General features: G+C 41.1%; 27 protein-coding genes and 9 pseudogenes across 78 annotated transcripts; 19 read left to right on the top strand and 17 right to left on the bottom strand.

Moving 5' to 3' along the window:
• Window positions 1–40,894: 40,894 nt before the first annotated feature.
• Window positions 40,895–180,257, top strand: Clpb (ClpB family mitochondrial disaggregase). The gene is made up of 16 exons (XM_046441863.2): window positions 40,895–41,366; window positions 44,435–44,486; window positions 68,342–68,428; window positions 95,109–95,212; window positions 116,321–116,449; window positions 146,477–146,574; window positions 157,346–157,460; window positions 167,463–167,540; window positions 168,707–168,762; window positions 173,146–173,190; window positions 173,469–173,630; window positions 177,882–178,038; window positions 178,889–178,962; window positions 179,125–179,244; window positions 179,453–179,557; window positions 179,948–180,257. The coding sequence occupies exons 1-16, from the start codon at window positions 40,961–40,963 to the stop codon at window positions 180,194–180,196; spliced, it is 2,037 nt and encodes a 678-aa protein (XP_046297819.1). The 5' UTR covers window positions 40,895–40,960; the 3' UTR covers window positions 180,197–180,257.
• A 45,857-nt stretch (window positions 180,258–226,114) lies between these two features.
• On the top strand, window positions 226,115–230,019 carry Phox2a (paired like homeobox 2A). The gene is made up of 3 exons (XM_046441767.1): window positions 226,115–226,331; window positions 228,462–228,649; window positions 229,570–230,019. Exons 1-3 carry the CDS (start codon window positions 226,115–226,117, stop codon window positions 230,017–230,019), a joined length of 855 nt encoding a protein of 284 aa, XP_046297723.1.
• A 612-nt stretch (window positions 230,020–230,631) lies between these two features.
• Inppl1 (inositol polyphosphate phosphatase like 1) lies at window positions 230,632–246,420 on the bottom strand. 5 transcript variants are annotated; one of them, XM_058578516.1, is made up of 29 exons: window positions 246,396–246,420; window positions 244,955–245,363; window positions 242,080–242,143; window positions 241,835–241,985; window positions 241,487–241,607; window positions 241,124–241,264; window positions 240,855–240,948; window positions 240,661–240,753; window positions 240,388–240,486; window positions 240,130–240,280; window positions 239,932–240,038; window positions 239,486–239,588; window positions 239,194–239,390; window positions 238,781–238,898; window positions 238,080–238,176; window positions 237,635–237,773; window positions 237,427–237,526; window positions 237,240–237,328; window positions 236,884–236,965; window positions 236,663–236,752; window positions 236,005–236,118; window positions 235,782–235,870; window positions 235,262–235,349; window positions 235,016–235,171; window positions 234,748–234,826; window positions 234,527–234,667; window positions 231,918–232,590; window positions 231,540–231,673; window positions 230,632–231,431 (listed from the first exon to the last, which is right to left on the bottom strand). In XM_058578516.1, the coding sequence occupies exons 2-29, from the start codon at window positions 245,149–245,151 to the stop codon at window positions 231,341–231,343; spliced, it is 3,798 nt and encodes a 1,265-aa protein (XP_058434499.1). In that variant the 5' UTR covers window positions 245,152–245,363; window positions 246,396–246,420; the 3' UTR covers window positions 230,632–231,340. The 5 variants fall into 5 exon arrangements, with proteins under 5 accessions (XP_058434499.1, XP_046297816.1, XP_058434498.1 ...); XM_046441860.2 differs by lacking the exon at window positions 246,396–246,420 and adding an exon at window positions 246,180–246,279; XM_058578515.1 differs by lacking the exon at window positions 246,396–246,420 and adding an exon at window positions 245,881–245,895.
• A 1,784-nt stretch (window positions 246,421–248,204) lies between these two features.
• Folr2 (folate receptor beta) lies at window positions 248,205–253,700 on the bottom strand. 2 transcript variants are annotated; one of them, XM_046442157.1, is made up of 6 exons: window positions 253,544–253,690; window positions 252,557–252,673; window positions 252,032–252,190; window positions 249,081–249,269; window positions 248,832–248,967; window positions 248,205–248,685 (listed from the first exon to the last, which is right to left on the bottom strand). In XM_046442157.1, exons 3-6 carry the CDS (start codon window positions 252,176–252,178, stop codon window positions 248,399–248,401), a joined length of 759 nt encoding a protein of 252 aa, XP_046298113.1. In that variant the 5' UTR covers window positions 252,179–252,190; window positions 252,557–252,673; window positions 253,544–253,690; the 3' UTR covers window positions 248,205–248,398. The 2 variants fall into 2 exon arrangements, with proteins under 2 accessions (XP_046298113.1, XP_046298112.1); XM_046442156.2 differs by lacking the exon at window positions 252,557–252,673 and having other exon boundaries at window positions 253,544–253,700.
• Window positions 253,701–271,425: 17,725 nt separating this feature from the next.
• LOC124091192 (folate receptor alpha) lies at window positions 271,426–278,514 on the bottom strand. 3 transcript variants are annotated; one of them, XM_058578513.1, is made up of 8 exons: window positions 278,427–278,513; window positions 277,530–277,608; window positions 276,987–277,085; window positions 275,454–275,573; window positions 273,986–274,155; window positions 272,248–272,436; window positions 271,964–272,099; window positions 271,426–271,814 (listed from the first exon to the last, which is right to left on the bottom strand). In XM_058578513.1, exons 5-8 carry the CDS (start codon window positions 274,145–274,147, stop codon window positions 271,534–271,536), a joined length of 768 nt encoding a protein of 255 aa, XP_058434496.1. In that variant the 5' UTR covers window positions 274,148–274,155; window positions 275,454–275,573; window positions 276,987–277,085; window positions 277,530–277,608; window positions 278,427–278,513; the 3' UTR covers window positions 271,426–271,533. The 3 variants fall into 3 exon arrangements, with proteins under 3 accessions (XP_058434496.1, XP_058434497.1, XP_046298109.1); XM_058578514.1 differs by lacking the exon at window positions 275,454–275,573 and having other exon boundaries at window positions 278,427–278,514; XM_046442153.2 differs by lacking the exons at window positions 277,530–277,608; window positions 278,427–278,513 and having other exon boundaries at window positions 276,987–277,107.
• A 2,842-nt stretch (window positions 278,515–281,356) lies between these two features.
• On the bottom strand, window positions 281,357–281,446 carry LOC124091274 (U6 spliceosomal RNA; annotated as a pseudogene).
• Window positions 281,447–300,582: 19,136 nt separating this feature from the next.
• Window positions 300,583–303,753, top strand: Anapc15 (anaphase promoting complex subunit 15). Of its 12 annotated transcripts, none has more exons than XM_046441846.2 (7): window positions 300,610–300,724; window positions 301,511–301,576; window positions 301,857–301,939; window positions 302,069–302,198; window positions 302,757–302,816; window positions 303,116–303,253; window positions 303,394–303,753. In XM_046441846.2, exons 4-7 carry the CDS (start codon window positions 302,079–302,081, stop codon window positions 303,451–303,453), a joined length of 378 nt encoding a protein of 125 aa, XP_046297802.1. In that variant the 5' UTR covers window positions 300,610–300,724; window positions 301,511–301,576; window positions 301,857–301,939; window positions 302,069–302,078; the 3' UTR covers window positions 303,454–303,753. The 12 variants fall into 12 exon arrangements, with proteins under 12 accessions (XP_046297807.1, XP_046297806.1, XP_046297801.1 ...); XM_046441849.2 differs by lacking the exon at window positions 300,610–300,724 and adding an exon at window positions 301,250–301,416 and having other exon boundaries at window positions 302,074–302,198; XM_046441843.2 differs by lacking the exon at window positions 300,610–300,724 and adding an exon at window positions 301,250–301,416.
• Window positions 303,754–304,378: 625 nt separating this feature from the next.
• Window positions 304,379–330,745, bottom strand: LOC124090998 (uncharacterized). Its single transcript, XM_046441859.2, is given in 8 exon segments — window positions 304,379–304,714; window positions 305,182–305,326; window positions 305,328–305,378; window positions 317,481–317,629; window positions 318,553–318,758; window positions 321,457–321,591; window positions 322,211–322,273; window positions 330,598–330,745. Coding segments are annotated over 6 exon segments (954 nt in total). The 5' UTR covers window positions 321,539–321,591; window positions 322,211–322,273; window positions 330,598–330,745; the 3' UTR covers window positions 304,379–304,393.
• Window positions 309,366–315,804, top strand: Lamtor1 (late endosomal/lysosomal adaptor, MAPK and MTOR activator 1). The gene is made up of 5 exons (XM_046441842.2): window positions 309,366–309,543; window positions 313,720–313,865; window positions 314,081–314,158; window positions 314,504–314,630; window positions 315,181–315,804. The coding sequence occupies exons 1-5, from the start codon at window positions 309,502–309,504 to the stop codon at window positions 315,271–315,273; spliced, it is 486 nt and encodes a 161-aa protein (XP_046297798.1). The 5' UTR covers window positions 309,366–309,501; the 3' UTR covers window positions 315,274–315,804.
• Window positions 330,746–330,951: 206 nt separating the features above from the next.
• On the top strand, window positions 330,952–411,074 carry Numa1 (nuclear mitotic apparatus protein 1). 7 transcript variants are annotated; one of them, XM_046441832.2, is made up of 26 exons: window positions 330,952–331,026; window positions 376,847–376,919; window positions 384,222–384,307; window positions 389,011–389,090; window positions 390,580–390,662; window positions 391,248–391,328; window positions 392,166–392,253; window positions 393,855–393,978; window positions 394,479–394,636; window positions 394,906–395,023; window positions 395,110–395,227; window positions 395,707–395,847; window positions 397,203–397,325; window positions 397,453–400,851; window positions 401,275–401,316; window positions 402,771–402,839; window positions 404,830–404,949; window positions 405,035–405,253; window positions 405,360–405,517; window positions 406,866–407,112; window positions 407,958–408,186; window positions 408,799–408,935; window positions 409,278–409,454; window positions 409,667–409,780; window positions 409,898–410,110; window positions 410,382–411,074. In XM_046441832.2, the coding sequence occupies exons 2-26, from the start codon at window positions 376,878–376,880 to the stop codon at window positions 410,391–410,393; spliced, it is 6,378 nt and encodes a 2,125-aa protein (XP_046297788.1). In that variant the 5' UTR covers window positions 330,952–331,026; window positions 376,847–376,877; the 3' UTR covers window positions 410,394–411,074. The 7 variants fall into 7 exon arrangements, with proteins under 7 accessions (XP_046297788.1, XP_046297789.1, XP_046297786.1 ...); XM_046441833.2 differs by lacking the exon at window positions 330,952–331,026 and adding an exon at window positions 331,051–331,164; XM_046441830.2 differs by lacking the exon at window positions 330,952–331,026 and adding an exon at window positions 348,273–348,505.
• LOC131424101 (proteasome subunit alpha type-6-like) lies at window positions 376,933–384,307 on the top strand (annotated as a pseudogene).
• A 258-nt stretch (window positions 411,075–411,332) lies between the features above and the next one.
• Il18bp (interleukin 18 binding protein) lies at window positions 411,333–416,018 on the bottom strand. 5 transcript variants are annotated; one of them, XM_046441838.2, is made up of 7 exons: window positions 414,953–416,018; window positions 414,290–414,409; window positions 413,870–413,953; window positions 413,235–413,441; window positions 412,488–412,611; window positions 412,144–412,408; window positions 411,333–412,019 (listed from the first exon to the last, which is right to left on the bottom strand). In XM_046441838.2, exons 3-7 carry the CDS (start codon window positions 413,904–413,906, stop codon window positions 411,894–411,896), a joined length of 759 nt encoding a protein of 252 aa, XP_046297794.1. In that variant the 5' UTR covers window positions 413,907–413,953; window positions 414,290–414,409; window positions 414,953–416,018; the 3' UTR covers window positions 411,333–411,893. The 5 variants fall into 5 exon arrangements, with proteins under 5 accessions (XP_046297794.1, XP_046297796.1, XP_046297795.1 ...); XM_046441840.2 differs by having other exon boundaries at window positions 412,261–412,408; XM_046441839.2 differs by having other exon boundaries at window positions 414,290–414,335.
• Window positions 416,019–417,139: 1,121 nt separating this feature from the next.
• Window positions 417,140–482,348, bottom strand: Rnf121 (ring finger protein 121). Of its 2 annotated transcripts, XM_046441837.2 has the most exons (9): window positions 482,269–482,348; window positions 455,039–455,076; window positions 451,646–451,787; window positions 435,891–436,045; window positions 433,438–433,545; window positions 430,317–430,437; window positions 419,429–419,562; window positions 418,741–418,842; window positions 417,140–417,499 (listed from the first exon to the last, which is right to left on the bottom strand). In XM_046441837.2, exons 1-9 carry the CDS (start codon window positions 482,329–482,331, stop codon window positions 417,379–417,381), a joined length of 984 nt encoding a protein of 327 aa, XP_046297793.1. In that variant the 5' UTR covers window positions 482,332–482,348; the 3' UTR covers window positions 417,140–417,378. The 2 variants fall into 2 exon arrangements, with proteins under 2 accessions (XP_046297793.1, XP_058434493.1); XM_058578510.1 differs by lacking the exon at window positions 433,438–433,545.
• Window positions 421,427–422,901, top strand: LOC124090991 (G2/mitotic-specific cyclin-B2). The gene has a single exon (XM_046441835.2). The coding sequence runs from the start codon at window positions 421,549–421,551 to the stop codon at window positions 422,743–422,745; it is 1,197 nt and encodes a 398-aa protein (XP_046297791.1). The 5' UTR covers window positions 421,427–421,548; the 3' UTR covers window positions 422,746–422,901.
• A 155-nt stretch (window positions 482,349–482,503) lies between the features above and the next one.
• Xndc1n (XRCC1 N-terminal domain containing 1, N-terminal like) lies at window positions 482,504–527,189 on the top strand. Of its 2 annotated transcripts, XM_046441827.2 has the most exons (23): window positions 482,504–483,013; window positions 489,467–489,642; window positions 492,939–493,080; window positions 493,835–493,990; window positions 495,076–495,254; window positions 498,461–498,546; window positions 498,789–498,961; window positions 501,139–501,211; window positions 504,678–504,802; window positions 506,373–506,478; window positions 507,473–507,518; window positions 508,466–509,185; window positions 511,138–511,350; window positions 512,215–512,379; window positions 513,668–513,842; window positions 516,915–517,115; window positions 517,199–517,361; window positions 518,413–518,505; window positions 523,912–524,104; window positions 524,641–524,768; window positions 525,001–525,079; window positions 525,783–525,918; window positions 526,722–527,189. In XM_046441827.2, exons 2-23 carry the CDS (start codon window positions 489,598–489,600, stop codon window positions 527,111–527,113), a joined length of 3,789 nt encoding a protein of 1,262 aa, XP_046297783.1. In that variant the 5' UTR covers window positions 482,504–483,013; window positions 489,467–489,597; the 3' UTR covers window positions 527,114–527,189. The 2 variants fall into 2 exon arrangements, with proteins under 2 accessions (XP_046297783.1, XP_046297782.1); XM_046441826.2 differs by lacking the exons at window positions 508,466–509,185; window positions 511,138–511,350; window positions 512,215–512,379; ... (7 more) ...; window positions 525,783–525,918; window positions 526,722–527,189 and having other exon boundaries at window positions 482,544–482,984; window positions 506,373–508,341.
• A 551-nt stretch (window positions 527,190–527,740) lies between these two features.
• Window positions 527,741–530,699, bottom strand: Art5 (ADP-ribosyltransferase 5). Its single transcript, XM_046441828.2, has 4 exons — window positions 530,506–530,699; window positions 528,863–529,592; window positions 528,179–528,211; window positions 527,741–528,096 (listed from the first exon to the last, which is right to left on the bottom strand). Exons 1-4 carry the CDS (start codon window positions 530,566–530,568, stop codon window positions 527,951–527,953), a joined length of 972 nt encoding a protein of 323 aa, XP_046297784.1. The 5' UTR covers window positions 530,569–530,699; the 3' UTR covers window positions 527,741–527,950.
• Window positions 530,700–537,854: 7,155 nt separating this feature from the next.
• Art1 (ADP-ribosyltransferase 1) lies at window positions 537,855–541,857 on the top strand. The gene is made up of 4 exons (XM_046442190.1): window positions 537,855–537,917; window positions 538,226–539,006; window positions 540,242–540,283; window positions 541,760–541,857. The coding sequence occupies exons 1-4, from the start codon at window positions 537,855–537,857 to the stop codon at window positions 541,855–541,857; spliced, it is 984 nt and encodes a 327-aa protein (XP_046298146.1).
• A 293-nt stretch (window positions 541,858–542,150) lies between these two features.
• Window positions 542,151–548,064, bottom strand: Chrna10 (cholinergic receptor nicotinic alpha 10 subunit). Its single transcript, XM_046442189.2, has 5 exons — window positions 548,004–548,064; window positions 546,269–546,414; window positions 545,749–545,903; window positions 544,522–545,054; window positions 542,151–543,857 (listed from the first exon to the last, which is right to left on the bottom strand). Exons 1-5 carry the CDS (start codon window positions 548,062–548,064, stop codon window positions 543,409–543,411), a joined length of 1,344 nt encoding a protein of 447 aa, XP_046298145.1. The 3' UTR covers window positions 542,151–543,408.
• A 5,210-nt stretch (window positions 548,065–553,274) lies between these two features.
• Window positions 553,275–667,303, bottom strand: Nup98 (nucleoporin 98 and 96 precursor). 6 transcript variants are annotated; one of them, XM_046441819.2, is made up of 33 exons: window positions 667,162–667,303; window positions 651,390–651,493; window positions 649,400–649,501; window positions 649,117–649,293; window positions 647,214–647,353; window positions 645,470–645,577; window positions 644,192–644,372; window positions 641,580–641,743; window positions 639,665–639,802; window positions 637,500–637,638; window positions 632,625–632,717; window positions 624,530–624,670; window positions 617,155–617,288; window positions 615,649–615,836; window positions 607,979–608,095; window positions 605,826–606,124; window positions 603,309–603,422; window positions 602,120–602,258; window positions 596,981–597,158; window positions 595,927–596,091; window positions 588,337–588,519; window positions 587,304–587,457; window positions 585,127–585,556; window positions 583,220–583,449; window positions 581,522–581,788; window positions 569,126–569,283; window positions 568,116–568,259; window positions 566,446–566,588; window positions 561,860–562,081; window positions 558,241–558,482; window positions 557,617–557,771; window positions 554,765–554,876; window positions 553,275–554,633 (listed from the first exon to the last, which is right to left on the bottom strand). In XM_046441819.2, the coding sequence occupies exons 2-33, from the start codon at window positions 651,463–651,465 to the stop codon at window positions 554,416–554,418; spliced, it is 5,451 nt and encodes a 1,816-aa protein (XP_046297775.1). In that variant the 5' UTR covers window positions 651,466–651,493; window positions 667,162–667,303; the 3' UTR covers window positions 553,275–554,415. The 6 variants fall into 6 exon arrangements, with proteins under 6 accessions (XP_046297775.1, XP_046297776.1, XP_046297777.1 ...); XM_046441820.2 differs by having other exon boundaries at window positions 637,551–637,638; XM_046441821.2 differs by having other exon boundaries at window positions 637,575–637,638.
• Window positions 576,005–581,000, top strand: LOC124091104 (V-type proton ATPase 16 kDa proteolipid subunit c-like; annotated as a pseudogene).
• On the top strand, window positions 655,424–656,201 carry LOC124091169 (cell division control protein 42 homolog; annotated as a pseudogene).
• Window positions 667,304–677,029: 9,726 nt separating the features above from the next.
• Pgap2 (post-GPI attachment to proteins 2) lies at window positions 677,030–691,190 on the top strand. 8 transcript variants are annotated; one of them, XM_058578506.1, is made up of 8 exons: window positions 679,410–682,790; window positions 683,116–683,415; window positions 684,176–684,199; window positions 684,529–684,697; window positions 688,803–689,055; window positions 689,196–689,371; window positions 689,899–690,007; window positions 690,187–691,190. In XM_058578506.1, exons 4-8 carry the CDS (start codon window positions 684,530–684,532, stop codon window positions 690,315–690,317), a joined length of 837 nt encoding a protein of 278 aa, XP_058434489.1. In that variant the 5' UTR covers window positions 679,410–682,790; window positions 683,116–683,415; window positions 684,176–684,199; window position 684,529; the 3' UTR covers window positions 690,318–691,190. The 8 variants fall into 8 exon arrangements, with proteins under 8 accessions (XP_046297765.1, XP_046297763.1, XP_046297772.1 ...); XM_046441809.2 differs by lacking the exons at window positions 679,410–682,790; window positions 683,116–683,415; window positions 684,176–684,199 and adding exons at window positions 677,030–677,144; window positions 679,214–679,388 and having other exon boundaries at window positions 689,196–689,302; XM_046441807.2 differs by lacking the exons at window positions 679,410–682,790; window positions 683,116–683,415; window positions 684,176–684,199 and adding exons at window positions 677,030–677,144; window positions 679,214–679,388.
• Stim1 (stromal interaction molecule 1) lies at window positions 677,031–935,613 on the top strand. Of its 7 annotated transcripts, none has more exons than XM_046441805.2 (13): window positions 677,031–677,144; window positions 840,592–840,722; window positions 869,429–869,543; window positions 889,604–889,715; window positions 893,408–893,523; window positions 906,331–906,508; window positions 910,045–910,222; window positions 924,618–924,785; window positions 925,290–925,390; window positions 925,656–925,891; window positions 927,213–927,305; window positions 929,449–929,515; window positions 933,728–935,613. In XM_046441805.2, the coding sequence occupies exons 2-13, from the start codon at window positions 840,675–840,677 to the stop codon at window positions 934,242–934,244; spliced, it is 1,929 nt and encodes a 642-aa protein (XP_046297761.1). In that variant the 5' UTR covers window positions 677,031–677,144; window positions 840,592–840,674; the 3' UTR covers window positions 934,245–935,613. The 7 variants fall into 7 exon arrangements, with proteins under 7 accessions (XP_046297761.1, XP_046297757.1, XP_058434487.1 ...); XM_046441801.2 differs by lacking the exon at window positions 677,031–677,144 and adding an exon at window positions 715,390–716,146; XM_058578504.1 differs by lacking the exons at window positions 677,031–677,144; window positions 927,213–927,305 and adding exons at window positions 715,390–716,146; window positions 931,441–931,477 and having other exon boundaries at window positions 933,728–933,905.
• Rhog (ras homolog family member G) lies at window positions 691,527–702,518 on the bottom strand. The gene is made up of 2 exons (XM_046441818.1): window positions 702,420–702,518; window positions 691,527–692,736 (listed from the first exon to the last, which is right to left on the bottom strand). The coding sequence occupies exon 2, from the start codon at window positions 692,666–692,668 to the stop codon at window positions 692,093–692,095; it is 576 nt and encodes a 191-aa protein (XP_046297774.1). The 5' UTR covers window positions 692,669–692,736; window positions 702,420–702,518; the 3' UTR covers window positions 691,527–692,092.
• On the bottom strand, window positions 749,102–750,108 carry LOC124091203 (methionine adenosyltransferase 2 subunit beta-like; annotated as a pseudogene).
• Window positions 758,614–758,713, top strand: LOC124091275 (U6 spliceosomal RNA; annotated as a pseudogene).
• Window positions 935,614–936,702: 1,089 nt separating the features above from the next.
• On the top strand, window positions 936,703–969,755 carry Rrm1 (ribonucleotide reductase catalytic subunit M1). Its single transcript, XM_046441800.2, has 19 exons — window positions 936,703–936,943; window positions 940,201–940,289; window positions 941,985–942,162; window positions 943,154–943,254; window positions 945,545–945,604; window positions 946,431–946,470; window positions 946,724–946,886; window positions 950,479–950,620; window positions 952,426–952,509; window positions 953,125–953,286; window positions 953,911–953,990; window positions 954,713–954,914; window positions 958,858–959,007; window positions 959,191–959,412; window positions 961,655–961,731; window positions 964,665–964,800; window positions 966,267–966,362; window positions 967,386–967,574; window positions 969,133–969,755. Exons 1-19 carry the CDS (start codon window positions 936,925–936,927, stop codon window positions 969,319–969,321), a joined length of 2,379 nt encoding a protein of 792 aa, XP_046297756.1. The 5' UTR covers window positions 936,703–936,924; the 3' UTR covers window positions 969,322–969,755.
• Window positions 969,756–977,238: 7,483 nt separating this feature from the next.
• On the bottom strand, window positions 977,239–978,258 carry LOC124091178 (olfactory receptor 52Z1P-like). Its single transcript, XM_046442139.1, has one exon. The coding sequence runs from the start codon at window positions 978,256–978,258 to the stop codon at window positions 977,239–977,241; it is 1,020 nt and encodes a 339-aa protein (XP_046298095.1).
• A 19,271-nt stretch (window positions 978,259–997,529) lies between these two features.
• On the bottom strand, window positions 997,530–998,534 carry LOC124091179 (olfactory receptor 52K1-like). Its single transcript, XM_046442141.1, has one exon. It carries the CDS (start codon window positions 998,532–998,534, stop codon window positions 997,530–997,532), a length of 1,005 nt encoding a protein of 334 aa, XP_046298097.1.
• A 39,592-nt stretch (window positions 998,535–1,038,126) lies between these two features.
• Window positions 1,038,127–1,038,685, top strand: LOC124091183 (RNA polymerase II subunit A C-terminal domain phosphatase SSU72 like protein 3-like; annotated as a pseudogene).
• A 6,780-nt stretch (window positions 1,038,686–1,045,465) lies between these two features.
• Window positions 1,045,466–1,046,613, bottom strand: LOC124091168 (small ribosomal subunit protein uS7m-like; annotated as a pseudogene).
• Window positions 1,046,614–1,056,599: 9,986 nt separating this feature from the next.
• On the top strand, window positions 1,056,600–1,057,541 carry LOC124091252 (olfactory receptor 52B4). Its single transcript, XM_046442220.1, has one exon. The coding sequence runs from the start codon at window positions 1,056,600–1,056,602 to the stop codon at window positions 1,057,539–1,057,541; it is 942 nt and encodes a 313-aa protein (XP_046298176.1).
• Window positions 1,057,542–1,063,311: 5,770 nt separating this feature from the next.
• Window positions 1,063,312–1,064,256, top strand: LOC124090979 (olfactory receptor 52B4-like). Its single transcript, XM_046441799.1, has one exon. It carries the CDS (start codon window positions 1,063,312–1,063,314, stop codon window positions 1,064,254–1,064,256), a length of 945 nt encoding a protein of 314 aa, XP_046297755.1.
• A 10,526-nt stretch (window positions 1,064,257–1,074,782) lies between these two features.
• On the top strand, window positions 1,074,783–1,075,727 carry LOC124090978 (olfactory receptor 52B4-like). Its single transcript, XM_046441798.1, has one exon. The coding sequence runs from the start codon at window positions 1,074,783–1,074,785 to the stop codon at window positions 1,075,725–1,075,727; it is 945 nt and encodes a 314-aa protein (XP_046297754.1).
• Window positions 1,075,728–1,077,437: 1,710 nt separating this feature from the next.
• Window positions 1,077,438–1,085,586, bottom strand: Trim21 (tripartite motif containing 21). Of its 4 annotated transcripts, none has more exons than XM_046441796.2 (7): window positions 1,085,485–1,085,586; window positions 1,083,822–1,084,273; window positions 1,083,226–1,083,321; window positions 1,081,967–1,082,197; window positions 1,080,550–1,080,572; window positions 1,079,814–1,079,914; window positions 1,077,438–1,079,535 (listed from the first exon to the last, which is right to left on the bottom strand). In XM_046441796.2, exons 2-7 carry the CDS (start codon window positions 1,084,227–1,084,229, stop codon window positions 1,078,958–1,078,960), a joined length of 1,437 nt encoding a protein of 478 aa, XP_046297752.1. In that variant the 5' UTR covers window positions 1,084,230–1,084,273; window positions 1,085,485–1,085,586; the 3' UTR covers window positions 1,077,438–1,078,957. The 4 variants fall into 4 exon arrangements, with proteins under 4 accessions (XP_046297752.1, XP_046297753.1, XP_046297751.1 ...); XM_046441797.2 differs by lacking the exon at window positions 1,085,485–1,085,586 and adding an exon at window positions 1,085,239–1,085,472; XM_046441795.2 differs by lacking the exon at window positions 1,085,485–1,085,586 and having other exon boundaries at window positions 1,077,438–1,079,191; window positions 1,079,360–1,079,535; window positions 1,083,822–1,085,210.
• A 2,267-nt stretch (window positions 1,085,587–1,087,853) lies between these two features.
• Window positions 1,087,854–1,088,875, bottom strand: LOC124090976 (prothymosin alpha-like; annotated as a pseudogene).
• Between the last annotated feature and the right edge of the window lie 7,964 nt (window positions 1,088,876–1,096,839).

Below are 1,096,839 nucleotides of genomic sequence, written 5' to 3'. Positions count from 1 at the left end.
CCCAGGACCCTCTCCTCTGGGCTCCCAGCTGGAATCCCCTCCACCCACCTACAGACTTTCAGAGACACCTAAATGATCCCAAGGACATTGTCCTTCAGTGCCTTCCCTCCCTATTAAAAATTCCAGCCCAAGAAAGACACACATTGTTGCAGCTGTCAAGCCTGATGGGCCACTAAGTCTCTCACCTCCAGGTGTTTGTGTTTGAGGCTGTCAGCCTTCAGTTCTGAGTGACATTGCACTTGGTGCTTCTCTGTGTAGAGAAGCCTTTCCTGTCTGGGCCTAGGGCTCCTCTGGCTTGTTTTTCTCCACCCCTGAAGGCATTTCTGATCCTAAAGACCAATTAATTCTTCTTCTGTCCAACATTACTTTGCAGAACATGAGTTTTACTCACATGCTAATTGGAGTTCCTCCTCTTGATGAAATCTAGCTTCTTCATCGATATTTGATAATAATCATTTGATCTGATTGGTCAGCAGCATCTTTCCTCTGCTGGTCTGTTGACCTGACCATCTTTTTCCTGTTAGGTCTACTGTGGCTTTTGAAAGCTTGCAAAGCAGCTTGGGAATGCGCCAAGCTCCCCTGGAAAAATTCTTTAGGTTTTTCATTTCCTGTGTCTTAGAGTGCTATTATTTTTTTTTCCCAGAGAAATTTTGGAATAAATGTCCAAGGAAATATCCTAGAATCTCATCAGAACTTGAAATTACCCCACCTTTGAAATCTCAAGGTCCCCCCATCCTGTATTCTGACCACACCCCTCAGTGTGTCCACCTCTCACTGTCTTCCCCCCAGGAAGAAACAGCTTATAGACAGACCTAGAACCCAGGCCCCTCCAGCACCACAGCCACTCACTCAGTTCAGGCACCTTCATCTCTTGCCTGGGTTCTGCAGCAGCCACGCCCTTCTGTCTGGAACCAGCAGGCCTCCCAACTCCTCTGATGCTTTGATATGGCTGGCCCCTGACACACCTGTACATTCCCTGGCTCATTCCACCTGGTGTCTCACAAGTCTTTCTGCACAGCAGGGGGGAACTGGAATTTGGCGGAACTAGAAATGGCCCCCTGTCTCTGAGCCTGAGCTCTGTTCTCCACTCCAAAACAGTAGTCCTGTCCTTTTAGGAACTTGAGACTCTTCAGCAGTGGTCTCTGGTCGCCCATTGTTCTCTACTGTGGGGGTTTCTGCAGGGGAGCACCCTCTTCTATTTCATAATGACCCCACCAACTCCGTCTCCAACACAGACACAGACTCACATGAACCACTTGGGGAAATAGTGGAAATTATGACATTTTTTTTTTGATTTTCAAAATTAATATTGTTGTATTTTTCCTAGCCTTTTAAAATACGGTGACATTTTGCAAACACTTTATAGCCTGACATCAGCACTTTGTCTTTGTGTGGACCCAAAGTATATCCTTTAATAGAAACTCCTAAGAAGACTCTGATGACAAAGCCTGAGCCTTTCCACTAAATTATGGTGGATGAGTAGCTATTTGTTGAGAAAAAAGATGTGAGGTAAATTGCTCAAAATGTACAATTCCTCTCCCACTGTAACTTGGTGTGAGAGCCTCTATAAACTGTGCAGCACTTTCCTGTAGTGTGGAACTGAAAAGCTCCTGTCAAGTAATAATGGAAGGCTTTGAATTGAAAGCCTTGCGGATTTTGATGGAATTCTCTCACAGATTTGCTAATTCTGTTGCAGTCTGCCCAGGCCAGGCCACTGAAGCTATTCCAAGGAATTCATTGAATTGCTTATTCTGGTTTTGTTTGTTTCTTCCATTTTCCTCTGCCCTTTTGTATTCAGTTTTAAATTTGTCATTTGCTTCCAGCTTCTCTTTTGACAGCTAAGGTTCATGTCCCCCATTTCTTCAATACAGCCCACATACTGACTGAAATGTCACCAGCCATGCCTAGGTCTGTCTGGCAGGTCACCTCTGAAGAAGGAGCTGTGTCCCTTGACCTGTACACTGAGAAACCAGCATGTGTGGGAGGTTGCTCATAGCATGGGCTTCTTGTTCAGCATAAATTTCACATTTTCCTGTCAGAGCTCACGTATGAGACATACTGATTGTCCTGTGAATAATTAAGTGTTGTGGCTGTTATTTAGCTTTATCATTTTAAAAAAAATCTTGTTATTTAGGATCCACAGTCTCTAACAGACCTTAGTCATCTCTCTACCCCAGGGCTCTTCTTTTCTCATGAGATATGGAGAAAGAGTAGCTCTCAGTAGAATGAGGGTCCAGGGGTAGGGAGCATTACCTGTACCATTAGCCATCAAGTTGGGAGCCAAAGGTGTCTTATGGCTAAAACTGCTGTCTCACAGAAGACGGTGAGTCTTGAGCATCAGGTTCATTGCTAGTGAGTCCTTTCTGTTCTAGGGACTGTCAACTACTATTTTCAGGTCCAAACCCAGATTTGCATTTACACCTGCATCCTGGACACCTTCGACTTTATGTAAGTCCCAGCAAGAAGTTCATCAATGGCAGATCCTTTGTTTTGTCCAATGTGTCTCAAATATTGTATTCAGACAAGTTGCTTTACCTTGGAGCTTCTTTTTTTGGAAAATATAAACCACATACCTCCCAAGGCAAGTCCGGGGACTGCTTCCCTCTGGTGAGTGTTTTCCATTTCTTCTTGCGTAAAGCTTTTATTAAATGATAGACTCAGCTGGGAGCTGTGGCGCACGCCTATAATCTCAGTGAACTGGGAGGCTGACGCAGGAGGATCACAGTTCAAAGTCAGCCTCGACAATTTAGCAAGACTCTGTCTCAACATAAAAAATAAAATAAAATAAAAAAGGTTAGGGATGTGGCTCAGTGGTAAAGCCCCTCTGGGTTCAATCCGCAGTATCAAAAAGAAATACATAAGGCTATGTATGTAGTTCAGAACATCCCTGGGTTCAATCCATGGTACCTCAAAAAAAAAAAAAAAAGGCTTGGACTGCCATCTTTAATTCTGTGGTCTTGTTTCCCAACACAATATGGCGCAATTTCATCAGAATCTGAAGCACTACAGAACCTGAGAATGGTAGAGAAGGCCAGCAGGATGAGGCTGAGAATTTGTGGTAAGTTTCTTCACTGTCTGAGCTCTCCCTGCTCTGACTTCATTTCTGAACTGCAGTTGTTCTAGAAGTCTTTATTATTGCAGGTAGAAATCATAAACTGAACCTCTCTACTTGTATCTTTCCAGTGTGACCTATAAAAAGATCAAGTTTTCTCTTTTTATCCCTAGACTAGATTGACTTTTTATGGGTCTTTCCCAGACCAACCAAGGTGATTTCCACTTCTGAACATTTCGTGTTAGGCCACATGTACCTGGATTGTGAAGTCAACTTAAAATAAAATAACTGGTATAAAAAAATAGAGTTTCTCCTTAGTACTTCTTTGGACCACGTTGTCGTAAAACACCCAACACTCCATTTTCTCCTTATTAATCAGGATTAGTTATCCCACCCACAGTGTAACCCACATCTCTGCCTGTTGGCTCAGTGACATAAGGAGATCAAAATGGTGGCCAAGCAGTCTCAACTTTCAACTTAATGAGACCACAACTGTGTTTCCTGTTGGAAACACTTTCTCCTTTAGAAACTAAGACTTTTAAATTTGCCAGGGCCAACACTGTGGGAACAAGAAGCCAATATTCTAATTGGATTACTGATGTATTTGTGGAGGTGCCACTCCCACCCTCTTTCTTCCTATATTTATGTGTATTAGCTATAGAAAAAAACATCACATGTTCGTTGCTGGTTAAAGTATGTATTGCTTCCGAAATTGTTAGGGTGCTTTCATCCTGCTGGCAACATAACTGGTCATTCCATAGTTAAGCCAGCTGTTTCTGAGTGATAACATATATTTTAAAACCTATAAACTCCACGTATAAACGTATTACCACTTTTTGAGGAGAGTGGGCATTAGGGATTGAACTCAGGGGCACTTGACCACTGAACCACATCCCCAGCCCTGTTTTGTATTTTATTTAGAGACAGGGTCTGACTGAGTTGCTTAGCACTTCACTTTTGCTGAGGCTGACTTTGAACTCGTGATCCTCCTGCCTCAGTGTCCCAAGCCATTGGGATTACAGTTGTGTACCACCACACCTAACTGCCACTTTTCTTTTACTATAAAGCTTCTTACTATTTAACTTCTTACCCTAGGTACATGTATGACTGCACATATGGTGTGACACTATATCATGTTCAACCAGAGAAATGATAAGTTGTGTTGCAATTGTGTGCAATGAATCAAACTGCATTCTGCTGTCATATATATATATATATATATATATATATATATATATATATATAATTTAAATAAATTAATTAATTTTAAAATTTGCTTCTTGGTTAAAAGTAATAATTGTATGGGGGGATCATAGTGGATGATGTCTTTATAAATCTTTGAATGAAAATTCTGACTGAAACATTGGGATCAAGGAAGAAAATTCTGGAAAAACATTTATTCCTATGGGGATAATTTCTATCTTCATTGAAGAAAGAGTTCCTATGAAATTGGTCTACCACCAGATACCTAGCTATTCCTGCCAGGGAATGGTACCATATTGGGTGTTATCTTCTGATGTTGGCAATTGGGCAAACATCAGAGCTTAAAGCCTGGTGGTGAGGGAATTACATGTGGTTAAGTTTGAGCATACTACCATCTATTCCATATACCACTTTATATCTGACCTGTTGAACAGTCCCTGAGGTGGATAGGAAAAGGAGCCATCTTACATGACCAGTTATCTTGCCCACCTGTTTATTGAGTGACCCAATTGTAACGAATGACTCTGTTGGGCATTTTTATGGGACACAACTGTCTTTGTCCATTCCAACAGACCCATCTACACATCTCTTCTGCAGGCCATCCTTGTCATGAGCCCATATAGACCCTATGGATGGTTAAAGTAAAGCCAATAAACAATGGGACCAGTGGGGGAATTCAGCCATCTATTAAGTATGTCTAATTTAAATATAAGGAATTAGGAAAATAATTGCACCTGTTGAATCCACTGTGGAGATGGACTGAGGTCAAGTCTCCATTTATCACAGGATTTCCATAAGACCTCACTCTGACCAACAAACCCAGTTGGCATTTTGTACCCCCAGCAAATGGCAACACAGAACCAGTAATGATTCCCAAAAAGTATAGGTATTTTCTCTACCAATGTAGCCACTGTAGCAAGAGGCTGCAGGCCTTCTGGAGGAGGCTTGAAGAAAAGTTCGCCATATTTACCTGTGGCCATAACACAGGGCCCTTCCTTAATGGGACCTGGTCTTCCTCTCACTCAAGAGGTTGCAGGCCTATGAGCTGGCCTGGTTTGATAATTAGGTATGAAGCAGTAAATCCACTCTATTGACGGGCTGTCTTCTAATTATATAGGTAAAGCCACACCTTAGTAGACAGCCCATTTGTTCGTTCCTAAGAATCTCATGATCAATTAGTTGATACCACAGATTTCTTATAGTCAAAGCACTCCAATAACCCTTCTTTCCCTGAAACCTTTCATGGTAATTCACCTTCCTGGACTCCAAAGTTAGGAGACACTGCCTGGCCTCTGCTAATCCAGGATCCTGTTATTCCCACTGGAATCAGGAAGCCCAGTTCTCAGGTGGGTCTCCCACACCGCCTTTAGTATTGCTTTCCAGGGGTGCCCATCACCTACTCATAGCTTAATGCCATGGCAAATGGAGGCCCTCTGAGCCTTCTCAAGATGGTGGATGGGCGTGGGTGAAGAAATTGCATATTTACATCCACTTTGATTTTCCTGTCTACAGGAAAATCAAACCTTATTTGCTGTAGAACATTTCTAGGTCCAGGCTTCAGTAAACTCACCAAGTAAGCTGGCAGAGACACTTTTGGGCACTCAAGGCAAATACTATAACACAAGTCTCTGTAAACATACTCCTGTTGATATTTTATTTTTTATTTTTGGTACTGGGGATTGATCCAGGGGTTCTTTGCCACTGAGTTACATCCCCAGCCCTTTTTAAAAAGTATTTTATTTTGAGACAGGGTCTCACTAAATTGCTTAGGGCTCACTAAGTTGCTGAATCTGGCCTCAAACTTGTAATCCTCCTGCCTTGGCTCCCTGAATTGCTGGGTATACACACATGCACCCACCATGCCCAAACTGTTGATATTTTCATACCTATCAAATTTACATCCCATCTTCTTTTTTTGGTAGCACTTAGAATTCATTCCACACACACTTTACAGCTTTTAGCAGTAATGCAATAGTCCCTACTCATTCTGACCCTTGAACTGGCTAACTACTACAAGAATTCAAGCTTAAAACTTTCAAAATAACAGAGGCTGAATTTTTTTTTCCAGTACTGAAGATTCAACCCAGGGGCTCTCTACCACTGAGCTATATCTGCTTTTTCATTTTAAGACAGTGTCTTGCTAAGCTTCCCAGGCTGGCCTCAAACTTGCATCCTCGTGCCTATCTTCTGAGTAGCTTAGATTACAAGCAGCACCAGAGGGTAAATTTTTTAAAGTGCATCTAAGCTTCTGATGGGCAGGACACTTCTCTTTGGGCTCATACTGATTACTCCACATAGAATAATCCTTCAATTTCTGACTATCAAATCTTTCATGATTATTAGGAAGAACTCCCACTTTCCTCTCATCCTGCAAAAATGGAAATAGGAATGCTCTAGAGGAGTTAATGCTTTAAAACAGAACAGCAAGTCAGAGCAGGAAAGCAGAAAAGTCATCCTAATGGGAAGCAGGGAATCACACCAGTGGGACTGGCATGACTTTATTTACATCAGTGGCTCTTCAGCCAGTTTGGATAACCAGTAACATTATGAGTCTCATAAAATCTATGAGTCCTCTCCAAAGAAAATATACAGGCACAAAATTTGCATTCAATTTTCGAGTGCTCAAGAATCTTAAGATATCCAGTTCATAAAACCCATAATTAAGAACCCATTCCTTTGTGCTGATTCAATGTATTAAATATATATCTAAAGAAATAATGTGTCCATGAGAAGGGGTTTTATTGGTACTACATAAATATAGAAAAGAGTCACAATGTCATTCAGTGAAGAGAGAGAACTCTGAACCAAGAAATCCATCAGATGTTCTGATCCTGGGAATAGGATTGGAGTGTTACCAGATCTCCTTTGTTTTAATTCATGCACACCAGACAAACTTCTGGTTATAATTTGGCTCCTTGGTTAGCACAGGGCAAAAGTGCTCTGATCAAAGAACATGAGCACTTAGAGGATCCTGCAGGAACGAGTTCCATTGTGAACTAACAAATTGGCATGTTGTTGGTGTGTTTAAATATAGCAAAAGTTGGCTAACAAGAGTTCACATGTTAAAGATGATTCTAGGTTTCTGAACTTCCATAACAAAAGGAAATGCCTCTATTGACCATGGATCTGGATTTCTGAGCCTATAAGGCAGAGAGACTATGCTACATTGGCCAAGTTTCTAATTTAAATTGCTCGAATATGTTGTCTTAGGACAAAGAGTCTGCCAGAGTCACTGACTTTCTTAGTTTTATTTTGGTCTAAATGAGAAGAATCATATATAGAATCCTCAGAGTCTTCTGCAGAACAAAAGGATGTAAGTTATTTATATACATTTGGGAGTTGCAGGCACCAGGTACAGCCATACAGTTTCCCATGACAACCAATTATGCAATGCTTTGGGAGGTGAAGTTTCCCACCATAGGAAAAAATGTTAAATTTTTGAATACCTCGTGTTTTTAAGGAGACTTTTCTGATCACCTTAAAAAATCACCTTTTTTTAGGATACATAATATTGAACAGAATGGCTACAAATAATAATCCTCTTCCGGCAGCTTGAGTCTTGTGACTGTTCTTACCTTCATCTTTCTCCAACGAGGCCTTGGGAATGGTTTCATAGCTCTGAATTTTATCTCTCTTGCTCCTTAATAACAGTTCTCTCCCTAGAATGTCATTTTTTTCTAGCCACTGAAAGATAAGAAGTTTGCAGTATTTATCTTCAGGCAAGATTTTATTAGCCAGAACTCAACAGATAATGCAAGGTTTGTAGAAACCTAGGAATTAATAAATTGGACATGAAAATAATACACTGTAAGAAAAATATATCACTCATCTATCACCCAGCATTTGAACTATCTCCTAAATCAAGTCTAAACTTTCAGTCTGATTTCTCAGTCCTTCCAGAAATTTCCCCTGACCCACTTTGCTCTCATTCCCAACTTAGGCACACCATTGTCTTCATGGGAGGTCTCCAGAAGCTGACTGCAAGGTCAAGTTCAAGGAGTTTATTCTGGAGGTGCAGGGCCACTATGGCAGAGATAGGCAAGTGACCCAGAGGAGAGAAGACAGCCAATAAAGGGTGTGTTAGTGAGCCATCTGCCACAGGGAGCAGCTAGAGCTTCATCTCAGGGAAATTCTGCTAGAAGGTATAAAACATACACTTTACAGGGGGCTGTGGTAATTTTTCCAACAACTCCCACCAGTCATTGGTTGAGGACATCCCAGGGAATGTTAATTCCCCAGTGCATCCAGCCTGTAGAATTTGGGTGGGCAAGACAGTGTGTGCCTTGAGGAAATGCAAGAAGCCTCTTCTATTTGAACTAGTTAGATAAACATGCCCTCCTATGAGCAGACAAAGCCCTTGGGCATCACAACCTGGTAAGACCACCTCTTTGAAGGAGAAAATGGAGCTCCCTGTGAAGGAGCTACCCATTGTACCCCTACCCATGGGCACACCTTAGGGAGTGAATTAGAGACTGAGTTTTTTTTTTTATTGTTGGTTGTTCAAAACATTACATAGTTCTTGATATATCATATTTCACACTTTGATTCAAGTGGGTTATGAACTCCCATTTTTACCCCGTATACAGATTGTAGAATCACATCAATTACACATCCACTGATTTACATATTGCCATACTAGTGTCTGTTGTATTCTGCTGCCTTTCCTATCCTCTACTATCAGAGACTGAGTTTTAGCCCTTTTGCATTTCCCTAGAGCAGGCATTTTTAGGCAGTGTACAGACTGAGCAACAGTACCAAGGCAACCCTGCCTGCTTTGATCATTCCTTTCCTCGTAGCTATTCAGAACTTAAACATAGAAGAGCTTTCCAACAGAGCTCGATCAGATCAGATATTAAGTATTGGAACTCCTCAGGCATATATTTGTATTAATTAATGTGTTTTGAGACTAAAGAAAAGGAAAAAAAAGTAGGTGTTCCAGAACCAATTGGGGGAAGAGACAAACAAAACAGAAAATCAAAAGTGACATATTTACCCATTCTCCACCTGTTCCTAGATACTTGTCCCTATGGTGCTATAGAACATTCTCCTCCTATCTTCCAAGATGATGGAACAGGATCCCTGTCTAACTTGATAGGCCCAGCATCCATTTTATTTCATCTTCAAAATGATATAGGAAAAACTGGTGGGGCACTCCTGAAATCACAGCTACTTGGAAAGCTAAGGCAGGAGAATTGTGAGTTTAAGGCCACCCTGAACAACTTAGCAAAACACTGTCTCAAGAAATAAAAAGGGCTGGGGATGTAGCTGAGTAGTAGAGTGTTCCTGGGTTCAACCCCCAGTATCCATCGCCCCCCCACCACAAAAAAAATGATAAAGGAGAGGGAGGTGAAAAATTGAGATGAAATGTTCTACCCATTGGTCAGAGCCAGTGGTGGAACCTAGAAGCAGTCTGAATGTAGACTCCCATGTGCCCTTTTCAAGGTAATTTATGTTCGCTGACTATATACACTGTGAAAGTTCAGTGAATTATTTTTTCTTTAAACATTTAAAGTTACATTTATACTATTTTTCAAATTGATTATAATTTCACCTAAAATCACTTCACTCTATCTCCAGAACTATTTTAATATCCGTGTGTTTCTTTTGGATTATCTTTATTCATTAATATGCACATTGCAATTTTTGTGGAGTCATTATTTTGATATTTCCATAATGGTCCAGGACCTATGATTTAAACCTGTTTTGGGTTTTTACTTTTGCTAGGAATGTTCTATAAACCCCTTATTTTTAGGTATTTCTCATAACCAATTAGAAAGTTACTAATCCTTGGCCATCTTCCATATTCCAAGCCTAGAAACTTCCTGGTTTTTAGCTTTTGTACCCCATTTCCCCACAGTCAACTTCACCTCACTTGCATTTTTAGCCCTACTCCAGGCTGTGGGTGGATTCCTACCCTTAGACATGAGATAACACTCATTGGCACTGCAGTCATTGCTTTGTTTGGTACTTTCTGTGCGTTAGATGCCAAGGCAGGCTCAGAGACCTACAGTGAATGAGACAGGTTCCTGTTCTTCAGTATTTTCTCATCTTGAAGTTTCTGAGTGCTCTATTTCATACCCACACCCTTCATGCTGAACTCAAACTTAACCTTTAGAAGTTTCATCAGAGTCTAAATGGACATGGAGAATTTAAGAACCATGGCCTTGCTCTGAGAATTACCCCTTACAAAGGGCATCTATTTTAATGACTTGATTGCATAGGCTTCATTTCCAATAAAAATCTGACTAAAGGAAAGAGCAGGTGATTGACAGAGGGGAACTTGAATAGGAGCTTCAAGAAGAGTAGGGAAATAGAATATTCCTGCTAATCAATTGTCCTGAGGGACCGGATTTCACCATTTTAACAAGACACTATGTTCAGGCAGCCAGCAGAGGTGCCCCAGGGTTCAGGGGATAATTACATGATATGATTGCATTTTAGAATTTCTAAAGGGATGTTATATCACCATTTGGAATATTTCTGGCCAAGTATAGAATTTGATTCTTCACTCCCACACCACTTCCCCAGACATCAACTTTTCCCTCATCTTCCCCTAAATTCTCATTTTCAGAAGACAACTTAGGTAACTTAGGCTCCAGTTTCTTATTCATAGATCCCACATATTCTACAGTTAAGAGCTGCCAGGTGTCCTGATTCTTTCAGAGCTGTGGCTCTCCTTATCTTGGAAAAAATATACTTCTACTTTCAAAATGAACCATGACCTTGCTCTGAGCATTAACCCCTTACAAATGGGCATTTATTTTAATGACTTGACATAAATCAAAATGAATTTGATGATCATTTTGGGGTACCCTCAATTACCTGAATTTTATTTGTTGCTGACTCTCCTTAATCTCCAAACCCTCTTAATTTAAATTAGTAGTGTTATTAAGTATGCTAATTTTGACATATTTCAGGGACCTGTTATCTGTTCCTTTATCCAGTCAGGAAATTTGAATCCAATTCCCATCACGTTTCCTGCCTCTCCCCTCTATCTGCACCTAATAAATCTTATCAGGTCCATCCTTGAGCTCTGTGAATATTCACGTGGTCAGATACACCTTCTCAACATGCAAGGCTTCTCTGCCTTCCTTTCTGCCATATGTGTTTCTTTTTATAAAGCAGGTCTTCTAAGGGTTCCTTGAATCCCAGTGGTAGTCAGGGGATATTCAACTCTTTCACTGTTTAGATCAGAAGGTTGAGCCCACTACATACCTTCAGTTCACACTCAAATCCTCTCCTTTTTTTTTGTACCAGGGACTGAACCCAGGGCACTTAACCACTGAGCCACATCCCCACCTTTCATTTTTTTATTTTGAGACAGAGCTCATTAAGTTGCTTAGGGCCTTGCTAAATTGCTGAGGCTAGCCTTGAACTAGTGATCCTCCTGCCTCAGGCTTCCAAGCTGCTGAGGTTACAGGTGTGTACCACTGCACCCCACTTCCTTTCTTTAATTTACTTATTTATTTTCTTTGATTCTAATTCCTCACTCCCCAAAGTAGGCAACCCCGTTAATATATTTGATGCATAACTTTCTATTTGTATATATCTTGAAAAATGTATTGTGTTAGGTACATGCATTTTGATTTATATGAATGGCCTTGTGCCAGAGCTCATTATTTCTTTTTTTTTACTCACCGCTATGTTTCTAGGATCTAACCACAGTGCTGGACATATACCTAGCTTACTGCGTCTAACTGATATGTAATGTTCCAGTCAATACGTCTCAAAAATTTTACCTTTTTTATCTCCCAGTGATGGGTAAGCAAATTACCTCTAACTTACTATTTCTTCAAAAACAAAAACCTTGCCATAAGCACCCTCATAAATCTCCCATTTTGACATGTGTGAGAATCTCCCTTGGAGGCCCAACAGAGAAATAATTGGATAAGAAGATGCATGAGATGTTTATTTTAATGAGTCCTGCCAGGTTTCTGTCGAGAATGGCTGTTCCAGTCTGCTCTGCCGCTGACAGCCTATGAGTGTTCCTCTGTTACTGCACCCCTACCAACACTTAGCATTAATTAGCTTTCTAATTTTTGCCAATTTAAAGGGTAAAAATGATCTAATGCCTGATTTTAATGATACAATAACACATGGCCATGCTGCAGATGGAGCCTTGGGTTCTCATTGCCTCAACGGTCCCTCACGTCTCACACCTACTCAGCAGTTAAGTCCTCTCCATTGATTGCTGCACATCTCCCAGGGTCATTCCCTCTTTTCTTTCCCTTTGCCATGATCCAGGAAAAAAAATCCCTCACTACTGCAAGCAGTCATTTATTTAAAAAATAATTAGTATTTATTTTTTTAGTGTTCAGATTCTAAGCCATCAATATGTTCTCTATGTGCTACCAAACCCATATTCCAGAAGCGCAGCCCTTTGAAACAGGAATGAGGAAGTTAAGAAAGAAAAATGGTGGAAATTCTTAACCTAAAACTCTGGATCAGGGGCTAGGTTTTCTTTCTAGCAGGGATCTTTTAATCTAGTGAAATGTTAATTGATTAAAACTATCATTCTTAAGTAAATCTCCATAGAGGAATTTCTAAAAGGTGATTATCACACTCTGAGAAAAAGAAAACTGGAAATCATGAAAGAGTTGTGAATATATCAGCTTGGAATCCATTCCTTTGATTCAGGGAAGTCAACAAAACCTTCTAATCATTAGCAGATGCCTCCCTTTCTTGTGTTTCTAAACTTTGCACCACCAGCATTCTTAGGATTCTTAAATTAGATGTTATGAAAATCAATACAAGCTAATTAGGCCAGAAAAGAATCAGGGAATTGAAAGGAATGGTAATTTATTATAAAAATACAAAGGTGTCACAGAACCCAATGAGGAAGTGCAGCGGGTCCTCAGGAGGAGAATGTAGTAGTTTTCAGTGGAAATTGCAAGATTCTCCATTCAACAGCTTTCCCTGTTTCTCAGCCTTCATGACACAGTCCTGAAGATCCCAAGTGTAAATGCTAAGATGTCACAACCCTCTTGGCTTCAAGATTATCTCACTTGGCCAAACTCCGTGTATTTCTGTCACTTAAGAGATCTGACTAATACAGAAATTGACTGCAGAAATGAAGTGGTGCCAGTGACAGACTAACTTTTTGTTTTTTAACTGCTCAGTGGAGGTGGAAACCTTCATTACTTAGTCCATGAACTGTCAGACCCTGAGAGCTTAATATGCACACCGGATACAGACTGTAGCCAGGGATCCTGGGCTTGGAGCTGGCTGCAAAATCACTCGTAGCCGGGAATGGTGGCGCAGCCCTGTAATTCCAGTGACTGGGGAGACTGAGACAGGAGGACTTCAAGTCTGAGGCCAGGCTCAACCATTTAGCAAGAACCTGTCTCAAAAATAAAAAATAAAAAGAACTGAGGATGCACACCCCCTGAGTTCAATCCCTGATTAAAAGAAAAAAAAGTTATATGTGACTGGACTGTCACTCACTAATGAGTTTGAGTGGTGTATGGATTATGTTCCCGGGCATCTGGAATTGTATAGATGAAAAGATGGGGTGTGTGCTGAGCAGCAGAGGGGTGGGTTGCATGAACATGATTATTTCTGTTTCACCAGCATTCCTTGTGTGAGAAGAGACTAGAACTCAGTCCTATGGCCATACCCTCCCACAGAGGAGGCTGGGAAAAAGACCCCAGATGTGAGCCCAGGAAGAAGATAGAAGTTTGGTGACTATCTGGTCTCTCTCTGCTACTCAGGGCTTCTACTTCCCTCAAATGGCTTCAAAACTCTTTAGATTCTGGAAAACCTGGTCTGTTCTCCACATCCTTTCCTCTTTTCTGAGTAGCAGAGCATCCCAGCAGAGCCTGGGCATAAGAGCCTAAAACTCCCTTGTACTCGTCCATGTACATGAATTCATTCTATTTGATAGAGTCAGGGGATCCTTTATTATTGAACAAAGGGGGAAGTGTCCTGCCTGGGAGAAAGAAAAATCAAGAAATAAAGATCCACATGGTGTTTAGTCCCCAACTAGATCAATGAATCGTGCAGCCTACTGAAGAATTAGATTTCTAGGCTCAAAAATGGAAAAGAATCTTCCCTATCTAAACTTGGGGCAATAAATGCTTATTTTATCTCAGTCTCAAAATGATGGGATGGGGAGGAGATGGTGAGAGCAGGAGAAATGCCATTGTAATCACAATTCAGAGCACCCAACCAGAGCTCATGCACAGCTCCAGAGGCCTACTCGTGCATTCCCATCTGCTGTTTTGGGGTTGATGTATGCAGACTGTTTATCTGTCAGCCAAAAACTATAAATATGATGGGGAGAGGTAAAGGAGAAAAGTAAGCACTTATAATTAAACAACTTTAGAATATGATTTTAAAAATGTAAATGTACAATTTCAACCATAATTTTATCACCCTAACACAATATTTTTATTTACTTATATTTATTTTTAGTATTTATTCCTAAATATTAATATGTTCACTTCTTTTACATATTCATTGTTTGAAAGACTACATTATGCAGGGGGCATTGGCGCATGCCTATAATCCCTGTGGCTTGGGAGGTTGAGGCAGGAGGATCACAAGTTTCAAGCCAGCCTCAGCAAAAGCAAGGCACTAAGTAACTCAGTAAGACTCTGTCTCTAAATTAAATACAGAATAGGACTGGGGATGCAGCACAATGGTTGAGTGCCCCCGAGTTCAATCCCTGGTACAAAAAAGAAAAAAGAAAAAAAAAACCTTACACTATAACTACTGTCAGAAAGAGACTAAAGAAACATGACAACTAAATATAATGTGTGTGTCATCCTGGATGGGAATCTGGAACAGACAGTTCAGCTTAACAGTAAAGAAATTTGAATAAAGTATGGACTTCAGTTAATAATAAGGTATTAATATTGGTCCATTAAGAGTAAAAAATGTACCACACTAATATGAGATGTCAATCAGGGAAAACTGGGTCCAGGGCATATGGGAACACTTTGCACTATCTTCTCCATTTTTCTGTAATTCTAAAACTGTTCTAAAAAAAAAGTCTATTTTTAAAAAGATTACATTATTATTCCCTCCAGTAACTGTTTTTCTAGCATTAGGCATTCATGCTGCTTTCGGTTTTCCACTGTTAAAAATAATGTTCTCTGAACATCCTGTACAGTGACCTTTTAAATGAATTCAGAACCAGAGTCAGCTTCAGATAGAACTAAAAATTAGGTAAACTACAATGATCACTCTTTAAACTCTTCCAAGCCACCAACAACAGGTTTCCCCTCTTTTCAGCTTCTTAGGCTCATCTCCCTACACCTTACAGTAGTTAATGCCACCTGCATAATGAGTAGTTATTCTAGTTTCTGTCTCTATTCTGGGCTCTAGAATGAATCCTGACCTGAACAAAAGATATTTCAACAAGCCAGTGAACATGTATGAAGCATCCACAGTAACAAGTAACAGAGTTCTCTCTGTAAATACCCACTTTATTTAGGGTAAAAATATTTCAAAAAGTTCTGTTTATGGCTACCAATAAACTTGAAGGTTTGCATTTTAAAAGGTGAACTCAGTTTCTTTTATGGTCAGTTGCTTCAGAAAACACTCTAAGTCCGAATTCAAATCAAAGAGAGCTTTATTTACCTGGCCAGGGACTGTCACCAACCCATAGAGATTCAAGCTCTGTGGAAAGACAGCCATTTCCTGGCCTGTATCCTGGGAACTTAAAGATGAAAACCACAACTCAGGGGCTTTCCTTAGTGTATGCAAGTAAGCCAATCACAGAAATTAAAACAACAGTAAGCAGCACCTGTGAGCCCTAAGCAGAACTGGAATTTGCCAGTTAGCAAGCAGTCAAGTTCAGAAGCTAGAAAAGAGGCAATCAGCTTTGCAATTCAGTGAATTACATTCCCAGGTGCTAGACAACTGTGTCCTGAGTTTGAGCAGGAGTCAGTGGGGGCAAGAATCTATTTCAAAGTCATGTAGACCCACAAGTGCACTCAAACCCAGTGTGCAGCTCACCATGACCACCGTTTAATCCTGAGTAGGGTATTTGTGGGGTACAAAGTAGAGAAAAACAATTTTTATAAGAAAACGGATTTCATTTCAGTTTCTCAGAAACAGCTCTTGTAACAGATTTTTTTTATAGAAGGCAGCAAAATGGAGTCTTACTCCTGTCTAAAACAGTTCTTGCTTTATAATTATATCATTTACCAAAATTTTATATCTATAATCTATATTTTTAGTAGTCTATAACCTATAACTTATACTCTCATTGATTGTATTTAACAGTTCACAGCACAATATTTCATCCTATGCATGGGGCTCTTTTCTTCAAATAGTATTCCTTAGTATAGAGACAATGTCCAGAATCTAAATAATGAGCATGCCTTGGCTCAGCATGTATCAAGAATGAAAAGTTGTTATGTACAAATCATCATGATACAGTCAGAAGAACATTCTAATTCATTAAGCTGGTGTCCCTAAACAAAGTTAAATCTTTGTGCCAAATAAGTATCAGATCATGACTAAGTCCTAAGAGAAATAAGCCAATTGATGATAAATTCCCCTCTTCTGATGGAAAAAGCTTTGGGAAAGAGAGCCCAGTTGAATGTCAGGAGTGGTGGGAATGGAATGGATGGAAAGGATTAGAGAGGATCCTTTAAAATGTCTGAGTCCCGGTCACAAATCAAGTCAATGTGGTCTATATTACATCCATCCCATTGGTATTATCCCTTCATCTCAGCCCTTCTCCTAAGGGTTTCTCCATGACAGAGAGAACAGGAGACCTACAGAGCTGAGCCATGACCCAGGAACAGCCTTTAACAGCAAACTCATTGTAAGTCACATCCATCTTCCAATGAAGCATGCACAGGGTTTCTTCTAAGATGCAAGATGGTACTATATTGTTGGACTCCTTTTCTATTGCTTTTCTTTGAGTCAACTCTGCTTCTTTCAACTCTGGCTCAAGATAGAACACATGTTTGTATCTTTTCCCATCTTAGAACCCCTTATGTGACAGAAAATAAAATAAAGATTATATGCCCACTGCAAAGAGAAAACAATTGGTGGTGGGGGGGTAATCAATGTAAGAGAACTTTAACACATTTCTAAGAGAAAGGAGGTGGATGGAGAAGTAGTCAAGGTGAAGCAGATGCCAGAAGCTGCTGCCTAGAATGTGCAAGGGAGTAGGGGAGAAAGTTGAGAACCCTAAGACTCGGAAACACCAGGCACAGTCACAGGAAGAAAGAAGATACACACATGAAAACTAGGACACAAATGGAAGTTTAGCAGATTGAACACTAGTACCACTTTTGTACCCTCTCCTGCCCCACCTGCACTGGTCAGTGGTTACTAAATCTGCCTAGAAATAAACCCCTCTTCTGAACAAACCCAATATGGGCTCATAGAGTCCCAGTAAGGTGTTTATGGCTTACTCCTCAAATAAACAACAAAATATTGCCAGATATCTGAAAGCCTGCAAGAAATAGTGACAGAACCAAAAGCTGATGATAAAAAATAAATAAATAAATAAATAAATAAATAAATAAATAAATAATAACAAGCTTTTAGGAACTAAACATCTAATTGATAAAATAAATAACTCAGTAGAATGTAGAAAACATGAAAAATCATTTTCAATCCTCCTCATTTGTTTATATGATTTACTATTTAAAGTCTAATAACATTGCTGTGAATATGTAATGCTGCACACAATAGAAATTTTGTACATGTGAAATAACCTCAGATATGCTACTAGTTGGCCATTTTTTATTCAAAATAAATAACTGAATTATTTGTTAAAAGAAAAGATGAGGAAAAAAAGACTAGCAACATTAGTGTAATAGAAATTACAAGTGAATAAAATCAGGGTGAGAGATTATCCAAAATGATAATAGAGGAAAATTTACCAGAGATAAAGTATACAAATCACAAAATAAAAAGATCCATCAGGGCTGGGGATGTAGCTCCGTGGTAGAGCACATGCCAGCATGCACAAAGCCCTGGATTCCACTGCAGTACCCAGGGGTGGGGGCTGGTCTCTCGAGTTCCACTCATGTGAATAAAAAGAACCTACATCTTGATAAATTGTTGTGCAGTTTCAGAACCATGGGCAAAGAGAAGACTAAGAGAGTTCATAGATGAAAGACTAAAAGGTTATTTCCAAATTAGACTTGAAACTTGGACTCGCATGGACCTGTGAAACTGTAGTCTTAGGTGCTAGAGATGATGAAATAATGCCTTTGGAGTCTGAGGGAAAAGGTTTCAATATTTAATTTTATATCCCACTAAATTTTTCTGTCAAATGTGAAGGTAGACTAAATTTATTTAAAGACGAACAAAGAACCAGAATTTTTGCCTCCAACATATCCTTTAGAAGGAAGTTACTTGAGGATACACTCAAACAAAACAAGTGAGTAAGCCAACAAAGGTGAAGACTTGGGACAGAAGCCAGCAGGATAATGAAGGGATGAAGTCTCATGGACAGCAGCCCTGATCGGAGTGGAAAGACGGAGGAATCAAGCAGAGACTGAGCTGGGGAAAATATGGATTCAAGAAATTTAATATCTGTGGGAATTTAGGAAATTTGAAGAGGTGATAAAAGCCAAGTTCCTTTCTAGAAAACCATTGTCCTCCCTATCTAAGAAAATGTCTTTAAAATCCCTCCTTACAATTCTTTGCTTTTCACTGTTTCTATTCTAATATTCTCAGGAATTGGCTATCCTCGCTCAGCCTATCCACAAATCGGGCCACAAGGCCTGAAGCTCCCTCCTTGTCTCCTATTTACAAGAATTGATTCCTGATAGAGATTAACTAACTGGGTGACAACTGTAGGCAGATGGTGTGTGGCTGGAGGAGGTAGGTCCCTCAAGATGTCCCTAAGGGGTATATATTTTGTCCAGGTTGAGCAGAGCTCTCTCTTTCTCTTGGCTTCTGGGTGCCATGTCCCAGGCTACTTTTCTTTGCCACACCCTTCTGCCATGATGTTCTGTTTCACTGAAGCCCCAAGGAATGGAGCCAGCCTTCTATGGACTGACACCTCTGAAACTATGAGCGCCCAAATAAATTTTTCCTCCTGTAATTTATCTTGTCAGATCTTTTGGTCACATCGATGAAAAAAAAACTAACACATTGGTCAAATGCCAAAATACAAACTTTAGGAACAAGCTTGGGGAGGAAAAAAATCTTAGATAATATCAAACTAGAAAATATTTATAAAAATAAGAGCATACTTGTAGAAAGGGGGGATATTTATAGAATTTCAGGGTGGTTTTGTAGATAAGGATAATGCTATAGAAGATGGAAATATGTAAGTTCAAGGTTGAGAAATATTAAAGGGGCCACATTGAGCTGAGAAGAAATCTACTGTATTGGAAAAAGAGAAGGTACCAAGCTTAATTAATGGAAATAAAATGGGCAAAATCAATAAATCTACTTTTTGTGTACTGGTCATCAAGTCGTTTCAAAGAGTGGATCACAGGGAGGAGAGGACTGCATGTTACTTGGAAAAAGTGAGAAACAGTCTGAGCCAGCTGTAAGTGCAAACAAGTGCAAAGTCAGTTAAGGTAAAAGAGGGAGAGACAGTGCATCAGAAAAAGAAAACAGTAGGTTATAAGAGAAATGTCAAGCAATTAAAAATAGACTCTTCTACATAAGAAGAAAAAGAATCAAAGAGTTATGTAAAATAGGTGAGGGAACGAAAAGAAAAAAATAAAAGGATATGAAAGTTTATGTAAGTTCAATGGTGCCTTAGAAAATAAGAGACATGCATCAGGTGCAAGCAAAGAAAAACAGCCCTCTGTCAGAATCCGGTCTGCCAATCTCTATCCTTTGGTTCCACCTGGCCGCATGCGCAGTGCGAGGGGCTGGAGCCCACCGAGGCCACACCCTTCTCCCACCTGGGGTGGTACAGTCCTGCCCGCAGGTTTGGCAGCTGTGCCAGATGAAGCCTCCACGATTATGGTGAGTGAGGACTCTGGGGTTTATGACATGGATGGCATGCAAGAACCTCAGGACATGATCACCCCCGAGCAGCTGACAGGGTCTGATACTCAAGCACTAAACTGTGATTGAGATGAAGATCAGGTCCTAAAGCTGTCCTCACCTTCGATTATGGATCTACAGAGTTGGGAGAGAAATGCCACGGAATGCAAGAGATAAGCAAAAAGATAACAGGTTATTATCGTGAAAATAGTAAGCTCTGTAAGCAGAGACTTTTGGATTTTGCTAATGCTGTGCCTGGTACCTGTAACTATAGGTGAACAAGACTTTGGAAGTGCTGGGGAAAAAATAATAATCAAAGGATAGCAGGAAAAACAGACAGCCCAGCCTAACACCAACAAACCACCATCTCACCAGGAAGAGAACACCGAGTGATTATGGGATGGTGATGGGCGGGGCTAGTGTACCTGCTCAGCTAGAGTAAGAGGATACTTGCTTTGTCCTGGAGGTTCCTCTGTCCACAGAAGTTAAGGGCGAGGAGTTTGTGCTCTCCTAGCAGAATCCATCTCCCACACCTGTGGGACGCCCTGCTCTGTTAGCAGGGCAGAGACGGACCCCAGAACATAGATACTCTGGGAAGAGCTCAGCCACCCCTCCTGTGAACACTAGCAGCTGCTCCATCACTCTATTCCTTGGGGCCATCAGGACAAATCTCACTAGGCCCTTGACCTTTGCATGTAGCCACCTCTGTTATCATCCCTCATTCCATAGCTCCAATCACCATTCAGCTTGTATGCCACCTTTCCTGACCCCATCTTCCATAACTGCTCATCTCTTGAAACCTTCCACTATGTAGCCCCCAAATTCAAAGTCATTCTTCAATGGAATGTTCTGCATCCTCACCCTCTTTCTCAAATGTTTTCTTCGTTCTCTTGTTCTGCAATTCTCCTTCTTTGCAATTCTCTCAAGAGATAGTTGCTTGCTCTCTTACAGCCTTGTACCACTGGGCCGAGATGTGAGTCCCCTTGTTCCTCATTGCTAATACCAAACACCCCCCCTCCTCCCTAATATGAAGAGACAATGCTGTCCATGATCCCTCTGTATGCAGGATCTCTCCCACTTCCCCCAGACTTTGAAGATTTTAGCTACTGGATCACTCTCTTCAACACTCCAACATCATTCCAATTCTACCACAATTTCAAGTTTCAAGTATCCTATTCTCTGTCCATATCACTTTCCTTACCCAGGTTCCCTAGGACATGGGGTCAGTCACAGAAAAGCAAATGTGCTGATGTTTTACTGGGAAAGAAAAAAGAAAGAGGGCAAAGGGGCAGTTGGGCAGGGAGGTCCGGATGGCAAAACTACACAGTGTGCTTTACTGAATGGGCAGCATCTTCATGGGATTATCCAACTGGGTTGCTCGTGGGACCCCTCCAGAGAGGTCAGATGGAAACCCTGCATCTATAAACAATCCAGCAGGAGGCCATTTATTTCCTTCCCTTCTCATTCTTTCTCATGTGCTTTCTTCCATTGGTCAAAATCATCCTGATGGAGAATTAATTATGCAGTTTGTATACTTGACCACTTTGGGAAGTCACTGGGGAAGCCAGAGCCTTCATGGTTCTAGGTCAGACCTGGTGTTAGGGCTGCTATGGCTCCTAAGGCAGTGGCAGTGCTAAATCCCGGTCCTCAACCCTGAGGGCAGGCTGAAGAGACTAGACACTGGGATGAAATGAGCCATCTCAGGGGCAAATTCAGCCATAATAGGGGGTAAATAGCTCAATCCCTGAGAAGAAGAAGTGGGCTGGTCAGTCTGAACACATCTGGGTACAAATGAACTTGATCTTGCACATCTGTCCTTTGCACCATGTGGATCTGTTAGTTACCATTTATATCTGTGTCTTGTTTAAGAAAAAACATCCATCAAGATTTTGCATTTGTTGCTTTCACTTTTTCCCAAATAAATGAAGTTTAATTCTTCAAGCTGATGGCCAGGTGCAAAATTTTTTAAAGCCAGTTAAATCCCTTTATTACAGCTTGTTGTAATTGATATCCATGTCCATAATTGAGAGCTACCAATCATTGTAGGTTTAGGACCTGGGGTTTAGTCACCACTTTGGCTGGTCTGGGTTACTGGCCTGGTGGTATGATCCAGACCTTCAGCCCTCTTGTCCTGTTCTCATCAGGCCACACCCACTGCAATTACCGTTTCTCAGTTCTTATTGGTGAGAGAAGCAGAAAATTCTTTGAATTTCAGATGTACTCTTTCTTTCTCTATTATAAAATGGCAGCCTTTGCTGTTCACATGAGTCAGGATTGACTACCCCTGCTAGTACAGAAATTGCTTGCTTTGTCTGCTGATTCGCTGGCATGAGGAGCCCAGAGTCACCAAACCATGGTCACAGCTTCAGTTCCAACACACACACACACACACACACACACACACACACACACAGGAATAGGAACATGTTTGGGCAGGTTACTGGAAATGTGAATTTCACAGTGGGTTCTTTCTTTTTTGTTTTTTTTAAGAGAGAGAATTTTTAAATGTTTATTTTTTAGTTTTTGGTGGACACAACATCTTTATTTTATCTTTATGTGGTGCTGAGGATCGAACCCAGCGCCCGGCGCATGCCAGGCGAGCGTGCTACTGCTTGAGCCACATCCCCAGCCCCCACAGTGGGTTCTTGAGAGACATTGTGGTCAGGGGCATACTTATAGTTGCCCACACTATGTATTCTAGCTATTTGGAGAAAGAGAAAAAAACCCACCCAATACCACAATAACAATGTGCTCATGAGGAGATTACCAAAGAACTTGAAAGATGTGTGTTATTTGACCACACTCTTGTTTAATTTGTCCTTTTGGAGGATGCAAAATCTTGATGGATCTTGAAGAATGACTATGGATTATTGTAAACATAATCAGGTAGTGAAATCAATTGTAGGTGTAATATAGATGTGATGCCTTTATTGAGGCTAATTCATATAGCCCCTGGCATCTGGAAAATGTTTTCTTTTCAACTCAAGAGCAAACTGCCCTTGTGTGGCATAACAGCTATACTCCTTTGCTAATTAACTCAGGACTGTGTTAACTACCTGCTTTCTGACATAATATAGAAAGGGCCTCAGTTATCTTTATAGCCCAAAGAATGTCATGCTGGTTCATTACATTAATGACATTATGCTAACTGGATCTGATATTCAGAAATATCAAACGTCTCAGATATTTTAGTAGAATGTATGCATTCCAGAGAATGGGTGATAAATTCTGTAAAAATTCAGGAATCTGACACATAGGTGGGTAAGTTTCTAGGGGCCAAAGGCTTGGAGTATGTTGAAATATGGCTTTTTAAATGAAAGGTTGCTTTAGCTTGCATTGTCCACCATGAACAAAGAGGCACAAAGTTCGGTAGACCCAATTGGATTTTGGAGGCAAAATATACTATGTTTGAACATGTTGTGCCAACACATTTACTAAGAAATCCACAAGACTTACAGGGTGGAGCTTAGAGAAAGAAAGTCTCTACATCAGGTCTAAGTTTGCAAGCTACCCTTGGGTCATGAGACCCTGCAAACTCCATGGTATGGGGAGTTTCTGTCACAGAGAAGTCCTATGGGGAGCCCCTGCCATCCCTATAAAGAGACTCAGCACAGAACCTTAGAAGTTCAAAATAAAACCATGCCCTTTCCTGCTGTCTGTTTTCCATTTGAAAAGCAAATCTTAATTGCCACTGGGGTCGAGTAGAGTTTAAATATCAAAAAATGAAACATTTAAGTGATGATACAAGTAGACTTCAGCTTGTGGTGGGATGCTGTCAGCATAAGATGACTTTGCAGTCACAGAGAACTGTAACTACAGTAATGGCTAAAATGAGAGGGAAGCTAAGGAGATGTGACACAGGGCACCATAGACTCTGGTGTAGTTACTTATTGCACCATTGGCATCCCCTTTGTAGCTTTTATCCGTACTGTTAAATCCACCCTGTTCAAGATGGCAGCCGGCTGCCACGGCTGTAAGAGACGTAATGTACAGGAATCACCCTATATTAAACTATTCCCCAGTGGTAATTGATATTATTCTTTCTCCTTTACTGTGCACACCTCCATTCCAGCACTCCATCTCATCTAGCCTGCCTTCCTGGTGTGATTCAAACCTTCATCTCTCAGGAGATTGAGCTCTTTGTTGCTTTGTCCTTGTCAGGAGGTGGTTGCTGCCATTGCTTATCTAAAGTTATTATGAGGCATGGAAATACTATGGAATCCCAGCATTATAGACATTCTCCCCACTGTCCTTATTATGTGGCAGCTACCTTCACTCATTAGAATAATTCAGATCAATCACCCCATCGAGCATAGTTTTTAGTGCCAGCTGGTCTACAGGCATAAGGAACTCAAAGTTCATGGTCATAGATTCAGATTGAGTGGAGTTATTATTGTGCCCCCACTTTGTGTTGAAAACCCAAAACTCAGCAGTCTAAGGCTAAGGGGATGAATGAACACTTGGGGTTGGTTACAGGAGCAATGGTGAGAGGGTGGATCTTTATCTTATTCCATTTTTATGTACTAGCTATTAGTTTAGTGAATGCACTTCATCCTGGAGGACTGTGCCTCGCCCACACAGTACTGTCCTCAACTTGCACCTTAGCTGAGCCTTTAATAAACCATTTCCCCATTGTGTTCTACCAGCTGCTTTCGGGTATACATGGTTGGACCAGCGGACATTGTGATAATTGTATACACCTCCTTTGCAATGAAATGGGTCCTTTGGTATGAGGCAAGATTATTCAGGATCCCATGTCAGTTGATCAGGCATCTTCTAAGTTCAAGCTGATATTATAGATAGTGGTGCTGGAAAGGCACTCAGGACAAGAGTGGCAAATATTGAAGAATAGGTGTCAATTTCAATAAAAGGAAATCACTTCCCCCTCTATCAACGGAGACCCCTAGTAATAATCTTGCCATAAGAGGCTGGCTGCTGACCTAAAGGAATGACACCATCTCAAATGTTCAGTATTAGTCACTCCTGCAGACACAGCAAGCATTTATCATTAGTAATAGCCGAGCAACCTGGTTCAGACCCTGTGCTGCTGGACTCAAGCATAGCGTCCATCCCTGCCACCGTGGCTATTCATTCCTGGGCCTATTATAACATAAGACAGACCTGGCAGACTTTTATCAGATGAGTCATTCTAAACACCTGGTTGAGGAGTGTTTTCTCTGTGGTGGATGCTACTCTGTAGTAGACACTGCCACAGTATTAACACAAGCCACATAGATCATTCACTTTTATCCACTTTCATAGATCCACCCATAGGATTCTTCTCCTAGGCCACTCTATCTGCAATTTTCTCACTCTGATCTTTCCAGGCCCCTGACCAACTGGCTAAACTATTCTCCATTGCCTGGGAGTTCATGTATATTCTTACCTCAAGATATTTTTCTCCAGTCAAAGCAACAATCAAAGGGCTGGGAATATAGCTCAATGGTAGAGCACTTGCCTAGCATGCATGAGGCCCTGAGTTTAATCCCCAGCACCACTAAGGAAAAGAAAATGACAATAAAGTATATAACTCATTGCTCCTTCTTTCAGGGCCATCTTAGTGAAGTATCAATATGGCAATTGTCTAGTTTTGGCTGGAAAAACAAGTCCACCCAACCATAAACTGGATCAAGTTTGTTTTCCTCTGTCAACTGGTTTTTTAAAAAAATCCCATGAGGCTGCATGTGTGAATTAAGGTAAAGGCTTCAATGCCATAGAGGTGGGGGGTAAAAACCAGCCACTCCTTCATATAACTTACTCATACCTTAGAATCTTCTCTGGACTGTTCCCAAATGTACCATTTCTCTGCTAAGTGGCCAAGGAGCTTCTGCTCTAACTTCTTCATAGTGTGGTGGCTTCACTCCACATGCAAATATTTCCAGAGATAGGAAATTTCCCTAGGGCTGCACTTAAAACTAGCATCCTTCTGAGTCACTTGATAAATGAATCAGCAGTTTTCCTAAGTATGATGTATGCTTTCATCAAATCCAAAGAGGACCACAGAAACACTGCCTCTTTCTTGGTGGTATGGGATTACTTGGTGTAGTATATTGTATTTTATTTTGGAAGAATGTTTTAGTGTTCCTTAGACTATTGGACTTTTAAGAATTTTGTAAATGTAGTATACCCCTGGGTCTTTGTAGGGTTTATTTTTTGCCCCCACCCATGGCATCCATGTATCTTTTTTAGGAACATCTGGAATACTTGACACTTTCTCTTACCCAGGACTAGTCAGCATGATGCCATTAGTATAGGGGACCAATGTTATGCTGGTCCCCTATACTAATGGCATATAGCTTTGGGACAAGGCAGTGAATGCGTATTGATGTCTTTGCCCTGCTGATGCAAACTGCTTCCAGTGATAGTGATTGAAAAGAACACATCTAACAGATCAGAAGCCACATACCAAGTGTCAGAGACCAAAGTAAATTGTTTCAACAAAGACAGTATCTGGCACAGCAGCTGTCATTGGGCCCTTATTTGGTATTGTCCGAGTTTTTGGGGGGTGGGCGTGTAGTTGTAACATGTTTTAATTTGCAATTCTGTAATAACTCATAAAATACATCACTTTCTGTATGCTTATGACCATTTGGATTTCTTATTTTGTGAGCACTTGCTCAAGTCTTTTGCCTACTGAAAACATTGATTTGTCAGATTTATTTTTTATAGTCTAGATTGTTAAGGACTGAATTGTAAACTTGTGAGTTCTGCGTTGAAGCTCTAACCTGCGATTATGGTAGGACCTGTAGGAAATAATAAAGGCTATGTAAAGTCATAGGCTCTGGCTTAGTGTCCCCATAAAATGAAGAAGAGATACCGGAGCTCTCCCTTTCTCTGGAAAGGTCATAAAAAATATGATAAGAAGGTGATCATCTACAAGCCAGGAAGAGAGTCCTCCTTAGGAAATTAATTTGCTGGCAACTTGATCACAGAGTTGTAACCTCCAAAAGTCTGAGAAAATAGATGTGTACTTTAAGTCATCCAGTTTGTGGTATTTGATTATGGCAGCCTGAACAGACTAAAACACACTGCAAGCCTTTTGTTAGTTTTATCTATTGCAAATATTTTCTCACATCTCCTCATTTTCCTGCCAATTGTAGAGCTGTGTGTTTATCTATTGCTGTACAACAAACAACAGATAGTCACCAACAGATAGTCTTACCCCCAAACTTAATGACTTATAACAACAATAATTATTCTGCTCATGAATCTGCATGTTGGGCAGTGTTTAATGGAAATGGCTCATACAACATTAGCTGGGTGGGCTGAAGAATCCACTTCCAAGATGGACTGCCCACCTGGCCCTGCAAGTTGGGGCTGGCTGTCATCTAGGAGCTCAGCTAGAGCTGGAGGCCGAGGACCTTGGTTGCTCTTTACATGAACTTCTCTTTGGGTCTGCTCTAACTTCCTCATAGTGTGGTGGCTTCACTCCACATGCAAGTGTTTCCAGAGACAGGAAGTGGAAGCAACCAGTCTCTTAAGAGCTGAGTCTGGGCACTAGCATAGGGCCACTTCTGCCTTATTCTACTCAAGCAGTCACAGCACCTTCCCATACAGGGGATATTTGCAAACACCACAGCACCAAAACATTTTCTGTATTCCCAGCCCTTTCCTATATAAGTCACAACAGCAAAAGAAAGATTCTGCTACAAATTAATCACTTTTTTGCTTCTATATTCAACTTCCAGGAGATTTTCAGGTCCTCTCTCCACTTATCCCAGCTCCTCAAGGACATTTCCTCACCCTCAGATCTGGCCTGTTTTTCTGATCTCCAGGGCTAAACATCCTCCTGTTACCCACTTTATACCATCACAATAACCAGTCACCTATATCAGCTCTGCCATAGGTACATTTTAAATTCCTTGACATTGCTTATGAGGGCCTTACACTCTAATTCCTGCCTGCCTTTGAGCCCCACCTACCTCCAATCCATACATTCTTCCCTATGCGACCTGAGTTCTTCATAGCCCAGAACAGTAGATTCTCTATAGAATCTACTATATAATAATAATAATAATAATAATAATAATAACAATAATAACAACAACAATAATAATAACAACAACAACATAAATGTCATAACTTAGTGTTCTTTCTTTCTTTCTTTCTACCTATCTATCTATCTATCTATCTATACCTGCTCACCTTGATGGAAATGCCAATCTTTTGACCCAACACAGTTTTCAAAGATTTCACTCAGGACCCATTTGCACCCTAAAAAAGGTTAAATTTTAATGTCATTAATAATTTTTACAACATCACTAAAACTACATTAAAGAACAACTGGCCTTTATTTTCTTACTGCTAGCATGTGGCAGGGAAGCTTATGGTGATTCCTAGGATGGTTGGGGCTGCTGCTTGATTCATGCTGATTTCCCAGGAGCTTTCCCCACATCTCCTTTTGTACCACCAGGGAACTGTCAACCCAGTGAATAGGGCCAAATTATATCAATACTATTAGGAAGTTAGTTTTGACCTTGTAGATTCTCTTCAAAGCTTTGGGGGCCCCCTACCCTTTATAGACCACATTTTGAAAACCACTGACTTTTCAATTCCTATTCTCAATTCCTATTCTCTAATACCTTCTTAAATGTTTCCTCCCCTGGGAAGCTTGCTTCTAGGTCTCCTGGGGAGCTTCTTTCTCCTCTGGGCAACTATAGCACCTTGATATTGTATCCATTCAAACATTTATCACCAAGAATTACAAACTTGTCTCTTTACTTGACTTATTTCCTTTGTTAAACACAAAGCCTCTGCAGGACAGGAAGTGTTTGCTCATCTGAAAGTGAATGAAGCTGAAATGTTAAATGCAATCTTGCTAGAGGCCAGAGGATAGCTCATTTTTTAAAATGCTGCTTGTTCTCTAAGGCTCAAAGACCCCCCCTCTTACCTCCCTTCCTTGCTCCAAACTCCCTTTATCTCTGACCTCTTAGACTTCTGGCCTCTTTAAGTACAGCTGAGTAATATTCAAGAGAAAGAGACGACTTCCTCCCTCCACCCCTCAGCACCTTCCAACTCAAGGAGACAACAGAACCCAGCACAACATTCAGAGACCAAGATGCATGCAACCTCACTGCAGATGGAGATGGAGGGAAGGATTCCCAGAGAACAGTTTCAATTGAATGGAAGGGAAGGACACAGATCGCACTGGGGCAGGGAGAAAATGAGAACTGAGTAGAATGTGAGCTACTTTTTAAAAAAAATTTATATATTGATTTTAATTAGGTATATATGACAGCAGAATGCATTTTGATTCATTGTACACAATTGCAGCACAACTTTGCATTTGTTGGTTGTACATGATGTAGCATCACACCATATGTGCAGTCATACATGTACCCAGGGTAATGATGTCCATCTCATTCCACTATCTTTTCTGACTCCATGCACCCTCCCTTCTCCTCCCTCCCCTTTGCCCAATCAAAGTTCCTCCATTTTTTCCCATGCTGCCCCCCCGAATTATGGATCAGTATCCACTTATCAGAGAGAACATCCAGCCTTTGGTTTTTTGGGATTGGCTTACTTTGCTTAGCATGATATTCTCCAACTCCATCCATTTACCTGCAAATGCCATAATTTTATTCTCTCTTAATGCTGAATAATATTCCATTGTGTATATATATATATCACAGTTTCTTTATCCATTCATCTATTGAAGGGCATCTAGGTTGCTTCCACAGTTTAGCTATTGTGAATTTAGCTGCTATGAACATTGATGTGACTGAATTACTATAGGACACTGATTTTAAGTCCTTTGGGTAGAGACCAAGGAGTGGGGTAGCTGGGTCAAATGGCGGTTCCATTTTAAGTTTTCTAAGGAATTTCCATACTGCTTTCCAGATTGGTTGCACCAATTTGCAGTCCCACTAGCAATGTATGAGTGCATCCTTACCAACATTTATTGTTGTCTATATTCTTGATAACTGCCATTCTGACTGAAGTGAGATGAAATCTTAGAGTAGTTTTGAAAGGGAACAACTATTTTGAAAAGTCCAACTTAGAGGAACCCGGAGTATAGACTCCCCAGCTAGAGCCCCGAGCCTGTTCTTGGCACTCACTGCCCTCTGCACGCACAGCCCTGCACCATAGTTATGTGATTCCTCTGCTAGAGGACAGGATCTCTCTCCACTTCAGTACTGTATCTATCCATTCCTGTCTGCCAACACCCAACACAGTAGCTAGCACATAGCATATTAAATAATCAATCAATGAATGAACAATGCTAAGCATTTTGGTAGTCATGGGAATATAGTGCTCAGCTCTCAGATCTCCCTTCAAGGAAGGACTTGCTGCCCAAACACAGAGATCATAGTTGTCAGCCCTTTCAGGGTCTGTACAAGCAGATATTAGTAGTTATTGAGCTAGGAAAGTTCAGGAGGACATAGACAGCGGGGACAAAGACTTCATTATTTCGGTGTGACCTAGCACCATGCTGACAATCAATACTCCAGAGTGACTCTGGGTTGGCCAACACTGGCCAGGTCTGTATCACAGTTCATTTTCTTCCCCTACCTAATCCTGCTTCTCTCCTGCTTCTCTTCACAGGCGTTGATCCCAATAATCATCTTGCACCTCCAAATCCATATCAGCTTCTGCCTCCAGGGAACCCATCCTGTGACAAGAGGCTAAATAGATTACTCCATCATCTGGGCCAGACAGAGATGGGAGGTCAGGGAATAAGTGCTCCCTTACTATCAAGAATTTGTGCCTTGGAATTTTAACTGCCCCTTTGCTTTTTAAGATTTTGTTCTTCAGTCATCTTTCTAGTGAAGTTATATTTGAAGGTTGTCAAATACCTCTGATGAACAAAGGAAAATGGGATTTGCCTCATGCCTGTCCATCAGAGAGATCAGAGCCCTTTCAAGCTAGGAGAAGGGGTGGGATGGTCATCCCAAGGGCTCTTAAGTAAGAGCCAGCTATGAAGTGGAGCATCTGGAAACCCTTCTGGCCTGGAGTTTCCCTCCCCTCTTTTCATTTGTTTGTGGTTTTGATTCAGTTATGTGGGAGCGCACCCTTGTGCCCCAATTTGCAATGTATTACACTGCCTCTTCAGTTTTGATGATGCTTGTGGTTCTCTTCCTCTGTACCTCAGGCAAACTTCAAAGAAATGTCTGTTACATATAAAACTTTGGTTTCTTTCCACAAGCTGGGATTTTGTAGTGTTAAAAGTCTGGGATTGGGGCTAGGGCTGTAGCTCAGTGGCAAAGCGCTTGCTCTAGCATGTGTGAGGCACTGGGTTCGATCCTCAGCACCACATAAAAATTAACAAATAAAATAAAGGCATTATGTCCATCTATAACTATAAAAAAAATTTTAAAAAAGAAGTCTGGGTTTTGGGCTAGGTGCAGTGTTGCATACCTGTAATCCCAGCAGCTCAGGAGGCTGAGGTGGGAGGATCGAGAGTCCAAAGCCAGCCTCAGCAAGAGAGGCGCTAAGCAACTCAGTGAGACCCTGTCTCTAAATCAAATACAAAATAGGGCTGGGGATGTGGCTCAGTGGTTGAGTGTCCCTGAGTTCAATCCCCCACACCTCACAAAAAAAGTCTGGGCTTTGGATTCAGACTACTAGAGCTCTCATTTTGTCATTTACAAGCTGGGTGACACTAGCCAAATTACTTGGTCTTTCCACATTTGGGTTTTCTTACCTGTCAGGTGAAGATAATACCTTCCCTATAAGATTGTTGTTGGAAAAAAAAAAAGATTGTTGTTGGAATGCAAGGAACATGGCATGATCAGCAAAAAGAGAGTCTTGCTCTTAGTAAGCACTCAGTAAGCACACACACATTCATTGGCACATGGGCAGACAGAGGGCTGCCACTGAGCAGTACAGTTTTTAATGCCAGGGTTCACCTGCCATACCTACCCCAAACTCCACACGGCCACACTAAACTGAAGAGGTAGAGAGACACTCTGCTGCAAGAGTCGTTGTCATCTATCACCTTTGTACATCAACATGACAAATGTGAGCCAAAAATCAGGGGGACTGTTTCTTATCACCTTGTGACCCAGAGAGCCTTCCTTCTCTCCTCCTTAGTACCAAGGTTTCAGAAAACAAGCAATAAAGAAGGAAGAGAGGAAGAAGGACGGAAGGGAGGGAGAGAGGGAGGGAAGGGAAGGGGAGGGAAGGGAAAGAAGGAAGGAAAGAGGGAAGGGGAAAAGAAGGTGAAAGGGCAGAAGAGAGGGATGGAGGGCAGAGGGCTCAGCTTCAAGCCCAACCAGGAGGCAGAGAATAGTAGATGTGGACCCAGGAAAGACCCAAAACAAAATCTTCACGGTGAGAATAAGAGGAAGCAGTCACTTAGTCCTGGGTTCTAATTCTTATGCACCACAAACTTTCTGAGAGAACGTTGTAAGTTGCTTAATCTGTCTGACTAAGCCTGTTTCTCAGCTTTAAGCCCCTTTCTCTTTATACCCCTCAGCCACACAGAACACTCTGTTCCTCAAACACACATGGAGGAGGGAGCATTGCACTCTTACCTCTGCAAATTTGCACATGTCCTCCCTTTACCCAGTGTGACCCCATTCTCCACGTGCTAAACCCTACACCAGCAAGTACATCCTCTTTTATCTGGTCAATTCTGGCTCTTCTTGCAGAGCTCAGCTCAGAATCTCATCCCTCTGGAAGTCTTCCCTGACTCTGAATCTTATCATGGACTCCCAGGGAACAATCTAGATGGTAGTGCATTGATATTGCCTGTTGGCTATACACGTCTCCAGAGCTCCATGGCTTGTTCACAACTGCGGTTTTAGTACTGAGTGCCCCGGGGTCCTCAATAAATGAGGCTGAATATTATTGAAAGCTTGTAAGCTTTAAAGTTGAACAGAAGCCCAGGATGGGTATTGATTGATTATTTGTTGACAGGAATGAAGTGGAGTAGAATGAGATGATGAAAATGCCGATTTCAATGATATTTGGCTGCATTATTTTAAAAGTCCACAAGATGTCAGTGTTCTACTCAAGAAAAAAAAAATAATAATAATATGCCAGTCTGCATTAGATTAAAAGTGCTTCCTCTCTTTGATGCCAGAAGTTAGTGAATATTAATATAGAACAATAGAGATTATGAATATTAAAATAGAGATTGATTGATTGTTTGATTGAATTGAATAGGTAATTATGTGTGTGTGGTATAAATTTCAAGTATACAGTGGAAAGCAAACTCTCCTTTTTTCCTATTTCTCTCCCTTATACTCTAACCCATTTTTTTATCCACCCAAGGGAAATTATTTTAATTATATATCACATCACAACATTCTTCATTTTACACATATGCAGGTAGAGCTATTTTTTAAATTCCAGAATTTTGATATGATCAGTTGCCTCCCATTGAGGTTGTATCTATTTATACTCCCACCAACAATACAAGTGTCTTTTTCTTCACAAACTTGTCACAGAATAATTTTATGCACATAAAATATTTACATACACAAACATATAAATATCACATATACAGTATGATTCCCAATGTGAGAGGTAAGATATATCACATAGTTTTTAAAAGTTTCATTGAAATATTATTAATTTCATCCAATAAATTTCACATGTTTAAAGTATAAATTTGATACTCTAATATATGTACCCCCAAGAGCATTTACATAGACAGCTGATGCACGTAGGTTATTTAGCACAGTAACCAGAACACAGCAAATACTTAATAAAACTTGCTGCTATTATTATTAATAAATCAGTTCATCTCAGTTATTCCACAAAAGACTGAACGTGGCCATCCACAGCAGGATCAGTAGGAATGTCTTCAGTTCCATGCCTTCAGAGCCAATCCACTAGCCCCTCGCCACAAAGTTAAATTTTAAAAAGATCTTTAAGGACTGTAGCTCAGTGGTAGAGCCCTTGCCTTACATGTGAGGCCCTGGTTTTGATGCCCAGCACTGCAAAAAGAAAACAACAAGACAAAATCTTTAACTCACGAAGACTACCAGAATGGAATATTTATCTGTCATTTAAAAAATTTTATTTACTTGTTTATCCTAATTTGTTATATAGGATAGCAGAATGCATTTCAATTCATAGTACACATATAGAGCACAATTTTCCATGTCTGGTTAATCACAAAGTATATCTGTCATTTTGGATATTTGAAGGAATATTATATTTTTAACTATATCTTTTTGTTGCTGTTAACTGACTGAAAATTTTTCTAGAAAAAGCATCCTCAAGGACTTCCACTGGAATGTCCTGAGGGAGTTTGGGGCTCTAGCCAACACCAGCCCTACAAGTATGAGATTTCTTTGAGAACTTAAGTGTTTTACCTGTTTTTTTAAAAGTAAATTTCATATTTGAATTAATACCATAGAATGACCTTTGAACCTAAGGATGTCCACCCATAATGTGGAGCAGAGGCTTTGGAACAGGCAAGGATTGGCAGCTGGGAACTGTCACTCACTAGCTGCATGACATAGACAAATCACTTAAACGCTCGGATTTCAGCTTCTCTGTCTATAAAAATAGGGTGGAGGGATTTCCACCTCGTGATTATTGTCAGGATTAAATAAGAATACTAATGCCTTCTCTGGCCAGACACTGTGCAAGGTGCTTAGGATAATAAGACATGGGCCATACCTTCAAGGAGTTGGTTCCAGAAAACCACATAATGTGCTACCTCATATGTGTATGGTAAATGTTCAACAAATATTCTATTGAATGAATCAACAAATAAATTGAATAGTAGATCCTAGTACATGTCAGTTTTTCCTCCATTTTTCCTATATCCCTCATTGTATTAGTCCACTCATTGCTGTGACTAAAACACCTGACAATAATTTAGAGGAGGAAAAGTTGGAGAAAGAAAATTTCTGTTGTTGTGATTATTATTATTATTATTATTTAAGCCAATCCCCCCAAAAAAGTTGAGAAACAGGCTTAATCAGACAGATTAAACAACTTACAACGTTCTCTCAGTTCCCAAGGGGCTCAGTGGAAGAATGCACGCCTGGGCTGTGTGAGGCACTGGGTTCAATCCTTGGCACCACAAATATATAAAAATAAAGATATTGTGTCCACCTAAAACTAGAGAATATTTTTTTAGAAAGAATCCTATGATCATCTCAATAGATGCAGAAAAAGCATTTGACAAAATACAGCACCCCTTCATGTTCAAAACACTAGAAAAACTAAGGTAAGAGGAACATATCTCAACATCGTAAAAGCTATATGCTAAGCCTCAGGCCAACATCATTCTAAATGGAGAAGAATTGAAGGCATTCCCTCTAAAAACTGGAACGCGACAGGGATGCCCTCTTTCACCACTTCTGTTTAACATAGTTCATGTAACACTGGCCAGAGCAATTACACAGACAAAAGAAATTAAAGGGATATGAATAGAAAAAGAAGAACTAAGTTAGCACTATTTGCTGATGAAGTGATTCTATACTTAGAAGACCCAAAAAATTCTACCATAAAACTTCTAGAACTAGTAAATGAATTCAGCAAAGTAGCAAGATATAAAATCAATACCCATAAATCAGAGGCATTTCTGTACACCAGTGACAAATCCTCTGAAAAGGAAACAAGGAAAACTACCCCATTTACCATAGCTTAAAAAAAAAATAGAATACTTGGGAATCAACTTAGCAAAAGAGGTGAAAGACCTCTATAATGAAAACTACAGAATGCTAAAGAAAGAAATTAAAGAAGGCCTTAGAAGATGGAAAGATCTACTTTGTTCTTGGATAGGCAGAAATAATATTGTCAAAATGACCATACTACCAAAAGCACTGTACAGATTTAATGCAATTCCAATCAAAATCCCAATGACATTCCTTATAGAAATAGAAAAAGCAACCATGAAATAAGAGAAAAATAAGAGACCCAGAATAGCTAAAGCAATTCTTAGCAAGAAGAGTGCAGCAGGTGGTATCACTATACTAGACCTTAAACCATACTACAGAGCAATAGTAACAAAAACAGCATGGTATTGGCACCAAAATAGACTTGTAGACCAACCGTACAGAATAGAAGACACAGAGACAAACCCACATAACTACAGTTATCTTATATTAGACAAAGGCTCCAAAAACACACATTTAGTTTTTATATCTGCTTAATCTCTAGTCTGTAACAGCCCCTTAGTTTCTGTGTCTTTCATGAATTTGACACTTTTGAAGCATATGGTGGTAGGGAGAGTTCTGAAATTGCTCCTAACACTTCCACTTCTGGGTCTATATACTATGTATACACCCTGAGTGCCAGCAGAACCTATGAATATGATGTATCTCACTCCTTTGATTACATCACCTATTAATTTGACTTTGACTTATCATATGGGAGATTATTTGAGTGGGCCTGATCTAATCAGGTGAACCCTTAAAAATGACTTGGCCCTCCTAAAGTCAGACAGCTTGCTTACAAGTGTGACTTTATCTACAAGAGGTGGTCCCATGGCAGAGATCTGAGAATAGCTTCTAGGAGCTGAGAGAGGTCCCCAGTAGCCTATACCTATCAACAGAATGGGGACCTCAATTGTACAGCTGCTAGGAAACAATATCTACCAACAACCCAAGGGAGTTTAAAAAAGTACTTTTCTCTAGATGAGCCTTCAGGTGTGAATACAGCTGGCTGACACCTTGATTTTAGCCTTGTGAGGCCTTGAAGAGGGGACTTGGTTAAAATATGTTGGACTCTAGACCCATGGGAATTATGACATATTAAATTGTTAAGTAATAAATTCATGATGACTCGTTATGTAGCAATAGAAAATTAATACAAATATTACATCAGTTATTTGTAAATGTCCTTCAATATGGATTTGTCTTAATGGATGTGTAACTGATATGATTCTGCAATCTGTATACGGGGTAAAAATGGGAGTTCATAACCCACTTGAATCAAAGTGTGAAATATGATATATCAAGAACTATGTAATGTTTTGAACAACCAACAATAAAAAATTAAAAATAAATAAATAAAAAATAAAAACACCTTATCAGAAAAAAAATAATATGGATTTGTGTTGATCATATGGTTAATTTTACATCTGCAGTTTTCTCCACTGTAAAGTTTTTGTAGTTGATAAATATCTCACAGGAGATATTTTAAGACTATACAAACCCTGCCTCTCCTGAAACTAATTATAGCCTCACCTGCAAATCTTGTCTGGAAATATTTGTTACTGTGGTATCTGCCTAATGGTAATTCTTTATTTCCCTACCCCTCCAACATTTATCAGTTGAACTTCTACTGTAAGGAAGAGCTCTCTCTTCTCCTATTCCTTCCTCATTTATCTATTTATCTATTCGATTGTTTATATCACTATGACTTCATGGATATTGTTTTACTCTGTAGATAAAATCCTTATACTGTCATTGTTTTTCAGACAGTGGCTCCCAGTTAATATCATTAGCAACTCCTCAACGTTGACTCCTGTGGTTTTCCATGAAGCTGCATCTATTTTTTAAAATTCTTAATTGTTCTTTTTAGTTGTACATGACAGTAGAATGTATGACATATCATACATACATGAAATATAACTTCCCATTCTTGAGGTTGTACATGATGTGGAGTTACACTGGTTGTGTATTTATATATGAACACAGGAACATTATGACCAATTCATTTTACTGTCTTTCCTATTCCCATCTCCCCTCCATTCCCTTCATTCCCCTTTGTCTAATCCAGTGAACTTCTATTCTCCCCTCCCCATCCCCTGCCCTCCTTATTGTGAATTAGCATCTGCATATCAGAGAGACTATTTGGTCTTTGTTTTTTTTTTTTTGGTGGGGTGGGGGGATTGGCTTATTTAACTTAGCATGATAGTCTTCAGTTCCATCCATTTACTGTTGGCTGAGTAATATTCCATTTTGTATATGTATCACATTTTCTTTATCCATTTATCTGTTCAAGGGCACCTAGGCTGGTTCCAGAGCCTGGCTATTGTGGACTGAGCTGCTATAAACATTGACAACTGTGTCACTACAGTTGCATCTAGTTTTGAGCCTCCCTTTAGTTTCTGACACATAAGATGCTCCTGGCTCATTTCATATTTTCCTTGCTTCAGGCCTGAAAATAACCATTTTTGCAGGGGTACTTGGTTCCTGAACGATGTTTAGATATGGTGTAGGTGTGTTTGGTTTCTAGGGTGTTGTTGCTTTTAGATCCTCTCAGAGGACAAAGCTAGGTAATATATTATAACCCATACATATTTACATATCTATATTTCTATATTGATCTATCTGTATACTTTAAAACCATGAGTTTTATATGGATACCTCTGATTCCAATTCAATATTGCAAGGTTAATCCTAGCTTTTTCTATTCCCTTATTTATAACTTCCTTCTCCACAGTGAAAAACCCAGCAACAGTCTATTCACTCCTTTGTGTTAAACTGTGTGTGTGTGTGTGTGTGTCTGTGTGTGTGTGTGGTTTTATGTTTCAGGAAAAGTTGTTTCCATAGAATGGGTGGGACAGAGTGATCTTCCACCCCACTTGAGAGGTAAGTCCCTGCATTGATTCTCCACTTTCTGCCTCCTCCTGAATCCCACCCCAATCACCTAACTACAAACTAAATGAAACTTGAGTTCTCTGCCTTCCAATTCAAGAGCTGGGTGCTCAGGCCTGAAGTAGAGTAACTGGAACCTAACATAAACCTCTGCTTTCTGCTCAGACCAAAAGGAAGTCATCTTGGAGTGAATGTCTTTTACAATACTAGCACGAGTTGTCACCTCCAATGTTGTTTGAAGTTTAAAATAAAATGATATGGCGCCTTTTAATTTTTTTATTTAAATGCTAACACCATAACTTAAGGGTTTTTGAATTGATTTTTTTATACATTTATTTATTTATTTTCATGTGGTGCTGATTGAACCCAGTGCCTCACATCTGCTAGGCAAGTGCTCTACCACTGAGCTATAACCCCAGCCCCTTGAATTGGTTATTGACCATCCAGAAGTCACTGAGTCCCAGCTGATTCTAATGCATGTTTCCATACTTGCTGAATGCATCTTACACAGACATTGATAGTTAACCTCTGTATTCTTACAAAGACTGAGTACCCCTCATGAACATTTTCTGTGAAACTCAAATGAGGGAATCCATAGGTAAGTGCTTAAAAACTATGCCACACTAAGTAAGCTGAAGAGCGCTGGGTTGTGTCTGCAGCAAGACAGTTTGAACTCTGCGCACTCTGAGGTGCACTTCAGAAGGCAGAAGTAGTCCAAAACAGGGATGGTGACACTGCTATTGTGAATGGGTGGCTAACAAGAAGGATATCATGGAATCTATTAAAATACGAAGAGTCTTTAAAAGTATTCATTCATTCATTAAACAGCTATTTTCCACCTGTCTTACTAACCCACCTGGAAGTAAGCAGTACCACCTGAGGAGGTTTAGAATAGGAGTATGATGCCGGACCAGAGCAAAGAATACAATAAAAGCAGCCATTTCTTCAAGACCGTCTGTGAGCAAGGTACTGTGTTAGGAGTTTACTACATAGTATCTTATTTAATAAAACAATCATCTGGACTATCAGAAAGTTAAAGGATATTGTCTAAGGTCAAATAGCTAGTAAATGCAAGAGTCAAAACTAGAATCCAGGTCTGCCTGAAAGCCAACGCTCATGCTCATTTCCCCTAAAGTGAAAGCAATCCATTCTCTGAAGAAATATTTATTGAGTGCCTCTTTTGTTCCAGATATTATTCTGGGTGCTACTGATATAAAAGTGAAGGGGAAAAAAATCCCTGTAGCATGGTGTTCATGTTGTCCTGGGAAAATAAATAAATGAAAAAATAAATATTTAGTATGTCAGGTGGTGATTAAATAGGATAGGAAAGATGGGGCCAGGTTGGGTTGCTGTCTTTACTGGAATGATCAGGGACGTCTCTGACAATGTGAAGTATGTGCAGATCTAAAAAACACGTAGAAGAAATAGAACTGGCACAAAGACAACTTTCCTTCTTTGCCTACTGTGGGTTCAGTTTGGAAAAAAGGAAGAGATAAGATACAGGCGTTTGTGGAAGCATGGACCTGGAGTCAGAAGACTTTGTCCTTTTATTTTATTTTATTTTTTTATTTAAATGTTAACACCATAACTTAAGTGAGTTTTAGTCTAGGTGATTTATTGGCAAATCATTTCACTTTTGAGCCTAAATTCTCTTAGTTGTAGACGGGAACGACAGTCCTTGCCCAACTCCCCACACGCAGCCACTACAAGGATCAGATGAGACAGCCCATGTGAAAACTCTCTAAAAATGATACAAGTTGGAAATCAGGGTCAGAGGTCAACGCTTCAGGCGAAAGGCAGTGTGAGTGGGTAAGTAAATTAAAGGTGTCCTTATTTTAGGATGCCGGTTTCCCCAGGCATCTTTTAGAAAAGTCGCCCAAATGAGAAATGAAATAAAAGAACTAATAATAAGTTTCATAACAGGTATCTGCTGAAGACCCCTATTTAATTTAATACTGGTCAAAAATTGCATCATGTGTTTCAACTAAACTAAGAAAGAAGTTCTGAGATTGGAATCTTGTAACTCTAATTGCCACGCCCCATCGTAGCCTTTTTCTTTTCGCCGCGCCCCTCCATCTGAACTCCATTTCCCCACATGCCCCGGGCTCCTCTCAATCAGCCGACTTTGTGACGCAATTCCGCTGCCTTCTGGGAAATGTAGTTTATTCGATCTCCGCCTGCGGAAAGATCTTAGGGCTTGCAGACTACCACTCCCGTGAGGTTGTGCGCAGCCCCACCCCGTTCGCGGCGTCTTCGAACGTGCCGCGGCAGCCATGTTGGTCGTGGCCAGCACAGGGGCCGGCACCAGGGGGTTATTGAAGCAGCTGTCATGATGCTGGGGTTCCTGGTGTTGAGGAGAACGGCGCCGGCGCCGCAGCTCCTCCTCCGGCTGCTCAGGTCCGCAACGCTTCAGAGCCACGGAGGTGTCTCCGGCCGGAGCGTAACCACCAGGAGACGCGGGGAGCCGCAGTGGCTGAGAGCGGCCGCCGGGGGGCGCCCCGGAACATCTTCGGCATTACCACTTGGTCGAGGGGCAGCCACCTGGGGGCGCCGGGGAGGATGCACCGAGAACCAGCTCCTGTCTGCTGCCCCCTGTGGACGCCTACCTATCCCCGAAGAAACCCTCCCGGGACAGGACAGCTGGAAGGGTGTCTCTAACAGGCCCGGGCTGGGCATGTGGGCCCTCGCCACAGCACTGGTGGTTCACTGCTACAGCAAGAGTTCGTCCAACAAAGGTGATTATGGGGCCAGGTTCAAGGAAGGGAGATGCGGGAGGAGTGTCCTGATCCGCATCTTTGGAGGGTGGAGGTGCTTATCGATTTAGACCTGCATATCTTCAGTCTTGGAAGGACCCAGACCAGACATCATCTGATTTCAGGGGCAGGGTGTTGCATTGGAGAGCTCACCAACTCGGAATTCTATAATCTCCCATCATAGGTCAGTCTCCTCTCTTTGGGCATCACTTTGTCTATCTGTACAATGGGGGCATTGGACTAAACATCTGATTACAGCATGGTCCTTTTGTGGGCTGATATTCTGTCTTTCAAAACGTCTCCAGAAAGCCACAAGCAGTTTTAAGGGCAAGAACTAACTGCTGTAAAGAAGTTGTCTGCCTACAATGGCCCGAGAAAGGAAGAGACTTGATTCCAGTGCCAGTTTGATCCCTTGCTCCTTTCTGGCCTCACTGACTACACCTATAGTGAAGGATGATTTTTCAGTACTTACAGTACTGTTATTTTGACTCCTGTAGTGCAGTGGCATTAGTCTTTTAGGGTTTTGCTGTACCTGTTCTCAGACTTGAGTCAATCTTGCCGTGTGGGACAGTTGGCAGAAGAAGGAAGTTGGATCCCTGGAGACCAAGAGCAGGGGGGTTGTCAATGTGGTTGACCCAGATTGGCCTCTCAGCTGGGTTCATGGAGCTAAGCAGGGGCCGGGAGAGTGGGTGGGGAGCCAGACTTCTCGCCTGCCTGAGCCCAACCACTCTAGTTCTCAGTTGTCCTTAAGAAAGGTACTGAGGCACGTTGTCCATAGATTCATTCCAAACTCTGAGACCTTGGAGCAAAATTGAGGACTGCCTGGACTTACATTTGTTTATTCAGTAGGATGTGACAACTGTAAAGGAAGTGTTTTGAATAGAAGGGAGGACACTAGGGATCTTGTTTTGGGTCTAATTCTTCCCCTCATGAATATGAACTCTTGCTCCTTCTCATTGGACCTCTCTACAAAATAAGGGCATTAAAATAGACTCTAAGGGCTCTTCTAGCTTAGGCAGCTACGATTCTGTAATTTGTCACAATTTTGGATGATACCTTCTTGTGCCTAGTTTTGAGAGAGGTATATGGTAAGTTCTAATTTAACATGAAAGTCAGTTAAGGGGATGGTGCAGGTAGTTCAGTGTACAGAGCTATTGAGTGGTGTTATGTGTTGTTGGAGGAGCAGAGGGCTAGCAGGGCCAGGAAAGCTTGCAGGATGAGGCGGGGGATGAAAGAAAAAGAGAGTGACATGGTAAGCCCCTTGAGAGCAGGGAATGCATTTTACCTTCTTTTTCAAGTTGATACTATCAAGTTTTTCTAACACCTATGTGTTATTTGCCCACCAGTGTCTGGAACTTAGTGGCTACTTAGTAAATATGTCTTGAGTTGGGTTGTATTCCATGCAAAGGCTTTCGCCAGTAGTTGGTGTGTGCAGTAGCTAGCAGTGGCCATTGGGTGGAGGATGAGGTTTTTGGAATGAGGTGAGAGCAGATGGAGGGATGTGTATTGGTTTGGGATTCTTCTGTATGCTATGGAGAGCCATGGAAGTTTCCTAAGCAGGGAATGTCCAGAGGCCAGTGTGTTTAGATGAACTGGAGGAAAGTAACTAGAGACTTGCCTAAGAAGTTCTTGTGAACTTCCCCAAGAAAACTCAATAATAACCCAAACCATGAACAATTCCAACCCTTCTGACTTGCCAGCTACCCTGTCCCCTGACTCAGGGTTTTGAGCTAAATCCCTCAGCGCTGTGTAGTAGAACTGGACCCTTCAAAAGCCAGGAGGCCCTGGTTTTAATTGGCACATTTCTTACTCACTGGGACTTTGGAGAAGCTATTTTTATCTGCAGAGTGAAGGGAGAATGGGTAGAGCCATTTTTGAGAAAGGGATATTTTCCTTCTAGCTGGAGACTGTCTGAGCATAATTTGGTGTGTGTTTGAAGAACAGTCATATAAGGTAAGCAGGAAAGACCTGGCCCTGAGATGTAGGCCAGGAGGTAGGTGAAGGCACCAGTGTCTGGAATGGTTTTCATATGTATGATAAGGTGGGTATCTTATCTCTTATGCAGATAAGGAAACTGAGGCTCAGGAGTTGGCTAAAACAATAATTGTTGGAACTGGAACTACAGCCCGGATCTTGTTTCTCCCACATCTCACTAGCTGACTTGTGGCTGGACGGAGAGCTCCTGAAGTAGGGCTGGGTAGGAGTCAGTCCACTATCTCAGAACTAGGCTGGGCACAGAGGGCTCCATGGGGCATTTAGTATTGGACTGTTTGAAAGAGTTGTGCCTTTACTGTTGACTTTTGAAATTTTCCAAGTCTGGCAGTTCTTCCTTGTGGCCACAAGGTGATGCCAACAGCCTGCCAGCTGCACATTGCTGTTCTGCTAGGCCTGGTGAGTCTAAGGGTTCTGACCCCTCTGCTTTGAGCTTTCCTTCTCTGAGCTTGGCCCCAAAGAGTTTGCAGACTTTTTAACCATCATTTTGTCTCAGCATCTTTGTGAGACTGGCATGGTAAAGATTATTGTCTCTGCTTTGTAGTCTGGGAACCTGTGGTTTTGAGAGAAAGGGGCCCATGGTAAGTAGATGGTGAATAGGTTGGGGCCAGGTCTCAATGATTCCTAGTTGAGGCTTTCTCCATTTGTAGAGTGGCCTACACCCTTGCCTGCCGCTGTCCATTCTCTTCCCTCTGTTTGGTTTGTGACCTGTGACATCAAGATTCAGAACTGGGCTAAGAAGTAGGGAAAGAGTGAGACAAGGTCAGGGAATGATTAATAATAACAACCATAGTAATAGAAAATACACTTTCACAGAGTTTTAGAGCTATGAAGAGCAGGGATATTTTTATTCTAAGTATTTACCCAGGTGAGGTGTGGAGCTAGCAGTTTACCTACATCCCCTGTGTGGTGAGAGCAATGGAGAGTTTGGGCTCCCTTAGAGAAAGGTATGGAAGTCAGATTGCTAGCAGTGGAGCCCAGGTGGGGAGGGGATGATGAAACAGCCCTGAGGAGAAGGTCCTGGCCAGCCATCTGATCAGCGCCCCCTCTCTCTTCAGATGCAGCCCTGATGGAAGCTGCCCGTGCCAACAATGTTCAGGAGGTCAGCAGGTGAGTGTTGGCCCCCAGGCCTTGCTCTCCCCCAAAGAGGGGCTGAGCAGGTGAGCCCCTTCCTCATGTGATGACTTTGCCTTGGAAGAAGTCCTCACTCTTAAGCTGTGAACTGTCCCCTGTGATTTCCCTGTAGCATCAGAGTCACCTGAACTCCCTTGGCCCAGGGTCAGCCTTTACATACTTTAGATAGGGAGGAAACTCCCAGATATCCCTGAGTCTTCTGCGGGGATTATTTGGACTTCCCTCCACATCCTGTTGGTCCTCCTCTGGATCATCTGGTTTGTTTTGTTCCTCTGTGGAAGAGGCACATGTTACTGCTTGTTGCCTAGGTGGGGTGCAGGTGGGCACCCATAGAGAGAGGCTTGTGGATTTCAAAGGAAGCTGGAAGAGACCTTTGTGCCAGAGGCCCTGGGGCTAGAAAGGCCTGTCTTCACGGCTGGGGTGCCCATGTTGGGTCCTGCCAGGGGAAGACTGCTGTTCTCCAGCCTCACTGACTCAGCTAGTCCTTTGGGGCCATGAAGTTTTGTATTTGAGGCTTGTCTTGTTTTTAAGCACAGGGACAGGACTCAACTCAAAGCTCATTCTGGTGCCAGGGACAGGGCAGAATCTGTCCTGGATAATGCTGAGACTGGGGACAGCATAGAGTGTGTCAGCTAAGGGCCACTGGTTGAAGAAACTACTGACCCCTTCTGTCCCTCATCTTGACCTCTTTTGGCCCTTTGAGTAGATTTGGGTGGCCATAGGACACCTCCTTTTCTCTACCATCACATCCAAATCTTAGGAAGTTAGATGTTTGGGGCAACTATCCCTGTACCCCAGTACCACTGACACTCGGTGCTCTTCCCGCTTCAGCAGCTCAAATATATAAGAGAGTGCTGAAAGGCAGCCACGGCCCCACCAAGACGTACTGCTTTGATTCCCTTTCATTTTATCTGCAGCATTATTATTGATTCTCAGGGGTGCTTTTGAGTATTAATGTTCAAAGCTTAGTTTTTAATAAACCACTTTTGAAAGTATGGGCTGGGAGTTGTTTTGTAGCCAAATAAATATGATGGAGCAATAGTTTAATAAACATGCGATGATGCATCTTAAAAAACCAAGCACAGATGTCATCTTGTTATTATAAGAGCCATTCATAACTGCAGGCTGTGTGTGGCATCTCCATTCCCCCAGAAACTAATGAGCCCTGCTTCATTCTGCCGCATTAGAAGGGAAACAAGGGGGTGGAAACTGGCCCTTGCTGACCCTGGAATCACCTGTTGGTAGCTGCAAGGTGCCTGCTTCCCCCTGGCTAGCCCAGAGAACTCTTCTGGACATTCATTCCTGCTGGTGTGGACAGTGTCTCTTGGGCCCTTTCATGGAGGTCCCCGGTCTCTAGCTTGCTTTCCTCCCTCTTCTTCCCCAACTCCCTTGGTCAGGCTGACTCCGTCAGAATCTCCCTTCACTGCACGTGAGGAAGTCAGAGATGAGTGAGACACTGACCCTCCCTGCAGCCCCTATCTCGCACAGCACCACAGAGCAGGGGCAGACTGAGCAGAGGCAGGCGAGCCTGGCTGCCTGCTGGGCCAGGGGACTCTGTGGAGCTGGTGCAGGGTGTGGGGAAAGAGGGAAGGTGACTTGAGAGAGGCTGGAATGTGCACACCCTGCCCTGTCCAGGTTGAGGGTTTTCAGACCCTCAGTGGGGAGACATGGGAGTTTTTGAGCAGGGGACTGACCCTGCTTGGTTAGGACTGTTTCTGAGAGCTAAAGGATGAACTGAATGGGGAAAAGCTGAAGACAGCTCTGTGGAGAGACAGTTTTAATAAGACAGATTCAAGGTGATAAAGGCCTGAGAGCACATTGTTCCTGCCTCACCAAAGCAGTTCTTGCTTCTGAAAGAATGAGTTGACCTCTGCTGGGCCCTATAGGTGTGTGGGGTGAGGGTGGTAATCTGGCTGTGGTCTCAAACAGATAAGTAACCCACCAATTACCGTTCTTCCTGCTAACAGGGCAGGTGTTGGAAGAGGTAATTATAGGGATGGCCTGACCATCCTCACTAGAAGGAAACCTTAAGTTTTACGCAGCCTATCTGTGCCCTAGACTCTGCACAGTTGCTTCATGCAGCTACTTATTTGTTCCTCTGTGCCTTGACCCTTAGCTCTGCCCATTAGGTTGGCCTATAGCGGAATAGAATTTTTTTTTAATTTACACATGATTGAGACACCATATATTTGATTGGTATGGTCATTGATTCAGTATTTGGAATAAAAGAAGGATCTAGTGAATAATATTCTACTCTTTCCATGCTGTCTTGGGATTCTTGCTGTGTATGTCTCTACTCTGACCTCCATCATCTCCTTTCTCCAGTCCAGAGCCTCAGGAGAGCTCTGGATAGGTACTGTTCAGGAGGAAGTGCTTCATCCTCCTCTTTAGAACACTCAAGAGTCTATAGTCCCTGGGTCCTGGACGTGGGACCTCCACATAGCATATCTGTGCTCAGTGCTCATCTGCCTGAGTTCTGGCAGCCTTCAAGGCTCAGTTCAGGTGCTGCCTCCCTGTGAAACCTTCCTGGATTCCTCTCAGCTGGGTGTTATATTTTCCTTCCCCTACTCTACCATTCCCTCTGCTCTGGAAGACTATGAGGGTTGGATAAAAAGGGCCATGCCAGTATGTAGCAGGAGGGCAATCTAGAAAAGAAGTTGGAGGTCAGGGTGGAGGGGCAGGGCTGAACATCAGGTTTGAGGGGTAGATAGTCCACACAGGAAAACCATTGAAGTCCACATGCTGACCTAATCAGGAACTGATCCCAGATCCTCACAGAGTGTGTGACCATCAAGCCAATCTTCTGACAGTGGCACTGATATGTGAGCACCATTGACTTGCTTTATGTGAATCTGGCTAATGATGTGTGGGGTTGGCAGAACCTACCACTCACCACACTTTGTTAAGAGTTTCATGGGCTGCATTTTACTTTAAACCACAGGATTGTGTTTCTCACCATGGCAGGAACAAAGTCTGGTGCCCTAAAAGTCTCTTTTACCATATGTGCTAGCACAGGAGAACTCAAATGCTTTACTCATTTCAGTGTAACTGAAGCGAGAGGTCCTTACTCCCACTGGTTGCCTCCCCATTGGTTGCATGAAAGGGAGGCTGGGGCTCTTTGCCCTTTCTCCTTCCCTCCCTCCCTCCCTCCCTCCTCCCTGAGGCACTTAAACTTTGTAAGTTCATCCGGTCCTGGCACTTCAGAAGTGGAAGCCTGGCCCCTATCCTACCTGTTGACAGTGAGCAGGTGGCCCTGCTCCTGGGCTCAGCCCAAACCTGAACCTGGTTTCTGAACTGAAGAGCCACTCACCCGAAACAGAGGGCACATCTGTCTGGGCTCAGGCTGAGACATTTGAGGACTCCTCTTCTCCAGTGGAGATCACATTTCCTTCTGATCAAACCAGTGAAAAACAACATTCCTGCCTATTTTCTTCTACTAGCAGTGGAGAAGCTGGGCTTCTGCTAAGTAGCTAACTCAGTTGTTTATCAGCTCAGCCTCTGATGAAAGAGACTTGGTGGTATCAGTCTTGGACCTCTACCCTCTGCCCTTTCTCTCCATTTGTTCATCTGATAAACATTTGCTGAGCATTTACCATATGTTGGGTCCTCTCCTTGGCACAGGGGATACCCAAGCAGGAATGATTCCTGACCTCAGTGACAGATCTTTTGGCAAAAGTGTGATCTGTACTAGAGACAGGAAAGTGCAGGGACTGCTGCAGTGCAGAAGTGTCCCTAATCAGCCTGGGGGGTTAAGAAAAGCTTCCTTGAGCAAATGGCACATGATCTTAAAATATCAACAGTGTTCAGCAAGTAGAGGGGGAAAGCATTCCGAGCAAAAGGGACAGCACCAGTGGTAGCACCAGGGCAAGGAACAACCAAGGGGTGTGTGGGAAGGGGAAATTGTGCATTGTTTGCCACAAGATCACAGTCTGAGGCTGAAGGGACTGGAGATAGGTAGGGATCTGGTCATGAAGGGCATCCATTGACTGGACCTCAGTTGCCCTCATGTCTAGCATGTTCTCTGTGCCTACCCCTGGGGTGAATTGGGTGGGGTAGGGAGCGGAGCAACAGCAGTGAAGAAGGAGAACCGGTTCCGCCTTTGAGAAGCTTAAATCTCTCTTGGTAAGAAAAGAGGACATGAGTAAAAAATTGTGAACAAGCAAAGCAAAGCCCAAAATGCCTGACTTGTATGAGTCTAAGTCATGTGGAGATGATAATAGCTAGAACCTGTGAATTGTAGAGTTATTATTACTAGTAATTATTAATTTATGCAACCAATGTTAATGAGTGCTTGTTAGGAACTAGGTGTTGGCTGAGTGCTGAAGACACAGTAGTGAACACGACCAGTACAATCCTTGTCCTATTGGTACTTACAGTCCAGTTGGGAGCCAGAGGACTCTAAGTATGTACTTCAAAAGTGAAATAAAGTTTATCTTTTCAGTAAATGGTACAGGGACAACTGAGTAGGCATATGCAAAAGACTCTTCTCAGGTGGAGATCACATTTCCTTCTGACCAAACCAGTGAAAAACAATACTTAGATAAGCTTAAATCTCCCTTGGTAAGAAAAGAGGACCCTAATACCATACGTAGAAATGAACTAAAAACAATCATGCAACCAGAGACATGAAAAATTGTGTTCCAAATGTGTACTATGAATTGAAATGCATTCTGCTGTCATGTATAAAAAATTAGAATAAATAAATAAATTTAAAATGTAAAAAAAAGATTCATGGAGCTAAATGTAAATGCTAATGCAGTAAAACTCTTAAAAGAAAACATAGAATTAAATCTTTGTCACTTTGGATTAGGCAAACCTGCCTTAGATATGGTATCAAAAGTACAAGCAACCAAAGTGGGGAAAAAAAGTGGACTGCATCAAAATTTAAAACTTATGTGCTTCAAAGGCTAACATCAAAAATGTAAAAAGAAGGCTGGAGCTGTAGCTCAGTGGTAGAGCACTAGCCTTGTACCTGTGAGGCACTGGATTCAATCCTCAGCACCACATGAAAATAAGCAAATAAAATAAAGGCATGCTATGCATTTACAACTACAAAATTTTTTTTAATGTGAAAAGAACAAATAATAATAATAATAAAAGAATGTGAAAAGATCCTAGTTGGGCATGATGACACATGCCTGAAATCCTAGCTACTCAGGAGGCTGAGGCAGGAAGATTGCAAGTTTAAGACTCTGAGAGAGAGAGACCCTGTCCCAAAATATAAAGGGCTGGGGATGTTGATCAGTGGCAGAGTGCCTGTGGGTTCAGTGCCCAGTACTGCAAACAAAACAAAACAGAAAATAATCTACCTAAACATGGACAAAGGATCTGAATAGACGTTTCTTCAAGGTATATATACAAATAACCAACAAGCATATGAAAAGATGCTCAGCATCATTAGTCAGGGACATGCAAATAAAAACCACAGTGAGATACCACTTTGTACTCTTTAGAATGGTTATAATAAAAAAGATTGTCAAAAGCAAATGCTGTCAAGGATATAGAGAAATTGGAATATTCATACATGCTATAGAGGGGGTGTAAAGATGGTATAGCCACTTTGGAAAACAGCTTGGCAGTTCCTCAAAATGTTAAACCTATTAGAGTTACTTTATGACCCAGCAAGTCTGCTCTAGGTATATATATCCCAAAGAAATGAAAACATGGACATTAATGTATTTGTACGTAAATGTTCACAGCAGCATTTTTCATAACATCCCCAAAATGGAAACAACCTCAAAGTCAGTCTGTTAACTGATGAGTAGATAAATAAAAATATGATAAAACCATATATCATAATGTTATTTGTCAATTTCAAGAAAGAAAGTACTGTTATACTGCAAAATGGATGAACCTTGAAAGCATTATGCTAAGTGAAGGAAGCCAGTCACAAAAGTCTACTGTCTTGAAGTCTTGGATTACAGTAACAAAATGTTATAGATTGGGTGGCTTATAAACAATAGAAATGTATTTCTCACAGTTCTGGAGGTTGGAAAGCTCTGGTAGATATTTTTTTTAGTGCCCACTTCCTGCTTGACAGATGGCCGTTATGCTGTGTTGTCACGTGGCAGAAAGCATAAGGGAACTTTCTGAGATCTCTCTTTTATTTTTTAGGGGGGCTGGGATTGTGGCTCTGTGGTAGAATACTTGCCTAGCATGCTTGAGGCACTGAGTTCAATCCTCAGCACCACATAAATGTAAAAGAAAGATGTTGTGTCCACTTAAAAATATTTATAAAATATTTTAAAAATATTTACTTTTTAGTTGTAGTTGGACACAATACCTTTATTTTACTTATTTTTATGTGGTGTTAAGGATTGAACCCAGGGCCTCACACATGTGAGGTGAGCACCCTACTGCTGAGCCACAACCCCAGCCCCCACCCCATCTCTTTTATAAGGTTACTAATCCCATCTAGTAGGGTTCCACCCTCATGACCTACTTAACCTTTACAGGGCCTCACCTTCAAATATTATCACATTGGAGAGTAGGTTGTTGCCTGAATTGGGTGGGGGGGGGGTCATAAACATTCTGGCTGTAGCAGCCATGTCTTTTATGATCTTATTTATATAAAATGTTCAGAAAAATTCATGGAAATAAAGTAATGGCTGAGCCGGGTAGGAGATCAGAAAAAGGGACTGAGGAATTACTGCCAGTGGGTTCAGAGTTCTTTTTGGTGTGGTGAAAATGTTCTAGAGTGCAATTGTAGTTGTGATTGAACAATTCTAAATATACTAAAAACAATCCAATTGCACATTTCTAAATGGGTGGAATTTATGGTATGTAAATTATATCCCATTTTTTTTTTCTTCTTAAAGTTTTTTTAAAAAGTGAAGTACAAGACACTATGGGGTCTAACCTTGAATACAGGAGGCTTCTTGGAGGCATAGTGTGTATCAGTAAGGGAAAGCTTTTGAGTAAATGAGATTGAGGTTAACTCTGAAGAATAAAGAAAAAGAAAGGTGGAAGGAAGTTTAGTTAGAAGGAAGAGCAGGTACAAGGCCCTGAATTAAGAAAAGATGTGGAGAAATTAAATCAAGAGAAGGCCAATATGTTGGACTCCAGAGAACAAGGGGGAGAAGTGGTATGAAATTAAGTTGTAAAGTTAAGCAAGGATCATACCACACAGGGTCTCTAGACCATGTTAACAGTTTTTATTTTTGTTCTAAGTGGGCTACCTCTGAGGAATTTTAAGCCATATGTGCATGTGTGAGAGAGACTAACAGATAGGTACACATGATGTAAATTGTAATTTTTAAAGATCATCTGGTTGCTTGGTGAAGACCAGATTGGTGGAAAGCCATGGTGAAGACGATAAGACTGGTTGAAAAGAAACTGGAATGGTCAAGACAGATGATGTAACTTGGACTACGATGTTAGTAGCAAAAATGGAAGAAGTTATCTGGACAGAACTTGGTGATGGTTAGCTTAGAGTCTGTGCCTAGTACAGTAAGTATTGTATGGATGAATAGGATTGATATGATTGACTAGGGAGGAAAAAGTGTTAATGAATTTCAGTCTTCAGGCTTGATCATCTGTGTAGATGCCATTGCCATTCACTGAGATGAGGATCCTGGAGGAAGACTGGGTTGGGAATAAGGGAAGGATAATGAGTTCAATTTTAAACAGGTGGAATTTAACATGTTGGTGAGATAGTCAAATAGAAATGTCACCTAGGCAGTTGAATTATGGGTCTTTTGACTCTGCCCATGATACTTACCATGCTGCCTTTCAAAATCGTAATTATCATTTAAGAGATTCTTTTGATGTCCTATTTTGGTTTCTGGCTTGATGGTTTTCAAAAATAAAGGACTTCATAACAGCATAAACTGGTTTACTAGATGGCTTTGGGGGGAAAAAATTCTGATTGGATTTACACTTAGGAAAAAAAGAAAGCGCCTGTGTTGAGGGATAAACACATTTATTCCAGCTCTGCATCCATGGCTTGGGTTGGTTCTTGTCCCCAAATGCTCCAGCTTGAGGCACTTGCTGTCCATGTACAGGATTGAGGTGTCCAGAATGTGTTTAGCTACAGCATAGGTAAACGTTCTACACATTGATCCGAGGATTTTATCTAATTAACAAAAGCCCTGGCTGGTAAATGCATTTGGCTGTCTCTGGGCCTCTGAGAGGCTGACTGTTTATCGATTGTTGTATCGTTTTGGCTGGATGGGAAGATATTAATGACGGCATCAGAGCAACCAAAACATCCTGCTCTCTTAATCAGTAAATATGTAAATGTCCTTGAGCCTTGAAGTAGATTGAAACCTTTGTTTTAGGCTAGACCAGAGGTCAAGGCCTTAAGGACATCATTTCCTATAATTCGATGTCTATAGTTACAGCGTCTTAAGATTATTACATAATTTTTTAAAGGAAGGGTGTAACTCACAGGGGGCTTTTTTTGTGTTGGGGGCCGGGTGCTGAGGATCAAACCCATGGCGTTGTGCATGCTAGGCAAGTGCTCCGCTATTGAGCTATACCCCCAGCCCTCATGCATGTTATTTGAATATCAGCTGCCCTAAAGCCCAGCAGCCCAAAGTTGTGTATTTGGTAGAGCGTAGGAACAGAGAACAGCCAGAGCAAGTTGTGATGGGCTTGGCAGTAGCAGAATGTCACTCAAGGGGGAGCCTAACCCTGCCCTTGAACCTCCAGTGTTGGCCCTACTGCTTCTGGACTGTGTGACCTTGGGCTAAATTTTTAACTTCCTCAGAGGCCTCCACTATAAACTATCTTTAATGCTACCTGTCTGACCGTCCTCCTGGCTCTCTTGAGAGTCCCAGGCAGGTAAACAATTTTGGATTCAGAATTATTCATACCTCCAGGTGTCATGTGTATGCCTGTAATCTCACTCAAGAGGCTGAGGCAGGAAGATCCCAGTTCAAGGCCAGCCTTGGCAACCTGGGTTAAATCCCCAGTATGACAACAAAAAAAAAAAAAGGAAAGAAAGAAAAAAAAAATCATTCATGCTTTGGGTCATCAGTGTCACATTCAAATTCCTGTGTGTTCCTATAGCTCCTTATACTTCCTCTGTGAATACTTAATAACCTTCTGTTGAGATAGGTGGTTTGTTTTCTTGTTTCTCTCAGTACTGTTGCTGTGTTGTTCAGCACTGTGTGTGTAAATAATTAGGAATGACATGTTGAATATTGTTGAAAATGTTTTGTAAATGGAAGAGCATATACTTTAGTAGTTATCACAATTGTAATAAACTGTAAACAGCCAGGGAGAGTTGCACACCCCTGTAATCCCAGCTACTCAGGAGGCTGAGGCAAGAGGATACAAGTTTGAGGCCAGCCTGGGCAACTTGGTGAGACCCTGTCTACAATAAAAATTAAAAGGGCTGGGATGTAGCTCAGTGGTAAGAGTACTCCTGGCTTCAATTACCAGTACCTCTGATTAAGTAAACAAACCTGTAAATAAACAGAGAACTAACCTCCCTTGGAAATAAGCAAAATGTAACAATGAAGTGGTTTAATCATTAATTAATTAAACAAATAACACCTACTATGTATGGTACTCTGCTAGGTGGATCAGTTAGGGGTCAGCCAAAAATATGTACAGGCTTTGCTTCATAGAGCTTAAAGCCTAGTCAGACATTTATCCTACAAATGTGAAGTTGCTACTGTGACAAACGACCAAGATTTCCCCTCCCCAGAGGGATTTTGCGCTCTGAAGTGAAGGATAAGGAAGAGTTTCCTAGGTGAAGAAGATGGGAATTGCTTTCCCGACAGAAGAAACCTTTGTTTACTAAAACCCTGTGGGAGGAGGAAGCATGGCAATTGCAAAGGACTAAAAAAGGCCTATGGGACTGCAGCTAGAGGAAGGTGCCTGGAGCCAGGTGGGATAGGACATGACACCACACGGAGGAGCTTCGTCCTTATTCTGTCAGCAGTGGAGCTGAGTTAGAGCTGGGGGAGTGAGATGGTCGGCAACCCTTCCAGTCACTGAGAAACATCAGGAACCAGTGTGAGTACCTGCCTCCCAGAGGCGCCTGCATCGACTTGGGCACGGTTTTGCCCTTCAAGGCAGTGTAGGCTATAAAGCTGCAATCCCCCAAGGCCCAGCAGAGGGGTGGTTGCCAGGCTCTGTCTCCTTACCGCCATTGCTGTGGCCCAAGAGCTGCTCTTTTATAAAGTCTCAGCTCCATCATGGCTATAATGCAGATCCTGTCAGCAAGGTTGAAACCAGTTGGATTTTTTCACCAAGGAATTTTCCTGGAAGTTGGGGCAGTTAGAAGTCCAAGATGACTGAAAACAGTCAAGCTTTCTTCACTCTTCACCCTTCTGAGCACTGGTCCTAGGAGCAGAGTTCCTCTTCTAAGGCAATACATGGTACTTCCTTGAGGTTCTGCCCAAGTGGCTTTTGGCAGAAATCAGCAGTTAAGTTCCTTGGAGTCTGACAAAACAAGATTTTAATCCCAGCTATGCTACTGGAGTTATGCTCCGTGACCTTGGAAAAATTACCTGATCTTTTGTAATCTTAGATTCTTCATTTGCATGGTGGGGATGATGATTGACCTACTCCACACCATTGCTGTGAGGAGTTAATGAGAAAATGCATATAATTTCTACTTAGTACCATGCCTAGCACAGAGCAGGTGTTCAGTATATAGTAGGTGTTGTTATTTAGTGTTTTTAATCACACAATGTTTTCTCCGTAATTAATAAAATTAAGATAATGGGCAGAATTTTCGGTTTTGTAAATTTTCTGTATATTCAGCTTTTACTCACTACATTTTTTAGCTTTTAGTGTAAGCCTTCAGAAACACCTCCCCAAACTGATGACTGTTAGTGAATATTAAGATGGGCAAAAAAACTCACGCATAGCTGAGCTTGCTTAGTTTTACCACGGCTTTTACCATATATATTTAGAATTTTAATTAGTGTTTATAATATATCTAATAACAATTTCTTGGATATATTATTACTTTTATTTATTTATATGTAATAACACAAAACAGTTTTTAACAATTGTGAAATATTTTAATAACATTGTTAATATTATGAACAGTGGCTACTATTTTTGAATGACTTCTTTGTGTCAAGCACTAGGTAAGGCTTTTATCACTAAAGCCTCACAACATCCCTACATATAACAGCCCACTTCACAGATGATGAAACCAAAGTTGCAAAAGAAAAGAAAAGAAATCCAAATTAAAAAAAAAAAAACAAAGTTGCCCACTTAGGAAGTAATCCGTCCCTTCATTTTAAGAGTGGCCTACCCAGGATCCAGTTTCCTGTTAGGAATTTTTTAGGTATTTTCTAGCTAAAGGGAAAACCATTTCTGCCTGGCTTATTGGGAATCCACTAGGTTCCTGAAGAAAAACTGTCAAATCCCGACTCCTTGTCTGTCTTCCCCTCAATACAGATTTTCCTCAAATTGTCCCTAACCTTCACCAGCCACACTTGGCCTTCTCACCCTCCCAAGAGGAGCCCCCCATTCTGGCTTCCCACTGAGCCAAATGTAGACTGCGGTGGTGAACTTTTGCATCTTCCAGTCCACCCCATCCTGCTGTGTATCTCAGTCCTATCGGTGCTACATTGCCCACCTCAAGCCCTTCCTCTTTCAGAAACCTTACGCTAGTAATAATAGTTGTTCGACTTGAGGCTGACTGCTAGATACCTTTGTTCCTTGCCACAGTGTTGTGGAACAGATTGTGTTTTGTCTATTTTTTAAATGAGAAAATTTAATGCATGGGCAGATTAGATTCAGTGCCTGCCTATGGCCTCACAGCTAGTCGTGATTTAAACATGTAAGTACTTTTCTCACTACAGTTCACTGTGTGTTGATCTTTTTGTATCAGAATTCCCATGGACCTTAGAGACTGAACTGTACAGTATCGTGTTTAGTGAGTTGCCTTTTTGCCTATCTCTAGTTGCTTCACCTAGGCTGTGAGCCCTGTCATAGCAAGGTGGATGGCACCCTAGCACCTGCTTCACCATAGCATGTTACACTTGGCTGGCTGGGCCTCAGAAGGCACATGATACAGATAGTCTGACCCTACCCCGTTGATTGATCGGTTGATTGAAACGTGTTTATTCTCCAAAAGCTGCCCAGCAGGAGAGCACAGCTCTAGGCAACAGCTGGGCAGACTGACTGGTCGCCAAGAGCCTCCATTCATGTGGATGGGAGGCCCAGGAAGGTTGCATAAGAATCCTCTTTGAGGCTGGGCTGAGCCTTCCATCTCAATGCTCTTTTGTTTGGGAGGATAGCACCCAGGCCTCCTGGGAAGTCTGTGTGTTTGACCATCCTTTGCAGATGGACAGTGAGCAGTAATAGGAAGTGAAGCACAAACAATTGAGGGAAGCCCCTGGACTTCCCAGGAGCTCAGAATCCAGCCTGCAGGGCAGGATCCTTTCCCAGTTCAGACCCCATGGTTCAGTCATATCCACTACCTGGGTTAGACAGGATCCCAACACTTTGTCTCCAGCATTACTTCCTCTGCTTATTCATATCCACTGGTAGCTTCTCTGATGATCAGCATCTAGTCCTCTTGGGCACCTCTAGGTCTGAGGGGTTCTCTGCCTTCTAAGATAAGTAGATTCTGGTTGAACATGCATTCATTCGTTCTTTTTCTCATTTGAAATATAACATACCAGAAAATTTGACACTAGAGTATACAGTTCAATGAATTTTAATACAAGATTGTGCAACCATACCATAGACTTATTTCAGAAAGTTTTATCACTCTTAAAACAAACAAACAAAAATCCAGTGTCATTAGGAGTCATATCTCATTCTCCTGGTCCCCCAACCTCTGGCAATCACTGATCTACTTTGTCTCTATCAATTTGCCTAGTCTGGACATTTCACACGAGTGGAATTATCAATATATAGCTTTTGTGTCTTATTTCTTTCACTTAGCATAACATTTTCAAGATTCATCCATGTTGTAGCATGTGGTCAGGTCTTCATTCCTTTTTATGGCTGAGTAATATTCCATGTATGTCTGTCACATTTGATTTGTCCATTTTTCAGTTGCAAATATTAAGTTGTAAATTTTTAGCCATTTTGAATAAGGCTGCTGTGAACATTTGCATACAGGTTTTCTATGTGAATCTGTGGTTTCATGTCTTTGGGGTATATACATAGATGTGGAGTTGCTGGGTAATTTAGGAACTCCTTGTTTATGTTATAAGAACCCCCAAATTGATTTTCCAAAGTGACTGCAACATTTTACATTCTCAAGACTAGTGTAAGAGGGTTCCAGTTTCCCAAATCTTCTCTAACACTAGTTCTATCTATATTTTTTATTGTGGCCATTCTAATTTGTTTGAAGTGATATCTCATTATGGTTTTTATTTGCATTTCACTGATGGTGTATTGTGGAGCATTTTAATATGCTTATCGATTATTTGTGTATCTTCTTTGGCATTTATTCGTTGCTAGTGACCTGTCATGAACAATATGCCTCACTAAGCTTTGGGGAGGATACGAAATATATCACGACGATCTCTGCCTTTCAAGGAAGAGAATTATATTTAGTACATATAAGAAGGTAGGGCTTTGTCAACAAGGTGACCTTTAGTCTGTGCCTAGAGATAGAGAGCATTTGGACATAAGCAGCAGCTTTGTGGAAAGGTTTTTCTGGGAAGTACTGGTAATGTAAGTAAAGGCACTTTTACTTAACAGAAAATGGCTTTATCTTGTGATGAATTCTGAAGTAACGGTGTGTGAAAGCAGCTGGCGTGGAACTTACATGGAGGGCTATCATCCCTTGTGTGGTCCTAGCACTGTGCTCTAGGACTACTTGGCTCTGTTCTCCTATTCCTGACCTTTAAATACTAGGAGCTAGTGCTCCAAACTACATGAGCCTGATTCCCTAAAATGTTTTGGTGCCCTCTCTGAATTCCAGGAGGTGTGGCTGTTGTTGCGAGGACAGGGCAGTCATCCCTTTGCTGGAGATCTTACGCTTCTATGAAAATGGCCTGAGCTTCCATTTGCTGCTTTTGGCAGCTGCACTACATTCCTAGGTTCTGTTAAGCTTCCTGAGGACCTAGGTAGCTTGTATTCCATGAATCGGATTTGTTTGCCAAGCTTGCTTTAAGCCAAAGGCAAGGCCAATTTGAGGTATGGTTTTGCCACATGAATATGAACGTGTTGGTGGTAGTATGGAGACTGCCAAGAAGAAAGGTAGGCTGGGCCTTTTTCATCCTGATACTAGAAGAAATCTCTTCCAGGGGAGAAGTTTTTAGGAAATAGAACTAATTAGTTTCTCCGTCTGCAAATAACTACCTTCTCACTTAAGGCTTTTCCTTCTTTATTATTTTCTGTCAACTGAAGTCCCATCAGATAACTGTGGTGCACTGTCCCATGCTAAATGTGAGAAGAAAGGAGTGACATGGGCTGTGTGCCTTGGAAGGCAGTGTGGTTCCTTAAAGAGTATGGGCTGCTGTCCCAAGCTGCCACTTACTAGTCATGGAATCTGAAGTCACCTACCCTCTGTGAGATGTAAGCTTCTTGTCTAATTCACAGGATCAAATGAGATCATAAATGTCAAGTGCCTGAGGCATAGCAGGCAGCTCAAGAAACATAAACTCTTGAACCCCATCATTTGAGAGCTTTGCTAGACATTAAGAGTCAAGCGTGCTGCTGTTCTTGCTGATCCTATGCAAATATCTCTCAAACATTCTTGACACTTACTACATTATTTGGGTTTTTTTTTTTTTTTGCCATTTTCTCTCCCCCAGCTTTGCCTCAAAGCTCTGTGTAAGCAAGGTTCATGTCTGGTCTGTTGAGGTGCCCTTCGTGGGCTGGCTTCAAGGAGATGTTACTTGAGTTTTGTTGAATGAGTGGAAACCAACCTTTGCCATCCCCTCAGGGGCCAGAAATTATAATTGACTTTTCACAGTCTATTTACTGAAAAATCTTGTGGGGTTCTGGAACATGACGGTGGCTCAGGTGGCTCAGATGCCTACCTAGTTTGAAAAGTTTGAACCACTATTGTGTCTCACTGCCCTTTGCTCCAGCCCTGAACCCACTGTGGGGCCAGTAGGTGGCGCCTATAGCCCTTTGCCATACCTCAGTTGTCTGGTTAGACCTTTCATTTTCACCAAGTTACCAAGGTAACTTCTGAGTCTCTGGGACATGCAAATAGTCCTGCGCAGAAGTACCCAGGTGAGGGTGTCCTGAGTTACCACCTGAGTTATGGCTTTGGATAGTTGGATTTTCATGTTTTATTCAATCCCAGTCACTGCACATCTGACTAGGAATGCAGAGATGTTTGCCCTAGAAAGGATCCCAAGAGATCATTAGAGGAATCTGTGTTCTGCCATCCTTTCTGGAATAGCTCTGCCTCCAGGAAGTTATCCCTGTGGCTTTGTTGCTTTGGCCTGTGCTCACACATGGACCTTGCTTATATTTTAGCTGTTTGCTGAGTGTGTAACTGTCCAGTAAATGCCTCCAAAGCAAGGGTATGCAGAATCCATCAAAGTACCCTTGGCACCCTGCTCAGAGCCCTGAAACAGACAGTCCTCAGGAAAAGCTTGTGGAATGAATACACGAATCATAGGAAGAGGTACCTCAAGAAATTGATATCCACATTGAAGGGGATTCTACAAACAAACTTGCCTTTGTAAGGGGGGGGAAAGTCATTATCATGAAAATCTCAGAAAGGCTGAGGAACTATTCTAGATGAAACTGAAGACAGGAATGCAGAGATGTTTGATCCCAATATTGATCCTGGCTTGCATCTGGATCACAGGGGAGAAATTGCTATACAGGAATATCAGCATAATTGAAGATATCTGAATATAGGGAGTATATTAGATAAAAAATAATGCAGTCATCCTTTGGTATCCATGGGGAATTGGTTCCAGGATCCCCCATGGATACCCAAATACACGGATGCTCAAGTCTTTTGTATAAAGTGGCCTAGTATTTACATATGACCTACACATATCCTTCCTTATACTTTAAAGTCATCTCTAGATTACTTATAATACCTAATACAGTATAAATGCTGTGTAAATGGCTGTTATATTTTTAGGGAATAATGATGACAAAAAGTCTTTATATGTTCAGTATAAATGCAGTTTGTCCCTCCAAATATTTTCTATGTGTAGTTGATTGAATCCCTGAGGGCAGAACCTGGGATACAGAAAACCAACTATATATCAGTATTAAATGTTTTGAATTTGATCTTCATTGGTTTAGTGGTTCTGTAAGAGAATGTTCTTGTACTCAGAAATACATACTAAAGTATTTTGGGGTAAAGAGTCATAATGTTGCTGGGCATGGCGGTGCACGCCTGTAATTCCAGCTCCTTGGGAGGCTGAGACAGGGGGATCGTGAGTTCAAAGCCAGCCTCAGCAACTCAATGAGATCCTGTTTCTAAATAAAATTGAAAAAAGGACTAGGGATGTGGCTCAGTGGTTGAGTGCCCCTGTGTCCAATCCCCGGTACCAAAAAAAGAAAAAAAGAGAGAGAGAGAGAGAGAGAGAGAGAGAGAAGAGACATAATGTCTGAAATTCACTCTCACATGGGCTAGGGAAAAGAGGAAAAAAGGAGTGAGTAGGAAAACAAATGAAGCAAATGTAAAGAAGAGATGAGTGACGGATATATGAAGGGTTTTTTGGTGTTATTTTTGTAACTGCTCATTAAGTTTGAAAAAAATTAAGTTTAAAAAAGAATCATCTGTGCTTTCTAATGAGTACCAAGTTTCTGGAAGAGAGATGGGTCAAAGAATGGTCATCTGGTGTTGGTCTTTATTCAGTTAACCCAGCAAGTGTTCATTGGGGTTGTGACTAAGCTCCTCCGCTGTGTGACTTTGAACAAGTAGAACAATTGTTATCACAGCAGGTAACATTTTGAAAATATAAGTGGTTTCATGTATATTACTTACTTTGGTCATCTCAGCACCCTTGTTTTTGGGTCTGGCAGGCTGATAAGGTGAGATGAATGAGGTTCAGAAAGGTTAGATGACCTGTTCACAGTCACACAGTCTGCCAGAGACAAATGCAGACTTCCTATCTGGGTCAGTCTTTTCAAGGGGGAGACCTTTTGAACCTATTTGTATGTACAAAGAAAAAAGTAGACTGATTCTGCAGGTTATTCTTCAAGTTCAGAAACTTCTGTGATAGGAAATAACCTATTATGAAGTGTGTGAGTACATTGCACCTACATTTGTTATAGATGCTGTGTACATACAAGACTCTTTCCTCTCACTGCTTACCCACTTCCCTGGATGTAGCACAGTGTGACAGAGTGCTGGGCAGCAGTCTCACTGGGAATAAGAGCATCTAGAGAGCTTCCTAGAAGACAGGTCCTGAGCTGGGCCTCAGAAGAAGGTATTCAGTTCAAGTAGCCAATGTGAAAGAGGCCAGAGAGGCTTTGTGTTTATGTAGTCAGATCACCAGGCCCCCTGCCTAAAGTCCCCTGGCCCAGGCTGGTGTTCTCTGAGAAGCAGCCTTTCTAGTTCCCCACCCCCAGTCTTGCCTAGCTGGGAGATAAGGCACAGATGGAGGCTGCCTGGGGATTCTAGCCCCTGGGCACCTTGCCTCTGCTCAGACAGTGGGCCTGGTGCTGTTATTACTGTAAACAGGGCCTTCTGCAAGGCTCCAGCCAGGGTCCTGCTGCCCAGATAGTGATCATGATTGAGTCTGCATGGCTCAGTGCTTCCAGGCTTCTGATGCAGGTGGGACAGGGCTCCCCATGCTTCAGCCCCTCCCCAGCTGCAGCTGAGGGCCGGTTCATGCCAAGGATTCGGAAATCAGTTGGAACAATGCATGATTGAAGTTCACTGGCCGCTTTGTATTGATTGGTCATATAAAAAAAGAAAAGAAAGAAATAAAAGTCAAGTGGTACCTCCCTCCCTGAGTGGAAAAGCTAGTTAGCCAGAATTACTTAAAACTGCTCCTATCTTCCTGTCTGGGACTCTTTCCCTCCCTCCCTCAAATAACAAGCCTGAGGATTGGCCTTTCTTTGAAAGTCTTGTTGAGTGGCATGTATACCAGGAATCCATTTCTCAGTTTTCATTTTCATGCTACATATATTTAGAATTTAGATTTTAGAACTCTTAGGATTTCAGAAATTATTTCATTCAATTCTCTTGTTTGACTGCAGAGAAAAATAAGGTCCACAGAGACAGTTTTATCCTAGGCCACACAGCTAGTTACTTATAGAACCATGACTGGAATCCATGACCTCCAGCCCTCAGACCTGTGTCCACAGGTGTCCTCAATCCTGAGACTGAGGAGCCTCCTACATCTGCAGAGGAGCCTAAGTTCTTTGGACAAGGTAGACATACCGTTATGAGACAGGTGATTTCCAACACAGGCCCAGAAGTAGTGGTGCAAGATTGATGTAGGCAACTGCTGTGGACATATGTTCATTCACACCCCAAGCCCTCCTGTGTACCGGTTGCCACCGCAGGCCCAGGAATTAGGTTGTCATTTCTAAAGGGACATGCTTGCTCCTGGGGAGTGATCTAAGTGAACAGTATGATGACTGTATTGATACAGGTTAGCACAGGGGATTGTGGCAGCAACATGGCCATCTTAGACATGACTTCTTAGAAAGTATAGGATTTTTTTTTTCCCTCAAAGTTATTTTTTTTTTAAAGTAAAAGAAAGGTCATTGATATAAAAACAACTGAACTCCACACAATACAGAAGCTTTTACAGCAGAAAGTGAAAGTTTGACTCATCTCTCCTTTTCAGGATCAGAGGTGATAATTTACCTCTTGGTCTCTGGCCTGCTGGCTCATCTGGATCCCTGCTGGCTGGAAGCAGCCTTCATGGTTTTTCCTGGGATTTGTTCCTCTCCTGTGTAATCTTCAACCCTTGGGCTAGGGAACCCTTCCTTGTTCTGCCACTGCTCTTGCTTGGGGGATTTTAGATGGTTCTCCATCCACAGATAAGTTCCAGCTTGCACTGTATTCCAAGTTCTTTTGTATATTATTCAGTTTACCCTATCTCCTCTTCTTCTTTTTTTTTTTTTCAACTTTATTTATTTTTATGTGGTACTGAGGATCCAACCCAGGGTCTTGCACGTGCAAGGTGAGCAGTCTACTGCTGAGCCATAACCCCAGCCCCCCCGTCTCTTCTTTAAGATGGTGTAAACCCCAACTGGAAAATGGTAATGGTATGGGCTCTTCTATTTGTACAGTGCTTTATTGCATACCACGTGTTTTCAAACATTTTGTCTCATCCACTCTTCATGGCACCCTAATATGACATGTAGTAAGACTAGTGGGATCATCTCCATTTTTTAATAGATGTGGAAACAGGCTCAGGGATCAGTAGCTATCAGTTACACAAGGGAACAGAGTGCAGTTCAGATTGGGTAGGTCACTCATTTGTCCCATGGCTTCTCATGTAGTAAGTGGCAGAGTCTCAATTTGCTCTTTCAAAGATCTTCCCTATGTTACTGCCTGAGAGGTAAGCAAAAGCTGGGATCCACCTCTGGATTTCTTCTGTGGTTTCCTGTGCTCTCTTGAAGCCACCTCCAGTGAGTTTCACCCTCCACTGCCCTGCCAAGCAGGAGAGCTAGTTCATTAGGGAAGGGCCTTCCACAAGTGTGGAGTCAGCCCAGAAAGGCCTGCTGTGTCCACCCCCACTCCCAGCCCAGCCCAGGCTGTTCTGCCCTGAGTGGCAGCCTGCATTAAGCATTCTACTCATCATCTCAGGGATGATGGAATCCTAACCTTTTCGGAGACACCGTGCTCTGTCACAAGCATTGCTCTTTTTAAAAGAGATTAATTCACTTGCCGCATTTTGTCCATTGGTGAAAATCACAGGGGAGAGCAAGGGTGGCTTTCTTAGGCCTCAGAGGCCTTTCAGCCATGCTCAGCAGGCAGCCAGCCCCCAGCTGCCTGGGACTTTGAAATGACTGCCCGCTGGGCATTCACTTGCAAAGCAACCAGTGAAATGGGGGAGACCTGGATTGTGAAATTCTAACTTTTTGGGCTGCTCTACACAGAGGGGAAAGAGGGGAAGGGCCTACCCTGCTCTGTAAGAGGAAAAGTTGCTGTGATGGTGGTAACGTTAGCTCTGGTCTTCCCTCAGTTTGTCAGGTGCACCACTCCTTACAGAGTTCTACCATGTGGTATCTCTGTGGTGTCTCTCAATCCTGACAAACATCTTACACAAGTCTCCTATTTCATAGCTAGTAAGTGACAGAGCCAGAATCTGGACTCCAGCCCTTGAACTCCAGGGTTGTTGATTTTTTCCATCAAATCTCAAGCCCAAAATGTTGCAAAGAATGATGCTCAGCCAGGAACCTGGGCAGGGTTTGGAAGCCGGAGTCTTACTGAAGAAGACCATGGTTTGCCTTCTGTGAATGACCTCACAAGTTTATAGAGCTCTTTTCTGAGTTTTTCAGTGCTGTTTCCCAAAACTCATGTGGATTTGACAGGGATTGTGATCCTCAGTGCATCTATGAAGAGACTGAAGCTTGGCAAGATGATACACCTGATTAGGCTATTAGAATGATAGGTGGCAGAGCTGAAACTAGAACCTAAGCCTCCTGACTCTCCCCTGTGTTCTTTCATTGAAATGCTAGCAATTTGAGGGAAGCTGCCTCTGCCAGCTATCCCTTTTTTTAAAAAAAAAGAAAAAGAAAACCCTGCAATGTACAGAAAAGAAAGCCTCTAAACACAAATATTCATATCAGTAGCACAAAATTCCTGGTGATCATCACAAATTAAAACAATAATGTAATACCTTTTGTACACATTAAGACTGGGATTGGCTACTGCTAAGTATTGGCAGGGAGAGTGTGTACAGGAATACCCCTTCCTGATAGTGGGAGGGCAGATGCAGCAGCTATCCTGTAGAGGACTCTAGCACTATTTAGCCACATTAAGTACTCACACAGCCTATGACCTAGGGATCCCACTCCCAGTACATGTCCTAAGGAAATACACAGTTCCAAAGGGGACATGTAAGAGAATGTGCTTTGAGCATTGTTTTTGGTGGCTGGGAGATGGTGGCTACCTGAGTGGGTATCCTTGGGACAGCAGCAAGGAAATATTTGGTGAATTATACTCGTCCCCTTTTCCTCATTTTCTATTCATCCCCTTTCATTTTTTTTTTTTTTTAATTTTTGTGCTATTGGGGATGGAACCCAGGGACTCTCTACCTACTGGAATACATCCCCAGACCTTTGTATTTTTTTTATTTTGAGATCTAGCTAAGTTGCTGAGACTGGCCTTGAACTTGGCAATTCTCCTGCTTCAGCGTCCAAATTTGCTGAGATCACAGGATAACCGGAGTGTGTTACCACACCTGGCTATTCACTCCCTTTCAAATGCAGCCTGCTTAAGTTATTAGGTTAATTTTGTTATTAATTTTGCCCAAAAATCTTGAATGACAGCCTCATTGTCTTTAGTAAAAGGCTAAAGAATGACAAATGGGTTTCTTCTTTATTGCCAGCTTCAGTTGAGCAGTGGTAACTGGGACCTGTGTTGAGGAAGATTCTGAAGCTCTTTCAGTGACTCCACAAGAAATGGCTGCTAGGGGAGATTTGTGATTTCCTGTCTTAGATTCAGGATGTTGGACAGCAGTATGCTTGCCAGGCATTTATCAATGCTTTAGACTGCATTTTTATCTTAGGCCCCAATATTGACTTCATGGGGGCTTGTACCCCTGGATGTTATGTGTAAAATAATAATATTTGAATGTGTGTGTGCTCCTATGCACCTATTTTGTAGAGAAATTTGATCATATTCTCAAAAGAGTTCACAACTCAAAAAGGTTTATGTTGGCTGCCCAACCTAGACCAGTGTTTGAGGACCTGTGACTGCTCTGCTTGCCTCAGCAGCTGTCTGCTTCTCTGCTGTGACCTGTCATCCAGATGGATCTGTCTGCTGGTCATTGAATGTCCGTCCATTCCCTGCTTCTCTATCACATCCTGTTCCTTTTGCCTTGACTGGTATTACTTGCCTCCCTCTTCCCTACACTCTCCCATTCTTTTCAGCAGAGTTCTAGTCTTTCAGCTCAGAAACCTCTTTTTTTCTTCAGCCTGCCCTGATTTTCTGACCCTTTCTGGACCAGAGAAGTGAGGCCTTCTACAACATTATAATTAGGATCAGAACTCTGCCCAGACTCTGAAGCTTCAGAACCACACACTTCCATGGTACCATGTGGTCTGCTGACCTAGGAAGAGGGAGTTTTAGATTTTGTCTCACAGAAAATTCATCCCCAGGATTCTTAGCCTAATTAACATCTACTGCTACTGGAAATTGTTTCCTCATAAAAGAAGTTTAACAGTATGTGGTATAAGGCTCCAGGTCTTCATCTAAAGAAATCCCCAAACCAGAGGTGAGAGGTGAGGGTTTCTCCACCTCCTGTAACTATTCCCTCACAGTTTGGGTTCCAGGTGTACCACATCTCTTGTAGGACCTCATATACCCCTGGCCTTGCTCTCTGAGTGAACAGGCTGCACCTCTGCCTGGAACACCTAATCCTGTTTTATGTGGCTAATTCCCCTTTATCATCACCTCCCCTGAGAGGTCTTCTGGTCACCAGGGCTGGGTGGGTTCCCTTGTTGTGCTCCTACAACTTCTAGACCCCATTCGTAGCACTCTTGACATGCGTAGTCTGTGCTTGGTGGGCTGTCTCCCTCTCAGGCCGTAACAATACCTGTCTCAGTCACTGCATCAGGACACATGGCCCTCAGAGCTGAATGAGTGGACAGATACATAGTGTTTCTTACCATCCTTCCAAGCCTTGTTTGCTTGATTACTTTAGCTGCATAGACATTTTATTTGGCTTGGTCCAGAGGAGCATTTACTACAGACTGTGGAATAAGAATGGTGCTAGGACTCAGACCAAAGCCTCTGGGCTCTGCCAAGTGCCCATTTGGCTAGACCCACTGCAGTGTAGACAGCCTCTCAGCTCCCTTAACCCTCTTTTACTAGTCCCTCATAAGGACATCCTGCCTGATGGGTGAATCATAGTCTCAATTTTCAGTCTCTTCCTCTGCTGGTGCTAGTCCTTGATTTCCTGCTATCCTGAGTCCTCCCTTCACTAGCTTGTATGCTTCCCTAGAGCATACCCCATGTCTTCACCTCACTTGGATCCAGAATTCAGCACAGGAGCAAAGCACATGCCATTGGTTTGTTGAAAGCAATTTAGGCTTTGCCATTCTTGTTTCTTGGAGCCAACATGTCTTTGGAGAAAGGGTGGTAAGGGATTTGTTCAGAAGGAGTCCACTTATAAAGTCATTACCAACCTGGATTTCAGTCACTGACTTGCCCCTAAACTAGCTGTGCGACCTTGAGTGATTTTTTTCCCTCACTGAGTGTTTCTTTATCCATGAAAAATAATACTATTTTACCCTCCTTAAGCTTATGTGGAGAGCAAGGAACTCATAAGTATAGAGTGCCTGGGGCAGTTCCTGCTCCTGCTGGGTGCTGAGTAATCAATGGTTCTGTATATTCCCCATCTCTACCCCATACCACAGGGCCTCCTGTTTTGGGGACCCAGAATTCAGATTTTTAGTGGTATACTTTAAAACCCTGGGTTTGTTAATTTACTTGACAATTAGTGAGCTCCTCCTATATGCCAGGTGCTGATGCATAGATTAAAATAAGATCTCTGTGGGCTTTCCTAGGAACCTGATCTAGCATTTCTAATGTTCTTCCCATCTTTCCTCAGGCTGAAAGATTTGCAGTTTCCAAACAGCCACAATACAGATAAACTTGAGAAATGTGATCCATTTGTAAACTGGGAATCACCTAAATAAGACACATGGGTAGGCATTCTAAGTTAGGCAAAGTGAAATTAAGGGGAAGGAGGCAGAGCTGTAGCCCAGGTGAGTCAAAGAAAGCTTCCCAAGAAAGAGTCCACAGGCCATGTTTGTGAAAAATTTTCTCTGCCTCTTTTCAGGCTATTAGCAGAAGGTGCAGATGTCAACACGAGGCACAAACTTGGCTGGACAGCACTCATGGTGGCAGCCATCAACCGAAATGACAGGTAAGAATCTCCCTCCACACAGCCTCCCTAGCTCTTTGCAAGCTATGTTCCTGACCACTCTCTCACCCTTGCCTTCCCCTTGCTGTGTTCTCCAGAGGCAGGGACATGATTGAGTCTCAGGTTCCATACTTTACCTGGTGCATTGGATTGGATAGTGGATGTGGAAAGGGAAGGTGTGACTTTGGATCTTGATTCCATTATTAATTGGCTTTGTGACCTTAGGCAAGGTCATTTGCATTGTCCTGGCATCCAGATGTTTAAAAGCCTGTTGTAAATGGTTAAGTGTATATGTGTTGGTTATCATCATGTTCTTACTGTCTATAGACTATCCATGTTAAGAAGCTGGCAGACACTTTCTCTAGCAATGGCTCCACTAGGTGCTTTTTCTTTAGAGGTTCTGTTGGAAACTAGGAAATGTGGGGGCCTTCCTTCCCTCCTATTTAAGGTTGTGCTACTTTCCACCTATGCCCATTCCTTTAGGGTTGTAGGTATTGTGTAAAAATCAAAAGTGGTGCATCTTGCATCAGGAGTTATCTCTAATTTTCACAGCTACCCCACAGAATATGTATTGTTATACTCATCTCCAAACTGAGAAAACTGAGCCCAAAGAGAAAAAGTGATTTGTTGGAAGTCATACAGACAGGTCTTAGAACCTGGCCCCATGGCTTGCAAGATAGGTGTTGTGTACTTTATCTCACTGCTGTTTCTTCATGCCACAGCACAGACTATTGCTGGACACTGCCTTTCCATCCCAATTTGTTCTGATTTTTGCCCCAGGGTTGATATAATTCTGATGGCATGAAGTCTACATTCACTGTAGCTATGATTGTGCAAAGGAATTAAGTACAAAAAGTGCTGGGCACAGTGGTGCACACCTGTAGTCCCAGCTACTTGGGAAGCTGGGGGCCAGAGAATTCCAAGTTCTAGGGCAGCCTGGGCAACTTAGACCCTATCTCAAAACAAAAATTATTTTTAAATGTTCAAAAAGGGATGCTTTCAAAGGAAACAGACTGAGCACTTTAGTAGCAGCCACTGAAATTCATAATTGGGGGTACCAATTTTAATTCTCCCTTCAAGGTTTTTCAGGCCTTTTTCTGCCAATATCAGCCACCTTTGAAAGGGTCCTAAATAGGGAGGAAAGCTGCAAAACTTGAATTTAAGAGTATAGGGGTGAACTGTCTCAGATTATCCAAGAAACTTAGCTGTTCTTGAAATAGATTTATTTCACTATTTCTTTATCATGAACTTGTTCTCAGTCACTCCGTTTCCTTATTTGCTGTCTTTAGCTCCAAGCACTCACTTTTTCTTTAAAAGATAATTGGTATATGCTGGAGGTATAGCTCAGTGGTAGAGCACATGCCTCACATGCTCAAGGCCCTGGGATCAATCCCCAGCACCCCCCACACACACACACACTCACACTCAAAAAGTGGAAAAAAGATAATTGATACAAAAAGGCTCTGTGGTTGAGAGACCTGAAATCCAGTCTTGATCTGATCCTCAGTTGAATTTCAGAACTACATGGATACCTGTTTGCCCACAATACATTAATTCTACAAACATTTAGTAAATGTCTGTCTGAGTCAGGCCTTGTGCTAGGTCTTTGGATAATCAGAGACCTTGGAGAGCTCACAGTCTAAAGTGGAAAAAGAAATGGAAGTAAAGCGACTTTCTTTGTCAGCAGAGTAGAATCTCACTGTGTTCTTTTAAGAATTACATTAGATGGGCTGGGGATATAGCTTGTTGGTAGAATGCTTGCCTTGCATGTACAAAGCCCTAGGTTCGATCCCTGGTACCACAAAAAAAAAAAAAAAAAAAAAAAAAAGAATTACATTAGGTAATTTGTGTGCTACAGATTATAAACGGTGCAGTGTTATTGCTATGTTAGACTTGTCTACACAAGTCTATTCTCCATCACTCATTCTCCACCCTAGTCACCAGTCCTCTTCCCTAGCTTTCAGATGTCTCCATCTACAAGGAGTAGCTGGTGATAAAGGAGGAGATATGTTCCCTTCTGGGTATAGTATTTTCAGAGTTGAGACTGAATAGGAAATAACAATACACTTAAGAGTACTGTCAATTAGTGATCAGATAACTAGTAGATGTGCTTTTGGGGACACTTCTCTCTGAATCTAATGAGTTGTTGGTTTAACTGATTGCTCTGTCTTTATCCAGGAGCATTAGCAAATCAGTGATGCTTGTTGAGCAAAGTGAGAGCGTTGGCTTATATTTATTTGCTTTGGTTCCTAGAACAAATAACTAATTTTTAAAGCACTTTGTGCCCTCCTTTTCTTCCAGTATTCAAGGAGAGCAAAGTTTTATTGAACTGAGCATATTCTTGGGTTGAATTTTTAAATTTTTTTTGTAGTTATAGATAGATACAATGCCTTTATTTTATTTATTTGTCCTTATGTGGTGCTGAGGATCCAACCCAGAGCCTCAAACATGCTGGGCAAGAGCTCTACCACTGAACTACCTCATCTGCTCTTGGGTTGAATCTATTTATTCATATCACAAAACTTTTGGGGGCCCCTACTATTAAGTACTGTTGTAGGTACTTGAAATAACATCAGTGATAAACAGACAAAATCCTTGCCAACACAGAGCTCATTTGTCTGTTGGTTGTGGTTCTTGGGTGGAGTGAGGCATGAGCAGACAATAAACAATAGGTATAATACAGAATTAAACTGTTTAAGACATGAAACTGTTAAGAAGTACTATGGAAAAAGGGAAATGTAGAACTTGTGAAAAGGGGAGTATCAGGAGTACATTGTTCAGGGTGTGTAGGCCCATACTATTGTTTTTCCTTGTTAGAATTGTACTGATTCTCCCCAGTAAATCCCCAAATCATTCTGGAATCACATTGGCCAGACCTGAAATGCCACCGGCTTTTGAATTGGGTTTGGATGAAGGGAAGACAGAAGGGTAGCACCCCTTGATTTGAGGCTGAAAGCAGAAAACCTTTACCTCATTTAGAATGTTGTCAGTCCCTGAGTTCAAAGAGAGACTCCAAGAGTAGCCCAGTCACCTCACCCTCATGTTCCTGCTTAATGTTTTAAGTCCTTAAGGATATAAAATACAATATCCTCAGATCTTTAAGATTAACTTTTTACAAACTTTATTTCTTTATGTATTTGTTATTTTATTTAGTTTTGAATAGTCAATTTTTAAAAACGCAGAAACAACTTACAATATATTCCCTTTTATTTCTAAAGAGAGTTTGAAGTGACTTAAATAGAAATAGAAATATACACAAGAGAGTTAAAACTGGATGAAGATCAGAAATTGTATTGGTAAAAGGAAAGATAATTGTATCAGGATTGAACAAGAGGTTTTCTTTTCCAAAAATATGTTCATTGTTTTTGTAAAAACGGTATAGAGAAGAAAGTGATAGTCACCTGAATTCAGTCTTTCTAGACATTGATAATGCATATTATGGATATGCATTATAATTTCATGTAAATGGTACTATGCTGTACTCACTATAAATTAGATAGAGAAACTGAATATTAATCTACATTGAAGTTTCCTGACAAGACAAAAAAGGCTTACAGAGTTTTGGTCAGAACTTTGTTCTGACATCTTTTATATTATCTTATGCATCCAGCAAACATTTTTTAGAACTATCCTGTGTCAGATGCTGATGTGCTTGGCCATGGGGCTTTCAGAGAATAAGCAACCATAGCCTTTGCCCTAAGAAGCTTACTTCGACTACTGACATCAAGGACTGGAGTAATGTGGCCATTGTCCTCAGTAACCATTCTGCCAAAGATTTTCCAACAATCTACTAGGACAGCCCTTTTGCCAGCCCCAGGAACAGCTTGGGTGTAATATTGACTCAAGCAGCAGTCATTGAGGCCTGGCCCCTTTCTCCACAGTGAGCCCTCCATAAGCCTCATGCCACAAGGCACTTGTTTAGCCTGAGTCTGGGTGCCTCATTCTGTGTTGCACTTTGACCTACCCTAGCTAAAGGCTAAGCCATAGGGTCCCAGGATGATCACTGTGACTTAGCATAGCCTTCACTGGCTAGTGCAAATATACCCAGCCTTCAGCTAAATTCAATTAGTCTTTTTTTAAGAAGAGAAAGAAATCCAATTTTACTAAACATGGACAGACGGTGGAAGGCACTTTGATGTTACAACCTCTCAGTGATGCTTTACTTAGTCACAAGTTCATAAGCAAGAAGGCTTAATTACTTGGGAAAACACAGGATTAAAACTGAACACAATGACTGAGTATCCGCTCTCGGGCGACTTGATTCGAACCCAGGCACCCAGTTCGTGTGTGGTGCAAACTTTGATGTATGCTATGACAAGCTGAAAGTCATGATCCCCTTGGGGAAGCTCCTTCAGATGGCATTTGCAGGATGTGTAGGCGGAGAAGCAGGGTCTGCCAGGCCTGTTTGCTCAACTTTGATGTCCAAGCAGCCACAGGCCCCACTATTTGCTCTTTTACTGAGGGATGGATTGGGAGCCTCCTACCTTTCCCAATGGACAATGGCCAGCAATGGAGTGTGACGACTGTTGACCATTCCAGGAATCTGGTGGACCAGAACAGGGCTTTGGGAGGTGCAGAGCCTGGGGGGCCAAAAGCTGTTTGTAGGACAGTCATTTCTCCAGATGTAGCTTTCCTCAAAGCCCTAGTGATGGTTGGGTGCTTGGAGTGGAGATAAAAATAGTCTTATGAGTTTTTTTAGCAAATACCAAATACTGCTGTCCAGTAGCCCTAGGGTATTTATAAATTGGAAGTTTAAGTCTTTCCTATTCCCTTCATCAGATAATATGTGCAGGGAATAGTGGTGTAGAAGAAAAGTAGTATGATTCAGGTCCTTCTCATTTCTAGTACTTCAAAAAAGAAGCTTTCAAAACACACTATCTGATTAAGGGATAGTATCTAGAATATATTTTTAAAATGAACAAATCAACAATAAAAAGACAATCCAATTTTTAAAAAAAGACTGAGCAAAAGATTTGAGCAGACATTTCTCCAAAGAAGTAGTAGATGGCAAGTATGCACATGAGATGACATTCAGCATGAGTAGTCATTAGTGAAATGCAAATTAAAATTGCAATGAGATACCACAACATACTTAGTTCAGTAGCTAAAATTTAGAAAAGCTAACCACATCAAGTCCTGACAAGGATTCAAAACAATTCTCATCCATTGTTGATAGGAACGTGTAATGGTATAGCCACATTAAAAAACACTTTGGCAGTTTCTTACATAGATTAAAGCATATATTCACCATGTAGTCCAGCAGTACCAACTCTTAGATATTTGCTCAAAAGAAAAAAGACCTGTATGCAAATATTTATTGCAAGTGTCCATCAGCTAGCAAATGGACAAATTATGGTACATCCATACAATAGAATAATACTCAGCACTAAGAAAAAGCAGCTATTCATACATACAACAACATGGATGAATCTAAAAAGTCTTATACTAAGTTAAAACCAACACAAAAAGCTATCTACTATAAAATCCCATTTATTTGACATTTTCTGGAAAAGGCAGTACTCTAGAGAAAGAAATCAGACTAGTGATTGGGTTTTGGAGTAGAAGGAAAGAATGTAAAGGAACTTTGGGGTAATGGAAATATTCCAATCAACCCATGCAACACATTTCTTGTGTGGTACAAACTTGGATGTGCTCTGATAAGCTCAAAGTCTTGATAACGGTGGTGGTTTATGATTTTGTATAATTATTAAAATTCATTAAGTTACATATCTTAAAAATGATGAATTTTACTGTGTATAAGTGATATTTCAATTACCTGAATTTGAAAACAATTTTTTAAAGCTGCCATACCTCTCCCAACTTTCATTATTATTACAACCAGTGGCATACTGAGAATCAAAATTAGTTCATATTATTAACAATCACCCGGAATGTTTTCAATTCTTATTGTTGATGGTATCTCACATTAGTGTACTATGTATTCACGAACAGAATGAAGATTTGTGAATTCACACTATCAGTGACATCATGAAGTGTATCATAACTGATGAATGGTGATAAAGTTTATCTTACAAATTATGTACAGTGTGCATACATAAATTCACAAAGTTTATGATTCTTCATTCCAGCAAGGAGAAAGTCTGGGGTGCAGGACTGCAAATGTGCCTTTCTCACATCGTTCTTGGGCTCCTTACCTTTAGGCTGCCAGCAGGAAAACCCCTATTTTATGATCCATGTGTTTCAAGAACCAAGATCCATAAGAGAATGGTGATGTGGGGACATTCGGGTTTGAGGCTACCTGGGCTTGCTGGTTCCTTTCTCAGGCTCCTGCCTTGGAGAAGGTAGGAACTGCAGGCAAAGCATGAAGCACCAGAACTATTTGAAATTCCCCATGAGAGTCTCCCTCCCTCCTCCTGCTTCTGCTCCCGGAGTACATTTCATCAGCATCGCATCGGAAGGACTGGTTCCCGGCATTGCCTTCCCTACTTGGCCCGGGTCCCCAAGGAACTGAGCTAATGAGTGGATAACACGCATTTGCCAAGGCCTTCCTGGATGTGGTACCTGGGCTTTGTTAATTTTAAAATGCTGCCATCCTTGGCTGAAGACCATTTAATTCTCTCTCATAGCAGTCCATTTATTTTTAGCATTTGCTGTTTTCCCTCCACTTTACCAAGAGGAGAGGAGCATTAAGCCCTATCTTTAAGAAACCAGTAACCCAAGCCAGATTGCTGTCGTGCAGGAGAGGTTCTCTGGACCTTTCTTTCTGGGACACAACAGCTCCACAAGTGATCATAAAACCAGAGCTGATGCTGTCCTTGCAGCTAGACCTCTGTTAGCTTCCCTGGGAAGCTCTCCCTTATTGTTGGCTGGCCAGAGGCAAAGCAGGTAGGGCACTCCTGCACCTGTGCTTGAATGTGGATTCTTAGGGATCTTAACAACATGGAGGTCCTACCTTAGGGGTGTAGAGTCCACAGCCTATGCAGCAGAGTGGTGCTTCCTTCTATCCAAGGAGACAGCACTTTATGCTTTCTGATCTCCAGACCATATTCTGATGGTAGCTATCATGATTGGTGCCTTGTGATTGTGTCAGGGCCATGTGAGTTCTTCCTGTGGTGGCTATAATCCTGAGGGCAATCCTGAAAGGGGGAGGTATTATCATCCCTGTCTTATAGATAGGGGAAATGAAGCTCAGAGATGCCCAGAGTTGTCCAGTAAGTGAAAAGGGGGACCCAGGATTTGACTGAACCCTAAACCTTTATTCTCACCACTGGACTACACTATCTCTACAAAGGTTGGGAGGAAGCCCATGGATGGGCCAAAGGATGCTGAGACCAGGAGTCAAATCAGCTCATTCAGGGTTTCTTGATGACCCACTATGTACTGGATGATTTTGAGAAGTCTAAAAACAAACCACGCTTGTTCTCAAAAAGCTAATAGAAAGAGATAAAACAAGTCCTACTTGGATCACAGAATGTGGTAGAATATGGTCAGTGCCACAAAGAAAACCACAGAGTGCTGTGGGGAGGTCATGCTATATAGAGGTGACACAAAAGGAGTCCCTTTCTAAAGAGTTGGACCTTGAAAGATGGACAGAATTTTATTGATAAAGGTAGAGAGTAGAGGGAATTTCTAGAAGAAGGATGAGTGTAAACACAGGCTCACAAGGGTGAGAAAGCAGGTAGAGCTAGTAGGAGGACCTGCAGGGTTTGGGGACCAGAGAATGCAAAGGAAAGACTATAACTAACCTTGGCCACAGCCCTGTCTGGCTGTGACAGTCTAGCATATGGAACAGTTGTGGGCTCTAGAGCCAGACTTCCTGGGTTCAAATATAAGCTCTACTACATACTAGTTAGGTACTTTGGAAAGCTCTTTCACTTTTCTCTGGTGGTTTCCTCAGCCGTAAAATGGGGATAAATAAGCAGATCTACCTCAAAAGACTATTTTGAGGGTTAAATGTGTAGATACATGTAAAGCATTTAGAGTGGTGCCTGCCATACAGTAAATACTCTTTGAGAGTGTACCACTTTAGTTAATAGTAGCATAGTACTATAGTAGTAGAGCCTTAATTATTATTACTGATACTGCTGCCTAGTGTAGGTCATCCCAGAAAGAGTAAATAGCCTGCAGGTAAGCCTACCTTTGTTTAAGTGAGAATGTTACCTGTCTCTCATCAATAACTCGCAGGTGACTCAGAATCAGTAGGGCTTTGTTTCTTCTTCTTTTTCCAATCCTTTTTTTTTTTTCTTTTTTTAAATCTAAGAAGCTGGGCCTAGAACATGGGACCCCTAAGCAGGGTGTCTTGATGTGGGACTGGCTTTTGTCCCAGGTGGCCATCTGCCTGAAGCAAGACTGTGCCCAGTATTTCCCAGCAAGGAAGGGTGGGTGAGGGTGCTGGCCACATGCCCAGAATGCCAACATCATACCCCCAGAAAAGTGTACTGGGTTTGACGTTTCTCCCACCACGGCTGCTATGGCCGATTATCTCTGAGTAACAAAGAATCATTTCTAATCCCATTTGGGATCGTTGTTCATGATAATCCTGTTTTGTAGTAATGATATTCCAATTCCAGCATGCACCCGTTTCTAGTTTGGCAGATGCATGCCTTGACCTCCAGCAACCCAAGATACTGCTCCCTGGAAAGCAGTGCCAGCTCATTTGCCTAAAGTGACAATCTCAGGGTACCCTTTCCCCCACTCCAGTGCCTTATCTTGTTCTGGGGTTCTGTGTTTAGTGTTTTCTTCATAGAAAGTGTCAGTTGGGGACAGGAAAGCATCCAGTTCTCATCTGGTTCAGCTGTTGGGGGAAGGCTGTTCATTTCTAGGGACTGTGATGCACTCCAGACACGTACGTCTTCTTTTTTGCTTTCTTTCATGTTACTGGGGATAGAACCCAGGGCCTCACACATGCTAGGCAGGTGCTGTACCACTGAGCTGCATCCCCAGCCCTCTTTCTATCTGTTGCCTCTCTTTTCTCTTTGCTAATGGTCATTTCTTTTTAGAGTGAGTTGTTCTTGTTGTTTTGTGGTACTTGGGATCGAGCCCTGCAGTGTTCTACCACTGAGCTATCCCCCACCCCTTTTTAAGTTTTATTTTGAGACAGGGTCTCATTTAGTTGCTTGGCTGGCCTGTAAATTCTGATCCTCTTGCCTCAAGCCTCCCAAGTTGCTGGGATTATAGGTATACACCACTGTGCCTGCTCTGTACCTTTTTTTTTTTTAAATACTGAGAATGTAACTAAGGGTGGTTTACCACTGAACAATATCCCCAGTCCTTTTTATTTTTTATTTTGAGACAGGATCTCACTAACTTGCTGAGGGCTGACCTTAAATTTGCAGTCCTCCTGCCTCAGCCTCCCAAGTTGCTGGGATTACAGGCATGAACCACTGCACCCAGCTCTGTACCTCTTCTTTAAAAGACATTTTCTTTAAAAGCAGTGGTGCCATAAGCTGCTTGTTTCAATAGAGCTGCCAGGCTGGTGGGACAGAGGTCTGCAGTAGATATGGTGGATGTGCCTGGGTTTCAGCAAAGTATTTGGCTGTCTTTTGCGACATATACATGAATAAAATATGATGTGGGGAATAGAATAGTCAGATTAATAAATGGTGAATGACCTGGTTCATTGTTTATATATGAATGGACAGCAGACTGGAGAGCAGACTCAAGTGGTGAGCCATGGGATTCTGTTCTATTAAGTAGTTATATCACTGATTTCATTGAGGTCATTGATAAGTACCAAGCAAATTGGCAGATTAAATGAAACTTGTAGACATACTGATATGTTAGATGAAAGAATTGGGGATATAAAAAAATTATCTCAATGGGCTAGAGCAATGGTTAAATCTGTGTTGATAAAAATTAACAGGGGGCTAGTGGGATAGCTCCGTGAGGAGCACTTGCCTAGCATGTGCAAGGCACTAGGTTCAATCCCTAGCATCACCAAAAACAAATAAACAAACAAACAAAAAAGGGAGTAGTCAATAATTAGAACCAAAAACCAACTGTAAAATCCAAGGTGCAATACTTAGCCGTACTAAGAAATTTAAAGCCTAGGAACTAATTTAAAGTTTCGTGAGTCAACAGTACATCATCTAGGTCCCAGAAGAGAATTGATTCAGTAAATACTATTGTCCTATAAAGACACTGTGCGTGAGGAAATCAAGACACAGCCCATGTTTTGGGGAGCACACAGTCTAGTTGATGTAACATGGTAATGAAGAACAGGGGCTCTGGAATGAAACGATACTTGGATATAAACCTCACTCTATCTGAGAGGGTACTTTTATCTTCCTTGTTTTCATTTGAGGTTTTGATCTCTGGGTAAAGAGGTCGTTTATCTTTGTAAACTCAAAACATTTTGCTTTCTTCTGTTTTTTGTGAATGGCGAAAGAATGGAAGCAAATAAAATTTTGCTGATTTTTTTTGAGGGGGGAAAAAAACCTCACTTTATCTTTTACTAGTTCTCAGTTTCCTAATCTGTAAAAGGGGAATAATAATAACAGCTACACTGCAAAGCTTAAAATGCACATAAAACTAGCTAGTGCATTTAACTTTCTGCATATAGGAAGTACATAATCGGTATCTGCAGCTATTATTAATATTCTTTTTGTTGTTGTTAATTTCACCCAGTCTAAGAGATATATCAGCCCCATCATACTTTGATGGGTTGTTTGCCTAGAGCAATCCTAATCTAGGCCTATGTTGTAGTAAGAAGTCCTAACAACTAGGTTCTGACCACATTGGCCCACAGATTTTCTGGCCACACATTATAAAAGATTGGAAAATATGGAAGTATATTTAGAGCAAGGTTGAGTGTACAAAATTGGGACTGTCCTGGAAAGCCTGTGATGATGGTGATCTTGATTGCTTGGCTCTTTATTTAATATATGATACTTTCCTTGAACCTTGCCCCTAATTATATCACCTTTGTCTGGGTCCACCACTGATTTTAACCCTTGTTCATCTCAGTCATACTCCCTTTTATCCCAGCTAGCTGTGACCTGCTTTGCTTTAACTATCATCTGAAATTTCCACATTGCCTGGTACATAGTTGGGGCTCAGTAACATTGGGGTAGTCAAACAAACTATTGGATGGTCATATAGGGGAGCACCCATATGGCTTAGGGAATTGTGCATCAGGTTTGGACCCAGGCTGTTCTGGATTTAAATCTTGGTTCCTGTACTTACTTAATGTGAACACTGGGTAATTCATGTTATCTTTCTGAACCTCAATTTACTCATTTGTAAAATGGAACTAATATCTCATTGCAAGTTGTTACAAAGTTCTGAAGAAGTCATTGTACATCTAACATATTGTGGCTGCTTTATGGTTATGAATGATTATTGATTTTGAGGTAAGTAAATAAAGATTTTTATCCTCATTTGAGGAAATTGAATCACATTTTGACACAGGGTACCCTACCTGCTACCTAATCCTTAATTCATTTCCTAAGGAAACTGTTCTCCCTGCCCTCTCTTTCCCCAGCTCCTGCTCCCATGCCACCAGGCTTCTAGAGTTAACACATGCCAATGCTTTTAGTCAGGCCACCCAGCTTTCCTGACCAGCCAATAGACCAGGTTACTGAATGAGATACAGCTCATTTGACTTTCTAGCAAAGCTCCTGAACTGTGACCTCTTGGCTTCTTCCCCTCATTGAGGTGTGCACTGGGTTGAGAATAGGTCACTCTTTGTCTTCAGGCCTGTGACACTCATCATAGTGACACTGTGCTTTAGATGTGGGGGTGGGTAAGGGGAGGAGGAGAAGAAGCATCTTCTGAAGCTCAACATTGTGTGGGGGACGACCTGGAGCTGGGATCACTGCCCTCCTTGCTTCACCAACTCCAGCTGCTGGCCAGCCATCTTTGACACGTGCCTGGCCCATCACCCACCTCAGCTCACACCACAGACTTCCTTGCCTTAACGTGGATCAATGTAACTGCCTTCCAGTGCATTGGAACCCCCGCTTGTCCTGAAAGGAAGAGCTCATTGAGGTCAGTGCCAGCCAGCTTTCCAACATGTGCTTCCACTCTAAACTAGTTACAGCCCGATCAACGCATTAATTGGCTGTGGCTCCAAATGGAGTTCCTTGATTCTCAGGAGCTGCCACTTAAGGACCACCCTCCTGTTCCTTTTCTCAGTTTTGTCTGGGAACTTCCTGTAGCCCAGGAGAGGAAGTTGGAGGTTTTACAGCTATCTGCCAGCCTAGCTTGAACCTTCAGATGGGAGAAGACTGCGCACCTTCCTTACCCCTCCTCTCATTTTCTATCCAAAAAAAAAATAGTGATTTCTTTCACTTATTTTTCATTCATGCACTCATTCAGAAAACATCTATTGAGTGCTTACTATGATCCAGGTGCTAGGAAGGAACTGAGAAATAAGTTTGAGTCACAGCTTTTGCCCCATAGACTGGTAGGGGAAAACTAATACTAGTAAACAGGCAATCATGATACAATACTATGGAGGTGAGTACTGGGTGTCGGGCAGAGAGGAAGGAGAGGAACCAGGCTGGGAGTCAGAAGGCTTAGTTGCATTGATGATGTCAGTAAGGCGCTCTGAAGGTAAATGAGCACCAACCAGTCGAAGCAGGGGAGTGACATTTTCAATGGGCTTTGGTGTATACTTCAAGGAGTTCATTGTTTTTATTGGGTCCTTAATTCTTCAGCCCCCAACGCCAGATGGGAAGTTTTATAATTGAGAGATTTCCTAGAAAGAATAACCTTCTGGAACAAATGGTCAAGTTCAATTAAGGTATAAATGGAAGGGCATTGGGAATCCTTTATTTATTGATTCACTGATGGATTGATTCACTGATTTTAAGATGTGGTCTTACTGTGTTGCCCAGGCTGGCTTCAAGCTCCTGCCTCAGCTTCCTGAAAATCTGGGACTATAAGTATGCACCACTGTACCCTGCCATACTGTTTGTGTGGTCCTGGGGATTGAGCCCAGGTCTTTGCTTGTGCTAAGCAAGCCCCCTCCAACTGAGCTACATTTCCAGACTTTAAAAAAAAAAAAAAATCATCTAAGCCTGTTGCTGCACATATATCCAGCCTGTTGCTTCTTACTGCCGCATTGTTTCATAGTGTGTTGCTTCCACATTTAATTTATCCATTCCCCCAGTGATAGACACTTGATTGCCTGCAACTCCCCACTGCTGCAAAGGCTGTGATGAAGTCTCTGTGTTACCTTTTATGGACCTGCATAAGAATTTCTCTGGGAAATAAATACTCAGGAGCAGAAGTGCTGTGTCACAGGGTAAGGTGCTTTAGTTGGTGAAGTGCTCCACGATTGGCTTTCAGAATGGCTGTACCAGTCTATATGCCCTGATACTGCATGAAGAGTTTCAGATCCCTACTTGGCACTTTTCAGCTTTCTAACTTTTGTCAATATGTTGAATTTAAAGTAATGTCTTGTTGTTTTGATTTACATTTCTCTAATAACAAATAAGTTTGAGTATCTCATCACGGGCTTATAATCCATTTTTGGATTCATGTCCTTGTCTCCCTTTTTGATTGGGTTTCCCAATCTTAGCATTTCTGTTAAAATGTGAGTTGAAGCAAAGTGCTACTGTCTGTTAGTTACCTGAGAACTGATAGAGAAGTGAGGGGCAATATAGCACACCTCTTGAGCTATGGATACTCTCTGCTTCCCCAAATTACTAAGGGAAATAGGGCAAGTGGGGATTAGCCTTTGAAGTTGGTAGTGGCATTTTTTAGGCATATCTTCACTGGAGGCCACATCCTGAGCTGGCTCAAGAGAACTGCCAATCTTCCTAAGCCTTTGCACAGTGAGTACCTGTGGAGTAGTTCTGAGTGGAGATGTTTTCTGTTATGGAAAAACATAATTGAGTGGAATAGTGTACTCTGCCTCCTTTAATCCAGCTGTTAAGAACCACAAAAACCTAGTTCTATACCACAGCCCATTTGGTACTAGCTACTCGAATTTAAGGCAGTAAACCTAAATCTAATTCCGCAATGTGGCAGCCAGTGTGCTATCACCAGAACAAAGGAGAGTTTCATTTGTCCTTTAGTGAATCACTCTGATAGCAGTGCCTGCCTACCTTTGTGCCTTGGCTTCTATTCTTATTGTTGATCCTGTGCTCCACATGTCAGCCAGGTGGGTTCTCTCACCACCTCCCCATGTCCATCACTTTTCCCATATACGTTTCTTTCTGCTTTAGCAGAAAGCAAAAGAAGCAGAAACTACTTCAATTCTAATGTCTCCTTACTGTTCATTATTGCTTCTCATACCAAGTGTATTCCTTGATTTCTGGCTGTTTCTTTAGTTTATAATCTACTGTTTTACCCCACTGATCTGGTTTTTTACTCTGTCTTACAGACACCTCTGCTGGCCGGTGCCTGGCTCCTGGTTCTGTTTGACTGAATTTCTTGGTAACTCCTAGTCCAGGCCTACTGCTAACCCTGTTTTTAGCCATCTTCCTGTATTTTCTCTAACCTTGCTAGCTTCTTACTATTTTTCTGTCCTGAGGTAGCCCCTAGTTCTGGTGAGCATCTTTCAGTCATCAAAGATAGTTGTGAACCACACTCATGTAGTGCTCTAGGGTCTCCAAGAAGGCCATGATCGCTTTGGATTTGATGCTTTGTATGTGATGGCTGTTGGAGAAAAAAACCTTTAAGTCATCTGACAAGGTGTTTAGTGTTATGGTTGGCAATGGAGTAGCCATGATTCCTTTAGTCCTATCTGTATCCCATGATGGGCTGCTGCCTTTTGAGTTTTATTAAAAGTGAAAGGAATCTTCTCTAAGGTTACAGAATGAGTCACTATCTGGGATTGCTAACCCTCTTTAGCCTCCAAGTTTGTGAAGTGAATTGCCCATTTCCTTTGATTGGGTTAGCAGCCCCAGGGCCGATCCTAGTCACTCTCCTCTCCCCATCCTGCCAGACCACTGTCTGCCCTCCAGGGCCGAGGGCAGCATACGTGGTTGCTTGGACACATCTTGCAGCCTGCAAATTGGACAGATGGAATCAATACTCACGAACCTGGAGAAGCACAGGTAGCACAGTTAGTGACACTGTCTGCCTGGAGGGACAGCCTGCCATGGAAAAGGGGTGTGATTGAATAGTGATTGGACACAGCAGCTGAGGATTAACCAAATTATGTCCCTTTGAGTTTAGATCGACAAACTCTTCTCACTTGGATTTTAAAACATATCAACTTGTGCAGAATATAGAAGAGCTATCCTATTTAACAAGGGCTGTGCCAACATACATCCTGGAAATAGCCAGGTGTAGAGATCTGATCCCACCCATGGCACAGATTTGTATTGTTGTTGCTGTGATTATATAGACAAAGGATGTGTGTGTGTGTGTGTGTGTGTGTGTGTACATATAAGGGGGGAGAGAACAATTTTTTTTTTAAATGTAATAGGCATGATGAGTTTTACATAATTCTTTCACAACCTGCTAGGGTAGCATCATTATCTCTATTTCTCTGGTAAAGAAACTGAGGCTCAGAGGTCTAGTAATTTGTCCAAGATCATGTCATCAGTGAATAATAGAGGTTTGATTTGATTCCATGTCTCTCTGTGCTTGTTATAAAATGTCTTTCCAATTTAAGTGTCTTAGTTCATACTTCCTTTGGCTTCCTGAAGCCCAGCCATAGGGTCAAGTACATAGTGATAATAATTAAAGTTTGTTGAGAACAGCGATTATATGTCAGGCACTGTTCTAAGCACTCTTTAGGCATTAATATAGCCATATGATAATTCATGTCTTATTCCTGATTATTACTATGAGGTTGTAAAATGATGATTATCTGATTTCATCGTTCTTCTACAATAATTAGTTGTCATTCTGTGGTAAGGAAGAGATTTCCCTTTTCCCCATTTATTTAATAATTTATTTTCAGTGTAGATTTATAGAAAGTTATTTTACTTGATGTGTTTTAATTATAATTATGTAAATTAAACATGTACAATCGTAATGGGCTACAATCCATTACTGTCACTCATTTTAATGTTCAAATTGTCCCAGATTTTACAGCTAGTATTTTTAACCTCTGAGCCACACATGGCTTTTAACCTTCTAGGAAACAGAAGATTAATGCCAGTCATACTCCAAACTGTATATAAACTAAGAGTAAAGGGCGCCAAGTGAAAACTTGGCATTGTACTTTAAACATAGATTTTAACTGTTTAGAGACCCTTCTCACTTTTTATTGAGCTCTTAATCCATATTCTTGATAAATTATCTATGAAAGTAATTTTTAAATCCTTTCAGGTAATGTAATAAACACAAGAGACTTACCTAAGTTTGTTAGATCAGATGCAGAATAACCACAGTAATTTAGTAACATTTAGCAGAACTCTTAAATATGCTTACACTTTTAACCTAGAACTTTTATCTCATAGTAATTTATCCAAAGGAAATAATCCAAGATATTGTGTCATTGGAATATTAAAAACAATGTTTTACAATAGGGGATTGGTTAAATAAAGGATGATCTTATAGTGGAATACTATATAGCCATGCAAAACAGTGTTGTTGACTTTAATACATGGAGGGTTGTATTCAGAGAGAAAGTTTATACATGATCCCATTTTTGTAAATAAATATTCATTTGAAAAATTAGAAGGATGTTATGTAGTCTAAAACACTTTCTTTGGGTTATCAGTATTTTATGGTTTATTATAGTGTACATGAACTCTTTTTTTATTTGAGAGGGGAGGAAAAAGAAAGTATTAGCAGGAACATTACATAGTAGAAGAAAAAAGAAGGGAAGCTACATACATGGAACACTTCTTAGGCCAAGTGCTATAACCCTGTGGAGTCTCTGCCTTTGGTTTTACTTCTTACAGTCCATTCTCAGAAAGCCACTGGAGTGATTTTTTTTTTTTTCTAATTGCAAAGGTTTGGGAAGAAATCCACCAAACTATAAATAGTAGTTACTCTTGGAATTTAGATTAAGGAGATGGATAAAAGGGGAGACCTTCAATTTTTAATTTTGATCTTTTAATATGGTCTGAATTTTTAAAAATATATACTTTTTTTTGTAATGAGGAAGAAAACATATGATCTTGTCACTTCTGCCTTCATCTCCCACTGTTATCCTCTCAACTCGAGTTCCTTCCTTCTTCAGTAAAGCATTGTGATCTTTTGCCTCCAGGATGTATTGTGTCCTTCCACTTTACTCCCTTCCTATTCTGGCTAGCTGCTTCAAGTCTTAAAGATCTCTTCCTCTGAGAGGCTTTCCTTCCATTTGTTTCTTTCTTTATTTTTATTTTATTTTATTTTTTGCTAGGGGGTGGCAGATGTAGTGAGGGAATAAAAAGGTCTCATAATGTAGTCCAGGCTACCCTGGAAGTCTTGGGCTCTGGGCTCAAGTGATCCTCCAGCCTCAGCCTCCTGAATATCTGGGACTGAAGGCACCTGGCTACTCATTTTTTTTTTTTAATTGACCAAAATTATTTATTATGCACAACATGTTCTAAAATATGTTTATATTGTAGAATGGTTAAATTGAGCTAATTAATGTGTATTAATGTACCTACTTGCCATTTTTTTTTGTGTGTGTGTGTGGTGGGAACATTAATGATTTACTCAGCAGTTTTCAAGGGTTAATACATTGTTATTATCTCACTATTTTGTATATGTTTTACATCATAAGACCTCTTGAACTTATTTCAACTATCTGAATGAAATTTTGTATCCTTTGACCAACATCTCTCAAACCTCCCTCCCCTAGCCCCAGCTTCTGGGAACCACCATTCTGTACTGCTTCTATAGGTTTGTTTTAGATTTCATGCATAGGATCACGTGGTGCTTTTCCCCTGTGCCTGGCTTGTTTTCACTTGACATTAAGTCCTCCAGATTCACCCAGTCACAAATGACAGGATTTTCGTATTAAAGGCGGAATGGCAATACATATACACCACATTTTCTTTATCCATTCATTTGCTGATGGTCTCTTAGGTTGATTCTATATCTTGGCTCTTGTGAATATAGGAGTACAGGTATCTTCTCAAATACTGATTTCATTTCCCTTGGGTATATACCCAGTAATAGGACTGCTAACTCGTTGTTGTTCTGTTTCTAGTTTTTGAGGAATCTCCATGTTTTCCATAATTGACTATTCATTTACATTCCCACTAGCAGGGTTCACAGGTTCCCTTTATCAATATCCTTGCCAACATTTTTCTTTTATCTTTTTGATAATAGTCATTATAACATGGGTGAAGTAATATCTCAGTAAATTTTAATTTGCTTTTTCTTGAAGATTAGTAGTGTTGAACATTTCTTTCATATGCCTGTTGATCATTTGTTTGTTTTCTTTGGAGAAAAATCTATTCTGGTCTTTTGCCCATTTTTAATTGGGTTATATCTTGCTATTGAGTTGAGTTCTGTATATGTTTTAGATATTAGATTTTTTTTTTTTAATCAGATGTATGGTTTAAAAATGTTTTCACCCATTCTATAGGTTGTCCATTTACTCTGTCAGTTGTTTTCTTTGCTGTGCAGTAGCTTTTTAGTTTGATGTAATTCAATTTTTCTATTTTTGGTTTTGTTGCTTGTGTTTCTAAGGTCATATAAAAAAATCATTTCCCAGACCAATGTCACGGAGCTTGTCCTCTGTGTTTTCCTTTGGTAGTTTCAAGTCTTATCAAATTATTAGGTTTTGCTTAATCCATTTTTTTAAAAAATATTTTTTAGTTGTAAATGGATCTTTTATTTTATTTATTTATAAGCAGTGCTGAGGATTGAACCCAGGGCCTCACACATGCTAGGCAAGTGCTCTACCACTGAGCCACAACTCCAGTCCCTTGCTTAAACCATTTTAAGTTGATGTTTTTATATGTTTTCGGACAAGAATATCTTTTCATTCTGTTTGTGGATACTCTGTTTTTCCAACAGTATTCATTGAAGAGATTGTCCTTTCCCCATTGTGTGTTCTTGGCACCTTTGTTGAAAGTCAATTGTCCATAAATGTGTGGATTTATTTCTAGGCTCTTTATCTACTCCATTAGTCTCTGTGCCTGTTTTTGGGCCAGTACCATTCTGTTTTTTTCACTATAGCTTTGTAATCTATTTTGAGGTCAGATAATGTGATACCTCCAGCTTTGTTTTTTTTTTTTTTCTCAAGATTGATTTGACTATTCAGGGTATTTTGTGGTTCTACACAAATTTTAGGACTATTTTTTTCTATCTCTGTGAAAAATGTCATTGAAATTTTGATAGGGATTACATTGAATCTGTAGTTCACTGAATAGTATGGACATTTTAAACATATTAATTTTTCCAATCCGTGAGTACCATGTATCTTTCCTTTTATTTGTGTCTTCCATTTCTTCCATCAGTGTTTTATAGGTTTCAATATATAAGTCTTTCACTTCCTTAAATTTATTCCTAAGTATTTTATTTTTTATACCTATTGTAAATGGGATCATTTTCGTGATTTCTTTTTCATATGGGTGTTAGTGTATAGAAATTTTACTGATTATATATTGATTTTATATCTTGCAACTTTACTGAATTTATTTATTAGTTCTAACAATTTTTTTCCCTGAGGAATGTTTAGGGTTTTCCGAGTATACAATCATGTAATCTTCAAACAGACAATTTAAATTCTTTCCAATTTGAGTGCCTTTTATTTCTTTCTCTTTCCTGATTGGTGTAGCTAGGGCTTTCCATACTGTGTTGAATGGAATGGTGAGAATAAGCATCCTTGTCTTGTTGCTGATCTTAAAGGAAAAACTTTCTCAGTGTTTGACTATGATGCTAGCTGTGGGTTTGTCATACCTGGCTTTTATTGTGTTTAGGTACATTCCTTCTGTTCCTATTTTGTTAGAGCTTTTATCATGAAAGAATGTTGAATTTTTCAAATGCCTTTTGTTTACCTGTTTAGATGAGTATATAGGTATTGTCTTTCATTCTGTCAGTGTGATATATTACCTATATAGATTTGTACATGTTGAGCGCTCCTTGTATTCCTGGGATAAATCCCACTTGGTCATATAAACAATCCTTTTAATGTACTGTTGAATTTAATTGTTACTTTATGAAGAATTTTTATTTCTATGTTCATCAGGGATATTGGCCTATAATTTTCTTATGTAAGTAACCTTCTCTGGCTTTGGTGTCAGAGTAATGTAGGTCACATAAAATGAGTTTGGAAATATTCCTTCTTGTTCAGATCTTGGAAGAGTTTAGAAAGTATTGGTATTAATTCTTCTTCAAATATTTGGTAGAATTTGGTAGTGAAGCTATCAAGTTCTGGGCTTTTCTTCAATGGGAGACTTCGTATTACTGATTCAGTGATCTTGTTTTTAGTCAGTTCCAATTTTCTATTTCTTTATGATTAAGTCTTCATAGGTAGAATATGCCTAAGATTTATCTGTTTCTCTTAGGCTATCCAGTTTGTTGGTGTATAATTATCCGTAGTCATCTCTTAGGATCCTTTGTGTTTCTGTGGCATCAGTTATAATGTCTCCTCTTTTATTTCTGGTTTTATTTATATGAGTGTTCTCCCTTTTTTCTTAGATTATCTATTTTACTTGTCTTTTCCAATTTGTTTTAGTCAGCTTTTTTTGCTGTTGTGACTAAAAGATTTGACCAGAACAACCATAGAGGAGGAAGTTTATTTGAGGGCTCACAGTTTCAAGGTATTGCTCTATAGAAGGCTGGCTTCATTCCTCAGGGCTGGAGATGAGGCTGAACATCATGGAGGAAGAGGGTAGCAAAGGGAAGCAGCTCACACCATGATGATCAAGAAGGAGAGACTCCATCCCTGGATACAAATATATACACCAAAGCAACGCCCTAATTCCCACCTGCTCCAGCCATACCCTACCACTTCAGTTACCACTCAGTTAATCCCTATCAGGGGATTAAATCACTGATTGGCTAAAACTCTTAGAACCCAGTCATTTCTCCTCTGAACATTCTTGCATTGTCTCACACATGAGCTTCTGGGAGACATCTCACATCCAAACCATAACACAACTCTTCATTTCATTGACCTTTTCTGTCATTTTTCCAGTCTCTATTTCATTTACTCCCCCTCTTCCCAGTCTTTATTATTTCCTTTCTTCTAACTTTGAGCTTAATTTGTTGTTTTTGTAGATCCTTGAGGTATGATGTTAGTTTGTTTATTTGAAATCTTTCTCTTCTTTCAATCAGCACATTTATTAGTTATTAGCTTCACTCTTGGAACTGCTTTGGCTGCATCTCATTTATTCTCATTTGTCTCAAGATAGTTTCTAATTTCCCTTTTAATTTTTTTATTGAACCATTGGTTATTCAGGAGCATATTGTTTGATTCATCTTGTATTCATGAATTTTCTGAAATTTTCTCCTGTTACTGATTTCTAGGCTTATACCATTATGGTCCAAAAAGATACTTTTTTTTTCTGTTGAATTTTATAGATTTTTTTAAAATTAATTTTTAAAAATTTATATATGACATTATATATATAAATTTATATATAATGGAAGGCATTATATTCATATTATACATATAGAGCACAATTTTTTATTTCATACGTTGTATGCAAAGTATGTTCACACCAAGTCATGTCTTCATACCTGTACATTGGATAATGATGATCATCATATTCCACCATCATTAATAACCCATGCCCCCTTCCTCTGCCCTATATGGAGTTCATCTATTCTTCACATGCTCCCTCTCCCTATCCCACTATGAATCAGCCTCCTTATATCAAAGAAAACCTTCAGCATTTGGTTTTTTGGGATTGCTAACTTCACTTAACATTATCTTCTCTAACTCCATCCATTTACCTGCAGATGCTATTATTTTATTCTCTTTTATTGCTGAGTAATATTCCATTGTGTATATATGCCACATTTTTTTTTATCCATTCATCTATTAAAGGGCATCTAGGTTGGTTCCACAATTTAGCTATTGTGAATTGTGCTGTTATACACATTGATGTGGCTGTGTCCCTGTAGTATGCTGTTTAAAAAGTATGCCCTAATCTCCATCATGTTGGATTAGGCCCCAACTTCCTTAATAAGACTCCTATAGTGCAAGAATTAAAATCAATAATCAATAAATTGGATAGATTTAAACTAAAAAGTTTCTTTTCAGCAAAAAAAAAAAACATCTCTGAGGTAAATAGAGAGCCTACATCTTGGGAGCAAATTTTTACCCCTCACACATCAGATAGAGCACTCATCTCTAGGGTATGTAAAGAACTCAAAAAGCTAAACACCAAAAAAACAAATAACCCAACCAATAAATGGGCCATGGACCTGAACAGACACTTCTCAGAAGATGATATGTAATCAATCAACAAATATATGAAAAAATGTTCACTATCACTAGCACTTAGAGAAATGCAAATCAAAACTACTTTAAGATTTCATCTCACTCTAGTCAGAACGGCCGCTATAAGAATACAGACAACAATAAGTATTGGCGAGGATGTGGGGAAAAAGGTAGACTCATACACTGCTGGTAGGACTGCAAATTGATGCAGCCAATATGGAAAGCAGTATGGAGATTCCTTCGAAGATTGGGAATGGAACCACCATTTGGCCCAACTATCCTTCTCCTTGGTCTGTATCCACAAAGATACTTGGTTTGATTTAAGCCTAGAGAATGTTCTGTGTGCACTTTTAGAACAGTGTGTATCCTGTTACTATTAGATGGAATGTTCGGTGTACTTTGTTAGGTCTATTTGGTATAAAGTGTCGTTTAAATTCAGTGTTTTTATATTGATTATCTCAATGATGATCTATCAGTGGCTAAAAGTGAGGTATTTTAAGTCCCCTCCTATTATTATATTATAGTTTATCTCTCCCTTTAGATCTGTTAATAGTTGTTTTATTACACAGGTCTTTGATGTTGGGTGCATATGTATTTATAATGGTTAAATCTTTTGATTAACTGACCCCTTTATCATTATATAATAACTTTCTTTGCCTCTTTTTACAGATTTCAGCTTAAAATGCATTTTATCTGTTATAAACAGCTGTTCCTGCTATCTTCTGATTTCTATTTGCATGAACTATCTTTTTACATCCCTCACACCTTCACTCTGTGTTTTCCTCAGGTGAAGTAAGTCTCTTGTAGACATCATATGCTTAGGTTTTGTTTTTTAATCTATTTAGTCACTCTTTGTCTTTCGATTGGAGAATTTGATCTATCTACATTGAAGATAATTCATGATAGGTAAAGACTTACCTGCTACTTGGTTTTCTTTTCTTTTTTTTCTTTTTCCTGGTTGTTTTGTAGATCTTTGTGCCTTTCTTCGTCTCTTGCTGTATTTTTTGTGATTGTGTGATTTTCTTTAATATTTTCTATCTTTTTTGTATCTACTATAGGTTTTTGCTCTGTGGTTACCATTAGGCTTTTCGTAACAGGCTGTTTATAGCTGATTACAACTTAACTTTGATCATATACAAAAACCCTGAGCTTTTATCCCACACATCCCCGCATACATTTTGGTTTTGATGTTGCAATTGACATCTTTTTATATTGTGTATCCCTTAAATTTATAATTGTTTTTTTAATAGTTTGTCTTTTAACTTTCATACTAAAAATATTAATAATTTAAACATCACCATTGCAGTATTACTTTGAATTTGTATACTTATTTTTACCAATGAGTTTTATACCTTATATGTTTTTGTGTTACTTATTAGCATTTTTCTTTTTCAATTTGAATTCAATTCAATTTGAATAAGAATTTAGCATTTCTTATAAGACAGGTCAGGTGATGACATACTAAATCAGCTTTTGTTTGTCTGAAAAAATCTTTAACTCACCTTCATATCTTAAGGACAGCTTTGCTGAGTATGGTATTTTTCATTGACAGTTTTTTCTTTGAAGGAAGTTTCATGGCCTTCATGGGTTTTTTTGTTTGTTTGTTTGTTTGTTTTCTTTTACTTTTACTTCACCACTGTTCTTGTGACCTGCAAGGATTTGGCCAAAAACTCTGCTGTTAGCCTTATTGTATACTGCCTCTTCTCTTACTGCTTTCAAGATCCTGTCTTTGCCTTTTTTAATTCTTAATTTCAGTGTTAGGATTGACCCAGGGCTTCGCACTTGGTAGGCAAGTGCTCTTCCACTGAGCTACATCCCTAGTCCTGTTATTTCTTTAAATGGGCTTTCTACCCACTTTGTCTATTTTTTCTCCTTCTTGAACTATTATAATTTGGCTCTTTTGATGCCTTCCCATAAATTCTGTAAACTTTCTTCATCCTTTCTTTTTTCTCTTTTTTAAGCTAATAGATTCTTTCTTGTGCTTGATCCATTTTGTTGCTGGTGCCCTGTGTTGCATTTTCCATTTCATTCTATTCATTGTATTTTTCAGCTCCAGATTTGGCTATTTAGAATTTCAATGTGAGTGACATTTTTTATTTTGATCATTTTCTATTTCACTGGTTTGCTTCTCTGAACAGAATTAACAAGTTTAGAAGAGAAAATACATTCTACCTTCTTGATTTTTGTTGAGGTTCCTAAAATATTTATTTTAAATTCTTTGCCAGGCAGATCATGAATCTCTACTCCTGTAGGATTACTTACTGTTCCTTTATTTTGTTGTTTGGTGATGGTCACATTTTCCTGATTGTTCCTGATCCTTATGGCCATGAATTGGTGGCTGCACATTTTTTAAAATACCTTTGCTTTATTTATTTATTTATTTTTATGTGGTGCTGAGGATCTAACCCAGTGCCTCACACATGCAAAGCAAGCACTATATCACTGAGTTTGCAGCCTCAACCTGCTGGCTGTACATTTGAAAGATGTAAGGAGTAATTTCAATCTTAAAGACTGGCTTTTTCTGTAAAAGCCCTTCTCCGGTCAACTCTTCCAGAGATTCTGGGCAGGCCATCCTGTGCAGTCTATGGTGGGCTTGTTGTTGGAGCCCTCAGGCAGGGTGACATGGGGCCTGAGTAAGTGTGTAGGCCTGACACCAAGGTCAGCTGGTTGGGCCTGGAGCCTCTATCTACATGGCCTAGCCTGAAAACCTGGGTCCACAAGGACTGACCTTGTACTGGGGTGGATCTGGAGCCTAAATCTGCAAGGGCTGGCCTGCCACTGGAATGAACCTGGCACCTGGATCCACAGGGTCTGAGTCCATGGGATTCAGCCTGGTTCCTGGAATCTAAAGGGTTTGTCCTAGAGCAGGCCTAGACTTGGATCCACTGGAGTCTAGGTCCATGGGGAACAGCTTATAATCTAGGATTGGTATGGTGCTGGAAAAGTATAGAGTCTGGGTCTACTGAGTCTGTTTTAAAGCCTGGAATCATGGATGTTGTTCTGGAGCCTGGGTGTGCAGGTGCTACCCTAGAGGCTAGGTCTGTGAAGACTGATCTAGGTCCTGGGACTTTAGGGGAACCTAGGTCCAGGAACCTAGGTCCACAAGGGTAGTCCTAGAACCTGGATCTGTTGGGGCTAGGCTAGTGCTAGGTCTGCATTCTGGATCTGCTGGAGTGTGGGGCTTCAGAGACCAGCCTGGAGTGTGGGGCTGTAGGGACCAGACTGAGATTGGGAAAGCTTGGTACTTATGTTTACTGGTACTGAGATAGGCCTGAAGCTTTTGGCTGTATGAACCAGCCTGGCTCTGGGCTAGGCTGGAGCCTGGAGCTGCAGAGGCTATCCTTGTACTAAGAAAGCATGGAGTGTGGGTCTCACGCTGCCCACCTGATGACTAAGGCTCTAAGGGTGCTAGAGCAGGCCAGAAGTCCAAGTTCTTGGGGTCCAGCTCAATCCTGGATAATGAATCTGCAAGGTGGGCCTAGTGCTTGAGTCTGTGGGAGCTGTCCTGGTGCTGGGGCTGCTCTGAAGCCTGGGGCTGCTAAGGTTGGCTTGGCCATACATAGGTCAAACCCTGTCTGTAGCAGGACGGACTTAGAGCCTGGGACTGTGTTACTTGGCTTGGCATCGGGGCGTGAAGACTTTTCCTAAGGTATTGGCCTTGGAGTCTGGAGCCATGGGGACTGTATGGTACTGAATTTCACAGTAGAGGGAGTGGTTTCAGGGTTCAAGGTAATGACGAGTTCTCAGTTTCCTTTCCTTCCCACACATGAAAGATATATCTCCATTCTGTGCTGCCTCAATTTGGGAGTGGGTGACAGGAATAAAGTAAAACTGATCTTCCTACCTTCAGTGTGTTTCTTATTTTTCTGCTATACTTAGGTGCTGTAATATTTCACCTGTTTTTTTTCATCTTCTGTGAAATCTATTTTCACAGATGGATAATAGTTTAGTTCAAATTGATGGGGGGGGGGGGCATGCAGCAAGCGCTGGAAATCCCTGTTCTGCTCTCTTGGTGACATTCTGCTTGGAGGCCTTCCTTGATTCCCCCCCCCCTTTCCCCCTTTTCTGCACATAGTATTTCTCCCATCACAATCTTTATCACACTTAACTTTAATTTTATGCTTTGCAATTTTCTTCCCAGCAGACTGTCAGCCTCATATGAGCATGGACCCCAGCATCTAGGATAGTGACTAAGACATAGTAGGCATTTGATAAGTATTTATTGAATGAATAAGTTCGTAACCCATACTTATGGAAATTGGGCCTTAGGAAGGTGTTGAGTAATTTGTCCTAAACCTCTTACCGATAAGTTTCAAAACCTATTTTCCTGCATTGTCTTTTATACTCCCAGAGTTGTGTTCTTTCCTCTGTACCACTCACATGAGCAGAGACAGACTTAGTCCCCAAACATGCTTCCAGATCTGAGTCTGCCTCGTGAGCCTTTACTGCTTTTGATACTTCTGTCTTTCTGGTTTCTTCCAGTGTGGTGCAGGTCCTGCTTGCTGCTGGGGCTGACCCAAATCTTGGAGATGATTTCAGCAGTGTTTACAAGACTGCCAAGGACCAAGGAATCCATTCTTTGGAAGGTAAGCATGGGCTACCTTGTTGCTCTGGGAGCTCTCTCCCATGGCTTCCACCAATCTTGCTTTGTGCCAGCACTACCAGCAACTCTGCAAGTCCCTTATCTCTGGGAACCCATGGATATCTCAAAGGACTTGGAATACATGCCCTTCACAGTTCCTCTGGCTCTGGAATTTAATCACCTCAAAAGATTGGAAAAGGAAACAGAAGCCTGAGTTCATCACCTAATTGTGGCACATTTCACCTGTTGTTCTTCTGAAAGTGCCTCAACTGGGCAGCCTGAGAAGAGTGGACAGTAGAGCAGATTTAAATAACTTCATGAACTATATATTTGCTCATCTTTTACTTCCTGCAGACTTATCCTGCCCAAGAACTAGAAAACAGGCTTATTGGTTTCCTCAACCTCAGAAGTCCCTAAATACTGAACTGAATAATTCTTTTTCGATATGTACAATCCCGGTTCTGGGATTGGCCCCTTGCTTTACTGTGTAATCTAGGAAAAATAGTGAACCTTCTTTGTGCCTTAATGTCTGTGCTTATAAAATGGGGTCATTGTGAGTGCCTCTTCTGGGATGTTGTGTGGGTGATAGTTGGAACAGAAGAGGTGATGTGCCAGGACTTGGTCACCTATATGTTGGAAGGCACCTAGGCATGTCAGTCCACATTGCACAAAATGGAGTTGAGAAGATAGGTTGCTTTGGCTGCAGACAAAAATGAGTGTTTTACATTTGAGTTTTTGGTTGTGCAGACTGTCCCCGCTTCCTGCCAATTGTTCTGGCTCTTTCAGAGAGACTGAGATTCCTTTGAAACTTCCAGGAGTAGAGCAGCGCAGCAGGGGCTGCTTTAGATTTGGCAGTGATATCAGGAGAACAGACATCCTTGCTGGCTGACTGAGGGTCAACCTGAACCCTGGGGGAGAGTTAGACAAGGAGAGCAATGCATTCAGACCCCAGAGCTGTCAGTGAGACCATCAGACTGACATGGGTATGTGTGGCCCACAGCAGGAAAGTTACTACTGCTCCTGAAAGTTTCTCAAGTCAGTGGCATGGAGTGTCCAAGAACATCAGGGCACTGCTGCCCATGTGAAATGTGAATTCATCCTTCCCCATCTCTCTCCCTGTCTATTTCTCTAAACCTGGTCTTTCTGTCAAGGTTTCAGTGCAGAAGTGACATCTTCCACAAGACTTCCCTGTTATAGTCAATAATCACAGCCTGCCCTCAGCTGCTTTTTTGAATGTTCCCTAAATCTTGGCCTGTTCTATGGTTACTTTACTGCTCTCTCCTCTCCATCTGACAGTTCCATGTGCAGGCCGTGACTTGTGCCTCCTTGGATTTTCCACTGAGCTGGAGGAATTATATTCATTTTATGTTTCAAACAGGAGAATTTTGGGAGTACCAAACTAGCCCTATATTTGTTGCCTAATATGTGGAGACTCAACTTATGGGCTGAACTTTTCCTCACTCAAACCTAGCACTCCCCCAACCTCTTCACCTGCAAGATCTGTCTTTTTTCTGTTCAGGTGCTCGCACCAAAAATCAATGAGGAACATTTGTGAGAAGGCAGAACCAGGAAGGAGGGAGGGGATTCTTTGAGTACCTTCTTATTTGCTCTTAGGATTCTAGCAGTGTTCAGGAATTTTTGCTGCTGCTGCTGCTGTTGTTGTTGTTGTTGTACCAGGGATCGAACCCATAGCCTTGTGGATGCAAGGCAAGCACTCTACCACTGAGCTACATCCCCAGCTCATTTAATTTTTTATTTTGAGACAGGATGGCTTTGAACTTGCAATCCTCCCTCCTCAGCCTCCTGAGCTGCAGGAATGTACCATCATGCCGGGCCAGGAAATTTTTTATTTCACAGAATCTTAGGGCTATGAGTCTATCAGTCCAACTTCTGCTGTCACATTGGTTTCCACAACCTGCAGATTTTGTAGCTTTGTATTCTAATATTTCTCTCCAAAGTTATGCTCATATTCAACATATTATTTCTGGAAAGAGTCAAATAGTAAACATTTTAAGCTTTGTTGACCAGTTGGTCTTGGTTGTGACTTCTCAGCTCAGCCATTTAAGACAGGAGAAAACATGCACAGTGTACAAACTAAAGGGCATTGTGTGTGTTTCAATAAATCTTTATTTACAAAAATAGGCAGCAGGCAGGATTTGGCCCATAAGCAATAGTTTCCAACCCTGTTCTAGATCTGATCTTTTCTTTGCTTTTCTTATAACATTTTCTTTTCTTTGTATGTATTTTTCCCTTTAGTCTAACTCTGCATTCTTTTTAGCTCTTATTCCAGCCAGCCTATATAAGGTAGGTAGACAGTCAACAAAAATATTAGCAAAGGCTATCATTTTCCTCATGAAATACAGACGAAAATATTAACTCAAATTTTGTAGCTCTGCAAATTTAGTGAATAGGCTCTCTGTGGATTTTTTTATTCAAAACCATTTATTGATCGTATGTCTGTGTACTGGCACTGTTTTAGATGTTGACAAGTTAAACAAGATCTCTGCCATTATGTACTTTTTCAGATTAAAATGTTTATGAAGGCTATTAACTACTAGAGTCCTAGAACACACATTCACGACAATTTTGATGTGTTATTCTACATTCACAGCTGTAATTCTTTTCCATTCTCTGTCCCTCCATTTTGTCATGAAATTATAAGAGATTTTCTCAGATTTCTTGCTAAAATAAAAATATGTCTAGCATTTGTCTTATTTTTTTACCCAAATAAGCGTTTCTTTTTTTAAAAAATTATTTATTCTAATTCGTTATACGTGATAGCAGAATGCATTTCAATTCATAGTATACATATAGAGCACAGTTTTTCATGTCTCTACACAAAGTAGAGTCACAGTCATACCATTAGTGTCTTCATACATGTACTTAGGGTAATGATGTCCATCTCATTCCACCATCTATTCTATCCCCATCCCCCCTCCCTTTCCCTTTACCCTATCTAAAGTTCCTCTATTCCTCCCATGCTCTGCTCTCCATCCCCGTTATGGATCAACATCCACATATCAGAGAAAACATTTGGCATTTGTTTTTTGGGGGGATGTTACTGGACTTGTGGGGATGTGTGAGGAGAGGGTAAAGTAGAACAAGAGGCACATTTCCCTTATCTCTGTCTAAGCATCACAAGAAAATCACAGGTCATGATGGCTGGTCAGTCCTTCTCTTTTGGAGCATAATATTCTCCACCTAAATGCCATGATTTTATTCTCTTTTAATGCTGAATAATATTCCATTGTGTATATATACCACATTTTCTTTATCCACTCATCTACTAAAGGGCATCTAGGTTGGTTTCACAATTTAGCTACTATGAATTGTGCTGCTGTAAACATTGATGTGGCTCCAAAGGAAATTAGGTTATTCTGGCATGTAATGTCTTGTTCTTAGAGAACCTATCCTGATGCCAGTAATCACCTAAGTGTTAAAAACTGCTAATAAAAGATACATTCTAATCTCAAACAGGGAATATAATATATAACTAAGTAAAGTTTCAAGATCATAAAAAAAAATACATTCCAGAATTTTGTCAAGAATCATTGATAAACTCACCTGTCTATAGCTTGCAAGATCTACCCTTCTCTCTCTCTCTCTCTCCCTTCTTTACTTCCTTCTTTTCTTTTCTTTCTTTCCTTTTAATAAAATTCCAGACTACCTCTGTCTGCCACAGTTTGGCAGTTCCTCTTATTTTCTGTGATATCAGTTTGGATTTGCACTGGTCTCCAACTTCATGTGCTCTGCTTTCTAGCTCTGGGATCTGGATAATGGCAGTCTTCAAGAATTGTGTCAGGGCTCTTCTCTCATTCCTTTTCAACCTAAATCTTTAGTTCTTTTTAACCCTTTTTCTATAAAGATACCTCATTTCTTTCTTCCCTTCAGCTGTTCATTGCCTGCCTGCTGTGAGCAAGGCACCATGCCCAGCTCTGGGTCATTCTCATTGATGAAATAGACAGAAATATTAGAATCCTGGGGTTCTCTTTTCTTTGGATTGGATTGACTTTTTTGTGGGAAGTTACTGGACTTGTGGGGATGTGTGAGGAGAGGGTAACAAGAGGCACATTTCCCTTATCTCTGTCTAAGCATCACAAGAAAATCACAGGTCATGATGGCTGGTCAGTCCTTCTCTTTTGGAGCATAGAGTCATTGTCAAAGTCCATTGAGTTCACTAAATTTCTGATAAATATTTCATTGAACCTCCTCAACCCTCAGGAAGACATTCCTGTCTACCTTTTCAGTACTGTTGTGAAGATCAAGAGAAAAATATAAGATGTATGAATTATAAAGAGCTGTACAGTTGTAAATGCTTATTAATTCCATGTACTTATAATTCAGCATGCATTTACTGAGTGTCAGGCACTGGGCCAGATGCTGGGAATGTATAAATGAACATACATGGTTTAGCCCCTGAGCGGTACTCCTAGTCAAGTAAGAAGATGGACCTATGAACAAGGAATCACAGAACCGAGTGGTAAGTGCAAAGATAGCTGCACAGAGGATGTAGGCAGCGCTGATAGAGGTAGTGGTGAGCTGTTTCTGAGAGCAGGCTGCTGTCTGGGATGTGTCACAGGGTAAGTGACTTTGAATTGAGTCTTATGGATGAGTTGAAGATTGATAGGCCAGCTAAGAAGGATGGACCTTCTGGGCAAAGGGAACAACACATGTGGAGACATGGGGTGGGATGAGGGGGTGAAAGCATGTAGCATCATCTACCACAGTTTTTAGGAAAACAAGAAGTAAGAGATGGGTATTATACATAGGAAAGACCTTATACGGCAGCTGGAGGGAGTTCACACTGGCCTCTGAAGGTCATTAAAAGATTTTAAGCAAAGAAAAATTGAATTCATATTTACATTTTAGATGGACTATATTGACAGGGTAGAGGAGGACTTGGAGGACAGAGATTAGTAGTGGTTCTTGACCTTTTGGGGATGATGAACCCCTCTGACAATCTGATGAGATGCCTGCCATGCCCCACCCTCCAAATGCACTTAAAAATTCTGGTGGCTCCTATAGGTGATCTTTGGGAGTGGAGAAAATAGTTGTTAGGAAGATATGAGGAAGAGGTTGGGTGCTCACTGGATTTCGAGAATTGATGGAAAAGGAGGCACCTGTGGTAGCATCTCAGTTTCTGATTTGAGTGAACAGTTGGGTGTGTGGGTCTAGAGCTCTATAGAGTAATCTAGCAGGAGATAGAGATTTAGAAGGCACCAGCATTTGCTTGGAAGTTAATGTAATAGATGTAACTGAATTGCCCAAGGAAAAGATTTAAAATGAGGGAGTAGGAAAACAAGTTCCTCATTCAGAGGAGAAAAGAGCATCCAGGTCAGGAAACTAAAAGGTATCAGAAATACTTTGTATCTGTCCTGCTTGCTCAGAACAATCACAGCCTAAGAAGAAAGGTCTTTGCCCTCCTTTCAGAGGCATGCCTAGGGAAACCTTCCTCCTGTCACATGAGAACTGCTCCTTAGAATGAAGCCTGCTCTACATAGTACCTGATGGGCTCTTTCACTTTTGTCAAGGTTGGTTTTTATGGATAGAGGTCAGTCTTCCTGCTTGGTATAGAAATCTCCTTGACCTGATTGTGCTTTCCATTCTCTTCAGCCCTCAGAGTGGTTCTTCAGGGGTACTGTGGCGACCTGGATAAAGGTTAGGCTTTACCACCAGTCAGTCGTGTTTCATCTAAGCTCTGTCACTGACTGGCAGTGTAATTTTGAGCAAAAGACTTATTAAGTCCTTGATTTTCAATCTTCCCATTTTATAGGGTTGTTACAACAATTAGGGATAATCACATGTATTTAACACACAGTGATAGTTAATGAAGCATTTCTCTTTGGGAGAGGATTTTGGATCAGTATAAGGCAAGAAGCCTGCTTAGGAGTTAGTGAGCAACTAACTCCTCAAGGAGTAACAGGTCCATTGTCTGTCTATCAGGGATTCTTGCCCTGGGTCACTGTATTATGATCTCTAAGGTTCTTGCCAGCACTGTGATTTCTAAGGTTCTAAAAGCTCTCTGTACCACATCAGAGCAAGTAATGGACTTATAAGAAGTGGGATTTTGAGTTGGATTTTGGGGTTGAAGAAGAGAGGGAAAAAAGGAGAAAGGTATTTAAAGCAGAGGATATTGCTTGAGCAGAGGCATGTAGATGGGACAGATGTGAAAGGAACATGGAGATCACCTGACAGCTTGTTCCCTAATTTTGGAAAAATTCCCTGCAATGCCTTGAACCCCACCCATGCCCACTCTAAGAGAGTTCCACTTGTGGCTGGTGTGGGTGATGAGCTCCAATCCTCAGGTGGAGGTAGCAATAAATTAGTGATAACAGTAAACAAGTCGCCCAGCCGGGGATGCCGCTGGCTGCTTGTAAGTAACTGTTATAAACATCTAGTGTCTGGGGCTGTCAGAAATGCAAGCGAGTACTCTGAGTTCCTCTCATATGTACAATTAAAACAATAAAACACAGCAGAAACGTGGCCAGAGCAGGCCATAAATCAGCTTCTCCTCTCAGCTCCAAGTGACAGCTGAATAAAGAGGAGTTGTGCAGAACTGGGTTGGCACAGGCCCTTCTGAGTGTAGAGTGTGTGGCTTGCCAGGTTGGACCTACCAAGGCCAAACCCACCCATCCAAGAGCCCCCTTCCCACAGCTCCAGAGGCTGCAGGTCCTGGCCTGCTCCAGCTGACCTCCCCATCTCTTGTCTTCAGATGGGGGACAGGACGGTGCAAGCTGGCGCATCACAAAACAGTGGACAAGTGCCCAGGAATTCAGGAGGTGGCTAGGAGTCCCCACTGGCGGTAATGGAACTGCACTCTGTACTGTAATATTTCTCTCCCTCCCTGGGACATGTTTAGGAGTGGTCTCACCTGACTAACTCATCTACTCAGTTTAAGTTAGCCACCCAGTATATAAGTTAACCACTGTATATCCAGCTTTACCCCGGGCACAGCGGAGAGAAGGATGTCTCTGGAGAGCACAAATTGAGATGGGAATCCTGAGGCTCCCAAGGAAATAGGAATCTCTTAGAGAGCTTATTTAAAAAATAAAATAAAATAAAAACAAAAACACAGATTCCTGCCCTTCCCACTACCAGAGAGATTCTGATTCAGTGAGTCTGGGGTAGACCAGAGATTTCGCATTTCTGCCAGGCTCCTACTCTTTGGAGTAGCACTATCTAGATTGCAGGTACTAGTTGCTGTCTTGTACAATTGTTTTAAAAAACTCATCTGATCACTTCTCTAGAAGAGTCCTTATTTGTCACTTTAAGCTTCCCTCTTAGGGAGGCTATGTGCTTAAGTCATGGCATTGTGGGTGTGTAGTACACTAAATAGACCAGCACAGTGGGTCATGCCTGTCATCCCAGCTACTCAGGAGGCTGAGGCAGGAGGATCACAAGTTTGACACCAGCCTTGGCAACTTAGCGAGACCCTGTCTCAAAATAAAAAGGACTGAGGATCTATCTCAGTGGCAAAACTCCCCTGAGTTTAATTCTCAGTACAAAAAAAGAAAGAAAGAACAACAACACTTAATAGGTATGACACCTGGAACAGTATTCTATAGTTCTCAGAAGTTTTGTTTTTATTGAGATAGAACATAGAAGGAATTCCATTAATATAAGCCCCTGTTTTTGCATTCTCATCATCTTCTGCTTAGCTTTTTTTTTTTTTTTTTGTGTGTGTGTGTGTGTATGTGTGTGGTACTGGGGGTTGAACCCCAAGGCCATGTGCATGCTAGGCAAGTGCTGTGTTACTGAGCCATATCCCCAGTCCACTCTTTGGAATTTCATTCAGCATCTTTGGCAGAGCCATTCAAATACTTTTTCATTCTAGCAAACAATTCTTCTCAAAGAGCCAACTGTTAATTAGAGTCCAAGAAGTGGCTTAGCCATTACCTAATTGTGTGACCTTGGGCAATTCTTTCTCTGGGCTTGTTTTCTCATCTATAGAGAATATTTTCTTCATCATAGGCTTGTTATAAGAATCAACATACTTAAGAAAGCACTTGAGAAAATACAAGGCATCATCACATGTAAAATGCTAGAAAGAATAGCAATTTATAATAAAGACTGAAGACATGACCAAAACAATATTTCACAGGGATTCATTCAGAGGTGCAGATAAAAGTACTGTCATAACTTCAGAGAAAAGAAACTCTGGCTGATACACTAGGAAATAAAATAATACTTGAGCCTCAAAATCAACAAAAGTTTTTAGGTAACTGCATGGGGGGCTGCTAGATAGCTGTGGATGAATCTAAGTGGACAATGGGAATGCTATGTCCAAAACTCTCAGAAGTGGAAATAAAAAAGTTATAATGTTTCTAGCTGGTAGTTGCATGTGTTAGGGTGTAGCATCTATACAGCAAAAGTTCTGTTTTAGACAGTGATGAGCCATAAAGATGCAGCATTAGTAGATGAGCCAGATCAATGATGCTTGGATTTTGCCCTTTAGACAGAGATGAGCCTCAAAGATCCTACAGGATAGGATGCTGTAGGACCAACTCCTTCCAGGATAGAGAAGCAGGGGAGGTGGTCATGAGGCCACTGGCCACAGCAGCAGCAAGTGACAGTTGTTGATCCTGTATGTTCATGGCAACCCTAAAGTGTGGGCACTGAAGGAAACTGAAGCAGAGCAGTGATGTCAAATGCAACAGTATTATCCCCTGTTCTTGAATAGAACCCCACAACCATGTGAGCCTGCATATGTCCCTCACTGACTCTGCCAAGAACCTCTGGCTTGTCCACAGGCTTTGTAATCTCAGGCCAAAAGCTGTTTGTACAAGTTATTTTTAATAGGGTCCCTACTTCTTCTACACCCTTATCCAGGCCCACTCAGAGCCTTGTTGCACAGCCAGGGCCAGTGGTTCTACATGTCATCTGTCAGCAGTGCCAGCCACCACAGAGTCACCACGACAATGAACAATGTACTGTCACTCCATCAGCATTTTGGTCAACTTCAGTATTAAATGTATCAGCAAGTTAGGTTAATTGTTTCCATCTTTTAGCTCTTAAAAAATATATATATACACACACATCTCCTAGGAGAGGGAGATAGACCCATTGACATGTTTTATTAAAAAGAATAAATTTGATGCATTTATAAAAATAAGAAAATGTGTGATGGGGTGGCTAAGAACTAGTCTTGTGATTTTTAACTGATTTACATATTTTGTGTATAAATATTTTTTCATCAAAAGTTCCAAATCAGGGATGGGTCCCACACACCACACAAAATATATTAGAGACATTTATATGGATAGCAGGAAGGGAGACAGAGGGCTGAAATTTTCCAGGCACCCAGTGATTGATGGGGGCTGAGGCTCCCCCTGACGCTTTATTGAGTTTCCGATGATTATCTCTCGCTGAGACATTTTTTACAGATGACGGTCGAGCTGTCACAATGGACCATGGGGGAAAAAAACCAACAATAATAACACTTTAATCTTTTTACTGCACTGCTCCCTAGTATCTCAGATTCATCTTCCCTGACGCACGCAGTTCATTATTCTGCCCCTCCCTAGATGGGAAATAAAGGAAAATAAATATATATGTAGACACACTTACCCACATACATACACACACACACACAGAGTATATAAAAGAGACCACCTCAGAACCAGAGAGGGGGAGAATTTATTGTTCTTTTTGCAAGTGTTGAGGTTTATTAGTAGAGATGCTGGGTTGGCTTGGAATTGGCTATTAATTACAGCATTTTGTATTTGTTTTTTATTGCAAGTTTTTAACATCTTGAAGAGAAGGCAGAAGAGAGACAAGCAGGTGCAGAGATGGGTAGTATTGAGGGACGAGTTGGATCAACCAGGTAGCAGCCACGAGGCAGAGAGGGCAGGCTCCTTCCGCTTGCTGTTGGCCTGTCCCAGAGGGTCTCTGGAGCCAAAAGAATACCCCAGTGGTTAGGATGACGCACAGTATGGGGAGAGGAGTAGTTCAGGATAATTGTAGGACAAATCAGAAGGGCCCAGAAATCTCTGAGCATGTTATTACTTAGAGTTGGGAGAGGTGGGAAGTAGAGGAAGTTCAAGCAGAATTATGGATCTATAGATAACAGAATAACAAATTCTTAGGAGTTTGCCTCACCTTTGTGAAAGTGAAACCTGGTCCCTGGAAAGCCACACCTGGCTCTGTGGTCAAAAGAAGGGTCCTGGTCCAAAGAGGATGCCACACTGACTGTCTAGGGCCACGCATGAGGTCAACAACCTATCTTCTTCAATTTCCTTGACAAACTTTCCAGTTTCTCCTTCCTTTTCATGGAGTGAGATAAGATGGGCTTAGGTCCCTTCACGTGTCTCCAGTGCTGACCCATCTTCCCTCTAATTCATCAAACCTTTTCTGAGCTTCTACTGTGTGCCAGCCCTGGGTTGAACTGGATGCAGTGATGATGGAGTGAGCAGGCTCCTCTTCCTAAGGAGAATGCTTCCAGTCCATGGAAAGAACCATTTTCAAGTAGGGGCTGGTCCTCCCGCCACAGGCCAGCATCAGTGACCATGAGTGCCTTCCCTGTATGAAGGCTAAGGAGATCTAGGAGGTACAGTGTCTATCCTTCAAGAAGCTATTTTCTTCCTGGGGAGATGGGCTTAACATCCATTTGCTAAAGCAGTATTTATTGAGCACCTGCTGAATTCAAGAGTATGCACATGAAAAAAATCTGAGAAGACACAAGACTATGTGAGAGGAAGTATCAGCTAACTTGATATATAAACCAGACATTACTAGAAAACAAGGAGGAAAAGGGAAATCAGGCTGTGTGAGTCATAAACTATGTGTGCAAAATGTAAGTAAATAAAAGAAAGACATAATAAAGCCATGTAATCACATAGAAAAAAGAATAAACACCTTGCAATTGAAGAAACTCACTCAGTCATTGACTGTCACTGTGACTTGTTAAAGTTACATAACCTAAGTCTTGATTTCTTCATTTATTAAATAGCAATAATAATATGATAGCCTAATATGGTTCTTGTGAGAAAAATAGTTGTAAAGTACGGGGCACACAATAAATGTTCAATAAATGTAAACCATTATTTTCTGACTAACAGGTAGATATTTAGTTATCTGAATATTAGAGGAAGACTTTTAATCTTGGGATTTTTAGCCTTTAGGACCCTCTACTGAGTATGAAAAGGGTCCTCTGCCCTTCTACAGTATTGGTGTTTGATGTGATTCTAGCCAAAGTTAGGATGGCATCCAGAAAGGAAGTGACACACAATAAATTTAACATTTATTGAGTCCTCATTGCATGCTGGTCAGTAGGCTTAGCTCCTTACAAATATTTTTAAAATACAACAGTTTATTCAGATTTAATTTATGTACTATATAATTCACCATGAAAAGTAAATGATTCACTGATCTCTAGTGTGTTCACAAGAGTTGTGCAGCCATCACCCAAACAATTTTAGAACATTTTCATTGCCTCATAATGAAACCCTACATATATTATCAGTCATTCTCCATTTCCCCTCCACTACCCCCAATTTCTGGCAACCACTAATCTACTTTCTATCTCTATAGGTTTATATCTATTAGATATTTCCATATAAATGAAATCATATAACATATTGTCACTTATGAATGACTTCTTCTTTCACTTAGCATAGTGTTTCATCTGTGTTGTAGCATGTATCATTACTTCATTCCTTTTCATGGTTAAATAATATTCTGTTGTATGGTTAGAGCATATTTTGTTTATCTATTCATTAGCTTAGAAGCATTTGGGTGGTTTCTGCTTTTTGTTGTTACAAATAATACTTCTAAAATATTTGTGTATGTTTTTGCATGGACATATGTTTTGAGTATAACTAGAAGTAGAATTCTGTGTTTTCAGTCTTTTTTGAGGATATGTCAGATTGTTTTCCAAAGCAGCAGTACCATTTAACATTCCCACCCTCTATGTGTGAGGGTTCTGGTTTCTCTGTGTCCTCATTAATACCTATTATTGCCTGTCCTTTTCAGAATAGCCATCTCAGTGGGTGTGAAGTGGCATCTCACTGTGGTTTTGATTTGTATTTCCCTGATGGCCAGTGATGTTGAGCATTTTTTTTCATGGGCTTTTTGGCCACTTATATATCTTATTTGGATAAATGTCTATTCATATTCTTTATCCATTTTTAAATTGGGTTTGCTATGGAATCTTATGAGGTAGAAGATATCTCAGTTTTACGAATGAAGAACTGGAATCTCAAAGATGTTAAGTATTCTGACCAAGTCACATAATGAGTTTTGCTTCTCAGACAAATTTCAGCCCCCAAGTTTCTTTCTTTCTTTCATACACATACATACACACACACACACACACACACACTTTTTTTTTAGTTGTAGTTGGATAGAATATCTTTATTTTATTTATTTTTATCTTTATGTGGTGCTGAGGATCAAATCCAGCACCTTGCATGTGCTAGGCAAGCACTGTACCACTGAGCCACAATCCCAGCATCCCCACCCAAGTTCCTTTCTAATATGTGATGTTGCCCACTGAGGATTCATGGTAGGATCACCAGGATCCTCTTATGAGGGTTTTGACCAGCAGGAAGGGAGCATGAAACAGAGGAGTAGAAAATCTACTTGGATAAATCCACCAGGGATGGGTAGGAGAGGACTGTGAAAGTCAGCAGAGGAATATGGATATGTTGCAGGTTCCAGGATAGGGGAATACATGTTAATTAAAAATTATCATTTTCTAGGTACCAGTTTAATCCTATTCTTACTAAACAACATCATCTCAAATTTTCGCAGCAACCCAACCCAATTAGTGTACACTATTTTACCAATGAGAAGCTTGTGGCCTAGGAAGATGAAGTAATTTTCTAGAGGAAGAAATTAGGATTAGGATCGAAGTCTCTCAGGCTCACGATGATGAATTCTTTGCTTTTAGAGATACTCCATAAAAGACAGAATCTTTTTATATTATTTAAGCTCTTGAGGGGAGAACCCATTCTCTATCCCATGGCCCAGCCCATGGAAAGTACTTAAAGTGTGGATGAACAAAGAAACAGACTGCAGTATGTTGTGTAGAATTTAATTCCAACTGGGATTTTTGAGAGGGGTGGTATTAGGAGGTATTCTAAACACGGGGTTTGAGGAGAACATTCTGTTGCCCAGAGGACCTTGGCTTCCTTGGAGCAGGACCTCACAGGGTGGGTTTGTCTAGGCTTGTGTGTTTCTGAGACCATCGAGGCAATTGGTTCTCGGAGTGATCTCAGGAGCTCCTGTATATTCCCAGGTCCTGCCTTTGACTCCAGATGGCTGGAACAGGGACCTAATAATTGATATATTTGCATCAGTTACCCAGGTGACTCTGTCCCCACTAAAGCCTGAGAACTACCTTAAAGAAACACTTTTCTATTTTAAAAACAAGAAGCTTTGGGGCACAGAGGGATTGAGCCACATATTAAGTTAATGTAGAGAAAGGGCCAATCTTGAACTCAGTTCTCTTATCTCTTGGTCTGTTGCACTTGCTGATCTTGAACTGTTTAATTTGTTAACAAAAACCATGCCTATAGCTTTTATTATCTAAGTCCAAACCCCTGTCAGGATCAGGGCTCTACCTGCCTGGACAACCTCATCTCTACCCATGGCTTCATCTACCTTAACTTGGTATTCCAGGCTCGCTGAGGGGCTCCCAGGTTCTTGAATAAATAAGTGATACAGTTTTTACTCTCTGGCCTTTGCAAATGCCACTTCCTCTCCCCAAATGCCTGTTTCCACTTTTTATATGGCAAGCTTCCCCTCATTCTCAGGATGATTCTTCTGAGTGACTCCTCTCCTGGCCACATTACATTGTGCCCATCTTTGCTCCCATGAGACATGTGGTCCATATCATAGCATTAACTAAACTGAAGGAGCTCAGTATTGGTGTGCTCATGGTAGTTGGATAGGTGAAGACTCATGTGAGTTCATTGCCGAAGCTGCATGAAATACTGAAGTGATGCTGTATATAGTACAGAAAATATTGTGAACTAGTTACTGTCACCCCTGAGGAGCCTAAGATATAATTGTGGAAAGTCAGAACAAAAGGGAAAAATCTAACATAAGAAAGTATTATAAGCAGAGTTGTAAGACAATAAATAATTAACTTCTAAATGGTGACCTACAGTCAGTCCACAATATAGTCATTCAAAGCAGAGCTGGGAGGATGGCAACTTCCTGGGAGAGGAAAACTTGAATTGAGTTGGGATTTATTTGTTTGTTTGTTTATTTTTCCTACTCCTCTGCCAGGGGATTAATATCCAGAATATATAAAGAGCTCAAAAAGTTTAACCAAAATAAAAACAAACAACCCAGTTAATAAATGGGCAAAAAGAACTAAACAGTCATTTCTCAAAAGGCAAAACACAAATGGCCAACAAAAATATGAAAAAATTTTCAACATCTCTAGCAATTAGGGAAATCTCACGCGAGTCAGAATGGCAGCTATCAAGAATACTATTAATAATAAATTCTGGCCAGGATGTTGGCAAAAAAGCACACTCATACGTTGTTGAATTGGGTTTTAAAGAGCAGGCAAGATTTGGAGAAGGGAGAAGGGCCTTCTAGGCTGTAGAAGGAAGAGAAGAGTATTAGCTTCTCCAGGGACAGTCTCCTGTTGACCCAGCACAGAAAACCTCCCTCACCCCCAGTGTGAGAGGCAGAACTGATGGCTCTCACTGAGGTTGAGGGGCAGCCTGCTGACCCGGCAGCAGGATGACTGTCACTCAGGTTGCAGTGGGGATTTAGTGAGACAATTCATTAAAAACACTTGCCATGAGAAGGCTCTGTTTCTCTCATAGTATGAATTCCCAAAGGAAAATTAATGGATATATTTACTTTATGCTGAAGCTCAGCACACTTCCTGGTTTGAATGGTGGTGAGAAGCATGAAAATGATGAGACAACACGCTCATTCAAATTGGAATCCCAGGCCCCTCTACTTTCAGACAACACCACAACTCTCCCTCCACACACACTGCAGCTGGACTCCCGAGCGGTGGGGGCAATGCTCTGATTCTGTGTGTAGTGCTAACGACAGACACCTCAGCTACATCCTTCTATGCCTAGAGGCTTGGGTCCTCAGGTGGGAGGAAGCTGAGATTCCAAAGGCATCCTCCTGGAGACTTGATCATTTCACCTAGACCCTGAGCTGGCCCTGAGTTATGCAAGGCTTGAGCCCGTGGGCATTGGCAGATAAGCTGTGCGGTGTGGAAGACGGAGCAGAGCCCAGGCAGGCTTGTGTCTAGTCCGAATTCATCACTGCTAACAGTGTAAGTCAGGCCCTTTAAGCCTCAGTTTCCCCATCTGTTTAATAAAGATAGTAATATTTGACCTCTGTGCCCTTCCTGGGTTGTCATGAAGGTGAGGAAATGAGCACCTTTAAGTGTTTTATAAGCTGTAAAATGCTGTACAAATGTAAGGGTTAGTCTTGTCTTACTACTCAGAGAGGTTCCCTTTTATGGAGACGTGGTCCTATCTCTGAAGGCAAGGGCACTCTGGACACTCCATAACATTGGAGGCTGAGCCTGAGGGAGAGAGGGACTTATAGTGCAGTTTTGCCTTGCACTTATACAAGTGAGCAGTAAACAAAGATTTTGTTATCTGGAGACCACTCATCTCACCTCTTTCACCTTTTTTCAAAATCTCCCCTGATATATTTAGCAATGTGATGTTACAGGCACTATGGCTGGTTCATACCTGTGTCCCTAGCACCTAATCCAAGGGAAAAAGCAGTATTAATAAATGTTTAAACTTGTTATCAGATTTCCCATGATGTTTATTCAGTATTTCTAAAATTATTGCTTATCATGTCCATTTTACAGATAGAAGAATTTAGTAAACGGCAGAGGTAAGATTCAGAATGTAGGGCCACTTTACCTTATAAAAACTATTTCTCATCATGGGAAGTACTGTTTTTTGTTTGTTTGTTTTGTTGTTGTTGTTTTGTGGTTTGAAGATGTTGGGGAGTGTTCATGGTTTTATGAAAGGTGTCAGAGACTCCTCTCCACCTCTACTGACTCCTTGGCCCTGTGAGGGCAGGAGAATACCTCAACATAGACCTGCCATTAGCTCCCAAGAATGACCCGGCCATGGCACCTAGACATAGACTTCTGAACATCAAAGGTAGAGGTGGGGCAGAAGAAAGCAGAGTGATACCTATCACTCCTCCTGTGGTCAGAGGGGTGTAGGACCCCTACAGGGATAGGAATGGCAGGCTGGGAGGGAAGGCAGGAGTCTGAGCCTTCCTCCCCCCTGTGCTGGAGACAGGCTGGTAGATGTCTTTGTTGGGAAGGGGGCGGTTCACTGGCTTCAGAACACTACCTTGGTGGCCAGCTGCTGGGACAGGCTTGGATGAATCCCTTGAGCTTCTGTGTGTTTGCTTAATCTTCCTCAGTGAGGGTGGGGTAAGTGTGTGCATTTGAGGGATGCTACTCCTCTCCATCACCTATTTCCTACCTAAAACCACCTTTTGTACCTTGAGAAAAGTACAAGATCTAAAAGGAGTGGCTTCAGTTAGTTAGGATCTAGGACAGGGCTCCTAACACTGGATGATGTATGGAGGAGCTTAATGCTAAGAGCACAAAATGGGCCTCTATCATTCTGCCATCCTTCTGAATTCCTGTATAAAATGGGAGCATAAACTTAACACTTCACACAGTTTTTCTGAAATAAAAAAGGAAACTAAACTGCTTTGCAGATTATAATGCACTATTCAGTACCAAAGAGTATTCTGTAGAACACCAGTACTGCAGAATTCTAACAAGGATTTGGTGAAAAGCCAGCAAACAAGAAACTGCTGACGAACACCAAATGAAACATGTGGTTATGACTTCAGACCTACATTCTCATGCTTCCTGTGCCTTTCCCAGAGGAAGAATATATTCAGGATTTCCCAAATGAAATATTTTCCCCCCCAAGGAAAAAATATACTTTTGGAAGCCCAGACTAGATAGAATTATAGCTAACATTCATTGAGAAGTACTTTAGGTCAGATACCATCTCAGATTCCTTCATTCAGTGTCTAGTAATCCTTAAAATGCCCAGTGAATATGTTATTAGTACTCCTCCATTTATAAATAAAGGAACTTGGCCCAGAGAAGTTAGGTAAATTGTGAAAGATGACACAGTCAGGAAATTTGGAACTGGGATTTAGACATAAGCGGTCTGGCTCTAGAGCTTAACTTATTTAACAGCCAGCAAATACTTGTGGGCTGGTATTATTATTTTTTCCAAAACCAAAACTAATGTACATATTGCCTATATATGTTATATAGATTGAATATCCCTTATCCAAAATGTTTAGAACCAGAATGTTTCAGATTTTAGAGTTTTTTGGATTTTGGAACATTTGCCTAGATTTTACTGGTTGAGCATCTTTAATCCAAACACCTGAAATCTGAATGCTCTACAATCAGATATTTTTTGAGCATCATATTGGCACACAAAAAAGTCTTAGATTTTAGAGCATTTAGATTTCTGGTTTCCAAATTATGGACACTCAACTTGTGTTTATTTGTTGGTCCAGCAAGTATTTGTCAAGCACATATTTATGGCCAGACACTATGCTGGGCTCTGGGGCACAACTGTGGAAAAAATAGGTCACACTGCCTGTCCTCGTTGGGCTTTTGGTGTAGCAGAGAAACAGTCATATAAGCAAGTGGTTGCAGCAGAGTGTAATAAATGCTGTCATTGGGAGAGGCCTGTAGCACTGGAGGAGCTCTTAGGAGCAGTAGCTACCTCACACTTAAGAGGAGTCACTGGGGGAGTGACTTCTGATTAGAAATCTGAAAATGAATTAGAGTCAACAACTGAATGTCTGGGGATGGGATGGTGTTCCAGGTGGTAGAATAGTGTTTTTAAAAATGCAGAGGCAAGCCGGGCACAGTGGCACATGGCTGTAATCCTAGCGGCTTGTGAGGCTGAAGGCAGGAGGATGGTGAATTCAAAGCCAGCCTCAGCAACTTAGCGAGGCCCTAAGCAACTTAGCGAGACCCCATGTCTAAGGGCTGGTAACATGGCTCAGTGGTTAAGCACCCCTGGATTCAATCCCCAGTGTCAAAAAAAAAAAAAAAAAAAAAAACTCAGAATCAAGACAGAGCATTAGGAAGGAGATGGTGAAAAATGAGATCACAGAAGTGAGCAAGAGTCCTTTTCATGGACATTGCTTATTAGCTGGGCTATGACATTGTTAATAAGCTGACATTTGAACCAAAGCAGCCCTAGCATATTACTTGAAGTCGTTTAGCTTTTATGGTAAGCATCCTGTGTATATCTCTATCATTGTACTTGGGAGATGTGTTATAAGTCTGTTCAGTGGTCTGATTCTTGCATTAGGCAGTTAACTTCCCAAAGTCAAGACTATGTGTTGTTATTTTTTGTATCTCCAGAAGCTACCACCTTGCACTGGTGCTCATTAAACGTTGTTTGTTGAATGAATGATGGGTTTTCTTTTTTAAATGGATGATACCCTTCTTGCTTTCTTGAGCCAACTATCACTTTTCCTCAGGTTCATCATTATATCTAGCAGTTAATGTCCTATGTGGCAGTTCAGTGATGCCCTTAAGGCCTTTAGAGGTGCTGTGCTCTGAATTCCTTTTGCAGCTTTTCATTGTCCTGTTCTTTTCCCTCCCTGCCTGGCCAGTGCTTGATTGTAATCAATCTGCTTGATTCTAAAGCATCTTCCCCAGCCTTCTTATTTCCTTCTGATCTGCAGTAGGCTAGAAACAAGATCACCTAGCATGATTTGATAAGATTATTCGTGAGTAGGAGTTAGTAATCTCTGATTGAGATCCTAAAGGGCTCTTAAGGGGTAAGTGTATATGCCATTGCACATGGGACTTGTATGTTAGCTGCTCAGAGAATTTCTTACTTCCTGTTCTTCCTGTTCCGGAAAGGTCATCTAACACCCAGGGGTAGAAGTGAGAGGTTAGCAATCTGGAGAGTCCCTGTCTGGACTGGAAAAACTGGTTGACCATTGATTCTGTAGACCACAGAGAGAATGGTCTGGTTGCCAGCTCAGGCTCCCCCAACTTTATTCTGGCCAGACATTCAAAGTACTTCCACCCAGGCTAGCTTCTTGGGATATTGGCTACAACCCCCAGGCCATTTCTTGGTAAGGGCAGGTCTGCAGAGAGAATGTTTGCATCTTTGCTGGAGTGGAAAAGAAAAGGGAGTAAGAATCAAGGCTGGAACTAGAACATCCAGGATCTGCTGCTTTTTTGTGGGCTCTGGACTCCCTCATTTTCCAGATGAGGGTGACAGCATGATATGATGGGAAGAAAAAGTAAGGACTCAGACTTTGGTTCTGATCCTCACTCTCCCACTGCCATTTTCTCTATGGGGTGTGTGTGTGTGTGTGTGTGTGTGTTGCCCAGACTGTCCTCAAACTCCCACCTCATCTTCCCAAGTAGCTGGAATGCGGGTATGTACAACCTCTCAGCTTCAATTTTCTCATCTATAAAATGGGAATAAGAATACCTACTATGTTAGGTAGCTGTGAGAATTAGATAGGTTTGTGTGACGTAACCAGGCCTGGCACAGAGTAGAAGGTGGTCAATAAATGAAATCAATTAGTGTTAGAAAGGTCTTTGGAACTTTAAATAGGAAGTCCAGTATTGGAGGAGAGAAAATGCATAGACTTCATTCCAAGAGCACTCTGAGAAGAATGTTTTAAGAATTACCTGGTGCTTTTGACTACCTAGGCAAGGTCACCTCCTGCCAGAATATACCCCTTTATCACAAGAGAAGTGAAAGGAGCCTCCTATTGCAGGCCATATGCCATGAAGAAGTGGTATGGGAGGCAGACCCAGATTCCACCCTCAACAAACCCAACTCCGAAGGGAGCATAAGACAGTACCCAGAGAGTTTTACATTAGGCAGACAGAAGCACCATCACCCAAGCAGAACAAGTAGAGCTCTGTGGGACCTCATTTCCCAAGGGAGGGCCTCAGAGATGGGGTGACCTTTTAATCCACTGTCTAGACAAGGGCTCTGTGTAGGTACCCAATGCAAGAGTCCTATAAATTGATGAAACTGATTTTAGATATAAAACTAGTTTTATATCAAATGAGAGAGGCTCAGGAATTTAGCTAGAGTGAGCCTAGGAGCTTTTGATCTTTGATCACACAAAATGCTTATTCTTTCTATCTTGAAAAAATGTTTACAGTCACCACACATGGTAGCACTTGTGTAATCTCAGGTACTTGGGAAACTGAGGCAGGAGAATTACAGGTTCGAAGCCAGCCTAGGCAACTTAATGAGACCCTGTCTCAAAATAAAATAAAAAGGGCTGCAGATGTAGTTTACCTAGAGCACTTACCTAGCATGTGCTAGGACCTGTGTTCAACCCCTCTGTGTGTGTGTGTGTGTGTGTGTCTCACACACAATAAGTTTACAATATTTATTAAAGGTAAAAATCGGATTATAAATTGCATATACACTAAATTTCAATTTTGACGGGGATATGCACATACATATAGTATGAAATTTGGAAGGACATATACAAAATATTAAATGTACTTTCTCAAGTTGCTGAAATATTGATCCTTTTTCTACTTTGTACTTTTCCATGGTTTCAGATTTTTGCTTGCTTTTGTAAATTTTTAATTAAAATTTCTTACTAGATTATAGACAGAACAGAGAGGTGTGTTGCTCTTCTGCTAAGAACAGCCCCTGTTCCCTATCTCAGTCTACTTTTTTCTCATGGATAGCTCCTCCTCATTCTTCCAGACTCCATCTTCTGGGATCCTCTCTTCATGCCCAGGCTGAGCTCCCCCTGGCTTTCTATATCATCCCATTATACCTCTAATGTAGCATTTATCTCAAATAGTACTCTAAACTTCTGTTCATTGCCTGCCTCCCTCCCTCATCAGATTAGGTCAGAGACTATAGTTGATTCATTTCATGTCCCCAAGATTTATCCTAACACATATTAGATGTCAGTGAACATTTGTGGAACTAACCAGGCTCTGTTTTATCTCCTCTTGCCCAGCACAGATGGCCAGGCACATGGTGCATGTGCCATTTAATGTTTAGTAGGTAGGTAGAGGGAGTAAGTGACTAAACAGAAGATAAAGTGGTGGCTCAAGCATATGTTGCTAATGGAAGGGTTTATGTTGCTGTCCCCACAGTTCTGGTCACACGAGAAGATGACTTCAACAACCGGCTGAACAACCGTGCCAGCTTCAAGGGCTGCACAGCCCTGCACTACGCTGTCCTTGCTGATGACTACCGCACTGTCAAGGAACTGCTTGATGGAGGTGAGAGCATGGTGGAGGAGGGGCGGGCAGGGGAGAGAGTCCTTGGCAGGTCCTCCACACCAGAAACACCTCATTTCCCCAGCACCCTTGTGACTCTCCCTGACCTAGAAATGCCTCAAGGGTCATGGCACTTCCCTAGAGTGACAAAGCACATGTGTGATGTGCTCTCTTGTAGCTGGTGTGTGTTCTTTGCCCATGTGTGTGTGTGATGCTCTGTACCACCCTGTCTGCATAAACTGTGAGAGTTTTCTTGTTAATTTTTTTATTTGTTTTAATTAGTTATACATGACGGTAGAATGCACTTTGATACATCATGTATAATGGAGTATAATTTCTCATTCTTCTGGTTGTATATGATGTAGAATCACTCCAGTCGTATATACATACGTACGTACATAGGGTAATAATGTCTGATTCATTCTACTATCCTTCCTACCCTCAGGCCCTCTCCCCTCCCTTCATTCCCCTCTACCTAAAGTAACTCTGTTCTTCCAGAGTCCCCCCCAAATTATGAATTAGCATCCACATATCAGAGAAAACTTTTGGCTTTTGTTTTTTTGGGGATTGGCTTATTTCACTGAGCATGACATTCTCCAGCTCCATCCATTTACTGGCAAATACCATAATTTCATTCTTCTTTAAGACTGAGTAAAATTTCATTGTGTGTGTGTGTGTGTGTGTGTGTGTGTGTGAGAGAGAGAGAGAGAGAGAGATTTTAAAAAAACATTTTTTTTTATCCATTCATCTGTTGAAGGGCGCCTAGGTTGGTTCCATAGTTTAGCTCTTGTGAATTGAGCTGCAATAAACATTGATGTGGCTGCATCACTGTAATAGGCTGATTTTAAGTTCTTTGGGTATAAACTGAGAAGAAGTAGGCCCTGGGTGTAAACTGAGAAGTAGGCCCAAATCTTCACCATATCAGCTTAGGATCTGACCTCCGTAACAAGACTCCTAAAGTGCAAGAAGTAAAATCAAGAATCAATAAATGGGACAGATTCAAACTAAAGAGTCTTCTCAGCAAAGGAAACAATAACATGAAGAGAGAGTCTACAGAATGGGAGAGAATCTTTACCATATGCACCTCAGATAAAGCATTAATCTCCAGGATGTATAAAGAACTCAAAAAACTTAACACCAAAAAAACAAATAACCCAATCAATAAATGGGCTGAGGAACTGAACAGACACTTCACAGAAGAAGAAATACAAATGATCAACAAATATATGAAAAAATGTTCAACATCTTTAGCAATTAAGGAAATGCAAATCAAAACTAAGATTTTATCTCACACCAGTCAGGATGTGAGTGGCACACTCATATGTTGCTGGTGGGAATGCAAATTTATGCAACTATTATGGAAAGCGGTATGAGTTTTCTTCATTATGGCTCTCCCCGGAAGTGTTCTCTCTTCCCTATGACCTCCAGAGCAGGGCCAGGGAAACAAGGGAAGGTCCCTTCAAATCTCTGCTAACCTAGTCACACAGATGTCTCCCTTGATCCTATCCCACCCTGGTCTCAATTGGGCCCTTCCATTACTCTTAGTCATGTTATCCTATTCTTTTCCATCACTGCACTCATCATAATCTGAGATTGTTTTCATTTTTTCAGTAGCCCTCTCCCTAGCTTGACTCTGTGCTCCCTGAAGGCAGGAACCATGCTGATTTATTTAAGTGCCCCCAGTACTTAGCACAGTACTTGTACATAGTAAGTACTCAGTAAATATTTGCTGAATGGTGAATATCCTCCTTCTTGAGGACATTACTTTAGTTGAAGGAGTAATATTGTCATCCCTAGACTCATGCTGGGCTGCCTGTCAAAGTCTGGTAGAGTTACCTGCCAGATATCTCTCAAGAAGTTACTTTCTGTCCTGCTTCCTCTTATCCCAGACCAGCACATATGAGGTGCAGGCCCCTTGAGTGAGTACTTGGCATGGAGCACCTGTTCACACCTCTTGCCACTTCTTGAGGGCCAGGGATGCTTTTTGGGGGGTACCGTGGATTGAACTCTGGGGCACTCAACAACTGAGTCACATCCACAGCCCTATTTTGTATTTTATTTGGATACAAGGTCTCACTGATTTGCTTAGTGCCTTGCAGTTGCTGAGGCTGAACCCACAATCCTCCTGTCTTAGTCTCCTGAGGCTGTTGGGATTACAAGTGTGTGCCACTGCGCCTGGCTAGGGACATATTCATGAGGCTGCAGCCTAGGGTCCAACTTGTCAGAGGTCATTCTGCTTGGAATCTGAGAGTTGGGAGGGTTCTTTGAGGTCCTCTAGGCCACTCTGGTTTCCCCTCCTTCATCCCAGCAGAAACCCCTCCAACAGCTGAATGGCTGGCATTCCTTTGGATTTTATGAGGGACTGTGAGATCCTGCTTCTTTCCCAGGCAGTCCATTCCATTTTACTTTACCTCTGACTGGTTGAAACATCTTTCTAATGAGATATTCTTTGTAACTTCTGACAACTGTTGCCTGCCACCTGATCGCTTTTTCAAAAATCAGCATTCATCCATGGTTCTTTCACCTTTGCCTGCCAGGCCCGGTATCCACAGATCATTATCTAGCCCTTGCAATGTTCTTGTACTTGGAGGACTTACCAGGAATCCCCAGTCTTGCCACCTCCCATCAGCCAAAGCCGTACTGGCTTCACATCCATGCCTGGCCCCTTACCCTGACCTCCAAGGTACCTACCCCAGTCTGAGGCATGGGAAGGGCTGAGATGTTCGTGGATGTGGTGACAGTGCCTGGGATGTCTGATAATTTCAGGGCAAGGACTCATTGCTCTCAGAAGCAGAGGTTTAGAAAATGTTCCCAAGCAGGATGCTTTTCACTTTGTCCTTTGGAAAGCTCTCTGGTAAGACATTTGTAGCTAAGAATTGGAGCATGCACCATGGGGTTTCTCTCTACTGTGCCTTAACATCAATCAATACTCCCAGCCATTGTCTTTTGGTTTATATCCCCACTTCCTCCCACCCCAGACAGAGAGTTCACTCTATAAGAAGCCCCTCACACTTGCCTTCCAGATCGAATACCTTTGAAATGAGGAGGCGAGGGCCTTTTATGAAACTCTCTCCAACCTCATCACCCACCCCCCAGGCCAAGACTAGCCCTTTGAGCTGTTCCAGGGGCATGGTTCATGCCTGGTGACTTGGAACAGATGCCCTGAGCCCCCACCTTTACATCTCTCCCACCTGCCTTGTAACCAGCATCCATTTACACCCCCTTCCTAGCCTCCCAGCCTCAAGGGCCAAAACCATTAACCCACTTATTTCTGCCTCCCAGACCTAAATAAGCCCTGGTTGCTCAGGGCCTGCAGCCTTGCCAACTTCTAGCCTCCCTCCCCTTGTTGAACTCCTTTGGTCTGCCTGTGTGTGTGAGCAGCCAACCGAGAGGTAGGATCCTGCTGTCTTTCCTAGGGGCTATTGCCAGTAAGATTTCCAAAGTCTTTTGACCTCGGCTGACCTTCTGCAAAGGCTCTGTCTTCCTGCCCATCAGCTTTCTTGGCCTGCTTTGCTGCAGCAACTTGCAGGGAGTTCTCTGTAACATAGATCCAAGGCAGGCCTAAACAAGGAGCCAGATGTGCTCATGAGGTCCACAAAAACCCCTTCTGCAAATTGCTTAGTCCACAGGGATTTGGGTTACCCAGATCATAGAGGGTTAGAACTAGAAGGAGTAGCTGCTCTTTCTGTCTGACCAGAAGTCCCCTTTTGACATGGAAAGAGGCTCAGGCAGCAGGATCTACCTGATAATGTAGACGCCCTTCAGCCCATTAGGAGGCAGCATGGAGTAATTGAAAGGGTATCTCAGGCTTCAAAGTCAGGTCAACCTGGGTTTAAATCCAGCTCCCCACCTCCTAGATGGGTTCCCTAGGACACGTTGCCTTAACTCTCTAAGCCTAGGTTTTCTTATATGTAAAATGATGTCTATTCAGAGTGATAATGTGAAAATTAATAACACCTGTAAAAGCCTCTGGCCAGCAAGGGAGGTGCTCCATGATAGGTAGTAATCATTATGACTTAGATATAGAAATCACATACATCCTGGCAGCTATAATTCCGTTCCTCTTAATTCTATCTCAGTGTACAACATTCCCACCCTGCCTAAAGTATGTCATGTTCCCTCTTCTCATCTGAATCCTCAGGCTGCAGGGCCTTCTCAGGAAGCCTTTTCTAGTGGTCTGGCCTACTCTGCTACTTCCCCCTCTGAACTCATACTAGCAAATTGTTCAGGTCACTTCCTCATCTTCGGGCAAGGCAGGAGCCTTGTAACATAGTGAAAAGGTCACAGACTTTGAAATCAAACAGACTGGGCTTTAAATTGAAGTCCTGTTATGTGACTCTGAACAAGCCACTTGCCATTTCTGAGATCCTGGGCCTCAGGACATCCCAAGATGGATCAAGCAAACTGTCATTGACTCTGAGACACTGTCAAACTGTCAGAGTAGACAGATGTAGAAATAGGCCATGATTGGGGGTGGGGTAGGTAGTCTGGCAGGAAGCTGGAAAGGGGGCTATGGAGACATAGAAGAGGAAATGCCTTCTTCGGCCTGGTAAGTAGGGAGGTGGAGTCAGTTACAAAGAGTTTCCCAGAGGAGATGGTACTTAAACCTTATCAGGAAGGGTAATGGGAGTTCGCCAGAGTTCTCTGGAAGGATTTTGATTAACCAGTGCCACTCTTCTCCCTCCACCCTCCACAGAAAAATAAGTATACAGGCTTCTGTGTTTTCATCTGTGAAGTCACTGCTTCTGCCTGTGTTGATGGCTTATGAGCAGGAAGGCTCTGCTTCATCACTTGAGTGCAAATACAGGAAGAGTGGGAGAGGGAGAGGGAAGGACAGACACACGATGCCTGGAAGGAGGAGTAATCAGAGGTGGCTGAAGCTTCCTACCCAAGTCCCTGGAGGTGACTCTGCCCAGTATTTGCAAAGCTGTTAGGGTGCATCAGTAACCATTTCATCTCAGGGATGTGATCCCACTGGCAGATCGTCTCTAATCATGACAGCCTTCCTTGACCAGGCTTCCTTCAAATAATTGAGTCCCAATGCTCTTAGGCATCAGTAGTATACAAGGAATTAACTTCTCTCCCAGGCATCTAAAATGGAACTAGGTATTTACCACTTAGGAGAATTCAGACAATCATTTCTCATAATTTTCCAAATGTGGTTCAAAACAGAAACCCCAGATGAGAAGAACTACAAGGAAAGAGTGTAATAATCTTTGGCGTCATGATCTGAGTATCAACTCTGCCACTTAGTAGCTGTGACCTGGGCAAAGTACTGACCACTCTGAAATTCTTTTTCCTCATTTGGAAATAGGAGTGATGCCTTCTGGGGTTTTGTGGAGATTAGGACATGTGTACATTCTACAGGGTAGGCACTGCACACGTAGTATTTGTTGTTAACTTAAAAACCCTCAGTGCTCACCTGTTTAACAAAGAATCTGAACCATCCTTTTTAAACTGGTGTTAAAGCTGCTCTAGTCTGGCCTCACCTAATTTTTTCCCCATTGCTATCCTCACCTTCTGCTACCCTGCAGTGTCCATTCAGTGTTCTCGCCTCAGTGGCTTCACAAACAGTTCTTTCTATTGCTTGTGTCCCTTTAAGACTTTGTTTCTCAGGCTGTGATTTTTTTTTTTCTACCAGTCCATCCTCAGCTCTCATGCCACCTGCCTTCTGGTATTATTTTCTGTCCCCTGGACTTTACCCAGCACTACTTTATTACACTGAGAGAGATTGAAGACAAAAACTGTGTCTCTTTTGTCTCTCTTTGCTACAGTGTCCTGTACATTATTTAGTACATTTTTGGATGTACTGATAAATGTCCAAAAGCACTATAGGGAGATGTGATATCTTTGCTTCCTGGCTCCCCCACTCACAATGTCCTATGTATCTGGACTTATAGAGCCTCCTGTATGAGCTGCCTCTTTCTAGTTATCTTTCTTCTGGTAATCCACTTCCTTTTCACCCACCAGTGCCCCTCACCCTAGAAACTCAGGCTTTATGAGGCTTAATACTACTTTCTCAGGGCTTCCCTCAGCATTTTTTCCTACCTACTCCTTTCTTTCTTTCTTTCTTTTTTAATATTTTTTTAGTTGTGGATGGACCTTTATGTTATTCACGTATTTTTATATGCAGTGCTGAGAATCAAACTCTTATCACTGAGCCACAACCCCAGCCCATACTCCTTTCTTTTTTAAAATTTTTATATTGGTCAATAATAATTACATAGAATAGTAGATTTCATTGTGGCATAGTTATACTTATAATAACTTAATTTGATCAGTTTTATTCCCAGCCCCTCCCCCACCTCCTCCTTCTATCCTGCCTGTCTCCCTTCTATTTTCATGAGATTCCTTTTATTCCTCTTTTCTCTCTAGTTTCCACATGGCTCCTCCTGACCCCTCTCTCTGAGTGCATGGCTCAGTTGTCAGTGTTAAGTAGCCAGCAACAACCAAGCCCTTCAGTTTCCCACCAGCCTGCCTCCGACAGAGCCTTTCCAGCCTGACACCCTCCCTTTAGCAGCCTGTTAACTTGTTGTCAGGACCCAAAACTTAGAGTCCTGTTTCTTGTTCCACTTCACTGTCTATCCATCTGTCTACATGGACAGATGTTGAGCTGTCAACTTTCTTTGCCTCAGGCTGGGCTCTGTTGAAACTTCATACTCTGATTCTCGCCAGCAATGCAGAGAATGGGTATGAACACTGGACTGAGGATTACAAGTTCTGACTCTGCCACCAACAAATCTTTCTCCTTTAGGAAACCCTTTCTCCTCTATAAAATTGAGAAGTTTGGTAGCTGATCTCAAGGACCCCTTCTAGCCCCAGTGTCCCGTATAACCCCTAGGCAGGTCTTTTCCTTCATTTACCAAACACTTGCTGGGCATCTCTTCTATCACAGGCCCCACCTTAGGCACCAGGGAAATAAACATGATCCAGACACGGCCTTTGCCCTTTGCCCTTAAGGAACTCATAGTTCAGTGAGAAATCAGACATTTTAACGAAGAATTGTTATCTGGTACATTAATGGAGATCTATAGAAGGTGCTGTGAGATCACAAAGAAAAGACTTTTTATATCTCTGGAAAGGCAGAGAAAGTTTGATGTAGGAGATCAGTCTTGAGGGATGGATACAAGATTTCCCGGTGGCTGAGGGAGAAGGGCAGAGTGGATGACATGTTCAAAAGCATGCAGTATGAGTCTGACTTCAGTACAAGTGCAGGCATTTCAGAAGAGCTGGATCTAGAAGGTTGTTGGAAGGGTCAGAAGACAAGAATGGAAAGCAGAAACTGGTAAGGAAGGAAGGTCCATGATGCAAGCTGTGTTAAGGAAATTGGACTTTATCCTCTAATGGGAACCATTACAATTTAGAGGAGGAACGGGATGGACCTTATGTTTATTGTGAAAGATGTTTAGAAGTTTCCAAAATGTTTATTAAGTTGCTGAATGGATAAATAAATTATGGAATGTTCACACAATGGAATAATACACAGTGATGGAATGAATGAACTCTTTATTGTTTTATATAGCAACATGGATGTATCTCACAAGCCATCAATTCTGGTTCCAAGCCAGACATAGGGGAGTATTTAGCTGTATGTCTGCATTTACTATTCAAAATGGAAAGAAAATTCAAAATAGACAAAACTTGTCAGTGGTGTAAAAAGTCAGGATAGTGGTTAACCTCGAAGAGGAGAGGGCATGGGGTGCTTCTGAAGTGCTGAAATGATATTTCTTTATCTGGTTATATGGTGTGCTTTTTGGTCTTATCTGTATGTCATACTTTCTACCTCCTTGTCTCCCACCCTCCTTGTTTAGGATTTCATGGTCCAGTGTTATAGCTATTCCTCCTTGCTTCTTTTGCTCTTCTTTGTACTCTCCTGATAGATGGGAACTTTAGTTAAGCCAATTTTAATTTATGTCTATATCTAAGGAACTGAATATTGCTGGAGAAAAAAATCACACAGCCATACTAACTGTACTCAAGTCATTCGTGTTTTTAACCATAAGTCTCAAATACAATGTTGCCAACCATGCCACTGTGCTTCATGAGCAAAATCACTTTCTTATTCTGGATGAAAACAATTTTTCTGTGCCTTTTCCTAAAATTTCCAATGCCTCCTCCTTTCCCGTCCTGACCATCTCACTCATATTTCCTGAAGAAAATAGGTTGCAGTCAGAAAGGAACTGCCTCATCTTCCCATCATCATGATTACTAGTCTACTGCATTTATATGCCGCCTCAGAGAGTGGAAGACCTCCAAATCCTGCTCCGAGCCTCTGCCTCCTCTTTTACTTTCTCAAGGACTTTGCTCACCACTTAATTGCCTGCCACTCTAGCATATCTCTTTTCCTTTCCTACTGGCATCATCATAAAAATATGCCTTAATCTCATCCATCTTGAAAAACAAAGCAAACAAAAAATCCCCTTCACCCCGTATCTACCTCCAGCTCTGCATCTCCTAATAGCTAAAATTCTCAAATGATTGGTATTCACTCACTCCCCCAGTTCTTATCCTCTCATGGCCTAAATGATACCATCATCTACCTAGTTTTTCAGGCCCAGAATCTTCAAGTCATCCTTAAGTTCTTTCTTTCTTTCTTTTTTTCCCCCTTAATTTCAAGTCTTTTAGTAAGTCTTGTCAGTTGTCCCTCTTTAAGTACATCTTGAACCCTGTTTTTGCCATTTCCATTGCTTTAACTCTAGTTCAGGCTACCATCATCTCTCAACTATTACCACAGTTTCCCAACCATTCTCGCATATTTCCACTCTTGTTCCTCTCAACCTATCTCCAAATAATAGCCAAAGTAATCTTTATGAAACATAAATCGTGTCATTCTCCTACTTAAAACCTCCTTTGGCTTGCCATTGAAACCACAATTAAATCCAACCTCCTTACCAGAATCAGAAAACCCTAGACCTCTATACCCTCTTCTCTGTTCTTCTCCCACCTAATCACTCTCCTCCAGGAACAATGGCACTCCATTGTCCCTCAGACATGCCAAGCTCCTTCCTATCTCTGGGCTTTTGCACCTGCCTCCCCCAGGGATTGGAACACTCTCCCTCTTGAGATGTCCACCTCACTTCATCGTCCAGGTCTCAACTCAAGGGTTCCTTCCTCAAAGAGACCTTCCCTGACTACCTGGTAAAAGTAACTCCCCTTGCCACTCCCTATCATAGGACCCCCTTTTGCCTTCCTCATGGCACTTATATGTCTCTAATAAATAGTGGTCGATTGACCACCGAATCTTGGGATACTCTTGTCAAGATGAGTAGCCAGCAATTAGACAAATGGGTCTGAAGCTGAGGAGAGAAAGGACTGAATTGAACATGTAGATTTGAGTGTTGTCAGTATCTTGGGGATGACTGAACTGAGTCTCAGAGTTATCCATGGAAGGTTATAGAACTAAAGAGACCTGGAGGCATGACTGAGAGAACCTTCCTTTCAAATGTGAGTGGAAGAAAAGAAGCCATGCAGGATTCCAGGACACCAAGAGGAAGGAGAAGCAGCAGAGAGGAGGGATGGGTTGCTCTAACGCGGTGCTTCTTGCAGTATCTATGAGACATCTTTTTGTTTTTATTGATGCTGGTGGTGGTCATGTTGGAATTTGCAGTCTGTCATGAGCCAATACTTGTTGAAAATAAATCATCAGAAAAAAAATGCTATTTTTAATGGAATGGGGGGAGGATGTGAGGAATGGAGGAACTTTGGAAAGGGCAAAGGGGAGGGAAGGGAAGGGTTGGGGGTATGGGGGTAGGAAAGATGGTGGAATGAAATGGGCATTGTTACCCTAGATCCACTTATGAAGACACTAGTGGTGTTGACTCTATTTTGTGTACAACCAGAGAAATGAAAAATTGTGCTCTATTTGTGTACTATGAATCAAAATACATTCTGCTGTCATATGTAACAAGTTGGAACAAATAAATAAAGTAATTTATTTTAAAAAGAGAAAGAAAAATGCAATTTTTAAAAGGCGTACAAGATACAGACCCAAATTTATACTTAGATTCCACAGACATAAAATTACTCTGACAAGTTTCTATGAAAGTTTCCAGATACTCTCAGTTTCTGTATTTATCTCATCAAGGACTGGTAGCAGAGTTCACAGAATGACAGTAGGTCACAGAACCCTAGATCACATTAAGCATCACTGCTGTTTTGGTACTGCTGGGCAGAGAGTGGAGAGAAATGAGCAGAATATAGCCTCTGCCCTCGAGGAACTTAAAGTTCCGTGGGTTAGATAGTCCAGGGCACACACAGTTATACTGCATGGCAGAGAAGTCAAAGGCTGTAGCCTCAGGGACTGTGGTCAGTCCCAGCTCTGCCATCTCGCCCCTGTGGATCTTGACCCCTCTTTGGCTTCACTCTTTCATCTTTAAAATGAGAGATCATGTCAGATGATTGAATGCTAAAGTTTTCTTCTTATTGTTTAGACATAGATGTTACTAAAATCCATGATGCTAGCAGTTGTCTGGGGGAAAGGATTGGGGAGGGATTGTCACCAGTGGACACAAAGTTTCTTTTGGAGATGATGAAAATAAACAGTGGATTTTGATGATGGTGCTGGGTGCATTGGCTGAGATTAGAGGAGGATCTCAGGAGGCTGAGGCAGGAGGATGGAAAGTTCAAGGCCAACCTGAGCAATTTAGCAAGACCTTGTCTCAAAATAAAAAGGACTGGGGATGTATCTTAGTGATAAAGCCCCCCTGGGTTCAATTTCTAGTACAAAAATAAAGAAAGAAAAGATTGTAGTTACGGCTTCATGTACTGCATGTATGCTAAAAAAAATCATTAAATTGTGTATTTCAAATGGCCAAACCTTACAATATGTAAATTATATCAGTAAAGTTGTTGAAAAATAAAAGATAATCCTCCATTCTACTCAAAACCATAAAATATTGACTTGGATGGGTGATGCCTCCTAAGAGCAGGCCAGAAAGCCAGGAGGACCTGATTGGCCCCCCAGCTAGTGTGGTAGATAAGATTAGCCCCCTGCCAGATGTGTAAGTGGCCTTTTATAGGATACTATTAAAAACTTACCTGTATCATTATCCTAGGTACATGTATGACTGCACATATGGTGCATGGCTACATCGTGTACAACCATAGAAATGTAAAGTTGTGCTGCAGTTGTATACAATGAATCAAAATGCATTCTGCTGTCATATATAGCTAATTAGAATAAATTTTTAAAAACTTACCTGTAAACTCTTTCTTGCCCTGACTGATCTTTAAATTGATTTTCTGTTATTATTTTAACAAATACGTATCGCACTCTACCCTTGCTAAGCTTAAAATCTGGCAGAATAGAGACATTAAGCAAATAATGACAATTATTGGCTAAATTATTACTAGCTAATAATGTAAGTACTACTAAGAAAGAGTAGAGGGCACTGCAAGAATATCACAGGGCCTGTAATCCCAATGGCTCAGGAGGCTGAGGCAGGAGGATCATGAGTTCAAAGCCAGCCTTTGCAAAAGCTAAGTGCTAAGCAACTCAGAGAGACCCTGTCTCTAAATAGTATGCAAAATACGGCTGTGGATGTGGCTCAGTGGCCGTGTGCCACTGAGTTCAATCCCTGGTACAACAACAAAAAAAGAAAAAGAAGAACAGAACAGGAACCTAACCTAGTCTGAAGGGGGTGAGGAATGCCTTCCCTGAACAGGTGGTATTTATATTGAGACTGGAAATGTAGATGTTAGGCCATCTCTTAGCTTGAGATGATCTTGTAAAAAGGGATGGCCATCAGTCATCCAAATGTATCCAGCAGTCCATCGGCCGGGGGGCATTTTGGGGAACAGAGATGTTCTGTAGTATTATAATTGTAGTCCATGTGGCAGATTGAACCAAACGTGGGCTCTCAGTGTCTATGAGTTCTACCCTCAACCCTTTACCCTGTGCAAAATGAGCAGCTATCCTTGCTCACCCCACAGGGAAAGGTATTTCTGTTTCCCAGCTCTTGTGGACATAAAGGCGTCACTGTACGGTTGAGCTGGAGATGAGAGCCTGGTCATCAGAGCCCATGCTCTCCAGAGCCACCTGCCATCTGGGCACCCGCATTTCATCAAGGCTTTAATCGGCTCCAAGCAGTCTTCAGATGAGCCTGGCTGGTATCCGGCATGAGCTCATCACCGCCAATGGTGGCAGCTGGAAGCCAAGGATCCCCTGGGTGAAGGAGAGGTCAGCATCGGCTGGGCCAGGTCTGTTCTGTATCCTGCATTCTCCTTCACCTGCACTGCCCCTGGAAACAGCTGCGTGTGACTCAGATTTCCCAAGACAGGGCCAACTGCCCTTTGCCTTCCTGCTGTGCCCTCTCCATTGCACATGCTCTTGGGCAGAATGGACAGGGAAAGGGCAGCACTGTGCTTTAAGAAAGGGGAATATCAAATTGAAGGCCAGCACCTGTAAAACGCCAGCAAAAGGCCCCATCCCAAGGTCAGACTGAGATGGGCCAGAACAAAAGTGCTCTTCCCAAAAGGAGTTGTGCCCAACATTCTTGTGCTCCCTTCCCTTAGACATAAGCCTAGTAGTGTTCTATGTAGGATTGGACCGTGAACTCTTCCAGAATAGCATTTTGGAAATGAATTCTTTTAAACATAGCAGAAGGAAGCAAGAAACCCTTCAGGGACTCCCTTTGAAGTAATGGAGCCCTGTGTGATAGGAAATGCTGACTGGATATCAGGGTCAGGCACATCATTCTGGCACTACTGTGCAACCTTGAGTAAATTCTTCCCACTCACTGAGTCTCAGTTTCCCCGTTTATAAAATAAGAAAGTTGGACTGCAGTCTCAAAACTCCCATTTGTATACTTTGTGATTCTGAGTTGATTTTTGCCCTCTAATTTATCTAATTGCCAATCTAAAAACTCATATTTATTTATCAGTTATAATTTTTCTTTATCTGGCCACCATCATCCCTATTCTAGTTTCCACTAATATCTGCTCTCAAAACATCCCGTATGAATTCTTTTCAACCTTACCATAGCATGTAGTTCTATAGTTATTTGATTTATGTATCTCTATTTCACGATGTAGTGAGTTCTCAAGAGGCAGAGTATGGATCTGTAATGCTTATATTCCTAGCACCTTGTACTGTCCATTGCATGTGATAGGAGCTCAGTACATATTTGTTGAATAAATTAATTCATAAATGGCACTAGGCATTATAGTGAATAGAAAAGAAAAAGGTAACAGGCTCTTCCTTTAGACCACACCCTTGAGTGATAGTTTGGTCAAAGTGCCCTTACACAAGGCACACTGAGGACAGCACAAGACAGAAGATAACAGGACCCTAAACTAAACAAAGAGTAAGAGCCAGGAAAAAAAAAAAAAGTGTAATGGGTAATGAGGAAGGGAAAGATCAGTGTTGGCATTGTAGAAGGCTTCGTGGAATGGGTGGGACTGCAGTCAGACCCGGATGGACAGGTAGAATTCAAACTAGCAAAAGGAAAGAGGGAAACTTTTCAGTGAAGCAGCAACAGAAATGAACCTTACCCTTGCGTGTTATTTAGAGATGTGAAGAAAACTGGCCACCTGCTGGGTTATGGGGCGAGGAGACTTGGGTATAAGACAGATGACTTAATCTTGTAATCAGTAGAGAGTTCCTAAAGTGGTTATCTATTGTTTGTGTGTTTGTTTAAGGACCATGGTAAATTTTCCTTTTAAAAATACACAAGATAAGCTGGGCTCAGTGGTGCACGCCTGTAATCCCAGCGGCTCAGAAGGCTAAAACAGGAGGATCACGAATTTGAAGCCAGCCTCAGCAATGATGAGGCACTAAGCAACTCAGTGAGACCCTGTCTCTAAAATAAAATTCAAAAAAGGGCTGGGGATGTGGCTCAGTGGTTGAGTGCCCCTGAGCTCAATCTCTGATACCCTGCCCCCCCAAAAAAATACACAGATAATAATTTCAAGGAATGCCAGAGGATATTTAGTGGAAAGGAAGTCCCCCTTCCATGTCCCTGGTCGTCCTCCTCAGAGGCAAGTACTGTAACTTTTCTTATGTATCCTGACTTGATGATAATATAACTTGTTGCTAAAACAAGTTATCACCAGCAGCTTAAAATAACATAAATTTATTATCACACAATTCAGAAATAAGAAGTCTGAAATGAGTCTCACTGGTTAAAATCAAGGTGTTGAGGGACGGGGGTTGTGGCTTAGTGGTAGAGCACTTGCCTGTCATGTGTGAGGCACTGGGTTTGATCCTCAGCACCACATTAAAAAAATAAATAAACAAAATAAAGATATTGTGTTCATCTACAGCCAAAAAAAAAAAAAAAAGGTGTTGACAGAGCTGCCTTCATTTTTGGAGACTCTAGGAGACAGTTTTCTTGCCTTGTTAGACTTCTAAAGCCTGCCTGCATTCCATGTAGCCCATTTACCTTTGAAGCCATCAGTGGTCAGTCAAGTATTTATTCATTTCATCACTCTAACAGACTCTTCCACCTTTCTCTTTCACTTCGAAGGACCTCATGGTTACATTGGATAACCTAGGGTACCCTTCCCATTTCAAAGTCAGCTGATTAGGCTGGGTGTGGTGGTGCACGCCTGTAATCCCAGCAGCTCTCGAGCCTGAGGCAGGAAGATCACAAGTTCAAGGCTAGCCTCAGCAACTTAGTGAGAATAAAAAGACAAAATAAAAGGGGTGGAGATGTAGCTCAATGATAGAACACTTGCTTAGAGACTGATATACAAGGCCCTGGATTCAAGCCCCAGCCCTGAAAAAAAAAAAAAAAAAGTGTTATTGTTTTCTGGTTTATCCTTCTTTTGTTCTATCATATAAAATATCTGTATGTTTTCTTATTTGATCTTCCTACAGAAAAAAAAAATAACATAATATTATGAATTGTGTTCTTCTATAGTCAATTTTTTAACTGATCAATACTTCCTGGAAATCATTTCATATTGGTTCACAGAGCTCTTCTTCCTCCTCTTTTTTTCCCTCCTCCTTTTTATAGCTGCCTAGTACTTCATTCCTGACCTTTGTTTGAGCATTGAGGTTTTTAATATTCTACAATTACAAATAATGCTACAATGAATAACTTCTTTGCATGAACATTTTTGGATTTTTGGAGGTAGGTCTTTATAGTGAAGTCTTAGAAGTGGTATTACTGGATGAGAGGATAAATGCACATGTTCTTTGGTTATCTATAGCAAATTTCTCCTTCTTAGAAGTTGTACCATTTTTCTTAACAACAAAAAAACAAATAACCCAATCAATAAATTGGTGAAGGAACTGAACAGATACTTCTCAAAAGAGGATATACAATCAGTCAATAAATATATGAAAAAAAGTTCAACATCTCTAGCAATTAGAGAAATGCAAATCAAAACTAAGATTTCATCTCACTCCAGTCAGAATGGCAGCTATTAAGAATACAAACAACAATAAGTGTTGGTGAGGATGTGGGGAAAAAGCACACTCATACATTGCTGGTGAGACTGCAAATTGGTGCAGCCAGTATGGAAAGCATATAGAAAGTCCTTGGAAAACTGGGAATGGAACCACCATTTGACCCAGCTATCCCTCTCCTCGGTCTATACCCAAAGGACTTAAAAGCAGCATACTACAGGAACATAGTCATATCAATGTTTATAGCAGCAAAATTCACAATAGCTAAACTGTGGAACCAACCTAGATGCCCTTCAGTAGATGAATGGATAAAGAAAATGTGATACATATACACTATGGAATATTACTCAGCATTAAAAGAGAATAAAATCATGGCATTTGCAGGTAAATGAATGAAGTTGGAGAATATTATGTTAAGTGAAGTAAACCAATCCCAAAAAGCCAAATGCCAGATGTTTTCTCTGATATGTAGATGCTGATCCATAATGGGGATGGGTGGGGAGCATGGGAGGAATGGAGGAACTTTAGATAACAGCAAAGGAGAGAGAAGGAAAGGGAGGGGAAACCAGGGTAAAAGAGATGGTGGAATGAGATGAACATCATTACCCTAAGTTCATGTATGAAGCCACGAATGGTATGACTCTACCAGAAACATGAAAAATTGTGCTCTATATATGTACTATGAATTGAAATATATTCTGCTGTCATGTAAAACAAATTAGAATAAATAAATAAATAAAAGAAGTTGTACCATTTTACATTAGCACTGCCTGAGGGTACGTACCCTCTGTCTCTTCACAGTCTCTCCAACAGTATATGGTGAAGCTTTTGAATTGCTGCCATTCTAGTGAATGAGAAATAGTATCCCGTTTGTAGTTTTAGTTTTATTCTTTTATAACAAGTAAAGCTGAATATCATTTTATATGTTTAGGGACCATTTTATATCTCCTTCTATGAGCCATTTATTCATGTCTTGCAATTTTATTTTTTTTTGGGGGGGGGGTACCAACGGATTGAATCCAGGGGTGTGCTTAACCACTGAGCTATGTCCCCAGCCCTTTTTATTTTGAGACAGAGTCTCACTGAGTAGATTAGGGCCTCCCTTATTTGTTGAGGCTAGCCACTGGGATTACAGGCATGTGTCACTGCACCTGGCATCTTGCTCATTTTTCTGCAGGACTTTTGGTCTTTGTTTTTCTCTTGATTTCTAAAATTCTTTGTATATAAAGGATATTAACCCTTTTTTTAAGAGAAAGGAGGGTTGTAGCTTTATTTACATTCAGCAGTCAAGATGAAAATGAAGAGTGACAGCTTACCCTGTATACACACATCTTTTTCCTAGCTTACAGGTACTCCCATAAACCACTGGGAAGTAACATCTTCTATAACATGGGCAGTGCAGTCTGTGAATGTTAGGCAGTGAAGGAACTTTTGGAACTCCTGTTAAATAAGTGCCTCACTGTGTTCAACTCCATCCCTCGGTAACCAAGCTGTATAATACTCTTCCCTCATCTCTCCCAGTTCATAACCTTGGCAGAAAAAAATCCCATGATATTAACCCTTTATCTGTGGTGTTCATTGCAAATATTTTCTCCTACTTTGACTTGATATAATTTTGCCACTTCCCATATAATTATAACATATAGCTAGGATTGATAATTACTGAGATGATTTAAACCGTGTATATTGGAACTGTTATTTAAAGGAGAATGTATAATGAGAGAAGAAGATAGGGCCCTGGACTGGGCCTTGGATGACACCCATAATTGAGACAAAAGAATGAATAGAAAAATTCAAAGGAAACAGTCCTGCAAGTTGTGTTTTATGGAAATTAAGGTGAAAAAAAAATAAGAAAGAGGCAAGATTGGCCATTGGCATTGATTGCTGCACCTGAGGAGGATGGAAGAGGTTGTTGGATGTGGTAATAAGGCCCATAAGCCTGCCTCCCACCACAACTCCATCCGTGTTCACACAGGCAGAGAGAAGACTCTGTCTCTGCAGTGATATTGTGCAGCAGCATTGCCAGCAACTTCAGGAGGCCACTCCCAGCACATAGAAGTGAAGAACACAGCCTTGGTATGTTGTAACTGGGGCACAATTATTCAGTCAGCAAATATTTATCAAACTCCTACTGAGTTCCCGGCACTCTCCTAGGCACAGGGTATAACAACAAAGACACACACACACACACACACAAACACTTTTTTTGTGTGTGTACCAGGGACTGGACCTAACCCTTTTTTTATTTTTTATTTTGAGACAGGCTGTCACTAAGTTGCTGAGGCTGGCTTTGAACTTGCAGTCCTCCTGATTCTGCCTCCCTAGCCTCTGGGGTCACAGGCATATGCTGCCATGCCCAAGAAGATCCCGTTTTTAATTTGTGGTTCTTTCACACCACTTGCTGAAATGTTGGAAGTTTCCTTTACCCAAATCTATTCTTCAGGTTTGTCAGTTGGTTTGTCTCCAACTCTGGGACAAAAGCTGGTAAAAAATCTTTAGAATTAATTAAGGAAAAGCACTCTTGAGATAAATTGGATCCCTAGTACCAGCAAGGAATCGTGGGTCAAAATGGTCCCCTCTGTGTTTGTGGTCTCTTCGTCATCCTCTCCTTGCTCATTTCCCTACCACCCTTCCACTTTTTATTTTTTGGTGATGGTTGCCTGGTGATTGGTAACTGTGGTTGAGCATTAAGAAAGGAGCATAAACTGAAAGAGTTCTTGTTGACAGAGCTTCTGTTTTTAAAACAAGCATTGCTTGAGATGAGTAATTCCTTCAGCCTTAATGGAGGGCTGAAAGTAGACATCAGCAGGTAAACACTTCCTGTGCCCAGAACCATAGTCTGTAATATATGATGACATTTCAAAGATGTTCCCTCCACACTTTTGATTCTCTCCATATGGGAAGTGCAGTTAGCAAAAATATCTCACTGGGTTCTGTTTCTCCACGTGTTCTCAAAGCCAACTCTAAACAAGGTTTCTCATCTTCTTGAAGTTCAGAGTGGAAGTCTGTGTGTTCTCGTGAGCCTGGCTCAGCCACTGTCTTGGTGTGCTGCCACTCCTCCAAGCAGCAGGCTGGACTTAGCTTTGTGAACAGACGTGAGCAGAAGCATAAGCCATCTCCTGTTACCCCCTCTTCCCTACTATGGGTATTATGCTGGGATTGGTCAGCAGACACTTAAACATCTGGTCAACTCAGTCCTTTGGGGTGGCTGGTGTTTTATAGACAACCCATCAAGATTGATTGGCCTTATAACTGAATTAGCCAGATGTGTGGGCATTGTGTGCCCTTTCCTCAGCCTCCCTTCAATGTTGTTAGATGGAAGCAGACATACGATTAGCATGTTTGAAGATGATGTGTTTTTAGTGCATGGACAAAAGCTGCTTCCTTCTGCAGAGACTCTGTCTTTGCCCCAGACATCAGCAGTATAATTATGACTGCTAAATTCAGCCCAGACCCCAGGCTCGGCTGCCTTGGTCTCAGCTGTCACTTGCAGGAGGGGGAAGGGAGGCTGCAGGGACCTAGGCTCTTATAGTCCACTTTAAACTCTGCTTTATCCAGAGCCTTTCCTTCCCACTGACAGTTGCCCCCCAGCTGCTTCTTGGTCACAGGGCACTCTGCCACCTTGGAGGTAGTCTGTGCTGGATTGTGGACAGAAGGAGAAATGGGCTGCTCTCCTGAAAGCCCATGACTTCCAGGAAACTTGCCAGAAAGAAAAATGAGCTGAGGATTCTTGCTCTTAATATACTTGTGTCACACACTATATTGAGGATTATCTGCCATTTGGAAAACCCCACCATAGGTGTGTATTGAGCAGAAGTCCTGGGCAGGAGATTTTGCTGTTGCCCTTTTCCTTGCCCAACTCTGTATGGTGACCTATGCTTGAACATTCATCCCATGGCTTTTATACCATGTCTTTTCTAACCACAATGGCCTATGTATTCTCCTTATAACAAACATTATAACAAAGCATTTTCAAATCTTTAATGATGTTTAATATTCTGTGAACATTTTTTTTTTGGAGGGAAGGGGTACTGGGGATTGAACCCAGAGATACTTTACCACTAAGCTACATCCCCAGCCCTTTATTTTTAATGTTGAGATGGGATCTCACTACATTGCTTAAGTCCTCGCTAAATTGCTTAGGTTGACCTCAAATTTTCAATGCTCCTGCCTCAGCCTTCCACGTTGCTGAGTCTGTAAACATCTTGTATCTAGTGTATCTAACACAGCCCTCCGTACACTTGCCTCTGTGTTCCCATATGTTTAGTGAACGGCATCTACCAGTCTTGTTGTTGTTGTTGTTGTTGTTGTTGTTGTTCTACCAGTCTTACGAATGTATTACCAGTAAATCTGAAGACTTCTTGCTCACTTTCTACCAAGCCCTAAGAATTGCCTCTCAAGTACATGCCCTCCTCTGTCCCCACTACCTTGGTTCAGGCTTCATTGCTCACCTGGACTAATCTCCAGCCTTCTTGCTGATCTTCCCACCTCCCAGATTCCCCAAGATAGGGACCCTTATTACCTACATTTTCCATATGCATAACATGGTCACCAGGCTGTTAAGTAACTTGCACAGGGTCCACTCCTAGTAAGTGGACGAGCCATTGCACTATATTTATGATTGTGATCTCATGAACAGAATTCCAGTCTATGTCTCCAGAGCCTCCACAGGATCTGGCATAATGTAGGTGCTTTGGAATGTTGGTTGGTTGGTTGGTTGATTGGTTGAGTGAATGAATAAGTGTTATTCCCATTGAACTTGCCTTCAGACTCAAGACGGCCTGGCTGAGCATCTGTAGCTTATGCCAAGAAGTATGGATTTTGTCTCATCTCCTAATGCCCAGCTGTACACAGACATGTTCCCTCCCACTCAGTAACAAACTGCCTGGAACTCTTTCCTGGCTCATATTTACAAGAGAATGTGATAAATTCCGTATTGATCTCTCCTGTTCCACTGTAAATTTTGCAAAAGATGATTAAATAGAGCAATAGAGTCTGCAGGCATTGTGGCTCAATATGTTGTGGACTGGTGTATCGACCTCCTCCATCCAAAGGCAGCCAGCGCCTATCCCTGCTGCCCCAGACCAGTAATTAAAATCCTGTGAGACTGGGATTTAAAATCCAATCATATCCCTGAATCAAGCCTTCTAGCCTCCCCATGTGACGAGTGCAATAAGGTAACGGCAGGAGCATGTTTATATCTGTGCTGAAGCAGTCCCCATAGGGTGGGTAAGAAATGGAGAGTTGGGTAGCCCTGCTGGCTAAATCACTTCACCCTGACACCACAGCCACTTGTAAGACAATCTGTAGGTACATAAACAAGTCCCAGCTGAAGACCAAAAGACAGGCTGTAAGAACAAAATATCATGTGCAAAAATTCTCAAATTCTGTTTCATTGTGCATTTCTATTCTCACAGCCAGTATAGTTTGTTTAAGTGACTTGACCTTGATTGATCTATTTTTGGCCTTTAGGAACCAAATACATGTGTGTGTGAATTTTCACAGGAACCCTTGGACTTAATCTAAACTGCAGGCATCTTCCTGGTGCTGAGGCCTACACTCAGGGCACATTGTACTGTTGAAATAAACATGTCCATCTCCCCACTAGGGGACCAGGCACTCCCTAAGAGCAGAAACAGTGTCTTTGTAGCCCCTTTGTATCTTTAGTGTCTAGTGTGATGCCAAATATGTAGATGAGACTCTCAAAATGTAACTTTGAATTGAATGGGTAAGTAAATAGATACTAACAGTTAATCTTGAAAAAAAAAAATAGCTACACAAAGTGTAACAAGTAAACTTACTGAGGGGCCATCCATTTGGTGCTTGAACACTTCAGTGATGGGGAACCCACTTGTTCCTGGAGCTGCCCATATTCTATCTTTGGATGTTCTGATGTTTAGAAAGTCAGCTGCAATCTGCTTCTAAGTCTTATTATTAACCTTGGGTTCATAGAGAATGAGTCTAATGCCAATTCTACATGATGGCCTTTCAAACCTGAAAATGGCAGGCACGTTCCCCAGAGCAGTTTTTTCTACAGCCTAAACCACTAGTTCCTTAAACCATTTTTCTCACATGGCTTCTAAACCCTTTCCTATCTTAATTACATTTCCCAGAACAATTTCCAGTTTGTCTCTCTTCCAAAATACATGACTTCCCATTTATCTCCGTTAATTTTCATATCATTTGTTTTGGCTCTTAGTGTCAGGTGTGTTTGGTGCCCTGCTCATCCTAATTACATCTGCAGGTTTGATGCATGGACCATCCATGTCAGAAATAAACATGCTGAATAGGACCACAGCCATTTGCTGCCACTAGAAACTTCCCGCCAAGTCACCTATGATCCATCAGTGCCCCACCCAGTTAGTACATCAATCACTTAATGACATTCCACATACTACTAGCATCAAACCCACATTTCTTCATTTCGACCCTGGGATTGTTCTGAGACATCCCTTCAAAAGTCTGCCAAAGTCCACTTTTGCCCTAACTAAACAGGTAATCCTGATAAAGAAAAAAATGGTGGTTAGTCTGGCATGGTTTCTGTGGACCCATCCTGATGCCTAGCTTTCATCACCCCAAATCCCTTCCTAGGCTTTTACAAAGCATCTTAATATATCTGATTCTGGAGACAAGACAATCTGCATGAAAAGAGGAGGAGGGGACCCCTAGGCTAGAGTGTTCTGGAAAAGTTGAGGCTAAACTCACAGAATGTAAGGTCGGAGTAGTAAGTAAAAAGGGTTTTGGTCCCACTGAAGAGGACAGTGGCAGCCCCATGTAGTTGGTCCTTCTAGTCAGTGCTGGGGGAGTGGACTGAAGGGTGAGGGGAGCTTGGGGGGGGGGCAGCTGGGAATGCCTGGAAGGCCTGGTTCTAGCTTTCACTCTCCCATTCCCAGTTTTCGTGCTCTTGGACTTCAACCTTCCCTTCCCCAGGTTTTTCCACTTTTCCAGTCTTTTTTTTTTCCCCCCAAGTGCTTAGTATATATACATGATCTGGTCTTCCCAGCTGGTGCTTCCCATCTCCCCACTGACAGTGTATGGCTCACCTGTCTTGTGGAGGGAAGCGATCATCTCTACCTCCTCGTCCCCTGACACTTACCAGACGATATTGTATTGTTTCTGTCCTGTCTGGATTCTGACAGAGGACAAGACTAGTCTGCTTCCACTGAGTCCCTGGCCCCTGACCCCTGACCTATAGTAACTGTGCAGAGGGTTTTTAGTGAAATGGCTGAATGTAGCCCTGGCGCAGTAGCTCTCTCTTCCCTAAGCTTTATTCATCTGCCTTCGTGGAGGCAAGGGATCCTATCTGACCATGTCCATGGGAGTTAGCACTTCTAGACAACCTCCTAGGAGATTAATTAATGTGGGTCACCATTCACCATGGGGAAGCTTGAGTGGGAAGAAGAGGAGCCCCGTTCTGTGCCCTTTCTACAAAGCTTTCTATGCCCAGCCTACCTCAAGAAACTCCTCTCTGTTGACCTGAGAGCACCTGAACACACTGGAAGGAGGAAAGGTTTTTCTCTCTCTTTGAGTCATTAAGCCTTTGATATTGCACTTTATAGTGGAAAGGCAGATTTGGTTTCTTTTTTAAAAAAAAATCTTTATTATATAAAATTTCAAAAGAGAGGATAATATAAGTTCCTGCTTTAAATCCTATCTTTCCTTATTTATCCATTGTATGACCATGAGCAAACTCTTTCAGGTCTCTGAGCCTCTGTTTTCTCAAAATCTTTGTATGATTAATTATTCAGACACTGTACATAAAGGTCTTATACCCAACAGATGTTAGTCTGTCTCCTTTCTCTTACTTTTCTTTAAGTCATCTTGAAAATAGAAAGAAAAAAAAAAAAACATCTCTCCTGCTTTCTTCATTGTATTGTTAGGAATTAAATCCATGGATGTATTTAGAGACTATGGCATATAATAAGTGCCCAGTGAAGCATTATGTGGGGAGGTGTATCTGCAGGTGCATATGTCTGCATGTGTAAGTTGAGTAGTGCTCTGTAGTGTGGTTTTGGGGAAGAGCTCAAGATAAGTTATGAGGGGACTTCTGCTTGTTGCCTGTGATATGCTGAGCAAGTCTCTTCTCTCACCTTCGGCCTTCAGGAGCTACAGAGAGTAGCTATGTAGATTAAACTGAAACCTGACAGGCCAGGACCCTAGGCCAAGGGCCAGGAAAGGGAGTAAAGTGAGCAGGAACAACAGCAGGAGCCCAGAAAGGGGAGCACTGGTCACCAAGCTTTGAACAATGAGTAGGATCTAGGTAATCAGGGAGACAAAGGTTGGGACTTCAAATGTGAGGAGTGACCCGGACAGTCTGGGGATAAGGGTGGAGACAACATGTCTCTGAATACTTCTTTGGTGGGGAGCTCACCAGCAAAAAGAATAAATTGATCTTCATTGACACCTCTGGTCATGGAAATGATTTCTCTAATAGTCTGTATTTTCCAATACTGGGGATTAAACCCAGGGACACTCTACCAGTGAGCTATATCCCTAGCTTCCCACCCATGCCCTCCACCTTCTTTTTATTTTGAGAGAGAGTCTCACTAAGTTCCTGAGGCTGGCCTCAAACTTGGAATCCTCCTGCCTCAGACTTCCACATAGGTAGAATTACAGGTATGTGCTGATTTCTCTAATATTTAGCAAAAATTTCTAATTGGAGAGAGTGAACCAACTGCTAAAATAATGAAAATCCGAATACAGGTGGTAAAGGAGCTGGAAGTAAAAGTGGAAAAGAGAGTGGTGTGAGCACTCCTACAGAGAACACTGCACCCTGTTCAATCATGTATTTAATTATTTTCAAACTTTTTATCTTACTCTGTCCTCACAGAACCCCTAGAGGTAAGCAGAACAGCATTCATTGCCACCAGAAAAGTAAAGCAAGTGCCTTGGATCACACAGCCAGTGGGTGTTATCCCTCATCCTGATGGCTCCCCAGCCCAGTGCTCTGTCAGAGGGAAGGGGCAAGTTATGGAAATGGCAGTTGTGTTAGAATGGATCGCTAGCACGGCAGTATGGCTCACAGAACTGGTGGGGAGGGGCAAGTATGCCAATATTATTGATAATAATGGCCTAACACATTTGTATAGCACATATGCTGTTGATTTTTAAATCCTCTTAATTACCTTCTCTGACATTCACAGAGGTTACATGGGCTAAACAGGATAGTGTCAAGGAAGGGGAGTGAGTGACAAGCCATCTCCTACCTCATCCAGCTTGTAAGCTTGTCCCAGCAGCACAGAGATCTGAAGCCACCCCCACCCCAATTTTAACACCCTCACAGGAAGAGCAAGTCGGCCTCTCTCTCCAAATCGTCCTTCCCCACTTCCCACTATAGTGCACAGAGGGTATTAGGCCTGAGCTGACCTATTGTCCACCCAGGCAGGGAGGCATCTGGGACCAACAAAGAGGCTAGAGGCTTCACCTTCAGAAATAAGGGCTGTGGTCATGCACTTACTCTCAGAAAGGCTCTTCTAGGGCAGCGAGAACACCATGTTCAGTATGGCCTAAGAAGATAGCACCTAGAGAGAGCATAGTTCATTTATCTGGCACATATTTCTGAGCATTTGAGCTGCGTAGCAGGAGGGTGGCAGTGTATCAGGCATAGTCCCTGACTTCTACAGGTGCTCAGTCTTGAGTGTGACAGATTTTAATGCAGAGGGATTGATGCAGTAAGACAGAAGCAGGAGCACCTCTAGCAGCATAAGAGGTAGACCCCACCTGGGGTGAGGTGGGGTGCAGCACAGAGGCTTCCCAGAGAAGTCCAACTGAGTCTCAAAAGATGATCAAGGGTTTGCAAAAGACAAAGGTAGGAGAGGGGTGACAGATAGCTCACATAATAAGGATCTGCACTCTTTAAATTGAGAAACCCCTTGGAGGGCCATGAGCTTAGAGCTGGGTACTGGGGACATTCAGGGGAGCCAGGTGACCTGTTTCAGATGTAGCAGAAGGGAGTATCTTCCTAGGGAGTTGAGAGCTCACCATTAAGGACTTTTTCCACATAGAGCATCTCTAATTTTGTCAAATCAAAGGCAGGCCTGCACCAGAGAAGAACAGTGGGCTCCCTAGGCCCCAGTGGGCCAGGCCTTCTCTCCCAACAACACTATTTCCACTGTCTTACTTACCCTGAGTGATGAGGCCCCCACCAGCTACATGGCACCAACCAGCACCAGCCCCGTGACCATCCACCCCCCCACATCCTACTTTTCCTGACCCAAGTCCTATTGACAGATCTCCCAGAATCTGAAGGAATTCAAGACAAATGGTTAAGAGGATGGAGTTAATAAAATTTGAAAAATTGAGGCCTGTCACTCCACTAAACTTTTTTCAATACCACTGACAGAAACATATTTCCCCAATGAGTGACCTTCCACAGCTGTAGCAGGCAGGCGCAGCCGCAGCAGTGCTGCCAGAAAGCCAGTCTGCTATTTATCAGATATTATAAGCTGGGACTCACTAATCTGGAGCAGGAGAGGAGGGGAGGGTCCTGCACCACACTGCCTGGGGTGCTCCAGGTGTTTGCCCCAGCCTCAGACAGCCAGTGGGAGGTGACGGATGGCCTGCGATTAGCACTCCCCACCTCCGTCCAGCCCTCTCACTTGCTCCCAGAGGCCTGGCCCTCTAGACCAGCTGCTTGGCCCGAAGGGGCCCTGGGTGGGAGGCAACGGGAGGTCAGGCCAGGGCACGGGCCATCCTGATGCCCCCGGAGAGGGCAAGCGGGTGAGACCCAACATGGTTATTTATTGTAATGTAATGGTTTGTGGCCGGTGGTCGTGGGGGTGAAATCGATCAGTGGTAGAAGTCAGGTTCTATCAATTATTACAGCAATTAGTCAAGTCAGCAAGGGCGTGGGGATGGGGGAGTAATATTAGGTGGACATTATCCATGGTGCCCCTGCTGCAGCCTTCCTAAAGTGGGGAAGACCTGCTGCCCTCAGGCTCCAGAACCTTGGGGAGCCTGGCTGGCATCCCCCAATGAGTGGCCTGACCTGAGAGCCTCCTGGGCAAGGGACAGTCCCAACACTGCTTTAAAAGGAGCCCCTGTGCTGGCTGGCCCAGGTGCAGAGATGTCCTACCTGTCCCCTTCCCATCCTTTATGAGAAGTGACACGACTCCTACTAGAAATTACTCAGTGGCCAATGTTTATGGCACACATTTTTCATTCTGTAAGCAAATATAGATCACTGACAGCACTTGTTTGGAGCAGCTAATCTCACCCTCTGTTCTTTCTCTCACTGTTGTCTTCTCTCACCTTCTCTCCTCTCTCCCTCCCCTTCCCTCTCCCATTTCTTCCTCTCCTTTTTTTCCCCTGTCTTCCTGCATGTTTTTCTTCCCTTCTCTATTTTCTTTCTCCCTTCTCTAATTTCTTTTTCTTCTAGAGGTCTCTCCCTGATCCCCCTCCACATAGCCCATATCTAGTTGACAGAGCTTTTCTTGAGGCTGCCAAAGAAAGAAGAGGCCTTTTCATCACTTAATTGGGGCTCCCTCTGCCCCACCTGTGCTGCAGGAGCTTTGTGGGGAGGGGAAGATGCTGCCTCACACTAGCCCTCTTCCCTTGGTGCCCAAGGTATAGAGATGGACTGGGAAAGCCATGCCAGGCAAGCAAGTCCCTGAGCACTGTGTTCCTCCCTGAGCCCTGACGGTGCTGTCTGTCCCTGTCTGTCCCTGTCTGTCCCTCCTTTAGCACACCATCAACCCTTGGCCTGTGTTACTGTTGTGTGCTAATCTGAGCTGAAGTTGTGCTGGGCTCAAACTTGAGGTAGACATAGTTCTAAAGACAGGAAGAAAAGCCTTCAAAAGAGGCAAGAGGCCTGGCCACAGGTGTGCGGAGAAGACCTGAAAAGTGGTTTTATAGACCTCAAAGGTCTATTAAAGATATCAGTTGCTACAGAGCAGTGGAGATATATAGACTGTTGTTTGTCCCTGCTAGTCCTACGTCATCCCACATACAGAGCCTCGCAGATAGTGCTGGCAAATCTGAAAGAAAGCATGAAGTCTCAATGGAGCTTGTGAAGAATTATTCATTGGTTAGTAAGACCACTCCTCTCTGAGGAGACTGTGCTTCATCCCATAGGCAGTCAAAGACCGTTGAAGGATTTTTCAGCAGGGGTGTGTCACAGCCTCCCTGGTGAAAGCATGTAGTTAGGAAAATCTGAAGATGGGTTGGACTCCTGCTTCAAACAAATAAAGCTAGCTTTGTGTCCTTGGGCTAGTCATTTCACTTCTCTGGATCACTAGTGTCAATGTCTGTAGGTTAGGTCTCTCAAGGTGGCTGTGAGGATGAAATGATAAAATGTAAATAAAGTGCAGAGTACAGTGCCTGGCACATTGGCACATAGTGAGTACTTGGTAAATACCAGTGCGGCTGTTATCACCACTCCTAGGTATCTACTTAGGAGACATGAAAACTTATATCCAGAGGCAGGAGTGGTGGTACACACCTGTAGTCCCAGCTACTCAGGAGGGTAAGGTGGTAGAATTGCTTGAGCCCTGGAGTTCTAGGCCAATCTGGACAACACAGTAAGACACCCCCCATCTCAAAAAAAACCACAAAGACTTGTATTCTATATAAACTTCATAACAGACAAAAAGGAAAAGTAGTAGTCCAAATGTCCTTCAGCCAGTAGATAAATAAAGTATAATTTATTAATAAAATGGAATATTGTTCAGCCATACTATAACATGAAGAATTTGAAAAACACGCTAAGAGAAAGAAGCCAGACACACACAAACAAACACATATTAAGAACTCCCATTTGTGTAAAATATGGCAAATCTATAGAGAAAGTAAACCATCAATTGTCAGAGCTAGAGGGAATGGGGTGTGTCTGGTCATGAGTATGGGGTTTCTTTTTAGGATCATGAAAATGTTCTGGAATTAGATAGTGATGATCATTGTGCAACCTTGTGAGTATTTAACACCACTGAGTTGTGTTGTTTTTTTGTTTGGTTTTTGATGTTGTTTGGGGCCTTTGGGCAGTACTGGGTACCACCTTCTCTTTATTTTGAGACAGGGTCTCACTAAGTTGCTGGCCTCAAACTTGCAATCCTCCCACCTCAGCCTTCCATGTTGCTGGGATTACAGGCTTGCACCACCATGACTGGCTCTCAATTGTGTATTTTTAAAGGTTAAGTTTATGGCATGTGAATTACATCAACACAAGTAATATTTTGTATTATATTCCTGATAGAAAATAGGATCATGTATGAAAATACTATTTTTTCTTATTGATAATAAAAGTTTCCTTTGCCTAGATTGTACCTCCTGCTCTGTCTCTTCCCCTGTCTCCTCCCACACCTGTGTAGAGGTGGGCCTTCTCTTCTGCAGCCCAGGCAGACAGCCACATGCAAATGCTTAATAAACATTTACTGTTGTTGTCAAGTTTATAGGGTCTTTTAGAAAGCAGAGACTTTCGGTAGGAAGAGGTTCATATCATGATATAAATGTTTCCACAGACTGGGATTTAGAAAGGCTGATTTTCACTGTCCAACAACAGTGGTCGGAAACCCACCCTGAGCCAAGCCCTGTGCTTGAACACATCCCAGACAACCCATTCTATCCTTAAGGCAGAGATTGGGTCTTAACCCTTCATTATTTCTAGACACTTTTCTAGCAAGAAATAAGTTCAAGGAATATTTATTGGAAATCTGTTATGTACAAAGCTCAGCTTGCTTAGGCTCCCATCTTCCTGCCTTGAGAGAAGGGTTTTGGGGGCAAGGACCGATCTGATTCTTCTGGGTTCCCTTGTGGTTTGCCAAATGGAATGGAACGGAATGGGTGGAGTTTGAAGAGGGGAGTGAGGTGCTCAGACCTGGGCTTCAGGAAGGAGACTATGACACTGCCTAAGGTCAAAGGAGCTCTTCCTCCCTAATTGCCAAGCCTTGCTCACAGTAGACCTTTAAACCATCTTAAGTGCTGCTGGCACTTAGAGAGAATGTAGATACAAGGCCCCCAGCTAACTTCTTCTTTTTGTCATGCTCAGAGTTCTTTGTCTCCATATCATAGGATCTAATGGTTGGGGAAGTGCCTGCCAGCACACACACATTCACCAGCTTTTAGAGTGGCAGAGCCAGGTTGCTGGTGATGCCCACAACCTTCCAAAGTGCTCAGGTGACCCTGGTGGCAAGAAATGCCCAGAGAAAAGAGTGTTAAAGGAGAAAGAGGAGCAGAGAGCAAGCAGAAGGGAGGGCCTTTTAGTTGCTACTAGGAATCTTCTCTGTTCTAGAAAGAAGTCCTTTCATACAGCATTGTGAATGAGTGTTCATTGGTGTAAGGATGTGTTGGAAAATGTAGACATTTTAGTGAATATATATGAATTTATATGTATCTGTGTTGGGTATGTGAATCTGTATTTGGTTGGTATATTTTGCTAGCATTTTCAGCTAGGTGTATTTGTATACGTACAACACATCTGCAAGTGAGTAGAACCTCTCTGTATAGGAAGTGTGTTTCTAAAGGCATGTGTATGCACATGTAGAAGCCTTGATACCCTGACCTCTGACAGAGAGGACTGAGAGTTCTCCGAGAACAGCTTGACATGTTTTTGCCATTATTCTACAATCTCAAAGGTTTCTACGGGCATTCCTCATGCTGAAATCAGGACCACAAATACCTATAAGCAAAGGCTAAGGTCCCACTGATCACTTACAGAGCCCCTGACTCTCTTCTTCTCCTGCCAGGAGCCAACCCCCTACAGAGGAATGAAATGGGACACACACCCTTGGATTATGCTCGAGAAGGGGAGGTGATGAAACTTCTGAGGACTTCTGAAACCAAGGTAAGTCTCAGAGAAAGGAGGTGGCCTGCTCGTGAGCACTACATGCATCATTCAGTCTTTCACTAAGTAGACTAGGTCAGGCTCCACACCAAAGGCCACTTTTCTTTAGGTGATTATTATGTTTAAATGCAAATCCAGCCCCTCTTCATATCAAGAGTAAGGAGCTGCCCTGGGAGGTCCTTGACCAGGGAGAGGGAGAGGCCTGGTCCACTTCTGGCTTCTGAGAACTAACTACTTTCAAATTAAATTTTGAGGTGATGTTCTTCCAGCTTCGTTTCAGAGGGGAGGACTAACCAGAAAAAGTCTTGCGCTTGAGGAGTGTTCTCCAGACCTCAAATACTCACAGCCTCATTTTACATATCTTTCCCATCATCTCACTTTCCAGTACCTCACCCTTCCCATCCACATACACACCAGAGCCTGGTACAGAATCTGAGCCAAAAAAATTCTCTATCTTAATTCAATCTTCTCACCCAAATTTTTGAACTCCCTGAGAATATGACTGTCTTCTCTTTCTCCCAGCCTCAAAGCTGTAGCTCAGGAATGACTAGACTAAATCCAAGAACTAGAATCACAGATCTCAGAACTGCCATGGTCCTGAGAAGTCATCAGGTCCAGTGATGGGAAATCTTAAAGAGCATAAGTATAAACATAGAAATCAGAGGGAAATTGAGCGTTCTGGTTGAAGGAGCCATGGCCCAGTGCTGCGCATGCAGCAGGCCCCTCCCTCCCGGGGAAGCCTCTGACAGGGCTCTACAGTGAGTGTGAGTTTTAAATCTCTGAAATTAAAATCAACTGACTTGTTTTACGCCTGGGGAAAGTGGAGCCCAGGATGTGATGTGGCTTGCCTTTGATCCCAGAGTGAGTTAGCATCAAAACTGAAACTAGTAGACTTGACCACAGGTCAGGTAGTAGGTTCAGTGACAGAGAGGGCTTGGAAGACCTGGTTTCTAGCTCTTTGTCTTGTGCTTTTCCCAGATCATAGGACCTCTTCTCTACACATTGACATAAGTGTCTTGCCATAATTCAGTGTGGCAGATAGACTGTCTTGAGTCAGAACACTCAGCTCACTAGACTGAGACAGAAGAGACTTGGTTTCTGACCCCAGCTCTACCACTCACTGTCTGCATGGCCTTGGGCTAACATTTTTTTATTATTATTATTTTGAGAAGAGTATCACTAATTGCTCAGGGCCTTGCTAAGTTGCTGGGGCTGGCTTTGAACTCCTCTCCATCCTCCTACCTCAGCCTCCCAAATCTCTGGGATTACAGACATGCACCACCCAGCTGAACAAAGATATAGTTTTACTTTATGCTGCATGTCCATTCTTATTGGGGGAAGATGGTGAGCTCTTCTCGTCATAGGCATCCAGGGATCCCAAATGGCAAAGCAGCCACCCCTGGAATGTTGCTGTTTGCTTCTAGAGGGAAAGGATACTTTAAAGTATCTTAAATGTGTAGTTAAATGCTCGGCCTGGATGTAGAACCCTTTACTTGTCCTCACAGCTCATTGGCCAGAATTAATTCCATGATCGTACCCAATCACAAGGGGCTTAGAAGAGTAATCATGCCATGAGCCTAGAAGGGGAAAGCTGGAAATTCTTGGTGAACAACATCAACCATATAGTTTGCCTTCCTGGTGTCCTTAGCAACTATTTTGTAATAATTTCCACCAGAAAAAGGAAGAAGTTTGGAAGAATGACTAGCTTTTCATAACCCACCCAAGGAGGTCCTTGGGACCAGAAAGAGCTGTAAAATTCCAGAGAGTAAGTGCATTCCTCCCTTGGTTTAGATTTTCCACTCTTAGGAGCAGCCTTGACAGCCAGGTCAGTTCCCCAAGTGCCTTCAGGAAATCCCTGACACCTTTATTTTATTTTATTTTATTTTTAAAGAATACAAGTTTATTTGGCTCACTATTCTGTAAGCTGGAAAGTTCAAGAATATGCCACTGGAATCCAGTCAGCATCTGGTGAGGGCTTTCTTGTTGCATCATAGCATGGTGGAAGGCAACACATGGTGAAACACAGGAAGCGTGCTGTAGCTCATGTTTATAACAAAGCCACTACAATGATAACCCATTAATTCATTAATCCAAGAATAGAATAATCCAGATCCTTCATTACCTGATATATGTAGGCCAAACATCCTGGTTCTCAATGCTGCTTCAATGGGAATTGAGTTTTAACATAGGTTTTAGAAGGAACAAACCTCATCCAAATCATAGCAACAATTTTCTTATACAAACACAGATCAACTGTTTATCTCAAAAATGATTATGTTTATCTGGCAGTTTCCTTTATTTTAATTGCCTTCTACTGGACATTGGGAAATACATGATCAGTAGATTATCCTCTTACAGGTAAGAGTCCCTGACACCTTTAGCTGTGGAGACTGCTCCCCTCCTCATCTCTCCGACTAAACCCAATGGCTGCCTGCCAGAGACAAGCACCGGACTTGGCCAAGAGTACCCACAGTTTGTCAGGTCGTATGAGTTAGGGCAGCTACTAATCTGGCCATATGAAGCAAGAGAACTGGCCTCTTGGTGCCATCACAGGTGAAGGGAACCAGGTTACTGAAAGACGCTTAAATTTTGACTGTTTAAAGGAAGTGGCTTGTTGTTGACCACATTATTACAAGGCTAATGTCCGGAGTGAATACATGATAGTTGTAGTCCCCCGTGTGAGTCAGACCTTTCTGGAGCAGCAAGGGCAATTATAGACAGCACGTTCTAGTAGATGCTAGAGGAGCTGTGCCGCGAAAAAAAGCTGAAGGCAACAGGGATATCTGGCCTGGGGGGTGGTGGGCCAGCATTTAGGCACAGGAATGGCTCAGGGTAAAGAGAATAGGTTGCACTCAGTGGTAAAGCTAGCCCAGAGTCAGGCTGATTAGGATGCCTCTGCTGGGAGGAGTTCCCTAGGAAGCTGACCCAAAGTGGAGGGGGCTGCTTGGAGGCTGGAAGAGCATGTAGAGCCAGCCAGGGATTCCAAGACCTCTCAGCTGGAAGCCCATTTCATCTGTTGTTACCTATATGTTCTTGATCCCTTCAGGCATTTGAGACTTTCTTCTTGCTGAATGTCCAGGTGTCCCCTGTGCATCTCCTTCTGGTTGTTCTGCTGTCCTCACTAGGTTTCTGTCCCTGTGAACTACCCCACCCCCCAGCTCGGTGTGTCAGCAGTGTTTTTCTTTCTCCCAGTTGCTCAGCATCTACTTGGTCTCCCATTTTTTCTGCTCAGATTTTTCCACCAAGCTGCAAAAACTTCCTCTTTAAGGCAGGCTGTTGTGGGAGGAACACTGTTTCAGACCTGGGTTCTATCTCCCTCTGCCAGTTAGTAAGAAGCAGCTGGCCCTCTGTAAGTTCAGGCCCTGCTTCTATAACATAGTGACTCAGCTTGAAGGCACTGAGGCCTCCTCTCCTGGCTTTGTCTAAACATGAGTTACTGCCGCTCTGATCTTATCAACTCCCCTTCTATCCTTCCTGCACCTCCCTGTTACCCAGCTCAGCCGCCTCCACATTCGCTTACCACTCTCTAGTCAAATTATGTTCATTGTAGAAAATTTGTGAGTATTTACGTCATGTCTCATTATAGAAGTTTTAGAAATAGAGAAAAGACAAGGAGAATTAAATAATGTAGTACGAATTTATGAATGACATCCATGTGCCAAGTTCTGGGCTAGATGAGAAGAAAACGGATAAGTAAACAACTACCAGAGTCCATAGTCTGTCGGGAGTCAAGCAAGTGAACTGTGACACCACTGATCATTAGTGATGTAACTGATCAAGGGAGGTTTCCTGGAAAAGATGGCAGTTGAGCCTAATCTCTAGTAAAAGCATTCTAGCCCTATGACCTACACATAACCACTATCAGTATTTTTATTTATAATAATAGTAGATTTATTAAGCATATGTAAGCACTGTGTCAGATGTTCTAATATACTCTTTCTAATTTTATAACAAATCCACAGAGTAGCTTTTATTACCCCTATATCACAGGTGGGAAAACTAACGCAGCAAGAAAGAAAGCAGATGACTTACAGAAAATCAAGATGTTACAAAAGTACATATTAGGATCTCACACAGAGATCTCATGTACTGTATTTTCTCTTTCTGGCCATATCCACATACCTGTAGGTAGATGGCCTTTTTGTTTAAACCTGCTGGTAGCCTGCTGTATATCAGAGGTCTCAAGCTGGCAAACATACCTTATTTTGCCAACCTAGAGTTTTCCAAAATTGTGAATTTAAAACCCTGAGAGTTGGGGGTGTGGACTCCGCGGCCACATTCCCTACCATGTTGTGCCATTGCTTGCCAGGCATTTGTGTTTTCTGCTTGGCCTTGAAAGCCTCTGAGTTACAATCCTATTCTATATTTGAAATTTGCCTCTTTTTTTTTAACTTAATAGTATCAGTGATTTTCCCATTTTAAAATTATCCTTAAGCCTCATTTTTAAAAATTCATTCTACTTCTTAAAATGTGTGTCACTTACACAAGAATCTCTGCACCTTACGTGCCCTGAATGGTTTTCCCCTCACTGCAGGTTTCCTCAGTTCTCTCAGCAGTCCCTGAGCGTAAGCCTCCCTAGTCCCCCTGAGAAGACCCACAGGTGTGAGAAGCCACCAGTGCTTTCAACTCTGATACCCACAGACTGATTGATGCTTAGGAAGGGTCCCCCCAGAGTGGGGTTCCAGGAAAGCGTGGCTCACCCGCCTCCTTGCAGAATGAGCAGGCCAAGCTTTGTAGGGGAGGTAGCCTGGTTCTCACATTGAATGATTTCAATAGATAGTTTACTACTTGGTGCCCCGACCATTTTCATGTCTTAACTAAGAGATGGAAGAGAGGTAGAAATATATCTCTGTGCAGATGATGGCAGATAAAACAAAAATATAGGAAGCTATCCCATGATGAATATTCAGCTAAGGGGGACGCACGCATGCCAGCCGCATCTTCTCTCCTGATCCTCACTCCACCGAGACTCACGAGGAATTTATTGCTCATTTTAATCACACCCAGAGAATGAATTGGCAGGAATATTAGGCAGATAGGCCTATCCTATATATTTTATTTGCATATCCCAGTGACAGAATCACAAGCACATTTCCTGTCTCTATATTTTTTCATTTGCTTCAGGGGTAGCTGGGGATGTGATGCTCCCCTGGGCCCATATTCCAGGCTGAGAACCTGGGTGCTCCCATCAGAGCTGAGCTAAGTCCTATAGAGGAGGAGGAGGGGTGGGGCACACAGGAGAAAATGGGGGGGAGGTCATGTCCCTGCCTCACTCAGCCTGTCACCTGTGTTTCCTGCCACGCATCTCAGTACAGGGCCCTGTGCTCTACCCTATGGCTTACTATGGGCCAGACACAGTGCTAAGTGGCTTTTATTTTCTCTTTTGTTCTTGTTTTTAACTTTTTAAATACTTTTTTTGGGGGGAAACATTTGTATAAAGTTCACGTCATAAATATATGCTTAACTCACAAACCACACACCTGAGCAAGAAATAGACTATTATAAGCACTCAGAAACTCTCTCATACTGTCAGTCACTAGGCATCCTCCAAGGGGAAGCATTATCCTGATATTTTTTATTTTATTTTTGCATAATTTCAGGAGTAGACAATAGTTACTGTAAACTCTTCACCCAGATCCCCAACTATTAAACATTTTTATCACACTTGCTTTATTATTCACATATACATAAATAATATTCATAAATATATTTTTTTCTGAATCATTTAAACAGAAGTTACACACATCATGCTCTTTACCACTAAATACTTGTATATATTTCCTAAAAAACAAGGAACACAGACAATTTTCTTTTTTTGCAGTGCTAGAGATTAAACTCACATACTAGGCATGTGTTCTGCCACTGAACTACATTCCCACCCCACATTTTCTTGCATAACCTCAGTAGGATCATCAAAATTAGGACTCTAATATTAATATTAAAATAATATACAGATGTTATTCAGATGTCACCAGTATTTCAATAATTCTGCTTAAAAGAAAAGAAAATTCCGGATCCCAAATTGTATTCAGTAATCAGGTCTCTCTGGTCTTCTTTAATCTGGAATACTTCCTCAGTCTTTCCTTGTCTTTCATGACCTTGACATTTTAACAGGTACAGGCTGGTTATTTTGTAGAATGTCCCTGAATTTGAGTTTATGTAACGTTTCCTTATGATTCAACTCAGGTTATGTATTTCTGGCAAGAACACCCTCTGGTGTTTATTTTCAATAAATTCATTAGGTAGCCCTGACTAGAAGTAGGAAAAGGAAATTTGTGTTTTAAATCTCATCTCCCTAAATAGACTCTGAGCTACCTGCATGTGGGGAACAGGTCTTTTCTCATCCTCAGATGTAAAGTGCAGGCTCCAGAATCAGCCTGCAAAAGTTAGTGTTCTTTTTTCTCTTACATGCTGCCAGTGGAACCTTGCTTGAATTTACTTAATATCCACAGTGGGGATGATGACACTATCAACTTTACCATAGAGTTGTAAGGATCAAAATACTGATCTGGTAAGACCCACCAGTAGATGCTAGAGCTAGTGCATGGAAGTTTGAGAAGTGGCAGGATATTTACATAGTGTCCATCTCTCCCTATAAAATACTTATTAACTGCAAATAGGAAAAATGGTAGTAAAAGAGCTGGGGCTGTGGCTCAGTGGTAGAGCGCTTGCCTAGCATGTGTGAGGCACTGGGTTTGATTCTCTCAGCACCACATAAAATAAAAGTTTGTTGACAATTTAAAAAAAATATTGAAAAGAAAAAAAAAAAGGTAGTGGAAAACCCTGGCAGACACCACCTTAGCCAAGTGATCAAGGTTAACATCTACAGTTATGGGATGAATCAGTATCACATGCCCTTGATATGATGCTCTGAGAACGTATTTTCATTTTCTCACTTTAGCTACTCCATGCCCCTCTCAATCTCTACCAGTCTTATCTCAGGATCAACAGAGCTATTTGCAGAGGTGTGACACAGTGGCATTGACATGTTAAAAATATTGCTCTAGCAACAAAAGAAGGAGAGGAAAATGGAATCCAAGATGCTGACCTGGTGGTCACCACATATGTTGGGGCTGACACATGCATTGTGTCTAGCCTTCCTCTAAAGGCATGCATACTTTGTGGGCTCGTTCAGTAGACTTTTAGGAGTCACTCGGGCACCTCTCTGATCCTCCAGTCTCATGTTCCCATCTACTCTGCCACCCCTAGACTTCTTTGTTGAACCCCCCACACCCCTTGGTCCTCATATGTTACCCCTTGATCCTTTTTGTTGTCCTCTCTGTCATTCCATTTGAAGGCATAGTAGACACCCTGACAGTGACATGAGTTAGGGTCTGAACCAGGAAGTCAAGAGTATGGGGCATATCTGGCTCTGTCTGTAAGTTGGGCTCTGTAGGCCTAATCTTTTCATCAGAGGCAAACTGCACTTGGCTTTTCTTCTCTTCTCCATCTCTTTCTATCCCATTCTTGCCTGGAGTCTTATTCTGCCTACTCACCACCCCCACCCAAGCTGCCCTCTCACTGCCAGTTTGATTGCCAGACCTGCCTCCTTAGGGATGCCCACCTATCAGGATGCCTATCATACCTCTTCTCCCCAAGCCCTCCCCCACAGCCCAGCCACCCACCTCTGAGCCAAGCAAGCCCAACTAGGCTTCGCCTCGGCCTCCCAGCCCTTTCCTGTAAATGCACTCACAGCCAGGAGGGGGGCCATATTAAATCAAGACTGATGGAAACCAGTGGCTGCGATTATCCAGCCAAGATGCAGCATGGGAAACTGGCTGCTGCCAGCTCCAGGTGAGAGCTTCTGAAGTTAATTGTACATGGCTTTTATTAAGAGGATGATCACTCCCCACTCCGGCTCTCCTGCGTCCCATTCACAGTGCCTCAGTCCACTGCCTTCTGCTTCAGCAGGCTGGGTTACCTGCCTGACTTCTCTATATACCTGGAACCCCACTAAAGCAGAGCCTTGAGCTCAGTCCTGTAGGCTTCCTCCCATCTCTCCAAGCGCCAAGGATGACGGTAGCCTACAGTTGTGGAGTCCTTACCAATCTCATCTCATCCTTCTTTTTTCCCTCTCCCAAATGAATATGCACAAGCCAAGCCTTTTCCTTCTCTAGTTTCTTCTACTGATAAGTTTTCCACAAGGCCATTCATTCACTTGTTCATTCGTTCATTCATTTAATCACTATTTAGTACAAACTTTGCCAAACATTAAGAGAAAAACATGCAGCAATACCCTTTGACCTGGTATAATCCCAGTGTTTTATCAAGAAGACTGATTTTCAGAGGTTTTTCTGACTAGGCATAGGTATTTGAGATTCCAGGCTTAAGGAAATCAGGATATACTGAGATATAGGCCATAGTTTGAACCTTTCCCAAGACCATCTAGAAAACGCCTGAGAAACTCAGTTCATGGTGTAACCATTCCCCAATGCTCACCCCAATAGAAAGCAAGGACTTTTTCCTCTTGCCCAAGAAGATATGATACCAAGAAAACCTAAAATCAGGATACTGAAGAAGAGTTATAGGAAGTAGAACTATTTCCCTGGAGAAGGCATAGGGAGGACCCAGTGGTCATACCCAAGTCAACAAAACAGCCTTTGCCTGGGGCAAAGGGAAAAGGCGTGTTCTCTGAGGCCCCAGAGACAAGTGGATGGAAAGTACCTAGAGGCAGAATTCTCAGCCCCAGAGAGAGAACTGTCAGCCAGAGATAAGCTGCCTTGGGCTGTAGTGAAGTCTGTAGAACCTGGTAAGTATTGCTGCCATAGCTGCACTGCAAGTTCCTTTAGAAGGGAGCCTCCAGAGCCATTTGTGGGGCAGTGGGGCACACAGAGGACTTTGCTCCTGGCTTCTGCTTAAGCCAGAGCAATGCTTCTTTTTATTCATGGACCTCCAAAAATGATTGGATTAGTCAAAAGAAATCTGGTACCCCAAAAAAAGTACCAAGTTAGACAATCAGTTATCAAAATTCGGTGAAGAAGAAGGGAAATAAATAACATTTATCAAAAGCTTCATGAAGTCCAGGTACTGTGGTAGCTGTTTGAGTCGGACTACCATTTATTTAGTTTTTGATTTGTTTTTGTTTTTTTTTTTAATGTGGTGCTGGGGATCAAACCTACTGCCTCATGCATGCTAGGCAAGTACTCTACCACTGAGCCACAACCCCAGCCCAGACTACCACTTATACCTATAGACTTGACAAAGTATTTTGTCCATTATCTCATTTACTCCTCATCAGCATCCCACAAGGCTCCTGCAAGGTGAGTATATCCCAAGTTACAGGAAGAAAACTAAGATTCAGGGAGGTTGAACCCACTTCCCAAGGTCAGCTAGTAGATAAGGTAGAGTTTGAACTCGGGTCTGTCTAGAGTGAAGCTTGTTCTTTCTGCCACATAGCTTGGCTCATTGTGCTCCAGAGAGGAGTCAAATTTCAGATGGGGGACAACAATAAGAATTAAATGAGACCATGTGTATAAAGTGCTGAGTACAGTGCCTGGCCCATAGCCACCTCTTCCAGAAGTGACTAAAGTACCCCAGAAACATGGGCAAGCCAGCTTCCCCTCCAGACTCCGCAGTGCAGGCCAGCACTGTCCCAGCCAGAATGTGTGCATCTCCCCATCAGCTTTCCAGCGCACAGACCCAAGTGCTGAGCAGGCTGCTGGGCAGGGAGGAGGAAGAGGCAGATATATGGCTGGAGTCGGCAGAGCCAGGTGATGTATGTGGTGCCTGAGGGAGCTGCACAGTGACACTCTGGATTCCAGCCGGCAAGCGTCGCTCCACTGGGATTGGCACCGAATTATTGCTCCATATGAAACCCCAGGACTGATGGGAGCTTTCAGTTACAGACTGATAGCAACAGCCAAAATTGGATTGTTTGCTATTTATTTTTTTTAACTTCTGTCAAGGTCACTACCGTATCAGGAAAACACTGCCCAAGCAGCAGGTATTTTTCATCCACTCTGCCCGCAAGAACAATCTGCAGCCACAACTTTCGTGACAGGGCCTTACCTTGACAGTTCTCTTCCTAGAAAGATATCAGTGTCACATGGGCTCCAGGGAAAGGAACCTCCTGTAGACCCAGTCTTTCCTTGCCAGTTCAAGATCTGCTTCCTTCCTCCTCAGCTCCTAACCTCCTAAAATGCTTTCCTGTCAGGCCCATACTCTCAGCTCTTCCTGCCTGGTCAGCAGATGGTCCTCCAGGTTCTTCAAGCCTTCCATCTCCCAGAAATCCCCCCAAATATTCCATATTTGTGTATTTTTCCCTTCTCTGTGCCTCTGCACCACCCGCATAGCTGCTTCCTCTTTGTATCTGTCATCAAATTTAGTTTTGCAAATACTCACAAGATGTCTCCGCTGGGCCAGGACCTGTGCTGGAAATAGCAATGAGTGAAAGATAGTGGCTGCCCTCAGGGAGCTCAGAAGAGAGTCAGTGGAGAGACTTACAAGCTGTCTGGTGTGGTACTGTCCTAGAGATAAGCATTTATGCTCTGAAACCATGAGGAAAGTGGTTCTGTCTGAGAAGCATTTGTCTATAGACCCTGCCTTGCCTGCTCTTGACTTGGGGCTCCCTGAAGGCAAGGTATGGCTTTTTTTCTCAGGCAAGACAGACAGGGGGAGGATGGGAAGAACTAAGTTATCCTCTCATGTTCATGAACCAGACCTGTGCCACAGGACCCCTGTAGTCCCACGACTGTGTTTTTCTCCTAAGTTGGGGGGATAGAATGAAACTAGGTTCTGACACCCCTGAGCCATTTGCCCTCTCTCCCTGCAGTACCAGGAAAAGCAGCGGAAGCGTGAAGCTGAGGAGCGGCGCCGCTTCCCCTTGGAACAGCGTCTGAAGGAGCACATCATTGGCCAGGAGAGTGCCATTGCCACTGTGGGTGCTGGTGAGTACCAAGACCATAGCCAGTGCAGGAAAACGCAGAGTAGTTTATGCTCTGCTGCCAGGAGGTGGACTTCCTGCTGCCACCAAACTGGAGAGATGCAGTTAACATTAAAAGTCAACATTTGTTGAGTACTATCTATATGCCAGGCATTATTATAAACTCTTTGCATATCCTGAAAGGACTAAAATAGTCCTCTCAGCAGCACCATGAGTTTGGTACTACCAAATTCGCATTTTACAGGTGAGCAAGATAAGACACTAAACTTGGCTGGAGTTTAAACTCACTGCCTGAGAGGTCTTGACCAGTCCCACTGACACATTGCTTATTCAATAATTATTCAATAATTTGCCCAAGGATGCTTTCCAGTGCTTAGAATTTTAACTCTCACCTTCATCTGTTCCTCTACCTACTGCCCCATTCTCAAGGTGGGATACCTGAGACCCAGAGGTAGGTGATAGCCTGTCCATCACTAGTGGTGTGGCGGGTACAACTAAGGTATGTTTCTCTGTGCCAGCCCAGGACTTTCTCATCCCTTCAGAATAGCAACTGGTCCTATTTTAGGAAAAACATCCCAAACAATTATAGAATGCCTTCTTCCCCACCTGTAAGCCCTTATTCCTATACTTTGGCTCCTGGACACCAGATTGTAACCCTTATCTGTGGCCTTCCTTCCCATGTGAAGCCCACTGGACAGTTATACATAGCTATAACAGCAACTGCCCTGAGTATGAGCTGGGAAAGAGGAATCCTATGCCAGGCAAAGCAAAAGAGTCTCCCCTAAGAGGAGTTCTCTAATCATGGTCCCTGGCCTAGCAGCATCACTCTCCCCTGGAACTTAAGAATTCAGACTTCAGGCCTCACCCACACCTATGGAATCAGATGCTGGGATCTGTGTTTTAATAGGCTCTTCGGGTGATCTGATGCTTGGCTGGAGTTTAAACTCACTGCCCTGAGAGGTCTTGACCAGTCCCACTGACACATTGCTTATTATTTTCTCCAAGAATCTAACCCCATGTGAATCCCTCATCAGGGATCTGACCAAATCAGCAGAGGAAAGGAGACCATAGACTGAAACTGCTTCCCCAGCTAGAGGTCAGAAAGTGTCATGTTGGCACACACAGGATCTGGGGAGAATTTTTATGAATGCATAGGGCCCCACTACGCAGGCCAGATCACACCAGACTGTCCCCTTGGGGTCTGGAGGCAGACATCTCTTCCCAGCTGCTACCCCAACTCCTTTTCCAAAGCTATTTCAAAGGTGAAGGGAGCAGAGATTCTGAGAGCCCTCATGGGTTGAGGAAAAGCATAGCCCACTCAAGACACTGGTTACCTGGGTGGAGATCTAATAAAGCACCTCCTTCTAGAATCTCTCATCTACTTGAACCAGGACTGCAGCTGCCCTTACAGTGTTTTTTGTTTTTTAATATATTTATTTTTATGTGGTGCTGAAGATTGAACCCAGCACCTCATATGTGAGAGGCAGGCGCTCTACCGCTCAGCTTCTTACACACTTCTGCAGCAGGCCACCTGCTGTCCTTTGACCTCCTACTTCTCACCAGCTCCTCAAGTTCACAAGCCATGACGCTCCCCAGAAACAGGGAGCTACTGAGCTAATTTGACCAGTCTGTTCTGTCACTCACCTGCCATGCAGCTCAGCCTCCTCAGCTTTTCTAAACATCAGTTTTCTCACCTGTGTAGTAGGGTACCAAGTCCAGGACCATGGAACTCTAAGCATGTATTCTTTCCTGTCTGCCATACAGCCTAGTCCCTATCCTTAAGATGTTTAGCCTTGGGAGCTAGGGATGTAGCTGAGTGATAGAGCACTTGTCTAATGTGTCAGGCCCTGGGCTCAATCCCCAACACTGGGAGAAGGAAAAAAAAAAATGTTCAGCCTTAAGGCTGTTTTTGTTTATTTATAGTTTTATTACACTACTGGATGCTCATGGGCATTCTACCACTGACCTATATCCCCAACCCTTTTTATTTTTTAATTTGAGACAGGGTCTCACTAAGTTATTCAGACTAGTGTCAAACTTGGGATCCTCTTGCCTCAGCCTCCGACATTGCTGGAATTACAGCAATTCATGCCACACCTGGCATGAATCCTCTGCTCCTAAAGTCAAGCTCAGATCAGTTTTCTTCCACTAGACTGAATCCCAGCCCCATCTCACCACTTTCTTGGTTATACGCTAACTTCTGATGGGTCACCCATCTTGCCTGTCTTTACTGTTGGCCCAGAGCAAGAGTAGATGGCTCAATTCCTCACCTCCAAGATTTGTCAGAATGTGTACCCTGAGTGCCTCCTCCCACTTAAAACCTCCATTCTGTTACCTGAACTCTGCCTCTGGTCAGTGGAAAGGCCCTGTTCCATGTGCCATCATATGTAGACCAACCCTGCTATGTCTACAAAAACCCTAGAAAAGACAGAGTGGCCCCTGGGGCCCAGGTTGAGCAGGGCTGATGCTCAACCTCCATTTATAAGGCAGTAATTGTGCACCTATCTTGCTGAGAATCCCTATAACTGGGGTCTCATGATACTGTTCCAAGCCATGTTCATTTCCTGTGACCAGCTCCCAGAGGCTCCTAGACCCCAGCCTGGTGATTGCAGGTACAGGACCAGGCAAAGGATGAGGCACTGTGGGTTAGAACTGTGATGGCACACAGCACCCAGTACCTCAAAACCAAAGCAGGTACAGGGGAGTAAGGTGCATCTAGAAGCTAGGCCAGGCCTCCGTGATCCTCTAGCATAGCATCACATATGTACTAAGCCCTGGCTGATGGAGCCTGGCACCCCATGGGTACCATGAGGGTGGGTAGCCAGAGAAGTGCCGCAGAATGAATTGATTTGATAAATGGCCATTTATTACCCTCACGAATTGGCTGAAACCAATTTCGGTCACATCAACCCCTGGTAAGTGCTGGGATATTGATTTGTGCAAAGTAATACAGTGAATTTATCAGTGTGATCCCCAGCTGCAGGGCCTGTAGCAAGGCTGGCTCACAGTTACCACCTTACAAATAGAGGAGATAAAGCACCAGCCCCACAACCCAGGCCCCATGACCTCTCTGGTCTCATAGGGTCATCAGAGCCAAAGCAGGGCCAGCCTGCATATGATAAACCAGAGCCTTGGCACAGAAAATGAGGCTCTTCTTCTAGAATCCAGAGCTGTGAATTATGGGGAAGGGAAGATGCCCACATTGTCAGGCAGACCTCCTGGGAACCCAACACCTCTAAGCCCCTCATCATCCTCAGAAAAGCAGCCAGCTGTCTTTTCACATTCACTGATCTCCTAAATAGGAATTTAGACATTTAAAGACAGTTTCTTTATCCATTCATCTGTGGCTCCTCCCACCCCCTCACCCCTTACAGCCCAAATATCAAGTTCTATCATTCTACCCCTTAAAGGTTATCAAGACTGGCCTCGCCCCTCTGTTCCTGATACCATTGCCCTGGCTCAGACACAAGCAGCCTGAACCATGGCAGTGGTCTTCTTGCTTCCTTTCCTTTCCCTAGAATCAGTTCTCCTCGCTGGCTGATCTTTGGAAAACACACATCTAACAATGCCCCTCCCATATTGGAAACCTTGAGTGGCCTTGCTGCCCTGACATGGCACAGAAGGCCAGCCATAGCACCTGCCTCTGCGTCCCTGCACATGCCGCCAAGCTGATCTCTGCTGTCATTGCTGCCATAGGCTTGTGGTTCCTTCTCTTCTGGCCCTTTTATTGCCATCCCACCCCAGCCCATCCCCCACACTGACTGCTTTCTCCTTGGGCCAGCCCTGTTTAGGACCAGTGCACTGTGGGCTCCTGGTTATTTTCCCAATTCCAAGCATGGCATCTGGTCAAAGTAGATGCTGAGTAGTTTGTGAAATTAATTTACTGCTGTGGCTCCTTGTCAGGCTCTGTAATGTGCTATGACAAGGAACCACACTCTAGTGAGATTGTTAATTACAGCCATATTGCTTGACTTTTGACCCCTCGGGTGGCAAGCCTTTCCCCAGACCTTCTCTAAGAAGCCTCTTTGGGGCAGCAGGTCAACCTGCATGTACCTGACAGCCACCTTGGAACTTCTTCTGACCAGGGGCCTATGCCTAGTACCATTCCACCCAATCCCAGTTAACTCTATGAATCCCCTGTGCCTCCTCAAGCAAACTTTTCCACCTCAACTGCCCTGCTAGAAGTGTCAGTGTCTGGCCCATGTACAGAATCTCAGAATCAGCCATGTGTCACACCAGGAGCACTGACCTCTCATGCTCCAGTTCCCTCATCAACTAATCTAAAAGGGCAGTCTTCCCAAGCCCTGTACCTTTCTGGGCCCTACCTTTGAAAACTGCTATCTTTTTTTTTTATTATTCTTTTTAATTATACATGACAGTAGAATGTATTTTGAGATATCATCATATGTTCATGAAGTATAACTTTCCATTTTTGTGGTTGTATATGATATGGTTGTATATGATATACTGTCATGTATTCATATATGAATATAGGAAAGTTTTATCTGATTTGTTCTACTGTCTTTTCTATTCCCATCTCCCCCAACCTCCACTGCTCCCACTATCCCCTCCCATTGTGAGTCAACATCCACATATCAGAGAGAAAATTCAGCTTTTGTTTTGGGGGATTAGATTATTTAGCTTAGCATAATATTTTCCAGTTCCGTCCATTTACCAGCCAATGCCATAATTTCATTCTTCTTTATGGCTGAGTAATATTCCATTGTGTATATATGCCACAGTTTCTTTATCCATTCATCTGTTGAAGGGCACCTAGGTTGGTTCCATAACTTAACTATTGTGAATTGAACTGCTGTAAACATTGATGTAGCTGCATTACTATAGTATGCTGATTTTATGTCCTTTGGGTATATGCCAAGGAGTGGGATATTGGGGTCAACTGGAAGTTCCATTCCAAGTTTTCTGAGGAATCTCCATACTGCTTTCCATGGTGGTTGCACCAATTTGCAGTCTTATCAGCAATGTATGAGTGTGCCTTTTTCCCCACATCCTTGCCAACATTTATTGTCACTTGTATTCTTGATAATTGCCATTCTGACTGGAGTGAGATGAAATCTCAGTGTAGTTGTAATTTGCATTTCTCCAGTTGCTAGTGATGTTGAAACATTTCTTCATATATTTGTTGACCATTCATATTTCCTCTGTGAAATATCTGTTCAGTTCCTTTGCCCATTTATTGATTGGGTTTTTTGTTTGTTTGAAAACTGGTACCTGATGTGAGAAATGTATCTAGGTCATCCCTGAATTATAGAACTGCTTGCAGCTCTAAACCCTCACCATGTCGCTTTAGGGTCCCTGCCTGTGCTCTGCTGTTCTGGTTCCGTAGGCTGCCCTGCCCTTCCACTTCTTCTTTACCTGCTGACACATTCAAGACCTACACCTTCTCCCAGATGCCCCTACTTCAGTGCTTCCTTGAATTCAGGCCATTTTCTGAGCTTCCATTGCTCTTACCACGTGGGTCTGCTGTGTTTGAGGGGCCTTTCTCTCTCTCTCCATGGTCAGGTACTACTTCCATCAGCTGTTTATAAGGTTGGGCATCCAAATATATAAAGGTTGTTGAACTTCAATGAATAAAGTCTGAGCCCCTTTTGACACTGCTGGTAGCTAGACCCTAGGAGAACTTAACCATGAGTGTCAGTCCAAAGGGCTGGTTCCCTGGGAGATGCCTCAGCATGGAACAGTCATGTCCCCAGCTTATGCTTAGGGGGAAAAGAAAAAAAAAAACCTCCATGCTAGATCATTAGAACTTATCAAGGAGCACAAGTCAGCCCCCCTAGTCTGCCCCACTGCCTTGAGCTGAGTGGAGGCAAAGATCTGGGGTGGGAGGAAGAGGAAACTCTTTACTCCAGTTTTCCACATGCTGGGGCCTTCTTGGAATATCATATCATCCCCCAACTGTCTGGCAGTCTCCCCTCACCCTTCAGGCACAAATGGCTTTCCCACACTGGTTTTGGTCCACCCACCCCATTTGGAACCCACAGTTTTCATAGCAGCGTTTTTCTAAAAGGCACAAACCTTGTTTAAGGCCTCTCTGTGGGTTTTCCTGCTCCTGGCAAGAGCTGAACAGTGCATAGGGCTCTCGAGAGAGGGTTTAGATGGGAGCGAAAGCCTTCTTCACCCAAGGGGAGTAGAAACCAGCTGGAGCACTAGCAGACAGGTCCCGGCTGCATTCTTCCCCTCTGTAAAATGAGAGTTGAAGAAACTCCTCTTTCCCTCTTATGATTCCAGAAAGACCAAGAATCATTTCATTTAGTCAGCAAACATTAAAACCGTGTTGGGCTAGTCTCAGGGGTCCCTCAGGAATCCACTTAGAATTATCATAAGGAGGAAAGAGATGTATAAAATACCAAAGCTAGTGACTGCTGCCATTGCTACAACTATGACTTCATTATTTTTACTCTTACTGTTACTTCATTCTTCACAGCTTATAAAATGCTTTCATAACCATTAACTCATTTCATCTTCATATTGGGGTGGCACAGAGACATACCTGTTTCCATTTTATAGATGAAGAAACTGAGGCTTTAAAAGAATGAGTGTTTTATTCAGCCATTCAACTAGTAAATGACAGAGACAGGACTTTGAGCTAATTCCTGTAACTCCTGCCCCCTCCACCATACCAGTCTATAAATGAGCATGTACCAGAGAGTGCAGACCCAGGAATTAGTGGGGTAGATGTGCTGTTGTGAAATGAATTGTAAAGAGTTGTTGCAGGTGAGTTTTCAGATGATCCAGTAGTGACAGATGTGGCCAGGAGAAGGCACCTGGAAAGGGACAGGACACCAGCAAAGCTGGCACCAGCCCAGCATATGGGAGGCAGAGGATCCTGGTTGGGGCTGGTCAGGGAAGGGGGCTGGGCTGCCCATGCGGAGGCCCTGATACCATCTGAAGTCTAAGAACAGTGGTGAGGCCAAGGACAGGGGCTCCTGAGGCCATGTGTCAAATGGCTGAGTGAAGCAGACAGGAAGATTACAGAGGGAGCTTCTTCCAGGTGAGACAAGGATGTGAGGAGAGCAGCAGAGAGCCAGGGATAGCTGCCCGCCTTCCCTGCGCTCCTGAAGCACCAGTTTAGGCTCGAGAGTCAACCAGGGGCAGCCTAGAGTCTGCACTTATTTACCTGCGTAACCTCAAGCAGGTTTCCTAACTTCTTTGTCCATATTTTCTCATCTATAAAACAGGAATCCAGTTTCCTGCCCTATTTGCCTTATATTCTCATAATGGGACTGATATGAAATTACTTCTACAGAGGATCTTTACAGACTGTAAAGTGATGGCGGAGTTAGTTGCACATTGCTGGTCCATCATGAGTCCAGCAGCACTTAACAGCCACAGGCACATGGGCCCATCCAGATCTTTGGTCTATTCCAGCCTCTGCTCAGGCCTGATGGGACCCTCTGGGCTCCCCAGCTTTGGTCCCCAGCCACCCTGCCCACCGTACACCCTGGAGCTCACCTTCCCCAGTCCTTCCTAGCTGCTTCCATTTTTCATTCTGTCGGACTCCATCTGCTTGGCCGTTTTTCTCTTCAGATATTATTAGAAATATCCAGAGTTGTAATTGTTTAATGGTTGGCATTTCACCTGTTTCATGGGGGGCCCAGATCAAGCCCACCCCAGACTCATGCCCTGGGTCTGGCAGAATTGACCAGGGACAGCTGTGCAGTGGAGTCTGTATGGCATTATAAAGAGCTCTCTCCCAGGTGCATTATTAGAAAAGAAGGGGAAAAAGATGGCCCCAGGCATAATTCAATTCCACATTCTCCATGGTGTGTGTTATACTGCACAGCTCAGCAGTGTGCAGCTCTGGATGGGCTGGGGGTGGGGGGGAGCCAAGATCAGAACCTCATGTATGATAAACTGGGGAACCCCATCCCCCCCAGGTCACCTGTTTGAGCCATGCCTGCCTCACTTGATGCCCCATCAAGCCTGAACCGAGTTCATACTCAGCCTCTTCCCAACCTAGATTCTCAATTTAGCCAAATTTTCACCTCCTTTCAGGTGAAACCTCTCACTCCTGCCCCAACACATATGCACACATGTTCACACATAGTATTCATGAAAGTCTAGGTTTTGCCATTTTAATACCTCTACTACCTCCAGATACCCTCACCCCCAGCTCCCTGTTTCTGCCGGGACACCAGGGACTCCCCTTCAACCAGACTTGAACTTCCCTGCTTCATCCCTAGTGTTCAGGTACCTGCGAGGTCTGTGAGTTCTACTTAGAGAAGATCTGGATCCTAGCCTCAAGAGAGGTGGACTGAGTGTTCTAAGTTCTTTCAGGGTTCTCAGAGAGCATCTCCAGGGCAGGCAAAATTGACTTGTCCAACATCTATGAAGTTGCAGTTTTCACTTGTTTCTACTGAGACCAGAGTGAAGAGAGAGTGTGCTTTAGGTGGCAACATTAAAGACAGAGGTGAGTGCTGGGAATGTGGCTCAGTGGTAGTGCACTTGCCTGGCATGCATGAAGCTCTGTATTTGATTCCCAGCACCACAGGGGGAAAAAAAAATGAGGAAGACCACAGCGTGGGGTAAACTCCTAAGACAGGTAGTCCAGACCCTCATAACCTGATTCCCCGCACTGCTCCTCATGTTCATTCCCATCTCTCCACCTCTGTCATACTGGCCACTTATCCAAACCCTGCCAGGCCTCCATAGTCCCACTTCTTCCAAAGAGGCCTCCCTGACATCTGCAGTTGCTTCTTTGAAAGCCGCACAGTATAACTGGTAGGAGCTTGGCTCCTCAAGACTGGCAGAAGAATCCCTAAGACTGCCAACTCTTTCTTGATTGACTGAGTTTCCAGGCTTTGCCCTCTAACATTTATCCCTTTGCTAATCACCTCCCCTCCCCTCAACACCCTGGAGACCAGACCAGACATGATGTTTCATCTGCAGACAGACCTTGACATTACACAGGGCTCTTCCTGCTCCTGACTGCCATGTTTCCATTAATGCAACCCAAGTTGATATTCACTTTTTAAAGAAACCTTATGTGATTTTTGTTTTGAAAAGATGACAGGTTTAGAGAAAGAAGTACCTCTATGTACTATGTATCTATTGCCTCAGTTTCCTGCTCAGTGTAATGGAGTTAAAAAAATACTTACCCTTCAGGGCATTGGTGTGTGGGTCTTGAGTAAATACATTGGTGGTGAATTTTCCAATTGTGCTTAGCACGCAGCATGTTCAATAAGTGATTCTTGTTATGGTTCTGCCTCGCAGCACTCCCTGCTTACCCTTGAGCAGTGCTTCTGGGCCTGATTCTCCCATTTTGTAGTTGAGCACTTCATTTCCTCACCTTGAATCCATAGCCCTTGATTACATTCTTCTTGCTGAAGAAAAGAGGTCGGGGCTTGCTGTAGCAGAGTTAAACCCCAAGGGAACTTAGTACAGATCTTTCTCACCGGATGCCATGGTTAGTAGGGATGCTGACCAAGTGGCTTACTCCGTCTGCACTCTAAGCTCCACACTACCCTCAATTAGTTCCTGAAAATGCATATGGCTGTTTCCACTTCCTAATCCAGACAGCATACCAAACCTTGGTTTCCCCAAATGGGAAAGAGCCCAGAGCTCACACCCCAAATGGCTAAAACCTGCCGTGGTCTTCTGCCTCTCATGTTTGCATAGGTAAGAAGAGGGGTAGCCAGCGAAAGCTAAAGTTCCTCTCAAATTCTCTTTCACCAATCCCCCACCCCCTTCACCTCCATTCACCATCCACCCGCCTTTCAGTTTCCCTGGCAACGCTGAGTGCTCATCCTGGAAAACTTTATCCGAAATCTGCTCTGGGCAGCTTTCCAAATCCATGCTAACCTGATTAGGTGTCTCTAGGGGCCTTGCCAGCTAATCAGATTAGGCAGCACTAATGGTAGTGAGGACTTTGAGTGGGCGCAGAGCAGTAAAACATATTGTATACTTAGTGATAATTATCCTGCCTTTTGTGTCATTGATTTATCTGCCTCCCTCCCCGTCCCCCGTCTTATGTGTTTGGCCATAGCGATCCGGAGGAAGGAGAATGGCTGGTACGATGAAGAACACCCTCTGGTCTTCCTCTTCTTGGGATCATCTGGAATAGGTAATCAGGAACAAATCAGACATTGGGGAAGGGGAACGGGCGGGGTGGTGGGGAGGGGCTTGGCCCACGCTCGACAGCCCCAGCTGCTGTGGGCCAGGGGTCATGACACCCATCTTGAGTTCAAATCCCAGCTCCAGAAGCAATTGCCTCCAAATTATAGAGCCACCAAAAAGAGGACTCTGAGTTTTTAATCATCTGCCATGTTGTGAACAGCTAGAATCATGACCCCCCCCTGGAAGCTGTGGTATAAGGACTAATTCACCTAGAGGACCAGGCCTCAGGCCTGTTAGCCCTGGCCCAGGTACTTGCATCCCCATAGGCTTCCCTCTGGGAACAGTTGAACCACCTCCACTGCTCAGCACCCAGCTGCATTCAGGACAGCCTAGTTTTAGGGAGCTAAAGAAAGCCCCAGTGAGCAGCACAGTGCTGAGGTCACAGCAGGACTGGTTGCAGTAACATGGGTTAGGTATTTTTCTAGCCAGTTGAGCTGCCTTGTCTGAGGCATTCTTAGCTCCTCACTCTCCACCCTCACAGACCTCCACTCCCACCTCCCACCATTGCCTTGACAGGGCTTTCATGACTTAGTTGTCTCATCTTCACCTCAGACACCTTTATAGACCTTGCTCTCCTCAGATGTAGGAACCCAAAAGGTACCACCCTTCAACCATGATGGTGTGGACCTTTTGTACCACACAATGATTTCCAGTGGCCATTCCCAATGGCCCTTCAGAGCTACCAATTTGGTATTATCATACCTTCCTTTTATCACAAAGAAGGTTGGTGAAGCCAATAAGACGTACTCTTCATCCCCTCCCAGTGGCTTCTTAGCATGTGATTCTGGGGTCTGACTGAACGACAGAACCATAGGAGTTAAGAGAAATGTGGGGCAGAGAGCAAGAAAGCCAGTGCACTCCCAGGAGGGATGAAGTTTGTGCGGGCTTCAGAGGGCAAGTTGGCTCTAGACTAGTCATCCTCCCACTCTTAGGATGCAGCTACAGAGAAATGGCCTCGACACCATCCGCAGAAAAGTCAAAATGCAATTTCATAAGTGACCTGAGGAGAATCTCTGAGCCTCAGTATTCTCATCTATAAAAGACATGCTGTCTAGTCCATGCATTTCCAGTCATTTGGTCCTAACCCAACTCCTCTCGCTTCTTTCTTCCTAGGAAAAACAGAGCTAGCCAAGCAGACAGCCAAATATATGCACAAAGATGCCAAAAAGGTAAGGGCTGGGACTGAGGTATCTTCTACAGACCATAGAGACCTATCAAAAACCTGAGGCTCAGTGGCAGAGCACTTGCCTTGCACATGTGAGGCACTGGGTTTGATCCTCAGCACCACATAAAAATAAACAAACAAAAGAAAGATATTGTACCCATGTATAACTAAAAAATATTTTTTTAAAAATCTGAGGCTCTCTGAATCTAGTAGTAGAATCAAAAAGATGTACCTACCCCCACCCCCCGCAAGAAACAAGCCTCAGCTCTGGCCACCGGTTGTTCCAGGAATTTGGGGAAGTTATCTAACCTCTTTGTGTCTCAGTTTCTTCATCTTTGAAATAAGAATAATAATCCTCGGTCTACCTGACTCTTGGGAAAACCAGGTCTGATTCATCCATCCAACATCGTCAAGTTCCCACATCATGCCAGGTGTTGTGCTGAATGCCCGTAATGCAGTGTTTATTAAGGCACTCTCTCCCCAGGCACTCTGGCTGGGGAGGTGTCCACACAGTCAAGGCTGTGCCACAGGAAGTCTTGGCAGCTGTCCGAGAAAATGGGAATGAGATGATTCCTGTTGCTTCTTTTCATCCTGCATGACCTTTGAAACCTGGTTTCTCTCTCTTTTTTTTTTTATTTTATTTTATTTATTTATTATTTTTATGTGGTGCTGAGGATCCAACCCAGAGCCTCACATGTGCTAGGCAAGCGCTCTACCGCTGAGCCACAACCCCAGTCCCTGAAACCTGGTTTCTTAATGCCTTATGTGTTGGCTGCTTCTAATGTTCCTTCACAAGGCTCAGAGCCATAGATTTTCCACAGGAAAGGGCCATCTTCATCCCCTGTGTGTTTGTACTCAGCTTTCCAAAGCCTACTCAGTTTGACTCTTGTCCATGCTGACAGGAAACACTCTGGAGAAAGCAATCCTTAGAGAGAATGCAAAACAGCTAATGAAAGGTAAACTTCCTACCAGCCTTCCTAGCATGAGGCTGAGGGAGGTCGATCTCCCACACTGGAGGTTGCCTAAGACATGCCTCACCCCATGCACTCCCCACCAAGATGATGAGGACTTGCCTAGATCTTGCCAGCCAAGTGGCTCCCAGAAGCAGAGTCCTGGATTCCTATTCCACTTGTAACCTCCTGAATTCTTGCCACCCTCCAGAGAACCTGGCAGCCACAGAAACAAGGTCGCTCTGGCTATGTCCTCCTGAGCCCCCTTCTTCCTAAGAACTGGCAGAAGGCTTTTCACTGGCCGAGCAGCTATGCTCTGCCTCAGCGAAACCCAGAGCAGACCCACTTGACATGCAGGCAGGCAAGAAGCAGCACATGGCATGCTAATATGCTCAACCGAAATAGCATTTTTAAGACAATTTATCAGGTTGGCAGCGATTGAAACAATTAGCACTCTGGAAAGGGCCATAAACTAGCAAGACTATTAGGGAAGATGCAGTTACGGGCAGGAACCACCTGATTAGGGATGAAGAATTCTGAGTGGTTTAATTTTAATACTGTCAGAAAGGTTAATATTTAATTACAAATTATAATCTCCTTATCCAAGCTGTCTTAATATGTCTTCATACACAGTGGAAGTAGAAGGAAAGTATCTGCTGACTTGCTGGTGTAGAAAGGAGAAGGGACTTTTTTAAAAATTGATGATGCACATAATTTTTTAGTTGGCACATCAAAATGGGAGACAGATCAGTCCCAGTGCAGGGTGTCCTACAGGTGGGCTGATGGTGTCCTTCTGTACATGTCTCATCCAGAAAGAGAAATAACATCATCATCCGCCCATACTCACCGCAGGAGGCAGCAGGACATGGTAGGCAAACCTCTAGAGCCAGCCATTCTTTGGCTCAAGTTCCAGATCTCAGTCTCGTGCCCTCCATGATGTTTCAGCTCTCTTGCTTCAGGGTCAGGCTGTCCAGTCCTGTGTCTGAAGCAGTTGTGATCATCAAGGGAGATGATACAAATCATAGCTAGCTCAGCGCTGGCTGCTCCCTTGACTTGTATGTGTGCCTCACTCCCTTCTCACATAGTACTCGGCTACCACTGTCTTATTTGATCCTGTGAGGGACCTAGCACAGACACCAACTTAGACCTGCTTTTCAGATAAGAAAGCAGACCCTATAGCATCAAGAGACTTGTCTAAGGTCACTTGTCAGGGGAATCTAGTCTTTAACTCTTCTCTCAACACCATTGTTCTCAGCTGCTCTGGGAGGCTAGTTTGTAAGCTTATCAATTTGTCGCCATTTCACATAGGGAGATGAGAGGCATGAGAAGCCCAATAAAATCATCCATTTTATTTTTAACTCATAGGTGATGAATTACACTCCTACTCCATGCATTTCCAGTCATTTAGTCCTAACCCAACTCCTCTCGCTTCTTTCTTCCTAGGAAAAACAGAGCTAACCAAGCCCTGTGACCAACTCATTGCAGAATATGTTCAACAGAAATTTTCTGGCCATGTGATAGGCATGTTTGAAGCCTACCCACAAAATCCAAGCGAGTCCTAGGCTATAAGCTACCTTCTAACTAGTATACCTGAGGTTTCATGTGGAGCAATATACACAAAGTCTCAGATTCATGGCAGACATGGTGGCACATACCTGTAATCCCAGAGGCCAGCCTGAGCAATTTAGCAAGACCTTGTCCCAAAATTAAAAAATAAAAAGGACTGGAGGGTGTTAACTCAGTGGTAGAACACTTGCCTAGCCCTGGGTTCAATCCTCAGTATCACAGGAAAAAAAAAAAAAAGGAAAAACAGAATCCAGTTCAGAGCCTATTTGTAAACAGGGTCTCACCAAGATGACTCATGAAATAAAATAGGCACTGGCCTGGGAGGCTAGTGGCTTAGATCCCAGTTGTGGCTCTCTGATCCTTAGTTTCTTCATTTGTGAAGGGACACTAATACCTCTGGATCCTGCTACCTAACAAGATGGTTTTTGCATTTACACTTTTTTTTTTTAAGCTTATGTACTCACAGGTACCCACACAAAGCAGGAAGCAGTGTTGTGTCTATCTATCTATTTATTTATTTATTTATTTATGGTGTTAAGGATCAAACCCAGGGCTTCGTGCATGCCAGGCAGACACACTACTACTGAGCCACATCCCCAGCCATATACAATTTTTTTAATCAGATCTATTTATGAGCCTTTTTTCTCAGCCTCTAGTGTTCCTTTCACATAGAGCAGCTTTGTTGACTTTAATTACTAGAGTTCATAATCCTTGAGAAGGACCCTAATGGTGTTCTATGATATCATCATGAGGTAGGATGACAGAGCCCAACAATTGCAGTTACTTGGCAGTCTGATGAAAGGCATAGGAGCAAGCATTTGAGTCTAACCACCTGGGTTTGAATCCCAGCTCTACCCTATGATGTATATATCAGTTTTCTCATTTGTAAAATTAGTTCAATGATGGTGTCCATCCCATTGGATTATAATGAAGGTTAAATGAGATGCTGAAGTAAAATGTTAGACACCATTCTTAACACATAATAAGCAATTGATGTATGTTGGATGCTGCTTTAATTGCTCTTGCCTTGCTTTGTAGGTAATACCAAGCTAAGATCTTAGGAAACTAAAGTGATTCCAGCCAAGAAAACTAACCCCAAAGACTTGTTCAAAGTTGCTTAACAAATCATTAGAAAGAGGGGCTGGGGTTGTGGCTCAACGGTAAAGCGCTCACCTCGCATATGTGAGGTCCTGGGTTTGATCTTCAGCACCACATAAAAATAAATAAATAAATAAAGGTATTGTGTCCAACTACAACTAAAAAAAAAATCATTAGAAAGAACTAGGGTGGAAAGCCAGGTTACTTGACGTTAAGTGAGCACTAGAGTCTATACTCCCTGTAGCCTAGGACATTGATGTCTGAGCACAAAGCTCAAAATCCTTCAAGAGCCCAGCTGGTTGGCAGCGGGGATGATACGAGACAGTAGAGCATAATGGTTTAGAGCACAGAGATGGAGCTGGGTGGCCAAGCTTGTGTGACCTTGGGCAAGTTAATCTAATCTGTAATTTCGTTTCTCATCTGTAAAGTGGGGATGATGAGAGCACTTAACCTCACAGACTCATACACATTCTAAGCCCTTCATAGCTTGCTTAGGACATTGCCAGGCACAGGTAAGCACCAGTGAAAGCCAGCTATTACATGTCAGAGACAACTTCGTGACTTCCAGCCATTGCTCCCCCTGGGCAGCACGCCCAGCTTTCCTGTGACCATCCTCCATCCCTCCCAAAGCCTGCGTGTCGCAGCAGGCAGGGCTACCAGGGGCCCTCTGGAAATGCTTGCTGGCTCATGTCCTGTGCACTGATAGCAGTGCCTACCCCACATGACCTTAACCTCTCTACACCCTTCCCGCCTCTTGACTTATTTCCACCCAGGGCTTCATCAGGTTGGACATGTCTGAGTTCCAGGAGCGACATGAGGTGAGTCTCTTCAGAAATGATAGTCTATGATGTGGGGGTCCTGTTGACATGACTGTTCTGGTGTTTTTATGTGACTTGTCATTTGGGTCTTTGGGCCTGACATAATTCCAGCAGCCCTGGGAATTGGGAGAGGGGTGTACAAATGGGGGGAAAAATAGCCCACCAACCTTTTGAGACAGGCATTTGCTCGTTCATAAAGCCAACTTTCCATGCTGGCCCCATATTGCAGACAAAAGGCACAGAAAGGCCTTCCTAACATATGTTCCTCCTTCTACCAGGTGGCCAAGTTTATTGGGTCCCCACCAGGTTATATTGGCCATGAGGAGGGCGGCCAGTTGACCAAGAAGTTAAAGCAGTGCCCCAATGCTGTGGTGCTCTTTGATGAGGTGGACAAGGCCCATCCAGATGTGCTCACCATCATGCTGCAGCTGTTTGATGAGGTGAAAGTCAGCCTGGGCAGGATGGAGTTGTGGGGACATCTGGAGGTATCGGGGGCTGTGAACAGCAGGAATCCAGGACCCAGAGGCTGTCTGATCCTTATTCAATGCTCCTCCTTGGATATATTTAGTCACTTGGCAGATGAGGCTCTCTGGACAGGACTCAAAGCAGGCCACTCAGGGAAGACCAGCACTGACCCATAGTTGACAATTTCATGGCTGCCCAGCCTGTCCTCTAGAGGGACAGTAGGACAGAGGTTCCATTGGGGGAGCACTGAACTTTTGTTTCCCCTCTGCTCCTGACTGACTTTGCAGCTTTGGCAGTTCACTGCCCATCTCTAGTCATCAGGGACTTCATGTGACAAGCAAGGAGGCTGAATCAATAAACTCCCGAGAACCATCGTGGCTCTAGCAGCTCTATGCCTCTGTGTACAGTATTTCGTCTGCACCAGTGCTTTAAATCACTCAACATTGTTACTGCTGATGAGATGTTAATACTATGGCTTTTAGAATCCTTCAGGGGAGCTCCAGGCCCCTGACAAAACTGCAGTACCCCACTAGGTGGGGTGAACTCTGAATGGGAAAAGAACATGCTTTTATGCAGTATGTTTTATGTGCTAGATTTCTGCTTACGTCTTAGCAGACATTAGTGCTAATCATAACAATAGCCAGGGCAAGGCAGAAATTATCTGATTTTTTTTTAATTCAGAGGAAGAAACTGAGGTTCCAAAAGGTTATAAATGATGTATACAAGGACACAGAGCAAGTGTATGAGGATTCAAGTTTGGACTGCAGATATATCTGGCCCCAGAGCCCTAGTCCTTTGTACCTTCTTACCAGTGAGCCAAGGGAAGGGTCGGTCTTGGTCTTGGGAGAGAATGGCCTTCACCTTCTCCAAGGGGCCTTGCCCTGCCAGGAGGACATGAGGAGCCAAGGGCTGAACTGGGGCTGAGCTTTCATCTCCACACAGGGGCAATATTAGCCAGCACCAGGTGCCCTAGGAAATGTTTTGCTTCTCATGTCACATAGGTGTAGGGAAGAACTTCCCCAAACAATACATAAGGTACACCAAGCCAGGAGGACTAAATCTGTCCCCAGCTGCCACTGCCTTCTCCACCTGGCCCAGCATCCTTCCCCTGCCCCATATTTGCTTCCATCTTCCCAACTACTCAGCTGATCTCCTGCTGTGAAAGAGTCCACCAGTTCTCAGAGAATAGAGGGACAGTGAGGCCTCCCACTCTGTTCCAGCCTCTTGGTGAGATTCAGGTCACAGCTGTGGCCCACACCCAGCCTTACCCTCTGGAGGAGTCTGCCTAGGAGATGTGGTGATATTCCGCATCCTTGCCCTTTACATGCCATGCACCCTTGTAAGAAATACACTGTAGCAACTCATCTAACCCTCCAAACCACCCTCTGAAAGAAGGCAGCTACTGCTGCCTCCATTTAATAGACATGAGCACTAAATTTAAGCTAGAGTAAGTAATTTATCTGTAGTTACATAGCTGGAAGGGGGAATTAAGGATTGGAACCCAGGTGGTCCCATTCTAGAATAGCTTAAGTAATTGACGTGCAGCTACGGCAAAGGGGGGTATTCTGCAGGGAAGCACACAAAGGAGGGAAGACCCCCACTCAGGAAGGTGAGCATGGCAGGGGACACAGACAAAATACCCTGCCTTGTGTTATGAATGAGTGGGGCAGACAGGCAGCCAGAGGGCAGTTCAGTCTGCTGGGGCAGGCATCATACTAGGGTCTAATAGCAAGTTGTAAAGATAGTAAATCCAGCCTGGAATTGTGAGGGAAGTCCCCAGTCCTCACTTAGCTCAGTTCTTCTAAACCTGGGACCAGAAAAGCAAGAATCTTACTGCTGTCATCAAAATACCACACAGGACTAATGCTGGGTCACTTCTAGGTTACCTCAGAACCTATAGCCCAGGGCAGAACTCCCAGGAAGATACCAGTCCCCAGGGAACCCATCTCCTCCTCCTCCCTTTAAGGATTCATGAGACAGTAGAAAAGCAGCTCCATAACCCTGCGGGGACCATTTGAGCCTCACCCAGAATATGCACATTCTGGTTGCTGGTGGGATGAGGACAGCTCCCGCTTTAGGACACATCGTTATTGCCAAGGAAACAGGAGAGAGATGAGCACTGAAAGTCACCCTTTGGGTCAGTTGTGCACTGCACCTGCTCCCCTTGCCCACCTGGGACCCATCCTCAGGCCCAGTTATGAGCACAGCTTTGATCTCTTAGAATGAAATTGCTGCTAGGTTATTGCTCTGGCCAGGACTGAGTGTGAACTCAGTCCTCAGGGATGAGCTCTGCGAGGTAAGTGTGGAACACACAGTGCCTTATACACATGCTTAGGCACATCACACCCTAACCCAGATTTGCCCCAATCCGGAATTAACCCCAGCAGCAATTAGAACCCATGAGCAGGAGTCAGATTGAAGAGCTAGTGGCAAAATCTCAAGACATCCCCTTCCACCAGAGTGACTAGCTCCAGGACCTGCAGCACCATGCCTCTTCTAAATAGATCCCTTTGGAACTTTGAGGCCTAGACCAGTAAAGCAAGTCTGGAAAGCACACCCAGCACTCATACGTCACTCAGCTAATGCACCGTGTCTCCTCTTGTCTCTAAGGAGGGCTAGGCTTGCCAGGCATGGGCTTTAGACTTGCCAGGCTGGCCATGCATCAGGCCCACCCTGACAAGGAAGGGGAAAGCATGATGAGGGTGGTGACTGGCTGGAGCTGGGGCAGGGCCCAGCATCCCTGGCTCAGGCAGGAGCCACCAGTCGGAGCTCAGTGATCTATTCCCTGAGGCTTGTTTCCCAGGTACTCCCAGGCAGGTGTCCTCTCCTTGCACCTATCCCAGTGCTCTCAGTGAGGACCAAAGGATGCAAACTGAATTTGGTCTAATTTTGAAAAAATTGTGTTGAGGAAAAGAAAATGACACAAGGCTTCATTTATCCAGCACTATTGTAATGCACTCTGTAGCCTGGTGCAAAGGGAAGGGCATAGCTCTGGAGTCACACAGTTCAAGACTCCCCTGTACTGTATTCTGGCTTTGAGACCTACCTGTGAGAAAAAATTACTTAACCTCTCTGAGCTTCAGTTTCTTTTCAGAGGTCATAACTCACCTTCCTCCAAGGATGGTTATGAGGATTTAGGGATTCAACAGGCAGGTGTTGAACAGCTACCCTGTGCCCAGCAATGTCCTGGGACACAGAGGTGTTCCCAGCCTCTGCCCTGAAGGAGCAAATTTCTAATAGATGATAAAATAGTGCACTGAAAGCACCAAGAAGAGCACCTGTGACAACAGAAGTGCCCTGTTGGTGCTCACCCTTGGCACTCAATTGCTTTCCCTCAGCCAGTTCCTGATCATCACTGTCAGCACTGTCCAGAGCTATTGTACAGTGATGCCCTTGAGCTTTGCTGAATGGGCAGGGCTCTGTCACCTTGACCTGATTGGTTACAGAACCATGTTCTTGGATAGTTCTTCTAGTTCTTCATCTTCTCTCTGCCATTTGCTCTCTTTTCTTGGTGCATCTGTCTCAGTACAGATGCCGTCTTCTCTGTCACTTCTTGAAAGTGCTAAAATTCCAAAGGAATGTCCCAAGGTGGTTAAAGTAGAAACCTAATTTGCTTTCCCTCTGTTGGGATGGAGGATGGCTCCAAAGACATAGCAATTAATTTATTATACATCATCTGCTCTGGCCACATGCACAGCATGGTGTACTGAGGTGCTTTCACCAACATGACCACATCTAGTCCTCACAGTCACCCTCTTAAGATTCCCACCCCTGAACTCCTGCAGTGACCTGGGCTTTCCTTCTTGTTATGATTGTTCATTTCATGGGTCTCGGCTTCTCTAGACAGGGAGCTTGCTAAAGTCGCAGTGAGTCCCCAGTACCCAACAGAGCCTGCCCAGAGTGGGATTCTGATAATGAGATGGGTGGGGAATCAGACTGACTTCTGGATGCCAAGGCTAGTTGGGCACCCTGAGATGTCTATAAGCAGGTGCTATCTTGCCTAGAGGTGCTCTCAGAGGAGCAGATGCTGCCCGAGGCAGTGAGCACTGTTACCAGGCTGTGAGTCCAGTGCCCAGAGAACCCGGAGTGGGGAGCAGCTGACCTTCAGGGTGGGAGGCAGCAACACAGGGTTCTGGGGGAGTGTCCTGGAGAACAAGAGTACTGAGGGCACTAAAGCCTGTCCGGGCTTGCAGCTCCCTCACCATACCATCCCCATTCCTTCCCAGGGCCGACTGACAGATGGGAAGGGGAAGACCATTGACTGCAAGGATGCCATCTTCATCATGACCTCCAATGTGGCCAGTGACGAGATCGCACAGCACGCATTGCAGCTGAGGCAGGAAGCTTTGGAGATGAGCCGGAACCGCATCGCTGAAAACCTTGGTATGGTGTATAACCTGAGCTGTATGGGCAAGTAACCTGAGCACCGGCACTTCTGGGACAAGGGTAGGATTGAGGTCCTAGTAGGCAGCAGACACAAGGCACCATGTCAGAGAGTAGAGGGGGACAGACAAAGAGTGCCCCACTCAGGAAAGCCCCAAATCTTGCCAGATGTGGTAGCACACACAACCTAGCTACTTGGAAGGCTGAGGCAGGAGGAGCACAAGTTTGAGACCAGCTTTAGCAGCTGAGTGAGATCCTGTCTCAAAAAATAAAAAGAGCTGGGGATATGGCTCAGTGGTAGAGTACTTCTGGGTTCAGTCTCCAGTACCAAAAGAAAAAAGGAAGAAAGAAAGCCCCAAATCTCCTGGGTGATAGGAAGGCTCCAGGCAGAGGATTGGACAGAGGCAGCCAGGGTGAGGGACAGAAGGGAGCCAGAGTCTCAAACTCACCAGTTAAGACCCTTAGGAACAGTAAGTCAGAAGCCACACAGAAGTGGGCACAGCCTTTTCAGCCAGTACAGCTCCCCGCATTAGAGGGTCGTAGAGCCCTCAGCAAGCAAGAGGCTCTGCCTCTCACCTTTCCATTCAGGATAAGTCCTGTTGCCACTTTCTTCAGAGTCAGAACTCAAGCCTTGACCCTGATTTCTGTCCTTCCCCATCACCTGCAACTCCCACTTGAGAACCCTGGAGCTTTATAACACTCAAGAGCTAGAAGGGCCTCAGAAAGTACCTCGGGAGGTGAGGAGACCATACCAAGGGCCAGCGAGCCTTAGTGACCAAGATCTCATAGGTATAGCCCCCAAAGTTCCTTGAGTGTGGGAAGTAAGCAGTTTATGATTCTGTGTCTGCAGGAGACGTCCAGATGAGTGACAAGATCACCATCTCAAAGAACTTTAAGGAGAATGTGATTCGCCCCATCCTGAAAGTAAGAGTGTTTCTTGGAGCTGGAGCCTGGGGCTGGGGGAGCAGGGCCTTAACCATAACAAATAGACGGAAGCCACTATGTTTCCCAGTGGGGTCCAGAAATTTTCCTGTGCCTGCCTTCCCAGGCCACTGAGTTCATACTGCCCCTACCCTGGCCCTACAGGCTCACTTCCGGAGAGATGAGTTTCTTGGACGGATCAATGAGATCGTGTACTTCCTTCCCTTCTGCCACTCAGAGCTTATCCAGCTAGTCAACAAGGAACTGAACTTCTGGGCCAAGAGAGTAAGAGGGGACTGCCCATGGGTGGGGAAGGGACATCTGTCCACTGGAACTCTGGAGGAAACAATCCCTCCCCCTGAAGGTGGAACACTTGGTGTGGGGCCAGTAGCCCTGGGGCATACTGTCTTTCACAGTCCTGGGCCTCAGGCCAGTGTAGTGAGAGATGGAAAGCAAGGGCCACACGCAGACAGGCCTCTCTGATCCATTGCAGGCCAAACAAAGGCACAACATCACACTGCTGTGGGACCGTGAGGTGGCAGACGTGTTGGTTGATGGCTACAACGTGCACTATGGTGCCCGCTCCATCAAACATGAGGTGAGCACAGGAGCCTGAGAGAAGGGAGGCACCTCCACCTCTTCGTCCCCAGTACCCTCCAGACCCAATGCCTGGGCCCCCTGCTGCTGGAGTGGGTGATACCCAGAGCTGATGCCCCTTCAGAACCAAAAATACTGAAACTCCTATCTGGAGGATGGCCAAGCATGAACCCTGCCTGAAGCAGGGGACTGGGAGCCTCAGTAACTGACAGCAGTGTACCTTTAGCACAATCCTGTAGGGTAGATGTTGATACCCCACTTTGCAGATGAGAAAATTGAGGCTCAGAGAAGGTCTCTGACTTGCCCAAGCAAATGGTAGATACCGGCTGCAGGCCACAGACTGGGCACAGTCTGAGACAGTGACAACCACTTCACCTGCCACCACCTGCAGGTAGAGCGCCGTGTGGTGAACCAGCTGGCGGCAGCCTATGAGCAGGACCTGCTGCCCGGGGGCTGTACTCTGCGCATCACTGTGGAGGACTCAGACAAGCAGCTCCTCAAGAGTCCTGATCTGCCCTCACCCCAGACAGAGAAGCGTCCACCCAAGCTGCGACTGGAGATCATCGATAAGGACAGCAAGACCCACAAACTGGACATCCGGGCACCACTCCACCCTGAGAAGGTGTGCTATACAATCTAGCATCCACCTGTACGTGCCCTGAACATCCAATAAAGACCCCTTGCTGTGGCATGGCAACTGACCTAGCCTCCCCTCATGCCTCTCCCTCTCTCTGCCAAGCCTAAGGGCTGTTTACCTCCTTTACAGACCTGGAAGACCCATCCTTTGTCCCAGTCCTGAAGTAGGAATCCTGCCTACCTGCCCTCTGTGGGCCCAAAATCTGCTAAAATGTCTTGAGAAGATACCTCTCTAACCCCTTCAAGGCAAGATGCAAGGGAGGTCCCTCTTTGTCCTTCAGCATGATCCCCATTCCCTGTAGTCACTGGAACTGTATCAGTGTTCCCAAAAGCTCAGAAGTATGGCAGCAAAAAACAGATCTGGCTGGAAGAAGACAAGGACCAGAGCCCCTTGATTCAGAGTTTTCTGATTTCCAACAGTTTCTGTCTTAGGGAGCCATTTTGCACTGTGGCCTGCCATCCTCTGCTGGTACTTGTGCAGCTCAATCCCCAGAATGTCTCCACTGGGAGTGAGAAAAAGTGCAGAGGCCCAGGCACAGATGGTTGCAATTTAGTCTATAGCTCCCTCTTTCCCATGCTTTGAAATTCTAAGGCAGAGACCCATAAAACTTACCCCTTTCCACTGCCATATCACACCCACCGTTCCTCCCTACCCCATGTCCTGGATCAAGCCACACTGCTTTTTTTATCCTTGGGACTAGGCCAGTGGAAGGCACCACTAGGCGACCTGACTCGTTCATTATCCTGCTCTACTCTGGGACTGGACAGGAGTATCCGATGACCATGTAAGTTCCTAGAGCTCTCCTCCAGGAAACCAACAACCTAGACTCTGGGAAGCTGCAGGGGGAGAGAGTCATAAAACCATTCTTAATTACCAAAACCAGGAAATTAATCTTGCTACAGTACTTCTAATTGATCTACAGACATTTGAATTTTGCCAGTTTTCCATGCAGGTGCCCACAGATTCTGCATCACTTAGAGCTGTTGTCCCAGCTAAGTGAGCCTGGAATAAACCTGCAGTTAATTCAGTCTACTGTTAGTCACTGAGCAGATAGACAGTCTGGACACCTTACCCCTCATGGAGGGCATTCTACAGATCTGCCATGTTTCAACCCAGTTTGGCAGAATGCAGCAAGGCCTGATGCATCCCTGGGCACCCCCTGCAGTAGCCACCACTGGTAACCATTCCATTCACCCTCCCCTGCTGCCTGGGGGCTGTACTCTGCACATTACTGTGGAGGACTCAAGACAAGCTGCTCCTCAAGAGCCCTGAACTGCCGGCTTGTAGTGTTAGCTAGTTTCTTTCAGGAAGCAAAAAATGGAGGCAAAAATCAAAGTGCCTTGGGTGATGGGAAAATGACATAGCATGGTCTGAAGCTGTCAGAAACGAGGGCCCAGGCCCCAGCACATGCTCTGGCAGTCACCAGCTAACCCCTTGGAGCCACATCTGCTGCTCCCTACCTCAATGACTGCTATTCTTTTGTTGTTTTTTACTTTTTGTTTTGAAATAATTTTAAACTTAGAGAAAGCTGCAAAAATAGTAGAGTTCTCATGCCTTTTACCATTTCTTCTAATATAAACATCTCATACTACAGTTATCAAAACCAGGAGATTAACATTGCTACAGTATTGCTGATAGGCAGACATTTGAATTTTGAGAATTTTCTCTCAGTGTCCTTTTTCTGTTCCAGGATCCAATCCAGGACATCCCACATGGCATTTTATTGTCATGTTTCCTTCATTTTCACCAACTGTGACAGTTCCTCCATCCTCCTTAGTCTTTGACCTTGACAATTTTGAAGAGTCCTGGCCAGTTCTTTTGTAGAACGTCCTTTGATTTGGGTTTGCCTAATAATTTCACTTGATTTCATTAAGGATCTACATTTTTGGCAAGATGCTCACAGAAACAAGGTTGTACCCACCTAGCAGCAGGTCATATTACCTTTAATTGTAAGGCTAAAGTGGTGTGTGAATTTGCAGGCTGGAGCTATAGCTCAATAGTAGAGCTGCTTGCCCAGCATGCATGAGGGCTTGGGTTAAATTCCCAGCACCACAAAAAAAAAAAAAAAAAAAATTATCATATATAATACACACATATGTGTAATTATAGAGAAAATTATAATTATATAGAAAATTATATACAAGGGGGATATGAATTTCCCCCTTTAAATTAATAAAAATCTTTTGTCCTATTTATCCTTGGAGTTTTGTCTACAGATTTTAACATCCTTCTCAATGGTTCTTGCTTATCACAAATATAAATGTTGTTTTTGCCTAATGATCAATTTTTCTTCATCATCTATATTTATTAATCAGTGTTCTTTTGTAAGGAAGAACCCAATAATTTATGTCAGTATGAGCTAGTAGACACTAGTTTTATTCTGTGGATTATAGTACTAACAGAGCATATGTTGTTGGTCCAGTTGGCCATTTGGCCATTAAGAACTCCTTCAAGTTGTTTCAACATTGCTTCCACATTTTTTGAGCACTTCCTTTCTTTCTGGTACAAAATGTTCCAGGCTCACTCACATTTTCCCTTTCCCAGCCCTGACATTAACCACTTCTCCAAGAAGCTCCCAGTTTCCTTTATTCTTGAATAAACCAGATGGTTACTTAGTACTTACATACCAAGTTCTGGCCGGGCACAGTGGTGCACGCCTATAATTCCAGCGCTCTGGAGACTGAGGCAGGAGGATCACGAGTTCAAAGCCAGCCTCAGCAATTTAGTGAAGCCCTAAGCAATTCAGCAAGACCCTGTCTCTAAACAAAATAATTTAAAAAGGGCTAGGGATATGGCTCAGTGGTTGAGCGCCCCTAGGTTCAATTCCTGGTACCAAAAAAAAAAAAAAAAAGAAATCAAGGTCTGAACAGGGGGTATACATATTACTAGTTGAGTGTCATTGTGTCTATGCCCTCTCAGCAGACACAGCTCAGAAATCTATGTATGTTACCATATGCATACACACATACATCTGAATTTATTTTATCTGTACATCTGTATGTTATTAAAAACCATGAGTTCAAATTGATACCTTCAGTCCAATCCATACTGTAGATTTATGACTGCCATTCTTAAAACTTGCCTATTCTTTTTCCGCTTCTTCCTCTCCTGAGCTGTGTCTTCTTTCTCTCTCTGTGTGTGATGGTGAGACTTCCTTTAGGGGCTCTGTCAGTGACCTTATGCAACATTCCTATTAGATAATCAACTGTAACCAAGAACAGCAAACTTATAATTCAGATTAGATTTAGATAAGTTTTATACCAGAAGAACCCTGAAAGTAGGTGAAGAACTTTTAATTCTCTTCTTCCAGAGAATTTTTGCCAGACCTCCAAGGTCATGTTCCACCCAGATCTTACACTCCATATTACCCTGGGCACTGCTCAGTTCACTTACACCACTTGTTCTGTGTCTTCATCACTAGAATGTGAGCTCCAAAAAGGACAAATAACTGAACTGTCCAGCTTACTAGCCACAGACTCTGGCACAGAGCTAGCACATGACAGAGGCTCCAAGAATATTATGGGTGGCCCTGCAGCAAGAGTAGATCTTCACTGTGTTCCCTAGGATGGAACAGTGTCATTTGTTTGCTCAGCCTCCCAGCAGCTCTGGAAGCCAAGGCAGGAAGATCACAAGTTCAAAGACAACCTCAGCAACTTATCAAGGTCCTAAGCAACTTAGTAAGACCCTGTCTCAAAATAAAATATTAAAAGGGCTGGAGATGTAGCTCAGTAGTTAAGAACCCCTGGGTTGAATCCCTATCCCCCACCCCAAAAAAATGTATAGATACATGCATTGTTCAAAGAGAAAAACTCAAAAGCATGTAGTGATTACTTTAGAAATTTAAGGGAAAAAACATTAAATCTTTTTATTTGTAGATCGACACAATACCTTTATTTTATTTATTTTTATATTGTGCTGAGGATCAAACCCAGTGCCTCACATGTGCTAGGCAAGTGGTCTACCACTGAGCCACAACACCAGCCCCCAAAACATTAAATCTTAAGAGAATAGACAACGAACCAATAAAAACTGAAGTAGAGCCAGACGCAGTGACACCTGCCTGTAATAACAGCAGCTCAGGAGGCTGAGACAGGAGGATTGTGAGTTCAAAGTCAGCCTCAGCAACAGCAAGGCAGTGAGTTGCTAAATAGAGTCTCTAAATAAAACACAAAATAGAGCTGGGGATGTGGCTCAGTGGCCAAGTGCCCCCTGAGTTCATCCCTGTTATAAAAAAAAATGAAGTAGGAAAAAAGAACAAGAAAAGGGATAAATTAACAATTATTTGAAGGCATTGATAAAACCTGAGCCTGCTAAAGAGGAAACAGCCAAAACTGAAAAGACAGGATCAAGAATGATAAATTAGACATAGCTGTATAGCAAGAGAAGAATTAAAAATTTTAAAAGAGCTTTATGGCAATAAATTTGAAATCACAGAGCAGATGGATAATATCCTAGCAAACACCCAAGACATAGTTGGAAGAGACCAATTGATTAGCAAAGAAGTAATTGAGAAGGTGACTAATATTTTATCCTTTGATTGGGTTCTAGACTGGGAATGTAGCTCAGTGATAAAATGCTTGCCTAGCACATGCAAGGCCCTGGGTTTAATAACAGCATTGCCAAAAAAAAAAAAAAAGGGTTAATTAAAATTTTAAATTGAAATGCACATATAGGATAGTGCACAAATTGTGAGAATACAGGTTAATGAGCTTTTGCATAGTAAGTGGGGCTATAATCATCACTCTACCCCAAATACAGATAAATTCTAACTTTTAACTCTATATAACTGCTTTAGACCATGGGAAAAGTTGGAAAAATACTCAACAGTTGATTTTTTAAATCCACACAATTGCAAATTTTATAAAATACCAAAAGAGGCCTAATTTCACCTGTGGCTATAGAACGCAAAAATTCCAAATAAAATCAAGTTAAATGTACACTGTGATCGCATAAAGATTATTTCAGCAATAGGAGGCTCAGTGTCAGGAAATTTACTAATATAAATAATAAGTACATCAAGAACAAATATTTAAATGTCTATAATAAATTAATCTTAGTGTATTATTTTGGTAATTATGCTGTGACTACTGAAGTGTTCCTTATTTTTAGAAAATATATTTAGAAGTTAAAGGTAATTTGCAAATATTTCAGGAAACTAAATTTTATATACACATATACATATACGCATATATATGTATACACACACAGAATGATAAACTAAAAGTAAACATTGGGAAATCTGAAGGAAGAGTATATAGAAATTTGTTTTTGCAGCTTTTCTATAAGTCAGATTATTTCAAAGTTTTTTAAAAGAAAGAAGATATACCAGTGTGTGCTGTAAAAAGCATTTGAGAGCTGGGGATGTGGCTCAAGCGGTAGCGCACTCGCCTGGCATGCGTGCAGCCGGGGTTCGATCCTCAGCACCACATACAAACAAAGATGTTGTGTCCGCCAATAACTAAAAAATAAATATTAAAATTCTCTGTCTCTCTGTCTCTCTCTTTAAAAAATAAAAATAAATTAAAAAAGCATTTGATAAGACTTTGCAGCATTAAATATGATTTGATAAAATTAAAGCACCCATTTAAAATTACTTTAATATGATAGATCATCAGAAGCCAATAACAGACATTTTAAATTGTAAATACATAAGCTATTTCTTAAGTCTAAAATAAGACAGAATTCAACCTGGCTTTGAAGATTCAAGTGCAAATAGTTAGGGAAAAATAATAATATGAATAATGGAAAATAAATTATCTTGTGTTACAGATATATGATGGTATATTTAGAAAATTCAAAAGGCAATAATAAAAATCTGTTAGCATTAATAAGGACACTTGGTAAGTGGCTGAATGAAAGATAAATGTACAAAAATCAGTTGCTTTTCTCTGTTCTACCAGTAATCTAATGAAAGACAATAACAAAAGAAAAACATTACATGCACAGTTGCAAAAAACAGGCATATATATTTGCTCATATATTCATAAACTACCTCAGGAAGGGAGGGGAATTGGGTGATTGAGAGAGAGCAATGGAAGGGGAAACTTAACTATATTATTTTTTAAAGTTTTGAATTATGTTAGTGTGCTACCTATTCAAAATTCAAAATACTTATAATAAATTTAACGAGAAGAAAAGCATATTGAAAGACATAAAACAATTTATGACAAATGTAAAAACAACAGATTTTTGAAAAGGATTCTTAAAGTATTATTAAAATGTCAATTCTTTTTTTTTAATGTTCTTTTTTAAATGATATATTTATTTATTTATTTTGCATAAAATGTCAATTCTTAATATATAATTTACCACAAGCCTAATTAGACTCAACATTTTTAACTGAATAAAGTTAAAGTCATTACACAACTGTGTCCTCAGGTGGTGCCACATGAACCTACTGTTGTCTGGGTATGGGCTCTCAGAAGATGCACATTAGTACTCCTGTCACAATCCCCATCTTGATAGTGTGCAAACTATGGAATCAGCAGATTTAGAAACCATCAGTACACATCCTAAAATACCGTTATGTCAGAAAGGAAAGAAAAGAGGTACTGTGACTCCAGGGTCAAGGCTGTACGTGGAAGTGGAGGAGAGGAGAAAGTGGTGGGGAATGAAGCTGCAGAGGCAAGTTTCCCAATTTAAAAGTGCCTTGAATGTCATGCTGAGGGAATGAAATGACCAGATTTTTGTTTTCAGAGGCCCCAATTGCACTGTGAGAATGTTGGGATGACTGACACCTAGCCAGTACACAACAAGTGGAGTACTTCCAAGCAAATTTCCTTCCCGCAAAAAGTTTTAACATAATTTATATTTGAAACTAAGAGTGGGAAATGCCTAGGTACCAGGAATGAATGGGAACCTAAAATTCAGAGGGTAAGTGAAGGAGAGGTCAAGAAGTTCAGAGACTTGGGACAGAAAGGCCTCATGGCTATGTGTTAGGGCTTCCAAAAAAAAAAAAAAATCACCTTGTGAAATGAAGACTAGGAGAACACTGCTCATTGACCTGGGAAATACAATGAAGTCCGCCATCACTAAGAGATAGAAGTAGAAAGAATCAGCTAAGAAGAAACTCCTACTGTCACTCTTTGTAACAGTATGGTCCAAATTCACAGTATACAGATGTTGCTGGTGTCAAACTGAAAAACTAACAAAGGAGATCCTGGAACAATGAAACCTATAGGATCTCAAAGAAGAAAACACAAAACCATTTGTAAAATGATTCCCATAATCCAGTTTTCACCAAGAAACCTGTGGGAGAAACAACCCCTAGTTAAAGTGAGTTTACAGGGAAAACTTACCCCTCAAAAGGGATAAAAAACTACTATGAAGGAAAGTCAGCAGATAACAAATGGGAGCTTGGGTGTTCCAAGGATTATAGGTGATGTAAGAATAAAATAAGTATATTTTTAAAGGTTCAAAAAAAGATTAGAAATCAAAAGGCAAGAAAGGGCATTATGAATAAAAGAATTGGTGGATTTGAAGAAAAGCCTTTTTCCTGGGTGGTTTACTCAGATTCATTTCCATTTTTTTTATATTTTGACTTTTTTTTCTAGTGTTATAGTCCTAAATGATTTAAATATTAGATAGCAGAATTTCCAAGAACTTTAAAGATTTGGGTTACCCATTAGTCAACCCTAATAAACTGAGGTGCTGACAAGGGGAATATAGAATTGGTAGCAGAGGAAGAAGTCATCATGAGCATGGTCAAGTGCAGAAGTAAATGTAGCTACAACTACAATCCTGGAACCATTTGCCCACCATCTTCTTACAAGTTGTTCACCATGCCTCACAGATCTATTGTGGTAATCCCAAGGGGTCAGAAACTCAGTGGTCACCACCACCCCCACCACCTCACGTCCTGCTCCCAATCCCAATCATTCACCCCCTTCTCCAGAACTTCCTTTCTATACTCTGTAAATTCTTCTACATAAGTGCCTTACCTTCTGTTGGAATATTGGCTTAGCTTCTTCACTCTGTCACCTAGACACTGTTTTTTCTATCTGTCCCCTAACATGAGCCCCCACTGCTTCTCATCCTCCTAATAGAAAGAAGCCCCACATATCATTTTCTCAACCCAGCATATGTCATCATTTTTAGTGGCTTCTACTTCCCATAAATCATCTATCCACACCCTACTCTCCACACATTTAGTGATCTTTTTCTACATCTGCCTACCTCCATCACTGACATCATGGTCACATCCTAACTTTATTGCCAATAATTTTCACTTCCTCCAAAGCCCCTATCCCTCTCTGCCCAGTACCTTCCATTTTCCAGTTCACATGTTCTAGGACAGCCTGCATGTAATTCTTTGACCCTGTTGGTACTTCTGATCTATTAATTCCCCCATTTATCTTTGCCCATCTGCTCCATATTTCTTTACTTCAAAGTCCACTTCAGTTTCATGATCTATAATTGCAAATATTCTCAGAATCTGGGCTACTGACATCGATATAAATGTACAGATGGTGTGCACCTGTAGCCCCAGCTCCTTGGGAGGCTGATAGGAGGATCATGGGAACCCAAGAGGTCAAAGTCAGACTGGAAGACCTTAAAAGTTCCACCAGAAAACTTCTAGAACTAGTAAATGAATTCAGCAAAGTAGTAGGATATAAAATCAACACTCATAAATCAAAGGCATTTCTGTATATCAGTGACAAATCCTCAAAAAGGGAAATGAGGAAAACTACCCCATTCTCAATAGCCTCAAATAAAATAAAATACTTGGGAATCAACTAAAGAGGTGAAAGATCTATATAATGAAAATTGCAGAATCCTAAAGAAAGAAAGAACTCAGAAGATGGAAAGATCTACCTTGCTCTTGGATAGGCAGAATTAATATCAAAATGACCATACTTCCAAAAGTACTGTACAGATTTAATGCAATTCTGATCAAAATTCCAATGACATTCCTCATAGAAATAGAAAAAGCAGTTATGAAATTCATCTGGAAAAAATAAGAGACCCAGAATAGCTAAAGCAATCCTTAGCAGGAAGAGTGAAGCAGGTGGCATCACTATACCAGACCTTAAACTATACTACAAAGCAATAGTAACAAAAACAGCATGGTATTGGCACCAAAACAGACTGGTAGACCAATGATACAGAATAGAGGACACAGAGACTAACCCACAAAACTACAATTATCATATTTTAGACAAAGATGCTAAGAAATGCATTGGAGAAATGATAGTCTCTTCAACAAATGGTGCTGGGAAAACAGGAAATCCATATGCAACAAAATTAAATTAAACCCCTATCTTTCACCATTCACAAAACTCAACTCAAAATGAATCAAGGACTTAGGAATACAACCAGAGACCCTGCGTCTAATAGAAGAAAAAGTAGGCCCTAATCTCTATCATGTGGGATTAGGCTCTAACTTCCTTAATAAGACTCCTGTGGCACAAGAATTAAAATCAAGAATCAATAAATGGGATGTATTCAAACTAAAAGTTTCTTCTCAGCAAAAGAAACAATCTGTGAGGTGAATAGACAGCCTACATCTTGGGAGCAAATCTTTACCCCTCACATGTCAGATAGAGCACTAATCACTAGGGTATATAAAGAACTCAAAAAGCTAAACACCAAAAAAACAAATAATCCAATAAATAAATGGGCCAAGGACCTGAAGAGACACTTCTCAGATGATGATATACAATCAATCAACAAACACATGAAAAAATGTTTATCATCACTAGCAATTAGAGAAATGCAAATCAAAACCACTCTAAGATTTCATTTCACTCCAGTCAGAACAGCAGGTATTATGAAGACAAACAATAATAAGTGTTGGCAAGGATGTGGGGAAAAAGTTACACGCATACATTTCTGGTGGGACTGCAAATTGGTGCAGCCAATGTGGAAAGCAGTATGGATTTTCCTTGGAAAATTGGGAATGGAACCACCATTTGACCCAGCTATCCCTCTCCTCGGACTATACCCAAAGGACTTAAAAACAGCATACTACAGGGACACAGCCACATCAATGTTTATAGCAGCACAATTCACAATAGCTAAATTGTGGAACCAACCTAGATGCTCTTCAGTAGATGAATGGATAAAAAAAATGCAACATATATACACAGTGGAATATTACTCAACAATAAAAGAGAATAAAATCATGGCATTTGCAGGTAAATTGATGGAGTTGGAGAGTATCATGCTAAGTGAAGTTAGCCAATCCCAAAAGATCAAATGCCGAATGTTTTCTCTGATATAAGGAGGCTGATTCATAGTGGGGTAGGGAGCGGGAGCATTGGAGGAATAGACAAACTCTACATAGGGCAGAGGAGTGGGAAGGGAAGGGAGGGGCCATAGGGTAATTAATGATGGTTGAATGTGATGATCATTACTATCCAAAGTACATGTATGAAGACACAAATTGGTGTGAATATGCTATGTATACAACCAGAGATATGAAAAATTGTGCTGTATATATGTAGTAAGAATTGTGATGCATTCCACTGTTATATATAAATTTTTAAAAAAAGAAGAAAAAAGAAAGAAAAATAATCAGACTGGGCAACATAGCAAGACCCTGTCTCAAAAAAAAACACAAAGAAATCTTCCCAAACCTAAACTTTTTTTTTTTTTTTAGTAATGCTGAGAGTTTTTTTTTTTTTTTAGTAGTGCAGGCTAGGCAAGCACTCTAACCACTAAGACATATCCTCAGCCCCCAGACCTACACTTTATAGAGAAAAACATCACACTACATAGTACCACCTATCCTGTGCACCAAACAACTTACTCTCACAAAGGTAGACATAATGAAGTCCCCTCAGTTGCTGTAAGTTGTTCCATACTTAAGATCTGTTTGTGATGAACATTCCTCCTCTGGTTCTATCATAGCCCCCATTTAGATATCATTTAAGTTGTATGCAAAATTTAAAAGTTAGCTGCCAGGTACAGTGGCACACACCTGTAATCCCAGCGGCTCGGGAGGCTGAGACAGGAGGATCGCAAGTTCAAAGCCAGCCCCAGCAACAGTGAGGTGCTAAGCAACTCAGTGAGACCCTGTCTCTAAATAAAATACAAAATAGGGCTGGGGATGTGGCTCAGTGGTCGAGTGCCCCTGAGTTCAATTCCTGGTACCCCTCCCCCCCAAGAAAAGTTAACACAACCTACATGAAGTAAAGAGAAAAGGAAAAATGGGGATTAAGCACAGTATATATGTTCCCCATCTTAAACATCACACACACACACACACACACATACACACACAGTAAAGAAAAAAAATGAGGTGAATACCCATAGGATTCTGGGAAGACAGCAGATAGGAAGCACCAGGAATTTCTCCCCACCTAGGCAACAATTAACAATGGCAAAATCTGTTTGATGTAACTATTTTGGAACTCTGGAGTCTAATGAAAGCCTTCAACTTCCAAGGGAAATCTTGGATGGTAAATTGAATGGTGAAAAGGCTTGGATGCTATACACGCCCCACTCCTCAGCCCCATGACAGGCATCTGTGCACATATTCCTGAAGCAGCAGAATGCAGCTTTCTGGAGCCAGAGTAGCAAAATGACGCTTTCCTTCAAATATCTGTGCTCTAATTGCTACTTCTGATCACAGAGGTGGAAACAAAAAGAGGTCATGGAGGCTGGGTTTGTGGCTCAGTGGTAGAGCACTATCATGTGTGAAGCACTGGACTCGATTCTCAGCACCACATACAAACAAATAAATAAAGGTCCATCAATAGTTAATAAAAATATTAAAAAAAAAAAAAAGAGGCCATGATTACACCTCTCTCTGTTGTTACAAGCACTGTCCCCTCTGGCTAAAGTGACTTCTAGGGGATTTGAAAGACCAGTATTTTTACCCCCACCCTTTCATTTTTCTTTTTTTTCCCCCTGTTGGGAACCAGACACTCAAGACTAGGGTATCCAAAACCAATTGAATATACAGTTGTCCCTCTGTATCCATGAGATATTGGTTACAGAACCCCCACTCCACAGATATCAAAATCTATGGATGCTCAAGTTGCTTATATTAAATGGAATAATATTTGTGTATAACCTATGCACATTCTCCCATATACTTTGTCATGTATAGATTATTTATTATGCCTAATACAATGTAATACCAATATAAACAGTTGTCATACTATATTGTTTAGAGAATAAGGACAAGAAAAAAGTTTGTACATGTTTAATACAGATGTGTGTGTGTTTATTTTTAGTTGCAGATGGACATGATACCTTTATTTTATTTATTTATATTATGTGGTGCTGAGGATCAAACCCAGTGCCTTGCATGTGTTAGGCAAGGGCTCTACCACTGAACTACAACCCCAGCCCCAAGTATGTGTGTTTTTATTTATTTATATCCACAATTGATTGAGTCCACAGATGTAGTAGATGTGGGGGGCATAAATTAAAAAGTGACTAAGCATGCCCAGGAAAAAGAGCAGGCTCAAAAAGACCTAGAAAACCTTAAGTTTACATCTCAAACTGACCCTAGGCACAGAAGTAGCCTACAGCAGTCAAAATAACAAACAAAATGGAAAACTCTGTTGAAGAAGGAGAATCTGATTTCCACAGCATTATTCAATTCAAATGTAAAGTTTTCAATTAAAAAAAAAAAAGTCAGCTAAGGTTGTGGCTCAGTGGTAGAGTGCACGCCTAGCACATGCAGGGCCGTGGGTTCAATCCTCAGCACCACATAAAAATAATAAATAAAGTAAAGATATTGTGTTCAACTACAACTAAAAACTAAATATAAATAAAAACTGTCCCTGAAAAAATCTGATGATAGATCTACTAGACAAATTCTTTAAAACAACTGTTTTAAAGATATTTAAAAAGCCAAAGTAAGACAGAAAGTAAAGAAAATGATGTGTGAACAAAATGTAAATACCAATAAGGAGTAGGAAACCTAAAAGAAAATCAAGAGACATCTGGTACTGAAAATACAACTTAATGAAAAACTCACTGGAGAGACTGAGGTGAACAGGGCCCAAGGGACCTATGAGACAACATCAAGCAGAGAAAAGAAAGAAGCAGAAGGAATACTTTAAGTAATAATAACTGAAATAATGGCTGAAAGCATCTCAAATTTGATGAAAGACATGAATATAAATATCCAAAAAGCTCAATGAACTTCAAGGAAGATAAACTCAAAAATGCCCTTACCAAGACAGGTTATAATCAAATTTTTAAAAGACAAAGAAAATCTTGAAGGCAGCATGAGAAAAGCAACTCATCACATACAGGGGATCTTCAGCAAGACTGCCAGATTTTTCATCAGAAACTTTGGAACCTAGAAGGCAGTTGGCTGATGTACTCAAAGTACAAAGAGAAAAAAACTTGTCAATCAAAAATCCAATATGCAGAAAAACTTTCCTTCAAAGTTGAGGAAGAAATTAAGAAATCCCCATATACACACACAAAATCTTGGGGAGTTCATCACCATTACACCTGCACTGCAAGAAATGCTCAAAGAAATCCCACAGGGTGAGTTGAACAGACACTAGACAGTAACTTGAAGCCATATGAAGAAATAAATCTAAATAAAGGTAAATAATGAGCAATTGTAAAAGCTAGTATTATTGTAACAATGATTTGTAACTGTACTTTTTTGTGTTTTATACATGATTTAAGAAATGCATTTTTGGGGGCTAGGATGTGGCTCAAGCGGTAGCGCACTCGCTTGGCATGCGTGCGGCCCGGGTTCGATCCTCAGCACCACATACAAAGATGTTGTGTCCACCGATAACTAAAAAATAAATATTAAAATTCTCTCTCTCTCTCTCTCTCTCTCTGTCTCTCTCTCCCTCTCACTCTCTCTTTAAAAAAAAAAAGAAATGCATTTTTTAAAAGAATATTAATTTAATGGGTAATTCCATATTATTTTCTATATTATTTAAGAAACTTTGCATTTCAAGGAAATATTAGCTTGTTTGGGGGTACACATGTATAAAAATGTGATTTTATTATACCAACAATCCAAAGGGGTAAGAATATAAGAACAGGTTATTAAAGTAGCAGAATTTTTAATTTTTTTTTTTTTTTTTTGTACTGGGGATTGAACGCAGGGGTGCTTAATCACTGGGGCACATCTCCAGCCCTGTTTTGTATTTTATTTAGAGAGAGAGAATTTTTAGAGACAGGGTCTCACTGAGTTGCTTAGCTCCTTGTTGTTGCTGAAGCTGGCTTTGAACTCATGATCCTTCTGCCTTAGCCTCCTGAGCTAGGATTACAGGCACACACCACCAGGTCCAGCTTAAAGTAGCAGAATTTTTGTGTACTATAAAGCTAAGCTGATATAACTTCAGCTAACTGGAGTGTTACTGAGAGGGTTAAGGTGTTATAACTTTAGGATGTTGAATGTAATGTCCATGATAACCATAAATAAAATAGCTATAGGATATATACAAAAAGTAAATAAGTCATTAAATGCTTCACTATGAAAAAAAATAAACTAAACACAAAAGACAGTAGTATATAGTAAAAAGTAGTAAAATGACAGAAGTAAGCCCCTTCTTATCAGTAACTACTTTAAATGTAAATGGATTAAATTCTCCACTCAAAAGACAAAGTTTGGCAGAATGTATTAAAAAACATGATCCATTTGTTGATTGGGTAAGGAGAGTAACTAAGAACAGAGTAGGGACGAAGAGCATGAGAAGAAGATTAACATTAAACAGGGATGAGAGGTGAGAGGGAAAGGGAGAGAGAAGGGAAATTGCATGGAAATGGAAGGAGACCCTCAGGGTTATTGAGGGTTATTAAATTACATACAAGAGGAAGTGAGGGGAAAGGGAAAAATAATACAAGGGGGAGAAATGAATGACAGTAGAGGGGGTAGAGAGAGAAGAGGGGAGGGGAGGGGAGGGGAGGGGGGATAGTAGAGGATAGGAAAGGCAGCAGAATACAACAGACACTAGTATGGCAATATGTAAATCAATGGATGTGTAACTGATGTGATTCTGCAATCTGTATACGGGGTAAAAATGGGAGTTCATAACCCACTTGAATCAAAGTGTGAAATATGATATATCAAGAACTATGTAATGTTTTGAACAACCAACAATAAAAATTAAAAAAAAAAAAAAAAACATGATCCAGGGCTGGGATTGTGGCTCAAGCGGTAGCGCGCTCGCCTGGCATGCATGCGGCCCGGGTTCGATCCTCAGCACCACATACAAACAAAGATGCTGTGTCTGCCAAAAACTAAAAAATAAATAAATAAATATTTAAAAAATTCTCTCTCTCTCTCTCTCTCTTAAAAAACAAACAAACAAAAAAAAAAAAACATGATCCAACTACATGGTATCTACTACAGACTCCTTTTAGATCCAAAGATACAAATACATTAAAAATTAAAGGATAGAAAAAAAGATATTCAATGCAAACTGAAAGAGAACAGGGATGACTACACTAAGATTGGATAATATACAGTTCATATAAAAAAGTCATAAGAAGGACATTATATGTTAATATAAAGTTCAATACAGCAAGAAGATGTAGCAATCACTAACATTTATGCATCTAATGACATATGATCAAAATATATGGAACAAAAGAACTGAAGGGAGAAGTAGAGAAATGCTATGAAATACATTTGGAGACTTTAATACCCTACTCCAAATGATGGATAAAATAGCCAATTAGAAAATAATGAAATAGAGGTGTCAAACAACACAGTAAACCAATTAGATCTAACACAGGTACAGAACAGTCCACTCAACAACAGCATACACAAGGGACATTTATTTCTAGTATAGAATATGTTAGCCTGCAAATTCAGTCTTAATAGATTTTAAAAGACAGATATCATACAAAATAACTTCTCTAACCCCACAACAAGGTGACATTAGAAATAAATAACAGAAGTAAATCTGGAAATTCATTAAAGTATGGAAATTAAACAACACACACTTAAACAACCAGTGGATCAGAGAAGAAATCACAAGATAAATTAGAAAATACAGATGAATAAAATGAAAATGCAACATGCCAAAACTTCTTAGATGCAGTGAAAGCTTTGCTAAGAAGGAGATTTATAGCTGTAAGTGCTTACATTAAAAAACAAGAAAGATCTCAATATCAACAACTCTAACTTGCAATTGAAGGAAATAGAAAAAGAAAACTAAACCCAAAGCTAACAGGAGAAATGAAATAATAAAGATTAGAACAGAAATAAGTGATCTGAAATAGAAAAATAAAACAAAAATTAATGAAACAAAAAATCAGATCTTTGAAAAGGTCAACAAAATTGGTAAACCTTTAGCTAAAGGACTAACAAATAAAAAGACTCGAATTACTAAAATTAGAAAAGAAATGAAAGTAGAGAAATTGCTACTAATTCTATGGCAGGGAAGGATTATAAAAGGGCACTATGAACAACTGTATGCCAACAAATGGGATAACCTGAATGAAATGAATCAATTTCTAGAAATATAAAGTCTAGCAAGATTAAATCACAAAAATAGAATATATGAATAGACTTATAATTAGTGGATTAGTCAGCTTTGCATTACTATCACAAAATACCATGGGCAATTAATTTGTAAAGATAAAAGGTTTATTTAGCTTACAGTTTTGGAGGTTCAAAGGCATGGCACCTGCACCAACAGTTCTGGTGAGGGCAGCAGATGGTGGCACATCATGGCAGGAGCTCATGGTGGAGGGAGTACTCACATCTCAAACTAAGAAGCAAAGAGAAAAAGAGAGACCAAGATTCTACAATCCCCTTTGAGTGAATACCCATAATTACCTAAAGAAATCCCACTAGGCCCAACTCCTTAAAAGTCCATAGCACCTCCCAATACCACCACTCTGGAGACCAAGCCTTTAACATGTAGACCTTTGGACTTCCCATATTTGAATCATAGTAACTGGTGAGGAAATTGAATCAGAATTTAAAAAAATCTGAAAATGCCCTCATTCAATGTCTCCACTAATTAATTCTACCAAGCATTTGAAGAAGAATTAACACCAATCCTTCTCAAATTCTCCCACCCCAATTGAAAAGGAGGGAACACTCCTAACTCATTCTAAGTGACCAGCATTACCTTGATACCACAGTCAGGACAAAAACACTACAGGAAAACCACTAATCAATATTCCTTATGAGCCAGGTGTGGTGGCACACACCTGTAACCCCAACAGATTGGGAGGCTGAGGCAAGAGGATTGTGAATTCAAAGCCAGCCTCTGCAACGCAGTGAGGCCCTAAGCAACTTAGTGAGATTCTGTCTCTAAATAAAATATTAAAAAGGGCTGGGGATGTAGCCCAGTGGTTAAGTGTCCCTGGGTTCAATCTCTGGTACAAAAAAAAAAAAATTATGTGTATATATATACACACACACACACACACTTATGAATATTAATGCAAAATAACTCAAAATACTAGCAAACCAAGTGTTGCAGCATATTCAAAGGATTATACATTGTGACCAAGTGGGATTTATTCCTGGAAACAAGGATAATTCAACATATGAAAATGTATCAATGAAGTATACCACATTAACAAAATGAAGATGGAAAAACCACACATGATCACTTCAGTTGACACACAAAAAAGACAAGATTCAATGTCTTTTTATGATTTTAAAAATCAATGAACTAGAAATAGGAAGAAGTCCACATAATAAAAACCTAGAGTAAACATCATACCCAGTGATATGATGAGACTTAAAGACTGCAAGATTTTTCCTCTAAGATCAGGAACAACGTAAGGATACCTGATTTCACCACTTCTATTTAATTCTAACCAAAACAATTAGGTAAGAAATAGAAATTAAATTCATCTGAAGTGTAAATAAAGAAATAAAATTATGTTTGTAGATGATATGCTTATATTTAGAAAATCCTAAAGACTACACACACCAAAAAAAAACCTGTTAGAACTAATAAATTCAACAAAGTAGCACACTAAAAAGTTGAATTTCAAAATACTAACAATGAAAAATTTGAAAATAAAGTTATAAAAACATTTACACAATTATATTTGCACAGTGTACGAATCTACAAAACATTATTGAAAATTAAAGGTGTAAATGCAAAACACATCCCATGTACATGGATTGGAAGACATTATTGGAGAAATTTTAATACTACCCCAAACAATCTACAGATTCACTGTTATCTCTTTCAAAATCCCAATGATGGTTTGTTGGTTTTTTATTCAGAAATTTTTTTTAAATCCTAAATTTCATATGGAACTTCAAGAGACTTTGAATAACAAAAACAACCCTAAAAAAAAAAAAAGAATAAGATTAAACCACTTACACTTTCTGATTTCAAAACTAACTACAAGCTGTAATAATCAGAGAGGTACTAGCATAAAGATGGCTGTATAGACTAATGGAATAGAATGACGAGTACAGAAATAAGCCTCGCATATGTGGTAAAATAATTATTGACAGAAGTGTCAGGATAAATCAACTGGAAAACAACAAGTCTTTCTGCAATGTCTGGATAGATATCTGCATAGGAAAAAATGAAGTTGGACCCTTACCTAACACTGCATACAAAAATTAACTTAAAATGAGTCAAAGACCTAAATGTAATACTGCAAAGTATAAAATTCTAGAACATAGGATAAAGCTTCATAAGAATGGATTTGGCAGTGGATATTACACCAAAGACACAGGCAGCAAAAGAAGAGACAAATTGAACTTAAACAACATTTTTAAAATTTGCACAATAAAAGATACTATTAACATAGTAAAAAAAAAAAAAAACACAGAATGGGAGACAATATCTGCAAATCATATATATGATAAGGGATTAGTATCCAGCGTATACAGAGAACTCCTAAAACTCAGCAACAAAAACAAACTACGTGATATAAAAATGGACAACAAACATGAATAGGCATTTTTCCAAAGATATACAAATAGCAATGATCACATAAAAACATGCTCAAGATTCTTTGAATCTGTTTCTAGGCTTCTAGTCCTAGATCAGGAGCCCCAGGTTACTATCTACCCAGGAGCGGAAAAAACAAGGGAAAACACTAAGCACCTGAAAGCCAGGAAGTGGAACCATTTGACATTCAGGGATGTGGCCATTGATTTCTCTGAAGAGGAACAGAAATGCCTGGACCCTGCTCAACAGACTTTATATGCAGATGTGATGTTAGAGATCTATAGAAAACTGGTCTTTCTTGGTATGTCTTCTCATCAAAACCTAGAATTTTCAGGAGAGCAGGAAATACAATATTTTTTGCAAAATTTGATAAAAAAGAAGGTATGGAAACTAAGATAATGAATATTTAGTTTTAAACAAGAAATGGAAAATTGGGAGAGAGGGGAGTTCAGAATGTTAGTCTTAATGAACAAAATAAGTACATGACAATTATTTATAATGAAAATTACACTGTCCTCAAATTATGTTATTACATAACATCTCAGAAGGCTGACTACTCAACTTATGCTAGTCACTTTTTGTTCCGTTAAATCTTTTAATTACATTATTGTAATTGGACATATTTCTCTCGTTTTACATATTTGTGTAAAACCAGTTACAATACACAAGACTTTCAAATGCAACAACACGTATCAAAGTACATATAAGTGCAATGTTTATAGGCCATTATGATGCTGTATCTTAAAAATACCTTAAGGAAAATAAAGATTTAACCAGTTTTCTCAGCTTTAAAAATATGATTAGAATAGAAATATATATTTTAATAAAAGAAATGAAAACAGTGATGAAAAAAACATGCTCAATATCAGTAGTCATTAGGGAAATACAAATCAAAACTCCTTAGGATGGCTACTATTTTTTTTAAGGGAAATAAAATAACAAGAGTTGACAAGAGTGTGGAGAAATTGGAACTCTTGGGTATTGTTGATAGGAATATAAAATGGTAAAGCCACTATGGAAAATAGTATGATGGTGCCTCAAAAAATTCAAAATACAATTACCATATAATCCAGCAATTCCATTTCTGGATATATGCACAAAATAATTAATAGTAGCCCTATTAACAATGCCTAAAATGTGGAAGCATGTTTTATACCACATTTAGACAAAACGTGGTATATATAGTAGAGTGTGTGTGTGTGTGTGTGTCTATATATATATATATCTCCAACCTTTTAAGGAAGGAAATTCTGACATATGCTACAATATGAATGAATTTGAGGGCATTGTGCTAGGTGAACTAAACCAGTTGGAAAAAGACAAACATTCTATGAGTCCACTTATATCAGGTGCTTTAAATAGTTAAAATCATAGAGACAGAAAGTAGAATGGTGGTTTCCAGGGGCTGGGGATAGTGAAGAATAGGGAGCTATTGTTTAATAGATAGAGTTTCATAAAATGGAAAGAGTTATAGAACTGGATGATGCAAACCTTCCTTGCATGGGGCTAAGTAAAGGAAAAATGGGAGGTAGCCAACCATTTAATGAGACTCAGTTTTTCTTTGGGGTGATGACAATTTTCTGGGGATGGTTGTAGAACATTAATATAATTGTATCTAATATCATTGAACTGTACATATAAAATTATTAAGATGATACAATTTATATGTATTTTACTATCAATTTTTAAAATAGGGGAAAAAAGTAAATACCCATGAGGACAAAAAGAACAGAAAAAAAGAAGCTGGGTATTGTGGCACATGCCTGTAATCCCAGTGACTTGAGAGGCTGAGGCAGGAGGATTTCAGTTTGAGGCCAATCTCAGAAACTTAGCAAGGCCCTTAGAAATTTAGTGAGATGCCATCTCAAAATAAAAAATAAGACAAAAAGGACTGGGGATGTGACTCAGTTATAAAGTGTCTCTGGGTTAAATACTCAGTACCAAAAAAAGAAGGAAAAAAAAAACAGAAAGAATAAATAACAGATAAAGAAAGTCAATAAATTTTGAAAGATAAGGGCTGGAGTTGTGGCTCAGCAGTAGAGCGCTTGCCTAGCATGAGTGAGGCCCTGGGTTTGATCCTCAGCACCACATATAAATGAATGAAATAAAGGTATTGTATCCACCTACAACTAAATAAATATATATATAATCAACCCCATAAATCAAAGGCATTTCTGTATATAAGTGACAAATCCTCAAAAAGGGAAATGAGGAAAACTACCCCATTTACAATAGCCTCAAAAAATAAAATAAAATACTTGAGAATCAACTTAACAAAAGAGGTGAAAGATCTATACAATGAAAATTACAGAACCCTAAAGAAAGAAATCAAAGAAGACCTTAGAAGATGGAAAGATCTACCTTGCTCTTGGATAGGCAGAATTAATATGATCAAAATAACCATACTTCCAAAAGCACTGTTCAGATTTAATGCAGTTCCGATCAAAATCCCAATGGCATTGCTCATAGAAATAGAAAAAGCAAGGATCAAGGACCAAGGAATTAAACCAGAGACTATGCTTCTAATATAAAAAAAAAGTAGGCCCTAATCTTCATCATGTGGGATTAGGCCCCAACTTCCTTAATAAGACTCCTATAGTGAAAGAATTAAAACCAAGAATCAATAAATGGGATGGAATAAAACTAAAAAGTTTTTTCTCAGCAAAAGAAACAATCTATGAGGTGAACAGAGAGCCTACATTCTGGGAGCAAATCTTTACACATCAGATAGAGCTCTAATCTCTAGGATATATAAAGAACTCAAAAAGCTAAGCACTGAAAAAAAATAACCCAATCAACCAATGGGCCAAGGACCTGAACAAACACTTCTCAGAGATGATATACGATCAATCAACAAATATACGAAAAAAAAAATGCATCTCTAGCAATCACAGAAATACGAGTCAAAACTACTCTAAGATATCATCTCACTCCAATCAGATTGGCAGCTATTATAAAGACAAACAATAATAACTGTTGGCGGGGATGTGGGGAAAAAGGTACACTCATACATTGCTGATGGGACTGCAAATTGGTGCCGCCAATATGGAAAGCAGTATGGAGATTCCTTGGAAATCTGGGAATAGAACCACCATTTGACCCAGCTATCCCTCTCTGCAGTCTATACCCAAAGGACTTAAAAACAGCATACTACAGGGACACAGTCACATCAATGTTTATAGCAGCACAATTCACAATAGCTAAACTGTGGAACCAACCTAGATGCCCTTCAGGAGATGAATGGATAAAAAAAAATGCAGCATATATACACAATGGAATATTACTCAGTAATAAAAGAGAATAAAATCATGGCATTTGCAGGTAAATGAATGTAGTTGGAGAAGATAATGCTAAGAGAAGTTAGCCAATCCCCCCAAAAAAACAAATGCCAAATGTTTTCTCTGATATAAGGAGGCTGATTCATAGTGGAGTAGGGAGGGGGAGCATGGGAGGAATAGACAAACTCTAGATAGGGCAGAGGGGTGGGAGGGGAAGGAAAGGGGTGCAGGGTTAGAAATGATGGTGGAATGAGATGGACATCTTTATTTAAAGTACATGTGTGGGGCTGGGGATGTGGCTCAAGCGGTAGCGCGCTCGCCTGGCATGCATGTGGCCCGGGTTCGATCCTCAGCACCACATACAAACAAAGATGTTGTGTCTGCCGAAAACTGAAAAATTGAAATTCTCTCTCTCTCTCTCTCTCTCTCTCTCTCTCAAAAAAAAAGGGAGGGGGGAGGTTGGCGATGATGTGGAAAAGTTGGAATGCTCATGCATTTCTGCTGGGAATATAAAATGATGCAACCACTTTGGAAAAGAATATAGCAGTCACTCTAAAGTTAGACAGTTTCCATATGACCCAGCAATTCCACTCTTAGGTATATACCCAAAATGACAAGAAAACACACAGCCACACAAAAACTGGCACATAAATGTTTATAGCAATATTATTTACAATGGACAAGCGTAGAAACAAATGTCCATCAAACTAATGAAAGGATAAATAAAATGTGATATATTCATACGATAAAATATTATTCAATCATAAAAAGCATAAAGTCCTGATTCATGCTATACCATGCATGAGCCTTGAAATATGCTAAATGAGTCAGTTACAAAAGACCACATAGTATATGATTCTGTTTATATGAAAATAACTAGATAGGCAACCCCACAGAGATAGATAGGAATTAGATTAGTGGCTGCCACGTGCTGGGGAAGAGAGGAATGAGAATGACTTCTAATGGGTATAGAGGTTTTGGAGTTGGGGAGGGATGCCAATGTTCTGGAATTACTTAGTGGTGATGTTTGCACAACTTTTTGAAGTCACTGAAATGTACACTTTGAAGGGTGAATTTTATGGCATGCATATTATGTCTCAATTTTTATATCTCAAAAAATTACACTTCAATTTAGAAAAAAAGAAAAATCTTTTTGAAAGTGTCTCTGATATTTTTAATGTGTCAAAATTAGATGCCAAGAGAATAAGAAGTCAGAAACAGAGGGGCTGAGGTTGTGGCTCAGTGGCAGAGCATTTGCCTAGCATGTGTGAAGCACTGAGTTTGATCCTCAGTGCCACAAAAAATAAATAAATAAAATAAAGGTATTGTATCCATCTATAACTAAAAAAAAATTTTTTTAAAGTCAGAAACAGAAAGTATTTGCAAAAGACAGATCCGATAAAGAAATGGCATCCAAAATATACAAAGATCCTTTAAAACTCAACAGTAAGAAAATGAACCAGATTAAACAAAGGGTAAAAGATCTGAACAGATATCACCAAAGAAGATGTATAAATGGCAAATACACATAAGAAAAGGTGTTCCACACAAGACAGGGATGCCCTCTCTCACCACTTCTATTCAACATAGTTCTTGAAACACTAGCCAGAGCAATTAGACAGATGAAAGAAATTAAAGGCATAAATATAGGAAAAGAAGAACTTAAATTAGCACTATTTGCCAATGACATGATCCTATACCTAGCAGACCCAAAAAATTCAACCAAGAAACTTCTAGAACTAGTAAATGAATTCAGCAAAGTGGCAGGATATAAAATCAATACCAATAAATCAAAGGCATTCCTGTATATCAGTGACAAATTCTCTGAAAAGGAAATGAGGACAACTACTCCATTCACAATATCCTCAAAATAAAATAAAATAAAATAAAATACCTGGGAATCAACTTAACAAAAGAGGTGAAAGAGCCATACAATGAAAACTACAGATCCCTGAAGAAGTAGAAGAAGACCTTAGAAGATGAAAGGATTTACCTTGCTCATGGATTGGTAGAATTAATATTATTAAGATGGCCATACTACCAAAAGCACTTTACAGATTCAATGCAATTCCCATCAAAATCCCAATGACATTCCTTGCAGAAATAGAAAAAGCAATCATGAAATTCATCTGGAAAAACAAGAGACCCAGAATAGCTAAAGTAATTCTAAGCAGGAAGAGTGAAATTGGTGGTATCGCAATTCCAGATTTTAAACTATACTATAGAACAATAGTAACAAAAACAGCATGGTACTGGCACCAAAACAGGCTGGTAGACCAATGGTACAAAATAGAGGCCACAGAGACAAATCCACAAAATTACAACTACCTTGTATTAGACAAAAGTGCTAAAACCATGCAATGGAGAAAGGATAGCATCTTCAACAAATGGTGCTGGGAGAACTGGAGATCCATATACAACAAAATGAAATTGAATCCCTTTCTCTCACCATGCACAAAAGTCAACTCAAAATGGATCAAGGAGCTAGGAATCAGACCAGAGACTCTGCGTCTAATAGAAGATAAAGTTGGCCCTAATCTTCCACATGGGGGCAGGCCCCAAATTTCTTAATAAGCACCTATAGCCCAAGAGTTAAAACCAAGAATCAACAAATGGGACGAATTCAAACTAAAAAGTTTTTTCTCAGCAAGAGAAATAATATGTGAGGTGAATAGGGAGCCTGCATCCTGGGAACAAATTTTTACCCCTCAAACATCAGATAGAGCTCTAATCTCTAGAGTATACAAAGAACTCAAAAAGTTAAACAACAAAAAAGCAAATAACCCAATCAACAAATGGGCCAAGGACTTGAACAGAAACTTCTGAGAAGAGGTTATACAATCAATCAACAAATACATGAAAAAATGCTCACCATCTCTAGCAATCAGAGAAATGCAAATTAAAACTACTCTAAGATACCATCTCACTCCAATAAGAATGGCAGCCATTATGAAGTCAAACAACAATAAGTGCTGGCGAGGATGGGGGGGGAGGTACACTCATACATTGCTGGAGGGACTGCAAATTGGTGCAGCCAATTTGGAAAGCAGTATGGAGATTCCTTGGAAAACTGGGAATGGAACCACCATTTGACCCAGCTATTCCCTTTCTCGGACTATACCCAAAAGACCTAAAAAGAGCATAGTACAGGGACACAGCCACATCGATGTTTATAGCAGCACAATTCACAATAGCTAGAATGTGGAACCAACCTAGATGCCCTGCAATAGATGAATGGATTTTAAAAATGTGGCATTTATACACAATGGAATATTACTCAGCACTAAAAATTAACAAGATCATGGCATTAGAGCAGATTATGCTAAGTGAAGTTAGCCAATCCCTAAAAAACAAATGCCGAATGTCTTTGATATAAGGGGGGTGACTCAAAATGGGGTAGGGAGGAAGAGCATGAGAAGAAGACTACCACTAAATAGGGAAGAGAGGTGGGAGGGAAAAAGAGGGAGAAGGGGAGTTGCACGGAAGATGGAAGGAGAACCTCATTGTTATACAGAATACATATATGATGTTGTGATGAGAAAAAGAAAAGAAAGTGTGTCACATTAGATTGGATAGAGAGAAAGGATGGGAGAGGAGAGGAGGAGTAGGGAGGATAGGAAGGGCAGCAGAATAGAATAGACAATATGATTGATGTATGTACATTCCATGTATGTATTCTATGTCAAAATACATTCTGCTGCATGTATGACTAAAAAAATTAAAACTAAAAAAAAGAAAAGGTGTTCCACATCATTTATCGTTAGAGAATTGCAAATTAAAACAGTAAGATAGCTGAGCGAGCAGGCCCATAATCCCAGCTACACGTAAATTTGAGGCAGAAAGATCATAGATTCCAGGCCAGTCTCCTCAACTTAGGCAGACCCTGTCTCAAAATTTAAAAAATAAGTAAATAAATAGAAAAGCACTGGTCATGTGGCTCACGGGTAGAGCACTCTTGGATTCAAACACTAGTACCAAAAACAACAACAACGAAAGAAAGAAAGCTGGAAGCTAGAAGGCAACGGAGAAATGCCCTGAAAATTCAGATAGAAATTAGCCCAGCATGGTGGTGCACGCCTGTAATCTCAGTGACTTGGGAGGCTGAGGCAGGAGGATCATGAGTTCAAGGACAGCCTTGGCAACTTAGTGAAACCCTATGTCAACATTAAAAAAAAAAAAGGCTGGGAATGTTTCTCAGTGGTAGAACACCCCTGGATCCAATTCCTAGTACCACCAAAAATAAATAAATAAATAATAATCAGATAGAAAAGAAAATTACTCTGGACCTAGAAATCCATACCTAAACTGATGTGAATCTGCAATCTGTGTATGGGGTGAAGGTGGGAGTTCATAACCCACTAGAATCAAAGTGTGGAATATGATATGTCAAGAAATTTGTAATGTTTTGAACAACCCACAATAAAAAATTAAAAAAAAAAAAAAAAAAAAAAAAAGAAATCCATACCTAGACAAATTATTAATAAGAAGGAACAATAAACACATGTTCACAAATTTGGGGTCTCAAAAAATATTCCTACCATGCACCCCTTCCAGAAAGCTGCTAAGAATGTGCCTCATTAAAACAAGGAAATAAACCCAGAAAAATGAGGGTATAGAATTCAGTACTGAAGGTGCTGATCCAAGAGATAAGCAAGGAGTATGCCAGATCACTGCAGGAAGACAGAAGGCATGTTAGTCAGTTATTCTTCTACATAATCAGAGAAAACCTCAAAATCTCAGTGGCTTATAACAACAAATATTTTTCATGTTCTTGGGTCTGCATACTGGCTAGGCTGGGCTCAGCTGGGCTAGGCTCTAGACTGAGATTTGGGTTGAAGTCTTCTCCCCGTGTTTTCTCAATCTCCTTGAACCAATAGTTATCCAAGCCAGGTTCTGTCATGGGGGATTGCAAAGCTCAAGAGGCAAGCCAAAATATACAAGCACATTTAAATCCTCTGTTCCCTTCATGTCTATTAACATCCTTGAGACAAAGCAAGTCAAAAGGCCAAGCTCAACATCAACGGGGCAGAGAAATAGACTGGTGGAAGGTACTGCACAGGCTCATGACAAAAAGCATGGAGGCATAATTCTGTTGCAGGAAGTGAAGAAATGCCAATGATTCAACCTAATATAGAAAGGTCCAGAAGAGACTCTCATGGAAAAAAAATAATGGGACTGATATAAGACCTGATATGTCTGACTGTATAGAAAAGAGTTATCTCTAGGGGTTTTACAATTCCTTAGGAAGGCAATATGATAGAGATTCAGAAAGTAATCAGATATTTCAAAAGGCAATAATTCTAGAAAAAGCAAAAATTGATACAAGGAAGTTAATCAAAGGATGTACAGGATATGATTATATAGGTGACTCAAAGTAGAACTAAATGTTGATATAACTAAAATTTGTATACAACTACCTTTTCTCATGGATCCAAGACACATGTGTTACCAAAGTGAAATTTGAAAACATAAAGTTGAGGTCCATCGTAACAGATACCATTGCCATGGGCAAACATGACTGTGTTCCTGGTGGCATGACTGGAGAGCTGCCACTCCTGGGCATTTCAGTACAGAAGTGACTTAGGGACCATTTGAGGAAAGAATATGAGTGCTGGATGTGTCTAAAAACTTTTCATGTATAAAATCAAGGATTGCCAATATAAAAATTTGCTGAATGCGAATCAGCAATCTGATTTGGCAGAGAACTCTATTGGTGTGAATCCCCCTTTTTAAAAATGCTGTACCAAGCCAGGTGTAGTGGTACACACTTCTAATCCCAGGTACTTGGGTGGGAGAATGAGGCCAGAGAATTGCAAGTGTATATATACACACACACACACACACACATATATATATTATGTATATATTTTATAGTATATATTACATATTTGTACCATATATATGTAATATATACACACACATATATATGTACATGTATATATATTTGTATTTATATATATATATGTAATATACACACATGCATATTATATATATATATGGATTATAGATCTAACTCTAAAAAATGAAACTATAAAACTCCTAGAAGATAACATAGGAGAAAATATATGTGGCCTTGAGTTTGGCGATAACTTCTTTGAAAATTACCAAAAACATGATCTATGAAAGAAAAAAAACAAATTGGACTTTATTAACATTATACACTTCTGTTTGGCAGAAGAAAGAAGAGTGAAGACAAGATACAGACTGGGAGAAAATCTTTACAAAACACTTATCCAATAAAGGACAAGTATCCAAAATGTGAAAAGAACCTTTAAAATTTTTTAAATATTTATTTTTTAGTTATAGGTGGACACAATATCTTTATTTTATTTTTATGTGGTGCTAAGGATTGAACCCAGTGCCTCACACATGCTAGGTGAGTGCTCTACCTCTTGAGCAACAACCCCAGCCACAAAGAACCTTTAAATTTTAAGAGTAAGAAAAAAAACACCCTGATTTAAAAACTGTCAAAAGGTCTGAACAAACATCTCACCAGAGAGGATGGTACAGATAGAAAAGAAGCACATGAAAAGGTGTTCTACAAAGGTGCTCACCGTAGGTCATCAGGGAAGTACAAATTAAAACAATAGTGAGTGAGTACTACCTGCCTGCTAGAATGGCTAAAGTCCAAAACCCAGATGCCACCAACTTACTAAGGCATCCAGGGTACTTGTCTTACTCTGTTGCCTTAACAAAATACCTGATCTAAATAAAAGAAGCCTAAGTTGGCTCACAGTTCTGGAGGTCCAAAACCATGATCTTTGCATGAAGCTCAGCTTCTTGCAAAGGCTTCATGGTGTAAAATGGAAGGGAAACAGGCTGGGGCAGAAGGCATGTGTGGAAGAGAGGTCACATGGTGACAGAGACCAAGGAGAGGTGCCAAGCTCACTTTATAACAACCTGCTGGAGAACTAAGCCATTCCCGTGAGGGCGAGACCGCACCCCCTTAATCAGGCCCTTAAGAGGCCTAATGATCTCTCCTGAAGGCCCACTTCCTGACACCGCTGTTGGCCACCAGGTTTCAATGTGAGTTGTGGTGGAGAGAGACCATATCTAAACCATAGCAGTACCTGACATTCCCTACCTGTTAGGTTTTATCAGTATTTTATCATAATCATAGTGAACTAGTGTGGAATCTTATGGTATGCTAAGATGATCAAAGTCCCCAGGAACTAAACTGTAGCACAAAGGCAGAGTCCACATGGTCCTGAAGCAAAAGGTGTCCCTACTGCCCCTCCCTGAATAAACAAAACCTCTGGTCTTCTTTGGTTGTTGGAATAGAGAAAGAAGAAGAAGGAGAAGAAGGGGGCAGGGGAGAAAACCTGCAAGTTAACACCTTTAAAACAGGTAGCAGAAGCTCTATTGATTTGCTCTAGTAAAATTCCACACCTGGAAACAAAGTACAATTGGAATCCTCACCTGTCTTAACTTTTCAGTAATCCACTGTCAATCACCAAGACCCTTCTGAACTGAGCAGGTGAATTAAATGGGTAATAGGAATTTCCACCTGTAGAGTTTAAGATCTTTGATAGTTGCACTCATTTCCCCTTTGACTCAGCAATTCATTGTTGCTCTGTTTATAATTTTGATAGGAGAAAGCCCTAGGGTTCTCATGTGGCTCTTTCAACTATATTTGCCATATTCCATGAATTGGAGTGACACATGGGATTTCTGCCATTTGCTGACTATGCATATTCTCACGCTACATTCAGGAACTCCAGAAATCATGGGAAGATGAGTTTAAGGATTGGACTGACAGTGAGGTAGGATAGAACCAAAAGTCATTCTCTTGATTCAATATCTTCCACTCTGAGTGGCAGACACTTTGCCAACTATAACTCCAAAGATCAGCATGACAGCAGTGTCCAGTCCCCAAGGGCATGCTATAATAGTTTCCTAGGGCTACCATGACAAAGTGCCATAACCCAGGTATATTAAAGCAACATAATATGTCCTCCGTCCTCATACAGTGTTCTCCTTTTGTATCTCTGTGTCAAATTTCCGCTCTTTTTATTAATCATTGGATAAGGGACCATGCTAACCCAGCATAACCTCATCTTAACTTGATTACATCTGCAAAGAACCTATTTCCAAATAAGGTCACAGATACCAGGGGCAAGGACTTTAATATATCTATTTGGGGGACACAATTCAACCCACAACAGTTACCCCAGGTTTTCTTCAGATCTCACACGGAAGCCTACAGGAGTAGACAGCAGGTTTTTAACACTGTTGCTGAAGCATACCTGCTTTCACTTCACTCAAAGTGAAAGTGAACTAACAAGGCTGGGAAATTGAGCAAGAACACAATGCCATCTCATTGTCTTGAGTCAGCTCTCCTTCCAACAGTTCCAGAGATTTCCAGTTTCATAAATCACTTGGGATTACATGAACTGCTCATATTCTTTAGTCCTAAGGACCCAAGGATCTCAATCATCAACTATAAAAGAGCCCTGCAAATCACTGGAATTACAGGCTTGTGCCACCACACCTGGCTAAGGTTTTTTCTTTGAGATTAATACTCTGAGGTGCAGGTGGCAATGGTTTTCTCCCATTCTGTAGGCTCTTTCTTCACATTCTTAATCGTTGCCATTTTAGCTCATAATTCTTTTAAAAATATTTTTGTAGTTGTAAATGGATACAATTTATCTATTTATTTATTTGTTTGTTTTTATGTGGTATTGAGAATGGAACCCAGTGCCTCACACCTGGGAGGCAAGTGCTCCACCACTGAGCTAAGCCCCAGCCCCTAGTTCATAATTCTTAAATCAGAAATCTGACATGGTATGGCTTGTTTCTCTCCTATTTAGGATCCTATCAGCAGAGCCATGTTCCTTTCTGGGAAATCCAAGGAAGAATTGCTCCCAAGTTTATTGAGGTTCTTGGCTGAATTCAGTTCCTCAAAGTTGCAAGATTGATGAGGTCCCATTTCTTACCTGTTGTCAGCCAGGGGTCACTCTCAGCTCCTAGAGGTCAGCCACATTCTTTATGACATGTCACATCCATCCAGCTATGAAGAATCTTCCTCATATGGAATCTTCTCATGTTTTGGCTCTCTGTGACTTCATTGTTTCATACCTCTAGACCACAAAGTAAAGGGCTTATGTTATTAGGTCAGGTATACCCTAACAAGCTGTGCTATATGACATAAGCTAATCAGGAATGATGATATGCTATTGGGTGCACAGTGCTGGGGGTTATCCAAGCATGAACTGTGGGAGGCAGGAATCCAGGCATTTAGAATTCTGCCTACAGATAGAAGGAACTTACCTCAACATTATAAAGGTGACCTATGACAGGCCCAAATCCAACATCAGACTGAATGGAGAAAAACTGAAAGCACTTCCTTGTATCAAGAACAAGACAAGGATGTCCAATCTCACTCTAGTCACAGCAATCAAGCAAGAAAAGGAAATTAAAAGGATACAAACAGGAAACAAAGAAGTCAAAATACATGTGTTTGCTGAATACAGGATCCAATATCCAGAAGACCCAAAACTCCCCCCAAAGACTTCTAGAACTGATAAATGATTTCAACAAAGTAGCAGAATACAAAATCAACATTCATAAATCATTCATAAATGAAAGAAACTTTCCTATGCTCCAACAGTTACTCTGCAGAGAAAAAGATCAGGAAAACTACCCCATTCATAATAACCTCAAAAATAATTGGGAATTTATTTAACTAAGAAAGTGAAAGGTCTCTACAATGAAGATCATAGAACACTGAAGAAAGAAATTGAAGACCTTAGAAGATGGAAAGACCTCCATCTTGAACAGGCAGAATTAATAGTGTCAAAATGGACATATTTCCAAAAGTAATATACAGATTTGACATAATCCCCCATCAAAACACCCATGACAGGTCTGGGGATGTGGCTCAAGCAGTAGCATGCTCTCCTGGCATGTGTGCGACCTGGGTTCGATCCTCAGCACCACATACAAACAAAGATGTTGTGTCCACCAAAAACTAAAAAATAAATATTAAAAAATTTTTCTCTCTAAAAAAAAACAAACCCACCTATGACTTTCTTCACAGAATTAGAAAAAAACAATCCTTAAATTCATTTGGAAGAATAAAAGATCCTGAATAGCCAAAGCAATCCTGAGCAAGAGCAAAGCAGGAGGCATCATAATATCTGATCTGAAATTATGCTACAGAGCTATGGTAACAAAAACAGCATGGTATTGGCATCAAAATAGACATGAAGACCAATGGAACAGAACAGTAGGCACAGAGGAAAAAAAAACACATAGCTACAATCATGTGACACTTTAGAAAGGTACCAAAAATGTATGTTGGAGGAAAATAGAAAACTAGAAATGCTAGAAAAACTGGATATCCATTTGTAGAAGAATAAAAACTAGATCACTGCCTCCTACCCTGCACAAAAGTCAACTCAAAGTGGATCAAAGACTTAGGAATTAGATCAGAAACTTTACAACTGCTAGAAGAAAATATAGGGTCTCTATTTACCTCACAGGTTGTTTCTTTTGCTAAGAAGAAACTTTTCAGCTTGAATCCATCCCATTTATTGATTCTTGATTTTATTTCTTGAGCTATAGAAGTCTTATTAAGGAAGTTGGGGCCTAATCCCACATGATGGAGATTAGGGCCTACTTTTTAAACAATCTGTGAGGTAAATAGAGAGCCTACATCTTGGGAGCAAATTTTTATCCCTCGCACATCAGATTGAGCACAATCTCTAGGGTATATAAAGAACTCAAAAAGCTAAACACACACACACAAAAAAAATGAATAAATGGGCCAAGGACCTGAACAGACACTTCTCAGAAGATGATATACAATTAATCAACAAATATGTGAAAAAATGTTCAACATCATTAGCAACTAGAGAAATGCAAATCAAAACTATTCTAAGATTTCATCTTACTCCAGTCAGAATGACAGCTACTATAAATACAAACAACAATAAGTGTTGGCAAGGATGTGGCGGGGAAAGGTACACTCATATACTGTTGGTGGGACTGCAAATTGGTGAAGCCAATATGGAAAGCAGTATGGAGATTCCTTGGAAAATTGGGAATGGAACCACCATTTGACCCAGCTATCCCTCTCCTCAGTCTATACCCAAAGGACTCAAAAACAGCATACTATAGGGACACAGTCACATCAATGTTTATAGCAGCACAATTCACAATAGCTAAACTGTGGAACCAACCTAGATGCCCTTCAATAGATGAATGGATAAAAAAAAGTGGCATATATACACAATGGAATATTGCTCAGCAATAAAAGAGAGTCAAATCATGGCATTTGCAGGTAAATGGATGGAGTTAGAGAAGATGATGCTAAGTGAAGTTAGCCAATCCCAAAAAAATAAATGCCAAATGTTTTCTCTGATATAAGGAGGCTGATTCATAGTGGGGTAGGGAAGGGGAGCATGGAGGAATAGACAAACTCTAGATAGGGCAGAGGGGTGGAAGGGGAAGGGAGTGGGCAGGGGGTTAGTAATGATGGTGGAATGTGATAAATACCATTATTCAAAGTACATGTATGAAGACATAAATTTGTGTGAATATATATTGTATACAACCTGAAATATGAAAAATTTTCTGCTCTATATGTGTAATATGAATTGTAATGCATTCCTCTGTCATATATAAATTTTAAAAAACAATAAAAAAAGAAAACATAGGGTCAACACTCCATCATACAGGTACTGACTTCATTAACAAGACTCCTAAAGATCAAGAAATAAAACCAAGAATAAATAAGTGGGATGGTATCAATTAAAAAGCTTCTTCACAGCAAAGGAAATGATAAGAAGCATGAAGAGCCTATGGAATGGGAGAAAAATCTTTGCCAGCTACTCATCTGACCAGGGATTCATATGTAGAAAATGAAAATAACTCAAAAAGTTTAACACCAAGAAAACAACTAAATCAATCAATAAATGGGCAAAGGAACTAAACAGACACTTCTCAAAAGAAGAAACACAAAAAGCCAACAAATACATGAAAAAAATGTTCAACGTCCCAAGCAATCAAAACTACACTGAGGTTTCATCTCACTCCAATCAGAATGACAATTGTTAAGACTACAAATAATAGTAAATGCCAATGAGAATGTGAAGGAAAAGTTACACTTATACATTGTTGGTGGGACTGAAAATTAGTACAACCGCTCTGGAAAGCAGTCTGGAGATTTCCTCAAACAACTAGGAATGGAACCACCATTTGACCCAGCTATCTCACTCCTCAGCATTTATCCCAAAGCAGCATACTGTAGTGATACAGCCACGTCAATGTTTATAGCAGCACAACTGACTATAGCCAAGATATAAAAACAGCCCAGGTGCCTGTCAATAGATGAATGGATTAAGAAAATTCGGAATATACACACAATGGAGTTTTACTCAGCCATAAAGAAGAATGAAATTATGGCATTTGCCAGTAAATGGAGGGAACTGGAGAACATCATGCTGAGTGAAATAAGTCAGACTCAGAAAATCAAGGGTTGAATGTTTTCTCTTATATGCAGAAGCTAGGGCACAGTAAAGGGAAAAAGAGTGGGGGCCAGAAATCATAAAGACACAGGGAAGTACAAAGTCGTAGAAGGAGGAGATTGAGAAGGAGAGGGGGGATGGGAAAGGGGAGGAAATGCAGAATGAATTTGAGAAAATTATGCTATGTGCATATATAAATACATCACAGTGAGTCCACCCTTATGTATATCCATAAAGCATCAATTAAAAATAAATAAATAAATGAGAGAAAGGAAGGAGAATGGGAGAAGGAGAATGGGGGAAGGAGAAGGGGAAGGGGAGGCCAGGCACCAAGGATTAAAATGGAGTAAATTAAACTCCATGAATGTATCATTATGTCAAAATGAACCCAACTATTATGTATAACTATAATGCACCAATACAGGCAAAAAAATTAAAAAAAAGAATTTTGCCTACACAGATACATTCATTCCATGATATATTAATTCACAATAAAAAAGTAATGAACTAGGGGCTGGGATTGTGGCTCAGTGGTAGAGCATTCGCCTAGCACGGATGAGACCAGGGTTCGATCCTCAGCACCACCTAAAAATAAAGGCATTGTGTTGTGTCCATCTACACCTAAAAAATATTTTTTTAAAAAAGTAATGAACTATGATACATACCACCTGGATGAATCTCAAAAATATAAAGCTGAGTAGAAGGTTTCTATAAAGAGTACACCAAAAGAATTTAAAAACTGGTGACACTAACCTGTAGTAAGTAGAATCAGAAAAATGGTTACTGCTGAGAAAATGGGGCTGAGAAGTGACCCAGAAGAAGCTGGAGAGATCTTTTTGGAAGGATAGTAAGGTGAATTTATGTGTGAAACTCATTGAACAGGACACTTAAGACATGCATTTCAAGGTGGGTGTAGTAGCAATGCCTGTAGTCCCACCTATTTGGGAAGTTGAGGAAAGAGGATTGAGCCTAGGAATTTGGGGCCAGCCCAAAATTCCATCTCCTTAAAAAGAGAAAGAAATTTACGTATTTCAATGTATGAAATTTGGGGGTGGGGTACTAGGGTTTGAACCTAAGGACACTTAAACACTGAGCCCTTTTTATTTATTTTTTTTGAGAAAGGGTCTCACTAAGTTGGTTCAGCCTTGCTAAGTTGCTGAGGCTGGTTTTGAACTCTTGATCCTTTTTACCTGAAAAATAACAAATGGTATTTCTCTATGTAGTGATATATACTCTGAAGTATCTAGGGGCCAAGTGCAGGAAACTTTGAAATGCATCAAAAAATATGGTGGATTGATAGAAGAATAAATAGATGGATGCACATGTGATAAAGTAAATGTAGTAAAATGCTATTGGAGACTCTGGGCAAAAAAAAAAAACTCATCTAAAAAGAAGGCAATTAAAACTGATACATGGAATCCAGACTCTCTGGTTAGTGTACTTGTATTGATAAATTCAGCTAACTTTACATTATGTTCCTCCTCCCATGGTCCAGGACCCTCAGAATCCATTCTCACATGTACTGGCCAGATTGTATTGATATTGATTGAAAGATCTTTTAGTTCTATTAGTGGGAAGGCCTTCCTGTGAATCTGACTTCCTATTTGACCCTGAAGCATGTTGGGGTCTGGTTCTAATTTGAAGTGTGGAAACAGTGAGAGCTGGGGGCTGGAGTATGGGGAGACTTGGTTTCTTGCCAGATAATCCCTGTGGGGAAGTGGTGTTCATCTTCAAACAAGAAAAGAGCACCACATTTGGAAAACACTGTTGTATTTTCAGGGGGAGGTGTAGACTGTGACAAATTGCTGGTTACCTGCTGTGTAGATAGTTCTGCTGGCTCTAGTGATCCCTGACTCCTGGGGCTTGTGTTCTGGCATAATGCCCTCTCCTTGAGTATGCACAGAATCATTTCTGAGATTAGGTTATAAAAGACTGACTTCTATCTTTCTAGCAATCTCTCTAGCTGTTATGTGCCTGTCCCAATAGAGAGGCCCATGTAGCAAGAAGCTGAGGGTGACCCTGGTCAATATGCAATAAGGATTTGAGCCCTTCCCGTCCAACAGCCTCAGGGCACTGAGTCTTGACAAGAACCACGTGAGTGAACTTGGAAGTAGATCCTTCATTTCAGACTGCAGGGTTGTCTGACACCTTCATTGGGGCCTTGTGAGAAACCCTGAAACAGAACTCAGAGAAACGGTGCCAGATTCCTGACCCACAGAAACTCCATTCTCTCCTTATTCCTCAGTAACAAAGGCTCTGTTTTATTTCGGATAAGAATATACCCGTGGGGGCTGGGGTTATGGCTCGGTAGTACAGTGCTCATCTCGTATGTGTGAGGCACTGGGTTTGATCCTCAGCGCCACATAAAAATAAATAAATAAGTAAATAGAGGTATTGTGTTCATCTACAACTAAAAATATATTTTAAAAAAAAAGAATGTACCCACTTAAAAATCTTACCTTTGTCTAGTCTCTTTTTCAGTCTGATATGACTATATGGCTAAATTGAGGAAATGAAAAGAAAACAAGATTTGCATGGAACTTCTAGGAAGGGTCCTCATAGGAAGATGTCTTTCTTCATCTTACTTGCTGCTTAGAATGTAGATGTGAGGATTGGACTCCAGCAGCCATCTTAGAACATTAAGTAAGTGTGAGGATGGAATTACACTCTAGTAAGGTAAAACAGGAAGAAGGAAAAAGCATGAGCCCCTAATGCCATGGAGCAGCCACACCAGCACTGGACTCCCTACTTCCAGAGTCATTTTAAGTGAAGAAGAAATAATCTATTAGTTTGTTTATATCATTGTTATCTTGGACTTTCCCTTATGTGTATCCAACTTAACCCTAACTTGCAGAGGGTTCACAAGTTCTCAGCATCCTCTCATATACAACCATCCCTGCATGTTTCTCTTCTCAACATTGCTCCAACTCTCTTATATGAGCAACATTTAAGTCTAATTTTTCACTTTTTCATTCATTCATGCTGATTTTCTTACTGAAGCCTTCATTCTAGATGGCCACTGGTGATGAAAGGTCTTGCCCCTCAATGCCACTTCAACTCTGGATTGTACTAACTTTTTAGTCCCAACCAGGCCACAAAACTGATTCCAGACATTTCTCTGAGAGTTCAGTGTCCTCAGCCAGTCTGGTACCAATTTCTATATTAGAGTCATTAATTACAAGCAACAGAAACCATCTCCATCTATTTAAGCAAAAAAAATCTGTATTAAATTTATAAAAGATACATCTCAGAATTACTGGAAGGACTGGAGAGCCAAATACAGAGTCTTGCATGAAACCAGAGCAACTAAATGAAGCTGCAGTATTGTCTCCCCAAGGAGAGTGTTGCCACCTCTGCCCCCTGCACAGCTGACCTGGCTGCCTTGATGTTGCCAGGAATCAGCCTAGCAGGGCCCCTGCTTAACACCATTGTCCTCAGAGAGAGTTTTTACAGTCCCTGAGTCCTCTTCCCTCAGCTTCATCTGTAATCTTGTGCGTGATCCACCAAGTGCACCTGGTTGTAAGGAAAATTCAGAAAGCAATATCTGCCTTCCATTAGGTGGGAAATTTCCCTAACTTAGAAGTGGTTTCAATCCCAGAATCAGTGTCAGAAATGCAATAGCCCCCTGGGCACGGTGGTGCCTGCCTGTAATCCCAGTGGTTCAGGAGGCTGAGGCAGGAGGATCGAGAATGGAAAGAAAGCCTCAGCAATTTAGCAGAGGCCTTGAGCAACTTAGCAAGACCCTATCTCAAAATAAACAATAAAAAAGGGCTAGGGATGTGGCTCAGTGGGTTCAATCCCTGGTACAAAAAAAAATGCATTCAGATGCTAAAAAAAGAATTACTGTCAAGCCAGGAACTGGGACAGTCACACTTCCCTAATTCTTCTAGATATTCCCAGTTATCCCCATTTCTCTTGGTAAATATCACCATTTCCTAGTCAATGCAATCACTCTAGGGTGTGGCAGGGAATTTGTAGCCAGTCTGCATAGCACATGATTAACCTCCTGTTGCAACCTAAGATTGCAAACCTGGGTGGAGGCTTCCTTACCATAGTTACAGTTTGTCCTGCTACGCCTCATTTGCTTGTCCCTCTACTGAAGCACTCTCTTGAAGCTGCCAAATGAAGATAATGCACTCCAAACTGGGCACAGTGATGCACGCCTGTAATCCCAGTGGCTGGGGAGGCCGAGGCAAGAGGATCGCAAGTTCAAAGCCAGTCTCAGCAACTTAGTGAGACCCTAAGCAACTCAGCAAGAACCTGTCTCAAAATAAAATATAAAAAGGGCAGGGGATGTGACTCAGTGGTGAAGTGCCCCTGAATTCAATCCCCAGTTCAAAAACAAAATAAAAAGATAATGCACTCCAATATTTTACAATTTTCCACCTTAATTCCTCAAAAGCTATAATCACAGGACAGGAGGGGAGCAGGAAGTGGACATCAAGTTCTAAAGAACAACATGCAGTCATTTTCCTAGGGGCTTCATTATCAGCCCACGGAGGGATTGTCACTACATCCCATCCTCGACATCAACAGGGCCAGTTCCATATTTTAGGTTCTGCCATTTTCATCACTATATACCTGTACAATTTTTTTATTTGGATTCCTTTGTCTGGAAGTGACAGAAATCCAACTTGAACTAGATTAAACATAAAGAAGAATGTGTTGAGTAATAATATCCAATAAAAGGGCTGAACAACTAATTTGAAAAAAGAGTAAAGATATCTCAAGAGTAACTGGAACTAGGACTTAAATTCTAACATGATTCTCTTTTTTCTTTTCCTTCAAATTCTTTCTTCTTCTTTCTTCACTGGAGACCACCTTCCTTCTCTTCATGATGTAATCTTTGTTGCAAACAGTTTCTGAGCTTTACAGGTATAGATTTTACCATTGGGTGGTGGTAGGGAGACTTTTTAAAATCAAATAACAAAAAAAAAATGGCAAGAAAGGGTTCTGTTGACCCATCTTTGGACAGGACCCACACCTGGGCCAATTATAAATGAGGGCAGGATTATGTAAGAGCAATGGTCCCCTGGGTAGCCATATGGATAAAGGGGACAGTTCCCAAAAAGAAAGTTGTGTTGAGATGCCCACATAATATATGTCCACTATGGCCGCCCTTAGGTAGGTCTCTTCGCCAATAACCTGAATAGCTTGCCAATGTATGGCATGCTCAGATCAAACCTCTCCTCCCCACCTTTTTAAAGGAGTCCAACAACCTCCTGTGTGACATTCTTTTACATAATTAAAAAATTCTAAGGCAAAATCCTGCCTTCTATAGATAAGGACCCATGTGTGTGCCCACAGTCCAGACTGGGAGATCCTTAAAGAAAAGCATACCAGATTAATTTCTCCCCATGTGTCTAGTGCCCCATGTGGGTTCATTGTGGGTCAGACACTTAAAATATTTGTAGAGTAGGATTAGGATTTTTTTCTCATTCTTCAGGGATCCCTGAGGGCTGGCTATTTGGGGCCCTAGAAAGACCTAATGCTTAGAAGCTAAAAACAAAACTAGAAATAAGTGGATGGTTGAGTGGCCTTAGTTACTGGTGGGAGAAGAGAATGGTAGACAAGAGATGTCCTCATGACAGAGGAACAAATAGGGAACTGAGGCCGGGAAAGTGTTCATTAAATGTGTTTGCCTCCAACCCTCCTTGGACCAGGCAGTTGCAGAAGGAAAACAAGGATTTGGAAGAAGCTTGCCTATGGAGTTGGTAGATAATGAGAAGAAAGGAATTCTAGTCCATCATAAGACCAGACCATGCATGAACTTTTCACTGATTGATAAGCTCCATAACTCACTAGAGTCTAGACTGGGATGTCTGATCAAGTTTGGCTTCTAATAATAATTGTACAATTATGATGCTTCTGAGGGGAGAAGATACATTTTGATGGTGGGGAAGAGCCATTGCTCCATGCTCTCCCTACCCTCCCAGGACAGAAGGATGGACAAGGAATAAACTGGAGCACTCCGGGGTCAGAAGATCTCTGCTTGTGAAAGTAGGACTAAGGTGGTGGTTCCTGGGAATCCCTGGGCTACTACTCTCTGAATGATCACAGCCTGAAAGAGTTCTCCAGGGCACAGAGCCTTCCTCATCCTCTGCCCAGGCTCATGGAGTAGGTTAGTCAGAGCTGGGAACAGAGCAGAAGATGAGGGCAGTCCCCACTGTGCACACAGCAGACTCCTTTATGTAGGCTGGGCGCTCTGGGAGACTCCTCCCACCGTCCTCACTTGTACTTTTCCTATAGGACTCCTCTGTGGGCCTCAGAGTCTTCATCTGCAAAAATGAAAGGGTTTCCCGAATAATTCTGTAGGAGTCCGATAGCTTCTGAAATCTTTGCTGTGGTACAAATATAGGGGTCTGTGTATGGAGGACATCTCCAAGTGTAACAGTCTGCCCAGAATCTGGTCTGGGCTGTCAGTGACTTGGTGCTCAGTCATTTGGTAAGAGGGAGGAGGGGTGGAGGTGGGGAGGGGTGGTGTTAGAAATTAATTTTTTTTGAGAGAAAGAGAAATTTTAATATATATATATATATTATTATTATTTTTTTTTTTTTTTTTTTTAGTTTTCGGCAGACACAACATCTTTGTTTGTATGTGGTGCTGAAGATCGAACCCGGGCCGCACGCATGCCAGGTGAGCACACTACTGCTTGAGCCACATCCCCAGCCAAACACTTCATATGTTTTAATCATTAAAACAAACCATTCTATAGATGAGAAATCTGAGGGACAAAGAAGTTGAATAATTTGCCCTAAATCACCCAGCTCATCAGTACAGACCTGGAGCTGGACCCAGCAGTCAGATCATTCATCACCACTCATGGAAGGCAGGACACTGGTCAGCAAGGAGATTTCTATGTAAGATTGCTGTGACTACATTCTACATTTCATTCCAGGACTACACATATATATGTGGAGAGGAGTCTCAGGCAGGATGAACTCCCCCACATTAAACTCTCAACCACCAGCCTCTCTGGGTAAAGTCCTTGAAGAAGCCATCCACTTTGCCTATCTCCTTTTATAGTGAATTCTCACAAAGCCACCCTGCTTGCCCCAATATCTCTCTCTCTCTCTCTCTCTCTCTCTCTCTCTCTCTCTCTCTCTCTCTCTCTCTCATGCACACACACACACACACACATACATGCAGTTTGATCCCCCCACTTCCACCATCTAAAAGCCCTTCTGCATAGGTCTGAACCCAAGGTTCTTTCTTGGAAGGCTCTTCAGCTCTATGCCAACCAGCTGATGCAAATGGCTGCCTGCAGAGAAAGAAACTCCCAATCCCTAGTCCTGAGGCATAAGAAGGCCTGTTCCTGCCCAGAAGACTATATAACAGGCATTTTTCAGTGAAACTTCTTATCATTCAGTACGATTTGTTTGATTACTTCTAAAGATGCCAAGCCTTTGGGGATTGGACTGCTCAAAACTCTTGGTTGCAAGTGTTAGAAGCCCAAGTAAAAGCAATTTAGACAAAAGGGAATTTATTGGCTCAAGAACAAAACTGTAAAATGACAGGGCTGGATGGTAGTCTCTGAGACAGCTAGAACCAAGAGCTTAAGCAGCACTGGACCTCTTTGCCTCCCCTCATATCTTTGCTTAGCCTGCAACCTTCAGTTGCTCTTACTGGGGGAAGCAAGGTGGGGCAAATTCCTCCAGTGAGGGAGGACTTTCTTCCAGACAGAGGTTGACCAAGGAGGGAAGAGGTTCCTGTTCCTAGGAAATGGAAGAATTAAGAGAGGAGGATAATCCCTCTTTAGAGAGTGTGGGAGTGAGGACTCCTTCTGGAGAAGCAAGGGCAGGACTCTTCCACACAAAGATTTCAGGTTAGTCTAATTGACACATAACAAACAGATACGGAAAGATCCAGGATGTGCTAGGCATCCTGGGCTGGAGAGAACATGACAACAAAAGGACCCAGTTCTGCTCTAAGAACTTGCACTTTATTGCAAACAATTCAACAAGGAAACTTGAGTAGCCAAAGGAGATGGAGGGGCTGAGGTCAGTGGTAAAGTGCTTGCCTAGCATGTAGAGGCACTGGGTTCTATCCTCAGCACCACATAAAAATAAATAAATAAAACAAAGATATTAAAGTCGGGGGGGAGGCACTGTGGAACCTAGAAGGGATACTCAGCCTAGGCTAGGAACATCAGGAAAGGCCCCCAAACAACAGTGATGTTCAAGTGAAAACAATGGATAAATAATTTGGGTACTTTTGGGGGGATGCAGAGAGTGGGGTAAACTTTCTACCCAGAGAAAATATCTGTGAACAACCACAAAAGATTAATTATGAATGCTGCGAAGAAAGCCAAGGTGAGGGGAGGAGACAGGCTGGAGTGCTGGCATTGAGGATATTGTGAGTCAGAGTGAGAGCTTGGATTTGATCATGAGGTCAATAGAGAGCCATGGGAGGGTCTAGGAGAGTAGTGGCTGTATTCAAAATTTCCAAACTCTGAGATCCCTTGGGCTTCCTGGAAATATGTCCAAAGGGAGGGAAACACCTCACACACTAGTGGGGAGGACTCACTGAAGCAGTTGAGCTGTCAAGGCTCAACTACTACAAGTTTAGACCTGAAAAGTAATTGGAGAAATACAGAAAATAACAAGCACTGGCAGGGATGTGGAAAAAATGCAACCCTCATGCACTGTAAAATGGGAATGTACCATGCTATGCTGTGCAATACAGTACAGCATTTCCTCAAAAAAATAAAAATAAAAATACTGCAGAATTACCATATGATCCAGCAACTCTTCTTCCAGGTATATATCCAAAAGAACTGAAAGCAAAGTCCTCAAAAGATACTGTGCACCCAGGTTCATAGCACACCCCGAACCCAGTATTCACAGTAGTTGAACTATGGAAGCAACTAAAAGTGCCCATCAATGGATAAATGGATAAGGAAAAGGAGATATACACATACAGTAGAATATTCAACCTTAAAAAGGAAGGAAATTCTGACATATGCTACAACATGGATGAATTCCAAAGATACTCAGTGAAATAAGGTACACATAAAAAGACAACTACTGTGTGATGCCTCTTTATAGGAGATACTTAGAGTAGTCAAAATTATAGGGACAAAAGGTAGAATGGTAACTGCCAAGAAATGAGGGAAGGAAACCAGAGAGTTATTGTTTAATTAGCATAGAGTTTGGATTTAAAAAGATGTAAAGAGTTATGGGGACAAATAGTGGTGATTATAGCACAACTTGATAGATATATTCGACAACATTGAACTATATAATGAAAAGCGTTAAGATGGGAGGTTGAGGCAGGATGATAGTAAGTTTGAATCAGCCTGGGCAACCTGGCAAAATCCTGAATCAAAAAAAAATAAAATAAAATAAAAACAGCTGGCAATGTAGCTCATCAGTAGAGCTCTTGCCAACATGAGCAAAGCCCTGGTCAATTCCCAGTACAGCAGAAAAGAAAAAAGAAAGAAAGTTAAGGTAGAGAAAACCCCTCAAAGAAATCCCTCTGACATGGAGTACTTACAGGAACTGGGGATAGGGTGGTCCTTGTGTGAAGCAAAGAATGGGTAGCCAGGAAAAGAATGACCTGAAGAGAGATGTCCTCCCCACTGTGCTGGTCAAATTAGGGGAAAGAAATTTCAGGACTCCTTCTCCCAATCCCCAAGGGCTTTGGCTATAACGAGAACATGCCCCTCTTTTGTCTTCTCCTTGGGTTTCAGACCTGCCATCTGCAGCACCTACGAAGGTTCAGGCGTAAAAAGCTGGGGGCTGAGCAGGGAAATAGCTCAGTTCATCCCTCAGGTGGGCCGTAGAGGCAGCAGTTCATTTTCCTGGTAAAGATTCTGTGTAGGTTATCCCATAGCACCGGGAGCTGGTGACAATCCATGGAAGGATGCAGTGGCCAGGGACAGAAAGAGTCTACTAGGTCTTGCTGGAGAAGAAAAGGGCCTCTGGAAGAGAGGGGTGAGAGACTGAAGGAGAGGAAAGGGGTCACTGGGTCACTCCCTCAGCCAGACATCCATCATACACACACCCCGAACCCAGAGGTCACACCAGGCGGTGCAGCGCGGGGAGGGGGACCGATCTGAAGAAACCGGGAGGGAGAGGCAGGCTGGGCCCTGATGGTGCAGGTTCGTGCAGCCTTCGGGTGGGGAAAAAGTCTGGCAGAGAACTCGGCCCAAGACCTTCCCCCTCCTCAGCCCCGCGAAGGGCAGCCCGGCAGCGCCTCCATCAAAATGCCTCGGCCTCCTCGGCGCTCCAGCTCGGAGGTCTCAGCTCTCTGGAGGCTTTTTCTCTCCGCCTCTCAGTCTCTGTTACTCCGCCAGTCTGTCCCTGGCCTTGTAGCTCTGAGACCATCCCTCTGTTTGCGTCTCTGTCTCACTAGGACTGTCCCTGTTTTGTCTCATCTCTCTCCCGCTCTCCATCGCAATCCGGTCGCCTCGCCGTCTAGGTCTTATCCCTAACCATTCTCTATCTCTGTGCTTGTCTCACTCTCTTTCCCGTCTCCTCTCCCTCCCGCCCCCCATTCTAGTCTCGGTCTCTGTCTCTGCCTGTCCCCATCTCCAGCCCTACCTTTCTCTTGTATGTTTCAATCTTATCTCCATCTGTTTACCTCTATCTGTCTCTCTTGTCCCCTGTCTCTGTCATGGTTTCTGCCCCTTTCTCTCCCGGTCTGCGTCTCTGCCTCCTCTCTTTACCCTCATCCCTCCCGGTCCGCGTCCCAGGCTCCATCTCTTTTCCATCCTTGCCTCCATCCCCCCTTCAGGGCAGCCTCCGCAGTTCCAGCCGGGATGGGACCGCGCTGGGGGCGGGACTGAGGGGCCGGCCAGATCTGACTAACTCGGTTATTGAGGCGAATTGAATTAACTTCTTCACACCGAGGCCGCGGGGCCTGCCTCCCCTCGCTTCTGCAGGGCCGCAGGTGGGGAGGCCCAGGAAAGAGGTAGGTACCCCCTGACTTGGCACGATGTGTAGAGACCGAAGGTCTGGGCCGGATTGGGACAGGATGGGGACTCTGGTGATGGGGTCCCATGCAGCCCCACCCTGCACCTCTGGAGTCCTAAGAGGCTGCAGAGACTCTTTGGGGTGGGGGTCGGGGTAAATAGGGGCGGGGTCTGGGATGCCCAGGCCCCGCCCCGCGGAGCTCGCCCCGCCCTGCCCCCTCCGCGGGGTCCTGCGCGTTAAAAGGCGCGCGGACCCGCCAGCTGCACTTGCGTTGCACCCGGGCACAGTGCGGCCGCGACGGGGCGGGCGGGCTTTGAGTTCCCAGAGCCGGCCTCCAGTCCTTGGCGTCTGGCGCTCGAACCTCCATCCCGACCTCCACCTGGCCCGGGACCCCGACCCCGACCCGGCCCGGCCCCCGCCCCCGCCCCCTCCGGGTCCATGGACTACTCCTACCTCAATTCGTACGACTCGTGCGTGGCGGCCATGGAGGCGTCCGCCTACGGCGACTTCGGCGCCTGCAGCCAGCCCAGCGGCTTCCAGTACAGCCCCTTGCGGCCTGCCTTCCCCACAGCGGGGCCACCTTGCCCCGCGCTCGGCTCCTCCAACTGCGCGCTTGGCGCCCTACGCGACCACCAGCCCGCGCCCTATTCGGCAGGTGAGCTCAGCCCGACCCAACCCTTTCTCCAAATCCTGAGGAACCCGCAGTCCATGACCTACTCGTCAAGCAAATGCGACTGCCTCCCACAGACTCCCCCTTCCCTGACCTGGACAGACCCTCCAAAGCCCCGTGAGACCCTCAGTAATACCAGGTTCCTCTCGGCAGGGATGAACCCCACCCTAACGCCCCTCTCGGTCCTCTTCCTCGCTGCCAAATCTCTTCGGATCAAAGAAATAGCTCCGTGCCCCTTTCCAGGCCCTCCCCTCCCCACCTGCAAAAGCTGACCACCAAACGTCTCCATCCACTGTATCCCTGTAAGAGGATCCCACCCAGTTCAGTCCGCTCAGATCCCCATCCTTATCACCCCTGCCCCACGGTGTTGCGCGACCCCCAACGAGGACTCCTGAGGCAGCTAGCTGTCCAGATAGGAATCTTCCTAGAGCCATAGCACCATCAGATTCTTCCTGCCTTCTCTTAGACCCATCCTGCTCTGGCCCAGACATTCTGCATCACCAAAATCTATTTCCCTAGCCACAAACGGGGGGGGGGGTCATTAAGCCACTTTTATTTCCCCTCTCCCCCACCCCAGATTCTCCCAGCTAAAGTCCTACAGAACCCCAGGAGCCCCTCCTGCACTCCCAAGCCCTTTGATCCAAGTCTCTCTCTGAACCCTGAACCTCACTGAGCTTTTCAGACATTCCTATTTTTTCAGTTAGAGTCCCAGCCTGCCCCACCCAGTCTTATTTTCTTGCCTCCTGGGAAGACCACCAGGAACCCAAATAGAAGACTGGAGCCTGAGGGGGGGGGGTGAATAAGTACCAGGATTGGGGAAAATAAGAACCAAGGAGATGCCACCAGAGACTAGAACGAGGATGGGGAGATAGGTACAGTGGGCCAGATGAGGATGATCGGGATGATGAGGACAGGAAATGGGCAGATGGGCTCCAGAAAGATGAAGATCTGAGACTGGGACAATGGGGATTAGGCATAGAGAGATGAGAACATAAATGGGGAGATTGGGGATGACTGGAGATGGAGATAAGAACCAGGGGATGGTATCAGGAATTATGGGAGACAGACCAGAAGGGATAGGAAACAGAGATGACGAAGATGGGGATAGGAAACAGAGATGACGAAGATGGGGATAGGAATGGGGTGTTGGAGATAAGGATTAGGGAAAATGGGGACCGGGAGAAATGGAACAAAAATGGAGATAGGGGACCCCCAGGAATATATAGAGAACTAAGCCAGAGTTAGAGTCAGGGATGCAGAGATACTGTCTATGAGGCAGTAGAGACTGGGATGGAGTATAGAAAGAGTGAGGGAGAATGGTGGGACAGGATTTAGGGAATATGGGACACAGAGACTGTGAGGAAGAACAGCAAAGAAGATAGAGGAACTTGGGTGGAAAAAATAATCACCCTTCTTAATGGGTACAGAAGAGTGTCACAAAAGGGGAAAGTTGAGGGTTTCCCATGGAGGAGGATGAAGATGAGGAAGAGGAGAGGGGGATACCTGGAGAAGAATGGAGACCAAAGATGTGAGTGAGGCAGGGCTAAGGAAATGAACCCTGGATGGGGAGAAATGGGTTTGAGGGATAGAAGGAACCAAATCTGTACACAGAAGAGCTCTAGTATCAGAGTGAAGTAGACCTGGCAGGAGAGTCTCAGTGACAGAGTCAAGGCCCAGGACTGGCTAGTGGGGAGTCCTAGAAAGCAGAAAGCTGCCAGACATCCAGGGCCAGTGTGGACAGAGCAGAACTTGAAGTCAGAGAAGCGGACCAGCTGAGAAACAGATACACTGATACACTGATGAAAGGGTCAGAGAGGAGTGAAATGGTGTCCAGGGCTAACTGACAGGTCGATGGGCCTTGACTGGAGGAAGGAATTCTGGTTTGGTTCCAAGCAGCTCTTGAACCCCAGGTGTCCTTGATCTGAGTTCCTCTTCACCCACCACCCCACCTCCATCGACCAATAGGGACCCTTGACCTGAGATTACAAGGATGAAACCGAGGGGACAGACTGGGGTGGTGGTGGTGGCAGGATTCCTTCTAGGGCAGGACTGAGCTTGGCCTCTCACCGCCGCCCTACACCCTCGTTGCCCCTGCCCTCCTGCACACACCCGCAGTGCCCTACAAGTTCTTCCCGGAGCCGTCCGGCCTGCACGAGAAGCGCAAACAGCGGCGCATCCGCACCACGTTCACTAGCGCGCAGCTCAAGGAGTTGGAGCGCGTCTTCGCCGAGACCCACTACCCCGACATTTACACGCGCGAGGAGCTGGCGCTCAAGATCGATCTTACTGAGGCTCGTGTGCAGGTGCGTATATGCACGTGTGTGTGCGCGCGTGTTCTTGTGGAGGGAGTGCGGGAAATTAGTATTGGACACTTAGGGGCCAAGGATAACCGCAGCCTGGAAGCAAGGATCTAGGACCAGTGACCAGGGCACAGCCTGGGTGTGGTTGGGTATCCAGGGAGGGCAGAGGGGCCAGGACTTGGAGGCTCTTGAGAAACAGGAGCTGTTTAACCCCATGTTGCTTTGCCTTCGTTTTCCCCTCAGTCTCAGCCCTATCTATGGCTGAAGGTTCAGAATTTTTAGAAGCCAGGATGCATGCTGCGAGGGGGTAGAAGGAGATTCATCCCATGGAGGAGCCGGGGCAGACCAGTCAGCAGTTCCAGGTGTCCTCCCCAGTGTGAAATACTGAGCTAGGGGCTGGTGCAGGGCAGAAGAGAGCCGGGCCAGGGCTTACAAATCCTGTGCGCAGATGTTCCTCTGGCCGGTTTTGACTGAAGGGTCTGAACAAAAGGTTTCCCTGGCGTCCCAACCCGCTTTTCACGGCCCTAGGACGCTCCAGACGGAATGTCCACCTTCCTAAGAGGGAATTGGGAGGCAGGGCTCAGGGTGAGGAGAGTGAAGGCAGAGCCCGGTCCAGGAGACCAAGAATACTGGGAGGCAGCGGAGTCCGCGGGTGAGCATATCCGAAGGGCAAAAACCCAAGGATCTAGAGGATGGGGCAAGTGGAGAAGAGAGTGGAGAAAACGACGGGTCGATGGGTGGAGGGTCGAGAGGCCAACGCTAGGAAGGCTGTGGATCTCCCCAACTTGGTAAATAATGCTGCGGCCAGACCTTTCTCGGCGGAGGTCTCTCTCTCTCCACCAATGTCTCTCCTGCGTTTTGCGGTCGGGGGCTGACCTGGTGTGCTCTACGACGTCCAGACTAACTGGCCCCTGTGCCTACAGGTCTGGTTCCAGAACCGCCGGGCCAAGTTCCGAAAACAGGAGCGAGCGGCCAGCGCCAAGGGCGCTGCAGGCGCAACGGGCGCCAAAAAGGGCGAGGCGCGCTGCTCGTCGGAGGACGACGACTCCAAGGAGTCCACGTGCAGCCCCACGCCCGACAGCACCGCGTCGCTGCCACCACCGCCGGCGCCCAGCTTGGCCAGCCCACGCCTGAGCCCCAGCCCCCTGCCCACTGCCTTGGGCTCCGGGCCGGGGCCGGGGCCCGGACCCCAGCCGCTTAAAGGAGCGTTGTGGGCGGGCGTGGCGGGCGGTGGGGGTGGCGGGCCTGGCGCGGGAGCGGCTGAGCTACTCAAAGCCTGGCAGCCGGCCGAGCCCGGGCCCGGGCCCTTCTCGGGAGTTCTGTCCTCTTTTCACCGGAAACCCGGTCCCGCCCTGAAGACCAATCTCTTCTAGCCGCGGGTCTTTGGAGGCTCCGAGCCTGCCCCCAGCTGCAACCCTTGCCCCTCCGGGACCCAACGGAGACCCTCCCTATCCTGTCCCCACTCCCCTACAGTGTCTGACCCCTAGGTGTGCCCTCCCCAGCTTTAGAAACCAAGTCCGGGCCACTCTCGTTCTCGCCCACTCGCACCAGGCAGACCAGAGTATTTTTCACTGGGAACCCTTAGAGGAGAGCAGAGGACCCCTTCTAAGCTTGGCTTTCTCTGGAGATCAAATAACGCCTCCTCCTAACAAGAGTCCCTACGGACAAACGCTGCCCACTCTTTGGAACTGGCCGGGTCACTCCTAACCTTGGTGACCATGAGTGCCTGCTGCCCCATCCTTAGACCCACCTGCACTGACCCCACCGGTGCAAAGTCTGGTTTAGCTGGGATAATCAGCCCCCTGAAGGGTCCCACCACCAATTCGCTCCTTAAGCGTCCCCTCTCATCCCTGGCGGGTCCCTGGCGGAGGGTGGACCTATTGGGGGCGGGGGAGGGACGGGGCTATCTGGGAAAAGGGACTAAGGGGTTTCCTTTTTCCTAATTTTGTGAAAAACTTGTAATTTATTGAGGTGATTTTGCTCAATCCAAATAAAACTTAATTTATTGAAGACATCAACGCTGGCAACCCTTCTGAGGGCGCAGAGTAAGACTAGGCTGCTTGCAAGAACCCTGACCCCGTTGCGGTTGAAGCCAGCAAGGGGCCCTCTCTCCCTTCACGGCCACCACGCATTCCTAGCGCAGGGTGTTACAGACCAGGAGAATTGAGAACTAAGCAAACTAGCACTTTATGGTCGAGGTCCTGCCCCCCGCCACCACCCATAATAATAAAGTGCCCTCCCTCCCCAAACCCACACATAAAAGTTTAAATAAACCCCAGCCCGATCCTCGGGCTCTTCCTTCATTTCCGGACGGATGCCCCTGCAGAAATTAGGGGGAGGTCCCACCTGTGGGTCAGGCTCGGGGGAGGGCAGCAGAAAACAGTGATGAAAGTTGGGGCCCAGATGTACAACTATACCCCATTTGCACCCCTGGGGCTGAGAAGAGGGGTCTAGAAAAACAGGACTGCACACTGCAGGCTACAGACCTCTGCAGCCCTGGGCCTAAAAGGGAGGGGCAGGATGTCCTAATTAGGACATTCCAAATGACTGGGCAGTGGGGAAGGCGGATTCCCCAATAAATAGGCAGAAAGGTATTGCCCCACCCCCTCAGAATTTTCTAGCCAGGGGCTAGCTACTCCAGCCTTCGTAGCAGGGGAGAGGCGCCGAGTTCGCTGCTTTGCCGAGCCTCCGCTGTCACTTGCTGAGCTGCAATGTGTCCAGAAGGAGGCGCTTGTGAGCAGGATCCTGCACCCCAGCCTCCTCCAGGTCTTCCTCTGTGATGTCACTGTGGGGGCAAGAAAGGCTAGGATCTGGGATAGAGGGTCCTAAAGGGCCCACAGCTCTACCCCCGGGGACAGACACCCACCCTATCCGGCTCTAGCCCCGCCCCCACCTGAGAAACTCCAGGTCGTCCCAGCCATTGTGCACCAGGCCCTCCTCATAGCGCTCTAAGCCGATGGCCCGCAGCCAGGCACCCATACCTGCCTCACTCAGGCCGCCGGCCCGCCCGACCTGCGGGCACGGTGCCTGATGAAATAGGGCAAGTTAAGGGGAGTACTAAGAGTGCACCCCCAGAAAAACCTTCAAGACAGCCACATTCTACCCGGGAAAGGGAGGCAAAATCTGGGACTGATTTACGTGTCCCCCAACCCTCCAGTACTCAGCTCAGGGCAGAGGGGAAACCAGTGAGTGCTGTATAGTGGAGGGAAGACACCATAGTGATGGGCAGGCACACTCTTCAGGTACAGACAACCAGCCCTGGTCCACACACCTCCTCCGCTAGGTCCTCTTGGATGCTCTCCCGGATGCGGGGTGGAGGGAAGCTGAGGGGCCGGCCATAGTCGGAGGGCAGTCCACGGGGTGGCTGCAACTCCAAGGGGCTTGGGAGAAGCGCTGAGCGTCCAGGCCCAGCAGGAGCATAATCCACCTCACTTAGAGTCTTGGCCATCTGCAGTACTGAGCAGGACCGGTCATCCCCACTTGCTACCTCCCCTAGGAAAGTGCTGGCAGATGAGGGGCCTGGGGGTAGTGGGGGCCTTGGATGGGCTTTAGGAGGTGGTGGGCCTCGGCCCTCACCTCCACTGCGTCCCCGGACCCCTGGTACTGACAAAGGATCCAGTTTGGGGGTCAGGAAAATGGCTGAGTCTGGCAGTGGTGGAGGTGGAAAATCTGGAGGGGGCAGAGTACCCCCAGAGTCTTCATCTGATGAACTCCCCTCTCCCACCCGAGGGGGCCGGTGGCGTCCAAGCTGTGGAGCAGGCACTGTGATGGCAACTTTGTTCTTTGTGGTAGGTGGGACAGGAACCCTGGCAGGTGAGGGTGGCTCCAGGGGCAGCAGCTGGTGTGGGACCCCTTCAAGGACGTAGTAGGCAGGATTATTGAAGCTGTTCTTGGGTGCGGGGGCCACCACCCCTTCCAGCTCAGGAGCCCCCTCTGGCTTCAACCTGGGTTTAGGAGCAGGATAACTTAGTCAGGACCCAGAAACCCAATGGTGCCATGGGGGAACTGGCAAAAGAAGATGACATTGAGCAAATCACTTATCCTCTACTGCCCTGGGTTTCATCATCTCTAAATTTGGAAGTAAATGAGGTGTTGAAGGCATAACCCTAAACTGCCTTGCTCACTTGTTCAGATTCTTAGATCTTTTATGACTTTGTAACTGTGGAAACTGAACTCAAATGATAACAACAGAGATGTCAGAAGACAAGGCAGTAAAAGGCCTCTGATGAGAATGACCAATGAAACTTTGAAAGAGCTGCTGAAGCCTCTGTAGTTGACCTACTGTGGAATCTCACTCAGGTATTCAGGCTGGTTTTACTCAAGCTGGAGAATAAAACCAAGGTGACTGAAAATAACTGGAGATGACAGAAAAAGAACCAAACTGAACCTAGGAGTTTTATGTACCTTCAAGCAATGAGTAGGTACCATTAAAAAGCAAGTCTATGTTGTCATGTATAACAAATTAGAACAAATAATAAAAAAAAGTTTAAAAGCAAGGCTGGCTGGCTACTGGGGAACAAAACTGACCAAATTATATTGTTATATTGTGTGCATGTATAAATACATAGCAATGAATTCCACTACTATGCATAATTATAATATACCAATTAAAAAATAAGAAAAAGGGACTGGAGTTGTGGCTCAGTGGTAGAGTGCTCGCCTAGCTGGGTTCTATACTCAGCACCACATAAAAACAAATAAATAAAATAAAGGTATGTGTCCAACGACAACATATATATATATATATATATATATATATATATATAAAATATATATTTTTTTTAATAGGAAAAAAAGGGCTAAGGTTATAATTCATGGTAAAGTACTTGCCTAGTATGTGCAAGGTCCTAGGTTCAAACCTTCACATTGCAAAAACAGAAAAGAGGCCCTAAGCAACTTAGTGAGACCCTATCTCAAAATAAAAAATAAGGGCTGGGGGTATGCCTGGGGATGTGGTTGAGTGGTCAAATGCCCCTGGGTTCAATCCCTAGTACCACGGGGGAAAAAAAAAGGCAAGAAAGAAAGCTAGCCTGGTTTTCCCTAAGTATGACCCATAGTCTACTAGTTACCCAGGCGTTAGAAGTTATTATGTGGGGTTTGTTTTTTGTTTGTTTGTTTGTGCTGGTATAGGACTTTGTGCATGCAAGGCAAGCACTCTACCAACTGAGCTATATCCCCTAGTAGTTGTTATGTGGAAAAGAAGTATCCCCACCCATTAAGTTTAGGAAACTATATTAAAAAGAATTGGAAAGAGTTTTCCTTCCTGTCCACGTACTTGTAGCATTTACTAATACTAATGTGCACTGGAAATATCTAAGAAAAAAAATCTACCAAAAAGTATTTCCAAATTCACTTGACCACACACCTTTCTCCAGTGAAGCCTTGTGTAGGATAGGGCCCCATAACATGCACCCTGAGAAATCCCTTGCTGAACCCTGTTCCCTCTCCAAACTGAAGGCTTGAACTGTGTCTGATTACACAAACAGAACTATTCTAAAAACAGTTTATTTTCTTTTTTTTTTAATATTTTCTTTAGTTGTAGATGAACACAATATCTTATTTTACTTATTTTTATGGGGTGCTGAGGATCGAACCCAGAGCCTCACACATGCTAGGCAAGTGCTCTACCACTAAGCTACAGCCCCAGCCCCTCTAAAAACAATTTCTATGTCACTTTTAAGGGAAAACTGAGAGGACAGGCTGCCTATGCTCCCTTTGACTCACAGCCATACCTTCAGGATGCCATACCCTCAGAAGCCGTACTTCTGCCCATGGAATGGCAGAGCAACCAAACAGAAGGGAATCCCCAGATTAGCCCTGAGAGCCAATCATAGTAATGGATAGAGTGGGAGGGGAGAGATAACAGATTCCTCCTCTTACCTGGGGTTCAAGGGCTCCTCCCTGGGAGCTGCTCGGGGCGGGGCTGGGGGCCTCCCAGTTGGCGGTGGTTTCTCTGGCTCTTCAAATAACTTGGACAATGGGCTGGAGCCTTCTGTGGAGGCTGGCTTGCGGCTCCCTGACCTGCCAGGGAGAGATGAGTGGGGCCCTCCAGCAGCCCCCAGATACCCCCTCAGGTGACACCCAACATAGCCCTAGCTCACCTGGATTCCTGGCTGCCTCGGGACACAGACGGGCCTTTGCTCTTTGCTCCAGCCTCATCCTTATCAATGCTGATCCACTCTGAGGGTATAGGGAAGGGAGGCTCAGAGGGGATCTGGGATCCTAGATCCCAGAAAAACCATCTAGGTCTGCCAGCCCCTTCCAGCAGGATCACTCCAATGACTGTAGAACCTCAAGCATCCCAGGATCCACCCACCCTGGGTCCTCCCCTCCTATACCTGCCCATACCCTTCCCAATGGAACCCCCACCGTAGAGCCGCTCACGGGTGCCCAGGCGTTCCGTGGGCACCCGCACCTTCATGGAGCCACGGATATTGCCTGTCTCCTCGCCGCGATGGGACAGGAAGGTCAAAAACTGCTGGGCTGTGCTGCCAATCATGGATTTGAGTGCAACCACACATTCCCCTGAAGAGCAGATGGGACAGACCACAGATTATCAAAACTTTCTAGGGCCTGCCTGATTTCTTATACCCCTCAGCTACCCTGACTCCTTACCATAGGATTCATAGCCATCCATGGACTTGACTGTGAGCAGAAGGTGCTGGTCTTGCAGGTACTCAATGTCAGCCAGAATGGGCTTGAGCTGGGCAACAGAAAGGCTGGATGTGGAACAAAGTCTCAACCACCCTTGGACCCCTCCCACATGCTGGCCCTGATACAACTCACCCCTGCCCTCAGGCTTATTCATGCTCACTCATACCTAGCTCTTAAGGAAAGCTCTCAGATCTGTAATGGGCCTTTCATCACTTAACATCACTGTATTAATTAATTTTCTGCATCCTCAACGGCCTGACATTTAGCAGAGTCTCAAGAACAGTTTATGGAACAAATGAATGAACAATCTACAACTTGGTTCTATAACCCTAGATAAAGCAAATGCTCTTATTCTCTCTTGCCCAGCCCCCCCATGCACACTGCCAGCCCCAGCCTCCCTCCCAGGCAGCCTCCCCCAGGGTTCTGCCTCACTCTTCTCTGTGCCCTCGTCCACTGGCCTAGGCCCTGCCTGCAGCCTCACCGTGGGCAGCTGGCGTGAAGACCACTGCACTTTGAGGAAGTTGATGTTGTCACTGCTTTGGGCATCATTCTCAAAACTCTTCTTGTACTCTGGGGTGGGAGTAGGGAAAACCAACTGAGAACCACCTTCCAGTTTCCCTTCCCCCCAAGCTGAAGGCAGGTCTGGGCAGCTCTGGCCTCCCATCCCTCTTGGCCTACACCCAGCCCTGGGCCCTGTCTCTGACCCTCGAGGCAAGTGGAATAGAACTCAATGAAGAACTTGGTGCGGCTGGCTGTCTTCACAATGGCCTCGATGCTCTCAAACTCAATGTAGGCCTGGTCTGAAGTCTTCGAGAGCCCTAAGGGACAAGGAAGGAATTGCAGACAGAAGGGCGAAGAGGGTATAAGAGGATCACAGAAAGAATGAGACAGAAAGGCTGAGCCCCGGAACAGGGAATTAGGGGCCTTGGCAGAGCAAGAGGCAAGGCCAATAGGTGCCTTTCAATCCTAACCTACCAACAGATAGACCCCAAAACCCAGACCCTGGACCAAGGCAAAAAGAACCAAAGGATGAAAAACTCCTGTCAAAGGGAGCTAGAGACAAGAATGCCTATGGGCTGGTTTGCCAACAAAATGCCACACCTCCAAGCACATTTGCAGGCTCACATGTGACCTGCAGATACAGACAAATATGTATAACTGACCACTCAGGGCTGGCAACTCTCATGAGGACCCAGGCACCCAGACACCCTCACATATCACCCATTCAGAAACACTCCTCCACTCACATTTACACACAAACACACACATAGGCTTGTGTACAATCCATCTGCACACATCCCCAAGTCACTACCTACACCCACCCAACATTGCCACATCTACAACCACATTCAAAACAGTCACCTTTCTTGGAGATGAACTGAGAGGTAACTCCAACCTCAAATGTCCCAAACACAGGGGAATGGTCGCTGGTGACAATGTCATCAGTGCAACCTGGGTGGGAGAATAGGAATGGGGACTCAAGGGAAACATCTCTACTCTCTGTTCCTACCTCCTGAAACCAGGGCTGAGTCAGGACAGTGACCACCCAAGACCTCCCATCACCCTGTCTGGGAGGCTCTGACCATAGGAATTGCAGATGATGTGGGTTTCAGGGTAGGACTTCCATAGAATCCGGTCACACCATGAGGGCACGTTGGTCCGGACCTGGGGCAGGGGACAGTAGTGTGGTCAAAGATGACAGCTGGGAGTTTCTCAGCATGGGCTCCACCCAGAGTTGATGAGACCCCCCTATTTCTGTTACACTGGGTCCCACCTTCCTCGGTGGATTCCCACAATACCCAGAAACACCCCCAAAGGCCTCAGGAAGGCCAGGTAAGCTACAATGGTAACTACAGAGGCCCAAGACCCTTTATCTCCCACGTGCTCCTGTTTCACTGCAATCTTGGAGGGTCCTCGTGCCATTTTTTTTTCCACTCACTCCAGTTGGCTTTTGCTTGTGCCAGGCATATGTGTCCCGGGAACCCCGCTCATAGCGGTAAGTGGGTGGAAAAGAGATCTCCTCCTCACCTAAGGAAGCAGGGCACAGATGGGACTCAGGGCCCTGAAAACCCAGGAATGTCCCAAGCCCCCAGGTCCCCAGGCCCACCTACTGGATCCCTACTCACTGAACCGAAGGAAAACCTTGTGCTTTTCCCGCTCCAAGTTGAGCTGGTCTACCCGGAGCAGAGGCTCAAACTCTTTCCTGCTGATGTAGTTCAGTATCTCCTGGGGTGGGGGACAGAGAGGCTGAAGGTGTGCCTCTTGAGCAGAGCTGGTGACAGCTCTCGAGGCCCCTAGCCTCCCTACAGCCATAGGCAGGGCCCCTGCTGGAACCTGGATATCCATGTCCAGGCGATAGTTGAGGTCCCCAAACCAGAAGAGGTGAGTGAAACGCAGAGAGATGTCAAATGCACTGAGCTGCCGGTCACCCAGCGAGAGCAGCCTCAGGATGTCCAGATAGTTCTGGTTCCGCCTATAGTAAGAAGCCAGGAACAGGTCCCCAGGGTCAGGAATGAGAGATGGGCATAAAGGCAGGAAGACTCTGGGGTCAGGGATACCATAGGGATCAATTCCCTGGGGCCAGAGGGAGAAGCTAAGTATAAGGTCAGTTTTAGTAGACCAAGAAGTCTTCAGCTGGGAAACGGGAGAAGGGGGTCTCTGGGGATAGGATGTGGGAGAAGAAAAGAGTTTCATGTGACTAAAGGATGTAGGCAAGACTATGGGGAAGCTGTTACATGGGAGCCCACCTCCCTCAAGAGTATGGGGAAGGTGCCCTCACCGGGCAGTCTTCTCATTTCCTGAGGTGAGATGGCAATTCACAAAGCCAAATGAGGTGCCATTGAACATGAAGGAGACACCCACGGCTCCCTTGTTCCCTGTGAGGGAAACGGAAGAGGAAGGCCTGATCACCCACAGAGGACTACCAACTCTCCCCTCTATCCCTCAAAGCAGCAATGAGAGGATGCTTCCTATCCCAATCCTCAGGTGCTGTGAAGCAGACAGCCCCTGAACACACACCCACACCTTCCCTGGGGATCCTTCTCGGGGACCTGCAGTCTGTCTGGATGGCCTTACTCTGTCTATGTGAGCAGAGCCCCTGGAATCACAAGAGATCCCGAGGGTGCAACAGAAAGGTCCTGTAGGTTCTCAGAAGAATCTATCTTGCAAGAGCCCTGGACTGCTAATCAGAAGACCTGAGCACTATGCCTAGCTCCCCTACTTATTTGCTGAGTGACCTTGGAATTCAACCACTCTGGGTTTGAATTTTATCATCTATGAAATGGGGATAATTATCCTGGCCTTGCCTTCCTGGTGGGGCTGGAAGAGATTTTAAATATGAATATGCTTTACAAAGTTCAAAGCACCCTATATATGAGAAAGCTGAGACTGCCAAAAAGGGGGAGACTCTGGGCTGGAGAGGAGGCAGAAAGCATGAACACAGGGACCCCACCACTTCAGGAACCTGCCTGCCCTGCTCACCCAGGGTGTTGGCGATGCCAGTTTTCACACTGGATGTACTGACATGGCTGATGCGGTTCTCATGCTCTGGCTTGACGAGCACAGCCACCTTGATGTTCCACAGCGACTGCATGGCAATCTAGGTAGAGGGTGTGGAGTCACCCTTATCCTGGGCTGGGACCCTGTCCACATTCCCCCTGCCCTGGCATCTTGTCAGTCATGGGAAAGGAAGACCTCCTACCCCTTTTCCTGAAGGACCAAAGAGAAATGGGCCTCCCGTGACATGAAGGACTCATATGAGACCTCCCAAAGGATATGCCCAAGGCCAGAGGAAAAAATCAGAGAGCTGCATTCCCCAGGGTACCCATGATGTCAAGCAGGAAAAGTCTGGGGTGGTTTATGAAGACAGGGGACTAACAAGATAACCCCCTCACCGGGCGGTAATCCAAATCTGTAAGCTCCTTGAGGCCCCCACGCAGCAGGTCCAGCCACTCTCGGTCGCCCACTGAGTTCTCCTGGGTCCCAAAGACATAGATGTCATGGGGTATGGTCACTGTGACCTCATCTAGGGTCTTCCCCAGACCCTTTGATGTGAACCAAGATGTCACATTTTTTGGAGGTGGCACACTTCCTGAAGATGGAGGGGATGAGGCAGTGGGTGGGAGGGTCAGGCCCCTGCCCTGGGGCCATTCCCCTCTCCCATCCCAGTCCCAGCCTGGGCCTGACCCATGTTCCAGGTGCCTATGAAGACAGAGATCATATCAGGCTCGTCTTGCTTGGAGTGCTTATTCTTCATGAGCTGCAGCAGCTGGCAGAAGGCTTCCCGCTTCTGGGGGAACAGCAGTCAGTCAAGGGCAAATAGGCAGCCAGGAACCCCCTTCCCACAAGGATACTCCACTAGATGGTAAATACCATGAGAGAAGGTCATTGTCTGGTTGCCCACTGTACATCCACTGCTCAAGAATGTAACAGGTGCTAAGTAAATGTTCACTGAATATTTGAATCATCCCTCAGGCCACCTATTCTTAATAACCTCTCTACCCTGTCAGGCCCATCCCTGCCAGGAGTGATGACATGCCCACACCATGTGTTCCCTCTCTTCCTACCCAATGGGAGACACCCATCTGGAGACCCCAGCATCCCCCAGTGTACTGGCCCAGCCTGCCACTCACCCGGGCACTGACGAAAATGAAGTCCTTGCGCTGGGTCCGGTCCTTCTCCTTTTCAAACACAACACCCAGCTTGTTCTGGACACGCTGGGACTTAATGAGCTGGCGGACTAGGAGACAGAAGACAGGTCACACAAGCCTGTGCCCTCCAGGCCAAGGGCCTCACCCTACCCATCTCTCGCAGGTCTTGCCCTGGCTCACTTCGGTCATGTGTGAAGGTCGTCCAGTCCTCCTGGGAGTCCCGCTGTCTCCGAAGCAGCACTAGCCGCCCACCTTCCACATCCACGCTCAGCGTAAACTTCTGTGACTTTCCAATCTTGGTCAGGTCACCCAAGGTAACATCCAGCTTCACCTGCAAGACAGGAAATAGAGAGGCTGCTGATAAGACCTTGAGGAAGGCAGCGTCTCCTTCACCTTCAACTGCCCCTTGACCCATGAGACCCCCCACCTGCCATGTACCTCAAAGGCCTGCACAGGTATGGTCTTGGCCTTACGTGTAGATGGCTGCAGCGAAACTGGAGGTGCTGTGGAACTCATGTCCTGTAGTGCCTTCAGGGCCTGGAGGGGCCAAGGGCAAGGTGAGGTTGGGGGCATACTCAGGGCTAAGGCAGAGAGGGGTATGGCTGCTGTTTGGGTCAGGGCTAAGTTATAGCTTCAAAGTTGAGATCGAGGCTCAGCCAAGGAGAGTGGTCAGCAACTCAAAGGTCAGGGAGTAGAGGGGAATCAGCCTACCTTCTTCTGGATGCCTGACAGGAAGTCCTTTAGCACTGACAACTTCAGTACCAGGTTCTCTAGTTCCTGTTCCCCAGTCTGTGATGAGTTCTGCTGGGAGAAAGAATAAGGCTTGTAGATGAAGCCCTTTAGGCTGAAGCCCCCAATCAACTCCAGAACTGAGCCCAGCTCCCAGGGCCTCCCTACAATCTCACCTGCTGCTGTAAAAGGCGAGTCACCATGGGCGAGCTCTGCTGGTCAAACACCTTGGACAGGATCTCCAGACCCGACAGGACCTTGTCCACCTCACTAGGGGAAACACCATTTTAGAATTCCCCACCCCAAGCTAAAGCTCAGGGCAGCTGAGGGTGGTGCCTTCTCCTTCAGTTTGAGGACACAAGGGGACAGGTGAGGAAATCAGGAGACAGTGGCTGGTTCACTGTTAAGGGTAAGAGTGTGGTGCAGAGGATCAGATGTGCAGTACCTGTGCAGTCTCCGGCAGGAGGTGGCAAGAGTGCGGGTGAGGTGGGGCAGGTTGCTGGCTCCGCCCCGCACAGCCTCCAGGTCCAGCCCGTAGCTGCCCTTCAGATACTCATGGGAAATGGTGCTCAGCCCATTGGGAGCGCTTCAGGGAGAGGTTAAAAGTTGGTAGAGGTCCTGCTGACACTGTTCCAGCTACCCCACACCTTGTCCCTACAGAAGGTGGTACTAGTGGCAGAATAGAACAGGTCAGGGTTGAGATGAGATGGGTGCCCCAGGGAGCTCAGGTGGTCTTCTCACCTCTCATGAAAGAGAAAGAACTTCCTGCTCAGCAGAGAGGTTGTGTGTGGGGGGTGGGGCATCTCACCTCTCAGCAGCTGGAGTTGTGGGAGTCTCAGGGGCTGGCAGGGGGCTGCTAGGTCCCGTGGGGGCAGAAATGCTGGTAGAGCCAGAGCGCGGGGGCAGTGGGGGCTTTTCATCCTCCCCATCTGTGGGACAGAGGTCAATGGAGGAGCACTTTGGGCCTCTGTCCCTCAGTGGTATATGGCAGAGAGGAAGCCATAGCTGTCAGAGACTTCCATGAAAAGGGAGTAAAGGGAAGTGCAACACAATTACGAGAAAGGAAAGAGAGGGTTGCAAAGCGGAGAGGGAAAGAACCAGGTAGAGTCAGGGAGAAGACAAGGAAGGGATGTGCACACTGCACATGAGGCTGTACCTGAGACATCACGGTCATCCGGTGGGTCTGGCTCTCTCTCCCCCTCTACAGGCAGCAGTAGGGCACACACCAGGCCCTGATTGGGCTGGGCGTACAAGCCAATGAGCTCGCCCAGGGTCTGGAAGCGGCGCACAGGCACACCCTGTGAAGTCTACAGGCCAAAAAGGATGAGAGAAAGGGTCAGCCAGCAGGTCTCCAAGCCACAGGAAGGATCAAGGTCAGGAGTCAGGGGTCCGAGCTCCTACCTGCACAGCCAGGAAGTCTTCTCCATCAGGCAGGATGCGGTATGTGTGTACATGCTTCTGATACCTGATGGCAAGGCAAAAATCAGAACCTGAAATCCCCCAGTTGGAGCCTAATCCCAAAGCATCCCTTACTAGTCCCCCTGCTCCCTAAACGTGGTTTCCTCTAAAACCACTTGCTCAGGCTGCATAGGGTTAATGATGGGGCCAATCTACTTCCACCCTCCTAGTGCTGCCAACAATAACTGAAATGACCAAGTCCCCCTTCCCCCACAAGACCTACATACTCCACACCCACCACAGGGCCTGGGAAGCAACAGGCAACTCTCTTGTGGACTCCACAGGTGTCTAAATAGCCCCTCTGGACTGTAGTACCAGTCTGGGCCCCTGCCAGAGTAAGAGTCCTCAGAAGCCTAGTTAGCCTATGTGTGCAGGGCAATGTGCTAACACACGTGTGAGCCTCTGTCTGTGTTTATGTTGGTGTCTGGCTCTACTGGAGTCTGTGTGTCTAGGACAGTTTCTCTGGAGAAGTATTGGAGCACCACCCTAGAGCTTTTCCGTGTTCCTCAGACAACAGGTAACTGGGATAACCCAAGGGGGCCCCCTATGGGAGACCCAGCCTCTAGGAACCCCAGGGCAAGGAGGGGCAAGAGGGGTGCTGACAGATGGTAGCAGCAGCAGCTGAGCAGGTGACAGCTGAACCAGGCACATACTCACTGGGGGATGGAAAGCTGCCTTCTTCCTCCACACCTCAGAAGGCAACCAGGCCTATGCATGTGCGGGCAGGAAAGGGCTGTTGGCCCCAGAGAGAACCAAATGCCATAGAGCCACCCCTTTCCCCTAAATCAGCACCTGTCAGGGGTTCTCCTGGCTGCTTGTGCTGTGTGTTAGTTTGTAGACTGTGGATCCATATTTATAACAATAATGGCAGGTATTATTATTAGCTACACTGTACAGATGAGAAAACTAAGGCTCAAAAAGGAAAAGTAATTTGCCTAAGCAAGTAAAAGGCAGAACTGGGATTTAAAATGAGAACAGAAGGAAAGGCCCATTTCCTGGCCTGCAGGTCAGACTGCCTGTAGCCTTCAGAGTAGGAGTGTGTCTCGAGTGTTATTTGTGTACACGTGGTATGTATATAGGTAAGCAAGTACGCATTTGTTTGGGAAGTCTAAGAAACCACCCATTTCTGATCCCTACCCAGTCTCCTGAGATTCAAGGAGCAATCAGTCAGTTGGAAAAGCCAAAGCCCCCACACATAGACAGACCCCCACCCCACCCATTCTTTCCCCTGACAATGGAGCCAGAATTTTCCCCTTACTGGGACAATAATGTTCCTCACCCAAACACAAGCTCCAGCTGTCCTCTCCCACCCAACAGCTGACCCAGCACCTGCCTCCTTCCCTTCCCTAACAAGGGATATGCCTCAGAGGGGGCTGGGAGGCAGGACTGAGGGTATTCATGGGTCTAAGCTGTCCTTTAGTCTCCCTGTACTGAGCCTCAGACTTGAGGCAAAGCAGAGACTATAGGACCCCTCATCGATCAAGTGCCTAAGTCAGAGTTTCTCAACCTCTGCACTACTGACATTTTGGACCACATAATCCTTAGGAGGCTGTTTTGGACACTGTCACATGTTTAGCAGCACCTCTGGCTACTACACACTAGGTGACTATAGCACCAAGCCTATTGTAACAAACAAACAAAAATGTCTCCCTTGGGGCTGGGGATGTGGCTCAAGCGGTAGCGCGCTTGCTTGGCATGCACTCGGTGCTGGGTTCAATCCTCAGCACCACATACAATTAAAGATGTTGTGTCCACCGAAAACTAAAACAAACAAATAAATAAATATTTTTTAAAAATTCTCTCTCTCTCTCTCTCTCTTTAAAAAAAAAAAAAAAAAATGTCTTCCCTGGTCTAAGTCAATTTGTCCTCCCCTGTCCCCACAAAGATGTCATAAGAACAAAAAGGAAAAGAAGGGACAAAGGGACAAGGGTAGGGGGCTCATAGGACCAAGGAAGAACATAACTAGATCTAAACTAAACAGTCCTCACAGTTTCCCAGTCATTACTTCTCACTCCAGAGGCCCACAGAAGTCCACTTAGTGTCATACTGTGGGTCAAGGAAAAAACTGCAAAACTGAAAGTACAGACTCACCCCACCCTACTATTCACAGAGCTGACAGGTACAGCACAGGACCAGGCCTACTCAGAGAACTGCCAAGTCTAGTTCCACACCCAGCACTCATGGCTTAGGGCTAGAGCTGCCAGATAACTGGGGCTCAAGCCCAGAACCAGGCACACTTACTCATTGATTCATGAAATAATGGCACAGTCTCATAAAGCCTCATCCAGCTGCCTCACTAAGTCTTCTCAACACCAACCACATCATCACCCGCAGCCATACACAGCCCTCCAGAACCCAAGCTGTGCCTCTCTTGGGAGCATTGAAAGGACCCCTAAGGACGTTGCTAGACATCCTCACACATACCCTCATCAGTCCCTCTGTCCCTAATCTGCTGCTTCTGCCTAAACTCAATCCCTACACAAACAGATCTGCCCACAACATGGACCCAAATCCTCACCTCTTCTTGGGCATGCCTGCAGGGGTCTGCCAAGGACTGTCTGCATTTTTCCCCATCACAATCACCCTGGCCTGCAGAACCCCACATACTCTGACCTCAAAACCCTAGAAAGTTCCCTCACACACAGCAGGAAGGAAATGCCCCCTGTATCCTTCCTCAGCCCCAAGAGCCCTAGAATAAAGCCAAGGCCCCCCACTCTGGGGGTGGAGGCGGGGCTGGTGTCCCACCACTCAATCACTGCCCCCCTCCCCACTCAGGTCACACCGTCCGTGTCCCAGATCCCCTCCCTGCCCCACTCACAGGACGCAGAGTGCGAAGGCCCCCGCCACGCTCTCGCTGTCTCGGACCAGGAAGCTGCCATCGCGGCCCGCCCGGGCCAGCAGCTCCTCCGCTGCAGCGCGGCTCAGGTCGCGGTGGTACCAGGCAGGAGCCGGGCTGCCCAGCGCGCCCCCGGACCCCGCGCTCCCCGGGCTGGGTGCCCCACACGCCGAAGCCATAGCCCGCGGAGGGCTCAGCGCCGCCCGCGTCTGCCACCCCGCGCCATCCGCCCCGGGAAGTTCAGGGCCGACGCTGGGGCCGCGCCCGGGTCCCGGGCCTGAGGATCCGCGGGCCGGACAGAGCCAGGGATCAGGACTCCGGACTCCGCACTCCGCCGCTCAGGCCGCCTGATTCGCCGCGCAGCCGCCGCCGCCTGCAGCGCCGGCCTCAACTTGAAGAGAAAGAAAAGTTTGTTCAGAGACGGCGGGGGAGGGGCAGGAGCGGAGCAGGGAGTCCGGCAGCCAGCCCCCCTCCCCCTCCGCTCGGCCCACTGCCCGGGCCGACCCTGCCCCCAATCTCTTCTCGAAGGGACGGTGCCTCCACAATCCCGCAGAACCTGCACCTCCCAAACCCCACAACGATCCTGCTCTTCCATCCCGAGAATATTCAGTCCCCAAGTACCCACCGAAGTCCAAGTCTCCCCCATTCTGCTCCCGGACACTAAGGAGTCCGGCACCCCCCTGAAGAATTCAGCCCTCTCAATCCTCTCAGGGAGATGACCCTTAACCCCCATAAAAGTGATTTCACCCCAAATCCTTTTCATTGGGCGCCTTGAATCGGGGAGTATCGAGGTTCTCAAAGGAAGGATCCAGGACGAGCCTACCACCCCATCATCCAAGTGAACAAGACACCCAGTTCCCGTTAAAACCAGCCCTCCCTTATATCTGAACCCCCAAAGTCCACTGTACCTGTCCGTCTACAAATCCCAAGGAGGAAGTCCCTTTCATAGAGATCCGATCCCCACAAACCCCCGGACGAACACCAGCGTCTTCGAGCCCCCCATGCGCGGCCCTCCTAGCCCGGCAAAGCCCTTCCCCCCTCTCGGCCAAGTTCCCTGGCACCACTCCCGGCACCCGCAGGCCGGCGTCTTGAGAGGACCCGCAGACCGAGCCTAGGGGGATCCCCTTTCCATCTAGGACAAAGTTCCCTCAATCCACCGGCTTCCGGCCTCTCCCCAGAGGCCTCTCCGCCGCATGCAGACCCCCACCTTCGGGGCTGCTTGGGTGCCTCCTTGCCCCGGGAAGCAGCCCTGGACTCTAGGCGGCCACTTAAGATGGCCATCCGCCGCCGCGGCCGCCGCACACCCCCCCCCCCGCGCCTTCAGCCCCGCCCGCCGCTCCGCCCCCGCGGCTCTCCAGGGAGCCAGCGGTAGCACCCGCGCCCCGCCTCGCTGGGCCCGCGTCCGGGTCCCGGAGCCGCTCACCCGCCGAGTGACCTCCGGCGAGCTTCTGCGCCTTTCGGAGGCTCTGCTTCCCGCTCTGCAAAGTGGGGCTAATGTTATGAGGGCAGACTCGATGGGACTCTGCTTGTAAAGCACTCGGCACAGGGCCTGGCACCCAGCGGGTGCTCCCGGACTATTTTTATTATTAATTAAGGAGGAACGAAGGTGACAGCTGTGTAAACTGCAAAGCGCGCCGCAGAACGAATGGGTATTATTAGCACCGCCCCGGCCCCAGCTACTCCTCCAAGTCAACAAACTTGTGCCTCTGAGGGCGACACGCCGAGCCCAGGGCTCCGCAGACCGGGAACCCTCGATCCTCCCACCCGCCCCCGCACCCCCCGCGCCCCCCATACCCCCTTGCCCCGTCACCCCGGGGCGGAAGGGAGACCCAGCCGACGGAAAGCGGGTGGAGCCCATACTAGGGTCTGGCCCGCCCCTTCCCAAAAAAAGACCTAGCCGGTGGCGGCGTCTCCCGGGAGTCCTCTTCCTGCCCCGCCCCTCCGTCCCCCCGCCCCCCACCCCCCTGCTCCTTAAAGGCGCAGGCCTCCAGCCCGGCGTCCTGTGCCGCCAAGTCCTGAACAGCTGTCAGAGCTTTACTTTAACCTGGGAGAGAACTTTCACTTTGCTAAATTGAACCTGTTGGCAGATCCCGGGTCAGTCCTAAGGCACTTTCTCTAAATCAAATATGCATTGGCTTAACCCCACTAGGACAAAGCCTGGGAAGAAGGACAGGGGTAGCTCTATGGGGACTTTAAGACTAATACAATAACTAAGTGATCCGCGCCACCTACCCACCCCATGTTCAGATCCTACCAGAACTCCAATAACTCATCTTCCGATTTATGCCCAAGTTCCCCATCAGGCATACACTTTTTCATATGAGGGAAGGTGAGTCTGATACGAGGGGGAGAGAGACCTAGACTAGAATTTTGCACACCTGGTTGCTAATCCCAACTGGGACACCCACCTCCCTGCAAGCTGTTCTCAGACAGCTACCTGGGGCCTCTTTGGAGACAAATGTGCTAGGTGTAGATAAAGACTTTCTCAAGGAGAACTGGAAAGCGAGAAACCCAGAAATAGGCTCAGGCCCAGCTCCTGAGTGCTGTGCAAAGACAGAACAACCCTCCAAGACCAGCATATCTACCGATCCTGGGAGGGACAAAGTACCAGAGAAGAGGCCTGGCTCTTGCCTCTGGGAAGATCCTCAGAGTTTCTAATCCTCTGCTAGACACACCACCAGGACACGGCACAGAGCCAGTTCCAGTCTTTTGAGTATTTCCTCTTCAGAAATCTCCCAGATTGTCTTTCCCAATCACCACTTCCTCCTCTGAGGGTCCCAAACTCCAGCTTTGCTCTTAGTCCACATGTTAGGCAGTGTGAACTTTTCCCCCTGGATTCCCACTTTCAGCTTTCCCATTGCAGAGCTGAGCAAAGTCAGGCAGACAAGCACTGGGGAGGGGGAATGTTTGGGAACCAATATAATTAAGAAGACCTGGACCTGACTCTCATTTAGGGCCATAGGAGCAATAGAATCCCTGAGGACTACTGATTGCACTCACTGGGAACACATGCTTTCTAGGCAACAACTCCTTTACATTTCACAAGCCCAAGGGAAGGAATATTATCTCCATTTTATTGAGGAAACTAAGGTTTTCAAGCATTTGAATTTTACATAGTGAATGGCAGAGCCGGGATTAAAATACAAGTCTAGTTGTATTAAAATACAAAAGCTATGGAATCTGTCCCTCACCCACTACTCACCAACTCACAGCTAAAATAATACATCACACATAAATATGTCACTAATTTATTAGAACTGACTGTTGGAAGAACCCAAAGCCCTATCATGGAGGAGGAACTGGGTAGCAGAAGAGTGGGTAATAGATGGAAGCAGGTTTAGGGATCTCTTTTGTGGAAGCTGAGAGGAGCCCAGCCTGGTCATCCAAGCTGGGAGCAGACAGAGGGTGGTATGGGGAAGACTGGACTCAGACGAGGAGCCAGAGTGGCAGTATCAGGGCCAGGCTGAGCAGGTGAAGACCCATTCCATGGGGCATGGCCTCAGCATTCATGGCTGCAGCATAGAACCTAGCCACCTCCTCATTAGGGTTGCCTTGGTCTGGGTCAAACCACATCTGGATGCAGCGGCCACTCCCTCGGCTATAGTTGCTGACCTTGTATGAGTGACTCCAGAGACCTTCACAAAGGGCAGCTGGTGTGGGAAAGTAGCTCTCAAATGTTCGGCAGACAGCCCCAACTGGACACTTATTAACTCCTGCAGTCATAGACATGGTGAACACAGTCAGCCAGCTCTGGACCCAAATCTCATTTCTGTCATCCCAGAAATCCTTACCCAACCCCCATTCCTCAACGTCCCCCTTTCCAAACCCTACCTCCATCTCCCCACCCACAGGCCCTCACCTGAGGTCCAGTTCCAGCCCTTGTGCCAGTTACTCTTGCAGGTGAAGGATGTGCGACAGTCCTCCCACCAGTTCTGACAGTCCTCTTTGCATAAAGGCACATTCAGGAACCTCTCTTTGCGCCAGCTCTGGTCCACCTGAGTGGGAAGGAGGGCTCGTCTTAGCCAGGAATGATGATAGCCACAGACTTGAAGGAACTGAGCCAGAGGGCAGGAAGCCTACTGGAGTAGGGTAAGGGAGAAAACTGTACCTGCTGGATCCAGGGCCCCAGGTTGGGTGAGCACTCATATAGACAGTTGTCCTGGATGAAGTGTCTCTTGCAGGCAGGCTCCATCTTACCACAGTGATCCCAGTTAAAGTTATACAGGTGGGAGGTGTCCTTGTGCAGCTCCTGGCTCGTGTAAACAGAGCAGCAGGCATTCCTCCTCCAGGGAGTGCACTGGGTAGGGAAGACACTGGACTGAGTCCCTCTACCCCACACCTATCCTGCCACCTCCAGTCTCATCCCATTTGGTTCTTGTCCCCTGCCCCAGGCAGGTTCTCCAGGAACACTCACTGCAAAGACCTCTCTGTCCTTGACTTTCAGGAACCCCCATCTCAAGGGGGAAAGAATTACAATAGCATAATCAAGGTTCTGTGGAAACCCAGGGTAACCTTGTCTTGGGGATAATAATTATCATTTATATAAAGTCTTTGTTTTTAGTTGTCAGTAGGCCTATATTTTATTTATTTATATGTGGTGCTGAGAATTGAACCCGGTGCCTTACACATGCTAGGCAAGCGCTCTACCACTGAGCTACAACCCAGCCCTATGTAAAATCTTTGCATTTGTTTTTTGATTTGTTTTTGTTGTTGTTGTTGTTGTTGTTTGTTTTGTTTTTTGGTACTGAGGATTGAATACAGGGGTGCTTTACCACTGAGCTACATTCCCAGCCCTTTTTTATTTTTTATTTTGAGATAGGGTCTCTCTGAGTTGCTAAGTGCCTCACTAAATTGTTGAGGCTGGCCTTAAATTTTCAGCGTACAAAGTCATTGGGATTACAGGGATGTGCCACTGCACCCAGCTCATTTGTTTATTTTTAAAATTAAGTATTGAGCACCCAGAGTGAGCCAGTCATAGTTGTATTGCTGGGAATACATCAGTAAACAATACAGACAGAAACATATGTTCATGGACCTTATATTTTAGTAGGGGAGACAGACAATAAGTAAGAAATGAAAAGAGAAAAAATGAGATAAAATCAGGATATGATAAATGATATGGGGAAAAATTAGAGCAGGGAATGAGAATGTGGAATATGTGATGATTGTTAAAATTTTAAATAGCATGGTGGGGAAAAGCCTCATTGGAAGGTGACATTTTGAGCAAAGAGGCAAAGTCATGCAGTAATGTAGTTAAACTAAATTAATTCTTCTTGATAAGTATTAAGATCTGTCTCCAAAGGCTAAGCCAGTGCCAGACACATAATAAGCTCATAAACATATTTGCTGAAAAAAGTGAAAGATCCATTATTATTTCCAAATCTAAACCTGACTTCATCTTACACATGGATACATCATATTTCCACAAGCTTCTAATATAGACTGGGTTTTCCAGGATTGAAAATGCCTTAAAATAGAAAGTAATCCCAACTGTTTTTTCATACTTGAGTAGCTCCAGTGCTCTTAATGATTTAGAAATTATGTCATTGATAGAAACCCTGTTTAGAGCATCTTATAGCATTTATGTAACCAATGGAATACAAATATATCAATCTTCATATATAGTTGCCCTATTCATAGTGATTTTGTAAATGAAAGCAAGCACATACTATTTCCTGATGTCTTCTAATGTACCAGAGAACAGATGTGAACAGAGTTAGAAAATATTTTATTTTTACAGGTGGTTGTCAGCTTACAATGGTTTGACTTTGGATTTTTTTTTTTAACTTTTAACTGAATAGTGTGAAAGTGATATGAATCCAGTAGAAAGTGTACTTTGAGGGTTGGGAATATAGCTCAGTGGTACAGTGCATGCCTAGCATTTGTGAGGCCCTGGGTTCCATCTTGTTTACAGAAAGTAAATAAGAAAGGAAAGAAACTTGAATTTTTTAATTTCATGGGGTAGCGATATATAGTACAATGTGGGGGCAGTAAGTCACAGCTGCTAGTCATGTGATCACAAGGGGCAATAGTCCATTCTCAGCAGTGTACTGGGTTGCTAAGCTGTGATGTTCAGTAGGTTAGGCATATTAACTTGTGATGGGCTTATTAGGACATAACCCCATGGTAAGTCAAGTAGCACCTCTACTTTCTGCTTGCAATTCCTTTGTATTACAGATAGAGCATTATGTTGATATTTTTAAAACTGAATATACTTGTAAATTCTATTAGCCTGAGTTTTACTCCAGAAAAGAAAGAAGATCTAAAAATATTTGTCATAAAAAGTAGACATTGAGGGCTGGGGATGTGGCTCAAGCCGTAGCGCACTTGCCTGGCATGCGCAGGGCGCTGGGTTCAATTCTCAGCACCACATAAAAATAAAATAAAGATGTTGTGTCCACCAAGAATTAAAAAATAAATATTAAAAAAAATTCTCTCTTTCTCTCTCTCTCTCTCTCTCTAAAAAAAAAAAAAAAAGTAGACATTGAGTCTAATATGGTTGCAAACTTCTGGCATAAATTTTTATAAACTATGTGAATGTACAAGCACTATGCCCTGCATCCCTGTCACAAGGGGCCTTCCTTTATTCTACCTTTGCCACTCCATGGAATTAGCATGTCGTGAGGTTAAGAAGAACCATGTTTCCCATGGTCTCCCACCCTCCAAATACCCGTCCTACCTCTTCCCCATCACAAAGGCTGATCATACCCAACTCCTGTGTGGACCCAAGTGCTTCTGTGGACCTTCATTTCCCTTATTCCTGTGATATGGAGAACATCACCTACCTGTGTCAAAGAACCACTGGGAATAGAAAATCATATACAGAAGCACATGATACCTAATAGGATTATTCAGACACTTCCTACATGGTACCTGTCCTGAGGAGGGCTTCCAAAAATTCACCTCCAAATTCACTCTCCTTACTCTACTTTCATCTTCTCTTGCAGCAATGACTTGGGCATGGGGGTATGACCTCTCAAGCTATCCCCCCACCACCCTGACTTCCTCCTCCCTGTTAGAACCAGCCCCTTCCCCAACGGAACCACATTCCAGACAGACCTGATTATGCAGCTTGTCCTCAGGACCTGGCTTTGCCTTGTGGTGTTTGGCATCCATACAGACATTGAGCAGGTCAGTCCTGTCCCGGGCACTGCATGTGGTGGCTATCCAGGCCAATAGCAGAAGTGGTATCAATTTCCAGGTCATGTCTTTCTGTCCCTGCAGAGGGAGCTATGGTTAGGGAGACCAAGGCCTGTGGGGAAAGAGGTCCATCCAGGGTGCCCCCTCCAACCCCTGCCTCAGTCTCCCTGTCCTTGTAATACAATGAAAAATGAGGTTGGACCATGTTCCTTCAGTGCTGAGTCCTGAGGCTAGAGCAGAGAAGGTTGGCAAGGGGGCTCCCTCACCGAAGGCTTAGAGGGCTCAGAAGGGGAGCTGGGGCTAGTGGGAGGGCACTCATTGGAAGAAATGCCTTGTGCCCTCACCTTCTCTCTAGATTTATATTTATGACAAGTAATTAAATAGTATGACAAGTAATTAAATAGTTCAAGTCCATTCCTTGAAAAGGGCCAAGTACACACTCACCTAGTGTCAGCAAGTGCTCTGTGTTAGACTGTGAGTCAGCTGGTTTTCCATGCCAGTCTAGAAACACTGTTAGCTCTGAGGATGTGGCAACCCAGTCTGCCTGCTGAGCTCTCCAGACTGGCACGAGGATCAAGTGACTTAACTCACAGGGTGGTTTTTGGTTAAATAACACAAAAATGGAAATACTAGTGGTTACATAAAACATTGCTTCCTGAGGCTTTTCCTTCCCTAATTTCTGAAAGCCATTTCTGGCTCCACCTATTCTGACCCTGGCCTCAACTAACAGACCCCCACCCAACATACACACACCTGTCAAAATACAAATGCAAAGACACTCAGACTGAAGGAACAACATACAAGTCCCTCATGTTGGAGCAGGCTTCCAAATAAGCACTTGGAGTCATGGAAGGCACCTAGCAAAAGTGACAGTACACATCTCTGTTCATTCCTACCCTCAACCCACCCCCACCCACTACAGGTTGTTCCTCTGGGCTCTGTCACTGAAGTACATAAGAACCAATAATGAAGACCCCTTCTTCTCCCTCATTATTTCCACAAGCAATTGATCATCAAACCCGGCAAGTGTCTCTCCAAATCCTTTCTGAAACTCACTTGCCATGACTGTTTGGGGCCAGGTCTTCCCTTCAATTTTATCCCCTTTCTGTAGCCTTCCCCACATAAACCAGTCAGATCTAATAATAGATAAGTCCCTTTTCATTCACACAAACCTGCCAAGTACCCCCTTTGCTCTTTTTTTTTTTTTAATAGTACCAGGAATTGAACTTAGGGGCAGTTGACCACTGAGCCACATCCCCAGCCCTATTTAGTATATCAATGAGTTGCTTAGCACCTCACTTTTGCTGAGGCTGGCTTTGAACTTGCAATGCTCCTGCCTCAGCCTCCTGAGCCATTGGGATTACAGTCATGCGCCACCATGCCCAGCCCCCCTTTTGTTCTTTTCACCCTCTTCTCCTTGGAACACCTTACCTGAACCTCTTTTGCTGTTGGGAGTACACAAAGGTGTGTCAGAGTTGGCCTCTCCCTAAGCTGGAAACAGACCCAGGCCCTGGGCTGTCCTCAGCAACTCTGTCCACAGCACAGGGTAGAAGAGCTCTGGTGAGCACAGAGTGAGATGTCCTCACTCGGCAGTTTTGTTCTTCCTTCTCTTTCAGACTCCACCCCTCTCCAGGGCTACAGAAGTTTGTCCATTTAGTCATTCCTATTTTAATTTATCTCTTCACTTGTTAATTTGCCCATTTCAGGATCCACACAGTCAATATTCACTAATTCTTAAACAATTGCTCATCTCTAAGGAAGATCTGAAGTTTTTAGGAGCCCCAAGTGGTTCTCAGGATAAAACTAGCTGCATGAAGATAAGGCTTGGTAAATAAGAACCCAGACTTTAAGGTCATGCCAATGGGACCCAGTGAGAGAACCATTGCTTTCATGGCCTTGAGGAAAGTCACTGGACCTTGCTGAGCTTTAATGTGTTCAGAACACTTGTGAGAATTACATATGGAAAAGCCTGACACACCACACTGAGTAGGATTAAATGATATATATCAGGTTAATTTGTGAGCATCCAGATAGACACAGGTAGAAGCTGAGGTACAAAAGTCAAGGGATTTACTCCAGGATGCAGAAAAATAAAAATTGTCACAAATCTGATGAATGACAATATCTCATCATCTAGCATATTGAAAACATAATAAATAATTTTTATAGCTTTTAAAAAGATGTGATAAGAATACATATTTCATAAAATTTATCATCTTCAGCCATTCCTGGCTGTACAGTTCAGTAATTTTAAATATATTCACACTATTGCACCAAACTTCAGAGCTTTTCATGGTAAAACTGAGTCTCTAAGTCCATTAAACAATTCCCAATTTCCCCTTTCCCTATCCTCTGACAACTAGCATTCCTCTTCACTATTTTCTAAGGAATTTGATTTCTCTGGTATCTCAGATAAGTGGAATTACGTAGTATTTGTCTTATTGTGACTGACCAATTTCACTTAGCATAATGTCCTCAAGATTCATTCTCGTTGTTCAATGTGTCAGAATTCCCTTCCCTTTTGAGGCAAAATAATGTTGTCTTGTATATATACACCACACTTTGATTATCATATTCTTCTGTGAAGAGAATTTCTCCACATCCTCATCAACACTTTTTGTTGTTGTTGTTGTTGTTCATTTTTTAAATTTTCATAGTACCCATCATAATGAGTATGAGGTATTGTGGCATGTATTTGCATTTCCCCAATGAATACTAATGTTGAGCATCTTTTCCTATCCCGGTTGCCACCTATGTATCTTTGGAGAGATGTCTGTCCTCATTGCTTCCATGTGTTGACTGTTGTGAAGAATACTGCCATGAACATCTGTGTGGAAATATTTTGAGACTTCAGTTTCAATTATTTTGTATATATACCCAGAGTGGAACTGCTGAATTATATGGTAACTCTATATTTATTTCTGTGTTTTTGTGGTGCTGGTCAGAGTACCCAGGACCTCGCACATGCTAGCAAATGTCTACCACTGAGCTACATCCCCAGCCCTCTATATTTAACTTTTGAGAAACTGCCACATTGTTTTCCATAGTGGCTGCACTGTTTCCCATTATTTTTTTTTCCTTGTGTTTGTTCTGGGGGTTGAAACCCAAGCCTCACACATTAGTACTATACCACTGAAATGCACCTTCAGCCCTTTCATTTCTTTTTATTTTGAGAAAGGGTTTCACTAAGTTGCTGAAGCTGGCCTCTGACGGCAATCCTTCTGCCTCACCTCTCAAGTAGCTGGGGTGTCAGGCCTGCACCACCCTGCAGAGCAATTTTCACTGTTGAATGTGATGTTATATGGGTTTTTCATAGATGTCCTTTATCAGGTTTGGGGTGGAGGAATTTCTCTTCTATTCCCAATTTGTTTGATATTTTGTTTGTTTAATCTTGAAAGAACCAACTTTTGATTTCATTGATTGTCATTGTTTTTCTTGCTGTAATCATTATTTCTGCTAACTTTTAGGTGTATTTTGCTCTTCTTTCTAGGTTTTTTTTTTTAAGGTTGTAATTGAAGAGGTTTCTTCTTTCTCTCTTTCTTTCTTTCTCTTTCCTTCTTTCTCTCTTTTTCTCCTCCCTCCATCCCTCCCTCCCTCCTCCCTCCTTCCTCCTTTCCTTCCTCCTTCTCTCTCTCTCTCTCTCTCTCTCTCTCTCTCTCTCTCTCTCTCTCTCTTTCTTTCTTTCTTAACCAGGGATTGAATTCAGGGGGCCTTAACCATTTACCTTATGATTTATTCTTTAATTCATTGGATATTTAGGAGTGTATTTAATTTCCATGTATTTGTAAATTTCCTCCTTTAAATTTTTTTTTTTTTTAGTTTTAGATGGACACAATATCTTTATTTTATTTGTATATTTGTATGTGGTGCCAGGGATCGAAACCAGTGCTTACACATGGTAGACAAGCGCTCTACCACTGAGCCACAAATCCAGTCCAATTTCCTCCTTTTATTGATATCTAATTTCATTAACTGTGGTTGAAGAACATACATAGTATTATTTCAATTATTACAAATACATTAATGCAATTTATGGCTTAATATATGGTGTTCCATATGCCTTGAGAAAAATGTATGTTTTGCAGTTGTTTGTTGGAGTGCTCTGAGATGTCTGATAAGAATAGTTAGTATACACTGTTGTTCAAGTCCTTTATTTCCCTATTGATTTTCTGCCTAGTTATTCTATATACTCCTGGTATAGTAGGATATTGGAATCTCCAACTGTTACTGTTAATTGTGTATTTCTTCAATTTGATCAGTTTTTAGGGACTCTGTTGTTAGGTGCATTTGTGCTTATAATTGTTATATCATGCTAATAATTTGACTCTTTTGTCATTTACAAAATATCTTTCTTTACCTCTTAACAATTTTGGTCTTAAATTCTATCAACCTAATATTGGTGTAACCACTCCATATCTCATTTGTTTATTATTCATATGATCTTTCTCCATCCTTTTAATTTCAACCTTTGTGTGACTGTGAATGTAAAGTGTGGTTCATTATAGACTATATGTAGTTGGATAATTTTTTAAATCTTTCAATCCCTGCATTGTTATTGGAATATTTAACGCAATTTTATTTAATGTAATTATTAATGAATATATATATATATATATATATATATATATATTTAGGAATTACATCTGGAATTTTATTTGTTTTATGTAAATCTTTCATGTTTTCTATTGCTCTCTTTCTCTCTTACTGTCATCATTATCTCCTCCTCCTCCTCCTCCTCCTCCTCCTCCTCCTCTCAGTATGGGGATAAAACCCAAGGGTTTTACTACTGCCTACCATCCTTTCATTCCAGCCTGAAGGATAACTGTTTTGTTTTGTTTTGTTTCTCATGGGGCCAGTCTGCTGGTGACAAATTCAGTTTTGTTTTGTTTTGTCTTTTTAACGAGTGAATGACTTAACTTCTTCATTTCTGAAGGATGGTTTTACTGACTATAAAATTCCTGGCTAATAGTCTTTTTCTTGCAGCATTTTGAATATGTCCACCTGCTGCCTTTGGGCCTTCATAGTTTCTGATGCAACTATTGATCTCATTGACAATCCCTTATGAACAATGAGTCATTTTTCTATAGTTGCTTTTCAAGATTTGTTCTTTGTCTCTCAGTAGTTTGATGTGTTTAGGAATGGATTTCTTATCTTACTTGGAGTTCATTGACTTTTTTGGTGTGAAGATTAATGAGTTTTATAAAGTTGGCTCGTTTTAGCCATTATTATTTAAGCCTTTGGTTCTCTCCATCTCTTATGGTACTCACAATCATGTGTATTATGGTGTACTTGATTGTATTCCCTTAGGTCTCTCAGATTTTCTTCATTCCTTTTATTTAGTCTTTATTTTATTTATCTATTTTGGTACTGGGGATTGAACCCACGGAGCTACTCCCCAGTCTGTTATTTGTTTATTTTAATTTTGAGACAGAGTCTCACTAAGTTTCTTAGGATCTTGTTAAGTTGCTGAGGCTGGCCTCAAACTTGCAGTTCTTCTGTCTCAGCCTCTCAAGTTGCTGTGATTACAGGCACGTGCCACTGTACCCAGTATCTCTTTTTATTCTTTAGAATAGATTCTTTCTTTCTTACTTTTTCTTTCCTTTCCTTTCCTTTTCCTTCCTTCCTTCCTTTCTTTCTGACTAGATATTGTACCCAGGGGTGCTTTACCACTAAGCTACATCCTCAGTTCTTTTTATTTTTATTTTGAGATGGACCTCTTGCCAGATTTCTGAGGTTAGCCTTGAACTCATGATCCTCCCCCCTCAGCTTCTCAGGTTGCTGGGATTACAGGCATATGCCCCTACAGGGGGCTTCAAGAATAAATAGTTTCTATTTTCTATCAAATTATCAGGTTCTTCAAGTCTGCTACAGAGCCCTTCTAGTTTATTATTGTTATTGTTATTAATTTTGCAGTGCTGGAGATAGGACCCTCCCTCATGCTAGGCAAGTACTCATTGGACTATATCCCAGTTCCCCTAGTTAATTTTTTTTTCCATTTTTAAAATTGGTGCATTATAGTTTTACACAGTGGGATTTGTTGTTATGTCTTTGAACATGCACACAATATAACAATTTAATTTGGCCAATATCATTCCCCAGTATCATTTCTCCTTTTTATTCTCTCCTCCCTTCTTCTGATCCCTTTTCTTTGTTTTTTTTTTAATATTTATTTTTTTAGCTTTAGGTGGACACAATATCTTTATTTTATTTTTATGTGGTGCTGAGGATCAAACCCAGTGCCTCATGCATGCCAGGCAAGCGCGCTACTACTTAAGCCATATCCCCAACCCCTTCTTTGATTTTCATGAGGCCCTTCCCCTTCCTTTCTGCTCTCTAGCTTCCACATATGAGAGAAATATATGATCTTTGACCTTCAGCTTTGTCTTATTTCACTTAACGTAATGTTCTCAAGTTCCATCTATTTTCCTGCAAATGACATAATTTCATGTTTCTTTCTGGCTGGATAAAACTCCATTGTGCATATATGCCACATTTTCTTTATTCAATCATCCACTGATGGACACCTAGATTGGTTCCATAATTTGGTTATTGTGGATTCTGCTGCTATAAACATGAGTACACTTGTATCACTATAATATGTTGACTTTAATTCTTCAGGATAAATACTGAGCCGTGGTATAACTGAGTCATGTGGAGGTTTTATTCCTAGTCTTCTAAGGAAACCCCATACTGATTTCCACAGTGGTTTTACTAATTTAAACCAACAGTGTAAAACTGCTCCTTCTTCTCTACATCCTCTCCAGTGTAGCATCTTATTTGTTTGTTTGGTTGGTTTTGTTTTGGGTAGCAGGAATTGAACCCAGGGGCACTTAATGACTGAGCCAAAACCCCCCCCCCCGGTCTTTTTATGTTTTATTTTGGGATAGTTTTCACTAAACTGCTTAGGGCCTCACTAAATTGCTGAGGCTGGCCTGGAACTTGGGATCCCTTTGCCTCAGCCTCCTGAGCCACTGGGATTACAGGTCTGTGCCACACAGGTGGCCTCAGGGTAATTTTGACTTGCATTTCCCTAATTGTTAAAGATGTCAAACATTTTTTTCATATATTTTTTGGCCATTTGTATTGCTTCTTTTTTATTATTTTTTAGTTGTAGATGGACACAATGCCTTTATTTTATTTATTTATTTTTATGTGGTGCTAAGAATCGAATCCAGCACCTCACACATGCTAGGCAAGTGCTCTACCACTGAGCTACAGTCCCAGCCCAGTATTGCTTCTTTTGAGAAGGGTCTGTTTAGTTCATTTGCCCACTTATCAATTAGGTTGTGTGTGTGTGTGTGTGTGTGTGTGAGAGAGAGAGAGAGAGAGAGAATTGTGTGTGTGTTCAGTTTTTTGATTTCTTATATATTCTGGATATTAATTCTCCATCAAAAAAGCAGGTAGCCAATATTTTTTCTCATTATGTAGGTCCTTTCTTCACATTCTTAATTGTTTCCTTTGCTGTACAGTTTTTTAAATTTGATGCCATCCCATTTAATCAATCTAGGTATTATTTCTTGAGTTTTAGGGGTCCTATTGAGGAAGTCATTGCCTGATACACATTAGAGTGTTGACTTGTTTTCTTATTAGAGTTGCATGGTTTCTGGTCTAATTCCCAGGTTTTTGATCCATTTTTAATTAACTTTTTTTCAGAATGAGAGATAAAGATATAGTCTCATTTTTTATTTGAGTTATTATACTGTTTCACTGCAGAATTTAAATTTGGTGTTTTTGAAAACAATTTCTTTCTCTTTATTAAAATCCTCTGTTTGATGAGACATTATTTGCATATTTTCCTTTAATCCTTCAAGCATGATTTTTCTTAGTTCTTATTATAACAGATGATTTGAAGATTTTGTCTAATAAGTGCAACATTTGAGCATCCTCAGGGGATAGTTTCTATTGACAGCTTTTTTTACCATTTCTTTGCATGTCTCATGTTTTTCTGTTGAAAACTGGATATTTAAAATAATATAATGTAGCAACTCTGTAAATTAGACACCCCCACCTATCACTGTTGTTTTGTTTTGTTTGGGTGACTGATTTGTGATTTTCATAGACTAATTCTGTAAAGTCTTTTTTTTTTTTTTCATGTGTGGTCACTGAAGTTTCTGCCTGGTACATAGTGGTCAGTTAATGATTGGATTGAGATTTCCTTCCATTCCTTGAACTCACTCTTGGCTGGACATGTTGGCGTACATCTAAAATCCAGTGACTCAGGGGGCAGGAGCAGGAGGATTACAAATTCAAATCCAGCCTGGGTAACTTAGAGAGACCCTGTCTCAAAATAAAAAATAAAAAGGACTTGAGATGTGTCTCAGTGATAAAGTGCCTCTGGTTCAATTCCCAATACCAAAAATAAAAAATAAAAGTGAAAATAAAAAGTCTCTCACCCTTCACTAAGGGGCTCTGTATGTTAGTTCGTGCATGTCCTCAATCCTCCAACAATTTCCTCTGCCCTCATAGGCACCAGAGTTGAGAGTGGAGACTTCTCATGTCTTTCCTGGATATGTGTACAGTTCAGCAAATGTGGGTGATTTTTAGATTCCCAGGAGTACGTCAAAGCTTTTCCAAGACCCCTATCGATATCTCATTCTCTGATTGTCATTTTACATTTTTCTGGTCAGCCTCTTGTTTGCCTCAGCTGATATTCCTACCTCCAGCAGCTGGAATGTCAAACAATTTGCTGCTGATGGTTTAGACAAACATGTTATAGATCATTTTTCACTGAATGAGCTCTGAGACAGGCAAAAAAAAAAAAACAACTAGCTCAGATAATGGGTCTTTTTTTTTTCTTTTTCTTTTTTATTGAGACAAAGTCTCATTATGTTGTTCAGGCTGACCTGAACTCCTGGGCTCAAGTGTTCCTCCTGCCTCAGCCTCCTAAATAGGTGAGACTACAGGCTCATGTCACAGTGCCCAGAATGAGACTCTTAAAGGGAGCTGCCATATAGATCTAATAGTGGCAATTCTCCAGGGATGGGCTTTGGGGACAGGGCAAACCCATTCTGCCCCCTCTAGTGGCTGCTGGGCTGCTGATTTTCATAGTTCCTGTGGTTGTGGCACTTGATTTCAAAGGTTACTAAGGAACTGGGGAGAAATCAATGAAAAAAAAAAAATGCCACCAAACTTACTAGCTTCTGCTGAGATTCACTTATTTTTCTTGAATTCCTTAGATTCTTGAAAGCTTCCGTTAATTTCAAGATCTCTGGGAAAGTTGATTTTGATCATTTTTGCCAGTGTTCTTATTGCTTTTATGGAGGCATGGATTTTCAGATATCCTTACTCTGTCCTTCTAAAAGTGCTGCTTCAGATTACTTCTATTTTAAGAAGTATAAATCTTTAAATAATATTGGTCACTCATAGTATAAAGTCTATTCTCTCTCTCTCTCTCTCTCTCTCTCTCTCTCTCTTTTTTTTTTTTTGCAGTACCCGGTATTGAACACAGAGTTTCTCTACCACTAAGCCATGCCCCCAACCCCCTTTTAAATTTTATTTTGAGAAAGGGTCTTGCTAAATATCTAGGCTGACTTCAAACTTGTGGTCCTCTTGCCTCAGCCACCCGAGTCACTGGAATTACAGGCATGCAACACCATGCCCAACTCTAAAGTCTATTCTTAACATGAAAAAATAAAAGTTATATTTTGTTTCCTGTGTGTTTTCCCCTGACAGCAGAGTTCCTTACCCAGCCTGAAAATGAACTTTCACTTCTCAAAAAGCATGTTATTTTTTTACTTCTCTCTCTCTCTCTCTCTCTCTCTCTTTTCTTTAATGCTGACTCAAACTCTTGGGTCATGATTATTTAACATAAAATGATAGGAGTCCAGTCCAGATGGGGTGTAGTTCAGTGGTAAAATGCTTGCCTAGCATACACAAGCCCCTGGGTCTGATCTCTAGCACTGGAAAAAAATTGGGGCTAGGGATATAGCTAAGGGCTAGAGCATGCTTAGCATACTTGAGATTTATCTCCAGTACATACACACACACACACACACACACACACACACACACAACCCAACCCACAAAAATAGGATTCCTCACTTTAGAGAAATTGTAACTATTAATACAAGTGTTTTAGTCAGCTTTTTTGCCACAGTGATCAAAGACCTAACAAGAACAATTTAGAGAAGGAAAAGTTTGTTTGGGTCTCACAGTTTCTGAGGTCTCAGTCTATAGAGGACCAATTTTATTGCTCTTGGCCTGAGAGGAGGCAGAACATCAAGGAAGAATGTTGTGCCGGAGGAAAGCAGCTCAGGACACGACAATCAGGAAGCAGAGATTGAGCTGGGGTTACCAGGGACAAAGTATATGGCCTAAAGGCACACCTCTAGCTACCTACCTCCTCTAGCCATATTCTATCTGCCTACAGTTACCACCCAGTTAATCCATTCAAGTGGATTAATGCACTTATTAGGTTAAGGCTCTCAAAACTGATCATTTCACTTCTAGCACTTATTAGGTTAAGGCTCTCATAACCTGATCATTTCACTTCTAAACTTTTTTGTGTGTGTGTGCTGGGGATTGAACCCAGGGCTTTGTGCATGCAAGGCAAGCACTCTACCAACTGAGCTTTATCCCCAGCCCCACCTCTAAACTTTTTTGCATTGTCTCTCACATGAGTCTTTGGGGGACACCTCATATCTAAACCAAACAAAAGGTTGTTGTAAAATATGCTTTTCTTATTAATAACACAGCCAAGACTGAGGCCATTATCTTACAGAACTTTTTTCTGTTATCCTCCAAAATAAAATTCTAAAGTCAGAATAATAAAACCAGGCTGGATTGTGGTAGTGCATGACCAAAGTCAGCTACTTGGGAGGCTGAAGTGAGAGGATAACTTGAGCCGAGGAATTTGAGATCAGCTTGCCCAACAAGGGAAACCCTGTCTCAAAACTAAATAAAAAACAAATAAAATGATCAAGACCTCTCCCCCCCCCCATACTGGGGACTGAGCCCAGGGCACCTAACCACTGAGCCACATCCCCATCCTTTTTTAAAAAATATTTTATTTTGAGACAGGGTCTCACTAAGTTGCTTAGGGCCTTGCTAAATTGCTGAGGTTGGCTTTGAATTTACAATCTTCCTTTCTCAGCCTTCCAAGCTACTGGGATTACAAGCCTGCACCAATGTACCCAGCTTCAAGGTCTCTTTTATACTAAAATCATATTTTATTTCCCAGATTGCTGTTCGATTACATGAAAAATTTGCTCCCACACAGCATGGCACTCAGAAGTAAAGAAAGATGGAATTAGGATAAAGATGGGATAAAGAAAGACACAAAAAATAATTAGTTACAATTGGCATGATCCACGTTTTAAACATTAGTTTATCAGTATCATAAGAATTGCCCTATCCAAGCCAGGCACAGTGGCTCATACCTGTAACTGAAGTGGCTCAGGAGGCTGAGGCAGGAGGATCATGAGTTTATAACCAACCTCAGCAACCTTAGTGAGGCACTAAGCATTACAGTGAGACCCTGACTCTACTAAAATATAATAAAAGGGCTGAGGATGTGGCTCAGTAGTTAAGCACCTCTGGGTTTGATCCCCAGTACCAACCCTCCCCAAAAGAATTGCCCTATCCATTATGTCCACAAGTTAGAGATTCCTGCCAATGCAAAGAGAGGGGCCCATCCCATCCCTTTTAGATGATTTTTTTTTTAATGCAAGATAAAGGGTTTTGATTGTGATTGTGGTCCTTCCTGAATGGATAAAAGCATATTCATGTTTGTATTGCAAGGTCAGTTTTATTTCTAAGGTAATTTTTTTTAAAGAAAGAGAGAGAGAGAATTTTTTAATATTTATTTTTTAGTTTTCGGTGGACACAACATCTTTATTTTATTTTTATGTGGTGCTGAGGATTGAATCCAGCGCCCCGCACATGCCAGGCAAGCACGCTGCCGCTTAAGCCACATCCCCAGCCCCTCCAAGGTAATTTTTTAAATAATTTTTTAGTTGTCAATGGACCTTTATTTTATTTATTTATATGAGGTACTGAGAATTGAACCCAGTGTCTCACACATGCTAGGCAAGTGCTCTGCCACTGAGCCACAACCCCAGGCCCTCCAAGGTGATTTTAATCCTAGTTTAGCCTTTTATTATTGGCAATAATTGTGATGCACATCTTACAAAATAGAGCCTATGCCCTTCAAGATTCGTAAATACATTCACCATCTATCATTCATACAGCTCAGGCACATAAAGGGGACAAATAGAATTATTAAAAATAACTTGGTTAAAGCCAAAACCAACATTATAGTGAGTGGGGAAAAACTAAAAGCATTTCCTTTAAAAATCTAAAACAAGACAAGGATGTTGACTCTCACCACTCCCAGTCAATATACTACTACTGGCCAGAGCAATTAGGCAAGAGAAGGAAATAAAAGAGATAAAAATAAGAAAGGAAGAAGTCAAATTATCCTTGTTTGCAGATGACCTTTCTAAGTATAAAATATCCAAAAAACTCCACCTAGACCTAATAAATAAATTCAGCAAAGTAGCAGGTTTCAAAATCAACATACAAAAATCAATAAATAGCTTTCCTATATACCAACAATGAAGAAATCAGAAAAACAATTCCATTCACAATTTCTCAAAAAAAAAAAAAAATCCTAGGAATGAATATAACCAAGGAGGTGAAAGACCTCTACAGTGAAAACAATAGAACATTGAAGCAAGAAATTGAAAAAGACTCGGGCTGGGGCTGGGGCTCAGTGATAGCGTGCCTGCCTAGCACAGGCAGGGCCCTGGATTCAATCCTCAGCAACACATAAAAATGAATAAAAAATAAAGGTATTGTGTCCAACCACAACTAAAAATTAAAAAAAAAAAAGAAAGAAATTGAAAAGACTCAAGAAGATGAAAAGTCCTTCCATGTTCATGGATAGGAAGAACTAATATTGTTAAAAATGGCCATATTAATAAAAGCAATATACAAGTTTAATGCAATCCTCATAAAAATGCCAATGACATTCTTCATAGAACTAAGGGAAAAAAACACTCCTAAGATTAGTTTGGAAGAACAAAAGACCCAGACTAGACAAAGCAATTCTAAACCAAAAAAGCAATGCTGGAACATCACAATACCTGACTTCAGATAATATTATAGATTTATAGTAATAAAAACTGCATGGTACTGGCATAAAAAACAGCCACATTGATCAATGGTACAGAATAGAAGAGATAGAGACAAACCCACATGTACGTTTATCTGATCCTTGACAAAAACATTTACCAAAAACATTTTCATAAAATATAGCCTTTTTAAGAAATGGTGCTAGAAAAATTCATTATCCATATGTAGAAGAATGAGACTAGATCCTTATCTCTCATCCTGAGCAAAAGTCAACTCAAAATGGATCAATGACCTAGGAATCACACCAGAAATTATGAAACTCCTAGAAGAAATTATGAAGTCAGCACTCCAACTTACAGGTCCAAGCAATGACTTTATTGATAGGATACCTAAGTTCAGGAAATAATACCAAAAGTTAACAAATGGAATGCCATTAAATTATAAAGCTTCTGCACAGCAAAGGAAACAATTAAGAATGTGAAGAAAGAACATTCAGAATGGAAGAAAATCTTTGCTACTCTTCTGACAGGATTAATATCCAGAACACATAAAGAACTCAACAAGTTTACACCAAAAAAAAAAAAATCCAATTAATAAATGCACAAATGAATTAAACAGACACTTCTCAAAAGAAGAAATACAAATAGCCAACAAATATATGAAAAAATGTTCAACATCTTTAGCAATTAGGGAAATGCAAATCAAAACTACATTGAGATTTCACCTCACTCCAGAATGAGTCAGAATGTCAGCATAAAAAATACAAATAATAATAAATGTTAGAGAGGATATGGAGAGAAAGGAGCAGTTTTACACTGTTGCTGGGATTGTAAATTAGTACAACCACCATGGAAATCAGTATGGAGTTTCCTCAAAAGACTAGGAATGGAACCTCACATGACTTAGCTATACCACTCCTCGGTATTTATCCTGAAGAATTAAAGTCAACATACAATAGTGATACAAGTGTACTCAGGTTTATAGCAGCACAATCCACAATAACCAAACTATGGAACCAATCTAGGTGTACATCAGTGGATTACTAAATAAAGAAAATGTGGCATATATGCATATAATGGAGTTTTATTCAGCCAGAAAGAAGCATGAAATTATGTCATTTGCAGGAACATAGATGGAACTTGAGAACATTACATTAAGTGAAATAAGACAAAGCTGAAGGTCAAAGATCATATATTTCTCTCATATGTGGAAGCTAAGAGAGCAAAAAGGAAGGGGAAGAGCCTCAGGAAAATTGAATGAAAGGGATAGGGGGAAGGGAGAAGGAGAAATATTGAGAAATTACATTGGTCAAACTATATTGTTATATTGTGGACACGTACAAATAAATATGTACAGTGAACCCCACCATTATATATAATTATAATGCACCAATAAGATTTACAGAAAAAATCAGTTGGTTAAATTGACTGAGAAAACTAATTCTCCCTGTCTCCCTCCTCCAGGTTCTAATAATATGTTTTCCTCAAAGTAGCCATCAAGAAATATAGCTGCCCTCAGGTTTGGGCTGTTCCACTGAAAATTCTTTCATTCTGATATTGGATACTAATAGATTGGCAAGACCATATGGTACTGTCAACAGGTAATTTCTATTCTCCTTTTTTACTTGCTTGAGGATCCCTTCCATAGTTTATAACAGGAAATAGACTCATGTATTTGACATCACAACCATAAACCGACACTTGGATGAGTCACCTGGGAGAGCCTTGAGACCTGGATTTCTAAAAAAAAAATTTCATCCCCCAGGCAGAGGACTTCTATGGAAGAAGATACTCATCCAGTAAAATGTAGCAAGAAATAATGTTAAAGGAATGAGTCAAGCTAATGAAGGAGATATGATTGTGGTTACTGTCTTTGTATTTTGGGTAGCATACTTCATGGTCTTTTTTGGATTAGTCATAATATGTAGACTTTTTTCTTTCCCCTGGCTCTGGTCTCTAACCCTTAATTTAGCAGACTATACTTGTGCCAACTGGAATAAACACTGTCTTTAAAAAATCCAAGATAAGCCAGGCGTGGTGACACATGGCTGTAATCCTAGCATCTTGGGAGACTAAGGCAGGAGGATCACAAGTTCAAAACCAGCCTTAGCAATTTAGCAAGGCCATAGTAATTTAGCAAGACCCTGTCTCAAAATGAAAAATAAAAAAGGGCTGGGGATGTGAATCAGTGGATTAAGCACCCCTGGGTACAATCCACAGTACCAAAAATCAAACAAACAAAAAAAATCTAAGAGGCCAATTGTGGTGGCACATGCCATAATCCCAGTGAATAGAGAGGCTGAGACAGGAGGACCACAAGTTGGAGGTCTGTTTGGACCTCAATTTAGCAACACCCTTAGCAACTTAGCCAGACTGTGTCTCAAAGTAAAAAAATAAAAATTACTAGGGATGTAGCTCAGGAGTAATGCACCTCTGGGTTAAATCCCCAGTACCAAAATAATAATAATAATAATAATAATAATAATAATAAATAAATTTTAAAAATAAAAATCCAAGATGGGTGTAGTGGTGCACATTTATAATCTCAGCATTTGGGTAGGTGGGTGGTAGTGCTGATCCAGGAGGATTCAAGTTTAAGCCAGGAGCCAAATGCTAAATTCTTTAGAATACTTTTCTTCATCAGCACACATTACAAAATGCAGAATCATATAAAATTCCCTATATGCTATAGGAGAGTATCTTATAGGCAATTATTTATTTATAATTACCATAAAGGTTACCTTTTTCAAGTTTACAATGAGTGGTGCAAACTAATTATACATGAATTTTATAACATTTTCATTTCCTCCATAATTTTCATCCTTCCTCATTCCCATTTACAGTTTATCTCAATTTCCATCCCCAGTCCCAGGCAACTACCAATATCTGTCTCTATAAATTTTCCTCTCCTGGATACTTCATATAAATGGAATCCTACATTTTGAGATCTCTTGTTTCTTACCACCCTCACTTACATAATTTCCCTTCCTGGGTCCCATTACATAAGTTTTTTATATTAATTTTTTTAGTTGTATATGGACACAATACTTTTATTTTATTTATTTATTTTTATGTGGTGCTGAGGATCAAACCCAGGGCCTCGCACATACGAGGTGAGTACTCTAAGGCTGAGTCACAATCTCAGTCCCCATTACATAATTTTTTATACCTTTATTTTATATTTATTTCTAAGTGGTGCTGAGGATCAAACCCAGTGCCTCACACGTTCTAGGCAAGTGCTGTACCACTGAGCTACAACCCCAGCCCCTTACATAATGTTTTTGATGACCATGATATAGCATGTGTCAGTATAGTAGTTCATTACTTCTCATTGCTGGATAGTATTTTCTTGTATGGATAGATCAAATGTGGTCATTCATTGGTTGATGGAAACTGAGGTTATTTCCAGCTAACTATGAAAATTCCATGTGCAAGTTTTGCTGTAATGGACATTTTCATTTTTCTTGAGTTGATACTTAGAGTGAGATTGCTGGGTTGTATGGCAGTTTTGCATTTAGCTTTTTTGAGAAACTGCCATGCTTTTTTTTCGCAGGTCTATACCATTTTGCATCCCTAACCCTAATACAAGGGTCTGGAAGATGTTCTTCTGTTTTCTTCTAAAAGTGTTAGTGCTTCAAGCTGAGTATGTTGGAGCATATCTCTAATGCCAACTACTGGGGAGGCTGAAGCAGGAAGATTATAAGTTGAAGGCAAGTCTTAGCAACTTAGCACACACACACACACAAAAAAAAAATTAAAGGACTATAGGCTGTAGCTCAGTGGCAGAGTGCTTGCCTAGCATGTGTGAGGCACTGGGTTCGATCATTAGCACTCCATAAAAATAAATAAAATCAAGGCATGCTGTCCATACACAACTACAAAAAAAAAAAAAAAAAATTCAAAGGACTGTAGATTAGCTCAGTGGTAAAGTGTCCTGGGATTCAATTACAAGTGTCGAAAAAAAAAAGTTATTGTTTTGTTTATTACCTTTAAGTCTATAGTTCATTTTTAGTTCATTTTTAATATAGGGTGTGAGATGAAGGTCTAAGTTCATCTTTTTACATGTACAATAGTCCCACCTCCTATTATTGAACAGACTATCCTATTCCCAATGCATTATCTTAGCAACTTTGTCCAAAATCAATTAACTATTTGGGCTGAGGATGTTGCTCGGTGGAGGAATGCTTTCCTAGCATGCATAAGGCTCTGTGTTCAATCCCCAGCACTGCCAAAAAAAAATAATAATAATAATAATAATTAACTATAAATGTAAGGATTTATTCCCAAATTCTCAGTTCTGTTCCTTTGATCTATATGTCTATCTGTATGTTGTTACTATATTCTAGGCAATTTTTATGTGAAGAATTAATACATTCTGCAAGCCAATGGCCCTCAGAATTTGAAGATGGCAAATTCAGTAAGTTGGATTCAGACAAGTATTTTATTTTTTTTATTTAATTTTATTTTTTAAAATTTTTAGTTGTAGATGGACAAAATACCTTTATTTTATTTATTTCTTATGTGGTGCTGGGGATCGAACCCAGGGCCTTGCATGTGTTAAGCGAGAGCTCTACCGCTGAGGCACAACCCCAGCCCAGACAAGTATTTTATTTTTATAAATGATTCAGAAATAGCATGACAGGACACTTATGAGTATATTGGATAGATATAGTATTAATCTTAAATTTCACTAGTTCTAATATTGTAAACAAGTCACTTTTGTGAGTGGAGACACTGGTTCTACAGAAAATATAATAATCCATTGGCCTTGTCACAAGACCAGGGTGGCAGTTGGCAATTGCTCCACTTTTCAGGTTGATATAGTCATTTGCATAGGTTTTAGGAGCTGATCTTCCTTCTTACTAGGATCTCTTTGGAAAATTAAATTTGTAACTGTGACCATGCCAGAAATATAAACTAACCATAAGATAACAAGGTTTTTGTAGTAGTCATAGTTTGGACCACGAACCTTGTGATTTGCCTCTCCTTTCAGGCACATGATAGGATTATGTTTTCCTGGACTCCTTGAATTTAGACATGGTCATGACCTGATTTAGCCAACAAAATAAGTGATGGGTGGAAGTTCAAGGGCCTGTATGAATTTACCAAGTTCTCTTTTCTGATCTCATGGAAGGAAATAGTTGACAAGACAGAGCTTCCATCAATCTGGGTCCTTGAATGAGAAGTGAAATCCCTCCTACAACCCACATTAAGCATTGTAGCTTGAAGCTGGACATAGTGGTGAACACCTGTAATCCCAGGTATTCAGGAGGCTGAGGCAGGATTATAAATTTGGAGCCAATGCAGACAACTCAGTAAGACCCTGGCTCAAAACAAAAGAAAAAGTGCCGGGGGTATAGCTCAGTGGTACAAGGCCCTGGATTCAATTTCCAGTACAAAAAAAAAAAAATGTATCTTATACAAGAAATAAACATCAGTTATATTAAACCGCTGGATAATAGGAATATTGCTATAATATAAACTGGCTTGTTAAAACTGTTACACACTATACTTAATGTGGGAAAACTGCCTACAATCTTTTCAGATGATTGGTTTGGGACCTGCTCTAGAAGTCTGGCTTCCAGTCGTAGATCTGCCAGACTAGCTCAAGCCCAGCTCCTCTAGTTAGATATGACCCATTATCCCTTCAAGAAACATATTTACTCACTCCACTAGGAAAAAGAGCTTGTTCTCCAAAGGCAGATAGCTTGGACAGAACCCCAGGTCTTAGGCAAGGGTGATTTTATCCATATACCTTAATTTTTGTGACTGTTTCCACATATGTAAAATGCCAACAATAGTATTTACACTTTATTAGAATAAATACAAAATATAGGATAGAGTCTGGCAGACAGTACTGGGTGGGCATTAGCTGTCTGTGGTATGGCTCTTGCTGGCTCCCTTACCCTCTTCCAAGCCATCCACACAGAGCATGCAAGGCTCTTCTTTCCTCACCTCTTCTATTGTATTGCTGAGCACAGTACAGAGTGGTCGGCCCTGGGAGGCTGGGATCCAAATTAAAATGGTAAAATACTAGTTTTATCTCTAAATTAGAACTGTGATGAAAAATGAAATTGAGAGCTATGAATGTGTTCTAGGTTAGAAGAGTTGTTAAGTACCTGACTAGTTCACAGCAAGTATCAGAGCTGGGTTTTGACCAAGGCTAACTGAACTCAATCAGTAAGAATCAGGAAGCAAAACAATCATATCCCATTCATACTCAGATAATTCACAAACACATGTGGAGTATCTGTTTTATTTAAACAGGCTCTCAGGGGCCCCACCTTGGAGCAGGAACTGAAGAGCTAGGAGCTGTGGGGCCCCCAGGTATTAAAAGATAAAAGAAGCTCAGCTGAGCAGCCTGAGCAGCATTGGGACCAAGCTGAGCAGGAGAGGCCAGGCTCTGGGGACCTCAGCCCCACTCATGGCCTCTGCATAAAACCTTGCCACCTCCTCATTGGGGTTGCCCTGGGCGGGGTCAAACCACATCTGGATGCAGCGGCCACTTCCTCGACTGTAGTTACTAACTTTGTAGGAGTGACTCCAGATTTCCTCACACAGAGCTGCAGGTGTAGGGAAGTAGAAGTGGAAGGGGTGGCAGGCAGTTCCCACGGGGCACTGGTTATACCCTATAGGAAAGACAGAAGACTTTTAGCTACTGTGCCTAGAACTACCTCTAGTTCAACCAAACCCACCACCCAAAATTTTCACCTACCAGCTCCACACCCCCACAACTTTACCTCTGAATCCCTTCTCCCTGTCCCACCCCAGCCCTCACCTAAGGTCCAGTTCCAGCCTTTGTGCCAGTTGCTTTTACACGTGAAGGAGGTCTGACAATCCTCCCACCAACGCTGACAGTCCTCTTTGCACAGGGGCACATTCAGGATCCGCTCTTTACGCCAGCTTTGGTCCACCTAGGAGATTTTGATGGACAAGGGTTCAGGCTTAAGAACCTGCGCAACTCAGCCCTGAATAGAACCAGAGTTGGAGGCACAGCCTGCAGAGGTGGCTGGAAAGCTCAGCTCCTCTGCTAATTTGGGGATGCTGGGAGGACACCCGTACCTGCTGGATCCAGGGCCCCAAGTTAGGGGAGCACTCATAGAGGCAGGTGTCCTGGATGAAATGTCGTTTACAGGCAGGTGCCATCTTTCCACAGTGGTCCCAGTTGAATCCGTATAGGTAGGAAATATCCTTATGGGCTTCCTGGCTGGTGTTGAAGGAGCAGCAGGAGTTCTTCTTCCAGGGACTGCACTTCACAGGGGGAAACATGGAACTGAGTCCACAGTCAGAATATTGCATATGCAGCCTCCCTACTTTTAGTCCTTGATTTCCCAATAAAATTTCAAAGTCATTCAAAAAAATAAATATTTGTTGAAGGGGTCCCCATTGAGGGAAGGGCTTCACAGAGGCTATAGGAACCCAGGAGTTGCAGTCCTTACAAAATTCATTAATTGAAATCTTTACACAGCTCCTGCATACCCTAACCCAGGGACTTGTCTAGGAACTAGGGATACAATAATGAACACTGGGACTGGGGATGTAACTGAGAAGTAGAGCACTTGCCTAGGCAAGGCCCTGGGTTCAATCCCCCATAACACACACACTACAAACAAGTGATGAACGCTTATCACATAATAATTACTTTGGGGGGAAAAAAAAGGCAAGAGAAATGGATGGTGACTTCAAGTGCCCCACAGTGGCTTAATTAAGCCTCATTGAGGAGGTGACAAAGACCTGAAGGTGAAGAAAGAAGCTAAATTGTAACTCTAGAAACAATTACATAAACACTTAATACATACTTATTGAATGAATGAAAATCCTTGACCCAGAACTTAATAAAATATTAAAACATACACTTTTAAAAGAACAAGTAAAAAAATTAAAAAATAATAATAATAAATAAATGAAGGCTGAATAAGTTAAAGTCAAGGCTGCCCAAGGTAGCCAAGATTTGGCAGTCTGCATTTGGCAGTGGTAGGTCAGTGATTCAAAACAAGAGTAAAAAGGACTGTGGTCATTATCTGCTAATGGAACTAAAATGAACATTTACATATTGAAATACATATTACGATTACTTTCCTTTTTCTTTTCCTATTTATTTATTTATTGAGATAGGATCCCACTCTTTTCCACATTGGCCTCAAACTCCTGGGCTCAAGAGATCCTCCTGCTTGAGCCTCTCAAGTAGCTGGCCTTTTGCTTTTTCTTTGTAATTATGCTGTCATATTGATTGTCTTCACTGCTTAGCTAAATCCAGGATATGAAAGGGGTTGTGGCAAAATAATTGTTGTCAAAGGGAGACCTGAGATCCAGTGGGTTCAAGAGCCATAGCACAAATGTTTGCCAGATGCCTGAAGCCAAACACTTGGCAGCTAGCTTCCTGGCTGCAAGAGGCCCACCTTTCCTGAGCTGTGTAGGGCTGGCAGAAAGGAGCCACTCTGTATAGTAGACAGCTTCTCCTCTTTGGTCCGTGGAGGAGTCCTTCCCAATTAAAACCCAGAAATCCAAATCCAATCCCCAGAATGAGTCTCTTCAACTCCATTTCCCAGACTCTCCTCTGGGTCTACTTCCTTATTCCTGGGTGCAATGCGGAAACTCAACAACTAAGAAGGTGAGCTGTTAGCACTTTACTGACATTTGGCACACAACCTGTGTAAGCGGCCACCCCCATTTGTGCAAATTGAAGGTCTCTTCAGGCAGGTCTATCTGTGTCCACCACAGAGGGGAGCTTGACACCTCATCTTCTGACCTCCTCCTCCTAAGCCAGCCCTGTATCACCCTGGTTTACCCCTTGGCCTACCTGCTCATGCAACTTGTCCTCCGGGCTTGGCTTTTCCTTGTGGTGTTTGGCGTCCATGCAGACATTGAGAAGTTCAGTCCTGGCCCGAATAGTCCTGGGCTGGGCACCCCAAGCAGCCACCCACACAAGAAGCAGCAGCTGTGTTGTCATCAGCCGGGCCATGTCAATCCCTTTAGAAAGAACTGTGGTCAGTAGCACCAAGTAATGTGGAGGTGGAGCCTCAAGTTCTGGCCTCAATGCCAGTGGGGTGGAGCCTCTACTGGTGGATCACCAACCCCTGTCTTCCTAGACCCAGTGAGAAGTGGATCAGACACCACCCACTGGGAACATTCCTGGCAGGAGCCTCTCTGACTTCTCCAGTAGGTAATGAGGATCAAATGAAGCGACCAAGGAGCAAGACTTTGGCAATGTGCAGAAACAGTTTAGAGTTTGCTATACATCCACAATCCTTTATTCAAAATCCTTAGAGGTAAATGTTGTAATTTTTTTTTTTTTAGGATTTAATTTTTTTTTTTTGTAGTTGTAGATGGACTGTTATGCCAGATTCGTTGGACCCCAATAGACCTCCAGGACCTGAATCTGATGCAATCACACAAGAGTCTTTATTGCAAAATCGAGCCTGGACTCACAACATTTCCGACACAGGGGTCCCAGGGAGTAAGTCCTGGTCCTTTGTTCAGTGAGGATTTATAGGTTTCTGGGAATACTCTATGCGTCACAACATCACACAGCAAATCATTCCATACCGCGGGAAAATCAAACAACTCTTAACATTGATTAGCACATTCATTGGCAGGAACAAGTTAGATAAGGGTGATTGGTTAGTTCAAGAGGTGGATACATTTGAACTGATTGGTTTAGGCCGTGAGGGGTTGCAAGAGTGTATATGAAAAACTGCAGGGTTTCCAAATCATGTTATCAATCATCGAAACTACTGGGAGGGTCACCTGGCATTTCAGGTATTTTCCCTGTCTCACGCTGGTTGCTAGCGTTGCTACAGGTCCTCACCTAGCGGAACTGAGTAAGGGACACCTGGCTATGTGCCTAGGAATGCTCTGTGGGTTTTTCCAAGGAAAAGGGTCACGCCCCCTACCTCTGGATAGGCTTTGCTCTGAGGTAGAGGGTGGGTTTTTTTTTTTTTTTTTCAAAAATGGAGTCACATCAGTTTCTCAGGACAGAATGCCTTTATTTTATTTGTTTACTTTTGTGTGGTACTGAGGATCGAACCCAGTGCCTCACGCATGCTAGGCAAGTACTCTGTCATCAAGCTATAGCCCCAGCCCCCCTTTTTTAAAAATTTTATAAATAGTAATATAAACTAATAGGATTTATGCATACCTGACAACCAAGCATATATTTTGTGATGAAATAGTTATACTGGTGGGATTAAAAAAATTATATATGATCTCACATTAATTTTAGGTCAGATTTTGATACCAAATCACTGTGTATAAAAGGTTACAAATACCTTAGTTTCAGAGCTGCAAATAAGCTGCAGATCTAGGGCTTTTGTTGACTTGTGGTCTTGTTGAGTTGCCCAGATTGGCCTTAGGCTCCTGAATTCAAATGATCCTCCTGCCTCAGCATCCTGAATAGCCAGGATGATAGGTATAAGTCACCATGCCCAGCTTTTTCTTTTGTTAAAGCCTTCCAGCCCTTTCCAATTGTATCCTTGGGCTAATCCAATATATCTTTCCTAGACACCCTGGGACTCCTGGGGAGATTCCTGAGCCTCCTGCCACAAAGCTGACCTTCCCTCAACCATCATAGCCATCATTTGACTTCAGATATCAAATTTTGGGAGGTGACTTCCCCTCATTCCACTAGTCACCAGCTTCCTGGGCCCTCCTAAAATGCTCCTTTCCCACAAATCTTCTCCATCTTTCTTCCTACAACCCACTTTCCACATACCAGATTGCTAAATGGGTGTGCCTTCCCCACTCACAAGCTCAGCTTGCCCTTGAGTTGCCCCATCTCACAGGGTATCCAGGTTGACTGCCCGGGAGAGCTCTTATCAGCCTGGAGCTGAATTCCCACCCAGCTTTCCTCCCTGCTCAATTCCTTATGCTGTTCTTCTGTTTATTCCAGTGTTCATGCATTCTCTTCATTCATTCCAGGGTCCAATCGTGCCTCTGTGGATCTACTCATTTACTAAACTCAAAGGCCAGGTGGGGAAATCTGTACTGTTGGGAGGTGAATCTTTGATCTGGCTCCTGAGGGGAAACAAAGCCCGGCTGCTGAAAGCACAGGTTAGAAATGGTTCAGCCTGGCTGGTCTGGCCCTCCCTCCACTCCTTTCTGTCCAAAGGAAACAAACACAAACTATCTTACGACTGTTTCCTGATCTGGGGATTAAAGGTGGGGGGAGGGGTTAAACAATACCAAATGATAGCCACTTTAATCTATGTAGAATCTGTTGGACCCAGATTGAGAGTCATGCCCCAAGTCACATAGCAGGGACTACCAAGGTCTGACTCCCCATCTTGAAGTCCAGACCAGAGCTCCTTCAGCTTTTGGCCCTGGCACCTGTCCCATGTTGAGGCTCTCCTGAGGACACCAACACAATGCTGAGCATGGGGGCAGAGACAGCCCTGTTCTTGGACTCATTGGATTATACTCTCACTGTAGCTGCTTTCTGAAGCCACTTCTCTCTCCCTCTCTTGTGACCTACATCCCTCTGCATACCCTCTCCCCACCTTCCTCATCTCACCTGGTCCAGCTGTGATACCCACCACTACTGCCATCACCCCCACCCCTCTGGGGGCCCTAGAAAGAGCTGAAAACCCAGTGCTGGGTTGAAGGGCAAGAGCCCTTGGGTTCTAGTTCAAGGATGTAGTTTAACCTTGGGCAGGCTGCCCTCTGATCTGGGGCTCAATCTCCACCTCTGGATTCTCTGAGCTATCTGCAAACAGAGGGCCCTCCAAGCTCAGCCAATACATTATCACATGCTAGGAGTACCAGAGGGTGTGTGGCCTCTGATGAAGGGGTGGCAAGTGGCATACCTGGGAGAAGAGGCCGCTGCGTTCTCCGACTTGCTCAGGCTTCTGCTCTGCTTCACGCTCCTCTTGACTTATTCCAGGGGACAGCTGAGGTTTAGTGGCCTAGGAGACAAGCAGTGGGAAGGGAGCCCAGGAGTGAAGTCTGGGATCGGGCGAAGGCCACTCAGCAGTTAATTATTGCACGTGAGCACCAGAGAGGCCTCCTCGAGGGTGGAAGTGGTGGATTAGCAGTTGTAGGGCTGGGCTGGGGGTTTAGCTTGGTGATATAGTGCTTTGCTTAACCTGAGTGAGGCCCCAAATTCAATTGCCAGCATGGGGACATGCAGGCCTATAGGCCATTCCCCAAGCTCTACTTAACTCTTTTTCTCCCAAAAACTCAGGTCTGATCAAATCTTGCAACCTGAGCTATCAAGATCTCTTGAAATGCTCTCCTTCATTTCTACCATCCCTGTCCTGTTGCTCTCCTTCATTTCTACCATCCCTGACCTGTTGAGATAAAAATGAGACCCAGAAAACTAGGGCAGAGCCAGGAGTTGTGGCACATACCTGGGAGACTGAGGCAGGAAGATCGCAAGTGCAAGTCCAGCTTCAGCAATTTTGTAAAACTCTATCTCAAAACTAAAACCTAAAAAATAAAAAGTGCTGGGGGTGTAGCTCAGTCATAAAGCACTTACCTAGCATGTTCAAGGCCCTGGGTTTAATTCTTTATACCACAAAAGGAAGAAAAGACAGAAGGAAAGAAGAAAGAAAACTAAGGCAGAGTCAATGTCAGGGTGAATATTAGAATATAGCTTCCACCCTCCAAGCTGGCTACAGAAAACAAGGAGCTCCCATGTCCCCAACTTTCAGAACCTCCAAGCTTACCAGCTCAGGTATCACCCACATCCAGCCACAAAGTCACACATACTCTGAATCTTTTGATCAAAGCTTCAGTTGTTCAAGAGCCCAAGCTTCCCTCCACTCCTCCACTCACTCACACCGACTCAGGTATCATTTGAAAAATTCTGAGAGCCTGAACTAATTTAGGCTCCTTCTACATCCTCATTCCAACTGAGAACAGAGCCTTTCCGTTTTTAACCCTCTGAGCCCAAGTTGGTACCCCTGGTGGGAAACAGGGGGAACAGATTTGGGCAGCAGGAAACATGGAGCTCTTTTGTCAGGTGCCTGTGTGTGGCCCCAGGGGAAGTCCTAGGCTGGACACAGATGTGGGAGCCACCAATCTGTGGACAGCAGGAAGTAATTTAGAGAAAATAGAGGCCCAAGTTATGTGAATGCCACAAGTCTGGACCTAAGGAAGAGGAGGAGGAGGATCCAGAAGAGGCAGTTGGATGAAAATCAGCCAAGGAAGAAGGAAGGCTCTGAAGGGCCTGCAAAAAGACCAGCTCTCAAGAGACCTCTGTTCCTGTCCTGTTGCACACTCCCCGGCTCATGAGTAAGCCATACCTGAATTCCGTGACACCCTGGGAAGAAGTATGTTCACTGAAGACCTCAGCAGGTAGAGGGCCTGTCCAGCACCTTTCTCCCATTTATAAGCCCTCTCAGCCAGCTGACTGGAGAAGGGGAGGCCAGATGTTGAGTAATGCCTAAAGATAGAAGCCTTTAAGAAAGGACCAGACCCTGCCCTGGGGGCTGATCATTAACTGGACTTTCTGGCTCCTCCACTGCAGGAGGGAGGTTTGCCCCACCACCAGGCCCCTGAGCCTTGAGACCTTAAGAAGAGTAAGTAACTAGCAAATTGAGGTTTGAGTTGGAGGTCGAGTTCAGTTCCTAGATAAGCTCTTGCTTCTTTTTTATTTTTGGTGCCAGGGATTGAACTCAGGGGTACTTGACCACTGAGCCACATCCCCAGCCCTGTATATTTTTTAATATCTTTTTAAAATTTATTTTTTAATATTATGCTGAGGATTGAACCCAGCCCCTCTCATGTGCTAGGTGAGCACTGTACCACTGAGCCACAACCCCCGCCCCCTATTTTGTATTTTATTTAGAGACAGGGTCTCACTGAGTTGCTTAGTGCCTCACAGTTGCTGAGGCTAGCTTTGAACTTGTGATTCTCCTATCTCAGCCTCCCAAGTTGCTGGAATTACAGGCGTGTGCCACTGCACTTAGCTGCCCTTGCTTCTTGTTAAGCCTCAAAGCCCTACTCTGAATGACAAACCTGGGTGCTAGGGCCATTTGGTCAGCAGAGAGGGACAGAGTCAGGCAACCTCCTTGAAGCCAGTCTGGAGAGTATCAGTCTGGGCTGGAAGCTTAAAACCAGCAAGGGATGGCCATTGGTACACCTTCAGCCTGGAATGAACCTGCCCTGTGACTAGATGGTGATAACAGGAAGGTGTTTGACCCATGAGGGCAATTGGGGGTCGGGGGGACTCTGGGCTTCAGGGATCAGCAGGTAGCCTCAGAGTGGGGGAGGAAAGAACTCTGAGCTTTCCCTGAGCACCAGCCTGTGCACATGCCATGTCATATCACATGTCCTCCCAGCCCTAGAAACTATAGAGCACTCTAATACCAAATTTGACTTCCTTCAGCTGCAGCAGAGAAACTTGTCAGGCACCCCCAGGGCAGCATCCTAAGGATTACAGATCCAGTGCTGCTTTTTTGGACACTTTTATCTCAGCCATCTAGGAATTATGCTAGCACTTCTCTTATAACCAAGGCTCACCTTATTCTTCTAAGAGTTACTGGTTCTCAGGTCCCCACCATACCTTGCAAGGGTCTCCAGTTCTTCCCTCTTGGCTGTGACCAGCATTTGAGCTGGTATACATGAGTGCTGGATCCCTTCCCTTCTGGAGCATCTCCTCTGGACCAGGACCTGACTTAGGCCCTGGGGATCTGGCACAAAAATGATATTTACGCAGTCCCTGCTTCAGGTATGCATGTTTGGAAGAAAAATCCAGACTATAAACACAGTAGACAGATGTCTGTACTCTGTACTCGGGGATTGGAGTAACTTGATAAGAAAGTAGCTTGATGGCTTCTTTAGATTGGGTTAGTCAGAAGTCATTTTAGGGGAAAACTATAGGCTGAGATCTGAGTAGCCACAAAGGGCCAGCCTGCAAGGGATGAATGAACATTCTAGGGACATCAGAGGGAACTGCGGGAGAGAATTCCCACAATGAGATGAGTAAGTAAAGTTCATTGATGGAGGTTGAGAAGGGGAATGATTTGACATGAGAACTAAAAAGAGGGGCAGAAGCACTAAGCCATTGAAGAAGCTTGTTTATTACAACAAATCCACAGGAATGCAATTATGGGACTGTCATTTTTAGGTTTGTGTTTTGTTTTTGCTTTTTCTTCTTTTTTTTGCAGTGCTAGGAGTAGAACTGAGGACCTCACATATGCTAGGCAAGTGCTTTACCACTGAGCCACACTCCAGCCCTACTATTTGATTTTCCTTTTTGAAAAATGTCCATTAGGGCCTGGGAATGTGGCTCAGTAGGAGAGCACTTGCCCTGCATGCATAAAACCCTAGCATTGAAAAAGGAAAAACAAACAAAAACCAACAACAACAACCAAAACCATCCATCAGGCCAGGCTCCTTGGCCACACCTATAATCCCAGGGACTCAACAGACTGAAGCAGAAGGATCATAAATTCAGGGCTAGCCTCAGCAACCTAGTAAGAATTTTGTCTCAAAATTTAAAAAATGTTGGGGCTGGGGTTGTGGCTTAGTAGTAGAGTGCTCGCCTAGTATGCATGAGGCACTGGGTTCAATCCTCAGCACCATATAATATAAAGATATTATGTCCTAAAAACTAAAAAATAAATATTTTTTAAAAAATTTTAAATGTAAAAAGGGCTGGGAATAGAGCTCAGTGAGCACATGGATTCTAATTCAGCTTCTACTTCCTACTTGCCAGTGAACTTCAAATCAGTTCTGCCCCATTCTCTCAGTAGAGTGCCCTTGAGTTCAATCCCCAGTACCAGGGGAAAATATTTTATCATATTGTAAAATTTGTGAGTGAAAGTATGCTGAAGGGGCCTAGGGTAGGGTGCTTGCCTAGCATGCACAAGTCTTCACGTGCAATTCCCAGCAGGGCTGAGGATGTAGCTCAGTGGTAGAGTGCCCCTGGGTTCAATCTCCTATATCTAAAAAAAAAAAGAAGAAAAATATGCTGATAAACCGGGCGGGCGGGGAGGTGCATGCCTATAATCCCAGTTACTTGGGAGGTTCAGGAAGGAGGATTGCAAGTTTAAGCCCATCCTAGGTAAATTAGTGAGACCCATCTCAAAAAATGTAAAAAGGGCTGGGGATGTAGCTCAGTAGTAGAGTGCCTCTGGGTTCAACTTCAGTTTGGGATGGCAGGGCACCTCAGATTAAGGGATTGGATTCTAATTCAACTTCTTTTTTTAATATTGTTTATTAAAATATTAAAAATATGGAACATTTCATGAATTTGCGTGCCATTCTTGCACAGAGGCCGTGCTAATCTTCTCTGTATCTGTGCTGCTGAAGTGAGCACATGGATTCTAATTCAGCTTCTACTTCCTACTTGCCAGTGAACTTCAAATCAGTTCTGCCCCCTTCTGAGTCTCTCAGTAATAATGATGAAGCAATGGATCTCCCAAACTATCTCATCCCCAAATTATTTATAAGATAGAAGACACATGTGGCTGTATTAGAACAGGCTGTCACAGGAACCCCAGGGCATCAATCCTTCATGTTTCAGAAACCAATGATTAGGACACTATGAGGCCCCCTCATCTGAGAGAGCTGAGCTGAACTGAGGTTACCTAAATTTGGAGCAGGTTAGTACGAAGGCTGGGCACTCTGTCCTGATGACCAGTGTCATTGTGGTGGTAGAGGAGGTCAAAGGGCCATTCTGGCTCTCCCAGTGTCTGGAGTTCCAGACTAGGGACCCCATGTAGGTCCTAAAAGCAGTGGGGAAACAGAGGAGCTACAGCCTGCAATTGATTTGAACTTGGAAGCCTGCGGTAATCCCAGAAAGGCAAACTAAAGGTCAGTAAGGCCAATGAAAGTGGTTTCTCTGTAAAAATTACTCTAGGCTAGGATTCAAAAGAGCTGAGTGATCAAGAGCCAATTGCTTACAATTTCTGAGATGAGCTCTTGTATCTGTGGCCAAGTGAGAGAGGCAAAGAGGCAAGTCTAGGCACACAGGAGAAACTGTAAGGAAATTCCTACCCCTCTCCAACAACCTGGCCTACATAGGTGCTGGCTGACTCAAGACATGCTTTCAGGGCTCCTCTACTCCATGCATGTTCTTCCTTGGATCTCCCTCCTCTTGATCACCCTACAAAACCCAGAGTGCATCATGCTTGATCTGCTAGCCAGAGCCAGTGGTGTCTGTCTCTGAAAAAAAAAAAAAAAGTTGATATAATGGAAAGCATATATATTTGGCCTATAGAAAGAACTCAATCAAAGTGGCCACTCTCATATTGCCCATGTTATTCAGAGTTATAATCACCCAACTCTCTCAAAGTTCTGTGTCTGCGCCATTTCTTAGCAAAGAGGAGGGTTTCCAGATGACTCTTGTAGGCAAATGAGAGCTGGGTGTAGGGGCACATATCAGTATTCCCAGTGATTTGGAAGGCTGAGGCAGGAGGATTGTAATCAAGGCAGGACTTGACAACTTAGCAAGACCCTACCTTCATATTAAAAAATAAGAAGTGCTATGGATACAGCTTAATGGTAAAGCACTCTGAGTTCAATCCCGAGTAACCCCTCCCCTCCAAAAAAAAAAAAAAAAGCAAAATAGGAGTGCAAGCCTATGCCTATAATCCCAGCTACTCAGGAAGTCAAGGCAGGAGGATTGAAAGTTTGAGTCCTATCTGGGCAATTTAGCAAGACCATGTCTCAAAATAAAAAAACAAAAATGGGAGCTGGGGATGTAGCTCATTGGCAGAGCACTTGCCTCGCATGTGTGTGTCACCAGGTTTGATCCTCAGCACCAAGTAAAATAAATAAATAAATAAACAAATAAAATAAAGGCATGCTATCCATCTACAACTACCAAAAAAAAAATTTTTTTTAATGGCTGGGGATGCAGCAATGCTAAAGCATCCCTGGGTTCAATTCCAATACGCAAAAAAAAAAAAAAAAAAAAAAAGTGGATGGTGTTTCAGTTTTAATTTTGGAGAATGAAGGTTCTGGAGATGGATGGTAGAGACAATTGTGCAGCAATATGGGCATACTTATGCTCATCCACATATTCAATGTCACCGAACTATGTGGTTAAAACCAAAAATTTTATGTTATTGTAGAGTTTGTCATGACTTTTAAAAAAGCAAATAAAGTGTTGAAAGTGACTCAGATATCATGGGGCTTCTGGGCTTCCTTCTCTTCAGTTCAAGCCCATGGAGCCTGTCCACACCACAGTCTCTCCCTGGGAACATCACCAGCCCTCTAGCCATGTAAAACCTCACGGGGAACAAAGGAGGAGACCCCAAAAAATGAAATGCTGGTGTGTTAGTCAGCTCTTCATCAATGTGACCAAAATGCCTGACAAGAACAACTTAGAAGATGAAAGATTTCTTTTGGCTCCCAGCTTCAGAGGTTTCAGTCCAGTTGGCTGGCTCCATTGCTTTGGGCCTGAGGTGAGGCAGAACATCATGTCAGAAGGGCATGGCGGAGAGAAGCTGCTTACCTCATGACAGCCAGGAATCAGAGAGAAGGGACCAGGGACAAGATATAGTCCCTAAGGACATGCCCCCAGGGTCCTACTTCCTCTAACCATGTCCCACCTGCTTACAGTTTCTACCTCTTCTCAGCAGTTCATTCAGATGACTAATTCTTCAAATAGATTAATTCACTGATTAGGATAAAACTCTCCTGATCCAATCACTTCCCCAAAACCTCATCCCTTAGATATTGCTGCTTTGGGGACCAAGTCTTCAACACATGGGTTTTGAGAGGACATTACAGATTCAAACCATAACAGCAGGCATCAATCCTGAGACTGGTTCAAATTCAAGCTCAGATTCCCTGAGCTGCCTCAGTAGTCTTTTCTGTGAAAGGGGAGTTCAGGCTTCATCTCCTTTTCTGTGTGAGCAGCATCATCCTTGGCTCTGCCCACATGAGCCTTGCCACCGTGTGTGCCTTTGTCCTCTGACCTATGTACATGCTGTCCTCTGCCAGGCTGCCCTTTCCTGCTTTGTCTTCCTGGAAAACTCTTAGTAATCTTCCAGGGCCAAGATCAATGGCCCCTTTACTGGGAAGTCTTCCCAGCGTATTTGATTGGTCACTGTCTTTTAAGTGCCTAATGGGGGTAGGGCACCTGGCTTGTTTGTACGTTTGCTGCATCATGACCATGAGGAACCTGTCTCCTTTTCTCCCTTGCCACTGACTTCTGTGGAATGGCACATAATTAAAATGGGGAAAAGTATCACTAACCCCTCTCTTAATACCCACCTGTGCTTGTGTCCCTCAGGACCTATTTCCTCATTTGTGAAAATAGAAACCACCATTCACATACCAAGTAACCCTTTGGGGAATAGCTACTGACATGGTATAAGGAAAGTATGTGGCTCACAGGGGGGACTTGATATCATCCACTATTATAGATTGGTGTTCTCCTTTGGAGAGGCCCCCCCAAGATCACCTAATGCCTCTATGACCTCCCACAACTTACTTTCCCATCCCTCTAATTTCTTCCCTGTCAGTAGCAGCCACCTCCTCCTCCCAGACCACAGTCCATCTTCACCTAGTCATGAAACTTACCTTGTCTGGTGGTGCTTAGTATCTACACAGATATTGAGTACATCCATCCCAGCCCATAGAATCCTGGGCTTGTCACCCCATTCAGCAGTCACGAAAGCCAGAAACAGCAGCTGTGGCATCTGCCAGTTCATGTCCATCTATTCCACCTCACAGACAGGTGTGGACGGCCTAAGGGAAAGGCAGAGACCACAGGACTCTCCACCAGGTTTCCCAACTTCCTCTCAAACCCAGATCTTCTTCCCTCCCTACCCTAACTACTCTACAGGGCAGCTGACCCAAGAAATGAAAGGCATGTAGAGGTGAGAGGATGCCCTTCCCTGGGCCTGGAGGCAGGTGTCTACCTGCCACCCCCCCATAACCCCACCCCCATCCCCCGCCCAACAGCAATTCAAGTCCAGGCTCTGACACTAGCTTGATCTGTCAAGTCACCTGATGAAGCTACCTCCTCTAGACCTCCTCTCCTGGATTTTTGCCATGTGAATGTTGCAATTTGAAATAATTGTAGATTATTATAAAGTTTTTTTAATAGTTTCTCATATACTTTTCATCCAGTTTCCTCAAACATTGGCATTTTAAATAACCAATGTACAATTATATTTAAAAATCAGAAAATTAACATTGATGAAGTACTACATAATCTATAAACTTTATTCTATTTTCACCAGATTTCCCACGAATATCCATTTCTGATTCAGAATCCAATCCATGATACCAGTTTGCATTTAGTTACTGTGTCTCCTTTGTGTCTTCCAATTTATGACAGCTCATCAGTCTGTCTTTGTCTCATGTCTCCTTGACACTTTTTTTTTTTTTTTTTTTTTTTTAAAGATAGAGTGAGAGAGGGAGGGAGAGAGAGAGAGAGAGAATTTTTAATATTTATTTTTTATTTCTCGGCGGACACAACATCTTTGTTTGTATGTGGTGCTGAGGATCGAACCCAGGCCGCACGCATGCCAGGCGAGCGCGCTACCGCTTGAGCCACATCCCCAGCCCCTCCTTGACACTTTTGAAGAATTACTGGTCAGTTATTTTGCAGAATGTCCCTCAATTTGGGTTTCTCTGATGTTTTTTCATAGTTAGATTGAGATCATGCATTTTGGGCAAGAAGATCAGAGAGATGATATCCCATTCTCAGTTCATCATATGAAGGGGTATATGATGTTGCTTTCTCTTACTGCTAGTGACCATTTGGTTAAGGTGGTTTCTTTATCATACAATCATGAGTTTTCCCTTTACGAGTAACCAGTATCTTGTTGAAAGACATTTTGAGATTTTTCAAATATCCTCATCATATTTTAATCCACTTATGTTAACATCTATTCTTGCCTGCAACAATAAACCACAAAGTTATGGGATGTTTTGTTATGCAAAAATAGATAACTAGTAAGTGTTGCCTTAAGGTTCTGAGCAAAAAAATAATTGTCTTATAACCTCAATTCATCCATATAGCAGTTTCTCTTACTAAAACTAGATCCAAGGCAAAACACCCCCTGACACTAATCTTTATATTGAAACAGTTATAAAACTGAGTAGTAATAATATTCATACTTATTTTACCCTCTTTTAACATTCTGCACAGTTGTTCTAAGACAGTGAACTGAATAATTGTTCAGGAAATCAGTGCAGTCTCAATTACTTTCTGATTAGTCCTTGTGAGACAGTAAACAAAAGGATTCCCCAGGAAAAAATATTGACTGCTAGCTGGGACATGCTTGTAATCCCAGCTACATGGGAGGTTGAGGCAGGAGGATCACAAGTTTGAGGCCTGCCTATCTAACTTAGTGAGACCCTGTCTCAAATTTTTAAAGAAGAGCTAGGGAAGTAGCTCAGTGGTAGAGTATGTGCTTGTGAGAGGCCCTGGGTTAATCCCAACTTCCTCTCAAGCCCAGATCTTCTTCCCTCCCTACCCTAGAGCACTGAAACCAAAGCAAAACAAACAAACAAAAACTGTTTCTTCAAGGCTTCTCAATCATACAAATATGTCTGAGCAGCTGCTGAGAAAATGCTTCTATGGAAGCTGATCACACATCTTGGACCTTCACTCCCCATAATTATTCTATCAGCCATAGTCACATTAATCTTATTTTGCAAATATAGCAGTAGTGTTAGGAACTACTCCACCATGTCCTCTGAGTCCTAAAAGAGGGACATGTGCCTTCAACCAATGAACTTCTATTCTAACATCATATCTTTCATGAAATCTATGCCCTCCAAACCCAGGTTCCATTGTCATGATCAAGGTCAGGTCTGACCAACTTGCCAGTGATGCTAAATATAATAATTCCTGGTAATTTTGCCAAAACTAACTTTCACTGAGTTCACTGGAATATCTTTAATCAATGTCTGATTCTCATTAGCCTATAGATGAAAAGCACATTGATTTGCCATTGGCTTTTTGTCCTCTGTGTTGACCTGGAACCCATGATGTTTGTGGCTGCTCTTAAAGGCTTTTTATCTCAAGTGACCAAGGATAATGGCAATTCCAAAATGCCTGTACATTACATCAGGGAATAGTTGTTATCCCTGAATTCAGCATCTGGGTGCCCTCAGCTCCTGGGGAGACCAGGCTACTGTTGAGGGTGGGTGAGCCAGTCTTGCAGCTGGATGCCATGGTGCTAGTCTTTAGGAGTAAGGTTACCCCACTAACTGCCTTGCATGTTGCTTTCTTCGTTTTACAGATATGCCATAGATGTTTTCTTATCTCTGTATATAGATCTATGTGATTCTATTTAATTAAATAACTTTATGACTTTCAGTGGTGTCTAGTATTTCACAGTCACCATCAATGCTGCAGTGAATGTCCCTTTATATCTGTAACTTTATATATAAGAACCTATCTAGGGGCTGGGGCTGGGGCTCAGTGGTAGTACACTTACCTGGCATGTGTGAGGTACTAGGTTCAATTCTCAGCACCGCATATAAATAAATAAAATAAAGGTCTACCTACAACTAAAAAAATATTTAAAAAAAATAAACTATCTAGTAGAGGGATTTTAAATGGTGGAGCTTCTGTGGAAAACAGTGTGATCATTTATCAAAATATTAAATGTAGCTGGGTACAATGGCAAACACCTGTGATCCTTGGGAGACTGAGGCAGAGGGTTGCAAGTTTGGGACCAGCATCTGTAAGGTAGCGAGACCCTGTCTTAAAATTAAAAATAAAAAGGGTTGGGGATGTGGCTCAGTAGTAGAGTACCCCTGGGTGTAGTTACCAGTACTGCCTCCAAAAAATTAAATATAGAATAACTATGTTAGTAAGGTTTTCATCACTGTGATCAATATACTTGATAAGAACAACATGGAAGAGAAAACGATTATTTGCACTTACAGTTCAGAGGCTCTGTCCAAGGTCAGCTGATGCCACTGCTCTGGGCCTGAGGTGAGGTAGAACATCATGGTGGAAGGATATGGTAGAGGAGAGCTTTTTGGCTCTTGGCAGCCAGGAAGCAAAGAGGGAGAGAGGGAGGGAGGGAGGGAGGGAGAGGAAGATGGGGAGGAGAGGGAGGGAGAGGAAGAGAGAGAGAGAGAGAAAGGAGAGACAAGAACAAGATATAACCCCCAAGGGAAAACCCCGAGGGCCTACTGTCTCCATCGGTGCCCACTTGCCTGCAATTACCACCCAGTAGTCCCTTCAAATGATCTACTGATGTGATTACACCTCTCATCATCCAAACATTTCGCCTCTGATCATTTCTTCTTTGCCTAATACATGAGCTTTTCAAGGGACACCTCATATTCAAACTATAACAATTACCATATGATCCAGTATTTCTGCTTATCAGTATATACCCCAAAGAATTGAAAGAGCTCAAGTAGATATTTGTATACCCATATTCAGAGCATTGCTATTCACAATAGCCAAAAGGGGGAAGCAACCCAAATGTTGATGGATGGATAAATGGATACACAAAATGTGGTATATACACAGGATGAAATCAAAGGGTGGAATTGACCCTCAAAAAGGAAGGAAATTTTGACATAAGCTACAATATGGATGAGCCTTGAAGAGATTATATTAAGTGAAATAAGCCAGACATGAAAGGACAAATATCATCTGATTCCACCTCTGTGAGGTACCAGAGTAGTCAAATTTATAGTCCATCAGGGAAGTTGAACGTCATTTTCCATTGCAGGTAAGGAAACTGAGGCTCTACCACTCCCTCCTCATTGCAGCTCCCTGTTCCCCTCTGCCATTGTCCCTTTTGCTTTCAGCCTCCAGGGCCAGGTTAATTTCACTAAGATTCCCTTAGTCCAATTTGGAGCAGTCTCAAAGAAATAAAAGGGGTGGGCTTCAGAGATGATTATGCCTTGGACCAGGAGGGTAGCAGATGGGGATTCATTCAAAAAATAAATTCAAGATTAGGCTTGGGGCTGGGGTTGTGGCTCTGGGCTGGGGTTGTGGCTCAGTGGTAGAGCACTTGCCTACCAAGGGCAAGGACCTGGGTTCGATCCTCTGCACCACATAAAGATAAATAAAGTATTATGTCCAACTACAACTAAAATAAATAAATAAATAAATATTAAAAAAAAAGATTAGGCTATTAGGCTTGTTTTTTCAGTACTGAGGATTGAATCTAGGGGCACACTACCACTGAGCTACATTCTCAGCCATTTCCTTTATTTTATATTCTTAAACAGGGTCTTTTTTTTTTTTTGAGAGAGAGAGAATTTTTTTTTAATATTTATTTTTTAGTTTTCGGTGGACACAACATCTTTGTTTGTATGTGGTGCTGAGGATTGAACCCCAGCCGCACGCATGCCAGGCGAGCGTGCTACCGCTTGAGCCACATCCCCAGCCCTAGACAGGGTCTTGATAATCTGCCCAGGCTGGCCTCAAACTTGTGATCCTCCTACCTCAGCCTCCCGAGTAGCTGGGATTACAGGTGTGCACCACCATGCCCTGCCAAGATTAGTTATTGAATGCCTACCATGAGCTGATATTCTAGTCAGGTGGGAAAAGGAAATGACAGAAAACACACACACACACAGTTCGCTGAAGAAAAATAAACTAGGGTAAGGGGATAGAGAATGATGGAGAAGCCTCCTCTCTTCCTATGTATTTAGGTCAAAGTCTCTAGATCACTGTACAGATCCCAAGGTCAGAAAGTGAAACTTCACATTATAAATTCATCTAACATTCTGCTGTGGACTGAAAAGAAAGAAAAAAAGTGGACCCTCATCACATGTATTATTTCATCTGACTCTGACAAGAACCCAGTAGGGCAGATAATGTCCCTACTTTACATGTGGTTTGGAGGTGAAGTGTCTTAGTCAATGTCAGAACATAATGAGGAATTGATGAGCTAGGCCCAGACCCAAGTTCTCTACCCTTACCTGCACACTATAGATGCTTTGTGTATCCAAGTATATACATTTTGGTGTCTTGTTCATTCATCCAACAAATATTTACTGAACTTATACTAATGCCCAGGTACTATGCTCAGTACTGGGACTAATGGTAAATACTCATGACTCCAGGAGACTAGGAGAGAGAGAGATTTAAACAAACAGATACACAATTAAGTGTATAATTGAAATCAGGTGATATTTGTACACCATGTTCACAGCAGGATGATACACAACAAGCCAAAAAGTGGAAACAACTCAAGTGTCTGTGGGCAGACAAATGGATAAACAAAATATTCATACAATACAGCACAATTCAGCCTTAAAAATTAAGCAAATTCTGACACATGCTGCAACATGACTGAACCCTGAGGATATTACGGTAAGTTAAATAAGCCAGTCGAAAAAAGAAAGATACAGTAAGAGTCCACTTTTATTAGGTGTCTAGGATAGTCAAAATTAATAAACAAAAAGAAGAACTGAGTGAGGTGGTACATGGCTGTAATACTAGTGACTTGGGATGCTGAGGCAGGAGGATTGCAAATTTGAGGCTGGCCTTGACAATTTTGTGAGGACCTAAACAATTTAGTAAGGCCTCATCTCAAAATAAAATATAAAAAAGGGCTGGGGGTGTGGCTCATGGTTATGCACTTCTGGGTTCAACCCCTGGTACCAAAAAAAAAAAAAGTTAAATGGTGATTGTCAGGGACTTGGGGAAGGGGAGAAGGGAGAGTTAGTGTTTAATGGCTATGGTATATATACACAATTTTTTATATATATATATATATATATGTATATATGCTACACTGTATATATTATGTATATGTGCATGTAAATATGAATGTAGAGTTTCAATTTGGGAAGATGAAAAAGTTTTGGAGATGAATGGTGGTGCTAGTTACACAATACTGTCAAGGTATTTAATGGCACTGAACTTTATACTTAAAATGCCTAAAATAGTAAATTTTATGTAAATTATATGTAATATATTTTTTACCACAGTACTGTTATGACTGTTATGGTTTATGTATTAATTATACTGTACTTTTTTTTGTATTGTGGGTTGAACCCAAGGGTGTTCTATCGCTGAGCTACATTGACAGCCCTTTTTCATTTCATTTTATTTTATTTTTATTTTGAGACAGGGTCTTGCTAAATTGCCAGACTGTCTAACTTTCTTGCTTCAGCCTCCTGGTAGCTGGGATTACATACAGGTGTGCACCACCACACTTGGTTTACCATACTTTAGAGTTTACTCCATATATATATATGTGTGTGTGTGTGTGTGTGTGTGTGTATATATATATATATATATTCCATATATATTTAATATATATATATTTTTTAAAGGAATGGCCTTTTTTTAACCTTTATTTTATTCATTTATTTTTTGTGGTACTGAGGATCGAACCCAGGGTTTCGCACATGAGAGGTGAGCGCTCTACCACTTAGCCACAACCCCAGCTATATATATATAAACTGTAAAACTGAATATCATGTTACACCCACTACTGTCTCTTAGTTGCATTCCAGAGGCCTCATGGGGTGATTGACCTAGACCAGCTACATTTGTGTAAGTGCTGTCTATGATTGCACAATGACAGAATCTCCTAAGGATTAGCATTTCTCAGAATGTGTCCTCTTTGTTAAGTGACACATGACTATACTAAGTGAACAAAATCTCCAGGACTTGGAGACCTTTTGGATGTGTGGGGAGAGGGAAAGATAGAACACAAAAATAACTCAAGCTTCTGGCTTGTGACCTGGGGAGAGTTAGAGCTGCTTTCTGAAATATAGCAGGGGCAGGGAAGGGGGAGGGGGGCACTGACTTGTGTTGCTGCAGGAGTTCTGGACATCAGCCATCTTGGTGGCTGCAGCTCATGGTCATGCTGATTCCAGCACCCAATTCCCCACTTCTACCCAGATCCCTTTCTCACTTTTTCAGGAATTTGTTTAGGTGTTATCATTACTAAGGGTTTTTCTAACCACCTTCTTTCCAATATTGTGTTCATTCTCACCTGTGCACTCTCCTCCCATTCCCTGGTTTTATTCTTCTCATTGCATTTAGCAACAGTTGATGTTATTACGCATTTGTGTGACTGTTTTCCTGTCTCCCTGACTACACTGCAAATGTCATGAGAGCAAGGGATTTGTATGCATTTTGTTCAGGACTTTAATTCCCACTGCTTAGAACAGTGCCTGGCACACAGTAAATGTTCAGTGATAGGACCATCATCCCAGGTCTAGACTCCAAAACAGCTTTCCAACTAGCCTACCTTTGCCAGCTTCTGCTTACATCCAAACCCTCCTGCACACACCAAAATGTATGGGATTTTTGCTTAAAAAACTGGGATTATTGCTTAAAACTGCCAATTGAATTGGGCCATGCCCCTGCTTGTAATTCTTCAGTGATCAAGATTTTTGATAATTCTGTGTATTGATGAGATTCTGTGGAAATAGTCACTGTCATTGGTGAGAGTGTACATTGGAGAGCAATTTGGTATCTCTAAAAGGTATTAATGGCCAGGAGCAGTGATGCACAGGAGCAGTGGAGTCCCAGCGACTCAGAAGGCTGAGGCAAGTGGATCCCAAGTTCAAGGCCAGGCAATTTAGCAAGACCCTGTCTAAAAATAAAGAGCTGGGGATGTAGCCTCCATAGTCCCTGGGTTCAATCTTTAGTAATGGGGGTAGGGGGTTCGTAATGTAGGTATTCTTCAACCTAGCAATTTCATGTCTAAGAAGTTACCTCCTAGGTGCTGGGGCTGAGCAGTAGGATGCTTGCCTAGCATGTGTGAGACACTGGGTTGGGTCCTCAGCACCACATAAAAAATAAATCAATAAAATAAAGATATTGTGTCTATCTACAACTAAAAAAAATTAAAAAGAATGTTAATTTCTTTTAATATTATTTTATACTCTTTTTAAAACTTTTTTTTTAGTTGTATATGGACTCAATGCCTTTATTTGTTTTTATGTGGTGCTAGGATTGAACCCAGTGCCTCATACTTGCGAGGCAAGTGCTCTACCACTGAGCTGCAACTCCAGCCCCTATAGTCTTTTTTTTTTAATTTTAAAAACTGTTGCAAAATATATATTACCGTAAGTGATGGGATTAGATGTGAGGGGTGGAGGAAAAAGAATCGAGATTCCTGGAGTGCAGAGAGTGGGTGGTACAGGGAGAGATTTGGTGAAACTGTGAATGTTTGCTATTTAGGAATAAAGGGTGGTTTTTGTGAAAAGCTAGTACTCAGAGTAGGAGGAAACAGGCAGACCTGCCTGGAAATACCCAGGAAATGGAAGCAAAGGGCGGAACCCGGGAACACGGATTGGTGGACAGCCAGGCCATGAGGCTGTAACTACCTGTTACTAGATTGGGAGAATTTGCCAGGCGGGTGGTCAGGCAGGCAGGAACTGCCTGATCTCCACCCACCATTTCTGCTTCTGGGGGAGTTCCACAGTGTAGGGTTTGCTGGAGGTCAGAGCAGGGCGGATGTTATTAAATGCCTGAAGTGCAATCTGAGATCAGATGGAAGAGGGATGATATCTGTCCATAGCCTGATCTCCAGGACCTGTCTTTTTGTCTATTTTTGCTTCAGTAAGAGTGAGAAAACCTCAGCTGCAGTAAGCAAATATATGCAAACCCATCATGCAAATAGGATCCTGGCTAGAGCACCCATCCTGGGGCTGGCATTCTGGAGAATTGAAAGAGAATCCATAGAGATCCCTTCTAAATCATCTATTCATCTTAAACTCAAGTCAGATCCAGAGAGTTCTCAATGACAGACAACAAATGAGACGTCCAGTGACCCTGAGACAGAGGAGAACCTTATTCCCCAGGGGCACTCCAGGCCAGCCCTCCCTGTGGAGCTCTCCAGTTCCATGCAGCATTCCTCCTCATACATGTTCTCCTGCAGGGGTATTCTCCTCATTCCCCCACAGCCTGGTGCCTGCCCAGGGATCCCTCTCTACCTGAAATGTCTCTTCTTTCCTCCTCCTGTTTGTCTGACTCTAAGGCATCCTTCAAGGCACAGCTGAAGTCTCCCCTGCTTAAGGCAGACTTTCTCAATGTCTCTTCATCCTCCTTCAGGGTTATGTGTCATCCTTTGAGGACAGGCACTCACTGTCCCTTGGTTCTGTTTCTCTTACAGTGCCTTTTGCGAAAGAGATGACACAGCAGGGCCTCAGCCTTACCCTGAGTACACTACATTCTTTCAGGCCTTGTCCCCTCCTGACTGAAATGCCCTTTCCTGACTCCACTATCTTGCAGGTCTCATTTCCTCTGAGGAGGCTTCTCCATTCCCCTCCCACATGTTGCCCTTCTTTTCTCAATGTTCCCACTCTTCTCTTTTCTTAACCAATCTCCATTACAGCATTCATCACATGAATTAATGAACATGAACCAATGGAAAAGTCAATTCATTAGGAAACACATACTGTAAAAAACACTTATTGAGTGGCTATTCTTCTCTAGGCATTGTGCTAGGTGCTGGGGAAATAGAGATGAATCACGTGGAAATCTGCCCTCCAAGGCCTAATGATTTACTTTATGCCTCCCATATAAGATTGGGAACCCTCAGAAGATTAGAACTTAAATCTGATTCCTCTGTGGATCCTCATCACTGAACAAGTGACCCACAAAAAAGATCTGTGGAATGAATAACATTCTTGAATTATAGCTTCAGCTCAGATGAGCCACTTCATGTTTCTGAGTCTCAGGTTCCTCCTCTGTTAAAGGGGGGCAGGATTCCCAGGGCTGAGGTGAGGATGAGAGGAAGCTGAAAGCCCCTTGGAAAGCAAACAACCCTCTTTATGCAGGAAAGATGGTGACTGTGACACTTTCCTCTGTCCCCTACCAGGGCCCAGCTACAATACTCAGGGCCAATGGGATGAGTAAGTAAGCATTTCAAAATGGTATTAAATTCACACCACTCAGCCCTGGCCCTCCTTCCTGGTCCTGGAGAATTCTCTGCATAGAGTCATGAGTTTCCATCTCCAGCCAGAGAGTTCTGGATTTATTTCTGACTGTTGGGAAATTCCCATCCTATCCCTGCCTTCAGTTTTCTAGGCCCTTTTTATGTACAATAGAAAGAAGAGATAGGTAAAAGTTTAGAATAGAAAGGGCCAGGCCTGGGAATCTCTTCCAGGGCCTCACATCAGGGCAGGAGACACAGGATAGTATGTTAGAGAAAGTGGTAGCTTGGGGATGGGGAGGGACCTACCTGGGGTCCCCAGCAAGTTAGTAACAGAGCTAATACTCAGGATACTTAGGTCCCATTCTATCTACTCTCCATATTTGTACCACTAAGGCCCTTTCCCAATCTGGGTCTTTCTTCATCCACATGTATCTAATTCGGTCCAAATGGATTCTCTCTGTTCTCCATGTCCTTGAATGTAATGTGCTTCTTTGTGCACCCCCTTCTCCAACTTGTCTACCAGTAGGCTTAACTCCTACTCATCACTCAAGGCCCACACAAATGTTTCCTTCTCTGGAACAAAAGTCTAAACTTAGTTTGTCCAGAACTCATTCATCTCTCCTTCCACTGTGTTCTTACAGCTTACTCTACATACATTGATTTTTAACACCACCCTCTTCTATAATTGTCTTAGTCCTCCCTAGCCTGTATTTTTCTCTAGGACATAGATTTTTTTTTCTGTTTCATCACTCTGTCCCAGGGTTTAACAAGGTGTCTGGCACTCAGTTGACACTCAATAAATGTCACCAGCTAATTAGTCACCATGACTTGTTGAACTCTGCTGAGGACTGTGGAAAGAAACTCTAGGTTACTGGGTAATTTCCAGCAGGTCAGAGATGTCAAGAAGGATAGAATGCAAAGTGTGCCTGAGGTAGGAATCCTGTAAGAAAAAGGAACAGAGGGCTGGGGATGTGGCTCAAGCGGTAGTGCGCTCGCCTGGCATGCGTGCGGCCCGGGTTCGATCCTCAGCACCACATACAAACAAAGATGTTGTGTCCGCCGATAACTAAAAAATAAATATTAAAATTCTCTCTCTCTCTCTTTAAAAAAAAAAAAAGCAATGGAGCCAACTGATCATGAACTAGAACTCCAAAATCATGATGCAAAATAAACATTTAAAAAAAAAAAAAAAGGAACAGAGGAGAAGATGCTTGAGGCCTAGATCACTGAAGGAGCAGATGAAGTATCCAGAGGTCAGGCCTGGCCCTGGGGACATAGAAACCATTCAGTCTCTACCCTCAAGGAGCTCATGGTCAGCTGAGCAAACAAAAAGAAACACAATCTTGTACAGAACTGGGCTATGTTAGATCTCTCCCTTCTTCCTGACACCCTTCTTTACTTGGCTTCCGAGATACCGCCCATCTTGCCTGGTTTTTTAAACTTTTTGGCCTTCTTCCTCCATCTGGTTTGCTGCTTCTAGTTTCCTCAAATGCTTAATATCAGGGGAAACTATTTTCCATCTACACTGCCTCCTTTTGTGATCTCATCTAGTCTCATGGCTTTAAACATCATCTATGTGCTGATGACTGATAAACCCAGCCTAATTCCATCTTAAGACTGGGAGCCATCTAGTCACAAAGTCATGAAAAGTTCATTTCTGTTTTACTATAAAATACTGAGATTTCTAAACTTGTTTAGAACTCTTGCCCATGTTCTGAACTCACCCATTCCTGGCTTTTCTTGACAACCCTCCCTAAAACCTTAGTGGCACCTCATAAATCCTGGTTCTCCATGATCAGACAACAACCCTCTCTGAAACCTCAGTGGTGCCTTATAAATTCTGATGTTGGGATCTGAATTTACTCCCTACCTTAAAATATCAAGCCATGTAGATCATTAATCTACTAATTGCCATTGTATTATGTCTGCCAGAAACCTGTTAGCTGTAAGTTCCTAAGAACACCCCCCTTGGTAACTTTTTGTGCTATAAAAACCTTTTCTTCCCCGAGAGCTGGGCTGTTCTTTGGTCTAGGTTTTGGGTGAGACAGCCACTGGCCAGCTATCCTTGTGTACAAAATATAAGCTTGCTTTAATTTGGTTTAAAATTGGATTGGTGGTCTTTTCTTTGCATCCTGGCTCAACAATGACTCCCAAATTAATATATCCAACCCAGATCTCTCTTTTTTTAACATTTGTTTTTTTAGTTGTAGTTGGACACAATACCTTTTTTCCACTCATTTAGTTTTTTAGGTGGTGCTGAATATCAAACCCAAGGGCCCCTGCACATGCTAGACAAGCGCTCTACCTCTGAGCCACAATCCCAGCCCCCCAGATCTCTCTTTTGATGTGCATACCCATATACCTTCATGTACCCTCTACATTTATAATGGCCATCTCAAACTCAATACATCCTATTTTAGTCAGCTTTTTTGCTGCTGTGGCTAAAAGACCCAACCAGAACATTGTAGAGGAGGAAAAGTTTATTTTGGGGCTCACAATTTCAGAGGCCTCAGTCCATAGGTGGCTGGCTCCATTTCTTGGGGCTATGAGGTGAGGCTGAACATCATGGCAGATGAATGTGGTGTAGGGAAGCAGCTCAAATGATGATCAGAAAGCAGAAATTCTACTTGCCAGATACCAAATATATACCCTAAAGGCATGCACCCAGGGACTCAGTTCCTACAGCCACACCCTACTGGCCTTCAGTTACCACTCAGCTAATGAATGAATTCACCAATTGGGTTAAGACTCTTATAATCCAATCATTTCTCCTCTAAATTGTCTTGTATTGTTCTCACATATGAGCTTTTGGAGGACACCTAATATCTAAACCATAACACACCCCAAAATTGAGCTTCAGATAATGCTCCCACACAGAAAAAAAAGCACCTCCTTAAGCTTTCCCATCTCAAAAAATAGTAATACCAATAATTTAGTTGTTCTGGCCAAAAATCTTGGTTCTGTTCTCCCTCTGATCCTCTGATCCTATCAGCAAATCTTGTGTCTACCTTCTCTTCTAAATAAACAAAAAACTCAGCCACTTCTCATCTACTTCTCCTGGGTTATTATAATGGGCTCCTAACTGGTCTCCCCACCCCTAACATTGTATCCTTGTCCCAAATCTATTGTTCATAGAACAAAATATCTCTATTAAAATGGAAATCAGATTGTATGGATTCTCTGCTAACAACCCTTTGCTGATTCCCCAACACAAAGTGAAAGTTCTTATTAGGACCTGCAAGGTCATAGCTATTCTGTTCCTGCTTTGCACTTGCTGCTCTCTCTGAAATACCCTTCCCCAAATATCAGAAGTCTATCTCTTCCTTCAGACCTTTACTCAATACCTTGCAGTGACATCCGTGGCTTGCCCATCTAACACACCTCCTCAACAATATTTTATTCTCACTTCTTTTCCCCCCTCAGTATTTACTACAATCTTAAAGCTATTTTATCTAGCTCCTTTATTGTTTATCTCTCTCATTAAAATGGAAGTTCATGATGAGGAACTCTTTGATCTATTTTGTTTACTATTGTATAGTCACTACTTAGAATATGTGATGGAATCTACATATTAACATTCAATAGGTATTTGTTGAATGAATGAAAAGGGTGGATGTTTCTAAGAAAGCAAATTTTATTCTATAATGAAAATCTGTTTTTAATTTTTTTTGAGGGGGGTTTACCAGGGATTGAACTCAGGGGCATTCAACCACTGAGTCTCATCCCCAGATCTATTTTGTATTTTATTAGACAGGGTATCACTGAGGTGGTTGGTGCCTTGCCATTGCTGAGGCTGGCTTTGAACTCTCAATGCTTCTGCCTCTGGAGCCACTGGGATTACAGACAGGTGCCACTGCAATGGCTCCAACCCTTTTAAATATTTTATTTAGAGACAGGATCTCTCTGAGTTATTTAGGATCTCATTAAGTTGCTGAGGCTGGCTTTGAACTCACGATCCTCCTGCCTCAGCCTCCTGAGCCTCTAGGATTACAGGGGTGGGCTACTATGCCTGGCCAACCCTTTTTATTTTGAGACAGGTTCTCACTAAATTGCTCAGGATCTTGGTAAGTTGCTGAGGCTGGGTTTGTACTTGTGATCATCTTGCCTCCCAAGCCACTGGACTTATGGAATGGCTTGGCAACATAATCACTTTCATTAGGCACTGTACTCTCCTCTTGAACAGCTTTTTTTTTTTCCTTCTATTGTAGAAATTTATTTAGTATAAGTAAACAAAAAATGAGTACAATGTTTGTAAAGGACAAATCAATGGAAAGAGGTGTGCATTTTGGAAAACCAAAAGATTTCTTCTTAGACCTTAAGTTTCTGAGCACACAGAGGGTGCCTCAAGGAAAATGAGGAGATATTTAAGAGTTTGGTGTGGCTGTCTAAACCTGGCATCTTATTCATTTCATCCTGCTCCTTTTTAGCAGAAAGGAAAAAAAAAAGTGGTGGGAGGGGAGGAATAAATATTGAAGAAAATTACTAAATGAACTAAATGTCCATCATAGGTTTTAATTTGTTGAACAGCTGTTAATCTCATTCAAATCTCACAGCAGCCTAGGACAGGAGGAAGGCTGGGCAGATTATGATGCTGGTTAAAGAAGAAACTGAATGTAGACATAGGAAAAGGACTGGTCAAAGTTTACACAACTGGTTGGGACAGGAGTGGAACTGTGGATGATTGTTGGCCCTGAAAAGAGACTAGTAGGTGATGAAAGCAAATGAAAGAGGATTCAAAAAGAAAAAGAAAATGGAGGCCGACCTCAGAGGACCAGCGATGCTTTATTCAGCACTGGAGGGGCACATCTTTGGCGAGGTCGGGAGGGGGGGGGGGGGGGCGGCAGGAGAGCCTGGTCATGGGAGGAGTTTTGGCTAATTTAGGGCCAGACAGGAGGGCAGGTAGGGGAACAGTAAGGGAAATTCCCTCCCTGGGGCCTACTGTCCATATCATTCAGGTGATATAGTTTAATGGGAGCTGGGTTTAAAGGGTTTCTTCCACCAGAAGCTGTGAGGATGTCTGAAGGGAAGGCTGAGACAGATGCATCACCTAAGGAGGGGAAGAGGTGACCAGATTGACCTCTGAGATTTGGTCCAGACGCGAAAGGGTCAGCAGAATTCCCCAGCAGCAGAGTGCTGTGCCTGAAGCTAACCAATACCTCAACCATGTATGTAATCTCTAATATCATAACTGGACAGGCAATCTTAAAAGATTAGTGAATTCACTCAAGGTGCAGGGTCTGATATCCCCACTGGACTGTGAAGTCTTTGGGGGTAGTGACCATATTCACAGATTTATCCCCAGCTTCTAACAGAACCTGGAATACAGTGAAGACTCAAATAATTTTATTCAAGGCATACATTAAATAACGAATATGTTCAAATGGGAAACCAAGTCTGCGAGAAGACATATAGGAGAAGCGTAAGATCACCCAGCGACTCTGGGCTAGAAGCAGATTTTCCGGGACACACCAGGACTAAGACCTTACACCAAAGCAGGTTGACGGTAACCATTTTGGGTTAGCGCGCAAATACGGCCCGGCCACGAAGGGGCGGGGATAAATGGGTTCCTGCTGGCCGGGTCACGGTGGAAAGCTGATTGGGTGGAACGCAAGGCGCCGCAAATTTCCTTCTTCACCTTGTACCGGCTAATATACAAACGTCACTTCCGGTGTGGTGGGCGGGAGCGGGAAACAAAAGGACACGAAGGACGCATGCGTTTGGTGGGTCCCCGGATTTTGGTGGGTTCTTCCGCTCAGGCTAGGGGAAGCGCTTCCGGGTCGCCGCCGGCTGCCGCCTCCGGCGGGGTAAGTACAAAAGCGGGGCTGCAGCCGTCTTCTTGCTCCTTCTTTCCTCTTTCCCCCAGGGGAACCCAGCCCTTTGACTTGCCTCCCCAGGAGCTCCATGTTCAGATTCCTTTAACCGTAAATAGCTTCTGCTCATTGGCCGCTTCCTCAAGACTAAGCCCCACCCCTTCACACAAGACCCGTCATTCATTGGTGTCACTTCCTGTCACCCAGCATTTCTTTCAGTTAATTGGCTCTACCCAGACCCCGCTCCTTTCACGATTAGCGACCCTATAAGGGCAAACTCCTGTCCGAGTCCCGCCTCTGCCTTCTTCCTGTTGGTCAACCGCACGGTCATTATCGTAATGAGCAAAGACTGGGCGGTGGCCTGTTAGGTTTTCGGAGGCAAGATCTCTGTCCTTGGGTTAGTTCTAAGGTGTCACGAGTGGACGCGCTTGGCGTTGGTCGAGAGAACGCCAGCAGCTGGTCTTGGGTCGGTCAATAAGTTAGGGCAAAAGCTAGAAAACGAGACAGCTCTTTTTTTTTTTTTTATCTCACCTCTTTCAGTGCCTGGCCTGGATTCCTTCCCTGCACTAGTTTTTTAAGTCCCAACTCACCTTGTGACCTGAATCCAGTATCTTCCTGTCGCTGGGTCTCAGTTTTCCTGTCTGTGAGCTAAGAAGTTTTAAATCAGAACCTTTGGGATTTATCTGGTCAGCTGAGTTCACAAAGTTGGATTTGTTCTCTTAAATATTAGTTCATCCATTCAGTCTTCCATCTGCTTACTCATTTATTCATGCCTTTTAGAATGCTTACTGAACCCTGATAGCACGTGGTGCAAGCCCCCAGTTTGACGGGTCCATCAAAGAAGTGGTTAGTGTCCCAAATGTTTTGAACTGGTTGGGTGTGGTATGGACCATCATAAAGGGGCAAAAAGTAAATTTTAGGGCTTGGATGGGGTAGACATAAATTTCATTAGAGCCCTGCTTTCCCTAATTTTGTAATACCAGTTTAAAATCTGGATTCTATCTCTACACCTGGCTCCCATTCTCTTACCTCCTTGAATAACCAGCCTAGGATTTGATTTATCCATTATTTTATTTACCAGAATAACTGTGAGGGTGATATAATTGTTATTATCCCCATTTTGCAGATGAGGAAACAGGCCCAGAGAGGTTAAGTGACTTGGCAAAAGTCAAACACCTAGTGAGTGGTGGAGCCAGGACTCAAACCCAGGTCTGTCTGATTCCTAGAAGGAAGGCCTGCTTCCCTGCTACCTTCCACTCCACCCCATCCCTAAATCAAATTACAACCAAATAAAAACCAAACTAAAACAAAACACATTCACCTAACACTTTCCCTCAGTCTAGGAGCCATGTCCACCTTGTTCCCTTCACTCTTCCCCCGGGTGACTGAGACACTGTGGTTTAATCTGGATCGGCCCTGTGTGGAGGAGACAGAGCTGCAGCAGCAGGAACAGCAGCATCAGGCCTGGGTGAGTGAGGATCTAGCAAAGCATAGCACAGTCAGAAACATATCCCCTATCCCTCCCTCTGGCCAGGACCCAGCCTTACTGTAGGACCTGCCCTGGAGAGTTTTTTTGTCCTTAGCTGGGAATAATCAGGCTGGGAATCAGGGGACCAACATTCTTATCTTTATGGTACCCTGATTTGCTGGGGACCCTGGAAATTCTGGGACAGATTAGAACTTAGGCTTCTGACACTCAGCCCAAGCTCTGTTCCTCAAATCACAGGAATTAGCAATTTTTAATCATTTATCAGAACCTAGCAGATGGCGTGTTTTAGGTTAATTATCTCACTTCACCTTCATCATAATTATATGAAGAAACCAAGGCCCAGGAGATTAAGTAGTTGAGTCAGATTTATACATGGCAGATAATGGGAGAAAAGGGATTGAATTTTCCTGAGAACCGGGAAGAAGCTTTTCCCCAACACTTGATGGTTTTCTTGAGGGCAGAGTGGGCCAGTCCCATGTCCCTGACCTGTCCTGCTTGGGCCCTAGCCTTGCTTTCCCCTCCCTGTTTTGCCTGCAGCTTCAAAGCATCGCAGAGAAAGACAACAACCTGGTACCTATTGGCAAGCCAGCCTCAGAGGTGAGTGGCTCCTGCAAGTGGGGCCTATGTGAGACCCAGGGTGGATCACAACTGTACTAATTCTGAATGTTCTGCTTCTGACTTGGTGCAATTGTGGTTCTCAGAGTGGGCCAATGCTAAAAAGGGGAGCTTAATGGGGTGGGCATTGGGCCTAACACCAAGGTCCTGTAGAACATCTATCAGCCTGCTAAACTCAAGGTGGGGGCAAGGTCAGGGAGAGGGAGGTTTCCAAGTTGGCCAGCTGTTATACTGGTCCAGGCAGCCCTGTAGGGCCTACAGGCTTTCCCCTACCCCACCAGCACTATGATGATGAGGAAGAGGAGGATGATGAAGACGATGAGGACAGTGAAGAGGACTCAGAGGATGATGAGGACATGCAGGACATGGACGAGATGAATGACTATAACGAGTCACCTGATGATGGAGAGGTCAATGAGGTAGGTGGGAGTGTAGGGGAGGGCCTCTGTTCGTGGGCCCCTTACCTAATTGATGGCCAACGGGTACAGAAACCCTGGATTCATCCAAGGGCCAGATCTGGGGCTGAGGCTGGCTGAGGCCCCTCCCCACCCACACCCAGCCTCCTCTCCAGGTGGACATGGAAGGCAACGAACAGGATCAGGACCAGTGGATGATCTAGGTAGACAAGGCAGGGTGGCCTCAGGGCGATTCCAGGCCAGCCTAACCTACCCTACATCCCTGCCCCAGTCCCTCATCCTGCAGAACCAGCTGATGGCCCCAATGCCTAAAAGCTCACCCTTGGGCACTTCCTCAGCTGCTGCAAGAACCTGGTCTCCTTGACCCCTCCTAGGCCATCAGTTGGCCCTTGAATTCCCAGAGCCTGAGCCTACCCCACCTGCCTGGTCAGTACCTCACCCCTTGGTTGCCAGGTCTGGTTTCTTTCTAACTCTCTTTAATAAAGACACAGGAATGACTTTTCCCCCATGTCTATTCCCTATTTGTTGGTGGGGCCCAGAGGAGTGCATATCTTTTCCTAGGCTTTGGGGAGGGGACATTCAAGGGATATAAAGCAAACCTAATTGGCCAAGTGGGCCAGGTTTGGGAAGCCTGCGCCTAAGCTCCTGTGTCATTTCTCCTGGCCCAACTTGGCACCAAGCCGATCCTTCAGGCCTCTCATTATCTGCTTTTTCCTCTGATTCCACGCAGAATGGTATGGGCTAGGGAGGAGAGGCTTTCTGAAGCCCAGATCTGAGAAGCCCTCATGCTCTCCTAGCCAGCAACTTTAATGTTAAGAGAGTGGATTAAATCTCTGAGCAGGGCAAGACTCCCCTGGAGTCACCCAGCAAACCAGTGACAGAGCTGGGTTGGGGGCTCAGGCCCATGGACTGTTGTCTATCCATGGATCTCTCCAGAAGGAGGGGGACCAATGGAACCAAGCAGCCTGATAGAATATGACACTTTGGGTCAGTGTGCAGGCTGGAAGGGTAAAGTTAGGGAGAAACGCCCCCCAGCTCTGAGCCCAGCACATGTCAGGCTCCGAACAGGGAGGAAATAAATGTTCTGAGGTCCTTGCTTGGGCAGGGGTAGGGAGTGTTGGTAAATATCCCTGGTCCTGGACCTCAGCCAGGTCCAGCATAGGTAAGCTGGGCTATGCCATCCTTGATAGCTGGGAAGTCTGGGAGGCCAGTGTGGTGGAGCCGACAGCGGTAGTGGCCACAGCTCTTGGCATACTGTAGGAAGCGAGGCGCACCAGGGAAGAGCACATGGTCAGCCAAGACAGTTGCAGCAGCTGGCAGCAGAGCATAGGCCTCTAGCAGCTGTAGGTCCCGCAAGTAATACCGGGGCCGATGTGCCAGGAGTACAAGGTCTGCCTGACTCAGCTGGTGCTGGGCTCGTAGGCGTGGGATCACCTCCTCTGAGCTGCCAACAATGAGCTCCACCTGTTGGGTAGGAGGTACTGGAGGTAAGGATTGGCCAGATTGCTTTCCCACTCTGGACCCAACCAGGATCTGGCTTACTTCATGTTAGGCATTTCTAGGTGCTTAGAACCCAAGAAATCAGGATTAGTATTGTCATTTCCATTCTGCCCATAAAGAAACTAAGATTCAGAGGATATGTTCTTTGCCCAAGGACTCACAGCTAACTAGAGGAAGGCTAAGATTTGGATTCATATTTGCTGGGCTCTGGAGACCTTCCTCTTAGCTGCTACTTTTGTCATGCAGAAGAAAATATTTGCAAGTGACTTGGGACAAGATGATAGGAGCTCACACATCCTCCAGGATCCCAGCTGCCTAAGTGAAGCTGCTTCCTTCTTCCTAAATGGGAATTCCTCAAAAGGGAGGCCTGGCTAGGGCAAGGCCTGGGGTAGCAGAGAAAAGATCAGGGTCAGGGGCATGGGGAGGCTGACCGTGTGCTCATCGAAGCCAGCCAGGCGAATGAGTTTTTCAGCTACTGCTGCTGTTCGTGGGTCCCGCTCCACCGTGACAAGGCGACCCCCAGGGGGCAGGGCACAGGCAATAAGCAAGGTGGAATATCCACAGTAGGTGCCTAGCTCCAGCACACAAGCAGGAGCCTTCTCCTCCACCAGCCGCACCAGGATCTGACCTACAGGGTGAGAGGGCTGTTGTAGAAGACATGGGAGATGGATGCAGGGCTCCTCATGAAAAGATATCTTCAATGCCCACCTGCCTCATTGCAGCTTCAACCACCTAAGATCCTACTTCTCTTGGATCATAACTACAGCTGCACTGCTCCCCGCTAGTCTAGTCTTCACTAGACTAGAAATCTATATAACATATCTGATCTTATCAATCCCTGCTCCTATGATTCTAAAAGCCTTTAGGATTGGACTTGAGAACCTCACCCTGGTGTTTAGGAACTTCTCATACCTGATCCTATCCTACCTTTCCAGCTACAGTTCTCAGCTCTTCTACCTATAACCTATATAACAGCCATCTGAAACAACTGCCCAGAATCAACCATGCTGTCTCATTCCTTCATGCTGCATTTGCATTTGTGGTTGGCTTTGCCTTTCTACACCTTCCCCTATCCACCTGTTAAACCTGAAACAAATCCTTCCAGACTCAGTTCAAATGTGGCTTCCTCCAGGAGAGCCCAGGCAAAAGCAACCATCCCTTCTTTGAGACTCCTGAGAAGCTTCCTGTTTCATCCCATTTTATTGTTCATTGGATATCTTTGTGATCTTGAATTTCTTAAGATTGTGAAAGCACTTGTGCTGGGAGTCGGGTCTGAGATAAATCCAGGTAGGCACTTTTCCTGATGTAGAATCAGATGTAGAAGCCTCTTTGGTAGGGAAGAAAGACTGGGACACAGATAATTAGAAAGCAATGAGTTACGTTATTCTTCCGTGTATTTTGCTCCCTTTGAGTCCAGCATTTGTGGCTGGTTCTATTGTGGCCTCTACCTCCTCTCCCAGCACCTAGCACATGCCTGGTACAAATAACATGGCAATAAATATTTGATGGATAAATGAATGACTTAATGCAGGTCTCTCATTCCCATATCAGAAAAAAGAGACCCAAAGAGGGTCACTAACCTGCCCAATTCACCAAGTAAGGCAGTGACAAATCCCAGATCTTAGGGGTACTTCCTGGAGCAGAAGGCTAGGTAACACTGACCTTTGACAGGCCCCATATGGCTCAGGTACTCGCAGTGGCTACTCCAGTGGTCCAGGGTGGTGAGGATGTGTCCAGGGTCTCCAGGTAGGGCATGGGTGAGCACATAGCTGAAGGCTCTCTCTTCAATCCGCATCCCTGACAGGCAGTCTTGGAAACTCCTCAGTAAGACTGTGCGCAGCAGCAGTCGGAAGTGGTGCCGATATCGCACCAGCAATGTTACCACCAGTGGCAGGAATGCCAGTGCAATGGCAGGGGACATGATCCCTACCTGGGCCTGAGATGGAGGGAGGCAGGGAGGGGAAACCCACACCACAATTTGTCATTCGTGGTCTTTGCCACTAGCAATTATTAGGCTCACATTTTACAAGCCATGGCTAAGGAAGATTAAGTCTTTTGCCCAGACTCACACAACAGAATTGGGATTTGAATCCAGGTTGGTATGATTCCAAAACACTGTACTTTAAAGGATGGCATACTGTCTATGTTCAGCACCCAACCCCATACCACCTCTTAATACTACTGACTTCTGGTCCCATCTCTACAACCCATTTCCCTTCATCCCTGAAGTCACCCCTTCTTCAGGACTTCTTTCTTCAGTTCCTCCTAGGATATCATACCCCCACCATATCCCACTATACAGTATGGTGGGGGTATGATATGGGTCTCTTCTGACCCATTACTGTGTTGCAAAAGAGCAAAGCTTTGTAGTCAAAAAACCCTTCACTGTCACTGTGGGCTGCTTCAGTAAAGGTAATCAAAACACTTCCTAAGGTGTTAGTGCGATGTCTTCCCACACCAGACTGTCCCTTTACTCTTCCCTGGGAATGGAAGGAGTCCTTGATTCTATATTTCATCTCCAGTCCTATCTTCCCTCTTATATTCCCCTTCCTCTGTGATCTCTCAGAATTCCCTTTATAAGTGCATACATACACATAAACACATCACACACACTCCCCTCCCCCAGCCCTCTTCTCCAAGTCCTTCTTCCATGTTCTGGACCACCCTCCCCTTCCAGATCTGACTTTGCAGGACTCCTTTCAAAGCTCCTGGTTGGAGGTGGGTAAAACACTATATGAATGGATGTGAATAGGTGAGTGATAGTGGACATGAACTGGGTGTGCTTGTGAACCCAGAAGGCCCGCTTACCTGGGCTAGAAGCTCCTGCTTAGGGAAGACCGGAGTACAGGACCAGAGGGGAAGTCCTTAGGGGAAGTAACCCTGAGACAAGAAGCTGGACCTGTTTTCAATAATTAATGCTGAAGCTGCTGTTGTTATCTGAGACCTGCAGTTCCAGTTACCAGACCCAGGGACAAGCTGGAGCTGCCTCCTGTCCGTCAGGAGCCTTCAAAAAACGTATAGAACTCCAGGGTCTTGATTTGAGGGTAACAAGTGCTACTAGGTTTGGTGACTTCTCCAACTTCTGTGATGACGACATGGACATGGTGTGAGCCAAGGTGATAGAATGGAATTTACTCAATTCAAAATTCAAGTTTTCTCTAAGCAAGTGTTAGGGCTTGGGTCACAGAGAAGAATTAGAACCTGTTTCTGTCCTTCAGGAACTCCAAGTTTGATAGAAGAAACTGATCTGGGAACAACAGAAGACAATATGCTGTGATCCTAGATTGGATGCTCCATTAGTACAAGGACTTTTGACTGTTTTTTTTTTTTTTAAAAACTGCTGCCTATCCAGATAAAACACTGTAAACATTTGTTGATTTAATAAGTGAGTGAAACCAGGTATAGTCTGTAATCCCAACCACTAGGGAGACTTGAGACAAGAGGATGTCAAATTCAGGGCCAGCCTGGGTGGCTCAGTGAGACCCTGTCACAAAATAAGGAGCTGAGAATGTAGTTCAGTGGTAAAGCACCCCTAGGTTCAATCCCCAATACTAAAAAGAAAATAGATGGTGGGGGGGACTAGAAGTATTTCCCCTGGGCATGGCATGGAGTGGGAAGCAGATGCCAGGCAATGAATCATCTGGAATGACAGACTTGGACCTCTTTCCAGGGCCCAACAGAAGGCAGGAGGCTTTTTTTTTTAAGCTGCTGGGGGTCACATCCTAGGCACCAAACGAAATCTCCAGCCTTGGGAGGGCTTTATTTATTAGCTGTGGATGGACACATTTTGTGGTGCTGAGCCTGGAACCCTGCCTCACACATGCTAGGCAAGAGCTCTACCACTGAGCTACAACTGCAGCCCCTTTGGGAAGGTTTTACAGAAAATCTAAGGCCACCTTTGTAAATTAGATTACTGTGGCTACTGTGAAAAGCTAGGATTGAAGAGAAACGCCTGAGGAGAAGGTCAACCATGTGGGTCTAGAGCCTCTACCGGGATGGTCTCTACTCCTATTTATCTTGTAAAGGTGTAAACCCCTCATCCCACGGGCATCAGGCATATAGAGCCTACGTGTGCACACCAACTGTATGATCTACAAGAATGGGGTCTGGATCCCACTCGCGGCTCGCATGGCATTTAAAAATGTATGGTGACAAGCTCGGTATGGGGCACAAGTCTGTAATACCATTGATTTGGGAAGCCGAAGGAGGATGTCAAGTTGGAGGCCAACTTCAGCAATTTTTCAAGACCCTGTATCAAAAATAAAAAGGGCTGGAGATTTAGCTCAGTGATAACCATCGATGGGTTCAATCAACAGTACCAAAGCAAAACCAAGAAGTGCATCATGGAGCATTTACATGAGTTCACTCACTGGCCCAAAAAGGTGGCCTAGGGGGCCATGCGATCACAGCGCAACTCACAAGAAGGGCACTACGGCCAGGGGTGGAGATGATTCCAGTTTGAGACTGAGATGATAGTCATATGACACACCCCTCTCTTTCCTCGTATCACGTGTCTCCTATCTTGTCACGTAGGGTGCGCCTTCTCATTGGGTGGCTATGATCACGGGGCTGGGGGCGGGACCGGAAGTCGGGGTTTTGGCAGTGGAGCCCAAGCGGCTCTGGGACGCTGTAGGCCCGGAGAGAAAGGCAGGTTGCTTGCGGGAGGCAGCCTCAGGTCATGTGACCGGAAGGGCTCTTGACGGACGCCGTCCCTCCTCCGCGCGGCCTGAGCGCCCGGCCCGACCCCGGCCATGGGGTGCTGCTACAGCAGCGAAAACGAGGATTCGGACCAGGTGCGGCCGCGGCAGGCGGGGCTCGGGAGTGAGGGCTAAGACCCTGAGGCTTGGGGCCCCAAAAAGACCTGCAGAGGAGGGCGAGCTGTACCGCGGGGCTCACTGAGTACGGAGGCCTGGAGGGGACAGATTACAGCGAGGACGCCTAGCCGAACTCCTACCCCTTTTGAAGTCCCAGGTCTCTACACAGTGCTGGCCTGGGGTTGAGCATGCAGCGGTCCAGCTGACGTGTTCCCATCTCTTCCATCTCTCCGTACTGTCAGACCTTTACAGCTTCATGGATCCTAAGCCTAGGTCCCCGGGAAACAGTCCCTTCCCAACTTCCTGTGCCTTCTCTGTGCTTGTATTAGTGGGTTTTGCGAATCCATTGTAGAGGTGGGTAAGCTGAGGCCCTTTAGCTAATCTGTCCTGAGATGAATCAGGAATTTACGTATCTTGTCCCTGGCGTTGGTTAAAAAAAAAAAAAAAGGCTACTGTTGGTCTGGGTTCAGAGAAGGCCTCTGGAAATTGGTGGCATTTGAGATAGCTAATGAAGAATTTCGTAGATACAATAAGGACATTGGGACGTGTGGGAAATTGGCTTGGGAAGCAAGATATTGGATTTACCTTTGGCTGATTTGGGAAAAAGAGTTGGGATGGGGAGCTCATTTGGTTCTGAGTTTGGCTTGCCTGGGTGAAAACGCTGCCTAATGCCTGAAAGTTTATAGCTAGAGGGTAGCCCTCTCAGGCTAGAGGGTACCTATCTGGAGAATGTGGCTGTGTCCCTCTTCTCCTTGGTACATTTGTACTTTTTTCTACCTGCCTGGACTGACCACCTTTGAGAAGGGAGACCTTTCCAAGGATGAAGTCTCAAACTGCTGGCTACTCACCTTTTTTAATTGCCTCTGAGTCTGGGACCTACCTTTAAACACATAGTACATACAGACAGCAGAATTTTCTCATCAAGTATCCTGCAGCATAGTGGGGGGGAGATGGTCACAGAAACAGAACAGTCTATCCCCAGTGAAGTTATTTTGGGATAAGGACTTAAAAACAGGAAAATGTTATTTGTGTGGGAAATATGAGTGGTTCCTGATACTCAATGCTCCATACACTAAGTGAACACAGTCATATTTCCCACCCAATGTTAGGCCTGCTTCATGACTTGTATTTCTCATTTCACTTTAGCCTGTTAGAGAAGATTGCATAATATTCCTATCTACTGGAAAAGTTGTGGTCTAGTAGCAAACTGATCCTTTAAAATATAATATGGATTCTTACAGGGAACAAGGTTTAATTCCTTATGAGAAAGGATACGATCTCCCAGCTTAAAGGGAAAGCTGAGCTTGCTGATCTCCTGAATCTACACCTTTCCTTTGATGGGCTCTCATTTCTGTTACTAAGCCCCAGAAAAGGTTCTTGATCAGTGCTGAGTGATTTGAAGTGTTCTGTGGCATAGGCCACAGCCATTCATCATCATCTCCAAGGCCCTCTTGCAGCTCTTGGGTAGGCCCCTATCCTACTCTTTTATTAAAATACTAAAGAGAAATGTGCAGTCAGGAATGGTGGGCAGTGGGCATGTTTGTAATCCTAGCTGCTCAAGAGGCTGGAGATGCAGAAGAATTGAAAGTCTAAAGTCTGGGGATGTAGTTCAGTGGTAAAGTACCCTAGGTTCAGTCCCTAGTATGGGGGTGGTGGGGAATGTATGAATTTTCAAGGGGCTTTTACAGGTGCCTCATTTGACTCTTGCCAATCATTTGTGATATAAGTATCTATTTAAAGGTGAAGAAAAAGTTCAGAGAAGCTAAGGGATTTAACCAACTCAAGAAGTACCCATGTAAACCATGTGCTGTATCTATTGGGCTGTCTCTTCCAGCCATGCTGTAGACCAGGTGGCCAGTCATGGGCAAGACACGTGGGTTCATGCTAAGGTAGACAGTGAAACACTGACTTGAGTTATGCTGACTCAAGGACAAACTTTAGTGTGATAAATCTACTCCATGCCCCACTCATCCTTTGGTGTAGGGTGATATTATTTGTCCATTCTGAAGCGGGTAGCATGACCTCTTCTAGGAGTCAGGCAAACAACCTTGTTCTTGAACTGCTAGTTGGGAGAAACTACTCTGTCCTTCAGGAAGATCTGTCTTAAGTAGGGGCTGGGGAAAGGAGAGACATAGGAAGCAAATCCGGGCCTCATTATGGAGCCAGCTTTCCTTAGAGTTTTATCTTTGACGTTTTGTCTTTTTCTTCTTCTTCTTTCTTTCTTTCTGTATTGGGGACTGAACCCAGGGTCTCATGCAGTGCTAAGCAAGTGTACCAATGAGCTACATACACTCCCAACCCCAACCCCCCATTTTTTTTTTAAATTTTGAGATAGGGTCTCTCTATGTTACTCAGGACTGTCCTCAAATCTGTGACCCTCCTGCCTCAGCCTCTGAGTAGCTGGGATTATAGCCACAATAGCATCTTTTTAGCCATTTAGTACTGAGGATGGAGGATGATAGAGGGTGTCTGGGGGTTTAGAGGTGATGATGCAGAAGCCCACAACTTCTTTCTCTTAATAATGGGAACTGAATTAAATGGCCTGAGGACACTTGGGCAACCTAGGCTTGAAAAGGAAGAGGAAGGTGAAGAGGCTGGGCCTGTCTAGGGTGGGGCAGGCAAGGCTGGAGGAAGTGGCCCTCTGTGAGGAGAGTTGTGGGGCTCCTACAGTAGGGAAGTCTGGTAGAAACTGAGACAAGCTTGGAGAGGAGCATTAAGGAATCTGGTAGGCTGGCTTTGAGAGCTGATGACTCAGCATTAGCCAGGTTCCACCCCCTCCATGGCCCTCCCTGCCCCATCCATCCTTGGCATTATCCTGAGCTCTTTGTGGCTTAGATATGCAACAGGTCTGCTTATCCAATTTGCAGCTGACACAAAGCCAGAGGGATCTGTAGCTGCTGGGCTTATTATAGTAGAGTCAAATCCAGAAAGAAGCAGGTTAGAACAGGGCCTGAAACAGGACTAGGAAGGCTAGATTTCAACTTAGGTCAGTTCTAGGGGATGTAATGGTCATCAATGCAGACTAGTAGTAATTGAGCTACTAGAATGAAGGAGGCTGCTCAGGTCACATTGAAAGAGGTATGATGAGCTAGGCATAGAGGCACATGTCCATAATCCCAGCCAGGGCAGGAGGATTGCAAGTTTGAGGGCAGCCTGGGCAACTTAGCAAGATACTATCTCCAAATAAAAAATAATTATAATAAAGATCTGTGGTAGAGCACCTCTGGGTTCTATTCCCCACTATTGCAAAATAAGTAAAGGCATCTGGAAAGCTTAAAAAAATGAAAGAGGTATGGTAGTTTGGCAAGAGAGGGAAAGCTCCACTGTTCTCTTAGGTCAGGATATACTAGGCACGCTTCACTTTGGTCTGGGAGTCATATACAGAGCGCAAGACAGGAGGGTGAACACCTAAGGTAAATGGACCTACCTCAAGAAGGGAGCAGAGTCATGATATCCCCTCAAAGGCTGGGCAGAGGTTTCTGCCCTGAGATGATCAGGATGGCCATGTGAGGGGTTGGGCTTGCTTGGAGCCTAGTATCTTGTCTAGACTCACCAGGGCCTTTGCATCTTTTTTTTTTTTTTTAATTTATTTTTTTTTTAAAGAGAGAGAATTTTTAATTTTTTTAGTTATCGGCGGACACAACATCTTTGTATGTGGTGCTGAGGATCGAACCTGGGCCGCACGCATGCCAGGCGAGCACGCTACCGCTTGAGCAACATCCCCAGCCCAGGGCTTTTGCATCTTGGGAACAGACAGCTTTGCTGGGGCAAGCCTTGTTTGAGGGATCAGGAAGGCACTTGACTTGCACTATTTTCCCTCTAGACTTTATTGTTTTGGTATTTTCCCACCTCCTCTGTCTTCTCCCTCCAATATCCTTTCTCCACTGGGTACTGGGTTGTATTCTAAACACCTATTATGTACCTCTATTCATCTGTGCAGGACCTCTAGGACCTCTTGGTCTACTTCATCCCAGACCACCAACTCAGCTGAGCTCCTAAGGGCAGTCAGGGACCAAGTCTTACCTAACATTCCATAAAGTTGGCACTTTTGAATATTCATATTTTAAAATATTTTTGGTGTTTAAAGATGAGAGCTGGGCTGAGGGGAGAAACACAGGAAAGTCCTGGGCCTGACTTCTCAATGGCCTCTCCTAGGACCGAGAGGAGCGGAAGCTGCTATTGGACCCTAGTAGTCCCCCCACCAAAGCCCTCAATGGAGCTGAGCCCAACTACCACAGCCTGCCTTCTGCTCGCACAGATGAGCAGGCCCTGCTCTCTTCCATCCTCGCAAAAACAGCTAGGTAAGTATGTGTCAGCACAGGCCTAGTGTAGAGTGGGCCTGGATATGGGGGATGGGATAAGGTCATTGAGGAGAGGTGGTGTTGGGCCCTGCCCTGCTCTAATGGACAGGTGGGGATATTGATGTCAGACAGCACTGGAATTGGCACCTGCATGGAGTCATGTTTGTCCCCCTTAGAAGTACTTGTCACGTCCTCTCTGTCTTCTTTCCTCAAAGCAACATCATCGATGTGTCTGCCGCAGACTCCCAGGGCATGGAGCAGCATGAGTACATGGACCGGGCAAGGCAGTACAGGTGAACATTGGGCCAGCTTGGGCCCCTCGTCTGCCCTCCATACCTTCCCATCTTTGGAGCCTGGGCCCTAGCACAGCCTCCTCATTTTGGTGCAGCCCAGGAGACTGACCACAAGCCACAGTTGATGTTTATGTCAGCCCTGTTTGCCCTGCGTAATCTTGAGGGTGCTGAGGACAAAGTTGCACCAAGAGTGAGTTTGTGATAAGCTGAGTGAGGCCCCTGTCATCTTGCTCCTCTGGCCTCACGGAGTGAGGCTTGCTGAGCTGGGCAGGACTGGGCAGGACCGGGTAGGGAAGCGAAGGCTATGGCCTAACTAACCTTCCCTGTCCCCTTCCTCTTGGCCAGCACACGCTTGGCTGTGCTGAGCAGCAGCCTGACCCATTGGAAGAAGCTGCCACCGCTGCCGTCTCTTACCAGCCAGCCCCACCAAGTGCTGGCCAGCGAGCCTATCCCCTTCTCTGACTTGCAACAGGTGAGCCACACCAACCTGCCTCCTTTGCCCTTCCCAAACTGCCCAGAGTATAGCAGAAGGGTTTACCACTCTGCCTCAGAAGAGGTAGGGAGTAGAGTTAGGGAAACATTCTGCCTTAGAAGAGGTAGGGAGTAGAGTTAGGGAGCCTTGTGGCCTACCCCAGTTTCTCTAACTTTTTCTGTCCTCACCAGTCTGTCTATCCTCAACCTTGATTGTTATTCTGGGTTTTTTTTTTTTTTTTTTCCTTCTGCCTTTCTCATCAGCTTTTTTTATTTTTTATTTTATTATTTTATTTTTTTTAGTTGTGGTTGGACACAATACCTTTTACTTATTTATTTTTATGTGGTGCTGAGGCTCAAACCCAGGGCCCTGCATGTGCTAGGCGAGCACTCTTCCACTGAGCCACAACCCCAGCCCTCTTATCAGCTTTTTGTCCTCCCTCATTCCCTCTTCTTTTCCCTCACTGCCATCCCATTCCCCCATTTCTCCTTTTCTGGATCCCCTCTCACATATTTCTCTATTCGTTTCCTCTCTGGCCCTTCTGCCTCAGGTCTCCAGGATAGCTGCTTATGCCTACAGTGCACTTTCTCAGATCCGTGTGGACGCAAAAGAGGAGCTGGTTGTACAGTTTGGGATCCCATGAAGAGAGGGGTCTTTGGACAGCTCTTCTCCTCTCTTCACCTGTCTCCATCCCACCTCCCATGGCCCCCAGCCTCACTTCGGCTTATACAGTACCCCAACCTGCTACTAATCACTGAGAAGAACGTGGAGGAGGAGAAGAGCGAGGCTAGAAGCCTGAGCAAGTGAGGATGGAGCAAGGGAGGGTAGAACCATTCAGGACTGGCCTTCAAAGCCCTGGCTGGGGTGGAAGCCAAGAGGACAGGGACTGGAAGGTCTTCACAGTCATTGGAAGGTGGAGATACCACTGTGGGAGTGAACACCAAGGGACCTAGGGGGAGGTCCTTCCCACCCTTTCTCTTGGCCTCAGATTCACTCCTGTCCCCCTTTCTCTGACTTGGTGCTCCCATGCACCTCACTAGGGTTTGTGCCCAGGGTCTGGATGAGCTTGAATTTGAATGAATTGAGTTTGTATTTCCAGTACCCTGGGTTTTTACATGTTTGGTCTTTTTTTCTTTTTGTTTGTCACCCTCGATAAAGGAAGTGTATTCATTTGTGTGCTGGTTCCAGCCCCTCTGTCCTGCCTACTACCCAACTATTTATTTCTGGCTATTCAAGTCTGTGAGCAATGAGATGGGGGAGGAGGTATCTTCTAGGATCATTAAGAGGAATCCAGAACTGTGTGGTGAGACACGCCGTAATCCTAGCAGCTTGGGAGGCTGAGGCAAGAGGATCTTAAGTTCAAAGCCAGCCTCAGCAAATTGGTGAGGCCCTAAGCAACTCGGGGAGACCTTGTCTCTAAATAAAATATAAAAAGGGCTGGAGATGTGGCTCAGTGGTGAAGCGCCCCAGGTTCAATCCTCCGTACCAAAAAAAAAAAAAAAAGAGGAACCTAGGAGAATTAGTGTTTAGAATTCCCAGGCTTAGCTTAGACTCAGCCTAGGCTAACCTCAAGTTGGATAAGACTGCTCTTATCCCTATCAAACACTGTCACAGCTGGACAGAACTAAATATGAGGCAGTTATGAATGCTGGAGACCCTGCTTCAGGCTCAGTAGAATTACAATGGCGCTAGGGGTGGAGGAGACCAGATTCTGCTAGGGATGCTTAATAAGGACCCAGCAAGCAAACGTTTTCAAAATCAGAAGATCTTTTTATCAAATGAAATCTTTATTTTTTTTTTGGTACTGGGAATTGAACCCAGGGACATTTAACCACTGAGCCATATCCCCAGCCCTTTTTATTTTTTGAGATTGGATCTCGCTAAGTTGCTGAAGCCTTAAAAAGTTGTTGAGGCTGGCTTTGAACCTGTGATCCTCCTACCTCAGCTTTCCAAACTGCTGGGATTAATAGGCATGCCTGGCTATGAAATGGAATCTTAAGCAGAATACCAACATATAAATATTAAGAGTAGGACTACTGTGATCTGATTGAAGTAGAACATAGCCCATCTTCTGGGCCTGTCTTTGAGGCCTCTGTCGCAGCTCCAAGAACCTGGCATTCTGTGAAGAATTTGGGAAATGCTGATCTCTAATCCCATGATATCTAAGTTGAAGAGAAAAGAGGGGCCCAGAGAGGCTAGATAAGTTTTCCAAGGACACATGCAAACCCAGGTCCCCTGTGTCTCTGGCCAGCAGGCCTTTCCCACCATTGCCTGCCTCAATGAAGTAATATTAGAGCTACTGGCAGTTGCTGGAGTTGGAGGGCATCTTTGCAAGGTACAAGTGACTTCTACTCTGAACAACAGCTCAAATCATTTATTCTCAAACTAAGCTGACTAGCTTCAGGCCTTCAGGACTGCTGGGGTCCTGGGAACCTCAGAGTGCATCCTACTTGATCCAGGCCTTCTTGGGCTTGATGTTCATGCGTTTCCAGACGTCAGCTGTGGTACGGTCTGCTTTGGTGACCCCACTGAAGTCGAACGTGGTGATACGGGGCAGGGTGCACAGCACATATTGCCTGTAGGGAAGACTTGGGCTGGGGGCCTGCCCCCCCACCAGAATCCCCTTCCCCTCCACCTGTTGCTGCTCTTTTCCCTCACTGCAAGGAATGGAGGGACCTGAATATGGTGAGAGAGAGACTGGGTTCATCCAAACTGATAGCAAGAAATGCTTATAGTTCTCCCTTCCCAGGTTTACATGTGGTAGAAGAATGGTCTTGGATTTCCTGTCTCCCCTTCTGTGGTCTCCCAGGGGAGCCCAACTGAATCCCAGCTCAGGGACAGGATACTTACCTATACCCCTTCTCTTCCTCTATGGGGTTACCATGGAGTGTCAAGCTTCGAAGCCGAGGAAGGACAGCTAACTTATTCACTTCCCCCAGGCTCTGGATGCTGTTTCCATGAAGATAGAGGACACTCAGATTGAAGAATGTTGTTAGGATCTGTTAGGGAGGAAACCGAAAGACAGTCTGGCAAGACCCTTGATTTCTGCTCAGGACTAACTTGCTGGCAAAAAAAGGAAGAGTTTGGGGAACAACTTGCCCTCTATTCCAATCCTTATAGCTATATTGGAGGATTCTAACCTACTTTAATTTACCTTTTAAGGGCTAGAGGGATATCACATTGAAATAGAACTGTGATCTCAGGAAAGAAGGTATGGGGACCTTCTGTCTTGGACAGGAGGTATAGGCCCCTAGTCCCATCACTGCTACTGTCTGGCCAGGTGATGGCTCTCCTGCTGGTCCCTGAGCCTTACTTGCTGCTTCACTAAAGACCTTCCCACTTGAGGTGAACTAAAAGTCTTATCACAGCAAGGGACCAGAGTACAGAGTATCATGCTAGGTACATAAGAGAAACTTTTAAGATATTAGTTAAATTAAGATCACTATATCAGGGTTACAGTCTCCCCATTTCTTAAAACATGAACCAGAAGTTGCAAAAAGTAAGTGTTGTACTTTTCTATCTACCTCATTCATAGCAGAACTCAGCATGAGACATAGTAGGTACCCAGTAATGACAGCTACAATTTTGCTTCAGCTATCCATGTGCCACTTGGTTCTTGTATCTTTTCATTTAATCCTTACAAACCCTTTATGATGCTGGCATATTATCCTGATTTTTCAGACAGGAAGGTTGAGGTTTTAAGAGGTTACGTGGCTTGCCCAAAGTCACAGTTAAGAGGCAAAGCCAAGGTTGGAATCTGCATCTGTGTGACCTTAAAGCCATGTGCTTTATACTACATCATGCTGCTTGTTTAACTTCCTTCATAAGATGGTAGAGAGGCTGGGGGATGGACAGTGGCCTTACCCTACCCGCCTCTCTCCATTCTCACCCCTTGACTGAACTCCTACAGCTAGAAACTCACAGGGTCAATGGAAGTCAGGTCATTGAAAGACAAGTCAATCCAGGCCAGGTTCTCTGGGTGCTCCAGGATCTGTGAAGCCACCTGGGTGAAGTCTTTCAGGTCATTGAGGACGTTGTTGTTCAGCCACAGGGACTGGGTCAATGACTTTCCTGACTTTGAATGCTTCAGTGGTCGGAGCCCTACCCTTGGCTCCTCGCTTATCAGATCTGTGAAGACAAAGTATGGCTTGGGTATATCATCTTTGCTTCTCTGGAAGGAACAAATCTGTCAAGATGAGCATCCCCAGATATAACCGAAGGGCTAACAGGCCATAACACTATGCTTGAGTTTAGAGTGACCCCTGTTCCATAAGCTCTTATCAATCGATGCAAGATTTAACTATGGGGTCAAAAACTTCCCATCCCAAACTCTTGGCTTTCCAGGTTCAGATGGTCTCGTGTCTGTGGTATCATTGAGTCCTCTGTGTACCACCTCTGTGTGGAGTTAGGAATGAGCAAAGCCACTTCTATTTTTTTTTTTTTTTTGGTACTGGGGATTGAACCCAGGGGCTGGGTTCACTGAACCACATCCCTAGCCCTTTTTTATATTTTATTTTAGAGACGCAACGTCTTGCTGAATTACTTAGGCTGGCTTTGAACTTGTGATCCTCTGGTCTCAGCCTCCTGAGCCACTGGGATTACATGCGTGTGCCACTGCACCTGGTGGTAATTCTATTTTATAGATGAGGAAATCTAAGAACTAGAGTTGTTGGGCTTGAACCAGGAAGATGACAGCCCAAATATCAAGAGTTGTCCACTAGTGGTACACATAGAATTTAATTCAATAGAATTCACCCTGATGGTCCTCCTTGTATTCTGATGGTGAGCTACAATGTCTAAAATATTGGATATATGATGGTGAACACAACAAGAGATAGTTCATGCCAGGCTCTCTGTGAACAATAGGGAAGGGATAAAGCAGATGTTTGTGTCTTGGAGGAGGTGGTTCAGGTAAAATGGAAGCAAACTGGCAGTATAGTATGATGAGTGCTTCTCCTCACTCAGTCTAGGAGCTCAGGGAAGTTTCCCAGGGAAGGTGAAGCCTGAGCTGGACCTCAGTGGAGATGTTAACCAGGCAAAGAATGTGAACAGCATAAGCAAAGCTACAGAACTGTAGAACAGCACGAGGGAGTGTGCACATGCACACTACATAAGAAGGGAAAAGGAAGCAAACCAAATTGTTTTCCCTCCTTCCAGTACTGGAGATTAACCCAGGGTTATACATACTAGGTCATCATTTTACTGAACTACATGCCAGTGCATTTTGTTTTGTTTTTGGATACGAGTCTTGCTAAGTTAGTTACTTGTCTGGTCTCAACGTTTTTTTTCCTTTCTTTTGGTATGGTTCTGGGGGCACTCTACCACCAAGCTACATCTCCAACCCCTTTTTAAAATTTTATTTTGAGACAAGGTCAACTAAATTGCCAAGGTTAGCCTTGAATTTGTGATCCTCCTACCTTGGGCTCCTGAGTTGTTGGGATTACAGATGTGTGCCACCACAACTGTCTCAATCATGAGTCTTAAATGCCAAGCTAAGGGTTTGGGGCTTTTTCCTATAGGTGATGGGAAGGAACTGACGCATTTAAAGCAAAGGAGATGGTTCAGATTTTTCACTTGAAAGCTCACTGTGAAGCTTCCAATTCAAGTATAGATTTTAGGGGGTGGGTGGCATGAAAAGACCAATTTGGCTCTGTCAGTCATCTAAGCAAGAGATGAGAGGGACATAAAATCAACATGACTTGGCCAACTGGATGTGAAGATAGTATAATAGTATATTCAATGGTGGTACTCAGTTTTTTTTTTTTGTTGTTTGTTTGTTTTTTTTTTTTGGGTGACTGGGTGGATGCCAGTTCTGTTATCTCATAAAGAACTAGTATAAGGTGTACAAGTTAGGGAACAGAGACTCTCCAGAGAGTGAGAATAGAGACAAGGGTCAAAGAGGAAGAGGAAGCCATAAAAGAACTTAACAAGTAATTATGGGATGACAGGGAGAACCAGGAAAGAACAGTTTTAAATATGTCCAGGGAGTCTGGCAGAAGCCAGAATGGAGTGAGTTCCAGAGTGAATGGGAGGAAAGGAAGTATAAGAAGGTAGCCTTAACAACCACCTCAGAAAGTTTGGCTGAGGAGGAGAGACATATCCAACACTCCCACCCCCACTTCATTTTTTAAAAATGAGGTCCATAAGACAGATGGACCTTGCTTAGGCACATAGTCAATTGCAGAGTCAGAACTAGACACCAGTTTGGGTTTTGGGTCCTTATTCCCTCTTGCCCCTAAGCACCCCCTTGTTTTTACTTTTCTTTTTCTTTCTTTTTTTTTTTAATCAGTCTAAAGGGGAAGGAAGTATTTGCCAAACCTAGCCAGCATGTCTTCACATTCCCTTCCATTCTCTTATTAGACACACTGTTCCCACCCTCACCCACCACTAACTCTCCTCTCCTCAGTTTCAGGTCAGGCAGCATCCACTAGGTGGCTGTCTGTCATAATCCTGGAGTAGGTGGGATCCTGAGGTGGCAGAAGGGTACTGGAGCAGAGTACCACTGCTTGTGAAGAGACTCCTAATCCTGCCTTCCTCCCCATACCTGAGAACCTTCAAATGAAATGAGTTAGGTGAATAAAAATTAAAAGTCAGGAGTTCAGTGTGCTTGCACAGCATGTGTGAGGTCTTGGGTTTGATCCCTGGCACCAGCGGGAGAGGGCAAAAAAATCTCCCATTTCCTTCTTATCCTGCAAAGATAACAACAAATCTGCAAGTGTATGTGCAGAGTCTTCTTAGACTTTTAAGTGGAAGACTGGTCCCTCCTTAGGGACCATACCAGGCCTGCTGCCATGGTGAGTGGGAGTGCTGGATTTTGTGGGCTGACCTTGGATGACATGGATGCTTCTGAAGGAGTAGTCGAGAGGGGGCTCCTGCACCGAAGTGTTCTTATAGTCCCGTTTGCTCATAGTTCAGGCCATCATTCATCAGGTGCAAGCATGGGCCTTGGTAGTCCGGGTTCCTAGGAGGACAGAGAACACATGTTTCCAGGTACAAGGTACATCCAAACTTCAATTTCCCCATAGCCTTCCATCTCTGCTTTCTACTCTCCATTCTAGTAGGCCTGCCCAGCTGCATTTCCATTTTAAGATATTAATCATTATTTCTTGCATTTGTAAGGCACTTCTCAAAGCATCTTCACATCTCTTAGAACTCATTTCATAGTTATAAACACCCATTTCTATTTTCTAGAGAAAGAAATGAGACCCAAGGGGTAAAGGACTTGCCCAGAGTTAAGCCAGTGAGTCAGTGGACTGCAATAACAAGTCTCCTGAATCCTACTCAGAGTCTTTCTGCTACTCCATAGTAGTTACCACGGAGACCATCTTCATACCTACCCTCTGGTGACATCAACTGTGTTATTCTATTGCTTAATAAACCCTTGAGGGCCAGCACTGAATCTGGTTGGTGTCTGAGAGCCCTTCCCATTTCTGATCCAGCTGGGGATTTGCTACCTTCTTTCCTCCGCTTGTTGGTCAGCCACATCACCTTTCTATCCAAAGACCCTACTCTCAACCACATCCAGAGTGTAGCCATACATATAAACACACACATAAAACCAGATTCTACTTCTCACTCACCTGTCACTGATGACTGAAACTCCACCATTAGGGATTCGTTCCTTTGGGTTCAGGGTTTGTTCCCTGTTAAAATGGAAATTCACTCTGAGAGGGGTAAACATAAAGTTACCAGTTATTTGCAATGTGGTGTGAATTGTCTTATCAGATCCTTTCCAGTATATTAGCTAAAGTAAATCTGAGAACAGGTTTTTACTGGAGATGGGCAAGCTACAGAATACTACTTACCTGGGATGAAGAGAGCTGAAAAAACTCATTTTGCCAAGGAAGTTTTTTTTCTTTCTTTCTTTTTTTTTTTTTTTTGTGAATCATACAAACAAAAGACAAATAGATGGACAAGTGCATGTCCTAGTTAACCTCCCCCTTTTGCACATCATCTACTGCTGTCACCTCCTCTGCATTAATACTTTCCCTCCTTTCCAAAAGGATGAGGTTTTCAGTAACACACTGTTAAAGCAGGATGATCTGTAGAACGGTGCTGTCCAATAGAGATATAATAAAAATCACAATTGCAAGCTTCATATGTAATTTTTAACATGTAATTAAATTAGGAGCAATAATAAAGTAAAATTAAACTAATTTCATCTCAAATTTTTATTTAATCCAATATATCCAAAATATTCAGCATGTAATCAATATTAGAAATTACTAAGATATTTTACATTATGCCCCCCATCCCAATTTGAATTAGCTACTTGTGACTAATGGCTATACTGGACAATGCAGATGCAGAAAAATAAATGTGGAAAAGGAAGATCAGAAAGTAGATTAAAGGAAGAGATGTATCAGGGACTTTAATAATCTACACTTAGCTGGGCACAGTGGTACATGTCTGTAATCCCAGCAACATGAGGGGCTGAGGCAGGATTGCAAGTTTAAGGTCAGCCTCAGCAATTTGGCAAGGCCCTAAGCAACTTAGCCAGACCCTGTCTCAAATAAAAAGGGCTGGGGATGTAGCTCAGTGGTCGTGTGGGTTCAATCCCCAGTATCACACACATAAAACCTATGACTATATGTAGTTCCAAAATTCCTGGCAGCTAAAGCAAAAAGGAAAACCTTGGACTATTTAGTTTTCATCACTGTATTCAAAGAATAAATTATTCTATGTGCAGAGACAATGAAACTGGCAAGTTTTGTTTTGTTTTTGGTACTGGAGATTGAACCTAGGGCCACTCTATCACTGAACCACACCCACAGCCCTTTTTTTTTTTAATTTTTGTTTTTAAATTTTGAGATAGGGTCTCACTGAGTTTCTTAGGACCTGAGTTCCTGAAGCTGATCTTGAATATGCAATCCTCCTGCCTCAAGCCTCCTGAGTCACTGGGATTACAGGTGTATGCCACCATGCCTGATGGGAAGTATTCTTAAAATGGAATTTCTGGGGGCTGGGACTTTAGCTTAGTGGTAAAGCACTTGCTCTGGGATGCTTGAGGCCATAAGTTTGATCCTCAACAATACCAAAATAAACAAATGGATTTTCTATTAAAAACCAAGGACCTGAAATACAGTACAAATAAATTCATTTTTTGGTGATTTAATGTAGGCAAGGATAGAGTTTAGTAGGTTTAGAGGGTTACAAAGGGAATGTCTTGCTTTCAAAAAGTAGCAGTCTCACCAGGCACAGTGGTGCATACCTGTAATCCCAGTGACTTGGGAGGCCGAGGCAGGAGGATCACAAGTTCAAGGCCAGCCTCAGCAATTTGGCAAGGCCCAAGACTCTGTCTCAAAAAATACAAAGGTCTAGGGGTGAAGCTCAGTTGTAAAGCACCTCTGGGTTCAATCCCTTTGAATTCCCCCAACCCCCCAAAATATAGCAATCTCATCTGAGCTTTGGGGAAGTGCCAGCTTGAGTCACACAACAGCTGAATTCTCTGTTGAGTGGTGGACTGGCCCCATGGACATGTGCTGTTGATTAGGGAGACCTGAATCTTTAGATATCAAATCTATAGGCAGAATGTGATGAATGACAGGGACATAGGAGCTGGTGTTGGAGACTGAGACCAGCAACCCAGAGTCTCTTCAAAGAACAACAGAAGCATGACAGGGGTGTGGTCGATCTAGAGCAGGTTACCAACTATGTGGAGGAGTAGGAGATCCTGATTTCTACTCCGGAGATAACCATGATTGTCACTGGAGATAGAAGGTCCTGGGAGCGGAAAGTCAAGCTGTAACAGAAGGTGGAACTGGCAAAAGTCACAAGGAGGAAGATTGGGGGCTGGCTAAGAAGATCCCACAAGTAGCAGCAGAATGGATTTTGTAGGAACACATAGACAATGTGGTAGAGGCTCTTATTGCCCTAACTGACAGGTACTTTCTTAGACATGCTGGATTAACATTACAATAAGAATTTTGTGTCTTGAGTTGGCCATGCTGGTACACACATATAGGCCCAGTGACTCTGGAGGCTGAGGCAGCAGGATTGCAAGTTCGAGGCCTGCTTCAGCAACTTCATGTGAGACCCTGTCTCAAAATTAAAAAAAAAAAAGGGACTGGGGATATAGCTTAGTGGTAAGACACCCATGAGTTCAATCCCCAGTCCTCCCTGCAAAAAAGAAAAAAGAAAAAAAGGTTGTTTTTTTTTTTTTTTTTTTTTTTTTTAAGTCTTATTCCATTTTGTCCCATCATCCCAGTTGTGGAACACCTATAAAAATTTATAGTGGAGGGACTGGGGTTGCAGCTCAGTGATAGATAACTTGCCTTGCATGCATAAGGCACTGGGTTCAAAACTCAGCACCACATAAATATAAACAACTAAAGATAAGTGTCCATCTACAACTAAAAAAAATATATAGTGGAGCCAGGTGTAGTGGTACACACCTGTAATCCCAGCAGCTTGGGAAGCTGAGGCAGGAGGATCGCAAGTTCAAAGCCAGCCTCAGCAAAAGCAAGGCACTAAGCAACTCAGTGAGACTTTTTCTCTAAATAAAGTACAAAATAGGGCTGGGGATGTGGCTCAGTGGCTGAGTGCCCCTGAGTTCAATCTTTGATACCAAAAGAAAAAGAAAATCACAGTGGTGCAGTGGCACAGACCTGTAATCCCAGTGGCTCAGGAGGCTGAGGCAGTAGGATTGCAAGTTCAAGGCCAATCTCAGCAACTTAGTGAGACCCTGTCTTAAAATAAAAAATAAAAAGGGCTGGGGAGGTAACTCAGTGGTAAAGTGCTTCTGGGTTTAATCCCCAGTATCTTTCCCAAATTAATAGTGTATAGTACATAATATACTATATATATTTATATATATATGTATATAAACACATATATAAGCTTTGGACTGTATTTCCAATCTATTTTAATGCACCTGTGTCAACAGACTGAATATTTGCACAGAATTGAAACCTGAGACTTAATGGGTTAAAAAAAATCTACAGGTACTCAACAAAGCAAATAGCAAATGAAACCTAGCTTAGAGTCCTTCCCACATCAGCACCTGTAACAGGTTTGATGCCTTTGAGTAAGACCGAATATTCCTCTCAAAATATGTACTGGGTTGGAACCCTAGAATTCTATACCACTGAACATGGATTTTACCTTAAAATACTGAAGGGCATATTTTTACAGTTAATCTCCTTAGTAACCATAGACTCTCAGTGCATCCTAAGACCTAATTTTGTGTAGCTCCTGATGAATTTTCTGAATGAGTTAGTAGTAAAAATTGAGCCCTAAGAAGCTGATCAAATTTGCTTGTTGGAAAGAGTTATTAGCTTTCTCCATTTAAACAGGTTTAAATGGAGGTTGTGAGCTAGCATCTTATCCATCATCTTACACAGAACCTGGTTTATGACAGGCAATCAGGAAACTTGTGGGATGAATGAAAGAAAAACTGCCTCGTACAGGATTTCTGTTTTCTGTTTTGGGAGACTTGATGCTAAGCTGTTCTAACAATTGGTTCCCAGGTTCAGCTGTTTCATTCCACACTTCATTCACAGTAAGATATCAATTCAACACTGCAAACATTTGTTGAGTGCCTGCTGCCCTGTGCCTGACCAAAAGGAATGAAGCCAAGTACAAATAATAGAACCCTGTCATGAGCACAGAAAGACCTGCTGGGTTTCTATTGATTGTGGCAAACCGGCCAGCATCCAGTTTCCAGTAACAGCTGCCTGCTTAGTGAATACTCTTTCGTGTTTCAACACTCAGCTCCAGTGTACCTTCTTTTATAAAGTCTTTCTTTTCCAGATAAAATTGATCAGTGCATCCTGAATTAGACTGATTGCTTTGATGGTCCCTATTCATGGTCTCCCCTGTATCCATCCCTTTTTGCCCTATACCTTTGTAGTTCCATCTCTCTTTGATGCTGGGTTCAGCATTTTAACATGTTCTGTCCAATGGGATGTTGATAAACATGAAGCTAACAAACTTTAAAGCAGAGATTGCTCTCTGCTAGTGCCGTGAGAACGTGGCTGGCCTTTTGGAATGATATGAGAGATGTACAGGTAATCAACATGTGAAAGAGAGCCAGTGATCCCAGCTGAGGCCATCCCAAAATAGGCTATGGAGAGCCACCCAACCTACAGATGACTGCAGTCACATGATGAGGTTAGCCATGACCAAAACCATACAACTAAGAGACACAGAAGCAAGAACAAATGCTTATTGTTGTAAGCCACTGTGTTTTAGGATGCTTTGTTATACAGCAATAGCAAACTGATGCTTACCCCCACTGTACTTTGAACAAAATTTCATCATAGCTTGTTTGCTCACCTGTGAAATGAACACAAATCCTATCTTGGAATCTATTATGTGGCCTACAACAAGTGCTCAATAAATGAAAACAGTTGTTGTCTCTGTACTCATTTCTTTTTTTTTCTTTTTGTATTGGAGACTGAATCTAGGAGTGCTTCACCACTGAGCCACATCCCCAGTCCTTTTAAAATATTTATTTATTTATTTAACTGGGGATTGAATTCAGGGGTGCTCAACCACTAAGCCATATTCCCACCCATATTTTGTATTTTATTTAGAGACAGAGTTTTGCTGAGTTGCTTAGGGTCTTTCCAAGTTGCTGAGGGTGATTTTGATCTTGTGGTCCTCTTGCCTCAGTCTCCCAAGTCACTGAGATTACAGGCATGTACCACGACACCCGGCTCTCATACCCTTTTTACCAGCTGCAGAGTATTCCATAGAATCTTTCATACTTTTAACCTTATTTATCCAGCTCCAAATTGACACAGATTTGTTTCCAGTTTGGGGAAATTACTAACAACTGGAATTTGATTTACTGCCAGTCTATTTCTGCCCTGTCTCAGACAGGTAATAACAGAAAGTTACGGGAAGCTTTGAGGAATAACCAGGTGGGGAACTTGGAAGACTGATCAGCCTAGCTTACTACTTGTAGACTACAGGTAGGAGAAAAACCAAAGAATGTTGGAAAAATCTGTTACATAATCTAATGTATTCTGGCAAGTTATATTCCCAGGTGCCAAAGGGAAGCTCAAGATTCAGCCTGGTCTACACTCTGCTCCCATCTCATATCCTCACCTCTACCTGCAGTTCAGCCAAATGCAACAATTCACAGCAAATTCTCTGCACCTGCCTCTAGGCCTTTGGAAAAGTTTCTCCTTTTACTCTCTATTTGGAATATAGATTCTTTCTTTATCCGTTTTATTCTTGTTTGTCCTTACTTTAGGACTTATCTCAGGATTCCACTTTTCTGAGAAGCTTACCCTTATCCCCAAATCTCGACATGGAACTTCTTTTCTTGGTTTCCATAATGCCCTATATTTATTGCCACCACAGCACTCATAACACTATAATTATCTGCTTGTTCTTTATATGATTATAAACTCCACCAGGGCAGGAACCATATTTTTTCTCATAGTTGAATCTCATAGTGGTGGCAAGCAGCAGGTACTTAATACCTAAAAAACTGCAAATGAATTATATTACAAGGAGAAGGACATGAGGTTGCTCTAATTTAGGGATATGATATTTTCATTACTGAAGAACTGATTGACAACTCTAAAAGATAAAGTACAGGGGGAGAAAATACAGGATAGGAGGGGGAAGAGCATTTCAGGGGTTGGGGGTGTAGCTCAGTGGTATTGCACACTTAGCATGCACAAAGCCCTGGGTGCAATCCCCAGCAACAAAAGAAAAAGAAAAGCATTTCAGACAGAAGTCACAGCTTGAAGACCTTAAAGAAGGATATGTAACTGAAGTGAAAAGTAGGTATTATGGTTAGAGTAGAGGTTAGAGAGTGGGCAGGAGCCACCCTGAGATGTTGCATTATGTTAAGAGCAATAGAAAGCCACAAACTATACATTTAAATGAGGTTGGGGTGGGAGAGTGAATATCATCAGGTTTGATTTTGAAGGATTAATTTGGTTACAGTTCACAAAATGGCTGGGAAGGAAGGCAAGAAGGATGTGGACTAGAAAAAGATATTTAGGAAGTTAAGCTGGCTGGACTTAATGATAGATGAAGAATGGAAGAAGTATGAAAGATAACTTGGCCTGGGTATGGTGAATCCCAGCTATTTGAGAGGTGGAGGCAGGATGATTGAAAATTTAAGACCAGTCTAGGCAACTCAGCAAGACTGTTGTCTTTTTATTTTTTTATTTTTTTTTTAGTTGTAGATGGACACAATACCTTTATTTTGTTTATTTAGTTTTTTTATGTGGTGCTGGGGATGGAACCCAGTGACTCACGCATGCTAGGCAAGTGCTCTACCACTGAGCCACAAACCCGGCCCCAGACTAGTACTGGGGGCGGATACTTGGGTTTGGGGCTTATTATATATTGTGGGACCACTGGAAGACATTCAGGCTTGGAGGGTTGAGGGTTGGGTTGGAGTGGTGTACAGATGGTTGCCTTTGAGTTATCTTTTTTTTTTTTTTGAATTTTTAATATTTTTTTTTTTTTAGTTTTTGGCGGTGTATGTGGTGCTGAGGATCGAACCGGGGCCGCACGCATGTGAGGGGAGCGCGCTACCACTTGAGCCACATCCTCAGCCCCGCCTTTGAGATATCTTGAAGGAGATAATGAAGGATGCAATTGGCTATACGGATATAGAACATAGATATGAGGGCTGGGCTGGATACACTGCTTACAGGTGACAAATGAAAATTGTGGGTGGGAGGAGGACTCAAGAAGAGAAGATAAAGTGAGGTGGGAAGCAGACAAAGGACCAACCCTGGCCAGGCCTGTAATTTCATCGATTTGGGAGGCTGAGGAAGGAGGACCAGAAGTTTGAGGACAGCCTCAGCAACTTAGCAAGAAAGATCTGCCTCAAAATTAAAAAAAAAATAAATAAATAAAAAAGGGCTGGGGTGTAATTCAGTGGTGAACCACCGAGTTCAATCCCCAGTACAAACAAACAAGCAAGCAAACAAAAACAAGCCTGGAAGAACTTTAAGACAGGAATGGGTCAATAATCAGGTCTAGCTACTTATGGGCACTTCAGAACACAGGGGTTGTTAGCCAGATTGTTTTCTGTTTAAATATCTTCAATTCCTAGTGTCTTTAGTCTCTCTAGTTCCCTTTCTCATTAAAACTTTCAGGGAAGGACCTGAAACTCATTCAGGCTTAAGTATAAATAACCCAAAGTAGGCCATACAGGTTCCTTTTCTCTGGGGCAGTTTAACCCATTTCTTGGAAAAAGCCTTTAAGATATATAGAGACAGTACGTTTAAGCTAAAGAGATGTGGTTGGAACTTGAAGAACTGGAGTCTACTTATAGCTTTATTACTGATTTGATGTGTGGCCTTGGGCAAGTCATTTCAATGGGTTTTGGTTTTCCAGTCTGTGAAATGGGGATAAACATTCTTGACTCACAGATAGATCTGTTATGAGCATAAAGAGACTGAAAGAGCTAAAATGCAACAACTCTGTCACGAGGACTGCAAAAGGAAATGAAGCTTAATTACTGAGCTTCAAGAAGCAGACCATGAAGGTGTAGGAAGAGGTTAATTTGGAGATACTTGCAGTGTGTATGGGAGGAACATGCAGACGTTCTGAGAATGGATCTTACTGTTTGGAAGAGGAAGGAAAGTGACCCTTCAAGCTTCATAAAATTTCCACATCTCCAAGAATTCGGGGCCATGATTTAGTCTATCTAGTGCTATTCCCCTGTCTCGGTTCCTCTGAGGAAAACCAACTCCAGATTTCCGATCTCCTAGGTGTGTTTGGGACTTGAGGCATGCGTCCTGGAAACCTTGATGTTGCGATAGGGGGTTAGGAAGCACCCTTAAATCTGTATGGGCATGTATCTCAGCGCTCTTCCCCTCTCCTACCCCCCAGTCTATCCTATATGGTGGAGTGTTGAGTTCACTGTGAAAGGGGGTTAGGATTGGGAGAAGGTCTCTGATTAGGGAGCTTTCTAGTTCTTTTGTGGAGCCCCTCCCCTCTCTATAGTGTTCTGGTTCCCTTGTTCCTGTTTTCCCGCCCGACTCACCTACAGTCGCTTCCGCTCCAGCCACTGCGCCCCACTACTTTTAGGGTTACTAATCGCAACTCTCCTTGGCAACTACCTGCGTCACCACGCCCCAGCTGGAGCCATAACCACGATGCCTAACAGGGACCTGTAGCTGGGGGGGCGGGGCCCCAGGGTGATGCTGGGATTCGTAGTTCTTTTACCCTCAAGTCCAGGTCGGGGGGCCGGAAGTGTGACACGACTTCGCCTTTCCCAGTGGCCCTCACACTTCCTTTTCCTGGGTCCTCAAGCGTACCCTTAGAACGACAGCAGCTGACAGGGGCCAATCAGAGGGCGGCGCGAAGGGGCGGGGCCATAGTTTAAACTAATTGTGACTGCCACTGCTGGCGCGAGTCCGCGGCGAGCGGCGACCCCAGGGAGCGCGTGGCGCGGAGGGGGAGTCGCGGCCAGGTAACCGGCGCGGGCCCACTGCTCGTGTGTGGCCTGGGCGCCCGCAGGGATGCCCAGGCCTAAAGGGGTGCTGGAGAGGTCGGTGCGAGCGGAAGCCCTTCTTGGTGACCGAGTCTAAAAGGGGACAGTCAATCGGGGGTAAGGCTTGTGGGAGGGAAGCTGTGGGAGGGCCTAAGGGGGAGGGCCTGTTTGGGGGCGTGTCCGTGGGATTTTGTCTGAGGGCGACCGGGATGGCGGGTAGTGCAAGTTCCTGAAAGGACTGTAATCGAGGGGTCCTGTAACGGAAAGTCCTCGCCTGTTATTGTCAACAACAGTACCACTAAACATTGCCTGAGCGCCCACTGCGTTTCTAGCATTGTGTTGCACCCTTTATAAGAATCATATTTTTAACAATTTGTCTAGAAACCTTGTTATACTTAGTTTATTACAGGTGGGGACCTTGAGGTATATAGTGTTTAATTTGTCCAGTATTACATAGCTAGTGCGAGTTTGGCTCCACTTGGGATTTTGAGGGTTGGGCATAAATTAGAACTGGGGAAGGGACTAGGTCGGGTTGCGTGTTGTCTTGACTAGGTGATTTATTTAGAGTCTCATTTTTCATATGGTGTCAATTATGATCTTACCTACTTCCTGGGTTGTTGTGAGGTTCAAATCAGGAAAGGTGTTTCATGCTAGCACTTTGGAGAGTTCAAATTTAAGACCTCTAAATGTGTGAAAGTCGTGGGTGGGAGAGAATCTGAGTTGTTGCCTCCTGTGCATACCATACCCTCTTTTGCTTACCTCTGAGGTAGTGCTTGTCATTTGGTGTTGTTAGTCTCTTTGTGTGTTTGTTGGCTCCTCTAGACAATGAGAGACTGTTTTTTTTGGACATTGTATCCTGATGGCTGTGTAAGATTTGAGCATGTCAGGGCCATTAATGTGTGCCTTGGAATGATGTGTTTTGGGGGGATGAAAGGCAGTAGGAGCCTGGCTTTCCCCTCTTCCTTTAGTGAATTTTGAACCTCAGTGTTAAGCTATTCTCTCTATTTTTTTTAAATTTATTTTTTAGTTGTAGTGGGACACAACAACTTCATTCTATCTATCTATCTATTTATTTATTAATTATGTGGTGCTGAGGATTGAATCCAGGGTGGCACATGTGCAGGAGCGCTCTATCACTGAGCCACAACCCCAGCCCAACCTATCCTCTTTCTTGGAATGGCACTGTCTTCTGAAAATGTAATAACTTTTACTTGGTTAAATAAACACTTACCTTTCTCCTGGGTCTTTTACCTGTTTCTTTGTTTCCAAAGTTCTGGGTTGTCAGGTGTGTTACTATTCTGTGATGGGCAGGAACTTTTTTTTTTTTTTAATATTTATTTTCTGGTGTAGATGGACACAGCATAATGCATTTTATTTTTATGTGGTGCTGAGGATCGAACCCGGGTCCCGCTCGTGATAGACGAGCGCTCTATCGCTGAGCCACAATCCCACCCCAGGAACTTTTTTTCCTGGGGGCTATGGGGGAGTTACTAGAAATTGAATCCAGGGATGCTTTTCCATTATGTTGTATCCCCACTCCTTTTTTTGTTTTGTTTTGTTTTCCCCACTCCTTTTTACTTTTAATTTGAGACAGGGTTTCACTAAATTGCTGAGGCTGGCCTGGAGTTAATGATCCCCTGCTAGATTGGAGATCTTTACCCCTGTGAATATACAGGAACCCAGGCAAGCATTCAGATAATATGAGGAAGCTTTCAGTGGGTTTATGTGTTCCCTCCCTCTCTGTTCCTGTGTGGTATCTTCTCCTTTAGAGGAAAAAACACAAAGCACTCTTTTGGTACAAATTCAAGAAAATGATGACTAATTGCAATGCCTGAATCTTAGTCCAAAGCCAAAAGTTGTACTCCCCCAAAGCTATAAGATCTTACCTTAAAGCTCATTGAGAAACATATTTAGAGCTCAGCATGGTGGCCACTGTAATCCTAGTGACTTGGGAGGCTGAGGCAAGAGGATCTCAAGTTCCAGGCCAGCCTCAGCAATTTAACAAAACCCTGTCTTAAAAACAAACAAACAAACTTGGGGTATAGCTGAGTGGTAAAGCACCCCTGGTTTAATCCCCAGTACCCAAAAGAAAAAGAAAGAAAATCTATTTAGAATGTTTTTTTTTTTTTTTGACTTGTGGAATATGGAAGTGGGAAGAATGCCTTGAACTAAGACTTGAGTTCTAGAAGTGTTAGGATGGGGCTGGGTGGGGCGAGGTGGCAAAGCCCAGCTTCAGATGGCTAAATACAGCTGATCAGGAGCTATTTTGATGGCTGTGCCCAATTGATCAAAGCCATTGGTCAGAATGTATTGGGGCCAACTCAGCTTCTTACCTTCTATATACTACACATATCAAAAAGTGTTGATCAGAATCAAAATGAGCACTTCTGAGAATGAGACTGTTCCAAAGAAATCTGTATTAATGTTGAGTGATTTTTTTTTTTTTTTTGTAATGCTCAGGAGGGAATGCAGAGCCTTGTGCATGCTTAGCAAGGACTCTACCACTAAGATACATCTTCACCTTGAATAATTCTAATTAATAATTGTTTTGTGCTGTTAGTGATTATTTCATTTTACCCATCTGTATTTGCTGTTACCAATCTTTCTTGCAGTTTATTCTTTTCTTTTTGTTGAATAGATGTATACATCCTTTAGGTGTTTACTTTAGTAAGGATATATTAATGATAAACACTTTATTGGAAAACATCTTTGTTTTATCTTCATTTTTGATTGTTTAGCTGTGTTCTGTTTCTAATTATTTTTTCTTAGCACTTTAAAAATGTAATTTCAGGATTTTTGTTGTTATTTTTTGAGAATTATGCTTACAATTTTTTACTATGCTTCAATTTCTTTTTTTTTTTTTTTTGTTGTTGTTGTTTTGTTTTTTGTGATACTGGGAATTGAACCCAAGGGCTTGCACATGTTAGGGTAAGCAATCTACTACTGAGTTACATCCTCACCTCCCCCCACCCCCTAATCAGCGATTGAACCCAAAAAACCCAGCCTTTTTTTTTTTCTTTTCCCCCTTCCTTTTCTTTTTTATTTTGAGACAAGTTTTCACTGAATTGCTTAGGGACTTGCTAAATTTGCAGAGGCTGACTTTGAAATTGTGGTTGTCCTGCTTCAGCCTCCTGGGTGGCTGGGATTATAGGCGTGAGGCACCACACCTGGCGTCAACCTTTTTAAAATATTATTTTGAGATAGTCTTGCTAAGCTGCTCAGACTGGCCTCAAATTTGTGTTCATACTGTTACAGCCTCTCAAATGGCAGGGATTACAGGGGTGTGCCACTGTACAGGTCTGTGCTCCCAATTTAACCATCTCTTAATATGGTGAGCTCAATAAATGAAATAGTTTTGAACTTTTGTTGGGAGGGTGAAAAGACAAAAAGAGACTTTAATAGCAGCTTTGATATAATTGCATTAAATAGCTTCCTCATTCAGGATAAAAAAGAAAAGGCAAGAAGGTTGAGGTTATCAGAACCTAGAAGTGAAGTCTGGAGGGATTTGGAGGAGCTATACCCAGATTCTCTGAGGAAAGGGTGTTGCCTAGTGCTGCTGGTTTCTTGGGAGCTAACTGGAGGATCTAGGAGTCAGACTCAGTGGAGCCCTGTGTTGAGAGCCACAGCCGAGTCGGGATGGCGCCTGGCTTTGCCAGAAGGAGTGGTGAGAGGTGACGCCAGTGAGCCATTAAGATGATGATAATTAAATTAAGCTGAGTTCTCGCGGGGTTCCCGTGGAGTTTGTGCGGAGCCCAGTGGTGGGTGAGAGAGTTCCTGGGAAGCATGCGTGGAGTGCGGGTGAGAGTTCGGGCAATAAAGTAGTTCCTGTTTGAACCTACAAGTGCCTCCTGGCGGCTCAGTTATTTTGTGCCCAGCCAGACTGTGGCATTTGGAGGCTCGTGCGGGGGACGCCTGAAGCTTGGGGGTAAGTGAAATTGCTCGCCCCTGAGGGAGAGAATGGGTGACCATTTCAAAAAACAATGTGTTCTTGTTTTGTTTCAAGCTGCCTGTCCCTAGAACTTTCTCAGGCAAACTGGGGAAAATGGTTGGCTCAAGGTTTGAAGTTGTTCGCCCCTGAAGAAGAGATAGAGATAGACCACAAATGCACAGGTCAAGAAAATGGAAAAACTGATACAACGATTTTTTGTTCCGTTTTGCTTCGGTTTTGTTTTGTGTTATCTTGTTGGGTTGCGTTATTTTTATAGCAGAAATATGGAATTAAAAATTAGTAAAAAACAAACCGAAAGAGTGTTAAGTAAATTGTTAGAGGAAGGAGGCACCCCAGTAAAATCAAGAACAGTTAGGGCATACGTTGATAAAATACAAAAATGTAGCCCATGGTTCATTAAAAAGGGGTTATTAAATATATCACAATGGAACCATCATGGTGAAGATTTAAAAAGGATAAAAAAGGAAAGCCCAGGAACTCTGCCAGTTGGCACATTACCATTATGGACGTTGGTACAATCTTGTTTGCTTAGTCAGGAGAAGACATTTTAGATCAAGTAAAAGAGAAGGTCTCTCGAGCTAGTCAGACAGAGGAAGAAAATTTAAAGGAGGAAGAGCTATCAGGGGAAAAGTTACAACAGGAGGCTGCTACTAACACCTTTCTATCACCAGAGGGTGTAAGTGTCCAACCAACAGCTCCACCTATGGAGACAACATATGCTGGGGGCCCCCAACCCCCATAGTTGATAGATGGGATCCTGAGACAGGACCTCAAAGATTAGCATGCCCTGTATTTGAGCAGGCAGGAGGGCATAGAATTCACCGTGCTTTAGATTTCAAAACAGTGAAGCAGCTGAAAGACGCTGTAACAACCTATGGTCCCCAAGCACCCTTCACTATAAGTATGGTCGAATCCATTACCAACTTAGACACGACGCCAGCAGATTGGACTAGTATGTGCAAAGCTGTGCTAAATGGAGGACAATATCTGTTATGGAAGGTTGCCAATCAGGAATTTTGCACGGAGATGTTTAGGCGAAATGCAGCAGCCGGTTATCCTCAGAGAAATCTAGATATGTTGTTAGGAAAGGGACCTTATGAGGGTCAGCAGCAACAAATTGGATATGATCCTGCCATATACTCACAAATTGCTGCAGATGCGGTTAGGGCATGGAAGACTTTACAAGGACATGGACATTTACAAGGTCAATTATCTAAGGTAATACAAGGAGCTAATGAACCTTACGCTGAATTTGTAGATAGGCTTATTCAAACAGCTACCAGAGTTTTTGGGGATACAAAACAAGCAATGCCATTAATTAAACAGCTAGCCTATGAACAAGCAAATTGATGGTGCAAGGAGGCCATTAGACCATGGAAACATGAAAATTTAAATACATATATTAAATTATGTAGAGACATTAATGAACAGGGGCAAGTCTTGGCCTCTGCAGTACAACAGGCTTTAGATGCCAGGCCAAAAACATGCTACAATTGTGAACAAACAGGACATTTTTAAAAGGAGTTGCCCCATAGGAGGAGGGTTTAACAAAACTAGGTATCAAAGAGGTAGAATACCGGGTATTTGCCCACAATGCCATAGAGGGAGACATTGGGCTAATGAATGCCGTTCTCAAACCACCATACAGGGTACTCCATTATCAAAAAGCGGGCAAGGACCAGGTGTTTACTCACGATATCGTGGAGAAAAGCATCGGGCTCCATTGCCAAAAAACGGACGGGGGGCCCAATGCTCTGGGGCCCATGACCACAAATATGTGGGGCATTGGAGGAACCCAGCAACACCATCAAGGTAGTGCCCAGGACACATTATACATTAGATACCTCATTAGACAAACCAGAGGGAGCACAGGATTGGACATCTGCGCCTCGGCCAGAGCAGTACTAACTCCAAAGATGGGAGTTCAAATCATTCCCACAGGGGTAAAAGGACCTCTTCCCCAAGGAACAGTAGGCTTATTATTGGGACGCAGTTCTTCTACTCTAAAAGGACTATGATAAGTCCTGGGGTAATTGATCCCGATTATGAAGGTGAAGTAAAAATTATAGCCAGTTCTCCAAGGGGTATATCAGTAATTTCACCAGGAGATAGAATAGCACAGTTATTAATAATACCCAGCCTACATGATAAATTTTCCAGCCGTAGTATAGAAAGGGGTTCCAGGGGATTAGGCTCCACAGGTGTAGATTGGGCTATGCTTGCTTTAAATTTAGATTATCACCCCATGCTAAAACTAAATATTTAAGGACATGAATTTAATGGTCTACTGGATACAGGTGCAGACCTTAGCATCATCTCTCGTCAAGAATGGCCAAAACATTGGGCGTTACAACAAGCCACTCAAACGCTTCAAGGCCTAGGAGTGGCAACTAATCCCCATAGAAGTGCAATGGTATTAGATTGGAAGGATCCTGAAGGATGTGAAGGAACTATACAGCCATATGTATTGGATCATCTTCCTATAAATTTATGGGGACGAGATGTCCTAGATCAATTAGGTTTGACATTAACAAATAAAATCAATCCAAATGCGCCCACTATTATGGCTAGACAAGGTTTTAGGAAAGGAAAAAGATTAGGAGAACAAGAACAAGGTATAGCACCAATACAAATAGATCAAGGAACAGACAGACATGGATTGGGTTTTCAGGAGGGGTCACTGAGATAATAAAAATTACTTGGAAATCAGAAAGGCCAGTATGGGTTCCTCAGTGGCCCCTGACTAAAGAAAAGATACAAGCAGCCCATGACCTGGTCAAACAACAGTTAGCGGAGGGACATATACAACCTTCTGTATCTCCCCATAATACTCCCATTTTTGTCATCAAAAAGAAATCTGGTAAATGGAGATTATTGCAAGATTTAAGAGCCATTAATAATGAGATGGTTATTATGGGACCTGCTCAATCGGGGATTCCTCAATTGTCTGCTTTGCCAAACCCTGGTATGTTTTAGTTATAGATATTAAAGATTTTTTTTTTCAATTCCAATTCATCCTGAGGATAGTCCACGTTTTGCATTTATTGTCCCTGCGTTGAATCATGAAGGTCCTGATCAGAGATATGAATGGAAAGTACTCCCTCAAGGGATGGCTAACAGCCCAACTATGTGTCAAATTTATGTTAACAAAGCAATCCAGCTACTTAGAAATCAAAATCCTGAACTATAAATATTTCAGTATATGGACGATGTATTATTAGCACACAAAGATAAAAACACATTGCTAAAATGTTATGCCACACTTAAAAATTTATTAAAATATTATAATCTAGAGATAGCAATAGATAAAGTAAAATTAAAGTTTCCAATTAATTATTTAGGAGTTCTATTATCCTCAACCATGGTCCGTCCACCAAAAATTCAAATACGAGTAGATCTACTCAAATCACTTAATGACTTTCAAAAGTTATTAGGAGATATAAATTGGATAAGGCCTTATCTAGGCATACCAACAGGAGAGTTGGGACCTTTATTTGATATCCTAAACGTTCTATCAGATCCAAATTCACCCCGCATGTTAATTCACCCTGCATGTTAACGCCTGAAGCAAGAAAGACATTAAAAATCATTGAAACATATATGGAAAATATGCATTTGGATAGAAATGATATAAGTTTGCCTTTATTATTTATTGTACTACCAACAAAAAATATTCCTACAGGAGTATTTTGGCAAGAAGGTCCATTATTATGGATACATTTATCTTATTCTCCTAACACTATTCTTACTAGGTATCCTGAGGCTGTAGGACAATTAATACTCAAAGGAATAAAAGTAGTAAAGGGAGTGTTTGGAATTTCTTCCAATAAAATTATTACTCCATATACTATGGATCAAATTGATGAGTTAGCTAATGAGTTAAATACTTGGGCAATAATCATGTGTAAATCTAATGTTACATTTGAAAGCCACTTACTGTCTAATCCTTTGTTGTCTTTTTGGTCTTCGCATCCTGTAGTTTTTCTAAAAATGACAAGAAAAATACCTATCATGAATGCTCCAAATATATTCACTGATGGGTCAAATAATGGTTCAGCAGCAGTAGTTACCCATGATCAAACTTTTACATTTTTAATACCCAAACAATCAGCTCAAAAGGTAGAGCTTAATGCAGTATTACAAGCTTTTATGATGTTTAAAGATTCTATATTTAATTTATTTTCTGATAGTCAGTATATAGTTAATGCTATAGTATCCCTTGAAGATGCTGGTAGGATTTCCCCTTCCTCTACTGTTTTCTCTTTGTTTTCCACTATACAAAGTCTAATCTGGGACAGAAAAGATCCATTCTTTATAGGACATATCAGGGCACATACAGGTTTGCCTGGAGCCCTTAGTTTGGGCAATGATTTAGCAGATAAAGCTACACATGACATACGTATTTTTTTCTACACTAGAAGAAGCTACAATTTTCATAAATCCTTCCATGTCAATGCAAATACTTTAAAAAAGTGTTTTAAAATAACTAAGGAACAAGCTAGACAAATAATAAAACAATGTCCAAATTGTGTGATTTTTACCACAAGTTAATCTTGGAGTCAATCCTAGAGGACTGATACCTAACCATATTTGGCAGATGGACGTCACACACTTGCCAGAATTTGGAAAATTAAAATATTTGCATGTTACAGTTGATACTTCTTCTGGATTTTTGATGGGCTCCCTTCATGCCGGAGAAAAAAACTAAAGATATTATAGCTCATTGCTTACAAAATTTTGCCACTGTGGGCGTTCCAAAACAGTTAAAAACAGATAATGGCCCTGGCTATACTTCTACCTCTTTTAAGCAATTTTGCTCATCATTTGGCATTACTCATATAACAGGAATCCCATAAAATCCACAGGGACAAGGCATAGTTGAAAGAGCTCATCAAACTATTAAAATGTACTTATTAAAGCAAAAAGAGGGAATTGGGAAGGGGTATATATCCCCCAAAGATAAACTTAAAACAACCCTTTTTACTCTAAACTTTTTAAATTTGGATTCATCAGGGCTTAGTGCTGCAGAAAGGCACATGTGTCCAAAAAATGTACATAAGCCCAAGGATATTCTAACAGGACAATGGAAAGGTCCTGACCCAGTGATTGTCCGGAGTCGGGGGTCTGTTTGTGTGTTTCCACAGGGAGAACAGCAGCTGATTTGGATTTCAGAGAGATTAACTAAAACGATTTCTACAGACCAAAAAGAAGATGATTTGGCTCAAATCCAGAACAGCTGATATCCAGAACTCCAGTTTGGCTATCCTTACATATGCGACAGTGGTTCTCCCACACCTGGAGGCTAATGAAACCAGGATGCTTTTTTCAATATCTATTTTATTATTGCCCTTTCCCACATCATGAAGTTCTATTTTATTTTTTGAGCTCATACAGACCTAGGTTAATGTTTTTCTGATCAGTTCTATTTTTTGACTGTGGAGTTTTTAAACATTGCAATGTAGATTTCACCTGTGAAAAGCTACAAGGCCTTTACTATTATGTTATGTGTTGTATGTATTGTATTATTTGTGCACACTTGTGTTTTGTGTTGTATGTCTGTATGTGTGTATGTCCATATATCATATATGAGGAGCGCTCATGAAAAAATGGATCCAAATATTTTTTATTATTCACGTGATTTAAATGGTTTAATTTAAATTGGGTAAACATCTGTTGAGGATTGTTTTAAAATGTGAACAAAATAGAAGGTTAACAGATCTGTTTGTTTACTTTCACCTTTCCTTTTCATTATATCTAATTCTATGCAGGATACTAAATTATTTAGAAAATTGCTTTCTTTTAGTGCCTGCTGGAATGTTACATAATTTTTTTTTTAGCCATCATTGCCAGAATTCCTATCTTCATCTCAGTGCCGGTGAAGACAAAGATAAAACCAAACTACAGCTTCTGTGGTAGCTATCACAACAAACTGTATAAACTGATACATCAATAAATAATGTAACTCAACAAGTGATGCTCAATCAAGGAGTCGATTTACTTTGGGAGGGAATGGACATATTAATAGATTTCTCTGCTTTGAACTGCTTGCAGAACTTGCCTGGACTATGTATCACTTGTATGCATTGTGAACTATCTGTTGGTGCATCAACTTGTGGTAGTGCCGGGGTATTTTTGCTGATGGTGTCATCAGTGGTACAATTTTTCCAAAGGAGCCGTCAATTGGCTTGGTGTCGTGGCATTTTTGTATCCTCCTCCCTTCTGCTTGTGATGGTCGTTCAGCTAAAATTTGGGGGCCAACAGAGGTGAGGCAAAGAACGTCACCCCCCTACTGGTGCAAAGGCTATCCACAAGTATGGCTGTATGCTGGGCTGGTAGTCAATGATGGGTAAGATCCAATTGCAATGGTACCAACCTAAGACAGGAGGCTGACGCCTTGAGGTCAGCTCATCTGATGACAGATAAAGACCATATGTAGTATTGGACAACCTAAGACAGGCACGGTCCCTAAGCCACATGCTTGTTGTTTAATTAAACAGAAGGGGGGAAATGTTGAGAGCCACAGCCAAGTCAGGATGGCGCCTGGCATTGCCAGAAGGAGTGGTTGAGAGGTGACGCCAGCGAGCCATTAAGATGATGATAATTAAGTTAAGCTGTGTATAATTGCTGTGACTGGATGATGCTGGATTGAAATAGGCTGTGTATTCAGTTGTATATAGACCCTTGCTGTCCAGCAATAGGGCGGCTCCTGCTGCCTCGGGCGCCCGCTACTTTTGAGTTCCGTTGAGTTCTCGCGGGGTTCCCGGGGTTCCCGTGGAGTTTGCGCAGAGCCCGGTGGAGAGTGAGAGTTCCCAGGAAGCGCGCGCGTGGAGTGCGGGTGAGAGTTCAGGCAATAAAGTAGTTCCTGTTTGAACCTACAAGTGCCTCGTGGCGGCTCGGTTATTTTGTGCCCAGCCAGACTGTGGCACTCTGCCCAGCTGATTCAGGTGCCTCTGAAGGGCATAATGAGGCTGGGTCTAGATGTTTAAAAAAAACTGGGTGGAACAAATGTTGTCCTCAAGAAACAGCTGGTGACAGGAAGGAGGAAGTCCCAGATAGCCTTTGCTCTCCATTTTCCCTTCAGCACCCCCTGTTGACAGAACTTAACAGGGATCCAGCTGGTAAGAGTGAAATGGAGTTGGTGGAGTCCAAACCCCTGCATCACAGAGCAGAGCCTAATGGAATAGGGGTGGAAATGAGACACAAGAATTTAATAACTGGCACAGTCTAAAAGAATGTTTCTTTATTTTTCTAAGCATTTTCAGGCATATTTAGTAGAAAGGTTTTCAGGTTATCTAATTGATAATACCAACAGTTAATAATATAGCTAACATTTTTTTCAGTATATACTAAGAATGAGACAGTTTTTTATTTTTATTTTTTTGGAGGTGCTGGGGATTGAACCCAGGGCCTTGTGCATGTGAGGCAGGTACTCTACCAACTGAGCTACATCAACAGCCCAAGACATTGTTTTAAGCACTTTATATGAACTACTTCCCAAAACTCAAAGTGGCAAATTCTATTATGATTATTGTTCCTTTTTATAGGGAAGAAAACTGAGAAAAAGATAGATTAGGTCATTTACTTAAAGCCACACAGTTTGTAGATGGTGCCATTGGTGTCCTAGTCCAAGCCTTCTGAATTACATATCCCACATTTCTCTCTCTCTCTCTCTCTTTTTTTTTTTTTTTTGGTACCGGGGATTGAACCCATGGGCACTTAACAACTGAGCTATATCCCCAGCCCTTTTTATATTTTGAGACAAGGTCTCACTAAGTTGCTGAGGGCCTCATGAAATTGCTGAGGCTGGCTTTGAATTTGGGATCCTCCTGCCTCAGCTTCTTGCGCGCTGCTGGGATTACAAGCATGTGCCACTGCGCCCAGCCCATATTCTACATTCTTAACTTCTACAATATGGTGAAAAGTCTTCCCTTTGACAGGCCACAGTCTATCTCCCTATAACTTTCAATCATAAATTCTGTGTTTTTCTTTTCTTTTTTAGTTTATTTTGAGACAGGGTCTTGCTAAGTTCCTTAGAGCCTTGCTAAATTACAGAGGGTGGCTTTGAACTTGCAATCCTCCTGTCTCAGCCTCTTGAGTCTCTGGGATTACAGGTTTGTGCCACCATGCCCTGCTGGTTTTATCTTCTTGTGAGGGACTCATAAGTCTTTCTCCTCATCTGCACTACAGGCATGCGTATATTTGAAAGTTTTATGTCCCCTCCTCCCTCCCTCCCTATTTATATTCTGTCCTGTGTTCAGCATGACATACTCCTTCCAGACCCTTTAGCATGGTTATTGGCATTTTTCCTCTGCATTTACTTTCACTTTGCTCTTCAGAAGTGGGGGCACTGTGTGTCACCTTCTGCTAAATAACTTGAGACTGCATTGGTAATAGTCTGCATGGATAGCTCTTCTGTCAGATTTGTGTTTCATTGAGAGTATACCGAGTGATACCCTCACCATAGATGCCTTTCCCCTACTGGCAGGCAGCCATTATGTTTTTATTTAAATTTTTTTTTTTTCCCGGTGGTGGTACTGGGGATAGAACCCAGACATACTCTATCACTGAGCTACATCCCCACCCCACTTTTTAATTTTTTTCTTTTGAGATAGGGTCTCATGAAGTTGCTGAGGCTGGCTTTGAACTTGTGTTCCTCCTGCCTCAGCTTCCTGAGTCACTAGAATTAAAGGTATGCACCTCCATGCCTAGACTTAAACATTTTTTTTTTGGTACTGGGAATTGAACTCAGGGGTACTCAACCACTGACCCACATCCCCAGCCCTATTTTGTATTTTATTTAGACACAGGGTCTCACTGAATTGCTTAGGGCTTTGCTAAATTGCTGAGACTGGCTTTGAACTTTGAACTCATGATCCTCCTGTCTCAGCCTCTCAAGCTGCTCGGATTACAGGCATGCACCACCATGCCCGGCAACCTTAAACTTTTATTTTTATATATATACTTTTTTTTTTTTAGTTGTAGATGGACACAATACCTTTATTTGTTTATTTTTATGTGGTGCTGAGGATCGAACCCAGGGCCCCACACATGCTAGGCAAGTGCTCTACCACTGAGCCACAACCCCAGTCTCAAACATTTAAAAAATATATATATTTTTTGCAGTATTGGAGATCAAACCCAGGAACTCTCACATGTGAGGCAAGTGATCTACTAGTGAGCTACATCCCTAGTCCTTTTTATTTTGAGACAAGGTCTCACTAAGTGGCTGAGGCCAGTTTCAACCTTGCAATTCTCCTGCCTCAGCCTCCTGAGGTGCTAGGATTACAGTTGTGCATTACTGTGCCTGGTAAGGCAGCCATTTTAATAGTAACAGGTGAATTAGTCTCTACCATTTCTATTTTATTTTATTTTATTTTTTAATGCCAAACACAGAACTTTACATTTACTTCTATTAAATTTTTTCTTGTTGTTTTTGGTAACATCAAACTTGCTAAGCTATTTTTGTCAGGTAACATCTAAAAGCATGCATTTTCTGTTCTTTATAGTTTAATTCCATAGTTTGACAAGCAGGCCTTATATGTCTTCATTTTGAGTCTTTGGTAAAATCCTAAACGTGGGCTAGGCATGGTGACACCCCAGCTTCTGGAGAGGCTGAGGCAGGAGGATTGCAAGTTCTAAGGTAGCCTGGGCAATTTATCAAGAATCTGTTGTAATAAAAGGTCTGGGGATGTAGCTCAGTGGTATACTCCCTGGGTTTAATCCCCAGTACCAGAAAAAGAAAAAGAAAAAAAAAAAAACCCTGAACATTGTAGGTGTGAGAAAGAAGCTCCATGTTATGGTACTATAGATCTTACTACAGTTAATGGAAGTTTGGGGGAAATAGTTTTGACTATTCCTTCTGGTAGACTGGGAGAGGAGCTATGTAAAAAAGAGCGAGGTCATTGAGAGCAGGAGAGAACCAAGGATAAGGGTTGGCTATTGGGTAGTCAGTCGCCCTAACAAGGGGTCACTTGATAGAATCTTGTGGCTGTAGAAGGGAAAGAGGGCTTTATTGCACAGCCTGCTCCTGTGTTGAGGCCCCTGTTGGCAACTGTGTCACCTGCTCTTTCTGTCCTATTTAAGGGCCAGTTTCTTTGAAGCTAGTGCAGGAAATGCCAGTGATTAATCCTTGTAGATTTCTTCTGCCTTATTACAGCTGAGAACTAGTTTATCTGGCAAGGAGTAAAGACTGCATATATTTCAGACATATTTATTTGACCACGTGAGTACTGTCCTATGACTTGCCAGGGTCACTTGTTTACAGGCTGTAAAGTTTTTGGTGCTCTGTGGCAAGGTGGATGCATTGTGACTTTAATACTTGGTGCTCTGTGTGCACAGCAGCTGCATTCTGCTTTGTTGTGGGCATTTGTTGAGTCTGTACTTCTCTGATGGCCTTAGTGAAGAGTGAGGAAATAATGTAATAGCTTTGATTTCCTGCTTTTCTAGATTTCCTGTGGCATGATGGTGTAAGTTTTGGAGAATCCTCTTGTTCCCTGAGAGCTCCTGCTGTACCCCTCATGAACTGCAGGAAAATGGACTCTGTCAGGTTGCTAGCCTCCAGAGCCCAGTTTCCTCAGGCAGTGAATGATTGCCTACTGCCTCTCACCCAGCTGAGTATATGAAAAAGTATATAATGCAGGATTTCCCTCCTTACCAGTTTTTTATTTTGAACAATTTCAAACCTACAGATACTTCAAAAGAATAATATAACAAATACTTGTATACATTTACATTCATCTAGTATTAACATTTTGTCACATTGGCTCTGTATCCTTCATTATCTCACCCTTTTGACTATTAGATATGCATATATTACTTCATCCCTAAATGTTTCAGCATGTATTTCCTAAAAAAGGATATCTTCCTATATAACCACACTTCTATTAACACTCAGAAAATTTACCATTGATTCAAATAAATCTTGAATACAATACTTTGGATTTCTGAAATCTTCCCAAAGGTAACTCCTATAACACTTTTTTTTTCTATTCAGCATCCATTGAGGGATCATGCACTACATGTACTTATGATTTTGTCATTTCTTTAGCCTGGCTTTAACCTTGAACAGTTGTGTGTGTGTGTGTGTGTGTGTGTGTGAGAGAGAGAGAGAGAGAGAGAGAGCGCTTGCACACGCTTGTTGGGGTGGGGGTGGGGGTAGACTGGGGATTGAACCAAGGGGCTTTCTACCACTGAGCCACATCCTCAGTCCTTTTTATTTTTAATTTTGAGACAGCTTCTCACTAAATTGTGGAGACTTTGTGCGATCCTCCATCATCAGCCTCCGTCTCCGGTCACTAGGATTACAGGTGTGTGCCATTGTGCCTGCCTGGTGAAAGCAGTTCTTTATTCTCTTTCTTTTTCTTTTTTTTTTTAAAGAGAGAGAGAGAGAGACAGAGAGAGGAATTTTTTTTAATATTTATTTTTTAGTTATCGGTGGACACATCTTTGTTTGTATGTGGTGCTGAGGATTGAACCCGGGCTGCACGCATGCCAGGCGAGCGCGCTACCGCTTGAGCCACATCCCCAGCCCTTTATTCTCTTTCTTTTCTTTTTTGCAATACTGTAGATTGAACAGGGATTACTATTGAGCTGTACCTAAAACTGTTAATTTTTTTTTTGAAAAGGTGTCTCATTAAGTTGGCCTTGAACTTGTGATCCTCCTGCCTCAGCCTCAAGATTATAGGTGTGCCTCACAGCACCACTGCCCCCAGTTTCTATTTCTTTCATTCTTTTTTTTTCTTTTTTGTGGTACTGAGAATTGAATCCAGAGCCTTGTGCATCACGTGCTAAGCAAATGTTTTATCACAGAGTTCCAGCTCCAGCCTCTTTAATCTCACTCTTCTTCTTCTTCTTTTTTTTTTTTTTTGGTACCAGGAAATGAACCCATGGGTGCTTAGCCACTGACCCACATCCCAGCCCTTTTTATTTTTTATTTTGAGACAGGGTCTCGCTAAGTTGCTTAGGGCCTCATTAAGTTGCAGAGGCTATCTTTGAACTTGCATTCCTCCTGCCTCAGCCTCCTGAGTCACTGGGATTACAGGCGTGTGCCACCAGATTTGGCTTATTTTACCTTGTATTCTTTTTTGTCTTTCATAGTACTGATTTTTAAAAAAATTTTTGTTGTTGTTGATTGACCCAGTGCCTCACACATGCTAACACTCCACCAACCCCAGCCCCATAGTATTGATGTTTTTAAAATGTTCAGATTAGTTGTTTTTCGGAATGTCTCTTAATTTGGATTTGTGTGATTGTTTTTTTCTTGATTAAAGTTAAACATTTTTGGTTGGGGATTATGTAAGTTTATCATTAGTCTGATTAGTGAAGCTAAAACTAAAATACACAGCAGCAGAATCCACTTTTGCAAGGCAGTATATAATTTAGCACTTGATTGTGCTGGCTCATTTGGAAATCCTATAGGAATCAAGAGAAGAGGAAATTTAGTAGGATTTGGAATAACCAGGAAGGCTTTGGCTGGAAGACAGAATCTGAGACACTTGTGAATGGTTAGTTAGATAAGCTGTGATATGGGCCTCTCATCCACTATTTAGGTTGTATCTCATGAAAAATGAATTTGAGACCTCTGTCTTTTGTGGTGTTTGTACTGCTGGGAAGCCTAGTGGTACAGAATGCTTGATTTCTTCAGACAGGTCTAAAAACTGTGTTTTGCTAGCTGCCTAACTATAGGGAAGTTTCCTCACTTGCAAGATAAAAAGACTTAACTATTTAAAAGGTTATTGTGGTGTTCACAGTGAAGTATTACATTAATATTTCAATTAAAATATTTGAATGCCTTGAGGAGGGCACAGTGTTCCCTAGTTCTTCCACATGTCCTACTGGAACATTCATTTCTGTGACCAGCCTGACCCCTGAAGGTGTGTGAGTTTGCTACTCCTGGTGGCATGAGAATGAGACAGGTCTTGGCTCATGCACAGAAGTGGGAAGACTGGCTTGATTAGTTCCCAGTCTACTCATGGAACAGTGGCAAATAATGGTGAATAAATGACTTATGATCACACAGTGGAGGATTTGGGAAGTTAAACCAAGGTCTGATGTTTTAGGAGAAGAAAACTGTGCAAGGTTTTGGAAACATTCTTGAAAATAAGATTGATGTGGAGCCTCTGGAGGAAGGACCTTTTCTGGTTTAGAGACGGGAATCCTGATAGGGCAGAGCCTCCTCAGTTCTGACCAGTTCAGCCTCCTCAGTTCTGGGGGTGTGGTTTGGCATTCTTGCCACAGGAGGCCAGAATTTCTGCCCCAGTGACTCTTCCTGCTCTGCCACTGACTCATTCCATTGACCTGGCCCACATGGCTTCCCTTCTCCCTGCTGTCTGATCTATACAACACCAGGGTTGTCCAGGATGATGACGCTGAGCTGACCAACAGTGGTGGGAAGGCGGAATGAAGAAGCATTCCTATCGCTTTGCCCCTTTTTTCCTGGGTAGAGACTAATTTGAATCCAGACTGCCTGGGATCACTCTCGCCTGGCCTGCGCAGGCTGTCTGCCAAGAGGTAAGCCAAGATGGTTCCTGCCGTCCCTTTGCTTTTTCATATATCAACTTTTTCCTAAATGGGACCTCTGCTGTTTTATTTTTCCCTGATTAAGGTTCTTCAAAGTAACCTTCTTTCAATCACTTATAGCAAACATGTTATTGTAGAAGGTGTACCAAGATTTTTCCAGTTGTGAGGGGGAGTATCCAGAAGTTTTCACTGACCCCTCTCTGAGGTAGATTGCCAGAATTCTTGTGAGCCAGACACTAACCTTGGGTCACCACAGGGAGGCCCTGGTCTTAAGTCCATTTCTCTGCTACTGTGTTTCAGAACCATTCCTGGTATGCTTTATTGTTCCAAATTATTTCCCCAGGGGAATGGAAGACAAAAGTGAGGAGCTGAAAATAGGAAGCTGTATGGATAAATATGTGATGTTTTTTTTTGGAGCCAGGATATCTGAATTTTCTAGTCCTAGCTCTTGCTACTAATTCGACTAGAAACAAATTGCCTAACCTCAATGGATTGGAGTTTTCTCATATATAAAAATAGACATTTGGATTATATGATCTCTAGATTTTTTTTCAGGGTCAGAATTTATGATTATGTAATGTATGATTGTACTGTACATATCCATTGTAATTGTGGGATAATTACAATGTTTGTAAGTTTGTCCCTCTTAAAGTGTGTTCTCAGCTTTACATTTATTCTGGTGTGCTGCTGATGCTCAGAACACTTTTTTTGACTTCTGAGCCACTCTTTTGAGTATCCTTAGTGGTAACAAATCTTCACTTTTGCTTGGTGGAGTCAGTTATTGCAAATAGCCAGAAGATACTGTGAGCCAAAGAATCAAGCAAAGCAATCCCCCCACCTTTTTTTTTTTTTTTTTTGGTGAAGAATGAGCTGTGACTATAAAAAAAATAAGGCTTAATTTTTTCTGTATTTCACACAGAGTGATATTTAAAGTACTTCCCAAAGAAATAAATGTTTTGTAGCTATTTTGAGCAGTGATAATTTCCTAGAGTAAATTAATGTCTTACTAAGGAGACACTTTTTTTTTTTTTTGGTACTGGGGATTGAACTCACATTCTGCTGAGCAACCTTTTTTTATATTATTTAAATTTTGACACAGGGTCTCACTAAGTTGCTGAGGCTGGTCTCAAATTTGTGATACTTTAGCTTCTGGAGTCTCTGGGATTATGGGGGTGTGCCACTATGCACAGCTAAGGAGTACTTTGATTATGGTTTTCATCTGGTTTAGTAAGATGGGAATTGTTTGCTAAATAGGAGTCACTTTCCTTTATACTCATGGTGCATACTCTTGCTTCTAGGTCAAGGTGACCAGATAGTAAAGAAAAATTAGCCTTTCTCTTGGTAATCCTCTCAAATCACAAATATGTTGAGAGTTGAAAAGGGGTTTGGAACATTTGCTATAGGAAATTGCAGCTGAGGAGCCACTGCAGTTCCATCTTCTTGGCAGCTGATGCTTACTAGTCCCCAGAGTCAGCCAGGATGAACCCCAGGTGGTGTGGTTGAAGCAAATGATTAGATAGCTCTAGTCTTTTGTAGAAGAAGTGAAGAAATGATGTATTAAGTCACTTCTTTGATTTTTTTTTCTTCTCTTTCTTTTTTTTTTTTTGTCAACAGTTGTAGATTTGAACAAGGGTTGGGGGCAGGCTGGAGGTCTGGAGTGTGGGGTCAAACAGAGGAGCTGTTAAGGTAACCACACTCAAATTAGGTGATTTATAGTACCCAGGAATCTATTCCTGTAAATGGTGGTCTTGTTGATAACACATTAATAAAATGAGGTTTTAGGCATCCTGGTCAAAAGATTCTGTCACTAGATCCCCAGTGCCAAACCATCAAAAAAACATTGTCACTATATGAGTATTTGCAATTCCTTTTCTTATTGTAGTCCTGGTTTGCCTCATTTGTGTGTTGAAAAGGTTAAGAGATGTTAGATCTGAAAATCAGGTAGGCCTAAGAAGATTCAAGGTGGGGAACTTTTTGTGTGAAGCTGCTTGACTACTGTGGGTAGGAGTGGAATTTCCTTTTACCCCTAAATTATAGTGACTCCTTGCAACTTGCAGTCAACAGTCACAGCTGGGTGATCAAACATGAAGTAGCTGTTTAATGAGAAGCAGGCACTGGGAGCTTTCTCCTGAAAAACAATCACAGGACATGCTCGTGCCCGAGAAGTCATTCCTTGGGAGGACCTATTGTTTAAAGGAGGTGGGGGGTGACTTTCATCAAAATGGACAGTATGTATATTGTGATTTGGAGGATTGAATTACTTTCTTCCCTGCTGTTGTTAATTTCAAGCTTTTCTTTAAAAGGAATTCTCTGAATGGTGCAGTGGGATTCATTTAGAGGAAAAAGCCCCATGTAACCACAATTAGAAGTTAAGTGCCCAAGAGCAGAGCCAGTTGCTGGAGAGACAAAGTGACCCAATCAGTTGCTTTTCAATCATTAGATCCTACAGGTGATCCCAAGAGAGAATAGGCTGCTTAGTGAGCTCACGAAGCACTAGTGTAGAAGATGAGGGCTCTTAACTGGGGAGGACTTAACCTGTAGAATCCACGCCTCTTAATCTCCCTATTTCACTTCCCCTCGGTGCCCTTTAGTTTTAATTAGGATTGTGTATACACAGTCCAGTTTGCCAATCCCCTTAAAGTGGCAGGTCCATGACATTTTCTGCCTGTTACTCATGCTAAGTATATGACTTGAAATTAGAGGGACTCTTATTTGATCAGTTGCCTTTACTGGCTGCCTCACTGAAAGAATTTACTGGATAAGGGCATGCTGGCTATCATTCAGTTGGGCAACATTGTTTGTTTATTTATTTATTTATTTATTATAGTTTTATTTTATTTTATGTGGTGCTGAGGATCGAACCCAGGACAACATTATTTAATACCCATTTTGTGCAAATGTGGCAAGTAGAGCCAAATAAGATGGTTTCTACTCACTAGGAGCATTGACCCACATGGGAATGAAATAAAGTGTGTAGAGGAACAAGCAGTATGGGAACATATAAAGGACAGAACAGTTGTGAGAAGGGACATGAGAGAAAGCATTTGAGCCAGGTTATAAAGATGAATAGTAGTCCAACAAGTTTAGAAGACAGGACATTTCAGGAAGGTCACACTGTGGGCAAAGACACAGAGCATAAAAAGTGCCTGGCATGTTTGGAAAAAATGTGCCTGATATAGATAATATTTTAAAATGAGCTGAAAATGAGGATGAAAGGGAAGTTGGCATGCTGGATCTTGAAAAACCTTGAGTGTCTTGCTCTACCACTGAGTTATACCCCCAGCCCAACAACATTTCTTGAGTATTTCCCCATGTCTTTAAAATTATGTAACACATTTTCCCAGGTGCAATGGTACATACCTGCAATCCTAGCAACTTGGGAGGCTGAGGCAGGAGAATCACAGATCACACATTCAAGGCTAGCTTCAGCAACTTAGATCCTCTAGATTGTCAGCAACTTAATTAAACCCTGCCTCCAGTACCCAACAAACACATTTTTTAAAAAAAATTTTAGTTGTATATGGACTCAGTGCCTTTATTTGTTTTAATGTGGTGCTAGGATCAAACCCAGTGCCTCACACTTGCAAGGCAAGTGCTCTCCCCACTGAGCTACAACTCCAGCCCCACAAATACACATTTTTAATAACTGCATAATATTTTGTCATGTGGCTGTATCCTAATTTTTTTAAAATTATAGATGCTTTTTTCATTTATTTTTTTTCTTGCCTATACTTTTTAAAAATTATTATTAAATATTTAAAATGGACAGAAAAGTGTAGAGGATAATACAAGAGAAATTTAAGTACTCATCACCCAGCATTTCGACATAGGAACTTTAGGGTTGTATTTTTTTGATTGTTTTAATAAGAAAAGAAACACTTCAAATTCTCCCATCCTATATCCTCCTTTTCTTCCCATTGCTAAATATTTCCCTGAATTTGATATTTATGAGGCCCATGCATGTTGTTATACATATTGAATGTGTCCACAACATAATATGCTATATAAATGTCATATAATGACCTTTTACTGTACATATGTAATTTTCTTAGCCTATTTTGACACAAGTAGTTTAAGTTTATTTTAGCTACTCTGTAGTAACGTGATCTGTGAATCTACCAAAGTGTATTTATTCATTTCCTGTCAACAGATGTTAAGGTTATTTTCTATTTCTTTGTCTTCAAATAATACTGCAGAGAAGATTTCTGATCATTCTCCTTATGAATATATAAATTTTTTTTTTTATTGACATTGTGCAACAATCAGCACTGTTCTCCTGTCCTGGTAACCATTTTTTTTTTATTGTCTTCTTCTTCTTCTTCTTTTTTTTTTTTTTTGGTACTGGGGATTGAACTCAGGGGTACTCAACCACTGAGCCACATCCCCAGCCTTATTTTGTATTTTACTTAGAGACAGGGTCTCACAGAGTTGCTTCCTGCCTCTCTTTTGCTGAGTTTTGAACTCATCATCCTCCTTCTCAGACTCCCTCAAAAAATAAAAATAAAAAGGGCTGGAGATGTAACTTAGTAGTAAAATGCCCCTGGGTTCAATCCCCAGTACCAAATATATATATCTGTATATATTATATTGTGGGTTGGGAAATAGCTCTGTTGGTAGAATGCTTGTGTGTGTGTGTGTGTGTGTGTATAATATATATAAAATATTAAATAAACATATATAGGGCATTTTAATATTTATATATAGATATTTTACAGTGTTGTATAACTATTTTCAAAACTTCTTCATCACCCCAAACAGAAACTCTGTAACCATTAACAAATCTACTTTCTGTCTCTAAGAGTTTGCCCACCTCATAAGTGAGATTATACTGTATTTATCCATTTCAGGCGAGTGAGGTGGTATGGCTATAATCTTAGCTACTTCTTACCTGAAGCAGGAGAATCACAACTTTGAGGCCAGCCTGGGCTACTTAGACCTTCTTTCAAAATAAAAAGTGTTGTGGATGTAGCGCTATAGTGGAGTGCTGGCCTATAATATTCAAAACCCTGCGTTCAATTCCAAGTAAAACATAGATGCACATACACAAATGCAAATTTATCCTTTAATGTCTGGCTTATTTAATTTAATGTTTGAATATGAACATTTTAAGAGTTCTTGATAGGTATCCAGAGAACCAGTAGTAGTGCTTGCTTATGCTTGCTTTGTAAGAGAAAATGCACTGTTATTTCTTTAATCACTAATTTTTTATTTGAAATACTAGATTAAGTTCACTTTCCTGAAGAGTATGATGGCTTCTTTGCCATTTTTTAAAACTTTTACTTATTTATTATTTTTTAGTTGTAGGTGGACATAATACCTTTATTTTATTTATTTATATGTGGTGCTGAGGATTGAACCCAGGGCCTCAGAGATGCTAGGTGAGTGTTCTACCACTGAGCCACAACCCCAGTCCCATTCTTTATATATATATATAATTTCAGTTGTAGTTGGATACAATACCTATATTTTATTTATTTATTTTTATGTGGTGCTGAGGATTGAACCCAGGGCCCTACATGTGCAAGGCAAGTGCTCTACCACTGAGCCACAACCCCAGCCCATCTTATATAAAATCCAAATTTGAGAGAGGATGTTAAGAGAAATTAAAGGGGTCACTGATATATGAAGCCCTGTTAGCTAAAATGATCTTTGGAAATAAAAGGAAAAGAGACAAGTCACCTTCAGTGTCCCCATTTGTGAAATATAGATGATGACACCTTCCTTGTCAGCTCTTTGAGAGCTGAACAGCCTAAAATTCCCAGGAGAATGGACTTCTTACCTTTGTGGTCAGAATCTTCAGAAGGTGAGGATGGAGAGGGAAGAATCAGCCTGTCTTTCCCACAAGGGAGGGGCAGGGGCATGTCAAGCTAGAAATTTTCAGCTGCTTCCTAGTGAAAGCAAGGAGAGAGCTGTGTTGGGTTAGGATATGTTGGGAGGTTTACAGCAGATGTAGCAGGGCTTGATTTGGTTTCATATTATTGTGGTGTGTGGGTGGGAGCCACATAGCTTGTCAAAGTCACTGAAGGACAATAGGAACCAGCCAGATCTGTTTCCCATTAGTTGAAATTAAAGAAACAAAGGAAGATGAAGAGTAGTGGATAGGAAACCCTTTGGAGTAGTGTTGCAGCCTCATAGTAGAGGTATGTCTTTTGACTTTATTTGTGTTTTTGAGCTCTTTCTTTCAATATTATGTATCAGACCTATACTGCATATAAATTCATTTTAAAATAAGCCACTTTGTAACATAAGCCCACTGTAGTCAATTGGCCATTGAAAAGCTTTTCTTTAGATGTTAAATGTGGGTTGTTATTATTTAGACCCAAGAAATAAATGTTTTAAGCCTTTGCAGACCATATGATCACAACTCCTAACCTCTGCCATCAGAAAATGAAAGTAGCTATAGACAATAGGTCAATGAGTGGGGGTGGCTATTTTGGTAAAACTTGATTTACAAAACATGGGCTGTTGGTGTAAAAGCCATAGTTTGCTGACAGTAAGTAGTGGGAAGTATACTTGACAGAGTCAGAGGCCTAACTTTGCTAACTTTGTTAAAAATACTTAGCTTCGGGCTGGGGATGTGGCTCAAGCGGTAGCGCGCTCGCCTGGCATGTGTGCGGCCCGGGTTCAATCCTCAGCACCACATACAAACAAAGATGTTGTGTCCGCCGAAAACTAAAAAATAAATATTAAAAAAAAAATTCTCTCTCTCTCTCTCTCTCTCTCTCTCTTTAAAAAATAAAAAAAAAATAAAAGCTTAGACGTCCACAGAATTAAAAAAAAAAACAAAAAAACTTAGCCTTGATGCCTACTACTTATTGACTATGTCACCTTAACCTCTCTGAGCCCTCCTGTTTAAAATCAAAATGGCAATACCTTTATAAGAAATAAGAATGGGGGCTGGGGCTGTAGCTCAGTGGCAGAGCGCTTGCCTCACATGTGTGAGCAACTGGGTTCGATTCTCAGTACCACACATATAAGTAAAATAAATAAATAAATAAAAGGTCCATTGACAAGTAAAAAATATATTTAAAAAAGAAATAAGAATGATTAGCTACTTGGAATGCTGAGCCAAGTTGAAGACTAGCCTTAGCAAGACCTGGTCTCAAAAGAAAAAGGGCTGGGGGTGTAGTCAGTGGTAGAGCATCCCTGGGGTCAATCCTCAGTACTGGGGGAGATGGACAGGATAAGAATGAGTAGATGTTTTAACTATCTGGAAATAAGGAAAATGTAAATTAAAACAATAATGTATTTTTTATATCTTTTATATCAATAAAATTTAAAAAAACTGCCTATAATTGTAGAAAGAGGAATTTTTATGCTTTTTTGTTGAAACTAAAACTGCTACACCTTTTTGAGTGGTTGTTTATAGTTGCAGTGTACAAACTTTTTGACCCATCATCTCCACTTTTTGTAAATATCCTAGAGAAATACTAGCTTATGTGTAAAAAGAGGTGGGTATTCCAGTATTATCAATGCAGCATGCTTTGTCGTGACAAAACACTGTGAACAAACTAAATGGGAGAAAAGCAAAATGGGAGAATAAAATTGGGGTTCATCCTAACTATGGAATTTTTCTCAAGGTTTTAAGAATGGGGAATCCAACACATATATTTGTTGTGTGTATGTATACATAAATATATGTGTGTGTGTGTGTGTACACACACGTTACAATTACACTATAATGAAAAGATTAAATTTTTAAATTAAAAGGGCAATTTGTAGAACAATTAATTATATAGCTTGAAGATAGGCACATAAAGCAAAGACGTGTGTGTATATGTGCAGACGTGCTTAGGAAAAGTCTGAAAGTTCTTGTACTGGGGCTATTGAACTCAGGGACACTTGACCACTGAGCCACATCCCCAGTCCTTTTTTGTATTTTTATTTAGAGACAGGGTCTCACTGAGTTGCTTAGCAACTTTTTGCTGAGGCTGGCTTTGAACTCACAATCCTCCTGCCTCAGCCTCCCAAGCCAGGCGTGTGCCACTGCACCCGGCTCTGAAAGGTTATACAAGAAACTTGCAACAGTGGTCACATCTGAGGAGGGAATGTATTAGTGAATGTGGTTTAAGGTTTGGTGAATGGGTAATTTTGCGTTCTACTCTATATACTTGTGTATTATACTCTTTCACAGCAATAATGTATTCTTCCTCTGTCTCAATAGTTTAGGTAGTTGGTGGGCTTGTCTGCACTTCCCAGGGACAGGAATGACAAAGTAGGATTAATTCCCCAAGCCAGTTCTGCCCACATCAGTTGAGTTGGAAGGAGCTGCTGAGACCAGAACAGGGAGTACACGTGAGGTGGGAGAAGATAGCCTGTGCAGGTGGCTGGGATATGTAGCCAAGCAGGCCAGTTCCAATCTACCACCAGTAACTGTCATCTTATATTTTGACACCCTCCAAATTAATTTGTCTTTCGTTATCACACTGGACCCTGAGGATAATTCTCTGGGCAAGGAAAGCAGGGATGATGATAGAAAAGGGAGCAATCAGAACACAGGACAACAAGGAAAGTGTGTAGAAATAGTTTTATTTAAAAAGAAATATAGGCTAGGGATAAATCAGTTGGTAGATTGCTTGCCTCCCATGCACAAGGCCCTGGATTCAATCCCTAGCACCAATCAATCAATCAATTAATCAATAAATGGAAATATATACAAGAGTATTCATTGTTTGAAATGGTAGCAGATTGAAGAAAGCTCTTTTGCTAAGTATGGTGGCACATACCTCTAGTCTCAGGAGACTGAGGAAAGAGAATCACCTGAGGCCAGTGTGAGCAATGAAGTGAGACCCTGGCTTGAAAAAAAAAGAAGATAGCCACGTCCATCAATAGGGCAGTATGGGAACACATTATGGCATTTCCTTTATAGCAGTTTTTTTTTTTGTGTGTGTGTGTGTGTGGTGCTGGGAATTGAACCCAGGGCCTTGTGTATGCGAGGCAAGCACTGTACCAACTGAGCTATATCCCCAGCCCTACAGCATCTTTTTAAAAGTATGAGTTAGGATTTTATTTATTGATGCCTAAAGAAATGTTGATAAATTATTATTATTATTATTATTATTATTATTATTTTTATTATTAATTTCTTTAGTTATAGGTGGACACAATGTCTTTATTTTACTTTATGTTGTGCTGAGGATTGAACCCAGTGCCTCACGCATGCTAGGTGAGCGCTCTACCTCTGAGCCATAGCCCCAGCCCTAAATGTTGATAAATTATTAGGGGAGATAAACAAGTTGTAGAACAATGTATTCTAAAAATAAAAATAAAAATCCCTCTCTGATGTATTTATACTTATGTTTTCGGGGGACATGGAAAAATGTTACCATTTCTCACCTTGTTGGAGGACTTGGAGAGGAATGGAAAAGGGCTGGGAGTTTAACTTTTTCTTTTGTCTGACTTGTATTGCCTCATTGGTTTTGGAGAATAAGGAAAACAAACTTGTGTAAGCAAGAAAGGAAGTTTTCTAAACACCTTTTTATCTTAATTGATTTTTAATAGGTGACTTATTCTTTAGTGAGTTAATGAAGTAAGGCATTATGAAAGTAAAAATAGAATTACTATGCAAGGACTTCTGGTAGAGAAGCACTGTCATTGTCATTCTCAGCTTTCTGATGTGTGAACTTTAATAAGGTTTTCTAACAATTGTTAAGTGAGGACCTTTGTCTCTCCTTATCTCTGAAACAGAATTTGTATAGGAGATACATTGTACAAGCCTCTGAGCCCACACCTATTGAGATTACCTATTGAAATGACAACATTGTATTTATTTATTTGAACATACTATTCTGTTTTACTTTCTAACACTGAATTTGGATGTATTTTGTAACTGGTGAAGCTTTCAATTGCCATGGCTTTTTTTCCCCCCAATTTTTATTATCTCTGAAATTGAGATACCTTAGCATTAATTATGTAGGACAGTTTGACTTTCTGATGCCCTTTTATTTTTGGCTTCCATTGCTTCCAGTCTCATCAGATTTAGTCACATTACCAAGATGTTCTGGATGGGGAGAAGTAGATACGTATATTATTTCAGTATGGAAGGATTTTGTGCATCCTCACTTAACTGGTAGCTGTCTGATTTATATCTATTTGAAAAATTAGGTAAATAAATATATGTATAGCCTTGATGCATACAACTTAAGACGCCTGAGCTCTTCTACTCTCTATTTTAAATTTACTTGGTATTTTCTTGTTTGACTTTATTTTATTTTTTGAGTTACTGGGGATTGAATTCTGGGCTTCATGCATGCTAGGCAAGCACTCTACCACTGAGCTTACATCTCTAGTCCTTTTAAAATATTTTGTTTTGAGGGGCTCTTTAAGTTACCTAGACTGGGCCTTGAACTTGCAGTCTTCCAGCCTTTCTGGTAGCTGGGATTACAGGCATGTACCACCATGCCCACTATTGGTGTTTGGGGTTTTTTTTGGAGGTACTGAAGATTGGACCCAGGAGTGCTTTACCACTGAAGTACATCCCCAGCACACTCGCTCGCCCTCTATCTGTCTGTCTGTCTGTCTGTCTATCGGTTCCAGAGATTGAACTCAGGGGCACTCAACCACTGAGCCACATCCCCAGCCCTATTTTGTATTTTATTTAGACACAGGGTCTCACTAAGTTGCTCAGGGCCTCACTAAATTGCTGAGGCTGGTGTTGAACTTGCGATCCTCCTGCCTCAGCCTCCTGAGCTGCTGGGATTATAGGCATGCACCACTGCACCTGGCTTTTTTTATTTTTGTTTTTTTAATTTTGAGGCAGGGTCTTACTAAGTTGCTGAAGTTGACCTTGAATTTGAGATCCTCCTGCCTTAGCCTCCCAAGTTGATAGGATTACGACCATTCACTACCATGCCCAGCCTGCCTGGTGCTTGCTTGTTTATCTATCTATCTGTCTATCTATCTATCTATTTATTAATTATAGGTGGACACAATATCTTTATTTTATTTTCATGCAGTGCTGAGGATGGAACCTCATGCATGCTGGGCCAGCACTCTACCTCTGAGCCACAACCCCAGCCCCTGCCTTGTGTTTTTAAGAAATTAAAGTGTATCATAAATACAGAAAAGTACACAGAGTATATAGCTTAGTGGCTTTTCTAAAAGTGAATACACCTGTGTAACTAGTGCCTGCTTCAAGAAACAGAACATTACCAGTATACCACTAGCCCCTTTTTAGTCGCCATGCCCATCGAGTTTTCTTTTTAAATGCACTGAAAGTGTACATAGTTTGTACATAGATGGTTTGTAAGTGGGTGGCTCAAGGTTTCTTGCATGAGTCTACTTGAAAGAGCTCCAGGTTAGAAGCCAGAGAAGATAAGAGTTGCATCACAGCCCTGTTGCTTTTTAGTTATGTGACCTTAGGCAAGGTACTTAACTTTTCTAAACTTTTTCCTCTTTAGCAAAGTGTAAATAATAATGTCTACTGTACAGAGCTGTAATACCCTTTGTCAGTTATAAGGAGCCATTCACAAATGCTAGTTGTTTGGGTGAGGACCATTGAATCCCAAGCAGGAGGAGATGTAGACCTGAAGTAAGAAGGTAAAATGAAGTCTAGTCTTTTAACCCCCTGTACTGTCTCATTTTTATTGACATTGGTGTGGCTGCTGGCTTCCTCTTAAACAAACAAACAAAACCTTCCCAAATGGAAATAAGGGGAAGGATCAGAAAGGAATTCCTAGAGTTCTGGAAATTTTCCTGAAGTCTCCCACTTCCTCTCTTAATGCTGGCACCCCCTGGAGCTATGGGAGGCAGAAGCCTCGGTAGAAGATTAGCAAATTTCAATCGCAAATGAACATATCAGCCTTTAATGGCCTAATAAACAAGTGTGATCCTACCATAGACTCTCTTCTGGTTATATTTGTGCTGTTCCAAATGGGACCTAAATCTGTGTCTCCAGCCCTGAAATCATATTTTTCACTAATTACTGATAATTTCTAACTGTATATCCCAGTAGATGTTCCATGTCTTAAGACTTAACTCTCAGAACTGCCTGACATTATAACATAATGGTTTGATTTATGAGTGAGACAGACTTTAGTTTTGAGGTGTTTTTTTTTTTTTTTTCAGTGCTAGGGCTTGAACCCATCCATGGTCCAGGGCCGTGTGCATGCTAGGCAATCATTCTACCAATGAACTATACCCTCACCCCTTTTTATTTATTTATTTTTTTTAATTTTGAATCGGAGTCTGGCTAAGTTGCCCAGGCTGGCCTTGAACTTTGAAGTCCTTGTGCCTCAGCCTCCCAAGTGGCTAGAATTACTTTTTATAATTGGTGAAGCTTTGAATTGCCATTGGCTATTTTTTTTCATGTTTTTATTATCTCTGAAATTGAGATACCTTAGCATTAATGATATAGGATAGTTGACTTTTCAATGTCCCCCCTTTTTTTTCTCCATTAGCTAAGCATGCCACTGCATCCAGCTATCACTCCTTTTTAGTTATCACAGTTTACTTCACACACATCTCTTCTTGCTTGAAACAAACAGTTGTTTTAGACTGTATTCTACAAAAGCTTTATAGGATTGTAGAACTGATTCAAGAGCCATGTGGAAGCCGTGAGAACAGGGCTTTATATCCTTCAAACCACTTACTTTTTTTTTTTTTCTATTTCTAAAACCTACTTTTATCTGTATTGTGGGATTCCATATGAAGATTTCATTTAAAGGGGAGTCACTTTTAAAATAGTTTGAAACCTTTTATTCATTTAAGAAATACTTACCAAGCACTAAACTGTTCCTGGCATCATGCTGAGTTGTAAGAGTTTAGTGATGACCACACATTGTATGATTTCATGGAACTTAGGGTAGTGGAGGAAGAGAATTTAATCAAACACAAGTGTAATTAGAAACTGTGACTGATATGGAGGAAAGGAATATGGTGCTACAAGAATGTACAATAGGGTCTTGACCTACTCTAGGGTGTTAGGGATTGTTTAGATGAAATATTTGAACTGAGTTATAAAGGATAATTTGGAGTTAACTTGATGAAGAGGTAGGAAAAGAAAGCTTCAAGTTGCCAGCACAGTTGTGTGCACCTGTAATCCCAGGGACTTGAAGGCTAAGCAGGGCATCCAAGTTTGGGGTCCCTGGGTTCAATCCCCTGTCAAAAAAAAAAAAGTTTCCATAGTCCGAGCATTATCACATTATCAATACTAGACCATATGTGGATCCAACCTTCTGTTCATGAACTTGCAGCCTTTGATAGCAGCTAGCATTTATCCCTGTACCAAGACTTGTATTAAACACTTTACACATACTATCTTGTGAATTCCTCATATTAAACAACCCTCTGAAAAATACTGTTACTCCCATTTTACAGATGAGAAAACTGAGGGCACAAAGAGATTAAATAACTTGACCATGGTTGTACAATTTATAAGCTCTTTGAGCCACAATTTGAATTAGGCAGACTTAACTCCAGATGTCATGCTCTTAGTTCTTATACTTTATTGTCTTCCTGTTTCATACCTTTCCAGTCTGTGTTTCATAGAGTTACCACCCTGAAATAGTTTTGATCATGGTGCTTCTCTTTATTCTCCCTTTAGAAACCATGGTTGTGTCTCATCACCACAGGATAAAATTTGTATTCCTTAACATGATGTAAGTGTCTCACATTTTGGTGTTTGGTGCTACTTATCCTTGTCATGAAACTGCACACTGCTGCAAGATTTAATACAGTCTCTGTACACACTCTTCTTTACCTAGAATGCTCTTTTATTTTTTTAAACTTTTGGTGGAAACCCTATTTATCTAACTCTTTAGTATTTAGCTTAGGTATTACTTCTGGGTAAAACTTTATCCATCAGCCCTTCCTGAGTTACGCAGTTCCTCCCAGCTCCTCTAAATCAATAACTTTCTTCTCTTTTTTTCCCATGCTGAAGTCTTTTCACCAAAGGCAGAATCTCAGCCATCTCTTCAGTTCCCCACCTTTTCCAACCCGGACATACTAAGCTTTGGTGCTACTCAGCTTTTCAAATATCCCTTTTCATTATTTATTTTTTAAATTTATTTTTATTGGTATATCAATTATACATAATAATAGGATTCATTTTCGCCATATTTATACATGCACAGAACATAATTTGATCATCCTTCTTCCCCAGTACCTTCTCTTTTCCTTCCCTCTTCCTCCCCCAATCCACTTGCCCAACTCTACTTGGTGTCCCTTCTATTATTGTTATTATTCTAATGATTATAGTGCTAGCAGAGAGCAGTGGCACATGCCTGTAATCCCAGCAGTTTTGGAGGCTAAGGCAGAGGGATCATTAGTTTGAGGTCAGCCTCAGCAATTTAGCAAAGCCCTAAGCAACTTAGTGAGATCCTGTGTCAAAATAAAATATAAAAAGGGCTGGGGATACGGCTCAGTGGTTAAGCACCCCTAGGTTCAATCCCTGGTACCCCCCAATATAATAGAAATAATAGTGCATTGTCATTGTGTACAGGTGTAATTCATTGTGTTATATGCATACGTGGACATAGCATAATTATGTAGATTTCGTTCCTCAGTACTTCCCCATATCTTTCCCCTTCCATCTCTCTTGATCCCCTTCCTCTACTCTGTTGTTTCCCTTTTTCTGAGATTTCCCCACACCTTTTTTTTTTTCAATTTTTTAATGAAAACAGTACCCTTATTTTATTTGTTTATTTTTAATGTGGTGCTGAAGATTGAACCCAGTGCCTCACACATGCTAGGCAAGTGCTCTGCCACTGAGCCACAGCCCCAGTACCTGCCCCAAGTGGAGAAAAAACTTTTGGCACTTTATCCCTTTCTGTTTAGTTCCTGATGCCCCTACATTGACAGGGCACTTTAACCTCTACTTCTAGAGGTTAAAGTGCTGATTTGCCACCTGCTTTCTGCCCCTGGACTTCCTGTTTGTTATGTCTGTCACTTTTTCTTTTTCTCTTTTCTTTTTTCTTCCTCTCTTTCTTTCTTTTTTAAATTTTTATTTATTTTTTAGTTGGACACAATATCTTTATTTATTTCTTATGTGGTGCTGAGGAACTAACCCAGGGCCTCGCACTTGCTAGGCGAGCGCTCTACCGCTGAGCCACAACCCCAGCCCTTTTTTTTTTGTACCAGGGATTGAATATAGGGGTGCTTAACCACTGAGCTGAGCTACATCTGAGCCTTTTTATTTTTTAATTTTGAGACAACATCTCACTGTTTCCCAGTTGGTCTTAAAATTGCTACCCTTGTGACTCAAACTCCTGAGTAGCTGGGTTTATGTTGTGTACCACTGCACTAGATGCTAGTCACTTTTCAAAAGCACACATAGAATACCCTTGTCTTAAGACACTTCACTACCTCTTACTGCTTGCTTGTGTACGTTCTCTCTGTGTCTCTCTCTGTCTCTGCATGTCTCTCTCTCTTTTTTCTCATTTGGTACTGGGGAAGGAACCCAGGGTTTTGCCCATGCTAGGCAAGGGGGCTACCACAGAGCCACACCCCCGTCCTCTTGGCTCTTTAGTCACTAGGTATTGATCTCTACTAACCTTGCCAATGCTATCTCATCTCCCCTTGAGCATTCCCCAGGCTTGTGTTCTTTGGCCTCATATTATTGTTATAGATGTATTTCTTCCTCCATGGGATTATAAACTTGATTTTAAAGACTATGTAGTTCATCTTTGAGTCCCCAGTATTTAGAAGTGTTTATTTCATGTTTATAGTTGAATATCCTTGATTAAATTTCATTAATCCTAAGGAAAGAGTAACATGTTTTGTAGAACTTAAATCTCTAGAGAGAAGCAAAAAGGATTTAACCCTAAAAGGGAGAAATTTCAATTATTAAAAAATATTGCTTATGTAGAATTTTGTACTTCTTGGTGGTGCCAGATAGATGGGATTTATTTTATCTAATAATTATCAAGTTGCTTAGCATCTTCCCCCCCCCCCCTGGAAGATTTGTCATTTATTTGGAAAGGAAATTCTAACCAGTGATATTTTGACCAGATACTGAGGAGAATATTTCTATTCTAAAATTTGCTGCTGTTAGTGGTATCCTGAGGAAAAAATCATGGGAATTTTTGGAGATAGAAAAGTACTTATACTCGGGGCTGGGGGTGTGGCTCAAGCCATAACGCGCTCGCCTGGCATGCATGCGGCCCAGGTTTGATCCTCAGCACCACATACAAACAGGGATGTTGTGTCCGCCGAAAACTAAAAAATAAATATTAAAATTCTCTCGCTTTAAAAACAAAGGAAAAAAGAAAAGTACTTATACTCTAACCCAATCCCCTTCTTTAACTGAGATCCAAGCTAGGGCTAGTGACTTGCCTTGTGTCTTGCATCTGGTAAGTGACTGGTCTATAATTTACTTCAGGGGCTTTCTTCCCCCCCTCTTTTTTTCCCCCTCCCACCCTCCCTCCCTTCCTTTTTTCCTTCCTTCTTTCGGTTGAATCCAGGAGCACTTAACCAATGAACAACATGTCCAGCCCTTTTTATTTTTTATTTTGAGACAGTGTTTGGCTAAGTTGCTTAGGGTCTTGCCAAGTTGCTGGGGATGATTTTGAACTTGTGATCTGTCTGCCTCAGTCTCTGGGGTTGCTGGGATACAGACAGGCATGCGTCACCCTGTTCTGCCTTCCAGGGGCTTTCAAAATCAAGCATAGTGTTTTCAACCATTAGTAGGCTGTCTTTAGAGTTATGAGTCTTTTATTTTATTTTGGTACTGGGGATTAAACCCCACTGAGCTATATCCTCAGGTATTATACCCGCCACCCTACTTTTTAATTTTTTTCCCCTTGGTACCAGGGCTTGAACTCAGGGGCACTGGACCATTGAGCCACATTGCCAGCCCTATTTTGTGTTTTATTTAGAGACAGGGTCTCACTGAGTTGCTTAGCACTTCGCTTTTGCTGAGGCTGGCTTTGAACTCATGATCCTCCTGCCTTAACCTCCTGAGCCTCTGGGATAACAGGCATGCACCACTGCAATGGCCCACCTCACTTTTTTTGAGACAGAATCTCACTGAGTTGTTGAGGCTGGCCTTGAGACCTTCCTGCCTCAGGCTCCTAAGTCCCTGGTATTACAGGTGTGTACCGCCATACTCATTGGAGTTACACATCTTTACATTGAAACTTTTCTGTTTTTGTTTCTTTTGCCTTTTTGTCATCACTTCTGTGTTTGTGAGCAAATACTGTGCCAGATATATTGCCTGTGGGGACAGAGTCATTTTACAATGAAACAGGTTCTTAGGTGTTTTGTAGAAAGGTCTTCTTGAGGGAGAAATGAGTGGGCCTCTTGGATGTTCTAATGAATCCTCCCTGGGTTTTGATTTGCCCTCTGCTTTTGTCCCCAGGAAGCCTCAGGCTTACCAACATTAACTCATTAACCAGCTTCTACCCTCTGGAGAGGGAGAAGGAGGCTATGGTAAATAAGTTGTAGGTTAGGCTTCTTAAAGTCCTACCCTCCCTCTAGCCAACAGTGGAGTTTCCTTCCTGCCTCTCATGCTTGAGGTATCTCCACCAGCCCTCATATTAGAAGACTTTTCTTTGGTGCTTGCTGCTTCAGAGGAGTCTTGGTCCTTTAATGTTTGTAAAACTCTTGGCATCCTCAGAAAAAACATTTTTAGTGATGACTTGAAATTAGAGCTGTTCATTCTTGCAGCATCTTAGTTATAGTACTAAACTCACTTCCCAGTCTACTTTTTATTATTGACTGATTGATTGAGTACTGGGGATGGAACCCAGGTCCTCTTGCTTGTTAGGCAGGTGCCCAAGTCCTCCTCACCTTAGAAAAAAAAAAAAAGAAAAAAGAAAATAACGAAAGAAATTAGAGTTGGCTTTGGGTTTTTTTGTTTGGTGTTTTTTTTTTTTTTTTTTGGTGCTGGGGATTGAACCCAGGGCCTTCTGAATACAATTCAAGCACTCTACCAACAGAGCTATATCCCCAGCCCGAGCTGTTTTTTATTAAGATAATTTTCTGAGGAAGAAGTACAAGGCTTTTTTGAGCTGTGGAGAATGTGCTGGCTTTTATCCAGGCATTCAGTGATTTTTCTGCTTAAGAGCAGTACAGAATAATGTAGGGATGTCATAGACAGCTCACTACTAAAGTGACTAATGCATGTAAATAAGTCACTTAATTCCTGAGTCTCAGATTTCTTCATCTTTTAAAACAGCTTTATACAATGGTTCTAGTCTTTTCTCTGCCGCTTGATGTCCTAGCATAATAAATACCTACAGACTGTCATTGTTGTTGTTGCTGTTACTGTTGTAATTAATAGTTAATTTTTAATGAGCATTTACTATCATTAGGCACTGTGCTGAATACATCCCATATTTTATTTATTTATTTTTAATCTTCACAGTAACCCAGTGAAGACAATACTATGATTATCCCTATTTCACACAAAGGAAACTGAGAATTAGATTAAATAACTTGCCTAAGGTCACATAACTAGTTCAGTGTTAGAGCCACAATTTGAGCCCAGTTGGGTCTGTCCCTAGAGTTAGTTCTCTACACAGTCTTGTCTGATCCTCAGGACAATCTATAACTTTATAGACCTGCCTAACAGGGTAGAGGGGTTTGGGTAAGGGAAAACCTGACTTAAAAGGCAACATTGGTCTAATTCATGGAGGGCCTTGAATACCAGGCTAGTTATTCATGCTAGAATCATCCTAGGTTCTGGGCAGTCTCAGGAAAATTGCTATTTCTCTGTCTTTTTAAAAATGTAGAAAATGGTAATATACATGAAAAACTGTAATATTGACATTTTAAACAAATAATCAAATGAACACCACCCATGATATGGCTCAGGAGATGGAATACTACCAGGCTTCTAACTGAACACCATCCCCTCCAACTTCTACTTGAACAGTCTTCCCCCAAATTTTTAAAATTATTTTTTAACCTTTTCTATTTCTTCTTTTCTTTTTTTGGTACTGGGGATTGAACTCAGAGGCATTCAATCACTGAGCCACATTTCCAACCCTATTTTGTATTTTTACTTAGAGATAGGGTCTCACTGAGTTGCTTAGCTTCTTGCTTTCTTTTTTTCTTTTTCTTTTCTTTTCGTTTTTTCTTTTTTTTTTTTTTTGCTGAGGCTGGCTTTGCACCTGCGATTCTCCTGCTCTAGCCTCCCGAGCCGCTGGGAGTACAGGCAAAAATGGTTTCACCACTCCTTTTCGTTTTTGGGGTACAATGAGCAGAGGCCTGTGGAGACCTGTAGAATCAGGCAAGAGCCTGTGGCCTGCCTGCCGCCTATCTGGCTTGAGAGGCTGGGGCAATTCTGCCCTGCCACAGGAGGGGAAATAGGAGAAGGCGGCTGGGGAAAATGGCAAGCCTCTCTGGCTGGCCTGCAGAGGCTTGGCCACTTGGCACAGAGGTTCCAGAGTAGAGTTCAGCACCTCTGAAACTGCCCAGCTGGAAGCTGTTGGCTTTGAGTTTAGAGAATAGGACAGGGATGGGGAGACTTCTTAATTATTTATTTTAAATATTAATTTTTTAGTTGTAGTTTTTTTTTTTTTTTTTTTTTTTTAAGACACAAGACCTCTATTTCGTTTATTTGTTTTTATGTGGTGCTGAGAATCGAACCCAGTGCCTCACACGTGCCAGGCAAGTGCTCTACCACTTAGCCCCAGCCCTAGCCCTGAGACTTCTTATTTTTAAATACAGTATCATTTCTATCTTGTCTGGGAAGCTTTAGGGCTAAACACAATGCCAGATGTGGCCAGGGCAATTTTAGCAGGCCTGTCTCCTGTTTTTACCCCCATACACTTCCTGGAGTGTTGATTGTGCCAGTCTCTAAATTAAGCTTGTCATTTTTCTTCTCTATAAAAATTTTTGTATCTGCTTTGCTTTTGTGATGTTCTTTTTTTAAAAATACTTTTCCTAGTAGATGGACACAATGCCTTTATTTTATTTTTATGTGGTGCCAAGGATCGAACCCAGTGCCAGGCAAGTGCTCTGCCAACTGAGCCACAACCCCAGTCCTGTGTTGTTGTTTTGAATAAGAATTTTCCTCACTAGTGATGGTGATTGCTAACTATGACTCTAGATGATACTGTGGGATCAGGCAGGGCCTAAGGGAAAGGAGGTGATGGGAAGCCTGTACAGCTGACCCCCACCTCATCCCAACCACTTAACTATAGTCATTCTCTGGTGGCCAGAAGGTTGGATTGGGAAACCTGCCATTCAGATGTTGTTCAGTGGAACAGATTTAAGGAGCTTTAGGTACTATAGTGGATCATAGAGAAAAAGGTGGAACTAGGTGATGCTCTTGAAGACAAGATTTTCATGCAGATACACAGTAAAGCAGTACAAGTACTGAATACAGAATGTAGATAATTTTTCTGACCACCAATGTAATAATACATGGCTATTAATTCAGTCAGCCATGGTGGTACACACCAGTAATCTCAGCTACTGTGAAAGCCTGAGGCAAGAGGATTGCAAGTTTGGGGCCAGTCTAGTCGACCTAATGAGGGCAACTTACTCCTATCTTTGGGGTAAAATTTAAAAAGGGCTTGGGATATAGCTCAGTGGCAGAATGCTTGCCTAGCATACACAGGGCCCTCAATTTGATCCCTAGTACTGCAAAACAAAAAAATCCATAAATTCAAACATAAAACAGCACAGAAAGTCCCCAATCTAACTTCTCTCACAAGTTAGCTTCTGTTAACAGTTCAGTATTGGAGGAGCTGGGATTTGATCTAACCCCTAAAGTGAAACCTAAAAGGCAGACTGGTGGGAAGAAGGCAGACATTCTGAGGATCCAGTCTCCTTCCTCAGGAGGAGCACTCTCTCCAGCTTCTCCAGCAAATGGTGAGCCAGCCTCTGCTGGGACACCTTGGTAACAAGGGACCAAAATATTAAATAGGAGATAAGTTAAACTTGGAAGTACCCACTGCATGCCTTATTTGTGCTGTGTTAGCAAATGGGTCAAGCACCTTAAGATGTTACTGAATTAATCCTCATCACCTTATTACAGAGGTTTCTTCATCCATATTTTATAGTAGGAGTACGGCCAGGGTTGCGTGGTTAACATCTAGTGGTAGAGTATTTGACTTTTTATTCACTGTGTGATCTATGGCAAATTATTTAATTTCTTTGGCTCAGTTTCCTCATCTCTGAAAGTGGGTGGCAATAGTGCGTGCTTCACTGAGGGACTATTTAAGAATATAGGTCAGTAGAACAGTCTGGGGCACATAGTAGGCACTTAATGTTAGCTACTGTGTCATGCCCTGTTTTCTCTTTTATTCTTAACCCTCATCATCTCCTGAGTTTGATTATGCATGTCAGCCCTTACTCTTTCCCTCCTTTGTACAGTGTCTTCCTCTGCTTCCTATCAGTCCTTTACCTGTCTCCTCAATGCCTCCCATTCCCCTTCTTTCCATTCTATCTTAGCCTCTATACCCTGTTAACCTATCTCCTCTCTGTTGGGCACTGCTTGCTGCTAGTCTCCCTCTTTATATATCAGAATAAACCTGGAGTACCTTTCTCACAGCTCTGTGGTAAAAGCAAACATCCAAATAAACTTTAAACCCTTATTTGATTCTTCAGTTTTAAGTTGAAAATTTTCCAACTCTGACCTCAACTCACCCTTCAAGCCTGTCTTCCCACTGCTTCCACACCTCTGTGCTTTCTCCTCTTCCCATTCCTCTCTCCCTTTCCCCCTTTGGGAGAAATTCTATCTTTGGGCTTCAAGATCTAGGTTAAATTACCACTTCATTTTCTCAAACCTTCCCTGCTCTCAAGTGCTTATAATTTTTCTTTATGTTTTTTTGTAGGTGTTCACACATCCCGTCTTGAAATATAATTTTTTTAGTTCATTTCTCATCTCTTGTGGAATTATAACCCACCTCAGTGCAGAAGCTGGGTTTAATTCATCTTTGGATACTCCCTGCAATATCCTATAGCAGTGCTTTTCACATAGTAGGTGCCTAGTAAATGTTAAATGGGCTTCTCCTTCAGCTTGTGAAGGTCGCTGCTCAGTGGGTGGAAACGCTGTGTTTTTGTCTTCTAAGAGTCGGACATCTTTTTTCTTTCGGCCATGGAGGAGAGGCAGAGCCTTTAGGTCCCAGTGCCTCTGTCTGTTAAGGGCTCCAGCCAGTGCCTGCCGTACTCAGTCCCATGCCTTGGCCCCTCAGCCCCTCCCCACAAATGCTCAGCGGAACAGGGGATTAGGTTCTGGCAGCACAGCTGGGATTTTGGCGGCCATTCCACAGTCGACAATAGCACGCAGCCACCGGGACAGGACAGCGCAGGCCTGTACTCCAGGGCCAGAACCTGCCTGGGCTTCTTGTTTGGGTGACCGAGGGGGAGGAGCGGGCACAGTGCGGCATCCTGGCCTTGCTACGCAGAAGGTACGGGCTGGAGAGATTCCCGTGGGGAATGGGCTTGGGGGATGGCCATGTCTCAGGGCAGGCGGCACCCACGGAAGGAGGCAGGCGCTTTGTGTGCAAGCCGAGCTGGCGGGGTGGCATGTGTGTGCTCCCAGACACGCCTGCCCTGGTCTCTCAGGAAGCTGCCCGTGAAAGGGCCTGCGTTTTGCCTGCTCTTCAGAGCCTTGGGCAGGGGTTGACCGAAGGTGCAGGTGGTCTGGCCTGCCCTGCTGTGGCTGGCCAGAGAGATGGAGAAGCCATCCCTCTGCCTTAAGCCCTGGGTGGAAAAAGAGAGAAGGGGGAGTGTCCGGGTGATCCCAGGTTTGTCAGGCAGGCCGCTGTAGATGTGTTTTGTGTGTTTATGCCACAGTTTGGCTCATTCTTGCTGCCGTCGCACTTCAGTGACTTTGCCTGGCCGCTTGCTCATGCCCTATTCCCCTGCATCCCGCCCTCTTGTTTGGGGAGCAAGCCTCCAGCCTCCCTCTTCCCCGCCATCCTTTCCAGTGCACCCCCACCCCCTGCTAAGAGGTCCCTGCTTGGCTGTTGCTCCCAGACCACAGAAGCTTGCTGTGCCTTTAAAGAAAGCAGACTCCTGGCTGTGACGCACTTCTGGCTGTCAGCCAGGAAGATCGCTCCTGCCAGGCTGACTGAGAAGAAAACCAACAACTTTTCTTTTGTGTGTGGGGTTACTTTCCACTGGCCCCCCCTTCCTCCTCTCATTTCAAGATTTTAAATGCTAATGGCGGATTAAAACCTGTAGATACGTTTGGCTTTAGGAGTCTGGTAAGGCCCCCCTGCACTGAGACTTTTTCTCCCTCACTCTTTCTCTGGGTTTTTGTTCAAACATGGACGAGGGGGTGGGGTGGATTCTCCCCCCTCACCTCCCTTTCCTGCGCCATCCTTAAAGGGGAGGGAGAGAAGAGGGAGAGCAAGTGAACACTCAGAAACAGGCTCTGGGAGCAGAGCTTGCCAACATCCGGGAGTTGGCGCCTTTCAGAGCAGAGGGTTGCTTTCTTTCCCTCTTGCGTAGATGTCACTGTGTTTTTGTTCAGAGGAGGAAAGCGTGTGCGCCTGTACTTGAGCTATAAAGACAGCCTAGGAGAGTGCTTCTCTGTTGCTTTGTGAGGCCTTGGGTTCAAGGTGGTGGGTAGTGAAACCGGGTTCATTTTGTCAGCTGGTAGGGACCAGGGTGTGTGTAGTAGTGGGGGCAGGTGCTGATGAACTACTGGAGCGGGCCCTGGTGTATGCGCATGCGCAGGCACTGCATGCATTTTCTGGCTGCGGCCCAAGGTCTATCTAGTTCATGATCACAACCTTTTGCTCACATCTGATGACTCTGGAACCTACTGAACATGGGGGAAAGGGGTGATATCAGTAAGCACTTTTGAAGAAACCAGGGAATCTTGGTTTCCCCAGCATCTCCTCTCCAGTGCCTCAGGTCTCTGGGCCAAACTCTACGCTACAAAGAGAGGGTAATCTCTGTGAAGATGGGGAGGTCTGAGTCCAAACCGAGTCCCTTTAGAGGGTTCAGGGAATACATCCAACAAATCGTTTTGCCTCTGACCTCAGGAGTTCAGAGAAACTCTTTGGACTTAGACCAGAAAGTCTACTCAGGATTCCCCAGGGGATGAAAAAAAAGATCATTTTCTCCTTCCATGGCTTCTCATGGAGGGCTGATCCTGTGGCCTTTTATCTTGTTTAAGTGATGGGATGAACCAGCAAGATATTTCTTATTCTGCTTTTTGTTTTTTGAGACTGGATCTTGCTATGTTGCCTAGGCTGGTCTCAAACTCCTAGGCTCAAATGATAGTTCTGCCTCAACCTGGGACTAGAGGTATGTAATATGGATGCCTGGCCTCCACCCCCCAACTTTTTATTTTTATTTTTTTTTATTTTTTAGAGAGAGAGAGAGAGAGAGAGAGAGAGAATTTTTTAATATTTATTTTTCAGGTTTCGGCAGACAACACATCCTTGCTTGTATGTGGTGCTGAGGATCAAACCCAGGCAGCACGCATGCCAGGCGAGCGCACTACCGCTTGAGCCACATCCCCAGCCCCACCCCCTGACTTTTTAAATGACTAATTAGTCTATGGCAAGATAGCTTGTTCTTTGCTGGGCCTGTTTGGAGTCAACCTGCCAGGTGAGAGGTCCAGGTAGTTGCTTGGGGGAAGGGGGTGACATCAGTAAGCACTTTTGAAGAAACCAGAGTTGGGTAAGAAGGAGCTCTAAGATCATGTTCACTCTTTGGATGCAGTTGTTTCTCAAATGGCAGGGTGGGGAGAGGTGGAGTATGTCTTTCAGAAAGGGGTGCACAATATGGATTCTTATGGCTACAGGCAGTCAGGCTCTCTGGATATGCTTGGGCACACAGATGGGGCAGCCATTTTCTTAGCTGTGAGTCTGTGGGCTTTTGGAACCATCCAGTGGAGAGGGGGATGGGATTCAGGGAAGGATCCTGTGAGGTGGTAGTATGTGTGGCCCTGAAATTCTGAGAGTGAGAGTTAGCATTAAGGAAAGCAGTTCAGTGGAGACAGGGGCCCATGAACTGAGAGATAAGTACAGTTTAGCAGCTCTGTAGACCAAAGGTCACTTTGTGTTATCTTTAGGTAAGGTGGTGTTCAGGCTGGCTGTAAGTGGCTAAGAGGCAGTCTCCAGGGGAGCTGACACCCTGGCTGGGGGAGGGGTCAGGATAGCAGTACTGCTGCAACTCAGATCTTCTGGCCTATTACTTGGTCTTTCCTAAAACTGCAGTTTTTTCAGAACAGACCCCAGAGCTCAGCAACCTGACCCTCTGGTGCTGGTCCTTGCATCTGGACAGGTGGTTTGCATTAGCTTCAGCCCTGGTAGGAAATCATGGCTAGGCTGTTAACTCTTTAAGATCCAGAGAGGGTGCATGCCAGGTGGAGTGCATTTCTTGAGTGTCACTTTTCATACCCTGAGATAGCTTCTCTGGAAATATAGAAGGTTCCTGTAAATGTGGGAATTGGTCCTGATGTGGGGGAGTTGCATCTTGGGGAAACGTAAAAAGGATGCAGGGCCTTACATTTGCAAGGCAGCTGCTTCTGTGTCTCAGTTCTTCTTGGACTAGGGAAAAGAGGAGCCATACCAGCTCTGGGAAGCCTCTGTCTTGGATTCTGAGGGCACTCAGGGCTCAGCCTACATTCTGGGATTTTTCGTTTGTTTGCTGATTGGGTGAGGGGTAGGGGGGCTGATGGAGTTGGGGAGGATCTCAGCAGATCCTTCTGTGAAATGGTTTCAGGCCACAATCTTAGGGATCTGTTTTTCCATCACCATCACCCAGTCTTCTGGGTGGGGCCTGCCTCGAATTTCAGGGGGAGGGTGGAGAGGATGGTGCTTTGGCTGGAAGCCCTTGGGTTCCAAGCCAAAGTCTGCTTAAAGCAGTAGTCCCAGTGCTAGCACTGGCTGTGCCACTGGCTTCAATCACTGATGACCCAGAGAAGCCATTGATACCAGCGAATAGCTGTGCTGTGCTTAAGTCACCCAGTCTGGAGTCCTGTCTCTGAGGAAGTGCCCCGTTGTGGACTTTAATGGCAAGATCCTTTAGTATTTCCTAGTGTTTGGATTCCTCCTATTTCTCTGCCTGGGGACCATGGGAAAAGGCACTTGGCTTTGCACAAGAGGACATAAACAGAAGGTTGTAGGTTTTGCCTTTGAGATGAAGAAAAGAAGCTGAGTTAAATCTTAGGTCATTTTTAGCAGCGTAGCTGTAGAATGTCTCAGTGGGGACAATATCTACCGCTGGTTGTAAATAAAAATTCTGATTGAAGCTGGGCTCAGGGGCACATACCTGTAATCCCAGTTACCTGAGAGACTGATCACAAGTTTGAGGCCAGCCTGGGCAACTTAGTGAGACCCTGTCTCAAAATAAAAAGATCTGGGGTATGTAATTCAGTGATAGAGCACACCTGGATTTAATCCCCAGTACCAAAACAAAAACAAAAACAAAAAAACAATTCTGACTGAAACATTGGGCCTTACTGAAAGACTGTAGGTCTAGAGGCAGTGGTGGGGATGAGGGGGAGGGGATCTGGGCCATGTTTCCTTTGTTATTGAATCAATCGCTCAGAGACTTTTTTTAAAAAGAAGTTCCAGTTGAGCATTTGGCTACTGCTGCCTTCAGTCTACTGGCCACGAATGGTCCTTCTAGCTTTAGGCTGGCCAGCTTAATTTCAGTGTAATAGTTGAGATCATCTGCCTCAACTCTTGCCCTGCCCCAGAGGTGCGGCAGTCAGTGTCCACAGATAGGTCATGCTTGGTGAAAATTATCCAAGACAGAAAAACACATGGATCCTTTAGCTTCTTCACCCTCCTGAGAATTCCCTTAACCATTTCACTTGCTCCTGCCAAAGCACAGGTAAATTGGCTCATTTCCAAGACTGTGATGCTGGTGTGACAGAATCATGTTAGGTTTTCCAGGGTCAGGAAACATTTAAATTGTTTTTTAGTTGTAGATGGACACAAAATATTTATTTATTTATTTATTTATTTATTTATTTATTTATGGTGCTGGGGATTGAACCCTGGGCCTCACACGTGCAAGGCAAGTGCTCTACCACTGAGCTACAGCCCCAGCCCCAGGAATTTAGTTATATTAACATTTAATTATTTTCTTCTATTAGTGATTCAGGTGTATTTAATTTTACTCCTCACCTTGCTGTAAGTTCCTCAAAGTCAAAGATTATTGCCTCCTAGCCCATCTAGCTTTCAACACAGGTTGAACATATGTAGGGACTAAGAAAATACCTTTTGGTTGGTAAGCAGAGTACACTTGAATAGGAAGTACCAAGAGATAAAGGAGAAGCAAATAATCAGATTTATGTATCTCTTTCCCCTACCTGACAATGAGCATCTTATGGGTAAGAATGGAGTCTTTCTTTGTCCTCAAAACCTTACATACAGAAGGGGGTCAGCTAATATTACTTCTACAGAATTTGCACCTTGAAGATGTCAACACTGGGGGGAAGTTTATAGATCATGTGGCTCTCACTCTTGTTCCTCCTTCTGGAGTAGTGACATACTGGGCACTTGTGGCAGGAGGGGGTGGGGCTGACTGTGCCTGAGGAGATTTGTGGGAATTATAGGGACTGCTAAGAGGTGTTAGGAAATATTTACTCATCAAATCTGTGGTTCCATGGGTAGGTTGGCAGGCACATGGCAGATTCCCAGTTGCAAAGGAAATTGGGGGTTAGAATACCAGGACAAATGCCTAATCTTTCATTTAATGTCCCTTGTGATCTCCAGAATTAGTCTTGGACTCATCAGGAGACCTTGGTTTGGATATGTCCGGTCCCCCCATTTGAACCATATCTGTCTTTGATGTGAAGTGGAAGATATGAAAATCCAGAAATTGGAATGGTTTTCCCATGGACTTGGTTATTGTTGGGTAGAACTGCAGAAAGTGATTAAGAATGGAAATAATTTATTGATTACCTACCATGTGTCAGGTACTATGCTATTTGCTTTATCTTTAAGCACCACAATAAGCCAGAGAGGTGTATGGATTCCATTTTGCAAATGAAGAAACTTAGGCTAAAAGAGATTATGTTAATTGTCCAGAGTCACATGACCATGGTCACATAGAAAAGTATTCAGACCCAGATCTGTCTAAAAACACGTTTGTTCTATGATTAAGAGTACTATGTTCCAAAGAATGAAGCTGAAGACCAACTTTGAATGTTCTGTTTTCCACAAACTGAAGATTACTTGAGAAATTCTTGTGAACAGAATTTTTTACTGTCATCCCTGACATTATAAGCTTTATAATAATTTATAATATAGTGATAAGTTTTATAATATGCTCTGAGCTCTCAGAATTCCCTTGGTGCCCTGGTGGATTAAGTGTTGAGTGAAGAGTGATTTATTTAAGTTTTCAGAGCTGGCAAATGGAACCATTTCTCCTCTACTCCTTTTTTTTTTTTTCTCCTCTACTCCTTGATCATGGATATCTGATATGATTGCCTCTCTCTCTCTCTCTCTCTCTCTCGGGTTCCAGTGTGTTGGGGTGACTGTCTGGTATCACCAAGATGACACTCCATGCCACCCGGGCAGCTGCACTCCTCTCTTGGGTGAGTAGTTTTTCTTTTGTCTGTTGTACTTCTCTGGGAAGCTACCTAGGGGCAGAAGAGGAGTCTTCTAGGAGCCAGGTCTGTGTAAAATCTCAGTTCAATATGAAGTAAATACAACTTTCCTTTGCCTTTCCCCTTAGATTTAAAATTTTTTATTTTATTTATTATTTTTATTTTTTGTGGTGCTGGGGATGGAACCGAGGGCCTTGTGCATGCAAGGCAAGCACTCTACCAACCAGCTATATCCCCAGGCCTATTTGTTTTATTTTTTTTGACAGTGCTGGGGATAGAACTTGGGGCCTCGTGCATGTGAGGCAAGCACTCTGCCACCGAGTTTACATTCCCTGCCCTCACTTTGGTTTTTAAACTTCTTATTTCTAAAGATGTTGCCGCTGACAGTGATTCATGCCTCTACTTTTTTGGCTTAGCAGAGGCTTCTCTAAAGCGTATATTCTCTTTGGTCATAAAAAGGGTGGCCACAGGACAGCGTAGAAATCATCTTCATCTGTTTTCTCTATCTATCTATCTATCTATCTATCTATCTATCGAGCCCAGGGCACCTGAGCACTGAGCCCCATCTCAGCCCTTTTTATTTTTTTGTTTTGAGATAGGGTCTCGCTCAGTTGCTTAGGGCCTCACTAAATTTCTGAGGCTGGCCTTGAACTTGTGGTCTTCCTGCCTCAGCTTCCCACAGTTGCTGGGATTACAGGAGTACGTCACTGTGCCCGGCTGTCTGTACACTTTTTTTGACTGAAGAGTTGACTGTGAACTTTAGTGACCAACGTTGGCAGAAACTTTGATCTTCAAAGGCCTTTAATCTTCCGACAAGGTTCTCCTTCTTTTTGCTATGTTTCTGTCGACTTCCATTTTCCTTCTGCTGCCTTATTGATCACTTCACCAAAATTCTTCTACTATGTCTTTCATACATTTTCCTCCCGAGACAATGGCAGATGAGAAAGTACTACCAAGTATTGAGCTTTTAAAGTTACAAACAGAAGAGGCTATGGAGTGTGGTAATTGTGAGCATGAGCCTTGGAATCAGTCTGGCTTTAGAATCACAGCTGTGGTCCCTGTGTGACTGAGGGCAAGGTAGCCTCTTAGCATTTCATTTTTAAAGTATGAGATGGGGTTAATAATACCTCATGAGATTATTATGAGGATAATGACATAATGTGTGTAAAAAAAATTTTAGTACACATACACAAAATCATTTAGCATAGTATCTCAATGAATAATGGTTTTGATATTTAAGATATTGTGGAGCATGCTAGTTGGCACTTTTCCTTTTTGTTCAGTACTGGGGTTCAACAAATTTGGGGGATGGGGTAAGGTGCTAGGGATTGGACCCAGAGCCTTGGGCTTGCTAGGCAAACACTCTACCACTGAACTACATTCCCAACCCTTCAGTAACTTTTTTTTTTTTTTTAATTAGAGAATATTTTAAAGAAATGACTTATTAGACAGTTGTCTTTAATTACATCAAAACTCTAATCAGGAAATATTTTTAGTATATAGAATGTACATTCATAGTCTTCAGTTTTTGAAATGGATGATTGTTCAGTTGTAGTTTAAATTGGTATATTGCATTTAATTGGTTTTTGCCTGTATCAGAAACATTGACTTCCTTCTACTCTCTTCCCCTCCCACAAAAAACTGACTGGGTTATTGGGACAATGAGCCACATCTCTGTTTAGAGGTTTAACTATGAAAGTTGGGAGTTCCTTTAGCCACATTATCTTTAAAAAAAAAAAAAAAAAAGAGAGAGAGAGAGAGAATTTTTTTTTTAATATTTATTTTTTAGTTTTTTGGCGGACACAACATCTTTGCTTGTATGTGGTGCTGAGGATCGAACCCGGGCCGCACACATGCCAGGCGAGCGCGCTACTGCTTGAGCCACATCCCCAGCCCACATTATCTTTTTTAAAATTAAGTATATGTGCAGTGCTAAAAATCTAACTCAGTGCCACACACATGCTAGGCAAGTACTCTACCACTGAGCTATAACTCCAGTCCTTGTTTTATCTTGATTGATTTATCTTTTTATTTGTTTAGATTCCAGGCTTCTTTTTACTGTGAACACTACCATCACAGAGAATAACATGACTAGGTGTTTTTCTTGGTAATGGGGATTGAACCCAGGGATGCTTAACCACTTAGCCATATCCCCAGCCCTTTTTTATATTTTATTAGAGACGGGATCTCACTGAGTTGCTTAGTTCTTAGCTGAGTTGCTGAGGCTGGCTTTGAACTCGTGATCCTCCTGCCTCTGCCTCCTGAGCCACTGGAATTACAGTAATTCACCACCGTGTCCAGCTGACTAGTCTTATTTAATAACAAATAACTTGCCTCAAAATCCATAATGCAGTGGCACATGCCTGTAATCCTAGTGACAGGAGGCTAAGGCAGGAGGATCACAAGTTCAAGGCCAGCCTTAGCAATGTGGCAAGACCCTAAACAACTTAGTAAGATGCTGCCCCCTCTCCTAAAAAAGGTAGGGGGTGGGGGGAACTAGGGATGTAGCTTAGCAGTAAAGTTCCCCTGGGTTCAACCCCTAGTATATATATATAAAAAGCCATAATGAATATTCATTAAAATATTAAAGTGTAATTAAATAGAATTTTCAATTTAAACAAAAAGTTATGCAACTAAAATGAATTTTGTGAAACTAGCAGGGTGCAATGTGACTTACATGAGCGAGGAGAATGGCATAGAATATTTACATACGGGGGAGGGGGTACTGGGATTGTGGCTCAGTGGTAGAGCCCTTGGCTAGCATGAATGAGGCACTGGGTTTGATTCTCAGCACCACATATAAATAAATAAAATAAAGGTCCATTGATAACTAAAAAATATTTTTAAAAAATGTACACATACATAAAAGTAAAGATTAAAATTCCAAGTTAAAAAAAAAAAAAAAAAAAATGTACACATACAAATAAAGATGTTGTGTCCGCCGAAAACTAAAAAATAAATATTAAATTCTCTCTCTCTTTTAAAAAAAATGTACACATACACATAATAATTATAGGTGTGGTTTAAAAAAAATTACTAATGGGAAAAAATTCATCAAGGGCTGGGGATATAGCATGCAGAAAGCCTTGGGTTCCATCCTTTGTACTGAATCCTGAAAATGCTAAAAATGCATGTATTACAATACTCATATGAGGGGCTGGGGTTGTGGCTCAGCAGTAGAGTGCTCGCCTAGCATGTGGGAGGCACTGGGTTTGATCCTCAGTACCACATAAAAATAAGTAAATAAAAATAAAGTTATTGTGTCCAACTACAACTAAAAAATATTTTTAAAAATATAGTATGAATGGGAGGGTTTTTTTTTGTTGTTGTTGTCTTATAAATTTTTGGTAACAATTTATTTTACTTAAAGTGTAGCTTGAAATTACTCTGTAAATGGCAAGTAGTAGCGAATAAACTACTGCAGGGATTTTTTTTTTTTTTTTTGGTACTGGGGATTGAACCCAGGGGATCTTTACCACAGAGTTACATGCCCAGCCCTTTTTATTTTTTATTTTTGAAGCAGAGTCTTGCTAAGTGACTGAGGCTGGCCACAAACTTGAGATCCTTCTACCTCAGTCTCCCCAGTCACTGGAAATACAGATGTGTGCCACCATACCTAGCTATGCAGGCAGTTTTGAGATTTGACAATCTTAAGCAATCTGCAGACCTTATAGGCAGGTCTTGGTTTGTCCAGGGAGTTCCATCTGTTTACACCTTTACTAGAAATGGGAGAGCTCCTCTATTTCCTTGCCTTTAAATGATTCTCTCTTGAGAGCAAAGTAATTCACAGGAAGAAAAAAAATACTTTTATATTCATAAAAGAAACTGTTGCTGGATTGTTACTTAATTGGTGTAAGCAATGAATCTAGATTACTTAAGTGACTTTAGATCAGCTAATTGGTAGGATTTTTGGTTGTTAGTGAACAAATATTCATAGGCCTTGAATGTTTTACTTAGATTGCAGGGATTAAAAGGAGATGGAGGACTGTAACTTCCCGAGGGGTTTGTACACCTGGTGCTGGGGCCTTGGGGCCCCAAGAATAGTGAGAGCACCAACATATCCTGTAGTTCCAGCGCTGGTTTTGACTGCCACATTACTATTTGTTTTCGCCTGAGGGCTGGCTTTACCAAGTAGAATATGCTTTTAAGGCTATAAACTATGATGGTCTTACATCAGTAGCTGTCAGAGGGAAAGACTGTGCAGTAATTGTCACATAGGAGAAAGTACCTGACAAATTATTGGATTCCAGCACACTTATTCAAGATAAATGAAAACATTGGCTATGTGATGACTGGAATGACAGCTGACAGCATATTGCAGGTACAGAGGACATGCTATGAGGCAGCTAATTGGAAATACAAGTATGGCTGTGAGATTCCTGTGGACGTGCTATGTAAAAGAATTGCTGATATTTCTCAGGTCTACACACAGAATGCTGAAATGAAGCCACTTGGTTGTTGTATGATTTTAATTGTTATAGGTGAAGAATAAGTCCCTCAGGTCTACAAGTGTGATCCTGCAGGTTACTACTGTGGATTTAAAGCCACTTCAGCAGGAGTTAAACAAACTGAGTCAACCAGTTTCCTTGAGAAAAAAAAAAAAAAAGTGAAGAAATTTGATTGGACATTTGAACAGATAGTAGAAATTGCAATTACATGCCTGAATACTGTTCCATCAATTGATTTCAAACCTTCAGAAATACTAGTTGGAGTAGTTACAGTTGAAAATCCTAAATGTAGGATTCTTACAGAAGCAGAGATAGACCAGACATTAGCAGAGAGAGACCAGACATTGTCATTAGTTTACCAAATCCATGATGCCACTTGCCTGTGTGTTTGGTAACAACAAACCAACATTACAGAGGGACTGGATTTAAAAAGGAACCTCTTCCACTCCTATGACTGAAGTGGTTAGGACTCTGAATAAATAAAAACAGTGCTTTTGGGGGAAAAGAAAAAAGGAGATGGGGGACTGGGGTTGTAGCTCAGTGGTACTGGGTTTGATCCTTTGATCCTCAGCACCACATGAAAAAAAAAAATAAAGGTATTGTATCCATCTACAACTAAAAATATTTTTTAAAAAAGAAAAGAAAAAAAAGATGGGTTTTGGGTGCTTAAGTCTGCTTATTTTCACCTGGTTAAAAGGGATCTTATCCTGAAGTTTTCAGAGTCTTCCTTAAAAAAACATAAACTAATCTGTCCTGACCAATTAGATGGAGCTTTTTTCAAATGATAGTATAAATATAATGTCTTTTAAGACTTCAATGAGAGGTCATGTTTTTATATTCCACACTTAAAAAAAAAACCAAAACAAGGGGCTGGGGTTGTATAAATACAAAATAAATAAATAATAAATACAAAAATAAAATGAAGTTATAAAAGAATGAATGAAAGGAGAGTTAAGGGGCTGGGGATGTGGCTCAAGCGGTAGCGTGCTCACCTGGCATGCACGAGGTGCTGGGTTCGATCCTCAGCACCACATACAAATAAAATAAAGATGTTGTGTCCACTGAAAACTGAAAAATAAATATTTAAAAAAAAAAAAAAAAGGAGAGTTAAAAAAAAAAAAAACAGGGCTGGGGATATAGCTCAGCTGGTAGAGTGCTTCCCTCTTGTGCACAAGGCCCTGGGTTCAATCCTCAGCACCACAAAAAAAAACAAAACACTAACTTTTTAGCCTATTTTAATTTGGATCCCATCTAAAAGTCAGTTTGTTGTTGTTGTTTGGTTTTGTTTTTGTAGTACTAGGGATCAAACCCAGGGGCCTCGATATGCTAGTTAAGTGCTTTGACGCTGAGCACATCCCTAGCCCTTCTTATTTTGAGATAGGATCTCATTAAGTTGACCAGACTGGCCTTGAACTTGTGATCCTTTTGCCTGGGACTCTAAAGTAGCTAGGATTGGAGACAGACATGAGCCATCACACCTAGCTTTTACATGGACATGGTTTTTTTTTTAATATTTATTTTTTAGTTTTAAAAACAATACCTTTATTTTGTTTATTTCTTTTTATGTGGTTGCTGAGGATAAAACCCAAGGCCTCGCATGTGCTAGGTGAGTGCTCTACTGCTGAGCCACATCCCCAGCCTTACCTGGACAGATTCTAGTTGTTTGCACATAACCATTTGCTGAAAATAACTGTGTTTTTTAGGCTTGTGTGCGCTGGCTGTCTTCCCCAGCCCTTTGTGCTGCATATGCAATTAATTCACTTAATTAGCCAACCTTCCTATGGTAATGCAAAAATAAACTTCAACCCAGGCTCCTTCTGAACTTGAGTACCTATGGAATTCATGCATAGGTTTTCCTGTAGAAGTTGACTTCTACAGGACCTCTGGTGAGATTTCTAGTGGTAAAGTGATTTATTTGGATGTCTGAAGCCATAAATGGGAACAGGCAGTTGAAGCAGAATTGAGAAGGTTTGTCTTTGGAGTTCCTAATTATTTTTCTTCCCCCCTTAAAAAAAAATTTTTTTTTTTTTTATTGTTTTCACAATTGTTTCTCTCTATTTCTCTTATGCAAAGTTTTATGTCTGGAAAGAAATTTTAAAATGCATTAATAAGATCTTATATCCTTGGGGGAGTATAAAACATTTAAGTTTTGAACAAATGTTACAAACTTCAAGAGCTACAAAGAGCTGTCATAAAAATTCAAGAGAGAGAGTTGTAATACAAACAGTCAATAGATACAGAGTTCCAATGTAAACATGTAGGAGATACAAGGGGCTATATTGTAAAAAGCCTTTCTGTTTCCTACCTCAGGCTCTCTGCCATCAAGTCTTTCTCTCTGGAGGCAGTAGTGATACCACTTTCTTGTGAATTCTTTCATAGCCATTTTATGCTGTTATTTAGGTATGCCCTGGTGCCAGGACATCCTATGAGAGCACAGGTTCTATTAAAGCCTAGGAAAGGCCTCTAGTGGTAGAACTCAGGGGGTTGTGACTGGGGTACATTTACTGGGTGGATGGGCACAACAGCATTCCTTTGCTGAAATTAAAAACCCTGAAGTTAGGGCTGGGATCGTGTCCTAGTAGTACAAAGCTTGCCTAGCACGTGCGAGGCCCTGGGTTCGATCCTCAGCACCACATAAAAATAAGTGAATGGAATAAAGGAATTGTGTCCAATTACAACTAAAAAAAAAAAAAAGCCTGAAGTTATCTGTGCCTTCATTCCTATAGGCTACCACAGTAGGCACTCTCAGTAAGTAGGGAGGACCAGCATTTGGAAAAGGAGCAAATATGGTTCTGGCATTTCTAATGGTCTCATTCTAAAGGCTCTTTCCTTTGGCTCACAGGTGAATAGTCTGCATGTGGCTGACCCCGTGGAGGCCGTGCCTCAGCTCCAGGACTGCAGCATATTCATCAAGATCATTAACAACATGTGAGTATGCACTACCCCCTTCTCTAGTGAATCTGGGGAAACTGATTGCCCAGGTGGAGTCTCCATTCGTTTGCTTGACAAGCTGTGACCAGAAAGCAGGGATGGTACTGGGTGGGCCCAGAGGCTGGCATAACTTGACCTTCTCTTCCAGCCATTGGGCCTCTCAGTGGGAGAGGGTTAGTCTTGTTTCATCCAGAGACTCCCATTTTTGCACAGAAGGGCCTTTAAGAGCCCACCTGAGAGCTGCCCATTCTCATGTCTCAAAAGGAATCTTATGTAATCCTCTTTTCTTGACTCATTATGTCCTCTCACAATCCCTTTTTGCAATTTCCAGGGCCAGGAATAGGAAAGCGGAAGCTGTTACTTCAGGGAGTTAGTGTAATATGGATATGCCCCTTCCTAAACCATTCTAACATTTCTGGGGGTTTTATCTGCTCCATTAACTGGTTTGGGAGGTTGATTAGCATTGGAGAGGCTTAGTTTTGCCTTATAGCTAGGATTCTGGTTCAGCCCTTCTGTTTTATATCTGTTTTCTTTCAACATCAGTTATCTGTGGAAATCAAGGATGTGGGGCCTTCTCTTCATGTCATACCTCTCAGGGACCACACAGTCAAGCTGTAAACATGTTTTATTAAGCTCATATACTTTGTTCTTAACTCTCAAGAATTACAGAGGGCAAAGCTAACCTTTCCTCATTTCTTTGACCCATAGGGAAAACTAGAAGCCACCCATAAAATAAGGAATTGGGGAGATTGTGATGGAGGGGACTCCCCCATTTCTTTGTTTGTTTAAGCTCAGCAGAACATGAACCCCAGGCTAAGGATAGACTGAAGTGTTGAGGGTGTTTGTGGGCTGCACATGGCAATTAGGAACTGATGTCAGGCAGTCATCTCTCTGAAGCAGTTGACCACCCATTCATAGGAAGCAGCTCATTGACAGGGGAAAGAAGGTAGAACTGAGCTTATCAAAGGCAGGGACTGTCTCATTCATCTCCCCACCTAGCTTAGGACAGTACATTGGTTAGGTTTTAAGCAGTGTTTGAACAGATGATTAAGTGAAGATGGAGCTCGAATTCTTCATCAACAAAGTCCAGTGGGACCAAGCAGCTTAAGACAGATGAGTCCACTAGAGTGTTTTTTATAATGTCTTTTTTTTTTTTTTTTTGAAGTTGTAGTTGGACACAATACTTTTATTTATTTATTTATTTATTTATTTATTTATTTATTTATTTATTTATTTATTCTTATGTGGTGTTGAGGATCGAACCCAGGGCCTCACATGTGGTGCTAGGTGAATGCTGTACTGCTGACCCACAACCCCAACCCATAATGTCTTTTGAAATGTCTGGTGATAGTAGGCTGTCTTACAGAATTTTTAAAACTTTATACATCTCTGACCAACACCTGCCTTCCTGCCTCTGAAAGAAGTCACTGTTCTTATTGTGGTCCAAATGCTGACATATTCACTTCTTACCCCGATAGAACATCTCAGCATCATCTTGGATTCCCTCTCTTTCTTTGGCATTGATTTCTAATGGGTTAGCATCCTCTTCATCTGTCTTTTAGAAGACTTTTTGCATCCCTTCCTCTGCCTCATTCTGGAAACCATCTTCTCATTCCAATCCATTCCTATATATGTGATCTAAGGAATCTTTCTCATATCCTGCTTTCATTGTGACACTTCAGCTAGTAGGTGGAAATTAAAACCTTTAGCTCAGTGGTCAAGATCATTCATTAAGCTGAGCGTGGTGTCATGTACCTGTAGTTCCAGCAGATTGGGAGGCTAAGGCAGAAGGATCACCTGAGCCCAGGAGGTGGAGGCCATCCAGGGCAAGGTAGCAAGGCACACACACACACATATTCTCTCTCTCACACACACACACCCCTACCTTCCATCAGGGGGTAGTTTCCTCTCACTAGTCTTGTTTTTGGCTTACTTCTCTCTCTCCATCCCATCCCATGATTTTAATCCTGTAGAAATTCTTAAATTCTCCATTTTGTTAATTGAATCATCATGGTCCCGCATTAACTTGTTGCTCTGTTCCTCCTGGTGCCTATAAACTGATAACTAGATCTTAGTTTGATCAATTTAAAATTTTTGTTTTGCAAGGATACTTCATAGGCGAGGTTGTGTATCATCTATAAATCAACAATTTCCAACTCTTAACAAAAATCATTCTTTTGTAAATCCTAATGAAATGATAGATCCAGTGGTGTCATCAGTGGCTGGTAAGCCCACTATATCCCAGCCCTTTTTTATTTTTAATTTTGAGACAGGGTCTCATTGAATTGCCTTGGGCCTTGCTAAATTGCTGGGGCTGGTCTCAAATTTGCAATCCTCCTGCCTCAGGCTCCTAAGTTGCTGTGATTATAGGTGTATGCCATCATTCCTGCCTGGCTATTGTATTTTTTTGGGGGGTGGGGGGTACTAGGGATAGAACTCTGGCACTCACCCACTGAACCATGTCCCCAGCCCTGTTTTGTATTTTATTTAGAGAAATGGTCTCACTGAGTTACTTAGTACCTCACTTTTGCTAAGGCTGGCTTCAAACTCGTGATCCTCCTGCTTCAGCCTCCCGAGCTGCTGGGATTATAGGTGTGCATCACTGTGTCCAGCTGTCTATTTCATTTATGATACTGATTCTGAGACTAATTCAGAATCCTTGTTCTCAGGGGAAGGCAGTGGAGGATAGCAGGGTTGGTGGGCAGATAGAAGCTGTGGGAATTGAACAGGGGTGGGTCCCTTGGCTACTTGGCTATCTCTGTGGGAAACTACATTGGCATCAAATCTTCTGACAATGTTGTTTTTTTTTTTTTTTTTGTTACTGTTGTTGTTGTTGTTCTTGTGCATTTGAACAGCCTAAAGCAAAAAGATGTCCCACATCCTTGACAGCTTTAATAGCAAAATTGATGGGAGGTATTTTGCCAGCAAACCCAAAGCCCTGATGTTTGTCTTACTGATATTGACCTCTGCTCTTCCCAGTAGAAAGCATGTCAAGTCAGCCCATAAGCACTGAGCACTTGTTGGTCTCTTCTTATTCTCAGCTGGCATACTGAAGTGGTGTGATTGTGATCTGAGTGCTATAGGAATACCTGAGAAGGGTAATGTAGGTGTGACTAGCTGTAGTTCTGGATGACTTTCTGACAGATGAGATGAACACAGTTATAAAGGAAGGGATAGGAACTGGCGTTGTGGCTCAGTGGTAGAGCACTTGCCTAGCATTCCTGAGGCACTGAGGTCGATCCTCGGCACCACATAAAAATAAATAAAGATATTGTGTCCATCTACAACTAAAAAAAATGATTTAAAAAAAAAATAAAGGGATGGATTTTTCTAGGACTACCATTTTTTTTTTTTTTGGTAGTGCTGGGGATTCAACCCAGGGCCTTTGCATGCAAGGCAAGCACTCTACCAACTGAGCTATATCCCCAGCCCCAGGACTACCATTTTGTAAAGCATGTTCTGGGTAACTTTACTTACACCAGGGGCTTAGTATGAAAACAGGTTTGTGGTCAAACAGGTTTAGGAAATAAAATATATTATATCCTCTTCTTTTAGAAAGTGTTCAATTTGGCTTAACCCAGTATTTTTTAAAATATTTAACCAAGAACCTTCTTTTTATTATATTTAATGGAATTCATGAGGTAAATAATATTTTACACTAAGGCAAGGAGTCCTTACATTCCAGCAGTGGATGGGCAGGAAAGATGGCTCATTTAGGAGTTGGTGAGGTTAGCACTTCCTCAGGAGCTTAAGTCTGTAATATCTGAGTCCCTAATCTCATACCAGCCATCTAGAATGCCTCTTGTAAGGCTCCACTTGGAAGAAACCTTGGCAATCACATGGGAGATGGGAGGAGGTCATTCATGGTCTTGCCTTGGGTGTTCTTTGTGCTTTGTGGGATATCTCTGGCAAGAGAAGGTTCTAGGGCCTACCCTGCCTTCCAGAAAGTTGGTTGAGATGTGAGGGTTCAGATTCAGAAAGTCAGTATCTCCAGCTGTAGCCTAGATAGAAAAGGCAGCTTTCTACCTTGAGTGTGATTTCACCTATTTCAGAGGTAAAGTGACAGTCGCCTCTGAAAATGAACCAGCAGCTTGAGCCAGCACCCAAGGCTGGGGGCCCTAGCTGTGTGACAGCGCCCCCTGCTGCCTCTATCCTCTCACTTCTCTCTTTGCACTTTGCCTTTACATAATTCAACAAGGCCTGGCAATCAAGAATGATTGCCCAGGCCCCTCTGGGAGTTGCTGGCCATCTCAGCCTTCGGCCTCGAATGTGAACTTTGCCCAGTTACTTCAGAGCCTCGCTCCCTACTATTCCTTTAGTTCTGGGCCCTGTTTTCCCTTCCCATGGGCCTTTTATGTTTTCCAGGTTTCCTGATATTTTAGAGTTGAGCCACTATAGAATATTTAATATAACTTCCTGTCCATTTGTACCTCTTTCACCTCTTCATGACCCCGCTTCCTACAGAACTTTTTCATATAAGCACATGGTGGCAAAATGCCACCTTTTTCAGGAGCATTCCATGCCTCTAATTCCCCACTTCTCCCCTACCACACAATGTTGTTCTCACCTGCCTCCAGGATCTGATTTGGTTCTCTTCCAGATCCAGTATAAACCAAGCCCTGAAGAGAAGGGAGGTAGTGTATAATGGAGGAGGCAAAGATCATTGAGTTCTCTGGTTCTAATACTTGCTCTTTTTCTAGCCACAACACTGAAGAGGGGCAGCAAATCCTAAAGCAGCCGGTTCCAGAGAGACTGAACTTTGTGTGCAGTTTTCTACAGAGTAAGTGCCTTTCTTATCTAGCTTGGCAGCTCCAGATCCCAGGACTTGGGAGTCCAAAGGAACCAGTTATGGTTATCTGGAGTCAAAAGGTTCAGAGTTCTCTGCTCTAACACAAGAGTTGAATTCAGCTGGGTTAGTTTCCACAGGTCTTGAGATGTCTCCTCCAGTTGGTGTAAGAACCATGTCTCTTAAGTCCCAGGGTCCACCCCCGATCCAAATAGAGCAGAGGGTTACTTTTTTTTTTTGGTACTGGGGATTGAACCCAGGGATACTTAACCACTGACCCCGATCCCCAGCCCTTTTTAATATTTTATTTAGAGACAGGCCTCACTGAGTTGCTTAGGGCCTTGCAAAGTTGCTGAGGCAGGTCTTGAACTCCTCTTACCTCAGCCTCCCGAGCTATTGGGATTACAGGTGTGTGTCACCGTTCTTGGCTGAGGATCACTTTTTGGCACTCATCACCTTGGGCACCTTTTCCCTGACTTTGAGAAGAGAGAAGAGGGAAGGATCATGTTACCCTCTAAGAAAAGCCATTTTTATTAGGTAATTGCTTGGGTGATTGGTGTAGGAGCAAAGGTCAATTTAGGTTGAGATCTTGGCTCTGCTCACTGCCTTTTTCCTTTCTGGACATGGGTTCCTTGTATGTAGTATGAAGAAAAGGATAATTGCTCATCAGGTTGATAGGAAGATTAAATAAGGACACACATTCAAACTCTAGGACAGTGCTTGTTGGCTCCCCTCCCTGGTCCAGCCTTGGACTACAGAGTTGTTATCTTTGATATGGGTAGCTGTCTCCCATCTCTACCTCAAGAGAATGGTAGGGAAGGTGAGAATTTTTCTAGATATAAAGCAAGGTATTAAGCTGGGAATGGTGCACATGCCTTTAATCCCAGCTACTTCAGAGGCTGAGGCAGGAGGATGGAAAATTTGAGGATTGTCTTGGCAATTTAGCATGACCCCGTCTCCAAACAAAAAAAGAAAGGGCTAGGGATTTAGCTTAGTGGTAGAACACCCCTGAGTTCAGTCCCCAGTACTGCAAAAAATTAAAAAACAAAACAAACAAACAAACAAAATCCCCCAAGGTATTAATAATTGAGCCTAGACTTTCTGCAGCATAGGAGTCAGGTGTCGCCAGTCACTCTACTCTGACTCAGCTGCAGGCTGCTTCTGTGGCCTTAGTTGCAACAGGATTCTGACATGACCTGACTCCTTCTGTGGTGCTAAGCATGAGTTGTAAGTAGGCAGGTGAGTGTGGTGTCCTGACACAGTGGCTGTGAATCCCCAGCGTGCTTTCTTCTTGCATTGTACCTGGAGTTCTGAGACTGACCTAGGATAGAGTTAACTTTAGATGGGAGTGTAAGGCAGGAAAGAGAGACATGGGAATAAGAAGTCCTGCATCTCATGTTCCCCTCAGATATCGTATTCCTACTTCTCAGACTCGGGAGTTTTTAGGAAATTCACTCTGTTTTCTATATTGTGGTCCCTGCAGAAAATCGAAAGCATCGCTCTTCGCCAGAATGCCAGGTGTCTGTGCAGAAGGTGATGGAGGGGTCAGAGCTGGAACTGGCCAAGGTACCCATGGAATACCAGACTCGGACAGGGGTAGTGGTGGTGCTGAGGGACCTGTAGGGCCTTCTTTTAACCCAAGGGGAAGTGGAAATAAAGGGGCTTTATTTCTGGGGCTCTTAAAAGTTGGAGGTAGGCCACATAGCCAACTGTCTGAGCCAGTTTCACCCAAGGATTCTAGGAGCCCAGATCTTCTGATAAAGAGGTTTACTAGACCAACACTGAGGGCTTCCATGGAGTTAAGTCCCACCTAGCAATTTTTCTTTTTAGCTCAGTCTGTTTCATTCCCTCTCCTATTTCCTTGTGCTAGCCTATGGAAGGTGCCTCAAGCTTTAAACTACACTTCCATGAGCCCAAAAATTTAGCATATAGTAGTCCTGGCACCCAGATTTTTATACAGTTTGCATTGAGTTCCTGGTAAAAGGAAAAAAGTGTCTTCTGGAGTTGTTAAGGATGGTGGCCTAGAACTACTAATTTTAGGAGTTTGGGAAGAGTCTCAGGTATAGCTGAGAGGCCCCATAATAGCCCTGAGCGGAAACACTGGGTAGAGAGATGGCCTTTCTCATTGACTGCCTCCTGTTTGGCTTTTAGATGACCATGCTACTGTTATACCACTCAACTATGAACTCCAAAAGCCCCCGGGACTGGGAACAATTTGAATATAGGATTCAGGTAAGCTCATGCACTCCACTAGCAGGCCTAACCTGAACTTCCCTCATCCCTTTCATTTCTCTTCAATCAGTACATATTTTTCTCTAAAAAATTTATGGTGGTTATAATGACAACCATTCATTATAGAAGATATTGAGAAGCACAAAGAGGGACATAATACTTGCCAATAATCTCATGCCCAAAGATAACTGCTAACTTTTTAATTTTATTTTTTGGTACCAGGGGCACTTTATTTTTTCATTTTGAGACAGGGTCTTGCTAAGTTGCTGAGGCTGGCCTTGAACTTGTGGTCCTCCTGCCTCAGCCTCCTGAGTTGCTGGATAATAGGCATGTTCCCACTGTGCTCAGCCAACTTGATAACTTTTTAAAGGATAGACTCCCAGGATTTTGTTTTTGCTTTTGTTTTCTTTTAATGTGCATATATGTAACTGTATGTGTGTTTCAACAATATGTTGCAATTATTGTGTGTGTGTAAAATTTATCTCATTCTTTCCTCCATTTGGATCATCTGAAAGAGGCTGACATGGTTATATGTAAAGCTTTCTGGCTGTATCACCTTCCCTGAAGTCAGTTAGGAAGTGAGGTTCATTAGGAACTCTTGACTCTAGATGTATCCTCAGGGGAGGCAGAAGGGGAAGGAAAAAGTGGGGTGAACATTTTTGTAACTGAGTGTCATAGACTAGGCCATGAGACTTCGGTCCTAGAGGACTAACACTGGAAGCCAGCAGGCTCCTGGGCTCAGGAGAACCTGGGACTAGCACTAGGGATGGAGCCCTGAGGCCCCCTCCAGAGGTCTCTTTAACACTTCAGTGATGTTCCTGTCCTCCTGTGTTGCAGGCTGAGTTAGCTGTGATCCTCAAGTTTATGCTAGACCATGAGGATGGCCTAAACCTCACTGAGGACCTAGAGAACTTCTTGGAGAAAGGTGAGTAGAGACACTTTTTTTTTTTTTTTTAATTTATTTTGGGAATACTGTGTATATTTTGGCCTTGCAAGCCAATATCTGTTATCAAGAGATCACATTTTTTTTTTTAAGAGCGAGAGAGAGAATTTTTTAATATTTATTTTTAGTTATCGGCGGACACAACATCTTTGTTTGTATGTGGTGCTGAGGATCGAACCCGGGCCGCACGCATGCCAGGCGAGCGCGCTACTGCTTGAGCCACATCCTCAGCCCAAGTAGAGACACTTCTGAGATTCCCCTCATCTCTGAGCAGGGACTGCTGGGATTCTGGTTGTGGACACGTGTGTGTTGGGTGGGGGACAGGTTGTTTCTGTCCCTGACACAGGAAACCCATTTGGTGCTTAAGAAGGGTATGTATAATGGAGCAGGTGGCTCCTGGGCCATGTTGCCATCATGTCAGTTTCTGCAGAGTTCCCTGCTGCCTCTTGGCAGTGGTTCAGGAGGGTGATCATATCTACTGTTAGGGTGATCTCAACCCCTAACATACATACATGCTTTTTTTTTTTTTTGAGGTGGGGTCTAATTTGCCTGGGTTGACTTAAAATTTGTGATCCTCCTTCTTCAGCCTCCAAAGTAACTGAGATTATAGGCACATACCCTCATGAGTGGCTTTTCTTTTTTATTTTTTAAAGCTGGGGATATGCAGTCTTTTTTAAAAATGGTTTATACATGGGAGGTAGGTATATAAACTAGTAAGTATGATTACGGATTAAGTATGGAATATGCCTCATGCCTGGCCGTGCAACAGAGAGAGTTCTGCTGGCCTTCTGATGAAGGGATCAGCTGGCGATGATAAGAATCTAAAGACAGGTCTGGACAAGTTCTCTTCTGGGTATTAAGTTTCACCAAACTTAATTCATGGTTCATGAGATTTTCAGGTGAAGATGTTAGAAACATGAGTCTGGAATGCAGGAGAGGACTCTGAGCCAGATAAGAGTTTGATAAGAGCCAGATAAGCTGTCAGCATGTGAATGGCTGTGGAAGCTGTGGGCACTGTGAACAGAACCCAGGGGCCCTACTTGACCTCTGTGAGGAGGGGTTGAGGGTGGGTACAGGAGGGAGGTGAGTAATTAGAGGTAGGGGAGGCCTGTGAATGTGGTCAGGGAACCAAGGGAAGAGAAGGTTTTGAGAAGGACAGCGTCCTGGTAGTGTAAGAGCTCAGTGTGGCAGAATTCTGAAGGAGGCCCATGGTTTCCATAGCAGAAGCTGATGGGGGCTGTGGGGAGATTCTGAGCAGGGCTCTCAACATGCTTCTGTGTGCTGACTTGAGAGAAAAGTGTGAGTACTTGGTCATTTCCGAACATGGAGGGCACCCTCATTCTGTTGTGTGCTTTCTGAGCACTCATGCTCTGAGGAAGTGGAAGAACCTCTGGGGTCAGGGTCTGCCTAAGCGCTTGCCTAACACATGTGAGGCCCTGGGTTTAATCCTCAGCACCACATATAAATAAATAAAAAATAAAGGCATTGTGTCCAACTACAAATAAAAAATACATTAAAACAAAAGATGCAGATCTGTAATTCCATTACTAACCTTCCTTGTTGTGTCTATTTATTACTCCTAGTTCCTGTCTCTTCCACCTGTTCCAGCACCATCTCTGAAGAGCTCTCCCCACTCAGCCACCAGGGCAAGAGGGAGGTTCGCTTCCTAGAGCTACAGAAGGTTGCCTCCTCCTCTAGTGGGAACAAGTATGTCCTGGGCCTCTCCTTCTGGGAAAGGGTCTCAGCATCCATGCCACCCTTGGATCCTTGCCTTCTGAAGGCTCAGTTGACCAGCATGTTTCATCACAGGAGAGTGCAGATCTGGGATCTCTTCAAGTGACCCAGCACTAATTTGGGAACTGATTGGGATCTGTCATAGGCAGGCCTCCCTCAAAAGCAGTACTCTGTTATGGTATCCCCTTTTTCCTTAGACAGCAGTAAAGTTCCTTCTTTCAGTGCCAGTCTGCAGAGGGGAAGAGTACATGTTTCCCTTCTACCCCAGCAAAGAAATTAAGGCATGGAGAAGGCAGAAGACAAGTTTTCTCCACATGTGCTGAGGCAAGAGGGAGCACTGCAAACATAACCCCTATGCACGGGTCTCCCAGCCAGTGTCCAAGGCACCCACCCTGCTCCCCCATAACTGACCATTGCTGATTGCTTTGTATCTTGGGCTCTTACCCTGAAATCTGGGCCATCTTCTTCCTCAGCTTCCTCTCAGGTTCTCCAGCCTCTCCCATGGGTGACATCCTGCAGACCCCACAGTTCCAGATGAGACGATTGAAGAAGCAGCTTGCAGATGAGAGAAACAATAGGGATGAGTTGGAGCTGGAGCTGGCTGAGAGCCGTAAGCTCCTCACCGAGAAGGGTGAGTGGCACACTGCGATATGAGGGAATGGGCAGCATCTAGGATCTTCCTCCAGGGAAGCTCTGGATGATGGCTTAGCCTCCATATTGTCTCCTCTGCTGGCCTTGGAGCCTAATTAGAGCTCAGTCCTGGGCTGACCTCCTGAAAGCTAGGTTCTGTACTTGTCCGCTTGCTCCCGTTCCCCTTGATTGGATGCGGTGTGCCTGTTCCTGTGTCTCCTTGCACCACAGTCCTGTGCTGACTCTCCTCTCCTTCCCCGCTCGGGGTAGACGCACAGATCGCCATGATGCAACAGCGCATTGACCGCCTTGCTCTGCTGAATGAGAAGCAGACAGCCTGCCCACTGGAGCCCAGGGAGCTTGAGGAGCTGCGTGGCAAAAATGAGAAGTATGGCTCTCCCTCTTCTCCCTCACCCCCAGTCCTTCTGTGCCCCCAATGAGGACCACTGTGCTCACTGCATCTCTCCCTGGCAGCCTCACCATGCGGCTGCACGAGACTCTGAAGCAGTGCCAGGATCTGAAGACAGAGAAGAGCCAGATGGATCGCAAGATTAACCAGCTTTCTGAGGAGAATGGAGACCTTTCCTTTAAGGTTAGGGTGGGGCTGGCCCATGTAGGGAGGCTCCTGGGGCTGGGATGATCTGGAAGCCTGGCTAAGAATTTTGAGAAGACTCCCGGCATATGGCTCAGGCTTCATTTTCTCCTGAAACCTGCGTACTTTGCCTCTTTCCTGTGCCATAATTGTCTTCTGCCGGTGTAGTAATTTAGTAACCCTAATTTTTTTTTGGTAGTTGTAAATGCCTTTATTTTATTTGTTTATTTTTATGTGGTGCTGAGGATCAAACCCAGTGCTTCACACATGCTAGGCAAGTGCTCTGACACTGAGCTACAGCCCCAGCCCCAATAACCCTAAATTTTGCTGTGTGGTCCTGAATTAGAGGTGTGATCACTTGTGATCGGTTCAAGAACTGGGAAGGATCATTGGACAAACCACATCCCTGGGCATCAGGTAGCAGATGGCAGCAGTGTTAGTTTGGGCCTTGGCTAATGGGATTTTCTCTCGTGTCTCAGCTGCGGGAGTTTGCCAGTCACTTGCAGCAACTGCAGGGGGCCCTCAACGAATTGACAGAGGAGCACAGCAAGGCCACTCGGGAGTGGGTGGAGAAGCAGGCCTGTCTCGAGAAGGAGCTCAGCACAACCCTGCAGGACAAGGTAACTCACTGCAGCAGAGTCAGTGCCATAGTCTGGACCCCATGTGTAGAGCTGAGCTCAGCTTATTGCTTTGTTCTGCTGGGCCTTCAGGAAGGAAGCTGCATTCTGTTCAGGGTTTCATAGTGGCTGTAATGGAAAGATGTAGGCTTAAGTCCAGGACACCTTGAATCCTATCTGCTGCTTATAAGCTGTGGTTCTTGGACAAGTTAATCAATTTCTCTTTTCTAAGCATCCTTAAAGGGGAATAATAAATCCATCTCTAATCCCAGCAACACAGGAGGCTGAGGCAGGAGGACCCCAAGTTTGAGACCAGCCTCAGCAACTTAGCAAGACCTTATCTCAAAATCAGAAATAATAAGGGGTGGAGATGTAGCTTGGTCCTGGGTTTAATCTCCAGCCCTGGAATTAAAAAAAAGAAGGGGTAATAACATCAACTACCTGCCTCATTAACTATTATGGGATAATATATATAAAGCACTTGCCACATGGTGAGGGGTAAGTAAGCTCTCAGTGTGTTTGTTGCTATTTCAGGTAGGTTATTCCTTATCTGAAATGCTTGGGACTAGAAATGTGTCAAGAGTTTAGAGTTTTTCTGATTTGGGAATATTGACATAGATTTATGGGTTGAGTATCCCATAAAGTCTACATAAAGTAGTCCCAAATATTTGAGATACTCCAAAACCCAAAACTTTTTGAGCATCTCATTGGAGTTCAGAAAGGTGTGGATTTTAGAGCATTTCCGATTTTAGATTTCCAGATTAAGGATGTTCAGCCTTTATTATTTATTGCTGCTGTTTTACCCAACTCTCCCACTTTTGTTAACCATGTAGCCCTTGGGCAAGGCACTTAGCATCTGGGCTCCAGATTTCTGTCTGTGTAGAAGAGGGACAGTAACAACTCCCTCCCAGACTTCTGGATGGATTAGGAATTCAAAGATGCACCTGGTACCCAGCCAACAGTGGTAGGGAAGTGGGTGGGTGGGGGGGGGGCTATGGCTGCTGCTAGTGTGGATACTTAGGGGCTATTTTTAAATTGGTGGTTGCTTGGATAATCTGGGGGTCAATGCTTGTCTGAGAAAGGGGCTATGATACTGTATTTGGTCTCTTGGTACTGAAATTGTAAGCTCTGCAGCCTTGGAGAAGTAGTGTACACCCCACACTGTGACTTAATTTAGCTCAAGAACTAGGGCCAGAAAGTCAGGTCCCCCATAGGCTCAGCTCCATGGTTCCTGAATTTTTTTTTTCCCCAGGCCAGGGCATAGAGAGATCTTGGTATCAAAATGGTAAGGTCACATGTTTGATCATCTGGTGCCTGTTCCACCTCTCTGTTTATATGGGTCTCTTGTTTACTCCCAGAAATGTCTTGAAGAGAAGAATGAAATCCTTCAGGGAAAACTTTCACAGCTAGAGGAACGTTTGGCACATCTGCAGGAAAACCCGCCCCAGGAGAAGGGCGAGGTGTTGGGTGACATCTTGCAGGTAGGAACACATAGGAGCAGCCAGTAAGACCTGCATGCTGGGGTTGGTTCCTGTGTTCCTCAGTTCTCAGAGGGGGCATGATGACTGAAGACTCCTGCTGATCCCCACTGGTCTCCTCTCTTACCAGCTGGAAACCCTGAAGCAAGAAGCAGCCACTCTTGCTGCAAACAACACCCAGCTCCAAGCCAGAGTGGAGATGCTGGAGAGTGAGCAGGGCAAGCAGGAAGCCCAGCTGCTGGCTGAGCGAGGCCACTTTGAAGAAGAAAAGCAGCAGCTGGCCAGCTTGATTGCCGATCTGCAGAACTCCATCTCCAACCTTGGCCAGGCTAAAGAGGAGCTAGAGCAGGCCTCCCAAGCTCAGGGGGCTCAGCTGACCGCCCAGGTGGCCTCTCTGACTGCAGAGCTCACCACACTCAATGCCACCCTACAGCAGCAGGATCAAGAACTGGCCAGCCTGAAGCAGCAGGCCCAAAAGGAGCAGGCCCAGGTAGCACAGGTCCTCCAACAGCAAGAGCAGGCCTCCCAGGGCCTCCGCCACCAGGTGGAGCAGCTGAGCAGCAGCCTGAAGCAGAAGGAGCAGCAGTTGGAAGAGGTAGCCAAGGAGCAGGAGGCAACCAGGCTGGACCACGCCCAGCAACTGGCCACTGTTGCGGAGGCACGAGAGGCCTTCTTAAGGGAGCGGGATACAGCTCGCCAGCAGCTGGAGGCACTGGAGAAGGAGAAAGCTGCCAATCTGGAGATTCTGCAGCAGCAACTTCAGGCTGCTAATGAAGCCCGGGACAGTGCCCAGGCCTCAGTGACACAGGCCCAGCAGCAGAAGGTAGAGTTAAGCCAAAAAGTGGAGGAACTCCATGCCCGCATTGAGGCAGTCCATCAAGAGCGGCGTGAGGTCCAGGCCCAGGTGGCATCACTTGAGGCCCAGTTGAAGGCGGAGCAACAAAAAGCCATTGAGAGAGAAAGTGTGGCCCAGGAGAAGGGACAGCTCCAAGAGCAGCTCCGGACCCTTGAAGAGGCCTTGAAGATCACCAAGGGCAGCCTTGAAGAGGAGAAGCATAAGGCCGCAAATGCCCGAGAAGAACAGCAGCGCTGCATCTCTGAGCTGGAGGCAAAGTCCCAAAGCCTGGTGGAGCAGCAGAAGCAGGAACGGAAGGAGCTAGAAGAAGAGAAGGCTGGACGTAAGGGGCTTGAGGCCCGATTACAACAGCTTGGGGAGACCCATCAGGCTGAGACTGAAGCCCTGCGGCGGGAGCTGGCAGAAGCCATGGCTTCCCAGCGCAGGGCTGAGAGTGAGTGTGAGCAGCTCATGAAGGAGGTAGCTACCTGGCGGGAGCGATTTGAGGATAGCCAGCAAGAGGAGGCACAGTATGACGCCATGTTCCAGGAACAGCTAATGACCCTGAAGGAGGAGTGTGAGAAGGCACGCCAGGAGCTGCAGGAGGCAAAGGAGAAGGTGGCAGGGATAGAGGCCCACAGTGAGCTCCAGCTTGGCCGACAGCAGAATGAGCTAGCCCAGCTCCATGCCAACCTGGCTAGAGCCCTTCAGCAGGTCCAGGAGAAGGAGGTCAGGGCCCAGAAGCTGGCAGATGACCTCTCTGCTTTGCAGGAGAAGATGGCTGCTACTAGCAAGGAGGTGGCCCGCCTGGAGGCCTTGGTGCGTAAGGCAGGTGAGCAGCAGGAAACAGCCTCTCAGGAGCTACTGAAGGAACCCCCGAGGGCTGGAGACAGAGAGTCTGAGTGGCCAGAAGAGCAGCAGGGACGGCAGTTTTGTAGCACACAGGCAGCGCTGCAGGCCATGGAGCGGGAGGCAGAGCAAATGGGCAGTGAGCTAGAGAGGCTGCGGGCTGCACTGATGGAGAGCCAGGGGCAGCAGCAGGAGGAGCGTGGGCAGCAGGAGAGAGAGGTGGCACGGCTGACCCAGGAGCGGGGACGGGCCCAAGCTGACCTTGCCCTAGAGAAAGCAGCCAAGGCTGAGCTTGAGATGCGGCTGCAGAATGCCCTAAATGAGCAGCGTGTAGAGTTTGCTACCCTGCAAGAGTCACTGGCCCAGGCCCTGGCAGAAAAGGAGGGCAAAGACCAGGAGCTGGCCAAGCTTCGTGGGCAGGAGGCAGCCCAGAGAACAGAGCTAAGGGAGCTTCAGCAAGCCATGGAGCAGCTGAAGGCACAGCTGGCTAAGAAAGAAAAGGAGCACCTGCAGCCTGTAGGCGTGGCCAGTGGAGACGATGCTTCTGGTCCAGGAACCCAGTTGAAGGCTGCTGGAGAGAAAGAGTCATCAGGCTCTGAGCTGGAGGCACTGCGGGCAGTGGTGAGCAGGCTGGAGCAGCAGTACCAGCAGCAGCAGGAGAAGGCTGATGATCTGGTACGCAGCCTGGAGTCTGAGCGTGTCTCTAAGGCTGAGCAGGACAGAGCCCTTGAGACTCTTCGGGGTGAGTTGGAGGAGAAGGCCCAGGAGCTGAGGCATAGTCAGGCCACCTTAGCTTCAGCCCAGAGGGAGTTGTCCACTCTCCACACCAAGGTCCAAGACCATAGCAAGGCTGAGGAGGAATGGAAGGCCCAGGTAGCCCGGAGCCAGCAGGAGGCAGAAAGGAAGAGCAGCCTCATCAGCAGTTTGGAGGAGGAGGTGTCCATTCTGAACCGTCAGGTCCTGGAGAAGGAGGGAGAGAGCAAGGAGTTAAAGCGGCTGGTTATAGCCGAGTCAGAGAAGAGCCAAAAGCTGGAGGAGAGGCTGCGCCTGCTCCAGGCAGAGACAGCCAGCAGCAGTGCCAGAGCTGCAGAACGCAGCTCTGCTCTTCGAGAGGAGGTACAGAGCCTTCGGGAGGAGGTGGAGAAACAACGAGTGACTTCTGAGAACCTGCGGCAGGAGCTGGCCTCACAGGCAGAGCGAGCTGAGGAGCTGGGCCAAGAATTGAAGGCATGGCAGGAGAAGTTCTTCCAGAAGGAGCAGGCCCTATCTGCCTTGCAGCTGGAGCATACCAGCACACAGGCCCTGGTAAGTGAGCTGCTGCCTGCCAAGCACCTTTGCCAGCAGCTGCAGGCTGAGCAGGCAGCTGCTGAGAAGCGCCACCGGGAGGAGCTGGAGCAGAGCAAGCAGGCAGCTGGTGGACTTCGGGCAGAGCTGATGCGGGCCCAGCGGGAGCTTGGGGAGCTAGGGCCCCTGCGGCAGAAGATGGCAGAACAGGAGCGAGTAGCCCAGCAATTGCGGGCAGAGAAGGCCAGCTACGCAGAGCAGCTGAGCATGCTGAAGAAGGCTCATGGCCTTCTGGCAGAGGAGAACCGGGGTCTGGGAGAGCGGGCCAACCTTGGCCGGCAGTTTTTGGAAGTGGAGCTGGACCAGGCCCGGGAGAAATATGTACAAGAGTTGGCAGCTGTGCGTGCTGATGCTGAGACCCGTCTGACGGAGATGCAGCAGGAAGCACAGAACAGTACCCGGGAGCTGGAGGTGATGACGGCCAAATATGAGGGTGCCAAGGTGAAGGTCCTAGAGGAGAGGCAGCGATTCCAGGAAGAGAGGCAGAAACTTACTACCCAGGTAGGTGCCCAGCTCCACCACATTCCAAACATCTGGACCTAAGAGTGGGGACATGGTGGAAGTGGACCTCTGTACTCTGTGGCATCTGGCTACCATGCTGCGATGTCTTGCCTTCCCTTGTTCACTGGGTGGCAGAAAAGGAGATATGGCTGGTTGCTCTCCCCTCTAAAGAAAATACCAACAGTCTCCCCTTTCCTGTAAGCTTTGTCCTTAGAGAGCCAAGTTGTGGTGACCAACATCTATTCCAGACGCATATTTGCACTGGAGGCCCCCAAAGCCACTGGGGGCTAGAAGCAGCCAAACTGGCATTTTTGACTTATTACAAGTGGTGCCTGAGGAGAAGTGTCAGAGCCCAGTTGAGGTCAGCCTGGCCACAGAGGGGCACCCTTCTCACTGTCTCCATTGCTCCTCCCCCGTGCACAGGTGGAACAGCTAGAGGTATTTCAGAGAGAGCAGACTAAGCAGGTAATGCCTGGGGTCCTTGATAAATGCTGGCTGCTTAAACGGTGACCAGTCTTGGTGCATGACCCCGGCTGCAGCTTGCCTCCATCAGCTCCTGTTGTGAACTGTTTGTGAAGGGGGCAGGGTCAAGCGTGGAATCCAGGCCCAGGCTGCCCAGGAGTGCGGTGTGCTGGGCCCTCCCTCAGGCCTCATCCCACCCATCCCAGGTCGGCCTCTCCGCCCTTATCTACTGTCTTATCTGCTTGTCATGGATGAGGGGTGGCATAGGCTTCATCGTTCATGGACCTGAACCAGTGACAAAACTGAATCCTTGTGATTCCAAAACCTCCTAAGACCTGTTTTTACTTAGGGATATTCAACTAAGAGGAATAGCAGAGTTACCTGTGGGCCCTGTTTAACACAGTGCCCTTTTGCCCCCCACAGTGTATGCCTTTGTTACAACCACAAAGGTGATCTGAAGGCAGCCTTCACAGGACAGGGAGAGTGGTGGGCTTAACATGCCCACCTCGCATGGCATGGAGCTGTCTAGAGCAGGAAAGCCAAGGTTGAGAGGATCAGACAAGGTCTGCACGAGATGGGATCATGTGGTCTGGCCGCCTCTCTCTCAAGGATCTCAGTGCTTCAGAGATGTCATGCCTGTGGAGCTGCTGTTTAGTGAGAACACCCCTCTACCGCCCTCCTTCCCAGTCACCTCAGGCCTTCTGAATTATTGAACCTTCCATTCTTCCTGTCACCTCCTCCAAGGAGCCTGAGATGATTGGGGACAGTCAAAGTGAAAAGCAAACAGTTAGCAATGGAGCCCTTGCTTCTCCCTTTGCTGCCTGGTCATGCCTGAACTCCTGGAATGCCTGGAGGAGTCAGGGCTGCTTGTGTCTGTTTCAATCCTTCCCATCCCTCTCCTCCCTTTCCTCTTCCTTTGTGGGAATGGGGGAGCTGGGAGTATGTGTGTTGCCCTGCTCTTGTCTTCCAGCAGTCTGTTCCCCGAGTGCTAACCACAGTGGTCTCACCGCTAGCATTAGCCCTAATGGCCCATGGAGATGGGGAAGAGGTCTGAGCATCTGGGGCTTTTGCTTTGGCAATTTCTGGAAAGAAGGAAAACTGGGTGTCCGTTAATTATGTCTGCTAGAGGACTAGCCTAGGTCCCCTATTCCTGCCCCCAGCCTGGGAAAGTTTGGGAGCTTCGGAGTGATGGCAGCAGTGGGGTGGTAGTGAGGTGGCAGCAGCTGGGGGGTGGACTAAATATGGGTAGATGGCCCTGTTACCATCTGTGTGAGGTTACCTCCTTCAGATTCTGCCAGCCAGTCTGGGCAGCAGGCCATTCCCTAACTGCAGTCTAGAGAAAGGACCCAAGTTCCTTCTATGAACTGTGGAGACACTGGTCTGGGGAAGCTCCCTACTTTGTCCAGACATCCAAAGAAAAGCCTCCTGAGTTTCTCATTTCCTCTTTTCCTCCCCAGGTAGAAGAACTGAGTAAGAAACTGGCTGACTATGACCAGGCCAGCAAGGTGCAGCAGCAGAAGCTGAAGGTGGGCCAGCGGAGGGGATAGGCCTGGCTACTAGCTGCCTCAGGAGATTGGGAGAGGGAAGTACTCTCTAAGCCGCAGGGGTATGGGGTCAGAGGAGGGGCAGCTGGGTTCCTGGCAGCCTCAGGAGCTCTGTACCTGGCTCAGGAGTGCTACATATGCCTTTTGGGACCTCTTGGAGAAGACCAGAAAGGTTCCCATCCCTCTGGACCTTCACTGTCCACTACAACTGTTAGTCAACCTATGATTTTTTATATTTAAATTGAATTAAATAAAAAAACTCAGATCCTCAGTCGGACTAGCCACCTTGCTCTTGCTCAATCATTCTATGTGGCTAGTGACTACTCTACTGGACAACGCATGTACAGAGTTCTCCATCATCTCAGGAAGTTCTGTGGAACAGTGCTAGTCTAGGTAGTTTGATAGTTTCGGTTCCAGGGTGAGAGAGTGCTTTTTCCTTTTTTTTTAGGTACTGGGGATTAAAGCCAGGGTACTCCACCACTGAGCTGTATCCTCAGCCCCTTTTATTTTTTATTTATTTATTTTTATGGAGTGCTGAGGATCGAACCTAGGGCCTTGCACATGCTAGGCAAATGCTCTACCACAACTCCAGCACCCTTTTTATTTTTTTGAAACAGAGTCTCATTAAGTTACCCAGGCTGGTCTTAAACCTAAGTAGCTGAGATAACAGTCATGCACTACCATGGTGGCTTACAATGCAATTAATCATTCTTTCAAAGCATTCCATCTTTTATTTGTTTATATGTGGTACTTGAGCATGCTAGGCAAGTACTCTACCACTGAGCTATACTCCCACCAGCCCCTACGATTAACATTTTTAATGCTTTCAACTGTGTCACTTTCTTTGTTCTAATACTTGTCTTTTGCAGCTGCAGGCTTCAGAACTTTTGGTCAGAGGCAAAGGAATTGGGCATTAATGCATTGGGACTTGCTAAACCCCTAGTGGGTCCCAGGTGTTGATGGGAGCTCAGAGCATCATTTCTTCTGCTCACCTTCCCATACACCCTGCACCATGTTCTGATTACATGATAAACATACTTTTTATAGTCCTTTTTGAGCTTGCGCTGAGATAAGAGATGTAGGAGAGGCAAGAATGGGATGCTCTTATCAAGTGTCTACAGCAAACCAGCACTTGCTGGCATTGCAGGGGGAGAATCAGATGCAGGCCTGCTCTTAAGGAGGCAGTAATGACATCAAAATGAGATTCTATAGGCTTTGGAGTCATGTAGACCACGCTCAGACAGTGACTGCCATTTGGTCACTGTGACGTGGTCAGTTTACTTAAATCTCTGCAGGGTTTCTACATCTCAAATTTTGAGGGTAAAGTTACTTTTTTTGGGGGGGGATGCCGGGGATTGAACTCAGGGGCACTCGACTACTGAGCCACATCCCCAGTCCTATTTTGTATCTTTATTTAGAGATAGGGTCTCACTGAGTTGCTTAGCATCTCGTTTTTGCTGAGGCTGGCTTTGAACTCAAGATCCTTCTGCCTCAGCCTTCCGAGCTGTTGGGATTATAGGCACATGCCACCGTGCCTGACAAGGAAGGTCCTCCTAAAAGTGGTTTGGAGAAGTGAATTCCCTGTCACAGGAGAACTCATATGCCAAGTGCCTAACACCACCATCTGTACCAGGGTGCTGTGCACCCAGTGTTCTCAGAGGATTCCCTTCCTCCTTGGAGAGACTGTGTATGTGGGAAGAGGATGATACTTTGTGCCTGGTCTCAAGGCAAAGACAGGGCTGTCAGAGGCCAGCAGAGGTGTGAGCTGGTTAGGAAAACTTCCACAGATGTGGACTTTGAGCATGTGTGGTGTTTCCATAGGCTGTAGCTGGGGGGAGTGTGTGTATTGGGGGAAGGGGGATGCCTTAACATCCTCAGAGAATACTCAGGAGTCTGGAACACCTGTGGAGCCTGAGCAGCCAGCTAGAGAAGGTCAGTAGAGTGGAACAACCAGCCCAGCCTTTCTTCTCAGGCTTTCCAGGCCCAGGGAGGTGAGAGCCAGCAGGAGGCCCAGCGCCTCCAGGCCCAGGTGAATGAACTGCAGGCCCAGTTGAACCAGAAGGAACAGGCAGCTGAGCACTATAAGCTGCAGGTGAGATGCCCAGCTCTAGCCTGCTCTGCTCTTCCTACTGCCCTCTAGGCTTTGCCACACCCCACCTATCCCTCTGTCCACACAGATGGAGAAAGCCAAGACCCATTATGATGCCAAAAAACAGCAGAATCAAGAGCTGCAGGAGCAGTTACGGGGCCTGGAACAGCTGCAGAAGGAGAACAAGGAGCTGCGGGCGGAAGCTGACCGTCTGGGTCGTGAGCTGCAGCAGGCTGGGCTAAAGACCAAGGAGGCTGAACAGACCTGCCGCCACCTTACTGCCCAGGTGCGAAGCCTGGAAGCACAGGTAAGCATCTGGCTGAACAGACTCACCTCAGCTCTGATCTCTTGGACCCCTTTTCCCTCTTACCTGAGCCCACACCTGCCTTAGGCTTTCTTTCTCTCTTTACCAGGTTGCCCACGCAGACCAACAGCTTCGAGACCTGGGTAAATTCCAAGTGGCAACTGACACCTTAAAGAGCCGTGAGCCCCAAGCTAAACCCCAGCTGGACTTGAGTATTGACAGCCTGGATCTGAGCTGCGAGGAGGGGACCCCACTCAGTATCAGCAGGTCAGGAGACAGCCCTCCACCCTAAATCTATTGTTGACTGACCACCTGCTCTTCAGAAGGCTGTATTCCAGATACTGGGCCAGGATGATAGTGAAAGTGCTACCCTTTTACTCTATGGAAGTTTTTTCTTTCTTTTTGGTGAAACTGGAGATTGAACCTAGGAGCACTGTACCATTGAGCAACATCCTCCAGCCCTTCTTTTTTTGAGACAAGGTCTTGCCAAATAGCCCGAGGCTGGCCTCGAATCCTGGCCTCCCCAGTAGCTAGGATTACAGGTATGCGCCATGTTCAGTTTCCAGCTGTGCTCAGTTGGAAGTCTATAAAGCATCATAGGTGTGATGACAGACTTCTGGATAGGGCACAGTGGGAAGGAAAAGAAGCAAGTGGTCAGGAAAGGCTTCATGGAGGTTTTTGTTCTTCTGAGTCTTAAAGGAATCCACAGGTATATGTGCTAGGTAAACAGGAGTGCATTGTGAGCAGAGGTAGAAAAGGAGGCTGGGAGGCTCAGAGGGCCTGGTTGGACTCCCTCTTGGAAGCTCGTGTCTAGACTTGATCCTAAAGGCACTGAGGAATCTCAGAAGGGTCAAAATTGAGGAGTATATGGTCAGGTTTGCATTTTAGAAAGGTTTCAATAGCAAGTGTAAAAGTTTAAGACTGAAAACACATTTATTGTTCTTACTAAACAGTTATATTACTGACTATGTACCACTATTCTAAGCACTTCATTTCTTCTCCAGCAAATCTCTGAGGTAGCTTGTCATTTCTCCTTAAACACATGAAACTGGGGCATACAGGCCATTCATTTGTCCATGGTCCCACAGTCGTGGAGCTGGGATTTGAACCTGGGCAGGCTGGCCCAAGTCTGTCCTTGCCACTACTCTGCTGACTCTCTCAGAAGCCATTCTTTATAAAGTCTAGGTAAGAGGAGGCAAGGTTGACCAAGGAAGGACATGTGCATGGAGAGGAGTGTGGAGAGAAGAGCTGCTTAGGCAGTGTGGCGATGGCTTGGCAGAAGGACGACTGTGTCTCTGTTCAAGGACTGGGGCCTTGCAAGTGTGTGCCCCCGTAATGAAACAGGAGAAGCATGAGGAAGACCAGCCTGATGGGCTTAGTTTGTGAAGTAGCTGTGGCCTCCATGGGATATCTAAGCCCTAAAGAGCAGGCTTAGCCCAGAGACCCAGGAATCACTGGTATGGAGGACTTAGAAGCCCCAGGAGTGGACTGAAGGCTGGGCCCAGGCCAAGGGCTTTTCTGAACCTCTGCTTATAATAAATGCAAGAAATGGCCACTGGGGACCAAAGTGATAGCCAACCCAGGAAGCATGCCTGAGCAGTTTTCTTTTCCACAGCAAGATGCCTCGTACCCAGCCTGATGGCACAAGCATCCCTGGAGAGCCAGCCTCACCCATCTCCCAGCGCCTGCCCCCCAAGGTGGAATCCCTGGAGAGCCTCTACTTCACCCCCATCCCTGCTCGAGGTCAAGCCCCCCTGGAGAGCAGTCTAGACTCCCTGGGGGATGTCTTCTTGGACTCTGGCCGTAAGACCCGGTCTGCTCGTAGGCGTACAACACAAATCATCAACATTACCATGACCAAGGTCAGGCTGCTGGTAATAGGGCTCCAGGACAGTAATTCCTACTTCCTTTCATAGGCATCTTTCCCCTTAGGTCCTCATTCAGGAATGAGGCACGATGACCAACCAGTTCCTAATATACAGATGAAAAAGCTGTATCTTTCCCTTAGGAAAGATCCGAAGGGCAGTGACTTAGGAGCTTTTCTGTAGAAAAGGGCAGAGCTGAATTAGACCCCTGTGTAATTAACTCCAAGGTTAGTGTCCACCTCATGTGAGACATTGATTAGCATTGATTCCTTGCAGGCTGAAAGGAGAGGATGGGAAGTTGCAGCCCAGTCCATGCCTCCAGCACACTCTTGTGCAGCTGAGATGTGGTGTGGCCCCCAGTGGACGGCCTCCCAGGCCTGGGCTCTTGCCCTTGTTTTTCTCTGGGAGGAGAGGTGCCTTTATGCAGCAGGTGGCTCTTTGTATGCAAGGTGCCTTCTACCAAGAAGCCAGAGAAGTTATAGAAGATGGTAGGGGTCCAGGAATTCTGACCCTAAGGGACAGCAGAGGTTGAAGGCCAAGGCTGAGTGTATGATGCATCCCAGGATCTGTGGGTTCTGGCTCTAGTTCACCTACTTCCTAGTTGAGATGTTACTTTATTTCTTTATACCGTACCTCTGAAATGGATTGATAACTCTGCCTGCCTTCCCTTAGAGGACTTCATGGAGAAAAAAATGGATAGAAAAGAGTCTTGATAGGCTCAGCATCTTATAAAGGCTTTCTGCTCATTTGCAGACATGCATGGCCCTTGAGGGGCAATGGGGTGTGGGGCTTCAAGGAGAGAATGGGAGGTGGCTTTATCAACACAACTCATATTCTTGCAGAAGCTAGATGTGGAGGAACCAGACAGTGCCAATTCATCCTTCTACAGTACACAGTCTGCCCCTATTTCCCAGGCCACCCTGCGGCCCGCCTCCTCAACTCAGTCTCTACCCAGCCTGGGCTCTCCTGATGATGGCAACTCAGCTCTGCTTAGCCTGCCTGGCTACCGACCCACCACTCGAAGCTCTGCTCGCCGCTCCCAGGCCAGGGTGTCCAGTGGGGCCCCACCAGGTAAGAGGACTAGAAGTAGATCCTGGTACAAGAAAAAGAGGCAAGCTTTTAGAATCCCAAGGCTGGCCCCCTTGCTTCCTTGCTGCTCTGGTACCACCTGCCTTTCTTCCCTGTAGTCTCAGAATCTCGCTTGTCCAGCTATGGTAATGCTGGGACAGTCCGAACCAGGGGTGCTCACACATGATAGTGACATGATAGTGACAGTTACCTGTCAGAAGCCCTCCTCAGCTGGTGATGGGCTCTTGGAAGGGCTAGCTTGGCCAGAGTTTTCTTGGATGTTGTTGCTATTTGGGCTCCAGGAACTCCTTCCACTCCTCCAGGTATTAATTCCTGGCCCTTAATTAGTTTCTCCTAGTGTAAGACACCAAGCTTTGACAAGTGAATAGTATGTAATCCTATCCTCTGCAAACGACCTTCCCAGGGAGAGAGCAGCAACCAAAGCCTCATGATTGAAATGGTCAGCATGTCTCACTCCTGTCCCTGTAGCATTGGTATTAGATTTGAAGTCCCTGGGGTAGGTGGAAGGGAACACTAGCAGCAGAATCTGAAAGTATCAGGGCCAGTGGGGAATTTGCTGACTCTAGCTCCTGACAACTTTTCTGCCCTCCACAGGAAGGAACAGCTTCTACATGGGTTCTTGCCAGGATGAGCCTGAGCAGATGGATGACTGGAACCGCATTGCAGAGTTACAACAGCGCAACCGAGTATGCCCCCCACACTTGAAGACCTGCTATCCACTGGAGTCCAGGGTGAGCCTTGGGGGTCACTGTGCAGTAACTCCTACACTCTAGTGTCCTGGGTCTCTCCTGCTGAGGAGGGTGACCACCTCATGCTTCCATATGGAATGGCCAGCAGTTGTAGCAGCTCAGGATTAAATCACTGTGAGTGGATAGGAGTTCAGAGAGGAGTCTGTATGGAACTCCTGCCTATTTTTCTGGGGTACAGGTAGATAACAGGAAGGGGGACGCCTTTTAAGGTAGGAAGGATCCAGTCATTCCAAGTGTCAGGCATTTGAAAAGTTCTGAGGTAGGCCCAGTTCCTGTTCCATTTCTGTACAGCTGGGGCTCACTGACAACTTCTACCTCCTGCAGCCTTCCCTGAGCCTAGGCACCATCACAGATGAAGAGATGAAAACCGGAGACCCCCGGGAGACCTTGCGCCGAGCCAGCATGCAACCAACCCAGATTGCTGAGGGCACTGGTATCACCACACGGCAGCAGCGCAAACGGGTCTCTTTAGAGAGCCACCAGGGCCCTGGCACCCCTGAGGTAGGTGACAGTGGCTTCTGTGTTTTGTTCTGAATAGCAGTGTGTCCAGGTCAGGCTCAGCTAACCCAGTTTGAGAAGTGAATTAAAGGGGAGGTTTCTTTCCAAAGGCCTGATGCATGGATGGGGCCATGGAAAAGGGAACAGGTTGACGAAGTCTTGGCTCTAAGAACCCAAGATACCTGGCTTGGGATGTCATATTCTCTTCCCCACAGTCCAAGAAGGCCACCAGCTGTTTCCCACGCCCCATGACTCCCCGGGACCGACATGAAGGGCGCAAACAGAGCACTACTGAGGCCCAGAAGAAAGCTCCAGCTGTTTTAAAACAGGTTAGACCGGGATTGGAGGGGACAGAAGACACTAGCAAAGCCTTGCTGGCTGAGCCTTGGAGTAGCAGGCTGGCCGGGAAGGCAGCTGTGAATTCCCAGTTTGACCTTCTTCCACAGGCTGACCAGCGTCAGTCAATGGCCTTCAACATCCTCAATACACCTAAGAAGCTGGGAAATAGTCTTCTACGACGAGGAGCCTCAAAGAAGGCCCAGTCCAAGGCCTCCCCCAATACCCGCAGTGGAACCCGCCGCTCTCCACGCATTGCCACCACCACAGCCAGTGCTGCCACTGCTTCTGCGGCCACTACCACCCCTCGGGCCAAGGGCAAGGTAGAGGCATTGATAGGAGCAGGAGCGCAGGGCAGGGCCAAGTCAGGCCACTAGAGAGTTAAGAAGTGTCCCTGGGTTTGGTAATAGCAGCTTATTGTCAGAGGGGAGCTAGGTAAACCCCCTTTCCACTGACAACACCCAGAGCTGCTTAAGTATGGCCAGAAACTGGTAAATTGAAGCTAGATGTGTCCAGATTCATGAAGGAAGGAATCCCAGTCAGGTGTTTGGGTGAGGAAGGGTTTTTCACCATGTGACTCTCTCTCTTTTTCAGGCAAAGCACTAAAGGCCAGTACCAGTGAGTGGCCCCACCTGTGTACCCTGATGCTGACCTCTCCTGGTCCTTTTCCTTCTACTGTCCCTCTCAGTGCCTTCTCTCAGCTCCCAGGCCAATAGTGGCCAAACCCCTAGAGACAGTGATGCCTGCCCACACCCTGGCCTGTACCTGGACCTTCACAGAGCTGGCCCAGGAGGCTCCGAGCTTGGACAGTGTGGGCCCTCTCCCAACCTTGCCTCCTAATTTTTTTTGTTGTTGTTGGAGCTGTCAATTCTCTATCATAACCAGATATAAGGCTGGCTTTGAGTGGCTGTATTCTTGGGCCCAGCCACTCTACTCCCAGCCTAGAGGGGACCAGAGGAGCAGGCCCTGGCCTTTGTATCTCCCCGTGGCTGGGGCTAGCAGGGGGTGGGGCCTTGCTCTTGAAGACTGGGCATGACCTAGTAGGAGCCCCTGCTCTCTTCCACAAGGGCACAGATGCCCAAGGAATGTTCTTTTCCAGGACAAATGGGCCCTGGGTCTCAGGGCTAGCGTGGGGTGGGAGGGCAGCCTTAAACAGCAGCTCATACCCTACCTTCCCCAGACTTGCACTGGGGTTGGATTTGGAGTGATTGGAAGGTTTTTAAGGGCTGGGATGGATCTTTTTTTAAATGTTATTTCTTGTAAATAAAGTCTATTTTTCTCCCTTGAGTGCTAAGCAGCCTTGATCTGTGTGGAATGAGGGAAATCTAGGCTCCTTGGAGCCTTCCTCTGTCCCCAGGATCTTCCCATACTCCATTTCTGGCCTCTGTTCCTGAGCAATTCTTTTCTTTTTTAAAAAGGCTTCTTGGGAGCCAGAGGCAAGGCTTCTAAGTGGCAGTCCTTCTCTTCCCATGCTCCCTCCTGGGACAGGCAAAGTTCCTGTGAGCGGAACTGAGGTCTAAATGACTAAGCAGATGTCAAGATGCGTCCATTGAATAATCCTTTATGAGGATTTATTGTGAGTCCTGCTGGGGATGACTGGGGATCAGAAGCAGCCATTGTCCCCTTCCCTGGGATAGTTCATTAAGGTGAAAAAATAATATATACATGTAGGCAACATGAAATCAATGCCACATGTGGCCAGAGCTGTGTGTGGCCATCACTGAAGAGGCGGCATTTCAACCAGTCTCCCAGGGTCACCTGTTGGAATAGCAAGGAAGACAGGACCAAGGACGCAAAGGCACATGAGTGGGAGCCATCTTAGAAACAAGGAAGGGTGCTCAGGCAGGACATGTGAGTCTTGGGCTAAGGTGCTGGACAGGTCTTGAAGGTTTCTGAGCAGGAGATATGTGTGATGAGTAGGACATAGAAAAGCCAATGAGACAGGTGAAGAGAAGGGCAAGCTGGAGGAGGGAGCCTTAAGGGGAGGTCACTGGGATTTTCTAGGTGGGTGGGAAGGACGTTTGAATCTGAGAAGAGGAGCCGCTTGCTCGCCCACAGCCTGCAGCCAAGACTTCACCCTCCAGGTGGGAAGTGTCCAGGCTCTGCTCACGGTGGTGCTATTCTTGGCCCTGTGCTCACTCTTGACCCTGCTGATGTGGGCAGCTGGGGACCTGGGCTCTGGCTGGAAGGCAGGGCTTCTTGAGAGCCAGGCAGGACCACCCTCGGCCCAGCCTGGAGAAGTAAAGGCAGACAAGGATCAGGGTTAAGGAATGGAAGGACATCTGGTCATTTTCCTTCAGGCCATGCCTCCCCTGCCCAAGTCCTCAAGTCCTTTTTGTTTCTGCCTCAGGCTGACCTTAGGGAAAATGGGGGCATTAACTTGGAGGCTTCTCTGACGGGCCTTCCCTTCCTTTCTTCCCCACACAGAAGTGGAGCTCGACATGTCTCTGGAAGCCTCCCTTGGGTTCCTCACCCAGAGCTGTGCCAGGATGATATGATGCTGGGCAACCTGCCCAGGGTCCATAAACACACAGGAGAAGATGGTGTTTCGCAGGGCAGGGCTCAATTCCTCTAGCACCAAGGATCTCCACAGTCGAGTGCTTTTAATTCCAGGCTCTCGACTGGAACACGGGAAAGAAAAGCTGTGTGTGAGAGCTGCAGCGGGAGCCCTCCCTCCCGCTGGCCTCACCACCCTGTCACCTGGTGCTGCCCTCTCTCAGCCGGCCTGGGAGGTGCTCAATGAAGGAACCATTGCCCAACCAGTATAGGATGTTGAAGTCGGGGAAGTGGCTGCAGGCAGTACAGGACAAGGTCAGCGTTCCATCTGGGGATACAAATGGCTGTTAGCCCTTCTGCAGAGCAGGCTCTCCCTTCTCCCCACCCTGCCAGCTCCTCACGGACACATAAATCAGGAACCTGGAAGGCTGCTGTGCACCCCACCAAGGCAAGGAAGCCTATAAAGGGGAAGTACAGTTATCTAGGCCTACGCATGGGTATGTGGGGAAGGGTCCTAGGTCACATATTCCACTTCTGAGCCTCTTCTTCAGGATGACCTTTTCCAGTGCCCAGGCTCTGAGATTCTAGGCGCCCTAGGCCAAGTGCTCAGTGCTAGCAGGCTGATGCTCTTCTGAGATGGCCAAAGGGAAGGCAGTCTCTGGGGAGAGGGGCTGCACCTTAGAGTACATTTACAAACAAGGCCCTTGAGGTCCTACAACAATTCTGAGTCTGAATTATCTCTGTCCCCTTTGCAAGGGGCCGTCTTGGGAACTGGGCCTTGAGCCCACACCATGATGCCAGGTTGGGGGTCAGAATGGTGAGCACTCTGCCAAGCTGGCCTGGCTAGTGATACACAGCAGGTGAAAAGTTAACTTTGGAGTCAACCCAACCCCGTGGATAATCTCCACCCTCTGGCCAGTGTCCTGGGATCCTAACATAATTGTTCCTTACTCAGTGGCACTTCCACTTCTGGCCAGGTCACCTCCAATGCTGGGCACCTCTTAGCTGGTGGAAGTGTTGGAGACCAAGAGGGGCTAGGGTCCTTGGAGATCCCAGCTGAGGCAGTAGCAGCTGCAATAGTCTGAGGAACAGGTGTGGCCCCAGCCAAAAGAGTGACGATGTGGAGATACAGAAGCAGTACCCACAAAGAACTGGAGTCTAAGGAGAGGACAGTCACCGAGTCAGCTCCTATCTTGACCAGAGATGGAATTGCTGCCTGGGTAAAGACTGTGACCCAGATTCAGGGAATCCAAGGGGCAGACTCCTCGGCTCCCACCCTTTAGGCCTTTGAATGAAGCACAAAGAAGCCCTCGAATGGAGCCAGAGCCACAGTATCTAGATAGAAACTTAAGAGTAACAACACTCATGGGGTGAGGATATAGCTCAGTTGGTAGAGTGCTTGCCTTGCAAGGCCCTGGGTTCAATCCCCAGCAACACACACACACACACACATACACACACACACATATACCAGTAATAGCACTCTTGACTTGGGTGGAATTCACCTGGGGTGTAGATGGTAGCACTGCTCCTTTCTGATCACAACCCCCACCCAATTCCCCTCCATGCACAGCCCCAAGTCCCACCTGGTATCCAGTTCTGTCCCATGGTCGTGATGTACATGAGGAGCTGGCAAGCTCAGGTTCTATATATCTGTGACTTCTTCCTCTCTGGGGAAGGGTTAGGAATGGGGAAATGTGGGTGACAACCACGTTTTCTCAGTAGTCTTTCTAGATCCCAGTCATACATGAGGATTTATAAACTCCACAGCTGGTCTTTGGGTCTGAAATATTCAGTGGGCTGCCAGGCCACTGCTATTACTCTGTCCATCTGTCCCAGTGACTCCCAGGCTGGAGCTATGTCAACATGCAGATACAAGCTGGGTATCACTAGTGACAATCTGACCCACCCAACTCTTTTTAACATTAATGTGAAGGCTATCTAGTCCAATCTTACCCCTGCATTAGGGATGTAGAAACAAGCCCCAAGAGGGACCAGGGACTTACCTAGTCACAAAGGAAGGTGATGCTCTCTCCACTGTCAGGAGTGGTTCTGAGAAGGGCAGGATGCAGTGAACTCCTTCTGGGAAAGTACTGCCCAGCACCCGTTTCACTTTCACTTTTGTTCTAACCAGGGATTCAAAGCAGGCACTAAGCCACTAAGAGGGGCAGGTACTGCACCTTCTTACGCCAATGCTCCAGGGCCCAGAAATGATCCAATTAACTCTTGGGCCCCTGTTCTCCAAATAGCAAACTGTTGTCTTATATACATCTCGTTGCTCAGGTCACCTACGTGTGAACCAGATGATTCTCTCATAGATCAATTTTGACCTAGACAAGAGTCAGGACTTTGGTGTTCCCCTCCATCCTTCAGAACCATGTCTTTGTTTCCCGTTGAGCAGGCCTCTGCTTCCTCTTTTACATTCATACTGATAATCAAGGGGACAACATTTCTAGGCACTGGGAACCCCAAATTGGAACACCAATCATTTTAGGCTTAATGCTTCACCAGCTTATCACCATCCTGGTCTTTCTCAGGCTCCCTCACCTCCAACCAGCTACATCACTCAATACCCTCTATCACACCCACAAACCCTCTCACTTCCCTTGTCCTAGTACCTTTGGCCAGAGCTACAGTCGAGGGTCACTAGTAGTCTAAATACCCCCTACCTGGCTCCCAAGAAGTCCTGAAGAGTCTTCCTTTTTAGAAGCTCCTTCCTCGGAGCTGCAAAGCCCAGTTCAGCTGTGTCTACCCCCATGTGCCACGTCACAGGAAGTACACCAAGAGTACTTTCCTCTCGTTTGCAGAAAATCTTACAGTCAAGCCTAACATAAGCTGAAAGCTGGCCCTAGGAGGAGGGGAAGGCACTTCCTGGTGAAGCAGTGGCCCAACATAGGCTCTAGCAGCTTGGAGAGCTACATAAATATCATTCCGATCTCTGATGGAATAAAGGGAGCTGGGGTTGTGGCAGGGCCAGGACCAGGGTTAGCAAAATCTAAAGCAGTATTTATTCTCAGTGTTGTGCAAGGCAGATCAGATCCATCCTACAATATATGCATGTATCAAGTGTGTGCAACAGCTCTGAGGTTTGTGATTTCTGATCAGGAGAGTGACACCTGGTGATAATAGCCAGGGAGGATGGGGAGATGGACTGGACTTGGAGGATGCATCAGGAACATAAAAAAATCAGACTCATATTCCTAATTTATGATGTCAAAAGTCACATCCTCTTCTTTTTCTCTAGATGTCTAGTTCACATTTCTGCTCCTCTCAGTTCCTCCCTCAACCTTCTGCTGTTAGGCTTCTGGGAAACGCCTCACTATATCTCTAGGAATTAGGTCCAGAGGCAAGACCACCTGGCAGAGAGAGGAGCCAGAAACTACACTGATATGTCATCAAGACCAGAGGCAGGCCACTGGGGCAGTCATGGGACTCAGGACTAAGAATAAAAACAACTTTGGCCTTGACTTCTCCCAAGTTTTCCATGGGATAAAAGTGAAAGAGTGATCTCTGAGCACTTCAACCAGTCCTCGTTCCCCTCTGATGGTGCGCCCACAGGTAGGATGAGCAGTGAGGTAATGGAAAGCCACCGTTGGGTCAGAGTGGCAGGAGGAGGGTGGGTGGTGATAGGTACTGACCTCAGGTAGTGAGGATGGAGAGCCACCTCAGACTGAAAGGGGGCCCAATGACGCTCCAAGGCTTCTAATGTCACCAGTCAGAAGCCTAGCATTCTACCACTCCAGGGATGTTGGAAGGGGAACAGCAAAAAAAGCAGCACCAACCACCCTCAGGCCCCAGCTCTCAGATGAGAGCAGTAGAGTGAAGACACCCCCAGGGACCCCAGGGAAAGAAGTAGGAAGAAGAAAAGCCAGATGGATATTCAGCTTTCCAACCCAGCTCACAGAGCTTTATTCAGACGGGAGTGACAAGATCTTGCTTGTTTCTTGAAGAGGCAGCTCCTCTGCCCTAGAAAGCCAGCACTGTCAGCCCGGGATTGCCCTCACGATTTCTTCAGGAAAAAGGGGGATGGAAGCCCCTTTTTACAACTCACCTAGACCTTATCCTTCTTCCCACCCATCCACCATTCCCACTGTCAGGCCCACGAGTGACAGAATTTACACAGGGATATTCCCTGGGCTGGGAATCCCCTGTTAACTTCACGGAAGTTTGTCTTTGACGACTGGGGGAAGTTGACATAGGATACCCTTCTGCTGCGCACGCACACATACACACACTCGCATATACAAACACATACTCATTCTCCCTCAGGCTTTCAGGAAGGAAGTGATGTGGCAGAGTGGCTTTTGGAGCACATCACCACTTCCGGGCTTCCGTGGCCTAACTATATATAGATGGCCTCTTTTCCTGCCTCACTACAGTCATGCTCAGGGGCAGGTTATTCATGCTGTTGATTATTCTAGTTGTCCCCAAACAAACTGTCAATGAATTCTGAGGCCCCAGGGCTTCCCTTGTTGGAAGAGTCACTGAAGAGGTTCCACTTGCCTCACCCCGCCTTTAGCTTCTAGTCAGGGGGAGAGAGAGTTGATAAAACATCCATCCTGCATCAGACAGGGTAGAAGGGAAGACACTTGGACCCTCAGTGTTCATCTGTGGCAACAACTGAAGCTCTTTAACCATTCCACACTGAGTGGACCAGGCTCACCCCTGCAGAGGGAAGGCAAGGGAAAGGGAGTGGGTGGGTTGAGGCTCTCTGTTACCTGAGAACCCACCAGCACTCTCAGCCAGAGATGAGAAGACTCCTTTAAACCAAAAGCATCATGGCTGTGCTCCCATGTTACTCAAGCAAGGTGAGGCTCGAAGGGGTGGGGCGTTTAACTCCTACGCTCCACAATAAAAAAGTTTTTTTAAATATATTCATCAAAATAATTTTCTTTTAAAAAGCCCCCCACTGCTGACAGCCCCACAGGCTGGCTCTCCATCATTTCCCTCCCGGGCCCGGACACAGCCGGAGGGGTCCTGAGTGGCCCAAGCGCCCCTTTGAGTCTTTCCCACCCAGGAGGTCTTCATGGGCAGGGAGGAGAGTGCCCTGAGGTCCATGGTGGGTGGGGTGGTTTCTCCACTGCTGTGTTCCTGACTATTCCAGGCCCAGGATGTAGTTGATGCCTTGCACCAGGCCAATGATGACAGGCTGCCAGGCTACCAAGTATCGAAGCCAATCCAGCAGTTGTCCATACATGACATGAGGCCTCTCCCAGCTGTCAATGGGTTAAGGATCAGATGCATACATCCAAGAGCTACGAGTTCATCTCATATGGGAGGAAGGAGTCCCCAGCCTTTCCTGGGTCTACCACACCTTCCAGCTGCTCTGCAAATTGCCCATCCTCTCTGTAACTCTCCATATTGGAGTGAAGTCATCTAAACCCAGAGAATAGGGGAGGAAGACAGAGGAGACTGTGGGGCAGACAGGACAGACATCAGAGAAGTAAAAGGGTGAAATGGCCCTCCATGACCAACATGCAGGGGGGGGCTCCAGGCAACACTCTAAGATAGAATTGCCAGTGTGAGAACACACGGCCTGGCATTTTTAGATACTCTATAAATGTGTTGGTGACAATAACTGCAAAGAGTGGGATAGGGTAACCTGAATATTCTTCTAATGTCCAAAATTGAAGATTGTCTCAGTTGAGGAAGGGGTTGAGTCCAGGGTCAGAATGAGAAGGGAACAGGGACAGAGGCTAGTCACGAGGGAATCATCCTTGGCAGAGACTCTAAGGAGGAGCCATCCAGGGTACTAAGAACGAAACCCTGATAAGGCCAGGAAACGGGTTTCCTTTCTTTTGTTTTACATCTAAATGCTGGGCAGGGGGTCTGGAGAGGGGGCCCGGGAAGGCCAGCTCTGAGGAAAGCACAGAGAAGCTCATGAAACTGTGGAGGGATCCCTCTAAAAACACTGGAGAGATTAGCTTGGCCCAGGTCTCTGCGAAATAAGGGAAGTCTCAAGCCTCCGCTTGGCCGTGGAATTATGCTTGTTCCTGAGCGGGGCCCTGGAAGAACCAAGCAGGAAACCTGAAAGGGAAGAGGCCAGAATCTCCTGTTCTGGGACTATAATGAGTACACTAGGAACATAATGTTCCCTGTGTACCTGAGCTAGTGTATAGAGAGGAAGGGACAGGGAACCATGCAGCAGAAAAAGGGGAACTCAGGTCATAAAGTTGCTAAGGAACTAAATGAACTAATGCAAGAGAAGTACTTAACACAGCATGAGCCACAAAGCAAATAGTGAATGACAGCAGCTATTACTATCAGTTTATAATGGGAAGGTGAGCAGTTAATCCTGCCTCATGTCACACCCCTAACTTCCCTAGAAGAGAAGCCAAACTGAATGCTGAATATGTTCCAGGTTGAAGGCAGGAGGGAGAGATCCAGACACAGAGTCATGTTGGCCAGTACTTTTTTCCCACCATCCACTTCCCACAAGGACCCAAACAAAGGATACGGGTTGCTGAACATTCTCTTCAGGTCTACCTTCTCTTTGCAGTAGGGACACGTCTGCTTCTTTCCAACAATGCACCAGCCACGGATGCAGAACTCATGGAATCTGAACACCACAGGTCAAGGGAAATGGTGGGAAACCAGGATGAAACTTCAGCCCCCTGCTAGTCTGCAAGGTGCCTTGTACCAGCTCTGGTGAAAGATTCAAAGCCTGGCTTCGTTTCTTATCAGCCGTGTAATTCTGGGCACGTCCCTCGTCAGATCTTACAGGGTTATTAAGGGGCAAAATGGAGATAAGCTGTGGATCTCCCAACATAGGCAGAAAATGAGAGCTGAATAAACACCTTTGGTAAATATTACTAGTGTTACTCAGAATAAATCTGATTCTAAACTGAAGGATCCTATTAGAGGATCCTCCACCCCTGGGACATCCAATCTTGGTTTAGTGAGCTCAGCCTCACTAGTGCAGCCTCAGGCTCTCTTTGACCTAGGCAGTCTATAACCACTGCATGCACTAAGACAGGCTGCAGTCTGTGGGGCAGGAGGAGGACGGTTGCAGTTTCAAGCCTCTTGTGGCTCTCCAGTACTCAAAGGTCTGTACAGCATGCTCAGGGACACAACCACCCACTTTCCCTCCCTGAATGGAGGGCGGTCTCAAGAGGGATGTGGTCCAGGAGCTTAAGGCAGGATACACATGATTGCAGGACAGCCTATATGTGTTCTCGATGATGCCCTCTTCACTGACGTCCACAAAGATCTGCTGCCCACACACAGCACACACGCTGTCCGAAAGGTGTTTGGTAGGCATACCTGACTCACTGTAAAACTGCAGGAGAGCAGGAGGGAAGGACAGGAAAAACTGTGAGAATCCACTGAAATGGGGGGCATCACAGAGGCCTGAGGTCTTCTGGAGATGAGGCAAAGTGTCAGGGGAACTAAAGGACTTCTTTTAAGCCAAGTGAAGCTCATCGTTGCTGGATGGATGGGGAGAAAGGGACAAACCAGAGACAGGTTGAAAAGTTAGATGTAACAGGACCCAAAGGCTGCCCAGGGTCAGCACCGAGGACAAGGGAAAAGGGAGGGAGGAGGAGCTGATAATCAGGAGCTAAGTCAGGTAAGTCATTGTGTGGCTATACGAGTCTATGAGAGATAGACATTTTCTAACATTTCAAATAGTGAAGCTAGGCACTGTGGTGTATACCTGTAATCCTAGTTACTTAGGAAGCAGAGGCAGGAGGATCTTAAGGTTGAGGCCAGACTTGTAAATTTAGCAAGATTCTGAGTTCAGTCTCTCCACACCACTAATAAAATGGTGAATCAGACATGATGGCATATGCCTATAATCTCAGTGACTCAGAAGCCTGCCACAGAAGAATCATGAGTTCAAAAGCTAATCTGGGAAACTTAGTGAGACCTGTCTCAAAACAAAAAGGGGAGCTGGGGATGGGGCTCAAGTGGTAGCGCGTTCATGAGGCACTGGGTTCGATTCTCAACACCACATAAAAATAAAATAAAGATACTGTGTGTCCACCTAAAACTAAAAAATAAATATTAAGAAAAAAAAAAGGGCTGGGGATGTAGCTCAATGGTAGATCACCCCTGGGTTCAATCCCCATAACATAAATAGTGAAATAGTGGGGGTACTGTTGATTTGGTGACAAGAACATTCTCAGAAAATTGCAGCAACAGCAAAGGAGATTCAATTCTTTTGAATCACATTTGGCAGCATGTCTCAAACTGCTGCACCCTTGAATCTACTACTTTCACTTTAAGGAATTAAAAAAAAATAAATGAAAATGTAAAAAATCTTCACACATACAGATATTCATTTAAGCATTATTCATAATTAAAGAAGCAAAGGGTTTGGCATTTCCTCAAAAGTTAAATAAATTGGGAGTATAGCTCAGTGGGAGGGTGCTTGCCTAACATGTATGTGCAAGGCTCTGGATTCAATCCCCAGCACACTGAAAAAAAGAGATTAAACAGGATTATCAAATGACCTCACAATTCTATACCTTGGCATATGCCCCAAAGAAATGAAAACAAGAACTGAACAGTGAATAAAATGCTAGTAATGCTTGTAGTGGCATTCATAATAGCCCAAAAGTGGAACAAACCCGTGTTCAACAGATGAATGGGTATAATATAGTATATTCATACTATGGAATACTATTCAGTAATAAAAAGGAATGAAGTTCTGATACACACCATACACCAATGAACCTTGAAAACATTATGCTAAGTGAAAGAAGCCAGATGCCTACTGATAAGACAAATATTATGATTTCCCCACATGAAATTATCTACAGTAGGCAGATTCACAGGGATAGAAAATAGATTAGAGGTAACCAAGGACTGGCTGCAGGAGGTAAAGGGGAGTTAATACTGAATGAGCAGAGTTTGTTTAAGGTGATGAAAAATTTGAGGTAGGCAGTGATGATGAGAACACAACACTGTGAATGTTATACCCTAACTGTACACTTAACATAGTTAAAATAGTGAATTTTATGTTTTATATCACAATATATATCCACAACTTCAGATTTGAAAAAAGAGAGAGAATAAGCAAAGAAATGGAAATAACTATAAATGACCAATCGACCAATAATAGAAGAATGCCTAAATAAATTATGGTACACAGTCAAGGTACTAATTGTCAACTGCCCCTTAAGAAATAACATTAGCTCGCCGAAGATTCCAGCGGTGCGGGCCTGGAGTGCAGGCCCAACCGCGCCGCAGACGCTAGCTCCATTCTGCTTCGGTCCGTGTCCCTCCCTGGGCCGGGCTGGCACACTTGTCTTTCTCTTCCCTCATGGCGCTGCTCCGACGCCCGACGGTGTCCACTGATTTGGAGAATATTGACATAGGAGTTAATTCTAAAGCCAAGAGTCATGTGACTATCAGGCGTGGGGTTTTAGAAGAAATTGGAAATAGAGTTTCAACCAGAGCAGCACAAGTAGTGAAGAAAACTCAAAACACCAAAGTATCAGTTCAGCCCACCAAAGCAACAAATGTCAACAAACAACTGAAACCCACTGCTTCTGTGAAACCAGTACAGATGGAAATGTTGGCTCCAAAGGGTCCTTCTCCTACACCTGAGGATGTCTCCATGAAGGAAGAGAACCTCTGCCAAGCTTTTTCTGATGCCTTGCTCTGCAAAATTGAGGACATTGATAATGAGGATTGGGAGAACCCTCAGCTCTGCAGTGACTATGTTAAAGATATCTACCAGTATCTAAGACAGCTTGAGATTTTGCAATCCATAAACCCACATTTCTTGGATGGAAGAGATATAAATGGACGTATGCGTGCCATCCTGGTGGACTGGCTGGTTCAAGTCCACTCCAAGTTTAGGCTTCTGCAGGAAACTCTGTACATGTGCATTGCTGTCATGGATCGATTTTTACAGGTTCAGCCAGTCTCCCGTAAGAAACTTCAGTTGGTTGGGATTACAGCTCTGCTCTTGGCTTCCAAGTATGAGGAGATGTTTTCTCCAAATATAGAAGACTTCGTCTACATCACAGACAATGCTTATACCAGTTCTCAAATCCGAGAAATGGAAACTCTAATTTTGAAAGAACTGAAGTTTGAGTTGGGTCGACCCTTGCCACTTCACTTTTTAAGGCGAGCATCAAAAGCTGGGGAAGTTGATGTTGAACAGCACACATTAGCCAAATATTTGATGGAGCTGACTCTCATTGATTATGACATGGTGCATTATCACCCTTCTAAGGTAGCTGCGGCTGCTTCCTGCTTGTCTCAGAAGGTTCTAGGCCAAGGAAAATGGAACTTAAAGCAGCAGTATTACACAGGATACACAGAGAATGAAGTACTGGAAGTCATGCAGCACATGGCCAAAAATGTGGTGAAAGTAAATGAAAACTTAACTAAATTCATCGCCATCAAGAATAAGTATGCCAGCAGCAAACTCCTGAAGATCAGCACGATCCCTCAGCTGAACTCCAAAACCATCAAAGACCTCGCCTCCCCTCTGATGGAGAGGTCCTAGGCTGCCGCACCTTCATCCATGCACTTTTTGTTACTGGTGTGAAACTCTTGATTTTTGTACATAGTCCTCAGGTCTATTTCAAGAAACCTCTTCTCACACAAATTTTCTAAAGGTATATTGAGGAAAAATAAAGCTATTGATTTTTCTTAAAAAAAAAAAAAAAAAAAAAGAAATAACATTAAATGAGGCCCTGGGCTTGTTCCTCAGTGCTGCAACAAACAAACCAAAAGTAAAATCCCCAAGTAATCAAATGAGATACAGCATTGAGTGCTAAAAGCAGGGCATAAAATTGGACACATAGCATGACTTGTACCATACATAAAGATGAGGCCAAAGTTGTACAAAAAAAAAAAAAGACCAGAAGGAACAATGTCAGAATGTTTACACTGGTGATGTTTTGGTACTGGGATTGTGACTTTTTATTTTTAATTGTAGTGCTGGGGATGGAATCCAAGATCGTGCTCCTGTTAGGCAAGCTCTACTGCTGGACTACACCTCCATTCCTTTAACCATTTATAAATGTACAACTGAGTGATACTAAGCATATTCACATTGCTGTGCATCTCCAGAACTTTTTTCATCTTGAAAAACTGTATAATGAATTTCTTTAAAAGCCTCCTGCATTTATTACTACAATTTTTCTGTACCTTGGAGGTTGACTGACTGTACTTAGTCTTTTGCATTTTCTTAATTTGTGATTGCTGGTGTTTTTTTGTTTTGTTTTGTTCCAAGCAACTGTCTCTAAAAAAGCCAAAGTTTTCCGTAATTCAAAACTGGGTGAGAGATCACAGCAGAGGAAGAGGGCACATGGGTACTGGACAAGGAGTAAGGGAAAATGACATCTGAATCTCTAGAGAGGACACAGCTGTACCTGCTACAACATTCACTCAACCTAGTTGAGGGCTTTCCTCCTAAGTTGCCCTCTGAGGAATGGCCCTTCTTAACCATCAGAACTACTGCCCAATCTCTCTCCCCCTGCTGCAAGACTCCATTGCAGTGGTCCTTTTTTTGGTTTTGTTCCCCTTATTGCTGGGGATTGAACACAGGATCTTGTGCATACTAGGCAAGCACTCTTCCACTGAGTTATATCCCCAGACCTTGCAGTGGTCTCTATATCTATTGCCATGGCCCCTCTTGAGAAAAGTCTGCCTTACCATTCTAAACAAAAATTGCAGCCTGTTTAAGAGTCCTCAAGGTCGGGAGAGAGAGAGATGCCAACCACACTGTCTCAAAACTCCACGAATACAGAACTTCTTGCTTTTACCTGTTTGAAAAATCTTAGATGGCTTCAGGTGAGTTCACTTATTATCAAAGAACACCAGAGCCACCCTATCACTGGGAAAAACAAAGACCAGAAAAGGAAAGAAACAAGATAGGACCAGAGGCTGAGGCAGGAGTATTCCACGTTCAAAGCCAGCTATAAGTAATTTAGCAAGACCCTGAGCAGCTTAGTGAGACCCTGTCTCAAAATAAAAAATGAAATATAAAAAACAGGCTGGGGATTTGGCTCAGTGGTTAAGGCCTCTTGAGTTCAATATCTGATACCCCCCACCCCCCTCCCCCCAAAAGGAAATAAAATAGGACCAGAATCCAGATCCTCTGACTCCTGCCCTAGATCCACCACTATTTTAATGTCAAGGCATTCCACTGACATTTGCTGAATGCAGCAGAAAAACCAGCTACTCTGCTCCCTGAAAGCCAGTTATCTGATTTGTTCATCAAGAGTGCAAAAGGCAAATTGGGGATGTAGCTCTGTGGCAGATTATTTGCCTAGAATGTACAAGACCCTGGGTTCTATCCCCTGTACTGCCAAAACAAGAAAATGCAAAAGGCAATTGAAAGCCTAGCTAGAATCAGAGAGCAGGGCAAAGACCTGTGGAGTCTACAATCTATGCAACTCTCAAAAGCTAAACTCTTGTAATGTTAACATTGCAGGGCACCTCTGAGATCCATTTCTCCAAAGTTGAAAGGGCTTTCGACCCTCTCCAGGGCCTTATGGGCAGTTCGTGATAGCTGATTTATTCTTCAGAAAAGACACACTAGCGTCAACTAAGAATGGAAGGTGGGACTTTCTCAGGAAAAATCTGTCCTGGTATCAGAATATAAGAGGTGCTCCACAAAATGTTTGCCTGCATTTGTGTGTTTACTTGCTTCCTGAATAAATAAATGAACAAATGATACACAGAGTCAAAAGAAGGTTAAAGAAAAGCCTTTTCTGGAATGTATTCTGGCTTAGAATTCCTACAAACATCAACTGAGCAGAAATAGGACAGACCAAAGTGTCTGGGTCCAGTCCTAGCACTGAGTCCCTATAAATCATGTGTAGCAAAGGAAGAGGGCCAACTAACTCTGGCCCATGGCCTCTGGGAGTAAAAGAATTAGGTACATCCCAACCGAGGAGGTGGACTGGAGTTCTGAGGAAGAGTTTTCCCTCAGTTCATGCCAGAGTTCTACCTCTGGATTACTGGGACAAAAAAATGCAAGAGCAAAGGGAACTTGGATAAGGCACTGATAGTAGAAGGGAAGTACAGAGAAATGTCTGTTAGGACACTGGTTCCCAGAGTTACTCCACAAGGGGCCAACATGGCAACAGGAACACAGGGTAAAATCCTTCCAACCATTTTAACAAAGTTATCAGCTATGCCTGTCAAGCCAGCCCAGCAATCCCATTGTCAAAAAAACTACATAGGATAAATTCGGATCAGAAGGCACTGATGTCAAGTTGGGCAAGTACAAGGAGGGAGGCAGATTTTAGTTTAACTCAAGAGTCTGATCCTTCAGTGCTCAAGGGTATATGTAGTGCAGCAGGATTAGACAGACCTAATTTCAATCACTTGTCACTATCTTGGTAACCCTGAATAAGATGCCCAAACTCCTTCTTTCTTCCATTAAAATATAATGGATACCTAATAAGTAACAGCCACAGGACTAGGTTCTTGGAATATAATGCTGGAAAAACATAGACCTGGAGTCAGTTTTCATGGAACCGACAGTTTGGGGAGATTGACATTTAAAAAATAAATATAAACCATACAAAATAAGAACAAGTTATAAACATTAAAGGGTTACAACATGATTAGACTCAAATTTTTAACCTATCAATCTGACTTCCTGGAAGACCGGGTTGGACGTAAAATCAACATGAATTCAGAGAGACCAGCTAAGAGACTACTACAATTCTTTAAAGGCAATAGATTGAAGGGACCTGTGCCAAGGTGATAGCTTAGGCTAATTAGGTGGCAGTGAAAACTGAGATGCCAAATAGCTAAATAGTAATGTGACAACCATGGAAAGAGAAAAGGGAAATACCTAGGCAAATGGTAAAGAAGATGGCTCAGACTATCATGTTAAGTGAAATAATCCAATCCCCCAAAACCAAAGGTTGAATGTTCTCTCTGATATGCAGATGCTATCTCACAATAAGTGAGGTGGGAAGAACAGAAGTTCACTGGATTAGACAAAGGGGAATGAAGGGAAGGGATGGGGGGATGGGAACAGGAAAGACAGTAGAATGAATTGGACATAACTTTCCTATGTTCATATAAGAATACACAACCAGTGTAACTCCACGTCATGTCCAACCACAAGAATGGAAAATTATACTCCAGGTATGTATAATACGTTAAACTACATTTTACTGTCATGTATATGAGAAAGAACAAATAAAAAAAAGAAGATGGTTCAGGTTTGAGCTCAGAGGAATATTGAAGTGAAAAAAAAAAATTGGCAAAGGAAAATGAGAAATATCAGAGGTAAAGAAAACCAAGACAGAATAAAGTTACCAAAGCCAAGGGGGAAAGCTTCTTAAGAAGGGAATAGTTAGTTGAGTCAACTCTACTGTTAACTGAGAAGTCCACCAGGATTTGTGGCACAGTCATTAGTGACCCGAATAAAAGCTCTTTCAGAAGCAGGGTATGAACAAAGGCCACATTAGAATGGGCTACAGATGAATGAAAGGTGATCAAACAGAGACAGGAACTTTTTAATTTTTTTCTTTCCCAGCCCTGGGGATTGAACCCACAGACTCTCCCCCACTGAGCTACCTCCCCTAGCCCTTTTTCTTTTTTTCATTTTGAGACAAGGTTTCTTAGTTCCAGGAAGGCCTCAAATGGACAATCCTCCCAAATCATTGGGATTACAGGTATGTGCTGCCATGCCTGGCTAAGACAAGAACTTTCTCTATGTTTAGCTGTGAATGATAGGAAATAAGTTAGTAGAAAAAGGAGAAAGTGGGTCAAGGATTTTTTTAATTAAAAGACTGTTTAAAGGGTTAATAGGAAAAGCTGGTAGAGATTAGAGAGGTAAAGTAACTTGCTCAAGTGTATATAACTAATTAGATTAGAATTTAAAACTGGGGGTGTCTGACTCCAAACACTTAGTTCTTTCCACCACTTTAAGTAGAGATGGTGAGTAGGCAGCTACTCCTGTTGTGATATAATATGGGTCCTCTAAGTTCCCAGGAGGTAAATCGGGGGCACAGCAACTGGCTCAGAAAAAAGTGTGAGGGAGGACATATGGACCAATGCAACACAAAATACGTGTCACTCCCTTGCCTTCCCAATAACTCTTTCAGAGGAAGAAGTCCCAGAAACAGGCTTATTTCACAATCTTTTACCCTCCACCACAGCATGACCTTTGTTGTAAATGGAAAGGGTACTGACTAGCTGTCACAAGCTTATGATCTCAGTGACCAGAGGGAAAGAACAGATTCCATCCAAAGTCCCCTGATTCAATTTAAGAAGAGTTACTTTAGTTCACATTACAGACTTCTCCATGTGAGGCAAAACAAAGAGTTGTTCTACACTAAATAGGGTAATGTAGAATAGTAAGAAGGAATTGAGAATGTTTATGAACACAATTGAAAAAGCTCAGGGTTTCATTTGTAGGAACACTGAAATTAATAAATAAAGGATCTCTTCAGGTCAAACCATTCTCAGAGACAGATGTGCTGCAGATCAAGAGACAAATCAGATCTAGTTCTTAATGTAATCTTGAGGACTGGTTAGGGAAACACCTAAAAAAATCAACTATGACTCTGGCACAGGAGATGTGATCTCAAAATGTGCAAAAGCCTATAAAAAACTATTAGGACTGAAAATGTGATTATGAATATACCAAGGAATATTTTTAGGGCCGGGGTTGCGGCTCAGTGGTAGATCTCTTGCCTAGCATATGTGAGGCACTGGGTTCGATTCTCAGCATCTCAGATAAATAAATTCAACTATAAAAAGGAAGGAAATTCTAACACATGCTACAACATGGAAGTACCCCGAAGATATTCCGTCAAGTGAACTAAACCAGTTACAAAAAGGCAAATACAATATTATTTCACTCATGTGAGGTGCCTAGAGAAGTCAGATTCATAGACACAGAAAGCAGAATGGTTATGCCAAGGGCAAAGGGTAGGGGAGTTAGTGTTTGATAGATAAAAAATTTCAGTTTTGCAAGATGAAAAAAGTTCTGGAGGTTGGGCACAGCGGGGCACACCTGCAACCACAGCTACTCCAGAGGCTGAAGCAGGAGTATTACAAATTCAAGCCAGCCCAGGCAATATACCGATATCCTGTCTCAAAAAAAAAAAAAAAAAAGTCTGGGTATGTGGCTCAGTGGTAGAGTGCCCCTGGGTTTGATCCCTAGTACTAAGGGGGAAAAAAAAGTTCTGGAGATGGATGGCAGTGATGGGTGCAGAATAACAATATAAATAAATATAAATGTACCTAATGTCACTGAATTCTACACTTAAAAATGGTTATGATGGCAAATTTTATATTATATGTATTTTACTACAAATAACCTACAAAATCTATTATGGAGACCATGTGAATAGAGATCACATCCAGATAGGAAACTAGAGAACAATTCAGGGGTTGATTTCAGTCTTAACAATGACTCGGTCTCCCAAGACTAACTCAGAATCTCTCAAGAACTACTTCAATCTCTGCCAAGGGCATACCCAATGACTTAATGACCTCCTACTAGGCCCCACTTCTTAAAGGTCCTATAAGCTCAGCCCCATCATACTGAGTACCAAGCTGCCTACACATAAATCCTTGGGGAACACACTCAAACCATATTCAGACTAGAGCAGCTGACTAAAAAATGATCCAATACACACTGCTTTCAATTTGATCCAGTTTAAGAAAAATAAAATTAGCCTCATCATACTGACAAACTTTTGGCCTAAAATTGTACTTAGTTACCAGAAAAATAATGGAAATATTCATTCTTGGAATGGGTTTATTTGGCTGGAATGTGAGGGGATGAAACTAAGATGGGGAGCACTTCTATACTATTTAAATAATTATAAAGAGAACACATCATTATTATAAATAAAAACCAACAAAAATATATTTCCATTTTGATAAAAAAAAAACTAGGGATGTGCACTTGGGTCTCTCAGATTGACTGTTACTTCACCCATATTTTAAGCTTGAAGTATCTCTCCATGGTCGGCACCTAGTCCTCCTTCAGTATTTCCTACTCTGCAAAAAGCACTACCATTCAAACACTGCTCGGTCACAAGCACCAACTCTGACACCAACATTTTGTATTTTTTCCTTCAATCTCCAGAGTCAAACTATATCCAAGCCTTATCAAACTTACCTTCAAAATACTTCTCTCCCTTTTCACTATCTCCACCATAATCAGAGTCACCTTTGTCTTGCCCAATAACAGCCAGGATCTTTTCAAGTGGTCCAGTCGAACATATATATACCCGTCTCTAATTATGTTTTCTACCCAGCAGCCAGTTAATCTTTGTTTAATGCAAGGCTGATAAAGTCATTCATCTCAGCCTCCCCAGTATCTTTAGTACAATAATTAAAATCTTTTAATTTAGCCAACGGGGTTTTTTCCTTGCCCAGCCACTATTTCTCCAGATACTTCCACCATATTCTCAGCTGTACAACCACTTTAGCCTTAGTTCCTCAAAAATGTTGACCCTTGCTCCCCAAACAGGACTCATACACATACTATTTTCTCTACATGAGACACATTTCATCTACTTAACTCCTACTTATTGTTCAAGTCAGCTCAACTTCTTTAGGGAGGCTATCTTTGAGCCCTAAGAATAGGTCAAATGTGTGTCACTATTATATTTGTTGATAGTATCATGAAACTTTCCTTCATGATTTTTTAATTAAAGTTGTGATTTTATGCTTATTTGTGTGTTACTTTAATACCCATCTTTCCCACTAGATACTAAACTTTATTTGCACAAGGACATTTATTTTTTTACACCTTTGTAATTTTAGCACACAGTACAGTGTCCACGTAGACAGAAGCATTAAAAAAGTGTGTTTCCAGTACTGCCAAAAAAAAGGTTTTTGTTCCATGATTATTAACCCCCTATTAGGATGTTAATGATCCTAAAGTTAAAAATTACAGGATATCTGACATCTGGCTTTCCAAACTTTAAGGAAGGAATTTCCATGCATACTACCCATGTCTTGAAGAATTTCATATGGCTTATCTTATCCCTTAGTGCTTTTCTCTTTTCATCAAGCAAGAGATGCCAGCCAGAACAATTTGGAAGTGATAGGAGGCAGTATTAAAAGCACAGGTAAACTCACCCCTATAGTAGACGCCATGTAATCTGCACACATTTCTGCAAAATCCCGCTCAAGAACTCCATAGTAGAGACCATAGAAGAGGAGAGAAATGCCAAAGTCCATGGCATCTTCTGGTTTAATCCTATAAGGAAAGCAACACAGTCAATAAAACCTGTCCTGAGACACAACTGCTCTGGATTACTACTTTGGGACACACAAGGCAGGATCACTCAAAAGCTAGAGCCAAGTGTTGGCAAATTATGATCAAATTCTGTTTGCTATCTATTTTTAATATGACCCACTGACATCTTTTAAAGAAGTTAATTAGCACTGTCAGCTACAAAGACCAAGCCAGAGTATGCCCTAGCTGCCTATGTGTTGGGGACTCTACTGGTGGCAACTACTGGACACCAAATGTTGGAATTTCAGTGTAGAAGTTGGCAACTCACTGAGTTGCTTCATCTTGAGCCAGTTGCCCAAGTTGAAATGGCTGAGCCCTCCAAAAGAAGGGCACAATATGCCTGGATTTAGTGCCATAAGAGCAGAAACTCAAAATGGTAGCCAAATACCGTTCTGAGACTGTTTCAACTGATGGCAACTGGGTACAAACTACGCCCCACCTCCCTCCTGAGATGTGCCTGAGATCCCCAGGAAGACAGGGTAATAGAAGATCAGTGTTTCCTGTCTTGGTATATTATGAGTATTTATATAATATTCTAGATTTTTGCATATTATCCCAAAGAAATTAAATGTTTACATACCAGCTACCAGAAAAATTTAATTTGCATCTAACCATATTCTGCATAATGTCATGAAAGTTAAATTTTGGTCCAATTCTATTTACTAAGAATAAAGATCTTTATAATATTAGGAAGTTTATTTTTTTAATATTTCCAACGACCAAAAGTTTGAAACCTTGAGTCTATAAATATTATAGAAAACTACCTTAAAATATTTGTACAAAGAACTACATGTGCTCACTTAAAGTTGTAAATTATATTCATCATAGAAAGTTGAATTTGTTCATCAAACTTATAACTCACTAACTAGACTCCTGGTTTTTACACCAATTAACATAATCAGCAGTATAAAAATAGTCAAGATTTTCAATGCTGTTCTCCTCCTTGTACAGTTTAAGCAAGTAAAAAGAAACCAACCATAGAAAAAATACCTTTCAGCCAGGTGCCATAGCACACTTCTGTAATCCCAGTGGTTCAGGAGGCTAAAGCAAGAGAATCATTAGTTCAAAGCCAGCCTCAGCAACTTAGTGAGGCCCTTAGCAACTTAGTGAGACCCTGTCTCTAAATAAAAAATAAAAAAGGGCTGTGGATATGGTTCAGTGGTTAAGCACCCCTGGGTCCAATTCCCACTAAAAAGGGAAAAAGAAAAAATACCATTCAAACAAAATTCAGAATCTTTTTAAATTTTGTTTACTTCATTTTGTTTTTTTGAATAGGGTCTCACTAAGTTGCCTAGGATGGCCTTGAACTTGTAATCCTCTACCTCAGCCTCCCACATAGTTGGGACTACAGGCATGCACCACTGCATCCAACTATCTGAATCTTGACTTGTTTTTTTAACCACACAGGTTAGGAAGATACCTGGAAATATCTTTGTTTTCTTTTGATGAGATGTTTTAGACTCTACAGTGATGAATTCCTCTAAACCTTTCTGGAGCCTGTTTATTCTTTCAGCCTGTATTATCCCTGGAAGAAAGGATTCCATGGGTGTCCTCTCACTACATAAAGTAATACTTATTTATACTTATTCTAACAAACTCCTTTTGGTTTCAAGATAGTCCCACCTATAGTATATACTGGGTCAATTGCCTTTCCATCCATGAATCTAAATTTGAGTCCTAAATTTCCTTAGCTTCAGTGTACTATCCCAGGCTTAGGACCCCCTTTGATAAATAGCCCAGTCACCATTACTTCATCCAGGAAACCATATTTCCACCCTCGTTTGACCTATTAACTCCTTGTACCCGCCAATTTCCAAGCTCAAAATTCTTGGCTTCTGCCTCAATTAGGGGTGGGAGGACTTGTAAACAGATAGAGAGCTTTTAGAGAGCTGAGGACAAAATAAAGCAATACCTAGAGATGTACCTCAGGAAGTGACACAGCCATGGTGTGATAGTACAAAATTAAAAACAACTTAAGTGTCCAATAATGGCACAGGACTTGAGCGTCCACAGGCTAATTTCCTAGAATTGCTTCCTCATAAGTCTCACAAAGGTGGAATGTCAGATGTGTTATAGGCAATGCCACCTATATATTAAATACGACCTGTGATTGGTACACTGCATCTGGGATATTCTGGACTGGATGTGTTCCTAGGGGGATGCAGCTCACAGACCAAGATGGCTCCCACATCCATCAATATTAACTGGTTCCATCATACCTGAACACTCAGACTACTGTGAAGACTCCTGCAAACACTGCCTATTTTGTATCATTCTAAGTGGACCTGTCGCTAGGTGTAGCCAACTGTGGTCACATGAGTTCAACTGTTTAGCCCGAAGTTTGGCAAACCTTTTCTGTTAAGGCCAGACAATAAATATTTTAGGTTTTGCAGCCTATATGGTCTCTGTCACAACTATTCAACTCCAATGTTTTAGGCAAAAATAGCCATAGATGATAAGCAAACTGACTATGCATGATTGAAGCATGACTATGTTGCAATCAAACTTTACTTTATAAAAGCAAGAAGTGGATTCATTTGGTCCAAAGGATGTATTCTGCCAGTCCCTGGTATAGTTGAATATAAGGCATCTCAAGCAGAGTGGATATTGCAGTAACTAGCATGTGGACCAGGCAAATTGTTGTTAGGGAATTACGGGTAACTGGTTATAATCATTATTAAACTTACTTTTGTTATAATTTCCCACTAAAATACATATTATTTTGGAAAATATAACCAAAGATTTGAGACTCTGAGTTTGTATTATTCCAAATATTCCTTGCTTTCTGCCAGTACAAATTACAGAAGGCCTGTCATCTCCTTTCTCCCTACTGTACCCACGTCTCCTATCCTGGGTGTCATGTTCCTTTGTTAATATTCAAGACTTACTACAGCAAGAAAGGACATCTCACTAGCCGCTCTTCCCTAAACATCAGCAAGACCAAAAGCAAAAGGTACTCACTTGAATAATAAATTAAGACCAAAGAGAGTAAACATGACCGCCATGTAGCCAATGATGCCAGTGGCATAGCTGATTTTATAGATCAACAGGAACCATTTATAAACCAACCTGGAGAAAGGAAATAAAATACTCAGTAGAGCTGATTCAGAGACACCGGCCTCCAGATCTATTAGACCACCAGAATTTCTTATTCTTTTTTTTTTTAATATTTATTTTTTAATCGTAGTTGAACACCATTCATTCATTTATTTATTTATTGTGGTGTTGAGGATCCAACCAGGACCTTGCAAGTGCTAACCAAATGCTCTACCGCTGAGCCACAACCCCAACCCCCAGAATTCTTTATTTTCATATAAATAGGGATATCCGGTCTATTTTTAAGACTTATTGAGCAATTTGTGTTACTGTTCAAGGGTGTTCACTTCCTCAATTGCTAAAACATCTTCGGGGAACTACTGCTTTATATTTTCCTGGTCTAAGACCAAGCAAAAGAAAGAGATTCCTAAAAAGAAGTTTCAGTCTCATAAGAAAGGGCACAGCTGATCTAAGACAGCTATGTCATCTCAAATTTAGATTACTTGGGTGAGGAAGTGAAACCTAATAACTCTCAAAAGATTGATGGGGAAGGCTAGTTGTTCTTGTCAGGAAAGAGAATTCAAGGAAAGATGAAATCACTGGTGGAATTAGCTAAGTACCTTTGATAACTCAAATCACTTTGAGACAAGTTTACTTCTTTGTAAAATGGGAAAACGACATTACCTTTCTCACCTCATTGACACAGCCCATTTCTTGGTACAATATGCTCATTAAACGCTCAGTGAATAAATGAGGATGTTTATAAAAGTGCTTTGAAACTGTACAGCACTATCAAATGTTAGTTATTATAAAATATTTCCATACTATTGACACATTTTAAAAATCATTTCATTTAGAAGTCAATGCTGTTTGTCAGTTGGTGGCTCTTAACATTTTGTTTTATTACATTTTTTCTTTATATCACCCTATATGAGGTAGCAGTTATCCCATTTTTTTTTTTAAGTTGTATATGGACACGATGCCTTTATTTATTTTATTTATGTGGTGCTGAGGATTGAACCCAGTGCCTCACACGTGCTAGGCAAGCACTCTACCACTGAGCTACAACTCCAGCCATCTGGCTCCAGGACCTGTACCCTTTATCATGGCACAGAGAGGGACTTCTAGATCACCAACTTTCCTTTGTACATTGAAACTCTGAAGACCAGAGAAAAGCTTGCAGTAAAGTGGAACATAAGAAGAACAGAAAGAAGAGCAATTTGCAACTTTGAAATCGTTTTAAGTCAGGTGGTCTCAACTTTGATGCTGGCCAGTTCCCGTTAAGCTATCCTGGACCTGTGCACACCTCTCATAGCACTTACCAACTGCACTGCAACAGATGCTTTCTCATCCATCTCCTCCAATAAACCGAGCACTCCTTGAGGGCAGGGACCATGTCTTATCCAGCTCTGTATCCCCAGCGCTCAGCACAGGGCCTGGCACATAGCAGGTGCTTATTGAATGAATGAATGAGAAAAATCTCTTTTTCTGTCAAGTAAATGTTAAATGACCTCACAAGCTGGTTGGGAGGATTAAACAAGAAATGCATTTGGATAAAGTACAAAGAAGTATATAGGCAACAGCCCTTTGTAATCCAAGAAAGAATTACTGTTTATTAGAAAATTGCAAATTTGCTCATTCATTCATTCAACCAAAATTTATAAAGTAGGCTTCTATGTGCCAGCCCTTGTGGCAAGGTCTGGATATACAGTGACCAACAAAATAGATACGGTTCCTGATCTTATACAAACAGTTCAGTGGCGGAGACAGACGTTCAAAAAAATATTTTGTTATAAATTGTGATAAGTTCTATGAAAGAATAGAAATTATAGGGCCTTATGAGAGAATAAAATGGAAAATCTAATTTAGAGAGCAGAAGGGTTCACAGAAAATAACATTTAAAATGAGACCACAAAGATCACCAGGACTTGCTTTTTTGTGGTACTCAGAATTGAACCCAGTGGCACTCTGCCACTGAGCTACATCCCCAGCTCCCCAGCCCTTTCTTTCCTTTTCTTTTTTTTAATTTTTGAGATAGAGTCTTGCTAAGTTGCCCAGGCTAGACTTGAACTTGCAATCTTGCCTCAGCCTCCCGAGTAGCTGGGATTGCAGACATGTGCCACCACACCCCACTATTTGCTCTTGATATAAACAGACCTTGGATATAACCATAAAATAAGCTACAATATCTGAGGTTTTTAAATCTGTGAATAGGGGTGTGGGTCTCCCAATCAGCTTGTTTTAGAGGGGGCCCTGCACCAAATTCTTTTGGCAGACAAAAACTGCAATTTTTTCAGTCTAAACCCATCTTCCTCTCATGCATTCTAGCATATTAGCTTCAGGAAGCCCAAGCTCTTCCCCACTGCCTAAACTCTCACCTTGGAGTTGTCTGCACTAGAGGTTTCCGTGTGGCTCGGAAGGTGACGAAGGCTGTGACAGCAGAGAAGAAGATCCAGATCACTAGGAATCTCCACCAGTGCAGCTTCACTGTGAAATAGAGGGGAACAACCCACATCTGAAAGAGGGTCACCATCTGAAACACAAACACAAGCACTTCAGCTCTAGCCAGCTCCCTCTGCAGCTCTACCTGCAATTGCAGATAGCTTGTTTTCTACTTTAGCCTGATCCTATCCCACATTTCCAGTTTTGAATAAAGGCAACCCCACTAGTGATCAAAGTTAAAAACCTGGAACCATGCCTGCGTCTTCCCTTTCATCCCTCATTCAACTGTATCTTGAATATATTCTTTCCTTTCCACTTAAGCTCTTGCTATCTCTTGCCTGGCTGAGATAGCAAGAGCAACAACTTCTTTGTTAGTCTCCATGCATCCAGTAAGGACAGAATGGAGGAGATACCAGTGGTAGGGCATCTCTTACCACTCTCTATGCCTTTAAGTTGTCCGACCTTCCTTTCTGCCTGATAATAACACAACCAAGATACATGAAGCCTTCAGTCTCCTTTCCAGTGAGAATTAGCCATGACTTCTAGTTCCCCAAAAGTATTTTCTTTTCTACCATCATTACAGTGCTTACCCAGATAATAAGGGGGGTTTAAAATTCATTTGCTACCTATATAAGCTGCTTAAGGGCAATGACTTGGCCATAATCATTCATTTCCTTTAAGCTAGTAAACTGGCACAGTACAGGCCCTCAATAAATTTGGATAAATAAATAAAAGGAAAATAAGACTGGGCTGGAGTAAGATTCCCTAAGATGGAGACACAGTTGTTTTTTTTAAAGAGTGTCTTTTTATCTTCCTTCAGATGTGTAACTTATACTTGTTATCTCAAGAGTTACAAATACATAGAACAATTCTAATTCTAAAAGTTTGGAGTAATCACCAATCTTTTGCTCTCCAATGCATCATAACTTCCTTCCTCAACTACCTTGCTTTAACTGGATGTCACTATTCTCAGATGAGCAGTAGATATTTTTTTTTTTTAAAAGGTAGTACTTAATGGAGGTTTTTCTTCCTGAAGTCACCAAATAAAATTAAAGGACACTAATTTTTTTTTTTTAATTTAAAAAAGGAGAGCTGTAGAAAGGAAAAGTAGTAGCTAGTTTCCTGATGTTCCATAGTAAACTAAAAAAGTATGTGTCCTTGGGGATTTCTAGACCAGTGAAATCCAACAAGCCACATAAATAATTTAAATTTTTTTACTAGTTACATTAGAAAAACAGTTGATATTAATTTTAATATAGTTTATTTAACCCATATGTCCAAAATATCATAATTTCAACATGCACAAAATATTAAAGTTATTTTTTTTTGGTGTTGGGGAATGAACCGTGGGCCTTGAACATACTAAATATTGTGCTCTATCACTAAGCTATACCACAGCCCCAAAATATTAAAATTATCAAAGAAATATTTTACTTTTTTGTACTTTTAAATCTGATGTGTATTTCATATTCACAATACATTCTAAGCACTCAATAGCTAGGTGTGACTGGTGGCTAACACTGGAGAGTACAGTGTACAGCTAGCTTCTTTTGAGTGAGTGGTTGTCTGTAGCTATCATTCCCTCACTCACTGCTCTGCAAGAAAATGCCTGAGTTTTTTAGTGCTATTTTACATATAAAAAGAGAAAGGGGATAAAAGGTGAGAAGAGAATGGTGAGCAGTACCACACTGCTTTAGAGTTTCCCATTCTGTGAGTCAAAGAGTGCTGACTGCTGGTCAGTGAATCATGCAAGCCACAATAACAATTCTACTGCACTGGAACCCACAACTGTTCTTCCAAATAAAACACTCTAGAATATTCTGGTCTTAAATACAAAGTGTGGATGCACCAAGCTCCAGGTGCTTTTCTAGGAGATACTGGGAGAAAACCAGGAAAATATATCACAACAATCAACTACGGATTAACAAGGGGACAAACAACCAGAATCATATTTCTAAAAGGGAATGGAAGGAGGTTCTTTGTTCTTCACATCGTTTGCTTAAACAGGCTCATGCAGTTGTTAACTAGACAGTAAGCCCAGAGACTGGAGAAGAATTAAATCACACAATCTGGCCACATTTGTCTTAAGAAAGAACAGGACTTCTAGTCTCCATCCAGTTTTTATAAAAACCAGCCTCTTCCACATTGCCCATCAATGTTATCTACAGCACGTTCTGAGGGGGTATCTGAGGTCAAGATAATTTTCTCTGTACAAGCTGCAGCTCTGTACATTTCAGATGAAGTGAGAGGTAGAGAACTTGGATTATATTCTGAGTTGGAAAAAGACATAATTAGGAGTTAAGTTTGGGTATCAGTATAAAAGGAATAAAAAATCTTGTCTTATTTTTTAACTATCAGTCTTGAAATTTTAGGGTGAAAAAGCCACTTTAAATCACATCATGAAAAAGAGAGAAAGAAAATAGGAGAGGAGGACAAAGAGACAGGGAGAGAGAGAAGACAGAAGAGAGAGAAAGAAAGAGAAATTTAGAGATGGAATTAAGCCCTTTGAAGCCAGATGGCCTAGCAGAAACTAGTAGACCTGGATTCTAGTTCTGTTCTGCCTCCAACTCATCAAGGTAACCCAAGGAGGTCCTTTCCCTTTGAAGGAAGACTTGATTCTCAAACCCCTTCAAGTTCTAACATCTGAAAGTCCTGTTAAGCAGCCCTGTATCTTAGACTTCCTGGGAAAGTGGAGACATAATACTTATGGCATTTTGTCTAGTAAATAAGTTGAAACTTCATTAAGGAAGGCATTTTTAATGGCTAGCTTGGCAAAGGCAGGGACTCTGGTGCCACCTGGTGGCAATGCTTATACAGACACATTTGGTTAACAGTTCTTTTAAACACTTGTACCTAATACTATGGAAAAAACAAAAATAATGGCAAGCCTCACCCTGACATCTCTTCCAAGAACTTGGGTGATGAGACATAAACACATAAATTAGGCAGTGAAGCAAAGCATCAAATACTGACATGGGAGTTCAAAGGAGAGATGCAGCAGTATGTGCAGGAACTATTATACCAGTTTCTGGAAGAGGCAGAGTGCTGTTGGTTCTGAAGGAGGTTTGGGTTTGGGCAGGTGGACAGAGAAAACAAAAGCTATTTCTACTTTATCTGAATCTGAAAATATGAAGTTGAAACTAAAGACAAGCCTGAAACCAATTCACTGATTCTTTCAGCAAACATTTAGTGAGAGACAATCCCAGCTTTTCTGACAGAAGATAAAAATTATCAACATCCTACTTATCTCTCCACAAGGCTCAACAGTATAGAAGATGAAATTGGATGCTAACAGTAAGAGCTCATCCATATTTGTTGTAACTGCCTTTTGGTTTTACCTTTTGGTTTTAGTTGAGAGGGTGTCATCACCAGAAGGTATATTGGTGGAGATGAAATTGACACCTCATAATTATTTCTAATCCATGTGAAGACAGACAAGACAATCTTCAGATCCCTTTAATCTTAGAGGAACTAGAATTCATAAAATGAGTTCCCATGCACCAGCTGCCTTCCAAGTCTTTCTTGGCTTGTAACTTTCAGGATTCTCATCACCTCTGCACTCCCCATGTTGTAGGCAGGGATCACCTACCATGGTTGAAAAGGAATATATTGTGAATGAAATGAAAACTTCAAGTCCATGTAATAGAATTAAGAAAGAGACAGTTAACAGAACAATCTGCTTGAAAAATGCTGAGAAATGGACTGAGGTCACTTAGAGAAAATGTTTCCAATGTGTTCCATGGCTTTGCTCTGTATTTTCATGAATAGTTTGGCTGAAGAACCTGCTTACAGGCAGAGATTGTGGTTCAGCTGTAGAGCGCTTGCCTACATTTGCGAGACCCTGGGTTCAATCCTTAGCACCATATAAAAATAAATAAATAAATAAAACAAAAACACTTGCTTACCAAAATTTGGACAGCATAAAGCTTAGGGTGGGTGTAGGGCAAAGAGAGAGGGCGTAAACAAAGAAATAAAAGAAAAAAGACCAAAAATGAATAAAATTTATTTCTAATGCTCTAGCTACAACATTCCAGGAGCAAATAAGATGAAATAAAGAACCAAAATCACATAATGAAACCTAACTGCCCAGCCAAGTACAGGATAGGGAAGGAGTAACTTAATAGCAGCTCACATGAAACAGATCTAGTGGTTTCAGTTGCCCACAAATGGCAACAGAGTATATGCCAATAGGGCTGCTGCCAAAAAAGCCAAGACAACTTAGGCTGCTTAAGAAAATACCCAAAATAAAGGAGGAAGCAGATTACTGTTCTCTGCTTTGTCCAAGCATTCTTGGGGCTCTGGGTTCAGGTCATTGGACTACATTGTACAAAGAACACTGACAAATAAGCATAGCCATAAAATAGCTGCCAGGATTATAAACAACTGAAAACAAAATCACACAACAAACAGCTGAAGGCACTGGGATATTAGGCCTGAAGACAACTATGGAAAGGCCTGGCTATTGCCTTCAGATATCTGGAAAGCAGTACATGACCAGAAAGCAGACATATTCAATATAATTTCTATGACCTAGTAAGTCTCCATACATTGCTGGAATACTCTACAAGGCAGAAACATAGTTGGCAATTTCCTCCAATTGCACCCCTAGCAAATGGTCATCCTTATCACATAAGACAGACCATTCCATTGCTAATATATGTGCTAGATAATTCTTCCCTGATACTGACCTGAAAAATCTGCCTTTGTGTCCCTTCTCCCGAAGGGTCCAGAGAAGTACAGAGTAAATTTACTAAGTCTTAGCTAAGTCTTAGCACTTCTCTTCTAATACCTAGAAAAATGGCTTCTTTTCCAAGTCTCATCCTCGGGCAAGAGTCAATCAAGCAGCCACTTAACAAGCACTTACTGAACACTATGCTAAGGAGTGGGGAATTCAAAATTAAAAAAAAAAAAAAAAAAAAAAAAAACCCTCCCCAAGACTGTAAGTCTGCTGAGGAGAAACAAATAACTACAATTCAGCAATGTAAGTTCTATAATGGAGTAAGACACTAACAAAGGTACTTCACTCAAAGTGGGGGAACCAAGAAAAGCTTCCTAAAGGATGCCTCCTTCAAACTCTATCTTGATGGTCTAGAAGGTCCAGGTGCAAAAGGGATCGTGATAAGTGTTCCAGGATGAAGAAACATGGTATGCTGGAGAAACTACAACCAGTCTTTTCTAGAGGTGAGAAATAAGCCTAAAGAGGTAGGCAAGGCTTAGAGGAAGATGACATATATCATAGCTAGAATTTTTCACTACATCTGAGGATAAAAGTTCTTTTCTTTCTCATAGAAAGTAGATTACAACCCCGTACCATCTTAGTAAGCAGTCTCTAGCAGCATCCTAGTAACCGTTTAAAAGTCTTGGTCTGAGAAAAATCTAGTACTTTAAAGATTTCCAGGTAGGAGATCTTGCCACTCATCCTTTCCAAGAGGGAACTTGCAGCAGTTCGGGGGGGGGGGGGGGAATCTGAAAAGACACTATTTTTGGTGGCAGAAGAGATGATGAAAGTTTCTCCTTGGAGATCTTTTAAAAATAGGACTGATACTTTTCTAGGCATAAACTCATCCCTTCCCCTAATATCCCTGAGGGAGTTGAGGATTAAGTAAGTAATATCACACTCTGGATAGATGATGAAAACTAAGCTACAGGGAAGCCAAAAAAGAAGTGTGGCCTGAGTTAGGCTTCCAATCCAGACCTTCTGTCTCTCCAGCTGCCTCCCTGCCATCCTTCACTACATTTGTGGGGGAAACCCTGGAAAGGAGGCAGCAAGATGAGTAAACGGGGGTTTGTGAAAGTACATGACAGTCAAGAAAAAAATTTAGGCAAGTCATTAAAAAAGGAAACACAGGTTGGGCACAGGAACACATGCCTGTAATCCCAGTGGCTTGGGAGGCTGAGGCAGGAGGACTGTAAGTTCAAACTCACCCTCAGCAACTTATTGAGGCTCTAAGCAACTCAGGGAAACCCTGTCTCCAAATAAAATATTTTAAAAAGGGCTGGGGATGTGGCTCAATGGTTAAGTGCCCCTGGGTTCAATCCCCAGTACCAAAAAAAAAAGAAACTCAGGAGAAATAAAAACAGAATTAACCAACAATTTCCTGAAGCTTTTGAGAAATGTTGGTTTTAGGTCCAGTTCTCCAATTTAATGGTCATGTGCTCCCACAAATTCACTTCAGGATTCTGGGTCATGGTTTATCTTACCTTACAGAGCCTTTCCATAGAGAAAAGCACTTTTTAAAATCATCAACAGATTTAAAGTGTTATTGTTGCTGCTGGAAACAGTAGGAATTCATGCTCCAAATAACAATTAACTGAGAGTAATTTTTTTCTTCCTTTAATGTGAAGATTGGACTTCAACTCCCAAGTTACAGAAAGTAGACATACCTGAGAACTCCTAAGTTACAGAATCAGTGGACAGGCATCCCTGTTTAGAATCAGTCTGGGGACTGACAACATCCCTGCTACTATAGGTCCTAGAATCTAGAACAGTGCTATTTATCAGGGAACAGACAGTGATGTCTAGAGATATATTTGCTTGTCATAACTGGAGGAAGAGTGCTAGAGTATCTAGTGGTGAGATGCCAGGAGGTTGTTAAACAGCCTATGATGTACCTGACAGCCCTCTCTTCAAAAACAAAGAATTATCTTGCCCCAATTGTCAATAGTCTCCCTGTTGAGAAACCCTCCTCTAGGAAAGCAGACCTAGTATTTTTCCAATCAGTGGTCAGGGGTATCTCCCTAAGAGACTGGGCTGTTAACCTGTACTAGTGAAGAACACACAAATTTATTCAGTTTGAGAGAAACACAAGCCTTATCAATTAATTTCTTGGCATGCCATAAGAAAGTTTTCTTTGAAAGTTCTCATGGCTAATCTCAAATAATTCATGTTTCTGCTATTCAACAACAACCCTACTGCCTCCCTTTTATACAGAGTTCTCTGGGGAGTTGTTTTGATTATATTTTATTCTCATTCCTCATCCCAAGAACATTCTAATGTATTTAATATGCATATTTTTGTTTGTGTCCATTCATACAAACTGTTTCTTTCTTTGTATTTTTAACTTCACAATTGGCATTATACTATATATTTGTTTCTTTCTTTTTCCACATAGCACTATACTTTTAGGGTTCCAGCCAAGTTGCTAGAGGTACACCTAATGTGTTGCTTTTAACTGCAATGCAGTTTCATGACATGCATTTACAACATTTTGGGGGGGGGGGCTTGGAACAGGGCTGGGTGGGGGTTACCAGGGATTAAACCCAGGGGCAATTTATCACTGAGCCACACATCCTTAGCCCTTTTTCATATTTTAATTAGAGAAAGGGCCTCACTAAGTTGCTGAGGCTGGCTTTGAACTCACAATCCTCCTGCCTCAGCCTCCCAAGCTGCTGGGATTACAGGCATACACCAGTGTACCCAACCCATTTACAACATTTTAACTACTTATTCTCTCAGAAATAGATATCCAGATTATCTCCAACTCCTGACTGAGAGTTACTGACACAAGTAACACTTAAATGAAGACCTTCTCAAATGTCCCCTTCATGATGTATCACGGTGTGTATGTACATTTTGTCTACCTGAGCAATGCCATGCTGCTATCCCACAATGCCTGCACTAGTCCTTATATACATAAAAGCTTACACAAAGGCTCCTACTGCCTCTGATCCCAACCAACACTAGGCCTTTTTTTTTTTTTTTTTTTTTTAATTTCTGACAGTCTAATAGATGCAAAGTAATAACTCATTGCTGTTTGTTTTTATTGTGCTGAGGAATCAAACCCAGGACCTCACACATGCTGGGCTAGTACTCACCACTGAGCTACATCCCAGGCCTTTTTATTTTTTGAGACACGGTCTTGCTAAAAATGCCAAGGCTGGCCTTGAACTTTGTGATCCTCCTGCTTCAGCCTCTTGAGTAGAAGGAATTAGAGAGGTGCTTCACCATGTCCAGCTTCATTACTGTTTTAATGTTAATGTGCATTTCCTAATTATTAAGAACTTTAAGCATCTCTTCTCAGGCTTAATAGCCGTTTGGATTTCCTCATTTTCTGTTGTACCCTTTGCCAGATTTTCTGTTGGAGTTACTATCTTTCCTTGATTCATAGGAGTTCCTTTATATAGTCTAGGTATTACTCTACTGCCAGGATTAATCATTACTAATCTCTTCTCCATTAGGTTATGTTAACTTTGCGTATGGTAACCTTTATGGAACAAAAATCCTTAACTTTTTAAAAACACAGGATTAGATTTTTGAAGAACTTAGTATAATTCTTAAAATACCAGACATCATTTCCTACATGGTATATTTTCTCAGTCACTGTCCAGGATTCTGAGAACTTGTAGGGATATTCAGGCAAAAAGATCCTTTTTATTGTTTTGCAACACTGGAAACTGAATCAAGAAGGGCCTCACACACACTCAACAAAGTGCTTTACCAATGAGCTACATCCCTAGCCTCAAATCCTTAATTTGAATGTATTTAAATTTATCAAATCTTTCTTATCTATAATTCTTTTTATTAAATTCATAAGCTTTACTTTTTTCTTTTCCTTCTTGTGTATGTGGTGCTAGGGATTGAACTCAAGAGCTACATGAATGATAGGCAAGCACTCTACCATTGAGCTATCCTCCGGCCCCAATTTGCTATTTCTATAGAAAAGGGGTACCCTCCTGGACTATTATATATATAATAAAATTTGCTTCTGGACTGGGGCTGTAGCTCAGTGACACATGTGCAAAGCCTTGCGTTGGATCCCCAACACCACAACACACACACACACACACACACACATATACTTTTAGTCAGCTTTATACTATTGCCTGTGCACATCAATGAATGTACTTTATGTTTGAATTCATACATTCACCTGTGACTATTTTTGTCCCAGAAGAGAAAATGAAAAATATTTAGGAAGATGTTTTTGCTTCTGAAACCACTTTTTAATTTTGAGGTTCTGGGGATCAAACCCAGGGCTTCCTACATGCTAGGCAAAGCCCTCTACCACTGAGCTACAATCGCTAGCCCTAAATTATCTTAAATCCCCTTTGTACTCAGTACTACGTACAAACCTAGTTTTAATTTTCCTCCTTGTGGTGAGTTTGTTTTCACAACACAACCTAATTTCTTCATTGCTAGGTGGTTATGCTTTATTGTATATTAAGTTCTCATTACAGCCAGGCACAATGGCACATGCCTGTAATCCCAGTGGCTTGGGAGGCTGAGGCAGGAGAATAGCAAGTTCAGAGCCAGCCTCAGCAATTTAGCAAGGCCCTAACCAAATCAGTGAGACCCTGTGCCTAAATAAAATATTAAAAAGAGCTGGGAATGTGGCTCAATGGTTAAGCGCCCCTGGGTTCAATCCCCACTACAAAAAAAAAAAAAAAAAAGTTCCCATTACACAAAGTTATGTCTCTGAGATCCTCATTCTGTCTGAAGGTCTATTTGCCTATTCTTATGGCATGTATCAATACCTGATAAGGAAGTCTCTGTCTTGGCAAGGTTTTTGTTTGTTTTGTTTTCCCTTGCCTTATTTTTTTTAACCTCTGGTAGAGAAGGAAAGGAATTATTCAAATAATTGGTTAATAAATATGCTCATCCTTAGTCCCTACATGGATTACTTTCATTTTCATTTTAAAAAATTATTCCTAATTGAAGTAAAAAAACTGATCATTTAAATTATTTTTGAGTATACAGTTTAGTAGTGTTAAGTACAGTCACACTGTCCTGTAACAGATCTCTAAGACTTTTTCATCTTGCAACACTGAAACATTAAACAATAGTTCCCTGTTTTCCCCTTCTCTCATCAGCCCCATTCCTCTTTCTGTTTTCTCAGTTTGATTATCTTAGATACTTCATGTATCTATTACTGGCTTCTTGCATCTTCAAGGTTCAGAAATGCTGTAGCATGTGAAAAGATTTCTTTCGTTTTTAAGTCAATTGCTTTTAATATGATAAACACTGAAGCTACTAGCCAAAATAAGAAGTGAAACATCTAAAATTCCTCATATCTATCTATGGGCTCTTCTCTATGTGCTCTTCTCCATTGTATCATCCAATCTCCCTTTCAAACGAAGTTAGGAGTATACTGAATCTTAAGTTTACCACTTCCTTGCTTTTTAAACTATGGTCTTATCATACATATACATATTTTTAAAACATGCTATTTAGTTTTCATTGTTTTTAGCTTCCATGACTTATTTATTTCACTCAATTATGTTTTGGTGCTAGGGATTAAACTCAGGGCTTTATTCATGTTAAGCAGCAGGCATTCTACCACTGAAGTACATCTCCAGTCCTTTCACTCAATCTTATTATGCTAAAATTCACACTTACCATTATTCACAGCTGCAGTTAATTATGTTATTTTTATAAGTTTTATATGTTATATGATATTCCACTATATGAAAATAATATAACGAACTTATCCATTTACCTATATATGGATACTGGATCATTTCCAAATTTTTACTATCTGTAATTTAAACAGTGCTACTCTGAAATTTTTAGTACATGCTCCTAGGATATATGTGCAAAATTTTCTCTTGATATACCTACTTAGGAATTAAACTACTGGACCATACGGAATAGGAATATTAAGCTTTATTAGATGACGTTAAATTGTTTTTCAAAGTAGTTTCTTCACAAAGGAAAAACATTAACTGAACATAGCCCCAGCATGGGTCTATAAAGAATCAAAGAATATCTGTTGCTTGAACAAATAAATAGACATATGAAAAAGTGGGGACAGCACTGGTGTCAGATGGAAGGGATGTGATTTCTGACTCTGCTAATCACTGGTTGAGTGAGACTTAATTAAAGTCTTTGTGCCTCAGTTTCTTGATCCACTCAATAACAAAAAATATTATCTACGTCATAGCAAAATCCCTAAATCATAATGCAATCAATAAATGCTAGATGATGTTATTAATTATGTTTATGTAATTACATAGCTGGCATGTCCCAACTATGTTTCTGCTCTGCTTCTCCTTTAGAGCCCACCTTTAACCTAGAACAGATCTGAGAGTAAGGAGTCTCCAGGAATTGCAAACTGGTAGCTATGGACATTAGCTTTAGATGAACCAACAAGGAAAGTTAGGAATAGTAAGATGAACCATTCAACTAGAATGGTAAAGAATAGAGTCTTCAGTTCACAAGACAGCTCATAAATCTAGTTTTAAAAATTTCAGTACTGCCAAGCACAGTGGCACATACCTGTAATCCCAGCAGCTCAGGAGGCTAAGGCAGGAGAAACGCAAGTTCAAAGACAACCTCAGCAACTTAGTGAGGCTCTAAGCAACTTGGTGAGGGCCTGTCTCTAAAAAAATATAAAAAGGGCTGGGGATGTGGCTCAGTGGTTAAGTGCCTGTGGATTCAATTACCCATATCAAAATAATAAGATTTTTTTAAAAATTTCAGTACTGATCCTACTTTAAAAAAAAAAATCAAATGACAAACTGGAGAAAGATACTAGCAACATATATGTCAAAAGGCTTATTCTTAATATACAGAGTTTTTTTTTTTTTAAGTTGTTGATGGACCTTTATTATTTTATTTGTATATGGTGCTGAGAATCGAACCCAGTACCCCACACATGCCAGGCAAATGCGCTACCACTGAGCCACAACCCCAGCCCTAACAAGAGTTTTATGTCAACCATTCCAAAAGAATCTTAAGAAAAGAAATGTAACCAAAACATACCACCTGATATCAGCCATAAGTACTATTTACATGTCATAATAAACAGTGAATACTTAACTAAAAATTGGAAGTATGCGAGGAGTATATACTTCCTACTTTCCAAAGCATAAAATATAAAGGTAAAAATGTATGTCAATATCAATGTTATTTTAGAGAGGTCAGTGGGCTGGAGTTGTGGCTCAGTGGTAGAGCGCTTGCCTAGCACGTGCGAGGCCCTGGGTTCAATCCTCAGGACCACATAAGAAATAAAATAAAATAAAGGTATTGTGTTCATCCACAACTAAAAAATAAATGTTTTTTTTTTTTAAAAAAAAGAATTTAACCTTTATTTATTTATTTATTTTTAATGTGGTGCCAAGGATAGAACCCAGTGCTTCACCCATCCTAGGCAAGTGCTCTACCACTGAGCTACAAGCCCAGCCTTGTGTTCTGCTTTTTAAACCTTGCAGAATTATGTAATTCTTTTTTTTTTTGGGGGGGGGGCAGTACTGGGGATTTAAGAGGGGATACTCTACTACTGAGCTGTATCCCCACCCAAACCGCCTTTTTTTCTTGTTAATTTTTGAGGCAGGATCTTACTAAATTGCCAAGGCTGGCCTCAAACTTGCAATCCTCCGACCTTACCCTCCTGAGTTGCTGGGATTACAGGCTACCACACCCTACACTACTTGGCTTTTAAAACTATGATAAAGAAATATACTCAGTGAGTCAAAAAGCATTGGTACCCACCGGGTATGGTAGCACTTCTTTATTTTACACTGCCTTTAAGAAAAAACAGCTCCAACTTCTGATAAGCTTGAAAAAGGATAGTAGATGGCATTGTACACAGGCCACTTGGGCAATTTTTCTTCTTCCAAAGTTAGTATTAATTAAAGCAATAAAAATATTCATTATACACAAGTTTTAACAAAACCAACATAAATCATTGTATAATAGTAGCATAAAGCAGGATATTACAGATTTCCTTTTCTTATTTTCTAAACATATGGGTTTAAGTTTCACAGTAAATGATATTCTATAGTGTTGGCATATCCTCTCACCAATGAAGTTCAGTGTTTACAGTGTGTGGCCATTAAGAAATGATATGACTATGCATATTCCTTGTACAATAGGACTCATTAAATTGCAGTCATATTTTCTATTAAGAAGGAACTAATCAGTGGCTTTCTATTAGCAGTCTGATGAGCCCTATAGAAATTCCAATGGGGAAGCAGAAGAAATTCCATACATTCAGAATGGAATTGGGGTTACCTAAAACTCATCTCTTAACTATTTCCACAGTGGGTTTTTCTTTAGGATGCTGTTTAAGGAAAGGATTCCACAGCTTACCAAAAAAAAAAAAAAAAGTAACTAACAAAAACCACTGTATTATATATATGTATCCTCACTTTTTACAGTGTAGGTTTTTTAAAATCTCTGCAGATTAGCCAACACTATATAGTTAAGAAATTTTTTAAATTCAAGCACAGAAATGCCAAGAGTTCACACTCCATACTTGATTTATGAGTTTTCCTATTTTTCCAGACTTGATTGATTAAGTCTTGGTAATACCCATTTTATAGAGTAGGCACAATAATCACATATTAAGAAACAAGGATCTTGTCCCAGATGACAATATGAAGCACAGCAGGGTCCAGACATGAAGACCCACCTGCAGTGGCTTAGTCTACCAGACAGCACCTAGTTCTAAAAGCCTTGATGTCAAGCCCATTCCATACATTGTGATCTGAAGGTTCAGAAGCCCCTCCCAATGGCTTAGTCTACTGGATGGCACCTAGTTCTAAGAGCCTTGATGTCATGTGGGCCTTCCATACATTGTGACCTGAAGACACAGATGTCCCTATATATAGCACATGCTAACATCCGAGTTAGTTACAGGCCAATGTTGCCTAAAACGTATGCTGGATCAAGGGCAAAGTTTGGCTTCTCTTCATCCTATGGTTCAGACTATCTCTTGGTTCTCTTCTTGAGAAACCACTTCCAGAAGCAAAATATAGAACAGGTGAAAATCTGAAATATGAAACAGAAGACCTGGGTTCAAATTCTAGCTCAACCTATTCATATTCTTTTCACACCTTAACTCTCAAGGTTTCAGTGTCTTCATTTAAGATCATACTGACTCTAATAGACTATTAGATGAATTAGGGCTGGGGATGTGGCTCAAGCGGTAGCGCGCTTGCCTGGCATGCATGCGGCCCGGGTTCGATCCTCAGCACCACATACAAACAAAGATGCTGTGTTGCCGAAAACTAAAAAAAAATAAATATTAAAATTCTCTTTCTCTAAAAAAAAAAAAAAAAAAAATGTATAATAGACTATTAGATGAATTAAATGAGAAAATGGCAGTCCCCATCCTGTGAGTTATAGATCCTTGGGAATCTTTGGCTATATTATAAGAGGTTTGAAAAAGCATATGCTAAAAGAAAAAGAATCATTTAGGGATTAATAATGGTTTTATCACTTGAGCAAAATTTTTAGCCTTTCTATGTCTCAGTTTCTCACCTATAATTGAAGAAAACAGAATCTATCTTATTAGATTGTAGTGTGGTTTAGTTGAGTCTACACATGTAAAGTGCTTAAAACATTAAGAACTCAAAAAATATTGACTATTATTACTCTAACGTGTGCTTTTGTATTCTTTCAAAGTATAAAAATTATTTTGCAGCTGTCTGCTATAATTTTTCAACACTTTTTAGTTGTTGATAGACATTTATTTTATTTAGTTATTTATATGTGGTGCTGAGAATCGAACCCAGTGCCTCACATGTGCCAGGCAAGCACTCTACCACAGAGCTACAACTCTAGGCCCTGTCTGCTATAATTCAATGTTAAAAGGTGTTGTGATACTTGAAAAGGTTAAAAACTTCTAAGAAAATAGTTGTAAAAGGATCCAGTATACTACCAGCCAGTTCTGAAGTAGAGTAACTGAATCTATGATTTCAATCTTTCTAAATTTATTGAGACGTACTTCTGTCCTAACATACAATCTATCCTGGAGCATGTCTAAAGCACACTTGGGAAGAATATATTGTTAGGTGAATACATTAGAAGAATACATTGTTAGGTGGAGTATTCTGTACACATCTATTGGTTTACAGTGTTGTTCAAGTTCTCTGCTACTTTAATGATGTTCTATCTGGCTGTTCTATCCATACTGAAAGTGAGGTATTGAAGTCCACTACTGTTATTGTAGAACTCTCTCTTTCTCCCTTTAATTCTGTTTCTCATAGGCTCCTTCATTAGGTACACATACATTTATAATTGCTATATCTTCTCAGTGTATTGAAGTTTTATCAATATATATACTTTTTCTTTGACTCTTGTAGCTTTTTCTTTTTTTTTAAGTCTACTTCCTCTGATATTAGTATAACAACCCCACCTTTCTTTTGGTCATCATTTGCATGGAATATCTTTTTTCTACTCTTTCACTTTCAATTCCTTTCTTTTTATATCTAAGGTGAATCTCCTATATCTAGCATATCAATGGATCATGTTTATTTTTAATTACTGATAAGGAAGTATTTGTTCCACTTAACTATTTGTTTTATGTATGTCTTACATATATTATTCCTCATGTTTTCCATTTCTGGATTTTTGTTTTTGCTTGCTATTTTTTGGTACACAGATTAGTGGGATCTACATCCTACTTTTAAGATTAATTAGAGGCTTGGTTTCCAAGTCAAGTGACCTTCCCTCCTTCCAACTGAATAGTTCTGAAGAATACCTCCTTCATGAATCTCTCCCACAATGTTTAAAAGGAAGCACCTACCTTTTCTAGCAGTGAAAGTAGTCTCATGTTCTATCTTTGTTTTCATCCACTGAATCACTTGCCTTTTAGAGAGACACACATATGCACACATAAACTATTCACCATTTCATATATAAAGTTCACTGTTACTGTTTTTCTCTGCCTGAGTTAGGCTGGGCTGTGGGATACTTAGGAAGGGTCTATTGATGATTAACAAAGAAGTGAGAGGCAAAGTGGCTTACATTGTAGGAGCGGGGGTGCCTCTGTTTCCACTGCACCAGGAGCAGCTGGGCCACCACCAAGGTAGCGATGAGGATGAGGACCATTTCAGCGTGCATGGCTTCGTGGCCACGATGCTTGGCATGCATGCGTGCGTGCTCAACCCTGAAAGCCAAACAGATGGGGTGAGCCAAGTCAGGGATTATGTGGAGGTAAAGAAGCAGTGTTTCCTAGGGATATTCTACCAGCTCACAGTTCAGAACACGCTCCTGTGACTTGTAAGTGAAGGAATCCATGCAAATTACGGGCTAAAAGGACACACATCCTAGATGACAGACATTAGAGAACAGAATAGAAGTTCTATGGCCCCACAACAAAGCTCAGCTGTTGAGATTAGACGTGGGTAGTCTGTTGCCTGCCCCTCAAGGTAGAAACAGCTGACAACTTTCTTATAGTAGGAAGGAGATCTCAGGAAAAGCCTGTGTCACTGCCCATTTCAGTTCTATTCTGACATGTCAGAAAAAAGTAACCCAGAGTTTATAGCCATAAAGTATCATATTCTTAGTTGATGATATTTATGACACCAATAAAGGAGTAACATTGCAAATGTGTGCTGAGTCTAAGGTTAAAGTCTTGCTTTATTCATCCAACCTTTTTTATTTTATTTTTTATTTTTTGCCAGGGCAAGAACTCTTTAAGACCAGTTAAAGCCTAGAAAATCTAGACTGCTTTAACTTTATACTCATCCAACAGTGACTGCATCATTAGTATCCATAAGTAAATCGCTTCCTCAAGGGCTCAAGGAACAGTATAGTTAGAAACTTTTTATTATTCTAAGGTTGGCATTCTCTGGTCTTGAGGACTAGTAGCAAGTTAATTCCCTTGGTCAATACTGGCAAAAACTTCCTCTAAGAATAGTTACTCCTACCACTCTGGGTCAGAATCAGTCAAGGCAGAGGAATGAGGGAGGAATTAAGAGAGAAAATGGAATCCAAATGTAGCGTACAATCAGGAGATTTTATATAAATTTCCCTTATACCAAGGTATTAGGGAGAGAGGGAAAAGGACAATATAGATGATGTCTTCATGGAATGCCTAAGGGCAGTGAAAGACTAACCGGAAGAAGAATCCAGTGGGATAAATTATGGGTAGATAAATGATACAGCAAATATAGCAAAAAGTTAACTTTTTTAGGTGGTGGTTAGAGTGGCATTCATCATGTAGTTCTTTCAAAATTCTATGTTTAAAATGTTAGTGGGGTGGAAACGTGGTGGACAGAGTAGGCAGCCAAATGTCAATCAGCCAGCCTTAGCACCTAAGGGTTCATCTAACATGATTCTACCCTGGGTAGAAGAACCTATCAGAAAAAGAATAGGACTGGGAGTCAGAAACTTAGTTTCAGACTCACCCATGTAGCCTTGGCTAAGAAGCATTACATCTCTCCACCACAATTTCTTCATCTGTCAAAAGGAGTCCAAATCTTTTCTGCCTGCCTCACAGAGCTGTTGTGAGGCTAGGCTAAGCTAAGAGGGTAGAAAATACTTAAAACAAACAAACAAAAAAAGCCTAAGTGCTGTGTGGAGTTATAAAGATAGCAAGCGATGAATTTCTTGTTCTCAGACAAAACACAAGTAAATGGATGTATATAACATGAAATCAAAGAAAGGATGTAGAAAAGACTAGAAAAGTCATGCACAATGCAAAAATGATTTTTGCAACCTTTGCTTGGATACTTCCATTGATTGAGAACATGTGCCTTTAAGTTAATCTATTCTAGGGCTGGGTGTGTGGCTCAGTGGTAGAGCACTTGTGTAGCATGTGTGAGGCACTGGGTTTGATCCTTAGCACCACATAAAAATAAATAAAGATATTGTGTTCATCTACAATTAAAAAAAGAAAAAATTTTTAAATATTTAGTCTGTTCTAGAACTAGCAGGGTCTGGCACTTTGTATGTATTCATATTTTTTCATGAATGAATAAAATTCCAGTACTTCAGTGACAGAAAGCTTATTATTTCTCAATATACCTTGATTATTAAAGATATTTCTAAAATTGAGACAAAAAAAAATCTACCTTCCTACAGCTTAAACACATTGGGCCTAATTCTATATCATGGAAAACAAAGAACATACTACTCCTCTTTTCCAACAACCACCCTTTAAAGATTTATTATGTTTTCATTTAAACAACAACAAGAGCCTCTCCTGTTATTACCTCAATTTTCCTGTGCCCTTTTAGGCTAATAGTTCTAGATCTTTCAGCCACTATGCATGTAATAGGATGTGAAGACTATTAATCCTGGTTGCCTTCCTCTAGACATGATCCAGTTAAAGATCTTCTTAATAAGCACTGCTTAGAACAAAACATTTGTGTCCTGCAAAGCAGAGCACAGTGGCACTGTCACCTTCCTTAAGGGAGATAGCACATTTTTATGAACATCTTCCAAATTATTAAAAGTATTTTGTTAGCTGTGGTTCAAAATTGGTGCATATTGAGCCTAAAGTCACCTAAAACTCATGCTGGGTTTCTCATATGAGTTGGTACCTTTGCTATTCTATATTTTTTATAATCAATAATTTTAATCTAGGGGCTGGGGCTCAATGGTAGAGCACTTGCCTAGCATGTGTGACGCACTGGGTTCGATTCTCAGCACCACATACAAATAAATAAAGTCTATCAACAACTGAAAAATATTAATTTTTTTAAAAAAATAATTTTTTAAAAAATAATAATTTTAAAAAATAATAATTTTAATCTAAATTAAGGGATTTTTTTTTCCTCAGTATAAATTTTACTTGGTTGATTTCAGCTCACTGGTCAGCAGTCCTGTGAAATCTGTGGGGTCAGCACCCTGACACTCCTTTAATAACAACAAATCATAAAAATAAGATATTTTTTGACTCATTCTGGTTCCAATGCAACTTAGTAGCAGAGCTAAAATGAGAAAACATAACTCCCATTTTCTCAACCAGAGCTCTCCATCAGGTATCATGGATAATGATGATGATGTTAATGATGACAATCATCTTCAAAACAAGTAACACTTGCTGGAAGCTCACCAAATGCCAGATACTATTCTAAGAATTTCACATATATTAATGCTCACAACTCTATAAAGGATAGTACTGTTAGGATCCTCATTTTACAAATGGGGCAAACTTAGGCAGTGAGAAGGTAAGCAACTTGTACAAGATCACATAGTGGAAATGGAATTCAAATTCAGATGGAGGGTTTGGTGCAATTATCCACTTACTCTCTAGGACTGAGGGAGCTACCCAGAAATGATCCAGAAAGATCCCAAAAGACCTGTCTTGCCAGTCTTGAGCCACTGCCTCCCACAGTTTTAGTCATACAACTCTATTAGTTGGATTAACTTTCAGTTACCAAATCATGGAGCCCACAATGTGACACTTACCTCCATTGCTCCTCAGGGGAGAGGTCTGACATATCGACCTGTAGAAAGACATCACCAGAAAAACCCATTATTGTCTTAGTACTATCCCTGCCTAATATAAGGTGCTCATGCACTCATCAATTCCTTCAAGATACTAAGGAAAATTTCATGCCTCACATTCTATATTAAGCTTTTCCCCAAACTATTTCACACTGATTTCTCCCTTTTCTAACTGTAGTTTGGCTTATATCCTTGACTGAATGTATGATGCATGCATACATATTCTGTACTATGCAATGAGGGCAGAAGACTGAAAGAGTCCGAAAGAGTCCTAACTACCAAACACTCAAGCCTAATGAGGAAGACATATATAAACAGAAAATTTCTTTATTATATTATAAAGACTAGCTATAGAAGAATGAAGAAGTGGCTTTTAACTGAATCTAGGGCATTATAGATTAGGGAAGGCTTCTTAGAAGACATGTGAAATATCTAGATATAGAAATGAGAGAAATATATTGCATCCAAAGAAATAACATAGACATTAAAGAATAAAATTGTATAGTACACTAACAATTGAGTATGACTAGGGAAAAAAATGCAAGTCAGAATTAGTGAGAGATGAAGCTACATAAAATATTCTGTCATATAATGCCATATTGCTGGGAGCCATTAGCCAAGTAAGTAGGTATGACAATTTCCTTGCCAGCGTACCCCATGTTGCAGTGACATTGAACGTACGTGACCTTGCTCAAGGACCAAGGCAGATTAGGGTGTTCCCGGTTTTAAGATAATCGTGTTTAGGGCGTTCCCAGTTTAGGTTCCAGGTTTAAGGTTTAAGATTATTCCTGCTGGGAATAGGGCGTATCCTGCTGCCTGAGTTCCCCTTGAGTTCTCACGGGATTCAGACAATATATTTTGGAGATAGAAGCCCAGTGGAGGTGGATTTGGGCAGAGAACGTGGATTTGGGAAGAGAACGTGGATTTCCCCAGAACGTGATTGTAGACGGCTGGTGTGAGTTCGGGAATAAAGAGAACCTCACCCCCCCACTGGTGCATAGACCTATCCACAAGTATGGCTGTATGCTGGACCGGTAGTCAGTGACGGGTATGATTCAATTGCAGTGGTATCAACCTAAGACAGGAGGCTGACGCCTAAAGGTCAGTTTTTCCCATGACGGGTAAGAACCATATGTTGAACTGGACAACCTACCAGGCACGGTCCTTAAGCCACATTGCTTGTTGTTTAATTAATCAGAAGGGGGGAGATGCTTGGAGCCATTAGCCAAGTAAGTAGGTATGACAATTTCCTTGCCAGCGTACCCCATGTTGCAGTGACATTGAATGTACGTGACCTTGCTCAAGGACCAAGGCAGATTAGGGTGTTCCCGGTTTTAAGATAATCGTGTTTAGGGCGTTCCCAGTTTAGGTTCCAGGTTTAAGGTTTAAGATTATTCCTGCTGGGAATAGGGCGTATCCTGCTGCCTGAGTTCCCCTTGAGTTCTCACGGGATTCAGACAATATATTTTGGAGATAGAAGCCCAGTGGAGGTGGATTTGGGCAGAGAACGTGGATTTGGGAAGAGAACGTGGATTTCCCCAGAACGTGATTGTAGACGGCTGGTGTGAGTTCGGGAATAAAGAGTTGCTGTTTGAATCTACAAGCTGTGTGGTGGCTCGTGATTGTGTGCCCAGCCAGACTGTGGCACCATATGGTTCTAAATGGCACCATGGTTGCAGGCAGAACATTAGACCATGGTAAAATGAGCTCTAGTCTCTGCCCTACTATTAACTAGTGGTATGGTTAAGCTCCAAGGTCAGGTTCTCTCTGGGGTCTTCTCTTTTGAAAGCAAGTTTTCTCAAACTTGTCACTACTGATATTTCAGAGTGGTTAACTCTTTATTGGGGGAGAGGTTCTATACATTGCCAGTACCATCACCCCAGGTGCAATAAGTAGAACAGTCTATAGACATTATTAAATGTTCCCTAGGGGACAAAAATCACCCCCATCAAAAATCATGGCACTAACTGGGTGCAGTGGTGTATACCTGTAATCCTAGCAGTTTGGGAGGATAAGGCAGGAGGATCATGAGTTCAAAGCCAGCCTCAGCAACTCAGCGAGGCACAAAGCAAATTAGTGAAACCCTGTCTCATATATATAAAATAAAAATGGCTGGGGATGTGGCTCCATGGTTAAGTGCCCTTGGATTCAATCTCCAGTACCTCCCCCCAACCACCACCACCACAAAAAAAAAAAACAAAAAAAAAAAAAACATGGCACTAGTTTTGAGTTCAGGGCTCAAGTCTTCTACTTGTAGTTATACAAAAGCAAGTTCAAAGCCAGTCTCAGCAATTTAGTAAAGCCCTGAGCAATCCATCGTGACCCCTGTCTCCCTTCTTTAAATAAATTATAAATAAAGCCTGGGGATGTAGCTTAGTGGTTAAGCACCCAAGTTCAATCCCCAATACCAAAGAAAGCAAAATATTTGAGATAAAACAGAACTCCATTCTACTATCAACTCAAGTCAACACATGTTTACCAGCCATCCTTTAAGTCTGTGTACTGGGAATGCCCATCACTATTTAAGGAATGCTTTCTGGCTTCTTCATGTCCCAGCTAAGGAAAAAAATAAATAAATAATCCCAAGGTTTTGCTGAACCAATGTGGGTAATAAAGTCAACCACCCTCCTTTCTTTTTCTACTTCACAAATTGCCTCACAGAATTTACTTGGTACCTTAAGTCAGGCCTTCATCTAAAAAGACAGAGGTCAAATACTATGAAAGGGGACAAATGGATACAAAATATGGAAAAGCTCTGCTGGGAGGTACCTGCAGACAATGAAAAATCAAACTTTGAAAAAAAAAATCAATGCACAAGTTTCATCTACTTATGAGACTCATATACTGTCTCTGGGCCTTTGTATACTTCTCCTTCTGCTTGGAATGCCTTTCTGCTACATTTTTTCCTATTCAAATCCAAGTTATCCTTTGAGAACCTAGCTTGGATTTCACCTTTCCTAGAAAAGTTTCGATTCAGTGAATTCAGTCCTCTGCTTTTTTCTATCAGTGAATTTTCTCTTTTTTACTCAAAACGTAGCTCATGAACTCAGATCATCTGAGTGCACAATCTCAGGCACCACTCTAAACTTACTAAATCAGAAGCTACCTTTTAATAAAATCTCCAGATGATTATTATGCACATTAGATTATTATGCACACTGTTCTCTAACACACATTCATATCCTTATATTATCTTAGATATGCTTTCTAAATGACCTAACTGCCGCTTAAGTCTAGGACCAACCTGGGTCAAGCAAGAAATCTAGGGCTCATAATTTAAGAAAGCTTCCACTCCAGTTACTATCACTACACTTTATGACCTTAAGTGACTGCTTCAAGTTTGTACCCAGCACCTTGATTGCCTCATCCTGGCCCTGGCCCTGTTTATGTCTAACTTGTACCCAGCATATAAATGCAGAAGCTGCCTCAAAGCCAAGACATACTTTACACCATGTCTGTGTCTACCAAGGAGAACAGCACATAGCTAAGCATATATTAAGCATTCAACGAATACTTGGTAGAACTGAACGAAATTCTTTATGATAAAGTATGCAAGTATGCTAATAAATCAATATACCACCTGGAGATGTTTTAAATTGGTGAGTAAACAAACACTTAAAAAATAAATTAGCTGGGCAAGGTGGCACACACCTGTAATCCCAGTGACTCAGGAGGCTGAGGCAAGAAGATCACAATTTCAAGGCCAGACTTAGCAATTTAGCAAGACCCTGTCTCAAAATAAAAAATAAATAAGGGTGGCTGAGGAATAGCTAAGTGGTAAGGCCCTTCCCTACCGTGCACAAGGCCCTGGGTTCAACCCCCAAAAGAGCAAACAAATAAGTGGGGCTGGTGATGTAGCTCAGTAGTACATTATCTTGGATTCAATTACCAATATGAGGGTGGAAGGTAGTAACTAATAATCATCTGAGAAAGGAGTATTCATCCAACACTAGAGCAGTCAGAAAAATGATGTTAAAAACTATGTGACAAAACAAGCACATGTTCAAATTCTCAAGACATGTCCATTGAAGGCAAAACTATAAGATCCAGAAAACTGGGCCAGGCATGGAGGTACCTCTCTGTCAAAGAGTAGACTTAGCAAGTTACTGTCTATGCCTCAGTTTTTCCACCTGGAAAACAAAATAGGACTTCTGACTTCATCAGAAGGATGTGAGGAAAATACATTCAAGGTGATCAAGTGATTTCCCTGCCTTTCCTCTTAGGACAGTGTGCATTTTTTTACAAATTACTAGAAGAGGCAGGGAACTGAATGTTGGTAAAGCACAGAATAGTAATACTTGGGACTCGAGGATCATTAGCACTTCGTGAAGTAGTATAAAAGTTAAGAGTAATATATGATCTGGCTTTAATTTTACCTCCAGAACAAAAAGGTTTTAAATTACACCCAAACCAGTCTTCTGACTCAAGTGGAAAAACAAGGAAAGCAGTTAACTATAGCTATAATTAACCTGTACCATCTGGAAAGACATCTTTATTTTCTCTCTCATTAAGGAGTTTATTCATTTGTGGCTAAGCACTAAACTCAGTCTGAAGGCACCTTGTCTAGAACTCAGTAGCTAATTGGGTAGGTTCTCAGGTCAAGAGTACTGATTGATGGGTCCATAATCAACACTATGACCTATACATAGAATGTTTTATTGCTAGTCAATCACTTCTCTCCTAGGATTTCACTTCTAGCCCCTAGTCATATCAATCTACATAAGCCTAGATTTGAAAGAAGTTAAACCAAAAATGCCAGGCAGAGGGCAAGAGAAAATTTTGCAAAGATAAAAAAGGGTCAGAAGTTGGCAGCTATATCTTCTAAGGTGCAAATGATTAGTGACTCACCACTGTACCCCACAATTTTAGTCTTCCTGTCCTCTACAAAAATAGTCTGTGATCTCTGCATCTTTACATAGGCTGGTTACTTTGTTCATTAAGCCCTTTTCTGCCCTCCTGCAAAACTTTGATCTATTCCTCCTGGCTTCTGGAAGGTTCTTTGATCTCATTCATTTAAAACACAACATCCTATACTACCTTGCTATCTGTGGTTCACAGCCAATAGCAACAACACTGTGGAAGCGTGTTATAAAATAAAGAATCTCAGACTCCATCTAAGAATCTGAGACAGAATCTTTATTTTAATAAGATATTGAAGTAATTCATAACATAAGTTATGAATTACATAAGTATGTTAAAAGTTTAAAAAGCATTACAACTACATCCCAGCACTCACATTCATAAATTGCACCTATAGCCTTTTGCATCTGTACACCTGATTCTATTTATTTGTTTGTTTGTTTACTTATTTATTTTTTATTTGAGATAGGGTCTCAATAAGTTGCTTAGGGCCTTGCTAAGTTGCTGAGGCTGGCTTTGAACTTATGATCCTCCTGCTTCAGCCTTCTGAACTGTTGGGATTACAGGTGTGCATCACTGCACCTGGCCTGATTCTCTTTTTGGTAAAAACAATTTTACTGAGATCTAATTCACCTACCATAAAATTTACCCATTTAAAGTATACTAGGGGGCTAAGGTTGTGGCTCAGTGGTAGAGTGCCTGCCTAGCATGTGTGAGGCACTGGGTTCAATCCTCAGCACTGCATGTAAATAAATGAATAAAATAAAGGTTCATCAACATCTAAAAAAAATTTTAAAAATAAAAATTAAAAAAATAAAGTATACAAGGGTCTTTTAGTATATTCACAGAATTATGCCACAATTACCCCCCAAAAGAAACCACATACTAGTTAGAAGTCATTATCCATTCTTCCCTCACCCCCAGCAATTTATATAAATGGGAATATATAATGGTCTTTTGTGGCTGGCTTCTTTAACTTGGCATAATTTTTTTTGGTGGGGGGACACTGGGGATTGAACTCAGGGACACTTGACTACTGAACCACATCCCCAGTTCTATTTTGTATTTTTTTAAGAGACAGGCTCTCACTGAGTTGCTTAGCACCTTGCTATTGCTGAGGCTGGTTTTAACCTCCTGCTCAGCCTCTCAGCCACTGGGATTACAAGCACCTGCCACTTTGTGTGGCTTGGCATAATTTTTTCAAGATTGATCCATTTTGTAGCATATATTGTACTCACTTCCTTTTTAAAAATTTATATTTTAGTTGTACATGGACACAATACCTTTATTTTACCTTTTATTTATTTATTTCTATGTGGTGCTTCGGCTCGAACCCAGTGCCTCACCCAGTGTAGGCAAATACTCTACACTGAGCTACAACTTCAAGTCCTGGGTCACTCCTTATTATTGCCAAACAATATTCCATTGTGGATATATACTGTATTTTGCTTATCCATTCATTAATTGATAGATATTGGGAATATATCAACTTTTGGGCTATTATAAGTAATATTGCTATGAACATTTTCAGTACACTTTTGTGTGAACACATGTTTATTTCCTCTTGAGTATATACCTAGGAGTAGAATTGCTGGGTAATATGATGATAACTCCATGCTTAATCTTTTGAGGAACTGTCAAACTGTTTTCCATGACAGCTGGGCCATTTTACAGTCTCACCAGCAGTGAGTTCCAATTTCTCCACATCCTTGCTAACATTTGTACTTTTAAAAAAATTTTAAAAAGGGGCTGGCATTGTGGCTCAGTGGTAGAGTGCTTGCCTAGCATGCATGAGGCACTAGGTTTGTTCCCTGGCACCACATAAAAATAAACAAATAAAATAAAATAAACAAATAAAAGTATTGTGTCCATTTACAACAAAAAAAATTTAAATATAATATATGTCAGTTATTATAAAAATTTTTTTTAGTTACAGATGGGTACAATACTTTTTATTTATTTATTTTTATATGGTGATGAGGATCAAACCCAGTGTCTCGCACTCCTAGGCAAGCACTCTACCCCTGAGCTACAATCCCAAACCCATTTGTACTCTTTTTGATTAAGGCATCCAAATGGGTGTGAAATAATATCTCAAGGTGATTTTGATTTTTTCATCCCAAATGGCTAATGATGATGAGAATCTTTTTCAACTTTATAATTTTTCATTTTTTGCAGTCCTGAGGATGAAACCTGTTTTGCTAGGGAATGGCTCTACCACTGAGCTTCACCCGTAGCTTCTCTTCAGCATCTTTTCATGTTTATTGATCACTGTATGTCTTCTTTGAAGAAAAGCCTATTCAGGTTTTGTTTTTCCTTCAATAATCTTTTTACTGTTGAATCTTAAGTTATTTTTATGCTCTAGATACAAATCCCTTATCTGATAGACAACTTGAAAATATTTTCTCCCATTATGTAGGTTATCTTTTCACTTTTTTAATGTCTTTTGTAGCACAAAAGTTTTTTTTTAATATTTATTTTTTAGTTTTAGGTGGACACGATATCTTTATTTTACATTTATGTGGTACTGAGGATCCAACCCAGTGCCTCATGCATGCTAGACGAGTGCTCTACCATGAGCCACAACCCCAGCCCCAGCAGAAGTTTTTAATCTTGATAAAGTCCAATTTACATTTTTTTCTTTTGTTGTTTATAATTTTGATATATATAAGAAACTACCGCCTAACCTGGTCATGAATATGTTTTCTTCTAAGAGTTTTATAGGTTTAGTTCTTCCATTTAGGTTGTTGATTCATTTTTAGTTAATTTTTCCATATAGTGTGAAAGAGAGATTCAACATCACTCTTCTATATATAGCTATCCAATTGTCTTGGCATGATTTGTTAAAAAGAATATTCTTTCCTCTTTCCTCTCTGTGCCTGTTTCTTTATATTGGCTTTTAACTCTCTAAGACAGATGATCACCCTTATTTTCCACATCTTCTTTAGTATTCCAGTAGCTCTCTAAATTTTGCTGAAGACACTCAGAAAAACTAAAAGATAGGTGGAAAACTGTTTATAATACTCTTCTTCCAGAAAAGGACCTCTGAGGCTATCTAAGAGGTTTGATACATGTATTCATTTACTTATTCCCAGTTTAGTTACTCCTATTCTAAAGTGCAGGTTAGGCTAAGCACAGAGATACAGAAATGAATCAAACTTTTTCCTGCTCCTGAGAAGACAGAAAATAAAAAGCTTTAAAAAAAAAAAATCAGGAATTTACTCAGCACAAGAAACACAATTGTTTCCATTTTATAAAAGGCACAAATGTGATATAAAACACAGATATAACGCATCAATGATCATGGTGATTGAGGTCTAGAGAAGTGTTAGGGAGACGGATAGACCTTAAGAGAGAAACCAATGTCAGGGATTAGTGCTTCAAACAGCCAATGACTACTTGTCACAAGGTCCTGTGTCAAGGCCACATTATAACTTTTACAGGACCTGGGCACTCTTCCCTTTGTGGACCCCTTCCTCCATTAAAAGAAAAGTTTTTAAAAATATATGTTTTATGACTACATTGCTATTAAAATGTATAATCCAAGCCAGATTACATTCACCTTTTTCTTCTAATTTAAAAAGAATCAAAACATTTTTGTGGGCTTCTAGTCACTGCACCTACTATATCTAATGAATAAATCAGCCTTGCTTTCTACCTATAACTGTGGATTAAGTGTTGCCAAGTTACATTGCTTTGCTGCTTCTGAGATTCTTGTCTCTACTAAGCCTATCATGAAGAATGAAATTTAAACGCACACTAAATCTCACACTGACTAAATCCACCAAAAAAAGTAATCTTAGATATACTTAAATAAGCCATACAGAGTCATCTGACAAATCATTTGACAATAGTGTGCATTCTGGCCAGGCGCAGGGGAACACACCTGTAATCCCAACAGCTTGGGAAGCTAAGGCAGGAGGATTGAGAGTTCAAAGCCAGCCTCAGCAATAGCAAGGCGCTAAGCAACTCAGTGAGACCTTATCTCTAAATAAAATACAAAATTGGGCTAGGGATGTGGCTCAGTGGTTGAATGCCCCTGAGTTCAATCCCCAGTCATCCCCTCACCCAAAAAATAGTGTGCATTCTGCATTTCAAGAAAGGTTTAGATACATTCATGAATGATCAAATACAAAACAAACAAAAAAAAACCAGACCGATCACAAAAAAATCCAAACAAACAAACAAAAAAAAAGTCAAAGGTTAAGCAATACACCATGTGTCTGGAATCTTGAAGATAGCCAACAATTATAAGACAGGCTTAAAATAGATTTTTCCTTTATAAAACTTGCTTTTTTAATTCAGAAGGCAGATAATAGACATGTAAAAAAATATATATGAAATAATTTCATATAGAAGTTTTAGGTACAAAAATAAAGAAGGCTAAAGGAACAGTAAAGAAGGAGGCTATTTTGTTGCTACATATCAATACTCTGCTTTCCTCAAAAGTTTTACCAGCACCAGAAGAAAATACTGAATAAGATGGATAGTGACACTTAGTCCATGTGTTATGTCTTACTTCCTTGGATTTTAACTCACTCTCATTTTCCCTCTGAGAAATGGCCTCAGGGTAACAACTATCCTCAGTGAAAGGAAATACAATTGTAGTTCTAATCTGGTGTAGCTCTTTACTTACTACATATTATATATATTTTTGTATAAGTATTTACATACATTATATATTCGTTCATGTGAAATATATATATTATACACATATAAATGTTATATATACATTATAAACAAAAATAAACATATAGCCAGGTGTGGTGGAGCACACCTGTAATCTCGGCAGTTCAGGAGGCTGAGGTAGAAGGATCATAAGTTCAAGGCCAGTCTCAGCAACATAACCAGGCCCTAAGCAACTTATAAGACTCAGTCTCAAAACAAAAAATAAAAAAGGGCGGGGGGATATGGCTCCGTGGTTAAGTGCCCTTGGGTTTAATCCCTGGTACCGCCCCCCAAAATTTGTATATTTAATTTATTTATTTATATAAATAGGGTACTTATCCCTATGCCTCAGTTTCTCCATCTATAAAATGAGAGGATTGGCTTAGATGACTTTCAAGTTCCCTTAATTTAAAATACTATAATTCACACCAAATCTATCTAACTCTAAAGCTTTAGAGTCAGCTATAATATTTTGGTCTTTGAAACTACCATAGTTCCCTTAGTGACCACAGAATTTAGCAAAATGCCTGTAGTGTGATGAGGTATAACTGGATGCTACTAAATTAAATCACTAAAAACTTACCAAGTGATAATGCACACAACAGAATTTTCCATCACTCAGGGGATGGCCTCCCACCCTGATTTTAAATGTCTGTTAACTCTGAAAACCTCTCTTGGGTAGGTAAGCTGACATTTCACAAATATAAATTGATCCTTTCATATTAGAGAATTAACAGCCAGGGACTAGAGACTTCATTTCACAACATTAGAGATGAGTAAGTCTAACCTCTGCCCTGGATGTATTCATAGTCCAGAGAGTGGTGGAAGACTACAATTAAACATAATATGATAAGGATACTACTGACACATAAACAAAATGCTGTGTTAACCCCAGCAAAAAGAGAAATTAGCTAGCTCCTAAACCTGGTAGGACTATAACACAACAACCAGGCCAGCAGTCTTAATCTGGTAGGGTACAGATACTGTGGTCTGCTGGGTGATTAGAATAACAAGCAAAGTTCAAAGGTTCACAGGTTATCCACATTTGTAGTTCCCCATTCTCCTTTCATTCACATTCCCCCAACCCTTACTCCTTAGTTCTGCCAAGAATTCAAGGCAAATAACTTCAAAGTGGAACTACCTCATCTTTTAGACCTCCAAGGTCCTAATCAACTGGGACATCAGATATACTTATCCAAATCTAAGGCCTGACATGGGCAGCACACTTGGAGCAGTAAAGTGAAAGCAGATGTTAGTTGTAACAACTGCTGATGATGCTGCCTGCCCTACCTACCATCACCAGAAAGCACAGCCCTCAGTCCAGCAAGGTTGCTTTTTAAATTAAACTTTTCAAACATGAAAGCATATAAAGTTTGCTTCTTTGGTTCTTCAATTCCTATCCCATCAAATTTCTATTTCTCATTCTGGCTTCTTCCCTCCTGAAACCTTTTCTCTTATTCTTTCCTGTATGTACTCCAGCTTCCATATACCCTAAATTTCTTTCTTTCTTTCTTTCTTTCTTTTTTTTAAAGAGAGAGAGAGAGACAGAGAGAGAGAGAATATTTTAATATTTATTTTTTTAGTTTTCAACAGACACAACATCTTTGTTGGTATGTGGTGCTGAGGATCGAACCCGGGCCGCACACATGCCAGGCGAGCACCCTACAGTTTGAGCCACATCCCCAGCCCCTACCCTAAATTTCTTTACCTTTCCTTAAAGACCCAAACTAGACATCACCTCCTCCAGAACCCTCCCAGAACAGAACTATTCTTTATGAACACTAAAGACTTTATATTCTGGACTGTTTGTGTGCTGATCATATATAACCACCTATGAAATCTCCCTTGAGTTTTTCATTGTCACACTGTCTTAGTTCAGGCTTAAACCCTTGTTCTCTTGTGGACTGTTGTAGTGGGCTCCAAAGTGATCTCTCGGACTCTAATCTTCCAGAACAGAATCAGACAAACATCTAACTGCATTAGAATCCTACTTTGACAAACTTTCATGACTTTCTGTTGCCTTCAGGTTAAAATCCCAACTCCTTAGTATGACATGCAAGGTACTTTGTACTCTAACCCAAGTCAGCTACCTTATTTCACCTCTGTCAGCCAACTGACTTCTACTTCAGCCACAATGAACCACTACTTGTCATTCTAAACTGACCTTCTCCTTCTCTGACATGACTCAATTCTTTGGCTGCTGCTTCTCTCTCTAGAATTCTCTCCTCACCTTTACTGTCTAGCTCACTCCTATTCAACCTTTAAGATAGTTCAAATATCACCTCATTTATAGGACATTCTTCACTTTTATCCATTCATACATCCATTCAACTGTTAACTAAACATATATTGAGCTCTACACTAGAAATACAATAATAAACAAATAACAATTCTCACCCTTAAGGAGCTTGAAGTCTATTAAGACAAAGTAACCAGACCAAGGGTTTTTCTTTTCTTTTCTTTTCTTTTTTTTTTTTTTTTTTGATATCAGGGATTGAACCTAGGGCTGTTAACCACTGAATGACACCCCTGGTCCCTTACCTGGAACCCAAACCCTCAAAGACTCCAGGTAATTTAAAAAAAAAAATTTTTTTGTAGTTGTAGATAGACAGAATGCCTTTATTTTATCTGTTTATTTTTATATGGTGCTAAGGATGGAACCCAGTACCTCACACATACTAGGCAAGCGCTCTGCCACTGAGCTACAGCCCCATCCCCCTAGTCCTTTTTTATATTTTATTTAGAGACAGGGTCCTGCTAAGTTGCTTATGACCTCAATAAGTTTCTGAGGCTGGCTTTGATCTCGTGATCCTCCTGCCTGAGCCTCCCACGCTGCTGGGATTACAAGCATGTGCCACCATGCCTGGTAGGATTTTTTTTTTAAGCTACATTGAGGTGTATCATCAAGTTTCAGTGGGAAATTCAATGATTATTAGCATATTTACAGAGCTGTATAACCTCTTATTTTAAATCATTCCCACCATGCTAAAAAGAAACTTCATGCTCATCTGCTAACTCCTCTGATTCCCACCCCCAGATTTTAGCAATCACTAATCTAAAGCTTTGCCTTTTCTGGACTTTTCATATAAATAAATTCATACAGTATGTGGTCTTTTGTGACTGGCTTCTATCATTTAGCATATTTTCAAGAATCATCCATGTTATAGCATGTATCAGTAGTTCACTCCTTTTCTTACTAAATAATATTCCACTATGCAGAAATATCACATTTTATTTATCCATTCATCAGCTGAAGGATACTGAGGGTTGTTTCAACATTTTGGTTTTTTAAAATAATTATGAATATTTGTTGTTATGAATATTTGTCTATAAGTTTATATGTGGACTTTTTTTATTTTTATTTTTGTTAAGAATATACCTAAGGGTGGAATTTCTGGGGTGTAAAACTCTATGCTTAACCTACTGAGAAATTGCCCAATTGTTTGCACACCATATTACTGAGGTTTTGATTTGCATTTCACTGATAGCTAATGATGCGGAACATTCTTTTCATGTGCTTATTGTCTGTATATTTTCTTCGGAGAAAAGCCTAGTTAGATTTTTTTGCCTTTTTTATTTTTATTTTTTGGTACTAGGGATTAAACTCAGGAGCATTTAACCACTGAGGCACATCTCCAGTTCTTTTTTATATTTTGAGATAGAGTCTCACTAAGTTACTTAGGGCCTCACTAAATTGCTGAGGCTAGCTGCGAACTTGTGATCCATCCTTCCTTCCTTCCTTCCTTCTTTCCTTCCCTCCTTCCCTTCCTCCCTCCCTCCCTCTCTTCCTCCCTCCCTCCCTCCTTCCTTCCTTCCTTCCTTCCTTCCCTCCCTCCCTCCCTCCCTCTCTTCCTCCCTCCCTTCCTCCCTCCTTCCTTCCTTCCTTCCTTCCCATGGCCTTCTGCATATGAGGCAAGCACTCTACCAAATGAGCTATATCCGAGCCCAAAGGTTATTTCTTTTTAATGTCAAGTTGTAAGAGTTCTTTACATATTCTATATGTAATCATTACAAATATTTTTCTCCAATTTAGCCATCCTAGTGGGTATAAAATGGCCCAAGGTCAGTTTAATCCATATATATGAAATAGATATAATCTGACACATTGTATATATTACATAAATGTTGGAAAGATGCTAAATAATTTTAATTGCTTTGAAGTCAAGGATAATAGCTTACTTGTTCAGCATCCCCCTCACACTTCATACCTAATACTAGACACAAAGCAAATGTTTGGGAAATACTCAGAGACTTGAACAAATGCTGGGACAATGCTGCAGAGAAATTCAGAGGAACTGGGAAGGCCATCTGAAACCAGTAAAACCTGTTTATACATTGCTCCTACATTTAACCCTGAGAGAGTACTGCTTTCTAAAGGTACATCTCCATTTCTTTTCTCTTTTTTTTAAAAAAAGCAATTTCTATATAAACCATCCCTGCAGTGCCTATGCTCTTAAGTTACTATCAAAATGTCCCATCACTTAGAAAACTGACCCTCTCTCTCCATTCCCTTTGCCAACGAAAGATAATAAGCACATGACAAAATCACAATCTATGTTCATCCCCAGCAATGAATGATTCTTTAGTTCTGCTGGAAGTGCCCTTTCTTCTCCTTAAGGAACTCACATCCAGAAGGAAAGAGATAGGTTGTAATGAAGGTACTTCATCCTTATAGCTGTTCAACTAAAAGGTGACTTTTTCCTCATAAAAAATTAATATATTCATTCCTCATAAAAGAAATATTAATATATTCACAGTCAGCTAAGGAGCCACTTCTTCTAAAGAGCCTTTCTTGATCCCTTGCCTGCCATTTTTTGTGTTCCCAGAGATCTCTGTGCTTCTTCATATTATAGCAGTTATTATATCTGTTTATTTCAATTCCCTGAACTGTCAAAAAAAAATCCCCTATTACTGTTATTATTAAAATAGGGAGAGAAAATACTGTTTTTACAAGGTACCAAATGAAAAGCTCAGAAGATGTTAGACTTAAGGGTAATGGGGAGTACAATGTCATAAAAGGATTCTAAGAAATAGAATGCTTTCAGTTATTGGTAACAACAACTAGGAAAGAGGGAAAAAGGAAAGAAAGAACAAAAACTTGGTCAGGGCTTACGCTCTCTGCCTCCCCTTTCCCTAGTTTCTCCCTAGCTGCCCAGGGCCAAAAACCTCATGGCTATGACCCAGCACTCTCTTGGGAAAGCTGTACTTTAGAGGGAACTAATGAGTTTATGTTTACCTACAGATTTTCCTCTGAGGAGCAAAGAGATAACATATGACTTCAAGAAGGGAAAACACAAAGAAATATCAAGGAGATGAGAAATGACACTAAATGGATTATCCTGGGTTAGCTTCCATAGAATAAGCTTTTAGGTCAGTCTCAAGTATGCTGAGCCTACATTCTCTGTCACTGCCTGTACCTCCAAAATTCAGAGTTACAAAACAACAGAATCTGAGAAAAGGCATAATGAGAAATAAAAAGTTAAAGCTATACAGAAATAAGAATTCTAGGGGCTGGGGATGTGGCTCAAGCGGTAGCGCGCTCGCCTGGCATGCGTGCGGCCCAGGTTCGATCCTCAGCACCACATACAAACAAAGATGTTGTCTCCACCAATAACTAAAAAATAAATATTAAAAAAAAAAAAAAAGAATTCTAGCCCAATCTGAAGAATACTGCTACAGAGGTATTCAAAGAAGGAAGACAATGACTAAGGAATGATAAGCTCCCTACCATTAGAGGGATTTAAATGTACACTGAGTCACCAATTCCTGGAGATTTTAAAACAGGTGGAAGGACTAAATTAAAGATTCAAGTTTAATAAACATTTGAAACCTATTCTATGCTAGCTACTATGTGGCAATAAAAGAATGAATAGGGCTTTCAAGCATAACTGAGTCTGATAGAAGAGACAAATAGCACAACCTCAGTCAAACCATCTCAGGAAATGAAGTGGGGATGTCTAGTGTAAAATAGGATAAGAAGTAACACAGTGGGGATGTCTAGTGTAAAATAGGATAAGAAGTAAACACTATTCATACTTCCCAAGTTGATTAAGAATACAAGAGCTGGAACTTACCTATGTGTATGATGTTAAACAAGTCATTTAAATTCTCTATGCCTCAGTGTCTACATCTGTAGAGTGGGGGTAATAATACTAGTACCTATCTTGTAAGGTTGTAATATTAAATTAGATAACGCATATAAAACACTTGGTGCGGGACTTGACACAGAGTAAGTATTCTGTATTATTTTGCCTTCAGTGTTCTCCCTCAGCACTCTTTTCTGCTACACCCTGGCCTCAAAAGCAACATGGTCTTCTAATCATCTACTATCAGTTGGCTATCTCGGGGATAAAACAAATATACTATTTGTACTCTAAAATCTGGATTACTATGGACTACTCTAGTGGGTTTTTTCCCCCCTTCTTCACTATGCTACAACTCATTTTATATCTCTAAAAAAAATTTCAAGGCTGGGGTTATGGCTCAGGGCACTTGCCTTGCACGTATGAGGCCCTGGGTTCTATCTACAGCACCACATAAAAAATAAAGAAAAATAAAGTTGTGTGTCCATCTACAACTAAAAATTTAAAAAATTATGGTGCAGCTATGTTCGTCAAACAAACTCTTCTCAAGTTCAAGAGTCTAATAGACCACCATACAATAATCATGGGAGACTTCAACACACCTCTCTCGCCACTGGACAGATCTTCCAAACAAAAGTTGAATAAGGAAACTATAGAACTCAATAACACAATTAATAACCTAGACTTAATTGACATATATAGAGTATACCACCCAACATCAAACAGTTACACTTTTTTCTCAGCAGCACATGGATCCTTCTCAAAAATAGATCATATATTATGTCACAGGGCAACTCTTAGACAATATAAAGGAGTAGAGATAATACCATGCATCTTATCTGATCATAATGGAATGAAACTGAAAATCAACGATAAAAGAAGGAAGGAAAAAGCATATATCACTTGGAGAATAAACAATAGGTTACTGAATGATCAATGGGTTATAGAAGACATCAAGGAGGAAATTAAAAAATTCTTAGAGATAAATGAAAACACAGACACAACATATCGGAATCAATGGGACACACTGAAAGCAGTTCTAAGAGGAAAACTCATTGCTTGGAGTTCATTCCTTAAAAAAAGAAAAAACCAACAAATAAATGATCTCATACTTCATCTCAAAATCCTTGAAAAAGAAGAGCAAAACAACAGCAAAAGAAGTAGAAGGCAAGAAATAATTAAAATCAGAGCTGAAATTAATGAAATCGAAACAAAAGAAACAATTGAAAAAATTGACAAAACTAAAAGTTGGTTCTTTGAAAAAATAAACAAAATCGACAGACCCTTAGCGATGCTAGCGAAGAGAAGAAGAGAGAGAACTCAAATTACTAGCATACGGGATGAAAAAGGCAATATCACAACAGACACTTCAGAAATACAGAAGATAATCAAAAACTATTTTGAATCCTTATACTCCAATAAATTAGAAGACAGTGAAGGCATAGATAAATTTCTTAAGTCATATGATCTGCCCAGATTGAGTCAGGAGGATATAGACAACCTAAACAGACCAATATCAATTGAGGAAATAGAAGAAACCATCAAAAGACTACCAACTAAGAAAAGCCCAGGACCGGATGGGTATACAGCAGAATTTTACAAAACCTTTAAAGAAGAACTAATACCAATACTTTTCAAGCTACTTCAGGAAATAGAAAAAGAGGGAGAACTTCCAAATTCATTCTACGAGGCCAACAACACCCTGATACCTAAACCAGGCAAAGACACTTCAAAGAAAGAAAACTACAGACCAATATCTCTAATGAACCTAGATGCAAAAATCCTCAATAAAATTCTGGCGAATCGGATACAAAAACATATCAAAAAAATTGTGCACCATGATCAAGTAGGATTCATCCCTGGGATGCAAGGCTGGTTCAATATACGGAAATCAATAAATGTTATTCACCACATCAATAGACTTAAAAATAAGAACCATATGATCATCTCGATAGATGCGGAAAAAGCATTCGACAAAGTACAGCATCCCTTTATGTTCAAAACTCTAGAAAAACTAGGGATAACAGGAACATACCTCAATATTGTAAAAGCAATCTATGCTAAGCCTCAGGCTAGCATCATTCTGAATGGAGAAAAACTGAAGGCATTCCCTCTAAAATCTGGAACAAGACAGGGATGCCCTCTCTCTCCACTTCTCTTCAACATAGTTCTCGAAACACTGGCCAGAGCAATTAGACAGACGAAAGAAATTAAAGGCATAAAAATAGGAAAAGAAGAACTTAAATTATCACTATTTGCAGATGATATGATTCTATACCTAGCAGACCCAAAAGACTCTACAAAGAAACTATTAGAGCTAATAAATGAATTCAGCAAAGTGGCAGGATATAAAATCAACACGCATAAATCAAAGGCATTCCTGTATATCAGCGACAAATCCTCTGAAATGGAAATGAGGACAACCACTCCATTCAAAATATCTTCAAAAAAAATAAAATACTTGGGAATCAACCTAACAAAAGAGGTGAAAGACTTATACAATGAAAACTACAGAACCCTAAAGAGAGAAATAGAAGAAGATCTTAGAAGATGGAAAAATATACCCTGTTCATGGATAGGCAGAACTAACATCATCAAAATGGCGATATTACCAAAAGTTCTCTATAGGTTTAATGCAATGCCAATCAAAATCCCAACGGTATTTCTTGTAGAAATAGAGAAAGCAATCATGAAATTCATATGGAAAAATAAAAGACCCAGAATAGCAAAAACAATGCTAAGCAGGAAGTGTGAATCAGGCGGTATAGCGATACCAGACTTCAAACTATACTACAGAGCAATAGTAACAAAAACAGCATGGTACTGGTACCAAAACAGGCGGGTGGACCAATGGTACAGAATAGAGGACACAGAAACCAATTCACAAAACTACAACTATCTTATATTTGATAAAGGGGCTAAAAGCATGCAATGGAGGAAGGATAGCATCTTCAACAAATGGTGCTGGGAAAACTGGAAATCCATATGCAACAAAATGAAACTGAATCCCTTTCTCTCGCCATGCACAAAAGTTAATTCAAAATGGATCAAGGAGCTTGATATCAAATCAGAGACGCGCCGTCTGATAGAAGAAAAAGTTGGCTACGATCTACAGTCGGTGGGGTCGGGCTCCAAATTCCTCAATAGGACACCCATAGCACAAAAGTTAATAACTAGAATCAACAAATGGGACTTACTCAAACTAAAAAGTCTTTTCTCAGCAAAAGAAACAATATGAGAGGTAAATAGGGAGCCTACACCCTGGGAACAAATCTTTACTCCTCACACTTCAGATAGAGCCCTAATATCCAGAGTATACAAAGAACTCAAAAAATTAGACAATAAGAGAACAAACAACCCAATCAACAAATGGGCCAAGGACCTGAACAGACACTTCTCAGAGGAGGACATACAGTCAATCAACAAGTACATGAAAAAATGCTCAACATCTCTAGCTGTCAGAGAAATGCAAATCAAAACCACCCTAAGATACCATCTCACTCCAGTAAGATTGGCAGCCATTATGAAGTCAAACAACAACAAGTGCTGGCGAGGATGTGGGGAAAAGGGTACACTTGTACATTGCTGGTGGGACTGCAGATTGGTGCAGCCAATTTGGAAAGCAGTATGGAGATTTCTTGGAAAGCTGTGAATGGAGCCACCATTTGACCCAGCTATTCCCCTTCTTGGTCTATTCCCTAAAGACCTAAAAAGAGCATGCTACAGGGACACTGCTACATCGATGTTCATAGCAGCACAATTCACAATAGCAAGGCTGTGGAACCAACCTAGATGCCCTTCAATAGACGAATGGATAAAAAAAATGTGGCATTTATACATAATGGAGTATTACTCTGCATTAAAAAATGACAAAATCATAGAATTTGCAGGGAAATGGATGGCATTAGAGCAGATTATGCTAAGTGAAGCTAGCCAATCCCTAAAAAACAAATGCCAAATGTCTTCTTTGATATAAGGAGAGTAACTAAGATCAGAGTAGGGACGAAGAGCAGGAGAAGAAGATTAACATTTAACAGGGATGAGAGGTGGGAGGGAAAGGGAGAGAGAAGGGAAATTGCATGGAAATGGAAGGAGACCCTCAGGGTTATACAGTGGAGGGGGTAGAGAGAGAGGAGGGGAGAGGAGGGGAGGGGAGGGGAGAGGTGGGGAGGGGGGATGGTGGAGGATGGGAAAGGCAGCGGAGCACAACAGACACTAGTATGGCAATATGTAAATCAATGGATGTGTAACTGATGTGATTCTGCAATCTGTGTATGGGGTGAAGGTGGGAGTTCATAACCCACTTGAATCAAAGTGTGGAATATGATATGTCAAGAAATTTGTAATGTTTTGAACAACCAACAATAAAAAATTAAAAAATAAAAATTCCAAAGATAAACAAACAGATTCTCAAGATTAAACTCACACATGCAAGGCTAGGGTTGTGGCTCAATGGTAGAGTGCTCACCTAGCATGGGCGAGGAACTGGGTTTGATCCTCAGCACCACATTAAAAAAAAATAATAAATAAATAGATAGATAGATAGATAAATACATAGATGGTATTGTGTCCAACTACAACTAAAAAATATATATTTTTTTTTAAAAAAAACTCAAACATGCATTAATCCCTCAATAAGATCTTGGCTTGGACCAAAAATCCCCAGAGAAGAAAATACCTGGAAACCAGGAACACTTATCAAATGTCTTCAGGGAGAGACCCACAGGAGGAAAATAAAGCAACAAAACAAAAAAAACAAAACATTGATTATTGCTTTAAAGAAGCAAGGAATGGGAACTTCCACAGCCTGTCTGCTGTGGTTTTACCAAACTAACTGGTTCAATGCCCAGCAACACAAAAACAAAACAAAACAAAAAACACCCTAGGAAGAAGAAATGTGATACTGACTGCCATTTCTCCTTGATTTACCCACTGTACCTACTCCACCATTGCAGCACCTATGACATGTTTTTTCATTTACCTATCAGTCTTTCTCTACCTATACTAGTCTATAAACCCCTTAATGGCAGTTATCATACTTTATCCATCTTGGTATTATCAGGCATAGCACAGTGCCTGGCACACAGAAGGTGCTTCAGAAGTCTGATGACTAGATTGATAAATAAAAGTTTAAACCTTCACAGAGAAAACCATAAAAGGCAGAGTAAAAAGCTAAAGGTGTAGATTGGAAAAATCCTAGAAGTCAAGTGAGACTTAGGTTAGAATCCTAAAGGACATATAGGATTTGAAAAGGAAAGATATTCTACACAGACAGGACAGCACCAATAAAGACCTGGCAGCAACCAGGAATATAGTACACAGAGCTGGGTGCCCACACCAGAAGGCTAAGGCAGGAGGTTTGCAAGTTCGAAGACAGACTCAGCAATGTGGTAAGACCCTCAAAAATTTAGGAAGACACTGTCTCAAAATTAATAAATAAATAAATAAAGCCAGGTGTAGTAGTGAATGCCCATAATCCCTGCAGCTCAGCAGGCTGAAGCAGGAGGATCACAAGGTTTTATTTTGAGATAGGGTCTTACTAAGTTTGCTTAGGGCCATTTTCAAAAACTTAGTGAGGCCCTAAGCAAACTTAGTAAGACCCTATCTCAAAATTAAAAGGGGTGGGGATGCAGCTCAGAGGTTAAGCACCCATGGGTTCAATCCCCAGTACCAAAATATAAAAGAAAGCACATACCACTGGGAACAGTGGTGGACTCCTGGAATCTTAGTTACTGGGGTCAGGGTGGCCTGAGGAGGATCACAAGTTCAAGGCCAGCTGTGGCAACTTAGCAACACCCTATTGCAAAATAAACATTTTAAAAAGGACTAGGGCTCAGTGCTAGCACATCCCTGGATTCAAACCTCAGTACCACAAAAAATAATAATTATTATTATTAAATACTTATTGGGTACCTACTGTATACTGGGAATAATGTTGAATGAAGAGAATAAAACAATAAACAAGAAAGACTAGGATTTTGTTCTCTCATGAAGCTTACAGCCTAGTGGGGAAGACAGTTACAATAATGTTTGGTAGAGCTGGGCTAGAAAAACAGAGGGGGCTAAAGGAACACAAAACAGGATGACCCAATCAGTGGGCCAGAAAAGACAGCTCCTTCATTTTTAAATTGTGGCTTTAAACACCCTAGGGCTTCTGTTGAGTCTCTTCAAGGACCAAAATGTCTTCAAAGTGAGCTTTTAAGTAAAGAGATTAATGATTAAATAAAAGTTTAAAAGCCACCAACATAGTCCAATCTCTCTCTCTCTCTCTCTTTTTTTTTTTTTAATGGTACTAGGTAGAAAATCCAGGGCCTTGTACATGCTAGGCAAGCACTCCACCACAAAGCTAGATCTCAGTTCTATTTTTATTTTATTAAGTTGCAAAGGCTGGTCTTGAACTTGTGATCCTGAGTAGCTGGGATTACCGCATACAACTTCACACCCCATGCTTGACTCAGATCTCCTCTTCTAACAAATGTAAAACAGGACCCTGAAGAAATCAATTATTCACCTGCAGTAATACCTTAGTTAGTTGCATTTAGGATACCTGCTTTGATCTCCAGCATGCGCTAATCTTCATGATATAGCATCATTTTGGAAGATGAGCAGGCACTGAAAATGGATACATCCAGAATTCACAGGTACTAGCCAGAGAGTTGGCTGGCCACAATTGGGTACAGACATGCTATTCTACCTTTAAGACTTAAACAACTCCCAGTGCCAAAAGGATGACTCTAATTCCTCTCAGAGGTTAGTCAGCTATTCCATTGAGGAGAAAATCACTGGCTCTAGGAGTAGGTTGGCTTCTGGGTCTCCTAGCTGGCACTCCAACTAATATTCTCAAGCACACCAAGGTTTACAGTTGTGAGAGGGAACTGAGTACCAATCATCACAGCCTGTTTAATGCCTGACCAGAGCTGGCTAAACCCATCTCTCATCTCCCTAACTACCACTTGGCTAATCATTCCTCATGATAATGGTTCAGCAGAATCAAGTTATCAGCAAATAACGCAAATAAAGGACTTATTTAGAGAGAATAACATTCTTTTGGTTAATCCCTATTTTGATCTTCTCAGGGAAAAAAAATTGTTTCATGTTTTGGAAATGAGACTCCCCACTTCCCTGTACTAGGAACTGAACCCAGTGGCACACTATCACCAACCTACATTCCTAGCCCTTTTTATTTCGAGACAGGGTCTCATTAAATTGCCTAGGCTGGCCTTAAATTTGTGATCCTCCTGCCTCAGCCTCCTGAGTAACTAGGAATACTGGAATGCACCACCAGGACTGGCTGGAAACAGGACTTTGGAATATAAGGGGCAGTTTAACTTTGGTAAGATAAGCTTGCAATTTGAGTCTTTAAACTGATGGGAAATAAACACTTTGGAATCCAGAAATGTGGATTTATTTATTTTTGTTTATTTACTTACTTATTAATTACTTACTTATTGGTACTAGGGGTTGAACCCAGGGGCACCTAACCACTGAGCCACATCCCCAGCCCTTTTCTTTTCTTTCTTTTTAAATATTTTTTTAGTTATAGATGGACACAATACCTTTATTTTATTTGTTTATTTTTATGTTATCCAGGGGATTGAACTCAGTGCCTCACACATGCTGGGCAAGCACCCTACCACTGAGCCACAACCCCGACCCATCTTTTTTTTTTTTTTTTTGTATTTTATTTAGATAGAGACAGGGTCTCACTAAATTGCTGAGGCTGGCTTTGAACTCATGATCCTCCTGCCTCAGCCTCCTAAACTGCTGGGATTACGGGCGTTCATCACCATGCCTGGCTGGAAATGTGGATTCGAATCTTAGTAACAGTACTTATAGCTGCAGACTCTCAGCATCTCTTAAATCCTTGGAAGCTCAGTTCCTCAATCATAAATACAGAATACTAAAAAATATTACCTCAAAAATGTGAAATTCAAAATGCTCTTCTAAATCACAACTACTTATCAATATACTGTATCGATTTTTACATGAGATAATTAAGGCTATACAATTTTATTTAAGTACTGGGGATTGAAAAGAAAGGCTCTTAACTACTGAGTCACATCCCCAGGCTTGTTTTAATTTCTTATTTTGAAACAAGGCCTCGCTAAGTTGCTAAGGCTGGCTTTGAACTCACAATCCTCCTGCCTCAGCCTCCAAAATAGCTGGGATTGTAGGGATGTACCACTATGCCCAGCTAAGACTATTCAATTTGAAATCACATAACCCCTAGAACACAAATGGTGGCATGAGAAATAGAACTACGGAGCTCAGTATAGCACGCTAAACTCATTATAGCACAGAGAAACCTGGCCAGAATCTATACTTCCTCACTCTCAAACTGTGGAATCCTGGGAAACTTCTTTATTTCTCTAGTCTCTGGCTCATTTAAAATATGGAGTTAATACATCTAATTCATAGGACTGCTACAAAGGTAAAGGGCTTTAAACAAGTGCTGATTTATAGTTAGGGCTCAATAAATAATAACCTTTTCTACTGGTAGCTCTTTCCTAAATCTTCTTTTCTATTCACCTCCACAAAGCAGGAGAAGCCATTTTAAAAAGCCTAAATTACTTCTCAAAATCTGGAGAAAAATGAAACCAGACAAAAAGAAGAAAGGAATATGAATGAACTTCTATTCCAGACCATGTATCATGCTGACAACATCTGCTATTGGAAAACCCAGATACAATAACCTGAAGAATAAACCACACCATGTTCATTCTTTCCAAAGTATAAGAAAAGTACACTAGCTCCATTTTAGTCAGACTACCCATTACTCTTATATAATCTGGTCTCAACAATAGAATCTAACCAAGCAGAAGGTGCAACAGAGAGCAACTTTGATGTCACATGCAAATCACATCTTTTTTTGGTAAGCCCAACCTTTAATTTTTCAGCTCAAACCCATCTCTATAATAAAGACTTCACTTACTGCCCCTAGCAGACTCTAATGTTTGTCTCTTGTACTTGGCTGCACTTGTTACACACTTTCATGATAGCAATTATCTAGTGGTATTGTAATGGACTATTTGCATGTCTCCTCACTGGATTGTAAATTGGCAAAAATCCTGTCTCATCTTTGAATTCTTTTTTCTTTTTCTTTTTTTTAGCTATAGTGGGCCAAAATACCTTTATTTTATTTATTTATTTTTATGTGGTGCTGAGGATCGAATCCAGTGCCTCGCACATGCTGGGCGAGTGCTCTACCACTGAGCCACAGCCCCAGCCCCTCATCTTTGAATTCTTGATGCATAACACACATAGATTCCTATAATTACATATTAAATGATGAATTTCACCTTCTATTTCACTAGTGATGGCTGAGCAGAAACAGCTGGGGAGACGTTAGAAGGAAACACACAAGCTAAGGTCTGCCAGACCAGACCTCTGTTCTTTCTGGAGCTTGAAGGGGATGACTGTTTCTGCTTCTCAGAGTTACTTTATCTTAAACACACAAAAGAATAGATAGAAATTCAGTTCACATAGAATTTCCAGATAATAGATTATATTCTTTCTCAGAAAATAAAATATGTAACAAGGTTTCTGGGATGAACACAAGTGGTTTCATATAAAGATGACCTCTAGCCAGGCACAGTGGTGCACGCCTGTAATCCCTGTGGCTTGGGAAGCTGAGGCAGGAGGACTGCAAGTTCAAAGCCAGCCTCAGCAACAGCAAGGTGCTAAGCAACTCAGTGAGATCCTGTCTCTAAATAAAATATAAAATAGAGCTGGGGATGTGGCTCAGTGGATGAATGCCCCTGAGTACCAATCAATCCCTGGTACCAAAAAAAAAAAAAAAAAAAAAAATCCTGTAGCCTAACATTCTGGAAGATATATTATACTACTAGTAGCTCTAAAGTCCTTAAACAATACAGAAAAACTAAGAATCAAAAGTTTAAAAAAAAAAAAAAAAAGTCTTACATGAAAACCTTAAGTTCTTTTTCCTCTTCCAAAACTTCTGCTCTACATCTCAATGAACCCTTATATATGCAACTAAATGTCTCTTTGAAAGAGATACATGCAACCTCTAAAAGGAGAGCCCATGACTAACAAACAATAAGCAATAACTTCAATACAGCATTTACTCTCTTCAAGGTGTTTTCAAATATATCTCACTGAACCACAGCCAACTATAATCATAGAATCTTAAAGTAGGAGGAGCCTTGGAAGTCATTTCCACAACCACCCCCACTTTACCAATCTAAAGGTATTCAAACATCTCTAGTTTCTAGTGTTTAGGAGGAAGGAGACAACAGACAATGCTTCAACAGACAGTGCTGGGAACAACCACCTGTCAGTTTCTCAGTCTCTTCCCTTACTTTAATGATCCCAATCATTTAAACTAAGTTAACCCACCATCAAGCAATAGTCTTTGCTTCCTAAGTCCACTTCCTTTTTCTGAGCTTCATCACCAAACTTTCCCCACTCTCCTCCACCAAACACAGACAGGGCCTCTAAAATTCTGACCCCTTAGAGATCCTACTGGTTCCATCTCTGACAACTGATCCTCTTCCTATTATTCTGTGCTGTCTTTATCTACATGCTGTCAAACACAAGACCACAAGCAACTCTATCTATCACTGTCTCTTGAGCCTCAGGATTTTTTTCCCCTTTCCTTCCTCACCTTCTCTCTGCTTCTCAGCCTATCTTTTCATTCCTTTCAAACTCAGTGACTCCTTCCTCCAGTGATTCAAGGTCCACTGACAACTGAATACATCAGTTGTTAAATGCTAATTAGATAGGAAAGGAGACATGCACTCTCAAGTTCACCTTCAAAGAATTTATTTAACAAAATCATAAACCTTTATGATTCAACAAATTCTAGGAGGCTTTCCCTAGCTCAAAATGAATTGGTGTCCTTTTCTCAAGACCACCATTATATTTCTGATGCAATGCCCAATCTTCTTGTCTGTCTCCTGCCACTACACTGTGGGCTCTACATGAGAAGGGACCCTTGTGTCCCTAGTACCTTGCCCAGGACCCGGAACAAAGGTGATACTTAAGTGAATGGATGAATCATTCATTCATCCATTCATACAATCATTCAATCATCCATTCGTTGAACAAAACTTTATGTACATAAACTGTAAGGATGAAATTGAAATAGTTCCTACCTAAAATTAAATCAAAGCTAACATACTTGAGATTAGTACTTTTTCCCCCATCCGCATGCCCAACCCCCACGCCAAGCTTAGAGTCCTCTCCCACAGAGAAAGCCCGGCCTTCCATTGCAGAAGTCCACGCCCCTTCAACTCTAAAGCTACCTCTCAGACCTTTAGTTCTACCCTAGGACCCCCCAACTAATAATCTCAAAATCTTAACATTTCCATCCGTCCAGGCTTTCTCTCTGTCCTTCATTTACATTTCTGAAGCTACTGCATGTCTTCTACCCCCAAGACCACCTCAGGGCGCCCGAGTCAAGAGAACCTCAGATTTCCTTCATCCCGCCCCCCAGTCAGCTCCTTCTTCCCTCTCAGGACCCTTCCCGTTTCTCCTAGGACCTCCTTTCTCTAACACCTCACTGCCCCTTCCTTCGCTTTCAGGCTGTCTCTTCTTTCCTTGTCTCTCATCTCCTCTTACCTCATCTAGCTCCCGTTCCGCCGCAGCACCTCCTCCAACCTCCACCTCCACTACTGCCGCCATCTTCAGGTTCACCCCCTCCCTCCTCCCCGCGCAAGCCAGCTGCTTCCGCCGCTCATTTGCTCTTAGCCAATCAGCGGCGGGGACTCTAGCGGGGGGGCGGAGCACCAAGACTTGGGGGCACACCTGTCAGGGACCGAGACGTTTTGCTACTTCTTTTAGATTTAGAAAGGAGGAGTCCCGTACACTTCGAAGCTTCCTCGGGGAATCGTTCTTGGAAAGTGAGAAATTTCGCCTACATTATTTTTAGTGCAATTATTTCTCCAGTTATTCCCTTTGGAGAATCAAAGAGAAGAACCCCTAAGCCAGCAACTTTCGCGACACTCCCTGACGTGGGCTCCAGGAGCGCAGCGTGGAGACTCAGGACTACATTTCCCATACTACACCGAATCTAACCCGGAGGTTCAAATTGCGCTCTCTCGACTCGAGAATTAAAGTGAAAAATATACATTAAAAACACATGCAAGTGTATTTTTCTGGCTGTAGCACCAGTTGCCTTGCCTCGGTGGGAATCGTTTTACAGGAACAGCGGCTAGTTTAGGTTCCAGAACGCGTTCCTGAGCTTCAACGGGCCAAGTGTGTTACCAGGATCAGAAGGCGGAAGCCAGAGGACCAAATTGGCGGGAGAATGTTTGTGATCCACGACCAGAGGCGCGGTATAACTTCTTGAGGTTCCTGGTCTCGGGTGAGGAGCGTTGGGGTTTGTTGACCCGGAGCGTAGTAGCCGAAGGGTGGTGGTGGGGGGAGGTGGCATCAAAGAAGTGGACAAAGCAGCGTGTTCGGGATTCTTCAGATTCAGGGCAGCAGAGGCTGTCATTGCTATTTCACACATCTTAATACTCTTTCCTGCCCCACATTCTGCTTCCCCAGCTCTCACCTTTACCCGCTTTCTGCACACCCCACCTCCACTTAGACCTTCTTAACTGATTTTCAGCACCCTACTTTTCGTATGTCTGAATTCGTTAGCTTGCAGACCTGTAACCCAGCGCACACGCCCCCTCAGCGTCCAGTCTGGATCTATTGATGATAGATCAACTCCAGGATGACCTGTGAGTTCAGAAAACCTAGAATGCCAGCCGACTTTATTTGGGGGCCAACAGGAACTTACAGGTTAATATTTACTACCTACAGACATCTCAATTACTTTAAACAATAACTTTTATTATGTGAAGCTTTTTTTTTTTAATTTTTAGCGGACACAACATCTTTGTTTGTATGTGGTGCTGAGGATCCAACCCTGGCCGCACGCATGCCAGGCGAGCGCGCTACCGCTTGAGCCACATCCCCAGTCTGTGAAAGTTTTATATATGGAAATTATTAATAGAATATTACAAACAATGTATTCTCAGCACACCAGATTGACTATTGATATGATATATTTGCTTCCTGGTTTTTTAAAAGGTTAATATAGAAAAAAATTGAATTTAATCTGTGTCTTTTATTCTCAGATCCATTACCCTCTCATCAGCAATAAAAACAAATTTTATTATAAATTAGCTGTGTGTTTTATTCAGCCCATTTAAAAAAATTATATGTGTATCCTTAAATGATACATAGTGTTGCTTTTATTTTTTTTACTTTTGTGGTACCTGGTATGGAACCCAGGACCTTGCGCATGCTAGGCAAGTGCCCTACCATGGTGCTACATCCCAGATCCTGATTTTGTTTTTTTAATGAACACAAATGCTGTTTTCTATATATCACCCCCTAACTTCATTCTTTCACTATTATTTTTAAAGCCTATATAGATGTATATTTACATCCAATTCATTCCTAACCATTGTACTGTGCTCTTTTTTATGATGTATAATATTTCCTTTGTCCATTCCTTTTTTTTTTATATCAGAAACAATGTGTCTTTATGCACATGTGAGTCTCCAGAGCTGCTGTTCAAATAAGTTAAATACTAGCCACATGTGACTATTCTTGCAATGTGGCTCCTTAGAATTAATATGTGCTGAAAGTGTTTATGAGGGGAATCATTTCCCCACATTATTGCCATTCCTTTATGTTGTAAGATTGGCTGGGGTTATTGGGGGTTAAACTCAGAGGCACTTTTACCACTGAGCTACATCCCAATCCCTTTTTTATATTTTTATTTTAAGACAAAGTCTCACTAAGTTGCCTAGGGCTTTGCGAGGTTGCTGAGGCTGGCCTAGAACTTGTGATCCTCCTTTCTCAGCCTCCTTGGCCACTAGGATTATAGACGTGATCCGCTGTGCCTGGCTATTATCAGACTTTTAAGTTTTTTGCCAGTCTTAGAGGAAAGAAATATATTTGCAATTTCCTTATTACCAGGCTATGAGTTTTTCTATATGGACACTCGTTCATTCAGATTTCACCTTATGTGAATTGCATCTTCTACCCAGTTTTCTATTGGTTTGCTTATTCTTACTGATTTGTAGGTTTTAAAAAAATATACTTGGAATACTAGCCAAGTTTACATGTGTTGTAAGTAACCTTTTTCTTAGCCATCTGTATTTTAACCTAGTTTATGTTGTCTTAAAGTATTGTTATTCATGTTTCCATCTTTGATCCACTGGTGTGTGTGTATATATATATATATATATATATAGAGAGAGAGAGAGAGAGAGAGAGAGAGAGACACACACACAAATATATGCCATATATATATTTCTTTTTTATGGTACTGGGGATTTAACCAAGGGGTATTTTACCACTAAGCCACATCCGTAGCCCTTTTTGTTTTTTATTTTGAGACAGGGTCTTGCTAGGTTGCTGAAGCTAGACTTGAACATGCATTTCTCCTGCCTCAGCTTCCCAAGTTGCTGGGAATACAGGCGTGGAGCACCGCACCCTGCTGGGGTATAATTTTTTAAATAGTTGCAAGATAGGGATCTATTTTCATTTTTCTTTACATTGTCAACCAATTTTCTGAATACCTTGACTATATATATTACCTCATCTTTTTCTAAAAGAATTACTATCCTGCTCTATCTTACAGTTGGTGGATATGAGTTCTCATCTATACCAGTGTTTCTAGAATCTATTTGCCTATTTCTATAGACAGTATGTTCTAATTACTAAACTTTATGATTTTTTCAAAAAATTTGATACCCTACCTCTTTCATCTTTCTTTTTGGAAACATCTTAGCAATTTGTAACCTTTAATTGATTGTTGAGTTTTCAGGTTGCCAGAAATATCTGTTGAAATTCTAATTGGAGTTATATAATATCCTCTTCTTTCAGTGAATATTTATTAGTGCCTACGGTGTTTAGACCATCTCTGAGATGTAGAAGATGATGAACATGACAAAAATCCATATCCTCAAGAAGCAAGAAGGGACATAGGGTAAACAGTTACCAAAAAGCCCCAGAAACAACAGCATTTGTAAGGGCAAGGAGGTCTGTAAGAACTTAATCTCTTGGGCAATTTGATTATCTTCTTACAAAAGATTGTATGTGTCATTCACCACTGTGTTTCCAACACCTAATACAATGCCTGATACCTACTAGGAACTCCCCAAATATTAACAAAACAAAATCAAATATCCAAAATCAACAACTTCGGGGTTCCCAAGCCACTGATTTTCAACACCTTGTTCTTCGTATGTCTGAATTCATTAGCTTGCAGATCTGTAACCCTAGCTCACACGCCCTCTCAGTGTCCAGCCTGGATCTATTGAGTGAATAGAACTAGGATGCACCAGTGGCGCACACCTGTAATCCCAGCAGCTCAGGAGGCTGAGACAGGAGGATTATGAGTTCAAAGCCAGCCTCAGCAAAAAGCAGGGTGCTGAGCAACTCAGTGAGACCCCTGTCTCTAAATAAAATACAAAATAGGGCTGGGGATGTGGCTTAGGGCTTGTTAAATCAGATATCTGTTTGATGGTAATGAAAAAATGATGTTTTTCTATCACAAATATATTACAGGTAAAGCATCCCTTATAGGAAATGCTGGGCCCAGAAGTGTTTTGGATTTTTTGATTTTTCAGATTTTGAATATTTGCATATACTTCATGAGGATAACACCCATTTTTAAACTGAAATTCATTTATGTTTTGTATATACCTTATACCTGAAGTGATTTTATGCAGTAATTTTAGTCACCTGCATTTTCATTGAAATCTGTCACAGGAGGTCAGATGTAGCATTTCCACTGTGACATCATGGTGGTGCTAAAAAAGTGGCATATTTTGTCATATTTTAGATTTTAAGTTTAAGGATGCACAACCTGTACTGTGAGTTTATCTAAAACAGATTATATCTAATTCTGATGTTTTCAATATCTCACAGAGAATAATAAAAATTTGAATGTCCAGTGAGTTCCCATTCCGGGACTAATCAGTTTCATAAATCTGGTGAACTTGCTGGGTGTGATGTCACATACCTGTAATCCCAGAAACTCAGGAAGCTGAGGCAAGAGAATGGAAAGTTCAAAGCCAGCCTCAGCAATTTAGTGAGGCTCTGAGGAACTTAGACTCTGTCTAAATAAAAAATAAAAAGGGCTGGGATGTGGCTTACTGGTTAAGCACCCTGGGTTCAATTCCTGATACAAATAAACAAACACAGGGCTGGGGATGTGGCTCAAGTGGTAGCGTGCTCGCCTGGCATGCGTGCGGCCCGGGTTCGATCCTCAGCACTACATACAAAGATGTTGTGTCCGCCGAAAACTAAAAAATAAATATTAAAAATTCTCTCTCTCTCTCTCCCTCCCTCTCTCACTCGATCTTTAAAAAAAAAAAAAAACAAAAAAAAAACCAAATAAACAAACACACCTGGAGCCAATGGTGCACACCTGTAATCCCAGCAGCTCAGGAGGCTGAGACAGGAGGATTATGAGTTTAAAACCAGCTTCAGCAAAAATCAGAATGCTGAGCAACTCAGTGAGACCCTATCTCTAAATAAAATACAAAATAGGGCTGGGGATGTGGCTCAGTGGCCCAGTGGCTCAGTGCCCATGAGTTTAATACCTGGTACCAAATAAAAAAAAACACCTGGAGGACTAAAGAGGTGACTCAGGACTCATCCTTCATTCTTCTGTCTTTGAAGCCTTAACAACACATTGACCTGTTAGGAATGCTTGATAATTAGGAGGTAGTCACTAAGAGTTTTGTTACTCCTGTTGCTGCAGACTACCCCACTGCGTGACTTCAAGCCCTTTGGAGCTCAATTTTTCTGCCTCTTACATTGGGTATACAGCAACAAGTCAGACATGAAACCTGTTCTGCAAGAGTTTACAATTTGTCAAGGAACATAGGACATAAATGATTGTTGTGTGAGGCACTCTATTAAGTGCTAAGTGAGAATTGATAGGATGGAGCTATCACTTGGAACTGATGAAGCAGAGGTAAAGTGAAGTTTGATCACTAAACTGCATTCAATTTGACAAGTTGGAAAGGGAACTGTCTGAAAGGGGTCTGAGGAGGTCTGAAGGAGACCTCTAATTAGAACTTCCAGGTCCTTGGCTCCATCACAAATAAGAATTTTAGTAAAGAGAGGAAGAGCTTTGTTATAAGGCAAAAGGCAAAGGTCTACTCCCTGCTGCAGGCAATCTCAAGAGTGAGCCACATTGCCAGGGCTGAAGGTTGGATTTTTGTTAGGGTACATAATTAGGTGGAATATTGTATGCAAAAGGATTGAACTTCCCTCTGGGATTCAGAATTATCATGTTTCCCACTGGGGGTTTGGAATGTAGGTTTCGATTACATGAACATCTCTGATGATCACTGGGTTATGGTTCAATCAAATGTTAGCTCCCTTCCCTGACAAGATTAATGATCTCTTTCTGTTGAGGTTTTGTTCCTATTTTGCTATGTTCCAAAAAACTGATAGGGAACTGGAAAGTTGAAAGTAATTTGTGGACTATTTAGTACATCCTTACATTTTGACCATTTTCTGTCCTTTAGTCTCCTTTATCCTGCTCATTAGACAGTCTGTGAATTATTTGTTCTATATATTAATAGGAATATTTTTCCTTTAGAGACTTGATGTTCCTTCTGTATCCCTAACTTTCTATATCAGAACAAGCAATTCAAGCAGAGGTAATGGCATGAGCAGAGTCTTGGAGGTAGGAAAAAAAATTTTGGTTGGAGATACAAAAAAGGATCTTTATGGCCAGGAGTATATCCGGGATCAGCGAGAAAACATGAATAAAATGAGCCAGCATAAATATTTAAAGAGAGAACTCACTGAAATCCATTCAGATAACTTTAAAACATCTCTCACTAAGGAATTTTTGAAGCTAGGTGATGGATGCATCAGTTTGTTATACTAATATGTATGCTTTTCCATATACTTAAATTTTTCCTATAAAAAGTTTAGCGAGCCATGCATCATGTTGCATGCCTATAATCCCAGCAACTCAGGAGGCTGAAGCAGGAGGATTACAATTTCAGCCTCAGCAAAAAGCCTGGAGAGGTAGAGCAGCACACCTACAATCCCAGAGGCTGAGGCAGGAGGATCACAAGCTTGAGGCCAGCAAAAAGGGAAAGGGGACTGGGGGTATAACTCAGTAGTTAAAGTACTCCTGAGTTCAATCTCCAGTACTGTTTTTTAAAAAAAAATTATAAACAATTTAAGGGGCAATTCATACTCTTAGGAACTCATCTACATATAAATCCAACATTAACATTAATATGTTTTGTACTTGCTGCTCTCTTGCCTTGATGTTGCACTCCAATTATTTCACACTTTTTTTGGAATCTCATTAGATGGTTCAGATCTGCTCCCTGCCCATCACCCCCACTAGGCCCAAAGTAGTAATCATCAGAAACTGGCTGAGGGCTAGAAATATAGCTCAGTGGTACAGCACTGGGTTTGATCAAGGCCATGGGTTTTATCCCTGGGAACACACACACACAAAAAAAAAAAAAAGAAGAAGAAAGAAAGAAATGGGCTGATGGCCTCAAAAACTCATATAATTAGAGAAACAGCCATAATTTTTTTTTTGTCTTTTTTTTTTTTTTTCTTTTTCTTATGGGCTTTTTTTGTTTGGTAGGTTGGTTGGCAGTATTGGGAATAGAAGCTAGAGGCACTGTACTACTGAAAATACATCCCCAGCCCTTTTTTTAAATTGAGACATCTTCTTGCTAAGTGACTGAGGCTGACCTCAAACTTGAGATCCTCAGCCTCCAAAGTTGATAGTAGTTTATTTTTCTTTTGTTTTTTTCTTCAGGAGTAATGTGAAGATTCTTGTTCTTCTGGAAGCTGCTAAAACCAAAACATAAACCAGTGTCAAAGTGGTAACAGAAGAATTCTTGAGATAAAGCATTTTTGCCCTGTACTTGGACAGCTGATAGGCCTGCCATGGCTCCTGTGAAGATCAGTCATGTGGTGTCATTTTCCTCTCAGGTATATCAATCAATGGGCATGTTTGTTTGTTTGTTTGTTTGTTTTCCTTGATGACTGAGAGGAATGAACAAAGTAGGAGACTTGGCTCTAATTTCAGGAAACTCCCAGTCTAATAGAAAGGACATGATGCCTTCTCTGGGAATCCAGAATCTAAGGGAAAAAATAGTTCTTGCCTTCAGGTTGTTCCCAGAGCAGTACAAGAAACTGATAGAAATGTTCCTGGGACTTGAAGTTCCATAAAGGAGGTACCTCAGGATTCCACTAATAGCTTAAGGGTGCTGGGTAGTTCCTAGGCCCAGAATCTGCACCAGGGTCCCCAGAACAACCATTTGGTCAGTCTTGTCATTGAGAGCAGACCAGAACACTCAACATCATACCTGACCTGTGATATCATGACCACCGTCAAGTGTGATCTCAGCCTCTTCCCTAAATGTTCTATAATTCCCACTTAGAGCTAAATCCCAGACCCTGAGCCCGAGCATTTCCCACATTTTCCTCTATTATCATTGCTCTACCCATTTATTCCTCCTCTCGTGTTAACTCTGGTCTTTCTCCAGAGGTGCTGTGGCATTTCGGGGGATAAGTCTACATTTTACAGCAATATTATTTGCATAGTGGGATATTTAGCATCCCTAACCCTGTGCCCCAATAACAGTATTGCTTATTAGTTATTATGATAGTCAAAAACATCCCTACACATTTCAGAAATACCCTTAGAGGGTCTTTAGGAACTACTATATTAACTTCTAAGTAAAATAAAACAATAATTACACTTATCCTGCTTATCTTCATAGTCATCCTGAACAGTTTTCTTCATAGACTCATAGTCTTATAAAAGCTAGAAGCTAACCATAACACATGTAAAATAACTTAATAAAATTGAAGGTACTCAAGATCGCATTATCATTTTTAGTATTTAGACTGTGCCTCCTGCATTAGTCTCTTATTATAAAGCCTTCATAGAGTTTGCATATTGTGCTTTTGGCTCTTGGTCCTGAGTACCACTGTGAACCCAGAAGTGTAGAAGTCCATAGCACAAGGCTACTCTAGGGACACACAGTTACTCCTACACAGGTGATACTTAAGCTAACTTGCAAGGCACCTTCCCTACTCAAGTCTTCATGGTGCCAGTAATCATTTATAATTCATTATATTCACTGAGCCAGTTGCAGTGGCACATACCTGTAATCCCAATGGCTTGGGAAGCTGAGGCAGGAGCATCGGGAGTTCAAAGACAGCCTCAGCAACTTGGTGAGGCCTTGAGCAACTTAGCAAGACTCTGCCTCAAAATAAAAAAGTAAAAAGGGCTGGGGATGTGGGTAAGTGCCTCTAGGTTCAATCCTGAGTACAAAAAAAAAAAAAAAAAAAAAAATATATATATATATATATATATATATATATATATATATTTTTTTTCTTTTCTCTGATAACTTTATTATCAGAAATCAGCTTAGGGGTTTTCCTGCTATGATTGACAATTGATGGGATTCAAAAAAATCAAAGTGATTTTGAAAATCTCTTATGGCCCAGAGAATAAAACATCCAGTTTGTTTTAAACTACTTTTAGATTTTCTTTAAACTGTAGTGGAAGACCTTTGGATAGGCCCTATCAATTATTTTTGGACTGCCAGAAGAACTTTGTATTTCCTTTTTAGATGGAATGTATTTTGTGTGAGCAATTTAAACAAATAGTACTAACAGACTAAAATAAAATTCTAGGTAAGACTGATTCATTTGTATTAAAAAAAAAAAAAATGCCAGAAGCTGGACATGGTGGCACATGCTTGTAATCCCAGCCGTTCAGCAGGCTGAAGCAAAAGAATTGAAAGTTCGAGGCCAGCCTCAGCAATTTTGTGAGACCCTGTTTCAAACTGAAAAATACAAGGGGCTAGGGATATAGCTAAGTGGTAAAGCACCCCTGGGTTCAATCCCCAGTACAACTACAATAATAAATGAAATGAAGTAATTATCCCTCTTCCAATATTGTGGTTTCCAACCCTACTATGTGGGGGCCAACTTCTAGAAATTGAAAGGAGGGAGGACAAGTATGTCTCTAGGCATCCCCCCAACCTGTGCTTTAACCAGAGCTCTGCTTCTATTTGTTGAAAAAAATATTCAAACACACACATAACATGCTTCAGTATAAGATTTCAGTTAAAAAAGGGGATTTGGGGCAGAGGATATAACTCAGTTGGTAGAGTGTTTGCCTTGCATGCACAAGGCCCTGGATTCAACCCCCAGCACCACCAAAAAAAAAAGGAGGGGGTGGATTTTATTGCTGGAATAACATGGTTAGAAACCATGTGTCTAGGGCTGGGGATGTAGCTCAAGTGGTAACGCGCTCACCTGGCATGCGCGGGGCGCTGGGTTCAATCCTCAGCACCACATAAAAATAAAATAAAGATGTTGTATCCACTGAAAACTAAAAAATAAATATTAAAAAAATCTCTCTCTCTCTCTCTCTCTCTCTCTTAAAAAAAATTATTAAAAAATGTGTCTAGCTTCCCCGCTCTCCTTATGGATGAAAAATTTTTGATCCAAAGAGGAAGTAGTTTGTTTAAGGCCTCTCAACCAAAAAGTATCTGACTTTGGGTTAAAACTCAGAATTTCTTTCTATGTAAATATATCACTATTATTGTCTTGGAATAATCACTTTATATATAGCATCCATTGTAAACTTAGAATAAAAATCTTTGGGGCTGGGGATGTGGCTCAAGCGGTAGCACGCTCGCCTGGCATGCGTGCGGCCAGGGTTCGATCCTCAGCACCACATACAAACAAAGATGTTGTGTCCGCCGAAAACTAAAAAATAAATATTAAAAAAATTCTCTCTCTGTCTCTCTGTCTCTGTCTTTCTTTAAAAAAAAATCTTTGCCCTTTTAGGATTGTTATAAACATAAGAAAATGTCTGAAATAGCTGATAAATCAAAGACATTAGTAGAGTGTAATGGTTAAAAGCTCTGGTTTTAGAAACCTGCTTTGGTTGGTTATCTGGCATGAGGCCTTGGGTAAGTTTCCGAGCTTCCCTAAACTTCAGTTTATTGATTTACTAACTAAGAAGTAATAATAATAAACATGTAGGATTAAATGAGGGAGTCTGGTAAATAGATAGAGGTAGATGGTATCTAAATCTCTTGGTACATGGTTCCTGTGTTACTGTGGATTCCCATCTGGTGCCTTTCTATGTTAGGGTGCTTTAAAAGACTTGGGATTATAGGGATGCCTTATTCATGGGCATATTTTTCCCCATAGACTTAGTATAAGTTCCTGATTCTCTCCTTCTCTCTCTGACTTAGGATCCCAAGTATCCTGTGGAGAACTTGCTGAACCCAGATAGTCAGGGGAGGCCTTGGCTCAGCTGCCCTCAGGACAAGAGTGGGCAACTGAAAGTGGAACTACAGCTGGAGAGGGCAGTGCCCATTAGTTATATTGATGTAGGTGAGTGAGTTCCCTGGGGCCTCTGAGGTAAGACACTGGAGTGATATTCCCCTCTAACCCCACTACTCAGAGGTCTTAGTTCATTCCAGCCAAGCAGCCTTCTGGAATAAGCCCTGCACAGGTGTGAAGGAGAAATGTGGCCTTTGCCCTTGGGGCCGATTTGGTGTTGGAGAACTCCATGGTCTCCATTCATATGAAATACAGTGTGAATGGAGCTCCTTGAACTATGCAATGTTCGGCTTTGATCTGTGTGATCTGTGTAAAGCCTTAGGACATTGGCCTAATTATAAATGTCAACAAATAGAATTTGTATACACCTCTAAATATTAGTGTTTGAGGATTACTGGTAAGGTGAACTGTCCATAGGAAAAGGTTGACTTAAGAATTCTTTGAAATAGAGAATTGACAAAGTCATCTGGTGCCAACTTTGTTAGGACAGAAAGATGTTGGGCTTCCTAGCAAGGATATAAGAGAAACAGAATTTGGCACTGCTTTCAGGGCCCAGGACAGGGAAGCAGCAAGTCTCTGCTGGATCTTCCCATGGTCATTTAGTGTAATTCCATGTTGTCATGTAGCCTGATACAGAACCTTTGTGTTATCATTAAATTATTGGTTCCTTGTGTGACTCCACATGTTGCCAGACCTTTCTGACTACCTGCTAGTTTTAGAGTGAGGAATGTCCTCTTCCCGTCCAGTTCCCTTGTGTATAATTATTTCTATCGCACTTATCCTTTTCTCATCCTTTTGTCCCCAGGTAACTGTGGCTGTGCTTTCCTGCAAATTGATGTGGGCCGTTCTTCCTGGTCCCTAGACAGACCTTTCATCACCCTGCTCCCTGCAACCACACTAATGTCCCTCACCGATTCAAAGCAGGGGAAGAACCGCTCAGGGGTCCGCATGTTTAAAAATGGTAAAGAGGGCAACAGCAGAAGGGGGGTATGTTCCCAAGTAAGAAGGATGCAGTACTAGAGAGGATGTAAGTGCTTTGGAGTATAGATTGTGGGAGGGAGCCTGTTCAAGGGCTTAGTTATCTTAGGCTACTTCCTAAGAAGTAGATTAATTAGTGAGTGACATGCTTGTATGTGAATTCTTCGTGACAAGGATGCCTCATAGCTGGGGATGTTTATTAGCTACTGTATGATTGGTATTTCCCGTGACTTGTAGAGTCTGAAACAAAACACATGTTAATTACTATGTTTTTGGTTTGTATAAATGTATATAATAGTATAGATGTAAGTAGCAGAAGGCTACATAATGGTTATATTTTATGTAGCATATAGTGTTTCCTGAATTCTGTTTATGTAGATATGCTCAGTGGGCACTGCAAAAGAAACATAGGATTTGATTCCTGTCCTCTAGGGATTTAGAGCCTAGTAAAGATTTGTCTGTGTTTAAATTGAAGGTGTTTGTAATGTCATAAAGGAAGAATGATACTGGAGGGGCATGTGAGGTGGAGAGGATGAAGTCCTGACTGGATAGTGTTAGAAATTAGAGTTGTGTTAGAAATTAAAGAGTTTGTAACATCAGTGTTTCATACTATGAGTGAGTGAATGTGCAGGACGTATAGCATCGTGAGCGAGGTTGAGGTCTTGTGGTTCGGGAAGGGTTGATATCTCAGCTAATCCATGAGCAAGCTGTTTCCCCATACCCTAGCACCATAGATGCCTCTTGTTTGATTGAGATATTGATGAGGTCCCTAGAGAGTTGTAGAATAAGGATGTACCCAGGCTGGAAATGGTGTGGAAGCATAATGGGGGAGTGATGGTCAGAAGTCAAGGAACTGGGTCTGAAAGAGCCCTAACAGGACTACTTGGTATTACCATTCCCTGAGCACCTAAACCTGAGGGGAATATTTACTGGTCGTCTTCATTCTTCGTCCTGTTGAAATTTGCTCTGTATAACCTGTCTTCTCTTTCCTTGGGATAAACTTTCTTTTATTTTTTTCCCTCCATTAATTCATTTTCCCACTCAGTTTGTTACTCTTTTTTCCTTGAGATGATTTCCTGGCTCCAGCCTCAGGAGAATCATGGGATCGAATTCGCCTGACTTGTTCCCAACCGTTCACACGTCATCAGTCCTTTGGCCTGGCCTTTCTGCGGGTGCGTTCCTCTCTGGACTCCTCAGATGACCCTGTGATGGATCTCTCAGTCCCTGTGAGCTCTGAGCTAAGCCAGGTATGTACTAGGGTAGAACCAGGATTTAGCATTTTCCCTCCCTTTGAGGGTTTTGGGTTAGAAAGCTGGTGCTTGATAATGAGGGGTAGACACACTGCACACAAGCACAGGTGGGCATGCTGCCCTTTCTTACAAGTAGGAATGAACTCTTCCCCTTCTGTCCCTTACACAGGGAAGTGCAAGTGAGTGAGCCAGGTTCCAGGATTGCAGGGCCCGGAGCTGACGTGAATGGAGCTAAATCTCCACGACCCTGGCCTTTCAATAAAATGGAAGCTCTGTGAAATTAGGGACCTGTTTGTCTTGTTCTATAAATGTATTCCTGGCACCTAGAACATTTCCTGGTAAAAAAGTTCATTGTGTAAAGGACCCTTGGAGGGGAGTCGCAGATAGTCACATAAAGTATTATTATTCAAACCAAGACACTTTAAAGGCAAAAGAGAGTACTATTAATATTTGTAATGAGCCCAGCTCAATGGCACACACCTATAATCCCAGCTACTCAGGAAGATCACAAATTCAAGGTTAGTCTGGGCAATTTAATGCCTGTCTCAAAATGTTTTAAAATGGGCCTGGGAAGGCCGAGGAGGTAGCTTAATGGCAGAGTGTTTGCCTAGCATTCTTGAGGCCCTGGGTTTAATCCCCAATACTGTAAGTAAGTAAATAAATAAATAGCTAGATAGATAAATAAATAAAATTTAGGAAGCCAGGCATGGTGGCACACACCTATAATACCAGCTGGAGGCTGAGATAGGAGTGTCTCAAGTTTGAAGCCAGCCTCAGCAATTTAGCAAGATCCTGTCTCAAAATAAAAGGGATTGAAGGTGTAACTCAATGGTAGAGTTCAGTTAGCCTGGGTTCAGTCCCCACTACAGAAAGAAAGAAAGAGAAAGAAAAAATATTTACAGGACTGTCCCAGACAAACCAGGACATATATATGATCACCTTACTTTTCGGATAAATAAGGGATTTCCAGAATTTCTTTCATTTTGGCTGTTGAATTACTCTGCACTTCCACAACCTTGATTGGCTTGCAAGAAAGAAAGTTAACAACTCCAGACCCGAGTCAGTAAGGCACTGAACAGTGAATAGAGTTAAACGCACATGTAGTTACCACATGAAATCATAAGAAAAGGCAGTGTAAAACATTCTGACAAGAGCCAGTTGGTATTTGGAAACCATTGGTGATACTCAGTTTTATAATTTTAAGATATCTAAAATGTCATAGGCCTTTTTTTCTACAGTGTAATTCTAATTGGTATATTGGAGTGAAAGCAAAACATAACAGCTTTTAACCTTCTGAAATAGAGTTATTATGATCACAAATATTCTAGTAAGAAAATAGGTCACACTGCTAATTCTTGGAGAGGATTTGAACCCAAGCTGCTTGACTCCACCTGGCCTGTGCTCATAAGCTAAATTCTAATGATCGATCTCATGTAGAATTAAGGTTAAATAATTATCTCCAAACACATATCTAGTTAGTTACCCTTTCTAGTAGTATTCACTCAAAAATTCATGTGGCAGGGCTGGGGATATAGCTCAGTGGTACTCTAGCATGTATTAGACTCTGAGTTTAATCCCCAGCACCAGAAAATATAAAATAAAATTCGTGCAATTATGTAAAGAAAAAAAACTAAAATCCTCAAAAATTAAACAAAATATTTTAAAAATAATTATAGTTTATAATGACAATTAGAAATAGTAAACATTGAACATGTATGAAGACCCGAATTGTTGTGAGTTTACTTTATATACAACTAGAGATATGAAAAATTGCTCTATATGTGTAATAAGAATTTTAATGCATTCCGCTGTCATATATAAATAAAAAAATAAAATAAAGAAATGCAAAAAAAAAAAGAAAGAAAGAAAAGAAATAGTAAACAGTCAATGTGAATAAAAATACTAATTTCCAAGCTTTCAGAATGAGGTCAAGTCATACTTTATAAAAACATTTACCTTTAGAAGAATCCATAATAAGCCAAATGAAGTGGCACATCCCAGCAGCTTGGGAGGCTGAGGCAGGAGGATTATGAGTTCAAAGCCAGCATCAGCAACTTAGCAAGGCCCTAAGCAACTCAGTGAGACCCTGTCTCTAAAAAAATTACAAAAAAGGGCTGGAGATGTAGCTTCTTTCTGTAGGGCTGGGGATCAAACCCAGGGCCTCACATTGCTAGGAAAGCAGCCTATGACACTGAGCCACATCCCCAACCCAATTATTCTTTTTAACTTAAGGGAAAAAAGGAAATTTGAAAAAATAAAAAGGTCAATAATGACAGGTGCATTTTTTAAAAAAATATTTTTAGTTGTAGATGGACACAATGCCTTTGTTTATTTAGGTTTTTTATGTGGTGCTAGGGATTGAACCCAGTGCCTTGCGAGGGCTAGGCAAGCATTCTACCACTGAGCCACAACCCCACCTCACAGATGCATTGCTTTGACAAAGAATTAGAAACTGTAGTGTACTACCTAAATAAAAATCTATGTAGAAATGATCATGTGATATCTATATATGCGCACATTTATACATGTGTATATATATATATATATATATATATATATATATATAAACATCTCTTTATAGGTAGCTAGAAATGATGACCAAATGTGGTAGGCTTTTATTGCACATGAACAAAATTGTTCACAAAATGAATCATACTGTTAATTAAACAATATTATCAAATAAATACATACATATTATTTTTTTCTCTCAAAGATATATAGACGGCTCAGCAGTAGAGCGCTTGCCTACCACGTATGAGGCCCTGTGTTCGATCCTCAGCACCACATAAAAATAAATTAATTAATTAAATTAAAAATAGAGGTATAAAAAGATATATAGAGATGAATGACTTAAATCAATTTTATATATGGACAATTAAAATATACATATTTTTGAAAGTTTGAACATGACAAACAAAAGTTTGCACATGATATCAGTCTCTATAGCCCTGTTTTTTCCAATAGGTGTATTTTTTTTATCCATGGGGGTTTTCATGGTCATGGCAAAACTCTTTGCATTGGAGAACTAAATATACAAAATCACAGAATCTTATATCATAGAACCAGAAGAGAATTTGAGAGTCTGCACACATCTGCCAATATACCATGTATAAGTTACAGCAGATACATTCACTAAGATGAGTTCCTAGGTGACAGTGTCCCCTGGTGGTGGATCTTGATATTCCATATTTCTCTGTTCTCAGGGCTCTTCTGACACTCAGGAGTCGCATCCTCAACCCTGGCTGGCTAATCCTTCTATCCGGAGGACATTCTTCCCAGAACCCCAGACGTATGTAGCTGCCAGAGCAAAGATCTACCAGTCACTTCTCAGATCTTTCTCCTAGAAGAGAAAGGCTACCATGTCACTCCCAAGCACACAAGTCCAGCCTGGGTTTCCCTAATTAATCACATCTCTCTCGCCCTAACCCTACCCATATATCAAACTGGCTTTCTCACTAGATGCCAGCAACTTGGGTGAGCAGAACGGGATCTGTGTTCCAAGTGAAATTATTAACTCTTATTTCTCTGCAGAAGCTCTAAGAAGATTTCAGAGCTCAAGGATATCCTAAAGCAGCTACAACCAGGGACTCTGGGGCGTTCAGCCCATATGGTGCTTTCTGCAGCCCACAGGGCACCTTCAGCCAGTGTGGCAAGCCCAAAGAGCAGTCATGCAGAACCAGGTCCCAGTCTTCCAAAGAAAGCAGGTAAGGCCTAGTAACCTGCTCCTTAATGTTCCTAGCAATGTCCTTTCTTGAATCCACCACTGCTGTACATGGATGGCTCACAAGTAGTACTTCATGTGAAAGAAAAAAAACTATTGTCAGCAGAGAAGAGAAGTCAAATAATATATAATGATTGAAAGAGCATTGACCTAAATCAAAAATCCTTATCTCTTTGGGCCTCAGTTCCCTTGTCTTAAAAGTGAAGGGATTAAACTAAATACCTAGACTTCTTAGAGTATCCTTATTCTGTGGTCATCTCAGAAAGACAATTAAAGAGTGATGGGGTTTGGAGTTTATTGGAGAAATAAGGTGGCAGAATAGTGTAGTTTAATGAGAAAAGAAGAAATAATTAAAAGATTCTTGGTGGGGCTAGGATTGTGGCTCAGTAGTAGAGTGCTCGCCTAGCATGCATGAGGCACTGGGTTTGATCCTCTGCACCACATGAAAATAAATAAATAAAATGAAGGTGTTGGGTCCATCTACAATTTTAAATATATATATTAAAAAAAAAAGATTGTATCCACCAAAAACCAAAAAAAAAATAAATATTAAAAAAAAAAAAAGACTTTTGGGGTTCTGTTTTGCACCAGACATTGCTAGGCAATTTTACCAACTTTACCTATTTAATGTTCACAACAAACTTATGTCCTCATTTTACAAAGAATGTAAGGTTCAAAGAGGTTACATTTTTGAGTCACTCTAACATTCTGTTCTTTTTATTTTTCCAAATAGCAAGAAAGAGAAAACCAATAAGGTTATCAACAAAAAGTTAAAAACACAGGATAGTTTGTTGTTTCATTGGGAAAATTTTTTAAAGGAAAAGGTTTGCCTATCATTTCAAAGGACTAAACAAATTAGTGAAATAATGAATGTATAATTTTATTGCAAAAATAGGAAATATTGATTCTTTTTTGTTGTGTAACAGATTACCTCAAAATCATCTTATGGTCTGTGATGATTAGGAATCCACTCATGGCTTAGGTGGGTCCTCTAGCTCTGGATCTGTCACAAGGCTGAAGCCATCTCAGTGCTCAGCTGGAAAGGGCCTGCTTCATAACCCACACACATGGTTGTTGGTCAGATTCATTTCCTCATGTGATATTGGACTGTGGTTCTTTCAATTCCTTTGCTATCCAGGCACAATGGTGCATGCCTATAATCCCAGAGGCTCAGGAGGCTAAGGCAAGAGGATCACAAGTTCCAAGCCAGCCTCAGCAACTTAGTGAGACCCTAAGCAACTCAGCAAAACCCTGTCTCTAAATAAAATATTAAAAAAGGGCTGGGGATGTGGTTCAGTGGCTAAGCACCCTTGGGTTCAATCCCTGGTACTACAAAAAAAAAAAAAAATTTTCCTCTGCCATGAAATACTCTCTATAAAGTATCTCACAGTGTGGTAGCTTGTTTCATTAGTGAACAAACAAGAGGGCAAAATGGAGTGCCAGAGAGAGGGAGTGTGCACATGCTACAGCATGTTGCAAGAAACTGACAGATTATGTCATCCCATCACTTGTGTCATATGCTGTTCTTTAGAAGCAAGTCATTAGGTCCAGGCCACACTCAGGGAGAGACATGAATATCAGGAGACAGCAATCAATGGGAGTCCTCTCAGAAGCTGTCTTCCATATAATGAAAGACATAGTTTATTATTTTAAGAGAAGGAAAATGGAATGGAACCAACCATTTTGGGACATTTACTACATACTGAGCTCCAGAGCTATAAAAGCACTTTGATATTAAATGCTGTACAAAATGTCTCTTAAATTCTGAATAACTAGACAGATGACAGTTACTAAATTTTGTTATCACTCATTGACAGATATTTATTGAACATTTCTTACATGCCAAGCATGTGCCATGTTATCACAGTAAATAAAATAGCAATGATTCTACCCTAATGAGGAGATACGTACCCATGTCACACAAAGAAATCTGAAACTAAAATAGTGATAAGTACAGCGAATGAAAATCATAATAGGATGATTAGAATTAGATTAGAGAATCCAGGAAAAATGACTCATAGGCAATAGCATTTCATCTAAGACTTGAAGAGTGAGAATTAACCAGGCAAAGAGGGTGGAAACGGTATTCTTCAAAGAAGATACATGATATGTGAAAACCTTTTGTGAATGAGCTATCTTTAATGAGCATTTCTAACACAGTGCCCAGAGCAGAGGAGGAGGACTCAGAGAATGATGTTGGCAGGACAAAGAGACGAAAAATGCAGGACCAAAGGTAAGTAGGTCAACGTGAAAGGCCAAATCACCTCCCCAAACCTTATCATCCTTCTACAGCTGTTCTCCACCCACTTATGCGTCAGTTAGGTCAGAGAGCACCCTTGGGTCTGGGTCTTGAGCTCTTAGTCTAGAACTTAGAAGAGAAACAAGTACTTGTCCGTGTGTCATCAGGCAAGAAGGCAGCCCTATAGGGAGCCAGAATCTGTAGATGAGTACACTGCGTCTCAAGGATTTCATAAAAATTTAAATCTTTTCTGCTTCAAAAGTCATTTTCAAGGAAATAAAAAGATATTCCATTGAATATGGGAGAAAATATTTGTATATTATATATTTTATATATATCTCTTAAATATAAAATATATAAAGAACTCTTCTAAATTAACGATACAAAGATAACCTAATTGTAAAAGTGGACAAAGAGGGCTGGGGTTGTGGCTCAGTGGCAGAGTGCTTGCCTAGAATGTCTGAGGCACTGGGTTCGATCCTCAGCACCACATAGAAATAAATAAAATAAAGGTCCATCAACAATTAAAACAATATTTTTTAAAAAATGGACAAAGAATCTGAATAGAATTTTTTCTCAAGAAGATGTAAAATGACCAATAAACATGAAAGATGCATAGCATCAGTCACCATCAGAGAAATGGGATGACTAATTAAAAAGATGGACAATAACAAGTGTTGGCAAAGATTTAGAGAAATTGGAACTTTTATAAATTACCAGTAGGAATGTAAAACAGCGCAGCTTAGACTGAGAACATAGCTCAGTGGTAGATATTTTCCTGGCATTCATAAGGCCTTTGGTTCAATCCCCAGCACTGGGGGAAAAAAAAATCAAAGTTAAATAAAATAGTGCACCTGCTTTGGAAAACAATTTGGCAATTCAGAAACCTAAAGATAGAGTTACCACATGATTCAGTGATTCTATGCCTAGTGTATACCCACAGGTATTCACATAACTTATATGTCCATAGCAGCATTATTCACAATAGTTGGAAAGTAGAAACAACCCAAATATCCATCAACTGGTGAATGGATAAACAAAGTGTAGTGTATATATACACAATGGAATATTATTTGTCCATGAAAAAGGAATGGTTATAGTTACTTGAAAGGCTGAAATGCTGAAAAAGGAGGTTTACAAGTTTGAGACCAGCCTAGGCATCTCAAAATACAAAATCAAAAGGAATGGAATATATCTCAGTGGTAGAGTGCCCCTAGGTTCAATCCCCAATACCCAGGTGAATTTAGTATTTTAGATGTATTGTATAATACCTGTTCTAATATGAAAAAACCTTGAAAACACTGAGTGAAAAAAGTCCATCACAAAAGACCACATGTAGTAGGATTCCATTTATACAGAATGTCCACAATAGATAAATCCATAGAAACACGAAGTATATATAAGTATTGTAGTACAGAGGAATGGGGAGTCACTGCTAATGGGTTTGGGATTTCTTTGAGGGGGTAGTAAAAACCTGCCAGAATTAGATATAGTTGTGGTTACTTGACTTGGTGAAGATACTAAATTTACCTGTTGAGGGTGGGTACTGGGAATTGAACCCAGGGGCACTCTTCCACTGAGCTATATTCCGTTTCTTTTGATTTTTTATTTTGAGATGCCTAGGCTGTTCTCAAACTTGTAATCCTCCTTTTTCAGCATTTCAGCCTTTCAAGTAACTGGGATTATAGACTTGGCCCACTATAGCCTGCCAAAATTCACTCTTTTTGCGGGGAGGAGGTACTGGGACTTGAACCCAGGGGTACTTTACCACTAAGCTACATATATTCTCAGTCCTTTTTTACTTTGAGACAGGATCTCACGAAGTTACTTAAGCCCTTGCCAAATTGCTGAGGCTGGCCTTGAATTTGCAATCCTCCTGCCTCAACTTTTTAAGTAGCTGGAATTCCAGGGTATATTACTGCACCTGGCCAAAGTTCACATTTTAAAAGGGTGAATTTCAAACTGTCTTTCTGGAGATAACCCATATTCTCCCGTAAATATACTTCTACTTTCCTATAAACCTGTGTCTATGCTTTTTTTGTGTGTGTGGTGTTGAGGATTGAACCCAGGGTCTTGTGCATGCGAGGCAAGCACTCTACCAACTGAACTATATCGCCAGCCCTCTGTCTATGCCTTAAAAAAAAAAAAATAAAAATGAAGGGCCCAGCATGGTGGCACTTATCTGTAATCTCAGCAACTTAGCAAGACCCATCTCAATATAAAAAGTAAAAAGGGCTGGGGATGTGGCTCAGTGGTTAAACACCCCTCGGTTTAATCCCCAATACTAAAAAAAAAAAGTAGGGGGTAATGTTATGGTATGTGTATGATACATCAATTAAAAAATAATTAATGGGGCTGGGGATATGGCTCAAGTGATAGTGCGCAGGCCTGGTATGTGCGAGGCACTGGGTTCAATCCTCAGCACTACATAAAAATAAATTAAAAAGACATTGTGTCTACCTAAAACAAAAAAATAAATATTAAAATAATAATAATAATTAAGGGCTGGGATTCTAGCTCAGCAGTAGAGCACTCGCCTAGCATAGGCTAGGCACTGGGTTCGATCCTCAGCACCACATAAAAATAAATAAAATAAAGGTATTGTGTCCAACTACAACTAAAAAAAATATTTTAAAAAAATAGGGCTGGGTTGTGGTTTAGTGGTAGGGCACTTGTCTCTCATGCATGAGGCACTGAGTTCAATCCTCAGCACCACATAAGTAAACAAAATAAAGGTATTATGCCCATCTACAACTTAAAAGAAAAAAAAGTGTAAAAAGAAAATAAATAGGGCTGAGGTTGTGGCTCAGTGGTAGAGCACTCACCTAGCATGAGCAAGGCCCTGGGTTCGATCCTCCGCACCACATAAAAATAAGTAAGTAAAATAAAGGTATTGTATCCAACTACAACTAAAAAATAAATTTAAAAAGAAAAGAAATAAATGATTTAAATCTAAGAACAATAATAGAAGCTCTGGGTTTTTTTTTGGTTTCATTTTCTTCAGTGGGGATTAAACCCAGGGTCTTCATGCCAGGCAAACCCTCTACCACTGAACTATACCCCCCAGCCCCAGAAGCTCTGTTGTCAGATGTTCAAAGGTTAAATGATTTCCTTCACCCAGCAGGGTAACACACACCTATAATACCAGCTACTCAGGAGGCTTAGGCAAGAGGATGGCAAGTTCAAGGCAAGGGCAACTTAGACCCTATTTCAACATGAAAATGATTAGGGTTGTACTTAGTAGTTGATTACTTGCCTAGCATGCAAGAGGCTCTGAGTTTAATCCCCAGTACTACAAAAGGAAAAAAAAAAAAAGTCCTTTAAATCTGGTATGTCAAATGGGAAAACTATCACTCCAACCCAGTGTTACTAGGTCAACATCACTGTTCTAAATACTTTTTGCTCTAATTCTAGATTCCTTCAGCCCTTATAGCTTCTCACGGATAGCTTTTTCTTACAGGCCTTTGACCAACTCAAACTCCCGGCTGAACAGGAAGGGGACAGTAAAGGCAAGGCAAAGAGAATACCAATCCCAGGCCCAAAACAGTGGTGTCCAGGATAGTGAACAATGCCCCATTTGTGCAGGTAAGCTGCTTCAGTCTGGGAGGGTGGTCATGTGATTACTAAGCATTCCTTAAGGGAAGAATAGGAAATCTGGGGGTACTGTGCAGAAACTTTTGGATTTGGACTCCTTGCCTCTGTCATCTCTACAGTTCCCACCTATGTAACCTATGTGTCCCACCTATGTGTTTTTAGCCAAATGTCATTCAAGACAAGTTTATATTGAGCACCTGCTCCCTTCACATCAGGTAAGCTGAGGAAGTGACAAGGGCCCCAACTCTCTGGAGAAGCTAAACACAAACAATGTAAAACACTGTCAGAGAAAGCCTAGAATTTTCTTCATAACTTTTTTCTCTGTCCAAATTCTGCTTACTCTAAGTTTCTGTTCAAATTGTTAGTTCTTGCTGGGTGTGGTGGCATATACCTGTAATCCTAGTGACTTAGAAGACTGAGGCAGGAGGGTTACAAGTTTGAGGCCATCTTCAGCAATTTAGCAAGGCCCTGAACAATTTAGTGAGGTTCTGTTTGAAAATAAAAATTAAGGGGTCTGGGGTTGTGGCTCAGCGGTAGAGCACTTGCCTACCACATGTGAGGCCCTGGGTTCCATCCTCAACACCACATAAAAATAAAATAAAGATATTGTGTCCACCTAAAACAAAAAAACAAACAAAAGGTATTGTGTCCAACTACAACTAAAAAATAAATATTTTTTTTTTAAAAGAAAGAAAATAAAAATTAAAAGAGCTGCAGCCAAGCACAGTGGCACACGCCTATAATCCCAGCAGCTAGGGAGGATGAAGCAGGAGGATAGAGAGTTCAACCCAGCCTCAGCAAGGCGCTAATCAACTCATTGAGACCCTGTCTCTAAATAAACTTCAAAATAGGGCTGGAGATGTGGCTCAGTGGTTGAGTGCCCCTGCGTTCAATACCCAGTACCACAAAAAAGAGCTGGAGATGTAGCTCAGTGGTAGAACACCCCTGGAACGAATGGTACTTCTCTGATCTTCACAAATAATCTCTCCCAGTTGAGCTCCTGCAGCATTCTCTTAATTCCATGGACTATGCACTTCTCACCTACTTTCTGTCAATATTTTTTTTGTTCCCAGTTTATCTTCACCACTAGACTACATTCCATAAGGACAGTCTGTTTACTTCAGCTCTTAGCATACTGTCAGGCACATAGTGAATACTTAATAAATGTTTGACAGATACATGATAGTGTCTCTCAGGTGTCACATATTTAGCCATGATAAATTTTCTACAAGAACAGCTGCATTTTGGCAGTAGATACACCTTTCAGGCTTCTTTTTTTTTTTTTTTTTTTTTTGTACTGAGGATTGAATCCAGGGATGCTTTACCACTAGGCTACATCCCCATTCCTTTTTAATTTTTTGAGACAGGGTCTTGCTGAGTTGCTTAGGGCCTCACTAAGTTGCTGAGGCTGGCTTTGAATTTATGATCCTCCTGCCTCAGCCTCCTGAGTTGCTAGGATTACAGGCATATGCCTCCATGCCTGGCTCCCTTCAGACTTCTTGGGGTGCCATCCTTCCTAAGAACAGGCCCAATTGTGTTTACCTCTTTCTCTCTCCCTTAGGTTCCTTCAGCATTGAGATTCTTCCCCTGCATGCTGCCACTTGTGGAGAGACCTCCCCGCCTCACCCAGCTTCTCCCTCCTCACCATCTTCATCCCAGTCTGTACTGTGGGTGTCCTCCCCAGAGAGTTCACCTCCCATTTCCTGGGTCCAGTGTCCCATCTGCCAGTTACAGTTCTCAGCAAGAGAAATAGAAGAACATGCCAGTGTGTGTGGGGAGGTTTTTCCAGCGTGAGCCATGAAATCCTGTGGTTTGGGCCCCCACTATGACTAAGACAGAGAAGTAGGTCTCTCACCTCTCACCTCTCTCTCTTTTTGTTGTTGTTTTGTTGTTGTTATTGTTGTTGCTGGAATTCAAAGGCCTCATGTGTCCTAGAAAAGGGCTGTACCGCTGAGCTATACCCCCAGCCCTGAAAGTGGATCTCTTGGCAGCTGAGAAGGACTGATGAAGGCAGTCCTCCCTTCCTCTCTTCATTTATTCCCTCAGGACACGCCTAGGGTACCACTGGGCCCAGCTCCCCATTCCTAGTTGTCAAGGATCTGTCACCATGGCACCCAATTCTCCTAAGAGCAGCTCTGTCCTTTTCCCCCTTGGAACTTTTGGGATGGAACTGGTAATCTTTAGGGCCTTGGGATAATGTCCAGAATGTCCTTCCCTCCAGGAATGGTATATATCCTCATGTCCATTTTCCTAAAAGGAAAACTGAGGACTAGTCAAAAGAAAAATACTGCCTGACAGATAAGATCCTATTGTGTTCTGGAAAGATAAGTTTTGAGCATGAGACTGGCTTTTATATCCTTAGTTCCTGCCCTAGCTGTAATCACGTACTGCCATGTGACTTTAGTACAGTTATTTATCTTGGGCCCAGAATTTACTGTTGTAAACAGAGAAAATCCCTTTACCTTCTGCTCACAAAGTAGTTATAGAGCCCACATAGTTTAATGACTGGGGAATAATGCCAGGGACCTTGCACAAATCCCATTGCCCTTATACACAATGAGGTAGTTGGACCAGAGGGTCTCCAAGTTCCCTCAAACTATGATAGTCCAAATTCTATTTCTACCTTTTTTGAGCAACTATGCACTCTCTCCCTTTTCCCAGAGGATTTCATTGTATGACACTAACACCAGTTTCCCTGGTCCCCAGGGCAGGAAGCAGAGGGGGAGCAGCTGGTCCTGGCAAAGGGAGGGCCCGGGGCGGGGTTTTGAATGAGTGGGAAAGAAGATACTAGATGCATTCAGGGGAGCAGACAGAGGAGGAGTTCATGCCTTTGGTCCTTTCCTGCATAGGTGGGTGCAGCCATGGACCCTCTCACGGTAAGAACCCTCTGCTCCCCTTCCTCCATCCTACTCCCATTCCTCATTATGGACAAAGCAATAGATTGGTGAGTCGGCAGGGGAAGCTTAGCTGCCAGGCAGGTTGTGAGCTTTACTATGTGAGTGGAAGAGCCCCCAGAGCCTTGAACTGAACCCAAAGGAAGAGCAATGAGCATGGGCCTCAAAGAAGAGGGATAAGGCAGTAAGTACCAAGGAGAGAGAAATGCCCTCCAAAGTAGCAGAGGGCAAAGCGAGAGGGGTTTGTTGGAGAAAAAAACATGTTGGGATATTGGTAGGAGTTCTATTCAGAGCTGGGGATGGGTGTTCATAGTTAAAAAGACCTTCCTGTGTGGACATGCTTGGACCTGCCCTTTCGAGAAGCTGTGGGACTTCCAGAGGGATGAGCAGCTGGAAGATGAAGTCAACAAGATGGGAGCTGGGTCCTGGCCAGATCCTTTGTGCCTACATGTAGGGTTAGGCTCCCTGTGCAGCCCTGCTTTAACCTACCCTTTCTCAGGGCATCCATTTGGACCCAATGTATTTAGGTCCCTGTGAAGGTGGAAGTTAAACTAAGGACAAGGACCAGCTCAGATCCATTCTGGCACTATCTCTTTCACTAACATGAGAATCTACACAATAAAATGGTGAATAAGAGACTTTTTGCCTGTATGTATTGGGCAGGGAAGGACACAGTGGTAGCTAGTGGGAGGGTAAGAGAGACTCCAAAACAAAGGAGACTAGAAACTCAGAATCCTGTCCTCTCCACTCCTTCATCCAGCTACAGCCTAACTGGACTGAGATTGTGAACAGAAAGCTCAAGTTCCCACCTCCACTCTTGGGTGCCATCCAAGAGGGGCGACTGGGTCTTGTGCAGCAGCTGCTGGAGTCAGGGGTCGAGGCCACAGGCAGTGGGCCAGGTGGGCCCCTGCGGAATGTGGAGGAGGCTGAGGATCGCTCCTGGAGGGAAGCTCTCAACCTGGCCATCCGCCTGGGTCATGAGGCCATCACCGATGTGTTACTGGCCAATGTCAAGTTTGATTTCCGACAGATCCATGAAGCCCTACTAGTAGCAGTGGACACAAACCAGCCAGCAGTGGTGCGTCGCCTGCTGGCCCGGCTGGAAAGGGAGAAGGGTCGCAAAGTAGACACCAAGTCTTTCTCGCTGGCTTTCTTTGATTCATCGATCGATGGCTCCCGCTTTGCACCTGGTGTCACCCCACTCACCCTGGCCTGCCAGAAGGACCTATATGAGATTGCGCAGTTGCTTATGGACCAGGGTCACACCATTGCCCGGCCCCACCCCGTCTCCTGTGCTTGCCTTGAGTGCAGTAATGCCCGCAGGTATGACCTGCTGAAGTTCTCTCTGTCCCGCATCAACACCTACCGAGGCATTGCGAGCAGGGCCCACCTCTCACTGGCGAGTGAGGATGCCATGCTGGCTGCCTTCCAGCTCAGCCGCGAGCTCAGGCGCCTTGCACGCAAGGAGCCTGAGTTTAAGGTTGGTTCTCACACTTCCTCCTACCCTCGGTTACCTGCATCTGTTCTCAGGAATAGATAGGAGCCACAATCAGTCCTGGGACCCCTAGTCTTTGTCGTGGTGGTGTTGATACTGGTGATTAAACCCAGGGGTGCTTCACCACAGAGATACATCCCGGTTCTTTTTTTTCCCTAGTCGTTTTATATTTTGAGACAGAGTCTTGCTAAGTTACTGAGGTTGAACTTGCTATCCTTCTGCCTCAGCCTCCAGAATAGCTGGGATTACAGGTGTTTGCCACCGTGCCAGGCTAGGGGCACCTAGTCTTATGCAAGAGGCACAACCCCGACCCTAGGGGTGCTCTAGGTCTATCTGAAGGAAGAGAAAGAAAATAGAAGAACAGTTGGACAGACTTACATATGACATTCAGTAGAACCTGTCTTTTTGGAGTTCCTATTGTGTGTTCCATGGGGTGGGGCCAGGCAATGGTGTGGCCCTGGTCCTGGATATTGTGTCTTGGGACTCTAATGCAGGGAGAGGGTGACAAGACACTCCCAGGGCTTCATTTAGTGCTTTTGTGTCCACAGGGCTGCCAAAGCCCAGAAAGCAGTCAGGAAGCTGCAGCTGTTGTGTTCAGGGAACACTCCAGGGAGGAAGCAGCATTCAGGTTAGCTGTGTGTGGAGAAGCAAGAAGGGTATTTGAAGTAGGGCTACAGTCCCAGCAAAGGCTGTCAGGTAGCAAAAGTATGTGTGGTGATAAGTACAGGGGAACCCTGTGCAAGATCCAATATATGAGTGGAGCCTGGAGCCAGGGACCAATCCAGTTCACCCATCGCTTAGCCACTGGCATCCTGTGAGCCAAGCCAGACTCAAAATTGCCATTAGACAGGGAAGCATAGAAGAGTGTTAAAATGAAGGCCTGAGCCTGGCGCAATGGCATATGCTGTGGCTTGTGCATAGTCCAAGGCTAGACTCAGCAACTTGGTGAGACCCTATCTCAAAAATTAAGGGCTGGGGCTGGGGCTCAGTGGTAGAGCGCTTGCCTAGTATGTGTGAGGCATTTAGTTCAATTCTCAGCACCACATAAAAATAAATAAATAAAGATCCACCAACAACTAATAAAATATTTAAAAACAAAAGTGAGAATGGCTGGTGATATAGCTCAGTGATAGAGCATCCCTGGGTTCAATCCCCAGTACTGCAAAAATAATAAGTAATTAAATGAAAGCCTAAGGCAGGATGTGGCCTGTTGCCATGCCAGCCAGGGCAGGAGCATGCTTCCCCCACCAGGAGCTTGGATGGACAACATGAAAAGCTCCCACTGCACAGCTAGCAGGAAAGGGCGGTCCTTTCCAAAGGACTTTCCCTCCATTCTCACAGCAGCCCATGGAAGGAAGCAAAGTAGAAAGTTCCCATCTCCACTTTTCAGGCAGGGAAACTGAGGCCTGAAGTAGGGAAGGACCTGACCCAATGTGACACCACCAAAGGGGCAGTGCTGGGAGGTGACCTAGCCTCTTGAAAGCCTGCCTTAGATCTTCTCTGGGGTAAGGGCCCCAAGTGAAATCAAGGGTAAGATGGGTAATGTACCTTATTCATTTCTGCATCTCCTAAAATTGCCAACACGGGTTCTCATATAAGGTAGATGTTCAACAAAATTAAATGAGCACAAGAAAGATTAGAAGTTAAAGTGGGACAGGAAAAAGGAAAGTACAAGGAATAGGCTGAGGTGACAGAGGGTTTGGTTTGAAGTAACTTAGTGATGAGGTTGAAATAGCACCAGATAAGCAAAGGTGACCTGGAGGTACCTCATTATAGTAAGAAGATTGATGAGGTGTCAGAAAAGAAGTCAATGACTCAGTGATATCAGATGTAGAAAGGTCAAGACAGGTAGTCCACTGTCTGGGGGGGGGGAGGGGGCGGTAGGGAGGAAATTGTGTCCACAGGTGGCTGACACACACAGACCTACTTCCCTACAGCCTGAGTACATTGCCCTGGAGTCGTTGAGCCAGGACTATGGTTTTGAGCTGCTGGGTATGTGCCGGAACCAGAGCGAGGTCACTGCAGTGCTCAACGACATGGGCGACGACAGCGAGACTGAGCCTGAGGCTGAAGGACTGAGCCAGGCCTTCGAGGAGGGCATCCCCAACCTGGCAAGACTGCGGCTGGCTGTCAACTACAACCAGAAGCGGGTCAGCTGGGCCCTGCCTACCTCTCCTCACTGCCTTGATCCCTTGCCCTGCCATCTCTAGGTGTCCCCCAGTCCAGCCCCAAGCAACTCGTTTTCCTGGCCTCAGGACCCTCTGAGATGTTCATTCTGAGCACCTTCTATCTAGGTCCCCGACCTTCCCTTCTTACCTTCAATCTAAGCCCCTAACCTCTCCCTAGAGAATCCACCTTTACACCCAGGCTTGCAGGTCTCAGGTTTAGCTTTGTCCCTAGTCTGCTGAGTGACTTGGGCCCAGTCTTGTTCTGTTGGATTTCAGTACTCACTGTACAAGATTAGATTGGATGTCTCGGGAATTAAACATCAAGTGATTCTTATTCTGTCTTATTAGACAACACCCCTCCCCCAGTCTAAGACATGCTCCTTTTCTAGCTGCCTCTAGTCTCTTACCCCTTAATGTGATCTACCCTCAGATATCCTAACCCACCAAAAACTTAACCAAAACCCTTCCTCCATAGTGGCTCCCTTGGACCAGCCATGCAGGACAGCAAGCCCACTTTCCCTGCTCCTTCCCTTCTCAGGAGTGTTCAGACTGTTGTTACCCCCACATCTCTAGAAGGCAGGGAACCCTGGGAGTTCTGGGACTTGTATTCCCAGTTTTACCTGCCACTGCCTGACTTAGGAAACTCTTAGAGTTAGCCTCCTGAGGACCAGAGAGGGCAGGGTCTGCGTGGGCTCATGGCAAGTGAGTTGCCTCTCTTCTGGGCTGGCCAGCAGGGAAAGAAAAGAAGGATGTTTGATCACTGGCAGAAAGTAAGGACATGCACCCAACCTGCTCATTCCTTCTCCCTGCCAGGTGGCTACCTCCTCATGCCCCATCTCTGCTTAGTTTGTAGCACACCCCATCTGCCAGCAAGTCCTGTCCTCCATCTGGTGTGGGAACCTGGCTGGTTGGCGTGGAAGCACCACCATCTGGAAGCTCTTTGTCGCCTTCCTCATCTTCCTCACCATGCCCTTCCTCTGCCTTGGCTACTGGCTGGCGCCCAAGTCTCGGGTACAAGAATAAGATAACTTGTTTATTGAGCACTTGGTTTATGCCAGGCCCTGTCCTGGGTGCTTTGTAGCTATAACTTTGTGCATGTTCCCACTCAGTAGCTTGATGAGCTCTGGAAGGTAGGGATTGCATTCCCAGTTGGTGGAGGAACTTCAGACACAGGCTATTTTTGCCCAGGACACGCAGCAAACAACAGTATCAGGATTTAAACTGCGTCCTCTACCTCCAAAGCCTGAATCCCTTATACAGTCCAATATTCTCTCTAGGAGTCCTAGCCCAACCAAATATTTCTTTGAGGCTCTACTGTAAGTGAGGCATTGGGCCTGGCACTGGGATATAATAAACAACCAGGCCTGTTCCTGCTAACCAGGCGAGGAACAGGGAGAGGAGTGTCCATGAAGCAGGAACAACATGGAAGAAGGCCCAGGGGAGGGAGAACTTACAGCATTAGAGACTGAAAGGAGCTCTCTGCTGCTAAGGCAGAAATGCCAACAGCAAGTAGTGAAGTGGGCAGGGGCCAGCTCTCCCAGGGCCTTGTAAGCCATGTTAAAATGAAAGATGCCAGACTAATGAGGTGAGTGCCCCATGGATTTTGTGTTTTGAAAAGCTCCCCCTACTAGTCATGTGAAAGATGGATTGGGGACAGGGAACTGGGGTTAGGGAGACTGTCAGAGTGCATGTGAGAAAAAGCATGTGGAAAGGCTGTTCAGGTTCCTGGGTGGCCTGGTCATTTTATGAGATAGGAGGAACAAGTTTAGGATAGAAGTAATGAATTTACCTTTTAACTTGATTGAGTTTGAAAAGCCTGTGGGACCACAAGGGAAAGTAACTTCACCTTTGTGTTTCATATGGTTGTAAAGGAAATAATAGATATGAGAGAACAGGGCCTGACATATAGTACATTCTTTTTTTTTTTTTTTGGTACTGGGGATTGAACCCAGGAGCACTTAGCCACTGAGTCACATACCCAGCTCTATTATTATTATTATTATTATTATTATTATTATTATTATTATTTATTTTGAGACAGGGTCTTGCTAAGTTGTTTAGGGCCCTCACTAAGTTGCTGAAGCTGGTCTTGAACTTGCAATCCTCCTGCCTCAGCCTCTCAAATCTCTGGGACTATCGGTATGCATCCATGCCACTGATTGATATATAATACATTCTTGGTGAATAGCTGAATAAGTAAGTGGGTAAATCTGAGAAAGCAGAGTCTCATGTGGCCGAGTGATCCTGCAGCCTGCCAGAGGGGAGACTTTGAGAGCCATGCTCTCCTGCTTTCCCAAAGCTGGGCCGCCTGCTGAAGATCCCAGTGCTGAAGTTCCTGTTACACTCCGCCTCCTATCTATGGTTCCTCATCTTCCTGCTGGGAGAATCCCTGGCCATGGAGACACAGCTGAGCACTTTCCGTGGCCGAAGCCAGAGTGTCTGGGAGACTTCACTACACATGATTTGGGTCACAGGTACATATGTGGGATTCTTTATTTATGGCATTCTTCTTGAGGCCCCCTCACTATTCTTCATGATAAGCACCCCAAAGGGAGAACCCTGCCTTTGTAGATGCTCCTTGATATATAACCAAACCCCTATGGCCTTTAGCACACCAAGAATTTTTTCCCTTTATCCCAATCCGGGAACCTAAACCTGTGGCAGATTCCCTGAGCAGGGACACCATTCTTCTCCTTGGCACCTCTCACTTTCCATTCTGGAAGTTTCAATCCTCTGACAAATAAGACACTTGTCCACAGTGTCCAGTGGCAACTTGCCTTGGTGTAATGGTAACATACACATGTACTTCCAGACAAGCTATCCCAGAAATGTAGAACAGAAAAGCTCACAGACCAACTTAAAATGCAAATAACATAGTCTGTTACATCCACAAAACATGTTGTTATGATGGTGTTACGAGGTTTCAGCAGGGAGGTGCAATGGACAGAGGTGCCTAGGCCACTACTTGATCTCTGGGAAAAACAGTGGCTAGTATGCTTCAGCATAGCTGTGGCTTGCCAGTTATCCTGATGAGCAGCTATGAATTTTATGTGCATTCTTTGAACAGAGGACTTGTGGAACCAGCATTGGTGTCACCAGCAGGTTGCTGACTTAAGAGCTGATAAATACCGAGGGCCTCATATGCCTCATGTATATTCAATGTATCATGAATATTTGGTGTTTATCCTTGGCTTTCTGTGTATGTCATATGCATGTGCTCTACCTGCTTTATTTGTTCAAACTAAATCATCTGTGCTTAATGCATGTTTCATCCATTCTATCAGTTTTCTTCTTTTCTATAGTAGAACCAAGTTTTCTCAATTCAGCAAATACAGTTTATAAGAATCCCCAGAGTTCCACCAACCTCTGGTTGGTCAGCTCATCAGGCTGGACTAGTGGCCTGTTCCTTAGCTGGCCTCCCCTCACTTGGCAAACTCTCAGGCCAACAGTGTACCAAGACCCGTCCACATTGTACCAAGCCAGTCAGTGATGGCCAGAAGTAAATCTTTTGTTTTGTTTTGTTTTGGGGGGAGTACCAGAATTGAACTCAGGGTCACTCGACCACTGAGCCACATTCCCAGCCCTATTTTATATTTTATTTAGAGACAGGGTCTCACTGAGTTGCTTAGTGCCTTGCTTTTGCTGAGGCTGGTTCATAATCCTCCTGCCTCAGCCTCCCTAGCTGCTGCGATTACAGGCATGCATCACTGTACCTGGCCAGAAGTAAATCTTTAGGGAAAGAGACAAGAGCAACCCAAAAGGAAAACTTTCTTATCCCATTATTTATTAAACATTTATTGAGCCAGGTGCAGTGGTGCATGCCTGTAATTCTGTCGACTTGTCAGGCTGAGGCAGGAAGATTGAAAGTTTGAGGCTAGACTCAGTAACTTATCAAGACTCTAAGCAACTTATTGAGACACAGAATAAAAGTAAAAAGGCCTGGTAATGGACTCAGTGGTTAAGTGCTCCTGGGTGAAATCCCTGGTACAAAATAAAACAAAACATTTATTGACCTGCCCTGTAGAGATGTAACCAATAAAGTTCTTCCTCTGTCTGTAGGAGAAGAAACATCTTTTAAACACATAACGTAAAACTCATTTATTCAGGCAGTGTATGTTTGCTGAAGTCCTACTGTGAGCAAAGCCCTGAGAATACATGGATAACTTAAGTATGTTTCCATTCATTCTATACACATTCACTGAGCCTCTAGCCCACACAACAAGGTGCTGTGCTGCCATATAGCATTGATTTCCCACCCTGATCACATCCTATTTCCACTTGTGGCCAGGCCTTTGCTCCTCACTTTTCCTAGAGCACTCACCACTTCCCACACTGCCCCTTCACCCACTGGCTCCAGCTCCTCTATCAGGTCTCAGCTTAAATGTCACTATCTTTGAGAAGTTTTCTGGGGCCCCCAAATCAGGATGAGGATCCATCCTAAACACTCCCAAACAGCATCTCAGTTCCCCTGCTCCACAGTCCTAGCATGACCACATTGTGTTCTGCCTGTCTCATTAGATTATACGTCGTGGGAGGAATGGTACTGTATCCATCTTATTTACCACAGGATCTCACTGATACCTGATAGGAGCTTAATAAATATTAGTTAATTTGTTCTGGGTACCACTGGCAAATCTATGAGATATGGTCCCTGTCCTTGAGGGACTCCAAGTTTAAGGGGACAGGCAGGGATAGGGCAGACCCATGGGGAGATACACTGCAATGCCCTGTAGTGAGAGCATCGCAGATATGAATAGAGAGCCAGGAGGATGCGGAGCAAGGGCAACTCCTGCACCTGGTTGGGAAGGCTTCATGGAGGAAGTAGTATTTGTCCTGGGCCACAAAGAGGAGCGGGGCTTCCAAAGGATACGGAAAGGCATTCAAGATAGTACAGAGAGCACATATGCAGGGAATGGAGAAGGGAACAAATGGCACAAATGACTAATGGAGACCAACTGTCAAGACTCCCGCATCCCCAAGTCTGGCAGTGGGCCCCACTGAGATATTGGGCCTGAGTAGACTGATAATTTGGAGTCCCTTCAAATCAAGATTATTTCAATATTTGTCTAATATTTATTTGGTGGAGGTCAAAAATAGCAGATGTAAACCATTTCCTCCTAATGCAGTTCCTCACAGGTGTCACTCTCTTTCTTTTCTTCTTTTTTTTTTAAATGGAGAGTTGCGATTTTTTTTTAAGTATTTATTTATATATTTTTATGTGGTGCTGAGGATCGAACTCAGTGCCTCACATGTGCAGGGCAAGCACCCTACCACTGAGCTACAGTCTCAGCCTGTCACTCACTTTCTGAGCATCAACCATCTGTGATCCTTGGGGCAAGTCACACTAGCCATGGGTATGCATGAACCTTACCCTTGTTTTCACATAAGATCATTCTACACTTGGATAGATTAAACATTTACATTTTATTGACTTTACCCCAGTGATGTTTTAGCTCCCCCGCCCCCATCAAAGGGCCACCATAATCTGGCTCTGACCTACAAGGAGGAACAGAGTTTTGCCCCATCCTGTCCTGGCTCCCTTCCAGGCTTCCTGTGGTTCGAGTGTAAGGAAGTATGGATCGAGGGCCTGCGCAGTTACCTCCTGGACTGGTGGAACTTCCTGGATGTGGTCATCCTGTCCCTGTACCTGGCAGCCTTCGCACTGCGCCTCCTCCTGGCTGGGCTTGCCCACATGCACTGCAGGGATGCTGCCAATGGAGCTGCCTGCAACTATTTCACCACTGCTGGTGAGTATCCCAACTCAGCCCTGAATTCCCTAGTCCCTCCTCTTCCTTGTCTCTCAGCCACTGTCCCCATTTCATCTGCACAGAGCGAAGTGAGTGGCGCACGGAGGATCCCCAATTCTTGGCTGAGGTGCTTTTTGCTGTCACCAGCATGCTCAGCTTCACCCGCCTGGCCTACATTCTGCCGGCCCACGAGTCTTTGGGCACACTGCAGATTTCCATTGGCAGGATGATTGATGACATGATACGGTGTGTACTGTCACTGCTAGAGTGTCCTCCTTTCTGATAGACTCCACTTAACCTCCTGGTGACTTTCCCCAGCTTTAGTGTGGCACAGGAATTCTTGGTTTGCCTTCCTCCAGAGATATAAGCTCTAGAGACCTCTGAATGCCTGGAAGTATAGACAAGATTGGAGTATAAATATGAACATACATTTATTTTGAGGGAAGGTCTATAACTTTAACCTACTTCTCAAAGAGGCTCATGACCCCAGAAAAGATGGTAAACCACTGTCAGCTGAAAGAGCCCTTGGTTATAGTAGTCTCGGTTCCATGGGTTTCCCCTTTTTGGAAAGATAAATCATGTACAGCCAAACCTGGTCTCTTGCCCTAATCAGAACACATGGTTAATGCCTACTCCCTTAGGATCCTGCCTCAGGTGGGACTGGAGACGGTGCCATTGGTGAGAAAAGTGCTAGTTATATCTCTGAACAGCTGCAGGTTGGCTTAGCTTGGAGGAGAACCTCATATCCCACGTAGTGATTCTTCCAGCCTTCCCTATTGCAGGATAACTCGTTCTCTTGTGGTTCTAACTCTCTAGTGATGGCTCCCACCCAATAAGAATCCCTGATTCACAGCCATCCCTATACAATCTCAGCATCACAGTCACTCCCTAAGAGACTGGTCCTTCCCCAGCTTTGATTGATTAGACCCAATACCCATTATTTTTTTTTAAAGATATTTATTTATTTATGTATTAGTTTTAGGTGGATACATTAGTTTGTTTTTATGTGATGCCGAGGATCGAACCCAGTGCCTCATGCATGCTAGGCAAGCTACTCTACCACTGAGCCACCACCCCAGCCCCCAATACCCATTATTCTTAAGGGAAATCTTCTGCTTTGGCACTTACTTTAAATTCCTTCTCATTCCCATCCCCTAATTTCTTTACTTTTAATAGTAACCAAATTGAATACTCCTGAGAGCCATAAAGTTCATTACCCCCAATCCCTCTTCCCAAAGTCCTATTTCTCTGAGGGTGAAGACCTTCTCTGACCCTTCCATATCCCATCCCGTGCCAGGTTCATGTTCATCCTCATGATCATCCTGACTGCCTTCCTCTGTGGCCTAAACAACATCTATGTGCCCTACCAGGAGACAGAGCGGCTGGGCAAGTATGCTGGGGCAGAGGCTGGGGACTTGCAGCTTATTCATCTCTTTTTCTTTCCCTTGTTTATTCATTCAATCAGTTTTCTTGTTTGCTCACTATCTCATTAATTCACTTGGTCACTCATCTGTTTATACATTCATTTGTTCACTCATTTCCTTCATAAACTTTTCATATTGAAAAATGGCACTCTTATGAAAAAATTAAAAAGTATACTGGACATCCCTATACCCTTTACCTGACTTTACCAATTGTTACTGTTTTGCCACATTTGCTTGGTCTATTACTCTCTTTTTTATTTGAAATGTTTTAAAGTAAGTTGTAAATCTCATGACACTTTACCCCTAAATAGTTCAGATGTTTCCTAAGAGAATAACCACAAAACCATTATCCCACTTAAAAAAATGGTTTTTGTTCATAAAGTTTTATTAGAATGTAACCATGCTCATGTATGGTCTGTGGCCAATTTTTGCCTTACTGCATACTCAAAAATTTAATATCAATACCATAATATTACTTACTATGCATTCCTCATTCAAACTTCCCTAGCTGCTGCTAAGCATGGTGGTACACACCTGTAAGCCCAGTGACTCAGGAACCTGAGGTAGGAGGATCTCAAGTTTGAGGTCAGCCTAAGCAACTTAGTGAGACCCTGTCTCAAATAAAAAATTAAAAAGGGCTGGGAATGTGGCTCAGTGGTTAAGTGCCCCTGGGTTCAATCCCCAGTACACTTCCCAAAAAAAATCCCCAGTTGCCCAAAAAAGTCTTAAGAGTTTTTAAAAATTAAAAATCCCATGCATTGAATCATACATTGCATTTTCCATTTTATTGTCACATCTCTCTATAGTTTCCTTTAATCTTGAACATTCCCCCTTTTTTTAAATGTCTTGTATGACAAATGGACTTTTGTCAAGACTGTAGACCAAGTCATATTCCACAGCTAGAATTTATTTCCTCATGATTAGATTCAAGTTAAGGAGCTCTGACAAGAACACAACTTATTTGATGATGGATATTTTCCCACATTGGGAGGCACATTGTTGAGACCCTTTATTCTAGCAAGCCTCTGTTGCAAAGGTACTAGAGAAGCCCATCTAGTAATGGGAACATGTATGGAGATACTGGGATTAAACAGCTCCCTTTCAGTCTTTCTTTTACCCAGTGATTTTAGCATCCATAATGATTTTTGTGTGTGTGTGTGTGGTGTTGGGGATTAAACCTAGGGCCTTGTGATGCAAGGCAAGCACTCTACCAACTGAGCTATATCCCAAGCCCATAGATTATTTTTATCTGAATCAATTTCTATAACTGCAATTTTAAGATATAAATTTTCTGTCTCTATATTTCTTCTTCTTTTTTTTTTTTTTTGTGGTGCTGGGGATTGAACCCAGGGTCTTGTGCATGCAAGGCAAAGCACTCTATCAACTGAGCTATATCCCCAGCCCCACCTTCTTCTTTTTTAAATATTACTATGGGTGCAAATATCTTTTAATTTTCTATTATAGTCATTATTCTTTTTTATGCTCAATTCTTCCTAAATATGGCCAATAATTAAATTTTTTCACTCAAGTATTTGTTCATTCATTCATACACTCACTTTTTAAATTCATTGACTTTCAAAGCCATTCAGTTTGTTGTTGAAGTTCTCACACACTTACTGACACCTTTCTTGTAGTCGTCCCTGGATCTGGAAGCACAGAAAGAAGAAATTAACCAGACTTGTTCTTTTTTTTTTTTTTTTTAAGAGAGAGAGAGAATTTTGATATTTATTTTTTAGTTTTCGGCAGACACAACATCTTTGTTGGTATGTGGTGCTGAGGATCGAACCCGGGCCGCACGCATGCCAGGCGAGCGCGCTACTGCTTGAGCCACATCCCCAGCCCCAGACTTGTTCTCATAGAGAAGATAGCTATGTCTACAACAAGCTCAATTTGGCATCATATGTACTATGTAAAAGGAGGGCTTATGTTGAGAGTGCCCAGAAAGGAAGCCCCTTCCTCTGCCTTGAATGCTCAGAGAAAGTTTTATAGAGAAAAGAGAATCTGAACTCCACCTAGAAGGTTTATAGACTTCAGAGAAGATACAGGGCATTGTGGGCAGAAAGGGGCCATGTACCAAAGCAGGAAGGTATATTTGTAGAACAGCAAGATATATCCCATGGTTGGTGAATGAAGAGAAATTTTTTTTTTGGTGGGGGGTATACCAGGGATTGAATTCAGGGGCACTTGACCACTGAGCCACATCCCCAGCACTATTTTAGAGATAGGGTCTCTCTGAATTGCTTAGCACCTCGATTTTGCTGAGGCTGCCTGTGAACTCATGATCCTCCTGCCTCAGTCTCCCAAGCCACTGGGATTATAGGTGTGTGGTGCCCGGCTAGGGAAGAATTTTGTAAGGGGCAACTGTAGAAGGTAACTAGGACAAGGTCTTAGAGTCATGAAGGTCTTCCTTAGGAGCTTGGTCTTTCTACATCAGGCCAGGGAGCTCCAGGTGATACTTAAACTGTTGCCCAATCATAAATTCTGCAACTATCATGATGGTTTTAATTACGATACTAAAAGGACAAATACTTGGGCCTGCAAATACTGGTTAAGACTCTCATGGTTTCAGGGTCTATCAAAGCTTTATTCAGTTTCTTACAGAGAATTCTGGCCTAAACTCAGGTTATTATCTGAGATCTATTAAGATTTATTTATTAAGGACTGAGATTTCACAGTTTAAACCATGAATCTTAATACCAGGGACGGAAGCTACTCATTCCTGCATGCTTCATGGTCCTAGTGGTTTCATTCCACAGCAGCAAGGCAAGGCTGAGCCCTCCTGAATTGTTTGTTCTTAGGTAATATAAAATTAAGTCAAAAGTATTTTTGTTGAGTGCTGGGCACAGTGGCACACACCTGTAATCCCAGTGACTCGGGAGGTTGAGTCAGGAGGATCACAAGTTCAAGGCCAACCTCAGCAACTTAGCAAGACCCTTAACAACTAGTGAGACCTTAAAAGGTCTGGAGATGTGCTCATGGTTAAGCACCCCTGGGTTGAATACCCAGTACCAAAAAAAAAAAAAAAAGTATTTTTGTTGAAAATCTGAGATAGGTTGTATGGTAGACATATGACTGAAGATTGCTAGGAGTATTTAAATATTGACACATACAGGTCAGATTAGCGTTTTGAAAGAACACCCTTAGTGTAATGTGGAGGTCAGAGTAACAAGAGACTGATTATTGCAATGGGCAAAAGTGTGACATCTGCAATCGAAGGGAGAGATGAAGAATGTCCATGCACTTCTGCCCTTTTCAATGTTTATTGACTCATATCACTTAATACAGTTTCACTCTATAGGTTCTTAATCAAGAAATGACAATCCTTAATGCTGGGCATTGCAAAAGACATAATCAATTAAAAGCAAATAATTTTAAGTTAACTCTAAGCACTGCAAACACACTCAATCATGACAGACCTATTACAGACATTCCCTCTGTATGCTAAGCTTAAGTGCTAGATTTTAAGTTTTAAGTCTTAGGTCTCAAGTCCAGGAAATGCACTCACTCAGACCATAGCAACCAGGTCAGGAACCAATAGAGGCTTCTCCTGGGGTGGAGTTGATGGCTGGCTGAGGTGACGGTCATAAGGAGAAGTTCTTTTCTCACCAGAGTCAAGAGGCTGCTGTAGAGTTTGAGAGTGATAAGGACGATGCAGAGGATCAGGCAGATGAGAAGAGTTGGGATGTCCTAGGTCCTCAGGCTCTCAGCCTTGTGTGCAGCAGTGTCAGCTGGCTGAATGTCTGTTCATTCACTCCATGATTTATGCTAAATTTGGGGGTTTCTGACCACCCTTTCAATCCCTATCAGCTGTTACCGGGTTTCTCAGTGACATCTTTTGTTCTGATGTCAAGTCATCTGGTCTGGTGGTCTCCACCCTAATCTCGCCTTTTGCCTTTATCAGGGCGAAAGCAAATGATAGAGACTTCACTCTGAGTTTTATCAGGGTTGTGGAAAGTGACTTTTTTAAATCAGGCTATGCCTGATGACCATATTGGAGGGTTCCATAGGCGTACCTGGTGGGGACTGCAGTTTTATTTCAAAATGGAGGTACTTAGGCTAAGGTCCTTCTTAGGTTAAGGCCATACTTACACTGATCCAGACACCAGATCCAGTGTGAGGTTGTGGTCATGTATATCTAAACTGGTACCAAGATAGAGGGAACAAGATAGATTCACAAATAAGTGCAATAGGAAGAAAAATGTAATGAGAACTGTGAATGACTAACAGATAAACATGTTCTGCTGTGTTTAGGGAAGACTGATCAGAAAGGGCTTCCTGGAAGAGGCAGCACTGAAGTTGCTATCACTGTGCTTCATACTACCATCTTCTCCCACCCAGACCACAATAACAGTGTCTCTGTTTCTCTCCCTCATATTCTCTCTCTCTCTGTCTCTGTCTCTCTCTCCCCCCCCCACTCTCTCTCTTAGTGCTGGGGACCTACCACTGAGCCACACCAGCAGCCTAACAGTTTCTTAACTGGTCTCCAAACCTCTACTCCCATCTTTTCACCAGCATTCTACTCACAACATGATCTTTCCAAATGTAAAGCAGGTATCACCTCTGCTTAGAATTCACTCTAGCTTCCTATTGTTCGCAGAGCAAGGTAAGCATCTTAGGTTTTACTCTATGAGGTCCTACATCTGGGTGGACCCTACTTCCCTCTCTTCCCTCTCAGAGGTCCAGACTCTGCCCTCTGAGATGAGTCATGCTGACCTCTCAGTTCTTTAAACCCTCTAAGTTCATAACCCCTGCTTTGGGGCATGTTCTTTATCTTATCACTTCTCCGCATTTTGGCTAAGATCAAGTGTTAGTAATGTCCATGTCACCTCCCAGAGTGATCCTCACCCCAGAACATAAGGTCCTTGGAGACAGAGACTGCTTGTCTTGTTCACCAATGTGTTCTTAACACCTATGACATTACAGTGTGCTCAATAAATATTTGTTGACTAAAAGAATAAAAGTTGAATCCCAGAAATGGCAAGGTTGCAGAATATGGTGGCACACACTTGTAATCCCAGATACTCCAGAGGCTGAGGCAGGAGGATCCCACATTCAAGGCCAGGGTGGGCAACTTAGTGAGATCCTGTCTCAAAGTTTTAAAAAGGGCTGGGTATGTAGCTCAGAGGCAGAATGTTCCTAAGTTCAATCACCAGTATCAGCCCCCAACACACACACACACACACACACACACACACACCCAAAAAAAAGAGAGAGAGAGAGAAAAGAAGTGGCAAGCATTCCAACATAAGGACTTCATGAATACAGAACACCTTTGGCTGGATCCTGGAGGGTGAGGAAGAGTGTGTCTGGGCAGAGTCCAGGCTGTTCCCTCACCCCTCATTTCCTATCCTTTTCTTGACCCCACATGCCAGTTTCAACGAGACTTTCCAGTTTCTGTTCTGGACCATGTTTGGCATGGAGGAGCACAGTGTGGTGGACATGCCTCAGTTTCTGGTGCCTGAATTTGTGGGCCGGGCCCTCTATGGCATTTTTACCATCGTCATGGTCATTGTGCTGCTCAACATGCTCATTGCCATGATCACCAACTCCTTCCAGAAGATCGAGGTGCGTGAACCAAGGTCAACCTAAGCTAGTTAGAAGAAGGGAGAAAGGATGGAGAGGAGCAGGTGCAAGGAGTTAAGACACTTGTGTTCCTGCTCTGCCTTCTCTGTGGTCTTGTTTGTGGCTCTGGATAAATTCTCCTCTGAAAAATGAAGGTCCTGGTAATGCTGTTAGTGTCTCTAGACATCAAGTCTAGTGCTCTTTCCTCTTTCCGTCAGGGGGAGGAGTGCATTGTGGAAAAGTAGTTGGGAACATGAGAAGAGAGAGGCAAGGGAGGGGAAGGGTTATGGTTTGCATGCTGGAGAACAGGCTGGGCAGGATCAAGATGTGAGGATGAGAGATAATGGGGAGGGAGAGAGGAAAGGTGGAGACAGGCAGGGGAGAGGTGGGTGTCGGAGGAGTTGGAAGGCAGAATGGGGAGAATGGTTGACACACTGGGGAGTAAGAGATGTGAGGACTGAGGGAGAAGGCCGATTCATTGAGCAGGAGAGCCAGGTGCTAACCTGGTCCTTCACAGTCCCTTGCCTCCTGGCCTCCAGGATGATGCTGACGTAGAGTGGAAGTTTGCTCGCTCTAAGCTCTACCTATCCTATTTCCGAGAGGGCCTGACTCTGCCTGTGCCCTTCAACATCCTGCCCTCCCCCAAGGCCTTCTTCTACCTTCTCAGGTGATGACCTCAGAGCTCTCACCCCAACCCCTGAGCACCCAGCCCCCACACATTACCCAGCTCCTTACCCCATTTCTTTTTCTTTTCTTTCTTTTTTATTTTTTGTTGTTGTATTGGGCCCTGTACATGTTAGGAAAGTACTCTACTACTGAGTCACATCCCCAGACCTCCTGCCCTCATTTCCCTAGAACTGTTCTGTAACTAACCTCTTTCCACCATTGAAATTTCTCAGGAGAATTTTCCAGTTTATTTGCTGTTGCTGCTCCTGCTGCAAAACCAAGAAGCCAGACTATCCCCCAATCCCCACTTATGTGAGTACCTCATCTACTTATTGGCCCTCTCATACCAGGCTTCAACTGTATACCATCCATTTGTGTGCACATCTCTGGCATAGCTATCCTTCCAGCTATGTTCCCAGAACATCCTTTTCCCTCTTCTTGGCTCTGGTCATTTCCTAAATTCCCAGTGCTGTGTTATACAATGTGAACAGAAGTTCATGCCACCCTCCTCCCAAGCTACAGATACTTCAAACTGGGCCAAGATGTGGCTGAATGTTTTTCAGAAATATTTTAAGAAGCCAAGGGTAAATTTGTCCAACCAACTGGGAAATTATCAGGCTGACAGAGACCTGGGAGAGGAAGGTGGGCATCCAGGGGGCTCACTTACTCTGCTTTTCTGTACCCTAACCTGGTCTAGTTGGGCACGACAGCCCCTTCATGTTACTGCCATGTCTTTTGGGGGTTCTCCTATCTCTCCTCTACCTCCTTGCCTTTGCTTCCACCCACTACCATGGGCCTCTCGTAGTCGACCCTTCCCTAGCTTCTGGCCCCGATCCTTCTCACTTTTAGGACTCCACTGTGAAGTGGAGGCAGACCAGGTCTAGGTGTGTGGCCTATAGGGACAAAGAAGTCTGCATAAACTTTGACTTGGTCCTTTATTGCTGGGGTGGCACAGTGATTAGAGGAAGGCTGAGGGTAGAGAAATCTCTCTCACCTTCCTGTCTTCCCATTCCAGGCCAACCAGGGGGCAGGGGCAGGACCTGGGCCTGGGGAGGGAGAGCATGGGTCCTACCGCCTTCGTGTCATCAAGGCTCTGGTACAGCGCTACATAGAGACTGCCCGGCGCGAGTTTGAGGAGACACGTCGGAAAGGTTAGTGGTCAGCCTCCAAGCTTTCCCCACCCCTGTTTCTTGCTCATCACCCCTCATTCAGCCTGCATGGTATGTGGCCCCACCCTACACTTGGAAACCACAACCTGCACAATATTTGCCCCTTGCACTGAATTACCCCCTGACCCATTCAGGCACTTAGGCCATTCGTTTCATTTAATCACCTAGCCCTTTTATTCACCTGTTCATTTATTCACTCGTTCACTTACTTACGTATTCAACCTGTGATTGTTGCTGTGTCCTCCCTTGTTCTAGGCTTGTCTTGAAGGGAGGGGCACTGTATACAGCAGGCATACAAGGGAAGCTTTCAGTATGGGGAGAAGCCATCATATTAGGTGGAAAGAGAGACACAGATTGCACTGGGAACCCAAAGGACAGAAAAAGCCTATTGTTTTGAGAGGGAGAAGTTGGAGAAAAGGCAGGTAGAATTTGAACTAAACCTGAAGGACAGGAATGAGCTAGCCAGGTGTAGATTGGGGAGAGGGCTGTTGGGGCAGATGTACAAATCCCTACCAATTAAAATTTCTCCCCATGAGTCATCTTGCCTTTTCTGACCCACAAGATCTTCCTTCTTTATAGCTCTAAAGCAGCCACCCTCCACCACTACTTAGCTTCATCTACCTCAGATTCTGTCCACTCACTGACCCACTGACCCCTCAGTTCTTCCAGTCCTGGGTCCTCAGGAATCTCAGACAAGGTGTCCCCTGGGGTTCTGTTGAGGGCAGAAGAAATACTGAGTAGGCTCATCTTCTGAAAAACATCCCTCTCAATGTTCCACCTCTCAGACCTGGGCAACCGACTGACAGAGTTAACCAAAACTGTGTCTCGACTACAAAGCGAGGTTGCTGGTGTTCGTCGAAACTTGGCAGCAGGAGGGATGCCCCGGCCTCCTGATGGTGCCAGCATCCTCAGTCGCTATATCACCCGAGTGCGCAACAGCTTTCAAAACCTGGGGCCTCCCATCTCTGAGACCCCAGAGCTGACCATGTCAGGAATTGTGGGGATCCAAGACTCTTTGGAAACTGGGCTTCAGACTGCTGAAGAGGCTGGGGCTCCAGCTTCTAGAGAGTCTGGCCTCTCCTCCCCAGCTCATGTGCTGGTGCACAGGGAGCAAGAAGAAGAGGGGGCTGAGGACTTGGACCCACAAGAGGCTTTGGGGACCAATAGGGATTCCTAATGCAGTGGAAAGGCCTCTTCCTCTACATTCATCAGCGTAGTTGGGTGGGGGCGAGGATCACTTAGTAAGAGCTTTCCTTGCTTCAATAAAGTTACTACTGGTGATATCAGATGCCCACGGAGTATGTGAGAATTCCTGTGTCTTGATGCTTTAAGATCCTTCCTCCACTTCCTTCTGAAATGAACCCTGTGTGAGCAGGGCAGAAAGAAATGGCTTGCTCTGGGCTTCCAGATATTTTTGGGCTTAGAATTCTACTTTGGGATTCCTCAGATCTTTGATGGAAAAGAGCTCTGGACTAGGAGGCAGGAGGCCTGGGAAGCAAGAGGTTTGGCTGCAATACTACCTATCTGACCTTGAACAAGTTAAGTCCCTCTTGGCCTTGTATTCCTCATCAGACAAATAGCGCTGAGAAATCCATCTGTCCCTTTTCCTGCCTTCCTGGGTGCTGTGAGGACCCTCTGGCTGTTAAAGCTTCTGAGTTTGCAAGATAAAGTGTGTGATGGGGGTCTGACAGGAGACCATGTCTCAGAGTGACCAGAAAGTTACTCTTTTTATTTCCTCAGTCCCTGAGCCCGGCAAGGGCAGATGGTCCAGTCTCATGGAATAAACCAATCATATAATTCCATGTCTCCATGCTGCGACACCATTTAATTGAGGCGCCATCATAGTATTTCCCTTGCTTGTCCAAGGAACTCCCCACCAGATAGTGTGCTTCCCTCAACCCTGCAATGGCCTAAGGTCTCCCCACACCCTTTTGGAATATGGCTGCTGGAGGTGGGTCCAGAACCATGGTCTTGCTTCTCAAGGCTATTTGAAGCCCCCTTCTTCATATGAAGGTCACCAGTTCCCAGGATTCCTAAGTGGCAGGTGTTGGACTTTCAGGACCCAGCTCTTGAGAACTGGAACCTCCCAGGAGCCAAGAGTGGGATTTTCTAGGAAAGTAGAAAAGTTCCCCTTGGAAGGAGACTCTGGCTGCTCTACTTCTGGAAAAAGAAAAGAAAGTGAGGGGGCCAGCAGTCCCAGGAGGAGTTGAAGCAGCTGAGAGGTGGCAGGAGAGCGACTTACCTGGTCCAGGCACACATCGCCGCCTCTTCTCCCCTGCAACAGACAGCAGGTGAGACAGACTCACACCCCAAATGTCCTACCCACCAGGCCTTGCCAAGGCCATTTCCCCACTGAATCCATCTTTTCCTTCACTTAAAGGCAAACTTCTGATTTTTCTTCCTTCTCCTTCTCCCAGGAAATCCTTCTAGATTGCCTATCCACCTCTGCTCCCATCACACCCAGTCACTCTTCCATTCTGTCCCTGCCTCAGCACTTGGGAATAGCATATTTGTGTCCTGTCAACCCCATCAAGCCTGGGGCCTCTGAGATCTGAAACAGTACTCCTGTCTTTTTCCTTTGTGTGATAACCTCCCTAACCAAGTTCCTTTGGTCTGTCAGACTATAGAGTAGAACCTTTGTTGCTGGGGATTGAACCCTGAACCTCATGAATGCTAGGGCAAATGCTCTACTACATAGTCATATCCCCAGCAGCAGATGACATGTAGAATCATCTGAAAATGTTCACAGATCTAGAAAACATGGCCCTGGCAGAACCTGAGTCTCAGAACTCCAGCTGAATTTTAGCCTCCAATTTTCATCAAGTGAAACCAAGTGGGTCTCCTGAAGGCTCTGGGAACTGTGTTAAGGACATACTGGCTTTTTTCACCCACCCTGCCAGTCCTGCATCCCCCATGCACAGCTCACCACCCAAAAATGCGCAGTTAAAGTGGCTGCAGATCTGATTATAGCTCCAGAGAGTCACTAGGTTCCGGGGTCCATCCTGGGAGAACCCAGTGACCAAGAAGACTTCATGGGGGGGAATCAGCACCTCACGTTCTTCAGGGAAGACAGACAGGGCCTGAATACGTGCCCCAAAACAAGTCCTTAGAGAGAAGAAGGTGGCATTACCAAACCTGTGGGCTACTGCCTCATCCAGGGAACTGGAGGCAAACTGGCCTAAGCGGACAGAGTCTCCCAACCTCTTGGGTTCAAACCGAAGGCTGCTCACGCCTCTAAACACCACCTCCCTAGATCCTCTACTGCAGCCTCCATGGCTCCGCAGAAGCTGCAGGGCTCTGGTTAGGTAGAAATGCAGGGCTTTGAAGGGGAAGTGTCTCATGTAGTATTCGCGGGAGACACCGCCCATCCGCACGGCCTGATTCAGCTCCCAGTACAAAGTATTAGATGAGTTGGTGTAGACCATAATGGCTATTCCATGCTGGGCTTTGAAGCCAAGGGGCAGAGTGAGCCCTTGACGACGATGTTCCCAGGCCTTCTGGGCTGCCTCCCAAGATTCCCGCAGCAGGGTGTGATGAGCCATCTCCTCCTTTAGCAGGAGGGCTGCCTTCTCCTCCATCTCCTCTAAGCAACCCACATAGGCATCATCGAAGGTGTCTGGAGCCAGGCCCAGGGGCAGAATAGGAACAGCATAGGCCTATGGACATAAGGAGTCACACAGGAAAGAGTATTTCAGAACTCTGGACAAAGAGCCTAGTGGCAGGAGAGTTCAGAAACACAGTGTAAATAACACAGCACTTGAGTCAGATAGACATGGGTCCAAACACCACCTAATAGCTGTGGGATCTCGGGGAAGTCTCAACTTTTCTGGGATTCAGGTTCTGTGACTATAAACTGAGGATATTTCCAACCTCACAGGGTTGTTGTGAGGACAGCATAAAGATCACTTCAGCATAACCTAAAAAGGTTCATCTTGTCATTGGAAAGTTTCCTGCATTCAGCGGGAGTTAAGGCTGGATGACCCCTGGCACTTTTCTGGCTCTAAGATTCAGTATGCAGGTGATGAACATGCAGTCCACATGCAATTACCTGATCCTGTCCCCATCCTCCTCAGACTCTTCCCACTCATCTTTCTGGAAGCCCTTGGAGCCCTCAGACACCACACCAAATCATTGTCAACTTTGAGATTCCTGAGTTCTCTCCTTTAGAGAGAGGACTTTAGAAGCCTTTATCCCAAATTTGGGGGTGGTGTGAGGAGGTCAAGCCCTGGTCAAGGAGGGGGTATGGGGACAGAAGGGCACAGGTGGAGTTTCCAGAGGCTGAACATGGTGGGATGTGAGAAGTGAGGAAGAGAAAGTTGGGAAGGATGACACGAAGGAGGGAGGATCACATGGAGAGCTATGGGGGTGGATGGGGATTCTTGGAAAGGGGATGGGAACCTGGGATTCTCTTCAGGGATGAAAGTTCCCGAGAGGAAGAGGACTGAGAGGTGAGGAATCCTAGGGAAAAGTCCCTGGAAGACAATTTTGAGGAGACATCCCTCAAACCAGCTCCTCGGGGTCTGCCCCCAACTTCCCCCTTTGTGGCAAGGAATGGTTCCTCAGAGTTACCTGCCGGAAGAGGGTATTGAAGCCCAGGTAGCTGAGGGTGATCAGCAAAGCCACCAGCATCATGCCGGGGCCAGATGAGGCTCACGGCGTTGGAGTCCTGGCTTCGATGGACTCCAGCACTCTTCCTCTCTCGCAGCGTGAGGGGTCCCTTGGTTGGACTGGGGTCCAGGTGGGACGAGGGCGGGGCCAAGGGCGGGCCTAAGGGTCAGCGGAGGCCTTGAATTTTACAGTCCCCTGCACACCCCTGAGTGTCTGCTCCCCAGACTACCAGACGCCCCCACACTCAGTATCTCCAGTCTTGTGGCTTTTTTTGGCTAAGCAAGAACTCCCCCACTGAGCCGCATCCCTTGACCCCCCCTCCCCGCTTTCTTTTTTTGAGACAGCGAAGATGGGGCGATCACAGGGCTCCGCCTGAAGGAGTGAGGAAGGGTTGGGGAACCCAGGACCCACCTGGAGGTTGTGGAGGCAGAAAGCGGGAAGGAACCCAGAAGGGGCTAAAGTTCCTGCGGGCGCAGCGCTGTCCCCCGACTGCTAAACAAAGTCTCCGCGGCTAACTATAGCCCCAGCTGTAACCCGACACCTGTCTTCTGCAACTACAGACCCGGCGTGGGCAGGGTAAGGGGCTGAGGACGAAACTGCCTTGCCCAGAGTCTGCAGGTTCTTTCTCCAGGACCCTCTTTGGCCCCGAGCAAGGCCAGGGCTGGGGGAGGAACTTGTGAGATTCGGCCTCCCCATCCAGGGTGCCCTGACCCAGCCAGGCCCGGCCCCCAGACCAGGAAGAGGGTCGCCCCGCTAGGGTCCCTGGTTGCTAAGAAGTGGTGACATGAGCACTCGCTAGTTTGCATACAATTTGCATATGACCCACGCGTTGGTCACGTGTTCCAGTCTCAGACTCAGGTGACCCCGTGTTTGTAAACACTAGCTTTCCCTTCCACCCTCTGTAAGCTTGACTATAAATAACCTGGCTCTGAGTTTTGGATGCCCAAGTAGAGGTAATGAGAGAAAGGGCCAGCTGACTTATCAGTAAATGGCTCAGGGAAGAGCTTTCTGACAGCCTGAACATGGAGGAGAGAGTGGGGGTCCTGAACGTCAAAATTTAAGAGATGTCACCTGATGGGGCTGGATTAGGCATGGGAAGTTAGATCTACACAAAGGTCTCTATCCTGATCTTGTTTTACTAATTTGTCCCATCCCTGCCCTGCTCCAACCCTTCAGATTGTCCACCAAATAAAGAGTTTCCTTCACCTGAATCCTTTTTACTCCCCAAACCCTTCCTAAAAACCAAAGAAGATAACAAAATGTGTCCAGGTATGGGGCAGGTAGAGAGGGAGATGGAAACAGTGGCATCTTCCCAGACAGAATGCCTGATAGGGAAATAGCTTCAAGAAAAGTTCTTTTGCTCCTTTCCAATGAGACTAGCCACCTGAGGCCCTCCTAGGTTAGAGAATCAGGAGGCAGTCTACCATTTACCATAATTGTGAAAAATAGCACCTTGCCTACATATCTTACCTGCCCCTCTGCCTGGAGGGACATGAGTGTTTGCAGTTGCAGGGACAGAGGATAGAGTGGGGACAGCTTGGCCTACTGGAACAGCCCCCAAGGACCAGACTTACTGAAATCATTGCATTGTTCTCTCTCCACCCTCTGGCTTTGAGGAACTGCTTCTCCCATCCTAGGACCTAAAATCCCCACAAGTACTCAAGTGATGGACAGGGGTGCTGAGTGGGGTAGAAAGTCCTTCCGGATCACATGGCAAATCAGAGTTGGAGCTGGGACCTAGAACCCAACCTCCTTATGCTGAATCTCTCCTTCCACCTCAGATGAGTCGATATTCACAAGAAAGGAATAAAATGCAAAGAGAAGCCTTCTGAAGCCAGGGTTATTGAAGCCACCCTCTCTTTTTCCTTCTTGGTGAGCAGGGCATAGGACCAAACCCAATGAAGAGGTAGTTTTCCCAGGCAATATCCTCCATGCCTCAGCCGACCTTCCATCTGGCTTTAGGGATTCCTTTTTTCTTGGGCAGAGCACTGGGTCCATCAGACTGGGCAGAGAGACTTGTGTTCCTGAGCCTTGAGGAGACATCCAGAAATAGAAGGGGGGGTGTCACATTTCTGAGCAGCTGTGTGTGGGAGGTACAAGGGGTGGGGAATTGACAGTATAAAGGAGAAATCTGTCCTCCCCTCCCCTGGTGACCATCACCGGAGACCACCAACAGCTTCCCCACCCTGGAAAAGGCCTAGGTAAGGGACAACCCACACTCCTCCAGGTTGTGAGGCAGGGAAACTTTTTTGAAGTGAGATTTGGGGGATTAATGGAACTTTTAGGAATCATAAGGAAAAGTTTTAGGGAACACTTGATAAAGAGGTTTGGGATACTGAGGAAGGTTTGGGGTCATAGGGAAATTTGGGATTCCTGGGGAGAGGTATATACTCACATTTCCAGAAGGGAACGTTCAAGATGGAAAAGAAGAAACTAACAAGAGAATTGCTATGAACAGGATGAAAGGAAGGACAGAGGAAGGGCAGCTCCCTTGACTGAAGAGAGATTGCCCACTATCTCCACTTCCTCACTTCCCCATTATCCCTAATCCCTCTGACCTCTGTCCCATCTCCCCCTGAAACTTGTCACCAAGGTCAGCCATCTACCTGCTCTTCAGTGTTCTACCTTCTTAGCTGTGCCCCAAAAGCCTCTCCGACTCTCAGTAATCCTTCTGGGGGGGTCTCATCTTCTGGGTTGCCTGGCCTTGGGCCGAGGTCAAGCCTGGTCTCTGTCCAAAGTAACTCATGGGCCAGGAGGGGAGAAAGGCATACATGAGGGCAGCTCTGTATACTTAGGGCAGTGACAGAGGACAGCATAGTATCATGGAAGGGGGAGGGGTAGAGGAGTCAGTGGGCTTCCTGAAGGAGGTAGCTCTGGGCTAAGCCTTGAAAAGTGAATAGCCAGGAGCAGGGTGTCCCAGGGAGAGGGGAAACAGCTGGACCTGTTTGGAACTTGGTTGTGTACTGCAGAAGCCAAGCAGAGGTGGAGGGGAATGGGACTAACGAGGTACAAAGGGCCTCAAAGGCCAGAATACAGGGGCTGAGGATTTAACTCAGTTGGTAGAGTGCTTACTTTGCATGCATGCACAAGGCCCTGGGTTCATGGGCCATCAAAAAAAATTTTTTTTTAAGTCTGGGGTATAGAGATTGGACTTTATCCTGAGGGTGTGAAGGGATGTTTCATTTTCTTTTGCAAGACATGTTCTCATCTCTACTGCCATAATTGTCATCTCTGCATTTTTACTCTAATTTTTTTTTGGGGGGGCACACATAGGGCCTTGTGCCTGCAAGGCAAACACTCTACCAACTTAGCTATATCCCTAGCCCTTTACTCTGCTTTTTTTTGAGATATTTCTTCCAGTCAGTTTTGGGACAGAGGGTTTTTAAGCAGATTAGGAAGATGACTAGAGCTTCAGCCACAATGAATGTAAAATAGCATCATAGGAAGATCGTTCTTCCTTCTTGTTCTTTTCTCCAAGTCTCTCTTGTTATCCAGTTGTAACTTATTAATGGTCAGGACCTGAGGTCGAGTTACCATGAAGTTGGAGTATGAGAACTCTTCATCTGCACTGTTCCCTGCTTCATGATAATCTAACAGGGGTGAAAGAGGAGGTAGGGAGGTCTCCAAGGAGGCAAGTGCAGACCTGACTGTGGGGTGAGAGGGGATGAGCAAAGGGAATGAGAATCCAGGAGGGGTCCATATTGTGCCCAGCATTAGTTGGTAACTACACTTTTTGGTTTTGTTTTACAATGTGTGGGTTATAATCCAGGGCCTCCCTCATACCAGGCAAGCACTCTACCACTGAGCAACATCCCCAGCCCTTTTTAAAAAAATTTGAGACACAATCTTGCTGACTGGCCTTGACCTTGTGATTCTCCTGTCTCCTGAGTAGTTAGGATTACAGGGATGTACCACCACACCTGGCTCAATGTCTCTTATCATCATTCAGCTACCTCTTGGACATCTGCCCTTGGAGAATTTGCATTTACAAACTGAAATCACCATGTCCCCTCCAAACCAATCATTCATTCAATGCATTTTTAGTGAGACTCTCTTGTGTTCTGGGACTGCAAAGAGCAAAATGGGCCTTTAAAATCTATTCAGTACAAGATAGTGCCCATAGTTAACAATTGGATACTAGGCACTTAAAAATTTGTAAAGAGGTTAGATCTAACATTAAGTGTTCTTGCCACACATACACACACAAAAAAAAACAAAGCAAAACAAAAGAAATAAATAAAATAAAAGAAAAGGGATATAAAAAAATTTTTTGAGGTGATAGATATGTTTAATATTTTGATTGGGGTGATGGTATGAGCATAACATTTCCAAACCATATCCCAAATTAATATTCACTTAATTAAAATGAAAAAAAAATAAAAAGAGATCAATAATATCCAGCATTGGCAAAAACATGGAAAAAAGAGCACTTGCCACCTTTTTTAAAAAATATATATTTTTTAGTTATAGATGGACACAAAACCTTTATTTTATTTGTTTATTTTTTTATGTTCTGGGGATTGAACCCAGTGGCTCATGCAAGGCAAGCACTCTACCACTGAGTCACAACCCTGGCCCTCACCTTCATTTCTGATGGGGACAAAATGGTACCTTTTTGGATGACAGTTTGGCAGTGCCTGTCAAAATTAAAGACATTCATGTTCTTTAAATATCATTCTACTTCTTGAAATAATTCCTATAAAAACATGCACACAAATAGACAAGAATTTATATATATGAATGTTCACTATAAGTGATGCATAATATTTTAAAATTAGGAAAAATACTTAAGTATCTATCATATGATTTAACTATACCATGAAATACACCATGCTGTCATTATAATTAACAAGGTAGATATGTATATACTGACATGGAAGGAAATCCATAATATATTGTTTCTTGGCGGCAGTGGGGTGGGAGGTAATAGGATGTGCATATGTAAGCATGTTTCCTTTCTGAAAAAATGACAATAAAAACCAGAACAAGGGGCTGGGGTTGTAGCTCAGTGAAAGAGCACTCGCCTGGCATGACGTGAGGCACTGGGTTTGATCCTCAGCACTACATAAACCTAAAAATAAATAAAAATAAAAGTATCTGTCTACATACAACTAGGGAAAAAAAAAGCAAAAAAAAAAAAAAAAAAAAAACAAGTGGGGCTTGTTTGAGGCCAGCCTGGCAACTTAGCAAAATCCTGTCTCAAAATGAAATTGGTAGGCTGGGGACATAGCTCAGTTGGTAGAGTGCTTGCCTCATATGCACAAGGCCCTGGGTTCAATCCCCAGCACCATAAAAAAATTTAAAAAAAGAAATGGGCTGGGAGGTCTGGGATGGCTAGGATGTAATTTAGTGGTGGTGGTACATGCCTGTAATTCCAACAGCTTGGAAGGCTGAGACAGGAGGATCAAAAATTTGAGGCCAGCCTCAGCAATTTAGTGAGATTCTATTTCAAAATAAAAATTTTAAAGTGGTAGGGATAAGCTGGGCACAGTGGCACATGCCTGTAATCCCAGTGACTTGGGAGGCTGAGGCAGGTGGATCACAAATTCAAAGCCAGCCTCAGCAACTCAGCAAGGTCCTAAGCAACTTGGTGAAAACCTGTCTGAAAATAAAAAATAAGGGGCTGGAGTTGTGGCTCAATGGTAGAGTGCTTGCCTAGCATGTGTGAGGCACTGGGTTCGATCCTCAGCACCACATAAAAAAATAAATCTATAAACTAAAGGTATTGTGTCCATCTACAACTAAAAATATATTTTAAAAATAAAAATAAAAAAGGCTGGGATGTGGCTCAGTGGTTAAGTGCCCCTGGATTTGATCCTTGGTACAAAAAAAAAGTGCTGGGGATGTAGCTCAGTGGCAGAGCACCCCAATACAATACCACAAAATAAAAATAATAAATTAAACCAGCTGTCTATAGAAAACTATATATATGCATTTAAATATATTATTTGTATATTCTCTGAGAAAGTTCTGAAAGATACCCTTATCACTGGTCTCTCTGTTCCCACTGGCAGGGGTAGGTAAGAGTGGGAAGGACGTGTGCAGAAAGTGAAAGAAGAAAGGGAACTTGGATTTTGTGTTTCATATACCTACTTACCTGGCAGCAAGCACATATTACTTCGAAATAAAATAATAAAAAAGAGGAAGGCCGGATGTGGTGGTGCACACCTGTGATCCCAGTAGCCCGGAAAGCTGAGACCAGGAGGGTCTCGAGTTCAAAGCCAGCCTCAGCAAAAGTGAGGTGCTAAGCAACTCAGTGAGATCCTGTCTCTAAATAAAAAATACAAATTAGGGATGGGGATGTGGCTCAGTGATTAAGTGCCCCTGAGTACCATCCCCTCCAAAAGGGAGAGGCAGGGAGGAAGAAGAAAGATGCAGCACAGTAGCAGCAGCCCTGAATTGGAGACCACCTGTCCGATCCTGACCCAATGCTGGAACACCCTCTTCTCAGTCACTTTGGGCCCTCAGGGTGCAGGAAGCTGTGGTTCATCCTGCTTCCCAGGGGAGGTGGATGCCCTCTGTACACTCCTCTCTCCCAGCACCAGGGGTCTCTATCAATCCCTCACCGGAAGCAGCTGAGGTTTGGGAGAAGAGGGCTCAAGAGATCTGCAGAGAAAGTGGAGGACCTCTGGATGCCCCCAGGCCCTGCTTTGTCTGTCCCTAGAGTCCTGCTATCGCCCCACCTGCTGACTGCTCCTGGAACTGCCCCTGTTCTGGCCTCACATCCCTTGTGAGGTGAAGCCCAGTCCCTTCACGACTGGTCTTCCCAACATTCCCATCCCCACAAGCTCTGCCAGACTAGATAACATGTTATTCACTCTTTATCCTCAAAGTTCCTCCTTCTGGTACCTTTACTCTTTCCATTGCTGCTGCCCCAAACTCCTTTTTCTCTTCAAGCCCCAACTTTTTCTCACCAAGTCTCAACTTGCTGTTATATTGATCCTAGTTACATGTCATCTCCTCCAGGAAGTCTCCCATGTTCCTTCCAGCAAGAAGAGTTCTCTCGGGCTGGGGTTGTGGCTCAGTGGTAGGGTGCTTGCCTAGCAAGTGTGAGGCACTGGGTTCGATTCTCAGCACCACATACAAATACATAAAATAAAGGTCCATCAACAACTTTAAAAAAAAAGAATTAAAAAAAAAAAGAGTCCTCTCTATTCTGAACCTTCATTTATATCTTGGGTGCTCTGTGCGAAGCACTGGGAGTGGCACACACTAGGTGTCAATTAACATTTATTAAACTGTGTAGATTAACATTGCAATTTTCCAGATGAGGAAAAAGACACAGCAACTTGCCCAGGGTCAACTCCAATATGCAGATTCCTGCCATGATGCCTTTGCTACTTGTGTCCATGGGCCTCATGGACACACTTCAGGTACAGTATCCTCTACTGTCCCCATCACCCCAGCAGGGAGCTTGGCTGTCAGCTTCTGAACCCTGGAAGGAGAAACAGAGGGTGGAAGGAATGTCACTTCCCTTGGGGATCACTCTGCCTAAGGGGGCAACCCCAATGCTGGTCTTGGGGAGCTTACAACCGGCAGTTCTAAATCCTCTACCCCTCCAGGTGTGCTTGGGCCCTTTATGCCTTTCTCAAGCCTTATCTCATGGAGGGAGAACTGGGTAATAAGGGCCTCATTCTCACAGGGGCATATCCTCTCGTCCTTGCTGCTCCCTCCCATTCAGGTCCACAGCCACCTCATCACACAACGAGATGTCTTCTCTCAAGAAACACCCCTAGACATGGCCCCAGCCTCCTTTGATGACCAGTACACTGGCTGTGCAGCAGCTATGATGGCTGCCCTTACAGATCTCAACCACACGGAGTTTCAGACCAATAAAGTGTATGCAGATGGCTGGGCACTGGCAAACAGTCAATGGCAGGAGCGCCAGACCTGGGGGCCAATGTGGGGCCTCAGCCCTACCCGCCTTCCCCCACCACCTCCAGGCTTCCGAGATGAGCATGGGGTGGCCCTCTTGGCCTATACAGCCAACAGCCCCCTGCACAAGGAGTTCAATGCAGCCGTGCGCGAGGCAGGCCGCTCTCGGGCTCACTACCTCCATCACTTCTCCTTCAAGACACTCCACTTCCTGTTGACTGAGGCCTTGCAGCTGCTGGGCAGGGGTCAGCGTTCACCCCAGTGCCGCCAGGTGTACCGAGGGGTGCATGGCCTGCGCTTCCGGCCAGCAGGGCCTGGGGCTACAGTAAGACTAGGGGGCTTTGCCTCCGCATCCCTGCAGAATGTTGCAGCCCAGCAGTTTGGAGAGGACACCTTCTTTGGCATCTGGACCTGCCTTGGGGCTCCTATCAAGGGTTACTCCTTTTTCCCTGGAGAGGAGGAGGTGCTAATCCCACCGTTTGAGACCTTCCAGGTGATCAATGCCAGCCGACCCGCCCAAGGCCCAGCCCGCATCTACCTCCGTGCCCTGGGCAAGCGCAGCACATACAATTGCGAGTACATCAAAGGTGAGGAGGGGCACAGGGTCAAAACTGTGCAGAAAAGTGGGCTTCTGCATCTACAAAGGATTTTGGCAAAACTGAGCCCCGTCCTGTGTCCCAGGGATACCTTCATACATATTAAAAGTAAACCATCAGTGAGGAGCAGCAGTCATGGCACAGTCCCTCCAGCCTCCCATTGTTTCTGAAGTGGAATGCTTCTAGTCCCTGAAGGTATCTAGGCCACAGATGGCCACCTGCTTGATGGGAGGCTAAAGAGGGCTCCCTGACCAAGGCAGGGTCATAAGCTATCTGAGGGGGCAGGCACACCTGGTCACACTCTTCTCCCAGCAGGAAAGGAACTCATTTCCAGCTACAGAATCAATACACAGACTGCTGTGGCCAAAAATGAGTGAAAGTCCCAACTTCCATTTCTAGGAGAAGCATATTTATAATACAGAATAGGAATTGTGTGCTGTATCATGTGCTGGGTTGGGAGGGGGCGAGACAGCAGCTGGCGTTACACTCCAAAGTTTCACTTCAGGCTTAGGTCAGGCAGGTGTTGATTGCCCCTCCTGTCCCATCCTGGGTCTGGCTGGAGACAGAATCATGAGGTGAAGACAGGTCCATTAATTTCTGAAGAGGCTGTGCACTGCTGTTCCTGGCCGAGCAAGGCTCAGTTTTATTTATTCTTTTTAAATAGTTGTAGATGGACAACATGCCTTTATTTTTATTTATTTACTTTTTTATGTGGTGCTGAGGATTGAACCCAGTGCCTCACACATGGTAGACAAGTGCTGTGCTACTGAGCTACAGCCCCAGCCCAAGGCTCAGTTTTCATAGAGGACAGAACTGTGACCCCGGCTAAAATGGTCCATTGTGGCTTCTGGTCCCAATTTGGACAGGAAGCATAATGACATGAGCTGACAGAGAAGACAGGCCAAAACACAAGTCCCCTTGGCTGGTTCAAGGAGCCGGAGAGGTGAGTGTAGCAAGGAGGCACAGTTACAGCTATGGGAGCAAAAGTCACCCAGAAGGGGCCCTAGCTTTGATGACTGCCTTCTGGCCCCACTGCTCATGGATCAAGTTAAACAGCCCAGGGAATTCCCATCCTGGGCTAGAGGGAAATGGACCAGCAGAACTAGAAGGAAATGGACCAGCTTTTTCTAAGCAAGACAGGGCTGAGTCACCAGAGCTCTGAGGGTTCTTTTCACCTGGAAAGATACTGAGACTTTTGTTGATTTTTTGCTCTTTGTTTCCTACAGACAAGAAGTGCAAGTCTGGATCCTGTCATCTGGATAACTCAGGTAAGGGCCGCAGGCATCCGAGAGACTCAGGGTAGGGATGGCCTTTTACTTCAGCTACAGAACCCACTGTCCCTATTAATGTATTCAGTACTTGCTCAGACCCACCTTTGAAGGCCAAGGCCTGGTCTTGGGTTCTGGAAGTCTGGATTCTAGTCCCGCCTCTACTTTAATTTTCTCTATGACCAACCTGTTTTTCTCTGGGCCTCAATTTCCCTATTTGTAAATAAGCAAATAAGACCAGATGTCACCAGGGTTTCTTCTCTTCCTTTGAACACCTATCTATGCTAGGGCTTACCTGGGCCACCACTTCTCTTTGAGGAAATAGGCTACTTCCAGAGAAGAAACAGCAACTCCCCTGCCCCCAGCTGTGGGTCCTTCCTCCCTTCCTCTCTTGGGGGCTCTCCAAGTCACCGGCAGGAAGGATCCCAGTCTCATTTTGTTCTCCCCATTCTCCTGACAGTAGTACTTAAGAGTTCCAGGTGCATCACAACATTATCCTACCATACTCCAGTATCACCCCATTCTATGGAAAACAGAACTAAGGCCCAGAGAGAAGCAACCAGCCCTTGGCCACACAGCTCCTAAGGGGCTGTAGAACCAAACTCTGAACCACCCTACAGGATGGCTCCCACCTTCCCCACACATCATCTCATCTATCCTTACCAGACAATAGTCTGCTAGAAGGAGGCAGAACAGGATTATGGACCTCATTATATATAGTAAAGTGAGACCAGAGACAGAAGCGACTTGCCTAAGGTGACAGAATAAGTGTCAAAGCCAAGACCAGAGGCTATCCCAGCCACAAACTCAGGCCTCTTCTTTAAGTTCTGATATAATTTCAGACACTGGAAGAATTTAGGATGTCTCCCCCACAGTCTACCCAGCATGTCTCCTACCAGGTATGGGCAGAGGAGCCAAGTTTAGCATTACTAGACCTCATTCTATCCCACCCTCACACCACATTTTTGTCGACTTCAGAAGGCATGGGGTTCAACCTAAAGACCTCTGGAAGGGGAACCTGGGCTCTCACTGATCTCTATATTAGTCTACCTTACTCTCTCAATTCTTGCGTTTCATCTGTCTTCCATTATATTTTGTGTATCAGTCCTGCACACTCTGACGGTTTCTCCATCCTGTTTCTTTTTTCTTTTTTAGTTATAGTTGGACACAATACCTTTATTTATTTTCATGCCGTGCTGAGGATTGAACCTAGGGCCTCACACGAGCGAGGTGAGTGCTCTACCACTGAGCCACAACCTCAGCCCATTTTATTTTTTTTCTTTTTAATATTTTTTTTTTAGTTGTAGATGGATTCAATATCTTTATTTTATGTGGTGCTGAGAATAGAACCCAGTGCCTTAGCTAGGCAAGCATTCTACCGCTGAGCCACAATCCCAGCCCCTCCGTCTTGTTTCATAATGTCCTCACTTTGCTCCTAAATCTCTCTCTCCCTCCCCATCTTTGCTTTCCCTGCAGCTACAGGTCAAGGCTCCCTCTTCACAGTCTGGTCCCTTCTGCTGCTGCTCCAGTTCCTTGTCGTGGGGTCCCTTCCAGAGAGTCCAGGCTTCCTCTGATCCATCAGACACTGAGCAGCCTTACCTGACATTCTGCCAACCTAAGGATGTTGGCCATGTGTGTACTTTAAGTGTAGCCAAGATGCCTGGTAAACCCATTTGCAGGGATCTGGGACCTTCTCTGACAGCTTCCAGACCTCTCAGACCTGGAGACACAATAAAGAATTTAGGGACTGAATCTTCCACCAGGGTGCTAGGAATGATACTCTGACTAGAGGCAGGAGGATTCCAGAACAGGCAATCACTCACTTGGAGATAAAAGAGATTTCAATTTATTGGGGGCTGACTGGGTAGGAAAGCACTTGGCCATAGGACTTGCTAGTGTAATTCAAATGCTTCACATATTTACCTGGAAAGCTCTAATTCACTCCTCCAGGAAGCCTTCTCTGACCTCTGCCACCTGCCTGGGTTATGGGCCCTGCCTCTGTGAATGCTTCCCATATCAGATTGTGAGATTCCTGAGGATAGGGACCGAGTCTGAGGCACAGAGATAATGCCTGGAACTGTGTGGAAGTCAGAAAGGGACAAATTCCTGTGAAAGGCTGGTCTCTGCACTGCCCCTACTTTGGACACTTTCAAGCTCGCCAAATGTAAGTGTGTGGGAATTGGATGGACTGCATCTAAGTCCAGAGCTCAGAGAGAAGAAGAAATAGAGCTTTAGGCCCTCTCTGAGAGTCCCAGCCAAATCCCAGTTTTCTTGTCAGCAAAGATGTTAATTTATGCTGTGATTCATGAGTCCTGAGGTGCCTGTCTCTAGAGAAAAACATGGATCCCTGACTTCTGCCACCATAGACCACCAGGGGAAGACAGGACATCAAGGAGATACTAGGCACACACTTTATTATAGATTAAGGCTTTGGAAACAGATGTCTGTTTCACTTCTTGCTCTGGAAAGCAGACAACGAATTGTTTTCCCTGAGCCCTACATAGTGATAGGCAAGACCGACCATGTTTCCAAAGCAGTGGCTGCCTATAAAGACAGGAAATGCAGTAACCCTCTTCCTTCTCTTCCTTCTTCCTTCCTTCCTGAGCTGGGGATTGAATCCAGGACATTTTAACACTGAGCTACATTCCCAGGCCTTTTTTAATTTTTGAGACAGGGTCTCGCTAATTGCTGAGGTGGGCCTCAAACTTGTGTGATCCTCCTTCCTTAGCCTCCTGAGCTGCTGGGATTACAGGGGTGCACCACCATACCCCGCTGCTGTTTCTTATGTAATCACCTGCTCTTTCCCCACTAAGAGCTCTAACTCTGAGCATGCTCATTCAGTTCTGTCCAAGTTTATACTTCGATCTTGATCCTTCCTGGAGTTCTTCTTTAGGAATTAGGGCAGTGTTAGGATCTGGATCCCGCTTAGTCAGGGCATGGACACAACAAGGGTTCCTTGTAGATTGTGAAATCAGCAGTACTGATTCTGAAGAGAGGGTTTCCCAGGGTTTTAGCAGCAGTAAGGAGAGGCTGGATTATTTGAGGATCAACAACCACCTGGCTTTTGCCATCCATCCTGTGGCTGCTGTGGCTATGGATGCTTTCTGGGACCCAGTCCCAGCTCCTCACAGGGCCTGTACCAGCACCAGAAGACTCATGACCAGGGCCATGGAAAAGAAGATTCCCAGGAAGAAGCGGTCCATCACACGTGCCAGGCGCTTCCAGTCTTCACGGCGGCGCTGGGCAGCCCTGTGGCTGCAGAAGGTGCTGGCAATGGTGGATACATGGTGTAATAGGGCTTCCTGCCTGCACAGACAATGTGGCTCATGGCAAGGCCCTGCTGGGGGGCCAGCAGGCGGCTGGGGGCTGGGGACTGGCTCCGGTGGCCTGGGCTGTCCACAGGGCTCCCCTCGTTCTCGCACACACAGGCCTCTTGCCAGGTGTCCTAGCAGGAGGACCCTAGCCCAGGCTGGTACTGGGCGGGCACTGGGACCACAGTAATGCAGATTCATGATAAGGATGGTAAGTGCTGTCGAGAATGTAACCATGGTCATAGTGGCCATGTAGTACTTCCCTGTAAGAGAAATAACCAGTTGGGGTCCCAAAGAACTTCAGGATCATGAGTTTCTCAGCTGCCTTCCCCTAAATAGAAGCCCTCCAGAAGGCTTTGAGGACTCTTCAAACCCAATGAATAGAAAAGCAAAGGAGTTAAGAGCCCAGTTCTCCTCATTCCTCATCCCTCCCAGTGCACCCTCAGAAGTTGCCTGCCTCCTGCTTGTTTTCTACACTGGTGGAGGCCCATATAGTTATGGGCATACTCTCAGGCTACATGCCAATCCTTTCTATACAACTGGGACAACAAGACGTTGTCCACAGACGTCTGTGGTAATGCTCACCTAAGTTAATAAATGTCAAACACGCAGAAGAATGCCTGGCACACAGGGAGCACACAATACATTTTGCCTATTATCATATGATCTTCCTTCATCAAAGCCCCAAGACTGACTCCTTCCCGCCCCTAGTGGTGAGGGCTTTTCTACTTTTTTCCCCTCACTTCAAAATGCAGGATGCGCCCATGACTCACTCTCTCCCACTGAAGCAGAGCCACTCTGCGGCCTCAATCCCTGAATCCGCTCCTGGTTGGGCTGGAGCTCAGCGCTCCCCTGCCCTGTATTATGGATGCCCAGGAGCCTCAGCCCAGAAGGGGACCACCTCTCCCAACGTCCAGGCGGGCTCACCGATAAGTGGCACGCTCTCTGCTGGAGGCATACTCTCAGCCAGGAGCAGCTGGAAGACGGTGAGCGCCAGTAGCACGGTGACCCCAAGTGACACCTTCTCTCCCGAATTAGCTGGTAGGTGGAAGGCGAGTGGCGCAAGCAGCGAGATGAGCACGCAGGGAAGCAGCAGGTTGCACACATAGGCGGCGGCGCGGCGGCGCAGCAGCAGCGTGAAGGTCACGTCGGGGTAGGGCTCTGAGCAACAGCCATAGGTGAGCACACGCCGCCGGGCCGGCATGCCCAGCACACGCCACTCCACGTTTTCCACGAAGTCAGCCAGGCTGGCGGCGGCGCCACGAGGCCGCACATCCAGCTGATGCCCACCATGTGTCCATGAGCCAAACGTCAGTCCACAGCGCTGAGCGTCGAATGGGAAGGCTGACACGTCTACGCGGCATGAGCTACGCGTGATGGCCGGTGCATCCCAGCGCACTGCGCCATCATGCCGCACAACCACATTCGTGCTGGCGGATGCCGATGACTGCGCGTCAGCCCTGCGAGCAAGCGGGACGAGGCTCACCAAAGTGGCCACAGCGGAAGAATGCCCCTTAATTCATAGAGGGCAGTGCAGCACCAAGGGTGGAGTATGCCGTAAAGTGAAATTCCACCTTTGGAGGTCTAAAATATGTAGTGCCTGAAGGAGTCTGAAGGGACACAGTGCTAGCCCAGGACAGGACAAAAAGGCTTTTGTAAAACTGGTGGTGACGTTGGGAGTATCCTTGGGTATCATCTTCAAAACTCATTAGAGGGCCACGGGAAAGCTATGTAATACCACGTATTATTTGGGAGAGACAGAACTGATTAAGGTGGCATAAAAGAATGCTTCAGAGAGCTAGACCCTGGAAGAGAAAGCTCTGGGAATCCCCGAGACTTCGAGTTGGTCTTGCAGAGTGGAGGGTGCCAGAGAGGTAATGTACCACAGACATCTTTCTTTGAGAGACATAATTGGTCAGAACCATGTAACGGGTTCCCAGGACACATTCAGTCTGAGTTGGCTTGGGACAGCCTAAAATGGGGGCCCCATGGAGGGTCTGTGAGCTTCTGGTATTTTAGATGGGTCCCAGGGAGAGTTTCCTGGGCAGCATAGCAACAGAGATTAGGTGGTGGGGAGGGGGATCAATACACACCCAGGGCTAAGGGCAACTCTCTAAAGGGATAGGGAAGGGGAGGGGCCCAGGCAGGCAGTACTTGTTATAGAGCACGATGTCTGGCCGCCACACAAGACTACTGGGGATGCGGATGGAATCCAGGCCACCATAGGCATTGGGGTCCCATCGTAGGTACGCATCCATCCATTCCTGCCGGATCCACAGGTACAGGGTCAGCACCTGGTTCCGTTCATCCTGGTGGGGGTAGGGAGTAGACATCTGTATAAACATATCTTGCCCTCTTTGTGCATACTCACCTACAGGATTCTGGTCAGCACCCACTAAAATGATTTGTATATACAGTCTAGTACTTGTTATGTCACCTTGGCCTCACTTTCCTCAGCAGTTACATGGGGTGAGATTCAGGTATGAGATTGAGTTCAGGTGGGCAAAGTGTTGGGCACAGTGGGAACCCCACAATTAATAGATGTTATCATTGTTGTTAATATAATGCTTGCAGATAAAGAATTGTTGGGATAATAATCCCCATCTCTTATCCCTTTGTCCCCTTGACATGGTTACAAATAACATTCTACAGCTGTACTACCACCATAACGCACCATATCGATGATCTGGGACAATGTCACTTCCAAGGTCACATTCAGAGTCTGGTCTGTGTCTGCCACAGGTCTGAGGGCACTTGTGTAGTTGGCGAAGAGGTCACGGAACAGCTTGTGAGCCAGCCTGCCCTCAGCTCCCAAGCACTCTGGAGGATTGATTAGAAGGGTTGTGCATCCATGACCCTAGTCGAGGGGCTCTTTGCTCATATCCTCCACCCCTGGCTGGAACCTTATCATCTGCTTCACTATTTTATAGCCTTCTGATATTTGTCCTCTGTCCCTTTAGCTATGGCTCTTTCCTCCCTGGTCTGCCTCTAGGGAGGAATTAAGTAAAGACCATGGAACTCGTCTCTGGAGCAATGCTGACTATTTCTTCCCCACTCTTCCCTGCCCAAGGACCTGGATTCTTCCTGCCTTGCTACAGAGGCTAGAAGGACCCAAATAGGCCACAGGAATCCAAATTGTTATCCAGGTATTCTGAATTCTATTATCCTATACCTCTATTCTCTCAAATCTTTCCACTCCTTCATCTACATTTCAACTGTTTTTCCCAAAGCTTCCAATATATGGAACATTCCCTCTTTTGCAGTCAGCTACTGGTTAGTTGGTCTGTTTGTTTGCTTGCTTGTTTTGAGACAGGGTCTCACTGTGTTGCTCGGTCTCAACTCCTGTGCTCTTGCCTCAGCCTCCTAGGTAGCTGGGACTATAGGTGCATACCACTGTGCCTAGCATTATCTCTTTGTAAAACACATTAGGTCTCCCTCCCCACTCTGTACTGCGGATTGAACCCAGGGCCTAGCCTCCCCTCTTTTAAAACATTTTGAGACAGGGCCTTGTGAAGTTGCTGAGGCTAGCCTCAAATGTGGGATTCTCCTGCTTCAGTCTCTTGAGTAGCAGGTACTACAGGCATGCACCACTGCACCCAGCTCACACTAACCTTCCTAAGACATTTTCCTCATTCCCTGACTTAAACATTATTCTCTCAATCCTGTCCCATGCTCTGAAACTTTTTTTTTTTTTTGGTGCTGGGGATCAAGTCCAGGGCCTGGTACATTCTAAGGTTGTCTTCTACCACTGAGCTACACCCCTAACTCCTAAAATCTGCTTATTATCTGTGTTTACTATCTCAGCAAACTGCATCCCTAGTGACCTCAGGAAATCTGGGAATTATCCTGCCTTTGTCTTCTCTCTCCTTCTTCGCTTGCAATCCAGTCAGTCTCCAAATCCTGTCAGGTCCTCCAAATTCTGCTAGACATCTCTTGAATCCATTCTCTCCTCTCCATCTCAGGACACTTCCTCCCTCCTGAGCCATGGCAGCAGCAGCATCCTCACTGCTGCTCCTATCTCAAGTTTATTCTCTCCTACCACCCTTCATGCCTCCTGTAAATCAAGCTTTTAAACATGCAAATCTGACCAGGCCAGTACCTGCTTAAAACCTTTAAGGGCTCCCACTGGCTGTAAGATAAAGCCCTGATCTGGCATTCAAGGTCCTTCTCTGACTTTTCCAGCTCTGTCTCTGGAAGATCCCCCTGTCACTGTTCCCACCCCAGACAGGCAAGTCCCCTTTCACCCTCTTTAGCACTCCCTTCCTTCACAGTCCCAGCCTGAGAGCTTGTTCCCAGCATAAAAATTACTGAAGAGAAAGAAGAAGAGAGACCATGTGGAGAGAGCATTGGGGCAAGAGGAATAGCAGCAATAGCAGGAGAGGCTGTGGCTGGTTCACTGAGCTTCCTACCTGCCGAGAGCAGGAGCAGGAGCAGAAGGCCCAGGCAGAGGTGGTGACTCCAGGTCTCCATGGCCCTGTTACAGCCAGAGGTGGGGCAGGTCACTGGCCAGACCTAGGACAGCATCAGGCCCAGCCAGCAAGAATGGTGTGGACAGTACCTGAAAATCAGAAAAAGACTGAGAATTCTTGTGTCCACCTACCCTCTGGGGAACTCTGTGGCCCTTTTAGTTATCTGACCTTCTGATTCATACCTGCCCTACTATGTTAGTATGTGGCCCTTGGCACCTGTTGTTTTTTCCTTCTTTGCTGGTTCTTACCTCTTCTGGCCTGAAGTCTCTCTCCCTTTCTATGCTCTGTAACCATTTACTTCTAATCTCTCAATTTCCTTTTCTTCTGTAACCATCTTGGTCCCTCTGCCTCCCTGACTCTGATCTTTCTCTGCCCCTTTCCACTCTCCCTTTCTCCTTTTGTTTCAGAACCCCCTGACTTCTGTCCTCTGTTCTTTGCACCTGAACTCTAGGTGAGTTTGTTGATCTCCCAGCAGAACCAGGGGTAGGAATGTTATCAGCCTGAGGGTTCTGAGGCATAGGATAGTGGCCCCTCCCTCCTTGCCCTTTTTATTAGCTTACAGGGTTGGGGCACCTGTGCCCATGGAAACAGCAATTGAAACTGACACCTCAGGCTGTTGGGACCTAAATTATTCAAATTCTGTAAAGCAGCACTCAGGCTGAGTCCATCCTAGGACTGAGTACATTCTAAGGTTGTCATAAGCCATAGGCTTAAGGGTGTGTGAGGCCAGGGCCCATGGATGGCAATTGTTCTTCCAGCTCTGAAACCATTGCCTGAATTCTGGAGGCTTGCTTTCCACCTGCAGCTTTCCTCTCAGTGAGGCTAGGTGCTTTGTGCCATGAAACCTTTCCCCTCCTGGTGGGAGTCATGCTGAGCCTTAGGCCATGCCAGGGGATGCAGCCCGTATCCTCTTCACAGAGTCCTTGCAGTCTGACTTCGTCCCCTCCCTCCCCGACAATGTCCAAACACTGACAGTGTGGGGTTAGAGGGAAAGTTTAGGCTTTCAGCTCAGCTTTATGAGCTGTCTGATCTGGGTGATATTGAAACTCTGAGTTTCAGTTTTCTCAATCTGGATAATGGGATTACTGGTACTCACCTTGAAAGCTGAAGAATTAAATGTAATAACCAGAGAGTACAAGATAAGTGCCTAAGGTAGTAGACAACCAATAGTATTTGTTGTAAGGTGTGAGTTAGGACAGCTTCAGGATCATACACTTAAAATTCACAGGTATTTACCATGCAGTTTTACATGCTTTTGTCAAAGTTGGCCCATTAACTGACCAATGGCTATACATACTTTTCTGGCAATTACATTCATGGCCTAGAATCAGATATTGTAGATATGTCAATTCCTTGCTTTCTCCAGCCCAGTCCTCTCTCCTACATGATCCCTATATCCATCCACCTTCCCAATCTCCCTCTGGATGTTGCATGTGTTTCACATCATTTCAAAATGCAAGTGCTCACAATACCCAACACCCTTTCATTCTAAAAACTCTTAGCAAACTCAGAACAAAGAGGAACTTCCTCAACTTAATAAAGAACAAAAAATCTTATGGCTAACATTATATTTAATAGTGAGAAATTAGAAGCTTCTTTCCTAAGAGCAGAACAAGGAGGAGCAAATGAGAGCAGAGACATGGGGAAACGAAGAGTGATGCATATTAAGATTTCTGGTAATATCAAAGGAGAAGAGCCTGCCCTTCCTTCTAGAATTACTGCTTTATGTCAACACGATGCAACTTGTTTGTTTCAGAATTCCTTTTAATGACAAAATGATTTGGGAGGAATGTAGGTACTCATAATAGGAGAATGGCATGTAGACTATTTTCAGTGATAAAGCATGTACTTGCCATTATGTGAAACCCTAGGTTTGATCCCAACACCAAAAAATAAATGAACAAATAAATAAGTTTTGAAGGCTTTGTAGCAACATGAAAAAACACATGATATATGAAATAGAATGTCAACTACAATCAGAGCCAATAGAAGTGGTATGAGGATAAGAATATAAACTTTCTCGTTAGACCAAATTGAGAATTCAGTTCCCATTTTCTCTCCCACATAAGCTGTGTGATCATCTGCACATTTCTTGATTTCTCTGGGTTTTGGTTTTCTTTGCCAGGAAGAAACCAAATTAAAAACTCAATAAATAAATATTAGTCCCTGTATCAAATGAAATATTTCTTATATTTAGTATGTTTTCGGGTGAAAATGTTATATTGAAAAAAAGTTAATAGTCCAAAATTGGTTAATTTATATTTTAAGTTGTTGATAGACCTTTATTTTATTTATTTATACGTGGTGCTAAGACTCAACCCAGTGCCTAACACATGCCAGGCAAGTGTGCTACTGCTGAGCCAAAGCCCCAGTCCCCAAAAGTAGGTGATTTTTTAAAAAAATATTTATTTACTTATTTATTAAGATTTTCACATGCAATCTTTTTAATGTATGTTACATATTTATTTTTAAAAATATTTATTTTTTAGTAGTAGTTGGACACAATACCTTTATTTTATTTATCCACTTCCATGTGGTGCTGAGGATCGAACCCAGGGCCTCGCACGTGCTACACGAGCACTCTACCACTGAGCCACAATCCCAGCCCCTAAAGTGGGTAATTTTAAGGAGTTATTATGGCAAAAAAATTGTAAATCATTATTATATCTCTAATTTGAAAATAATGAGATGACCACACATATAAAGTTATAGGATTTACAATAATGAAATGATGGAATCCTGGCCACAATTGTTAGGAAAAAAGTTGACAGGAATTTATAAGGATGATCAAGCTGACAAGACCTGAACCAACACCTTCAAAGTGGGACAGCCAGATGTGTCCTTTGAAGTAATAAAGTAGTTTAGTACACAGCACCACCTATGAAGTATTGGGAGAGGTGGGAAAGAATGGGAACCAAGTCTCTAGATCTAACCAACAGTTTATAAAAAATACGGCAGTAGAGGCACAGTGAAGTCCCCAGCCCTCTATTCTAAAGGACAGATGCCCATTACTTCAACAAATAAAGGGCATTAAAAAGTTGTAGGGGATGGGCTGGGGATTTAACTCAGTAGGTAGAGTGCTTGCCTCAAATGCACAAGGCTGTGGGTTCAATCCTCAGCACCACCACCAAAAAAAAAAAAAAAAAGATGGAGGGGGTGCTGTGCGTGGTGGTGCATGCCTGTAATCCCAGCAGCTTGGGAGACTGAGACAGGAGAATTGCAAGTTCAAAGCCAGACTCAGCAATGGCAAGGTGCTAAGCAATTCAGTGAGACCCTGTCTCTAAAATAAAATACAAAATAGGGCAGGGGATGTGGCTCAGTGGAAGTGCCCCTGAGTTTAATCCCTAGTACCAAATAAAAGAGAAGATAGAGGGTGACTTAGTATACTTTCTTTTTGATATTTTATCTATTTCTTATAACTTTATTTTTATATGGTGTGAGGATCAAACCCAGTGCCTCACATGTGTAAGGCAATTGCTCTACCACTAAGCTACAATCCCAGCCCCTCTCTGTATTATGTAGACCCTGCTGAGATTATGATTCATGTAAACAAATTGGATTCACAGCTCTGTTGAGTCTTGGGAAAACTGGTTACGGTCTTTTGATTTTTGGGAAATTAAAACTTTTTTTAAAAATGGGGCTAGGAGCTGGGGTTGTGGCTCAGTGGTAAAGTGCTTGCTTAGCACACGTGAGGCACTGGGTTCAAACCTCAGCACCAAATAAAAATGAAATAAAGACTTTATGTCTACCTACAACTAAAAAACAAATATTTTTAAAAAATAGTGGGGCTGGGTGGCACACACATGTAATCCCAGAATCTCAGGAGGCTGAAGCAGGAGGATTGCAGGTTTGAAGCCAGCCTCAGCAACTTAGTGAGACACTGTCTCAAAATAAAATATAAAAAGGGCTGGTGATGCATCTCAGTGGTTAAGTGCCTTTGGGTTTAATTCTTGGCAACAAACAAAAAATAGGATTTGGAGATCTAGAAGAGATTTATTTCTTACCTTTAAGTGGTATCTAATCTCTATGATGCAACATGGCTTTTATAATAAACATTTGATTTAGAACTCTTTTTATATGAAGGAAATAATACTCGAAAAAAGAAATACTGCCCATATTCAACAGTCTTTAACACTGCTAAAAGCTAATCACAGCACTCTTGAAAACACCTCTCGCAAAGAAAGCAGGTTAAGAATTCTTTGCTAGAAACCTAGCAGTGTTCTGTCACTCACTCAGGTGGTCAGTCATGGAGGGAGGGGGATTCCCAACTGAATAACATTGTCCTCAAGGGCCCCAAGTTTAATTGAAGCCCTGGCCACAGGGAAGAACCACTCTGCTTTCTTATCCCCTAATATCTCAGTCCAGAAGTCTTTGGCCTAATCCTAACTGGAATTTGCTCACAGCTTGTTTGAAAAATCAAAATAAAACCTGAGTAATACTTATTTTGCTCTTTTGATTCCTCTCAAAATAGCCCTGTGTAAAAGCAACATCCAGAATCATCATTGCCTTTACAAAAAGGAATCTGAATTTGGAAAGGTGCATGACTCAGGTGTTTGTTGTTTGGGTGTGGATGTGGGGCACTGGGGATTGAACTCAGGGCTTTGCACTGGCCAGGCAAACAGTTTCAGCCCCATTCCCTTTTTTAAGTTGTTGATGGATCTTTACTTTTTTGTTTATTTATATGCGGTGCTGAGAATCAAACCCAGTGCCTCATTATGCTAACCAAGTGTTCTATCACTAAGCTACAACCCCAACCCCCATTCCTTTTTGAGACAGGGTTTTGAACCCAGGCTGGCTTTGAATTTATAATCCTCCTGCCTCAACTTCCTGAGTAGCTGGGATGACAGTCCTACAACATCATGCCTGGCATGACTTGAGACTTAAAAACAAACAAAAATACTCAAGTAGAAAAGCAAAGAAGCTTTGAATGGTAAATATATTCTATTGGGCAATATAAAGACCATCAACTGGAAATCTATGTGCATAAATGTGTAGCAATCAGTAAAAATTAATAATCAATTCCCTTGCCAGTAAATTTGCCCTTTGGGCTAGTTTGTGGTATCACTTCAGCACCAAATTAGTCTCCCTTTAACATAGCCTATCTCTATTTAGACTCTCCATTCCAAATATAGATTAAATCAAACAAGGCCACCATACAGATTTTTGATGTAAGAAGGCCCAAAAATACAAAGGGAAATCCAATACCAGGAATGCTATAAACATTTCATTTTATTTTTTTTAAGAAAGTAGATTCAGAAAAGAAGAAAATAATCTAGATCATTTATTTATATATATATATATATTTTTTTAATAAAAACCTTTACATAATCTTCATGCATAAAGACCCAGGAGTGGCCATGTTGTCTGGGACAGCCCTGACCATCAACTGCCTCAGGCCAATCCCTGGGGATCCCCATAGCTGGCAGCAATGTAGAGAAGGCCCTCTGCCTGCCCCTAAAGCCCAGCTCCTTGTCTGCCTCAGTGAGTTTTACCTTCTGGAAGGGTGGGAAATGCTTTGGGGTTAGAATGGGAGGGGTAGGTAGGGCTACCTAACCTGCCATTTTATCCAAACTCTTCAGATAAATCCAAACAGGTGTTCTAGAAGGACGACTAGTAATCAGGGACTAAACCAAGTTTCTGGGAGCTTCCCAGAGACATATGTGACCAAGGACAGCCTACACAGTAGTAGGGAAGGTATTGTGTTCATGGAACATTCACATACCTTGAACATCAGTCCCTCCATGGCAGGCACACCCTTGTACCCTAAATGTGTCAGAAAGACCCTGTTCTGTTTTCAAAATCAGTCCAACCCTCTTTTGACTCCAAAACTCAGTGTTAATTAGCCAATCTACTTCAGAGACAAATGACCCTTCCTTCTGGGGATAGTTACCTGATAAGGAAGGACAATTCTAAATCAGTGCAATTGTCCCATCATCTCTGTTTCCTTTCAAAGAGTCCTAGTATAAATAGACTGGAGTAGGGTAGCAGGTTGGCATGGAGGGTCACAAGATTCAGAATGCTAGGAGGGTAAAAGAATTCTCTGGTTCTTTGGGGAATTCTGCCAAAGGAGCTTTATTGACCATTTTTGAAAAGGGGGAAAAAATGTTGAATGGTCTTGAGGATGGTAAAAGGAGACTTGCCTCCTTTTTTTTTTTTGGTTCCAGAAGCCCTTACACTATATTCAGTATTAAGAAAAGCCCTGAACAACTGTGGGATGCTGCCTGAGGCAGCAGGGAGGAGTGGTTTCCATAGCCAACCCAGAGAATGGCAAACAGTGGCAATAAAAACAATGCTGAGGACTGCTGTGGTGAGTGTGCATCAGCATGTGAGTGTGGTGACAAAAGCCTGGGGATCACTGACTTCCAACAGTCAGTTCTCGCAGATAGGACTGTGTGAGGCTGCGCAGTTCCTCCAAGGCGTAGTCCTCAGGCATGGGGAGCCGACCAATGTGGGGAGCCAACAGGCGCAAAGGGACTCGATGAGGGTCTGGCGTTGAATCAGAGGTTGCATCAGGGGCATGCTGCAGGCTCAGTACCACCCGTAGCAAGTTGGCTACACGTTTGGCCATGTCTAGAGAAAAAAAAAGAGTGAGTGATGAGAATGGGGATGGGGTAAAGTGGACACTGGGGTTGGTGGGAGAGGTGTAATAGTCACAGATAGGAGGCAAATCACCAGGAAGGGGAGCGAGACTACAGGCTTACCTGACTGAGCCAGGCGGTCCTTGGCATTATAACATTGAATCTGCTCTATCCGGCTGCACAGTGATGTCACTTTGGTGTGTAACTGTTCTAGTTCATAACCTGAGCAATCCACCTGCACAGAAGCAGAGAAACCAATTAGGCCCGAAGTTTCTGTTATTCTAATCCTACTCACAGACTCCATACAAAGCTCCGAAACAACAGTAAGGTCAGGGAGAAGAAAATCCAAGAAACTGACTGGCAGTGCCATGCTATCACCACTGAGCCTAGTTGCTAAAGACAAGGTACTTAGCAGTAATATACAAGAAGGTAACAGTGTATAGAGCCTTGGATTGGGTAGGTCTTGAGACTCATGAACCATGTAACTAGCAAGCTTTAACAAGGCACCAAAAAATCTAGATAAATCTGGGTTCAGAGAGAGATGATTTCTTAAGAGCACATAGTAGTAAGAGATGGTACCCAAACTAGTATTTAATTTAGATTTTATGTTTCCACGTTCTAGACATTTCTGAAATATTGCAGGGCCCTCTTCTCACTCTCTACACTGTCCATGTGTGTTGTGATCCACTCCTACAACTCCAATTATAATCAATCTGTTGATGATTCTTAAATCTTTATCTCTTGCCTAATATGCTAATTTTTCACCTTCCTTCCCATGCTACTATTCTACAACTACAATAGTTTTTCCAAAAAGCAAATGTACATATATTTTTATCCATCACTTACACTCTAACTACCTTCCAGCAGCATCTTATTGTAAAGCCTCAAAAATGACTGTTGGGTAGGTCCTCTCTCACTCTTACCACTGTAAATCTCCCCTCACCTTTTCCTTTCTCCAAAGGGCTCACAACCCTTCAAAGAGCTAATCTTTCAATGAATCCATTTTTAGGGGGCTTGCACAGTCTACCATTTAATGTCTTTACCACTACTATCCTTTTCATTTGCCTTTAAATTGACTTTTTTTTTTAAGTTGTCAATGGATCTTTTATTATATATATGTGTGTGTGGTGCTGAGGATCGAACCCAGGGCCTCACACATACCAGGCAAGTGCTCTACCACTGAGCCACAACTCCAGCCCCTAAATTGACTTTAAAAAAAAATTATTAATTGTTGATGAAATTTTTTATTATTTTTATTTATTTGTATGTAGTGCTGAGAATGGAACCCAGTGCCTCACATATGCTAGGCAAGCACTCTACCACTGAGCCATAATTCCAGCCCCTCCCCTAAATTAACTCCCCTAAATTTAACAGTGATGAAAAAGATAGGATCTTTGTTCTCATGAAACTTAAGAAGTAAGAAAATGTCAAAGTAATGTCTTAAAGGATCACAAACCATATAGATAATTCAAATAGGCTGATGTGGCAGAAAGAAACTAATAGCTATTTCAGACTGGGAAGTCAGAGGAGGCTTCTTTGAGGAGTTCATATCTAAGTTCATACCTGTGTGACAAGGGTTGAGTTTTCAAGAAAAAGAGAACAGTAAAGCTCTGTAAGATGGGAACACAAAGGAAGTTTACATGGTGAAAGGGGAGGTAAGGAGGAAAGTTGAACAAGATAAAACTGGAGAGTTTTAACTAAAAATTAATGTTTCATTAAATTTTGAATGCAGATATTAGCAATACTATAACTTGAGACTGGGTTAAGTACTACCAGTCTTTTTTTTTGGTGGTACTGAGGACTGAACTCACTATCTCCAGCCACCCCCTCCTCTGCCCCCCACTTTTAATAGCTTTACATATTTATTTTTATGTGGTGCTGAGGCTTGAACCCAGTGTCTAACACATGTGAGGCAAGCACTCTACCACTGAGCTACAGCCCTAGTCCTCCCTGCCTTTTTTTTTTTTGAGACAGGGTCTTGCCAGGTTGCTGAGGTTGGCCTCAAACTTGCAATTCTCTTGCCTCAGACTCCTGAATGTCTGGGATTACATGTATGTGCCACAATGCCTAGCTAGATACTCTTTTTATTTGCTGCTATAATGACAGCACTCTTTGCTTAATCCGTACAATTGAGCTATAGTAATTGTTGGTTTACTTGTAACTATCTCCCCTATCAAAGTATTACTTTGGTAAGGGCAAAACACATGCTACTTACCTTTATATCCCCAAAATTCATGAAAGTGCATGACACATATTGGATTCTCAATAACTAGGATGTGTAAGCCAATGTTTAATATAATGTTCAATGAGAAAAAGGGGTTTGTTCAGTGATTATTTAGGGAAGATGCTCTTAATCCATACTAAAAATGCAAACATTAAGAATTATGTCAGGGCTGGGGTTGTGGCTCAGAGATAAAGGGCTCGCCTGGCACGCGTGAGGGACTAGATTAGGTCCTTAGCACCACATAAAAATAAAGGTATTGTGTCCACATACACTAAAAAAAAAAAAAAAGAATCATGTCTATTATGTGCTAGGCACTTTTTTCTTTTTCTTTTTTGGGTGGGGGCAGGGTACTACAGATTGAACCCAGAGGTACTAAACCTCTAAGCCACATTCCCCAGACCTTTTTGAGACAGAATCTCACTAGGTTGCTTAATGCCTTGCTAAGTTGCTGAGGCTGGTTTTGAACTTGAGATCCTCCTGTCTCAGCCTCCTAAGATGCTAAGATTACAGGTATATGCCACTGTCTGCCAATGAGTTTTTAGGTGTATACTAGGTCTGGGGTGTAGCTTAGTGGTAGAGTACTAACTTGGCATGCACAAAGCCTTGGGTTTCATCCCCAAGATCCTGTTAAAAAACAAAACAACCCCCCCACCAATCTCCATCAAGTGCATAATAAGGCCTTTTGAAATCTCTGAACCTTTAAAGGGAGGGGGAAAGGAAAACCAGGTGGAGGATTAAAGAACTCAGGTACCTGCTGAATATGGTGGAGCATTTCAATGACTCGAATATAGTCCAGATAAACGAGTCCAGACATTTCCCAGTCCTGAATTAGAGTGCTGCGCTCTGGAGGTGCTAGGTCTTCCAAGAACCCCTTCAGGTAATCATAGTTCTCATTAATGATGGCATCTGAAGAAACAAAACATCGAGAAAAATGTCTGTAAAAGTAAACACATGGTTCCTAAAGGTGCAAAGATCCTGGAAGAAATGACAGGAAGGAAGGAGAAATAATGTTGGGTCAGATTTGAGAATTTTAAGTAGACACTGTGAAACTCTCCAAAGGGAAATGTAGAGAATTTTTGGCTTCAGGTCCCTAAGCAGAATGTCTGGTGCTGTTGGATAAAATTCCCATAAAGAGTTTAATATAATTAGTTCACACCCTGGCAAATGCTAACTTGATAATACTGCTTTCTTCCCCTGCCCCTCTAGCCCTTCATCCTGGCTAAGTCACTTCCGCAGAAAGCTTTTGCAAAGTGTGATTTGCTAACTGTATGCCATGTCCTGTACTGGGCATCATCTCTGGCCTGGCCCATCATGGAGGTTCAGAGGGGCAGAAGAATTTGGGGTAATTCCAGGTGATGTGGGCCCCAGCACTTACCAGAAGCTAAGTGCTGGATGACAAGTTTGTGGCAGCGGTTCCAGTGACCAGCTTTAAACAAGTAGAGGGCCTCCAAGTGCTTATCACATTCCATGTGTGCTCGCACTGCTTTGGCTTCATGAATCCATTCAGCAGGCACGCAAAGCTTCTGCGTAAGGAAAGTCTCCTTAGCCCAAGATTCAGGGGTCTCCATTAGCTGGCAGTGCCGGGTAAGTAGCTCTCGAACAGCTTTCTCACGCATGCTATAGGAAGAGAAGCTGAATTTTTACCAATCTCAATCATGGAGAAGGCTGCCCCAGAGATTAGAGGGGCTCCCTGGGACAGTCTCTCATACTGATCCTTAGTGAATCATTTTAAACTTCACTAAAAATATTAAGCTATCACACCAACATTTATTTATTTATTTATTTATTTAAATACAGAAAGCTATGTCATAGGAAATAGTACTTCAACTTTTTTTTTAAAGAGAGAGAAAGAGAGAATTTTTTAATATTTAATTTTTAGTTTTCGGCGGACACAACATCTTTGTTTGTATGTGGTGCTGAGGATCGAACCTGGGTCACACTCATGCCAGGCGAGCGCGCTACCGCTTGAGCCACATCCCCAGCCCCCCAACATTTATTTTTTAATTGAAAAAGAATACAGAGTATTTAAGCACATATGTTCATAATCATAAAATCAGAAACCTAATATTCTAGGGGAAGATGGTCCACTCCCAAAAAAGGCTTTCTCTTTGTAGGATCTCGTTCTTTTTCCTGTCTAGTGACGCTATCTAAATTAAATGCTAGTTTGGCTACCACTTAGAAAAGTAAGGACTTGAATAGGAAAATTCTGTTCCACAGAGCAGTCCTCTTTTCCAACTTTTGCTCTTCTCTGTTCCCACAAGGTCAGTACAAGTGAACAGAGAAGTTTCTGAAGGTAATGTCTCTTCCAGGGCTTGCTTTTCCTTTATTTTCTCAAGCTATCAGCCTTACTAATTCATTCTCTCTACCTCTAGGATAAGGCCATTAAGGAGAATTCTTTGCTGTCAGGGTTACAGGGTTAAAGGATCAGTCATTTATGTATCAGATCAAAACTATTCTCCTGGCCAGGTATGGTAGCACATAACCTATAATCCAGGTGGTGCAGGAGGTTAAGGCAGGAGGATTGAGAGTTCAAAGTTAGCCTCAGCAACTTAATGAGGCCCTAAGCAACTCAGTGAGACCCTGTCTCTAAATAAAATGCAAAGAAGGACTGGGGATGTGGCTTAGTGGTTGCATGCCCCTGAGTTCAATCCCTGGTACCAAAAAACAAAACAAAACCAAACACCAAACAAACTGTTCTCTTTGACTCTTTTCTGAACTCCTAGGTTTTTAAGAACTCCCAGTCAAATTACAGCCACCTCCTGTTTTTGGCAAACAGGATCTATTTCCTCACAACCAACTCTGAAACATCGTTCTTTTTTTTTTTTTTTTAAGTTGTTGATGGACGTTTATTTTATTCCTTATATGTGGTGCTGAGAATTGAACCCAGTGCCTCACACATGCTAGGCAAGTACTCTATCACTGAGCTACAACTCCAGCCCCTGAAACATCATTCTAATAGCCAGCCTTTTAGCACAAAATCCCCTATTAGTATTTTTAAATAAACTCATGGCATACTCTGTGTTCCTTTCACTTCCTGTTAAGGATGAAGCAGAAAGAAAAATTGATGAAACTAGGCTGTGCAAGATGCTTTATACTTTTACTCATATTAATCTCATAATCACCTCTGAATAGGAACAGACATCATAATTTTACAGATAAGAAGACTGGAGAGTATCTTTACCCAAAGGCCAAAGTGAATAAGCTTCATCCTAAATCAAAGTGATATATGATAGACCCAGCATTTTGACAAGTATGACTATAAAACCTAACCCACCACAAAACATGCCAGCAGAGACAGGAAACTCACTTTCCCATTTACTACTATATGACCCTAAGTATAAAATGAGTTAATATGTGAAAAGTACTTAGAGCAATTACAACAAAGTACTATATACATGTTTGTTTTTGTTATTTTTTTAAAAAATATTTTTTAGATGTTGATGGACCTTTATTTTATTCGTTTATTTATATGTGGTGCTGAGAATCAAATACAGTGCCTCACACATGCTAGGCAAGTGCTCTACCACTGAGCCAAAACCCCAGTCCCCACTTTGTTATTATTTTTTTATGGTTCCAGGGACTGAACCCAGAGGCACTTAACCACTGAGCCACATCCCAAGCCACTTTCTATATTTTTATTTAGAGAGTCAGGGTCTCATTAAGTTGCTTAGGCCCTCTCTGAGTTGCTGAGGCTGGCTTTGAACTGGTGATCCTCCTGTCTTAGCCTCCCGAGCTGCTGGAATTATAGGCATGCACTACTGTGCCTGGCTGTTATCATTTTTAATACCATCCTGCTTCTGTTAACAAAAACAGGGCTGGGTGGATTGGTGCAGTGGCACATACCTGTAGTTCCAGCTCCTTGGGAAGCTCAGACACAAAGATCCCTTGAGCTCAGGAGTTCAAAGCCAGCCTGGGCAACATAGAGAGACCCTATCTAAGAAAAAACAACAATAATAACCTCCCCAAGAATCTAGGGCTGGGGGTTTACATCACTGGTAGAGTGTTTGCATAGCATGCAAGGCTCTGTTCTGCCTTCAATTCCCAGCACCACAAACAAAAAAATAGAATACTTCCAACCTTCTCTTGTTCAAACCATGGTGAGAAGTTCTCTTTTTGGATACAGAACACCAAAACACATGCACCTGAGCACAAGGTTGTTTGGTAAATATAATACTATCAAACTTAAAGGATGGGTAAGTGATAAAGGATGGACAAAGGAGGAGAAAGTGGTTGACAAAGAAAAAGTAAGGGTCCTCTAACTAACCTATTATATTATTAGCATGGATCCACTAAGGCAGCTCAGCTAGCATTACTACTTTATAATTCCTAAATATGCCACCTTCAATTGAATCTGTGTGTAAGATAATATGTTGCCTCACCCAGGCATATGCTTCTATTTCCATTTCATTCGTTCTTTTTTTTTTTTTTTTCCTTTCTTGGTGGTACTAGGGATGGAACCCAGGGCACTCTAGCACCAATATACCTCCTTGGACTTTTTTTTGTGTGGAGGGGGTCGGTTACTGGGGATTGAACTTAGGGACACTCAACCACTGAGTCACATTCCCCAGCCCTATTTTGTATTTTATTTAGAGATAGGGTCTCACTGAGTTGCTTAGTGCCTCATAGTTGCTGAGACTGGCTTTGAACCTGCGATCCTCCTGTCTCAGCCTCCCAAGTTGCATGTGACACTATGCCTGGTTCTTCACAGACTCAATGCAGCTCACAGAGATCTCTTCATCCTTCTGAAACTACTGAAGTGCCTTGTGATAAATATTATTTGGCATGTAAACAAAGGAAATCTTTTTTAACTGATTCACATGAATCCAGAAACATTCTGGGCTGAGGGTTTAATTGTATTGCGGTTATCACATGGCTAGTTCCAATACACATTCTAAACAATTACTTGCTGAACAGAACCTTAAGAGACTGTGACTCCTTTGGGGTTGCTCTGGAATGCCACAGGTACCTGGCAGGTTCAATGACTCCTTACTCACCTCGAGTTGTCAATGTGCAAGAGGACGAAGATGGCCCACTCCCAGAGCCCTTCACTTTCAAGTTGGCCAGCATAACTGGCCTGCAGCACACCCTTAGACTGCTCTGAGAGATGGGTATAGTTAAGAGCTCGCAGCACCTCCCACAGATGCCAGCTTAGGCGGTAATCCAAAGGATCTGCGGTGATGCTTCGAGGCTCCAACAGCTGATTGAGATCATAATGTCTGCAGAGGAGAAATTGTTCAGAGTTACTATATCTAGCTACCAGCTCACCTGTAATGAACAAGTCAACTGTTCTGGGCATCTCTCAGAAGACAAAGGAATCAAGAGGGCAAAAGCATTAAAGGCCTCTGGAGACTATGTTTTTCAGCCAGTCTATGTGATCTAATAGGTTTGTTGGTACTGGTGTGGCCTGTACAGTTTTACCATCTTAATACAGACAATTATAATTGTCTGAATATAGACAATTGTCTTCACAATTCTCACTTTTCCCATCATTCATTAGAGAGGCTATTACTTTTCTTAAAGCTACCTTAGTGTCTTTCACATTGTTCTATTATCTGAAGACAGTTGCTTCTCCCGTTTGTCTGAACAGCTAACAGTCTTATTGAGGATTATTTTGTTCTATGGTTTTTAATTTTTATCTGCTTGTCTTCAACAGGTATTATTATTATTATTATTATTATTATTACTGCCAATGGATTTTTAACTTTGTTTATTCATATGTGGTGTTGAGGATTGAACTCAGGGCCTCACACATGCTAGGCAAGCGCTCTACCATTGAGCCACAACCCCAGTCCCAATGGGTATTATTTTTTATACAGAAATACAAGTACCCTGAATTTTCAGTGTTTCTGCAGAGTTTTTTGCTTTTTCCCCCTCTACTAAGATCCAGGATTTTCAACAGTCCTGGGCCAGTTTATATGATAAATTCATAACCTGCAATTCACATAAGTGAGAATAGCATAAACTAAGATTCCTTACTTCCAAGTTTTAAAGATCTAGGGCTTAGGTTATCAACCACCTGAGAGCTCAGTCATTTTATAACTTACTTTCTTTTTATTTTGAGACAGGATCTAAGTTGATTGGGGCTTCATGAAGTTGCTAAGGCTGGCTTTGAAATTTTGATCATCCTGCCTCAGCCTCCTGAGTTGCTGCGATTACACACTTTCTAATACTTCCTTTGGTAGTTAGTGAAGTTTTTCTACATCAGTGCTTTTGAAATAGAACATTATGTGATTAATCTGCCTTAACCAATTTCCACTTAAATCATGGTTTGATTGAATGAATAATTAAATGAAGTTCTAGATCATTTAAAAGGACAGGGTGGGGCTGGGTTATGGCTCAGTGGCACACACCTGATATGATGGTTTAATTTACATTTCTGTCAAGTACTGAACATCTTTCCTGACCTCTGGGCCATTTTTTTGTTTTGTTATGGTACTGGGGGCTGTCTCAGGGGTGCTCTACCACTGAGCCACATTCCCAGCCCTGTTTATTTTTAAGACAAAAGTTACCCTAACTTGCTTAAGTTGGCTTTGAATTTGTGATTCTCCCTTCTGTTTCCTGAGCTGCTGGGATTACAGGTATGCCCACTACACCCAGCTCTGGGTCATCTTTTTTTCCTAAACTTTATTTATTCATTTATTTTTTTGTGTGTGTGGTGCTGAGGCTCCAATACAGTACCTCACACATGCTAGGCATGCACTTTACTACTGAACCACAATCCCAACCCATTTGGGTCATATTTGATGAAGCATATGTTTTAAGTATTTGCCCAATTGTTCAATAGGGTTGTTTACTTTTTATTATTGAGTTTTAAGATTTCTTCATTCTGAATATAAGACCTTTATTAGATATAGGAAGCATAAATATTTTCTCCTAGCCTGTGATTTGTCTTTTCATTCTCTCTTTTGGGTACTGGGGATTGAACTCAGGGGCACTTTACTATTAAGCTACACCCCTAGTCCTCATATTGCCTCAGCTTCCTGAGTTGCTGGGATTGCAGGCATGTACCACTGTGCTTGGATTTTCATTGTCTTAAGTTTTTCAACAAGAAGCAGCTTCATTTTGTTTAAGTCTTACCATTTTTTTTCCTTTCATGAATTGTGCATTTGGTGTCTAAAAAATCTTCATCTGAATTACAGCTGGAAAGATTTACTGCTTTCTTTTAGAAGAGTTATTGAGTTTGACAATTTATGATCCCTTTGACCAGGTTAATAGGGATAATAAAACTTAAAAATTGTTTGAAAATGTCAACAAAATTACTAAACTCTAAGCAGACTAAGCAAGGGTACCTTCCAATATGAGGACAAAAAATTTTTGAAAAAATGTAACATTCATTAGTAATTAGAGAAATGCAATCCAAAATTACGCTGAGATTTTATCTCATTCCAGTCAGAATGGTAGTCATCAAGAATGCAAACAATAATTGAGGCTGGAGTGGTAGCTCAGTGGTAGAGTGCTTGCCTAGCACATGTAAGTCACTGCTCAGCACCACATAAAAATAAATAAGAATAGGGCTGGGGATATAGCTCAGTTGGTAGAGTGCTTGCGTTTCATACTTAAGGCCCTGGGTTCAATCCCCAGCACCACAATAAATAAATAAATAAATAAACAAACAAACAAATAAATAAACACACAGTAAAAAGAAAAAAATTCTTTAAAAAAAAGGAAATAAAGGCATTGTGTCTAGATAAACAATAATAAATGCTAGAGAGGACATAGAGAAAAAGGAATACTTTTATGCTGCTGCTAGGATTGTAAATTCATATAACCACTATGGAAATCAGTATGGAGGTTTCTCAAAAGACTAGGAATGGAGTTACCACATGACCCAGCTGTACCAGTTCTTAGTATTTATCCTAAATAATCAAGTCTTCATACTGTAGCAATATATATATATATATATCCACAATTCACAATAGCCAAACTATGGAACCAGCCTCTATGCTCATTAATGGATAAATGGATAAAGAAAATGTTATATGTGCATAAGAGTTTCATTCAGTAGGAAAACAGATGAAACTTGAGACCACTATATTAAGTGAAATCAGTCACACTAAGAAGGTCACGAGTCATATGTTTTCTTTCAAATGTGAAAGCTATAGAGGAAAATGAAAGGTGCTTATGGGGTTTCTTATGAAAATGAAGGGAGATTAGTAGAATAGAGAAAAGGGACCAGGGCGAGGGAGAAAGGAAGAGAAAGAGGAAATAATGGGAAATGATAATGGCCAACTTATATTGTGTGAATGTATGAATACATAACAAATGCCACTAGTATGCACAAATATAATGCATCAATAAAAAAAGGGGAAAAAGTTATAAATATCAGAAAGCCATAAGATTTTTAAAAATCCTAAAAATATATTTAAGCATAATAAAAATATCAGAAATAACTTTATGCCAATAAATCTGGTGACTTTGGTGAAACAAACTCCCTAAAAGAAACAAAGGATCAAAACTTCATTAGTCCTGTATCAATTAAACAAACTGTAATGTAAAACCACTTTGTCGCCAATGCTGGTCTTGACCTCCTGGGCTCTAGTGATTTTCCTGCCTCAGCTACCCAAGTAGTTGGGACTACAGACATGTGACACCATGCCTGGCTTGACACAACCATTTCTGGGTGTAAATATCCATAGCAGCTTTATTGAAACTAGCCAAACCCAACAAAATCTAACTGCCCATTAACAAGTGGATATATATTATGCAAAACCCTCTACAAAAACAACTCCCTCTAGCCAAAAAAATCTTCTTTTTCTTTTTGGCAGGGGTGGTGGTGGTGGTGGTGGTGGATATTTAATGTAGATTGAACCCAGTGGTGCTTTACCACTGAGCAATACTCCTAGCCCTTTTTATTTTTTGAGACTGGGTGTCATTAAGTTCCTGAGGCTAGCCTCAAACTTGTGATCCTCCCGCTTTAGCCTCCCAAGTCAAAGTAATTACAGGCATGCACCACTGCACCTGGCTCAAAAGTGATTTCTGAGGGTTTGGGGTGTAGCTCAGTGGTAGAGTGCCTGCCTCTCACATGTGAGGCACTGGGTTTGATCCTCAGCAAAACATAAAAATAAATAAATAAATATTGTGTCCATCTACAACTAAAAAATATTTTTAAAAATTAACTTTTGATACACATATTAATATGGATAAATCTCAGAATTATCATGCTGAATGAAATAAGCATGGCACTAAAGAGAATATAAAGAATTATCTCAAACATATGAAATGCTAGAAGAGCAAAACTAAATTATAATAATGAAAAGACAGTCAATAGTTGTCTGGGCTTAATGATTAATTGTAAAATGGCACAAAGGTCTTTTTTTGTGGGTAATGGAAATATATTGCTTGTGATGGTAGTTACACTGTGATAATTATGATCAAACTGTTACTTTATTATATGTAAATTATGTCATTAAATCTAATTAATGATTAGACTTTTAACTCTCATTCCAACATTCTTTCCCTCTAATTACTACAAGTTACATTTGATAATTTATACAGACTTATAGCAATTCAGAGGCATATGAAAGGGAAAGGATTCCTTAGGGGCTCATGGAGCCCTCTCTAATTCCTAGCCATGGTTTACCTGTCACTGTAAAGTTTCAGAAGGTGAAAGCAGACGTCTTGAAGTGGTCTCCGTGAGTCTTGCTCCTCCTCTACCACACAGCCAGAATCCTCCAAGTATGAAGGAAGTGGGGAGCAGGCATATCTGTCACCTTCAGAGGTATTCTGAAGAGAAAAATTTGATAGAATAATATACCAGCTGCTAGTCTGTTTCAATAGATGCTATCATGTCTCAATCATTTCACACCTGTATTAAGAATTATGTGACGCACGCCTATAATCCGGCGGCTTGGGGGGGGGCAGAGGAAGGAGGACTGAGAGTTCAAAGCCAGCCTCAGCAATTTAGAGAGGTGCTAAGCAACTCAGTGAGACCCTAAATAAAATACAAAATAGGGCTACAGATGTGGCTCAGTGGTCAAGTGCCCCTGAGGATCCCGGATACACCCCTCCAAAAAAAAATTATGTGACAGGTGTGGTAGTATATGCCTGTTATCCCAGCAAATCTGGAGGCTGAAGCAGGAGGATTGCAAATTGGAGGCTAGCTTCATCAATTTAGGAAGACTATCCCAAAATTAAAAAAGGGCTGGGGACATAATTCAATGGTAGAGTGGCTCTGGGTTTAATCCCTAGTACTACTCATTCCACACACACAAAATGATACATCAAAATAATCAGTAAAAAATTTAAAACTGGGGGATGGGTTATGGCTCAGCGGTAGAGCGCTTGCCTCGCACATGTGACACCCTGGGTTCGATCCTCAGCACCACATAAGAATAAATAAGTGAAATAAAGGTATTGTGTCTAACTACAACTAAAAAATAAATTAAAAAGAATTTAAAACTGTTTTGGTTGTGACACATATTACCTGTCTTCAACTGACTGGTAAAGATTTCAAGTAGCTCTCACTAAACCTAAGCTTGACACAATTTTTTTTTTTTTTTGATATGGGATTGACTCAGGGCACTTTACCACTGCGCTGCATCCCCAGCACAATCCTTTTAAAAATTCTGAGACAGGTCTCACAAAGTTGGTGAAGTTAGCCTCAAACTGCAATCCTCCTGACTCAGCCTCTAAAATGCAGGGATTACAGGCATGCACCACTGCACCCAGCTCTACAATCAATTTTTTAAATATATATATATATATATATATTTTTTAGTTGTAGGATGGACACAATAACTTTATTTATGCATGTTTATGTGGTGCTGAGGACCAAACCCAGAACCTCACATGTGCTAGGCAAGTGCTCTATCACTGAGCTACAACCCCAGTCCCTACATTCAGTTTCTTTAGTGTTCTGTCTCCTGATAATAAATGTCACTCTAATAAATGATATAAAATATGGGAAGATTCAGAAATGATGAAATTAAATCCTACAACTACTTTGACCTCAACATATAAAATATGATTATTTGGAGGCAAATTTTAGACCTTCTAATTAGGGCAAAACCAAACCTCATGCTGTATAATATCATGCAATTCCCAAATGGGTAATACAGCATCAGGAATGAAGAAAATCTCTTATTTAGAGGCAGGAATACAACTGTGCAAACTTTTTACGGTACTTTCAAAACGGCAGTTAGTAAAAAGTACTATATTATAGAAAGCGAGTTAACAGCTTTTTGTCAGCAGGACTTCTCAAAGACAGAACACCCACCAGGATATTTACATGTACCTACTGGATAGATATACCTGAAATGCTTCTTCATACATGCTGAGTGCCCTGGAAATGGAGGCTGTTGGTGGAAGCAAATACCAAAGATGAACAGCAAGGGAGCGTTTCCAATCTAGCTGAGAACACACATTGATTTGCTTCTGCTCTGAAAGCTGCCACACCTGCAGGAAACAAACTCATCATCACAGCTGTATTTTATCTTGTTATTGCCTACACCTGCAAGTTATTCACTTATTCAAGTAATATTTTAAATTACTTATATGCCAGTGTTAATGACCCAGATATACAATACAAAGTCTGTCAGTCGCAGGTGAGAAGGTGGATTTGAACAAATAACAATCAATGCTCTGAGATGAGAGCAGAGAGGAGGTCTTCTCATTGCCTATGGTACTAACTTATAAAATTTTAAGATGAGAATAAATTTTGACTAGCTATTACATTTCTGAAATTTGACTTTAAGAAGGTAATCAAATAGGTAGGTAGTAATAGATAACTAGCTTAAAATAATTATGTTTCATCATCCATAAAACGAAAAAGAAAAGGCTATTATAAAGATTGATGCTGTAGGACATGAAAAAATGTCCACATAAAGTTAATTTAAAGAAAATAAGGGGGCTGAGGCTGTAGCTCAGTGGCAGAGCTCTTGCCTAGCATGTGTGAGGCACTGGGTTTAATTCTTAGCATCACATAAACATAAACAAATAGAGGTGTTCTGTCCATCTACAACTAAAAAAATTAAAAAGAAAGAAAATAAGTTGCAGAATTGCCATGCATAACTGATTTTACTTGTATATACACACATGTAATATTTACATTATTTATCATTCTGATATGTGATATGGTGAATTTTAACATTTTAATTTCTATATAGCTAGATTTTCTTTTTACAACAGGTATGTCTGCCTTTATAATTTGAAAACATTTACACTGGAAATACAAATTACCCAGTTATGTGTAACAGTGGGTAATTTACAATAATATAGTTTATAAAAAAATTGATGTGAGATTATGGTAAAGGGGACAATACCGGTTTTCCAGCCAACAGGGCAAAGATGCGTAGTCTCTCATCCTGGATGAAGCAGTCAGCCTGGAGCTGATGCCAATCCACCAGTTGCATGGTGAGCAGCTCCCGAACTGACTGGCTACCCACCAACTGAGATAAAAGAAGGGCAAGACGGTGATCACCTATAAGAGAAACAGAAGTTCTCTGGTGATTATTAAGGACTTATGGACTTGGTGAAACACTTGGGCAATCATTCTTTTTATTTTTTCCACCACTCAGTGGGGAGAACTTAACACCCACCCCTGACTACTTCCTGCAACAGTACCAAAATACTAACCCAAAATTTACCACTGGGCTGGGGATATAGCTCTGTGGTAGAGTATTTGCTAGCTCTAGACCCAGGTATAAACCTTAATATCTCAAAGCAAAGCAAAGCAAAAACAAAACAAAAAACATTTCCTATTTGAGTAGAAAATCAAGTAGAAATAATTGAACATAACCTAAATTATATATAGACAGCATACATATAGAGATCAATGGCAGATCTACTACTTCTATGACCCTAAGCACATATCTAATTTAAAGGTTTATAGTGAAAAATGAGAAGAATTGAAAGCATGTCCAACTAGAAGGTACCACCATAATGACATATAGAAATGGGACATGCAAACCTAGAGAAAAGAAATATGTGTGCCTAGATAAAGTGAATGGGTAAGGTTTTCATTCCTACAGGTCCAATAATCTCTCTGAGAACTTTTTCAAGTATAAAGGCCTGGGACAATAAAAAATTTTATTTAACTGGAATGTGAAGGAATAGGAATTCCAGTTAATTCAAATTTCTAGAAAAAAATGTGATTTTTGACAAAAATTCTTTGTTTTAGTTCATATTACAAACTCCTAAGTCAAGAGTCTTTTTCCTTTTCTTTATGCCTGGGGATCAATGCTTACAGGATTATATAAGGTACTGTCCTAACAGAAGCTAAAGCTCTCATCTTAAAGGGTTTCCTTCACAAATTAGAGTGGCCTGCTTGAAAGAAATCATATATCAGGAAAACTTATGGAAATGTGCTGCTAGGCCAAGTTATCTCCCTATATGCATATAGGTATAAGACCATGAATGGGTTATGATTCATGCAGTAAGTACTGCTTATTTGACCATAAACTGCTAGTATTCTGGGTGACTAATACAAAAGAAAATGGACTGGGAGTAAAGTACACTGGGGTTCAATCTCTAGTACAAAACTAAACAACAAAAACCCATTATAGTTTGATACATTAAGATGTCTTTGCAAACTAATCAGGTTCTGTCAATCCTTGACATTTTACACAGACTTTACCACTGAAAATATACTGAGCCAGAGGCTGGGGCTGTAGCTCACTGGTAGAGGGCCTGTGAAAAATCGCACATGTGAGGCACTGAATTTGATTTTCAGCACCACAGAAAAAATAAATAAATAGGGGCTGGGATTGTGGCTTAGTGGCGGAACACTTGACTGGCATGTGTGGGACATTGGGTTCTATTCTCATTACCGTGTATCAATAAATAAAATAGAGGTCCACTGACAACTAAAAAAATATTAAAAATAAATATATAAAGATACTGTTTCCATCTACATCTAAAAAAATATTAAAAAGAAAGAAAAAAATTTACTTAGCCAATGGCAGAATTCTAAGATACTTGCTCAAATAAATTTTTGTGTATGATATGAGGTAAGGATCTAAAGTTAATCTTTTTTTTTTTTGCATATGAATATCCAACTACTCTAGCATTATTTATTGTACAGAGTATCTTATCCACATTTAAATAGTTCTGGGTACTTTTGCTTGAGAGAGAGAGAGAGAGAGAGAGAAGTTAATCCAGGTATGGCTGCATACCATGCCTATAATCCCAGTAACTTGGAAGGCTGAGACAAGAGGATCACAGGTTTGAGGCCAGCATAGTTGATTTACCAAGCTGCTGTCTTAAAACAACCACCATCACCACCAAACAAAACAAACAACAACAATAAAACAAGACTGGGAGAGTGTGGTTCAGTGGCAAAGCACCCTTGATTTCAATGCCTAGTACCCACCTTAAAAAAGGAAAAGACTAGAAGTGAAAGGATTTTATATTTGGATTCTCATTTTTGTTCCATTCATTTATATGTGCACCCTCCTAATTATCTTGGTTATTGTAGCCCTAATATAAGAAAATATTTTGAAATAAACAAATATTGAGTACTCTCTAGTCACTCTCCCGAAAAAGGTTCTTTGCATTTACAAATAAGAATCGAGTTTTCAGCCAGGCACAGTGGAGTATGCCTGTAATCCCAGTAACTTGGGAGGCTGAGACAGGAGAATCATGCGTTCAAGGCCAGCCTTGGCAACTTAGTAAAACCCTAAGCAACTTAGTGAGACCCTGTCTCAAAATAAAAAATAAAACAAAAAAACCCTGGGGATATGGTTCAGTGGTTAAGTGCTATTGGGTTCAATCCCCAGTACAAAAAAAAAAAAAAAGTTTCATTTTCTGCCAAAATAACTGTTGGAGATTTTAATAAGAACTGCATTGGGGGCTGGGATTGTGGCTAAGTGGTAGAGCGCTCGCCTGGCATGGGCGGGACCTGGGTTCAATCCTCAGCATCACATAAAAATAAAAGACATAGTGTTTAAAAAAAAAAAAAAAAAGAAAAAAAAGAACTGCATTGAATGTGGGGAGCCATTCTGACACGTGACTGGGCGGCTCCCGTTAAGGGTCTGAGGCGTTCTGGCTGTGTCAGAACTTTCCCGGCCCTTTCCTGATTAGAGAACCCGTCCTTGTGGAGGTATGACTGACCACTGACCACGGGGGCCCAATCACTGACCCTGACCTTGGAGTGCGGCCCCCCCTCAACCTTCATTGGATGGAATTATCCCCTGAATTTCTTGTTCCCCAATAAAAGGCTACTCCCTGGCGTGCTCTCTCTCTCTCTCTCTCTCTCCTGCTAGCCCTGAGTAATCCTTGCTGCCCTATGGGTGGTTCGAGGTTGGAGCCAGAAAGGGGAGCCGTCTCGGACCTGGTCATAGAAAAAGGTAACTGAGTCTGTGTGTTTTATTTCGATCTCTGCTAGCTAACTTTTACGCCAAGAACCTCATTAATGAAACCAATGTGCAGGCCGCATGGTGGAATTGACGCCCAACGTGGGGCATTCCAGATTAGCTAGATTGAGTGGGAGCACGCTATAAAGATAAGATAAAGGAAGTGGTGACAATTTAGAGTCACAAAAGAACCTGGAGATATTGAAGGAAAGAGATGTTAAATTAATTAAAATAAAAAATTCAACTTCTACGGATAAGGAAATGTATCTGACTATTTTAGACAGTATAATTAATCAGAAAGAAAAACAGATAAAGAAAGCTCAGTTATTACAATTACCTACAAGATTGTAGGTAAATATTGTCCTTGGTTTTGTGAACAAGAGTCTCCAAATTTATCTACTTGGGAGAAATTAAGAAGAAAGTTACAAAAAGTCTGTCTTTTTAATGAACTACCTGGAGGCATAGAAAATATTCAGAAAACTTGGACGGCTCTAAAAGTTTGTCTTTTTGAGTATATGGGCCAAAGTTCGTGGCCCCCTGAAGACCTGTTAAAAGGCTTACAGAGGGCTATTAAGTCTATTCAAATGAAAAATCCGCCTGAGGCTAAGTTAATTCCTTTTCCCTTAAGCCTTTTAAAAACAAAGACGCTAGGGGCCAAACCAAAGGTTAGGAATGTGACTTTAAACTTACAAGACCAGACTAGCCCACAGGGAGATTCTAGGGACAAATATCATAGAGAACAAACCTCCAAAATCTTAGAAAGCCCTCCAAAAGAGGTAGAGGATCTTCCTGCAGAGGAAAATCCGGAAGAGATTCCTAGAGGGGCTCAGAGTTCTTCTCAGCCACATGGTTTAAAAACCCAAATTCAAAATGGCGATAGTACAAAGTCTGACCATGGCTCGCAGTCTGAGGGAGAAGAATCAGACATTGAAATTCAGGACTTACAGAAAAATCTTAACAGGCTGCGTTTAACACCGCCTGCCCAGGCTATTCAAATTCGGCCAGTGCCTGCTAAAAGGACAAAATTTAACAGGTACACTGGATTAACAATGACTTTTCTTACCCCGTTCCAGCGAGGTATTAAGAAAGCACAGAAAGATGGGGAGGATACTAGCGGTTTTCAACTTTTTCCAGTTTTTGAGCAAGTTAATGAGCAAGATCAGAGGGTTAGAGTTCATGCTGTAATCCCATTTAAGACCATTAAGGAACTAAAAAGTGCATGTGAGACGTATGGTCCAAATTCCCCTTTTGTACAGAGCCTGATAGAAAATATTTGCTCACAACCCCTTCCTCCTAGCGATTGGATTTCTTTAGCCAGATCTTGTCTGAGCGGGGGAGATTTCTTACTTTGGAGGACTTATTGGACTGATTTTTGTACTGAACAGACAAAAAAGAACAAAAGACAGGATATAAAAACACCAATAGAGATGTTTCTAGGGACTAGTGATTTCGCTGATTTAGAAAGACAGTTAAATTATAATTTTGTAGTATACAATCAAATAACTAATTGTACAAAACGTGCTTGGAGACAGATCGTCTCCAAGGACCAATCCAATTTAGTTCTTACCAAAATCAGGCAAGGTGCGAGTGAACCTTACTCAAATTTCGCAGCCTGATTGTACCAGGCTGCAAACAGGTCAATCGGGGACTCGGGAGCGAGTGAGTTCATTGTTAGGCAATTGGCATTCGAAAATACAAATAAGTATTGTCAAGACGTTCTTAGACCGCACCATAAAAAAGGGACAGTTTCCGAGTTTATCCGCTTATGTTCTGACATAGACTCTACTCATTTACAGACAGTAGCCCTAGCCGCGACACTAAAAGAAACTTTGAGGCCACAGGATTTAAGACAAAAACCCCGCGAAAAATGTTACATTTGCGGGAGAAATAATCATTTTGCGCAGTAGTGTCGCATACGCAATTTTAAGTTCAGGGCTCCATCTACTGGTGATAATAGATATTACAGGACTCAACCCCACGTGGCAAGTCAAGATGGCGCGGATCAGCCCGCCTTCTTGTCATCATTTCCGCCTGGCCGGAACACAAACTTCCAGTTGGCCCGCCCCCCCCCCCCCCCCCCCCCCGGCTGAGAATGAGGAAGTAGGTGGTCGCGCAATGTGACGTCATTACGCCGACCATGGGGGCCACCATCTTTGATTTTACCGGAGCGAAACAAGCAGTTTCCGTACAAACCCCTAATGATTTTCAAGGCTTTTAAGAGATATTAATTGGCTAAAGCCATCCTTAAAACTAACTACTTCTAAATTAAGTCCTTTATTTCAGATATTACAAGAAATCCCTCTCCAACCTCTCCACGTCAGCTAACCTTGGAGGCTACAATAGCTTTAAAGAAAGTTAAACATACAATTAAAAATACACAACTTACTAAAGTTGATCCTAAAGAAATAGTGTATTTATTAATATTTCCAACTGAACATACCCCAACAGGAGCCATATGACAAAGATTAGGAGTTATTGAGTGGATTTATTTATCCCACTCTCCTCAAAAAACATTAATTCCTTTTCATGATTCTATAGCTCAATTAGTAATTAAGGACAAAACTAAGATTTTACAATTAATTAGATCTAAGCCTGATATCATAATTATTCCATTTTCCGTTCCGCAGACTAATTGGCTTTTTCAAACTTCTAGCTCGTGGCAGATAGCCTTTGCTGATTTTCCTGGCCAGATAGATAGCCATTATCCTTGTGATAAGATTATACAATTTACATCATTAACGTCACTTATTTTTCCAAAGATTGTACATGCACATCCTATAGATGAAGCTTTATCAGTGTTCATGGATGGTTCTAACTCAGGTAAAACAGGTTTTTATAGTCGTGTTCACAAAGAGGTAATACAAACTTCTTATACTTCTGCCCAAAAAGCAGAGCTTCAAACTCTGATTTTTACCTTAAATTACTTTTCTAATGAGCCTAATAATATTTATTCTGACAGCTTATATGCAGTCAAAATTACTAAAAATATTAAAACTTCAGTTATTGGGTATACTTCATCACAAAAATTATTTAAATTATTTCATAATTTACAAAAGACAGTGGTAATGCGAAAGTACCCATGTTTTATAGGACACTTACGGGCTCATACAAATCTTCCAGGACCCTTAGTTTCAGGTAATGACAAGATTGCTAAATTAGTAACCTTTTGTCAACAGATGTCTTCATATGACTGTGCACTAGCTTCCCATTCCTTACATCATCAAAATGCTTCTAGCTTACATAAAAAATTTAATATTACTAAAAAACAAGCTCGTCAGATTGTAAGCCAATGCCCTAAGTGTGTTATTATGACAAATAGATGTAACTCATATTCCTCAATTTGGTAAGCAGTGTTATGTACATGACATAGTGGATACTTATTCTAGATTTATTTTGCCACAACATGTACTAAGAAAAATACTCAACATGTAATTTCTCATTGCCTAACAACTTTTTCTGTTTTAAGGTGCCCTATACAGATTTAAACAGATAATGCTCCAGCTTATGTAAGCTCTTCTTTTCAACAATTTTGCCAAGAGTTTAAAATTAATCATAAAACAGAAATTCCTTATAACTCTCAAGGCCAAGCCATTGTGAAACGAGCTCATTTATCTATTAAGCTTCAATTACAAAAATTAAAGGGGGGGAACAGGTTTATGACTCCCCAAAATAGCCTTAATCATGCCTTGTTTGTTTTAAATTTTTTAAACTGTGACGCAGAAGGTCACACTGCTGCTGAGAGGCAAAAGTCTCCCTCAGTAACAGGCCCTTTAGGCAGAGTTTTGTGGAAAGATTTACAGACTTGTCAGTGGAAAGGCCCGGACCCGGTGATGATGTGGGGCAGAGGTCATGCTTGTATCTTCCCAGAAGGCACTTTTCGTCCTATTTGGGTACCTGAACGTGCTATCAGACATGCAAGAGACAGAACCCAGATTCAAGCGACTGAGGATCGACCTGGAGGAGCCCCTATCCAGAAGGAGGAGATATCGGAAAAAGATGAAGAAAGACCAGATTGACCCAGCCGAAAAGCTGATTTCATGGGAAGATGTGAAGAAGCTAACAACCCAGGCTTCCGGAATACTTCGACACCTAGGAGAGAACAGGACCCCAGTGATGATGGTAGCAACAGTAATTGCCCTGCTGGGCTGTCAGGTAAAAGGGGATCAAGTAGACACTTACTGGACATATTTCCCAAATCCACCCCTGGTACACCCAGCTGTGTGGACTGGAAAATCTATTCCAGTATTTACTAATGACTCATTCATGATGGGAGGATTTACAGATACTCATATTACTCCCAATCATGTGACTAGATTTAATTATTCTGGCTACAGTGCCCAATTACCTTTGTGTTGGTCACATGATAAACATGCTGGCTGTCTAAAAGTATCATTCGAAGAAAAGACAGCAATTGGTAGACCTAGACTGACAAATAATTCTATTTATGGGGACTTAAGACCTTATACTAGATCAGTAACATAACATAACAAGCCAGTCATTTCTGCAAAACCTCCACGAATACACCACTGTCCAAATAGTTCTACAATTGAGATTGGCACCTTTCCTAGATGGATGGATTGTGTAAATACCTTTCCTGTACAACATAAGGTGTCTAAAAATAGTGGGTATATTTTAGACTGGTCTCCAAAAATTGATAAGAGACAACTACGAAGAAATTCTGCTATGACTCCTGCAGGATTTGTTAGTAATATTTTAACTTATAGTGAAGGTGGTGTTCAGAAAGATGTTTGGCGTTTAATTGCTGCCTCAGAATTCTTACATTTTACAGACAAACCTTTACCAAAATTTGTTGGCAAGAACTGTAAAGAGGGATCTTGCTATGGCTTACGAGCCTGTGTCCAATATCCTTATGTTTTAATTATTGGAAATGTAAAAGTTAAATGGATAGATAGATGACAGATATATTGTTACTTGTAATAAATGTAACCTAACCAATTGTATTACTAGGTATAATGGAGGAAAAGGAGTGCTGATACTACATCAGCCCTCTTTCGTTTTATTGCCTGCTAATATTTCAGAGCCATGGTATGCTGATACTGGTTTACAAGTCTTGCAGCAAATTCATGCCCAGTTAGCAAGGCCTAAACGTGCTATTGGAGTTATAATTGTTGGTGTTTTGGCACTAGTCTCCTTTATTGCCTCAACTGTCTCTGCATCTCTGACATTGTCTCAAAATATTCAGCATGCAAAATTTCTTAATAATTTAGCTCAAAATACTTCCAAGGCTCTGCTTAATCAAGTAAATATTGATAAAAGGATTGAAACTAAATTAAACGCCTTAGAGTCGACTGTTATAGACATAGGTAATGAAATTTCAGCCTTAAAATTTAAGGAAAGGCTTAAATGCCATGCTAATTATAAGTATGTTTGTGTTACAGCTGCCAAGTACAATGCTTCTCTCTGGGATTGGGAGAAGGTTAAAAACCATTTGTTAGGTATTTGGCAAAATAGTAATAATAGCTTGGATATTCTGGAACTTCATCACCATATCCAAGACAATCAAAATAATAGAGCTAATTTTTCAGATCCTTCTTCTTTGGCTAACCAAATATTGAAGGAGTTGAATGGATTCAACCCTGGAAATATTCTTAAACACTCGGCCTGGTACATTATTGGATTATTCTCTTTGCTGTTAATTCTCTTTTGTGTTGTAATTATAGGATGGCAAATCTTCGGAACAAAAATACAAAAACTCCAAAGAGTGAACCGCCGCCTCATTTTTAAGAATAGAAAGGGGGAATATGTGGGGAGCCATTCTGACACGTGACTGGGCGGCTCCCGTTAAGGGTCTGAGGTGTTCTGGCTGTGTCGGAACTTTCCTGGCCCTTTCCTGATGAGAGAACCCGTCCTTGTGGAGGTGTGACTGACCACTGACCCTGGGGGCCCAATCACTGACCCTGACCTTGGAGTGCGGCCCCCCCTCAACCTTCATTGGATGGAATTATCCCCTGAATTTCTTGTTCCCCAATAAAAGGCTACTCCCTGGCGTGCTCGCTCTCTCTCTCTCTCTCCTGCTAGCCCTGAGTAATCCTTGCTGCCCTATGGGTGGTTTGAGGTTGGAGCCAGAGAGGGGAGCCGTCTCAGACCTGGTCATAGAAAAAGGTAACTGAGTCTGTGTGTTTTATTTCGATCTCTGCTAGCTAACTTTTATGCCAAGAACCTCATTAATGAAACCAATGCGCAGGCCACATGGTGGAATTGAATGTATAGATTAATTTGGGGAGAACAGACATCTTAAAGATACTGAGGTTTTGAGATCAATCAGTGTTTCTCAACTAGGGTGATGTGCCTCTTGGGAAATCTGTTATAATTTCAAAAGGGTAAAGAACAGGGATGGTGTCAAATAACTAAAAATGTCCATGACAGCCCAACAAAGATAACGATGCTAAGGTTCAGACATATTCTATGAACCTAGAATGTCTCTCTTCATTTCTTTAGATCTATTTATGGTACTGAGTATCAAACCCAGTGCCTCACACATGTCAGCCAAGTGCTCTACCACTGAGTCACAATCCCAGCCCCAATTTTTTTTTAACTTCATTTTTTGGACAGATTGTTGCTGAATCAGTTGTATTTTGCATATTGATTTTGAATCTAAGACCTTGCTGAATTAGGTTTGGTTCCAGCACGTTTTTGTGGATTCCTTAGAACATACAGAATCATGCCATCTCCAAATAAAGACAGTTTTTACTCTTTCCTTTTTTTCCCCTTCTTGGTGCTGGGGATTGAACCAGGATGTAGCTCACCACTGAGCTACACCCCCAACAATCCTTTTTTATTTTGAGACAGAGTCTAAGTTGCTTAAGACCTTGCTATCTTCATGCTTCCCAAATAGCTGGGATTACAGGTGTGTGCAACCACACCAAGTCTACCTCTTCCTTTCTGTGTTTTCTCTTTCCTGAACTGGCTACAACATTCATGACAGTCTACACAAAAATAGCATGCCCGATTTTAGGGATAAATCACTTAAATCTTCCATCATAAAGTATATTAGCTGTAGATTTTCCATAGTTATACTTGAATATCAGGGTAATAATGGTATCAAAGGATGAGTTTAAAAGTACTCCTGCTTTTATTTTCTGAGATGGACCTGGACCCGTGAGCAAGTGCTGTACACTGAGCTACACTCCCAGCTACAGATTCTTGATTTTCTCTTTAGTTTCTCTAGTTTATAGTTATGAAAGTGGAAGTAGTGAAGAAAAAGTTTTTAAAGAAACCTGGAAGTCAATACTAAGGATCTGACTTCTGACAATTTTAAGACCTTTCACACTACATATAGTTGTGCTGGTGATTACAACATTATCTTTGTGTGTGTTTGTGTGTCGGGGTTACTGGAGGTTGAAGCCAGTGGTGCTCTACCACTGAGCTATATCCCTAAGCCCTTTTAGTTTTGAGACAAGGTATTGCCAAATTGATAAGGCTGGCCGTGAACTTTCAAGTCTTGCAGTGGAAGAAAAACCAAAAACCAAAAGAAAGAAAGAAAGAAAATCACCAAGTAAATAGCTCAACGCAGAGTTAAAATTCTACATGTTTTCTGTAGGTACCTCTGTACCTAGAAGTGTTCCAGGATAGCCTCCACACCAACAAATTAAATAAACAAGACTCAGATGTTAAGGCCACTGCTCGTTCTGCCCTCTGCAGCCTCTTTCTGCTGTCATCCTTACTGGGGGCATTTTTTCTTTTAGGGGTGGTAGTGGTTGTGGTACGGGGATTGAATTGTTCCACCACTGGGACAGTGTCTCCCTAAGTTACTTAGGGCCTCGCTAAGTTGTTGAGGATGCCCTTGAACTTAAAGATCCTTTTGCCTCAGCTTCCTTAGTCATTGGGATTACAGGAATGCATCAACATGCTCAGTTCTTTCTACTTTTTGAAAAAGATCTTGCTAAGTTGCCCAGGCTGGCCTTTAACTTGTGATCCTATTGCCTTGCTTCTTTTTAAAAAATTTTTTAGTTATAGGTAGGCACAACATCTTCACTTCATTATTATTTTATTTTTATGTGGTGCTGAGGATCAAACCCATTGCCTCATGCATGCTAGGCAAGCGCTCTACCACTGAGCCCGAGCCCCAGCCCCTGCCTTGGCTTCTTTAGTGTCTGGCTAAAATACTTTTAATTAAGTATATTTATGTTTAAGGTTCCAGAGAGACATTTAAGAGAACAAGACACAGTCCCTATTCTGGTGAAATCAGCAATCTTCCTGAGAAGCCCAGATTTAAAAATTCACAGGTTATAAGACAAATTCACAATTAAGAGAGGGGACAGCCTTTGCTCGGCCTGCTGTTTTCACCTCGCCCCGCCCCGCCCAGCCGGCAGACAGTATGCCTCGTTCTTCGTGGTCATGGGCGCTTCGTCCGCCATGATCTTTAGCGCCCTGGGTGCTGCCTATGCCACGGCCAAGAGTGGCACCCGCATCGTAGCTATGTCAGTCATGAGATGAGGCCGGAGATGATCATGAAGTCCATCATTCCAGTGGTCATGGCTGGGATCAATGCCATCTACGGCCTAGTGGTGGCAGTCCTCATCCTCATCGCCAACTCCCTGAATAATGGTATTAGCCTCTACAGGAGTTTCCTCCAGCTTGGTGCAGGCTTGAGTGGCCTGGCAGCTGGCTTTGCCATTGGCATTGTGGGACATGCCGGTGTTTGGGGCACTGCCCAGCAGCCCCGGCTGTTTGTGGGCATAATCCTGATCCTCATCTTCGATGAGGTGCTTGGCCTCTACGGTCTCATTGTGGCCCTCATACTTTCCACAAAGTAGCCCCTCAAGCTCACCAGCCACAGCACACGATATAAAGACCACCCCCTCCTCATTCCAGAACGAACAGCCTGACACACACACACCCTGGCAGCCGCCCCCTCTGTAGTTGGTCTTATAAATGTACAGTGTCCTAGTGCCCATCGTCTGCTGCCCCGCCTGGCCCCTTCCTCCCCGTGTTGTGGACATTGGGTCCATTCATCTCCCATCCAGGCCCCCAACCAGTGAGGATGCCAGCCTCCAGCCCCCGCCCACCGCCCTACAGTGCTGTGTGTATAAGGATGAATTAGAGTTGTCATTTTTCTCTTCACTGGATGTTTATTTATAAAAGATATGACCTGTTCATGCGTCTGTGGAGCAACCCTCGTCTCCCAACTATATAGTACCCTTTAGGTAGAGTGTTGCTTTGTGGGGTCCCCCTTGCTGAGACTCCTTAGATGGAACTGCCCCTTGTGCCTGGTGCCCTGGGCGGTGGCAGAATGCCAGCCACCAGGCCCTGGTGTCCAGCTGTGTCCAATAAAGTTCTCGGAAAGAGATAAGGGACAGTGAGTAGGAAGTAGTCAGAGACATAGAGAAGGGCCATATTACCTACCTGACTGCTGTGCTAAAGAGCAGGCTTCACTGATCCTACTGCCTGTGAGGTAGCTGAAGACAGCTTCTACTGGGTTGTCTTTTCGGGTTAGGGAGACTTCCTCTTCAATCTGAGGAGCAGCAGTGTGGGATAGCCAGCGAGAGAATGCTCTTCTTCGCTCCAGAATCTGAATGTATTCACTGGGCTCATCCAATTGGCTGTCAAGCTCCTTCAGGTGGCCCCATAGGGCTTCACATAGAGTCCATGTCAGGCTCCAGTGCTTCACAACTTAGCAAAGAACAAAAAAAAAGCAATGCTATGACCCCAAGTTTTATAATAACTTCAGAGAGGGAATCATTCTATAATGATGTAAGGAATATATAAATCAACACCACAAACACTAAGTTGAATACCCTGAATCTATTTCCGTATCATTCAGCTTTGTTTCAGAGATAAGTGATACAACTACTTGCTTACTTGATGTATCAGAGGTACATAAGATAACAAATATAACTCTGGTCTTTAAACAGGTTCCCCTAGCCTAATTATGGCTAATTTCACCTCACGTGACAGAATTTAATGAAATTAAAGGATCTTTTCTCTATCTACAAAATGCTTTAAGGAATGTAAATCCTCTGAAAATTTGTAAGGGACTATTCTGTTATAGGGACAACCTAAAAATTACTGGGTCTAAATGACATTGTTCAAAGTAACTTAAGAGTAAACCAATTCTAATCTAGACATTTATATACTAGGTTCACTTCAACTTACAGTTAAATACAGAGTTAAGTGACTTGCTCAAAGTTAGAGACAATATGAAGCTGTGCTAGCCAGGACTCAAAAACAGGTAACAAGTCCAATTTCATACTTTTTTTCTTTTTTCTTTTTTCTTTTTTTTGGTACTGGAGATTTAACCCAGGGGTACTTTACCACTGAGTTATAGCCCCACTTAGCCTCAGCCCATTTAAAAAAAAAAAAATTATTTTTTTGGTTTGGGGATTGAACTCAGGGGCACTTGATCAATGAGCCACATCCCCAGCCCTATTTTGTATTTTATTTAGAGGCATGGTCTCACTGAGTTGCTTAGTGACTTGCTTTTGCTGAGGCTGGCTTTGAACTCACAATCCTCCTACCTCAGTCTCCTGAGCCTCTGGGATTATAGGTATGCACCACCATGCCCAGCCAACTTCATTCTCTTAACCAGAAAGCTATATTGCCTCTCAAGAAATAATGATAATTAAAAAGGTAGCCCTGTTTATCAAGCCACTTATAATTATGTCTTGGGAAGATAACTTACAAGTTTGAGAAGAATATATATGAGACAATGAACAAACACACAGGGCCGAACATAATAAACAAGTCCCCAAATATACAGTACAGCACATTCTAAAATAGTGTAGACTTTTCAATAAAGGCAATTTACTAAACATGTAGTTAAATATAATTTTTCGACTCTTTCGTAAATCCAAGTCATTTGACTGGTTACGGCTCTTTTGAAGAAGGATTTATATTAAAAGGCCTAAGAATAATTATAAATGTTGACAGTTTCTTACTTGAGATTGTATTTATACCAATTCAATTACAGAAAAGTATGAACTTAGGCATACACTTACTAGATTGATGGCAGGAAATTTTTCCTCCAAAAAACATAAACTACTATACCCTTTCCCTTTTTCTTGGGACATCAAAGGTTAGTAGTTAGTAGTAGTGTATACTTACTTTGTGTTTCCAATAATTCTCTAGATGCATCCTTAACCCAATCTGCATAGTCATGAATGACAGCAACACCCGGATTGGGGACAATGAGAGGACACAGTTCATCCACATGGACAGTGCTATGTTTTAATTTAAGCTCCAGAGGTGTCTGGTATAATTGTAGATCTTCATCTAGCTTCCTCTGCCTCAAACTGAGTTTTTCCAAATGAACTTTGAATGGAGACTCAGTCAGTCTATAAGAAACAACAAATGAGGAATAAGATAGAAAATGAAGATAAGGCAGAAGCTAAAATTTTCTTACAATCAAATTCACGTATCTTCTTAGGATTACAAACAGAATACAAAACATTTCACTGTGATTTTTAAAGGATTTTGTTATCTCTGTAAAACCATCAAAATCCAGTTAGGAAAAAAATAAACCCCTTCCCAAGTTCAAAAAAAAAAAATTATTCCCTAACATTGAGCTATACTGAACTCATGTGAGATACTGAATAAACAAATAATCTGACCCTGGCATTCAATATCCAAAGGCCAGGTTGGTTATAATAAGCATGGGAATTGTGTAGTGCAGACTTGGAACTGATTATAGCATGTATTGGAATTCTATAAATCCAAAGGCAAAAAATGCAGAATACCCACTTTATAAACACTTAGATATCGAAAGTCATGAAGCTAAGCTTGTAGATACTAAAGAACCCACTTTAAATTAAAATGAGAATATAGTCAACTTGGCCTGGACACAGTTTTTAAGAATGATGCTAACAGCCAGACGTGTTAGTGCACACCTGAATCCCAGTGGTTCAGGTGGGGAAGGAGGACTGTATGTTCAAAGCCAGTCTCAGCAATTTAGTGAGACCCTAAGTAACTTAGGGAGACCCTACCTAAAAAAAAAAAAAAAAAAAAAAAAGAGAAAAGAATTATGTTAACCACTTCCAAATTACCACAAAATCAAGTTTATTCTAGAACTGATCACTGTTTAGTGTCTGTGAGGTTCAAAAGATAGTGGTTTATTTTTTTTTAAGAATCAACTCAGAATACATAGTCATCTTCATTTAATCTGCAGCAAAGATTGCTTTTTTAATTATAAAAAGCAAATAAGAAAATTTTACATAGATCTCTGTTAACAGAGAACTTTATATATAATCTGTTAGACACAAATAGTTCTATATAAAGTACATGTAGAATGTAACAATAAATCCCATCATTATGTACAACTATAATGCACCAATAAAACATTTTGGGAAAAAAAAAGATTCTAACAATGAAGGGCTGTCAGCATAAAAACATGCATATAAAATTGTTATGTACCCATATGTAAATGTTAATTGTGGAGGCTATATAGAAACATTACAAGCTACCATACATACAACATATACAAAATACTTATCCATGGACTATCAATAGTTTATACACTCACCTTATAAGACCTAAGATACAAGAAATGTGCTTAATTGAAAACATCACATATATTATGAAATCAATCAAATATCTAAGCAACAAATTAGAAAAAATGGCTAAGGCAATAAAAATGCTAAAAACCCAAAGAAGTTGGGAATATTAGCATTAGGTCTATTTCCTAACTAAAGTATAACCATTTGGTAAGTATGCTTCATAATTTGATAGAATAAATGTAGCTATCTTATTTCAGTCCATAATTATAAAAATATATTCTATCTAAAATTGTGCTAGAAATATATTTAGAAAGATCATAAAACAGGGTCCCAATCTTGGATTTCTTGATAATGAATTTTTTTTCCTCACTTACATATTACCTTTCTTAAAAAGCATTAAACATTAATACGGCTGGGCAACCCAAAGGCAAAATGCTTGCCTAGTACATGCAAAGCCCTAGGTTCAATTTCCAATATTAAAAACGAACAGAAAACAAAATATCAAGAAGTGTAACTCACGATTTAACAACTACTGGATTGGGCAGGAATCCATATTCCATAGAATCAGCAAGCTGATGATTTTCCAGTTCATGAGAGCCATTCAGTTGTTCTCCACTATTAGCAAGAGTCCAGTTGGGGCCCCAACCAACCCGAAATGAGCGTCCCATGAATAGGGCCATGTCCATCAAGAGTTTTCCCTTGCCAAATGTAACAGACTTTTCAAGAGGGACTAGGCCTGGTTGCCTGCGTGTACCTACTGTTTTCAACTGAACCTCTGGGGCTGGGCTGGGCACTGTAAACACAGTGGTCAAGGGGGGAGGGACAGACCAAGAGGATGTGGATGGGATATTCATTAAAGATGATACTCTGGGAGTGCGACATTCTTGCACAGAGGCACTTGGTGAAAGAAAAACTCCACTTGTAAATTTTGATTGTAGTAACCCACCAACTGAAACGAGGGGGGGGAAAAACTCTTAACAACATAGTCTACTGTTTCCTGAACAACAACAAAAATAAGTCAAGCTTAAATCAGTCAATATATTATCAAACTAATTGAATCAGATATGGATTACCAAAGCATGTTAAATCAGTTTTTGCAGAAATTATACATGCAACCAGGAATTCAAGGCAAGAATTTTAGTGATAATGTCAATAACAATACGAACAAATACTACTATTACTACTACTACTTATACTACTATTTTCGAAAAATTACCTAGTGCTTACCTGCAGCAGCCTCTGTATGAGCCATTTGTGTACATTATTTAATTTCATTCTTTAACAACTTTAAATAATGTGCCTTATTATCAACTTCACTTTAAAAATGAGAAAATTTGCTCAAGTTAAGTGACCAATTTCACTAAGTTACCAAGTGATAGGACTAAGAGTCAAGCTTAGGTAAGTCTGGCATCAATGCTCATGCCTTTCTTAGTTCATACTAAATAGTAAGATCAACTCTCAAGTTCTTACCCTCTAATGCTCAATGCTAGACTTAGCACAAAAATACTCTTGAGCTATCTTATGAATGTACATGTACCTTTCTGAAAGACAGTTCTTATTTACTGTCTGTTTTTCAATTTTACATGGTTTCTTTCTTAAAACATGCAGTTAAGAGTTATGGCAGCCTGAGATTCCATGTAGTACTCATTATGGAAAAGGTTATTTAAACAGGAACTGGGGATTTAGCCCAGTGGTAGAGGGCAGCATGCAGAAGATTCCAGGTTTGACTGCGAACACCACAAAGATAAATAAAAATAAATCAATAAATAAAGTTAAATAATGCTTTATCAATTAAAGAATATAATTTGTAATAAGAGCACACAAAGGAATTGAAAAGTAAACACTGAGTTTTTAAGGCAACATAAAGAAATATCTCTCTGGTAGTTCCTCAATTTTCAAAATGTTTTAAAATTGTATTTGCTTAAGTTCTTCATTGACATCAACATTCTATCTACAATTACACTATAAAAGGGAAAGCCTTTTTTTTTCCCCCCCTTCTGGGGATTGAACTTGGGGGCCACTGAGCCACATTCCCAGACCTACTTTATATTTTATTTGGAGACAGGGTCTCACTGAATTGCTTAATGTCTCACTTTTGTTGAGGCTGGCTTTGAATTTGCGATCCTCCTGCCTCAGCCTCCCAAGCAGCTGGGATTACAGGTGTGCACCACTGTGCCCCGCAGTTGAAAAGGAAAAGCTTTAAAATCAAATATGTAATTGCTTCTCTAGGAAACTGGGAAGGTTTAGGGAAAAGAAGAAATCTGATGATTTCTGTGCATCATGGAAAGCAATATTTATCCCTAGAAAGCAGTAAGATAGTTAGGCCTGCATTAAAAAAATGCAGCACAGAATAACTTGCTGAATCCTCCAAGCAACACATGATAAAAATTAGGTAATCAGAGCTTACTATCTAATCCACATTCATAAGCATACAAAAACATGGCCCCTAAACAAAGTATAAATGCTCTTCTGCATAAAACTTCTGAATCTGCATCACCAGAAGTAACTGTGGTTCTTAAAACTTGGCTACTCCCAAAAGATATTTAAGAGTACAATTTCTTTTAGCATTCGTATGTCATACATATGGCTGTTAAGGGATATGTGCTAGAGACGTTTGCTCAGCTTAGAAGATTAGTGAAAAGTAGAACTTTATGACTCTTCATCTTTTTTGTAAAACAATACATTTTATACAGTACCTAGTGAACGAGATTTTGATGAGTGGGATGCTGAAATGGGGAGTCTGGGAGAACATATTTCTTGAGAAGTATCTCCTTTGGAAGAAAGATGACTGAAGTGTTGATCCATTGTATCTACATCTTCTTCATCAGCAAGCAATGATGCTTTCATGATCTAAAAAGGCAGGATATCTATAGAATGAGTGTGCTTCCCAGAAATAAAAGGCCATAAAAGAAAAATGGCAGTTTATACCAACCAAAAAACTGCTACTGTTTAGGTTGTGTTCAATTTGAGTATATACTGTATGTGCCTGAAGGACATTAAATCATATTATTCTTTTTCATCTGTATTGTCTAACCAGAGCCTGGCGTACTGCAGTTGCTCATGGTATTTGTTGTTGTTGTTACTGGGGATTAAACCTAGGGTCACTTAACTACTGAGTCACATCCCCAGCCTTGCTAAGTTGCTGAGGCTGGCTTTGAACTTGGGATCTTTCTGCCTCAGCCTTCTGAGCCATTGGGAGTACAGGATGCTCCATAGCTCAGCCAGTTGCTCATGTTTTGCTGAATGATTTTAAAAACAAACATAAGCCAAAAGTTAAATTCTACAAAAGGACATGAACCACGAAATGAAGAGACAGTGCTCAAAGAAAGCTGTACCTACCAGGTTTTTAGAATTTTTATATGGAGGACTTCAGAGAGCCTCAAAACCAACACATGAAATACGCAAAGTAATATTTATAGAAAAAAAAAAAGAATCATCGCTCACAGTTGTTAAATGACATGTCTAAAGTCATAGGGCAATAAAGTATAAAACTTGGATTAGTATCCAGCTAATATAAAATCAGAAGGCTTAACTTCTGATTTTCAATATAAGATTCCTACCCTGAATGGGAAAATAAGGCCCAAACATTGGCCATGTTTCTCTTTTTTTCATTTCAGTGAGTACTCAATGGTTTTAAGTAAATAATCCAGGAAGAGGCCTGATATTATGCAAAAAAAATTAAATATTACTTTTGCTTTCTGTCTTAATAAAAGTGGATTAGAACTTCACCTGTAAGACATGTGGATTAATTCCCAGGGAAGATGCAATGTGTGTTGAGGCAGACACAGGTTCCTGATCCTCAGGCACGCTCTCTTCTAACACGGAATCCAAAACTGGCTCCTGGGTGATATCTACCATGTCACTGTCCAGTTCTACAACCCTCCCTAACTGTTCCACCTCTGGGCTCTGGCTCTGTAGATAGCAGAAAGATCAGGGAAGTAGGATTAAATTATACCAGATAAACACCAAGTTTCTAAGATCAGATTTAATTTATTCAGAGTATGATCCAGCAATATTAGATTCTGCCCAGTATATCATGAGGTGAGGCATCAGATCTGCCATAAGATTTAACATTAATTATCCCTCCCCTGACAAGTACTTGGGCTCCAAATGAGGATTTATGGACCTAAGCCAGCCCCATATGGAAACCAATGGTTGTATTCAGACAAAGATTATGCCTTACCTGACTGAGCCATCAACTATAATTTTCTGATTTACAAACTACCCCCACTTGCCTTTTAGTCAGAAACCATTAGGAAGAGAACAAAAGGTACAAATGTCAATGTCTTTAGTAACTCTTTTTTCTTTCTTTCTTTCTTTTTTTTGGATACTGGGGGGATTGAACCCAGGAATAGTTTACCACTGATTTACATCCCCAGTCTTTTTTATTTTGAGGGTCTATACCAAGTTGCTTACGCTGACCTCAAACTTGGGATCTTCCTGCCTTCAGTTAATCAAATGTGACTGATGTTATAGAATGTGCCACAGTGCCCAGTGACAGTAACTGCATTTTCCTATTTGATATTGGGAATTAAATCCAAGGATACTTTACCACTGAACTAAACCACCAGCTCTTTTTATTTTTATTTTTATTTTGAGACAGGCTCTCACTAAGTTGTTTAGAGCCTTTCTTAGTTGCTGAGGCTGCCTTGAAGTTGTGATCTTTCTGCCTCAGCCTCCTGAGTAAATGGGATTACAGGCATGTGCCACTGTGCCCTGTAGTAACTATGTTTTCTTAAAGAACATATTCAGAAATACATTTCTAGTTAACACAATTTTGGGTTTAGAAATTTATCTTTTGGGTGAGTGAATACCAAAATTAGATAGGCTTTATCTGTAGTACCATGCAAGATATGAAGACTGTCTAATTTCCCAAAGGGATACATAAAGTAATAAAATCAGTAAGAATTTTAAACTAGGAGTAATCTGTTTATATTTGAAAGATTTGAGATATATTTATATTTATTAAGCAGTTTTAAAGATATAATCATGACAGTTTATGGTCAAAAGATAAATACTCAAAAGCTGAAGCATTATATAATTGGTTCAGTACAAATTCACTTTATGTCCTAAATTCACATAAGACTGACTAAATGTTAACAAGTTACTGAGCCAATTTATGAAATATTTGTACATAAAGTTGTACCAATTATTTTTCTTTTTAGTACTGGGGATTGAACCCAGGGGTTACCATTTAGCTACACCCCAGTCGCCCCACAGTCATTGTTGTCTTCCTTTTTTTTTTTTACACTGAAACAGTGTCTTGCTAAATTGTTGAGGGTGGCCTCAAAATTGCAATCCTCCTGGGTTGATGGGATTACAGGCATGTGCCACTGTGCCTAATTATTTTTCTTATTATAATATAACTTGCAGATTAATATCCTTCCACAATTTCTGGCTAACTTTTAATGAGTAGCTTATTTCATGATAAAGCTCAAATAAATGCTATTCTAAGACATTTTTAAAATTTGAACTGAAAATTTTTTTTTAAATCACCACTTGTTAACTTTTTCAGTTTTGTCTTCAACTGGATTATTAGTTAGTACTATCTTGCATTTCTTTAACAAATATCTTTACTAAAAGAATGACTGCTACCATATACAACTGCAGAGAAACTGAGGTATTAGACACATGGTGAACTGACGTTTAAGATATGAATAATACTCAAGAGTGCTCTAATGAAACTGATATTGATTGAAAGGCACAGATGAAGGCCAGGGTTGATACTCTGTGATAAGAGTGCTCTCCTATGCAAGGCCCTGGGTTCCATTTCCTATAGCACAAAAAAATGTCAAAGATGATACTATTTTTTAAATTGGGGAAACTACTAGCAGGTTTGACTACTTTTATGCTTTAAAATCCTTGGTATGAGCTAGGTATGAGAGTGCAACCCTAGAATCCCAGCTACTCTGTAGGTTGTGGCAGGAGGATTGCAAGTTCAAGGCAAGCCCAGACATCTTTAAAATAGAAAAGAGTTGAGGAGTAGATCAGTGGTAAAGCACTTGCCCAGCATGTGCCAAATACTTTTTTTGTGTATGCTCTGGGGATAGAACCAGGATGTTATACATGCCAACCATGCACTCTACCACTAATATATAACTCCAGCCACAATTCACTTTTAAGAAAAGTCCTGGGCTGGGGATGTGGCTCAAGCGGTAGCGCGCTCGCCTGGCATGCGTGCGGCCCGGGTTTGATCCTCAGCACCACATACAAAGATGTTGTGTCCGCCAAATACTAAAAAATAAATATTAAAAAAAAATTCTCTCTCTCTCTCTCCCTCTTTCTCACTCTCTCTCACTCTTTCTTTAAAAAAAGAAAAGAAAAGAAAAGAAAAGTCCTGATACTCCCTATCCTCTATCAACCTCCCAGTTATGATACGCTACTTTATTTGGCTCCCATAACACTGAAGATATACTTCTTTTATATCATGTATCAGACCTGTATTTTCTTGTACATATATATAGCCCGAAAGTCTGTCAAGGCTTGAAACAGGGATTACATTTTACTGTTTTCTGTATCTATCACCAACCACATCATTCAGTTAAGTTCAACATTCATTGAATATTTGCTTATTTTTACTGCATAATGCAGTGAACACAGTAGAGAAAGCAATTAACTATAAAAGAAATGGTGAGGATGGGTTGGAAGAAAGAAAGGAGAGGATAGTTCCATCTTACTACACTACTCAACAATGGAATAATACTAATGGCAAAGAGATGCTCACCTATAACATGTTTGGGCAAAATGAGAGAATTTCATTAAATAATTAGATGAAGAGATTGAAAGGACACAGCATGTTTTATCAAGAATCTAATGATCAAGGTTTTATTTGTTTCACCCTTACACCAGACTTACACAAGACTTCAAGGTTCAAAATATCATCTAATTAACTGAAGGGGAAGGGAGTTACTATAAAATTATGAGGATCTGGTAAGCTTCTTGAATCCGTGTGTGTGTGTGTGTGTGTGTATGAATTTTGTTAGAATATATCTAAGTAATTGAATAAACTTCCTAAAAAAGATTTTTAAAGAAGTTTTAGTAGACCAGGTATTTCTTCAAAGCTGGTCCTGGGAAGAAAGTTAGACCAATTAAAAACAACAACAAAAAGATGACTCAGAAGACATTGAGGAGCAGGAAAAAAGTCCCCCAGGGAAATGTGTTTGAAAGAAAGGCATGTGTTAGAAAAAACTAAGATATCATTATTTAAACTCTCCCTTTCTTACAATGTCACCTCTTGAAGATGGAATCATACTTGTTTCTAAATCCCAGCACAATACAATTAAAATACTAATTCATAGATAAAAGTAAATATATGGAAGGTGAAGCTTTACAATCCTTCAGTGAATTATAAAATTACAATCCTTCAGTGATCTGATAAACCTTTACTCTCCCATTCAAAAGAATCTTCCTTAAACAAAACTGCCAATATCTTAACAATATAACATCTCTTAATCTAAGGGGGTAATAAGTGAGATATATTAAGATACCCTTAATTTAACAAAGAGTAAATGACTAGTCCAAGGTCAAACAGATGTGTGTAGATACTATCATCTTATCCAATTAATTTGATCCAATGTATCTACTATTCCTGCCTGCCTCCAACACAACTTGTTTTTCTAAATGTAAAGAGTATTTTATATTCATTTCATTTGAAAATCAGTTCTGCTACAATTCTGTATTTTCCAAGAGAAATTGCATATTAGGGTTTCAAAGGCCCAAGAACATAAGTATGTTTTCTTATATACTAAGAAACATTATACAGAAAACGTAAATGTTAATAACAATAATTATGTGTAATTTTTAAATTAATTTTCAAAAGAGTGCAGACAAAAATACATTAAGAAAATCTGTCCTTGTGGCTATAAGAAAAAAATATGCAAAATATGTATTACATAAATATCTTTAAAATAGGTATTGATTCAGTGGATCAATTTAGCTGCCCTTTTATTTCAAATCACAGTATACACAAAAAGAAACAGACCTGCCTTCCAAGCTGTAATCACTTTTTTCTATAAAATTTTAAAAACAAATTTGACTAAATTTTTTTTCTTCATTTTCTTTTTTCTTTTTTTTGGTACTGGGGATGGAACCCAGGGGCATTTAACCACTGAGCCACATTCCCAGCTCTTTTTTTGTGTTTTATTTAGAGACAGGGTATCACTGAATTGCTTAGAACCTTGCTAAGTTGCTGAGGCTAGCTTTGAACTCTTTGTCCTCCTGCCTTGACCTCCCCAGCCACTAGGATTACAGGCGTGAACACTATGCCTGGCCTAAATTAAGCTTCTGAGTAAGCCATAGCTGGCCTTGATGGTGCTGAACACAAGTTACACTTTAGTTATGAGGCCCCACGTAAAATGTTACATGTATCTCTATCTGAATGCTAAAACTCTCAGGCCTTTTAACAGTTTCAAAACATAGCAATATATCTCAATCACCTGGGAGAAGCATTTAAAAATAAATGTCTGATGTCCATGCCAGACCTAAGAAATCAATGTCAGGCTTACCACGGCAGTGACAGAGCCAGCTACAAACTGGATCTCAGACCAAGAGTTTGAAACGAATGTTCTAGTAAAACATTTCTATAACAGCCTTACTTTGTGTAATCAAGGTTTATCTGTCAATATTTTCTCTAACCTAAAAGATACGGGACAGAATATATGAAAATTTAGCTACCTTTGTATTTTCTGGTTGCTTGATGGAACTGTGCATATTGTATAAAAGGCAGTGCAATAAATCTGACCATTTTAAAAAATGCAAACCTTCCTAAAAGCTAGGGAAACACTCTTCCTTCTACCTTCTCTCTTTTTTTTTTTTGTTAGAGAGCCTGAGGTGGTATACTGGCTTAAAAACAAAAAACCACCACCACACACACACAAAAAAAAAAAAAAAAAAAAAAAAACAGAAAAACCAGACAAACAAAAACTATGGCAGACTCTAAGAACACAGACAGTATCACGGAAATCAGCCAGGCAATGCTGTGAAGATAGTTGCCTTGATGCAGGGAATGAATAAGACTGTGCTGCTGTTCCAGTTCATGGCTCAGGTATTTTCTGCATGCCCCGTAAACTGTAGGGTCTGGGGGTGCAAGTAACTAACGACTGACATTTCCCATCTGACTCTCCTATGTCACAATGCAATATAAGGTGAAGTTCTCTAGAGGCCCATATAACTTCTCTAGCAGATTAAGTGCAAGAACTTCATAAGTAACACAAGTATATAAAACTTCAAGTTTGGATATCTGAACACTTCTATCCATTTCTCTCATTTCTGCTCTGTGTATCCAAGTCATTTGGAAAACAATAACAAAAAACCCCTATTCTCTCTACTCTATTTGTCTATTTTGAATTCTATCATCTCTCTAAAAATTTTTGATGCTCAATTTCGCAAAGAAGTCTTCACTAATACAATGTCCTTACTGTAATTCATCGTTATTTTCTAGGATCTGCAGTCTGGAAATTAAAGAGCATGATTCCAACATTACACAGATTTGTTCTGTCTGTCCACACAGTTGAAGTTTTGTTTGTCAGCTATTATCTTTTTTAAAAAATTGTTTTTTTCTTAGTTGTAAATATACAATACCTTTGTTTTGTTTATATATGTGGTGCTGAGGATCAAACCCAGTGCCTTACATTTGCTAGGCAAGTGCTCTATCACTGAGATAAAACCCCAACTCCTTCATCTGTTATCTTTAGAATTCTACATATTACTTAATTTTCTTGTGCTACTGAGGCTCAAACCCAGGGCTTTGTGCAGGGTAGGCAAGCACTCTACCACTGAGCTACATCCCCAGTTCTACATTACTTTCATTAGCAGAAAAAAAAGGCCATGTTACTGTTTTCCTAAGAAATATACATAATGAGGGCTGGGGATGTGGCTCAAGCAGTAGCGCGCTCGCCTGGCATGCGTGCGTCCCGGGTTCGATCCTCAGCACCACATACAAACAAAGATGTTTGTCTGCCAAAAACTAAAAAATAAATATTAAAATTTCTCTCTTAAAAAAAAAATATATACATAATGTGAGATTAAAAAGCTCTTTTTTGCAAAGATTGATTTTACAAAACATCTAATTTAGACAGAATAAAAATGGATAACTGAAAAACCAAGTTCATTAATAGCATTTCTTAGGTAGATTTCTTTCTTTTCTTTTTAAAATATTTTTTTTTAGTTGTCAATGGATCTTTTATTTTATTTATATGTGGTGCTGAGGATGAAACCCAGGGCCTCAAACATGCTAGGCAAGTGCTCTACCACTTAGCCATAACTCCAGCCCCTCTAATTAGATTTCTTAGGGCATTCTAAATACTACAAAGATTATAAACATAAAAGTTAACTTCTAGTTTCTCATTTTTATCCCCCTTCCACTGTGCACACAAACATGAACACACATACACGATATTCTCCAGAAAGTGCCTCCCAAGAAATTATTTAATAAATCATAAAAATCACATATTTCAGCAGCCATAAGAATTGTAGCATGAAAATTCCATAAGGTCCAGCTGTTAGCAGCTGAGAGGTAGAAAATGCTTTACAAAGAAGTCCCATATCAAGAACTCTTCAGGCAGGGCAGGAAGGAAAAAAATATTTTAACTTCATTGAATATAAATAATATCCAAATTAAGATAAAACTCCTTTTCATGAATTGGCATTTAAAGAAACTACCTAATATTCAAATTACAAACCTTTCCCTATATAAGGACAAAAGGTTTATATTGGCTTAACGATACTGAAAAAGAGTATGATACAAATAATTGCAATAAACATCATAGCTCCTTTCTCTCCAAGCTAAATAATTAATCCGCATTCTAAAATCATCTATTTTCATAACGATTATTAAAATACAAATATCAAAGAGGTTACCTGAAGTATAAAAGCAAACAACTTGAGAAAATGTAGTTTAAAACCCTTGCAGAAAGCTTAACTTAAAAAAAAAAAAAATAGAGGTAAAGAACAAGATTAAACTGCACATTAAATAATCATTAAAAGTAGGATTTACTTTGTATCAACCCGCATGAGCAAAATGCTATCTTAAGTTGATCACTGAACAGAAAATCACAAGTCCAAATGAGAGAGAGAGGTGTTTGAGAATAACAATCTGTGGAGGAATGATCCAAATAGCAAGAGAATTCTTTAAATCTCTCAAGTAAAAAAAAGGTGCCTGCACCACCTCTTGCCCTCCCTTGTACTAGTCTCAACATGATTGCCAATATGTTTGCATTCTTCAAAGTTCCAGGAGTCATAAAACAGCTTTGTAATAGCTGAATGACTTGCTTTCAACTTCTTTATCATGGATTCCATTCAAATTCACTGTCCTTTCTCTACCTGAGGTGGAGGTGCAGGTTTGCCATTAAGAGCCATCTGAAAAGGGGTAGTTTGGCCTGCAGGAGGCAAAGGGGCAGTCTTCAACTTCTTTGTACTAGTTTTGGATAGATGTTCTTCCTCCTCTTCGTCAGAATCCTGAAGGCCATATTTAGAAAAATGGGACACCTAAAGATGGGGGCGGGGGAAGAAAACAACAAAACAAATTTTTAACAGTGTTCTTTCTGTTCAAAGGTTTTCAAAGTACCATCTTCTGGCATTATGTTTATAAAAAAAAAAAAAAAAGATATGTTTTAAAGAAAATGAGATGTTAACTATCATAGTTTACTATTTTTCTAAGATTTAGATGATGTTAGGCACATGTACTAGTTGCTCATATAATTAAAAGAATATAGATTACACACACAAACACACTCACACACACACATACGTGCGCGCGCGCCATTTTATCATTATTGAGGTTACTAGGGATTGAACCCTAGGGGTTACTAGGGGTGCACTCTAGCACCAAGCTACATTCCTAGTACTTTACTTTTTTTATTTTAAAATTTTGAGACACGGTCTCACCAAGTTGCCCTGGCTAATAATGAACCTGTGATCCTGCTAGCATCAGTCTCCCAAGTAACTGGGCTTACAGGTCTGATACCAAGTCTGTCTAAAATGCCATTTTAAATGCAATCATTAATACAAAGGAATCCATTAATCATTACATATGCTACCCTAGTTGTTCTCTTCATACAACTTGTTAAATTATCAATCAGCCCAGAAAAAGAAGAAACCATTGGGTAAATCAAATCAAGGATAGGAAGGAAGTAAATCTCACAGAAGGGGATAAAGGACTTGAATAATATGCCCATGATATAATATGCTCATTATTGCTGAGTAACTAGGTGTGGAATTTAGAATATATCATGATATATCTATCTATGTCCACACCTATTTCCTAATTTATAAAAATATAGAGAATTTAAGACAGGAATTCCTTCAACACAAACATTTTGTGATTCCCAACTACAGTTTATAAAATAAAATTTAAAAAACAGTTAAGTGACTATACCTTAAACACCCAAGAACCAGTTTCAGGTCTGTACTCTTTGAACTGAGCTCCTTGTTTCCTTGAAACTGCTTCCAATCTCCCCTCATAGTTGATATCAGCAAGTCGATCTGGGCTCTTTATTAAACAACGGGATGTTTTATCTGTTGGCCAAACCCCATCCAAGGTAACTTCAGCCTTCCTGTAAAGTATAACCAAGCAAAGTGTAAACGCTTCACATTTAAAACCAGAAAGCCAACCAAAACCTATATAAATAACAAATAAAGGTAGTTATACTACTCTGACATTATTTTGCAGTTGTTTCATAAAATTGAGTCTTGCCTCCCACAGTAGTCAAGGTTAAAAACAAGGAGTCACTACCAATATCAACTAACTCAATATCTGGTTTATATAGTCAGACTGCATTTATTTCAAACTACCATGGTACATCAGTCATTTCCAATCTAATTTTAGTAACACTTAAGTTATGAATAACTGATTCAAAGTTATTTAGGTCACAGTCTAATGTGATACTTAACTCTCAATGTCAGTCTCAAAAGTTCTACTGTGCTAAATAGTAGTAAGTAAGATGATTTATTAATAATAAATGTTTATAGAATAAAATATCAAGAACAGTGAGTATTGACTATTAAATAATGAGTGGAGATAAATACAACAGTTATGTAGATAATTTTTCAAATTGTAATAAAAACACCATGTAATTTATCATCTTAACTATTTCTAACTGTACATTTTAGTAGTTAAGTATACTGATATTGTTGTACAACCAACCTCCAGGACTTTCATCTTATAAAACTTAAACTCTATGCCTCTGCTATGGTTTTCATGGAAAACCGTGTATCACTCAAGTCTACTTATTTATTTTCTCCTTTTAATATTTTTTTAGTTGTCAATGGATCTTTATTTTATTTATTTATATGTGGTGCTGAGAATCAAACCAAGGGCCTCACCATGCTAGGCAAGTGCTATACTACTGAGCCACAACGTTAGTCCCAAGGTTTTATGTGTTGAAATTTAATCCCTACTGTAAAGTTAAAAGGGCAGAAACTTAATCCAATTTTGGTGTTTAGGGTGATCAGGATTAGATAAGGTCTTACACTGGAATTCCCATGACTGAATCTTGGTGGGTTTATAAGGAGAAAAACCAGACAGATATACATATACACCACCACTCCCTGTCTCTAGCAATGAGATGCCCTATATTGCCTCAGGATTTTGCCATCAAGAAGGCCATCACTACCTGCTGCTGCCCAATCTGGGACCTTGAATTTCCAGGACAATGAGCCAAAACAAAACCTTTTTTTAAAAAACTCACACAGTCTATGTTACTGAACAGAAAATAAACTAATACACTAAACAACTCCCTATTTTTCACCCATCCGCAGCTCCTTGCTACCATCATTCTATTTTATTTCTATGAAGTTGACTTACCTAGATGCCTTCAAAGCAGAATCATTCTTAAGTCTTTTTTAGACCTGTTTATTGCATTTAGCATAATGCCCTCAAAGTTCATATATGCTATAACACGTCAGAATTTATCTTTTTTGAGGCTGAATAATATTCTATTGTATGTATATTTAAAACATTGTGCATATTCTATCCATTTGGTAATGAGCAATTGAATTGTCTTCAATTTTCTATTATGAATAAGCATTACCACCAACATTAAGTATACAAGTTTTTAAATATTTTTTTTAGTTGTAGATGGACACAATATTTTTATTTATTTATTTTTATGTGGTGCTGAGTATTGAACCCAGCACCTCATACGAGCGAGGCAGGTGCTCTACCGCTGAGCTACAGTCCCAGCCCCTACAATTATTTCTTGAAGGTGATCTTGCTTTCAATACTTTCTTATACACAATTGGAACATTATGAATTTAATCAACCATAGATCAAAAATATGCAAGGAAAACAATCCAACCCTATTTGTACTTAATATTTTAAGACATTTTTCCTTCTTACCATCTCCTAAATATAGTGTAAAAACTATTTACATACCATTTACTCTATAATAGGTATTATAAGTAAGCTAGATACAATTTAAACTTCTTGAAGAATGTGTATAGATTACATGAAAATGCTATGCAATTTTATATTAGGAACTTTACCATTAAAATTGTGGTTTCCATGAGGAGTAGGGTTTTGGAACAATGGATACCAAGGAAGGACTACATGAACACTTTAACAATATTATGTCTTCTACCCATGAACATGGGATGTCTTTCCTGTTTCTGTGTCCTCTTTAATTTCTTTCAACAATGGTTTATAGTTTTTAGTTTATTCTTTCTGATATAACTGTAAAGTACTAATATTTTTGTGGAGCCTTGAAAACATAAATTTACTTCTTCAAAATTACATGCCTTTTATTCCTTTTTCTTGCTTAATTACTCTAGGATTTAGAGTAGTTATATTTGAGAGAAGTAGAAAAAGCAGGTATCCTTATTTTGTCTTAAAGACAAAGCTTTCAGTATTATAGCATTACCATATAAACTGTGTTTTTCATATATAGTCTTCATCATATTAAGGTAGTTTCCATCTATCCCTAGAGTTTGTTAAGTGTTTATATTATAAAACAGTAATAAATTTAATCAAATACTTTTTCTACATCAATCAAAATAGTCAGGTGGTATTTTCCCTTTTATCCTCTTAAAATGGTGTACAACATTGATTTTCATATACTGAACCCTCTTGCATTCCAAAGTTTATCACTTGGTCATGGTGTGTAATTCTTTTAATGTTGTATTATTTGCTATTTCTTGTTGATAATTTTCACATCAGTATATTCATTAAATACACTGACCTGTTGTTTCCTTTCCTTATAGTGTCTGTCTAGTTTTAGAACCACAGAAGCAATTTGGAAGAGTTCCCTTTTCTTCAATTTTTTGAAACAGCTGGAGAACTGGTATTCTGGTGTCTTTTTTTTTTTTTTTTTTTTTTGTGGGCAGCAGGTGAGTGTTTGCTGGGGATTGAACCCCAGGCCTTGTGCTTGCTAGGTATGCAAGCTCTGTACCACTAAACTATATCCCCAGCCAGTGAACTTGTTTTTAAATGTTCAGTAGAATCAATCAGTGAAGTCATCTGGTCTTGAGCTTTTCTTTGCTGTGAGGTTTTAGATCATTGAATCAATCTTCTTCTTGTTAAATGTTTACTTAGATTATCTATTTTTTCACAATTGAGGTTTATAAAGATATATTAGTTTAAATTGAGGCTTTATTATAAAGACGAATTAGTTTAACTATATTTCTTTCACCTATCTGAAGATATATTAGAGGCTAGGCTCTCACACTAAAATAATAAGTGTGGCCAGAGCAGAAACAAGGATGGGGCACAGGCAGGGAACCAACAGTACTGGAAAAGAATTTTTAAAATTAGCAGTTGGATCTGTGACTATTAGGGAAAAGGAGTCCCATTGTCATAGTATAGCTTTGTTTATCATAATTTTTTAAATAGATAATACTGAACACAGTGACACATGTCTGTAATTCTAGTGATTCAGGAGGTGTATCAAAATATAAAAATTAAAAAGGGCTGGGGAAATGGCTCAGTGGTTAAGCACCCCTGGGTTCAATCCTTGGAACCATTAAAAAAAAAAAAAAAAAAAAAAAACACCAGAAATTTATTCTCTCATACATCTGGAAACCAGAATTCTAAATTAAAAGTACTGGTAGGGGGCTGGGGATGTGGCTCAAGCGGTAGCGTGCTCGCCTGGCATGCGTGGGGCCCAGGTTCGATCCTCAGTACCACATACAAACAAAGATGCTGTGTCCACCAAAAACTAAAAAATAAATATTAAAAAATTCTCCCTCTCTTTAAAAAAAAAAAAAAAAGTACTGGTAGGAACCCCTTCCTTCAGGGGTTCTAGTAGAGAAGTCTTACATCCTTCTTCAGTTTCTGATGGCTGTCAGTATTCTTTGTACCTGCATCCTGTAGCTGCCATCATTCTAATCTCATTTTATTTGATTTAGAGCCCACTCAAATAATTCAGGATATCATCTCAAAATTCTTAATTACATTTGCAAGGGCACTTTTTGCAAGAAGGTCACTTCACAGGTACTGGATATTAGGATGTGGTGTATCTTTTTGGGTAGTCAACATTCATAAAGGATGTAGATGACACTACAATTTCTCTTGAGCTTTGGTCAGGACATTCTTTCTTATAAAAGGACATTTGAGCAGAGATTAGCATGTGCAAGGCCTTGAGCTTGTTCCCAGTTCTTTTGAGTGTTTACCAGAAAGTTTCCATGTCACTCAGAAGTACCTCCTTGGGAGTTGAGGGGCCTCAGGAGGGGGGGTTGCTGGCTTGCTGGGGCCTAGAGAAGCCTCAAGTTTTTCCCTAGACAAAGGTCATGAGGACTGGGCCTAGAATAACTGGGTTTTTAAGGAAAGCCTACAGGCCCTAGAAAGTCCTTCCAGACAGTTCTCACCATTGCTACTGATATCAGGAACCATTTCTTTGGCAATGATATGTATAAAACTCTGTCAAATGCTTTTTAGCCAGGTGCAGTGGTACAGCTACTCTAGAGGCTGAGGCAGGAGGACTGCAAATTCAAGACCAGCCTGGTGCAACCCAGAGAGCACCCTCAAACATGACCATCTGAATTAACTGGCTTCCTGGCTTCCACCTGAAATCTCTATGAACCTAATCTCCTCACCAAGAGGGACAATTCTGAAGAATAGAAGGACAAAATAAGATGTCAGCTGGTTTTCTTTCTTCTGATACCTCTTCCCCCTTTGTATATAGGCCACTTTCATGCTGTGTCCTCACTTGGTTTTTTTCTATGTGCATTCGTGTCTTTCCTTCTCCCTTGGTATTGGGGGTTGAACACATGAGCATTCCACCACTGAGCCATATCCCCAGACCTTTTAAAAAATTTTATTTTGAGGCAGGTTCTCACTAAATTGCCCAGGCTAGCCTTGAACTTGCAATTCTTTTGCCTCAGCCAGAGTAGCGAAGATTATAGGCATGTGCCTCATTTATACTTTTAAATGAAAGCAGAGAAACAATAATCAAACTTACTATAGGTTAGTCAACAAAACCTGGCTGCAGAAGGAAATACATATACAGGAAACACATCCATGTTTAAAAAAACAACAACTGTTGGTTAGTTTATTATTTTCTATATCCAAATAAGTTTATACCTATTTAGTCCTTCGCCCACAGGTGGTTTCTGGTTATCATCTAAGTAGACAATAACTTCTTTCCTTCGGATATGCACAATATCATCCAAATTTAGATTGGTCAAATTCACATCTCCTTCAAAATAGATAGAGCCATAACCTAAAAGTGTGAGAGTAATAGTTAAAAATTCATCCTGTATGAGGGAGCAAAATCCCACTTTTTATCTAAAGTAATTAAATAACCAGAAGGGAAAAAGAGCTTTAAATAATCAATATTTTAAATCATCTAGCATTGTGCAGTGGGTGATTTCCATCCCAGCAAAGGAAGAATGGGGACAGAGGGACTGACATAAATTACCCTATTATCTGATGTAACACCTGCACTTTTACAACATTTCTGCTATCTCATAACAATCTTCTTTTTTTTTTTAAATGACCACTGAGACATGCCTAGATCCTTTAATTTTTTGAGGCTGGGTCTCACCAAGTTGTTTAGGGCCTAGCTAAGTTGCTGAGGCTGGCCTCAAACTTGCTATCCTCCTGCCTCAGCCTCCCAGATGACTGGAATTACAAATATCTGACACACTGCTATATAAACAACTCTTAGTAATTACTTAGCCTGCGATATGTAAATTAAATTGCTTGAGGGCACTCCCACTTTTTCAGAGGTACTAGGGGTTGAACTTTACTACCACATTCCCAGCCTTTTATTTTATTTGGGGCAAGGTCTCACTAAATGGCCCTGGCTGGCTTCAAACTTAGATTCTCCTATCACAGTCTGCCAAATAGCTGAGATTATACATACGGGCCACCATGCCCAGTTTGCCTGACCCCTTTTTAAATATAATATAGAATGATAAGAATTTTCTTCCAAGAAAATAAAGTCAGCTATAATGATAATCCTAAGTATTAAATATTCTTTGCCTATTATTCAATTTTCTCACCTAGTATGTCTTGCTATTTTCTTTAATTTTAGAAAACTGAATCAAAGCAAATAGTTACCAGCCCCAGATGGGCATACCTAAACCAATAGAATGCTATATCGTCCTAGTCTTTCTGGTTTTGTTACTTGTCAATCCAAGTTTCTACTATTCAGGACAAGGGAGACCTAAATGTAGGAAAAAACAGATTCAGATACCAAAGACTTTCCTTAATTAGAAAACAGGTGAAAAATCCTGGCTTATACACTAACTCCTAAACTCACACTTACCTTTACGACCAATGGTGAAGTCAGAGACAATGCACTCTCCTTTTTCATTGGTAATTTTGGCAAGATCATCCATAGATGGAATAGTGTAGTAACCAACCTTAGTGAGGACAATGCCTATGACCATAAAAGAAAGAAAATATTAATCGTGACTATCAATGGGTAGAGGAATTCTCAGTAGTATTTATTTAATTTTTTATTTATTAACTTCTTTCCTAAAAGGACTGGGGTGTGGCTCAGTGGTAGAGACCTTGCCAAGTATGTATAGGCACTGGGTTCATCCCTAAGTACTGATAAAAAATAAATAAAAATAAAACACAACTATGAAGTGAGCATTTAAAAAAAATTACCTTATATAATAGCTAAATTATTATATAAAGAGAAAATACAAAGAAAATATTTTTTCCAATCTAGTTTTTTATCAAATACAAAGGAAAAACTATTTTTTGAAAAAAAGGCTTCATGGTCCCAAATGCTGAGAAACATACATTATAATTAGAGGGCTGGGGATGAAACTCAGAGGCAGAGTGCTTGTCTAGCATGTGTGAAGCCCTGGGTTCAATCCCGAGTACAGCAAAAGTCCCCAGACTTAATCTGCTCTTTTCACAGAAAACTCATTTCAAAGGATATTCATTAACATCCTCTAATATGAAAGGCATTTCATAGATTACACTCTGGGAAAGTCTTTCTTGAACCACTTTTATTTTATATACAGGATACCAAACCGAAGGCGAAAATAATGTGCCTTGGTTTACATTTAGCCATAGAGGTGAAGACAAAACTCCAAACCCAACACTTTCTGTTTTATAACCTACTGTCTCTCAAATTTACATCTTTTGCACAGCTAAATCAAGATGATTTGAAAAATCCAACATGAGAAAGTTCCATGAAAAATGAAAATTTAAAGGACCATAATTACTATTACTAAAAAACCATCAACCAAATAGATTTCAATAATACCTAAATGGTATCCAATGGCCCAAGGAAAAGAAATATTAGCGTGGAGAAGGGTTTCAGAATATACCAAAAAAAAAGGATAAGATGTGATAAGATTTAAAAACAAAATGAACGAAAAAACAAAAACACTGCAACATCGGTATGGTTGTTCTTATCCCTCCCTGTACTATTATTTGTAGCTAGGTTATCAGGGTAGCTTGCTTTGACATCAGATCCAACTCCAGCCTCTAGCATAGTCCACTGGCATACTTGCTTTTCACTGGCAAGGTTTAGAGGGCTGTTAGAATGTCTGTGGGAAGGGAGATCTAAATTAAGTGTTAGGAAACAAGGTAAATGAGAAAATTAGAATCAATAAAAAATGTTTTTTGGGTATTTAAAAAGACATAATATTGGAATAAATTTGTAATGAATATAGATACTTGAGATTATTTATGTAAAAGTACAAAGTTGTTTACTCAGGAAGCAAGTAAACAGAAGATATATACGAAGGCAATAAGAGAACTAGATTAAACAATTTTTTTTGTTTTGTTTTGGTCTTTTTTGGAACCAGGGCAGTCGAACCCAGGGCTTTGTGAATGCAAGGCAGATGCTTTTCTACTGAGCTACATCCCAGCCTTATATAAAATTTTTATAGACACTTCAATCCAAATGTTCATTCACAGAGAAAGGTTAAACAAAATGTGGCATATTTTTATAATGGAATACCACAGAACAATAAAAAAAAATTGTCAATATCATGAATGAATTCTCATAAATAATATTAAGTACAAAAAGAAAATATATCAGTCCATTTGTGTCAGATGCAAGAACAGCCAAAAGTATTCTATGTGACAGAAACTAGAGTTCTGGTTAAATACTGGTCTATCAATGAACTTTCCAGGGTTTAAAAAAAAAAAAAAATTCTCTATCCTGTTTGGGGTGTTAGATACCAGATACATACATGTCAAAATTAACTGAAATAAACACTTAAAAATTAATGTACGTCTTCGTTATATGTATATTTCACATGAGTTTATAAAAATAAAAATATAATAATCTTCATCCAAACCTGAAACACTACTGTGTTAATAGATAAAAAAGGTAAAAGATGATCAAGATACTTGATCTTGTAGTTTACTTGTTTAATGGATTAATTTTGGGGGATTTGGGGTTAATACAACAATTTCTATCTGAATGTCCAATACAGGTCAGGAATTATGATCTCTCTATATACTTAGTCTAGCTCAAATCTTGAAAATTTAATATAGCAGAAAATAATCACACTCATTTAAAAACTAGTAAGCGGGCAGAGGTTGTGGCTCAGTGGTAGAGCACTTGCCTAGCAGGTGTGAGGCACTGGGTTCGATTCTCAGCACCACATATAAATAAATAAAATAAAACTGACAACAACCACAATTAAAAAAAAAAAAAAAACTAGTATGCAAGCTATCTGAGTTGCAGAGTTAGGGAATGTATCATGGCAATCTCTTTGATTATAAAATTGGGCCTCTTTAAACTAAACCAGGGTAATTAAACACATTAATTTTAACTATTTCAAATGTAGATAATGTACATGAATCTGACCTGCTGGATGCACATGATAAGCACTATTTTCTATTTCTTCTCTGTCATCTTGCAGTGACTCATCATGAAAGGAGGTTTCTTCACTGCTTCCTTCCAGTCCATTTCGCAAAGCAACCCGCATGTTTAATGCAACAATTGAATCATCCACACTATTGCTACTGTTGTGTTTACTTCCAGAATTCTCTGGGGTTTGAGGAATGGGTTTGGCAATAGGATTATTATAAAAACGCGATACAAGAGAATCATCATCACCATCCTGCTGATAGTTCTCATCTACAGGTTTGCTCAGGAAACTAAATCTGAAAAAGAAGAAAATAATTTAATAACTCCTTAATCAGTAATAATAACAACACTAACCTTTAATGACCCTTTACTAAATATCTGGCAATGTTCTGGGTAATTCCAAATATTAAACATTAATTTTGTATTTAAAGCAATCCTGTGAAATAGGTTATAATTTCTTTTCCTATTTTACTGAAAACTTGACAAAGAAAAATAACTTGTGTAACGCTGCAAAGTTGTGAGTACTGAAAAAAAATTTTTGATATTTTAAAAAATTTTTAGTTATAGATGGACATAATATCTTTGTTTATTTTTATGTGATGCGGAGGCTCGAACCCAGTGCCTCACATGTGGGAGGCAAGAGCTCTGCACTGAGCTACAACCCCAGTCCCTAAAGCTGAAAAGTTTTTTCTTTAATACATGGACATAATATCTTAATTTTGTTTACATATTTTTATATGGTGCTGAGGATCAAACCCAGTGCCCCACATGTGCAAGGCAAGCACTCTACCACTAGCCACAATCCCAGTCCCCCTAAAGCTGAAATTTTAACACAGAAACTTTACCTTTAGATTCTATGTCTTTAACTGCTCTATTTTCATGAATGAATGGATCTTAGAACCTCAATTTTTGGTCTAAAACAAAAATTTTAAGCTGGGGTTGTAGCTTAACAATAAAGCGCTAATCTAGCATGTAAGAGGCTTTGAGTTCAATTCCTAGCACTGCAAAAAAACAAAAACAAAAACAAAAACAGTATGCTCAATTCAAAGCCAGCCTCAGCAAAAGCAAGGCACTAAGCAACTCAGTGAGACCCTGTCTCTAAATAAAATACAAAATAAGGCTGGGGATGTGGCGCAGTGGCCAAGTGCCCAAGTCAATCCCCAGTACCACCTCAAAAACAAACAAATAACCAGTATGCTCTACTGTGTGGGAACAAATGGGTGGTGATTAATTTCAAGATAAAACACTGAAAAAATTTTAACTTTAATATTAGAGTCTGCATTAAATAAAGAAGTATTATTAATCAAAGAAGTCTTTGTATATTCTAAGTAGAATGAAGTATAATTAAGGATTTTTGTACTAAAGCATTATGTTGAAGAAAAGAATAATAAATAATCTAAATATCCAATAATGGAGAACTAGTTTATCTTTTTTTCTTTTTAATATTTATATTTTAGAAGTAGTTGGACACAAAACCTTTGTTTATTTACTTTTATGTGGCACAGAGGATCCAACCCAGGGCCTCGCATGTGCTGGTCAATTATTTACTGCTGAGCCACAATCCCAGCCCCTAGTTTAATTATCTTACATTCACCATAATGACTATACAGCCATTAAAAATAAGAAGGCAGACGTATTCATACAAATATGGAAAGGCAACTACAATAGATGGAAATAAGCTGGTTGTAAAATATCATATCATTCATGCATAATTTCTACAATATTAGTATTTATAAATCAACAAATTTCTTCAGTGGAAAAATTTATACCAAACTATTAAGGATTAATATAAATACTATCAACTCCTCTTTTACAAACTCCACACCGATTTTTTTTTTTTGCTCAGTTATATTTTGCTAATTATACTAGACAAAGTACTCTTTATTGTAAGGAAGTGAGTGTCAAATGTATGCTAACCCTGTTTAAAACAATATGTACTGATACCAAAATGGTTTTGCAGAAATGAAACAGAATCTTACAGTTTAAAGTACCCAAGAAATAAAAATATTATTCAGTTTCTAGATACCTCTAAGTTGTAATTCTTCTATGGAATATTCACAAATCTTTAGACATTTTCATAAAATTCTAAGCTCAGAATCTCTTCTAAATGAGAATAGGATTTTAAAAGCAACTTAAAACAATTAGCTTACCTCTCACCATTTTCTGGATATTCAGATGGTGAAGCTAGGTCTTCTGAATCACGATTAACAGGAGAAAAGAGATTGCTATTGTTAAGGTTCTTCAAAACCAACTTCTTGATACTCTTCCTATAAACAGTGACCAAAAGAAAAATAAAAATAGAATTTAGTTATACAGTTATATCACAGACATCTTCTTAAAAATAGATCCCAGGGCTGGGGTTGTGGCTCAGCACTAAAGTGCTCACCTAGCATGTGTGAGACCCTGGGTTCGGTCCTCAACACAACAACAACAACAACAACAAAAAAAAACAAATAAAGGTATTGTGTCCAACTACACCTAAAAAATAATTAAAAAACAAAACAAAATAAAACAAAAAAACAAACAAACAATAACAAAAAAAAACTAGAGCCCAAAAGGATATACTCTTGTACACCAAAAGATGATCTAACAACCTGGATGCGGTGGTATACACCTATAATTCCATTTACTTGGGAGGCTGAGGCAGGAGATTGTAAATTCAAGGCTAACCTGGGCAACTTAGCAAGACCTTATCTCAAAATGAAAAGGGTTGGGCAGGTAACTCAGTGGACAAAGAGATCTAACAAGTTCATTTACATCTCTTCTTATAAATGTATAATTATAACATAAATAGCCCCAACATATTATATTCTAATTTTGGGAAGAATAAAGCTAAGGACATTCAAATTGAAGTAGAAAATCCCCTTCCTCCTCTGAACCCCAGAATGCTATCACCCATTACAATGATTATATTTTTAATTCATGCCTTTACTCTTTTTAAGAGATTTTCCCTCTATTTTAGAAGTTAGTATTTTACAATCTCTTCCACAGAACTTAATATGCTATCTAAAAGAAAACAGGTGAACAGATACTTGTGACTAAATGAGAAAGATTTTTTTTTTTTAGATTTTTTTTTTTAAAAGATAATGAATGGAATAAAAACTCCTGGTATTTAATGAGAAAATTATTCAGATACCTTAAAGTTCAGGTTTATGTACAGCATGTTTACTTCAAGAACTTCCTATCATATACAAGTTTTGTTTTGTTTTGTACTGGGAATTGAACCCAGGGGTGCTTTACCACTGAGCTACATCCCCAGCCCTTTTTATAAAAGAATTTTAAGATAGAGTCTTGAAAAGTCTTGACAAGTCTTTCGAAGTTGCTGAGGATGAACTCAAACTTGTGATTCTCCTACCTCAATGTCCATAGTTGCTGGGATGATGGGTGTGCCCCACCTTTTCAGCTATTTTTCAATTATCTTAAAAAGCACATTACTTTTAAAAGAATCTCTTGTCAGTGGTGAGTACTTGGCTAGCATGGACAAGGTCAGGGAATCAATCCCCAGTGTGCCCCCCCGCCCAAAAGAATGAATTTCTCTGAGGGCCAATATCATGCTTGAAGTCTAGGTACTGCCAGACAGTTTTGTAAATATAACAACTGACATATAAAAAAATATCCAGACACACAAATAAACAAGACATTTTTTCAGAGAAAAAAGTAAGTGCTGACAAGGAGAAACTGAACACTGCTAGTGATGTGAAATGGTACAATTGCTGGGAAAATAGTTTGGCATTTCTCAAAAAGTTAAAGACAGAATTAACATTATAACCAACTCCATTCCTAGGTATTTACTCAATTGAAAACAGACATGTTTAGATACCTGTATGCCAACACAAACAACAGCCTTATTCAAAATATTAAAAAGGTGGAAACACACTAAGTGTCCCATCATCAGAAGAATAAATTTTTAAAAAATATTTTTAGTTGTAGTTGGACACAATACCTTTACTTTTAGAAGATGATGAGGAATGAACCCAGTGCCCTGCACATGCTAGGCAAACACTCTATCGCCGAGCCACAACCCTCGTCCCCAGAAGAATAAATTTTTAAAATGTGGCATATCCATACGATGGAACATAATTCAACTATAAAAAGGAACAAAGTTCTGTTACATTCTACATGGATGAATCCTGAAAACACACTATATGAAATAAGCCAGACAAGAAAAACAAATGAGGTGGGCCTGGAGTTATGGCTCAGTGGTAGAGCACCTGCCTGGCATGTGTGAGGCCTTGGGTTCGATTCGCACCATAAATAAATAAATAAATAAATAAATAATCCGTTTAAAAAAAGAAACACATATGATTGTCTTTAATGTAAAGTATCTAGAATAGGCAAATTTATAAACTAAGTAAGTAATAAAGAGGTTATCCAGGATTGGAGTTTTAGAGAGAATAGGAAACTACTATCTAATGAATACAGAGTTTCTGTTTGGAATGATACAAAGTTCTAGAAATAGTGAAAATTATTATACAATATTGGAAATGTATACACATAAAATGGTTAAAATGGCAAGCTTTATATAAGGTTAACAACATAAAAATTCAAAAGGTTAAAAAAAAAGTAAAAAATAGAAGATACAGGAACATTATAAAATTTATTATAAATATTAAAATGGAGCCAGATGAGGTGATGCCTGCCTGTAATTCCGGCAGCTTGGGAGGCTGAGGCAGGAGAAACTCGAGTTCAAAGCCAGCCTCAGCAATCAGCAAGACACTCAGCAACTCAGTGAGACCCTAACTCTAAATAAAATAAAAACAAGGCTGAGGATATGGCTCAGTGGTTAAGCACCCTGGGTTCAATCCCTGGTAGGGGGAAAAAAAAAAATTAAAATGGATAAAGTTAGGAAGATTGTAGAAGTGTTCATATTTTCCTGTGATATGTGAACCCAAGGAAACTAGCTAAAAATTAAGCATGTATGTAGCATGTATGTAGAAGTTCTTAATGATTCAAATGGTGTAACTTAAGCTCATCGTATCCAACAACTACCGAGTACACATCTTTCTCAAGTATGTAGACATGGAACATTTAAAACTAACATTACATTGAGCCATTAAAGCAAGCCGTAAATTAATAACAAAAAGATATCTATGAGTCCCCCCTTATTTGTGGTTTCACTTATAACACAGTCTGAAAATAGTAAATGGAAAATTCCATAACTAGAACAAAGGCACATTTTTTTTTTTTGGTTAAATACCCCTTTAATTTTTTTTTTTTTAATGTGGTTCTGTGGAGGGAATCCAGTGCCTGGCTAGGTAAACACTCGACCACTGAGCTACAACCCCAGCCACACATATTAACTTAATTATTATAGTACATTGTTCTAATCATTCCATATTATTAGTTCTTAATCTCTTACTGTGCCTAGTTTATAAATTAGATTTTATCATAAGTATGCATATATGTAAAGAAAAAACACAGTAAAGATACAGTTCTGTAGTAGGTTGTAGATTCAGTTTCTGTAGTAGTTCGGTAGAATGTCTGCAGTTTCAGACATTCACTGGAGGTCTTGAAACTGAATCCCTTGGGGCTGGGGATGTGGCTCAAGCGGTAGCGCGCTCGCCTGGCATGCGTGCGGCCCGGGTTTGATCCTCAGCACCACATACAAAAACAAAGATGTTGTGTCCGCTGAGAACTAAAAAATAAATATTAAAAAAAATTCTCTCTCTCTCTCTCTCTCTCTCTCTCTCTCCCACTCTTTAAAAAAAAAAAAAAAGAAAAGAAAGAAACTGAATCCCCTTGGAGAAAAAGGGACTACTGTTCTGGAAAGAAGTAAAACTGAAAATCAAAGACCAAATATCCATTTAGAAAAAGGACAAATACAAAAGGGGACGGTTGGGAAGAAATTAAGACAAAATAAAAGTATTAATGAAGATAATATAATATAAATTAATGAAACAGAAACAGTCACAGAATAGAGAACATCAATACTGCTAGAAGTTAGTTCTTTGAAAATACCAATTAAATTGGTACATTCCTTACCAAACTGAAAAAAAGAGAAGGCACAAAATAATTAATGCTAGGACTGAAAAAAAGGGCACCTCTACGGATTCTACCAACATAAAAAAATATAAGGTTATTTTTAGATAACTTATTCCAATAAATTTGACATTTTAATTAGGTGAAATAATTACTTTAAAAACATGACTTGCCAAAAGTAATTTAAAAAAAATGTATAGCTAGGCATGGTGGTACATGGCCTGTAATCCCAGTGGATCAGAATGAGGCATGAGGATTGCAAGTTCAAGGTCAGCCTCAGCAAATTAACAATGGCCTAAGCCATTGCTATTCATACTACTCAAAACAGAAACTTAGAAAATTTATAAGCTGTTTAGGGTTGTGGCTCAGTGCTTGCCTAGCATGTATAAGGCACTGGGTTCGTCCCAGTACCACATAAAAACAAACAAAAAAATTAAGGTATTCTGTCCATCTACAACAACAAAATAATAAAAAATAAATAAACAAATCAAACTGGAGATGTAGCTCCAGGATACAGCATACCTGGGTCCTGGGTATGCTTTATCTCCATCTCCATTTTTTTTTTTTGAGCTCCATCTCAAACACACACACACACACACACACACACACACTGCTTATTTCTGGAAATTTCCACTTAACATATCTGGAACACACTTGACTCGAAAAATAAAACCATAAATGTAATATCATGAATAAGAGGAATTATAGTATTAAATTATAGAAAGCTGACAGCAGAAACTGGAAAGATTTTTGGATTAGATGACCACAATTCTTTTTCTTTTTTAAAGACAGGATTTTGTTATGGCTCTGAATTCCTGGGCTCAAATGATCCTCCTTGCCTCAGACTTCCAAGTAGGGTTTATAGGCATGTCACAGCACCGTTTTGGAAGATCACTATTTCTAAGCCCCTCCCTCCCATGAGTAGTTATAAGCAAACTGGTGAGATTCTCTATTATTGTTTATCTCCTTATAATATCTCCTAAGAGCCACATTCATATATTCTCCATTTATGGGTCAACCGCCATATTGTAGGAACTCTTCTAGGCACACTGAACTATAGAAAAAAAATCAAAGTTCTCTGCCTATTTAGTTTATGTTCTAGAGGGACAAAATGGACAAAAACCAAATATAAAATAATATGTATATTATAAAATGAAAGGAATAAAAAGAATAAGAAAACAAAAACAAGAATGGAGCTAGGTGTGTGGCACACACCTGTAATCCCAGAGACTTGGGAAGCTGAGGTAGAAGTGCAAGTTACAGGTCCACCTAAGTAACCTGGTGAGACCCTGACACAAAATAAAAAAATAAAAATGGCTAGGGATGTAGCTCAGTGGCAAAGTGTGCCTACTTTTAATCCCCAGGAACAAAACAGGAAGGGTATAGGGTGGTCAGAGAAGCCTTCATTGAGGAGAAGAAGCCTTCATTGTGAGTAAAGAGTGAGAGGGTTAGCTATATGGATATCTGGGGAAAAGTGTGTGAAGAGACCAACTGGGGCAATAGCAGGCCCATTCTGTTCTTTTAAAATAGAGTGATCTTACTCTCTCATGATTCTGTTCTTTTTTTAAAGTAAGGATCTTACTGCAAGGAAGCAGTAAGATTAAAGCAGAGTGGCTGGGGTTGTGGAAGGCAGTGTGATACAATATAACTTATTCTTCAAAAGGATCACTGTGGTATCTATGTTTATCTCTGAAAGCAAAAGTGTAAGGGTAAAAGCAGAAACATTAGTTAGGAGGATATTATAGTAATTCAGGCAAAAAATGTTGTACCTTAGATTGGGGTAATAACTGTTAATGTGATGAGAACTGGTCAAATACAGAGTAATTACTAAAGGTAAAACCAAGGAGGATATGTTAATGGCTTGGATAAGAAATGTGAGAAAAAGTTGAAGACTGCTCCAAAGTTTCTGACTAAAATGAGAGAAATGCAGTTACCTCAGATAGGGATGGCTCTGTGTGAAAAGGAACTGAGATGGAATTTAAGGAGTTCAGTACTAGACATGCTAATTTTGCAATAAAGGCCTACTTGGCATCTAAATGGAGATGTAGAATAAGGTTGAACATAAGAATCTTGAGAAGATGAATGTGATGGCATATGCCTGTAATCCCAGTGACTCAGGAGGCTGAGGCAGGAGGATCTCAGGTTCAAAGTGAGCCTCAGCAAATTAGGGAAGCTCTATGTAACTTGGGGAGACTGTTCAAAAAATAAAAAGGGTTAGGCAATCCTGTTACCTAAATAAATGAATAAATAAATCAGGAGAACGACGTTTCAGTTAGAGATAAAAATCTGGGAACCATAAGATAATAATGATATTTGGAGAAAGATGAAATCAAAGCACTCTGGAAGTAAGCACAGATAAAATGAGTTCAAGGACTAGGTCATGGGAATCAGGTTGGGATGGACAGAAATTGGCAAAGGAGACCAAGAAACGTGAACAGAGTGGTAGAAAATTAAGCACGAAGGAACAGATCAACTACATGAAATGCATGTAGTATAGTAAAACTGTTAACAGCAAATCCACAGAAGTGGACCAAGGAAAACATGTAGTATTAATAGTAAATAAGAGCAGCTTTACCAGGTACAGTTGCACATCCCTATTAATTCTAGCAACTTGGAAAGCTGAGGCAGAAGGACTGAAAGTTTAAGGCTGGCCTTAGCAACTTAGTGTGACCCTGTCTAAAAATAAAAAAAAAAAAAAAATCAAAAGGACTGGGGATGTAGCTCAGTTGTAACCAGCCCTGGGTTCAATCCCTAATATGAAGGGGAAAAAAAAAAAAAGTATAAAACATGCCCCTTCCCACCCTAATCCTAATAAGACCTCTTGAAATTGCCCTGAGAACTACTGATCTGATGGATACAATAATGTGTCCATGCCCTCTTTACATTCTATGTGCAAAGCAGTGTGGAAAATACCAGGACATACCTGTGATTAATACAGATTCCTTGCCTTCAAAATAATAAATCACTATTATTCTATGAAATGTGTAAAAGCAGATTTTCCACCTTTTGTGGAATAGTATATCACATGTCTAAGAAAAAAATTTGTATTTTTTTTTAATTTTATTAACATTCATGAGCCAAGAATTGTAAGTAATGAATTCTCATTTGTTATCCAAAGATTACTAAAAGAAAAAATGCTCACCTTATTGTTTTTCTGATTAAAGTACATGTTCTTTTTAAAAAGCCTACTATGTGTCTGCTATTTATCTAGAAAAATAATCCAGAAAACAAATACCCTAATATTCCTTCTCCTGATGTTAAACGCTGTTAATGGTTTCGTGTATAATTTTCTTCAGCTTTTTACTGTAGATTATCAGAATATACATGGAGAAAAGTTTATTAATAACTCCTCTACATACTTTCCTGTTTTTTTTTGTATGTGTGTGTATGTCTATGTGCTTTATTGTTGGTTCTATTTATCTGTGAATATATTCTCAATTCCGGGAAATTTAAAAAAAGAAAGAAAGAAAAATAGATTCTTAATTTAGCCTCTTTTTTCTTTGCTGGTTTTATAGTGGCCAGGGGAAAGAACCGAGGGCCTACTGGATGCTAGGCAAGTATTCCACCACTGAGCTACAGCCTCAGTCCCCTGACCATTTATTTATAAAGAGACAAAGAAAAAGAGTACTAATTCCTGGAAGAAACAAAATTAAAATGTGCATTTGTAAGACCAGAAGCATATCTATCAAAACATTTTTACATCAACCATAAGTAACTGAATCATTTTTATTCTGTGATATCTTGGGTTTTCTTCTCTCTCATTTTTTTTTTTAAGTAAACTGTATTATATTTGTAGTAATTTAAATAATCTTATTTTACATTGTTTGTAAAATAAACTCACTTAGGCATGAATGCTCCATTGGCTAGGGATGGTTCATCATCATCCAGCCCATCAAAGAGATGTGATTTGGCTGTGCCTGTTGTTTGTAAAGCCTTTGGACGAACTCTGGTGGCAGGTCGGGGTGTCAGTTTATAATGAGTAGGTGTAGTAAGAGCCTTCTGGGCTGCTGGATTTGTTGGTTTCAATCTCTGAAAAACAAAAGAAAAACATCAAAGGACAATCTAGTTTAATTCAAAAGTTGGCACTGGCTTTAAAAATCAGATGACAGGGCTGGGGATGTGGCTCAAGCGGTAGCGCGCTGGCCTGCCGTGCGTGCAGCCTGGGTTCGATCCTCAGCACCACATACAAAGAAAGATGTTGTGTCTGCTGATAACTAAAAATAAATAAATAAATAAATATTAAAAAAAAAAATCAGATGACAGAATTCAAACCTAAGTTCTGGCATACCTGATAGATTCCTCTTGAAGTTGCAGCTCCCTTAAAACAAAGCTGTTAACATCAAATATTCTATGTATTTACACATGTGAATGGAACTATTTTTCTCTGTAACTGAGCTCCCAGCTCCCATTTGGACTAATTTGTCTGACATTTTTAAAAATGCTACTGGAGAAACTGTGTGGTGGCACACACCTGAGGCAGGAGGTTTGCAAGTTCAAAGCAATCCTCAGCAACTTAGCAAGGCCCTAAGCAACTTAGTAAGACGCTGTCTCAAAAATAAAACGAGCTAGGGATGTGGTTCAGTAATAAGTATCCCTAGGTTCAATCCCTGGTACTAAATAAATATATGAATAAATAATGCCACTGAGATACTGGATTTGCAAAGTACTTTATAATTAAAATGGATTAATACCACGTATTATTAATTTGCCCTGTCCATTTATCTCATAAGAGAATTTAGCTTCTAACAGTTTCATTCTTTAAAACAAGGATGACAATATTTCTTTTTTCTTTTTTTAAAGAGAATTTTTTTTTAATATTTATTTTTCAGTTTTCGGTGGACACAACATCTTTTATTTTATTTTATATGGTGCTGAGGATCGAACCCAGCGCCCCGCGCATGCCAGGCGAACATGCTACCACTTGAGCCACATCCCCAGACCTAAAGACACATTTTTGTATGCTTTTCCCTAGGTCAGCAGTAATTATTTTTTCTGTATCTGGAAGGCAACATGACAAATGGAGTAATCAGTTGAATGAAGGGCAGGGCTAAGGTTTGTTAGTTTTTCATTTTGTTTTGGGGCAAGGATACTGGGGATTTTACCCAGGGACAATTTACCATTGGTCTACATCTCCAACCCTTTTTATATTTTATTTTGAGACAGATCTCACTAGAACCCACCTTGCTAACAACCTGCATCTCTACTTACTTGCGATGTTAAACATTAAAATACAAAGCTCTAACACGGCATATACTTTTCAAGGAAATGTGTGTAACTGTGATACCTCTAATGAATAAATACCTTCTTTTTCAGTATTCTCCCAAAAAAAAAGAAAAAAAAAATTTACCTCTTCTTTCTTCTTAGGGTCTGACATAGGATTCCGGAAGAGAGGGGAGTCTCCAAAAGGTGAGTATGTTAAACTATTAAGGTGTTGTTGGAGAACAGCCTGTTGGGCAGCAGTAGCATTTGGATCTGTCAGAGCTTTTCAAAAAAAGAAAGGGGAAAAAATATCAGTCCAAGGATACAATGTGTTTATAGCAGAGAATGCAGTTCTCTATTTGGAGATAATAGTCTTCAAAATATTCAGATTCACTAATGGCACTACTGGTTGAGGAAAGAAAACAGAAAAAAAAAATCACGAGTAACATAGTTAAAGACATTAAGAGCCAATTTCATAAGGAATATTACACATAAAAATTCATTTAGAAGGTGTCCATTGTCACTATTAATCCAAAAAATGCAAATTAAAACAATTTTGAAGAAATATTTTATATCTACCTTACTATCAATGGCACAATAGTATAAAAAGTTATAGTCTTTGGCCTATAGAAACATTAAAGACTAGTTTAATCTGTCTAAAAGAAAGAATGACAAGATACAGATCAAGTACTGCTTTTATCATTTTTATTTCTAATTTTTAGTAGTACTAGAGACTGAGTCCAGGGATGTTCTATCACTGAGTTACATCCCCAGTTCTTTTAATTTTGAGACAGGATCTCACTAGGTTATCCAGCCTGGCCTTGAACTTGTGATTCTCCTGCTATGGCCTACTGAGTCAATGGGATTATTTTTAATCAATTAATTTCAACTACAGAAATTTAATCCAAGGACTCAATTAAATTGGAAATAAAACAGAAATATTCCTAAGTGTTCACTGCACATTATCTAATTATTTAATAAATGAAAATTCCTATGTGTGTATGTGTGTGTGTGTATATATATAATTTTTTTTTTTAAGCCAGTGTGGTGGCACACACCCATACTTCCAGCTACTTGGGAGGCTGAGGCCGGAAGATCACAAATTCAAGGCTAGCAGGAGCAATGCAGCAAGTCCCAGTCTCAAAAAAATAAAAGGGGCTAAAGATGCAGCTGAATTGTAGAATATGAAGTACCAAGTTCAAGCCCTAGTACCACCAAAAGCAAAAAAACAAACCAACAAAAGTTTTAAATGGGTTAGAAGCATAGCTTAGTGGTAGTGTGTGTGCTTAGCATGCACGAGACCCTGGGTGCAATCCCAGCAAATCCCCCTTTCAATAAAGTAATTTTTGGGGGGGACAGCGGGGGGCAGCGCACTAAAAAATACAAAGATGGCAGCATGCAAGCAATGAAAATTATTAAGACATTCTTATTTATTTATTACTTACATTTAATACATCAAAAGGTAAAAAGGACTACCTAGTATAATTTTTCACATATTATTATTTTCTTTTAAATATTTTTTAGTTGTCAATTAACACAATACCTTTATTTCATTTTTTTATTTTTAAGTGGTGCTGGGGATCAAACCCAGTGCCTCACACATGCTACGCAAGCGCTCTACCACCGAGTCACATTCCAGCCCCTTCTCTCATAAGAAATTTTTTATCAGTTGCAGAAAACTTTTATATGAAGACTATATTCATGACCTACAATTGTTCAAATCATTAAAAAAAACCCACCTACAACACACTGACTGATGAAGAAACCTCTTTGCAAGATAAATAATTCCAAAAGTACTAATTAAATAACAAATAACAACTCATTTTAGAAATAAAAAATATTATTTTTTTCCCTTTAAAAACATTTAGAAATAGGCTAAGGTCAAAGTATATTGTGATAATTCACCTTAAAGGAGTGCCAAAAACAAAACGTTTTGAAATTTCTCAAAATGGAAGGAAAAAAACAAAATCATGTTGGGCGCAGTGGCTTAGGAGGCTGAGGTGAGTTCAACGTAAGCCTCAGCAAAAGTGAGGTGCTAAGCAACTCGCTGAGACCGTCTCTAAATAAAATACAAACTTTGGCTGGGGATGTGGCTCAGTGGTCGAGTGCTCCTGAGTTCAATCCTAGATACTGCCCCCCACCCCCAAAAAAATCAACTGCAGTAACAACAACAAAAACAAGAATAAGTAGCTACAACTAAATAAATGAAAATAGAGGAGGAGTACATCCACTTTAGTCAAATGAAACTTTCTTTAGATTGGATATACTCATTAAATACTAAAAGATTCTATATTGACATTTAGAGAGTACAAATTTGCTTAGGATATTGAAATTCAGAAGTCATTTTAAAGAACACAGAACAAATCATCTGTATTCAGAAACTTCCTAAACCCAATTTGACACCACAGGCAAGCAAGTACCTGGGATTTGAACTCAGGGTCACTCCACCACTGAGTGGTATCCCTGGTCCTATTTGTATTTTATTTGGAGACAGGGTCTCAGAGTTGCTTAGCACTCAGTGAACTCTTATTAATCTTTATTAGTCATTTTGTTACTTGAGAGCCATTTATCAACTTAAAAAACTTTGACCACTAATAACTAATCCCACATTATAATTAGTATAGGCCACACTATCTGCACTGGCTCAAAAAGGGGGTGGGGGTACGAAGTAGTGAACCCCTGTAATTCTAGTGGCTTGGGGGGCTGAGGCAGGAGGATTGTGAGTTCAAAGCCAGCCTTAGCAACTGCAAGGTGCTAAGCAATTCAGAGACCCTATCTCTAAGTAAAATACAAAATAGGGCCAGGGATATGGCTCTTGGTGGAGTGCCCCTGAATGTAAATCCTGAGTACAAAACAAAACAAAACTTCCTTTAACAAACCCAAACAATTAGGAAAGTGTGTAAACATATTTTTTTAAATATTATAAATATGAAACTTTATGTTAAGAGTATTATTAAAAAATACAGAAAACAGAGCTGATTAAGTTGGCAAAAATATAAACAAGCAAGCACTGGTTAAGCTACTACTTGTGTTATACTCAATTCTTGTCCTAACAATTTAAAAACATATTTAAAGGACTAAATTGTGATCAAATGATTACAGGTACAGGAAAAAGTAGAAAAAAACCAAGTCTTTTAATAACACAGAAGAAACTCATGATGTCTTATTTGGAAGAAAGATAATAGGGTTCCACAAAGGAATTATATCAGTCTTGTTTTTCTTAGCTTTAGGAGATACAAGAAGCACAACTGGGTGCAATGTCTATGTAGGCTAGTTTAGTTGTCTAATGAGCCTGAACAGATGGAACAATAAGGGTGAACTCACAAAAGCTCTAAAATATCTTCCAACTAAGATTCAGCAGTACAAAGAGTTACATTCTAAAATCAATAGTTACTTCTGAGTGAACAGTAATATTAATATAAAAACTATAATATTAAATTCTTATATCAGGAACTTGTAATTGGCTTAGGAAAAATATATAGATCATTAAAAACCAGTCAAAAAGTCCAAGTAAAAATGGCAGTATTAAGGGAGGGAGAAGAGGAATAGCATGGATGGTAGAAGGAGACCCTCATCATTATACAAAATACATGTATGAAGATATGAATTTGGTGTCAACATACCTTATATATAATCAGAGATACGATAAATGGTGGTATAAAGGTGTATTAAGAATTGTAATGCAAAAAAAAAAAAAAAAGAGAGAGAGCTCAAGTATAATGGCATTAAAAAAATGGCAGGATTACAGTATTTATACTACCTCCTTCTACTGAAAACAACCAAAGATAAGGAAAAGAAATAAAACCAAAATATCTTTAATGATAAAGACAATTCTAAAGTTCACACAGAGATCAATTAGAATTCTAATTTACCTTTTCTCTCCAAATACTTCATTAAAATCTATGGTTTTTTAAAAAATGAAAATTTATCTATATAAACTCACGACAAAAAAAAAAAGAAGGGCTGGAGTTGTAGGCTCAGCAGTAGAGTGCTTTATTCGCAGCACTGGATTTGATTATCAGCACCACATATAAATAATAATATAATATAATATAATAATAAATATAATAAATATATAAATATAATAAATATAATAAATATATAAATATAATAAATATAATAATATAATATAATATAATATAATATAATAATAAATATAATAAATATATAAATATAATAAATATAATAAATATATAAATATAATAAATATAATAAGATAAAGGTTCATTAACAACTATAAATTTTTTTTTTTAAAAAAAGCAAATGAACAGATGAGAAAATATTAACAAATTTTTAGGGGAAAGAAGTGGACAAAGGAATGACAAAGCAGGATAGAGGAAATTATAGCTTAGAATATTCTTAAAGGGAATTAGAGTCAAATGGAGTATGAAAGATCCATGGAAGAATCCCAGAAGATTAGGGACAATAATACCAGGTTTGATGAATAGAGACTGAAAATAGGAGGGAAAGATTAATGAATAGTCTATTTAAAAAACTATCTACTATCATCCTCCTGATTAACCCGATGCTCAAAAGATAGGTCAAAAACATCAGAGTATGACAGAACTAAGACAACATAAGGAAAGGACAAGGACAACTAATATAATGGCATCATCCCAGAACTAAGAATTTAGCATTCTAACATTTAGAGGACCTTTGGATAATAGTTGGTTTCCAGGCTACATAACCTAAAGTGAAATATTGGTAAACAAGCCTTACCCAAATACACAAAGTTGACAGTGTTGTTTAAATTAGTATTTTATTCCTAAGTATTCATGGAAACAATCATCAAACACTAGGATCAAAACAAAAAATAAGCTATGCTTGGTAGGCATATGCCCATAATGCGAGCATCTCTGGAGTCTGAGGAAGGATTGTCAATTTCAAGGCCAGCCTCAGCAACTTAGCAAGACCCTGTCTCAAAGTGAAAAAATACAAGAGGACAAAGATGTAGCTCAAAAAGATTAACAACAAAAGCCTCCCCCAAAATCCTGATGGAACAGGGGAACACTAAGAAAATTTTAATAATAATTTAAAAATATCATTTCAATGAAAACTGTATCTAGAATCAGATGCTTTAAAAAAGGAACATTCAGAGAACAAGAAAGAAATCTTACAATCAAAAGGCTCATAGAAAGTAGAAACACAGTTGACATAATAAATATCTTAAATAAATAAATAAATAAATATTTTTAAAAAAGAAAGAAACAGGGGCTGGGGATGTGGCTCAAGCGGTAGTGCGCTCGCTGATATGCATGTGGCCTGGGTTCGATCCTCAACACCACATACAAAAACAAAGATGTTGTGTCCGCCGAAAAACTAAAAAATAAATATTAAAATTCTCTCTCTCGCTCTTAAAAAAAAAAAGAAACACAGTTGACAGACATTAAAACAGAAAAAGTCTAAACAAAACACCATGAACTTTCAGGACAAAAGGACAACCCTAAATGCTTTTGAGGATGTGAGGAACAGGTTACAAGAATAAGGCAGACATCAGTCCTGCCAATAATGGTCACTACAAAAAAGGTAAAGTCAATTTCTAAGGATAAATAATTTTCACATCACAATTCTGTAATACTGAATTGTGAGGAATAAATGAAGTTATTTTCAGACCTGTTAAGCATTCAGAGTTTACTCCCTTATTGTACTTCACTTGAAGATAAATTTCAGAAAATCAGGAAAGAAATTAAGAGGAAAAATTTAGGACACAGCAGTTCTCGCTAAGTAAATTTAAGGGGAAAATCCTGCCGGGCATGGTGCTGCATGCCTGTAATTCCAGCAGCTTGGGAGGCTGAGGCAGCAGGATCACAAGCTGAGGATAGCTTCAGCAATGTATTAAAACCTTTTGTCAAAATAAAGTATGGGGGTGGGGGTGGGGGTGGGGAATCCAAGTAAGCTCAGTGGTAACCTCTCCTGAGTTCAATCACCAGTAATCCGCCTCCCCCCACCCCCCAAAGAAGAAATTCCAGGGGGAAAAAGCTGTATGAGGAATGTGTACCTGGTTGGGTGGTAATGTTTTCATAAGTCATTAAAAAACAAAGGTCAGGTCATGTGAACTTTTAAATTATTTTAAACCAAAGAACAGAGGATAGTTAATAGTTTAGGATAGAACATATCAAATTTTTTAAAATATCTATTTTTTAGAAATAGGTGGACACAATATCGTTATTTTATTTTTTATGTGGTTCTAAGGATGGAACCCAGTGCCTCATGCTTGCTAGGCAAGCACTCTACGTCTGAGCCACAACCCCAGCCCAGAACATATCAATTTTACCAAAATAAAAATACAAAGATAGAGCCTGGCATAGTGGCACACATCTGTAATCCCAGTTACTTGGGAGGAGGAAACAGAAGGATCAGAAATTCCAGGTCAGCCTAGGATACTTAGCAAGATCCTGTCTCAAAATAAAAAAGGCAGGGGGCTGGGATTGTGGCTCAGTGGTAGAGTGCTTGCCCTGGGTTTGATCCTCAGCACCACATAAAAATAAATATATTGTGTCCAACTACAATTTTAAAAAATTTCAAAAATAAATAAATAAATAAGGCAGGGGATATAGCTCAGTGGTAGATAGCTTTCCCAGCAAATGCAAGGCCCTGGGCTTAGTCCCCAGTGCCCCCCACCCCCCCCCACACACAAGAATGAATGAACGTATGCAATGAAGATGGGAAAAAGATTGTGGGAAAGAGAAGGGTAGGGTAGGGCACCAATATCCTCATTTGATAAAACACTATCACCTAGTTGACAAAATAAGTATAAAGGAACTGAACTTAAATTGCAAAGGTTTAAAATGTGGCACATGTCATAAGAGTATAGGAAATAATTTAGTGGTATACAAACAAATTTCTCTTTTTCTTTCTAACTCAATTACTCTATTTCAGGTAATACCAGTTTTCCATTTCTGGTGGAAAAGGTTTTTCTTTAAAAAGATATTTAAATTAAAAAATAAGACAGTTTTCTTGGGTGAGAAATAAATAAAGATAGTAGAAAGATAACAGCAAAGGGTTGGAGATGTAATAAGTGGGAGAGCATTTCCCTAGCATAATTTAGACCCTAGGTTTGATCCCACCCACTGCTAATTAAAAAAAAAAAAAAACAAAGATCCTACATAAACTGAAAAGTAGTATTCAAATGAATGAAGTATGTAAAATATTTCAATAGATAACTAAACTTACTATATTCCCAAAGTTTAGTTTTAACGGTTATGCTGGAAAAAGCAAACAAAAAAGGTAGAGGTAATAATAAGCTAAATTCTCAAATAGACTTAAAACATAGCACATCACTTAATGATATGAACTTAATTACACACTAGATAAATTAAAAATGTAACACAAGTTGTTTCTTAGAGTAACTGGGCCGAGGAATGAGGAAACAGGGAAAACCCTCTATACTACATGATTATTTAATATTGGGCATATATACACTGCTCTGGTAGGGATACGACCTGGGTAAAGTAGAAAACCAAGTCAGCAAGTATTAGCAAGAAATAAACTGAGTAAAGCCTTCTAAAGTGACTGACACTTACCTATTGGGGCCTGGGGGGCGCCAAAGCCCAAAGTGGCTGTCGTAGTATTAAATCCAGGGGCCCCAAAGGCTCCTGTACCAAGAGGCCCTCCGATCTTAGGTTGGTTGTTCCCAAACAAAGATGCCTGTCCAGCACCAAGAGCTATGGAGACAAGAGGAAAGAAAAAAAGTGCCACAGAAGATCCTTTGAATGTTGTGCAGGTCAGTTACTTAAAAATATAACACATTTGGAAACTTCAAAATGACTAGTCACATTTTAATAAAACAGCTAATATGGTAAATGCTAAATCTACGCTAGGCATTGGGCTTGATACTTTACATATACCATAGGCAAAATTACTTAATTTCTCTGAACTTCAATTTCCTCAACTGTAACGTGAGATTATATTGCTTATATATTTATCCTCAGATTAAAATAAGTAAATATGTGTAGCATTTAGAAATGTCTGCTACACACTAAACACTCATGCATAAAGTAGAAACTATTATTCTCATTTTACAGATGAGAAAACTGAGGGTTTAGACATGAGTTCAATGTCACAAACGTAAATGGTAGTGAGCTGGACACAGTGGCATAGGACTGTAATCCCAGTGACTCAGGAGGCTGAGGCATGAGGATCACAAGTTTGAGGCTATCTTCAGCAACTTAGCGAATCCATCAGCAACGTGGCAAGATTATGTCTCAAAAAATAAGAGAAACGGGGGATGTAGCTCAGAAATAAAGAGCCCCTGGGTTCAATCCCTGGTGTCCCCCCCACCCCCATAGAAAAAGTAAGGTAGAAATGTGGATTAAACCTAGATTCACCTAACACTGTAACTAGGGTTTAGGGTTTAACTATCACTCTATAGTAAGATAGATATACCATCTCATGAAAACTGCTTTAGATAAACAAAACAGTTTTTACAAAAAAGAGAAATATCTTGCAATAAGGTTATTAAACAGACTCAAGTTTTGGCATAAACCAGACTGGATTTATGCCAAATAAATAAATATATGTATGTATATGTGTGTGTGTGTATATGTGTGTGTGTGTTTTTTTTTTTTTTGGGGGGGGGTGTACTGGAGACTAAACTCAGGGACACTCAACTACTAAGCCACATCCCCAGCCCTATTTTGTATTTTATTTAGAGACAGGGCCTCACTGATTTGCTTAGCACCTGGCCTTTGCTGAGGCTGGCTTTGAACTTACAATCCTTCTGCCTCAGCCACCTGAGCTGCTGGGACTGCAGGTATGCACCACCACACTTAGCTTGGACTATGAATTCATTTTCACCAGAGGGAAGGCTTATTACAGAAATTTATCATTCTTTTCCTAAAGAAATTTGTAATTTGGAAGCTGGAGGTATAGCTCAGTGATATAGCACTTATTTGAGGTCCTTGATTAAAAGACACAGAGAAAAAAAAAAGAAAAATACTTGGGAGTTAAAAAAAATATAGGAACTGACATGAGATCACAACCAAAAAAAAAAAGTTTATACATACAGAATACATAATGAATGGATAAATTATTCCTTGCCTAACAGTCAGGCATGGTGGTGCATGCCTGTAATCTTAGCAACTCAAGCAGTTGAGGTGTGAGGATCACAAATTTGAGTTTAGTCTCAGCAAATTAGCAAGGCCCTACGAAACTTAGCCAGACCCTATCTCACAACAAAAAAGTAAAAAAGGCTCGGGATGCAGTTCAGTGGGTAAGAACCCATGGGTTCACACAACCCTGCAAAAGACAACAATGTGGTAATGAGATTATTTCACCTTATAAAGCCCAGTTTTGATACAGGTCATAAGACTAGTTTATACCACAAATTTTAGGATTTATTTTTTTCTGGTAGCTCAATACCTCCTAAACCCTAAACAAAAATTTAGGTGAAACCCAAATACATAAAATGGATAAAAATTTCTGCTCTGGATGGGTATTTCCCTCATTTTTGCAGCAGCCATGGATAAAGATATGAAACATAAAACTCATCATATTTCAGTAATTCTCAAAAGAATAAAAAAAGCACTATGAGGTTACAGTGATCTGAAAAGGACTGACTGAGCTGGGTATAGTGGCTCATGCCTGTAGTTCCAGTGACTCCAGAGGCTGAGAGGTGCAAAGAGAGACCAGGCCTGGCAACATTCCATTCTCAAAATAGGAATGTGGGGCTGGGACTGGGGCTCAGTGGTAGAATGCTCACCTAGCATGTGTGAGGCACTGGGTTCAATCCTCAGCACCAAATAAAAAAATAAACAAAATAAAGGTACTGTGTCCATATACAACTAAAACAGAAATTCTTTTTTAAAAAGGGGGGGGGATGTGGGTCAGTGGTTAAGCACCCCAAGGTCCATCCCTTTAAAAATAAATAAATAAATAAATAAATAGCCTGATGGCAGATTATTATGTACCAATGGAAAAATATTTTATCAAACTCTGCCTTATTTTATGCACAAATGGTACTTTCTCCTTAATGAAGGGACTTACTAATACTCTACAAGCTGAGAAGCATTCTAAGTGTGGTGTTATATATGATATGATAATGGTACTATAAATCTTTAAGAAAATGTGCTAAGCAGGCATAGTGGCACACTCATATAACCCCAATGTCTCAGAAGGCGGAGGCAGTAGTATCAAAATTTCAAGGACAGCCTCAGCAACTTGGTAAGACTGTCTCAAAATAAAAAGGGCCGGGTTTCAGCTCAGTGGTAAAACTTCTGGGTTCAATCCCCAGTACCAAAAAACAAACAAAAAACCCCCAAACAAAACAGAAGAAAAGGTGCTGTATTTACCATCAGTTGTGGGAGTCATAAGGAAGCTATAATGGGGGAGTAAAATGGTTATAGTGGCCTTATAAAGTTCAAGAATACTCAACAAAAAAACAAAATAGTTATAGTATATTTTATTTTTTGTACTGGGGATTGAACTCAGGGGCACTCGACCACTGAGCCACATCTCCAGCCCAATTTTGCATTTTATTTAGTGACAGGATCTCACTGAGTTACTTAGGGCCTCACTAAATTGCTGAGGCTGGCTTTGAACTCAAGATCCTCCAAGGTGCTGGAATTACAGGCATGTGCCACCGTGCTCAGTCGTTTTTATCTATGGTATCTGTTAGCTTTAGATAGAAGATATTTCTGTGTTATCTCTTTTAAATTTTTGTTGTACTGGTATTAAACGCAAAGCTTTGTGCATTTGATGTGAAAACACTCTACCACTGAGCTACATTCACAGCCCCTTTTTATTTTTAAATTGAGACAGGGTCTCACTAAATTGCCCAGGCTAGTCCCAAACTTGCAATACTCTAGCCTCAGCTTCCTGAGTAGCTGATACTATGGCCACGCACCACAGCACCTGGCTTTTCCATGTATCTCTTAAATTAAGAATCAACCTTAATAGATGTAGGGACAATCATAATACTTCATGGAAAATGTTAAAGAAAAAAAAAACTTTCAAATACTGTTTTAAATAACTAATGAGAAACTGGTGTCCAATAGATTGTGCAACAATAGTTAATGGCATCAAATATGAAACAAGGTATGCTTATGACTTAATAAGTGTTTGTTGGTCTGACCATATGGGGGTAAATATTACATGCCAAGAGTTAATATAAAACTTTATATTAAGACTGGCCAGGCATGGTGGCACACACCTGTAATCCCAGCATCTTGGGAGGCTGAGACAGGAGGATCACGAGTTCAAAGCCAGCCTCAGTAACTCAGTGAGGTACTTAGCAACTCAGTGAGATCCTGTCTCTAAATAAAATATGAAAAGAGGGCTGGGGATGTGGCTCAGTATTAGCACCTCTGGGTTCAGTCCTCAGTACCAAAGGATGGGAGGGAATACTGGTAACCTAAATCAAAGCATATAAAAAAACCTATGTATTTCTACACTGAATATCTGTATATTTGTACAGTCCATTAATCCTGAAGTACCTAATGTTACAGGAAATTTTACTTCGATTGAGGGATGAGTTTGAATCTATCACTCAAAACAGGAATCTGCCAAGGAAACCCACTTCACTAATGTCCTCCAGAAATATAGACCAGAGCTACAGTACTAGTTTACTTATGATACCATGAAATGCAGAATTCAGGAGTATCTCAGGATACTCTAGAAAACAAGTCTGCCTTAGTAAATGTAATATCAAGGAATTTCAACTGTTTGTGCTTGGTAACTCTCACAATTTTCATTTCCTTTCAGAATTGACTGCTGCTAAGGTTGTGGGTTAAAATTCTTTATTGATTTTATTTGTCTTTTAGTTTCTATAGACAAGATATGAATGAGACATATATAACAGCAACAAAAAAATCTGACTCACTGTGAGGGAGAATTGTTTAGGGAGAAACCAAATATATTAAAACAAATCAAAAGGTTAGATTATTATAATAGTATAGAATAGGAGACCACAGCATAATCTTGTCCTCTAGGGGAAGACATTGTTAATCCTAATCAGCAAAACCCAGAAACCAAAGAGTAAAGAATAACAGTAACATAAAAATTAAACTTATTCATGAAGAAAACTTGTCTATAAAGTTAAAAAACAAACAAAAGGGCTTGGGTGGAAATATAGACAGTATCCTCAATTTAAGACTTTTTTCACTAAATTTACAATGGTGCAAAAGTGATAGGCACCCAGTAGAAACCACATTTTGAAAACTGAATTTTAATATTTTCCAGGGTTAATGATACTCTCGGGCAATGCTCAATTGTAGTCTTAATTTAAGTGTTCTGAGCACATTCAAGTTAGAATTGGCTGGGGTATAGCTCAGTTGGTAGAGTACTTGAGTCACTGTACATGGCCCTGGTTCAATAACCGGAACCACTAAAAATTAAAAAAAAAAAAAATACATTTAAGGTAGGATAAGCTAATCTATGATATTCAGCAGGTTACACATACTAGAAGCATGTTCGACTTACATATAATATTTTCAACTTTTATCAAGATGGCTTTATCAAGACATAACCCTATACTTTTAAACAGCACATGTATCTCTAACAAACACTAGCTGAGTGCAGTGAAGCACACCTGCAATCCCAGTAACTTGGGAGGCAAAGGCAGGAGTATTTCAAGTTTGTAGCCATCCTCAGTAAGTTAGTGAGATATTGAGAAGCTTCCTCAAAATAAAAAAAGGCTCAGTGGTTAAGTGCTACTGGGTTCAATCTCTGGTACCAAAACAAAACACAACACTAGAACAACATCTTATCCAGGACTTAAGTTTATGTTCATAAACTTTCTAGAGTCAAAACTACCACTGAAACTTTCCTCTTTAATTTGCCCATACCCCAAGGCTACTTTTTCCCCAGGTTGGAAGAAAATATTGATGTATTTTGCTTTGTATTAGATCACACTATGCCAAAAACACAAAAGTTTTCAGTTTTTACTTTAAAATTATGTGGTAGAATTTGTGTAAGTTGAAAAGCTCAGCCAGGTGTGTTGGTGTACACCTGTAATCCCAGCTACTTGGAGGCCTGAGGTGACAGGATTCCTTGACCACACAAATAGGGTAACAAACTGGGCAAGTTGGTAAGATTCCCCATCTCAAAACAAACAAACAGATGAAAGTCTAAAACCATAAAAACATTAAGATCCACAATATATAAAGCACTTTGAAAAATAAATCAAGAGAAGCCAGGTGCCATGGCACACACCTGTAATTTCAGCATCTTGGGAGGCTGAGGCAGAAGGATCCCAAGTTCAAAGCCAGCTTCAGCAACTAAACAAGGCCCTAAAGCAACTTAGTGAGAACTTTGTTACAAAATAGAAAATTTAAAAAAGGGCTAAGAATATGTTTCAGTGTTAAAGAACCTCTGGACTAAATCCATAGTACTAATAAATAAATAATCAAGAAACAAGGTTCATATATTATAAAATAGAACTAAATTTCTTTTAAAATTATACACGGACACAATATCTTTATTTTGTTTATTTATTTTTATCTGGTGCTCAGGATCAAAGCCAGTGCCTCACATGTGCAAGGCAAGTGCTCTGCCACTGAGCCACAACCCCAGCCCAGAACTAAAAAATTTGAATGGCCAATAAACTTACATACGGATATCCACATTTACCAGTAATCAGTTAAGTATGAACTAAATTATATCACTTTCTACTACCACATATGAAAACACTTGAAAGCCCAATAAAAAATTTCAGTGACAGATGCCTGTAGTCCCAGCTACTCAGAAGGCTGAGGATGGGGAAGATCCCTTGAGCCCAGGAGTTCGTGACCAGTTTAGTCAGAACATCCCATCACAGAAAACAAACAAAAAGAAAATTAGCAAAATGGAAACTGGTATTCTTTTTGTTTTTTAGTACTTGGGACTAAACCCAGAGGTGCTTTACCAATGATCTACATCCCTGGTCCTTTTTATTTTTTTATTTTGAGATAGGGTCTTGCTAAGTTGATGCAAATAGCCTCAAACTTTCAATGTTCCCACCTAAAACTTCCTGAGTCATTGAGATTACAGGCACATGCCACTATATCAGGCATCACTGGTATTATTTTGGAAGGAAAATCAGCAAGATGAATCAAAACTCAAAATATGCATATATTCCAAATGCAGCAATTCCAATCTGATTTACCTATCCTACAGATATAGACATGCAAAATCATATGACAGAAGTCTTAATGCATTAAGGACTTGATTAATAACACCAAATAACTGAAATATCTGCCAACAGGGGAGAAGTTAGATAAATTATGGTGTATGTAAATTATGCGTGTATATATACATATATACACAAATACAAATCAATATTATATATTTTTAATATGGTAGATCAAATATGAACTAACCAAAAAGAAAAAAGGAAACTGATAACTTGTAAAATGAAAAAATACACACTATAAACATAAATAGCATACTACCATAAGACAGTTTCTTTCAAATATATTTTACTGTGGCACAAGTGATGAAATATACTGAAATGGAAAACACATGCATAACTGAAACAAAGTCTGATGAAAGGACAGTAATCTTACTGTGTGCAATAATTTTTAATTCCAATTCATTTTCTTAAAATCCTGGCTGTAGCCCACTAAAATAATATCACAACCAACTAATGTATCTCAGCCTTTGGCTTAAAAATCACTCATACAAGGCTGGGGATATAACTCTGGAGTAGAGCACTTGCCTAGCACAGGTTTGAACCCCAACAATGCCAAAGGAAAAAAAAAAAGAGAGAGACAAACACTTATGTAAAATATGGTTGCCATATAAGAATATAATCCAAAACCCCATCTATAAAACACATGTACAAACATGTTATGTATGCATGCTTGAATAATGCATACAAAGGAGTCTAACAAGGTATATGCCAAACTTTCAACAGCTGTTACTTCACAGCTGAAATACTTATACTTCTCATTTCTGAACTGCTGAAACATTTTACCAGCATTTTTAACTTTAATTTAAAATAGAAAATGAAAGTTAACAGTTCATAGCACAAAAGGAGGTTCAACTAAGATGTTAACTCTGCATACAGAAACACTTATCTATTTTATGGCCACAACACCTTCCAATTGTTTAAAACAGACGGGCAAGTAGAAAATATGTTCAAATGCACTGAAAAATAATTATGGTAAAATAATTATGGATAAAGGAGTGACATATCAGATCTTTATCAGAATAAAACACTGAAAGATATGCTCAAACCCTGCAAAACCTGAGTATTTGTTAATTATTTCAGCATGTGCTTACTCCTCTGCTTACTTTAGGGCTTACTTGATAAACAGGTCTAGATCTCAAATCCCTGTTACTAACACAGGGAGACTAAATGTTAATCATGTCATCTTAGTGACAACTCTTATGTTATATACTGAAAATCCCAGATAGACCATAGCTATTAAATGAAAAACATTTGGTTAAAAAAAAAATAATTTTTCTGAAAAAAAATCCCACACTTTGCAGAATTAATGTAGAATTTATTTGTAAGATAAATGTGCCAATATTTTGGGCCTGGAAAAATATAACTGCTGAGAATGTCTTACTAATCCATTTGTAAAAATGAAAATCTAGGCCTCTTAATTTCAGGCATGTGATCAGACAAAGCTCTTAAGTTCTAGCAATCAGAAAACCAAGTTACAATCTGTCCTAAAATTCATGGTAGTAGATCCTTACCTGTTCCAAATCCTGCACCAAGCCCAGTTCCCAGAGTCCCAGGTGCTGGTTTACTTCCAAAAATACTATTCCCGCTGGTATTTGTGCCAAAGCCTAAGAAGACAAAAGAATGAGTGGGTTGGAATTTTAACAAGACACTCAATTTTCCCTACAGGGAGCAGCCCAACTTTAAGCTTTGCATCCTTTCAATTATTAACAATATTTAGAAATTCTAAATTATAGGCTAATATGACTTTTTAAAATTTTTGACACCTGCAAACAAGCCTTCATATTTACTTAATTGCATTTTGAACCTTAAAATATCACTACAACATAGGATAATACTGAACAATAAAGCAAAGTGAATGTGCCTGAGCTTTCGAAAGCATTACCTTTTATAAGGCTCAAGCCATTCAACACATATGCTTTACATTTACTTACAGGAAGAAAAACTCATTCCCTCAAACTCTCACTAAAAAAAATAAGACGATCAACAAATAAAGACACTTTATTGAACCTAAAGGTTCTTACTAAGAGAAAATAATCTAAAAATCTCTACAGCAGCTTTTGTTTTAACAGATGGACCTGGTATAGGCTATAATGTGTGGCAGATCACGCTCAATTGACTCAGGAAGAATCAAGGACTTCGCTAGCTAATATTAGAGAAAGGGCTGGAGTTGTAGCTCAGTGGTAGAGCACTTGCCTAACACGTGTGAGGCACTGGGTTCAATCTTCAGCACCACCCAAAAAATAAATAAGGCGTCAGGGATATAGCTCAGTCAGTAGAGTGCTTGCCTCGTATACACAAGGCCCTGGGTTCAATCCCCAGCACCACACACACACACACACAAAAAAGGTATTGTGTCCATCTATGACTAAAATTAAATAATAAAAAAGAAGATAACTTATGAATAACTTATCTTGAGTTGGAATGATTTATTTCACTGTTGGAGATGATGGAAAATTGGGAAAACCATCCTCCTTCAGTACTGCTTGCCATTTAGAGAAAATCCTTTAATTCCCCTTTGAAATTCATAAGTATGAAACAAAATACCTATATTGCATTGCTATTATTATGTTTTTGTTATTCAAATACATCTAAAGCTTCATTATTCCTTTTGGAGCTAAACAGCAACAAAACAACTAATAAACTTATCATAAATAAAGGATGAAAGAAAAAGCAATCATAAATGAAAAAAATTCACTTCTGAACCCCTGTTCATAAAACACTTGATTTTGTTTTAAAAATTGTGATGGATGGGAATAAGCCGCCCCAAAAACAGAGATTAGAGAATATTTTGGAATCAATAACAGTATCACTGAGAATATTATATTCTGTCATGACTGTATATAATTATCACATGAAAGAGGTCAAGAAAAAAGTTGAAAAATATAGTTTGAAATAATGCTTAATGTCATTTTAAAATCTAAGTAAGTCAACCTCAACACATTTAAGGTTCATGTATTCATTAAGTCTTTTCTTGAATTGTGCTAATAGCTATGCCATAAAAATGGAGTGCTGCCTACTCAAGCACCAATTTTCTTGAATGAATAAATGTAATAAAATGTATTTGTAGACATTCTTTTTCTTTTTCATTTAAAATTTAACCAGAAAAGATCTCATAGCCCGTTAACATCAAAAAATAAGATATTCACGAACTACCTCAAACCCATAGGAGGGAAAATAAGTCCCAACTTACACTGTTTATACCACACACTTCCTCCGATTCTCCTGACAAGTTATCAATGCTGTTATTTCAAAACAATTTTACAAATTAAAATTAAGGATAATTCAAATTCAGCACATAAGGTAGTGAGAGAAGTAAGATAAAAATGAGACCTTTCATTTTCAAATCAGTGAACATGAGTGTGAATACATTCATACAACAACAATAAAAATCCTTGGGACTGGGGTTGTGGCTCAGCAGTAGAGTGCTCGCCAAGTGCGTTTGAGGACCTGGGTTCGATCCTCAGTACCACATATGAATAAATAAATAAAAGTATTGTGTCCAACTACAACTAAAAAATAAATATTTAAAAACAAAAACAGGGCTGGGGATGTGGCTCAAGTGGTAGCACGCCATGGCTGGCATGCGTGCGGCCCGGGTTCGATCCTCAGCACCACATACAAAACAAAGATGTTGTATCCGCCGATAACTAAAAAATAAATATTAAAATTCTCTCTCTCGTCTCTCACTCTCTCTTTAAAAAAAAAAAACAATAAAAATCCTCCAAATCAGAAATCTACAACCATGGAATAAGATAAAAAATATTTAAGGGGCTAGGGATGTGGCTCAAGCAGTAGCGCGCTCGCCTGGCATGCGTGTGGCCCAGGTTTGATCCTCAGCACCACACACAAACAAAGATGTTGTGTCCACCGAAAACTAAAAAATAATAAATATTAAAAAAAATTTTTTTTTAAATATTTAAAAGTACAACCTATTTCATCAGGTATAGCCTAAACAAATAACATTTAATTTTGAACATGAATATACTGCAATATAGCTTTCATTTTAGAATAACTGTAAACTTTCATAGAAAATCTATAAAACTGCAGTTTAAGTTTCTACAGGTGTCCTATATGTAGGATAACAGGACATAATGGATTAAATACATGCATTTTCTTTTCTTTTTTTTTTTTTGGGGGGGGGGGTGTTGGGACTGAACCCAGGGACACTCAACTACACCCCAGCCCTATTTTGTATTTTATTTAGAGACAGGGACTGAGTTGTTTAGCACCTCAATGTTGCTGAGGCTGGCTTTGAACCCACGATCCTCCTGTCACAGCTTTCCAAGCTGCTGGGATTACAGGTATGCGTCACTGTGCCCAGAAAATACATGCATTTTCAAAGGAAGTGTAAATTCCTTCTTAGCAAACTAAAAATCTTAGATACAAGTATTTATGATCCTCCAAAAGGCCACAGAACTTACAGATACAGTATATGTGTGGTATTAATATTTCAGGTGAGATCAGGGCTGGAGATGTGGCTCAGTGGTCTAGTGCCCCTGAGTTCAATCCTCATTATTCTCGACGCCCAAAAAAGAATAGTTCAGATGATGAGCCATGCCTGATGGGATACATCAATAGCCCCAGCTACCAATAAAGGATAGGGCAGAAGGATCTTATCTTAAGCCCAAGAGTTTGCAGGCCAACCTAGGCAACACACCAAGATCCTATTTCAGAAGGGGAGAAAAAAATCAAGTGATTGAGAATAAAGGTTGACAAAGGTTCTTTGGTAAAAGCAAATGACAGACTGAAAATAATAATAATAATAATAAAGCTTAGAAACACTCATCTGATACTTTAAAGTATCCTTCCCTTCTAGGTTTTTAAGAAACAAGTACATCAACCAGATATATCTTAACTATTCTAACCAAGTCCCCTGTTCAAAGCTGTTCTTTAAAACAAAATACAACCAAAAAGAATTATACATGGAATTATTTTTTTAAAACATTTATTTTTTAGTTGTAGGTGAACACAATACCTTTATTTAATTTTTATGTGGTGCTGAGGATCAAACATAGTGCCTCACGCATGCTAGGCAAGCGCTTTACCTTTGAGCCACAATCCCAGCATGTAATTGTAATCATTACCAGCAGCAAGCAAACAATATGTAGTAATAAAAGGGGTTATCAAATAAAAAAATTTAAGAATTGGTACCTAACAAGGACTTATCTTTTCCATACAGTTCTAATTTCTGTGAAAACATATTAACCTTCCAATGGATGATTGTTTCTCTAGTATATTTTAAGATCATTAAAAACTCACAAAATGGCCTACAGATAGCTCAATGATAGCATGCTTGCCTAGCATGCTTCGAGTTTGACCCCTAGCACCACACACACACACACAAAAACAGCTGGATGCTATGGCACAGTCTTGTAATCCCAGCTACTTAGGAGGCTGAGGCAGCATGATCATAAATACAAGACCAGCTGCAGCAACTTGGTGAGGCCTGCAGCAACTTTTACACCTTGTTTCAGAATAAAAAATAAAAAGACAAGAAATATAGCTCAGTGATAAAGCACCTCTGGGTTCAATCCCATGTATGTACTTATGAAATAAATAAATAGGGCTGAGGAGGGGATATAGTTCAATGGTAGAGTGCCCCTCAGTTCAATCCCTTGTACCAAAAAAAAGAGAGAAAAACAAACCCAAAAAAACTCAATTTGTTAAAGAACTATAAACGCCGACCTTTGCTTTCTTGTCCCGTGCCCCTATCAATCAGTGCCTAGTGATATATCTAATAAAAGAAATCTTCAACAAATATTTCTACCAAATAAATATTTCCTTTGTCAATAAAATGAACGTTCCCTATCCTACACAAATAATGTTTAATTGTTTGAGAGTTTAATGAGGTAGTTATGATACTGAAAATAATATAATGTTTCTACTAAACTGGTCTCTAGTATATCTCTATAGTTTAGGAGCTTTTGTTTTTGTTATTGTTTTCTGTTTTTAATTGTGCAATCTTCTCTGTATTTTCTGAAAATTTTTTTACAAGGAACATGAATTATAAAATAAAATTTCAGGAACTACCAGAAAACTATGGAATAATCCCCCAAATCACAAAGAATCATCAAATCTCTCCAGTACACTACACTTCTATGTTTGAAACTTGGCCTAAAAGAATGTGATATTTCAATCTATGTGTTTCATTTATGGTTTCTTGGCTATTGATTGGTGAAGTAATTCAAAGAAAATGAAAGTCAATTTATATCTCTACTAAACATCTGAAGCCAAGTCCATGACTTTAAACCTTTTCTTCTGGTACCTCACATTAAGCCACAGCTTACCTGAGAATTTTTTATATTTCCAATCATATGAATCAGGAGGATGATGTGTGGTATAGTCAGTATAACTTTAAGAGAGCCAAACCTGCTTTTTATATGTACCAAAATTGGAAGTGTTTGTATTGGTTCCTAAAGTCAGGGTTGGTTTGTTACCAAAGAGCCCGCCACTGGTTGTACCAAATGAAGAAGCACTGGTTGTGCTGGTTCCAAAGGTAGTAAGCTTGTTATTGCCAAACAGGGTCTAAAAAGAACAAAATAGAGGACAAAGTTTTAAAAAATAGAGATACTTACCAAACAATAAATAAAGGCTATTTCAGCTATGATATACTGGGTGTGAGATGGGGGTAAATATATAATAATTTTTATAAAAAGATAGATGAATGAAGACCATGAGAAAGATAATCTGAGGGCTAGGGGTTGTGGCTCAGTGGTGGAGCACTTGCCTGACGTATAAGGCACTGGATTTGATTCTCAGCACTGCATATTCATTTATTTTGCGAATAAATTCATCTACTTAATTAATAAAATAAAGTTCCATCAACAACTAAAAAATATACATAAAAATAATTTTAAAAGGGGATGGGGTCGTAGCTCAGTGGTAGAGCACTTTCCTAGCATGTCATCCTTAGCGCCACATAAATATAAATAGATAAAATAAAGGGATGGTGCCATCTACAACTAAAAGTATTTAAAAAAAAATTAATATTTGCAGCCTGATAAGTTAATGGTAACATCTCAGCAAACAGAGGATTTCAGTGAGGCAAGAAAAAAATAACAAGGAAATCGATTGTTTTCCTGTTAACAGAAATGTATCAGACATGTAATTTGTCAGAAGAAATACTTATCAGAAAAATTTTAAACATCCTACAATACGATGAATCTTGAAAACATGGTGCTAAGTGAAAAAAAGTTACAAAAGATGATTCCACTTATGTGAAATGTCCAGAATAGTCAAATCCATAGATACTGAAAGTAGGCATGAGGTTACTGGGGGGCAATGGGAAATAACTGCTAATGAGTATAGGACTGTGCTTCTTCTCTTTTTTTTTTTATATCTTTATTTTATTATTTTATTTTTATGTGGTGCTGAGGATCGAACCCAGTGCCTCACACATGCTAGGCGAGCGCTCTACCATTGAGCCACAGCCACAGCCCAGGATTGTGCTTCTTGATGCAATAAATATGTTCTAAAATTGGTGTGATGATGGTTGCATACTCTGAATACTAAAAACCAATGAATTATATGTTTTAATAAGACAAATTGTATGGTATGTAGCTAATACACCAAGAAAGTTACTATTAAAAGGTGTATAAATTTTCTGTGGCATTATTTGATTTTCTCAATTTTTCACATCAGTTACCTGCTCAAATGAGATTAATAAAAAAAAATTTCAATCTCCATGAAAATAGGATCATATATTCTGGAATTTTTTTTTCTGATATTTAACTAATCACAATAGCAAATTCAAAGCTTCTTTGACTTTGTCTTCTTTTTTGGCATTGGAGACAGAACCCAGGACTTAGCATATGTAAGGTAAGCGCTTTACCACTAAGAAGCTATATCCAAGCACAAAGCTTCTTATAATGGATACATAATACAGTCTGACTACATTCATACTGATTCTCATTTAACTATTTTTTAAATGATCATATAGAATTTAGTATTAATTTTATGTAAACTACATTTCTAAATAGTAATTTTTCACTTAAATGGCTTAGTAGACAACTTAATTCAGTCAAGCCTCAAGCAGTATGTAAACCACGAGAACCTGAACAATTTCAAGAACTTAATATATTTTTTTAAAAGTTTAATATCCAAATCATCCAATCTATCACCAAAACACAAAGGGGAAAACTAGTCATTTAAAATTATCTGATTTACACATGAAAGGATCTCAACAATTTAAACTAACCACCCAGATTCCACAATGTAATACACTTCAAAACTTCATGTTTTTAAAATACAATGCTAATTATCAATTTAAAAATAAATAATTTAAAAATAAACTAGCCAAATGAAATGATACTTTGCTATTAGAAACAAACTGCACACAAGCACTGAAGTAAAAGATTCACTAACTGAAAATAAACCTATTGAGTTCAATCAGTAATTTCATTTTGCGTCAGAAAAACTTTTATTTGCTCTTAGTATTAAATCATCCAATATACCCCCCCAAAAAAAACTTGGAATACAATGACAACTTTCTATAAATTCCTTTATCAGACTCATACATATGATGTAATTATACTCAATTGTGAACACCTACCGAACCAACTGCACCAAACCCAGTATTGGTCTGCCCAAAGAGACCTGTTCCTGTTCCAAATGCAGTCCCAGTACTGGTGTTTGTAGCTGTCCCAAAAAGACCTCCTGGCTGAGAGGCTTGCGTTACTCCAAATAAACCCTGCAAAAGGTAATTTATGTTAAAAGCTATCCCACAGTAGTTTTTTTCTTTCTTTGAGAAAAAGGAAAAAGAAGTTTTCCTGTTTTGCTAGTAAAGAAGAAAAAGAGGACTCCGTCCTATAGCCACAGTAATTTCTTGAAGAATCTTAGATTAATAAAAATAGTTATCATTATTATTTTTAAAGTTTATGTGACAGGTACTATGTAAAGATACACTTTACATGGAGCTTATGTCTCTTCACAACAACCCTAAAAAGCAAGGAGTACAGCATCCCCATTTTGAAAGAATATAAAGCCCAGAGCAATTAACAACTTTCCTAAAATGTCACAGCTCACAAATGATAAATTGGATGATAAATTCATATCTCCACCTAAGCTGCTATTTAAAATTGATCTGGCTATGGTGATGATAAATTCATATCTACATTAAGCTGCTATTTAAAATTGATGTGGCTATTTTATTGATCTTTCATTCTTTGGGTTTTTTAATTTTTTTTTATTTTTATTTTTTTTGTTATATATGGACACAATATTTTTATGTGGTACTAAGGATTGAACCCAGTACCTCACACATGTGAGATAAGTGCACTACCACTGAGCCAAAACTCCAGCCCTGAGTGTTTGTATGTTTTTTTTTTGTTTGTTTGTACCAGGGATTGAACCCAGGGCTCCTTAACCACTGAGCCACATCCCCAGCCCTTTTGTATATTTTATTTAGAGACAGGGTCTGAGTTTCTTAGGGCCTTGTTGCCATGGCTGGCTTTGAACTTCTCCTGAGCTGCTGGGATTACAGGCATGAGCCACCACACCCAGCTGAGTGTTTTTATCATGAAAGTATATCATACACTTTTTCAGCATCTACTGAGGTGATCATGTGTTTTTTGTTCTTAGGGTACTGCAATGATTCAATTTTTTTTTTGATGGTGCTGGGATTGAACCCAGGGCCTTATGCATGCAAGGCAAGCACTCTACCAACTGTGCTATATCCCCAGCCCTATGATTCAATTTTTAAGTTTTTAATAATTAATTTTCCTAGGTTACACCAACATATCTGGGACAAATCCCACTTGGTCATGTGTATAATTCTTTTTATATTTTGCTTAATTCAGTCTACTGAATTAAAGATCTGGGGATCTAGGTGTACTTGTTTTCTTTAATAAGGCAAAGCATCTCTAACTTTAGTACCAGGTAAATTCCAAGAATTTTAATCAATTAAACATACCTCAAATCAATTTTTAATTTCACACTTCCATAAAAAGGGTCTCTAGAAATAAACTAGTAATGACTGTGAGAACTTTTACTTTCTGCAAAGAAGCAATTATCTAATACTGCTCTGAGTTTTAGGTCTACTCCCCTCCTGTATCCTGCAAGTACTAGACTTTGCCTGAATCTACCTTACCAGAATAAGCTGAAGAATATTATGAAATATAACAAGTAATTGACAACTATTTTCTCCTTAACCCTATAGAATGGCAATGTCACAAGTGGAGTTTAGAAATAGCCAACTATAGCCCAGACTATAAAAGCTCTTGCTTACTGATGAGAAAAACATGTTTGGAAAGAATAGATGACTGCTCAACAGACTCTCAGTGAGTAAGGAGATGAGACTGGACTGAAATCTAAATCTAATTCCTTGTAAATTGTGTTTTCTCCCCTTTACCAAATTCTCAACTCTAAAAGAACTCAAGCAAAGATAGAAATTGCCAGTTTGGAATGATTAAAAGCCTAATTACTAAGCTCTATAAGACCTGGAATTAACTAAAGGCCTGTTTCCTTACTATGGTGTTGGTGCTTGGTTGTCCAAGGGTGCTGGTATTACCAAAGGAAAAACCAGTGTTCTGTGTGGTTGTGGCCTGGCCAAATGGTTTGCTGAAGAGGCTAGTAGTCTGCTGATTCTGCTGGCCAAAGAGACCACCCGGATTTGTTCCAAATCCAGTTGTACCTTTCAGGAAAAAGAGGAAAGATAAAGTAATTGGAAAAAAGAAACAAAAATAACTAAACAAAACCTGGAAACTTGACATTACCCTATAATCCAGCAATAGTATTATGTTATCCATTACGATCTACATTACCTTGCATGTATTCACTATTCATTAACCCTTTCATGTTTTTGTTTTGTTTTGGTACCAGGGATTGAACCCAGGGAACCTCGACCACTGAACCACATCCCCAGCCCTATTTTATATTTTATTTAGAGACAGGGTCTCATTAAGTCGCTTAGCACCTCACTGTTGCTGAGGTTGGCTTTGAATTTGTGACTTTCCTGTCTCGTCCTCCCAAACTGCTGGGATTACAGGTGTGAACCACCACACATGGCAACCCTTTCATTTTCTATCCTAAGAACTCTAGATTAAGTTAAAACTTTAATATCCAGGCTGGGCTAAATGCTCTTCCTTTGTAAATGCTTAGCTTTTTATTATTATATAAGAGAGCATCATCAAAGTCTACGTTGTCATTTCATCTTATTCAACTAAGCTATTCTTGAGAAAAGAGGCTATTTCATCATATCAAAGCATCTAGCCTCTGGTCTGGTATATAGAATTCAATAATGAATATGTGCTAAATTAAATCACAGAATAGTAAGATTGAGAAGAACATAAGATATCACTTAAACATGTATGTTATGTGGCTGGGCACGGTGGCACATGCCTGTAATCCAATGCAGCTTGGAAGGTGAAGACAGGAGGATCATGAGTTCAAAGCCAGCCTCAGCAAAACCGAGGTGCTAAGCAACTCAGTAAGACCCTGTCTCTAAATAAAATACAAAATAGAGCTAGGGGGCTGTGACTGTGACACAGCAGTAGTGTACTTGCCTGACGTGTGTGAGGCACTGGGTTCGATTTTCAGGACCACATATAAATAAATATATAAAGGTCTATCAACAACTAAAATAAAATAAAATAAAGCTGGGGATGTGGCTCCGTGGTTGAGTGTCCCTGAGTTCAATCCCCAGTAACAAACCAAAAAAAAAACCCCAAAAAACATGTACTGATGTGTATATTTCTCTACAAGGTTATGATAAAAGTTAACTTTTGCTTATTTCTACAGATACAAAATGGTGGCTAGGGGAGAGGCATAATGAAAGAAAAAATCTTTGGTTATATGGGTTTTTTTAATTTTGTGAACTCTGCACCATAAACATGCACTACTTTTACAAAAATATATTTTTTTGTAGTAGGGATTGAATTCAGGGTGCTTAAGCACTGAACCAGATATCTAGCTCTTTTATATTTTGAGACAGGGTCTCACTAAATTGCTTAGGGCCTCGCTAAGTTGTGAGGTTGGCTTTGAACTTACAATCCTCCTGTCTTAGTCTCTTTAGCTGTTGAGATTATAGATGCACACTACTGTGACTAGCAAAAGTAATATTTTTTTAAATAAACATTAGATGTTATTTTTTTTTAATTTTACTTGGAGGCATTTTTTTTTTTAATATTTATTTTTTAGTTTTCGGCGGACACAACATCTTTGTTTGTATGTGGTGCTGAGGATCGAACCCAGGCCGCAAGCATGCCAGGCGAGCGCGCTACTGCTTGAGCCACATCCCCAGCCGCAAAAGTGATATTTTTATAAAAATAATTTAGCTATCAACATGAACTCCTCTTTCATATCCCATACTAAATTAACCTATTTCAGCCAAGTGCAGTGGCACATGCCTGTAATCCCAGAGACCCAGGGAGGCTGATGCAAGTATCACAAGTTCAAGGCCAGCCTCAGCAACTTAGCAACACCCTAAGCAATTCAGTGAACCCCCGTCTCAAAATTTAAATTTAAAAAACTGGGGCTAGAGTGGTGGCTCAGCAGTAGAGTACTCGCCTAGCACGTGCGAGGCCCTGGGTTCGATCCTCAGCACCACATAAAAATAAATGTATTGTGTTAACTTAGGTTATTTATTTGGTTCTGGACATTTAACACAGGGGTGCTTTAAAACTGAGCTATGTCCTCAGTCCCCCCTTTATCATTTTTTTTTAAGATAGCGCCCCACTATGATGCTTGGAGTTCTGCTAAATGTGTGAGGCTGACCTAAAATTTGTGATCCTCCTATCTCAGTTTCCTGAATCACTGGGATTAAAGGTGTGCACCATTGCATTTGGCTGAGACTCATGGTTCCAAGTATTTGAAATGTTTCTCCTCCAGAAATGTATACAATTTTTTATTTCACCTTCTTCAGACCAGTCACTTCTCAAACAACAACCTTATCAAGTGAAGCCCACTTAATTATGTTCATTTAAAATTGTACTTCTCCCACACTTACAACCAGACACTCCCTATTTCTCCAATATCCCTGAATTATTTTTCTCCATTGCACTTATCATAAAGTGACCACTATGTTTTACTTTTAGCTGCCTGTTTTTTCTTAATATATTTCAATATGATGTCAAGTGCTTACTCGTTCCAAAGGCAGTTTTGTTCTGACCATATGCAAATCCTGAATTAGTAGTGGAAGAGCTGAAGAGTCCTGTTGCACTGGAGGTGGCCGGAGAAGACCCAAACAAGCCAGTTGTGGTACCTGCTCCCACCTGGTTCTGTGGGCCTTTACGGTTAGCCTGATAATCCTCTAAACGAAGTTCCTAAAGAGAAAACATATTTACAATCTTAATATGTAGTAAAAAAATTTAGTTATAAGCCTAAATACTTGAAATTAGCATTTAACTTTGATCTTCATACAGGAATCTTGACCATAAAAATCACAAAACTACAGAATGACATTAACAATACCATTTAAAAAAACATTTCCAATAGACACCAAAATCCACACTATAAAAAAAAAAATGCTGGACAGCCAATCATTCTTAGTATTATTTTATAAATAGTGTCTTTTAATAGAATGCTACTGCTACCCTAAAATATACAATTTAGTTGATAAAAGATGAAGGATTCTATGTTAAGGGGGTGTTCAGAAATTCTGAAAAATGGAGGAATAAAATATAGCAATTTTATCTCTAAGTCAGGAGTTGCTGCACGCTGCAATATAGCAAGCACAGTCTGGGATATAGGAAGAAGCAAACATTATAATCAGTAATGAGAAACAATAATCAGGAAATGAACAACAATCCATTACAAAGCAATCAGAATGCACAAACTATGCAACGCCATAGAGGAATATCACAATACTGAACAATAGTACATAATGTAAAATTTCAACCACATTAAGTTCATAAATAGGCAAAAATTGGGCAGTCAAGATAGTGGTTACTTTAGAAAGGGGAGAACTGTAATGAAGGGCAAGGCAAAAGGGATGCTGATAATACTGTTTCTTGATTTGGATCCTTTCATATAATGAAAACTTATAAAGTTGTATGGTTATGACTTTGCACCTGTTCATATAACCTGAATATTATCCCAACCGTTAAAAAAAAAAAATCTGTAAATACGACTTAATATTTACAAACTTGGTCAATGTTAAGTTTGCGCAGCGTAGTTCAGCGGAGTGCTTGCGTAGAATGTGTTAAGGCACGGGGCATAATCCCCAGTACCACAAAACACAAAAAACTTTTAAACTTCTTTTTTCCATGCTAGCATCCAAACCCTGGGATCTCAAGCATGCTAGAAAAGCATGCTACCACTGAACCACAGAATCTACCAAAAAAAACACCCACATTTTAAAAAGCTGCTTTCCAATAAATTCAAAAGGTTACACTGCTATTTTGTATTTCGTTTTACTCACCTCTAATGACTTGCTTTCATATTCTTTCATAGCAGTAATACACTGATGTTTGGTACTGATGTTAGTGCTAACTCCAGCTTTGACCATAGTATCTGTACCAGTTGGAGGCTGCAAAGGAAGATAAATGTGTCATTTATTTTTTATTTTAAATTCACTGTCATTTAGATTTAACTTTAAATTCAGGATTATAAATTTCTTTATGAATTAAAAATCTTACCTGAGAAATTCTTTTTTGGCAGTTTTTTTTTTTTGGGGGGGGGGTGCAAAGTATTGGGGATTGAACCCAGGGGCACTCTACCACTAAACTACATCCCCAACGGTTTTGTTTTTTTGAGAAAGAATCTAAGTTGTGAAGTCTGGCATTGCACTTGTGATCTTCGTGCCTCAGCTTTCCAAATCTTTCCGGAGTAAATTTTAACAAACAGTTTCGCCAACACCTATTTGTGCCAGAGATTTTCATTAGGCTTATTGCACCTCCAGCCTAAGCCATTTACCTAAAAAGATATTCCATATATTTTTATATATAAATCCTTCACCCAACCCCTCTAAAAGAAAAAAGAAGGAAAGCAGGGCAAATGGCACAGGCCTGGAATCCCAGCTACTCAGGAGGCTGAGGCAAGAAGATTCCAAGACTGAGGCCAGGCTCAGAACTTAGCAACACCCTGTTTCAAACTAAATAATAAAATGAACAGGCATGTAGCTAAGTGGTAGCTCTGGATTCAATCCCCAGTACCGTTAAAAAAAGGAAAAAAGAAAAAAAAAATTATTGTCCCAAATTTGCCATTTCATCACAAAAAATTTATTTTTCTACAGATACAGAATACTAATGGATTATTCCATATTTCCTTAAGGAGGTTTTATTTTCAATGATGTTTTTATGGTTTGCCCCTTATTCTTTATAAATAATGGTTGATCCTGCAACTTGGGAGGCTGAGATAGGAACATCACAAGTTCAAAGCCAGCGTCAGCAACTTAATGAGGCCCTATCTCAAAAAAAAAAAAAAAAAAAAAAAATGAGTATTCAGAGGCTGAGTTATAAGCATAGTAAATTAAAACTCTAGGGCTGAGGTTATGGCTCAGTGGTAGAGCACTTGCCTAGCTTGTGTGAGGCAATGAGTTCAATTCTCAGCACCGCATATAAATAAATACAATAAAAAGGGCCACTGACAACTAAAAAAATAAAAAAACTCTACCTTATACAAGTTATTACAAATTTGTGGATACAAATTTGATTGGGATAAGCATATATTTTTGGTAAAGGGGATCGAACCCAAGGATGCTTTGCCACTGAGCCACATCCCCAGTCCTTTTTTATTTTGAGACAGTGACTTGCAAAAGTTGCTTAGGGCTTCGATAATTTGCCGAGGCTGGCTTTGAACTTGTGATCCTTCTGCCTCACCCTCCTAAACTGCTGGGATTATATATGTGGGCTACACACTTGGCTGCACATTATAATCTAAGTTTATGTTTCACAATTTCTCCTGCTTACTACACAACTATTTACAGATTTTTGTTTTGGTTTGATTTTATTGGGTGCTGGGAATCAAGGCCTCATGAATGCTAGGCAAGTGCTCTACCACTGAGTTATATATCCAACCTCTCAGTTTTCATTTTTAGTACATCTTTCAGGAAGAGTTGTACCATGCTGTGCATAATTAGAAAAATTATTATTATTACAATTCATCCTACAAATATACAAGTGGGAAAGAAACATACTCCACAAAAACTGGAATAAAATACATACATTAAATTTAATAGTAGTCCCAGTAGGTGCCGCTGTAAAACTACTTGGCCCAAAGAGAGAGCCAGACGTGCTACCAAAAGGATTAGAGGTGGTATTTGTAGTTCCGAAGAGTCCCCCACTGTTAGTACTTGTTCCAAAATCTGTTAAGGTTAGAAAGAATAATGAAAATTAAATACTAGAGAACTTATGATCTATAAAACACCTTGGAAGTGGACTATGGCATTAGAGTAGCAAAACTTTCACATCCTCAAATAATCTTTCAATTCTGCCAAGCAAATAAATACATCCAAGCAGATATTTCATACAGACGCATGCATAGGCCCAGGCTCACAACTTTAAAGTAAAATAAAGTCTGGAGCCTTTATTTAACTAAGTGTTCCATGAAGCCCTTTTAGGGCATTCTAAGACAAATTAAAATAAACACTACTTTTGTTTCATCATAAATTTTATCTCATTTTTCCTTTTCTAAAACTAGACACTAAATGAAACCTTCTGAAAAAATCTTGTCACAACAGACTTTACAGGAGTGATATTACTTTATTTATACATATTACATATGCCCACACAAAATTTAAAAATTGAGAAAATCTATGTGGTCCTATTGGGGTAATCAAACATAGGTTAATGTAAAATTTGACCCCCTCCAAAAAATTTAGAAAAATCAGTAGATATTATTGATCAGTTTTACGGAAACTAATACAAAAACAGCAGATCCTTAGAATGTCATATTGTTCCAAAAAGCTGAGTTTTAAAAAACCATTACATATAAGTGAATTCAACTATCATCTGAATAATATATTTCTCAAAATATAAGAGATGCTAATCCTAAAAAGAAGTTCTACATACAGTGCCAGAAATATCGGTAAGCAACAAAATTTTGTCAGCCAATATTTAACATCAAAAGACCCCCTAATTACCAAGTTAAAAAGATTGTGATTTCTCACTGGCAAACTGTTATTTCTTTCAAAAACCATGTCCTAATATACAATGTAGGGCTGGGGATGTGGCTCAAGCGGTAGCCCGCTTGCCTGGCATGCATGCGGCCCGGGTTCGATCCTCAGCACACATACAAACAAAGATGTTGTGTCTGCCGAAAACTAAAAAATAAATATTATAATTCTCATTCTCTCTCTCTCTCTCTAAAAAAATAATAATATACAATGTAATGTAAACAGGCACATCTCTTTTTAATTAGCACTTCAGATTGCATTTAATATTGTCTTGGTTAGATATTTCAACTTCCCCACAAATAACTTTTCCTTTGGAAAAATATGAATAGCTGACTGACTACTTATGCTATCATCCTCTTGTGCCAGAAACGGTACCACCTAATAGGGCATACTTGAACAACTAGTAGTGATTGCCCTAAAGAACTGTGGAAAAATAGCCCCAGGCCATATTTGGACATAAAGAAAAAAGAAGCCATTAATTACAAACATCTGCCATAGACAAGGAATAGCAGAATAACCATGTCATGTCCAGTATGTGTTATTTCTGCTGTAATGCCTTCATATTAACTATGAGACAGAGGTGAGAAGATGTCTCTTAATAGCATATTACTGACTTCAAAACCTTCCTCTTTGACACTTTCCTATCTTAACTCCAATGACACCACTCTGCCTAACTTTTCATCTTATCTCTGGCATTCCATATCAGGTTCCTCTTCCTTTGTACAGCCCTTTAATACTAGAGCTTCTATAATCCATCCTTAGAGTGACATATATAACGCCTTCATTTCCAGTCTAGCAAATTTTTCCATACACTTTGAAGTTTTTATCTTCCCATACTTTTTGCCATTTGGTAGGGAAAAAAGGTGGGTGAACACAGGTAAAGGGAGAAGAGAGAACACATTTGATAAGCAATTCAATTATTGAATGCGCAAGTTCAATGATATCCAACTTACTCCCAAAGCCAGTTGGTTTATTTTGTGCAAAGGCATTGTTTTGAGATGAGAAAAGACTGGTTCCTGTACTTGCAGTTCCAAACAAGCTATTTGATGTTCCTGTTGATGTACCAAACCCAAAGCCAGTGCTTGTGGAGGTAGCTGGTTGACTGAATGAATTTGTACCAAATAATCCTCCTGTGGAGACATAGACAGAGAAAAACTGTTAAATAGATCAGAGTCACTAAGTGAAGTCCTATACTTGATACAAATAAACCAGTGGTATTTCATATAAAGTCTGTACCTGGTTTGGTCTGTGAATTTCCAAATAGGCCTCCAGTATTGCTGCTAGAACCAAATGCAGATGTTCCAAATGCCCCTCCACTAGTAGTGCCAAACCCAGTATCTGAAAAATCAATATGCAGGGAAAAATAGAATTTATAATAAAACCTAAATCAGTAGATGAATAAAAAAGGGTTTTAATATTCAATATTCTATGGGCTGGGGCTGTAGCTCAATGGCAGGGCACTTGCCTAACATGAATGAGGCACTGAGTTTGATCCTCAGCACCACATAAAAATAAACAAATAAAATAAAGGCATTCTGCCCATCTACAACTACAAAAAAAAATTAAAATATTAAAAAAAGAATATTTGGGGCTGGGGATGTGGCTCAAGCGGTAGCGCGCTCGCCTGGCATGTGCAGGGCACTCAGTTCGATCCTCAGCACCACATAAAAATAAAATAAAGATGTTGTGTCCACCAAAAACTAAAAAATAAGTATTAAAAAAATTCCCTCTCTCTCTCTTTAAAAAAAAAAGAATATTTAATGTTCTACATTTGAATGAAACTAGTCTAATTTAGAAACTTTTTTTTTTTAATTTCATCAGAACTAGAGAGGAAAAATTAAGACACAAGAATTTTATTCACTTAAGTCATAAAGGTTGGCCCAGTTTGGTGGCCCAAGCATGTGGGAGGCTGAGGCTAAAGAATCTCAAATTCAAGGTCAGTCTCAGCAATTTAGCAAGACTGGTCTCAAAATAAAATGGGCTGGCAGGACAGGTATGAAGTGATAGGAAGGGCCAGACTTCTGGGTGAATGTACACTGGTCAAGCCCTCCTGGCATGTCTTTCAGCCTGTGGCTCACACCTGTCTGTGTTGGTGAGATGATACCTGGCCTGCTGGATAATGTGATTGACCTGGTTTGGCCCTCAGCATCTCTCAGGTTTGGCCTTGAGATTCAGCTTGACTCAGTTCTGCCTTAGCAGTGATGGGCAGACCATTTGGTCTCCCTCCAAGCAGAAGAGAAGGAGACAAAAGCAAATACAAGGCCTGACACCTCAATGACAGCTGCCTCAGACCCTTTGGAGAAATCATATGTAAATGCACAAATCAATAAAAAATAAAACATAATGTCTGTCAAAAATAAATAAATTAATTAAATAAAATGGACTGGGATGTTGAAGATGTGGTTCAGTGGTAGAGCACCCTGGAGATTTCAATCGCCAGTATAGCAAAAAAAAAAAAAAAAAAAAAAAAAGTATGACTTTTACACTGGACATGGTGGCACTTGCCTATAGTCCCAGCTACTCAGAAGACTGAGAAAGAGAACTTCTTCCATCTAGAAGTTTGAGGCCAGCCTAGACAACAACACATAGAAGCCCCTTCTCAAACAAATTGTGACTTTTCAATAAAATGTGTAGATGCTGATAGGTTAAATGCTGATTAATAAACCTCAGAGATAAGTACACATGAATTCATGATACCATTCTAACTGCCTGTGTGCAAATTATAATTTTAAACAAAAAATTTAAGTGAGTAAGTGTTCATATATGCAACCTGTCACATAAAGTACTGGGTAGGAAAGGTAGTGAACCTCCAGAGACTTGGTGGCATCTAGGAACTTCACCATTTTAACATTTCTGAGTGTGACATCTTATTTATAGACCAAATTTCAAGGCACTGTGTAATTATTTTTTATACTTTTAATAAAGATATTTTTCTAGCCTGAAAATTAGTAATAAATCCTAACTTTCTGCTTAAACAACCTTTCAAACATTTCAAGTGTTTTGTATTGATGATCAGAAAAAATCATGAAAACTCAGAAGTGATTTCTAGTTTGTTAGAAAACTTTAACAAGATCTTATCCTGATTATTTTTCAAAGACACTTTGAAAAAAGACCAAGATACAAATTTTAAAAATCCTATCTTAAGCTATTAGAGTGAATTCGCTCTAAACTTAAACCAGTCTAATTAAGATGATTTGCCTTTTTTCATTTTGTTTTTTAAACTTACTCTGCCCAAATGTTGAAGTTGTGCCAAAGCCACCTGTGCTACCCCCAAAGGGGGTTCCAAATGACTTATTAAACATCTCCAAAATGAGTCTTTGCTTCAGAAAGCTGAAAAGAAAAAAAGAAGCACTCTTTTAAAAACCATACAAAGCAATGTAACTGTTTAAAAAAATCTATCATTCTACCTATTTAGCTGGATCCATTCAAATTATAGTGTATACTCATTCAATATCCTAAAACTGCATGATAAAATAAACCTTATGGTAACGTGCAATCAGGTATCCTCTCTCAGGATGAGAGTTCTGTTTCTCTTCTTGAATAAATCCTAATTTTATCAGAAATAAAATAAACATTATGAAATTATCCTTAAACCACACTATTTCTGAGCTAAATAAACTTCAGAAGTCATGAATGGTCATTCCTTTAAAACAATGTTTTTCAACTTCTTTTCCTCTTTGGTGCTGGGGATTGAATCCCACATGCTAGGCAGGGGCTCTATCATTGAGCTACACCCCTAGACCCCAATTTTTTTTTAACCTTCCTTTTAATAACAATTTGAAGTCTACTAGGTCAGATTTTGATAAGATCCACCTAGGAGGTTATTAAAAAAAAATCACAATCATGGGCTGGGGTTGTGTCTCAGTGGCAGAGGGCTTGCCTAGCATGTGTGAGGCACTGGGTTTGATTCTCAGCACAGCATACAAATAAGTAAAAAAATAAATAAATAAAAAGGTCCATCAACAACTAAAAAAAAATTTTTTAAAAATCACAATCATATTCTGCTATCCCAACCATCTCAAAAACCAAATTTTTGTCAAGCTTTATTTTCCAGTTTGCATTATTAAAACTATTTTTTCTTTCTATTTTTGGGGGATGTCAAATATTATAATAGTAAATGTCTCCAAGGTTCTGTGGCTGTGGCTCAGTGGTAAAGCGCTCACCTCACAGGTGTGAGGGCCTGGGTTCAATCCTCAGCATCACATAAATAAAATAAAGGTATTATGTCCATCTATAACTAAAAAAATATTTTAAAAAAATGTCTGTCAAAGTATGAATGTTCCTCCTTCTGCCTCCAAATCCCAGAAATTCTGGTGCCCCAACATTTTCTGTGAGATTACTATTTAAGATTACTCTGTATAGTTTTTTATTTTACTTATGAAAACATTACAAAAAATTCCTTGATGAAAATCCCTCATTTGCCTAAATACACGTGAGGCACTGGTTTGGCAACCACACAACAAGCAAATAAAAAATAAAGATAAATTTTAAAAAAAGAAAGAAAAAGAAAACCACCCTTCACTTAATATAAATGATTTCCTTCCAATATCCAAGCTATGCACTGTTCACTTATTGAACTGAACCAAAATGTTCCAATAACTACAAAGAAGTGTCCACCCCCACCCCTCTGATTTTGGGGGAAAAAGAGGATTAATAGAATAGTTTATTCAAAAGCAAGAGCCTGAAGAGTGTGATGGTACGTATGCTCCTATAATTTTGAGGATCACAAAAGTTCAAGGAAAGCTTGGGCAACTTAGTGAGACTATGTTTCAAAACTTTAAAAAAGTAAATAATAAAAAGGGATGGGAATACGGCTCAGTGGTACAACACTTGCCTAGCATGTGTGAGGCCCTAGGTTTGATATTCGGCACTGCAAAACAAACACACACACACCCTTTTTTTTTTTTTTTTTTTGAGTATCAGGGACTGAACCCAGGGACACTCAACAACTGAGCCACATCTCCCCTATTTTGTATTTTATTTAGAGACAGGATCTCACTGACTTGCTTAGCACCTCACTGTTGCAGAGGCTGGCTCTGAACTCACGATCCTCCTTCCTCAGCCTCCTGAGCTGTTGGGATCACAGGCATGCGCCACCACACCCAGCCATACACACACTTTTAAAAGTAGCCAATCATACTATTTGGATTTTGCAACAGGTATTAAGCTTTTATTCTATTATATACAAAGACACAATGAATATAAGAATTTTTTTAAATCATGCCTCATTCATAATAATTATATTTTGTGATTCTGAGGTGCTTCCCACAATGTTCTTGTGTCCCATTTTGTGCAACACTGAAAAATATGAGGTTGTCGCTTAAATATGTGATGCTTTACAGAAATTGACATTATGTTCTTAAAGCTAGAGGTTATGTTTCATGCCCATCATTTATCATGTAATGAAATCTACATTATTAAGTTTCATGCCTTCCCAATTATCAGTTGTCACAAAATGACAAATTGAGCTTTTACTAAACCATGACTCATTTCAGGGGAAACATCTTGGAAGTGCTTAGCAGAACTCTAGACCTCTATGGGATCTGGGATCTGTATATATTGCATTTAACAGTTGGTACTGGGACTGAACCCTGATGGGTTTTTCCACTGAACTACATTCCCAGCTCTTCCAATTTTTTATTTTCAGATAAAGGTCTCACTAAGTTGCTTAGAGCCTTGCACTGGCAATCCTACTACCTTAGCCTCCCAAACTGCTAGGATTACAGGAATGCACAATAAACTTATTTTGATGCAATCTCTCTCATGCTATGCTCTTAGGTCATAGTCCCTACTAGATCTACTTTCCTGTAACTGTTGACTAAGATTTGGAATCATCATCAGTAAGACAAAATTTTTTAGTTGCAATCCAGTTATGTTAAATTTACTATTAGCACCCATGAACAGGAATCTGTTCATGTAAATCGGACATCATCTATACATAGCAGACATGACAAAATTCAGAAGCTGAGTAATACAGTTTTTCTGTGAAAATCACCCTTACAGAAATTTAGTGTTCATCTGGATTTTGCCTACACTAAGTTCTACAGACACTAGGTTCCAGCTCCAAACAATGAAGCTGGGTTTTTTTGGGGGGTGGGGTGGGGTACTGGAGGAGATTGAATCCAGAGATGCTTCACCATATGCCACACACCCAGGCCTTTTTATTTTGAGACAGGGTCTCACTAACTCGCTGAGACCTGTGATCCTCCTACCTCAGCCTCTGAGTAGCTGAGATTACAGATATAAGCCACTGTGGCTAGGTGAACTTTTGATTTTCAATAATCTTATCCTAACACAGTAACCTACCATCACACATATACTTCACAAAGATTTTAAGTAATAATAAAATGTCCTGGGAAACAACTCACCATTTACAAGCTCATTTATATATAATCTCAACAATCCTGAAAGGTTGTTATACATCACCACTAGTACCACCAGTGTTTTACAAAGAAGCAAACAGGATCATGTATTTAGCAAATTTCCCACAGGTGGAAGAAGTGGTAAGTGGTGGAATCCCAGTTTAACCTACCTTCTAACTTCCAACAAACACTAGATCCTTGAAAGATTATATACACAACAAGTGAAGTATACTAAGGAAGTTCATCCAATCAGAAAAACAAGAGACAGGGCTGCGGTTGTGGCTCAGAGGTAAAGTGCTCGCCTAGCATGCATGAGGCACTGGATTTGATCCTCAGCACCACATAAAAATAAAGACAATAAAGTCCATCAACAACCAAAAAATTTTTTTAAATAAATAAAATAAAAATACTGGGGCTGGGGTTGTGGCTCAATGGTAGAGCGCTCGCCTCACATGTGAGAGACCCTGGGGGGCTGGCAATGTGGCTCAAGTGGTAGTGCGCTCGCCTGGCATGCGTGCAGCCTGGGTTCAATCCTCAGCATCACATACAAACAAAGATGTTGTGTCCGCCAAAAACTAAAAAATGAATATTAAAAAAATTCTAAAAAAAAAAAAAGAGAGAGACCCTGGGTTCGATCCTCAGCACCACATAAAAATAAACAAACAAAAAAGATATTTTGTCCATATATAACTAAAAAAAATATTTTAAAAAAATAAATAAAAATAAAAATACTGTATCCACCTATAACTAAAAAATAAATATAAAAAGAAAAACAAGAGACAACGAAGGGAGAAAATCCAATTTATATTTATGGAAAAAGATTCTTGAGTGCTGCCAATGCCCTGGCGATCAACATCAAATTTGAATTATTTAAAGGGGATACAAAACTATTTCTGCAATGCAGACAATTAAGTGTGTTGTGGGCAATCGTGCTTTTGGTAAAATATGCCTCCTGATATCATACAGGACAAACAAATTTCTTTCCGAATATGCACCAACTGGTTTTGCAACTATGCAGTCACCATTATGATTGGAGGGCAATCATATATTCTTGGACTTTTTTTTTTTATTATTGTAGTTGGACACAATACCTTTATTTTGTTTATTTATTTTTATGTGGTGCTGAGGATCAAACCCAGGGCCTCGCATGTGCTAGGCGAGTGCTCTACCGCTGAGCCACAACCCAAGCCCTTGGACTTTTTGATACTGCAGGGCAAGAGGATGACAGATTATGACCACTGAATTATCCACAGATGTATTTCTAGTCTGTTTTTCAGTGGTCTCTCCATCTTCATTTGAAAATGTGAAAGAAAAGTGGGTGCCTCAGATAACTCCCCACTGTCCACAAAGAGTTCATTCTTGATTGTTGGGATCCAAATTGATCTCAGAGATGACCCATCTACTATTGAGAAGTTTGCCAAGAACAAAAAGAAGCCTATCACTCCAGAGACTGCTGAAAAGCTGGCCCATGACATGAAGACTGTCAAGTATGTGGAGTGTTCTGCACTCACACAGAAAGGCCTAAAGAATGTGTTTGATGAAGCAATACTTGCTGCCCCAAGCCTCCAGAACCAAAGAAGAGGTACAGGTGTGTGCCGCTACGAACATCTCTCCAGAATCCTTTCTTCATAGCTACTGTTGGCATAATACTAAAAGCAATGTTTAAATCAAACTAAAGATTAAAAATTAATATTCATTTCTGCAATAAAAAAAGAAAAAGATTCTTAAACTAAGACTGCCTTCTTAGTTTTGGCAACAATGAATATGGCTGAGTATCATTTGTCATACTGGGAAAAGAAAGGCGTTGAATCCAGGGGTGCTTTTACTATCTTAACAACCCACTCAGCTACATGCCCAGTCCTCCAGTCTTAACCACCCACTCGGCTACATGCCCAGTCCTTTTTTTTTTTTTTTGGAAACAAGGTATCCCTAAATTGCTGAGGCTGGCCTTGAACTTGTGACCCTCCTAAGCCTCCTGAGTTGATGGATTACAGGTATGCGCCACCACACCTGGCTCCAAAAATATTTTCTTAAAAATCATCACTATGGGGGCTGAGGATGTGGCTCAAGCATGCGGGCGGCCCGGGTTCGATTCTCAGCACCACAACAAACAAAGATGTTGTGTCCGAGAACTAAAAAAAAACTAAAAAACTAAAAAAAAAAAAAAAAATATTAAAAATTAAAAAAAAAAAAATCATCACTATAGGGGCTGGGGTTGTGACTCAGTGGTAGAGCGCTTGCCTAGCATGTGTGAGGCACTGGGTTCAATTCTCAGCACCGCATATAAATAAAGGTCCATTGACAACTAAAAAAATATTTTTTAAAAAAATCATCACTATGGGAAATGAAGTTGTAGATCAGTGGTAGAGCGCTTGCCTCGAATGTGTAAAGTACTGGGTTCAATTCTCAGCACCACATAAAAATAAATAAAGATGTTAAAAAAAAAAAAGAAACAATGCATTGCTATGCCTAATTTCGTTAATAATGCCTGAGCCAAAATAAAACTCATTAAAAAAAAAAATCACTATGTCCAGGTGCAGTAGTGTGCACATCTGTAATCCCAGCTACCTGGGAGACCAGGGAGGGATTCCAAGTTTGAGGCCAGCCTGGGCAACCTAACAAGATTTCAAAATAAAACTTAAAAAGGGCTGTGGATATAGGTCTATAGAGTACTTGCCAAGCATGCACGAAAGGCTGGGCTCAATCCCCAGTATCGCACAATAGAAAATCAAGATTTTGGAGATGGCCTCATGATTTTTATTGTTAACTGCCAGAAATTTAAAAATGGCTTAAGACATTTAACTTTTTAGTCTTGAAATCATTTTCTTTGCTATGCTGTATAAATGTCATTCATTCAATGAAAACTGCCCCCTCTCCACTCTTGCCCCTGCTAAACAACGTTCTAAGTCACTCTTTAAAACCTAGCTCAAGTATCATCTCTTCTATTAAGCCTTCCCTAACTTCCTGTAGCAATTAGTCATTCCTTTGGGCTGCATTAGCTCATTATGATTTCTCAACACACATCTATCTTGACCTTTACTCCCACAATGGATGGACATGTGAAATACCCAACCACATTGAATCTTTTAGGATTGAGGATTTGTTGAACCAGTTGCTACAAAATGCTACCAGAAGACAGTCCTCACCTGTCAGTCCTCTTCACCACTGTCTTCCCTGAAGTTAGCCTCACCCAAGATCCTTTGACCCAATTCAGGATTACTCTAAAGGGTGATTCTAGCTTCTTACTTTCAACAGAATTAAGATAACATCACAACTCAGTCTCTCCCTTAGCCCATTCCAGTTTCTGTCAGTCCTCCCCTCCCACAAGTGACTATTCCTATTGCTTTTCCTAATAAAACTTCTATAGGATTATATCCAATTCAAAGTCAGCTTCCCAAGGAACTCAACTTTACCCCATTTATAATCAACTAGCCAGGATAGAGGCAAAATCATTTGTTTACTCTTCCAGAACCCAACATTCACTTTCACAACAATCATCCTATTAATGTTTTTTGTAGGTTTTCGATTTTTGTTTTTGGTCCTGGAGATTGAACCTGAGGGTAGTTTATCACTGAACTACATCCTCAGCCCTTTTTACTTTTTAGTCTTTATTTTGAGATATTATCTCTAAATTGTTTAAGCTGGCCTCAAACTTGCAATTCTTCTGCCTCACTCTCCCAAGTAGCTGGGATTACAGGATTGTGCCACCACTCCCAGACGATCACAGTATTTAAAAAAAAAAACAGAAACACACACACACACACACACACACACACACACACACACTAGAGCTGGGCACAGTGACCCATGCTTGTAATTCCAGTAATGTCAATTATAGTTATTGAGAATCTGTCTCAAAATAAAGGGCTGAAGATGTAGGTCAATGGTAGAGCACTCTGTACTGCAAAAAAAATAAAATGCCAGATCAATTTTCACAATGAAAGGAGAGTTTAGAAGAGAAGATTCCTAATGGAATTTAAATCTAACTCAAAAAGGAAAACATTAGGGTTGGGGATGTGGCACACACCCAGCCCTTTTTATTTTGAGACAGGATCTCACTAAGTTGCTTAGGGTCTCACTAAACTTGTGATCCTACTACCTTAGCCTCTGAGGTAGAGTGTTTGCCCAGCATGCTCAAGGCCCCGAGTTCAATTCCCAGTATGGTTAAAAAAAAAAAAGCAATTATGTGGTATCTTATATGTCCATACATATGATTAAATGTTTATATATACTGTAAACTAATATGATTTTTAAGTCAGGAGGGTTTGGAGGAGAAGCTCAGTGGTAGAACCTGAACTTAGCATGTACAATGACATCCTGGCAATTACACACTGGTGCTTAGTATATAACTGTTCATTTGGTGAGAACATCCACTATCCAGAGTGCCACCACACTTGTGATTTTATATAACCAGAAAAAGTACCCACATATTAAAAACTCAGAGTGTCCTGAACATGGTGGTGCACACCTATAAATCCAGATACTTCAGAGGCTGAGGCAGGAGGATTGCAAATTCGAGTCTGGACTCAACAATTAGAAAAACTTTCTCAAATAAAAAATAAAAAGGGGGATTGGAGTTGTGGCTCAGTGGTAGAGTCCTTTCCTAGCATGTGTGAGGCACTGGCTTCGATCCTCAGCACCACATAAAAATAAATAAATAAAAATAAAGGTACTATGTCCATCTACAACTTAAAAAATAATAAATAAAAAGGACTGGGGATGTGGCGTAGTGGTAGAGTATGCGAGTTCAATTTCCCATACCATAAAAATAACAAAAGTGGGGGCTTGGGATGTGGCTCAAGCGGTAGTGCGCACGGCTGGCATGCGTGCGGCCCAGGTTCGATCCTCAGCACCACATGCAAACAGAGATGTTGTGTCTGCCAAGAACTAAAATAAATAAATAAATATTAAAATTAAAAAAAAAAAAAAATAACAAAAGTGTGTAAGTACAAAGACCCAAAGACCCACAAAAGAAAGTCAAAATAAGGCCAGAATATGAGTGGGAAATGTAAGCAAAATTTTGGGGGATTTAGAATATGAACTGGGCTTTCAGGGCCTAGGAAAAAAAGAAAGCATGCGGAAAGTACACAGGGAAAAATGAGTATCTGTGTACCTATTCTATATGGACCTTTAATCTCAACATGGTATGCATATAATAAATGTTTTTGCCAGTTTATTATGTAGTGATGTCATTAACCTTAAGTTAACTGACCATAGAGCATTATACTAAGTATGTAACCAGGCTGTGGTATCAGAATAGGGCATGCTATCAGCTGGTAGAACAGTTGCTTGGTATGTATAAGGTTCTGGGTTCAACCCTCAGCACTGCAAAAAAAAAGAAAAATATGGCATAAGCCGGTCATAGAAGCACGGGCCTACATTTCCAGCTACTTAGGAGGCTGAGGCAGGAGGATTACTTGAGTCCAGAATTCAGGAGGCCAGTCTGGGCAAAAGAGTGAGATACCAAGACACCATACCATTTCAAAACAAAAACAAAAAACATAACAAGGACATGTGGACAAAATTACTTTCCAAGAGTTAAGTAAATGTTGTTTAATTAAAAAGGTTTAATAAGATACATTTGGCAGATTGGCAGACCCTTTAAGTAAAATAGAAAAGACAATTTGCTTTTTTTTTTTTTTTTAAAGAATTCTTTAATATGTATTTTTTAGTTTTCTCCGGACACAACATCTTTGTATGTGGTGCTGAGGATCGAACCCGGGCCGCACGCATGCCAGGAGAGCGCGCTACTGCTTGAGCCACATCCCCAGCCCGACAACATGCTTACTTATGGATACATAGATGCATAATAAAAGTAGAGAAATGTAGCTTAATGGTACAATACCAGCTTAGTATGTACAAGACCCTGGGTTTGATCTTCAGCAATGCAAAAGGAAAAACAAACAAATAAAAAAATATAAAACATAAAAGTTAAGTGGTTGCCTCTGGAGACAGAAAGGAGAACAAGATATGGGCAGAGAATTCAAAGGACCCAAACTTTTCTATAATGTTTTATTTCCTCTATTAACAACAAAAGATCTAGAAGATAGCGGTGTTTGCATAAACAATTTAAAAATGTAGTAAAGTCCACTACAAAAAAAGAAACAGAAAGGGCTGGGGATGTAGCTCAGGTAGAATGCTCTTGGGTGTAATGCAATTACTAGTACTGGGGGGAAAAAAGAAAAAAAAAAACAGTGCTATGCAGAAAAAGACAGTTAATTTTACATCTTAATTTTACAATGCTCTCTATAGTCCAACAATCTTCTAATTAATATTCAGACTCTCTGATATAAGAAAAAAGTAATTTTTTTTTTAAGAGAGAGTGGGGGGGGTGGAAGAGAATTTTTTAATATTTATTTTTTAGTTTTTTGGCAGACACAACATCTTTGTTTGTATGTGGTGCTGAGGATCGAACCTGGACCACACGCATGCCAGGTGAGCGCGCTACAGCTTGAGCCACATCCCCAGCCCCAAAAGTAATGTTTAAAATAATCAAAACTCTCTAATACAAGAAAGAAGTAGTGTTAATGAATGTTAAAAATAATCAAAACTCTCTAATACAAGAAAGAAGTAGTGTTAATGTATGGGTTGCCGGGCGTGGTGGTGCATACCTATAATCCCAGCAGCTTGGGAGGCTGAGGCAGGAGAAACAGGAGTTCCAAGCCAGCCTCAGGAACTTCGAGGTGCTAAGCAACTCAGTGAGACCCTGTCTCTAAATAAAATACAAAACAGGGCTGGGGATGTGGCTCAGTAGTCAAGTACCCCTTAGTTCAATCCCCAGAACCAAAAAAATAAAAAATAAAAAAATACACACACACATACACACACATCAGTAGTCCAGTCAGTAGACAGAAATATATTCACCTACTGTCTCAAATGAAGCTCTGTAAACTGATGTCCTATTTATTTTTTATACCTTTATGTTATTTATTTATTTTTATGTGGTGCTGAAGATCAAACCTAGTGCCTTGCACATGCTAGGTGAGCACTCTACCACTGAGCCACAACCCCAGCCCTGATATCCTGGTTTCTATATCTAACTTTTGTGAGCTTTGTGAACTCTGTGTACAATGACAAAATTTTGTTTTCTACTCCGAAAAGTGGTAAAACTAAGCAACTTCAAGCATTTTTGAATAATTAAGCAGGCTTCCCAAGACATTTCCAGATTGTTCTTCTCTAACGCCATAAAGTTATATAAATGGAAAGTAATTTTTCCTTTCCACTTCACTGAGCTCCTTTGTATCAAAGCCAGCAAAGAGGAAAAACAAAAAAATAGGTTAGATGAATAGTCTAGCAGAATACTTTCCACTGTAAAAAGCACTTTTCCATACATTCTCTCATCTTCATGAAAGTGATAGGAAAGGCAAGCAATTATTATCTATAGTCAAATTGAATGGAAAAATTAATTTAAAAAATTTAATTTTTGCCTTGGCTGAGAGGAGGGTTGGACAGAATTCCAGGAAGATGAGATTAGATGAGTCTTAATCACCAAGTATTACATCTCAGCAAAATTATTGGGGGCTGGGGATGTGGCTCAAGCGGTAGCGCGCTTGCCTGGCATGCGTGCGGCCCGGGTTCGATCCTCAGCACCACATACAAACAAATGTTGTGTCCGCCAAAAAACCAAAAAATAAATATTAAAATTCATTCTCTCTCTCTTTAAAAAAAAAAGAGAATTAAAAAAAAATTATTGGTTACCTTTGTTTTACAGTATCCTTTCTATGACGTATCCCCTTATCAAGCCATTCCCTTTGTTAGAACACTTATTCCTCTAAAAATTATGTCTCCCCTTTTCTTTCTAAAAATTGTTTAAACCTCACTTGCTTCATAAAACTGTTACAGATTAGACCCTTCAAACTGTTCTCATTATAAAAACACTACTCTTCCCCCCTCCCCCTTTCCAGCCTCAATTACATAAACTAATCTTTCAGCTGTTTTTAGTTATGCAATATATTTGTTGTTATACCTGCCACTTGAAAGTATGAGTAAAGCTATTGTGCTAAAAAAGAAAAAAAAAGTTCACTTTGCTCACTGGGGTGTTAATTAATTTAAAACAATCTATGTTATCTAATTCAGCTGCTTCCTCACAATACTGGGTAGCATTTTCTTCATCCCCTTAATACAACACTCATCATTTTACAAACAGTGATTAGAATACATTAATTTTGGAGTGAGACAAATCTGTGTTCAAAATTCTCTGCCACTTACTACTATTACTGTGACTTTCACTATAACTCTAAAATTAGTTCAAAACAAAACAACAAAAAAAAAACCTCTGCCACTTGCTACCGTGTAATTATACTAAGTCATAATATTTAATCTCTTAGACCTCAATTTCTCTGTCTAAACTATGGAATATATCGCCTACACTAAAAAACCATTAGGGGAAAGTTGCCTCAGATTAGAGCACCTCAAAAATAGGTCTTCTTGGGGCTGGGATTGTGGCTTGCCGGTAGAGCACTCGCCTAGCACATGCGAGGCTCTGGGTTTGATCCTCAGCACCCCATAAAAATAAAATAAAGATATTGTGTCCAACTACAACTAAAAAATAAACATAGAAAAAAATAGGTCTTTTCCCCCCAAAAAAGATATGCTACAGTTCGTTAATTAGAAAAGTGTAATAATGTCCCATCACTCTAAACACCTTGCCTAATCTTGGTTTAGCTAGAACTCCATATCTAATCATTTCTAATTTCCTAGGATATATCATTCACTGTCCACTTAGCACAACCTTATAAAACACCATTGCAAACCACAAAAACAAATACCCACCCCTCCAGAAACAAATGCCATGGTCATTCTGATCATTTATTCTCTTTCATTCATCTCATATTTCTATCTTTAATCATCCACCTATTTTACTTATAAATTCATTCACCTATTCCTTAAGAAGCTCACTCTGGGCCTGGCACAGTGGGGGCACACCTGTAATCCCAGAAGCTCAGGAGACATAGGCAGGAGAATCACAAGTTCAAAGCCAGCCTCAGCAATTTAGCTAGGTGCTAAGCAACTCAAGGAGACCTTTGTCTCTAATAAAATACAAAATAGGGCTGGGGATGTGGCTCAGTGGTTGAGTGCCCCTGAGTTCAATTCTGGGTACCCCCCCACAAAGAAGCAGCAGCTTACTCTGGCAAGAAAGTTATGCATGCAGATTCTAGTAATCTCTGTGTCAAAGGAAGTTGGACTAAAGAGAGACTTCTTTCAAGGGCTCCTGAAGTCAAAACTATTTTCATAATAAAAGTAAGATACTACAACCAGAAGAATGAGAAATTATACTCCATTTATGTATGATGTGTCAAAATGCATTCTACTGTCATGTATAATGAATTCGATTAAAAAAAAAAAAAAAGCATAAATCAGATGTAGTGGGATGCCTGTAATCCTAGTGAAGCAGGGGGCTGAGGCAAAGGGATCCAAGTTCTAGGCCATCCTCAGCAACTTAGCAAAACTCTTTCATAAAAAATAAAATGACTGGGCTGGGGATGTGGCTGAAGCAGTAGCGCACTCGCCTGGCATGCGTGCGGCCTGGGTTCGATCCTCAGCACCACATACCAACAAAGATGTTGTGTCTGCCGATAACTAAAAAAATAAAATAAATATTAAAATTCTCTCTCTCTCTCTCTTTAAATAAATAAATAAATAAATAAAAATAAAAAATAAAATGACTGAGAATGCAACACAGTGGTAAAACGCCCCTGGATTCAATGCCCAGTACCCTATCACACACTCAAAAAAAAAAAAAAAAAAGGCTTTGACAATAAAAAATTAGTTGTATTAATTCTCAACATTTCAGCACACCTCTTTTAAAATATTCTATAACAAAAAAGTATTCAAAAGCACTTGTGGTGCATACTAAAACAAGGGTTGATTAAAAAAACACTTGTATGATTACTATTGAGAGTTAAATTTGCTTTTTTTTCCATGGAAAAACATTTCTTATTTCTTACATGAATGTAAGCCATGGTATTAAGATCTGATGTAAAAATTAGAATATTGAAAACTTTTGTTCTACACTGAGCTCATTAGCTTCCTAATTCTTAAAAAGACAAACCTGATGAGATTTACAGAAGGAGTAACAACTGTATAATTAAATGTGTCAGCATGTACATCTGTAAAATTCAGTGAACAATTTCCAAATGACCAATGCATGAGGTTATAAAATCATTCATGAGTAATGATACGAAGTTTGAGATAGAACATATAGAACACATAAGTTCAAAGATGTTAAATCTCTAAATTTCGTAGTCCCCTAGCTTTTCAACAAGTTGCCTATTTTGTCTCTTGATTAAAAATTACATTATTAGTACTATTATATCTTACTTCCTGGATTAACTGCCACTATATAAGCAATATTAAAATAACATAATACAACTGATTTTTTTTTTCCATGCTTTGAATTGGATTCCTAACAATACTTGCTCTGAGTTATCTATGAGCTAGTACACTGGAACAAAGTACTATGTAACACATAAACAGAAAGGGTCTCCTTATCTGGGCCCCATATTTAAGGAACACACAAATATCCAGCCTCTTTATTGGTTATTTTTAGGTTTAACTTCTCCATACTTGTTTATTCATATTCAAAACAACCACACTTACTGAGGGCTATTATATGTCAAATAACCCAAATACAAAGACAAAAATATTTTACTATAGACTAATAAAAAGACAAAGAGCCAAAATACAAAATGATGTGCTATAAATAGAAGTATCAAATAAGCTTTATGGAAGCTTACAGGGGAGAGAATGCCAGAAAAGGCTTCCCAGAAGAGGGTAATCCTGGAACTGAAAAATGTTACAGAAAACATTCCCCACTCACAGTTTAATATTTAAACTTCAGTTCTGTTCTGCTCTTATGAACTACTAGTTTTTAGTTTTTGCTTTGTCATATAAACAACTGCAAAGTGATAACCTGATGTAAACAGACCAAAGTGGCAACAAATTTCATCAAATTTTAATTGAGTCAAAAATGAATTTACCAAAGTTCCCAGTACCTCCACACTGCTCAACTTCTGTTTTGTTTATTTTTGTAGTTGTAGATGGACAGCATGCCTTTTTATTTTATGTGTCTTATTTTATTTTATTTTATGTGCCTTACACGTACTAGGCAAGCACTCTGCCACTGAGGTATATCCCCAACCCAAACCTCTTTTGCTTCTCACTTTTTGGAAACTGACTCTGTGTTAACCCAGCATAGCCTCAAAATCTGGGGTTCAATCAATCATCCTGCCTCCCCTCCCCCCATCCTGGAGTATCTGTTGGCATGCAATGCCACACCCAGCCTGGTTTTGCTTTTTTTTTTTTCTATTTTTAATATTCTAACTTCTTCCACTACTAAACACTGTCACATTTATTAGAGTTTCTTTGTAAACTTCTGTCACTGGGAATGACCACTGCTCCTTTCTTTCTTCCCATTAGAAATTAAGTCCAGGAGTTTAATTCCCTGGATTTATCCTACTACAATATTTCACTTTGAATTCTGCACCCCAGAGGAGCTATGAGTTCTACAGTACAACTACAAAGTGACTGCTGCCTGATTGTCTAAGTCTTGTAAATATTCCCTGCTGTCTATTCCAGTACTGTTGTTAAATCACTAATTGGACTCTCTCCTCTGGTTCCCCAACAGCTGACATAAGTCAAAAATTCAAATTAGCACGGTAAACTAGCCAACGACCTTTATAAATTCATTTTCAATATATAGCATCACTGACGTTCTTTAACCTTTTTCTTTTTTTAAATTCAGTTCTCCAAAGTCTAGGTTAGGCAGAAACTAATGAAGTTTCTACCTTATCATGAACAGAAACATTATCTACTAATTTGAAAACTATGTCTAGTAGCTACCGAACGCCTTTGGACTCCCTCACGCCACCAAACAGAATACCCAAAAATAGAAGGCTGGAACATACAGGAAGGGTATACTAGTAGAATATTTTCTAATTTCTCTCTTTTTTTTTTACTCTGGACCTCGCTTTCTTCATCTATAAAACTTGCATGTAATGTAGATTAGGAGGACTTTAGTAATTTTTAAGATCCTTATGGCTATAAGGATCCAGAAATCCAATCTTTCTCCTCAATCCGGCTTTACACAAAACATGTAGAACCACAGAAAAGAACCTTTTACTCCACTGGACCGACTCTAATTCTCAGATGATGGCTTGAAAAGCTAAAGAACTTCCGACTCACCCGCCTTAACCCTTGGGCTGCCCCCGTGTCTCCTACCGAGAAAGCAAGACAAATAAAGTCCACGCAGTAGGATCATCAAAGAAGTGCAAGGAAGGCCATATAGTGGTTTCGAAGCTCTGCCCCCCGCAAAGGCCGGCAAATTGCAGGCTTCTAATCGCCGCTCAGTGAATGAATGAGTACGACCAGATAGGTGGACGCTCCTTCAGCTTGGGATGCCACTGGAGACCCTGGGCCTAGACCCCAACGGGGTGCATTTCGACCCTGTGCTGAGAAACCCAGACACCCGGCCGCAGGGTCGTGGGCCCGGCCCCGCCCCCTCCCTCCAGCCAGAAGGTGCGCGCCCCGGCGCGAGACTTCGGAGCTGAGGGCCTGGGACGCCCCGCGCACTCGCCTTCCCTGAGAGGAGGAGGAGCCTGAGGGTCCCCGGCCGCCGTCGCTCCAGCTCCCACTTACCGCGGTGCGTAGGGGGAGGGAGAACGTCAGGAGTGAGGGCCCAGGCCCGTCCGCCACTCGCCGCTCACAGAGCAGCGCGCGGCCGCCAGGAAACCGTCGCCGCCGCCGCCGCCACCGCCGCCACCACCGCCGCTACCGACCGCCGCTTCGGGCGCAGCGCGCAGAGGGCCCGACTGCGTCACACGCCGTCCGCCGTCAGAGGCTCGCTCTGAACGCTCCGCCCTCGTCTTCTGCGCATTTGCAGACAAAGCTGCCACTCTAGGTCCGCCCTGTTACTCATTGGGCAACGAGTCTTTTGAAACCGAACGTGAGGGCGGTCTTCGGGAGAAGGAGCTGGGGGAAGAGGCGGGGCATGAAGACTAAGGAGGAGGAAAAAGGGAGGAGCGATGGGAGGGACATGGAGTCCCACCCCTCCGCCGCGGCGGTTGGCTGAGAGAGAGTAGTGACGTCACAGGGCTCCTCGAAGTGGATTGGTGAGGGGCTAGACTGGTGTTCACAGGCTGGGGTGTAGAAAAAAATTGGTGACGCCATACCAAGACCCCGCCCCCTTCTTTGGAGCGGAGAGACTTCGACTGCGGAAGCTCGGGCCAATCAGGAGGAAGGCCCCAGGATGGCTTGGTAACTATTCTACCCTTCCCTTGCCCCAGTCCGCAGGCGGTGATGGGAAAGCTGCCTGGTTGCCCTGTTCGCAGTTCCTAGCCATACCACGTGCGGAGCTGGAGGACCCTCCTAGGAGGCTCCTCTGTCCGCATATCTTGTCTGTGAGCTGCTCTGAGGCCCCAAAATCAGATCCGTTTCTGTCCTGACCCATGCCAGTGCAGCATACTCATTTCCCTCTGAATTCCTAAGATAGACCTGAGCATTAGAGATGCCCCATAGTAATAGTTCACTGTAGGGCCTGATAAAAATAGACGATTCTTGGAATCTCCTTTCCAGCTACATTTTGATAACTCCTACTTATTCTTAAAGGCCTGGTTCAATGTTCCCAGCTTCTCTGACATATGTGTGCTAACTCCTCGCAGCTTGTTGGGCTAATTCTTGGGCAGGCCTTTGTAGTTCCTTGTCCCTTTTTGTGCACTTATTATTTTCCCGTATTTTATGCCAATCCCTAACCCTCACCTCTCCGTAGATCATAGCTGCATTTTCTTCTTTTTTGGTGTTGGGGATTTAACCTGGTATTGAACCCAGGGGTGCTTTACCACTGGCTGCATTCTCAGCCCCTTTTAATATTGAAGCAGGGTCTCACTAAGTTGCTTAGGCTTTTGCTAAATTGCTAAGGTTGTCCTTGAACTTGTGATCCTCCTGTCTCAGCCTCCTGAGCCACTGGGATTACAGGTGTTGCCAACTACACCCTGCAAGAGCTGCATTTTCATCCTCTTGGTGTCCCTTTCCTCCTGGGACCTAGCCTAAAGTAGGCACCTGATATTACCAGAGGGAGGGGTGGGTATGTTTTTAGAAACTAGACCTCTCCAGGGCTGAGGGTCTCACATAGAACAGCAGGAGCTATGCTAAAAAAAGCAAAGTATATGCACACTGCCTCTCCACCACCTCCTGAAATATCAATACAAAATTGAAAAATGATTTGCCAAAAATTTAGATTAATTCCTGGGAGTTTTCAATAGTAGCAAGGAATTAGAAATTATTTGTTGAAAAGTGAAGTGGTCGTAAAGATGGAATAAGAAGAAACAGGATACTTTGTAGATGTTCAGTAGATGCTTGAAGGAAGAAAAAAGTTAATGTGTGGATGGCCAAATAGTAAGGCTAGTTTAAGCTTCCATTTGCAGCCACCTCCTAACTCCTTTGTCCAAACACCCCTGCTTTCCTTTCATCTTTATTTGCTTTTGCTCTACATTAGAAAAGTCATTAGTGCTGGGCTTATGGCTCAGCAGTAGAGTGCTCACAACTAGAATGTGTGAAGCCCTGGGTTTGATCCTCAGCACCACATAAATAATAAAATAAAATAAATGTATTGTGTCCACCTATAACTAAAAACAAATGTTAAAAAAAAAAAAGTCATTAGCACTTACTGGATAGTCACAGAAGCTTCCTCACTGCTCTTCTCTTGTCCTTTAATCCTCAAACCCAACTCTGTTTAAGCTCAACTCTAGTTTTTTTGTCTGGTACCTAAGGCCATGCACACAGAAGGTGCACTATAGATTTTTGGTGAATGAATGTGTAAATTGGTTTCCTTAGTAGGGGAAACTAATAGAGACTGGTGAAGTTTGGAGTCTCAGAACCCTGGGTTTTAATCTGGGTCAAACCATGTATTAGTTGTATGAACTTGGGAAAATTTCCTAACCCCCTGATCCTGATTCCTTGTCTGTAAAATGGGAATAACAATTTTGCTTGCATCACAGGGTTATTGTGAGAATTAAGCAAAATAATATGGGGAAAGCTCTTAGCATGATACCTGGTGCATGATAAGCCCTCAATAAGGGTTACTCTTTTTTTTTTTTTTCTGGTACCAGATGATTGACCCCAGAGGCACTTAACCACTAAGCCACATCCTCAGCCCTTTCTTATATTTTAGTTACAGACAGGATCTCACTAAATTGGTTAGGGTCTCTTAAGTTGCTGAGGCTGGTCTCAAACTTGTAATCCTCCTGCCTCAGCCTCCCCAGTTGCTAGGATATATAAAATTAAGCACTATAAAAGTAAAGGAGCTAGGCAGGGTGGTGTCCCCTTAGAATTCCAGCTACTCAGTCTGGAAGGGTGATGGTTCCAGACTTCTTTTTCTTTTTTTTTTTTTTTTCTTTTTGGCAGTGCCAGTAATTAAACTCAGGGCCTCATGCCTTTTTAAAATTCATTTTTATTTTTTTGTTCTATTTTTTTCAGATTTCTTATGTGGTGCATTGGACAGAGCAGCAGAGCTGGAGTCAAACAGAGCTAAGTTAAAATCCTAGTTCTGCTAGTTTTTAGAGCTTGCACAAACTATTTAACTGTTCTGTGCCCTAGTTTTCTTTTCCATGAACTGGATACAATACTTCATATTTTATAAGTTGATTGTGAAGGTCAATTGAGGTGATGGGATTTGTAAAAAACTGAGCATGTTTGGCTCATGGTAAACACTCAGTAAATGTTGACTCCCTTTCTCTTTCCCTGAACTTGATAAGAAAGGGTGAGGTTGATAAATAGCATATAATTGGAGTTTTAGAAATCTTGAGTACATACCTTTGACTTTTTTTTTTTTTTTTTTTTTTTTTTTTTGCACTGGGGATTAGAGCCCAGTGGTGCTTTATTGCTGAGCTACATCCCCAGCCTTTTTGAGACAGGGTTTCACTAATTTGCTTAAGGCTTCACTAAGTTGATGAGTCTGGCCTTGAATTTGGGATCCTTTTGCTTCAGCCTGTTGAGCCAATGGGATTACAGGCTTGTGCCACATTTTGTTATTCCATTAAAACACTTAATGTCTGGGCACTTTGGCACATGCCTGTAATCTCAGAGGCACAGGAGGCTGAAGCAAGAGGATCCTGAGTTCAAAGCCAGCCTCAGCAAAAGCAAGGCATTAAGCAACTCAGTGAGACCCTGTCACTAAATAAAATACAAAATAGGACTGGAGATGTGGCTCAGTGGCCAAGTGTCCCTGAGTTCAATCCCCCCTACCCAAAAAGAGAGAAAAACAGTTAATGGACATTTGGGTTGTTTCTATTTTTAGCTATTATGAATAATGTTGCTTTAAACATTGTGTACAATTTTTTTTGTAGTCATATGTGTTCAATTCTCTTGCATCTATCCCTAGGAATGGAATTGCTAGTAATTTGTGGTTCATTTTTTCCCACATGGGTCAAATGCTTTATTTCTAATTTTTACCTGTTGATTCTTAAAATCGCTTTTTTAGTTTTTGTAAAATATTTATGGAAGTAAAGTTAAAATAACATAAAAAAATATGCACTATGAAAGTAAAGGAGCTGGGCAGGGTGAATTCCAATTCCCCATTGGAATTCCAGCTATTCAGGGGGCTGAGGCAGGAGGATTGCAAGTTTGAGGTCAGACTGGGCAACCCTGTCTCAATAAAAAGTGCTGGAAGGGTAAAGGAGGACCACTGGGGATGTCACTCTATGGTAGAGTATCCCTGGGTTTGATCCTCAGTACTGCAAAATAAATAAATAAATAAAGATAAATTTAAAAAAAATGAAGGGCTGGGGATGCAGCTTGTGGTAGAGCACTTGACTAGCATTCCCAAGCACCACACCAATAAATAAATAAATATACTTTTGGCTGGGAATGTAACTCAATGGTAGAATACTTCCCACTGTTGAGCCCCTGGGTTCAGTCCCCAGCACTGCCAAAAAAAGAAAAAAGTAAACAATTCCAGTAGTATTTGATTTAATACATTCACAATATTTATGCAGCTACCATCTCTATGTAATGTATAACATTTCATCATTGTAAAGCTAAACCCTTTTTTCACTAAGCTGTATCTCCCTGTTCCCTTCTTCTTCCAATGTATAACTATCAAATCTGTATCAATGGATTTAATTACTCTGAATATTTCATATAAATGGAATCATGCAATGTGTGACCTTTTGTGTGTGGCTTCTTAGCATGTTTTCAAAATTCATCTGGTTGTAACATATACCTACTAGTACTTCGTTCCTTTTCATGGATGAATAATATCCCATGGTGTGGACATACTATATTTTGTTTATTCATTCATTTGTTGATAAACATTTGGGGTAATTCCATCTTTTGGATATTGTGAATAGTCCTGCTATAAAGATGTGTACAGTTTCCTGTTTAAGTACCTTTTTTCAGTTCTTCAGGGTATATTCCTAGGAGTGGGATTGCAGAGTCATATGGTAACTTTATGTTTAACTTTCTAGGAACCACCAACTGTTTTCCAAATTGGCTGCACCATTTAACATTTCCAATTAGCTATATATGAGGGGTCTAGTTTCTCCACATCCTTGCCAACACTTATTTTCCTTTTTTTTTTCCCTTATTATAGTCAACCTACAGGATGTGCAGTAGTAGACTGGATCTTGTTAAGTTGCTTAGGGCCTTGCTGAGTTGGTGAATATGGCTTTGAACTTGTGATCCTCCTGCTTCAGTCTCTCCAGCCTCTGGGATTACAGGGGTGCCCCACCAGGCCCAGCTCATTGTGGTTTTGATATGCATTTCCCTAATGATGTTGAGTCTCTGATTAAGAATGCATGTGATGGGCTGGGAGTATAGCTCAGTTGGTAGAGTGCTTGCCTTGCATGCACAAGGCCCTGGGTTCAATGACCAGCACAAAAAAAAAAAAAAGAAGAATGCATGTGGTAAACATGCCATGGTGGTTCATACCTGTAATCCCAATGTTTTAGGAGGCTCAGGCAGGAGGATTGGGAGTTCAAAGCCAGCCTCAGCAATTTAGCAAGGCCCTAAGCAACTAGTGAGACCCTGTCTCTAAATAAAATATAAATAATGGCTGGGGATGCAGCTAAGTGGTTAAGTGCCCCTGAATTCAGACCCTGGTACCAAAACAACAAGAACCATAACAACAAAAATGAAGAAAAAAGAATGCATATGGTAATTTCTAGGGAGATCACTAAAATAATAATACCGGGGAAAAAATGGACTAATCCAAAAAGAATTTAAGAAGACAGAGGTATAAATGACAAAAAAAAAAAAAAAAAAAAAAACAGTGAAAATATTTTTGTGCTAATTAGTACCCTTTATAGGATGGGTAGAGTTCTCTCAAAAGGGAAAAATAAGAACATTCGAGGCCACATAAACTGAGGAAGCAAAAGGGCCAGGAAAGAATGTAGCATATCCAGGAATACAAACTGGAAGTGAAAGAGGGAACAAAGAAAGTTCTATAGAACAATGAAAATTCAGTAACTGAATCAGGGTTCTGGAAGTAGATAGGTAAGTCTTGGATGGATAGTTTAAAGCCATCCAAAGAAGATGTCTTGGTCATTTAAAAGATCTCTGAGAAGAATGAAGAATAACAAATCCTCAACCCAGGAAGAGACTGATTTTCTTAAGGCTTCCAAGGAGGCTGAGGCACATTGTGGCCTGAAGTTGGATGTATTTTTAGCACTGTCTGCATCTCTGCCTCTTCACTGTCCTTAGCCTTGCTCCTCACTTTGTCCCCCATTCCTAGAAGTTGTTCTTCAAATGCCTTCCTGTGGTTCTTAAATCTTTGCTTGATCCATCTAAATACTGCCCATCCTTCAAAGCGCACTTCAACTGGGTATGGTGGTGCATACCTGTAATACCAGCTACTCTGGGGGCTAAGAGAGGAGAATCAAAAGTTCAAGGCCAGACTGGAGTTGTGGCTCAGTGGTAGAGTGCTTGCCTCACATGTGTGGAGCACCAGGTTTAATTCTCAACACGACATGAATAAATAAAATGAATGAAATAAAGGTATTATGTCCATCTGCAACTAAGTTCAAGGCCAGCCTCTACAACTTAGTATAGATCCTATCTCAAAAAGAAAAAAGGGCTGAGATGTTGGTCAGTGGTAAAACATCCATGGGTTCAATCCCCAGATCAGGAAAAAGAAAGAAAAGTGAAACACTTCAATTAAATTAAAATATTTTCTGAGTTCCTACTATATACCTATGCAAGGAATGTATGAAATGGGTGGAGTTTCCCTCTTTAAATGAGTTCCCAGAAAAGTGGGGAAAGGGACAGAAACAAATTATTTTGCTACTTTGTGGTCAGAGCCCTAATAAAGTTTGGTAAAAGGCACCTAATGCTGTGGGAAGATCATGGGGTTTGGGGTTTGAGGTTGGGGTTGGGGGGAGATACAAAGAAAGTTGAGTAAAACTTCATGGGAGAGTGAAGTATAACTAGAATATAAAATTTGTGCTTGAAACATTGGATGGCCAGTTCATGAAGAATATTAAATACCACACTAAAGAATTTGCTCTTATCCTAAAAGCTATACAGAGTTGGGGCTGGGGATATAGCTCAGTTGGTAGAGTGCTTGCTTCGTGTGCACAAGGCCCTAGGTTAGAGCTGGTCTAGCTGTAATGGGGAGGATGATAGACATGAAGACAAGGAGACCAGTGAAGGAGATCCCCTATAGGAAGCTTTCCTTGACAATTACTTCCATATTCTGATCCTCTCATCTGCCCCCTACATCTACACTTCCACCTTGCTACTAGAGGTGGAACATCATCGTGAACATTCAGTCTCCTTGGGAGTGTGTAGTCTGTATGTGTGGAAGGGAGAGTGATACAGTGATTGTGACTAAAACAGACTCCAGACAAACCTCACCAGGAGGGCAAGAGATTCCAGGAACCCTCAAGTGCAGCAGCAGCTACATGGACAATGGACAAAGGCCAGTTCAGCAAACACTGAGTGCCTATTGAATGAGGGCAAGAGTAGAAGCTCAAGTGGTCATTCAACTTCTTTAGCTATAAAATGTATTTCATTAAATTTACCTCACCAGATTTATTGAGGATCAAATGAAAGAGTGGACATAAAGTCCCTGGCACATAGGAAGAACCCATTCTTCCTTTCAAACTGACAGGAGAAGAAACATATTTAGAGTGAATCAGTGACAGCCAAGGTCAGATCATTCAGAGAAGGCTCAGCCAGGATGAGTTCAAACTGCAGCTCACACATCTGGTTTAATAACCACCATGCATTGGGTGCCTTCCACATGCCTGGCACATTGCTCTGATTCTCACAACAACTGTATGATGTAGATAGTCCTAAAACAATTTTACGACGGAGAAATTAAGGCTCAGGACTAAAAGGGCCCACATTGCCCAGGTCACCAGAGAATTAAAGGCAAGATTAGAGAATGTCAGGGTTCAGGCAAATGGGCCAGAAGCAGGCATATACAGAGTGAAGGAAGGCAAGGAGGATGACACAAAGTTCTAAGAAAACCAAAATTTATTTGTTGAAATCAGATGGAAGTGGTTCTTTTAAGTAGAGTTTTAGTAATCATTTTTCTCTGAGCCCTAACTCTTAAGTACAGGGTAGTGGGCTGGGATTGTGGCTCAGTGGTAGAGCGCTTACCTAGCATGTGAGAGGCCCTGGGTTCAATCCTCAGCACCACATAAAAATAAACAAAATAAAGATATTGTGTGCAACTAAAAAATACATATTTTTTTTAAAAAGAACAGGGTGGGGAGAATTTAAAGTCTTATTTTAGAACAAGACACCATCCCTCCAGGTTTGAAGTCTCAACGAGTGAGTCTAAAATATGTCTGTGGGTCCCCTACAAGTGTCTACCACAGAGAGGGCCTGGCATGAATGAACAAGACTAAATGCATGAAAAAGAGTTCTGGCAAGTTGATAAATTTGAGCCTGTCTCCCATTCTGCAAAGTGGCAATTATAATTATCTTATGGGACCAGCAGTATATAGTGATTGAGGGAATGACCTCAGGTGCCAGGATGGAATCCTGGTTCTGATATTTACTAGCTGAGTAGGTAAGGTACCTTCTATTTTCCATTGGAAAATGGAGATGTTAATAGTGTCTACTTCACAGGATTTTTATGAAGATTAAATAACACATAACATGTAGAAAAGTGAGTGGGATATAGTGAGTGCTCAGAACGTGTTAATTATTACTTTGAGGATTTAAATGAGAAAGGTGTGATGTTAACCTTGTCTAGTTCAGAAATCCTCCACGCACTGCTTTTGTTCCCTCATTCTCGGTTCTTGTGGAATAGAATGGTCTTTGCAAAGGAGCCAGGGACCAGCTTGGGGAAGGAACCTGGGAGTTGATTTCTGGGATCAACCCTCTTTGTGGGAAGACCCAAGGCTTGGGCAGATCCTCTCTCCCTATGCTTTTGTTAGACAAGACAGAGCGCCCTCTCCTGTTCAAATGTGGGAACATCACTGGCCCAGAATTTTCGGGGTGAGCCTCACAGGGTCTCAGAGCCTGCAAGGTGCTCTTCCCCAGAATGAAATGCCCCAACCAGCTCAGAGGAGCAAGGTTTGGAGGAGGGGCGCCGAAGCTGGGGCAAATCAGCCTTAATATTTCAGAAGGGCGAGACGGGATAATTCATTTAGGATGTGGGTGGAAGACAGGAGAAACTGGGGTCAGGGAATGACAGAAATCGGGGTCCTGTTCGATTAACTTTATGTTCTTTCAACAGGTGATGGGGACGCGGCCGAGAGGTAAGGTGACAAAGTAACTTATCCAGCACTTCACTCCTAGATGTCTGACTGCCCTCACGCTGCCAGAATTAGTGGCGCCGGGCGCGTGCCTGTAATTCCAGCAACTGGGGAAACTGAGGCAGGAGGATCGCAAGTTCAAAGCCAGCCTCAACAATTTAGCGAGATCCTGTCTCAAAATAAAAAAATAAAAAGGGCTGGGGATGTGGCTCACTCGTTTAAGTGCCCCTGGGGTCAATCCCCGGTACCAACAAAATAAAACAACAACATTAAAGCAGAATTACTGGGGCCGATCAGGGCTGGAGGGACATGGTTTGTGGGGACGCCAGATTAAGGGGGAAGAGCCAGGGGTCTGGGTCCCTAGAAGCCGGGAAGAGCCCACAATCGGTGGGGGAGCAGTTTCCTCCCTAAGTTCCGCCCCGCGCGCGCCGGCTCCGCCCCGCGCCCTTGCAGCTCCGGCAGGCCCCCAGCTGCTAGCCCCCGGCCCGGCGGGGCCTCTCTCCTGGAACCCCCAAGTTCCCGTACTGCGCTGGTGCGGCCTCTTCGTCACTAGTGCTTGGGTAAGTATAGGGATGGCTATACCCGCCCGCGCGGCAGCCCCATTCGGGAAGTTAGGCCACGCGGTCTAGCCGCTTCAGGAGCGGGCCGAATCTCTCGGGTCCTGGTGCCTGCCTTCTTCCCGCACACTCTCTGTATCCCAGGAACTGCTTCTGTCCGGATGTCCTGAACTGACCTCCTTCCTTCCCCTCCCCAGCGTGGAGCGAGGTGTGTAGGGATTAAGCTCTCCCTTCTTTACTCTGCAGGGCCTCCTGGTCAGGATTCCTCCCAGGTGCTGCGGATGGAGGCATGGGGTAGCCTTGGAACCCCATAGACTAGTTTCGAATCTCAGCTCTGCCAGTTATTAGCCTGTGACTTTGAGTAAGTGTTTTTAACCATCTTAAACTCTTTTCCTCTTATGTAAAATGGAAACACAGCCTATAGTGCCACTTCATGGAATTATATTGAAAGAAACAATGTATATTATTAAGTGCTGAACAGGGTGCTTATAGGCAGCCATTAAATGTGATGGGAGTGTCTGCTGAAAAAAATCTCTAGGAACTTTGGATGTGAGGTAGGAATACTCTTAAGCAAGCAGTTTTCTACTAAGTAGTATGTGTGAGGAAGTTAAAGCTGTCTGGGGGGCAAAACTATAGGTAGTGAGCTCCCTGTCCAGAGGTGTGGAAGAGCAGTGTGACTAAATTGGAGAGCCCTTAAAAGTAATCTAAACCGTCTGATCTCCTCCTTGCACAATTGTGGAAACAGGCCCAGAGTGCCTAGTTGACTTGCCCAAGATCACACAGTTAAGAAAGAGGACAGACATACCTCCAAGAACAAACTGGAACAGACTATCCTTTTTTGTTTTGGAAACTGTCCCTTGAAACAACCTCATCAACCCAGGGGTTCCTGAGGGACCTGGAGCTACAGGCTTTGAAGAGGGATGTTGGGAGGATGGACTAGGTATACTGCAACTGTAGAGTCTTGGTTTGGACTGGGTGGGGTGCTTTCCAACTAGGGCCCTGAGGGACTTCCAGGGCGTGTAGAGATGATCCAGGGAATGTGTTGGATTAGGGAAGGTACCAGAGCCACTTTAAACTCCTTGGGGAGATCCCTGACCACCTCCCTACCACCCAAGGGAAAAAGAAACTTGAAAAATTGGGACAGGCAGCCTGATTGGGCCTGGCATAAAGGGAAGGTAGATGAGAATTCAGAAGCTTATCCACCTGGATTGTTCTGGAATGCCAGGATGCCAACCTAAACAGGTCAAAGTTCTTTCTGTGGGTGGGGCCAGGGAGAGTTAGGACTTGATTTGGCAAGGCCTTTGAGACCAGAAGGGCAGGTTTTTTTTTTTTTTAATGTATCTGGAACCAGCCCTAATTTGGCATCAAGAAGCCTAAATTCCAGAGATAGTTTTGCTCAGGCCCAGCTTTGAAGAAAGGCCTTTCTCCCTCTGCATCTTATTTTCTCTATCACTACAGTGGGAAGTGGGCTGATTGGCTAAACTCTGTAGGATTTGGTTTTTCTATTTCTTCCTTCTTTTCCCACCCTCATTCCAGTCTTAATCTGAATTTTCTGCCCAGAGCTCTGACCCAGAGAGGAAGGGGTAAAGAAGAGCCAGAGTTGCCATGTGTAAACTTTTCAAGGGCTCTGCACCTCCCTACTGCTGGCTCTCCATCTACTTTCTACAGGACCTTGAGTAGATACCTGCCTTAATTTTCCCTGCTATTAACTGATGGTGTTGTTGGTGTTCTTTTTAGCTATAATGGTTCTTGACCTTAGATACCCTTGTTTGAGGGGAAAATCAAGTCCTCAAGAGCTCTCCTGTAGTCTCAGGGAGAGGGTGGACTGAGAAGCCTCCAGAAGCTGACCAAGCAACTCTTTCCTGCAAACAGCAAACCTAGACTAATGCCAGGCCTGATTCTGCAAAGCCTTTCACCCTCAGAGCACGTGAGGCAATAGGCAGGGACAAACAGGAGTTTGAGGTTCTCTCAGCTTCCATAGAGGCCCTAATGCTGTGAACTGCTTTGCCTGCACACAGAAGGGACTGAGGGTGCAGGAGGGCTCTGAGCCAGTGGGTGAAGCCTGGAGACTTGGCCTTAGGCTCAGAGGCTTTGGGGAGGAGATGGGCTATTCTGTCCACTGGTTGGTTGTAGAAACAAGAGACTAGATAAACTAGCTTCTGTAGTCCTAGAAGCCAGGCAGAGGAGTGAGGAGAAGGTCTCCCAATCTGTTCAAGCTTCATCCTACTCTAGATTGGGTTCATTGTCTTCCCTCTGAAATTGAGTTTGAGTGTTGTCTTGGGATTCTGAGTCAGTCTTCCTTATCCATGGCGGAAGCTGTCCAAATTTAGGAAACATTATTCTCAGACGCCCCACCTGAACACAAGGGCTAACTTCACTGAGTCCCAGCCTGCTGTATGGGGCCCTGACAGCACACCACTCCATCCCCAGGTCTGACAAGATGTACCAGGTCCCACTGCCACTGGATCGGGATGGGATCCTGGTTCGGCTCCGCTTCACCCTGGTGGTCCTGGTCACGGTCTGCTGTCCATTTATCGCCTTCCTCTTCTGCATCCTCTGGTCCCTGCTCTTCCACTTCAAGGAGACAACGGCCACACACTGTGGGGTAGGGCTTCGGGGGCACTCATACCTCATATTCAGGCCCATCTTGATCTATTTTGGATCCTGATTTTATTTTGATAGGATTAACCAGCTTTCCAGTAGGGTCCATCAAATATACTGGACTTCTTGTGGAGGGGTTACCTGAAAATTGAGGTCTCAAGGATTAGACTCCCTCCACCTTCCATGAAGGTTCTAGGGACTGGGGCCACTGAAATTGGGCAGCCCCCAAACCCACAACTCAATCATTACTTCAAAGAGGACACATTCAGGAGCCCCAGCATTTGCTGGAATGTAAACAGAACAGGACTGAAGGCATTTTGGGTCTCATAGTGGCACTGTGGGCTTGTGCCTGTCTTTTTGAGAATGTGATTCTGTATATGTATGTGTATGTTTATGTGTGTGAGTGATATAACTATATATAATGGCTTTGAGTGGGGTATATATGTAAAAGAAACTCTTATCAGTGCCTGTCTATATGGGAACCCAATTATGTGCATGTATTATATGTTCTGGGGTGGGTCTCATGAGCACTGAGGCTCCACCAATTGTCATCTACCCTCTGGATGGGAATATGGGGTGTCTGGGCCATGAAGATAGGAGAGTTCTTTCTCTGTAGGATATCAGAGTAAATAGGGTGAGACTTGCATTAACCTCTGCTATGTTCTTAATTAATCCACTGAGACCCAGAGCTTCAGTTACCCATGTCTGAAGTGAGGTTGAGCCAGGTACAGTGGCCCATAACTGTAATCCCAATGACTTGAGAGAATGAGGCGGGAGGCTTGAAAGTTCAAGGCCAGCCTCAGCAACTTGGTGAGACCCTGTCTTAAAATAAAAAGGACTGGGGATGTAGCTTGGTGGTAAAGCACCCCCAGGTTCAATCTCCAGTACTAAAAAATTAAATAGTGAGGTTGATGATTCCTGTCATACTCCTTTTCCAGGGCTAGTGTAGAGCTCTAGATATTGCAAAGATGAGAAAGTAGTTTGGGGAATGTGAAGGGTGAGGGTCAGGAGAATGAGGAAGAAGAGATTGTTAGAGAGGAAGGCGGGCAGGAGATGAAGTTATCCTTGGGACTCTAGGTGAAAAACCAGGGCCTGAACATGGACTCTTGGGCTAGTTTCTGAGAGAGTTTTGAAGGCCCTCAGCTAACTTCCTTTATAGGAAGTTGTGGACCTAAAAGAGCATCTGCTTCAGAGAAAGAGGAAGAAGTAGCAGAGAGGTCTGGTTAGGAGTTTGGGATGGAACCCACTTCTTTTGTTCATATGACATGAAGTTTTCCCTCAGATTTGTCAGTGGATAGGCATGAGTCTTTGAGTATAGGCACTTAGTCTGATGAGACCTGTTGCTAGGAGCTATCAGAAGGAATAGGACTGGAAGGAAAAGGAGTGACCAGGTGATCTGAGGGAGAGGATTACTCTTTTCTTTTCTTTTCTTTTCTTTTTTTTTAAAGAGAGAGTGTGAGAGAGAGAGGGAGAAGAGAGAGAGAATTTTTCAGTATTTATTTTCTAGTTTTCGGCGGACACAACATCTTTGTTTGTATGTGGTGCTGAGGATCGAACCCGGGCCGCACGCATGCCAGGCGAGCGCGTTACCGCTTGAGCCACATCCCCAGCCCCAGGATTACTCTTTTCTGACTTAGTGCTTGTTTCAGATAATGCATCAGTGTTCCCATTACTCTGGCCAACTCTAGTTCATCCAGCAGAACTCTACCAAGATGTCTTCTCCTCCAGAAAGCCTTCCCTTTGGGACAAACTTATAACTCCCTTTTCTGGGTGCTTACAGTTCCCTGTGTTATCTTTCATATACTTATATATTTGTGTCTATCTTCCACACCAGACCAGGATCTCCTTGAGGGTAGATAATGCATCTGAGTCAGAATGTATTTGTTGAATAAATGGATAGGACCCCCCCAACCTAATGCCACAGGAAAAGGAAGACGTGGTATAAAGCAGTCATAGTCTAAAAAAAATATATAATATTTATACAACATATAGCATTAAACTGAGTAGGCTGTTTGCACTGACACTTGTGGCTGGCCCTGAGGGCTAATAGGATAGATAACCTCAGCATACTTTGTATACCTGTTACCTACTCTTGGCATACCTGTTGGGAAACTAAGGCATAGGTAGTTGTTGAAGGTTACCTGGTCATCTGGAGCAGTAGTAGGCCTGTTGGATCCCACTTTTCATATATGCTTTGGATTTCCCATCTGGAATATTCCAGGAGCCAAGCCTGGTGGCGCATGCCTGTAATTCCAGCAGCTCAGGAGGCTGAGTTAGGAGGATCACCAGTTCAAAGCCAACCTCAGCAAAAGCAAGGTTCTAAGCAACTCAATGAGTCCTTGTCTCTAAATAAAATACAAAATGGGGTTGGGGAATGTGGCTCAGTGATCAAGTGCCCCTGAGTTAAATCCCCACCAAAAATAAATAAATAAAAATAAGAAAAATAAAATAAAGAAATGAAAATGGCTAGGAATGTAGCTCATTGTTAAAACTCCCTTGGGTTCAATTCCTCAATACCTCCCCCACCCCCAAAAGTAGAATATCCCAGGAATGGCCAAACCAAGGAGTGAAGAAAGCAACCTAGCACAACACATCTATAATTAACAACTTTTCCTCTGCTTGCACATGCCCTGTGATGGGGCTTCCTTCATTTTCAGGTAACCTTTTCTAAGGCGGCTTAGAAGTAACAGTCTCTCTCTCCTCTCTCTCTCTCTCTCTCTCTTTTTTTTTTTTTTTGGTACCAGGGATTGAACCCAAGGGCACTTGACTACTGAGCCACATCTCCAGCCCTTTTTTATATTTTATTAGAGATAGGGTCTCATTGAATTGCTTAGTGCATCACTAAGTTATTGAGGCTGGCTTTGAACTAGTGATTCTCCTGCCTTAGCTTCCCTAGCTGCTGGGATTACAAGTATGTGCCACTGCACCTGGCAACAATCTCTTTCTTATAATGAGCATAGGATTTTTTTTTTTTCTTCTTTTTTCCTTTCTGTAAGTCTCTATCCTGACCCTAGCTCTGCTTTGATAGCCATGGAACTACTCTCTTATTTTGGCTTTAAGTCAACCTGCAGAGATCGAGAAGACAACAGTGGGGCTGTGTCGTGTATGTGTGTGGTGCTAGGTGCTGGTAATTGAACTCAGGGGCACTCTGTCACTGAGCTACATCCCCAGCCCTTTTTAAAATTTTTTAAAAATTTGAGACAGGGTCTCACAAAGTTGCTAAGACTAGCTTTGAACTTCTGCCTCACCCTCCTGAGTCGTTGGAATTATTGGAGTGTGCTATAATCCTGGCTCCTTAGGAGGTCTTTTTAGATAGCATAACTATAGTTTCTTCAGGCAACACACACAGGACGTGGCCTCTAGGCTTCTCCCCACCTTGAACATACCCTTGGATTTGACCTAGTTGGTAACTATTTTCTCTGTGTTGGGCCTTGATCTGGGCATGGGACTTCAGGTAGCCTGGGTAGTATAGGTGAAAGTAAGATTATTCATTCCTATTACTGGCTGTTAGATATCTGTTGATGCAGCCTGAGTTGCCATTAGCTGTTTCCCCATAGGTACAGGCAGGACACTGATGTTTCATATTCAGATCTGCCTAGATTCTTTTGAATCCTATGATTCTATTATTATTATCACAGATTAGCCAGTTCTCTAATGGGGCATAACATACATACTTGGTTTTGCTCCAGTCAAAAAGGGCCAGATCCAATTCTGTTTTTTCTCTTTTCTAGAAACCTGCATGCATCCCTGGTTACAACCCTCAGAGAGGTCCCCACCCCCACCCCGGCAAAGAAGCTGCAGTGGACTGACCTCAGCCACTATCACTTCTTAACCGTTGCAGAGTGTTCCGGGATTTATGATGTGGCCTTGTTGATCCTGGGAAGGCTGTGTGCCTGGGCAGCTGTGGAGAACTAGGCTCTGTGGGCGGGAGGGCAGGCCCTGAGGAGCTAGGGGTGGGACCCTCCTGTCTTAGAGCAGTCTCAGTCTGGCTAGAGCCCTCAACTCAAGCCCCGGATTCTTCAGCACCCAGTGTGAGTGTTGCTTAGTGAGCCCCCACCCCTACCCCATCCCTGATGAGTAGCTGGACTAGTAGACTGGGGTCTCCTTAATGAAGGGAAGTATAAGTCCCCAGGGGAGATCTGATCTTAGGCCTTTTACAAAGCCATCTCTGTCTGCCTCAGAAGGGAGCCAGCTTGAGGGGTCATGGTGGTGGGGCATTAGCAGGTGCAGGGAGGGATAGGGAGAGGTAAAGCCCAGCTCTCTGGGTTTTTGTCTGACCTGGACAGAATCTTCCTGGGTCTGGCTCAGCACAGCAGGCTGATGCTGAGTGGAGAAAGTTTCTATGACCCTCAGATTCCCCCATCTTTGGATTGGGTGACGTGGTCTTCTTAGATGGGGAGATGGGAGTTTGAACCTTCACAAGAACCCTGATATTCTGAGTTCAGGGTGCTGATGGCCTGAGGCTTTGCTCATTCAGAGCCTGGGGGTGGGAGGTCTGGTAGCCTATGGCCCCACTGAAATAGGTTCTAGACACTCCCATTGTTCCTAGTTGAACTTGGGTGAGGAGGAGGAATGTGGTCAGACGGGGTGAGTGGGAGGGCTTTACCAGTTCAAGCCAAAGGTTCTTTGTCCAGGTTACTTGGCTTGAAGGAGGTCTTGATGTAGAGCCTTAAGCTGTCCAGTGGCAAGAGATCTTAGTCCTAGTGTTTGATCCTGTATAGTTCTGGACCTCAGTCTTTCCTTCTGTGGGATGGGAATAATAACCTTTCTACTTCTGATCCTTCTCCTTAGTGACTGTGAGGTCGTGAGAGTGAGGTGAGTCATCAGGACTCCCAGGTCCTGTCCCCTGGAAGCTTCTATTGCCCAGGTTCTTCAAGAGGTGAACCTAGATTCTCAGTGTACCAGCAGATTCCCAAAAGTTGCTCCTGTCCCATCTCCCACTGTTCCTTGGCAGTCTTCCTTTCCCCCCTTGTGTCCTTTCTACCATTTCTGCTCTGGCTCTTCCCTATACTCTGAGGAACCAGCTCTGGCTCTTCCCTATACTCTGAGGAACCAGCTCTGGAAAAGGCCCCACTTTCCCAAGCCCAGATATTTCACCAGGCCCAAAGTTGTGTCCCTTGCCCTTCTTGGGCCACTTCCTACAGGATGTTCTCTGCGGCCTCCCAGCCCTTGGACCCCGATGGGACTGTGTTCCAGCTCCGCTTCACAGCCATGGTCTGGTGGGTCATCACTTTCCCTGCGTTCGGCTTCTTCTTCTGCATCATCTGGTCCCTGGTGTTCCACTTTGAGTACACAGTGGCCACTGACTGTGGGGTGAGTGCCAGGCTCCTTAGCACTTGGGTCAGGGCCAGGGTAAGAGATCGTGGTGAGGCAGGATTAGAGAGTAGGAGAGAACTAGAGGGTCAGAGAGGGATAGAGAATTTGGCAGTAGAGATTCATAGTGTCTGTAGAGTCACAGTCCTCCACGAATTGGAATTGGAAGAGGATTATACAAAGTCCAAAGGAGCTGGACGTGGTGGTGCATACCTATAATCCCAGTGGCTCAGGAGGCTAAGACAGGAGGATCACAAGTTCAAAGCCTGCCTCAGCAACTTAGCAAGGTCCTAAGCAATTTAGCAAGATTCTGTCTCTAACTTAAATAAAAGGGCTGGGGATGTGGTTAAGTGCCCCTGAGTTCAAGTTCAATCCCCAGTACAAACAAAAAGGAAAAAAAAAAGAAAGAAAGAACGTTCAAATGGAGTTGGGGTCTGGGAGGTTGATGTAGGAGAGAAGGGAAGGGGTTGGAGGACTGGCCAGGAGAGATCACGAGAGGGAGAGGTAGCTGAAAAAAGACCAGACTACAAAGGAAGCCAGTAATGAGAAGGTACAGTGAGGCCCAGAGCCAAAAGTAACAGGTGGCTTAGCCCTACTCTAGGATTCTCAAGCTTTGTTTCTCCACGAGCAGCCCTAGCCCCACAGCCTGTGGGGTACACTCAGGGCTCTGCTAGCTGGAAATCTGGATGGACTTCTTGCTTTCCAGATCAGTTCACTAGATCTTTCCTGAGGGACCAGGGGTAGAAGTTCTATGTCAGGGACATGGAGGTGAAAATGGACTTGTTCTCAGCATCTCATTCCTGCAAGAGACAGTCCTTGGGCACAGTTGAAATATAGTGAGTTGGGATTCTTGCAATAAAAGGGAATGAAGGTTTTCAGGGATCAGAGGAAGCACCTAACCCAGCTTGGATGTTGGGGAAGTCTGACTTTCTATAGGAGGGGGCATTGTTTGTGGGAGATAGGGGGATGTGAAGAAGGATCTTTGTGAATGCCAGGCCGACAGCTTTGGATTTTATCCAGAGGGCAATGGGGAGCTTTGGAAAGATTTTAAGCAGGAAAAGGGATATGATTAGATTTGTCCTTTAGAAGATCATCTCAGCTCCTGAGTGGAGAACAGATTTAAGGGTTGATACAAGAATAGGGATGCTAGTGTAGTGACTCATACTATTGGAGACCAGAGCTAAGATGGAGACCATGAGGTTAGAAAGGAAAGAGGATGGAGTCCAGAGAGGAAAAGGAAATAGGATTGACAGGAATTAAAATTTTTGTTTAGTTGGCAAGGGATGAGGAGGCAGCAAGGCAGGTAGAAAAAGTCATTTATAATTTGGGGAGGACTTTTAATCTGAGACCAAAGAAATGGATCTCTAATGGTAAAAACCTGGGGAATTCTTAGAAACCCCACTTTGTGAGTTTCTGATCTCCTGCCCTGTTAGAAAGGGGTTTTCTATCAGGGGCTAGGGATATAGCTCAGTTGGTAGAGTGCTTACCTTCCATGCACAAGGCCCTGGGTTCAATCCCCAGTACTGCCAAAAAAAAAAAAAGAAAGAAAGGGGTTTTCTACCCATTTCTCAGTACTTTTAGCTCTGGGCTCATGGAGAGGTTTGGAGTGAGCTGTGTATCTGGTCTCTGATAGATCTTGCTGTTGCTTATTGCTGGCACCGTTGGTGAGTGAGCAACTTATGTGCTGGGAATGGGGGTGGGGTGGAGGTGGGGTATATATATACATACTTGATTTTGTTTGTGCATATGTGAGTGTGCACGCATGTGCCCCTGTGTGTGAAGAGACAATCCCTGCTCTTAGATTCTCATCCTAATCTGAGAGGATTTTGTGAAAACAGAATGCAGTCACAAGGCTCTAACTTTTCACTTCTCCCCAAGGTCTCCCCCCAATTCTCCATCATCTCTACCCAGTACTTGTTCCCAGCATCAGAAAGGACTCATCACTTTTGAGTGCTTTGAGCTCTTCCAGTCAGGCTTAGGTACTGGTCCTATTCCTCTTAAAGTAGCTGAGATTAGGGAGCAATCTTCAGAATAAATATTCCAGGAAGAAAAGGCAACACTCATTAACCGAACTGAGAGTAATGGAGAGGCTCAAAAATCAAGTCAGGCGGGCCTGGGGATATAGTTCAGTTAGTTGAGTGCCTGTTCCACATGTACAAGGCCTTGGGTTCAATCCCCAGCACTGTACACACACACACACCAAAAAAAAAAAAAAAAAAAAAGTAAGGAGACTTGGAGGTCTCACTGTATCTGGTGTCCTGCCTCTCAACCCATAAACAGGCCTGGCTGACTGGCCACTTGACTCACAGTGGCCAGTCTTTTCAGAGAAAAGCCTGCAGGCATTTCAGAGAAGTCTATCTTCTGAAATCTGTCATTTATCGTACCCACTATGTGCCAGACACTACAGATGCTTTGCATACCTTACATTTAGAATTCATAATCACTCTGCAGGTTAGTGGTGTTATACCCGGGTTACCAATGAAGAAATTGGAACTCAGAGAGGTGAAGTGCCTTGCTCAAGGTCCCCCAGATAAGCTTGGATACAGACCCATCTTTATGAAGTTCTAAAGCCTCCTGCTGCCTCTGCACTGATTACTCAAGCCATGGCCTTGAGAGCAGTGTCTCTTCTTGGAGAACTCTGTACTAAGTTTCCTGTGACAGAGCTGAACTTGACAGTGCTATACTTAGCTTCCTCCACACATTTTTTACGGAGGCCGTGAAGTCCCTGACTTGAACCCTTCCTCAGGCCCACCCCTCCCCTGTGAGCTGTCTCTAATTTTGCCTACCTTCCCAATAGTCTGTAGATCCATTCCACTAGAGGAAAGGAATAGTTTTTCAGAGCTCCATCTCTGAAGACTTATTCCTTCAAGAGAACAAGTTCATTCCCTTGCTGGGTCACTGGATTTCTGACACTGCCCTGGCTCTTGTTGAGAGTCTAAAAATGTCATGGAAGCTGGGTGTGGTAGTGCATGCCTGTAATCCCAACAATTTGGGAGGCCAAGGCAGAAGGACTGCAAGTTCGAGGCCAGCCTCAGCTACTTAGTGAGACCCTCTCACTAAATAAATAAATAAATAAATAAATAATTGCTGGGGATGTGGCTTAGTGGTTAAATACCCCTGGGTTCAATCCCTGGTACCAAACCAAACCAAACAACAACAACAACAACAAAAGTGCCATGAAAAGTGTGGGCAATGAACTGGTAACTTCCAGTCTTGGAAACTTTTAAAAATGCAGGTGCTCAGGTTTCAAAACCTGCATTTTCACACATCTTCCCAGTGAGTTGTACTTAGTTTGCAAAGCATTGCTGTAGGCCAGAATGTATTAAGAGATCCTCCTCCCATTCCTGTTTCCATCTCAAGTACTGTTCACTTGTCCCATATTGTTTCACTGCTCATACAAGCAATACCAGTCCTTGAAGCCTCCCCTTTTCTCAGCCTACAATGAGGTTGCATTTCCTTAAGGAAGGAGGAGCTCCAGGTATTGAGAAAGATGGATAGGGAGATGCACAAGAACAGGGTCATTTTCTCAGACTATATCAGGTTAGAAGCATCCACTTTCTTAAACATGATCAGTATAGGGGTACCCTTCTTGCCTAGCTCCCTCAGGATCTCTCAGCACCCTCTACCACCTGGGCACATTTACCCTGAAGAATAAGTGGAACTGGAAGCAGTGAGAGGAACAGCTCAGCTAGGTAGCCCTGTTCTAAGGAAGGTCAGAGAGTCTGTGACATCTCTGTCCTCAGGACTAATTCTAGAGTCTTGGATTCCTGGGACTCCCCTGGGGTCTTTTCTGAGACACAGCTCTAAGCTATGGGCATAGGAGCATTTGAACCCATCTACACACCTGTCCAAATGTGCAGGTTCCAGTTTGTGGGGAGATAGAATATGCCTGCCCTGCCCTTGCACAAATCTCAGTCTGGCTGGGGAATAAAAACCCAGCACCCTGGGCCCATGACCTGGAAGGGAAGGTCTCTTGGGAGAGCTCTGGGAGCACTTAAAAGAAGACTTCCTGGAAGGGAAGGGGCTGGAGCAGAGCCCGTGACTGTGATAGATTGGGTGGGCAGGACCAGTGGAGGACATGCCCGGACCAGTCACAACTTTCTAGGTGCCCAATTATCTACCCTCGGTGAGCTCAGCCATCGGCGGAGAGGTGCCCCAGCGCTATGTGTGGCGCTTCTGCATTGGCCTACACTCAGCACCCCGCTTCTTGGCGGCCTTCGCCTACTGGAACCACTACCTCAGCTGTGCCTCCCCGTGTCCTGGCTACCGCCTGCTCTGCCGCCTCAACTTTGGCCTCAACGTCGTGGAGAACCTCGCACTATTAGTGCTCACCTATGTCTCCTCCTCTGAGGACTTCAGTGGGTGCTCCCACGGTGGAGGGGTGGAAGAGGGTTTGGGAAAGGGACAGAGCCCACCCCTTCTCACATACAAACCTTCCTGTGGAAGGGTGAGGGCGCTGCTGGTTGTGTGTGCTCCCCATCCTCCTCTCTCCCTCCAGCCGTCCATGAAAATGCTTTCATTGTGTTCATCGCTGCTTCCCTCGGTCACATGCTCCTCACCTGCATTCTCTGGCGGCTGACCAAGAAGCACACAGTAAGTCAGGAGGTACGGTCTACCCTACTTGGCTCCACGGGGCCCAGAAGAAAATCAAGAACATCTGTCCTCAGGATGCTGGTAATGATGGGGTGGGAACTGGAGTTCTAGAAACCCTGGCAGAGGGGTACTGGGTTTGGGGCTGAGGCATGGAAACAAGTTAAAAGTGGCTTATTTGTCAGAATCTAGGATTATGTTTGGGTAGTAAAGGAGATTAGAATAGAAGAAATGGAGACTCCAAATAGGGGTAAAATGAGTAAGTAGCAGACAGGCTCTAGTGGCTTAGGGACAGTGTCAGGGTACTGCAGTCTAGATTCCACCCACCCATACACATGCCATTCTTTGCCACACAAAGTATCTGAGGAGTGTTGGGTTGGTGGGTGACTCCATGTAACTTTTATACTCCATCCCTCTGAAATGGAAGAGGCAGGGCTCATCAGGGATGTGAACATACTTGTCATTCCTGCTGCCCATGCCTCTGCCCCCTTCTATGACCACTATGGGAACCAAGGGAGGGAAGGCCCAGCCCTTAGAAGCTGGGGCTAAGAGGGGAAGCTACCCACATATACCCAATAAGCTGCAGAGTGATCAGACAGCCCACCCCCTAGGATCGCAAGTCCTACAGCTGGAAACAGCGGCTCTTCATCATCAACTTCGTCTCCTTCTTCTCGGCACTGGCTGTCTACTTTCGACACAACATGTATTGTGAGGCTGGAGGTGAGGCCAGGCTAGGATCCATAGATGGTCATAAGTGTCTTTGGGGCAGTTGTGATGTTTTTGAGAGTGGGCAATAGTCTTGGGTACTGGCTGACTACTATTATTTCTCTGTAGTGGGTTGGTGATTTAAGAGGCTCCTAAAAGGAAGTAACAGGAGGTTACTTGTGTCCTTAAAACAGTATACACCATCTTTGCCATCCTGGAGTACACTGTCGTTCTAACCAACATGGCATTCCACATGACAGCCTGGTGGGACTTCGGGAACAAAGAGCTGCTCATAACCTCTCAACCAGAGGAAAAGCGATTCTAACACCTCTGCTGCTGGGAGAAAGTAGCCCACTGCCTAGAAACAAGAAACCACTCTGGCCTTCCCCATACCCGTGTCCTCCTGGGTCCTTCTGAAATGGGGGAGAGGGAAGAAGGGCATAGGACAAGGCTGACCCCAGCATCTCTGGCTTCTCCTCCTCAACCCTCACACAGCCACAGGGGCCTTCAAGTAACGTCAGTCTAAACTGACAGGCCCCAAGAAGCTGAGCTGGAAGGAGAGCTCCACCACTTGGTGCTAAAAAAAGTTCAGAGGTTTATGACCACCATCCAATTTTTGGCTTATACCTAGCCACCTCTCACTGAGGTTAGGGACTGCTGAGCAGTGGCTGCAGCTTCAAAACCATAGCCATTTCTCTCCAGGTCATTCACTTGACTAGAACCTGATAATCTTCCATGCATATTTAGGCCTGTGGCTGTAGTCCCCTGCTGGGTTTGCCCAGGTGTTTTAGTCCTGACTTCACTTCTTTAGTCTGGTGTGGGCCCTAAGGTTTGTATCCTTACCTATCTGAGCCTCAGTGTGTCCATGTGTATGATGGGGGGAGGTGGCAGTGTGTGATCTCCAATGGCTCTGCCAGTGTGCTTCTGACATCATCTGATGGAAGTGGTCTATACCTGAAGGATGACCTGTTCCAGAAAAAGCACCAGCACGGCATGTGTTTCTCTTCCCTTCTGAAATCACTAGCCTATATACCCTTCCTCCTTGCAAAGATATGGGGTAGAGGGATCAAGAGGCACAGTTCCCTACCACAACACAGGCTCCCTGGTGTATAACTCCCTATTACCCCAGACCCTGAGCTCTTCTGGTTGTACATTTTATTTCAAATGAAAATAAAATTTTTTTTTCTTTTGCCAACAACCTGGGCTAACCTTTCTACTCTTGAGGTTCATTCCTTGTTTAATAGTAACTGAGGTAAGAGATGGGTTCCAGGATGGAGGGAATAAGTCTATGGCAGAATGTTTTTGGGCCTAGAGTCTCCTAAGGCTCCAAAATGGAGGTTTATAGATGGAGGTTCCCAGCATCTGTGGATGGGCCCCAGAGCTTTGTTAGGGAAATTGGGGGGCGGGGTGGGGGACCACAATGAAGCCTATTGTCTCCTGTCCCCTCTTAAAGGAAACAAAAGCCTCCCAGTCTCTGGGGAGCCCTAGTCCATGCCCACCCCCTAATGCCCAGCACACAGGGAGGAGCCAGGGCCACTGGAGACAGGAGGTTTTATTGATGCTGTTGGGGGTAGGAAAGGCCCCCAGGAGCATGGGGGCTGAGTCAGTCAGCAAATGCATAAGGCCTGGGCACATGGGGGCAGGTTAGGACACATTTATCTTCTCAGGATTCTGTGGCTCCTTCCTTGGGGGAGGGAGAAGACATCTTGGGGGGCAATTCCAAGAGCAGCAAGGGCAGAGGTTAGAGATGGCTGACAGCCCCTAACCTGAGAGGAGGCACCACAATAGGCAACAACTTTGTGGAAAGCTGGATGACTGGTCAGTAGCAGAAAATGTGAGAGGTGGAGACACTGGGTTGGCCTCTTGGGGAGGGTCAACCTTGGCCCAGGTGAGCTCATGAGAATACCTGGTGTTCTCAAGCAGAGTGGGGTAGGACCCAAAGTCCATTTCCCATGGGTCTCCTTAAGGAAAAAAAGGTATTCAGGAAGCCCCCTGGCAAGGGGTGCCAGAATTAGTCCTTAAGGCACAGCTGGGGGCAGACAAGGCGCCAAGGCACAACTGGTGGGGGGTCAGGGGCAGCCTCCAAGCTGAGGGCCAAGGTCATAAGAGGATGCAGGACCGCCCACGCTTGATTGGCGTGGGGTTCAGCACAGCCCGGACAGCCTCAGCAAACACTTCCTTTACGCCATCCTGCTGCAGGGCAGAGCACTCGAGGTAGCGCACAGCATGGATCTGCTTGGCCAGTGCCTGGCCTTGCTGAGGTGTGATGGGCGCTTGGCCCTGCTCCTTGAGGCGCCGTAGGGTATCAGGCTGAGATCTCAGGTCCTTCTTAGTGCCCACCAGGAGGATGGGCACATCAGGGCAGTGGTGGCACACCTCTGGATGCCACTTGTGCCTCACGTTCTCGTAGGAGGGTGGACTGGCAATGGAGAAACAGATGACAAAGACGTTGGTCTGGGGGTAGGAGAGTGTGCGGAGGCGGTCGTATTCCTCCTGGCCCGCAGTGTCCCACAGGTTCAGGTTCACTGTGCGCCCATCAACTGCACTCTGGGCACTGTAATTGTCGAACACTGTGGGGATGTACTCCTTGGGGAAGGCATTAGTTGTATAGCAGATGAGCAGGCACGTCTTGCCCACAGCCCCATCGCCCACCACCACACACTTGATGCTCTGCATTGTGGATAAAGCTATAGTAGTGGAGGCAGTGCCTCCTGCCTCTTCTGGGCCCCTCTGGATGCAGTGACCTATGGAGAAATGAGAGGGACACTTGGTTAAGAAGGCTTCTACCTGTTGGGAAGAAGAATGGCATTCTGCTTGGAGGCTGCACCTGCCCCCTTGCACCAGTTTTGCCTTGGCACCTTATCTGTCCTCAGACAAAGGACTCCCTTGTGACCCTTAAAGAAGACCATAGGACTTGGCGTGGTGGCACACTCCTTTAATCCCAGTGGCCCAGGAGGCTGAGACAGGAAGATCACAAGTTCAAAGCCAACCTCAGCAACTTAGTGAGGCCCTAAGCAACTTAGAGAGACACTGTCTCTAAATAAAACACAAGAAATGTGTTTTGGGCCCTGCCCAACTCTGCTTGGGAACACCAGGTATTCTCATGTGCTCACCCAGGCCAAGGTGGACCCAATAGGCCAACCAGTGCCCCCCCTGCTCCTACACACAGAAACCAGCTCCTACTTCCTCAACCTGACATTATCCCCAATTAGAGAGAGAAAGAGAGATACAAATGAGCAATATCCAGCAACATGTTACAAAAAAGCAATGTAATGTGGTGGGAAACACATCAGCAATGATATTAGGATAATTTAAGGTCAAATCCTGGTTCTGCTCTTTTCTAGCTGTGACCCTGGACAAACCACTTAGCCCCTCTATGCCTCTTTTTCTTATCCGTAATGTGGGGATAAAATAATAACGTCATTGGTTAATGTGAGTTTTATATATACGTTTGTGTATGTGAGTGTGTGTATTCTCCTCCCAGTACTGGGAATTGAACCCAGGGCCACTCTACTACTAAGCCACATCCCCAGTCCTTTTTATTTTGAAACAGGATCTCGATAAGTTGTTGAAGCTGACCTTGAACTTGTGATATCCCTGCCTCAGCCTCCAAGTCACTGGGATTACAAGTATGGTGCCATCACATTTGCCTATTTTAGAAATCGTAAAGCATTTAGAATAGTACCTGGTCAATAAATATCAGCTATTTTTATTTTTCCCAAGGTAGCACAAACAAAGGAGGGTACAATACACTAGTACTGTAGTGATCTACTACAGAGTCTACAAAATATGGATCCCAACATTTGATCTCTCAGTTCAAAAGTCTCAAAAATCAGACAGTGTGTGTGTGTGTGTGTGTGTGTGTCTGTCTGTCTGTCTACTGCAAAGTAGAAAAGGAACTTTGGTGGTGTGGGGGCTGGAAAAAGGACAAAGGACTTAGTCCCAGTTCTCTTTTAGGCCAGTTTCCCCTGGGACCAGTTGGGAAAGAAATGGTTTGACTTTTATAAGGCTGCCTCTCTGGTTAACACTGACAGTATTTCCACCTTATTTGCATCAGAGTATGTATGTTGCTCAGCCTCAGGACATCTAGGTAGAAATCCTCAGAAAATGGGTCAAGAAAGGAACCAAGGGCCCTCTAGGGCAGTGGAGAGAATCTCAGAGTGGAAGTCCAGAGACTTAAGTTCTAGCCCTAGGTCTCCTGACTCACTGCAACCAAACATGAGACACCTTTCTGGGCCCCAGTTTCCCTTTCCTGGAAACAGCCGAAAATGCTTGTGACAAAAGGCAGTAGGAGTAGGTGCTACTACTTGTGCCCACTGGATTATCTGGAGGCCCTGGCGTTTTATAGCAGAACTCCTGGGCCTGTAATCTTCCAGTTCCACATAGAGTAGGGGAGTGGGTGTGGCCTTTGAGAACTCTCTCCCACAAGCCTAGCAATGGGATGGCCCAGGCAGGAAAGCAAGGAGGGAACTCTGGCCAGCAGTTATAAGCCCCAAGAGACTGAAAGTACAAATGGCTCTCTAGGGATGTAGTTATCAACCAACAATCAGTAAATCGGCCCTCAAAGGAGCAGGGAGGGAGAGGGTAGCTTCCGGGCCAGTGAGGAAACGACTGACACCGGAAATGGATTATGAATGAGGTAGTATCCAAAACAAGGTGTGGTATAAGGCCAAGAGCACCAGATACCTAAATCTGACCTCCTTGACCCTTCATAAAAAGCCCTAACATGGGCTTTATACAGTACAATGTCACTTGGTTCTACTGACAGAGGAAACAAACTCAGAGCAGTTATAGTAACCCAATGTCACACAGTTAGTATGGGAGCCAGGACACAAGCCCAGTTTTGTACTCTAAAAGACTGTTTTCCTCAATGAATCACATAGTCTCCAAGTTACCCATAACCAGCTAACTATGTGACCTTGAGCAAATAAGTGACTTCCCTTCCTGGAGCCTCAGTTTCTTCATCTCTACAACAGGAGTGATAATATTTGACCTCCCAGCCTCAGGAGGATGCATGGAGAATCCTAAGCATGATAATGAATATGCTCTGTAAACTGTAATGTACTGTACACACAGGAGGTAACAGAAACAAAGCCTTTCATCCCAAGAGGCAGGAAGCATTGAGTATGCATAAGTTTGAGCAGTGGCAGCAGCCCAATTTTCCCTATTCACATTTAGTTCAGAACCTCATCCTCTCTCCCAGGACAACCCTTTTCTCAGAAACCCTTTGGCCGGAACTGGATTGAATAAGTTCCCCTAGCCCATTTAAGGAGTGCATATGCTAAAAGGTAGGGTCTAATGTATGCCAAAAAGGAAGGGATGTCAATGCTGTAGGATGCTAAATCAAGAGTAGCCCTCCTGGGGTTAGGGTTGACTTTAAGTGGCATTAAAAAAAAAAAAAATCTTCATTTAATAAATAAATTGATGTTTGTAGATGTATGTATTAGCTAAACTACAAGGACTTGTTCTGGCTTTTCCAAATTTAATTCAGGTCATGCCTGGTCCTTCATTTTGTCATTCAGAGTTCTTCAAACTCTGAAAGGAGTTTTGGATGCATATAGACCTGGGTTTAAAGCCTAGTTCTACCTCTTATCTTATATGACCCTAGACATACAAAGATTTGTCTCTCTAAGCTTCAATTTCTTTATCTTTTAAGTGCAGTAGCAACAGTATAAACCTTATAGGGTTACTATAAGAATTAAGTGCGTTAATATACAATGTGTATACAATGTAGGTAGTTTCCAAGTGTGAATTCCCAGCTCCTCATACCCAAGATGTCTTCAGTGACTTCTGCAGACAAACCAGGATAATTCTTGCCTTTGAACTTTTAAACTTTTTTTCCCCCCTGTTGCCATTCCCTTTCCCTTGCACAGATCTTCCTGACTCTTAAACTGGGTGCAGTGGCACATGCCTGTAATCCCAGCAGCTTGGGAGGCTGAAGCAGGAGGATCATGAGTTCAAAGCCAGCCTAGCCTCAGCAATTTAGCAAAGCACTTAGCAATTCAGCAGACCCTGTCTCTAAATAAAATATTTTTAAAAGGACTGGGGATGTGACCCAGTAGTTAAGCACCCCTAGGTTTAATCCTCAGTACTGGGGGGAAAAAAAAATTCTTCCTGACTCCTCAAGGACTAGCTTAAATCTCACCATCCCATGAGGCTACTGAATTCATCTTTGAATTTCCATATAATGGCCAACCCTTTTAACCCTGCTTTGACTCATGTGATTCTCCTTTTCCAATAGTCATACATAAGTTACTCAGCTATGAATGCCCCTCCAATGCTGGAGGCTGGTCTTCTTTCAACTGCAAAAAAGCTGTGAATATAGGGCTGCATATACAACAGTGTACAACTACTGCATTTTGATCTGTTTGCACCTGCCTCTTTACTGAGATCTGGATAGATCCCTCCAGAAACCAGGATTGGATTGCCCCATCTCAGCCAAAACCATAGTGCTGAAATCTTACTGGAGAGCAATGACACCTAAAAGTTAAGACTAGGATAAGCAAAAACCTCTCTCCCTAGTATTTGCCTGAATTGGTTCCAGCAGGGAGTCCATGGGAGCATAACTCATGCATGGCCAACCCTAGGAGGGTGTTCCCTGTAGCCCAGCCTGCACCCAGTAGGCCCTGGGCTTGGGGTGTGGCCCGGACAGGCACAGAAGCTGGGAGGAAAAGGAAGCACTGATGTTTGCCTGATTGCCAGATCTCTGTGGCCGTTAGAGCAGGGGGAAGTGTCCCAACTGGGATGGGGGAGGGGAGGAATTGGCTCTAGAATGGGCAAGTGTAGAGGCAATGGGCTTTCTAGACTGCCTCTCTTACACGGGGTTCTCCTTTGCAGCCCTCTTGAATCTCATTCTAACTCTAATGTATCTCTGGGCATCCTAACCCTCAGCTCTGGCCATACTACCACGATCCTCTATGAGGTGGCCTCTATATTTTGTTCCCCAAAACAAAGTAGTGATACGGAGCCAAGCACTCTGCCACCTCCTCCAGCAAAGTTTTTGTGAATTACCCAAGTCACAAGTGACTTATCCTATCCAAAGTCTGGTCCCTGTCTCTCTTATTCTTGTATCACATGCAGGCTGATCTGAATCTTATCTCTTGTTGTTAGAGGGCCTAGAGGGCAAGGTCCTGGCTGATTTCTGTCTCCCTGAGCTGAACACAGCACAGTGGCTGTCAGTAAATAAATGAATGGGCTCAATCTGTCCTTAATGACTCTGCACACAAGAATACCTCTTCCTGGAATGCTGCTCACCGTCTTCAGATTCTTCCTGTCCATCAAAGCCCAGTTCTGCTCCTCAGTTTCTCTAGATTATAGCAACCTCCTCTCCTGCCTTACCATTCCCAGTACTGACTGACTGTTTTATTCATTTTGCTGAAATAACTTGATGCCTCATAGGGAGGGAAATCTGTATTTCATTTATTTGCTGAAATCCAGCAGAAGGCTGAGCAAAAGCTACAGGCTGACACACACCTCCTACCCCATCAATTCACAGACATTGATGTTGGGAACAAGGAGAGCCTCTGTGCTCAAAGGATGCAGGACAAAGGTAGCCAACTTCTTTCTCACCCGGAGGAGCATGAAGTTAGGGTAACATACACAAGTTATATTGCTTTGTCCCTGGCTGGAAGGGCAAGGGGGTGAAGCAAACAGAGCTAGCTCAGAGGGGATGAGGAAGATGGGTAGGAAAAAATGTCCTGTCCAAATCCAAAAGGATAAGAACTGGATTGGAATATCTAAAGACCCTTGGTCAAATATAGGCAAGGGGTAGAGGAACTGTTGGAAAGGCCCGTAAGTCTGTTTGTTTGTTTATTTGTTTTTTTTTTAAAATATTTTTTAATATTTTTATTTACATTTTAGTTTTTGGCAGACACAACATCTTTGTTTGTATGTGGTGCTGAGGATCGAACCCAGGGCGCACCCATGCCAGGCGAGCACGCTACTGCTTGAGCCACATCCCCAGCCCCTGTTTATTTGTTTTGAAGGGAGGGGAGAGAGGTAATACAAGGAGGCCCACAGGGTGCAGCTGGCTGCAGCTGGGCTGGGAGGAAGAAGCTAGGGGGAGACATGAGGTCAGTGTGGGGCTGGGACCAGGCCAAGGGCTGAGTCTCTCTTTCTTCCCCTTCTCCCCACTAGCAAGGAAGAACAGAGAGCTTAGTTCCCAGGCTTAAAAAAAAAAAAAAATCCATGCGGGAGGATTCTCAAGCTATCGCCATTCTCTATCCTTCAGCCTCTGCATAAATCCTGCACTAGGTCAGGTAGGGTAAGAAGAGACTTGATGCCATCACTAGGGGCTAGATACAGGAAACAGGACAATTGTTGCTAAGAAGGCTGTAGGACCCTTACATAAGTCTCCATCCTTCCCATTTTCCCTGGCCATCCTGGAACCTGAGGTGTTCCACAAAGGGTGAACCCTAGGGCTAGGACAGCTCTGGCTGGGGGAGCTCCCTCCCACACCAAGCAGCATAGAGAAATGCTCACACACTGGCTTCCTCCTCCAGCCTAGCAGTGGCTCAGCACCCCAGCAGCCCCTGAGCCCCATGAAAGACCTGTGAAATGGCACTTCCTTTGCCTTTGCTCATTTCACATGAGGCTATACAGAAGTGCCATTCTCCCAAGCCTGCCTCCCCCACCTGAAAATACCCAGAGAGAAACCTAGGGCTGCTCAGGCCCATCAGCCTCACTGAAGGCCTGTGGGGGTTTCCACAAGGGAAAATAACATCAGGGAGGAAACTCTAGCATCAGTTTTCCACCATCAGTGGGGCAGAGTGGGGACAGGGTACTCCCCAATCTTGCTGCCCCTGGCAAAATCCCCAACACTCTCCCTTCTTCTTAGCTCTTAACTTATAGCAATCCTTGTGTTTTGGAGAAGGCCTATTATATCAAGGATGGTGGGGACAGGAGTGGCCAGAGTGGGGGCACTGCAATTAGGAATTTCATGGAGGGGAGAGAGTCTCCAAGCTATCAGTATTCTCTGTGCCCTTTGGAAGTATTGATAATGCAACTCCTTAATGTTGAAACAGAGCCAAGAGAAACTAAGTTGACCAGGGTTATACAGAGAGTTGGCTGCAAATCCAGGACAAGGACTTGGGTCTCCTAATCTCTAGCCTGATGTTAGTTCCACAAAGAGAAGTTCAGAACTGTTCCTCTAAACTGAAGGGTCCCACAATCTCTCTGACTTCATTTAGGATGGCCCTACTATGGTCCAAAGGAGTCAGGTTGACATATTTCTGAGTCACTTTTGCTTCTAAGTTTCCAGGTCCTCATGCCTAGCCCAACATGCAGTGTTTATGATTTAGCACTAACATTACTGGCCAGCCAGCCCTGCCCTAGCTAAGAAGCTCCTCCTCTGCCCTTAGTTCCTGGGGAGATGCCCTCCCCCATTTGAGATGAGGACAAAAGAGGAAGCTGGACCCTGGACAGGAAAACCAGTCTGATCTGGGGAGGTGGCCTAGGCTTTGTCTTTGGTTTCCCTTCTTAACTCTTCTCACGGACCCCTACAAACCTTATCTCTAATGATCAACAATGTATATATAGAGAGGGGCCTCTAGTTTGAGCCTGGAATCCCTTCTTATTCCCAGTTCCCCAGCTACCATCATCCTAATATCTTTCCAATTGTCTCACTATAGCCACAACCTCGCATATCCTTCTGCTCATAATCTCCTAAAAGTTCATACCAACCATCTCATCTGCCCCAACATCTTGCCAGAGACAACTATCTAAATTCCAGATTTTCAACCAGGATCCATGACAATGTCACACCACTACTTCTTTTCATGTCACAGCATTGACCATTCATACTTCTTTAACTATGACCTCAATAGTAACTTCCTAAGTTGTACTTCCTTCCTCATAGTATTTTCCCACTTAGATCCCTCACTTCCTGGTCATATTTTTCGAGTCATGATTTTCTTGCAATTAGCTCAAACTTTCAGTGGGGCCAGATCTTGCCTGGAAGAGAGTCTCTTCCATACTATCTTTACCCTCACAATCCTGTAGGTTGCTTAGTTAAGCAGTATACTAAAACAAATACTGGCTTTCCGGGCCAGGGATCAGGACTTCTAGAGATTTTTATTGAGCTGTGATGCTAGGAAAGTGCCTTGTATGCACATCCTTCCCTAAGCCTTGGATTTCTTCCTGGGACCAAACCTCTGTACCTCCCAGAAATAAGAGTAAGAGAGACAGGTGGGTAGAAGGGCCGGACTGGAAAAAACAACTTATGGAAGAGGGACAACTGTGAGACGGGAGAGGACAAGATGGAGAATGAAGATAGCTATGCTTAAATATAGCTGTGCTTGAGAGATCTCCAAAATGTAGCACTTGGTCCTCTCCACTTCTCTTTTTTTCTAGTAGAGAGTATATTTCTAATAAACACAGAAGACTGGAGGAGGAAGAAAGAAAAAGATCTCTCAGCATGCAGCCCAAAGGCTTGCGGAAGGAGCTCAAGAATGGAGACAAGCACTTTTAGAAATAGGAGGGACTAAAATCAGAATTGGGAGAAATTCCTGTGAGAGAAGAGGGTCCTAGGTGAGAGGGGGAATATTAAAGATGCCTGGAGGAAAAAGGGTTAGCAGAACCCCAGAGGGCTTCCTGGTTACCAATATCCTGATACAGACCAGGACCATGGGTACCCAGCCTGGACAGCAGTGAAGAGGGGGCAGACAGCTCTGCATTACATCCTTCTTTTCTTGATTTGAAATAAAAAAACAAGACTGAAGTTAAACCAGCTGCAGTCTTCTCTCCAGAATCCTGCCTTTGCCCCCTCCCTTTTCTTCCATCACACTAACTGGTTTGTCCCATTCTCCCCATTGGTTGGTGTTGGAACCAGTAAGTATTGAAAGTCAAAGTTTAGGTTATCCCTCAGTTGCCAGGCATGGCCTATTGGTAGAGCACCCCAGGGTTGGGGTGATTTTGATTTCCCATGGCCTCTCTCACCAGTCTTATTCCTGTGTCACCCTCCCCTGACTGCTATAGACTGCTTCCTCCTGCCTAACCACAATGTCACCCACTGCAGGTTCCCTTCATTCTATTCTGCTGGCTTCTGCTCTGGGCTCTCAAGGGTGAAGGCAGTTATTTTGTCGCCAAGATAAAGACGTAGAAACACAGGCACTTGTATGTGCGTGTGCGCGCCCGCGCGCACACACACACACACACACACACACACAGATTTCTAGCCCTTTTAATCATCTCTATCATTGGGAGACTGCAGCCTGTCTCTCCAAGACAGGGAGGTTTGAAAGTCTCTCAAACTTGCCTAATTTTCTACAGTAGTTCCTGATCCTGAAGCTGGAGATAAGTAGCTGAAACGGAAGGAGACAGACAGAAGGTGCAGGCTGAGAGATCAAGAGCAATGAGGGAGGTGAAAGGTGTGGCTGCCAGAAGTTGGGAAGAAAAGTAAAGAGGGAGTCTGTAGGAAACCAAGATGAACAGAGGGACATGCTAAGAGTAAGGTCTGGGCCTTGGCATATCTGTGTGTGTAGGGGAAGAGACTGAAGAGGATGAAAGTGGGTAGGCCCTAAAGAAAGGGTGCAGGAAGACAGTATATGTAGAATTCGGGAACTAAGGAGGGAAAAGCCTAGGAGATGATTCCCAATCGTTCCTTAAGGCTAGAGACCTATAACTTGTCAGTGACTATCAGTCCTGAATGAGTTCTGCCACCTCCAGTCACAGGACTAAAGCAGGCCCTTTCCTTCCTCAGTTTATCGCCAAAAGTGCAAGGCTACGTTTAGGTGAACTAGGCACAGCACATGTTTGCTTACTACAATAAGAACCTGTTGCTTAGCTCCAGGGATGGAGAGGTTGGGGTTCGGAAAAACAGAAAAGGAATGGGGCCAGCGGAGCTGCAGCTGAGGGCAGGGTCGTCCTGAGTGCAGGGGACCCCCTAGGCTGCATCCTCAGAGTGAGTCTGAATTGGCATCGGATCTTCCAGGGAGAAAGCTCTTTCCCAGCAGTGTCGGGCTTCAGAGGCCCCATACACCGCCCCCATCTCAGCCTTACAAATGTCAACTGCCAGAGCAGAGGGAGCGCCTTCTCCGTCCCAGAGACCCTCTCCCCTCACACTTCTGAACACTCCCCACAACTTTTGAGGACACACCACCTCTGAATCCCAACTCCCAGCTCCAACCTTTGTCACTTCAAAATCTTCTGTCGCGGAGCCAGAGACTCTCCGACCTCAGGGGTCTCTCGCGGCTTCTGCAAGCCGGCATCGCCCCTGGAAACCCACCCTCACCGAACCGCCACCGACTCCAAGTGGCTGGGTCCTCGCCCCGCCCGGCTGGCCGCGCCCGCCCAACTTGGAGTGAGCCTAGAACCTCCCGCCGGCGGCCTCCCGCAGGCAAACTTCTAGAGCCCGCGCCCGCGCGGGGTCCCGGCCGGTCCAGGCTCCCCTCCCCAGGACCCTTGCCCGCCGGCCCAGGCTGGGCCTCACCTGGTGCCCTCCCCGCAGCGGGGGACCTGGGGGCGGCGGCAGCGGCTCCGGGCTCGAGAAGGAAGTGAGAGCGGGAGGCCGGAGGAAGTGGGGGGGGCGGGCCGGTGGGCCGGGGCGGGGCGCGGGGGCGGGCCAGGCTGGGGCGGGGCGCGACCAGGAAGTCCGCGGGCGCGTTCCCCCTCACCCTTGCACCCGAGTGTCCTCTGTCTTCGCGCCCGACTTAGTCTTGGGCTTCCCACTTGCCTCAGTCCCCAGCCTGTTCCCCTGAGACCCTTCAGGTCAGGCCTCTCAAGGTCAGGTCTCCCCGCCTTCTGGTTACCCCGTCCCCGCAGAGTTCCTAAGCTAGACCTAGGCATTCGTTCTCTTCCCGTGAGTCTCATCCCCACCAACCTTCGGGGAAATGGTGAAAAGGCACCCTAGGCCTGGCGCCTTCAGCCAAGCCAGGGATCCAGCCGTGGCCGAGGCTGGCTGGAGTATAACTATAATGGGTCAGCCTGGGGCAGTCCCCACCCCTACCCTGAGCCTCAGGGGAGTGCGGGATGGTGGTGATTCAGCAGTGGGAAGGCCCCAGACCCCTGGGGAGGGTGGGGAGACTGGGGAAAGCGGAGCTGGCGTCAGCACCCCGGGGAAAGACACGATCAGCAGAGGCACAGGCGGAGCTGCGGGCCCCAAAAACAGGATGTCGTGTCGTTGTTCCGCACCCATCAGCTCGGCGCCGCCGAACTCTGGGGAAGAGGGGGGCGGGGCGGACGGAGATCATGGGGCTCCCCCTGCTCCCAGTTCTCGCTTGGGGCGCGCTAGCTGCTTGGCGCCGAAGAACCGCACCCAGGCCTGAGGTCCGGCATGGGCCCCGGGGGCGGCGGGTTGGCGGACGAACTCATGGGCGCCCTCTGGTGCTTATGCTCCCAGGTCTTGAGCGCGGAGCCAACGTATTGAGCGCCCACCATGTGCAGAGCTCTCTGCCAGGTGTAGTGGAGAAAAATCAGCGTTCAAGACAGGGTGCCTGACTTCCAGAGGCTTTCCAAATGAAGAGTCTAGTCAATCCCGGGAATACGTAGTTTATCTTTTCTGAGCCTCAATTCTGTCTTTGGTAAAATAGAATAATTTGTCCCTTATCTGGTGGTTGTGAAAACAACAGAGAATGGGTGTAAAAGCCCTGCTGTCACTGCCTGGCTACTTTATTGGAAATGAAGTTAGAGGCTCTGTCAGACTCAGACTGGTAAATAATTCTTAAGTGGATGAATTTCGTCTCCAAGGTCCTTCTCCTGGCAGAGTATGGAGTTGCTCCCTTCTTTGGTCCTTATCGCCTTTGAGACAAACTCCTTTCTGTGGGGAGGGGAGGGCAGGAAAGACTAGGGGAAAATTTCATCCCCCTTCATACCCTGCTGAAAGCACATTAATGGATGAAGAAAGATTGTCCCATAAATGACAGGGTTCAGAGGCGATCACACATTAAAATGACTTCTATGAAGCCATTAAACATTATGTACTAGAAAAAGGGTGACTTTTGCTTTTGAGCCGTGTTCCTTAGAGTTCCTTTCCCAAGATTTGAGAGTAGGAAAATAGTGGGGCTTTGGACTCCTCTCCTTTAGACAAAATTTGCTGTTATCTGATTTATATACTGTTGTTCTGGTTAAAGAGTTAAAAAAAAAGTTTCCTGCAAAACATATTTGAAAATCAATTTAGAAGCAAAGTGGCGCAGGCAGAGTGCACATAAGGTGAAGTAGATTAGAAAACTGGATTGGGTCCAGTGGTCATGCATTCCTGTGATCCTGGAAGACTGAGGCAGGGGAATTGAAAGTTTGAGGCCAATTTAGCAAGACCCTCTCTCAAAATAAAAAGAGTTGGGGATGTGGCTCAGTGGTAGATGTCCCCAGGTTCAATCCTCCCTACCAAAAATAAAACAAAAAAGACTGAATTGTCATCCATAGGTTAGAGTGTACTTCCTGAGCTTCTGACTGTATTGGGCTTGCCTTGCCCTAATTCAGGAGGGATAACCTGCCTTGAGGATCTCATGGTCTGGTGGGTTAAGAGACTGTTGCAGATGAAGTTATCAGAGGAGGAAAGAGCCCAGGGCTGGGCTTCAGAAGACCTTGAAGTCTAGTCTTAGCTCAGCTGGATAGACTGGTGAGATTTTAGGTAAGCGCTACCTTTCTAGGTCTCAGACTCCTCCACAAGAAAACAAGGGTTTGAACTAGATGATACCTTTGAGCTCTGACCTTCTATGATGCACTCTTCAGAATAATAATTAAACAATTAAGGTTTATTCATATAGCACATTGCTCATAGGTTAATACCACTTAGGTCATCATGTTTTGTGTTGTAGTAAATTATATCAGAGCCTAATGTCTGTCTCCTCCTCCTCCTCCTTTGAGGTTGTGTCTGATTCATCTTTGTGTCTACTCATTGGGCCTGGCATAAGCAGGCTTAAGAACACATTTTTTTTTCAGTAAACATTGTGGAATTAAATTGCTTTAATAAGTTACTAATATATGTAAACACTTGCTTTGACAGGCAAGACAGAATCATCAGAGTCCAGCAGAGTCCAGGTGATTTGGAGCCACTTTTTTTTTTTTTACACAATATCTTTGTTTTTTTATGTGGTGTTGGGGATCGAGCCCAGTGCCTCACATGTGCTAGGCAAGTGCACTACCACTGAGCCACAGCCTCAGCCCCTTGGAGCCTCTTTCATGCAATAGATACATGAAAGGCCATTATGATCAGAGGAGAGGGAGAGGGCAGGTGAAATTGCCCACAAGGGCTTATTGGAGAAGGATGATGCTGAGCTGAAGAGGGTAGAAAAGGGCAGAATCCCAGATGGGCTCTTTCTTTTTCCTACTCTCTCCCCAGCTTTTCCTGAATAGATGAGTTCTTGAGTATGTGTGTGAGTACTCATAAACAGTTGAAGACAAGGACACCAAGCCTGGACATTTAGAAGTGAGACAATATATGAAAGTACTTGATAGAGTAAATAAAGTTCATAGACATGTTCTGGAGCCGCACATTTCAGGACGCAAATCCTGGTACTAACATGTTCAGTATGGCCTTTAACAAGTCACATGGCCTCTTGCATTCATTTTTTCCATGCATATTTATTGAAAATCTTCTTGGTGCCAGGCATAGTGTTTACATGCCAGTAATGAACTGAAGAAAACACAAGACAAGTCTCTACCCTCTTGTTATTAGCACAGAAGACAGACCTTAAGCAGGTAATCAAGGCTGGGTTTGTAGCTTAGTTTATAGCCCTTGCCTAGCATGTGTGTGAAGCCCCAAATTCAATCCCTGGCACCATAAAAAGCAAATAAAAATAACAGGTAATTATACAAAAGTATAGAGCACAACAAGAGCATATAACAGAGGTAACTTCTCAGTTTTAGTTTCATTTTAAAATAGAAATGACAAATAGTGCTTTGTGAGATTGGGGGGATTAGATAATGCATGTAGAATGGCTAGCAAGTTGTCCAATGGTATCACAAATAAACATTAATTTTTATGTCCAAATAATGTTTTAATTTTTTTTCCACCTTAATCAATAATTCCCTCTCTCTCAAAATCAAAACGTTAAAGCTCATTCAGTTTTCCTGAAAGAGCAGGGTGGGGAGAGCTGGAGGAGAAAGGTCCTAGATGATGTCACTTGTGCCCTGATATCTTCTAAATGGGTCTCAGTGAACTCCAGCTCCTGTAATACTGTGACCCATTGAGGACTTCTGCTCAGCTCAGGTCCAAGCCCCTTTGGCTAACCTTAATTCTACATTCTCCTTTGTCTTTGATGTGGCTTCAAGTACTCAGCCTACTTGGGTCTCCTCTTGATCCCTTTCTCTTTCTTCTCTCAGCCTGCCTGAGGAGTAGAACGCTGTCTCCTTTTTATTACTCCTCTTTATTGATACTGCCAAAGATAAGATCAGTGTACCATTTTGTGGGCTTTGACAGGAAAGATAGGAGACAGTAGAAAGAACTAACAAGGGAAGTGACAAATTAAAGTTCTAGAGTCATGTCTTCTGATCCGTTGTACTTGACTCCCTTAAGGAACTAAGTGGATGGTGGGGGATGGGACAGTGGCCTCTCCTCTAGGAGAGTCCCTCCTACCAGGCAGGCAGAACAATAATTGTCCTGTTTGCTTCCAGGACTCCTTTGCATCTCTGAGATTTTCCAAATTGGGTGGTACCTAGGTCATCTGTCATAATCCCCCCTGGAAAATTGTTCCTTCCTCAGTCCTAGTGTTCCAAGAACAACTCAACTCTAAGATGCTCAACTGATTCAGTATTCTTTGTCTGCTCCATTTCTCCTCTAATGTTCATCTTTGCCCTCTACTTGCTGTGTGACCTTGGACAAGTTATGGAATATTTTAATAAAGTAACTTAGACATGCTTTACACTTTTATTAATATAACAATTCTATTAGGCAGGTAATGTTATCTTCACCTTATAAATAAAAACACCTACAGATAGGAAAATTTGACTTGTCAGAGGCTTAATTTTCTTCTTTCCTCTATATCTATATCATAAGATTGCTGTGGATATTAATCATATGAGATAACATGTAAGCTCCATGAGAGCAAGAAGTTTTGCCTATTTTATTAATGCTATATTCCCAGTGCCTAGGACAGTGTTTTTTTTTTTTTTTTTAAGTATTTTCTTTTTCTTTCTTTCTTTTTTTTTTTTTAGTTGTAGATGGACACAATATCTTTGTTTTATTTATTTATTCTTTGATGTGGTGCTGAGAATCGAACCCAGTGCCATGCAAGGCAAGCGCTCAACCACTGAGCTACAACCCCAGCCCTAGGACAGTGTTTTTATTATATAAATACTTTGCTTAGTAAATATTTGGTGTTTTGTTTTGTTTGGGATACTAGGGATTGCACCTGGGGATTGCTGTACCACTGGGATACATTCCCAACCCTTTTTATTTTGTATTTTGAGATAGGGTCCTGCTAAGTTGCTGGGGCTGGTCTTGAACTTTTGATCTTCATGCCTTAACCTTCTGTGTTGCTGGGATTCCCATTGTGCCCAGTTTGAATGTTGATTTGCTATAGCATGTTTAATATAATACCTAGCACAGACTAGTTCCTTCCAAATTCAAAGCTAAGCTAGGCACTGTTCTAATTACATATATGAAGTCATCTAAGATTTACAGAATTCTTTTTTTCAGATAGAGAAACTGAAGCCAGAGAGGTTACTTGCCCAGAGTCATATATCAGAGCTTTGTTGTGAATCTAAGATGTCTGATTCCAGAAACTTTCCACTTGCTTCACCTTCCCCTGTCCCAGAATCTATGCTTCCACACAGCCTCCTTGACTGCATTAGGTAGTTACTTGTCCCCCCACTGTGGCCTTTCACATACCCCTGTAGCAATCCTCAAACCCAGGAGTACTCTACAACTGAACCATATCCCCAGCCATTTTAAAAAAATTTTTCTTTTTAGTTTTCAATGGACTTTATTCAATTATATGTGGTGCTGAGAATCAAACCCAGTGCCTCACAATGCTAGGCAAGCGCTCTACCACTAAGCCACAACCCCAATCCCCAGCCATTTTTTTTAAACTCTTTTTTTAAAAAATATTTATTTATTTTTTTATGTGTAGATGGACACAACACAATGTCTTTATTTTTATGTGGTGCTGAGACTCGAACCTGGGTCCCGCCTATGCTAGGCGAGCACTCTACCACTGAGTCACAATCCCAGCCCCTAATCCTCAGCCATTTTTATTTTTTATTTTGAGACAGAATCTTGCTAAGTTGCTCAGGCTGGCCTCAAACTTGTGATCTGGACTCAGCCTCTCAAGTAGCTGGGATTACAGGCATGGGCTACTATGCTTGATTCAGTAGTTGTTAAATGAATAAATTAACATTGGTAGTAAGATTCTAGAACTGATTCTGGAAGGGGAGATGATGCTCTGTTGCTTCTAAGCCAAGTTCTCTCCTCATTCCCTACCTGCCAGATCTTAGGCTATTTCTCAGAGTGATATCTATACTTTTCTTTTTTGGACACCAGGGAGCACCACTATTATCACAGCCCAAGCTCAGGGATTCCTTAATTTTTTCCAGCAGATTTCCCACTTGAATACACTTCTACCAAGTTTCTTTCATTTTCCAAATGAAAGCTATCGGTGACCAGAAATCTGTGATGAAAGGAAGGATAGTTAGGCTGCTGTACAGAACATACCTAATTCATTCATTCACTCAGCCAAACACTTATGTATTAGCTATGTACAGGGCAACCTAGCCTGTGAGAATATAAAGATAAATGAAATGCAGTCCTTGATGAGTTCAGAGGCTAATGGGAAAAGAGAGATGCTTATTAGATAATCAAAATTTAGTTATCTAAGCACTTTAAGGTATAGACTAGAGAGACAGGGCAAATCAGGAAGGTACCAAAGGAAGGGATGATTTGGAGTTATTTTTCTTTCTGTTTTAAAATCGTAATCCTTAGTTCATCATGACTGTCATCATTGGTTAAAAAATGAATGTTTTTATTTCACTTGAACTGAGACTTAAAGGATGGGGAGGAAATCTCAGAGGAGAAAGCAAGTTGGTTTTCAATCTACCACTTCTCAGCTTCATTTTTTCATTTATAAAATTATTATAGCCTCTGTCTTTATCTAGCAGAGTTGCTATGAGGAAGAGATGAGATAATAGATGATGTGAAAGTTCTTAAAAATAGTAGAATGGAGACATAAGAATTAGTTTAATCTAGCTGGGCAAGGTGATCCACACCTGTAATTCCAGAGACAGAAGAATCACATATTCAAGAACAGCCTTGACAATTTAGGGGGATGCTGTCTCAAAAACAAACAAACAAAAAAGGGTAGGGTATGGTAGTGTACACCTGTAATCCCAGCGACTCAGGAGTCCCAGGCAGGAGGATCACAAGTTCGAGGCTAGCCTCAGCAATTTGCAAGACCCTGTCTCAAAATAAAAAATAAAAGAGACTGGGGAGCTGGGCATTGTGACTCACGCCTGTAATTCCAGCAGCTCAGGAGCCTGAAGCAGGAGGATTGCGAGTTCAGCCAGCCTCAGCAACAGCGAGGTGCTAAGCAACTCAGTGAGACCCTGTCTCTAAATAAAACGCAAAATAGGGCTGGGGATGTGGCTCAGTGGTCAAGTGCCCCCGAGTTCAATCCCTAGTACTCCTCTCCAAAACCAAAACCCAAAACTTAAAAACCTAAAGAGTGATGCAAGGGAGACATACTTGGCACATGGTAAAGGCTTGGTGTATTGGTTTAAAAAAGAGAGGGATGGGGGAAATGGGAGTGGTAGCTCATGACATTAATGCCAGCAACTCTGGAGGCTGAGGCAGGAGGATCACAACTTCAGAGGCACCCTCAGCAACTTAGTGAGGCCCTAAGATGCTGTCGCAAAATAAAGAATAAAAAGGGCCAGGGTTGTGGCTCAGTGGTTAAATGTTCCTGGGTTCAATCCCGGTACCAAAAATGATGAAGAAATAAATGAGAGGTATGGAGGTGGGTGGGGAAGAAAGTTCTGTTTCATCCTGATATTTACAATGAGGTGAGGAATTCTTGCAGAGGCTATACTTAAGCAGGGACATACCATAAGGTTACTGAGGTTAGAGTTACAGCTTCTGATCCAAGAAGATCCATGATGTTTCAGGTTTTACTATCTTGTAGAACAGTAAAGTTGAACTGGGTCCATAATCTAGTAGGAACTCATTCTATGATTAAGGAGATAGATCCAGAGGGAAACTGGTTTTTCTAATGTTATATCATGATCATGGAGGTAGAGATGAGACTAGAATGTTCTTTGTATTGCCTTGTCCATGGCGTTGACTCCTAGACATCATTTATTTTGAATTCTGGTAAAATGTATGCAACATAAAATTTATTATCTTTTTTTTTTTTTTTTTTTTAAAGACAGGACCTCACTATGTTGCCCAGGTAGGGCTTGGGCTGGGAATGCAGTCCTGTGGTAGAGCACTCACCTAGTACCCACAAGGCCCTGGGTTCAATCCCCAGGCAAAACAAACAACAAAAGAAAACCAGTTGGGTGCAGTGGCACCCAGCAGCACAGGAGGGAGGCTCAGGCAGGAGGATTGCAAGTTCAAAGCCAGCCTCAGCAAAAGCGAGGGTGCTAAGCAACTCAGTGAGATCCTGTCTCTAAATAAAATACAAAATATAGGCTGGGGATATAGCTCAGTTGGTAGAGTGCTTGCCTTGCACGCACAAGGCCCTGGGTTTGATCCCAAGCACCAGAAAATGAAAGTACTTTTGGGGCATAAGCAATCCTGCCTCAGCCTCCCAAGTAGCTGAGATTATAGGTGTGTGCCATGGCACCTGGTTTTGTGGTGCTGGGGATCCAGCCCAGAATCTTGTGCATACTAGGCAAGCACTTTACCACTGAATCATATCCTCAAATCTTAATCTACCACGGGCTCCCCACCCTCCACTTCCCCTACTGGGACTGAATCCCAGGGTGTTTTCTCTCTAAGCTATATCCCCAACCCTTTTAATTTTGAGATAGAATCTTGCTAAGTTTTCAAGGCTGGCCTTAAACTTGTGATCCTCTTGCCTCAGCCTTTGAGTATCTGGGATTACAGACATGTGTTACCATGCTTGGCTTCCTTAGTAATTTTTAAGTATGTAATTCAGTCATGTTAAGTACATTCACACTGTTGCACAACCAATTGCCAGAACTCTTTTTATCTTGTAAAACCGAAACCAAACCCATTATCCCTCCCCTCCCCTTTTCCCAGCCTTTGACAAACACCATTCTATGTTCTGTCTCTATGAAAGTGACCTCTCCAGGTACATTATATAAATGGAATCACAGTATTTTATTTTTTTGGTGACTGGCTTATTTTACTTAGTATATTGCTCTCAAGGTTCATCCATGAAGTAGTGTGTGTTAGAATTTCCTTCCCCTGGGCTGGGGATATAGCCCAGTTGGTAGAGTGCTTGCTTTGCATGCACAAGGCACTGAGTTAGATCCTTAACACCACATAAAAATAAATAAATAAAATAAAGATTTATTTAAAAAAATAAAAAAAATAAATAAAGAATTTCCTTTCCCCACCACTTTTTTTGTGGTCTTGGGATTAAATCCAGGGCCTTGAACATGTTAGGCAAGAATTCTACCACCTAGCTGCAGCCCTAGCTCTTTAAAAATTTCAAGACAGGGTCTCACTAAATTGCTTAGGCCAGCCTTGAAATTTGTGATCCTACTGCTTTAGCCTCCTGAGTTGCTGAGATAACAGGCATGTGCCACCATGCCTGGCAACACTTTTTTGTGTATATGTGTGTGGAAGTGCTAGGGATCAAACCCAGGGGCTTGTGTGTGCTAGGCAAGTGCTTTACCACTGAGCTACCTATGCAGCCCAGAATTCCCTTCCTTTATATGACTGCATAATATTCATCACATATGTGTATATATCTATATCTATATTTATATAAAAATATTTTGTGTATTCTTTCATCTATCAATGGACACTTGGATTACTTCTACCTTTTCACTATCATGAACAATGGTGCTATGAACATGGTTATACAAATATTTGAGACCCTGCTTTCATATTTTTTGCCCAAACGTATATACACAAAGTAGAATTGCTGGATCATTTGGTAATACTATTTTTAGTTCCTAGACACCATTTTAGCCTCATAGGAAATACAACAGGCTCTGAGAAGTTTAAGGTTTTGGTGTGAACCAGGGTAACCCTGGTTTCTTGCTTCTAAGACAGGGTTTTTGTACCAAATAGGTTATGACTTATACCCCCAAAGAAATTACACAGTGGCTAAGAGAAATGATGCAAATTTGAGGGAAATTGGGTTAAGCATGTTTTGCTTTGTTCTTTTCTTGCATGTTCTCTTAACCAAATGAGTGCACAGGTAGGTGGCTTAAGCGGAAACAACAAACTGGCAGTCTGAGTGATTAATCTGGGCTGCAGATGTGTTTGATGTGGCATATAAAGGATTAAAAAAAAAAAACTTTACAAACTTAAAAATTGATGGCAACTTGTTATTACCCAAGAAAGTGAAATAAACTTCCATGCACTTTTTTACAAAGCAATTTTCCCCATAAGAAATGATGAAATATATAAATGGAGGAGGGATATCTAAAACCTGCCACATGACCAGTAAGAAATTACAACAATCAACAATTGTTTTCAATGACCTGCCAAGCACAAAATAAAAAACTACATAAGAATCAAACTTCCATGCATATTAGAAATGATTCGATTTACCGAGTCCCACACAATTCAAAATGGATAAAAATTTTATTAAGTAACTTAAAAACACTACCTATTAAACTCTTGCACTGTTTCTTTAAAAGTACTTATAAAATTATCAAACCTAAATGATTCTTTGTGGAAATAAGTAGTAAAAATTCAAAATCTAGAGATCCACATTAAGAATGAGATACTAGGGCTGGGGTTATGGCTCAGTGGTAGAGTGCTTGCCTAGCAGCACAAGGGACTGCGTTTGATCCCCAGCACCACAAAAAAACCAAATAAGCAAAAATAAAGGTATTGTGTCCATATACAACTAAAAAAAAGATATTAATAAAGAAAGTCAGTTTAGGCTGGGTGCAATGGCACTTGCCTATAATCCCAGTAATTCCTATAAAGAGTTTTATATTTTATTTATTTTCATGGTGCTGGGGATTGAACCTAGGGCTTTGTGTGTGAAAAGCACAAGCACTAAACTGAACTACATCCTCAGCCCTGGGTTTTGTAGTTTGTTGTACAATATTACAAAAAGAATTTGTCATATAAAAGTTCAGATTTCTATCTTCTTACTTACAATCGGTCAACAGTGGTCCTACCTTCCTGTCTGCTCACCAGTCCACAATCCTCACTACTCCCTATTACTCTCACTTACTTCTCTCAATCATATAACCTAGTTGCTCCTTTTGTAGTTTAAGACTCCTTGCTCAGAGTCTAGGATTAGTTGAATCTAGATAATGGGTTTGACTTCTAGTATGGCCAATTTTCCGGCACATAGCTGTTATTCAATAAATATTTGAGTGATCTGCAAGGCATGGCACAATCTGAGAGACTTGGGAGGCTGAGGCAGGAGAATCATAAGTTCAAGGCCAGCTTCAGCAATTTAGTGTGAACCTGTTTCAAAATAAAAATTTTAAAAAGGTCTGGGGATGTAGCTTACTGGTAGAGCACCCTTGGGCTCAATCCCTAGTACTGAGAGAAAAAAAAAAAGTGCTCAAATGAACTAATGCATGACAACCAACTTTTACTGAGCACCTAATATGTGCAAAGTCTATGGCTGGATCCAAGTGTCACAGAGAAGAATGACCTCTGAAAATTCAATCTCCTAACTATGGGGGTAAGAGCACACATACCTATGGTCCAACTCTGACCACAAACTGATTTTGAGGGGGTGGTTAGGGTAGGAGTTTTAAGCTTTCAGACATAGAACTATGTCTGGAAGAATGGGAGGCCACCTAGTTATATGAAAAGCCTCCCCTGCAGAAGCTACAGCAGATATGCATGCTGTGAGGTGGCTTTGTTTGGGAAACTTAAAGAAGGACATGGGCTGGGGGTATGTAGTTCAGTGGTACAGTGCTTGCCTAGCATGCTCAAGACCATTTGATCCCCAGCACTGAAACAAACAAACAAACAAACAAACAGAAACAACAACAAAACAACTCAGTGTGATGGGAGCTTAAGAGAGTGGGGAGCATAGTAATAGATGACATTAGACATGTATTTTTATATCAACAGCCTAACTCTTAAGCCAGGCAGCTGTTGGGCAAATCCGTGTCCTGGTCTTCAAAGAGCTTGCTCAAAACAGGAATGGTTTAGCACTGTCAGTCAGAGAAGAGACTGGGCTTAAACCCTTCTCTGCCTTGGGTGCCAAGGACAGGGTAGGGCACAGAGGAGATTTCAGTAAAGATCTGCTGACAGTGTGCTTGAGAAAAGAACAGGAAGTGCAGGCTTTGTTGAAGGAGGCCCAGATGAGGCTCTCTTTGGGGCACTGGTTCTCAAGTCGCTGCCACTTCTTTCAACTGACTTTGAGAGCTGGGAGAGCGAGATGCAGGGAGGAACCAGCCACAGGCCATACCCGCAAAAACCTCAAGGGGTGGGGGGTTTGAGAGGCAGGTAGGAAAACGGGTTATGAGAGCTAAGCGAGGGCATCCAACTTAACTTGGAGGGTTAGTTAGGGTGTGTTCAGAACGCTTTTAGCTCAGACTCAATATATGTGTAGGGGGATTTTACATACAGGGTCTGGATATTTCATTTTGCTTTCGTCATAATTTCCTCTGAAAGTAAATGCTCACTGGCCCTAATGGGCCTCCCTCAGGGTGGGTCCTCCCTTCACTCTCTAACCCTCTGCAAAGGGGCAGGGCCTCCCAGGAGCTTGTCCTGCCTACACTACCTAGATTTGCTCACCAGGGGCCGCTGCGCACGGGCGACGAAGCGCGCGGGTTCCCAAGTCGCAGAGAGGCGGAAGCTGATTGGTTGTGAGGAGCGGCTGGAGGGCGGAGTCTGAAAGGCCGGTTGAGAGTGGGGGGCTGGTAGCGCGCCCCCCCCCCCCCCCCCCCCGGCCAAAGCCAGACGGTCTTTTTGTCGCCTCAGGCGGCTCCATGGGTGCTGTCGTTGTGTCGGGACTTCTGTCAGCCTGGCTCTAGAGCTGAGGCGAGTGGAGCAGCACCGCGGCCTGGAGATCAGGGCAGGGCAGCTACCGCCGCCGCCGCCGCAGGCCTGGGTTACCTGAGCAACTGCGTGTCAGGGGCCCACCCGCGGGCGGGCGGTTAGCGCGGGAGACTATCCGGAGGAACTAGGGAGGCAGGGTCCTGACCTTTGGTTTGGGACCGGGGTCCTGGAGGAGACCAGCATAGGCTGGGGGGTCGGGAGACCCCATCGGGGACTGGGGGATCCGGGAAGCCTTTTCCAACAGGTTATTCCGGGATAAGCTCTGGCACTGGGGCGGGCCCGGGCTTCGCTGGGGGCCGGGCGGCGCGGGGCGGGCCTGCGGGAGAGCACGCCCCCGCCCGTCCCGGGCCCGCCCCGTGCCGCCCGCCGGCTGAGGAGCCGCTGTCCCGGGCCTGGCTGGTGTGCGTATGCCTGCTGGACCCGGGCACCGCCGCCTGCCTGGGCACGGGACTGGGCGGAGGCGCTGACCTCGGCCTAGGAGGTTTAGGATCCCGGAGACGCCGCTACCCGCTGGGGCCTGCGAGTCTCACGCCCTCCCCGAGCTTCTGCTCGCCGCTCCTTCGCGGGGCGAGGTCAGGTGTCCCCGTTCTCTTCTTTCCCTCCCCCACCTCGGTACCCGCGGGAGATCCTGCCCGCCCCCTTTCTCAAGGGTGTAGCAGGCTGCGGAGCTGACGGCAGCCCCGCAGCCACCCTTCCCAAACTCTCCGGAAACCGCCCGAGCTCAGGCCGCTGCAGCTCCGGCGGACCCACTGTTGGACCAGAGGCCCGGTCCTCCTCCCGCGCCCAAACTTGGAGCACTTGACCTTTGACTGTCGGAGGAGGCAGGCCCGCAGGTGGCTGGACAGCTGCGGCCCTGGGAGGGCATCTTGCCTGGGGACCGTCGGCTGCACTCCCGGACTCCGGGCTTTGCTTCTGGGATTGCAAGGTGTCCACTTAAGGCGCATGTGGATTGAGACCTAGAGTCATGGATGTTTGCGCTCGTCTTGCCCTGTGGCTCCTCTGGGGGCTTCTCCTGCATCAGGGCCAGAGCCTCAGTCATATTCATAGCGAGAAGGCCACAGGAACCGGCTCAGGGGCCACTTCTGAGGAGTCCACTGCAGCAGGTAAGGCCTTGCTGCGGGCTGGACTGTGCTGTGGGCTTTAACTTAGAATTGAGTAGCCCAAAGTGGGTAAGTCAATATAGGTTTGTACATGTGAGGTTGGTGGAGGATCCACACATTATTGTCTAGTTTCAGTTGTCCAAGAAGTTCTTTCTGTTTAGGGGTCATGGCTAATGTTACTATCTCCCTGAATAATTTTCCTCATCCCTCCTCAGGATGTCTTTTGTTGCAAGGAGAAAAAGACTTTGGGGCACTTTGACCTTTCAGATCAGGCTCCATCTTAAGACTACTTGTGTGGAAGGATGACCTACTCAGCTGCTTTTAGCCAGTTTCAGCACTTGATAGTAGAGGGGGGTTGAGACCACTCAGGCTGAGAGGGAAAATCAAGGCTGGGCCAGGTTGTTGTTGGATAGCCTGGTGTTCAGGTTTGTCTTTCTCTGTTCCAACCACCATGGGAACCCTAGTCCCTCCCTTCCTTTAAGTAATCTGTCTCTTAGCTGGGCCCAATTGACATATCAAGGCAAATCCTTAGATGGGATCTTATTTACCACTAGGGAGTAAAATGGCCTTTTTTTGGACATTAGCATAATATTATTTGTGGGATTACTTGTTAACTTACTTTGTTTCTTCTGACTGATGAGTATAGATATTCCGTGTTATTTTTTATCTGTCCTGATTTTTCCTGTGCACTTGTTGAACTTGTCACATAGCAGGAGTCCTGGTATACTCTTGCAATAGAAAGGAACACTTTTTAAATCCACTTATTTTACATAAAACTTTGAAGATTCGTTGCCTTTTCTCATTTCTCTTGCCTAGTGGCTCTGATCTGTGACCTGAAGGCAGGGTTCCCCTCAGGGGGTTGTTATACTGAATTTTTGAGGCTAGCAAACTCAAGTGAAGGGATGGCGGCTCAGTACCTGCTGATGCAAGTAGGAAAAGAAATACAGTGGTCGGAGACTTTCATGGATGGATCCAGAACCTGGCATTAGTGGTAGGCCTTTTCTTGGGCACCCCCACCCCACCCTTAAGTTACTTGACTGGGCTCTGTGATTCCAGATTCCCCAAGGGCTGATTTCTCAATAAGGCCTGTGTTGTCTTGTATGCAAGCATGGCACTCTTAGCTGTTACTTTTTAAAGATAGGGGGTAGGTTCTTCTTTCAAATTAATTCTGTCTCTCTATAGGAAATTTCCTTGACTCCTGAAGCCTAGCCCTAAGCTTGGTTCTTACTGTGGTATGAAAGACATCTGAGGAACACCTCTGCTGTTCCCAATGATATCCCTGTTTATAATTAATATGTCCCATTTTTCCCACTTCAATATATGAAACTCTAACCATGAAATGAATATTTTTGAGAGGATTCTATTTTTTAGATTCATTTTTTTTTGGTGGGGTGAGGGATCAAACCCAGGGCCTCATGCATGCCAGGCAAGTACTGTACCACTGATCTACATTCCCAGCCCCCCAGCCCCTAAAAGGAATGTTTTGAGTTTTAGGCATTAGCTAGCTCTCAAGAATCTCCTCTCCTACCCCAAGGTAAGAGGCATTCCAGCATCCCTCAGTATCACTCCATGACTTAAACTTATGGAGATAGCCCTCCATATAACATATTAAAGAGGCCTATACTGAGTCCTCATTTTTGGTCTTTTCTTATTGATTTTGTCCTTTTCTTTCTCAGTCCAGAAATTGGTTTCTCTTGCCACAATAGTAATGAATTCTAGGGAGGAATGTCTCAGAGAGACATCCTAGGTGCTGGAATGACTGGTTTGTGGGAACCTGGATGTCCCATTTTTCTAGTAGGTTGTCCCATTAGGTCTTTCTGGGACTTTGTCTCTGACTCAGACAGAGAAGAGGTGGTTCATAGATTGGGTTCTGCAAAAGGGTTTGGGGAGAAATTTTCTATGCAACTAGGAACCTTTCCAACCCCTGTGTATCCTCACAACACAGGAGGAGTATCTATCTATCTATCTATCCATTTATTTATTTATTTAAAGTTGTTGATGGACCTTTATTTTATTCATACCTTTATTTTATTTATTTGTATGTGGTGCTGAGAATCTAACCCAGTGCCTCATGCATGCTAGGCAAGCGCTCTACCACTGAGCCACAACCCCAGCCCCAGGAGGAGTTTTACTTGCTCTTAAAGCTACCACTTTTCTAAGTCAGATTCAACATTCCTAGTAAATTTGTGTTCTCTTCAGTTTGTATTTTATAGTTACACAGTTATTTTTCCTATAAAGTCTCATAGTATCCCTTTTGGAATCAAGGGTAGAATTATTAATACATCCTTATTTGCATGGGTGAAGAAACTGGGTCCTGTGCTTGGTGTTGTAGGCAGTCTTCTGATGTTTTAAGTACTGGACTTTTTCCATCTTCTCAGAAGTGCTAGGTGGGACCAGAGACTCTTGTTCTTTGGCAATTAGGCAGGCCCTGGTGACTTCATAGCTTAGATCTTTGGAGAGTGTGTTGCAGGTACTCAGAAAATTCAGTTTTGGATAAAAGTACCTGTCTCTTAGTTAGGTGTAAGATTTGATTCTAAGAAGGATTTAGTTAAAAATGCTTTGTCTTTCCGATGCATACACTAAGTATTATTAAATGCCTGACCCTGCAGTGAAGGCAGATGCTCTGATAGGAGGCTTTCTTAATGAGCAGTGTAGAGGTCTTTTCTGTCACTTTCTGACTTTTTAATAGCTTCATGCCCAGCTGTTTTAAGTTACTTTCTCAGTAAAGGTCTGTGCCTGGCTGTGTTGCTACGGGGCCTGCATTTCTGAAGTTGGCCTGATGGATAATGGAACTTTGCTTAGGCTTCAGAAACTCAAAAATGTTTTCTGTAGAGTATGTACAAGGTAGTCTGTAGTTGGGGCTGCCAATGTTGGAAGTATTGAGGGTCTCTAATCAAGAATTGTGATTTGGTTATATATAGCTAAAATAGGGCCTTGGAGGATAGGCATCTTAAACAATATAAAGAGTGCTGGCTGGCTTCTCAATCAATCCCTAATAGTGTGGCAGACCAGAGCCCTGCCTGCCCACCCAGCTAGTTGCTGAAGCCTCCAAGGCTATAAATGGCCTGGCCATCTTGGTAGCTATGCTAATTTTAGCTGAGGGTGGCTCCCGGAACTGGGCTGAGGCCAAGAGCAGGTGGGTGGGGCTTGGCTGAAGATAATACTGGGGGTTGGGTAGAGGGACACACTAATCCTGAGGCAGCCAGGACATCATCTGCTTCCAGCCCTCAGCTTTGACAATCACCTTTAGCTAGGTTAATTGATTCAGCAAACACTGAACAGTGCCAGCTCATGTGCTGTTTATTCAACAGGTATTTGAGTGCCTGTCCGGACCAGTTACTTTGTATGTTTTCTATGGGGATTTAAGAATGAACAATACAGTCATCTTCCCTACTTTGTGGAAGTTAGTCTTGTTGGGGAGATGGAAAATAAACACAAAAATAAATATATTATTGTGGTAAGCGACACAGAAGAGAACATAAACAGGGTGCTCAGGGGAATGAGAAGGGAACAGAAATTTAGTTAAAACTGAAACCCAGTGTCTAGTAGGAAAGTTAATACAGTAACATCAATAATAATAATAATAATAATAATAATAATATTTATGTGGCAGACACAATTATAAACATTTTATTTTGCTTAATTCCTACAATCATCCTGTGGAATAGATATTATTATCCTTATTTTGTAGGTGAGGAAATTAAATCATAGGTTAATAACTTGCCCAAGGTTATACAGATAGTAAAAAGAACCAGAGTTAGAATCCAGGTAGTTCTTCACCTTACCTCTACCTCAGCCACTAAGCTTTACATCTCTCAAAGCATTGTGATATCCAGGCATGGTGGTACAAGTCTGTAATCCCAGTAATTTGGGAGGCAGAGGCAGGAGGATTGCAAATTCAAAGCCAGCCTCAGCAATTTAGTGAGCCCCTAAGCAACTTAGTGAGATCCTGTCTCAAATTATAAAATAAAAATGGCTGGGTATGTGGCTTAGTGGTAAAGTGTCCCTGGGTTCAATCCATAGTACCAAAGCAAAGTGAAGAAAACCAAACAAAAGAAAACCCAAAATAAACAACAACAAAAACCACCACCAACAATAATGACAACAATAAAAAAACAACTTAATCATAAATGCTTAATGGAAGTATTTGTGTGTGTGTGTGTGTGTGTGTGTAGACACACGTGTTATGTATACGTATATGTTATATGTAGGTATATCTATACACACATATATATGCATACACATACGTGGCTGTTAGAAGCCCAGAGGAGCAAGTGACTAGCCTGCCTGGGAGAGCTGGGGGAGGTTTTACAGTTTCCCCCATAATTTTTTTCAGATCTTGGGGAGATGAAAAGTGGCTGCCTAATTCACAAGAGATGGAAAAATCAGTTAGTTCAGCCCACTTGTTTTTCCATGTGAAGAACGTGGAACCCAGAGATGCATTAAATAATAGTTTTAGAAGTTTCAACTAAGTTATGGTAGAATACTAGAGTAGGATTTGTGAGTTGGGGACCCACATGTTTGAGGCCAGCCTTAGCAGTTTAGTGAGCCCTAAGCAACTTAGGGAGATCCTATATCAGAATAAAAAGTTCTGGGCTGGAGTTATGGCTCAGTGTAGAGAACTTTTCTAGCATGCATGAGACACTGGGTTCGATCCCTGGCACAACATAAAAATAAATAAGGTATTGTGTCCATCTACAACTAAAAATTAAAAAAAAAAATCAGCAAATGAAGTAAGGGGAAAAAAAAAAACAGGTCTGGGGATGTGGCTTAGTGATTTAGGCACAGGGTTCAATCCCTAGTGCCCCAAACCAAAACAACAATGTAGCAATCAGATTATTTCACCTTAAAAAGCCCAGTTTTGATACAGGTCATAAGACTTGTTTGGCAAGAAAGGGATGAGTTCTTATTGAGGGGAGTGGTTGCCTAGGTCTCCACAGGACTTGGGTTCCAGTCCCAAGAGTCCCTTTTGGTTTCCTCCAGGGCTGCCTTTTGAGAAACATTGCTGAGGGCTTTGAGGGCATTCTGTGGTACATTTTCCTCCGTGGGAAATGATTCTCCAGAAAACTCAACTACTCTAGCTGCCAGGCTTTTAGGGAGAGAAAAGATACCAAACAGGGCCCATAGTAGAGATTTTTTTTTTTTACACTGATAACCAAATTATGAAATATTAAGATATATAACAAAGTAAAAAGAATATAAAGAATAATGTATTGAATATCCATGTTCCCAAAACAGTTTAAGAAATAAAACAATAACAACACAGAGGTTTATGTATCTCTTCTAGGATGCTTTGTATACATTTCTAATTTTATATATATATATATATATATATATATATATATATATATATATATACACACACACACACATATATACACACATATATATATATATATATACATATATATAATGTATGTGTGTGTATATATCCAGTTACACACACAGCATAGGTCTTTGTGGAATTAAACAGTTTTCCAGCTACTCTTAAATGCTTTCTCCTAGAGAATAGCAATGATACACACACACACACACACACACACACACACATACACATACACACACACTCCCTCACAAATGTAAGATCTTTGTGGAGGAAGGAAGGAGGTGTTATACTTTATCTGTTTTTATTGTGCTCAGCCTAACTTCTATTAAAATTTGTTGAAAAACTGGAATGATAGCCTGTTTGAATGGATTCTGTTTTCTCTCTTTCAAACTATCTTATGTTTTAGTACATACATAATCTGGGCCTTTCCTCAACCTTTATAGATGTTTCTTCTCACCTAGGACACTTTGTACTAAGTTTCATCCAAGTTCAGGTATTTTTATCTTTTTCAATCTTTTATTTAGCATCATTTTTGTCCATATTAAAGATGGAGGACTTGTTGCTGAGAAATTTGTGTTCTAGGTTACAGGGTTAAAACATGGCAGAATCAGAACTCTTGGGATCTATGTACTAAGCCCATGATGTTTTTACCAAAACACATTGTTGGCATGTTCCAAAGGGGAAATTTCCTTGCTGATCAGGCACTTAGAGCTTTTATAGTCTGATCATAGCTGAGTTGACAAAGGTTTTTGAATAGTATGGTGAAAGCTGTGCTGCTCTGGGGGATAGAGTCTATATTGTTGAAGTTATCTGTTTGTGGGTTAGCCTTTTTTTTTTTTTAACCTGTCCGCGATTTTATTAGCAGGACAGTAGTGGCCAGTCGCAGAAGAGAAGGGGAGAGAGAGAGAGAGAGAGAGAGAGAGAGAGAGAGAGAGAGAGAAGAGAGAAGATAGAAGAGAGAAGAGAAGAGAGAAGAGAAGGGGAGGGGGGAGAGGGGAGAGGGGAGAAGGGAGAAGGGAGAGAGAGAGAGAGGAGAGGGTCAGGTCAGTCGGTCTTATTATTCCATAAGCTTCTAAAGGGTTAGGACAGCAGATGTTTAACTTTTTACTTCAAACTTCTAGCACAAAGTTTGACATGTGGCATAGTTTGCATACTATAACATTTTTAGAATTGAACTGGATTTATTGTCTAGTTCTGCTGTAGTTTACTAGGCATATGATTAAAAGCTGAAAAATATTTTCCTTGGAGGTGTTAGGTAAATTGAAAGAAATAAGCTTGATATATTTAGAAAGTTCATTCTTAGAATTTCTCATTCACTTGATAAATGAAATCTTGCTGTATTTGTTAAAACAAACAACAACAATGACAACAAAGCAAAAACCCAATCCAGAGCAGTTTGGGACCAACAGGTTCACTTCACTTGGAAGAAATTTGTGAAAGATTTTAAAGAGGCCAGACTCTTATAATTGCTATTCTCTAGGAGAAAGCATTTAAGAGTAGCTGTAAAACTGTTTAATTCCACAAAGACCTATGCTGTGTGTGTAGCTGGATAGAAGCCTAGACATAAAATAGGATGATTGGCTTTGGTTTGCTGAAGGGTCTGAGTTGGCCACAGTAATGAGGCATAACTATCTGGATTTAGAGTAGCTTTGGAGTTTGAGTCTCTTTCCTTACTAGCTGTGGACCTAGTGGAGGGTAAGTTACCTTATCTCTCTCAGCCTTAATTTTTTCATTTGTAGAAAGGGAATTACCTTAATGAAAAAGTTTGTGGTGAGAATAAAATGAGACTTTTATGAAAGGGCATTATAAACTATAAAATGATGTACAGTTGGGATAGTGTAGTTTTCTCAGCCTTTGCTTTTGTGGGCCTGAGAAACAGTCAGAATCTGAGTGTTTACTTAGGGAGCATGTCTCTAAGGGTAGTTGCATCTCTGAATCTTATTTCCTAGAGTCTTACGGAGTTTTTTTTTTTTTGTCCTGGAGCTTGAACCCAGATTCTAGCCTTGGCTTAGCAAAATCTTGGGCAAGTTGTTCTTCTCATATTTAAAATGAGAAGTCCCTAAAATCCATTGGGAGTCTCCAACCTAATGTAGTCATCTAGTATTGTTAGGGGTCTGCAACCTGTAAAGAGGAGAACAAGAAAATAGTTCACAGTATTGTATTATGTTTACAGAAATTGGACTGGACAGAAATAGGAGTATTCAAAGTCAGTGTCAAGTGCTGTTTTCAGGGAACCACCTAGCTAGAGACCATTTATATTCCAATAATATCTGTTGCATATTGTTTTAGTCACCTTTTTCGCTGCTGCTACTAAAAGACCGAGCATCACAATTATAAAGGAGGAAAGGTTTATTTGAGGGCTCATGGTTTCAGATGTCTTAGTCCATAGAAGGCTGGCTCCATTCTTTGGGACTCCAGGTGAGGCAGAACATCATGGTGAAGAGTATGGCCAAGGGTAGCAGCTCAGTAGTGATCAGAAAGCAGAGAGAGAGAGAGAGAGGTCTTTGCTTGCCAGATACAAATTTATACCCCAAAGCCATGTCCCCAAGGAACCATTTCCTCCAGCCATACCTCACTTGCCCCCAGTTACCAGTTAATCCCATCAGGGATTAATTCACTGATTAGGTTAAGACTATAGCCCAATTATTTCTCCTCCAAACCTTCTTGCATTGTCTCACATGTGAGCCTTTGGGAGACACATTATATTCAAACCATTACACATATGGTGACTAACATCTGAATGCTGTACTGCTCTCTAGTAGTATCAGTTTAGTGGAATAAGAGATCTATTGGGACGTGCAAAGTGGGTTCCTGAAGGAGGTAGGTCAGAACCTTATGCAACATGTCTCATTGTTTGGCTTAGCTGATTGCATTATGGATTTGAGGACTCCATAGGCAGGTAAATGTATCTAAAGCCTTGTGAGGTTACTTGTGTCCATCTGGAAAGTGCCAAAGGGAAGCATTCTGGGCACTAAGAATTTGACAAAGCCTTGCCTGTGTTGGCACAACTTGCTAGGCAGGAGAGATTTGAGTAGGGATAGCTGTGGCCCTGTCATGTTTATCAGAGTTGGGCAGATTTATTTTGTGTGAGAAGCCATGCAGGGAAAAAATCTGAAATGAGCCAAGGGCACTATAAATTTGTTTTCTGATGGAGAGCTTGGAATAGAGAAAGTGCAGGTTCTAAAATCTCTGTATGGGTGTTGGTTGCTTTCCCAATTTGGTTCTAGCCTAGATAACTTCACTCACTTCATCTCTGTTGCACTCTCTGCATTCTTGGCACAGCCAGTTTTTTTTTTTCCCTTTGTCCTTGTCTGCAGAGCACACCATTACTTACGCTGTTTTCCTTTTGCCTTTTTATGCCATTTACTTTCCTCCTAGAATATTCTCCCCCATCCTTTTTTATTCTTATTAATCTTTCAGTTCTCTATGTTCTCTATGAAGTCTTTCCTGTCACTTATGCTAGTCATGAGATACCTCTCATCTCCAATCAAACTCTGTTGGCACTTACTGTCTGCAATACTCTGCATGTACTTCACACCTTGCTATGTCTCTTAATAGTGAGAGGCAGCTTGATATAGTATCAAGAGCACTGGGTGCTGCTTGATTCCTTGTTGACAGTATCATTTAAACTATAGTTTCATGCCAGGTGCAGTGGTGCATGCCTGTAATCCCAGCTGCTCGGGAGGCTGAGGCAGGAGGATTGCAAGTTTAAGGCCAGCCTCAGCAACTTGGCGAGATCCTCAGCAACTTAGTGAGACCCTGTCTCAAAATAAAAAATAAAAAGGGCTGGGGATGTGGCTCAGTGGTTGAATAGCTCTGGGTTCAATCCCTGTACTAAAACCCCCCAAAAAAAACAAAACAAAAACAAAACCATTATAGCTTCCTCACTTGAAAAAGGAAGTTAAAAGAGAGTTATTGTGCTGGGTACAGTGGTGCACACCTGTCATCCCAGTGACTCAGGAGGCTGAAGCAGGAGGACTGCAAGTTCAAAGCCAGCTTCAGCAACTTAATGAGACCCTATCTCAAAAAAAAAAAGGATAGAGATGTGGCTTGGCGGTTAAGCGCCCCCCCCCCCCCCCCCCCGTTTAATCCCTTGTACCAAAAAACAAGCAAACAAACAAAACAAAACAAAAAAAGAGTTGTTGTATAGATATTAAAGCCTTTTTTCTTTGCAAAATTTTCTTTTCTCTTGAGGATAAAAGCCATGTCTGGTTTGGCAACAATAGTATCTATCCTCAACATCTGTCACAGTGCTGATCAGACAACTTGTGTCCAGTAGGTATCTATTGAATAAATCAATGCATTACACTGAATGGATTTTAGGTTGAATAGAAAGGAGGGAGAATGCCAAATAAATTTACATCAGTTCCTGTAAAAAGCTTAAAATGTGCCCTGGCATTGGGTAGATTTATGTGGTGGGTTTTTTGTTTGTTTGTTTTTTGGTTCTGGAGATTAAACCCAGGGGTGCTTTACCAGTGAGCTACATCCCCAGTTCTTTTTATTCTTTATTTTGAGACAGGGTCTCACTAAGTTGCTTAGGGTCTTGCTAAGTTGCTGAGACTGGCCTTGAACTTGTGATCATCACCTGCCTCAGCCTCATAAGTCACTGGGATTACAGGCATATGTCACCATGCCCTACTGTGGTAGGTTTTCTGAGAAGTCTTGTGGGCATGATTTTCCTGCCTAAACTACTAACTCATCTTTACTTAGTGATCATTTACTGAAGCTGTGCTCAATGACAGTTATCAATAGCATTGCAGAATCATTTAGCTATCTGGCAGTTTTTGTTTGCCAAAGGAATGGCTATCCTTAGCAAGTGGTTGCAGTAGGAACAGAGTAGGGCTACTGTCAAAGAGAATATAAGATCTGTGGGTAAGACTTCCTTGGGTTCTGCTACTTATCTTTGTTTCCACAGCTCATATGGGTTTACCTCAGGTCAAACTTGCAGCCAAATGAACAGAATGAACTTTAACTGATTTTCTTAGCTTGGCTGTGGGATGAAGGAGGGAACCATTTTTTATGATTCCCGCTATTGGGCTTGTTGTGTACCAGGGAGGTAGGATAGTCCTGTGATGATTGTTGGCTTTTTAAATGTTATCTCTCATGCTGAGAACTCCTTGGACCTCTGAGAACTTAAGCCTGAACAGACAGCCCATCAGTTTTCATTGAAAGTATTAGGGAGGTACCTCTTGGGAGACATGATGGAGGAGGAAACACAATAAGAGAGTCAACTGTGTTGTCAGCATGGCCCATCTAGGGCAAACCTGTCCCTTTCCTCTGTTATTTATACTTACAGAGCTCATGGCTGCCTTGGGTTGAGCCCTGGCCTAGGTAATGACCAGAAATCTCACCAGCAGGCAGGTAGGCAGGCTTCCAAATATCATGTGCCTCAAATTTTCAAAGTGGATTCAGTAGCTCTGCTTCTATTTGGCTTCTCTTGGTTATCTCAGGCCTCTTAGGAAGCTCTCAGAACTCTCAACACTAAGTGTATGTTAAAACAAATGTGTTGATGTTTGCTAAGTTCCCACAGCCAGCTTCCAAAATATAGTGTCCAGGGGAAAAGAATGCCCTTCAGGTACAACATAGATACACAGGTTAGAAAATTGTGTCTTTGTGTTTGCGTGTATGTTAGTCATCAAACTTATGGATGTCTAGTTTCAAGAAACTTTCATTGACAAGGGAAAAGATCATTCAAACTTGTACTTCATCATATCTCTGAAGAGATAAATATGTAATTTAGACAACTCAAATAACTTCAATGATAAGAATAATGATGGTAGCTACTATTTATTGAGCTCCTGGGTAGGTGCTTTAAAACTGCACAACAACTTTTACATGTGGATATTGTTCTTCAGTAAACTGTGACTCTTGAGAAGTTAAGGTAATTCTTCCAAGATGTTTGAGCCAGGATTTGAATTGAGCTTTATCTGATCCTAAGATCAAAAATTAGACAACATTGGGCCAGGGTTGTGGCTCAGTGGTGGAGCGCTTGCCTAGCATGTGTGAGGCACTGGGTTCGATCCCTGGCACCGCATAAAAATAAACAAATAAAATAAATGTATTGTGTCCATCTACAACTAAAAAAATTAAAAAAAAATTAGACAACACTCTCCAGCCAATTTCTTTTTGGTTTAATAACTTATGGGGAGGGAGAGAAATGGCTATATGATTTTAGGTACAGATATGCATTTTGGTTAGAAAGTATATAACTGTTGATGGCATTAGTTTATTGTATCACCTAAGGGGCCTGGAAGAAACTAGGATTTGGAGTTGGAGGGTTGGAGAGAGGGAAAGAAAGTCTATATTTCAGTATTCTGAATGGGTAGTATCATATTGGTAAAATGTCTAGGTACAGAGTGGTGTATATTCAGTTTTTACCTTCTAAAAATAGAACTCAGATTGAGCTGTTTTGGATATAAACCTTGAGATAGGGACTGTATCTGTGTAGTGTTCTTTACCTCTTCAGTCAGCATCTTACATGTCTGTTACATGTTTTATGACAATCCCAGCCTAGTAGAAGGGCTCAGTATGAGAGTTAAGATGTATATCTATACTTTATATCATAATGAGAATGCTTTTTAAATAGAGCATCTATTCTGTATCAGCATTGGGCTAGGTACTTTCACATACCTGATATTATTTAATCCTCACAGTAGTCTCCTATTTTATAGCTTATTGGTCAAGGCATTCTGTCTGGGCTCAGTGCCCTAAGATTGATACTGTTAGTCCTGTAGGAAGAAGAGATCACCTTTGCCTAGAGAGATCAGAGAAGTTTTGTGGAGGAAGAAGCAACTTAGTGAGTACTTTAGGCAGAAATATAAGAAATATAAGGAAGGTTGAGGGAAGCATTTTATTCAGAGGAAATGTCATGAGTAAAGGTATAGAGTGGGAAAAACAGGAGAATCTTTGGGAGATGTTAGTCCAGATTGGCTGGAGACTGTTGTCTATAAGTGCAGAAGAGTACTGTATTAAGGATGGAAAGGTTAATTGAAGAAAGATCATGGAGGGCCTCAAAATATCAGGATAAAGAGTTTATTCTGTAGGCAGGTTTTGAGTAGGAGAGTGACATGACCTGAGTTTTGCTTTAGGAAAATTAATCTCACGGAATATGTTTAACATATAAATAGGAGTGAGATTGGAAACAGGGAGCCTAGATGGGTGACTTTGCCTTTGTTCATAAGTAGTGGAGATCAGAGTCTGCACTGTGGAGGTAGAATCAATAGAACTTTACATGTAGTGAGGTAAGGAAAGAAAAGAGTCAAAGGTGTACTAATGTTTTAAGTGTGGTAATGAAGAGACTGGTGGTGCCATTAACAGAAAATATATGGATATCAGAAGGAGGGTCAGTGCTAAGTTCTTTCTATCCTCGTTTCAGTTGCTCTATTTTATAGGGCCATACAGTAACTCCATGGTGGAATATAAGTCTGAGAATTCAGGTCTTTCTTCTGTTTTCAGCTATTAAATTTCCTAACAAAGCTGAGCCTTCTCCAGGAACTTCAGAGAAAGTCCTAAAAATAGACAAACCTGAGTTCAACTCCAGGCTTTGCCATTTTCTGTTTGTGAGATCTCAACAGGTTGCTTTTCCTTTTTAAACCTGTTTCCACATTTGCAAAAAAGGGAACGTTAAACTCAGCCTCATAGAGGCAGTGAAAATACAGGTACTTTGTAAAACTCTTTTTAGTACTGTGCCAGCATGTGGGTATTATTTCAAGAATATGGCTTGGGTTGGAACCAATATATGTAATGAATATTTGGTCAAATAAGAGTGGATTTAGACTCAGTTTTTCATGCAAGGTTTTCTTTCAACTTGTAGGCTGTCTTAAGCTACCCATTTAACTGCAGTTGGAAATTTCTGACTTAGTAACATGCCCAGGTTTTCCGTAGTTAAACATCTCCAATTTTCTAGAGGGATATGGATTTGCTGGCCAAACATTGAGTAACTTTACCCTACGAACTACTTTTGGCTTGAGAGAAGATGATAGTATCCCTTTTCCCCTGGGTCTTTGACCAGCCTTTATGTGAGTTCAAGGTGTAAGGGCGGATTGATAGCTGAATTTAGGCTATGCTTGGGTGGGGTATAGGGGGGACCTCCTTGTACATTAGAGTAAGCCCTGACTTGGGACAAAGGAACCAGGGTAGAACTGCTATGTGCTTTGAGTCTTCCTGTGGTTATCTCTTTGATTTAGTATACATATTCCTGAGTTATCTTGAGAGAATGAATAGGCTGCTCAAATAAGTGTATTGTCAGGGACCAGGGCTATGATTGGGTCACCTGTCTGTCATGGGAACAGGCCTGAAATGGCTGTTTTGTCTGATGTTTAGTTAACATATCCTCTAAGTGAGTGAAGGAGAAATACAAAAAGATTTTCCAGTTAATAAAATAGCTACATACTGTTTTGTAGCTTCCTAAAGCATTTTCTTTCCCTTTATTTCCCTTGGAACTTCCCTGCCCCTTCCTAACCTGGTTTTCTTGTCTTCACAGCTTTCTTTATAGATTATCTCATTTAATAAAAAAGATCACTAGACTAGGAGTTAGGTAAGCACAATTTAGTTTGGGTTCTGATACACTTTACCTTCCTGAGCCTCAATTTCCACATGCTAAATGTTGTGGGGATTGCAGAACCTATCTTACAAAGCTGATATGTACAGATCTTATGAAATGATTTGATAAGCACTTTAGTCTTATAAAAATATAATTCATTATTATTAATTTTTCTCTGAATTATCAGATGATTTTTTTGCAGTTCTTCTGTTCATTCTGTCTTTTTATTACCCTAGAGCTTCTAGATTTTTCTCTTTTATAACCTTGCTATTTTTTTTTTTTTTTTTTTTTTGTGGTGCTGGGGATTGAAGCCAGGACCTTGTGCATGTGAGGCAAGCACTCTACCAACTGAGTTATATCCCCAGCCCCATAACCTTGCTTTTAAACTCTTTTTTTTTAAAGAGAGAGAGAGAGAGAGAGAGAGAGAGAGAGAGAGAGAGAATTTTTTTTTAATATTTATTTTTTAGTTTTCAGCGGACACAACATATCTGTTTGCATGTGGTGCTGAGGATCGAACCCGGGCCGCACGCATGCCAGGCGAGCGCGCTACTGCTTGAGCCACATCCCCAGCCCACAACTGGCTCATTTGTGAGAGAGAAGGCTTGAGCCCTTGGGAAAATATAAAGTTCATTGACTTTGGAGTAAAATGTTTTCTTATTAACTTGAATAATTTTAAAAATCTCTTTGTGACCTATTTTTCACATATGCTATCTAGTTTACCATTATATTCTATTCATTTTAGTCTTGAAGTCACTTCCATTTCTAAGAATTCTTTTTTAAAATTCAAGTACTATTGTATTGAGGTTACCCCTGAACTGAGAATCAAAACTTGCCTTTGCTAGCTTTTTAGTATGAATTAGATTAGAGTGTAGTTACTGGGAACTTGGGTGACAGTACAACTTTGAGTTGGGGGTGGATCCTGGCAAAAGGGAAGTTCTGCTAGCCCAGTTTTCCTGTTCAATAAGGCTGTCAGTGATTCAGGGCATACCTGATACCTTTTTGTGTAGCCCATAGCTAGCTGTTATTCCTGAGCAGAACATGTACCTGTACTGTCGGCCAGAAGTCCCAACTTGGTGAGCCTGATTCCCCAAAGAATTCAGTGATGAAAATTAGGGCACTTGAACAGATCTAATTGGCTAAACTCTGTGAAGGGCAGAGACTTTCCCTGGGGGCTCCTTTTAATCTCCCATGGTTATAGACTTTTAAGGTCGGACTAATTAAAATGTGTTGGCAATTGGACTGAATACTTGTACTAGGTCCTGCTCCAGCCTAGTGCCAGAAGTTGGTACAGGGCTATATTTTTTGTGGAGTTGAGGAGTGGGTTTCCATTTCCTCATCTACTAAATGCACAAATATATTTGTTTAGAATGGGTTGTCAAACATTTTATGGTAGGGAGAAATGTTGACTGAGACCTGGATGTGGCCTGAATTTTCTATTCTCCAGACTCTTCAAGTGCCCTTTTCAGTTGATTCCCTGTTCCATTAGCCCCAAATGGCCTTGCTCTATTAGCTAGCAAGTCATTTTTATTGCCCTTGGGTATCCTTCCCTGGTGTGTATTCTTGTTCTAACCAGAAAAAGGGATGAGTAAAGGATACAAGTCCCATGTGCCAGGGCAGGGCTAGTGTTTTACACAGCTATCTTTTTTTGTGTGTGCTGGGAATAGAGCCCAGGGGACATTCGACCCCTGAGCTACATCCTAAGCCTTCTTAATTTTTTATTTGAGACGGGGTCTTACTAAATTGCTCAGGCTGGTCTCAAACTTGCAATCCTGCTTCAAGCTTCTGAGTAGCTGGGATCAGTCATGCACCATTGCTGCCCAGCTACACAGCTGTCTTTAGATGTATGTATTCTTTCTTTTTTTTTTTTTTTTTAAGTTGCTGATGGATCTGTATTTTATTTATTTATATGTGGTGCTAATAATCCAACCCAGTGCCTCACACATGCTAGGCAAGCACTTTGCCACTGTGAGCAACAACCCCAGTCCTTGATGTATTGTTTATAATACTGATTTTACAGATGAGGAAATAGATTCAGAGATGGAAAATAACTTGTTTGATGGTCATTGCAGCTTATAAACAACTGACTTAGAATTCAAATCTGTCTTTCCCAAGCTTCTGAGTACTTCCCTAAGGTACCACAAATGACTTTATATCTTTTTATCCTACTAAGCCTAGTTAAGTTCCCACCTCCAGAAGGCTAATTCTTTTGCTTTTCTCATCTGACTACTCCCACTTCTGTGAGGTTTGGTATTCAGGGTGGATTTGTTAAAGAACTGAATGAAGTCGTAGTGTTGGAATTTCAGCTCTCATGACAGACTGATAAATGAAAGGGTTTAGGCAGAGTCTTGGCTGGCTCCCTGAGTAAAGCCAGATCTGTGTCTTCATGATTTGCCCAGAGTGAACTGTTTTAAACTGGAGGCAATGGGTCTTCTAGCAGGGCACCTTTTGGTTTCCTAGGAGTAGGCATTACTTCCTTTATGTTATTTTTTCTTGATTTCTGGCTTGCTTTCTTATAGCCTCCTTGCAACCAGTAGAGCTAGGCTTAATACTATCTGGAGTGTATTGGTGTGACAAAGCCCTCATTTGTGGTTGCTGGAATATATCTGTTGCTTGCTTGCTTGCTTTTTTTTTTTTTTTTTTTTCCCAAAAAGCATATTGAATTTTTAACCCAGCATTTGGGGCTTATACTTTCGGTCACCTCTGCCTATTGGTATGTGCTACTTCACAGGATACAAAGGCTTTCTTGGAGAAAGCAAGCACATGTAAAGGCATTTTTATAAGTTGAGTTACCCTTCTCAATGACTTGAAAATAACTGTAAAAGTATTTTCAGGCATTTTTCCACAATACAACATATATGCTTATTTTTTATTTCTTAATATGAAACATTTGTTCCTCTGGGAATAAATGTCAAATTGGAACATAATGAAATATATAGTTCAAATACTTTTAATGGGAAGGGTGATAAAATATTGAGAACAATGTAAATTATACATTAGGATGGTTTTTATTTTGTTTTTATATACTGGGAAATATGAAATAGTTTAGTCAAACAGAATGAACTAAATAGTGACACAATACTTCTTTTCATTTCTCTGCTTTGAAGAATAGATTATGTTTTGACGAGAAGGGAGAAGAATACATTCTGAGGCTTGTGGGAACTGTGTTCTCAGTTCCTCTACTCAGTTGTCTTTGGTCTGGTAACTAACCTTATGAGTGTCCGTTTTCCTATCTGCTAAATGGGAATACTACCTACCTTGTTTAATTTTATGAGGGTTAAATAACCCTCATGTATGTGAAAGTGTTTTGTAAACTCTGAATTTCTGCTATTTTCACACTTACTAGGTGTCTGGAATGAATTTGCTAGCACTATAAGGAGGCTTTTGGTTTAGGATGTAGCTTGACATAGCAGGGAGGAATGATGCAGAATTAATGGATACACAGTTGAATGTATTTAGGCAGCAGCTGAGAGGAATTACCATGAGGTATTCACAGGAAAGAAATGCATTCATTCCTCCAATACATATTTATTGAGTCCTGTCTAGTGGAGAAGAAAGAAATAACTAGCATCTACCTACTAAATGTGCAGCATACTAAAATATGAAAGCAGCTTGGTTTAGAATGAAAACTCCATAAAGACAGGGGTTGTTGTCTGTTTCATATGTTGCTGTATATTCACCCAGGAGTAGTGCCTGTTATGTAGTAGGCTGTCAATAATATTTGTTGAAAGAAAACTTTAGTTTTATTGACCACTCAGTTTCTTCATTTATATAAAGGGATGAGGATTAGCTACAATACAAGGTTATTGGTAGGCTTTACAAAAAATAAACAAAATCTAAAAACCTTTGTATAGGGCCTAGCATATAGAAAGTGTTTCATAGTTCCTTTTATTTTCCCTTTCTGAAAGTGCAGTGGAAGCACAGAGGAAGAAACAGAATTGCTTGGTGGAGGCTGTACAATGGTCAGAGGTTTGATCTGACAATGTCTTCCTAATGTAGAAGGTTTAAACTATTGACATTATTTCCTTATAGGAGGAATTCTCTCAGATTAAAAAAGGGTCTTAGAATTGATATATTTTGTTTCTCTGCATTTTCTGTAATCTTGGTGGGAGTGCTGGCTCTTGTCTTTCCAGGCAAGGTCACATTTAAGTTGCAAGTTTGTGCAGAGGTTGTTCCAGAAGAAGCAGTTTCCACTGGAGTCTGGACTTAGCTGATTTGGTTTTGCCCTTTATAGCAAGTCATCACTCTTCCCCTACCCTCAAACCTTTCAATAATTGTTAGTTATGGCTTTGAAAACATGTACTCAGCTTGACTCCTGTTCCGGATCAGTTGTAAATTCTCTTTGGAGGTGGAACAGAGCGTGTTCACTTGGGTTAATCAGGTATTTAAGAGTTGACCTTTCCTAGTGAAAACCTAATTTCCTCTCATGCCTGAGTAACTTTAGCAAGCCAAGGGCCCTGTTTGCAGGCATTCCTGGAAGTTGGGTCAGGTTTGCCTGCCCTTGTTCAGTGTGCACAAAGACCAGTGAGATTTATCTACCTCTCATTCACCAAGGGTGTCCAGACCTCTTCCCTTTATTCTGTGGTATTTAAGCACTAGGAAGACCACTTTCCTTTCTCTGGTCAGCATTTTAATCTTCGGAGTATTCTTTTCTCATTTAATTTCTAGGAGAATGAGTGAGCATGGAGGAATTGTTTGGTGAAAGGGCTTCTTGCTTATTAACTAAATACACTTGGCAAGAAGTGTGTAAAGAACACATTCTGATGGCCAGGTACTATGGAGCATGCCTGTAATTCCAGCAACTCAGGACATTGAGGCAGGAGGATCACAAGTTCAAGGCCAGCCTCAGCAATTTAGTGAGCCCTTCAGCAACTTAGCAAGACCGTATTTCAAAATAAAATATAAAAAAAGGGCTAGGGATGTAGCTCAGTGGTAGAGCACCACTGGGTTCAAACCCCAGTAGCAACCAACCAACAAACAAATGAACAAAAACATGTTCCCTGATGAGAGCATTGGGTAAATTAGACTTGGTTTGGGGTTTAAATGGGCTTGCTTCTCTCTAGGAATGGAATCAGTAAATGTATGTCTGATATCCTCTATATTGCTCTTTTTTGGGAGCTGAGCATTGCCCCAGAAGAGGTCTCAAATGTGGGGTGGGGGAGAAGGAGAAGGAAGATTGTTAATGAAATAAGAGACAAAAGGAGACAAAAGGAACTTTGGTGAGCTGTTACTCTATGCTAGGTGCTTTACATGAATTATTTTCTTTAATCTTCATGATAACCTTGTGCAGTAGCTATCATTAGTTTTGTATGTGATGAAACTGAAGCTCAGAGAGGTTAATCAACTTTCCCAAAGTCACAAAATTAGCAAATAATAATAATAATAATAATTATCATTTATTGGGAAGGCACATATCAAGCTTTTAAATTTTTTTAAATTTTATATATATGTATACACACATATACATATATACAATACATACATATACACAATACCTTTATTTTATTTATTTATTTTTATGTGGTGCTGAGGATTGAACCTAGCACCTTGTAAATGCTAGGCAAGCTCTCTACTGCTGAGCCACAACCCCAGCCCCAAGCTTTTATTTTTAATCTTCCAAAAGATTATTATTATTTTTTGCATTGGAATTAGCTTTTGCTTGCATAAGATCACTCATCTTTCAGTGTCAGTATAGGAATTTGATTAAAAAGCTTGTTTTCTAGATGCCCATATCACTCTGCAAATGGAAGTGCTGGGATTCAATACAGAGTCATGAACATATCTTACTTTTCTTTGTGTCTCCATAACTTCTGACAGTGCCTACTACTTTGTTAGTGCCCAATAAATGTTTGCTGTGAAATCTAGTCCTGATGTCCTTGATAGCTCATGTCATCTGCAGTAGCTCCTTATTGTCAACTGCATCCTGCTCCAGCTTCTCAGCTGCCTATCTTCCCTGCACAGTTTGCATTATCCTACTTATCCTTTGTGACTTTCTTGACTCCCCAACACACAGTATCTATCCCGCATTGTTAATCTCCTGCTTCTTCACCCCTTTTCCCTGGCTACATACTTTTGCTCTTGCTGTTGCTCTCTACTACCTCCAGTCCTGTCTGTTCTTTTCTTTGTAGTTTCTCTAACCCCAGATACTTCCCTGTCCAGACTGTAATTTTCTTAGTCTGTACCATGTAATTTGGCACCTTGTGAAATCGAGGCAACTGCTGTATTACTGAGCTGCATTCCCAGTTCCTTAGCATAATTATCTACTGTTTTACTTTCTTTCTGTTGGTTATATGGACATTAATCTTCTCCCCAGCCAGCTGATGGTAGTCATATCATAATGACCCCTCAGATGGGTTTGTGCTTGGTACTTTATAAAGCACCCTCTATTCAAGACCTGTCTTTTGTTCACCACACCCATAGCAACTCCTTGAGGTATGACAGAAGGGGATTGTTAACCTTCCTATCACAGTAGGGAAAACAAGTGTAAAGAAGGCAGGTACTTCCCAGGGTTATGTATCTAATTAGGGACAAAACTGAGACTAAATCTCAGGTCTACTGATTTATGGTTTAGTGTTTTGACTGCAGTCTCATCCACGTTTCTGTTTTTCTCTGCCTTTCCCCTTCCTGCCTTTCCTCCTCCTGTCTTCAGAGGCCATTCAAGGCAAAACATCTACTTTGTAGGTTTTCAGGAGCCTTGGTTAATGATCCAGGGAATGGCAGAGTAGTCCTGATAGCAGTCAGGTACCTCTTAGTGGCTTCAGTGTTCTATATTACCATTGTCTATGTCATGCTACTAGGATTAATGTTGAACTAAGACACTTTGGATTATTTTGAATGGTCAGAGAACTCTCTCCTGGAGATCCAGAAAATAAGGCGGAATGTGTGGCTGCTAGACAGTTTCATGTTGTGTCAATGGCACAAATTTGGAAGCAGTCAGACGAGGTTTGAAATCTGGCTTTTCTGTTTTTTATTAGCCTCATGATCCTGGGTAAATCATTATTCTCTCTTAGTCTTAGAGCTATTATGAGCATGAATTTAAGGGCCATACAATGGACCTTAAAAAAGTTGTTGGCTTTTTATTATCAATATAATATTACTTTAAATATAGGATTCTTAAGTGGCATGAGGGGCTTAGTCGTGCCTCTGACCTTTGCAGGTTTCTCCTTGCATTTTGATTTCTGAGCATCAGTGACCAGATACTGCCTTGGAACCTGTTGACTAATAGGGGCTGAATTTTAATGCTTTACCCACAGTTTGTAGTCTCCAGGTTTCCAGTGCCTTCTGAGGGCAATGATCAGCTTATGGACAACATGGGTGTGGTTTCAGTGTCAGTCTTGGAGAGTGAAATTCTTGTTTCTCTGAAGGACTTTGATTTTAGGATTGTTGCTTCTAAAAGTTACTTTTGGAATTGTTACTTCTGGAAAGTCAAGAACCAAGTTAATGAGAAATTTTAGTTATTTTAGAAACTGGATATAGCTCCAAAATGGTTTTTAATTAATTAATTAGTTCATTTATTTAAAAATTTTTTAGTTGTAAATGGAAAAAATACCTTTATTTGTTTTTATTTTTATATGGTATCAGGGATCAAACCCAGGGCGTCACACATGTTAGGCAAACACTCTACCACTGAGCCACAACCCTGGCCCCTTCAAAACTGTTTTAAAATACTTCTCTATACTTCCTCACACATCCAGCAACTCCTCACACCTCCCCAAAAGAAAAATAATCAGATTCACACCACTGTGTGATGGTGGAGTCTTTGGCATCTAGTTTTCTGCTACTACCACTCAAAACTGCTGCTTCAAGAGAAGGCAGTCAGCTCCTTTTCCATACTCCCCAACCATGACTTGGTTTGTGCTGTAAGGACCACTTGGATCCTATTTTAAAGAGAGCTTCCTTTCTCATTTGGGGATTTTAGACTGTTCAACATATAAAAAATGACTATAAAATTTAACCAAGGAGGAATATAACTCATTGCTAAAATGGCAAGTTTGGATGACTGCAGGGTGAGAGGGTAGACTTCCTGGGGAGGTAGGGAAGGGACAGCTAGATGAGGAAATATTAATGATTTTTGAGTTTTTCCTTTTAGAGTATGGTACCATTGCCATTGTTTTTTTTTTTTTTTTGAGTTGAAAGTTGCAGGAAATATTATGAACCATTTTAAAGTACACAATTCTGTGGCATTTAGAATACTCATAATGGTGTGCGACCATCACTTCTATTTCAAAACTATTTTCATAATTCCAAAGAAAACCCATACCCATTAAATAGTTGTTCTCATTCCCCCCTTTTCCTTTCTCTTGGCAGCCATAATTCAGCATTCTATCTTTATGAATTCACCTATTCTGGATATTTTATGTAGATGGAAACATACAATATATGACTATGTCCTTTCTTTTGCTTAACGTTTTTTTCCTCCTTCTCATCCTCCTCCTTCTGCTTTTTTGTGTATGGTACTGGGAACGGAACCCCAGCCTTGTGAAAACTAGGCAACTGCTCTACCACTGAGCTGCATCCCCAATTCCTTAGCATAATGTTTTGGAGGTTCATCTGGGTTATAGCATATATTAGTAATTAATTCCTTAAAAACATTTTTTTTTTTTTTTTGTACTGGGAATTGACTCAGGGGCTCTTTACCACTAAGCTACATACCCAGCTCTTTTTATCATTTTTTTTTTTATTTTGAGACAGTGTATCATTAAGTTTCCAAGACTGGCCTTGAACTTGTGATTCTCCTGCTTCAGCCTCCTAAGTGACTGAGATTACAGGTGTGCACTACCACATTTCTTTTTATGGCTGGAAAATATTTCATGTGTGTGTGTGTGTGTGTGAGTGTATACACACACATCACAATTTGTCATCTGTCAATTGGTGGATATTTGGGTTGTTTCCACATTTTGGCTGTTGTAAATGTGCTACTAAGAATATGTTTTTAGCCATGTATGGTGGTGCATGCCTATAATTCCAGCTACCTGAGAGGCTGAGGTAGGAGGATCTCAACTTCAAGGTCAGCCTCAGAATCTTAGCAAGACCATGTCTCAAAATAAAAAGGGCTGGGATGTAGCTCAGGAGTAGAGTTCCCCTGGGTTCAGTTCCCAATATTGCAAAAACTAAAATTAAAACTAAAACGAAAACAAAAATATGTATGTTTTTATGTGTATCTGATTGTGTGTATGTTTTAGTTCTTTGGGGTATATTTCTAGGAGTGGAATATCTGGGTCATCTGGTAATGAATGCTATGTGTAAATTTTGAGGAATTGCCAAACTATTTTCTAGGTTATGTTTCTAGAGTGAAAATAATATTTGATTCATTTCTATCCTTAGCGTCTAGTATATGACCTTTCATGTAGTTGATGTCAAAATAAATGCTAAATGAAACTCAAATATAGACTAGAATTTTGAGCATAGCTGAAGGCTTACTTGGCATTAATGGTTTGGTGGGGATCAGTTGGGTGCTGCACTAGATTCATCCACATATTTAATATTTGAGGCCCTATTATATGCCAGGAACTCTGCTAGCTAAATGGTATGCAATATAATAGTCCCTACTGTCTTGTTTTCAAGTAGGGAAGATAGACAATAAACAAATAGATGTAATATAACATGATGTTAGGTAAATTCCATGAAACAAATAAAATAGAGCAAAGGTTTAGAGAGTGATGGGGGTGATATTTTAGTTAGAGTGGTGAGGGAAGGCCTCTCAGTTTTTGGGCCTTACAGTCAATTCACAGGAACCTGGACCAGGAATGAGAAGACCTGGGTATTCTGTTGCTGTACCTCTGTAACTTAGTAAAGTTACTTAAAATTTTAAGGTTGGAGATATTTTGCCTATAAAATGGTTTGCAGGAATCCCTGCCTTGGTATTGTGGGGGGTATTGTAAAAGCTCATTGAGTTAATTCACATTGAAAATGCTTTTTAAAAAAAAAAATGATTTTTTTTTAGTTACACATGACAATAGAATATATTTTGACATACTATACATATATGGAGTATAACTTCCCATGCTTGTGGTTTTATATGATGTGGAGTTGCACTCATTTGTCACGTATACATATATGAACATAGGGAAGTTATGTCTGATTCTTTCTACTGTCTGAGAATGTTTTGTAAACTGGTACCAGCATGCTTAGTTTTCCCTTTCCCAAGTTGAGAGGATGGGTGAACAATGTGGGAACTAGCCAGATTTTTTTCAGCACCTTGAAGGCAAAAGGAGCTGACTTCTACTAGAAATTCTCATGTTAACTTGTCTGGGATACTGATGCAGCATTAATTCAGGGGCTGAGAATGAAACTCATGCCTCAATTGGGGCTCCATGTAAATTAGCAAAAGGGAATAGCTTTGGGAACTTGGGTCCCTCTTGTGTTTAGTGCCCAGGATGAAAAGTGTGGAGACCACTTTTCACTCTTTCTTCCAATTCAGCCTGATTTTTTGCTATGTCTGAACCTAAATGGATTAAATAATCAGCATTCCTCTAAAAATAGCTTGAGCCAGGTTGCTTTGAGTTCTGCTCTTTGGTGGCACTGTGGGCCATAAAAGAGACTAAATGTGGTCTCTACTCTTGTCTTTGGGTACTTACAAATCATGTAATTTCTTACCTAAATGAGAGATTAGTATGCCCTGGAGTCATTCAGGAAGATGTCTGAAGGAGCTGTGCTTGAGTGGGCCCTGAGTTCAGAATGGATTTAGCTTGGTAATTCTTTTTCATGCTTTTTGTTCTTTTCAGTACAAGGGATTGAACCCAGGAGTAATCTACCACTAAACTACATCCCTATCCTATTATTATTATTATTATTATTATTATTATTATTATTATTATTACTATTATTATTTATTTTGAGACTGGGTCATACTAAGTTACCCAGGCTGGTCTATATCTTGTAATCCTCCTGTGTAGCTGGAATTCCTGGTGTGCTAACTTGTCTGGATGTGCCACCATGACTGGCTTTTTCATTTCTCTTTAATGAAGTCTTTTATTTTTCCTCTCTATATCCACTTTTGAACATTACAGTTTTGAAGTCTTTTCTCTCTTTTTCTGGACCTTATTTTTGGCATTATCTCTTTATATACAATCATCTGTGTGTAATATAGAGATTAAACAGGTGTAAACTTTGGAGTTAGAATTTCTGAGTTTAAATCTTGGCTCTACTGGCTAGCTGTGGCCGTAAGGAAGTTATTTAACTTATAAAACTTTAATATTTTCATCTGTAAAATAGAAATAATAATAATAGGGTTGTTAGAGCTGGGCATGGTGGCGCATGCCTGTAATCCCAGCAGCTTGGGAGGCTGAGGCAGGAGGATGGCGAGTTCAAAGCCAGCCTCAGCAAAAGTTAGGCGCTAAGCAACTCAATGAGACCCTGTCTCTACATAAAATACAGAAAAGGGCTGGGGATATGGCTCAGTGGCCAAGTATCTCTGAGTTCAATCCCTGATACCCCCCTTCAAAAAAAAAAATGCACAAAAGAGTTTAAATGTGGGCCAGGATTGTGGCTCAGTGGCAGAGCGCTTGCCTAGCATGCATGATGCACTGGGTTTGATCCCTGACACCACATAAAAATAAACAAATAAAATAAAGATATTGTGTTCATCTACAACTAAAAATATATTTTTTAAAAAGTTCAAATGTTTTATAGGTAATTTAGCTTCAAACATAAAAATAGATCATACCATGTGATTTACCTATTTTCCTTCTAGATGTATACCCATGATAATTGAAAACATGTTCACATAAAATCTTGTACAGAAATGTTCATAATAGCATTCTTCATAATACATAAATAGTAGACACAACCTAAATGTTCATCACCTGATGAGTAAATAAAATGTGGCATATTCATGTGATAGAATATTAATTAGCCATAAAATGGAATAAAGTTCTGATAAATACTATAACATGGCTGAACCTCACAACATGCTAATTGAAAAGGTCATACCATATGATTCCATTTATATGAAATAACCAGAATACACAAATCTATAGAGACAAAAAGTAGATTAGTGCTTGTCAGGGTCTGGGGTAAGGGAGGTAATGGGAGGTGACTGTTAATGTATGGGGTATCTTTTGGAATGTTAAAAATGTCCCTAAATTAGTTTGAGGTGATGATTGTACAGCCTTATGAATATACTAAAGACCAATGTACAGTCTAAAAAGATGAAATATATGAATTATATATCAATTTGTGTTGCTGGGTACTTTATAAGTGAAAAGATTTTTTTTTTTTTTTTTTTTGGTTTATGATGTGGGTGGCTGGAAAGTCTAAACAGCATCGTACAAAGTCCTGGTGAGATCTCCCTTGGCTGCATCACATCATGGTAAGAGAAAGAAGAGAAGGTTGTATGCAGAAGAGACCAAGTTCATGGACTGTCCTTACTTTATAACAGCCACTCTTGGGAGAACTAATTCACTCCTGTGAGATCCAGCCACTCCCTGAGACCAGGATTTAACATTCATGAGGGTAAAGCCACATGACCTTAATTAATTACACTAGAATTTTTTGTTTGTTTTGATATTGGGAATTTAACTGTGGGTCTTGCATAAGCTAGGCAAGTGGTTTAACATTGAACTACATCCCTATCCCTTTTTATTTTATCACGAGATAGGGTCTCATTAAGTTGCTAAACTGGTTTTGAATTTGTGATTCTTCTGCCTCAGCCACCTGAGTAGTTGGCATTATAGGTTTGTGTCACCATGCCCAACTAGACTCCATCTCTTAAAAAGATTCCACTCTCTCAACACTGCCATACTGGAGACCAAATTTATAGTACACGAACTTTTAGGGTCAAACTTTTAGGGTAAACCACAGTAGTGAATTATAACTCAACTTAAACATAAATAATTTAGATCTTGCTGAGATCTATAGAAAATTATAACTTATTTTCTTTTCTGAGTATAAGTCTCTTCCCAGGACTTTCGCCTACAGAGTTGAGGACTTCTGGACCATATTCCAGTTTCAGATGTGAGCCTGAACATGATCTTAGTTATGGGCCCATGGTGTGTGGGTTGATAAAAGATGTAACATTGCTCTGCTTTCATGCAAGAGAATTTTTTTTCCCCTTTTGGCTAAGAATTGGCATGGATGTGTCACTCCCCTAGTTTGGGAGATATAGGATGTGAAGAATGGGTTGTTGTTTCAGTTCTGTGGACATCTTGAATATCATAAAATTGTAGGCCAAAAATAGGTGCCAAAGCATTTAGCCTGAACCCTTTATAGAGAATTCCCTGGGAACCAGCTGAGGACCTAGAGAGAGAAAGAACTCAAGTCTGAGGGAACAATTAGCTGAGAGATACAAGTTACAAGTAACACACACTTTTTTTTTTTTGAGATGGGTTCTGCTCTGTTGCCTAGGTTGGTCTTTTGCTCCTGTGACTCAAGTGATCTCTCAATTGGCTTCTTGGGTAGCTGGGACAATAGGCATGTAACACAGTGCCCTGCTGACAGACCATTTTTTTTTCATCTTTTCATAGATGAGCAATTAAAAGTTTGAGGGGAATTTATTTTTCTTTTCTCCCTGTCAGTAGGTGCCAGTGGACTTCCTTATGGCTGGTATTATGTTTTGTGCTATAAGAAGAGAAATTGGATCATATACTTAAGGAGTTCCCAAATACCCAGGAGGTGAAATACACATAGAATGACAGGAATCCAAGGACTAGTTCACATAGGATTGTGCACAGTCAGGGGAGGAGAGATGGCAATGAGCTAAGTAATAGGAGAGTAAGCCTGGGAAACCCAGCTTCAGCTCAGGTCTCTAGGGAGAAAAGGAAGGATACTTTGTGTGAGTGTGTGTGTGTGTGTGTGTTACTGGGGATTGAACCTAGTGGCATACTCTACCACTGTGTTACATCCCCAGCCTTTTTTTTTTTTTAAAAAAAATTTTAAATTGCCCAGGCTAGACTTGCAATCCTGTCTGTAGCTGGGATTACAGGCTTGTACCATCTTACTGGTTCAGGATATGTTTTTGACCTTAAGTTTCCTGTCCTATTTCTTTCTTTCTTTTTTTTTTTTAATATTTATGTTTTAGTTGTAGTTGCAGACAACTACATTTTGTTTTATTTTGTTTATTTATTTTCATGTGGTGCTGAGGATCGAACCCAGGGCCTGAGCCACAACCCCAGCCCCTCCAGTCCTATTTCTATATCTGCTCACTTTTGCTCTACAACAAACAGACCTTTGAACATCTTTTCTGAGCCTACCCCTGCACTACACAAAACTGGATATGTGAGCATTATGAAACCTGGATCCTGCCTCTAAAAATACTTAATATGTTGGGGGAGATAGATCTGTAAACAACTGATTCTAATGACATGGATCAAGGTGTGTAATAAATAGACAAGAGATGAACTTGGTATGTGAGACTACAGGCTGGCTGATTTTAACATGGAATAGGAAAGCCTACCCTTGATAAAGGGCCTGGATGGAGGAATTGGTTAAGATTGTTGCCAGAAGAAGCAAAGGTGCAGAATACTTCTTTTGGAGTATGACCTGAAACACCTTCAAATTTGATGTTCTGTGTTTAGGAATCTTTCCCTCCTCATCACCCCTCTGAGCAGTTCTGGGCTGACTGCAGAAGGCCCTTCCCTTCTGCACTTGTTCCTCCTTTGCTGTTTTGGAAAGATGAAGCCTGAGCAGTGCCACAGCTATGCCAGTTGCTATGGGGCCAGAAACAGGTGAGACTTCTACACTGCTTTAGTTGAGGAGTGGAGGATTTGTCCTCTTTAGTTAGATTAAGGCTTGCCTTTGCTGTGAAACTGGATAAGTAGTCTACATTGCTTGTTTTTCATTTGGGTTATTTTCAGCAAGGTGGAATGATTGAGATACTTTTGTGGGGTTCAAACTTTTTGCTTGATCCTATTTACCAGGATATGTTCTCAGCTATTTCCCAGATCAGCTTTTCCAAACAAGCAGTATTAAAAGCAAGGAACACTTCCCTTCTCTGTCAATGGCCAGAATAGGAACTGTAAGAATGGGTATTTAATTTACTTTTACAACCCAGGTATTAAATAGAGATAATGTATAGTTTGGACATTGCCATATAGTCTTTAAAGCTGTTTTGAGGGACTCATCTGAATCCTTCTTGTTCCTTCTTGTCATCTCAATAGCCAGCTCTACTGTGAGGATTCGAGAGCTCTGTAAATGAGTAGGCCTTCTTCTGGTTAGAGACTTGATCAATTCTGTGCATGAATGACTCTAGGGGTAGTAAAGCAGAGGGAGTGGCCTTGCTGTACTAGGAAGTGACCCATCATTGACCCTTCAGTGGTCCATGTCCTAGAGTGTTCTCAGGAGTTCCCTATTTTTAGTTAGTGTTTACTGTGTGCCAGGCAGTTATGAATACCCATGCTAGGTGCTGGGGGTCTATCAGAGATACCTAAGACAAGAGCATTATTTTACCACTAAAGGTCAATTCATAAAAAAAAATGTGGTTTAATCATATTGGTACAAGGAGAAAAGTTTTTTACAGGGGGTGTGAGAAAGAAGCTTGCCTACTATGTGTCATGTACTGTGTTAAGTGCTCAAATAGACCTAACAGGAAGTCACAGGATATTCTGAGCTACTTCTAAACAGACAGTTAATAATAATGATTTTTATGATTAAAAATCAAATGTATATGGGGTACTTATGTGCCAGGTATAGTTATGTTTTTAATTCTCACAATAGCCAATGCTATAGATGTTGTTATTCTCATTTTATAAATGAAGAATCTAAAGTCAAGTATCTAGTAGTTGGTGGAAGTAAGACTCAAATCTAGTTAGAATTATTATTATTTTTTTCCCTTTTTTGTGGTACAGGGAATGGAACCTAAGGCTTCACTCAAGCTAGGCAAGCTCTCTACCACTGACTTACACCCTCAGCCCTAATAAGAAATTTCACGTCTAATTCTAAATCTATGTTTTCAAGCACTGCAATATGCTGCCTCTCCAGTGGCCTTGATAGATTCTTTTATTTTGGTAGACCAGGCTGCCTCCTTAGGAGGAGTAAAATGTGGTTATTTGCTGCTACTTCTTTAGCACTTGAAAATGTTATTTTTTGAAATGCTTGTTGAGTGTTAGGCATTACCTAGGTACTATAGGTACTAATTAATTAATATTTTTATTTCTTCAATTAAAAGGTTACATATTCATTCTTCCCTTCTCTCTCTCTCTCTCTCTCTCTCTCTCTCTCTCTCTCTCTTTTTTTGTGGTACTGGTAATTGAACCCAGGGATGCTTTGCCACTGAACTGTTTCCCAAGTCCTTTTTATTTTTTTATTTTGAGACAGGGTCTCTCTAAATTGCCTACACTGGCCTTGAACTTGTAATCCTCATGCCTCAGCCTCCTGAGTTGCTAGAATTATAGGTGTGTACCACCACGCCCAATTACCTATTCATTCTTCAAGCTATCTTTAAATTTTCTTCTCTATGAAGATTTGATTTTTCATTCTTATTTAATTTGTTCATTTTCTCTCTTGTGCCATTATTGTAATTAGTATAGCCCCTCACTATCACCATTTTACTTTAATGGTATCCTTCTATCAGATTTTGAATTGCTAGAGGGCACGGACTGATTAATCTTAATTAAAAAAAATTTTTTAATTGTTGATGGATCTTTGTTTTATTCATTTATTTATATGCAGTGCTGTGAATGGAACTAGTGCCTCACCCATGCTAGGCAGATGCTCTACCACTGAGCCACAACCCCTGCTCTTAATTTTTTTTTTACATGCCAGCAATACATATATTTTTTAATATTTATTTTTTAGTTTTCAGTGGACACACATCTTTATTTTATTTTTATGTGGTGCTGAAGATCGAACTGAGCGCCCCGCGCATGCCAGGTGAGCGCATTACAGCTTGAGCCACATCCCCAGCCCCAGCAATACATATTTATTACTCATTATTTATGAGTAATCAGAAGACTTATAAAATCTTTTATTATTAGTATAACCACACATATGAAGCATCACAGCAACATGGAGTATAAAGAATGGTTATATATTTATATTTAAAATATAAATATACACATAAACTGTAAATTAGTACAACTACTCTGGAAAGCACTATGAAGATTCTTCACAAAATGGAATACCATATGACCGAGCTAATCCATTTGTTGGTATTTATTCAGAAGTACTAAAATTGACATACCACAGTGATAAAGCCACTTTAATGTTTATAGCAGCACAATTCACAATAGCTATATTATGGAATCAACCTAGGTGCCTGTCAGTAGATGAATAGATCAAGAAAAGTGTTATATATACACTGGAGTTTAATTCAGCCATAAAGAAGAATGAAATAATAGCATTTTTCAGTAAATGGTTGGAAGTGGAGAGCATCATGCTAAGTAAAATAAGCCAGATTCAGCAATCAAGGTTTGAATGTTTTTTTGCATATGTGGAAGCTAGAGCAAAATAAAGGAAAAAGGGTGGTGGTGGAGATTCGATATCATAAATATGTATATCAGTGGAGTAGAAGGAGAATGAGAGGGAGGGAGGAAGGATGTGAAAGGGGATAAAATATGGAATGAATTTAACAAAATCATGTTATATGCACATATAAATGTAACAAAGAGAATTTACCTTATGTATATGTAGAAAATATCAATCAAAAATAAATAAATAAATTAGTGAAAGGAAGAGCAGTAGAGTAGAGGAAGGAGAATAGGGGAGGGAAGAGGTAAGAGATAGGGGTTAGGGATTGAAATAAAATTCCTTGACTGTATGATTTTTGTCAAAATGAACCCAACTGGCATGGGGTTGTAGCTCAGTGGTAGAGCACTTGCCTAGCATGTGTGAGACGCTGTGTTCAATCCTCAGCACCACATAAAAATAAGTTAATAAAATAAAGGTGTTGTGTTCATCTACAACTAAAAAAAATGAACCCAACTACTATGTACAACTATAATGCTATAATAAATAAATTGCATTAAAGGCTAAAAAATAAAAGTGTTTCAGGAAAAAAAATACACATACACCCATTCTCTCGAGTGGTTACCATACACTGCTAAGAAAGCAGGAGGCATCAAACTTGTAGATGGATATATACATACATATATATGTGTGTGTGTGTGTGTGTGTGTGTGTGTGTATATATATATATATATATATATATATATATATATATACATACACATACTGTACTGAAGTTGCAAAAATAAAGTTTCTTTCTTCAAGTATTTGATCTGAGCTCAACCAAAGCAAATAATGATATCAGTAATTTTTGTATGGTTTCACACACTTTATTTTTTAAAAAAAATTTTAAATTTTTTGGGTACTGGGATTGAACCCAGGGCGCTTTATCACTGAGCTTCATCCCAGCCCTTTTTATTTTTCATTTTGAGACAGAGTCTCGCTAAGTTGCTTAGGACCTTGCTAAATTGCTGGGAGTGGCTTTGAATTTGCAATCCCCCTGCCTTAGCCTCCTGAGCCACTGGGATTACAGACATGCTCCACCATTTTGAAATAATCAACATACAAGTGTCAACAACTGCAAAAACAAAACATAAAAAAATTCAAAAAACAAGCAAACCAACACAATAACCCCCCTCAAAACACCCTGAAAATATGGAAGTTGTAATAATGAACAATATATTTCATCCAAAATATGTTTATAGCACATCTGTTTCATTTCTGATTCTCAAATATTTAAGAATTATAGTTTACTTTATTCAAACTGCAAGTTAAGACAGAACAAATGAAATGATAAACAAAAATCATTACTGCAAACAGCCTCATTGCCTATAGTTTTTTTAGACAGTTTCACTAGTACAAGACCATCATTTGCCTGAGAGATCATTAAGAGCTGCAATTAAAGAGTACCTTACAGATGATTTTTTCTTTCTTTTTTCTTTTTTTTTTTAAAGAGAGTGGGGGAGAGAGAGAGAGAGAGAGAGAGAGAGAGAGAGAGAGAGAGAGAGAGAGAATTTTTTTAATATTTATTTTTTAGTTCTCGGCGGACATAACATCTTTGTTTGTATGTGGTGCTGAGGATCGAACCCGGGCCACACGCATGCCAGGCGATCGCGCTACTGCTTGAGCCACATCCCCAGCCCCGATTTTCTTTTTTTCTTTAAAAAGTGTCACATATTATACTTTTCATTTTAAAAAATCCATAATACCTAAATTAATAGAAGACTGTTTGTCTCCATCTCTTGCCAGGGAGGAAAGGCTGGAGTGATTCTTTGGTTCCAATTCAAAATGGTGTTCATTGGCTAATGCCCAATGTCTCTAATTTAAAGCAGTCGAGATGAGCATTTCATGGATGTTGTGCTCCTATAACTGAGCTGTCAGTAATAGGTCTTAAGTGAATGCTGGAGAGGTTGAAGGCATCCATAATTACACATGTCATTTTGTACTTAGTCATCTGTTTGTTACCAGACCGGTGAAAGGTTCCCTTAATTGTCAGTTCCATCATTCTCTGCCACCTGCTGACATACAGTGACCACATCTTTGACATATGTGGAAAACCTCTGCTGCTAGTAGAGCATGTTTACTGACTGATTGCCGAGTTGCACTTCAACAAACATGACTGTCATAGTACTTTCTTCAAGTTTTTCAACTTCCCCCATGTGGAACAGGAATTCTCAAAACAGCAGCTCTTAAATGGTTTTCCAGGTCTGCATTTTTTCCTAACAAAATTAGGAGAAAATGCAGACCATTCAAATTTAGGGGACTTGGTGTGTCTTGCTCCTTATAAGGTGGATTTATTCCATCAAATACATAATCTAAGCTATTACAGATGTGAAATGCTCTGTCACTGCTTCCTTAGCTAATATTCCAAAAGCATCCACATTAAGTTGAGAAGCAATATTTGGCTGATTATCTACAATATCTGGCCTCTCTGTTGTGCGATATACTATAACATGAAGCCGAGAATCATGCATGTGTGATGAACTGCATTAGAAACCAATAGATTAACTTGTTCAAATATTGGTCTTGCCTTTCTAAAACCACAACCCAAAACATGCCAGTTAATCTACTGAAATTCTTTGTATACAGCTCTGCCAGGAAGTCCAATGGCACCAGTAATCAGAACCCACCTACTGGGGATTTTTACTTTCTCCTCCACTAGCTTCTTGGAACAAAATGAATGGAAAGCTCTTTCTCCCATCCCACTGTGCTCACTGTCATGCTACTGCTGCAGCAGTTGCCACATCCCCAGGACTGATTAATCTTTATCTCATCAGAAAAAAACAAGTATTGAGTTATCTCATACATACAATAAAAGTAATCAAATGCTTGATGAATATTTACCAATGTGTATGCTCATGTATGTAATAACCACCCAGGTCAAGATACAGATATAGCTGGGCATGGTGGTGCTCACCTGTAATCCCAGTGATTTGGGAGGCAGAGGCAGGGGGATTGCAAGTTCAAAGCCTGCCTCAGCAACTTAGTGAGGCTCTCTATCTTAAAGAATAAGAAAAGGTTTGGGGATACAGCTCAGTGGTTAAGTGCTCCTGGGTTTTAAGTACCAACCAACCAAACAACCAACCAAAAGGACAAAGTAGAAATTCGGTAAACGTTTGTTGAGTTGTAGACAAAAACCTTTATCTCAGAAACCCTTTTCTTAATTTTCTAGCAGTGGGGCAGCTTGTAACTTCCCCATAGACTGGTGATTTTGAGGCTGCTTCTTGGAGCAGGCTGCCTTTTGACAAATTGTGTTCATAAGGGAATAAAAATGTCATCTCTTGTAACACTCTCTTAATTTTGGTGTCCTTTGGAACCTTAGCAATCCATGAAAGCAGTAAAGGGATATGTTTATGTGAATCTCCTGAGGCCATGAACTATTATATCTCATTCATTATATCCATAATGCCTAGCTAACATGGATGGACAGAGATGCTTAATAAATATTTATCTTTGAATAAATAGTGAATTTAAGTTGCTCTCAGGATTTTAATAAGCATAATGGAAATTGTACATTTACATACAATGAACATATCTTTGCTTTTGATTTCAGTTATGCTAGTTCTGTGTGTACATTAGTTTGCCTGTGCTGAGTAGTTCTTTGACTGGAAGTTGATGGCATCATAGGACATAAACCTGTCCAGTGAGTGAATGACCTTGGACACAGTGTAAGGCCAAAATAAGCAACAGTTAGCAGGGCTAAGTGCTTGAATATCTACATGTTTACTTTCACTTTCTTGTTCATTAGCAATATTAGCTCAAACATGTTGTTATGAAGCTCTGATAATTGTATATGGTTGGTTAAAATCTGGATCAACATTTTGAGAAGAAAAAGTAGTGTTAATAAACACAGCTGGAAAGGTTGAATTATTTCCCAGTAAATGCACTTTGTTTATAGACAAAACCCTTTAAAACATAAAGGGCTGTGAAAGAAGGTAATCTAAGTGTTGATAAAAAGATTGGTCTCACTATTTCAGAGTCAGGAACAGGCAGTTAAATAAACTGTCACTAACACTGACAGAATTTCAAAATAAATAGAACTTATAAGTTTATGCATAATCATTTTAAGGTAGCTCTTTTGTTGTGCTTATAAACCCACAAACATAAAACATTTTCCATTTTTATTGAGGATAAGTACCTGCAACATTTTTGTCCCATTACCCCATTCTCTAATTAATGTCCATGCAGGTTTGATCATTAGTATGCTTACAAAATTATAACTGAATAGGTCTCTTACAATGACATTGTGCAAAATAGTGATAATATCATGGTCTTACAACCACATTATTTGTTATGATGCAGTTGATTAAGAGGAAAATTGTCATAACAGAATCAATGTTGAGGTATATGGAATCTTAAGATGACCTCACAGAAGAGCTGTTTATTTGCAATTAAACTGATAAAGTTCAGATTGTACTGATACACACACACACACACACACATATACATAGACATGTGTGTACATATGTAACCATATGTATACATATATACAATACACATATTAATAGCTACATATGTATACATATACATGTGTATATATGTATTCAGCCATTTCCCCCCAATAGTTGGCCTTCATTACATGTGCCTTTTAATTATTTTTTTAATCTTTTGGGATGGTGATTTAGAGACATATGTCCTCTGATGGCCACACATATAGGGATTGCCCACTGAATTTTTTTTGTGCTGGGGATTGAACTCAGGGGCACTCCCCACTGAGCCACATCCCCAGCCCTATTTGTATTTTATTTCAAGACGTGGTCTTACTGAGTTGCTTAGCACTTCACTTTTGCTGAGGCGGGCTTTGAATTTGTGATTCTCCTGCCTCAGCCTTTTGATCTGCTGGGATTGCAGGCATACAGCACCGCACTTGGCTGATCGAATCTTGATTTCTGCTGCCTCTCATGTATTCACAGAATATTTATGTGTATTTATGTGTATTTGATGAAGATTGGAAGGGATTGGCATGAAAGTTAGGAATGGGGTGAGAGTTGACTAATATTACTGTCAGAAATAAAAGGCAAATTCTCTTCTAACATAAAAATATTTCAATCTCTTATTTGATCCTATTTGCTATTCTGGGAGGTAGCCCTATTTGCACAAGAGTAAGATGAAGCTCTGAGGGTAACTTCTGTAAGGTGTCATACTTCTATTAAGGCAGCAGAGCCAAGATTTGAATCCAGTTTTTGTTACCCAGGATCTGTATTTCTTCCAATGCAGCAGTGACTCTTAAACTTTTTTTTCAGGTGTCCTCTGGCTTCCCAGAGGTACCTCAGGAATCACTGTGGGAGGGGTGAGTCATTGCTAAGAACTTGAGGCTCCTCTGATAAGTCTCAATTGTAGATTGTAGTCCCTCCACAATTAGCTTTTTTTTTTTTTTTTTGGAGATGCTGGGGAACAAACCAAGAGCTATACCACTGAGCTGTATCTCCAGTTTCTAATTTTTTTGGTACTGGGGGTTGAACCCTGGGGCACTTAACCATTGAGCCACCTAAGTTGCTGAGGCTAGCTTTGAAATGGAATCTTCCTGCCTCAGCCTCCCAAATTGTTGGGATTACAGGCATGCACCATCATGCCTGGCCAACTTTTAATTTTTGAACTTAAAAAATTTTTATTGTGGGGCTGGGGTTGTGGCTCAGTGGTAGAGTGCTTGCCTAGCACATGTGAGGCACTGGATTCCATCCTTAGCACCATATAATAATAAAGGTATTGTGTTCATCTATAATGAAAATATATTTTTAAAAGTTTTATTATGGAAATTATAAACATATTTAAAAATAATAATAAATGTAATATATATAATGAACCCTCATGTGCCCATTACTCATTATCTACAATTATGCACTCATGGACAATTTTACTAATCTTGTTTCATCTTTATTCTTCCATCATCTTAGATTATTTTGAAGCAAATTCCATTTGTAAACATTTCAGATACTATATATCCAAAAGAACTGTTTTTGAAAAGATAACCAAAATGTCATTATCATGCCTAAAAAACCAATAAATCCCTTTAATATTCTCAACTTGTGATTTTATTTTAAATTTCCTGTAATGACCATGATTTTTTTAAAAAAACTGATTGTGTAGGAATTAAATCTAGGGCCTTTTAAATGCTAGGCAATTGTTCTACCACTGAGATATACCCGCCCTGATATTTTTGCAGAATTGATTTATTTTTATCAGTACTCCAAGAAGGTCTATACATTGCTTGATCTAAATCTTGAGCCTTATCCATAGCTTCCCACTTCTTTTTTTCTCTTTTCTTGCAATTTTATATAGAGGAAGTAGATCATTTGCTTAAAGGCTTTTCCAATTTCTGGATTTTGTTGATTGTCTTCTTATGGTGTCATTTAAGACATTCTTATATCTTCTGTATTTCCTGTAAAAAGGGAGTTTGATCCTAAGGCTTGGTCGGATTTAGGTTTAATCTTTTTCCCCCCTTTTCTTTCTTCTCTAACTGAATCTGTCTGATTTCCTTTTTGTGAGGTTAAAATGAATGTAGGGTCAGAGGTTGTCAACTTGATGTATTCATTAAAATATTTCCTTAAAATAGTTTCAAATGCAAGAGGGCTTCTTCCTCTATCCAAAGGGCCTGATTGGCTTCACTTGTGTCAGTTTTTGCCTAATGATTGTAGGATTCATTGATGTTTATTACCTCTGTCTGTTATTTCATTAGAGACCTAATTAAATATTGAGACTCATAATTAGGCTTGACTTGAACTATACTTGAAAATACTTGCTAAAGTGGATAAATAATACTAAATAGAGGAAAGAAACTGTCATTCCATTATTTAAAAATAAGTTTTAAAAACTAATGGATTGTAGCTGTTCTTTAATAGCAACATTTATTACAGGAACCAGGCACTGTGAAGTGGGGACAGTGACTGTAACTAACTTTTCAACTCTTTTTTTTTTTTTGGTGATACTAAGGATTGAACCCAGGGCTTTATGCACGTTAGGCAAATGCTCTCCCATTGAGCTACATCCCCAGCTATTAAGACTTTTTAAACTTTTTTTACGTACCCATGTTTGTTGTTTATAGTTTATATTCTTTTAGAACCTAACAGTTAAACTCCTGCAACAAAAAGGGGGAGATAGTTGGCTTTTACCCCCAGAACCAGGCGTGGGGGAAGGGAGTACTAAGTGTTGGAGTAGGAGTTCTGCTTTAATGAGCAAAGGAAGTGGTTAAGTCCCTGAGGCCTATGCAACTTGAAGAAGAGTCTGAAAGTTGCCTTGGGAGCATCTAAGATTAGATATTCTTAGCTGAGCATGGGAGGACCAGTCCCTTTGCTTTACCTCCAGTTCCAAATGCAAGAGGGCTTCTTCCTCTATCCAGAGGGCCTGACTGGCTTCACTTGTGTCACACCTGGAATGTTCCAGACCTAGGTTCCTAGTAGCTGTGTGTAGGGCATATTCTTCAGAATCCTGAATTGCTAATCGCAGGACAAGGAGTGAAGGACTCCTTGTTTTTCACCTTGTTCTAAGGAAAACCAAGGACAGGAACCTCTTAGCAATAGTTTACGCTGATCCTTGGCCAGTAATACCTTATGTCACTCTGGCCAAGAGAAGAGCTGATGTGGAGCACTTGGTGTTCTCTAGCCTTTGCAGAGGTCACAGGCAGACGGGGAAGGGAAGCAAAGCCTTAATTAGCTAAGGATTCCTGGAGCACAGCCACTTGGCAGTGTCTTACTTTAGCTCCTTGGTGGGATTGGCTCTTTCTCCTAGTGACATTGCAAATACTCCATCCCTTTATAACTGCTAAACCATTGAAAGATTAGTCTTCTTTCTTGAGCTTCAACACAGAGTGTGCATTCTGGTGAGGAATGATTTTAGAAGCCAGAGAGGTGGAATGATAGTTTATTTATTTATTTTTTTTCCAAGAGCAAAAAGTTTATTTAGAGGATAGGGAATGATAGTTTCTTTCCTCTGTTTAGTATTATTTATCCACTCAAGCATTTTTTTTATAAATAGACCATAATTTTTTGAATAACTTTATTTTGTTTATTTTTTATGTGATGCTGAGGATTGAACCTGTTTCCTTATACCTTCTAGGCAAGTACTCTACCACTGAACCACAACCCTAACCCTCAAGCACATTTAATTTAATTTAATTTATTTAATTTTATTTAACTGAACCAGCAGTTCTGTGAGTTGTAGATAAGGAAACTGAACCCAGAGAGGAGAAGTACAGAACTAAGGTTATAGCATTTGACTCTGGATTCCTGGACTACTGTTCTTTTATTTTTTAATTTTTTTTATCAGCATATGTAGAAGGAGAAATGAGAAGAATGGTAATAAAACAGTAATTTTAATGCACCAAGCACTTTATAAGGTACTATTTTTTCACCACACTATTGTTTACATTTAAAAACAAATTTTCATTACTATTTATTTATGAAAAATAGTTTAATATCACAAAACTAAATCTGTATCCAGGAAACTGATCAAAAAAATATTGCTTTACTTATCTAAGACCATTGCAAGATTTATAGAGCAGAGAAATTAATCACATATGTGGTCACATTCTAATCCCTATTGTAATGATAGGGAAACTGAGCCTCAGAGAGGTCAAGTGGCTTTTTCAGGATACAGAGCTATGAATTGGCTAAACCTGGATTTAGATCTAAATACATTTGACTTTAAAGCCTGTGTCTTTCCTTCATTGTTCTATATTCCTTGGTTGTTGTTTATTCTCAAAGAAAAATCTTGATTAAATCACAAATGCAATGCTAGGTACAAGGGACATAGGAAGTGTAAAATTTAGTAGTTTTTGTCCTTATGGAACTCATTATTTGGTGATGCTGACTGCTATGATAGAAGGAATGGAGTATAGAGATAGTGGGGTAAAGGATAGTGAGGGTGTAGGGGCCTCCTAATCTTGGTAGTGGGGGACATTGTCGAGGAAGTCTTCCCAGATAAGTTGTACCTCAACTAGTGATAAAAATGCATGGGTCCTGGATCAGACTGCCTTGTCCTATTGCCTGCTACCTGTAATGTTTTGGGAAAGTTACTTAACCTCTCTGAACCTACTTCATCTGTAATAATCTATAATATGGAGATAATCATATTATAACCTCACAGGGTTGTTTTGAGGATTAAGATGAGATAATCTATGTTGAACATTTATCAGACTCCCTGACATATTAGCTCTTATTAAATGTTAAATGTTAACCTCTAGCCTGTGTTTCTTCTATATCCAACTCAAGTGGGGACAAAGGAAGTTAGGCATTCTTAGGTGTTTTTTTTTTTTAAAACCAGGGCTTGAACCCAGAGGCATTTAACCACTGAGCCACATCTCCAACCCTATTTTGCATTTTATTTAGAGACAGGGTCTCACTGAGTTGTTTAGCACCTCACTGTTGCTGAGGCTGTCTTTGAACTCGTGATTCTCCTGCCTCAGCCTCCCAAGCCACTGGGATTATATGTGTGTGCCACTGCACTTGGCTCTTCTTAGGGTTTTTAACATTCAGTTGTCAGTCCAAGTAATTTCAAAATACTCCCTTCAAGCTTAAGATTCTATCAAAGGAAAATCGGCTAAGTTAATTGTTTCCAGGAGGGCAGCTGTCAAGTGAATTTGTCTCTGGTGGTAACCCATTCTGGCTTGAGCTTCCTAAAGTCATACCTAGGAAGCTCTTGGGAATATCTGATAATGGCCCTTCTTTTCTCTCTTACCTCTTCATTGGATAGGTCGGAAGCTATATGAAACTAAGAGTACAACCAGGCAACTATCTTCTCCCTTGGTAATTTGTAGGTGGCCCAGAAGAAGGTTGGGGTGGTGGTGGTGGGGTGAGATTTCATATACCATTTCAGTCTTAAAAAACAGTTTTGAGTTCCTGTCCTCACTCTGCTATTAACCAGCGATATGGTTTTGAGTAAGGCATTTCTCCTTTCTGCTTTCCTTCCTTCCTGCCTCCCTCCCTTCCTTCCTTCCTCCTTTTCTTCCATCTGTCTATCCATGCATCTTTGGTAGTGCTCATTACTATGATAGAGGAGATGCGAGCATAGAGATAGAGGGAGAGAGGACAATGGGATCTAATTCATCCCTCCCTTACTCTAGAAGCTGAGGTAGGAGGATTGCAGGTTCAAGGCCAGCCTCAACAGTTTAGTAAGAACCTGTCTAAAATAAGACATAGAAAGGGCTGGGATACAGCTCAGTGGAGCATATCTGGGCTCAATCCCCAGTACTATGGGGAAAAATGAAAAGGATGAAGAAATTGGGTTAGATTGGTTATATCCAGTTAATACTTCTTAAACTTTTACTATTGGGCTGGGGTTGTGGCTCAGTGACAGAATTCTTGCCTCTCATATGTGAATCACTGGGTTCAATCCTCAGCACGACATAAAAATAGACAAAATAGAGATATTGTACCCATCTATAACTAAAAAAATAAAATAAACCATTTACTATGACCAAGTCACTGTTCTAGGATGACGGGAATGTATTGATTGAAAATCAGAATTAAATTTAGGAGAGATGATTAGATGATATGAACATGGAAGTATATGTTATAGTTTAAAACTTTAGTAGTTGAGGGAAGGCAGACATTTGTATGAATCACTGTAGTCTAGTAGTTTTCCTAGAGATGGTGTGACTTAACCAGCCTCTAAAACTCTGCTTAATGTTTATATAATGCAGAAGCTCAGTAGGCATTTGGATTATGAAAATGACTTGAATGTAGTTGGGAGTGAGCAGAGAATAGAATTCTCTGGAGAAGGTTGTACCCTACTATACTGTTGTTATGTGTGTTGTATGTGGGATACTACGGCAGGGGTTATTTCCTGGGAAGCTGAAGGTAGCATTGTCAGAGGGAGAATTTGCAACTAAGGATGGAGGAAGGAACTGAGCAGAAGCTCATTGGTGTTGTGAGTAGAGGCAAAGGATTACAAATGAGGTCAGAAATTAAAAGGATTGGGAACTGGTAGATGTTGGAAAATGAACTGGGACAGGGCAACAGTTTTTTTTTTTTTTTCCAGGCTGTGAATGACAGAGGGTCTTGAAACCTGAATAAGCTTATATATAATTTACTAAGTCTTTACCATGTAGCAGGCACTATTCTTAGCATTTTAAGTGTTAAGTTTGTTTAATCTTTATTATTAGCTTATTTAATCAGTAAACCAACCCTAAGAGGGTAGTATTATCTTAATGTTTCCCAGAAGAGAAAACTGAGGCTCAGAGAACTTAAATAAATTGCCCAAACCCACATGGTTAATAAGTGGTGAAGGGCTTGCTTTGCAGCATTATATAAAAATTGAAGTCATGCAGAGGAGATTAGCTTGGCTCCTGTGCAAGGATGATACTCAAATTTATGAACCATGCCATTAAAAAAAAAAGTGGTGGAGTTGGAATTCAAGCCTAAGTGATAAATTTTCAGTCTTTTTTCTTAATTACCATGTTACACCATTTTAGGCTGAGAGAAGTCATTATAGATTTCTGCTCAGTGAAGATACTTGTTGTGATAGTGTGGGGCAGGGCATTTTCCCAAGGGGCAAATTGAAGTCAAGAATATGAGTCCAGACTGTTAAAAAAATATGCTTTTGAAAGTGTATAAAGGTCTTGGAGTTATTTCACATTTTTTTTCTGAGATGTATCTGGCAGTTGCCAGTCTTCCCTGGAGTCACAGCCCATTTTATAAATTATTTTCCAAAGAATTTTAATCTTAAGGAGGCTCTCTTTTTATTGAAAAGGCTGTTCAGGCAGTGGGGCCTCAGGAATCAGGTTAGGAATAGCTCCTTTGGGGTCAGAGTCCAAGCAGCATCTGGAGGTATTTGCTAGAGGGGAAGTTGAACCCAGTGAAACTTCCTGCTGCTTTTAGAGTTTGCTCTCCTGACAGAGTGGGGAGTATTTCTTGTTAGATTTTAGTCAGTCTGGTTGCTCATCTTGAGATCTGGGCAAGTTGCAAGGGTTGTGAAAAATAGTTTTTGTCCATGAGCAACCCACAGATGACCAAGAAGATAAACAAATGCCCACAATACAGCGTCACAAACGCTACAATAGAGGTACATAGAAAATGTACTGGGAGAGAAAGGAGGATCAAAATGTCTAAGATCTTAGAGTCAGGGAATATATCAAAGCTGTTTAAAGCTTGATCTTCAAGGATGACCAATACTATGCCAGGCAGATGACTCTAGAAGGTGATTTGGTAATGTAAGTATAAAAAAGCATGGCATATTTAGGGAGTGGTGAATTGTTCTTTGAGCTGGAGTTTTGGGATACTTGGAAGAAGTGGCAGAAAGATGAAGCTGAATGTATGGGAGGGCCAGATCCTGAATGACCTTGTATTTCATAGCAAAGAACTGAGATCCTATTAGAGTTGAGCTTTGCTATAGATATTTAAGATGGAGATAATAGTTAAGAGTAGTGTAGCAAAATGAGCTCCCTTATACCTCTGCTTAGGATGGATAGATTAAAACTAGAGTCAGGGAAGTCAGCCAGAAGGCTGTTAGGATAGCAGATGAGGAGGCTGGAACAAGGGTCATGGCGGTTGACTTAACTTGAGTAGAGGGTGAAGGAGGAAGTGTTGGGTGACTGGATATTACTTTGATGCTATTAATACATGGAATACAAGGAGAGCTAATTTGGGAAAGTTAATTTTTTTTTAAATTATTGTGGTATTGAAGATTGAAACCCAGTGGTACTCTACCTCTGAACCATATCCCCTGCCCTTTTTATTTTTTATTTTGAAACAGGGTCTCATTAAGTTGCCCTGCCTTAGTCTCCTTAGTCACTGGAACTACAGGCATGTGCCAATGTACCTAACAGTTTTTGAAATACTTATGGGTGACATCCAGAGAAATATCTGTTACTTGTAGGGAGATATGAGTTTTGGGTCTTCCGAGAGGCGGAATCATGACATCTAAATGATAGTGGAAATCATAGAAGTAGATCACCTGAGTAAAATGGGGAAAGGAATGGGTTTGAGAATAGAGCCCAAGGAACTGTCAATTACATGTAGTGTTATGTAAAGTTAGGGAGCCTAATGAGGAGCGATCAGAGAAGTAGTTCTGAGAAAGTATTATCTGGGAAGCCAAGAATGAGAGAGCTTCTATAAGAGGGCAGTAGTGGCTATTGCAGAGAGAACAAGTAGGGTAAGCCCTGAAATGAGGCTACTGAGTCATTGGTGACCTTGGTGATAACAGTTTCAGTGGAAGGGTGGGGACGGAAGCTAGACTACTGTGGCTTAGGGAGTGAGCATGAGGTGAGGGTGTAGAGGCAACAAAAGACTTCTTGTTTGAGAAATATAGTGGTAAGGGAAAGAAGGAAAGAGGTTTGTATTTTGAAGAAGAGACAGGAGGGGCAGGTTCACAGATTTTATTTTTCAAGTTGGCAAAGTGGAGTGGAGATTTGAATAGATAAACATTGAATGGAGGAAAGATTGAAAAAATGTGGCCAGGGTGTAAAAAAAAAAGAAAAGAAAAATGTAGCCAGGGTGAGATGCAAGGAGGGAGAGGAGAAATCCTGGGGATTGAAATTGGGTAAATTATATTGTTATATTGTGCACGTGTACGAATATGTAACAACAAATCCCATCATTATATACAACTGCATTGCATCAAAAAGTGTGGAAAGAGAAAGAAAAAAAAAAAGAAGTAACCAGTGAAGGTGCCATAACTCTTGGAATATTCCATATTATTGTGGGAGCCCTGATCTATGCCTCTGCTGATGTCTGTAATCACTAGGTATGGTGTAAACAAGGGAGAACTGTCTTCAATAATAAGAAATAATAGCATTATTGGGTAACCTCTGCATGTCAGGCATTTTTCTAGGTACATCTGAACACATTAGGTACATTGCTGATGTTTACCACAGCTCCCAAAAGTAAGCATTGTCACCGTTTTCCAGATGCAGAAACAGATGAATGAAGACATACACAGCTAATTAGTGGTGGAGCCAAAGTTTCAGTTAGATCTGCAGAATTCCAAGGTGTGCTCCTTCTGCTTCATAGTGCTGTTTTTCTAGTACGAGTTTGATGTTGAGATTGCCTATGCAAGTGACAAGGATAAAGTTGGAAATGTTGCTAGTCTGGAGGGGGAGTATTACTTCATCTCAGGGATGAAGGAGGAAGGTCTTAATCTCTCCTTTCTGTCTTGTCTGCTTAGTCAGTGGGTCTGGTGTCTTTTTTTGAAAAAACCAGTGGTTGAACCCAGGGGTGCTAGAAACAGGGTCTCACTTAGTTGCTGAGGAAGGTTAGTTGTGATCCTCCTGTTTCAGCTTCCTGAGTCATTGGTATTACAGGTGTGCATCAGTGCACCCGGCTCCTTTTTGTTTTGTTTTGTTGTGATACTGAGGATATTGAAGCCAGGAGTGCTCTGCCACTGAGCTAGATCCCCAGTGCTTTTTATTTTGAGACAAAGTTCTCACTCAGATGCTGAGGCTTACCTGAAACTTGTAATCCTTTTGCCTCAGCCTGCTAAATATCTTGGATTACAGGCATGCACATGATTCCTGGGTTTTTCTCCATCTTTCTGTAACTCCTTTTTTTAGTACCAAGGCACTTAACCACCACTCATCTCCAACCTTTTTTTTTTAAATTATTTTAATTTTGAGACAGGGTCTCCATAAGTTGCCTAAGGCCTTGTTAAATTGCTGAAACTGGCTTTAAACTTGTGATCCTCCTTCTTCAGTTGCCCCAGTTGCTGGGATTAGGGGTATACACCCCCCTTGGCACATATTTACTTGACATAAGGTAAGGAACTGTGTTTTACTTATCTCTCTATTCCTAGCACCTGGCACATGAACTGACTGAATAAGTGTCCCAAATAAATTTATTCTGGACTCTTTGTCTTTATTAAATGAGAGAATTGGATATTCTTATTTCTAAAAATATTTCCAGTTCTAAAATGTATTTTCTATGAGCTTATTATGTTGAGTTTTTTTTTTTTTCTTTTTCTTTTTGTATTGCAGATTGAGTCCAGGGGTGTTTTACCACTGAGCTACATTCCCAGCCCTCCTCCTCGTCCTCTTTTTTAAAATACATTTTTAGTTGTAGAAATAAATAAATAAAAAGAAATAAATACCTTTATGTATTTCTTTTTATCTGGTGCTGAGGATTGAACCCAGTGTATCTCACATTCCAGGCAAGCGCTCTACCACTGAGCCACAACCCCAACCCTTTTTTTTTTTTTTTGCTTCTTAATTTTATATTTTTGAGACAGGATCTCATTAAATTGCTTAGGACTCGCTAAATTGCTGAGGCTGACCTTGAACTTGTGATCCTCCTACCTCAGCCTTCTGAGTTGCTGAAATTATAGGTGTGTACCACCATGCCTAGACTTTTTGTTTTAATTAAAAAATTATAAGAACTATTAATAATTTAGAACTTACTATTTTACTACCTTATGAGGATGTTTATTTACTTATTAAGATATAAAAATTAAAAAAAACCTTTTGTCTGGTTACTTGAAAATATTGTGGTCCCTTGGCTCTAAGCTATATGAGGACAGTGCCTGTTCTTGTTCCAAAGCCCTATTGCTTAACACAGTGCTAGGCCTGTAATAGGGGCCCAGTAGGAATTTGTTGGACAAACTGGTTGTGGTGGTATACACCTATAATCCCAGCAGCTCCAGAGGCTGAGGCAGGAGAATCAAAAGTTCAAGGCCAGTCTTAGCAATTTAGCAAGGCTGTAAGCAACTTAGTAAGACCTTGTCCTAAAATAAAAAAAAATTTTTTATATTTTATATATTTAATTATATTTAATAAAAAATTTCTGGGGATTTAGCTCAGTGGTAATCTCCAGTAAATTCCCCGCACCCCAGTAAAGCATTTTTGGACAAATGAGTGGATGCTTTGCCATCCATAAGGTAACAATTCTATAAGATAGAGACAATAAGCCCCATTTAAAAAAAATTATTTTCTAGTTATAGGTGGACACAGTATCTTTATTTTATTTTTATGTGGTGCTGAGGATCAACCCAGTGCCTCACGCGTGCTAGGCAAGCGCTTTACCTATGAAGCTGCAACCCCAGCCCCATCTTATGGAAAAGAAAATTGAGGCTCAAAGGTCATAGAACTAGTAAATGACTAAGAGAAAGAGGATTCAAACCCAATTCTAAAATTCTTGCTTTTACTGCTAACATCATAGTACCTTCACTTAACTGATGTTTTAATTGTAAATTTGAAAGGAAGGGTATGAGGAGAGTGCAAGAACAGATAATCAAAAGTAATTGTATTTTAATATTTATTTTTTAGTTATCGGCGGACACAACATCTTTGTTTGTATGTGGTGCTGAGGATCGAACCCGGGTCGCACGCATGCCAGGCGAGCGTGCTACCGCTTGAGCCACATCCCCAGCCCCTAATCAAAAGTAATTGTAATAACAGTTGCTATTCATTGGGAACTTTGAGTATTTCATAGCATTTAAAGGCCACTTTCACAGTTTTAATTGTCTTCTATTTATTGACAAATCTAGCTCAGACTTCTATCCTGAAATTTGGATTTGTATATCTAACTTCTTAATTATCTAATTTCTTAATTGACATTTTCTTTCTCAGAGAAAAAGCCAAAGTCCTTAGTGTTCTACAACTACAAGGCATGTATGAATTGGCTTCTCTTATGTTCGTTTTCTTTCCACCTGCTCGCTCTGCCCTGTTGGTTTTCTCACTGTTCTTTGAACAAGACAGATATATTTTTGTCTCAAGGACTTTGCATTTGTACTTCCTTCCTTCTTTCCCTAACTTTTTGCATGGTTCATTGTCTTATTTCTCTCAGCTGTTTTGATCAAATATTACCTTCTCAGTGAGACCTTCTCCAATCCTATTAAAAAATATCCACTTCTTCCCTATAGGACACCACAACCTCTTTCTTTCTTTCCTTTTTTAACATGTATTTTTTAGTTTTAGGTGGACACAATATCTTTATTTTATCTTTATGTGGGGTTGAGGATCCAACCCAGTGCCTCGCGCATGCCAGGCGAGTGCTACCACTTGAGCTACATCCCCATTCCCAACAACCTATTTCTTTTTATCCTGTACAGCATCTATCACCATCTGACATATTTATTTTTCAGGCCTTTTATCTCTGCCTGCCACCCACCTTAGTTTCTTAAAAGCAAGGATTTTTATCTAAATCCTCAGTGCCTAGAATAGTGACTGGCATATAGCATACAATTATTAAGTATTTGTTGAGTGAATGAACAAATGAATGATGAAAACCTATGGGCCAGGTATAATTTGTGGATTCTTTGAGGTGTGGGGGAGGGATTGAACTCAGAGGTGCTTAACCACTGAGCCACACCCCTAGCCTTTTTTGAGACAGGGTCTCACTGAGTTGCCTAGGGCCTCACTAAGTTGCTGAGGCTGGCTTTGAAATAGCGATCCTCCTGCCTCAGCAGGTGTGTGCCACTGCCCAGCTTATTTGTAGATTCTTTATTTATATTTGTTTACTTTTTTTTTTAAAGAGAGAGTGAGAAAGAGAGTGAGAGAGAGAGAGAGAATTTTAATATTTATTTTTTTTAGTTATCGGCGGACACACATCTTTGTTTGTATGTGGTGCTGAGGATCGAACCCGGGCCGCACGCATGCCAGGCGAGTGCGCTACTGCTTGAGCCACATCCACAGCCCATTTGTTTACTTTTCTTCACGATCACCCTGCAGGATACCACTATTAATTCCCATTTTACAAATAGGGAAAGTCATTTGCCCAAGATTTCATGACTAGAAAATTGTAAAGCCTAGGTCTGTACTACTTAATACATTGTCAAGTTCGAATAAAATGTTATTGAGGGCTGGCATCTAAATATTATTGCTTTGCTGCTGAATGTAGTGTCTAAGACACAGGCCTGAAAACCTGAAGAGAGCCAAAATCTGAATGTTCTGAATTGGAATTTGCTCATGCACTTGGGAATACATTGATATATCTGTGATGCTACTACATCTAGAAACTTTAGACACACCTGGAAAAGGTCTTTGTGTAAAAGCTTCTGTGCACCATTTGATACACATTTGGCTTGTATTCTTAGAAAGTGAAGTTTGATGATGATAGGAAAAATTTTCTCCCTTCCCTGAGACTTTCATTCCTTAGTTTGGGATAGTATTAGAGTTACCTTTGGACCAGTCTCTTCATGTTGTTTTCCTTTCTTGGGCTAGTGTCAGTCAAGGCAAAAGTACAAACCAATTGCCAGGGTATGCTAGGGTTTGGCATGGTGATTGGGGAGGCCAAAACTAGAACTATTCACAAAGTAAGATGAAACAGCAATATCTCCAGGTAAAATGGAACTCGTTCCAGTGCTGTTCTAACAGAGGTATGTCACCTGCCAGAAGAGGTGGTGAAGGAGAATAAGATCAGTACTCAACCCTCCAATAACTGGGTTATGGGTATACTGTATCTCTTTCATAAGTTCCAGGTACCACTAACTTTGAGGTGAGAAGCCTAGTGAAGCTCTATGCTAATAAAATGTCTAGACAGAGCAGAAGCAGATATATATTCAGGGTACGGCTATTCACAGTAACATGACAGAAGTAGAAGAGTAAGAGAAGAGAAAAAGTCATTCTATGATATTATATGGTAGTGACATGTCCAGAGAATAGTGGGTAGTTAAGTGTGGATCAGAGTAGTCCACAGGGTGAAATGAGGTTGGAATCAAAGCTGGTCCCAGGAAATAATGAAAGAGGATGAAAAATTTTCCAAAGATAAGCTTGCAAGAAATATAAAGAGTAATAATAGGGTAAGAGGAGAAAAATAGCATGCTTGATCAGCCATGAGTAGAAGGGGAAGTGTAATAAAGAATTTTAGGGCAATGTGTTTGGGAGATAAGGCTAGAGAAACAAGCAGTTGCCAGATGATAGTGGGCACTGTACGTCTTGTTAAAGATTTGAAATTTATTCTTTGGGCAATGTAGAAACATCAAAAAGTGTTAAATAAGGGATAGATTTAGTCAAATTTGCTTCTGGTCATGAATGACCTGTTTTCTCAGGGGAGCTTAGGTCAAGAAAGTTTAGAAGAGAGTAATGGCAGCTGGGTGCAGTGATGCATGCCTGTAATCCCATTGCTCCAGAGACAGACAGGAGGATTGCAAATTCAAAGCCAGTCTCAGCAATTTAGCAAGGCCCTAAGCAACTTAGTGAGACCCTATCTCAAATTAAAAATTGAAAAGGGCTGGGGATGTGGCTCAGTGATTAAGTGCCCTTGGGTTCAATGCCTGCTACCAAAAAAGTACGGCAGTTTAGGGACTCCAGGCAGATGTTTGCTGAAAGCCAGAAGTTTGAGCAGAGGTGCCTGGGGACTGGATGAAGCCAGACCTCAGTGAAAGTAACAGGGACTTTCCTGGGTTCTGATTAAAAGCTAAGAACCTCTAGCCTGGTGCAGTGGCATGCCTGAAATTCCTACTTGGGAAACTGAGGCAGGAGGATTACTTGATCCCAGAAGTTTGAAATTAGCCTGTGCAACATAGAGAGATCCTGTCTCAAAAGGGTCCCTCCCAAAATGAACTAAGAATCTCAGTTGCTGGGCATGGTGGTGAATGCCTGTAATCCCAGCGGCTTAGGAGGATGAGACAGGAGGATTGCAAGTTCAAAGCCAGCCTCAGCAATTTAGGGAGGCCCTAAGCAACTCATTGAGACCCTGTCTGTAAATAAAATACAACAAAGAGCTGGGGATATGGCTCTGTGGTTGACTGCCCCTGGGTTTTATCCCCAGAACAACAACAAAAAGTGAATGTACAGCGTCGTGAATGTACTGTATGCTATTGGATTGTTCACTTTAAGATGGTTGGTTTTATGTTATTTGAATTTCACCTCAATAAAAAAGATAAAAAAATAAAAGCAAAACTAAGAACTTCATCCTGCCTGAGCATTGTAGGAGTGAACCTGGGGTTCCTTTACTGCTTTGCTCTACAAAGGCCTGGTTAAACAAAGGTGTCATTGGGGAGTTAAGGTTAGGAATAGATGTAGCAACAGGGATGTGAATCCAAAGTATGTCTGATTCTTGTCAGTCTTTCTTAATTGGTTGATAGATTCATCTTCCTAACAAGTCCATCTTCCCATGACCACTCCTGTTCAGAAGTTTTTGTTGCGTTTCCATTCCTTATAGATGATATAATCCAAGCTTCTCAGCCTGGTGTTCTATGCATTCCATGATCTGAGTTCTGCATATTGTCTTTTCAGCAAATAGTTCTCTTTTCCTATGCTTTTGTTTATGCTTTCTTTCCCTTTTACTTGGAATGTCTTCCAACCTTTTTCTATCTGGTAAACCCCTGCTCCAATGTCCCCACTGTAAAGTTTTTTTCTGATCTTCCTGCCCATAGGCAGGCAGGCATTTACTATTATACTTCATATGTCTCTTGGTTAATTACTTGCTGCATCGTGGTTGTTTTGTGTATAATTGCTATGCAAGACTTTTTCCCCATTTTTTTAATGGGTGCATTATAGTTGTACATACTGATGGACTTCGTTTTTACAAATTCGTATATGAACACAATACACCCATTAACAATATAATTTGTCAAATATCACTCTCCAGCACTTCCTCCAGATTAGAAGTCTTTTAAAGATAGAGACACTGCTTATTTAGGGTTTATCTATTTAACCCCTAGCCTAGTGTTATATGGAGACAGATCTTGTTTTTGGTTTTTGTTTTTAATTTTTTTTTTTTGTAGTTGCAGATGGACAGCATACCTTTATTTTTATGTGGTGCTAAGGATCAAACCCAGTGCCTCACACATGCTAGGCAAATGCACTGTCACTGAGCTACATCTCCAGCTCTGTTTTTTTTTTTAATAGTAACTTTTATTTCTATTATAAATAGTCACAAAATGCATGTAAATGGGCTATTTTTTTTATCAGTATAGCAAGGCAAATGGGGCATCTATTCATAACCATCTTTCTTTCTTTTTGGGGGAGTTTCTGGGGATCAAATCCAGGGTCTTATACAAGATAGGTAAGTACTCTGTTACTGCAATATACCCCCAGCCCACCTGTCTTGTGATTTTTTTTTTCTTTTATTCTACATTAACTAGCAGGTTCCACTGAACAGTAATTTCATACCTCAGGGAAGTGGGGCTTGAGAATAAGTTCTTTGTTAATAAAACAAAAAAATCTGGAATATGAAAAGCTGCTAGTTGTCTTTGCCAATATTGACCCTCCCTCTCTTCCTTCTTTCCTTTTTCTCCCCTTTCTTTATTGGTACTGGGATTGCTCTACTATTGAGCTACATTCCAGCCCTTTCCATATTTTTATTTTGAGACATGGTATTGTTAAGTTTCCCAGGATGGCCTAGAATTTGGCCTCAGCTTCCTGAGTCACTGGGATTACAGGTATGTGCCATTATATCCAGCTCAATCTTTCTTTAATGATAGAACACCTGAGTTTTAGCAGGTACATAACTGTCTAGCCTCCTTTGCAAGTAAGTGTGGCCATATGTCTCAGCTCTGACTAGTGGAATCTAAGTGGAAATATGTATACCACTTGTAAGTTAGTACTTAAAAAGAGTTAAGTAGTGCTTCTCTTATCCTTTTCTCTTTTCTGCTCGCTGGGAGGTGATAAGAGCTACTACTTTTTTTTTTGGTCTCAGAGATGGAAGGCTCATGTTCATCAAGGACAACAAAGTACTACTCTCAATCCCAGACTACTCACCATTGAACTATTATATCAGAGAGAAATAAATTTCTGTTTGAGTTAATCTACTGTATTTAGGGGGTCTCTTAGTTATAGCTGTTTTACCTGCACCCTAACTAATACACTGAAGCAATAGGTTGCATCTTGTAGTATCAAGTTGCATCTTGCTGCTTGTTGTTCCTGGGTATTGTTTAGTTAAACTATATTTATTGATTTTCTAGCCATTTCTTGCCTTACCTTGCTTCTTAGCCTTAATTCCTGATAACCAGATGATTCTCTTAATTCTCTCATTCAATTCATTTATTCTGGGAATTGAACCTAGGGGTGCTCTACCACTGAGTTATATCCCCAGACTTTTTTATTTTTTATTTCAAGAAAGGGTCTTGCTGAGTTTCCAAGGCTGGCCTTGTACTTGTGGTCCTCCTGCCTTAGCCTTCTGAGTCTCTTGAATTATAGGCATGGTCCATTATGCCTAGATCTCTCATATATTAAACATGTTTTTTTTTTAATTGAGGTGAAATTCACATAACATAAAATTAATTATTTGAAATTTAACAATTTGGAACTGGGCACAGTGGCACACATGTGTAATCCCAATGACTTGGGAATCGGAGGCAAGATTGCAAGTTTTTTTTTTTTTTTTTAAATTTTTTATTGTGGGTTGTTCAAAACATTACAAATTTCTTGACATATCATATTCCACACTTTGATTCAAGTGGGTTATGAACTCCCAACTTCACCCCATACATAGATTGCAGAATCACATCAGTTACACATCCATTGATTTACAAATTGCCATACTAGTGTCTGTTGTGCTCTGCTGCCTTTCCCATCCTCCCCCCTCCCCCCTCCCCACCTCTCCCCTCCCCTCCCCTCCTCTCTCTCTACCCCCTCCACTGTATAACCCTGAGGGTCTCCTTCCATTACCATGCAATTTCCCTTCTCTCGCCCTTTCCCTCCCACCTCTCATCCCTGTTAAATGTTAATCTTCTTCTCCTGCTCTTCGTCCCTACTCTGTTCTTAGTTACTCTCCTTATATCAAAGAAGACATTTGGCATTTGTTTTTTAGGGATTGGCTAGCTTCACTTAGCATAATCTGCTCTAATGCCATCCATTTCCCTGTAAATTCTATGATTTTGTCATTTTTTAATGCAGAGTAATACTCCATTGTGTATAAATGCCACATTTTTTTTTATCCGTTCATCTATTGAAGGGCATCTAGGTTGGTTCCACAGTCTTGCTATTGTGAACTGTGCTGCTATGAACATCGATGTAGCAGTGTCCCTGTAGCATGCTCTTTTTAGGTCTTTAGGGAATAGACCAAGAAGGGGAATAGCTGGGTCAAATGGTGGCTCCATTCCCAGCTTTCCAAGAAATCTCCATACTGCTTTCCAAATTGGCTGCACCAATCTGCAGTCCCACCAGCAATGTACAAGTGTACCCTTTTCCCCACATCCTCGCCAGCACTTGTTGTTGTTTGACTTCCTAATGGCTGCCAATCTTACTGGAGTGAGATGGTATCTTAGGGTGGTTTTGATTTGCATTTCTCTGACTGCTAGAGATGTTGAGCATTTTTTCATGTACTTGTTGATTGATTGTATGTCCTCCTCTGAGAAGTGTCTGTTCAGGTCCTTGGCCCATTTGTTGATTGGGTTGTTTGTTCTCTTATTGTCTAATTTTTTGAGTTCTTTGCATACTCTGGATATTAGGGCTCTATCTGAAGTGTGAGGAGTAAAGATTTGTTCCCAGGGTGTAGGCTCCCTATTTACCTCTCTTATTGTATCTTTTGCTGAGAAAAAACTTTTTAGTTTGAGTAAGTCCCATTTGTTGATTCTAGTTATTAACTTTTGTGCTATGGGTGTCCTGTTGAGGAATTTGGAGCCCGACCCCACCGACTGTAGATCGTAGCCAACTTTTTCTTCTATCTGATTTGATATCAAGCTCCTTGATCCATTTTGAATTCACTTTTGTGCATGGCGAGAGAAAGGGATTCAGTTTCATTTTGTTGCACATGGATTTCCAGTTCTCCCAGCACCATTTGTTGAAGATGCTATCCTTCCTCCATTGCATGCTTTTAGCCCCTTTATCAAATATAAGGTAGTTGTAGTTTTGTGGATTGGTTTCTGTGTCCTCTATTCTGTACCATTGGTCCACCCGCCTGTTTTGGTACCAGTACCATGCTGTTTTTGTTACTATTGCTCTGTAGTATAGTTTGAAGTCTGGTATCGCTATACCGCCTGATTCACACTTGCAAGATTGCAAGTTTGAGGCCAGTCTTGGCGACTTAGCAAGACCCTGTCTCAAAATAAAAAATAAAAAAGTCTGGGGATAGCTCAGTGGTAGAGTACTCCTGGGTTCAATCCCCAGTTCTACAAAAAAAAAAAAAAAAAAAAGAAAAAAAAATGGAATAATTCAGTGGCACTTATTAAAACACACCATGTTATATAACTACCACATGTATCTAGTTACAGAATATTCCCATCACTCCAAAGGAATACCCCTTATCTTTTTTTTAAATCTTTAGTTGTTGATGGACCTTCATTTTATTCATTTACTTATATGTGGTGCTGAGGATCGAACTCAGTACCTCTACATGCTGGACAAGCGCTTTACCACTGACCACAACCCCAGCTCAGGAATACCCCTTATCTTTTTAGTAGTTTCTTCCCATTCTCCACTCCACCTGGCAACCACTAATAGGGTTTACCTATTCTGTATATTTCGTATTGATAAAATAAAACTGTATGTGACCTTTTGTTTCTGGCTTTTTAAATTCAGCATAATATTTTGGAATTAATTTACATTGTAATGTGTGTCAGTACTTCGTTTCTTGAAGATTTTTTGATAATAAAATATATAGAACATAAAATTTTACATTTTAATACTTTATAAGCATACAATTCAGTGGCAATAATTACATTCATGGTGTTGTGTAACTATCACAACTATTTCCAAAAATTTTTCATCATCCCAAACAGAAACTCTGTACCTGTTAAGCAACAATTTGCCATTTCCTCCTCCTCTTAGCCCTTGATAACCTCTAATCTAACTGCCCCTCCCCCCCCCACCTGCCCCACTACTGGAGATTGAACCTGGGGATGCTCTTACTATTGAGCTATATTCCCATCTCTTTATTTTTCATTTTGATATAGGATCTTGTTCAGTTGCCCAGATAGACCTTGAACTTGCGATCCTCTTGTCTGAGGCTCCCAAGTTGCTGGGATTATAGATGTATATCACCATGTTCAGTTCTAATCTACTTTCTGTCTCTGTGAATTTGCCTAGTCAAGATATTTATATAAGTGGAATCATAGCATTTGCCCTTTTATGTCTTATTTATTTCTCTTGGCATAATGTTTTCAAAGTTCAACCATACTGTAGCATGTATCAGAAAACTACTCCTGTTTACTGCTGAATTTTATATGTGTGCATGGGTGTACCTCACAGTTTGTTCATACATTCATCTATTGATGGACACTTGGGCTATTTCCACCTTTTGACTTTGTGAATAGTGCTGCTCTGGACATGCTTGTACATGTGCTTATTTGATTATCTGCAAGTTCAGTTCTTTTGGATACATGCCTAGAAGTGGAATCATGAGGTCATATGGTAACTATGTTTAAGTTGATTCTATGTTTAAGTTTTTGAGGATCTAACAAACTCTTTTCCATAGTGGCTAGATTATTTATATTCTCATCAACAACATATAAGGGTTCTAATTTCTCCACATTCTTTGCCAACATTTGTTATTTTTCTTTTCTTTGTTTCCAATTACATCTATCCTAGTAGGCTTGATGTGGTATCTCATTATTTAATATGTATTTCCCTAAGGACTATTGATATAGATCGATATCTTCCCAAGTGCTTGTTGGTCATTTGTCTGTTTGGAGAAATGTCTAGTGAAGTCCTTTGTCCATTTAAAATCAGATCATTTGTTGAGTGGTTAAAATCCTTTATATATTCTGGATACTATACCCTTATCATGTATATAATTTGCAAATATTCTCACCTATAATTCTACTGTTCACTTTCTTGTTAATGTTCTTTGATGCATAGTAGTTTTATTTACTTTTATTTTTGTGGTTTTGGGGATTGAACTCATGGCCTTGCACATGCTTGGCAAGTGCTTTACCACTGAGCTGCACTCTCAGCCCATAAGTTTTTTGGGGGGAGGAATTGAACCCAGGGACTTTGCCACTGAGCTACATCCTCAGCTGTATCCCCAACTATTTTACTTTGAGACAAAGTCTTGCTAAGTTGCTTAGGGCCTCGCTGAGTTGCTGAAGCTGGGTTCAAACTTGTAATCCTCCTGTCTTAGCTGCCCAAAGCTGTTGAGAATACAGGTGTGCCCCATGCCTGGCCCCAGCTTATAATTTTTATGGAGTCCAATTTGTCTGTTTTTTTCTTCTCATGCTTTTGGAGTCATATCTAAGAATCTGTTGTCAAAGCCAAAGTCATTAAAATTTGTGCCTGCCTTTTCCTCTAAAAGTTTTATGGTTTTAGTCTTTATATTTAGGTCATTGATCCATTAGAGTTTATTTTTATAAGTCTCATATACTTTTAGCTCTTGAATGTATGGTGTTGGTGTTTCCAGGTAGTAACAATTTTTAGGTTGTTTTTTTCCCCTGGTACTGGAGATTGAACCCAGGGGTGCTTTTCTACTAAGAGACAGATCCAGTACTTCTAATTTTATTATTTTTTAAAACGTTTGAGACAGTGTCTCACTAAATTGCTGAGGCTAACTTGGAACTTGTGATCCTTTTGCCTCAACCTCCTGAGCTGCTGATATTAGAGTTGTGTACTACCATGCTTGGCTGATTTTTGTGTCTTAAGATCATAATAAATATAAAAGGGCATATTTATTTATGCAGTTCAAGGGATTGAACCCAGGGCCTTGTGAATGCCAAAAGCAGATATTCTACCACTGAAGTATATCCCCCAGCCTTTTTATTATTTCTTTTCTTTTGGTACTGGGGCCCGAACCCAGGGGCACTTAACCACTTAGCCATATCCCTAACCCTTTTTTATATTTTATTTAGAAACAGGGTCTCACTGAGTTGCTTAGGGCCTTGCTAAGTTGCTGAGGCTGGTTTTGAACTTGCGATCCTCCTGCTTCAGCCTTCTGAGCTGCTGGGATTACAGGTGTACCCCCCAGCACCTGGCCCTTTCTATTTTTCATTTTGAAACAGTCTCACTATGTTGCTGAGGCTGACTTTGAATTTGCAATCCTCCTGCCTCAGCCTCCTCAGCTGCTGGGATTACAGGCATGTGCTACTATGCCCAGCTATTATTAGTTTTTAAAATTTTGAGCCTGGATGCTGCTATGTTGCCCAGGCTGTCCTTGAACTTGCCACCCACCTGCCTCAATCTCCTAAATAACTGGAATTACAGACATAACATTATTTTAGTTTCTGTTGGCTGATGTGTAGCCATAGGTACATCTCAGAAGACATTTTTTCCTTCTTAGAACCTATCCATTGATGTGCATTTGGTACGTTTAAGGGCTACTTATAGAGTAAGTCCACTGACTTTGAGGGCTGCCAGTCAGCTGAGTGATACTCCATTATATACATGTAGTGGAATGCTGTGCCATGGACTTGTCTATATCTCAGCCTGTGAGGAAAAGGAGCATTGCAAGGCCTGAATGAAACAAGGCAAAGGGGTTAGGGGAACAATGTGCTCAGGTAACAAGTCTGTGCTAAGCCCAGCCAATTCCCAGCTCTGGTTAGACTTGCTGAGAACTGTGCAAAGTAGTAATGAATAGTGAAAAGATATAATTTGGAGATAGAGGCCTTGATTTTAAGTTGGATGATTTTAAGTCTAGTCACTTCTGTGAAGCTAAATGTCTTCAATTATGTAAAGTATGGATGCTGACTTCACAGAGTTATTTCGGTTTTGAAGATCAGATGAGGCTATCAATGGGAAAGTGCTTTGGAAGCTCTAAAATGCCAGGCACATTTGGGAATATAATGGAAAATCCAGGAGAAGACTAGGTTTTCTACAGCATTTTTATAGGTTCACCTGAGTCACAAAAAATGTTTGAGGTTTATTTATTGGATGATTTCAAGGAATTTTATATTTGTTGTGACTCTTTTTATGTATTTTTTTATTCAATTACTTTATTTGAATTTTTTTTTTTTTTTTTTTTTTGATACTGGGGATTGAATACAGAGACACTTTACCACTGAGCTACATCCCCAACCCTTTTAATGTTTTATTTTGAGATAGAGTTTTGCTAAGTTGCTTAGGACCTTGCTAAATTGCTGAGGCTGGCCTCAAATTTGCAATCCTCCTGCCTCAGCCTCCCAAGTCACTGGGATTACTGGCACCCACCACCATGCCTGGCTGTTGTGACTCTTGCAAGTGACAGAAAAAATCTCATGACTTAAGCAAGAGACAGACTTATGTGGTAACTTAGACTGAAGTTACTGTATAGCCGAGAAGTAGATCTACTTTTAGATGTAGTCAGATATAGGGAGTTAAATGATATCATTAGAAACAAACTCTTCTTTTTTTTTTTTTTTTTTTAGCTCTGCTTTTCTTTGTTTTGGTGTCCTTAGGCATTTTGCTTCCATAAGTATTGAACAAAGAGATCAGATTTGAATATGCAGTTAATTGAAAGACATAATAGTGCTAATCCTACTACTATTGAAAGCTAATATATCTTTCATGGCAGTCCTAAGTAGGATTTTGGCTTGGGTATAATGTGCCCACCCTAAAGTAATCACTGGAGAATGCTTTCATTGGCCAATGAAATAGAGTTGTATTCCACTCAAGGAAATCACAGGTCAGGTCAGCTTTTGGAACCATGTAACTAAGAGCAGTGAAGGGGCAAAGGGGTAGTTTCTAAGGGGAGAAGATCAAGGTACATTTACTCAAAGAAGGGTTTTGGAGGTGGAGAAACAGTTTAAATCAACAAATTCATAGATATCTATTGTATGCTACATAATTGAGCCATATTTATTTATTTTTTAATCTATTTATTTATTTATTTTTGAGAAAAAGGAAAAAGAAGTTTTTATTGCTTTGCTAGCAAAGGAGAAACTAGAGACTCCTATCCCAGAGTCTGTGATTCTGCCCATCAGGGGAACAGAGGGCTTTTAAAGAGGTGGTTGGAAGACAACATTCCAGGTATGCCCTGATGGGGGTTGCAATTAATTTGTTAATTTGGGAGATTTTTTTAGATTTGTTTTGTTCCCATAGTGGTTGAGTGCTCAAGGACAGATAACTGGAACCTGGCTGGGGAAGAAGGGGAATCCTGTTCCCTCTGAGATTAGAGAGGGGAAAGATTAGGGAAGGGAGGGGGAGAGGAAGAGAAAGAAACACGTCCTTTTAAAAATAAGTTTCAGTGTTAGAGCAGCAAGGACTATATTCAGTGCATAAAGTTGACCATTGTTACATTTCCACACTGTCAATTTCTATGTTCTATTTCTATGGAAAAATGGCAAATGACATCTCTAACCTGCTTCCAGTTGAGAGAGAGCAAATGGCGGGAGAGTGACTTGAAGTCCTTGTTCTCTATCAGGTGGGGCATGAACCGGACAGTTAAGGGTATTTAGCATCAGGGCAGTCCAGAGGCCCATGGTGGTAGTTGGCAGCTGACTGGACAAGGCATACATAGGACAGGGATCATTCAGATGGCCAAGGGTGTTGCAACTTTACTGTGTACAGTTTCCTTTTTCTCCTTGAATCATTTTTATTTTTTTAAAGTATGTTTCCAATATTTAAAACTCAACAAAAAAAGACTTACTCTACTTGAAAAAGTAGATATTATTGAGGAACCTGGGCAGGGAGAATGAAAAAAGGAGGAAAATACAGAACATTATTTGAAATCTGCTGGACAATTTATCTAATAAATATTGTTTGAGGTGGGATAGTGCCTGAAATCCTTTCTTCTGTCCATCTGGCCTTTTGTAATATTGTATTTTCTTTCTAATCAGGGAGAGGATGTTTTGTGGCAGAGCCAGTTACCATTCGGGGTTGAAGATGCCATGGACCTTTGTTAGCCCTCATATCAAACTTCACCTTTTTCTTTTTTTTTTAAAGAAACCATAAGTTGGGGTTGTGTCTCAGTAGTAGAGCACTTACCTCACATGTATAAGGCACTGGGTTCGATCCTTAGCACCACATAAAAATAAATAAATAAAGATAAAAAAAATAAAAAGGAAAACATACGTCTTCCAAATTTAAATAGGAAGTCAAAGAGAACAGGAAGGTGTTGTTTTACAATGTATTGGCTAATATGAGTGGTGAAATGTATTTGTAGCCTAAGTATTTGGCAATTCCTCTATTTGCTAGAGTGTGTAAAACTATGAGCATGGTAAGCTGAGTGAAGGTAAAGCTGCCCTCACATACTGACCAGTTCACCATGCAGCCAGCAACCATTTGATATCTGTTATTGAGATAAAATAACATAATTTACCTTTAAATTGTATATATTAAAATGAACAATTTGGTGGTTTGAAAAACAGTTTTGTGGAACTACCACTACTAATTCTAGAACATTTTTATCACCCCCAAAAGAAAGCCTACACTCTAATTAAAGCAGTCACTCCCTATTGTTTAGCCCCTGGAAATCATTAATCTACTTTGGCCTCTGTGAATTTGCCTATTCTGAACATTTCATGTAAATGAAATCATGTCTGGTTTCTTTTACTTAATAGAGGGTTAATATATATTTGTATTTTTTATGATACTGTTTAGGAGTAAAATTATTATCTGGAACTACCAAGTAGTCATTTTCCCTATCCCGAATACATAATTAGGATTGACAAACTTGGCAGTTGGAGTAGCATTCACATTAGATCTTTGGCCCATTGAATATGAGCTATCATACTGGGGAAGGCCAGTTGAAAACCTTTGAAATTACCTCCCGTTCCTCTGGCCAAAATAGTGAATTAAAATCAATACCATGCTGGACATGCGGGCACTCACCTGTAACCCAGCTACTCAGGAGGCTAAGGCAGGAGGTCCATGAGTTGGAGACCATCCTGTGCAACATAATGAGCCAGTCTCCAAAAAACCTATCCAATATTACCTTCTGGGACAGATGGCAGACATTAGTGTTATCTTTAAGTATTCGAAATGTGCAGGACAGTGGCCCTTATTTTATCTACATTTAATTCATTAGTTTTCCCCCTATGGAAAAGCCCATGTGGAGAAGAATTGAGGCTTCCTGACAACACTGGGCTGTTGATCCAGGAGAAGAGCTGTAGATTTCAGAAAGTTTCACTTGGTATCCCCCATTATGATTGCTGTGGTGGAGTGGTATCTTTGCTACAACAGGTTATAACATGGCATGTGGCTATTGTATTCTTTTCTGTCTTAGTTAAAAAAAAGGATTAAAAAGTTTTCATTTATGTAGAATAGATATTAATATAGCTTTATAGTTTTTCCAGGGCTATGTAAATACTTCTATTCTTTTATTTATAATATGGTTAGAAGAGACCTGGACCATCTGGTCATCTCATAAGACATCATTTTGACCTATTACATTGATGGCATCATGCTAATCAGACAGAATGAACAAGAGGAGGTTAGCACACTGGAGGCTTTAGTAAGGTAATGTGCTCCACAGTGGTATTTTAACACTCTTTACCAAAGTGAATATATTTGGTTTGAAAATATGTCCACAGATTCTTTGATACTTCCCAGCAAGAGGTAGAGCTGGGCTCTGTGGCACACACTTTTTTTAAAAAAAAAATATTTATTTATTTTTTCAGTTGGACACAATATCATCTTTATTTTATTTCTTTATTTTTATGTGGTACTGAGGATTGAACCCAGGGCCTTGCACGTGCTAGGTGGGCACTCTACCACTGAGCCCAGCCCCTGTGGCACATACTTGTAATCCCAACAACTCAGGAGGCTGAGACAGGAGGATCACAAGTTTGAAACCAGCCTTAGCTATTTAGCAAGATCCTATCTCAAAATAAAAAATAAGTATATAAATAAATAAAAATAGGTAGGGATGTAACTCAGTGGTAAAGAACCCCTGGGTAAAATCCCCGTGCAGAAAGAAAAAGCAAAAAACAAAACAAAACAAAACAAACAAACAAACAATTTCTCTCCCATTGGCTTAGCTGGACTTAGAAACTCAATTCTAGCAAGTAGAATAAAGTGAAAATGATGGTAATTGACTTCAGTGACCCAGGCATAAATGGTACTATGGTTTCCCCCTTGCTCTGTGTTTTTTGGGACATTTGCTTTGGAGGAAGCCTATCAGTATATTGTGAGGACAATCCAGCAGTCTATGGAAAAGTCCATGTGGAGAAGAACTGAGGCTTCCTGACAACACTCAGCACAGACTTGCTAGGAGTGTCAGTGGGATATTGTGATAACAAATCCCTCAGTCCCAGTCAAACTTTCAGGTGGCTGAAGCTCTTTTTAAAATCTCATAAGATTTGGGTGAGAGCCTGAGACAGAATGATCATGAGTTCAAAGCCAGCCTCAGCAATTTAGTGAGGCCCTGTCTCAAAAAGGGCTGGGAATGTAGCTAAGTGCTTAAGTGCCCCTGGGTTCAATTCCTAGGACAAAACAAAACAAAACAAAAATCCAAAAAACCCATACCACCACCACCAAAAACCTCATGAGAGACTTGAGCCTAACTGCTCGTTAAACCACATTGATTCCTCAAAATCTCTGTGAGATAATGAATATTTATTGTTTTAAGCTACGAATTTCTGGGGTAATTTGTTTGACATCTTTCTTTTTTTTTTTAATTTTAATTTTATTTTTGTTTGATATCCTTTATAATACCAGTTTTCCCTCTCTTTTTCATTTTATCCAATCTGGTAAATATTGGTGTTATCAAATTGTGTGTTTAATTTATGAATTTCTGATGACATAGTACAGCGTATTTTCATGCATATGAAAATACATATTAATATATAAAAATATATTTGTATATTTAATGTCTAGATTTATTATTTTGTGATTTTTGTGGTGTTAGGGATTGAACGGTGGGCCTTGTGCATGTTAGGCAAGTGCTCTACCGCTGAGGTACATCCTCAGCTTCTATTTTGTGAAGTATTTGTTCAAGTTTTTGTCGACTTTTCCATTTGGATTGTTTTGGTATTTCTTATTGATTTGTAGGAATTATTTATATATTTTACATATAAGTTCTTTATCTTATATATATGTTGTGAATTCATCAACTTTTTCCTTCATGTTTAGCCCTTTTTACATCATGTTTAAGAAATCTTTGCCTATTTACTCTAAGATTACGAAAGTGCTCTACTAATTTTTTTTTTTTTTTTTGTACTGAGGATTGAACCCAGGGCTTTGCAAGCACTCTATTACTGAGTTACATCCCAGTCCTTTTTATTTTTTGTTTTGAGACTTGATTTTGCCGTTTGATCCTCCTGCCTCAGCCTCCCAAATTGCTGGGATTACAGGCATGTGCTGCTGTGCTTAAAGTCTCATTATAATTAAAGAACTGGTTTTATTAAAGAAGGTATTTCTTCTCTAGTAAATTTTTTCTTTAATGGACCTTAAAAGGCAGTTCCTTTTGTGTTTTAGTATTTAATGTAATGTAGCAAATATCCTTACCTGTTATAAGAAAGAAAACTTACTTTATTAAAAACTTCCCATGCTGTGTAATTTTTAGTAAAATATTTGTTTTTTCTAATCTTGAACAATATTTTATATATATTTTCCTGTAGTATTTGTTGAAAAATGAATGTAGTTTTAGAAGTATTACTTTTCATTATTATTCAATCCATTTTTTTAAACTGCAGCAAGAAGGAATAAGTACTCACCTGCGATATGTGCATTTTTTTTTCATTGTTAAGCAAGAAATCAACAGAGTCTTCTTGGTACTGGATTGAATATCTCCAGACTTTAAACATCACAAAAATGTTATCAAAGTTTATCTTCATATATAATTTTTATGTGTTTTTTTTAAAATTACTTAGATGGGGTCTCACTGTATTGCCCAAAGTGGTCCCCAATTCCTAGGCTCAAGAGATCCTCCTGTCTCTGCCTCCTGAGGAGCTGGGACTGCAGATACATGCCACTATGCCCAACTTTTAGATGTGTTTTTAATTATGATTGCTTTTATTTCATCATTTAATGTAAGGATCAGCAGACTATGCTTGTTTCTTTAAACAAAGTTTTATTGGAGCACTGTCCCATTTATTTGTCTACATATTGTCTGTGGTGACTTTTACATCGTATAATGACGTTAGTTATATAGAGATTGTATGGCCTGCCTACAGTCGGGCTTAAAATATTAATTATTTGGCCTTTAAAGAAAATGTTTACTGATTCCTGATCTACTATCCAAGTACAATAAAGATGCTGTTTATTCAAGCACTTCACAGAAAAAGAAATACAAATGATCAACAAATATATGAAAAAATGTTCAACATCTCTAGCAATTAGAGAAATGCAAATTAAAATTGCACTAAGATTCTATCTGACTCCAGTCAGAACAGCATTTATCAAGAATACAGATAATAATAAATGTTGGCAAGGATATGGGAAAAAAGGTACATTCATACATTGCTGATGGGACTGCAAATTGTTGCAACCACTCTGGAAAGCGGTATGGAGATTCCTTGGAAAACTTGGAATGGAACCACCATTTGACCCAGTTATCCCACTCCTTGGCATATACACAATGAACTTAAAATCAGGATACTACAGTGATATAGCCACATCAATGTTTGTAGCAGCTGAATTCACAATATAAGCTATGGAACTAACCTAGGTGCCCTTCAACAGATGAATGAATAAAGAAAATGTGGTATATATACATAATAGAATATTACTCAACCATAAAGAAGAATGAAAATATGACATTTGCTGGTAAATGGATGGAACTGGAGACCATCATGTTAAGTGAAAAAAGCCAATCCCCCCAAACCAAAGACTGAATGTTTTCTCTGATAAATGGATACTGATCCATAATGAGATACTGTCTCAAAATAAAAAAAGGAAGTGTTAGAGATGTAGTTCAGTGATAGAGTGCCCTGGGTTCAATCCCTAGTACTATAATCAATCAATAAATGGTAATTCTAAATATGCCACAAATTCATTGTGAAGCTTAATAAATAAGATGTCAGTGGAATATTAGCCATAAAGAAGAATGTAATTATGGAATTTGCCAGTAAATGGATGGAACTGGAAACTATTATGCTAAGTGAAATAAGCCAATCCTAAAAAAACAAAAGGCCGAATGTTCTCTGATATGTGGATACTAACACATAATAAGGGGGGAGGGAAGAATGGAAGTTAGTTGGATTAGACAAAGGAGAATGAAGGGAAGGGTTGGGGGATGGGTAGGAAAGACAGTAGAATGAATTGGACATAGCTTTCCTATGTTCATATATGAATACACAACCAGTGAAACTTCACATCATGTGCAACCAAAAGAATGAGATCTTAATTAGAATAAGTTATACTCTGTGTATGTATAATATGTCAAAATACACACTACTGTTATATATACATCTAAAAAGGACAATTTTTTTAAAAGATGCTATTTATTGTTAATAATAAATTTAAAAATTCATACTCCAAATAGTCCTTTGATAATTTTGAATTTTTTTCATCAACTTGTTTGAAACAATTAGATTGTTTTCCTATAGGGTAACTCATATAGAGAACTCATGATAAGGATAGAGGGTCAGCTCTATCACTTATTATTTATTTTTGTTTGAAATTTTAATATCTTTTGTTCATGGGGATTTTCTTTTTTATTTGTTTACTTATTTGTAAGCATCCTTTAAAATCATTTATGTGGTGAGGATTAATTTAGTTGGGAAAGAATAGAAACAATGATAATAAGTTAATGTACTTAGACACATATTACCTACAGTGTGTTTTAGTACCCTGAAAACGAATAAATGACTGCAGACACTGATGTTCTCCCTTGCACACTGTAAAGCTCCCACTCTATTTTGGGGATAACTGGTATATAGTATGAGATATGGAAATATAATAAAAACCTAGAAAGGGTACTATTGTTAGTCTGTATAGTTAAGTATTGGTGAAACATCATTTTTATATTTGAGATTAAAAATAAAAATAATAATAAAAAAGAGTTAAAATATTTTTTCTATACTTAATTAGGAAGTCTTGTGCATCCTACATTAGCAATGACTATCTTAATATATATTAATAATTTTTTTAAAGAGAGAGAGAATTTTTAATATTTATTTTTATTTTTTTAGTTATTGGCGGACACAACATCTTTGTTTTTATGTGGTGCTGAGGATCGAACCCGGACCGCAGCATGCCAGGCGAGCGCGCTACCGCTTGAGCCACATCCCCAGCCCTCTTAATATATATTGTTTGGATAAATTCCTTTAAAATTCTGAGCATAGGCATAATCCATGAATATAAATGATACAATATGATTTAATAATCGAGCTGTAACTCCAGCAAGGACTACTGTATGTGGCTAGTATTGTCAGCAACTGCACATAGATAATCTGGAGGCTAAGCGAAGTCTCACTTAGATGCTTTATTTGTTTTTTACCTGTGTGGAGAGCTCTCTTTTCAAAGAAGATTTTGTATCTCTGGCTAATTGAATCAAGAATTTAACCTTAGAGCTAGCATGATGGCATATGCCTGTAATCCCAACAATTTGGAAAGCTGAGGCAGGAGGATTGCAAGCTTGAGTACAGCCTCAGAAATATATGTGAGACCCTCTGCAGTTTAATGAGACCATTCTTCAAAACTGAAAATAAAAAGGACTGGGAGCTGGGTGCGGTGGTACACACCTATAATCCCAGTGGCTCAGGAGGCTAGGCAGGAGGATCACAAATTCAAAGCCAGCCTCAGCAATTTAGGAAGGCCCTAAGCAATTTAGCAAGACCCTGTCTCAAAATAAAAAATAAAAAGGGCTGGGGATGTAACTCACTGGGTAAGTGCCCTTGGGTTCACTCTGGTACCAAAACAACCTAACATAAAGGACTGGGGATATAGCTCAGTGGTAAAGCACCCTTGGTTACCATCCCTAATAAAAAACGAAAACCAACAAACAAATTTAACTTTAGAATGGAGGATTCAGTATTGTGTCTCCCTGCCAATGTGAAACCACCTCATTGAGAGAGGTTACCATATGAGAGACCTCAGTAGGGATTTACTTTGGGGAGTTGGCAGAAGCTTAAGCATGGACTACACTACCTAGTTCAAATTCTGGGTTGCTTTTATTATTAGTTGTGTATTCCTGAGCAAGTTTACTTAACCACTTTGTGTCTGAGTTTCTTCTTATATTAAATAGGGGAGAATGGCATCCAACTTATTTGTTATGAAAAGCCAGTTAATCACATTAAGTGCTTAGAATACCATGAGGTACATGTGAAGTACTCAGTGAATGTTTTGTCATTAGTTAACTTTTTGGAGGTTCAGATTTTGTCAATTTATGAGAACATTTATCTCATATTAACCAAGTTCATGAAGCTGATGTGATAAAGCAACAAACCCAATTTTTTTGTTGTTGTTGATTGACCTTTTTTTTTTTTTATTATATGTGCTGCTGAGAATAGAACCCAGTGCCTCACACATGCTAGGCAAGCACTCTACCAACTGAGCCACAACCAAAGCTCAGCAACCAATTTTTAAAAATATTTCTTATTTGAGCATCATAAATATACATAGTAATTGAGTTCATTTTGACAAAATTATACATGCAAGGAATTTGATTGCAAGCCCCATTTCCCCCACCCTTTTCCTTCCCTCCTTCCTCTTGCTATTCTCCCTCCTCTACTCTATTAAACTTCCTTTCTTCTACATATACATAAAGGTGAAATTCCCTTTGGTATCTTTATACATGAATATAGCATGATTTTGTTGAATTAATTTCATTTAACTTCCCCTTTCCCTTCCTCCCTTTCAGTCTCCTACATCTACTCCACTGATCTTTCCTGTATCTTTATGACATCTGATCCCCTCCTCCAAAGGCTTTCTTTCCCTTATTTTGTCCACATAGAAAACATTCACACTTGATTTTCAGTGTCTGGCTTATTTCACTTAGCATGATTTTCTCCATTTCCAGGAAAATATTATTATTTTATTCTTCTTTATGACTGAGTAAAACTCCATTGTGTATTTATACCACATTTTCTTCATCCATTCATGTACTGATAGGCATCTGGGTTGATTCATAATTTGACTCTTGTGAATTGTGCTGTTGTAAACATTGTATAAAATCAGTTATATAGTATGCTTATTTTAGATCTTTTGGATAAAAACCGAAGAGCGAGATGGCTGGGTCATATGGTGGTTCCGTTCGTAGGTTTTTGAGGAATTTCTACATTGCTTTCCAGAGTGGTTTCTAATTTGCTATCTCACCAGCAATTTAAGAGTGTATCATTTTCTCACATCCTTGCCAGCATTTATTATTATTCATTTTCTTGATAATTGCCAATCTAACTGAGTACAATGAAATCTTAGTGACTTTTGATTTGCATTTCCTTCATTGCTAGAAATGCTGAATATTTTTTCGTATAGTTCTTGGACAAGGCCAGTTTTTAAGTTTACCTCAATCTAGAACTATCACACCTATTGTACTGGGAAGATCTGTACATTTTCTACCTTTGGATGGCAACATGGAATACCACATCCTAATCATAAAGATTATTGTGAACATAGTCTGAGTTAGGGATATTAATTAGATGAATCCATTGTTTTGTGTAGATGCCAAAGCAAGTATTTATTACCCTTTCCTGTGTTAAGAATTTTTTCACCTACTGGGTGTGATGGCACACACCTGTAATTCTGCCTAATTAGGTTGAGGCAGGAGGATTGTAAGTTCCTCCTGGTCAACCAGGCAATTTTGCAAGACCTTATCTTAAAATAATGAAAATAAAGAATAAAAAAGGGCTGGGGATGTAGCTCAGTGATAAGGCATCCCTGGGTTTAATCCAATAACCTGAAAAAAAATTACTTCACCTAAAATACCAGATATTTACTTTCTTTTTTAAAGAGAGGGGGAGAGAGAGAGAGAGAGAGAGAGAGAGAGAATTTTTATTTATTTCTTTTTTAGTTTTCGGCGGACACAACATCTTTGTTTGTATGTGGTGCTGAGGATCGAACCGGGCCGCACGCATGCCAGGCGAGCGCGCTACCGCTTGAGCCACATCCCCAGCCCCGATATTTACTTTCAACCTCTTCTGCAGTTTACCCTAGGTTCTTTTGGTTTGATCCACTCATCATGGACTTTGACTCTGAAGAGCTTGTGATGCAAAGAAGCAGGGTGCAGTGGTGGTGGTGCATGTAGCAAGTTCCTGGAGCAGCAGTGGCAGTGATATTATATTGGCTAGGGATAGTGGAGGTTGGCAGTGGAAGCAGAGGTGTCCTGATCAGACTAGTTCTGCTACCTGGTTTTAGGCGTTGTACTTGGCATCCACCCCTGGTTTTCCACTTCTCCAGGTGAGTCTGAGTTACTCTTTTGATAAGTTCTTTTTCCTGCTTAAATTAGCCAGAATCAATTTCAGTTGCTGAACTAGCAAACTAAGTTGTCTCTCAACTGAGAACCCTGATGATAGAGCAGCTATAATAGCCTGATGCATTTGTATTTGTCTGGTATTTGTCTCACAGAAGGATAGAAAGGTCATGGGAAAGCAACTAGAATGTTTGAATTTTGTTAGTTCCCTCTCTCTTTGAGGGTCACAGGATTATTATATTTTTAGGGTTTAGAATTGTGCTTGATAATTGTGCTCAGAAAACCTTTGTAGAATAAATGATGGGTACTGCCAACAAGTGTCTGTGACTCTGCTTTTTGTCAGCTTCATGGCTGACCAACACCTCTAATAAAGAATACTTTTTTTTCCCCCTGTAGTTTAGATATAGTAATACAGATGTAATACTATATAACAGTCAAAGTTTACTGGTTTGGGACCAAAAAAAATTTTTTTTTTTAAAGAGAAGAGAGAGAGAGAGAGAGAGAGAGAGAGAGAGAGAGAGAGAGAGAGAGAGAGAGAGAATTTTTTTTTAATATTTATTTTTCAGTTTTCGGTGGACACAACATCTCCATTTTATGTGGTGCTGAGGATCGAACCCAGCGCCCCGCACATGCCAGGTGAACGTGTTACCGCTTGAGCCACATCCTCAGCCCCTGGGACCAATTTTTTAAAAAAAATTTTTTAGATGTTGACGGACCTTTATTTTATTCATTTATTTATATATGGTGCTGAGAAGTGAACCCAGTGCCTCACACATGCTAGGCAAGCGCTCTACCACTGAGCCACAACCCCAGCCTGGGACTAATTGTTTTTAAATTCATTTGACTTATTTGTACTCTATGGATATTTTAGTCTATTTAGTCTCTGGAATGTGTGATTGTGTGTGTGTGTGTGTGTGTGTGTGTAGGGGAACACCTCATAGAATCCCTAAAGTGCTGACAAGTACCTGAATTTCTTCCTGGTGCAGTAAGGCAATCTGACAGTTTTCTTGGTATTCTGGAAGCAGTCTCTCTCTCCCTCCTTCTCTCTCTCTCTCTCTCTCTCTCTCTCTCTCTCTTCTTTCTTTTTGTATCAGGGATTGAACCCAGGGGTGCTAATCACTGAGCCCCATCCCCAGCCCTTTTGTTTTTTATTTTATTTTATTTTGAGACAGCATCTTGCTAAGTTGTTTAGGGTCGCACTAAATTGCTAAGGCTGGTTTTGAAGTTGCTATCTGCCTACCTTAGCTTTCCAAGTTGTTGGGATTACAGGTATGTGCCACCACACCTAGCTAAAAGCACTTTTTTCTTGAGTCTTCCTCATGTGACTTAGTGGAGTTAAAAAAAGACCATTTACCCACAGAGAACTGTATACACATACACACAAATACAGAACCTTATTTAGATCTCATATCTGCCACCTGATACTTTTATGATTATGGATAAGTTTCCTACACATATTCTGCTTTGTTTTTTCTTTGATTGTAGTGCTAATGTTGGGAAAGGCAGGACATACAGGCCCTTTCTCCTCTCTTTACTCTTTTTTCATATTCAGGCAGTCAGACCTTTGTTCCAGATCTGTCTTTTCCGGAACTGTACTTAGCACCCCACATTCTTATCTTTGTTTACATTTAAGGAGCCCCTTGCTAGATCATGTGAGATAATGGCAATTTGAGGCTGGAGGCATTGGGATTTGGAGAGGTTAAGATGGCTTCTTCCCAGTTCATTATGTTCCTTGCCTTTCTTTCTGGTGGAGTGGCTGAGGCTAGTGACATAGGGTAGTATATCTGAGATCCCTGGTCTCTAGATCGCAGTGTTTTAGATTTTGGTTTCTTATAAATCAGGGCTACGACTTTGAGATGAAGATCTGTGATCAAGTTCATCAAGATATAGGGATCATTGCCCTAGCTTTTTTGGTTTCAAATGTACAAACAAGCCTGGAGATCAATGACTTGTCCAGTGAGACTCCATGTTCAATCATGAACAAAAGGGGTATCTGAAAATATTTCCAAAGGCAAATTGAAATCCCTAGAAAAGCTAAGCCCCACTTGAGTCTTACTGTAATATAAAGCTAACAGGGTTGGAAAGAGTGTGGGATTTATTCTGTTATTTCCTTCCTTGCACCTTGGGGAGAGTGAACATCTCTGAATCCTTTTTACCTCTGATTACTTTGGTTTACTCCCATGTTTCATTATTCAGTTCAGATCCTAGTCTGCAATCTTCAGTCTATAACATACTCCAGGCCTACATTGCTATCTTGAGCTGTAGGTTAAGAAATTTGTAGACAACAGTCCTGTGCTTCTCTGGACACGTGACTAAGCTAATAATAGATACAAAGTTCTGGGAGAGCCTCAGTTCCCCCCCCCCCCTTCAGCAGCCTGCCTGCTAGTAATTTCTTCAGTGCTTAGACAGAACTGACAGAGAATGGAAACAGGGCAATCTGCCCATCCCCTTTTGGGAGGCAATGCAGGCCCAAGTCTCTGTGAGTAGCTTCTGGCCTCATTTCTCTGTGCTACTTTGGTTTAAGTGAAAGTGGTCAGTGTTCCTTTAAGGAGGAAATAATACCTTTATGCTTTAGATGATTTTTTTCCTTTTTAAATAAGTATATGTTGGCCCTCATTATATGTAAGGCACTGTATTAGGCACTTTGCATATGTTAACAATCTTCCCTACAGTCTTGTGGGATAGGTTATTCCCATTTTACAGAGGACAGTACTAAAATTTAGTATCAGTTAACTACTAATTAAACTGGTATCATGAAGCTAATCAGATTTGAATCCAGGTCTTTTGAGTCTAGCTTTCCTAAATGATAGAGTCCCTGTTTAAAACTTTGTATAGTAATATTGGGGTAGAATGATTTGGACAGGCTACTTTGGGGACACTTGTACTATTGAATTATCTTATATAACTTAAAAAAATGGGGGCAAACTTGAAAGGATGGGAAATAGACCTAATAGTCTGTGGGCTACAGAAGTTAGTGGATGGGTTCAGTAGGATAATGCCTATCATGTGCCCTTAGTGAACCCAAGTCAGATAAGGGACTGTCAAAAAGGTTAATAAACCATATTCTTTAGTATGGCATCTATGGCACTTACAGGTGGAGTTTCTGCTTCATAACTCTATTTTATCTCTCATTACTCTTCCTATCATATAACCATTCTTTGTTCTATTGTTGACTAACTCTGCTGTTATCTTTCATGCATGGACATTTGTACACTCAAGATTCTAGTCAAAGGCACTTATTGACAGGTGTGGTGGCATATGCCCATAATCCCAGAGGTTCAGAAGGCCGAGGCAGGAGAATTGTGATTTCAAAGCCAGTCTCCATAATTTAGCAAGGCTCTAAGCAACTTAGCAAGACCCTGTCTTGCTCAGTGGTTGAGTGCCCCTAGATTCAATCTCTAATACCAAAAAAAAAAAAAAAAGTAATTATCGCTAGTTTAGGACTGAGTAGACAGTTTTGAATCCCAATTACCCCAGAACAATTTTGAACTGGAGCTCTGTCATTCATTCATACATTCTTTAATGTATTCAGTTATTCTTGTAACATATGGGGTAGTAGCTCTGTGGCAGGTGCTACACTAGGGCCTGGGATTCAGTATAACGAACAAGACAGAGTCTCCTGGAGCTTATAGTGTCATAGGGAAGGCAAAAATGAAACAAATAATCATAAGCCTGATGAGTGTCATAAAACAGAAATTAGGAATGTGATGAGAGAGGGTACAAATAGCAGGGGGACTTAATGTTGTTTAGGGTAACAGGAAAGACCTGATGTTATCTGAGGAAGTGACACTTAAGTTGAGGTTTGAAAATTGAGAAGAATTGGCTAATAAATGGGGTTAGGAAAGACAATTCTAGGTAGCAGGAAGAGTTATAGATAAAGGCCTTTCGGCAGAAAGGATAAAATCATATCCATATGGGTTGGAGTTGTGGCTCAGTGGTAGAGCACTTACCTGGTATGTGTTAGGCCCTGGGTTCCATCTTCAGCACCAAGTATAAATAAGGAAGCTACATTGCCTCCTTATTTATATGTAAAAGATCCATTGGCAACTAAAAGGTATTAAAAAGTAAAAGATCCATAAAGGTATTAAAAAAAAAACACTATGTTCATAGAAGTTTATTTATTCAGCAACTATTTACATCTGAGTTATATCATGCATTGTACTGGGATTTGGGGACATATAAAACAATCAGACGTGGTCCCTACCTGCCCTGGAGAAGCTCAGTGAGGAGCAGTGATGTAACTTCTTGGTAACTATGGTGCTAAGGTCATCCTAGATCTTGGACTCAGTTTCCTAGGTCCCATATGACAGGACTTAACACCTTTAGAAAAGCTGCCTGCCCTTGAGTATTTGGCTCAACTGTTATGCAGAGAGGACATGGACCTCAACTGAAAACTTGCAGCATTTGCTGTTATCCTTGAATTCGCAATCACCAGATCCTTGATTGATGGAACTCTGCTATAAACTGAATATTTGTGATCCCCTAAAATTCATATGTTGAAATCCTGACTTCCAGCTGATGGTGTTAGGAGATAGAGCCTTTGGAGGATATTTAAGTCATGAGGACCAAGCCCTTACAAACAAAATTAGTACCTTTTTAAGAGACCTGAAAGACCTCCCCTGCCCCTTTTGCTGTGGATGGACACAGAAAGAAGATGGCCATTTCAAACCAGGAAATGGAGTCCTCATTGATACCAGATCTTCTGGTGCCTTGATCTTGAACCACTTAGCTTCTAGAACTGTGAGAAGTAAAATTTGTTTTTTAAACCACTAAGTCTATAGTTTTTTTTATTATAGCAGTGAAAATGAACTAAGATAAATTGGTACCAAGAAGTGGGGTATTCCTATAATAAATACCTAAAAATGTGGAAGTGCCTTGTAAGTGGGTAATGAGGAGAGCCTGGAAGAATTTGGAGATTCATGCTAGTAAAAGTCTACACTGGGACTTGGGATATAGCTCAGTGTTACAGTGCTTGCTTATTATGTACAATGCAGGAAATAGTAGGGATGGGGGAAGGAGGGAGAGAGAGAGAAAGAGAAAGAGAACACGGACAGACATACATGGAAGGAGGGAAGAGGAGGAGGGAGAAAGAGCCTACAGCCTATATTCTCATAAATAGATCTTTAAAGTTTCTGGTGAGGGTTTGGAATGAAACGAAGAGAGCAGTAGAGAAAGCCTCAATCTTTTTTTTTTTTTTAACTTATTTATTCTACTTGGTTATACATGACAGCAGAATACATTTTTAATTCATAGTACAGCTATAGAGCACAGTTTTTCATGTCTCTGGTTGTATACAAAGTAGAGTCACCCCATTCATATCTTCATACATCCACTTGGGTAATGATGTCCATCTCATTCCACCATCATTTTTTATCCCCATGCCCCCTCCCTTCCCTCCCTCCCCTTTGCCCTATCTAAAGCTCCTCCATTTCTCCCATGCTCCCCACCCCCACAATCCCCATTATGGACCAGCATCCACAGAGAAACCATTTGGCGTTTGGTTTCTTGGGATTGGCTAACTTCACTTAGCATTATATTCTCCAACTCTATCCATTTACCTGCAAATGCCATAATTTTTATTCTCTTTTAATGCTGAGTAATATTCCATTGTGTATATATACCACAGTTTCTTTATCCATTCATCTACTGAAGGGCATCTAGGTTGATTCCACAATTTAGCTATTGTGAATTGTGCTGCTATAAACATCGATGGGGCTGTGTCCCTGTAGTATGCTGTTTTTAAGTCCTTTGGGTATAGTCCGAGAAGGGGAATAGCTGGGTCAAATGGTGGTTCCATTCCAAGTTTTCCAAGGAATCTCCATCCTGCTTTCCATATTGGTTGTACCAATTTGCAGTCCCACCAGCAATGTATGAGTGTACCTTTTTCCCCACATCCTTGCCAACACTTATTGTTGTTTGTATTCTTCATAGCTGCCATTCTGACTGGAATGAGACGAAATCTTAGAGTAGTTTTGATTGAGAAAACCTCAGTCTTCTTTGAGAATATCAAAGTAATCTTGTACAGAGTGTTGGTAGAATATAGATGGTAAAAATCATTCTGACAAGATTTCAGACAGAATTGAGATACAAGTTTTTGGAAATTAGAGAAAAGGTAATCCTTGTTATAAAGTGGCAAAGATCTGGGCACAATTGTACATACCTATAATCCCAGCAAATAAGGAAGCTGAAGCAGGAGGATCCAAAGTTGGAGGCTAGCTTCTGAGACCCTGACTCAAAATTAAAAACAAAAAGGACTGGAGATATAGCTCATTGTAGTAGGGCACCCCTTGGTTCTATCCCCAATACCATTAAAAAAAAAAAAAAAAAGAAAAAGAGAAGAATTGCAAAGAATCTGACTGAATTGTGTTCATGTTCTAGTGTTTTATGGAAGGTAGAAATTGTATGCAAAGAAATAGGATAAATTTAATTGAAACAGTTTCTAAGTAAAGTTGTTTAAGATGCATCTTGGCTCCTTCTGCTTGCTTAGAGTAAAATGTAAGAGGAGAGAAATAATCTAAGGCATTGTTAAACAAAGAAGGAACTAGACATTAAAGATATGGAAAATTCTTAGCCTATGCATATTGCAAAAAAAAAAAAATGAGAAATCATGTTTAGAAGAGAACACTAAGAGTGTGATTTGATGAGGTTAGAATAGATGTGAACCATGACCCTAATCAGCTATCTGAATAGAAGCTAGGCATTGGGCCGGGGCTGTAGCTCAGTAGCAGAGTGCTTGCCTAGCATGTGCGTGCGAGACACTGGGTTCAATCCTTAGCACCACATACAAATAAAATAAAGGCATTCTTTCCATCTACAACTACAAAAGGAGAAGGAGAAGGAGAAAGGAATTATTCTTCAAAACAAGAGAAGAATGACCCCAAGAAGAAGAAGAAGCTAGGCATTATCCTTCAAAACAAGAGAAGAATGACCCCAAGAGTAATTGAGGGTAAAAAAAGGGTAAATGAGGGCTGGCTCATTGGTTTCAAATGACAGTACTATCACCCTGTTTTCAAAAAACCATATGATCTCTGCCTAAAGCCATGGGGAGATATGTCAACCAAATCTATAGGGGCAATACTGGTTGGTTCTTTGGGGTCCTAACTCCTGTCAGGCAAAGCTGTAGGGGCATGACTGCCACCCTAGTCGGTCCTGAATGTGGGATGCCTGCCCAGAGGGCTTACAGGGCAGACACTTGAGCCCAAATGTACCATCATCATCATCATCATCATCATCATCATCATTTTCTTACAGTGCTGAGGATTGAATCTAGGGGCACTTAACCACTGAACTACATCCCTGGCCCTTTTTATTTTATTTTGAGACTTGGTATACTAAATTGCCAAATTTGTTATCCTCTTGTCTGTACCTTCTGAGTAGCTGGGATTACAGGTGTGTACCACCACAGATAGCTAGAGGATTATTTTTGAGCCTTAAGAATCTACTGCTGGACATGGTACATATGCCTGTAATCCCAGCACCTCTGGAGGTTGAGACAGGAAGATTGCATATTCAAGGCCAGTCTCAGCAAATTAGTGAGGCTCTAAGCAACTTAGTGAGGCCTTGTTTCAAAATAAAGGGCTGGGGATGTAGTGGTAAAGTGCCCCTGGGTTAAATCCCCAGTACCTCAGTACCTCACGAGAGAGAGAGAGAGAGAGAGAGAGAGAGAGAGAGAGAGAGAGAGAGATGTAGTTATGCCCATGTACAAATGTATCACAATGAATTATGCTTATATATATAAATGATAATTCACTAATTGAAATAATAATAATAGAAGGATGATCAGTAAAGTAGAGTAAGTGGATTAGGAGAAGGAATGAGAGGAGATTTAATTATGTACATGTATGGATATGGCATAATGAATCCCACTATTATATGTAATTATAATGCACAAAAAAAAAATTAAAAAAAAAAAAAACTTCTCAGGGGCCTGGATTGTTTCTCAGTGATAGAGCGCTTGCCTAGTATGTGTAAGGTCCTGGGTTTGATCCTCAGCACCACATAAAAATGAAAATAAAGGTATTATGTCTAACTACAACTAAAAAATAATTAAAAATAAACAACAACAACAACAACAAAAACCCCAAACTTCTCAGCGCCTATTCCTTCTTCAAAGCAAACAAACAAAAAAGATCTGGAGTTTACCTTATAGTTTGGACTTACTTGGGACTTGTTATCCCTTTCTTTTTTCTCTATTGCTCATTTTTGAGTATCGAATAGATATCCTATGCATAGTCTGCTGTTGTACTTGAAGCACATAACTTGTTTGGTTCCACAAGTTCACAGCTGAAGAGCAACCTTGAGTTCATCCATACCTGATTTAGATGATATTTAGATGAGACTTTAATTTTTAGACTTTAGAGTTGATGCTGAAGTAAGTTAATACTTTGGGGGAAAAGAAAGAGACAAAACAAAAAACTTTTGTACCTGTTTGGACATAATGAGTGTATTTTTCCTGTGAGAAAGATATGATTTTGGTGGGAGGCAAAGGCAGAATATTATAGACGGAATGTTTGTGTTCTACCCCAACCTCCCAATTATAGGTAGAGATCCTAATCCCCAAAGGAATGGTATTAGGAAGGGTGAAGCCTGTGGTAAATAACTAGGTCATGACGGCCAAGCCCTCACAAATATGGTTAGTGCCCTTACAAAAGAGGCCCCAGAGAGCTCCCTCACCCCTTCTACTATCAGAGGACACACTGAGAAGACAGCCATCTTTGAACCAAGAAGTAGACTATCACCAGACACTGAATCTGCTGATGCCTTGATCTTGGACTTCACAGCCACCCTGTCTATGATATTTTTGTTTCAGCACACTGTATGGATGATGATATGTTCATCTATGGATTTGAGTTGATTGAAATCCAGAAATTGGTTTTTGCTTCTTACCCTGGTAAAAAACATAAACGTTTTTTGGTTGAGATAAAAACTTTTTTTTTGGTTGAGATAAAGCTACTTCAGGTTTTTGTTTGTTGTTGTTTTGGTACCAGGGATAGAACCCAGGGGCACTTACTACTGAGCCACATCCCCAGCCCTTTTAAATTTTTTATTTTGATACAAGGTCTCATTAAGTTGTTTAGGACCTTGCTAAATTGATGAGGCTGGCCTTAAACTTGCGATACTCTTGTCTCAGCCTCTCAAGCTGCTGGGATTATAGGCTTGCACCACTGCACCTGGCTAAATTGCTTCATTTTCAGACTTCTGTGTCCCTTGGTGTCTAATATTTGTTATTACAATTGATTGTGTGGTCTCAGAACCATCCGTTGTCTTGAATAAGTCTCAGGTGGTATTTAAGTTCCATTTATCTGAGTGTCTAATATTGTTTATAGACAAAATTCCTTTTTTTAAATAAAGAATTTAACCTTTATTTTATATTTATTTGTTTATATGTTGTGCTGAGGATTGAACTCTGTGCCTCATCCATGCTAGGCAAGCACTCTACCATTGAGTTACAGCCCCAGCCCTTATAGACAGAATTCTTAGTGATTGTTATTTTGGATTTTGCATTGCACAAATCCAGGGTGTGCTATTCGCATAGGCTGTGTTGTGATTGGGGCCACCCTTCCCTAAGGATGTAACATTGCAACATTGTGTACCTGGTTAAAAGGAATGGAAGTAAAGTTATTTAAATACTGTGTGTCTCTAGTTAGATGGTTTGTATTCTTCATTCAGTACTTCCAGTAATGCCCTGAGGTAAACACTGTTACTGTTCTCATTTACAAAGGAGAAGACTGAAGTTTTGATCTAAATCAGCAAATAAGTAATGACTTAAGGTTAGAGCTCAGATTTAACTTTAATGTACTTCTTCTCCCTGCAGTTTCCTGGTATAGTTACAGACTTCAAGTCTTGTGTGTGTCATCTTGTTTCCATAGTTACTTTGACCTTGTCTGAGGCTCAGGAATGTGTCTTACTTGGGAGATAAGCTAGAGTCATTTTTTTTTTTTCATCTAAAATTTATTTTTGTGTTTATCATGAGGAACAATACAACTTTAAATGGAGTCTTTTGTATGTGTGTGTGTGTGGTGTGTGCTAGGGATTGAACTCAGGGGCAGCATTTGACCACTGACCCACATCCCCAACCCTATTTTGTAGTTTATTTAGAGACAGGGTCTCACTGAGTTGCTTAGTGCTTCGCAGTTGCTGAGGCTGGCTTTGAACTCGTAATTCTCCTGTCTCAGCCTCACAAGCCATCAGGATTTCAGGCGTGCACCACCGCCCCCGGCTTAAATGGAGTCATTTTTAAAGAGTAAATTAGTTCTGGATTTGTTGGGCCATCTTTCTTATTCCAGCTCTCGAAGAATCCTCAGGAAATGGCTCACAAAAATGAGTGGGAGTAAAGAAGGCTTTGGAATTGGATTTGGGTTGTGGGAATAGATTTCTACAGATTATCTAAATTACTTGGCTGTTATAGTTGGTTGGATCTTTGTAAATTAATACTTCTTGTTCCTCTTCTAGGAACCTAAGGTTCTCTGTGCTGTCTTTCAATAGAGGACCTGCCTCTTCTAGAGATTCTGAAGCAAGTGACCTTAGAGTGGGGACAGTTTTTTTTCCCCCCACCACAGATTTGTCAGGGGTATTTATGGGATGGGAGAGAGATGTGAATGTGTAAAGGCAGGGTCCAGGGTTTGGTGGAATAGGAGGTGGGGTGTGTTATTTGTTCCTTTACCTGCTTCTCAGCATTCTTTTTTTGTCTTCCTTTCTTCTTTTGTAGGCTTTGCAGTTCTCTTTGAGAAATAGGGTCCTAAATAACCCAAGGTTACTACACTCACCTGTCCTGTGTTTCTTTTCTACCAGTCTGCTTGCTGTTCCTGAAGCATGGAAGGCCTTTTCATATTTCAAGTCTCTGTACATTTTGTTGCCTCCATAAAAACTATTCTTTTCTATTCTATCTCACATATACCTATTTCTCCTTCAAGATCCAGTTTACATGTCACGTTTTCAGTGATGTCACCTTTGATCTCTTCTTTCTGTAGAGGCAGTCACATCCACTTGTTGGCCTCCATAGCACTTTATGTAGGCCTTTTGTAATTATTCACTTAGCTGTCTGCCTCCCTTTCCATGTCTTGAGCCACTTAAGAACAAGAGGCTGAGTTAGTTTTGTGTATCTTGAGCAAACACAGTGTCTCTATAGAGTGTCAATAATTGTTGAATTGAACATTCAGTTCATCACAGTACATAAATAGTATAGTGATGCCCAAACTAGAAGTAAAGAGTTGTGTACAATTATCTTATATACCTCCATAAACTAAAAAGATGCTTTTTCAATTCACTGAATTGCGTATCTTCAAGTTCCCATAGCCCTTTCAACATGCATTGCAGTTGCTGACTTCAAGGAGAGCAGAGCACAGATATTATCTTTGCCTGTTTTGCCTTACCTTGCCCTTTACCTCATGGCACTCTGTTAAACCCCTGGGCCTGACCCAAGGAAGGAGTAAGAGGAAATGCCAGAAATGAGCCTCTCTTGGCATCCTGACTACTTGGTTCACAGGTTTGGCCCTGTGGGGCAGTGCAAGGTGAGAAAATGGAAATGAACCCATTTCCTCTAAGAGCAGCTGAAAGGGAGCTACTCCAGCTTATTATTGCCATCATGTTGCAGCTGCAGCAGTAGGGTACTGGCTGTGTTAACATTCTGGATCTATGACAGAATCAATTCTGAATTTGCTCACTTGCCCTAAGATTTCTAATAGGGCTGAAGGTCTGAAACAAGTCATCTTACACTTTTTTTTAAATATTTTTTTTTAGTTGTTGATGGACCTTATTATTTATTTATTTATTTATTTATATGTGGTGCTGAGAATTGAACCCAGTGCCTCACTCATGCCAGGCAAGTGCTCTACCATTGAGCCACAACTTTAGCAATTACATTTTTTTTTTTTTTTGCTATATCAGGCCACAGTTCATGAGATTATCTTCATTCCTTCATTTTACATATGGGGAAACTGTGGTCCACAGTGGGCACAGGACTAGCTCAAGATCATGTTACTTGTGTCAGTTGAGGCTAGACACAGGTCTTCCAACTATCTGTAAGGTGCTCTCTTCACTGTACTTTGTTGTCTCTGATATCAATTTTTTTTTTTTTTAAATCCTCCTGTTTGTAATTCCTGTAGATTGTGAAGTTGGTGAGGGTGAATTAACCCCTGGTCATCCTCTGGTTACTATACATTTTGATGACAATTTCTGTGGTTTGGCTTTCCCAGTGTTAAATGTATCCTTAGCTGGAGCATGGAAGACATATGGTTTGTATCACTGGTGTTTCATCTGGTGAAAGCTATATCTGTAAGGTAGCTTGTTGGAAAATACTATTCCTAGGTCAGCTGAGGATTCCCATGGGCCCCTATTCCTCAGGAGCAGTCACAGGACAGAGACTTGCATTCAGCTTTGAAAAATTTATTACAAATAGGTAATATTTGTTGAGCACTTATTATGTTTTCTGGAATTACTTCAGGTGTTTTACAATTATTTTAAGCCTCACAATCCTACATGGGTAGTTACTATAATTTTTTTCACTTTTCAAATTGTCTTTCTATATAATTTACATATATGTATATAATTTACTTATAATAAAATTCCCTATTTTTTATTGGTGCATTGTAATTATATGTAATGGTTGGATTCATTATGTCATATTTGTACATGCTTATAACATAATTGGATCCATTTCATTTTTTGGTACCTTCCCCTTCTCTCTTCTTCCTCCCCATAACTGCTTGCTGTTCCAAGCATAATAATTATTTTTGCATAATAATTTTATATTATAAATATATTTTATACATATATGATTTAATTTGGTAAATTCACTTATGGACATAGCACAATTTGGTTGAAAATGCCTTTATTTTATGTGCTCAGCTTGAGTTTTGATATATGTATGCACTTGTGTAACCTCTTCCTTGTAATCAAGATATAGAAATTCCATCAGTAAGTACTATTAGTGTCCTTATTTTACAAAGGGTAAAACTGAGGTACAGAGAAGTTACTTTATCCAAGGTCCCATAGCTAGTAAGTAATAGAATCAGGATTTAAATCCAGGCTATATGCCTCCAGAGCCTATATTCTATTTTTTTAAGTTTTTTTTTTTTTTAGTTATCAATGGACCTTTAATTTATTTATTTAAATGCACTGCTGAGAATCAAACCCAGTGCCTCACACACACATGCTAGTCAAGCACTCTACCACTGAGTCACAACCCCAGCCCCCAGAGCCTATATTCTTAAATCCTTTCTTCCTTTTCTTTTCTTTTCTTTTCTTTCTTTTCAAGACAGGGTCTTGTTATGTTGCCCAGACTGGCCTCAAACTCCTAGGCTTAGGCAGTCTTCTTGCCTTAACTTCCAGAATAATTGGGACTGCTGCTGCTTGCCAGTGTGCCTGGCTTCAAGCCCATATTCTCAACTACTGGGCTGTATTGTCTTTTGTCTCTTCATCTGTGGTCTAACCATTGCCCTTCCTGCCCTGGTAGACAAGTGCCATCAGGAATGTGGAGACAAAGGCTTAAAGTCTAAGCACTATAAAATGGGATATTGGATGAACTGGGTGTGGTGGTGCATGCTTATAATCCCAGCAACTTGAGAAGCTGAGGGAAGAGGATTGCAAGTTCAAAAGCCAGCCTCAGCAACTTAATGAGACCCTGTCTCATAATAAAAAATAGAAAGGGCTGGGGATGTGACTCAGTGCTTAAACACCCCTGAGTTTAATTCCCAGTACAAATAAAGGGGAAGGGGGTGGAGGTACTGGGAAGCAAGAGGTCCAGAGAGAGGCAATGGGGAAGGGTAAAACAGTTATCTCAGTACCCCTACAATTCCAGGACCCAAACCAGGCTTGACTTTTGCCCAGGTTTTGCCTCTTTGGGCCAAAGAATGTGGTGAAGAATAAGGTGGACCAGGGAGTCTCAATTAAGGTTATCATTATGATGTGGTATCTGAAAAAAGGGACTGACCTCTAGGCTTACCTATGATACTCATGTGTACTGGAGAGAAGAGATGATTATCTTGTGTTCTGAAAGTGATCTCAGAAGCAGATCACAAGCAGATTTGGACATGCATTGTAGGGCCAACATGGACAGACCAAAGCATATGTAAAGGAGTAATCAGGATGAAGAGTGGACTTGAAATTGAATCTTGGAATGGTTAAAGGAGCCATGATTGGATGCCCTGAAGATAAAATGAAGTCATTGTCTTTATATCCTTGAAAGGCTATTCTGAGGAAGAGAGAGCTAATGTGCTTTTCTGTGTGGCTTCAGAAGACATAATTAGAGACCAGTGGGTGGGACAATGTATTTTATTTTGGAAAAATTAAAGTAAAATGAATATCACATACTTTATCAGCTTAAGGCCAGATCTCTTTTCAGTATTAATATTAATCTCCTGAATGAGTATGAGATTATCTGGAAATTTAGATGTCTCCCTTGAGGCCTTCACTCTTCCTTCTTTCTAAAGTATTCAAGAATGCTAAGGGTATGTTCAGTTCAAAGGAGTCAGACATAATTCCAAGTAAAAAAATTAGAAAATCCTACTCATTTGCTGTTGGGACTTATGTTTAGTTTTTATTGGTGCTATGTAGTATGACTTTTAAAGAAGTACTACTATACTCTGTCACTCACATTATGCATTTTTTTCTTTTATTGTATTCATGAGAACCAAGTTTGGCATAAGTCAAAAATGAAGTCATTGTCACTCTTTTTTTTTTTTTGTACTGAGGATTGACCTAGGGGCACTTAACCACTGAGCCACATCCCCAATAAAAAATAGAAAGGGCTGGGGATATGACTCACTGCTTAAGCACCCCTGAGTTTAATTCCCAGTACAAATAAAGGGGAGGGGGTGGAGGTGCTGGGAAGCAAGAGGGAGGCAATGGGGAAGGGTAAAACAGTTATCTCAGTACCCTTAAAATTCAAGGACCCAAACCAGGTAGAAATTCTTGTCTTTTGCCCAGGTTTTGTCTCTTCTTTTTTAAATTTTTTTTGAGAGAGGGTCTTGCTAAGTAGGGCCTCACTGAGTTACTGAGGTTGGCTTTGAACTTGTGATCCTTCTTCCTTAGCCCCTCAAGCCTCTGGGATTGCAGGCATGCACCACCTTTATTATATTATTATTTATAATTAATTTATTTAAATTAATTATTTTAATTAGGTATATATGGCAGCAGAATGCATTTTGATTCATAGTACACAATTGCAGTACAACTTTTCATTTCTACGGTTGTACATGATGTAGCATCACACCATATATGGAGTCATACATGTACCTATGGTAATGATGTCAATCTCATTCTACCACTTTTCCTGCCCCATGCACCCTCCCCACTCTGCCTCCCCTTTGCCCAATCACAGTTCCTCCATTTCCCCATGCTTCCCCCTCCCCATTATGGATCAGTGTCCACTTATCATAGAGAACATTTGACCTTTGGTTTTTTGGGATTGGCTTACTTTGCTTAGCATGATATTCTCCAACTCCATCCATTTACCTGAAAATGCCATAATTTTATTCTCTTTTAATGCTGAGTAATATTCCATTGTGTATATATACCACAGTTTCTTTATCCATTCATCTATTGAGGGCATCTAGGTTGCTTCCACAGTTTAGCTATTGTGAATTGAGCTGCTATGAACATTGATATGGCTGTGTTAACCACCTTTATTTTATAAGTGGTGTTGAGGATTAAACCCAATGCCTCACACATGCTAGGCAAGTGCTCTACCACTGAGCAAACAGCTACAGCCCCTTCATTGTCATTCTTCATCTAGGGTCCACTATGCTTGAGGTTTCAAGGTAAATGCACAAATTTGTATCTATAGAAGCTTAGCCATTGCTGGAGTATACCTCCATAGCTTGAGTCTAGATGTGTTTCTAGCTTCAACCACATTATAATACCAGAGCCATCCTCCTTGTATTTTTGTTACAGTATTGAGCTTGAAACACTGATTCAAGCTCTTTCCTTAGTGTGAGCTTACCTCTGTTGGCTCTTCAATGTCCCTTCTGGCCTTTAACTTCACTTAGGATCCCAGTCTGTTAGAGAACCTTTAATAGTGTTGAACTTCCAAAATAAGGGAGTCAGAGTTTCAGTCTCTGTTCTTAGGAGAGCTTTGGATCCTGCTCACATTTGGATTCACTTTTTTCAGCTTTGCATATTGGGGGATATTGGAAACAATCTTTGCCAAGTCATGAAAGATCCTGCTATATCCTTTTTCCCAAGAGCAAATGTGTGCCCATTTGCCTTATGTTTTATGATTAAAAGAGGGTTCCTGAAAGGTAAGGCTCTGCCCCAAGATGACTTGATGCTTCTAAGAGAGGGACTTGGAACTTTAAATGGCAGTTTATCTAATAAAGGAATTTTTTTTAATAGTTGCTCTTTTTTTTCTTTTACCATACGATTTATTTATTTTTTTAGTCATACATGACAGCAGAATGTATTTTGACAAATAATACATACATGGAATGTACATACATCAATCATATTGTCTATTCTATTCTCCTGCCCTTCCTATCCTCCCTACTCCTCCCCTCCTCTCCCATCCTTTCTCTCTATCCAATCTAATGTGACACACTTTTTTTCCCCTTTTTCTCATTACAACATCATATATGTATTCTGTATAACAATGAGGTTCTCCTTCCATCTTCCATGCAACTCCCCTTCTCTCTCTTTTTCCCTCCCACCTCTCTTCCCTATTTAGTGGTAGTCTTCTTCTCATGCTCTTCCTCCCTATCCCATTTTGAGTCACCCCCCTTATATCAGAGAAGACATTCGGCATTTGTTTTTTAGGGATTGGCTAACTTCACTTAGCATAATGTGCTCTAATGCCATCCATTTGCCTGCAAATGCCATGATCTTGTTATTTTTTAGTGCTGAGTAATATTCCATTGTGTATAAATGCCACATTTTAAAAAATCTATTCATCTATTGAAGGACATCTAGGTTGGTTCCACATTCTAGCTATTGTGAATTGTGCTGCTATAAACATTGATGTGGCTGTGTCCCTGTAGTATGCTCTTTTTAGGTCTTTTGGGTATAGTCCGAGAAGGGGAATAGCTGGGTCAAATGGTGGTTCCATTCCCAGCTGTCCAAAGAATCTCCATACTGCTTTCCAAATTGGCTGCACCAATTTGCAGTCCCTCCAGCAATGTATGAGTGTACCTCCCCCCCCACCCCATCCTCGCCAGCACTTATTGTTGTTTGACTTCATAATGGCTGCCATTCTTATTGGAGTGAGATGGTATCTTAGAGTAGTTTTAATTTGCATTTCTCTGATTGCTAGAGATGGTGAGCATTTTTTCATGTATTTGTTGATTGATTGTATATCCTCTTCTCAGAAGTTTCTGTTCAAGTCCTTGGCCCATTTGTTGATTGGGTTATTTGCTTTTTTTTGTTTGTTTGTTTAACTTTTTGAGTTCTCTGTATACTCTAGAGATTAGAGCTCTATCTGATGTTTGAGGGGTAAAAATTTGTTCCCAGGATGCAGGCTCCCTATTCACCTCGCATATTATTTCTCTTGCTGAGAAAAACCTTTTTAGTTTGAATTCGTCCCATTTGCTGATTCTTGGTTTTAACTCTTGTGCTATAGGTGTCCTATTAAGAAATTTGGGGCCTGCCCCCACATGATGAAGATTAGGGTCAACTTTATCTTCTATTAGATGCAGAGTCTCTGGTCTGATTCCTAGCTCCTTGATCCATTTTGAGTTGACTTTTGTGCATGGTGAGAGAAAGGGATTCAATTTCATTTTGTTGCATATGGATTTCCAGTTCTCCCAGCACCATTTGTTGAAGATGCTATCCTTTCTCCATTGCATGGTTTTAGCACCTTTGACTAATATAAGGTAGTTGTAATTTTGTGGATTTGTCTCTGTGTCCTCTATTTTGTACCATTGGTCTACCAGCCTGTTTTGGTACCAGTATCATGCTGTTTTTGTTACTATTGCTCTATAGTACAGTTTAAAATCTGGAATCATGATACCACCAATTTCACTCTTCCTGCTTAGAATTACTTTAGCTATTCTGGGTCTCTTATTTTTCCAGATGAATTTCATGATTGCTTTTTCTATTTCTGCTAGGAATGTCATTGGGATTTTGATGGGAATTGCATTGAATCTGTAAAGTGCTTTTGGTAATATGGCCATCTTAATAATATTAATTCTACCAGTCCATGAGCAAGGTAAATCCTTCCATCTTCTAAGGTCTTCTTCTATTTCTTTCTTAAGGGTTCTGTAGTTTTCATTGTATAGCTCTTTCACCTCTTTTGTTAAGTTGATTCCCAGGTTTTTTTTTTTTTTTTTTTTTTGAGGATATTGTGAATGGAGTAGTTGTCCTCATTTCCATTTCAGAGAATTTGTCACTGATATACAGGAATGCCTTTAATTTATTGGTATTGATTTTATATTCTGCCACTTTGCTGAATTCATTTACTAGTTCTAGAAGTTTCTTTTGAGTTTTTTGGGTCTGCTAGGTATAGGATCATGTCATCGGCAAATAGTACTAATTTAAGTTCTTCTTTTCCTATATTTATGCCTTTAATTTCTTTCATCTGTCTAATTGCTCTGGCTAGTGTTTCAAGAACTATGTTGAATAGAAGTGTGAGAGAGGGCATCCCTGTCTTCTTCCAGATTTTAAAGGGAATGCCTTCAACTTTTCTCCATTTAGAATGATGCTGGCCTGAGGCTTAGTGTATATAGCTTTTACCATGTTGAGGTAATTTGCTGTTATCCCTAATTTTTCTAGAGTTTTGAACATAAAGGGATGCTGTATTTTGTCGAATGCTTTTTCAGCATCTATCTAGATGACCATATGGTTCTTATCTTTAAGTCTATTGATGTGGTGAATAACATTTATTGATTTCCGCATATTGAACCAGCCTTGCATCCCAGGGATGAATCCCACTTGGTCATGGTGCACTATCTTTTTGATAAGTTTTTGTATCCGATTTGCTAGAATTTTATTGAGGATTTTTGCATCTAAATTCATTAGGGATATTGGTCTGAAGTTTTCTTTCTTTGAAGTGTCTTTATCTGGTTTTGGAATCAGGGTGATGTTGGCCTCATAGAATGAATTTGGAAGTACTCCCTCTTTTTCTATCTCCTGAAATAGATTGTAGAGTATTGGTATTAGTTCTTCTTTAAAGTTCTTGTAAAACTCTGCTGTATACCCATCCTGTCCAGGGCTTTTCTTGGTTGGTAGTCTTTTGATGGCTTCTTCTATTTCCTCACTTGATATTGGTCTGTTTAGGTTGTTTATATCATCCTGACTCAATCTGGGTAGCTCATATGCTTTAAGGAATTTATCAATGCCTTCACTATCCTCAATTTTATTAGAGTATAGGGTTTCAAAATAGTTTCTAATTATTTCTGTATTTCTGAAGTGTCTGTTGTGATGTTGCCTTTTTCATCCCATAAGCTAGTAATTTGGGTTCTCTCTCTTCTTCTCTTTGTTAGCGTGGCTAGTGGTCTATCAATCTTATTTATTTTTTCAAAGAACCAACTTTTAGTTTTGTCAATTTTTTCGATTGTTTCTTTTGTTTCGATTTCATTGATTTCAGCTCTGATTTTAATTATTTCTTGCCTTCTACTGTATTTGCTGCTGATTTGTTCTTCTTTTTCTAAGGCTTCGAGGTGTAGTGTGAGGTCATTTATTTGTTGGCTTTTCCTTCTTTTAAGGAATGAACTCCATGAAATGAATTTTCCTCTTAGTACTGCTTTCATAGTGTCCCAGAGATTTCGTTATGTTGTGTCTTTAAGAATTTTTAAATTTCCTCTTTGATATCTTCTGTAACCCTTTGTTCATTCAGTAGCATATTGTTTATTCTCCATGTGATGTAGGGTTTTTTCTTTCTTATTTTATTATTGATTTCCAATTTCATTCCATTATGATCATATAAAATAAAATGCATGGTAGTATCTCTACTCCTTTGTAATTGCTAAGATTTGCCCTGTGACATAATATATGGTCTATTTTTGAGAAGAATCCATGTGCTGCTGAGAAGAAAGTGTATCCGCTTGATGTTGGGTGGTATATTCTGTATATATCAATTAAGTCTAAGTTATTAATTGTATTATTGAGCTCTATGGTTTCTTTATTCAACTTTTGTTTGGAAGATCTGTCCAGGGGTGAGAGAGGTGTGTTAAAATCTCCCATGATTATTGTGTTGTGGTCTGTTTGACTCTTGAACTTGAGAAGAGTTTGTTTGATGAACGTAGCTGCACCATTGTTTGGGGCATATATATTAATGATCGTTAAGTCTTATTGGTGTATGGTTCCCTTGAGCAGTATGTAGTGTCCTTGTTTATCCCTTTTGATTAACTTTGGCTTGAAGTCTATTTTATTTGATACAAGTATGGACACCCCTGCTTGCTTCCAAGGTCCATATGATAATAAAGGAGTTTTAATTTTTGTTTCTAACTATTAGAACTCCTTTTTAATAGGAGTAGACTACCTAGAGATATGACTTGATGATATTACAAATGCTTAATTGGAGACTAGCTGCTTAGGGCCACTGTGAATAAATGCTGAATTTCTTAATAAGACCACCATTCAGAATGAGCAAAGTTAGCATTAGAAGATAGGAAGGACAGTGATGGGAGCAGTAGCACATGCCTATAATCCCAGTAAGAAGACAGGTGAGGCCTTGAGCAACTTAGTGAGATCCTGTCTTAAAATAAAAAGGGCTGTGAATGTAACTTAGAGGTAGAGTGAACCTGGGTTCAATAATAAAAATAAATTCATAAATAGACAAAGAAAGAAAGAAGAGAGGAGAGTCAACTGGACCATGCAGTCTGAACCTAGATCTTGAAACTCTTTTCTCTGTGGAGAGCCTCTTGCTAATACCATACATAGTAGTATGCTCTACTACCATACTAAGGTACTATTCTTCTATTATGTTTGGCCCCAAGTTGAGCACAGGAGTTTTCCTGTGTTACCATATAACCAAACCCTATATAGACTATTTAGATAAAAATTTTCTAAAAACTCAGGGGTAACAATAGGAAAATAAATAAAATTATCGAGACTCTTGGAGGATATACACATCATCAGTGCCAGTGTGATCATTAGGTTGTTGCCTCGAAGAGTTATGAATTAGAATGGGTTGGCCTCTCTCTCTCTTTTTTTCTTTCCCTCCCTTCCTCCTTCCCCACCTCCCTCCCTCCGTCCCTTCCCTCCTTCCTTTCTCTCTCCAGGGACTGAACTCTGGCCTTGTACATGCTAGGCAAACGCTTAGTCTACATCTTTAGCCATTTAAAAAAAAAATTTTTTTTTTTGAGACAGGGTCTCACTAAGTTGTCCAGGCTGCCTTGAGCTTGTGATCCCCCTGCCTCAGCCTCCTGAATAGCTGGGATTATAAGCATATGCCACCATGCCAGGCTCTAAAGACCTTTCTAACTCTGAGATTTTATGATTCTTTCAGGACTTTGCAATCTAACAATTCTAGAATTGACTTTGTGCTGTGATTCCTGGAAATCTTACAGGCCCAACATTGGGGTCCAAAAAAATTAGGTGACTATTATAAGGTTGAAGTTGTCACTCTTCTCATTTCTGCATTTCTTCCAACTTCTGCACTCCCCTTCCACCAGAGAAATAAAAATATAAGATATGGCCTCCTTATGATATGTATATTTTACTACAACTTTAAAAAATACAGCTTTATTCTTTGCCCATGATGTATGTTTGTTCTTATTTTTTATTTTTTTTTATTTATTAGGTGTAGATGGACACAACACAATGCCTTTATTTTTATGTGGTGCTAAGGATCGAGCCCAGGTCCTGCCCGCGCTAGGCGAGCGCTCTACCACTGAGCCACAACCCCAGCCCCCTGTGTTTATTCTTTCTCACTTACGTATCAATACTTCATGATGTGGGTAAGAAAGTTCTCTTATCAAGGTCATTTTAGAGATGAAGAAATGGACGTCTGGAGAAGTTAAATAATTTATCTATCCAAATCATACACTAGATTGACAGGTATCCTTAGTCCTCTCAATAAGTATTTGTTGAATAAATGAGTGACTCAGAACTGGAGCCGAAATTCTGTGTTTTCTTGATAGTATTTTTCCTTCCATATTATTCTGAGCCCCCAGGGGCTTTTCATGTGAACTTTTTGGGTTGGCCATTTTTTATTGACTTTCTCTTTGGGATTCCCTCATTCTGTAGCTGAAGCTGTGTGTGCATTCCTTAGTGATCACCATCCCAATTGTGTTCCCTACTGAGTGGGAAGGGAAAAAACACTCCACCCACTGTAATTCTTTTTTTGTTACTTGTTTTCTGGGATCTTCATATCACTGCTGACAAGAGTGACTCATAGACTTCACTCTGTGATTTTCTTTGTTAAGAGAACTTTTTCCTTAGAAATTAGTTTATTGTTATGTATGGTTAACACACAGCTGTTTAGCATCCTTTCCCAGATAACAATAGATCTGTCATCTAACTGGGCTAATAAGACCTATCTTTTTGGCTTGGTGAAACTCTTCAGCCACTGTGGGCCTAGCTGTGTTTCAGGTGCTGTGAAGAAGCCCTTGGGATGATGGGAGAGGGGCTCATAGTCCAGTTGGGGAGGTAAGATTCATGCATAGACAGTAAAACCATTTAAGACAGTTTTTAATAAAATGCAAATTAAATTGTAGCTGGATATGGTGACACATTCCTATAATCCCAATGGCTCCAGAGGCTAAGGCAGGTGGATCCCAAGTTCAAGGCCAGCCTCAGCATTTAGTGAGCCCCTAAACAACTTATAAGTACTTAAATGTAGGGAATAAGTCTTAAGGTGCTGAGAAGGTATAGTGGAAAGAGTACATGCTTTAGCACTACAGGCCTCAGCAAGTTAACATAACTCTGAACTACATTTTCTTTGCCTGTAGAATGGGGATAATAATCAATATTACAGGGTTGTGAGGATTAGATGAGATGCTATGGGTATAGTATTAACAGTGTGACTGATGCGTGGTAGGCAGAAAACCATTGGTAAGCCACATCCCCCCTTCAAGGAGTCTCTGAAGGAGCTAAATCTAAAAGATTGATTAGCATTTTGGGAGGATAAGAAGGAAGATGGCAAGCTATACATGAAGCTACAAGTAAGAAGCAGGGGAAATAAAGAGATAAAGGTTTAGATTTATTTAAAAGAGGTGTTTTATGGCAACTGTTTTTATTTTGGGCAGGGGGGATGTACCTAGGGATTTAACCTGGGGCAATTTACCACTGAGCTACCTCCTCAGCCCTTTTTATTTTTTTGTTTGAGACACCAAGTTTCTTAGGGCCTCACTAAGTTGATGAGACTGGCCTTGAACTTGGGATCCTCCCGTCTCAGCCTCCTGAGTTACTGGGATTATAGGCAGCAAGTGTTTATATGATGTGAAAGCCCTTCTTGTACTCAGTAATATAGTGTAGTAGCTAAGAACTTGGACTCTAGAGCAAGATGGCCTGTCTTTAAATGTCACCACTTAGTTAATTTTTCCATACTTCAGTTTTTTGATCTGAAGAATGGAGATGATAATAATGATATATCACAGAGTTGCCATGAGAATAAATGAGGGAACAAAGACAAAGTGCTTACAATAGTTCCTGACACAATGCTATGTGTATATAAGATGCTATAATAATAATAATTATTTTTTTTTGTATTACATATAGTCTTATCTCTTTATTTTATTTTTTTAATTTTTATTGTTGGTTGTTCAAAACATTACATAGTTCTTGATATATCATATTTCACACTTTGATTCAAGTGGGTTATGAACTCCCATTTTTACCCCGTATACAGATTGCAGAATCACATCAGTTACACATCCATTGATTTACATATTGCCATACAATAATAATTATTTAAATGAAACAAAAATTCTTTAAATTTATTTTTTTAGTTTGGATTTGTTATATATGACAACAGAATGCATTACAATTCACATTACATGTATAGATCAAATTTTTCATATCTCTGGTTGTACACAAAGTAGAGTCACATCCTTCGTGTCTTCTTACACATACTTAAGGTAATGACAACCATCACATTTCACCATCTTTTCTACCCCTATGCCCCTCCCTTCCCCTCCCTCTCCCTTTCTCCTTTGCCCTATCTAGAGTTCATTTAATCCTCCCCCTGGCCCCCCACAACATATTATGGATCAGCATCCTTAAATCAGAGAAATCATTCGGCATTTGGTTTTTTGGGATTGGCTAACTTCACTTACCATTATATTCTCCAACTCTATCCATTTACCTGCAAATGCCATGATTTTATTCTCTTTTAATGCTGAGTAATATCCCATTGTGTATATATACCACAGTTTCTTTATCCATATACATCTAGGTTGGTTCCACAGTTTAGCTATTGTGAATTGTGCTGCTATAAGCATTGATGTAGCTAAAAACCTGTAGTTTGCTGTTTTTAAGTCTTTTGGATATAGACTGAGGAGTGGGATAGCTGGGTCAAATGGTGGTTCCAGTCCCAGTTTTCCAAGGAATCTCCATCCGGCTTTCCATATTGGTTGCACCAATTTGCAGTCCCACCAGCAGTGTATGAGTGTACTTTTTCTCCCACATCCTTGCCAACACTTATTGTTGTTTATATTCTTAATAGCTGCCATTCTGACTGGAGTGAGATGAAATCTTAAGTAGTTTTGATTTGCATTTCTCTAATTGCTAGAGATGTTGAACATATTTTCATACATTTGTTGATTGATTGTATATCATCTTCTGAGAAGTGTCTGTTCAGGTCCTTGGCCCATTTATTGATTGGGTTATTTGGTTTTTTTTGGTGTTAAGTTTTTGAGTTCTTTATATATTCTAGAGATTAGTGCTCTATCTGACATACGTGTGGCAAGAATTTGTTCCCAATTAGTAGGCTTTCTATTCACCTCACTGATTGGTTTTTTTTTTTTTTTTTGCTGATAAAAATCTTTTTAGTTTGAATCCATCCCATTTATTGAGTCTTAATATTAATTCTTGCACTATAGGAGTCTTTTTTTTTTTATTTTATTTTTTTAAATTTTTTATTGTTGGCTGTTCAAAACATTACATAGTTCTTGGTATATCATATTTCACAATTTGATTCAAGTGGGTTATGAGCTCCCATTTTTACCCCATATACAGATTGCAGAATCACATCAGTTACACATCCATTGATTTACATATTGCCATACTAGTGTCTGTTGTATTCTGCTGCCTTTCCTATCCTCTACTATCCCCCCTCCCCTCCCCTCCCCTCCCCTCCCCTCCCCTCCCCTCCCCTCTTCTCTCTCTGCTCCCTCTACTGACATTCGTTTGTCCCCCTTATATTATTTTTCCCCTTCCCCTCACTTCCTCTTGTATGTACTTTTGTATAACTCTGAGGGTCTCCTTCCATTTCCATGCATTTTCCCTTCTCTCGCCCTTTCCCTCCCACCTCTCATCCCTGTTTAATGTTAATCTTCTTCTCCTGCTCTTCGACCCTACTCTGTTCTTAGTTACTCTCCTTATATCAAAGAAGACATTTGGCATTTGTTTTTTAGGGATTGGCTAGCTTCACTTAGCATAATCTGCTCTAATGCCATCCATTTCCCTGTAAATTCTATGATTTTGTCATTTTTTAATGCAGAGTAATACTCCATTGTGTATAAATGCCACATTTTTTTTTATCCATTCATCCATTGAAGGGCATCTAGGTTGGTTCCACAGTCTAGCTATTGTGAATTGTGCTGCTATGAACATCGATGTAGCAGTGTCCCTGTAGCATGCTCTTTTTAGGTCTTTAGGGAATAGACCAAGAAGGGGAATAGCTGGGTCAAATGGTGGCTCCATTCCCAGCTTTCCAAGAAATCTCCATACTGCTTTCCAAATTGGCTGCACCAATTTGCAGTCCCACCAGCAATGTACAAGTGTACCCTTTTCCCCACATCCTCGCCAGCACTTGTTGTTGTTTGACTTCATAATGGCTGCCAATCTAACTGGAGTGAGATGGTATCTTGGGTGGTTTTGATTTGCATTTCTCTGACTGCTAGAGATGGTGAGCATTTTTTCATGTACTTGTTGATTGATTGTATGTCCTCCTCTGAGAAGTGTCTGTTCAGGTCCTTGGCCCATTTGTTGATTGGGTTGTTTGTTCTCTTATTGTCTAATTTTTTGAGTTCTTTGTATACTCTGGATATTAGGGCTCTATCTGAAGTGTGAGGAGTAAAGATTTGTTCCCAGGATGTAGGCTCTCTATTTACCTCTCTTATTGTATCTTTTGCTGAGAAAAAACTTTTTAGTTTGAGTAAGTCCCATTTGTTGATTCTAGTTATTAACTTTTGTGCTATGGGTGTCCTATTGAGGAATTTGGAGCCCGACCCCACAGTATGTAGATCGTAGCCAACTTTTTCTTCTATCAGACGGCGTGTCTCTGATTTGATATCAAGCTCCTTGATCCATTTTGAATTCACTTTTGTGCATGGCGAGAGAAAGGGATTCAGTTTCATTTTGTTGCATATGGATTTCCAGTTCTCCCAGCACCATTTGTTGAAGATGCTATCCTTCCTCCATTGCATGCTTTTAGCCCCTTTATCAAATATAAGGTAGTTGTAGTTTTGTGGATTGGTTTCTGTGTCCTCTATTCTGTACCATTGGTCCACCCGCCTGTTTTGGTACCAGTACCATGCTGTTTTTGTTACTATTGCTCTGTAGTATAGTTTGAAGTCTGGTATCGCTATACCGCCTGATTCACCCTTCCTGCTTAGCATTGTTTTTGCTATTCTGGGTCTTTTGTTTTTCCATATGAATTTCATGATTGCTTTCTCTATTTCTACAAGAAATGCCGTTGGGATTTTGATTGGCATTGCATTAAACCTGTAGAGAACTTTTGGTAATATCGCCATTTTGATGATGTTAGTTCTGCCTATCCATGAACAGGGTATATTTTTCCATCTTCTAAGATCTTCTTCTATTTCTCTCTTTAGGGTTCTGTAGTTTTCATTGTATAAGTCTTTCACCTCTTTTGTTAGGTTGATTCCCAAGTACTTTATTTTTTTTGAAGATATTGTGAATGGAGTGGTTGTCCTCATTTCCATTTCAGAGGATTTGTCGATGATATACAGGAATGCCTTTGATTTATGCGTGTTGATTTTATATCCTGCCACTTTGCTGAATTCATTTATTAGCTCTAATAGTTTCTTTGTAGACCCTTTTGGGTCTGCTAGGTATAGAATCATGTCATCTGCAAATAGTGATAATTTAAGTTCTTCTTTTCCTATTTTGATGCCTTTAATTTCTTTCGTCTGTCTAATTGCTCTGGCCAGTGTTTCGAGAACTATGTTGAAGAGAAGTGGAGAGAGAGGGCATCCCTGTCTTGTTCCAGATTTTAGAGGGAATGCCTTCAATTTTTCTCCATTCAGAATGATGCTAGCCTGAGGCTTAGCATAGATTGCTTTTACAATATTGAGGTATGTTCCTGTTATCCCTAGTTTTTCTAGAGTTTTGAACATAAAGGGATGCTGTACTTTGTCAAATGCTTTTTCCGCATCTATCGAGATGATCATATGATTCTTATTTTTAAGTCTATTGATGTGGTGAATAACATTTATTGATTTCCGTATATTGAACCAGCCTTGCATCCCAGGGATGAATCCTACTTGATCATGGTGCACAATTTTTTTGATAAGTTTTTGTATCCGAGTGGCCAGAATTTTATTGAGGATTTTTGCATCTAGGTTCATTAGAGATATTGGTCTGTAGTTTTCTTTCTTTGAAGTGTCTTTGTCTGGTTTAGGTATCAGGGTGATGTTGGCCTCGTAGAATGAATTTGGAAGTTCTCCCTCTTTTTCTATTTCCCGAAGTAGCTTGAAAAGTATTGGTATTAGTTCCTCTTTAAAGGTTTTGTAAAACTCTGCTGTATACCCATCTGGTCCTGGGCTTTTCTTAGTTGGTAGTCTTTTGATGGTTTCTTCTATTTCCTCAATTGATATTGGTCTGTTTAGGTTGTCTATATCCTCCTGACTCAATCTGGGCAGATCATATGACTTAAGAAATTTATCTATGCCTTCACTATCTTCTAATTTATTGGAGTATAAGGATTGAAAATAATTTTTGATTATCTTCTGTATTTCTGAAGTGTCTGTTGTGATATTGCCTCTTTCATCCCGTATGTTAGTAATTTGAGTTCTCTCTCTTCTTCTCTTCGCTAGCATGGCTAAGGGTCTGTCGATTTTGTTTATTTTTTCAAAGAACCAACTTTTAGTTTTGTCAATTTTTTCAATTGTTTCTTTTGTTTCGATTTCATTAATTTCAGCTCTGATTTTAATTATTTCTTGCCTTCTACTTCTTTTGCTGTTGTTTTGCTCTTCTTTTTCTAGGATTTTGAGATGAAGTATGAGATCATTTATTTCTTGGTTTTTTCTTTTTTTAAGGAATGAACTCCAAGCAATGAATTTTCCTCTTAGAACTGCTTTCAGTGTGTCCCATAGATTCCGATATGTTGTGTCTGTGTTTTCATTAATCTCTAAGAATTTTTTAATTTCTTCCTTGATGTCTTCTATAACCCATTGATCATTCAGTAACCTATTGTTCATTCTCCAAGTGATATATTCTTTTCCCTTCCTTCTTTTATCGTTGATTTTCAGTTCCATTCCATTATGATCAGATAGGATGCATGGTATTATCTCTACTCCTTTATATTGTCTAAGAGTTTCCCTGTGACATAATATATGATCTATTTTTGAGAAGGATCCATGTGCTGCTGAGAAAAAAGTGTAACTGCTTGATGTTGGGTGGTATACTCTATATATGTCAATTAAGTCTAGGTTATTAATTGTGTTATTGAGTTCTATAGTTTCCTTATTCAACTTTTGTTTGGAAGATCTGTCCAGTGGTGATAGAGGTGTGTTGAAGTCTCCCATGATTATTGTATGGTGGTCTATTAGACTCTTGAACTTGAGAAGAGTTTGTTTGATGAACATAACTGCACCATTGTTTGGGGCATATATATTTATGATTGTTATGTCTTGTTGGTGTATGGTTCCCTTGAGCAGTATGTAGTATCCCTCTTTATCCCTTTTGATTAACTTTGGCTTGAAATCTATTTTATTTGATATGAGTATGGATACTCCTGCTTGTTTCCGAAGTCCATATGAGTGATATGATTTTTCCCAACCTTTCACCTTCAGCCTATGTATGTCTTTTCCTATCAAATGCGTCTCCTGTAGGCAGCATATTGTTGGGTCTTGTTTTGTGACCCATTCTACTAGCCTGTGTCTCTTGATTGGTGAGTTTAAGCCATTAACATTTAGGGTTATTATTGAGATATGGGTTGTTCTTCCAGCCATATTTGTTTATTTATGTTACTAAACATGGTTTGTTTTCCTCTTTGATTATTTTCCCCCCTTTAGTGTCCTACCTCCCACTGTTGGTTTTCATTGTTATTTTCCATTTCCTCTTCCTGTAATGTTTTGCCAAGGATGTTTTGAAGAGATGGTTTTCTAGCTGCAAATTCTTTTAACTTTTGTTTATCGTGGAAGGTTTTAATTTCATCTTCCATCCTGAAGCTTAATTTCGCTGGAAACACAATTCTTGGTTGGAACCCATTTTCTTTCAGTGTTTGAAATATGTTATTCCAGGATCTTCTAGCTTTCAGAGTCTGTGTTGAAAGATCAGCTGTTATCCTGATTGGCTTACCCCTAAATGTGATCTGCTTCCTTTCTCTTGTAGCTTTTAAAATTGTCTCCTTATTCTGTATGTTGGGCATCTTCATTATAATGTGTCTAGGTGTGGGTCTCTTATGATTTTGCACATTCGGCGTCCTGTAGGCTTCTAGGATTTGGGGTTCTGTCTCATTCTTCAAGTCTGGGAAGTTTTCTCGTATTATTTCATTGAATAGATTGCTCAATCCTTTGGTTTGAAACTCTGTCCCTTCCTGTATCCCAATGACTCTTAAATTTGGTCTCTTGATGTTATCCCATATTTCTTGGATGTTCTGCTCATGGTTTCTTAACAGTCTTGCTGAGCTGTCTATGTTCTTTTCAAGTTGAAATACTTTATCTTCATTGTCTGATGTTCTGTCTTCTAAGTGTTCTACTCTGCTGGTAGTATTCTCAATTGAGTTTTTAAGTTGGCTTATTGCTTCCTGCATTTCTAGGATTTCTGTTTGTTTGTTTTTTATAACCTCTATTTCCCTGTGTAGTTGATCTTTTGCTTCTTGGATTTGTTTATGTAATTCATTGTTGAAGTGATCTTTCATTGTCTGATTTTGCTGTCTGATGTCTTCCTTGAGACTCCAGATCATCTGAAGCATGTATATCCTGAATTCTTTATCTGACATTCCATCTGCTGCAGCTATTACCTCTTCTAACGTTGAGTTGACCTGCATTGCTTGTGGTCCTTTCTTTCCTTGTCTCTTCATACTGTTCGCGTTCCTTTCTACTTAGTGAAACTGTTGTGCTATTGAATTTTCCCCCTATATATTTATATTGGTCTTGTATAGTTGCAAAGTCTCCCTCGCAGGCGCGGGCGGCGGCTCTGTCCCTCTGCGGGCCGCTAGGCTTGTTCTGTGGGTGGTCACAGTTCTGTCTACTTTGCAGGTGCAGGCAGCGGCACTGCCCCTCTGCAGGCCTCTGGGGCAGTACTGCCAGTGGGTCGCAGGTCCGCCTACCTTGCAGGTGCGGGGGGGGGGGGCGGCTCTACCCTTCCTCAGGCCACTGGGCCTGTTCTGTCTCTGGGTTGCAGGTCTGGCCTGTTCTGATGGTGGTCACAGTTCCACCTACCTGGCAGGCGCGGGGGGTGGGGGGCGGCTCTGCCCCCCAGCAGGCCCCTGGGCCTGCTCTGTGCGTGGTCACAGTTCCCTCTACCTTGCCGGTGCAGGGGGAGGGGGCGGCTCTGCCTCTCAGCAGGCCGCTGCTCCTCTTCTGCCAGTGGGTCGCAGGCCCGCCTACCTTGCAGGAGTGATTGGAAGCTCTGTCCTGCCGCGGGCCACTCGGCCTTTTCTGTCGGTGGTCACAGTTCCACCTACCTGGCAGGCGCGGGTGGGTGGGGGGCGGCTCTGCCCCTCAGCAGGCCGCTGGGCCTGCTCTGTGCGTGGTCACAGTTCCCTCTACCTTGCCGGTGCAGGGGGAGGGGGCGGCTCTGCCTCTCAGCAGGCCGCTGCTCCTCTTCTGCCGGTGGGTCGCAGGCCCGCCTACCTTGCAGGAGTGATTGGAAGGTCTGTCCCGCCGCGGGCCACTGGGCCTTTTCTGTCGGTGGTCACCTGGCAGGGGCGGGGGGTGGTGGGTGGCTCTGCCCCTCAGCAGGCCGCTGTGCCTGCTCTGTGCGTGGTCACAGTTCCCTCTACTTTGCCGGCGCAGGGGGAGGGGGCGACTCTGCCTCTCAGCAGGTCGCTGCTCCTCCTCTGCCGGTGGGTCGCAAGCCCGCCTACCTTGCAGGAGTGATTGGAAGCTCTGTCCCGCCGAGGGCCGCTGGGCCTTTTCTGTCCGTGGTCACAGTTCCCCTACCTGGCAGGCGCGGGGGGTGGGGGGCGGCTCTGTGCGTGGTCACAGTTCCCTCTACTTTGCCGGCGCAGGGGGAGGGGGCGGCTCTGCCTCTCAGCAGGTCGCTGCTCCTCTTCTGCCGGTGGGTCGCAGGCCCGCCCACCTTGCAGGAGTGATTGGAAGCTCTGTCCCACCGCGGGCCACTGGGCCTTTTCTGTCGGTGGTCACCTGGCAGGGGCGGGGGGTGGGGGGTGGCTCTGCCCCTCAGCAGGCCGCTGGGCCTGCTCTGTGCGTGGTCACAGTTCCCTCTACCTTGCCGGTGCAGGGGGAGGGGGCGGCTCTGCCTCTCAGCAGGTCGCTGCTCCTCTTCTGCCAGTGGGTCGCAGGCCCGCCTACCTTGCAGGAGTGATTGGAAGCTCTGTCCCGCCGCGGGCCACTGGGCCTTTTCTGTCCGTGGTCACAGTTCCCCTACCTGGCAGGCGCGGGGGGTGGGGGGCGGCTCTGCCCCTCAGCAGGCCCCTGGGCCTGCTCTGTGCGTGGTCACAGTTCCCTCTACCTTGCCGGTGCAGGGGGAGGGGGGCCCTATAGGAGTCTTATTAAGGAATTTGGGGCGTAATCTGACATGATGGAGAGTTGGGCGTACTTTTTCTTCTAGTAGACGCAGTGTCTCTGGTTCAATTCCTAGGTCCTTAATCCACTTTGAGTTGAGTTTTGTAAATGGTGAAGATAGGGGTTTAATTCCATTTTGTTGCATATGGATTTCCAATTTTCCCAGCACCATTTGTTGAAGAGGCTCTATTGCTCTATAATATAGTTTAAGGTCTGGTATAGTGATGCCACCTGCTCTTTCTTCTTGCTAAGGGTTGCTTTGGCTATTCTGGGTCTCCAGATGAATTTCATGACTGCCTTTTCTATTTCTATGAGGAATGTCATTGGGATTTTTTTTTAAGGGGGGGGGAGAGAGAGAATTTTTTAATATTTATTTTTCAGTTTTCGGTGGACACAACATCTTTATTTTATTTTATGTGGTGCTGAGGATTGAACCCAGCGCCCTGTGCATGCCAGGCGAGCGCATTACTGCTTGAGCTACATCCCCAGCCCTGTCATTGGGATTTTGATTGGAATTGCATTAAATCTGTATAGTGTTTTTGGTAGTATGGTCACTTTGACAATATTAATTCTGCCTATCACCACTTCTATTTAACAACAAGGTAGATCTTTCCATCTTCTAAGACCTTCTTTGATTTCTTTCTTTAGGGTTCTGTAGTTTTCATTGTAGAGGTCTTTTACCTCTTTCGTTAAGTTGATTCCCAAGTATTTTATTTTATTTTTTATGCTATTGCATATGAGGTAGTTTTCCTTTCAGAGGATTTGTTACTGATATACAGAAATGCCTTTGATTAATGGGTGTTGATTTTGTATCCTGCTACTTTGCTGAATTAATTTACTAATTTAAATTAATTAGTAAATCTAGAAGTTTTCTGGTGGAACTTTTTGGGTCTTCCAGGTATAGAATCATATCATCAGCAAATAGTGCTAATGTGAGTTCTTCTTTACCTGTCCATATCCCTTTAATTTCTTTAAGTCTGTCTAATTGCTCTGGCCATGATGAAACAAAACTTTTACAAGACAGTGTATGTCTTTCCTGATAAACCCTGATAAATAAAATAACTGACCCACTCACTGAGGGATTGATGTCTGCAGTTTGAAGATCTCTGCTGTAAGTAATGAAGAACCATCAAAGTGGTGAGCAAGGTGAGGCCTGCATAAAATGGGATTAAACAAAACTGATCTGATCAGGAGGTTGTAGGAAGAATTAGGAAAGATAACAATGAGTTCTTTTTTTAAAAAATTATTTTTTAGGTGTGGATGGACACAACACAATGCCTTTATTTTTATGTGGTGTTGAGAATCGAATCCAGGTCCCACCCATGCTAGGTGAGCACTCTACCGCTGAGCCACATATCCAGCCCTGCAATGGGTTCTTTTTTTTAAAGAAAATTTTATAGAGGACACAGAAACCAACCCACAAAACTACAACTATCTTATATTTGATAAACGGGCTAAAAGCATGCAATGGAGGAAGGATAGCATCTTCAACAAATGGTGCTGGGAAAACTGGAAATCCATATGCAACAAAATGAAACTGAATCCCTTTCTCTCGCCATGCACAAAAGTTAATTCAAAATGGATCAAGGAGCTTGATATCAAATCAGAGACACGCCGTCTGATAGAAGAAAAAGTTGGCTACGATCTACATACTGTGGGGTCGGGCTCCAAATTCCTCAATAGAACACCCATAGCACAAAAGTTAATAACTAGAATCAACAAATGGGACTTACTCAAACTAAAAAGTTTTTTCTCAGCTAAAGAAACAATAAGAGAGGTAAATAGAGAGCCTACATCCTGGGAACAAATCTTTATTCCTCACACTTCAGATAGAGCCCTAATATCCAGAGTATACAAAGAACTCCAAAAATTAGACAATAAGAGAACAAACAACCCAATCAACAAATGGGCCAAGGACCTGAACAGACACTTCTCAGAGGAGGACATACAATCAATCAACAAGTACATGAAAAAATGCTCACCATCTCCAGCAGTCAGAGAAATGCAAATCAAAACCACCCTAAGATACCATCTCACTCCAGTAAGATTGGCAGCCATTATGAAGTCAAACAACAACAAGTGCTGGTGAGGATGTGGGGAAAAGGGTACACTTGTACATTGCTGGTGGGACTGCAGATTGGTGCAGCCAATTTGGAAAGCAGTATGGAGATTTCTTGGAAAGCTGGGAATGGAGCCACCATTTGACCCAGCTATTCCCCTTCTCGGTCTATTCCCTAAAGACCTAAAAAGAGCATGCTACAGGGACACTGCTACATCTATGTTCATAGCAGCTCAATTCACAATAGCAAGACTGTGGAACCAACCCAGATGCCCTTCAATAGAGGAATGGATTTAAAAAATGTGGCATTTATACACAATGGAGTATTACTCTGCATTAAAAAATGACAAAATCGTAGAATTTGCAGGGAAATGGATGGCACTAGAGCAGATTATGCTAAGTGAAGCTAGCCAATCCCTAAAAAACAAATGCCAAATGTCTTCTTTGATATAAGGAGAGTAACTAAGAACAAAGTAGGGACGAAGAGCATGAGAAGAAGATTAACATTAAACAGAGATGAGAGGTGGGAGGGAAAGGGATAGAAAAGGGAAATTGCATGGAAATGGAAGGAGACCCTCAGGGTTATACAAAAGAACATACAAGAGGAAATGAGGGGAAAGGGAAAAATAATACAAGGGGGAGAAATGAAGGTCAGTAGAGGGGGTAGAGAGAGAAGAGGGGAGGGGAGGGGAGGGGAGGGGAGGGGGGATAGTAGAGGATAGGAAAGGTAGCAGAACACGGCAGTCACTAGTATGGCAATATGTAAATCAATGGATGTGTAATTGATGTGATTCTGCAATCTGTATATGGGCTAAAAATGGGAGTTCATAACCCACTTGAAGCAAAGTGTGAAAGATGATATATCAAGAACTATGTAATGTTTTGAACAACCAACAATTAAAAAAAATTAAAAAAAAAGAAAATTTTATTTTTTTTTTTAGTTTTAAGTGGACACAATATCTTTAGTTTATTTTCATGTGGTACTGACGATGGAACCCAGTGCCTCATGCATGGTAGGCGTGCACTCTACCACTGAGCTACAACCTCAGCCCAGCAATGGGTTTTTGAGTGTGTCCATGTGAAATCATACAGAAGTATAAATACTTGTTTTATCTGAAGAATGTAATTCCTGGTAGGGTTAGTAGTTGTAGAAGTATAGGACTTAGGCAGTCTTATCAAAGAACTTGAGTTGTAGTAAATGAAATGCAGCAATACTGTAGCAAACAGTGCTGCCATAAATAAGCATTTATACATACTTTTGAGTGAATAAAGTACCTAAGTACAAATAGAGTGATCACTGAGAACTGCAGGAGGCAGACGTTCCCTTTAGAGCAGGCACTACTTGGATTGGGCTTGAAGACAGAGGAGGTTTTGATCAGTAGGGGGCACTGCATGGATGTAAGAATGGGTATGGTGTGTGATCAAGTCAGTGCAAAACCAGGACTTCAACCTGTATTTCATTGAGCTCTACAGAGAAGCTTTCTGTAAACGGCCTTGCAATGTTTAGACCTCATGTGGGATGAGTAACACCTGTATCCTTGGAATATATAGCTTCTTTACTGATTTTCAGGTCCCAGAAAGGCCAGGGTGAGTTGTCCATGGTTGGCTGTGGGAAGGTTACCAAGGCAACTGTCCTCTTCCTCTTGGATAGTGCTTCAAGAGTGTCTGAAAGCCTGCTCCCCTGTCTTTTCCAGTGTTGCCTGGGCTATGTGCCTAGGCTGGGCCTACCTAGATCATGAGTTTGGTGATAGGTGGGCAAGAACCACTGGATTTTTGGTATCTACTGAATGGACTCTGGTTTAGTATGAGTTATTTGCTTTGCTTTATATTTATGTTGCATTAAAGAACCTTATCTTTGGTCAGCTCAAGGTTAAAACCTCTAAAGGTTATACCCACCGTTTCTTACTTTGGCTGTCTTTAAGCTTAGGTTTTTAGAGGTGGTATCTAGCAGCAGAGCTCTTTGTGAGATAGTTGGCCCTGGCAGCTGTGGGAGCCAGTTTGCAAACCAAGAAGAAAAAATGTTTGAGAGCAGGATAAAGAAGCCTCTTGTAGAGTCTCAAGCTTATAACTAGAGTTTTGGGCCTGAGTGCAGAGCTAGATCCATTACAGATTTTGATGGACTTTGGATTAGTGATCTAAAAGGATATCTAAAGCACCAAGGGCTCTAGCATCTACCTTCTTCCCTCTTTTCTGTCTATCTATCTGTCTATCTATCATCTCCCTTTTTGAGGCTCTGGGGATTGAACCTTGGGCCTCCTTGCCTCAATGATGCTTGTCAAGTGTTCTACCATTGAGCTTCACCCCTAGCCTATATCATATTTCTTTAACCCCAAGGCAATTATTCTTCTAGGAGCTGTGACCCTTTAGCCTGCCCTTAGAAATCTGTCTAACTCTGTATGCAAACTCAGCCTTCTAGCATCTGGAAGTTCCATGTTCCCCAAGTTAAACTCCAAAGACCAATTCAGATTTCTTTTTTTCTTTTTGACACTGGGGAGTAAACCCAGGGGCACTAAACAACTGAGCCAGGTCTCTGGCCTATTTTGAGACAAGTTCTTGTTAAATTGCTTAGGGCCTTGCTAAGTTGCTGAAGCTGGCTTTGAGTTTGTGATCCTCCTGCTTCAGCCTTCCAGGTTGCTGGCTTAAAGTCATGTGCCACTGTGCCTGGCCCAATTCAGATTTCTTAAAAAACAAAACAACAGGGCTGGAGTTGTGCTTGCCTCACACATGTGAGGCACTGGGTTTGATCCTCACACCACATAAAAATAGATAAAATAAAAATATTGTGTTCATCTACAACTAAAAATATTTTAAAACAAAACAACAACAAACCATCTAGAATAGATGGAATAATATACTAAGAAACAAATAAAATACAACTTTCTGTTCATTCCTCTTCTCCATACATCTTACCTAGTCATATCACTAAGACTTGAAGAAGACAAATTATCACTTGCATGTATAAGGTTCACATGGATGACAGGGGCAAGAGAATTAGTGAAAAATGGCTTTATCAACAATGAAGCACAAACTAGAAGGTAAACTTTTTGAAGACAGATTTTTAAAAAATTGTGTAGCTCTAGAATCTAACATAGGTTGTGTACAGAATAGGCATCAATAGAGGCAAGAATGAATGAATGAATGAATGATGGGTTTTCAGTGTTTCTTGTTAGGGACTTAAGATTCCAGCCAACTAAGTTGATGTGGTGGATGGACGCAGGCTGGGGCCAAATTCTAACTTCTTTGTACACTAAGATAATATGAAATGTTTCTCCTCATAGGGTATTACTCTTGGCCTTTCCTTTTTTAGCATTCCTCTCTTTTCTTTAATTGCCATTTAAAGATCTGTATTCAGTGCAAGAGATGATGAGGGGAATGTTTCCCTGAGGACATGGCTTTATAATGATAGCCAAGGCTTTGTGCCTGATTAACTCACTGACCTCTGAAGACACTGAGGCGGGAACACAGTTTTAAGCAGTCAGAATTAAAAACTCTTGTGTGTATGGTGGGAGTGAAGGAGGGAGTGGGATAGGAATTATGGTAAGATGAAAAGAGAATAGTAAGAGAAATCTAGAGTTTTTAACCTCTTTCTCAATATCATGTTTTTACCATGTTTTGAACTTTTGTGACCTAGTAGAAAGGGACAGAACCAAGAGATTGTCTTTTGCCAATAATTCACAGTACCACCTAGGACTAACCACTGATGCTCTGTGAGTTTCATTTTCATTTGTCAGGTGGAATTTGGAATCTCTGCCTTTACCTGAATTCCTGAATTGTGGTGAAGATTGATGAGACATTGAAAGAGAAAGCTCTGCAGAATAGAGGTGATGGTGCCTTGAATCAATATAGAGAGAGTGTAATGATTGTGGTCACCATTCTATCTTTATCATCATCTGAAAGAATAAGCCATTGTAGCCCTGTCCTGGATACTCAGTTTCCTCTGACCTTTCTGTTCTTTCCCGTCACTCCTCATGGTATAATGTGGGTGATCCAGAAAAGCGAGTTGTTTCTGCAAGGCTTTCTGTGCCTCTGATTTCACTCTGTTGGAGCAATCCCCAGGCTATCTTGTTATGGTTAGTCTGGAGGTATCTATAACGAGTACAGACTCTGAAGTCAAGGTATCTGGATTTGAATCCTTATTTTATAATTCACTGGCTGTGTGTGTTTGAGCAAGTTAAATAATCTTTCTGTTCCTCAATTTCCTATCTATAAAATGAGGAGAATATAATAACTGCCTCACTGTGTTACTGTGAGAGTCAAATGGGAAGTATATGTGGAGATCTTGGAATAGCTCCTGGCATATAGTTAAGCATTCAAAAATGGTTTGTGTTATCTTAATAATTATTATTATTCAACTGGATTTTCCCTGATAGGAACTTTTTTGGACTAGGGACCATGTCTATTTCATTATTGTATTTTTAGTCCTTAGCACAGGGTTGATGACAGAGCAGGCACTTGGTAAGAATTTCTTGAGTAAGCATAAACATTTGAATACTAGATCTGCCATATATGGTACTAATTTTACAACTATGGATAAAAGACTTGTCTTCTCTAAGTCCTAGTTTATCTTTTAAATGGGAAATCATAAGCCTTGCCTTGTGAGACTGATGTGAGAATTAAATATATGTGAAATGCTGAGCAGTATGTAAATATCATTCTTCTTTATACCTGCCATCTCTATGACATGTGGGGCCTCGTAATCTGCTAGTTACTGTATTACTCAAGTAGTAGACTGCTGAACCCAAAGATGCTTGTTAAGTGGTATTTTCTGGATATTGGGCCTAGAACAGAAAAAGAAAATAGTACCTTAGGGTTATCTTTAGCATTTCTAGCCTTTTCTCTTTGCCCATCCTGCTTGTTTTTGCTTGGATAGTTCTAAGTTCCTAAAATAGTCAGAATTATGCCTCTTAGTTTTCCAAGTGTCTTAAGTAACCAGAAGCACTTTTATTTTGGCTCCTTTAAAGGTTGTTCTGTTTGGTCCTTGCCATTCTTCATTAACCATTAGTATATCCTGCTTATATGCAGTTTCCTGACCTCCTGTACTTTTTCCAGGGTCAAAACAGCACCTACATCATTCCAGGTAGATCATTTTTTCTGGTTCTCCTATACCAGTGGAAAGCATACTGGCCTATGAGGTAGAAGACCTGAGTTCCAGTCTGGCTCTGCCACTGTCTAAAGTGTGTGACCTTGGGCAAAGCTCTTACCCTCTCTATGTTGCAGGCTTTTCATTATTAAAATGAAGTATTTGAACCAAGTAAGTGGTCTTTAAGTATCCTTAAATTCTATGTCTGAGTTTGGACAAATTATCTTTTTGAGGTGTCTTTTCCCATTTGTAAAATAAATAGGTTGGCCTGAATAATTTCTAAAGACACACCTAGATCTGAATGTTTTTTTTTTTTTTTTACTCTTAGTGTTTTCCTTTTCTTTCCTTTCTTTTCTCTTCTGTCTTGTATTGCTTTCTGGAGCATTTCTGTGACAGTTAACAGCTGCAGACAGGAAACCCTTGAACACTTCTAACTTGGCAAAGATAGCTGCTCCCTCTGAGCCTCATCCCAGCACATTTCCTGTGTTTACAGCTTTTGGGTTTTGCACTTAGTGACAGGCCTGACAGTTTATACTCTAGATCTTTCTTCACAGCTTGGTGCAGGTTAGACCAGATGCACACCAAATTGGGAGTCAGGAGACAGAGTCAGTCTCTACTCAGCTGTGTGTCCTTAGACAAATGACCTCCCTTCTTAGAATTTAATTTCCTCCTCCAAAGAGCTGGAAAGTTTAACGTGGTCTTTATGACCATAATGTTGAAGGATCTGACATTTGCATCCCTCTCATTCCCATGAAGGGCCCTCTTTTTAGCCTGTTTCTTCCACATACTCCATTTTGGAAGGATTCCAGAGAGCTTCCTTTGCATTTCTTATATGGGACAAAATAAGAGGAAAACAGGGAGCCAAACAGCCTTTTCAGGCACTGCCTTGTAGCAGAGAATTGTTGAGATGGGGAGCTGGTGTTACTGAATGGCCCAGCAAATTAGCTGTGTGATTGCTAACTAGGTAGACCCCAGTATACATTTATTCTTATCAAGACTCTGGAGACAGAGTACCCCAGTTCCAGCTGAGCTTTCTAAGTCTATGTAACCTTGAACAAGTAAAAGGGATAACAAATGTAGAAGTGTTCAGCATAATATCCAACATGTTCATTCTCTCTTTCTACCTTAGTTAGAGTGTACTAATTCTGTTTTTGTAGAGAAAGTAAAAAGATGAAGAGAAGCTAGAGACAGACTTCACCTGTGATTAGAACTTTTGTGAGGTGGTGTCTGGGCCAGTCTAGGCTCAGAGCTCTGATCCTAGAGAAGGAGACTTATAGGGCCTGCACTGGTTGAAGAAGGATTCTTAGAGCAATAGGGATTTTCATTAGCCAGGGAGGGCCAGAAAGTCTTAAGGAGCTAGAGAAAGAGTAATTCTGTGTTGCTGTCTGCCCCTTCTTAAATTTTGATGCTTTGTTTGGTATAGGTTGGCTTCCCTTAACGTGCCCCTGACTCTTCATGAAGAGGTATTATCCAAGGGATTTATATTTTATTTTATTTTTAAGGAAAAAAAAAGTCTTAAGGAGAGAAGCTAACATTTGTTTTGAACAAACTAGTTTTGCTTAATCAATTGGCTATATCATTTGCTTACATAATCTTAAATACTTAAAAAGTTATATGGTGATGGTGTGATGATGATAATAATGATGATAATGGTGGTACTGTGGAGTGAAACAGGGGTGCTTTACCACTGAGCTACATCCCTAGTCCTTTTTATTTTGAAACAGGGTCTTGCACGTTTCTGAGGGTCTCAAGGCTGGTCTTGAGCCTGAGATCTTCCTTCTTCAATCTCCTGGGTTTCTGGGATTGCAGGTACATGCCACCATGCCTGGTTCCTCAATCATTTTCAACAAGTGGATAGTAAAAGAATAGTGATTATTATATGGAACTGGAGTTATCACTGGGAAACTGCAGTTTTCTCCATGGTAACGTTTTGAAAAAACTGTAGTATATCGTGATCAATATTGGTATTGATATCATCCACTGATCTTGTTCAGATTTTCCCAGTTTTATATGCATTAATGTGTGTGTATGTATGTGTATGTGTATTAGATTTTTTTCTAATACCAAAGGATTCTTCCTGTCCTCATATAAATACCCGCAACTTCCTTCTATCCCCTTCACCATTCCTAACCTCACTAATCTTCATTTCTAAAATTTTGTCCTTTTGAGTATGTTATATAAACGGAACTATAAAGTATATAACCTTTTAAAAATTGCTGCTTTTTTTTTTTTTTTAATTACTGAGGATTGAACCCAGAGATGCTCTACCACTAAGTGACATCTCCAGTCCTCCTGCCATTTCTTTTTTTTCCTTTCTTTTTTTTTGTTGGTACTGGGGATTAAATCCAGGGGTGCTTTGCCACTGAACTACATCCCTAGCCTTTATTATTTTTTATTTTGAGACAGGGCTTGCTGAGTTACTGAGGCTGGTCTTGATATTGTGATCCTACTGCCTCAGCCTTCTGGGATTGAGTTGCTGTAATTACCGACGTGTGACATTGAGCATGGTTTGAAATTAGCTTTTTGGGGGCTCAGTATAATTTGCTGAAAAACCATCCAAGTAATTGTGTGTATCAATAATTCATTCCCTTTTTTTGTTGATTATTTTTCCATTGTATTTAAATATTGGAGTTTAACCATTTACTTATTGAAGAACACAAGGGCTGATTCTAGTTTTTGGCTATTATGAATAAATATTCTACGAACATTTTGTGTGAATCCACAAAAGATTTTATTCAGGAGAGTTATCTCAGATTTGAAGTTTAGAAAAATTGTACTGACTTCTTTGTTGAGGATGAGTTTGAGAGAATCTAGAACACAGATAGGAATATCAGTGAGGAAACGGTTGTGGTAACTCAGTCAAGGTCTGAACTAAGTTCTTTGTGGACTGGGATATGCTTTGCCTTGAGACCTTACCTTAAGAAGTCAGATCAGGCTTGTGGAGATGAGGGAGCAGGGCTGAGAGTCTGGACTTTCATGAGGATGAGGCACTCTTCTTTTTGGACAGCCCCCAATTGAGGGGAGACATTCTGCTGCCATAGTGGAGAAAGACAGCAGTAAGGAAGAGCTAGACTTAAGCTGCTAAGTCTTAGAATGAGACTTGTGGCTGCACAGTTGTTCAGTAGATGTTCTTGGCTATCTTTCCCCCCCCAAAAGGAAGAGGGAACTTTTATTGTTTGAGTAGAAGTTTATGTGGGGTAGAAAGATAACAAGAACTCTCTCCTAGTTCTGGTCTCTTGTGGAGCCTAGAAATGTGTTTTCTGGTATGCCAGCCAGCAACAGGTCTCAGAGGTTTGAGGCCCATTCTCTTGTTGCTATTGAAACTGGATACACATTGTTTTTACCCCATGTGGTGGTGTGCCTCAGTGTTTATATCATCAAGGCATTTGTCATTGTGCTGCTGTGTTTGAGACTGATTTTGGGGAGCCAGCCTCACTTTCTGAACCCAGAAGTGTATGATCATAGAGGGTCTACAGATGGATTGGACATCTCTCCTAGACACTGTGCCCTTATCCCTATCTGGGAAAGTCCCTGGGTGCCTAACCTAACACTTTTAGAAAACTTTTCTCAGAAGAAAGCTGTCTTGAGTTGTCTGTAATTATTTTTTTGGTCATCTTAAACCCTGACAAGTGCTGGCTAGGGCACAAGAATGTTTGGGTCAGGCACCAGGTCGGAGAACTTGGGGTTGCTTTTGAACAAGTGTGTGTTGATTCACTTCCTCTGGGGATGTCTTGTTTCTTGGCATAGTCAACTTTAGAATATAAAGACCTGTGGCATGCGGGCCCCTAAAACTGGAAAGCTAATCTTCAAAGTCTGTACACAGTTTTCAGTTGTCTCTAGACAAGATATTGTGTTGCCCAGTACTGGGCTAGACATGGGGGAATGTGAGAAAATATCAAAGACTTCTCTTGCTGTAGTTGGTAAGATGGTAAAGCAAAGGTAAAGCAAAGAATAGAGATCTGACAAATGAACAACTAACATTGGTACAGGGCTTTACTATTTTTCAAAGAACTTTTCTGATTTTTTCAGATAAGAAAATTAATACTTAGGAGTAAACACTATAGAGGAAAGTTAGAATTCAAAGATTCACATCTGCCACCACTAAAATTCAGCATATATTTCAGTAATTGGAAAGTGGGGACAGAAGAAATCCTAGAGACCAGAAAATTATGTCTTATTTTTTCTGATTTCCAGAACTTTTGGCTAGTTCACCTGGTTCAGTTTCTAGCAAATAGCTATTTGAAAGTGTTAAATGAGTGTTGAAATAAGTGTTTCAGCATGTAAAAACGGAACCAGAGGTTAGATACTTTTAATAAGAAGGTTATAGAAATAGAAGAGCGGGCAAATAGGAAGTCTAGAAGGAGTGTGCAGTCCTGTGGGAGATCAAGAAATAGGCAATGGGAAAACAGAAGATGCCTGCCCAAAAGCCCACGTTACTGGCCTGTGTGGTGGGGACTAGCTTTAGGGTTTGGCCATTTTCTTCTGAAAGGAAGCTTCTCGTGAGATCAAAGTTTGAAGAAAAGGATATTTAGAGGAAGAAGATAGAAGTAGAACACAGGAAGGAGTGGCTTTAGTGCCTTCCTGAGGAGAGATGACTAAAGATTTCTTCTTAGTCAGCAAATGATTAGGTTTCATATGCTTTCAGAGAAGGTCTTCTTTTGCTTTTCTTGCTCATTCTCGCTTATATTAGAAGTATAACATTGGTACAGGCTATCCCTTTACTAGGGATTAAGTTTTTTTTTTTCTCTCTCTAGTGACTTTTATACTTTGTTTCTAAGTTCTAATGAGAAGGGGCCTTTGCATAGTTTTTATCAGAGGGCTAGACACTAAAGAATTTAAGTGTTCTCTCTTTGCTTCCTGGCCCATGTCCTGAGCTCCTTCCCTCCACCACACTCTTATACCACGATGTTCTGCCTCATTTTGGGCCCAGAGTAACGGAGGAGGCCATCCATGGACTGAGACTGAAACCAATTTCATCTGCTACAAGCTATTGTTGAGGGCAGAACTGAGGAAAGTCATGGGAAGGCAGATTACAACTTGATTGGGATAGAACTGGCCAATCACTGCATAGACTTCCTTATGAGATGTAAATATCTATCCCAGCTGGTGCTGGTTAGTTTGGATGACTGTCAGAACAGGATGATAGAAGTTCAGTGCAAACCAACTGCATAGTTCATGAAGTCAAAGAAAACACTATGTGTGTGGTGTTTTATCAACAAGGATCAGGTGGAGTTGGGTTGGTTAACAAATGAAGAAAAAATAATAAGGATGATGGCAAGATAGGCTTTGAATATGGAAGGATTTAAAGAGATCATTAGAAAAATGAATAGGGCCCTTAAATATTAAACAGTCTCTTAATGAAGAAACAGTCTCTTAATCACAGAATGTAGTATCGTATGAACACACCCGTTTTTAAATAATAATAATAATTATTTTTTAAGGTGGACACAATATCTTTATTTTATTTTTATGTGATGCTGAGGATCAAACCCAGGGCCCACACACGCCAGGCGAGCGCGCTACCACTTGAGCCATATCCCCAGCCCCTGAACACATCATTTTGTTGGTATAAAAAATAGACATAACAACACCCCAAAATAACAACAACAAAAGAAGAATTTAAGACAAAGCTGTGAAGTTCTATCTTATACTATTTGGAAACCAGTACAAGCCAAGTTCTTGTGTTTGCCCTTAACAGAAAAAAGGAACCCAATAGAACAACCTCCCACCTCCAACAGCCTTGTGTTGTTGGCCTTAGTAAGAGTAGTGCTAAGAAGCCCTGATACATAGGCTTCTCCACACCTCCCAACCATAGCCTTGAAACAGGACGTGGCATAGGAAGTTAGTATGGTTTCTAACCGAAGTGTGGTCCTGCTATTACTTTGCTGGTCAACCTAGGGTAAAACACCTCATTTGATGCCTTAGTTTTTCTCTCCAGATATAAAATGAGTAGTGGTCCTTGATGCCCTCCAAAGCCTTTGTAATATCTTCCATTTGCAGTCAGTACAATGAGGATCCCAACGTATTGTATGTCAGCAGCTTTTGCAAGATCGGTAAGAGCACTTTGACTTTCTAGTTTTTTAATATTCTAGGTTGTATAAGATGCTGTGCTTCTTGCCCTTGGGCTTTCTTTGCTTGAGTTGTTCTCCTTTCTGCTCCCAACATCTTATCTCTGTTGTTTAGACTGTGTTATTCCCTATTACTCTGGTTTCTTGTCCTTTGCCATATTTCACTTTGTGTCTTTGTAATTCATATACTGTATTCATTCTCTTCGTACTTTTTGTGAGCAAGGACTGTTCATCTCTGAATTTTTCATTCAGCAAATTCTTCTGGACATTCATTTGTTCATTTACAATTGTTTATTGAAGCCCAACTGTTGTGCTAGGAACTTAGCTAGGTACAAGGTATTGGCTAGAAGCCTGGAATCAGCTGTGAAGAAGATGGCCATGGTTCCTGCCACTGTGGAACTTAAATTTAGTGAAGATGACAGACATTAAGCAAAGAAATGATTATGATTGTGAAAAGTACAAGTGAAAAATATAGGTTGTTTTAAAAAACGTTTCATGTGGACCTAAGCCAGTTTGGGAAGGAGAGTAGGGATCAGGGAAGGTTCTGTTTAGAAAAACTATTAAGCTTGAGATCAGCAGCACGAGTCAGAGTTTGCAGATTAAGAAAGAATGAAGGATGTGTTGACACATACCTCTAATCCCAGCTATTTGAGAGGCTGAGGCAGGAGGATCACAAATTTGAGGTCAGCCTGGCTAACTTAGCAAGATCTTGTCTCAAAATAAGAAAAACAAAAAAGGCTGGGAGTGGAGCACCCCTGGGTTCAATCCCCAGGACTGCCTCCAGCGAAAAAAAATTCCATGCCTCCCCCCAATTTGGCTTTTATTGGTGCATTATAACCATCCATATAATTGGGTTCATTTTGTATGTATTTAATTTTTTTTTTTTTTAAGGTCCTGGGTATTGAACTCAGGAGCACTTGACCACTGAGCCTCATCCCCAGCCCTATTTTGTATTTTATTTAGAGACAGGGTCTCACTGAATTGCTTAGGGCCTCACTAAATTGCTGAGGCTGTCTCTGAACTTGCGATCCTCCTGTCTCAGCCTTCCAAACTGCTGCCCAGCTTCATTTATATATTTTTAAAAACGTTTTATCAATTCTTTTTACTTATGTATAACATTAAGATACATTTTGATATAATCTGAAAAGCATGGAATATAATTTTCTCTAATTCATCCCCAGCACTTCCCCCTTGCCCTTTGTTTGCTAGACCTCTAACTCGATCCTTTCTATTGTGACACTCAGCACATAGTGTTTTAATTGCCTGTCTTTCCCACTGTAGTAATTGAACTCCAGAGAGCAAAGGTAAAATCTGATTCATAATCTTTATGTCTGACTGCCCATCATGGGCCTGAAATATGAATCATGCTCAATACATGTTGTTTAAATGTTTTTATCATATGCTGACCAAAAATCTCTGACATGCAAATTATATGTGCTTTTGTGTGGTACAATTGATCTTTCTGAAATTTATTTATAGTTTTATAAGTAAATTCCCTCTCTGAATTCCTCTCTGGAGGTTGAGGAATCTAATCTTACCTTTGTCTCTCTGGTTAGCCTGCCACCCTCCATCTTGTAGCTACCTAGCGGTTGATAGCCATCAGTCAGTCTATGCATTGGTATACAAAGAGCTCTTTGAAGAGTTCAAGGATTTTAGAAGTGGTATGTCAGGAAATGGAGATGAAGACCAAATATATGTTTTCTAATATCACAACTAAAAAATCATTCATTTTATTAAGTTTTATCCCATGAGTATGTGCCTTTTAGTATTCTGTGTAATGAAGTAGGAAGTACACATAAAGCACATCTGCATGTATAAATTTGATTATCTCAAGGAAAAGCACTTGTGTGTTGAACTGTAAATTGAACTACCTCCTTTTTTTCAAGGAACAGTTTTTACTTGAAAGAACAACTGGATAGCCAATTGTGATTATTCAGGCTTGTTAGATATTTTCTAGAAAGTTAATCAAATGAATATTTTCCCTAAGAAAAACAACTGATAGTATTTGTTGCCAGTGATAAACTCCAACTTGTAAGTGAAAATTAGATTCTGGAGAATTTATATCTGTCACTATGAGTTTGACAATTTCCCTGGACTAAAAGCTTTCCTGATTAAATAAAAGTGGTGTGGTGATATTAATAATTGTGATTATTTTGATACTATCTAAATAAAATATGTCAACATTTGGAAGCTCTGCATAACTTAGTGAACCAATAGTTTCCAAATGACTGGTACATCATGTTATAAAATCATGCTTATATAAAGATCCATTCAAAGTACAAGATAGACCAATGAATTTCAATGTTACAAAGTACAAAAAGTTTATCCATATAGTTTCAGATTTCACACTGCAACTAACCTGTAGTTAACGTAACCATAACTTCTTGTCAAGCTCACATGTAGGATCAAAGAAGAATAACCATAATTACCTGAAAAAGCTTTTGAAACACTCCTGCCTTTTCCAACTGCTTATTTGTTTTGATCTTCAGTCAAAACAATGCAGAGTAATAGAGTAAATGCAGAAATGAGTATATAGACTATCTAGCTGACTTCTATTAAGCTGGATATTATAATGATTTGTAAAAACATAAAACAATTTTATCCTCATTTTTTTCAGAAAAAGATTTTCTGAAAAAAATTCATATATATGAATGAATATGCACCAGGATTTGTTCTAGGAAAGCTCACTCACTGAGCCACAAACCCAGCCTTTTTTTTTTTTTTTTAAGATAGGGTCTCACTAGTTTGCTTACAGTCTTGTTAAATTGCTGAGGCTTCACAATGGAATATTACTCAGCATTAAAAGAGAATAAAATTATGGCATTTGCAGGTAAATGGATAGAGTTGGAGAATATCATGTTAAGCGAAGTAAGTCAATCCCAAAATACCAAAGGCCACATGTTCTCTCTGATAAGTGGATGCTGATCCACAATGGGGAGGCGAGAGGCAAGGGTAAAATGGAGGAACTTTGGGAAAAGGAGGAGGGGGTGGGTAAGGAGGGTGCATGAGGGCTGGAAAATGGTAGAATGATATGGACATCATTACCTTAGGTACATATTTGACTACACATATGGTATGATGCTACTTCGGGTACAACCATAGAAATGTAAAATTGTGCTGCAGTTGTGTACTATGAATCAAAATGCATTTTGCTGTCATACATACCTAATTAAAATAAATTAATTAATAATATAAACAAATAAAAAATTGCTGAGACTGGCTTTGAACCTATGATCTTCCTGCCTCAGCCTCCTGAGCTGCTGGAATTACAGGTGTGTGCCATTGTACCTGGCAAAAATAATTATTTGTAAAATGTGTTATTTTATATTAGTTATAGATTTATTATTCCAAGATCAATTAATAATATAAAAATTTCTGGGTTCATTTTTATTATGGTAAATATCAAATAATTCTTTGGGATTTAAAATCTTTAATTATATGAAGGAGTACTGACACCAAAAAGCTTAAAAACCTGGGCCTATGTTATTCTTTTTGCCTAGAATGCTCCTTTTTTTTTTCCAGGAGAAATTATACATATAATTGTGAAGTTAATACTTGGATTATTCATTAAAAAAAAATCAAAATGACAATCTGGGCATGATGGCATATGCCTGTAATCCTAGTGACTCAGGAAGCTAAGGCATTAGGATCACAAGTTCAAAGCCAGCCTTGGCAATTTAGCGAGGCCCTCAGCAACTTAGTGAGACCCTTTCTCAAAATAAAAAATAAAAAGGGCTGGGGATGTGGTTCAGTGGTAAAGCGCCTCTGGATTCAGTCCCCAGTACCAAAACAAAATATTTACTGAATATCTTATCAAGAACCTTAATTTTTTCTTGCTGCTGGGGAAGTGGTCGCAAACCACATTTGTGAAGATCATATTCTAGTGGGGATTAGACAGTTGCTTTATAGTATAATAAATGTTACCAGTGATAGCACATAAATGTGTGGGAGTTCAGGCTAATGTCAGAGTCTTATATTTGCCCACTCAAAGGAGTGGTCACTTTGATTGATCTGAACCACCCATTTGATTCTCAGTGTGACAGGAAAAGTGGCTAAAGCAAAAGATGGGAACTGTTCATTTACTGCTCTGGGAGGAAAGGATTCTGTAAATGGATTGAATGTCAGCTTTACATCAGTCCCTCTTCTACATGTTTTAACAAATTCAGCTTTACTTAATGTTCACAAAAAACTCATGCAACAGAATTTGCTAATGATAAATTGGAGGCTCAAAGAAGTTAAACAACTTGTTCAATATTATATGGTATATAACTAATGAAGGTGGGATTTTGCTGTGTTCTGATTGTTAGTTCAGGGTTCTTTCTTTGAAGTAATAATTCATTGCTAAATGAGTGGATCTTCTAAGATATTTTCAGATGGCTGAAGGAAATCTTGATGGGCTGGAATATATAAGCAGTAGAAAAAGTCTCAGGAAGGAAGGGAGATGACTTAGGAAATGCTTGGTTGAAAGAGTTATTTGTGAATTTTGGCTGACATAGTTTTTCTGGTCATGGTTCTACAGCCATATGGGACATCAAGCTTTTGTACTCTCTCAACCTCAATCCCTTTAATCCTTTTCCATACCAGATGATGCCAGCAGCAAAGGTCACCTGTCTGTCTGATCAGGTTACAAACTAGAGCCTGCTGTTTGAAGCACATACTTCTAGACCTATCATAGACCTTTGGGAAAGGCACTGGCTGACCCTGGGCCAGCGGTGTCCAACTTGGAGGCCCCCAGTCCTTGGAGCTGGGTAAACTATTTCCATTATTTTAAAAAGCCTACTAAGAGCAGTGCTGTACCTCTTAGCTTATGGATGGATACAGGCTAATGAAAAGTTTGGATTTCTTTCCTTTATGTTAGAATGTTGTCAACAAAACATGATTTAAGTGTGTTACCTATGATCTTCTGTTATAGGTTCCAACAAAATATGACCTATGGGCTAAATCCAGCCCACTGCCTGTATTTTTGTAAAAAAAAAAAAAATTCATTAGAACACAATCTCATTCACTTATGTTTGTCTGCGGATGCTTTTTGTGCTACAATTTGGCAGCAGAGACTATATAGCCTACAAATCCTAAATTGTTTACAGTGTAGTCCTTTATAGAAAGAATTTGCTAGACCCCTAACTTGACTCTTTTTATTGTGACACTCAGCACATAGTGTTTTAATTGCCTGTCTTTCCCACTGTAGTAATTGAACTCCAGAGAGCAAAGATAAAATCTGATTCATAATCTTTATGTCTGGCTGCCCAACATAGGCCTGAAATATGAATTATGCTCAGTACATGTTGTTTAAATGTTTTATCATATGCTGACCAAAAATCTCTGACATGCAATTATATGTGCTTTTGTATAGTACAAAAATAGGGGCAAGAGAGGGAAAGAGTTAATATTGATTATGCTAATCTCAGTGTGCTTTATCTGTGAACTGGTTAGTTAATACTTTTTGTAATGTATTGGGTTGATAAATAGTTTTTCTGGAAATGGGTTCCAAGAATGAAAGTATGATGCCAGGAATTCTTGTGGGTGAGGAATTTGAGAAACAATACCTCAATCTTTGGCTGTATTCTACTTTCTCCTTCAGTAATCTCCATCCCACCCCCAATCCAACCTGGCAGGACAAGTAGAACTTAAGGTTACATAGAGATATTTCTTTTGTATGCTTATCTTATTCTTTTAATTTTATAAAACAATTTTGTGTTCTTACCAACATTATCATCTGGCTTCCAAAAGATGAAACCAACCCAAAGCTATCTGACTACTGTAGTAAAAAGGCCGTCAGGTTAAGTGCTGACATGGGAGTCAGCAGACCTTGGATCTTGCTGTGGCTCTTGAGCGGTTTTTTGACTTTGGGCACATCATTTAACATCTGTGAGCCTCACTGTTCAACATATTTCAGTTGAGTCACATCTGTGATTCTTTAAGATTTAATATTTATACTTCTCCTTTATTTTGAAAAGGATTTGGACAACCAGCAAGAGATAGAGAGGTGACCTATTCTATCTTCACTGTCTCTAGCAAACAGATAAGTAAACAATTACATGGATCATGGTGTTTTAGTGCCTTTTGATGGGCTTAGTATCTTTATCTGTCCTGCTTTCTCCTCCTGACAATATTCCTATTACCTGGGAAGTCAAAGTCTTTTTTCTTCTCCCTCTCCCTGCGATTTTGGTATGGGGGATTGAATCCAGAGATGCTCTAGCACTCAGTGACATCTCCAGCACTTTTTATTTTTTATTTTGAGACAAGGTCTCACTAAGTGAGATCCTAGAATTTGGGTTCCTCTTGCCTCAGCCTCCCAAGTTGCTAGGATTATAGGCGTGTGCCACCAAGACTGGCTGTTTCTTTTATTTTTTTTGTGGGGTGATATATAAAGAACATTTTGCCTAGGAAGTAATAGTTAAGATCCAAGTCAAAAGGAAAGACAGATTTTAGCACCTAGGAATTGGAGAATATATACTAGAAACTTGAGTCAAAATGCCTTTTTTCAGGCCAGTTTCCTGATACAGACCTGAAACTCAGGAGGCTAAGACAGGTAGTTCAAGGGCAGCCTCAGCAACCTAGTGAGTTCCTGTCTGAAAATAAAAAATAAAAAAGCTCAGTGGTAGATCAGTGGTAGAGTACTCCTGTACTGCAAAAGAAAAAATAAGTCTTTATTTCTTTTTTTTTTTTTTTGAAAATTTATTAGTGTATTATAGTTATATATAATAGAGGAGAATTTCCTTTTTTTGAGTGATAAAATGTCAAGTTTATCTAATTTCACTATTGATATTAGAATCATATTTTTCTTTTACCTCTAAAATGAAAACCAAAAAAAAGTCCTAATTACTGTTACTCAGCTTTTTGTCTCTAAAAACCTTTTTCTTTTTTAAAAAAATTTCAATTACTTTATTTTTTATTCGTTCTAATTAATTATACATGACAATAGAATGTATTTTGACACATTGTACACAAATGGAGCACAATTTCTTCTTCCTCTGGCTGAACATTGATGCACTCACACTGGTAGTGTAATCATACATGTATATAGGGTAATAATGTACATTTCAATCCCGTTCTTTCACCTTCCCTCATTCCCCTCTGCACAATCCAAAATTCCTTCATCCCCTTTCCCCCTCATTATGGATCAGCATCCACTTACCAAAGAAACATTTGGCCTTTGGTTTTTCAGGTTTGGCTTATTTTGCTTAACATGATACTCTCTAGCTCCATCCATTTACCTGCAAATGCCATAATTTCATTCTTTAAGACTGAGTAATATTTCATTGTGTATATATACCACATTTTCTTTATCCATTCATCTGTTTAAGGGCATCTAGATTGGTTCCATATCTTAGCTATTGTGAATTGTGCTGCTATAAACATTGATGTGGCTTTGTCACTGTAGTATGCTGATTTTTAAGCCCTTTGGGTATAAATCAAAGAGTGGGATAACTGGGTCAAATGGCAGTTCCAGTCCAGGTTTTCTGAGGAATCTCCATACTGCTTTCTAGAGTAGTTGCCCCAATTTGTAGTTCCACCAGCAATGTATGAGTGAACCTTTTCCCCAACATCCTTGTCAACACTTATTGTTGCTTGAGTTCTTGATAATTGCCATTCTGACTGGAGTGAGATGAAATTTTTGAGTAGTTTTGATTTACATTTCTCTAATCACTAGATATGATGAACATTTTTTATATGTTTGTTGATCAATTGTATTTCTCTTCTGTGATGAGTCTGTTCAGTTCCTTAGTCCATTTATTGATTGGGTTATTTGTCAGTTTTTTGAGTTCTTTATATATCCTGGAGATTAGTGCTGTATCTGAGGTGCATGTTGTAAACATTTTCTCCCATTCTGTAGGCTCTCTCTTCATATTATTGTTTCTTTTGCTGAGAAGAAGCTTTTTAGATTGAGTCCATTCCATTTTTTATTTTACTTCTTGTGCCTAAAAGCCTTTTTCAAAAAATGAACTTGAGGCCTGGAGAAGAGAAGTGACCTCTGTGGTCACATGGTGGAGCTAAGTCTAGATTGGAGCCTCTTTTTGCTGTGTGTTTCTGTTATGGTACGTTTTCCAGAGTTATAAGAGGTGTCATGGAATGAGCTAGGGGGCCTCTGCCCTTATGCTGGTTTTACTGCTGCATGCTATGTGGTGGTAGGCAGAGGAAACTGCTTTCCAGACCTCCAAAGCTGTTGTATCAGATGAGCTTGGGATCTTTAGATATCTAGTAGATAACTTGCTGGATGTAACTATCTATGAGAAGGCACAAGGTATGAGAGATTTTACTAATTGGCCTGCAGCTGGCATTTTATGTACAGCAATGACACACAGGAAAAGTATGCATTATTCATATATGGGGACTAATTGGCTGTTTTTCTATTTCTGGAAAGATTGTATTAATTTATATTTGTTTATTTGACCGATTTAAAAATGGTATCTCACTGTCTCCCAAACTAACAAGTGAATTACAACTCTGGACAGAGAACACGATGGGAATGTGACCTTTGAATCACCTCTTTAAAAGCCCCCTGTTCCGCTGGGGATATAGCTCAGTTGGTAGAGTGCTTGCCTCACATGCACAAAGTCCTGGTTTCAATCCTGAGCATGACAATGGAAAAAAAAAGTCCCCTGTTCTCTTTGATGGGCAGAATCACAGTCTCTGGGGCAGGAGTCCCCTGTGTTTCTCCTTTGCTATCAAAGCAATAAAACTTCTTTTTCCTTTTTTAAAAAATCATATCTCAGTGGAATATGTATTTCTTTGATTACTAGTGAATCTATTTTTTTTTCTTGTGTTCACTGGTTATTTGTATTTTCTCTAATTTGTGAGTTAGCTTTTCATGTTTTTGTCTAGATCCCAGTGTACTCATAGTCCTATGTTAGACTTAACTTCCAGGAAGCTGTTAGGATGATAAAGCACCGTCCCTGTGTCAGAAAGCTCAGCACAGGAGACAGTTAAAAGGCTAGATGATATGCTTCTGTCACTGTATACATGGTTGGTTATAAACTTTTGTGAGGAGTCAGATACTAGAAGCTAAGGATACTGACAAAGGTGGGTGATAAATGCTGAGTGGCAGCTCTGAGTAATGTTGTCTCTTGCTTTTCCTGTACAGAGTTCTGCCGGATTGACAAGCCCCTGTGTCACAGTGAGGATGAGAAGCTCAGCTTTGAGGCAGTCCGCAATATCCACAAGCTGATGGATGATGATGCCAATGGGGATGTGGATGTGGAAGAAAGTGATGAGGTGAGATTTCTCACCCTGCCATGACTCTCTTCTCTTCCTGTGTCAAAATATCCCTGAAAACTTTCTAGACAGAATGTTCCCTCTGAAGAGATGTTCTCTGCGTTGTTGTTTTTTTTTCCCCTCTAGGAATTCATTCTCATCAGGAGAGGTGGCTTTCAGCATAACAAGCCTTCAGGAGCCAGCCTGGCAGAGTGCAGGCTTTATATCTGTGTCTACACCTGGGTGGGTTCCCACCTGCCCACTGGCTAGGTGGGCTGATCTTTGCAGTTTCCCTGGATTCTTAATGTAATCCTGATATACATAAAGGCCATCTGTGCTTAGCCTTGTGTTGGCATGTGGAAAAGAAGGCCAAATAGTCATATTCTGTCATCTGGGAATTTATATATATTTGGGAAGACATAAATCTTAGAAGATCATTCTAAATTTCAAGTTATAATTGTTGGGAACCAGTTAAGAGTTTCAGATAATAAGAACTAGAGGAATCTCTAAATGGAATAAACTTTGTTATTGTTTTCTGTAACTTTTTATTTATTTAATAAACTCTGTTATTGTTTCACCTTTTGGCATTACTGTGGCTCCAACTCAATAGAGCCCAGAGTATAAGGTTGTTATATATGAAAATATTTAATAAAAGTTTCTTGATTTCATGCACTAGTGAAGTTACCCTGTTATGCCATATCTTTAAGAGAGAAAATGTACATTATGAGGGAGGAGGTAAGCTGTCTGAACTCCCTGAGATTTAGTCTACCTTTGAGTTTTGAATTCAATTTTGAATCTCACATCATCAGAAGGATTTAGAATAGTAAAAGACTGGCAGAGAGGAGTAACATGATGATGAAGAATATAGAAAGTATGAAGTAAAAAACATTCAACTTAAGTTCAGTAATGTCAATTGTGTCTATTATGTATGTGCCTTTCACTGTGCTATGTATGGAGATGGGACAATAAATAAGACAGACACATTCTGTCCTCATATAATTTACAGCCTTAGTGAAGACACTTTAGCCTGGAGAAGAGGAGATTGAGGTAATGTAATTTCTATCTTTAAATACATAAGAAGTAGGAAAAAGTCAGATTTTTTTTTTTTTTTTTGTATCAACAAATATGTAGAGGTAGTAAGAAACATGGTGGTTTTTTTCGGTTAGAGAAATTATGGTAGAAAACCACCAAAGAGTTGGAAAGTGGGGCCCAGGAAACCAGGCAGAGATATGTGTACCTGTACTTGAGATATATGTGGATTATTAAGCAAGGATAAAAATCATGATCAAAGTATCTGATTTTTTTTATCGTATTTAGAACTGACCTTCAAAGGATTAAAATTTCATTGATCTATGTTGAGAATAGAGCCAAGTTCCTGGTAGGGAAGGAGACTTACAGATGTTCTGATTACTGTCCTAGGGCATTGACTGGGGAATGGAATGCATAACAGTTAAGAAGGTGATGTAATCCAAGATCTACATATTCTTGGATATCTTTGTAATCCACTCCTCTTTTTTTTTTTTTCCAGTTCTGCTGAATTGCTTTGTCAATGAGGAAAGGAATAAAATGTTCTTTTTAGAGGAATGTTACCACAACAAAAAACTCATCAGCACAAACTGTTCCAAAATAACATAAAAGCTGTCACCCCGCTCTTCTCTGCATCAGTCAGGAGCTGTTCTTTTTCAGCATAGCTTCTGTATTGCCTTGCCTTTTCCTGTTCTCCCTCCAAGGCTAAGGCCTCTTGTGGTTAGAGGCTCCTGAAAATCTGGGGTTTCACAATCAATCACAAGCTACGTCCTTGAGAGAGAAAGTAAAATGTGGGTGCTTAACTCAGTCTAAACATATGAGACAGTATTGGAATTCAGGATCTAACTAGAAAGTTGGATAGATAACTTAGGGCTTAGAATGTCAGGTAATGGTTGATGAGGCATCATGGATGAAACGCTGTTGTGCTGGCCATGTTGTGCTGGTTGATGTTGGTAAATTTCTCAGAAAATATAAAAGGAACTGAAGGATTTACCTCAGTTCTAGAGCTTTTAAAATTTTAGCTATTTTTGAATTAAATCATTTTTTTATGGATTAATGTGACCAGAACATTAGTTTTCTTTATATGAATTAAAACATGTCTTCAGGGGCTCTTACACTATTACCTCAGCACCTAGATTCCTATATGTATTGTACTTGCTTCTTGCAGTCCACCTCCTCTCCACCCCCCCTCCCCTGATTGGCACTAGGAATAGAATCCAAGGATACTTTACCATTGAGCCATATCCCCAGCCCTTTTTATTTTTTATTTTAATACAGGGCCTTATTAAGTTGCTGAGACCTTGCTTCAAACTGGTGATTCTCCTGCCTTAGCCTCCCTAGTCGCTAGGATTACAGGTGTGCGCTGCTGCACCCTCTTCTGTCTCTTCTTTGATTTATTCTCATTAGCTAAGTGATATATTAACTCTACTGTGAACTGTAAGATTAGATTTACAGTAAACTCAGCAGGCATTTTATAAAATATACATAATCATTTGGTAGGGGGCAGCTACTTTGGCTGTTCAGTTGCTATTTTTTTTTCTTCTGGATAGCGGACGCTGTGTATTATGGGCCCTTCGGATGAGCAAGAGGGCACTATTTGTGATGGTGCCCTTCTTGTAAAGCTGGCAGGAGGTTCCATCATGCTGGCAGTATGGAAATTCATGACCTGTCTTCTGTTCTGAGTTCTGGTTGGACACTGCCATGGGAAAAGGATTTGTCCATGGAATAAGGCTGTCAGATTGTTCTGATAGTCTGAGGTGAGCCGACAGGGGCCTGCCTAAAAACACTGCCCTCTTGACTGGACCAAAGTCTTTGAAAGCAGTGTTATTTTCTTTTCTGGAACCCACATGGAAAATTAAGGCATTTATTTGGCCACTAAAATAAATTTTTATTGAATACCTACTATGTGTCAGTCATTGGTTGAAGGCTAGGAATTTAAAGTAAACTCAGCAGGCATTTTATAAAATATAAATATATTTACATAGTGTCCTAAAGAAATAAGATTTCTGGCCAGGCAGATGGTGTGTGCCTGTAATCCCAGTGACTCTGGAGGCTGCGGAAAGAGAATTGCAAGTTTAAGGCCAGCCTCAGCAACTTAATGAAGGCCCTTTTTATTTTTTAGAAAGGGCTAGGGATTTAGGTCAGTGGTAAAGCACCCATGGATTCTATCTCCAGTACTCCCCCTACCACACACTAAAAAAAAAAGTTCCCAGCACAAATAAAGAATTATCAATACTCAACAATAGAAAACAAATAAATCAATAAAAAACAGGAAAACAGGAAAAGATTTGAACAAAGACTTCAACAAGCGAGATACATTGGTGACAGTATTACTAGCCATTAGGGAAATGCAAACTAAAACCATAATGAGATTCTGCTGTACAGTTATTAGGATGACTAAATCTTAAATGGACACTACCAAGGGCTGGGTGAGGAAAAAGAGCCACTAGAACTCTTACTGATGGGACTTCAAGATGATACAGTCATTCTGGAAAAGTTTGACATTTTTTGTGTTTTTTTGTTTGTGTTTATGGTAATGGGGATTCACTCCAGGGGTGCTCTGCAACTGAGCCATACCCCCAGCCATTTTAAAAACTTTATTTTGAGACAGCGTCTTGCTAAGTTCCTGAGACTGGTCTTGAACTTGTGATCTCCTGCCTCAGCATCCCAAATTGCTGGGATTACAAGGTGTACACCACCCTGTGTAATCAATGTTTTCTTATAACCATAACTTACTATGTGTCCCAGCAATTCTACTTTTAGGTATTTAGCCCTATAAAATTAAAATTTATACTCACACTAAAATATATACATGCATGTTTATCACAGCTTTATTTGTAATCTCCCCAAACTGAATATAGTCCATATGTCCTTCCTTTGTGAATGGATAAACACGCTATGGAAAACTACTCAGCGATACAAAGGATTGAACTGTTGGTGCACACAGCATAGATGAGTCTCAAAAATTTTATATCAAGTGAAAGAAACTAGTCTCAAATAGTTTTGTCCTATATGATTGCATTTATACGACATTCTGATAAAGGCAAAACTATAGGGATGGAAATTAGGTCTGCTACTAAGGATTAGGAGTATAGGGAAGGTCTGAATAGAAGGTCAGCATGAGGAATACTTTTTTGTTTTCCTGTGTCCATTACGTTGATATAACTATGCATTAAAATGTATAGAACTATATGCACACAAAAAAGTTAATTTCATCACATATTAACTTAAAAAAAGTTTCAAGCATAATATCTGCCATATAATTCAAGCTCAGTGAATGCAAGTTACTTTATTCTATATTTCCAGGAAATTGACATATATCTAACTGTTGTATTTTTATGTTTGTATGATTGATGTGCTTATCTCACCAAATTGTGAGCCCCTTTAGAGCAGGGACTGACCTTATTTAGTTTGTCTCTGTTTTCTTCAATGACCAGCATATCCTATAACAAAATATGGGCTTAATCACTGTATTGAATGATTGACCAATGTCACTATAGCAACATGGATTAGGCTGAGGTGGGTGTTCAGGGCAAGGGAGATTTTCATAGATTTTTAAGTGGGATGGGTAAGTAGCTGTATGAGCGCAGGAAGCTGCACAGTCTACTTAAGATTCTAGTTTCTGTGATGTCTGATATGGATGTATAACACAGAGTTAATGCCTTCTCTTCTGGAGCCAAACACACATGACTCTCCCTCTTACCACCTATGCAAGCTTGGTGAAATTACACAATTTATGTCAGCCTGTTTCTTCATTAGCAGTTGGAATTATAATAATGATAGGTACCTTATAAAGTTTCTGTGAACCATAAATAATGCACCTGGTACAATGCTTGGTAACAGTTTTTATTGTTATCATAAGAAAGAACATATATTTTGATGCAAACAGTATTGTGTTCAAAACTTGGCTGTATCACTTACTTCCTTAGGCAAATAATTTCACCTCTCTGGGCCTTGATCTTTTTATTGGTACTGGGAATTAAACCCAAGGGCACTTAACCACTGAACCACATCCCAGCACCCCCACCCCCTTTTTTAAATATTTATTTTTCAGCTGTAGTTGGACACAACACCTTTATTTATTTATTTATTTTTATGTGGTGCTAAGAATCAAACCCAGGGCCCCGCATGTGCCTGGCGAACACTCTACTGCTGAACAACAACCCCAGCTCTATCCTTTTTGTTTTTTATTTTGAGACAGAGCATTGCTAAGTTGCTTAGGGCCTCTTGAAGTTGCTGAGGCTGGCTTTGAATTTGAGATCTTCCTGCCTCAGCCTCCTCAGTTGCTGGGATTATAGATGTGTGCCACTGTACCTGGTGGTCTTGATTTTTTTTTTTTTTAATTATTTGAGGAAAATAACTGCTTGCAAGATTATTGTGAGAACTTAATGTTTGCAAAACCCCAAGCACCATTCCTGGCACATGATGTGTACTCACTCTGTTTTTTTCCCCTCAGCATGATGGTTCAGTGAGGTTTGGCCTATATAGCAAGAATTCCAAATTAGCCTTTCCATCATTCCATGGGACTACAACATTCAGGTATGGGAGCTACCACAGCAGTGTGGCTGACCTGATGAGGGCCAGGATACTGTAGTAGATTGTTGTATTTTTGCCCGAGTGGTTGATGTTAAGAAAGGGGGCATGATAGAGTATTTCTAGGGGCTTCATCTTCTCTGGAAGCTTGCTCAGCGTCAACCTGAGAACTTTAGAAAAAGGTCTGGTTTTTTAAAAAAGGTCTGGGTAATACCTTCTAATGTTTCCCTACCCATCTGGAAGACTAAAGGATTTTGAACAGCAAGTTGTACCATAATACTTTAGAAGATGTGCTTGAATTTTAGCAAGATAGAAGTAGACTTCTTTGGCTATCATGAGCTAATTTGTATGAAGATAAGTATCTGGGCTATCCACAAAAGTTTTTACCATGACTAATAATAATTTTTATTCTGCCTCAGCTTTGGGCATCATTCCTTAATATCCAGATAGCTCTAGACCAAGTGTTCTCTGCCTCTAATTTCTGCCTTACCAGTTCCTGCTGAACATGCTGCCAGTGATCTTCCTAAACTACATTTTTTGGTTCTGTATTTTCTGAATGATTTCCTTTTTCTATTTCCTCTGACTTCTTGTGTTGAATGCTGCATTTTTTCACATTTGGTCTTAACAATTCTTAAGATTCTCTAGTTAGGCAATGGCACATGTCTGTAATCCCAGAGACTTGGGTGGCTGGGGAAGGAGGATTGCAAGTTTGAGGCTAGCCTCTGCAACTTAATGAGACCTTGTCTCAAAATAAAAAATAAAAAGGGCCCCTGGATTCAATCCCCAGTGCCAAAAAATAGAATAGAATAGAATAAAACAAAACAATAAAATAAAATAAATTGTCCAGTCATACTACTTTGGTCTGACTGCTGTTCTCTTTGTATCATAAACATTGTCTATTTCCACTCCCTTTTCTTTGCTCAGGTAGTTCTCCCTACCTAAAATTAAACTCTCATATTCCTCTCTGTCTATATTAATCTTAGTTGTCCTTTGGTATGAGCCAGCCTCACTTTTCATGCACTCTCCCTGACTTTTTCATCCTCACTAGTTTCCCTCATCTCAGTACTAAGTCCTACAGCACATAGCCTGTATCACTCTAGTTAGTACTTAATTAGAAATTGTCTTTCTTTGTGCCCTAATGATTGTGACTGTGTTCGTTTGTCTGTAAATTTGTCTTTCTCTGCAACTATTGGAATTACTAAAGCACAACTCATCTGATTACTTCTACCTTGTAAGGGTAGTGTGGTAGAAAAGGAGCATCCTATAATATGTCAAACCCAGATGATTATATATTCATTTAATTCTCAACCACTCTATGAGGTAGTTGTGATTAACTCCATTTTAGAGATGCTGAAACTATGAGTAGCTTATTTAACTAATCTAAACTTTAACCTGCTCTTTAGCTAGTGCTCTCACTCTGGTTTTAGATCATCTGACTAGTTCATGTTATCATGCATTCATTCCCTTACTCTATGCTACAGTCATTCCAAATATGCTCTTCATATCCTACCACTGTGCACTTGCTCCAAATCCTGATCCTGGGAGAGCAAGAGTACAATGTTGATTGGTCAGTGGGGTCCTTTGGATTTGTAAATTTCTCCCCATGATAAAGCTGAAATCAGTAGAATTGTTTCTCTGGAGTTGCTCAGGTCTGGGCTCTGTCCATGTTAATGTATGACTTGTAGGTCTGCTTTCCTCTGTGACCTTCTTCCCTGCCCTATTCTGTGAATCATGTGCAAAATCTGACTGATAGAGGTCAGATCATTTTAGTTGAAATAAAGGGAAAACCTTAGAGGAAAAACACTAGAGGGGCACAGATAAAGAAATAAAAGAAAAAGACACTGAGAATACCAAAAGATTATGTAACAGAGCAAAAGCATATGTTTTTGGAGCAAGAAAGATGAAGTATGTAGGTGTACTTTATTAGTTACTGGACCTTGGGAAATTTCTGAAATTCTGTGAGCTTTTATCCTCACCACAATTTCTGCCTTAAATGATTATAGCAAAGAAGAAATCATGTATATGTAGTGCCCTGTCTGTGTCCTGGTTTATAGTTGCAATATTACTACTTCTTCTTTTCCTATTACCACTGCTACAGTGTACTAGTCCTGTGCTAGCTACTCTTATGTACACTTTTCTTCTAGAGTCTCTACAAGAAATCTGTAAGACTGATAATATTTATAGTAAGGAAATTGACTTAATAGGACTGACAACACTTAGTTTTCCATTTTGGGGGAGGGAGTTATTGCAATTCAGATCTGCATCAGACTGATAACATTGTTCTAAACATGGATTGTTATGATGGTTTCACACTTCTGTGAATATGCTAAAAACCATTGAGTAGTATGCTATTAGATTTTATAAAAATCTTAAGAAAATGAAAGTATTGCTACTTTGATTGGAGTGGTGTCACCTTCTAATTGCCTTTCTATAATCCAACCCTTAAGAATCCTTAGGATTCAATAACACTTTGAAAGCCTTATTGATTTTGGTCTATATTTCTCTTACCCCCAGCTTTGACAGAGAAGCCTTGATGCTTCCAAGTCTGAAGTATCAAAGAGCCCTATTTTGCTGAAAATGAGGTTGCTCTGTTTTTGGGTGGGTATCTGTGGCTTTTGAGAACACCAGACTGATGAGTCCTAAGGCATTCTCTTTGGAAAAATTTTGTTCTTTTTCCCTCCATACCTCCTCCCTCCCTCGATTCTTTCCCTTTTCCTTTTTTATAGTTGACCCTGTTTCTGAGGAAACAAATGTCAAAGAAGCTGTAAGATAACCCAGGTTGTAATTCCCTTTCACCCACATACCAGCGTCCTGAATCAGTTTCTTGACCCTTATCTTATGGAGCACCATGTGGAGAGTCATCAAAGACAACAGGCTGAGTTGTTTTGGTTTTATTTTTCCTGGATTCACCTTTGTGCTCAGGGCCTCCCTTTGATTCCCACTGCTGCAGTATCACTCCCAGGCACCATGTTGGCCTAAGGGAAGCAGAACTTTCCCTTTTGTTTCTGGAACCAATTCTGAACATTGATTTTCTTTGCATTCCCCCTTCTTTTTTTCTGCTTAAATTTGGCTACATGCAGATTAACCTCGGTATAGGTTTCAAATAGATACGTTTCTGTTGCTGCAGCAATTCTTCTTTGACCTTAGTTTGGAGGTACCTTTTTGCTTTTCTTCTTTTCTAGCTCTCTGCCTGTATCCTGGTGCAATTACCATCCTATCTCCTACTTCAGTGTAATAATCTGAACTCTAGCCTTAATCCAGGACAAGTATAGATTAAAGTCTTCTCAGGTACTTGGGACAGAGCAGAGATGACCAAAATCATGACATTATTCTTCAGGTTAAACCTGTTCCTTAGGCTAAAGAAATTTCCTCTCCCCTCATCTTTCTTGTAAATAATTATAGGGAAGTTGTCACATTCACCTACTAGGAATGGCTCATAGTTTATGGGCCACAACTTCCATTGAGTCCAAGTTTTTTGGCACTGCTTTTGGGTTTCTTAGAATAAACTATTTGGAAACTGACTTTTTAAGATCTGGGATGTTGCTATGTGCCTAGGCTGGCCCAGAACTCCTGGGCTCAATCAATCTTCCTGCCTCAGCCTCCTGAAGAGCTGGGACTACAGGCATGTGCCACCAAGCCTGACTCGGACATTGAGTTTTTATATTTCTTTATTTAGCCTTATTGGGGGAGAGTGAACACAGGCTCTCACACATGCTAAGCAAGTGCTGTACCACTGAGCTACAATCTTGAGCTCTAATTTTTCCCCCGATACTGGGGATTGATCCTAGGGCCTCATGCTTGCTAGGTGAGTGCTCTGTCACTGAGCTACATCTCCAGCCTGGACATTGAGTTTTTAAAAGTATAAGTATCAGCTTTGGAATTCAGGTCCACATTTTATAATAATAGCTGTAGGGCCAAGTAGTTTGGAGTTTTACTTTCCTCATCTATAAAACTGAGATGAAAATAAGAATCTCTTTGCCACTGGCAAGCCCTCAGACTAGTGAGAGAGGTATATGTATAAATAGCCAATGATAGTAGCACATTTTAAGGGCTGGTAGTAATGGCATTCACAGGAACTTGGAGCTTCAAGAGGAATAAGGGCGTGATCTAATATGTTCTGTATAGCAGAAGATACATTGTCAGTTGGCACTCAGACAAGGATACCAGTTGCCAGACAAGCTGAGCTATGCAGCAGAGAGAGTAGGCATAGTTTACAATCTGTCCCATTGCTTTAGCCAGATACAGGATGAGGCAGCAGCTCCCCCAGATGGTATTCCTCATGTTTCCAGGAAAACCCAGACGGTGGCTTGTTTTGACAGACAAGGAAATTCCTTCTCACCAAGCAGGCTGTTGTTTTGATTCCTCCGCTCTTTGTTGTGCAGTCTGCTTTGTCTATTCTGGATGGCAGTCCTGTTGATGACAGGGATTAATTACATTTGTAAGGCTTCTTTGTATGTCTGTATATGTCTGTCTGTATCTTTGTATTTCTTTGAACATATAAGTCATTTTTTGCTTGTTTAGATACATGTCTTTCTGAGTTTTGATGTTTGTTTGTGAATGACAAAAAGTGGAGGAAGGGAAAGAAGACTGAGCCAAGGAAGTAGGGGCTGAGAGAAAGCCCACAAACCAGTTCAGAGACCAGGGAGAAAGGTAGAGGCAAAGGGTTAGGCCTAATGCAGGACTTTGAGGTAAAAGCAGAGCCAGATAGGTAATAGGAGCCCAAAGATACTGTTAGTCTAGGCAAGCTCTGGGCTCTACAAAATGGGAGGCAGAATGCAAGGGCCAGGAATGGTCAAACCATCAGAGAGAAAAATTCTACTAAATTTCTGACTCTTCCTATCCAAGGAAGAATAGGCAGCTGGCTCCCAAGGCCCTGCTTGCCTTTGTTTGTTTATTTATTTATGTATACTGGGGATTGAACCCAGGGACACTTTACTGGTGTAAAATAAACTTTAAAAGGGGCACACCCATAGCCCTTTTAATGTTTATTTTAAGACAGGGTCTCACTAAGTTGATTAGGGCTTGGCTGCATTGATAAGGCTGGCCTTGAACTTGTAATTCTTTTTCCTCAGCCTCCCAAGTTGCAGGGATCACAGGCGTATGATCCTGGTTCTTGCTTGCCTTTAGATCTAATTGATGTTTGTGTTTATTTATTCAAATCTCTGTTCATGTTTGTATCTGTATGTGTGTCACATTCAGTGTACTTTATGGTATTAGGAAGAATTGGTTCCCAGTGGAATGTTTGATTCACTTGTGGATTAATAACATTCTTTTTATTCATTCTTGTGTTGTTTTCTCCTTTTTTCCTTACCCCTTTTCTCTTCCTTCTACAAATTTATTTAGTATCTGCTCTGTGCTGGATGCTGGATGTGCAAAGACTAATAATAATAAGGCAGACACATTTCCTCCCTACAAATATCTCACATATTATTGAGGCAGAAAGACATACATGTTCAATCCTGGTAAGTTTTATGACAAGAGAAGAGTTCAGTGTGCTCTGGAAATATAGAAGAGGGAAGGTAACCCATCTGAGGATTTCAGAAAAAAACTACTCAGGAGAGATTATGCCTGTGATGAATTTTGGGTGATGGGTAGGAGTTAACCTGGTGAGAGGGCTGAGAAGGATATACCAGGTGGAGGGACAAATATGATGTCTTTGGGGATTTATGAGTCAGTGGTTCCTTTTTCTCCCGCCCTGGTATGGGGAATTAAACCCAGGGTCACTTAACCACTCAGCACATTCCCAGCCCCCTTTTATTTTTTATTTTGAGACAAAGTCTCACTAAGTCTTCCTGGTCTCAAACTTGCAGTCCTTCTGCCTCAGCTTCCAAGTAACTGGGATTATAGGTATGTGCCACCACACCTCTTATTTCTCTTTTCTTTTTTTTTAAACTTTAGAATGTAACAGTTGAGCATGGAAGGAGAATTTGAAGATGAAGTTTGAAATGTAGGTATTAGGCAGTTTTGTGCTATACTGAGGAACTTGAATTTTGTCCCCAGAACAATGAGCTAGAAGTAAATAGAATTGGTTGTAATTTTGACTAAAGGTATGTTTGGAGTAGGCTTTGCAGAAGAGGTGAAATGGAAAATTCATTTTAAAACATGAGCTGGAGTTTACCAGATAAAGAAAGGAAGGAGAGCTTTTTAGGAAAGGAAAACATTATGAGTTAATGTAGGAGGCAAAAAATATGGCAAGTTTGGGAAATATCCGTAGGGAGGTGTCTAGAGAATAGTTCCTTTATCTGTAAGATAGGACACCAGTAAAATATACCTTCAGTGGTATATATAGTAGGTGGTGTGAGGCTAAAAAAAGATATTTGTGAAGAATCCTTTGCATACCACAGAGCTATGCACAAATTTCACTATTATTATTACCCACTTTCTTCATATTTCCATTAAGTGTCCAATAGCATTAGGCCTTCCTGTGTCCATGCACATGGACATGACCTTAACAGTTCATCACTGACAGGGTGAGGGTTATTACCTCTTTCTTCTAGCCACTTGGCATCTTGAGAAAGAGTAGCTAAGATAAGAGGTTCCTTGGACTCAGAGTTGGAGTGTGGGTTCATTCAGGATAAGCCAAAATAAAGATTATGAGCCCTCTTGCCATGGGACCCAAGTCAGAATATTCATAAATTAAATATTGATAAGTTAAATATTAATTAATTAAATATTCATAAAGCATCATCTGCATAGGCATCATGAGATATGGGGCCATTGCCTTAAGTTTTTTAATTTCTCCTCTTATAACTGTGAAGTAGGCTGCATTTTACAGGCTTAAGATGATATGGTGGTAAGCATCAGAGATGGAATTTGAGTCTGTATCTGTAAGAGTATTTTTCTTTTCTTTCTTTTCCTTTATGTATATGTTGGAGGGCACTGGGGATAAAACTCATTGGCACTCTACCACTGAACTATATTCCCAGCTCACTTCTTCTTCTTCTTCTTCTTCTTTTTTTTTTTAATTTTGATACAGGATCTTGCTAAGTTGCCTAGGCTAGCCTCAAAATTGCAGTCCTTCTGCCTCAACCTCTTGAGTTGCTGGGATTATAGGCATGTGCCACCATGTCTGACTGAGACTGTTTTTCTTATATGACACTTCATAAGCTTTCTGATATCTTTGGGTAAAGAACAAGTTTCTTGGTTATATGAGAGTGGAAAATTGTGAGATCGAAGGCAATATGGGGTTGGAAGAATTGGAGAGAGAGTTGCTGGGCTTTTTCTTGGAAATTGAGTATTAGCCCTTTCCACCACATAGAATCGTGGTTTTTGCCTTCTAGGACAGGATCTCTTTTATATGTCTATTTCACATAGGTGCTTCCAATATGTCTGGTTAATCTCTATGTCCTCAGTTTCTAGCACAGGACTTGTCATAAAATAACTACTCAGTAAATGCTGTTTGGGCAAATGGATGAAGCTTTTCTTATTAAAGGTTTCTGGAATCCCTAACATTTGTATTACTCATTTCTGTCTCCTTTTATGGTACTCTGACATTGTAATAGAAGATTTTGTTTGTCTCACTATCTGACTTTTAAAAAATTATATTCTAAAGGTGTGAAGTAATATTTCATTATATGGTTTTGATTTGTATTTCCCTGGTGACTTATGATGTTGAGCATCTTGTCATGTGCTTATTGGTTGTTTGTATATCTTCTTTGGAGAAATGTTTTTTCAGATCGTTTGCTCATGTTTAAATTGTCTTAACTATTTTTTTTAATTGAGTTGTTAAAGTTCTTTATATATTCTAGTCCCTTGTCAGATATGTTGCAAATATTTTCTTTCATGGGTTATATTTTCACTTTTTTTTTCCTACTAGGGGTTAAACTCAGTGGCTCTTAACCACTGAGCCATATCCCCAGCCCTTTTTATTTTTTTATTTTGATACAGAGTCTTGCTAAGTTGCTGAGGCTGGCTTTTTTTTTTTTTAATATATACTTTTAAGTTGTATCTGACACAATACTATTTATTTATTTATTTATTTATTTATTTATTTATTTATTTATTTATGGTGCTGAGAATTGAACCTAGGGCCTCACATGTGCTAGGCGAGATCTCTACCACTGAGTCCCCTGAGGCTGGCTTTGAACTTGTAGTCTTCCTGCCTCAGACTCCTGAGCCACTGGGATTATAGGCATGCACCACTGCACCTGGTCCCAGTCCTTTTTTATTTTTTATTTTGAGAGAAAGTCTCACTAAATTGTGTAGGCTGACTTTGAACTCATGATCCTCCTTCCTCAGTGTCCTAAGTAGCTGGAATTAGGGTTGGAGATGTAGCCTAGCACCACCAAAAAAATAAATAAAAAAGGAATGCTCGAATAGTTGGAATTATAGGTATATGCCAACCTGGAAGTTTTGATAATATATTGTAGCCACTATGGGTAGTACTCTGCCCTCTCTGTGGCTTATTATTGTGCTTGTTTATTTGTTTTATTTTTATGGTCCTTTTCTCCTTTTCCTTCAAGCCTCTGCTGTTGCTCCTCCAAGAGTATGAGGAGCTTTGAGTATGCCCATAGACGCCTTTAGGTGAAAGTGATTTGGCAGAGCACCCTTTGACTGACTTTTTCCCTGGCCACACCCAGCTTAAAAGCTGTATTAATTAGCATCTGATTGCTCTGTTGTTTTCAATAACACCTGATTGCTCTGTTATTTTCAATAATACCTGGAGGCATAAATTACTTCTCACACTGGTCTAATCATATTAGGGCTTCTTTGAAAGAATAATTTCTTTCTTTTTTAAAAAAATATTTTTAGTTGTAGATGGAAACATTGCCTTTATTTTGTTTATTTAGTTTTTTTTAAAATTTTTTTTAATGTGGTGCTGGGGATCAAATCCAGTGTCTCACACATGCTAGACAAGTGCTTTACCACTGAGCACAATCCCAGCCCATGAAAGAATAATTTCTGAGGTTAATGTTTGAGATGTGCTTTTTAACCTAGAGAGTTTCTTCTAGCTGTCTTTGCCCCTATTTCTCAGAAGAAAACTCTTTGACCTACAGTTTATTTTATATTAGTGGTAGATTTTGCTTTTCCTGGCTTCAGATACCTTAGTTCAACTGTAGTCTGAAAATTTTAAGTGGAAAATTCTAGAAAAAAAATGATTCATAACATTTTTTTTTCTTGTCACACTGGGGATTGAGTCACATGCTAGGCAGGTGCTCTATCACTAAGCTGTATCCCCAGCCCCTATAAATTTTAAATTGTACACTCCTCTTTATAGCATGATTAAATCTCATACCATCCCTCTCTGTCTCACCCCAGATGTGATTCATCCATCTTTGTACAGAGTATCCACAGTGTATGTACTATCTGCCTATTAGTCACTTAGTAATGATCTTGGTTCTCAGATTCACTATTGTGGTATCTTAGTGCTATGATTTTGTAACCCTATTTTATTTAATTATGGCCCCAAAGAGTAAGAGTAGCAATCCTGGCAAGTTGAATATGTCAGGGGAAGGTATAAAATGCTTACTTTTAGTGAAAAGGTAAAAGCTCTTGAGTTAATGAGAAAAGAAAAAAAGATACATGCTGAGATTGCTAAGATAAATAAATGGTAAGAGTGAATCTATCTGTGAAACTGTGAAGAAGGAAAAATAATTTTGTGTGTTAGTTTATTGTCATTCCTCAAACTGAAGGCTACAAGGCTACAATGCATGATAAATGCTGTTAGGATGAAAAGGCATTAATTTATCATGTATAGGAGAAAACATAGTATGTAGGGTTCAGCACTGTCCATAGTTTCAGGTATCCACTGAGGGTTTGGGAATGTATCTCCCTCAGATAAAGGGGACTATTCTATCTCCAATGAATCTGCCAATTGTTTCCCAGATGCCTTTCACTACATCTTCCAGTTTTTCAGAGCATCCTTAGCTTTGAACCACACTGCCTACTTTCTCTAGAGGCAATATCTTAGAGCCGTGGTTCTAGAGCTGTGGGTAAGAATGGCACCCTCACTTTAGGAGCTGAGTACTTAGTGGAGGAATTATACTCCCAGAATATAATTGTCATTTTATGAGCCAGGACAATTGTAATTGGTGCCTCAGTATCCTCAGTGGTGCTGTCATCCAAGATGAAGTTCCCATCCTGTGAATAAGGGCTGAGCAGGAGAAGGCAGGCCCACCTCTTAGCTAGCTATACTCTACTAGAACTTAGACCCCCAAAACAGGTATAGCTGGGGCCAACATGAGAATGTTGGAGTTCTGTTCCTCCTAGGCAGTTAACTGTCCAACGGGAACCTGGGGAAGAAGTCCTGTTTTCTTGGTTGTACATTTTGGAGCAGAGTTTCTATCTCACTGAGTGGGGTGATATGGAACAGATCTTGGTTCAATATACTCTTGCTCTTAGCAAGTTTTACTAGATTTTCTTGAGGATATGCATATTCACTTGCTGCAAACCAGTTTATAGAGACTTTAAATGGTTGTTTTTGAAAAATAATTTTTACCAGTTTCATTGGAGACTAGAGTCATGGGTCTTCTTATACTATCATGCCAGAAATGCCCTCTGAACCATCAGTTTTTGTAAATATCCTTTCTTGTGCATTCTGTACAGTGCTATATATTCATCTTTTGTAAATGTGGCAGTATTGACCCCAATTAAGAAAATGTTTTCTTCTCTCTGGGGACATCTATTCTAATTAGTGATCTATTTCTGTCCTCTTGTCATAAGACAAAGGTTCCCCATCCAGTAGTCCTTGGCTAGTTTGTATAGTTTGTTCCTGATAGTTTGCAAGACTGAATGTTGGAGTTTCCTAATCTTTGCCATTCTCGCTAGATACCTGGCAAACTGCAACCATAGATGCTGCCTTTAGAATTTTACCTGTGTCATGGACCCAGTGCCATGGTGAGGATCATTCATGACAAAAAAACTGAACTTTATCATCAGTCTCAGTAGGATTCTCTGTACCTTCATGTACTAGGTGCTGGAAATAAAGAAATAAAAGGAGAGGTGAAGCTGGGTGCAATGGTGTTGGCCCCTATTCCAAGCAGCTTGGGAAGCTGAGGTAGGAGGATCACAAGTTTGAGGCCAGACAGTTCTGGGCACTTAGCAAGCCCTTCAGCAACTTAACAAGACCCTGTCTCAAAATAAAAATATAAAAGGGCTAGGGTATAGCTCAGTGGTAAAGTGACCCTGGCTTAATCCCCCACCCCCCATAAAAAATTGCTCAGTGATAGAGCACCCCTGGGTTTAATCCCAGTACTGAAAAAGAAAAGGTGAAGTTGCTGCCATGGACAAAGTTCTCCTACTAGTACAAATAGCTGTGAACAGCTGAGGATACTATAGTGTTCTAAATGAACACTGTAGTAGAGTCATAGAAGAGGAGGACATAAATTAGCTTTGTCCATGTCCAGAATCACTGACATGTACCTGATTTGGAACAAATGACTAGGTACAATAGGAGGAGGAGAGTGTTTTAGACGAGATTAATATGCACAAAAATATTGGACTGGTGAAAAACTTGGTACTCTGAGAATGTGAAGGAATTCATTATCATTGGGAATGGCAGTGCAACTGTACTAGGTTCAGAGGAGATCTCTAAGAGCAGAGGAAATTTCTACTTGGACCTTCTAGGATCTTGAGGATATTACAGAAAAGAATTTAAGGACCCATCAGGTAGATGAGTGATAGAACAAGAGATTTATTATAAAGGGGAAAATACACACCCAAGAATGGGAGTGCAGGCAGTCTCAGAGAGTGAGTGAGTTTGCTCCATCTTGGTGTGCGTTTCTAACATTTATAAAGGGACAGTAGCTAGAGGGCTGAACTAGAGGTAGAGTCAGGGCTAGATTATAGAATTTTCTGCCAGTTTTCTTTGTACTGTGCATTATCTTTGCATATTCTTTTCTTTTTTTGGCTACTGGGGATTGAACTCGAGGGCACTCAATCATTGAGCCACATCCTCAGCCCTATTTTGTATTTAGAGACAGGGTCTCACTGAGTTGCTTAGCGCCTCACTTTTGCTGAGGCTGTCTTTGAACTTGTGATCCTCCTGCCTCAGCCTCCTGAGCAGCTGGGATTACAAGCATGCACCACTGCACCTGGCTACATTTGCATATTCTAATCATACTACTTCCTACATAGGAAGTCTCATTAGCGTCTTAAATCTCCATCCAGGAGTGTGCATCTTTTTTTTTTTTTTATTAATTTGTTCTTTTTAGTTATACATGATAGTAGAGTCTATTTTGACATTTTATTAAAAAAATGGAGTATATCTTATTCTAATTAGGATCCCAGTCTTATGGAAGTACATGATGTTGAGATTCACTGTGGTATATTCATATATGTACATGAGAAAGTTATGTCAGTTCATTTCACTGTCTTTCCTATTCCTATACCCATCCCCTTCCCTTTATTCCCCTTTGTCTAATTTCCTGAACTTCTGTTCTTCCCCTCCCTACTCCCTTGTTGTGTGTTAGCAGCCATATATCAGAGAGAACATTTGACCTTTGGTTTTTGGGGATTGGCTTATTTCACTTAGCATGAGCATCTCCAGATCCATTTACTTGCAAAAGTTATAAAGTCATTCTTCTTTATGTTTGAGAAATATTTCATTCTTTTTTTAAAAAATATTTTTTTTAGTTGCAGATAGACACAATATCTTTATTTTGTTTATTTAGTTTGTTTATGTGGTGCCGGGGATTGAACTCAATGCCTCACACATGCTAGGCAATCACTCTGCCACTGAACTACAGCCTCAGCCCCTAATATTCCATTTTTTATCCATTCTTCTGCTGATGGGCCCCTAGGTTGGTTCCATAGCTTAGCTGTTGTGAATTTTAAATCCTCTGGATATATACTGAGGAGTGGTATAACTGGGTCAAGTGGTTGTTCCATCCTAAGTTTACTGAGGAATCTCTACACTGCCTTCCATGGTGATTGCACCAATTTGCAGTCCCATCAACAGTGTATGAGTGGGATTTTCCCCCACATCCTCGCCAACATTTATTGTTACTTGTATTTTGTTTTAAAATTTTCTTAAAAATTTATTCTTTTGGGTTATACATAACAGTAGAATGTATTTTACATGACATCATACATACATGTAGTATAACTTGCACTTCTTGTGGGTTGTACATGATGTGGCATTACACTGGTTGTGTATTCATATATGAACATAGGAAAGTTATGTCCACTTCATTCTACTGTCTTTCCCATTCTCCTCCCCGCCTCCCTTCCTCCAATCCTCCCCCCCACCAATCCAGTGAATCTCCATTTCTCCCTCCCTACTGCCTATTGTGAGTCAGCATCCACATATCAGAGAGAACATTTGGCCTTTGTTGTTTTAGGGTTGGCTTATTTCATTTAGCATAATAGTTTCCAATTCCATCCATTTACCAGCAAATGCCATAATTTCATTCTTCTTTAATATTGAGTAATATTCCATGTGTATATGTACTACATTTTCTTCATCCATTCATCGTTGAAGTTAACCTAAGTTGTTTACACAACTTAGCTATTGTGAGCATTAGCTCACAACTTAGCTGCTATGAGCATTGATATGGTAGCTTTACTATAGTATGCTGATTTTAAGTCCTTTGGGTATATGCTGAGGAGTGGGATAACTGGGTCAAATGGTGATTCCAGTCCAAATTTTCTGAGAAATCTCCATACTGCTTTTCAGAGTGGTTGCACCAATTTGTAGTCCCTCCATCAATGTATGAATGTACCTTTTCGCCCTATGTGCTTGCCAACTTTTATTGTTACTTGTATTCTTTTTTTTTTAATTGCAGATGGACACAGTACCTTTATTTTTTATTTTTATGTGGTGCTGAGGATTGAACCCAATGACTCACATGTGCGAGGCCAGTGCTCACTGAGCTACAACCCCAGCCCTGTTACTTGTAACCTTTTTTTTTTTAAATTTTTATTGTTGGTTGTTCAAAACATTACATAGTTCTTGACATATCATATTTCACACTTTGATTCAAGTGGGTTATGAACTCCCATTTTTACCCCGTACACAGATTGCAGAATCACATCGGTTACACATCCACTGATTTACATATTGCCATACTAGTGTCTGTTGTATTCTGCTGCCTTTCCTATCCTCTACTATCCCCCCTTCCCTCCCCTCACCTCCCCTCTTCTCTCTCTACCCCATCTACTGTAATTCATTTCTCCCCCTACTTGTAACCTTAATAATTGCCATTCTGATTGGAGTGAGGTGAAATCTAAGTGTTATTTTAATTTGCATTTCTTTAATTGCTAGAGATGTTAACATTTATTCACGTATTTGTTGATTGATTGTATTTCTTCTTCTATGAAGTGTCTGTTCAGTTCATTTTCCCACTTTTTGATTGGGTTATTATTATTTTTTATTTATTTATTATTTTTTGTGTTAATCTTTTTGAGTTCTTTGTATGTTCTGGAAATTAACACCTTATCTGAGGTGTGAGTGGCAAAGATTTTCTCCTATTCTGTAGGCTCTCTCTTCACACTCTGGATTGTTTCTTTGCTGTGAAGAAGCTTTTTTAGTTTGATACCATCCCATTTATTGATTTTTAAGTTTTACTTCTTGCACTTTAAGAGTCATGTTGAGGAAGTGTTGGTTCCCAAGGAAACATGTTGGGCCTATAGTAGTTGCAGAGTTTCTGGTCTAATATCTAGATCTTTGATCCACTTTGAGTTGAGTTTTGTACAGGGTGAGAGATAGGGGTTAAATTTCATTCTGGTACACATGGATTTCAAGTTTTCCCAGCAACATTTGTTGAAGAGTTTGTCTTCTCCAATGTATGTTTTTGGTGCCTTTCTATATGTAGTATGAGATAACTATTTATGTGGGTTTGTCTCTGTGTCTTTTATTCTATTCTGTTGGTCTTCATGTCTGTTTTGGTGCCAATACCATGCTGTCTTTGTTACTATAGCTTGTATAGTATAATTTAAGGTCTGCTATTGCAATACCTTCTGCTTTACTTTTCTCACTAAAGATTGCTTTGGCTATTCTGGGGCTCTTATTTTTCCAAATGTATTTCATAACTGCCTTTTCTATTTCTATGTAGAACATTTTTTTTATTTCTTACATACATGACAATAGTGGAATGCATTTCACAGTATAGCTAAAGCTAAATAGCTAAAGCAATTGTAAGCAGGAAGAGTGAAACACCAACACTTATTGTTGTTTGTCTTCATAATAGCTGCCATTTTGATTGGAGTGAGATGATATCTTAGAGTAGTTTTGATTTGCATTTCTCTGATTGTTAGAGATAATGAGCATTTTTTTTCATATATTTGTTGATTGATTGTATATCCTCTTCTGAGAAGTGTCAGTTCAGGTCCTTGGCCCATTTGTTGATTGGGTTATTTGTTTTTTCGGTGCTTAGTTTTTTTAGTTCTTTATATACCCTAGAGATTAGTGTTCTATCTGATGTGTGAGGGGTAAAGATTTGCTCCCAGGATGTAGGCTTTCTGTTCACCTCACAGATTGTTTCTTTTGCTTAGAAGAAACTTTGAACTTTGATTCCATCCCATTTATTGATTCTTGGTTTTAATTCTTCTGCTATAGGAGTCTTATTAAGGAAGTTGGGGCCTAATCCCACATGATGAAGATTAGGGCCTAATTTTTCTTCTGTTAGACACAGAGTCTCTAGTTTAATTCCTAGGTCCTTGATCCATTTTGAGTTAAGTTTTGTGCATGATGAGAGATAGGGGTTTAATTTCATTTTGTTGCATATGGATTTCCAGTTTTCCCAGCACCATTTGTTGAAGAGGCTATCTTTTCTCCAATGTATGTTTTTGGTGCCTTTGTCAAATATAAGATAACTGTAATTATGAGGGTTAGTCTCTGTGTCCTCTAATATGTACCATTGGTCTACCAGTCTTTTTGGTGCCAATACCATGCTGTTTGTTTTACTGTTGCTCTGTAGTATAGTTTAAGGCCAGGTATAGTGATGCCATCTACTTCACTCTCCTTGCTAAGGATTGCTTTAGCTATTCTGAGTCTCTTATTTTTCCAGATGAATTTCATGACTGCTTTTTCTATTTCTATGAGGAATATCATTGGGATTTTGATTGGAATCACATTAAATCTGTATACTTCTTTTGTCCGTATGTTATCATTTTGACAATATCAATTCTACCTATCCAAGAACAAGGTAGATCTTTCCATCTTCTAAGGTCATCTTTGATTTATTTCTTTAGCATTCTGTAGTTTTCATTGCAGAGGTCTTTCACCTCTTTCATTAAGTTGACTCCCAAGTATTTTATTTATTTATTTATTTTTTGAGGCTACAGAAAATGGGGTAGTTTTCTCATTTCCCTTTCGGAGGATTTGTGACTGATATCAGAAATGCCTTTGATTAGTGTGTGTTAATTTTATATCCTGCTACTTTGCTGAATTCATTTACTAGTTCTAGAAGTTTTCTGGGTCTTCTAGGTATAGAATCATATTGTTGGCAAAAAGTGCTAATATGAGTTCTTCTTTACCTATCCGTATCCCTTTAATTTCATTCATCTGTGTAATTGCTCTGGCTGGTGTTTCAAGAACTGTGTTAAATAGAAGTGGTACAAGGGCATCCCTGTCTTGTTCCAGTTTTTAGAGGGAATGCTTTCAATTTTTTTCCATTTAGAATGATGTTGGCCTGGGTCTTAGCATAGATAGCTTTTACGATGTTGAGATATGTTCCTGTCATCCCTAGTTTTTCTAGTGTTTCGAGCATGAAGCGGTGCTCTATTTTGTCATGCTTTTTCTGCATCTATTGAGATGATCATATGATTCTTTGTTTTTTAAAGAGAGAGAGAGAGAGAGAGAGAGAGAGAGAGAGAGAGAGAGAGAGAGAATTTTTTAATATTTATTTTTCAGTTTTCGGTGGACACAGCATCTTTATTTTATTTTTATGTGGTGCTGAGAATCGAACCCAGTGCCCCGCGCATGCCAGGCGAGCGCGTTACCGCTTGAGCCACATCCCCAGACCCATATGATTCTTATCTTTAAGTCTGTGGATGTGATGAATTACATTTATTGGTTTCCGTATGTTGAATGAACCTTGCATTCCTGGGATAAACCCCACTTGATCGTGGTGCACTATCTTTTTGATATGTTTTTGTGTTTAATTTGCCAAAATTTTATTGAGAATTTTTGCATCTATGTTCATTAGAGATATTGGTCTGAAGTTTTCTTTCTTTGATGTGTCTTTGCCTGGTTTTGGGATCAGGGTGATATTGGCCTCATAGAATGAGTTTGGAAGTGCTCCCTCTTTTTCTATTTCCTGAAATAAATTGGAGAGTAATGGTACTAGTTCTTATTTAAAGGCCTTGAGAACTCAGCTGTGTATCCATTCAGTCCTTGATTGGTAGGCTTCTGATGGCATCTTCTATTTCATTGCTTGAAATTGATCTGTTTAAATTGTGTATATTATCCTGATTCAATTTGGGCAAATCATAGGACTCTAGAAATCTATTGATGCCTTTGATATTTTCTATTTTATTGGAGTACAAGTTTTCAAAATAATTTCTGATTATCTTCTGTATTTCTGTAGTGTCTGTTGTGATATTTCCTTTTTCATCATGTATGTTAGTAATTTGAGTTTTCTCTCTGTTTCTCTTCGTTAGCATGGCTAAGAGTTTGTCAACTTTATTTATTTTTTCAAAGAACCAACTTTTGGTTCTGTCAATTTTTTCAGTTGGTTCTTTTGTTTCAATTTCATTGGCTTCAGCTTTATTTTAATTATTTCCTGTCTTCTACTCCTTTTGGTGTTGATTTGTTCTTCTGTTTCTAGGGCTTTGAGGTGTAATGTTAGGTCATTTATTTGTTGACCTTTTCTTCTTTTAAGCATTGAACTCCATGCAATGAACTTTCCTCTTAGAATTGCCTTCAGTGTGTCCTAGAGATATTGTTATGTTGTATCATTGTTCTCATTTACTTCTAAGATTTTTTTTTTTGTTGTTGTTACTAGGGATTGAACTCAAGGGCACTCAACCACTGAGCCACATCCCCAGCCCTATTTTGTGTTTTTTATTTAGAGACAGTGTCTCACTGAGTTGCTTAGCACCTCACTTTTGCTGAGGCTGGCTTTGAACTCTCAATCCTCCTATCTTAGCCTCCCAAGCTGCTTGGGTTATAGGCGTGCGATACTACACCCATCTTACCTCTAAGAATTTTTTAATCTCCTCCTTTATTTCTTTTGGAACCCATTGTTCACTCAGTAGCATATTTTTTAGTCTCCAGGTATTGGAGTAGCTTTTATTTCTTATTTTATCATTGATTTCTAATTTTATTCTATTATGATCTGATAGAAGGAAGGGTAATATCTCTACTTTTTTGTATATGTTAAGAGTTGCTTTGTGGCTTAATATATGGTATATTTTAGAGAATTATTCATAGACATAGCTATTTTGACTAGCTATTTTAAACTAAGCATTCTGCTACATGTTATAGGAAAAACTCAGGTAAAAGACACTCATTCAATTTTTAATAATGATATACTCTGTTTTATGCCAGGCCTTATGCTTGGGGATGGGCCTATGGAGCTAAATTAATTATTCATTTAGTTGTTCCAGAAAATTTTTAAATGCTGGTTGAAGAGATAAATGATAAATGAAATACAGTATTCACTTTTGAGTTGCTTAGGGAGTAGTTATAGAACAATGAGATAAGCATTGTGATAGATATATAACCCTGAGAACCAAGGGGCAATTAACTTATCTGGGAGAAGTCTGGAAAACTTTACAGAGAGTGACTTTATCCTTAACAAACAAAAAGTAGGAGAAAGCATTTTATATGGAGCACCTTATGCATTGGTTTGAGGAGCCTGAAGTGGCTTAAATGTGTGTATAGCAGGGGTTAGTAGTTTTTTCTATAAAGAGCCAAACAGTAAATATTTTAGGCTTTGCTGGCCTTAGAGTCACTGTAACAATTACTCAATTCTGTCTTTGTAGCATGAAACAACCATAGATAATATATCACTGAGTGAATCTGGCTATGTTCCAATAAAATTTTATTTACAAAAGCAAGTGGCAAACTGGATTTGTTCCATGGCCACAATTTTCTGACCACTGGTCTGTAGTGTAAGGTCTTGTAGGAAAGGAGAATGGCCAAGACTGGGAAGTAAATCTATGGGCCACATTGTAAAAGACCTTAAATGACAGGTTAAGAAGTCTGGAAATAATGGGGAGTTGTGAGATTTTAAGTAGGTAAATTGGTCTAGTTAGGTTTGTACTTTATATAGATTATTCTAGTGTTTAATATGGTAGAATTGAGACTTAGATATGCAAAAATGAGCGAGAAATGACTCTCCTCTCCCTAACTTCTAGCCAACGGCTTCTGATGTCATTGTGGACATGTATTTCATCCCTGAATCATCATTGTTCTAGCACTGTGTGTTAAAGACATTCAGAGCTACATAGCTAAAATTTGGGTCCTTGCTGGATGTTTAGGAGATAAACAGGAATTGTCTAATATAGAACATGTTGTTTATTGATTCTTAATACTAGACAGTGGGCTTTCAGGGGAAGTGGGAGTGGAGGAGGCCATGTGGTTTGGTTTAGAAGATATGGAAAGTAGGTAGTGAGGAACAAGATTGGATGGGGGAAAAGGATTAATTGGTTTTAAGAAGAAAACAATTAATTTAAAACCAGCTCTCCCCAGGAGAGCTGCTCAGATCCCTATATCCAAATATGTGTTGCTCTTCTTCTGGCCTATGTTAGAAAATTCTGAGCCTGTATTATGGGAATTCTAGAGAGATATCCTTTCTTCTCTGTTCCCATCCACACTACTTCACTACGGCCAGCTACTGGGAGATCACTTTTCTGAGCTCATGAGCTAAATATACCTAGTGACAGCTGGTACCTTGGCACTTAGGCGAGATATTGAGATATTGAGCTGCAGTTCTAGCCAGTGCTCCATTCCTTCTGGTGAGGCAAATTAAGACACATCTTTTAGAGAGTCTCTTTGGATCCTCTTGAGGGAGGAGCTGTTTGTTCAGAGTCTGAAACAGTAAATCCTGTTTTGTGAAAGCCAAAAGTGTCCTGTTTTGTTTTGGCTTTTTGTTGCTTTTGAACTTTTTCCTTAATCAGACTTTAGCTATTAACTGGATATAGGACAGTATTAAAGTAAGAATACCTCAAATATATTGGACATCAGAGTAGTAGTTCATATAATATTCTAGTGTGTTATGCTTATAACTGGGTGACTGGGAGCTTCTATCAGTGGGATATGGTTGGCAGGGAAGATAGACACATAAAAAGACTGATAAAGGTATGCATAGTAGTAGTGCGAATTCTAGATCATCTTTGATCAAGAGTCTTTTTCTCTTGCCAGGTGTGATGGCACATGCCTGTAATCCCAAGGACATGGAAGGCTAAGGCAAGAGAAATGAGTGCTAGGCCAGCCTAAGCAACTTAGGTCCTAAGCAATTTAGTGAGTTCCTATCTCAAAATAAAAAATAAAAAGGGTGAGGATGCCCCTAGTTTCAACAAACAAACAATAGCGTGTTTGCTTTGAAAACACAACCTCATAATGACTCAGTCCCTTAGCCACTGCCCTCCCCTTCTAATCAAATTATATCCCTTAAGCCTCTCCTATATAAAATTGTAAAAGTCACTGGAGTTTGGTATTGTTAGATCCTCTTTTTTTTAAAATAAGTTTTTAGTTGTAGGTGGACACAATACTTTTATTTTATTTATTTATATTTGATGCTGAGGATCAAACCCAGAGCCCCACATGTACTAGGTGAGTGCTCTACCACTAAGCCAAAAGCCAAGCCACTAGAACCTCTTTGTTTTGTTGTTGTTTTAGAAGACAGTCCGAAAAGCAAGGCTTAGGTTCAACTTTACAATATACTTTGGAGCCAATAAAAAAGATCCTTGTAAAGGTAATTTATGACTTCTGCAAACATGTCTCATCCTACTCAAATGAGAGGATAATTAGCTCTTTGTTTGAGAGACTAATAAACCAAGAGGCTGAGAAGCTTGCCCAAAAGCCACATAGGAAATAAGTGGCCTGTTTTATAGGTTCTGATCTCTTTATAGTATATTGTCTTTCTGACTCTTAAGGCTTGATTGTTGCAACCTCACTTCTTTGTTCTCTAAAATGGTTCCAAAAAGAATCAGACCCTTCCTTCACATAAATTGTCTATCTGCCTTGTCCATCATTTGGCACCATCTTCTTGCTGGTCTTGTTTTCTGACCCTGTTTCCTCTTGGCATATGTTATGGCACCACTAAGGCTTGTATGCTTGTATGTGAGTTCCTGTGTAGGTACTTTTATTTTTTTCCAGAACTGGGGATTGAACATAGGGACACTTTACCAATGAGCTACATTCCCAGCCCTTTTTATTTGGGGACAGGGTCTCACTAAGTTGCCAAGATTGGCCTTGAATTTTTGATCCTCCCACTTCAGCCTCCCAAATCACTGGAATTACAGGTGTGTACCACGACACCCAGCTTGTGTAGATTTACTTTTTATACTTTCTGTGAGCTTCTCTGCTATATACATATTTCATGATCAGGCTTTCTTACTTCTTGTGAGTTCCCTATAAACAGCTGGTATCTCCTATCAGAGTATTTCCTAGAGTTACCTGGTAATTGTAGAAAAATCCCCTTCTTTTAGTGTTTCCTCTTCTAAGGCCTGTTGGTAGTTCAGTGAAGATAAACATATAACATTTTTGTCTGTTTTGGTTACTACTTCTTGCTCTAGTACCTGGAACTATATCTGGTACATGGAAATTTTCATTAAATATATGTTGAAATCTTAGTTACTTGAGAGACAGAGGCAGGAGGATTGCTTGAGCCCAGGAATTCAAGGCAGCCTGGGCAACATAACAAGACTGCATCTTAAAAAAAAATATATATATATATATATATATACACACACACACACACACACACACACACACACACACTCGTGTGCATGCAAGACAATGCAAGAAAGTTTAGATGTAAAATGATTGGGTTATGAGAGTCTTAACCTAATCAGTGCATTAATCCTCTGATAGGAATTAACTGTAGGTAGTAACTGTAGGCAGGTAGGGTATGGCTGGAGGAGTTGCATCACTGGGGGGTGTGCCTTTGAGGTATATATTTTGTCCCTACTGAGTGGAGCAGTTTCTCTCTGCTATGTCCTAAGCTGCTTTCCTCTGCCACACCCTTCTGCCTTGATGTTCTGCTTCACCTTGAACCCAGAGTGGTGGAGTTGGTCATCTATGAACTGAGAACTATGAAACTGTGAGGACCAAAGTAAACTTTTCCTCCTGTAATTTTTTTTTTCAAATATTTTGGCTACAACAATGAAAAAGCTGACTAAATTTTTTTTTTTTTTTTGTGTGTGTGTGTGTGTGTATACTAACTTATAAAGAGGAAAGATGTATTTTGGCTGACAGTCCTGTAGATTCCAATCCAAAGTTGAGTATCCTAATTTCTTTGGGTCTCTGAGTAGTGGAGCAAAAATGACTTATCACCAAATCAGGAAGTAAAGAGAAAGAGGAGGAGGCTGGAGGCCTACAATTCCCTTTGATGGCATGCCCTCAGTGACCTAAGGATCTTTCAAATATTGCATCACATCTCAGTAGTAACACTTTATAAACTAAGCCTTTAACACATGGACCTTTGAGTGGTGCTTATCTAAACCATAATAATGAATCACTAATGTTAGCTTATATTCAATGGGAGTGGAATCCACCTTTGATAGGAGGATTGTCAAGGAATTTGGGGACAATTTGAGAATTTGTGGATGTTTTAAAATCATCACAGCAAGTAACTAATATGATTTGGGTACAAATTGCATTATCTTTGAGAATGTTACTATTCTTATTTCTAGAATAGGTGTGATAATTCATTGGCTGTGAAGATTAGATGAGAAAATATTGTGAAAGTTCTTAGAATATTTCTTAGTATATAAAGAAGTACTCAAAAATTGTTAATTATTCTTTCTATTCTTTCTTCCCTCTTCCAGCTTATTAAATTCCAGTTAACTGTCATTAATCTTCCCGTAATTCAAAAAACAGTATGAGGAAAGAATTTCTAATTCATATTTATTTTTTTCAAGTGAAACATATTACAAGAAAATGTAGTCTCAATGGCAACTAAGACATATGCACAAAGAAAGATACATGAGTGATATAATACACATGCATTGGGTAAATGGAATATGCTGTGGATAGCTCGAGGCAAATGACTTGAGTGGAGATCTTGGTGTTCCTGCTCCCAGGGATCTCTTGTGACTTGTGTGCTTTCCCCTTGCAGTTCCTGAGGGAAGACCTCAATTACCATGACCCAACAGTGAAGCACAGCACCTTCCATGGTGAGGACAAGCTCATCAGCGTGGAGGACCTGTGGAAAGCATGGAAGTCCTCAGAAGGTAATAGGCAGCCTTGTTGTCATTCCTAGTTGTTAGAAGGCTCAGAGAAGAGAGACGAAGATAGCAAATTGAACTTAAAGAAATAGGAACATAAAATACTAGTATGATAAGAACATAAAATACTTAGTTAAAAAGCAAATTATTGAAATGATTCTATATATAGTCATTGAATAAGACTGACTAAGTAGTCACTATGCTGGGAACTGGGAAAGATTCTCCAGAGTCAGAATGTTTTTTGAACTCTAGCTTATTCTCTACTTCTCTCCTTATTCCAACCCCATGGGAATCTCCTAGCTTCTGATGCATCATCTCTAGAGATAAAGAGCTTGCTGGTCTCTTGAGGCAAGCTCTTTCTTCTGTCGCTCCCACTTAGTCCCAAAGTAAAAGTTGGATTCTCCTTTGAGTCTTCTCTTTTCCAGGTTGAGAGGTCCTAGTTCTTTGAGAAAACATTTTCTCAGCCTTGTCCTCCTCCTCAGATATCTTTTTTTTTTTTTTTTTTTTTTGGTGCTGGGGATTGAACCCAGGGCCTTGTGTATGCAAGGCAAGCACTCTACCATCTGAGCTATATCCCCAGCCCCTCCTTAGATATCTTGGTTTTTATCCTCGTCCTTCTCCTCAGATACCTTGGTTTTCTGCCCATAAAAAATTTTGTGAACGTGTTTCTTAGATCCTGGAGTTGGACACAGACTCCCAAATTCTTACAGAATTGATCTGGATTGTCACCTCAGTTCTGAACCCTGTTCATCTGTTAACATAGTCTAATTAGGTACTGGTCCCTTTAGAAGTCACATTACTCTACTGATTTGAATTGAATTTATTAATGAAAACTTTAGATCTTTTTCATATATGATGAAACTGCTTAATCATGACTACCATTTTTTTTTTCTGTAGTATTTTCAGAGTATTGTGTAAAGGAATATGTCTATTTGTGTGAGATTTGACAGGGTCCTTAGCATGGGTTCTTGTGTTAGTCAGCCTTTTGTCTCTGTGACCAAAACACCTGGCAAAAACAACTTAGGGAGGAAAGATTTATTTTGGCTCATGTTTTTGGAGGTTTTATTTGATGGTTGGCTAGCTCTGAGGCAGAAACATGGAGGAAGGGCCTGGTGGAAGAAAGCTGCTCAACTCATATTAGCTGGGAAGCAGGGGTGGAGTGTGGAGGGCAGGGAGAAGATTAAACCCTCCGCAGGTAGCCAAAAGTGACTTGCTTCCTTTAATTGAGTCCCACTCCTAGTAATCCATTCAGCCAATGGATTAATCCACTGATGAGGTCAGAGTTTTCATGATCCAATCACTTCCCCAAAGCCCTCTAAACACATGAGACTTTGGGAGACATTCCTAAGATATAATGATAAACCTAAGAAGGGTTTTCAGATGAGGAACCTTAGGCCTTGGCCTATAAAATCGCTAGTTCATTATTACGCATTTAGTAGAGCCAGGACTTCAGTTTTGGCCTTCTGATCTCTATGCCAATGCTTTTCCTTAAAATCTTGGTTGAAAGCACTGATCTGGTGGTAGAAAAGACTACTTTTGGTAGGAATGAGGCAGTTTATATTTTTATTTAAATTCTTACCTAGGATTATGGAATTTTAGATCTGGAAGGGCTCATCTATAATGTAGGTAGAGAGTGTTAGATTTGAAGCAGGAAGACCTGGAGTCCTGGTTCTGGGATGGACAAGCTTCTTAATTCTGTTTTGTCAATTTAGAAGGAGCATAAGGAAAGAGCTTCCTGGAAATCTTCAGAAGCTGAAGTCCTTGTGTGTATGTGTGGGGGGGGGTTCTTTAATAGTTCCTGAGCAACCCAAACTGTCTACTAATAAAAGATGAAATAGTGATATGAACTTTGGAATTAGACCAATATTGCCAGGAAAGATCTTCCATCGGTACCATTTAATTTTGATTTTTTTCTCCAGTGATATAAAGATAGGGTACCTAATTTTTAAGAGTGGACCTTTGGGGTTGGGGTTGTGGCTCAGTGGCAGAGCGCTCGCCTAGCATGTGTGAGGCCCTGGGTTCGATCCTCAGCACCATATAAAAATAAAATAAAGGTATTGTGTCCAACTACAACTCAAAAAAAAAAAAAAGAGTGGACTTTTAAAGTAGGAACTTAGAATGAAAGATGGCAGAGAGAGCATTCGTAGCTTTTTCTAAAAACTCATAGAGAAGTAGCTGGGAAGAGAAGGTGACCAAGAGGAAGCAAAAATAAAGGGATTGAATCATAATACTAGAAAACAGCTCCAAGCAATTTTCTGGTAAGAACATTATTTTTGGACTCAGCAACTATTTGGAACACTTTCAGTATATTCTAAATTACAGGAAAATGGAAGACAATGGAGTGAGGTTTTGGAGGAGGGGAGCAGAGAAAAACATTTGAATGCATAGTAATGTAGTTAACAGCTAAGATAGGAAAAGTGTTTTTAGCATTGGCTTACCATGTGTTATTCCTAGTGATTTGATAAACTAGAAGTAAGATTGTTTTTGTATTCTGTTCTTACCAATAACTTGCCTCCTTATTCAGAACAAGTCCCCTAATTTCTCTAGTGACAATTTCAGGCTACAAAAAACATGTAATATTCTGGCACTGGCTGAAACTGACTGGTCTGAGTTTAGCTAGATGATGTAGATATCAGCAGCAATCATTTGTGTTCAGAACATTATCTGGCTAATGTCAGTCTCCTCTATGTGATTAATGTTGTCAACATTTTCTGACTAATGTTGGAAGCCAACCTTTTCTCTATTATTTAGATCTAAACAGAAAAGCTTGCTAATCTCTATATTAACCACCTCTGGATTTTTATAATAAAAACAACAATTCAAGGAAAGGTACAGTGGAGCAAGCATATCTGTAATCTCAGCTACTTGGGAGGCCAAGGTGGGAGGATTACAAATTCAAGGCCAGTCTCAGCAATTTAATTATACCTTGTCTCAAAATAAAAATTAAAAAAAAAAATGGGAGTGTTGGGAAAGTAGCTCAGTGGTAGAGTGCTTACCTAGCATATGTGAGTCCCTAGGTTCAATCCCCAGACTGCAAACACAAATAAAGCATGCCTGTAATCCCAGTGATTTGGGAGGCTGAGGCAGAAGTATCATAAGTTCAAGGCAAGTTTAAGCAATTTAGCAAGACCCTGTTTCAAAATAAAACAGCAACTAAAATTTGTATAATATTTAATATGTCCTAGGCACTATTCTAAGTTTTTTATATGTATTAACTCATTTATTTCTTATAAAAACTTTATGACGTATAGATACTGTGGTTATCTTCATTTACTAACTACAAAAATAAAGCAAAGAGAGATTAGAGAAACACTTTTGATTCACAAGTTAAGGTATAGTCCCAAAACTATCCTCACTTCAGACATCAGCCATAAGCTTTGGAAATTCACAGGTCTCCTGCAGTTTTTACCAACTGGCCACAAAGTTGGGAGTTCCCAGAGACCTCCTAGGTTCTATAATTTGCTAGAGCTATTTAAAACTCAAAAAAGCCCTGTTTTTAGTATTATAAAGGCTACAAAATAGGACTAACCAAAAAAAAAAAAGAGACTCATAAGTTGAGATCTGGCACTTCTATGTCTTCTCCTGGTAGATGGGACAGGAAACATTGCCCGCCCAGCACATCTATGTGTTTGCCACTCAGAAAGCTCCGTTGACTTTGGTGTCCACCATATTTTTTTAAAGTTTTTTTTTTTTTTTTTTTAGTTGTAGACAGAGGATTGAACCCAGTGCTTCATGCATGCTAGGAAAGCACTCTACTGTTGAGCCATAACCCTGGCCCCTAAAGGTTTTTTTTGTTTGTTTTTTAAACATAGTTATAATTGAATTGTTGGCTTTGTGATTGAACCCAGTCTTTAGCCTCCTTTTTCTCTTAAAGGGTGAACTGGTATTAGCCAAAGCCCCAACCCTCTAATCACCTGGTTAGTCTTTCTAGTGACAAATGTCCCATTCCAAGGCATTTCATTAGCATAAATTCAAGCGTGATCCAAGGGGCCCACCATGAATAAGAAAGATACCCCTGTCACTGGGGAAATTCTAAGAGTTTAGTAGTTACCTCTCAGGAATGGAGGGTGAAGACTAGTCAATTTCCTTATTATACAACCTTAAGTAATTAAGTAAGGAAGAACTGAACAGGCTGAACTGAGGAAGGACCTAGAACAAATATAACTTTAGAGATACCAGTAGCAGAGATTAGGGCATTGGCTTTTTCTTATTGGCTCTCTCAGATGATTCTTTTCATTTTTCATCCCTCAATATTTTTGTTCAAGAGTCTAATATGACCGGGGTATGGGTGGAGATGGGTGGAGATGGAGAATTATATTGGCACAGATTGGATTACAGATTTATATAGAGTAGTTGAAAGTGTATGCTACAATTTCCAGTCCCTTACAGGACCATGTGAGGTAGGGGAAGTGGCAGAGTGGCAGTTCTTTAAAAAAAGGAATGCTGAGTAGATTCTGTAAAATATTTGAGAAATAGAATTGTTGTTGGAATTTTTGAGCCGCTGGAAATGGTATTTTACAGAAGCACTGATTTAAGGGGATCCTCCTTTAAAGCATGGCTTTTATTTTTTCTAAACAAAGTGAGTTGTTGCTGTTTTTCCTACCCTTCCTGAATACTCGATTTTAAATTATGCTATCTGCCAAACAAAGTATATTTATTTCTTTTTATTTTCTGGTACTTGGGATTAACACAAGGCCCTGCATATAACCCAGGATCTTGTTTGTTTATGTTAGACAAGTACTACTATTACTACTGAGCTACATCCTCACTCCCAAAGTATATTTCTTAAGTAATAATTTCTTTCCCCATTTTTCTGAAAAAAAAAAAAAAGACATCATAACTTAATCTTTGATTCTAACTAAGTAATATGATTCCAGCTAAAAGTAAAGAATCTGATATCTAATGGACTTTGTCATGAGAAAATATTTATTTTCTACTAGGCTTTTGGAAACAATGAGATAAACTCATAGATCACCATTTCTGTCTATGCTACTCTTTGGAAGAGAGGATTTTTCTGCAGAAGGCAGTGAATCAATACTGGAGAATCAGGAGGCTTTCAAGAGAAAGCCCAGCAGAACTGGCAACTCTGTTGATATAGCACAGAGAGGCCAGGTGGCACCAGACTTCAGTCTAAACCCTTTCAAAAGTCAGGTCAATATGTAACAGTTAGCATCTCTTTTTGCTTTTGCATAATCCTAGTAAGAAATATATTCATTTTTCCATTTTTTTAGCCCTTTAAAGGTTAATTTGTTAAGTAAATGAATCCTTAAGTCATTTAGATAAAAACATCAGCCATTGTTGTTGCTACATTTTGAGGGAGAAAGATGTAATTTTACTGTTGAGCTGCATATCCTGTCCTTTCCTTTCCTTCCCTCCCTCCCTTCTTTCCTCCCTCCCTCCCTCCCTCCCTCCCTTCCTTCCTTCCTTCCTTCCTTCCTTCCTTCCTTCCTTCCTTCCTTCCTTTTAATTTTGAGAAAGGGTCTAGCTAAATTGCTGGGAGTTTTGTGAAGTTGCTGAGGCTGACCTCTAACTTGTGATCCTTCTGCCTCAGCCTCCCAAGTTGCTGGGATTATAGGTAAGTGCCTCTGAGCCTGGCCTTCTTTAATATATCTTATGTATAATCTTAATATAATACCATATTAGCTCAACTTATCTCCTAAATGAGATTTATCAAGTTATAATTGATATATAAAAAGTATAAATGTTTAAAGTTTATTATTTTTAAGTCTTAGTGTATGTATACAATTGTGAAAACATGAAATCAATGAAGATAGTTGATTATTTGTCATCCCTAAAAGTTTTCTTACAGTCCTTTGTAATCTCTCCCTCCCCCACATGCAACCACTGATCTTCCTTTTGTCACAGATTAGTTTGCATTTTCTAGAGTTTTATATAAATAAAATTATATAATATATATTCTTAAAAATCTAGCATCTAGCCAGGCATGGTGTTGCATGCCTCTCTAATCCTAGTAGCTAGAGAGGCCGAGGCAGAAGGATTGCAAGTTCCTGACTATCCTCAACTTAGTGGGACTCTGTCTCAAAATAAAACATAAAAAGGGCTGGGGATGTGGCTCAGTGGTTAAGTGCCTATGGGTTCAATCCTTGGTGCCAAAAATAAACAAACAAACAAGTAAATAAGTAAAATCCAACATCTTTCACTCAACATAATTATTTTGAGATACATTCATATTTTATAAGTATGGTAGTTGATTCCTTTTTTATTGCAGAGTGTTGATTTATTGTAGAGATATAATACAATTGATTTTCCCATTCACATGTTGGTAGACTTTTGAGCTGTTTCCAATTTTTACTGCTTACAAATAAAGCTTGTGTGAACATTCACGTAAGTCTTTGTACAGATATATATATTTTCTTTCTTTCTTTTTTTTTTCTTTCTCACTGTTTTATTTTAATTGAGTTGGAAAGAACATGAAGTTTGAACATAGTGATGAATCGTCAGACAATGGTAATCATATAGCTGAAGAGAGAGATATATTTTCAGAGCTTAGTGTTAAAATCATAGCATTAAGTAATTCAATTCAACTATGAGTGTGTGCCTGTCCATGAGGCAGAGGAAGAGACATAAATAGAATGTCAGCTTATTTATAGTAAATTAATACTGTATAATAAAATCAAATTTGGAGTTTTACAGAGGTAAAGCAAAATAAGCAAACAAACAAAAACCATTTTATTTCCCCTTCATTTCCATTTACTATGCTTTCTTTTTTTAAAATTATTTTATTAGTTGCTCAAAACATTATAATGATCTTGACATATCATACATTTGATTCAAATTGGATATGTAATCTTTATCTTATTTTTCTACATGTACAGATTGCAGGATCACATTGGTTATACAGCCACGTTTATACATAGGGCCATACTAGTGTCTATTGTATTGTGCTGCCCTTCCTATCCCCCTCCCCTCCCCTCCCCTCTTTCTACCCAATCTACTATGACACATTTCTCTCTCTTTCATTTTTCTTCCCCCTCACACCATCTTATATGTAATTTTGCATAACAATGAGGGTCTCCTACCATCTTCCATGTAATTCCCCTTCTCTCTCCCATTCCCACGCACCTCTCATCCCTATTTAATGGTAATCTTCTTCTCATGCTCTTCCTCCCTGCTCTGTTTTGAGTCGCCCTCACCCTTATATCAAAGAAGACATTCTGCATTTGTTTTTTAGGGATTGGCTAGCTTCACTTAGCATAATCTACTCTAATGCCATTCATTTCCCTACAAATGCCATGATTTTGTTATTTTTTAGTGCTGAGTAATATTCCATTGTGTATAAATGCCACATTTTTTTTTTTTTATCCATTCATCTATTGAAGGGTATCTGGGTTGGTTCCACAGTCTAGCTATTGTGAATTGTGCTGCTATGAACATTGATGTAGCTGTGTCCCTGTTTTATGCTCTTTTTAGGTCTTTTGGGTATAGTCCGAGAAGGGGAATAGATAGTTCAAATTGGTGGTTCCATTCCCAGCTTTCCAAGGAATCTCCATACTGCTTTCCAAATTGGCTGAACCAATTTGCAGTTATAGGACACCTATAGCACAAGAATTAAAATCAAGAATCAACAAATGGGACATACTCAAACTAAAAAGTTTTTTCTCAGCAAGAGAAACAATAAGAGAGGTAAATAGGGAGCCTACATCCTGGGAACAAATATTTACCCCTCACACTTCAGATAGAGCTCTAATCTCCAGAGTATACAAAGAACTAAAAAAATTAAACAACAAGAAAACAAATAACCCAATCAACAAATGGGCCAAGGATCTGAACAGACACTTCTCAGAGGAGGACATACAATCAATCAACAAATACACGAAAAAATGCTCACCATCTCTAGCAATCAGAGAAATGCAAATTAAAACCACTCTAAGATACCATCTCACTCCAGTAAGAATGGCAGCTATTATGAAGTCAAACAGTAACAAGTGCTGGCGAGGATGTGGGGAAAAGGGTACACTTGTAAATATTTTCTTTTCACTCAGGTAAATACCTAGGAGTGGAATAACTAGGTTATATAATAGGAATATCTTTAAGAAACTATCAAACTGTTTTCCAAAGTAGTTGCACTGTTTTATGTTACCACCTGTAAAGTATGAGATTTTTAGTTCTTCCATATACTTGCCAACACTGAGTATGACTGTCTTTTAAATTTTAGCTGTAGTGTAGTAATATTTCTTTGTGGTTTTATTTTATATTTGCCTAATGATTAATGATATTGGGCATGTTTTCATGTATATAAGTTGCCATTTATTTATTTTCTTTGGTGGAATATCTGTTAACCTTTCATCTTTTTATTGGTTTATTTTTAAATAGAGTTTTGAGAGTTGTTTATATATTCTAGACATAAGTCCTTTATCAGATATAGTCAGCAGGTTCCACATCCACAGATTCAACCAACTTTGAATTGAAAATATTTGAAAAATATTTCCAGAAAATTCAAAACAAAAATCTTTAATTTGCTGCAAATGGAATACTACATAGAACACGTGCAAATTAACTGATGTGTTGGCACACCCTGCCATACCCTCCCACCATTTCACAGATCTTCAGTCTCTCTCCAGCACTCATTGAGTATTGTGTCTTGTTCATCTATTATGTAGTGAGGCCTAGATTGATGTATCTGCATTGAACATGTACACATTTTTTCTTGTCATTATTCTTTAAGCAATATAACAACTATTTACATAGCATTTACATCATATTTGATATTATATGTAGTCTAGAGATGATTTAAAGTATACTGGAGGATGTGTGTAGGTAGGTATGCAATCCCTCTCTGATACTGAAGGTAACTACATATATTTTGCAAAGATTTTCTTCTGCTGGGTGTGGTGGTACATGCCTGTAATCCCAGTGGTTTGGGAGGCTGAGGCAGGAGGATTCCACCCCCCACCCCAGCCTTAGTTTCCCCTCCTTGTACCATGTCTGGAAATTCTCTCAAAGCTATAAGCTGGGATATTTGTATGAATTGTTTTGTTTGCTTTCTACTTCTAAAATATCACTGTCCATTATAAGCTGGTATCCAGTGTCTTGAAGACCAATGTTACACATGTTGTTTGTTTGTTCGTTTTGGTGGGGGAAAGTTATGTGGGGAATGTGTTGTTTCAAGAGAAAGGATAAATTTCATTCCTGTTATTTCATCTTGGCTTGAAGCAGAAGTTACAGCTTAATCATCTTTTGCTTGGACTATTATACTTTGTACTGTTCTTGACTTAACCTAGCTGTACTGCAGTATCGCCTTTAATTGGTTCCATAATGATCTTTCTAAAATAATACCCGATTAGATTTCTGCTTCTTTTTGTTGTTGTTGTTCTAGAGATTGAACCCAGGACCTCAAGCATGCTAAGTGCATTATCTAGCATTGAATTACAATCCCCAACCCCCAACCCTTTTTCTTCTGTTGATAATGAAGCAAACATGCTATGACACCAAATTTCTGGGTGGGAATAATATTCTTAAATGGCATCCTTAAATAGAACCCTGATAAATATAGTGCTTAAAATGTTACAAGCAAATTCCTGTGTAATCATATATAATAATCATATTTTTTGGAGAGAATAAATATTGGCTCTTGTATTGATGGGGTAACACTTGATGTGTGTAGAAGGAATGATAAGCTTAGATTACAACTGGTGTCTCATTTGAGATTCAACAAAATAAGGTACTGAAAGCACAATAAATGTTGATGAATTATAGAAAATGTCAATGATTTTTTCATGTAGGTCTACCTATGAGATATTAACCAATACATTGAAGTCAAATGTCCATCCATAAACTCAAAAGTAATTACTTCACTTGGAAAAGAGTATCAATATGTATGTATAAATAAAAATTTTATTTCTTTCTGTATTCTGAGGGTTTCTTTATATTTTAATGCTGTAGTCCTCTGCCATTCCTTACCCAATTCTAGTATAGGCCCTAAAAGATATTGTTTCTCTCCAACAATTTGTGTAAACAGTCCTATGTTAAACCAAACCAAACCAAACCAGCTAACCAATCAAACAAACAAACAAAAAAATGAGGTATGGTGGTGCACACCTATAATACCAGTGACTTAGGAGGCTGAGGCAAGAGGATTGCAGGTTTGAGGCTAGCCTCAGTAACTTAGGCCCTAAGCAACTTACCAAGAGCCTGTCTCAAAATAAAAAAAGTAAAAAAGGTTAGCTGAGTGGTGAAGCACCCTTGGATTAAATCTCCAGTACCAAAGCAATCAAAAAGATTAAAAAAATATAGAGTACCTTCTGTATACCAGGCTTTGTGCTAGATGAGTTTAGCATACCAGGCTCATGCTTATTTCTTATTATTTTCTACCATTCCTTACTACATCTCCTTTGTATTTGCACTAATTTATCATCTATTCCTAGGATACATTATTCTTTTTCATCTCTTGGTGCTTTAATATATATGCTATTCCCTCTGTTCTTCCTTTTTTATTTGACAATTAAGACTCAATTGAAGTATCCCTTTCTTTGGGAAATCTTTCTTGAAAACCATAGGCTAAATTAGGCATATTCTACGTTACTATAATTTCTTATGCTTATCTCATTGTAACACTTAGTGCACTAATTGCAATGGTCTTGTTTCCTGACTGTTTCCCTATCATTCTGTTTGAGGCCAGTGTCTTATATGATTCCATTTCCTAACACATAGCACAGGGCCTAGCCCAGGGTAAGAATCAGGAGACAAGAGTTTGTCAACTTGGCTCTATCATCATGTGGTCTTACAGTTGTTTCAGCCGTTCAATGTTCCAAAGCTTCTTGTAGGTTTCAATTTTTAAATTTTTTGTAGTTGTAGATGGACAACATGCCTTTATTTTATTTGCTGATTTTTGTATGCAGTGCTAAGGATGGAACCCAGTGCCTCACACATGCTAGGCAAGCACTCTGCCACTGAGCCACAGCCACAACCCTCCTAGTAGGATTTTTACTGCTCTGTACCATGTTGCCAATCTCTCTTTAATCTTTCTCCTAGTCTAGTTGCTACTTGGTCTTTAATAGCGTGGACTGGTGGGCCTTGAGAGACCTGGTTATTGCCAAGTAGCCTAGTGGGTCTATCATGTGAGGTCTTGGCCCAAGGCCCCGATTATTTTTGCAGTGAGAGTTCAGGGCTTAATACTGATGATTCTACAACCTGTATACTCAGAAAAATGAGAAATTATATCCCATCTATATATGATATATCAAAGTGCATAAATGCATTCTACTGTCATGTATAACTAATTAAAACAAATAAAAAACAAAAAATCAAAAAATCATGAATATAAAGATACATTATATTAAATAATGAATATAGCATATTGTACATATCTCCAAAGTTCATATTCTTAACTGCTATGCCATGTTAGAGTAGGTGACCAGGGGCTGGGGTTGTGGCTCAGTGGTAGAGCACTTGCTTAGCATGCTTGAGGCACCGGGTTTGATCCTCAGCACACGTAAATGTAAAGATATTGTGTCCACCTAAAACTAAAGGATGAATATTAAAAAAAAAAACAATAGGTGATCAAATTGCTGACCAAAGGATTACCAAAGGACCAACTAATTAACCAATAATTATATGAAGGAGACCCCCCCAGAAAAGTACTAGCAACCTTCTTGTCAGACTTGGTTCTCTTGGAATGTGGTTTTGAAATCACAGAAGTAACTGAGGGCTTCATCAGGAGGCACCACAAGTCTATTACTGGAAAGAGATTATGATTCAGGAGCCCATTTCTCATTGCTTATTCTTTACCTGGAAGTGAAAGGATTTGCTAAGGTCTGGTGTCTGCCTTGGAACATACCTGTAGGTATCACTGTAGCACAGGTGCTAGAGAGTAATACTTTTTTTTTTCTACTGCTGTGTCATTACCCAAGGTATCCACATAGCTTATGACTTCATTTCATTTTCTGCTTAAATTCATTTTATACCTAAATTCATTCCATTTTCTAGTTTTACCTCTTGCTGCTTAATTTTTCTTCATTGTACTTCCACCACCTGACATATTATTTATTCATAATGTTTTACCTTGCTTTTCTCCCCCAGAACATAAGCACCATGAGATCTGTGACTCTGTTTTGGACAGTGTGTTCTGTTTCTAGCTTCTAGAGTGGTACCAAGAAAGTAGTAGGTGCTTAATAAATGTTTTTTCTCCCAATGGGCAAATTATTTTGCAGTTTGAGACCACCTGCTTTCAAGGACCCTTATCATTTGGCCTCAGCAATACCCAATTCTCCTCATTCCTATACTTGTCCCAAACTGGAGTCAGTGTTCTCTGCATATGATCCACACTTTATAGTTCTGTGTCTTTGCTCATGTTTCTTCCTCTGGTAGACGTGCATCTCTTGTTTACAAAGATTCTGGCCAATCCTTAACATCCACCCCTTTTCAAATGAATGCAATATGAAAAAATAATTAACTACTGAATTTATATTAAATCCTAGGCATCTTCAAACTCATTTTCATGAACTCATTATTCAACAACTCTGGGAGATAGGTATTGCTAGATTGTAAGCTACACGGGGGTAGTAGTCTCTCCTTGATCATTGCTTTTTTCCCGATGCCTACTATGGAATTAACATAAAATAAATATTTGTTGAATGACGGGATGACTATTTTATATAAAGGGAAATTAAAGTTCATAATGGTTAAGTGATTTGCCTAAGTTGGTCTATGGCAGGATAGAAATCAAGATCTTCAGCCTCACTTTGGTTTGTGTAGAGTGGGAAGGGTGGTAGAATGAGACTGACGTTATTACCCTATATACATGTATGATTACACTACTGGAGTGACCCTGCACCATGTACAGCCAGAGGAATGAGAAGCTGTGCTCTGTTTGTGTACAATGTGTCAAATTCATTCTATTGTAAAAATTAAAAAAAAAAAGATCTTCCAGCCTTGAATTCAATGCTCTTCCTAATATATTCTATAATAAAAATTCAGTGTTCTGAAGTGCCTAGGGATTTGGCAATCTTTAATAACTTTATTTTTTTGTTACCTCAGAATAAAGCAAGTTTTTTATTCATTTTACATAAAAATCTTTCTCAAATGGAAAAGACTCCTTTCTACCTATGAAACATATCATGGAGGCCAGAATATAGCTTTACTATTGGAGAAGTTAATTGATCAATTTTGGGGGCTCTCTGCTGATGTGCATAAGATAAATGCTTTTTAATATTTTTATACTCCTTCCTTTACCTCCATAAGAAGTCTGTGGGGGAGTGAGTGGTACTGTTAGTGAGAAAATAGAAATACTAACAGAATGTACAATATAGGTTATCCAGAACCCACATATTGCCATCATAAGTTAATTTGAAGAATATTCTAGAGTTTGTGTTTATTTTATTTTTATCTCATTCTTTAATTTTAGGTATATTTTACAATGTTTCTGTTAGTACATGAATCTAATTATAAGCAGATATACATATATGACAGCTTGTGTTCAGAGTTCTTTTTATAGATAGATTATAACATTAATAAGATTGGATACCACATGGTTAGTCACCTTGTGCATTTCTCTTTTTGTTCCCACCTGGGATTGGACCCTGGACAATTGTACCACAGAACTATATTCCCAATCATTTTTATTTCTTATTTTGAGACAGTGTCTCACTAAGTTGCCCAGGTTGGCCTTGAACTTGCAATCCTCCTGCATAAGCCTCCTGAGTAGCTGGGATTACAGGTGTGTGCACCAATGAGTCTGAGTCTGGCATCATGCATTTCTTTCTCTCTCTCTCTCTCTCTCTCTCTCTCTCTCTCTCTCTCTCTTGTTCTGTTTTAGTACTGGGGATTAATTTAGGGCCTCATGCATGCTAGGCAAGGGTTTAATCTACTACTGAGCTACTTCCCTATCCTACACCTCTTTTTTTTTTTTTTTTTTTTTTTTGTACTGGGGACTGAACTCAGGGGCACTCAACTACTGAGCCACAACCCCATTCCTTTTTATATTTTATTTAGAAACAGGGTCTCATTGAATTGCTTAGCACCTCACCATTGCTGAGGCTGGCTTTGAACTCGTGATCCTCCTGTCTCAGCCTCCTGAACTTCTGGGATTATAGGTGTGAGTCTCTATGCCCAACCTTGTACCTCTCTTTTGAAGGACTGTTCATCATGGAAATTTCAGAGATTGGCTTTCTTTGGGTCTGTGTAGCATTGTTCCTCATCTTGCCTGAAATGTAGTCTGGGGCCACATGGCAGGCTCCAGGAGACTTATAACTTTACGATATTGTTTCTTGCTTGAACGTCCTCCTAGGATTTGGACATGTGAGTCATCTAGAGTCTACCTGTACTTTCCTGTAAACCCTCCTTGCCAAACTCTATAGCCTCTTATTGATAATGAGCTTTCTGCACTTGCTGTTGCCTTTTCCCTCATTTTTGCCCATGGATTTTTTTCCCTGTTTTTCTTTTTGAATGAGAAGGCAGATCAAGACTTTTACCTTTTAGGTACTTGAATCTGAGACAAGAGGTCCTGATGTCTCAATTGGACTATTAAGCGAGATCATGTTGGGACTCATAGTTGGTATCTGAGATACAGATGTTATACAGGATACAGCTCATCATGGCTCAGACTATGGTGCACTTGGGTGGATGACACCATGCTGCCAAACCCTACTTAGGTAGGGTTTTTTGCTGCCTAGGTAACAGAATGATGTATAGAACTAAGAATAAATTAACAAAAACTGCCTTGAGGTTTGATCTGACATGCTGAAGTCATTATCATTTTCTCTAATAGCTTAGCTATATAGGGACTGGTTAGTTAGAGTCCATCCTCACTGAAGTATAGTGACCCCCTTAGAGACCTTTTCTTTCAATGCAATGTTTAGAGCATTGGTTCTCAGCTGGGGGTATTTTGCCTCCCATAGGACATTCAGCAATATTTGGAGCAATATTTGTGATTGTCCCAATGGTAGTATGTTACTGGCATTTAGGGGGTGTATGCCAGGAATATGTTAAATATCCTGAAATAATGCATAGACTGCTCCCACAACAAAGATTAATTCATTGGTGTAGAGGATGAGAAGCTCTGGTCTCAAATGACTCCTGTTGTGTAGGGTGCTGATAGAGTAGTTTCTACATGTTGAGAGTCTATGTCTAGGCTTGTATTAAGGCATCCTCCCAGGAGACAAAAGGCCCTTGAAGCACCGCTAGCCTTAGGCCTTTCTAGCAACAAAAAAATGTCCTTTTTTTTTTTTCTACTCTACATGCCAAACAGAGAGGCCTCTTTGTGCTGGATGCAGCCCAACTCCATTGGCAGCATTGGTGGGAGTGTGCTGTTCTCTGTACTTTACAAGCTAGCACTTGTCTGCCTTTTATATGTGTGTCACTCTTGTCTGCCTATATTACCTGACACTCTAGACCATAGTAAATGGTCATATTTGTAATGTGTGAAGATACAATTTTATTTTTAGGAATAACAGTGCGTTCTTCTTTCCTCAAAGTAATCCCAACTCTATCATCCTTCTTTTCCCATATCCTGGGATTTGACCATATCTCTTAGAAATAGTTTCTCTTTTCCTTCCAATGTAAATCTAGTGTGGGAACTAGGAATTTAGCCAAGTAGTGACTGAACACCCTTTGCCTAAGCCTCCAGTCTATTGTCTTCTAGGATGCAGTCATTGAGCATACCATACCTGCCTTATTTCCTTCCCCTACCACCTTTCTTGTCTCACCTCCTGTGCCTCTGCATGTAATCTAATCTATCTTCAAAGTCAATCAGCATCAGAACTTTCCTCCTGAGCTCCAGCATCTTCCTGAGGACATTTTGCTTTTAACTTTGTTTCATGCATGATGTCTTCCTGGCTGGCTGTTTTGTATCATGTACCGAACTTCTCTGTGACAAAAATAGGAGAATGAAGTGACTGGTACAAATTTTCCAACTTTTGTAGATTATGTGAGCTTAGGTTGACCGAAGCAACCTAAGATATGAGTCATGCCTGTATGAGGAATGTCTGTTTTTTTGACAAACATTTCAGAAGTTACCCATCTACATGAACTGAATATTTTTAGAGATGTTGTTTGGAGGCCCACAGTTAGAACATTTCTGGAACTCCTCATTTAGGTTAGTTATTTTTGAGTAAATTCTTATTGATGCCCCTGTATATTAAGCTTTTATATTAGAAATAGTGAATAAGCAAAAATGAATAGAATGTGGTTCATAAGTCTTCAATGTTTCCGGACCATTAAAGGGAAACTAGACAACATCTGACAAAAGATAGTTTTTGGTAAAGATGTGGATCCTACAAGAGGAGAGTGATGAATCTCACCATATTATTCTGCCTCTAAAAATTTTTTTGGCTTTTTAGTGCTCACAGCAGTGGTTTTCAAATTTGAGAAATGTACATATTTCTTATGGGGAAAACAATTTATATTAGCAGTGCTGACTTAAATTATTTTTGTTTGGTTATTTAAATATATAAAAACATAATGAAGTTTAAGTTGCTGTATTAAATTTGTAACAAATATAAATAAAACAGATTTATACTTTTAAGTAAAAATAAGCTCTAAATTTAATGAAATGGTACCTTTTTGCAGCAACTGTACATGCCAAACTTTCAGTTGCTCCCAGACTCTTTAGTTCATCATTGTCTGTATTATTAGGTGCCACCTGATGACTCATTCCTCCCACTATTTTTCACCATTTCAGCTACTGCAAACTTTGATGTGTATAAAATATCATGATCTCATTTGACTTCATTTGAATGTATTCCCTGTGTATTAACTCCACTTCAGTTCCTTTACATAGTAATTGACTTTTGACAAAGTAGAGAGTTAAATTTGTTTTCTTTATGTCTAAATACCACACAAATATCAAAATTATTTTAAAAGAATAATTTTTATAATTATCCATTAAAAAATTGCAACATTATATTAAGGGACAATTAGCTGTTATCTCCAGGTATAATGAAGATGTGGTTTGCCATGTTGCAAATGATCAATATTTATTTCAGTTAGAATTGGCTTCTATTATGACAAAAAAATCCTCTCAATCTGATATAAGCAAAAGGGGAAAATTTACTTATTGTCCCCAAATTGAAATATTATAAATAGGACTGTTCTGACTTAGGGTTTGGATGATGTCATCTGGATTCACCTCTTGGTTCAGCTTTGCCTCTCAATGAAGGCTTTCAGCAGCATCAGGGAGGAGAGATAGATGGATAGATATAGATAGATCGTAATAGCTTAGAACACCATTTGTGGAGCCAGTCTACCTGAGACTAAATCTTGGCTTTACCAATTGTTAGTTGTATAACTTCGGGAAAGTTATATAATCTTTCTGTGTCTCAGTTTTATCATCTTTAAAATGAGGATAAAATGAGAATGGTGATGGTAAAGATTAATGAGTTAATATATCTGAGGTGCTTAGAATAGTACCACGATAAGTGATGCTGTATATTAATATTATTATTATCAATATTATAGTTTGGGATCATTTCATACAAGATGTCAGTAGGGTAGAAAAGCAAATCTATTCCCTATGGGCCAAATAAAAATCCTAGTTTTTAGTTTCTTCAACTTCAAGTTGGGTTAAGTGCTCATTTCTGAATTGAGCGCTCTGGACAAGAGGATGGGCTATATTACATTAATTGACTTAACATGGCTTATATTCTTTTTTAAAATTTTTTTTAAGAAAGAGAGAGAGAGAGAGAGAGAGAGAATTTTAATATTTATTTTTTAGTTTTCGGCGGACACAACATCTTTGTTTGTATGTGGTGCTGAGGATCGAACCCAGGCTGCACGCATGCCAGGCGAGCGTGCTACCGCTTGAGCCACATCCCCAGCCCTTTAAAATATTTTTTAGTTGTAGGTGGACACAATGCCTTTATTTTGTTTATTTATTTTTTATGTGGTGCTGAGAATCGAACCCAGAGCCTCGCACGTGCTAGATGGGCACTGTACTGCTGAGCCACAACTCCAGCCCCACGTGGTTTATATTCTTTATGCCTACCAGTTGATTTAGCTTTGCCTGAATCATATTACCTGAGAGCAAGTGGTGATTTTCCTAATTCAAATTCAGAGTACTATTGCCACCAACAGGAGAAGTGGATGCTTGGTTGTAAAAATGACCCATATTTATTATGACCTATCAAATAGATCAATCATATTAGGTGATCATGTGATGTTATGACAATCTCTCTGGGTACAGTTCTTGGCAATTTATATTGAGTAGTGGAACATTTATCTTGAAAATTTGAATTATAGTTAAGAAAATATATTTTATATAAAAATATCGGTTTTTGTCTCTAGGTTATTTTGTGTTACAAACCTAAATTTGAGGCATATTGATAATTGATTTAAAGCACATATGTCATAAAATTCCAGGCAAATATCTTCTAGCTATTTTGCTTTAACACAATTATGAACACAAATGCTATGTGGTTAATGAAGTTGAAAGCCTGTACTCTTACATATATAGATAATCCAAACTATATTTTTGTTTTTTAATTTAAGATTATCTTCAAAATAAAAATATAAAATTGAAACAGCCTAATAGTAAATTATCTTGACCTGTGCTATTCAATAGAGCTTTTTTTTTTTTAAATAATGGAAATTATATATATTCTGTGTTGTTCAACATGGTAGCCACTAGTCACTTCTAGCTATTAGGCATTTGAAGGGTGGCTAGTGCTGTTGAGGAACTGAATTTTTAATTTTATCCAAGTTTAGTAAGTTTATATTCAAGTCAGCACTTGTGGCTACTAGTTATTACTTGAACAGCACAGCCCTGAATAGCATCATTGAATAAGAGAATAGATACAAAGTGCCTAACATGTTTTATAAAAAATGCATAAAAGATAGGAGTAGAGAGGTTTATACTTTTCTTCCTACGTAGGGTTGGATCTCTCTTAGCAGGCCAGAGCAATCTGAAACAGGCTTAGCTTTCTTAGCATGGCAGTCAAGACACTTCATGACATGTTTTCAATTTCCTTCTGCTACTACATTCCATAATTTAGATTCATTAAATTTCACATTTTTCTTTGCACCTGCCTTCATTCTGTATCAAGTGCATTCTTTCCTGATATTCATGAAATGTTTCAGATGAGCTCTTACTATTTTATTTTTTGGCACAGGTATTGAACCCAAGAGCACTTAATCACTGAGCAACAACCCCAGCCCTTTTATATTTTATTTTGAGACATGTTCTTTCTAAGTTGCTTAGGGCTTTGTTAGGTTGCTGAGGCTGGCTTTCAATTTGTGAGCCTCCTGCAACAGCCTCCTCAGTCCTTGGGATTACAGGCATGTGCCAGTGCACCAGGCTTCTTACTAATTTATTATCTTTTAAGTTGCAATTTGTCATTTTCCCTGAGCCTAAACCCTGGTCAGTTATTTCCTTTCTCCTCTGTGCTTGTTGTCTATTTCTTATCAGAATCCATGCTTCACTGATGCTGTTTAGTTTTTGATCTCTTCCACTGGAATGGGAACTAACTTTTTGTAGGCTTGGCTCCAAGTAATCCCTTTATGAACACTTAGTTGGATAATTGAATGATGGATGAATGGATGGGTGGTTCTAAACCTTGTCACATTTATAATTTAAAAAACGTTTTAAAATAAACTTTATTGAGATATAACTTACATTTAAGAAGATATACCTATTTTAAATAGTTCGATGAATTTGATGGATGTTATCATTTGTGAAATCATCATCACTTCAAGATACAGAATATTTCTCTCTCTGTCTTTTTTTTAAGTTGTCAGTGGACTTTATTTATATGTGGTGCTGAGAATGAACCCAGTGCCTTACACATGCTAGGCAAGTCTCTACCACTGAGCCACAACCTCAGCCTAAGATACAGAATATTTCTGTCATCTCAGAACATTGCATTATGTTCTTTCCCAGTTAGGTCCTGGCTCCAGCCAACCATTGATCTGCTTTCTATCACTATACATATGTCTTTTCAGGGTTTCATATAAAGAGACTCATACAGTGTGTACTCCTTTCATACTTAGAATGTTATGGGCAAGAGAGATGTTAAACTCAGAAACGTGTTAAATGTTATGGTCACATATGATCATAACAATAAGTACAAGCAATGTTTGACATTTTGGAATCATAATTTACTTTTCTCTTTCCACAGTATACAATTGGACCGTGGATGAGGTGGTACAGTGGCTGATTACATATGTGGAACTGCCTCAGTATGAGGAGACCTTCCGGAAGCTGCAGCTCAGTGGCCATGCTATGCCAAGGTCAGGAGGGGAGTACTGGTTTTTTCTTACCTGAGAGCATAAGGAATGGGCTGGAAGTGAGTCTGCCTTCAGGTTGTTCTGGCCAGTTAAGTGAGGTTTTAGCCTTTTGGGGGCAGAGTCTATAGACAACTCCTCTTACGTCTGTTGTGCACTTGTTATAAAGCACGATAGACACTTTGCATATATTCACATTAGTCTTGGAATAGTACTAATAGCTGCCAGTTATTGAGTGCTTAGTACATGCCAGGCATTCTTCTCAACACATTATATACAGTATCTCATTGGATTGTTACATAAATCTTGTAAAGATGGATATTATAGTATATAGCTGATGATACTGATTAAGTAACTTTTCCAAGGTCACAAATATGACTAGTTAGGGGCAAAACTATGATTTGTCTGTGGTGTTTCTTTTTACTTTTCTTGTTCTCCCAGCAGCTACCCTTTGATCACCCAGGAGCCTCAGGACTCTTTTAGCCTCCCCTGGGTTATCCACATACAATTTATTTGCTTTGACAAAAATGGTACAGAGATTGGGGCCAACTGCCATTGGTTCTCTCATCATTGGAATGACTTCTCCAATAGCTGTTGTGTTATAACTTTTTGCCTTTTTTTTATAGGCAAAACATGCGAGGGCTTGAAGTGGGAGTGGGAAGGGATGGAGCACTACTTGGACTTCTTATTATGTCAAACTAGTCATTTAGTCATTAATCCATTTACTTATTCATTCAATAAATATTTACTGGGTACCAGCTTTGTGCCAAGCACTTGTGCTGGGTGCTGGGGATAAAGATGACAACAACCTGCCCTTGCAGGGCTTACCCTCTGGTAAGTGCTCGTTATGTATAATCTGTCTTTTTATTATGTAAGTACATCTGATTATGAGCTTCAGCACAAGGGGAAGGGGAAGGTAAAGCTGTTGTAATGCACACACATTGCTTTCTTCAGCCATAGAGTTACCAGACACTGCTGATCAGGCCTAGCTAAGCTAGCTTACCTCCTCTGCTTCCTGCAGCCTCCTCCTCACAGCTTTTTCTTACTCTCCAGAGTAATGTTTGTACTTTTCTTTATAATAGAGCACTCTACTAGTGTGCATCTCTGCACCTACCTATTACTTCTAGTTCTCACAATTCTGGAAGGAAGGAATTACTATTCCATCTTTTGGGTGAGCAAATTGAATTTTGATATTTTATAATTTGTCAGGCTGGTAAGGGACAGAGCTAGGATTTGAGCCCAAGTCTGCCTTATTCTAAGTACCCTGGTTTTTTCACTTCATCTTCCTCTTGTGCTGTGTGGTTGAAGATAGGCTTATTTGTAATATTCAATTTAGTTCTATTAACAAAACTTCATTAAGCACCTACAACATGCCATGCTTTCTGCTAGGCCTTGAGGACTAAGGTGTAATAGACCTGACCCCTATCTTGGGGAACTCCATGTCCATTGAAAAAGGAAGACAAATGAATAGATGATTGACCATAAAGTTCTAAGATGTAGATTTCTTTTTTGCCACTCATGGAAACAGCACTATTGCCATGTGGATTCTTGGATTATTTCATTAGAAGTAATGGCTATAGTTTGAATTTAAAAACTTCAAAGCATAGAATAAAAAGTCAGTTCTCAGATTATGAATCTATTTAGTCCTCTTGGGACTAGGATTAGAGCCAAGACCAGGTCCAGCCAGGATGGGCACAGGAGTAGAAGATGGCAAACTGTGGTGCCTTCAGTGAATGAGGTGGAGCAGTAGTTCTAGGGCCATCACCAGCTAATATGGTATAAAGGGAAGAATCTAGCAGATCTGAATTCACTCCCTGACTTTGCCAGTTACTTATATGTGATTTTGGGCAAGTTACTCAACTCTTTTAGTTTTCTTATCCACAAAATGGAGCTAATAATAGAACTGATTCCCTCCCTCCCTCCCTCCCTTCCTTCCTTCCTTCCTTCCTTCCTCCCTTCCTTCCCTCCTTTTTGGTATCACAGGTTGAACCCAGGGGCATATCCCCAGCCCTTTTTTTTTTTTGTATTTTATTTAGAAACAGGGTCTCACTAGGTTGTTTAGGGCCTTGACAAATTGCTGAGGCTGGCTTTGAGCTCTTTATTCTCCTGCCTTCCAAGTTGCTGGGATTACAGGTGTGCATCTCTGCGCCCAGCTAGAACTGATTTCTTAAGGTTGTTGGAGGACTGATTGAGGAAATATATATAAAATGCCAGAATAATACAAGATACACAGTAATTGCTTGGTAAATGCTGGCTCCTTTTTCTTTTCCATTGTTTAGAAGTAGAGAACATGCCAGTTCTTAGGTATCCTTGGGAAATAGACTGTAGAAAATATGGTAATGTTTATTTTGCTTAGTCAGATACTAAGTCCATCATACCTGGCAGAAATGATTCAAAGAGGAGCCTTAAGAACTTCCAGGCTTGTAAGAAGCATCTGATTTTACATAAGTTTACAAAGAAGGAAACTGAGGTCCTAGAGGAGAGACCTAGCAGACAAGTGAATCACTGGTAGAACTGGGACTAGAAGCCAGATCTCCTGATGCCCTGATCACAGTGCATCACTGCCTTTCTTGTATGTGGGCTTGATTACTTTCCAAGATCAGAAGAGGAAGTAGCTTGCTCCTGAATGCTAAGACAGGAGTATAAACCACTTACTGTGAAGTCAGAAGTTTTTCTTCTGTCTGGGGAAATAAAGCCGTGTATCAGATAAAGGCCCCACTTACAGAGAGTATCTTTGAGTCAGAGAACTGACCGCTACTTTTTGCCTTAACAGGCTAGCTTAACCAATACCACCAAGACAGTAGTATAGTATTAAATGTTCATCTTATAACCTAGATGACTTAGACTCCTTCCTCCTATACCTACTGTGTTCCAACCGAGAAAAACGAAGTCCAGTTTTTTAAAAATTTTTAAATATATATTTTTTAGTTGTAGATGTACATAAAACCTCTATTTTATTTATTTTATTTTTATGTGGTGCTGAGCATCGAATCCAGTGCCTCACATGTGGTAGGCAAGTACTCTACCACTGAGCCACAACCCCAGTCCTAGTCCATTTTTCCCCCCTAGGCTATTTTCTTTTTTACAGACTCTTTCTTATTAAAGTTATCATTGACAATGTGGTCGAAGGTCATAAAAATTACAGAAATCTGATCAGAAGTAAATTGTATTGCAATGACTCAAATACATGCCAATAAGACTAACTCAAATTCTGTCATCATCAGGTTTACATATGATGACAGTTGGTTAGGATTAGTATAATTCAGAAGTCCCTCTAATCCACTGGGTCATGCAGTGTGGCATTTTGACCTGGGCTGGACAGGAGAATGCATTTATAAGAGGTAGGAAGTGGGGCAGATTATATAGAGGTTAATTCCTGGAAGGAGAAACAACAAAAAATTTATAAAGTTTATAAATTTATAAAATTTCACACCTGTGAAAATTTTAATGGGTAACCCTTAGAGGGTGGGTTACTTATGAGATGGTGGATATGGGGAGAGGGTGAACAAATTCCTAGTGAATGTTTTTTATCCCTCCGTACTCCTTGCTGAGACCCTGCTGATATAACTCTGTGTCCTAGAATGCAGAGGGAGCAATCACCAAGAGCTTAAAGTGTTCCTGGAGGAGGTGGGTAATCTTTCTGGATCCTTCCTGCCTTTGTTGTCAGGGAACAAACCCATTAATTTTTGCCTCAACAGGCTTGCTGTAACCAATACCACCATGACAGGAACTGTGCTGAAGATGACAGATCGGAGCCATCGGCAGAAGCTGCAGCTGAAGGCCCTGGACACAGTGCTCTTTGGGCCTCCTCTCTGTGAGTCTTGTGTAGAGAAGGGCTGCTGCTGTGCCATGGAACCCAAATCTGACAGAGTAGCTAGGTTGAGGTCCTGGGCCTCCTGGGCACACTTCTAATGCAGCATCTTCACTATTTTCATTGATATTGAGATATGAAACAGTTTTGTATTTTAGTCTAGCCAGATATCAACCTCCATTTATTACATATTTTAGATTTCTGCTTTGTTCCAGTGCTGTGCTGGACTCTGTAGGATGACCTGGTTGAATCATTTTCTGCCCTGAAGGGATAAAATGAGACTTCTAGGACATGATATAGTTCAGTGGTCGAGCATGTGCCTAGCATGTGTGAAGCCCTTGCACCTGAAAGAAAGAAAAGAAAGAGTATTCTAATATTCTAGTATTCAGAAAAATCATGCTTCTGAGGCCCAGAGGAGTGGTATAGAAGGTATCCCATGGAAGAGGTAGTGTGTAAGCTTTATTCCATGGATGTGACAGAAGAGGACATTCTAGATGGAGAAAATAACCTGAGCAAGAGTTATTTACAAAAGATAAAATATAAAAGGTATGATCAGGGATAGCAACACATAATGGGCTAAATGTCATTTAGCTGTTATATTGAGATATGTACATGTGCAGAGTGAAGAAGCTGATTACTGAACATTTTTGCATCCTTGAATGACCAAGGAACACTAAATGAGCTTTCACTGAAGCAGTAGAGACATGCTTTAGATCTAAGAAAGGGTTGTCTCTTCAGCCAGGGGCTGAGAACATTATGTAGTTCAGTCCCTGGAGATCTGCATGGTGGGAATGGCCAACCCTGCCATCATTTTTCTTATTTTATGAACCAAATGAGAATAGAAGTAGTGAGATTTTTTAGGAAATTAGCATTGGCCACATAGATTCATAGAGCCCACCCCCTGCCCTTTGAAAGCTGCCCTCATTAGTTGAGGATACAGCAGCAGAATGCTGTAGAACCAGAACCCAGTCTAAAGAAGCATCTGGCTGAAAGGGTCAGAGACAGTACAACATTTCTTTTTCCATGTATGTGGCTTGGCAGTTGCCTAAGCTGATCTGTCAGTACAGGTGCATCTGTACTTTTTGAAAATATAAGACAGAGCTATCTAGGAGAAAACTGTTTCCACTCTCTTTTCTGCCTAATTATTTTTTTTAAGTGGGGGTTCTAGGACACATTTTATTTACTACTTATAGATAATAAATGATAAGTGAATGGTTCTATTCTTTATGTGAGGCATACCCTCTGTAATAAGCAATAGCTTTTCATTCATTCAGCAACCTTTGTTGAGTACTCATTGTTTATCAGTATAAATGACAGGGTTCCTTGTTATACAGGTTCCAGCAGCAGTTCCATCTAAATGGAGATAGGCTTTTCAACGGATAGAGTAAATGGTCGACAAATGTAGTAAATGTTAAAGCTATTATGTCAGTCTTTCTAGAATTCAGCTAAGAGTACAAAATGGGGAAGAGCTTCCTGTTGGAGTCCAGGAAGCTTTATGGGGTATGTAATTCTTTTTTTTTTTTTTAATATTTATGTTTTTTAGTTGTAGTTGGACATAAACCAGGGATCAAACCCAGGGCCCCACGCATGCTAGGTGAGCGCTCTACTGCTGAGCCACAATCCTAGCCCCTAGGGAATGTAATTCTTGAGCTGAGTCTTGAAAGGTGGGAAGTGGCCTTATTAAACTGTAACCATTAACAGTGTACACTCCTCTTTGTATGTACACTAGCGAGAACACTTTTACCAGAAGGGTATAATTATTCCTTAGTCTTCTAAGATATAGTATCAGGCTGTTATATGTTCTATATCAAAGTGGAATTTTATGCTTTAAAGATTTAAAGGGTACATCAGAAACTGCGGGTTACAGAAGGCAAGGTTTCAATCTGGAAAGATGAGTTAGCATGGGAACCAGGATCTTGGATCCATGGTACAGGGTCCAGGAGATCAGAGTCAGCAAGAGGGACCCCAGTGGAGCAGGTTACACTGATAAGTAGGGTGTAATATTTTTATCCTAGGCTCATTTCATATATCCTATATGCTGTGTATGAGCTAACCTAAGGGAGTTCAGAAATCAGCAGGAAAATTATTCCTTAAATAAGCAGAACAGAGGTACTAAAGCTAAGAATAGACTTCATACTAGCTGGGATAGCTATTATGATAACCATAATAATGTAGTTGTTTTTTTTAAAATAAGGCAAATAACAAGTGTTGGTGAGAATATGAGAAATAGAAACTTAATTTCTCGTAAGAATGTAAGATGGTTCAGTTACTGTGAAAAACAGTCTAGTGGTTTCTAAAAAATTAAACATGGAGTTACCATATAACCCAGCAATTGCATGCCTAGATATATTAGCCAAACAATTGAAATAGATAGTCAAACAAGTATATGTATGCATGTGTTCATAGCAGCATTAGTCACAAGAGCCAAAAGATGTAAACAGCTCAAATGACCATTAGCAGATGAGTGGATCAATACAATTGTTACATACATGCAATGGAGTATTATTCAGTCATAAAATGGAGTGAAGTTATATATGCTGCAGTATAGAGAAACCTGAAAAACATTATGCTAAGTAAAAGAAGCTGACAAAAGATCATGTATGTTTCCATTTATTTGAAATACCCACCATAGATAAAGCCATAGACATAAACTCAGCTTGATAGTTGACAGGGGCTGGAGAGAGAGGAGAATAGGGAGAAACTGCTTAATGGATAAGAAATTTTACTTTGGAGAATAGAAATGTTTTAGAACTAGACATCATGTATGTACTCTATGTCATTGAATTGTTCACTTTAAAATGGTTAATTTTGTATTATATGAACATTGCCTCAATAAATAATAATAATTAGCATTATTATTATTTTGGTACCATGGATTGAACCCAGGGGCATTCAACCACTGAGCCACATCCCCAGCCCTATTTTGTTTTTTATTTTGAGGCAGGGTCTAGCTAAGTTGCTTAGGGCCTTGTTAAGTTGCTGAGGCTGGCTTTGAACTTGAGATCCTCCTGCCTCAGCCTCCCAAGCTGCTGGGATTACAGGTATGCACCACTGTGCCTGGCTAATAAATTATTATTATCATTATTTTATTTTACTGGTTCTTTTTAGTTATATGTGATAGTAGAATCAATCCATTTTGATATAATTATACAAGCATGAAATATATCTTATTCTAACTAGCACCCCATTCTTGTGGATATACATGATGGTGGGATTCACTGTGATGTATTCATATATGTAAATAGGAAAATTATGTCAGATTCATTCCATTGTCTTTTCTATTCCTATCTGTCCTCCTTTTCCTTAATTCTCCTTTTTCTAACCTATTAAACTTTTCTTTTTGCCCTACCCCCTTTATTGTGATTTAGCTTCTACATATTAGCAAAAACATTTGAGTTTTTGGGATTGGCTTATTTCACTTAGCATGGTAGTCTCCAGATCCATCATTTACTGGCAAATGTCATAAAGTCATTCTTTTTAATGGCTGAGTAATTCTCCATTGTATACCATATTTTCTTTATCCATTTATCTGTTGAAGGGTACCTAGCTTGGTTCTATAGCTTAGCTATTGTAAATTGTGCTGCTATAAACATTGATGTGGCTGTGTCACTGTAATATGCTGATTTTGGATACTCTTTTGGATGTATACAAATGGATGTATAATAAATGATGTAAACGATAGCTGGGTCAAATGATGGTTCTATTCCTAGTTGTTTTGAGGAATCTCCATACTGCTTTTTATAGTGGTTGTACCAGTTTGCAATCCCACCAATAATATATGAGTGAACCCTTTTCCCTACATCCTCACCAACATTTATTATTACTTGTATTCATGATAATTGCCATTCTGACTGTAGTGAGGTGAAATCTCAGTGTAGTTTTAATTTGCATTTCTCTAATTGCTAGAGATGTTGAACATTTTTTCATATATTTGTTGACTGATCGTATTTCTTCTTCTATGAAGTGTCTGTTCAGTTCCTTTGCTCATTTATTGATTGGTTTTTTTTTTTAAATTTTAAGTTTTTTGAGTTCTTTATATTCTGGAAATTTATGCCCTATCTGAGGTGCAGGTGGCTAAGATTTTTCTCCCAATAAATTATTTTTTAACAACCCAAACAACAAAAGAAAGAATATATTGAGCAATATATTGAAGATGCAAATATATGCATCTTCAATATTTATAAACCCTGGACTTCCATTCAGAGAACTTTTATATTGAGCTTCATCATAATTTAAAAGTTTTACACTTCAAGAAGTGAAAAGACAATTCACAGAATAGAGAAAGTGTTTGCAAACATTATATTTCAAAAATGATAACAAATATATGCATCTTCAATATTTATAAATCCTGGACTTCCACTCAGAGAACTTCTTTATAAATTTTAGGAAAGAACCTTGAAATGATAGGAGATTTTTTCAAAATTGCCACTTACGGGGCTGCGGCTGTAACTTAGTGGTAGAGCACTTGCCTAGCACCTGTGAAGCCCTGGGTTCAATCTTTAGCCCTAAATAAAAACAAATAAAACAAAGGTATTGTGTCCATCTACAACTATGAAAAAAAAAATGTTTAAACTGCCACTTGCTGTGTAACCTTGGGTAGATTACTTTTTCCAGGGTTTATTTTCTGATGTGTATCATGAGATAGATTATTAGTCTAAAGGTCCTTGTGGTTTCTTTTAGCTATGACTTTGCACGATTTTTGGGCGAAACCCCTTGATTGGGTTCTGTATAAAAGACAGGAGATCTGTTCCTTCCTTCTGTCAACATCCTGTACTTTTGGGAATTCTGTGCTTGGCCACTGCCTTGTCAGGTGGTCTTTGGCAATTCAGTTTTGCCTAGATTCAGGTTATCTGATCTGTAAAATGGGCCTGCTAATTTAAAAACTCTTACTAGTTATTATTCTAGGGTTCTGAGAGCTGGGCATATTTCTGTAAGCTAAGATTGTGGAATCCAACAGCTGTCCTGATGGCAAATATTGTCTTTATATTTTTCTAGTTATACTTGTTAAAGGAAAATTTTGAAAATTGCCAGCTGAAATCTTAGGAAAATACTAGGAAACTCTTTGCCAGGAGACTTCTGCAAGGGTGGGGCTGTGCCTCCTGGGTTCATATAAAGAATCCTTTGATCTGTGCCCCTTAGGTTCTGTTTTCCTTTCTGAGTACAGAGTAAAATCCCTATTTTACTTCTGTTTTCTATTCAACATCCATGTAGGACTTAGAGTGATACCCTGTGCTGGTGATGACTTGTGTTCTCAACCTAGGCTGGTTGGGCACAGATGTGCAGGCCTCACCATAATAAGTCATGTAACAAACATGCCAGAGAACCAAGGCCAAGTTACAGTACCAGCCATGGCCACCTCGCCTTGACTTAATAAAAATCCTGCCACTATCCTGAGGCTTGAGAAATTGCAAATCAAAGGTTTGTCATACAGAGCTGAGAGGGCCTGCTGAGGGAACAGGCACCACCTGTCCACAGCAGCTTCAGAGTTTGGAAGGAGGAAGAGGGATTAAACTGGCTTCATCTCAAGGTCTGTTTTTCTGACAGTAGAAGGCATGCTCAGTCCTCCCCATGTGGTCTAAGAGTAGCACATGGCCCTTTACAGTCTTTTCCGCTCTGCAAAATTGGCTCCACTCTGCAGAATTGGCTCTGGGCCTGCAGACCTATCTGGAGCTCTCTAAACAGTGCCAATTATCAGGTGTTAGATGTGTTAAGAGAAACAAAGGCCTGATGAAAGACAGTGTCCAGTTTGAAGTCTAAACTGATGTCTCACCATGATAGCTGATTAATTCATTGAGGGGCTTTGTGTCTTGTGCAGATAATTTCTCAGAAAAATTTAGATTCACAGAAATGAGGTGAGTTTTTAGAGGCCATTCAGCTTTTTAAGTGGTAGAGCCATTATTCAAACACACATTTTTAACTTATATTTCAGTGCTGCTTTCTACTATATTATCTACCTTGTATATCTATCAGAGGAAATAAGATATAAAGAGTTCTAGCCTTGAAAGTTTATCACTCAGTAGCTTTGTGACCTTGGGCACATTCCTAATTCTCTGTGCCTCAGTTTCCCCTAAATAAATGATAGCTACTGTTTCTAGAGTGGCCTACTGTTTACTTGGTCCCGGGCTAGGGACTAGTGTACCTTTTGTGCTTTTAGCAGGAGTATTGAGAAAGATCCAGAGAGAGAGAGGGAGAGAGGGGGGGGGGGCTGCAGAGTAATTGCTGGGTTAGGGACAGTTATGGAAAAGAAAAGATTATGTCTTATCTTCCTTCTTCAGTGGCTTGGACAATAGGAAAAAATTTATAGTAAGCAGGAATGTTCACCTCTTCGGCAGAGCTTACTCTGATGACTGTAGCTGTATCCTTACCTTCTCTCTTTCCTTTCGGATATGTTTATATATGCTCTTCAGGCCTTCTCCAGGATGCTTTTTCACCCTCAGGTGTGCTCAACCCCTTTCATTCTTCTCTGTAAATCCATGGCCCTTTGTACCTACTGTCTTTAAAACAATCTCTCTTACCATCTTTAATTCTATAAACTGGACTCCTTGAGGGCAGAGACAGTAATATTCAGTTTCAGACCCAACAAGGAGTGGTTACCAGATGTTTGCTAGAAATTTTACAGAAAGAGGTTGTACCTCTCCAGACTACAGGAGTAGGCAGACTTGGGAGAGGAATCTGGCCCAGCTTGGTTTTGGGGAGAATTGCTACCTGTAGAGTATTTGTGAATATTTGAAATAGCTAAAACATTTGTTGGGTTATAACTAGAAGGGAAGAAGGAAGGCCCAGGACCAGTTCTTGCTGGTTAAACAGACACTCCAGCACAGAAGGCTGTGTAAATGACAAAAGACATTCCTAGCACAGATTTTGGCAGTGAAGGATAAATATCTGTATCTATCAGTATACTATGGAAAGCAGAGAGAATGGAAAGAATTGATTGGGAGAGAGAATTCCAGAAGGTGATAATAATTGGATACTCACTTTTTCAGTACTAACTGGTACCCTGCAAATTCTAATCACCCCTTACTCTTTTTTTTTTAAAATATATAGAACTAAAGTGCATAATTAATTTTTATTTTCATACAAAGTTAATTGGCACAATAAACAGAACTGTTTCAATTTATATCAGTAAAGACAGCAAGTAATCATGAATTATGTCTTTCATAAAACAAAAGAATAAGTGTTTTCTATGACTTCAGTTGTATTAATTGTTGCTTTAGCATTAGTGGTGGCGTCTGGAGTTTTGTAAAACAAGAGTACTGGGAGAAATTAAAAATAGAGTTCACTATGATGAAAGAAGTAATAGGGATAGAAAAGGATTAGCAGTTTCAAGATGTGAATAGGGCAGATGCAGAGGTGATATAGGATGTATTGTTTATGAGGAAGAAGGAGGAATAAAGGTAAAAGAAATAAAGAGTAAAGAGAGAAAAATGGAATTTGACTGTAAGAGAAAGGAGAGAAATAGAAACAAAAAGACATAAAAGGTGTGAAACAGAATACAAAGTAAATCCAAAATATGCTAATTGAAAACTTTAACTCTCAACAACAGAGTAAGGAAAAATAACCGTTTAAGAATGGTGCAAATGAGAAAGCATAAACAAATATGTACATGTACATATGTATAAATGTCCATCATATGTCCATCAGTACACATAGAAAAACTAAAAAGAAAAAAAAACAGGATTGTTACTCAGAGTATGTACTTGCTGTCTGTTCCAAAGTGTCTTTCCATCTCTCAGTCTCCATTCTCCATGGGATCCTATGGGGAGCTGTGAGAGGTGTTGTCAGCTCCACCCCCAGGGTAGGTTATACAAGATGTTCTCAGGGGAGGCAAGGAAGTCCAGTCTTTGCCCCAGATGTTTCATTGCATGGGGAGTCACTGGGCATAAATAAATCAAAGCACACCTGGTACTATACCCCACTTTTCTCCCAGGGCTACATTCATGGGACAGGGAAGCCAGTCATTTACCAGTTCTGTTTTTCCAGGGTATTGTTCTTTCTGATGTCCTAAGGTCTGCCCCCAAGCACCAACCTTCATCACTCCTGCACATTGAGATTTTGAAGCCACTGCCACTGATCTTGGTTACTGGTGTGTCAAGGGAAGAGAGGAGGGCAGGCTCTCTTTGGCCTATCTGATGTGCATTACCTCCAGGAAAGATACTGTCCATGCCAGAAATGGTCCTGATTTGCTAGGCTCAGTTTAGGTCTTGTGGCTGGTGTCTGACAGATTTATGTATCAGACTAAGTCTCAAAACATGGATCTAAGTTCCCAGTCTGAGTTGGTACCACTGCAGTGCAGATGTTTAAATATGTCTCCAGCTTCAGCTCCCTGTACATAGCAGGCAGACCAGGGGTGACTTTCATGCCACAGTTTAATGAGTAGAATAGCTTGAGTCTGCCCAGGGCAGGCTTGACTCTCTGGTCCTAGATTCTGCATTATAAGACTGTCTGCAGCACTTTTTTTCTTCTTCTTATTATTATATATTTTTGTTTTAGGTGGACATAGTATCTTTATTAGTTTTACATGGTGCTGAGAATTGACAATGCCTCATGCATGCTAGACAAACACTCTACCACAGAGCCACAACCCTAGCCCCTTGTCTGCAGCACATTTCAGGCTTTCCTGTCCTGGTGTACTAATTTTCCCCACTCACATCAAAACCTAAGCTCCAGTTCACCCCTTACTCTATTAATACCATTTCTTTTGTTTACATCTACCTTCCCCACCTGATGATGTTAACAGTTGATCTCATTTTGCTAAAATTTATTTGCAGCATTTGGACTGGGAATTCTGTCATTCTCAGGTTCTCCAAGTCCCAGTCATCTTTCCCTAGGTTAGCTCTGTTTACCTAGCCAGCCATATCTGCTGTGTCAGAATGAACTTGGTTATTCCACCCTGCCTCTGTTGATTAAGTGTGAGGTGGATTCTAAGAGCTGAGTTTGTATAGAGGCTGTGCAGTACCACTGGACATATTCTTCTGTCTTCAGAAACTATTTGCCCTTTACATGTACTTTGTTTTGCACTCTCCTTTCCTGCAAAGGCCTCCCTCCATTCTTCTCTTTTGCTTTCTTTTTCACCTTTGCCAAGTACCTACTCTGGTCAGATCCTTTGCTAAGTATGGGACTACAGAGGTAAATAAATCTGTGCGCTGCCCCTGAGGAACTCACTGACTACCAGAAAGTGACCAACATGAAAGTTGAAAAACATTAAATGCATTCCCTGAGATAGCAGAGAAACAGTCCATTCTCATCTGTCTGTCCAAAGAATGGATTGATCTGGGAATCCTTACTAGAGGAGAAGGAATGGGGGAACTCTGTGAAATGTGGTAGGCTAGAAAGATGGGAAGATGGTAGGAATTGAAGGATTGGAATGGAATTATGATGGGAAAAAGTACATAACTGTAAGATGTAACTAGTATCTTTTTTTTTTTTTAGAGAGAGAGAATTTTTTAATATTTATTTTTTAGTTTTCGGCAGACACAACATCTTTGTTTGTATGTGGTGCTGAGGATCAAACCTGGGCCACAAGCATGCCAGGCGAGCGCGCTACCGCTTGAGCCACATCCCCAGCCCTGTAACTAGTATCTTGATTTGCCTATTTTCTATTTCTAAACAAATATTTATAGATTCCGTTGGTGGTGTAGTGTTCAGCTCAGGGCTCCACTGAAGGGACCTGACAGTTTCTATATCTGTTTCATCTTCATCACATTCAATACCCACATTCTTAATTACATCCTGTATGTGTCCATCTGAATGTTTCCCTCACCCTTCAAAACATTTTGATTTATACCTAAGCATTCTCTTAAGTAATTTTGTAGTAACACTGTACAGTTGAGGAAGATGAGGTCCAGATAGGAGAAGTGAAGTTCATAACAAATTGAGGCAGTCTAGCATAGAACCCAGACTTCCTAATAGTGCAGGATATATGCTATGATGGTGTAATAATTTCTCTATGTGAGGCTCTGTGTTCAACTTTAAAAGCTTGACCGTTTGACCTTTAGATCTTCACTGATCTGATGGCAATATTACAATCATTTCCCAGGACATGCTTATGTGAAAACACAGGCATTGAGCTTATAGATTTAAGTTAGATCAGGGCAATTTAAACATCTCCATAGTGAGAGATATTTGCATGTAGCAAAGCAGAAACAAAATTTGTGGCATAAATGTGAAAGTTGTAGAGGAAAAGTGTGGGTCAGAGGAATGATAGTGTGGCCAGACAAATCTAGATTTGAATACAGCTCTATCACTTTTTATGAGCTCCAGCAATTCAGTGTCCCTTATAGAGCCTCAGTTTTCTGGTCTATAGAATATGAACACTATTGTTGTCTCTTATAGAGTAGGTGTGAGGATTAGAATTGGTGAATATGAATGTTTGATACATTTTATATTTTCTCTATTTCTTTTTTTGTGTGGATTAAGAGGAGGGAGATATTTTCACACTCCAGATTTATCCATAAAGATACAATACCAAAAGGATTTGTTGAGTGCCTTCTGTATGCCAGTTGATGTTGTGCTGGGCATTGGCATATAGGCAAGTGATGATCATTAGAAACTATGGAGAGTAAATCAACCAGATTATACTCATTTTCTTTCCACCAAGCTTGGCAGCTTATGGGCTGGGACAGACTGGACTTTAGCTGCATATTTGACAAGGTAGAAAGGTGGATAGAGTGGATGTTTGCACATTTATGTGGAGTCAAAACTGGTTGAAGGAATCCAGAGGGTACTAAAAGGTGGAACAGTATTATCTTAGAAACAGGGGCAGGGAGAAGGTAACTGTGAGATTCTGTCATTAGTCCCAGTCACTCAGTGTTTTTATTTATGACTTGGATGAGAATATGAAGCTGATCAAAATGATAGAATCTGTTTCTAAAACAATCTGGACATGGTAGAATAAAGGTCTGAATGAAATAGCTAGGCCCAATCTGCATGCCCACCTTAAGAACTTTGAAGTCTGAAAGTAATAAGAGGACAGACAAAAATGTTTATTTCATAGAGTATTGTCTGAATGAAGGTACCTTGGTCTTTTGTTAAGAATGTAAAAGGGCCAGGGGCGGGTGCTGGGATTGTGGCTCAGTGGTAGAACGATTGTTTGGCATGTGTGAGGCCCTGGGTTTGATCCTCAGCACCACATAAAAATAAAATAAAGATATTATGTCCAACTACAACTAAAAAATAAATATTTAAAAAAAAAGAATGTAAAAGGGGATGTTGGCATTAAGAAACCCCATGAAACCAAGATTAGAAATCCTTAGCAAGCAGGGGAAATGAAGAATACCCCAGGCTCTAGTAGAGACTGTAGCAGAGACAAATGTGTTCAGAAAGAAAAGAAAGTGACTATGCTACAGAAATTTTTCTTGTTGGGAGTTGAAGGACAAGAGACTAAGGACATGAGTATGGCTAGAAATGCAAGTCCACATGGAGGATAGAGGATGGCCACTGGAGGGCCTTCAGTTTTCTCTCTGAGGTACCTGCATAAATATGTATAAGATGTGGCTGCCACCCTGAACCTCCCCTTCCTTGCGTGGAAATAGCATGTGCTAATTTGTCTTTGATCCCATGCCATCCCCATATTCTGCTGCTCAGCTTTTCAGTGAGAGCTATGACTGTAACCCTTCTTGTCAAACTGTGACCCTCAGCTTCATGTCATTTCCAGCTACATGTGTCTTTTCATGTAGCTAGACCCTCCCTCAATTTGGTGGCTGTACCTGGGTCTTTACCAGGCATTGGTATCCTGCTAATTCTATCTTCTCCCCTACCTGAGGACAACCTTTTATGCACAGAGGGGGTCTTTAACCTTGGTCTAACTCCTTTTTCCTTCATTTTCTGATTCCTTTATTTATGGCTCCTCTGAATCCACAGTACATCCCAGATAGGCCACTGCAGCAGTCCTCTTCTCCTTATGATATCCTTTTCAAATCTCCTGTGCTATGGCCCAGAGCCCAGATCTGGCATACTAGGAACAATGTCAGGCTCCAGAAATGCTCCTATCCTGTTCACTAAGTTCTTGGGAAGGTGGTTTTTGTTTTTATCTTCTATTTTATTTTTCCTTATTTAGCATTTAAATTTTCTCTGGAGACTGGGCATTGCTTTTAATCATACCTGATGGCTGAATTATTGCCAGGCATTCACTAAATTATTGCCAGGCATTCTCTGGAGGTAGATCTGCTTCTCAGTTTTGGGCATGTGTAATGTCTTTCATACGCCAATCTCTTGATGCTACTCCTCTTCTGTCTGATCTTTGATTGAGCTACAGCCTAGAAATGCTCTCTGTAGATTGAGAATTCAAGACCTTTACTTGATCTGTGCTTTGGACGTTGTGCTAAAATGGCCTACTAGTCCAGGAAACACAACTTCTGCAGTAACCTTAGTCCTGTAGCTAGACCTCAGGCTCCAGTGCCATGGCTTTATTCTGTTTATCCTAGCCATCTTCTTTTGCCTTTACATTGCTTACCCTGTAGGATGGAAGCCAGTGCATCTGGGCACATGGGCTCATCCTAGCCCAGAGATGGCTGGGATACATTGGCATGATTCTTTCCTCTTCATTGTATCTTAGGGAAATATGAATTAATAAACCTCCTGTATCACTGTTAGGCTTCTCAACCTTTCCAACCTAGGCCCTGACTAGCAGAGAAATAAGCACAGAGCTTACTGTAGTAATATATGGCAAGTATGTGTCTGATAAACTAATTCTTCCTGAGAGAAATGTGTGACTGCCAGGGGGAGGCATCATAAAGTAGGGGATGCAGTGAGTCTGCAAGGCTAAGTGTGCAGTGGGCACCCTGACTCATTATGCCCTCTCCTCTCTGGCAGTGACCCGCCACAATCACCTCAAGGACTTCATGCTGGTGGTATCTATTGTTATTGGTGTGGGCGGCTGCTGGTTTGCCTATATCCAGAACCGTTACTCCAAGGAGCACATGAAGAAGATGATGAAGGATTTGGAGGGTTTACACAGAGCTGAGCAGAGTTTGCATGACCTTCAGGAAAGGTAAGGCCTTGTCCCTTCCTTACAAGCCTGGTGCTGCTAGCTCTTGGGAGCCACCTGTTTCCACCTGGGTTGTACCCTTGAGACTAGGCTGACATCACTGTCCAGGCTGTCTCACCATTCCAGAAATGTATTGTAAGCCTAGCTTCTGCTATTCCAGTTGCCTTGGGTAGTTATTCCTCCTGGGGGGAAGCTGGTTTCTGTCTTTCTTCCCTCTAAGCTTCAGAAATGTTTAGTTCTCATAAGTCTTGAACTCCCCTGTTAGATGGCTTGTTAAGTAAGGGTCATTCTGTCTTCTGTCCTGCCTCTAGACTGCTTCCCTTCCCATATATATAGATATAATTCACTGTTCTTCAAAGAAACCTCATAAACCTTTTTTCCTACTGACCTTTGTTATCTCTTGAATGGAGCCTTAGTCTTCTAAGTACTGACTTGTATGACTTTGGGTAAATCCTTTCCCTTCCTGCACTTATTTCCTCATTAGTAGTGGGAAGGGCTTGGTGATTTGTCTCCATAATATTTACGGCTTAGTACAGGGCTTGACATTTAGTAGGCACCTTGATAGAACTTGGTGAATGAATGGCTGAATGAACAAATTAACAGGGATAGATATGCGGAGGAAAGAAGAGAGGAAGGAAGGCTTTCCTAGATGGAAGGTTTTGTCAATGAGTAGAGGGAATATGTGGGTGTGTACAAAAGTAGATTTTATGACTGATACCCTTGAGACCTTACCCTCTGTGGAGAGCATCATACTCTTCTAGGAGAACACTTTTAGCTCTGATAATCTAGGATGCTGTCAAAATGAAACATGATTTTAAAATGGTGGCAGAAGATTTAGTTATAAAAAGAGAGAGTATCAGTCGTCAGTCAGTCAATTCTTGAACTTTCTGACATCTAAGAACCAGGAATTCACTGCTTTTGGGGCAATAAAACTCACATATAGGAAAGGGCAATGAGGACATGATATGGGACTGAGGGGAGGTAGCCTTACTTGAGGCAGCAGGCTTACCAGACTCATTTCCATGGAATGGGCTTTGAGGGAGTAAGGGGTTCTGATCTCTTAGCTGAATCCTGGCTATTCTGCTGGGCCCTTATTCCTCAGCCCTTTGCCACGTAGGGACTAATTGCTGCTGTCTGAGGAATCCCATAGTTCATTTGTCTGAAAAACATGTACTGTTTTCATTCCAAAGACAAAAGAATCTAGGCAGGAGACATTCCAAGTTTGGGGGTAAAACTAAGCTTCCAGCCTTCCCTGCTCCCTAAGGCCTCCTGAGCTTAATGACCACTGTAGCACTTAGAGACAGGCCCTATTCCCCACCGGACTTGGACATACATACTCGCATACCCTCCTCTAACAGTGTCAACAGCCTACATGCCACCTTGACATTAATAGATCTCCATTGCCAGCCGCTACAGAGCTTTAATTACAGAATTCCTGATATTTTGAGTAAATAAATGTAATTTGACATTTATTTGTACATTCCATTTAGGATTTCACTGGGTTTCAAAATAATTCTTTGAGACAGGCAGAGATTTTGATTCTTATTTTGCTGTGAAGAAAGGGGGAAAAACTGGTTGAGATTGGAGTTAGGACTCACAATCATGCAATCTCGGTTCCTAATTTTCTTCTTTGTAATGCTAATTCATTGTTGCCTTGGGGTGGGGGTAGTGCTTTTATTTGTTCATTTCTGCACCCAACAATATTTATCAATATCCATCTTTGCTAGATCCTATTGGGAATTTGAAAATGGACTAGGCTCAGTTCTACTTTGAAGGAGATCCTTATTACAGAAAGAGGGCAGACATACCATGGTATTGGCTTTTCTAAGGAGATATCTTTCAGAAAGGACAGTATTTCAGTGAAGAATCAAATCCCTAATGGTATAATTTCTTACAATTGGGTTACAGGAGAGTACAGTAAAGGAAGAAGAGTACAATAAAGGAGGATATTCAGCACGGGAAGGAGATGCAGGCAGGAAATGGCACCTCTGATTTTTTTTTTTTTTTTTAACTGTGCTTGTAGCACCATCTGTTGTACACCTTGAGAAGGTTCAATTCCTTTTTCTCTCCAGGGGCAAATTAGGCAGCGGACTACAATTGTTAGCAGAAGCTTGTAGCTAATATTTCTTCCTTGCTTATTCCACCACATCTTTGGAGTCCTCAGCCACTGACAACTCTGGACTAGGGTTTTTTTTTTTTTCCCCCAAAAGGTTGAGTTCTGTTTCTACCTCTTCTCAGTGATCATTGCCTTTCTCGATGGGTCTTGTTCTTTAGTCAATCTTTAGTTTTCTATACCCCAATTCTTTATCTCATATTTTTCTTCTTTATCATTTTACCCTCCTATCATAGTATACTGATAACTTTGTGTTCCTATTAAAATAGGAAGACCTGACAGGTGCTTTCCCTTTTTAGTGGGATTAGTAAGCTCTTACCCTTTCATCTGGGTCTAGTTGAGGCCCTTTTCTAACTCCTCTCTGGCAGAGTTGATTATGCTGTCCTTTGGGTTCTCTTCATTGTAGAACCTACAACACTGTAGACAGTTAACTGTTTACTTGTATTTGTTGAACTAGGTTACTAAGCACCTCAGTGAGAGAGACAGTTTGGTGATTTGTCTCCATAATATTACAGGGCTTGACATTTAGTAGGCACCTTGACAGAACTTGGTGAATGGCTGAATGAACAAATTAACATGGATAGATATGTGGAGGAAAGAAGAGAGGAAGGAAGGCTTTCCTAGATGGAAGGTTTTGTCAATGAGTAGAGGGAATATGTGGGTGGGTACAAAAGTAGATTTTTATGACTGATACCCTTGAGATCTTACTGTGGAAGATACCTAGGAAGAGACCTCAGAACCTGGGGCAGCAGGGGCTCTCCAAACCCTGTTGATCCTCTTTGGCATGAATTTTGTTTTTCTGTGCTTCTGGGATCAGATGCTTAGGAGTCTAAGAGGTCCAGTTCAATAATTACTTTGTCATCTTCCTGAACTTTTTTTCATGTCATTCATGTCTCAACCATTAGGTTTTTCCTGGATTTTGTATAGCTTGTAAAGTTCTACATTAATTGAACCTTCCAGATACCCCAAAATAAGGGAAATACTGTGGTATTTGAAATCACAATAATTTTAATTCTAGTTTCAGTTCCTCCTGTAAGTTATTTTCCTTCTCCTAACCCTTCATATTCACATCTGTCCCAGGTGATAATGATACCAGTATATCATTATCTGCCTGGAGAATAAATGTGAAATGCCTTGTGAACTGATGGTTGTTATGATTGTAGTATGTGAGATACTTTAGAGGAGGGATTCAGATGCCTGGGAACCAGACTTCACACCTTAATTACTGGCAGCCAAATGATGGCCAATGTAAGAATTGGGATAATGACTATGGTATCCTAGCCAACAGAGCTAGCCAGTTAGCAGAGTAGGGAAAATGAATACAGAGAGCAAGTGCTCTCATTTTCCTTCTTGCTGCCATGACTCATGGCATGTTGGCTGGCATCCCCTTGCCTGGCTTCCTCCAGCTCCCTACATTGCCCCTCAGGCTACACAAGGCCCAGGAGGAACACCGCACAGTGGAGGTGGAGAAAGTCCATCTGGAGAAGAAGCTACGTGATGAGATCAACCTGGCCAAGCAGGAAGCCCAGCGGCTGAAGGAACTGCGGGAGGGTACTGAGAATGAGCGGAGCCGCCAAAAATATGCTGAGGAAGAGCTGGAGCAGGTAGGAGAGTCTCCAAATCCCTGGACACCCCAAGGGGTGGGCAAAGGGTAAGGGCCTAGGGTCTGGCTGGAAACTTTCTCATGTGTGAGGACTTGAAATATGGCTCAAAGTCTATTTTCTACAGTCATTAGACTCTTACCAATAAGAGTAGTAGAAGCCACGTGTGGTGGTTTGCACCTGTAATCCTGTGACTCAGGAGGCTGAGTCAGGAGGATTGAAAATTCAAGATAGGCCTCAGCAACTTAGTGAGACCTAAGCAACTTAGCAAAACTCTTGTATTAAAATAAAAAATAGAAAGGAATGAGAATGTAGCTCAGTGGTAAAGTACTCCTGGGTTCAATTCCTAGTACCAAGAAAATAAGAAAGACAGTAGCGATAAATGGTGAGGTGTTTTTCAAAGAACAGTGAATAACAGGTGATGAATTATTTTATTACTTTTTTATTGAGGTATTTGCATAAAGTATGTAAAACATAAGCATAAAGCTGGTAAGCTTTTATGTATGTATGTACCCATATAACTATTACCCAGATCAAGATACAACCAGCTAACTCTTGCCCTAGTAAATATTTCATTCAGAAGGTATCCTCTGTCACAACCTCAAACCTAGTTTTGCCTAATTTTGAACTTCATAAAAATGACTTTATACATATATGCTTTTGTGTGTGTGTGTTTTTTTTCCCAATCAACATTAAGTCCCTAAAAGTTGAGAGTCATCTTTGTTGCATGTGGTGTATCTGGTTTATTTTCATTGCTCAGTAATAATCCATTGTACAAGGATACTATAATTTGTCCATTCTCCTGTCAATAAACACTTGAATTGTTTGCAATTAAAAAAAATTTTTTTTAAACTTTCATGACTTAACACTGCTGTGAATCTTCTTGCATATATCTCTTGGTGGGCATAAACATTCATTTCTGTTGGACATATAATAATAGAACATTCTATATTGGCTTTATTAGAAAGTACCAAACAGGCTGGGTGTGGTGGTGCATACCTGTAATCCTAGTGACTTAGGAGACTGAGGCAGGAGGATCCCAAGTTCAAAGCCAACCTCAACAACTTAGTGAGATCCTGTCTCAAAATAAAAAAATAAAAATAAAAATGGCTGGGGATGTGGATCAGTGGTTAAGTATCTCTGGGTTCAATCCCTGGTACCACCCTCCCCCCCCAAAAAAAAAAAAAATTAAATCAGTTTTCCAATAGTTGTACCAATCTATAATGCTATCAGCAGTGTATGAGAGTTCTAGCTGACCTATTATCTTGGTATTTTTAGACATTCTAATAGATAAGTAATGGGTATTTCATTGAGATTTTAATTTTCATTTCCCTAATGTTATTGAGCACTTTGTCATAAATTTATTGACCATTTGATTTGGGAATCTCTTCTCACTTAAAAAATTAAGTTGTCTTTTATTGATTTTTAAGAATTCTTTATATACTCTGATAGTGAGTCCTTGTGTATCATATATATATATATATATATATATATTTTTTTTTTATGTATCATATAATATATGATATACACACATAAACGAAATATTTTCTCTCAACTTGTGGCTTGCTTTATAGTTTGTTAATGTTGTCTTCTGACGAACACAAGTTCTTGATTTCAATGAAACTCAGTTTCATCAATTTTTTAAAAATGGTTGGTGCTTTTTGTTTCTTGTTAAAATATCTTTCCCTATGATATTTTCCTAAAATTTTCTTTCAAATTTTTATTGTTTGAATTTTCACATTCTGGTATATAGTTTATTTATTTTTGTGTATGATATGAGAAAGAGGTTAAGGATCTTTTTTTTCCCCCCTAAGTAAGATAATTTGTAAAATGATCATTCAGAAATCTGTTCTTTAGCCTATTTGTCTGTTTAGTCTGGTAATGTTAAGTTCTCCAGATGTTTTCTTTTATAATATGTCCGTGTCTAGTCTAGGGTCTTTGTATTTCCTTATTAACTTGTCATTCAGTTATCCCACTCCCTCAAGAAAGACAAACCAACCAACTTTCTGGGATTTTGATTGTGTTTGTAGTGAATTTATACATTGATGTGGGGGAAAATTGACTTTTAGTCAAATAATCCTTCCAGTCTATTAGCATAATTTATCTTGTCATCTACTGAGATCTTTTAAAATTTCTCTCAGCAATGTTCTATAGTTTTTTTTTTTTTTTTAGTTTTTTTTTTAACCCCTGTACTAGAGATTGAATACAGGGGTGCTTTACCACTGAGCTACATCCCCAGCCCTTTTTCCTTTTTATTTTGAGACGGAGTCTTGCTAGGTTGCCCAGACTGGCCTTGAATTTGTAATCCTCCGGGCTCAGCTTCCTGAGTAGCTGGGATTATGAGCATGTGCAGTTGTACCTGGTAGCATTTAATAGTTTGGATATTTTATGCCTTATTATCATTCAGTTTAATTTTTATTGTTATTTCTTATTTGATCTGTGGTTGTTTAGAAGTGTTTTACTTGCAAAAAAGGAAAATTTAAGTGTCTTATTTGATTTTCATTTTAGGACTTTTTCTAATTGTATTTTTCTTATTGATTTCTAGTTTAATTTTATTGTGGTCAGAGCATATATGCTGTATGGTTTTAATCCTCTGAACTTGTTGAAGTTTGGTTTATGTAAAATAACTAAATAATATAAAGCAAAGATTGTCATATTGGATAAAAAACAAAACCCAACAATATACTCTTCAAGAGAAACACTTTAAGGACACAAAAAGGTTAAAAGTAAAGGATGAAAAAAGATAGATGAGAGAGTAGGCCTGGGTCTATCCCACCACTGTCAGACACCTGCCTGAGCTCAGGCTCCAGCATAGGACCACCTCTTCTGACCAGCAGACCCCCGCTGGAGCTCAGGCCTGGCCTAGATCTGCCCATACAGACCTGCGTGGGACCCAGGCTCAGAGTAGGCCTGGGTCCATCCCACCACCGGCAGACACCCACTAGAGCTCAGGCCCGGCACAGATCAGCCTACACCAACTTGTGGGACCCAGCCCAAGGGACCCCGCCACCGCCCCTTCCCCAACTGGTAGCCCAAGCCTAACCCACTTCCATCTTGGGACACTGCAAACATCACCGTAGCCTTCCCTACGCAGTAGCCCCTACCTTTTGACAACAGACAGGGCCTAGAAGCAGCTATAACTCATAGCAGGCATCCCAAAGGCAGTGTAAGGCCCCCCTTTCATCCCGGCTCTGTAAGATGTTGCATCCATCTTGGGGCACCTCCACTACCTTGAGTTACCTCGGCTATTACTGCCACCACCTTGAGTCAACAGTAGCATACATTGAGGGACACCAGCAGGGTCTGGAAGCCCAACATCAAGGTGAGGTACAGACAATTTGCATGGATACTACAAGAATATAGGGTAGAAACTGTAATATCTCAGATTCACACTGCAAGAAAGGAAGACACATAGACAACATGAAAAAACAAAGGAGGAAAATGCCCCAAACAAACCAGGATACTACAATAATAGAATCCATAGACATTGAAGTGGATGAAATGCCAGGAAAGGAGTTCAGAAGGTTCATAATTAAAATTATCTGTGAATTAAAGAATGACTTAAATGAGCAAATGCAGGCAAAAATTGACACTCCAATAAAGAGATAAGAGATCAAATACAGGTATCAAAAGATTACTTCAAGAAAGAGATAAAGACTCTTAAAAAAAAAAGTCAGAAATCCTTGAAATGAAGGAAACAATAAACCAAATAAAAATTCAATAAAAAGCATAACCAACAGACTAGATCACTTGAAGAAAGAACGTCAGATAATGAAGACAAAGTATACAATCTGGAAAACAAAGTTGACCACACAGTGAAGATAGTAAGAAACCATGAACAGAACATCCAAGAATTATGGGAAAGCATCAAAAGACCAAATCTAAGAGTTATTGGGAGAGAGGAAGGCACAGAGTTTCAAACCAAAGGAATGCACAATCTCTTCAATGAGATAATATCAGAAAATATCCCAAGCATGAAGAATGAATTGGAAAACCCAAGAACAAGAAGCTTAGAGGACACCAAATGTACAAAATCACAACAGATATACACCAAGGCACATTATAATGTAAATGCCTAGCATACAGAATAAGGATAGAATCTTAACATATAGGGGGAGACCAATATGTATTTCAGCAGATTTTTCAACCCAGACCCTCAAAGCCAGGAGATCATGGAACAACATATACCAAACACTGAAAGGAAATGGATGCCAACCAAGAATCTTATATCCAGCAAAATTAAGCTTTAGATTTGATGATGAAATAAAAACCTTCCATGATAAACAAAAGATAAAAGAATTTACAACTAGAAAGCCTGCACTACAGAACATTCTTGGCAAAATATTCTATGAAGAGAAAATGAAAAACAATGATGAAAATCAGCAGAGGGAGGTATTACACTAAAGGAAAAACTAATTAGAGGAGAAACCAAGTCAAGTTATATACCAAAAATAAACAAAAATATCTGGGAATACAAATCGTGTCTCAATAATAACCCTGAATGTTACTAGCCTAAACTCACCAATCAAAAGACATAGACTAGCAGATTGGATCAAAAAAAAAAAAAAAAAAAAAAGGGGCCCAACAATCTGCTCCCTCCAAGAGACTCATCTCATAGGAAAAGACATCCACAGACTGAAGTTGAAGGGTTGAGAAAAATTATACCGCTCACATTGATGGCGGAAGCAAGCAGGGGTTTCCATCCTCATATCAAATAAAGTAGACTTCAAGCTAAAGTTAATCAAAAGGGATAAAGAAGGACACTACATACTGCTCAAGGGACCATACACCAAAAAGACTTACCAATTATAAACATATATGCTCCAAACAATGGAGCATCTATATTCATCAAACAAACTCTTCTCAAGTTCTAGAGTCAAATAGACCACAATACAATAATTTTTAACACAGCTCTTTCACCACTGGATAGATCTTCCAAACAAAAGTTGAACAAAGAAATTATAGAACTCAAGAATACAATCAATAACTTAGACTTAACTGACATAAGTAGAATATTTCATCCTTCAATGAGTGTATACATGTTCTTCTCAGCAGCACATGGATCTCTCTAAAATAGACCATAAAACATGCCACAAAACAACTTTTGGCAAATATAAAAAAGTAGGGAGATTACCCTGCATTCTTTCAGATCATAATGGAATGAAATTAGAAATTAATGATAAAATAAGAAATAAAAGCTACTCCAACACTTGGAGACTAAATAATATGCTACTCAATGAACAATGGGTTGCAGAAGACATCAAAGAGGAGATTAAAAAAATTTTAGAGGTGAATGAGAACACAGATAAAACATCAAAATCTCTGGGACACTATGAAGGCATTTCTAAGAGGAAAGTTCATTGCATGGAGTTCATTCTTAAAAGAAGAAAAAGTTAACAAATAAATTACTTAATAAATGACTTATATCTCAAAGCCCTAGAAACAGAAGAACAAATCAACACCAAAAGGAGTAGGATACAGGAAATAATTAAAATAGAGCTGAAACCAATGAAACTGAAACAAAAGAACCAACTGAAAAAATTGACAGAACCAAAAGTTGGTTCTTTGAAAAAATAAATAAAGTTGGGAAACCCTTAGCCATGCTAATGAAGAGAAACAGAGAGAAAACTCAGATTACTAACACACATGATGAAAAAGGAAATATCACAACAGACACTACAGAAATACAGAAGATAATTAGAAATTATTTTGAAAACTTGTACTCCAATAAAATATAAAATATTGAAGGCATCTACAAATTTCTAGAGTCATATGATTTGCCCAAATTGAATCAGGATAATATACACAATTTAAACAGATCAATTTCAAGCAATGAAATAGAAGTTGCCATCAGAAGCCTACCAATCAAGAAAAGCCCAGGACTGAATGGATACACAGCTGATTTCTACAAGGCATTTAAAAAAAGAACTAGTACCATTACTCTCCAATTTATTTCAGGAAATAGAAAAAGAGGGAGCACTTCCAAACTCATTCTATGAGGCCAATATCACCCTGATCCCAAAACCAGGCAAAGACATATCAAAGAAAGAAAACTTCAGACCAATATCTCTAATGAACATAGATGCAAAAATTCTCAATAAAATTTTGGCAAATTAAACACAAAAACATATCAAAAAGATAGTGCACCACGATCAAGTGGGGTTTATCCCAGGAATGCAAGGTTCATTCAACATACGGAAACCAATAAATGTAATTCATCACATCCACAGACTTAAAGATAAGAATCATATGGGTCTGGGGATGTGGCTCAAGCGGTAACGCGCTCGCCTGGCATGCGCGGGGCACTGGGTTCGATTCTCAGCACCACATAAAAATAAAATAAAGATGCTGTGTCCACCGAAAACTGAAAAATAAATATTAAAAAATTCTCTCTCTCTCTCTCTCTCTCTCTCTTTAAAAAACAAAGAATCATATGATCATCTCAATAGATGCAGAAAAAGCATGACAAAATAGAGCACCGCTTCATGCTCGAAACACTAGAAAAACTAGGGATGACAGGAACATATCTCAACATCGTAAAAGCTATCTATGCTAAGACCCAGGCCAACATCATTCTAAATGGAAAAAAATTGAAAGCATTCCCTCTAAAAACTGGAACAAGACAGGGATGCCCTTGTACCACTTCTATTTAACACAGTTCTTGAAACACCAGCCAGAGCAATTACACAGATGAATGAAATTAAAGGGATACGGATAGGTAAAGAAGAACTCATATTAGCACTTTTTGCCAACAATATGATTCTATACCTAGAAGACCCAGAAAACTTCTAGAACTAGTAAATGAATTCAGCCAAGTAGCAGGATATAAAATTAACACACACTAATCAAAGGCATTTCTGATATCAGTCACAAATCCTCCGAAAGGGAAATGAGAAAACTACCCCATTTTCTGTAGCCTCAAAAAATAAATAAATAAATAAAATACTTGGGAGTCAACTTAATGAAAGTGGTGAAAGACCTCTGCAATGAAAACTACAGAATGCTAAAGAAATAAATCAAAGATGACCTTAGAAGATGGAAAGATCTACCTTGTTCTTGGATAGGTAGAATTGATATTGTCAAAATGATAACATACGGACAAAAGAAGTATACAGATTTAATGCGATTCCAATCAAAATCCCAATGACATTCCTCATAGAAATAGAAAAAGCAGTCATGAAATTCATCTGGAAAAATAAGAGACTCAGAATAGCTAAAGCAGTCCTTAGCAAGGAGAGTGAAGTAGATGGCATCACTATACCTGGCCTTAAACTAAACTACAGAGCAACAGTAAAACAAACAGCATGGTATTGGCACCAAAATAGACTGGTAGACCAATGGTACATAATAGAGGACACAGAGACTAACCCTCATAATTACAGTTATCTTATATTTGACAAAGGCACCAAAAACATACATTGGAGAAAAGATAGCCTATTCAACAAATGGTGATGGGAAAATTAGAAATCTATATGCAACAAAATGGAATTAAACCCCCCTTTCTCACTCTGCTCAAAACTCAATTCAAAGTGGATAACCGACCTAGGAATTAAACCAGAGACACTATGTCTATTAGAAGAAAAAGTAGATCTAACACCCCATCATGTCAGATTAGGCCCCAACTTCCTTAATAAGACTCCTATAGTGCAAGAATTAATATCAAGACTCAATAAATGGGATGGATTCAAACTAAAAAGCTTCTTCTCAGTAAAGAAACAGTGAGGTGAATAGAAAGTCTACTAATTGGGAACAAATTCTTACCACATGTATGTCGGATAGAGCACTAATCTCCAGGCTACACAAAGAACTAAAACATCTAAACATCAAAAACAAATAACCCAATCAATAAATGAGCCAAAGAACTGAACAGACACTTCTCAGAAGATGATATACAATCAATCAACAAATGTATGAAAATATGTTCAACATCTCTAGCAATTAGAGAAATGCAAATCAAAATTACTCTAAGATTTCATGTCACTCCAGTCAGAATGACATCTATTAAGAATACAAACAATAAGTATTGGCGAGAATATGGGAAAAGGGCACACTCATACTTTGCTGGTGGGACTGCAAATTGGTATAGCCAATATGGAAAGCAGGATGGAGATTCCTTGAAAAACTGGGAATGGAACCACCATTTGAGCCAGCTATCCCACTCCTCGGTCTATACCCCAAAGACTTAAAAACAGTATACAACAGGGACACAGCCACATCAATGTTTATAGCAACACAATTCACAATAGCTAAACTGTAGAACCAACCTAAATGCCCTTCAGTAAATGAATGGATAAAGAAACTCTGGTATATATACACAATGGAATATTACCCGTATTAAAAGAGAATAAAATCATGGCATTTGCAGGTCAATGGATGGAGCTGGAGAATATAATGCTAAGTGAAATTAACCAATCCCCAAAAACGAAATGCTGAATGATTTCTCTGATTCATAATATGCTGGGGGCAGGGGGATGGGAGGATTAAATGAACTCTAGATAGGGCAAAGGGGAAAAGAGGAGGGGGGAGGGTAAGGGAGGGGGTATAGGGGTAGGAAAGATGGTGGAATGCGATGGCCATCATTACCCTAAGTACATGTATTGAAGACATGAAGGATGTGATTCTATTTTGTGTACAACCAGAGACATGAAAAATTGTGTAATATGAATTGTCATGCATATATACCAAATTAAAATTTAAAACAAATTAAAAAGGCATAGAATGGCTAAAAAGATTAAAAAACAAGACTCAAACAAACAAACAAAAAAAGATAGAGGATACATGCTAAGCAAAATAAAGCAGGTGTAGGTATATTAATACCAGACAAAGTATTCTCTAGGTCAAGAAGTATTAATAGAGACAAAATGGATATTTTATAGGTAAATTCAGTGTAATATATAAAAACTCTTCATTTGGATGCACCTAATTATAAAGTTTAAAAATATGTAAAGCAGGGGCTTCGTTGTGGCTCAGTGGTAGAGCGCTGGCCTAGCACATGCCGGGCGCTGGATTTGATCGTCAGCACCACATAAAAATAAATAAATGAGGCTGGGGATGTGGCTCGAGCCGTAGTGCGTTCGCCTGGCATGCGTGCGGCCCGGGTTCGATCCTCAGCACCACATACAAAGATGTTGTGTCCGCCGAAAACTAAAAAATAAATATTAAAAATAAATAAATAAATAAATGAAACTGAAGGTGTTGTGTCCAACTACAACCAAAAAATATTTTTTAAAAAATATTTATTTTTTAGTTGTGGTTGGACACAACATCTTTATTTATTTATTTTTATGTGGTGCTGAGAATTGAACCCAGGGCCCCACACTTGCTAGGCGAGCGCTCTACCACTGAGCCACAACCCCAGACCCCCCAAAAATATTTTTAAAGAAAGCAAAAGTTAAATGCACTAGTAGAGTAATAGTCAAATTCATAGTTAAAGTTAGAGATTTAAATGTAGCACTTTTGATAATGAACAGCTAAAACATCAGTAAGGGTATGGAAGTTTAAAAATCATGATTAACTGATCTAAGCTTCCTATGTATGTATATATTAGAGTGAATCTCACCATTATGTTCATACACAAAACACTAATTTAAAAAACTATAAATAAATAGCAGAAAGATCAGTAGAGGGAAGGGAACGGCGGGGTAGGGAGGAGGGGAGGGAAAAGGGGGAAGTATTGGGAACTGAATTAGAACAAATATATTCCATGTTTATATAATCATGTCTAAAATGAGTCCTAATGTTATATATAACTAAAATGAACCAATAAGAACTCTCAACAAGTACTTATGAAAAAATGATTAGTAACAATGAACATAAAACATTTAACAACATTTTTTGAGGATTTATGTATCTCCTAAAATATTGCTTCTGCTCAATTTTCTCCCTTTCTGAGAATTCAGTATTTATATTCAGTCTTTTAGGTGTATTTTACATGTAATTTATGTTCAGTTCTATTTTTTTTTCCTCTTTTGCTTTGATTTGGCTATTTTCTGTTTAAAATTTGTCATATTGGATAAAAAACAAATTCCAATAATACACTGTTCTTTTGCTATATTTGAGAGAATGACTGGAGATTGAACACATGGACACTTTACCATTAAGCTACATTCCTAGTACTTTCTATTTTTAGTTTGAGACAGGATTTCACTAAATTGCTGAGGTTGTCCTGGAACTGAGGTGATCCTCCTGCCTTACCCACCCGAGTCACTAAAATTATAGGTGTGCATCACTGTGCCCTGTTCAATCTGAGTGTTTTTTATTTTCTTTTATTTTTTTCCCCTGTTTTTGTGGTGCTAGGTATCTGAGTTCTTTCTTTATTTTTTACTTTGTTAATTTTTATTTTGTGTACTGGGTACTGAGCCTAGGGGTCCCTCATTACTGAGCTGCATCCCCAGCCTTTTTTATTGTATATTTTAAGACAGGCTTTCACTAAATTGCTGGGGCTAGCCTTCAACTTGCAATCCTTCTGCCCTCCTGAATATCTTAGATTACAGGCCCACCATCATGACCAGCTCCTTTGAATTCTTTCTTTTCTTTTTTTTTTTTGGTACCAGGGATTGAACCAGGGGTTCTTATCCTCAGCCCTTTTTATGTTTCATTTTGAGGCATGGTCTTTTTAAGTTACTTAGGACCTCACTAATTACTGAGGATAGCTTTGAACTCAGATCCTCTGGCCTCAGCCATTTGAGCCGCTGGAATTATAGGTGTGCACCACTACAACCGGCTTCTTTGAATTTTTTAATCTTATATTCTGCTGTTTAACCCATTTAGTAGGTTTAAACTTTTAAATATCAATTTTTCTTTACTCTTCTATCTCCCTGTCCAAAATTCACATTCTTGTATCTATTATGACTATCTTTTCCTATATTTTCTTTAACACATCAGTATGGTTATTTTAAAATACTTGTCTAGTAAACTCTTACATCTGGATCATTTATGTGACTGCTTATTTTTCCTCCAGATTATTGGTTGTGTTTTCCTTCATCTTCTTAGGTGTAATAACTTATCTTATTAAATGCTAGATGATGTGTATAAAAAATAGAAGATCCAGATGATTTTACCTTCCATCATGTATAGGTGTCAGCTTTTCTCCTGTTAGGTTTGTTTGGTGAGGCACGGATCACCCTTTGACAGAGATGGAGCTGCGTTGGAGCTGGGTTATAGTTTTACAAGACTGGGTCTAGCTCTGATTTGTCTCAGTTTCATAGTCATGTCCTGAATTTTTATTGAGAGCTAGTAGATTTTTTTCACCTTAGCCTTGAAAGTCTATAAGAGATTCAGTTCTCACAAAAGGTTTATTTCTCTGTGCCCCAGTGGTGTTCTTCTGTATGGCCCAAGTCTGATTCTCAGCCCTCACCTAGAATCATCAGATGCCTCCAGGGAAGATATTGATGTGCAATTGTTAATTCACCTTAAAAAGGCTTTTTTTTTTTTTTTCCTTTCTGGATTTTGTTAATCTAATCTGGTGGTTCTCAAACATTTTGGTCTTAGGACCACTTTACTCTTAAAATCATTTGGAACTTAAAAGAACATTTTTTGGGGGGGCAGGATTGTTGATATTTAACCTGTTAGAAATTAAAAATGAGAAAATTTTTAAAAATTAATTCCTTTAAAAGAACTATACTAAACCCCTTGCCTTTTAACACAAATAACATATTTTCTGAAAAGACTAAATTTAAAAAAAACAATGAAAAATGACTCTTTACAAATTTGCAAATCATTTAAATGTCTGGCTTAATAGACTGTTAGATTCTTACATTAGTGTCTGTATTCAGTCTGTGATTTCAAACATTATATAGCCCCTGGAGAACTCTGCAGTTCAGTTGTGAAAGACGACGAGTGAAAAAGGTAATGTGTTAGTATTATTATGAAAACAGTGTTGATCTCATGAATTCTCTGAAAGGTGCTAGGGACACTTGGAGGTCCCTGGATTATACTTAGGGAACTGTGGACCTACTCTTAATCACTTCTTCGGCTCTCGGATATTTTAAAAAATCCGATTTTCATAATTTATGCACCTTTTTTCCAGATGTTGGTTCAGAATTATTCTTCTACCATGACCTGTTGCATTAATCTATTCTTCTACTATGAGAAATGGAGAAGTCCTATGAATGGTAGTAATAAAGCCCTGTGGCAGTGGAAGTCTGGTGATAATATTTAAAATATATACTTTAGTAGTTATGAACTTGGGCTGCCATATTAAAATGACCTGGGGAGTTTTTAAACAGTTTTGAATGCCCAGGTCAATGCCCAGATAATTAAATGAGAATTTCTAAGTTAGGGGACAGATATCTGTATTTTAAAAGTTTCCCCATGTGATTAAAGTGTGTGACAATATTAAAAACCATAGGTATAGAATAAAAGAATAGGACTTGTGCACTCTGACTTGCCCATCTATTGTCTTCTTTTCCTCAGGCATTTGTTACTTATGTGTTGAACAGTGTGTCTGTCTCTGTCTCTCTGCTTCTGATAATCTTCATTTCCCTATTTAATAGTTATTTCTCTCATTAAACAAACAGGTTTTTTAGCCTGGTGGGCCAGCCTCCCAGGATGATCACATTTTCCTATATTTACTCTCTTTTTTTTTCTCTTCTCCATCCATTCTTCCCTACTTAGTTTATCCTGTTCCTTTAACTCTTTTATTTATTTATTTATTTAAAGAGAGAGAGAGAGAATTTTAATATTTATTTTTTAGTTTTCGGAGGACACAACATCTTTGTTTGTATGTGGTGCTGAGGATTGAACCCAGGCCACACGCATGCCAGGCGAGCGTGCTACCGCTTGAGCCACATCCCCAGCCTCGCTTTAACTCTTTTAAATGTACAAGTTGATCATAAATTTTCAGATTTGGTTTATTAGCCTCTAAGATATCTGTTCTTCATTTTAAATCCATAAAACCAGGAGAGGGGCATTTTACAGTTTTTTTTTTCCAAGATCCTAAATCAAATGAAGATTGATGCTTTCACTGGCTCTCACAGGAAGAAAGGTGTCCTGTCCTTTACTAAGACCCTCCTGGCCTGGGTTAGGCTGTGGGATACACGGCCTCAGTGGCTGAAGTTGGAGATTATGAGACTGTTCTCAATCTTGAGCACTCTGGGATTCTGAACAGCTGAAGGTTAGCATCCAGCTGGGAGAGTTGGGGATCACTTATACTGGTAGCCTGAGTGAGATAGTAAGGAATCCAGTGTATGTAATGTGTGTGTATACTTTCAGGCCTTTCACACTTGTGTGCTTTGTGTCAATCTGCCTTATTGTGTGCCCCTTATAGAGAAAGTCAGTGAGGAGATTTCTACTTATACATTGGTTCCTTCATTTCTGGACCTCTGTTGGCATTACCTAAGTTAGGTATGGGAAAACTCATTTTATTTCCATCTCAGAGTACTTTTCAAAGACTACCTGCCCTGTTTACAGAGAGATCATAGACTTCGGATGTAGGCTTGAAATGACTTTGGAGAGCTTTAAGGCTAATGTACTCCTGGGTTAGGAATCATCTGACATGATTTGTTTACATATCTTCCACAAAAAATAGCCCACTCTCTTCTGAAATCACCCCTTTACAGATGGTTTGGATTTGTATGGAAGAAAGGTTCTACTCCCATAAATTAAGATCTTCTAAGAAAACACAAGGTCACACAGCCATCAAGTGACAGACCAGGGACCAGAACTAGATTTCAGATTCCCAACTGAATACTTTTTCCCCCCTTTTTTATTGGTGCATATTAATTATATAGAAGAGTGGCTTCCACTGAGGCATATTTGTATATGCATATAACATAAAATGATTGATTTTACTCCCCAGTACCTCTCCTTACCTTCCTCTACACTGATGGTCTCTCTTCTACATTCATGACATCCTCTTCCTGCCCTACCCCACAACTTCCAGATATGAGAGAAAACAGATAGTACTTGTCTTGAGTCTGACTTTCTGAGTCTGATGGTCTCTAGGTTCACCCATTTTCTGCAAATGACACAATTTCCTAACCAAGTACTTTCCTGCCACGTTGTGCTATTTTGAGGCCCAAGCATAGATCCTAACTCTTAGTAAGGTGATGCCCCAAGTGACCTGTTCCTGAAGAGATTAGGGAAGATACATGATGAGGAGTGTCAGCTGATGTGATAGAAGAGTACCCTAGAATGGGAGCAAAAAATATCTCTTTGAATTCTGGTTGACCCTATTGACTGTGTGATCTTGAGTAGGTTACTTTCCTTCTCTGAGCTTATTTCCTTATACATGAAATTGAAGAACAATGCTTGCCCTTTCTCCTTCCTGAGCAAGTTGTAAGGCAGATAAAAGCTCGGAATTCTGAAGCATCATAGAGAGATGTTGGAAAGGGTATCAGTAAACAAAGAATCAGTAAAAAAAAAAAAAAAAAACCCTCACATTCTTTTGTTTGTATAGGTTCGGGAGGCCTTGAGAAAAGCAGAGAAGGAGCTGGAATCACACAGCTCATGGTATGCTCCAGAGGCCCTTCAGAAGTGGCTACAGCTGACACATGAGGTGGAGGTGCAGTACTACAACATCAAGAAGCAAAATGCTGAGAAGCAGCTGCTGGTGGCTAAGGAGGGGGTAAGACCTGCCCTTCTGTGGTCCTCCTTCTGCCCCCTTCTTACCTCCCCACCCTTCTCTGTTTTCCCAGCCCTCTTTCTCTTCTTTGCCTCATCTTATACCTCCCTTTGGGCAAAGAGATATCCTGTGGTGGGTTCTATTTCTTTTCCTGATGTACAGCTCCTGATAATGTCCTAAGCTTCTGGAGGAGGGAATAAGGGTGTATGGGTACACCCTCCTGCCTTCTGGGAAAGATGAAGCAAGTGGAAGCAGGTAGAGGGAAAGGTCTCCCAGGCCCAGGCTGTTGTTTGGACAGAGGTTCTCCTTCCTGACAGGGAATCCTTTAGCTTCTTTCCTCTTTTCCTTTATTCCCTCCCACTGCCTTCATTTTCCCTTCCCATCTTTCTCTTCCTTGGGCAGCCCAAGATGTGTTAAGAGAAAGGGAACCCAGTCACAGGAAGCCCTTTCTCATTTCTTTCAACCTCTAATCCTGCTCTCTTTAAGCTGGGGGCCTCATCTTTGCAGGCTGAGAAGATAAAAAAGAAGAGAAACACACTCTTTGGTACCTTCCATGTGGCCCACAGCTCTTCCCTGGATGATGTGGATCATAAAATCCTAACAGCTAAGTAAGTAGCACCAGTTATCAACTCTGGCAATGTCCATACTACCTTTAGAATTTAAGGGCATATAGAGCTTCTAATCCATTTCCTTATGGGGGAGTGACAGTTCTGCTCTCCCACCCTAGGCCTGATTCAGCTCCCACCTTGTTTATAAGTTTATTGGGTTTATAATTCACACACATACCTCCAGCTTGTTTCTCTGAAAAGAGGCCTCATTCTTTTTGGACTCCCATCCAGTCCATGACTATAGTTGTCTTTTATTTGTCTTCAGGCAAGCCCTGAGCGAGGTGACAGCAGCACTGAGGGAGCGCCTGCACCGCTGGCAACAGATCGAGATCCTCTGTGGTTTCCAGATTGTTAATAACCCTGGCATGCACTCACTGGTAGCTGCCCTCAATATAGATCCCAGCTGGATGGGCAGTACACGCCCAAACCCCACCCACTTCATCATGACCGACGACGTGGATGACATGGATGAGGAAATTGTGTCACCGTTGTCCATGCAGTGTAGGTGACCTCATTGGTGGAGTTTGAGGAAAGGAATCTTTGATACACGCTGAAAAGTCCGTGGCCTCTGCTGGGCTTAAATAGCACATGGGATGGATAACCAGGGAAACACTTCACCTCATGACCTTGGTTAATAAAGCACAATTCACACCAGGGTTTTTTTTTTAAATTTTTTTTTTTTAGAGAATTTTAATATTTTTTTTTAGTTTTCGGCCGACACAACATCTTTGTTTGTATGTGGTGCGAACCCGAGCCACACGCATGGCAGGCGAGCGCGCTACCGCTTGAGCCACATCCCCAGCCCAGGGTTTTTTTTTTTTAATAGTTGTCCTTTTGATGGTTTTTCCTTGCTATTTGCCCTGTTTGTCCTGGGCTGATTGTGTTAAATGTGTTTCTCTTCATTCTTTGTTTTCCTATTTATCCTCCCTCCTCTCCCCAGCTATCTACTTTTATAAAAATAATTTTCTTTAGGGATTTTGATTCACTATGAAAAATGGCATTCATTTCATTGCATTTATTTATTTTCCTTATTTGAATTGCTAAAACAGATGAATGGAATGATGTTTCTCTTCTCTTTGCCTTTTTGTGGGAGGCCCCATTAAGCAACAGTCCCTTAAAGTGATATACCTTTAAAGTCTCCCAGCTGGGAAGACATTTTTGCCCAGGAGGGACCTCCTACACAAGCATGTCTTGCTTTCCATCTGAGCTCTTGAACCTCCCCATTCTCTGTCCTGGGCCTTCCCTCTCCCTTGCAAGTGATGAGAGTGAGTAGAGCCACGCCAAAAGGAACAACATTCTAGGTGAATTCCTTAGTAAATGATGGGACTTTTCCTTTATTGACCCACCACTGAATTTTCCTTTTGGATGACAGGTTATTTTAGTTAAACATAATAGGCCTTATGGTAAAGCTATTGTGGCACCAGTTCAGGGGGAATGGCAGAAAGCCATGGCTTGTTTAGGGACTCACTTTCAGAAGGCTAGATCCTTTCCTTGGGCTGGATCCTCACTCTAAACAAAATTTATTTGTAAATTTCACAGTGATACTTTGCCCCTAGCCAAGTCTCTTTGTCTCCCTGATCTGGTATCTCATTAGGATTTTAGCGAAAGGGCTACGAAGATTTGGATCATAGACAGGTAGAGCTGGATCCTGCCTTGACAGTTTACATGTTCCTATGTTCTACAGGTTGAAAGGGACCTTAATTAGCTCTGAGCGATTAATCCATGCCCTGTCCCCAGCTTTTCCCATCTCTCATTGATGGGCAGGCTGAAGCCCTCCATAAATCAGATTCTCTTCTCCTTTTGGCCTGGGTGTTGACCCTAGATGCTGCCTGGCTGATGGGGCGTAGGTTCAGTGACCGCTCTCTCTGCTCTACATCCGCCGGCTCGGATGATCAGTCCCTCTGGAAATACCCGGGTTTGAGGAGCCCCTTTGGGGCTTTTGTTTTTTCCAACTTTTGGGACTAAACCAACACTCCTACCCCCATGGACCCCCTTTCCTGCCTGCCTCACATCCCTGCTTGCTCCCTTTGTCCCCTCAGCACCATCCTTACTAACTGCAGGGAGGGTTCGGGGGTGAGAAGAATCAGCCTGCTCAGTCAAGAGCTGGAGAGAGAATATTCATAGTGATGAAAATCTTTGGCTCTCCCTTCAGCCCAGTGACACAGGTGTCTTAGTTGCCTTTCTTCCAGCTGGGCTGGGAGGGAAAGAAGGAAGGAAAAACCAGGCCTTTCTTTTTTCTTTTTCAGGTTTCTCACCTCCTTCCTGTTTCTACCTTCTTCCTTCTTCTTCCCCTTCATATTATGGGCTTCCTTTTTCTCTTCAGCCTCTTTCTAATGCCTTGAAGGCCACCAGCCATAGAAGCCCTGCCTTCCAACTCTCTATCACTATGTAACTGTGCTTTTTCCTAGAGTCCCTTCCAAGGCTTCTGCCACCCTTTTAACCTGGGCCTTTCTCACATCTTCAGGAGAAATCAGGGCAGCTAATCTCTCAGGGTGAAGGAAAAGAGACAAAGGTCTACATTTATTTTTCAGTTTGAGCTGGGATTGAGCCAAAGCTGGATGCTCTGGCACATTCGTAAGTTACTGGTGTCCAGCTACCCCTTCACTGGGCATGGTGGTTTTCATCTTCCAAGAGCCTGATTAGCAGAATTGATCCAAGAGATGGATCATGGTTGTTTACATGCATATTAGAGAAATATGTAGAGTAAAAAAGGGTAAATAGTAGTATCGAAAAGGCATTCATAGTCTCACCATAGCTGAGCACTTGTTTTTTTAGTCTTTTATCTGTGAAAATTTTAAAACAGTGAAGGTAATGATAACCACAACCATTTATTGAGTGCTATGATCTATGATAGGTATTTAAAGATATTACTTTGAAGTATCAGAACAACACTGCAGACTTTTACAAATTATGAATTGAAATGAGATGTAACTTTTATAAGATCAAGCTAGAAGTGGAAAGGTCTGGTCTCAAACTCTAGTGTTTTAAAACCAAAGTTCAGTGTTATTAAATATACTTTTTTCTTTCTTTCTTTTTTTTTTTTTTTTTTTTTGGTACCAGGGATTAGATCCAAGGGCACTTAACTACTGAGCCACTCTTTTTTTTTTTTTTTACGTTGTCTATTTTTAAGTCTAGGTCTCACACTAGGTTGCTTACAGCCTTGCTAAGTTGCTGAGGCTGGTTTTGAACCTGTGATCTTCCTATCTCAGGCTCTTGAGTTGCTGAGATTACAGGCATGTGCCACCATGCCTGGCTACATATGCTTATTATTTTTTTTTTAATCCTTTTTCTTCCCCTGAGCATTTCAACAGGTATTTTTCTGTTTTTAAAATCTCACTTTTTTTTTTTTTTGGTACCAGGGATTGAGGATTGAACCTACTTAACCACTTAACCACATACACAGCCCTTTTTGTGTTTTATTTAGAGACAGGATCTCACTGAGTTGCTGAGCACCTTGCTTTTTGCTGAGGCTGGCTTTGAACTTGCAAATCCTCCTGTCTCAGCCTGTTGAGCCACTGGGATTACAGGCGTGCGCCACCACACCTGGCATGAGTCTCACTTTTAATATCCCTATAGTATATGTATTCTTGTTTTCCCGTTGTCCTACCTTTATGTTTACTTTCATACAATTATTAATAGTGATCTGGTGAAAATGTTTGTGTGTAAGTCCTTGTCTAAGTTACAAGTTATTTCCTGAAGTTGGCATTCTGAAAAGGCTGGTTCTTAGTGCTCTCCCGGACCTTGCTCCAAATTCCTGTTCTACCCTTCCCTGCCTATGTCCTCCCACTAACTGCCTTACCACCTCCCTTTATAGTGACATTGGTCTTAGGTCTCCTTCCATTGGAGTTCCCACTAAAACTGACCTGGGCACTTCATCTTCAATTTCCCATCCTTTTAGGACCCCTGGTGGGAGGTTTTTGGGAGGTGGTACCCCATTCTTTAGATTGGGCATCAAAGACCCAGAGTGATCTCCAGCAGGCATTTCTATATGGCCACCTGCTTGCCTGCTGCCCAAAGGGAATTGGCCCTTTCTCACACTTTCTCCACTCTCCTTGCAGCCCCCAGCCTGCAGAGCAGTGTCCGGCAGCGCCTGACGGAACCACAGCATGGCCTAGGATCTCAGAGGTTGGTAGAGGGCGAGGCTGGCCACTTCTTGACGAGCCGGGTCTCTCTGCGGCGAATGCGCAGCCTTTCATCTGGACAGTCTTTCAGTTCTGAAGGCCTCGGGACCAGCCCACCATCTGCCTCTGCTTCTTCTTCCTGTTCCTCTTCCACTACCACCACCATCACCACCGTCCATGTCCACCCTATTTATTATCCCCACAGCACTTCCGATTTCCTCCAGATGGATCCCTACCCTGACCCACCCCCTTCTGACAGCACCGCTGTGATGCCTGGGCATTCAGAGAGCTTGGGGTATCAGCTGTCTCTCTTCTCTTTCTTCCTTCCCTTCCTGCTGCTTTTACCTTGGCCTTTGCCTGTTGGCTGCTGCTTGGTCAACTTTGGGGATGTGTGCAGTGGGGAATTTTCTCCTTGTCCTGTTCTTTCCCAGCTGTGGGGCTCCCTTTTAAGATCAGAAATTTCCTACACCTTTCTTCCCTTCTCTGTGTGGGGTTTGCTGATTCTTCCCCATGATCCTATAGCACTTTTGCCTAAACTATGTTCTTCTACATGCATTATGATTCTCAGTGGGGCCCCTGCTTCCTTTACTCCTTCAATAAGCATATATCGATGTCTACTCTGTGCCAGGTTCTTCTGGACATGGGGATTCATTTTTAGATGATAAGATACAATTCCAGTCATCATGAACTACAGTCTGATCCATGAATAATTATGGAACAGTCTGATAAGTGCTATGGGGGTGTTGAGGAAGGAGGAGTGACTAACAGTGTGTACCTTGGGGGAACGCTTCACAAAGGAGATGACATTTGTGCTAACACCCTGTTTACAGGGAAGAGAAAGTATTCTAGGCAGAGGAAACATTATACGCAGAGGCTAGAACGATGAAAATCTCAGAAAAGCTATGGATTTTGGCTTTTACCCTTTAGGAGATAGAGAATGGCAAAAAGAGTTTTAAAAGAAAGAGAATTGATCAAATTTGCTTTTAGAAATAACATTTTTAGTGGTTTGTATGTAGGAAGAAAAGGAAGAATTCAGAAGTCATTGTAGTAGACCACTAGGGGAGGTAATCAGGATCTTGGGATGAAAAGAAACAAATAATTTGGTAACTGACTAGAGAGGTAAAGGAAAGAGAGGAATGTAGCATGACACTTTGTTTCAGCTTCAGTGATTGAATGAGTCTTGAATATGTTTGGAGGTTTTGGACAAAAGTTGGATAGGTATTAAAATACTCATTTTTCAGAGCAGAAAGTGAAGGTTCTGAAAGGTAATGTTCCCCAGGTCCCACAGCTAATTGGGAGCAGAGCATAGACTAGAACTTGGCTTTCCATTTCAGGAGACTCTGTTGGATACATTTATCTTCTCTGCGGTCTCAATAATGAACAGGAAAGGAATTGATGAAAAACTTTCTCCTGCAGCCTGGTCTGGCATCTGCAGGAACTTTCCCTGCTAATACTTCAAGAATACCAGGCTAAGGTCAGAAGTAGTATAGCCTTGACTTCCTGGAAGAAGCTTAGGGGACCCTGAGAAAGTCTTGCTATTTGGAAATATCTCATATTCCTGAAGTGATTTTGGCCTAGTCCTGGATGTTTGTTGCTTTCTTTTGGTCCTACCTCACTCTGGATACTCATCTCTCTAGCTCTAACCCTTAAGACTCTGGAAAGTTATCTATGAGGGATCTTCCTTTTTTTTTTTTTGTCACAAAGAGCTGCCTATCTTCACTTTCATCCTCATTTTCATCCAGAAGCCTAGAAAGGGAAACAACTCTAATACAGACGGAGAGGACTGAATTGGGTTGGGGAAGCTAGGGGATGCTGTGAATCTCATGCACCAAGGCCTAAGCTGAGGGCATTGGGGATGAAGGGGTGGGAGAGCTACCTGCATCCACCTGGCCTGTTCACTACTTAATTTTCTTTTGCACCATGCACCAGAGGATCATCTCTAAAGGCAAACAGGCTCTCTAGTAAGGTTAGTAACATGGGATGGGAGTCCAAGGCAGTCTAGCCTTTGGGGAGGGTCATCCTGGCCTGAAGGGTTTCAAAGATTGAGGAAGGGAAAGTGAGCCTCCCTCAGTGGGCTTTATATTTATTCGGCAGTCTTAGCTTTTAGAAGCATAGAAGGGTGGGAATCAAGACAAAATGGGACTATGAGCCAGAAGTGATGAGACTGGGAGACCCCCAACCTTTTGACCTTTTTTCTTTGGTGTTAGAAAACTAGGCTCTTAGGACATTACTTTCTTAGCTTAGAAGATCTCTAGTCAGTGTGGTTGCTCCTTAGAATTTCTTTAGCACTTTCCCAATGGATTATATATGTATGGAGAAGGCAGGGTAGGGAGAAGATCATTTGGGAGCTTAGCAAAACAAGGACACGTTTAGATAGAAGCAAGGACCAGTGTCAGATATATAAAATCAAATGAGAGACTAAATATTTGTGAATACTAGATTATGTGGCTAAAACAGTATTTGTAGCATGAAACCTAGAAATGGAATAATTTTCTGCTGTCCCTTGAGTCTGGAAGATACTACTAGTCCATGGGGTTGCTGCTTGATTCCTTGATAACTAAACCTATGATAGCTATGAGTTAACCCCCTGTTTATCTACTAAAGGGACCTGGTACCCTCCCTAACTTGTAACTATTGGCCTTCTCCTTTTGGGGTCCTATGATGCTCTCCTCTCCCACTCAGATGGATTCCTCTCCTCTCCTTTGCCTCTCGGAAAGCAGAAACTGGGTTCAGAATTGGTAGGGAATCCCCATATCTACCCTTTTGTCTATAGAGGCAGATGCAGTGGCATCTGAAATTGGTTTATATTCTGCCTTGAAACAGCCAGCCCCTTAAAGGGTCTCAAGCTCCTGGACTAGACTCTGTGTGTGCATGTCCATTGTGCAGTGGCATGTTCACATAACTCAGCCTTGCAAAGAAAGCCTCTTGTGACTGGCCCCCATATGGACCTCCCAGCTTGACTGGCCTCATCATCTTCATTCCCACAGTACTTTATATATTTTCAAGTGTTTTTCATCCTCCAAACAATATTTTTAGATGATTAAACTGGTATTTTCTTCATTGGGCCAAAAGTGAGGACCAGCAAGGTTAGATGACTTGTCCAAGATCACACAGAGGAGTCCAGAGCTCTTCTGAACTCCTGCTCCTTAAAGGCCAACATACTGTCTTTTCTATGCCTCTCTATATTCTCCCTGTCAGCAGAGCTCTGAAACAGACCCCACCCTTCCTGCTCCACCATGCACTTGGTGTTGAACTCTATAACACTTCTCTGTGATCTCCTTTATATCCTGTGAGAAGGTAGGAAGAGACAGCAACTTGGCCTTTTGGTGTGAGTGAAGGATTGTTTGCAAGGCTTTTCTAACTTCTCCTCCCTAGCCTGGGTCAGGACCATTGACTGCATGTGCTGTGTTCCTTGGGGCCTGGCCCAAACTGGATGTATTCCGGGGCGTGGCAGGAGTAAGTGGGGGAGGAAGGCATGAAAAGTGACTCAGAACAACATGTAGGTTCTATGTTAGTAGAGGACTGAGTCCTAAGAAACCTAGCCAAGGCTGGGTGAAGTGGCACATGCCTGTAATCCCAATGACTCAGGAGGCTGAGGCAGGAGGCCAGCTTCAGTAACTTAGTGAGACCTTATCTCAAGAAATAAAAAGAGCTGGGGATGTAGTTCAGTGGTAGAGCACCCTTGGGTTCAATCCCCAATACTTGGGATAGAGGGAAGAACATTAGCTAGCTATGGCATCCAGAGGAGGTTACCTGTGGGGTTTAAGCCTATGGGTGCAACAGTTTGGACCTTTGAATTCAGCAGGGATGGGGCTCAGGTATTTAAAAGCCCTTTGCCTGACAGATGATGGTATAATGACATTTGTTTTTGTTTTGTCCACCTCTTCTCTTCCCATCACTTTTTCCTTTCTTTCTCCTCCTGGTGGTTCTTATTTCTACCTGCTTCTCTTCCTTTACAATTCTCATATTTTCCTGTCTCTTCTTCAATCTACTCCATTCCCTATTTCTGCCTCCTTTGTATCCTGTACTAATGGCTTATTCAACTTCCATTACTCATTCCTCTCCTTCCATCTGCCTATTCATCCTATTTCTCTCTCCTGCCTCCATTTTCCTACCCTGTTCTTGTCTTCTCATGTTGTCCCTTTCTCTTCTTCACTTTTTCCCATCTCCCTATCCTATATATGTCCTTTTCTTCCTCTCATCCCATTTCTTGCAGGGATTTGACCCATTCCGATTCGGAGTCCTCCCTCCACACGAGTGACCGCCAGCGTATGGCCCCCAAGCCTCCTCAAATGGGCCGTGCTGCAGATGAGGCTGTCAATGTGATGACTTCCAATGGTAGCCACCGGCTGATTGAGGGGGTTCACCCAGGATGCCTGGTGGAGAAACTGCCTGACAGCCCTGCCCTGGCCAAGAAGGCATTACTGGCGCTGAACCATGGGCTGGACAAGGCCCATAGCCTGATGGAGCTGAGCCCCTCAGCCCCATCTGGTGGCTCCCCACCTTTGGATTCTTCCAGTTCTCATGGCCCGAGTTCCCCAGACCCAGACACACCATCTCCAGTTGGGGACAGCCGAGTCCTGCAGGCCAGCCGAAACACACGCATTCCCCACTTGGCTGGCAAGAAGGCTGTGGCCGAGGAGGATAATGGTTCTATTGGTGAGGAGACAGACTCCAGTCCAGGCAGGAAGAAGTTTCCCCTAAAAATTTTTAAGAAGCCTCTTAAGAAATAGGCAGGATGGGGGTGGCAGTTGTGAGACAGCTTGTCCTTCCCTGGGTCTTCTGCCTTCCCTTCCTTCGAAATATCTGGCCCCTAGATTGGGGCATTGAAGGTCTGGCCCAGGGGCCTGGGTACTGTACATACCTGCTGCCTCCATCCTTGGTCCTTCATCATTATTTATTAACTGACCACCGAAGCCTGCCTGCCCTGCTTCCCTCCCAACCGTGGGCTGCTGCTGTCACTCCCTCTCCACTTCAGTGCATGTCTTAGTTGCTGTTCCTTCAGCTCCCAGCTCCTCTGGGGTCCAGCTTCTGTCTGCTGTCCCATTTTTGAGGTTTGGTTTTTTGTTTCTCTGTCTCCTGCTTTCAGGCTCCTCCCTCCCACCATATCCCAACTTCCCCTAGCAGTTGTGGGGAAAACAGGAGGAATAACTTCTGACACTCGTGCCTCATATCTCTTTACCCATGTATAGTGGTTCTGTTGGCCCCTGACTGGGGCCAAGGGCCTAATATGTGACATTTGTTCTTTGGGAGTATGGTGGGCTGAAGAGAACCTCATGCTGGGGCTTACTCAGGTCTCTAGGGATCCATAGGGGAGTGAACCAATTCCCAGAGAACAAGTCACCAGAGTTTTGGAGAGAGGCCAGGCTAGGGATGGACTGGGAGAGACCTCTCTTAGTTGGAGGAAGACTGAATGCCAGAGCCATGGGCTATAAGGCAGTCACCTTTTCTCTCGTTGCATCCACATCTGCCTCCCTTTACCCTGCTCCCCCATACTGTAGGAGTGTTCGTCTCTAAGAGGTGCTGCCTCAAAGCATCCCCAAGTATACTCCTTGGGCTTAAAACAATTGGCTTCCCTGGCTATGGGAACCACAGTTGTAACAGAGGGTTCTTGTGGAGCCCTGGAGCTGCTGGACAAGGATGTTGCTGTATTTGAACCAAAAAGACAAAACAGTTTAAAACAAATCTCCTGAATTTCCCAAGTGCCTGCACAGCATACTCCCACTTAGACCCCATTTTCATATTACTGCATAGCCTGGGCCAAAATGGACACAACCAATTTGGGGAAGGGATGGCAAAGGGAGATGGTATATGTGAAGGCTGTTGTGTGATCACTTCCCCCCAACCTTTCCATCTTCTAGACAACTCTCTCTTTTACCTGTTTTTGCTATGGCTGTAAAAGTATTTTTCCCCTATGCCCCATTCTGCCATGCCTTTATCCTGGGATCCTATTTTGGGCCTGGGGTGGGTGCACCTAGGGCTGGTCTTAGGAGGGTGCTAGGCTCCAGACTGCCTTGTATCCCCTGGACACCCTCACATGGGTTTTTCTGTGTTATTTCATAAGACTCTTTGAAGTCCAATAAAGCATGTAGGAGATTTTAACCTCTGTTGGTTTTGACTCTCATTGTGTCTTTGTGGTTTAACAGACAAGAGATGAAGAGATTATTTTACCCTGGGAAAATGAAACGCAAAAGCACATACCTGAAAGCAATCTGGGTAGTTATGTACTAAATAGTTAATTTTAACTTCAGATAAAAAGTAACTTTTTGGAACAATTATGTCCTACGCAATATTTGGGGCATAGTTTTATTTCTTAAACCTTGCCAATCCTATTTCTAGGCTGTCATGATCCTATAGCTTCACCAATGACGACCTATGATTTGGAAGTACTTCATGGGGAGCTTGGGCAACATCTGGAGAGCAGTGAGGAACGAATGAGAGGTCGTGGAAGCTTTTAGGGGAAGGATGCCACAGACAGATTTCATAAAGATGAGTTTGTGTAGCCTAAAACAGAAGCTTTTATATCAGCCTTGTATATAGTAAGACTTTCAGGTCTTCTTACCATCTATGTTCAGGCCCAACGCCATCCGATGTTCACAAGGCAACAACTGCTTTATTGCTCGCCCTCTCTTTGCCACTGTCCACTTGAGACCTCAAAAAGCAAATGGGTCATGGCTTTGCTTAAAAATCTCGCAGGGTTCCCAATTCCTAGCATGGCTTTCCTCCAATTCTTGAGAGTCCGGCTTCTCGCCGACCTGAGACCCTTGACGCTCCTGGCTGTCTGGCCACGGATGCTAAGCTTCAGCCCACGGCGGTTTGGGGGACTATCCTAACAGTCGAAATCAAAAAAAGTGTTCTGGATGGTTGGGGTTTTGTTGAGATTTCAAAAATACTTACACTGCGTGACTAGGCGGGGCTCTGGAGAAAGAGGAGTGGGGCCGAGTCTGGCGGGCTTTACGTTTACGTCAGACCCCAGGGCCTCGGACTCGGCTTTGCCCACACTCAACATGGCGGCGGGAGAACTGCGTTCCCGCCAGGCCTCCCTCCGCTAATGTGGCCGTGGGAGGGGAAACGTCTCCTGTTGCCCATGATCAACATGGCGGCTGCAGGGCGAAACTGACTTCCTGGAGTCAATTTCTGCCAATTCGATTCTGGGCGTGGGCGGTGTCGACGACGTCATACAAGCTGCGTCGCGCTGCTTTGCGCGTCATTGGTGGCGGGAGCGGGAAGGAGTTCGGATTTTTGCGCCTCTGCACTGGTGGGGAAAGTGCTGTCTGTGCCCAAGTTCTACTCTCGGTGCCTGAGCAGCTTCTTGGAGCCAACCCTTCACACTCTGCCACTGTCTCGATCCTGCTGGCGTTTTGGAACTGCCGCCCGGTCTCGGATTCCTCACCACTCCTGCCACTAGCTGCAATGCATGTGATCAAGCGAGGTGAGTGAGGGGTCCGGGGAGGCCGCGGGTGGGTGAGGAGGAAGATTGGGGACGTGGGCTGCTGCTGCCCAAGCACTTACCCTCTCCCGCCGGCGGGCCGCCCGGCCGGCTGCTGCCGCTTCCCGCCCTTCCCGCCGCGGCTTCCCGCCCTGTCATCCAACACGGCCTGTTTCCCGTCTGTCTCCTCCGTCCTCCTTCTGGGCTTCGGTCTGCACTCCCTCAATTTTGTCATCATTAACTTCTTCCAAAAGTATCACTCCTTCCTGGCATCGAGTGGTTACTGTGTGCGTCAGCGTTTTATAGGCATTTTGTTCTTCCTTACCATAGCGTATGAGATAGCAATCATTGGCTCCACACAGATGAAGAAACTCAAGTTCAGAGAGGTTTTGATGACCGACCCAGTGTCCCCCAGTTAGTTCATGGCGAAGTCAGGGTTCGGACCCATACCTGATAAGTTTTACTTGAAAATGAAAACATGAGGTTGGTGACCTGCCCTAAGCACAGGAGAAAACGAGGAAAGAATGGACTTTGACCTCTAAACGGGCACCTGTCATTTTCCTTGTCACTTTTGTGGTAAGAGGGTGGACGTGTGGGGTAAAAAAAAGACTCCAGACATAGGCAGCACTCTAGAGTTTGTCCTTTGAGACATTGTGTTGCCCTGTGTCCCAGTAGCAGTCCCAGAGGAGAGTTTGTGGCAGAGACTGTCTTCCCTATGAAGGGAAGAGACAGGAGATCAAAGAAAGGGGGCCAAGGCTTCTTCTGACAGAATGAAAGAACCCAGGAGGGATTTGCATTCTTTTCCAACAGTTATTTCCTGTTAGATTTGCTGTATTCCTTCTTTGTGCCCAGCTCTTTGCTAAGCAGGTAATCTCTGCCTCAGGAAAGATTGGAAAAAACAAAACAACACATAACTTAAAACAGAGAGCCATATGAGAGGTAGGAACAGATTTTTGAGGTCAGTCTACTTGCCTTTTAAAATAACAAAGTTATTTAGAAATTGTAGGAATTTATTAAATACTAGTTGATTGGGTGTTTCTGTTTTGTCTTCTAGGCTGTGAGCATTTCAAAGATGGGGACTGCTCACATTTAACACAGGACCTGCCATGAATAGGTGCTCACAGAATAAACGGGATATGTAAAAATGTAGGATGCAATGATTGCTGTGGGTAGGCAGTTGATTTTCCTGTGTCCAGATTATTTTAACTACAGCCTAGAGATGGAGAGGTGGACAATGGTGGCCCATCTTCCTGTGTTTAGTATCTTGATACATCAGTTTTTGAACTTCTTCAGGCCCCCATTTTGGCTCATGAAACCAGGCACCAAAATACAATAGTGTAATTATTATTATTTTATTTATTTACTTATTTATTTGTTAGTGGTACTGGGAATTTAACCCAAGCATGCTGTACCTCTGAGCTACACACCCCAGACCTTTTTTATTTTTAAGACAGGGTATCACTGAGTTGCTGGCCTCAAACTTGTGATCTTTCTTTCTCAGCTTCCTGAGTCACTGGGATTATCCAGTGTGTACCACTGCATCCAGCATTAGTGCACTGTTTTTGGTCTGTGCCTGCGGTTGAGAGATGAACATAGTTTTTAAACCTTTAGAAAGAAATATTTGAGTTTGGTCGTAAGATAAGTCAGTAACAAAGATAAATTGAGAATTTATGGACTTAGATGACCAGAGTAGGGTAATAACTATGATTTAATAAATATTTAATAAAGGCTGAATTTTTAACCTTTTAACTCTAGTTTAAAATACTATAGTTTACAAGGGATTCTACAGTAAGCACCTTAAAAGACAGGACTTATTTTCTCATTCCCTTAGAGAACAGTTTAATCTGGATGACCCATGCTCTATCTAGACTCAGCCATTTTAAAATTCAGTAAGCCTTTTTTAAAAAAACAATTTTTTGTAGCTGTAGATGGACACAATACCTTTATTTATTTGTTTATTTTTATGCGGTGCCAGGGATCAAACCCAGTGCCTCACTTGTGCTAGGCAGGCGGTCTGCCACTGAGTAAAAGTTTTTAATATTTGAAATGTACTTAGATTTGATTGTTTTATTATTTATTTGTTTATTTACTTATTTATTGTGGTCCTGTGGATTGAACTCAAGGCTTTGGGCAGGGAATACCAGTGGTCTGCCACTGAGGTACACCCTCAGCCCTATTTTCTATTTTTTAGTGTGCATAGGTTTTGTCAGTTTGTTTTTTCACCTCTCTTATTTTTGGCATGCCAGTGAAGTCACAGACTAACTCTTATAGTTTTTGTTAATTTTAATGTAATTATTCAGAGGACAGCTAGCAGTTGTTGTCTGCCCAGACACTATGAGGGAAATGATAAAGGGAAGAAACAGCTTTATCTTCAAAAACTTGAAGTTATAAGAGATTTAGGAATAATCCATAGGAAAATTGTTAGATAAGAGAAGGAATATTAGTTGAGTTTTTCTCATGTTATCTGGAGCTTTTTTTCCCTAATGAGAAATTAAGATTAAAAAATAAAAGTTGAGAGCCATTGCAATAAATGACAGAGTAGCTAATTGAGTTATAAACTGTGCTTTGAAATTTAATGTAGTGTTTTCAAAACTTTGGATTGTAACCCACAGTAAAAAATTCATTTTACAGCTGGGCATGCTGGCACATGCCTTTAAACCCAGCGACTCAAGAGGCAGAGGCAGGAAGATCACAAGTTCAAAGCAAGCCTCAGCAACTTATTGAGGACCTAAGCAATTTAGTGAGACCCTGTCTCAAAATAAAAAGGGCTGAGGATGTGGCTCAGTGGTAAAACTAAATCCCTAGTATAAAAAATACGTTTCCCATAAATGAATATGTACAGTGTTTTTATATGTATATAAAACTGAAACAAGTTGATAAACTAATAAAATAAAAAGAGCTGGGGATGTGGCTCAGTAGTAAAACACCCCTGAGTTCAATCCCCAGTATGGGTTGGGGGCGGAGATAATCTGGCTACTATATAGGATAAAAGGGGAACATCATTTGGAAAGTTAATGCAAGAATCCATCAGCATAATGTAAGGAAAGGAAAGACTTTCCGAATAGAATATTTGCTTTTTGAAGATGATCCCCCAAAAAGCAAAGGCAATCTCAATGAACGTCTGAGTGGTTTGAATCCTTTCATTTGTGAAATAGCATTTCATGTTGGCTAATTTTTGAAGTTCACATATTAATTACATTTGATTCTTTGACATTGCCATTGTAATAAGTTCTAACATGACTTATGGTTTGGTTCTTCAGATGGCCGCCAAGAGCGAGTCATGTTCGACAAAATTACGTCTCGAATCCAGAAGCTTTGTTATGGACTCAATATGGACTTTGTTGATCCTGTAAGTATATAAAGTTTATATCTTGGGATCCTTGATTCATGTAATTCTTTCTACTTGTCTTTTATCTCTGGCCCTTCAATTACCTGATATACTTTGGCTATTCTGGCTATTCCTTTGGATATAAAATGTGAATTTATTGCTTAAAACTTTTTTTCCCCTTAATTTTGGTCCTGTCCTGTGAGTTCTTAAGTTTTCAGAGAATTATGAGTGTGAATGAATAAAGGGGAAAACTTGTTGTTAGCATTTATGATCATGGATTTTCTTGAGTACATTACTTTTTTTAGAGTGGCAAAATCTGTGGTAAAGCTTGTTTTTATTTATTTATGTATTCATTCATTTATTTACTTTGATACAGAGTCTTGATAAATTGTTGAGGGCCTCACTAAGGTGTTGAGGCTGGCTTTGAACTTGCAGTCCTCCTGCCTCAAATCTCCCGAGCAACTAGGATTACAGACATGCAACACTGCACCTGGCATAAAAGTTTTTTTTTAAATTGTGGTCATTTGGATAGAAACTGGTTTAAAATTTCTTTTTTAAATCCTTATGGAGCTGGTAATGATGGTGCATGCCTGTAATTCCAGCAACTCAGCAGGGCTAAATCAGGATTGCCAGCCTCAGTAACTTAGTGAGGCCCTGTCTCAAAATAAAAAAGAAAAAAGAGAAAGGCCTGGGATTTGGTTCAATGGTTAAGCACTGGTGGTTCAATCCCCAGTACTAGGAAGAAAGGAAAAAAAGAAAGGAGGAAGGAAAGAAGACTTCATGGCCACTATTTAAATTAAGGAGAACAAACTTTGTCAGAGATTAAAGTTGAAATGTTTTTGTAATTTGCGAAGTGCTAAAGAAAGAGTAGTCATTTTATTTTATTATGTTTTATTTTTCTGTGGTGCTGGGGATTGCATCCAGGGCCTTGGGCATGCTAGGCAGCTTTACCCCTGAAGTACACTCCCAGACCAATAGTAGTTATTATTATTAGATGACTTAGCTCCAAGCCTAATTCATACCTTTATCTCCTTTAATTGGAATGATTATAGCTTGATTCATTTGCTTTCCCATACTTGGTCTTAGACGGAATTGGGAAAACTGGGTTAAATATTAAGAGCTGAAGTACTAATCATAGGGAGAATTAGAATGAAGGATGAGAAAATACTTTACTTATAGAACCATAGATCTGTTTTAGCTATTTCCCTGTGAAACTTAATCTTTTTAAAGGCTACACATTTTTTTGTTTGTTTGTTTGTAGGTTTTTTTGTGTTTTTTGTTTGTTTGTTTTGGTACTAGTTCAGGGATGTTTTATCTCTGAGCTATATCCCCAGCCCTTTCTATTTTTTATTTCTTGACAAGGTCTTACTAAATTGTTGAGGGTCTTGTTAAATTACTGAAGCTGTCCTGGAACTTGGGATCCTCCTGCCTCAGCTTCCTGGGTTACTGGGATTATAGGCATGTGCTACTGCCCCAGGCTAGATTTCTTTTTTTTTCAAATCAGGCTTCTTTCTTGTAACTGTAGTATGTGTTTTCTGGCAGCTCTGTTAGCTTATAAATTCTTATTACTAAGCTTCTCATATTATGAAAGATAGCTTTTCAGAAAAGGAAGTTGTCTATATTATTATTATGATATATATTTGATTGTTTTCTTAATTGCTCTTTTAAGAAAGCTCTTGTTTTTGAGGAAAACTCAAGTAACTTTTGGTTTTGTAGGCTCAGATTACCATGAAAGTAATCCAAGGCTTATACAGTGGAGTTACCACAGTGGAACTAGATACTCTGGCTGCTGAAACAGCTGCAACCTTGACTACTAAGCACCCTGACTATGCCATCTTGGCAGCAAGAATTGCTGTCTCTAACTTGCACAAAGAAACAAAGAAAGTGTTCAGTGGTGAGTACTGGTGAAAAAGAAAGAATTTAATATTCCCAGAAAATTAATAAGGGTAATAATTGCATGAATTTCAAAAATTGCATCTTATTTTATAAAGCAAAGCATACAAATTAGTGACAAGAATTTTCTTTTTCTCCATGCCTCTGACCTGCTGCACGAAAGGGGTAATGGATCCTACTCTTTACACTTTGGTTCTCTTTTTATAAAGCCCATCCGGTGATGTGATTGGAAAAATGAGCAATGTATATTGACAAGTTCTGGGTTAAATAAAGTGTCACAGCCATCTTTTCATCATTCCTGTTTCACAGCTCAGGGAATGAGGACAAAGGAATTTAAATAGTATGTAGAATACCAGCTGGTAGACTAAGATAAGAAATCTTTTGTCTTTTAATTCCAGATATGTTCTGTTGGGCCTCAAACATTATATCCCTTTTGAGTGGATTTATTAAGATTTCAGTTCTCCTGAAATTCATCTGTGGGTTCAGTTTATTACCCATCAAAATACCAACATTCCATACCCATATGTTTATTTCATATATAAATGGCAAAAGGCCAAATACTGCTGTGACATCTTAAAGAACAGAGTAAGAGACTTTACTAAATGTGTACATAGAATCAAACTGCTTAAGATGATGATAGAGTCTGAGTTTTAAATTGGGTTTCTGTTCTGTTAGAATTAAAAAAAATGGTGGGAAGAGATTGTGATTTCTGCATTTCCTTATTTACAACCAATAATCTCAACTGGGATATGTATCAGAATCATCTGAGAACCTTTTTTAAGTTGCAAGAGCTAATATTCACTATAACTCTTGAAGATTGTTTTCTTAAATGAGATATTATCAGTATTATTTATTCAACATGGATATGTTTATTGAGCACATTTTATGCTAGGCACTGAAATGGATTAAGATAAAAAATGAGAATCACTGTTTTAGATAATTAGATATTAAGTGGTTTTGACATTTATATTTTTAATTTTATTTTTATTTAGATGTGATGGAGGATCTCTATAACTACATCAATCCACATAATGGCAAACATTCTCCTATGGTGGCGAAGTCAACACTGGATATTGTTTTGGCTAATAAAGATGTATGTATATCATTTCTATTAGAAATATTTTGGGGGTTATTTTTTTTTTTTAAACAACACACAGCTGAGAAAATTTAAACACCACAGAAGGTATAGGTTAAAATACATTCTCTTGCTCAGAATTCTGCTTTTTCTCTCCATAAACAACTTCATTTTATCATTTTAAAAATATTGCTTCAGAGTCATTTTATATATATATATACACACACACACACTCATGCATGTGTGTTCAGTATACTGTGCACACTATTCTTACTGATGCTTTTTTTTTTTTTTTTTACTTATAAGGATACCTTAGGGGGGAAAAAAAAAAAGGATACCTTAGAGGTTGGTCTGTATGAATTTCTCTTATTCTTGGTTTGTTTGTTTTCTTTTCTTTTTTTGGTGGTATGATACTGAGGATTGAATTTAGTACCATACCTGTTATTGAGCTACATCCTCAGCCCTTTGTATAGTCTTGCTAACTTTCAGAGGCTGGCTGACCTCACACTTTTGATCCTCCTGCCTTAGCTTCCAGAGTTGCCATACTGTGCCTAGTAGCTACCCTATTCTTTCTTTCTTTCTTTTAATTTTTTTAAACTTTATTTTTTTATGTGGTGCTGAGGATCAAAACCACTGCCTTACACATGCTAGGCAAGCACTCTACCACTGAGCCACAATCCCAGCCCCTAGCTACCCTATTCTTTCTAACACTGGAATAATATTTCATTTTAATAGATATATGGTCATTTTATGCATAAGTAAAAGTCCTTCAGTGATGAATATTTGTTTTTTCATTTTTATTGCAGTGAATATCCTTGTATAGTAGATGTGTTAGGTGAATATATTGAAAGAAAAAAAAATCCCTTATGTGGAATTGCTGAGCTAGAGTATATGCAGTCAAATTTTTGATAGATATTGCCAAACTGACTCCCAAAAAGTTTGCTCAGGTAAAATTTTGAAAGATCTTTCTCAGCCACTTTTTTGAATCCCTTTCTTAACTTGATCTCGGAGGACAGAAGGAAAAAGATGTATAGGTTCAGCCAGAACTTTTTCTCACACAATTGCCGTCAACATCTGTACAGATTAGAAACCAGTTTTAGCTCTTTCTAAACATGCATCTGGTATTGAAGAGAAAACTGATTTATTTGTATGTTGTTTGTATGTATAATCTTGAAGACAGGTTAAAAGCAGAAATAAAACAACAGCATCAAAACTTATGTCTTTAAAAAAATAAATATTGAAAAAAAGTATTGATAGTGAAATAATTATCCATTTTTCTTGCTAGGGCCTTCTTAGCTTTGGCAACAAAGATACCCTTAAAAATTTAAGAGAAAGAGTAAGGAGAGTATTATACAGATTTTTTTATTTTTAGGCTTTGACATGAATCATTATGCAGAAACACAGTATTTTGAAAGACTGGTGCCCTTTTTTTCATTCAGAGTGACTGTTTGTACCTAATTGCTTTTGTTTTTCTCGGTATGGATTTGTAGTCTACAGAAACACTTAATAATGTCAATTCTGAAATCTGTCAAATGAAAACCTGTTAAAAGTCATGAATTTTGAAAGCCTGTAATCTTTTCTGTTATTGCTTATTGTAAACATGTGCAATTTAAAGTGGATTCATTTTTATAACAAAAATATGAGTTAGCAAATATGTAGGGCCAGTACTTTTGGATTAACAACTTATCGAAAAATGTGTTTAACGATGATAGTATAGTTACTTTTTATGCTCATGTACTTTTCCTCTTTGATGAAAACATAATAGGGAAGATTTGGAGAATCATCTTTAATCATACAGCATGAGTTCTCTTCTAGTCTTTTTTTGGGGTTGTTATTTGTTAATTTTTTGTAGTGCTGGGGATGGAACCAATTGCCTGTGCATCCTAGGCAAGCGTTCTACTAACTATTTATACTCCCAGTCCATAGATAATCTTTTTTTTTTTTTTTTTAGAATTTTAATATTTTTATTTTTTTTTTAGTTCTCAGCGGACACAACATCTTTGTTTGTATGTGGTGCTGAGGATCGAACCCCGGGCCGCACGCATGCCAGGCGAGCTCGCTACTGCTTGAGCCACATCTCCAGCCCCATAGATAATCTTTTAATATGCATCTTTTACAGCCTAATTAGGATGCTCAATTTATATGCCAAAATTTGTTTTTTAAATGTTGGATGGATTTCTGTTCTATAGCAGTGAGACTTTGTATTACCTCTTTTGTATCCTATGTCAATTTTAGTTCTGGAGACATGACTGAAAGATTTTATGAAAATAAGTCTAATTAATTATGGGTTATTTTTCACCCCCATCAGCGCCTGAATTCTGCCATTATCTATGACCGAGATTTCTCTTACAATTACTTTGGCTTTAAGGTAAATAAATAATGTGTTTCAAATAAATGGGAGTTCTTCCCTAACATTAAGAAATACAGATTTTGTTTATGTTTTGATATAACATTATAATGGCATTTAGTTGTTTAGATGAACCTGGGGGATTAATGGGGTAAAGGTAATAGTGGTAGTTTGATTAAGGCAAATATAGCTTATCCATTTACAGTTTTTGAATTTTCCAAATATTCTGGATTATCCAAGGAATTATGCAGATATTTTGTCAGAATTATATCATGTTGTACCACTGTTTTTGCAATAACTATTTATTGAATCTCTTCTATGTGCAAAGTGCTTTTCTAAGTATTTTTGTGTTGACAGTGTTGTGACTGAGAACTTGATTGTTGATGTCAAACAGCTGAATTCAAATCTATTTCTCATTAGCAAGTTAATCCCTCTTTGTTTTGATTTTCTCATCTTTAGAATGAGGATAATAAAAAATTTCAACAAATTCTGTTGAGGATTAAATATGTGCTGCTTAGATTAGTCCCTAGCCTGTTAAAAGCATTTTATAGATGTTAGCAGTGTGATGATGACAGAATGTTAATGATGAATATCAAAACTTATGCTATTACATACAAAGCTGGCTTTTTCCAGAAATTTTCATGCACGCTTTGCCAAAACAAAAAAGAGCCAATTGACAGTGTTCTAGATTGAAACTAAGAAGAGTAAATGTGCTACTCTTTTTAGTTAAAGTTATAAAAATTGAGAATACTTAAACATATTACCTTATTGTGAGTGTTGTATCCATTGAGTCTTTAAAATATGTTCTCTGAAAATTTTATGGTCACTTTGCTTTTTTTTTTTTAAGACGCTGGAGCGGTCCTATTTGTTGAAGATCAATGGAAAAGGTGAGAAATTAAAATTTTTGTTTTACATTTTCTGTTCATTATATTGAATATAGCGCTTTGCACTGTTAGCCTTAACTTTCATTTAGACTTTAAATAACAATTAGAATCTTAGGTTTATTTTATGGATATTTATTCTGCGTATTTGTACAAAGTGTTCCCAAGTTTCTATTAATGTTCTGTTTTTTGATTAAAATACATTTAGCCTAGTTTTTCTGGTATATCCCATCACATGAAAACTCCTGTTTTGTTATAGTGGCTGAAAGACCACAACATATGTTGATGAGGGTATCTGTGGGGATTCATAAAGAAGACATTGATGCTGCAATTGAAACGTATAACCTTCTTTCTGAGAGGTGGTTTACACATGCTTCTCCCACTCTCTTCAATGCTGGTACCAACCGTCCACAACTTTCTAGGTATGTACCGTCTATAGCTTCTTTTAATCTTTTGAAATGGTTTTTACTTGGAAGTAAGAAAAAAAAAGTTTCATCACATTAAAAATTAATTTAGACCACAAACTATGCAACTCCTAGAAGAAAATGTGGGTCAACATTCCAACATACAGGCATAAACAGTGACTTTCTCAATAGGACCCATAAAACTCACTAACTTCTGAAAGAGGATTAATATCTAGAATATGTAAAGAATTCAAAAAACTTAACACCAAAAAATCAATTAATAAATGGGGCAAATGAATTAAGCAGATTCTTCTCAAAAGAAGAAACACAAATGGCCAACAAATATATGAAAAAATGTTCAATATCATTCACAAATAAGGAAATGCAAATAAAAAAACTGCTATGAGAGATTTCATCTCACTTGAATCAGAACGGTAGTCAGCAAGAATACAAACAATAATAAATGCTGGAGAGGATGTAGAGAAAAAGGAACACTAAAAATTCCCCATTAGATATTGTAAATTACTATAATCATTATGGAAATCAGGATGGGTGTTCCTCAAAAGACTAGGCATGAAACTACCATATGACCTAGGTATACCACTTGGTATTTATCCTAAAGAATTAAAGTCATCATTACCATAGTTTCATATATTTATAGCAGCATAATTAATTCACAATAGCCAAACTATGAAACCAGCCTAGGTATCCATCAAGAGATGAATGGATAAAGAAAATGTGGTATGTATGCACAATGGAATTTTATTCAGCCATAAAGAAAAATAAATGAAACTTGAGATCATTATATTAAGTGAAATAAGCCAAACTGAAAAGGCCATATGTTTTCTCTCATGTGGAAGCTAGGAGGAAAAAACAGAAGTTGGGGAGCAGAGATCTCATAAAAATAAAAATCAATAGTGGAATGGGATGTAGGGTGGGGGGAGTGAGGTGAAGTGTTGGGGAGTGATATTGGCCAAAGTGTATTGTTATATTGTGTGCCTATATAAATGTGTAATAAAAAAAAATCCCATAATTATGTAGAACTATAATGTACCAATAAAAAATTAGTGCCTTCTGTGAATACATGAGATTTGCATTCTGGAAAGATCTTTGCGTGGTAAATGAATTGGAGAGAACAAATGCTAATAATGAAAAATTTCTAAAGTTGATTATGGTAGTGGTTGTACAGCTGAATGTTCTAAAGGCTGTTGAATAGTATATTTTAAATAGGGAACTGTATGTGGGTTATATTTAGATATAAATTATATTTTTTAAAAAAGTAGGTCTAGGAGTGTATAGTTCAGTGGTCTAGTGCATGCTTAGTATGTGAAAGTCCCTGGGTACAACAGCTGGCAACAGAAAAGAAAACAAAGAAAAGGAAGAAAAAAAATTGATTCCAGGTTTAGGGTGTAGCTCAGTGGCAGAGTGCTTGTTTAGTATGTACAAAGATCTGGGTTCCATCCGTAGCACAACAAAAAATTAAAGAGAAAGGAAGGAAGGGAGGAAGGGAGAGAAAGAAAAAGTAAATGCCAAGAATTAGGGGGACTTTTATAGTAATTTATATAAGAAATTATGATAGTTTGGATTAGGGAGGTGAAAGTAGATACTTAGGGAGGTGAAAGTAGATATTTAGAAAAGTAGAGAGATTCAAGACGTATTTAGGAGGTGAAGTTAACAGAATTTGATGATATTTTCAATATGGGTCAATATGATTCCTGGGTTCATGGGTAAAGTAACAGAATTAATGATAATTCCTTTTGCTGAGAAAAGGAAGTTTAACAGTTTGGTAATATGTGAAAAATGTCATTAGTTACTTGGTTTATCCCAGGGATGCAAGGGTATACCAATATAAAAAATACATATTGATATAATTCATTAACATTTATATAACTTAATGCTCTTTCCTAATAAAATACTTTAAGTATGGAAAAGAACTTTCTTAATTTGGTAAAAGTACCCACTAAAACTTGAATCTGTCATCTCTTTTTCAACATAGTAGTGGAGGCCCAAGCCAACATTATAAGAAAAAGAGAAGATTGGGAACAAGGAAAGAAAACTGTAATGATTCAGATATTATTTTTACATAGGAAACTCAAGAAACCTATAGACAAATCATTAAAATTAAAAAGAGATTTCAGATGGGCACGGTGGTGCAATCCTATAATCCTAGCAGCTCAGGAGGCTGAGGCAGGAGGATCAAGAGTTCAAAGCCAGCCTCAGCAAAAATGAGGCTCTAGGCAACTCAATGAGACCTTGTCTCTAAATAAAATACAAAATACGGCTGGGATGTGGCTCAGTGGTCAAGTGTCCCTGAGTTCAATCTCTGGTACCAAATAAAAAAATTTAAAAAAGAGAGATTTCAGCAAAAATACCTGGATATAAGTTCACTATTAATCAACTGAGTTTTTATAGCTGTTAGAAAATGTATGTTACTAGAAGGGACCTAGGAATATAACAAAAGATATTATAATTTTTTTTTTCCTGTGGATTGAATCCAGGGTTTTTAGCTTGCTAGCTTATTTATTCATAATACATTCAGATGCTCAGAGAACATATAAAGAAGATAAGTGATAGAACACTGAGCCACACCCTCAACCCCTAAAGATGTTTAGATTTTAAAGGTAAATACTCTAAAACCGGATTGAAGGACGTTATAGAGAGTGAGTTTATATTAATAAATGGATTCAATATTCTTAAGATGTCAGTTTTCCCCAAATTAATCTAAAGATTCAGTGTAATTTTAGTCCAAATTTCATCATACTGATTTTATAATTTATGGGGAAGAGCAAAAGAATAAAAATTGTTTTAAGAGGCTTCCCAAAGATAATTAGGTTCTATTCCACAGAACTTATAAACATTACCTTAAGAAATAAAATAGTCTTTGCAGGTATAACTCTGAACACATCGCCTTGTGCTTTTGTCTAAGGACTGTTCACAGAAGTCTTGAATTTTAGTGCAAGTACAAATTATTTGTTATATTACTTTTTAAATCTTACTCTGAATATTTAGTAGAAAGTCAGTGAATAGAACTACTTGAGTGGTTGAATATTTAAGACAGTGTAGGGATCACTGGTAGAGTTTCCTGAATTGGCAGGAAGATGATATCCAAAGTGCAGATAAGAGGGGTCATCTTTATATTTATTAAATTTTTTTAGAGGAGTCATCTTTAAAAGACTATAAAGGAGCTATAATTTTAGTGGACATATCAAAGAATTGGTTGACCACTGGATATAGGTTTCTTTTTTCATAAGTATTTAATTTTTCTTGGCCTACTAACAGATTGAAAAAATTGGTGTATGCTTATGAATGATATTTTGCAGTCTGGTAAAAATTTAAACTATATTTTAGACTTAACAATAGGACTTTTTTCTTGGCTTAATATCTAGAGTGGACAGTAAGATAATTTTGAAATAATATAATAGATTGATTTGTTTGATTGTTGTATTCAGTAAAGGTTTTTTGTTTGATTGTTTTTCCCCTTCTAAAACCTCTTAGGAACCTTGTAAACTTTAAATCTTTCATTTATACAACTTATTGTCTTTGGATTGTATAATCATTTATGTGAGTCTTCTTTATTTCCTTGCTCTGAGTTGTCACTTTTTTCCCATAGCTGTTTTCTTCTGAGTATGAAAGATGACAGCATTGAAGGCATTTATGATACTCTAAAGCAGTGTGCATTGATATCTAAGTCTGCTGGGGGAATTGGTGTTGCTGTGAGTTGTATTCGGGCTACTGGCAGCTACATTGCTGGGGTAAGCTTCTGTTGTATGATTTTTGAAATGGTTTTCAAATCCAAAAGCAGTCACACTTATGGTCAAATAGGGCATAATTTTATAATGCCAGTGTTTGGGAGACCTGGCATTAATTATTAGGTGGTTGTGACTTGAAGTGAGTCATTTCATATTTGGCTTTATTTTCATCTCTCTTCTCAAAGGTTTAGTTTATACTAGGTAATCTCTAGAATCCTTTTTAGCTTAAATTTATAATTCTGATTTATTTTAGCAATAATTATAACAACAATCATTTTCTGATTACTCTCTATGTGCTATATCTATTATAAATATTTTACATGAATTAATCATTTAATCCTTATTACATCCCTATGAGATAGGTACTTTTCTTATGCATGCTAAGAACTTTTTTTCTTATGGTAATTTTGGGAGTCAAGGCATTAGCTTTTTCATTTTACGAATAAAGAAATTGAGCTTAGAAAGTTAAGTTTCTTATTCAGAGATCAGTTACTTAAATTTGTAGTAGTGCCAGGATTCAAGCTTTAAACAGTGGCACTTTAAGGTATAAACTTGCCCTTTGCTAGTTTGCTGTTATTTGGCAATCAAGATAATGATTTTGGGTAAGACTTGAATTTAAATTATCTCTACTATTTACTAGTAATATGGCCTTTGGACAGTTATTTTATCTCTGAGTTTGTCTCATCTGTAATGAAAAAATATTTAACCCTATGGAGTAAAGTTGTAGAAGGAAGCTACTCAATTATGTAGTGTTTTGGAGGTGCTGATATAAACAGAACCTTTACACACCTGGTGGGGCTGGGGTTGGGGCTCAGAGGTAGAGTGCTCGCCTAGTGCGTGCGAGACTCTGGGTTCGATCCTCAGCACCACATAAAAATAAATAAATAAAACAAAGGTATTGTGTCCAACTACAACTAAAAAATAAATATTAAAAAAAAAGACTTACTTTGGGGTTAGAATGATTATTTTAAAGAATTGTCAGATGTCTCTTCAAGTCATAACAGTCTATTTTCCTAGCTTCGTTCTGTAATCCATTTATTGCTGAGAATCTTTATTTACCTCATATATTGCCTTGATATATGCATTGCTTCTTATTCTTTTTATTTTAAAAATATTTTTAGTTATAGGTGAACACAATGGCTTTATTTTATTTATTTTTTAATGTGGAATCGAACCCAGTGCCTCACACGTGCTAGGCAAGTGCTCTACCACTGAGCCACAACTTCAGCCCCTTATTATTCTTATTGTAAGTTATCTTGAACTCCTTTGGGAAAGACGTTGTAGTAATATGCTTTTGTATTCTTTCATATATGTATTTTAGTTGTAGATGGACATAATACCTCCATTTTTATTTATTTCTATGTGGTGCTGAGGATCGAACCCAGTGCTTCACATACACAGGCAAGCACTCTGCCATTGAGTTATAGCCCCAGCCCCTTTTGTATTCTTGTACTGTACCCAAAGTTTATCTTTACATAATGACCTTTAGAAGGCTGTAAAGTTTAAATTTAGCTACCCTAATTTTGGATTCTTTTGACTTATAATTATTATTTTGTAAATTAGGGATGTCATAAAGTAATTTAATATCTAATTGCAATTTATTCAGCAACATTTGTTGATTTTATGTTGGGCATTATGTTTTTATAGCAGAGGTAGAAATGGAGAGCAAGTGAAACTTCACAGATTGTTACTTAGACTTAAGCACCCTTTTTGATGAAAATTAGGAGTGATTTGTTCACTTTTGGTTCATTTCCTTGCTGAGCCCTCTGTCTCCTCCAGATGCTTTTATTTTTTTTACTTTTTTTCAGACTAATGGTAATTCTAATGGTCTTGTACCAATGCTGAGAGTATATAACAATACAGCTCGATATGTGGATCAAGGTGGAAACAAGGTATGCTCTGTTACTTGAAAGTCAAGGAAATCAGAACTAAAAATCTTTAGCCATATATTGTGCAATTATGTTTCTAACTACTATGATTTTCATAGCAGGAGTAGTAGAGTTGAGAATATTGTGTTAATTTACCCAAGATTATCATCAGGATAGTTTGCAGCTAAAATTTGTTTCTTATGAATAGGTATACACACCAGTCATCTATTAGTTAATGAATTTTTCTCTGCTGAACTTTGGCAACCTTGATAAGACAGTTCACCTTTCTGACTGTTATATTGCATCTTTCTTTGGACTTTATGTGCATGGTCAGATGACGTAAAGTGATCTGGGCTACAATTGAAAAGGAAGCTCCATTTGTAGTTTACTGTATCTCCTTGGAGAAATTACTTAATCTTTCTCATTCCACATTTTCTTTATGTCAGTTGTTCTTTTTTACTCCTAGAATTCTAACAAAATATTACAACTTTAAATTTTCTAAGTGCTTTGATTTGTATCATTTCACTTAATTCATTAATTATAGTAAAGATATAAGGAAATGTTATGAAAATGCTTTGGAAAATATGAAATTTGTTAAATTCCAATTCTGAAAAAGAATGGTGATTTATTTACCATTAGCGTCCTGGAGCATTTGCTATTTACTTGGAACCTTGGCATTTAGACATCTTTGAGTTCCTTGATTTAAAGAAGAACACAGGAAAGGAGGAGCAGCGAGCCAGGGATCTTTTCTTTGCTCTTTGGATTCCAGATCTCTTCATGAAACGGGTGGAGACTAATCAGGTAAGAGAGATAGGTACCTGTTGGTAGTAGCAACTTGATTCATAGAGCTTTATCTTCAGTTATTTTAAGACATACGTAGGTAAAAGCCTTCTCTGTGTGATTCCATAGAAGGCATTCTGAACAAGTTAAGAGATGCCATGCCTGTCTTCTTGCATTTCTGTTCTTTAAAAGTTAGATCCTGCCTGACCTACATGCAGAACTAGATTCTGATCAAGTTGAGAGATGACATGCCTGCCTTCTTGCATTTCTGTTCTCTAAAGTAAATGTTACCTGACCTAAATGCTTAAAAGATCATATATAAACAGGCAAAACTAGATTTGGGGGACTGAGCCTAAAATGATTATTTCTTTTATTTTTAAAATTGTTCTAATTAGTTCTACATGACAGTAGAATGCATTTGATACCTTATACATAAAGGGAGTATAATTTCTCATTCGTCTGGTTTACATGATGTAGAGTTACACAGGTCATGTAATCATATATGCACAATAAGGTAATGTCCAATTCTAAAATGATTATTTCTATAGCAAATTCCCAAGAGAACCTATGAAAGCCACATTCTTGCAGTGTTTCTGATGGGATATGTTTGGTTATTTGAAGTTTTTATTGGTGGTTCTTTTATAGGACTGGTCTTTGATGTGTCCAAATGAATGTCCTGGTCTGGATGAGGTTTGGGGAGAGGAATTTGAGAAGTTATATGAAAGGTATGAGAAAAATATGAAAGTAATAAATATTTTAAGTACAGTTTCTCTTACAATCAAAAGTATTAATTTAGTTATTAGCCTGTTTTTAGGACTCTATGAAAACATCTAAGAGAGACAGTGATTAATAATTTTATATGTTGAGATTTACTTCCTGACTCTTCACCAAAATTGGGTTCTATCTTTCTTAAAAATTTGGGACATTTAAATTGATCCTTATAAAATTAAGGCAAAGACTAGCAAGCGTATTATTTTGCTCTGTTATGCAGTACTTTTGACAATATAACTTATGCTTTTTATTACACATAGGAATCATGAATGACTAGGACACGTGTTAATAGTGCATTAAAATTAGCACAGTATTAAGAGGTCTGACTATAGTTTTGTTCCTTTTTATTAAGAAAGGTATATTGGGCTGGGTCATAATTCAGTGATGGTGTGCTTGCCTTGTACATATGAGGCACTTGGTTTGATCCTCAGCACCACATTTTAAAATAAGTAAATTAAATAAAGGTATTGTGTCCATCTACAACTAAAAATATTAAAAACGAAAAAATAAAGGTATTGAGTGGAGGACATTTGTGGCTTTACTGGAGTAAAATGAACATCATATTTCTTAGTAAAAATTTAATAATTTGCAAAATATTATATTTTAGTGTGTTTCTTCAAACTGCAATAAAGATTTTCCTAGGGAATATTAAAATAATACTAGCTTTGCCTTTTAGTTATGAGAAACAGGGTCGTGTTCGCAAAGTTGTAAAAGCTCAGCAGCTTTGGTATGCCATCATTGAGTCTCAGACAGAGACAGGTACCCCGTACATGCTCTACAAAGATTCTTGTAATCGGAAGAGCAACCAGCAGAACCTGGGAACCATCAAGTGCAGCAACCTGTGCACAGAAATAGTGGAGTATACCAGCAAAGATGAGGTAGGTAAGAATGCCTAGAGTACCGAGAGAAACATTTTATTTATGTATTTATTCAGTGAGATCCTCACTTGATGGGTGAAATGAGTTTTCTGTTTGTTTTAAAGTGAAATATTACAAACAAGATAGACTTATTACAAAGGAAGGAAGAGGTGTTATCTGAGCCTGTAAATATTCACTCTAACCCATATGGGAAAGACTAAGACTGTTAGTGCTTTCTTAGCACATCATTGTAATAATGCTTACTTGAGAAATAGGACTATATAGTTATGTATAATGGATTAGGAAAACCACAGAAATGTATTAGAATGTTTATTCAGTTTAAAGTGCATAAGCATGTAGAATACTTCAGAGAATGGTGAGCCAAAATTCTTTTCTCATATTTCTAGGGAGATTGCACAAAAGAGTCAAGGCTAAAGTCAAGGAATTTTTTTTTTTTTTTAAGTGCTTTGGGAATGAGGATATAAATTGGGTAGAGTGAATGAAGTGAGGTCCAGGGTTCAATCCCCTGACACACACACACACACACACACACACACGTGTGTACACACACACAAAAAAAGCTTTCCATTTGGGAAGAATGCCTTATGTGATGGATGAGAAATAGGGCTAGTTTTTGTATAAAGAGTGTCGAGTGTTTTGATAGAGCAGATATATTAAGACTTGGTATATTAAGAGATAGCTATTGCTAGAGGAAGAGAAATAGAAGGTAGAAGCTAATATGTCATAGAAGTAAGAAGCCCTAGTACATTTCTGACAGGTAAATAGCATCAAAATGCTAACATGAGGAAGATGGTTCTAGATTATGGGTATAGAGCATTTTGGTGTGAGAGAAGTTAGAGTTTAACCTGAGGAGGTTGTTGTAGTAGTTGTATGTCAGGCTGATTGGATGTTGGTTAGAAACTAGAGGAAGGATGAGATCCTTGATTCTAAGACTTTAGGACTTTAACAAAGAAAATTCAAATGAAAAGTTAGAATAAATGGGAAATGAGTTAAACACACTGCTGAGGTTACAGTTTAATTTAAAATTTAAGCACCAGGTATATATAAAATATTGTACTAAGAGCCCTGGAAATATAAATGAATGTGGCTGAGTCTCTGCCCTTTGAAAACCTTATAATTTGGTTGGAAGAAATTGACATATACTCAAGTAACTATCTGCAGGTTAGATTATTTTATAGAAGCTAGAGTGATATTTAAAAAAATCACTTTATGTCATTTGCACAAATCTCTGACTTGTCAACACATGCAGAGTTCTTTTTTGTTTTATTTATATATGACAGTGGAATGCATTACAATTCTTATTACACATATAGAGCACAATTTTTCATATCTATGGTTGTATACAAAGCATATTCACACCAATTTGTGTCTTCATATGTGTACTTTGGATAATAAAGATCATCAAGTTCCACCATTATTTCTAATCCATGCCCTCTCCCTTCCCCTCCAACCCATCTGCCCTATCTAGAGTTCGTCTATTCCTCTCATGCTCCCTCTCCCTATAAGGAGGCTGAATCAGCCTCCTTATATCAAAACATTGGGCATTTGGTTATTTGAGATTGGCTAACTTCACTTAGCATTATCTTCTCTAACTCCATCCATTTACTTGCAAATGCTCTAGCCCTACTAATTTTCTTCCTCACACATGTCAAGAATGCTCCTGCCTCAGGATTTTTGCTCTTAACCTTAAATGTTAAAACACTCTTTTTCCCCAGTACCCATATATCTTGCTTCCTAACCCCTTCATTTCTCAGTGAGGCCTTTTTTGACAATTCTCCTTAAAAATGATGCCCCTTCATCATTCTCTTTTTTTCCCCTAGTGTTTATCAGACTTTTAAGAACCAAACTCTATTTTAAAAATGGGTATTTGGCAGGAGTGTAGAATAGAGTAGATGGGAAGAGCATCAGAGAATCCAGTTAGGAAATTGTTTTAGTATTCCAGATGAGAGGCTTTGAGATCCTGGATTGGGATAGTCATAATCAAAATGGAAAAAAAGGGTATACCAGATGTGCTAGTGTTAAAAACATAAGGAGTGGTAAGGCTCTTCATGGTGGCACATGCCTGTAATCCGAGTGATTCAGGAGGATGAGGCAGGAGGATTGTAAGGTTGAGACCAGACTTGGCAATTTAGTGAGACCCTCTGCAAATTAGCAAGGCACCGTCTCAAAATCTTAAATAAATAAATAAATAAAATAGGACTGGGGAAAATTAGTACAGCTACTCTGGAAAGCAGTATGGAGATTGCTCAATAAACTAGGATTGGAACCACTACATGACCCAGTTCTTCCACTGCTTGGTATATCCAAAAGAACTAAAATCAGCCTAGTGTGGTGATACCACTGTTTATAGCAGCACAGTTTACAATAGCCAAATTATGGATCAGCCCAGATCCCAGTCAAGAGATGAATGAATCAAGAAAATGTGATACGTATACACAGTGGAGTTTTACTTAGCCATAAAGAAAAACGAAATGACATTTGCTGGTAAATGAATGGAAATGGAGAACATCATGCTAAGTGAAATAAGCCAGACTGAGAAAATCAAGGGTCAAATGTTTTCTTTTGTGTGTGGAAGCTAGATTAAAATAAGGGAAAGAGGGTGGGGGATTAGATACTATAAAAATAAAGGGAAGACCAGTAGAGTAGAAGAAAGAGAATGAGAGGGAGGGAGGAATGGGGAAGAAATATGGAATAAACAACAAAATCATGTTATGAATATATATATTAATATATATATATATACCAAAGGAATTTCTTTATGTATAGAAAATACCAATCAAAAATAAGTAAACAGTTGGGCATGGTGGTGCATGTCTAATCCCAGCAGCTCGGAAGGCTGAGGCAGGAGGATCACAAGTTCAAGCCAGCCTTAGCAACTTAGCAAGGCCCTCAGCAACTCAGTGAGACTCTGTCTCTAAATAAAACATTTTAGAAAAGGGCTGGGGACATGGCTCATTGGTTAAGCACCCCTGTGTTCAATCCCTGGCACAAAATAAATAAATAAATAAATAAAGAAGGAAGTGAAAGGGAAATCAGTAGGGTAGAAGGGAAAGGTGGGTAATGGGGATTGAAATTATATTCCTTGCATGTATGATTCTGTCAGAATGTACCCAAATACTAAGTATAATTAATGCTCTTTAAAAAAAAAAAAAAAGTTTGGGTAGGGTGTTCAGGACATAGCTCATTAGTATAGGTACTTTGGGTTAAATTCTCAGTACCCAGAAAAAAGAAAAAGTTACAATATCTGCCTGAAAAAGTAGCTCACTATCTAGTGTAATTTAGTAAGGGATTCATCTGGGGATCTTTTTCAAAATCCACAAATTTGGATCCTGTGTTGTCAGAATGTCAGTGAGGGTGAGATGGATGTGTGCTTTGAAAGAGCTTTCCACAGTAATGGAAAAGTTTGATATGTTGTAGCTTTTGAGCACTTGAAATAAAACTAGCACAACTGAGAATTGATTTTTTTGAGAGGGATCTCACTAAGTTGCTTAAGTCCTCACTAAGTTGTTGAGGCTGGTCTCAGAACTTGCAATCCAGCCTCTCAAGTTGATGGGATTACAAGCATGCACCACCTTTCCTGGCTTTTAATCTTTGTTAACTAGCTACCATATTGATTGGATTATGCGCATCTACTAAATACTGAGATAGGTATACAGAAAAAATTATAGCACAGTGTGATATATGCCTGGCTCTGTACTATGGAACATAGAATTCTCTTTTCATCTTATTTCACTGGTGTGTGTTACAACTCATATAGATGACTGTATATTCAAGAGATAGAATCAGTGGGATTTAGAAATGTACTGATGAATGATAGAGAAGTCCAAGATAAAAATTTAAAACTTTAATATTTGGGAGTGTTAGAAGCTAATGGTGGTATCATTGGCATAGAGAGAAGAAATAAAAATTGTGTAATTCTTGATTTCTTTTCTTTGCATTCCAGGTTGCAGTCTGTAACTTGGCTTCCTTGGCGCTGAATATGTATGTCACATCAGAACACACATATGACTTTAAGAAATTGGCTGAAGTCACTAAAGTTGTTGTGCGGAATTTGAATAAAATTATTGATATAAACTACTACCCTGTCCCAGAGGTATGAATATATTTTTTTTTTTGCTTATTATTAATAACCAAGGTAGAGGGATTTTATCATGATCTGTAAGTCATAATTTAAATGTTAGAAATGAAGAGGAAACAACTGTTTTTGGTACAGAATGTTAGATTTTATGTTCAGTGATGTTTTCTCTTTTTCTTCTCTTAATCTGTTGGCACAAAGGCATACTTATCAAATAAACGCCATCGCCCTATTGGAATTGGGGTTCAGGGTCTGGCAGATGCTTTTATCCTGATGAGATACCCTTTTGAGAGTCCAGAGGCCCAGTTACTGAATAAGCAGATCTTTGAAACTATTTATTATGGAGCCCTGGAAGCCAGCTGTGACCTAGCAAAGGAGCATGGCCCATATGAAACCTATGAGGGTTCTCCAGTAAGCAAAGGAGTAAGTATGTGGATGGATTTTTCTTTTTCTTGTGAGTACATTTAATGGGCTGAATCATGACACCAAAAGATAGGTCCAAATTATAATTCCTAGAACCTGAATATATTCTTCACTGATTCCAAAAGGGTCTTTGCAGATGAGATTGAGGTTGTTGAGATGTGGGTCATTCTGGTTTATGGAGGTGGTCCCTAAATCTGATAATGGTTGTCTTGCAAGAAACATAGAGAAAAGGGGGAAGCAACATGACCTTAGAGGTGGAGATTACAGTGATATAGACAGAAGCCCAGGAATACCACATTACTAGTTGATAGTAGAATTTAAATTCAAGTCTTATCCAAAATCATTATCTTATTTCCCAATTAACAGTAAATGAGCAAAGGGCTAATTTATATCTTAAAGTGCCAATGTTTAAAGATTGAATCCTGGCTCTACTACATATTAGATGCTGACAGTCAGAAACTAGAATAGGGAAGGGACAGACTCTCTGGAGTGAGTATGACCCTCCCAACTTGTTGATTTGGAGTTTCTGTCTTCCAGAAGCATGAAAAAAATAAATATTTGTTATTTTTAATTTATTTTTAGAGATAAAATGATCTACTTAATCATGAATAGTTTAGAAAGAAAAGCTGTTTCCAAAAATAACATGGATCAAAGTCAACATTTTATCTCAATTCATGCTTTTAATTCACCTTAGGATTATTTTTTTGTTTTGTTTTTGAAAGACAATGAAATACAAATTTTAATTTAAAAATATAAAACAGATTGTTACGCTGTAAAGATGATTATCATTGCCATCCCTAGCCTAATACCTGCAGTCTTTACTAAAATGTGAAATGTTTTTGATGACATCATTTTTTATTGTTCTCTTTAGTTACACATAACATTTAAGTTTATTTCGACATAATTATAAAAGCATCAAATATAATTTGTTCTGATTCAATCCCAGTGCTTCCTCTTTTTCTCCACTCTTTCCTCCCCCTGTTCTCTTCCCTCTACTAATCTTTCTGTTATTTACTTATAGCTCTCTCTCTTTTTTTTTTAAATTAGCATCTTGTGGATGTACAGGATGGTGAGATTCTCTGTGGTATATTCATATATGTACATAGGAAACTTAGGTCAGATTCTTTCCATTGTCTTTCTCTATCCCATCCCTCCTCCCTTATAGTTGGTTAATTATTATATCAGCTATAGAAAACTACAGTATTTTTGTCCTCCAGAGTAATAAGGATACTCTTCTAATCTCTTACATTTATAACTGGTTATTGCTAAAATGACAGAATATCTACAGGGATACTTACTGTGTTAGTTTTCTATTATTAATTTTAGTGGATTAAAACAATATACGTTCACTATATGGCAGTTTACAGGAGTCAGGAGTTCAGGGTTGGCTTAGATGACCTTCTTCTGTGGGTCTCATAAGTGTCCTTTTCCAAGCTCACCTGTGTTGGCAGAATTCAATTCTTTGTAGCTCTAGAAACTATGGCATCTTGCTTCTTGAAGACCAGTGGAAAAGACTGCCTCTCATTACACAAAAGACCTAGTCTAGTTCTTTTTATGAAGGCTTCTATCTGATAAGTCAGGTCCTCCCTTTTGTTTAAATCAAAATCAACTTATTTGAAATCTCAATTACAACTGTGGAAATCTTTCACCTTTGTCATGATCACAGGAGTGACATCCATTACCTTCTCAGATTCTGTTCATACTCAAGTGGAAATTAAATGTGGCCTCTGCAAAAGGGACTGGGAATTTGGGGAGCCATCTTAGAACTCTGCTTTCCACATTGCCTTTATTATCAATAGTGTGATTTTCTTCTCTGTAAAATTTTAGTTCCAGCATTTCTGTAGATATTTAGGAGGTAAAATGTATGGTTGTTTGAGAAGTGGTGTTTTTAGCTAAATAAACAGATCATGGCAATGAAGATAAGGTTAGAATAATACTGTTAATGTAAAGTGCATCTCAACAACATGCTCTTATGAATGTTGATTACCTGGCTTGTGGATATGATATGGGCTTTCTGAGAAGACTCAACAGGGATATGGAAAAGAGAAGACCTTAACCAGTTTTCTTAGCCTGCTTCTGATCAATATGACTACAAGGCAGTTTGTCCAGTTTTTTGGATCTTGTATTTCTTACACAGGCATAGTAGAAAGCAGCATTTATGGTGGAAATGGCAGTTATTTGTTTTTGTTAGTTTTAAATTGCTTTAGAGTGACAATATAAACTTGGGTTGTTTATTCCTTAGATTCTTCAGTATGATATGTGGAATGTTACTCCCACAGACCTATGGGACTGGAAACTTCTCAAAGAGAAGATTGCAAAGTAAGTAAAAAGATGTAAAATTGCATTGGAATCAAGAGGACTCGGGTTTTTCTCACTCTTCAGAAGTTAAGTGTATCATTCTACTTCTAAAACTATATTTTCTCCTCTTTTAAATGGGGCTAAAGTGAACTATCTCAGCCAATTTTTAGAAAAAAACTTAGCAAGAAAATGTATAGTAACCTGAAAGTTGTTTGGCATAGTGAAAGCATTTTAATACATGGTAGGTATTATTAGTTGATCTTGTTTTAGGGGCTTAACACTTATTTAGGTAATTCTTTTTCTCATTGAAGCTTTACTTTTTCGAATATGCCTGTTTGGTTTGGTTTGGTTACTAGGGATTGAGCTCCGGAACACTAAACCACTAAACCAAATACCTAGCCCTTTTTTGTATTTTACTTAGAAACAGTCTCACTCAGTTGCTTAGTGCCTCACTTTTGTTGAGGCTGGCTTTGAACTCACGATCTTCCTGCCTCAACCTCCCGAGCTGCTGGGATTATAGTTGTGTCCCATTGCGTCTATTTATTGCTTAACCACATTGGGTTTATAAATGGCTTTTCTTGGGGCTGGGGATGTGGCTCAAGCGGTAGCGTGCTCGCCTGGTATGCGTGCGGCCCGGGTTCGATCCTCAGCACCACATACACACAAAGATGTTGTGTCTGCCGAAAATTAAACAATAAAAATAAATAAAAATTATTAAAAAAAAAAAAAAATAAATGGCTTTTCTTTGAATTGATTGTTATAGGAAAAAATTAGGAATTTTAGAAAAGCTTTTATAGAGTAATGTGTTAATGTGTATGAGAGAAAAAATTTTGAGTCTTTAGGGCTTGGGATAATTACTCATTAGTAGAGTCCTTATCCACCATGTGCAAGGCCCTGATTTTAGTCTCCAGCACCAAATTTTGAGTCTTTGTAGGCCTTTTCACTGATGAGCTTAAGCAGTTTGTGGGCAAGCGAAACGTTTTGCTGAGTGAATAATAAAACAAATTGTTTTTGTTTTCTGTTATGATGAGTTAATGCAGATGCAAAGTGTTGAATGTTTGGAAAAGGAAGCTATAGCTTTAAAATATTCTTTTAAAAATTAATATTTGCTTTTAAATTTTCTTATTTAAATAACAAATGTTAGATAATTTAGAAAAAACATGTGGAAAGGGAGAAAAATGAAAATTATCCCAGTACCACTTCCCCAGGATACTTTTTTCGCCTTGGTAATTGTCATTCTTCATACTTTACTGTGAGTATGTGTACAGGTATATAATACACACAAATTCAGCTTTTACAAAAAAGGACCTGAACTTCATTTTGTATTTGTTACTTTTTTAATTTTTCAAAACACTATGAGTTATTTTTTATATATATGACTTTAAATTTCAAAATTAATGTGAGTACACATTCATTATTAATTAAGTTACAGAAATAAAAAAGTCAGAGCCCTTCTTTTGTCAACCACTTGTCCAACAAAACAAACAAAAATAACTTGCTTCTTTTGTAGGAAAATAACTTGCTCCTTTTGCCTTTGTTAATGATGTGCATTTTTCTAGACCGTTTTCAATATACTAATGGATAGGCTCATATACATGGACAGTTTTACCAAATGAATGTGATCAACTTGATATAGTCTGAGCCTTTGTGTGATATTTTATTTTGGGGGATCTTTATCTTTCAGTATGTGTAGATCTACCTAATGTTTTTAATGATTCTATGGTTTGGATACATCATGTATGGATTTTCCTGTCTATAGACAGATGGTATTGCTGTTTTATAAATGAGAAAGTAAAGACAGAGATAATTGGTGGTTTGCTTGATGACCACAACTGGAAAGTAACGGGATGAGATGAAAGTACAGCTCCAGCAGAATCTGAGACTCTATGCTAAGCACTGTATGAATATGTAGATACAGAATGTAGGAAAGACATGTTCTTTGTGTTAAAGAAACTTAAGACTAAGTAAGGTAAGACGTGTAATACAATGAATATGTAAAGGTAGTGGTCATAGAAAAGGTTTGCAGAGCGAACAGTTTTATTTGACACTGAAAAGTGTTACGGCTCTCTTAGATGGAGCTTTGGAGGATGAGGCTGGGGCTGTTTGAAGATTTCATAGTGTGTTACGTTATATAGTCTTCCTTAAATACTTTTTCAGGCATTGAATTAAAAAATGTTAAATCTTTAGTTTGTAATTAGTAAATCTTTAATTTGTAATTAGTAAAGGAAAGTCAGAAATACGCTTTGAGCATAACTTTTCCCCTTTCATAGAATATTGGAGAGTTGTGGTGATAGTGTCTGGTTTTGCCCACTTTTACATCTATGTATCCTGAGGGTTCTAATACAGTAATAAAACACACTTAAAAATACAGGGGAGGATTGAATGAATAAATGTACCTGAAGATAAGTGTAAAATTCTTGAATACTGATTTGAGTATTTCTTTGGGCAAGATAGTATATCAAGTGCTCTGATTCCTAAGTACCACAATGCAAGTAGCTTAAGTTACGACATGATAAGGATTGCCAACATTAAAAATTGTATGAGTTCTGTTAGGGGTCAGGTGTTAAGAAATGGATGAGTGCTGGGCATGGTGGTGCATGCCTGTAATCCCAGTGGCTCAGGAGACTGAGGCAGGAGAATCACAAGTTAGTGAAGCTCTAAGCAACTTAGTGAGACCCTGTCTCAAAGTGAAAAATAGAAAGAGCTGGGGATGTGGCTTAGTGGTTAAGTGTCCCCTGGGTTTAATCCCCAGTACAAAAAGAGAAAAGAAAGAAATGGATGATTTAACAGCATTGTCTGTACTATGGAACTGTATCTTTCAAAATTCAGCATGGGAGTTAAAGGCATGTACGATATTCCTCCCACAATCTGCATATACTACAGTAATGTAAACAGCTGCCTTCCAGGCAGATTGTAGCTTTAGCACCAGCAACTAATAATCTCCTTTTCTTTAGGTATGGTGTAAGAAACAGTTTACTTATTGCCCCGATGCCTACTGCTTCAACTGCTCAGATCCTGGGGAATAATGAGTCCATTGAACCTTACACCAGCAATATCTATACTCGCAGAGTCTTGTCAGGAGAATTTCAGGTGAGAAATTCCCAACCAGATTTACAGGAAGATCTTCTAAAGGCTTAATATTGGGAGTAAATGCTCACTCACATTTAGTATGCCCCTTTTTCTTAGTTTGGGCAAAGCTTTGATACAGAGTATCATGTTCATCTCATATTGTTGAATGTTGTTTCAATACATCATAGGCATTTTAAAAAAATATTTTTAAATTGTTGATAGATCTTTATTTAATTTATTTATTTATATGTGGTGCTGAGAATCGAACCCAGTGCCTTACACATACCTGGTAAGTACACTACCACTGAGCCACAGCCATAGCCCCCATCATAGGCATTTAATAAATGCTATTCAAAGAATGAATGATTCGGCTAAGTATGAAAATAACTTAATATTAGAGTTCACATGATTGTTAGTTATTTATGATTATGGTGCTGTGTGCTACAATCTCAGGTACTTAAGTTGGGATACTAAAGATGTATATAAAAGTATTATTTAAGACTGTTTTTCAGACTTTGTTATTAATTAGAATTTCTGGTGGGTGGAACTAGGATTTTTTTTTTTTTTTTAAATTTCCAAATGTTTCTTACATGCAGCTAGGACTGAGAACCATAATTTGAAAGGGGTGTGTGTGTGAGAGAGAGAATTTCTACATATTCTGAAGTAAATTTTTTTAAGGTTTAGGGAGGATACATTTCTAATTTTTTAAACTTATTTATTATATTCTTAGAAAAAACAAAAAAGAATCAATCTATATAGATTGACCCAGCTTAGGCAATGTTAGTTCTTTTCACTTTTGCAAATGCCATATATATACATAAATTTAAAAAAATATATATATATTTATATATAATTTTTTTAGTTGAAGTTGGACACAATACCTTTATTTCATTTATATATATGTGGTGTTGAGGGTCAAACCCAGGGCCTCGCACGTGCTAGGCAAGCAATGTACCGCTGAGTCACAACCCCAGCACCCCTGTATATATTTTCTTAACTAAAATTTTTTCAGCTTTATTGAGGTGTAATTGACAAAAATTGTATATATCCAAAGTGTACAATATGATGATTTGACATATGCATACATTGCATAATGATTACCATAATGTTTCTCAAGTTACAAATGTCAAGATCTTTTTTTTAACTTTATTTACTTTTTTTTAAAAAATATTTTTTTAGTTGTATGTGGCACAATACCTTTATTTATTTATTTTTATGTGGTGCCAAGGATCGAACCCAGCGCCTTGCACATGCTAGGCAAGTGCTGTGCTACTGAGCCACAACCACAGCCCAAATGTCAAGATCTTAAGGGAATATAGCTTTTATATAGTGGAATGGCCTCTCAATTTTGTGAAAAATTTAATTTACCAAGCCATCTAATGTTACATAATTCTTCAGTGATCTTACTTACTTTGAGTTGTAGGCCTGTGTTCTAATGTAGGTTCTGTCATTTATTTATTCACATTTTTTTCTGCTTTTTCATTCAGATTGTAAATCCTCATTTATTGAAAGATCTTACTGAGCGGGGTTTATGGAATGAAGAAATGAAAAACCAGATTATTGCATGCAATGGCTCTATTCAGGTATAGAATGAGAATGAAACATGCTCCTCAGGAGCTAGGATGAACACTTTGGTGCCTCTTCATTTATGCCAGACAATGGAGATGAGAAATGACTACTTGTTGTGTTCATCTCTGTGTTGTGCTAGGATTATACACACCTTTAAATAGCATGTATTCACATCTTTATCTTGTTTTTTTGTGCAATAATAGAAAGCAGAGGTTCTGAATTATTTGTATATAATTGGGAAACTTAAAATCCTGAAGTTTAGATCTCCTGTCCTATCATATAAATAAGAATATTTGGAAGTAGGAGCCAAGCATAAAGATTCTCTAGGTGATTCCAGAATGCCTCAAAATTTGGGGCTCACTAATAAAAAGTCTGAAATTAAGAAGGAGTTAAACTTAAAAAGAAGCATGATAGAGAGTTGGTAGTACAAAAGGCATCAAATTGTGTTTGTAAACTAAATATTTACAGCTGAGCATCAAGAAATGTTTTTTGTGGAGAGAGGGCTGTGGCTAAACATTGGTATGTTTGGCACACATATAAAGAGTCCTATAACCCTTCTATTTTTAGTGACAGAATCTGTGTATTTTAACACAAATTAATTCTTGTCCAAAGATAACCTGATTTATTTGGACTCAAATTGGAGTTTGCAGATCCTTTGATCATGTTGCTGTGAGTTACAATTCTGAATATTTGTGTTTTTTGCAAAATTCAAGGGTCATTTAGTTCTGCTTAGCTCTGAATTTTCCTTTCTTAAAATGATGCTAGAATAATGAATGTTTTGGCGATAAACCAGTTAAAGATGAATGCTTAAATTACCACCACCAGATTGATATTTGGTTGGTTAATGGGGTTTTGTTGGATTTTCTAAAGAAGAGTTAAATGGTTTTGGCAAATTTGATGAAGATCATATCATATGATATAAGATGTAGTCAGGAAGTCAGAGTAGTCAGGAAGTCCAGACCCTTGCATTGTTATTCTGGTAGTCATACTGCTTTCTTTAACTGAAGTAGTACAAACATTTGGTTTCCTTTTTTCAGAACATACCAGAAATTCCTGATGACCTTAAGCAACTTTATAAGACTGTGTGGGAAATCTCTCAGAAAACTGTTCTCAAAATGGCAGCAGAGAGAGGTGCTTTCATCGATCAAAGCCAGTCTTTGAACATACATATTGCTGAGCCTAACTATGGCAAACTCACTAGTATGCACTTCTATGGCTGGAAGCAGGTTGGTAGAGGAAATCAAGGAGGACTTAATTGCCAACTTGGGATATTTGGGAATTGGAACAGTTTTATATTCTAGCCACTGACTGAATATTGCCACTTGGAAGTTTCACTTTTAATCCAGTGTGTTAAATCTAACCCATGTTTTTTGGTAGCAGATCAAGCTCTTACTTTGGATTTTGTTTCAGTTAGGATTATTTCATTCTTAGATTTGAAAACTTGGAATTACTTATGGTCCTCCCTTCCTTGACTGTACATGAAGTTACTTAGGTTGGTTGTTCCTTTGTATTGCCTCTTGAATATCTTATTTCCTTTTCTACTGCCATTTTTCTTTTCTTTAATGTTTTTATTAGTGCATTATAGCTACACATAATAGGGGGGTTCATTTTTGACACAATCATACATGATAATTTACTCCATTTTAGTCCCTAGTATTTCCTCTTTTCTTCCCTACCCTCACATTCCTTTTCCTCTATTCTAATGGTTTTCCTTCTGTTTATTTACTGTTTTTATTTTTGTAAATTGGTGCTTTATGGTTATACATAAAGGTAGAATTCACTGTAATGTATTCATGTATGTACATAGTGTCAGTTTCATTTGTCATTTTCATTCCACAATTCCTCCTTTTTCCATCTTTCCTTCTCCTTTAGTCCCCTTCCTCTGTTCCACTGATCTCTCCTCTAGTTCTTTGAGATTCCTTACCCCTACCTCACCCCTGCTTTCCTCTTATTTTGCTCTGGCTTCCACATTTGAGAGAAAAAGTTCATCCTTGACTTTCTGAGACTGGCTTATTTTTCCTAGCATAATGTTCTCTACTTCTGTCTATTTCTAGCAAGTGCCATTATTTCATTCTTTATCTGCCGTTATTCTTAACTGATCTCTGTTCTGTAGTATCTCTGTAGCAGTCCATTTTGTGCACTGTTAACATTTCTAAAGTAAAATTTTGCGTATGTCAATCCACTATTCAAAAATATCCATTGTTTCCCCACTTTATTTACATTGTAAAAGCTAAATTATTTCCCCCATTGCTAACTGTAAAGTCTTATGATTCTGGATGTATTCTTATTCCTTGGCAGTATGATAAGTATTTATATAGAATTATCAATTGGTTTTCTTATTTAACAGCATAGTAACTCTTATCGACTCTTATTGAATAGTTACTATGTGCTGGTGATACTGAATTGAATGTGGTGATCCTCATCCTCAGAGTTGTTAGAGTCTATTATATGAAGACATAATCTAGTCCTTAATTTAAGGCAGATATGTTGTATTGGGCACAGTTGGAAGTCATATACTTAAAAGTAAAAACAATTAAACAAAGAGGTAAACACCCAAAGAGGTAAACATTTTAAGGGTGAAAGGAACAACAGCAGTCTGATTGTCTAATAAGCATTTGGGGGAGTACTTCATAGAGGAGATAGAATTGCAAGTTTAGTGAAGAGTTTGTCCTGGTTATAGGAATGTATTTTTAAATTTAAAACATTGTTGTTTAATTGATAGACATGTAGGAATGTATTTTAAACATTAATCTTTCCTAATAGTTGTATGTACTTCCCTTGCAGGGTTTGAAAACTGGGATGTATTACTTAAGGACAAGACCTGCAGCTAATCCTATTCAGTTTACTCTAAATAAAGAGAAGCTAAAAGATAAGGAAAAGGTATCAAAAGAGGAAGAAGAGAAGGAGAGGAACACAGCAGCCATGGTGTGCTCTTTGGAGAACAAAGATGAGTGCCTCATGTGTGGATCCTGAGAAAAGGCTTAGAAGAGACCAGCACATCTTCCATAACCAAACTACTTGAGCATAGATAGGTGTAGTGGGTTTGCTTGAGATGTTAAGGCTTTGCTGGACCTTATTGCAACAAAAGTGTAATTGATTTAAAGTAATTTTTCTATATACTATTAAGATAATGATCTTTTAAAATATTGCTGTGTTGGGACCAGAGTAGAGGTTTTAGGAATGAGAAAGAAGTCATCTTGGAAATAGGAAGTGATTTAGTGAGGTTTTGTCACCCCTCTAGAGCACTCCTTTTCTGATGATCTCCATGTGTTTAAAGAGACTTAGTTTTGCTGCTTTCAGTGGTGGGTTCCTAAAAGCAAAACTGAGTGATGACCCACCAAAAGTGCTGATAGGACCTTTATCTAGATGAGGTCCATTCTGAAATAAAGATAAACATTTCTAAGTGATTGTGTGAGGTTAATTTATTTATTTATTTTCATACAAAAGTCAAGTCTGAAAAAACATTTTCTGTTCTTTGCAAGTCTAGGGAGGAGACTTTAAGACAAGTATATTCAATATAGAATTCTAATGTTAGTATATTCCTCCCCCCATGGTAAAATACACATGACATAAAATTTACCATATTGTTCATTTTAAAATGTACATTTCAGTGCCATTTTGTACACTCCTAATGTTGTGAGACTGTCAGTACTACTTATTTCTAGGACTTTGTCATCACTCCAAACTCTGTACCAATAAAAACAATAACTCCTCTTTCTCCCCTCCCCCTCAGTTTCTGGTAACCTCTGTTCTACTTTATGTTTCCATGTCTGTCCTGGGTTCCTCATATACATGTAATATGTTATTTGTCCTTTTTGTATTTAGCTTATTCACTTAGCATAATATTTTCAATGTTCATCCATGTTGTAATTTGTATCAGAATTTCATTCCTTTTAAAGGCTGAATAATAATAATAATTCATAAAAATATATATTTGTATATATAATACCCCCCCACACATATATACATATATGTATATGTGTATGTATGTATGTATATATATATATATATATATATATATGCACGTACACACAATGAATTTTATGCTAACATACATTTATATACACACATTGAGGAGCTGAATAGTATTTCTTTTTGTTTGTGTGTGTAGATAAGTAGATATTTTAATTCATTATCCATTGATGAACATTTGGATTGTTTTCTCCTTTTTTAACTTTGAGTAGTTACCAAAATTTGCCATAGTAGCTATGATGTTTTGTTTATTTTTTTATTTTTTAAATATTTATTTATTTTTTTAGTTATCAGCGGACACAACATCTTTGTTTGTATGTGGTGTTGAGGATCGAACCCCGGCCGCACGCATGCCAGGCGAGCGTGCTACCGCTTGAGCCACATCCCCAGCCCAATGTTTTATGTTTATGCCAACAATATGCAAGGGGTCCATTTTCTCTACATTCTCATCTATACTTGTTAATTTTTTATATACATATAATTTATTTATTTTATGGTACCAAGTTTCTTTATTCAAAGGAATGGTACAATTAAAGAAATTAATGGATGTTTTGGTGCAACTTATAGGACAGTTAAATGTAACTCCAAAATGCATACACTGCCTTGGTGACCAGGGAAGTCTCTGTGACTATAATGAAGTCAGCCTAAGGCTTAGTTCTTGATATCACTATCTCCCAGGGTAAGCGTGCCAAAGAGATATTCTGCCATGCCAGATTCCAGGGCGCCTACCTTGTACAAGTTGATTACATGATCACCCAATTCTTTTATGTATTTTACCTGCTCATTTAGGTAATGAGTCTCAAGTCACACTAGTGGGGGGCCATTTTTGTCAATAGCAGTTCAGTAGTGACTGATTTACTTTTTTCTAAGTATAACATGTATTCTGTTGCATTTAGCTTCCTTTCTCCATCATCACAGTATGGTTTCTTGATATCCTGAGAGAAAATTTGGCCATCTCATTGGTTCTGCAGCTTCGGTTTTTCAGCATGTTCCTTCTCATGAGATTGGTGAAGAAAGTATTTGGTAGTTCTTCAAAGCCATATCATCATGGTCAAAGTAGTAGATGTTGGAGGCTTAGTGCTCCATGTGGATCTGGAGGTTGATAGCAGCCTCTTGGTGATAGTTCTGGTGCCTCTGAAAAGAGGGTGTGGTCATGTTGGGTAGCTGAGGAGAGGCATGGCTCTTTGAGTGGAAGCCTGGGGTGTCTAAGAGTGCTGTGAAGTGCTGCTGACTCTGAGCAGCTGTTGGGATGGGGATCTGGTAGGGTTGGGATCAACCACCAGGTTCTATCCAAGTACTGTTGAAGTAGGAGAGCATAGTAACTTCTCAGTGAAGCATGACTCTTAATTTTTCATATTTTTTTATAATAGCCACTCTAATAGCTTTTCATTATAATATATCTTAGCATAGGTCTCTGAGTTTATCCTTTTTGGGATTTTGTGGGCTTTTGGGATTTATACATTCATGATTTCCATTAAATTTGTGAAGTTTTTGGCCATTTTATCTTCATATAATCTTTCTGCCCTTTTCCTTCTTACGGGATTCTCATAATTCATCTATTGGGTCATCTGATGTTGGCTCTCAGGTTGCTTTAGGCTCTGTTCAATTTTCTTTATTTTGTTCTCTTTCTACTCCTCAGACTCAGTAATTTCAGTTGTTCTATCTTTAAGCTTTCTGATTATCCTTCCTGCAAATCTATTAAGTCTCTCTAGTGAATTTTTCCTTTTAGTTATTGTACCTTTCAGCTCCAGAATTAAATTTTTTTTTTAGTCATTCTTATGTCGGTTGATAGTCTGGTTTTCTTAGTCGTTGTTTTCCTGATTTCCTTTACTTATTTGTCCGTGTTTTCCTTTAGTTTTTTGAGTAGTTGTTTTATGTCTTTGTTCAGTAAGTCCAATGTCTTTGCTTCCTTAGGGATAGTTTCTGTCAATTGATCTTATTCCTTGAATGTTTTTCTGCTTCTTTGTATGCCTTGTGTATTGTTGAAAATTGAGAATGTGACAATTATAATGAAGTAATTCTGGAAATCAGATTCTCCTCCTCCAGGGTTTGCTATTGTGGTATTTTGTTTGTTGATGTTGAAGATTGTAGCATTCTGTTTTTGAAACTCTTATGAACTATTTTTGCAGGGATCATTCATTATCATGTATATAGAGGTCTATTTCTTTAGCATATGTTCAGTTAGTGTTTGGATAAAGACTTCATGAACTTCTAGAGCTCTCAGTCTTTGCAAAATGGCCCTGTGCTGGGGCACTTCTTCTGCACTTGGGTTGGCTTAGGATCTGCACCTAGGGATCTGTGGTGGTTAATTTTGTCAACTGGCTAGAGCATAGTACCCAGATAATTGATCAAACACCAGCTTAATTGTTGCTGTGAAAATATTTTTTAGATGAGATTAACCTTTAAATTGATAAGAGTTTGAGTAAAGCTGAATACCCTTCATTATGTAGGTGACTTACTTATTAATCAGTTGGAGACCTTAAGAAAAACAAAAGACTGAGGTCCCAGAAGAAGGACTTGTGCCTCTGGACTGTCTTTGGACTCAAGCCGCAGCATCAGCCTCTTTCTGAATCTTTATCTATGTAGACATATAGATAGATATAGATATACACACATATTCTTTGGGTTGTTTCTTTGAAGAGCCCTGATTAATACAGATTGATTTTAGATGAACCAGTCATTTAGAATTGTTCTGGAGGAACAGACTCTTAAGAATGAGTTTTCTGAATTGGTTCTGGGGTTTCTGAAATTGATTCTTTAATCTGATTTGATTTAAAGGACCTAAAAATTTTATTTAAAGAAGTAAAGAGAGCACTGATAGTCCGTGGTATGATGTGACAATAGAGATAAACAAAGTACAACCATTGGATACTTAAAGGCAAGGCCTTGAGTGACCATATATGTGACCTTCAAACATTTTTCTCAAATTAGTATAAGATGATTAGCTGTTTGCTTCAAATTTTACTGGAAAAAAATAGGAAAAGGATGAGCTCCGGGTTTTGAAGTTCCAGCTCAGTTGGTGCATGAGTGACCTGAAAAATGGTTAAGTCTTCCCCGAAAGAAACCTATTTTCTGTAGCTGCAGAGTTGAGATTGCTGAAAATCAGACTCAGAATCTTACCCTGTGAGTGGTTGAATTGCAAAGTTTATTTCCTAACCTGATAGGGTATTTACTGTCAAAGTGAGGACATTGTTTGGGAGTGAATGGAATCCTAAAAATTGAAATGGCAACATATGGGGAAATCCTGATGAAGTTAGGAACACTGAAGCCCTATATTCTGATGATATTTTGTTGTTGTTGCCACCCTATCTAAGGATCTTAAGTTTGCTTTGAGGAAACTCTTGACCTCACAATGGGTCTGGTGAGGTCCCCCAAACCATCCTGTGTTATTTCTCCACTTCTGGAATGCAGAACTGGAATAGACCTGCTCAGCAACTGACAGAATCCCCATGTTGGTTCTCTGATCTGAGTGAGAAAAGCCAAGTGTAATAGTGCGAAAAGCCAAGTGTAAGCCACTAAGAAAAGAGTAAACCAAAATTGTTGCATTCCTGGAAGGATGGCAGAGAATAGAGGCACCACTGACATAAACTATTCAGGAGAGGTGATTCCCACCCCGTCCTCATCCAACTCACCCCCTTAGGCTGCATAGAAATCATCTTGGAAAATGACAATGGATTATTGTCACGTCAGGGAGTTTGAGGAGGTCTCTGCAGAGGCAGAGAGACTACTTGGACCTTCCAGGCTCTTGACATGCCACAGAAAGAAACTTAAGGACACATCAGGTTTTAACAAAGAAGAAGAGTTTTATTAGTGAAAAGTGAAGATACACATTCTCAGAGCAGAATGTGAGCAAGGAGTGCTTTGGGGATCCTCAGCTCATCTTCTAAAGGATGAGTATAGGAAGTTAAGTGGGAACACCATCAGTCTGGTGAACTCAGTTCTTTGATCATAAATCAAAAGATGTTTATAGTGGGCTGGTCTTCCAAGATCTTAAGGTTGGCATTGTCTTCTTTCTAGATAACTTTTAGAATGTACCGATAATATAGGTTTCTGAAAATACATCTCCCTTTGGTTTTCCTAATCTAAGAATAATTGTGTGAGCTAACTGCACTTAATACTTTAATCAAAATGAGGCAGTTTTCATAGATGAGTGAATTTAAATGAGTTAAATTGTAGTTGTCTCAGAAATTTGGGTATGACAGACCCTGAGGAAAAAACAGATCTGGTAAGTTAAGTCTGATTATAGGGCTTTTAGATTTACAACTAGTCATTTTCTTTCCTTTGGTCTCCTTTCTACTTATCTTTATTTCTTCTCTTACCTCATTATCATAAGCTTATTTGGGGTGTGATTCCAAGTAGATATGGTTTCTATGCTTGAACAAATCATCATATCCTTCGGTAACCTGGTATGCAGCTATTGATTGGGCAAATGCTTTTTTCTCCATGCCCCTTAGTAAAACCACCATCTTGCTTTTAGCTTGCAAAGCTAGCAACATACCTTCATTGCCCCACTTTAAGAGTATTATCAACTCACTAGCCCTATCTCATAATTTAGTTAACACAGGATTTTGATCAGCTTTGCCATCCATAAGACATTGCACCAGTCCAATGTATTGATGACATGTTGATTGGAACTTGTGAGTGACAACTCCAGACTTATTGGTAAGAGAGTTACATTTCAAAAGGATAGGGAATAAATCTCACCAGAGTTCAGGGGCTTTCTGCATCAGCAAATTTTCTAGTGGAATAAAGCATGTTGAGATATTGCTTCTAAGATAAAGAATAAATTGTTGCACATGATCCTTCCCACAACCAAGAAAGAGATATAACACCTGGTGAGCCTCCTTGAAATTTTGAGGCAAAAATATCCTCCTTTCACTGAACTACTCTAGGTTGTTTACCAAGTGACCTGAAAAGCTTCTAGTTTTGAATGAGGCCCAGAACAGGAGAGGGCTCTGCCACAGGTCTGGTCTGTTGTGCAAGCTGCTCTGTTATTTGGGCCATATGATTCAGCAGATCTGATGATGATTGAAGTGACAGTGGCAGATGGAGATGTTGCTTGGGGATTTGGGCTTCTACAGGTAAATCACAGCTAAAGCCCTTAGGATTTTTGAGCAAAGCTCTGCCATCCTCTGGATATCTACTTTTCTTTTTTTGTTTTTGTTTTGGTATTGAGGATTAAACACAGGGGGCACTTTATCACTGAGCTATATTCCCAGCCCTTTTAATTTTTTATTTTGAGACAGGATTTCACTAAGTTGTTAAAGCTGGCCTGGAACCTGGTATCCTTCCTCAGCCTAGAATTACATAATGTGCCACCACATCTGGCTGTATTCTCCTTTTGAGAAACAGCTTTTGACTAGCTACTGAGCCAAAGTAGAGACTAGACACTTAATTGTAGGTGACCAAATTACTATGTGTCTGAAATGCGAATCATGCCCAATGATAGTGGTATATACAAGTGGTACATACAAGATCAAGGCTCAAGCAGTCACTGAAAGCACAAGTTAGTTACATGAGGTGGCTGAAATACTCATGTTACCAGCTCCTGCCTACTATATGCCTTCTCTCTCCCAGACTATACTTATGGCCTCATGGGGAATTCACTAATGATCATTTGAGAGAGGAAGAAAAAAAAAATGCCTGGTTCACAGATGGCTCTGTGCAATGTATAGGCACCACAGCCTCTTTTTGGGACATCCCTGAAGGAGACTCTTCAATAGATGGATGACAGGGAGCCATGGAAGTCTTTTAAGCAAGGGAGTTATATTATTTTTATTTTCAATTTTGAGATAAGGTGTCATTATGTTGCTCATCCTGGCCCTGAACTCCTGAGATCAAGTGAGCCTCTTGTTTTAATCTCCTGAGGAGCTACCGAGTAACTTTTAGATAGATCACACTGGCTGCCATGGGGAGAATGGCCTGACCTGGGTCAGACTCAGGTCTCGATCTAGTCTGGTCCTGGGGTTACACTTGGGCTTTAGGGAAGGAACTTGTCTGTATGCCTCAGGTCATCCTTGAGGCCTTAAGAGTTTTGACTTGGATGTTTGGCTCAGTTTGAGCTCCCCAGGGTAGAGTCTGCTCTGGTCTATGTATCAGACTGGGACCAAGAGGAGATCTGGTCTGAGTATCTTTTGGACTGGGGACCCTGGGCATGAACTGAACTGTTTATGTAGGCTAAACTGCACATCCTGGGGTCAGGCACACATGTCAGATTTGGGACTTCAGTCAAGGTCCTCACCTGTATTTGGGACTGTTTGGACTTAGAACCCTAGTTCTTAGACTGTAAACCTCAAGATTGACTGATTTATTTGGTCTCAAGGAACTTCATGTCAGGCCTTAGGCTGTATTTAAGAGAGATGGCCCCAGGGAAGGGCTTGGCTTATTTATTTGCTACAGACTGGGTGTTCAGGTTGGTCATGATCTGTTTTACTTGCTTTATATGCCTTCTAGTGAAGTTAAATGCATCCAGATATTAATTGGAGCTTTCTTAAAATTGGGGGAAAGAGGACAGATAAATAAACTAAGAAGGACAAATAGGTACAAGCTGTTGGATGGGAATAGGAATAGGAAAGGCAGTAGAATGAATCTGACATAACTTTCCTGTTTACACAACAGTGATCTCAATGTTGTGTACTTCCACAGTACTGGGATCCTAAATAGAATAAGATATATTCCATGCTTGTGTAAACATATCAAAATAGACTCTACTGTCATGTGTAACTAAAAAGAACATCATCATCATCATCATCAACAACAAAAATATTCTAAGAATTTAACAAGCCACGGTTTACCAACAATGGGCCAATGTTGAATCTGAAATCTGCTCAGGAAATTCCAGTTTGTCTCTGAGTACTGCCTGTTTATCTCTTTGTTTCTGAGGTCACAGTCCCAATTCCCCAAGTTGATGAAGTTCTCTTACCCTGGCAATTCCCTCTCCACTCTGGTGTTCTGCAACCTCTTTGGCTTCTCTCCAGCCTCCTGAGGTGATTCTTTTCCACAGAGCATCTTTTCTATATGTTGCCGGATCTCCTTAGTCCTCATCCCATAAATGAGAGGATTCAAGACTCCTGGGAGCAGCAAGTATATAGCACTAAGTAGATTTTGAACATCCTGAGACACAGTCTTGGCCACTCGGAATACAATGGAAGTGGAGAGACCAGAGAGGTAGATGGTGAGGATGACCAGTAAGTGGGAGCCACATGTGTGCAAGGCCTTGGCCCGGGCTCCCCTAGAAGAGATCCGAAGAGCAACATAGATGATGCGGGTGTAGGAGGTTCCCAGCAGAACAAGATCAAAGATCACGGTGACCAACCGCATAGCCAACCCCAACCGGTTGTTGAAGGTCAAGTCTCCACAAGCTATCCTCAGCAGTGCGATGTACTCACATGTGAAGTGTTGAATCACTGCCGTCCGGCAGAATTGAGCTCTTGCAGTTAGCACCACCAAGGGCACTGCCACTCCCAGGCTCCGTGTCAGGGCGAAAATGGCCAGCACACCCAGCAGGTGGGAGGTCATCAGGTCAGTATAGCGGAGTGGGTAGCAGATAGCCATGTAGCGGTCCAGGGCCATGGCTAGCAGGAGATTGTAGTCCAGAAGGAGGGTGAAGTAGATAAAGAACATCTGGCTCAGGCAGCCATGGAGTGATATGGGGTTAGCATAGTGCACAAAGCCTTCCAACATTTTAGGCATCACAGCTGTGGCAGCACAAATGTTGATAGCCAGGAGCAGAGCAATGAGCACATACATGGGCTGATGCAGATTCCACTGGGCCACCACAGTGTGGATGACCAGGGCATTGGTAGAGATGATGGTCACATAGAGGAAGGTAAAAGGCAGGACCAGGAGGGGCCGCCACTCCTGCAGTCTGGGGAAACCTACCAGGAAGAAGTTGGTGTAGGAGATGTTGAAGATGCTGGTATTTCCATCCTCATCCATTAGTTTCAGCCCTGGGCTGGTACCAGGAGTGTGGAATAGAGACTGTTAGAACAAAATGATAATGGAAGAAAGTCTAATTCTATTTTAGGACCTGAGGATTTTGTGATGAAAAGCTCTCTCTTTATGTATGTGCATCTATTTCTTTGGGCTACAGGCAGGTATAGTACCAGGTGTTGTGGAAACTACACAGATGGACAAGGCATTCCTTGTCCTCAAGGAGCTCTTGGTCTTCTGTGTGTGAAATGTAAATTCACAAGATACTTGTCTATCTGTGATGTTTGAGGCATTTGATTGTTGAATAAAAGGTTAGGAGGAAAAGTAGATGTGGTATATGATGGGGAGAAAATAGTGATGGCTAGAGGTAAAACAAGAAAGGTTGAAGAAAAGAAACTCTTTATTAGGAGGAAGAGAAAGAATATGAAGAATCTGTGATCTAAGGAGACTGGGAGGACTAGGCAGGGATCACTGGGGAGGGAGGAACCAGCCAGGAATAATGGCCTCACTTGTGCTCTTGGGCATACTATGCCCAGGATAGAAGGAAGTGGCCAAGAAAGACTTCTAGTCAGCATCAGGCTATAGGGACTGGTCATTTCCTCAGCCCCTCTAGATGGCTACAGCACCTCCTGCCTGGCCTTGTCCCCAGTGTTATAAAGGATGATTTTACTTTTCTTTCAGAAGGTGAGTTTGTGGAGGGCAGGAGTAGCAACATGCCTCTGGAGTGCTCATGGAGCTCCAAGCTCAGAGCCACCATAGAGACACAGAATTTGCTGGAGCTTTGCTTGTTAGTGAACGAGAATAGGTAAAAGATGGAGAAAGCTAAACATGTAATTGGGTTTTAGAGCAGTAATTTCAATGCATTGACCAGATTTTTGTATAATTAAGGGAATACATACTAAGATACACTATTCAGTAATGTGCCTGCTCACTTTTTCTTAAGAAGCACAATTTGGTGGTGTTGGTGATAGATGTGATCATAAAAAGAACTAACATTGGGCTGGGGTTGTGGCTCAGTGGTAGAGCGCTTGCCTAGCATGTGTGAGGCCCTGGGTTCAATCCTCAGCACCACATAAAAATAAATAAATAAAATAAAGGTTAATAAAAAAAAAGAACTCACACACGATATACAAAGAATAGTAAACCCTCATTGAAACACATATCAGGAAGTTCTCTAAATGCTTATATATATATTGACTTCAAAAAATATCTTGTTCATTTTACCAGTGAGGAAACTGAGACCCAGAGAGATTAAGTGACACAACTAGTAAATGGCAGAGCTGGATGTGAACCCAGGCAATAACTCTCCAGACTCTATTCTTTTAACAACTAGAGGATGACCAACTCAACCTGGTTTGCCTGGAACTTTCAGGGTTTTAGTTCTGAAGTCTGGGGTCCCAGGAAACATTCAGGAAAACTAGGCAGCCATCATTTTGCTATTACTAATACTACCTACCCAGAAGATCAAAGCTTCATAAATTGTGGAGGAGTTAGGAGATGTTTTTGTTCCTTTTTATAGGTTTAAAGTCTTAGTGAAATCAGTGTTTGTGTGGGTATTACTACACCCATCCTCTGAATACTCAGAAGAAAAAGAGGTGTATCTGTAAATTCATACTGCAGGGAGAACTCAAAAAGAAATGGATTTGAAATTCCGAAGCCATCCCTGGAATGTCTTTCTGAAAAATCCTCGGGCATTGCCTTAGACAGCACAACACAGACTTTGGGAAATGTACTGTTGTTGAGGTTGGGTGAGGGCCAGACAACCCTTGTAGGGAGGTGGTAAAAACCCTTGTAGCCAAGGTTTATAAAGAATTCAATGGAGGAGAGTGGAAATGAAGAGTGAGGTTAGAGGTGGTACCTGTTAGGGTAAAAAGATGAGGAGAAAATGCAACCCAGAAGATGCTCAGGGTCCCATACTCTTCCTCCTCAAATGTGACCAGAGGGTTTTCATCCTTTCTGAGTCAGAAAGAAACTGACTCAGGCTGTCCATGAATCTCTTAACTTGGACAAGATTACACGGTCTCTGTTGTATGAAACGTAATTTGCTCTCCTGTTTTGTGTCTTGGGATTCCCCTAGTAGATTCCTTAAGGAGCTGCTTTGACATGGGGCCCCAAAGCACTCCCAGTAAAGGGAATATAGAATAAGAATGCTGTAAAGAAGGAGCAGAAGAGATGCAAAAAGACTGTTGGAGATGGGGAGATGGGTTAACTGATTAATGAAGCTCTTAAGAAAGAGGAAGTGAGGCTACTAGAGTTAAATTCTTCAGATGAGAACCAATTGGCAGCAGAGAGAAATAGAGGAATCAACAATGATTCCACAATTTTTTTAAGCTATGATAACTATGTTGGAGCTGCCAAAACCTGAGAATTGTTGCAGATGAGAGGGGAGAGCTTAGACGAAAGGTTAAGGCTGGAGATGAAAATGCAGAGATCGTTGTTTTACAGGGGACATGAAACAGAATCCTAAGGGGCAGACAGAATAACAGACATCCATGAAAGAAACTAAGAAAAAGGGAAGGGAGGTAGAGTGAGAACCAAGAGCAAAAAGGAACTGGAAGCCAGGGGAAGAGAGATTTGGTTGCTATGGAGGCTTCAAGGTAAAGGAATTTACAGACTCGTGGAGACGGAAGACCAATGCAGCTGAATTACTCTATAAAGCCTAATGTTCTGAGTAGCATAAGAGTGGACAGGTAGGAGAGCTGAAGTTAAGATGCCAGACATCATGTGATTTCTGTAGAAAGAGGCACACCTTCTCCACCATAAAAATCAAAGCCACTGGGCTGGGATTGTGGCTCAGCAGTAGAGCATTCGCTTAGCACATGTGAGGCCCTGGGCTTGATCCTCAGCATCACATAAAAATAAATAAATAAAATAAAGATATTAAAAAAAATCAAAGCCACTGTCAGCCACTCCTCCAATTTCTCTGCCCTCCCACATTGTTTGGCTACTATGAGCATCCCTCTTCCTTCAGTTCCAGAAGAGATGTCTCTTCTCTCTGTCCTCAGGATATCTTCTAATTCACTTTTCTTTCCCCTCAGCTTATGAAAAAGTTCAAATTTCTGTCTTTGGAGATAATGAACTCTTCCTTAACTTCCTGTGAGCCTCTAGATTTCGATTTTTCTCCTCACCTTTAAAGTGGAGCCCCTGGAAGGTGTTCTGCATACTTTAATCATTGCTTGCTTGCCTGTCTCCTTACCAGACTGAAAGCATTTCTAAGCCAGGAGACCATGTCTTGTTCATCTCTGCCCCAGTGCCTAGCACAGAGCTGACGGCAAAATAGACTGCTCAGAAGTGATGTGTTGAAAGAATCATTAAATGTACCATGGGATCTTACTAAACTTTCTCATTTGCAACTTTGAGCATCTCTTTGAAGCCCAGAGATTTCAAATGATTTTCTTAGTCTCACCTACTGAGAAGAATCAAGCCTCAATCTTCTAGTACTCTTCCCTCTTCACCTCTTGTGCACCCCCCCCCCAAAACAGCATTGGGCAGGCTGCAAGTATTTTTAATCTAAAAAACAATATTAAGAGCTAGCTTTTTTTTTTTTTTTCAGGGTCCAGGGGAAGTACTGGGGATTGTACTCAGGGGACTCGACCACTGAGCCACATCCCAGCCCTATTTTGTATTTTATTTACAGACAGAATCTCACTGAGTTGCTTAGTGCCTCGCTTTTGCTGAGGCTGGCTTTGAACTCATGATCCTCCTGCCTTATCCTCCCAAGCCCCTGGGATTACAGGTGTGCGCCACTGTACCTGGCTAAGGGCTAGCTTTTATTGAGTATTTACTACATGCCAGACATGGTTTCAAGTGTCTTCCATGTGATATCTCTTTACTCACAGCATCTTAAGAGATGAATACTATTTATTAACCCAGTGTATAGATGTGGTTACTGAGGTTTAGGGAAGTAATGTTCTTAAAGTTCTTAAAGTACCGTAGGCATTAAATGATAGGGCTGGGATATGAACTTCAGTTTGTCAGTGGTACTTTAAGAATTTTAAGAATGTGGTGTTCAGTTCTAATCCCAGGTTTACCTGCCTTCAAATTCCTTTTCTTCTCACTGTGGCAGTCTGTAGTGGTCTCTGTCTGGGTTGCAGCCTGGTTTGGTTTCACACCTGAAGAGGTAAGACTTGACTGAGGTTGGCGCCCAGCTCCAAGGCACTGATCCATGAGGCTGAGGAAGAGAGGAATGGGCAATTATAGTTGTGGTTCCAGGGGAGGAGCCTGAGAAGATTCCCAGAGGGGAGCCATTTCCAGGGACCCAAAGGAGGAAACTAGGAGAAACTCAGAGGAACCTCTTTCACTCTTTGTGGTGTTGTTTTAGGGTTTATAATACACATTATTATTATTATTATTTAATTTTTTATTTATTTCTTACATAGATGACAATAGTGAAGTGCATTACATTCATAATTATCCATTCACAGCACATTTTTTTGTAACTCTGTATATAAAGTATGTTCACGCCAAATGGAGAGGGTCATCATTATAATACACATTCTTAACTAACCACAAGCTATCTACAAGCAGTGTTATGCCACATCCTGAGCCACATGAGATCCTTACAACAGGACTTTCATTTCCTCTCTTCCAGTGTCTGTGTTATCTTTGTCATATGTTTTTATTTTTACATGATTGGAAATCCCACAATCTGCTGGTTTTCTTTTCTGTCTTATTTTTCTGTTAAATTCTAGGGAGATTTAGAAAAATGAGACAGAAATCAATATTATGTTTGCAAAATTCATTCACATTGAATGTTACTGTTACTTATTTTATTGCTCAGACTGTTACAATATATAAATGTGTCATCCTATATTTACATATTTTATAGCTTGACAGTTATGTGCTTCTGATTTTTCACAATTAAAAACAATGACACTATGAATACTCTTGATACCGATGGGCCTGAAGTATCAAGAGGTCAGAAGGTATGCATATCTTCAATTTTACTAGATAATGGCAAATTGTCTTCCAATGTGATTGTTATAATTTATAACATCATCAATAGTGTATGAGAGTAATTATTGATATCTGTTGGGAAATCATTATGCTACATATCCAAATCTGCTATGTCTACCTGACAAACGTGATAAGATTATACAGTGCATACTGGTTATCTGTATGTGAGCGGTTTGAGATAAAATATTTTTCCATTTATTTTTTGAAATAACTATTTAAATCTTTTGCTTATTTTACTACCATGTTGCCTTTTATTGATTTATAGTTGTTATTTATATATTCTGGGTACTAGCTTTTTTTTTTAAACTAGAAGTCTTCTTTTTCTTTATAACTTTATTTTATTTATTTATTTTTATGTGGTGCTGAGGATTGAATCCAGTGCTTCAAATGTGCCAGGCAAGTGCTCTACCACTGAGCCACAACCCCTAGCTTTTTGTTGATTAAATTTATTGCAAGTATCTTTCCCAAATCTGTGACTTGCCTTTTCACTTTTAAGGCATCTTCTGCTTAAAGTTCTATCTAGCATATAGAGCATCTCTATATAAATTACAGAAAGGCTCTGTCTCTGATAGCTTGACAAGTGTGGTGTGGGTTGAATATAATCTTCCACTTGTTTTTGTAAGATGCATATGGATAATTTACTATATGTAGTAATCTACCAAAAGTTCTTAATTTTAATGCTGTCAAATTTATATCACTTTTTTCCTTTCCTTCTTAAAGAGATCAGTGCTTTTTATGTTCTGCTTTATAAAAGTCTCATTATAGATATTGTCCTTGAGATATATTTCTTAGCTTCATGGTTTGGATTTCAACATTTTGATGTACCTTTCTTTAGCATTTCTGATGAATATTTAACAAATATAATGCCTATCATATACAATATCATGCACATAACCTTTTTTTTGAGATGTGAAAATACAGAGCTGTTGCCATGATTTTATCAAGTTCCTCTGGTTTAATGTATCACATTTACTTTGTCTTTGATCCCTTGTGTTTGCCTCTGTCTTAGGTTTCTGTGTGACTAAGAGATTAGAGGGATGGGTCAAATCATAAGAGTATGCACTCATTTCCTGGGTTGACTTCCCATATATCTCATCTTTCTACCACGCATGCCAGGCGAGCTCGCTACTACTTGAGCCATATCCCCAGCCCCACTCTTGCTTTTTAAAAACACAAAACTTTGAAACAATTTCTGACTTAAACATTGTAACAATAGTACAAAAAATTCCTATACAACCAATGTCAATATCTTACATAATCACAGTATAATTATCAATATTAAGAAATTAACAAAACTATTATCCAATTTATAGACTTTACTAAAATTATGCCAATGTCCCACTAATGTTTTTTTCTCTCTTCCAGAATTCAATCCAGTATTACATGTTTGCATCTATTGCATGTCTTCATAGTCCCCTTTAATTAGGGAGAGTTCCTTAGTTTTTTCATTCTCTTTTATGGTCTTAATACCTGATCATGTTTTCTTTCGTTTAATTTAGATTTTGCATTTTTTTTGTAAGAATACCACAGAATAGATATTGTGCCCTTCTCAGTAAGGATATCAGTTTCAGGAGACACGATGTTATATTGTGACATTATTGGTAAGGTTACCATCTATCACTTGCTTAGGAGACCTCACAAAAGAATATTTTAAGGAAAAAAAATATCCTGTTTCTCCTACTTTTGCCTGTTAATTAGCATCCACTAATAATTCTTGACTGAAATATTTATTACTGTGATGTTTGCCAAATGGTGATTTTTCTATTTCTATTTTTCTTTCTACATTCGTTAATTGAAATTCCACTGTAAGGAAGTGCTTTTCCTTATTTTTTGTTTGCTTGCTTTGATTAATAAGGACTTTTGTATTCACATTCTAAAGGTTGTCATTAGTTACTGTCATAATTTATTTTGTTGCTCAAATTCTTCCTCTATTTGGCTATTAGGAATCCCTTAAAATTGTTCCTTCTAGTTGAGTGTGGTGGAGCATGCTGTAATTTCAGCAATTCTGGAAGCCAAGGCAGGAGGATTTCAAGTTTGAAGACAGCCTCAGAAACTTAGCAAGACCCTACCTCAAAAAAAAAAAAAAAAAAAAAAAAAGGGTTGGGGATGTGACTGTGTGGTTAAGCATTCCTGGATTCAATTCCCAGTAATAACAACAATAACAAAAATTGGTGCCTCTATTCTTCTGACAATTCCCTAAAATTTTTGGAGCATTTCTTTTCTTTACTTTTTGGCATTACAAGATGGTTCAGGATCATTCTGTGCTTGGCATACTCCAGCCTTGGAATCATTCATTTCTCCAAGCACCCTTGGTTCTTTTTTATGAGAATGGTATTTATTAGAGTTCGCATTATCTCTTCACTGTTGCCATCTATTTTCAAGTTCTTATCAATGTATTTTTTTCTAACAGGGACTTTCCTGTTTAAAAAAAGAAGTGTTTTCCCAGTACTTTATATTTTCTTTTTTAATTGATTTTTTAAAAATAAATGACGGTGGAATGCATTGCAATTCTTATTACACTTATACAGCACAATTTTTTATATCTCTGTTTGTATATAAAGTATGTTGACACCAATTGATGTCTTCATACATGAACTTTGAATAATGATGTCTATCACATTCCACTATCCTTGCTATCCCCCTGCCTCCTCCCTTTCCCTCCCACCCCTCTGCCCTATCTAGAATTTATCTATTCCTCCCATGCTCCCCCTCCCACTATGAGTCAGAATCCTTATATCAGAGAAAACATTCCCCATTTGTTTTTTTTGGGGTTGGCTAACTTATATTTTCTTTTTTATACCAATAACCTTCACTTACTGAGCACTTGTTACATGTCAGGTCTTGCCCTAAATCAATCAATCTCTCTCTCTCTCTCTCTCTCTCTCTCTCTCTCTCTCTCTCTGTTTGTGTTATGAATACTTAATATGAGATGTAACCTCTTTAAGTTTTAAGTACACAATTCAGAATTATTCACTATAGATACAATGTTGTATAGCAGATCTTTAGAACATATTCATCTTGCATGGTAAAAGAGAAAGTCCCCATTTCTCTCTTCACTCAGTCCTTGGTTCTATTTTCTGTTTCTAGTAATTTGACTAAAATAGTCAATATAAATAACGTCATGCATTTTTTTTTGTCCTTCTGTGACTAGCTTATTTTATGTAGCATTGTATCCTCCAGGATCATTCATGTTGTCATAGATGGCAGGATTTCTTTCCTTTTTTAAGTTCAAATGACATTCCATTGTATGTCTATATCACATTTTTTATCCATTCTTCAGTGGACATTTAGGTCATTTCCATATTTTATTTTGTTGTGAATAATGCTGCAACACACATGGGAGTGTTTCTATCTCTTCCAGATCCTGATTTCAATTCTTTTGGTTATAAACCCAGAAGTGGGATTAATAGGTTATATGGTAATTCTATTTTTAATTTTTTGAGGAGCTGCCATACTGCTTTCTGTAGTGGTGGCTGCATTCCCACCAACAGTGTACAAGGGTTTAAATTTATTCCCTTCATCACAAACCCTTAGTTCTCTTTCATTTATTTATTTTTTCCAGTAGCCATCCTAACAGTATGTGGCTTTAGTTTGTATTTCCTTGATGATTAGTGACGTTGAGCATTTTTTTAAAGGCTTGTTACCCATTTGAATGTCTTCTTTGGAGAAATATCTAGGTAAGTCCTTTGTACATTTAAGATTATTGTTATTTGCTGTTGAGTTATAGGAGTCCCTTGTACATTTTGGATATTAATCCCTCATCAGATATATTGTTTGCAAATATTTTCTTCCATTATATAGGTTGCTTTTTTAATTCTGTTGATTGTTTCCTTTGCTGTGCAGAAGATTTTCAGTTTGATATAGTCCCATTTGCCTAATTTTTGCTTTTTTTTATTTTGCTTTTGGTGCCAATCTCAATGTCATGAAGAATTTCACCTATGTTTTCTTCTAGAAGTTTACAATTCTAGATCCTATATTTAAATCTTTAAACCATTTTGAGTTGATTTTTTTTTTGGGCGGGGGGTAACTGGTGATTGAACCCTGAGCCACTTAACCACTGATCCACATTCCCCAGCTCTATTTTTGTGTTTTATTTAGAGATAGGCTCTGAGTTGTTTAGGGCCTTGCCAAGTTGCTGAGGCTGGCTTTCAATTTGCAATCCTCCTGCCTCAGCCTCCCACGCTGCTGGGATTACAGGCATGTGCCACTGCCTGGCCTTGAGTTGATTTTTGTGTGTGGTATAAAATGAAGGTGCCGTTTCTTTCACTTGTCAGTGTCCAATTTCCCACACCATATGTTGAACATTATATCTTCCTTATTGTTGATTTTTGTTGAGGTTTTGTATATGTGTGGGTTGATTTCATTGCTCTATATATCTATTTTTATGTCAGTAGCATATTATTTATTTATTCACTTTAGTAGAATATTATTTAAAATGTACTATAGCTTTGTAATATATTTTGAAATCAATCAGGAAATGTGCTGCCCCTAGTTTCATTTTTCTTTTTTCCCTTCCTTCTTCTCTCCCTCCCTTCCTTTCTTTTCTCCTCCTACTCCTCTTCCTTCTTTTTCTCTTTTTCTTTCTTTTTTGACTGATGAAGTGTTTAATTGGACAAATAACTGATAAGCTTAAAGATAACCAGCACAATTCCACAAAAGAACCAGCTCAGCCCAACTAAATTTTTCTCAACAGCAATTGACACTGATGTATATAGGTATGCAAATTAGTTGAACAAAGGGGAAACCCATTCTTCCTTTTCCTTATTTTGCCTTCTTCACACTTCTCTTAGAAACATCCCCTCCTTGGTCTTATTTCAGCTTTAGCAATCCCAAACCGGGGGCTGCAATGATCTTTCTTCACCTCAACATTAGGCATTCTGAATTCCAAGTGCAACACTGCAGTTTTGTTCTTCTTTTTCAAGATTGCTTTGGCTAAGACTTAAAATCAGCATACTATAGTGATGCAGCCACATCAATGTTTACAGCAGCTCAACTCACAATAGTAAGCTATGGAGTCAACATAGGTGCCCTTCAACAGATGAATGGATAAAGAAAATGTGCTATATATACACAATGGAATATTACTCGGCCATAAAGAAGAAGGAAATTATGGCATTTGATGTTAAATGGATGGAACTGGATACTATCATGCTAAGTGAAATAAGCCAATCCCCCCAAACCAAAGGTCGAATGTTTTCTCTGATATGGGATGCTAACTCACAATAAGGTTTTGGGGTAGGGAAGAATAGAAGTAGTTTGGGTTAGACAAAGGGGAATGAAGGGAAGGGAAGGTGAATGGGAATAGGAAATCAAAATGAATTTGACATTGCTATTCTATGTACATATATGATTATATGACCAACGTAATTCTATATCATGTATAGTCAGAAGAATGAGAAGTTTTACTCCATATATGTATGTCAAAATACATTCTACTATCATGTATAACTAATAATAACAAATTTTAAAAAGATTGCTTTGGCTATTTGGGGTTTTTTGCAGTTTCATATGAATTTTAGAATAGTTTTTCATTTCTGTAAAGAATACCATTGAGGTTTCTGTTTGTTTTATTTTATTGCCATACTACTGGGGATTGAACCCAAAGTCTAACACTCTGAACTATAACCCCATCTTCCTTTTCAATTTTGAAGCAGAGTCTTGCTAAATTGCCCAAGCTGGCCTAAATTTTGGAATCCTTTTGCCTCAGTCTCCCAAGTAACTGGGATTACCGGTGTGTGCCATCACAGCTGACTCCCCTGGAGTTTTGATAGGAATATGTTGAATTTTTACATTGCTTTGGGTAGTATGGACATCTTTAATAATGTTAAGTTTTTCAAACCATGAACATGAGATATCTTTCTCAATGGAATATTTGTATATTCTTTAATTTCTTCATTAATAATTTGTGTTTTTCAGTGTATATGCATTTCACCTTCTTGATTGATTCCTTTGATTGTATTCTTTTTGATGGTATTGAAATTGTATTGTTTTCTTGTTGGGTAGTTGTTTGTACATAGAAATACAACTGATATTTGAATGTTAATTTTGTATCTTGGCACTTTACTGTACTTATTCATTATCTAACAATATTTTTTTTGGAGAGTCTTTAGAATTGTCCACACATAAGATTGTATCATCTGCAAACAGAGATAATTTTATGTCTGTCCTTTTGAATTTGGATGTGTTTTGTTTCTTTTCTTTGTCTAAAATATCTAAGAATTCCAATACTATGTTAAATAAAAGTGGTGAGAGCAAGCACAGTTTTATTTTATGGAAATCTTAGAGAAAAAGTTTTCAATTTTTCACCATTGAGTATGATGTTAGCTGTGAATTTCTCATATATGGTCTTGTATTTAAGTAAATTCTTTCTGTATGCAATTTTGAGAGTTTGTATCATAAAAAGATTTTATTTTATTTTTTTAATTTTTTTTTAAAGAGAGAGAGAGAGAGAGAGAGAGAGAGAGAGAGAGAGAATTTTTTTAATATTTATTTTTCAGTTTTCGGCAGACACAACATCTTTGTTTGTATGTGGTGCTGAGGATCGAACCCGGGCCTCATGTATGCCAGGCGAGCGCGCTACCGCTTGAGCCACATCCCCAGCCCCATAAAAATATTTTAAATTTTGTCAAATGTTTTTCTTCATCTATTGAAAATCATGTGAATTTTATACTGCTATCACTTTTAAAAAATTTAGTTGTATATGGACATAATACTTTTATTTATTTTTATGTGGTGCTAAGGATTGAACCCAGTGCCCCACACATACTAGGTAAGTGCTCTACCATTGAGCTATAACCCCAGCCCCCTGCAATCTCTTAATATTGTGTATCACCTTGATTGACTTGTATATGTTGAACCATCCTTGCATTCCAAGGATAAATCCCACTGGTCATGGTGTATGATCATTTTAGTGTGCTGTTAAGTTTGCTTTGCTAACATTTTGTTGAGGATTTTTCATCTGTGTTCATCAGGGACATTGGTCTGTGGTTTTCTTTTCTTGTAGTGCCTTTGGCTTTGGTATCAATGTAAGGTTGGTCTCATAAAATGTGTTTGGAAGTGTTTTCTCTACAATTATTTTTGAAGAGTATAAGAAACACTGATTTTAATTCTTCTTTAAATGTTTGATAAAATTCACCAGTGAAGCCATTTGGTCCCGGGCTTTTCTTTGTTGGAAGATTTTAAATTATTGTTTCAATCTTCTTATTGGTTGTTGGTCTTTTTTAATTTTATTTTTCTTCAAGATTTGGTCTTGGGGGTTGTACATTGCTAGAAATTTATTCGTTTCTTACAGGTTATCGAATTTGTTGGCATATGATTGTTTGAAATAGTCCCTCATGATCCTTTTTATTTGTGTAGCAATGTTGAAATATTTCATCTTTCATTTCTGATTTTGAGTCATCTCTTTTCTTATTAGTCTAACTAAAGTTTTGTCATTTTTATTTATCTTTTCAAAACAATCCATTCCCAATTTCATTGCTTTCCTCCTATTTTGCTATCCTTTATTTTTTTTCCTGATTTGATTTTTGTTATTTCCTTCTGATAATTGTGGCCTTTTAAAAAAATTTTTCTAGTTGCTTGAGGTGTAAAGTAATTTGAGAACTTTCTTCTTTTTAAATGTAAGCATTTATCACTCTTAATTTCTTTCTAAATACTACTCCTGCTACATTCCATACGTTTTGGCATGTTGTATTTTTATTTTTGTTTGTCTTGAGATTATATCTCATTCTCTTTTGGTTTATTTTTTGACCCAATGATTGTTCCATTGTGTGTGTGTGTGTTTGTGTGTTTGTGTGTGTGAATGTGTGTGTTTGTAAATATTTTTATAGTTGTAGATGAACACAATAACTTTATTTATTTATTAATTTATTTTTATGTGGTGCTGAGGATTGACCCCAGTGCCTCATGCATGCTAGACAAGTACTCTACCACTGAGCCACAACTTCATTGTGTTTTTAATTTCCATACATTTGTGAATTTTTCAAATTTTCTTCTGCTTTGCTTTCATTTTTATTTTTTATTTGTTCTAATTAGTTATACACTGCTTTTCTTTCTAATTGCATTGAATTGTGGTTAGAAAAGATACTTTGTAGAATTTATATCTTAAATTTGTTGAGACTTGTTTTGTGACTTAATATTATCTGTCCTGGATAATGTTTCATGTGCACTTGAAAAGAATGTGTATTCTGCCACTGGGGAATGGAATGTATTGTATAATTGTTAGATCTGTTTAGTGTACAGTGTGTTCAAGTCTACTGTTTTCTTATTAGTTTTATGTCTGGCAGTTCTATCCATTGTTCCAAGTATGGCATCAATGTTTTCTCCTATTATAGTATTGTCATTGTACATTCTCCTTCAGATCTGTCAGTGTTTATATGTTTAGGTGCTTTGATGTTGCATTCATGTATACTTGTAAATGTTATATCTTCTTTTGAACTGTTTCTTTCACTATTATATTATAATCTTCTCTGTGTCTGTGACAGTTTTTGATGTAAAACTTACTTTTTTTCTGATATGAATATAGCCATTCCTGCTGTGTTTTGGTTACCATTGCATGGAATATTTTTTTCCCCCTTAACTTTCAGCCTACTTTTTTTTAATCTGAATTTTTTTATATTTATTTTTTAGGTGTAGATGGACACAACACAATGCCTTTATTTTTATGTGGTGCTGAGGATCGAACCCAGGTCCCCCCCAATGCTAGGCAAGCGCTCTACCACTGAGCCACAATCCCAGCCCTGAATTTTTTAAAATTTACATATGACAGCAGAATGTATTACAATTCTTATTACATATATAGAGCACAATTTTTCATATCTCTTGTTGTATACACAGCCTACTTTTTGTTGTTGTTGTTATTCTAAATAGTCTCTTATAGAGAGAATATATTCAGCCATTCTGTCTTTTGGGAGACTGTAACTTATTTAAAGCAATTATTGATAGGTAAGAACTTAGTATTGCTATTTTAAAAATGCTTGCCTGTTTTGCAGTTCTTTTTGTCCCTCTTTACCTCTCTTTCTATCTTCCTTTTTGATTTATTGATTTTTTGGTAGTGATATGCTGATTACTTTCTATTTTTTATTTAAGGTATCTTCTATAAGTATTTTCTTTTTGCATTATAAACATTGGTATTTTTATTCTCAAATTTTAATATTTTCTTACACAATATCACACGTTTGTTTATATTGTTAGTGAAAAATATTCTCTAAATGAGAAATTAAAAGGCATAAATTTTGAAATTCATTAATAAATATATCTAAAGCCTAGTAATTTTGTTGTATCAATAAGTTGGGCAAAATAATAGTATTTCAAATTTAGTTCTATGAAGGAATAAGTGATATTATTAATCTTTAAAAATAGTAATGTACCTGTTTTGAAGGGAAAAAAAAATCCAAGATGCTATCCTTCATCTCTTTCTTAGCATAAAGGTACATTTGTATTTCAAGATTTAAAATCTTTGAGTAGAACACAATATCAGTGTATTTATATACTTCCTAATATCATCTTGCAAAAATTTAATCCCCAATATTCATTTTTGAAGGTTATTCATTAAATGAATTTGCATTTTCAAAGTGATTCCTCAAACAATAATGTTTATGGTTGTGAAAATAGTCATGCTATTTGCAGAATTATTCAGAATTCTTTGACCATACATAAAATTCAATCAGCACTTTTGTAAATTCAGATTACATAAACACTTCCAAGTTTCAGTCCAAAAACACAAAATGGTTTTATAGAGTAATTCTTCATTTAAAATTAAAGCCATTATTTGTTTTAGCAATTGAAAGTCATATTATTTTTTTTTTGCTATGAATAAAACCTGACTTGAAAACTTAAAAAGCAGGTTTAATTCCCAATTTAACAATAAATATTGCATGCAATAAGACTCTAACAAAGCTTCTAGGTTAGTATTAAAATGACCACTAGTTAGCAAATTACCTAGCAAAAAAAGATTTGACAGTGAATTACTAGGTCTGACATGTTCATGCTACAGCAGACTATGTACAGAGCTTTAAAAATGAAGTAAAACTGAGAGACAGTTCAAGATCTTCTCCACCCCAGGCATCCATTTCTCTTCCAAGTAGTTTCTGGGGAAGGAACCCAGGGATGATCTACCACTGAGCTACTATCCCACTCAGGTTGTAATATGCTCTTTGCTCCATGTTTAACAGCTTTTTTTTTTTTTTGGTGCCAGCCATGGCAATAAAGGTGGAGTCGAGGCCTTGAGGGACTGTAGAAAAAAATTAGTACATTGATGTTTCATTTTATTCTGAAATAATATCTGGGTGCTTTGGAAAATTACGGACAAGAGAAATTTCTGATCTGGAATGGAAGATATTGTGACCCTCTAACTCTCTAATTTTTTCCCCCAGGGTTATAGTGTTTCATTAAATCAAGAATCATTTATTCGGCTTCTTTTGGAAGCTTGAATGTTCCCATCTGGTGGTGGAGGAGAGTGGTAGAGCAGTAGGGTCCTGGTAATGAGTATGTCCTTCCATCAAGAGTACCCTGAGAGGAGAGCTACCTCTTCCCCTAGGGTGGAGAACATGTTTCCTCCACCATTCTGGTGGTTCTTAAAAGATGGGGGCCATAACAACTCCATCAGCCTGGGTAGTCCAGGGCCTTCTTGTGCTTTGCTGTCTGTACACTGGAATACTTAAGTTTGGACAGGGTGACTTCTATGGTGTTGCACTCCCCTGTGCCCAGAGACATTGTAAACATGCCTGTTTATCCTTCTTTTGTGTTCTATGCTCCATGTCTTCATAATAAAAATAAAGAAACCTGTTTCCCACTGTACATAATATCTGCTGTACCTATTACATGTTGCTACTTTGAAATGGAAGTGATGGAAAACTTAGGATATAAGTTGGGGAAATGAGGTATTAGAGTTATAACTAGGATCTTGTCTGGGAAGAAGGCAAGCAGGCTTTGAATCACTACCCAAGGATATTCATCTTCTTCCCATCTTGTCTTTTACTGGCCTTTTGGAGGGCCAGATTCTACCAGCTGCTTCCTATTTTTGTGCTATAAAATAGCTGTCCTCTGTACTGAAGTGTTCAAGTTTATTCTGAGGAAAGAAAATCTTCAATTTGAACATGTGTAATGATTAATCACTTAAAAATAATTTATTTCCTTGATATTTCTTTTAACAATATGAGAAGCCACATCTTGACACTTTGGAATGCCACCCACTTCAGTGGTTGGCTCTCTACTGTTGCTAAAATCATTGTTTTTCCAGTTTTGTGTCTTTTCTTTCCTCATTATTGTCATGCAATAGCCACAAGTTTCTTCACCAACTTTTATTTTTTTAAAAAATAATTTTAATTGATTTTTTAAAAATAAATGATAGCGGAATGCATTACAATTCTTATTACACATATAGAGCACAATTTTTCATATCTCTTTTTGTATATAAAGTATGTTGATACCAATTCGTGTCCTCATACACGTACTTTGGATAATGATGTCCATCACATTCCACCGCCCTTGCCCCTTCCCCTCCCTTCCCCTCCCATCACTCTGCCCTATCTAGAGTTCCTCTATTCCTCCCATGCTCCCCCTCCCTACCCCACTATGAGTCAGCCTCCTTATAGCAGAGAAAACATTCGGCATTTGATTTTTGGGGATTGGCTAGCTTCACTTAGCATCATCCTCTCCAAAGTCACCCATTTACCTGCAAATGCCATGATTTTATTCTCTTTTATTACTGAGTAATATTCCATTGTTTTCACCCATTTTCATAAAAGACATTGACTGAGTCTATCTTTCCTCCCCAACTTCTGCTTTTCTCCTGTAAGTTGCCCGCCATAACCCCCATATCCACATGTACTGCATCTACAGATTCAGCAAACCATGGATCAAAAATATTTTTAAAGACTGTATCTATATTGAACATGAACAGACTTTTTTCTTGTCATCATTCCCTAAATAATGCATCAAAACAACAATTTACTTTGTATTAGGCATCATAAATAATCTAGACATGATTTAAAGTATATGGAAGACATGCATGGGTTACATGCAAATGCTATGCCAGTTTATATAAGGTGCTTGAATCTTGCAGGTTTTGCTATGTGGGAAGGGGATCCTGGAACTCATTCTTCAAGGATGCTAAGGATGACAATCTAGTTCATTCATGTTATTGCTCCATTCAATGCCCTTGTTTAATGGTCCTTTTCCTCCTTCAATAAAAGTGATATATTCTCCATCTAGTCCAGGCTATATATATCCTGGGTCACCTAAGAAATATACCACCTCTGAAGTCTTATATTTTAGTATCTTTCTTTACAGCCATCTTCATTCCTTCCCTCCACATTCCTACTTTTATATCTCATGATAACCTCTAGGGCTTTAATCTGTCTTTAATTGTTCAGAACCCTCCCATCTTTTCTGCCCTTTGACACTTGGATGTCAGGCAGTGCCATGACTCTCCAGTACTCCTATTTCTCTGCTGTACCTTCTTGACAACGGGATGAAAGGGTGTCTGGACTGCTGAGAGTCTCTGGAGAAACAGCCCGATTTGAGTAGTTCTGCACCCCTTCTCACTCCTTTTGATAACAGAAGGCTCCCTCCTTTCAAGAGTCAGCGCTCCTGCTTTGCTCTTGTTCCCACATAGTACTTCATTTCATGGATCATTCCTTGTTTTTTCTCTCAACTGACTCCTCCTCTCCCTATGAGGCAGTTAAGATTGTTACTTCAGTTTTACAGATGAGGAAACTAAGGTTCAGAAGAATTCCAAGGCTGTCTCACAACTGGTAAATGACCCAGCCAGGAATCTGAATTCAGATCTCTCCTTCTCCCAGTCTCCTCCCCACATTCTTTCTGCTCTCTGAAGTTTACCCACATGTTCTTCCCTGCTTTCCCCTCCATCTACTGCCATCACCCCCCATAAACTTCCTTTCATCCCAATCTCCTCAGAATCATGGTGGTTTTATTTCAGTGCCCACTTTTCCCCTGCGCTGAAGTTGGTTGACTAATGCCTGTGTATCCTCTAAATTTTAAGTTCCATAAAGGCAAAGATCATATGAAGCTCAGCATTGTATTTCTAGAGCCTGAAGAAAGAAAACACTCTGGCTAAAGCAGTTTTCAGCAATCCACATATTACTGAGGCAAGTTCTTTGCTCTCCTTGACCCATCAGAGGATTCAACATTGCCAATTACTGCAGCCTTCTTCATACTCTCTCCTCCCCTTGCTTTGGTACAGATAATCTCCTTATTTTCTTTCTGCCTCTGTCTCCTACATACAAATCCAGGATTCTGATTTCTCTTACATTGGCTACCCTTCTCCATCTCTGCCATCACTAGTTAGGTTCAGGCCACTGTTTTCTCTTCTGGAGGACTGGAACAGCCTCTTAAATGCTCTTCGCCCTGGGGCCCGTCTCCCTCCAATTGGCATTTTACTAATAACAGCAGGGTGATCACTGTGAACACAAATCCAATCTTGCTACATTCCTACTTTGAATTCTTAAATGATTACCTACTGCCTGGAGTAAAATCTCGAACTCCCTTATAATGACAGATAAGTCTTTCATCATGTGGCCTCTGACTACCCATCAAAGACTCATTTTCTTCTGTGGCCCTATACACCTGCCAAGCTAGGGACACTACTAGTGAGTGTCCAGGTCAGCTGTCTTTAGTTATTCCTCTACACCTTTCCCTAAGTTCTTCCTTTGCCTAGAATGAGTTTTCTTTTCTCCATCTCCTTTTCACCCAGGGAACACCTTATTATTCTTCAAATACAACTCAAACTCACCTTCTCTGTGAGGTGTTCCTAGTTTGGGTGAGTATCTCCTCCTCTACATTTTCACAGAATTTTGAACACAAAACTATTATTAATATTGCATCTCTACAGCTTGATAGATTGGAACCTTCCTCTAGGGGGAAACAGACTTTTTCTTTACAATCATAGAGTCAGCTTAATAAACATGTGCTGAATGAACGAATGAAACATGCAGAGGGAAAGGGAGAAAACAGAAGTCAGAGATGGAAGCTTGTTTTGCAGCTCGTTACTGTATAACTCAGAGTGGCAATTTTTTAGAAAATGGCTCTAAGACTCTCAAAGATTAATGCATGGGGCTGGGGCTGTAGTTCAGTGGTAGAGCGCTTGCCTGGCTTGTGTGAGGCGCTGGATTTGATTCTCAGAACCACATAAAAATAAATAAATAAAATAAAGGCATTGCATCCATCTACAACTAAAAAATTATTTTAAAAAAAGATCAATGCAGATAGCCAAGCCAAAATATAACAGGTATGACTAATTCACATAAATGCCATCCCCTCATTGGACAGTGAGAGAGATTTTAGGACCCACAAGTCCCAGAGAATCAGCCAGGAAGCTCTCTATGTGAGGGTGGGGACTGGAGCTTCTCAGTGGGGACTTGTTGCTGTGTCCTTTGGAACAGAGTTGCTAGATGCTCTCTGATTTCCTTGGTTCTGGCCCCATAGATGATGGGGTTCACTAGACAGGGCAGCAATAGATAGAAGGCACTGAGCAGGTTGTGCACATCCTCAGAGGCAGTACGGGCCACACGGTAGACAATGGATGAGGACATGGTGGAGGAGTAGATGGTGAAGATGACTAGCAGGTGGGAGCCACAGGTGTTCAGGGCCTTGGCACGGGCTCCACCTGATGAAATCCTAAAGGCAGCATGGATGATGCTGGTGTAGGAGGCTACTAGTAGAAGCATGTCCAGGACCCTGTTGAAGATGCGGATGGTGAGTCCCACAGTCTTGTTCAGTGAAACATCCCCACAGGAGAGCTTCATCAGGGCCATGTGCTCACAGGCAAAGTGGTGGATCACATCTGAGCGGCAGAAGCGGACCCGTGAGGCCAGTCCCACCACTGGAGCAACAAGGCACGTGCTCCTGGCCGCTGCCACCCCCACCAGGCCAGCTAGAAACTGTCTTGTCACTATCTCTGGGTAGCGGAGAGGGTGGCAGATGGCAACATAGCGGTCTAGGGCCATGACCAGGAGGATGTTGCAGTCAAAGACAATGAGGAAGTAGATGCAGAACATCTGGATTAGACAGCGAGCCAGGGAGATGCGGTTGAAGTGTGTGGAGAAGCTGAAGAGCATGGGGGGCACCACGGTGGTGGCAGCACAGATGTTGACAGCCAGGAGCAGGGCAATGAGCAGGTACATGGGCTGGTGTAGGCTCCGCTGAGACACCACTGTGTGGATGACTAGTGCATTGGCAGAGAAGATCACCAGGTAGAGGCTAAGGAAGGGCAGTACCAGAAGGGTACGGGAGTCCTGCAGTCCTGGGAAGCCCACCAGGAAGAAGCTGGTGTAGGACCCATTGGAGCTGCCATTGCTCCACCCGGACATCTTCCCTGAGGGAGCAGGATGGCTCCTGGAGAGGGGAGGAGTCGTCCTGGTGTCAGAACCCACCTCTCCCTGCCCTGGCCTCACCAGGCTGCCCTGGGTACTTTGTCCTCCATGAACACAGTGTTTCTATAGATAAAGAGTTGTTTGTTAATATTTAGTGAGGTGCTTCAAGAAATAACCACCTTCCATAGCCCCTACTTTGTAATTTTTCTTTTCTTTCTTTTAAATATTTTTTAGTTGTTGATGCACCTTTATTTGATTTATTTATATGCAGTGCTGAGAATCGAACCCAGTGCCTCACACAAGCCAGGAAAGTGCCCTACCGCTGAGCCCCAGCCCCAGTCCGGTTTTTCTTTTAATTTTCTATAAAAATCCTTCATTTTTTTCCCCTAATGAACCCATATTGAGGGCCTATTTTGTGCTAGTTCCTATGCTAGGGGCTTGGGATACAAAATGAATAGCTGACTGTCTCTGTTTTGAGTGAGCTCACATTGTACAGAGCAAGCATGAAATGACAATTTCTTTCAAATTGATATTACACACTATTTGATGATCTATTGTAGGATCTAAGATTTTGTAGGGATTAACTTTGAATTGCCATTATCCATCTTTCTTTCATTTTGGTGAATTGATATTCTTGTCAATTGCTACTCTTTTCCAATTCATCAAAGAATATTTTGAGGAAACTATAAAACCATTTGCTTGTTCTTTCCATATCTGAAACTTAGTCAGATGTTCTTCTATGGTCTCTTCCCCATCTGTAGTTTGATTTTCTTTTCAATTATGTTTTTTTTTTCCTATTTTCCATGGTTTTATAATATTTCATGTAATACAAAAGAATAAAAATGGGAAATTATCAGTTTTTCTCTGTCATCTTTTATTACTGTACCATCTGACCAAGCCATACAGAGTCCCGTTTCCTTGATCCTTTCTCTCCTCCCCTGCTTCTTTTTGGAGCAATCGCCTAATAATTCTTTTCTCCTGAGCTCTGGTTGTTCAACAGCTATACCTTCAGGAATGTGGACCTCTTAATCCTGGGATCCATCCTAGGCTGACCCCAAAATGTGAAAGAAGAAAAGGGTATGGAGAGGAGATTCTGGGACTTAGACTATGATAAGTGGACCTGATTGAGGCCTGATATTATCACAGAAAAGTCTGGGGGAATGTCAAGGAGGGCAGGGACTGCTCATATCTCAAGCTACTTAGAGACAGAGAGTTTTTAGGGACAGGAAGAGGGAAAATTGATTATCCCTCTTCTTCTTTGTCCTCCACTGGGATCATAGGATCCAAGAACCAAGGCATCAGAGACCTACAGAGTCCAAAATTTTTGGACATCAGTGGAGGACTGCTTCTCAGGAGGATAGAATTCAGCCCTTCAGCAGGATTGTGAGTCCCTGCAATGTGAGGGTGGGGACACCCAGCACTTTTTCCTTCCCGCTAATGTTGGGAAGGTAAAGCGGTTTTTTGGCAGTCCATACTGTTTGGGGGGACCCATCCTTTCCTAAAACAGCCCATCATATCATATCCGAGTGTGAACAGGGCCTACTCTCAGGAAGTACTCTCTGTTGAGCCACCATCATACTCTCTGAATATTTACTGCACTGTTCCTGTTTGTGCTTCCTGGAGCCACACAGAGCCTATCTTATCTACAAAACCTAGTCCTTTAGAGAGAGATTTACACGGGACAAGCATTTGGGTTGGCTTAAAGGTTTTGACAAGATAGGCTGCTGAATGCTTTCTGTTTCATCTCACAGAAGGCAGCCCAAGGCAGAGCTGACACTGACATGGGGAGGTGAAACCACTTCATTGTGATTCCTGTTCCTGCCCTTGCTTGTGCAAATCTGGGCAAAGGACTTATGCAACCCTCAGGTGTAAAATGGGAATGGCAATATTGGCCTTGTAGGGTGACAGAGAAGATTAAATTGCTGAAAACTGTAAAGTGAATGAACAGAATCAGTGCCTCTCCCTGGGTCCATTTGGAAGGGAAAGGAAGTGAGCCCAGGGCCAGCCTCAAGCCCTGGACCTGGGAAGGGAAATTGGAGAGAGAGAGGTGGTTGTTACCTTTGTCAGTGGACTTAGGGATGCATGTGAAGATTTTTCTTCATTATACTGCTGAGTTTGTAGAAGTAGATTTTTCACAATCTCAGTTTCCATCTGACTAGAAAAGGGAAGGTTCAGTCTTAGATCTATTCCTCACTCAAAGTGAGATCCTTCAGGGCACTAGCAGAGTTGCCCTGTACTAATAGTGTCCCTATTCTGATAGAACCCCAAGTCCTCAGGCACAGAGTTGACTGGGTGAATGAGTCTGTGTCAATGTGCAGAAGGGGGCATGAGCAGAGGAGCACAGGTTGATTGAGAGTCACTTTTGAGCTACTGATGGGCATCTGTAGAAGACTAGGATTTGCTTATCTGCACATAAAAGGAAAAGGAATAAGTGGAACTCATCTGTCAAACATGGCTCTGGATTAGACTCAGAAGATGGTTTAGGAGACATTTCCAGTTTCAGAGGCCTTCAAACCCTGAGGTAGAAGCTGGTAATAAGGATACATAGGTCATTCCCTTTCCCCTGGACTTGAGGAGGTGAAGTACTTAGCCAGAGGAATAGGGGTGAAGGGATGGCCTTTGCCCCTACTTCTTGGGCTTAACTTTGACCTTATTGCCTCCCAGCTGGAAGCCTCTCCCAAGCTTCCTGCCTGGCCAAACACAAACTCTCTTACTTACCACGACTTACACAGGCACAAGTAAGGACAGGTCAAGTCATACCCGGGTTCTCTGAGTGAGTTAAATTTTTTCCATTCCTCCCTGAGGTAACATCAAGAATTTCCTGTTATTTCTCCTATGCTCTGACTTAGGCAATTAGCAGGGCCCCAGGGGCAGTAGAATGAGAGTATGGCCCACAGAGCCCTGGGGGCTGGAGGAACAGTTGGAGAAACATGAGGGTGCTAGTTTTTGGGGAAGTTAAGATCCCTACAGAAAGTAGTTCTCTATATCCCCCTCCTTTGACCCTTTCCTCATCCATGAGGGTCAATGACCTTTGAACCCTAATGACCCCATTTCTTTATATCCAAGTCTCTTCTTTTTACCTCAGACCAGTTTAACTGCTTACTGGAAATTTCCACCTGAATGATCCATAGGAAACTCAAGTTGAATCAAGCTCTGCTTTGAACTTATGCCATTATTTAAAAATGTTGTCATTCCTCTGTGTTCCCTATGTTGGAAAAGCTATCTCTTCCCCATATCTTCAAGGGCTGGGTGGAGACTGAGAAAAGACCAACAACCAACAGTTAGGGTTGGGGAAAGGCATCCAAGGTCTCATTCTTCATATGTGGTTCCTTGCCAAGTGCTGCCCAGCCTTTTTTTTTTTTTTTGGCAATATGTTTCTCATCTCTATTCCCTCCACCACTAATAACACCTGTTCTTGGTAATATTTCTAGTTTGACTATATGATTATTGTGACTGTCTTCTAGATGATGTCTTTTCTCTGTCTCACAGTAGGTGAGAGCACATTTATTGGACTTTATTTTTCTTAGCATTTGCTAAATCGATAGATGAAAAATAGAAGTTTTTTGGTTCTTTGTGTTGACCATCAATTTCTTATGTTGGTAACTTGTTTCTCTCTCTCTCTCTCTCTCTCTCTCTCTGTGATGTTTGTGTGTGTGTGTGTGTGTGTGTATGAGAGAGAGAGAGAGAGAGAGAGAGAGAGAGAGACTATTTATTATAAATTATTAAATGAACCTTAGTGTTCTGCTTGTTTAACTTCCCTCTGGGTTAAATTTCTCCATGATAAAACCCACGCTCTCCATCAGGGCAGTGGGTATCACTGTGCTTGGTGCCTGGTTCTCCAGAAGTGCTTCCCATTAGTGTTCCTATCATAACACTAATACCTACCATGCCATATTATTGTGATTTAAAACATACAGGCATGTTGCCAGATCCTTCTATGCAATACATTATTGGGTAATTTTTACAACAACCTAAATGGATAGGCTTCAGCTTTTGCATTTGGCAATTGAGGTAGTGAAGTCCACATTGATGTATTTAAAATTTCCTGGTGAATCTGATTGTTTCATACACAAGACTTCTTATAGGACCCTGCATATTGAATATAAAGCTTTTGGCTAGGAGGGGAGGCAAGGGATGAGTACAGAGGGAGACCTAGAGAATCCAAAGGGTCTTCACTAAATAAACAGTCATCCTAGTGCAGTTCTTGAGCTGGGCAGGGACTAAGCCCAGGCCCCAAGAAGGAACAACCAGAGGGGCATCTCAGATCCCACTCTTGGACATCTACTCATACATCAAAGATAGAGGGAAGTCTCAAAACAAAAAGGATAACTACACACAAAAGGACACACATTTAAAAGAGGAAGGGGAATCCATCTTCATGAATGCATAGTCCAAGACCTCTGAATACACGAGGGAATAGGCAAATAAATCTCCCCCTTTGGGAATATGAATTTTGATTCATATTCCCCCAATAAGGGTCCCACAGATATGGAAGTGGATGAAATTCCGGAGAAAGACTATAAAAAACTGATTATTAAAATGTTCAGTAAACTAACAGATGATTGAAGGGACAAATTAAAAGAGCAAATAGGATATGAAATACCATTTCAATAAATAAATAGAGATAATGAAAAGAAACCAATTAGAACCCCTGGAAATGAATCAACTTAAATGAATCAAAGTAAAAAATTCACTGGACAACATCACCAACAGATTAGATTGCGTAGCAAATAGATAGAACTTTAGTTATTGAAGACAGGTTATATAAACTTGAATACTCAGAATGCAATAAAGAAAAAAATATGATCAGAATATACAAGAACTCTGGGAGAGCATCAAGAGAACAAACCTGAGAGTCATTGGAATAAAAGAGAACATGGAGATACAGGATAAAGGCAGTAAGAACATCTTCAAAAAGATAGTAACAGAAAAAATTCTCCATATTAGAAATGAGGGACATCCACATACAGAATGCATATAGGAGCCCAAATGGACAAGAGCAAATAGAACCTTTCTGAGACACATTATATTCAAAATACCTAACATAGAAAATATGGAAAGAATATTAAAAGCTGTAAGAGAAAAACATCAGGTCACATTAGAGGCAAACCAATAAGGCTCACTTCTGATTTCTCACCTTAACCCTAAAATCAAGGAGGACCTGGAATGAGATATCCCAAGAGCTTAAAAAAAAAAAAAAAGCAATTGCCAGCTGAGATTGTTATTTTCAGCACAGCTATCTTTCAAAATCAGTGAGGAAATAAAAACCTTTCATGAAAAGGATAAGCTAAAAAGACAGGATATAAAATTAACACCCATAAATCAATTATGTTCCTATACACCAATGATGAATCAGCTGAAGGAGAAATTAGGAAAACTACCCCACTCACAATAGCCTCAAAAAACCAAAAAACAAAGAACAATGACGACAAAAACAACAACAAAAAAACCAAAACAACAAAAAACCCCAAACACACACACACACACACACACACAAAACAAAAAACCTTGGGGATCAGTCTAACAAAAGAGATAAAATACCTCTACAATGAAAACTACAGAACACTAAAGAAAGAAACTGAAGAAGACCTGAGAAGATGGAACAATCTCCCATGTAATTGGATAGGCAAAATTAATATTGTCAAAATAGCCATACTACCAAAAGTGCTATACAGATTTAATAAAATTCCTATTAAAATTCCAATTAAATTCTTCATAGAAATAGAAAAAGCAGTCTTGATATTCATTTGTAAAAATAATAGGCCCAGAGTAGCCAAGACAATACTTAACAAGAAAAGTGGAACAGGAGGCATCACAATACCAGATCTTAAATTATACTGCAGAGCTATAGTAACAAAAATGGCATGGTATTGTCACAAAAACAGTCACGAAGACCAATGGGACAGAATAGAAGACACAGAGACAAATTCACATAAATACAGTTACCTCATACTAGGCAAAGGCGCCATAAATATACATTGGAGAAAAGATAGCCTCATCAACAAATGGTGTTGGGAAAACTGGAAATCCATATGTAGTAGAATGAAATTGAACCCATATCTTTCACCCTGAACAAAACTCAACTTAAAGTGGATCAAGGGCCTTGGTATTATACCAGAGACCCTGTGCCTACTAAAAGAAAATGTAGGCCCAACTTTCCATCATGTTGGCTTAGGAAACAACTTCTTCAAGAAGATTCCTAAAGTGCAAGAAGTAAAATCAAGAATCAATATATGGGATGAATTTAAACTATAAAGCTTCTTCTCAGCAAAAGAAACAATCAATGAGGTGAAGAGAGCCTATAATTTGGGAGCAAATTTTTGTCACACACACACATCAGATAGAGCGCTAATCTTCAGTATATACAAAGAACTCAAAAAACACCAGAAACTCCCACAAATAACCCAATCAGTAAATGGGCTAAGGAGCTGAACAGACACTTCTCAGAAGAATATATACAATTGATCAACAAATATATAAACAAATGTTCAACTTCTCTAGTAATCAGAGAAATGCAAATCAAAACTACTCTAAGATTTTATCTCACGCCAGTCAGAATGGCGATTATCAAGAATGCAGACAACAATAAGTGTTGGTGAGGATTTTGGGGAAAGGGCACACTCATACATTGCTGGTGGGACTGCAAATTGGTGCAGTCAATCAGGAAAGCAGTATGGAGATTCCTTAGAAAACTTGGAATGGAACCACCATTTGAGCGAACTATCCCACTTCTCGGTATATACCCAAAGGGCTTAAAATCAGCATACTATAGTAATGTAGCCACATCAATGTTTATAGTAGCTCAATTCACAATAGCTAAACTGTGGAACCAACCAATCCATTTCAACAGATGAATGGATAAAGAAACTGTGGTACATATACACAATGGAATATTACTCAGCATTAAAAGAGAATAAAATTATGGCATTTGCAGATACATGGATGGAGATGGAGAATATCATGCTAAGTGAAGTAAGCCAATCCCCAAACAACCAAAGGCTGAATGTTCTCTCTGATAAGTGGATGCTGATCCATAATGGGGAGGGGCATGGGAAAAATGGAAGAGCTGTGTTTGGGCAAAGAGGAGGGAGGAGAAAGGAGGGGGCATTGGGGCAAGAACTTTGGTGGAATGACAGAAATGAAAAGTTGTGCTGCAACTATGAATCAAAATGCATTCTGCTGTTATATATACCTAATTAGAATGAATAAATAAATAAACTTTAAAAAGTAAAAAAAAATGGGGGGCTGGAGTTGTGGCTCAGTGGTGGAGCACTTGCCTAGAATGTGTGAGGCACTGGGTTTGATTCTTAGCACCTCATGTAAATAAATGAATAAAATAAAAGACCATCAACATCTAAAAAAAATAAAAAATAAATAAGTTTAAAAAAAAGAACATAACAAAGTTTGTTGAACTTGAAAAAAAAAAAAAAAGGAAAAGAAACACAGGCCACTAGAGAAGGAATATTTGTTGGTTCATACAAAAAGCTTAAAGGAAGATGGGAACTACGAAGCCTCCTAGTACATGGGAGTTGTGGCAGCACTGATCCCCAGATGCCTAGCATAGCGGGGTGGGTGCCTCTTCTCATCCCTTTCTGGGAAAAACTTTGAGAATTGTGAATTCACAGCCACATACTATAGAGGACTGCAAAGGTCATCTTGTTCAGCCCCTAACTCATATGAATTCCCTGGGCTTGCTCAGTTCTAGTGACAGGTTACTCAATGCCAAATCTCAAGGCCTATCGGTTCTAGCAGTGGATTGCTTTACATAATGCAAACCTTACTTAGGGCTAAAATCTCTCTTCCTGTAGTGTCACTCCCTTGGTTTCAGGGATGTTAATTCTGGGAAATAGTTTCTTGGGGTTTCTTTCACAGGAAAGAGGAGATGGAAACCTAACATTTTTTTGAAGACCTTTCAATTTCTGGGTCCTGGGAAGTGCTTCCACTCCCAGAGTACCCTCATTCAGTGGCAACAGCATCTCTGTTAGGACTGGGAGTACTTATTTATGTATAAATAAGTCACCATTTATTTATACATTTATTGCCTACTCAACATCTTTTTTCTTTTCCTCTTAACTTTTATTATGTACTGAGAGCTCCGCTTGGCATAGGGATTTCATGCATGCACTAAATGTGGTTTCTGTGCCCAGGTAGCTTAGAGTCCAGTGGGGAAGACCCAAAGTGTTATGGGAGCCCAGAGTACCGCTCACAGGTCTCTAATTCAGTCTGTGGGAGCAGGGAAGTTTTCTTAGAGGAGGGGATTTCTAATCGGAATGTCAAAGTTTGAGTCAGTCAAAGCAAGGGCTGGTGGGGTACAAATAGCCTAATGATGTAAAGGAGGACTGGTGGGCAAGGGAGAAGAACTCCAATGCCAACTTTCCTGTCACTGTCACCACAGCTCAAGGGAGACACCTGGGTTTGGGGAAAATCTCATGGAAGAAAATTATAGTAAAAAGCAAAGTGGGAGAGTAGAAGTGAGGAGGTGTTTAACTATATTTCCTGCTCTTTTTCCACTACTGGAAGGGACATGGCCAGCTGCGGTTGTACATGCCTGTAATCCCAGCAACTGAGGCAGGAGGAGCACAAATTTGAGACCAGCCTCAGCAATTTAGCAAGACCGTAAGTAACTTAGTGAGAACCTGTCTCAAAATAAAAAAATAAAAAGGGCTGGTGATAAAGTGATAAAGTATTCCAGAGCTCAATCCCCAGTACTAAACAAATAATAAAATAAAATAAAATAAGAGGAATAGTCTTAGAAAAGTCCTCATTTTCCTTTTGAGAAGACCTGGAGCTGGGAGGAGAGGACAGTGGTGTGAACTATAGGTAGTGGTGTGGTTGCCCATAGACAGAGGAATGACCAGCCTGGGGCTTGTTAGTAAGAGCCTCCACCAAAGCCCCTGTTGCCCTCCTTGGCTGACCCCTAGAGCTGATATTCACCCCAGTACTGTCAGGCAGGAGTAGAGAGAACCAGTGGGGCTTCCTAAGTGCAGTCGAATGTACCCTATTCCCCCTTCTGGGAGCCCAGGCTTTGGCTCCTCACTGGGCAGTGACAAGAGCTGTCTGACTGATCTGTGGTCTCCTGGAAATGCCACAGGACCAGCCCAGAGCCTGGTCTTCTGACATCCAGACCAGGCCCTTCCTAGGGACCATTGGGTTGTATCAGATTTCTGAATCCTTACTGTGCATGTCTTACTCATGATGGTCCAAGTGAAACTTATGGGGGTTATAATAACACTAAATTATATGCTGAGGACCTAAAGGCAGCTTTGGTCATCCTGGCTTGGGCAGACTGGTTTTATCTGGAACTTGCTTTTAACAGCCCTGGAGGCTATTAAGCTTTCCAGGCGCCAGTCAGGGAAATCTGTCTTCCTCTTAGCAAAGGAGTTTTGTGCAATCAATCCTCAGTCCTATGAGTAATATGTTGTTACTGGCTATTATCTTAAGTCAGAGGAGGGCCAACATGATTTTAGATTTTTTTTTTTAGAGAGAGAGAGAGAGAGAGAATTTTTAATATTTATTTCTTAGTTTTCGGCGGACACAACATCTTTGTTTGTATGTGGTGCTGAGGATCAAACCCGGGCGCGCTATGAGCCACATCCCCAGCCCTTAGATTTTTTTAAACAAGTTGAGAATTAGCATTTAGGTTCAGTCTGTAGAATTAACCCCGTAATCTCCATGTTCCCACCATTCACATCTACCTGTTCCCTTTCATAAGGATGTGCAAATTTTATTGAACACCTGTCACATGGGAGTTTTGAAGGATCCATGTTGCTTCTATGACATTTATGGGAGAAGGGGAAGCAGGGGAAATGGGGCTGTGAGAGGGCCTTTTGAGGATGCTGTTGCTCCACTCTAGGGTGGGACACCTAGGGTTAGGGCTTTTAGGCAACTTGTCAAATGTTACTCAGTGGATCTGTGGCAGAGCTGGAATGGGTGGTCTGACACAGATCTGTGGCTCCATGTACTCACCTCTTTGTTTTGTCTCTGGTTTGGCCCCAGTGGAAAAACAGAGGCTCAGGGAAGGCTTTGTGAGGAGGGATTTGAGCCAGGCCTGGAATATACAGAAATAGCCACAGGCCAGGGCTGGGGATGTGGCTCAAGTGGTAGCGCGCTTGCCTAGCGTGTTTGAGGCACTGGGTTTGATTCTCAGCACCACATCAATGTGAGATAAAGATACTGTGTCCACCTAAAAACTAAAGAAATAAATAGTAAAAAAAAAATTATAAAAGAAAAAATAAATAGCCACAGGCCGGGAGGAGGAGGGCCTGGAGTGGCCAAGGCTGAGCTCCACAGAAGAGCCAGGATGCTGATGGCTGTAGGTGTGGACTGAGGTTGATCTCAAAGCCTTGAATGTTGGTAAAGGGCAGGAACCAAGGGAGTGTATGGCTTGGAGCCCAGCAGACCCTCCCCCGGGCATCTGGCTTGGGTTGGCTTCACCCATGCTATGTTGAGGAAGCGGCAGAATGGTGTCCAGGAGGCGGTCAGGGTTGGAGGGCCTCACAGAGGTCTGTTGCACTCCAAACCCTGCTCCCTCAACCCCCCCATCCTAGATGTGGGGTTTGCCCGAGGAGGGCCTTCCTCACATTGAGTGGGGCATACCTCATGTGGCACCAACATGGGCCCGACAGCTCCAGCACATGCTCTTCTCACTGGGCTGCTGCTGCTTCTTTTTTTCCCCCGACATTGACTTCATTTTATTTTAATTTTTTTTATTTGTTCTTTCTAGTTATACACGACAGAGTGTATTTTGACATATCATACATACATGGAGTATAACTTCCCATTTTTGTGGTTGTACATGATGTGAAGTTTTACTGGTCATGTATTCATATATGGATATAGGAAAGTTATGTCCATTTCCCTCCAGTCCTCCCTGTCCAATCTGGTGAACCTCCACTCCTCCTTCCCTTGCACCTATTGTGAGTCAGCATCTGCATATCAGAGAGAACATCTGGCCTTTGTTTTTTTTTTGGGGGGGGGATTGGCTTATTTCAGTTTAGCATGATAGTCTCCATTTCCATCCATTTATTGGCAAATGCCGTGTGATTTCATTCTTCTTTATGGCCAAGTAATATTCTATTGCTCTCACTGGGCTTCTTGGGCCACTTCAGTTTGTCCTTATATGACTCTCCTATGGGGTGATACCTGGGCCTGGCGGTTAATGACTGTAACGTGGCTCCTTAGCTCCTCTTTCCTGCAGGCCTCCAGGACCATGGCCATAAGAAAAACAAAAGGAGACAGAAGCAAAATGCAGAGGCAAAGTAAAAGCTGCGCACCCGAGCTGTCAGCTTTATATCAATTGGTTACATTGGGTCATCGACATCATTAGTACATGTTGATCATTGTATAAAGTCACTGTTATGTGGGCAGGTTTAGGTGCAGTGACACATTGGTGTTGTCTAAGAGAGTCTTTATTCTAGAAGCTGAGTGCATGAGATCAAGGTTGAGGCTGATAAGACTCTAGCATAGAGCCTCCTCAAGAAGGCCATTGCCATAGCAGCTAGGCATTGAGCAGGTATTAGTCATCTTACTAGTTCCTGGGAGAAACTGCAGAATGTTCCAACCGTGGGAAACAGGGTGCTTGTTAACCCTTGGGAGTTTGCTCGCCAGAGGAATGCTGCCTTGTACATTTCCACAGCCAGAATCCATACACATGGCCGCTCTCACTGGACAAAGAACTTGGTCAGCTCATACTGTGGCCAACTTAAACCTCTGAGAATTTCTTGAGGCTTCTAGTTTCCTAGAACTTCATATGAAATCACCACAAATTTGTCTTAAAACAACAGACAAATTGCCTCCCACAGTTCTTCTGGTGGCTAGAAGTCTGCTGGGCTGTGCTCCCTCCAAAGGCTCGAGGGAAGAGCACATTCCTTGCCTCTTCCTGCTCTGGGGGCTCCAGGCGTTTCTTGCCTTGTGCTGTGTAACTCCAGTCTCTGTCTTCACATGACTCCCTCTGTTGTCTTTTATAAAGATATTCATCATTGAACTTAGGGTCCACCTGGGTACTCTAGGATGATCTCATCTGAAGATCCTTATTCTTTTTTGATACGGGGGATTGAAACTATGAGCCTCAACCAAGCCCCCTCCTTTATTTTTTATTTTTTGTATTTTTTTTAGAGACAGGGTCTCACTGAGTTGTCAAGTGCCTCGCTAAGTTGCTGAGGCTGGCTTTGAACTCGTGATCCTCTTGCCTCAGCCTTCCGAGTTGCTGGGATTATAGGCATGTGCCACCGCATCTGGCCTTAATTTAATAACATCGACCAAGACCATTTTCCTAAATAAGGTCAAGTTCAGAGGCTCCAGGGTGAGGACTTGGATATGCCTTTGTTGGGGGCCACCATTCAACTTACCCCAGCCTCCATGTGTGGAATGCAAAAGAATGGGAGGGAGAAGGTACTGAGGTGGCCTGGCCAGGCATCTTGGGTGCAGAGGGCTGACCTGGGGGGGAGGGGTGTGTGTGACAGCTGTGATGTTAAAGGCGCTGCTTCTGAGAATCCCATCTGGTCTGGTATAAAGTCCTTGACTCCAGGAGTTCAGCCCAGAAAGGTAGGGCCATCCTGTGGGTTGTGGCCAAGCCAGAAAGGCTTTTTTGGGGCAGGCAAACTTCAAGCCTCACCTTAGAAGACAGAACTACCAAGGGCTGCTGACTGAGCACTCAGGCCGAGGAGTCACCACTCACTCAGGGATCTTTCTTACACTGTGACCTCCCAGCTGTGCCTCCTCTCAGGCCTGGGGCTTTCCAGGGCAGGGTGGACCTCCTCCCTTAGACGGAGAGGACCTCTTGCAGGGACGATGTCCAACTCTTGAGCTGTGGGTGAGCTGTGGCTGCAGAGCACAGAGGGCAGGTCCTGAGGACGGTGGCCAGGATTCCATGCCAGTCAATGGGAGGGGAGGCCATGAGGTGGGCACACACATCTCAAGGGCAATGTGACGGCTACTGACCCTGCTCCCTTTTCCCCCTCCAATGTCCCCTCAGCTCCTTTTCTATCTCCTTTCTGGGAGTCCACCCTATGGCTGGGCCAGGTTCTGGGATGTCATCTCACTCGCCCCTCCTTGATGCTCATCATGAGCCAAGCGCTGCCAATCTCACTGCCAGGTCCCTCTCCATCCTGCCTACTAAACCTTTGTCCTGGGTCATTAATGAAAGCAAACCTGACCTTGTCACCCTACTAAAAACCACAGTCTCTCCACCACCAACCAGGTGAAGTCCAGTCTCCCTGACCCGGCATTTAAGGCTCTCATCTCCCCCACCCCCCAGGTGTTCTATCCTCCAAAATGGCCTGTACCTGTCCTTCCTCACCTCAGCCTTGCCTGGCTGGTACTTGCTTTAAAACTCAGGTGCCGTCCACTTCAGGAAGCCCTCTCTGAAAAGTCTTGCCCCAGCCAGAGTCCTTGTAGCGGGAAAGGTCGTGAGTCTGGGACTTACACTGTGCCCCATTAGGCAGGGACACTGGCCTGAAACCCCCTCTGCAGTCCTCACTTCCACTCTAGGACTACAGGGATGCCCACTTGTCTGTCACTCCTCTTTTTCTCCCTCCTTTTAGGTCCCATGGCACCCCCTACCCTAAATTCTCTTCCTCAGAACTCTACCAAGAAGGTCAGGGGCCTCATATACTCTGCCCATTCCCAGTGTCAAATCTGCTCTTCTGGGATCTGAAGTTCCCTCACAGGCACAAAGGCCTGGTGGAGGTGCTAGTTGGCTCAGAGGAATGGCAGGGATATCCTGGCACATTGAATAGATGGGAGGCTTTGGGGGCATGGGAATCTCACTGAAGTCCCCGAAATCTGTCTCAGGAGCATTGTTGACTCTGTTTCTGGCCAGGGCTAACCAGAGCCTCTGATGCTGCAGCCTTTCTCCTGCCCAACACTTTCCCTGGGTCCCAGGAAGCTGAGTTCACTGGACTCAGGTTGCACCGAATGGGAGGCAACAGAGAGAAATGAATCAAGAAGGCTGAGATGTGCACAGGTTTTGGTGGGTAGGCCTTGGTGCAGTCTCTGGGTCTGTTTTCTCTTTTATAAAAGTTTGCTGGTTGGCTTTTCATGGCCTATCCCTTCCCAGATCAAACTTTTAATGTTTCCAATGAACTTTATATGATTAGAGTTTAGAAAACTCTTTCATGTTCCTTGGCTGAACGGATTTTCCTCAACATTCCTGGAAGTGAAAAGTACCACCCTAGTTTACAGATGAGAGAACTGAGGCTCAGAGCAGGCAGTCTCACAGCAACAGATCCAGTCTGGAGCAGGTAAACTGAGTCCTCCTATCTCCTGTGTCCATCCTGGTTGCTGGCAAGCTGGAGGGACTCTCAGTCCTGGGAATGCTGGGGAAGATTCCTCTTTCCACGTCAGGTAACTCTGGGACCTACCTGGCCAGGCCCCTCTCCTCTTGTCCAAAGTACAACCTCATCCTGATATCCCAGTCCTACTGTGTCCACTCTTGAAACAGGCAGATCCCCTGACCTCTCCAGCCTTAGCAACTCCTCTGGGGAAGGGACTGAGGAAATCTTCCATGCAACAGGTAAGCAGACCCCCTGCACAAGTGAGGGGTTTCTCTTTCTTGTTGGAACAGCCTTCAAATCTTATCCCATACAGGGAGGGGCAAATGCCTCCAGACAGGCTTGGGGAGCTCAGTGCTGCCTGGGTTACAGGAACCTGACCACAGGTCTTTCAGTGAGAGGTGAATGGGGCTGAGCTGGCCCTTGGCTTGACTGTACTCTCCTGCACCAGTCACCTCCTCCTTCGTAATAGATCCACCAGTGGGTCCATTCTTAGATCCCCACAGGAAGACATATCAGGGCCTTGAGGCAGAGAAGGCACTGACTGCCTGATTCTGAAGGGCCTGCTCTGATTTGCCTGAGCCAGGGGTCTGCTATTGAGAAGTTCTGGCATTGGAGTCTGTTATCAGTTGTGGTTGGAGGGCTTCAGGGGCACTCAATGGCTGAGCCACATCCCCACTCCTAATTTTTATTTTATTTAGAGACAGGGTTTCACTGAGTTGCTTAGTGCCTCGCTTTTGCAGAGGCTGGCTTTGAACTCAGGATTCTCCTGCCTCAGCCTCCTGTGTGCCACCAACCCCGGCTGAGGTTTCCTTCTTAAGGGACAGAGGATGCTTACTGGGCCTGAAAGTCTAGAGGTCTGTGTGCTGGTCCCACCTTCCAGGACCTTGGTCTGTGATCTTGAGCAGGGGCCACGTTCATAAAGAAGAGGTAGACACTATTCATTCAGATGATCCTTTGGGCTGATAGAGCCAAGACCTGAGGCTGTGGGCAGTGGGAAGTGTAGAAGTGGCGTGATGTGCCTCCTGTGTGGGAAGTGCTGTGGGGAGGCCATCTGGGGTTGACACTCCAGAAAGTCAGGAAGCTTCAGGTTTCTGTTGGATGCAGAAGCAACCCCAGCTGCATAATTTCAGCTCTTCCCAGCTCATAAGAAAGTTGGGGGTTTTTGATCTCTGAATAAAACTCCTGGGACATCCTGTCCTTCTCTATCCATGTCTGGGCTGGTGTGTGTGTGGGGGTGTCTCACTCAGGATCTGTGAAATGGTAGGCCTCTCCTAGCTGTCAGAGTGGCCTTCTTCAGCAGCCTGAGGCCTCTTGGCTTGACCTGGTGTAGCCTTTACATCCCAGAGTAGCCACAAGGTGGCACCCAAGCACTACACTCTACTGGGCTGCCTATCTCCTGCACTGGAGGGACTGTGGCTGGGGGAAGTGGCTGTGCCTGGCAGGATTAGTTAGTCAGGATGTCATCATCCTGACATCCCTGGTGCCCCCCACTGCCCCCTGACCCAGGACTGTCTGTTACACCATGTTTGTGTTAGGGACTAGGGCAGGGGACCTGGGATCTAGTTCTGGTTCGGTGAGCTTCTGGAAGTTGCTTATTCTCTTTGAGTCTGAGTGTTCTTCTGGATAATGGGCAGGATAACAGTATCCTTATTTCTTTCCTCCCTTTCTTCCATCTACCATGTCAAATGAGTTCCTACTAGGCTAAGTGAGTGTGTAACTATGAATAAATAAAGCCTCACAGGGGTGCTCTGAGGATCAAATAAGATAATGTCTACAAGTTATTTAGCATAGTTACTCTCACACAGTGTGAACTCTGTAAATATTAGATAAGACTCTATCTCTAATACTTACAACAACTGTATGTGTGGGTCCTATTGTTATGCCTAATTTACGGAGGAGGAATAGGGAAAGGCATTTGCCCAAGGCCACAGAGCCAGAAATTAACAGATCTGGGCTGTGTGACTCTAAACCCCACTAATGTTGGTTTCCATATTTATCTTTGGGCTGGGTGGCCCTTTTAAACTCCCTCCAGTCTTCCCCAGGGATTATGGACCAGCTTTCGACACTTTCCCCATCCAGATCCTTAGCTCTCTACCTTTCCCAGAGACCCCTGCAGGTTGGGCCTGTCAGGGACTGGCCAGTCATCCAGGGGCCACTGATGAATCAGGAATTCTGAGAAGGTCCCAGGCTCAGCTCTCTTCTACTAGCACCAGGGGTTCAGGCTGCCAGGGAATGGAGGCCAGAACCCTCTGGGCCTAGTCCAGGCTCCATCAAGAACACCCATTACACCAGTGGGACTATCGAGCTCAGCCCTCCCTGAGTGTCTTTGAAGGGCCCTTCTGAGAGCACCTGCGAAGTTCTCCTCCAGCAAGGTTGTCAGGCCCCTGTCAGATTGGAGGGGGGTTATGGGAAACATCTGAAACCTATGTTTTATAGCAAGTTCTCTGCTTCTGCTTAGGTTTTGGGCTTATTTGGCGGTGACAGAAGCTGCATAGGGCTCACAGGTTATACCTCTGAGTAGGACAAAGCAGGGGAGGGAGTCTGTCAAACCCCTGTCTGTCCCTAGGATCTGTATTTCTCTGTGTGTGTGTATTTTGAGTATCTCCTGCGTGGCTCACTGACATCCATGAGTGGGAACGGTTCTGGCTCCTGCTTGGACTGCAGGGTAAATGAGTGAGTCAGAAGGGGTAAATAAAGGCTGCCTGCACCCTCAGAGTCGCTCAAGCATTCTCTGGGCAGAAAAAGCCCTGGAACTCACTCTGGGTTTGGCTACCCACCATCTGGATACCTTGGGCCATAGCTGCAGGTTTCTGAACCTCACTTTCCTCCTCTGTGAACTGGTATGGGATATTTCTATATGGTTCTAGAATTCTGAATTTGGTTCTTACAATAACCTCAAGAGGCAGGTACCATTTTTACATATGATAAAGCTGAGCTCAGAGAGGTTAAGTGATAGGCTGCTGCCTGACCCACTCACCCCACCCTGACTATGCTGCACTTGCTTCCTTGTCTCACCTTCCTGCCAGACCCCAGGCTCAGGGAGGGCAGGGAGTACATCTAGCTGACTCAAAACCCCAGGGTCCGAGACAGAACCTGATGTGGATCAAGGGAACAAAACTAATTTTAACATTGCTGGCTTCAATTTCTGTGCTTTTTTTCATTCCACCAAGATAACACACAGTATTAACCAGAGTCATTTAACAAACATTTACTCTGGGTCAGGTCTATGACGGTCGTTTTATAGGCACTGTTTCTTTAACCTCACAATATTGCGAAATAGATGTGATTAATAGCTCTGATCTACAGAGGAGGAAACAAAGACTCAGGGAAGTTAAATAAATAACTTGATAAGTTTGCACAGTTGGCTGAGTGTCAGAGCTGGGATTTGAACCTAGACTTGTCTTTTTTTTTTTTAATATTTATTTTTCAGTTTTCGGCGGACACAACATCTCTGTTTGTATGTGGTGCTGAGGATCGAACCCGGGCCGCACGCATGCCAGGCGAGCGTGCTACCGCTTGACACACATCCCCAGCCCGACTTGTCTTTCTTTAAAGCCAAACTTCTCTACAGGGAACGGTTGTCTGAGGTAGGCAAGCTGGAGGTCTCTGAGTCTCAGTTTATTTGTCTATGAAATGGGATAAAAACGACCACCTCATGGTACTTCCCTAAAGGGTAAATAGACTGATGCATATAAGACATTTAGTTCTGAAATTGTAGCTGTTTATCACTATCATCATCTTTACATCACTCTTCCTCTCTCCTGTGGCTGGTATGAGGAAGACATGGGCTCAGGTGGATGGGTGGCCTCTGTGACCTGCTCCAGGGATTGGGGAGCTCATCATCAGAAGTCTTTGCCCCTTAAGGGATGTAGTGCACCTCCCTAGGTATGTCCACATCTCACCAAGCATTCTGAATAGGATGGGGGATGAAGCCAGGGCACCCCCTCGCCAGGTTGAAAACATCTTTGAGGCTCTGGGGAGCCAGCTGTGTCTCAGACCATCGGCCACAACTGTAATACCAGCCTTCTATGGTACACCTGGGCCTGGGCAATCTGGAGAAATCTGTACACCAGCAGGGACCTCTGTGTCTCCCAAGGCTCAGAAAAGTTTGGGCTACTGTGGAGAGAGTTGTAGGCCGCTTGGGAGAAAGTTGTGGCTGCTCAAACTTTTCTCACTCTGATCTCATTGCTCTCTGTCCCTGAGGCTTGCCAAGTGATTTGCCTCCAATTAGGCCATAATGAGCCGGACCTTGGTGGCCTGTGAGGCTCTCAAGGGGATGCAGGCTCAGCAGGACACCTGGGGCCCAATTACAGTAGCCTGGGCCTGACTAGGTCCAGATGAGGCCTGAGTCCCAAGGAGATCTTTCTGCCCCAGGTGCCTACTTTGCTCGCCTGTCCAAACTTTTAATGAATGAAATGGCTACTTCTCCCACTTGCTAGCCGATTGCCCAGGCATGCCATCTGGGTCCTGCCCCTCCCTCCTTAAAGAGCCAGAACAATTTCTAGAATATGACTTGCTACAGTTTAAATGAATCAGTCAACCAAGAGGCAGGTCAAGTGGGGTCCAGACACTGACCTATTGTGTGACTGTGCAGCAAGCCCAGACCTCTCAGGTCCTAAATTTTAGTAATAATAATAATCACTGATAAACATAAGGCCAAGATGAGCTAAAAAAACTGCAAAGTGATGGTTACTTTTTAACAGTATTATTGTCCTTATCCTGGCCAAGACCTTGACTGTGACTCCCACTCCTAACCAGCTCTGACCTGAGTGCTCACAGAGGCACCCCTGTGCCCCTCCCTGTTCTGCTGGCTACTGGCCTGACCTGTGCTCCAGGCTGGGCCAATCTATGGATCATTTAATTTCTCAGTCCCATTTCCCCTCCTCACTCTCCTGCTCTGTTCCCTGGGCCTACAGACAGCACTGTGGAGAGAGCAAGGGCCCTGGTATTACCAAGTCCACCCTTAATGAGCAGATGGAAAATGCAGGCCAAGCCTAAATGGGTACTCCTTCCTTTTCTGGGGCTAATTTCATTGAAACACATAGGTAGCACTGCAGTTCTGGCCTTCTCAGCAGTCTGGTATAGGCAATCATCTGCCCACTCGTTTACTGTGGCTAATCTTGCAGACTCCAGAGTCAGACTGATTGGGTGCAATCTCTTGATGTGCGCCTTCATGTCTCCTGTCTCCACTATTTACTAGGCACATCTCTGTGCCTCTGTTTCCTCAAATGGAAATACTCTAGCATGTACCTCATATGGTTGTTGTATTAAATGAGTTAGAATCCAGGTAAATTATTTGACTGGACCTAGGACACAGCAGGCTCTCAATAACTAATGTTCTCACTTAATATGATTCAGTCACTGAGTCATCATGTATTGGGTTCCTACTATGTGCTAAGGTCGGTGGTGCTGATCCTGGGGATATAGCAGTGAGCAAGGCTATCCTTGGCACTCAATTTTGTGGCAGAGATAGACACATAGGGCCATAATTTGAAGAACAAAGGTGTGGGCTGAGGTGGGGATAAACCTTGGAACACAGCAGAGGGGTCTTGTGACCCAGAACAAGTCACTTCATCTCTGTGTCTCAGTTTCCTCAGTAATATGGGGACAACGACAATAGCAAACATCACTTGTGTAGTATTTCTAAGGCCCCCCAGCCCCTGTAGATTTTACATCTGTTACTCATTTAATCCTCAGGTTTTGGATCTTTTTTTTTTCTTTTTTCCTCCAATGAGGGACAATACCGGGATAGTTTTAAGAATTAAATTAGGTAATATATGCAAAGCACTTAGAACAGTTCTTGGCATATGGGAAATTCTCAAGAAATGTTAGTTATTGTTATTATTCAGCACCACAGAGTGAAATCCCAGAAGGCCAAGGACAGAATTCCTGAAGATAATGAAGAACATTTTGAGAGGCAACTGTGTCACAAAGTGTGTTTCATCAAACAGCTCCACTGAGTGCTAAGAAGAATATCTTCTCAAAAAGGGCTCTGTTCACATAAGCTTGGAATACACTGTATTAGACCAAGTTAAACAGTTTTCTTCTCTGAGAGACTCACTAAAATGGTCAGCCTCACCAAAGTTGAGGGAGATAGTGTGCACTGTTTCCCCCGTAATCACTGGGTTGTGTAATCTCTTGTCCTGAGGCACATCTGTGTGGGTGCAGCCTCTGGAAGACATTCAGGACAGGACGGGGCAAAGAGCTTTGGCTTTGTTTCAGCCAATCGCTTCCCGTGGGACTTCATGTCAAGCCAGGGATCTAGGCCTTGGTTTTCCTTTCTGTAAAATGGCAGCAACCCTACACAGGAGAGGGGCCCGGCGTAGTGTTTTTGTAAGGAGTAGATGAGGTAATTGGGTAAGGCACACAGCACTAATTCTTGGCAAACGGACAACAAACATTAACTTTTTATCTCTATAAGTCCCCTATGGACGGATGCATCATCACTGCACCCGGAGTGAGCTCTCCCAGAGGCCAGCTGGTGGCTCCCCCGTCCCTTGGATTTTGGGTTGAGCACCCTCCCATCCCAGGGTGAGCGGCTGCCGGTGGCTCGCTGCTTTCCCCTCGCCCTTTGCCTCTGGTGGCTGAGGACGTCATGGTCCCAGGCAGGGACGAGCACAGCAGGCTCCTGCTGGCCCGCCGTGCACCGAGAGCGGCCGCAGCCGGGCGCTCGCTGCGGGACGGTGTGGGATGGCGCCCGCGGAGAGCTCGCGCGGGGCCTGGGCTGCCCAGCCGGGCGGGGGGGTCGGGGGTGGGGGGTGGAGAGCGGCCGCGGCGGCTCGGGCAGGCCTGTTTGGCGGCGGCGCGCGGTTGCCATGGCCAGGCCTCACGCCGCGGCGCTCCTGCGGGGCTTGTTAGGTCTGCCGGGCGGCAGCCGCCGCCACGGCCCTGGGGAGCCCGGCGACTTCGCAAACAGCCGGTCTGCCGCGCACTGACGAGGCCCCGGGGAGGCCGGAGGCCCGGTGGACTGCTCAGTAGGTGACGAAGGAGCTAGCGAGCTCAGGGCCCCGCTGGATCCCTCGCTGGGACCCAGGACCCCCGGGCCAGGTGCGCCGCCCACCCTTAGCCGCGTGGGGGCGCCCGAGTCCACAGAATGAGCCGGGCGGGCTCGCGGGGCAGCCCTGACCCAGCCAGGTCCTTTGCCGGGACTCTGAGCCAGGCTGGGGCGTGTGTTAGACTGCCAGGTTTGTGGGCAGTATGAGGGACCTTGGGTGGTGCCTTGCAAGATTAAGGGCTGATTATGATTTTACTCACTCGGTTATTTTAAAAAATAATTTTAAAATTTGTTCTAATTAGTTGTACACGACAGTAGAATGCATTTTGACACATCATATATAAATAAAGTATAACTTCTCATTCTTCTGGTTGTACATAATTGTAGAGTTACACTGGTCGGGTAATCATATATGCACATAGAGTAATAATGTCTGATTCTTTCTACTATCTGTCTAATCCTAAATACCTCTATTCTTCCCTAGGCACCCCTCCTTATTATGAATTAGCATCAGAATGGCTTATTTTGCTTAGCATAATATTCTCCAGCTCCATCTGTTTACAGAAATGCCAAAATGTCGTTCTTCTTTAAGGCTGAATAATATTCCGTTGAGTATATATACCACAGTTTATCCATTCATCTGTTGAAGGGGACCTAGGTTGGTTCACTCAGCTATTTTTAACAGCAATGGTGAAAGGCTGAAACCATGCCTGTAGGGGAAGTTCTTGGGTGCTTAGATTTTTGGATGCTTCATTTTTAAAAACTTTGTTACCTGGCAATAGTTTATTTTTCTCAGTGACCAAATTCTGTTCTACTTGCAGTTAATCCCTGCCCCCCCCCCCCCCATTTACCAAAGGAAAACATTAAAACCAACCTGGAATGCCAAAACACCACCTTAAAGTGTACTTGCACTTGTTAGCTCCATCAGGGAGAGGTGCCCACCGTCTGGGCATGGGCATTGACCTCAGAATAGTCTCACTGGAGATTAGAAACTTCAAGATCAAGGTGTTGGATCAGTGTCTGGAGAGATAGTAACCTTCACCTCCACTCTGGAGTGAGCTTAGGGTCATAATAGACTAGGGATAACTGCTGTTGTGGCCCCTCTTCCACTTACCTTTCTGACTCTTCAAAATACTCTATCTTATGGGTGTTTTCTATTTCCTTTTCAAATGTGCAGGCCAACTAAAAGTGTGGGTTGCTTGGGTTACAGAGGGACTTGGAACCTCCCACCCCCACTTATTTTTAGTATCCCTCTCATCATCTAAAATGTCCAGGTTGGATGCTTCGAGGACCTCTTCTGAGTCTGTGACTAGGATGATATCTCTGAAGAGGAGTATTCTTAGAAAAGGCCTGGCACTGGGAATTTGCTACTCCTTTAGAAACTAGGGAATGAAGTATGTTAGAATGGATGGTGGCACTTTTGTGACTCCACAACAGAGATTTTTATAGGAGGATGGAGAGGCAATTTCATAGGAGAAGGGGGAGTTAGGCTCCCATCTGTGCTACTGGGGAAAATGGACCAGATGGGAGTCAGATATGGGCTCTACATCTTTATTCAGTCTCTAATTCACCGAGGGAGGCCATGGGCAAGTCAGTTCTCCACCCTTTTTGTAATCTTGGGCCAAATAATCCTTCAGGTAACTTTTAACTCTTGAATGCCTTTCTTCCACAACTAGGCTGAGCGAGGCAGGAAGGAAGGTGCAGGTTGTGTAGCATCCCTCCTGGCATGGCCTGCAGGAAGGCCTTGCTTAAGAAAGGCTGAGCAATACCTAGGGTGGGACAGAACAGATGGTGATTTGGGGGCAGGAAGATGACCAGATGATTCTCAGGTTCTCTTAAGACTTGAAGGAGGCAAGAGTCATAAGCAGGCCATTGGTGAGTTGGCTGCAGTGCCCCATTTTGGTACCAGATTCAGCTCTTAGGAGACTCATGTGAACTTGTGGCCATGAACATATAAGGCAGGGTAGAAGTACAAAGGAGGGAGAGCCACTTGGCCACTGTGGTGGTAATGCTTGGGGCTGTGGAAACAAGTCACAGGGGGTTGTATGGCTCCTACTACAGTCCTTTGCCCCGGGAGACCCTAATGTGGGAGAGAGGTGGCTAAACAGATCAGTAGAGCTCATGATAGACAAGGGCAGTCTTGATACTTAATTAGGTTGTGTGCCAGGCATGGTGGGACAGTTCCTAAATATTGAAACAGGAGGTTCTATTTGGAAATGGCTGAGGCCCCAAGTTCTGTGAGAATCCCCAGCCACTGTAGTCTTGGTGGGCCCTCTCAGAGGATGGGGCCCTGTTGTTCACTGGCTCATACATTGTCAGACAATTGCAGCCCTAGGACCTGACCCCTGTTTCTAGGTATCCTTTTGACCAGGGTGTGCTCCTGGAGCTTGGAGGGAAGAACTTCCCCAGGAATAGTTCTGGAGTTTCCATATGCCCTCTGGCCCCTAAGGCTACATCTGCCTGTTGGAGCTTCCCTAGAACCACTCTCTGGTGGTGGCTGTGGAAACTACTGCATCCACTGTGAACTGTATCTATCTATCTATCTATCTATCTATCTATCTAGCTACATTCTAAGAAATTCATAGGTCATTTCATTGTTGTGTGAATATCACAGAGTGTATTTACACAAACCTAGATGGCATAGCCTACTACACACATAGACCACATGGAATGTGTGTATACAGTATAGCCTTCTTCCTTGTAGGGCTGAGACAAGGGAAAAGGACAGGTAACTATTTATCAAAGAAAAGAAAATGGGTAGATACCACCCCCTATCACTTGGTTGCTAACAACCTCTTGGGGAGGGGAAGGATCACATCATTTTGCAACAGAAGCAATCAGCCCTGATTATGTAGGTGGAATGGGAGAAGGGGGCATGAGAAGACAGGATATCTGAAATCTATAAAGGGGCAGGACACCCCCACTCCCTTGCGGCACCAGCTCTGAACTCCTTTCTCTTCAGAGGAGTCTCTCTCTCTCTCTCTCTCTCTCTCCTATCCCTTAAATCCTTAAATAAAACTTCGGGTGTTTAATCACCAAGGGAATGGGACCTGTTCCTAATTTTCAAGGCTGGTTTTGGGGCCATGAAGAACAAAACAACATGAGATTAAATCAAACACAGAGAAAATGATGTAATCCAGAGACACAGTCAGCTTTACTTTGCTGTGACCATCAGATCTGACAAGAAAAATTCAGAGGGAGGAAAGTTTATTTTGGCTCATGGTTTCAGAGGCTTAGTCCGTGATTGGCTGACTTGATAGCTCTGGGCCCAAGATGAGGCAGAAGATCATATTGGAAGAGTGTGGTGGAGGAAGGCAGCTCAGGACTTGACAACCAGGATGGAGAGAGATGGGGTGGGGGAGTTCTGCTTACCAAGGACAAATTATAAAACCCAAAGTCCCAGTCCCAGTGACCTACTTCCTCTAGCCACACCCTACCTGCCTATAGTTACTACCCAGTTAGTCCATATCAGTGGATCAATGCACAGATTAGGTTGAGGTTCTCATAACCCAATCATTTCACCTCTGAAGTTTCTTGCATTGTCTCACACATGAGCTTTTAGGGGATACCTCATATCTAAACCATGATACATGGAGAAGGACATGATATATGAGGCTTCTCTTGTTATAACACTGAATGGTGCTTAAGTTATCTTTTATAAGTAGGAGTGCACTCTAAACAATAATAATTTAGTGAATACATAATCCAGTAACATAGTTGTTTATTATGACCATCAAGTATTATTTTCTGTACATGGTTGTGTGTGCTGTACTGTTATGTGACTGGCAGCTCAGTTTGTTTACCCCAGCATCACCTCCTACATGTAATATGTTGTGCTATGACACTTTGATGTCACTAGGTGACAGGAGGTTTTTAGCTCCATTATAAGCTTAAACCATTGCACATGTGGTCTGTCATCAATTGAAATGTTATATGGTTTGCATCTTGTAACTGTGGAATGTAACTGCAGGATAAGCAGCCTCACTGACACTCCAAGCAATACTGCAGTTATGGTACTAGTGACCTAATGTGACCTATTGGTATAAATAAACGTGGCCGCTTGGACAAGGGGCCGCTCTCCTGCCTCTGCAAAAAAAAAAAAAAAGAAATGTTATATAGTGAGCAACCATATGTTGACCAACACTACTGGATACAGGGAGGAGACGTAGGCCTCTCCACTCTGGGGGCATTGTGGCAAAACCTGGAAGGCTTGCAGTCTTCATTTTCTTTTTCTTTTTTTCTTTTTGGCATCAAAAATCTCTTTAATAAAGAGCTTTAAATTTAATGCATATGTGTCTCCTATTTTTTAAATCTGCTTTGTCCTGCAGTCTTTCTCAGCTGTGTGAAGAGGGTCGTGAGTTCTGGCATCTCCTCCCACAGGCAGGTCATGAGTGTGGAATAGCAGACTGCTAGTTTCTCACCCTGCCTCCTTCACCATACCTGGCACGAGTTCCCTGAGCAACTCTTGGGAGTTGAGTCCTGCCGGGAGCCATTTCTGCCTCTACCCTCTGCAGGCAGTTGGCAGGCTGAGGTCTCTGTTTGCCTTGGCCAGTTCCTGCCACAGCTAATCTCCTCCCTGTGCCTGTTCTTGGCACGGAGCCTCCTTGGCAGGGCAGGCTGCTGTGCGTGTCTTTGCCAGGCGGGCCTGCTTCCATCCCTGGCACTGGTCCCGTTCTCCAGAACCCTGCCTGATGGGCTGATCCCCTGTGAACTCTCCTGGGAACCTCTAGAGTGGCTTCCTTACTAGCCCAGACCCCATCACATTCCTGGGTTCTCCCTTAAGTGCCTATGGTGTTTGCTTTCCAGTTCACAAAGGGTTTCATATTTTATCTCTTCAGGTGCTCAGCTGTCCCTCAAAGAGCAGGTGGTGCCTTTGAGATGGCAAGTCCTGGATTAGGCAGATTTCCTGATTGGTTTGCTCTGACTCTGTCCTTGGACTGGCAGAGAAGCCTTTGTGGGAGAATGTGCCCTTGGGCTAGGTGAGCAGGAGTGGGCCATGGGGACCTCTGCTGGGGGTGAGTCAGAGATGTCAGGAGAACCTGAGTTTCTCGAGGCTCCCTGGCTGCCTGATCTGAAGGAGAGAGAGAGAGAGAGAGAGAGAGAGAGAGAGAGAGAGAGAGAGAGAGAGAGAGAGAGAAGGGGGGTTTGGGGTTGACTGTTGGGGCTATAAGAAAGGGCTGGTTCCCCAGCATCACCAGGTATGTGGAGACGTTCTAGCCATAGGGCACAGGAGGCTACCTGATGATGGGGAGTCCCCTAGAAAGAAATTTGAGCCCATGGGATGGGGCTAAAGGGAGCCAACTAATCTGTATAATACCTTGAGTGTCAAAACTTGGGGAGAAATGCTGTTTCCCAAAAGCGGAGGCAAAGTGAGTTTACAAGAGCTGGAAAACAAGCCATTCCTTCTTGATAGTTTAGAGGAGTCTGCCACCAGGTCATTTCAACAAGACTCAGTGACAATTTGGGGAACACCTCAGCAACCTCACTGTGGCCTGCCTGTTCTGTCAGTGATTCTGCCTGGTCCCAGGGCTGCGGAGGGTTTCATGGTCTGGTCCTTTTTTGCCTGGACTCTAGTGTGCCCTTTGTGCCCTTTGGCTTTGGCCCTGTCCTTCCATTAGGCCTCCTCAGGATGGGACTGGGGCCAGTGGAGCTATTTTTGGACTTTGGAAGTCTGGGGTAGGTTTGGAGTAAGCATGCCCCATGACTGCAGGGCCACTTCAGGGAGATGGCCTCTCTTCCCCTCTGTCACTGCAGCTTCTGTTATGCCAGATTGGTGGGACCCCAGTAGACCTCCAGGAGCCGAATCCAATGTAATCACACAAGAGTCTTTATTGCAAGCTCGAGCCTGGACTCACAACCGTTCCCAATGCAGCGGTCCCAGGGAGTGAGTCCCGGTCCTTTGTTCAGTGAGATTTTATAGGTTTTGGGGGGATACTCTATGCATCACAACATCACACAGCAAATCATTCCATACCGCGGGAAAACCAAACAACAACTCTTTTTTTTTTTTTTAATATTCATTTTTTTTTAGTTTTCGGTGGACACAACATCTTTGTTTGTACGTGGTGCTGAGGATCGAACCCGGGCGGCATGCATGCCAGGCGAGCGCGCTACCTCTTGAGCCACATCCCCAGCCCCAAACAACTCTTAACATTGATTAGCACATTCACTGGTGGGAACAAGTTGGGTAGGGGTGATTGGTTAGTACAAGAGGGGGATTCCTTTGAACTGATTGGTTTAGGCCACGAGGGGTGTTCTTGCCAAACTACATGGTTTCCCAACATGTTATCAACCACCATAAATTACTTGGGGGTCATCTGGCATTCCAGGTATTTTCCCTGTCTCATGCTGATTGGAGGTTGCTAGGGGGGTTGCTATGGTCTTCACCTAGCCTGAGTCAGGGACACCTGGTGACCTCTCCTGTTATTTACAGACAAACAACTCAGCAGGGTGGGTATGTGCTTAGGAGTGCTCTGTGGGTTTTTCCAAGGACAAGGGTCACGCCCCCTTCCTTAGGACAGGCCTTGAGGTAGAAACTGCAGTTATTTATTTATTTTTAAAAATGGAGTTACATCAGTTTCTCATTTCTACCTCAGGATTCCTGGGTTCCTTTAAGCAGGTAACTTGGGAAGAATTTCTTTTGGATCAACTGATATTGCCGTGCAAGAGAGGCTAATACCATCCTGTGGTCTGAGGTTAACTGCAGAGAAACTGATGGCTGTGGCCCAGGCAGGTGCTGGTGTTCCGGCTGAGGAAGACTCCTGTCCAGAGGACCTTCATGAAGGTGACTGTGAGCACAAAGTAGGGTGCCAGCTCAAGAAGGAAGACAGGTTTGTCAGGATGTAGTTCTTTGCTAGAGATGAGCCCAAGAGTGAGAGATGGTTGGTGCCTCTCCTTGGGCAGAATTCACCTCCTTACCGGGGGGAACCCTGAAAACCCACCTTGCTGACCCCGAGTGGCCTCTTTCTTCCATAGTGAGGCAGCCTCAGGCTTCCTTTGTTCAGTCTCAGAGTGTTACTTCTTCCAGACTGGACCTCACGCTGCAGTCCCTGCTGTCCCACAGCCACTGTGGCTTGTCCTTCAGTGACAGACCTGTACCCATCTCTCCCTTCTGTGTGCGTGTGTACACTCCGGTGTGTGCGGGCATGGGATAAGCATACCCCATGACTGGGGGAGCCATGAGCAGTCTGGTATGTGCCACATTCTGTTTATAATACAGTACCAGCAGCCTCTGCATTCGTGTTTCTACTGCAGCTAAACAAAGAAATGAAAAATTTCAGGTCAGGTCCATGGTTTGAGGGATCTTATAGGTGTGTATAGGAGGTGATTTGCTGTTCAGATGTTTGAAGAAACCCGTCCCTTTCTTCACCCCCACAACCAACTTCCAGAAAGACATGGGCAGAGCAGTCCTGGCCTGCAGGTGTCCAGCAGCTTCTGTGCTGTGAGTTATGCCAGGTATTAGGAAGATGGGCCTGCCCAGCTGCTCTGAGTTGGGAGTCTTTCAGAACTTCCTGATGGCTTCAAAGTCTTCCTGTTTATCTCAGTTCCTGGGATTATTATCTTATTTTTCCCTTCAATGCTGACATCCCCAGTCTGAATCTAGGGCTGTCTCCTACCCCTGCCATCCTGGGGCAGAGAAGGCGGGTGTGTTCCTGTTGTACTCCTAAATAGCTCAATACATACTTATTTGCAGAAGCATTACTACCAATAATGGGAAAAGGAGGAGGACAATTTTTTTTAAAGTGTCACATTTGATTAGCTGGGACCCTATCTGCACCTGCCTTCTACCCAGGTCTTATTTCTGAGTCTGAGGAGGACCCCCTATCCCGGTCCCTCTGCTGCCTGTCTTGAAGTTCTCACCTCCTGGAAGCTGGCCCCTTCCTGATCCTTGCTAGGTCAGGTAGCAGGAGGGAAATGGGACAATGGCCCACTTTAATTAAGTCCTCCTGCCTCTGTTTGTTCTGGACCCTTGATCAGGACTCACATCAGAGCCAGTTTCCTAGGTTACTCAAAGGGATAAACTCCTGGGTCCTAAGGATAAGGGGTAAGAGGCTGGTGAGAACTGGAGAGTGTCCTCTCACAAACCAAACTGTGGCTGCTGCTGACAGCTTCTTCAGGTTGGCCCCAGAGCTGTCCTCCTATCCAGAGTTCAAGAAAGTCTTGGGCTAGTGCTTTTTTCTCTTTTTTGGATGATATCATAATTTATTCCATCCTTTAGTGGTTTTCCACATTTCTTTGACTTATTTAACCATAATATTAATCTTTATCTTTATTCCTTTTTCCTGGATCATGTAAGGAATTTGGGTCATTTTAGCTTCCTTTTACTTCTCTCCTGCCTTACATGCTTTTCTTTTAAAAACTATTTTATTTACATTTTTAAAGAAAATTCGTAAAAAAATTAGCACTGTATATGGCTTTTCTACATCCTTCTCTTAATTCCGTATTTACATTAATATGTCACTTCATATGCCTTATACGTCTATCTTCCACATCATAACTTTTTTGGAATATCTGAGGGGAAGTTGTAAACATCATGCTATGTTATCTTTAAATATTTTTCTTTTTCTTTGTATTTACTAAAAAACAGGGACACTCACATAATCAGTACATAATTATCAAAAGCAGGAAATTAACGTGATACACCATTATAATCTACAAACCTTATTCAAATTTTGCCAAGTACACTTATATAAAATGTTTCTATTTGGCTCAGGACGCAATCCAGCATGAGGTGTTGCATTTAGCTATCATGTTTCTGGTTTTCTTTAAGCTGATCTTTTGTTTTTCTCTTTTTCAGTTCAGCCCAATTATTCTAGAGCACAACCTTACTTGAGTTTGATGTTTCGGTTTTGTTGGTCTATAATCACACCCACGCCAACACGGGAATTAGCATGCCTTGTCATCAGGAAGAGCTCCAGCAGGAGCAAGTGGTGTCAAATTTTTGTCTGACTAGAAATCCCTGGATTACTGGTAAAGGTGGATTTTCCTTCATATGTCCTTGACAGAAGCCAGGTTAGGCAATTTGAGGTGCTGCTTACTGAAGAGGCCTGGAGATCCTGGTCCTGTGCTGGACAGATGGGGCTCTGTGTTGGGGAGCCTGAAGGAGCTTGCTCACTCTCATCTTCTGCTCCGCCATGCCTCACACAGAGGTCACAGGTCAGGAAGAAGGAGGAGCTTCTGGGGAAAGTGAATGAAAAGTGGCTGCAGAAAGAAAAGGAAATGAGGGAGTTGCTGGCAGCAAGCATAGTGACTCAAGGGACACGGTTTCAGAGAATCAGGAAACTGTTAACTAGAAGGTGAGGTGGGGAAGGTGTCCTGGGAGAAATAGACAGGAAGACACTTGGGAATTGCACAGGGAGAGAGACTGAGGGGCAGATATAGAGACCAGAGCAGGACAGTGGCTGGCACAGAGGCAGCAGGGAGGAGAGAAACAGCTGCTCCTGCCCACTGAGCTCTGGCAGCCCAAGTCCTGAGATGAGGAGAGGGACCCCACTTACTCAAGGGGCAGAGTTTTTCCAGATTTTCTCTGAACTTTTCTTTCCTTCTTAATATGATGACCCTGCTCATCCCACATCCTCTGTCTCAATTGCAGAAGTATCTGTCACAGTGAGGTCAGGAGAGATCAGATGTCCCAGCCTCTGAGGGATGACACTCCTTTGAGCTGTGAAAAAAAGTGGTTAAGAGGAAAATGTCCTCATTCTAAGGTTTCACTGTCTCCTAGAAAGGTCTAGCACATAGTATTATCCTCAGTGGATGAAGGGCATGAGCCTGTGGTCCCACTTCCCTGCTCTCCAGGCAGCGGGCCCCATGTTCCAGTCTTAGTCTGGTCATTGACCATTTTAGTGCTTTAGGATTAAGAGTATTCTTCCTACGGCCCTGAGCTCTGTGTTCCCCACAGAGACTCCCATTTCTCTGTGACTGACAATTTTGGTGCAGAAATTTTAGTAAAATAACTGGATCTGGGGAATGTGAAGGAGTCAACAAAGGCCCTGCAAGGTCAGCATTGACTTTGGGAGTTGTTGGAGGTGGATGTTTTCAAAGAACCAGTCTGCTGGTGGGATAAAGAAGACAACAGGTTTCCTAGGCAGTCAGGACAGTCTTGGGGGGACTGAACCCCCTTCCTGTAAGGCTAGCAGCTTGTGTGTAGACAAGGCCTTTATGTGAGTGGAGCAAAACTGAGGGGCACTTCCAATAACTTCTTAACTTCCATTTCTGCTCCCCACCACTCCAATCCCACAGCTAATCTACGGGACAGGGAAAGAGGGCTCCTTTCTTTAAATTGGGAGTTTTTAACTGTGAACCAATATTTTGGGCTGGGTAATTCTTTGTTGTGAAGGTTGCCCTTTGTACTGTAGGATGGTTAGAAGTACCCCTGACTTCTACCCACCAGATGCCATTAATCTCTGTGAGTTGGTAAGAAATACACATTTCCTGTCTGCCTTCTCCCCAACTGCCTGGAACACAGCTCCTAAAAGCCTTAAAGTCACCAAAGTGATACATACTAATAAGATGGCCAGTAGTTGGGGGCTCCTGGATAGCAACAGGATGAAGTTTGTCACCAGGGGGACCCATCATTTGAACCTGGGGACCCACCATTTGTGAATGGCATCTGAAACTGGGGACAGTCTTGTGGAACCAACCTAGTGGTTAGAGGATTGGAACTTTCATCCCCACCTTCAGGCCTGTGGGGATGGGAGAGGGGCTGAGGGTTGAGTTGACCACCAATGACAGATGCTTTAACCAGTCCTGCCTACAGAGTTAAGACTCCAGAAAACCCTAACAGGACAGGGTTTGAGGAGCTTCCAGGGTGGTGAACATATGGGATGGTGGCTCCCTAAAGAGGTCACAGAAATTCTGCACCCCATCCCCTGAAACCCTGCCCCATGAATCTCTTATATCTGTGGTTTCCAAGTTATATTCTTTTATAATAAGCCAGTAAATGTCAGTAAGTTGTTTGAGTTCTGTTAGCCATTCTAACAAATGATCAAGCAAGACTATGGAGGGTGTGTGTGTGGGAACCTCTGATTTGTTGGACAAACACCAAATGGAACCTGGGGACCCATCATTTGTGAATGGCTTCTGAAATTGGGGGCAGTTTTGTGGGACTGAACCCCCTTATGCTAGCTCTGTGCAGTTAGTATTAGAACTGAGTTAAACTATAGGACACCTGGTTGGTGTTTGATGGAGAAGTGAACTGAATTGTGTGGGAAAACACCCATCCATTTTCTTGGTGAATAGAATAGTGGAGGAAATAAAGTTTTTCCTTAAACATCCTTTCCTCCAGTTTTTACAGCCCCAAATATCTCCATACCTTGCAAATATACTCCTGGTTGAGACCCTCTGCTTTGTGCCATTTGAAGGATGGAAAACCAGTGATAAAATTCACATAGTAAGGAGATCAATGCTAGAGGGCCAGGGACTGGGATACAGTGGGGGCACCATACAGGTGCAATGTATATCAGGCTGCTGGAGGTACTGGAATAATCCAAAATTCTAATATTTCAACTTGATGGAAGGAGTTATGTCAAAATATATGATTGTCAACCACTTACTGTGTGAGAGACTTTAGTTAATTAAACTCTTTGCCCCTCAGTTTGAGCACTATTTACAGTTAGCTGTTATTATAATTGCTATCGCCACTGAAGGTTGAAATTATGTATGAATTGCTATTCTATTTCTGGAACAGTCAAAATATTTGTGAAAACTTTATTTAATGATTTTTTCCCCCTATTTCTTCCCAGGAACCTGCCCCTGCACTTGGAGCAAGTGTGGGACAGAGAAAATGTGCCTCGATTTCTTGTGTATTTCCTGATTGCACAGAGGTAGAGGCTTCCCCTGTGTATCTGGAGGATGAAAGAAGAGGGTGAAGAAGGGATAGGGGCTATGAACTGTGCTACAAAGCCTCACAATATACATACCTATTGATGTTGAGAGCCACAGCCTAAGGGGCCCCAGCAAACTTCCAGCTGCCAGCAAACTTCCAGCTGCCGGCTGATGATTGGCTCACAGCAGCCCCAGCAACATCTAGCTGATTGGCTCCTCGGCCCCAGCAACATCTAGCTGATTGGCTCCTCTGCGGTGATGCTCATTGGACTGTTTCCCTGCCCTTTCAGACCACGGAGCTGCTCATTGGGGGACTTTTTTGGCTCCGCCCACGTGACCCAGCCAATCGGCCTCAAGAGCAGGAGGATTGTGGGAGGTGGAGAGAAGCTTGTGTGGGAGAGAGAGGCTTGTGGAAAGCCGGTGGTGGCAGTTGAGGCTCTGAGGGTTTTTCCTGAGAGGCTGTTTTGTTTGGCGTGTGTGGTTCTAAAAATAAAGTTAGTTTCTTTTGACAAGTGGCTCCTGATTGTGCCCAGCCAGACTGCGGCAGATACTGTCTTTCTCTGGGTCTCCAGGGAGGCCCAGGCCAGAATCTGCTTGTGAGGGTGAGGGTCCTTCCCTTGTGCACTGACTGCCAAATCCTAATATGGCCATCTAAAACACTGTGGGTAAAGCAAAAAGGGAAGCTCTATGGTGGAAAATGTATATTCAGTAGACAGAATTTTTCTGGGAAATATCATTCAAATATGCCCTCAATTACACCTGCACGCTCAGACTGAATGCTTCTTTGCTCTCTTCCAGGAAAATCCACCAGGCAGATCCCTCCTGCACTCTGAATAAACTGGTCCCAGATTGAGGGTTAGAGGGTTAGAGAAGGGGGGGGAGGGGGGAGGGAGAGAGAGAGAGAGAGAGAGAGAGAGAGAGAGAGAGAGAGAGAGAAACCAGTAACACAGAGAAAACATGGAACAGTGGTACAACCTAAGCTCTGGGCAAGTCACTATGATCCTTCAATAAGGAGAATGTCAGAGTTTGGTCTTACTTCCTGAAAGTGGCAAGGACTTTGCACATTATTCTAAACTTTAGTGTCCTCGGGAGGGATAGAGAGGAGGGATTTCTAGTGGTGGAGGTGGCAGGGTAAGGGAGACTTACGAAGCTATCGAAGTCACATGACTGAGCAGCCAGATTTTCTAGTTTGAGGTGACCAGAGGTCACATAGTCCCCTGCCCTGGGACTGTTTCTCATCACCATCTAACACTGCGCAGCTCTTTGCTTTCCAATTCCTCCACCAAACCCAGGTGTTCCCTTGACAGAAGTGGCAGTCCCTTCCTTCAGTTTTACTGGGATCCATGGATGGTGTCCAGAGGCCTCACACAGATGCTTCACTCCATTTTCTCTGAGGTGATGCAGCTCAGACTCAAATCCTCCAGTTGTTGAAGGGTCTTCTGTGTAATGCAAAGATTCTGACAGGCATCTTACATTTTCAAACTGTAAGATAGTCAGGAAATGGAAAATATTTTTGCACATCCCTGTTTTTTGTAGAGGAGGAAATCTTTACATTTAGGTTGAAATAAAAAATAAATAAATCTTTGCGTGTACTGTTAGCAAATGATTCTGGAAGGATACCTTCAACATTGGTAGAGGTGGGTTCTACTGTGAAGGGGAGTGGGACTGACTGATGTGGATCAAGGGGGACTTTCATGTTTCATTTTGTATATTTGGTAACATTGATTTATTGAAAAATAGGTATATGTTTATATAGTACTTTTTTATTTTGGGTACTGGAGATTGAACCCAGGGGTGCTTTACCACTGAGCTACATTTCCAGTCCTTTTTATTTATTTATTTAAAAATTTTGAGGGGGCTGGGGATATGGCTCAAGTGGTAGCGTGCTCGCCTAGCATGCACAGGGCGCTGGGTTTTATCCTCAGCACCACATAAAAATAAAATAAAGATGTTGTGTCCACTGAAAACTAAAAAATAAATATTAAAAAATTCTCTCTCTCTCTCTTTCTAAAAAACAAAAAATTTTTTTGAGACAGATTCTCTTTAAATTGTTAAGAATCTTGTTAAATTTGCTGAGGCTGGCCTTAGATTTGTGACCCTCCTATCTCAGCCTCCTGAGTCATTGGGATTATAGGCATGTACCACTGTGTCTAGATACATATTATTTAAAAATTTTAAAAAAATGTTTTTATTAGTGTGTTCTAGTTACACATAATAGTGCACTGTTAGCAAATGATTCTGGAAGGATACCTTCAACATTTATTTAAAAAATTTTTAAAAATGTTTTTATTAGTGTGTTCTAGTTATACATAATAGTGGGGTTCATTTTGACATATTCATAGATGCATATAATATAGTTTCAGTATTTCCCTGGATCTCCTTCCTCTATTGTTCTTCCTTCAATTTATTTATTTTTAATTGGTGCATTATAAGTTATATATAAAAGTGAAATGTATTGTGATACATATTACTTTTTGATGACTAATCTATATACAACATGAAATATACAAATATTAGAAGGCCTGTTACACAGCTGTTCAAGAAGTTTACATGGGTATGTAAATGAAAACCCATGATGACTGAATCAGATGACTTTTATGTTTCACTCAGATTCTCTTGCCTCATTGATCTCTTTTTCTAGTTGCTGCTGTGACCAACATCTCTGATCAGCTTCATGCAGGGCAGCCTGACAGCGTCTCTCTTCCAGCCTATACTGTAGACCCTTAGCCTCCCAGTCTGGGCCTTTCCTGTAGTGGCTGTTGCTGGACTGCTTTTGGTATTTTTACATCAGCAAGCTGTGAGTGTAGAGGATTTGTGATATACAGTATGAACATTTGACCAATGAGAGTTAGATCCTGTGGTCACATTCCTTACTATGTCACCTCCATGGATGGTCCTGAAAGTATACTGTATCTGGCTCACTAGAGGTTGTTTCTGTGAGACCAAGCACTCAGGGAGAGACCCAGTGTGTGATATCATCCATGTTGGCTCTCTGCTTACCTGCTTTTTAATTAATTTATTTTTTGAGATGGGGAATCACTGTGTTGTCCAGGCGGGCCTTGAACTGGGATTAAGAGATCCTCCTGACTCAGCCTCCCAAGTAGCTGGTAGTCCAGGCAGCACTACGGTACCCAGCTCTGCTTCCTTGCTTTATTCCTCTTGTCACCTTACTTACTCCCTGGGATTTTGCTCCCTGATGAGGAAGAGCACTCTGCTGCAGGCTTTGCTTTCTGAAGAGCCTAGTCTAAGAGGTAGACCTTAGTTCATTTTGTAAACTGAACTTAAAAATATGAGAAATAATGAGTTTTTTTTTGTATGCTTTATTACCGACTCAACTGTTGACTTTAAAAAGGGCAAGCAACTGCACTGCCGAGCTGTCTGTAAGAACTTCAAACACTGCACATGAACAAATACAGCTTTAAAAAGTTCACTTTTTGCAGGGTGTGGTGGCTCATGCCACCTGTAATCCCAACAAATCAGGAGGCTGAGGGAGGAGGATTGTAAGTTCAAAGCTAGCCTCATCAACTTAGCAAGGCCCTAAGCAACTTAGTGAGACCCTGTCTCAAAATAAAACATAAAAAGAGCTGGGGATGTGGCTCAGGGGTTAAGCATACTTTGGTTCAATCCCTGGTACTGGGGAAAAAAATAGTTCACTTTTTAAAGAACATTCCTGATGTGCCAAATCCATTAGGTTTCTGAAGTAGTTGGGTGAAATAAATAACGCCTTGAGATTAGTTACAGAAATGTGAGACCCAGTGCCTGTTATGATTTCAGATAAAAAAGTGTCTGAAGAAACTAGGCCTGTTGAAAGGTGATTACAGAAAGACATAAAATAACTTTAAGGTCAACAAAGCTTCTAGGATGGAGTGTTAAAAATGTAAAAAATGTAGTGATGAAAAAAACCCTCAGTCTTAAAGTTAAGAAAACCCCAAACCTCACTATAACAACAACAACAAAACATTGCAATAAAAATAAAACTAAACATTCAAGATTAGCTCAAAAATGAAAAATTAGAAATGGTGAGGAGTTGGCAGTTTATATAAATCATGCCTGCTTTTTAGGTGTTCCCTATAAGCACTGTGGACATTGGGGAGGCCTATGGAATGAGCTATCTCCACTTTCCCTAGCTCTTAGTGCTCCATCTGTCACATGGTGCTGGCATAGACCTTCCTGAGGCCCAGGGATAAATGAAGGGAAACACAGCATCATAGCAACTGGAAACACTGGCTTTTAAAGTATAATGATGTGAGACCCTGTCTATAATGATGTTTACTATCTGATGACAAGAAGTCCTGTCCAATATGAGATATGGCTCTGAAAGAATTCTTGGCCCATCTCGTTCTTACCTCTAGAGGAGGGTGGCATATTTAAAACAATCATTTAATTATAAGAGCTATCTCCTCATCTACCCTACCAGACTTATTGTCAATAACCCAGAACTTCTTAAATGGTAAGGGACTGACCTTCTGTGTCTCCAGAACTCAGAATGGTATCCTTGGATGCCTCCTACCTCCTGCTGTGGGGCTCCCACAGTCAGTGGCCATGCCACCTGGATACATATCATCTGGAGAGGATGGGTCCTCTTGTAGTCAGGCAAAGGATCATTTGTCACTTATTATTATGTTATTATTAAATTGTTTTTAGTTGTAGATGGACAATTTATTTATTTTTATGTGGTGCTGAGGATTGAACCCAGTGCCTCACATGTGCGAGGCAAGTGCTACACCACTCAACTACAGCCCCAGCCCATCCTTTATTATTTAAGCAGCATAGCAAATTGGAACCTTTTCTAGAAAACAGTGAGCAGGGGACTGAGATAGGGAAGCAGTGCTGCAGTCTAAACTCAGAATTCTGTAAGACATCCTGCTTCCAGCCCTCCTCAGAACTCCACTACAGATTCCCCAGATTATGTGCACATCTTCTTGGCCCCTCTCAGCTTCATTGTTGTGATACCAGTGGGTCACTGATGTGGGACATGGTCCCTGAACTCTGGTCTTGAGGTGATGGTGGTCATGTTTTTGGGGGTCAACAAACTTTTGCTTGCTTCCAAGGCAAGTTCATTAAACATGGGAAAATGTCAGATTTCTTATCTTCCTGGGTGGGACTAGGACATTGAACCTTTGAGACAGGAAAGTGGAAAGGGTGGAGTGGGTGGTAGTCAGGGACACAGGAGGGCAAGCAATGGTGAGCAAACTGTAGAAGGGAAGCAAAGGTGTGAGGAATCTAGAGAAGGGGTCTAAAGACCCTAATTCTTTAGGGTCTAATTTCACTTTCCATTAACCACTTAAGAACAGACCTTTCTTTCTCTTCCTGTCTGAACTATCCACAGCCTACTTTCCTATGTCCCTGAAAATATTCCTTCTTCTTCCTACTTAGACTTTGGGCTGCATGTTAGGCATCACCTCCTTCAGAAAGTCTTCTCTGACCCTCTGAGATTAGGATGGCTTCTCCTCATAAGTTCTCACTAACTTGATAAAATGACCCCTAGAGTAGTATTCACCACATGGAGTTAGATTGCAAACAACTTGAGGGCCCAGAGTGTTCTTACTGCTGTATGCCCAGCACTCAGAATAGTATGGAATACACATTAAAGGGCTCAAAGCTCAGAAAGTGTTGTTGAATGGATGAACCATTAATGAAGTGTCTTGTATATCTCCATCCCACTGCTTCCTTTCCTTTAGCATCATCTTCACCAATTATGTTGTATTTCCTCCCCAAAAGTTCAGGTGTGAGACAATGTAGGGAGGTTTAGAGGAGAAATGATTGGGTTATGAGAACCTTCACCCAGTCAGTGAATTAATCCCCTGATAGGGATTAACTGAGTAGAAACTGAAGGGTGTGGCTAGAGGAGGTGGGTCATTGTGGGTGTGACTTTGCAGTATATATTTTGAATCTGGTAAGTGGAGTCTCTCTCTGTTTCCTGATTGTCATGTGAACTGGTTCCCTCCACCATACTCTTCTGCCATGATGCTCTGCCTCACCTTGAGCCCCAGGGAATGGAATCAGCTGTCTATGGACTGAGAACTCTGAAACTCTGAGCCCAAATAAATTTTTCCTCCTCTAAAATTGTTCTTGTTAGGTCTTTTAGTCACAGCAGCAAAAAAGCTGACTAAAACAATGAGAGGCTTGCAGTAGTTGTCTTGGCCTCTGTCAATGGCAGCATTCATTCACTGTGGAACCAGCAGGGCCAACTCCAGATTTCTATCAGTCTGTGTGGTACCAACCTTGCTCAGGACCCACAGTTTAATTGATCCAATCACATTGATTGGTCTCATGATTAGATTAGGCTCTAAGACCATAGGCTCTAAGACCATGATCTCTACTGAATCAATCAATAAAGAAGTCTTCACTTTTTTTGTGATGAAAATATAAATGTGTTTCCTGTGTTTTGACAGTTTGCTTGCTGGGAAAACCTGGATGTAGGTGTTCATCTCCAAGTCTGTAGAGTCCCTGTAGCCACTGAGTCATCTGTCTCATTGGAGTTCTCATAGCTGCCTTCATGTCCTCATCCCCACTCAGGGTGGCTGTGGTATGTATGAGTAGCATCAACAGGAGCATGCAAGCCCACAGCATCCTTGAGGAAAAAAAGGGCTCAGTGTCAGGTCTTTGGGGATGAGTTCTCATGTGAGGCTCCCAGGACCACCACTTCCAGTGGTTTATGATTTTTCAACAAAATATAAACAGATGCACAGTGACCTTCTAAGGAAAGATAGAGAAAGCTATACCTGGGATGAAATTTTGCACATCTTGGGAAGAAATAAGAGAATCAAGCCCCAAACAGAAAGATTTCAGGAGTATACTGATTCCTTTGGTATCATCGTCACCTGTGAGGAGAGTGTATATGAGAGGGTGGGTGAAAAATTTGTGTTCCAGAGAACAGGAGACACTCCAGCCTGTGCACATGATCAATGTAGACATTGAGGATGTCCTGGAAGACACTACCCTTGGAGCTATCCTCATCTGTGAGCTCTGCCAGAGACTAAGGCAGGTGGATGAGCTGCTCTGGCCATGGAGGAGAAAACAGGAAGAATTTTCTTCACACAGTGTGCTTCTACTGAAGATCTTGGATGGTTTTGTCTCTTTCTTTAATAAGAACTTGTGTTCCTTGAGTTTTTGACTAGTCTATGTTTCCTCTAAGAAGCACATTTAAGCATGAAGAGAGAACCCACAGAATGGGAGAATATCTTTGCTACCTGCTCCTCAGGGGATTAATATACAGAATAAACAAAGAGCTCAAAAAACTTAATACCAAAAAATTAATAAATGGGCAAAAGAACTAAACAGCTACTTCTCAAAAGAAGAAATATAAATGGCTAACAAATATATGAAAAAAATGTTCAACATCTCTAGAAATCAGGGGAAGGCAAATCAAAACTACACTGAAATTTCATCTCACTCCAGTCAGAGTGGCACTTATCAAGAATACAAATAAGTGTTCACGAGGATATGGAGTAAAAGGTACTCTAATACATTATTGGTGAGACTGCAAATTAGTGTAACCACTCTGGAAAGCAGTATGGAGATTCCTCAAAAAACCAGAAATAAAACCAACATCTGACCCTATTTCTATCCTATTCTTCAGTATTTGTTTTATTTTTTCTTTCATGAGAGGATTTTGCATATTTGCAAATATTGCATATTTGAACTTATGTTTTCACATACAGATTATAATGTTTTTTTAACTGATGTTAACTTTAATAGATAAAATCCAAGTGGCTAATGGATTGCATATATTGATAAAATTTTGGAATACTATTTTAAATAATGCTCACCAAATAAAATTAAATAAAATAAAAAATTTACTTTGAATAAATGATATATTTTTAAAATTTATGCTTGGAGGATGAATTTCATACTACTAAACCCCATGCTTTTAAAATAAGCCTTATGAATTACACTGAGAAAAGCATACTTTCATAATGAGAATTTTATTAAACTGCAACTATTTATTGGTTTGAACATTGGAAAAATCAGGTAATAAATCTAATGATGTTTTCAAGAGGAAACAAGTAAACACTTCACAAATTCTTGGTGAAAGCACAAAACTGTTTACTAATAGGAGAAAAATTGATCAGAAGTAGTCGTTCATAGTTGAGTTAATTTGAATGCTATATATTGAATTATATCTATTTTAAAATTATCTCTTTTGCAGAGGTGGAACTTGGGGTAGAAAAGTGTCTGTCAAAATGCAGAGGAATGGACAGAAGGAAGAGAAATGTTAGAGCTGAAATGAGAGGACTTGGTGGAAGGAGAGGAAGGTTAGAGTCACTCAGATTTCTAACTTTAACCACAAGGTGGCTTCAAGCACCACATATAGGTGAAAGGTTTGATGATAGAGCAGTGAGATGCTTCCTGATAGGTTTTCTTTATTCATATCAATTTGGTTTATGATAAGGCCACCATCTGAAAATGGACATTTGGATCCAGATTGAGGAAAAGCTGGAAATATTTGGTATGAAAAATTATTTCAAGTTATATGGATGCAAATTTGAATGTAGACTTTTAGTAGTATAGAGGGGTCTTCTGAAGACAAATGAAAATGTCCAGGAGGTATTATTTTGCCAGCTAATCCATTTGGAAGAATGCTTGACAAGGAGATTAAATGAGATCCTCTCTTTTTGGGCATGTACAAAGCAAATATAATAAAAGGGCAGAAATGCAAAAATGCTGAGGATGCTTGAAAGAATGTAACGGAGCATGAAATCCAAGCTGGACCAGAAAAGTAAAGTAAAGTAAAGAGGAGATTGGCTGGAATCAATGAGTTGTGGAACAATGCATACTCAAAGAGTCCTTATGATTTAAGCAAATAAACAAAAGTTAATGGAAGGATGTAGTTTTCGGATTAGAGAATGGGCTGTTTCTGATTTTCATTTAGTGGAGGGTTTCTTGATGTCTAGGGCAGTGGGTGTCTCTTGTAGGTGTGGACAAAGGCAGTTGGGGAAGAGATCAGAACACTAAACAGAAAGAGTGTTGGCTGGAGGGTGTTGGAGTTGCTAAGAATCATGGCATTATCTGGGTGTGATGGAGTCTGAAAGTGCAAAAATCATCATTAAAAATCAGGGTGTATACTAGGCATGGTTGAGAATATATCTATAATACTAGCAACTTGGGAGACTTAAGCAGGGGGATTGCAAGTTTGAGGCTAGCCTTGGCAACTTAGTGAGATCCTATCTCAGAATAAAGCATACAAAATAAAAAAATGGTATAGCACTTGCCTAGCATGTGTGAAGCACTGGGTTTGATTATCAGCTCCACATATAAATAAATGAATAAAATAAAGGTTCATTAACATCTAAAAAAACTACTTATATATAAAAAAAGAGCTATAAATATAGCTCAGGGGTAGAGTGTCCCAGGTTTCATCCCCAGTAACACACACACACACATACACACACACACACACTAGGGTGTAGAGGGTATGTGGTGTGATAATGTGTTGGGTAGATATGATGAGAGAATAATTTCCAGGTAGGATGAATGTCATTCATTTTTTTTTTTTTTGGTAGTAGGAGAGGAAGTTACAATTGGACGATGTAATGGCAACTCCAACATCTAGCTGTCTACTATGAGGAAGGGAAAATAACAATTAGATTTGCTATACTGATGAAGATGAAAAATGATATTGTTTGGATGCAAACTACAGAAGATTTGCATATCGATGTTAACCACACAAGTTAGTTAGAGCAGAAAGAAGGGCACTGCGACTGGGACTGGGCAAATGAATGTTGCTTTGGGTGTGTCTAATAAGCTTTTATTTCTTGGCTAGGTGATGCATGCTACATAATTATTTAGTAAGCCATTCCTTTGTTTTATTTGATTTTCTTTATTTGTGTGTTTTCTTCTTTTCTCTCCTCTTTTCTTACTACGCCACAATAAGATGACAAATAAAACACTCAGAAAAAATGAGGGAAATATTTCTTTTTCCAGCATGCAGTCAGAGCATCCTTCAAGGGCTCTCATGAAAGAGGATAAACAGTCCAACTGCCCAGTTCCCAACAACCTGAATTTCATTACAAATCTCAGGCCTTCTCTTAAAGACTGTCTAGAGCTGGTGGGTGAATTAGACATCTGCAAGTGGGGCAAGTTCCAGAGTCAAGGTAAGGAAGGTCTGGGTTGGTGTTTTGTTTTCATACAGGCAGAGGTGACAAGGGCTCTTAGAGGCTGTTGATACACGTTGGGTGAAGAATGTGTTCCCCTCAAAGTTCATGTGTTGGAAAGTTAATCCTGCTGAGAGCCATAGCCAAGTAGGAATGAGGCATGGCAATTTCCTTGTCAGCCTACCCAATGTTGCTTAGAGGGAGGACTCTCCATTGTGGAAATGGGCTTGCCTTGGACCCAGGTCATTTACAGTGACATTGCATGAATGTTTGAGAAAGGTGACCCTGCTCAAGGACCAGGGTGGATCCGGGTTTAGGGTGGATCCTGCTGGGAATAGGGCAGGCGCCCGCTCCTTGAGTTCCCGTTGAGTTCTCGCGGGATTCTGAGGGTATTTGGGACACAGAGCCCGGTGGAGGGGGATTTTTTCCCAGAACGTGCGTGTAGAGTGCCGGTGAGAGTTCGGGAATAAAGAATTGCTGTTTGAATCTACAAGGCGGTGTGGTGGCCCGGTTATTTTGTGCCCAGCCAGACTGCGGCATAATCCCTGAATTCATATGTTTGTGGAGCTGAGGTCTTTGGGAAGTATTTAGGGTTAGATGAGGTCATGAGGCCTCCGTGATGGGGTTCATGACTTTATAAGAAGAGAAAACTGAGTTGACAGACTCCCTTGCTCTTGCCTAGGGATGCCCTCTGCCATGCTCTGATGTAGCAGGAAGGCCCTCGTGGAAGCTGATGATTTTTGCACATTCAGACTCCATCACACCCAAACACTGCCATGATTCTTAGCAACTCCAACACCCTTCACCCAACACCCTTTCTGTTTAGTGTTCTGATCTCTTCCCCAACTGCCTTTGTCCACACCTACAAGAGACACCCACTGCCCTAGACACCAGACAGCTGGTGTCATGCTTTTGGACATTCCAGCCTCCAGAAATGTGAGTCAGATGAGTCTCTGTATTTATAAACTATATGTTGTATTCTGGTATAGTAGCAGAAAACAGACTACAGCAAATAGCAAAGACCAGAGGCCCAAATTTGGTTAGTGATAGCAAATGTGAAAAGGTGAGGTCTGGGAAAGGAGCTGAGGACCTGTCATCTTGCTGAGGTTAATGGAGTTTAGGAAACAGAGATGCCTCCAAAGAATAAGGGACACACTAAGAGTTAGACTGAAATGAAAGGAAAAAACTGAAAACACACTGACAGATTATCACACTGCAGATCATCTTGGCAAATATAAGAGCCCTGAGAATGACCAGGATCTGTGCTATGGTGTGGGAAGTGGCTTTGAGGAGGCAGCCAGATCATCTCAGGCAGAAGTGAGAACATATGGGAGAAGCATTCAAGGGGGATTTTTAGGATGAACATGTGCTAGATTAAAGTCATTCCATGGGGAGATCATCTCATAGGCAGATTGCCACTCCCTGAGCTCCCTGGCTTCTTTCTCTGGCTCTAGTCAATGAAATTTCTTCTGCTTACTCCCTCTCCCCAAACACAGAACTTCATTGGCTTCTGTAATCTGCCCTCCTCTCAAGTCCCGCCTTTGTTGAATGTGTCTTTATGTTCTATAGAAATTCCCTGGACCAAGACTCCTTGGGGTCAGTGACTCTAATGGAAGAATGACTTCTCACAGCAATGGGAACTGATTTTATTCTGCAGAAGTGAAAATCAGAGGCACCAAGAGTGGCAACAGGAGTGCAAAAAATAATAGCAACGAGCACAGGATATAATTTAGCTATCAAGTTTGATCTTTTAAGATATCACTTCATTAGAAGGACCAAATATTTATCTCCTATTCATCAAAGTCATCTGTTAATAAATTTGCTTCACTCTCAAATCAGAAGCCATGACACTCAGGTAAATCCCCACCTACTTTTCTATATTTCCTTGTTATGGTTTAAATATGAGTTGTTCCCCAAATGCTCATATGTGAGACAATGCAGGAATTTTCAGAGGTGAGTAGATTAGATTATGAGGAATATAACCTAATCAGTGCATAAATTCACTGATATGGATTAACTGGGCAGTAACTGTCAGGAAGTAGGGTGTGGCTGGAGGAGGTGGTCACTGGGGGGTTGTGCCCTTGGAGTTTATATTTTGTCTTTGGTGAGTGGAACTTTCTCTCTCTTTCCTGGTTGTCATGTCCTGAGCTGCGGTGGAGTTGGCTCACTATGGACTGAACCTCTGAAACCATGAGCCAAATAAACTTTTTCTCTTCTAAGTTTTTCTTGTCAGGTCTTTTGGTTATAGTGATGAAAAAGCTGACTAAAATGCTCTGGTGTATAAAATGTTACCTGTAAAATAATTACTGCTTAAAATACCCTTGCTGAATGACTGAGGTAATGAATAAAGGAAAGCACCTCAAGTACATGATAATTTTCCACTTTCAGAAAAATCAAACATCAAGCCATCCTTCCTCCTGAAAATAAAGCCTTTTTTTTCCCCCCTAATTTCAGTCATTTCTAAACTCAGTTTTCTAAGGTGTGAGCACCAGGAAGGTTTCACCTCAGATACGCAGCTCCTATCAATGTTTCCACTTAAAGTTCTCCTGGTATTTTTATTAAGTGGTCACACTATTTTTAATAAAGTCAGAGATTTCAAATCTCATTTCCACCGGAGATAGATTTGTGACATTTGGTAAGTGGTTCACATTCTGAGTCTCACTTAGTTTATTTGTGAAATGTGAACAATATCCAGATTCTAGAGTAGATATTCAATACATCAGTGTAAAAACATGCTAAGTGCCAAATGGCATAAAGCAATGCATAATAAATATTAATTTAACAGCGACTGGGTTATATTCATTCCATTCCTGGAACACAACTGGCTCTTCAGAATCAGGTCTCTTCAGTTAATTATTATTCCAATAAATCTCCACAGATAATCTTTCTAGGGTAATCATTCTAAACCCCTGTCTTCAACACATTTGATGGCTGCTTCATGCATAGAGGAAGGAATTAGAAGTAAATTGTGATCCAAAGCCTTGGCAATCAGGACAATCCTGCCTGACTGTCCCTTGCTCTTGCCAGAACTCCTCATGTACCACCCTGGCCTGATAATTTTTTGAGAATAAGAGACTTTTCTGGAGACTATCATGCTAAGTGAAATAAGCCAATCCGAAAGAACCAAAGGCCAAATGTTTTCTCTGATATGTGGATGATAATTCATAATAAGGGGGTGGGGCTAAGGAAGAATAGAGGTACTTTGGATTAGACAGATGGGAGTGAAGGGAGGGGAGTGGGAGGGGTGTGGGAAGGAGAGTGGAAGGAAATGGACATTATTACCCTAAGTGCATATATGATTACATGACTGGTGTAACTCTACATCATGTACAACCAGAAGAATGAGAAGTTATATTTCATTTATGTATGACGTGTCAAAGTGCATTCTACTGTTGTGTAGAACTAATTAGAACAATTTTTTAATTCTCCGGTCAGCTTTTGTGAATGGTAGTTCTTATGTACTGTGTTACATACACTAGTTCAGATTAAAGATTTTCTAATCAATCAATTCTGACACAAAAATTGCTTCCTTTCATAGTATCCAAAGTCCCACTCCCAGGTGAGAGAAGACTGGGCCCTGAGTTTCTTGGAGAAAATCAATAAGTTGACATGTTCTCTCTTTACAAAGAGATGGCGCAGGGAGAGCTAGTTCTAGCCCCAAAGAAAGAGGATTAATAGGCAACAAACATGCTGTTCCATTCTTCTCAAAAAGGAACTACATCCTCAACACATAGGTACTTTTCAACATAACAGTGGCTCCCAGAGGCCTGGGTTCCACTGGGAACCTTTCCTCTCCCTCTCCCACCCATGGTAGTGGGCCAGGGCTTGGTTTGTCTCAGTCATCTTGTGCATGTCATGCTTCTTCTTGATCAAGGGACCCTGGTTGTGAAAGGCTTGCAAAAGCTTCTGTGGTAGCTTCTCTGGGTGCTTACTTTTTTTGCATTCACTGATCATCCATTTCTTGGCTAGGAAGCGGTGACAATGGTCAGCTAGGGGCACAGGGACCTGGTAGAAATGGCCACCCTTGAGGATGGGTACCAGCCCAATGACAGGGCTACAGCTTTCCAGTGCTTTGTGAAAGATGGTGTAGGGGTTGCATTTGATGGTTGCCTGTTTGTCTTCAGAAGCAGCATGGCACTTCTCAAACTGCTTTCTGTTAGGTTGGTTTGAGGTGGCTAAGGGAACAAAGCACCAGGCAACCCAGGCATGTGAAAGAACAACCAATGAGGCACCGACAGACAAGCAGTGGTAACCACCTGTCAATCAGTGGAATCTCCTGACTGATCCTGGAAGGACATGGAGCTCAGCAAGATCCCCTGACCAACCCCAGGAAGACAAGGGACCCTAAAAATCTCCCTTTCCTGTTCCAAGCCCTCTCTTCCTGCCCTAAGCCTGATAGAATTCCAGTGAGCCTGGGCGCAACTCCTCCAGATGGCTCTGTTGGACTGGAGGGTCTCGCCTGAGAGAGAAGCTTTGTTCAGCAGCTTTTAATCTGCCTCCTTTTGGTCCCCGGTGCCTGACCTTACACTTTCTTTTCACAGATTCCAGAGTCTGGTTCATGAGAGATCTGGCCAGTCCTTTGTTTCCTCCTTTCATCATCATGTTGGTGAATTTACTCATCACTGGGTCTGCAAACACGGAGCTGATTTTCGTGGCTGGGGCAGCTTTGATGAGCTGAGTTTTCTGGAGCTCCTGGTCATATTTCTCCTCCTCAGTGAGCTCAGCCCAGGCTTTCGGTAATGCTCCTTGTCAGTTAGGGGATCTCTGAATTCAGGACCATAGTGGCTCCACCTCACCGGGGTTTGCTCTAGAAGTGGACAAACAGCATGCAGCATGCCCGGTGCCAAGCCTGACCAGCCTCGCAGAACCTTCAGTGCGGGGCTAGCCATTTTGGCTGGCTACGAGAGGATCCCCTAGAACAATTTTTGAAGAGGACTACAAGTAACATTGGATGTTGAAAAAAAAAAAGAATAAGAGTTTATAAAATGCTGCTTTCTAGGTGGGATATAACTCAGTGATAGAGCACTGACCTAGCTTGCCCAAGGCCTTGGGTTCAGTCCCCAGCAACACACACAAAATTTTTCTTTTTCTTTTTCTTTTTTTGTTTTTGGACAGGTTTTTAAAAAATTAATTAATGCATTATAGTTATACACAATAGTTGGGTTCATTTTGATAAAATCATACATACTTAGAATTTATTTTACTTCATTTCAGTTCCCAGTACCCCACCTTTTCCTCTTCCTATTACTCTTCTTCTACTCTACTGGTCTACCTTGCACTCATTTATATGTTTTTAATTTTTGCTTTATAGATATACCCAAAGGTGGAATTCACTGCGGTATATTTACACACACGTGCACACAGCATAATTTGCAAATTTGTTTTGCATTTACTCCCCATTCTCAACTTTCTTCCCTTCCCCTCAATCTCCTACTATACTCATCTTCTGTCTTTATGATATCCAACCCACCCCTTCCCCCTTACTTTGCCTTAGGTTCTGCATATGAGAAAGAACATTCAACCCTTGATTTCCTGAGTCTGGCTTATTTCACTTAGCATGATTTTCTCCTTCAATTACCAGAAAATGCCATATTTCATTTCTCTTTATGGCTAAGTAAAACTTCACTGTGTATATAACCACATTTTTTTAATCCATTCATATATTGATGGGCACCTGAGCTGGTTCCACATCTTGGCTATTGTGAGTTGCATGGCTGTAAACAATGATGTGACTGTATTGTGGTGAGCCGCTTCTGCCGTTTCTGCAGACTATGGTCGCCATTACAAGATGACGCTGGCTCCGCTGTGGTCTGTGACAAACAACTCCTTATCTGGGAAAGTTGGCACATGATTTTTCACCACCCTGTGAGAAAGCTCCACGCGGCAGCTTTGCATTGGGGCTTGGGATGCTTTATTAAGGCTGGGAGGGGCATCAGAGAGAGAGAAGAAGAAATATCAAGGGCCTGAATAAACTGCTGAAAGAAGATTCCTGAGTTGCGTCTTCCTTGCGGGCAAGGGGTCGCGACAAGTGGTGCCGAGACCCGGGAACCAGAACTTTCAGCAGTCAGGGGTGGTGCACCGGTTAGTCCCAGGTACGTGGGATCCGCGACCAAAGCGGGGTTAGTCCCTAGTAAGTGGGATCCGCGACCAAAGCGGGGCAGCTCCTCTGTAAACACAGAGAGAGCCTTACATTTTATTGCAGCTGCACTGTGTACTTTCGCTTTTGTTTTTTGTGCTTCTTTTGTTGTTGTGACGACAGGGACGCTCCCCTGTAAAAGGAAGAGAGCGGGGACTTTTGTACTTTCACTTTCTTTATAGCTCTAAAAACATTATGGGTGTTGCTTCTTCAAGCCCAATTTTGTTGGCCCTAGATGGGTTGTTACATTCAAAAGGACTTAAGATAAAGCAGAGTACTTTGCAGATGGTTTTAAGAGAAGCTGATATAGCGGCTCCTTGGTTTGCTTTTTCAGGGAGTCTTACGATTCCCAGCTGGGACAAATTAGGGAAAGATCTAGATTTCGCTCATGAGCAAGGTACCTTGCAGGGTGGCATTATACCACTTTGGAAGTTAGTTAGAGGATGTATAACAGATGGTAAATGCCAGGAAGCTGTGAGTGAGGGTCAAGCTATTCTTGAGCAATTGCATGAGGAAAAATCTGAAGGATCATGTAGTGAAGTGGCAGAGAGTATTAAAAGTAACAGTAGTGAGAAGGCAAAAGAGCCTGAAGATAAAAATAGGAGAAGGCTCTACCCAGACTTGACCGAATTAAAAACGCCTGAGAACACAAGCGACTCAGAGAGTTCTGAGGACCTTGATATATTGTTACAACAACTACATAAGATAAAAATGAAAAAGAAGAAAAAGGAGACACAGGGCACGCAGGCCTACTGTAAGAAGGGGAAGGGAGTTAACATTGGTCAACAAAACTCTGAGGAGGAGGAGGTAGAATATCTAGAAGAAGATATGGTGCCGATTGCCCCACCTCCGTATGTGGGGGGAGCCAAGGTTCCGGGAGATCTTTTCATGCACAAGTTTGGAGGACAGTTAATACAGATATGGGACTTGCATACCCTGTATTTCAGGACAATAACAGGGGAAGATATCATGAGCCTTTAGACTTTAAGATAATTAAAACCTTGGCAGAATCTGTCCGCACTTATGGCATAGATGCCGCTTTCACTCTCACTCAGGTGGAGGGACTTACTAGATTTTGCATGACTCCCTCAGATTGGGCTAGTCTAGTCCGCGCTTGTGTTTCCCCAGGGAAATATTAGGAGTCCAAAGTTGGCTGTTTAATGTTTCTGGCAGTACCCAAGACTCGGAGCGAGGTAGGAGGCTTAAAATTTCTGCAAATAATTCACAATTGTTTAATGCTACATTACCCTCCGCAGCAGTCTGTCTCCAATCTCCATTCCTGTTTCTTTTGGCTAATGTTACATCACAGGGGATGCTTAATTGCTCTAATATTACCTGTTATTTGTCTGAGTGTTGGAATGGATCCTGGCCTATGGCAATGGTTATGAAAATTCCAACTTTTGTCCTGATCCCGGTTACTGCAGATCCAGAGTCATTTCCTATTGTTGAACTACTTAGAGCCCGTAGAGATTTTGGAATTACGGCAGCTATAGTGACAGCTGTGGCAGTGTCTGCTGCTGAAGCAGTTATAGCTGGAGTAGCCATGGCCAGCCAGGTACAAACTGCTGCCACTATTAATCAGGTTATTCAACAAACATCCACCATACTTGAGTCTCAAAGTAAAATTAATCAACACATTTTATCTGGGATTCTAACTGCTAATCAAAGGATAGATCTGCTTCAAGCTCAAGTTGAGGAATTGTCTGACCTACATTTGGGTTGTGTTGATCAACGTGCACATTTATGTATAACCTCTGTCAGATTTTATGATTCCAGAAATGCCTCCCGCATCATCGGGGAATATTTATCCGGAACCTGGTCCATGGAAGCAGAAAACTTGATCCAGTCTCAACTAACTCAGATTGCTGTTTTGAACAGTACCCGTGTCGATCCCGTGACTTTGGGTCAGTTCACCGATTGGATATCTTCTGCTTTTTCCTTCTTCAAAGAGTGGGTGGGGGTAGGCATTTTTGGTGCAATGTGTTGCTTCGGTATGTTCCTCTGTTTGTGGTTTCTCTGTTGCCTTAAAACTCGCCATACACAAAAAAAGGCTATGATCATACAAGCTCTTGCAGCTTTAGAAAATGGCAACTCGCCTCAAGTCTGGCTTGCGCATCTTAAGCAGTAAACCTTTGTCATGGTCGTTACACCCCAAGTTATTATAACATTGCACTGGGATCGACATGACTTTCCTTGTTATTCTCTTAGTGTTGGAAAGCCCTTGCACTCTGCCGGTCTTACTGCCATTGCACGCAGATGGGTTTCCACACTAGTGCTTTTCTATCGTCTTGAAGTTCGTGCCTTTCTTTCAGGGTGCTGTCAACTTGTTTGTCATTATAAACAGCCACAGTTCAGCCTCAGCTATCCCCCTTCGTCCACCATCGTCACGATACAGGATGCGAGGCAAGGCACTGCACTTGAGTGATCCTTGACGTGGACCTCAAGGAGAGCATGTCCTATTGCATGCGGGTTAGACGCGTTCACGCCCCGCCCCACGAAAAAAGGCGTCGGCTGATATGGCTTCAGATCTGGGGAAGGCGCCTCCTTAGGACTAAGTCATACTATGCAGCCACTTCTGCACAGTGGGATAGGACCTCTACTCTCGCCTGTATTGTTTTAAGAAAACAGAAAAGGGGGAACTGTGGTGAGCCGCTTCTGCCGTTTCTGCAGACTATGGTCGCCATTACAAGATGACGCTGGCTCCGCTGTGGTCTGTGACAAACAACTCCTTATCTGGGAAAGTTGGCACATGATTTTTCACCACCCTGTGAGAAAGCTCCACGCGGCAGCTTTGCATTGGGGCTTGGGATGCTTTATTAAGGCTGGGAGGGGCATCAGAGAGAGAGAAGAAGAAATATCAAGGGCCTGAATAAACTGCTGAAAGAAGATTCCTGAGTTGCGTCTTCCTTGCGGGCAAGGGGTCGCGACACTGTATCACTATGATATGCTGATTTTTCTTTTGGATAAACACCAAGGAGAGGGATAGCTGAGTTATATGGTAGTTCCAGTACTAGTTTTATGAGGAATCCCCACACTGCTTTCCACAGTGATTGCACTAATTTGCAGTCCCTTCAATAATGTATGAGTGTACCCATTTTCCCACATATTTGCCAAAATTTATTGTTTCTTGTATTCTGGATAATTGCCATTCTGACTGAAGTGAGCTGAAATCTCAATGTAATTTTGATTTGTATGTCCCTGATTGCTAGAGATGTTGAACATTTTTTTTCATATATTTATTGATTGTTTGTATTTCTTCTTTTGAGAAGTGTCTGTTTAGTTCTTTTGCCCATTTATTTATTTGTTTTTTTTTTTGATGTTAGGTGTTTTGAATTCTTTCCATATTCTGGATATTAATTCCTGAGGAGCAGGTGGCAAAGATTTTCTCCCATTCTGTAGGCTCTCTTCACACTCTCGTTTCCTTTGCTGTGCAGGAGCTTTTTAATTTGATGTCATCCCACTTACTGATTCTTGGTTTTATTTCTTGCATGTTAGGAAACTTCTTAAGGAAGTTGATGCCTGTACCAACATGTTGGAGTGTTGGGCTTACATTTTCTTCTAGCAGTTAAAATATTTCTGGTCTAATTCCTTGGTCTTTGATCCATCTTGAGTTGGCATTTGTGCCCCATGAGGGAGGGGGTCAAATTTCATGCTTCTACCTAAGGATATCCAGTTTTCTCAGTACTATTCATAAAAAAGGCTATCTTTTTTTGGATTTTTTTTGCATTACAATTCATATTACACATATAGAGCACAATTTTTGATATCTCTGGTTGTATATAAAATATGTTCCCACCAATTCGTGTCTTCATACATGTACTTTGGATAATGATGTTCATCTTTTTAGGTATATTTTTGGCACCTTTATTGAGTATCAGACAACTGATACTCAACAAAGTATGGATGTTTGCCTCTGTGTCTTAGGTCATGTGTCTCTAGAAATTTGTTAATATCTTCAAGAATTTCTAGCTTATTGGAGTATAAATTTTCAAAATAGTTTCTGACGATCTTCTTTGGATTTCAGTAATGTCTGTGGTGATATTTTTTCATCTATAATTTTATTAATTTGGGTCTTCTCTTTCTGTTAGTTTAGTTAAGTGTTTATCAATCTTGTGTATTCTTGCAAAGAATCAACCCTTTGTTTCATTGATCCTGTGTATTTTTTTAAATTTTCAATTTCATCAATTTTGGCTCTCAATTTAATTATTTCCTATCATCTACTGATTTTGGTGTTAGTTTATTCTTTTTTTTTCTAGGGCCTTGAGGTGTAATTGTTAGATTTTTTTTGTTATCTATTTTTTTAATGTAGAGACTCAGTTCTATAAACTTTTCTCTTAGAACAGCTGTTACTGTCCCAGAGATTTTGATATGTTCTCATTTGTTTCTAAGAATTTTTTTATTTCTGCCCTGATTTCTTCTGCTTTCTATTTATCATTCAAAAGAGTATTATTTAATTTCCAGGTGTTAGTGTGTTTTCTTTTTAAAATTTTGTCAGTGATTTCTAATTCAATTTCATTCTGATTTGATAGGATTCAAGGAATTATCTCTATTTTTTGTATGTGGTATGAAATTTCAGAAGGAAGTAGGGGTTATGGGATTATAGGTTCTACAGTAGATGCTGGCTCTCTGCCATCTTGCTCCACGTGGTCTCTTGTTTATTTGTCTACCATAAGCTATTTAAATGGCTGATGTCCTCCAAGAGGGTCAAATGGAAGTTGTAAGAACTCTTAAAGAATATGCCTTTGAATTCATACACATTATTGTCAGTTATTTTTGCATATGCTCAACCACACTTGAAAACATTGACAAAACATTCTACCGACATTGTTTTAAGGGAAAAGATATGTGTTATTGGTGTTAATGAAAAATTATACAATTTCTATGGAGGGAATCTTTATTGGTACATTATAATTATACACAAGATAATTATGTATAATTATATTATATATCTTATTATACATAATTCATACATAATGGGATTCATTGTTAAATATTTGTACATGCACACACTATAACAATATAATTTTTTCTATTTCCTTCTTTAATAAATAAAAAAATCTACAAATGCACTTATCCTTTGACCAAGATAATCCTACTTCTAGTAATTAACCATAAGATTTATTAATGGAATTATCCAACTGAAGAAGTGTGCAAAAGAACAGAAAAATAAAATAAGAGAACCTCAGGTACTTGTGGAACAAAGTTAAAAGATCTAATGGACGTGAAGTTGGGGTCTGAAAAAGAAAGAACAGAAAAAATGGGATAGAAAAAAATTGAGAAATAATTACTGAAAAATACCAAATTTGGTAAAATTATAAGTTTACATATTCAAAAAGCTCAGTAAATCTCAAAGAGAATAAAAACAAAGAATGTTATGCCTAGGTGCATCACAATCAAATTGAAAATTAAGATGAAGTAAAAATCAAACGTGATTAAAGGAGTCAGGCATGAAATACAAATGTGTCCAAAATAATCATGGCTCACATGTCTTCTGAGCATATGCATTTATGTACTTTAGGCCACAGTTAAGCCTCATTATTCATGATGGTGAAAGAGAGACTTATGAAAATCTTGGGGATGAATATAATGTCAACATAATCCTTTTCAAGAAGAACAGAACTTTACAAATCATTGATACATACTGCCACCTCTTATATTTGTGTTAAAAATGGGCTTTAAATCTGTTTAAACAGGCATGCTGTAAGGCTAGATTAGGTGGAAAGGCTTTTGTATCAGAGCATCTTGAGCAAAGCAAGACAAGTAAGAATCAGAAGGAACAGAAAGGAGAAAAATAGCTTCAGAGACTGTATCCATTTGGGAAAAAGTTGATTGTGCTGATGCAGCTCTCTCCCAGGAGAACCTGGTCTAAGTGCTTCCCTCAAGGAGGAGAATAAACATCCCAACTCCTGGCTCCCAATACACTGAATTTTATTACAGAGCTCATAGTTCCTCAAGTCTCCATCTGAGGCTGGTGATCAAATTCAATATCTGTGGGTAGGGCTGGCTTCAGAATTAAGGTAAGAACTAGGCTGGTGTTGTGTCATGCAGAGCAGAGGTGACAGCAGTCTAGACTATTGAAATATGTGGTCAAAAAACCATGAAGACCAGAGGTGCAAATCTTCTTGGTTCTAGCAGACGTGGAAGATGAGGTCTGGGAAGTGAGGGTGAAAATACACTGAATGGGTTAAGGGAGTTAGCTAAGGGTAAAAAGAAGCAAGCAACGCGATACATGGTAGGGGTCCTAATGACTAGGCTAGAGATGAGGAAACATAAGGAATACTAACATAGACTACAGACTCTTTTGGAAAGATGTGAAAGGAATCCTGAGAATGGCCTGTCCCAAGCCTCACACTGGAGAGGCTTTGTAGAGGTAGCCAGGGCATCTTGGCAGAGGTGAGAGAAAAACTAAGGAGCTGATTTTCCTCCCTAGAAAGAAAAGTCAGGGGCTCTAAGAGGAGGAACTGGAATGGAAAAAAAAAATGTTAATGAGGATAAGATATATCTTTAGCAACTGAGATTTTAATTTCTATTAAAAATACCCTTTGATTTAATATTCTCGGAAACCCATGAAGAGGGTATTTTATTATTTGCTTTCATTTCTTCATAGTCTTCATCCCATGAAAGTGGGATGGATATGGCCCTCTTCTCAGAAGGTGCTCTCTGAGCCCATTCCCCTGGGACATTTGCTAAATCTAGTTGCTTACATGTCCACCATTCTTTCAAGCCATAAGCCCAGAGAGGACTCAAGGACACAGCAGGATGCCTGAAAAAAAAAGTCATTGTTCAAAATATTCTTGCTAATGAAGAAAGACATGTATGATAGGAAGTAAATAATGAAGTTACATGCTAATTTCCACCAGTAGAAGATTTTTCTAAATATCAAGAGCTGTAACCCACCCTTCCTCCAGCAACAAACTCTTTTTAAATTTTCAGTTATTCCAAAGCTTAGTTCCCAAGGCATAAGCACAAGGAACACCTTATCTCAGGTACACAGTTCTGGCCACTATTACCTCTTTAAGATCTCTTGACCTTCTTCATAGGTGAGCAATCTCTGGTGAAGTCAGAGAGATTTCAGATCTCATTTCTATCACTTACTGGCTTGTGACAGTTAGAAAATGATTCATGTGGTGTGAGTCTCATTTTCTTTAAGTATGAAATTGGGATAATATCCAGTTTCTAGCATGCATATCTACTATATCTACTCCTTGCATGAAGAATATATGAAATACACTGTGTGTAATATAGTCCCTGGCATAAAGCAATGCTTAATAAATATTAGTTTAATTTTCCTGACTGTATTACATCCAGATCCTTTTTAGTCCTGGAATACCACTGACTATTTAGTCTCCAGTGCCCATAGTTAATTAATGTTCCAATAAACATGCACAGGTAATTCTTCTAATTTAGAGTAATCATTTTAAACTATGGCTTTGAGATATCTGATAGTTGCCCCCTGTGTGAAAGATGGGGTCTGAGGGTTAAGCTGTGATAAAGACCCTTAACTGTTAGTGAATTCAAAGAATTGGATGGTGTTTAATGGCACAAAGGATTTTCAGGCAAATACAACACAGGGTAGGTATGGGTCATAAACGAACGGAAATGGTACCTGGAAGACTAGAAGAGACTCAAGGGCCCAGGTACAACTTTCCTTGAGGGAAGGGATTAAATTTTGTTCTTCCAATTGGTCAGCTAGGAACTTTTGCATAGTAGGCACATTAAAAAGCTGACTTAAAAGTCTCTTGATTTCAGACACCTTGCTAAAATGTCCCATTACATCCTGAGTCCCAGGATCCAATGGGCATTCAATAAAATATGGGCAGTGATGGCAATCAACTGTTGGGAGTTGAGTCATGTCTTCACAAACTGTGCCTCCAGAACCTCAGAATGTGACCTATTTGGAAACAAGGTCTTTGCAGATGTAATTAATTAAAATGAGGTTATACTGATTTAGGGTAGACTCTAAATCCATGATTAGTATCCTTATAAGGAGAGGAAGGATGGTCAGAGACGCACAGAAAAGGCCATGTGAAAATAGGCAGAGACTAGTATGATGCTATCATGAGCCCAGCAGCACCAAGGTCACCAGCAGCTACCAGAAGTTGGAAGTGAGAAGGAAGGATCCTCCCCCAGAGCCCTCAGAACAAAGGTGATCCTGACGAATACCTTGATTTTAGACCTATAGCTTCCAGGAGCATGAAAGAAGAAATTTGTTGTTTTAGATCCCTTATAAACAGGAAAAATCTCCCTTGTACAACCACCTTCCCTGCTCTCTCCAACAGTTCCTATGCACCTGCAACTTGGCTTGAAATATTTCAGGAGCATGTTGTGCATTGCTGTGTATGTTCACCTTTTCATATACTGCTTCTCTTTTTTCCCCCCATGCACTTTACAATAAACTACCAAATTTCAAGGTCAAGTTCAAGTTTCATCTTTTAATAGTTTTCCTGGACATAAGTAATAATTTCCCCTGTGTATTCATAATCTTCTGTTTGTAAGTGGAATTTATAGAATAATGTTTCTTACTTTGATTAGTTGGAGATCATTCTAGGTGGCTATCACTCATTAAAGCATAGATCATCTTTCATTTTTGCAGATTTCCTCTTATTTATGGATTCAAAGAAGATGAGGGCATGGACTATACCTAAATCTCCTAGTGACATCACAAAAATATTAAAGGAAATATGTATTTTCATGTGCCTCTGTGAATAGAAGTGGAAGTGTCTCTTGGTCTTTCCAGGTATGACCACCTTAAACCACACTGGCATTAGCCACACAGTCTTCCACTTGTTGGGCATCCCTGGCCTAGAGGATCAGCACATGTGGATTTCCATTCCCTTCTTCATTTCCTATGTCATTGCCCTGCTTGGGAACAGCCTGCTCATCTTCATTATCCTCACAAAGCGTAGTCTCCATGAACCCATGTATCTCTTTCTTTGCATGCTGGCTGGAACAGATATTGTCCTCTCCACAATCACAGTACCTCAGGCCTTGGCCATCTTCTGGTTCCATGCTGGAGAGATTACCCTGGATTGCTGCATCACTCAGGTCTTCTTCGTCCATTCCACCTTTGTCTGTGAGTCAGGGATCTTGCTGGTGATGGCATTTGATCGCTATATTGCCATTTGCTACCCACTGAGATATACCACTATTCTTACAAATTCTAGGATTAGAAAAATTGGAGTGGCTCTCTTTCTGAGAAGTTATGGTACCATATTCCCTATAATATTTCTTCTGAGAAGATTGACTTTCTGCAAACATAATATTATTCCACACACCTGTTGTGAACACATTGGCTTGGCCAAATATGCTTGTAATGACATTCGAGTAAACCTTTGGTATGGTTTTTTCATCCTAATGGCAACAGTGGTCTTAGATGTTGTGCTAATTTTTGTTTCCTATGTGCTGATTCTTTGTGCCATCTTCCGAATGCCTTCTCAAAATGCTCGCCACAAAGCCCTCAACACATGTGGCTCCCACATTTGTGTCATCATCCTGTTTTATGGGCCTGGAATCTTCACAACCCTTACTCAGCAGTTCGGATGCCACATTCCACCTCATATCCATATCTTGCTGGCTAATGTCTGTATTCTGGCTCCACCTATGCTGAACCCCATCATTTATGGGATAAAGACCAAACAAATCCAGGAGCAGGTTGTTCATATGTTTATAAGGCAGAAGTAAATTTGGTTTTAAAACTGAGTTTTTAAAGTCTATAGCCATTTATTAAGTTTGTCTGTGGAAATGGAAATCCACTGGAATGGATTAACTGGGTATAACTGTAGACAGGTAGAGTATGGCTAGAGGAGGTGGGTTGCAGGGGGCATGCCTTTGGGGTATATATTTTGTCCCTGGTGAATCTAGTTTAGTCTTTTTTTACTTCCCTATTGTCATGTCCTGAGCTGGTTTCCCCCTCTATACCCTTCTGCCATGATATTCTGCCTCCAGTGTAGAGCAATGGAGTGGGCCATCTATGGACTGAGACCTCTGAAACCAGGAGCCCCAAATAAACTTTTCCTCTTCTTGTTCTTGTCAGGTCTTTTGGTCATGGTGGTGAAAAAGCTGACTAAAACACAGTCTTTGGAAATAGATGAAGTGACAGCAGTGCTCTGGCCTTGGAACTTGTTCAGCTACTCTGAACTCAAGTTTCTCAAGCTCTGAGACATTTTATGACACCACTATACAATACCACAAAATTCTATTCATTTATGTCCTTTATTCTAGCTAAGTAACATTCTTAGAACTCGGGATTTCTAGGCTTGGCAGTTACTTCTTTTACAAATTTATATCCTCTGAACATGAATTTATGTAATAAGGGAATGTAAAAGGTTGCAGCACACCCCTTGAGGAACCTGTCTGGTCATTTTTGCATTAGGAAAAGTCTAATGTGGTTCCTGAAGGGTATGATGGGAGAATGTTAAGGAAGGGTAACTTCTCCAATATCAATGTCTCTCCATAAGGGCATTCAAGGTGTCTAGTCACCTAATTCATACGGCACAGCCTTCTCCTAATGAAGTATTCTAGAGTCATCTAGATTGAGACCCCCTCGTATGCATGGCATCCACAGCCTTTGTATTAATTCTCTCTGCTTTTGCTGTAGCACTGAATGTCTCTGAGTGGGACCTGAGAGCCCACACTTAGAAAATGAAGTGATGTCATTTGCTGGCAAATAGATGGAACTGGAGAACATTTTTTTGAAGTGAAATAAGCCAAACTCAGAAAATCAGAGGTTGAATGTCTTCTTTCATATGCAGATGTGAGAGAGAAAAAAAGGATTAAAAATGAATCTCACGAAAATAGAAGGCAGAGCAGGAGAGAAGGGAGATGGAGGGGAGGGAGAGAGAAGGTACTGGAGAATAACTTTTACCAAATTATGCTATGTGCACAGATGAATATATCACAATGAATCCCACTTTTATGTCTAATTTTAATGTACCAGTTAAAAAATAGAAGGTAAATCTCACTGTCATGTACATTCACAAGAAATTAAAAAAAATAAATAAGAATCATGTAGGGTGCCGCCCCCACAAGTCTTTACAGATCTATGACGTTTATAAGCTGGCAGCTCTTTCTGTAATAAACATTGATACAAAACAAGACCATGTTAGACTCTTCAAACAACCAGAAGGGAAAATCATGATCCAATGTCCTTCATGAACATAGATGCAAATTATATTAAAAATATAAGCAGATAAAACGCAATTATAGGGCTGGGGATGTGGCTCAAGCGGTAGCACACTCGACTTGGCATGCGTGCGGCCCAGGTTCGATTCTCAGCACCACATACAAACAAAGATGTTGTGTCCACCGAAAACTAAAAAGTAAATATTAAAAAAAAAACTCAATTATAAATAAAAATAGTTAAAACATCATTATTAAGTAGGTGTTATTCTAAGAATACTAAGTTGATTTAAAAATCTAAATTTAATAGCATAATGTACCACATCATCAGATTATGTAATCAACTCAATGGATGCAAAAAAAGTATTTAATAAAATTAAATACCCATTCATAATAAAAAGGGAATAGTAGAGAATGTGTCCTCAAGAGTATCAACAACAGCAACAACAACAACAACAACAAAAGGTCTGTGAATAATGGCACTTTTGTTTCTTCTTTCTCTATTCTTAAACTTTCCTCTTATCTTATTTCATTGGCTCACCTTCTAGTGCAATGATGAATAAAAATAGTAGGGGGTGATTTTATTTTATTTCTAATCTGGGCAGGGAAAGCTCAGAATTTCTCCATTAAATGATAATGTTTGTTCTATTTAAGTCAATGATGGACCATACATATGATCTTGCTCCTGTGTGATTAGATGAGTTTGTGCCCATTTTAGTTCATGAAATATACTCTATGATGTTTGCACATGATGAAATTATTTAATGATACATTTTTCAATGTGTATCCCCATCATTAAGGGACACATGACAGTAAAAAATTTGTATGGTCTTCATACAGCAACATGTGAATGGTTATAGCTATGAAAATACTATTCCCTTTGGCTGATGAGGTCTGCAATAAGTCACCTGATGTTAAATGTAAAATAAACCATCATCGAGTTTGATAATTTTATGTTCCACTTTCCTTTTCTTTTCTTCCTTCATATCCTGATTATAGATGTCTGACTATAGAAATAACACTTAAACATTATGGAAGGAAATATACCAAGTAATTAAAAAATGGCATACAAAATGAAGTGAAAAATCTCATCTTCCATAAATAACCATTACATAACTTTGTGCTTAAATCCTTCTTAATACATATAATTCTGGAAGACATTACAAGACTATTAACATATTTTTATTTGTTCATATTTATAAAACAATTAATTTTAGCTTTCTCGTAATCATACATACATATACCTTTAGCTAAAGACTCCAAATTACAATTTTTTTAGCAGCACCTGGATAAATTAAATTTCAAATTTTATCTTAATTACAAGGAAATATTTTCTAAGAATAGATACCTATGCAAATAAAATGTAAGGGCTGGGTGTAGCTCAGTAGTAGAGTGCTTGCCTAGCATATATGATGCCTTGGGCTTCTTCTTCAGTACTTGAAGAAAAATAAGAGAAAGTGCACATGGATTTGTTTTGTTTTGTCCATACATTTAAAAAAATTGGTTCTTTTTTAGTTACACATGACAGTAGAATCCATTTTAAAATAATTATAAAAGCATAGAATATAATTTGTCCTAATTCATTCCATAGAACTCCCCCTTCCTTTTCCTTCCCCCACCCCTTGCTCCCTTTCTTCTACTGATCTTTCTGCCATTTACCCATAGTTATTTTTTTTAATTAAATTTTTGTGGATACACACAATGATGAGATTAACTGTGGTATATTCATATATGTACATAGGAATGTTATATCAGATTCATTCCAGTATCTTATAAAGACTAGAAAAAATGAATACATTAACAGTGGTTTAGTGGTTTTGATTTGATTTTTCCTATTATTTGAACGTTTCTACAGAGCTTATTATTTATATAAAGAGAGAAAAGAAACATCCTTGTCTTTTGAAGTAGTAGAAAGTTTATAGTCAAACTTGACATGCTCTGGCAGAGAAAATGTCAAGATGTAGCACTCTACTTTACCTTGGTGGCAATCAGTTCAAATTTCAGGAGCAGACTCAAAAGGCTTGGTAGCTTGGATTTTTGAAATTTGAACAACATTGAATTTTTGACTGTTTAATTTTCTAAATTAATTTTTATTTATTTTTTTAATATTTTTTAGAGAGAGAGAGAGAGAGAGAGAGAGAGAGAGAGAGAGAGAGAATTTTAATATTTATTTTTTTTAGCTTTCGGCGGACACAACGTTTTGTTTGTATGTGGTGCTGAGGATCGAACCTAGGCCGCACACATGCCAGGCAAGCGCGCTACCGCTTGAGCCACATCCCCAACCCTCTAAATTAATTTTTAAAACCCTACTGTTTTTACTATTGGGAGTAGTTCATAAAAGAAAAAGTATCTTGAGGTCCTGAAAGTAGAAAGTAAATAATCTTTTTTTAAATAAATTTATTTTATTTTTATGTGGTGCTGAGGATTCAACCAAGTGCCTTCCACATGCAAGGCGTGCACACTACCACTGAGTTACAACCCAGCCCGAAAGTACATAATCTTAAAGGACAATCCTTTAAATACATTTAAGTTTATGAATAACACTTTGGTCTTTCTAATTTTTATGTTGTTATGGACTGGTGGAAACATTATTTGGAAGATTCTGATTCAAAGAAAGAAAAAAAAAACAATATTAAAATGTAAAATTATACAGGGATAGCAAATGGCATATACATTCTTAATCAGTAGGAAAGCACCTAGATTTCCCAATAAAATCATCTTTGAAATAGAGAGTAATGGAATTCCTAGAACCATGATCAAGTTTGGCTTCTCTCTACTGCAATGTTTCTTCAAGTTGAGGTGTTTATTAAATAATCAGTATTTAAAGCCCCAACCCAGAGAGTATTGAGTCTCTGGGAATGAGTGCACATGGATTTTAACTAATGGAGTATAGATTTAAGTAGGTCTAACTCTTCTTAAAAGAGGCATAGGGAAAGATTATTTTGTTGGGAGTAAGAACCTCTAGGATGGAAAGCCACCCATTTGTACATATAAAATTTGAGGATGGAGATAAAATAACCAGGGAGGTACTAGAGAACAAGTGTCAGGAGAAAAATGTGGTAGGAAGCAGACATAATGACTTGGCCCATATGGACTGCGGGTAAATTGGTAGAGTCTGAACCCCAGGGAACTGATGCCCTGGAATAAAAGTGACCTCCTGAGAACTCTTGAAGATAATCACTCTGCAGAATCTGATCTTCAACTAAGCTTCCCACACTCACTGATTCCATTTCTGCTTTAAAAGACTTGGTCCGAGTCTGATGACTGATTTGGTCATCTATAAGGTGAGATTCTAGGAACAGGGGCAAGCAGGGCTAGAAATTGGTACTCCTCCCAGGCCCAGGGCAAGGAAACACATTTAGAATCCTGGGAGCACCAGGATTTTTGCTGGAGTCCTATGAACAGATGGTAGAAGAGAACAATGACCAAAATTTGGGTTAATTGTTCATAATAGAAGGTATTTATCAGAGGATTTTAAAAATCTTATGCCAACTTCAGTGCCAACTTTCCTAGACACTCCTCTAAAAAGAGAGGAGTCAATTCAGTTAAATCACCCTATGTTCTCCAAGGGGAAAATCCAGTGCCCAAGGCAAGAATTGACTGTTTCCAAAAATTAAAATGAGGGAGAGAGAAAAGAGAACTTATAGTTATGGCTCACATCTTTGTTTTAGGAGAAGAGATAAGCACTTCACTAAGAAATTTTATTTTTGTGAATATAATGCATAAGCATATTTAAAAAAATTATAGACATTTTATAAGGCTTACCCTACCCCATTCCACCTCCAATTTTTGCTCCTTAGAAATAACCATTTTAACGCTTACGGGTTTTTCTTTAGTATTTACTTCCATGGGGAAAATAGTATGTTTTCACTGTTATTTTTTGATTTATGTATGTTTGTAATCATTTTTGTATGTCATTCACCAACTTTCTTATATGGAACTCAAAAATGTAGCTTTCTTACCCATACCACAGCTTTCTCATCACACATACACATTTAGACACACAATAACTTTAATTTCCTGATTTATTAGTAAAGTTACATCAAGACTTTTATAGATGGGTATTTACGTTTACATTAATTGACTCTTTATTTACTTAGTCAATTCTCATTCATTTGCTTTCAAAATGGTGCTGCCATTTCTTCTGCTCTCTATATTCATGAATGTGTTGTTCTTTTACTGACACTTTAATGGGGTATTATGAGGAGATGGTGTTAGTGGAGGCATTCAACTTGATATCTTTAACTAGAAAACTCCAAAATTACTCACCATCTGTGTTTTTGTCTTTCTTAGGTTAAAATCCAGATAGAGTCCACATCAGCCTGCCTCAGGAATGGCTGGCTTCAACCATACTGGTGTCAACCATGCAGTCTTCTATCTGCTGGGCATTCCAGGCAGAGAAGACCTACATATGTGGTTTTCTATTCCCCTGTGCATCTCCTATGTCTTTGCTCTCCTTGGAAATGGTCTGCTCATCTTCATTATTCTGACAAAGAGCAACCTCCATGAACCTATGTATCTTTTCCTCTGTATGCTGGCTGGAATTGACATTGCCTTTGCTACTACCACAGAACCTAAAGCATTGGCCATTTTCTGGTATAATAATAGGGAAATTTCTCTTAATGGATGCATTGTCCAGCTGTACTTCCAGCATACTTTCTTCATTTCTGAGTCAGGCATCTTGTTGATGATGGCATTTGACCGCTACATTGCAATATGTTACCCTTTGAGATACACTATGATACTCACTCACTCCCTAATTGGAAAAATTGGTGTGGCTGTTTTCTTGAGAGCACATTGTGCAATCTTCCCCATAGTATTTCTTCTAAAAAGGCTAACTTTTTGCAGAAATAACATCCTCCCACATACATTCTGTGAACACATTGGCTTGGCCAAATATGCTTGTAATGACATTCGAGTAAACATCTGGTATGGCTTTTTTGTCTTAATGTCAACAGTGATCCTAGATATGATCCTTATTCTTGTATCCTATGTTCTGATCCTCTGTGCTGTCTTCCATATCCCTTCTCAAGATGCTCGCCACAAAGCTCTCAACACATGTGGCTCCCATGTCTGTGTCATTGTCCTTTTTTATGGGCCTGGGATCTTCTCAGTTCTCACTCAGCGCTTTGGACACCACATTCCACTACATATCCATATTCTGCTAGCCAATGTCAGCATACTTGCTCCACCTATGCTGAATCCCATCATTTATGGGGTCAAGACAAAACAGATACGAGATCAAGTGGTTTATGTGTTGTTTCCAAATCAGAAATGACTTTGAGGATGGGAGAGATTAATTTCTCAGAATAGCTTTCTATGAGATATATTTTGGTAGGAGTAAATAAAAGACTAAGAAATGACTCACTGGGAAAAACAATTCATTGGGTTTTGGGTCTTTGAAGCAACTTACAGGGGACTCTGAGACTTGTCTTTGTCATCAGTCTGGAAATAGTGCCTATGGGTTTACTGGATACCGATGACTCATTGTTTGGGGATGGGGGGTTGCTTTCTAGTAGTCATGCCTAACCCTGAAATGTTCAGCTCAAATTTGGGAATGGATTTTGTAATATTATGTATATTATGTAATATTAAAAGTCTTGTTTAGATAAACAATAAGTTTTTCATCTAGAGCTTTGTCAAGTGCTGAGACATCTCAGTACATTCCTAGCAATCACCTAAAATCTTTATTTTTTTCATATGCATTCTCTTTTTATTTTCCCCTGCACTAGTAGGACTGAACTTTATCACTGAGGTATATCCTGCCCCGTACCCCTTTTAAAATTTAAAATATTGGGTCAGGGCCTCAGTTGCCAAGGCTGGCCTTGAATTTGTGATGCTCTGGTCAGTCTCCCAGTGGCTATAATAGCAGGTGTGTGCCACACATTTATTTGATCATATTTATTTGAACTGTGTAAAGCCTGTTACATGCCTTATGTATTTTTTGGGGGGTACCTGGGATTGAACCCAGGGGCGCTTAACCACTGCGCCACATCCCCAGTCCTTTTATTTGCATTTTATTTAGAGACAGGGTCTCTCTGAGTTGCTAAGTGCCTCTGCTGAGGCTGGCTTTGAACTCACAATCCTCTATCCTCTGCCTCTCGAGTTGTTGGGATTACAGGAGTGTGCCACCATGTCCAGCTGTAATTTTAATCTTTATATTAGACTCATTGTTTCTATTACAGTATACTCATTTTATAGACATATAATCTGAGGCTCAGAAAGGATACATAACTTCAAGAAATAGTAATATCTTTGGGAAGTTATTTTCTTGGGTTGTTTAAATTTTAATTTTTCTTTCTTTCTTTTTATTTTTTTGGTTTTACTTGGTTGTTGGTTTTTGTTTAACCTAAAGAAATAAATGTTTTCAAATCCATTTTCCTCTGGGTTTTATTGTTTTAATCTTAGAATATATTCTTCAATCTAAAATTTGATTCTAACAGATTTTCTTATAGCTTTTTATGGCATACTTTTTATATTTAATCTTTCAAGACAAAATGTTGATAAACATAAGCAATGTAAGGAAAACATAAAAGTCATTACAGCTCAAGCTACCATGATTTTCCTTGGTTACTGGTTCTGTGTTCAAGGTGTAAAGATTTAGACATGTCACTCAGAGTGGACATGTCACTCATGAGTTTGTTAGAAGAAACAGCAAAAAAGGGGAAAGGAGAAAACCTTCAAAGGAGAGAATGGGTCCTCTCAGGAGAGGGACAGCACTCTCTCCTGCCCTCCTGCATTTTTGAGGGTCCTAGGGAAGTTTACAGGAAATCCCACCTGGGATCACCGCTTGACTTCTGACTGACAGCAGGATTGCAACAGAAATCCCCACTGCACATGGTCTCACTCCATGGAGGGGAGGTTTTAATGACATGCCAAAGATCCAAGATAACTCTGGATCACCTTGGTCCATACTGACCGGTTTTAGTTGGAATTTGCTTTTATAGATATTATGGTTAGGGGCCTTGCTTCTCATTATCATATCTCCCTGAGTTCTGGAATCTGGTCTGTGTAAGGGAGTTCCCCACCCCCACCACCAATATCAGCATTATCTATTCTTGTGGGCAGTAAAGAACCCATCTGTGCCTGCCTTTCTCCTGAAGATAACATGTTGTTTGTTGAGGAATGTAAAATGTAACATGTCCTATTGACTTAAGTCAGACAGGGCTGCAGGCAAATTGTATTTTAAAATAAAGTATATGGCAGGGGTGGGGGTCAGCATAGTAGACTCAATTTGTAGATTTGTCCCCTTAACTCCATGTTCCATTGCTCATGTCTGTCTGTTACCTGTCAGAATGACCAATAATTAGACAACTGAGACATAATTTTGAAATTGATTATACTGCCCAATTTTTTAGAACTTTCATATGATTGCATCTTTCTGCATAGATGATATAAACTTTTTTCTAACATATGTCATGCAATTAAAAATGTCATGCAATTAAAAACATTTCCTCTTGTAGTATGAATTCAGAAATAAGCATAACAAGCTTATTAGTTATACTCTTCAAATTTTCCATATAAATACTAATCATTCAGCAATGATAGGAAGAAGGGTTAAAATTTGTCTTAGTAATTAATATTTGTCAGTTTGTTGTAATTCTTGTAATTTTTTGCTCTGGAGAAGCTAAACACCGCACTTTTGACATGTTTTATACTGTTTAGTTGAATAGGAATGTGACTGTGTATGTTTCTATTGGTTAGTGCTTTAAAACTGATTTTTTTTAACCAAATCTGATAATCTCTGAATTTTTTCCCCTGTTTTTATTGGTGCATTATAGTTGTGCATATTGAGGGGATTTGTTGTTACATGTTTGTACATACCTACAATATAACAATATAATTTGGTCATTATCACTCCCCAGCACATAATCTCTGAATTTCTTTCACTTAGCAGTATGCATTTAAAATTTCTCCATGCCTTTTCATGCTTGAGTATTCACTTCTTATTATTGTCGAATAATATTCCATTGTATTCAGGTACTAGAGTTTCATCCATTAATCTGTTGAAACACATCTTCAATCATGAATAAAGCTTATCTAAATATCTGTGTGCAGTTTTCTGTGCTGACATAAGTTTTCAATTCATTTTGGTAAATACAGTACTGAGGAACATAATTGCCTGATCCTATAGTAAGATTATATTTAATTTTGTAAGGAACTGCAAATTGTGTTCCTACATGACTGTTTTATTCAACATTCCCACCAGCAACCGATTTCTGTTGCTTCACATTCTCATCAGCATTCGCGGCTGTCAGTGTTTTGGATTTCAATTGTTCTAATGGGTATATAATGGTATCTCATTTGCTATTCTTTAATTGCTGTACTGTTGAGCATCACTCAAATGTTTATTTGCCATTTCAATGTTCTCTCACGAGAACAATTATAGGTAAATTTGGTAGACACTGCAATTTTTTGCTCTTTTTTCTTCTTATTTCCCCAATAAGGAAGAAGGAGGAATGAGTGAGAGCAGATGAGAGTATGTTTTTAAATTTAGTGACATGAATCTGTGTGGGTTTCTAACCAGTCAATTCTGATTTAATATATAACATTTTTTTTGCTAAAAGTAAACAAGTAGGTGCTGGAATCAGAGCTGGAAGTTTGAAGAGGAGGAATATTTGAATTTTTAACGAGGTGGGAGAGTGAGCTGATGTTAGCAGACGTGTAAGCTTGCAGCGCTCTGTTGATAGTCTAGGTTGGCAATCATTTTGATCTCCATGTGACTACACAAATGTGGAGGTTGATTTGGTTCAGGATAACATTGGGTTGACCAGAGACAATAGAAGATTTAGAGAATGTTAACACACTTTAAAAGAAAATAATTATAATTAAGAGTGTGGAGTCTAAACTTGAGAACGTAAAACACAGAGTGAACTGGTGGTTTAGATTTGTAGATTAATAATCTTAGTGAGATTAAAAAATAGGGATAGTAAGCATGTACTTGGGCAAGTAAGTGTGACTAAACAGCAACATATTTGAATTAGTGAATTTGGAAGTAGAGAAAAGATGTGGAGTGAAGGGAAATGCATTTGGAACTAAGGAGGAAATGGAAGCAAGAGCACCGGGTGAAGATGAATGGAAAGAAAATATGATTGACACAGATCCTGAAAATGTGATCTCCTTTTATTGTTTCCCTAATAAAAAAGGAAGAATAGGTGAGAACGGATACCAGTATGTTTAAAAGTTTATTGTCACAAATCTGTGTGAGTTTCTAACCAATCAGTTCTGATTAATATACACACACAGACACACACAAGAAAGTATTATTCAGTCTGATATTTGCAAAAACATGGTTGAGGGCTGGGGATGTGGCTCAAGCGGTAGCGCGCTCGCCTGGCATGCATGTTGCCAGGGTTCGATCCTCAGCACCACATACAAACAAAGATGTTGTGTCCGCTGAAAACTGAAAAATAAATATTAAAATTCTCTCTCTCTCTCTTAAAAAAAATGGATGAACCTGGAGGACATCACACTAAGTAAAAGAAGCCAGATGAAGGAAGAAAAATACTCTATGACACATATTTATAAATGGGATCTAAAATAGTCAATTTCATAAAAGCAGAGAGTAGAATGGTGGTTGCCAGAGGTAGAGTGAGGGGGAGAAGGGGCAGATGTTGTCTATTGGTTACAAAGTTTCAGTTAAGCAAGATGAATAAATTCTGGAGATCTAATCTACAGCAAAATGACTGTAGTTAAAGTACTATTGCATATTGGAAATTTGCTAAGGAAGTAAAGGTAATTATGTTAAGATGCTGGATATTTTAATTAGCTTATGGGAATTATTTTATAACACACATCAAAACATCCAGTTGTACACTTCAAATATATACATTTTTTTTGTCAATTATAACTCAGTAAGTCTGGGGAAAAAAGTACAAAGTGAAAAATAAGTTTTCTACATGGACACTGACGTGTTTATGTATCAGAGCCAAAGTCTTGTATAAGTCTGAGGGAATTTAGAAGGACTGCAGCCAGCATTGAGGAGTAGAAGAAGATAGATAATATGAGTCTCAAAAGAGCAATTCCTTCTACAGAAAATTGAGCAAGCATTAGTTTGGAACAAAGCCTAGGAAATATTCCACAATGATTTAATATATTTAAAATATATCAAGAACTTTCATGGGTTGTGAATTGCATCACAATATTAATGGACAAAAATATTCAACCAGAGGATTTTGCTTTTCATTTTTCTTGACTTTCTTTTTCTTACCAGATCATAAATTCCACAAAGGTACTAGCCTTCTTTACTTGAAAAGTGCCTGGCACAGAATGTGTTTTTAATAGAAAACATTAAATTGCTTGCAAAAAAGATCTATAAATAATTATCAAAATATGAAAAAAAATTTCCATTGGCAACAAAATATGCCACATGGAAATATTGCTATAATAATTCAGAGTTCATATAAAAGTTTGTATGTAAACATATTCATAACATTTTTTTAAAAAATGTTTTTAGATGTAGTTGGACACAATGCCTTTATTTTATTTATTTATTTTTATGTAGTGCTAAGGATCGAACCCAGGACCTTGCATATGCTAGGTGGGCACTGCTAAGCCACAACCCCAGCCCCCAGAATATTTTTAATAGAGAAAAATGGAAGCTATAAAAATGTGCAACACTAGAGGAGTAGTTTAAACACATTGGTGGTATGTCTCCAATGCAGAATGTGTAGTTGTACATTTTTTCAAGAAATATTTGTAAATTACTAACTCCATGTGTCATACACATTGTGTTAAACTGGAGTTGTATTAAAGGAGCTGTATTAAAGGTAGCAGAATTGTACACAGAATTCCTCCTAAATAAGGAGATTTTAACTGCTCTTGCCACAAAAATGAAAAAAGGATAACTGTGTGAGATGATGGATGTGTTAATTTGCTTCACTATGGTAACCATTTTACTACCTGTCTGTATCCCATAACATCAGATTGTACACACAATTAAATATATTTAAAAAATAAATATGATTTCCTAAAAGTTTTTAGGAAATTTAAAGGAGCAATGTGGTTACAGAACATTTGTTAAAATGGGAACTTAGAGCATGCCAGATGTACAGAATGATCTCAATTATGTAAATTCCCCAAAACAGGGAATAAAGAAGCTTGGTGGGATTATCAATGAAAATATCTCATTACTATTCACTGGATGAAATATTAATTCCATAGACAAAACAATATGTATATACACACATATGCACATATTTTAAATGGACTTGACTTTGTTCAACATTTTATTACGGTACTGTCAATGGAGTTAGCACTTAGTCTATGTTGGTTGAATGTGTGGCAAATGAACAAATAAGTGTTTAAAAAACCTATAGGACCCCAGCTCTCTCCCAACAAATTTCTCCCAAACTCTTGGATGCCCTTCAAGCATTCTTTTAGAAAATTTTGGGCTCCCAGTAACCATGCCTTGAAAGAGTTAATGGATTTTTAGTTAAGTTATGGGAAGTAGAGGAGATCCTAGGGGAGAAGAAAATCACATGGGTAGGTCCATGGTCCCTAGGATGCTCAGAGAAAAAATGATTTCTCCTGCAGTTCCTTCGCCAGCTTGGTTTGTTACACATAGCCTTTGGCTGTGGGGACTTCCTGGGATGAAGTCAGGGGCACAGCTCCAGGTGGTGGTTATGGAAGGCTGTGATGAACACTTTGGAGTGAGGAGAGATGCATGTTGACCAAGATAGCTTTGTGCCTCTGTGGGTCCTTCTGTCCCTGGGCATGGACTGTGGGGTCTGACTGTGTATGGGGATAAAGAAGGTAAGGTAGGGGAAATACTGATGAGAGACATGGGGAACAATGATGGAATGCCTTCCTTTTTGGTCACTGTATAGAGGGTATATTTAGAATTCTCTGTCCTTCAAGAACAGAGTTGCAGAAGATAGACCAAAATGTTCCTATGGAAGCTTGGTGCTTCTACTGCTTCTAGACTTCTTTAACTGCTTTCTTCTGTGACCCTGGGAAATTGCCTTCCCTTTCAACACCCTTATAAATAATAACTACATGGTTATTCTAATTCAGAGGTCAGGAAATTTGTCAAGGCCCAGAGTAATATTTAAGGCTTCAAATGTGGTTTATTCAATCACTTCCTACAAAAGGAGCCATAGGTGATATGCAAATAAATGAAAGTGGCTATGTTTCAACAAAACTTTATTTACCACAGCAGGTGGTGAGCATGATTTCCTTCCCAGGCTTCAGTCTGATGATCCCAGGAATAAAGTCTTAACCAGCATTCATGTATCATATCTCCGACTCAAACTTGGGCAATTCAACGTGGAACTGATGAAGTAGTTGTGCTGTCCTGTGAATTACACGTTTGTGGGAGTCCCCTCTAGCACAGGTGAGGGGACTGTAATGCTGGAGGCAGGCTACCAGGGGAATGGACTCTTGAGGTGCCACTTCTCCGAGGAAACCAACTTCTTGAGAGGAAAGTGGTAATGTTGAATGAAGACAGGCAGATATATGACTTTTGTTAAGTCACACAGTATCTCGGTGAGAGTGAGTTTGATAAGAAAATTAGTGACTGTGAATTTGTGTGGGTACAAACATGGGAAAGGTTAAATGTGTTTGTGTGTAAAGTTTCATGGTAAACGTCTATTCATGTGAACTGTGAAAATGTGTGTCAGTGGATAAATCCTCGTTGCAATTTGTGTGTGAGTATTTGTGTGACGGTAACCATACCATGAGTGATATGTGTAGCTGGCAGAGCTGGAATTGAACCCAGGTCTGATTCTAAAGCTCACATCATTTTTCCTAGGCTACAGTGTCTTAGATTTTCAGAAGTCATAACATAAAAAGTAGAACTGGAAGGGGTTGAGGTAAAAATCAAAAACCAAGACCCAAAGAACAAAAACCAAACCAAAACAACAACAACAAATGTATTTTAGGGTAATCAGAATAACAAAAGGAAGATTTTAAAAACAAATGGAAGATTTGGCCCAGAGAATCTTAGATTCAGATATCAGCCTGGCTATCAATAAGTTGTTTGGAGAAATTATATATGTTAGTTTCTTCACTTGTAAGCTAGTAATAATTGCAGTTTCATAATTTGACATGAGGATTAGAAATAAGAAATATGTCTAATACTCAGGTATGTAATGGTTGCTATTATAAAATTTAGAAGTTATAACAGAAATTGGAGATTACAAATAATAAGATGAAAAGTGATGTTAGATTTGGTAATTGTGGTGTAATAAATGATTTTAGAGAAGGAAGTTTTAGTAGTATGTTGGGGGTTTTAAGTATAATGGCAATGTGTGAATATTAAGAGGGAGGGAAGAAGATGGATGAAGAAAGCAGATTCCTCCTTTTATAAAACTGAGGTGAAGGGGAACTGGACACTTAAATATATTTACAGGCAAGGATCAGGAGTCACCAGAGAGGGAGAAGTTGAAATTACTAGAGAGTGATGGATTAATGGGGAGAGGTAAGTAAAGAGAAGACAGGGCTGGGGTTCAGTGTACAGATGGGTTTAGCCTTAAACAGGAGGAAGAGGGGAAAGATAATTTTCATGACAGTAGAATGCATTTGGACACAAACATAAACAGAGTATAACTTCCCATTTGTCTGGTTGTACATGATGTAGAATTACACAGGTCGTGTAATCTCTGTTGTATGCCAACTTTAAGTCCTTTTGGTATAAACCTAGGAGTAGAATAACTGGGTCAAATTGTGGTTCCATTCCAAGTTTTCTGAGGAATATCCATACTGCTTTCCATAATGGTTGCACCAATTTGCAGTCCCACCAGCAATGTATGCGTGTGCCTTTCCCCCCACATCCTTGCCAACTTTTATTGTTGCTTGTATTCTTGATGATTGCCATTCTGACTGGAGTGAGATGGAATCTGTGTGGTGCTAGGAATTGAACCAAGGGTCTTGGGCATGTGAGGCAAGCACTCTAGTTACTGAGTTATATCCCCAGCTCTTCAGTGTAGTTTTGATTTGCATTTATCTAGTTACTAGAGATGTTGAACATTTGGAAAAGATGATATGAATATAAATAGATTTGTAGTGGCAGAACAAGCAGTACGAGGAAATTAACAACAAATGACTTTATTTTTCTTCTTGAAAACCAGGAGTCAGGGAGCTACAACCACCTGATTAGTAGGAGCAGGGAGAAGTAGGGCAGAGAGGAATTGATTCAAGTTTGCTCTGGGGATCCAAATTCCAGGCCCATTATTTGTCAAGTCGGGTGACCTTGGGTGGGGGTACTTCTTAAGTTCTCTCAGTTCTGCTTGTTCTCCTATCAGTAAAATAGGAAAATGACTACAGTTATCTCAGGCTGTGGTGACAGAGATAATGCACCTAAAGCATAGTGTCTCTACTTAATGAAGTCCTCCCTTCCCCATCCACTTCACACCATACTGCAAGAGAGCTACCAGAAACCAAACTTCCTCATGCCATTCCCTCACTCTTGTCAATCAAGTTAAACTCAGAAACTGTAAAAACAAAAGAACTTTGTTTGGGGTCTTAGGAATTGCAATTTGGGAAGTACAGATTCAGATAGCTCTCAATCAGTATTCGAAGAAGGCAGGGAAAGTGGGAGTTCTAGGGGCAAGCAGTGCTGATTATAAAGATGCAAAACTCATTCTGCTTTCATTTATTAAAAAAAAATCAATAAAAAAGATGCAAAACTTCCTTTGTAGGAAACGTCTATGGAAATGTGGAGAAAGAACAAGGACTAGTGACCAGTGGAAAATAAGAAGATGTACAATGGGAATGTCCAGAAAACAAGAGTCTGAAAATCTTTTTGTGTGCATGACAATGTAAATAACCTAGTTCTTCCAGTTGCCTACAGTTAAAAGGTGAAGGTGACCAAAGTCACATTCCAGGTGGCAGCTTCAGATGTATGTAAGTCCTGCTCCCTCAATGGCCTTGATTTCATTTTGAAAAAATTTCAATGTTTTCATAATTTTCCTTTTATTTTAACACTACAAATCCTTCAGTCTCTCTTATCACTTTATCATAAATTCTAAAGCCATGAGAGAAGTACTCAAAGTCCTCAATGATTTGGTTTCTACTTCACTCTCCAGAGTCATTTTCTACCATGTCTGCTTTGCTGTTATCTTTGAGCCATTATAATTTTCCTCCAAACCCCATGCCCTTTCACATGTCTATGATTTTATTCAAGTTATTCCCTCATCACCTCTCTTGACTTAGCAAACTTTTACTTATTCTTCAAGGTGAAACTCAGGGAGCACCTTTAGAAAGCCTTTTTCTGGACTCCTGAACTTACCATAGCTTCCCGAGTTTAGCTTTTCCCCTACATTGTAAAATTATGTAGATAGGTATTTTGCTTAATTTCTGTCTCCCTCTAAGTATGCCCCCAAGCAGCCATGCCTGGCACACAGTAGGTGCTCAGTGGGGCTTGTTAAACTGATAGGCAACTCAGTTACCATTTTCCTTTTAAGAAACATCAAACTCTGGAAATCAAAGTGAAAATTACCATGCTCATTTTTCATAGCTCTTAACTGTTTATAAAAATTTGAGACTAAGATCTGTGGCATTTCTGAGCAGAGTGACCTGTCTTAAAGTTGATCTACTTCATCCTCTCCTGACTGTAGTTAAGGTGATATAAGAGAGACCCACAGCTCAGAAGTGATTTATCGAGATACATAGCTAGCAAATAGAATGGCAAGGAATTTTCTTCCACATCTCTGCAATCCCTGACCAGCAGGCTTTTCACTGCTTTTCCCAATGAAAAATGATCTGTTCTCTCCTCCCCTACTTCCATCCCATTCAGCTTTTTGGGAAGAGAGAAGAGTAACTACCAAATCCTACACACCACCACACTGGTGACCTGCTGTAGGTATGGCAACCTTCAACTACACTGATACCAGCCACTCACTCTTCATTCTGCTGGGCATCCCTGGCCTGGAAGACCAACACACATGGATCTCTCTCCCCTTCTTTCTTTCCTACCTTGTTTCCCTACTTGGGAATAGCCTCCTCATCCTCGTCGTCATGACGGAACACAGCCTCCATGAACCTATGTACCTTTTCCTCTGCATGTTGGCTACAGCTGACCTCGTCCTGTCCACGACCACTGTGCCCAAGGCCCTGGCCATATTCTGGTTTCATGCTGGGGAAATCTCCCTTGATGGTTGTGTCACCCAAATCTTCTTCATCCATGCAACTTTCATTGCCGAATCAGGCATTTTGTTGGCAATGGCATTTGATCGCTATGTGGCCATCTGTGACCCCCTGCACTATAGCACAGTGCTCAGCCATGCAGTAATCACAAGAATTGGCCTGGCTGTGGCCTTGAGAAGCTTCTGCGTGATACTCCCGGATGTGTTCCTGGTGAAGCGACTGCCTTTCTGCCGTAGCAATCGGTTGCCGCATACCTACTGTGAGCACATGGCTGTGGCCAAGTTTGCATGTGCTGATATCCGTGTCAATGTTTGGTACGGCTTGTCTGTCCTCCTCTCCACTGTGGTGCTAGATGCCTTGCTCATCTTAGTTTCCTACAGCCTCATCCTTTATGCAGTCTTCCACCTTCCTTCCAGAAGAGCTTGGCAAAAGGCTCTAGGCACATGTGGTTCCCACCTTGGGGTCATTTCCATGTTTTACTTGCCTGGCATTTTTACCATAATTACCCAGAGGTTTGGGCACCATGTTCCTCTCCATACCCACATTCTTCTGGCCAATGTCTGCATGTTGGCCCCTCCCATGATGAATCCCATTATTTATGGGATCAAGACCAGGCAGATTCGAGAGCGTGTGCTCAGTACTTTGTCATTACAGTGGAAATGATGCCGAGTTTGATTGGGTGGTATATTTACTAATGTTAGACCCTCTCTTTTTTTGTGCCTACTCTGTAGAGGCTTATGACTTGGGAGTTCCACTAACAGCAAAGTGACTCAAAGTGAGTCAGATTGCCATGTGAACTAGAGAAGGGTATTGTTTAGGAAAGAACATGAGCTTTTGGATCAGACTTGGTTTGAATTCTGACTTCACTGGTGATAATGAAATGTTTGACCTTGGGAAAATTACTTATTCTCTTAAAGTCTTAGCATGTGCTTAGCGGTAACAGAAAGAGGCAAATCAAAACCAAACTAACCAAATTAAACAAAACTATCTGTAATTCACTTATCCAAGGGCATCACACACACACACACACACACACAAACCATCTAGACAGAACCTATATTAATCATATACATGCATTTAATATCACTTAAAATACATTTGTTTGAATTTGATATAGGGGTTGCCATAATCCCCAAATGTCTTGATTATGTCCCGATTGTAGATTTATTATAAGGGTGTGAGAGAACTAAGTATAAATAGGATCCTGACTCTACATAACACAGGGTAAATTGTGGATACATTTAAAACTTTTCTGTTCTGCTTTTAGTCCCCAAGGGGTGGAAAGTTGATTCATGAGTTTATCTCCCACTTCTGTTATCATTCATGAATTAAAAGTCTCCTTCACTGTTCAATCCATTTTATTGGTTCCACAATTCTGAAAGGTAAAATGAGCCCAATCTTTGGGGACAACATGGGTTACAACAGGACTGAGGGGTTGGAATTCCAAGGGAGAGGGGTGAGGTGAGTGGGATGGGGCAGAATCATCCAAGTCGTCTTGAATCTGGAGGAAAGGAAGAGGTGAGAACAGGCAGAATAGTCTCTTCTATCAGAGAGGAAACAGATGATGAAGGATGCTCTGTGTTTGAGAAAGCAAGGAGAAGGAAAAGGAGGAAGTTGTCACAACATACTTTCTAGGCAGAGTCTGTGTCCCACCTCCTACTTCTGAACCCAGAAACCACACTACCCTCCTGGATCTCTTTCTGCTGAGGCTGTCAGATGCTATGCCCTCTCCACAGAAATGCAATGTTGGTCACTGCAATTGTGCCTATTCTGTCCTCCCATAGGGAGACTCCTGCTCCAGACACACAGGCCTGAGGTACACATATTTGAGAGAGCTTGTTAGTGGCCGAATCCATGGTTTGGATTTCTTTTTTATGCCCTTTCACACACACCGCTTTCCACCATCAAACCATTCAAGCTGGAGATGTGCGCTGGGGGCAGGACTTTGAGATGAGGTAAGCTGGTCACAACAGGAAGGAGATGAAACTCATTTCACCATCACTATTTGCATGGAGGGGAAAATAAAAGCAAATCCTCTCCTCACCTTGGATGATGGGATACTTCATCCTCAGAAGTATCTTTTTAGGAGAACCTGGAAGACAAACTTGTTCTTTCTCCTTGGTTCTGTGTGTCACCTGCTGACCTGGAATGCATGCTGACAGACATATTTCTCCAGGCTCAAAACCACTTCCTCATAATTGGAGATGTGGCCACAGCCACCCTTCTCTGCTATGTCTTAGAAACACTTATTCTATGTAAACCAGAAATACTTGCCTAAAGAAAGGGGAATTTGAAAGTGGGGTGATAAAACTGGATGTTCTAGGGAGAGTAGGAGTTTGCCATTTTTCTGGGAAGAACAATGAAATCAGGGGGCATGTTCATCAGCTTTTTATTCCTGTGACAAAAATACCTGACAAGAACAACTTAGAGGAGGAAACGTTTATTTGGGTTCAGTTTCAGAAGTTCAATCCAAGGCCGATTAACTCCATTTCTTTGGGCCTAAAGTAAGGCAGACCATCATGGTAGAAGGGTGGGGTAGAGGAAAGCAGCTCATCATATGGTAGTGGCAACCATAAAAAATAAAAGCAACAAAAAAACCCCACAACCCAGATAAAGCAAAGAGCCAGGGTGAAGAGATAATCTCCAAGGGCTTACTGTGACCTATTGCCTCCAGCCACATCCCACCTGCCTGTAGTTACATCTAGTACAGCAATCCTTTCAAACTGTTAATACATTTAATGAATCAGTCACTGATTGGGTCATAGCTCTCATAATCATTTTACCCCTGAACATGGCTGCATTGGATGACATGAACTTTTGGGGGAATACCCCCTATCCAAATCATAATAGGGGGTTGTTCCAGGCTGGACTATATGAACAGTGTTCCAGGAACTTTGATGTTATCACTAGTAAAAATATGAGAACATGGACAGAAGGTGTTTTTGCTGAAAGCTCAGTTCTTGTCCCCCATGGCAATTCAATAACAAGGACAAAGTTTTGAGCAAAGGAGATACACAGGGGACTCCTGTCCCAAAGGCAGTGATTCTGCCCATCAGCAGGAACAAGGGGGCTTTTAAAGAGGTGATTCAGAAACCACATTCCCTGTGTTCTGTCAGAGTTGCAACTTACTTATTTGGGAGACAGTCATTTCTGATTTTGTGGTACCATCCCCAAAGTTTGGGTTACTTTGTTCCTAAGGTGGGTGTGTACTCAAGGACAGATAAATCTGGTTACAATGGGGAAGAAAGGTAATCCTGCTTCCCCAAGACTAGGGAGGAGCAGGGAGAGAAGAGAAAGAAAGGTCCATTTAAAAAATAAGTTGCAATGGCAGAGCAGCAAGGGCTGTATTAAAAAACAAAAAACAAAAACAAAAATCCACAAACCTTGTACAATGCTAAAAAAACCCCAAAACCCACCAACATTAATTATGTTTAGAACTGTTCAAGTATTTGGGGTTTAAGTCTGTGGATTGTGGCTCAGTGGTAGAGTGCTTGCCTAGCATGCATTAGGTCCCAGGTTCAATCCCCAGCACAGTAGGGAACCTCAATATTTGGGGTTTAAGGAACAATGAGTAAATTGGAGACTGAAAGCACAATGTAGTTAGGAAGCCCTTTTCCAAACCATGAAAAAGACAGGCCAAAGGTAATAGCCTAGAGATAGATATTGTTATACAAGTCACATAAAGGAGGCAGAAACATGGTTTTTGGTCGAGTTTTGAGTCAGATATGAGGAACTGCCTTCACTTGAGGGCATCCTAAAGGAATCTAGGGCAGGGATATTGATATTGAAGGTCATCTGGCTTTCAGTGATCTCCCTGCTAAAGCCTGCTTGCCGAGACCCTGCCACCTATGCAGAGACAAGATAGTTCAGAGTTCATGGGATAAAGGCAGGGTTCATGGCTGAGAAGGGACACCCGATTTTGACCATCCCGTTTTCAGTGGACAGAGGGCCAGAGGGCCTGCATTTCCTCCTCCATCATTGAAACCAGGGTTGAAGAAGGGCCGCAGGGGTTCCGTGAAGGCACATTCAGAGAAGGTGTAGATGAGGGAGCCATGATCAGTGATGTTATAGAAGGAGACGATGCCATCCTCATAATTCAAAAAAATCCCAACTTGGCACGGAGGCACCTGAAGATGGAGGGGAGTCTGGGGACAAGTGCCAGCCTCATACTTTTCTTTGTTCCACAACCAAATTGTCCAGAAACCATTCTCAGTATTGACCAAAAATTGCCCCTTCCTCCGTACAGAGTTTTTGCAGACCCCCAGGTCCCAGGCCTCCTTTCCTGTCACATTTACCTCCCAGTAGTGTTTTCCAGAGTTGAAGCTCTGGGCACCGAGGACTATAGGGTAATTATCAAATCTCTCTTCATTTTCTGGTACATCCTGTCGGGTGTTTCCAAGTCTCACTCGTCTCCTATCCTCTGAAAGGATGAGCCATGGATTGGCTGTGTCTTGATCCAGAGTGATGTATACTACAGAAAGAGGACATAGGTCTTGTGTGTTATAGGGGCAGTGTCAGTAATCCTGTGCTCCTCATGGGGAGACACTCCCCATTGAGGGGGTGACCCTGAACATCATATGATGAAATGACACCCAGCCAACTCCAGCCTTATCCTGACATCTGAAGGAACCTTCTCTAACTATTCCCCATGTACCCTGACCTGCCACCTCTCCTTCTTGACCCCGAGATCCTCTGCCCTCCCATTATTCCCTTTTGCTCTAACCTAGCAACTCCTAGAGGTCACCTCACCTCCATAGGTCCTCAGCATTTTCTTTAGTCCTGGCACGTGACAGATACTTCTTAGGTCTGGGGAGTCAATGTCCAGCTTCTTCAGGTTCCAGGACTCACTCCTGGGGGAAAGAATTCGAGATCTGTCTCCCACTTCTATCCTACATCCTAATGAAACTTATAAACACCTCATGTTCTAGTGTCCAGGTGAGAGAAAAAAAAAAAAAAAGAAAGAATATGGTGTTTAATTTCTATCAAAGAGTTCCTGGGTCCATGAACCTCTGCAGACTGTGGGTATTCTACAGTTCTTCTCAAGCCCAGGGTCAACACACAAGTGTGTTCTGTTTCATTTTACAGGCAAGGCATGTGATATAGGCTGAATCACTTCTCTAATGAACCTTGAGGAATCTTGCCCATGCAGTGGATCTTACTCATGGCTCATTCTGAGAGGTTTGCAACTGGTTAGGTCACATCTAGAAAATAAGTCCCAGCAGGCTGTGGATTCAGAACTTCCCAGAACATCCTTGTTTGTTGGAGCTTTACTGTATGACAATGCGATAGTCTGATTACTTTGGACAATTTACCAATTGAGGTGTCCATTTATTAGCTTTATGAGACCAGAAAATATTTTATAGAGGGTCAGGTCTTTGAGATTTGGGAGGCATATGTAGAAAGGCATGCCCTGAAATTTTTCCCGTCAATCAATAGATATGCGCTTCCTGCCACCCGTTCTTTTGGGGAGAAAATTTCTCCTTACCTTTCCAGGACAACTTTCACCTCCTGAGGAGAAAAGAGAGAGTGTAAGTTTTGGAGTTTCAGACTCAAATGTAGAGTTTAGTGTTGTGGTAAGGTGGTATCACCCTCTGATCCCTGGGGATCCGCTTTGCCCTGGTCCTCTGGTCCAAGGCCCAAATGATGATTCTGACCAGCTTGTAGCAGAAAGAATGTGGGGATGCTTGTGGGGTAACCAGAAACCCAGCATAGGTGTATCCTACAGCCAGGGAAGGATCCTCAGTTTAAGGACTCCGATTCAGAAAACAAATTGGAAAGATCAGATTCTTAGAGGGGGTTGGGGGAGGAAGGAAGGTGGAAGAGGGAAAATAGCACAGCCTGAGAAAAGCCCAGAGACAGTCACGGGGAAAGAGGCTCAGGTAGGATGCCCAGAAACAGCACCCTTTTACTTGTGGGCCGAGTTGTTTGGAGAAGGTTTAGTTAATGCTGTGTCCTGTGCTGTGGGTAATGTTGTCCAATCAACTGAGCATATTAGATTGCAGGGCTGGAGGCCCTCACATGGGAACTGGCTCACTCCTAGGCCCAATCAAAAGGGCATCAGGAAGTCCAGTTCAGTGTTGGGCAGAAGACAGCCTGCCAAGTCAAGCCAATATAAATCAGACAGTGGCTCTGTCTTTAAAACAAGAACAACAACAAGAAACAGGACTATTTTCATGACCACATCTGACTGGAAAGGTGTGGGAAAAGAACCATAGAACATTAGAGCAGAGGAACTTCTGATACCACTTTGTTTTCCAAAGTGAGGACAACATAACCCATTGGTGGATGCAAGATGATTTTAAGCAGGACATACATACATTAAAAAAAAAAAAAAAGCAAAGTTAATCTTTACTTTTACTACTTCAGTGAACTTCGTTAAATCATTTGATTTAGTCTGATTAACATCTCTTAACAACTATTTCTTAGTTGTCTTATTTATGAAATGGAAAGTAGTATCACCCACAAAGTTTGGCAAGTCATATGTATTGTAAGAATTTGTAGTTATTAATAAATACATGAAAATTGGCTACTATTGTTCTAGAAAAAATCTTTTAAAACTAAATGTATTCAGGAAAAAGTGAGGCAATTTAAAGAAAAATAACATTAAGATCATTTAGTCCGTAGAAATAGCAGAGAGTGTACAGATGATGTGCTTATGAGTAACAGTAGGAGAACTATCGTTATTTAGTCCACTGGTATCAAAAATAGAGACGACAGGTCTAGAAAAGAAAAGGGGCTTAAGCTAGAGTTGTGGAGAGAATTGGTGGCAGAGCAGGAGCCACTGTCTCTTAAGTTTCACTTCATTTTTTTTTAGTTGTATTTATTAAAAACCTCCTCATGGTTAGATATTTATCTCAATTTTTTCCCCTCAATCACTCCTAGAACCCTTCTTCCCAACTCACCTGCAGGAGCTCCAGTGCTGAGCCCCGACTCTTCCACTCCAGCTCCGAGATCAGCTCTTGCAGGGCCTGGCTTTGCCGGGCCAGTTCAGCTTCCGTCTCCCCCAGGATTCTAAGTTGTTCCATCTCATCCTTCTCCAGCTTCTGCATCTGCCTCTGTTCTTCTTCATCCAGAAAGATTTTCTGCTGCATAAACTCTGCATGAATCCTTGATTTGTGTGTCTCAACCTGCCTCTTTATGTGAGGAGAAAGAGATGGTTTCTATGAAAATTTCCCAAGCTTTGGGGATGGAGGTGTTGTTGCCCATTTCTGTCTCTTGAAGACTCAACAGTCTGATTATGTCTGAGAACTCACACACACACAATTTTCTGGGGACTTTGGTAGGCAAGTGTATGAAGCTTCTGGAATTAGCATTGGTAGTGGTAGGGGCACATTGTAGCTATCCTACAATCACAGCCACATCAACATATGGCATCAGCAGATACTTCTCAACCTTTCTTCCAAAATGCAGTTGAAAGTCCATTTGTCCTTTGCATCTCAAGGAGTTACAGAGAGTAAAACCTGCTCTCACTCATGACAACTTCACAAAGACAGGATCACAATACCATTCCTAAATTCCAGGGAAAGGGTGGCTTTGGGATATTCTTGGATTGCCCTTTCCTGCTAGAGACTAGAGGGCCAACCAATAACATAGAATATACTCTTTTACCACTGTCAGGGTATAAGTGGCAAAAGGGTATATGTACTGAGATCCTTCCATAGCCCTCTGATCCTGGACACTCCCTACCTCTTCTAGAAAAAAAAATCACCATTTTGGAATAGGCTTTAGTTCTCCATTATACTTTGGGCCAGAGACCTGGACACGGTCAAGCAACTATCTGGTCAGACTGTTTTTTCCTGCCTCTGACCTTGATGGATTCCTTCAGTCTGTCTTCATAGCCCCTGCCATTTACTAATATGGCCTCACAGTTGGTTTCTTTCTTAGGATAACTCTGTCACAGACACCGAAATGCTGATGCTGTAATCCCCTGAAACTGGGCTCAGAATAGCTCAGTTTGAGCCTTTCAGTACCTTCTCCAGTGATGCTCAATCTTTATGCCTGTTAAAAAGCCCCCATTCTTTTTATTCCTCTCTATACAGAGACCTAGGAGGTAGACCATTCATAGAGTGAGATATACCAACTCCATTCCTCCTCAAAGGTATAGCTAGTTAAGATTCCCCAAGTTCAAGAACCTGGGCCCTTCCCAGACTTTAACTCTTGCCTTCCAGTCTGCTCTCTTCATTGCAAGATCCACTTCCAACTTCTCGGTCAACTCCTGCTTTTTTCTCAGTTTCTCTAATGCCTTTTGGAGCTTCTCCTGTGGAGAAGGATAGCAGGTTAATCCCTCACCAGACCAAAAAGTAGGATGAGGGGCGTGGATTGGGGCAAGATCATATTGGTTCTTAGAAAAAGACCAAGTACAAAGAAGGAGGGAGGACTAGAGACTGACTGACACAGGAATTCCCATCTACAGAATTCCTACTCCAAAATTTTACTTTGGCAAAAACCTAATACGTCTTATGAAACAGAGCTCTTCTAATGGGGTGGCAGGATGGGGGTATTACTCATTTCTAATTAACCAGGAGGCCAAGAGGAAACATGATCTTTGAAGTATTTTCCCATAGCAGATCCCCTATCCTTGGGAGGAGAAGGTTGTAACCTGCAATTTCCCCTTAGACAGGGAAGGAAAGAAGTATTCCTCCTTTTCCCCCAACTTCAACTCCAGAGGTAGCTCTTTTCTTTCTGCTGCTCTAGGGAACAGACACTCATCAGGGCCCATCTTCTCCAGGGATTCCAGTGTTTGTGCTAATGTCTCACCTGATATTCCTGAGCAGCCTCCTCAATAGGGACCATGGTGTGGTCACGGTGTTTCTTGGATTGGGCACACACCCAGCAAAGGGCCTGCCCATCTTTCTCACAGAACAGGTGAAGTTTCTCTCCATGCACAGCACAGCGCGCTCCCTGTGTGTCTTTCTTGGCATCCTGGCCTATTCGTCGAAGGTTTTCCACCATGTTGGCTAGCTGCCGGTTGGGCCTGAGGTGCCTGAGCATAAAGTGCCGCCGGCACACAGGACAGACACTGCCTCCGTCTTTCCCAACCCGAGAGATGCATTCTTGGCAGAAGCTGTGGCCACATTCGATGTTCACAGGATCCACCATGGGATCGAGGCAGATAGCGCATGTGACCTCTTCCCACATCATTTCCAGGGGTATTGCTGAGGCCATAGTGGTGATGTCCCTCTTAAGCAGAACTGAAGATTTTGGGGAGGCTTATGGGTAGAGAATAAGGGAAAAGAGAAGATGAGGTTTGTATGAGAAAAACTATCTATAACTAGTCTATAAGAGGAAGACATGAGACTGAACTGGAGGAGTGAAAATAAGAATTTATCAAACTGACCACCAAGGACCTCTCTGTAGTCTGGCCCAATGATCCAGTCAGAGGAGGAAATCAAGTCTCCAGAGGAAGTAGAGAAGATTGGTGGGAACCTTAGAGGTAAAGCTGTTGAATTATACATGATGAGTGATACTTTCATCATGCCCATCCCTGCTTAAATCCTCAGTGCCCAGTCTTTTCCCATCTACATTCTCCCATCTCATGCCACCAAGCCATCATGTCAATTATAAGCTAATTATAATAGTGACCATTTACCATGTACCTTCCACACTCCACAGAGGTGATTCATGTTTTACACCTGGTCTTCATTAATCTATAAAATAATGGCAGGAGTTGGGTGACATACAGTCATGCGCCACATGACATACTGGTCAGTGATGGACTGCACTATGGTACAACAATAGTTTATATCATATAACCCAGGTGTGTAATAGGCTACATTATCTAGGTTTGTGTAAGTACACTCTGATGCTTGCATAACAGTGAAATCAGTTAATAGTACATCATTAAGGGATGTATGATTGCTTATGTCAAAATAAATGTAAATGTATATTATATACAGATGTTTTGAATATATGTATGTGCATTCAAGGATACATATGCGTACAGACAGACACATACACAGCACTCACTGGGATCTCTCAGCTGTTCCAAACTTAGAACCTGACTCCACTTCCTCTAGGTGAACATTCTAAATGGGCTGCCCCTCAACCCCCAGAAGGGGGACTTTGGCAGGGGGAGGGGGTCGTCTCATGTAGGTTCCCCTGGGCCACCCTCTGGGCTCAGTTATAATGCTAATTCCTCCCAGCTTCACCAATCCCCTTGTCCCAGCTGAGATACCTGCATCCAGGGCAGCGGGAGCCCCTTCCAGGTGACTCTGAAGTCACTCAGAGCGCAGCTTCCTCCCAGACAGGCCAGCATGGGATGAACCCCTGGGCATGGGGGAGCCAGCACTCCTGTCCAGAAGGCGCTAGGACTAAGTGCTCTAGGGTGGTCACTGGTTGGAAGGGGCTCTTCAAATCCTGGCATGGGGGAGAGGTCCCCTTGGCAGGACCGGGGTGCCTTGGTCTAGCAGGCCCCACTTACCTGATCAGTTGGCCGTGGCTCCCTATTTCACTTTCAGTTTCCTCTCAGAGGCAAGCCTGAAAGGAAATGGGAGGAGCAGTGGGAGGAGCAATGGGAGGAGCGGAGAACTGAAGGGCGTGGGGAGGAGAGAGGCGACTAGTTAGAGAGGAGAGAGGGGATGTGGGCGGGAGAAAGCAAAGCGGAGGCGGGCGGTGTCAGCTGTCTCTGGCTTCTGGGAAGCAGGGACCAGGGAAAGCACAGAGCAGTCAGCCGAGGGCACGCCCCCTGCCGTGTGTCTCCTTTGACTAAAATGTTTCTCTACAAATGGAAGTGTGGCTGCTTTGACACTGATCCTCACTCCACACCTATGTGCTGTGTCCACGTCTGGGAGCTGCTCTTGAGGTGGTCTGGATGCAGAGGCAAGGCAGGGCGCTATCTTTTGCTTGCCATCATCTGCCGTCTTCCAGAAATGAATTCTTTTTCACATAACGGATATTTTTTTTAAAATCCAGGGGTGGGAGATTTGTTCCACGAAGTCTAAGGCAGATGTCATTCCAATGAGTGCAACGGACTTGGCATTTATTGAAGAAAAAACAAAACAAAAAACGGTATTCTTGTCACTGAACTAGGGATAGTCTCAGGTCATTATTGTGATAAGATACATAGAACATAAAAATTACCATCCTAATCATTTACATGATTGAGTACACTCATTGTTGGGTAACCACCATCGTCCACCTGCAGATCTTTTTCATCAGCCTAACCTGAAATTCTCTACCCCTTAAACATTAAATGTACCCATTTATATGCCTCCTCCAGTCCCTGACAGCCACCCCTTCACTTACTGCCTCTGTAAATTTGACTAATGTAGATGACTCATGTAAGTGGAATCAAAGTATTTGTTTCATGGCTACTTCACTTACCATGATGTCCTCCAGGTTCATCCATTATTGTCACATGTGCCAATATTCTTCCTTTTTAAGACTGAATAATATGAACGGATAAACTAAATGCATATATGTTGAGGGACACTGGGCTTGCTTCCACCTTTGGGCTATCATAATAATGATGTGTCTGGTTATGTTTTTTAAGCTATACAACAATTTGGTGATTTAGGGGTTTTTACAGTCACATTGCAGGAGACACACTGAGGCTGAACATAGTGAAGCTACTTGCTTGAGGTGACATAGTAGACATAAGAGCACTAGAGCTGAAGGTATAGGAAAGAGCCTCATTTTGGCAACATCCCTGAGAGAGTAGAAGTTTCAAGGCAGAGAGCAATGAGTGGACATAAACTGTAGAGGAGAAAAGGGTGGCGAGACTGGAATTCTCAGTTCCTTTCAACATAAACTTATTAAGTTATAAGGGACCAAGAAATGTCTAAACAAATATAAAGGAAAGTTCAAGATATAGAAAACCTAAAAATACTTCATGCTTTGAAATTTCCAGGTCTATTTAAAAGTTTTTCTTTCTCCGTGAAAGACTATCAGGTGACAATTCCAGATTGTACTCAATTTCAGGAACATAAGTATTCCCAGAAAGCAGAACAGATACAGATCACTTCTTCCTTGATTTTTTTTTTTTTAAAACTGAGTTTGTAGACACTCAAATTGACTGCTTTAAACACGGCAGACCCTTTGTTGTTTCCAGCAGATGAGTAAGCCATCACTGAAGGTTAGGTCTCATAATAAAGCAGACGTGGATTCAGCACCGATTCTGCTAGGTGCCTACTTATCTACTAACTAAATAAAGTTAAGTAGTTTACTCATCTACTTAATAAAGATTAATACACATTCCACAGGGTAGTTTTGGCATGTCCAATAATGTGCACACAGATCGATTAACACATGCATGGATGCTACATTTTCCACCTTGGTAATTTAGAATGAGTGGCAACTTTGGTCTTGAAGTCCTCTCATCTACTCACAGTACTGTGGTACTTCAGTGTTCTTTTCCTAGTTAAGTATTCCACATCTTTACTTCTGAAGGATCAGTGTCCTTAATGTCCCTGCCCAGAACATTGCTTTTATTATTAAATAGAATGAGAATCTCTCCAGTGTATACCTTGGGTTTTAGACTTTGTCATCCTTGCCCCATTATCTGTTATTCTTGTAACAGGAATAAGTCATTCTGGCCAGTATAAGAAGTCTGACCTTGCCAATTTCTGTAGTGCCTTACAAAGACCAGAGACGAGATAATTACAGATTTCAGTTTATTAGAACCTGGTTGCTATCTCTGGTGGAAGGGCTTTCCCTTCTTCACTAGGATTTCCAAACTGGTTTAAACTCATGTTCCATAAGCGAGTTATTAGTTTGAAAGAAATCTTATACTCTAATAAAGAAGATAGTGAAGGCATTGATAAATCTCTTTTTTTTTTTTTTTCAGCAAAATAAAATTCCGGTTTATTGTTGGACAACATTGTTTCACACATACATCAAACAGGCCAAAAAAAATAAACAGCAACTTCATAGACAAAAAAAGGAAAAAAAAAAAAGAAACCTTTTTATCTTTGGCCTTTTTAACCATCTCATACAAACCAACTACTTATAGTACAGCTAAAGTACAGACACAAAAAAAGTTACTGGAATGCTCGGAATAAGATTGTTTTTTTGTTGTTTTTGCTTTTTTTACAAGGTTTTTTTTCTCCTTTGAGATTATAATGAACATGGTCACACCACAAGTAAAGTCAGAAGTAGGACAGAGAACGCTCCAAAGGCTGGTTTGGTCATCCGAGATCATTAAAAATGGCTGACCCCTAACAATATGTACAAAAATATAAGATGTAAATAAAAAATACAAACAAATTTTCCTTTTTTAAAGTACTTTTAAGAAAAAAAGCAGGGCCTTGGAAGTTTTGGTTCTTTTTTCCTCCCCTGTTGCAAATTCACGTTGTGGTTTTGGTTGGGTGGTGAAGAGCGCACGTCATCTGCGGGTGGCACTGCCCGTGGTGGGCGGGCGGGCCTCTCTACTCGAAGGTGACCACGTTTAGATTCTGAGACGGGAAGTGGAGGGTGAATAGGTCACGGTGGCCTTTTATTTTTAGTTTAACTTTTCCTTTTTTGCTGTCTAGTCATCCTCATCGGTCTTCGGCTTCTTGGTATCAACATCATCATCCTCGTCATCTTCAGCTGCCCGTTTGCCCGTAGCTGCCTCAGCCTCCTCATCTTCATCTCCATCCTCTTCCTCACCATCACCTTCCTTCTCCCTCCTCTTCCTCACCACCCTCTTCCTCTTCTTCATCTACCTCATTGTCAGCCTCCTGCTCCCCATTTTCCTCATTAGCATTCCCATTAGCAGGGGCGTCTCTTCCATTCTCTGCCTCCTCCACAACTTCCTTCTTCTCCTTTAAGTCCTTGGTGGTGAGTTCAGAGCTAGTGTCCACGGCTGCGTCTGACATGGTGGGGCACGCCGGTGATCCTGATCCGATGCAGTGGGTTAAAAAGGAAACTAGAGTTCAGGGACTCTGGCAATAGAGCTGCCGGAGTCCGCGGCGGAGGTGGAGGCGGGCGGCGGAGGTTGTTGCCGCGAGAGGGGAGCTGGACCCAGGAACAATGCAAAGATGGCTTTTCAGAGCAGCCAGTGGGGCGATAAATTTCTTAAGTCATATAATTTGCCCATATAGTCTGGAAGATATACACGACTTAAACAGACCAATATCAAAGTGAGGAAATAGAAGAAGCCAACCAAGAAAAGCCCAGGACTGGACGGATATACAGCCGAGTTTTACAAGACCTTTAAAGAAGAACTAATTCCAATACTCCACAGGTTCAGGAAATAGAAAAAGAGGGAGTACTTCCAAATTCATTCTGCGAGGCCACTATCACCCTGATTCCTAAACCAGAAAAAGAGATCTCAAAGAAAGAAAATTTCAAACCAATATCTCTAGTAAATATATGTGCAAAAATCCTCAATAAAATTCTGGCAAATCGGATACAAAAACATATAAAAAAGATTGTGAACCATGATCAAGTGGGATTCATCCCCGGGATGCAAGGTTGGTTCAACATATGGAAATCAATAAACATAATTCATCACATCAATAGACTTAAAGAGAACCATATGATCATCTCAATAGATGCAGAAAAAGCATTTGACAAAATATAGCACCCCTTTATGTTCAAAACACTAGAAAAACTAGGGATAACAGGAACGTAATTCAATATTGTAAAAGCTATCTACGCTAAGCCTCAGGCCAGCATATTCTAAAGAGAATAACTGAAGGCATTCCCTCCAAAATTTGGAACAAGACAGGGATGCCCTCTCTTACCACTTCTATTCAATAGTTCTTGAAACACTATCCAGAGCAATTAGATGAAAGAAATTAAAGGAATAACTATAGGAAAAGAAGAACTTAAACTAGCATATTTGCTGATGATATGATTCTATATCTAGAAGACCCAAAAAACACTCTTCCAAGAGATTTCTAGAACTAGTAAATGAATTCAGCAAAGTGGCAGGATATAAAATCAACACCCATAAATCAAAGGCATTCCTGTTTATCAGTGACAAATTCTCTGAAAAGGAAGTGAAGAAAACTCCCCCATTTACAATATCCTAAAAAAATAAAATACTTGGGAATCAACCTAACAAAAGAGGTGAAAGATCTTTACAATGAAAACTATAGAACCCTAAAGAGAAATAGAAGACCTTAGAAGATGGAAAGAGCTACCTTGCTCATGGATAGGCAGAATTAATATTATTAAAATGACCATACTACCAAAAGCACTATACAGGTTCAATGCAATTCCAATCAAAATCCCAATGGCATTCCTCATAGAAATAGAAAATGCAGTCATGAAATTCATCTGGAAAAATAAGAGACCCAGAATAGCTAAAGCAATTCTAAGCAAGAAGAGTGAAATAGATGGTATTGCTATACCAGACCTTAAACTACACTATAGAGCAATAGTAACAAAACCAGCATGGTACTGGCACCAAAACAGACTAGTAGACCAATGGAATAGAATAGAGGACACAGAGACTAACCCACAAAATTACAACTATCTTATATTAGACAAAGGTGCCAAAACCATGCAATGGAGAAAGGATAGCATCTTCAACAAATGGTGCTGGGGAAACTGGAAATCCATATGCAACAAAATGAAATTGAATCCCTATCTCTCACCATGTACAAAAGTTAACTCAAAATGGATCAAGGATCTAGGGATTAAACCAGAGACTCTGCGTCTAATAGAAGAAAAAGTAGGCCCTAAACTCCATCACATGGGGCTAGGCCGCAACTCCCTTAATAAGATGCCTATAGCACAAGAATTAAAACCAAGAATCAACAAATGGAATGGATTCAAACTAAAAAGTTTTTTTCTCAGCAAAAGAAATAATATGTGAGGTGAATAGGGAGCCTACATCCTGGGAACAAATTTTTACCCCTCACATATCAGAAGAGGATATACAATCAACAAATATGCAAAAAATGCTCATCTCTAGCAATCAGAGAAATGCAAATTAAAACTATTCTAAGATACCATATCACTCCAGTAGAATGGCAGCCATTATGAAGTCAAACAACAGGTGCTGGCGAGGATGCGGGGAAAAAGGTACACTCATACACTGCTGGTGGGACTGAAAATTGGTGCAGCCAATTTGGAAAGCAGTATGGAGATTCCTTGGAAAACTGGGAACGGAACCACCATTTGACCCAGCTATTCCTTTTCTCAGACTATACCCAAAGGACCTAAAAACAACATATTATAGGGACACAGCCACATGTTTATAGCAGCACAATTCACAACAGCTAAACTGTGGAGCCAACCTAGATGTCCTTCAGTGGATGAATGGATTAAAAAAAATGTGACATTTATACACAATGGAATATTACTCAGCAATAAAAAAGAATAAGATCATGGCATTTGCAGGGAAATGGATGTCATTAGAGAAAGTTATGCTAAGTGAAGTTAGCCACCCCCCCCCCCCCAAATGCCGAATGTCTTCTGATATAAGGGGGGTGACTCAAAATGGGGTTGGGAGGGAGGGCAAGGGAAGAAGATTACCTCTGGATAGGGAATAGGGGTGGGAGGGAAAGGGAGGGAGAAGGGGAATAGCATGGATGGTGAAAGGAGACCCTCATCACTATACAAAATACATGTATGAAGATGTGAGTTTGGTGTCAACATACCTTATATACAATCAGAGATGATAAATTATGATATAATGGTGTATTAAGAATTGTAATGCAAAAAACAAATATTTTTTTTAAAAAAGAAATGAGTAGGAAGATGAAGTGGCCCCCAAGTCTCTAAAGAGTGTTTATTTTAGATAGAAAAAAAATGTCATCACATAAAGTTTGGTGATTTCTCAATTTTAGAGCATGTTATATAGAATAGTGGATTTTTCATGTTCACATACGCATATAGCATATTTTTATTATTTCCACCCCTGTAAGGGTAAGTTGCTTGTTTTAACCATGTATTAGAATTTATCAGACAGCCATCCAATCTGATAGGAATATTGCCTATTTTGTGGGGGCAGATTTCTCTTGTTTTAAAGTAACATGGTACTAGAAGACTGTTTAGACCCTGCTAGGAATAGTAAAAAGAATCAGGGTCAGAGTTGGTATTTTGTGTACAAGTGCCTATAGTAACAGGGATAGAAGCTGCCTGAGCTCCATAGCCTGGATTCCTCCTGAGGAATATCTGTTCACCACTGCTGACAAGGACACTTATCCATGAGCCCACTGAACAAGCAGCCAGTGACGGGGACAGAGTCTGATCAACATCCACAAGATGGGTCATTCTCTCTCATCGTTGAGCACCTCCTCTGTATTAGATGTCTTCTGGTGGGCTTTTACAGACAAAATATTTCCACACTCTTTATAAAGGGTTTCAAAACACACCATGCCCATAACACTTCTCATCAATATTTTAATCTTGTTATTTCTTTTAGCAGTTTCTGACTCACAGACCAATCCATTTAATAGAGTTAAGGTGGCAGTTTATATACACTCATATGTAAACTCAGTTTTTCTTCTAATCACAGGGGATAATCATTTGCTTAAAGCTGTCCACGGGGAAGATCTTCATCATTGTCTTTCAGGGTGACTGTATGAACACTAATCTTGTGCACCATCTCAGATTTTCTTCAATCCTTTCATTCTATTAGCACCCTAATAGTGCTGGGCCACTACTTTATACACACTTTTAGATTTGGATAAAACATTGTGGGGCAAGGGATCCAAATTTTTAAGCAGCCATTATGGGTCAGTTGACAGACAAAGTGCAAGAGTGTGAGGATTAATTTTGGTTGTCAATTTGACTGGATTGAGGGATGCCTGGAGAATTGGTAAAGCATGTGCTTGTGAGGGTGTGTCCAGAGAAGGTTGAGAAGTGGCTTAAAGCGAGTGCGGAAGGCACACTCTGAATGTGAATGGCACCATCCCAACAGGCTGGGGGCCTGGATGGAATGAAAAACGGAAGTGGGAGACTAGCTCTTGCTCCTCTTTCCTTGCCTGTTTAGTTTGAAAGAAACAAGTGGGAACATGATACTTTAGCAGATTTTTTTTTTTTTTGCTGCTGCTGCCACCCGAGTATACAGAAACTACAATGCTTGAAACTTTTCTGTGAATCTAAAATTACTCCAAAATAATTTTATTAAAAATTCAGATAAGAACAGTGGAATGAATCTGACCTAAGTTTCCTATGTACATATATGAATATACCACAGTGGATCAACATTCTACATGTCTACAAGACACTAATAAAACCTCTAATAGAGAGATAAGTAGAGTGAAGGGAATGGGGGAGGGAGGAGGGGAGATAAAGGTGAAGTTCTGGGAACTGAATTAGAGCAAATTATATTCCATGCCTTTATAATTTTACTAATGTAAGTAACTAAGAAGAACCAATAAAAAAGAATAAACTATTTCATTGAAAAAGAAACTCCCTACAACCTGTGCCTATGAATGGTAGGGGGAAGGTTAATGTGACATGTTGGATATAGAAGAGTCTAGATAGATTAAAAGTTGGTTTTGGTAACTATTGGAAAATAAAAGCAGTATGTGTAAAGCTACTGTAAGCCCTATTCTAAGTGCTTTCATGTATTTTAATAGAATTTTAACAATGATCTCATGAAGTAACCATTAGCTCTGGTTTATAAATAAAGACTAAGGCTCAAGGAAGTAATTTGCTCATTGCCACATAGTTGACAAGTGAAGATCTAGATATAGAGCTCAGCTTTTCCATTACATCATGCTTGATGGATAGTCTCCAAGGGTATTTCTGGGAGAGAAAGATTCCTTTATTTTCAACCATCGTCATCCCTCAGGTCAAACCCTAAAGTTAGATAGGAATTCCCTTTCTCCCAAGATGCTTCCCGTGTCTAAAGCACTCATGCACATCTCTTTGCTTATACTGCCTGTTCTCTTACACTGTGGAATTTTGCAAGAGTCTGCTCTCATTCTTTCTGGAAGCAGAAATTCCTTGTGGTCTGTTGCCCCATGAGGACAGAGTGTGTTCCACTCTAACTACTCTTTTGTCCCCAACCTGTCTCCATTTAGCATGCAATTCATAGGGCTGGCTCTGAGGGAAGTGCAGGGATTCAGTATGGTGTGTCTTAGTGTCCTCCCAGTGCCCCCTAAGAAAACTCATCCATGCTAAATCAGGATGCACTACTTGATGCTTCCCCCAAAGTCCCAGAGCTGCCTGGCCCAGAACTCAGGGGGCTCAGGAAGTTCAACTATGTAAATCTCTCGGATTTGCACCAGCATCCCAGCAGACCTGTTATTTCCCTACCTACACCAGAAAGATTATGAAGTACTGGCTTTTAATGACACAGCAAGAAATGTTTTTCGCAAACAGAAGGGCAGATGAAAGGAGACACAAGCTCTGGAGCTGTGGTGAGTGCAGGGACGAGGGCATCTAAACCTGGTCTATGCTGAGGGCACGTGGCCTTGCACCTCCAGCCCCCATCAGCATTTCTGCCTTGAGCAGCACTGAATGGTATCAGGGTGGGGAACTTCCTTCCAGGACATTTCAAAGGCTGAGGGTGAGAGTTACCTTAAGGTTTTTGCCAATTCTGCTTGAGTTGGCATCTGTGAGGAGGTCTTGTCACATCATAGCTCTTTTTGAGCTCGATGGTCTGAACCAAGGAACATGGTCATCTTATGATGAAAGGAGACACTATCCCTCCTCAATCTGGGAGAAATCAATGGATAGTTGTCCAAGATCATTGGCAATGAGTGCTCCTAACACAGGCAGAATCTGCCAGGTATCCTGAAACCTACTGTGGGACTTAAAAAAAATAACTACAGGGAAAAGATAAATTTCTTGTGCATTTACATGATGGTGAGATTCATGTATGTACATAGGAGAATCAGATTCATTCAACTGTCTTTTTTCCTATCCCCCTCCCTTTTCTTTGTCTACTGTGGGACTTTTGATTATGGGGTGAAGATAGCAAGAATAAGGACACTGCCTAAACCTGCAGCCTGGTTGCTAGACTAAACCTCCTCCACGATGGCATATTCTGACTAGTTTGAGCAGGGGCAGTGGGGAAATCCATCTTCATCTTATAATAGCCTTCTAGGTCTGTGTTAGCTTACGTAACAGCTGATCATAACACCAAGGCTTAGGCTTTCTTGAACTATTGGTCCCCACCAATAGTTAAAGTACTCTTATTCTTTTATACGTGAGAATGTTCAGGACATAAGTGGGGCATGTTTCTTAAACCTCTAATAGAAATAGTAAAGCCAGGATTCAAACCCAGAACAGCAGATCTAGAGCACAATTTTTTGGGGTACCAGGGATTGAATTCAGAGACACTTAAATGACTGGGGCTGTAGTTCAGTGATTAATTTTTATTTCCAGACAGGGTCTTGCTGAATTGCTTAGGGCCTCGCTAAGTTGCTGAGACTGGCTTTGAACTTAAGATCCTCTTGCCTCAGCCTCCCAAACTGTTGGGATTACAAGCATGTACCACTGCACATGGCTTTTTAAAATTGATCAGAGAGAATTTATTCAGGAGATTTTTAATAAAAGTATCACTTTCAATTTTTTTTTTAACAAAATGAATATTGAGATGTGGTATAGCACGGTACCATGTATTAAAAAAAAAAAAAAAACCCAAGATCTGATTATTGGAAAGTATTTCTCACTATTCAGCTCTTCAACTGAAGTCTCCTACAGAGGACAGAAAGTTGCCCCTTTATTTCATAAGAATGTCATAGCAGAAGATACTCAAACTTCCTCACACATTCTGCAGTCATCTCTGCCATATAATGAAAACTTTAAACAGCTAGTAAACAATTGGAGGTGAGGAAAGCCCAAGTCATTTTGGGGGGAGCTGGGGACTCTGCAGTCTGACTTTTGGTTATAGGTGTCTGACCCAGATAGGCTGAAGCTAAACTTATTTTGGATAGGTTGGGTGTTAGACCCAGTTTTGGCTAACACCAATATGGGCTTGGGAAAAAAGTTGGGTTTCTGGTTCCTGCCCCGCAGCAGTGCCAGGACTTACACTCCCCTCTTAGGCCCAGGACTCAGCTGGCAAAGCCAGAGGCTTAGAGCCTCCCATTCCCTTGAGTGCTGGAGACTGATGCTTGGTTGCTATAGAAACCTTCTTGAAGGCAGAGGGTCTCCAGCCTTCTTTAAGCTGGGTCATTTCCTTTGAGGACTCATAGCTTGGCTTTTGGGAATAGATTTCCGATAAAAAAAAAAAAAAAAAAGAAAGTTCTTCCTCAGAAGAATCTACTCTGTATTGATTCTTTATCCATCCTTCTACCTACCCATCATCTACATAAGGTGGTGGGGGATGAGAAAGATTTACCAGATTGCTTGGTTGCCTTCTCAGGAGATTAGTACTTCTAGGAGAAAATTCTTCTTAAGCCACTAGCCTATAACTAAACTTACAATATGCAATATATGGTGGTCAATAAGCATATAGGCTCCTTACTGATTTAGGACTTTTCTATGCAGAACCTCAAGGATTGATACATTTAAATGTTCAGGGAGGAAGTGGGGAAGATTATGAGGTGATCCTGAAAACATGCAATTCTATTTCATCCCCTTTGGGGATAGATATTTTCAGCATTGACAGTGTTGATAGTCATTTAGTTAATAATGCCGCAGCCTACCAGTGTTTAAGAATGTGGGCTCTGGAACCAGGCTGCCTGAATTTGTGCTCTGGCTCAGTCACATCTAACTTCATGACCTTAGGCAAGTTATTGAGCCACCTGGTGCCTCAGTTTTCCCATGTGCAACATGGGAATGATAATTATACCTACTTCACAAGGTAGTAAATCCTCAATAAGTAGTAACCATTTTAATGCTTATTATGTGCCAGGCATGGTTTTAAGTCCTATATTTTTCATTTAGTCTTTATAACCATCAAGAGACATATTTTAAAAAAATTTTAATAATGAGAATGAGG

Source organism: Marmota monax, unplaced genomic scaffold (assembly GCF_021218885.2).
Source record: "Marmota monax isolate L192 unplaced genomic scaffold, Marmota_monax_Labrador192_F-V1.1 WCK01_AAM20220418_F8-fsc00068, whole genome shotgun sequence".
Classification (NCBI taxonomy): domain Eukaryota; kingdom Metazoa; phylum Chordata; class Mammalia; order Rodentia; family Sciuridae; genus Marmota; species Marmota monax.
This window is presented reverse-complemented; position numbering and strand designations above follow the sequence as displayed.

What these genes read in the sequence shown, in the direction of transcription:
- Clpb (XM_046441863.2), top strand. Translation starts at nt 40,961, where the DNA reads ATGATGCTGGGGTTCCTGGTGTTGAGGAGAACGGCGCCGGCGCCGCAG. An exon ending in TGAGGACTTCTGAAACCAAG is followed by an intron (nt 146,575 to 157,345) that starts GTAAGTCTCAGA and finishes CTCTCCCTGCAG; the next exon opens with TACCAGGAAAAGCAGCGGAA. An exon ending in CATTGCCACTGTGGGTGCTG is followed by an intron (nt 157,461 to 167,462) that starts GTGAGTACCAAG and finishes GTTTGGCCATAG; the next exon opens with CGATCCGGAGGAAGGAGAAT.
- Phox2a (XM_046441767.1), top strand. Translation starts at nt 226,115, where the DNA reads ATGGACTACTCCTACCTCAATTCGTACGACTCGTGCGTGGCGGCCATG. An exon ending in GCCCGCGCCCTATTCGGCAG is followed by an intron (nt 226,332 to 228,461) that starts GTGAGCTCAGCC and finishes ACACACCCGCAG; the next exon opens with TGCCCTACAAGTTCTTCCCG. An exon ending in TTACTGAGGCTCGTGTGCAG is followed by an intron (nt 228,650 to 229,569) that starts GTGCGTATATGC and finishes CTGTGCCTACAG; the next exon opens with GTCTGGTTCCAGAACCGCCG.
- Inppl1 (XM_058578516.1), bottom strand. Translation starts at nt 245,151, where the DNA reads ATGGCTTCGGCGTGTGGGGCACCCAGCCCGGGGAGCGCGGGGTCCGGG. An exon ending in CATAGGCACCTGGAACATGG is followed by an intron (nt 239,391 to 239,485) that starts GTCAGGCCCAGG and finishes CTCCATCTTCAG; the next exon opens with GAAGTGTGCCACCTCCAAAA. An exon ending in ACAAGCAAAAGCCAACTGGA is followed by an intron (nt 236,966 to 237,239) that starts GTGAGTGGAAAA and finishes CCCCTGCCCCAG; the next exon opens with GTCCGGACCAACGTGCCCTC.
- Folr2 (XM_046442156.2), bottom strand. Translation starts at nt 252,178, where the DNA reads ATGACCTGGAAATTGATACCACTTCTGCTATTGGCCTGGATAGCCACC. An exon ending in AGGACAAGCTGCATAATCAG is followed by an intron (nt 249,270 to 252,031) that starts GTCTGTCTGGAA and finishes TTCCCTACCCAG; the next exon opens with TGCACTCCCTGGAGGAGGAA. An exon ending in TGGGGCCCTGGATCCAGCAG is followed by an intron (nt 248,968 to 249,080) that starts GTACAGTTTTCT and finishes CTTCCCACTCAG; the next exon opens with GTGGACCAGAGCTGGCGCAA.
- LOC124091192 (XM_058578514.1), bottom strand. Translation starts at nt 274,147, where the DNA reads ATGGCCCGGCTGATGACAACACAGCTGCTGCTTCTTGTGTGGGTGGCT. An exon ending in TGGGGCCCTGGATCCAGCAG is followed by an intron (nt 272,100 to 272,247) that starts GTACGGGTGTCC and finishes AAAATCTCCTAG; the next exon opens with GTGGACCAAAGCTGGCGTAA. An exon ending in AGGCTGGAACTGGACCTTAG is followed by an intron (nt 271,815 to 271,963) that starts GTGAGGGCTGGG and finishes TCTTTCCTATAG; the next exon opens with GGTATAACCAGTGCCCCGTG.
- Anapc15 (XM_046441851.2), top strand. Translation starts at nt 302,079, where the DNA reads ATGTCCACCTTGTTCCCTTCACTCTTCCCCCGGGTGACTGAGACACTG. An exon ending in AACAGCAGCATCAGGCCTGG is followed by an intron (nt 302,199 to 302,756) that starts GTGAGTGAGGAT and finishes TTTTGCCTGCAG; the next exon opens with CTTCAAAGCATCGCAGAGAA. An exon ending in ATGATGGAGAGGTCAATGAG is followed by an intron (nt 303,254 to 303,393) that starts GTAGGTGGGAGT and finishes ACCCACACCCAG; the next exon opens with CCTCCTCTCCAGGTGGACAT.
- Lamtor1 (XM_046441842.2), top strand. Translation starts at nt 309,502, where the DNA reads ATGGGGTGCTGCTACAGCAGCGAAAACGAGGATTCGGACCAG. An exon ending in AAAACGAGGATTCGGACCAG is followed by an intron (nt 309,544 to 313,719) that starts GTGCGGCCGCGG and finishes GGCCTCTCCTAG; the next exon opens with GACCGAGAGGAGCGGAAGCT. An exon ending in GACCGGGCAAGGCAGTACAG is followed by an intron (nt 314,159 to 314,503) that starts GTGAACATTGGG and finishes CCTCTTGGCCAG; the next exon opens with CACACGCTTGGCTGTGCTGA.
- Numa1 (XM_046441832.2), top strand. Translation starts at nt 376,878, where the DNA reads ATGACACTCCATGCCACCCGGGCAGCTGCACTCCTCTCTTGG. An exon ending in GCACAACCCTGCAGGACAAG is followed by an intron (nt 395,848 to 397,202) that starts GTAACTCACTGC and finishes GTTTACTCCCAG; the next exon opens with AAATGTCTTGAAGAGAAGAA. An exon ending in TCAACATTACCATGACCAAG is followed by an intron (nt 407,113 to 407,957) that starts GTCAGGCTGCTG and finishes ATATTCTTGCAG; the next exon opens with AAGCTAGATGTGGAGGAACC.
- Il18bp (XM_046441838.2), bottom strand. Translation starts at nt 413,906, where the DNA reads ATGTACATCACGACCATGGGACAGAACTGGATACCAG. An exon ending in GGGACAGAACTGGATACCAG is followed by an intron (nt 413,442 to 413,869) that starts GTGGGACTTGGG and finishes TCCTCTCCTTAG; the next exon opens with ACTCCAGTTCTTTGTGGGTA. An exon ending in AGAAGTGGAAGTGCCACTGA is followed by an intron (nt 412,612 to 413,234) that starts GTAAGGAACAAT and finishes TTGTATCCCCAG; the next exon opens with ATGGAACGCTGACCTTGTCC.
- LOC124090991 (XM_046441835.2), top strand. Translation starts at nt 421,549, where the DNA reads ATGGCGCTGCTCCGACGCCCGACGGTGTCCACTGATTTGGAGAATATT.
- Rnf121 (XM_046441837.2), bottom strand. Translation starts at nt 482,331, where the DNA reads ATGGCGGCAGTAGTGGAGGTGGAGGTTGGAGGAGGTGCTGCGGCGGAA. An exon ending in TCCCCTGAGGAGCAATGGAG is followed by an intron (nt 451,788 to 455,038) that starts GTAAGTGTCACA and finishes TTTGGCTTTCAG; the next exon opens with GGTTGAGCACGCACGCATGC. An exon ending in AAGAGAATGTTCAGCAACCC is followed by an intron (nt 417,500 to 418,740) that starts GTATCCTTTGTT and finishes ACCCATTGACAG; the next exon opens with CTGGGAGAGGCCTCATGTCA.
- Xndc1n (XM_046441827.2), top strand. Translation starts at nt 489,598, where the DNA reads ATGGCTCCTGTGAAGATCAGTCATGTGGTGTCATTTTCCTCTCAG. An exon ending in TTCTTCCCAGAACCCCAGAC is followed by an intron (nt 498,547 to 498,788) that starts GTATGTAGCTGC and finishes ATTTCTCTGCAG; the next exon opens with AAGCTCTAAGAAGATTTCAG. An exon ending in GAGACAGAGCGGCTGGGCAA is followed by an intron (nt 518,506 to 523,911) that starts GTATGCTGGGGC and finishes CCCACATGCCAG; the next exon opens with TTTCAACGAGACTTTCCAGT.
- Art5 (XM_046441828.2), bottom strand. Translation starts at nt 530,568, where the DNA reads ATGATGCTGGTGGCTTTGCTGATCACCCTCAGCTACCTGGGCTTCAAT. An exon ending in TAACTGCGCATTTTTGGGTG is followed by an intron (nt 528,212 to 528,862) that starts GTGAGCTGTGCA and finishes TGTCTGTTGCAG; the next exon opens with GGGAGAAGAGGCGGCGATGT. An exon ending in GCGATGTGTGCCTGGACCAG is followed by an intron (nt 528,097 to 528,178) that starts GTAAGTCGCTCT and finishes TTCTTTTTCCAG; the next exon opens with AAGTAGAGCAGCCAGAGTCT.
- Art1 (XM_046442190.1), top strand. Translation starts at nt 537,855, where the DNA reads ATGCAGATTCCTGCCATGATGCCTTTGCTACTTGTGTCCATGGGCCTC. An exon ending in GCCTCATGGACACACTTCAG is followed by an intron (nt 537,918 to 538,225) that starts GTACAGTATCCT and finishes CCTCCCATTCAG; the next exon opens with GTCCACAGCCACCTCATCAC. An exon ending in CTGTCATCTGGATAACTCAG is followed by an intron (nt 540,284 to 541,759) that starts GTAAGGGCCGCA and finishes CTTTCCCTGCAG; the next exon opens with CTACAGGTCAAGGCTCCCTC.
- Chrna10 (XM_046442189.2), bottom strand. Translation starts at nt 548,064, where the DNA reads ATGGAGACCTGGAGTCACCACCTCTGCCTGGGCCTTCTGCTCCTGCTC. An exon ending in CCTGCTCCTGCTCTCGGCAG is followed by an intron (nt 546,415 to 548,003) that starts GTAGGAAGCTCA and finishes TCAATCCTCCAG; the next exon opens with AGTGCTTGGGAGCTGAGGGC. An exon ending in AGAGAGCGTGCCACTTATCG is followed by an intron (nt 543,858 to 544,521) that starts GTGAGCCCGCCT and finishes TTTCTCTTACAG; the next exon opens with GGAAGTACTACATGGCCACT.
- Nup98 (XM_046441819.2), bottom strand. Translation starts at nt 651,465, where the DNA reads ATGTTTAATAAGTCATTTGGAACCCCCTTTGGGGGTAGCACAGGTGGC. An exon ending in TAAACCAACTGGCTTTGGGA is followed by an intron (nt 647,354 to 649,116) that starts GTAAGTTGGATA and finishes TAACCTTAACAG; the next exon opens with ATTTTGGAACAAGTACTAAC. An exon ending in CCCTGTTGGCTGGAAAACCG is followed by an intron (nt 568,260 to 569,125) that starts GTATTGTCCCCT and finishes TGTTTCCTGCAG; the next exon opens with GTGTGGCAGCTTTCAGAGCA.
- Pgap2 (XM_046441817.1), top strand. Translation starts at nt 679,224, where the DNA reads ATGTACCAGGTCCCACTGCCACTGGATCGGGATGGGATCCTGGTTCGG. An exon ending in CTCCTCCTCTGAGGACTTCA is followed by an intron (nt 689,056 to 689,195) that starts GTGGGTGCTCCC and finishes CTCTCCCTCCAG; the next exon opens with CCGTCCATGAAAATGCTTTC. An exon ending in AGCACACAGTAAGTCAGGAG is followed by an intron (nt 689,303 to 689,898) that starts GTACGGTCTACC and finishes CCCACCCCCTAG; the next exon opens with GATCGCAAGTCCTACAGCTG.
- Rhog (XM_046441818.1), bottom strand. Translation starts at nt 692,668, where the DNA reads ATGCAGAGCATCAAGTGTGTGGTGGTGGGCGATGGGGCTGTGGGCAAG.
- Stim1 (XM_046441801.2), top strand. Translation starts at nt 716,008, where the DNA reads ATGGATGTTTGCGCTCGTCTTGCCCTGTGGCTCCTCTGGGGGCTTCTC. An exon ending in AGTGGCCATGCTATGCCAAG is followed by an intron (nt 889,716 to 893,407) that starts GTCAGGAGGGGA and finishes TTGCCTCAACAG; the next exon opens with GCTTGCTGTAACCAATACCA. An exon ending in TGCTGGTGGCTAAGGAGGGG is followed by an intron (nt 924,786 to 925,289) that starts GTAAGACCTGCC and finishes TCATCTTTGCAG; the next exon opens with GCTGAGAAGATAAAAAAGAA.
- Rrm1 (XM_046441800.2), top strand. An exon ending in TTGTTTTGGCTAATAAAGAT is followed by an intron (nt 943,255 to 945,544) that starts GTATGTATATCA and finishes CACCCCCATCAG; the next exon opens with CGCCTGAATTCTGCCATTAT. An exon ending in GTTGAAGATCAATGGAAAAG is followed by an intron (nt 946,471 to 946,723) that starts GTGAGAAATTAA and finishes GTTTTGTTATAG; the next exon opens with TGGCTGAAAGACCACAACAT.
- LOC124091178 (XM_046442139.1), bottom strand. Translation starts at nt 978,258, where the DNA reads ATGGATGAGGATGGAAATACCAGCATCTTCAACATCTCCTACACCAAC.
- LOC124091179 (XM_046442141.1), bottom strand. Translation starts at nt 998,534, where the DNA reads ATGTCCGGGTGGAGCAATGGCAGCTCCAATGGGTCCTACACCAGCTTC.
- LOC124091252 (XM_046442220.1), top strand. Translation starts at nt 1,056,600, where the DNA reads ATGACCACCTTAAACCACACTGGCATTAGCCACACAGTCTTCCACTTG.
- LOC124090979 (XM_046441799.1), top strand. Translation starts at nt 1,063,312, where the DNA reads ATGGCTGGCTTCAACCATACTGGTGTCAACCATGCAGTCTTCTATCTG.
- LOC124090978 (XM_046441798.1), top strand. Translation starts at nt 1,074,783, where the DNA reads ATGGCAACCTTCAACTACACTGATACCAGCCACTCACTCTTCATTCTG.
- Trim21 (XM_046441796.2), bottom strand. Translation starts at nt 1,084,229, where the DNA reads ATGGCCTCAGCAATACCCCTGGAAATGATGTGGGAAGAGGTCACATGC. An exon ending in GTGAAAGTTGTCCTGGAAAG is followed by an intron (nt 1,079,915 to 1,080,549) that starts GTAAGGAGAAAT and finishes TCTTTCCCCCAG; the next exon opens with GAGTGAGTCCTGGAACCTGA. An exon ending in AATGCTGAGGACCTATGGAG is followed by an intron (nt 1,079,536 to 1,079,813) that starts GTGAGGTGACCT and finishes CTCTTTCTGTAG; the next exon opens with TATACATCACTCTGGATCAA.